Raw genomic sequence first — 973,799 nt, 5'->3', positions numbered from 1 at the left:
AATTTGGTTATCAGTGCTAGCTCTATATGTGTGAACATTCAGTAAATCACATCTTCACAATGGAGGTTATAAATAGAATGTTTTTAGGAACAAACAGGGACAAAAGGAGAGAGAGAGGAAGGAATAAATAAGACCTGTCAGTTTTCAGTATACCAGAAGAGAAAAATTAAATGTTCTTAATTTTCATTTGCCTCACCCTCATAAAATTATACCAGTTGGCATATAATATTCAAGATATTTATTTTTTTACTTCAGGAGATTAGGGAGCAGAATAAATGTCTGTGTATATTTCTATATTGTCATGTTGTTTCAGTAAGGGTTTCTAATTTCTCTTTAAAAATTATCAGTTATTTAAAGTGGCACATGCAGTGGTGGGAGTGGGGATGGATATCTCTCCCTAAAATTTTGAAAACACGTAAAGTAGATTGTATTTTTTTAATGTTGAATTAAGTCCCTTCCACCACCACTACAAAATTTGGAATGATAAATGTCCTTTATCAATTAAACCCTCCCCAAGTAATAAAAATTTTTTCTCACACCCTTCAGTTGAAAGGTTATAGTTACTCAATGTTTTATTCCAAATATAAACTCAAGCACTAATATGGAAACAGACTTTCACTTAATATAAATTCTGTTTTAAACTTATTGATGAGAGGACCCTTCTAGCAGTTTTCATTCTCAATCTGTAATGCTAAGTATTGATTGATAATGAAATATCTTTAGCTTCCAAAAATGAAGAGGTGTCTTATCTTTCTCTGAGAACACAGAGTTCTCCACATGAGTGGAAAGTAGCAAATTTACCATATTGCTATGGAGGACCCAACATGTATTTCAACTAAAAGCCTATCTTAGTCGGATAGTTAAAGGGGAAATAATGTTTTTTCATTATTAGAAAGGCTATCCCAAATATCATTTCCAAACAACAAGTAAATAATAATATGGAAATTGTATAATATGTACAAAAAGAATAGTAGAATTAATTCTGTTTATGTCTTCATACAAATAGTTTTTTTTAACATCTTTATGTGATAGAAGTTTTCTCTTGGTAACCTATGTGTACAAATTTATCATGCTTGAATGTATTGACTGGTATACCTCAAGCTTTAATATGTTGAAAATAATATATTTTTGTTTCCCAGTTGACCTTGGAATGTAAAAAATGTTGAATTATGTATTAACTGTGAAGTGCAAATACTGTATGTACATACAATGCCAAATACCAACTACTATTAAACCACAACACTCATAAGATGCAACACAACTTGCTGTAATGAGAACACAATTACTCAATGACTATGTTTAAACAGTGGTGTATATACATTATACCAGAATAATATTATAAAATCAAAGTATATAATACCAAATAATTTCATGAAGTAATTTATTAACATGTGTCATCATCTTTAACATTATCTACATGCCTTCGGCATTCTTATTATTTATATAGTGCATTAGTACCTAAGGCCATCCTGTGCTGAATTTTGATGGATAGTATCTTTGGATTCGTGCTGCTTAGATTTTATCTCTTTTTGAAACTTTATTGTACAGATAGGAGATAGCATCATTTTGACAAAGCATTGAGCAAACTAAGTTTGCTATTAAACACATCAATCTCATGCTGCAGAGGCAAGAGTTTTCTTAGTATTGTACAATGCACTTTAAATAAGAATTACTGCTCTAATGGAGAAGTATATTGCTATTTATTTATAGTGTATTTACATTCCCTGTACCCAGTTTTGGCACTAGTTGGCATCTCACGGGCAGAGAAATAGGTCATGAGTGAATAGCCTCATGACCCAGTAATGAGAATTATCCATATTATATAAGATGCTTGATGGTGTAGAAGTTTCAAAATCTCAGTGAATTTAGCATAGAGACCTCATGCTGTAAGAGCTATAAAAACATCACTGGATTTGATTTGATTTTAGGTTTATTGGCGCAAAAAACAACATTACTGGATAAATAGGTAGGGCATGCTTCAGTTGGTACATAGCATTGGGCAAACTAAGCTTGCTACTACAGTCCATTCCAGTTATTTAGGACACATTGGGACTAGTGCATTTTGGCCTGATTAGGCGGCTGCCCCAATTATCCAAAGTTTCACGTAAAAAAAGTTAAAAATACAATGTACCCCCCCCCCCCTTTACAATTGGTTCACTGTACAATCAAATCACGTTACGATGGAGTCACCATAGTAAAGTACCGTTCACTATACGATGTGCAGTAAGTGTCGGACCATTGTGATCACCTTTGTGAATTGAATTTTAATTCAATTAAACAGCAATTCTAATTAGCGAAAATAGGAGGAATATTATCCACAGGCTATAAAAGCAAAGATATATTAAGCACAAATTTATTACCTTACCAATTAAAAAACTAAATGATACGTGAAAATCGGAATAATTAATATGTACTATAATATGTACATACTAATTAGTTGACATTTCTGTTCACTGACATTTGTGGGTGGGGATTAAAATTTAAAACAGTAAAAATAAGCAATCAATAACAAAGAACATGGCACACACAAATTGCAAGTAACACAATACGCACAAGTGAGAACGGAGTAATGAGTTACAAAGCTTTAAAAATAGGAATAAAGAAAAGATCTGAATTTTTTATATGATTGAAGATTTCATGGAAGTGTAAACACATTTCACCATAATAACCCACAGAATTTCAGCTGTTGGTGTTATCGCACATTCAGTAAGATCAAGTTTACTGTCCGTTTATGACAGATTTTGCTAGCAGAAAAGCCCAATAAACAGGTGACTGCTATTGGTTTTTATTGTTTTATGATTGTGACCTCCAGAATTTTGACCAAACCACGTGGTACTCTCGGAGACAATCATAGGGTAATCTCCAGTGCTGCAGTCTCCTGCCCCGATCAAACTGCATGCTGTCCCAATTAAGCGAAGTAAACCCTGGCTATTTTCTCGATTGGTTTCTGTTTTTTAAGATTTGCCCCAAATAAACGGCTGCCCCGATTAACCGGTGGCCCAAATAACCGGAATCCACTGTATATTGTAGCAAACTGTTACAATGCACTTTTGCTCAGTGCTATGTACAAACTGAGACTATGCCTTAAATTTATTGATCTTTATTAAGATTAAATCAGAAACATATCAAAAATTTTTCTAGTCCTCTTTTCTTTGTATATATTGTTTTTTTTTTTTTTTTATTCTTCTCATGAAGCATTCAAATTTAATTTTTTATAAAATCCCAGGGGAAAAACCCCCATTTCTATGTAAGATTTTTTAAAAAATTGGGTAATTCCATTACTGCTTTCACTAATAAAATCTCTCTGATGTGTTTCCTCAGGCAGTAGTTGAATATTGTTGGTAAATGCCAAACAAAAAAAAAATCTCTTAATTCATACTGAAATCAAAACAGAAAATACTGTATAACAAGTTAGAGAATAGTTTCTGTACAACACAAATAGCAATTAGATAATTTTTTTGACATTATTTTAATGAACAAATTCATGTTCAAAAATAAATAAAATACTCTTGTGGTTATTTAACTTTTTATGTTTCACTGCTAAGTCAGTAATTATCAGTGTTTTACAAAAGTATTCCTGTGAATAGAGGATTACACACCTTTAATCTTCTGCTGCTAGTGTAGTGACAGGCCAATTTGAAATTTTTATTTTTTAAAATTTGTAAATTAAATCAAATCCTCCATTGTACCTCTACCTATCAGTATTCTTTAACTGGTTATACTGTATTTTGTGTTTTCATTTCGATATGAATTATAAGACATTTTTTGTTTGCCATTTAACAGATGCTAGGTGAGCAAAGTAACTTTTTTCTAAGGCCAGTGTTTCCCAAACCTTTTTCTCATGGACCCCTTTTGGCTTCGAAAAATAACCACAGATCCTCACTCACATAAATGTAGGGTGTCCAGATGATAGGTATCCAAAATTGATATCTCAGAAGTGATTTATTATATGTTTACAATCTACCTTTTTCAGACACACAAAAAATAACTGAATAATAAACGGTCACTATTTGAGGATACATTCAATCGTACCTCATAGGCTACTAGTGTGAAGAATGGTGTTGTTTCTTTATCTCACAAAATTCTTTAACGTTGGAAGTGATTGTAGACAACTGAATTCTCATGTTGGGGGTGTGATATCCAGTCTATAATGAAATTAAAATTTTTTTGCTGCATACCTTGAAAATCCAGTTTTGCACAGATAAGTTGTAGGAAACAGAAGTTTGAGAACTGCATCTTTAGACACTTGCAGATATTCTTGAAAAAGACCATCAGAATTCAACCAGAGGAAGCTCGCTGAATTTCTGTTTCAAGCTACTATCAGATACTTGAAACTTTTGACAGACATGCCATTTGATTTCTCTAAAACACAAAATGGATTTCAGACCCAGGTAGCATTATAAGTAGAAGATGAGAATGTTTTTGAAATTTCTATTGCAAACCATTTAAATTTTGGACAATGCTACCATAAATAGTTTCTTCCAGGCTAGATTCTGTCTATCAAAAAGTCATTCACAGTTGGAAAGAATTCATACTGCCTTTATTCTACACACCTCTTCCAAGATTCAAGCTTCAGCTGAAAAGATGCAATTCTGTCTCTTGTTATGAATATTGCCATGCTCTTTCCTTAACATGAGAGATTTAGTTCATTAATTCTTTTAAAGAGGTCTACTAAGTATACCAATTTCTGCAGCCAAGATGTATTTACCAAATAGTGAGAAACATAAAATGAGTGAGCAATAAGAAAAAGAATAAATTTCTGAGTAAAGTTCAAAACTCTAATAAGAACTTTTCCCCTAGAAAGCCACCTTATTTCTGTATGAAATAGCAGCATTGTGTCCACTGCCCATTTCTTCTCAAAGTAACTTAAACACCCTGATATCAAGTAGCCTAGATTTAATGTGGTTCACTATCTTTACAGCATCATCCACACAGTTTTTAGGTCTCCTTCAATCATTTTGACGACGAGTGCTTGCCGATGAAGCACACAGTGATTACTCAAACAAGACAGTATCAACCCTTTGATATATGCCACCACCCCTGTGTTTTTCCTGTCATTGCTCTGGCCCCATCAGCACATATATCAACACACCTTTCCCAACTGATTTCATGTTCTATCATAACTATTTATGACATTAAACATTTCTTCTCCAGTCGCATGACTTTCAAGAGATTTACAGAGCAGTAAATCTTGCTTGATTTTGTTTTGCAACAAATAATACTGCTAGCCCCAACATGTCTGTTGATTCGTCAAGTTGCAATGAAAAAGCAAAGTTGGATGTAAGTTACAAAAACCAATTGTTTTTCTATATCTGCCGGCAGATCTTGAATGCAGTGTTTAACAGTATTATTAGATAACAATTGAAATGTTTAAAGTTTCTTTTTTGACTGTTAATACAATAGTATTAACTGTTGTATTAACAGTCAACAAGTCTTGTGCCACAGTGTTATCACTGTTGCACAAGATGCATAGGGCAATTCATCACCTGTAAACGGAATCATTGTACTTCCATTTTTTACTACTTTCTGCAGTTCTAGAACTAGAATTGATATTCACTTACAGTGTCTGTTATATCTGTACTTACTGCAGCAGTACTTGATTGTTTTCTTAAACTACCTGTTTTTAGCCACTTATCCATGATATAAACAAATTAATTTTAATGTTACTGCACATTATTTTGCTGATATTACCGTAGCTAATAAAACTTTCTGCAGACAAATCGGCAGCGGTGTCCTTTAAAAGTATGTTCGCTTCAGTTATAGCAAATTACAAGAAAGAAAACGTTTATAATGTTGATGATTTATGGAAAGCATTACCGAGAAAAACCCTAGCCACTTAAAGAAAAATGGCTGCACCAGGTTTTAAGATGAGAAAAGAGCAAGTTACAATTGTTATGTGTGCAAATGTCATTGGGATGCACAGATTGTCTATGCTTGTTATCAGTAAATCGAAAAAACCAAGAGCATTTAAAAATCTTTCTAATTTTCCTGTTTTGTATAAAAATCTGGAAAATGCCTGGATGGATGTTTCTGTTTTCTGAGATTAGTTTATAATTTTTTTTATTTAATCTTAATTATTTAATTTATTTGTAAGGTAAGATTAAATTTATTTAATCTTACCAAAAAAAATTTGGCTATCTGGAAGAGGTCTGACATTAATTATTCCGGATAACTGACGCTCTACAGTATTTTGATTTCTTGATTTTCTGTGCAGTATGAGAAACAATAATGAGCACTGTTGGTATAGTATACACTGCAAAGTTGAATCCATAGATTTCCAAGGGAGATGCACTGTTGTTGTACTAATAGATCTATTGCAATGAAAAGTTACAACAGAAAGATACCACTTTCACTGACCATAAACAAAATTTTATTGTACTGGAAGCCCACAATGGAGAAATTCACATACAAAGTTCAGCAGGAGTCATAGGCTTCTAATAAGCGATTACAGGCATCAATTTCTAAATAATGTAGAATCTCAATTAAAAAAAAAAAAGAAAAGAAGTTTGAGCACATCCATCAGTTAGTCTTTGTATCTCTGACCTATCTTTAATAATTCTGAGTGATGGGGGAAACGGTCTTTACTAACAAGAGATAGAGCATTTATTTCTAGATTTCCAACTATCAGCAGCTCAAGCTTGATAGCTAAAAAGGGTTAGATTACTTGGTATCCTATGTGTTTATTTTTTTAAATTGGGAGTGATATAATCCTTGGGCCATACTGTTTGGGTTTTAAATGAGAAACCCACAGAACAAAGTTTTTTTTTTGTGACATACTGAACAATCGTAGCACATAACTGTATTTGTTACTTTTTTTGCCAGTCTAGAAGTATGCTGCTAAATATAACTCAATTTTCAATTTCAGTATGAATGAACAGGTAGCTAAATTAATTAATTTCTCTTTCTTACACACAAACTTCTCCTTTTCAAGATACTGGATAACTATCTAACAAATGGCCTACCATTTGTTAGGTTATTGTTATTTGGTTTTTAGGAGCATTAGCAACTAAGGCCATATTGCTCCGGGGATATGCGGTGGTCATTCCCTGACCTTTTCGCATCCTCCGTATTTGGTGGTCACGGGCTCGAACCCCGGTCTAATCAAGAAGCGTGTGCTACGCACTGCCGCTCCTGCCCACCTGGCTACAGAGGCGCCCCGTCCATTTGTTAGATAGGTGCACCAAGCCCCCACCTCCAATGCTGTGTTGGAGCCTTGCATCTAGTACATACTCCCACTAAATGAGTTCCATAGACTCAAAATAATCTTTTACAATGGGATCCTGCATGTATTAACAGTAGTTGTTGGGCTGAAACTGCTAAGCAAATGGTGTGCCAGGACAAAGCAAATGGCAACTTGCACCTCCATCTCTAAATGATCTATACAAGAACATTTATTTTAAAACTTGGGAAAATTATAAAATAACTGTCATTCTGATCCTTTCAAATTTTCTGAAATCTGATAAGGAAAAATTAAACAATATCTGATGTTTAGTAGCACATTATAAATTTTAAACTGATTTATGAGGTATACCCAAAAATTTCTAAACCCCCTTGGTATACCACACTTGGTCACATGATACAGGGGTTCCACTGATAGATGTACCTTTGTGAACAGTTGCACACCTCCAATTAAGATGTTTCTAAATATAGAAATCCTTTAGGATTTCTATATTTACCTCTGAGAAAATAAATTCAGAAGAAAGAGTTCCACATGGTCAAAATATTAATCTGTTTTAGTGGAGATCTACAGGCTGAAACGTTGGGCAAGTCACAACAAAAATGCTAGAATCTGGTTCAACAGACAAAAATAAATACATCTTTCTCCTAGCAACCTAGGTATGAAATTTTATATACCTATAGTCTGATCACTGTCAAGGTATTTAACCTTAAGAAAGTTTCTTTACAATCATCCTGTAAATAAGGCTACACACAATTTAATTGAAAAAAATTTGGATAAACTTATTGTGTTCAAAAATATAATAATGAGCATTACTTTAAAGAGACCATTTACAAAATTGAAGATAGACACAAGCAGCAGCATACTTTGCTTCTCCATTTAAATACTATGTAAATAGAGTAATTCCAAAAAATCATTTCTTTCTATTTCAATGTAGAGCAGTGTTTATGTGAGTAGATATAATACAGTTCTCGGCTGTTGGCTAAGGGAATTCATAAAAAAGTAACGGAAAATTTTTAAGAGCTGATTCATAAAGTCTTATTTGTCCACCTGTCAAGTAAATGCATGAAATTCTGAAGTATTAAGTGAGCATGGGGAAAAGGTCTTCCATATTAAAATGCCTGCAGTAACAGGTAGTTTTTCTTTTTAGCTTGACCAAACACAACCCTTTCTTCTATTAACATTAAGCAATAAATTAATCACATAAATGCATTTTTTTTTTCTGAATGCAAACCCTCAACTAATGTTATGACTACCTTAAATTTCACATATCCCTCCTTGCTTGAGAATAAAATTCCACATGAAAATTTTGAAAAGTTACAATCACCTAGTACTGAATTGGTTTGGTTTTAATTATCTTCTAATGTAATTTTAGTCTGACCTATTCTAATAAATTAAACTTTTATACTATCACGTGGTAGTTTTTCTTCTCAGATGATGCTTGAGCAGTATGGTGCATAGGTAATTAGATAAATTAAAATCTATGAAGCATTTCAACCTACACTAAATATTTGCATATTATCATCAAACATTATACACAGATGGTAATTAATGAAAACAGCATTGCCCATGTAATTAATAGGCACGAGAGGGCTGTTACAAACCACAATCGTTGTTTCCAGTTTCCTGCAAACACCAAAATATACAAAGTCAAGTTTCTCAACTCTTACAGAATCCTTAATACTGTTTCTACAAAACTTCTAAGAATTACTGTCAAGCACAATAAGAATAAATTCTCTTCTTTGTAACAGCAAAGTAGCACAACTAAAGAAGTGATAGAATATACCACAAAACATCTGATTACCATTTGTATATAATTTACAGTTTGAAAGAACCATATTTAACTCCCACATGTCTTATTCAAACTCACAATAGTTTAAGTACCAAGTTAAGAGTTTTTTCTTGGTATCTAGTATGTAATATTTTTAAAATACTCTTATTTTCCTCAAACAACTTTTGAATTGGCCAGCACATAGCCAATGTGATCTACACACAGCAGCAAAAATAGTTTTTGCTAGTAACATAGTTTAAGTGTGCTTCAAGTGTTTGTGAAAATTTGCTTACTGTTAATGTGGGCTAATAAAATAAAAAGAAAATCAGTATGAAGACAATTTGTCAGAGTAAAACTGGATGATCAAGCACATTGGTATACCAAAGGTGTTACTTTAATTAAAGAAATTCTTTGAAACTAATCTTTTAACAAGTAACTAAAAACTTTTATTTATACATCATACACTTTGAAAAAAATCACACTTTGCTTTTTTTTAAAATTTTTTTATTTTAACAACAAAAGCACAGCAATTTCAACGATTTATGAATATCTCATTACAAATATTTGGTCTCATGAAGAAGAAATTGTTACCGCACTTGATTTACATTGAGAATTAAATCCTTTCCATATTTCTGTGCTCAATTATTGCAATATTTACATCATTTACAAGATTTATGTAATCAGTAATACTATTCTGACCTGGGGGGGGGGAATTCTAAATGTAGTAGTAATTTTTTTTTTTTAATCATATTTTTCTCATTTCTTTTTGATATCACCTTCTGGAGGTTTATAATGTTGCCACTGATACACATTTTTCCTTTAACTTTTGCGACCAGTTCAAATGCACATCCAAATAAAGATGTGGTTTGCAAAAACTAATTTATGGATAGCAATACACTGTTTCTTTTGCACCCAGCAAAGCAGATGCAATGTTTTTTTTTTCTATTTGGTTCCAATTTCAGTCAGTCTGAAAGACAGCTGCAAACATAATTTCAAGTTTTGTTAACAGAACGCAATCTGACAACAGACTTAACAGCAAGGAAGGATGCACAATAATATATTTTCAAATTCCTATTGGGCACTAATTTTTTATAAGATTACAATTGGATGCCAATAGATATGTTTCATAAAACTGTTATTGCAAAATTTTCTATTTGATATGATTTTGGCAGTTTATATATCACATTTGCTGATACATAATTTTCCTTAATTTTGTTGCCACATCCAAGAAAGGTTCTGTCACAGCATCTTTTTCAAAAATTTGTTATAGTTAATGCACACAAGGTAAAGAGGTTGTGAAGTTTTTTTTTTTTTTGACAAGTACATTTCAATAGTACAATTTATACTGCTTCTCTCCCCCCGCTTTCTTTTGCATGCAGTATGTAGAAATTCTTCACAAAAGTGACATTTTGTCACCTGATAAGTCAATTCTCTAATGAAGCACAAATCTATTTTTGTACAAGATAGAAAAAAAAAAAAAACAAAGGTTAAAAAACCTAGTTTATCACATTGCATAGAATAGTAAACCAAAATGTTTTTCTAGCAAAACCTGAGTGCACGTTGCAATTTCAGAGAAAATAGTTACTGGAAACTTTTTTACATTATCTTTTTCTACCAGAACACAATGCTGCCCACTGAGAGTTAGGCTTAATGACATTTCAAACCTATTTGCTTGACAATTAACAGACATTTCTCAAATTTTAATAGACAAATTAAAAAAACCACTTTTTCCACAGTAGGGTTTGAGTGCTTAGCTATGCTTTTGATTGATTGATTGATTTGGTAGTTATTGGCGCATCGGCTTCTGTGGCCATATTGCACCTCCCAAGGTTTTTGCAGTACTTTGATCCAAGCCCGAGGCGGGAATCGAACCCGCGACCTTTGGGTTGCTGGGCAGGTACTTTACCCACTCGGCTAGCCCGGTCGGCGCTTAGCTATGCTGTGTATATATGTAGTTAAAGATTTACTGGAGTCAATGCTGCTTGAGGGTTAATCTACAAAATTTTTTTCTGATATTTATAATCAAGCACAATGCACCATTATTATAACCATCATCATTCTACTCTTCCGTTTGGCATGGGTTGAGTGCCTTAGATCTCGTTCTCCATTGTTGTCGATCTCTTGAATCATCTGTTGATAACTCTGAAATATTCATAATAACTGCACAATCATACACCAACTGTTATTAAAAATAGCGTTATGTTATATTGAAATAATGATGTAGATAAATGAAATAAATAGAATGATATAATAAAACTGATAAAAAGGTAACTGTCTGTACAATAAAATATGAAATTTTAAACTGCAAAAAAAAAATTATTTACATTAAAACAATGTAGAAAAAAACACAAGATGATAAAAGCGCTAAAACACCATAGCTTTCAGAGGCATCCGCCTACTTTTTCAACAGTGAGGTTTATCGTATGGCACATCCTTAAATATCGGCAGGCTCACAGTTCTCAGCATGGGCAGTATTCTCCTCGTGTGCACTGGAACCGGAAATGGCTCAGGAGCGTGCCAGGCAGAACCACTCATCCTGTCCAAGAACCACCGCCTCGAAAAGGGGATGAATGCGGATTTCCCTGTCTCTATTAATGGTATTGCTTTCAGAGGAACAAATCTGCAAGCTCTCGAGCCATTTGCGGTCCCAAAGTTTATGTGCCCAGTCGATGATAACAGCTTTGTTATTATCAATAATTTGTCTGTTTTACCTACATTGTTTTACTGTAAATAATTTTTTTTGCTATGATTTTGATATGTTTAAAATTTCATATTTTATTGTACAGACAGTTACCTTTTTATCAGTTTTATCTGGTGGAATTATATCATTCTATTTATTTTATTTATCTACATCATTATTTTAATATAACATAACACTATTTATATTTTTAATAACGGTTGGTGCATGATTGTGCAGTTATTATGAATATAACCCCAGCGAGAGGCCTATGAAGAGATAAGCCTGAAAGCCTGTGTTTTCCTTTATGCATTGGAGCCATTCTCTTTTGGGTCTTCCCGATGGTTTCTTATCTCCAATTATTCCTGTCAGTACTACATTAGGCAGCCTGTGTTGTTTCATCCGGTTCACATGTCAATGTCAACCACTGAAGTTGTTTTTTGTAGACCTGCTCTATTATTCTGCATTCAAAATTTAGATCTTCCTTACTTGTTCAATAGTTTTATGTACTCTCCAATTTGTTTTATTGATTTTCCTTAGACATCTCATTTCAAATGAGATTTTTGGCCTTTCTTTCTTATTTATTCTCCAATTCTCTGATCCATAAGTTGCTGTGGGTATGATGACAGTTTCATATAGTTTGAGATTTTATTGAAAAGATAGACATTGGATAATGCCCAAATAGAAGTTAAGCTTTGCTAGAAGAAAGTGCTGAAGTAAGTTTAGTTTGACCGATATTAGGGAAATGATTCCTTGAATTTGTATGAAAGGAATCTTGGCGTTACTATAATTAGGGGATTAATTTATGCACCATAGCATCATAGTAAGTTAGAGTTATTGAGATGCTAGATGGATGATATCTTGTCATGGTGCTCCCTATGCATTTAGCATTTCCAATAAAACCCAACAACAACCATTCTGGCAGAAAAGCATGTACACAGTACTGTTGTAATCATTTATGGATATGTTATTTTCTTTATTAATGATAAACCCAGTGTGGCGATATGTGGAGAGGCAGAAAAAGTTCTGTTTATTATTAGTAGTAGCAAATGATGCAAGAAAGTATGCTTATAAAACATCATAAAAAAAAAAAAAAAACCCTTTCCACATCACCTGTCTATCTAATCTATGTGACCTCCAACAAATTTCAAAGCTATTTTCATGCTGCTGCAATTTATTAAAACTGTGTCTACTGTTACTTGAAAACACAGGAGACAGCAGCACATACAGAAAGGTTAAGACAATTTATTATGTTAACAGAGATGCATTATTTGAAATAACTATGAAGAACATAAATATGTACATACTGGTCAGAGCAGGCATATGAAAACATAAACATACGTATACACCTGGAAAGGTTAATTAAAATTAATGCAAGTTTCAGAAGTATGAAGTCAGCAGACATTTGATACCTAAATATTTACAACAACAAAAAAAATTTAATGCATAAATTTCTGCGAACAGATTTTAAAATCTAATTTCTATCTTACTAAGGTTGGTCTCTGGAATCACTGCAAAAGATTCAGTTATGATCAATATTTAATCCCAATCATCTTCTCCAGTATTCTCAGTGGTTACTGGATGCGTAGGGGGCGGAATCATGGCAGATACTTTCTCCATAGCAGTGATGGCTGAAAAGGCAGGTGCTGATGCTGGACTTCCTTCCCCTACGCTATTTGTTCTTCCTGTATACAAAGATATAAAATTTCATACATAACTGGGTGGCAATATAATTATAATGTAAATTAAAATTCATGATAATTAAAGAATTCCTTCTCAGGGATTCTTTAATTTCATTGTTTTATCGCATTTTAATAGTATTTTATTCGTATTCCAGTGATTTAATTTCATTGTTTTATCGTACTTTTATCTCATTTTAATAGTATTTTATTCATATTCCAAATTCATGTTTATGACAAAATGTCTTCCTTCACTAGAAGTTGCATGGGAGGTTTAATATTTCTGCGATTGGGTTGGGGTTCACCACTGTGATCCTGGAGTGTTGGACTGTCCATGTATCAATAGTGAGGAACACATGAGTTTTAAATTATGTAATTTTGTTTCAACGTATCATTTCATAATTTATTCACATAAGATTTGGTAAAGAAGAAATCCTACTGACTGAATAAAAGGTAACTCCTTGTTTATTTCTAAAATTCTATGATAAACAATGTGCATAAACATTTAACACATATGACAACCTCATGTCACTATAAAATGCTACATCCTATTTTTTATACTGCACATTTTTCCACATGTTTCTTTCTTTGCAGATGTCTAATTATACTGCATTTTCTGCCACTTTAAAATCAAAAATTATATCTATATACAATAGAATAAGCAAGCCTTTTAACTTTTCCAAATTTTACAATAATGGTAAAAATTGTGCGTGTCTTTTGAAATTTTATGCTGTACTTCTCTGGCATCTTACTGTAAGACATTAATTAGTTTTACACACAAGTACAATGAAATGGTCATATTACACAGAACAATGCTGTTTTTCTAAGTTCCTATTTCAACATATATAGCATACATGACAACAAATTCATTGAACTAAGCAGAAATTTGCAAAATTTAAGTTTTACTTTTTTTTTTTTGAAAAAAGAAAAAGATATGGAAAAAGTATTTTACTGCAAAAAGACAGAGAAAAACTATATCAGGACAATGAGACAGAGAAGGGATCAAATTTAGTAATATGGGATGTTCTTCATAGTTTAAAATTTTCAGAGGTTGCATTTTTGGGAATTTTGTTTTCACTATATAGAGACAAATATGATATACGGAAGGAGAATCTTGCTAATATGGAGCAAATATCCCTTCCTTGCTAAAGGATAGGAGTCTTTCTGTATATCTGTTTATTACAAAGTTCAGTTAATATATATTACAGTCTGTTTTTGTCCCATGAAAAGCAAATTATATTATTTTTATTTATTCGTTTTTTTACACAAAGTTTAGTACAATCCTAATTAAAGTCTTAATTCATTAAAAAAAAAACAAAAAACCTTCAGAGTTGTGCAAAAAAAGCATTACTAATTTATTATACTGCAGGGCAGATGGTGATACAAAACTGAACTCACTCACTATTAGAAAATTTTCCAAGCCAAAGACATTTTAAAGTACATGTAGTTAACCAACTTCCATGTAATTATGAGACCAACAGAAGGAAGTTGCTTACTTGTACCAAGAAATAGCATTCAAAGTTGGCTGAAAATAGTTCCCTCCTACATTGAGGAGCAAGTACCTTATCAGACAATATTTATATACTCTCACCAAAGCATCAACAGCTTAGGTAAGAACATTATCAAAAAATATGGTCCAGCAAATAAATGCGATAGGATTGGTCTTTGAAGGAACATACTGATGACTTTGCTGGAGATTTTGAGGAGTTTAAGGTAAATGATGATAACATTATGTTAGCAATGCTAACATCAGAAGAGCTGCTGTCCACCAAGAAACATGACGTTTTCATTACTACTGAAGAAAGTGGAAGTTACAATGTCTGCTGTTTTTAATGTATGCAAGACAAAATGTGCAAATGAAATTGGATTTTTTTTCTCTTTAAATTAATTAATTTATTAAAGATTTAACTGGTTTCATGTTTCCTTTAATATTAATTATATATTTTCATTTCAATTATGAGGACCGCTGTCCAATAAAGAATGATCGATTTCTTTTTCACAACATATCTTTATTAATCATCCATATTTTGATGGTCCTTTTCAAAGTAGTCCCCAGGTGATGAAATGCGCTTACTCTAACATTTTTGTCATTTTTCAAAAACATGGTGGAAGCCATTTTTTGGCATTCATTTGAGAATTGCTTCCGATATCTTTACAACTTTTGACGACTGGAAATGTTGCCTTCACAATTCCTTCTTCAACTTTGGAAATAAAAAAAAAATTATTTCAAGTTGCAAGGTCAGGGCTGTAGGGTGGATGAACACATTTGACATTAATGCTGGCTAAGTACTTGGTGACAGTATAAGCAATGTGAGGTCTTGCATTGTTGTGATTCAGCATCCACCCACCTGCATGTAGTTAGCAACAAATGTGACCCCGCAAAGTGTGCAGCACAGTTCTGTAGTAAGATCCTGTAACAGTCGAATGACATAGTAAAACCTGCTGGTAAACCATTCCTTGCATGTCAAAAAAATGAGATGACCATAACCTTTCCTGAAGAAGCCAACTTTTTTTGGTGCTGGTGATGACAAAGACTTCCAAACAGCTTTGTTGCTTACCTAGAGTAAGCAACAGAGCTTTGGTGCTTACTCTCTGGGGTGAAATGATGAAGTCATGTCTTATCCACCATTATTACCTTGTGCAGAACTTCACCACCTTCGGTAATTGCAAAACATCACTGTGCAAATCTGAACAGTGGTGTTTTGCAGCTCCTGACAAATCTCCATGAGAACATGCCATTGCTCAAGTGTGAGTAGTCTTGGAACCCAGTGCACAAACACATGTCCTAAGAAAATGGACGTGCTCCCTACTGATATTCTCAGCATCTCTGCAGGTTGCCTTACTGTTATATGATAATCTTCTCTCACAATTACAGAAGTGTTTATGATTTGTGACAGTAGTGTTGGAGCTCCAGGACTGCCTATTTTTGTTATTGAATCAAGTCCATCTTTAAACATTCTAAACCACCTGAGAGCTGTACTATATGGAAGCATAGATTCACCATAAGCCTCTTTTAACATTTCATATGCACTTTTTTTGTGGATGGAAAGAAAATTTGAGAACAGCATACTGTTCCTCACATGTGTCATATCCATTGTTACACAGGCATAAACATGATCGGCTGGCAAGGTCACACTGTGCACACGAGTCAACTGTGCAGTTGCCATGTAATGCAGCTTCAGTTTTAAATTCTGCAGTTCAGTTAGAAATAGCAAGCAGTACAGTTCTGTGTGAAAAATTATGTTCATTCTTCGTCGTATATTTTTTATTTTCTCATGGCTTCCCTTATATATAAAATAAAATTTAAACCAAGTATTATTTATCAAGTTTAAGTTAACATTAACACACATTTACTATTGAAAATGCCAAGTTTTGACATTTTTAGTAGACTTATTACAAAACCTGAAAATTTAGGTCTCTTGATCTTTGTATTAATGAGATTATATTGTACTGCTATTCTATGATAAACATAACTGTTCTATATATTTAGAACTTTCTTTTATGCCTTTCCATAGCGATCATAATATTTTACCACAGCAGTAATTGACAATTCCAGTATTTAAGCCTAACCTCCTATCATATACAACTTGATATGTATGATGGGAGGTAGACTAATTTTTGTGCTTATTTTCATTAACTTTCTCTATTTCTGTATACTCCTTTTCAATATACTAAATACAGTATTCATATGATTTTTTCACAGTGCTGTATCCTATGCACCAATATGACAGCAGTTCCTTTGAAAACAAGCTTTTTCCAATAAGATTTATACTACAGTACAAATCTGAGCAGGTTGACAGTAGACCATCCGTTAGCACAGAAAATAATACCCTACAATTTCAAAACCTTGATTAAACAGGCCAGTCATCTAATAATGCAGAAAATTCTTTGTGTAGTATGACAAAACCATTAAGAGAATTTACTGATGAAAAAAATAAGCATAAAACATTAAACTAAACTCACTTTATTACTAAAATAAAATAAAGCTAACTACTCATGGGAGTTTACAAACTTGGAACTTAATCTGGATAATCTTTCGTTATATACTGTTCTGGAGCTGTAAAACAAGAAATAACAAAAGAAATTTTGAAGTTAACTTCAAAATCTATTTTCCTTATTTCTGTGATTACTGCATATGCCTGTAGTTGTATGAATTTCAATTAATCAATTTAAAAAATTGTTTCATTAATATTGTTTTTGTCTTTTCATTTACTTATTACCAAACCATAAGACATTTTTTTTTTCTTGGAAAATATTGCCCAAAATTCCCCTGCATTTTATGGTCCAATGATGTTTTTATCTTTAGTGGTGGTTAGGTAATGTAAGGTCAACACATTCATGTGGCCTTTTGTAAAGCTAGCTTTTCTTCTTCATCAGTGTGTGTGTGTGTGTGTGTGTGTGTGTGTGTACACGCACGCATCAGATCAAGTAACGAAGGTAAAAAAAAAGTTTTTAGCCAGCGGCTACTAGGCATCTTAATTAACACACCCTTTAAATCACTTATGTGCGAGAAGCATACAAACTTTGTATGCTTCTGAATGGAGGCACCAAATGATGATCTGACACAAGATCATAAATTTCAAGTTACTGTTACACCAAGTTGCAGCTGCTTTAGAATTTAATGCAAAAAACTGCCACAATTTATACTGTACAAATTTATTAATTTAGTAACCCTTTCATGATTAAATTACTTCATGAAATTTTGTAAAAATGTAAAAATGAAAACTTCATAATATAAATGCTTTTAAATAGTAATTTCTTCTTACTTTTGATCTTAATTGCCCATTATTAGAGTAAAACTGACAAAAAACAAAATAAGAATTCTTAATTCTTTTTGGACTGGCTTTGGTCCTGGGGTAACATGTGCAGATGCAAATTTGCATATTGTGATATTGAGATAAAGCCTGTATGCTGGCTGCAAGGAAATACTGTAGTTACAATGAAGTTGTGAACTCTTCTGTTCTCAGTTGCCAGAGTATAACTGGACAGACATTTATTTATTTGTAGAAGTTTGTATGCAAAGAAACTATAAAAACCCAGGAGGGGGGAAAGTTGCTTTCTTTAACACTGTAAAAGAAGTTCATTACAGTGCTGCAAATGATCATAATGCTAGAAGTGCAATGTACGTATGCATGTGTGTACACTCTCTCTGAAGCCTTGCAGTGAGAAGTTAATACCTAATTTTTGAGAAGCAATACAATCTGTATTTAGCACCAACATCAACTAAAATAAGGCAAAAAAAAAAAAAACAAGTTGTTTCTAATGCAAAATGAAAAGCTTCCATGCTTAAAAACGGAAGCAACTGATACTGTATTGTCTTAAATTTCCATTCAATGAATTGACAATGGTTCAAGATGAAAATTATAATTTTATGAATCTAAAATATTTGTGCAAGCCAAACACAGCACAAGCTTAGAGTTAGGGATCCCTGAATTAATGGTAAAATTAAGATTAAGATTAAATAAAGATTTACATTAAGGTGAAAATCATAGCTTAGGGTTTAAGTAAAATTTTAATGCATAGCACGATCTTATTCATATGTATGTATCAGAAAGAACTTCTCTTTGGTTATTATTAGTCTTGTTTAACATTTACCTGATATGCCTTTTCTCCTTAATCGTAGTTTATTAGATAAGTCTGTTATTAAGTCACCAGAACTTAGTGTTTGCTCCTCCTGCAAAACAAAACAAAGAGCAACAAGTATATAAATAAATTTGAAACTTCCAAAACAGCAGTGAATACTTAATCATATTTTTATATATTAGTACTGCTCCATTAAAAACATCTTTCTTTTGGCTGAAAATGTTATGGTTTAACAGACCAACACCCCAAAATCTGGGATAAATTAGTTTAATTTGAAGGGGGGGGGCACCAATCACTAATATTTTCTCCCTGCCAAAAAGTAGCCGCTCAATCCAGCTGAAAATTTTTCCAAACTCTCCAACCTTGGCAGGTAGTTTATTCCAATGATCCACAACTTGATCTTAGAAGGTTTTACATTTGTATTCAGTGGTTCTTGTTTTTCCCACCAGTAAGAATAAAAAATTCATTGTTCATTTTACTGATTTCTTTAAAGTCTTAAACACCTTAAACATCTAGATTGCTGAATACTGCCTTGCAGTATTCAGCAATCCTTCACCTATTTTAGAGGTGCTGTCTAATCAAATCTTGCTACCCTCACTAATTTGATTACCCTTCTTTGAACCCTCTCTAAAAGCTGTCTTTTTTTTTTTTTTTTTTTTCAGGTGTGACCTACATACCCGAATGCAATATTCCAAATGCATTCTTGCACTCGTACAAAGGGACAGTAACATCCTTTATTTGTGCAGGATCTATAAATTATAGACATGAAACCCTGTACTTGCCTCTTTACACTGCATGGTAAACTTGATATCTAATTGTATTATAACTCTTAAGTCATTCTTATTCTGAACTACTTTTAACTCCTTTCCTGCTAGCTTATAAACAACTCCTGGATTTCTGTTCCCAAGGTGCAAAACCTTTCATTTAAGAGCACTGAATGTCAATTGCCATGTATCAGATCATATCTGGCATATGGCAATTAAAATTCAGTGCTCCTAAATGATAGGTCTTGCCGTTGTTGTTATTTGGTTTTTAGGAGCATTAGCAACTAAGGCCATATTGCTCCGGGGATATGCAGTGGTCATTCCCTGACCTTTCCACATCCTCCATATTTGGTGGTCACGGGCTCGAACCCCGGTCTAATCAAGAAACGTGTGTTACGCACTGCTGGATAGGTCTTGCACGGAACAAAACCAATCCAAGGCATTTTAAGTGGCATGGCCTGGTTCTGATCATTAACTAACCAATTTGAAGGAAGAAAACCTTCAAATCATCAGTGTGAATACCCAATAACCAATGGTTATTTAACAATGACTACTGACCACCACGAAATTTTTAACATTCCCCAGATGGCCATTCTGGCACCTCATCTGTGGAAAGGTCTGCATAATTGCATAACAGACTTCCTCATTTATATCACATCGAACAGAACCATTCACATGTCCAAGTGAACCTGTCTACTCCACTGAAAGATATGAAGGGGGGGATAAATACTGCTAACTTAAAATAAGGTGAAGTTAAATGGATAAAGAGCCTGTTTTAAGAGTTTTAAGGGCCTGCCCTTAAAACCCTCATATTCCAACAGAGAGGGGTGGGAACAAAAATAACAAGACATTTAAAAATAGAACAAAAAGGAATTATTCAGGTACTATTACCATAAAATAAGGCAACATTAAGAGCAAGAAATAAGGAAAGAAAGAAGAGTGCTCTTCCAGCATTCATTTCCTATGAGAGAGAGAGAAATTACACCAAAGAAAATTAAAAGGAAAACAAAAACAAAAAGCCTTACTCTATCAAAATTAGAAACTGAGAAATAAAATGAAAGAAATTAAAATTCCTGCAAAAATCACTAAGTTTAACAAATATTTAATGAAAAACTGCATAAGTATGCCACATCTCCAACCCTACACAAATCAAGTTTAAGTAGGGTTAGATATGTCGGATTAGAGATTTCACTTCAATTTATAACAGAGAGGGGTGGGAACAAAAATAATATTATTTTGTGACTTTCTGATTAATTTGGTGTATTTATTCTTTACTCGGCCTTGTAATTGCATAAAAGTATCGGTAAGGGTATCCACATGTTTGCAACTCCGCTGAACGAGAAGTTCTTTAGCCATATTTAGCCGCTTGATTGAATATTTTTTACATCGAATTATTTCTGTAAGTAGCTTATAGACCTAGTAAGGATTGTTAGTTTATTCTGAATTGAGACAGCGAGATTTGAAAGTTAATTAATACTTAAGTGTCCGTAGATATAAAGTTCGTAAGTTCCTGCCTTTGTGATACGTACTAGATAGCGTTAGTTGAACTTCATTAGCAGTTAAATTGTACTTTTAAATAAATACATATAACGACTTAGATTACAAACGTAACATAATTAATTATATTTAACATAATTAATAACATAACATAATTATAATTAATTAATAAATTAATAGAATCATGACTCAGATCAGAGCAGCAAAGCAAAAGGCTCAAGCTAATGGAAGTGCTGTGGCTCAGAGCAGAACTGAGGGGGGCAGTTGTCCTCTGACTCATAGCCTTATAAAATGCACTGTTTGCTTGATGTTTGCAGAGCAATCGGGTATGGGACATGATACTGCCATGGGGGATGTCTTTGTGTGTGCGCGATGCAAGGAGTGTATCGATATCAGGCAAGAACTCAGCGTTCTTGTGGGCCTATATGAGAGCTTGAAGGACAGGGTGGATGCCCTCGAAGAAACTAAATTGAGGGGCCCATCAAGCTCTCAGCTGCCCACATCAACGCCAGAGCTTGCACTTGGGCATCACGTGACACAGAGGCAACCCCCAAGGCAGAATGCGCTGGTCCCGAAGGAACTAGTAGTTGTTGGTGACTCTATTGTCAGGGAAACGGGGAACATGCTTTGTAAAAAGGATAGGTGGAACAGGACCAGGGTATGTCTGCCAGGGGCAAAGGTTGATGACGTTGTAGAGCAAATATCATCTTTTAAGGGCACAAAAGGTGATATAGTTGTACACGTTGGCACTAATGATATTAAGAGTAGGAGACCGGCAGAATTACTTAACAAATACAGGTCACTGTTGAACAAAAGCCGAGAATTAGGGTTGAATTTGAAAGTGTCTGCAATTAAGCCCAGACACGATAGGAGGGAGTATATGATGAGAGCCTTGTCGATCAATTCGGCCCTGGAAAGATTGTGCAAGGCTCAAGGGGTAGAATTTTTTTCAGCCTGGACTGTACTTGTTAACAGGAGAGATTGCTTCTACAGGGATGGGATACACTTAAATAGAAAGGGTGCAAGAATATTTGCTGATGCTATCGAGGCAGTGTTAGGTGGGTCGGAAAACTGCTAGCTTAGGGGGGGAGGACAAAGACCAATAGATTGACAGTAGCCACTGGCAGAGGTGAAAGAGATTCTTGCACTGCTTCTATTAGAATGAGCAGAAGCCTGAAAAACAAGATGCATGATATTTCAGAGATTGCTGGGAGCCATTGCGGTACAAGTAAACACATGGGTTGTGTTAGGGTAGCTAAGAATAGACACAGGTGCAGGTATGCTTGCGTGTACACCAATGCTAGGAGTTTAGTAAACAAATTTGATGAATTTGAGGTATTGCTCAAAACATCAAAGGCAGATATTGTTGGGATATCAGAGACGTGGTGTCACACAGATATAAGGGATGCAGAACTGGAATTTGGGGAGTACAACATCTACAGAAAGGATAGGAAGGGGGGAGGTGTTATGCTATTAGTTAAGAAACACATAAAAACCAAGGAAGTGAAGCCAGTCGAGATCGCTGGACAGTGCAGTGTTGAGTCAGTTTTGTGTGACATAAGCATTGGGAGATCAAAATTGAGAGTAGGAGTGTGCTATAGGCCTAATGACTCTGATGAGTATAATAAGGAACTGCACAGGGAAATAGAGTGGGCCAGTAAATCAGAGTGTCTTATAATGGGAGATTTTAATTTCCCAGATATTGACTAGAATTTGGGGGCTGGTCACTCACACACTAGCAGGGCATTTGTGGATTTATTGGATGATTGTTTTCTACATCAGCATGTTCGGGAGGCAACTAGAGGGAGTAATACTCTTGATTTGATTATCAGCAGTGATTCTTCATGCATTAAGAATCTGCAGATAAATGAACCACTAGGTGGCAGTGATCACAGTGTGCTGAAGTGGGATTTACTCAAAGAGGTAACTACCAATTAGGGGTAAACGGAAGGGTTATTGCTTCCGTAAAGGCTACTACGATGGACTGAGACAGTATTTAAATTCAATACAGTGGGACCAACTGATGATGTTACCAACAGCAAATTCAAAATGGGAAGCATTCAAAGAACTTATCTTGGAAGCTACTAGGCTTTACATACCAACTAAGAAATATTGTTCAAGGTTTAGGCCAAAATGGATGTCAGATGAACTAATGAGGCATATGGCAGAGAAGAAAAATGCATGGGATACTTACAAATTAACACATGACACAGAAGCCTACGATAGATACAAGTTGATATGCAACCAAGTTACAAAGGAGGTTAGGCAGGCGAAGGCAGATTACGAGAAATCCTTGGCAAGGGATGAAAAGAAAAACAGCAAAGAGTTCTTTTCTTATGTAAACTCTAGAAGGAAGGGGATGAATCAGATTGGTCCACTTGATATTGATGGGTCAACTGTTGATGATCCTGCTCAGGTAGTTAACAAACTAAATGAATATTCTGCATCGACATTCACACATGAGGAGTTATTCAGCAAGGGGAATGCCAGAGGTTTATTCAACTCTAGCAGTAAGCTACAGAATCTTGAAATAACTGAGAGTAAAGTGGAGGAGAAATTCTTGAAGATAAACACAAGAAAGGCACCTCGGGTGGTGGGATCTATCCAGTTATATTAAAGGAGGCAGCAAAGGAAGTAAGCAAACCCTTAGCCATAATTATGAGAGCTTCCTTGGACTCAGGGGAGGTACCCATAGACTGGAAATGTGCAAATGTGACCCCAATTCACAAAGGAGGATCAAAGGCTGACACAAGTAATTATAGACCTGTGAGTTTAACTTCTGTTCCAGGAAAATTAATGGAGGCACTGGTTAAAGAAGCACTGCAGGATCATTTAGACATGACTTCAGTTATAGCTCAGACACAGCATGGTTTTGTTAAGGGGAAGTCTTGCCTGACCAATTTGATTGGATACTATGATGCAGTCACAAAAGAACTGGATGCAGGGAATAGCTTTGATATTATATACTTGGATCTTAGAAAGGCTTTTGATACTGTTGCACATGGAAGACTGCTACACAAATTGCAGCAGTGTGACATTGGAGGCAAATTGCTGCTATGGATAAAGGGGTGGTTGAGGGGGAGAAGACAGAGAGTGGTAATCAATGGACACTGCTCATCGTGGACTAATGTTATTAGTGGAGTCCCTCAGGGCTCAGTGTTGGGTCCATTATTGTTTTCTGTATTTATAAATGATATTGATGATGGTATATCAAGCTTAATGTCCAAGTTTGCAGACGATACAAAGGTTGGCAGGGTTGTCACGGACACTACTGACACTATGCTGCTGCAACAGGATCTGGAAAGGTTGAGCAGATGGGCTGAGAGGTGGCAAATGAAGTTTAACATTGACAAATGTAAAGTACTACACATGGGAAACAGCAACCCCAGAGTAAAGTATCAACTCTGTGGTACTACACTGACAGTGGTAGAGAATGAAAGGGACTTGGGGGTGGTTGTGCAGGCAGATATGAAGTTCTCTGAGCAGTGCAGACGGGCTGCAAGAGTAGCTCATGGAGTATTGTCAATGATATACAGGAATTTTTCTAGCAGGGATAAGGTGGTGATTATTCCCTTGTATAAGGCAATGGTCAGGCCACACCTAGAGTACTGTATACAGGTCTGGAGGCCTCATTTCAAGAAGGATGTAGAGCTGCTGGAACGAGTACAGAGAAGGGCAACAAGATTAGTGAATGGAACAAAGGGGTGCTCTTACGAAGAAAGGCTTAAGTTTTGCAAATTACAGTGTCTGGAGACTAGGCACCAGCGAGGTGATCTGATAGAGGTGTATAAAGCCTTGAATGGTTTGAGCATGCTCAATGCTGATGGGATTCTTCCTCTAGCTCAGAATAATCACCTGACAGGGCATAAATTCAAATTGAGGAAAGACAGATGTAGGACAGACGTGCGGAAATTTGCCTTTAGCCAGCGGGTGGTTGGTTGGTGGAACAGACTTCCATCCCTTGTCGTGGAGGTTGATGGCCTAAATAAGTTTAAGGCTCAGCTGGACAGGTATTTTGAACGAACAGAGGGGTGAAGTGGAAGTGGGTTTTTTTTTTTTTTTTTGGCTGATGCTGCATAAGCTTGATTTCTTGCATCAAATGCCTCTACTAATGCTAATAGAGTGGATGTGAGCTGCAAAGTGCAAGATCTGCTAATAAACAGGAAAACCAAAAAAAAAAAAAAAACTAACCAGATTACAAAACTTCTACTGTTTGTTTTGTTTGAGGATTTATTGGCATCTATGGCCATAGTGCACCAGACTGTTACTGTGGTGATTAAAACCTCATCAGTGGGAACTTAAGCTGTGCAAAATAAATCCAAATGACACAAAATATACATTTCTATAAACATAATTGCCAACTTCTGACTTTGAAAAGCTGCAGAATAAGCAGGAGAAATGTTTTTTTTTTTTTTTAATCTAGACTTTTTTTTGGACCTAAAATTAAATTTCAATTCCATACAATTTAATTTTATTTTTTATTGATTGATACAACTACATATTTGCTGCAGTTTTTTTTTTTTTTTTTTATATGATGACTGCAGCAAATATGTAGTTTTCTATGTCAGTATTTTTCTCTTGATTGACAATATTAAATCCATCATAAAATTAAAATATCATTTCTGTCTGTATTGGAAATATAATTTTTTAAAAAATTATTTTTTTAACTAAAGTGGTTGTGCAGGCTGATTTTTGCAACCAAGGTTGTCAATGAGTTGTACTTGGCACATCAACTACTTTGGTTATAATGTGCTGAATTCATATGACCCCATATGTGATCTTTTTATTATGTAGTGTTTGTAGAAGTATGTGCTCGATGGCATATTGCAGATGGCTTTGGGTGAAGAAGCCTTAAAGAATCCTTCCAGTCACAAATGGGACTGGAACACATACTATCCCAGAGGACATGATGCATGAAAAATAATTTTTAATAGTTTAAAATTTCAACAAAGCTTCTTCCTAAACATTATTTTGTCTTTTGGGGCAAAAAAAGAAAGAAAAAAAGTAGAGTTACTATGTAACTCTACCTTTTTAACTCTACTAATTCTACAGATATATACAGAGTTACATAGTAACTCTGTATATATCTGTAGGTTCCATTTCCACTGGTAACTGGTTCTGGAGTTGCACTGCATTTGTAAGTTTATACAGCAATTTTTCCATCTTTTTATGATCTGAAATTTTGTAATTCTGGGATTGAGGGCTGAATTTTCTTTATATGCATTCTATAAGAATGCACACCACTATCAAGTGACATGTATGAATGCTCCCCCCGCCACTTATGAAACCATTATGGATATTGTGGGGTTTTATTATTACATGTACAAAGTCTCCTTTGTATATTATAGTTTTTGCAACATCATATTCCCCATTTTTATCTAATTCAATGCAAGTAAATCTGCACTCACTGCACTGTGCTTGCATGATGACATACAAAATTCTATAAAAATGCAGTGAAATAATTTAACCAGAATGGCATTTTCATATTTGCAAACTGTATGAAATTAATTACCTTTTTCTTCTTCTTGGCTTCAATTTTTCTATCTTGGACACTTCTTAGTTTAGCTTTGCCACCAGCCTGCCTTATGGATTCTAGAAGATTTGCTCTGGCATCTCCTGGATTGGTAACTGATTCTGGAGCACCACTGACCACCTTCTTATGTTCTCCTTCGTTAGGACTTGATGATGCATTTTCTGAAAGTGGTGGTGGAGGGGGTGGTGGTGGAGGTGGTGGAACTCCTGTAGGCACTGGAGGAAGAGAAGGTGGAGGTGGGGGTGGTAGTGGAGAAGGAGGAACAGAAGGAAGATTATTTTCTGAAGGAGGAGGCAGTAGTGAAGGAGGAGGCGGAGGTGGTCCAAGTTCAATGCCATGCATATCTCCAGCTACAAAAGATGGTAAATCAGGTAACAGACCACTAAGTAAAGAAGGTGCTATAGATGGACCCAAATCAGCATTGTACAAGAGATCATCAGCAACACCTGCAATTTGAAAATAATTACTGAAATATAAGTGTTTAAAATATCTATGTGGGTTATCTAACTCTTTTTAATATATTAAATCTTATACTATGTATATATTAAGTGCAATAGCATCATTAATACACAGCCATTTCTGAATAAACAGAATATTTATAAGGCAGCATCGTTTTAAGTTAAATCTCATATCGTGAATACCTTCACAATGAGTTGCCATGATATTGCACTACTTCAAATAAGTAACGCTTCACCTAAGGAGAAGACTAATGTTACTTATTCTCAGATAGGTACCACCACCCAGACGGCACCATTTCAGGGCTATTTTGTATTTGTGTGGTATAATAACTCTACTATCCAGTTGTCCCTATTGGACTTAGAAAAGCAAAAAGGTAGAGGGAAAGTAATAGTAGGAGTGGAAGAGGAAAAGAAACGGTGTAGAAGAATGAAAGGGACAGTAACTCCTTCAACTCACACCACTCAAAAACTCAAACTCCTTGAATAGGCAATGCTTCCCTAGTGGAGAAGGCTGTTGTTACCTATTCTTGAAAACTCTGGACATCATCAGGCTCTCCCTGGTGCCATTTCAGGGCTACTTTGTATATGTGTGGGTTTGTTATTTGTTTGTTTATTTGGTTTTTAGGAGCACTAGCAACTAAGGCCATATTGCTCCGGGATATGCGGTGGTCATTCCCTGACCTTTCCGCATCTTCCATATTTGGTGGTGACGGGCTTGAACCCCGGTCTAATCAAGTAGCGTATGCTACGCACTGCTGCTCCTTCCCACCTGGCTACAGAGGCGGCACTATATGTGTGGGATAATAACTCGACTATCCACTTGTCTCTATTAGACTTAGAAAAGCAAAAATGTAGAGGGAAAGTAACTCCCTCGACTCACACCACTCAAAAACTCAAACTCCTTGAATAGGCAACGCTTCCCTGGGGAAGACTGTTGTTACCTATTCTTGGAATCTCCGGACATCATCAGGCTCCCCCTGGTGCCGTTTCAGGGCTATTTGGCCCTTCTTCAGTGGGTGGATAGGTACCCAAGTGATGCAATGAAGACAAAACAGTTATGAAGTATAACTCCACAATATGAGAGATGGTGTATGATGTATTTAGACTAAGATGCATTTAGGGCTAAAGCCTCAAGCTGCAAACAAATTTAAACTATGTATATATTAAGTGCAATACCATCATTAATACACAGCCATTTCTGAATAAACAGAATATTTATAAGGTGGCATCGTTTTAAGTTAAATCTCATATTGTGAATACCTTCACAACTCGTTGTGAAGGTATTCACAATATGAGCTTGAGGCTTTAGCCCTAAATGCATCTTAGTCTAAATACATCATACACCATCTCTCATATTGTGGAGTTATACTTCATAACTGTTTTGCCATCACTGCATCACTTGGGTAGCTACCCACCCACCGAAGAAGGGCCAAATAGCCCTGAAATGGTGCTGTCTGGGTGGTGGTACCTATCTAAGAATAAGTACCATTAGTCGTCTCCTTAGGTGAAGCGTTACTTATTCGAAGTAGTGCAATATCATGGCAATTCGTTGTGAAGGTATTCACAATATGAGATTTAACTTAAAACGATGCCGCCTTATAAATATTCTGTTTATTCAGAAATGGCTGTGTATTAATGATGCTATTGCACTTAATATATACATAGTCTAAATTTGCTTGCAGCTGAGGCTTTAGCCCTAAATGCATCTTATATTAAATCTTTTTTTTTTTTTTTTTTTGATTTTTAGGAGCATTAGCAACTAAGGCCATATTGCTCCGGGGATATGCAGTGGTCATTCCCTGACCTTTGCGCATCCTCTGTATTTGGTGGGCACGGGCTCGAACCCCGGTCTAATCAAGAAGCGTGTGCTATGCACTACTACTCCTGCCCACCTGGCTACGGAGGTGCCCATTAAATCTTTTAAACCTATTTAAAAACAAAAACGTATATTCCATATAACATTGTAATTATAACTGTTATAACATATATCAAAATGGAGAGGTGAGGAGATAAAACTAACATAATTCAGATAAAGTGTGAAATTTTGTTATTATGAATACAGCCTATAATGTGAAGGCTGCTGTGAAATTCTTGATGGTACATAGACAATGCTCTTCTGAGAATTATTAAAGTATCATCAGTTTAATAATGTTAAATATGTAGGCAGTCACAAGTAGTGAAATATATACATATAGAATGTTTTACTATAGAGAGTGCTCCAAACTGCAGTAGTAATCTAACTTTTTTCATCCTATAAATGCATTTCTCTAATGCAATTTTAAATGGTTCACACAACCTCAGCACCTATTATGTTCTCATTCTTTAGTACTATGTAAACAAGTTTGTGACTGAAAAAGTTGGCTGAAGCAGAAGAAATGGATGAATAAACTACACTTTCTTGTTTCCATTTTTGCAGTCCATTTTTGCTTACTCTATAAATAATACTCTTGGGTGATAAAATTTTTTGTAATTGAGTTAGCATTATGAAGTTTTATATAATGCTAATATAGATATTAAGATATAAACTAAAATAAAAGTTTCTGCTATTACAGATCTGAAGTTATGAACTGTCAAACTGATGTCTATTTCTGCCAAAAGTCAATGATAGAGTTCCTTTTCAAATAAGGGAAAAACTCAAGCTGTCTGGATTTATGAAAAATTGAGGAAATGTACTAGTGATATAATAAGCTATGTTCATAGATGGCTTGCATGTTTTAAAGAAGTCACTAACATTCATGACCAGTCAAAAAGCAAAGTCTGTGTGCACTGAAGAAAATTTTGAACAAAATTATTCAAAAAGACAGGATAATAACCACAAATACAATGATGCAAGCACTAGGGTGTTCAAATAGAAGTGTTTTAATCATTTTAGGCACATTAGATTGTAGGAAAATAATGGGAAAAATGAAAATTTCCTGGCAGGAGATCTGCCAAGACCTGTTGCAGGAGCGCAGTAACTTTCAATGAGATTTTTTTAAAGGCCTGATAACAGGTGATGAGACCTGGATCTTCCATTACGACCTTTATTCTAAATTCCAGTCTATGGAATCAACATATCCTTCAACCTTCAACAGTGAAGAAAAACCTGGAATTGTCAGATCATCACAAAATTATGACCATAGTATTTGCAACAGACTCAATTTTGGTTGATTTTTTTTTAGAGAAAAGTCAAACTATAAATATTTAACTATTACTATTATTCATATGGTGCAAGGAAGTCTGAGGCTTATGCTGCACCAGCAGAGAGAGAGAGAATCACCAAGAATGATAATATCCAGCTCAGAACTCTAGGTGTGCCAAGCCTCACCAGATGTGAGCCCTGGGGTGAAGAGATACTACCAAACACTTGATAAGGCCTATGAAACAAAAAAGGAAGGCTCTAGCAGAACACGCACATTACACCATGATAAAGCCAGGTCAGACACCGCTCACATGACTCAGATGAAAACTACTGACCTAAAAAATTTTGCCCTATGTTGAATATAGCCTGGACTTGACTCAGCCTGATTTTTTTTTCCCCTTCCTATTTAGACATAAGAGATATAATTGTGAAAAACACCTTTTGAATGATGATGAGCTGAAAAAACGTGGCAGGTTGGCATCAATAGCAGTGTCCAATTATATTCTTTTACAAGTGCATATGTGAGGCTGGAAAGAACAATGGCAAAAATGAATTGATAAACAAGGTGGATACAAAGAATAATGTATATATATGCTCCCCACTTTTTGTTTAATAAAGTTCAACTTTGTATCTGTTGTCTTCATGTCTTTATAGCCAAAGATATATTATTTATGGATTGACTCTTGTAGTTGTAACTGTGAATGTTTGTTGCACAGGACTAAATGTGTACTTGGGAAAGAGCAAATACACAAAATTCTGTTGGAAACAAAGAACTCTTTTTTTCCAGTTCTGCAAGCATCATTAAGACAAAACTTTAGGATGGAAAAGAAACAAAGGTGTGCATGTACACTGTGTAATACTGTATGCAAGATACATCAATTATATTTATTTCATTAGTCTATCATTTGATTGCAACAGAGATTAGAATACAACAGTTTCTCATTTCTTTTGTTTTTTTCAGCATGTATTTTTTTTTTCTCATTTTTTCATTCATATGGGGAGAGGAGCTCCAACTATTACACAAGGGTAATAACCAGGAAGATGACATTATGATTTACATAGGATATAAATAAATAGAATAAACAGTGGAATAGTTGGAACTCCTCCCCAGGTTAGGATCCATGTGCAATGGATAAAGAGGTCCAGATTTTCTAGCGATGTGACCCAGTGGTGCACTAGGAGCACTCACAATAACACACAAAGTAGTAAGGACATAACACCTTTTTCATTTTTGAAAAAGGTTTCTAGATTTTTAAAATCTGCTTGCAGCATTAAAAAAGGTCAAGTAATGCTTGCCCTAATTACTCTAAAAACATTATTTATTTATTATACTACGCAGTCCCAGCCAGCAACCCTGTAATCTATTTACAATGCTGTACGACTAACAATGTTGATGTACAATTATCACAGATTCCCTCTATGAGGGAATCCAAGATAACTTTCAATTCAAGGGCCAATTCGTTCTCAATGTAATGTCCATATCACAATACAATACCATGAAAGTATCTGACACCACAGAATCCCAACATAAGGTTGTGATGATCTCTAAGGATCCAATTGATCTACTATGAAGATTCAAAATGAGAAGTCCAATACAGGAAGTAGATGTTGAAACTAGGAATTATGGTCACAATGAAGTCAGCTTTTCTTCAAACCTGAACCGTCCCAACAATACAGCAGTTAACAGTAAAGGGGCATACCTCAATCAGTCTCCACATTCAGTCACTGAAACCACAATATCACAGGTCATCCATTGAGAAAATGGTAGTGGTCTAACCCTCCAACTGGAGCCCTAATTTCTCTGATACAAGCCTGCCAGAAAACTGTCAGCAATCTCCTCAACAACTGCTCTGTTAATGGAAGAGGCATCTGGAGGATGTACTGTGAGGTTCCATAGAAGCCTCACAGGGTAGGCTCCCACCTACAATCAGAACAGTACCACTCATCCTGCATCCACCCTGTCTACCACAATAATATTCCATTCTAATGTGACCTTTTCAAGTCCTTTTTAACTGTTATTCAGTACCTGGCTCATGCTCCTTCTTCTGAATAGTTGGACTGAAAAATTTCAGTGTGTAAAAATCTTCTTTTGTACTAGCTAACAGTTGTTCACATTCAGGAGTAAGGGAGTGGAGATTAGGAGATTCTTCAGTTAATTGTCCCCTCAAGTCACAATACTCAACACATTCATATAAAAGATGGTTCCGATCTTCTGGGAATCTGCAAAATAGAATCTGGGAATCTATTTTGGAATCACTGAGCATACATAGAGTATGCTCAGTGATTCCAAATTCCCCTAACTTTGCAAAAAAGGAATCTTGTCCAGTCAAAAGATAAGTTGTATGGAGATTGGGATTAAACCACTTTTACCATTAGCATTTGTCATTGGAAAAAATGTTTTCGTCGCCGCTCCTTTCACACAATTGCTCCAATGTTCTTGCCACCATTTTACCAATTCTGTCCATAGCCACTTCTTTTCCTCTTTGTAACTTGCATCACAATCTATTTCAAGTGACAAATGGTTATATGGCAGCCCACTTCTTAGATGATAACTCATTGATAGAAACGTCATGTAGAACCAGTGGTGGGTAACCTGTCAAAACTTATAGTACATCAGTAGACACAGTTTGACAGGCCATACACATCTTCAATAGAACAGATCGCTGAATTGAAAAGATCTTTTGCACACTGAATTTCTGCAAACCAGAGCTTAACCAGACGTGGCATATATCCCATAATTGGCGGGTAAAATGCAGTCATAAAATAAGGCCAATGCTTTACTCCTGATGCCCCATTTTTTCCTTGTAATCAATCATGCCCACAAATATTTGAATTTTGTCCACAATATACGTGATGTGGATTATGAAGCACATCTGACTGTCAATCATCACTCCCAGATATTTTATAGAGTTTTAACTGATTGAAAACTGGCTCACTGATAAATAGGCCTTGAGCAATAAGGTTTCACTCTGTTTTTTAAACTTGAAGCCTGTGCAAATGGCACCAATTTGGCACCTCTGATAAAACAAAATTAGAATGCTCTTCCAATTGTAATTGAGAGTCACCCTTCAGTAACAACCAGATTGTCAGTGTATACTACCATATTTACATTGATATAGTTGCATTTCAGCCAGTCATTTAAGACTAGGTTCCAATCATAAGCCCAAATACGGATCCTTGTCGACATCCACTATGAACAATTCTGGCAACTGACCTAGAAGCAGACTTAACAGTGACTTTCCTGTTGTTGAAGTAATCCTTGATTATGGAATAAATCTGGGGGGAACATTCAGCCTCGCATAAATTAAGGTACCTAGACAGTATTTCACCTGCGATTGCTGCACCATCGTCACTAGCTGCATCATCCATTCCCTTGCCTTGAGTAAAACCATATTGTGCATCTGACAGGACACTATTGTCGTAGACATCTCATGATTCTGACAGTCAACATACATTCATAGACTTCCCCAATCCACTCAGTAATGCTATTGGATGGTATGAATCCAGCAATTCCGGGGGCTCTGATGGCTATTTCAAAATTAATTTCAACAATGCCTCTTTCAAAATATCCAGGAAAATCCCATCTCTCAAGCAGGCATTGATGATAGTAAGCAAATATGCTGCCATTACACAAAAACTTGTTTTCATTACCTCACCCTCAACCAGACCCACATGGGGATATCTGGTTTTTTTTTTATTTTATGAATTGTCATCTCCAACCCCTCTGGTTGAAATTGGGGCTTATTTCCCATGCCAGTGTAGTTCTCATTAAGCAATATCACATGTTATGATCCAGTATTAGTGTTACACTTTCCTTTAAGTACGAATCATCCAGCTATAATTTGTTACTACACAGTTTATGTACCAATCCCCAGGGACTGTTGTTTCCACGTTTGTACCAGGTTTGTACCATGCATTATACTCTTTTCTAACAATCATTCATGTGTATTCCCAAATTGCTCGCCTGTATTCATTTTGAGGACTTTTGTTTCATTCCCTTGTTGTTGTTATTTGGTTTTTAGGAGCATTAGCAACTAAGGCCATATTGCTCCGAGGATATGCGGTGGTCATTCCCCGACTTTTCCGCATCCTCCGTATTTGGTGGTCACGGACTCGAACCCCGGTCTAATCAAGAAGTGTGTGCTACGCACTGTTGCTCTTGCCCACCTGGCTACAGAGGTGCCATTTCATTCCCCCCCTACACTTACACCTCTGATAGTTTTCTTGTTTTAATGGTTTCCTTAGGAAAGATGTCAGTTCTGGTGTCCACCACCCAACCAGTCCATGTCTTATCCAGGTGCATCTCATAGCTTTTGTTTTTGCAGACACCTCCTGTAACAAATCTTGTAATAATTGAGCAGTTGCAGTTCAAGGTGGTGCATCAATCTTGTCCACATTACCGCTCCAATTTTAGAATATAACTGCTCATCAAAAGTATCCCATATTTTTTTGCTGACTTTAATGAAAATCTATGCAGTTCACAATGGGATGTCAGTCTCAACTAAAACTTGATTACATGGTAATTGCTGGATACCCAATCTGGTTTGGCAGCACAATTAGTGATTAAATCAGATGTCTGAATAGTTCACATCATCACATCATTATTAGATTTTCTATTTGCTGTCCACTGGTTGTGAACAAACAAGTCATGCTAAGCAATTAACTCCTCCAACAATCGTCCCTATTCATCAGTAGGCTCTACTATTCTACTTTTCATCATTAATAGTGTAATGGAATGCCAATATAATGATGAAAATAAATGCTCACCAAATAAAATTTAATCTCCTCAGTTTCAACACAAATACAAACTGCGTCAAGAGTACAATACTGATGGAGCAGGGGGGCGGACAAGCCGTGATTAAAAATGAGAATTGTGGCACGTAAATTGCTGACTGTACAAAGCAATTTTGGTGCTCGGTGAATAGCCCATGATTGCCGTTGCATTCATATGGCTCCCGAATACAGGCAAAATCAATTCTTTCATGGATGCAGGCTATTTGCAATTCATCCATAACATCTCTGGACCTTTGCCCATTAAGTTGTATTATGTTAACAGTCCTGCAATTCTTTGTCACTCCATTTTGTGCCATAGAATACAGCATACCATGTTGCACATTCCTAAGTCCACTCTTATGTTTATTCCACTGATAAATTATCATGTAAGGAGTAATCCATCCATTCAATTATAAGTTTCTGTGCCTTTTCATATTCCAGACATTTTTTATCTCTAACTGAGTGGCTCGATCTATTCCCTCCTGATATATAATTCGCACAAGGGTGGTTTGCGGATATTAGGATAGTTACAGTATGAATGTCCATTCTTAGTACAAAGACTGTAGACTGGTTCACGATGTCTGCACTTGTTTGAAGTGTGCCCAAATGACAGAGTTGTAGCAGATAGTTGAAATGAGATGAAATGGATTTACTCTGTAGGACATCATTCCTACATATATATGTCCTTGACATAATATTTGTAGACACACCCTGTTACTGCCATTACCCAACTGTTACCTGTTTTAGATGTATTAATGCTGTTAAAGTGGATTAAAATTTCACTTTTCATTTCCATCTTTGTTATCTTCATGTAACTTAAATTGCATTCATGTACAGGCTGTTCATGAAATCATGCTCACTTATGTCCTCTTCCACATCATGGACTTAATTTTTGGTCTGGTATTCTTGATTTTGAAAAGAGAACCTCCTGCTGCTTAATTCTCTCATTCTGTTTTATACAATCAATGTCATCTTCATTTTCTATCTCCAAAACAGTACCTTTCTCTGCCATTTTCCTCACCTTACGTATTCTTATGGACTTTAGCATACCTGTCAAAGATCCAAAAAGGATCATTTCAATTACTGACCAGTGTCCAGCTGATTGTCAATGGATGTTCCTATATAATCTTTCTGAACATCATTACTCATTTTAAGGTGAGAATCATCCTCAGCCTTAATAACTAGAGCATAGCAATTTATCCCTTTGTTCCTGAACAGATCCTTGTTTTCCACAGCATTGTCTCTTGAACAAGAATTTTTTTTAATAGTACTGTTCCCAAAGTCAAGACCCTTGACTGCATCACTATAAAGAATGTTATTCCTTCATAAACCTGTAGTTTCACCTGTTCTACTGATTGCACTCTGTAATTTTCTTATTTGATTTTGATATTCTCAAACCATTCACTCCAAACATGATACTTTTTGCTTTAGGCACTCATTATGTGTGCCCAATTCAATTGCCGTATTTAAGTTCACCCCACACTGAAAGGATTTCTGCTACAGCCCTATGATTTAATCAATTTCCTTCACCAAACAGAAATTCATGTATGCTACTGTGGAGCATTCCAATAACTTCCACCATAGAAAATAAACAAACCTGGCCATGTTTAACTGTAGGAATACCTTCAATTTTTTCCTGCTTCGCCTCTACGCAATCACAAGAATCCCGGTGTGTGTGTGTGTTCATGTGCTGCTCCTTCTGAGATATCGTCCAACCCTAAACTGTTTTCATCTGGTTCAAAGTCAGCTATGAAGGTATGTAAACTACATGAGTAGAACCTGAAAGTGGGGATGTTATACCTCCAACGACACAAGAAGTTTCCAATTTACTATTGTGATATGCAGCTCTCACCTTGCATGAGTTTCATATCTATTTCCACATTCTGTTGTACTCTCTCTAACACCAATGACTCACTTCTATGAAACAGTTTCTGTCTTATCATACTTTTAGCGTTGTTTTTTTGACATTGTGGTTCATTTGATTTGGAATGAGGAGTATAAATACAAATACAATAAATACAAAGGAGTATAGGAGTATAAATACAAACATAAATATCCCATTTAGTTATTTCTATGTTTGTGCCCTGCCTAAAAATTAACCATTTGTGATCTAACTCATCACAAGCATGATCTATAGAAGAAAGGGGAATGTCCTCAAGTGCTACCCCAGACAACATCCTCCTAATCCTTGTCAGTTATTTGCATTATCCACTCTAAAAACATTGTGTGTGTGTATATATATGCAAAATACTCATTCACTTTGTCTGCAACCTGTACAGTACCATTAATAGTTGTGCCATTCATTTGCGGCAAGCCAATGAGATTCATTCCTTTCCTTCTAGCGTTAGTATAAGCAAAGAATTTTACTTACTGTAGAAAAAGGAACACTACAAATATCACATACTAATACAAGAAATTAAAGCTACAATTAGAGTTATACTTGGTAAGGTGTGATTCTGCTAGTGAGTATCAAGGTTCCCTAATAATCAAAATAAAATAAAAATCATAAAAATAAGAAAAATACTCACTCTCAGCAGTGTAAACACATGACTCTCCACCCAAGGCGACCCACCCCCATGCCAACCAAAGTATAAATGACACTTTCATAATAAAGGAAATTAAATTAAGATAAGACATTCATATGCATCAATTTTTCAAGTGAAGATCAGAAAATGTGAACTCAAAAAGGATCATTTCGATTATTGACCAGTGTCCAGCTGATTGTCAATGGATGTCCCTATATAATCTGAATCCAAAATGAGAGTAACACACTAAACTCAAAATAACACATGCTATGACTAGGACCCCCTAATGCTGACTCAGCCAATCAGCAAATATAAATCAAGGAAAATATGCAAATGAACCTTCAAAACATCTCCATGAGATTAAATAACAGAATAAATATTATTTATTAATGTAAATAAATCAATATATCAGTTATAATAAATTCATTAAAGCAAACTAAATGGCAGAATAAATTAAAACATAATGAAGAAAACAATGGGGTGGTCACAGGCATTCAAATAAAGAGAAAAAAAATGGGACAGAAGAAACATATAAATCTAATGGGGGAAACAAACAACAAATTGAAGGGGGCCCCATCTTGCCCATAGGAAAAGTAATTTTACTATAAAGAACAAATGTGGTTATGCCTCCAAGACTATTGTAGAAAAATTCTTAGCCAAAGACTTCTCATAATCTGCCTTAACATGCCTAAACTGGTGAGTAACTTGATTATAGACTAGTTTGTAAAATTCTGTCCTGTGAAAACTTATGTCATCCGATGCATTTTTCTTTTCTGCTACTAAACCCCTCAGTTTATCTAGTATCCAATTTGGTATAAATTTTGGTTTGATAACGTCTCAAATTAATACATTATCAAATATATTTTGATAACGTGTTTTTTGTAATGTAAATGCAAAGAAGAATAAACCAGATCGGACCTTTCCATAACTTTATCAATGTTCACTTTTTATAATTGATGGACTCATGGCATTTTGAAGAGCTTCCTATCTAATGGGGTTGTACTTCCTGAGTCTTTTACTGGACTGGATCTGTGTTTTAAATATATGTATTTATGTATATTGTATAAGTGCTACTGAGACCAAACTGAAGTGTATTCATGTATCTATGTCTCTAAGTACAGTGTTTGGCAGGGAACACCTAGTATAATTATAATTAAAGAGTGCAGGAAAGCCTTAGATAACCCAGTTGATGCGAATGAATTGAACAAGTACTGTGCACTGATATTTACAGAAGACAGATCCTTTGTGGTGAGGAGAACCTGTGTGAATTAGTGATATTGAAATAGAAGATTGTTTATTAGAAAAACTTTCAAGCTTAAAGGTGAATGAGGCTTGTGGAGTTGATAGCACATACACACAAGAGAGTGCACTGAAACATTAAGATTAATTATGAGGGCATCATTGAATTCATGAGATTCCTGAGCTGGATATCATCATTCTTCTCTTTCTTTGATTCCCTTCTACTTTTGACTCTCTCTCTCTCTCAGGGTAACTCGGGAACTTTTTTTTTTCCTGGTGCAGCATAAGCCTCAGGCTTCCTTGCACCATTTGGCTATTAACAATTATAATAATAATAATAATAATTCTTTTGGACTGGAGAAGTACCAACATACTGCCAATACATAAAAGTGGTTCTATGGGCAAAGTGGATAATTACAATCAGTCTGACTTCAGTGCTGGGGAAAATCATAGAGGCAATAATTCAGAGTGCCATATAAGGGCATTTAAGTAGAAATGGAATGTTTAAGGAAACACAGCATGGTTTTGTAAAGGGAAAATCATGTCTGCATCCTGGGTGTCTATTTTGAGAGAACCACTTGTGAGCTGGAAGCAGGAAGCAAATTAACATTATTTGGATTTTAATGACGTAGTCCCTAAAGCAATGTAGTTCCTAAAATATGTTAGGATCACAGGTTAAGATACTTGGATGGATTGCAGGGCAAGAAGCAGAGGGTTGCTTCTTGCCCTGCAGTCCTTCATTAGGGCCATGAGACTTGAGTTAATGACCCCTACAACCCTTCATTAGGGCCATGAGACTTGAGTTAATCTCAAGGGTAAATAAAGCACTTGAAAACAAAGAAAGAATAGTTTAGCTTGCTAAGAAACTCACTACCATAAGTAAAACTACAATAATTTTTTTTTAATAATAACAACATCTCTATCTGTTGTCACCATATAGCAAGATGCAATGAAAATTAACCAGCACATTTTATGTCTTGCTATTCAACTAGGATCAGTTTGCTGTAGGCATCCAGCTATACGATTTACATGGGATGACATCTGACCATTATTTATTTTGGTTGAGACTTCACATTTTATGCTCCCATGGAGAACATGGAGGCCTATATAAAGAACTTACAATAGCTGCTTTTATCTGTTTATGTAATAGCACCTCCTCCACAAAGTATTCCACTGAAAAATGTGCCAGATTAATTTTACTGAAAAATAAAACAATGATTTTACAAATAAATAAATAACATTTCTTAAAAAAATAACTATTGCAGCTACAAACTTGAAATTTTATGTTTTCAATGAAAACAGCATCCTTAACATTTTTTACATATAAACCAATAATGAATCTGCATATGATTCTGCATCAATCGTTTTGAGAATTGTGTATTTAGAAATTTCATTAAAAATAACTACTGTATTTACCAAAGGCAAACAATTCAATGATAAATATTTCTTTATTTCTGGCAATTTGCTTTCAAAGTTGGGAATGAAAAATCTGCCATCTTGAGGAAAGCTGGAACCTATTGTAGTTTTTGATTTTCTTAAATGACATCAAACCCCTTCCCTTTGCCGCTGCATGGCAAAAACTTGCAATCAAATTTTAACCTTGACATTAATTTGACCCTAATTTAAATAAGGAGACCAGTAAATGATCAGCAACAAGCAGCAATTCTTCTGAATGACTTACGAGGGGTGATCATTTAATTCACAGACTGGTGCAAGATTTTACATTTACCATGCAAACTTTCCATAGCTGCCGTTAGAGGTGCTCTCCCTGATCACTACCGAACAGGCTGTGTGTGCGTGCCCCCATGCTAGTACTTGTTGAGCGGGAAGAGTTTTTTTCAGCTGTGTGTCACTGACGATAATTTTGAAGCAAATATAATGTCAGACATACAGATTGAACCACTATATGTGATTTGTTATTTTGTCAGACAGGGCTTAAATGCATTGGAAACAGTTAAAGAGATGAATGAAGTGCATCGTATTAAGTGTCTTGGTAGGACAGCCATATTTAAATTGCACAAGCAATTCAATGAAGGCCATGAGTCTGCTACAGATGGCTCAAGACCTGGTCTGCCTTCCTCAACAGGTCTGGCCCAAAATCCCAACAGTATCTATTATATTCTAAAAATATATGAATTTAATTCTATATATTTATTAGTTTTTTGGCAAGTAAAAATTTACCTTATTAGATTAATTTTGTAGAAAGAATATAAAAAATAACAAAACAAAAAAAATACCTCTCTCAATTTGAAGATAATGTTTTCTCTGAGAGAAACACAGTTTTAAAATACGATCCGCAAATAAAAATGAATTAATTAATTTTACTTTATTATATTGCATTTAATTGGTAATTTTTCAAGTTGAATTTTGATATTTGTATAGTTTTATGAATTAATGAAATGAATCTAACATGGAATGTAAGATTCATTTGCATTTTTAAATGAATCTTAGTGTAAAAGTTTTTTTATAACTTTTACCAAATAAACCCATGAATATAAAGAGATTCAAAGTAAAGTCAATGCAGAGAGAAGAAATAAAAATTACATTATAAAAGAATTATGTGATTTTTATGGAGCATAAAAAAAAAATTGGCAAATATAGAATAAAAAAAATTGAATGAATATGTTAATATAATAAACAGGTTCAATTTTATAATATATTAATAAAAGGAAACCATTTCAAACACAAGTTAATGCAATATTTGAAACAGCTTAAATACAACGCTTCTCTATGTTAACTTTTGCAATCAACTGTTAGGGGACACTGTGGTCTCTCTCAATTGACAATGACAGAGCTCAGTCATTACTCTTTAGAAATGACAAACTGTCCATGTAGTCAACCTAAAGTAACTAAAATCACATTTAATTGGATAATATAATCCATTAGGTGAATCCATTACTATTAAAAACTTGAGGCAATGCTGTGACCGATTTCGGAACTTACTGGTTCTACTAGCAGACTGCACTGAGCAGTGAATGGATGTACTGAATCTAAATGGGCAGCCCAACAGTTAACTGGAAGAAGAAAATTTCTTCTGCCTCGAGTTTTTTTCCAACAGTAAACTGGAGGAAGAAAATTTCTTCTGCCTCGAGTTTTTTTCCAACAGTAAACTGGAGGAAGAAAATTTCTTCTGCCTCGAGTTTTTTTAATGGATATGCCTAATGAGTGATGTTATTCAATTAAAAGTGATATTAGTTACTTTACTTTAGTTAGACCACTTGGCTGTTTCTAAAGAACCATGCCTGAGCACTGTCACTGGAATGACCAGAGCATCAACAGATGGTTCACTGCAAAAGTTAACATAATGATCTGACAAAAACCAGTGTATTCAGCATAGTCTAGCCATTGTCCTACAAAGAAGCATTATATTTAAGCTGTTTCAGATAGAATCAATTATATAGGTAATTTGTTTGAAAAAAAAAAAATTATATAAAAGTGAAGGGAAGCAAATACTAGAAAACAAAAAACAGTACCAACGAAGCAGATATAGAAAAAAATGTGAAATTAAAGAAATATTAAGAAAAGTTAACTATAGAATTAAAAGTAATATTGAAGCAAATTTTTAAAGAAAAAATATACCAAGTGATTGCAAAAAACAAAAAAATAAAAATAAATAAATAAAAAATAATACCAGTATATTAAAAAAAAGGAATTAGGCAACTGTTAGAAAGTTATAGGAATATTAATTTATTAAATACATCAATGAACCTGTATAGAAAGGTAATATCAGAAAAATTAAAAAGTTCTAGAATTAAGTTAAAAGGATGTAGAAAAACTGATTATGCATTGCATATATGCAATATTTACAATAAAGAAGAAAAAAAATCATTAGAAGAAAAAAATCAATTTGTGTTTCATATCGAGGATGAAATTTTCTTTAGCTTTAGTGCTATAAAATTTTCCATTGTGTGTGTGTTTTGAAAGTGGGTAGACAAATTTTTAAGACACACACTTAAGTAATTTCACTTAGAAAAACCACTATAAAATGGCCCCCCACCTTCTGATTTGCAGCCATTGTCAGAACATCCTCTGAAACATCCTCAGAAGGTTGATTTCAGTCTTCTGAGCATCTCTAAACTCAATTTTATTAACAGCCTTAAGTCCCCTCTTCTGAGGTTGTCACAGACATTCTCTCAGATATGCCAGACAAGCTGTACTTGCTACCTGGGAGTCTAAAACGCTGATGGAACTGATATTTGGGTGACACTCAAGTCAAGTGGACCCAATTTCGGCAAAGTCTGGACAGTCTGTGCCAGTCAAATCCTCTGCTTGCACCTTCACGATAGTGGGACTGTTAGTAATCCTGGGTAAAACCTCCATGCACAAGTACATGGTGGGTGACCACCCAGGTGTGAACCAACGTAAGCAGGGGTCGAGGTGTGGTACCCACACCACATGGAGGAACGCCGCCGCTCTATGTTACCAGGCAGTACTAGGTGGTAGATGACTCTGATCAACCGGTGAAAAACCACCACTTTGCTTATTGGAGGCTTGAAATGGTGGAACCTATGTTTAGTCTCTAAAGCTAAGGTCCGGCCAACCCTTCCCTATCTCTTCCATCATGCAGTATGATTGATGACTTTTGAGGTTATGATGAATGCTGTGGCGAGATCCAATATTCCTTACATTTCGAGGGTACAGCTCTAAAACGGTGTTCGCAGGCCGGCCGCTAGTTAGTACACCGGACCAAACCTATTGGTAACTCTCTAGGAGGCTTCCGGATCAGCTAGTGTATAATCTTGCAACCTCTACTCTGCCAGATAGTAACTGGAGGGAGTCCGAGTAGTGTGTATGCGGGGAGCACTGTCGAGGCCACGTTATGTCAAGGATCTGGGTATATTCTTATCACATGTACACCATATCCAAAAATTTCATTACTTCATACAGCATGTCCCACCCACTTTTTCTTACTATTGAATACACCATAATTGTCAAACTAATAGAGCAAGCTTATCTGCGAAAAGATCTAAACCTCCCAAGGACTTCCTAATTCATTTCACAAATATACGTGGTCTCAATTCTAATCTCAACAATGTCCATTTCCACTTGCAGTCTTCCAAACCCCCATGTACTTTTTCTGACAGAATCTCAGTTATCGGTTGATTCAACTACTGCTCATCTCAGATGTCCAAATTATTCGCTTCCTTTCGCCTCAAAGGTGGTACTTGTGCATATGTCTGTTCTGATATTCCCTGTCAGAGACTTGGCAATTTGGAATCTCCTCAATCTTTGATCTTCTCTCTACCTCATTGTGTCAAATTCATCTGTTGTCTCTACCGTTCTTCCAACTCCACTAATCACTTGGAGCTCTTTGACTTCCTCTCTTTGCAACTTGACTTTCTCCAGTCCGACTTTCCTAACAGTGAGGTAATTTTCCTTGGTGATTTTAATGTTCACAACTCCAGCTGGCTTCCGTTTTCTAGTCACACCGACCCAGCAGGTCGAGATGCTGAGGCTTTTGAAATTACTAATGACCTAGCACAGATTGTTCATTTACCTACAAGAATACCAGACAATCCTAATCATACAGCCAATACGCTTGATCTTTTTCTCACAAACAACCCTTCTATGTAGAAGGTCGAAGTGAGAGGTCCTTTAGGCACTTCAGATCACAACTTGGTGATTGTCTCTTCTCCAATGGAACCCTTATCTCATGGCTATTCCCAACCTCGTGTTGTTTGGCATTACAAGAATGCAAAATGGGATGACCTGCGAGATTTCTTTTCTTCTTTTCCTTGGTTGGATTACTGTTTCAAAACTTCTGATGTCAACGTTTGCTCAGATCGTGTCAGTGAAATTATTCTTGCAGGAATGGAATCCTTTATCCCACACTCCACTTTAAAATCTCATCCTTTATCTAAACCTTGGTTTTCCAATAAATGTGCTAAGGCTGTCCAAGAGAAGAATGTTGCATATTGTAATTGGCTTGTTTCTAATTCTTCAGTTTCATTTTCTGCCTACACCAAAGCTCGCAACAATTGTAAAGCAGTTATTAATCAGTCCAAACTAAAGTTTGAACAGGCTAAGAGTAGAAAACTTGCTTCTTGCCCTAATGGTAGCCGAGCATTCTGGTCTCTTTCCAAAGCTATTGGCCGCAACTTTTGCCCATCTCTGCTCCCACCTCTGTCCAAACCAGATGGTTCTGTTGTCACTTCAGCCAAGGATAAAGCTGACCTGCTAGCATCCCATTTTTCTTCCAGCTCATGTATTAATGATCTTGGTAAAACACCTCCCACTATTCCTAACACGCTCCATTCAATGCCTCCTGTGGTCTTCCGTCAAAAGGATATCAGAAGGATTTTGATGAATCTTGATACTAAGAAAGCTCCAGGTCCTGATGGTATTTCTCCACTAGTTCTCAAAACCTGTGCTCCTGAACTTACTCCTATTCTTTGCCACCTTTTTTCACTTTCTTATTCCAAAGGTGTTTTTCCTTCTGCTTGGAAATTTGCTTATATCCAGCCAGTTCCTAAAAAGGGTGACAAATCCCTCCCATCCAATTATCGTCCCATTGCAATTACTTCTACTCTTTCTAAAGTAATGGAGAAATCAATTAACCGCCAACTCTTAAACTATCTAGAAACCTTCCGTCTGATCAACGATCGCCAGTATGGATTCCGTCAGTGTCTATCCACTGGTGATATTCTGGCTTATGTTACCCATTTATGGACTAATTCAATGGAAAGGTTCGGTGAAACACAAGTAGTTGCTCTTGACATCTCAAAGGCTTTTGATTGTGTTTGGCATAAAGGTCTTCTAAACAAGCTTCCATCTTATGGTTTGCCAACTGTTTTTAGTAATTGGTTATCCAGTTTTCTCTCTGATCGCTCACTGAGGGTGATGGTAGATGGCTCTCTGTCTTCTAACTTCTCCACTAATGCCGGTGTCCCCCAAGGTTCAGTTCTTTCCCCCACTCTTTTCCTCTTGTATATCAATGACCTTCTTCCATTGACTGGAAATCCTATCCATAGTTTTGCCGATGATAGCACATTGCATTCAACTTTCCATTTTGAGAAAAGTTGTCCTACTCAATCAGCTTCAACTTTTCGAAAATCTGCTGCCAATTCCTTAAATGCCGATCTTCAGGTAATTCTCCAGTGGGGCAAAGACAACTTAGTTGATTTCAACCCTTCTAAAACTCAGTCTTGTCTTATATCTCACAAAAAGGATTCTTCTGCTCCTATGCTTATCTTTAGTGACACTCCGATTTCTAGGCAAAATGATATATCTCTTTTGGGGATTACCCTGACTTGTAATCTCTCTTGGCACAAGCACATTACAAATATTGCTTCCTCTGCATCTAAAAAACTTGGCTTTTACTTTTCTTCCAAACAGCTGCTCACTCTTGTATAAATCGCAAATCCGCCCTGCCATGGAATATTGTTCCCACATCTGGGGTGGTGCCCCCAAAACCTCTCTCAGGCTTCTTGATTCCATTCAGAAGAGGGCAGTTAGGTTAAATGATTCATCTCTAACAGAGTCTCTCCACTCGCTTTCTCATAGACGCACTGTTTCTGCTGCATGCCTCTTCTACAGATACTTCCATGGGCACTGTTCTTCTGAATTGGCTTCTATAATTCCCGCTCTCTCTTTCAAAACAGTCCGAACACGTGCCGCCACCAGCCAACATCCATTTACTGTCCATTTTCAAACCCACAGAACCAACTTTTCATCTTCCTCATTTATTCATTCAACTGCTGTTTTCTGGAACAACCTTCCTTCATACGTATTTCTGGAAAATTACAATCTACAGAATTTAAAGTCCAATGTCAATAAATATCTTCTTTCGTCTTCTCAAACTCCAACCCAAGCACGGTACTAAGTACTATAGGTTCTAATACCTCTCGTGTTTGGGGTTCACATAAAAAAAAAAAAAAAAAAAAAACATTATTTACTTATTGCCAATAACTGACATCAACTGACAGAGTAAAAAAAAAAAAAAAAACCCAAGACTATTAACACGTTTGGGGCACTGGAACAAGTAGCAGTTCTTTTCAGTAAGTGGATTTCATCTGAATTTATCAGAAAACATATAGAGAGTTAATTCAATGTTCAATTTCAACATGTCCATCCCTGTTCCTTTTCAGTACTGATATCCAAGGCTTTGTATAAAACATGTTTTACACAAAGTTTTATCAATAGACACAAGACTAAGGATGATTCTCTTTTCTTTCCCCCCCCCCACAAAATAAAGAATTAAAATTCAGCAAGCATAACTTCAAAAAATTTTATCTCTTCTTGTGGGAAATGCTGAACTAGATAAAATAACTTAAACATAAGCAAAGAACACCCCAGGGGCTCACATCTGGTGAGTATGGGCTTGGCACACCCAGTGTCCTGAGCTGGATATCATCATTCTTCTCTTTTTTGGTTGACTCTCTCTCTCTCTCTCTCTCTCTCTCTCTCTCTCTCTCTCTCTCTCTCAGGGTAACTCGGGAATTGTTTTTTGGTGCAGCATAAGTCACAACCCTCCTTGCACCATATAGCTAATAATAATAAACTGTGAACCAAGTATACAGCTTTTATAGACCTCTCTCTCTCTCTAGACAGTGTGATTGATGCTAAGTGAAATCCCAGCCATAATGCAATAGCCCATAGTTCATTCAGCGTGCCAATATTGCTTAGTTGTTCACTTCATGTGCCTTTCCTTTGAGAGCACTCATTTACTGACTGCAGTTCATTAGATTACAAGTTTACAATAAGCAGCAAATGTTAAAACAGGTAATGTTTATATTTCAATTCTCCCTAATGACACCTGCTCTATTAAGATGAATCATTTACTATCTGATACCCAGAAAGTATTAGGCTAAATCAAAAAAAAAAAAAAAAGACAACTAAATACAACATGAACTAGGTAGGTTAGCCTTCTTGTTCTGTGCTAACCAAGCTAACACAATTGGGAAAAGAGGAGGGAAAAAAAAAATCCATTACTACAATTATGTGATAATTCATTTGGCAGACTTATAATAACTAAAAGTACAAACAGCTGCTATACCTGGAAGGTCAGGAAGATCCAACGGTACGTCAATTTCTGGAACTTGTCCCATTCGAGGGCTATATACAATATTTTTATCTGTCTGTTCCATTTGTTCTCTTTGCATAATAGTAGTTGGGGCCTCTCCAAGGTTGTCGCTTTCATCTTCCTCCTCTAAATTTTTTCGAGTTTTAGTAATAGCTCCCAGTGGATCAAGCATGACGTACTTTTTGTAACTGAAAATTTATTAATATTAATTTAATTATAAAAAAAAATAATAAAAATGTGTGCAATTGCACACACATACACATACTCATACTAACTGAAAATTGATTAATAATTTTATTCTGCTTGCAAAATGTGCATGTGCTAATATTTGTGCATTCATTCTCACACACATCAACCTGTCAAGTGTCAGATTTTTATGCCCTTAAACTTCAAAATCTACTGTAGACAATGAATGATCATTACAGTTATTCTTCCAAATTTAAACTTGGCTGTATTACACTTTTTTTTATTATATATATTTTTTTATTATATACATTAAAAGTTAATTCTGCACATTTTTCTAAAATTTTACTGCTCTAAACCAGTTGACTAAATAGGTTGTTGCTGTTATCAGAAGTTTTACAGCACAATGGCAGACAAAGGGCATTATATGCCAAACAATTGTAGAAAATAACAGGTGCCATTAAAACTTGTACCTTTTATAGGCTTCAGTACTTTCATCACTCTGTAACTGTCTCATGCTATTTTTTCTGCTCTATTTGACCAGCCAGCTCTGCAATCATCCACTTCAGCATCATCTTCCTGCAATATTTTCTTAGACGTGCATATGCATTCCTGACTTCTCTGATTTTTGCTTTAAAAGTATTCCATAATCCAAATGTATTCGCCATCCCTTGACAATCCGCCCAGTTCACAGGTGACATATAGCACCTTATTAAACTGTCAGGGTCCCCTCTTCTGAAGTTAAAACCTGTGCTTTTACCTTTAACTACTGCAACATCTTTATTCATTTTCCAGCTGAAGACTGCATGTTCATTTCTTGACAATGGTTCCTGTATTTAAGCCCTGTGATGCCATCTGGATCGTTAGTAATGATGAGGTAAAGAATATTCTCACCCCTAGTACTTTCTCTAACATGCTGGTACAAATAATAATCATCTAATTTATTTTAAAAAAAGTTTTTCCCCATTGTGACTTTCCCTCCCACTTATTCCAATAAATCTGGGACAGATTAAAGTCACCCATAATAAGACATTCATGCTTGCTTGCCCATTTCAGCTGCATGTGAAGACTCTTGTCATATTCTTCACAATCGTTTGGTCTGTAGATTACACCCACTCTCATTGTTAATTTACTTCCAACTAACTCACTCCACAGATTCCATTCTGGCAGATGTAACTTCAGACTCAGCAAAAGCTCTTTTCGTGCTGAGGATGCTTTTGATAAGAAGCATGACCCCTGCATAATATGGTTAAAAATGTCATCATGTGATGTTTTAACTAAAAAAAGGCAGAACCGAAGTAACTGAATTAAAAAGAAGCGAGTGTAGTAAATAAAAGACTTTACGATGAATAAAAAGATTACAAGAATTTGTTGTTCTTGAAGGTTATGGAAATTTTCTCCCCCTTCAGCTAGCAAATTTTGAATATTATTGTTAAATAATGAAAGGAAAATCTTAGCATGGTGTGACAATTAAGTTCCAGGACTGAGTCATTTAAATAAAACCAGACACAATGCAAAAAGCTTTTAATAAGTGAGCTGATCGGAAACTAATACCTCCAAATTTTTTCTTCTCTGTTCATGTGATGTTGCATATAGAATTTTCAGGATAATGCACACCAATATCCCGCAAATTTCAACACTGACGGCACATGGCAGGGCTATAGTATGTGAAAATGGAGGGTGATGTTGATGAGCATATGAAGCAACAGAGTGTTATTTGAGTTCCTGAATGTAGAGAAGATTGTGCTCATTGAGCACAATGTTCTCATTAACCGACATTTGAAGAATATTTATAGAATTTCTAGAATTCTAGAATTCCTGGAATGGAACAAATGATCAATTCTGCTCACTATGTGGATAATGCAATTTGAAACATGGCCACATTCATTGAGCAGAGCAAGTGAAGAGGTAGAGAAAGTTCAGTTAGAGAGATTAACCATCCCTAGGGAAATATTGTTGTTGTTGTTTGTTTGGTTTTTAGGAGCATTAGCAACTAAGGCCATATTGCTTCGGGATATGCGGTGGTCATTCCCTGACCTTTCCACATCCTCCGTATTTGGTGGTGACGGGCTCGAACCCCGGTCTAATCAAGAAGCGTGTACTACGCACTGCTGCTCCTTCCCACCTGGCTACGGAGGCACCTGAGGGGAAATATTGGAGAAAATAAGAAATAAATCTGTTTTAAAAAAAGAACTTGCATTTTATATTTTATGGAAAAAGAGATGATTTGGTTAATGGAAAAAAAACCAGGATTTCCATTTCAAGCAGAGGCTTTGAAAGCTCATTTTTAAAATTTGGCCCAATCACTTTGATCAATGTGAAAAGATTCTCTGCTTTTAAAATGATTTCTGACAACAAATGCCACTGATTTACAGCGGACAACACTGATATGGAAGTCGCTAAATGATCTTTAATCTAAACTTTTCACTAAGGTTTTCTTACTTTTAAATGTTGAATATAAAGAAATTATAAAGAACACATATACAAAGAAATAATACAATTAATTTTTATCAACTGATAAAGTTAAAAACATTAAGTTATATAACAGCATTCTGATTCATATTTTCATAATGCATATGTTCATATTTTATTAATTTTATTGCACACGTGCAATAAAATCTTTATATATTGGATATTTTTTTATTTATATTGAAAAATAGGCAAAAAATGCATGCATATTTTGTCCATTTTTAGTGCATAGTATCTTTTTAGTGAAAACTAATAAAAAAAAAAATCTAGTTTTCAACCATTAGGAGATAGTATCACAGGGCAGAAAGAAGCACTTAAATTTGTGTCGCACATGTTTTTGCATCATCATCAGTAATTCAGTCTTGTGACTGGTCAGTTCCTCTGATGACCTGTCTCCACCTTTGTCTCTCCTGTGCCGTTTGTTTTAGTTCCTCAAAATTTCAAAATCCTGCTTCATCCAGCAACGTCTTGATGAAGGCATTTTTTGTTCTTCCCCTAGGGTGTTTTTCCTCCAGAGTCCTCTCCATGGCATCCAGAAGCAAACCCATCTGAATCTAGTTGATCTTATTCTACCTAGAATTTTCCTTTGTTCTTGGACATGTCTTAATACTTCCACATCGACACTTTTTCAGTCCATTTAATTTTTTCCATCCTGTGCCTGCACCACATCTCGAAGGCCTCAAGTCTCTTTTTGTCAGAATCCATTTCTCTTCTGCATACAGTGCCACCAACCAGATATATATCATTACCTTCTTCTTAATTTCCTGTGACACCTTCTTCTGTGTAATCAATGACAGTTTATTCTTGCCATTGCAATTCTGGTTTGAATCTCAGTCTGACATGAAATGTCCTGTGCAAATAACTGCCTCAGATACCTAAATAGAGTTATCTATCTGTTCTATTCTTATTCCATCGATCTCAATTCTGAAGGGAATTGACCTTTTACCAATCATCAATTCTTTGTTTTCATCATGTTTATCTTCAATCCATACTTCAGCACTTTCTTATTTAGCCTTCTGATCATGTTTTGCAGCATAGCAAGAAAACCTGCTAGTATGGCCTGGTTGCCTGCAAACTTAATAGCCTGTGCATAATTTTCACCTATTTTAACCCCCCACTTCTTATTCCTAAGTGCTTCCTGTATTATCACTTCGGCAAAAGCATTGAACCATCCTGGTGAAAGTAAGCATCACTATCTTACTCCCTTTTAAACTACAGCTTTTTCTGTCAGTTTTCCCCACACTCTTATATTTGCATTTTGTCTTCTATACACAAGTTAGAAGACAAAATGCAACACAAGTTAAATATAATTTAAGAAAAGCAATGTCCATTGATTACCACTTGTCTCCCACTCAACCATCCCTTTATCCATTGTAGCAATTTGCCCTTAATGCCATACCGCTCCAATTTGTACAGCAGTCTTCTATGTGCAACAGTAACAAAAGCTTTCCTGAAATCCAAGTGTATGATATCAAAATTATTTTTTGCAATCGGTTCCTATGTAACCGCATCATAGTATCTAATCAAATTGGTCAGACAAGACCTGCCTTTAACAAACCCAAGCTGTGTCGTAACTACTACTGTAGTCTTGTCTAGATGATCTTGCAATGCTCCTTTAACCAGTGACTCCATTATTTTCCCCGGAACATAAGTTAAACTAACAGGTCTATAATTACTTGTGTCACCTTTTGAACCCCCTTTGTGAATTGGGGATACATTTGCACACCTCCAATCCATGGGAACCTCCCCTGAGTCTAAGGAAGCTCTCATAATTATGGCTAATGGTTTGCTTACTTCCTTTAATATAATTCGATAGATCCAATCCATCCCAGGTGCCTTCCTTATATTTAACTTCCAACAATTTCTCCTCCACTTTGCTCTCGGTTATTACAAAATCACTTAGCTCCCTGTTAGAGTTTGATAAGGTTCTGGCATTCCTCTCCTTGAATAACTCCTCGTGTGTGAATGTAGATGCAAAATACTCATTCAGTTTATCAGCTACCTGAGCATGATCATCAATAGTCAAACCATCTATGTTAAGTGGACCAATCTGACTCATCCCTTTCCGTCTGAAGTTTACATAAGGACTCTCTGCAGTTTTTCTTTGCATCCTTGGCCAAAGATTTCATATAATTTGCCTCCCTGACAATAGAGTCACCAATAACTAGTTCCTGTGGGACCAGCACATTCTGCCTTGGAGATTACCTCTGTGTTGCCTGCTGCACAGGAGTGAGCTCTGGCATTGAGTTGGGCATCTGAGAGCTTGATGGGCCCCTCATATTAATTTCTTTGAGGGGCATCTACTCTACACCTCAAACTTGCATAGACACCCATCACAATGCTGAGTTAGCACTTAATTTCTTTGCACTCTAGACACCTAGCACACACAAAGACATCCTCCTTGGCTAGAACATGTCTTGTTCCCAAAAAGTCCACAAGCATTTCACATTTTGCTCATTTTTTGAGACTAATACGTTGGAGAATCGCCCCCTTCGTTTCTCACCCATTGGGGAGAAATGAAGGGGCAATTTTGCTTTGCAGATCTAGTCTGGGTCACGATTTCTGTTTAAATACTGTTTACTTAACAATGAAATTTAATATGATTAATAAATTTTATTGAATAATTGATAAGACTATACTAAGCTAACAGATTCCTAATACAATACTACGTATTATGCTATCAGTTCAAGATACAGTGGTACCTTGGTTTGCGAGCATAATTCGTTCTGGAAACGTGCTCGTAATCCAAAGCACTCGTATATCAAAGCGAATTTTCCCATAAGAAATCGTGGAAACCCAGATGATTTGTTCCAAAACTCAAAAATATTCATATACTGTAAAAATGATTAATACAAAATACATACATACCTTTTCATATTTTTAATATTTAAATTGAATATACATAAAGCAATCGGATTTGTGGTAGGACGAATTTCACTGTCACTAACGGAATCACTGCTATCTGTTGACTCTTTCTTTTTGTATGAATTTAACAAGGAATGACACTTGCCTCCTCTTGAGGATTTCTCGGAAATATGACAATTGCATTGTCGTTAAACAGATTCATCGCTCGCACTATTACAAAATGAGGAGGCACGCTTGATACACATAAACAAAGCTGAGAGTGTGTAGCAATTGAATAAACAACACCGTAAAGGCAGAGATACACTATTAACATCTCACATTTTACTAAAGCACATTTCTAGGGGTTACTACCATAAAACAATAAAAACAATTTCCAGTTGCATTTCTGCTAGTGGAAACTGTTATAAACTGATAGTAAACTCGATCTAATTGGATTTGCGATTATACTGATAGCTGAAATTGTGTTGGTTTTTACGTTATTATGGTGAAATGTGTTTCCCCTTCACTGATATAAAAAACATAAAAAAAAAAAAAATACATTTTCAGAATCTTCTCTTCATTCCTATTGTGTTGCGTTCGGTTGGGGTGATTCTGCGTTCGACTGCCATTTCTTATAAACACAAAGGTGAATCGTGCATAAGAGAATTTGGTTTGTGTTATATAAGCTATCGTTGGCGTATTTATAAATCGTCTATGATTGAATTCGTGTAGTGTAAACACGTGTTATACGAGGACTGACTGTACTCGTATTGCAAGACCTCGCACGTTTATCAAGTTAAAATTTATTAAAAATTTTTGCTCGCCTTGCAAAACACTCATAGACCAAGTTACTCACAACCCAAGGTACCACTGTATACGGTACACTATTTCATATTGATCAAAAAATGGCGGCAAATTCAACAATGTTGGTGGCAAAACTAGTATAAGCGGTGTTGGAGCCAACAAAAATCACTAGTTAAATTTAAAAATATATATGCTAACAAATGATACCGAGCCTTCACATATCAAGCATAAATCCAGATGGGTCATTCCTGGAAAGAATTTAGAATTCCATGATTCTTAAACTCAATCTCTGTAGCAATTCATTCCACTAAGGCAGAGGTTACCAAAGTGTAGGTGTACATGTTATTAAAAAGATATTTTTAAACAAAATATGTACAGGCTGAACTAATTAGATTAACTAATTAGACATGTGGCAGAGAAGAAAAATGCATGGGATACATACAAATTAACAGGTGACACAGAAGCCTATGATAGACATAAGTTGGTCTGTAACCAAGTCACAAAGGAAGTTAGGCAGACAAAGGCAGATTACGAGAAATCTTTGGCAAAGGATGCAAAGAAAAACAGCAAAGAGTTCTATATTTATGTAGACTCTAGAAGGAAGGGAATGAATCAGATTGTTCTGCTTGATATTGATGGTTCAACTATTGATGAACCGGCGGAATTACTTAACAAGTACAGGTCACTGTTGAAAAAAAGTCGTGAATTAGGGTTGAATTTGAAAGTGTCTGCAATTCTGCCCAGACACGATAGGAGGGAGTATATGATGACAGCCCTGTCGATCAATTCGGCCCTGGAAAGATTGTGCAAGACTCAAGGGGTAGAATTTTTTTCAGCCTGGTCTGTACTTGTTAACAGGAGAGACTGCTTCTACAGGGATGGGACACACTTAAATAGAAAGGGTGCAAGAATGTTTGCTGATGCTATCGAGGCAGTGTTACGTGGGTCGGAAAACTGCTAGATTGGGGGGATACAAGGACTAATAGATTAACAGTAGCCACTGGCAGAGGTGAAAGTGATTCTTGCACTGCTTCTATTGGAATGAGCAGCAGCCTGGAAAATATGATGCAGGATATTTCAGAGACTGCTGGGAATCATTGGGGTACAAGTAAACACATGGGTTGTGTTAGTGTAGCTAAGAAAAAGAACAGGTGCATGTATACTTTCGTGTACACCAATGCTAGGAGTTTTGTAAATAAATTTGATGAATTTGAGGTATTGCTCAAAACATCAAAGGCAGATATTGTTGGGATTTCAGAGACGTGGTATCACACAGATATAAGGAATGCAGAACTGGAATTTGGGGAGTACAATGTATACAGAAAGGATAGACAGGATAGGAAGGGAGAAGGGGTTATGCTATTAGTTAAGAAATACATAAAATCCAAGGAAGTGAAGCCAGTCAACATCGCTGGACAGTGCAGTGGCGAGTCAGTTTGGTGTGACATAAGCATTGAGAGATCAAAATTGAGAGTAGGAGTGTGCTATAGGCATATTGACTCTGATGAGTATAATAAGAAACTGTACAGGTAAATAGAGTGGGCCAGTAAATCAGAGAGTCTTATAATGGGGGATTTTAATTTCCCAGATATTGACTGGAATTTGGGGGCTGGTCACTCACACACTAGTAAGGCTTTTGTGGATTTATTGGATGATTGTTTTCTACATCAGCATGTTCGGGAGGCAACTAGAGGGAGTAATACTCTTGATTTGATTATCAGTAGTGATTCTTGACAGGATCTTGACATTAAGAATCTGCAGATAAATGAACCACTAGGTGGCAGTGATCACAGTGTACTGAAGTGAGATTTACTCAGAGAGGTAACTACCATTAGGGGTAAAGGGAAGGGTTATTGCTTTCGTAAAGGCGACTACGATGGACTGAGACAGTATTTAAATTCTATACAGTGGGACCAACTGATGATATTACCAACAGCAAATTCAAAATGGAAAGCATTCAAAGAACTTATATTGGAAGCTACTAGGCTTTACATACTAACTAAGAAATATTGTTCAAGGTTTAGGCCTAAATGGATGTCAGATGAACTAATGAGACATATGCCAGAAAAGAAAAATGCATGGGATACAAATTAACACGTGACACAGAAGCCTATGATAGATACAAGTTGATCTGTAACCAAGTTACAAAGGAGGTTAGGCAGGCGAAGGCAGATTACAGGATATTTTTGGCTAGGGATGCAAAGAAAAACAGCAAAGAGTTCTTTACTTATGTAAATTCTAGAAGGAAGGGGATGAATCAGATTGGTCCACTTGATATCGATGGGTCAATTGTTGATGATGCTGCTCAGGTAGCTAACAAACTAAATGAATATTTTGCATCGACATTCACACACGAGGAGTTATTCAGCGAGGGGAATGCCAGTGGTGTATTCGAATCTGGCAGTAAGCTAAAGAATCTTGTAATCTCTGGGAGTAAAGTGGAAGAGAAATTGTTGAAGATAAACACAAGAAAGGCACCTCGGGTGGACGGGATCTATCCAGTTATATTAAAAGAGGCAGCAAAGGAAGTAAGAAAACCCTTAACCATAATTATGAGAGCTTCCTTGGACTCAGGGGAATTACCCATGGACTGGAGATGTGCGAATGTAACCCCAATTCACAAAGGAGGATCAAAGGCTGACACAAGTAATTATAGACCTGTGAGTTTAACTTCTGTTCCCGGAAAATTAATAGAGGCACTGGTTAAAGAAGCACTGCATTATCATCTAGACAAGACTTCAGTTATATCTCGGACACAGCATAGTTTTGTTAAGAGGAAGTGTTGTGTGACCAATCTGATTGGATACTATGATGTAGTCACAAAGGAACTGGATGCAAAGAATAACTTTGATATCATATATTTGGATCTTAGAAAGACTTTTGATACTATTGCACATGGAAGACTGATGCACAAATTGGAGGAGTGTGGCATTGAAGGCAAATTTCTGCTATGCATAAAGGGATGGTTGAGTGGGAGAAGACAGTGGTAATCAATGGACACTGCTCTTCGTGGACTAATGTTATTAGTGGAGTCGCCCAGGGTTCAGTGTTGGGTCCATTGTTGTTTTCTGTATTCGTTAATGATATTGATGATGGTATATCAGGCTTAATGTCCAAGTTTGCAGATGATACAAAGGTCGGCAGGGTTGTTAATGACACTAATGACATAGGCTGCTGCTACAGGATCTAGAAAAGTTGGGCAGATGGACTGAGAGGTGGCAACTGAAGTTTATCATTGACAAATGTAAAGTACTGCATATGTACTTTACATTTGTCAATGTAAATTGACAAATGTACATTTGGGAAGCAGTAACACCAGAGTAACATAGCAAATGTTTGGTAATACACTGACAGTGGTAGAGAGTGAAAAGAACCTGGGGATAATTGCACAGGCAGATATGAAGTTTTCTGAGCAGTGAAGATGGTTTGCAAGAGTAGCTCATGGTGTCTTGTCAATGATATACAGGTATTTTTCTAGCAGGTATAAGGAGGTTATTATCTCCTTGTATAAGGCAATGGTCAGGCCACACCTTGAGTACTGTATACAGGTCTGGAGGCCTCATTTTAAGAAGGATGTAGAGCTGTTGGAACGAGTACAGAGAAGGGCAACAAGATTAGTGAATGGAACAAAGGGTTGCTCTTACGAAGAAAGGCTTAAGTTTTGCAAATTACAGTGTCTGGATACTAGGCACCTGCGAGGTGATCTGATTGAGGTGTATAAAGCCTTGAATGGTTTGAGCATGCTCAATGCTGATGGGATTCTTCCTCTTGCTCAGAATAATTGCCTGAGAGGGCATAAATTCAAACTGAGGAAAGTCGGTTGTAGGATAGATGTGCGGAGGTTTGCCTGTAGCCAGCGGGTTGTTGATTGCTGGAACAAACTTCCATCTGTCATTGTACAAGTTGATAGCTTAAACAGATTCAAGGAAGAACTAGACAAACATTTGGAGCGAGTGAATTGGTGAAATGAGAAGGGTGTGTGTGTGTTTTTTTTTTGGCTGATGCTATATAAGCTTGCTTTCTTGCATCATGTGCTCTTGCTAATGCTAATACTCAGGCCATCCTACTAATCCAAGGGTGAAACATATTTTATTTAAATCTTTGAAATGAAATATATTGAAGTGTATATTAAAATATGTTTACTATAATATATACTTATCATGGAAGAATTTGAAATGAAGTAACAAGGGGGTGGTGGTGCACAAGGTATAAAAGTTTGAGAACCTCTGAGGAAAATCTTAAAACCAATTGTTTTGTTTTCAATGCATACAACTGTAAATATACAACTGAATTTGAAATTCCATGGTTCTTAAACTCAATCTTTGTAGGTGTACCCCATGAAAAACAATAAATTCAAGTAGGGTGAATTAGGAAATAGCTAAATGTGGTTTACTGTGTGTAACTTACTGTAATCCCAAGAAATGACAATTTACTTGTAAATGTCAGTTTCTGGCAAAAAAAGTCATAAAAGGTTTGACAATGGGCCCAACTATTGGGGGGGGGGAGAGGCACATTAATAGTACCCAGCTCAATAAGCGAGCAAGCAAAAAAAAAAAAATTTTTTACTTGGAATAAAGTATTTAGTGAATGAATTTTACACAAGATGAAGAATTAATTTGTACTTTAGTTACATATGAATATAAACAGTTGTTGCAGTTTATTTTTGAGCTACACATATGCTAATAAATATTAGCAAAAATTTAGTAATATATATTTATATTTCACACACACTGAATTATCAAATAACCTTGGGGTTAACTCAAGAAATGTTTGCCAAAAATTTGTTTATAAACCATGTGATGGATAGTCACGGGTGGACTTCGTGTAGCAATTTTTTTTTTCTTTTTAGGAAGGGAATGGGTATACAAGGGAAAAGATCAACTTAAAATCATACCTTTAAAATTTATATTTTAAATTTAATTTCACTTCCGTACATTTATATTAACCCTTTTTATAAAAATTACATTAAAAACTCCATGCATCATTTCATAAAATACACTGAGTTAGCTTTGCATTACCTATCTAATACCTTGTGGAGCCCCTTTTTGCCCATAACAGAATCCATTCATGTCTTGGCATGAACTTCACAAGGTGTTACAGGGTGTCCTGTGGCAATGCACCCATGCATTGCACAATGTATCCAGTAACTCGCACATTTGCAAGTGGATGGTTGTAGTGTTGAATATCCTTTTCCAGTAGGTCCCAAACACGCTCAATTTGGTTGAAACTAAGTGATTTGGGCCACAGGAGAACAGACAATTTATTGTTACGTTCCTGAAACCAGTTGGCAGTCTGCTGGGCCTTGCAGCATGGCATATTGTCTTGTTGACAGATGCCCGAGTCATCTGGGTACACTGTCATCACGAAGGGGTGTAGAACTTTGGCAGCAACAATAGAAAGGTAGGCATTCCCATCGAGCCATTGATTAACAGTGACCAGAGGACCCAGGGTATGCCAATAAAACAGTTCCCAAACCAAAACTTCATCTCCAACCTGTCAAATGCTAACAGTGCATCAAGGTACCACAGCCCCATGCTGCTTTCTCCAAATGCAGAAATATCCATAAGCAACACGATAGCGTTGGAAATAGGATTCATCAGACCAGGCAACAAATTTCCAAATGTCAGTGGTCCAGTGTTGGACTGACATGCCCACACAAGGTGGGGTTCCTTTTTGTGCTCTGGTAGTGTGTCTTGCAGTGAGCTTGGATACCTGTGATGGCCATCAATTGCCACAGCCTAGACGAGCTAATGTCTGATGCACAGTTCACGTGAATATTGGTCCAACTATATTGTACAGTGTAATTAGCTGAGCCACTGTTATATATCGCTGCTCTGTTACAACAAAACACACTGACCATGCATGTCAAGCACATGTGGCTGTCCTACATGTGATCTTTAGTTGATTGTCCGACCGTGGTCGAGCCAGTCAAAAAGATTTGTGATACCACAGAATGGGAACACTTAATTATATTGGCTGTTTTTGAGATCCTGCACATCTTATATCACAATAATTTCACGTTCGAATTCTGAAAGCTCAACACAGACCCATTCTTCCTAACAGGCACTCAAAAACTGATTCCTATGTATGAACTACAATCTTATATCACCCATTCACAATTTTGAGTCTTCAACATCATAGATTGCATATTCCTACACAAGGGGTGCTGTTAATGTGAAACCAACTTGGTGTATGTGTCAGATGCAATTAGTAAAACAATTTGCAAAAGATAAAAAATTAATACTCACGGATTCTCTGATGTATTGAACAGGAGTAGAGTACTGACAGAATCTAGTTCACGAGGAAGGCGGCCCAAACCTTCTTCCATTATTCCATCCCTTTCTTTTTTGTGTTCTGGTACTCTGACATTGTAAAACTGAAGCTTTTCATTTAAAACTTTATCATCTGGAGTGACATGTTTTGCTCTGATGTGATAATTACTTCTCTCCAAATGTGTGAGAGCTGACTTTTGATTATTGCCAAACATTGTTTTATACTTGTCTAAGTGATCAACACCAGGATATTTGTAACTTGAAAATACCTTGAGAAATAGAAAATTATAAGTAAGTTATTTCTGGCATCCAAATCACAATTATTAAATCACATTTTACTATGAAACCAGAAATAAAATTTAGTTGACATTTTAAATCATATGTAAATGATTTCTGTATATTGTACTATACATACTACATCCATCTCATAAATTGGGTTGATATATAAATTTCAAGAATAAGTTTCTAGTACAGTCAGTTTTAAGCAAGCAAGCGAACGAGAGAGAGAGAGAGAGAGAGAGAGAGAGAGAGAGAGAGAATAACTCTTAAAATGACAAAACAGTTAAAACATCTGGCATAGTGAGAACAGGGTATATAAAATGTATTAATAAATTAGAAAATACGTTATTAATGTCTTATAACATGAAAAATAAAAAAAATGGATGTCAGTCTCTTATGCAGTTTCTAAAATTTATTTATTTTTTTATACTGGTAGATGGAAGAAGAAAGAATATCTAGCAAATTGAGCATCATTCAGTAATCAAATTTTTGGTCAAAGAGAGAAGAAATGCTAAAGAAATTCATGTAAGAAAGACTAGAAATATCACTCAGTTGCTACTACTGCAAGGTTGTCAGCAGAGTTCAAAAGAGGACAGAAGTCAATTCAGGATGAAAAAAAAAAAAGTTTTGAACACAACCATCAGCTGGAAAGTACTGGCTCAATTTTCTGGGATTTTTTTTTAAATTTTATAAAAGGATTTTTGTTAATTGATTACCTATGCACTTAAAAACTACAAGTTAAGGAGAATATTATGCCATGCCCATGTGCACCCATGCACAAATTCCAGGTTGCACAGGCTAAAATCCATGAATGTGGATTTGCACAATAAATCCACACTGCAAATCTAGTCCAAAGTGACTATTATTTTTCAGAAACATTAAGTCTGGTCTTCATGGAACTCATTTTAAAAGTGAAGAGCTAACCTGTTGTGTAGGAATGAATCAAGTGCTGTGCTAAAATTCAAATAAACAATGCCAAAATTATTTTCTACATCCAGATCATGAGTGATATTGTCAAAATAGCTTAACCAGGTTAGTTAAACTAGACTTTCTCTTAATACTGTAAAGAACTGTTTGTAGTAAAATGCACAACTGCCTAAATATTATGTAATGTTCTGATGAAGCAACAAAATATTCCCATTACGACAGTTAAAGCATGTCACTCATCTAAGTAAACTTCCTTGAGCAATGAATAAATACATTAAAATAATATTTAAGAAAGCCAGACAGTTTCACAACAGTGGTCATGATACTAAATGTTTAAAAAGAGTGCCCCTAATTTATCAATAGTGACTCTAAAGCTCTGCTATTGATATGCATTTACTACATGTGCAGTGACCTGGAAAGAAAGACAGGGTATTTAAAAGGCTTGCTGGGTTCTCATGGGGCAAGCAATTATATGGACTGCATTAAGATAACAGCAAAAACCGGCACATATATGTTTGCCTGTACACTAATGCTAGGAGCATAAAAATAAGTTGAATAGAAGAACTGGTTAAGTCATCAAATGGGGACATCTATAAGAATAGTAGAAAAACAGGGTGCCACTCTGACACGGGGGGGGGGGGGGAGGAATATGCCAAGTATAACAAAAAGGACACATACATGTATACAGGGTGATTCACTACCAGTGCGACAAACTTGCAGGAGGTGTAGGGGGCACAAAGACGAATTGGAATCACATAGCACTGCAGGGTCCGAAATGCCTTCGTCATGCAGTAGAGGATGTTGAACGGGAGGTCGCGTGAACAGCGATCCCGCTGGAAGTCAGCATTTGTGAACCGTTTCTGTTGAAGAAACCAAGTAGCAAAAGTCCTCGGGAGTGGATAATCCGCAGGCTCCAATGATTGGACGTGTTGCAGATGGTATGAACTTGTTTGGTTTGTTGACAGTATCCTCCATACAGTGGATTGGGAAATACCCAATCGTTGGCCTATCGCTCGAGTACTCGTACTCAGATTGCCTTCTGCAAGACGTAGGACATTTTCCTAATTGTCTGGCGTCCTCGTCATTCGCTCTCGATTCATGGTACCTCTCGTGAAACAACCAGTCTCACGTAACCTTCTGTGCACATGTGCGAAAATTGTATGATGAGGAGCACGCCTGTGTGGGAAACGTTCCTGGTACAAGTGCAGAGCGGCACGCCCGTACGTTACAGTCCGCAGCTCCATATGAGAGGTGCATGTCGGCCAGTTCAACATTTGAATACTCGTCCATCCTACCACCTCGGGAACCGGTTCACAAATGCTGACTTCCAGTGGGATCGCTGTTCACGCAACCTCCCGTTCAACATCCTCTACTGCATGATGAAGGCATTTCGGACCCTGCAACGCTATGTGATTCCGATTCGTCTTTGTGTCCCCTACAACTCATGGAAGTTTGTCGTACTGGTAGTGACTCACCCTGTATATATTTCTGTCACAGCAGTTCCCAAATATTAGCGCGCATAATTGCCGTTTTCTCTCTTTTAAATCAAAACTACTAAGCCAGTCAAGTGTGTATTCTGTAAGTAGTGTCATGTTATTTTGTACAAAATTAGCAACCAGGGAACAGTGATATAAAAATAAATAAATAAAAGCTGTTTACTGGTTCCCATCTTTTCCACAAGATGTTAGACCTCTGCTGAGTTTACCATACTCAAACTCAAGCAACTGGCTTGCCAAGGGTTAAAAAAAAAAAAAAAAAAAAAAGATTTACCCTGTACAGCATGTTTGTTTGTTTGTTATTTGGTTTTTAGGAGCATTAGCAACCAAGGCCATATTGTTCACTGACCTTTCCACATTCTCTGTATTTGGTGGGAACGGGCTTGAACCCCGGTCTAATCATGAAGCGTGTGCTATGCACTGCTGCTCCTGCCGACCTGGCGATGGAGGTGCCCATGTACAGCCTGAGACCAAAGTAGTAGAAGCAAACACAGATAGGTGCATATAAGTCAGGACAGTAGACAATCAGAGTGCAGTCAAGGGTTCAGTGAAGATAAAGAGGATAAAGTTAAGACTGATAATGTGTAAAAGTTTCTTGAAGATGATATAGCAAAAGGGTGTATAAAGAACAAAATGTTATTCTTATCTTGGATAAGTTGAGTTTCTTTAGTGGGAAAGGAAATCTAGAGGGGAAATGAAAAACATCCATTAAAAATTCTATAAAAAAGGCATTCATACAGCACATAGCTCAAATTTTCTGGTGAGCCACAATAGTAATGATCTAAAGGAGCAGCCGTTTTCATATTTGGAAAAATAGGTCTTGAGTGTCACGAAGCATAACAGAAAAAAATTCTTGCAACAACAACACACCAGGGTTGAAATAAACTTTATTGTAATTACATATAACAAAATAAATACAAAAATGGAATATATAAGTAAAATGCAAATTTAGTGAAATAAAATTGATAAAAATCAATAAAAGTATTAAAATATAGTAATCAGCTTTCAAGTCAAGGTGCTTCTTCTTCAGCTGAAAAGAATATGCAGCATACGGTATAAAGAGGGTTAATTTAAAACATGATCAGTTTAATATCATTAAATTTATTATTTTACTTATGGGTCATTCCATATCAAGTGATCAAGGGGTCCCTACTCCGCTGTCTTTCAATTTTGTTCAAATGTGGTGTGACTTTACATACATGTGTCCCATGAACTGACAAATTTCAGCTCCATATATAGTGTGGTTCAGGCACTAGGGCCTATTCTATCTCGATTATCCATGAAATGCAAATTCAATTGTGAAGAACTTGCAGTTTCACATGTTGCTATTACACAACCACAGCATCTAGCACCCTGAAATTTGGTAAAGTTGTTCAACTTTTTGCACTGAACATGAAAATTCCACTGGCAAAGCTCGCAAATCAATATATTTTTAAAAATTAGGTCTGAAACTGGCCATGAAAATTCATTGCAAGAATTCTGAGCCATGTTTTGGCAATATCCATAACTTTAATATAAAAATCTCTGGTAACCTGATGTTTGGCCAATTTATTAACTGTCTCCATGTCCCAATATTGCACAAGTATCAGCAGAGAAGCTTGTTTCCATACCCAGATAATTGCTCATGAATATGTGGCCAAAATTTGAAACACCAAATTTTGTTAAACAAAATTTGATGTTTAACAAAAATTGTTAAACATCAAAAGGGGTGACCTTTAGATTTGTTTTCTCTAGTAGCATTGGAAAGAGCAGATTTTTTTATACTAGAAACCAGTTTTCCCCATTTTGGTGTCTTTCCACTTATGGTATGAAAAAAAAAAAAAAAAAAAACCTTTGAAGATCATGCACTTCCTTGCATGATATGTATTCCATGGTCATTGGTTAACATGGCATGGAGCCAAGACCCCAATAGATAGAAGTCTGAAATTTAGTACACTTACTCAACTTTTTCTGAGCACAGAATTTGCTCTATATTTTGAATGATTAAATTTATTATTGTACTTACTCGAAATAAAATTTACTATTTGTCTTTCTGATTTTAATTCAGTACACACCACCTGTACTTCACCTTAATGTGTTTGCTGTAGTATTTAATTGATATGTATTCTCAGTCATATTTGAACGTGACTAATACTTTAAGAGAATTTTGTCCAATATTTATTACTAGTCAAAGTTCAAAAATGTGAATATTTCAAAGTACCTTTGAGAAGCTTAAGAAGCCAATATTCAGTGTTGTAAGTTTGCTAATTTTTAAAAGGAATTTTTTTTTTTTTTTTATGTGAACCCCAAACACGAGAGGTATTAGAACCTATAGTACTTAGTACCGTGCTTGGGTTGGAGGTTGAGAAGACGAAAGAAGATATTTGTTGACATTGGACTTGAACTTCTGTAGACTGTAATTTTCAGGAAATGAGTACGAAGGAAAGTTGTTCCAGAAAACGGCAGTTGAATGATTAAATTAGGAAGATGAAAAGTTGGTTCTGTGGGTTTGAAGTTGAACAGAAAATGGACGTTGGCTGGTGGCAGCACGTGTTCGGACTGTTTTGAAAGAGAGAGCGGGAATTATAGAAGCCAATTCAGAAGAACAGTGCCCATGGAAGTATCTGTAGAAGAGGCATGCAGCAGAAACAGTACGTCTATGAGAAAGCGAGTGGAGAGACTCTGTTAGAGATGAATCATTAATTAACCTAACTGCCCTCTTCTGAATGGAATCAAGAAGCCTGAGAGAGGTTTTGGGGGCACCACCCCAGATGTGGGAACAATATTCCATGGCAGGGCGGATTTGCAATTTATACAGTGAGCAGCTGTTTGGAAGAAAAGTAATGCCGAGACCGAAAGAGAAAACCAAGTTTTTTAGATGCAGAGGAAGCAATATTTGTAATGTGCTTGTGCCAAGAGAGATTACAAGTCAGGGTAATCCCCAAAAGAGATATATCATTTTGCCTAGAAATCGGAATGTCACTAAAGATAAGCATAGGAGCAGAAGAATCCTTTTTGCAAGATATAAGACAAGACTGAGTTTTAGAAGGGTTGAAATCAACTAAGTTGTCTTTGCCCCACTGGAGAATTACCTGAAGATCGGCATTTAAGGAATTGGTAGCAGATTTTCAAAAAGTTGAAGCTGATTGAGCAGGACAAGGTTTCTCAAAATGGAAAGTGGAATGCAATGTGCTATCATCGGCAAAACTATGGATGGGATTTCCATTCAATGGAAGGAGGTCATTAATATACAAGAGGAAAATACTGGGGGAAAGAACTGAACATTGGGGGACAACGGCATTAGTGGAGAAGTTAGAAGACAGAGAGCCATCTACCATCACCCTCGGTGAGCGATCAGAGAGAAAACTGGATAACCAATTACTAAAAACAGTTGGCAAACCATAAGATGCAAGCTTGTTTAGAAGACCTTTATGCCAAACACGATCAAAAGCCTTTGAGATGTCAAGAGCAACTACTTGTGTTTCACCGAACCTTTCCATTGAATTAGTTCATAAATGGGTAACATAAGCCAGAATATCACCAGTGGATAGACACTAACGGAATCCATACTGGCGATCGTTGATCAGACGGAAGGTTTCCATGTAGTTTAAGAGTTGGCGGTTAATAGATTTCTCCATTACTTTAGAAAGAATAGAAGTAATTGCAATGGGACGATAACTGGATGGGAGGGATTTGTCACCCTTTTTAGGAACTGGCTGGATATGAGAAAATTTCCAAGTAGAAGGAAAAACACCTTTGGAATAAGAAAGTGAAAAAAGGCGGCAAAGAATAGGAGTAAGTTCAGGAGCACAGGTTTTGAGAACTAGTCGAGAAATACCGTCCGGACCTGGAGCTTTCTTAGCATCAAGATTCATCAAAATCCTTCTGATATCCTTTTGATAGAAGACCACAGGAGGCATTGAATGGAGCATGTTGGGAATGGTGGGAGGTGTTTTACCAAGATCATTAATACATGAGCTGGAAGAAAAATGGGATGCTAGCAGGTCAGCTTTATCCTTGGCTGAAGTGACAACAGAACCATCTGGTTTGGACAGAGGTGGGAGCAGAGATGGGCAAAAGTTGCAGCCAATAGCTTTGGAAAGAGACCAGAATGCTCGGCTACCATTAGGGCAAGAAGCAAGTTTTCTACTTTTAGCCTGTTCAAACTCTAGTTTGGACTGATTAATAACTGCTTTACAATTGTTGCGAGCTTTGGTGTAGGCAGAAAATGAAACTGAAGAATTAGAAACAAGCCAATTACGACATGCAACATTCTTCTCTTGGACAGCCTTAGCACAATTATTGGAAAACCAAGGTTTAGATAAAGGACGAGATTTTAAAGTGGAGTGTGGGATAAAGGATTCCATTCCTGCAAGAATAATTTCACTGACATGATCTGAGCAAACGTTGACATCAGAAGTTTTGAAACAGTAATCCGACCAAGGAAAAGAAGAAAAGAAGTCTCGCAGGTCAATCCCATCTTGCATTCTTGTAATGCCAAACAACATGAGGTTGGGAATAGCAATGAGATAAAGGTTCCATTGGAGAAGAGACAATCACCAAGTTGTGATCTGAAGTGCCTAAAGGACCTCTCACTTCGACCATGTACTTAGAAGGGCTGTTTGTGAGAAAAAGATCAAGCGTATTGGCTGTACGATTAGGATTATCAGGTATTCTTGTAGGTAAATGAACAATCTGTGCTAGGTCATTAGTAATTGCAAAAGCCTCAGCATCTCGACCTGCTGGGTCGGTGTGACTAGAAAATGGAAGCCAGCTGGAGTTGTGAACATTAAAATCACCAAGGAAAATTACCTCACTGTTAGGAAAGTTGGACTGGAGAAAGTCAAGTTGCAAAGAGAGGAAGTCAAAGAGCTCCAAGTGATTAGTGGAGTTGGGAGAACGGTAGAGACAACAGTGAATTTGACACAATGAGGTAGAGAGATTTTAAGCCAGAGAAGATCAAAGAGAGGAGATTCCAAATTGCCAAGTCTCTGACAGGAAATATCAGAACGGACATATGCACAAGTACCACTTTCGAGGCGAAAGGAATCATACGGCAAATAATTTGGGCATCTGAGATGAGCAGCAGTTGAATCAACCGATAACTGAGATTCTGTCAGAAAAAGTATATGGGGTTTGGCAGACTGAGTGGAAATGGACATCGCTGAGATTAGAATTGAGACCAAGTATATTTGTGAAATGAATTAGGAAGTGCTTGGGAGGTTTAGATCTTTTCGCAGATAAGATTGCTCTATTAGTTTGACAATTCATGGTGTATTCAATAGTAAGAAAAAGTGGTTGGGACATGCTGTATGAAGTAATGAAATTTTTGGATATGGCATACATGTGGTAAGAATATATCCAGATTCTTGACATAACGTGGCCTCGACAATGCTCCCCGCATACACACTACTCGGACTCCCTCCAGTCACTATCTGGCAGAGTAGAGGCTGCAAGATTATACACTAGCTGATCCGGAAGCCTCCTAGAGAGTTATCAATAGGTTTGGTAGAGTGTACTAACTAGCAGCCGGCCTGTAAACACCGTTTTAGAGCTGTACCCTCGAAATGTAAGGAATATTGGATCTCGCCACAACGTTCATCATAACCTCAAAAGTCATCAATCATACTGCACTCCGAATATCAAAATGCATTGCTTCCATGGAATCAGAAGATACACGATTTGCATTGCTTCCATGGAATCAGAAGATACACGAGATAAGCTCATTGCATGCACTATAGGTTGTGCTGACAATTCCATGTGCCATGTGGTGTCCCTTCAGAGCAAATGTGGGCTGAAATCAACACACAAGTTTTCCCTAAAAGATCAGAAGTTGATAAGCCTGTGTGGAGTGAAATTCAATAACACATCCCAGATCTGCCCAGAACCATGAAGCTTTGCTTTTAATAAAATTTGAATTTTTGCAAAAATCTTGCTGTAATCCTTTTGGAAAGAAAAACCACATAATCAAGAAAAGCTTAAATAATCAATTTCTCAAATTCAGACTATTTGAAAGACAACTAAAATTGATATAAAGCCAGGCCAGAAGCTTTACCAATCATAATAGCCAGAAAGCACAACAGATATCATCAGCAAAGGATGTGATCAGGATGATAAAATGGATGTTTCAGAAAGTCTAAATACAAGTTTGACTGCTAGAGGTATTTTGCCCCTAAGATTTCAATGAATTTCCAAAAGGGATTCACATGGCTATGCAAAGTGGAATATTAGTCAAGTACAAAATGTAATTATCAATAAAACTGCAAATGTTGGAGGCCTTAATTCCTATGATGTTGCGAAACTTAGTACAAGTAAGCAGTGTGGAGACTGTTTAGATTATGCTCAGCTGTTGAAAGGATTGAAGCAAAAATTAAAAATATCAAGCAGGTCAGAACAACTCCAAATTCTGATATTAGCACCAGTCAGTTGGACAATAAGGAAGACAATGGAAGAGTCTGATATTTCAGAATAGTCAAAATTCCAGGGGAAAAAAATAAATAAATAAAAAAAGTAGAGGAAAAAGATGCTTTCTTAAAACATGAAGCATAAAGTGGTTGACTTCTTTCAAGATGGTGAATTTGTGAATAGTCAAATGTGCCCTGGAAAGAAGGATTTCATTTCTGTTAGAAATGCTGAAGAAGAAAAGATGCAGAAGTGATTACTGCATAGCAATCTAAAGGAAATGTATATAGTCTATCAACACTGGAATGGACCTAAAGTTGGGTTTTCAAAGTTTTGTGAGCTTCGTCCGAAGTGGTGTGTGTGATGGTTGGTTCAGCAGGGACACATTCCATTTGTGTATACACAATTCATAAAAATCTTAAATTTATTTTAAGATTACAATATTCTCATTGGTAAGAATGCAATTTAGAATCCAAAGATGGTATGCTTCAATGGTGTGAACAATGCTCTGGAATCAAAGTACTAGAAATATTCCTAGAATGTTTCTAGTACTTGAGGTTGTCCTTGAGGTTGTTACAGACATTCTCTGAGATATGCCAGACAAGCTGTACTTGCTACCAGGGAGTCTAAAACGCTGATGGAACTGATATTCGGGTGACACTCAAGTCAAGTGGACCTAATTTCGGTGAAGTCCGGACGGTCTGTGACAGCCAAATCCTCTGCTTGCACCTTCACGATGGTGGGACTGTTAGTAATCCTGGGTATAACCTCCATGCACAAGTACATGGTGGGTGATCACCCAGGTGTAAACCAACATAAACAGGGGGTTGAGGTGTGGCACCCACACCACATGGAGGAACGCCACCCCTCTGTGTTACCAGGCAGTACTAGGTGGTAGATGACTCTCATCAACCGGTGAAATACCACCACTTTGCTTATTGGAGGCTTGAAGTGGTGGAACCCATGTTTAGTCTCTAGAGCTAAGTTCCGGCCAACCCTTCCCTATCTCTTCCATCATGCAGTATGATTGATGACTTTTGAGGTTATGATGAACGTCGTGGCGAGATCCAATATTCCTTACATTTCGAGGATACAGCTCTAAAACAGTGTTTGCAGGCCGGCCGTTAGTTAGTTCACCGGACCGAACCTATTGGTAACTCTCTAGGAGGCTTCCGGATCGAATAGTGTATAATCTTGCTACCTCTACTCTGCCAGATAGTGACTGGAGGAGTCCAAGTAGTGGTATGCAGGGAGCATTGTCGAGGCCACGTTATGTCAAGGATCTGGGTATATTCTTACCACTTGTACGGCATATCAAAAAATTTCATTACTTCATACAGCATGTTCCACCCACTTTTTCTTACTATTGAATACACCATGAATTGTCGAACTAATATAGCAAGCTTATCTGCGAAAAGATGTAAACCTCCCAAGCACTTCCTAATTCATTTCACAAATATACGTGGTCTCAATTCTAATCTCAACGATGTCCATTTCCACTTGCAGTCTGCCAAACCCCATATACTTTTTCTGACAGAATCTCAGTTACTGGTTGATTCAACTACTGCTCATCTCAGATGCCAAAATTATTCGCTGTATGATTCCTTTCGCCTCAAAGGTGGTACTTGTGCATATGTCCGTTCTGATATTCCCTGTCAGAGACTTGGCAATTTGGAATCTCCTCTCTTTGATCTTCTCTGGCTTAAAATCTCTCTACCTCATTGTATCAAATTCATCTGTTGTCTCGACTGCTCTCCCAACTCCACTAATCACTTGGAGCTCTGACTTCCTCTCTTTGCAACTTGACTTTCTCCAGTCCAACTTTCCTAACAGTGAGGTAATTTTCCTTGGTGATTATAATGTTCACAACTCCAGCTGGCTTCCGTTTTCTAGTCACACCGACCCAGCAGGTCGAGATGCTGAGGCTTTTGCAATTGCTAATGACCTAGCACAGATTGTTCATTTACATTCAAGAATACTGGACAATCCTAATCATACAGCCAATACGCTTGATCTTTTTCTCACAAACAACCCTTCTAAGTACACAGTCGAAGTGAGAAGTCCTTTAGGCACTTCAAATCACAACTTGGTGATTGTCTCTTCTCCAATGGAACCTTTATCTCATGGCTATTCCCAACCTCATGTTGTTTGGCATTACATGAATGCAAAATGGAATGACCTGCGAGACTTCTTTTCTCTTTTCTTCTTTTCCTTGGTCGGATTACTGTTTCAAAACTTCTGATGTCAACATTTGCTCAGATCGTGTCGTGAAATTATTCTTGCAGGAATGGAATCCTTTATCCCACACTCCACTTTGAAATCTCGTCCTTTATTAAATGTGCTAAGGCTGTTCAAGAGAAGAATGTTGCATATCGTAATTGGATTGTTTCTAATTCTTCAGTTTCATTTTCTGCCTACACCAAAGCTCGCAACAATTGTAAAGCAGTTATTAATCAGTCCAAACTAGAGTTTGAACAGACTAAGAATAGAAAACTTGCTTCTTGCCCTAATGGTAGCCGAGCATTCTGGTTTCTTGCCAAAGCTATTGGCTGCAACTTTTGCCCATCTCTGCTCCCACCTCTGTCCAAACCAGATGGTTCTGTTGTCACTTCAGCCAAGGATAAAGCTGACCTGCTAGCATCCCATTTTTCTTCCAGTTCATGTATTAATGATCTTGTAAAACACCTCCCACCATTCCCAACACGCTCCATTCAATGTCTCCTGTGGTCTTCCATCAAAAGGATTTTGATGAATCTTGATGCTAAGAAAGCTCCAGGTCCTGATGGTATTTCCCTACTTGTTCTCAAAACCTGTGCTCCTGAACTTACTCCTATTCTTTGCCGCCTTTTTTCACTTTCTTATTCCAAACGTGTTTTTCCTTCTGCTTGGAAATTTGCTCATATCCAACCAGTTCCTAAAAAGGGAACTTCTACTCTTTCTTTCTTCAATTACTTCTACTCTTTCTAAAGTAATGGAGAAATCAATTAACCGGCAACTCTTAAACTACCTAGAAACCTTCAGTGTGATCAACGATCGCCAGTATGGATTCTGTCAGTGTCGATCCACTGGTGATATTCTAGCTTTTGTTACCCATTTATGGACTAATTCAATGGAAAGGTTCGGTGAAACACAAGTAGTTGCTCTTGACATCTCAAAGGCTTTTGATTGTGTTTGGCATAAAGGTCTTCTAAACAAGCTTCCATCTTATGGTTTGCCAACTGTTTTTAGTAATTGGTTATCCAGTTTTCTCTCTGATCGCTCACTGAGGGTGATGGTAGATGGCTCTCTGTCTTCTAACATATCCACTAATGCCGGTGTCCCCCAAGGTTCAGTTCTTTCCCCCACTCTTTTCCTCTTGTATATTAATGACCTTCTTCCATTGACTGGAAATCCTATCCATAGTTTTGCCGATGATAGCACATTGCATTCCACTTTCCATTTTGAGAAACCTTGTCCTGCTCAATCAGCTTCAACTTCTCGAAAATCTGCTACCAATTCCTTAAATGCTGATCTTCAGGTAATTCTCCAGTGGGGCAAAGACAACTTAGTTGATTTCAACTCTGCTAAAACTCAGTCTTGTCTTATATCTCGCAAAAAGGATTCTTCTGCTTTTATGCTTATCTTTAGTGACACTCCGATTTCTAGGCAAAATGATATATCTCTTTTGGGGATTACCCTGATTTCTAATCTCTCTTGGCACAAGCACATTACAAATATTGCTTCCTCTACATCTAAAAAACTTAGTTTTCTCTTTCGCTCTCGGGGTTACTTTTCTTCCAAATAGTTGCTCACTCTGTATAAATCGCAAATCCACCCTGCCATGGAATATTGCTCCAACATCTGGGGTGGTGCCCCCAAAACCTCTCTCAGGCTTCTTGATTCCATTCAGAAGAGGGCAGTTAGGTTAATTAATGATTCATCTCTAACAGAGTCTCTCCACTCTCTTTCTCATAGACATACTGTTTCTGCTGCATGCCTATTCTACAGATACTTCCATGGGCACTGTTCTTCTGAATTGGCTTCTATAATTCCTGCTCTCTCTTTCAAAACAGTCTGAACACGTGCCGCCACCAGCCAACATCCATTTACTGTCCAACTTCAAACCCACAGAATCAACTTTTCATCTTCCTCATTTATTCATTCAACTGCCGTTTTCTGGAACAACCTTCCTTCATACGTATTTCCTGAAAATTACAATCTACAGAAGTTCAAGTCCAATGTCAACAAATATCTTCTTTCGTCTTCTCAACCTCCAACCCAAGCACGGTACTAAGTACTATAGGTTCTAGTACCTCTCGTGTTTGGGGTTCACATAAAAAAAAAAGACAATGACCTTGAAGAAATGATTGAGTTAAAGCAATGAGTCCACATAGATTGAGACTCACTGAAACAAAACAGCTAACAATAGAGAACTTCACTGCAAAAATAGACACAAGAATTTCAAATCCTTCCTGCCACCATTATGTTTCAAAGCACCAAAGAATTATCGTCTAAAATTAACAAAGGAAAACTTAAAGCAGGGGAAATAGTTATTTTGATGGATTTTGTTGAAAACTATTAATTTTTTGTGCAAGATACGATTCAAGGCTTTCATTGGGAAACCAGCCAGCTTCTGTGCCCATGTAGTAAACTACACCCATTTGTAGTTTACTACATGGGCACAGAATTTGACACATTTATTTGACAAAATTGATAATCACCTGAAGAGCACTTTCACAGAAATCAAGCACAGCTATTATTGGCTCTACTGCTCAATATAAGAATTTCACCAATTTGTGTCACCCTAATTGATTTTGGTATTACTGCAGAATGTTTTTTTTTTTTTTTTTTTTTTTGAACAAGCCATGATAAGTCACTATTTGATACAACTGGTGGAACAGTTAGCTGCATGAAGGATGGCATAGCAGATACCTGGATGAGCAAGTATTCAGCGCTCTTTGGAAACCAAATTCTAACAACAGCTGACTTATTCACATTTTGTGATGATAAATTCTTCTTTGTTCCAAAGACAAAATTGAGGCGGGCATACAGTCCACTTCAAGAAGTAAGATTCAAAGATGGTCATAATGATGCTGAAACAAGGGAAAACCATCACTTTGTACCTACTGATGAAAAGCTGATTCATTGCAGAAAAGCTGATTCATAACAGCATGTTATGTTAGCTGTTATGAAACAGTTAATGATAAAGGACTTTATTGCAGAATCAGACAGAAATTTCAAATCCTTCCTGCCACCATTATGTTGCAAAGCACCAAAGAATTATCATTTTTAGTAATTCTTTGCATTAATGACAACTGGTGGATCGGCAACATTTGTGAAACTTCACTTGAAGAGCATGATGCTTTGATCAACTTCATGCATCCTCAAGAAATTGCTCATTCACTCCATTGGCTCTCAAGGAAAGACACCTGCTGTATATAATGCTACAAAAGAATATTTTAGAGAGAGAGAGAGAGAGAGAGAGAGAGAGAGAGAGAGAGAGAGAAGCCAGACAAATGAACAATAGGCAGTCTACTAGGGAAAAGATACCCCTTCAACAGCATAATTTTTGTCTTTTTCTCTAAAGATTTAAGTTCTAGTAGTGGCTTTTAGCTCAAAATCTGAAGGGGGGGGGGACAGAAACTTGATCCAATCTGCAGCTTTTAAAAAGCTGCAGATTGGGTAACTGTGAGCAGGAGGAAAACAGGACCTTTTGCAAAAAAAAACAGTTGTTTGCAAATAAATTACCAGTACAGTATACTTTCAAATATTCCGTTACTTAGGATTGTCTTTTGTATGGATTTCTGTTAGGCATCAATTGATTATGACTGCTTCAAGAAAGATTCTGCTAGAACTTTGCTCTCTTAAGAAATAGGTTAAAGCTTCGTTTAAAACAACAATACTCTTTGTTTAGATTTGACTGTCAAAAGTATTTCCAAATGTTTCACCAAAGAGATTTGAACTCAGTTTTGTTCCCCTGCCTGGCTAAATATTCTCTCACACTTTTAACTGCTATGAGGAATTGTTCAGATGCCAAGCACGATTTGATATAATCTGTTATATTTGAAGCTTTCTTGTGCACTTGTCATTAGTTCCCTAACCAAGGGAACTGACAAGTGCACAAGGATGCCAGGAAGGTTATTACACTGAAATTAACAAAAGTGATACTGAAAATATCTATTTTTTTTCCTTTTCTTTTTTCTTTTTTTTTTTGTTAAAGCAGTTCAAATTGGTTCAAAAAACTTGTTCCCCAAATAGCAATACTGGAAGCTGAACTGGTTTCCCAATACAAATATACTTATGAAAGTTTTAAAGTTAAATAATATTTAATTTAATGCTCGAAAACTCAGCTGGCAACTTGCTATCTATAAATTCTGGTTGGAGCCAGCAGACTTCTGACTGCCATAAGGAAATACATTTTGGTCTTAGGAATTCATGATACCAAACTAAGTCCACATATTGCAAAATTTATTCTCAAAGTCATACAGCTTATGCTATGAGTGTATTAAATACTTGAAGTTGTAGCAACTCGCTGGACTATATCAGTACAAAAATCACCTCAATGGCACAACGTTGGTGGAACAGAAATTTTTTTTTTTTACTCAATGTATAAAAATGTCTAGACATCGTAGTCATTATCATGGTACAGTATTAATCAGTTTACCATCAAGAGTCACGATGTATTGCCTTTGTACTTGTGTCTCATGGTTTTTATAATCGTGACTAACAAGGAAGGTAGCGCACTGTCCAGTTGACAACACCCACACATTGTCAGGTGGATGTCAAATGCCCTTTTCCAGTAAGTCCCAAACATGCTCAACTGGGTTTAGATCATGCGAGTGTTCAATAGACTAAAATTTTCATATTCCACCTCTGTGGTACAGTTTCATGTATACATGCAAGGTACAATTTGTTGTGTTTCTCAGTGTACATGGGTACCCGTGATGGACATTGACTGCTATAGCCTATATGAGCTAATGTCTGGAACATAGTCCATGTGGAGTGTGAAGTTGGGGTTAATCCCTCACAGTGCCGGGGGAAGTTTCCCCAACATCATAAAAAAACAGACAAAAGACCATGTGGAGTAGAGTTGGGGGAAATTCCCCCTGACACCGCTTTAACAGAAACACTAAATCCATGTGGATATTGGTGTTGCTATTCCTGTATAGTACTGAGTAGTTAACTGGTTGTTCAACTGCTATTAAATCAGTTAGAGTAGACTTGTGATAACACAGAAAGGGAACACGTAACCAAGTTACCAGTACAGTAAACTACACTGACTGTAATGGTTCAGCGTGCTGATACAAGAGAAAGCAGCAAAATACAGCTGATATTTACGCCATCATGCCAGACTGCGCAAAAAAGCCATTCGTGTTATGTTTGCTACTGATGGATAATTTAAATGTCTCATAACTCCTGTAAATGTACCTATTTATATATATTTAATATATCTGAAATTCATTTTTCTTTATGTTTCCTCAATAAACCTTCTGAAACTGCATATCAGTGTTACTACATAATTTTCACCTGCCCCCTATACAGGGTGTATCATAACATGTGGGACCCACTTCAGGGATGGAGTTAGGGCTTAAAAACAATAAAAAAAAAAAAAAGTTCACATAGCCATAGGTCTGATTTTGCCTTGTTTCCATGTTACAGCCATTTTTGTGTTCCAGCAGTTCTTTCCATAAACTGAGTTAGCACAACTGGCTCCATTCAACTGTTGACAATATCTTATAAAGGGTCTTGCAAGTTACGTAAACAAAATCCCATATCATTATTTGAGTGATTTCAGTTAGTTCTTCTGACAAGGGCACTACATTTGGAGCTTGTTATTAAAAGTTTGATACTATGCATTTGCTGTGATAATAGTGGCTTATTCAAATCGAGAGAGATGGCAGACATGCATCTCATGTATGACCTTGCTAGATGGAATGCAGCTCGGCATAGTGTCTGTAAGCAGAAAACTTCCCTAATCGTAAATGCCAATTACGGGTCATCATTAAACAAATGAATACATGATCTGTGTTAGGGTAACAAAGAGTAAGAAAACATGCAGGTATACTACACTAATGCGAGGAGCATTGTAAATAAATTTGAAGTACTGATTAAGTCATCAAATGCAGACATTGTAGGAATAGCAAAGACATGGTGTCACTCAGACATAAGTGATGCTGAATTTGAATATGTTCACATGTATACAGGAAGTTCTGAATTTGAATATGTTCACATGTATACAGAAAAATGTATACAGGAAGGACAGGAGAGATTATGCTCTTAGTTAAAAAGAATATTAAATCTAAGGCAGTGCATCCAGTTTACTGAGTGATGAGTGCAATGTTCAGTAAGTTTGGTGTGATATAAGCACTGGGAAAACAAAATCAAGAGTAGGAGTGTGTTATAGGCCTACTGACTGTGCTGAGTATACCAAACAGCAACACAGTCGCAGTAGTAGAGGCATGTGATGCAAGAAAGCAAGCTTATGTAGCATCAGCCAAAAAAAAAAAAAAAAAAAACCACTATTTCACACATTCATTCCTTCTAAAAGTTTGTTCCGTTCCTTTTTGAATTTATTTAAACTACCAACTTCCAGAACAATAGATGGAAGCGCGTTTCAGCAATCAACTACCCACTAGCTAAAGGCAAATTTCCGCACATTTATTCGACAACCATGTTTCTTCAATTTGAATTTATGCCCCCTCAGGTTAGTAATCTGAACAAGAGGAAGAATCCCATTAGAATTCAGCCTGTTCAACCCACCCAAGGCCTTATGCAGCTCAATCAGATCACCTCACAGGTGCCTAATCTCCAGACACAGCAATTTGCAGAACTTAAGCCTTTCTCGACAGGACCACCCTTTTGTTGCCCTTTTCTGTACTCGCTCGAGCAACTATACATCCTTCCTAAAAAGAGGCCTCCAGACCTGTAAGCAGTGCTCAAGGCATGGCCTGACCACTGCCTTATACAAAGGGATAATCACCTTTTCCCTACTAGCAAAGTTCCTGTATATCATTGACAATGCCCCATGGCCAGCTCAGACTGCCTGCCTGTCTGCACTTCTCAGAAAATTTCATATCTGACTGCACAATTACCCCCAGGTCTTTTTCATTTTCTACCACCCTAAGTGTAGTACCATACACTTGGTACGTTTCTCTGGGGTTACTTCTACCCATAAAAAGTACTTTGCATTTGTCAATGTTCAACTTCAGTTGACATTTAGCCCATCTTCCCAACTTGTCTAGATCCTGTTTGCAGTAGCACACTGCCATTAACAACCCTGCCAACCTTAGTATTATTTGCAAACTTGGATATTAAGCCTGATACACCTTCATCGATATCATTGATAAACATACAAAATAAAATTGGGCCCAACACAGAACCGAACCATGGGGGACTCCACTAATAACATTAGTCCACGAAGAGCAGCATCCATTCATTACAACAGTTTTCTCCCACTCAACTATCCTTTTATCCATTGTAGCAACTTGCCCTTAATACCATACTGCTCCAATTTATACAGTAGTCTTCAATGTGCAACAGTATCAAAATCTTTCCTGAAATCCAAGTACAGTCGAATTTCCCTATAACGAATTCGATAAATCCAGAGAAAAAATTCGTTATAGAGAAATTTCGTTATACAGAGGATATCTTTTTTATTAGAAAATGAAAACGAATCTACATTATTTTTAATGTATTTTATTTCAAAAACATACTTATTTAAATTACTTTTACACAATTTTTGCCGGTAAGTATCACAAATTAAAAAAAAATATGTAATTTTCGTCTGCACAGTACAATTAAAAAATTGTCTGATTCTCAAAGAAAACCTGGCATTTGTTCAGAGCATTAAAAACATTATCAGGAACATTTTCACAAAACTGTACCCCTTACGCACTGTTTTAAAAAGCATTAATCATTTCTTCGCGAGTTGGCTTTTCTATGGGTTGTTCTGATGCGTCTTCAGCATCATCGTTAATTTCTTCGTGATCATGGCTGTTCAGCAGTATTTCATCTTCATTTGGATGTTCTGCTGTAGTCAGATCTTGATCTACAAAAACTTAGCATTGGCATTAGTAGAGGCATATGATGCAAGAAAGCAAGCTTATGCAGCATCAGCAAAAAAAAAAAAAAAAAAAAAAAAAACCACTTCCACTTCACCCCTCCGTTTGTTCGAAATACCTGTCCAGCTGAGCCTTAAATTTATTTAGGCTATCAACCTCCACAACAAGGGATAGAAGTCTGTTCCACCAACCAACCACCGGCTGGCTAAAGGCAAATTTCCGCACATCTATTCTATATCCGTCTTTCCTCAATTTGAGTTTATGCCCTCTCAGGTGATTATTCTGAGCAAGAGGAAGAATCCCACCAGCACTGAGATGCTCAAACCATTCAATGCTTTATACACCTCTATCAGATCACCTCGCTGGTGCCTCGTCTCCAGACAATAATTTGCAGAACTTAAGCCTTTTTTCGTAAGAGCAACCCTCTGTTCCATTCACTAATCTTGTTGCCCTTCTCTGTACTTGTTCCAGCAGCTCTACATCCTTCTTGAAATGAGGCCTCCAGACCTGTATACAGTACTCAAGGTGTGGCCTGACCATTGCCTTATACAAGTGGATAATCACTTCCTTATCCCTGCTAGAAAAATTCCTGTATGTTATTGACAAGATGAGACCATGAGCTACTCTTACAGCCCGTCTGCACTGCTCAGAGAACTTCATATCTGCCTGCACAATTACCCCCAGGTCCTTTTCATTCTCTACCACTGTCAGTGTAGTACCACAGAGTTGATACATTGCTCTGGGGTTGCTGTTTCCCATATGCAGTACTTTACGTTTGTCAATGTTAAACTTCATTTACCACCTCTCAGCCCATCTGATCAACCTTTCCAGATCCTGTTGCAGCAGCACAGAGTCAGTAGTGTCCTTAACAACCCTGCCAACCTTCGTATCGTCTGCAAACTTGGACATTAAGCTTGATATACCATCATCAATATTACTTATAAAGACAGAAAACAACAATGGAACCAACACTGAACCCTGGGCGACTCCACTAATAACATTAGTCTACGAAGAGCAGTGTCCATTGATTACCACTCTGTCTTCTCCCCCTCAACCACCCCTTTATCCACAGCAGCAATTTGCCTCCAATGCCACACTGCTCCAATTTGTGCAGCAGTCTTCCATGTGCAACAGTATCAAAAGCCTTTCTAAGATCCAAGTATATAATATCAAAGTTATTCCCTGCATCATAGTATCCAATCAAATTGGTCAGGCAAGACTTCCCCTTAACAAAACCATGCTGTGTCCGAGCTATAACTGAAGTCTTGTCTAGATGATCCTGCAGTGCTTCTTTAACCAGTGCCTCCATTAATTTTCCTGGAACAGAAGTTAACCTCACAGGTCTATAATTACTTGTGTCAGCCTGTGATCCTCTTTTGCGAATTGGGGTCACATTTGCACATCTCCAGTCTATGGGTACCCCCCCCTCCCGAGTCCAAGGAAGCTCTCATAATTATGGCTAAGGGTTTGCTTACTTCCTTTGCTGCCTCCTTTAATAAAACTGGATAGATCCCATCCACCCCAGGTGCCTTTCTTGTGTTTATCTTCAACAATTTCTCCTCCACTTTACTCTCAGTTATTACAAGATTATCTAGCTTACTGCCAGAGTTGAATACACCTATGGCATTCCCCTCGCTGAATAACTCCTCATGTATGAATGTCGATGCAAAATATTCATTTAGTTTGTTAGCTACTTAACTATCCAGTGTTATTTCATTTCGATGTTTCCGGATGATTCTAATAATGTCCAAAAGTTTTTCAGTTGTGAAAGGGGCAGTTCATCTTGTTCGTCCAGTTGTTGTTTGGTTTCTGTATTCAATGCAAATCCCGCTTTCGAAAAACAATTTTGAATAGTGTATTCGGTGACATCGTTTGTCCAAACTTTTGCCAGTTCAGAGATGCGATCTCTAAGGTTAATTATAACCTCCAGTTTCTATTTTCTGATAATGCATTGACAATCTTCATTATTATTCTCATTCAATAATGAATTTTAAAAGTTTTAAATATGGCTTGGTCCACTGGCTGAAGTTTTGACGTTATGTTTGGTGGTAAAAACAACTTCACACTTTTAAGTTTGGCAGAAATATTGGCAGGATGTGCCGGACAGTTGTCAGTTACCAACATGATTTTCCTTTTTTCTTTTGTTATATGCTTGTCTAGTTTTAATATCCATTCTTCAAGAATATCACACTTGTCATCCATGCTTTTTTATTAAAGGTGTAGTCAACTTCCAAAGATTTTGTGCCTCTAAAACATCTTGGGTTTTTTGATATTCCGATGACTAAAAGTCTTAATTTTTCACTTCCTATCATATTTGCTCCAACTAGCACAGTGATTCTTTCTTTGCTTTCTGGCAAAACATTTATCATCCTTAAAAGAAAGTGTTCTATTCAGTAAACATTTAAAGAATAAACCCATTTCGTCAGCATTAAAAACATCCTTACGCTCATATTTTTCCAAAATCTTCTTTAAGGTATTGTTCCTCCAACTGTTGCAATCTTCTTTGCTTACATTAATGCTTTCTCCACAAATAACCTTTTCCAGAATTCTGTGGTGCTTCTTAAATTTATCTAGCTACCCAGTGCTCGCATTAAATTCATGTCCAAGGGACTGTGCAAATTTCAGAGTTTGTTGTTTAATTATTAGGCCCGATATTCTTTTCACGTATCATTTGCACCCATTTTAGAACAGCTTCATCAACATCTTTGTATATACACAACTTAATTCGCTTCTTGTCTGCTCCTCCTTCAATTGCATTTAAAATTGATTCTCGATTTTTTAAAATCGTAGATAAACTGCTTGCATGTATGCCATAATTCTCCGCAACATCTTTTTTCTTAAAACCCTGGTCAATATCATAACAATCTTTGCTTTATCATTAATACTTAAACACTCTCTCTTCGACATTGTTTCCACAATTGTAAAAATTACTGGACTGCAGCTCTTGCCGATACATACACCACAATATTCGCTGCACTGGCCATATAGTGAATTGTTAGTACCGCCTACTCAATGACGTTCGCTTGCCAATTCAACAGTATCACGTGACCTTTCCTACAAATCACTTTAAAGAAATACATACGACTGTGAATTTCTTTTATTGTGCTTTCATTCATATATACACGAAAAAAAATTTATGATTAATGTATGCTGTATGTTACTTTTCAGAAAAAAAAAAAAATTCATGAAAACCATCTACTGGGAGTCCAGTTAGATGAGAAGGACATATCATATAATGATTGATAGGAGGGTCACGTGGTACAGTTGAGGTGAGAAACGAATGTCACTCAGTAGGCATTACTAAAAACCGACTATGGTAGCGTTCCGTATATTGCCGCCGCAGCACGCTAAAGGTTTACCGCAGCGAATTTCGTTTTCCCCTGAGCCAATATCAATTTACAAATCTATCCTATTTATTGTAAAGTTTACGACTACTTTCAAGAAAACCTATTTGGTTTAATAACTGTAACAAAAATGAAACAAAGACCCTCCTACATGGATCAATACCCATATGTGTTCACTAAAAGGATGATTATTTAATTCCAGATGCTAATGTGCAATTTCGGAAGGAAGGAGGCAGTATATTTGAATGGCTGTTTAGCAGTAAATGCTTGAAAATCGTCAAAAATGCTTTTACTAATTTTTTTTAAAAATTTGTGTATTGAGACTAACGCTTTGCTATGTGGGGTTAATTTTATGTGTAATTTCGTTTCAAGATGCAATGTTTTGCGAAAAAAATTTGTAATATAGAGAAATTTGTTAAATAGAAGTTCATAATAGAGAAGTTCCACTATATATGATATCAAAATCAAAATTATTTTTTGCATCCAGTTGCTTTCTAACCACGTCATAGTATCCAATCAAAATTGTCTGACAAGACTTTCCCTTAACAAACCCATGCTGTGTCTGAATCATTACTGCAGTCTTCTCTAGATGATCCTGCAATGCTTGTTTAACCAATGACTCCATTATTTTACCTGGAACAGAAGTTCAAACTAATAGGTCTGTAATTACTCATATCACCCTTTGAACCCTCTCTTTGTGACATGGGGAAACATTTACACCTATCCAGTCCATGGGGACTTCCCCTGAACCCAAGGATTCTCTCATAATTATGGCTAAGAGTTTGCTTACTTCCTTTGCCACCTTTAATATAACTAGATAGATCCCATCCACCTCAGGTGCCTTTCTTATGTTTAACTTCAACAATTTTACCTCCACTTTGTTCTCAGTTATTACAAAATCATATGCTCCCTGTTAGAGTTTAATAAGCTTCTGGCCTCCACCTCCCTAAAGAATTCCTCATGCGTGAATGTAGATTCAAAACACCCATTCAATTACTTGTCAGCTAGCAGAGCAGGATCATCAAGTCAAACCATCGATATCAAGTGGACCAATCTTATTCATCCCCTTCCTTCTAGAGTTTATATAAGCAAAGAAGTACACACTGTCTTTCCTAGCATCCTTTGCCAAAGATTTCTCATAATCTGCCTTTGCCTGCCTAACCTCCTTTGTAACTCGATTAAGACTAGCTTATATCTACCACAGGCTTCTGTGTCGCCTGATAATTTATATGAATCCCATGCATTTTTCTTCTCTGCCACAAGTCTCATTAGTTCATCTGACATCCATTTAGGCCTAAACCTTGAACAGTATTTCTTAGTTGGGACAAAAAGCCTAGTACCTTCCATGATTAATTCCTTGAATGCTTCCCATTTAGAATTTGCTGTTGGTAACATCACCAGTTGGGTCCCACATTGGGGCTTAGAGGGGAACAGGTATCCTGTGTGTTATCAGACACTCAGCCTAAAACACTGATGGATCCAATATCTCTCTATTACAGAAGATTTAGGAGAAGTCCGGTTGGCCTGCCTCCCTAAAATCCACTCATGCACACCTTCTCGATGGTAAGCCCTGTTACGTCACTCAGGTGGCAACGAACGTGTAGAGTGGTTCTCTTCAAGACGCCTGGTCAGCGTGAAGAGGAAAAGACCAAACCCTCCAGCAATGAGAGCACAACAATACAAATGGCCCTCAGTCCCCAGCAGCTTTCACTCTCCCTCTTACGGCAGCGAGAGGATCAGAGTGGAAGCAGAGGGTGCTAAGAATCTCTGGGTACGACCAGGCTGCCATGCACGGAAAGTGAACTTGGCCTGTTATAACGTACGATCACTCATCGGTGAAGACAGGATATTAGAGCTGGAAAAGGAATTAGAAAATGTGAATTGGAATAACATCAGTTTGGCTGAAACAAGAAGAAGAAATGAATCACTTATAAGTTTATCAAGTGGAAATCTGCTGTACATCAATGGAAACAGTGAAAGGAGTGAAGGTGGAGTTGGGTTTCTGGTCCATAAAGATTTTAAAAACAACATTTTGGAATTCAAAAGTACATCACCAAGGGTGTCAAGACTAATATTCAAGATTTCTAAGAGGTACAAGCTAAAGATTATAATGGTTTATGCACCAACATCGAGCCACGATGATGAAGAGGTTGAAGAAATGTACACTGAAATTGAGAGTCTTCTAGATGAGCAGAAAACCCACTACGCTATTATTATGGGGGACTTCAATGCTAAGGTTGGAAAAAGGCAAAACAGCGCAGAAAGAGGAACTATAGGAAATTTTGGAATTGGTGAAAGAAATAAAAGAGGTGAAAGACTTGTGGAATTTGCTGAATCTCAAGGACTGTCAGTAATGAACACTTTTTTCAAGAAAAGGGTGAACAGAAAGTGGACATGGAAGAGTCCAAATGGATTAACAACTAATGAAATCGACTTCATCCTCACTAACAGAAGATATATTGTGAATGATGTTACCGTCCTGAATAAGGTAAATGTTGGAAGTGATCACAGAATGGTAAGATGTACACTTGATATAGATGTAGGAAAGGAAAGGAAAAAACTGACTCGAGTAAATAATACAAAGGTCTTTGAAATAACAGAGGAGGAGTAAAAGCAGTATGTACTGGAACTTAAGAACAAGTTTGAGCTTCTGCAGACTGCTCAGGACCAAGATATCGACGAGGAATATTACAACTTTCTGAAAGTGATAAAGCCCAAGAAACCTATAGGGAAACAGAAATCCAAAGAAGAAAAAATTAGTCAAGAAACACTTATCATGATGAACCAAAGACGACAAATGAACAGCAAGAAAAACACTGACAGGGAGAAAATTGAGTATACTGAGTTATGCAAAGCCATTAGAAAGAGACTCAGAGAGGACATAAGAAGATTTAACACAAGAAAAGTAGAACAAGCATTAAGGGAAAACAAAGGATTTAAATCAGCAGCCATGAGCAGTAATACAGAAAGACAAATGATACTGAAACTAAAGAATAGCAATGGTGTACTTATAAACAGCAGAGAAGGCATAATTCAAATAGCAGAAGACTACTATAAAGAATTATACAAGGAGCGAGGGTGATACCAGCAGTGGGGAACATGGATTGCAAAGTAGCAACACATACAACATACCCGATATTCTTCCTGATTAGGTAGAACATGCATTGAAGAAAATGAAGAATCGGAAAGCCCCGGGGGAAGATGAAGTTACTATAGAGTTGTTAAAATTGGGAGGAAGAGACATAACACAAAAACTGGCAAGGCTCTTCACAAAGTGCATTAGAAAAGGTGTGATGCCTAAGCAGTAGAATAATGCAATCATAGTTTTGCTGCATAAGAAAGGCGATAAATCAGAAATTGGAAATTATAGACCAATTAGTTTGTTATCCCATATCTACAAGTTGTTCACAAGGGTCATTCCTAACAGATTAGAAAGAATACTTGATGAGAATCAACCGAAAGAGCAAGCTGGCTTTAGGACAGGATTCTCAACTATGGATCACCTTCACGTAATATCACAGCTAATGGAGAAAGCAAATGAATATAAAACACCATTATGCCTGGTATTTGTGGATTATGAAAAGGCATTTGACTCCATACAGCATAAGGCAATGTTTCGGGCACTGGAAAGACAAGGCATAGATACTCCATATATTATGATTTTGAAGAAAATATATGAGAGTGCTACATCCTTTATTAGACTAGAGAAAGACAGTAGCAAATTTAAAATCGAGAAAGGAGTTCGACAGGGAGACACAATATCTCCGAAGCTGTTTACTGCTGCCCTTGAGGAAGCTTTCAGAAGATTAGACTGGTCGCAGAAAGGAGTCAATGTGAACGGAGAGTACCTAAACCATTTACGATTTGCAGATGACATTGTGGTCATAAGCCACGATCCCAAAGAATTAGAGGAAAATCTTAATCAGTTATGCACAGTTAGTAAGGATTTTGGGCTGAAGATGAATATGGCTAAAACAAAAGTAATGATGAACAAGTATGCCACGGAAAGGGAAATAATGATTGAAGGAGCAGTAATTGAAAAGGTGGAGTCATATATTTATCTGGGACAAGTTATTAGCTGTAATAATGATAAATGGCTGGAAGTCAAGAGAAGAATAAATTTTGGATGGATAGCATTCAGGAAATATAGTCACATACTGAAGAGCAATATCCCAGTTTGTCTGAAACGTAAAATAATGAATCAATGTATACTCCCCACCATGACTTATGGAAGTGAAACTTGGGCACTCACCAAAAGAATGGAAGAGAAGCTAAGAACTACACAGCGAAGAATGGAACGAATTATATTGGGAATCAGACTGTTAGATAAGAAGAGAAACACATGGATTAGGCAGCAAACTCAAGTAAAGGACATTCTTATCAAAACTAAAGAACTAAGATGGTCTTGGGCAGGACACATAGCTCGAAGACATGATGACAGATGGACTAAGAAAATAACAGAATGGTACCCAAGAGGAGCTAGAAGAAAACCTGGAAGACAAAGGCGGAGATGGATAGATGAAATTCATGAGTTTTTGAGTAGTAAATGGATGGCCAGTGCTCAAAACAGAAGGAACTGGAAAGTTGCTGGAGAGGCCTTCATCCTGCAGTGGATTGAAAATGGCTGATGATGATGATGTATAAAATTTAAAATCTGTCTGAGACCATTGCAGTCACTTTTACGGAAGCAAAAACCCTTCCCTTTACCCCTGATGGTAGTAATATCTTTAAGTAAATCCCACACAGTACACTGTGATCACTACCACCCAGTGGTTCCTTTATCTGCAAATTCTTAATGCACGAATAATCACTGCTGATAATTAGATCAAATGTATTAATCTCTCTGGTTGCCATTCAAACATGCTGCTGCAGAAAACAATCATCCAGTCTTGCTAGGGTGCCAGTGACCAACCCACAAGTTCCAGTTCAATATCTGGGAAGTTAAAATCCTATCCCCCACTATTAGACATTCTGATTCACTGGCCCACTATTTCTCCGTACAACTGTTCGTTGTACTCATTAGAGTCATTAGGCCTATAACACATTCCTACTCTCATTGTTGCTTTCCATTGCTTAAGTCACACCGCTAAAAGCATAACCACTCCTCCCACCCTATCCTTTCTATTCACATTGTACTCCACAAATTCCAATTCTGTACTGCTTATACCTCTGACACATCTGTGATATCCCAACAATATCCACCTTTGATGTTTTGACCAGCACTTCAAATTCATCAAATTTATTTACTATACTCCTAGTATTGGTATACATGCACCTGTTCTTACTCTTAGTTAACTCAACACAGCCCATATATTTATTTGTTCCATGATGACTCTCAGCATTCCATGAAATCCCCAGTACCCCACCCTCCAGGCCTCTAATCATTCTAATAGAATGAATGCAAGAATCACTTTCACCTCTGCCTGCAGCTATTGTTAACCTTTTAGTCTGTGAATCCCCCCCCCCCAAGCTAGCAGTTTTCCAACCCACCTAACACTGCCTCAATAGCATCAGCAAACACTTTCACCCCTTCTATTTAAGTGTATCTTATCCCTGTAGAAGCAGTCTCTTCTATTAACAAGCACAGATCATGCTGCTGAGAAAAGTTCCACCCCATGAGTCTTGCACAATCCCTCCAGGGCTGAATTGATTGACAAGTTTTTAAATTGTGTGCAGTGGAACCAATTGGTGATGTTACCAACAGCAAATTCTAAATGGGAAGTATTCAGAGAAGCTACTAGGCTTTTCATACTAACAAAGAAGTACTATTCAAGTCTTATACCTAACTGGATGTCAGATGAACTATTGAAACATCTGGCAGAAAAGAAAAGTCCATAGGATGCATATAAATTATCAGGTGATACAGAAGCCTATGGTTAGATATAAATTAGTCTGTAAAGAAGTCACAAAGGAGGATAGGGAGCTAAGGCAGATTATGAAAAGTCTCTGGCAAAGACTTTTATATTTATATTAACAGTAGAAGGAAGGGTTGAATCATATTGGACCACTTGATGTGTATGGGTTAACTGTTAATGACTTGTTCAGGTTGCTTGAATAGGCATTTTATATCTACATTCACACATGAGGAATTCTTTAGGGAAGAGGGATGCTAGAAGTTTATTAAACTCCAATGAGAAGCTTAATGACTTTCTGAAACTGAAAGGAAATTGGAGGAGAAATTGAGGATGGACATAAAAAGGGCACCTGAGGTGGATAGAATCTATCTATCCAATTATACTAAAGGAGGCAGGAAAGGAGGTAAGCAAACCATTAGATATAATTATGAGAACATCCTTTGATTCAGGGCAGGTCCTAACGGACTGGAGATGTGCAAATATATTCCCAATTCATAAAGGGGAATCAATAGTAGAGATGAGTAATTACAGACCTGTTAGCTTAACACCTATTCTAGGGAAAATAGTGGAATCACTGGTTAAAAAAATAATGCAGGACTATCTGGACAGGCATGCAATTATACTACAATCACAGCATGGATTTGTTAAGGGGGCAGTCTGGTCTAACCAACCTGATAGGTTACTACGATGCAGTAACCAAGGAACTGGATCCAAAAAAATAATTTTGACATCATATACTTGGATTTCAGGAAGGCTTTTGATACTGTTGCCCATTAAAGACTAGTGTACAAACTGGAGCAGTCAGTTTACTGTTATGGATAAAGGGATGGTTAAGTGGAAGATGAGCGTGGTAATCAAAGAACACTGCCCTTTGTGGACTAATATTATTAGTGGAGTCCCCCAGGGTTTGATGTTGGGCCCTTAGTTGTTTTCTATATTTATCAATGATACCGATGAAAGTATATCAGGCTTAATGTCCAAGTTTGCAGATGATACAAAGAATCTAGAAAAGTTGGACAGATGGGCTGAAAAGTGGCAAATGAAGCTTAACATTGACAAATGCAAAGTACTGCATATGGGTAGCAGTAACCCCAGAGTAATGTACCAACAGTGTGGTACTACACCCAGGGTAGTGGAGAATGAAAAAAAATCCTGAGGTAACTGTACAGTCAGATATAAAGTTTTCTGAGCAGTGCAGACAGGCTGCCAGAGCAGCTCATGGGGTCTTGTCAATGATGTACAGGAATTTTGCTAGCAGGGATAAGGAGGTGATTATCCCTAGATATAAGGCAATGGTCAGGCCACACCTTGAGTACTGCATACTGGTTTGGAGGACTCATTTCAGGAAATGATGTAGAGCTGCTGGAATGAGTACAGAGAAGGGAACGAGATTGCCGATGGAAACAAAAGGGTGCTCTCACCACAAAAGGCTTAAGTTCAGCAAATTGCAGCATCTGGAGACTAGGCACCTGCGAGATTATCTGATTGAAGTGTTTAACCCCTTCTCGGAACATTTTTTTTTGGAAAATGTGCCGTAACGGATCGATTTTTTTTTAATTTTACAGATCAAAAGTATGCATAATGAGAATACTTATTGTATAGGTTTTTTTTTTTTTGTTTGTTTCTTATTAATTTTTTCATAGAAAATACATGGGAGTAATTAACCCATTTGGGCTATCCCGAGTTATCTCTTGTACGCCAAAAAGTGCAAATTATACAGATTTTTTTAATAAATTAGAGCTTGAGCTAAAAGAAAGGCACAGAAAAGCTCTTCATTACTCATTATATAAATAAATTTAAAAATTCAAGTGGAACGCACAAGCAGTAACCTCCCGCCACAAGAAATAATTGCGAACTAACTATATTCTGACACACAGCTGCCACAAGTGGACAGGCAAGGTAAGCATCGCTTACGGGCGGCAGTTCAAGAGGGCACCAAAATATTTTTCGATATTGTTTTTGTGAATTATTTTCGTGGGTTCAGTATTCTGCATTTAGGACAGCAAATTATATTTTGCTTACTGGTGGCACAGGAACATGCCCTACTGTTCTGACATTGCTGTACAATATAAATAAAACAAAACCCAGTAGTTTGCTACCAGGCGTTAGAAAATCCTCGGAAATCTTGGGATTGATCTGACTAATGCAACGATAAATGCATGAGAAATGTATTTTCTCATGCATTTATAGAATAGAATAGAATCTTTAATTGCAGCAATGATAGACATACAATTAGTCCTGTCACGGCATGGTGGGGCCAGGGGTTTACAAAACATATTTACAAAAGATACATGAGAAAACATAAGTTACATCAGATTATTAACAAAGCACAGTTTTACATTTTCAGTTCGACGAGGATACCCTTCCTGTATTTTTTATTATTGACCACTTCTTGGAGGTCCCCGTCGATGGCCTGCAGTGAGGGCAGCGTTTGCTTTGGCAGGAATCTGTCGGTTAGTACTAGCCGGTTACGGTTTGCTAGCAGCTGTGCTGAAGACTGGAGATAAGGGGGAGGAATGCGCCAAGAGCAGTGATCCCAGAAGTTCGGCTCTGTAATTTTACCGGTGGCCATCTTGATGGTGAACAGCAGCCTTCTTTCTCCGATGTAGGACCAGAGCCTGCGTAGTTGAAGAGCTTCTGCTAACTGCGTTGATCTGAGAGCTGGGGGAAGGTGGAGTTTGCTGTTGGCCCATTTTAGAAGCCAGAATTCGGCAGAGAATATTCTTTTAATGTTGGATTCGGCGGCCGATGCCATATCTCTGAAGCATACAGTATTGTCGGGTAAAGGATTGATACGATGTATCTTTTTACCAGTTGTGGTTCGGTGGTGTGGAGCATCTGTTGTTTGGCGACCCAGCGTAGTGAATTCAGCCTCGACTGTATGAGGTTTATGTGATCGTTGAAAGATAGTTTGGAGTCGAAAACGACCCCCAGGTCTTTGTGTGTTTGAACACTTGGAACTGAGGAGCCGTTAAGCACAGGCTCCAACGTTGTTGGGCTGCCCTTTAGAGAATAAGTTATTTGTGCCGATTTTAGGGGGTTGATTTGGAGGTTGAAGGTATTGAGGTAGTCAGCCATGTCATGCAGTTTGCTAGTGATTCGCTGAGTGATTTCGGCTGCTGAGTTGGATTTATCCTATTAAGCCAGATAAATGCATGAGAAAATACATTTCAGTCCTAAATTTGATGGTATTATTGTTTGCTTTGGGTATTATTGTATCCTGAGATATATTGTGTAGTTCCAAATAACTTTTAAAACTAAAAACGAGATATCTCGGGATAATTCATGAAGGGGTTAAGGCTTTGGTTTGAGCAATCTCAATGCTGATGGGATTCTTCCTCTTGCTCAGATTACTCACTTGAGAGGATAAATTCAAATTGAGAAAAGACAGTTGCAGAATAGATGTGCAGAAATTTGTTTTTAGCCAGCGGGTGGGTGATTTCTGCAACAAACTTCCATCTGTCATTGTGGAAGTTGACAGCTTAAATAAATTCAAGGAAGACCTCGACAAACTTTTGGAATGAATGGAGTATAGGTGAAATGGGAAGTGTTCCTTTTTTTTTTTAAGCTTTTTTCTTGCACCATATATCACTGGAAATGCTAATGCTAATATTTCCGAACTCTTGCTCTTGTAAATAGAGGCATATGGGATGATTAATTATTACAAGAAATATGGGGGAGGGGGAATCTGTGAACAGATATATAATTTATATAATGCTCCTTTTTTAAATGAATCATGGTGACTTTTCTTCATCTTGAAGATGAAGCTACTTATGAAACATACCATATATCAAATACCACATTAATATGCCTGTAACCATACTCTCGTCTACAGGTACCAAATTCAAAAAAAACAACTAGAATCCAATTACTGGTAATCATCAGTTTACTATATCCAAAAAATTTCAACCCTGTACAATCATTGTCTGGAGATTGAGTGTTATATGTAAGAAATGTCACTGACAGCACAGAAGTCCATTTGCTTATGCCAATCATACCTTAAGAAACAATGCTTTCTATATATAACTGTATATAGCCCATACAATTATTCTCAACATATGTATGTTTAAAAGTCATATGTGGTATTTACATATTCATCAACTGTTTACATGTGCTACCTAATGTGATAGAGATCATTTATGAGTAGCACAAACGACTGGATCATATTCTTATGATCTCACACAGACCGATGAGCTAAAACATTATGACCTACCTAATATGAGGTTTGACTGCACGTGGTCCTCTATGTGCAGTCAGTCAAACATCATATTAGGTAGTTAGGTTTCCAGCTCTTACCCGGCGAGGCATGGAAACTACAAGATTTTTAAATGTCTTGTGGTATCTGGTACCAACATGTAACCAGCAGATCCTTTAACTCCTGTAAGGTGCATGATTGAGATGATGCAGATCAGAGTTGCTGCTCCAACACAAACCACAGATGCTCGATGGGATTGATGTCTGGGGAATTTGGAGGCCAGGGCAATACCTGGAAGTCTTCCTCATGTTCCACGAACCAGTCTCAAACAATCCGGGCAGTGTGGCATGGCACATTATCCTGCTGAAAGACTGCAATGTCAGAGGGGAAGACCGTTGCCATAAAAGGGTACACCTGGTCAGCAATGATGTTTAGGTAGGTGACAGACGTCAGAGTGCCAACCACATGGATGACTGGACCCAGGGTATCCCACAGAACATCACCCAAAGCATGACACTGTCGCCACCAACTTGTTTTCGTCCCATGGTGCATCCAGGTGCCATCACTTCATCAGGTAAACGATGCACACATACCAGGCCGTCCACATGGTGCAACAGGACACAAGATTCATCGGACCAGATGACCTTCTTCCAATCACCCAAGGTCCAACCCATTGTAGGTGCTATCACCGGTGAACCGTGGTTAGCATGGGCACTTGGAGTGGCCTGCGGCTACACAGCCCCATTTTCAGCAGGGTTCGATGTACTGTGTGTTGTGACACATTACTCCTGTCACCAGCATTCTAATTACCGGCGAGTTGCGCCACAGTCACCCTTCTGTTGCCACGTATCATCTGGAAGAGCCTTCGCTTACCTCGAGCATCGATGAGCTGTGGTCGTCCAACACCTAGCCGGTGGTTTGTGGGTTTTCCCTCCTGGGACCACTTTCGGTAGGTACTAACCACGGTTGACCGTAAGCACCCCCACCAGCTGTGCCATTTCGGATATGCTCTGACCCAGTCATCTGGCCATTACAATTTGGCCTTTGTCAAACTCGCTTAAGTCCACTGCCATTCCCATTTGAAGAACAAGAGTAACACTGATTAATGGTGCTCAGTATCAGGTGTTTTTTATACCGTGTCCTGACATGCGCACGCACCACAGTTCACCTGCAGTTGCTTCGACTTGCTGGTCATGTTTTGGCTCATCGGTGTAAATATGTTAATTACATAGACTTTGAAACAAAACTTTTTAATATACAAGTACTGTACACAATTATGCAACTACAATATGTCTAATAAGTAAATGAAAAATTAAAAATCTTACTTTTGTAGCTTTATTGCTGCCTCTTATTTTATTAATCTTTGCTTGTGCTATAGTGGCCCTCTCATTAATGGATTGGAGACGACTTCGATACTCACCAACACGTGTGGTAATTCGAGAGAAAATGTCATCTGTTATTTTCTGCAGATGATCAAGGGAATCTGCAATATGAATGATAGTTTCCTCTCTACGAAGATCAGGTGGAATAAGTGGCACATTATATATCTGTACCTTCATGCTGAACAATTACTGTACTGTTGTTATCCAAGGTCTAATTTCTGGAGGAATAAAAAGTTCAGATGTAATCACAAAAACAGAAAACTAATTTAATGATTACTGAAGAAAATAGCTAAGAACTGCACAGAAAATATGCAAAATAACACAAGAATAAAACCATAAATGATATTTATTCCCCAATAATTTCATGCCATTTCTCTGAGCTAAAAACCACCACAAAGGAATTGTTATCAGATTTAGCAAAACAAAACAAGTTGACATCAAAAATACTGAAGTTTTATGATATAAAAATTACTCTGCTTTATTTACTTTTTCTTTATAAAACCATTTCATTTCTAGTTTCAATGAGAATTATCATCACTATATAAAAAATTATCCAAGTTATTACTTGGATATAAAAAAAAACACAGTGATTGCTGAATTATGACCATCTCATCCATAGTGGACTATGACACATTGCTCTGCTCGCAGTATAAAAAGCCAAACAGCTTTGCATGCTATAGCAATGGTAATTTGTATCTGGTCATGCAAATCAAAGTGATAAAGTAGCAGTTGGGACATTGTAAAAATATCACGGAGTTTCAAAAGGGCATTATTATGGGAGCACATGGGCTGGGCACTTCCATATCAGAAACGGCACACCTTGTCGATTGTTCATGGCCCATTGTGGTGAAGGTGTACAAAAAATGGTGTTCAGTGGGTCAAACCACCTTCTGACAGAACTGTAAAGGATTACATAATGCAGATGTTCGTCTTAAGTGAAAGGTGCAGTGCATTGTCATCACAATTCATATGAAGAATCCAAGAACAATGACCCAAATAATGATGAGCTGGACATTCAGATGTAGGAGATTCCACGGTAGATGGCTCAAGAGACACCTTTTCCTTGCCACTGTCATCGATGATAGCAAATGCTGTGGTGTCAACACCACTAGAGAACAGTAAATGAGTGTGCTGGTTGGATAAGTCCAAATACCAGGTGCAACACACCAGCGGAGACCATGTGTGGCACAAGCAAAACAAATCCGTGGTGTCAAACTTGCTTAATATGAGGAATTTTTTGCTGCCAAAATCTAGGGCCCCTGGTGCATATGGGCCAACATTTCACTTGTGAGATTAGCATTAGCAAGGACAGATGATACAAGAAAGCAAGCTTATATAACATCAGCCAAAAAAAAAAAAAAACACACACCCCCTTCCCATTTCACTAACCCACTCGCTTCAAATGTTTGTCTAGTTCTGCCTTGAATCTGTTTAAGCTATCAACTTCTACAATGACAGATGGAAGTTTGTTCCAGCAATCAACCACCTACTGGCTAAAGGCAAACTTCTGCACATCTATCCTGCAACTCTTTCCTCAATTTGAATTTATGCCCTCTCATTTATTCTGAGCAAGAGGAAGAATCCCATCAGCCTTGAGCATGCTCAAACCATTCAAGGCTTTATACACCTCAATCAGATCACCTCGCAGGTGCCAAAGTCTCCAGACACTGTAATTTGCAAAATTTAAGAGTTTCTTCGTAAGAGCAACCCTTTGTTCCATTCACTAATCTTGTTGCCCTTCTCTGTACTCGTTCAAAAGCTCTACATCCTTCTTAAAATGAGGCCTCCAGACATGTATACAGTACTCAAGGTGTGGCCAGACCATTGCCTTATACAAGTGGATAATCACCTCCTTATCCCTGCTAGGAAAATCCCTGTATATCATTGACAAGACACCATGAGCTACTCTTGCAGACCATCTGCACTGCTCATAAAACTTCATATCTGCCTGCACAATTATTCCCAGGTTCTTTTCACTCTCTACCACTGTCAGTGTATTACAGAACATTTGATACGTTACTCTGGGGTTACTGCTTCCCATATGCAGTATTTTATATTTGTCAATGATAAACTTCAGTTGCCACCTCTCAGCCCATTTTCTCAACTTTTCTAGATCAGGTTGCAGCAGCTTACTATCATTAGTGTCATTAACAACCTTCCTCGCTTATGTATCATTTGCAAACTTGGACAATAAGCCTGATATACTATCATCAATATCATTAATGAATACAGAAAACAACAAGTGACCCAACACTGAACCACGGGGGACCCTACTAATAACATTAGTCCACGAAGAGCATTGTGTCCATTGATGATTGATGGTTGAGTGAGAGAAGACTGTCTTCTCTCACTCAACCCTTTATCCATAGCAGCAATTTGCCTTCAATGCCACACTCCTACAATTTGTGCATCAGTCTTCCATGTGCAATAGTATCAAAAGCCTTTCTAAGATCCAAATATATGATATCAAAATTATTCTTTGCAAAATTATCCTTTGTGACTACATCATAGTATCCAATCAGATTGGTCACACAACAATTCCCCTTAACAAAACTATACTGAGTCCAAGTTATAACTGAAGTCTTGTCTAGATGAACCTGCAATGCTTCTTTAATCAGAGACTCCATTAATTTCCCTGGAACAGAAGTTAAACTAACAGGTCTGTAATCTCCTGTCTCCATTTGACGCTCCTTTGTGGATTGGTGTCACATTTGCACTTTCCAGTTCATGGGTATCTTCCCTGAGTCCAAGCAAGCTCTCATAATTATGACTAAGGGTTTGCTTACTTCCTTTGCTGCCTCCTTTAATATAACTGGATAGATTCCATCTACCCCCAGGTGCCTTTCTTATGTTTAACTTCAACAATTTCTCCTCCACTTTACACTCAGTTATTACAAGATTATCTAGCTTACTGCCAGAGTTGAATACACCTTTGGCATTCCCCTCCCTGAATAACTCCTCATGTGTGAATGTAGATACAAAATATTCATTTAATTTGTTAGCTACCTGAGCAGGATCATCAACAGTTGAACCATCGATATCAAGCAGACCAATCTGATTCATCCGCTTCCTTCTAGTGTTTACATAAGTAAAGAACTCTTTGCTGTTTTTCTTTGCATCCTTTGCCAAAGATTTCTCGTAATCTGCCTGCCTAAATTCTATACAGTGGTTGTTTGTTTGTTATTTGGTTTTTAGGAGCATTAGCAACTAAGGCCATATTGCTCTGGGAATATGCGGTGGTCATTCCCTGACCTCTCCGCATCCTCCGTATTTGGTAGCGACAGGCTCAAACCACGGTCTAATCAAGAAGCGTGTGCTACGCACTGCTCCTCCTTCCCACTTGTTCTATACAGCGGGACCAACTGATGATGTTACCAACAGCAAATTCAAATTGGGAAGCATTCAAAGAACTTATCTTGCAAGCTACTAGGCTTTACATACCAACTAAGAAATATCGTTCAAGGTTTAGGCCTAAATAGATGTCAGATGAACTAATGAGACACATGGGAGAGAAGAAAAATGCATGGGACACATAAAAATTAACACCTGACACAGAAGCCTATGATAGATATAAGCTGGTCTGCAACCAAGTCACAAAGGAGGTTAGACAGGCAAAGGCAGATTATGAGAAACCTTTGGCAAAGGATGCAAAGAAAAACAGAATTCTTTACTTATGTAAACTCTAGAAGGAAGGGGATGAATCAGATTGGTCCACTTGATATCGATGGTTCAACTGTTGATGATCCTGCTCAGGTTTAACAAACTAAATGAATATTTTGCATCGACATTCACACACGAGGAGTTATTCAGTGAGGGGAATGCCAGAGGTGTATTCAACTCTGCAGTAAGCTAGATAATCTTGTAATAACTGAGAGAAAAGTGGAGGAGAAATTGTTGAAGATAAACACAAGGAAGGCACCTGGGGTGGATGGGATCTATCCAGTTATATTAAAGGAGGCAGCAAAGAAAGTAAGCAAACCCTTAGCCATAATTATGAGAGCTTCCTTGGACTCAGGGGAGGTACCCATAGACTGGAGATGTGCAAATGTGACCCCAATTCACAAAGGAGGATCAAAGGCTGACAAGTAATTACAGACCTGTGAGTTTAACGTCTGTTCCAGGAAAATTAATGGAGGCGCTGGTTAAAGAAGCACTGCAGGATTATCTAGACAAGACTTCAGTTATAGCTCGGACACAGCATGGTTTTCTTAAGGGGAAGTCTTGCCTGACCAATTTGATTGGATACTATGATGCAGTCACAAAAGAGCTGGATGCAGGGAATAACTTTGACATTATATACTTGGATCTTAGAAAGGCTTTTGATACTGTTGCACATGGAAGACTGCTGCACAAATTGGAGCAGTGTGGCATTGGAGGCAAATTGCTGCTATGGATAAAGAGATGGTTGAGAGGGAGAAGACAGAGAGTGGTTAATCAATGGACACTGCTCATCGTGGACTAATGTTATTAGTGGAGTCCCTCAGGGTTCAGTGTTGGGTCCATTATTGTTTTCTGTATTTATAAATAATATTGATGATGGTATATCAAGCTTAATGTCCAAGTTTGCAGACGATACAAAGGTTGGCAGGGTTGTTAAGGACACCACTGACGCTATGCTGCTGCAACAGGATCTGAAAATATTGAGCAGATGGGCTGAGAGGTGGCAAATGAAGTTTAATATTGACAAATGTACAGTACTACATATGGGAAACAGCAACCCCAAAGCAACGTATCAACTCTGTGGTATTAGACTGACAGTGGTAGAGAATGGAAGGGACCTGTGGGTAATTGTGCAGGCAGATATGAAGTTCTCTGAGCAGTGCAGACGGGCTGCAAGAGTAGTTCATGGTGTTTTTTTTTGATTTGGTAGTTGTTGGCGCATCGGCTTCTGTGGCCATATTGCACCTCCCAAGGTTTTTGCAGTACTTTGATCCAAGCCCGAGGCGGGAATCGAACCCGCGACCTTTGGGTTGCCGGGCAGGTACTTGACCCACTCGGCTTGCCCGGTCGGCAGCTCATGGTGTCTTGTCAATGATATACAGGAATTTTTCTAGCAGGGATAAGGAGGCGATTATTCCCTTGTATAAGGCAATGGTCAGGCCACATCTTGAGTACTGTATACAGGTCTGGAAGCCTCATTTAAAGTAGGATGTAGAGCTGCTGGAATGAGTACAGAGAAGGGCAACAAGATTAGTGAATGGAACAAAGGGTTGCTCTTACGAAGAAAGGCTTAAGTTTTGCAAATTTCAGTGTCTGGAGATTAGGCACCAGCGAAGTGATCTGATAGAGGTGTAAAAAGCCTTGAATGGTTTGAGCATGCTCAATGCTGATGGGATTCTTCCTCTCGCTCAGAATAATCACCTGAGAGGGCATAAATTCAAATTGAGGAAAGACAGATGTAGGATAGATGTGCGGAAATTTGCCTTTAGCCAGCGGGTAGTTGGTTATGTGGAACAGACTTCCATCCCTTGTTGTGGAAGTTGATAGCCTAAATAAATTTAAGGCTCAGCTGGACACGTATTTCGAACGAACGGAGGGGTGAAGTGGAAGTTTTTTTTTTTTTTTGTTTTTTTTTTGTTTTGGTTGATGCTGCATAAGCCTGCTTTCTTGCATCATATGTCTCTATTAATGCTAACACTAATATGTATCCCATGCATTTTTGTTCCCTGTCACATTTCTAATTAGTTCATCTGACATCCATTTAGGCCTAAATCTTGAACAATATTTTTTAGTTGGAATGAAATGCCTAGTAGCTTCCAAGATTATTTATTTGAAAGCTTCCTAATTTGAATTTGCTGTTGGTAACATCATCAGTTGGTCCCACCTTATAGAATTTATATACTGTCTCAGACCACCGTAGTCACCTTTACGAATGCAAAAACCCTTCCGTTTATCCCTGATGGTAGTTACCTATTTGAGTAAAACGCACTTCAGCACACTGCCACCTAGTGGTTCCTTTATCTGCAGATTCTTAAAGTATGAAAAATCACTACTAATAATCAGATTAAGAGTATTTCTCCCTCTAGTTGCCTCCTGAACATTCTGATGTAGAAAACAATCATCCAATAAATCCAGAAAAGCCTTGCTAGTGTGCGAGTGACCAACCCATAAATTCCAGTTAATCTCTGGGAAATTAAAATCCCCCATTATAAGACACACTGATTTATGGCCCACTATTTCTCTGCACAATTGCTCATTATACTCATCAGATTCATTAAGCCTATAACACACACCTACTCTCATTTTTCTTTTCCCAGTGCTTATGTCACATCAAACACACTCAACATTGCACTGTCCACCAACATCAATTGCATGCACTTCCTTAGATTTTGTGTGTTTCTTAACTAACAGCATAACTCCTCTTACCTTCCTGTCCTGTCTATCCTTTCTGTACACATTGTACTCCCAAGATTCCAATTCTGCACTAAACGTTTATGTCTGTGTGACACCATGTCTCTGATATCACAACAATATCTGCCTTTGATGTCTTAACTAGCACTTCAAGCTCATCAAATTTATTAACTATACTCCTAGCATTGGTGTACATGCAATACACATGCACCTGTTTCTACTCCTAGTTACCCTAACACAGCCCATGTATTTACTTGTTTCACTATGACTTCCAGCTGTACTGGAAATCTCCAGAAACTTGGTTTCCAGGCTACTGCTCATTCCAATAGAAGCAGTGCAAGAATCACTTTTACCTCCACGTACGGCCACTGTTAATCTTTTAGTCTGTGTATCCCCCCCTCCAAGTTAGCAGTTTTCCGATCCACCTAACTCTGCCTCAATAGCATCAGCAAATATTCTTGCACCCTTTCCATTTAAGTGTATCCCATCCCTGTAGAAGCAGTCTCTCCTGTTAACAAGCACAGACCAGGCTGAGAAAAATTCTACCCCTAGATCTACTCGCATCTGTTAGGAGATCATGCGCTCCATTCCATGTTCCTTTTTTTTCAGAAAAATGGGATCTTTCAAGATAATAATGCACTGTCTCATCAGGACTGTACTGTGCATGAATGGTACATGAAGATATCACCCATCTTGATTGTCCTCCAAATTTGCCTGACCTGAATTCAATTGAACACGTGCAACGTTTTGGAATGGGAAATGAGGCATAAAATCAAGCAACCACCATCTATTCTGGCAATGTGGAGAGCCTTGCAAGGCAGCATGGCTGCAGTTCCCTACAGATGTCTTCGGACATCTAGGAGTCAATGCCTAAGAGAATAGCAGCTGTTGTCTGTGTGAACGATGGCCTAACGCCATATTAAGAAGGTAGTCATAATTCAGTAATCACTGCTGTGTGCATGTGTGTGTGTGTTGGGAAATATATATTGTAGCAGAAATAAATAATCAAGTTCAGCAAAAAGATCAGAAATCCAAAGTAAGGAGTGATCAGTTTAAAATTAAATTGCAGCAACTCACTACATTCCATACATATATTTTTCTAACCACAAAAGGATTCAAAACTCTATCACATTATATTAGTAAATAAAAAATCATTAAGAACAAGAATATAAACTGAAAATGTCTTCTTGATAAGTTAAGGTTTCTTGAAGTTCTGCTATTCATTTATTTTGCATTAAATTTCTTTATAAGTTAAAAATCTTTTTTACATAAGTTCACAATTGTTGAAATGCTCATCTTAGCATGACTTGCATCAATGAATAAGTCATATCACAAGACAACAATTACTTTGATACAAAGTACCTTTTCAGCGATACAGTGATATTATTTTCAGTTTTCTTGGTACACTACTCTTGTTGTTTAGAGTTAGTGGTGCAAAAGCCACTGAGGCTGTACTATTTCTATTACGAGTTACAAGAGAAACATGTTTCATTTTCAAGCTCAGTTACTCTTAATGAGGTAATAAAGTATTAACTTATGGAATATTAATAAATGTTTTGCCTAACTTCTAAAACTGTCATATAGGTGTCAGAGTGAGAGAAAGCCATTTCTCAATCTCAACATGAGGGGTTATTAAGGTTTGAAAATGGTAGAAGGTTATCAAATTGTAGTAGGGTGCTTAATGATTTTGTAATAACTGAGAGCAAAGTAGAGGAGAAATTGTTGAAGTTAAACATAAGAAAGACACCTGTGGTGGATGGGATCTATCCAGTTATATTAAAGGAGGCGGCAAAGCAACTAAGCAAACCCTTAGCATTAATTATGAGAGCATCCTTGGAATCAGGGGAGGTCCCCACTGACTGGAGATGTGCAAATGTATCCCCAATTCACAAAGGGGGGTTCAAAAGGTGACAAGTAATTACAGACCAGTTAGTTTAACTTCTGTTCCAGGTAAAATAATGGAGTCACTGGTTAAAGATGCATTGCAGGATCATCTAGACAAGACTGCAGCAATAATTCAGACACAGCATGGGTTTGTTAAGGGAAAGTCTTGTCTGACAAATTTGATAGGATATTATGATGTGGTTACAAAGGAACTGGATACAAAAAATAATTTTGATATCATATATTTGGATTTCAGGGAAAGCTTTTGACACTGTTGTGCATGGAAGACTATTGTACAAATTGGAGAAGAATGATATTAAGGGTAAGTTGCTACAATGGATAAAAGGATGGTTGAGTGGGAGAAGACAGAGGGCGGTAATCAATGGGTGCTGCTATTCGTGGACTAATGTTATTAGTGGAGTCCCACATGGTTCGGTGTTGGGTCCACTGTTGTTTTGTATATTTATCAATGATATTGATGAAGGTATATCAGGCTTAGTGTCGAAGTTTGCAGATGATAGAAAGGTTGGCAGGGTTGTTAATGACAGTAATGGCAGTGTGCTACTGCAACAGGATCTAGAAAATTTGGGCAGATGGGCTAAGAAGTGGCAACTGAAGTTTAACCTTAACAAATGCAAAGTACTACATATGGATAGAAGTAACCCCAGAGAAACGTACCAACTGTGTGGTACTACACTTAAGGTGGTAGAAAATGAAAAGGACCCGGGAGTAATTGTGCAGTCAGATATGAAGTTTTCTGAGCAATGCAGACAGGCTGCCAGGGCAGGTCATGGGGTTTTGTCAATGATATATAGGAATTTTGCTAGCAGGGAAAAGGAGGTGATTGTCCCTCTGTATAAGGCAATGGTCAGGCCACGCCTTGAGTACTGCATACAGGTCTGGAGGCCTCATTTTAGAAGAATGTAGATTTGCTTGAACGTGTACAGAGAAGGGCAACAAGATTGGTGAGGTTAATGAAGGGATCCTCACCAATCTTGTTGCCCTTCTCTGTACAACAAGATTGGTGAGGGGAATGAAGGGATCCTCTTACCAAAAGAGGCTTAAGTTCTGCAAATTGCAGTGGCTGGAGACAAGTCACCTGCGCGGTGATCTGATTGAGGTGTATAAGGCTTTGAATGGGTTGAGTATGCTGAATTCTGATGAGATCCTTCCCCTTGTTCAGATTACAAACCTAAGGTGGCATAAATTCAAATTAAGAAAAGACAGATGTAGAATAGATGTGAGGAAATTTTCCTTTAGCCAGCTGGTGGTTAATTGCTGGAACAAACTTCCTTCTGTCGTAATGGAAGTTGATAGGTTAAATAAATTTAAGGAGGAACTGGACAGGCATTTGGAGGGAATGGTGTGATTTTTTTTTTTTTTTTTGGCTGATGCTGCATAAGCTCATACGCTTGCTTTCTTGCATCACATGCCACTACTACTACTCTGTCTTCTCCCACTCAACAATCTGCTTATCCAGAGAACTAACTTGCCCTTAATGCCACACTGCTCCAGTTTGTACAGTAGTCTTTTATGCACAACAATATCAAAAGCTTTAATGAAATCTAAGTATATGATGTCAAAATTATTTTTGTATCTAGTTCCATTGTCACTGTCACAGTATCCAAATCGGAATTGTCAGGCAAGGCCACCCCTTAAAAAATCCATGCTGTGACTGCAGTATAAATTCAAATTCATTCCAGTCTGGATGATCGTGCATTATTTCTTTAACATGTGGCTGTATTATTTTCTCTGGAACAGAAGCCAATTCCTGCTGTAATGTAATAAATGACACTGCAGTCATTATAATAATGTAATTTGTACAGGAAAAAGGAAATAATTTAACTTTCTAATTTCTGCTCAAGCTGATGTGTGGAAGAACTGATGTTACATTCCGATCAAAATATTTACAATCTGCTACAATAATACTTATAATGGAAGATTATTTTATTCTTAACTGTTTGCTAATTCTCTAATCTTATTAATCCTATATCCACTCACTCTACAAGTATAAATGACAATAAACTTAGCATTTACCTTTTATATATATGGCAATACACAGTATTGCTTGGAAATATCATTACCCCCATCGCCCCCAACCATGCACACGTATGCCAAGCGTAAAAACATGGTGCAAAGAAATTAAACATAAGCTTATACAAACTGTCAGCATGATTTTTAATTAAAACTCATCCGAATTTCATAACTATAACATCGACACATTACAATAACTATTAATTCATATGAATAATTAGATTTCGTATAAACACTAAGTAAGAGTGCTTACTTACGTAATAATTTATAATTAGCATGCTTATACTTCATAAATATAATAGAAACACAACATTTACAAACTGTAGGTATAAAATATACACCCTCAACTTTCACGTGACATCACAATTTAACACGTCTTCTTCCATAGCGGTAGCACTCATACCCTCAAACCGGATGAACAACAAAATATTAGTATTAATATCGTATATAAAAGAGAATTTAGACTTACTTAAAAATGAAATTATTTCGAAATGTAAGCTCCATTAGGTCAATTTTATTTTACATAATTTGAAAATTTAATGTATGCAGATGTACGAAACTAAAATTAACTTCTAAGGCCCATTCAATTGATTTAAACTGGTACAATGGCGCTCAGTATGAGAGAAGAAGGGCAGACGTGAAGTGCTGGAGATCTGGAAACGATGGATAACTTCGGGAACTACGAGAAAGATGATAGCGAGCGTGTGGAGGATTTTAAGAGAACTATCGAGGAAAAGGATAAGCTTATTAAAAGACAATTTATTCGAATTGAAGAGCTGGAAAACGAAGTTGCGGCTCTAAAACAGGAGAGGGATGCCTTACTGTGCGATATCAACAAACTCAGGTTCGAGCTTGAGATGAGCGAATTGAAGAGGCTCAAAGATGCAAGGTAGTTTTTATTGACTTTATTATAATTAAATGATTTTGGCAGGTTATTTTCTCTAGCCTTTATAATATATTTATCATTTAATTAATCAAAAGTGTTTCATGTTATAGTTTCCGACTGTCACGTACTATTTCAAATATAGGAACAAGATGCGTGACTTATCAAGTATTTTTTAAGAAAAACAGTTTTAAGGATTTTGTTGATATATTAATTGACTTCTTATTATTGTTATCCACCAGTTTGTTCATCGAAATTCTTATATAGTAGTATGGGTATAAGCTAGGTAAATGGATTTATGCCTCTCAAAAATATGGTGTTTAGCTAGACCGTCTTTTGGTGTTCATGGGCTTTGCCAAGGTGCTCTTCGTTTGGTATTCATATGCCTAGTACTCTCCATTCCAAGACTTCACTACATTATATAGAACATATTAAAATACTCTTACATTAAATCTATTTATTTTTTTATTATTATTTTTGTTGTTGTTGTTATTTATAAAGAAATTCGAAAGCATTTCTTTAATTTTTTGTTTGAAGTTATTTCAGAGCTATGTTATTCACAGTACAAACTTTGATGACATTTTAATGAATTTGCTAACGGAAAAGCCGAAGAATTTATCTTAGAAATCTGTGTTTAAAAATGAGGTTGTAGAATTTAATTGTTGGAATAAAATCGTTGAATTCTGTTTAAGTTATAGTTTTTGGATCCCTGTTTTTCGTAGGACCTGAGCACAGTGGAAAAGACGGCACTGATGTATAGTACTGTATCTTGTTCCAAATCTCGTACATAAGCTTATGTTTCTCTTGGTAGATAAAATGTGTGTATTTATTAATACAGTATATGGTTAAAAGTTTTATTATTTTTTCCCTGTTAACCGACCAACCACAGCCATTTTCAATTCTAAAAAAAAGTACTTAATTTTATAAATTTTACTGCTCATCAAACAGCCGATCGAATTATTTGACACACGTTTTTCCGAAGTGAACAAATGCACGTGCATATATAATTATTTATATATACGGGCGCATATATGCATTTATTTATAACCTCAACATTATAAGGATGCCGCAAGCTTTGATTTTCATTATGCTGCAAATGATTTTCAGTTCGTATTTGCGATTGTGTTATTATGGTAGAGTAAATTGTAGAAATATGCGCTGCAATTTTTTTGTTGCCATAAAGAAGCGTCTTTTCAAAAACTTTCTTTTAGTCTGTGCTCTTTTGCAAATTTTTTATTTTTATTTATTTATTTTTTTTTTTTTGTTTCTTAATTTTGAAAATGGGCTTGATTATGTAACTGTTCCATAAGCGGGGAGAGTATTGTATGATTTCACTGAATGTTCAGTAATAACTCAATAATGTAAGGATGTTGATTTTTGATCTGAAAAGAGGTATTTATAACGACCAACCTTTTTGGAATTTTTTTATTGCCTTGATGAGGATTTCTTTCGTAATTGTTATGAACGTTAAAGGTGTCCTTAATATGATTTAGTTGGATTCTTCTTTTTCTACGATTCGGTGGAGGAGATTGGTTTAGGTTATTCTGTTCGTGTTGTTTTCAGTTGCTAATTGGTTTGGTGTGGGAGGTTCAAATATCTCGTGTACAATCCAGCACTTTATAATCCGGAATTCTTTAAAATCCAGCACATTTTACAGAAAAATCCAAATTTTAAAATTGGGAATATTAAGAAAACAATACGGCACTTGCATTTGATCGCATTTATCTTTTTAAAAATCATTTCCAAAAAAAAAAAAAAAAATGGTCACGTTTCTCTCTTTATAAGATGCTTTCAGAGCTGTCTTGGCACTTAAACTGTTTTTGCTGCCAGAAAGATTTAAACTACATAGCAGTGTAATAGCCTTAATTTTATCAACAGAAATAGAAGAAACTTCCCTTTGCATCAAATTTCCCTGGTATTGCACTACTTTAAAACTGATGGCCTTGCCAACAGATTAATCAGCCTTTCGTTTACATGATGAAACTGCTGTGACAGCATCCTTCAGGACTAACTGGTCCCTCATCAGAAAGCTGGTGATTTCAAGTGGAAACACGCAGACTAGAATGGTTGATTTTTTTCGTACTCTTCATTGAGAACTTATTTTTTCTCCGAAGATCCGTTGATATTCGGAATACATTTGCTTTGACTGTGTTTATTTTGATTTATTTACATTTAACAAATTGAAACAGTACTAGGAGTGTTTTAACAAATTGCCCGTAGTACTATCTTTTAGTCAATATAAATACGTATTTACACATGTAAATGCGTTCAGTTGTTTGTGTTAGTATTCACTGAAATCTTGTAAAATTTTAAAATCCAGCGCCTCTCAGTCCCCGACGATAACTGATTTTAAAGCATTTACTGTATATTGCTCTATACATTTCATTCCACCGTGACTTTGAAAATAAATGCATGTTCATAATTAAATATTTAACGTAATACTTTATTTAATATATACATCGCGCTTTAAAGCATACATTTCATTTAGGTGCATTTTAAACATCACATTAGTCAATTTATGATGCATATTGGTTACTTCTAAATTAAAATGTAATCACTTTACACAGTTCGGCCACCATGACGTTTAGATACGTTCTATCTGTGCACATCCTTTCATAGTCTAATTTTAAGGAACTGCATAATTCAGTGATGTTATCTGCGAACATAGATCGTAGACATACACCGTATTTGCTACTAATCATGTTAAGATTTGGTATGACATTAGCTTTTAGTGGGATACACATACGCTGCTTGACAAGTAGTAATGTATTTGAGAAGAGATAGTCGCCAAAACTTCGGGACTACTTTTATTCAGTATTTGATGTTTCATTAAGTTCAGTATATACGAACTTATAGGCGCACAGGCTTGTGAAATTACTTTTGAACTACTGTGTTTGCTGGCAGTAACTAGTTACAAGATGAAAGATGAAAAGCATCAGCATCCAAATTAAGTTCACCTGCGTGAGAGAAAATTGAAGAGGTTCCGTTAGGGTGAGTATAAGGTCGTGTTGGCGTCATGTAAATACGATATGTATGGTCGATGTAGTGGTGGCGGGCAACGTAAAGTCCCATTAGGGGCCCCGCGACCAAGAAGCCAGAGAAACAACAGAACACAATACACATACAACGTGCCACACGTATTTCTGGCATTTACAGCGTTCTGTATACTTCATAAGAGTACAGATGGCGCAGTTGTGGGAGACCACAGGTGGTGCCTTACCATAAACACTATGTATGGTTGATACTGTCTGCGCGATAGCACAGTAGTATCGTCACCGTTCTTCCTCCTACCGCGTGGAGTGGAAAAGCCCTGGTTCGAATCCCGTCGATGACGCGAGGAACTTTTATGGGCTTTTTTTCCCCTCACTCCCTGGCTGAGTTGGTCGGTTTCAGGCGTAGATAGTATGTTTTTTTCCGCATAAACCGGGGGGAATTCTTCCAGCAAAATAGGCAAATTGACCAGAGAACACCCTTAATTTACAGACACAATACACATGGGTATATGTAATAACTTACCTGGTGATCCTAATATAATAGTATATTTTTTATTTGTATGGTCGATGCTGTCGATAGAGGCCAGAAACTCACTCGGTTAAAATATTCTTGGGCAAAATATCCATATAGCAGACTTTCAGGATCCCTATTAACATCTCTTCTGGCCGTAGATAACATTTATTTAATTTCTTGGGTGGGGGAGACACAAAAAGACTGACCATAGGCAGTTGCCCTAGTGGGTTAAATCCTCCCCCCCCCCCCAAGAAATTAAATAAATGTTACCTAGGACCAGAAGAGGTGATAAAAAGGGTCCTGAAAGCCCGCTGTACAGATATTTTGCCTAATAATATGTAATCCGAAAATTTATAAATTCGCCTCCGTATGATAGCTTCTTTTCAGAAATTCGCATCAGCCGACGTTCACCTGTAAGTGTAATTTAAATGTGACCTATTCGTTTTGTGTACGTTAAATAAAACAGCTTGAAGTAGTTCAGAGCCTATTACTAAATAACAATATTTTCCCGACTTAGAATCATTACGAAACGATGGGACTAAATTAATGCTATGATTAAATAACCCATATGCTACTTGTTTAAAATAGTGGTGTGCGATTCGGATTTCAGATCTTATTGTCTATCTCATTGGACGTGTATGAACCATCCGTGCAGCACCTGATAGTCCATTGGCGATTAAACTCGCCAATGGACTATCAGATAATCGATATGAGAGATGACAAAAGGTATATAAGTTCACATTCAAATAATTAATATGCTGTAAAACAGGGCTTTTCAAATTTTTTTTTTTTTTTTTTTTTTTTTTCGTATTTGGGCAAGGAATCCTTTTGCAGATCCCGAGTCTTCCTCGGGATTCTTTTGCAAATGCAACTCTTACAGAACACTAGTATTTTTTAAAAAGTAATAATTAACAATAAATAAGAAAGTTTACAATTTTTTAAAGTTTATTTATAAAAAAAAACAAGTTAGTTAATGTACGTACGTTGTGTGTTACATTTCAGACGTGTTAGCAAACAGTAAAAATTCATTATTCATAAAATATAAGTCAATCCATTGACATAAAAATTTGTTAACAAAGATTCCTAAAATATTCTAAGCAAACATTGAAATGAATCAGATCTGTTCAAATTTATAGTAATATTTCTGTATGGGAAACTGGAAGGGAATGCTATGAAATTGGAATTGAACTTAGAACCATTCCAGGGGACAACAGAATTTGGTAGCAATCTGCAATTTTTTTGTCGATTAATGCGAAAATATACTTTCGTATGTGCCGATTTTTGTAGGGAGGGGGGGTGGAGAACCAAAGGCTGTGAAATCATAACTGCACCTGAAAATTTTCCGGAGACCAACAAAAGAACACTGATTGAAAATTTTGCCTCGATCCGACTTTTCGTTCTAGAGTAATACGCGAAATATACTTCGTTTATAGGAATAAATTTCTGTAGTCAAGAGGGAGCCAGGGTCTCTAACTGATCTTAAAAGCTTTCCCGAAATTACGAAATATACGCTGAAAATCTGATATCGATTGAACATTTTCTTATTAAGTAATGTCTAAACATCCCATAACATACTTCCATTACAAGTTGGTAATGTACACAGTGCATTACTTTTCAGGCGCATTCTATTGTTTTCTTAAAATTAATTGATTTTCTTTTTCTGTGATTAACTAAAGTGAAAAGCAGATTATCTTCTTATCAATTAATTCCTAAGATTATAACTTTATAGAACACTAAAATAAAATTTAGGGCTAAAGCCTCAAAACACGGATTTACTAGATATAGAAGTTAGTACAATGCATCAGTTCTGTAGGAGTTGCCTGTCATTGGGCTACTTCGAATAAGTAACGCGTACTCATTAGAGAAGACTATTGTTACTTATTCTCTGGGAATACCACACCCAAACGGCCATTTCAATGTAGGGATTTAATGCTCTTTAACCTACAAGCTCGTAAAAGTTGGAGTAAAGCTTAAGAAGAAGGTTAGTAGGAGCAAAGTTGCCCCCCCAAAAGAAAGGACAGGGAGCCACAACTATTTTACATATTCATTTTACTAAAATAAAGTTTAGGGCTAAATTTTATTTTAGTCTTTAACCGTTGTATACCGTTTGGCATCTCTCATATTGTGGAGTTTACTTCATAACTGGGTTGTCAGTTGTTATATCACCGTGTACCTACCCACCATGAAGAGGCAAATAGCCCTGAAACGGTCGTTTTGGTGGTATCGATTGAGACTGAGAATAGGTAACAATAGTCTTCTCTATTGGAGAAGCTGTGCTTATTCGAGGTATAAATGAGGGAGTCTGAGTAAAACTCTATAGTTTTACGTCCCCGAAACTGAGCCATTCAGTTTAATTACAACCTTATAATATTTATTACTCTCATCCCCTTATACTCTATTTTTAAGTCTGTTTTTTTTTCTATATACGAGGGAAGATTGAAACTTTTCTAGCCTATCATAGAAACAATGCTGAAAAGTTGTGAAAACCGATTTATTTTTCAACGTATTACCCCCCCTCCCCCGAAGCAACACACTGTCTTGCACAATCCACTACCTTTCGTAACCCGCTCAAATAAAACTCAGAAGATTTTGACTCAAATCAATTGTTGACAGCATCCATCAGAATCCTTTTTGAAATTTGGAAACAGAAAATAGTCTGATGGAGCCAAACCCGATGAGTAGGGCGGATACTGTAATATCTCGAACCCACAGTCACGCAGTGGTTCCTGAGTCACAAACGCTGTGATCCGCGGTGTGTTGTATTGATGCAAGATGACTCCTCTGGACCATTTTCGCACCTCTTCAACTTGGATTCCTCGCGGAAACGTCTCAGTAGGTTAGAATAATACTTGGCATTGATAGTGGCACCTCGTTCCAGGAAATCAACCATGATCACTCCTGCATTCCAGAAGAGGGAAGCTTTCACTATTTGGAATGTTCTTTTGTTTCAGCGTCGAAGTGGTGCACCCATGCTTGTTTCATGGTAACATACTTCTCCCCCAGAACTGGGCTTCATTAGCTTCAAAATACTGCACAGTCTCATGACAACATCTCATTCTTTCCCGCTTTTAATGTGCTTTAGGGACCCACCTCGTAGAAACCTTAATTTCTAAAACATTCACCGCAATATCGTGAGCTCGCTCATGGAGAGGTTGAATGTTATTCTGCGGTCTTGCACGAACAGGACAAAAAAAAAAAGACAGGTATATATTCAGACATGTGAACTAGACTGCTGATCAATAAAGCAGTTTACAGAAGACTTAGTTCTTTCAATCGGTCTCTAGGATGGAAAAATATAAGATTTTCATTCCTGTTTCTTCTTTTTTTTTTCCACATTTGCAGGTGTCAACACGATAACATGCCTCCCACTGAGGGGTGCATCTTCAACACTGTCTTGCCCACGCTTAAATTCTGCAACCCGATTTTTGACAGTGGCGCATGAAGGAGAAGATTCCTCTAACGTTTGCTGCATGAATTTCTTTCGGCGACATTCCATTTAAATTAAGGTACTCAATGACTTCACGATGCTTGATTCTCTCAACAGTCGTCATCTTCATTCACCTTTCACACTTGAACTTCCTGTGTAAAGGAGGAGAATGCAGTTATAAATCTGAAATTTTCTATGAACACAAAAGAAGAGTCACAGCACGAATTGGCAATATTGTCTTTCACGAAAACCTTTACATTCTATATTGGGATAAAAACTTTTCAACCCCTTCGTATATGTATCTCTTCGCAATCAACACGACGTTCAGGAGCCTTACATAATGATGTATGCGAAGTGTACACGGACTGTCTAAAGCTAACAATACTGCATTAAAATTACATTTAATCTATGAATTTCTTTTCTCCGTACAATTTATATGGAAAAAAAGAAATATTAATTGCCAGATTTCTATTGGTCCGATTTTAATGAAATTTGGAATGGCTCGATAATATTTTTTAAAAGACTCAAATATAAAATTTCATTAAAATCCGAATCTTCGGGGTCCCTCTGTTGCATTCGAACAAACGGACACGGTGAAGAAAATAGATGCATATGCATATACAGGCGGTGAAATAATAGAAACACCTGTGCTAAGATTTGATGGTATGCACTAATATATGGTGTCGGGCCACCCTTTGATTTTAAAACAACTTGTATTCTCCTTGGAATAGGTTCAAATAAATATTGAACCATCCTTCATGGAGGAACGTTTCAAGCTCCTTGAGTGATAATCTCCGAGGAAATCTGCTTCTCGCTCTCCACTTGTGGGAAGCAGTGTTTGCATCGTGGGATGAACATGGTCACTCAGAATATCAAGGTAATTAGTGGCAGCAATTCGCCCGTTCAAGATGATGATAGGAGCTAAAAAATACTAAGGTATTGCTGGCCAAACCATTGTTGATACTCCTCCGTGTTTGATAGTTTGCACACACACACACACACACACACACACACACACACACACACACACACACACACACACACACACACACACACACACACACACACACACACACACACACACACACACACACACAGAGAGAGAGAGAGAGAGATGCGCTTCCTATGCATTGCCAAACGTAAACTCTCCCTGATGTTGGAAAAAGTGTGAATGATGATTCATCTAAAAATATGACACTTTGCAATCATCGCGTGTCCAGTTTTTGTGCTCCTTTACATCATTTGTATCCTGTTTCTAGTATTACCGTCAGTGACGAGTGGCTTTGTAGAATTTCATAAAGCTAAAATTCTGTCACGAATTTCAATTTTATGTACCCTGGGGTTTCTTGTTTCCTGCCCTGGTGGATAGTTCGTGGAAAATACTGCTGTCGGTGATTTTTCTGCCGAGTGGTGGTTTGAAGGACACTCAGATTTCTACAAAAATGGCTTGCAGAAGTATTTTGAGAGGTGGCAAAAATGTGTCATTTTGCCTGGTGACAATGTTGAAAAAGAGTAATACGTGGTGTTTGTTTCAACCTTATATAATACGACTACATGTGGATGAATACAAAACTTTTTTGAATTCCCCGCCTTATGGAGAAGTATATAATGCACTACTAACAGATTAGAAAGAATACTTGATAAGAATCAACCGAAAGAGCAAGCTGGCTTTAGGACAGGATTCTCAACTAGGGATCACCTTCACGTAATGTCACAGCTAATGGAGAAGGCAAATGAATATAAAACACCATTATGCCTGGCATTTGTGGATTATGAAAAGGCATTTGACTCCATACAGCATAAGACAATGTTTCGGGCGCTGGAAAGACAAGGTATAGATACCCCATATATTATGATTTTGAAGAAAATATTTGAGAATGCTACCTCCTTTATTAGACTAGACAAAGACAGTAATAAATATAAAATTGAGAAAGGAGTTCGACAAGGAGACACAATATCTCCGAAGTTGTTTACTGCTGCCCTGGAGGAAGCTTTCAGAAGATTAGACTGGTCGCAGAAAGGAGTCAATGTGAATGGAGAGTGCCAAAACCATTTACGATTTGCAAATGACATTGTGCTCATAAGCCACGATCCCAAAGAATTAGAGGAAAATCTTAATCAGTTATGCAGAGTTAGTAAGGATTTTGGACTAAAGATGAATATGGCTAAAACAAAAGTAATAATGAACAAGTATGCCACAGAAAGGGCTATAATGATTGAAGGAGCAGTAATTGAAAAGGTAGAGTCATATACTTATCTGGGACAAGTCATTAGCTGTAATAATGATAAATGTCTAGAAGTCTAGAGAAGAATAAATTTTGGATGGATAGCATTCAGGAAATATAGTCACATACTGAGGAGCAATATCCCAATTTGTCTGAAACATAAAATAATGAACCAATGTATACTCTCCACCATGACTTATGGAAGTGAAACTTGGGCATTCACCAAAAGAATGGAAGAGAAGCTGAGAACTACACAGCGAAGAATGGAACGAATCATATTGGGAATCAGACTGTTAGATAAGAAGAGAAACACATGGATTAGGCAGCAAACTCAAGTAAAGGATATTCTTATCAAAACTAAAGAACTAAAATGGTGTTGGGCAGGACACATAGTTCGAAGACATGATGACAGATGGACTAAGAAAATAACAGAATGGTACCCAAGAGGAACTATGAGAAAACCTGAAAGACAACAACGGAGATGGACAGATGAAATTCATGAATTTGTGGGTAGTAAATGGATGGCCATTGCACAAAACAGAAGGAACTGAAAGATGCTGGAGAGGCCTTCATCCTGCAATGGATTGAAAATGGCTGATGATGATGATGATATAATGCACTGTGATTTTTCATGGATCAGCTATTGATTTCTTTCAAAATTTTATTTATTTATTTTTTTTTTTAATTTGAAAACACAGTTTCAGCATGTGCTTAATTGCTGTTTTGCTACTTTACTTCGAATCTGTTTGGTGTAAAATGTAAAACAGTGGTATAAGGGAAAATCGCCAACCTATTTTTTCAGATTAATAGAAATATTAAAGTAAATTCAAAGTAGTACTGTACATGTGTAGCAGTAATTCTAGAAGAACATTCCAATCTAGTGGTATCACACTGAAGGTATGGCGCGTACATGTACTTAAGGGATGGTCGAGTACATTTTTTCTGATTATGCATATAATATAATATTCTTCTTATAATTTAGCCGCCCGCAAATGTATATAAAATAATGAACTCCAAGAAACTAAAACCATGTTACTTAATCTTAAAATATTTCATAATGACAATAAGCCGATTCTTACTCTGCGATAAGTAGATTATCCCTAGCTTAAAAGTGATGCCGCTCCAAAATAATGCGACCTCGAGAGACACAGATGTCTGTCTGTACACAACTTCATATCCTCAAAATTAAAAATGCAATATAGTTTGCGCGTGCTTCACACACGACTAATTCTAATTTATGTGCCTGCTGCAAGTGCGTACTGAATAAATGTGTCAGGAATGAAACGGTCAAACCTCTACTCATCAGTAAATGTACTACGAGTTCCTTCGGTTTTGCACCGACAAAAGTCTGCATTAGTTCTAATCAGTTGTTTAATGGAGTGCTAAAGTTCTTTAATTATTGCTTGGGAGGTGTCATAATTCTACCGGGATTACATATGAAAGGGACGATTGTTTTATTGCTGTTTGTATTTATATATTGTAAAAAACAAACAACAAAATTTTCTTTACATACCTTTAGGTAGGTAGCTATAGTATGACTTCGCTGAAGTTAAATGGGAAACACTACTGCATCTTAATCTGCTTCGCCGTTGAGGATTTATTGGCAAGAAAATTACCCCACCCCCCAGATAACGTACCATGGTATTTTTTTCTTCTGCTGCATGATCCACTATTTTTCTTTCTTTCTCGTTACCAACATAGTAACAAGAACGAAGGGGCCAAAAGAATTGTAACAAAAAAAGACAGGTATATATTCAGACATGTGAACTAGACTGCTGATCAATAAAGCAATTTACAGAAGACTTAATTCTTTCAATCTGTCTCTAGGATGGAAAAATATAAGATTTTCATTCCTGTTTCTTCTTTTTTTTTTTCTCCTCCTCAATTTCTGCCCTGCTTGAGTTTTCTCCCCAACCCCTTTTTTTTTGTTAGTTTTTGTTTCTAAAATTGCGACAGGTTAAGTGTTCGAGGATTTAAGTAGGCGTATACGGCATTCTCCGTTTTAATTAAATCTTAACGAGCAGATGTTCGTTTTCTTAGTTCTGTTTCTTAGACTTGATGAACTCACTGTGACGTGGAAATCCCCTTGACATCAGCTGAAGTATTAGGCTTTAATGAAAGCTGATCAGCCGAATAAAACAAGGGGTACCTATTTTTTAATTGGGATAGGTTATGCCGTTCCTGTCCAGGAACTGCCAGTCTTCGTCTGTAGTTTTAAACGCTAACAATTTTATTATATAATAAGTCTGATTAATATGATTCTGAACTTGACTAGAATTTTAGAATTTCTTGATGGAAAAGACTTTTTTTTTTTGTTTAAAGAAATGCTGCTGCAACTATTCGGTTGACACTGAAATATAATAAATTACTTATGATTCTTTACTTGAAACGCGAGTTATCTATATTTAAAGTAAACAATCATCCAAAGTCAACCTATTCGAAAATAAATGATCTCTAAAGTGTGTTTCCAAAATCTACACCGTGTAGGTCCAAACTCTGTGGGTTTGCTCACAAGATAAATGACATTGGCGGTGCGTCGGGTGTTACGTATCACTTTCAAGTTCTCACTCAGCTTTGTACAGGAATGTAAATAAGTGTGTGCTAAGAAAATAAACGTTTTCTCCAAAGTCATTTGAAGTAATTTCGCGCCTTACTTGGACCTCCTACTTACTAAGGAAACAGTGACAAGCCTGACAGCCGCTGATGCATGGAGCATAACGTGACACCATGCCCCCAATTTCAAATTTGAAGTTTTTTTGTTTTTTTTAATAGATAAGAGAGGATGATTCAATGGTCCAAACTGTTTATTTATTAGCTGACAGAAATAGAATTAACATCATGGTTACGTTGATGGAAGTGACCTTGTTGCCAAGACAAAATAAAAGCGACTTCGTTTGTTCACTTTACTGGGAAAACCGAAGATAGATGGGAAGTCTCGAAAGCTCATAATGACCAAGCGGCCCGCTGTGTAATGTCGCAAGAATCTTCTGGACCTCATCCTTTGATGTTAGAATAGTGTCATTCTGTTGATGTATCGCGTGTCAAGTAATCGCCTTGTGCGGTATGAAAGTCTGACGCGTTTCTTTAGAACTTAGTTTCGAAATCCATCAGCTTTTCATTCCTTGCTATTGCCCAGTGAAACAGTTCTAAGTATTACTAGAATGTTAGCAAAATGATACAGCCCTTAAAAAAAATTATAAAGACCAAATACAAATGCTTTAAAATTTATGAAATTGTCCAGCTCCACAAGAGTATGTGGACGCCTGTTGATTATCCTTTCTTAGTTTAAGTCTGTGTCCCTTGTCCGAGAGAGAGCGAGAGACTATTTATGGAGTTTCTTGACTACTTTCGTCATGGTGTGCCGTTTCATGTTAGTTCATACGGTCTTTTATTGTGTGTTACGTTTTCACAAGTGTGAGTACAGGCCTATATGCATGCTATCGGCTAATCGAAACAGTAGAGCTTCGATTTGAGAGGCATTTATAAATTTTTTCAGTCTCCGATGGGATTTGAATCCAAACCTGAGCAAGAGAGAATCTCCCAATATTTCCTTTACTGAACCCTTTGAAAATTTTAAATACTGACTTTAAATCAGGTGAAACATCTGGATTCCAGACTTTACAATTTTCAGAAACCAGCTTCTTCCTATTTTCTTAATTTTTTATCATTAAGAGAAAACTCTTTCACACCATAATAATGTCGTAGTTGTTCTGTGTAGTCGTTACAGGAACACCCCATCCTTTCTGAAACTTTTCCAAACCTGTATACTATATTCAAAATAGTTTATGTAACAAAATCAATATATCTTTCTCTTAAAAATGTCATTCTTTGGCAGAACCATGCACTGTCCTAGCTGCCTGTCTTCACCACTGAGCGACATTCATATCACATTGTATCGTTTTTTCCCTAAATCTTTTTTCATCTACTAATACTTGCAAATTCTGTAATACACAGTATAAACATGCGCCTCCTTTACAAATTTGTATATCTTCATATAAACTTTGGTATAAAATTGGAATAGCTCCTTCCCCTACTTTTTCTCAAAATTTAAGAACTTTTTAGGGACTTTTGTAAACCACATTTTATGTCGATAGGTTAAATCATTTCCCCTACACCCCTCGCCCCACCCGAAAAGAAAACTACTACATAAATTACACCTGATGATCACTCATCACGTGAATATGATGGGCTGAAGTTTTGCCAAATACTTCTTGAGTACAATACAGAAGTGTCCTGAGATATATTACTGGATAATCATACGCGCCTGAAATGTAACTTAATGCATACATTATCCATTTTTGTTATAAATAAATCAAATAAAAATAATAGAATATTTGGTATTGTTTTAAGAAAAAGAAAATTAGATAGATGTATTTATAAACCTGAAATTACGCTGTTACCTTAATAGGCGCAGTTAAAACGAACACAAACGTGCTTCATAGACCAAGCTTGGTGTGTTAAAATTCGAGCGTAAAAATTTAAACAAGCTCTCAGAGCTTTATTACAATTTGTGACCTGTTATTGGGTTCCTTTCTCATCCTTCTAGATCTGCTCTTGGGTAAACCACAAACAGTAAAATTAATATTAGGAAGCTACAGGTATCTGCTGCATCGACCAAAAAAAAAAAAAAAAAAAAAACAATAATAATACGAACACAAAAATAAAATAAATAAACACACTACCCTGTGTTTCCTTCTTTCTAGGTGTTATTAACCTTTCAATTAGGAATAATTGCAGATATAACCCTTCAATTAGGATTGAGCTCCTGAAATATGATCTGATCAGATGTTTCTGATATTGTTGAGTTCCTGATAGAACTTAAGAAATCAGAAAGAAAAATATCGGAAGAACATTTTGACTGAAATGACTTACATGAGTGACGCATACTTATGTACGCACCGCAACTATTAAGTCAGTAATCGTAGTTTATAGCTTTTGGATTCCTTTGTTGGCAGTAATAGCAGATTTCAGAGCAGGAAAAGTTTGAAAATGTTACACGACCAGTCTAATATTGTTTCTCTTAGCGTGTGGTCCACTGCGATCGATTACAAGAAAGAAATAACCCTGATTCTCTCTCTCTCACTCTCACTCTTTCCCCCATCCTTTCTCGCACACGTCCTACCCTCCTCACCCCTCTTCCTAGTGTCTAAGTGATCGATTACTTGGATACTCTTCACAGGTACAGGAACTATCTCATTTATCAATTGCATTTTCGTTTTTTTTTTTTTTTTTTTTTATTAGTGGGGTTGGGATTTCGTGACAAGTGACTGAACGACGATTAACTGTGATCAACGCATGGCCCGTTTTAGAAACATCACATGGACTGGTGAGTGTCTACTTGAGTAACTAGTTTATTTGTCACAGGAAGAAATAATGTAGTTTATTGGAGAAACATGACACTCTGCTTGCTTAGTGTAGAAAGATTCTCACGTTCCTAATGGTTAGTTCAATTTGTTGAGCGATATTGCCCATTCCACATGATGACAAGACCTTGGCTGAGGCTGTTTAATCTGTATTCTTTAAAGTCAAAGGAAACAAACTGATGATAGGGTGTTAAGATTTGATCCTCAGAAAATTGACTTATGTGTGATAATGGAAAGTATCTTTAGGAAAATGTTAACTCTGCAAAATACATATGTCAGGGAGATACTGAATCAAGGAAAGAGAGTTTCTTAAGATGTGAACAGATGAAAAATTTTATTGAAGCAGACGACATGGATCAAATTAAACATATCTAGAAATATATATTCCTTACGGCTAGTCTGTATATTTTAAAGAAAATCATACAAATTTTAGTACAATATAGTGACTGTTTCATTAAAGTGAAGTAATTATAATTATGGTTGCATATTTGGAAACATAAGAAACCAGTTTGGAAACCAACAAATTATTAAACTTAATACAAAGAAATCAAATACCGTATGTCTTTGTGTTGCGGTATGTAATATCTTTATTAAACCAGATAAGGAATTTTTGCACTGTGAAAGGGTTTCTGTATTAATCACTTCATTATTTTAATGTTTTTTTACATATTTATTTATTATATATTGCAATATATAATTGGTTAGCATTGATTGTTGATCTGAAATGAACTTCAGTATACTGGTAGGATTGTCACAGTTTTCACAGAGGCAATATATATATATTTTTTTTTCATGAAACCCCCAAACATGAGAGATATTAGAACCTATAGTACTCAGTACCGTGCATGGGTTGGAGGTCTAGAAGAGACGAAAGAAGATATTTGTTGACATTAGACTTGAACTTCTGTAGTTTGTAATTTTCGGGAAATACGTATGAAGGTTGTTTGTTATTTGGTTTTTAGGAGCATTAGCAACTAAGGCCATATTGCTCCGTGAATATGCGGTGGTCATTCCCTGACTTTTCCGTGTTTGGTGGTGACGGGCTCGAACCCCGGTCTAATCAAGAAGCGTGTGCTACGCACTGCTGCTCCTTCCCACCTGGCTACGGAATCGCCTACGTATGAAGGAAGGTTGTTCCAGAAAACGGCTGAATGAATAAACGAGGAAGATGAAAAGTTGGTTCTGTGAGTATGAAGTTGGACAGTAAATGGACGTTGGCTGGCGGCGGCGCGTGTTCGGACTGTTTTGAAAGAGCGAGTGGAAGTCAATTCGGAAGAAGCCAATTCGGAAGAAAAGTGCCCAACTGAGGACGTGTGGCGTCAATATATCGTGTCTGTTAGTGTATGCATCGTATGCTAGGTTTGCCTGTTTTGCGCGATTTAAAATTGAATTACAAATGGGACGAATTGTGAAACCCTTGCTGTCTACATGGGAGGTACTTATTTCTCAGTTTCAGTCAAGACGCGAATCGAATCATCCCTCATGGGCAACTTCAATATTAAAAAAATTGCTTAAAGTGTTAATAATATACATACAGAAATATTTTTAAAATATGATCAGTTTACAAAATCAATTAAAGTTAATTTTTTTTATATATAAAACAATACGAAATTTTTAGAAATCTTCAATTTCAAGGTGAGTACCGCTTGTTAAGCTTTCGCTATTCTTTTCTATATATAAAACTTAAAAGAGTCAGTGGCTTAGCGGTATGGTATTAAGTGGCCAGATCCTTAGTATTCCAATGCGGGACTTCGATTTTACTCCCCCCCCCCCTGGTTTGCGCAACCTGGGAGCGGAATTGCTGGCGCCCACCTGTATTGCACTGTCTCCGGTGGATGCGGAATTTTGTGCGTTTCAGCACTACAGGTGATAGTGGGCCCAAACCAGCACATTAGGCTGACATACGAGCAACACTTTTTAAGGCCCGCTCTGCAGAGGTTCTGCACCAACACAGATGAATAAGGTGTGGAGATGGGCAAATGCTTAGGAGTCACCAGTGATACCACACACACACACACACACACACACACACACACACCCCTAAAAATATACATATATACTTTTTTAAAATTTTTTATTTATAAAAAATATTCACATACAAAATATAAATTAAATACATTTTCTTTGAACTAAACTTACAAAATAAAATATTACACTTCTTAAAAAAAATAAATAAAACAAATATAGCCTATATTTGTTTTTTTACCATATATATTTGTTTTATTTCACAGAAATACCTATATTTTATATAGATATTTCTGTGAAATAATACTAATACATACTTCTTTTAACAATAAAAATTAATATATAATTAAATATATTTTTAATTAATATAATTAAATAATAATATAATTAAATATATTTTTCCGCTGAGTGCATTTTTTTTAATAATTATAATTCTTCATTATTTGCTATTTCTTCGTAAAATTATTCGCAAGAATTAGCAAAATTGCACTTGACTTGTAGTATTGCTTTCAACATTTCTACGGTCACTTGTGTTTTTTCTGACTTCCACAACTTATTTACTACCGAAAGAACTCTTTCCGTTGCACCATTGGTTCCCGGCAAACATAATGCAAATCCAATTATACTCTTTTCAGATGCCTGCATGGTATGTGGGCGCCTCCGTAGCCAGGAACAGCAGTGCGTAGCACACGCTTCTTGATTAGACCAGGGTTCGAGCCCGTGCCCACCAAATACGGAGGATGCGGAAAGGTCAGGGAATGACTACCGCATATCCCCGGAGCAATATGGCCTTAGTTGCTAATGCTCCTAAAACCCAAACAAGCATGGTATGTCCCTTGTGTCAAAATATTTCGACCAACCTCATATCTGTTAGCATTCTTCCTCCTTCCATTCTTTTATTTTTGAATCATCAGCATATTTTTTTAAATATGACATCTCGTCAAAAAGTCCACTTCCTTCATCATCCGCATCAATTAACTTCATTTTACCGCCCATTGCCAATCCGCATCAATTAACTTTTTTCCGCCCATTGCCAATTAACACAATTTTTAAGATATTGATCCATCTAAAACAGTCAATATTTTGAAAATGGTTTAAGTGGAGTTCTAAACATTGGATACAGTTCTGATAAAAACTGTTTCACATTGGAAATGAAGTAATTTTTTTTTTGAGCAACCATTTTCTTCTAAATTTGTTAACTGATTGCGTAAAATGAGCGGTAGGTACTACGTATCTATTCTTTCTTTTAATTTGAATTTTAAATCGTTTATCTCTTCAAAAAATTCCATAATTGTATTTTTATCGCCTTCAGTATTTTTCACTGCCTGACTGTGCATGAAATACGACCATACTTCTGAGAGATCATCTTCAAAAAACTTAGCAGAATCCTTAGGCAGTTATCGATGGATAAGAAATATGATTTTAGAGGCAAATACAATTTTAAAACTCTTTCAATCGCAGGCATCAAAACCAGCCATCTGATCATACTGTAGGCGCCTCCGTAGCCAGGTGGGCAGGAGCAGTAGTGCGTAGCACACGCTTCTTAATCAACCGGGGTTCGAGCCCGTGACCACCAAATACGGAGGATGCGGACAGGTCAAAGGGTAGGGGCCAGACTAAGAGAGATACCCCGGCCCTCCAAGTTGGGGGTTGCTGCAACGGGCTAGCTCCTCGTTCAGTGTAAAAAATACGCAAATGCTAAACGACCTACAAGTGAAAATGAAAATGGACTGCACTTTCGGAAACGACTCGGCAAACGGAAAGGGACTATGATTTTGGGATGCTGGAATATTCAAGGCCTTTCAACTAAAAGAAACTTTCTTTCGGATGAACTGCAAAAATTCAAGTTAGACATTGTCGTGTTATCAGAGACAAAGAAAAAGGGATGTGGAGAGGAAATAATGGGAGAATACTACCATTTTTGGAGTGGAGTTGATAAGAGGGAAAGAGCAAGAGCAGGAGTTTCTATTGCTGTTAAAAAGAAATTGAGACACAACATCAAAAACTGGCAATTTATTAATGAAAGAATGATCTCATTGGAACTGAAAATGTACGGGAGAGAAATATGTATTTTGGGAATATATGCCCCGACTAATGACACTGCCGATACCTTGAAGGATGAATTTTGGGAGGATCTGAGAGAACTAATAGAAAAAATTCCTAAGAACAAAGAGATATTTCTAATGGGGGATTTCAGTGCAAGAGTAGGAACTGAACAAAATAGCAAAGTTATTGGAAGATTTGGAGAGAAAGAGAGGAATGACAACGGAGATAGACTATGCAATCTTTGTGAACAGTTCGACTTGAGAATAAACAACACATTTTTCCAAAACAAGGATATCCATAAATATACTTGGTCACAGGAGACAAGACAAATTAGATCAGTTATAGATTTCATTATTTCAAAACATTCAGGGACTTATGTATTGAAAGATGTCAGAGTTTATAGAGGAGCTGAATGTGGATCTGACCATTTTCTTGTTAAAACAACACTGAGGTGGAACTGGATTAATAAAATATGTGTGGACAACCAACAATGCAGGGAAGGGGAAATGCTACAAGTGGATCAATTTAACATTGACCTACTCCAGGACGACAGCATTAGAAACAACTTCACCCAGAGACTGGATGCTACAATTAACATAGAGATAAAAGGTAATACTGAAGAAATCTACGAATATTTAAAAAATACTGTTAAAAAATAGCTCATGAAATCCTAGGCAAAAAAGAAGAGCCAAAGACCAAAAAAGACCTGGATTACAGAGAAAGTAAGAGCTGCTGTAGAGGAAAAGAAACTTGCATATCAGAAATGGCTGGGTGATAGGAATGATGCATATAGGAACATTTATGTTGAAAAAAAGAAAATAGCCAATCGGTTGGTAGTAGAAGCGAAAAATGAAGAATGGGAAAGGAAATGCGCAACGATTAATAGCAAATTGGGCTTCAAACAATCAGCGGAATCATGGAAGGTCCTTAAAAACTTGAGAAAACAGAATAAACACAATGCTGGTTTGCAATTAATACATTTGAAAGACTGGACGGAGTACTACGAAGGACTTTTAAAAGAAGACCGGAAAGAGTTCAAGACGATGGAGGATTTTGGTGTAGAAGATTCGAGCTTAAAAGTTTCTGTTAGGGAAGTGGAACTCCTGCTAAAGGAAGGAAGGAATGGCAAATCACCTGGACCTGGGGGAGCAGGTCCAGGTGATTACATGGAACTTCTGAAATATGGAAAAAGAGGAGTGGCTGTTCTGATACAAAAACTGTTAAATAGTATACTGAGAGAAGAACAAATACCGAAAGAAATGATAACAGGATATATTACATCAATTTATAAGAAGGGCGATCGGAAAAGCTGTTCAAGTTACAGAGGAATATGCGTCCGCTGTTAAAGATACTTGGAAAATTGATCAGGAACCATTTAGAAGCCCAAATCGAGGTATCAGAAGAACAAAGTGGTTTTTCAGCTGGAAGGTCATGTATAGATCATATCTCAGCAGTACGACAGATCCTTGAAAAATGCCAGTCAAAAGGAAAAAAATCTTTATGATTTTCATTGATCTTGAAAAGGCCTTTGACAGTGTTCCAAGAAAACTCTTATGGGAAGCACTGAAAGAGGCAAATATTGATGACAACTGATTAACATTATTAAGGCAATTTACACGAATAACAGATGCAGAATTAAAGTGGGATCAGCTTTGTCACCTGAATTCCACACTTCAAAAGGCTTATTGCAAGGTTGTTGCATGTCACCAACACTTTTCAAAATTTATATCGACATCTGCCTAAGATCCTGGTCAAAAAAATGTAATAAAATGGGATTGCTGATTAATAAGAACACCTATATTCACAATTTACTTTTTGCAGACGATCAGATGGTGATAGCACAAGACTTAGAAGATGCAAAGTATGCATGTCGTCAATTGTTTGAGGAATATAAACAATGGGGTCTAAAAATCAATTTTAGCAAGACTGAAATGTTGTCTTCAGGGCCAGGATACGTTCTAAATATTGCAGGTTTTAAAATCAAACAAGTCGATAAATTCAAATATTTGGGATCAATCTTACCAAGTGATGGATCATCCCAAGCAGAGATCAATAAGAGAATTACAGACGGCAGAAAGGCTATCGGCATGTTAAACTCTGTTCTGTGGAGCAAAAATATCCTACATAAAACAAAGAAACTTATATTTCAAACGATTGTACAAAGTCTTCTATTGTATGGAGCCGAAACCTGGACATTGAATAGGCGAGCGGAAAACAAATTGCTCTCCACAGAAATGGATTTTTGGAGACGCTCAGCAGGAACTTCTAGAAGAGACAGAAAACGGAATGAAGACATAAGGGAAAAAATGCAAGTGAAAAAGACTATTATTGACACCATCAGAGAAAAGCGTCTAACATGGTATGGACATGTAAAACAGATGCAAGAAAACAGATATCCAAAGGCTATCCTGGAATGGATACCTCCTGGAAGAAGGAGAAGAGGAAGACCTAAGAGGACATGGATGGATGGAGTACGGGAGTGCATGACAGCCCGAGGCTTAACCGACCAACACACCTTGAACCGCACTTTATGGCGGGAAAAAATTCCTAACAAGAAATAACTTGTAGGCTGAGGAAACCCATTGTAAATGGAAACACTTCTCTTGAAGATGAAAAAGAAGTTTTTGTTGTCCAAAGTTACAATTATCATGCGAAAACTGCAGCCAATAAACAATTAATCTAACCTTATAACCACAAATTTCAATCACAAATGACAGATGTGAGATGACCGTTTTTGTGGTCAGCCAGCACTATCTATAAGGCAAAAGATGTCGGAAGGATGCAGAATAAAATTTAAAAAAATAAATGCAAAATTGTGCTTTATGATATAAGTACATGTCCAATCCGGGACAGTTTGCAATGTGGGGCAAACGATTTAGATCCGGGACTGTCTTGCGTAATCCGTCTGGTCACTTTAGGTATATCTCATGTTGACCAACTGTAGGCAGACAAACTTTACGATTCATGAAATAGCACACAAAAAAAAAAGGAAAAAGAAAAAGTGAAGTGATCTTTTTTATTGTAAACAGCTGATTCCAATCCGAAATAATTAAAACCACAGCTTCGAACACTTAATTAATTAAGGTCATTGCGTGGATTGGATCCACTGCTGTGTCCGAAAGGAAGGCAAAAAATATTATTTTAAGAAATTCATTAGATCACATACAGCACCCAAGTCTTAATTTTTATCTGTAAGGAAAGGTCTATTTACCAGAAAACAACGTCACTATCCATCACGCATCTGTATGTGAGTGGTTTAAGGAACATAATTCCTGTAATCTTTCTTAACATAATGTTAAGAAAAATTACAGGAATAAATTAATAATTTTTCAAATGATTACAATGACTTCAGTCACCTTCCTCGGTAACTCTAGTCTTTAGATCTGAACCGCATTGAAAATCTGTTGGATATGTTAGAATGTGTTGTAAACGTGGTGTGCAGTCCACTATCCTCATCGCTGAAGTTAGTAGAGAATTTTTTTATTTATTTATTTTTTTCAATTTAATGCAATCGTACCGAAACAGCCGTTCAAGTTAGGAAGGTTCAGAGTTTTCTTAGAATTTATTGTTATTATTATTATCAATAAATAAATTACATTGGCCCAGTTCCTTATAACAAATTGTATATTATATTTATCATTGACATAAGATTTTCTTTTACTTTTGTGTCATAGTTTTGCCATAATAACTGGTTAACAATCCTTTTAGCTGTTAGTTTTATTTCTTTCAGTTCATTTATAGACTATAAGTTATTATTTTATTCGGATTTGGCGATAATGTTAAGAAAGATTACGGGAATAAATTATTAAATTTTCAAATGATTACAATAAGTTTTATTTGAGATATTAATGAAAAATGTTTACGTTATTGAACACTAATATCGAGTGCGATCCCAACATATTGGGAATCTCAAGTGCCGATTGGCGTGAATTCTGTGGAAAAGGTGTTGGATGTCATATAGCGATATGTCATTACAAGCCTCTGAGTTCTCAGTTGAGGAATCAAAATTTCATGTATCGAATAATGGCCTGTCATATTGACCTCCACAGAGACAAGAGTCGTTTCCTGTCATATCCAGTGACCTTGCAAAGTACACCGGGAGTTGGCAATGTGTTTCTCCCTTATACCGTCTGTTCTCCACCGCCCGACCGTCTTCTGATTCTCATTCGTCCATCACTCGCACCTAGGCCGAACAGCTCTCACTAAACACTACTGAACGTCATTCCAGCCTCCAATCGACCGATGCACATGAAACGACTGAAGACGTTGACGGCGATGAATAGGAGTAGGAGGGGAAACAGTTCAGTGAGACTCGAGATCGATCGCCGTCCCGCTTCCAGAAAACGATTGCGAACTGTGCGTGGTGTCACGTGGTGCACAACAACATCCTATCTTGGTCAAAAGTGGCTGACCTGTTCGCCATAGATATCCTTCGGATACCCTGGTCTTGCTTTTCGTCGGTGCTTCTGGAAGCTCCTGTGCCTGGCCTTCGAACATGTGTGCCTTCCTCTTCCCATTTTGCCCAGTATCGAACTGCAGACATCTCTCTTCTAACTCATTCATGATTATCAAGAACGACATTCCGGCCTGTCCTAGGTCGACTATCTGCTCTTTCTCGAAGTCCATCAGTTAGACATACGAAGCAATTCGTCTTCTTCTCTGCATTATTCTAAGAATACAATAAATTTTAATCAAAATTTTTCGAAAATTTTATTATTTTTTTTAATCCTAAAACAGCAAGTTCAACCATAGAATTTTTTTTTTTTACAAACAAATTCACGAGTTCAAAATTCTGATTTGTTTGTAAACACATTCTAGAATAGCGAGAACGGCAAAAGGGCAACTGTACGAGGAAAGACTAATTATGTGGGCTACAGAGTTTGGCAACCAGTCACCTTAGAGGGGACCTGATTGAAGTTCATTGTTGTTGTTTGGTTTTTAGGAGCATTAGCAACTAAGGCCATATTGCTCCGGGATGCGGTGGTCATACCCTGACCTTTCCGCATCCTCTGTATTTGGTGGTGACGGGCTCGAACCCCGGTCTAATCAAGAAGCGGGTGCTACGCACTGCTGCTCCTTCCCACCTGGCTACGGAGGCGTCCATTGAAGTTCATAAGGCTCTGAGAGGGGTTAGTAAAATGAATGAAGACGTAATTTTCCCTATTATAAAGAATGCCAGGACTAGAGACCCTATATTCAAATTACAGGGAAGAGGTTTAGACTATATTGTAGGAAGTTTTCTTTTACCCAGCGAGTCTTTGATTATTGAAGCAAGTTGCCTTCGCAGGTAGTCGAGGTTGACAATTTGAAGAAATTCAAAGGTCAGCTGGATAATTATCTACGTGAAGAGAAGCGCATAATTTGCATTTTCTTATCTGCGCTTTATTTTTCTTTTCTTTATTATTATTATTATTATTATTATTTATTATTTATTTTATTTTATTTTTTTTTTTTTGGCCGGTGCAGCAAAAGCCTGTGGCTTTCTTGCACTATATGGCTAATACTAATTCTAAAATTCCACAATCCTAGAATTATAGCTAGAGATATAGTAAACATCGCTTTTGATAAGACTAAAGTCCCATGGAAAATAGGTGATAAGTGAAAACAATAAATATGCCTATAAAATATACGCGAAAAAAAAAAAAGTTTCATATTCGATTTATGCAACGTAAAAAGATTACTTAATTACTTTTATTTTCTGTTCCAATGTCGTTACTTTCCTTGATCTTTTCACACATTCCTTTTCAGAATTTATTGAACATTTATAGACCATAATAAAGGGTTAAATAATAGTCAGTTTGCTAAAAACAAGATAATCTTCAAAGCGTTATGAAAACAAGTCCAACATACGTCAAGAAAAAAAAAATATTAGCCAAAAACACCAAATTCTACAGAGAGATAGTGCCCAGCAATGTTGTTTATATGAGTAGGGTAAATAAATTCCGTTTCTCTTCAATACCTACTAGACATTTCTCCTTCCCTTCCCTTCCCCCTTACAGGTAGTGGAAGTATAGTAAATATCGCGGATTGTAAAATTTTGGTACGCAAATACAAATCCGCTGCTGTCAATCTCTCCTAACGTTATCGCTAACTTTTGTCAAAATCGGGTCAGTCTTTCGTGGTGTGCCACGTCGAATTCAAGCTGCAATTATACGTATGTATGTTTTCTGATATTTCGTCCGGAATGTGTAAATATTGTATCATTATTAAAACGTGTGTATAAAATTTCGTATTATCCAAAAAAAAAATTAAGCCTCTAAATTTTAAGTATATAAACTATACTTAAAATCACATTTAAAAAATCTCTCTTCTTATTTCTTTCTCAAAAATTATTTAAAGATATAATTCTGAAATTCAGTACTTCTTTCAGCCTACGGAGATCCTTGTCTGTTCAAGGATCAAGAAATTTATCCATACAAAATAGCATTTTGAGTCTTTAACAGCTATATGCGTTATTCAGATTTTATTACAGAGTTAACGAGCCAAGCAGCGCGCTCCTTCAGGATGACTTGAACAGACTTCAGAGATGGTCTGAGAAGTGGCAGCTGTGTTTTAATGCTGTTAAATGCAAGGGCTTACACTTGGGAATAGCAACCCACAAATAAATTATACACTTGGTGGGGCTGATTTAAAAACAGTGAAAGTTACAATACGGGCAGATATAACGTTTCGGAACAGTGTAAACAGGCAGCCAGGAAAGCCCACGGTGTCCTATCGATGATTTATCGAACATTATCCTGTAGAGATAGGGAGGTCATAATCCCACTGGCAATTGTAAGACTACATTTGGAATACTGTGTTCAAGTATGGAGACCTCATTTGAAAAAAAGATATTGAGTTTCGTGAAAGAGACCAAAGACAGAAAGATGACCGTATGAGGAAAGACTCCGATTACAGAGCTTGGCAACTACGCTCCTCAGAGGTGACCTGATTGAGGTTTACAAGGCTCTGAGAGGGATTAGTAAAATGAATGAAGGTGGAATTCCCGCTGTTATAAAGAATTCCAGAACTAGGGTTTATAAATTCAAATTACAGGGGAAGAGGTTTAGATTAGATTGTAGGAAGTTTGGTTTTAGCCAACGAGTCGTTGATTGCTGGAACACGTTGCCCTCGCAGGTAGCTGAAGCTGGCAGGTTGAATAAATTCAAAGATCAAACTGGTAGTTACCTGTGGGAGGAGGGAAGCATATATATATATATATATATTTTTTTTTTTTTTTTTTCTTTTTGCCAGTGCAGCAAAAGCCTGTGGCTTTCTTGCACTATATGGCGAATACTATTACTATTTTACTAAATGATTAATTTTGACAGTTTCGTGAAAACATTTAAGAAGACTAAGATTTGTAATGGAATTCTTCGTAGTACTATATTAATGTGCTTTATAATAGCGCCTTAGGCACAAAAGTATTAAAATTATTATTTGTTAAAATAAGTAACACCAGAAACAGATCGAACAATCATATGCAGCTCTACCAAAATATTTTAAAAATGCGTTTAATAGCATTTTTCTGACGGCAGTTCTCCTTGGCACCGGGGGTGGGGTTAGGATTCAGTCATAAGCGAACACAGTTCCATAAATGAAAAATAATTGCGGGTTTTTAGCAATAAACGACAGAACATTCTACTGGTGTAAAAGCGGTTTCTTTTTTATTGAACAATCGAAACATCTTGCTTCAATCGGGACTAAGAAGTTACACACTTGAGAATTCTGGCTTAACGTTTGCATGAAATTGCCGACGAATGCCCAAATGCGGGCGGTGTTCCTAAATCATTTGTGCCTTTTTGGTTCGCATGCGGTCTATCCGAGTTTTTGTCTTTTTTTTTTTTTCACGAAACACCAAAAGATGTTATGTAACGCCATGTGCGCTAGTGTGAAAGACTTGCTAGTTTTAATTCAGCCACTAACTACTTTTTTTCAGAAAAAACGTTCTCGGCAGTTTAATAATTTTTTTATACTACAGTTAAATAATAAGAATTGAGTGGAGTTACGAAATAACTTTACATTTAACTGAACTGTATAAAAGTTGCAGAACGCCATGTTCTTGTCACGACTTACGAACAACTGATGAATCACAATCGCGCGTTTCTTTCCTTTCGAGTAGTCGCGGTCTTGATACCCTTTGTTCCTGGCTTCGTAATGTACTACTTAACATGAAGCATGTTCGCTACGACAGAATGTCCAAGTATATACAGAACTTGTATCATCAGCAGGGAGGGCAACGGGGATGACTGTTTCCTGGGGCTGTCTTGGGTTCTTTTTGCATTTTTAAATGCCCGAAGATACCATATGGTTGAATCCTGCTGCGCTGCACACATTTGAAAGAACTTAGGGACTCAATTCTTAGAAAAATGGCTGGAGTGTTGAGACATGGAGTACTGCTGTTGCATAACAAGGCAAGGCCGCATACAGCTTTTGCTAAGAGACCATTAATGATTGGAATGATCAGCTATCCTAGCAGCTTGCCCAGCTCATAACGACATACGTTTGTTTGGCCCACTTAAACAAGAATTTGGTGGCAAATGTTTTTCTAATAATACGGAGGTTGAAAATGAAATACGTCATGCAACAGTAACCAACATCTTATAATGCAGATGATTTCTAAAATTCAAAAAGCGATTAAAAGTTTTTGGTGATTACGTTAAAAATATGATATTTTAAGATCTGTTTCTTGCAATCCTCCTTACTTTGTGACTTACTGACTCCGTCTTGTATTAATTCTAACGTATCCTTGATGCTAGCCATTCCTGTCACTATGAGATGCTCTCCAGGTTTTCCCTATTTACTGGCAGCTGTTGCATTTTGGTTCCATCTGATTTCATAGGCTTTCGATCGCATTGAAATTTTGAGCGTGAATCGGGGATTAGAGAAAAATGCTGCATGTATTCGAAACAGGAGCGAACAGGAGTCAGTTGTATTTTTTTTTTTTTTTTTGCATTTCTTATACGAATATAACGAAGTTGGTTATAATGAAATATTGACGAAATTTACATACAAGAAAGGCTGTTTCAGGATTGTAAGATGTCATTAAAAAAAGAACTATAATGGTTATCTTGCAATTATATTTTATTTATAAAAATAAATAAAATATAATTTTTCATAACAACTCATTGTTGCCTCTGCACGCGTGGGTCAATTGTAATGTATCTATATACTGTTAGGAAAAATTAATGTACCATCAAGATTTTGCTAATGGACCGCTTTATTCTTTAACAGATTATGCATTTTTTGCAGCAGAATGAGCCCAGAAACTTTATACAAATATAACTACAAGATTCTATGGCATCTGCTTAGATGTGCGTCCTGCCTTCAATTTTTAAAAAAATTAAATGTCTCCCCCCCCCCCCACTCTCTTGTTCTATTTATAACCATTTTGGTCAACTACATAGTCATAGTGACCGCGAAATTTCTCTGTCACTTGTTAAAACCTTTATCTTGTTTACCTTTAATTGTGATCTTAAATGAGACGTTTTCTTAGATGATCTCCATCGAATAATTGTTGTGGCGTATGTGTTTGCAATCGCTCACTTCTTGATTTATCCTCTTTGTTCTATAGCTCCCAATTATCATTTCGATTTATAAAAGGAAAGTTATTTGAGCGTTTAGATCAAATAACTGATGAAAATGCTTATCAGTGCAATATAGTTTTAAATAGAGCGGTCTGACCGTCCGCCAGTCAGTTCACTTGTGCACGGATATCAAAGCATATCTGACAAATTGCAAAAGACACCGTGTGAGTGATGCAGATGAAGGTAGTAACCAAACGACGAATTCTAGGCCCACGAAATTTAAACGCTCTCCCCCTTTGCTCTTTATCAACCATGTCAAACCAATCCGGCCTTCTGACCCTTCGACACTACTGCGGTGGTGGACATGGCGGTATAGTAGTTTCGGCACTAAATGAAGATAGCAAGATTCGTATTGTATTTTGAAATTTTGATACAGTAGCGATAATAAGAAGATAATAAGAATATCTTCGCTCGAACTGTATCCCATAAGTTATGGGTGTGTGTGATTTGGTTTTTAGGAGCATTAGCAACTAAGGCCATATTGCTCCTGGATATGCGGTGGTCATTCCCTGACCTTTCCGCATCCTCCGTATTTGGTGGTGACGGGCTCGAACCCCGGTCTAATCAAGAAGCGTGTGCTACGCACTGCTGCTCCTTCCCACCTGGCTACGGAGGCGCCCCATAAGTTATGGAAAGAGAGACAGAGAGAGAGATGGGTCTCCCAAAAATTCTGGAATATGCACTACAACTCAAGATTTTTGACCCATTTAACCTAATTCCAGAGAAGAGTTGTTTTCATCTGATGTCAAGACCTGTCAGTTGGACTCAATGTGATTTTTCACATTGTACGGTATATAGCGAATTTTGTGAAATCTGCATTTCTTCAAGAAAAGGACTGAGAGGACTCTTAACTAAATCTTCGAACCTTCTATGTCAGACTTTTTTTTTACGAGTGTAGTAGTCTCCCCCCCCCCCACCCTTCAGTTCACTTCATACACGATAATGCTCTCTACCAAAGGATTCAACTAGTGCCTTCTTCGGGGTTGAAGATCGTTATTTCCTAAATGAAGTGGTCGCTGAAGTCTGTGGATCCGAATCCCATTGAGATGTTAGGATATTCTGGAAAGACAAATTTCGAGTTATCACTGTTCCCAGAACCTTACGTGCGTTACGAACTGCCTTCCCTATAAGAGTGAATTTCTATATCCTCACGACTGTTGGGCATTCTTGTTAACAGTATGAGAGTTTGTTTTAAGTACTGTCTGGCTGTCAGGTGTGATTATCCCATTTTAAGTTTTACATCTTTCTTTGTCAGATACTCAATTTTTGGTATGCATCAGCTAATTTACATATTTTAGAGATGGCATACTTTATTCACCTTACTATTACATAAAAATATGATACAATATTTGAAGATTCAATGAGCGAAGCATAATATGATATGGGTTTAAATTAACTATATAATATCGGTATAGATACACCATAGTTTACCCATAAATTAAACTACGTACGTAGTGTGAATGCATCGTTTTTAATTGTGTCTCATATTGTGGCTACTTTCACAACGAGATACCAGATATTGCACTACTTCGAATAAGTAATGCTTCTCTATTAGAGAAGACTACTGTTATTTATTCTCACTGGATACCACCACCCAGAAGGTCACTGTTTGAAATATGGTATGGGATAAAGATCTCTGTTATCCTCATACTATCCCTATTAGACTTAGGAAAGCAAAAAAGATGTAGGAAAGTGATAGTGGAAGAGGAAGAAATACCGTCGAAGGAAAAAAGGGACAGTTACTCCTTCAACTCAGACTACTCAAAAGCTCATAAATTCCTCAAATAGTTAACGCTTCCCCTGTAGAGAAGATTGTTGTTACCTATTCTCGGAAACTCCGTGAATATCAAACTCCCCCTGGTGACCGTTTGAAATATGGTATGGGATAAAGATCTCTGTTATCCTCATACTGTCCCTATTAGACTTAGGAAAGCAAAAAAAGATGTAGGAACGTGATAGTAGGAGAGGTAGAGGAAGGAATGCCGTAGAAGGAAGAAAGGAACAGTTACTCCTTCAACTCACACTACTCAAAAACTCATAAATTCCTCAAATAGGCAACACTTCCCCTGTAGAGAAGATTGTTGTTACCTATTCTCGGAAACTCCGTGAATATCAGGCTCCCCCTGACGACACCGTTTCAAAGCTATTGGTCTATCAACGGTGGGTGGGCAGGTACCCAGATAATGCAAACTTGCCATTACAGTTGCGAAGTGGTTCCACAATATGAGAAATGCCAAATGGTGTGCAGAATGATATAATACTTATTATAAGTAGTGCAATACATTACTTATTCGAAGTAGTGCAATACCTGGTACCTCGTTGTGAAGGTAGCCACAATATGAGATACAATTAAAAACAATGCCTTCACACTACGTACGTAGTTTAATTTATGGGTAAACTACACCGATATTATATAGTTAAGCAAATATTATATAAGCGATATTATATAGTTAATTTAAAGCCATATCATATTATGCCTCGCGCATTGAATCTTCAAATATAGTATCATTCTGTACCATTTGGCATCTCTCACATTGTGGAACCACTTTGCAACTGTGATGGCGTGTTTGCATTATCTGGGTACCTGCCCACCCACCCATGATAGGCAAACAGCTTTGAAACGGTTCCGTCAGGGGGAGCCTGATATTCACGGAATTTCCGAGAATTGGTAACAGCAATCTTCTCTACAGGGGAAGTGTTGCCTATTTGAGGAATTTATGAGTTTTTGAGTGGTGTGAGTTGAAGGAGTAACTGTCCCTTTCTTCCTTCGACGGCATTTCTTCCTCTTCCTCTCCTATTATCACCTTCCTTCATCTTTTTTGCTTTCCTAAGTCTAATAGGGATAGTATGAGGATAACAGAGATCTTTATTCCATACCATATTTCAAACAGCTTTGAAACGATGACCATTTGGATGGTGGTATCTAGTGAGAATAAATAACAGTAGTCTTCTCTACTAGAGAAGCGTTACTTATTCGAAGGAGTGCAATACCTAGTATTTTTTCTTTAAGTTGCAATAAAAATTTTCTCTCTCTCCTTCTCTTATTCAGTTTGTTCCTGGTAACTGCAAGTTAGGTGTTAGATGCTAGACAATCATTACTCTTACTATAGTGTGACTTAGGAATGAAACTTTACTAAAAACGCTTTTCAGTTTACTGTTAACCTTGCGTGAAGAGAAACGTGTGCTAAGCGGCAACCGTGTCTAAAACAGGATTAGCATGCATTCTGCCACGGTTGGTCGACCTTAGATCAACAAATCATTGTCTGCTAAGTAAGAATGAAAGTATAATCCCATTTACTGCTCATGATGCCAGACTTCTCCTTCGCCAAGCTACGAATTTCTTAAAACGTGCATGGGTACTCTGATCTGTGTTCTAGATTAGGCCCAGCTCAGAAAGCAGAAAAATCGATTTTACTGTGGAAACAGGACGATATGCCAGTTAGGGTTAATCGAGATGGTGTTCGAGTCTTTTTTCAATAATCTAATGTTCAGTTCTCGTAGCTTAGGGCAATCAAGTTAAGGGAAAGTTAAGCTTCTTCCAAACTAATGTGGCCTATATATATATATATATATATTATTTTTTTTCTCTTATTTGTTGGATGTGAGGTGGAGAAAGATTAATGTTTTTACATATTTTAATGGCAGTTTTTATCAGAGTTTTATTTTATATAAGAGTAATTTCCACTGTACTTAGAAAGAAAAAATCGGTCTTCGTGTTCAATAAATGGCCACTTGTTTTAGAAAAGTAGATTAGCAATTTGTAATGGCAGAAAAAAGTATCTGCATTACGGTTTCCGCTGTTATGTGTGTGATATGCTAATTTTCAGGATTAAAATTAACATATCAACCACAGAAATATGTATAGTCTACACAGAGATTATAGACCGCTGGTATTCTCTAGTTCCTTTATTGTTGACGTCTTTTGCAAATTTTTAACAAGATTATTTTTGTTTTCACCTTAAGAAGCTTTCGAAATCAATTGGTTTCTCACTCAATAACTGTTGATCACCACTTCAATCACCGACCTCCACTCAGCAAATAATGAGAGGTCAACTTCCTCGAAGAATTGTTCAGGATTCAGATTGACTCTAAGACTCGAGGAACCAGTAAATATCTTTCTCAATATATAGTCAGTGTACGACAGAACTGCAGTCCCTGCTCTTTGCATAATTCGCAAATGAAATTGTTTGTCTAATACAAATGTCGGAAGGATGATGGCTTTCTGGTTGCCAAACGACAAGCATGAATAAATTAACAAGTTCCTTCCGCTTTCAGCCAAGTCGTGGAGCCAGCTGATTGGTCGCTGGAAAAGATGATGAACAATCTCTGGCACACTTCCTGCATTGCCTTGTGAGGATGTATTGGATTGGCTTGGTTACACTTGAAATAGCCAGCATATTGCTCCTGCATGGTATTGGGTTCTATTCAACATATAATGTTTTCTGGGTTTACCCAACTGCATTTCTTTAGAGATAGAGTGGTATGGTGTTTTGAACGATCAGTGACCAGGTGGGCATTGACCTTAGAACATGTTTGGACTCCAGGCTTGATTTGCATTGCTTGGGACAGAATGATGATGGCCGTTGTGCCCGAGCCCCGTTCAGGAAGCGAATTTCCCTTGATGTTCCTGCGGGCTCCTATAGTCCAAGTTTGTTGATTTTGGCGTGGGACAACAGGAGTTTTCTTCGCGGACTCTTTTTTTTTTTCCCTCTCTCTCTCTCTCTCTCTCTCTCTCTCTCTCTCTCTCTCTCTCTCTCTCTCTCTCTCTCCGGACCATGAAAAATTAATTCGTACTTTACGTAAGCTCGTCCACAGTAGGAATTCAGATCTTTCTGCTGACTTTATTATTATAGCGGGAAGCTTCACACTCTGGACTGGGAATAAAAACTAATGTCTGGGACTGTTGGCCATGTAAATGAAGATATATAATCTGAATGCTCTCCGTAGCAGCTTAGTCGGAACGATACGTTGCCGCCTTCTATGAGTTATACTGAAATTTCAGCCTGTACAGCAACCAAATTGGCCCGTGAAAACACACTACTGCCAAAAATAATACAATACAGACATGAGTGACACGTTCTGCTTCCGCTAAAATAATAATCTGAGTAATTTGAAGTTGTTTGATTTAAATGCCCCCGTAATTATGATCATCCTTCCCCCTGTGGAAGAAGCCTAGGTTAGAGTCCCGTCAAAAACGTGAGGAATTTTTATGGACTTTTTTTTACACCGTGACCGAGTTAGGCTGTCTCGGGCGAGGGTAGCATGGTCCTACCACACAATACACGGTATTACAGACACAACATATTGCGCGTGTATGAATTGAGTTTTTGGAATCCCTAAATATGAAAAAAAAAAAAAAAAAGTTTGCTTGAAAAATGGCTAATTCTTTATAAAATGTTTTTACAGCCTTTCATGATGATTTTGTAATCATTTTTGATTTTGCTGCTGATTCAAAAGGCAGTTAGCTACCGAAGCTGTAACTAACAAGTCTAGTACCTAATGTTTGATTTCCTTTTAATTGAGGTGTCGTTTTCTTGTTAGAGGTAGTTAAACTTCTCGTAGAACATGACTGCAGTACGACTCAATCATTTACCCTTAAAAGGTCGAAATAAAACAGGGTTTCATTTCATGCAGGTGTTTCTTTTCTTATTTCCTGTAACTGCTATTGCACATACTCCAACTGTGTTATACAGTTCCATGCAGATTTAGGTGATTCTAATTATGTGACCCGGCTTTGCCACAAAAGAGCAAATACATACAGTATTTGTAACTTTAGAGTTGGGCGTATAGACTGGTCATTATGATTACACCAGACATTGTGACCTACACTTAATATGTGGCAGGTCAGGGCCGTGCAGTATCGTACCAAACATCTTTATTGGCTGTCTCCCAAATTATTTCCACCTCTTTCTGGCGGAACTTACAGGTCTATAACTACGTAGGCCTGCTTTCATATTTACTGTACATCTCACCATTACTAAAAATACTGCATCTTGCTTTTCAGAATCTTCTCAGACTTCACAGAATTTTTTCTTCCGTTTTTAAAAATATTTAATTCATTTATTTTGAATGGGGTCTAATGAGACCGATGTTATTCTGGTTGTCATAATGTCGCGTTTGCTATTTATGTCCACTCTGAAATACTTTCAGTCATTCTTTAACATAGTTTATGAACTGTTAAACTATTGTTTAACAGTTCATAAACTATGTTAAAGAATGTTAATTGTTCTACAATTAAGCTGTAGAACAATTAACTGTTTATGCAAAACAGTTAATTGTTCCACCAATAAAGCGTATACTGTACCCAAAGGTCGATACATTACTTTAGTTGTGGTTTCCGAGACAACTTTGGAGAAAAAGAGAAAAGGCAAAGTTATGAATTATCTTCAAAACATTTTTTTAAAACTCCAACAGACCGAAATACAGAAGTATTTAATATGTTTAGTTTAACACAGCAGTATTCACTTCTGTATTAAATATATTTATTTTATATTAAATTATAAGGAAACGTTTTTCTCATAATTTAATACAAAATAAGTACATTCGTGATATAATTTTTAACCTGGACTTTGGAGCTGTAGATAACAGTTCTTATTCGATACGTTACCTTAAGGCATGGTCTCCAAAACACTTCAAGAGAAAAAGAGAGAAAAGCTAAAGCCATTAATATGTGGATACGTATAGAGTTTTATAGAGATTAGCGCATTGGACTACTCCTTGCAGTCATTGTCTCTCTCTCTCTCTCTCTCTCTCTCTTACAATTTGTTTCTACAGGGTGAGGAAAGCACTGTGCTGGAAGTAGGAAAGAGTCATACACAGTCTTACGTGGCTATAGTCCCAGCTCCCCAGTACCCCACTGATCATATCATGAGAAATCCGAAAAAGTCAAGTCGCAAATTATCGTAGTAAGTCTCATGTGACTTAACGTGGAAAGCGCTTAAAACAGTTGAAGCTTCATTAATGCAGGAGAACATCAGTGCATAACTGCAAGAACCTGTGCAATTTTTCCGACAGTTTATTTATATATTTACTCAATTTACTAAATAAATAATAATTTGAAGTGTGGTACTTCATCCCGATACGAAGTATGTGCTAGTGGGACAGATAAAGACAAACAAAATAGCACGAGAATAAAATGTATATAGTAGAGTGAAATATAAATAATAACACTGTGTGATTGTAAGTTTTATGAATAGTAAATTAATTGGGGAATGTCAAAGAGAAACCGATTTGTTATTATTCTTGGGAAGGTATCCATTCCCAAAATATGTAAGAGCTGCGCTTACATGATCTGTCTCTAGGTTCTCCTGGGTCTAGAGACTGGGGCCCATAAACTGGTATATTTGCTGAAAAGTGTCCGTTCGATGGGCCTTATTTACACACAGTTGTTCTAATATCTATGCAGATCCGATTCACATGATTTACAGTATTGGAAGGGAACATCCGTTGTAGGCGTCTAGGTTTCAGGACTTCCATACAGCTGGTGCGTGCGTGTATTAAGCGCTAAAGCAAATAAGGCTATGGGGAATCACTATATTATGTCTGTAATTGAGCATATTCTTCTGTCGGTTTACTGTTTGCTGGACGATGTTGCATGGTTTTTCTCCCGAGTCTTCTGAGAAAAATCTGTGCACCCATGCATGAGACGGACTAAATCAGCCACGTTGTTAAAAAAAAAAAAAAAAAAAACAGAAAAATTGGAGAAGATATTCTAGACGTAATATTTTTCTGCGATTAAGCGTGGTTCCACTTATCGAGGTACTTCAACTCCGAAAACAGTCGTGTGTGTGGTCAGCAGTTAATCCAAATGCCGTTCAGGAGATAACGCTGCACTGCATGATCAATAGTTTTGTTGAATGGGGCGTGATATCACGAAAACAAGTAATAGGTTCCATATTCTTTCCCCCATGTGGGCATGATACACCGTCATCTGCCACTTGTTTGGAGAGGTCTGGGTTCGATTCCCGTCGATGGCTGAAGGGATTTCTAAAGTCCTCTACATTCCAGGCTATAGTTAGCCGATCTCAGGCGTAGAGCTTTCCTTTGAGTTATTCTGGATTTTTCAGCCCGTACAGCATGCAGATTGGATAAGGGTTAGGCCGGGGACCGTTACAATAATAATAATTATTATTATTGTGATATGATTCTGTACCCCTTCATTGCATATTTAACTGAGAACGAAATTGTCTAGCCCTACTTCCAACAGGATAGTACTGTAGTGCACGTGGCTCATGTGTCGATGGTGCTTCTGCGTGATGTGTTCGGCGACATCCTCATTTTCCCCAACTTGGTCATCCGTTCTTATCCCCACCCCTCCAAATGTTTATCTGTGGGGTGTAATGAAAACTGCAGTCTACCAAGACAATCCTCGTAATCTCGGTGTGCTGAGGAGAACCTCACGAACGTTATTAGGAGTGTCTCCCACAATGAACTACTACCGTATATGCCACCAAGATAAAAAGGAGTTGACGTTTGTTTGAATTCCGGCGGGGTCGCTTCCAACACTTATTGTAACTGTGCATACTGTACATTCCCTATAACTATTTTCATACTTCCCAGAGGCGCACAGGGACTTTACGCCCACTCTAGTTCACAGAAGCACTGAATAAAAATTAAGAAATAAATTTTGTGTTTATACTATGGGACGACCACATAATATCTGAAGAGTTGACAAGAGAGAGAGAGAGAGAGAAAGTACAAAAAATATTTAATTTTAAATTAAATATTTTATTACCATATTTAATAATCGCGCGGGCTTAAACCACGGTCAATCAAAGTGCGCGCACTTCTCTTTATCCTTTCGATTGGTCACTCGGCTATAGACAATTCTTGGAATAATTGAATATGTGTGTATGTGTGCATTAATTGCTGCAGTTTCACAACATACTGTAGCCTCTTCTCTCTCATTCCGCGTACTTTTTACCCAGATAATTTGTGGTGCCAACTGCTTAATTAGGTAGTTTTTTTGTTTTTTTTCCCTTTATTAACAAAAACAATAAGCGGTCCCTATCCAGAAACTGGCAAATCCGCTATGTACATACATAGATATATATATACAATGATATATATATGATACATATAATGATACAATATATAATGATATATATATATATGATACATATAATGATACAATATATAATGATACATACAATGATATATACATATAATCGTGTTAATTACAATGTTAAAAGTGTAATGAACATGTAACATGTTCACACAGCAAATCACATCACTCATCTAATCAGAAGTATTAATTGTGGCACCGGAACCACAAGACAGCAGTCTTTTTCTGTCCTAGGAAGAACGAAAACCGCACCGACTGGAGGTAGTGCTATACCAATGGGTGTTAGCTAATCCTGTGTCCACAGCTGCCCAAACTGGGGTACCAGCTTAAAAAAAAAAAAAAGTACATGGCAGGCTATATCAGTTTTAAGAAATATCGATAGACATTGCAGGTGTTGGGTTGGTTCCTTGTTGTTGATATCTTGATCAACTTGAGAAGAGTTGCTTTCTTTTGGTGAAAACAGCGGAGCAGAATTGTTGTAGAGCTGAGAACGATTGAGGATTTTCAGTCAGCGCCACTTCATTTCCTTCAGAGAAGTTGCTGACAGCAGCTTGTAGTGTAGATCTGTCATCGTGGTACAGGCTGCAGCGATACAGAATGTGCGTCCAGGTTTCCTCAGCACCACACAAGCAGAGATTGGTGTCAGACAACCCAAATTGAAATAGTTTGGAGTTGATGGAGCCGTTCCCAGTAAGTATATACGATGTTGTTAGGCTGGGAGAAAACCATTGGCGGACGTTCTTGTTGAGAGGGAAGGTAACTGCAGCAACAAAAGAGCAGGTGACTTGACCAGTAGTACTGGAATCCCATCGTGATTGCCACACACTGATAAATTCATTCCAGATTCTCCGTTTCTCGTCTTTGATGTTAGCAGTTAAGTTGCATGAGATGCCGAGAATCTCGCTGGGAACTCCGTGCTTTAGACGATAGCATAGTCCTTTGAAGATGACATGCAGGTCTAGTGGTAAGACTCCAGCAAGGACCTGCAGAGCAGCAGAGGACACTGTCCTGCAGGCCCGGAGGATGGCAAGCAGCATAATCCGTTGAATGGAAATGAGCTTGGAACGGAGTTTAACGTTAACGGCTCTATGGAACCAGACTCCCGAAGCTTATGTTGTTATTGGTACGAATACTGCTGTATAATATAGCAAGAGAGTCTTCCTATTTAGTCCCCAGTCTGATTTGGAAATGAGGATAATCGCTGCAGTGAACTTCTTAATATTCGAGGCGAGGTGATTAATATGAGAGGAGAAGGTTAACCTGTCATCTAAAATTACGCCAAGATGTTTTAATTCAGGAACAAAAGGGGTTTGCTTTCCTTCTATCTTTATATTTGGAGGTCTTCTGTAATATAACTTGCCCTCAAAAACCATCAGTTTTGTTTTTGTGGCAGATATTCGCAGTTTATGTATACTTGACCACTTGATTAGCTCAGAAAGCGTTATATTGGCTGATTGTTCTAGTTGAAGACGCGATCGACCTGGAATTAGAAGAACCAAATCATCGGCGTAGGCGAAGGCAGAGATATTGTCAGGTTTTTGCGTGAGCCAGATGTCCAAAACTATGTTCCAGAAGAGGGGTCCCAGAACTGATCCCTGGGGGCATCCTCTTGAGATGGTCCTTGAGAGAGACTGCTGTTTCGAGATTACTTGGATGAGTCTATTTTGTAAGTAGCTTCTAATAACTTGGAACAGTTGCTGAGAGCACTTGGCTTTGGTAAGACGATTGAGAGCGCTCTCCCACCAGAGGGAATCGAAAGCTCCCTCGAATTCAACGAATATGGCCATTTCATATTTAGCCCTCGAAGCTGATATATGGTTAACTAAAGCGACCAAGGCGTCTTCACAGGATTTTCCCTTCTTGAAGCCAAATTGGGATGGAGACATTAAGTTTTGACCTTCAATTAAATCTGCTACTCTGGGTGCTAACAATCTTTCAAATAGTTTTCCAAGGTTTGCCAAAAGAGAGATGGGTCTGTATGTTTTGGGATCAGATTTATTTTTGTCCGGCTTGTGAATAATTTTGATGAAAGCTACCTTCCAGAGATTAGGAAATAGCCCCTCAGTAAGACATTTGTTGTACATAGAAGTATTTCTGGAAAGATTTCGGCAAATTTGATAATTACAGCATTTTCCACAAGAGCTGGACATTTATGGATATTTATTTTTCTTAGGGCCAGCTTTAGCTCTGAAAGAGCGAAGAGATCCGTTTCATTGAGGAGTAGTAGGTTGAGTTGCTATTCCTGATAGATATTTGTTCTGGAGTTTCTGTGGTGAGATCGTCAAGGGGAAGCAAGCGATCCAGGATGGCGTTGACTGAGTCATTCCAGTTAGTGGTTTCTGTGTCGTTGTTCACTTCATGAGAGTGATACTTGTTTTTGCTAATTTTATATAATAGACCCCAGCGATCAGAATTTCCTGTGGAGTTAACTAAGTGTTGCCAGGAGGCAAGTTTTTGTTTTGCAATTGTATTTACGTATTCGTTCCGCTGGCCTCTATAGATATTTTTTAGTCTGGTGACTTCTGGTTTGAGAAGTGATGTGATTTGCTGTGTGAATGAATGCGTCGCAGAATAGCTAGTGAATGGCGGCCGCCTATAGAAATTCTCTCTCTCTCCTCTAGCAAGTTACTTACACTTCGTCACAATCAAATCATGTCGGGTTCTGCTTGCCTCCTGTGGGCATGGATGCCACAGTTTTATTCCTATATACGGCGATCACGACTTCTGATTATCGATCATCCGAAGAGTATGTGTTTTGAGAAGCCACTTAGCCGAAAAATGTGTAATGTTTTCAGAGTTCATAATAAAAAATTATTCGTAAAAAATTATGCCTGTTCAGATCCACCCTCCACGGTGCACTCCGAATGAAATCGTTAAAATCTTAATAAATACATACCTATAAGCTTCAAAGTATATTATTATAAGAATTATGATTATTATTAGAAATAATAATAATAATTTATTCAAAATTTTAAAGAAAATCCATAAACATTAACACAATAGGGAGCGAACTCCTTACGAAGTTACAAAATTGAGAGACCCTCCCTCAAACGTTCCAAGTGCTGAGATCCTCTGATGGAGATAAAGACGGCTTCCTTTATACAGGGTCGTTTTTCTCCCATTTATCCTGTATATAATAATAGATAAAAATTTCTGTTTATACTCCGGGACGACCAAACGGTCAGAGAAGTTCACAAGATAGACAGAATACAAGAAACAACACTGTATTTAGCAGTCACGGGCTTGAACCCCTTGTCACTCAAAGCACGTGTACCTATGCAGCCGCGCGCTGACCACTCGGCTACGGCGGCCTCACTCATTTTAATTTTACTATTGTATTATATATAATCTATGTGTTTATTTATAGGGTACAACAAAGAAATCCAACTTAGGTTACCAGAATACTTGGCCCTATGGCCTCATAGGTATATATTTTTTCACCTCTAATACTTATATTCCATATAAGGATTCCCTTCGTCGTTTATTAAAATAATTATAAAATATGTTCGTTTGAAGCAACAATTCCAGTTTCCTTCTTTACTTTGGAAAGAACTGCCACTCGTCAAGCAGTATATATATATAGAGTGATTTCCTGAGAATTATTTCAATATAGCACTGGTGTCGAGCATCATCATTCCTACACTTACTGCTATAAATCACGTACGTTTACATACACTATCCTAAAAGTCATAGGACCCCTACTAAAAATCATGGGATCCCTCCTCTCCCCATTACAGTAAATTGTGTATAACTGCGAATGATGCAAATATTCTGACTAATAAAGATGATCAATAGTTAACCCAGAATTCATTTCAAACGTGTACGTCGTAAGATGAGCCCACGAAAAGAGCTGAGTTTCAGAGAGGGATTGGTAGTTAGATGTCGTAGATAAAATATCTATGCTTAATATTGCTCAAGAATTAAACATTTCCAAGTCAGCAATTAGCAATATGCGAATAAATAGAAGTCCAGAGATGATATTTATTCCAAGAAAATTTCAGGTGGGAGTAATATACCGAGTGACAGGAGCTGACGCGCCTTGAGACGGCCGGTTACCTAATCTCAACATTGATAGACCCTGGAGAATCGCGTCTGGAGATGTAAATGGCCGCAAGCAAAGCCGTATGTTTCCGCGACATGTAGAAAGCCGCATGTCATAATTTTCACGAAAGAGCTACAGCTCAAAAGCCTTTGATAACAAAATTAAATGCACATTCGATTGGCATTACTGAACAGTCCGAGTTGGGATAGTGCATTTTAAATCCCACGTGATACGTGGGATTTAAAATGCACTATCCCGACTCTGACTAGATTTACGGACCGTGCAGGACTCCAAATAATTCTAGCATTATTTCATGGAATTTGCTAATCTGTTATAGTGGAAAACCAATGCTTTGGTTTTCCTCTACAAAAGAAAGTGATGTAATTATAAATTGCATCACTTTCTTTCAGTATGTAAGCCAAAATAGGTGATAATTGGGAAGCGCATTTAATGTTATGACGATGCTATTTAAAAATTAGTGAAATCTCTAATTCCTCGGTACCTGCCATAGAAATAATGCATTTTAGATAATGTATTTAAAAGTTTACTAAAGTTGAGTTGTATGGTGTATATTGTCCTCCGTGAGAATATAGTGATTTCTGGACTTTACTCATTTGGAGGGACGTGATTTCAAATTCTGTAATCAAGTGCGCACAATGTTTTCTGATTTCGCAAAACTAGTCTTGCACTGTTCCACTCTACTAGTCAATATTGGGCATTACTATACGTTAGTAATATTTATAATGGATGCGATTTTTCTATAAAATGTGGCATGCATATTATGTAAAATGTATATTATAATCTTTTTTTTTTTTTTTACGATATACCTTCAGTATGTACTGGCGTGCTTATTCTACATGCATTTACGCAAATATGAAAATATCCTTTGTATATTTACTGTTATGTGCTATATATTATGCTGGCGTACGCTATAATTTACTTTACATACCAGTTGTGTTTACATATCGATACATAAAGCAGCTCTCAGTATAATAATACGAACATTTTTCCTCTAAGAATTGCATAACAAGCCTGATTGAACTGAATTATAACACGAATGCTGAAAACAGAAGCTTACCAGAGTTTTATACGTATCTGCGCTCTATATGTTCCCCCACTTTCAAACTTAGTCCGGAGTTGTTGCTTAGCTCAGCAAGAAATGATTAATGTTAAAAATAATGTGTGTGTGTGTGTGTGTGTGTGTGTGTGTGTGTGTGTGTGTGTGTGTGTGTGTGTGTGTGTGTGTGTGTGTGTGTGTGTGTGTATGTGTGTGTGTGTGTGTGTGAGAGAGAGAGAGAGAGAGAGAGAGAGAGAGAGAGAGAGAGAGAGAGAGAGAGAGAGAGAGAGAAATTAGTGCTATTATCATATACTTCTCATATTCGATAAAAATGAATCCTGTCTCCACATTTTGAAGCCTTTCTGCTATCATTACGTTCCTCCTCCTCTATCTTTATAAAAAAATTGTCGACGCTTTATTTTGCTGTCTGTATTCTGTCAGCCAATCATTCAAACAATTGATTTCACTTCTAGTGATATATTCAAGTAAGAGCTTCTGAACGAGGCGGATGATAATGCATCGCTACTTGGCTAATGGAAGAGACTGCTCTAATCGCTACCGGAATTGGTTATTAAGGCTTTACCTAAGAAACATGGTTCGCTGAACGCCCAACGCTCCACTTAAGAAAACTTCACAAGGTTATTTATGTAAAGAACCACTTGGGAAATGTCTGGCATATACAGAGGCTGACCCTTATCATGGGTTCTTCACCCCGTATATAGATTATTTTATATACGGTCGCTTCCACAGCGGGCGATCAATTAATGAGAGTTGCCGTTTAAGGCTTCGTTCCAGTTGAATGGCATAGCATCCTGCATATTGCGATCAATTTTAGCTGTGGCAAAATTCAGGTATGCCTAGTCTCGCGAAAACAGTTTGCACTACTTACAGAGAATCGTATGGAATGTTAATTACCACCAACTGAAGTCTTTCCTTTGTCATGCTAAGTGTTCGTTTTTTAGTTTTGTTTGTTTGTGAGGCGAATGGAGAAAAATTCTTTCATTAGTTGGAAAACGTGGGAATGAGAAACGTAACAAAACTCGTCTTTCCTCAGGGTTGCTGTCTATTAATGCTTTCTCTTTATTATCAATTATTTACTATCTTTACGACTTGACACTAATTAGACTTACTTGACAAATCGGAAATCCTTTCTTTGGCTAGCGAATCGGTTCGGAGTCGTAATTGTTGCTTAAAAGTTCGCCTTTGTGAATAACAACGTGTTGTATAACGTGCTGCTCAAATTAGAAAGGCGGCTTAAACCATTTAACTTTTAACGGTTTATTCAAGGTGCATAAAATTGTATTTTGATGTATTTCAATGATGCACATTAAACCAGAAAAACTAAAATTCAATGAGGGAAAATATAAGATTTAGAAATATAATTTCCATAACAAGTTGTTTGACTCTTCGGTTGAAATTTTATTCTTTTATACATTTATTTTTCATTTCTTTCTTTCTTTCTTTTTTCTTAGTTTTTTATTTGTTTGTACCGACGGTGAATCTATTCTAAAGGATGCAATCTCGTACAGCACATTAACCTCCAAGTTCAGGGCGTTGGGATGTCATCTACACCTAGCTATTTAAAGAAGCTGACAGCATTTTGTCGTCGTCCTTCCACCGAGTCTCCTGTGTAACGACAAGCGCTTGCTGACACGAGCAGCAACAGCCACAGCGCTCAGGTTTCTCCGTGATTGTGGGTTGCATTGCTGATTAGTAGCCACTCACCTAGACACTGGCTCGTCTTACGCCTATACCTCCTTTTCTCTCGTAGTTCCCAACAGTTCAGGGACAAATAACTGCACCAATTATACTGTCAATTGAAATAGAGATATGTAACCAATGCTAACAAGCTCATCATATAATATATAATTCTGAGATGTCGGTTATTGCGACTCTTTTTTTCTGCAGCATTTCAGGAAATCAAGATATAAACGATTATTTTTAAGCGATTATTATTTTCTCGTAAATCTTCGTACTTTTAAACATGGAAGGGCAAATTTTGGAGGTGGGTTAAAAATATTTTTGTTTGTTGAGTCAACGTATTTTATTATTATTTAGACTTTGCGAAAAAGGAGTTAAATTAAATTCCTCATCTCATTTTCAGCTCTTATGTGCCAGAAAGCATTTTGAACTTGCGCCTCGGTTAATTTAAAATACTCCAATTAGCTCTTGGTGCGAAGCCATGTTTCACACTCTATTTCTCTTTTGTAGAGTCGAACTTTAAAGCACTGTGCTCTTCAAGAGAAGCTTAGAAGTCTCAATTAGTCTTAGCTAAACAATTTTTTTTAATTTTTATTGTTAGTAAAAATTTAATATTACTATAATTATTGTAACTGTGTTACTTACTATATGTTTTCTAGAAATTTTGCATTCAGTAAATTCAGTTCAGTACTTTCAAAAAACTTATTAACCATTAAGATGGATTCACTGCAAAAACTATTATTGCTCAAGGGGTTCTTGAACAGAAAAAAATTGGGAACCGCTTACCTATACCAAGAACAGCAACTAATAGCCGCTACTGATACCTTTTACAGAAGATCCTTTTTTACTTTGGGATTTTTTTTTTTTTTTTACAACCATCCTTTCGTTGTTATGTTGCTACTTAACTTAAATGGCTTGTCAGATGACTTCAAATGACTTAAATGTAGTACAAAACACCAGATTTTCAGCAAGCTGCAATCTCTCGATATTGTGGAAACAATTTCAACAGATTTCAGCATTTCGGTATTATGGCTGTTGGTTCAGCAAAAGAATTGAAGTTTGGGGATAAAAAAAAAAAAAAAAAAAACATTACATTACACTCAGCTACTATTAATAGTTGGATAAAATGTATTTCCAGGGAACAGCGCTTACGGTTCAATATTAACCATAATTTTTGAGTTTTATCTCTGTTTATACTTATATCTATATATTTGTGCTCGCTCGCTGCGTAATTTCGTTAGCATCTTATGTGACGATCATGTTTCTCTTTTATTTTTTCCGCCTTCTTTCCAAATCAATAACGCTGGAGTTTGGTATCTGGAGAAATGGAGCCTGCTGCATCTCGTACGTAAACGGAAGCCACTGTCACTCAGGACTGATGAGCATGCGAAGAAATTAAAGGAGAAAGCGCTTTCTTTGAACTGCATGGTTTTTAGGGGCATTGCTGCTAGGAAATTATGCTTAATTAAACAGTTCGTTATCTTTTAAAGGTTGCTGGCACCTTTTAGTGCGCACATTTAAAATGTTTTCGACTATGGAAGATGGATGGCATCAGTGTTGGCGTAATTCAGTTCATTGACACTGCACAGACCTGTATATCCGATAATTATTAGTGAATAGTCCAACTTTTTCGTATAAATAGCTTATACTGACAGATAAGGAAATAAAATACCATCGCAGTATTAAATTTTGAATGAATAAAATATCTTAAATGGGGAGGGATATTTCACCGAAGTTATTAGAGTTTAAGGAAATCCAAAATCAGACTGTGCACCCTGAACATTTCACTATGTATTAAAATACTTTAAAATATATTGACGTTTAATAAATCTCTATCTATATTTTTTGTACACCTTCCATATATTCTGATTCTGTGGAGCCTATCCTCCACAGCCTTCTCCTTTCCAACAAAAAAAAAAAAAAAAAAAACGAAGGAAACATAATACCTGACAGTGTCACACTAGTTTTAGACAAGGCTGTGGTCTTTTGCCGGTGAGTTCAACTTACTACAAATTCACAACTAGCACTGGCAAAGGACTGCAGCCTTGTCTGAAGCTAGTGTGACACTGCCAGGATTTTTAAGGTTTTTTTTGGGGTGGGGGGAGGACCGTGGAAAATAATGTGTACAGACGAAATATCATGTCACAGGAAGAGGTTTGGGTTTTGTGCAATGCCTTTTCTAATAAGATGATAGTGATGTGTTGGAACCATAAGAGTGTGCTTTGTTAATTCTCTTTTGCCACTGTAACCCTATAAATGAGTGTTTTGTCACACGTCGGATTAGTTACGGAGGGTTATTTATTCATTCATGCTGTACAATAAGGTCACACACTCGCAACTACACCGCGAGTTGTTGCAATGTGTTACTACTGGTAGGTTTGGATCAGTCGTCACACAATTTCATTCTCGCATTAAGTGATTACCATTTGGATCCCTCAATGAGCGCCTGGCTGGCAAGCGATTCACAGCCAATGGCGACGTGCAGCACATTGTTATTTCCAGGCTGAAGCCAATTGATACCGGTTTCTTCCATGCCTGGATAGATGTCTTGGTGTCACGACGGAACGAATACTTACCCTTTTATGGCTTTTGTTGTTGTTAGATTTTAGGCGCATCAGTGACTTAGGCCCATTGCGCCAACATATGTGGTGAATATATGGAAAAGTGGTGTATCCCAGAGTCTTCTTGTGAGTCATGCATGCTTTTTTATTCTTATAGAAAGCATGCATGCTCTCTGTAAGAATAACCTCCTTCACAATAGAAGTGTGTTACCTTATTTTTTAAAACACCTTCGTGTTTATATACAATCAGATAATAGAGAAATATTTGCAAGTCACAGAGGAGAAATGATCCTGACCAATAGACCAATCTAAGCATACAGAAGATATCGAGCGATGCACGATATTGTCATTGTAACGATTGTAAAAAAAAAAAAAAAAAAATATTACATTAACAATTGTAAAAACTTGAAACATTATACACTATACAAGATATTTATCCTATATAATTCCTGGCCACCAAAAAAAAGGCCATTAAAATATACAAGTAATATGAAATAATACAGTAGGATTAACCTATTTTGCTAAAACAGTTTTATGGATTGCAGGGAAGTGTTAAGCAATTTGCGAATATATAAAAAATAATTAAAATAAAATAAAATACAGTAAACCCTCGACATTTTTTGAGGGACACATACCTGGAAATCACCGCGAATATTACAACTAAAGCGTGATGGTAAAAATGGGGTTTAGGTGGACCTTTCATACTAAAAAACGAGGGTTCATGATCAATAAGAATTAATGTGCAATATACATGTTAATAAACTCTTCTTATTATAACAAAAATAAATATAAATACTATAAATGTTTTGTATGAATCACAATGAGTTGCCGTGATATTGCACTACCTCGAATACGTAACGCTTCACCGTAGGAGAAGACTATTGTTACTTATTCTCAGCGAATACCATCATCCACACAGCACCGTTTCGGAGCTTATTGGCTCTCATCAGTGGGTGGCCAAGTACCCTAGTGTTGCAATGATGACAACCCAGTTGCGAAGTATAACTTCACAATATGAGAGACGCCTGATGGTGTGGAGTAATTTAGATTACAGGTTAGTTTAGAGCTAAAGCCTCAGGTTAGGTAAAGAGTTAACTATCGTACAAATTAGTGCAATGTAAAGTAGTTGGCTACGAACAGAAATTATGCAATTGTACTAACTTTTACGTTAGTTAGGATGCACTAACTTCTACGCTAATTAGAAGATCTCCTCTTTTCGATCTTCTGTGGCTTAAAATCTCTCTACCTCGTTCTGTCAAATTCATCTGTTGTCTCTACCGTTCTTCCAACTCCACTAATCATTTGGAGCTCTCCGACTTCCTCTCTTTGCAACCTGACTTTCTCCAGTCCAACTTTCCTAACAGTGAGGTAATGTTCCTTGGTGATTTTGATGTTCACAACTCCAACTGGCTTCCGTTTTCTAGTCACACCGACCCAGCTGGTCGAGATGCTGAGGCTTTTGCAATTACTAATGACCTTGCACAGATTGTTCATTTACCTACAAGAATACCGGACAATCCTAACCATGCAGCCAACACGCTTGATCTTTTTCTCACAAATAACCCTTCTAAGAACACGGTCGAAATCAGTGGTCCTTTAGACACCTCAGATCACAACGTGGCGATTGTCTCTTCTCCAATGGAGCCTTTATCTCATGGCTATTCCCAACCTCGTGTTATTTGGCATTACAAGAATGCAAAATGGGATGCCTTGCAACATTTCTTTTCCTTGGTCGGATTACTGTTTCAAAACTTCTGACATCAACGTTTTCTCAGATTGTGTCGGTGAAATTATTCTTGTAGGAATGGAATCCTTTATTCCACACTCAACTTTAAAATCTCGTCCTTAATCTAAACCTTAGTTTTCCAATAAATGTTCTAAGGCTGTTCAAGGAAAGAATGTTGCATATCGTAATTGGCTTGTTTACAATTCTTCAGTCTACAGATAATGAAACTGAATTTCATTATTTGTCTACACCAAAGCTTGCAACAATTATAAAGAAGGTATTAATCAGTCCAAACTAGATTTTGAACAGGTTAAGGGTAGAAAACTTGCTTCTTGACCTAATGGTAGCCGAGCATTCTGGTCTCTTGCCAAAGCTATTGACCGCAACTTTTGCCCAAGTCTGCTACCACCACTGTCAAAAACATATGGTTCTGTTGTCACTTCGGCCAAGGATAAAGCTGACCAATAGCTGACCAATTAATGATCTTGGTAAAACACCTCCCACCATTCCCAACACGGTCCATTCAATGCCTCCTGTGGTCTTCCGTCAAAAGAATGTCAGAAGGATTTTGACGAATCTTGATGCTAAGAAAGCTCCAGGTCCTGATGGCATTTTTCCACTTGTTCTCAAAACCTGTGCTCCTGAACTTACTCCTGTTCTTTGTCGCCATTTTTCACTTTCTTATTCCAAAGTTGTTTTTCCTTCTGCTTTGAAATTTGCTCATATCCAGCCAGTTCCTAAAAAGGATGACAAATCCCTCCCATCCAATTATCGTCCCATTGCAATTACTTCTACTCTTTCTAAAGTAATGGAGAAATCAATTAACCGCCAACTCTTAAACTACCTAGAAACCTTCCGTCTGATCAACGATCGCCAGTATTCATTCCGTCACTGTCGATCCTCTGGTGATATTCTGGCTTATGTTAGCCATTTATGGACAAATTCAATGGAAAAGTTCGGTGAAACACAAGCAGTTGCTCTTGACATTTCAAAGGCTTTCGATCGTGTTTGGCATAAAGGTCTTCTAAACAAGCTTTCATCTTATGGTTTGCCAACTGTTTTTTGCAATTGGTTATCCAGTTTTCTCTCTGATCGCTCACTGAGGGTGATGGTAGATGGCTCTCTGTCTTCTAACCTCTCCACTAATGCTGATGTCCCCCAAGGTTCAGTTCTTTACCCCACTCTTTCCTCTTATGTATTAATGACCTTCTTCCATTGACCGGAAATGCTATCCGTACTTTTGCCGATGATAGCATATTGCATTCCACTTTCCATTTTGATATACCTTGCGCTGCCTATCAGCTTCAAATTCTCGAATATCCGCTACCAATTCTTTAAATGCCAATCTCCAGGTAAGTTTCCAGTGAGGCAAAGACAACTTAGTTGATTTCAATCCTTCTAAAACTGAGTCTTGTCTTATCTCGCAAAAAGGATTCTTCTACTCCTATGCTTATCTCTTGTGACACTCCGATTTCTATGCAAGTTGATATATCTCTTTTGGGGATTACCCTGATTTCTAATCTCTCTTGGCACAAGCACATTACAAATATTTCTTCCTCTGTATCTAAAAAACTTGGTTTTCTCTTTTGCTCTCGGCGTTACCGTTCTTCCAAACAGCTGTTCACTCTCTACAAATCTCAAATCTGCCCTACCGTGGAATATTGTTCCCACATCTGGGGTGGTGTGCCTCCAAAACCTCTCTCAGGCTTCTAGATTCCATTCAGAAGAGGGCAGTTTAGTTAATTAATGACCCATCTCTTACAAAGTCTCTCCACTCTGTCTCATAGACGTACTGTTTCTGCTGCATGCCTTTTCTACGGATACTTCCATGGGCACTGTTCTTCTGAATTGGCTTCTATAATTACCGCTCTCTCTTTCAAAACAGTCCGAACACGTGTCGCCACCAGCCAACATCCATTTACTGTCCAACTTCAAACTCACAGAACCAACTTTTCATTTTCCTCGTTTATTTATTCAACTGCCGTTTTCTAGAACAACCTTCATTCATATGTCTTTCCTGAAAATTACAGTCTATAGAAGTTCAAGTCTAGTCAACAAATATCTTCTCTCGTCTTCTCAACCTCCATCCCAAGCACGGTACTAAGTACTATAGGTTCTAATACCTCTCGTGGTTGGGGTTTTCCTTTAAAAAAAAAAAAAAAAAAAAGTAAAGTTAACTCTACATAACCCGAGGCTTTAGCCCTAAACTGTTCTTTAATCTAAATTATTCCACACCATCAGGCGTCTCTCATATTGTGGTGTTATGCTTCGCAACTGGGTTGTCATCATTGCAACACCAGGGTACCTGCCCACCCACTGATGAGGAGCCAATAAGCTCCGAACGGTGCCATCTGGGGGGGAGGGGGAGCTGATGGCCACAGAGTTTCCGAGAATAGGTAAGAACAGTCTTCTCTACTGGGGAAGCGTTGCCTATTCCAGGAGTTTTTGAGTGGTGTGGGTTGAAGGAGTACCTGGCCCTTTCTTCCTTCGACGGCATTTCTTTCTCTTCCTCTCCTACTTTCACCTTCCTACATCTTTTTTGCTTTCTTAAGTTTAATAGGAATAGTATGAGGATAACAGATATCGTTATCCCATACCATATTTCAAACGGTGCCGTCTGGGGGGGGGGGCCTGATGGACGTGGAGTTTCCGAGAATAGGTAACAACAATCTTCTCTACGGGGAAGCGTCGCCTATTCGAGGAATTTATGAGTTTTTGAGTGGTGCGAGTTGGAGTAACTGTCCATTTCTTCCTTCGACGGCATTTCTTCCTCTTCCTGTCTTACTATCACTTTCCTACATCTTTTTTGCTTTCCTAAGTCTAATAGGGATAAGATGGGATAACAGAGATCTTTATCCCATACCATATTTCAAACGGTGCCGTTGGATGATGGTATCCGCTGAGAATAAGTAACAATAGTCTTCTCCTATGGTGAAGCGTTACTTATTCGAGGTACTGCAGTATCATGGCAACTCATAGTGAAGGTATTCTCAATATGAGATATACTTTATGATATCAATTAATAACTACCAAAATAGTCGGCTATGAACAGAAATGATGCAATTGCACTAACCTTTATGCTAGTTAACTCTTTACGTAACTTGAGGCTTTAGCCCTAAAGTTCCTATTAATTGTTTAGGAACTTTGCGCAACTTTAACATTTCTCTTACATACAGCATATTTTTTTTTTTTTTTTGCTCTATCAAAACTTTTGTTAAATCTGCCAATTTTGAAGTGAGAGGCCATTAATATTGCCAACAGCAAGCAGTTCACTGAAAGTTTTAAGATCAGGTTAGAGGAACTGCCAAATGAAGGATTTCACTTAGAAACAGTTATTGATTTAGACAGGTCAGGATTAGGTGTACTTAGAGATTCTCTGAATGAAACTGTCTCTAATAAATTAATATTGGTTCTAGGAGAGTAGAAAGTATTTTTCTGGGTGTTTTTGGCAGTAGCAGAGCTGATGAAGTTTCTGTGGTAGCTTTTTTACTAATCTTTATTGTTCTCTAATTGCAAGTTGCAGCGCTCTCGTGAGTAGAATTTCCATCCTCCCCACACTAATGGGTCAGTTGATCTTAAACGAGGGTAGCACAGCTTTTTTGTTCCTGAAATTCGGGTTTTTCTTCCAAATAGACAAATCGATTTCTTCCAAATAGAACATACGCAATTTGTAGACATAATCCATGCGTCACAATATGGCCTAAGTCGCTGATGCATCTAAAAACTTAACAAAAACAACAAAAGCAAGTTGCAATATATAATATAATAAACTCTTCACGGCTTTGAGAGCCAGGAGTTAACAAAAGAGGAGCGTGTGGATAGTGAAAGTAAATGAAAAAGAAAAATAATATTAATAATTACTTTATTCACAGTAAGAAACACTAAAATAGATGCAAACCCACTAAAAGTCACATACCATCGGGAGAAACATGTTTAAGCAGTAATATGGATTGCATTCATCACGGTTGTAAAAAGTCAAATGGTACAAAGTAAAAAGTAATGACAAGGGTGTTGTAAATAAGTTAACCGAATTTGAGATTTTGATTAGGTTAACCAATGATGATACAATAGAACTAAGTGAAACATGGTGCCATTCTGAGATAAAGGATGGGGGATTTCATTATGATGAGTACTGTTCAGGAGGTTTGGGGAGGGAGAGTCATGTTTCTTATCAAAAGCTCCGTAAGAGATCAGACTGTACCGAGAGTCAGATCAAGTTCAGATGGGCATTGAGTCTGTATGGTTCGAGATGATTTGTGGTAAAGGGAAGATGATAGTCGGGGTACGCTGTAGACCAAACGATCCTGACAGGGTATGATAAATATCTCTTAAGCAATTCGAATGGATACCGATAACGAGACAGTGATACTTGGTCAGCGTCAGCCAAGTGTCATTACCGGTGACTTCAGTTGCCTAAGAGATACTGTATTTGGAAACTGGCAGTATGCCATAGGAAACAGATTTTTTGAGTTATCTGCATATGACCCTCTATGCAAATCAACATTGGAGATTTGCATGGAGAAATTTCGTTAAAATCTTTTTTTTTTTCTTTAAAAAAAAAAAAAGAAATATGATTAAGGTTTATTCATTTATTTTACCGTTGTTCATTTGCAATCGTTGTAAAGAAACTATGGTTGTAATATTGGTTCTGTTGTCATTCTTCCTCTTCACAGTCACTCAATTAGAGAATATCTCACTCTTAATGTGCCTTTATCGGGAATTTTAATGGGAATCATTAACAATAACATCCGGACTTTTAACCGATTTTATCCGAAATCAATGTGCAACTTCGCGACTCTCCCCGTTTTGATACCGGCATTGTTCACAGTCTATCTATTGTTGGAGAACAATGGATGTTTACTCAGCGGAAATGTATAACTCGAGTGGTCACGTGAAGACGCACCGTCATAACAGAACCCCTCTTTTGAACCAGAGTGAAGTGTAGAGCAACGAAATGTGTGCAAGAGGAGCGTTTCACCCTAATGCAACTATTGTGGAATGATAGGTTTTGATACATCACATTGCAGAGCAATAATAATACACCAAGCTAAGAGTTAATTTTTAGAATTCCATATAAATCTCACAGTATTGAAATAAAATCCTCAAGTGAGAGAATTAGGATTACTTTTGGAAGAGCGTTCCTAATTTGAAACTTCCTTTACGAATCGTTAGATTATTGGTCCTTTTACGAATCGGTAGATTATTGGTCCTTTTACGAATCGTTATATTATATATGCAGCACAATATGGCCTAAGTCGCTGATGCGCCTAAAAACCCAGCAACAATAACAGCAAGTTGCAATATATAATATAATAAACCGTTCACGGCTTTGAGAGCTAGAAGTTAATAAAAGAGGAGCGTGTAGTTAGTGAAAATGAAAAAGAATAATAATAATAATAATAATTACTGTACTTTATTCACAGAAAGAAACGCGGAAATAGATGCAAAACTACCAGCAGTGAAAAAAATTCTCTGTTCAGTAGCTTACTAAATATCTCAAACATTTAAAATCGCTAAGGGGTCTGAATATGTGTTCCGCATTGCAACTGTGAATTAGGTGACGTATGTATAGCCTTGTTACTTCATCAGCAAGCATTATTTTCGTTCCTAATTTTAACAGGCCAGCTGCTAGTATATATCAGAATTACACCACAAAACAGAATATTTACATTGAAAATTTTAGTATTGCACAGTATTGTGATATCACTAATAACTAATTTATTCTGTGAAGAATTAATGCCATTAGCAGTACAAGCGTAATCGTTATTAGTAAGATCGAACGATGTAAGGAAGCGGGCTTTTTCTACATCAACCAAAATAAAAAATAATACTGTAATTCTTATTCCCACATGGTAACTATCCAATTCTGCTTTGGATTTAGCTAGACTCGCTTCTGGCTGTCTGTTTTTGAACCCTCTCCAGAAATTCTGACTTTTTATAGGTATGGTCTGAAGACCTGAATACAGTACTCAAAATGCTGGCTTGAAGGTAATAACGTCCTTCTTCCTGCTAGTAAAGGTCTTATAAATCATGGATGGGATACTGCGTGCCTTCCTAGCCGCTCGGTATGTTAATGTACCTATGCCAATCCCTCCAACTTTTTCCTTATTCATTATACGGACTATATTCTTTGTATTTTTCTTTACTCATGTTCTTTACTCTTGTTTTCTTCGAGGGAATCGTAGGTTTATTCGTAATACAGGGGATTGGCATATTATTATTATTATTATTATTATTATTATTATTATTATTATTATTATTATGTCTAAGGTGGCACCTAGACTTCCGTCTATCTCCACCTGATAAAGTTGACTTTGTGCAGAACCTCTGCAAAGTAGACCTGTATGGAAGGTCTCTTCGCCATCAGGGAGAAGCTGTCACCTGCACAGCCGCTCCCCGTTGGCGAATAGACCCTAATGGCCGCCCATATTCACTTGGTGCTGGACCTGGTCTTCTATTTGAAGTGCCTCATGCACAAAAATCCCGCACCCACCGGAAGTAGTGCTATACCGGTGGGTGCCAGCAATCCCGTTCCCAGGCTGCCCACACCTGAGAGCCAGCAAGGGGATTGGCATAGATTCCGCAAGAGATAACTCAAACCATTAAGAAAAACATTAATTTAAGAACAAAATTAAAGAAAAGTACATGTAGAAGACTTCTCGCGGACAGTCCGTTACTGATGAGTACTCCCATGTGTAGATACAAATGGTGATGGTATTCATCATACAAATGATGACAAAAGAATTGATGAACTTCGTTAACAGAAAACAGAATTTTTAAAGGATAATAATATTCGATCACGAGATCCTAACTACTAGTTAATATGAATTAGTTATTCAAAAATACTCATAGTTATTCAAAAAGACTCATATTAACTTTTAGTTGAATAACTAAAAGTTAATATGAATTAGTTATTCAGGAAGAATTTGAAATCGGAGAAGCTACTCTACCTTGTGAACTCCTCTGACCGTGTGGTCCTCCCGGAGTATAAACAGAAAATTTATTTATTTATTTATTGTATGGTAGAAACTTAATGTGTGACAGAAGCTCATCATTATTAAGAGATAAGATTCTTAAGAACCTAATGCTGGTTTTAGCCCACTATATATTAGACTGACAAATTTCTTAAGGTTTAAACCAATTAATTGCCTTTTCTATTGAAAGAGGACTAAGGAAATTCACTGATTAAACCATAGGGCCACACTTAGCATACTCTTAATTTTCATAAATGACTTAGCGTGGCTAGTATTCTAGCATTTGTGGGGTCCCGCTGAGTCATCTTTTCTTTTTGAAAATTTTCCTCATTCTAGAAGAAAAAAAAAGCTGTCAAGTTAGAGTTTTTGCCTCGCACACAGATTCACTGCAGGCCCTGCCACACAGAACTATGGTTCTGTTGCCGTAGACATTTCCACGGGCACCGTGCCTTCAAATTAGCCTTTCTAATTACAAAGTTTTTTTTTCTAAACCGGTCTAAACACGTTCCTCTACCAACCAGCATTTATGATGGTTGAACTGGCAACTTATATCACTAACTTGCTTTTTTTATTTCTTCCTTATTTTTGTGTTCTCTTCGCTGGAGTTACTTTCTCCATCTCTATTTTTCGAAAATTTCAATCTGGACAGTAAAGTTCAATTTAAATAAGTTTTAATAGTTACCATAACTTCTCTTTCAAAAACCGGAAATCGACATTTTTTCACTCTTGGAGAGCATCTCCTTTCTCTTCGTTCTGGAAACTCTTAACCACTCTGCGAACACAATTTTCGAACAGCAATCTTCATGATACTCTGCTAACGTTCTGTTAGAATTTTTTGTGATTCTTGCCCTTCAACAGTCTTAAAAATTGAATCACCGTATGCAGATCCGTTTTGATGAAGAGAAAAGGAGAAAGCTGTTTTGGGTTAGAATTACACAACTTTCTCTTCCGTTTGAAGTTGTAAACCCCTCTAGCCGTACATAAATAGAAAATTATTTTTACCTTTATTTGGATTAGATTATTTTGAATTGCTCCAAGACGACCTGGTGATATTGTATGATGTGTTTATTTCTGTGTAGCCTGCAGTTCTGCATGAAACCTGCTAACTCAGTTCCTGATCTAGACGGCTTTAATAAATTATTCGCATCATTGGCAGACGTGAAAAGATCACCTTATTTATTGAATAAAATAGATGTACGCTGCCTTTAACTGTATTCGTGTTTTTATTCTGTCTGCTCTTTACTCCTTATCATGGAGCATGTCTAGCCTCCCTATGAGCCTGTTACCAGTTCCCCTCCCTCCCCTTTAGTTTTTCTCCCTAACTTTTACTTTTAAAAAGGAGAAAAGAGTGAATCTTTTAAATGCAAGTTTATGAACTTTGCTTTTTTTTACTTTACCGGTATGTTTTTTTTTTTTTTTTTTTTTACATAAGTTGTGCTACATTCAGCTGCTTTTTTTATTGAAGGGGGGGGGGGGTTATTGTATAACTCAATCCTCAAAAGCTGCATTGAACATCCTAATAACACCGAAGAATCTATGCGGACTTTACTGGGGCAAACGTCACATATAGACAGAGCCATAACAAGTCCGTCGTTCAAAAAACTTGTCGCCACAAAAGACGCTTCGAGTTTAAAGTGATGGATTGGTCTCCTCACTATGCACATTGATGTTATTTATTTTATTTATTATTTTTTTATTAGAAGTGACAAGTTTTTTGAACGTTTCTAAATTTTTTGTGGTTCTGCACAGTTTATTCTTTGTGGTTTTGCTGATGTGGAAATCTGACGATGCATGTCGCTTAACTCTGCAATAAAGAAAATTGAGAATTTCGAAGTTGAAATTTAGAAGCTACAAAACAGACCACATTATCCAGAGAGTGTGCTAATGTATGCTTGAAACTGTGAATTCACTGAAGTAAGACCATTCGTATTTCTCTCCTAATGAATTATTAAGCGAGTCTTAAATGAAACTTTGGTTTGGCTGAATACAGAAAATGAAACGTCTGCCACCCTGAGAGTATTTTAAAACAGTGGGTGTGCTATGGAAACCCAATTATTTCCTTACTAGACTTATTCTGAAACATTCTCAATTTCCCAAAATTAATTAACAAGAAGCCTGCTAGGTAACATCTTGTCAAATTAAGGGTAAAGCTGGAACAGTTATAAATCAACGGCAAGTAAATGGAATATATATATATATATATATATATATATATATATTTTTTTTTTTTTTTGTTAACAGAGTCTAAACCCTCTTCTGCCCCTTCCGTGACCCAAGCTATCTATCAGAGAATATCCGCGATTCAGCAAATCGCCCTCGTCTCTTTAAGAAACACAGCCGCTGTACCTTGATTACCAATCGGCGTATGAATGTCTATTAGAGCTCACGACTGTTTAAATCTCACACCGTTTTGTCACTTGTCCTCTCCGCTATTAAAGGTCGAAAGACGCGGAAGTTGGCGTTCCTCTGCGAACAAGCCCGTTATGGAGATATGGGACACGAGCGTTCTCCGCTCTCTCAGTGACCGCTATTATCATATTGCTATTGCTCAGACCAGGACTTTCTGCTTGTTGCCTCCTGGAGTTTTGTGCCATTGCATGAGACCTTAAAACGGAAGTCACTGTCATTCGTAATAGTCATGCTTGTTTAATGGCTCATTAAAAGGCCACTGAATACTAGTTCAAGGGCATTTGAAGTAGTAGCAGAAGCAGTTACATATAATACGTAATGAACATTTCACCGAATCTGTAACCGCATCTAGAATGAGAAAAAGAAAAATAAGAGAAGATAAAAGGTTTCGAGATGGTGACTGGAAATTTGAAGGAGTGTTAATTATTACTGTTTTGGAAAATCCATACCTGCTGTTTCTAGGAAATAGGGATGAAAGGCCACTTTCTCTTAAAAAATAATAATAAATTTTCTGTTTATATTCCGGAACGACCAAACGGTCAGAGGAGTTAAGTTTTCTTCATATGCACTATTGCACAATACAAGATATCACAGCATCGGTGAATAGCCTTGGCTATTAGTCATCTGTCTCAGATGCTGCGTTCCACAGAATGACAGGTGCTGCCTTCGCAGAGGCGCCTCCATAGCCAGGTGGGAAGGAGCAGCAGTGCGTAGCACACGCTTCTTGATTAGACCGGGGTTCGAGCCCTCACCACCAAATAGGGAGGATGCGGAAAGGTCAGGGAATGACCACCGCATATCCCGGAGCAATATGGCCTTAGTTGCTAATGCTCCTAAAAACCAATTAACAACAACAACCTTCACAGAACAGATAATGAAAAAGAAAATTCGTCGTGAAGTTGCCCCAGGCGGCAGGTTTTCAATTAGCTAAATTGAAAAGTTTAATTCAGAGTTCAGTTTTGTGGGAAAGGGCATGTGAGTACATGACAAAATGAATTCGTTGTCAAGAGGCTGCTGATATGTTATGTTTACTAAGCAGTGTTTGTAAAGCTTTGTGCAAGTTAGTTCAAGAAGTTGTGCAAGTTAGTTCAATAAAGTATTCTCAGAGAGAGAGAGAGAGAGAGAGAAAGAGAGAGAGAGAGAGAGAGAGAGAGAGAGAGAGAAACCTGAGTAGCGGATGTACGAGTATTTGGTTCATTACTTTGTTGGGTGCTTCTTCATGCCTCTACAGTTTCTTCTTTGTCATTTGAATATTCAGTAGCTTAAGGCCTAAATTATTATTTGTTGTTTATTTGGAAGATTATTTTAATTACTTCGCGCCACGCCAAACAAAACTGCTAGTATAAACCATGACAGTCGTTTGACATCTCAATAGTTGATGAATTTGCTGATATGTAAATGAGAAAAAAAAAAAGCTTTCGACCATATTAATTTTCAAGGATTCGAATTAGTGAGCGGCTGAGTCGAATAATGTCGAACCTTCAAGTTTTGTGCCATTGTTAAACTTGAACTCTTGACATCACCATTAAAATATTAAATTCACTACACTCGCTATGTTCAGCGTATTGTGGTATATGGTTACCGTGGTAACAGCACGTTGGAAATGTTCCAGCTTATCTCCTTAATTTTGTCATCACTTCAACTTTAACAAGCACCAACGTTTGAATTTTTTTTTTTTTTTTTTTTACTGTATCTGCTCTTCTGTTTTAAATCCTATATTGTAGATAATATTTTTTATTATGCAGTTAAAACTAAGTGAAGCATTTATTATTTCACATTTGGATAAGACAAATGACATCCTTTCGATGAGACTGAGCACTTGTATAGTGACAGACCAGTAAAAACAACCCACACTTTTAAAACTCGCTTGACTATTTTTAAAGTGATTTTGGAGGTTCGCCCTCCAAAATCACTTTAAAAATATGCAAGTAAATTATTTTTATTACACAAAACTTGCATTTTATTGGAACCACTCTGCATACTGGATTCTTTGGTGGAGCCTAGAGGCGCTCGAAAAAAAAAAAAAAATGGCAAAGCGCCTTCTGCGTGTATTACTACTACCGTTAATAGGTAGTAAACAGGACCTGTCGTTGACGGGTAGCCATTCTCGTTACGCATATTGTACAACTGAGAGATTTTGCCACGTGCTACTTGTCAGTGCAGTTGTTTTCCTCACCGCCTTGCATCTGTTATGCACTCAGAAAGACCTCATTTTCATCAGACACGGAGATTAATACGATAGGGCTCTATCAATAACAACATCATTGTGTTCTTTACTCTTATGGTTGGCGTGTAAGATACGCCAACCAATACCCCTAAACGTATACCCGAAAAGAGACTCTTTCTTCCGTCCATTAATTATGATAACAGTTGTGGCTCAAATTTATGCTTCTTAGTTTCGTTCCAGTTCATATTTATTATAACTTTTTCTTCTTTTATGGGATTTTTTTTTTCTGAGAATTTATTTTTTTCATTTATTGTACCATTCTGTAATTTTTTTCCATTCTCAATGCATGTATGGGCTATATTTATACGGGAGGGGAGGTTAAAAAGTTCCTAACCTCTTATACAAGGAATTATGGAAAGTTGTGAAAACTCATTTAATTTTTAACATAGTTCCCCCCTTAAGTCAACACACTTTCTAGCACGATCCCCTAGCGTTCGTCGTCTTCTTCTTCTTCTTATTTACGAACAGGGATTGTGCCATTAAGGTCCGTTCCGAGGCTCGAATTGGTCCGTCCTTCTTTTCTCGGGTCTTCCAACGCTCCTCCATCCATGTGGCCTATAAAATAGCTTTCTTAGGTAGTCTTTAATTAGTCTTCCTCATTATGTGTTCCCTCCACTGTGTTCTATATCTTGTAATATCTTCCATTATTGCTGCCCCCTAAACGTTCTCTAGTGGTGGGTGTGGTTTGGGATATGGTCTCTCATTGAGTACCCTGCAAGCAGCCTAAGAAATCTCATTTGTAGTGCCTCCAACCTTCTTTCATCTTTTTTTCTTCAAAATCCAAGTTTCTAAGCCAAACATTAAGGCTGGTTTTGAGATTATTTTATGGAGTCGTAATTGTACATCTCTTGACATATATTTACCAAAATGTCTTCTAATAATACCATTCATTTTGTTGAAATTTATTATTTTACTCTCCAGATCTTCATTTTCTAAATCTGAAATCGTATCGCCAAGGTATTTAAATGTTTTTGCTTGATCTATTATATGGCCATTAATTTCTATTTTTGCTCGTAATAATTCCGTTTCCTTGCATGGCCATAGTTTTGGTTTTTTGAATTGATATTTCCATACCAAATAATAAACTCATTTTGATGAGATTGTGAACTGCTTTTTGTAATTCTGTCTCGGATTCAGTTGTCTGCGCGGGTAACACATTGGTATCGTCACCGTCCTCCCAACACCGGGTGGAAAAGGCCCGGGCTGGAATCCCATCGATGACGCAAGGAACTTTAATGGGCTTTTTTCACTCCTTGGCTGAATTATTCGTTCTCAGGCGTAGATAGCAAGGTTTTTTTCGTCCAGCAAAACGGGCAAATCGAGCAGAGAACACACGCAATTTACAGACATAATACATAAACGGGTATATGTAATCAGTTACAGGAGACCCTAATATAATAATGATTTGTCTCGGATTCAGCTAAAATAACTTAGTCATCAGCATATAATAGAGTTGAGACTTTTGTTTGTGCTGAAATCGAAATCACGTTAGAGTGTAAATTTGCGCAATCTTCTGTTACCTTATTGATATATAGATTAAACAATAAAGGAGAGAGTCCACATCCTTGTTGTAATCCTCTAGTTGTTTTTATTCTGTTTGAAAATTAAAAATTGTTTAATTGTACTATTACATCTGTATTATCATATGAAACCTTAATTGCTGATAATAACTGTGAATTTAAACCATAAAATATTAAAATTTCCTAGAGAGTTGGTCTGTGAATTCTGTCATATGTTTGTTTATAATCAAGAAACAGTAGCAAGGTTGGATGGTTGAATCATTTTCCCCTGTTAATTATTTGTTGTAAAATAAAGACGGGATCGGTATAGCTTCAGTCTTTCCAAAAACCTGATTGTTCTTCAATTAAAACATTTTCCACAAATTTTAGGTTTTTGTTTTGAAGATGTTTGCCTAAATTTTATATGCGCTGCATAGACGTGTTATACCTCTGTAATATTCGCAAAGTTCATTAGATTCCTTCTTATGTAGGTTTATTACTTCCTGTTTTCCTTCATTAGGGAGTTCACTTTTTCTACATACCGTATTAAGAAATTTCAGTGCTCTCCTCTTTAACTCTTCACCTCCATATTTAATTAACTCAATACTAATTCCATATGCCTAGACTTTTCATATTTTTGGATTTTATTAATTCTAATTTAAATTCTTCTTCTAAAATTGATTCTATATATGGTTTTTGTTCTTTGGTGAGTGTATTATTAGTGATTTCTCTAATTGATTATTACTTATTTCTATGGGCATTTCATTGTTCCAAAGTTTATAATAGCGTGTCTCTCATTCTTTCACTGTAATTGAATTTAATTTGAGATTATCCTTAGTGTCCAATTTGAGTTTATTGAGCACTTTGAAGCTATACTTTTGATATCCTGTAAAATCTCTCTCTAAGGACTTGACAAATTTCTTCCAAGCCTGTCGTTTTGTTTTCCCAACCAAGGCAGACGTTTATCAAATTGTAGCAGGGTGCTTAATGATTTTGTAATAACTGAGAGCAAAGTGAAGGAAAAATTGTTGAAGTTAAACATAAGAAAGGCTCCTGGGGTGGATGGGATCTATCCAGTTATATTAAAGGAGGTGGCAAAGAAACTATGCAAACCCTTAGCCATAATCATGAGAGCATCCTTGGACTCTGGGGAATTTCCCACCAACTGGAGATTTGCAAATGTATCCCCAATTCACGAAGGGGGATCGAAGGGTGACACAAGTAATTACAGACCAGTTAGTTTAACTCCCGTTTCGGGTAAAATAATGGAGTCACTGGTTAAAGAAGCATTGCAGGATCATATAGACAAGACTGCAGCAATAATTCAGACACAGCATGGGTTTGTTAAGGGAACGTCTTGTCTGACAAATTTGATTGGATACTATGATGTGGTTACAAAGGAACTGGATGCAAAAAATAATTTTTTTGTGCAACAGTATCAAAAGCTTTCCTGAAATCCAAGTATATGATTTGAAAAAAGTATATGATATGAAAATTTTCATATAAATAATAATAAATAAATAAATTTTCTGTTTATACTCCGGGACGACCAAACGGTCAGAGGAGTTCACAAGATAGACAGATTACTAGAAACAGCACCGTATTCAGTAGGCACGGGCTTGAACCCCGGTCACTCAAGGCACGTGTACTTATGCACCCACCGCCTGACCACTAGGCTACGGCGGCCTCCATATCATATACTTGGATTTCAGGAAAGGTTTTGATACTGTTGCACATGGAAGAGTACTGTATAAATTGAAGCAGTATGGTATTAAGGGTAAGTTATTACAATAGATAAAAGGGTGGTTGAGTGGGAATCAATGGACGCTGCTCTTCTTGGACTAATGTTATTAGTGCAGTCCCACAGGGTTCGGTGTTGGGCCCACTGTTGTTTTGTATATTTATCAATGATATTGATGAAGGTATATCAGGCTTAATGTCGAAGTTTGCAGATGATACAAAGGTTGGCAGGGTTGTTAATGACAGTAATGGCAGTGTGCTGCTGCAACAGAATCTAGAAAATTTGGGCAGATGGACTGAGAAGGGGCAACTGAAGATTAACATTGACAAATGCAAAGTACTGCATGTGGGTAGAAGTAACCCCAGAGGAATGTACCAACTGTGTGGTACTACACTTAGGGCGGTAGAAAATGAAAAAGACCTGAGAGTAATTGTGCAGTCAGATATGAAGTTTTCTCAGCAATGCAGCAGGCTGCCAGAGTTTGCTTCAGCGTGTACAGAGAAGGGCAACAAGATTGGTTAGGGGAACGAAGGGGTCCTCTTACCAAGAAAGGCTTAAGTTCTGCAAATTGCAGCGAGTGGAGACTAGGCACCTGCGAGGTGATCTGATTGAAGTGTATAAGGCCTTGAATGGATTGAACACGCTGAATTCTGACGGGATTCTTCCGCTTGCTCAGATTACGAACCTAAAGGGGCATAAATTCAAATTGAGGAAAGACAGCTAAAGAATAGATGTGCGGAAATTTGCCTTTAGCCAGGGGGTGGTTAATTGCTGGAACAAGCTTCCATGTGTCGTTGTGAAAGTTTGATAGCTTAAATAAATTCAAGGAGGAACTGGACAAACTTTTAAAGGGAATAGTTGTGTGAACTTTTTTTTTTTTTTTCGGCTGATGTTACATAAGCTCATACACTTGCTTTCTTGCATGACATGCCTCTGTTACTATTACTATCTTTTAACAATTGCTGCACTTCTTTTATACTGTATTTCAACTTCTAGTATTTGGTTTGTAAATATTTCTTATTTTCAATCATGATTCCAAGTATGAATTCAATTTTCAGGTTTCTTTTTCTTTATACCTAAACTTTCAGAAGCTGCCAGATTCTAGTTACGGTATTTATAAATTTCTGATACTTGCTTCATTTAAAAGATGTATTTTATATTTAGAAGGATTAATTGCTTGTGGAAATGGCTTTTTTGGAGTTCTGTATTTGTATGGGAGTCTTATATTACTTATCAATAACATATGATCGGTATTTATTTCGCTGCCTTTATACACTCTTGTATCTGTGATGTATGATTTCAATTTCTGATTTATTATTATGTAATATATGATTGATTTGGCGCCTCTTGCTGCCCGTGTGTACTTGTGGATATCTTTGTGTTTAAAATATGTATTAGTAATTCAGAGATTATTATATACGCAAAAATCTTTCAGACATTTTCCATATTCGTTGTTATTTGGTTTTTAGGAGCATTAGCACTAAGGCCATATTGCTCCGGGGATATGCGGTGGTCATTCCCTGACCTTTCCGCATCCTCCATATTTGGTGGTCACGGGATTGAATCCCGGTCTAATCAAGAAACGTGTGCTACACACTGCAGCTCCTGCCCACCTGGCTACGGAAGCGCCTTCATATTCGTTATAATTTCCATATTTTCCAGTGCAGTCTGTTAAAGAATTGCAGCCTATCCTAGCATTTAGATCTCCCATAATTACCATATAGTCATTTTTTATTGATTTTTTTCGATTGTTTTTTGTAATTCTTGATAAAATACTTTCGATTCTCCAGTGTTTTTACATGGAGCATAAACACCTAAAATAGACACTAGGGGGTTTCGCTTCTGTTGATAAAATAAAATTAAATACTTACAGAAACTTTCGACATTGTGTGTGTCTCTTGTTCAGCTATGAATATATAAATACTTTACTATATCTATATAATATCGGTGTAGGTACACCATAGACAACTCTTAAAGAAAAACTATGATCATAGTGTGAAAGCCCGCCATTTCATCTGTAACTCATATTATGCTCATCCTTCACAAAGAGTTACCAAGTATTGCACTACCTCGAATAAATAACGCCTCACTAATAGAGAAGACTATTGACACTTATTCTCGCTGGGTGGCGCCCAGCGAGAATAAGTATCAATAGTCTGAAACGGTCCCAGACGGCACCGTTTCAAAGCTAGTTGATTGTTGCCTTTCACACTACGATCGTAGTTTTTCATTAAGAGTTGTCTATGGTGTACCTACACCGATATTATATAAATATAGAATCTTAAACTCTTAAAATATTATGCCTTGTTGCATTTAATTTATTTAAATAAATACGTTACATATGGAAATCATGAATGGTACCGCATGGTCACGTTAGATAAACATAGCGCGTGACCACGCTTAAACAGAAGCTTGTTTTACCACAGTAAAAAAGCTTCTATTACGTATTTTTGTATTTGTTACGTATTTGCACGTAATCCGCATCTGTCTTCTCCCATTGGCTGAATAAGTATTACTAGAAGGAAAATTATTTTAATGTGTAGAAAGATATGGTTTCTTCCGGTTCTTAATCTGAGTGTGGTAATTCGATCCGAGATCCAGGCATATGATATGATTCGTTTTTGTAATTCCTGTTTTACCAATACTGCAACTCCAGAGGATGCCCTTTCATTTTTTATTTTCCTGAGTAAATCATTATATGGCTACCATAGTCTCTACTTCCTTTATTCTTTAACTTTGTTTTTGTTATAATTGTGTAATCAAGTTGTCTACCCCCAACCCTGAAGGCCAGGGAGTTTGATTTTGGTGTTTCCTATCCCTCGTACCTTCACTACGGTTATCGAGCCTTCGATGTCCGTTTTGGTGCACTATACCCTATGCTCGGGCTTTCCATATTTATAATCCCTGGACCACCTTATATTTATATAAGGTGGTCTAGTCATTATAAGCATCCAGACACTGTGCTCCTTGTTGGTCCACGGGTACTTATTACTATAGCTGTTTGGAGCATCCCATCATATCTGTTGGGATCTTCCATTCGCCACCCAGGGGAAGCGAATAGGAGTTACAAGGTCTCCCACGAAACTAGCGTTCGTAACCCGCTGAAATAAAATTCAGATTTTGACTCAAACCAGTTGACTACATACATCAAAGCATTGTGGTTTTCGAATTTTTGTCATTTCAGTTTTTTTTTTTTTTTTTTTTTAAAAGAAAATAGTCCAATGGAACCAAATCCGATAGTAGGGCGGATGCTGTAACGAACCGCACTCACCCAGTGTTGCCTGAGTCACAAACGCTGTGTGCACCGGTGCATTGTCTTGATGCAAGATAATATTTGGTCAATTTCCTACGCCTCTTGAGTTTTGTTCCTCGCGGAAGCATATCAGTAGGTTAGAAAAATACTCGGCATTGATAGTGGTACCTCGTTCTGGGAAATAAACATTGATCACTCCTGAATCCTAGAAGACGGATGCCATGACTTTCCCAGCCGACTTCTGCACTCGAAACATTTTAGGAGGAGGAAAAGAGAGATACTTCCACTGTTTCGATTGTTCTTTTGTTTTAAGGTCGACGTTTTAAGGTGCACCCATGTTTAGCCCTTAGAGACATACTGCCCCCAAAATTGAATTTCATTAGCTTCAAAATGCTGCATAACTTAATGACAACACCTTACTCTTTCTCCCTTCTGATGTGCATTCAGTGCTTTAGGGACCTCGAAGAAATCGTCTTCATTCTAAAAACATTTATCACATCACGATATCGTGAGGTCGCTCATGGAAGATGTTGAATGTTGTCTCAATGTGCTTCATTGTTATTCTGGGGGTCTTGCGCGATCTGGTCATGGATGGAATCCATATTTGCAGGTGTAAACACGGTAACAGGCCTCCCACTGCGAGATGCATCTTCAACACTGTCTTGTCCACGCTTAAATTCTGAAACCCAATTTTGGCCGTGGCGTATGGATAAGATTCTCCTAATAATTGCTGCATGTAATTCTTCATGAGTTTCAGCGACATTCCCTTTAAAGGAATGTACTCAATGACTGCACGATTCTTGATTCTCTCAACAATCGCCATCTTCATTTACCTTTCACACTTGAGCGCCCTCTGTAAAGGAGAAGACTATTGTTGCAAATCTGAAATGTTCTATGAACACACAAGAAGAGTCACAGTACAGATTGGCAATATTTTCTTTCACGAAAACGTTTTCGATTTATATCGGGCTAAAAAACTTTTCAACTCCCCTCATATATATATATATATATATATATATATATACAGTATATATATATATATATATATATATATATATATATATATATATATATACAGTATATATATATATATATATATATATATATATGCGTGTAGATAGATAAAAGAAAAGAAGATAAAACTAAAAGTAATAATGGAAGCGTAAGGAAATGAAATAAAAAAATTACAAATGCAGCAGCATATATAAAAATAATAAATAATGATACAATGTAAAATTTATTTAGTAGGCATGTAGTTTATAGTAAACTACATGCCTACTAATAATTCCCACCCACCTTTTTACATTATTTTTGGCTTTAACATCCTTCTTGCTGATTTCGTTAAACTTAATCTAAATTTATTCCAAATTCCATATTTTATTTTATTTCATGTAAGTTTTAATGTAATTTTTTTGGCATGTATTTTGCATCCGAAACAGATTCACGATACAGATGCATGTGCATAGCGATTTGCGATATAGGTAAAATAAAATAAAAAAAAAAAAAAAAAAAAAGGTAAAATAGGTAAAATAAGGAACCCTTAAAAATGCACAAAAGCACACAAAACATAAATTGTACAAATATCATAGACAAATAATAAGTACAGCATAATACAGCCACTCTCCGGCTTATGTAATACTCGACTTCCGTAAATTCTCAAAAACTTTACGTAAGTTTTTGCAGGCCGGTGCAAACTTAAAAAAATCGTGGAAACGTATTTTGCATCCCGTAGGAATAAATGGAGGTCCAATAACACATTTTTTTTTTTTTTTTTTTTTTGGTAATTCGTTCCATGACCTTGGAAGTTGAAATTTTCACTATATAAGTAAGCTGTTTATCTCTCTAAAAGGTCATTTTTATAATGGAAATTGCATTACACTTTCATCGTTATCATATATTCCGTTATAAGAATCAATTTTGAACGCTTTTGTGATATTTTTCTAAAAACATTTCTGGAGGTCACTACCATAGAACAATAAAAACAATTTGCACTTTCTGGTTTATTGGGTTTTTTTTTTTTTATTCTTTTTTTTTTTTTTTTCTTCTGTTAGTGCAACTATTATAAACGGGGAGTAAACCCGATCTTATTGCATTTGCGATAATACTGATAACTAGAATTCTGTGGGTTTTTACGTTACGATATTATGGTGATATGAGTTCCGAATTTATGGTGAAATTAGTTCCTATTTACTTATTACAAATATGAAGTGAAAGGGACCAATGGAAAGTGCAAGTGCTGGCAGTGCTAGGAAACGAAACAAAATTGATTTAGAAATGAAGATGATTAATTAAGAAATATGAAGCAGGACAAAGTTTGTCATCTGTTGCACGGAATTAGGTCTCGCTGCTTCAACAGTGAATACTATTTTAAGGGACAGCGCGCGTATAAAAGAACATGTTAAAGGATCAACGCATTTAAGATGGAAAAGCTATTAATAATGTGGATGGAAAATCAGATTCAAAAGCAAGTGCCCCTGAGTCCAATGGCCATTCATGAAAACGCAAGTAGTATTTATGAAGATATTAAGGATAAGTACGGCGAACCCCAAGCCAAGTTCGTGGCAAGCGACGGATGGTTTAATAGGTTCAAGCATCGCGCTGGTTTCCAAAGCATTAAAAGTATGCGGTGAAGTCGCCAGTGTCGATTCCGCAGCTGCAGAGAAATTTTGTGATGTGTTGGAAAAAACCCCTTCTAAATCTCCACAGCCCCAAAATTCCGCAGCGGCATGCTTATCAGCTGGAAAGTTAATTCTGGCGACGATGCTCGAAAGGTAAAACTTGCTGATGTTATGCCTGTCTCTTCTCTCTTTTTGTAATTTTATAATTTTGAAATTTTTGTAATTTTGTGCACTTTTGTAATTTTTCCTGCGCATGAGATAAAAAAATTGAATAAATATTCTATTTACATGTTCGTCGAACATTTCTTTTTTACTTCAATCAAATTTGTGAGTGCTGCATAAGCATTTAGGGAAATTCCGACTTACGTAGAGTTCCGTGGAACGCAACCCTTACGTAAATCGGGGAGTGCCTGTACCAGCATAAATAAGTACAAGTATTCAAGTATTATTTGTAAGTTACTTGCGGGAACCAGGGTTTCCCCTATACTCCGCGTATTTTAGGCGAGTGCGCCAATTGCCGGCATGAAAAAAAAAAAAAAAAAAAAAAAAAAAAAAAGAGAGAGAAATTTAATAAAACAGATGAAAGAAGGATAGAACGTGTAACTAGTGTTGTGTAGTGTCGTGTTATGTTGTTATAAATAAGTACAGATTGCATAGAAAACCTAACAAAAATTTAAGCATTTTACTGTTCTCTATTCTAAAATTAAATAAAAAGTTTGAAGGTAATAGTCAGCCTAAATTCAGTTCTAGTTAATTCCCTTTCAGAATTATATTTTCTGTTCTTTGCCTTTCGGCCAACCTCGTTCATGGCACAGTAAAGATCTCACAGCAAGAACATGAGGGGCATGAGGAACACGAGAACATGAACAAGAACATGCCAGAACTGGATCACTGGGTATGTTTCTCTTATGATCTGTGTTCTATATGATTTCCCTTTACAGAATTGTCTGAATCTATGCCAAAAGACGTTAAAATACTGTAATGTGTTCGTAGAGAACATGTTCTTTAAACTGGCTAAGTTGGTCAGAGTAAAGCGGAGAGGCAGATGTGGATTGATATGATTTCTCTTAGCTGTTCTCGGACTACAGATTATGTTCATAAGACTGGTGCACCACTTCTCCTAGTACTGAGTTCTGCAAGTATACGGATATTCCTTGATGCTATTTGCTTCCGAAGGTGATGTCTAATTTAGAATATAGAATAGCTTTAAAGATGGTAAGTGGCTTTCCAGCTATTCTGTTCATTTACCTGAGGAGCCAATATTCGAGACTGTAAACTTGTTTTGATATTTCGAAGGAGCAGATAACCAAAATATTGAGATATATAACTAGATTGGAACAAGGCATTTCTTTATATAAGATAACGGATTTATTATTCCCACCAGATTTTTCCTGATTGCCCACATCGTTGTGTATGTTTTAGACCTAGTGTTGGCAAAGTGGTACCGGATAGCGTGACCATTGTCCCAAGTAAGTCTTAAGTCTATGTAGGAGCTACCCTTTTTTTTCACTCGTGATTCATGCACAACTTTAATGTTATTTTTTACTTTGTTATTGTTGTATATGATTTGAGCGGTTTTTAATGGATTTAGTTCCAAACCGTCCAAGTATTCTTCGAGTTGTTGCACTTGGAGAGTTGTGCTTAATCAAAGGTGTGCATTCTGTTCTTTTGAGGTGATGAATAATTTCAGATCGTCTGCATACGATAGATAGTTCGGATTGTAAGCCAGAAATGGCTCGAGGGCAGCGGCAAAGAGAGTAATCGACAATACCCAACCCCGAGAAACACTGCAGGTAGTAGCACTGTAATTGCATCTAAGGTCCTGATATATTTTAAGATGTCTTTTTTTCCGAACGACTGCAGTAATAATTCACATTTTTCAGTGATTATGAAGTGTGTATTCAATATATAGATCTGGGCGGGGATGGATAATTTGTAACAGACTGATTATAGTTATAATAGTTATTCGTATTTCAGTTTTTATATTCATTTAAATATTTATCTATTTGCGAATTTGTAATCAGTCTTATCTGCTAAACAATCTTTTCGGTGTTATGATGATGTATCTTCTGTAGTGATCTGAGGATCATAAAGATAATAATGATATTTCTCCTTGAAATGTTTTGATTTATTACTATTGTTCCTGTTTTTTTTTTTTTTTTTGTTGTTGTTTTAAAGAGCTAGTTTCGCATAAAATACTTAAACACTTTGTTTCTGATTTGCTTCTATTAGCTAGAAATAATACTAAAACATTTAGCGTGTAGGCCTAAAGCTTGGTCCACAAATTACTTTTGAAACTGCTCCAGTGATACGCGTTCTTTCAACCTCGTTGCCGGAAGAAAACCCCAATAAAATATATACCTAGTTCTGCGGATGCTATTTTAGTAGGCAGACAATTTCTTTTCTTTGGTTTGCGTTTTCAAGTATGACTCAGGTCACGCACGAATCCGCAAACCTTCCAATCTCCCCCCCCCCACCCATTTCTTGGCAAAATATGCTTTTAAGCATACATTGAGTTTGAATTCAATTGCAGTTTTTCGGTACCTTCAAACCGTAAATGGAAAAGAGAATAACCTAACATACGAACTCAAATTTATCTTACAAGCAGAAAGCTTAACTTAATATTTAATACAGCACAACTGTGCTCTTCTGTACTCATCTCTCTTTTAGGAAAGAGGACGTCCGCCAGTATATTTATGAGTAGCTCGAAAGGTCTTGGCTTTCTTTCTTTATTTCCTCAGACCAGTAATATAATTTTAAAATGTTGCACCGACAGTAACAATAAACCTGGTCTATACACACTTCACGAATGCATATATTTCTCTACTAGCTCAAGTACTATAGCCGATGGATAAGGATACGCTAAACGATTTTATGCTGCTGCCGCATCTTTTTTTACGACAGCAAGTCGCTCGTAACGCAACCATATTATTCTCTCTCTCTCGTCCATGTGTTTTACCCTATCCGGCAAATGTACCTCGTGCAGGACTCGTACACTGTCATATGCTTTAAGACTTGCATTCACTAGTATTGGTGCACTTTTAATTCTGTCCTGCTCCGTTCCACCTCTCGAATCTGGTTTATAGGATTACTGTAATCCCGTCACGGACCGTCGGTCCCTTAGCCCTCCCGTGGGTTTTTGTCCTCCACTGTGTTGACGGAGCGACACGCAGGGATGCATACAAGGAGCAGCAATTTTCCGCCAGTTTCCCACAGCGAGAGTGTACCTGTGCGTGTGTGCGTGCGTGCGTGCGCGCGCACGCGCGTACTATATGCTTGCGGGATGAGAATGTAAGAGAGGGGAAAAGAACGTTCTTCTGGCTGATATACCGGTAAATGAAAGACGGAATCCCCTTTATTGTGTTTTATTTTCTATTATCTCTTTGCCCTCTCTTAACTTCAAGAGTTTTCTTTAACTCAGCCGTTTCTTAAGCTTCTCAAGCTTTAGTTATGCGTCAGCGATTTCCCCCTTTCTATTCTTTCACATTTCTTTACAATAGCTATGCTTTTTCTCCCCTTACAGTTTCCCCTTTCGTGCCCTTCATCTTTTTCACTAAAAACTTCTGGTATTAAGCTCGCTTGTTCCGGCATGCACATTCTTCTCCTCCACTCCACCTTTCCGCTGTCATTGCTTAGCTCATCCTTCCGTGTCTTCCGGAAGTAAGACCGCACGAGACTCTGTTCCTTTTTTAAATGGTCTATAAGCGAAGAAAAAGGGCGCACTGGAGCGCTGATGATTACCACTTTCTAACACGTTTCAGCGATTTCACCGATAGTTTAATTTTGGGTCTTTGTTCAACTAATATAACGTAGTACCGACTATAGTCTTCCCATAAATCATATACAGATATTAAATACTGTCCAACCTGCCAGAATGAGATTTTTGGTCTTATTGCTTTTATTAGTTGCAGCATAGTAACTTGAGGGATGTATCGTTGCGGATATATTTCATCGTGAGATATTCGTTAACGTGCTTAATTTAGAGTGTAACGATGCATGTAACATAACCACAAGAGCGAAAGCGGAAAAGCTAATTCAAATGTCTTATAAAAATTATCATATGTAGCATGTAAACATTGCTTCTAAACTGCTGAAAAATCTGTGTGTACAGCTTCTGCTGAAATTGCAGTCATCTGTTCTGGGATGATAACCAATGTTCCAACTAATTCTCCACAGGTTACATTATAAAGATTGCCACCTTTCATAAAGAGACGTTAATTGCAGCAAAGATTATTTTGTGCAGCGAAGCCTTTAGTAAAGAAAAATACAATGAATTTGTTGACTGTTCGTGCTTATATAAAATAAACTTTCATTTTATTAGAGTAATTGTATTTCATCGTTTTGCATAAAGCAAAATTTGCATTGTAAATAGAAGTTTGTAAGAAACGGTAATATATTTCTAGTGTGCTATGAATAAGTTCTTCCCTTGGAAGTGACGAGAGCGCTCTGAAATGCTGGTCCAGTTCCGTGGGTTAATGATCATTTTTGTAGCGAAAATGCCCATTAAACCTGAATTGCAAGTATAATTTTTTTTCCCTCCTTACTGTAATAAACTGCTGTACTCATGAATCTCTTACAACCTTTGCTATACAAGAGATTCCTAGACCACGAAATGTAGTTTCGGGTTTCCTTGTATGTTGGAAGTGACAGAGCAGTACAGGTCATATTTTCTTCAAAATAGGAAACTGTAGTGATATAAAGCGTTTTATTTTAATTATTAAACAACAGCTGGAACAGTTCTGCAGTCACTGAAGCAGAGAATTATTTCGCATATAATGCAGTATAACGCGAAATAATGTTTAACGGCATCGTTTCGCTGGGTGGCATAACTTAGATAAAATTCATAATTATTAAAGTTGGGCAACATTTCTTTTTCTTTTATTTTTTATAGAGCTGAGACTCGATTTCCCTAATAAGTGGTATCCGTAGGTTTATCACTAATAGTTTTCCCTGCAGACGGAAAGGCCCACTAGTTGGTGCAGATTTAGTCTAAAGGTCATTCTCAAACCATGGAAAACAAATCGGCCTTGAGAACAGAGGCAATATTCACAGACTCTGAGTGCAAGACATCGTGCCTGGGTTTTATATTTTATTTTTTAATTTTTTGGGCTAGCTAATCATTTGAGTCAAATCCTGCCTGCACTGAATTGAAATCATGGCTCTTTTCTCTCATTTTGTGCTTCTCCTGTGCTCCAGCTTTTCTTCTTGGAACGCTCTTTACAAACAACCCTCGTTATTTTCACTAATTTGTTTTTAAATATTAGTTTGATACTTCTGTCTTCTAGAATCTTTTAAGTCATTGTTTTTCCAAGTGAGCGACACTCCAATTCGAATCCGCAGACAGCCATGATCCAGCACAACATAAGGAAACATCGATGTTTCTGGGGTAAATTAATTACCTAAAACACATGTGTCATTACATGTCACGGTCTTTTTAACGATGCTGTGGACTGTAAAACCTACGAAAATTATAACACCAACGCTCTGCTGACTTCTTTCCGGAAGTCATGTAAGGTTGAATACAGTCATGACATTAATGGGAGCAGGGACCTGTACTGCATGTTTGCGATCCAGCTGAGCAGCAAACTGCTGCAATATGAACGGAATAATCTTTGTTCCAATAAAGAGCATCGGTCTGGTAAAAGTGAATGTACCTTCCAGCTGAAGAATTGTGGACAATATGCACAAAACAATTATCAGAAATTCTCAAACGTCAAAAATAAACACACAAAATGAAAAAAAAAAAAAAAAGAGAGAGAGAGAAAGAAGAGAAAAAAAAAAAGAAAGAAAAATAAAAAGCGAATCTGTTTTTCTTCAGTTTGCAATTTAACCTTTTCTAATGGGGGAAAAAAAAAACTTCGTTTATGATAGGAATGATTTTAATATGATAGGAATGATTTTAATATGAAAGGAATAAATTTTAATATTTATTACGCTTTTTTTATAGTAATGATGAGTCAAATACAGATAAAGCTCAAAAATGATATCTGGTTGCTGCTCGCTATTTAGAACTAGCTAGATTCATTAAGTTTTTCTGTAATCACACAGTCGACCTCTGTGTGATTACGACCTTTGTAATCACACAGAGGTCGACTGTGTGTACACCTCTGTGTGATTACAGAGTGTAGGTATTCAGGTCTATGCCTGATGACTTGAAATATGTCCTGAAAAATATCATCGCATGTAGGATGTTTTATTTTGGAGCTCGATCATCCGTAGTTTTTCCACATCTTCGGGAAGATGCGAAAAGTATTTGCTAAAAGATGTGTAGAAGTAGGTCAATGATGTAAGTAACTTTGATCATGAATAGTGTTAATTATACCGATTAGAGAAAACTTTTTTCCATTAAACATAATGAAGTAAAGTAGCAAATAGCGGCAGACATTTGACTCGCGACTGCTTGGCTGGTGTCATCTCAACATGACAAGAAGAATGCGGGACTAGCTTTGTGAAAACGGAAGACAAGTATAGAGGGGTTGCAGTGTATATGAATTGTTGCTCAATACAGTAATAGTTATTGAAACAATACAGTGTTATTGCTCCTTATAGATGAGTTCTCTTTTGCAGGAGCTCTCTGTACACGTTTGGAAACTCTAGGATTGATCCTAGAAAGAGCATGTGCATATACAATCAGTTAATAAGTTATGCGAGTTTGGCTTTGTGGCTTTATTAGTATCTTTATCGTGAATTATTTCTTAATGGCTGTGCTGCCATTATGTTGAGCAATTTATATCTAGGAGCGATTTTACTTCTCTGGTAGCTGGGGATAGAATTCAAAGCTAAGGAAGGAATCTTCTGTGTTTTCGGGTTAGACCTGAAATGTGCATTCATGGAATATAGATGTGTCTTAGCATCATCATCATCATCAGCCATTTTCAATCCACTGCAGGATGAAGGCCTCTCCAGCAACTTTCCAGTTCCTTCTGTTTTGAGAACTGGCCATCCATTTACTACCCAAAAACTCATGAATTTCATCTATCCATCTCCGCCTTTGTCTTTCAGGTTTTCTTCTAGCTCCTCTTGGGTACCATTCTGTTATTTTCTTAGTCCATCTGTCATCATGTTTTGGAGCTGTGTCCTGCCCTAGACCATTTTAGTTCTTTAGTTTTGATAAGAATGTCCTTTACTTGAGTTTGCTTCCTAATCCATGTGTTTCTCTTCTTATCTAACAGTCTGATTCCCAATATAATTCGTTCCATTCTTCGCTGTGTAGTTCTCACCTTCTCTTCCATTCTTTTGGTGAGTGCCCAAGTTTCACTTCCATAAGTCATGGTGGGGAGTATACATTGATTCATTATTTTACGTTTCAGAAAACTGGGATATTGCTCTTCAGTATGTGACTATATTTCCTGACTGCTATCCATCCAAAATTTATTCTTCTCTTGACTTCCAGCCATTTATCATTATTACAGCTAATAACTTGTCCCAGATAAGTATATGACTCCACCTTTTCAATTACTGCTCCTTCAATCATTATTTCCCTTTCTGTGGCATACTTGTTCATCATTACTTTTGTTTTAGCCATATTCATCTTTAGTCCAAAATCCTTACTAACTGTGCATAACTGATTAAGATTTTCCTCTAATTCTTTGGGATCGTGGCTTATAACCACAATATCATCTGCAAATCGTAAAGGATTTAGGTACTCTCCGTTCACATTGACTCCTTTCTGCGATCAGTCTAATCTTCTGAAAGCTTCCTCAAGGGCAGCAGTAAACAGCTTCGGAGATATTGTGTCTCCTTGTCGAACTCCTTTCTCGATTTTAAATTTGCTACTGTCTTTGTCTAGTTTAATAAAGGAGGTAGCACTCTCATATATTTTCTTCAAAATCATAATATATGGGGTATCTATGCCTTGTCTTTCCTGTGCCCGAAACATTGCCTTATGCTGTATGGAGTCAAATGCCTTTTCATAATCCACAAATGCCAGGCATAATGGTGTTTTATATTCATTTGCTTTCTCTATTAGCTGTGATATTACGTGAAGGTGATCCATAGTTAAGAATCGTGTCCTAAAGCCAGCTTGCTCTTTCGGTTGATTCTCATCAAGTATTCTTTCTAATCTGTTAGTAATGACGCTTGTGAACAACTTGTAGATGTGGGATAACAAGCTAATTGGTCTATAATTTCCAATTACTGATTTATCTCCTTTCTTATGCAGCAAAACTATGATTGAATTATTCCACTGCTTTGGTGTCACACCTTTTCTAATGCACTTTGTGAAGAGCCTTGCCAATTTTTGTGTTATGTCTCTTCCTCCCAATTTTAACAACTCTACAGTAACTTCATCTTCCCTCGGGGCTTTCCGATTCTTCAATTTCTTCAATGCATGTTCTACCTCATGAGGAAGAATATCGAGTATGTCGTATGTGTTGCTACTTTGCAATCCATCTTCCCCACTGTTGGTATCATTCCCTCGCTCCTTGTATAAATCTCTATAGTAGTCTTCTGCTATTTGAATTATGCCTTCTCTGCTGTTTATAAGTACACCATCGCTATTCTTCAGTTTCAGTATCATTTGTCTTTCTGTATTACTGCTCATGGCTGCTGATTTAAATCCTTCGTTTTGCTCTAATGCTTTTTCTACTTTCCTTGTGTTAAATTTTCTTATGTCCTCTCTGATTCTCTTTCTAATGGCTTTGCATAACTCAGTATACTCAATTTTCTCCCTGTCAGTGTTTTTCTTGCTCTTCATTTGTCGTCTTCGGTTCATCATGACAAGTGTTTCTTGACTAATTTTTTCTTCTTTAGATTTCTGTTTCCCTATAGGTTTCTTGGGCTTTATCACTTTCAGAAAGTTGTAATATTCCTCGTCGATATCTTGGTCCTGAGCATGCGGCCATGGAAATACAACTAAGTTTATTTACAAATGTTTTTATTCCACTTTATAGACTTTCGTTAGTTCTTCAGCTCCCTAAAGCAGCAAATGAAAGCACAAATTCGTAACGTGTTACAATTAGTAGAGGAAAATCATTCAAGGAAGCAATCTTATACATATATATATAAAATATATGTATAATATCTAATCATTTATCTAAAGTTTCTCTAAATATATCTAAATTGTCCACTTTTACAACACCAGATAGGAGTTCATTCCAACAATCAGTTTATCTGTGACTAAAAGCAAATTTCGGACATCTATCCTGTAGCCATCCTTTTTTCAATTTATACACCGTTACGTGAGCCTCCGTAGCCGAGTGGTCAGAAGCGCGAATCAGTAGCATACGCTGTTTGAGTAGACCAGGGTTCAAGTCCCTGACTGCTAATTATGGTCTGCCTGGCAGACCATACTTAGCAGTCAGGGACAGCTTGGCAGATTATGGTCCATTTACCTCAACATGAATCGTTGAACAGTTTCCCGTGTTGCAGTGGATTGATAATGACTGCAGTTTACCTTTTGAACTTTTTTATGTGTGTTGTTTAAGAAAGAATAAGGATGCCATTATCATTTAGTATACTCAATCCATTGCCTTAAAGCTCTTCTCTGCACCCGTTACCACAGTTCCACATAAAACGAGGCTGTTGTTATTTTTGGTTTTTAGGAGCATTAGCAACTAAGGCCATATTGCTCCGGGATATGCTGTGGTCATTCCCTGACCTTTCCGCATCCTCCGTATTTGGTGGTGTCGGGCTCGAACCCCGGTCTAATCAAGAAGCGTGTGCTACGCACTGTCGCTCCTTCCCACCTGGCTACGGAGGCGCCTCAAAACGAGACTTCCAGACCTATATGCAGTAATCAAAGACGAAAAACCATTACTTTATATAATGTTAAATACTGATGTGATATTTGTACAAAATAAGCCAATCAAGAAAAATTGTTTGGACATATGAGGAAGATGGATGATGGAAGACTTAGTAAAAGTAATTTTTAAGAAAGTTAATTTTAATATTCAAAGTAATTTTTGAAACGCGAATTGCAAACAAGAGGCTAATGGCTAGACATGGAAAGAAATGGAGAGACCAAATGAAAGGTCTGCCCAAAGCAGAACGAGATTGAAGGAGAACCAAACTTAGCATGATAGTAAGAAACGAAGAAGGTTGACTCAACTTCATGTTGGAACAGTGGATGAACAACGATGTTGGATATTCATATCTCCATATAGAATTAACAAGTTACTAACTTTTCAGATGGCTGCTTCCATATGCATTGAAAATCGTTTATTTTTGACGTTTTAGGTTAAAGCTTTTTAAGCGATGTTTACCATTTCAATTCTTTCTGTTCTCCGTTAGCGACCATTTTTAAATACATTGATTTGCCCTTTTTTAGTTAAAATAATGTAAAATATCAAAAATCATGATTGAGTAACCGAAGATTAACAGTTATTGCTAAGCACTTTATTAAAATCTTTGAATCTGATTGATTAGTCAGGTGGAGATAGTTACTCCAATACTACTTAAGCACGATGTAGAATTACGGCGTCCACTAGTATGATGGTTAATACTAATATATATAAGAGATTTTTAATATAAAACCAAGGAACAGTGAAAAAATGTTTAAAACATCAATACTAAGAGTACAGGGAGATGGAATATCATGGCAGACTTCGTCAGGGGGCATATTTTTAATTTCTTTCTTTACTTGCTTTAAATTGCCATCCTACAGAATGAATACCTCAACCTACCATCTTTACAGGTATTTTAAGTTCTAACTTAAAAAGTTTAACTTACATTTTTCTCAAGCGACTTAACAATAGACGGTGTACGTTCATATCTTATTTCTATATGCATGTAATTCCATCCACACATTCATAAGTCATTTCTGCTCACATTTATACCATTTATATTATGCAGTGTATAATATAAATGGTATAACACACGCACACAAGTGCGCTTTGCATTAGGAACGGATTGGTCTTTGACACTGGTGAGGGTTCAAAGGCAAGAACGGCTGATATAAGATTTACATTATTGTTCAAAGACAGTGCATCACCTCCTAAAATTGTAATTGTCCGAATAACGTAAATATATGGCAATATTTCTTACAGATTGCATCAGATAACATCGGCACGCGTAGGTGATGACGTAATATTGCATCAGTTGTTACTTTCAGCTATATAAGCACGCTCTGCAAAAGTTGCAGTTATTCCCTGCTTGTGTCAGGATTGCAAGTTACGTGCAGTTGCCGCCACGAAGAAAGATTGCTGTTGTTGCTTTACGTGAGGAGAGATATTCTTCCCGTCATATTGCATATAGTGTCTTGTAATCAGTCGATAGTGAGTAGATTTCCTTCCATACTCAAGAATACTGGTTCTGCTGATAGGAAAAATGGAAACAAACGCAAACGAGTCTCTACGCCAAAATAGGACCGCGTTTTAAAACGTTTATGCCTTAAAAACCGTAAAGCGTCTTCGTCTGAGCCGAAAACAGAATGGAAGAACATACAGGAGTGGTAGCAAGAGCAGTAACAGTTATAAGACGCCTCTTCAAAAATGGACTTGTAGCCCATCGTCCTAAGAAGCCCCTCCTCACACAAAAAATGAAAAAGGCCCGATTAATTTGGCGTAAAGAGCATGTCAAATGGACCCCCGAGCAGTGGAAGTCAGTTATTTTCGATCAGACGAAATTCAATCTGCATGCCTCTGATGGGAGACAAACGATTCGCCGTAGACGTGGTGAACAATACTATCCAGACTGTATGGTGTCTACAGTGAAATTCCTACCAGCCAAATGATATGGGGGGTACATTTCGTATCGCGGAGTAGGTCACCTGTTGTTTATAAAAGGTTCCGTAAATGCCAGTGGATACCTGGCTATATTGGAAGGCAAATTGCTGCTAATCATTAGAGACCATTTCAACCTGCCAAGTAACTGAATCTTTCAGGACGACTCTACTCCTTGTCATCGGACGAAAAGTGTAAGTAGGCACTTCTATAGTTACTTTAGCTTCATTTCTGCATTACAGGTTCGACAGTAATGTGTTTACATTTGTTACAGGTGAAAAAAATGGTTGGAAGAACGGCCCATTACAACTCTTAGCTGGCCAGGAAACAGCGCGGCCGGACCTGAATCCTATAGAGACCTGTTGGCATCGTGTGGAATCTGCAGTTGCCAGAAAGAAACCAAAGACCCTTCGAGAACTTCAGGAAGCCATAATTCGTGTTTGGAACCACGAACTATCAGTTGATTATCTTCAGAAATTGATCTTGTCAATGCCTGGATAGTGTGCTGCTGTCATCAGGGCCATAGGCAGTTCAACTGAATATTAGTTTGCACCTGGTGAACTTTTAATTTTGTTTTCCATTTAAAATGATAAACTGAAGCAAATTGAGGGCTTCTGATAACATTTCAGCCATAATTGTTGTGTTTACCAAAACTTTTGTATAAAGGTTGCAAATGCTCATTTTGAAATATTTTGAGAGCACCTGTCAAATATTACTTAGCTTAGCCTTAACTATTAATTAGACTTAACTATATAATCTTTTGTTTATATTTCTATTTGTGATGCTAGTCATTAATGTAACATACCATCGCGAAAAAGGGTTAGAAATGTGAAATTCCTCGGTGATGCACTTTCTTTGAACACCAGTGTAAATCCTCCCGTTTTATGGTGTCACGGGTTTACCGACATGCTCAACAGCGGTCGAACAACTAGGCAAAGAGGTGACACATGGGACAGCTATGTGTGGTTGACGCTTTTGGTGAGCATCGTGTGTATCGTCTCGTAATGCAGCAGGGATGCACCACAGAGGTCTTGATAACCGCCCAGTACATCGTCGGAATAGGAAGACAAATATCCAAGTGGACTATGTGGCTGACATTAGTTCGTATAGGCCAGTGGTTTTCAGCCGGGGTACCGAGGCTTCTTAGGTTGCCGCAACAACATTCCAGGGGTGCCACATAATTTGGGTTTAAGTTACTAAAACTGATTTTTTTAAAAAATTTATATATTTCTTTTATTATTAACAAGTTTACGGTATCCATTGTACGCTATCTTTTTAATTTTGTAGTGATCTATAATTGATGTTTATTTAGTACCTCTATAAAAAGAATACAATTATTATATAAGTATACATAATTTAACTTGTGAATTTTAATTTTGTTTATAATTCTATTATTATAATAACTTTCATATAACATTTCTTTAAAAAATTATATATATATACGCTGCTGTTCAAAGAAAGTGCATCATCTAGGAATTTTACATTTCTAACCCTTTTTCGCGATGGTATGTTACATTAATGACTAGCATCACAAATAGAAATATAAACAAAAGATATTTATTAATAGTTAAGGCTAAGCTAAGTAATATTTAACAGGTGCTCTCAAAATATTCCAAAATGAGCATTTGCAACCTTTATACAAAAGTTTTGGTAAACACGACAATTATGGCTGAAATGTTATCAGAAGCCCTCAATTTGCTTCAGTTTATCATTTTAAATGGAAAACAAAATTAAAAGTTCACCAGGTGCAAACTAATATTCAGTTGAACTGCCTATGGCCCTGATGACAGCAGCACACTATCCAGGCATTGACAAGATCAATTTCTGAAGATAATCAACTGATAGTTCGTGGTTCCAAACACGAATTATGGCTTCCTGAAGTTCTCGAAGGGTCTTTTGGTTTCTTTCTGGCAGCTGCAGATTCCACCGATGCCAACAGTTCTCTATCGGATTTAGGTCCGGCCGCGCTGTTTCCTGGCCAGCTAAGAGTTGTAATGGGCCGTTCTTCCAACCATTTTTTCACCTTTAACAAATGTAAACACATTACTGTCGAACCTGTAATGCAGAAATGAAGGTAAAGTAACTACAGAAGTGCGTGCCTACTTACACTTTTCGCCCGATGACAAGCAGAGGAGCAGAGTCGTCCTGAAATATGCAGTTACTTCGCAGGTTGAGATGGTCTCTAATGGTTGGTAGCAATTTGCCTTCCAATATAGCCAGGAATCCATTGGCATTTACGGAACTTTTTATAAACTACAGGTGACCTACTCCGCGATACGAAATGTACCCCCCATATCATTTGGCTGGTAGGAATTTCACTGTAGACACCATACAGTCTGGATAGTATTCTTAACCACGTCTACGGCGAATCGTTTGTCTCCCATCAGAGGCATGCAGATTCAATTTCGTCTCATCAGAGAAAATAACTGACTTCCACTGCTCGGGGTCCATTTGTCATGCTCTTTACGCCAAATTAATCGGGCCTTTTTCATTTTTTGTGTGAGCAGGGGCTTCTTAGGACGAGGGGCTACAAGTCCATTTTTGAAGAGGCGTCTTGTGACTGTTACTGCTCTTGCTACCACTCCTGTATGTTCTTCCATTCTGTTTTCAGCTCAGACGAAGACGCTTTACGGTTTTTAAGGCATAAACGTTTCAAAACGCGGTCCTGTTTTGGCGTAGAGACTTGATTGCGTCCGTTTCCTTTTTTTCTATCAGCAGAACCAGTATTCTTGAGTATGGAAGGAAATCTACTCACTGTCGACTGATTACAAAACACTCTATAAGCAATATGACGGGAAGAATATCCCTCCTCACGTAAAGCAATAATAGCACTCTTTCTTCGTGCCCTCAACTGCACGTAACTCGCCATCCTGACACAAGCAAGGAATGACTGTAACTCTTGTAGAGCGTGCTTATATAGCTGAAAGTAACAGCGATGCAATATTACGTCATCACATACGCGTGTCAATCTTATCTTATGCAGTATGTAAGAAATATTACCATGTGCTTACATTATTCGGACGACAGTTACGATTTTAAGGGGTAATACACTGTTTTTGAACACCAGTGTGTATATATATATATATGGTCAGGCACCACCTGTGGTTTCCCACATCTGTGCCGCATGTACCTGTGAAGAAATACAGTACTACTGTAAATGACAGAAAAGTGTTGTGTGTTGTATATGACATATTGCGTTAGGTTCTGTGGTGTCCTAGCATTTGGCCGTAAAAAAAAAAAATAATAAAAAATAAAAAAATAAAATGAAATAAATAAAAATAAAAAAATAAATAAAATAAAAATGAAATAAATAAAAATAAAAAAATTTAAAAAATAAGAATAAAAAATAAAAAAATAATAAATAAAAATAAAAATAAATAAAAATAAATAAAAAAGATAAAAGTAAATAAATAAATAAATTAAAAATAAATAAATAAATAATATAAAATTAAAAATAAATAAATAAAATAATACGGTAATAAATAAAATTTAAAAAAAAATTTAAAAATGCTGGGTTAGCAAATCCTACCCTACTGAACTTGGCCTGTTATAACGTAAGATCACTCATCGGTGAAGACAGGATATTAAAGCTGGAAAAGGAATTAGAAAATGTGAATTGGAATATCATCGGTTTGGCTGAAACAAGAAGAAGAAGAAATGAATCACTTATAAGTTTATCAAGTGGAAATCTGCTGTACACCAATGGAAACAGTGAAAGGAGTGAAGGTGGAATTGGGTCTCTGGTCCATAAAGATTTTAAAAACAACATTTTGGAATTCAAAAGTACATCACCAAGAGTGTCAAGACTAATAAGGTCTTAAGGTCGCCGTAGCCTAGTGGTTAGGCGCGCGGGTGCATAAGTACACGTGCCTGGAGTGACTGGGTTCAATCCCGTGAGTGCTGAATACGGTGCTGTTTCTTGTATTGTGTCTATCTTGTTAATTCCTCTGACTGTTCAGCCGTCCCGGAATATAAACAGAAAAAATATATATATATATAATACTCAAGATTTCTAAGAGGTACAAGCTAAAGATTATAATGATTTATGCACCAACATCGAGCCATGATGACGAAGAGGTTGAAGAAATGTACGCCGAAATTGAGAGTCTTCTAGATGAGCAGAAAACCCACTACACTATTATTATGGGAAACTTCAATGCTTAGGTTGGAAAAAGACAAAACAGCGCAGAAAGGGGAACTATAGGAAATTTTGGAATTGGTGAAAGAAATGAAAGAGGTGAAAGACTTGTGAATTTGCAGAATCTCAAGGACTGTCAGTAATGAACACTTTTTTCAAGAAAAGGGTGAACAGAAAGTGGACATGGAAGAGTCCAAATGGATTAACTACTAATGAAATCGACTTCATCCTCACTAACAGAAGATATATTGTGAATGATGTTACCGTCCTGAATAAAGTAAATGTTGGAAGTGATCACAGAATGGTAAGATGTACACTTGATATAGATGTGGGAAAGAAAAGGAAAAAACTGACTCGAGTAAATAATACAAAGGTCTTTGAGATAACAGAAGAGGAGAAAAAGCAGTATGTACTGGAACTTAAGAACACGTTTGAGCTTCTGCAGACTGCTGAGGACCAAGATATCGACGAGGAATATTACAACTTTTTGAAAGTGATAAAGCCCAAGAAACCTATAGGGAAAAAGAAATCCAAAGAAGAAAAAATTAGTCCAGAAATACTTGTCATGATGAACCGAAGACGACAAATGAAAAGCAAGAAAAACACTGACAGGGAGAAAATTGAGTATACTGTGTTATGCAAAGCGATTAGAAAGAGACTCAGAGAGGACATAAGAAAATTTAACACAAGAAAAGTAGAACAAGCATTAAGGGAAAACAAAGGATTTAAATCAGCAGCCATGAGCAGTAATACAGAAAGACAAATGATACTGAAACTGAAGAATAGCGATGGTGTACTTATAAACAGCAGAGAAGGCATAATTCAAATAGCAGAAGACTATTATAGAAAATTATACAAGGAGCAGGGGAATGATGCCAGCAGTGGGGAAGATGGATTCCAAATTAGCAACACATACAACATACCCAATATTCTTCCTGATGAGGTAGAACATGCATTGAAGAAAATGAAGAATCAGAAAGCACTGGGGAAAGATGAAGTTACTGTAGAGTTGTTAAAATTAGGAGGAAGAGACATAACACAAAAACTGGCAAGGCTCTTCACAAAGTGCATTAGAAAAGGTGACGCCTAAGTAGTGGAATAATGCAATCATAGTTTTGCTGCATAAGAAAGGAGATAAATCAGAAATTGGAATTTATAGACCAATTAGCTTGTTATCCCACATCTACAAGTTGTTCACAAGGGTCATTACTAACGGATTAGAAAGAATACTTGATGAGAATCAACCGAAAGAGCAAGCTGGCTTTAGGACACGATTCTCAACTATGGCTCACCTTCACGTAATATCACAGCTAATAGAGAAAGCAAATGAATATGAAACACCATTATGCCTGGAATTTGTGGATTATGAAGAGGTATTTGACTCCATACAGCATAAGGCAATGTTTCGGGCACTGGAAAGACAATTCATTGATACCCCATATATTATGATTTTGAAGAAAATACATGAGAGTGCTACCTCCTTTATTAGACTAGACAAAGACAGTAGCAAATTTAAAATTGAGAAAGGAGTTCGACAAGGAGACACAATATCTCCGAAGCTGTTTACTGTAGACTGGTCGTAGAAAGGAGTCAATGTGAATGGAGAGTACCTAAATCCTTTACGATTTGCAGATGACATTGTGGTCATAAGCCATGGTCCCAAAGAATTAGAGGAAAATCTTAATCAGTTATGTAGAGTAAGTAAGGAATTTGGACTAAAGATGAATATGGCTAAAACAAAAGTAATGATGAACAAGTATGCCACAGAAAGGGAAATACTGATTGAAGGAGCAGTAATTGAAAAAGTGGAGTCATATACTTATCTGGGACAAGTTATTAGCTGTAATAATGATAAATGGCTGGAAGTCAAGAGAAGAATAAATTTTGGATGGATAGCATTCAGGAAATATAATCACATACTGAAGAGCAATATCCCAGTTTGTCTGAAACGTAACATAATGAACCAATGTATACTCCCCACCATGACTTATGGAAGTGAAACTTGGGTACTCACGAAAAGAATGGAAGAGAAGCTGAGAACTACACAGCGAAGAAGGGAACGAATCTTATTGGGAATCAGACTGTTAGATAAGAAGAGAAACACATGGATTAGGCAACAAACTCAAGTAAAGGACATTCTTATCAAAACTAAAGAACTAAAATGGTCTTGGGCAGGACACATAGCTCGAAGACATGATGACAGATGGACTAAGAAAATAACAGAATGGTATCCAAGAGGAGCTAGAAGAAAACCTGGAAGACAAAGGCGGAGATGGATAGATGAAATTTATGAGTTTGTGGGTAGTAAATGGATGGCCAGTGCTCAAAACAGAAGGAACTGGAAAGTTGCTGGAGAGGCCTTCATCCTGCAGTGGATTGAAAATGGTTGATGATGATGATGATGATGACCCGACAGAAGGGTAAGCAAATCCTACCGTACATGAGGGTTAGCAGGGATTCATGTCTGGCTGAGTTGTGGCAAGACCGTGGGTGCTATTTCCGTGATGAAAAGTACAAGGTCAAGGTGTGTTTGTTTTACTTGCGGTCTCCAGGGTTTCCCCTATATACCGCAGTAGCATCTGAAAAGACAAAAGGCCAAGGCCGGCAAGTGAATATATGTAGGTATGCAAGTATGTGTGTTGTTATGTTAAGTGTTGAGTGTCAGCACCTGGCGACTTTGCAGCCAGGGGACACGGGACACCTGGTTCCCTGCCCTCTGACTCCCAACCTTGGCCACGAAGAGGCGCGCCAGGGACTGCTTTTAAACTGAAACTCTTACTGGGGCTGTCAGGCAAGCCTGGGAGCCCCAAGGTGTTTAGGGAAAGGAATTGGATATCAGAATGAGAAGTATGGGAATTGGATATAAGAATGAGAAGTATGGGAATTGGAAGAGAAGGGAAAGTTGGATAGAAGATATGGGAAATCAGAAATAGAGATCCCCTGAAATAGAAGAGAGAAGAGAAAGTAAAAAATACAAAGTATTCAGGTATTTTCTGAAAAGGAAAATGGGTAATAGAATGTGAAGCATGGGAGCAGGGGGGGAAATAGAGATAGCAAGTAGGGGAAGAAGAGAAAAGCATCCCCTAGAAGAACGAGTAACATAGAGTAAGAAAGTACAACAGATTTAAGAAAGACTAGTGAACAGATACTTAATCTAAACTGAATACCAAATATCAGTCAACCATAAACAATAAGAACAATATGTAAATTGGCTCTTACTTTAGACCATCCCACAATACAAGTGGGGAGACAACAAACCAATTCTATTTCCTGAATCCTAACATTAGGTGAAACAGAAAACAAAGAAAATCATGTCTAGAAAAATGCTAAGTTAAGTTTTAAGCCCATTACAATTCAATACTAGCAAAGAGTTAGCAATACCCACCCACAAATACAGTGAGAAACAATAAAACAAAATTAGAATACATTTCTGCAACCAAAATCAATCCAGCCCCCTCCCGATACAGGAGAAGAAACAAGGGCAATTTATAGTCTCTCCACAAAAGCAAGAATAATTTCCAAAAGAACATTTCTCATTTACATAACACATTGGCCCAAAAATTGATAAGGGACAAAAATCAGTTGGTTACAATAATTTGACTATTTATAATAAACATCCAGAAAACAATATATACCTAACTAAATACAACTACAAATCAAAAAAAAAAAAAAAAAAAAAACACCAAAACAAAAAAAAAACAGTGACATACACTGTGTATCCAACATATTAACTCCACAATAATGCATAAGGTGAGAAGATCCAAAGACATAATTATTGGCTTTCCTGCTTAGGGCTTTGAGTGCACTAAGTTTAATGCTCTTATTATGTATTTTACCAATGTTTATAGGATCGGTGTCCCAAATTTTAAATAAATCTATGAAATCCCCTAACTGTTCTCGGTCGCTCTTAAATGTTTTAGATTTACTATATTTTCGTTTGCATTTAGATTTATGAAGTTTAGCAATATGAAACATATTATAAACACAAATATCTTTCAAATTATTAGTCACGTATTTTTGATTAAATCTGTTATTCAGTCCGTATGGATGTAGTTTTTTATTTTGTAACATACTAATTTCTTCTTGCAGTAGTCTTTCATTTGTGTTAATAATTGTGTTAATAATAATTTGTGTTAATATCATATTTAACAAATATAATCAATTTAAATTCATACCGGATAATCTAAATAAACAAAATTAATAAATAAGCAGCTCAAAGAAATACACTAACATTTTGTAATTACTCCAGTTGACAAAGCTGCTTGCAATTATGAAATTATATGTAAGTCATATTACACAGAAATTATTAAAAATGAACTGCAGTCCAGTAGCACATACAAATACATAGCATCTTCCCCTAATGTAATAATCAAAAAACTAATAGCATTGCATAAAAAATTAAAGTTAAAGTTCAATAACCTAAAATATCCGTTTATATATGGTATACCTAAATTTCATAAATCACCTATTGCATTTAGATTCATAACATCATATAGAGTCTGCTGACGAGGCTACTAGAGACGGTCGTGTTCCAAGCCGCTAAGTGGATTTTTCTTATTTATTGATTTGAAATTATTGTTTTTCTAAAACTTTTGATTTAAATTTAGTAGTATAACATTATTTTGTGATTTTTTGATTAATTTGGTGTATTTATTCTTTACTCGGCCTTGTAAAAGTATCGGTAAGGGTTTCCACGTGTTCGTAACTACCGCTACCGTTACCGTTAGTAACTTTCCCGCCATTGTGATACCGTACTAGATATACCGTTAGCACTTCGTTAGCAGTTAAATTGTACGTTTAAATAAATACATATAACGACTTAGATTACAAACGTAATATAATTAATAACATAACATAATTAATTAATAAATTAATAGAATCATGACTCAGACCAGAGCAGCAAAGCAAAAGGCTCAAGCTAATGGAAGTGCTGTGGCTCAGAGCAGAACTGAGGGGGGCAGTTGTCCTCTGACTCACAGCCTTATAAAATGCACTGTTTGCTTGATGTTTGCAGAGCAGTCGGGTACGGGACATGATACTGCCAAGGGGGATGTCTTTGTGTGTGCGCGATGCAAGGAGTGTATCGATATCAGGCAACAACTCGGCGTTCTTATGGGCCTATATGAGAGCTTGAAGGACAGGGTGGATGCCCTCGAAGAAACTAAATTGAGGGGCCCATCAAGCTCTCAGCTGCCCACATCAACGCCAGAGCTTGCACTTGGGCATCGCCTGACACAGAGACAACCCCCAAGGCAGAATGCGCTGGTCCCGAAGGAACTAGTAGTTGTTGGTGACTCTATTGTCAGGGAAACGGGGAACATGCTTTGTAAAAAGGATAGGTGGAACAGGACCAGGGTATGTCTGCCAGGGGCAAAGGTTGATGGCGTTGTAGAGCGAATATCATCTTTTAAGGGCACAAAAGGTGATATAGTTGTACACGTTGGCACTAATAATATTAAGAGTAGGAGACCGGCAGAATTACTTAACAAGTACAGGTCACTGTTGAACAAAAGCCGAGAATTAGGGTTGAATTTGAAAGTGTCTGCAATTCTGCCCAGACACGATAGGAGGGAGTATATGATGAGAGCCTTGTCGATCAATTCGGCCCTGGAAAGATTGGGCAAGGCTCAAGGGGTAGAATTTTTTTCAGCCTGGACTGTACTTGTTAACAGGAGAGATTGCTTCTACAGGGATGGGATACACTTAAATAGAAAGGGTGCAAGAATATTTGCTGATGCTATCGAGGCAGTGTTAGGTGGGTCGGAAAACTGCTAGCTTGGGGGGAGACAAAGACCAATAGATTGACAGTAGCCACTGGCAGAGGTGAAAGAGATTCTTGCACTGCTTCTATTAGAATGAGCAGAAGCCTGAAAAACAAGATGCATGGTATTTCAGAGACTGCTGGGAGCCATTGCGGTACAAGTAAACACATGGGTTGTGTTAGGGTAGCTAAGAATAGAAACAGGTGCAGGTATACTTGCGTGTACACCAATGCTAGGAGTTTAGTAAATAAATTTGATGAATTTGAGGTATTGCTGAAAACATCGAAGGCAGATATTGTTGGGATATCAGAGACGTGGTGTCACACAGATATAAGGGATGCGGAACTGCAATTTGGGGAGTACAACGTCTACAGAAAGGATAGACAGGATAGGAAGGGGGGAGGTGTTATGCTATTAGTTAAGAAACACATAAAAACCAAGGAAGTGAAGCCAGTCGACATCGCTGGACAGTGCAGTGTTGAGTCAGTTTGGTGTGACATAAACATTGGGAGATCAGAATTGAGAGTAGGAGTGTGCTATAGGCCTAATGACTCTGATGAGTATAATAAGGAACTGCACAGGGAAATAGAGAGGGCCAGTAAATCAGAGTGTCTTATAATGGGAGATTTTAATTTCCCAGATATTGACTGGATTTTGGGCGCTGGTTACTCACACACTAGCAGGGCTTTTGTGGATTTATTGGATGATTGTTTTCTACATCAGCATGTTCGGGAGGCAACTAGAGGGAGTAATACTCTTGATTTGATTATCAGCAGTGATTCTTCATGCATTAAGAATCTGCAGATAAATGAACCACTAGGTGGCAGTGATCACAGTGTGCTGAAGTGGGATTTACTCAAAGAGGTAACTACCATTAGGGGTAAAGGGAAGAGTTATTGCTTCCGTAAAGGCGACTACGATGGACTGAGACAGTATTTAAATTCTATACAGTGGGACCAACTGATGATGTTACCAACAGCAAATTCAAAATGGGAAGCATTCAAAGAACTTATCTTGGAAGCTACTAGGCTTTACATACCAACTAAGAAATATTGTTCAAGGTTTAGGCCAAAATGGATGTCAGATGAACTAATGAGGCATATGGCAGAGAAGAAAAATGCATGGGATACATACAAATTAACACATGACACAGAAGCCTATGATAGATACAAGTTGATATGCAACCAAGTTACAAAGGAGGTTAGGCAGGCGAAGGCAGATTACGAGAAATCCTTGGCAAGGGATGCAAAGAAAAACAGCAAAGAGTTCTTTACTTATGTAAACTCTAGAAGGAAGGGGATGAATCAGATTGGTCCACTTGATATTGATGGGTCAAGTGTTGATGATCCTGCTCAGGTAGCTAACAAACTAAATGAATATTTTGCATCGACATTCACACATGAGGAGTTATTCAGCGAGGGGAATGCCAGAGGTGTATTCAACTCTAGCAGTAAGCTACAGAATCTTGAAATAACTGGGAGTAAAGTGGAGGAGAAACTGTTGAAGATAAACACAAGAAAGGCACCCGGGGTGGATGGGATCTATCCAGTTATATTAAAGGAGGCAGCAAAGGAAGTAAGCAAACCCTTAGCCATAATTATGAGAGCTTCCTTGGACTCAGGGGAGGTACCCATAGACTGGAAATGTGCAAATGTGACCCCAATTCACAAAGGAGGATCAAAGGCTGACACAAGTAATTATAGACCTGTGAGCTTAACTTCTGTTCCAGGAAAATTAATGGAGGCACTGGTTAAAGAAGCACTGCAGGATCATTTAGACAAGACTTCAGTTATAGCTCAGACACAGCATGGTTTTGTTAAGGGGAAGTCTTGCCTGACCAACTTGATTGGATACTATGATGCAGTCACAAAAGAACTGGATGCAGGGAATAACTTTGATATTATATACTTGGATCTTAGAAAGGCTTTTGATACTGTTGCACATGGAAGACTGCTACACAAATTGGAGCAGTGTGACATTGGAGGCAAATTGCTGCTATGGATAAAGGGGTGGTTGAGGGGGAGAAGACAGAGAGTGGTAATCAATGGACACTGCTCATCGTGGACTGATGTTATTAGTGGAGTCCCTCAGGGCTCAGTGTTGGGTCGATTATTGTTTTCTGTATTTATAAATGATATTGATGATGGTATATCGGGCTTAATGTCCAAGTTTGCAGACGATACAAAGGTTGGCAGGGTTGTCAAGGACACTACTGACACTATGCTGCTGCAACAGGATCTGGAAAGGTTGAGCAGATGGGCTGAGAGGTGGCAAATGAAGTTTAACATTGACAAATGTAAAGTACTACACATGGGAAACTGCAACCCCAGAGCAACGTATCAACTCTGTGGTACAACACTGACAGTGGTGGAGAATGAAAGGGACTTGGGGGTGGTTGTGCAGGCAGATATGAAGTTCTCTGAGCAGTGCAGACGGGCTGCAAGAGTAGCTCATGGAGTATTGTCAATGATATACAGGAATTTTTCCAGCAGGGATAAGGAGGTGATTATTCCATTGTATAAGGCGATGGTCAGGCCACACCTAGAGTACTGTATACAGGTCTGGAGGCCTCATTTCAAGAAGGATGTAGAGCTGCTGGAACGAGTACAGAGAAGGGCAACAAGATTAGTGAATGGAACAAAGGGGTGCTCTTACGAAGAAAGGCTTAAGTTTTGCAAATTACAGTGTCTGGAGACTAGGCACCAGCGAGGTGATCTGATAGAGGTGTATAAAGCCTTGAATGGTTTAAGCATGCTCAATGCTGATGGGATTCTTCCTCTAGCTCAGAAAAATCACCTGAGAGGGCATAAATTCAAATTGAGGAAGGACAGATGTAGGATAGACGTGCGGAAATTTGCCTTTAGCCAGCGGGTGGTTGGTTGGTGGAACAGACTTCCATCCCTTGTGGTGGAGGTTGATAGCCTAAATAAGTTTAATGCTCAGCTGGACAGGTATTTTGAACGAACAGAGGTGTGAAGTGGAAGTGGTTTTTTTTTTTTTTTTTTTTTGGCTGATGCTGCATAAGCTTGCTTTCTTGCATCAAATGCCTCTACTAATGCTAATGCTAAAAGAAGATAGTTATGCTAAAATTCCAGGTAAAACGTTAGAAAAGTTACTTAAAACTATATTAAATAATGTAAATAAAACTATTATAATAAATAACAACTTACTGGTTATAAATGCAATAAAAAATAACAATATTCAGCAAATACAAACATTTGACTTTAACCATTTATTTACTAGTGTCAATCTCGACAATTTAAAAGATGTTCTCCAAAAACTATATTTGGAACATAAAAATGCTATAAAGTTTGATTTAACCTACTGGGGTACTCTAATAAATTTATGTATTTTTAAGAATTACGTATATGACGGAACTTCGTTATACTTACAAGTGAATGGCACCCCTATGGGAAGTCCAGCATCCTGCATAATTGCAAACCTCTATCTAAATTCTACAGAAAGAACATTCCAAGATAACCTACTTATGTTCAGATACGTAGATGATCTGTGTGTGTTTAATTGTCCGCATTTCGTTCAGGATTACAGCAAATTATATCCAGAAGAACTTGTATTGGAAAAAACTAACAGTTCTGATATTATAACAAATTACCTGGATCTCTGTATAGAAATATTCCATAATAATATAGATGTAAACGTATATAATAAAAGAGACGCATTTAATTTCAATGTAGTCGGCCTTACAAACTGGAGATCTAATATATCGAAATCAGTGCATGCTAATATCATTTTATCCCAATGCCTGAGGATTGCTTCTATTTGAAATAAAAACACAACCTGTTCTGCAAACATAATAGCATTGTACAATAAATTGATAAATAATAATTTCCCTATCGCTTACCCGAACTACCACTTCAGGAAGGCGATAAATATAATTAATTTCAAAAATTTATTTTCTGAACCCATTGCTTCAATATAATTACCATAATTACGGATTTAGAGCCATGTATATTATGTACATAGGATACGCTTTGCTTTCTTGGTGTCTTACGGCTTAGAAAACTTGTACCCACCAGCCTGCAAATTATAGTGTATCATTTATTTTATTTTATTTTATCTTATCTTATTTTATAATCACACTGTATATACTTAAGTTCACGCTAAGGTGACATGCAAATTCAGCTCAGGGTCCTTCTATAGGAACGGGTTTGCGATCCCGGGCAAGCCCGAGATACAACTTATATCTTGTATTGTCTTTAAGCTGTCCTACACTCTTTGTTTTTATTTCTCCGAAATTATTAGGATAATCCGAGGATGTGGGAGAAACTATTTCTTATTTGTACTGCTATATTTTCGTCTTTATGGAGTTCAGATTCTATTATTCCTACTTTATTAGTTTTTATTCTTCTTACTATCTGCATGTTTTTTCTTTGCGTTAACTTAACTTAAATTAATTAATTAATTATTTATTTATTTATTTTTACCATATCCATCACATAGGGGTCACCACATATATACTAACTACAGGGATTATTATTTCATAACGACTAGTTGTTACATTATGTCCTGGATACGGTAGACATGCCTTATACTTTACATTTATTCTTATTTTAATTATTAAATTATGTTCTCTGTCGGGTCAACGATGTTCAATATATGCTTACATTTATAATATCTTCCTTTTGATTCAAAAAATTTTAACTACCTTTAATTGGTTTAGATTCAAATTACTTCATCTCTGGATTTTTTATATATCTTAGCAGATATTGATCATTACAGAAACAGAGACCTCCTTGTTGTTTTTTGCCTTCAGCACAAGAAGGGGATACTGCGGAGATGTCTGCCTGGCAACCACCAACCACCCATATTCCAGATCTTGATGTGATCATGCTTCGTAGCACCTCACCTGCAAAAACATTAAAGAGCATTGTTATAAATAGTAATTTGTTAATCAAAGCATATTGAAAATTTTTAGGTTCTGGGACTGCCGAAATATTTTAAAAATTAAAAGGACTTAATGTTTTATTAGCATTTTTTCCCTTAGAGCAATTTTAAGACTTACATTTTTTAATTTTTTTTTATTTTAACAACAAAATTAAAAATTCTAGATAAATTAGAGATGATTATAGGATTCCAGATAGATTTTAGTTGATTACGTAATTAAATATCAAACATTGATTAAAACGCTAAATTATTGCTATAACTAAAAGAGATTTTTTTTTTAGTATTAGCATTAGCATTAGTAGAGGCATATGATGCAAGAAAGCAAGCTTATGCAGCATCAGCCAAAAAAAAAAAAAAAAAAAACCACTTCCACTTCACACCTCTGTTCGTTCAAAATACCTGTTCAGCTGAGCCTTAAATTTATTTAGGCTATCAACTTCCACAACAAGGGATGGAAGTCTGTTCCACCAACCAACTACCCGCTGGCTAAAGGCAAATTTCCGCACATCTATCCTACATCTGTCTTTCCTCAATTTGAATTTATGCCCTCTCAGGTGATTATTCTGAGCAAGAGGAAGAATCCCATCAACATTGAGCATGCTCAAACCATTCAAGGCTTTATACACCTCAATCAGATCACCTCGCAGGTGCCTAGTCTCCAGACACTGTAATTTGCAAAACTTAAGCCTTTCTTCGTAAGAGCAACCCTCTGTTCCATTCACTAATCTTGTTGCCCTTCTCTATACTCGTTCCAGCAGCTCTACATCCTTCTTGAAATGAGGCCTCCAGATCTGTATACAGTACTCAAGGTGTGGCCTGACTATTGCCTTATACAAGGGAATAATCACCTCCTTATCCCTGCTAGAAAAATTCCTATATACAGGGTGATTCACTACCAGGGCGACAAACTTGCAGGAGGTGTAGGGGGCACAAGGACGAATCGGAATCACATAGCATTACAGGGTCCGAAATACCTTCGTCTTGCGGTAGAGGACGTTGAACGGGAGGTCGCGTGAACAGCGATCCCGCTGGAAGTCAGCATTTGCGAACCGGTTCCCGAGGCAGTAGGATGGACGAATATTCAAACGTTGAACTGGCCGACATGCACCTCACGTATGGAGCTGCGGACTGTAACGGGCACTCCGCTCTGCGCTTGTACCAGCAACGTCTCCCGCACAGGCGTGCTCCTCATCATACGATATTCGCACGTGTGCACAGAAGGTTACGTGAGACTGGTTGTTTCACGAGAGGTACCATGAATCGAGGGCGAACGACAATGAGGAGAATGTCCTATGCCTTGCAGAAGGCAATCCGAGTACTCGAGCGATAGGCCAACGATTGGGTATGTCACAATCCACTGTATGAAGGTTACTGTCAACAAACCAAATGAGTTCATACCATCTGCAACGCGTCCAATCATTGGAGCCTGCGGATTATCCACTCCGGTGGACTTTTGCTACTTGGTTTCTTCAACAGAAACGGTTCGCAAATGCTGACTTCCAGCGGGATCGCTGTTCACGCGACCTCCCGTTCAACGTCCTCTACCGCATGACGTAGGCATTTCGGACTCTGCAATGCTATGTGATTCCGATTAGTCTTTGTGCCCCCTACACCTCCTGCAAATTTCTCGCACTGGTAGTGAATCACCCTGTATAATTGACAAGACACCATGAGCTCTCTTGCAGCCCGTCTGCACTGCTCAGAGAACTTCATATCTGCCTGCACAATTATCCCCAGGTCCTTTTAATTCTCTACCACTGTCATTGTAGTACCACAGAGTTGATACGTTGCTGTGGGGTTACTGTTTCCCATATGTAGTACTTTACATTTGTCAATGTTAAACTTCGTTTGCCACCTCTCAGCCCATCTGCTCAACCTTTCCAAATCCTGTTAAAGCAACATAGCGTTAGTAGTGTCCTTAACAGCCCTGCCAACCTTTGTATCGTCTGCAAACTTGGACATTAAGCTTGATATACCATCATCAATATTATTTATAAATACAGAAAACAATAATGGATCCAACACTGAACCCTGAGGGACTCCACTAATAACATTAGTCCACGATGAGCAGTGTCCATTGATTACCACTCTCTGTCTTCTCCCCCTCAACCAACCCTTTATCCATAGCAGCAATTTGCCTCCAATGCCACACTGCTCCAATTTGTGCAGCAGTCTTCCATGTGCAACAGTATCAAAAGCCTTTCTAAGATCCAAGTATATAATATCAAAGTTATTCCCTGTATCCAGTTCTTTTGTGACTGCATCATAGTATCCAAACAAATTGGTCAGGCAAGACTTTCCCTTAAAAAAACCATGCTGTGTCCGAGCTATAACTGAAGTCTTGTCTACATGATCATGCAATGCTTCTTTAACCAGTGCCTCCCTTAATTTTCGATTAGCATTCTGGGGATATCGGTGGTCATGGGCCAGTCTATGGGTACCTCCCCTGAGTCCAAGGAAGCTCTCCTAATTATGGCTAAGGGTTTGCTTACATCCTTTGCTGCCTCCTTTAATATAACTGGATAGATCCTATCCACCCCAGCTGCCTTTCTTGTGTTTATCTTCAACAATTTCTCTTCCACTTTAGTCTTAGTTATTACAAGATTATCTAGCTTACTGCCAGAGTTGAATACACCTCTGGCATTCCCCTCGTTGAAAAACTCGTCATGCGTGAATGTCGATGCAAAATATTCATTTAGTTTGTTAGCTACCTGAGCAGGATCATCAACAGTTGAACCATCGATATCAAGTGGACCAATCTGATTCATCCCCTTCCTTCTAGAGTTTACATAAGTAAAGAACTCTTTGCTGTTTTTCTTCGCATCCTGTGCCAAAGATTTCTCGTAATCTGCCTTCGCCTGCCTAACCTCCTTTGTAACTTGGTTACAGATCAACTTATATCTATCATAGGCTTCTGTGTCACATGTTAATTTATATGTATCCCAGGCATTTTTCTTCTCTGCCATATGTCTCATTAGTTCATCTGACATCCATTTAGGCCTAAACCTTTAACAATATTTCTTAGTTGCTGTTGGTAACATCATCAGTTGGTCCCGCTGTATAGAAATTAAATACTGTCTGAGATCATCGTAGTCGCCTTTACGAAAGCAACAACCCTTCCCTTTACCCCTGATGGTAGTTACCTCTTTGAGTAAATCCAACTTCAGCACACCGTTATCACAGCCACCTAGTGGTTCCTTTATTTGCAGATTCTTAATGCATGAAGAATCACTACTGATAATCAATGAAGAGTATTAGTCCCTCTTGTTGCCTCCCGAAAAATTTTATTTCACTAATACAAAATATATAAACCGATGAGTAAAAATATTTTCCAGTTCGCCACGTGCTGCCTAAAACAGCTGGTACCCGGCGAGGCATGGTCGCTTCAAGATTTCTAAACGTGTCTTGTGATATCTGGTAACGCATAACCAGCAGATCCTTTAACTCCTGTAAGGTCCGTGGTTGAGACGCCGCGGATAGGAATTGCTGTTCCAACACAAGCCATAGATACTCGATGGGATTGATGTCTGTCGAATTTGGAGGCCAGGGCAATACCTGGAAGTCATCATCATGTTCGAACAGTCCAGGCGGTGTGGCATAGTGCATTATCCTGCTGTTGTTGTAATTTGGTTTTTAGGAGCATTAGCAACTAAGGCCATATTGCTCTGAGGATATACGGTGGTCATGGGCTCGAACCCCGGACTAATCAAGAATCGTGTACTTTGCACTGCTGCTGCTGCTGCCCACCTGGCTACGGAGGCGCCCATTATCTTGCTTAAAGATGGCACCGCCACAGGGGAAGGCCGTTGCCATGAAAGGGTGTACCTGGTCAGCAGTAATGTTTAGGTACTATTATTTTATTTTTTTATTTTTATTTTGTTTAGGCCACCCGAATACTTAAATTCAATTAAATTGGGTGTGTTCTATGGTCGATTTGTCTTTTTGCTGGACGAAACCCCAGTTTCTGGGAGAAACACCTTTCTATCTATGCCTGAGACCAACTAACTCAGCCACGGAGTGAAAAAAGCCCATTAAAGTTCCTCGCGTCATCGACGGGATTTGAACCCGGGCCTTTTCCACTCGGTGTGGGGTGGACGGTGACGATACCACTGTGCGACCCTCGCAGATTAACGATGTTTAGGTAAGATGTAAGGTATATTAGTGTCTAACGGCTCCTGGGGTTTCTCCCATCTCCGCGGGTTTACATTTTATCGGGCCAGAGATTTGAAGGTGTGTGGGGGTCATGTGGTGTGTATTGTGTTCTGCCCTTTGTTCCTCCGCCTCCGATCTATTAGCCGCCGAGCCCCTAATGGAACCTGACGCCATGCCACGGGGAGGCAGACCGGGTGTACCACTGATGCTCGAGTATTCTGGCGGGTCCTGCCACCTACTTTCCTGGAATTTCAGTGGCTAGGACCAGATTTGGGAATGAGATAATCGCTATTTCATATATAAAACCCGTTGTGTAAGAGAAAAATATAGGGGAAGGGGTAAAAGGCCGGATGGTAGGAAACAGAAGAAATAAGCAGATAGGAAGATGGCCCCTGCTGACAGTGTGGCTTGCCAAATGGCTCACCAGAGGGAAGAGTGGGTTGGCGGAGGGGCGAAAAACCACCCCGAAGAAGAAGGAAAGAGAGAGAGAGAGAGAGAGAGAGAGAGAGAGAGAGAGAGAGATACCCCGCAAGTGCAAGGTAGGTACGGCTAGCACAGCCAGTCAGAAGGATCCGACAACTTGGTGGAAATCCAGCAGCATGAGTGCTGCTATGGTGGATGGGTCATGTTCGGGAAGGTCTAGTCCAGTTGTCGTCATTGGGACTCCATTTGGTGAGTCTGTGTTGCATCCAGACTGAAGGCTGGTCCAGTAGTCCATGATAACGAATAGTGGGGAGGGCAAATCCGGGAGTCCAAGATATGATGGTCAGGTCTAGGGTTCGATGGTAGGTCTCTCCTTGATGAAATGTGTCACATCCGGTGGGGAGAAGTTGGTCCAAGAGTCAATGTATTGTCCCAGCCAAGTGGGGAGACCAGTTGACTACTTGAGATGTGAGGGATCAAGTTGGGTTCTGTACTCCGGATGGTTTGTTGGTCAAGTCTTGTGTAAGCTGGTCCAAGGCTTTAGCATCCATGGCTCAACGAAGCACAGCAACAATTGGCAGCCATGGTTGTTTTGACCTATTGATTCAGATACTATGGTGGTGGTAGCGCTTGCTGCCTGGTAAATATGTCCATTGCCAATTGAGTCAGGGCTCGGTAAGTTTCTTCATTCTGTATGGTGAGGTGTTCTTGATTTTTGTAATTGAAGCGTGGTTTCGTTATTAGGATCCTCCTGAAGTCCTCGTAGATTTCACAGCTGTGGGCAAGGTGCTCCCACGTCTGATCCTCTCCACAGTGTCAGCGGGGTGAGTCTGAAATTCCGAAGTCGTGTAGTTTTTTCTGGGAGGAGCCATGTCCAGTGAGGAGGTAGGTAGCATAGAGTCCCGGTGAAAACTAGCCAGGTGTGAGGGGGTAAGAGGCCCTGACAAATGGGAGGAATCTTTTGGTGACAGCGCCTTTAGTTGAAGTCTGCCATCTTTCTTGCCACGTGTCTGTTATATGTTCATTAAGTCTCTTCTTTTCAGTGTTTCTATTATTTGCTGGGTTAGTGGTGAAACCGGCGCAGATAACTGCTCTTCCTTTGACTAATTGGTAGAGCAACCCATGACGAACAATCTCCAGGTCCAGTGAGGACCTGGAGCGCATCGATGCTGACAGTGCGAGGCACGCGAGGATAGAAGGAGAAGAGAACGCTGGATAGTTCCTAGGCGCGATCTATTTACAACTGTATTGGCCTTCTTGTATCAGACTCCGGAGGCATAGGCGATAACCGGGATGAAAACTGCCTTGTAGAAGAGGGAGAGCGTTCTCTTATTCAAGCCCTAGTCCTTCCGGGCAACTCTTGAGACTTGAGCAGCATACTTCCTGATCTTAATCCTGAGTTGGTCTAGATGAGGGGTGAAGGAAAGGTTTTTGTCTAAGATCAAACCTAGATATTTAAGCTCTGTTTTTAGTTTTACTGTAATACCATTGACCTTGATTTGGGGTGGTCTTCTCAGATCAAGGGTACTTTTTAGTGGGATCGAATTGGTTTTCTCCGGGGAAATATTTAGGTTGTTATGCTCTACCCAAGCTTGAAGGGTGGAGATGGCCTGGTTGGCAGTCGCTTCCAGTTAGGCCCTGTTATTGGCAGAAAAGAGCATGACCAGGTCATCCGCATAGGCCTGGTTCTGTACATTGTTGAGTGTAGTGTTCAAGAAATCATCCAGCACCAGATTCCAGAGGAGAAACCCCAGGACAGACCCCTGAAGACTGGTCTGGAGACACTGCAGTGGGGAGCGGACACGACAACTCGCCTATCCTGGAGATAGGTCTTGATGCATCTATATAAGTTATCTGGGACTTGTGCTCTCCTGAGCCTGCCCAGAACGCTGGGCATGATGTTTAGGTAAAAGTGTAAAGTGTAAAGTGTATCTAGGGTCAAACGGCACCACGGGTTTCCCCCCATCTCCGCGTAGTTTACTTTGTGTGGTGATACAGTTCACTGTAAAGGCCAGAGATTTAAAAGTTTATGGATCTTGAAATGTGTGGTGTCATGTACCGTTGTTCTTCTGGCCATTTAGCCACCAGGCCCCTGCTGAGGCCCGACGTTAACTCACTTTCGCCCCGTGGAGGCAGACTAGGTACCTAGTAATTTGCATTTACTCTGCCACCTATTTTCCTGAGATTTCAATGGCAAGGACCTAAAAAAAAATAAAAATAAATAAATAAACAAAAAATAAAATAAAATAAAATAAAAAATTTTTTTTTTGCACGTTGTATGTTGATTACATACATGTTTCCCAGTTTGAAGGGATTGCGTTTGAAAATTTAATGGCCGAGGAGAGGGCAAAATAATTTGAAGAAGCTAGAATTTTGGTGTAGGTCTTGCACTGGCATAGAGATAGAGAGGGGAGGAGACTGAAGGCGAGGGGGGGAATAACTAGGAAAGACTGGGGTCAATATAGTAGACGACCCCAGCATGTGCCAGTGGGGCATGCCCATGCCCCACCAGAGAGAAAGATGTGGGATGGCAGGGGGGGAGGCAACAAGAAGGCTGTCGCCTCCCCCTCTGCCAGTTGAGGGAGGAAAGCGTGCCCGGCAAGGGAGCCGGCACAGGTCGCCGTATGGCCTGGCGGCTGCATGTCTGCTTGAGTCAGGTCCTAGTTGTCCAATCCGTGTGTAGGTTCCTGTCTGTGGTTGTCACTTGGCAGCAGGACAGGTGCCTTAGTCAGGTCCGTAGTTGTGGGTATTTAGTCCAGTCTGTGGTTACTTATGTCTCTGTCTGAAGTCATGGTCATTAGTTATTGAATCCTGGGTCCAATTAGTCAGGAAATTAGGAAACGTCCATTAGTCAGGTCTGTGGTTGCGGGTGTTTGGTCCAGTATGTGATTTCTTCAGTTTATGCTGTTTCTTCCTGGGATGCAATCTCTTTGTGGATTGTCTTGATGGTGACTGTCCGTGCACCTTATATGGTTGTTTGCAAAGTCATATTGTGGGCCTGAGAATCGCGATTGTGGCTGTGGGGGTGGAAGAGTATGCCTTCTGTCAAAAAGATCTTGTGCGAAGTTTGCCAGTGCTTTGTAGCTGTGTTCCTCCTCCAGTAAGCGTTCCTCTTGATTCTCTGGTACATAATGTAATTCTGTAATTAGTCGGCATCGGATGTCTTCATAAAGCTTGCAGTGGTACATTAAATGCTCCAACGTTTCCACTAAGCCACAATGACAGAGGGCAGTGTTGCTCAGTCCAAAGGTCATCAGTTTGAATCTGATGGCGCCGTGGCCAGTTAGGAGGTACGTGGCCAGCAATCCTGGGGAGAGCCAGCTTGGGTATTTTGAGTATACGGCCGAGACAGTTTGGAGGAATTTTCGCGTTATTTGCCCTTTTGTTGAGTTTTGCCACCGTGTTTGCCAGGTTTGCTGGAGATGTACAGTTAGTCTTCGTTTCTCTATTTTCGGTTCACTGGCTACATTTAATGTGAAATTTAGGCAGGTATCTGGTATGCCCCTGGAAAGGCTGTAGAGGAGTCCACTACGTATCACTTCCAGGTCCAAGGGGAGGGCACCCGTGAGCACCTGAAGCGCATGTGTACTCACTATGTTGCAAGCTCGTGAGATAGTCAGCAAGATGTACCTCTGTATGGTTTCTAGTTTTCTTTTATTAGTTGCAGTGGTTGCTTTCTTGTACCAGACATCCGAGGCATAGAGGATGACTGGCAAGAACACAGTTTTATGACAAAGAGCAAAAGTTTTCTTCTTTATGCCCCAGTCCTTGCGGGTGATTCTTGCAAATAGTGACGAGTAATTTCTGATTTTATTTCTGAGATAGTTAAGGTGGGGAGTGAAGGATAGGATTCTATCAAGGACAATCCCGAGAAATTTCATTTCTGTGGTCAGCTTGACGGTGGTTCCTTGTACTTTTATTTGGGGGGGGGGGTCTCCTGGTGTCCAGGGTACCCCGAAGTAGGATGGAGCTTGTCTTAGTGGATGATATCTTCAGGTTATTTTCGTCAGCCCATTGTTGTAGAGTGGCGAGAGTCCGGTTTGCTGTGTTTTCCACCTGTGCCCTGGAGTTTTCTGCCAGTGTCAGGACAAGGTCATCTGCATATGCCTGGGAGGCTGCATTTCCGAGGTTGAGGTTGAGGAATCCGTCTCCAGGACCACGTTCCTGAGCAGTGGGCCTAGGACAGAGCCCTGTGGGCATCCTCTGTAGATGCGTCTGGTTATTGTACAGTAAGGAGCAGTGACTTTTACTGACCTGTCGCACAGGTAACTGCTGATACAGTTGTATAGATTACTTGGGAGTTTGGCCTCACGGAGCCTGCTAAGGACGCTTGGCCACCAGAGGGTGTCAAACGCCTCGGCAAAGTCAACCGCGATGGCAAGAAAGTATTCGCGGTCTGTTTCTGTTGCAGCGTTGATGATGCTGCGTAGGGCATCGGTGGTGGAGTATAATTTTCGAAATCCAAATTGTTTGGGTGATTTCTGTGTTTCTATAATGCTTCTCTATCCTGTTTCGCAGGAGATGTTCAAGAAGCTTGCTGAGAACTGTCAGGAGTGCTATCGGGCGATAGGACCCTGGGAGATCCTGCCTCTTCGTGGGATTCTTCAAGATTAGCCGCAGCGTCGCCACCCTCCAACTGCATGGGAAGTAGCCTTCTTTGAGGCATTTATTATATAGTTTCAATATTTCCTCTGGGATGGTGTCCACTGCTTTCTTGCTGATCTCTGGCTCTAGGAGATCTTCTCCTGGGGACTTTTTGTTTCTCAGCTTGGCCGCCGCGATCTCCAGCTCAGTCTTTGTGAAAGGTTCCTCAATTTTCTGGGCAGAGCAGTACTTGTTCTAGCGTAGTGGCATCAATGTGCTCCGGAAACATAGCATCCAAAATATTGTTGGCTGTTTCGTGCCACGTCTTTGTGAACCCCCCCCCCCCCCTTGCGGTTTCCTCATTGCTGGGACTACTTCGCCTCTGGGAAGCCTGTTTGTAGTCACCCGATAGACCACTCCCCAGGGGTTGTTATTTCCTGTCGTGGAAACTAGGTGCTCCCATGTACGCTGTTTTCTTTCTCTGATTTTTGCTGTGTATTGGTTCCTTGCAGTACGGTATCGTACCCGGAGCGTCTCTACTTCTGCAATAGGCCAATCACGTCTAGCCCGCTGGAATTTTTTCCGACAGGTGTTTGCTACCTGCCTTAGTTGCTGCAGCTCAGGGTTCCAGCAGGGTACCGCCCCCGGAGATGGTTTCTTTCTTTTGATAGATTTGTCCACCGCTTCTGTGATAAGTCTCACCAGTTTTGCCTGGTGTTGGTCTGGGGTTGTCTCTTCTGTGTTGAATGTGTGGGCAGCCACCCGTATGGTTTGTTGGAATTTGGGCCAGTCTGCTTTTCCTATGGCGTATCTGTGCTGTATTTGTCTGGGAGTTGTGCTTCTGGCTATTGTTCGATTTAGTTGGAAGGTTATTGCTCTGTGGTCCGATGTTGTCCAGTTTTCCGGTACTGTCCAGTTTTCCGGTACTGTCCAGTCTGTGATGTGATCAGTGACGGATCTTGTGGCAAGGGTGACATCAATTGTTGTCTCCCACATAGTGCTGGAGAATGTTGAGAGGTTGTTTGGCTGGTTAAGTATATTATAGCAACTGTTTGTATGATGTTTAGGTAGGTGGTAGACGTTGTGCCCGGCACGTGGATGTCTTGACCCAGGGTATGCCAGCAGAACATCGCCCAAAGCATGACACCTCCGCCACCGGCTTGTTTCGGTCCCACGGTGCATCCAGGCGCCATCATTTCCTCCAGGTAAACGACGCACACATACCCGGCCGTCCACATGGTGCAGCAGGAAACGTGATTCATCGGACCAGACAACCTTCTTCCAATCAATCAGGGTCCAGTTTCGATGCTCGCATGCCCATTGTAGTTGCTGTCGCCGGTGAACCGTGGTTAGCATGGGCACTCGGAGCGGCCTGCAACTACGCAGCCTCATTTTCAGCCTGGTTCGGTTCGATGTACTGTGTGTTGTGACACATTACTCCCGTCACCAGTATTCAATTACCAGCGAGTTGCGCCACAGTCGCCCTTCTGTTGCCACTTACCATCCGGGAGAGCCTTCGAGCATCGATGAGCCGTGGTCGTCCAAAACACCTTGCCGGCGGTTCGTGGGTTTCCCCTCCTCGGACCACTTTCGTTAGGTACTAACCGCGGCCGACCGTGAGTTTCCCTCCACTCATGCCGTTTTGGATATGCTCTGACCCAGTCCTCTGGCCATTACAATTTGGCCTTTGTCAAACTTTCTTAAGTCCGCTGCCTTTCCCATCTGAAGAAGAAGAATAACACTGATTAATGCAGATCAGTATCAAGTGGTTTTTATACCGTGTACCGACCCGCGCACGCGTCGTAGTTCAATTGCAGTTGCTTCGATTTGCATAACGACTCGCTGGTCATAATGTTTTGGCTCATCGGTGTACTTGTAGAAAGCAAGGGAGATCATTTGCTGACAGATTTGTTCATATAGATGGTGACAAAAATATGCTAGGAACGAGAATAAATGATCCCTCTGCAGTATATCAGTGATTCATATATACGAATTTTTGTCTTCTGGTTGAACGTCCTATGAAAATATTATGAGGGCAAACCTTCCCTTTCATATTACTGGTGGTGTATGACGCAGCACTACGTCTTAACGTGATCGTTAGAGACGGTGACATTTGTGCCATCTCTCCATGAATCTCAGTATATCCCTCTAAATGTCTTCACTAAGTATCTTCTTTGTCTCTTGATATCTTCTCCTGCGGCGGATGGGTTTATATTCCAGTAGTCTGTTTTCAAATCTCTGGACTGAAGAAAAACAAAGTTATACTGACTCACAAATTGTTGTAAAGAGAGAATTAGGATCCCGCTTTCGTTATGATGTACTGGCGTAGTCCTGACGCAATGTGTGTGCTCTATTGAATAAATGTCTACAATATGTAACAATGGCGTCTTAAACAGTTGGAATTGTTTCTTCTATAAATTAAACGTAGATGCAGATGCTATTATATAATAATTATAATATGATATTATTAATAATTTGATATTATTAGATTATTTATTTCCCTTATTTTAATTAATTTGAAAAATACGGCGAAATGTTGTTGCGTATTGCGCCGTACATATCCGTAAATTTCGTGTATTCTGTGGTCGATTTGTCTGTTCGCTGGACGAAAAATCCTAGTTTCCTAGAGAAAAAATCATGCTACTCTCTCCCGAGGTCGACTGACTCAGCCACATTTTGAAAAAGACCCATAAAAATTGCTCGCTTCATCGATGGGATTCATCATCGTACTGCGATCACTATCACTATCGATGATAGTGATCTCATAAAGAATAACGGAAGCCCGAGGCTTAAACTGAACCTACATCCCCATGGATATCAAGAACTAATTAAGAAGTTGTAATATCACCGTGTTTTCGAGGGTCCCTCTCATTGGAGGAGGGGGGGAGCCTCTCCTATCAAAGTCGGAAAAAGAAGCAGCATCCCAAATCCCCCATTCACTCCCATTAATCTCATTATTAAGATAATGCCTCTTTTGTGAACACAAAGAAATGCAATGTAATGGGAAATAGTTGTCTTTTAGCACTTTCCCCTTCTTGTTATTCATGATAATCCTTTTATCAGGAATATATAGTGAAATATGTAAATGCAGAATTTCCTATATACTTTAAAAATAAATATATAGTCCTCTTCATGCAGTATTTCATTTTTCATCATCATTATCCAAATCTGTTAAACCCAAGTTACTGTACTATTACAAATCAGTCCTTCTGGACTACTCTTGAATTCACGAATTTTTTACATGATATTCTATTTCCTGTTAGATCTTTAGCTGGAGAAAGTACTTTTTACTCTAATGCCTTCTCGAAATCAATCCACCTTCCTCCTAGTCTTTTTCTAGGCCAATCACCACTCATATTTGTTTCCAACGTCTGTTTACTTAATCTCCTTCTCCCATCCTTTCTGCATTCTCACTCCATGTTAAGTTTGCTTCACTTATGTTTGATTAGATATACACTGAATGATCACTGAATTATGACCACCCCAATGAAACGTAAATGCGACCCGTTGACCACGTGAGGTACGAGAGTTCGGATTTAGTCGACCTTCGTAGCATAGATAAGGTGTCAGAGGTTCAGTAGGTAGTAAAATTCCGAGCGCGATGGGTAAAAAGAAAGATTTATCGGACTTTGATTGTGCTCGACGAGCTGGTGCCTCGATTTCCCAAACGGCTGAAATGGTGGGGTGTTCGAGAGCCGCCGTAGTTAAAGTGTATAAGGTATGTTCGTGTCAGACGGCACCTGGGATTTCTCCCATCTCCGCGTGTGTTCGCTGTATCGGGAACAGTACACTGTCAAGCCAGAGACTTGAAAGTGTGTGGGCCATGTCTGTGCAGTGTGATGTGTTGTGCCCATTGTTTGTCCGGCTTATTGGCCTTCAGGTCCCCTAGTGAGGCCCGACGTTGCTCATACCTCGCCACGTGGAGGCTAGCCGGGTATGTCCAGTATCACAACAAGTTCCTCTTGCAGGTCATGCCACCTAGTTTCCTGGGATTTCAGTGGCTAGGACCTAAAAAACAAAATCACGCGTTTGACATTAATGCTTAATGGAATTACTGTTTGGAAATCGCTGGTTTGTTTGTTTGTTATTTGGTTTTTAGGAGCATTAGCAACTAAGGCCATATTGCTCCGGGGTTATGCGGTGGTCATTCCCTGACCTTTCCGCATCCTCCGTATTTGGTGGTGACGGGCTCGAACCCCGGTCTAATCAAGAAGCGTGTGCTACGCACTGCTGCCTTTTAACACATCTCTCTAGCTTGAACGCTAGAGAGATGTGTTAAAAGGCCTAATAGGTCGGGCAAAATTTTGATGTTATTAAATTTAGACGTCAGGCTATACGCGAGATGAAAGATAATAGTGTTAGATGTAGGCGCCTCTGTAGCCAGGTGGGAAGGAGCAGCAGTGCGTAGCACACGCTTCTTGATTAGACCGGGGTTCGAGCCCGTCACCACCAAATACGGAGGATGCGGAAAGGTCAGGGAATTACCACCGCATATCCCGGAGCAATATGGCCTTAGTTGCTAATGCTCCTAAAAAACCAAATAACAAACAAACAAAAGTGTTAGTTGTCCCCTATTGGAACCACAAAAAATGGGGTGGGTGGGTGGGGGTATATACTAGAATTTGGCCGAAAGAGATTTACATGAAAGCGGTAGAATTTAGATGTTGATTAGAATTTGGCGGCATTGTTCAGGGGTGTACTCGGTCGGTTTAGTGAGAGAGGGGGAGACTGAAGGCTGGGTGGGAAATCAGATTGAAGAATAGGGACGATAGAGTAGGCATCCCCAAAGAGGTCAGTGGAGACGAGCCCACCAGGCGAAGTATGGGGGGAGGCAGAGGAGGGAGGAGACAGGTCTCTGTCTCCACCCTAGTTAAAGTGTACCAGGACTGGCATCAAAATGGTCAAACAACGATCCAACGGCAAAACTGCAAAGGTCAGCGAAAGGTTGATGTTAGAGCTGAGGGCCGGGTCCGACGACTCGTGCGGGTGAACAGGCGCAGCACTGTTGACGAGTTGACTACCCAATACAACATGGGCTAATCCGCAACAATATCTGGCGTGACCATGCATAGTACGCTCGCACGTATGGGCTATACCAGCAGACGACCCCTACGGCATCCTCTCCTAACCAAGGTTCATCGGCGTAAAAGACTCGCATGGTGCAAAGAGAAATGCAAGTTGGACGTTAAAAGACTGTACGAAGGTGTACGAAGACTGTACGAAGGTGTACTGGTCGGATGAGTCACGTTATTTATTCCACACCGTGGATAGTCGTGTATGGATTTGGCGTCAACAACATGAGGCTCTTCATCCATCATGCATGGTATCAAAAGTGCAGGCCAGTGGAGGCGGTTGTATGGTGTGGGGCATGTTTCACTGGCAGAAACTTGGACCCCAGCTGCTTGTGGAACAACGTATCAGTGGTCTTCGCTATCGTCAACTGCTTTCTGATTGTGTTCACCCCGCTATGTTACGCCTTTTCCCTAATGGCGATGGTGTCTTCCAAGATGACAATGCGCCGAGCCATCGGGAACTTTTTTTGCAGGAATGGTTTGAGGAACACAGTTCTGACTTTCAGCATATCGATTGGCCTCCGAACTTCACCGGTATCAATCCCATAGAGCACTTGTGGGACACTATGGAAAGGCATATCAGGCGTCTGGATATACCAATCACCTCCATACCTGCATTGCTGACCCCATTATACACACACAGTTTGTTTGGCCATACCTCCCGAACGCTTCCGACGTCCTGTTGAATCAATGTCACGTCGGATAGCTGCTGTACTTGAGGGCAAAAGGAGGACCTACGAAGGATTAGGTAGGTGGTCATAATTCAGTGATCACTTAGTTTATATTACCCCAGTGTTATTTCCTTATTTCCTAATTTTAATGTGGTCTTTCCATTGTTCCTTCCATTTGTTCGTTTCATTATTTTTCTTAAAATTCTAATTTCTGAAAGTTATTTGATCAGTTCCTTTATTTCTTACCCAACTCTCAGCTCCCAAGGTTAAAATAGGCTTAAAATCTTTTATATCAGCTAATTTTGCCGCTTACGTAATTCACTTTTTTTTTTTTATATGAATTTGTTTAACTGGCTTAATACACTTCCTGCTTTTACTTATTCTGTTGTTTGTTTCAAAATTTCCATATTAATTAGTTTCTCAGATATAAAATTAAAAAGAGGCCTCCGTAGCCGAGTGGTCAGAGCGGGAGTGCAGTCAAGCCCCTGACTGCTAAATACGGTCGATCTGCCAACCCGCACTGGACCAGTGTGGTAGATTATGATCCATTTCCCTTAACATTAATTGTTGAGGATGCTTCCATCCTGCAGTGGGTTGATAATGGCTGTAGTTTACTTTACTTTACATATAAAATTTTGCTAAATGGTTATAATTTTTGGTTATTTAATTTACGCCCTAAATTTTTCTTGTCTGTCCCGGCTTCCATAACTTTTGTTTTTTGTAACTAACTTTCACAACCTATCCTCATGTAGCTCTGATTTATTTAGAGATACACGAAGATCTTGAGTGTCGCGAGCCAATAATGACCCAATTTTTACATATGCCACATTAAACTTTGACAATCTGATATTCATTATCAAATCTGTTCTTGCATATTTGTTTGTTCATGGTAAATCATATAATATGATGAGAAAAGTATGAACCAGGAAACGAGTTTATGTTATCGATCACAAGTTAAGAAGCTAATTTCGCGTGTAACACAGAGTGGATATGATCACTGTCCTCTCCTCACCACCTGGAAGAGGTCTGAATTCGAATCCCGTCACTGATGAGAAAAATTTTTATCGTGTTTTTTTTTTTTTTTTTGCGTTAGAAGTTTCGTGGTTTTATTTCTCGGAAGCTCGAGTTCTTCCGTTCAGAAAACAGGTAAATCGACCACATCATCGATCTCTAGGTGGTAGATGACTGTCATCAACCGGTGCAATACCACCACTTTGCTTATTGGAGATTTCAAGGGGTGGAACCCATGTTTAGTCTCCACAGCTAAGTTCCAGTCAACCCACGCCCATCTCTTCCATCATGCAGTACGATTGATGCTTTTTCACGTTATGATCAAAACCATGGCGAGATCCAAACTTCTTTACATTTCAAGGGTACCGCTCTAAAACGGTGTTCGCAGGCCGGCCGCTAGTTAGTACACCAGACCGAATCTATTGGTAACTCTTTCAAAGGTTTCCGGATCAGCTAGTGTATAATCTTGCTACCTCTACTCTGCCAGATAGTGACTGGAGGGAGTTCGAGTAGTGTGTATGCGGGGGGCATTGTCGAGGCCACGTTATGTCAAGGACCTGGGTATATTCTTATATCATGTGTACACCATAACCAAATATTTCATTACTTCATACAGCATGCCCACCCCCTCGTTGAATTATAAAACTAATAGAGTAAACTTATCTGCGAAAAGATCTAAACCTCCCTAACACTTCCTAGTTCATTTCACAAATATACGTGGTCTCAGTTCTAATCTCAACGATGTCCATTTCCACTTGCAGTCTGCCAAACCCCATGTATTTTTTCTGACAGAATCTCAGTTATCGATTGAGTCAACTACTGTTCATCTCAGTTGCCCAAATTGTTAGCTGTATGATTCTTTTCGCTTCAAAGGTGGTACTTATGCATATGTCCGTTCCGATATTCCCTGTCAGGGACTTGGTAATTTGGAATCTCCTCTGTTCGATCTTCTCTGGCTTAAAATCTCTCTACCTCATTCTGTCATATTCATCTGTTGTCTCTACCGTTCTCCCAACTCCACTAATCACTTGGAGCTCTTCGACTTCCCCTCTTTGCAACTTGACTTTCTCAATTCCAACTTTCCTAACAGTGGGGTAATTTTCCTTGGTGATTTTAATGTTCACAACTCCAGCTGGCTTCCGTTTTCTAGTCACACCGACCGAGCTGGTCGAGATGCTGAGGCTTTTGCAATTACTAATGACCTCGCACAGATTGTTCATTTACCTACCAGAATACCGGACAATCCTAACCATACAGCCAACAAGCTTGGTCTTTTTTCTCACAAACAACCCTTCTAAGTACACAGTCGAAGTGAGTGGTCCTTTAGTCACCTCAGATCACTACTTGGTGATTCTCTCTTCTCCAATAGAGCCTTTATCTCATTGCTATTCCCAACCTCGTGTTGTTTGGCAATACAAGAATGCAAAATGGGATGACCTGCAAGATTTCTTTTCTCCTTTTCCCTGGTCGGATTACTGTTTCAAAACTTCTGATGTCAACCTTTGCTCAGATCGTGTCAGTGAAATTATTCTTGTAGGAACGGAATCCTTTATTCCACACTCTACTTTAAAATTTCGTCCTTAATGTAAACTTTAGTTTTCCAATAAATGTGCTAGGGTTGTTCAAGATGTTGCATATCGTAATTGGCTTGTTTCCTATTCTTCAGTTTCATTTTCTGCCTACACCAAAGCTCGCAACAATTGTAAAGAAGTTATCAATCAGTCCAAACTAGATTTTGAACAGGCTCAGAGTAGAAAACTTGCTTCTTGACCTAATGGTAGCCGAGCATTCTGGTCTCTTGCCAAAGCTATTGGCCGCAACTTTTGCCCATCTCTGCTCCCTCCTCTGTCAAAACCAGATGGTTCTGTTGTCACTTCAGCCAAGGATAAAGCTGTCCTGCTAGCATCCCATATTTCTTCCAACTCATGTATTAAGGATCTTGGTAAAACACCTACCACCATTCCCAACACGCTCCATTCAATGCGTCCTTGTGGTCAAAAGGATGTCAGAGGAATTTTGACGAAACTTGATGCTCAGAATGCTCCAAGTCCTGATGGTATTTTTTCACTTGATCTCAAATCCTGTGCTCCTGAACTGACTCGTGTTCTTTGCCGCCTTTTTTCACTTTTTTATTCCAAAAGTTTTTTTCCTTCTTCTTGGAAATTTGCTCCTATCCGGCCAGTTCTTAAAAAGGGTGACAAATCCCTCCCATTGAAATTACTTCTACTCTTTCTAAAGTAATGGAGAAATCAATTAACCACCAACTCTTAAACTACCTAGAAACCTTCCGTCTGATCAACGATCGCCAGTATGGATTCCGTCAGTGTCGATTCACTGGTGATATTATGTTATCCATTTATGAACAAATTCAATGGAACTGGCTTATGTTATCCATTTATGAACAAATTCAATGGAACTGGCTTATGTTATCCATTTATGAACAAATTCAATGGAACTGGCTTATGTTATCCATTTATGAACAAATTCAATTGAACTGGCTTATGTTATCCATTTATGAACAAATTCAATGGAAAAGTTCGGTGAAACACAAGCAGTTGCTCTTGACATCTCAAAGGCTTTCGATCGTGTTTGGCTTAAAGGTCTTCTAAACAAGCTTTCATCTTATGGTTTGCGAACTGTTTTTTGTAATTTATTATCTAGTTTTCTCTCTGATCGCTCACTGAGGGTGATAGTAGATGGCTCTCTGTCTTCTAACTTCTCCAATATTGCTGGTGTCCCCCAAGGTTCAGTTCTTTACCCCACTCTTTTACTCTTGTATATTAATGACTTTCTTTCATTGACTGGAAATCCTATCCATAATTTTGCCGATGATAGCACATTGCATTCCACTTTCCAGTTTGAGAAACCTTGCCCTGCTCAATCAGCTTCAACTTCTCGAATATCCGCTACCAATTCCTTAAATGCCTATCTCCTGGTAATTCTCCAGTGGGGCAAAGACAACTTTGTTCATTTCAATCCTTCGAAAACTGAATCTTTTCTTATATCTCGCAAAAGGATTCTTCTGATCCTGTGCTTATCTTTGGTGACATTCCGATTTCTAGGCAAGATGATATATCTCTTTTGGGGATTACCCTGACTTCTAATCTCTCTCTTGTCACAAGCACATTACAAATATTGCTTCCTCTGCATCTAAAATACTTGGTTTTCTCTTTCACCTTGGTGTTACTTTTCTTCCGAACAGGTGTTTACTCTGTACAAATCGCAAATCCGCCTTACCATGGAATATTGTTCCCACATCTGGGGCGGTGCCCCCAAAACCCCTCTTAGGCTTCTTGATTCAATTTAGAAGAGGGCAGTTTAGTTAATTAATGACTCATTTCTAACAGAATCTCTCCACTCGCTGTCTCATAGACATACTATTTCTGCTTCATGCGTTTTCTACAGAGACTTCCATGGGCGCTGCTTTTCTGAATTGGCTTCTATAATTCCAGTTCTCTCTTTCAAAACAGTCCGAACACGTGCCGCCACAAGGCAACATCCATTTATTGTTCAACTTCGAACTCACAGAACCAACTTTTCATCTTCCTCGTTTATTCATTCAACTGCCGTTTTCTGGAACAACCTTCATTCGTACGTATTTCCTGAAAATTACAGTCTACAGAAGTTCAAGTCTAATGTCGATAAATATCTTCTTTCGTTTTCTCAACCTCCAACCCAAGCACGGTACTATAGGTTCTAGTATCTCTCGTGTTTGGGGTTTCCATAAAAAAAAAAAAAAAAAAAAAAAACCATAGTGTACGCAATTTATAGGCACAATGTACTGATCCCTCATAGTATTAGTTGATTTGGCGTTTAACTCACGCGCACAAGCACAGAATTACATTTAAATCAAAGATAAAATGCGTTTGCGAAATGGCTAACTGACATCGTTCATCAGCATGTTATAAGGAGGACGATGGCAGGTGAAGCAATAATGTAATAATGTATATGAGAATTCCATATGTGTCCGTTTATAGGTGATCAAAAGTGGATGAAGGGCCATTTTTTGTTGTAACTGTTCCTTGATTCTTTTCACAGAATGAAGTTATTCAGAACACCCGGAAGGTAATTTACTGATTAAAGAAAGTAACCACTGAACGTTCTCAATTGTCGAATTTTCAAATATCTTTGAATGCAGTCAACTTTTCAGAAACGTTTATTGCCAATCTAAATCACGAGTACTTTCAGGTCTTACCGGTCGTAACTTATATCCTTGTATTAAATGGTCCGGGAAGATTAAGAAAAAAAAAAAAAAAAAAAAAGGTGGTAAAGTGTACCCTGCCGCATTCCAAATTTAGCCTTAAACCATTTTCCAATGCCTCTTTCAATCCTTAATGCGCATCTGTTATTTTTATGCAAACTTTCTATTTCTCTTAAAAGATTATCCTTGACGCCATATTTTTCTAAATTTGAAAGAGCAAAGGTACTTTATCGTATGCTTTTTTCAAGATCAACAAATCCTAAATACAGTTTTTTGTTGCGTTCCCATTACTTTTCTGCAATTTTCCGAGTGCCAATGTTTTTTTTTTTATGAAAATCCCAAACACGAAAGGTCTCAAAAACCTGTAGTACTTAGTACCGTGCATGGGGTTGAAGGAGAAGTATGGGGAGAGGGGGATGCCGGAAACTTTGCTCTAGAGACTAAACATGGGTTTCACCACTTCAAGCCTCCAATAAGCAAAGCGGTGGTATTTCACCGGTTGATGAAAGTCATCTACCACTGATCTTGGTATATTCTAAAACAGTGGTCCTCAGCCTTTTTTCGCTCATGACCCACTTCTGAGTTTCATTCACCTCTGTGGCCCCATCCCACATATTGTTTAATAAATATGTACTTTATCAACTGCACTTTATTTATAATATAAGGAATATTAATGATAAAAAGGGGTTTATTAACTACAATCTTTATTAATAATAGAATTTTTACTCATATAATATTTTGTTTATTTACAATCCATAATTATGCTCCTAACAAAAAATATTACAATAATATTATTGTCCCTTAGTTTAGTGAGAACCTTGCTGCTGATGAGAACAAGCAAGCTCTTGTATATCTGGTTGCAGCATTGTTATAGATAATCGAAGATCACCTCTCTTCACAATATCAAGACGGTTACGAGCTTTTGATAGCAGATAAAGAACTCCACTAAATCCAGATTAAACAATATATGAAGTGGGGAAATCCGATAAAAAACAACTTTACCTTCTCCCAAAGCTATGGAAAGTTATTTGCAGTTTAACTGCTTATCCAGAAATGCTGCTTGTCGTTTTTGCACTTAGCTTGCGCTGCTGTATCACTTGACAGTTCAATGAGACATTCTTATAATACGATGTCAACATCAACTGCATTTACCTGAAATGGATCCACCACCAAAGTCCGGGATAGTCATCTCTAGCAGGTCGCTGAACCGAAATTGCATATCATTATACAAATTCTTCAAATGCTCAATATATACAAAAAGATCATCATCTTCCAATTCTCTGTCAAGAGTGGCCAATGAAGGAAATTGCACTAACTCGCGACGTCCAATGTTACTGCAGAATAGTTTGAGTTTTCCAAGAAAAGTAGTAATGGGCTCTTTTGCAAGATATAAGATTGCAGTTTTTTCCTTGAAACTGTTTGTTCAACAAATTCAGCTTTTCGAATATATCTGATAGATAAAATATGTCACACTTAGCAGCGATACAATACTGCCACGAAAGAAAGTATTTCCTCATTAAGCTGATCGGCATTCAAAAACCTAGCATATGTCATCAGAAGGGCTTCATTATTGCGTAGAATACCAGTTTTAGAGTACTTGGAATTCCCAGATTTAAGGTTGTGGTTTAAGTAAAAAACATGATCATTCTTCCCCAGGGATTCAGCAATACTTCTAACCCTCTTCGCTGAGATATCTGCACAGGTTTTACCTGCTACACTAAAAAGTGCAATTCCATTCTAGGAGTGAAACTTCTTTTTTGCTTATATTTTATTTGTAAGTCGATGGCAGCGAATTTCTAGTGGACTTTTTTTTTTTTTTTTCAAGTGAATTTCTGAAGAAATTCACTTGAAAAGTATTCGAAGAGAATTTTCGCATAGCGTAATATTAAATTACTCTTTTGTTTCATTTTATTTATTCTAACTATTATTTTAACAGTATGGTCGAGGGTGATCAAGAGAATTAAGATACATTCGAAGGGTAGTGTAGGTTTTTACTTTTTTTACGATTCCCATGTTTTTATCTGTTTATTTACTTGCCTGCTACTCAAATAATATATTTTTTATGTAACTTAATTTTTCCCTCGGCTCTGTCGGAAAATTACTTTCCAATGGTGGCTCACTGGCCACTTGGAATGAATTTTCCTTGATCTACGTTAAAACTGATAAAAACGAATACATGTGGATAGATTCAGAAGATAAATAAAAATAAAAAAATAAAATAAAATAACTACAAAATTAAAAACCCTGTTTTACCAACAAATAAAATGCATTGAAATAATGTTATTGAAATAAATTGTTTAATGCATAGCGTAAAAAATGTCCATGCTAACACTCATGACGAGATACCTCTTAATTATAGTGTATGTAAAATATTTCAGGTTAACAAAGAGGATATATCAACACTCTTCATATCAAAGAGATCCACTTTAGGTACTTAAGAGACTAGAAAACGATTATTCAGTAGTTATGACAGGATCGTTATACTTTTTTTTTTTATTTCAAATACTCAGCTACCGCGAGCTATTCATCCTCTTTGAACTTTGTAATTTAATACAACAGACGATCCAGAGCTAAAAATGGTGGGTTGGTTTACTGTGATTTTAATTTGTTTGTTGGTTCAAATTGTATAGACAGCAACAACATTATCATGCCTTTACTAATCGTGTAATTAATATATATTCATTGTGTTCAAAATAGTATAATATTGTTTTTGTAATTGCTTCATATCCTGTTTCTAATTGTATGTACAGTTAATGTACATACAATTAGAAACAGGATATGAAGTACACCCTCCTAGCCCAATGGGCTCTTCAAGAGATGAATTTTATTTCACTAAGTGAATTTATCTCTCTATACGTTAAAAAGAGTTATCTTCCTGGTGATTTTTATTTGACCTTGAGTTTGCTTGAGATTCGACCTCTGGAGCCGACCACGTGAATTGTTCCTGGTCGATTCCAGCGACTTCATATTCAGTCACGGACAACTATATGTAGCTCTTTCGAGATCCACAAGCAAGGCTGATATACGCATAAAATGGACCTAAACGTATAAAAAACATTGTATTCGAAGATGCATTATGAATTGAGATGAGATCTGTTTTGTAACAATAAAAAGTCTCTCTTAGCTCTAAAGTTTTCTTCCTTAAATTCTTGATTCCAACTTCCTTGAACTAAAGTGATGAGTGATGTATACAGAGTAAAAGACCTCGGCCGAAGGCTGAACAAAAGAAGCGAGCAGGGGGCGGAGCCCTAGTAATAATTAACAATAATAAATCAAAGAATGAGAATGAAACTCTCGCGATTATTACAGTGGAACCCTGGACTTTTCTACATCTTTTTTCTGCCCCTTCCACACCGTTTGAGAAAGGTCTAGTCTCGAATCCCTCTTGACGAAGGAACTTTTATCCGCCTTTTTCGTAATGTCGTAGAGTTAATTGAACTTGGGAGAGTTACACGATTTTATCTTAGAAAAACAAGATTTTTCGTGCACATCTGAATAATGTATTAATATGTATTAATATTATACGAAAATTAATACATTTCATATAATAAATAAAAATAAATTTGTGTTGAGGGTTTTAATTTAAAATACGCTTTCAGTAAAATATAGAAAATGTAAAATTACTGAATTAAATTTTAAGTCTTTCTCGGTTTCTCTTGTACAGGATTATGTTAAATACTAAGAAATTTTGTATTACGTTGCATTTTAGGGCAAAAGCCTCAAGTTGCGTAGTGAGTTCACATGCTTACAGGTTAGTGCAAATGCATCAGATCTGTTCGCAGCTAACTACTTTTACACTGGTGTGCAAAACTTAAGGTTTTCACCTGTAGCTTCTCATAGGAGTGGCCTGGATATGGGAAAAGCATACCAAGGAACTTCGTGAGGTACAAAAATGATGAAGGAAACAACATCGACACAACAACCGAAACAAAACGGTACAGAGGGACTTTAAAAATGGCAACATAGCACTGGCTGCCGTGATACAGATGCATCACTGCCAAAGATGGAACAAAGAGAAGAGGTGGTCCTCAGTAGGAGAAATGGCCACCCCTAATGTCGATGCAGGGTTTGCACCGCCTGTCCATACTCAGAGCAATGTTGTTGATAAGTTCTTGCGGTAACATTGTCCATTCCTCTGTCAGCGCCATCTTCAGCTGGTTGTTGTTGTTATTTGGTTTTTAGGAGCATTAGCAACTAAGGCCATATTGCTCCGGGAAATGCGATGGTCATTCCTTGACCTTTCCGCATCCTCCGTATTTGGTGGTGACGGGTTCGAACCCCGGTCTAATCAAGAAGCGTGTGTTACGCACTGCTGCCCCTTCCCACCGGGCTACGGAGGCGCCCCTTCAGCTGGTGAACATTTTCTGTGGGTATGGATGTGCCGCTAGGCGTCTCCCCAGAGCGTCCCATACTTTCCAAAAGCATATCAACAGCTGCAGTGCGATGGGGTGTGGCGTTATCATCCCATATCAACAGCTGCAGTGCGATGGGGTGTGGCGTTATCATCCATAAACACGAATTCGGAGCCAATGGCACCCCGAAACACATGGGGAAAGATTACCTCAGTACAGTAGCGTGCACCGGTTACAGTACCGCCTTCCAGTATCTGGAGTTATGTACGTCCATCCAAGATAACGCCTCCCCAGACGAGAACACCTCGACCGCCATACCGATCCCTTTCAGTGATGTTTGCGGGGTGATACCGTGTGCTAACCTCTCGCCAGATTAGCTGACATCCAGAATCGCTGCTGAGATTGAATCTACTCTCATCAGTAAAGAGGACCTTACCCCATTGCGCTGCTGTCCAGTCCTTGTGTTCGATGCACCACTGTAAACGGTGTCTCAGATGGGCAGGTGTTAAAGGGACACAGCGTACTGGCCGTCCGACAAACAGTCTACATTTGTGGAATCGACTGGCCACAGTAAACCGCGATATCCTGCGTCATGTGCAGCTGGTTTGCAATGGATCCCGCTGTCTGATGTCGGTCCCTCTTGACCTGTAGAAGTATATAGCGGTCATCATTGGGCGTTGTTTTTCGTGGACGACCCACCCCCACTGGTCCTTCGAACAGCTGTACCTGTCGTTCTGAAGGCCGACCGCACGTGAGACGGTGCTATGGGCGATACCGAACTCTGCAGCCACACTCTTCGCACTTCGAGCTTCCCAGTTATTCGACCACGGATAAAGTCATCCAGATGTTGTCTACTGGCCATTTCGTTGTCTGTAGCACTGAATGAAACCAATCGAATGTCTGTAACAATCGTGCTCACCATTCGGTAATTTGCACATAACTGCTGAGCTGCTGCTTTTATCTGTTTATGTGTGGCCTCTCATCACGATTCAAATTTTTGCATGTGCACCAACTTTCTACTGAACGGCCACAGTTATGCAAATCCCGGCAGGCTCTTTCGTTTGATTTTGTGATTGTAACCTTTAGAAATAGTGTTGGTCCTTAAGTTTTGCACACCAGTGTAGTTATAAGATTGGCATTATTATGTATATCTCATATTGCGAATACCTTCACAACGAGTTGCCATGATATTGAACTACTTCGAATAAGTAACTCTTCACCACAGCAGAAGACTATTGATATTTATTCTCAGCGGATGCCACCACCCAGACGGCACCGTTTGAAATATGGTATGGGGTAAAGATCTCTGTTATCCTCATACTATCCCTATTAGACTTAGGAAAGCAAAAAAAGATGTAGGAATGTGATAGTATGAGAGGAAGAGAAAGAAATGCCGTCGAAGGAAGAAGGGACAGTTACTCCTTCAACTCACACCACTCAAAAACTCATAAATTCCTCGAATGGGCAACGCTTCCCTAGTAGAGAAGATTGTTGTTACCTATTCTCGGAAACTCCACGGCTATCAGCCCCCCCCCCCCAGACGGCACTGTTTGTAGCTGATTGGAAACTCTTCAGTGGGTGGGCAGGCACCCTCGTGTTGCAATGATGGCAAGGTAGTTGCTAAGTATAACTACACAATATGAGAGATGCCTGATAGTGTGTAGTAATTCGAATTACGTCGCACTTCAGGGCAAAAGTTGTGCCCTAAAATGCGACGAAAATTAAAATTACATGAAAATATAATATTTTAGTATAAATAATTTTTCATATAATAATACATTTTTGTATAATAAATAAAAATAAATATGTGTAGAGCGTTTTAATTTAAAAACACTTTCAGTAAAATACCGAAAATGTAAAGTGACTGAATTAAAGTTTAAGTCTTTCTTTGTTTCTCTTGTAGAGGATTTTGCCTTTGCGATAACAAATATCTTAACGAAGAAATCGGCGTGCGCGGAGAGGACAGGCCAGAGGTATATGGGAGCACACATTCTCCCCTTTCGGCGATCACCCTTTTCCCTTTAAAGGAAATATATGGCGAGTCACTGCAGTCCGCGTGCTTCTGCTTTCTACTCCTTTGCTGGACACCACACAGAGTGGTGATATAAGGCTGTATGGATAGGCTTCATCTGAAGTAGGTACGGTCGTTTAGAGCCCTATATCGACCGTGCTCGTTTGCTAGCTGTAAAATGAATGGCCGCTTTAAAGTCCATTAAATTGTAGATCGGTAGTCTTGGCACGTCTTATGGCGAGCTTCGTCTTGCGCCTCTGGTGGTTGTCCAGCTACATATTCGGGGGTTGGTGTTTAGTGGAACGGCTACAAACATGGCTATTTTAGACTCTCTCTGACACACACACACACACACACACACACACACACACACACACACACAAAGAAATCGATGTTTTATGTTTGTTTTTGAATTAACTTCTTTCGTCCAATTTTTTGAAAATTTGACAAAAGTTGAGATTCATAAAAGAGTTTGTTGTAAAGTGCTCTGGGATTCTATAAAATAGCGGACAAAAAAATTAAAGTAATCATAAATAATTTCCTTTCCTTTCCTTTCCTTTCCTATTGTTACGGGACACATGATATACTTTGTAATATGAGCTGAATGCTGTCGTAGGCCTGCGAATCAGACTCAGTTTATTTCTACTAGTGATGGAGAAATACTTTTTAAAAACGTCATTTAAAAAAAGTAATAATTTCTTTTTATAATGATGGATAGAAAACTCAAAATACCTCACGAGGACGAAACCTTAGACCTCATCAGCTCCTTTAATTGTGGACGGGATTTGAATCCAGCTCATTTAAAATGAGTGATGAAGTCGGTGAACTGCAATAGATTGTAGCCGTATACAATATTAGTTGAGACTGACTGTGATCATATGGTATGCAAGCTCAAGTGTGCCATACGCCACAAATACAGTAGGCTGTCGAAATAATGGCACATTGAGATCGGATGTTTACATACAGCGCAGATGTATTGCAGTGCCAAAAAAAAAAAAAAAAAAAAAAAAACCGGAAAGTCACGTGATTACTTTATTTGTTTAAATTCGCCATTTTGAAAGTGAATTCTGAACTGATATTATTATTATTATTATTATTATTATTATTATTATTATTATTATTATTATCATCATCATCAGTTTATTCAACAAACACCCCTGTACAGAAATTATCTAGGAGGGTGGCGCATACATACATCCAACTAAACTTATTAGAGTGAACATAGGATAAAATATCCTATTAACACAGAGGATATTTTATCCTATGTGATAACATAAGATATATAAACACAGAGGAAAAATTACATACATTCAGAAATCATGCATTCAAAGAAAAATCACAAAATTACAAAACAATATAATATATATACATAGAAAAATTACAAAATTACAAAACAATATACATACATAGAAAAATTACAAAACAATATACAAAACAATATACATACATAGAAAAATTACAAAACAATATACATATATAGAAAAATGGCATCATCATTTACACCATGAATTGGTCCTCATTGTCATTCTTAAGGAATACCCTCAGTCCTATAAGTCTTTTGGAAATATAATATATTATTCATTTAAGATTTTTATGAGTTCGAGGGCACTTGAAGTCTTTCTTGAATTACGTTCTTCGTAATATTTCCAGTTTCGTATACAGATCCGCTGCAATGAGCTTCCTGTAAATTTTCTCATGGCAGTACCTGTCCGGGTCTATTTTGAGGTCTCTAAACAGCTCAAGAGTATTGGCAGGAAACATCCGCCTTAATCCGTCCGTGTTATTGAGAGCGCTTCGGAGACTATGAGGGTTGTGGAGGCGGGCTCCAGGACCTTACTACCAGATTTTCAATTTGAGGGTCATCTAAACTCCCAGCCAGAAGTTGTGCCAGAGTGCTGATGTTTCGTATTGTGATCATCTGAATCCACTGAGCTTTGTTCAAGTTTGCGTACAGTATGGATTTCGAAATTGTGAAGGGCTTTCCGGCAATCCTATTTAACCACCGGAGCAACCAGTATTCCAGGCTGAGAAATTTCCTGATATAAGTATTTGGAGCAGAGGACCAAATTGTCGAAGCATATAAGGATACAGGAACGATACATCTGTGGATATATTGGGTCACTGGCTGCTGGTTTCGAATCCCAGTTATTTCCTGTCTTACAGCCCATATGGCAGCAAGAGTTTTTGTTCTCGTGTTCTGAAAGTGCCTTTGGAAGGTAAGGCCCTCGTCCCACGTCACTCCTAGGTCGGTGTATGAGTTGACTTTCTTAATCTGTGCTCCATTAATAGATAATTTGATTTGATTTTTTATCTTCTTAGTAGTTATTGTCAGTTGTGCTGACTTGTCTGAGTTTAGCCACAATATATCACGGATTATACCACTGTTTTACATTTATTTTAAATTAAAAACCCCTCACTATGGCTCCTAAAGTTAATAACCCTCATACATAGAAGGAAAGAAAAATAACATTAAACCTTAGTGGAAATCTTGATATAATAATAGAAAATAGAACTGGCGTAAGTAGGAGTGTATTAATGCAGAATATAACATTGGATCTTCAACATGGTTATGTTTTTTATGTGCAGTTAATAAAGTTGCATTTTTAATCTCTCTGTATCTTATTTAGTCTCATTTTTTCTGCATTAAATAAATATTAAAAATAAAACTTTCTAGATAACGGAAAAATCGAAAAAACGGCATCTTGAATCCCCGAAGGTGCCGTTATTCTGAAAGTCTACTGTACGTGGCCCACACTGTAACAACCCACGGGCGCATTATAAAAGTGATGCTATTTCGGTTCTCTCCTTCAGTGAGTCTGTGGGTGTGTTCTTGTTTTATGAATAAAAAAAAAATAGGTGCGAAGACCATAAAGGGAAAGGAAGAAAATATGAAAAGTTTATGCTTTTACTAGTCACTGAGGAAACGGGAGTTCCAAGTCAGTAAAACAGATATTTTCCCCGCTAAATTCTTCGGTACTCCCGGTTTACTGTTAAAATCGTCAGTTAATTTTTTTCACACTTTTCATTACTTTGTGAATGTGATTAATCTTATTATGAACCAAGTAAGTGTTGTCGTCAGCTGCCAGTGTTTGATAACTTGGATGTCGCCATTGAAAAAGCAATCAGCAGAGGACAGGTGACGAGATCATCGTAAGGAACACTGCTAAAGAAATAGTTTTGGTAAACCAGTGAACATACAACTAATCAGAACCTCCTGTTTGACAGTTCCTGACACGGCCCCCTTCCTCCCCCCACACACGAACACAATCGGTCCAGTTCAATCGAAGCAGAGAGAGAGACAGAGAGAGATTTCTCTGCCCTTGGTGCATTTATAACAAAACTACGTACACATTTGAGTGACGTCTTATATTTTTTGAAAAGTTATTATTAATAAAGGAATTTAAAATTAGTAACTATTTTATTATGCATTATTATTATTCGATGTATTTTCTAATTAATCATAATTTTAATAGGAGTTTAGCTGTTTTAATGGGATAGTTTACGTGGTCACTGGTACATACATTGTGCTTTAGAATCTATACATCTCCCAAAAAAAATGCTAGTTATTGAGTGGGATCTGGTATCTGGAATGCCGTAAAAACAATACGATGAGCTTAAATAATAAAAAAAAAAAAAAAGATGGAAGGACACTATTTTTCCAATTGAACATTTTAGCTTATTTTTGTATAGTTGTCAACTTCGTATACCAGCTCACATATATATAGCTTCGAATAGAATATAATCTTTCGTAGCAACTGACTCTATTGTTTCCTTCATGGCATAGTAATGCCAGGTGTTCACAGGCAAGCTATTATTTCAAACAAAATTACTGTTACAGATGACGCTATTAATGACACCTGTAAAAAATTAAAGTTAAAGCTTTGCATGTGGAAAAAATAAGTGTTCTGCCTTATTTTTATTTATTTATTTTTTTTGCAATCTCGTAAGAACAGAAAGTCTGTCAAAGGCGGATGCAATATCCATAAATGTGACATCTGGACTGTTCAGTGTGCGTTTTATTCCGCCACAGATCTGTAGAAGGTTCATAGTATGTGGATATTCCTTTGAATGCTTTGAATACAAGCATGCAGGGCGATGGATAAAGTTATGGTTATTGGATTATTTTAACAGTACTTTTTCGAAAATTGGGCAGCTGATGGAGATGGTCTGTAATCTTTCGTAGTTTTTAGATTAGGCATTTTTAGTCACGGGTTTAATAAAGTTTCTACGCCGTCCGGAATGTTGGCAATTTTCAGGGTGTTTTTGAATGCTCGAAGGAGTAGATCGAGTTGCAGGGGAAGTTTTGATTTAAACAAGTGGGGGAAGGACCATTGAGCGCTACAGAGACCTTGTTGGGCAGACTGCCGGTGGCCAGTGCAAGCCCAACCTTGGTCAGGATTATGAGTATAGCTGTCGTCAACTTCTTACTGGATCAAACGAAGTATTTATTCCAGCGATATCTTTTCCAGGGTCGTGAAGGTCCATTCCGTAAGAATGACTTTCTTGTTTATTTTGTTTCATGTGCGATTCTTCTACTCGTATCGAGCCTGTTGTACAAAATTCGCTGGGGTCTTGAATCCTAGATCTCACACAAGCTGTTTTTGCATGGTTGTACTTTCTCCTATTTTCATATGATGGACATTTCCTAAAGATCTTATAAGATCGCTGCATTTTAGTATACTGGTAGGTGCAAACCACATTTAAAATATCAAAATTGTAAATATTAATTTTGACATACTTTATTTTATTATAAAAATACTGGAAATTTTCATTTTCCTGTTTTTTTTTTATCGCAAATTGTTTCCTAATGAGAAATAGTTTGAAGCATTAGTGAACGTTTACAGAACGTTCACAGCCGTAAGAATAAATGTTGTGTTTAAAAGGCTTTAATCATAGTCAGTTCTGTCTTGACTTGTAAAATTTCTTGCCGACAGAATAAATAACTCGTTTCTTCGTTTGTTCTGCTACAAAGGAAAATGGCAATTAGCAATTTTTTTTTATTTTTTTTTATTTCTCTCTTTCTTGGAATAGCATTTAATGATGGATAAGAAATAAAACTCGATATAAACAGATTACGCTTTTAATCCTCTTTTTTACTTTGCTAAATTAGTCTTTTTCCGCGCTATTTACCTGTCCACAAACGAAGCAGGATCGAAAAAAAGAGAAGAAAGTGTAGTCAATTAAATACATAACAAGCGCCCGCTTTAAGCTAAGTTAATTTCACGGTGGCTTACATTCACCGAGTAACTTCACAACAAGCGACATCTAGTGGGACTTTCTTTCCACTGCTATTGCCATCAATGAACACTTGGAGAGGTCAAAACTGAAACGGCAATTCAATCGACCGCTGCTGATTCCCCCACCTCCACTTAAATCCCTCGGTAAGGTCCCTTTACGGCAACAGCTGCAACTTGCTTCTGCGATTGCTCGCGACGTTCGGCCACCCAAAGGCCATCTGCCCGTAAAGCTCTACAAACGGAGTTGTCGGGGCTGATTTTGGCGTATCTTCCATCTCGGCGGACAGGAGTACGACTGAATAGGTTCAGCCGTCAAGGCTTGAGATAGAAGCGACAGCGTGTGTAGGAAAAGCTGGGGGAAAGGGGGACGTGTAGGCGGAAAGAGAACGATTCGAACCACACTTGCTTACTGACTACTCAATGGGCCACAGAAATATTTCCTTCAGATTTTTCTGAATCCTCTTCAGACATTTCGAAATATCGTACATACTCAGTTACTTGCTGTCGTGTACTGAAAGCGAATACAGTCAGCTTCACTACTTGGCACCAAATCCAAAACCCCACTAAAGTGGTTGCTATGGTAACACATGAGGCTCGCTTCTGGTTTGCGATTCATTTATCGTCTGGGAAGAGGGAGGGAAAATAGAAGAGGAAATCAGCTGAAAGACACGTGGTTTTTCTCCTTTTAAGGAAGCATCGGTTTATGCGCTCTTTACTCACATAAAATAAAGGCACATAGTGCATATAAATGTTATGCGTCTGCAGAAAGAATACAAATAGTTTCGTAATTTAGTAAACCGAAACACAATATTGCATGCAAGGTGAAATTAAAATAGTTATTTAAATAGAACGAAACAGTACCTTTTTAACCATAAGGGAACATTGTCATGCAATGAGCATATAAAACCCTTGCTGCTGACGTATGCAGTGAATGAATCTATTTCTTACGATAAATGCATATAAAGAATTTCTAGTATCGGTTATTTTTTATTCATTGCAAAATGAAAGATACAAATTATCCAAGTAGACCTGTGTACATAATTGTGGATAAATTAAGTTAAATCTAATTACTGCCCCGATTGAATAAATCTTTAAGAATTTCTCCAGTCTCTGACAGGATTCGAAACCGTACTTCAATAAAGAGTTACATGTGAAAACCACTATACATCCACCCACCCACCCACCCGGGACTTAAAGTGGTCAGTCCAATGATTACTTTTACGGGTACATAGAAATTCGTGTAATGGAATGCTATTGATTATTAGGCTTTCCGTATTTTGAAAATATACTTTGAGTAAGGCGCCTCCGTAGCCAGGTGGGAAGGAGCAGCAGTGCGTACCACACGCTTCTTGATTAAACCGGGGTTCGAGCCCGTCACCACCAAATACGAAGGATGTGGAAAGGTCAGGGAATGACCATCGCATATCCCTGAGCAATATGGCCTTAGTTGCTAATGTTCCTAAAAACCAAACAAACAACAACAACCTTTGAGTAAGCTTATAGGTTTTGTTCCGCAGCTCTTATACAAATCATATTCTCGAATTTAGATCTGCTCATGTTAGCCTTAACAAGATTGCATGTGAGATGAATCGCTTCCTTGAAATATGAAACAATAAGAGCTTACGGTGCACACAACTCTGACGCAAGTTATAAAAGAAAAACTCAATTAGTACTCGGTCCAGTCCTCTAGTTTTGAGTGTGATAATGCTTAGTGACGATACCGCAGACGAAGCATAAACTGTATCCTAGTGTTCGAATGCCCTGAGTTCGAATCCTCTCAGCGAATCTACGTTTGATCTATTCACTAAACTGCGTGATTCTATACGTATGGCTTTATCCGTTTACGTACATAGAAACACGGACTGTATTCACAGAAGTGCTCGCTGGTAGTACTCGCAGCTGTGTTTGAGAATAGTAGCAGTGATACCAGCACTCGGCACAGATTACAATTTATCCTGTATTACCTCGTATAGCCCTCCAAATACACTCTATTTGCAGACCTCTTCCATGTGCTCCCGCTTAGAATACAGCCATCGCTTACTCTCTCTCTCTTGCTTTATCAGTACCACACATTCAGAGCTTCTCTGGATGTCTCTGTCTATGGAGCCCAGGAACAGCGGGACCCCATTCCAGATACATAAGTTCGTGAGGGGGGGGGGCCCTTTATCATCTAGGACCCTGAGAAGTGACCCGTGCGTCCATGGGTGATCAGCCTATTCACATTCTATTGCCTACAATGCATATTTATCTTTATATTGCTTGCTGTTTTCACTGGCTAACTAATATCTATGAATCTAATGTAATTTCTTTTGGACCAGTGCCACAACATATTCTTCCGTAAGAAGCATGAATTATAATTCAGATATTTCATGAATTAATGTAGTTAATGCCTGAAATATCTGCATTATAAGTAGTAGCGAAAGAAGCCAACATCATATCGGAATAATCAGTTTCGCCTATTCACAGTATGGCAAATGAAGTTTAATACTTTTAAATGAAAGGTTTCACTTGGGGAACAGAAATCCAAGTTACATATCAACTTGGAGGAGGGGTTAAAGGTAGTTCAGGACGAAAAAGACGGTAATTATAGTACACTCAGATATGAACTTTATCGTGCAGTGTAAACAGGCTTCCAAGAAGGCATACAGTGTCCTGTCTATGTTTTGTAGGACTTTGGAAAATAGAGAGAAGAATGTCATTTTCCCTTCGTATAAGACGATAGCGTGACTGCATTTAGCATATTATGTTCAGGTCTGGAACCCTTCCTAGAAGTTCCAGGAACGGTTCAAAGAAGGAAAACCAGATTGGGGAGGGGCGCTAATTCATATTCATATGAAGGTCGGCTTAGAAAGTGAGGGTTGCAAAACCTGACAACTAGACATCTTAGTATATAGAGCCCTGAAGGGATCATTAAAATGAACGGAGGATGTATATTTTTACTTGTAGGTGAGACAAAAACTAAGAGTCACAAATATAAAATCTTAGAGAGTAGGAGAAGGCTGGATCTAATGAAATTTACCTTCTGAGCGTGTGTTGCAAATTATTGGAATAAAATATTATACGTTGGTCGAGGCGTAGCGCTGGAAAATGGATTTGGATAATCACTTTTTAGCGATGGAGAAGGTATGAGTGATTTTTTTTTCTTTCTTTTTTTTTTTCTTTTTTTTTTTTTTTTGCAGACAGAAAAATTTCGCATTCTTGCATCGTGTAGCTATTTTAATACTAAAATCCCTCCGCAGTATTACTACTAGACATGCAAAATTCCTGTATATCATTAAAAGAACTCTATGCACTGTTATAGCAGCAGTTTTTTGTGCACTGCTCTTTGAATTTTATGCGGGACTGTACAATTTTTCCTCGATAGTTTTCATACTCTGCTAGCAGAACAACATATTATTTGGTACCGCCCCAAATGATATGTTATTCTGGGATTTCCTTAATTGCTACTTTTCATTTATCGCTGTTAAACCACAATCATTTCCCCCCGACCCATCTGCTTTGTTTATTTAGATCCTCTTGAAGTGCTATACCCTAATTACTGTTATTATCCACTGTTCCCACCTTTGTATGACAGCAATTTAGACATTAAACTTTAAATACCTACATCAGTATCATTAATAAATATTAAAAAGAGTAAGGGACTCAATGCCGACCTCTGCGGAACTCTACTAGTCACATAGTCCATGAAAAGTAGTGCCCATTAATACCTACTCTGTGTCTCCTACCACTTAACCATCTCTCTGTCCATACTAGTAACTTCCTCCTAACGCCACATTGTACACGTGGTACTTTATCAAAGGCTTTACTTAAATCTGGAAGCCACGCCCGAAGAAATACATGGAGCTTCTAGAGAAGATCAAGAGAAGGAAAACCATAGTTGTGATGGACGGTACCTACTCTCTCTCTTTCATGTCTATATGACGAAATGTTCTCAGGTTTGATTCCCATTGCAAACAGGAGGAATTTTTTCTATAAAGTCTTGTTGCACTCGCTACAATAGTCGGGCAGAGGTACAAGGTTTTTCTATCTGCTTACATGCACGCAGCTTTTTTCTTCGGAATTAAATTACAACAATCTCAACCCAAACGTGTTGGACGTCACACATCTTTTTCCCCCGTAGGTTGAAATTTTGTTTACTTTTTTGAATTACCTTTATATTCTACTTACTGTGCTACCGCAATTTTTTAAAAAATGGATTAGTAACTTATGTTCTAATTAAAGTATGTTAAATACAAGGCTTAATAATTACCGAACAGAATCGCTGTATGGTAGGTTGAAATGAACAGGTTATAAACTCCTATTATCCCATGTCATGAAACCAGTCCTAGTTCTTCAGATGAAACTGCAAAACTATTTTGAACTGCAGAACTATTTTGTATTATTACATTGCATGGCACTGTAGTTTTATTTGGCTTCTGGCCAATTTTCTACAATCTACTCCTAATATTTTTTTGTTTTTTGCTGCATATATAATAAATATTACTAGCTACGAAGAGAGAGAGAGAGAGAGAGACCCGCAACTGACATATGACAATGTCGCTGAGGAAAATTAAAAAAATGCTTCAGTTACAATTTATAATAACTAGTAAAGCCATTAAAATGCTCTTGATTTCATTTTATTATAAGAAGACGATTTTATATAGCTCAAGACGCCTTGCAATCTTATCTCCGTCATATTTACTACTTATTCTGCCAGTAGGGGCCAATAAAGTCATCAAATAGGAAAAGCTCATTCATAATAATACTAGATGTTCTTCTGCACAATAAGAATGACTTCTTTTCTATTGTTAATGATCACGACTGTGTCCAAGAGACCCGTAAACATCGAAGTTTAACGGGAATGTGAACGTGAAGGGAAACTGTTTTACTGATGCAGAAAGAATAAGGCGCTCTAGCAGCTGGAGGCCACTGTCAGTTTGTTCCTTAATTATTGCTTTGCCATAGTTATTATACATACGGAAATATTCACAGAGGCATTGAGATGTCCGAAAATATTCAGATAGATAAAAGTAAATGGGATGAATACAATTGCGGTGCATTTATGGGATATTTGACTTCAGGGTGTGTTGCAGGAAAGAGTTTAAGATGTAAATATAGGATTATTGTATAAGTTCACTTGCAGGTCACAACGACACTCAGATATGTGAAAATCTCCAAATAGATAAAGTGAATGGAATGAATACAATTGTGGTATACGGGCTAGGGTGTAGGGAAGGAAGGAGAATTTTAAGTTGTAGATAGAGGATTATTATACACTGTCCTACAAAATATTAGGGAACATACCTCCTTATCAACTAACGCACGTAAGGGTTTGGTCTTTTTTTTTTTTTTTTTTTTATAGCGATGGCAGTAGAAATCCTTTGTGGCAGGGATTCAACTAGGTGTGTGCCATGTCAGGTTCATTTCTAAGGTGCCTGGATCGTGTGAATATTCCAGGCGATCCTACAGATATGTACTCGGCGACTGGGCGGATCATGAAAAGTTTTACTCTGCATACCATTTATGCACAGTTCGCGCCTTGTGGGCTATAACGTTGTTGTCCTAGAACAATCTTTAGCCCTTTGGGTAAAATGTCAGCATTGTGAGATTTGCTTGATCATCAAGAATGTTGAGACACAATCGTCAAGTGACATGGCCCTCCAGAACAACGACAAAACTCGTGCCGCAACGCAAAAGTACTCTCCCATACGAGAACCTGCAAAGAACGTTAGATGCATTCGGGATCCATCGCTTTATACATTTCCTACACTCCCATGCTTATTAATGAATGTTGTTGAAGATTTTCCTTTTAAACACAGAAAACTAAAACGAGCAATGAAAATGATGAAAAGGTACTTTCAAGAGAAATGTTCAGAACCATGAGCTTGAAAATTGGTGTATCTGAAACGTGCGGTCTTACAGAATCTCGAATTGCCAAATTTTTAAAGACCCAAATATCCAGTTCAAAAATTCAAGATCTTGTATTTTCATTTGTTCATTAAACTGTGTAACGTGGATAATTCGAAGTTGATGGGACATCAAACTTATTTTGACTTGCCCTAACTTTTAATTATCCAACCCCTACATTTTACTAAGCATGTCAATTTATCTTAGAATAAACCTTGCACAATAATAATTTCACGAATGTGATCTGTCCTGGAAAACTAGGAATGCAATGCTTACATTTTGTTGTAAGCCGTTATCCGTTACATTTTCAGAAATGTAATTCATAAAGGCTCAAAAAAAAAAAAATCAATTTTGTTTCTTCTCTTCCCCTTCTACAAGCGAACATTTGAGATGTATACGTTTCCCCACCGCCTCAAGTATAGAATTTAATATTAATTTAAAGATAACTGTTCATATTGTCCTGAGCTTAAAATTCACGTACTGTAGTTACGCAGATTCCATGAAACTGCATAATTGTTCAAGAGGTTTGTTTCGCGATGTGAAAATGAGAAGGGGAGATAAAAAATTCACAGCGAACTTCTAATGGTATTTGAATTGTAAATGATCCTGTAGAGTTTTTTTTTTTTCGTTGCCACTGAAAATATGGAAAGATTTATATTGACAGCTAATAAAAAAAGAGAGAAATCAGTAATGGAAATGTCACAGTAGATTATCGGGAAGCTGATGTACGGTACATACCTTTACAAAAATTTACTTAAAGAAGCTAGTAATTTTTGTCTGGCTTTGTTTTTTTTTTTTTTTTTTTTTTTCATTTTTAAATCCAATACAAAATCTAGTTCGTTCAGAGATTGAAAAATTTTATTATTCACACTGTCTTCTGCTTCTGCATATTTGCGTAACTGTTCAAGCATTTTATTTGCTTCACTAGCTCTAGGTGCTGATTCTTCTTCTGATGATTCATCTTGATATTATTTCGTTACGTCATTGAATGTCACGTTCCTTAAGTTCTCCAGGTGTAGCCACATCTGCATCAACATTAACATACATTTCATATGAAATTTTCAGTTCCTTCATTCTTCAGGTTCTGAGATCAGAATATCTTCTGCAAGAAAGCTAGCCACCATGTCTTCATTTTGTAAAGATAGTTTGAGCCCAGCTTTATAAAAACAGTTTGCAAAGGTTTCTGGCTTAACATGTCTGCATGCTTTCGCTATCATGAGACTAGCATCCAAGAGATTAATTTTGATCTGCAGTTTTGAAGAAATGTTATCACCGATTTTTGCCACCAGCAGCCATGATAAATGTGTTTCAAATTCCGAATCACCCCCTAATCTATTGACTACACTATAGAGGTTATGTTTGATCTTAAAAAGATTACTTCGATCCCTTTCAAATAAGGGATATTGCTGTGAGCTGTACAGTTGTCAAGAAAGAGGAGAATTTTCCTATTTTTAGTAGAAAATGTTTTGTCTAATTTAACTAATTTAACAAACCAATCTTTAAAAAGCTCGCTCGTCATCCAGAATTTTTTTGTTAAACTCGTACTGCACTGGAAGGCTTTTAACTTTTTTGAAGAATTGGAAAATCGGTTTTGCCGATTTTCCAATTATTAACAGTGGCAGTTTTTCTGTGCCATCCATATTCGCTCCAACCTGAATTGTCACTCTTTCTTTACTACTTTCTCCATTGCTGCAACGATCACCTTTAAAAGAAAATGTTTTTCTGACATGCATTTAAAAAAATAAACCAGTTTCATCAACGTTAAAAACATCTCTCGGTTCATACTTCATTAGTATATATGGCAGACTGTTAATCCAATCGTTTGCTGCTTCTTCATCCACTGAGACACTATCACCCCAAGGTCGTACAAATTTAATGTTGTTCTTTTCTTTAAATCCTGCCAGCCATCCCGAAATTGCTTTAAAATTACTCTGCTCCAACTTTTTAGCAAAATTTCTGCTTTTGTCCTTATCATTGGCCCACTCAATGGAATGTTTTTGTCACGTACCTGCTTAAACCACTTTAATACACACTCTTCAACCTCAGGAAGATCGTCCCTCAGAGTCGTTTCTGTTTATACTCCGGGACGACCAAACGGTCAGAAGATAGACAGAATACAAGAAACAGCACCGTATTCAGCAGTTTCCTTTGTCCATTCTGTAAATTACACGATTCCATTATCTTCTCTTTGTTTTTCAGATAAGTGGACAGCAGTTCGGCTGAATTCCATATTCTTTAGCGATCTCATACTTATTCTTTATTCCTTCTTCTACTTCATTAATCACTTCGACTTTTTTGGCGAGTGTTAGGCTTGTATATGTACCGCATTTAGCTACCAGTAGCGTATTCAACTCCAAAGTACTGTATACTGTACGGTTATAAATGATTCTAGAACTAGGGGCCATAATTTCAAGTTACGGGGGGAGATGTTTAGACTGGATTGCAGGAAATTTTATTTTAGCCAGCGAGTTATAAATTACTGGAATAAGTTACCTACATTAGTGGTGGCGGCAGACAGTTTGAGGAAATTCAAAGGTCAGCTGGATAATTACCTACGCGAGGAGGGAAAGGCATAGGTTGTCTATTTCCTTTTCTCTTATTAATTTTTTTTATTTTTTTGTTTTCTTCTTATTGTTATTACTATTTTATTATTATTATTTTATTTATTTATTTATTATTTTATTATTATTATTACTATTTTATTATTATTATTTTATTTATTTATTTATTATATTATTATTATTTTATTTATTTATTTATTATATTATTATTATTTTATTTATTTATTTATTATATTATTATTATTATTATTTATTTTATTTTTTATATTATTTTTTGTTTGGTGCGGATAAGCTATAGGCTTCCTTGCACCATGTAGCCATTGCTAATACTAATACTAAACATTTTTCAAAAAATCCTTTTGTTAGAAAGTGTGTAATTATGCTTATTTTTTAAAAATTATTTCAGAAACATAATATCTGGGACCACAATTAATCCAACCCAACGGATAGATTAACTGAGCTCCGGACAATTGACGTTTTATTGCAATTTAATTTTAATTATTATAATATTAAAAATAAAATTATAAGAAAATAATAATTTAATTTCTGGATTTTCAAGATTACACCATTTCATGAATACGGTGAAAAAACTGCTGTTTGGCTTTGGAAGTCAAATGACGTATTGAAAAGCCGTCATGCCACAAAATCAACTCGTTTTCTGGTTTAAAAAAAAAAAAAAAAAAAAATTAATGTTCGAACTAAAGAGATGTTAAAGCATAAATCTTTTAAACTAGGAGATTTCTGCGTTGTAATTGCTACAGTGGCAAAAAGCTTTTAAGTTTTTTTTTTATTATTATTCTTTATTAACAATACGCTGTGATCATTTTGCTTTCAATGGATTTTGTAATAGAAATACCGATACTACATGGAAACTGAGTACTAAGGTTAAGAAAATCCAGTTGTTTTAGATAGGTTGACTGCATTTCGTTCCTTTCTAGTGCTGTAGAATTCGCTAGAAGTTTCGTTGGAATCGACTGCAACTGTTTGCCTTTCTCAAACAAAAAGGCCCTAGTAGATCATTTAAGGCTTTATATCCCAATTGAGAAATTGTGTGTAGAATTGGTGCGGAGTTAAACCGTAGCGACGCAATCTTGAAGTGTTATTCTCTTTATTGAATTTTCAAGAATGTCTTGTATCAGGTACGCGCTACAAATTTTATAAGATATAGCTAACCAAATATTTACTTGGCATATCAAGTGCACACGGAAACTGGTATAAATTACTGAAAGTACCATGGTTTTGGCCATCTGTAGGGCTAGCAGTTATTTTTGACAGTCTGCCGTTATTTTTCATATAACGTAATTTCAGATAACCTATAATAATATGACCTTATATCAACTCAAATACTGCTACTTTGCTTAAGCTAATTTAAACTTAATGCTATTATTTATACTATATTTAGTATATCATAATATGGTTAGACTGGCATATAACTAGCAGAAACAGATAGCTTATGTTGTTATTGATGGCATATATTGAGAGTCGCTAGCCCCATGATGACGTACCTTTCGATGTAAGCCTAATTCAATAATAACTGTTAAAATTTGGTATTTTTCTGTATTTTGGATTTTGTAAATATGGAATTATTGGTTTGTTTGTTTGTTAGGAGCATTAGCAACTAAGGCCATATTGCTCCGGGATATGCGGTGGTCATTTCCTGACCTTTCCGCATCCTCCGTATTTGGTGGTGACGGGCTCGAATCCCGGTCTAATCAAGAAGTGTGTACTACGCACTGCTGCTCCTTCCCACCTGGCTACGGAGGCGCCGGAATTATTGGATTTTGTTTGACTATATACATATATATATATGAGTAATATGGAAAGAAAGTTAATAAATTGTAACAAACTGTAATTAATACTTATGGGCAAATGCACTTACTAGACGAATTATGCATTTTAATTATATGAGGAATTATGCATCATAATATATATATAGTCATATCAATTAGAATAAGGTTTAAAATAATAAAATAATAAAATAATGCCAGCAGTACGGCAAGACAAGAGCGAAAAAAACAAAATTAAACCTAAATTCAAATCTAACAGGGAGGGAAGAGAAAGGTAACAAGAATAAAAATATTGCAGCGGAAACTCTAATTTAGAAAATCTAATTATACGAATAATAATTCATTGAAATTTAAAAGCCAATTAAATAGAAATTTAGCGGTGCCCCCTCTGATGGGCACCAGGTCCAAATTTATGTGAAATATCACCAAACAGAGATTTAAACCACTAACAATAAAACATATTACATAAAACATAAGACATATTTAAACCACTAACAATAAAACAATATAACAATAACAATAATACTGCTGGCATTATTTTATTATTTTATTATTTTAAACCTTATTCTAATTTATATGACTATATTTCAAGCATCATGTAGAGGAATATGCTTTTTTCTGCTTCTGATGTGTGCTGTACCCTCATTTTTATTAAGTAATACTTCTTTTCCAACATTAAATATAATGTTGGAAAAGAAGTATTATTTAAATATAATTATATATATAATATCAGCTATTCTGTCCGTGTCTTTTCTGTATTGTTTGGGTACATTTTATACTAAATGAATAATATAATGGCTCTAAGAAAAATCCTTAACTTTGAATTGGTGATGTATAAAATGAAAGCTGGTTTTTGGATCCATTATTAGATTCTTCTCTTTGTTTAAAGAACGACGAAGGTTGTTAATCGAAATTCCTGTCAACTATCTTTATATCTCCCATTTATTGTTATTTTTTTTTTCTTACTTCTCTTTTTTCCCTATTTCTTTGTGGTCTTCCTTCCTTCTCTTCTCTTCTCTCTCTCATAATTCTCCCTTCCCTAATTTTTAATTTGGTAGATTCAGACAAGATAATTCTTACAAATGAACATTTAAATTATCGTCTGTCTTCTCATTACTGACCATTGAAGTAGGCGGGAGGAAGGGCTGCCGTTTGTTGCCCACCCAGTAGAGAGCTTTGCCAAATTTTATCTTGTAATTTCATATGGTCATTATGCCTAAGAATTTTTTTATATCTATTTTTTTTCACTGGTTTGTGACTCTAAGTTTGGCTTACTTTCAGTTTACCTAAAACATTTTAGTGCGCGTTACTCTATCTTGTGACTTCTTATTTCTGGCAATTTATATCCAGATTATCCTGAATTATGTCGCTCTGATCCATTCGTCTGCATTTTAAAGCCCTCTTATATATTCTCTCATATATATAGGAGAGTAAGAGATTCTTACTTTTAACCGGCTGATGGACGAGTCAAGAGAGATTAATCCGAAGTTCACCTCACTTCGGATTAAACAGTGTTTCTTAACGTGTGATCCGCAAATCGCTAGTACGATGTACAAGCGTACACTAATAAGAGATTAGTAACTTATTCTAATTTTTAGAAAGCTAGTGGTACAATTTTTCAAGTATGGTTCTATGGTCAGTATCTAAAAAGTCTCTTAAACAATACTGACACAATACTAGTGTTACAGTCGATTCGGCCCGACACCTCGGACCAACCCACACACACACAAAGTTATTGGTATATACAAAATTTGTATAATCATCGCCTCGCTTTGCTGTGGTAGCTCATTCACGCTTCTCCTCCCCCGCTTTCCACTCGTTTTCTTCCATAAACCAGATCGTTTTCCACCGCTTTCGAGATGTTGAAATCGCTTGCTTTTCAAGTCGGTTATATACATAGCATGCAGAGAAATTTTTAGCTCTCTCTCTCTCTCTCTCTCATCATCAAAATATCGAAATTCCGTAGTGACAAAAATGAAGGCAAGCAGACGTAACGGGTGCCATGGAATCGGAAAGTATTTTAACGTGTTTATTTGCCGATTTAACACAGTGCCAACAGGCCATGCATTATTCATCGGAGTTACACCCTCTTAGTGAGCCTGCATTATTCATAAGGAGCCGTTTTATTCCTCATTCCGCTGCCACCTAATGACACACAGAGGAACATCGTCTAAATCGAGGAATCTCTGCAAAATTATGTATATAGACGCAAGTGTTCATGGGAATTGCAGAATCGCGTTATAAATTGCATGGAGAACTTTTATGGATGCATAATATTTAGTTTTAACATTCGTCTATGTGGCATGTCGCTGTGCAAACTCAGATGAGCCTAAGTGACCTTATTGGATAAAATAGGCAAGATCAGCATTACGCTTATAACACTATATGGATTTCCGGGTGTGAACTGCGATTGGCTACTACACCGTAGACTGGTGTACTAGCTTGGTTGTGTATTTCCACAAAAGTTAGAAAAAACTCGATATTTCATATAACGAACCACCGACTCCTATTTCAGAAACTTGACCATTTGGCTAGTAAATAAAATCCTGTCTCTATTCAGCATTGTAGTTTCACCATTAGAGTCCAGTTTGTCGGATTTTAAAGTTTGCTGATTAACTAGTGAAAACCAAATAAATATCAGTGTCTTCTGTATCGCTGTAGTTGGTAGGCTTCAAGTGAAATTGTGTGTGCCCTGCTGAGAAGCGCGAGGCTGGACGTCTTTCTGCACGAAGACTGGCCTTGACAAGTACTGACATACTGCACGAAAGAAGATTGTCATTAGTATTTATGTTGTTTTTATAGACACTGAAGTAAAGTTGTTTTTTCCGTCCACTCTGTTTTTATATACTTGCCTCTCATCCCACATTAGCTCTGCCTCCCGTTTTTAATGATAGTGGCAGTGTTTCTAGAAAGTTGCTACGTTCGTGTAGCTGAAACGAGTTGAAAGAAAAGAGAAAAATCGGCCCACATAGAATGTGGAAGAAGATGAAGAATAATAGAAGAGTACTGTTTGTTGGCCGTACGCCAGAGAAACATTTCATTAGTCCTGAGACGATACAACGAAATATGGGGCAACCATTTTAAATGTCATTAGTTGAAGCTGTCTTGTATCGGATTTATTCATACTTCTTTCTCTCTCTCTCTCTCTTTTATTTAGCATCAAGAAACAATGCACTACAAAAGAAATAAAATAAAATATAAAAAAAACTGTGATTTCAAGGTCTCACCGAAAAATGTAATATTTGCTATATGGAATGAAAACTTTTAGAGTTCTGTATACGTTGGAATCTGTTAGAATTATACAGATTCCATTAGAATCAGTATATTGCTGATGAAGGGGTCCATTTTACACTGAAAGCTACATTCTTGTCATTTGTCATTAAATTTATTACTGTAGATATACAGTATCATTAATCTCCTTACACAATGGAATCCAGTACAAAAGGCCCATTTGTATTTATACTTTTTAGAGTTTTTTTTTTTTTTTTAATGGAGAATTCACCTTAACTACCACTTATTATTATCATTCAACATTAACTAAAATATCCGCTACCTCTTGAAATTTGGTTCAAAGGTATTTGAATAAGAAAATTAAATGATCAAGTAGGTATTATGAATGCACAATCGTGCATTTTAAACCTATGTGTGTCAGATTAATCTTGAAAAGAGTGGTCTTGGAAGATTTCCAGATTGCCTTCATTCTTGATTTGAAAAGGTAGCGACATCAAGACTATTCGCTAACGTTCCAAAGCTATTCGGTCCGGTGAACTAGCTAGCAGAGTGACCCATTTTAAAGTTGTACTCTCAAAATATAAGAATTATTTATCTTTCTATAATGCCCATCCATCATGACCCCTAAAGATAATACTCATAATATGGTAGAATGATCGCGAGAAAGCTGCAACTTTTCCTTGAGACCAAACATAGTTTTGTCCACCAGTAAGCAAGGTGGTTGTGTCGCACTAAAAAAAATCATCTTCCACCTAATATTGCTTTAGTATAGAAAAGCTGTTCCCTTTTGCTCTGTGAAGGGTGCGCGTTCTATATCTTGATTCTTCTTAATTTTATTCTCACTTGTGAATGGTCGCCTTCAGCATAGAGACGTGTACAGTATAGTCAGAATTACCTTTTGTTTGGGTGATATGTTCAGAGTTGCAGATCCGCTGAAGGCTCTGCAATGTCTACCTTACTTCGCAGAAATATTAAACAGGTTTGAAATGAATATCTATTCGATCCACTTTCCTCTATTTGTTCATTGAAATTTGTCTGTTTCTTTATTCTGATTCTCACTTATGTTCATGCGTGAAGACGGTGAGAGAGTTCCTCTTAGCAGCTTCCATTCTTAACGTCGCTATTCTTTTCTTTCTTGTTCTTGACCTTTTTAAACTTTTCCTTCCTCTTCTTCAATTTGTGCTCTTACGTTCTTTATCTCTACATTACTATGTTATTATTAGTTTTTTTTTTTTTTTTTTTGACAAAATAACTAGGCCTGTGTGGCGTCGCTTTGGATTCTCTCAGTAAATTGTACGTGTTGTGGTCAGTTTGACTGTTTTGCCCTATGGAAAACCCGAGTTTATGGTTAAAAAAATAAAAAAAACGAGCCTTACTTTTCATTATTTTAAATTTATTTAGTTTTTCTGAAAATAAAATTTCTTATAAGCCTCCAAATAATCGCCTGGTGCTTGGAGGTAAAAGCTTTCTAGCATAAATATATCCACGATTTATTGTTTCTTATTGTATCTGTTTTCTTGAGAAATTCATGTTTCTTCTTAGTTTCTTCCGCAAATGTTGACACTTTACGTTTTACAGAAATAAAGGTAAAACCGTAGCCATGTCGAATCTAGAGTTATCAAAATAACAAACGCGTCAAAGACGTTTTTTTCCCCCATTTTCATTCTCTAAGTGTTTCGCTGTGCATGTCTTTGAAAAACCTGACGCTTTGGAGCATTATGTGTCTAAAATGGAAGTTACAAGTTAGGTTTTTTCTTTGGAATCTTTTTTATTACCACTTGATGCGCTCTAACTTTGGGATGTATATTTTCTCACGGGACCAGCCGACTGTGTATTTTATTATTATTTTTTTAATTCGTCTTCTCCTTGTCTAACTACTTAGACACTTTTTTCCTAGTACACCAATAGCAGTACGCTGAAATGCTGAACATCTCACCGTTGTATTGATTTTTTTTTTTTTTTTTTTTTTTTTGAGATTTCTGCTTCTTCAAAGACCTATAATTTTTTAGTGTTGTCCCTAATTTGTTGGAACAGTTGGATTTTATTTTATTTATTTCTTTCAAGTAAAGGAAAAGGGAAAGGTTACATCTACCCATAGACAACAAACATTTGCTAGGAGGGTAAACATAACTATAATAGATTAACAATATAATATAAAGGATACAGATCAAATTTTTTACAGCAGACTAAGACAATGTTCAAGATAAATTATCTAAATAAATTCAGCACCCCACGAAGCACGGTGCGGGAGAGCAGGCAAGTTGTAGACGGCTGTCCGGAACAGGAGGGGAGTGCAGTTTGTCCTTAAACACAGAAGCCTACAGAGAGAGGAGGAGACTTGAAACATCCAAAATTGCAGTATTGCGTAGGTATCCGCAAAGACTTTGGATCTGTAGGTCCTCTCCACGCAAATCGCCTCGGGTTAATATTTAGGTCGCTCAGGAGACCAATCGTGTTTGTTGGAAACATATGACAGCGAGTTGATTTGGTTGAGGGCAGGTCGGATCTTAGATGTTTGGTGATTAGTTGCTCTTCTGTTATCTTTGGGTAGAATGATGAGCCTATTGATGATGGGATCATCTAGTCTACCCGAAATAAGCTTCGAGAGGGTCATTGTATTGCGAGTAGTGATTATTTGTTTCCACGGGGTCATTCCATGCAGTGAGTGCAGTATAGCCCTAGAGATAGTAAGGGGATGTGAGAAGACCGAGGGATTGCAGCAGTCAATACTCAAGCCCCAAGAACTGCTGCAGGTAGGTTAGAGGAGCGGAGGACCAGTTTTCTGACACGTAGAGAGCCACGGGTACAACACAAGTTTGGATAAATTTAGATATTAGCTTCTTGTTGCCGTAACCAACCAGTTCCTGACGAGCAGACCAAAGGGCTGCATAGAATTTGTTTCTTGCTTCCTTGAAGTGCTCCAGAAAAGACAGATTCGAATCCCAGACCAAACCGAGGTCCCTGTGAGAGTTGACAAACTTGATTTGATGTCCGTTTATAGAGACGTGCATTGGGATTATTATTTACCTCTTCATGAACGTCATCCGGGCTGATTTTTCGGCATTTAGCTCGAGTCCAATGTAATGCAGAAAAGTGTTTACCTCATGTATTTGCTTTATTGCAGCTCTTTGGACTGAGAGCGCTTGTTCCGGCTGATCCGAATGAATGAAGAGCTTCAAATCAAATCATCGGCGTACGAAATCATGTTTTGGAAATTTGCCAGCAGAGGTTCCAAAGCAGCTGCGAACAGTGCTGCTGACAAAACGCTGCCCTGTGGAACCTCTCTGCAGACAGTAAAGGAACAGGAGTCCATTGTACTCTACAAGGAGCCGTCTTTTCTGAAAAATTTTATTGAGTACGGTGAGGAAGTTATCGGAGAACCTGAAGTAGTTCTTCAGGATGTTAAGTAAGGATGTGATGGAAATCCTATCATATGCAGCTTATCATATCCTATCATATGCACCACGGTGTGAAGGTGGTGAGGTCTGTGGTGGAAACAGTGCTCTATAAGTTAGTTAGGATTGCCTTTTCAAAAACCTTTAGGAGCAAAGAGCCCACTGAGATCGAACGAAAATCCTTTAGTTTATGTAATTCATACTGAAAAGAATCTATATTTCCCCAGTATAAGAGAATATAATATTTCGTCACATTTTAACATAATTTTGCTGTCACACTTCTGACTGCAACCATTCTCCATTAAATATTATTCTAATTTTCACCAGGGATTTATTTTTTTATATTTTAAGTGGATGGGTGATTAATGGATGGAATGTTTTCATATACATGAGAGTTCCGTTTTTTAGGTAGACTTCTACTCCATCATCCAAAAAAATTTCAGAGACAGTGTCAAGTGTCACCAGGTTTATATCTGGCGAGACCACCTGCCTCGCCAGATCTCCACGACATCCAAATTATTATTATGTTATTATTATTCAATTTATTGCATATGCTTCACCCCTGAACAGCGTTCAGCTAGGAGGGTGCCTATATACATTATAACGTAGACAGCAGACATAGAAGTCGTACATAAATTACGCATATATAAACATTAGTTTCTATACAATAATACTACAAATAACATCCAATCGATCAAATAAAGCAATACACATATATACAGTGACACAAGCAAAAGGTAGAGACATATAAATGCATATGTATCGTAATATATACAACTAACATATATACATCCAAAAAAAATAATAATTTAAAACAAATTAATTAACCCCATGTTTTACCACAGAATCTTCTACCGGAATCTCTGTTCCTACTTCAAGCTTCAATCTCTGGAAACTCGGCGAACTGTTCTTGATTTAAAACTGTTGTACCACATCTTCGCTGGTTCAACCTACCTGCCGGATCTTCTATGCCATATTGACCTTCACGCTCCAGCCGTGGCTACTAGACAGAAGACTACATTCCACATCGGTAATTCTAGATTAGAGATATCCAGGAACTCCTTCTTCAAAAGAACATTGGCACTCATGAACAAGTTTGACTTGGATATGGCTGTGAACAAGAAACAATTTCACAGAACTATTTGGAGTAGGTTGACCGATTGACGGATGAGTTCTGGGCTAAAGATGTCCTTATTAATTCGTGTGTGTGTGATGATGTCTCCTGCAGCAAACTGCTTTCTGCGAGTTTACATAGCGCTGGACTTGACGTCATGAATATCTTTTTTATTTTTGTGAATTGGACTTTTCCAGTTTGAATTAACTTTCATTGTACAAAGTATATTATGTTTTGTACAACCTTTGCTCTGTATACACTTTAACTGGGCTAATGCCTGTTGTGTATATTATATGTTAAAAATAAAATAAAATAAATAAAATAAAAATCTTCAGCAAAGTAGAGTTCAACGAAGATTCCATCCTGAAGGAGACGATCAGGAAACTTCTACAGTTTTATGTGGTGGTACATGTCCTGTATCTTCTCAGATCTGTATGTTTTCTCATCATAGAACTTGTAGGGATCAATCTTCAGGGTGTTGTAAGTTGGGGGACGTTAGACGTTAAATCTGTACTATGCTCCAACCTGCAATACACGCCAACAGTCCACCGAGCCCATGTGAGGAAAATAAAGGCATTCCTTCATCTGTGTTCATTTAATGCAGATGTTCATGATCATATGAACATCTGGAACACGGTTTGCAGGAAGACACCTCTGCAGTACTCCCTCTGTGTGCTCAAGGCTCCATAGGCTAGAGTTTCAATAGACACTTCCCAATGTGACTTTCGGCACTCTCAACTCGCTCAACATCGAGTTGGACCTATGGTCGATTGACAAATCATATCGAGATGATATCTTGGGCTATCTTAATTTTTGTGGGTAGTTTTCACAACGTGGCTGAGTTAGTCAGTCTCAGGTGAGGGTAGCATGCTTTTTTCTCAGGAAAACTGTGGTCTTTCATCCAGCAAATTGACCACCTAACACATACAGTTTACAGAGGTATTATATAGAGTACAATATGGCCCAAGATGCAAATGCTCCTTAAATATCAACAAACGACACATGGATAAACTAGCCATTCACTATATCTTTGTTACGATGACGATTGAATTTATTTTATTCCTTTATTATTTATTTACTTATTTTTTTTCTCTATTTTTTTTATTTTTTTGTTGAAATCCAAAACAAAAATTCTTCATCAATAGGCGTCATTGATGAAGGAAAATAGAAGAATCATATGTAAGTTACAATTCTGGGTTCAAATCTCGTCGATGATTTTTGGGTGGGGGATGTGCGATTTTATAAAGGACTTTTCATTCAGGGGTGTACTTAGCTGATATCAGGAGGATAAGATTTTCTCCTTAAGGTATATCTGGGAATCCTTACGTGAGACATTCAAATCGGCCTAAGCTCACACTTCTAAATTACCAAGTAATTAATAAATCATAAGGCATGGAATTAACATGTAGAACGTAAATTTTTTGTTTGGAAGTTGGCAGTGTGTTTTGGTATTATAGTGCATTTATTGTCGGCTTGATTTAGAATTTTTTGTGGACACACACACGCACGCGCGCACGCACGCGCGCACGCACACACACAGCCACACACACACACACACACACACACACACACACACACACACACACACACGAATGATTTTATTTTCTCTTCAGTAAATCTCTTCAACAAGGAAAAAGAAAATAAAATTAATAAGATCCAGCAAGAGAACGCTTTTAGAACTTTCGCTTACAGAAAGACTGTAAGAGAATTGCTATTTCAGTTGGCAGACATAATGTGAAGTGATAATATTTCACTTAATATATAATTCGAATAATTCGAAAATTCGATAATAATTCGAAGAGGTGCCGAACGCTGATAACATGCCACAACGATCGAATAAACAGCATCACATAATTTAGGCGATGTTATAGAAAAAGAAATAGATAAAAGGGTTAGGCGTTAAATGAAAAACAATAAAAGCAAATTTAAATTTACAATGGATGTATATTATGAAATATCTCATAATGGGTGGTGACCTACTACTATGAAGATGAAGAGTGGTTATTGTTGGTTAATGGGTCGAGAACCTGCTTAGGAACCTGATCTGAGTGGGGTACTTGAGAATATTATGTTATCTCATGCAGTACATCAGTCAGTGTAACAGACCACAGTACAATTTGGTCCAGTAATTTCTGATAGCTTATAAATTATAGTGTATCAGATTTCACAATATTCAGAAACAGGGCCATCGTACTGCTATACAGTTTTTTTTGCAGCGAGCTGACAGCCAGCAAAGATTCTTGGCAGAATTCAGGAAGCGTATGGTGGTTCATTCGTATCTAAAATAATATTAGTGATTATTTTAAACTAATCACAATTCCACGAGGATATGTTGATGTTTCAGTAAGATTTTATAGCATCAGCGACTAAGGAAGATAATCAGCGATTAAGGAAGTCGTAGGTACTTCTCCGTCGTAGTAGTAGTAGTAGTAAGCAAACGTATGAGCTTAAGTAGCATCAGCCAAAAAAAAAAAAAAAAAAAAAACAATTTCACACGTCCATTCCCTCTAAAAGTTTGTCCAGTCCTCCTTGAATTTATTTAAGCTATCAACTTTCACAGCGACAGATGGAAGTTTGTTCCAACAATTAACCACCCGCTGGCTAAAGGCAAATTTCCACACATCTATTCTACAACTGTTTTTCCTCAATTTGTATTTATACCCCCTCAGGTTCGTAATCTGAGCAAGAGGAGGAATCCCATCAGCACTGAGATTGCTCAAACCAAAGCCTTATACACCTTAATCAGATCTTCTCGCAGGTTCCTAGTCTCCAGACTCTCCAATTTGCAGAACTTAAGCCTTCCTTGTTAAGAGAACTCCTTCGATCCCCCACCAATCTCGTTGCCCTTCTCTGTACTCGGTCAAGAAACTCTACATTCTTCCTAAAATGAGACCTCCAGACCTGTACGTAGTACTCAAGGCGTGGCCTGACCATTGCCTTATACTAAGGGATAATCACCTCCTTTTCCCTACTAGCAAAATTCCTGTATATCATTGACAGTACCCCATGACCTGCTCTGGCAGCCTGTCTGCATTGCTCAGAAAACTTCTTATCCGACTGCACAATTACTCACAGATATTTTTCATTTTCTACCATCCTAAGTGTAGTACCACACATTTTATTTCATTTTATGAGATATATTTCTTCATCCTCCAGAAAAACTTCTTTAATTAGGTTAGTGATTATTTGACGAGTACAGTGCCACGGGAACGTTTTCCACACCATAATACCACTAACAAAATGACCTTATGGCAGTTCTCTACCTTTTATCATTCACGGACCACTTCAAGCATTCTTTACTTACCGCGGACCACCAAGTAGGGTTTCTTTACATCTGTGAATTTTCCTGACAAATTTATAGTTTTTTCCTTTATTATCAGCTCTGCTAAGTAATGAATCAGTGGTAATTTAAAAGAAAGAAAAATTTATATGTTGTCATATTTTTTATTGAAAAATTAGAAGTAAAAAAAGGCTTTAAAATTTTAATGTGATGGTTGTGTCTGCTTTCTTTTACAAAGTAAACAGTTGATTGCCAATTTTAATTTTATTTGTGATTATATTTTATACTTACAATAAAATTTACCTTCTCACAGACCGCTGGTTGAGAAAAAATGCCTTATGGTGTGAACAAAGGGTACGATCCACTTTTGATGCATTGCTCCGTTCTGCTTTCTCCACATCTACCTCCTCTTCAGTATCAAACATTATAAAGGGACTTTATCAGACCTCTTCGACCACTACGGCAATGACAGCTGTTGCTGTTCACTTTTATGGGTTTTTACACTGTAGCTGAGTTCGTAGGTATTAGGCGAGGGTTTGTAGTTTTTTTTTTTTTTTTTAATTTCGGAAAATCGATTTTTACAACATGTCAAACAGGCAAACCTACATTTCACTAGGACTCTTAGCGTTAGTTTCTTAAATGCAAAATTCAACCAACCAAACAAAACAAAAGTTTCACTTTTCGACAGTAAAATTTTAACGACTACACCAAGGCTGTGCATCTTTATGTCTGTCTAGATATGCCTAGGTTACTTCATTTCTGTACAATACTAAATGATGGATTTTTCATTTAGATTCAGTAGTAGTTGCTCGAATGTTGTGATGTTCCTGGGTTGACTATATTTCTGACGTAACGCACAACCATGCAGATATAGGTTGGCATTCGAGGTGAGCGGACGCGCTTCGTTAGGGCTGCTCAGTTAAGTGGATTGGATTACTGTTGATTAGTGCTTTTAAATATTTGATTTATTTAGATATTGTTGGATTATTTTGTTATAGGTTTTCCTGTAACAGTTTGATTTTAATAATATTATAGATATAATTTTGTAAAGTTAATTTGCATTGATATTTAGCTAATTTTATAATGGTAGTTACGAGACCTGCCTTAAACAAGTCACAGGGTATCTTGACTCACACGGAAATAGCCGATGGCGATTTACGGGTGAGTCATGATTTAGTCCGTTACGGAACTTGTGGAATGTTTTCCAAGGTCGACCTGGTGACTAATCATGGCTCACCTGTAGATTCTTTTCTTTGTGATCAATGTAAAGAGTGCACCGATCTTATATTACAATTTAGATATTACGATTCGGGCCTCAAAACAGAAAAACCAAGTGCAAACTACTCTGGTTAAAAAGGACATTGTTTTATTAGAAGACTCAATTGTCAGGGAAACGGGGAATATTTTTTGTAATAAGGATAAGTGGAGTAGAACCAGGGTATGTCTGCCGGGAGCAACTATTAATGATGTCAAAAACAGATTGTCAGATTTTAAGGGGGGTAAAGAGAATATTATTATTCATGTGGGGACTAATAACATTAAACGTACACGATCTGACGATTTGTTGGAAAAATACAGGACCATTCTGAGGAAATGCCGCGAGCTAGGCCACAATGTCTGTGTCTGCAATTCTGCCCAGACACGATAGGAGGGATTATATATTACAAGCCTTGTCGATTAACTCAAGACTTGATGGACTCTGCAAGGCTTTAGGGGGGAAATTTCTATCAGCATGGCCCACACTTGTAGGTAGAAGGAATTTGTTTTGTAGAGACGGTATACACTTGAACAAAGGTGGTGCAAAGTTTCTGACAGTATTATTGAGGATACCTTAAAGGTTCAGGGAAACTGCTAGTTAGGGGAATGTGGGTAATACTGACACGCGTTTATCTGATAATATTGGTCAAAGTAACTCTTGCACATACCTCAAGAGTTCTTATCTGTTACCCCAACTGGACATATTATATAGATGCTCTGGGGGCAGGGACGTTTCAAGTGAGCGGGTTGCTAATGCCAGGGAAGAGAGCCTAAAAAACTTCAAGGGTTGTGTTAGGGTTGTTAAATATACAAGAACAGTAAGACTTAATTGTTTATATAGTACTGTTAGAAGTGTTGTCAATAAAATGAGCGAATTCGAATTGCTGGTTAAAACAAGTAACGCGGACATAATAGGGCTTAAGGAGACGTGGTGCCACCCGGAAATTGGGGATGGTGAGTTTCAGTACGGCTTGTATAATGTATTTAGGAAGGATTGGGTAGATAGAAGGGGTGGTGGGGTAATGTTTCTTATCAGAAGCAGCTTGAGTGCGACGATAGCTTTCCCGGATTCAGACGTTTCACATGCTAGTATAGAATCTGTATGGTATGAGATAGTTGGAAACAAAGGTATAATGCGAGTAGGAGTAATCTACAGACCAGGTGATTGTGAAGATTATGACAAAAGCCTCTACATGCAAATGGAATGGGCAAGTAAGCGTCAATCTCTTATTATGGGTGATTTCAATTTGCTTCTAATTGGTTGGAGTAAATGGGAAGGAAACTCGACATGGGGAACAAAATTTTTAAATCAACTAGATGACTGTTATTTCTATCAACATGTCAGGGAAAGTACTAGAGAAAAGAATATCCTAGACCTCATCATCACCAATGAATGAGATGACATAACAGGGCTGACAGTAGAGGAACCAGTAGCAGGAAGTGATCACGGAGTTCTACGGTGGATGAGAGAGGTAGCGGCAGTAAAAGGCAAAGGAATGGGTTTTAATTTCAGAAAAGGAAATTACGATGCCTTAAGGTACTACCTGGCCTCTATTAACTGGGTAGATATCGCGCAGAGAATGAATACATTTGAACTGTGGCATGTCTTTAAAACATTAATCACAGATGCCTTGAATGCGTATTTACAATTAAAAAAATACTTCACGAGGAGGGTTCCAAGTTGGATTAATAGTGAAGTTGCCACATTACTTGAGCAGAAAAAGGTGGCATGGAAAGGTTACAGAGCAATAAAAAGTACTGAAGTCTATAACAGCTACAATATGATCTGTAATAGAGCCACAGAGAAGGTTCGACAGGCAAAGGCAGTTTATGAGAAATCACTAGCAAACAGCAAAGAAGAGGGGATAAGGAATTCTTCACATATATAAATGCCAAGAAGAGCAGGACAAACGAGATCGGACCTTTACGTAAGGGAAAGGGGATAGTATTAAATACACCAGCTGCAGTTGCAGATGAACTCAACAGTTATTTTGCATCGATATTTACAAATGAAAAACCTTTTGTGGCAATGGGAAATTGTGGGAGCGAAGTTGAAAAATATGTAATTAATGATATTGAAATTTCGCAAGATTATTTAATGAAAAAACTTTCGAGCCTACAGGCCAGTAAGGCTCCTGGAGTTGATGGAATATACTCTATAATCTTAAGGGAGGCGGCAAGTGAGTGCATTGAACCATTGAGGCTAATTATCTTTCCAATCCAACGGAATCTCCCCAGCACGCCTGGGGAGATTCCGTTGGATTGGAAAAGTGCAAATGTCTCTCCCATACATAAGGGTGGCTCTAACAGTGAAGTTGGAAATTATCGACCTGTCAGTCTGACATCAGTGGTAGGGAAATTATGGAGGCAATGATCAAGGGTGGAATTCAGGATCATTTGGATAAAATTGAAATTCTCAAGAATACTCAGCATGGTTTTGTAAAGGGAAAATATTGTTTAACAAATCTGGTTCGCTATTTTGAAAGGGTCACTCACGAGCTGGATTTAGGGAATAATTTCGACATTGTTTATTTAGATTTCAGCAAAGCTTTTGACTCAGTCCCACATGAGCGGTTGCTTTATAAGCTGGAACAGGTTGGAATCACTGGGAAAATCCTTAGATGGATAGCAGGATGGCTTCAGGGCAGGAGGCAGCGGGTTGTGATAAATGGCTATTCCTCAGATTGGGTTGATGTAAGAAGTGGGGTTCCTCAGGGATCAATATTAGGACCACTGTTGTTTTTAATTTTCATAAACGACGTCGATGAAGGGATAGAGGGCGTGATGTCTAAATTTGCAGATGATGTTAAAACTGGTAGAGTAGTTAATGATCATTGTCAAGCTGAGCTTCTTCATAGAGACCTAGATAGACTTCAGGAATGGTCAGAAAAATGGCAGCTATACTTTAATCCAACAAAGTGTAAGGTATTACACCTGGGAAACAGTAATCCCAAAATAACTTATTCACTTGGTGGAGTTCAACTAAACCCAATACTGGAGTAAAGGGACTTGTGTGTTACAATACGGTCAGACATGAAATTCTCTGAGCATTGTAAACAGATTGCAAGGAAGGCCCATGGTGTCCTATCGATGATCTATCGAACTTTTTTAAGTAGAGATAGGGACGTGATAATCCCATTATATAAGGCTTTTGGTAGACCACACTTGGAATACTGTGTTCAAGTATAGAGACCGCACCTAAAGAAAGACATCAAGCTTCTTGAAAGGGTGCAAAGACGGGTAACTCGCCTGGCGAGATCGGCAAAGGGGCTTCCTTATGAAGAAAGACTTCGAATATGTGGGCTGCAGAGTTTCGAAACTAGAGGAGACCTTAGAGGAGATTTGATTGAGGTGTTTAAGGCTCTGAGAGGCATCAGTAAAATGAATGAGGACGAAATTTTCAAGATTATAAATGATGCTAGAACTACGGGACATAAATTCAAGTTACGGAGGGAAATATTTAGATTGGACTGCAGGAAGTTTTATTTTAGCCAGCGAGTTATAAATTACTGGGATAAGTTGCCTACATGGGTGGTAGAAGCTGACAGTTTGGGGAAATTCAAAGCTCATTTGGATAGTACCTTCGGGTCGGGGAAGCGCATAGGATGATAGGTTTAATTTACTTTTCTTTTATTAATTATTATTATTTATTTATTTATTTTATTTTTATCTTTGTTTTATTCGTTTTTTTTTTTTTTTTTTTTTCTTTTTCTTCCTGGCTGGTGAGCATAAGCTATAGGCTTTCTTGCACCATGCGGGCATTACTAATATTAATACCAATACACAGATTTCGAGATCAAGCCTGTAAGCATTCCACAAAAAATGCACCGCCCGCTGCTAATACTGTGGCGCTACATATAGGCTGCGAAAGACGGTTACGTTGAAATTCTATGCTCTACGGTAGTTAGAGGAACCGCGACTGTTGGGTTTATTTGTGATATCTCTGCTATTTGCTTGAACGTTGACAAACCTGTTTCTACTATGCATGCATCTCGTCCTCACCGATCACAACATTTGGCGTGGATGCCCAGATACTTTTAGTGGGCATTGTGTGTAAACTTATTTTTACCATAAAATCACTTGATATTTCACTAGAAATTGTAAAATTCAGACATTAAATAAAGACCAAGGGCTCACCGAATGTCATGTCATCATTAACTACATATTTTGATAATACTGTAATGCGTAATGGTAATTTTAATAATTTTCGGTATAATTTAGTGCAGTCCCAAGTTAGTAAAAAATTACTCTCGAAACTCTGAAATGAGATTTTAGATTATTAAAAGTGCAAATCTCAAATATTCGAGCTTAAGAAGAATTTATTATTTTATACAACAACAAATTGCACTCATCTTTCGATGTGTTCTTACGAGATCGTGTGCGGTGCTTAGCTTCTCGAAATAAAACTTTCATTCGATTATCTGGAAACTCATGCTAAACAATTCCCTGACTATCCATACATAACGCTTTATCTCCTACTCAAACTGTCAGCAGTCCACTTAAAATTTTGTAGTGCTAAGAGTTAGCCACGTCGCCACTGCCAAGATGGTAGGTCAAGGCCAAGAAAACTTAGAAGCTGCATTCTGTAGGGTGGAAGTTGTTCACGATGACAGTACGGAAGTTGGACGGCATCCATTTGCAGATGACTAATGATATTCTTGTTCCTTTGCTGTTTATTAAGAACGGGGTTTCGATATAAAGCGTACCGTCAACCATCAGGTTTTCTCAGTGTTTGGAGCGTGATGGAAATACTTTTCCGCCCCTTCCTCCCTCGCCCTTGAAGTATACATATCATATGAGTTATTACGTGGTATTTCTTATGACGATGAAATGCATCTCAGTAGTTTCTTCGTTTTTATGACTTGGCAGAAATTTAATATTCGCCTATTTTGTGTATACCTAAAGTAGTCGAAAACTTTTGAAATGTCGTTCAAACATTTTATATCAAGTGCTTTATTAAAAAGTTCTTTGTTAAAACTATTCTTAAGCGATGTTAATATTCTGTAATATTTCAATAATAAACAGACGTCCTTTGATTCAAGTATTCTATTCAAACAACGCACAGTAGTGCTGTACTTCGATTGCAGAAGAATTAAAAGCGGCCTGTTTGGTGATTCAAAAATCAGCACGGTAAGGAATACGCATCTGGACGAAGAATAAAAAAATAATGAAAACGTAACACTCATCACATTGCGTTGATGGACCTTAACTCATAAACAATGAAAAAATCTTTGTTTTTTTTCTCTCTCTGAAAAAAAAAATTTTGATTTCTGTTCTAAATATACAGGGTGATATGAAATAGCTGAAAAATGTTATTTGAATAGTATGAACAGCTGTATGATTAATTACAGAGTAGAATAAATGGATAATCGTTAGTGTGATTTCAGCTGTTTCGAGAAATATAACGTTGGCAGTTAATCGTACTTTTTTACTATGCTTATGTCTGTAAATAACTCAATTGTCTTACAAAAGAAAGAAGGCTATGATCTTTAATTTCTCAAATTTCCATATCACGTCATTTGATGGTATCATATTGTGTGTTATTAAAACCCTCCCGTCATATCCATAAGAAATGTGACCATGTTAGAATAATAATTCTAATGTAGTCGAATTTATTATTATAGGAAATCCTTTTATTTGCTTACTGCCTTTGTTACGTATGTAAGGTTTGGATGAAATTCCAGAGATAAATAACGCGAAGCTTAAGAGTCTCGCCAATTAAAACTCAATTACTGTGCTTCTCTAACTTAAAAAAAAAAAAAAAAAATCGAGAAATCTTATAAATATGGCTTTATTTGTGCGATATTAAGTGAATTTTTCTTTGATGCCTAAATGAAACTTCAAAATAATACTGCATGGAAGCTGGCAGTCATGAATGCAAAAAGTTTTCATAAAATATATATATTTTTTAAAATTCACCAGAAGAGCGAGTCATCTTTTAATAGAGGGGTGGCCAACAAGTCGATCGCGATCTACCAGTCGATAGCGGCTTTAATTTGGGTCTATCACGACGAATTTTAAACATATATATAAAAAATAGATTAGTAAAAATATAAATATTATTATTATTATTATTATACGCCTCACTGCATACGCTTATTACAAATCAGTTGAACCACGTGATTACTCTTGTCGCCGCGCAGCAGCTAGGCTTGTCTAGTGAAAACTCACGCAGTTACGTTGTGGAGGGCATAGTGTATGTATGTGTCGAATTCTTATTTAGCTTACTTAATAGTAATAACTAGGCAGTACTTATAACGCTACTTTAATATCCCTTGATTTAAAATGAATACTACGAAAAAGAGTAAAACGTATCATTTTCATTAAGAGTACATTAAGTACATTAACTAGAATACAATTTTTGTAATGGTAAAAGAAAAATGTTGTTGTTTGATTTGCAATGCTTCAGTTGCTATACCCAAAAAAGGAAATTTAGAAAGGCACTTCAACGCACTCCATGGTAAATACCAATCGGATTTTCCGCCGAATAGTGACCTTAAAAAAAATAAATTAAAAGAACTTAAATCCAGATTATTCGCACAACAAAATTTCTTTGTGACACCTAATTTACAATATAAAGCAGTAACTCATTTAAAGTTAGTTGCAAAAAAATGCAAACCATTTTCTGATGGTCAATTCATCAAAGACGCATTTTTCGAAATAACAGATTCTCTTTTTTGAAAATTTTAAGAACAGAAATTAAATTAAAGTGCTCCTCAAGATCTGCAATTATCTCGAAATACTGTGAAGCGACGCATCGAAAAAATAGTAAAAATGTGAGCGAACAATTGCGTGCTGATATTGCTAATTGTGTGTCCTTTTCTTTACAACTGGATGAATCTACAGACATCAGTGATACAGCTCAATTGCGCGTTTTTATTCGTATGATTTTCGATGATTCTGCCACGAGAGAAGAACTGCTGGGTATGGTTTCATTAAAAGAAAGAACTAGAGGTCTTGACATATTTAACGCATTCAAAAATTTTATTGAAAAAAATTAAATTACCACTATTTAAGCTCGTATCAGTAACAACAGATGGAGCCAAAGCAATGACAGGGCATCTTAACGGATTCATCGCATTGTGCCAAAAGGATGATGAATTCCCAGATATTTTGAGTTACCACTGTATCATCCAGCAAACAAGTGTTAGCCAGCAAAAGATTAAATACTAAAAGTGTTATGGACATAGCTTTCAAAGTTGTGAATTCCATCAGAGGACAATCTCTTCAAAGGAGACTTTAAAATGATGTGAGGTAGCTGAGTCGGAGTACGTTTCTACAGAGATTTCGAAATTTGCTAAATGAAATTAAAAAAAAAAATGTTGATCAAAGGGGAGATGATTATCAGCAGCTACAAGGTACGGAGTGGTTGTGTGATGTGGCTTTTTTGGCAGATTTTATCAGTAAATTAAGTGATCTGAATTTGGAATTACAAGGAAAAAATAAAAATGTGTGTGACATGATTAGTAGTGTAGTACTTTATATAAATATCAATTTTTGGTAATGGCTAAGGATCCCAAAGAAAAAAAAATCGATCATTTTGCAAATATGCAAAATTATTTGCAAAAATAGCCTGATTTTGAATTAAATAGCGAGAAATATGTTTCTAAAATTGAGAAAGTTGTGGATGATTTTCAAACAACTGAAGACATTGTTCAATATATTTCTTATCCATTTAATGTCGACTTAGATACGAAACAATCACAGAAAAAATCGCTGAAATTTTTCACATGGAGAAAATATTACATGAAAATGAAATTATTACATTGCGAAACGATATCTTCCTAAAAGCCAGATCATCAGAAAAAGACTTGGAAATATGTTTGCCGATAAAAGTACTGTAAACAAATGCAGTGAAAAATGTGGAACCAAAACAGGAATTTTAAATTCCTGTTTTGGTTCCACATTTTTATTATTATTATTATCATCAGTTTATTCAACAAACACCCCTGTACAGAAATTATCTAGGCGGATGGCTCATACATACATACATCCAACTAAACTTATTGGCGTGTAACAAAGGATAAAATATCAGAAAAAATAAGGTATATAAATATGGAGGAAAATTTACACAGATACAGAAATCATACATTCATAGAAAAATTACAAAACATTATACATACATAGAAAAATTACAAAACATTATACATACATAGAAAAATTACAAAACATTATACATACATAGAAAAATGGCATCGTCATTTACACTATGAATTGGTCCTCATTGTCTCTGAACAAATATCTCTGTGAATCGGCCTTTTCGTATTTGAAACAAAAACGAAGAATCGCTCTACTCTTACGGACTTGCATACAGAAGATTCTTTACGGTTGGCCTTATCACAGTATATTCCTGATTTTGAAAGCTTAGCAGATGAGATGAAGACACAGACTTCGCATAAATTAAAAATTTAAATACGTATGAATTTAAAATAAGAATTCTGAATTGTATTTAAATTTAAAAACAATATTTTTCAATAGGTGTTGATTAACTTTTTTAACCATGTGCAATGAAATTCTTGATTGGTAGATCGCGCACATTTTGAAAAAAAAAAGTAGATCGCATCACAAAATAAGTTGGCCACTCCTGTTTTAATGCATTTTATACTCAAGCGTTTAGGGCATAAGCCTCAAGCTATGAAGGAGTCTAGACTATGTATAAATATAGTGCAAATGCATCAGGAATACATAGCTATATCTGAATAAATCAGAATATTTGCAAAACGGCATCATTTTAAGTTATATCTCATATTGTGAATACCTTCACAACGAGTTGCCATGATATTGCACTACTTCGAATAAGTAACGCTTCACCTAAGGAGAAGACTAATGTTACTTATTCTCAGATGGATACCACCACCCAGACGGCACCGTTTCAGGGCTATTTGGCCCTTCTTCGGTGGGTGGGTAGGTACCCGAGTGATGCAATGATGGCAAAAACAGTTATGAAGTATAACTCCACAATATGAGAGATGCCTGATGGTGTATCATGTATTTAGACTCAAGCGTTTAGGGCATAAGCCTCAAGCTATGAAGGAGTCTAGACTATGTATAAATATAGTGCAAATGCATCAGGAATACATAGCTATATCTGAATAAATCAGAATATTTGCAAAACGGCATCATTTTAAGTTATATCTCATATTGTGAATACCTTCACAACGAGTTGCCATGATATTGCACTACTTCGAATAAGTAACGCTTCACCTAAGGAGAAGACTAATGTTACTTATTCTCAGATGGATACCACCACCCAGACGGCACCGTTTCAGGGCTATTTGGCCCTTCTTCGGTGGGTGGGTAGGTACCCGAGTGATGCAATGATGGCAAAACAGTTATGAAGTATAACTCCACAATATGAGAGATGCCTGATGGTGTATCATGTATTTAGACTCAAGCGTTTAGGGCATAAGCCTCAAGCTATGAAGGAGTCTAGACTATGTATAAATATAGTGCAAATGCATCAGGAATACATAGCTATATCTGAATAAATCAGAATATTTGCAAAACGGCATCATTTTAAGTTATATCTCATATTGTGAATACCTTCACAACGAGTTGCCATGATATTGCACTACTTCGAATAAGTAACGCTTCACCTAAGGAGAAGACTAATGTTACTTATTCTCAGATGGATACCACCACCCAGACGGCACCGTTTCAGGGCTATTTGGCCCTTCTTCGGTGGGTGGGTAGGTACCCGAGTGATGCAATGATGGCAAAACAGTTATGAAGTATAACTCCACAATATGAGAGATGCCTGATGGTGTATCATGTATTTAGACTCAAGCGTTTAGGGCATAAGCCTCAAGCTATGAAGGAGTCTAGACTATGTATAAATATAGTGCAAATGCATCAGGAATACATAGCTATATCTGGATAAATCAGAATATTTGCAAAACGGCATCATTTTAAGTTATATCTCATATTGTGAATACCTTCACAACGAGTTGCCATGATATTGCACTACTTCGAATAAGTAACGCTTCACCTAAGGAGAAGACTAATGTTACTTATTCTCAGATGGATACCACCACCCAGACGGCACCGTTTCAGGGCTATTTGGCCCTTCTTCGGTGGGTGGGTAGGTACCCGAGTGATGCAATGATGGCAAAAACAGTTATGAAGTATAACTCCACAATATGAGAGATGCCTGATGGTGTATCATGTATTTGAAGAAGAAGGGCCAAATAGCCCTGAAACGGTGCCGTCTGGGTGGTGGTATCCATCTGAGAATAAGTAACATTAGTCTTCTCCTTAGGTGAAGCGTTACTTATTCGAAGTAGTGCAATATCATGGCAACTCGTTGTGAAGGTATTCACAATATGAGATATAACTTAAAATGATGCCGTTTTGCAAATATTCTGATTTATTCAGATATAGCTATGTATTCCTGATGCATTTGCACTATATTTATACATAGTCTAGACTCCTTCATAGCTTGAGGCTTATGCCCTAAACGCTTGAGTCTAAATACATGATACACCATCAGGCATCTCTCATATTGTGGAGTTATACTTCATAACTGTTTTGCCATCATTGCATCACTCGGGTACCTACCCACCCACCGAAGAAGGGCCAAATAGCCCTGAAACGGTGCCGTCTGGGTGGTGGTATCCATCTGAGAATAAGTAACATTAGTCTTCTCCTTAGGTGAAGCGTTACTTATTCGAAGTAGTGCAATATCATGGCAACTCGTTGTGAAGGTATTCACAATATGAGATATAACTTAAAATGATGCCGTTTTGCAAATATTCTGATTTATTCAGATATAGCTATGTATTCCTGATGCATTTGCACTATATTTATGCATTTTATACTTATTTTCCCTGTAAATGTATCTACCCTGCCCGACAACAGAACACTACAAGGAATTTATCAAGCAGAATAGCAGGGACGCACTATCCAGATAAATAAAGGAAGAGCAGTCAGTAAAAATAAAATAAAATAAATAAAGAAACACTTAATTCCATGTTATAAAATAAGGCTATTCTGACATAACCAAGAAGAAACTTTAAGGCAAACGTAAATACCTGCAAAAAGTTATAAGTTACAGAAACAACTTACATTGTGGCTTTCATCTTGCATTATCTGCAGACTACAGTTTTTTTTTTTTGTCTGAATTCCATATGCATTCAAACATTTGGATACCAAACCAGAATTATATTCGTGTATCTTATGATTAGTTGTGCTTGTTTTCACCTTTGCGTGCCTGCGAACTCTCCAAATTTTCGACGGCATAATCTGTTTTTTTTTTTTTTTTTTTATCGCGTTTTTATCCCATCGCCGTCTCACCGTTGTGAAAACGTTCTCTCCGTTTCTCTCACAAAACTAAATAAATAAATAAAATACGTGTCAGGTGTGCTAGCCTGTGCTAGCATGAAGTGTGTCGTAGTTAGAAAGCAGGAAACACTTGTTTCTGCTTAAAACTTGCTCTTGTGACCGCAACGTTTCACCGTACGTTTTTAGCGTTTGGTGCAAAGGTAATTGACAATGTCCCTTCAGTAAGATGCAAAGAAATACGACGTAAAATTTCATTCTGTAAAGCCTAAAAGTTTGCGTAGTTAGTTTAATTTAGACATTGTTAGTTTTACAGTATGGGACCTGTGCTGGCGTATAGATAGATTGTGGGATGAAAGGCAGAAGTATGGGGACGATAGAGAAGGCGTCCCCAGATTTTCAGTGAGGAAAGCCCATGCCTCATTAGGCGAAGAACGGGGAGGCGACGGAGGAGGGAAGAGACTGCAGAAACTGTCTCCTCTCCCGCCAAGAGGAGGGGAAAGATAGGAACACACAAGAAAGTGCAGTCAGGATAGCCAATTTGGCCATACAGCAACGCTGCTTCTCTCTTTTGCTGTTATGTTATTCCTCTCCGGGTCACCAGAATTTGGGAGTCAATAAGCCTATACAGCCATGACCGCCCGCTGTGCTCATGGCCGTATAGGCTTTGGTTGCACTTGAGGTGTGGTCTCATCCATTTGTAGGTGGAGTCATCTTCATCTGTGTGGACGTATTGTGTTAGGTGAGGCCTGGGAGGTTCTTTGTCCTCATGCTGGTGCCTCCCCATCCGGTTGTCACTTTAGAGTGGGTGAAGATCAGAACTCTGATATAGCTCAGTGAAAGACAAAGTTCAGTGAGGGTCAGTCTTGTGGTCGCTCGTGGAACCTTTGTCCTTTCAGTTCAATGGTGTTTTGTCAACGAGGTGGGTGCACTTTAATCCTTAGTCCTTCGGTTTGTGGTTTCCTGCATCATCAGGTAGCAGCTTCTGTCAGCTCCATGATTCTATCTCCTTTACTCAACAGTGTCCGTCCGTGAGCTGGTAGCGCGTTCTGCGTGTTGTTTTATGGGGCCGCTCACTGCCTTCTTCTTGCAAATAGTTTTTGTGCATATTTTCTGAAGTCTTGATATTCATCCTCGGATTCAAGGAGTTGGTGTTCCTGGTTTTTAGGCAGGTATATGATTTGCGTAATAAGTAAACATCTTAGGTCTTCGTATAATGTGCATTCGTAGATCAAGTGTTTCCATGATTCTTCTTCGCCGCAGGTGCATACCCCATCTTCAATAATCCCAAGCACTGTAAGTTTCGCCATTATCGGTTCATGCCCCATCAGCAGGAAGGTTGTATTTAGTCCTGGGGAAAACCGGGGGGGGGGGGATTGGGATACATTCTGTCTACGTGCGGAGTGAATTTTTTCGTAACTTCTCCCTTTGTAGATGTGGTTCTGCCACACATGGAATAAATGTGTCAGCAGTTCAAAACAAGTTTGTTGTTTTCCCTTTGGAAAGGTGGTATAACATACTACAGCACACGACTCCAGGTCCAGCGGCAGGACCAGCAAGGCATGCCTGATCACTGCCCTGTAGACTCTTGTTATGGTAAGGAGTATAGTTCGCTGTATAGTGTCGAGAAGTTTTCTATTAACCACGGTGATCACTTTCCCGTACTAAAACAAAACAAAAAAACTATTATTATTTTTAGACCACCCAAATAATTAAATTCATCTGCCGTGCTGTGTCTTGTGTCTGTTAATTGCATATATTCTTCGGTCGATTTGTCTGTTTTGCTGGACGAAAAACCCCAGTTTCTGGGGGAAAACCATTGCTGTCTACGCCTGAGACCGACTAACTCAGCCAGGGAATGAAAAAAGCCCATTAAAGTTCTTCGCGTCATTGACGGGAAATCGAAACCGGGCCTTTTCCACCCGGTGTGAGGGAGGACGGTGACGATACCACTGTGCTACAACACAGGCACTTTCCTGTACCAGATGGGTGCTCCATAGGTGATTTCGGTTTGGTTTCTTTTTAGGAGCATTAGGAACTGAGGCCATATTGCTCCAGGTATATGCGGTGGTCATTCCCTGACCTTTCCACATCCTCCGTATTTGGTGGTCTCCATAGGTGATCACAGGGATGAAAACCGCCTTGTAGTACAGAGACAGGTTATGTCTTTTTAGCCTCCAGTCTCGCCTTGACATCCTGGCAGTCCGAGAAATTTGGGGTGGTCTTCTAATATCAAGCGTGCCCTTCAGTAGGATTGAGCAAGTCTTCGTCATTGATATCTTTAGGCAGTGAGTCATCGTCCATTCCTGCAGGATCACAGCGCATGGTCTGCCAGGGCCTCCAGTCCTGCCCTTGAGTCTGCCGCCACAGTTAGCACTATGTCATCAGCAAAGGCCCGGGATCCAACCTCCCCCAGGTCCATTGCAAGAAATTCATCAAAGACTATGTTCCACAGGAGCAGACCCTGGATCGATCCCTGTGGGCAGCCCCTGTGGATGCTCTTGGTCACTTTTTGGAGTGACACCTCTATCCTCCTATCCTTCAGGTAGGTCATTATGCTCTGGTAGAGGTTAAGGGGGTGTATCTGCCACACAGAGTCTGGCAAGGATGCTCGGCCACCAAAGTGAGTCGAACGCCCCAGAAAAGTCGACCAGGATGGCAAGGAAATATTTCTTGGTACATTGTTGCGCCTCAGTCTGAAGTTTCTGGATGGCTTCAATGATTGACAGACCAGCCTGAACCCAAATTGATTAGGGTTTGTGATGTTTGGTGCAGTGTAGTGAGCTAGTATTCTGTTGTGAAGTAATGGTACACCCACAATGAAAACTACGTGGAGATGAGGGGAACCCTTGGTGCCATCTCGTCTGACACTAAATACACCTTACACCTAAACATGCTTACCTGGTACAAGTGAGGCAAGAACGATGGAATCACTCCCACACTGAAGAAATTACTAGGAAATTTGTGCCCGACACCTGCTGGAACTTCCCCAAGGCACCGTGTTGGTTCTTACTGGTACTGCGGCCAAGATATCTTTTAACAGGGCACGGAGCAATGAACGCTGTGCTGTGTCCCTCCTCGGGATAGAAGAGAATCGTTCCTGCCTTTGCAGAGGCCTGGAGAGCTAGCAGCACCTCATGTATGACTGCCAGCTCTATGACGACCTCTGCAACATCCTGATAACAAAACTGACCTACTTAGCCAGAGGACAGGAACGCCACCTGCTGGACACAAGGGAGGAATATTTGGCATTCTCCGACTTCGCTCAGGCAGGAACTCTTCATGAGGCGGAGGACACTCATTGTCGTGGAACACCACCGACATATCCCCACAAATGTGACAACTTCACTAGAATGGACATAAGCCCTATGTATGACAATACTACCGGACTTGACATCCACCTGGACCTGACACTAATAGGTGCTCAAGATCACAAACGATTTGGTAACAACCACTGGAGCATGACGAACGGCAGATGGACAGCACAGTCGGACCTCACACTGATGGACTCGAACCAACGTGACAATGACCTCATCACAGACCTGGACACCTACCAGGACCAGATGTTAACCAACTGATGATGACATGAGGTGGTTTGTCTTTAGCACACCACATGGGCGATCTGTTCCGTGCTCCCTTGCATGGTGCCTTTACTCCTGTTCCTTGGTGGGGGGAGAGAAGACAGTTATCTTTCCTCCTGCCCCTCTTTTCTCCTGGTGAGGCCTGGGCGAGCCTCACTGACCATATTGGGGTCACCTTCTCTATCGTCCCCATATTTCTACCTTTCACCCCTCTGTCTTCGGTCTCCCTCCCCTACTCTACCTATATACTACCGTACACCCCACACAAGTTCCAAAGTTTAATTACGTCCAAATTACATCATTCATAATCCATTAGGCTTTTCGAATCCCAGCGCTCATCCCCGCTATTTTATTTATTATTATTTTTTTTTTTTTTTTACATAAGCCCTAGCCACTCAAATCTCAGGAAACTAGGTGGCAGAGCCTGCCAGAGTAAAATTTAGAGATACTGGGTACGTGGTCTGCCTTCACGAGGCCAAGTGTGGACAACGGTGGGTCCCAATAGGGGCTCAACGGCTAAATGTCCAGAAGAACAACGCTACATAACACTACACATATACATAGCCCACACACTTTTAAATCTCTGGCCTTAACAGTGAACTGTGACACCCACACTGAAAGCGATGCAGACATGGGGGATCCCGTGGTGCCGTTAGACAAGAAAATACTTTATACTTTTACCTAAACGTCATTGCTGACCAAGTACACCCTTTCATGTCAACGGTCTTCTCCACTATAATGCGCCATGCCACACCGTCCGGATTTTTCGAGACTGGTTCGCGGAACATGAAGAAGACTTCTATGTATTGCCCTGGCCTCCAAATTCCCCAGGCATCAATCCCATCGAGCATCTGTAGTTCATGTTGGAACAGAAACTTCGATCTGCAGCGTCTCAACCACGAAACTTACAGGAGTTGAAGGATCTGCTGGTTACGTGTTGGTACCAGATACCACAAGACACATTTAGAAATCTTGTAGCGTCCATGCCTCGCTGGGTACGAGCTGTTTTGGCTGCACGTGGAGGACCAACATCATATTAAGTAGGTGGTCATAATGTTTTGGCTCATCGGTGTACATTCACATAAAATTGTACAGTTTAAACTTTACGTAAGCTTGAAAATCAAGGACGTCTGAATACAACAATCTATTAGAAATTGTTCTGCATTATTCGGGCAACCTCAGGAATATAACATTTAACACAGAAGTTGAAGGGTACATAAAACATGTATTGGATATACCATATACAATTCATAGCTATTTGCATAGCTGTATACATTTACATAATATTATCAATACAATATATGTACATTTTACGCTATTTGCATAATGTACTTTATTAAAACATTTTCATCCGGACTGTATTAGGAAAGTTTTACGCAAGGAAGCCAGTGGTTTGTGTCCCATTAACCCCAAATCACCGCAGGGCTCGTCGAAACCGGTACCATGAACATGTGACTTGGAGCCCTGATAGATAGGGTACAGCTCTATTCTCTGATGAGTCCCGTTTTTGCCTGCAAACAGGTTCTAGACGTTATTTCAACTGGACACAACGAGCAATGCAGTACCATCCATCCAAGTTCCAACGTCAGAGAAAGGGACATTTACGGTGCAGGCGGTGTTTTCGTATGGAGCGAAATAATGATCAACGGCCGTACCCCTCTTTGTTTTTGGTAGGGGTATTGTGACTGCACAGAGGTACCGAGAACAGATCCTCAAGCCTTATGTGCGACTTTTTAGGGGTATGGTTTGTACAGATTTTCTTTTCATGCACGACAACGACCCTGTACATAGAGCTCAAGTGGTGGAGGAATACCTTGAAACTGAAGATATCACCTACTGCCGTGGCCAGCACGATCAATAGACTCAAATCCGATCGAGCATGTGTGGGGGACCGAAGAATTGGCTATCAAAGCGCAATGCGACGCCCACGCCCAAGGGCGTCGCATTGCGCTCTGATAGCCAACTCCTCGGTCACTTGGTGAGCTAAGTTCCGCGCTGGTGGAAGATTGGTATTTGTTGCCACACCTTATAGACACCCTAATATCGAGCATGATTCACCGCTAGTTTGTTTAGCCGTTGGAGAAGATTATACGCCGTACTGATATCCCATACCATATTTTCGAGCATCGATTTGTGTAATATGATATTTTTGGTAATTGTTATAAAACCGTTATAAATGTCCCTGTTCGAATTTTTCGCTGTCTCCTCATTTCATCGTTATTCTGTGGTACATCATACCAAATTTTGTTCTGCTTCATCACAAGCTGCACGACTTACACCACATTTTCTACGTGTTCTGCTAATTTTGTCGAGCAGTGTAGTTTACTTCTTTCTTCCAGATAGTGATACAAATGCTATTTTTTTTCCCCACATAAAGTGGATCTGAAAGGTGTTTCCGGTTTAAGTTATGAAAATGCTAATAAGGCTCCACTGCGCGGATACACGTCACTTGTTATGTTTGACATAATATGTGGCATGTATATGTTGGAATAAAATAAATTTGATGCACCTTCTGCTGGACTCCGCATGGTCTGAATATCGTTCATACCACGAAGAAAGAAATGGTGTGAATACGGTCCATTCTAAGTCTCAGCATTGATTACATAATTAAAGTACACCACTTTGGAGGCGCACTTTAATTAAAAAGTGGCGCACTGTAATTATAACCAATTCAGTAATGCATGGCAGTAAATAGTACTTGATTTCAATTTTAATAGAACCGGTTAATGTTTACCTTCAAAAGAACTTGTTAAAAGTAAGTTATTGCAAGAAACATACAAGATTAAGGCTAATGCTGGATGTTCAAGACTAGATGAAGGGGATGCCATGCTATGTCATCAGTCCAACAGGTGACCATAATTGGTATCTATAGTCGTTATCTATTAGTCGATATCTCAGAACTTTCGGGTCTCTCAAAGCCAAGGGTAGAGGCTCATAGAGTCCACTTAATTAGACACGGCCTTGACGTTAATCTTAATTATGAGGATGTTTAGAATTCTAGATAAGTTTATTGCTTTGATTTTTCTGAAAAATAAGTTTTTGAAACGCACTTAAGCTATTCCTGTTTTTTCTAACTTATATCGTTTGTCTATAGTGATTTTCGATTTAGTTAATGTGGCTGAAATAACTGAAAACTTTATTAAATCTTTATTTTTCTAAAAAAACGTTTAATACACTAATTCAAGAAGTGTACTAATCTTTTTTTTCCTTTTTTTGACCAAAAAAATGAGATGCATAGAGATAGAATACTAACTTTATTTTACTTGAAACCAAATTATTGGTGAAATATCATAAACTGATTTTGATTGACTCCAAAAAGAAAACGTAAACAAAAATTCTCTTTTTCTATTTTTAAGTAATAAATCTCTGTGTGTGTTTGTGCACGTGCATGCTTGCGCACACGCTTGCCTCTATATACTATATATGTATGTATTTGTATTTAAGTACTTCTCAAGAATCATCCATGAACAGAGAAAAAAAAAAGGAGTTTTGCTTCTAAATGAAAAATGCATCTGTTTTTATTCATGACAGAGAACCAGTTCTGATTAAAAACTACAGAATGAATGAAGTTTATGCAAACTTGAGAGATAACTTACTAACCGTTCAATATTTGACTTATCATCAACAGTGAGTAAGGTTCTTGGTTACCTGATATTTCTCTAAAAGCAATTCGCTAGATATTCCTCATTTAAATTCGTATTAATATTTATGTATTTATTGTAAAAGGAGGAAAGTTTCAGAAGAAACTGAAACTTTAATAATGCTTTGAAAATCTGTAGATGATTAATTCTGTATCTTTTTAAGATAAGATTTTCTATTAAGGGTTATGATTATCTTAGTTAATGAAATTCGTGGTTAATTTTTAATTTTTAAAAATCTATCAAACTTATGTGAAAAAATAACATTAACTTCATTTGCATTATTAATTATCTACAGTTATTCGCGTTACAGATGAGTGTAGGTGAATGGAAAAGGTAACTTTTGCACCCATTTAAATCGACTTAAAATATTTTTAGTTGATTTAAATGTTTAAATTTTCGGAAAAATTGTTTTTTGTTAAATCTTGGCAATGAATCTTTTACAAGTAGGGAAAGAAGGAAGGAAGAATAATTTATCTGAACTATAAATTTGAATGAAAAATAATGTTACAAAAATGAACGTTATTGTATGCAGGAAAGTTATTGAACTTCCCCGCCCACTTGTACCACGTGAACCGCATCCCTCTTCTCCCATTGGCTATCCCACCCTAACCACAGGGAATTCTCAAGGTGGAAAAAATATCACTATATAATTATTTACCTGATTTCAAATGGTAGTGACAAAAAGAAATTATTTTTTTCGTTAGAACATTGCTCTTTCATAATATTTAAATCAGACAGAGGTCTTCATAATCATTTAATTTCAAGTTTATTCATATGACAAACTTGAAATTAAATGTTTATTAATATTATTTTAATATGTTACTAGGGAGATTTTCCCTCTACTCGCCAACCCCCGCGCACACTTTTCTATGTAGAGGTATGACCGAGTAAGTTAAATCTTTTCTACGTAAAAGATACGCCTGTCGAAACGCACTGATCGAAATCTAATCAGGAAATTACCTGTGTAATTGGTCGATTGCTCGAATAAATATCACTTGGATTTACCTGTGCATTTGTAGTAACGGATTGCCCTGCCCACTTGTACCATGTAACCCGCATCTTTCTTCTCCCGTTGGCAACCCCACCCCCCACCACGGGGAATTCTCAAGGTGAAAAAATAGCACTATGTAATTATTTACCCACGTTTGCATAGGTCACTTAGCAAAAGTCCTTTTGCTTCTGGTTCCATAATGCATGAGGAATATTGTTGCATCCGAAAGAGCAGGACTAAAATATTTACGAACTATACAAATATTTAAAATATTTACAAACTATACAGATATTTAAAATATTTACAAAACACTAAACTAGTTGCAAATATACAAACTATATCCGTGTCCCTTCATCAGCTGACATTACAATGGAACATAAAATGATGCCGGGCGTGGTCATGTATTAGAAAGTGAAGCACGTGCACGAAGTTGGTGAACGTTATGGAGGCAGTTGTCTTTCAATGGAAGAAAACAATGTAATTATTTAGCTTTGTGTTTTTAGTAATGTAATTGCACCGTCCTCTTCTCCCATTGGCTCGAATAAATATCACTAGGAGGAAAACTTTTTTTAATGTATTGAGAGATCTTATTTATTGCGAATAAACATTAATAAAAGCACGTGAAACTAGAAACTAGAGCCAGTTTTTTTGGAATATTTAGAATATTCGCCATATTTACGCTACGAGAGCCAGTTTTAGAATGGCACGTTGCTTTTAGTTGTTTAATTGCGAATATGACTACAGATCGTAACTCCCAGATCGCTTTCTTCCTCCACTGTTTTTAATTCAACCCCATCAAGTGTTTTGAGGTTGTTATTACCCAAGTGTAAGGCTTTTCATTTGTCTGCATTAAAACACAGTTCCTACTTTTCTGACCAACTTCAAAGTCTGTTCAAAAAACAGACTTGAACACTGCTTGGCACTGATCATTAACAAAACATTATGTAACATTCAAGCATTGTTTTAAATACAAAATCATTAGTAAACAAACCGAATATAAATCATTTACTTTTATTTTAATTTTTTTTCAGTGCCATGGCTCAATGGCATTTATAAAGCAAGCTTCCATTAATCAAATGTTAGGTAATTACTTATGTCCAAATATAGTTTTAAACTACATAAAGATAATGTAAAAGACATTTAACATCATCCGTCTTTTACATTATCCATCTACTTTAAATGCTGTACCGTCTTTTATAGTATCAATGCAGATTTGAACATCATCATCATCATCATCATCATCAGCCATTTTCAATCCACTGCAGGATGAAGGCCTCTCCACCAACTTTCCAGTTCCTTCTGTTTTGAGCACTGGACATCCATTTACTACCCACAAACTCATGAATTTCATCTATCCATCTCCGCCTTTGTCTTCCAGGTTTTCTTCTAGCTCCTCTTGGATACCATTCTGTTATTTTCTTAGTCCTGTATTCTGTATTTTTTTCTTTTAGTTGTTGGCGCATCGGCTTCTATGGCCATAATGCACCTCCCAAGGTTTTTGCACTACTCTGATCCAAGGCCGAGGCGGGATTCGAACCCGCGACCTTTGAGTTGCCATGTAGGCGCTTTACCCACCCGGCTAACCCGGTTGGCTCTGTATTTTGCCCTGACCACTGAGTTATGTAATAGCTGTGATTATTTAAAAGCTCATAACCTCCAGTTAATAGACAGGGTAACTAGCATACGAACGCTGTCCAGGTTTTCAAACTGGCTCTGAGTTTGAAATTTTTTTCACCTTTCGTCTAGACAGAGTAATTATGTTACGATATAAAGAAATAAGCATATTGGCTTATTTAGGTAATAGTAAAACTTCTGAGACGCTGTAATATAGGTCTGCTGGATTAGTTATCGGAAAGAAAATAATTTTAATAGCAACAGATACCAACTGCCGCTCCCATTCTGAACTGTTTATATCATTAGAGAGAGAGAGAGAGAGAGAGAGAGCGAGCGAGCGAGCATTTACGTGGTAGATCTGCCTGCTTGAATGTTTTCTCAACGCTTGTTCAAGCAAGATAAACATCATCAAAAGAACAACGTGAGTGCGAACACGTGTGTGGGTGCTTGTGTTTGTGTGGAAGAGAAAGACACTCTTCGAACCACCTTCCCACTATACTTCAAGGTACGGCGTCTTGGGGAACCGGAAACGCAGCCTCTTACTTCCGGCCCGCTTGTTTTCCGTGATTGACTCTTCACTACGACGTCTGACTTTAGATTAGTTGCTAGTTGATTTTCCTTTCCTTCGTGACTACTGTTCACGCTTGACAACCGTAAAGGACGAGGTAAGAATGTCGCTGTTGTTTCCGACGCGAACACGTAATTTGGCGGCGTTAAGACACAATATAGACCGAAACACAGGTGACAACGCAGTAAAACGCACCTGGGATAGAGATGACCAGCAAGTAATTGTGCAGTCTTTATTCATGACCACCTCCATTCAAGATTTCTTTTATGGTTTTGGATAAAGTTATTGACAGCTGCAGGGGTTACCTAGTGGGGTAAACGAGGTAGTAAATGTCTGAAGAAGATGTAGTAGGCTTTTATGTTTTCGGAAGGCCTGGTTCATTGTTTCTGAGGTTGCGAAGTGCGTTTGTCGCTTTCTTAGTTTAAAACTTACTGTCTCCTTTCCCAAAACTATCAACGACATGGATCTTTAAATTAATTCTGAAATCATTGACAGTTATTGACATTGAAATTAATACATATATATTTTTTTTACCTCCAGCCTTTCTCGAATATCTTTAAATACTGTACCGTTACTTACGTCCAACCTAATGACCTACCAACAGTGATTCGTGGATATACAGTATACTGTATATATACAGTATCTGCTTCTTGGATATACACTGTATAAGTGCCATTGAACCTGAGAAAGGGAGAAAGTAATTAATACTGATTGGACCCTTCAGGAGATTTAAGCTATCAGTACTCAACGGTTAGTGTTTCTGTCAAATATCAAGATCCGTATTCCGAAAATAACTAATTCACATGGCTCTATTTAAAGTAGCAGAATAATTTCAGTGTATCAAAAATGATTGTATGTAGCACAATAATTTTCAGTTAATCGTTGCTTGTCTCCTGTGCCTTTGTAATTTACGAAAAAAACTAAAGTTTCTGAAATCTACTTACCTATAGCATAGCAAGTGGCAATGACATTTAAACTATACTATCCCTGTGTGCTTACTCTGGTTTTTAATGTATCTTCGACTTCTTCCACGAGAGATTAAGATGATAAGGTTGAGATTGTGGATGAATATGGGCTGGATGGGGATGAAATTGGGTCCAACGATAATTGTAACAAAGGTAGCCAGATACCTTTGGTAGGGCAGTGTATAGTTACTGACTAGAGTTACAGTTCTGTTATTTGAGACAAATGTAATAGCTGGCTGTCATTTTTTATTCTGCCTTAACCCTCTGTTATTTCTAAAAACAGTTCCTAATAGCAGCGACTTCCTAAACCGTTCAGTCTTTTGTATTTCGCTTCTCCATCTTCTCTCCCCCCCCCCCCGCCTTTCTTACCCGGGAACACTTTCTTTCTTACCCCAATGTATCAAGATTGATGATAGTAGATTTCTTGGCGGAACTCGTAAACGATAATCAATTGACAAAGACCTTTTTTGTTAGGTCTGTCTTTCTTTAAGGATATCTACTAATAGGCATTTTTCTTATTTTCTGACTTAATCAAATCCTCACTTGAAATGTAGAAATATGATCTTATCATCTACTTGTGTGTATGGAAAAATACTAAAAGTTAATTTTAATTCATCTGTATCTATCCAATTTTGATTAAATTGGATAAATAAATCTTATCTTAAACTATTACCTCCCTCGTACTCTACATCTATAATCTGTTGATTTTGATTTCTTGGACCACTGATTATATTTTTGTACAAAATGTGTAGTGTGTACTTAAATTATTTTCGAATCAGTTTCGAAAGTTCTGTTTAACTGATTCGGTGAGGACTAACGGTGTTCTACGTGCCACTTTTCTGAGCGCCCTCTCGTTTTTTCCCCGTCAATTCTTGCAACATACCTTATTATTTTCCTGATGTAGTAGAACCATGACGTTTCTTTACATTTGATGATTATGTCAGTCACCGTAGAACTAGGGTGTTGGAAATTTGCAAAATTGCCGCAAATTTATTGCTAATATAGCATCCTGTTTTAACTTCCCTTGGAAGCGGCTAAGCCGATCGTCTCGATCATCTACTGTATTTCGTTGGTTTGCTTACTTATAGTGTGAACGCAGTTACTTTTATACCTATGCTTAATTTATTTTCAAATCCCAGGGGTAGTCGCATACTTTTGGCAATAGAGTATATATGGGAGAATCCTTAACAATAACCAACTATAAAGAAACAGAAGTTAATAAAAAACAGTAAAGTAAACGAGTCTGTGTTACTTCACTTAAATGTGAATAAAATTATTTTAAGTTACGAAGAGTTCCATTTCCTGGTATGAATAAAAATTCAAACATTACCAGCTGCTGAATAAAATTCGCGTAAGAACCCAGAAAAGCGGATAAATAGAATGTTTGGATAACTCCTTAAAGCTGAAATTTGAGCTGGTTGTCCCCCTACCTAATTTGAACCGAAATTTCCTACTTTATGTATGGGAAATTTGTTTAAAAAAATTACCTACCATTTAAGATTTACATAATGTATATTTTAAATGTGGTCATCAGTTAAAATTTAATTCTTTTTTGTATAGAATGATAAAATATTGGTTTGCTAGAGGCTGTAAATGTTCTAAATTTACTTATAAAAGCAAATTCATACTAGCAGCAAAGAGCTGAAATCAGCTCTTTGCTTGTACAGTATAAGATATTATAAAACAATAAACGCATGCGCGCTGCACACACAAACACAGTTGGAAACTGAACCTGAGCTCACTTAATAGGATGTAGACCCTTATACCACTATGCCACCACGACTCATGTATGAAAATGAAATGTGCTAAAAGCTAAAATTCATTTATTTAGATACCATTATAAGGAAGAGTGCGCTAATTTCTTCTAATGAAAACTATATTCTGGTAATGCGAACTTCCTTTTTATCTCTTTGATTAAATACTGTAAGAAATAAGAAAGTACAGTAATTGTAATGTAAACTTTTTAATACTAACAATTTCTATTAGTCATATTTTCTAATTATTTATTATTTTCTAATTAATTATTAAAATTTATTTAGTTACCGTATTCACTGGTTCTACTGTATTTGTTATACTGTATTACATATGTTTATAACAATTGATGTATAATCTCATATGTTTATAACATCATGTACGTCGTTTTTCTTTCATGTTTTATTTTCACTGTGCTATCCTATTTCTTTTTAATGGGTCACCTTGTTTGCAGGTCACTAACTGACATTACTTTTTAAAGGGGTACTTAGTATTTCATAAAAGTGTTGATAACAAAAATGCAGTTGAACTGAATGTAATCTTAACAATTAATAAAAACGGAACAAATAAGATAAGGAACCGATGATACATTCCCGGCCATATTGAACAAGCCTCCCCTTCCTTGGGCCTTCCGCTCAAGTTACTCCACGTATTCTGGTTATACTTAGGGTTTCTTTCTTCTACTTCCCGCTGTCACGTTGGAAAGCATGCCTCGGGTCATTTTTGACAGTAATGTCGTTCCCTACCCCCTTACTGCTTGTTGAACCACGGTCACCAACATGAAACTACCGTCTTTCATGTAAGCAGTCTCAAAAGACTGGCGAAAAGCCAAACTGACGAGGTAACACATCTTCACTTAAAAAAAATAATAATAAAATAAAAATAAAAAAGTAGGCAGGGGTGAAAGGCTGTCGCCCTGTTTTTGTTGTTCTGTAAGTGAAATTTTCCTGTTTCACATGAAGACGTTAGTAGTCTGAAAGAAGTATTTGAGATGTCAGCATTAGTGAAAGCTGTGTTGCGTATCGTTCTCCCACTGACAAGCAAGAAATTCACTTATAAATATAGAGCAGTGTTTAAATACACACACACTCGGCTCATGCGAATCCCAGTGTTTCGCCCAGACATATTTTGTAGCTTAGTGACTGCTGACTTTGTCATTCCCAAGTAATTATTGCTCTGCTCTCCTGTAATCGAAGCTGGTACTGCTCTCAGCATTATATATGCGTTAAGTGATATTAGTTTTACCGAAAACTATGATGAGACCATTGAGAGCAAGTGGAAAGACACACAGCCGCTTTGTGTCCTTTGTAATTGGGAATTATAGTAAACTGCAGTAACAGTAATTGTCCCGCTTGCTGTCATCATCCGCGTTTCTTTGATATTAACGTAGCTTTTGTGGTCTGTAAACTTTAAGTCAATTTTGGCTATTGTACAGAAATATTGTAACAATAAAACTGTCTACGTTCAGTTATTTATAAAAAATGGAGGCAATTCTTTATTTTAGAGACGGAACTTCCCCAAGGTATACAAAGACGATTTCATGAATAGCAGGCGGTCGGAGTCTTTTTTCATATGTCATGCATAATTCAATACTTGGTTTAGCGTAGGTTTTCGTAAAAGTGTATTATATCGCATTATTGTAGCTATATTTATTGGTCTTATATATTTAGCAAACAAGCGCACCATGGAATTAAATCCCACAATAGACGTTGGGGGAGTTGATAACGTGCATAGTAAGTAATAATCAACAAATAAGTCTATTAATGAAAAAGGGAAATATAAAATTAGTGTGTACAAATAAATATAATTCCAAAGAACGAAGAAAAGTAAATAGGTAAATAAATTTATTTCATAATATAGCGAGCCCTTCACAGCACATATCTATGGGCAGTGTTAGGACAGTAGGAAATAAAACAGTGGAAAACAAAATGCAGACTACGTGTATCGCATTAAACACATTAAACAGTGAATATGATTTAATACATGATGTAATGCTTAAGATTTTAAAAATCAATAAATACAGTATTATACAGGCATCAAAAAAATATGCAACAGTTTTGGATGCCTATACTTTTTGATGTATCGAGCTGTCATTAGTGTCATTAAACACGTTAAAACATAGGATCTTTTTACCGGTTAGCGATGCACTCTAGTGGGACAATTCAATAAGCAAAATGGAGTACACCATCTCTGTTTTTTTTTTTTTTTTTTGTGGAATGTTTCATCAAACTTTTTTAATAAAAATTTCGTTATAGTATTAGCATGAGTTTAAAGTGAGATTTGATTGCAGAAAGATCAGAAGAACAATGTCTGCTGCAATAATCCACGTACCGTTGACGAACTGAAAGATAGAATCACAGCTGCTGTGGAGGGTATCTCTAAAGAAACAGTGGCTAGTTTATCGACGGACTGCGTCCTTTCTTGATGATCCTGTATGACTTGCTATCATGGAGAGAAATTCTTTAGGCGGTTGAAGTTCGTTGTTCGTTTTTCAGCTGCTTTCCTCTCTCTTTTTCATTCATTCCGTATACCTTTTTACCACACAATTTGTCAACTGCTTACGTAAGCAATTCGTTTCTTAGACCAACATTTTGTTGATGAAAAGGGATGGAACTGGAACTGTAGTATGAATGCGTCACGAAATAGCTTATGAATGACCCGCCTATAGAAACTCTTTTTACTATAGTGACTTGCTTGAAGGTAGGTTAGCTGTTCTTCCGTAGTTAGTTTATAGGTTCATTCTGTATCTAACACATTGTTATTGAAAATATTTCTGAACAGACTACTGCCTTGGGCTTCTTTGTACTTGTTTAGAAATTTGATTGCTGTATACTTGAGAGGTAACAAATCTTTGGCAATCAAATTTATATAGATTTATGAGATGAATGGGGCCTTCGATAGCATTCTGTTCATTTGTTTGAGTCTGAAAAAGCTAGTGATAAACTGTTGCTTGTTCCTGGAATTTTCTCTGCTGGGAACAGTTGTTATAATAATAGCTATCTTAGAGAAAGTTATAATGATAGCTATTAGAAGTAATTAGCTTGGTAAGGTGCACGACTCGAGACCCATCGATAATTTGTTTAAGACATTTCGATTTCAAGTTGTCAGTATGTTGCCTGACCAGCAGATCCAGACAACTGGATCTGCTGGTCCAATCTTCTAGTTACAGATTTATTGGGAAGAGCAGAAAGGAAAAGAGGGGTAGAGGTGTTGCTATCCTATATCATGAAAGTCTTTATCCTACAAGAAAAAAATCAAGTCAAACTGAAAAATTTGAAGCTATCTCCGCCTCATTCAGGAAGAAGGCTCAAAAAATCCAAGTCTGCCTTATCTATCTTCTACCGGAGCACACTGCAAACATCCAGACCGAGCTTCTTGTGTGGATAACAGAGAATCTTGTTACTGACCTTCCTGTGATCGTAACTGGAGACTTTAATATGCCTAGCCCAAGACACGATCATGCTAAAGAACACCTTGGTGCAACCTTAGAAACCTTAGGACTGACTCTACTGGGTACGCTTCCGACTAGGGAAGAGCAGTATTTGGACATATTGTATCATAATCTGAATAACATAAAAAATGTCACGCCTCAAACAAAATTCCATTCAGATCACTGCCCAATATGCTGTGAAGTTTCCTCATCCAATAGAGCAGGTGTGCAACAAATCGATGAGCAGACAAGTAAATCCAAAAAAATCTACTCCCTGAAGTTTGCAAAACCTGAAATTATTTTAGAACACCTTAGGACCCACAATTGGAATGCTCTCTATAATAAACCGGTGGAAGAAGCTACCAATTTGATTGAAGAACAGCTCTTATTGATTTCTGACCTGGGTGCCTCGAAGGAGGAAAGAATCGCCGACAAAACCAAACTGTGGTTCAACGAGGTTCTAAAAAAGGCGTTCTTGGCCAAGCAAAAGGCTTATCGGAAATGAAGAAATTCGGGATTTAATGAAGACCTCACGGACTATAAGAAAAAAAGAGACATCTTGAAAAAGAAACGACTTGCTCGCTTCGAAGAGATTCTAAGAAAACTACGATATTCAAAACGAATTGTCAGCGAAAAGGCTACTAAGTTTGAAATGGATGAACCTACATTCAGACACTGGGCTAAAGAATGCTTTGAAAGGTTACCAGGTGAAGTGAAAGCTACAAATGATCAAGAATATTGATCAGAGGACATGGCACAACAATTTTTGGAAAATGGCAGTGTTTGTGTGAATGCATTATCCGATGTCACTGTTTCTAAAGAAGATCTCATCAGTGCTATTAATTCCTTCCTTGCCTGACAAATTTACAATCGGCTCCAACAGGTTCCCAATTTTATTTTAAAAATTTGTAGCGCCTATATTGTTGATGTGTTGTTGCACATATTCCAAAACATCCTGAAAGATGGAGTCCCCCCCCCCGGAGATGGAATCACTACTATGTGAGGCCGGTGCCAAAAAAGAAGTACCCTAAAGACCCTTAGACTTTCGGCCCATATCGATCAGTTGTTCGCTTTTAAAATTCTTTGAAAAAGCCATCCTCCCTGCTTTAATCTAACAGTGTTTTGCGCACAGGTCACCCCCACCTCCATACTGTAGTACAAAGAAGATCCACTATTACTGATTTGTTGGAGACTCTCTTCAGAGTACAACAAGCTTTAAATGAAAGGGCCCAAACTGATATCATATTCCTTGACATTAAGGCAGCTTTTGATAATGTTTCCTTATCTGCCCTTGAAAATATTTTGTCAGTTTACTTTCGCATTGAAGACAAACTATTACAGATTATCAAGACCATTTTGAAGCCAAGAAACCTAATTGTACATCGAGAATTCCGTGCAGAATACACCCTCACTTGGGGAATCCCTCAGGGAGGTGTTTTATCAGCTTTGCTTTTCGCGGCCGCTCTGGAACCTTTTCTATCGCAGAATCATAGTTTTATTTCATACGCCGATGATACTAAGTATTTTGTTGTCTCTAGCGAACTCGCCTTTGTGACCGAAGTCAGTTCCTACGCCAACGCTCAGCTTCATGATCTGCATTTATACTTAGGTAAAATAGGTTTATGGCTAAACTCTGACAACTCGACACAATTGACAATAACAAATAAGAAGATAAAGAATAGAATTGAGTTATCTATAAATGAAACACAGATTAAGAAAGTCAGCACCTACACTGACCTTGGATTGACGTGAGATGAGGGCTTTACCTTTAAAAGGCACTTTCAGAACCAGAACCAAAACTCTCGTTGCCATTTGGGCTGTAAGACAGGAGATAACTGGGATTAGGAATCAACAACTAGTGACCCAATACATCCAAAGATGTATTGTTCCTGTTTCCCTCCATGGCTCAATTATTTGGTCTTCTGCCCCAAATACCTATATTAGGAAGTGTCTCAGCGTGGAATACTGGGTGCTCCGGTTGTTGAATAGGATTGCCGGGAAGCTCTTTACAATTTCAAAATCCATACCGTATACAAACTTAAACGTAGCTCCATGGATACAGATGGTCACCATGCGTAACATCAGCACTCTTGCACAACTTCTGACTGGGAGTTTAGATGCCCCACAAATTGATAATCTTGTGGTCAGGCCACGCCCTGGGACCCGACTCTACTACTCTCATAGTCTCCGAAGCGCCCTACATCACATGGAGGGATTAAGGCGGATGTTTCCTGCCAATACCCTGGAGCTCTTTAGAGACTTTAAAATTGACCCGAACAGGTACTACCATGATAATGCCTACAGGAAGCTGATAGCAGCGGACTTGTTTACTACACTATAAATTTAATGAAGAGGAGAGTGTACGTTTCTGTGGAATTTGTGCCTATGAACTCTTGATCATCTGTAATGAACGATTTTTGTGTCAAGTGACTGTTGATGATGTATTTTCTGATTTTCAATGTTGCCGTCTAATTTGTTGTAGAATGTCTGTATTAGCCACCCTCCTAGATAATGTCTGTACAGGGGTATTAGATAAATAAACTGATAATAATAATAATAATAATTAGCACTTAACTCGCTATCTACCATGCTCAACAGTAACAAGTACGGATATAACCTCAAAGAAGGAAGGAAGAACCTGTACACCCTCACCCACCTGATGTATTTGGATGACATCAAACTCTATGCGGGAACCGAGAAGCACCTTCAGCAACTACTCCAGATCACCGAAGAATTCAGCAAGGATATTAGGATGGAATTTGGTCTAGACAAACGCAAGACCCACGGATTGCGTCACGGAAAATTAGTCAACCGAAACTACTAGCTGCAGAGTGGTAAAGAGATCAAAGACATGGCAGAGGGAGAGGCCTACAAATACTTGGGGATAGTGCAGCCTCAGCAGTTACACCACAAGGAAATTAAGGCCTACCTGACCGAAAAATACCATCAGAGACTAAGAAGCCTGCTGAAAGCAAAGCTGAACGGAGGGAACACAGTTAAAGCTATAAACACCTATGCAGTCCCAGTGCTAACATACTCCTATGGAGTCATAGATTGGACTAACACCGAGCTGGAGGATATCATGAGAAAGACAAGGACAATGATGACCAAGAGCCGCCAACACCACCCGAGAGCTGCCGTAGAGAGACTGACAATTGCCCGGGAAGAAGGAGGAAGGGGCCTGATAGCCCTCATTGAGCAACAGAAGACAGCAATAGTTAACTTGAAAGATTACTTCCAGAAACAAACAGCAGCACTCCACCAGGCCATAAGGAAGATGGACAAACAGTATACCCCACTCAACCTAAGCGAGGAGTCCCTCCCCAACCAGTAGGTACAAACGAAGCTAGAAACATGGGCAGAGAAGACACTCCATGGCAGACACTACAATGATCTCCATCAGGGTCACATAGATAAAATTGCTTCTCGGGGAAGAGCGTCCTTCAGACATGAATCCTTCAGTCTCTTTCCCGAGACTGAAGGATTCATGCTCGCCATCCAAGACCAGGTAATCAACACCAGGAACTATAGAAAATGCATCGCCAAGGAGCCCGGAGTGTTAGATGACACATGTCGACGATGCCACCTGGCCTCAGAAGCGATCCAACACATCACTGCGGGATGCAAGGTGATCACCCAGACTGAGTACACTCATAGACACGACCAGGTAGCCAAGATAATACATCAGAAGCTAGCAAGGAAATACCAGTTGATCGAAGAAAGTGTACCGTACTACAAGTACGAACCCCAGGCAGTACTAGAGACCCCAACCCGCAAGCTGTCCTGGGACCGCGCCATAATAACGGATAGGACAGTCCCGCACAACAGACGGGACATAACCCTTGTGGACAAGAAGGAAAAGGCTACCTATCTGATTGACATAGCGGTACCCAACACTGGCAACCTGCAGAAAACCCATGGGAAAAAAATCAGGAAGTACACGAACCTAAGACAGGAGATCAAAAAGATGTGGCATATGCAACAAATAACGATCATCGTGTCAACCACAGGTATGATGGCAAAGACTCTACATAACAGCCTAGCAGCAATAGGTCTCCCAGCGAACACCTACAAGGAACTCAAGAAAGTCGCAATCCTGAACACCTGTAGGATTGTCAGAGAGTTCTTCGACCAACAGTAACATTATACATAACAACCACCCTGTGTACTTGGTAGCAATACCCTACACGAGGTGGAACCCCCAATCATCGAGAAATAATATAAGAGCAGCAGTAATAATAATAATAATAATATCGTCTGATAGAAATAAAATTTACTATTGAGCCGTTCTGGAACCCAGTACTCCAGAATAAGACATTTCCTAACAGCGCCCAGAAAGATTTCATTAATTATTTTTTTAAATCTTGGATAGCTGCCGTTTCTTGCTCGATTAAACATTTTGCTTATTTTGAATTTTTTACATAATGTGCCAATAGTGGGAATTAAAATATTGTTTTTTTTTTTCTCGAAGACTGCTCCTAGGCCTTTGTGGGCATAAACGTTTAGAATTGAGATATCTAGAATTTTAATTTCTAGATATCTCAGTAACTCACGGAATAAGTTATCTGAGTAGATTTGCTTGGACAAATAGTGAGGTTGAGTTTTTTTCAGATAATTCATGTTGTTCATCTAATAAGCAACGGAACGGTAGGCCCAGCATGGCAAAAATTTTTAAAAAATATTTCGTGTATACTCTAGCATGACTCATGAGTTTGAGGAATTTCTAGTAATCATTTTGATAAGAATACAGTCATTAGTGTATTTAGCAGTCACGTGAGCTCGAATCACGGCCAGCCCAAACTGATGTTGATCACTCAGCTAAATCTCTACTATTCAGTGGAGATTTAGTTCGGATATGTTTCGAACATAATTTTTTTTTGTTTTCCTCATATTTGAGTCCGAATATTATTTAAGTTGATATATGTAACCGAATCGTGAATAATTTGTTATTTTTTTTATTAAAATTATTTGAATATATTTACATATAATTATGTTCTATAATTCGGTCTTTTCACTAATTCGGATTACCCCAATTAATGAATAGACGAAATCTGCTGGGACTGTCTTCCAATTAACCTGAATTTCTGAGATTTTAGTGTCCTGTGATGATACCAAGATTACCTTTATAAATCTTAAATCTACTTTCCCTTCGACTATTTAGTTATTCATGATACGAACATCTTTTCCAGTGCCAAGTCCATTATCCACCTTTCAAAATGTTTATGTTTAAATATAAACATTTTTGTTACATAGTATAATCGTAGATAAGACTCTTCAATAAAAAAAAAAAAATTAGTTGAACCTGTGCTATATTTTGGTGTGGGATATCCATAACAATGGCGTTACGAATGGTTGTAATCTGTACCACTGGCATTCGTTTCGACTACATCCAAATATATGTTGGATTAGTTTCAGCTCTAAGATTTCGCTGTTCAGAAGTTTCCTCGAGCTATCATCATTATATCGTTGGCATATGTTCTCTATCACATGGCATTTACATGACAGCTAGAATTCAGTCACATCGCTAATATATCTCTTATCTCTAGCTCTCTCTTTCAGCCCACGACACCTATCAGACACTAACAAATCATCTTCATGTCCGCACGTTTCAGGATTAGTGACACAGGCAGGAACATAAATAGGGTCACCTGATCTGCAAGATGCAGGTAGTTCACAGTCGTCAGACTTGCACACATATCAAGGGTCCCAAAATTCCCTTGCGTAAAACTTCTGTATAGCCAGTAATCATATTCTTTGGGCCGGAAAACTCTTTGCTAGTCGTCAGTGGCCCACTTCCATTATTTATGGCAATATGGTGATTATTGTTGTTTTTATGGTACAGCAGCAGCAGCCATATATTGTGCCATTCTGTATCATCTCATCACCAACCGATGTGCACGTTGTGCGAGCTGAAAATCCCAGAATGACTCTGTTGTCAAGCTTATGATGGGGAATCCTCTTACTCTATCCACCTGAAATAGGCCAACCACAATCCTTATTAAGGAGGCCTTTTCACAAACAAGTAATAAGTGGCGAAACGACTATACTATCAAGAAGGACTAAAAACCTACAAATCGCTGCGTCTTGAAATTTTTGGTTAGAAGGGAAGGAGGGAGATGTCATTGTGAGATTTCAGAGGAAAGAGATTCAACTCATTCCTCTGAAAAATGACCACTGGTAGCATTTGTTTGGCAATAGTGGAGTCTTCCCCCTCCCACCCTTGTGATGCAGTTTCCGTTTTATTCCAATTCCCATGTGATTTCTGCAGGTCCATCAATCCTTTTGAACCTCAGGAAGAATTACACGAGAACGGCATGCCAACTATTCATGTAGTGTCGGTTTTGACACCTGTTATAATGTTCTTCTCATAGTCTATTTTACCCATTATATCATTCGACTTACCTCTACTTGTTGCAGTTTTCAAACCACAATTTCGCCAAGTCTGCCTACTGCTGGACGTTGTTCACATTGAATACAATGAATTTTGTAACGTAGCACTGGACTTTATTCATAGCAGGGGGTGTGGTATTGGTATTTCAGTAATAGGTGAATGTATAATTTAATATTAATTCTTTCACGCACAATTTTTCTCACGCCCTCTCTGTAGACTGTATTAGTTTGTAGAGAACTCCTCTCAATCACTGCCGTTTGTCCTTTTAAAAGTAACGTATTTCTTATCTGTGTGTGCGTGTGTCTTTCTCTTGCTTTTCGTCGTCGAGTTCAGTTTTCTCCCACTCGTAATAACTAAAATCTTTTGATACAGTGCCGACAGCATCAGTCAAGTCATTACCACAATCACATTTACTTCAGTGCCACTCTGCCTTCCTCTTCGGATATTCCTCCTTTCATTCACTTGGCTATAGACACCGCACGTGCCTTTAACCAACTTCAGATTAATGGAGCATGATTTATTGCCGTCGGCTGTGTTTTGTCCACTGAACGCATTCACAAATACACTGATCTCCGAAAGAAGACGAAGTGGGTTGTTGAGGGAGGCAGAGAGCTGAGGGAAGTTTCGATCGTTATACGTAATCTACTGTCACGTGACGTCCTTCTTCTTCCCCACCTCTTCACCAGAGATTAAGCGTGGACACGGAATTTAAGAGCAGCAGTAAAAAAACACTATATTTCATTGATTGACCTGCATTTTATCAACCTGCACCATCTGGTTATTTTCAGCATCCCACTCTGTACAAGTTATCCCAATCTATACTTAGTTTGCTATTCTCTCCGACATACGAGAAGGCAATGGAAATTACGTTGTGGGAAACTGGCCACTTACATACAGATTTAAAAAAATTGAATTAACTGCTCTATATGATGCACACACACACACACACACACACACACACACACACACACACACACACACACACACACACACACACACACTTCTGCCACGAGCTACTTTTAATAACAGTATTTTGCAGACTTTGCGTAATATATATTTTTAAAAGTATAAAATATATAAAAACGAAAACCACAATTTCTAACAACATGCATTCTGATTTCTTATGCTCAAGTTTTCAAATAAAAAAAGGCTTAATGATCTAAAAGTCAATTCAATAAATCCTTTCTTTTTTGTTTGTAAATGTAACGCGTCTACTAGCTTTACTAAAATCATTTTTTATAAGCAAATTAACTACCGAGATATATTGGTTGACTGTTTCCGTGATTTCTTCCAAATAAAACTTTGTCCAGGAAATTAAAATTAAAAATTTCAGAATATTCTTCTTTTTATGTGATGTGTAACAGCCAATATATGGATTTTATTTCTAGCTTGTTGTATTAACCAAACGTTTAATGAATATCGCTGAAGACTGATTATAAGTGCTCAACATCATAGTATATCATATGCGTCATAAGGGGCTTAGAGGGGAACAGGTATCCTGTGTGTTATCAGACTACTCAGCCTAAAACACTGATGGATCCAATATCTCTCTATTACAGAAGATTTAGGAGAAGTCCGGTTGGCCTGCCTCCCTAAAATCCACTCATGCACACCTTCTCGATGGTAAGCCCTGTTATGTCATTTAGGTAGCAACGAACGTGTAGAGTGGTTCTCTTCAAGACGCCTGGTCAGCGTGAAGAGGAAAAGACCAAACCCTCCAGCATATGAGAGCACAACAATACAAATGGCCCTCAGTCCCCAGCAGCTTTCACTCTCCCTCTTACGGCAGCGAGAGGATCAGAGTGGAAGCAGAGGGTGCTAAGAATCTCTGGGTACGACCAGGCTGCCATGCACGGAAAGTGAACTTGGCTTGTTATAACGTACGATCACTCATCGGTGAAGACAGGATATTAGAGCTGGAAAAGGAATTAGAAAATGTGAATTGGAATATCATCGGTTTGGCTGAAACAAGAAGAAGAAATGAATCACTTATAAGTTTATCAAGTGGAAATCTGCTGTACACCAATGGAAACAGTGAAAGGAGTGAAGGTGGAGTTGGATTTCTGGTCCATAAAGATTTTAAAAACAACATTTTGGAATTCAAAAGTACATCACCAAGGGTGTCAAGACTAATACTCAAGATTTCTAAGAAGTACAAGCTAAAGATTATAGTGATTTATGCACCAACATCGAGCCATGATGATGAAGAGGTTGAAGGAATGTACACCGAAATTGAGAGTCTTCTAGATGAGCAGAAAACCCACTACATTATTATTATGGGGGACTTCACTGCTAATGTTGGAAAAAGGCAAAACAGCGCAGAAAGAGGAACTATAGGAAATTTTGGAATTGGTGAAAGAAATAAAAGAGGTGAAAGACTTGTGGAATTTGCAGAATCTCAAGGACTGTCAGTAATGAACACTTTTTTCAAGAAAAGGGTGAACAGAAAGTGGACATGGAAGAGTCCAAATGGATTAACAACTAATGAAATCGACTTCATCCTCACTAACAGAAGATATATTGTAAATGATGTTACCGTCCTGAATAAGGTAAATGTTGGAAGTGATCACAGAATGGTAAGATGTACACTTGATATAGAAAGGAAAGGAAAAAGCTGACTCGAGTAAATAATACAAAGGTCTTTGAGATAACAGAAGAGGAGAAAAAGCAGTATGTACTGGAACTTAAGAACAAGTTTGAGCTTCTGCAGACTGCTGAGGACCAAGATATTGACGAGGAATATTACAACTTTCTGAAAGTGATAAAGCCCAAGAAACCTATAGGGAAACAGAAATCCAAAGAAGAAAAAATTAGTCAAGAAACACTTGTCATGATGAACCGAAGACGACAAATGAAGAGCAAGAAAAACACTGAAAAACATTGAGAAAATTGAGTATACTGAGTTATGCAAAGCCATTAGAAAGAGACTCAGAGAGGACATAAGAAGATTTAACACAAGAAAAGTAGAAAAAGCATTAAAGCAAAACGAAGGATTTAAATCAGCAGCCATGAGCAGTAATACAGAAAGACAAATGATACTGAAACTGAAGAATAGCGATTGTGTACTTATAAACAGCAGAGAAGGCATAATTCAAATAGCAGAAGACTACTATAGAGAATTATACAAGGAGCGAGGGAATGATACCAGCAGTGGGGAAGATGGATTGCAAAGTAGCAACACATACGACATACCCGATATTCTTCCTGATGAGGTAGAACATGCATTGAAGAAAATGAAGAATTGGAAAGCCCCGGGGGGAAGATGAAGTTACTGTAGAGTTGTTAAAATTGAGAGGAAGAGACATAACACAAAAACTAGCAAGGCTCTTCACAAAGTGCATTAGAAAAGGTGTGACGCCTAAGCAGTGGAATAATGCAATCATAGTTTTGCTGCATAAGAAAGGAGATAAATCAGAAATTGGAAATTATAGACCAATTAGCTTGTTATCCCACATCTGCAAGTTGTTCACAAGGGTCATTACTAACAGATTAGAAAGAATACTTGATGAGAATCAACCGAAAGAGCAACCTGGCTTTAGGACAGGATTCTCAACTATGGATCACCTTTACGTAATATCACAGCTAATGGAGAAAGCAAATGAATATAAAACACCATTATGCCTGGCATTTGTGGATTATGAAAAGGCATTTGACTCCATACAGCATAAGGCAATGTTTCGGGCACTGGAAAGACAAGGCATAGATACCCCATATATTATGATTTTGAAGAAAATATAAGAATGCTACCTCCTTTATTAGACTAGACAAAGACAGTAGGAAATTTAAAATCGAGAAAGGAGTTCGACAAGGAGACACAATATCTCCGAAGCTGTTTACTGCTGCCCTTGAGGAAGCTTTCAGAAGATTAGACTGGTCGCAGAAAGGAGTCAATGTGAACGGAGAGTACCTAAACCATTTACGATTTGCAGATGACATTGTGATCATAAGCCATGATCCCAAAGAATTAGAGGAAAATCTTAATCAGTTATGCACAGTTAGTAAGTATTTTGGACTAAAGATGAATATGGCTAAAACAAAAGTAATGATGAACAAGTATGCCACGGAAAGGGAAATAATGATTGAAGGAGCAGTAATTGAAAAGGTGGAGTCATATACTTATCTGGGACAAGTTATTAGCTGTAATAATGATAAATGGCTGGAAGTCAAGAGAAGAATAAATTTTGGATGAATAGCATTCAGGAAATACAGTCACATACTGAAGAGCAATATCCCAGTTTGTCTGAAACGTAAAATAATGAATCAATGTATACTCCCCACCATGACTTATGGAAGTGAAACTTGGGCACTCACCAAAAGAATGGAAGAGAAGCTGAGAACTACACAGCGAAGAATGGAACGAATTATATTGGGAATCAGACTGTTAGATAAGAAGAGAAACCCATGGATTAGGCAGCAAACTCAAGTAAAGGACATTCTTATCAAAACTAAAGAACTAAAATGGTCTTGGGCAGGACACATAGCTCGAAGACATGATGGCAGATGGACTAAGAAAATAACAGAATGGTACCCAAGAGGAGCTAGAAGAAAACCTGGAAGACAAAGGCGGAGATGGATAGATGAAATTTATGAGTTTGTGGGTAGTAAATGGATGGTCTGTGCTCAAAACAGAAGGAACTGGAAAGTTGCTGGAGAGGCCTTCATCCTGCAGTGGATTGAAAATGGCTGATGATGATGATGCGTCATAAACGAATAGTAAAGAGGATAATATATTTGTTAACTGAAATTATGATTTCGCATAGTTTCTTATAAAAAATATTTGTTTTGTAAAACTGTATATTTCATTAGGGTTTTTGCTTCTACCCAACAGTATAATTTCTTACATTTATGATCCCGGAGTATTTCCAAAATTTTTGAATCTGTTTAGAAAAAGTACAACTTTAAAATGCAATTTTTGTATCTGTTATTCTAACGTGAATAATCACAGATGGTGCTATCGTTTTCTTTTCGAATTTATTGCTTATCTTTTAAAATTTGCGTAATGTCATTTATTTCCCAAATCTCATGTATTTTAATGGATTGGGCTTAAAATCGAAGTATCGTGCCATTAGCCATGTATGTATTATTAGCATGATAAGAAAATCAGTTGAATTTCTTTAGGAAACAAAACTTTTCGAGATGCATAATAAAATAATTTCTACAGAGTTTTCTTTACTCGTATAAAGTACTGAAAAACAATCTGCCGATCGCTTTAAACATATCAAGGTTTTATTATTATTATTACTATTATTATTATTATTATTATTATTTCATTTAAATCAGTCTGGCATATACACTTAAAATTCTCTCTTTTAAACTCAATGTAAATCAGTTTTTTCGCAACTGTATATCAGCCTGAAACACCTGGCCGTCTCCGAGTGTAAACAGAAAAGTTGTTTTTTCAAGAACAATATAATTTTAGGTGAACTACGTGTTGATCCCAGTCGGCTTCAACAATCTGCTAAGTCCATTGTTAACTTCCAGCAGGTAGCCAAGATGAAATCGAAAGCATATATTAGCCAATATCACCATAAACCTGTTTGGAGAAGACTATGTCAATTTTTAAACACCACATGTAGGTATTTAAAAATTTTAGGTGTTTAAAATCCCCACGGCCAAAATCCTGACAGTATCTACTAGATTGTAAAAATATATGAATATAATTCTATATATTTATTAGTGTTTTAGTAAGTAAAAATTTACCTTATTAGATAAATTTGGTAGAAAGAATATAAATAAAAAATATAAATTTTAACGACAAATACCTCTCTCAATTTGAAGACCATGTTTTTTGTTTAAAACAAAAACAAACAGTTTTAAAAGTACAATCAGCAAATAAGACTTAATTTTAGTTTCTTATATTGCATTTAACTGGTAATTTTTGAAGTCGAATTTTGGTATTTTCATAGGGCGTTTGAGCAATAATAGGTATAGCATTGAAATGCTAAGGATAAAAAACATGAAATAAGAATACTTTCAGAATATGAAAATTTACAGTAATGTATTTTGGCAGCTGCATCATACATATCATTAGCATAATTAAAACTGTAATTATACAGGTATTTGTTATTAGCTGTACTTTCACGAATTTCTTTGACAAGTACATTAGACATGACCATGGGCGCCGGTAGGATATTTTGAAAGGGGTAACAGGTAAAAATATCCCATTTTCTCCTTATTATTATTATAATAATAAGAAGAAGACAAAGAAAATGGGATTTTTTGTTAAAGATTCTGCAGTGGGAGAGGAAAGAATTCTTCTATTTACAACAAAAGTAAATATTCAACGTCTATCATGTGCTCAATATTGGATTATGGATGGTACATTTAAAACTGTGCCCACAGTTTTTTTTTTTTTTTATCATGCACCCGTCGGTAATGAAAACTATCGAATTCTTCCCTTAGTTTACGTATTGGTTGATGACGTATAAGAGTGAAGAAAATTATAAACATCCGTTTCTACTTTGTAGATACGATTGACTTTGCCAAAGAAAATGAATTAAATCGAGATCACAAGCCATGTTAACTGGCCTGGAATTATCTGCAATAAATGCCTCCAAAGGTGAGTTCCCTAACGCGTTTAATAAGGTCTGCTTTTTACCACCTGGGACAATGTGTTTGGAGACAAATTCAAGCAAATGGACTGGCATCTCAGTACGGCACCGATGAAGAATTTATCTGCTGCTTCGACATTTGTGTGCCTTGACATTTATTCGTTCTGGTGGTGAGATACCGCAAGAATTTATTGTTCTGAAGCCACATTTACCGAGGGAAGCTAGTGATGTGATAGAGTGGTTTGAAGACGATTATATATATGGAAGAATTAGACGGTATAAGCGTAATAGTACGGTAATTCGCGCTCCACCATTATTTCCACCAACATTATGGTCCGTATACGATTCCATTCAACTGGGAATTCCACGCACCCAAAGCAGTGTTGAGGCTTGGCATAAAAGATGGGAGTGTATAGATGGACGAGCACATATTGGCGTATATAGGGCCATCGAGGAATTTCAGAAAGAACAGCAACAGGTCGATAACCAAGCTGAATGCATACATCGTGATGAATCCTGTCCAAAACTCAAGAAGGCGACAGTCGAGAGAGAAACGAGAATAATGAGGGTTGTTAACGATCGTGAAAATAGATCTGTGATGGATTCGCGGTGCACAATACCTTCGTGGTATTGCGCACAATGTATCTTTATAAATATTATTTTATTTTATGCATATATATAAAGTGTGTGTTGTTTATTGATTAATGTGACATAAAATATTAATATTATCATATGCTGTTTGCATAACTGCAGTGTACATGTTCCATATGTTCAAATAACATTTTAATGTTTTTAGAGGCCGTTTTGATTACATGAAAAATATTTTTTATCGCAAACAGTTTCTTAGACTGCAATTTTGTTTTTTTTTAAATACAATCGATATGTCGGGAAGCTATCTGTCGGGATTTTGGGCACCGCTTAAATGTACCACTGAGAACGTCGACTTTAAATTTTCAAAGTGGTTTAATCTCACACAACCACTTTTGATAAATGTAATCTATTCTCAAGACATAAAGAACAACTAAAAACCATTACAGTAGTCATTGTGGCATTTGTGTGCAAAGAAGAATCGGTATAATCTGTTACATGGATGATATTAAGCTACATACATAATTAGATTAATCCTGACGACCATACCTCGTAAATAATCGTTATTGACAACTGGATTAGCTAAAAGCTATGCGATTTGTGATCAATAAATTTGGACTACTGATTAGCCTTGTTAAATCGTTTAGATAGTGCTGTATTCTCTTCTCTCAAGCACCAGCCCACCGAGGTCCAAGCTTCTCCAGCTGGATACCCGATCCAATGATAAATATGCATATAGACTTGAAGTCGTCTTCGATTCTAAACTAAGCTTCAATCCTCACATTGATAAGTTAACAGCAGAATTCGGCGAGATACGCCGGACTGTCAAACAACAGCTGCTCCATATTAGAGATTTGACAGTAACATGGCGCTTTGTATAGTGTATAGTGTGTTCGTGTTTATTTAAATTTAAAAGTGTATAGATTTTGTAAGTGTAGTGTTGTGTATCGTTGTTCTTCTGGCCATTTAGCCGCTAGCCCCCTGCTGGGGCCCAACGTTGTCCACACTATGCCTCGTGGAGGCAGACTAGGTACCCAGAAATTAAATTTTTACTCTGGCAGGTCCTGCCACCTAATTTCCTGAGATTTCAGTGGCAAGGACCTATAAAAATAATAATAATTTAATAGTATTGGGAAGTAGTTGCTGAAAGGTTAGGCTGAAGAGGATTTTCGTATGCAGTTGGAATTTTGACAATTTTTTAAAATTTTGACATTGTATTGGGCGTTCGCTGGTGTTTAGGCAGAGTAGGTGGAGACTAAAGGCAGGGGGGAAAAGTCAGAAATATGGAGCCAGTAGGGAAGGCGACCCCAGGTGAAAGATTTAAATTTAGACTGTGTGGGGTTACGCTGTAAAATTGAACAGAGCAGGGAAGAAACTGAAGGCTAGGGGGAGGAAATAGGAAGTAAGGGGTCGATAGAGGTGACCCCTGTGGTCAGTGGGGCAGGCCCATGTCCCACCAGGGGGAAAAGGAGGGGAAGAGACAGTGAAACCATCTCCTCCCTTCCCCAGGGAAGTGGAAAGAAAGTACCGTGCAAGAGAGCACGGGTATAGGATCTCCTGTGGTGTTGGCAGCAGAGCTGCAATGAGGTGAAGTCCATGGTAGGTCTTCTATTTAAGTTCTACTTCTTCTAAAGAGATGTCAACTTCTAGGGTTGTAAGTCATTCCTGGGACAAGTCCCGTACTTGCAGTTCAGGTTGTTGAGGTTGCACTTGCAGTCTGTCATCAAGTTTTTCGGTTTTAATCTTCTTCCATTTAAAGAGAGAAATGCTGGTTGGTGATATGTTTTGTCTTTGCGTTGTCATGGTCGAGTGGCATTTCCTCTTTTCCTCAGTGTACGGCAATTTGCACCCTTCTTCTCGCGAAGAGGTCGTGGGCGAATCATGACAATGCCTTATAATCTTCTTCCGTTTCAAGGAGGAGAAATCCTTGTCCTCTTGGAAGATATCTCACTTTTGTGATTAGAATACATCTTAGGTCTTCGTTGATGGGACAGTCAAACTTAAGATGGTTCCAGTCTTCTATTTCTTCACAAGTGCAATGTGGGTTGTCTGAGAGTCTGAAGCCAGCGAGCTTTGCATTGAAGGAGCCATGCCCTGCTATTAGGTACGTTGTATGAAGTCCTGGAAAGAACCATGATGGTGATTTCGAGTATACTCTATTTGTCTGTGGAAAAAACTTCTGGGTGATCTCTCCTTTGGTGGTACCGGCCCATCTGTTTTGCCATTCCTGTAGCAGGTGGTTCTGTAGCCGTACTTTTTCTGCCTTCCTGCCTACCTATTATTAGTGGGATCAGTTGTAAAATTCAGGAAGATAACTGGGACTCCTTTGGAAAGGTAATAGAGCATTCCAGTTCTAACGATTTCTAGGTGTAGTGGGAGCGTTCCTGCTATTACTTGTAAGGCATGGCACTATGTGTGAACCTCTATATACCCCGTGTTCTTATACGCCTCAGAAATTTGAACGTCTGCAGTCTCCGCAATCATCAACCTCGTGCATTTCGCGGAATAATGGCTCCTGTGCTGCATTATTTACAAACATCATCCCTTCTTCCAATAAAGAACAATTGCAATGCCTCATTGAACTTTTCCCGACTACCGTCCTTAGTGATCTCCGTGACAATATAGTGGTTGCTCAATTTGTCAGTTAACATTAGCATTAGTAGAGGCATATGATGCAAGAAAGCAAGCTTATGCAGCATCAGCCAAAAAAAAAAAAAAAAAAACGCTCCTATTTCACCCTTCCGTTCAATCCAAATACCTGTTCAGCTCAGCCTTAAATTTATTTAGGCTATCAACATCCACAACAAGGATGGAAGTCTGTTCCACCAACCCGCTGGCTAAAGGCAAACTTCCGCACATCTATCCTACATCTGTCCTTCCTCAATTTCAATTTATGCCCTCTCAAGCGATTATTCTGAGCAAGAGGAAGAATCCAATCAGCACTGGGCATGCTCAAACCTTTCAAGGCTTTATATACCTCAATCAGATCACTTCGCCGGTGCCTAGTCTCCAGACACTGTAATTTGCAAAACTTAAGCCTTTCTTCGTAAGAGAAACCCTTTGTTCCATTCTCTAATCTTGTTGCCCTTCTCTGTACTCGTTCAAACAGCTCTACATCCTTCTTAAAATGAGGCCTCAAGACCTGTATACAGTACTCGAGGTGTGGCCTGACCAATGCCGTATACAAGGGATAATCACCTCCTTATCCCTGCTTGAAAAATCCCTGTATATCATTGACAAGACACCATGAGCTACTCTTGCAGACCGTCTGCACCGCTCAGAAAACTTCATATCTGCCTGCACAATTACCCCCAGGTCCTTTTCATTCTCTACCACTGTCAGTGTAGTACCACAGAGTTGATACGTTACTCTGGGGTTACTGCTTCCCATATGTAGTACTTTACATTTGTCAATGTCAAACTTCATTTGCAACCTCTCAGCCCATCTGCTCAAGTTTTCTAGATCCTGTTGCAGCAGCGTACTGTCATTAGTGTCCTTAACCACCCTGCCAACCTTCGTATCGTCTGCAAACCTGGACATTAAGCTTGATATACCATCATCAATATCATTTATAAATACAGAAAACAAAATGGACCCAACACTGCACCCTGAGGGATTCCACTAATAATATTAGTCCACGATGAGCAGTGTCCATTGATTAACCACTCTCTGTCTTCTCCCCCTCAACCATCCCTTTATCCATAGCAGCAATTTGCCTCCAATGCCACACTGCTCCAATTTGTGCAATAGTCTTCCATGTGCAACAGTATCAAAAGCCTTTCTAAGATCCCAATATATAATATCAAAGTTATTCCCTGCATCCAGTTCTTTTGTGACTACATCATAGTATCCAATCAAAGTGGTCAGGCAAAACGTTCCCTTAACAAAACCATGCTGTGTCCGAGCTATAACTAAAGTCTTGTCTAGATGATCCTGCAGTGCTTCTTTAACCAGTGCCTCCATTAATTTTCCTGGAACAGAAGTTAAACTAACAGGTCTATAATTACTTGTGTCGCCCTTTGATCCTCCTTTGTGAATTGGGGCCATGTTTGCACATCTCCAGTCCATGGGTACCTCCCCTGAGTCCAAAGAAGCTCTCATAATTATGGCTAAAGGTTTGCTTACTTCCTTTGCTGCTTCCTTTAATATAACTGGATAGATCCCATCCACCCTGAGTGCCTTTTTTATGTTTATCTTCAACAATTTCTCTTCCACTTTCCTCTCAGTTATTACAAAATCATCTAGCTCACTGCCAGAGTTTAATTCACCTCTGGCATTCCCCTCCCTGAATAACACACTCATGTGTGAATGTAGATGCAAAATACTCATTTAGTTTGTTAGCCACCTGAGCAGGATCATCAACAGTTGAACCATCAATATCCAGTGGACCAATCTGATTCATCCCTTTCCTTCTACAGTTTACATAGGTAAAGAACTCTTTTCTGTTTTTCTTTGCATCCTTTGCCAAGGATTTCTCATAATCTGCCTTTGCCTGCCTAATCTTCTTTGTGACTTGGTGACAGACCAGCTTATATCTATCATAGGCGTCCAAGTCACCCATTAATTTATATGTATCCCATGCATTTTTCTTCTCTGCTATATGGTTCATTAATTCATCTGACATCCATTTAGGCCTAAACCTCGAACAATATTTCTTAGTTGGTATGTAAAGCCTAGTAGCTTCCAAGATAAAATCTTTGAATTCTTCCCATTTTGAATTTTCTGTTTTGAATTTGCATACCATCATCAGTTGGTTCCACCGTATAAAATTTAAATACTGTCTCAGGCCACCGTAGTCGCCTTTACAAAAGCAAAACCCTTCCCCTTAACCCTTGTTTGGAGACGTCTGGGTTCGATTCCCATCGACGACTGGAGGATCTAAAGTCCTCTTTAATTGAGGTTGTAGTTAGCCGATATCAGCCGAAGGGAGAAGGATTTTCCCCGTCAGTTATTTCGGGGATTTAAACCCCCAGAACATGCAAGTCGGCCTATGTATAAGTATTATGTCTGTAGTATTTCTACCGACATAATACTTATACAGCTATAAGTTATGCTTGGGAGTCGTTAATATAATAATTATTTTTACCGTCCTTGGTAATGGAAAGACGCCATGTCCTATCCCCTAAAATGACCGTCGGAACACCTAGGAACATCTGGGAAATGTGCATCTGGAGACTTCCACAAGCTGGACTGAAATTAACTTCCCACAATCTCTTTAGTTGTGTCCATACACACTAAGCACTGGACCACAGCTGTTCCCAGTGACCATCCCAGCAGATTTACCCTTTCCCTTCGCTTTCTTCCCAGGGACAGAGCTTCCCATCGTCTAAAGCAGTGTTTCTCAACTTTTTTTTTTTCTCTTCTTTGCTCTCTGTGGCCCCATTCCTCAAAGTCGCTGTTAGTTGGGAAAAACATTTGTGGTGGCCTCCTGGGGCTGCCACGAAAGTTGGCGAAAGTTGTTCTCATCGTCGGCCATGGCCATATGGTCCACGGTCTAAACAATTGACAGCGACCTCTACAAGTTTATCAAGGGTCTGTCAAAGTTTTTGGCAAGCGGCTTCCTATAGTCACTGAGGCAAAGCTCCTTGGGGTCATTATTGGCCATAAGCTTTCCTTCTATCCTCATCTGATTCACATAAGCACTAAAATCAAAAAGTTCACAGGGTCAATTATTTGAATTTCCAGAGGGGAGGGGAATCTCTCTAGGAAGTCACTCTTTCTCTACTATAATGCTGTTTTCCTGCCCTTAGTCACCTATGCAGCAGGAGCTTGGTTTCATCGGGCCACCAATTCCATAATGAGGTTAAAACTGAATTCCATCCAGCGGAGCATGCTGCTCTCTATTTTCAGAGTCTGTAGAACAGTTTCCACCGCTGCATTGCAAGTTATTGCGGGGTCCCTCCCATTGGATCTATTTGTCATCTATCGTGGCATCTGCTTTCGACACAAAAAACAAATACCTTCAGAATTACTTGGTATCCAGCTAAATTTAAATGAAGTTCCTAAAAAAGAGAAATCCAGATGCTTTAACGAGCTAATTAGCATCTAGCAGACCAGATGGGACACCACCGCACTTGGAGCGACGACAAGAAAATTCCTGTCTGATGCGACCTTCTTACTCTCTAAATCGGTTAAAACCTGGTGCTCTTTAACTATGGAAACTTCCTTTCTGGTAACTGGACATGGCTCTCTCATTCAAAACTCTTTCAGTCTCGCTTGAATCACACCGATCTCTGCAGCTGCGGGTATACAGAAGATTGGAGTCACCTGCTCTTTAACTGTGCAATCTACGACGTTCTTAGGGTGAAGCTCCGAACTGACGTTCCAGATCTCTCTCCGGGGCAAGAGGAAATGCTTCTACATAATAAGAGTCATCCCTCATCTCTTCAGAACTTTGCCTCCGAGGTGTTTGCTCCCAGAAAAAGAATCAACGCCAGAGTAGCGCACCAAAACAATCCACCAAATACAACTGTGTAAGTGGGACAATAGTTTGCTTCTCTGATTTATTTTCTTCTATGGTTCATGTTTGGTTTGCATGAATTGTCATCGAACTGATCCTAAAGGTCACCAGTTCCACATCTGAATTATTCTGGCTTTCTGGATACAAGAGTACTTATTGAAGACTACTTTTTTTTTTTTTTTTATCTTATCAGTCCCAGAATCTTTTTTTTTTAATTTTTTTTTTACTATTTGTTTATTAGTATTATTTTTATTTTATTCTTTTATTTATTTATTATTATTATTTTTTTTATCCCAACGTGTCATTTTTTTATTTTTTTCTCGCTAATGATTTTTTTTTTAACCAGCACCACGGGTTGTGTTTATTTTATTATTATTATTATTATTATTATTATTATTATTATTTTCTTTTTTCTTTTTTTTTTATTATTATTATTTTTTATTTATATATTTTTCTTCTTCTCTCTCGCTCCTTTCTTTTCCTCTGGAATGGACCCCCGGAGGAATCTGGCCCACCTTTTGGCAACATCAGGTGGGTCAGAGTCTCTTTTGAGGCATTACGTGCTCTACTTGAACTGGCCCACCTTCCCGTGCTGTGGACGAGTACCCAGAATCATCTGTCCAGGTGACTGATGCTTCTGGGTAGCCAGAACATAACAGAACACACACACACAAACCTACGTCACACACATACCTGGCCCATTTGTAGTGATACTGTTCTTCACAGAGACACGAGGCGGAGTTGAACAGACGTTCTATATGCGGCCCATTCATTACATATACACATGTCCACATGTTATCAAGGGCCTTACCGACGACAGATACTAATTGGTCCAACCCCACTACCATTTTGGCACTCATAATATCAATTCTGATACTCACACTGTGCTATGCACTGTAAACCATATTTTAAATAAATAAACATAAGAGAGCTGCACTCACTATTAGTCTCTATAATAATCCAAGCAACTAAAGAAATATAAACAATATAAATAGTGTATAAGATATATATATATAGTATCTAAAATTTAGTTTGTATTAATACCTCTTAGAGCCCAGCCCGATTTCTCTGCTCCCAAACGCATTTTCAATCCCAACGAAACTCCCCCTAGCATTGTAGCTGTGAAGGATACATCCCGTCACTCTGTATGTTATGTTGTTATTATTTGATTTTTAGAAGCATTAGCAACTAAGGCCATATTGCTCCGGGAATATGCGGTGGTCATTCCCTGACCTTTCCGCATTCTCCGTATTTGGTGGTGACTCTGTATGTGTGTGTGTGTGTGTGTATATATATATATATATATATATATACACACACACACACACACACACACACACAGACAAAAGTATATATATACTATACTAAATTCAGCCACATAAGGCAAGAACTCGCCCAGAAAATTGAATCACCGATATGATGAATATCTTGAATTCCTGAATCCATCCTGACAAATATTGCTATCGACGCAACACTTTGAATCCTTTCCGGAGTGGAGAAACAGGGAAGTAGATTCTTTAGGAAGTTGAATTTACTGAAAGTGATGAAGTTGTTCTCACTCCTTGTGTCGAGATGAACCTACTTATGAAGGTGTTCTCCTTCATAAACAGAATCAATAAAAGCGCCATAGAATGGTATTTCTCTGACTACCGATCTCTAGACTCAAGGTGACTTGCGTCACTCCCGAGACATCAGGTAGCATATACTAGAAGAGCCACCTATTTAAAAAAGGGAACTCATCTATTGCTGTTTAGACAGCATCGTTTGGATTTGGTCTCGCATACATCAGTCATTCTTCAGTTTAAAAAACTGTGAGGAACGCCATGGTTTCCCTGTTTCTGAAACATTTGATAATAGCAAACAGATTTCAACTTTTTAAAATCCTTTGAAAGTAACCTTAGTCACAAAAGTACTGCTTTTCAATTTAGTCACATGACTGATTCAGTTCCTGTAGAGTGGATATTCAGCAATCTTAGGCTCAAAAAATACTGTCTCGTCTTTGATGAGACATCGAGCGTATTTGTTGATAAATATGAAAGGGAAAGAAGGAAAATTGGTCTTCATTCTGTGGTGTGGGTCTTCAGTCGTAAATAATTCGATTAATGATTTACGACTGCTACTATTTAATTGAAAAAAGTACCTGTTATTCCCAGATGATGAGATAATTTGCTTTTATTAATTGCTCTCATGAGGTTTGTTTTTTTTTTTTTATATAAATTATCAAATGCTGTACACAATGTTTCTGAAAGTTCCATTTATGGTGACTCTTTTTTGAACGAACAAAACTTTATGACCCCTCCCCAAGTTAGTAACAACCTTGATTCTTTTCTTCATTCGTGACTTGTATTTTTAGCCGCTTTAGCGTATACATATACTGTACTGTATGCATAAGCGCCTGTTTCCTTCACAGTGTCTGTCCGTCACCCCGTAACAGAAGAACACCCAGTGTATGGATTTTCATGAAATGTTTTATTTAGTTCACATAAAAAGGTTTTTTTTGTTTTTTTTTTCCTTCGTTTGCATTTTCTGTTTGGGCGGCTCCTAGAACATAGGTTCATCTCCGCCTCGTTGCCCTGTTCATTTTCACAGACTCTCTTAAGGTTAGACCATATGCGTGTAGTGTTAAAAAAAAAAAAAAAAAAAAAAATTCATCCCGCACAAGAAAATCCCGTGCCGGATGAAGATAGAGTAAGAGAAAGATAGAAAAAAAAAAAAAAACATAAGATTTGTCGAGCTATCCCAAATTTCATTAAAATCGTGCATAGTGTTTAGGATAAAGTGCCACCGGTGGTCTCCCACTACTGCGCCATCTGTACTCTTGTGAAGTATGAAGCCAGAAGTGTGTGTGTGTGTGTGTGTGTGTGTGTGTGTGTGTGTGTGTGTGTGTGTGTGTTTAACGGCACCAGGGATTTCCCCCATCTCCGCATTGCTTTCATAGTGGGTCTACCAGTTCGCTGGGAATGCCAGAGATTTAAAAGTGTGTGGGCTTTGTATTTGTGTGATATCGTGTACCGTTGTTCATCTGGTCGTTTAGCCGCTGGACCCCTAGTGAAGCCCAACGTTGCCCCACTTTCGCCCCATGGAAGCAGACCAGGAACCCAGTAGACTCAGTTACTCTGGCAGATCCTGCCGCGTAATTTCCTGAGATTTCGGCGGCTAGTACCTAAAGAAAAAAAAAGAATTTTTTTAACTAATCGATTGCGTGAGGGTGGTGTCGCTTGAATTTGAAAATGTCAAAATATGGACGAAAGGTGATTTGACATGCTTAAATTTAGGTGTTTGAGGTTTTCGCTAGCGTATAGATGGAGAGGGAAGGGAGACTGAAGACTGGGGGGAGAAAGGCAGAAGTATGGGGCCAATAGAGAAGGTGACCCCAGGTTTCAGTGGGGCAGGCCCATGCACCACTAGAGAGGAAAAGTGGGGGTGGCGAGAAGGGAAGGAGGAAAAAAACCGTCCTCTCCCCCCCCAGGGAAATGTAATTCAAAGATGAAGGGGGCTAGGGTTCCCTCTTCAGGTCGCCATATGGCATTTGGCAACTAAGCTGCACTTTGTTTCGTCGTTTCTAGTTACATCATTTATGGGGTTAGCTCCGTCCTTGTATTTTCTTATTCCTTCTTTTGGGGAGATTGGTTCTTTATTTGTCTCAGCTGGTGGCGAATCACAGTCAGCCAGGCGCTGCGTCCACCATCGTTGTTTGGCTGGGTCAGGTTATCTCAGTTTGAGTGCTCAGGAGGATTGATTATTGTAGTTGAGAGTCCTACTCGATGTCTCTTGGGATGCCTTGTCCTTGCGTGGTTTTGCTTACGACATTCTCCTCAGTGGATCTTCTCATCCGTTCCTGATCGCATTTCGAGTTCTTCTTTTTGTGAAGAGGTCCCAGGTAAATCTGGACAGCATTTAGTATTCGTCCCTTGAATCCAATAGGTGATGTTCTTGTCGTTGGGGTACGAATCTTAGTCTCGTTATGAAGATTCCCCGCAGGTATTCCTATATGGGGCACTGGTACATCAGATGCTCCCAGCTTTCTCTTTCTCCACAAGGACAGTTTGGATCTTGGACCCAGCGTGGCGAGTTTGTCATTAAAGGGCCCGTGGCCAGTCAACATGATGGTTGTGGAGAATCCCGGGTGGAGCCACGCAGGTAACTTCAGGTAGGTTTTTTCTACAAGGGGAATGAATTTCCTCGTTACTTCGCCCTTGTGCGAGGTGAACCATCTGGTCTGCCACGTTTGTTTCAAGTGTGCCTGCAACCGTGCTTTCTCTTGTTTTTCTCCGTTTTTCGGTTCTATTGTATGCCCCAAGAAGGTAATGGTAATCCCTTTCATTATCTAGTATGTCAGGCCACATCTAATGATTTCCAGATCCAGCGGCAAGACTCCTGCCAGAACCTGGAATGCCTCTGTGCTGACTGTATTACAAGCACGCGTTATTTTCAACAATATTGAACGTTGTATGAGTTCAGGATCCTTTTGTTGGCTACAGTCGTCATTTTGTGGTAGAATGTGGCAGCTGCATATGTGATTATGGGGAAAAAAGTGGCTTTGTAATAAAGAGCCAGTGTTCTTTTGTTTAGTCCCCAATCTCGTCGCGTGATTCGGTCTACCATGGCAGCATAGTTTCTAATTTTCTTTCTGAGTTGCATAATGTGTGGCCTGAATGTGAATTTTGTGTCGATGATTTTATGCCAAGATATCTCATTTGGGTGGCGAACCTGATTGTGGATCCATTTATTTTTATCTGTGGGGGTCTTCTTGGATCAAGGGTTACCCTAAGAAATATGAGAAATACACCTGGGAAACAGTAATCCCAAAATAACTTATCACTTGGTGGAGTTCAACTAAACCCAGTACTGGAGGAAAGGGACTTGGGTGTTACGATACGGTCAGACATGAAATTCTCTGAGCATTGTAAACAGGATGCAAGGAAGGCCCATGGTGTCCTATCGATAATCTATCGAACTTTTGCAAGTAGAGATAGGGACGTGATAATCCCATTATATAAGGCTTATGTTAGACCACACTTGGAATACTGTGTTCAAGTATGGAGACCGCACCTAAAGAAAGACATCGAGCTTCTTGAAACGGTGAAAAGAAGGGTAACTCGCCTGGTGAGATCGGCAAAAGGGCGTCCTTATGAAGAAAGACTTCGAATATGTGGGTTGCAGAGTTTGGAAACTAGACACCTTAGAGGAGATTTGATTGAGGTCTTTAAGGCTCTGAGAGGCATCAGTAAAATGAATGAGGACAAAATTTTCAAGATTATAAATGATGCTAGAACTAGGGGACATAAATTCAAGTTACGGGGGGAAATGTTTAGATTGGACTGCAGGAAGTTTTATTTTAGCCAGCGAGTTATAAATTACTGGAATAAGTTGCCTTCATGGGTGGTAGAGGCCGACAGTTTGGGGAAATTCAAAGTTCATCTGGATAGTACTTTCGGGTAAGGGAAGCGCATAGGATGATAGGTTTAATTTCCTTTTTATTTTTTATTTTTTTATTTTTTTTATTTTTATTTTTTTTATTTATTAATTATTATTATTTAGTTATTTATTTTATTTTATTTATTTATTTATTTATTTTTTGTTTTTATCATTTTTTTTGGCTGGTGCAGCATAAGCCATGGGCTTTCTTGCACAATGCGGCCGTTACTAATACTAATACTAATATAGATTTTGTTTTGGTGGGAGATATTACCAGGTAGTTCGCTTCTGCCCATTCCTGTAGAGCGATGAGGGCTCTGTTTGCTGCTATTTCCAACTGGGCTCTGGAGTTAGCAGCCGCCACTGTCAATATTAGGTCGTCGGCGAATGCCTGTGACTAGACGTCTCCCAGGTCGATAGGCAGGAACTCATCACCCTCCGTAGCCGGGTGGGCAGGAGCAGTAGTGCATAGCACACGCTTCTTGATTAGACCGGGGTTGGAGCCCGTGACCACCAAATACGGAAGATGCGGAAAGGTCAGGGAATGACCACCGCAAATCCCGGAGCAATATGGTCTTAGTTGCTAATGCTCCTAAAAACCAAATAACAAACAAACAATCTTGGCCGGAGGGTCCCATTATGGGCCTCTGGCCAAGGGGCCCTACGTTTCCCGCCACCACCACTAGGAGGTGAGCCAGCCTGCCCATCATCCATATTCTGGAAGAGTGATTATAAAAAAATCGTCGATTTGTTTAGCGATTGAAATGCAGCGATTCCCTGACCATTATTGGCCTTGTGGTCCTCTGTTGATATGGGGCATAATGGGCAGTCTATTTTTGTTATTTTGGTTTTATTTTATTTTAGTTAATTTAGTCTCTATTTGTGATATTTCACGTAATTTGGAACTGGCACCTTACGAGGGGGGGCGCCGCTAAATTCTTATGTAATTGACGCTAAATTTTAAAATTGATTTATTATTTTGAATTGGATTTTCTAAATTTATTTGGAGATTTTCTGCTACAATTTTTTAGTCTTACCTTTTCTTCTCCCTCCCACCCTGTTGATTAATTACTATGTTTAATTTATTATTTTTTGCTCAACAGTTTTGCCATACTACTGGCATTAATTTTGATTTAATATTTAATATCAGTTTTATACATCGGGCATCATGTGGAGGAATGTGCATTTTGCTGCCTCTAATGATAGCTTTATATTTATTTTCTTTATTTTCTTAATTTTCGTATTATATTTTGTACCATTTTTTATTTTTTAACTACTTCGTTATGCTAATATATATATATATACAGGGTGATTCACTACCAGTGCGAAACACTTGCAGGAGGTGTAGGGGGCACAAAGACGAATCGGAATCACATAGCATTGCAGGGTCCGAAATGCCTTCGTCATGCAGTAGAGGACGTTGAATGGGAGGTCGCGTGAACAGCGATCCCGCTGGAAGTCAGCATTTGCGAACCGGTTCCCGAGGCAGTAAGATGGACGAGTATTCAAACGTTGAACTGGCAGACATGCACTTCGCGTATGGAGCTGCGGACTGTAACGGGCGCGCCGCTCTGCGCTTGTACCAGGAACGTTTCCCGCACAGGCGTGCTCCTCATCATATGATTTTCGCACGTGTGCACAGAAGGTTACGTGAGACTGGTTGTTTCACGAGAGGTACCATGAATCGAGAGCGAACGACGAGGACGCCAGACAGTGAGGAAAATAGCCGACAATACTTGAGTTGGAATGAAAACAGATGGAACCAAATGTTATTTACAGATTAATAATATTCTGATGGATCTTCGTTTGAGGAGAATAGTGAGTTTAATATAAGTTGTATAACTGTGAAAAAGTGTATATGGAGAGAGTGGTTTGATATAATACTAATATATCAATTCAATTCAGTTCAATATAATACTAATTACAGTTTTGATAGATTAGTTCTCATTACTGATGATGTCCAGGCAGCCATTTCTCTGCTTAAAGATTTCACTGCTCCTGGTCCTGATATCCTCCCTGCTCTTTTCTTCTTTCCTGAAAAAATTTGCAAAGATAAAATTTACAAAAATTTTGTCTTTGGAAATTTTTTTTGCTTTGCTAGTATGTCATCCCTGTTTCATATATTTACTATGCAGCTCTAGGATTAAATTAACGTCGAATCTCTATTGCTCTTTCCCCCTCTTCTCCCTCCAAAGATTCTTGAGAACAGCTCTAATCATGTGTCGAATTAGTTCCATAAGATTGCGAGACTGTTCAATTTAATTAAAACGTACCTGAATAATCTCGATCCTAATTCCATAGAATTCTGGAATGTTCTAGGAGGATAGAACGCCATTATCGTCACCCCTACCTCCACCATCTAGACATCCTCATAAACCTAGATTTAATTGAGAGTATGAATTTACCATCATCATCACATAGCACTGTTATTCTCAGCGTGGAAAGAATTGGGACTTCCTGCTCCAATCGGAGATCATATTCCACATCAGTGTCATACTCAAATTGACTTTTTAACCTTCATGTTTGAGTATTTATGTGCACATGCTAATTAGTCAATAAATTCTCGTTGGATTTTTCTATAAAATTATGCACATTTGTGCTTAAAGCAGCAGCCATTATCAATCCACTGCAGGATGGACGCCTCCTCAATAATTCATGTTGAGGGAAAATGGACCATAATCTACCACGCTGGTCCAGTGCGGGTTAGTAGATCGGCCGTATTTAGCAGTTAGGGACTTGAACCGCAGCCTGCTCAAAGAGCGGGTACTACAAGACTTGACCACTCTGCTACATAGGCCGTCTCTGTTCATAAATATTTATTAAAAGTATAATGAGTGCATTTTAAGTTTTTGTGTATGTTTATCGCTTATGTTTTGGAGCTCTGTAAATTACGTCGGTAAAAGGTTAACTATTTCCAATAATTATTTTTGAAAGAGAATTTGTTGTGAAATACACCATTCCGAGAACAGTACCGCAAGCTGGGTCACTCGTAGCGTAGGGGGAGCTCTGAAAACAGCATGCTAGGCGGGGATAGAGTAGACTTTTAATTCTTTGATAAGTAATAGCTTTTGCTTTTAACAGTTTGCCTGTAAGTTTAAAATGCAAGTTTCTGTAATCTGAAATTGATGATATGTCTAATTTTTATAAATCCGGATACAGGTATAAGCAAAAACGCCTGCGTGCTCTGGATTCATATTAATAATAATAAATTATTGTGCTACAGAGCGTAAACGGAATACAGGTATTGGTGGTCATCCAGGTGACAAAGAATTGGATTACAGTGTCATATTTTACTTTTGCTCTCTCTCTCTCTCTCTCTCTCTCTCTCTCTCTCTCTCTCTCTCTCTCTCTCTCTCTCTCTCTCTCGCTTATGCAAATACTCGAACTATTTGTAAATTTGTTGAGTTTTTTCTCCTATGTTGGTTACTTACTGATTAATATAGCAAGGCTCGGTATCCTTTCTCTGATCTCTTGCTGTTAACCTTTGCTAGTGTCATTCCTGTTTCATAGATTTACTGTGCACTTCTTGGATTAATTAATGTCGAATCTCTATCCCTCTTTTCTCTCCCTAAGATTGACACTGTCAGCATTCCAAAAAGGCACGGCGCGCTGTGAAAGACATGATTCCTGATTCTACGTGATTAATTATGGTACGGAAATCCAAGACGTACGTTATATGCACAAGTATCGGCTTTCTGATAATATTGCAAGCTTCATATGCGGAACCTCTACGTCAGCTACGGCTCTACACGGATCAGCCATTGAACGGCGTATAAAAGATCCATAGATCATTATTATAGCATTCGCATCTCGCTTATGTCTGATTCATTTATTTTTTCTTTTTTTTTTTTTTTTTTTGGATGCACTTTCAGCTTAAGGACGAAATAGACCCCGGGCCATATTTAAATTTGAGTCCCCTTCCCTGGCTATATTTAAATTTGAGCCCCTTTAATATACACTGGTGTTCAAAGAAAGTGCATCACCCCTTAAAATTGTAATTTTCATCCTAATTACGTAAATATATGGCAATATTTCTTACAGATTGCATCCAATAAGATTGACACGCGTGGGTGATGGCGTAATATTGCACCAGCTGTTACTTTCAGCTATATAAGCACGTTCTGCAAGAGTTGCAGTCATTCCTTACTTGTGTCAGGATGGCGAGTTGCGTGTAGTTGACGCCAGGAAGAAAGTGCTATTGTTGCTTTACGTTAGGAAGGATGTTTTCCCGTCATATTGCTTATAGAGTGTCTTGTAATCAGTCGACAGTGGGTAGATTTCCTTCCATACTCAAGAATACTGGTTCTGCTGATAGGAAAACAGGAACCAGATGCAAACGAGTCTCTACGCCAAAACAGGACCGCATTTTGAAGCGCTTATGCCTTAAAAACCGTAAAGATTCTTCGTCTTAGCTGAAAAGAGAATGGGAAGAATACACAAGAGTGGTAGCAAGTGCAGTAACAGTCAGAAGACGCCTCTTCAAATATGGACTTGTAACCCGTCGTTCTAAGAAGAAGCCCCTCCTCACACAAAATATGAAAAAGGCCCGATTAATTTGGTGTAAGGAGCATGTCAAATGGACCCACGAGCAGTGGAAGTCCTCGGATTTTCTCGGATGAGAAGAAATTCAACCTGCATGGCTCTGATGGGGGACGAACGATTCGCTGTAGACGTGGTGAAGAATACCATCGAGATTGTATGGTGTCTACAGTGAAATTCGCTACCAGCCAAATGATATGGGGGGGGGGGGGTGCATTTCATATCGCGGAGTAGGTCACTTGCAGTTTATAAAAGGTTCCGTAAATGCCAGTGGATACCTGGCTGTATTGGAAGGCAAATTGCTGCCAACCATTAGAGACCATTTCAACCTGCCAAGTAACTGCATATTTCAGGACGACTCTGCTCCTTGTCATCGGGCGAAAAGTATAAGTAGACACTTTTGTAGTTACTTTAGCTTCATTTCTGCATTAGAGGTGTTTACATTTGTTACAGATGAAAAAATGGTTGGAAGAACGGCCCATTACAACTCTTAGCTGGCCAGAAAACAGCGCGGCCGGACCTGAATCCGATAGAGAACTGTTGGCATCGGGTGGAATCTCCAGCTGCCAGAAAGAAACCAAAGACACTTCAAGAACTTCAGGAAACCATAATTCGTGTTTGAGACCACGAACTATCAGTTGATTATCTTCAGAAATCGATCTTGTCAATGCCTCGACTGTGTGCTGCTGTCATCAGGGCCAGAGGCGGTTCAACTAAATATAAGTTTGTCCCTGGCGAATTTTTCATTTTGTTTTCCATTTAAAATGATAAACTGAAGCAAGCTGCGGGCTTCTGATAACATTTCAGCCATAATTGTTGTGTTTACCAAAACTGTTGTATAAAGGTTGCAAATGCTCATTTTGGAATATTTTGAGAGCACCTGTCAAATATTGCTTAGCTTTGCCTTAACTATTAATAAATATCTTTTGTTTATATTTCTATTTGTGACGCTAGTCTTTAATGCATGGGGCAAGGTGGTGCAAGGGATTTCGAAGTAACACAATTACCTTTGGATTTAGAAGTAATACACAGTTTTTAATATTTTCATTAATTTATTGAAACGTAAGGTATTTCATCTATTCGAAAATTCGCGGAACAAAAAATTTATCCCCACATGCACCATCTTGCAAAATATTCTGTCGGCGCCAATGATTACACACATACAAATACTACATGGGTTTATATATATAGTTTGAATAATAATTCCTTGATAACAATGTCTAATTTTTATAAATCCGGATACGGGTATAAGCAAAAAGGCCTGCGTATTCTGGATTCATATTAACAATAATAAATTATTGTGCCACAGAGCGAAAACGGAATACAGGTATTGGTGGATGAACACGCAGGCCTTTTTGCTTATACCTGTATCCGGATTTAAAAAAAAAAAATAGACATATCATCAATTTGAGATATGTCTAATTTTTATAAATCCGGATACAGGTATAAGAGGTCAAACTGAGAGGTCAAAAATGTTTTGTTTTTTGACTTGAAAAATAAAGTAATAATAAAAACAATTTTAATAGAAACGTGACTTATTTATTGTAACAATAAAAAGGTATAACAATAAAATTTAAACACTTAACAAGTTAAGTTTAAGAATGCTTTTATATTACACGTTTTCTTGGGTTATTATTATTATTAGAAATTTTTATCACCATTTTAGCAAATATTTACACTGAAAATGAGGCCCCTCTTCGCGCTAGGCCCCCGACCATGGCCGGTTTGGCAGTAGCATTAACGCAGCCCTGGAAACACGGATCATTTTCTGAACTTTTCCTTTTTCCATTAATTCATTTCATTTATGCCCAAATATTTAGTAGTCCTTCGTACGCGCCGAACGTTGAACTCAACAACGAGAACCCAAATAAGATTATTTACATTTACTCAGCCACAGATGATCTTGCAGTGAACCTCTGCAGAAGTAGTTTCACCATATTCTCTGGGTATCGTGTGTTTGCCCATTAGAACATTATTATACTGTGAAGGTCGACATTACACTCCGTCGACAGCTATTTCATTTGTTTGATATCTGGTGAAATAAGCAGGATAAAGACTTAAAATTGAGCTCAACTTAACATAAAATATCTGTTATATTCATGTAAGTCAAATAAATTAATGGCTTCATTAGCCTTCTTTCCATCATTTCAAGTAGCAGAAGAGGTTGAAGTTGAAGGCCAGCAAGTGTTTCAACAATTCCAAGAAAATCGTGTTCTAGGATTTTCACGAATAAAAAAAATTTAAATAAAAACGCTATTCGATGTACTCTGCTAGTTCCCCTGAAACTTGGTCTGTATTTTGGGAAAAAAAGGAAAAGGGGAAAAAAAAGTATTAAAGTTTTAAAATTTGCACTAATAATCACGTAAAAGCCCAAGACATGCTAGTTGGGGGTGGGGAGAGAAGAGCTTGGTGTATTGACAGTAATCGAGAAATTTAGAAAAGATTTATTTGGTAATTTTTAATTTTCGCTGAAGAAGCTGAGGTGGTTGGTCGTTAAAATATTGACTGTAAATCGCATGCATTCTCGGTCTTTTCATTCTGAAAAATACGTTTGCCTGATTTGTAGGATAAAAAACCTGAGTTTACTGCAGGAAAGACCATGCAACTCCCCGAGACTAATTAACTAGGCCACAATATGAAAAAAAAAGACATTTAAAGTTTTTCTATGAGACAAGATTCAAAGCTAGGCCTTGTGTTACTGCTGTCGATAAAACGACAGCAACATTTCGTGAATACATCAGCACAAATAATTAGGGATGCTCTTGCTTTGAAGGAAAAAGTGGCGATTGTAGACATAGATAGATATGAATGTGGTAATAGCTGATCGGGACAGCTATGACCGCATTTTTCATGGGATAGGTTATATTTTTTATTATAGGATCGAAAGCAGAATTATTTATACACAAGAAAAATTATTTTTACAGAATTATTTTTACCTAAGTTTAATCCATCAGACATATTTTATCCATAGCAATTCATGAAATCATTGCTAATCTCTGTTGCTTCTGCTCGTCTCAGCTGTATTGTAGAACTTACGTAGAACTCATCCATTTAATTAACAAAATAGAATCATGACTCTTTGTGGTCTTGTTGCTCGAGCACAAATACAGCATACAAAGAAAAACAAACTTACATTGTTTTAAAGACCAGTTTATTATTTATTTTCACTTTATCTGTTCTTCGATTATATTCTTTATTCATTAAAGATTATTTGATTTCATTATCAAAATTAATCTAAAAGTAATGTCCTTTATTGATGACTCCCGAAATGTCCCCTTTTTTTTTTTTTTTCCATGACGTAGGGAAATAATGTAGTGTCGTTAAATAATTGAGGAATTAGATGGCACGATTGGTAATTTAAATTTAAACTTGTAAAAATAGAAAAGAAAATCCGTTCAGTTAACAACACTATAGTTATGTCTGATGAAAATTGGCCAAGTTAAAATCTTTTGACTTATTTCGAAATTAAAGGCGAAGTTTGAACTTGCTAAAGCAAAATTTCGATTATCTTCAGTCGACTTTCTTCTGTTATGCCGATAAAAAAACAAAAAAAATGCTTTCTAATTCGGAGGCACTCAAAACTCATTGCGATATTTCTTCTTTTTTTTTTTTTGCAATGAGTGGTTGCTTGAAATTTTATTATCATTGCGATATAGCGGTTCACTCTGTTTTTGAGTATTAAAACTGCATCCACTTATTGCCCCGTGGTTATATCTTTTTTGGTAACTCATTAGTTAGTAGGATCTTTCTTCTTTCGTAATGTGTGGAAAAGGTGGGTTTCGCTTCTCGTCAAGATGGGAATGTTTTTATGGAATTTTCCAAAACCGTAGCCGGCGTGGATGGACCACTTTTTTTTTTTTTTTTTTTTTTTTTTATCTCGACTAGGAAGCCGACTATAGAATGCACGCAATTTATAGATATATGGTACACTGACGCCTCATAGCTTTAATTTCTTTGGTGGGGAAAAGAAAAACTGATAACATGACCTTCGGTGATACTGTTGGACTGCTTATGGCAGTATTTCTCAAAAATTTGCTGCCTTTTTCACATAATGTATTAATTCCGCTGGATGTTTCACGTTCAGTTTTGAAAGCCTTCATTTCATTTTAAGGATCCTTTTGATAAACCTATAAATCGCCATTCCCGCTTCCTTCTTCCAATTAAATATGTTGCGCACACACACACACACACACACACACACACACACACACACACACACACACACACACACACACACACACACACACACACACACACACACACACTCTCTCTCTCTCTCTCCTGAAAGTTTTATATCATTCATTTACCTTATTTTTCTTACATGTTACATTTTATTTCCCCGAAACTTGTTCTGCGAGAAACATAAGAAACAAACAAACAAAAAAAATCCTCATTATGAGTTTTTTTTTCTTATATTTCTCTCAGAATTTTACGGAAATTTTTTCATGATCTGCTCTTTGTTTTTACAATAGGGTTAGGATCGCATATTGAATTAAAGAATCTAAAATTGTCGGAATCTACGTAACAACACGAGGACACCTTGTTGAGTATATTTATCTGACGGAATATCTATTCTGATTATATTATACAAGTTAATCTCTCTTTCAGCAGAGAATAAAAATTGGCTTGTTGTCAAGTTCTGCAATTTCCACTTAAAATTTAATCTTTGATTATTAGTCATTTACCTGTGGGAGGAGCGAGAGACTGCAGTGAGAGTCAAGTGCTTAAACATCTCTAAACTACAGACCGAAATAACTGGTTCCCGCGTGCATTTATTCCAGACCCTTTCTCATCTAGCGAACATAGAAGATGGGGAGACAGTGCCAGCAGTTGCAGATGTGCATCATCAGTGAATGTCGACTTATCCCTATGGGATGGTCGGGACAGAACCACTAAAGAGTATTATCAAAATAACCGCAAGCACTTTTAATCTGCGTCATCCAACGCAGGTGAGCTAGTGGCCTTAAGGCTTGTGCATCGTGCTTTGCCTACTTCTGTTCGTGATAACGTCAGTGCCCAGACCCTTCTCTTACCCAATTAAAATATATGCAAATTACCACAAGATTTTCATGCCCATAATAAAGATTCCTTCGTTTGTTCTCGCCACGCCGTAATGTTCCATTACTTCCTATATCTTTCCCTTCCCTTGCTTTGTGCACGTGCTTTACACACGCGCGCATTACACATAATTACCACGAACAGCTAAAGAATGCTAAAAGTGCCCGGGATAAGCTTAGCCCTCGAGCCCTAGTTCAGATGAGATGAGAACGGCGAAATATTTGCAGTTTAAAATAATTAGCTGGTATACCCCCTCCTACATTCCCTCACTCTTTCTTCCCTTAATGTCGATCGACAAACCTGTTCAGCAGAAATGATGGAAAAGAAGATTTAGAAGGAACACATTTTTTAAGCGTATGTTCCGTGGAAAAGATGGCGTGTGAGATAGGGAATGATACTGCATGTTGTTTGTGTAATCGCTATCAACTAATGATTCCGGGAACGCGCCCATGATACTAATGATCTAACGGATAAACAATGCGAAACCACTCACTACAACGGGTTGAAATTGCAAAACTTACAGCCTTATCGTAGATTGAGGCGAGACTCATTGTTCAATATTGGTGGTAACATAAGGAGTGAACAGTTACAGTGTGTGTGTGTGTGTGTGTGTGTGTGTGAGAGAGAGAGAGAGAGAGAGAGAGAGAGAGAGAGAGAGAGAGAGAGAGAGAGAATATATTACCGCCAATAAGTAGCAATAATTATAACTGTTGTAATGGCAATGGTTGCCGGTAATATTAGTGTTATGACGTCTGCTGCAGTTCTTTATGGGAGAAAGAGGGAAAAGAAAGAAAATTTCTGGTGATATTTAACCACAGAATTAATTCTATGTTCTCTGATTAAATATATATATTCACTTACTGAAAGAAAAGCTCTTTATCCCTAATATTTTGCATTATGGGTCGAGACTTCGCGATTTGTGATTGGTTTAATTATTGTACACTAAAGTGCGGTATAATACAACTAATAATTAGTACTAGTATTAATATTAGAATGGCTAAGGATGATGTAAGGGTGCAGACTTTTGCATTTGCGAAAAAAAAAGTGAGGAAACAAGAATTTTTTTTTCTCAATCACTCAATTTTTCCCTTCCTTAAAATGTGTTTATTCAATTTTGCTTTGAACTTTATCAAACTGCTCCGTTTCGGCCATCACAAGGCATAATTTATTCCAAAGATATATAGCACGCTTTCTGAAGGTAAACTTCATGAGATACAACTCCCTGTTACACCCTAAGCTTTTATATTTGTTGCTCCCAGTTCTTGTCTCTCCTGATAGTGAAAATATACTTTCCTTGTTCATTTTATTTATCTCTCTCCGTAAAATGCACAAGACAACATCCTCCTTTTCGTTGTTGTTATTTGGTTTTTAGGAGAATTCGCAACTAAGGCCATATTGTTCCTGGGATATGCGGTGGTCATTCCCTGACCTTTCCGCATCCTCTGTATTTGATGGTCACGGGCTCGAACCCGATCTAATCAAGAAGCGTGTGCTACTCACTGCTGCTCTTGCCCACCTGGCTACGGAGGCGCCTTTCCTTTTCGTTATATGCTTCAATCAGGTCTCGTCTCCTAAGATGTTTAGTTACTAAACTTTGCAGTCCACAGCATCTCCTCACCAATCTGCTTGCTCTTCTTTGAACCATCTCTAGAAATTCTATCTCATTGTTTCCTAAACGTTATATAGCTGGGGATCGGTTTGTTGCTGTGGTCCGGCTTTTTTTGCAAGCCCTAAAAAAAAAAAAAAAAAAATATATATATATATATATATATATATATATATAAACCGTTAAAAACGAAAAAAAATTCAATCTTCATTCTCTCTCTTATTGATAAGCTATTTATTATGTTTTCACTTTACAACTTTGTAGCTTTTTAATAACTAAGACGAAAACTAAATATGAATAATAATATTGTTGATATTAAGCAACATCACGTAGCAACTATATGTCAGCAACAAAAGAAGACGATTTTATCCTAAAATCGGTATTCGGTTCGATATTCGGCCTTTTCTGTATTTGTTTTTGAATAAAACCGAAAACAAGGAACTAGTTTCATTTCACACTTATGTTTTGTGATTTTTCGCTTTCGTGGCATGCATTGTGTCTTATGTAAGGCGGCCCCTAAATGTTAGTTCAACTCCGTTATAGTTCTCTGTGATGATATACAAAACTCTGTACAATGGCTAGAAATGAGCATAGCGCTATGAGCGTAGTGTCATGAACCGCTTTCATGAACGTTGCAGGACAATAATGGGATCATATGATTATTTTTGTTTTCTAAAGACCGGTATTTTTTTACAAGAATGGGATCGAGTCGCGGACCATATAAATCATAGAAAAGAATTTTTTTAGTCTATTTGTTCAACTGATCTTAGTCATTTTGAAGAAAAATATTCCGAATCCGGTTTGTTAACTGCCCTTATCAGTGCCATTTAGGGAAATTAAAAATGGGAGTGGTCCCGGTATACTACTACTGATTTTTATGAAACACGGGGTTAGTTCAGATTACCGACAATCAAAATGCCTACAGTTAAAACACCCGATAAGTTAAAAACGCTGACATTCAAAATACCAACAGTGCGGGAGAATCTGATTACATGGTATCAGCTAAAATCATAGCCATTCAAGAAGATTAGAAACGGTAGTGGCCCCAGTCTATTAGTGAACTCATAATAAGCTGCATACTATTCCAATGCAACTACTTTTGAAACACGTATGTTATTACTAGTTTTAAAGGATTACGACCTATATTTAAGAATGGGTTGCCCCTGTGTGAACCGGGGGCCACTGACAAAAATGTTCTCTTATCCACTTGCTGCTTATGAAGTTACGGTTTTGGGGGGGGGGGGTTCTATTGCAGTGCTATCTCGGTGTATTACTATACGTTAATATTAAAAGAATAAACGCGGGGCGCCTCCGTAGCCAGGTGGGAAGGAGCATCAGTGCATAGCACACGCTTCTTGATTAGACTGGAGTTTGAGCCCATCACCACCAAATACGGAGGATGCGGAAAGGTCATGGACTGACCACCGCATATCCCCGGAGCAATATGGCCTTAGTTGCTAATGCTCCTAATAACAAATAAAAAAAAAAAATAATAAAATAAAATAAAATAAAATAAACGCGGAAGGCCTAATAAGCTATGGATTCATAATTCACTATAAGAATATCAGTGATATATCACCATATTTTTCTGTAGTAGTAAAAAACTACAGAAGTAGTATAAATGGCATCGATTTAATTGTATTTCATATTGCACTACCTTCACAATGTGTTGCACTATCCCCCGAGAATAAGTAACAGTAGTCTTCTTCTCCATTGGTGAAGCGTTATTTATTCAAGGTACTGCAATACATGGTAACTCGTGAAGGTATTGTATCACAATATGAGATACAATTAAATCGATGCCATTTATATTACTTCTATAGTGTTTTACTACTACGGTAAAATATGGTGATATATCATTGATATTCCTATAGTGAATTACTATACGTTAAACATTAACATTATTTTTAATTATACCGAACATTTCTACTGATACCCTCTCAGTCTTGGTCACCAAACTTAATAAGGCCTACTTTTCTTGTCTGTTTTTACTAATTTTAATGTTAAATATATCTGTGTACGCAGTTTAATATCGAATGTATTGTTTAGGTTAATATGTTTATGTTCTATGAGTCATTATAATTAAAAATTACTATCTCAAAAATATTTCTTGGCTAAATGCCTTATGCATTACCGATACATAAATAAATTCCTTCAAAAATTGCTATGATTAAGCGGTTCAAAAATTATACTCAGCAAGATCATGTTTTATTCTTGTTGATAGAGATTCAACCTGCGTTATTTTATGTTATGAATTCTAAATACTCAGAATTCTCAAAGTATTCCTATACCAGTATCCTCAATAAGGTTTATACTTATTCAGTAAATCCTATATTTCCAATGTCGACCTTAATGATAGCAGTGATTCATCTTGAAATACTTCAGACTAATGGAGGAGTCATAGCAGTAGCCAGCAACACAATTTTTTTTTTTTTTTTGGTAGTTGTTGGCGCATCGGCTTCTGTGGCCATATTGCACCTCCCAAGGTTTTTGCAGTACTTTGATCCAAGCCCGAGGCGGGAATCGAACCCGCGACCTTTGGGTTGCCAGGCAGGTACTTTACCCACTCGGCTAGCCCGGTCGGCGCAACACAATTGAAGAGGGTGGTGTTAGCACAGAGGCTTAGCGAGGGTGGTGCAGAGGGGGGCAGTTGTCCCATGGCGCAAACTGAAGGACAAGTTCTTATAGGTAAAGAAAATCATCTATAAAAAGTAATGTGTTAGTGGATCGACTTTAGGTTCGTGCAACGCTCTTCCGAAACTCTTTCAATCATTTCGAGTCAGTCAGTGACAAATTATCATTTTAATGTAATCCCCACCGATCAATTGTTTTGTAAATGTAGATCTCTTGAAAAAAAAAAAAAAAAACAGAAACACGGTATTGCAGGGTATTATAATATACCAAAACATTTATTTTCTAAAAATACTTTCGCTCACTCACTTTCCTAGATAGCAAAGTAATATATCTGTTACCTTTTCCTTCTTTCAAATCAACATTCCTAAGGATATTTTTAAAAAAATCAACTTTTAGGCACAGTATTTTTTCAGATAAAATTTTATTTAAGAAATCGGGTGCTTGTTAGCTATTTATAGTGGAGGGAAGCGAGCATGTGTTTTGAAAAATATTCAAATATTTTCCAATACCTTATCAATCCACTGATTAAATGCGCTATTTATTGTTGTACAATGAAAGCGAAATGTTCTAAATCATTGCAGTCGTTTATAAAACGAGAATATTTATCCATATCAGAAAAGAAGACAATTATACTTATTTGTATTTAACACGCTCGCTGCACAACAACAGCATTTCCCTCTATTAACAAACCAACCAACCCTACCAACGTTACTTTCAAGATTTTGTAGAGAGAGAGAGAGAGAGAGAGAGAGAGATTATTATGCACTCTTCATGTAAACATGCATGACATATTTCACTATTGCATTCAGTTCAATTGAATTTTCTTTCTGACGTACGACACGCGTTTACCCTTTGGCTTCTCTCCAACCATTGCCTGTAACTACTTATTCTCTCTATAACTGTGAACATATGTCTGGTTAGTATACCCTCATTAACTTTGGCATTCCATGAGCACAGAGTCATGTGGATATGTTAAAGGGCTCCTTTTGGCCGACTATTACTAAAGCATATCGCTAATAGTGTCCATTCAGTGACTTCATTATATAGTGATTCATGAACCATTTGGATGCACGTTAAATAGTAAAATAACATTGCAATGACGAATATACAAAGGGTACTAGGAAAGTTTTGCAATACAGCTTTGTTTATTTAACTTTTTCAAAGTAATTTCCTCTACATTCAATACACCTCTCCATCCTCCGAAACCAACTTTAAACCAGTTCTGCCAAGTTTCACTAGGGAGTAAAGCACACTCGTTGTCCCAAGCCCGTAGAAGGTCCTCATCACTGGAAAACCGCCTCCCTTTTAGCTTCATTTTCACATGCGGGAACAGTGCAAAGTCGCAGGGAGCAAGGTCTGGCCTGTAGGGAGGGTGCTCGAGAAGTTTCAGTCCTGTCGTGGTCAAATATTCGGTGCAGGCTTTGGCGCGGTGAGCTGCAGCATTATCGTGATGGAGGTACCAGGTCTCCATTCTTGACTTTGGCCGCAGGTTCTTCATAGATCCAATGACTTTAGGCAGGCATTGTTCAGTATACCACTTAGCTGAGACTGTCTTCTGCGTGTCCAAAACGACACGTTCCACAATTCCACTCGATTTGAAAATACAGCTATCATTTTCTTCTTTACAGATCGGGATTTTCTGACAATTACGGGTGTGTCGTCATCATCAAAGACCCAAACTTTGTTTTGAGCCTTGGTCGGCAGATCGTAATAGTACAGCCAAGTCTCGTCACCTGTCACGATGTTGTTCACATACCGAGATTGTCCCTTATGAAACTTTTTTAACATCTCCCGGCACCAAGTCACACGTCGTGTCATCTACTCTTCAGTCAGTTGATGCGGCACCCAGAGAGAACAAAGTTTCTTCACGTGCAAATGATCTTGCAGAATCGAACGAATTGCTGGTGCATTTAGGCCCAAAGTATCCTCTATCTGTTGGTAGGTCACTCGCCTGTTTTCGTCAAGCATTTTCCTCACAGCAGTAACGTTTTCCTCCGTAACTGACGCTCGTGGCCTTCCCGGGCTCTCAGAATCCTCCAGAGTGAAATTTCCCCTTTGGAATTCTCTATACCACCTGAATATCGTTGTACGATGTGGAGAATCATCATCTAGTGCAAGAGTCATTTCTTCTAAGCACTGGTCTATGGTTAAACCACGCACGAAATTATACCGCAAAACTGTCCTTATCTCATTTCGTGATCACGATGTCATCGCAAGCACTTTACACTCTCACTACTAATGAATAACTGAGCCCATCGACTTGGCGCGGCGGCTACTATGCACGTATGAACATGTCTCAACATGCAGCAACAAGCAGCTTCCTGTGATTCATTGTTGCGTCATATTGCAAAACTTTCCTAGTACCCTTTGTATATTATACGAGTATATATACTTGTATAAAACCTGTAATATAATTATATCACAACAATACTGTGAATAATAACTTTTTATTAAAGTTACGTAACTAGAATGAATTAATCCAACCAATATCAGTACATCAACTGTTTATGTGTGAATTTCAAATTTGCGTTGTTTTACTATATTTACCCTAATAGTTTTCATAATTTTCTTATTCGTTTTAGTGCAAGAATTCTTCAGTACCACCTGTTATTCATTTAGGTACAGTTCAGTTCAAGTTTGATAAAAAATCTTCTCTCTCTCTCTCTCTCTCTCTCTCTCTCCCTTTGTGTAATCAACGAATGTCAAGGAATTGCATCAAATATTTATAAATTTTTACTACCACTGTTAAATTCAGAAACAAAATCATCATCATCATTGTTATCTCTCTCTCTCTCTTGCTTCTGAACAGATAGATTATTCCAGGGAAAGTTAATGGTCATCAACTTGGTTATTCTTTAACATTCAGGATATCTACATAGACAGTAGCTACTAGAACTTCTTGTATTGTATTCGCGAAATTCCTTAATATGTATCTTTGCACATGGTGCAGTTTAAAGATTTTTAATAGTATTAATAAGGCTGAGAGGATATTACATAAAATTATATAATACAGTAATGTGAAGTTGCATTCAAATGGATTATTATATCTATGCACAGGAAACCATGATTTCAGTCTAAAACTTTAATTTCAGTGCTAAAAAGCCCTAAGAAACGGAATAGCAGAACGACCTTGCCAATTATTTGCAAATAAGAACAAACTTGTTTTTAAACTCAAGAGAAACAGCCTATAAGCATATATTTTTTAAAAATAAAGTACACAATAACAACAAAACAATGCCTCTCAAAGGCAAAACCTTCTTGGTGCTGAAAAAGTCCTAAAAGAATAAAAAGAATAATCCAAAACAAAAATCGATACACAAAAGCCCGGAACATAAGCTAATCTAGCAATTTCTACACAAAAATTTGTGTGTATGTGTATATATATATATATTTATCAAATTCCTTTATTTGATCAAATTAATTCTTCATTAATTCATTATTTTGCACAAACTACTGAAAGCCTCAATTAAAATGTATGAATACAACATAAAAAATAAATTTTATAAGAAAAAAGTAATGCAATTAAAATAGACATAAATCATTAAATTGCATATAAAAGATTTAAACAAATACAATAAGTACGATATTCCAGTCGAGATTTGAAAATAAAAAATTCTTTATGCAAAATCCAAATTAGTTACAAAGAATGGTATATGAAATGCAAGTTGCAATATGTATTTGTGATTTATAAGATCATTTATATATCATAAAAGGATGAGATTAAATAATGTAAAAAAAGAGGATTAATCTGTCTAAGCATGTAATATGAAATAAGTAATTATGACAGTTAAACCTGTTGAGGCATGCAGTTTGATTAACGGGAGAATATTACGACAAAAAAACTCTGTCGAGTTTTGTGCAGAAAGCGAAGAGTAATAGTGGTTCCCATGTCAATAGAAGTCATAAATGGTATCTACAACCATCACATCTATCTTTATCAAATCGCATTTCGCTATCTAGTCTGAGCAGTTGTTTTACAGTATCCCGCTGAATTCTCTAATGAGATAATTGTTAATAATTCTTAATACAGAATAATTTTTTGTTATATATATAAATAATGAGTGGTTTGAAACATAAATAAAGTGTCTGCGAAAATGGAAATGAAAAATACACGAAGTGCCTGAACTAAGAGAAGTTTAAGGGATAGTAGAAATTGGAAGTGAAGTAGTGATGAAAAAGTGAAAGAATTTGAAAAACCTAGTACAAAAATGAACTGGGACTGAGATATAATAAATAACAAATAAAAAAATAAATAACACTGTATTCAGATATGGGAGGGCAATATTTTAGCAAGCTGTCGAATCAAGGGATGGCAAATATGCAAAATCTGAATACAATAAATGAAAAGATGATACATAGCCAGGAATTTCATCAGAGGACTACTTCTGACCATATATCAGGCACTGCATTTCCAAACTTGTCTATAGTATTTGAAAACGGGTGGGAGCAAATATGCGGCCTTTATCGTAATACAAACAGACAAGGTAGTCGCTACGCAGTGTGAAGCTTAAGTTAATAATGTAATTTTTAAATTTAATACAAATTTACAAACGTGTAATGTGAAATATAATACAAATTATTGTATTATATTTTTACCGTGCGTAACGGGTAAAAAGTAACTAAATTAACGTGATTAAAAAATGTAAAAATTCAAATATACAGCAGAGAAATTTGATCAGAAAGTGTGGATAAGCAAATGGTATAGGGAATTGTAAAATTTTTGGGATGGGGAAGGGGAGAAAAAGATGGTCAAAAGAAGGCGAAAATAGCGATAGGATGCAGGATAGTCGGAGCGTTCGTATCACCCTCGTATTACACTAGTAGTTTTACGAACGGGAAAAAATAGAAAAAGACAGTATAAAAATAAAAAGTGTAGAAAAACCTTACCTTGTACAAAAGCCCAACCTTATAGAAAGGGTTCTGATATAAACAAGCGTTAGTAAAAATGGGTGTTAATACCATAGGCTTGTAGAGAAGAAGGGAAATCGAAACCAAAACTAAAAGTGGTGTTACCTGGAGTCATTAAGTCAAGCGGAGGAGGGACGTACACAGCCAAGATGCAAAATTTTTACATTTTTTAACCACGTTAATTTAATTACTTTTTACCCGTTTCGCACTGTACAAACATTTGTATTAAATTTCACATTACACTTTTATAAATTTGTATTAAACTTAAAAATTACATTATTAACTTAAGTTTTACACTGTATAGGGGACTATCTTGTCTGTTAGTATTACAATAAAGGCCACATATTTGCTCCCACCCGTTTTTTAGTACTATAGACAAGTTTGGAAATGCAGTGCCTGATACATGGTCAGGCGTAGTCCGCTGATGAAATTCCTGGCTATGTATCATCTTTTCATTTACTGTATTCAGATTTTGCATATTTGCCATCCCTTGATTCGACCTCTTGCTAAAATTGCCCTCCCATATCTGAATACAGTGTTATTTATTATTTTTTATTTATTTTATATAAAATTATTTTTGTATATTGTTTGCTTCCTCAGTCCCAGTTCATTTTTGTACTAGATTTTTCAAATTCTTTCACTTTTTTCACCACTACTTCACTTCCAGTTTCTATTATCCTTTATATATAACATAATCTACATTTTATATATATATATATTAAACAAAAAAAGTAAAAGTAAATAAATAAAAATAGTAGAGATAAGAGAAATAAATAAAAAGTGTAAAAGAAGAAAGAAAGGTAGGAAAAACACAATAATAATAATAATAAAACCTATATAGAAATAAGTCAGTATTATTATACATAATTATATTGTCGTATATCGCACAACCCTAATGTAATTTTTCAAGTGTCAACCATCAGCATTGCCCGACAAGATGACAATATAACGTCCTCCTCTGTTTCTAACAAAGTACATGCCACGGAAAAATAGAATTACTTTCAAATATAATATTGGCGAAAAATTATATGAAATAATGTAAAATTAAAGTTATAAGGGATAATATATAGCCTGCCGGCATGTAATTAAAGGTTGACACTAAGGTTGACAGTGTCAACCTTACGTTTTTGTTAACAGTGGTTATCCGATTTAAATTTAATAATTTTACTTTAAAATATAATAGTGTTAATATTGCTTTGAAATTAGTATTAAAGCTCAATATGTACTGGAATAAATTTTTATACCAATAATCACTAATGCACTACCATAGTCGTGTGTATTTACAATAAGAATAAATGAAAATAAAAATAATGTTTAAAATAAGTAAAAATATGGTTATAAGGTTAAAATAAAAATTTAAAACTGGGCATGACCATAGCAATATGGGTATAAAATTTAACTCTACCACTATTCAAAATATACAATTTTCCTGTTCTACCACTCTTTTTGTGCAAGTAAAGTTGCGATGGTTTGGGAACCCCTGATGTTTTAGAGGGTGGTCATCGAGTTAGATATTTCTGTGGAATCGTTATTTCGACATAGGAGTATAATATTCATTTTACATACCCAAAAATGAATTGTTTTTGTTACTTTGTTTTCGCTTAAGTTCCACACATGGAAGTAAAATAAGTAGAGAGTATTTATAAATTCAGATTTTAAAAGGCTTCTATGTTTTCATCCCAATAAAAATTGTGTTCTACGTGCAATGGTGAAAATGCGATAAGTCCATTTCAACTAGTTTCAAAAAATTTTAAAAAGTTATTTGTTTATTCCTGTGATTTAGTTTTAATAGTTATAAAATCAGTCGAATTGGCATAGTGCAAAATCATGTCGAAGTTGCGGTCAGAGAATAGTTATATGCTATTGTTTGCATACAATTTGTATATTTTACTAAAATATATTATCCTTCTGTAGACAAGATATATAACATCATAAATCGAGCAGTTATAAATTGTAAAACTTTCTGTACGGTTTGTATTTAAAAACGTTAGTGTACAATTCTCAACAGAATTCATTGTTTTCAGCGCAACAGGGGGTAGTAGTTATAGGGTATACTCTTTTACCATAATAACTATGCCAGAAGAAGCAAGTTTCTCCATTTGCAGAATAAATTAGGGAACAGTATATATCCTGGAGAGATTCTAACTTGCTTACTAACAAACGAGCTGTTTTATTATCATTATTGTTACTGAGAAGGATATGTTCTCTCTTCCTGCCGTCTAATGCAAGATCATTATTATCTCCTTTTTTCTTACCTCTCAACTGGCCGTTAGTTTTATAGCGTCCATTCTCCCGCAGGTAATGAACACAAAATTCCTTTCCTTCCGTCGTAATTTTTAGAAAGGATGAACGGTGGGCGTGAGCGGGCTTAATTAAATTGGCCTTATTACTTCCGAGCAGTTAGTGTTTATGTTGGGTTTACTCTTACAATAATGAGAACAATTAGAGTACTTATGGAGGTGGGATGGCCAAAGTTACGCTTCCATCCAAAAAAAGGAGTCAGTAATTTTATTCTCTCTTAAACTTCAAAGTGGTAGTGGCGGGAAATGCTTACAGTTCATAGTGAAAAGATCCAAGTACCTTTATCTTGCACTTTAAACAATTGCAGCACACCCACACACAAAACAGTAGTTTTCTCATAAGGTATTCTGTGTGGGATGTTGTGCGCACACACACACACACACACACACACACACACACACACACACACACACACACACACACACACACACTGGCATCTGTAATTATCATGATTGATAATTACAATTATAGTATGAGTGGCATTCAAACATTCAAAAAATAAGTTACACCTGCCGCCATCTCTTGGTATAATTGCGCAACAAATGTGGTGCCTGCGCGGAATGGAGTTCATACCGTGCGCCTCCTGGTAGGTGAGTTTCGTTGACGTAGCCGTAACAGTTGTGTAGGAGCAAGCGTTCATAATGGCCATAAGCTAAAATGTTACTCCAAGTTCGAGGTAAGCGGAACAGTACGATTTTTCTGGGCGAAACGGCGTAATTGTTCCGAGATTAAACGGCGGTGTATGGGGAAAATGCAATGTCGTGTCCAGCCATAGTGAAGTGGTGCCAGCAGTTTCAAAGTGGTCGCGCAGACCTGACAGATGCTGATCGACAAGGAAGGCCATCAACGTCGACCACTGCAGACAACGTGATGCTGGTTGATGAAATGATTCACAATAATCGAAGATTGACAGTCGCAGAAATGGCAGAGGAGTTGGATATTTCGATAGGCAGGATATTTCATTCCATCGTCCCTGAACATCTTGACTATCGCAAATTGTGTGCACGATGGGTTCCTCGTTCACTGACAGACGAACACAGAGGTCAACTTTTTTGTTTTCTCTAGCCTTCCTTCAACACTATTCTGTGGAAGGCCATGACTTCTTACGCCGCATCATCACTGGCGATGAAACATGGGGGCACCATTTCACCCCAGAAACGAAGAGAGCGTCTATGGAATGGAGACACACAACATCGCCTGTGCAGAAGAAATTCAAAGTTGCACCATCAGCAGGAAAGGTCATGGCCACTGTGTTTTTCGACTGTGAAGGAGTTGTTTACACGGAACTTATGGCAAAAGGCACAACAATTAATGATTCCTCATACTGCTAAACATTACGGTCTTTGCGAACAGCCATGAAAAACGAGAGGCGTAGAAATTGAAGCAAAGGTGTTGTTCTCATTGAGTACAACGCCACGCCACACCATGCACGCACAAAACGACACTTGCTCCAAAGTTTTGGATGAGAGGTATGGCAACATCCGCAGTACAGTCCCGATCTTTCGCCTTGTGACTATCACATCTTCTGCAAGCTGAAAGAACATCTAGGGGACAACAATTTGCAAACGATCAGCAGGTGCAAACAGCAGTTCGACGGTGGCTGAATGACCAAGGAGTGGATTTCTATCATCAGGGAATCGAACGTTTAGTCACACATTCCTAGAAGTGTTTACACCAACTCGGTGACTAACTATGTGGAAAAGTAGTGCAAGGTATGTGCTTTCTATTGCATAATATTACATGCCTCAGTAATGTCTCTTGGGCTGCAATGGTCAAGTGTAACTTATTTTTTGAACTACCCTCGTAGTTATGCCTTAATTTAAATACTCAATTAATTTCGAGTAGCAATACTATTTTTTGTTAAAATGGTAGACGTTTATATAGAGGGTATCTCTGATACAGTAAAGCACTAAACAACCCCACTCTCCCTTGTTACTCTGAACTGAAACATCTCAAACGTTGATTTGAGACTGAAGTTCTGCTTCTCGCTACGCTGAAGAGAATAATTTTGAACAAGAAGTTCTGCTTCTCACTGCGCTGAAGAGAATAATTTTGAACAAGAGGTTCAAAAGTAAACTATTTGAACTTACTTGCTCTTCTTTCAACCGGATGAATCATGGTGCCCGTTTCAATTTTGTTTCCAGGTTATTATTATTGTTATCGGTGTTTTGAGAGGGCAAGTCCTCGCAGAGTTCTGAAAGGGCAAGTCAGTTCATCTATCACAGTCTTCAATTTTCTTCTGCGTCTTTTTCCCTCCATTAAGTTGCCAGATCGAAATAAAACTAATCTTCAGGGTACACTTTGATTCCCCCTCCATGTATCGTAAATTTAGCTTCAGCCGGACCTTTAAACACATAAGGTGGTTGTTGCAGAAGTCATTATTGCTGAGTCATCACGGAATTGACATCATCGACAATTCCGTGCTGCTCACCTCAAGCAGTTGTATGTAAATAGGACCTCAATTTTCCATCACAATAATACTCCAGTCCTTAAATATCTGATTTGAGGAAAGCGTAGTCCAACAGGCCTGGCTAGTTGAGAGTTCAAACCTGAGTCTGATCGAACACCTTTGGGATGAACCGGAATGCTTAATCACAGCCCGGCTAATACACTTCTGTTCTGCAGCTGAACTGGCGAGTATCCTGTACTGAAAGAAGAATAGACAAATTCCTGCTTCCTGCTACAAGGAAATGGTCGAAAATGTTCCACGGCCAATCGATGCCATAATTAAGACAAAGGGACCTTTATCTTATTAATTTGTTAATTAAAACATGTTCTGCCAAACGTTTTTTGGTGATCGAATACTTTTGGTAGGGTCATGTATATACAAAAGAGTACTTACGAAGAGCACATTTTTTTCATCCGTGGCTGCTCAGGACGAGAGGACTAAAAGATAAGTGATAGATAATAGTGACTGGGTGCGGAGGGAAGCTGACTTCGCGATATCCTGGATTCTCTTCCCCCATCCATTAAGGGTTATTAGATTAGTATACTGATAGTTTTTTTTTTTTTTTTTTACATTTCTGGAACCTTGTCGTTTCATAGATATTACTAGAACTCACAGCGTTTGTTATTAATTACCATTTCAATTTAATTAAATATTACATTTTTCAATACATATATCATTTCTTATTAATATTAGGATAGTGTATTACTCATCCCAGATTTCATTAAACATGAAATTGCTATTGTTTTGGTATAATTTTGCACTAAGTTTTAAGATAACTATATTTATTACCCTATAATAAAATAATTGTGAATCTCTTTAGCATAACTTCTATGAAACACCGACAATAGCATTGGCGGAGTTTATATTCATATTATAAATTCCTATTTCGTATCAGGTTTAAAATGTAATAAATAACTAAATTTTCTGTTTATAATCCTTTGAAACTATTTGACTACACCATATTCCATTTAAATTTACGACTAAATATTTGCTTGTGAAACATTATATTTCAAGAGGCATAACTTATTTGTTTGTGAAGATCCAGAGAGATGCAGCAATAGCGAATCAGTGTATTATGGGTTTTCTGAATCGGTTTAAAGGAGAATTAAAGCGCTCTCTCTCTCTCTCTCTCTCTCTCTCTCTCTCTCTCTCTCTCTCTCTGTTGTGTGTGTTCTGTTACAATATTTAATGCAAACAATATTTAAATGCATTACGATCTCATATTCTGTGTTCGTTGAACGTAAAATTAAAAAAAAAAAAATTCATTTCCTAATACCTTTTTTCATATTCATAATAGTAGGAAATATGGCTTTCTCCAGGTGATAATATGTTTTTCATTTTAATCCTTGAATATTAAGGAATTTTATATGCTTTGTAGGAGATGTTGTTAACTGTCTGTTTGTTCTGCGAGTGCGAGTTGATGTATACTTATGTGTAAGACAACACATTTCTTTCTCCACAGTTTGTTGCAAGAAGCTAGGAAAGAGCATACTAGTGACAAAATTTCAAAACAATCAGAAACTATTTTATTTTTACGAAATATTTCTTCTTTTCTCGGTTGCTATCTCATATATACGCGAAGTCATTCGAACTGCTGTAGCAAGAAACAAACGATAATGGTGATAAAAATTATTTTAATGCATAGGAGGCTTATTTCACACGTCTGCAGTTTACATTTTTTAAAAAAAAATTACATGCATATTTTTCCAATTCCATTGTTTTCGAATTAAAAAAAAATCTGAAAGGAGACTGCTGTGTATCAGAAAGCAGGTCAAGGAATGACGAGAGAAAAACAACAGCGAGAACGATGAAGCGTAACAAAAGGCAGACAGGTTTTTATTGGGTTTCTTAGTAGGATGTTGAAGAATATTGTTAAAGGCTATTACTTGCTTCGATAGTTTCGGAAGGAATGGATGAGTTAAAAAGCTTCTATAAATTGCACTCTCGTAATTGAAGATATTAGCCATAGATTAAGGACTGTCGATAAAGCAGTGTCGCAAAGTACAGAAATTATAAATAGCACTGCATTTTATCGTTTGAATTTAAAAAAAATATGTGAATTTTGTGTATCAGTTTCCATTACGTTTAAAGAAGAGTGAAATATTTACGATAGTGGAACTTCAAATTTGATCTGGACCTTTGTCTCTCCCTGTTTTTTGAATTATATATTTGATACATTTCTTTGTTTACTTTTATAGTCATAACATAGGTTCTGTGAAACAGCTATCATTTGTTTGTAATAGCAAGATCGGTACGAAATAATATTGGTATCTGCAGTTTTCTAGTTCAGTGGAACAATATACTCGTATTAGACTAAAATATGGAATAGCAAGTGCTTAAAATATGGAATAGCAAGTGTTTAAAATATGGAATAGCAAGTGCCTACTACTGCTACCTACTTATAGTATACACTTGAGCTTCTGAAAGAGCTCTAAGGAGGCAAGAAATTCAGATGGAATGAATCGGTGAAAAATGCATAAAGTAAGATTTCTATAATTTCTAGTAATTTATACTCGTATTATCATTAATTTTCCTTTCAAGTCAAGGAAGGGTTGAAAGCACCTGAAATTCATAAGAGATTTCGAGCAAATGATGCAAATCATTTAAAATGGATCGCGAACGCGCAGAGAAATAAAGCAAGGCAAAGTAAGAATTAAAAAGCACAACTTTAGCAAATGAGGCAAAGGCCATCGGAATGTCGAAGGTAAATATATACACTACAGTAACACAGTGGCATTATTGCTGATTACTGCTGTTATCTCCTAAAAAAAATCTCTGAAACAAGCTCTGAGGAAAAAACCAGGTATTCTGCTCAAAAGTGTTTATTTCCTCCATAATAACGCTCTTCCATATAAGACTGAGCTGACCGAATACAGTGGTTGATCTGGGGACATTCTTCATCCTACTTATAGTTTTTGGATCTTTTTCACAATGTATGGCTGGGTAGTTTTTTTTTTCTCCCAGAAACTCAGGTTTTTCGTCCAGCAAACAGCAAAGCGATTACAGAACACACCCAATTTACAGACATATTATATACGACGCAATATGGCCTAAATTGCTGACGCACTTAAAACCCTACTGCTACTACTGCTACCTACTTATAGTATACACTTGAGCTTCTGAAAGAGCTCTAAGAGGCAAGAAATTCAGATGGAATGAATCGGTGAAAAATGCAGTCTTAAAGTGGATTCAGTCAACTGAAAGATTTCTTTGAAAGTGGAATTCAAAAACTCCCAATTTGCTAGAACAAACGTATTCTGAAGGAGAGAGTTCTCGAGAAGTGAACGTTATCTTTTTTTTTTTATTAAGACTGTATTTTCATCTATCATTTATCACTATATATTGTTTCTTTATACAAAAGTCTCTTCCAGTCGATTAAATTTAAATAATGAAAAATTACAGGCTATGTGATTATAGTCGTGCCTAAAGCAATATGATTTCAACTTCTGTTTTAAAAAGAAACAGCGGAAATGAAACTACCAAATTAAATGGAATTAATTATAAACAAACAACACGTTTCTAAATAATGTATCAAATATTTATCTAGACAAAACTAGACTTTAAGGAGATATCATTATTTAAGAAACTGTTGAAATGCCCATTTTTAGCTGCTACACTGAACAAAGCTTAAATAGCTTTATAACATCAAAATTGGTATTGTTATTAGTATTTATATTGGCAAAAATGATGCAAGGAAAACTTACGGATCAGTCAGAAATAAAATAAATTAAAAAAAAGAAAAAGAAAACACTACTATAAATCCAATGAGGTGTCTAAAGATTTTTAGGATGTGTTCATAAAATAAGAAAGTAAATCTTTGAAGTCAAAACAAGAGACAGATACTGTAAAGAACAGCGTGTTTATGAAATCCTGGTTTAAACTTGCCGTGAAAGATGCAGGATTAGGAGAATGATTGGAGCTTTTACACATTCCATTGACATGAAATCTCACCGGAAGAGATCGTTCCGGAAGAGACGCGCAAGGGGAGGAAGGCAGTAAAAATAGCTTGAAAATCAAAACTCAAAGCAGGCTAACAATCTCTAAGCAGACACAATACAGCCATGGGGACGAGGGATTGCATTGGCTCCCTTATACGCCTTCTCCAGATAACCAAGATGACAGATCTTCTTATCAAGAGCATCAGGATGCCCGTCGTCGTCCGCCCCACCGGTAGTCTGGCTTTGCCTTCGCAACATTGTGTATTGCTTACGAGGACCCGCTTCCATACTTTCCTCGACTTGCTGGATGTCATGAGGTCATTCGTCAAGTGTCACTCGCCCACTGCAGCCGCCAGATACCGTGAGATGGTCAGCGTAGAATGATGTATGAAAGTGGACGTACGGATTGGATTGGATGTCGTCGGCATCATTCGTCTGGATACGGCAGCGGTTGTGACGGCGACAGCAGTAGAAGGGTTTAGTGATTGCATTCCCTGTGCGCAGTCCGCTAGAGATTTGGGAAGTAGATGCGGTGGGAGGAAAACTATTCAGCCCACTTCAGCTTAGCGATCGACCAGAGAGAATGCTGACAGTAATCTGTTGTTAATCATATCGTTGGAATTTAATCTTCTGTAGGGTTCGTGTTCGCGATTAGCAGTGTGACAAATTGACTGGCCGCGCTGTTTAACACTGCTTTTCGTTAACAACAAAATAGCTTATTATTCCTCTGCTCTTTTGGGATGGGGTTACTTTGGAGGGAGAAAGAAGGTTATACAGCTGTCTTATTATTTATACTACAAGATAAATCCAGTTACTACAGTAGCTTCTAATAACAAACCAATACCGTAATAATTCTGGCTTTCTTCATCGTCTTATTGATACTATTGGATTTATCGATTGCAGTCATTGAATTTCGTAATAATACCAGAATTGAATTGAAGATTTTGGCACCCATAAACACGAAATTAAGCATTGTTCCTTTTTCAACTAAACAGCGTAATAAATTACATATTGCCCAATGATAAACCATTCACTTGATTTATCATTACGATTTATGATTTATGATTAGTAAAATGCAGCCCAAGGATAACAAAATGCATGTTTCAACCCCCCATATATATTACACTACTATCGCTTTTGGCTTATCTGAACAAGTTCACGGATAAAGCAAGATTTATTTGGTGGCTTCAAAATTCGGCGCGTGTATTTGCCATTTCCGGCATAGATAATAAATCTTTCTCTCTCTCTCTCTCTCTCTCTCTCTCTCTCTCTCTCTCTCTCTCATGTAGCGGATCATTAATATGTATTTTTTTTTTTTTTTTTTTTAAATCTGCGATGGACTTTTCCCTCTTTATTTTATTTATCTATAAAAATAATCTTTATTTGTGTCGTGCAGTATACAAAAAATATACAGTAATCTGTTGAAGTCAATTTAAGGAGACATAGTATCATTAACATTCACATAATAGATTAATATTACTAAATCATGTTTACAATATTTTCATAGTTTACATAGTGAATAATATTTTGATTAGTCATAGTTAGTACTAGAGAGTCGATTTAAAACGCTGATTAGCAATTGAAATTTGAACATTATCAAAAGAATTATTTTGAATGATTATAAGCAATAATTAACAATAATTTTTTAAACATTTGCAATTGATTGACACTCATTGTAATATCAGTTATGTAAACAAGGGTCACATTTACATTATTAGATTAAAACTGAGGCCAACTTTTAACATATGTGTATAATGACACTTGACATGAGCAAAATTACATGAATTGTTCTTTTGGAGTTCTCAGGCACAATGGATATATATATGTGTGCAGAAAAAAGAAAAATACGCAAGTTGATAGACCTTTATGCATTACACCAAGTTGCAATCCATTTCAGAAAGTGAGCGCCTGTAGTTGGCTTGTGTTACAAACTTTGTAATGTCATATTCGAGATACTAGAGGTGATTAATCATCAATAGGGCTTTTGTGGGAGAAATCTGCCGCATAACTTCAGACAGTTGTTTATTTCATAGAGAAGTGGACCTGAAGACTAGTGGGGCTTAATGCCACTGACATACTTCCCAAATATAGAGAGAAGTTATCATGCCGTCTAACACTTTAGAGGTGGTGACAAGACTTCTCTAACTTAATATCTCAGGTAACTTCTGGATTTGAAGTTGGTTAGTGAGAGCAGTCGTACAATATTTTGGAGGGACACGATGCCCTTTGTTCCAAGTTTCCACTTTACAGGTCAGTATTCCATGGCATAAATAGGTTTCTTCAGCGTAGATGCGGCGGAAGCCCAGATTTCTGCATCATGCAAAACTGTTGAGTAAATAACCGTTGGTATTTTGCATGCAGGAGGTGCTTGGCTCCTCAACACAGATTAGTCAACTTATTTGATGATATTTCTATGTGATAGTTGAATGATAGTTTTGTGAAAAATAACCTGAGACTTTTCTTTCCCTTTCTCCTTTTGTTTATTTAAGCAGCTTAATTAATCTGCATCAGCAAGGTAATCATGTTAAAACAAGACACGGACTAAAAATAAAATAGTTTTAATTTAATGAAAAATATTTTAGATCGAAATTATAACATTTCTTGAGATCAGTCAAGTAATGCATTAGTAAACTATATGCTTGCAGCCCAAAAAGATCTTGAAATTGTTGACATCCCTGCTAGAATTACGGACGGTCTCGACATCCCTGCTAGGATTACGGACGCTCATCACTACGCAATTCCCTTATTTTTAGATCTTTCCAAGCATTTGACTTCATCAGCTAAGAACTTAGGAACGACTTTTAAGTAAATATAACAACTACAACGTGATTCAGGGGTAATATTTTGCAGTTTCTGGGTGATTATTGTAAACAGACCTTTTGTTGTCAAACGCTCATTTTCAGACATTAGTAAGTTTACAAGAGGTGTATTTCATACTTCTTCACAGAAGAATGTCCATAAACTTATTAATGAATTTCTAGACATCCTTCCGACTACACAGATTCGTAAACGATATCCCAATTCTATTTATAGACAAAAAATACACGCTCCAATTTAAACCACTGTCTTAAGCTCATAGCTAGAAAGTTTTTTTTTTTTTTAAATCTTCATCCCTAAATGCAAGTAAAACGTAATTCACGGTCTTCAAGACAAGAAGCAAACCACTTAACATTGATTTTGAAATTGGAAAGGATCATGGATACCAAATTTTTATGGAGGGTTCGATGAAAATATTAGCTGTGATAAACAAATAATCACCACAATTAAGAATACGGTAGCATCTCTGGCTGCGATACCAGTTCGTGCAGCAGCCTGAACTAATTCTGTCTTCTTTAGATAGGTATTTTCATGACACTCTTTATAAGGAACAACGATTAAAGAGAACATAGGTAAAATTATTAAATCACATTATAAAAATAACAATTTAATATTTTAACATAAATTTTAAATATATGTGTCCACTTTACCTTAGGCCTTCATTGCAATTCATCAGTCACTGACGAATTCTCTGGCCTTCTTTAGCTGTTGTTTATTAAAAATATGAAGAGGAAGATTCCAAATTAAGAATACCTTCCTTCTTTTAAGAATATCCACAAGACAAGTTTAAGATATGGAGGTTGCAAAACCCGGTACAATCTGCTTCCTGAGATCAAGTCTTTGAAATTCTGGAAGAATAAAAAAAAAGTGAAACAATTTCGGAATTGTTTCAGCAAGAAGAGAGAACTGTTCAAATGTTTTCTGTTTCTGCTTTCAATTGATAGCCTGTCATTATTTTCACAGGAAACACTCTTTTAAGAGCCTCCTATATACTGTATTATACTTCTAGAGCAGGGATTCCCAACTTTTTTTGATGCGCGAACCCCTTTCAACGTAATATTTTTATCGCGAACCCCTTTCAACGTAATATTTTTATCGCAACATATTTTTAATGCGAACCATTAAGCCTATATTCTATTGAAATCGTATAATATTTCTGAATTTTTATTATAAAATATATCCAGTACTACGTTTTTAAAAGCGACATTGCGTAATAATAAAAATTATTATTAAGTATTATTTATACGTTGCAAAGCTATTGCCCACAATTTTTACCCATCTCTGTTCCAACCTTTGTCAAAACCAGATGGTTCTGTTGACGCATCAGCCAAAGATAAAGCTGACCTGCAAGCATCATATTTTCCTTCCAACCCATGTATTAATGATCTTGGTAAATCACCTCAAACCTTTCCCAGCACACTCCATTCAGTGCCTCCTGGGGTTTTCCGTCAACAATGAAAAAACTTTCGAGCCTACAGACCAGTAAGGTTCCTGGAGTTGATGTAATATACCCTATAATCTTAAGAGAGGCGGCAAGCGAGTGCATTGAACCATTGAGGCTAATTATGCGAGCATCACTAGACTCTGGGGAGATTCCCTTGGATTGGAAAAGTGCAAATGTATCTCCCATACATTAAGGGTGGCTCTAAAAGTGAAGTTGGAAATTATCGACCTGTCAGTCTGACTTCAGTAGTAGGGAAAATCATGGAGACAATGATCAAGGGTGGAATTCAGGATCATTTGGGTCGAATTGAAATTCTCAAGGATACTCAGCATGGTTTTGTAAAAGGAAAATCATGTTTAACAAATCTGGTTCGCTATTTCGAAAGGGTCACTCACGAGCTGGATTTAGGGAATAATTTCGACATTGTTTATTTAGGTTTCAGCAAAGCTTTTGACTCAGTCCCACATGAGCGGTTGCTTTATAAGCTGGAACAGGTTGGAATCACTGGGAAAATCCTTAGATGAATAGAAGGATGGCTTCAGGGCAGGAGGCAAAGGGTTGTGATAAATGGCTATTCCTCAGATTGGGTTGATGTAAGACGTGGGGTTCCCCAAGGATCAGTATTAGGACCACTGTTGTTTTTAATTTTCATAAACGACATTGATGAAGGGATACAGGGCGTGATGTCTAAATTTTCAGATGATGTTAAAATTGGTAGAGTAGTTAATGATCACTGTCAAGCTGAGCTTCTTCAGAGAGACCTAGATAGACTTCAGGAATGGTCAGAAAAATGGCAGCTGTGCTTTAATCCAACAAAGTGTAAAGTATTACACCTGGGAAACAGTAATCCCAAAAAAACCTATTCACTTGGTGGAGTTCAACTAAACCCAGTACTGGAGGAATGGGACTTGGGTGTTACGATACGGTCAGACATGAAATTCTCTGAGCATTGTAAACAGATTGCAAGGAAGGTCCATGGTGTCCTATCGATGATCTATCGAACTTTTGCAAGTAGAGATAGGGACGTGATAATCCCATTATATAAGGTTTATGTTAGACCACACTTGGAATACTGTGTTCAAGTATGGAGACCGCACCTAAAGAAAGACATCGAGCTTCTTGAAAGGGTGCAAAGAAGGGTAACTCGTCTGGTGAGATCGGCAAAAGGGCGTCCTTATGAAGAAAGACTTCGAATATGTGGGTTGCAGAGTTTGGAAACTAGACACCTTAGAGGAGATTTGATTGAGGTGTTTAAGGCTCTGAGAGGTATCAGTAAAATGAATGAGGACAAAATTTTCAAGATTATAAATGATGCTAGAACTAGGGGACATAAATTCAAGTTACGGGGGAAAATGTTTAGATTGGACTGCAGGAAGTTTTATTTTAGCCAGCGAGTTATAAATTACTGGAATAAGTTGCCTTCGTGGGTGGTAGAGGCCGACAGTTTGGGGAAATTCAAAGGACATCTGGATAGTACTTTCGGGTAAGGGAAGCGCATAGGATGATAGGTTTAATTTGCTTTTTATTTATTTTTTATTTTATTTTTTTATTTATTAATTATTAATTTTTTATTAATTATTATTAATTTGTTCGATTTTTTTTTTTTTTTTTTTTTTGGCTGGTGCAGCATAAGCCATGGGCTTTCTTGCACCATGCGGCCGTTACTAATACTAATACTAAATACTAACAGGATGTCAGAAGGATTTTGTTGAATCTAGTGCTAAGAAAGCTCCAGGTCCTGATAGTATTTTTCCACTTATTCTCAAAACCTGTGCCTGTCCCTGAACTTACTCCTGTTTTGTGTTGTCTTGTTTCACTTTCTTATTCCAAAGGTATTTTTCCTTCGGCTTGGAAGTTTGCTCATATCCAGCCAGTTCCTCAAAAGGGTGACAAATCCCTTACATCCAGTTGTCGTCCGATTGCAATTACTTCTACTCTTTCCAAAGTAATGAAGAAATCAATTAACTGCCAACTCTTAAAACTATCCGGAAATATTTCATAATAAACTTCTTTATTGCTGCTAAGTACGGTACATGTACTAGTAACAATAATTCTCATCACGGTGACATGGCCACGAGTTTTACATTATATATGTGAATAAATTGGCAAAAATTACAGTTACATGGGAAATTATGAGTTACACAAAATTAAACATGTAAAAATGAAATTATAATAATAGGAAAATATAAAGAGGAACTGAACGTCGTAACCCAGTTTGGAGGAATTTATCCCAGTTCCACAGATGTAATCCACTCGAGGAGCATGTGACGGTATTTGTAGTCGGTAGCCATTTTCTGTAGGTTGACTCCAAGGCGGAGCAGTGCCTTGGCAGGTAGGAACCGACTACACAGTTTCAACTGGTTGTATTTGAGGATTAGTGTGGGGTCTGATCTCAAGGATGGCAGAGGATTGTGCCACTGACAGAAATCCCAGATGTTTGGGGCGTTTATCACTCCTGTGTACATTTTTACTGTAGTCATTAAACGCCTGCTGTCAATTAACCTCGGGAGCCTGGGTACATTTAGCTGCTCAGTCATGTCAGTTGTTCTCAAATGAGGGGGTCTGCGATGCTTATTTGTGGCCCATTTCAGGGTCCAGTATTCACACGAGAACACTGGTTTTTGAAGTGAGGGCGACGCAGATGCCCAAATTTCAGTTTATAAAATAACCGGATAAATAGTGGTTTGAAGATATCTGGTAGTGGTTGCGGCATCGTTGGAATGAAGTAAGTGTTGCTTCGCTCTCCAGCGTAGGGTGTTAAATCGCTTCCGGAGGTATTCTGTGTGAACATTAAATTTCAGCTTCGGATCAAAATAGACACCGAGGTCCTTATGGCAGGTAACCACTGGAATGAGAGTACCCAAAACTGATGGTTGCATTACTGTTGGTTGCTGTTTCAATAAGTAAATCATTATTGCAGATTTCGAAGGGTTAAGGTTTAACCCAAACATCTTCAAGTAAGTTGAAAGAGCGGTCAAGTTCTCTGTGATTAAAGACGTAATTGCCATTGGGTTTGCAGACGGTAGGATTAAGGTAAGAAACTTTATATCGTCGACATATATTAGAGCAACATCACGGGGACTCATTAAAGAAATTAGAATGGCCGAGAAAAGAAGGCCAGACATGACGCCACCTTGTGGGACTCGTGCATTGATTTTTCTTGTGAAGTGGGTCTTCTTCATTGTGAGGTGGACACTTCTATTGCTCGGAGCAATATGGCCTTAGTTGCTAATGCTCCTAAAAACCAAATAACAACAACAACTTCTATTCCTCAATAAGGCGGTGAAGAAAGCTAGTAGGTCTCCATTAATCCTGAAGAAGAATTGCAGAAGACCGAGAAGGACTGTGACGTCTAGGCTGTCAAAAGCAGCTTCAATAACGGCGTACACAATAGCTAATTCGGATTTAGTTTCAAAGGCTTGAACAATTGATGTCTGTGCGGTCATAAGGTTTGTTATGGTGGATCTATTTGCGACTGCGAAATGGAACTGTTTCGTCTTCTGTGGCATCAGCTGTTTGTTTAATTCTGGAAGGAGTACCTTTTCAAGAAGTTTGAGGAGGGTGGAAGAAGTTGAGATTGGTATGAAATATTTTAGGCTTGTTGGCGCTTTAACCTTAGGCAGTGGACTCACAAGAGTATTCATTCCATTGAGCAGGGAAAATTCGTGTGGAAAGAACAGAGTTGTAGTTTGAGAGCAATACATCTAGGACATAGGGGCTAAGGCACTTAATTATAAAACGAGGTATCTTATCTCGGCCTGCGGTACTAGATGCACGCAAGGAGTTAATAGCATATACCATTCATCTGATCAACGATCGCCAGTATGGATTCCGTCAGTGTCGATCCACTGGTGATATTCTGGCTTATGTTACCCATCTATGTACAAATTCAGTGGAAACGTTTGGTGACATTTCAAAGGCTTTTGATTTTCTTTGGCATACAGGTCTTCTAAATAAGCTTCCACCCTATGGTTTTCCAGCTGTTGTTTGTAATTAGGTATCCAGTTTTCTCCCTGACCGCTCACTGCAGGTGATAGTAGACGGCTCTCTGTATTCTAATTTCACCACTAATGCTGATGTTCCCCAAGGTTCAGTTCTTTTTTCCCACTTTTTTTCCTCTTGTATATTAATCGCCTTCTTCCATTGACTGGAAATCATATCCATAGTTTTGCTGATGATAGCAGATTACTTTCCACCATCTAGTTTGAGAAACCGTGCCCTGCTCAAACAGCTTCAACTTCTCGAGTATCCACTGCCAAATCCTCAAATGCTGATCTCCAGGTAATTCTCCAGTGGGGCAAAGAAAACTTAATTTCAATCCTTTCAAAACTCAGCCCTATCTTATATCTCGCAAAAAGGATTCTTCTGCTCCTATGCTTATCTTCGATTACGCTCAGATTTCTAGGCAAGATCTTGGGGATTACCCTGACTTCTAATCTCCCTTGGCATAAAACACATTACAAATATTGCTTCCTCTGCATCAAAAATACTGGGTTTTCTCTTTCGCTCTCGGCGTTACTTTTCTTCCAAACAGTTGTTGACCCTGTAGAAATCGCAAATCCGGCCTACCATGGAATATTGTTCTCACATCTGGGGCGGTGCCCCCAAAACCTCTCTCAGGCTTCTAGATTCCATTCAAAAGAGGGCAGTTAGGTTAATTAATGTCTCATCTGTAACAGAGTCTCTCCACTCACTCTCTCATAGACGTTCTGTTTCTATTGCATGCCTTTTCTATAGATACTTGCATGAGCACTGTTCTTCTGAATTGACTTCTATAATTCTTGCTCTCTCTTTCAAAGCAGTTTGAACACGTGCCGCCACCAGCCAACATGCATTTACTGCCCAATTTCAAACTCACAGAACCAACTTTTCATCTTCCTCGTTTATTCAGTCAACTGCCGTTTTCTGGAACAACCTTCCTTCATACGTATTTCCTGAAAATTACAGTCTACAGAAGTTCAAGTCTAATGTCAACAAGTACCTTCATCTTTTCAACCTATGCACGATACTAAGTAGTATAGGTTCTAAAAAAAGTACCTATACATAACAATGATCCTCGAGAATTAAAAACATTTTAGTATGGAAAACATATTTATTTAAAAAAGGTTGTTTATGCATGGATAATGCACTTCCATCATTTCTACTACCCAGGTAGTATGGATACATCGTTTGATTATATCTCATATTGTGTATTCCTTCACAACGAGTTGCCGAGGTATTGCACTTCCTCGAATAAGTAACGCTTCAGCTATGGAGAAGACTAATATTACTTATTCTCATCGGGTACCACCACCCAAACGGCACTGTTTGAAAAATGGTATGGGATAAGATACTCTGTTATCCACATAATGTCCCTATTAGACTTTGGAAAGCAAAAAAGGTGTAGGAAAGTGATAGTAGGAGAGGAAGAAGAAGTGATGTCGTCGAAAGAGGAAAGGAACAGTTACTCCTCGCACTCACTGAACTCAAACATTCATGAATCCTCTGAATAGGCAACGCTTCCCCATTAGGGGAGACTGTTGTTACCTATTCGCGGTAACGAGGGCCTCATCAAGATCCCCCAGACGGCACCGTTTCGGAGCTGATTGGCTCCTCTTCGTGGGTGGGCAAGCACCCTGGTGTTGCAATAGTTACAACCCACCCAGTTATGAGGTATAGCTCCACAATATGAGAGATGTGTGTATGGTTTAATCTAAAACTATTTCTTAACTAAATGTGTGAGAGTATGAAAAAGGTTGTTTATGCATGGATAATGCACTTCCATTATTTCTGTTACCCCAGTAGTAAGCATGAATTGTTTGATTATATCTCGCATTACCCATGCATAAACAATCTTTTTCATACTCTTAGATAATTTAGTCAAGAAATATATTTAGATTAAACCATGCACACCATCAAGCATCTATCATATTGTGCAGTTATACTTCATAATTGGGTTGTCACTATTGCAACAACAGGGTACCTGCCTACCCATCGGTGAGTATGCCAACAAGCTTCGAACCGGTGCCGCCTGGGTGGTTGTATCCGCCGAGAATAAGTGACATTAGTCTTATCTACTGGTGAAGTGTTACTTTATTCAAAGCAGTGCAATACCTGGCAACTCGCTGTGAAGGTATTCACAATATGAGATGTAATCAAATTATGCATGCATACTACCTGGGTAGTAGAAATGATGGAAGTACAGTAACCATGCATTAACAACCTTTTTATTATTAGTTATATTTTGTAGTTTACAATAATATACCTATGTAAATTAAGCAGACGCCATTACAGAATTTTTAGTGCAAACCCCCAGGGGTTCACGAACCACCGGTTGGGAACCGCTGTCTAGAGGTTTCTTTTCTTTTCTTCTTTTTATATAGTGATTCGAATAATTGGCCATACACTGTATTATTATTTTAAAAATAAAGAGAGGAATTACCTCAATATATGCATGTAGGACGTTTCTTCACTAACACTCTTTATTTACTAATTGCATTAGTATATATTTTATTCTTCTATGTTTTTCCTCTGTTATCAGATAGATATTGCCAATTAGGAATATATCTGTTTATTTGTTTATTCCCGATTGACAGTGAAACATGGTTTGCTTCATAGTGATCACAAAGGCATAGTTATCTTCTAAATATTAAGATTTCCTCTAAAACGTTGAAAGTCTTTCAAGCTCCCCAACAAAACCAAACCTTAACAATAAACCTGAAGTCTAGCCATTCAGTTTGCAGGTGAAGTAAATAAACGCGTAAAAAGTAATTGCAGTGACTTCGTTTTCACTAGAATTTTTATCGGTTTACAGTATATCATTGGTTTCCGATTTCTGTTCAATGGAACTCTATTTTTCCGCAAAGAAGTCTCAAGGATTTCGAAAATGGCCTGCAAAAATTTTATCCTTGATTTTTTAACAATGATACATGGAAATATTAAGCTGCTGAAAATCTGAATTTGCAAAATGGTTCCGTGGCCAAGAAAGGTTAAAAATAGAAAAAAGGGGGAAAAAATGGTTTACATAAACTCCGAGGGACTAGCATGCTTGACTAGAATTGATAGAAAATGCAGAACAATAAAAAGATAATAAAACAAGACTATAACAATAAAGGAAGGCAGTGAGATACCTTCTCAACGAGATACCAGGTATTGCACTACTTCAAATAAATAATGCTTCTCTAGTAGAGGATACTGTTATTTTTCTCACTGGACACCACCACCCAGACGCGTTTCGGAGCTTGTTGGCTCACTCATCAGTGGGCGGGCAGGCACCCTATTAATGCAGACAAGATAGTTATGTACGCAGTTAATTACGTTTCAGGCGCGTAGCAAACTGTAATAATTCATGAATTTTAACAAAATAAGTGAAGTCATCGACAATTTTTTTACAAAGATTCCTAAAATATTCTAAGTTAGCAATGAAATTTTGAAATGGATCAGATCTGTTCCAAATGTATAGTAATATTTCTGTTGGGGAAACTGGAGAGGGAATGCTATGGAATAGGAATTGAATTTGGAACCATTCGAAGGGCAACAGAATTTAGTAGCAATCCGCATTTTTCTCGTCGATTAATGCGAAAATGTACCTTCGTTTATGCCGATTTTTGTAGGGGGAAGAAGGAACGAGGGCTGTGAAATCGTAACTGGGCCTGACATTTTCCTTAAGACCAAAAGAGCATAGGTTGAAAATTGACTGCGATCCGACTTTTCGTTCTAGAGTAAAACGCGAAATATACTTTCGTTTATATAAATAAGTTTCTGTGATCGGGGGATGGGAAGGAGAGGCTCTGACTGATCTTAAAAGCGTTCTAGGGACCTACGAAACACACACTGAAAATGTGATATCGAAAGAACCTTTTCTTAAGTAATGTCTGATCATCCGATAACATACTTCCATTACAAGTTAGGTAATCTCTGCAGTGCATTTCGTTTCAGTTGCAATTCTGCTTTTTTATTAAAATTAATTGAAATGAAAAATATAGTTATTTATCTTCTTATTATTTAATTACTAAAATTATAACTTTATAGAACACTTAATAAAACTATAGTTTTTCGTTCTCGAAACTTAGCCATTCAGTTAAATTACAATTGTATAAACACGTTCATGAGTCTAAAGTAATAATACACTCGAAGCGTTCACGGACTCTAAAGCTAACAATACTGCATTAAAACTACATTTAATTTATGAATTTATTTTTTTCTATACAACTTGTATGGGAAAATAATAATAATTGCCGGATTTCTATTTGTTCGATTTTAATGAAATTTGGGATTTCTTAAAAAATCTTTCTATATAAAATTTCCTTATTAGGAATTTTATATAGAAAGTTATTGGGAAATCCGTTATTAGGAATCCTTCTGTTACATGCAACAGACAGACGGATGGACATAGTGCAGATAATAGGCGCTTATGCATATATGCTAACACTCCTATACATGAGATAAAAATTTGCAAAATGCAAGTTACAGTTTAAGCACGGGTCTCTTAACGTTGGCTTTTAAGATGATCGATCACCTTAGCAATTTAACGCCACTAACACAGACGGAAGTCGGTAAAGAGTCGGCGACAGTATAAACAACGCTGATCAAACCACTGGTCGGCTCTGTCCTTTTCTTGTTGAAAAATGGAATAGAGACGTGCCAGACGCCGGATATACAGTACGTTATCATTTATTATTATTATTATTATTAGCTATATGGTGCAAGGAAACCTGAGGTTTATGCTGCACCAGCCAAAAAAAAATGAGAGAGAGAGAGAGAGAGAGAGAGAGAAGTAGAAAGGAATCACCAAGAAAGAGAAGAATGATGATATCCAACTCAGCCAAGCCAGTGTGCCAGCCTGGGTGTGCCAAGCACATACTCACCAATGTATTCACCATACTTACATTGGTGAGTATGGGCTTGGCACACCCAGGGTCCTCAGTTGGATATCATCATTCTTCTCTTTCTTGGTGATTCCCTTCTACTTCATCCTTTTTGGCTCGGGTTCGTCTTCCATGTTTACTTGTGTTTTTATCAAAATAAAAATATGTAAAGCGTCCTGTTGATTACAACACTGATACTGCGAAAATGTTGGTCGTATTTTAACAGTTAGTGCGATTGTCAATGATAAGTGTGTTTGTGATATGCTTCCCAATTGATTTTGCGTATGAAGAATTCTCTCCATATAAGCAGATATCAATTTAAAGTTAAGGATCTCTATTATTTTAACAAATAGAACTGTGAAAATACAACTCTCTTTAATTCCACTGTCTCTCAAAATTAATAAATGACATCAGACTTCCTATATCTGTTTGGAAAATTCATTCTTAGATGTCCTTCGCATTCACTGATCCTGTCATATTCATTTTCTATGGCAAAACAAGCTACATATTCTATCAATATTTCGACAAAGTTCGATAAATAATTGCAAGTTATATATAACTCCAAATTCAACCCCAAATACAACAATAACTATAATAGCAGTTCTCATGCTGACCCGGCTACATTAAACCACATAACAATCCCAACGCTTCAAAGCACTAACTTCGCTGGATATTTTACTTTAGATAACATATGGGATACAAATAACACGCAACACCACGCCTACAGCTTATAATCAAGTCCAAAGTACCACAAGGTTAAAATCACCGATGTGGGGTATGTAAATATGTATGTAGTTATTCCACGGGGCATACGCGGGCTGTTATGCTGTAGAAAGGTAATACAAGTCCTTGTCCAGTGGATAAAATTTAAAAAAAAAACAAAAAAAAAAAAACATGATTCTTAAATTGTATTTACCTAACCATCTATATAGGTATTCACCATAATTCCTAACCATCGATTACAAATTGAATACATGTCGCCTAATCGCAAATTAAACCTCACTTAAACATATATTATTATTAAAAACAGACCAACCAACAAATCAGACCAGATGGCGCTCAGGCCTCCTATAAAGCGGCTCCCGGGCAACTTTCACGTCCTTTCTCGCACCAACATACAGTCATACTGATCACAGGTAAATACCTATATACTTTTTATATTTACTCTGATGCATTCCCGTCGGGCTTTGGTTCCCAATCCCAGTTTGCAGCTAATAATAATTCTAAAATTTAAAACTAAAGTTAACCAAAAATTAAAAATTACAGTTTATAAAATTTATTTGATTCATTTGGATTATTAATATAGGACATCCCTAACTTAACATGAGTACTTACAAAGCAGAACTGTTATTGAGACTACAGACCTTTGGCATTCTTTTACTATGGCTATATATTTATCTGCTCAAAGTCCCCGAGGAAGTAGCAGAGAGACGGCCATGTGAAAGAAAGTCACCTTCCTAATTTCTCCCTAGCTATATTTCTAACCTTCTTGACTCAGTCTTTAATATTTTCCTTTATTTCCTCTCTCTCTTCCTTCTTTAAATCTCTAAGTATTCCAAACTATACATTTATATTTTTGTTAACTTGATCCCATGTTAATAGTTAACATGGAACTATAGGCGATCCAACAACTGCTAGTACAACTACGGCTAGCCAGTTAGTTAGGGCTTAATACCGGTAAAAAAAAAACTTCCCGCTAAAAAAAAAAAATCCTACAATAGCATTAACGCAGCATTGTTCACAACGGAAAATTAAAAAAAAAAAAAAAAAAAATATATATATATATATAATTTTTGCCTTATGTCTTTCACAAATGAAGTTCACTGTTTTATGAGACGATCTGTGTTGTAATTGATTAATCTGTCTTATTTTAGTTTTTCTTTTCCAGTTATACAGTACAACTGAATTTTTTTTCTACCACTTAATTTTAATATTCATCTACAGATGTATTGTATCTGTTTACTCATATCTCTTTATTGCTTTAGAATTCATTTTTATATAAATACAGAGGGTGTCTCTTGGGTCGTCTGTGGAATCTCATATGTCTGAGTGTGCGACGCATCGTCATTTGGGATGTTATTGTACTGCGATGTCAGTTGTCGCACAGTGACTTTCCGTTGAAAGCGTTGCACCATTCGCTCACCAACATTCGCTTTTCATAATCCTTTACAGTTCTGTCGGCGGGAGGTGGTTTAACCTGTTCGACACCATTCTTCGTACACCTTAACCACATTGAGTCGTGAGCAACAGACAAGACGTGCCGTTTCCGATATGGAAGAAGTACCCGACGTAAGAGCTCCCACAATCATGGCCTTTTGAAACTGCGTGATACCTCTTCTACTATCAGATACAAATTACCACTGCTCTAGCGTAGGAAGCTGTTCGACTTTTTGTACTGTGAGCTGTGTTGCATAGTCCATTACTGATAGGGTGGTCATAATTCAGTGATCACTGAGTGTCGATATTGTGATTAAAAAAAAAAATCCATGTTTCGTACAGAGACGGAATCAGAATGTTTGATATTTTATCTTATTTTAATCACTCTTATAAATTCTGTCGTTTTATGATGAATAGTTTTTAGCTGTATAGTGCTGTTCGATAGTTTTAATAAAAATAAAAAAAAAATAAAGTAACTCCAATAATACTTCCCATTACGGCGTAATATTGAAGGGATTTGCAAAAATAAGAATATTAAATGATGAAAAATTTGTTTCATTATTTAGAATTGCCACTCATTGTTATAAACTGAACTGTAAAACCATAATAGACTACTTATAGATATTAAAAATAGAAAAAATATTAAAATAATTTTAACAAAATATATCGGTGAAAAATAAGACAGGCCCCTGAACGAGACATCATACTGAAACGTATGCTGTGGGATTAATTTAAGCCTATAATGTGGTACCATCATCATTGACAGTGTACCACGTCATAGCCCTGTCACTTGCAGCTTACTGTTCTCCATACTCCATAGCAAGAAGCATTATTTATGAAACAAAGCTCCCTTTACACTACTGTGTCAACGCAAGCGCTACGTCCACGATTCACAGTGCATTTATCATGCACGAGAATTGCACTAAGGTCGAAGGTACTGCACGCATTTGCACGTGATGCTGCTAATTAGCGTTGACATTCATCAATACGATCTACACTCCCAGAAGTGTTTCATTAACTCAACACCCATTTATCGCGTACGCGCCTTCGGTTGTCATAGAAACTAGCACTGGTAGTTTAGGGAAGATGAACCAGGTCAGAGACTTCCTCACAAGACAGTGGACCCTGAATATCTAACCTTTTGAACCGAGGATACACAGAGCCACTGCTCTTCGCTGCTCCTGTCCATAATGTTCTAACCGTCCATATATAATGTTCTAACCTCCATAATTAAGTTAGTGATTCGGCTTTTCGTTCCCTTCTCCAAAAACCACACGAAAAGGTAACAATGAGTAAAACTAAACATGATTTGTAATTAGTATAAAAATTAAATTTCAGCTAAGAAAATAATACAAGTTTTAATCTGATATGCATTGCATATCAGATTAAAATTCAATGTTATAAGGGATCCTCGAGCTTAAATCTTTTGTCTTCAGTGCATGGTATTTTTAAAGCATTAAACCTCTTCTACTAAAAATATTTTATCTCAACCACTCATCTCAAGTGATTTTTAGAATACAATTTCGTTGCATAAGAAGTAGAACCTTCCAAAAGGAGTTAAAAGTATAAATAATGACCAAAATCTTTCTTTCTAGAATTCGAAATAAGTAGAAATCTATTATCACTAATGAAAAGAACAGAAAATGAATATTCCAACGTTCGCTACAAAATTTAGTTAAGCGGTTTTCGTTCTATTTATGCAAAGCATTATTATCCCGTAGAAGTTGAAAATTTTATATCCAAATTTATATTCCAAGTGATTCAATTAGTGTATTTCTGATTTTCCTACGTAAGTTCAATACAGAACATGAAGACATTTAAAAATGAGACAATTTGAAATTGTATTGTTAAAACCGCAATACTTTTGGTAGATACCTCGCAAATCTTCTCTTTAAAACGATGTATTTCCGTCGGCCAAAATCTATCTACAAATCTTTGAAAAGTTTAAAAGCAACCCAGTCAGTATTTCCAAACTAATTCTACCTTTGCAATACTTGATTTTTTTTTAAAAAAATGCCCACTGACTTTTGATTCCTTGTTTCCTCTTCATTTTTGGTGCTTTCGCAAACTCATAAAGCATTTATTGTCTTCTCTATGTCTGTCTGTTCACATGTAACAACTTCATTCCTAGTGAAACGATTTTCATTAAATTTTACAGCCCTTGGTGACAGTACAGTATAGCGGTTTAGTCATTTCTGCCTGTTTAGAGAAGTCTGGGTTGGAGTTCTGTTATAAACTACTGTAGTTAGCCGATCTCAGGCGAGAGAGGGCAAGAGCGAGAGCAATTCAGTGATCTTGTAACATCTATGTATTTTCCTTGTGAAAGTAGCCACTAAAACAAATCCGTTTTTTCTTTTCGTGTTTTTTTTATTTTATTACGTTTAGTAACCGCACAAAGAAAGTGTACTTCTGACTAAGGAAGAAGTCATAAGACACTCGGTTGACGGACTTTTGTGTGTGTGTGTGGAAATCAACATTTCTCATGTTTCTGATACCAAAAGATATCGAATGTTGCTACGGCTTCGTCTAGTGCCAGTGTTTATCCTCTCGCGTTCCCCGCCCTTCATCTATTCTGTCTTATTCTTAAGACGCCTGGAACTTATTCGGCGGGAAAATATCATCTGGCGTTGTGCCAAAAGTGCTGTCTAGCACGTGCACAGTTTACGCTGACTGCCGTATCATCACTGAGGTTTCTACCATTAGCAAGAGTGATAGTCACGAGCGTCGGGAAGCGCCACGTGTGTATGGAGTTGACTGAGTCATGACGACTGGTTGACATACAACACGCGGAGATTTGTACATATGATTTTTACGCTAAGGGGAGGTTAGGGGATGCTAAAAGGCGTCCGAGGAAGGGGAAGATCTTACAAAACAGAAATCAAAAAATGTAGTACAGCAACATCCATCCCTCTCTCGTTTTCTTGGTTTTTATAATTTGTAGCTTTTCCTAAAGCTTCCTAGCTTTGATACTTCTTAAGCTTTCACGACTATTATCACAAATATCAATTTTTTTTTTTTCATTATTAACTTTGTGAGGCAAAGAAAGATAAGAGAACTTGGTAGAACAACAAAGGGAAATCGCCCATAAAATTTCCCATGAATACCGTCTAGAAACATTGGGATGGAAAGATCTGCTGGTTTCAATACCTAGAATATGATAGTACTATCGCAAACAGTGTGCTGGCAGTGCCACAAACATCAAATTATCACGTCTGGGACACATCACGGAAAGTTATCTCACCAAACATTCCTGACTGTATAGGGAAGGGGACATCGATCTGCCCTTTCCACCTCTATCCGAGAAACAACGACAGCTCGACCTCATCAGACAACTTCTACTTTCTTCCAAATGAGATAGAATTGAGAATACTTCGTCCCCTACCCATCCCTGTTCTTTGTTGCGTAATCCAGCTTTCCCTGCTACCCGCTGTTATTGGCGAACGGATGAAAGGACTAGTACGTATTTCGCGAACGCAATTTGAAAAATATTGACGGCTTCTTTCGAAAAGCAAGCGTTCCTTTCTCAATCGAGCGGCAGTCACAATCTAGAATCGATGCCAAGAGTTGATTCCCCTCTCTCCCGCTCTCTCTTAGACTAAACTGCCTTGCCGTGGTCGTCGATATTTAACGCTTCGATGATATTTCAAATGTGTTTAGTTTTAATAACGAAAGAATAATTCTTTCGTTATTAAATAATCTGTGCTGATAATAAACATTATCAGCACAGATTTCCTCTTATTGGACTTCACTATTTAATTCTCTTGTCAATCGGAACTCACTTTACTTCATTCCAAGCTTTTATAGGTGTCACCCATTCTAACAGAATTTCAAATGGCGACCTGAACTCAACAGAAACATCGCTGTAATGAATTTTAGTCATTCATAAGTTTCTTTTGCAGAAAATTAATAAGATTGTGCCAGTTTTATTCCTGGAATACATTATGCAAAAAAGTTATGTTGACCGCCTTTTTACCACATGTCATTATGATGTTTTAAGAGCTCTCAATTCCAGTTGGTTAATGTGGATTAATTCAATTTCAGAAATTTTTTGAAACTGCTTGTTTTCTTTTTATTAACGAACATTCGCTATGTAAACTTAACTTTCAATTGTAATATCGCATAAGTTGCCATTATTGTACCGCTGGGCTAGTTACAAACGAGGAAATATTCGGACTGACCTTAGTTTCAAATCCGTGTTCTTTAATAAGTATACATTAATATTCTAATGTTATATCTAATGTTATATACCATTTATCAAAAGTATTTGGACGCCATCACGATTGGAAAATCACTAGGTTTAATGAATAAATTGATATAGTGTTACAATGAACCCAATTACAATAGTCAAAAGTGTTAGATCCGTAGTTGAACACTTTTGACCAGTTCATTTCAACAGGAATTTGTGTTCTTTCAGTACAATCGTTGGTTCGGCTGTAGAAGAGTATCGTGTGGTCGCGCGCCCTAATCCGGCATTCCAATAGATTTTAAGTATTCAGTTATATTCATGACTGGGTTCTAGGCCAACTAGACGGGTTGTTGGACTTCTTTTCATGGAATTGTCAGCATGTAGCACCACAGAATTGTTCAAGGTATCACAGTGCATGACTCCGCATGGCTTATGGAACTATAACCAACAGTTCAACTTCAACCCACGAGAAGCAGTCCCCCATACTATGACTCTGTCTCTTCCGAACTTCATTGTGAGCACAGTGCACTATGCTAGATGGTATTCTCTTAATATATCTGATTTGAAGGTTGTGTAATGCTACTCGTCACTCAGCCTATTTCGACGCTTTCATAGTACAAGTACGGTGGACTAAGCGCCGCCTGTAAACGACGTCTGACGTTCGTTTCGTGTGATCTGGAACTTCTGAGCAGCAATATTACCATAAAAACTCATGCTGTCAGCATCGTAATGCATTTATGTACACTCCTGTAGATATCTGGAAGTCCAGCGGGACGTTTTACGATGGGTTGCTGGATTCACTTTCATTACTTTCTTTATCTTCTGCCTGACCGTTTACGCACCTGTACTGCCCTCATTCTTCCATCTTTCTTTATATCTGCTGTGATTTACTTTGCAAGGTTCAAATGCCTGCCTGTATCATACTTTGACTTGCTATGACACCGACGATTAATCAGAATGAACTGCCTTCTGACTGTTCATTCTGATTGTTTTGATATCTCGGCTTCTCCTTCTCAGTGTTCATTACATTGGGAGAAATTCCCAAATACCTTTGGTAGGGTAGTATATTTCAGAGTTTGAAAAAAAGAAGCAGAATGAAGCAAACAGTAAAACTGTAGCTCAATCATCCATGCATTCAAATTGATTTTTGTTCCGATCATGACATAAATAGCACTGTTGTAGAACAATATCCGAAGAGAATCTAATAATCACTGAAACCTTAAGGCGATCTCATGATCATGATCATTGTGCCCAAAACTGTCATAAAGAAATAAGGTAATAAATGAATAGAGTTTTAAGGAGAAGGGAAGTTAACTGCATGTATTATCAAAATCAGTTCTCAATGTGAAAGAATAGACAGATTTAAGCTTTAAAATGAATGTCCAACCAACTATCAACCATCATATTGATAATATGATGGTTGATAGACTATATGGCTGTTCTTCTTATAAACACTGCTATTCAAATAAAACTTCATCAGCTGGTGGGGGGGATGGCCATGCTAGTTCCTGTTAGTACGATAACCAAAACCATTCACAGCACGGGAGGTTTCATTCAAGATGAGCTGCATTCAGTGGGCTCATGGGAAAGCCTTTATCATGCGCAGTAGATTTTAAAACCGCCATCTCATGTTCGCTATGTATTACTGACTTTCGTGAATCATGTTTTAGTGCTGAACAACTTGTGTCTGTTGCGGATTACTTCTTATTTTATGGTTTACCGGGTTTCGTCGTTATCCTCTGAGCTTCAAGAGCTTGTTTCTCTATACTCCAGTTGTTTGGCAATAAGGTGCTACGCCATTAAATTCACTCGAAACTTTGGTGCATTTATGATCATTGTGCCCAAAACTGTCATAAAGAAATAAGGTAATAAATGAATAGAGTTTTAAGGAGAAGGGAAGTTAACTGCATGTATTATCAAAATCAGTTCTCAATATGAAAGAATAGACAGATTTAAGCTTTAAAATGAATGTCCAAGTCTCGTATTCAATGTACAAAAATTAAAGACATAGAGCAGTCCAAATTTGTGGTGGGATTTCTGATTTTTTTTTTTTTTTTTTTTTAGTGGAAATTTCCTTTCTCGCTCATGAGATGCCTAATTCAATGGTTGCATTTAACACGTTTTATTCTTATCTACCTTAAAAGTTGAAGGAACTTCTGTAGTTAAATAAAACATTTTTTTTTTTAAATTAACATGGATTTTGACTAATGCATGCAGTTACCTTCCTCTCGTTATTTTTTCCTCTCTCCTTAAACTCGATTCATTTATTACCTTACCCCTTGACGACAGTTTTGTAGCGTTTCTTATTTCTCCCCATTTTGTCTGTTACCTTTAATTGCTAACTGCGTTCATTTTGTGCCTTATCTTTCGCCTCTTAATGTCAGCTGTTTGGCTTATTGAATGTAATACGGTTAAATGAAGAGCTAACATCTTTGTCGTTCTTCTCGCTTTATCTAGCGCCGAGTTAAAAGAGATGTCAGCAAATTCAGTCATTCACTTTCGTTTTCCCAAACTGGGCTGCTTCCTTCCGACCTTCGCTTTTAATACTTTCCGCAGCACCAAACCATGATTGATGGTAATGAAAACTTACAGGCGGCCAGTTTACTTCTCCGCATATAAGTCACTGAGCTTTCTGTTACGACTGTCACGCGCATTTCCTTAACACCCAACAGAGGCATGTTATTACGCTGACGTTTGTAAATGGAGGTGGATAATAGCCAGCGACTCGTTGCCTTTGATCCTTTTAATAATGCATACAATGTAAAATCCTCCATTAACAACGCCACTGAGTTACACTACCTCTCTTTCTCCTTTGGCGCTGGATGGCAACAATAAAAGTGCGTGGGAACGCGAACAATAATTCTTGTTTGCAAAGACTGTTTAACTAAACATTTTCTTTAAAAACGCTGTTACTTTTGATAAAGCCAAAAATCTAACTTCATTGGATTTTTGTAAAGATTAGATTAATTTCATATATTTTGATAAATATTTGATTTTATAAAGATTTCGTAATTTGATATTTGATCGAATTTTGTAACTTTTCTCATTGTCGCGAAGTATAAATTGTATTTTAATAAATCTGTTGTATTCTGTAAGGATCGGATGCAAAATTAAATGCCCATACACATGAAATTATAAAACTGTAACCATGAAAATTAAAAAAAGAAAAAAAAACACTTTAGGTTTTGACAAACAGTATGGTGTTTACTTATACTGTACTTGACGTTCAAAAACTTATAATTTGACTCGTTATGTATAGTCGGAATTGGTTGTTCTTATTTTGAAGTTTGTTATCGTTGTATATGCACCTCCTCCCACTTCCTGAAAAGGTTTAGTAAATTCAAATTAAAATGATCGACAGTGCAGTCAACTGTCGCGGTAATCTTTATTTTTATTTTTTTTTTTATTATTTTTCTCCAGTAAAGTACGCTGTGCCATACAAGTATTAGAGTATAGCTTGATTATCGAGGGCATAGTCTAATTCACTGGTTCCAAAACTGTCCTCCGCGCACCCCAAGAGATCCCTGAACGGTTCCCAGGGGATCCGTGGATAATTTCTCTAATGGCTTCTTTGAACTTTACTTATTTTTTAAACAAAATCGAACTATCGTTACAGACTGCATGTGGCACCCAACATGAGAATTCAGTTGTCTGCAATCACTCCCAACTTTAAAGGACTTTGTGAGACAAAAAAACAACAACACTATTCTTCACACTAGTAGCCTATGAGGTACGATTGATTGTACACTCAAATAGTGATAGTTTATTATCCAGTTATTTTTTGTGTTAGTCCGAAAAAGGTAAATTATAAACATAAAATAAATCAGTTCTGAGATATAAATTTTAGATACCTTCGTCCGGACACCCAATATTTAAGTGAGCTAGGTTGTGAGGCTCCGTGGTTATTTTTCGAAGCCAAAAGGAGTCCGCAAGCAAAAAAGTTTGGGAAACACTGGCCTAATTGTACAGTGTTGAGCAAACTAATTTTGCTACCAGGGGCATCAATCTAATGTTGGGGAGGGACTTCATCACTAGTTGTGTCCCGATACTGCACTACGCACTTTAAATAAAATGCACTGCTCCAATATAAAATTTATATTGTTATTTATTTAAAAATGTGTGCTCCCCGAAACTTGGGTTTGGCTCTGCTTGTCGCCGGGAAAGCAGACGCAGTAAGTGAACAACCTGTAGAGAAATAATTAATTTAATTAATTGAAGTTTTAAAAAAATAAACAAATGAAATGTATTTGTATGCGAAACGATCTTGTTAAATTCTGACACTCAAGATACAATTTTAAACCTAACTGAACTACTTTAAATAGAGTATAAAAATGAACAACTTTCGTTTGCAGGAACAGCACACTACAATGCTCATTTCTGTTTGTACAATTGAATTTCCAGTGAGTCTTTTTATTAATGTAGCCATTCACATGGAAAAGGGCTTTGTCTGAAAACCGTATGCTTTTTAGAACATTAGGATTATTCATAAAAAAAAGCATAAATTAACCACAGAAGCAGACGCTCTTCTTCGTCAATGCCATCAAGAAAATACTGAAGTTGAGTTTTGTGTAGAAACAGTTCCACTTTCTTTTCGAACGATCTTACACATTGATATTTCCCTTATTTCAAATAGTTGAGAAAGCCATTTTATATATTTTCAAGGGTACTGGAACAGTGCAAAATTTTACACATGTTCAGCACGTTCAATTTTTTCTGCCATCCTGACTTTTTTTTTTTTTTTTTTTTTCACCAACAGTACCTTTCTTATTGTCAAACATTTACCCAGTCGTTTAAGACTTCTTAAGTAGTCTGCTTATTGTGAACTTGCTCGTCGTTTTTCTGCGTACAGAGCCGGAGAAAAAGGAGAACGCACTGAGTTAGAAGTCCCAGATTTCGACAGAGGATCTCCCCCAAATCTGGCTGGGGGAATCCTCAGTTTTTTTTTAATGAAAACCCTAAATACGAGAGGTACTAGAACCTATAGTACTTAGTACTGTGCTCGGGTTTGAGGTTAAGAAAACGAGAGAAGATATTTGTTGAAATAAGACGACCTTCTGTAGAGTGTAATCTTCAGAAAAGACATATGATGGAAGGTTGTTCCAGAAAACGGAAGTTGAATGAATAAACGTGGAAGATGAAAAGTTGGTTCTGTGAGTTTGAAATCGGACAGTTAATGGATGTTGGCTGGTGGCGGCACGAGTTCGGACTGTTTTAAGAGAGAGAGAGCGGGAATTATAGAAGCCAATTTTTTTATAATTCTTCTATAATTCGGGAATTATAGAAGTCTATAATTCCCGAATTATAGAAGCCAATAGAAGACCAGTGCTCAGGAAAGTATCTGTAGAAAAGGCATGCAGCAGAAACAGTACGCCTATGAGACAGCGAGTGGAGAGACTGTTAGAGAGGAGTAATTAATTAACCTAACCGCCCTCTTCTGAACGGAATCTAGAGTTTTGGAGGCACAGCCCCAGATGTGGGAACAATATTTCATGGTAGGGAAAAAACCAAATTTTGTAGATGCAGAGGAAGCAATACTTGTAATATACTTGTGCCAAGAGAGATTAGAAATCAGGGTAATCCCCAAAAGAGTTATATCAACTTGCATAGAAACCGGAGTGTCGCCAAAGATAGGCAGAGGAGCAGAAGGATCCTTTTTTGCGAGATATAAGACAAGACTGAGTTTTCGAAGGATTGAAATCAACTAAGTTGTCTCTTCCCCAATGGAGAATTACCAGGGGATCGGCATTTAAAGAATTGGTAGCGGATATTCGAGAAGTTGAAGCTGATTGAGCAGGGCAAGGTTTCTCAAAATGGAAAGTGGAATGCAGTGTGCTGTCATCGGCAAAAATATGGATAAGATTTCCAGTCAATGGAAGAAGGTCATTAATATACAAGAGGAAAAGAGCTGAACCCTGGGGGACACCAGCATTAGTGCAGAAGTTAGAAGACAGAGAGCCTTCTGCCATCACCCCCAGTGAGCAATCAGAGAGAAAACTCGATAACCAATTACAAAAAACAGTTGCCAAACCATAAGATGGAAGCTTGTTTAGAAGACCTTTATGCAGAACACGATCGAAAGTCTCTGAGATGTCAAGAGCAACTACTTGTGTTTCACCGAACGTTTTCATTGAATTTGTCCATAAATGGGTAACATAAACCAGAATATCACCAGTAGATCGACACTGACGGAATCCATACTGGCGATCGTTGATCAGACGGAAGGTTTCTAGATAGTTTAAGAATTGGCGGTGAATTGATTTCTCCACTACTTTAGAAAGAGTAGAAGTACTGTAAGTACAGTGGGACGATAATTGGATAGGAAGGATTTGTCACCCTTTTCAGGAACTGGCTGGATATGAGCAAATTTCCAAGCAGAAAGAAAAACACACCTTTGGAATAAGAAAGTGAAAAAAAGGCGACATAAAACAGGAGTAACAAGTGGAGAAATATCATCAGTAACTGAAGCTTTCTTAAGCAATCTTTCTGGATGGAAGACCACAGTAGGCATTGAATGGAGTGCACTTGGAATAGTGGGAGGTGGTTTACCAAGATCATCAATACATGCGTTGGAAGAAAATTAGGATGCTATCAGGTCAGCTTTATCTTTGCTGTGAAGTGGTTATAGAACCATCTGGTTTTGACAGATGTGGGTACAGAGATAGGAAAAAATTGCGGCCAATAACTTTCGCAAGAGACCAGTATGCTCGATTATCATTTGGACAAGAATCAAGTTTTCTGCTCTTAGCCTGTTCGAAATATAGTTTGGACTGATCAATAACTGCTTTACAATTGGTACGAGCTTTGGTGTGGGCAGAAAATGAACCTGGAAATTTGGATACAAGCCATTTACGATATGCAACATCCTTCTTTAAAGAGCCTTAGCGCAGTTATTAGAAAACCAAGGCTTAGATAAAGGACAAGATTTTAAGCTGGAGTGTGGAATAAAGGACTTCATCCCGACAAAAATAATTTCACTGACACGATCTGAGCAAACGTTGACATCAGAAGATTTGAAAACAGTAATCCAACCAAGGAAAACAAGAAAAGGAACTGTGCAGATCATCCCATTTTGCATTCTTTTAATGCCAAACAAAACGACAGTATTCTCAAAATTGAAGCAAAGAGTACACAAAATATTAACATCATAACCTTCTATTTTCTCACTTCCATCGTCTTTACTCTCATGTCCACAGTCGGCATGAACGTTTCGATGACAGTTTCTGCACATATGGACACCACTGGTTTCCTTCAAACAGACGCAACAGGTATCAGAACCGGAAGCCTCTTCGGTAGACATGTATTCATCACCACTTTCGTTTCTTCCATCGTTGACTACAGTCTCGTCCGTGTTTTGTGTAATAGACTCTTTCTCTTGGATAGGGTGATTTGTTTCTTCTTGTATTGTTTGAACGTTTTCCATCATTTTTTTCCAGTTGCTCCTCAGTCTGTATGCCTTGTAAAACATCTTGGGGTAAGGAAGACGTTGTGAGACCCACTTTAGCTTTGCAGCCAAAGAGAGCTTCATATGGTGTTCTCTTAATCCCAGAATGAAATGCCCTGTTCTTCATAAGTTGCACAAAACGTAGTCTCTCACTCCATCGGTCAGTTTTTTCATCTTGCATCCACGTACACAACATATTTTCAATGTCCTGATTAGCTCTTTCGACACTTCCTTGGCTTTGTGAGTGGCAAGGCTTGCCATGGACGATCTTAATTTTGCATTGTCAGGGCAAGAATCACGGCATGTTGACATGCAACGAAACCGAAACTACCTACCAAAAGTTAGTGAACGATGAGAAAAATGCTAATACGGCTACTAAGAAGAAACCACATGACTTTTGGCTGCTGAATCGCTATGATGTGATGGTCCTAGAAAACAAAAGTAAGTTGATTTATCCTGTTAAAGAAGGCGTCAGTAAAATTCACTTTCACGTCACAGATTCTGAGTTATTTAATGTACTTCATGAAGCTGATCTGGCCATGGAGGATGTGACAGAATGTTGAAAGAAATCTCACACAAGTACAAGAACATTACTCGTCATGACATTGCACTGTACATTCACATTTGTGAGCCGTGCCAGAAAAAACAAAGGTGTTAAAAAGGGTGTTGTAATGAACCCTATGATTTTTTCCGAATTCAATTCCTGTTGTCAGGTCGACCTTTTGGACTTTCAGTCACATCCTGACAGGGAATACAAGTTTATAATGGTATACCAAGATCATCTCACTGTTTGTGGTTCTCAAGGCTCTGACATCAAAGACAGCGGAGGAAGAAGTGGCATATAACCTCGTGGACATATTTACGTTGCTGGAAGCACCATTGATTCTACAATCCGACAATGGCAGAGAATCTGCTAATAATGTGGTGAGAAGCCTAAAGGAGTACTGGCCGACTTTGAAGAACGTCCATGGCAAGCCTCGCCACTCACAAAGCAAAGGAACTGTCGAAAGAGCTAATCAGGACATTGAAAATATGTTGTGTACGTGGATGCAAGATAAAAAAAAATGACCGATGGGGAATGAGGGACTACGTTTCGTGCAACTTATGAAGAACAGGGCATTTCATTCTGGGATTAAGAGAGCACCATATGAAGCTCTCTTTCGCTGCAAAACTAAAGTGGGTCTCACAATGTCTTCTTTACCCCAAGATGTTTTACAAGACATGCAGACTGAGGAGCAACTGGAAAAAATGATGGAAAACGTTCAAACAATACAGGAAGAAACAGATCACTCTTTCCAAAAGAAAGAGTCTATTGCCCAAAACACGGACGAGACTGTAGTCAACGATGAAAGGAACGAAAGTGGTGATGAATACATGTCTACCGAAGAGGCTTCCGGTTCTGATACCTGTTGCGTCTGTTTGAAGGAAACCAGTGGTGCCCATACGTGCAGAAACTGTCACCGAAACGTTCATGCCGGCTGTGGACATGAGAATAAAGACGATGGAAGTGAGAAAATACAAGGTTATGATGTTAATATTTTGTGTACTCTTTGCTTCAATTTTGAGAATGCTGTCGAAGGTAAAATTCGATCTAAATTGAATCTGGAAATACAGGCCAAAAAAATGAAAATGGATTCCGACAAAAAATTTCCTCCTGCACCTTTGGGAGCAGGAGGAAATTTTTTTGCGAGTTCCTATCCCAGACGTCGACAAGGAACGGGGTGACTCGCGCAATCTGCTGGCGGTTGTTATGAGTGTGACAGACGATGGTTTTTACCGACTTGGAACTGCTGAAGGAATTTTAAACCAACTCTATGCCAGATCACAATTCACTTTATGTCCCAGGGACTTAATGAGAGTTGCAGACGTTCCTGACCACGAAATAGCTCTCTGGTCAGCCGCTTCCGCTCAGTCCACGGGTAGCGGCCAGGGGTTCGTGAGTTGTACTTGCAAGACCAAGTGCCGAAATTTGAAGTGCTTCTGTATGAAAAAGGCAGTTAAGTGTAATTAAAAATGCCATTCCAGCATTTTGAATTCCAGCACGACTTGTAGCCATGTTGCTACAAGTCTACCTTGTAGCAACAAGTAGTTCAGCACTGGTCTTTTTCTCTTTCTGTAGCAAAATCCCGTATATTACATTTTCACATGCATCTTTTCAATAAAAGCCTTTTTCATACTTTGTCGAAATAGTATTTGTCATTCTATACAATGCCTAGGTATTCTATACAATGCCTAGGTATTCTATACAATGCCTAGGTATTCTATACAATGCCTAGGGAAAGTATGTAAAATATTAAAATAAAACAGACATTTCATACTTTGCCTAAAAACGTAACACATGTATAGAATGCCTGCTTTTCACACTTTGCCGGTAACATATATAATGTTAATTAAAGGTGTGTAAATTTTTTGTAAAAAAATGTGTGTCTTTAATGTTCTGTTAACACACATCGCTTTACACACCCTAGAATCTAGAATTTTCTGTGAATTGCAGTTAGATTTGCGTTTCGTGAAGTGGGCTTGTAACTTCAGTAGGGTGGAAGTCAAAAACTCAACAAAAACGAAAACAAAGCAAATAATATTTATTTCCCTCCACATCTGTTATTCTGGTAAATAAATGAACCATCTGTGCGAGGTCATTAGTAATTTCAAAAGCCTTTGCATCTCGACCAGCTGAGTCCGTGTGACTAGAAAACGGAAGCCAGCTGGAGTTGTGAACATTAAAATCACCAAGGAAAATACCCACTGTTCTGAAAGTAGGACTGGAGAAAGTGAAGTTTCAAAGAGAGGAAGTCAAAGAGTTCCAAGTGATGAGTGGAGTTAGGAGAACGATAGAGGCAACAAATGAATTTGACCGAATGTGGTAGAGAGAGAGATTTTAAGCCAGAGAAGATCGAAAAGAGGAGCTTACAAATTACTGTCTCCGACAGGAAATATCAGAACGAACATAAGCGAAAGTACTGCCTTTGAAGCGAAAGGAATCATGCAGCCAATAATTCGGACAACTGAGATGAGCAATGGTTGAATCAACCGATAAGTGAGATTCTCTGAAAAAGTACATGTGGTTTGGCAGGCTGTAAGTGGAAATGGACATCATTGAAATTAGAAATTAGACTATTTATATTTGTGAAATGAACGGAAATGTTTGATAGGTTTAGATCTTGGCTCTTAATTTATACAGTGTGTAATTTTCCCCTTCCTCAAAAGCGTTATGAAAATTAAAATCACGAATGATAGAAGCTTTCGAAGTTGCCATTAAAATATAATTAGCATGATTATCACTCGCTTTCTGTTTTTCAAAGTGCTAATTATATATTTGATATTTTTACAAATGAAGGGATAAAAAACAAAACAAAAAAATAATAAAATAAAATGAACCCTAAAAAGTAAGATGGCGTTTTTTTTAGACAATAATAGCTTCCTTTTTTTGTACAGTAGTTATTTGAACAATTACTGCAGTAGTTATTGTTTCTCCTTAATTTATTTCACTGTTGTTTTAGCTCGCGGTTTCCGTGAAACTATGTTTACTTTACGCATGTTCATGACCTATTGTAATCCCAGATTGATTTCCCAGAATCTTCGGTACCCACGGAGTGCAGTAAGTAGAAAGAAGATAAGGATAAAGAAAAAAAAAAAGAAAAGAATCACGATTATTTGTTCTCAATTAAAAAAGAAAAAAAAGTACGCTTAGTATGTATTAGGGGTTTTTACGCGCATTTCGGGAGACTTGAAAAGATGTTTAATTATGTTTCGTACATGAGTCTTTCTTTTTTCCTGAACTGGTGCATTTGAGGAAAGAAGAAAGCCTCATGTTACTTACGTTACTTTTAATATCCTAGTTTCATTTTGTATTCAGAATTAGTCAAGGAGAACGCGACAGCTCTTAACAAGATTTCGATACAGATAAGTGCATAATAATTTTTTTTCAAAATATTGTAAGTTAGTTACAAAAGATAGATAGTTAAAAAACGGTTACCTTAGGATACTCTTTGGAAGTCAGCAGTGTGGCGAAATATCTCACTATTACAAGCTGGAAACTAGGTAACCAAATACCCTTTTTTTTCCACCCTGCATCATTACGCGAAAACTTCCTAAGTGCTGGGAAAGTATGCTAACTTTTTTTATTTAGTATTTTATTTCAGTCAGTGTCAAGAAAGATTAGGTCTCTCATCAGATCCACTGTCATTTTGCCATTAGTTAAGATGATCATCTCCTTAGGACACGTTATCATTAGAAATCAGTTTAAATACCAACAAATCTTTGATTCTTTTTATGATCGGTGTATTGTTAGTGCATTTCCAGTTAGAGAATATCTTCCTGTTATTCTTACGCCCTTAAAACCAGACTGTTCGTAAAGAATAATTATAAAGGATAATTTAAGGAATAATAAAGGACAAGTTTTAAACAGTTGCCAGATTTTCAAGTTTATTTCTGCTTCTATTACTGTCATTATTAACTGTAATTTATGCATTTAATTTTAGTTTTATGAAATGGATATGAATAAAAAAATTTTAAAGAGTAATAATAATGCACACGTTTTCTGTGTTTTTTTTTTTTTTTTTCAGTGCATGCGTATATGTACAAATCAAGTTTCAAATAGCTTCTTATTTGTCTTAAGGAGTGTCTCACGTTCTTTTAATTCACTTGACCCTTGCACAAAATGAGATTGAAATAAAATTAGTATCTAATCAATCTCCTTTAAAGAGAACTAAAAATACCTCAAACACTTTTCAAATAAAACGAATAGGATAGATTCCCAAGAGAAATAGACGAAGAACCCGCAGAAAGGAACATGTAAGATGAAGCAGGTTAGCAACAATGAGAGATGTAAGAACAAAGTAAAGGGAAGAAAAGTAGAGCGAAAGGTGTTTACAGAGAACTTTTAAAGTTCAGCGGGGAACAAAAGAGCTGGTAAATGAGGAATCTAAAATACAATTCTAGTGCCATCTGGGAGCTTGATATAGAAGTGCCTAGCCGCTTTGTTTCATTTTGTGACTTAAAAAAGTTGATTGGTTTAATTGTGAGAGCTTTAAAAAATTATATACTGTAAATAGCTAGCAATATTATCTTTTGCGATTCTGTAAGTTTTTACATTCATTCTCGGGTGAAGTGGGAGGAGGGGGTGTAGAAGGTTCGTATTTTGACCTAAGAGGAATTTATATATAGACCTGAAAGTTTAATTTTCTTTTCAGGTATAATGATTTTCAGATCTTTGCGCCAAAGCTGACAGTCGAACTTATATTTTTAACTGTGAAAATTTAGATCGAAAATTAAATCCTAAACGTGATGGCATAAGAAATGCCGTCACGTTTAGGATTGACGGGAATGGTCTCACACCGTATTGTTACAAATAATAGAAAATTCTTCTCCAACATATAACGATGGCATGCAAAAAATTAATTGGGACGCCAATGAATTAGTGGCAACCCTGGTCCCTTATTTCCAAACTTTCAGCTTAGCCATTGATATTAGGAAATTTGTGAAAATTACTTATACTTTCCAGAAAAAAAAAAGCCCAATGCAGTAGATATTCTCATTCAAGGCACTCCAGTTTGGACGTAATGTTTGACAAGAATTCTTGCCACTTGGAGGAATGAAGCATAAAATTATTTATTCACTTATTGGATAAATAATTTTTATACATATAGTATCTATAAACAAATCAAACGAATAGGATAGATTCTCAAAATATTGCCCACAGGATTACACTGTATACGTGACACATCTACGGATCGATTGTTGTGGAAGTGGAGTTTTTTCCTAATCCTGGGTACGAGCTTTGAAGATGCTCCTGTCATCTCTGGACAGAATTGCAGACTCAGTAACGCTTTGACCCATCTCGCGGAATTTTTACATCAATACCCTATATTTCTTGACCAAGTCTTTAGAAATTTTTTGTTTTAAGTCATTAGTTTCAATCCATAGAGCAGGGGTCAGCAACCTTTTTTGAGTGAATTAAAAAAAAAAGAGAGAATCCGAAGAGCTGCGCCTCAGCTCAGGCTGGGAGGAGGGGGAGTTTTTTAAGAAATGGAATAGAGTGGGAAGGTGTTTTATTAAAAAAATATGTATTCTGAAATATTATTTATTAATCCTGAAAAAACTTAACAAACATCCAGTTAGATACGAATTAATGCGACTTTTACTGCTGAACTTCTTGAGTCTCTCAACAACATCAGGCGCGTATGCCGTAATTTTCATCTTTAAACATGCTGAGACGCATGCTCAGACGGTTTCTTGATTTATTTTTAATATAGTTCATGTTCGAAAATATTGTCTGCAGGAATTGGTCGAACCAAAAACTGAAAGAAGTCTAAGCGCAAATATTTTCGAATTTGTATATGTGTCCGATAAGCTACTCCACGCATTGAACACAATTTGGTCTTGCTTTTGTCCCTCCAAATCCCAAATTTCATTTTTAAGGCGTTTTAGTCTTGCACTCCACAGGTCCTTGGTTTTTAAGTCCTCTTAACTCCATATCAGATTGTGCTTCGTGTGGGCTAAAAGTTAAAGAGCCGCAAGTTGCCGACCCCTGCCATTGAGCATATAACCGCATGCCATTGTTCTTTTAAGAAGTGAAATCTGGTTAGTAACGTCATCAGTTTTAGCACCTGGCAAACAAACCCTGGTTCTGTTCCGTTTGTCTCGATTACAGAATGAATTTACAGAATTCTCCCGAAGGACCGAGCATCTTTTCTGATGCTCGGTCCTTTGGGAGAACTTCTCTTCGCTTAGTACTGGACACTTGAAGAACTGCCGAGGCCCCAGATTTGTTACTCATCTCTCCAGCAGGGCAACCACTCACTGTCTCAGAGACTCAGTCTCGCCCATCAGTATGCCAAGTTTGACTTAAGATCATGATTCCCTATATCTTGCACATAAGTACAGTATATCCTTCATCTATTGATAGTTCGACATATATGTCTAGGACGTTTATACAGTTTATTAATATTAATAGTTTCTTAGATATTAATAGAATTCTTTTTTCTTTCTTCATCTTAACTTCGCTCATACTTAGTATGGAAATATTCATATACTGATATATGAATATTATATATAATTATTAACTTTTAATTATTCATCACTGTGATATAATCCTGATCTGCATGCAGTACTGACGATTAATATAGGTCCTATCCTACATCTCTCCCACGACATTAATAAAGATTTATTTATTTATTTTATTTTAATGTCATGTTTACCCTTATTTATTACCACAGATAAAAATATAGCATATCCGGAAACAATCTTCAAAGCATGACTTGGAAACACACACACTATTTTTTAGGAAATTATTTCTGTTGCTGTCTCAACGAGCACAGTAGTGGTTTTCCTTATCTAGAGTGCCGAAGGTGTCTTACTTTGTGATTACTCGGAGCGGGGAGTTACTATCTCAGGCAATCTCTACCAGTTAATTGAAAAACTGCTTAAGCTATTGGGGACAAGATATGCAGGGAACTGATGTGGTGCGCTGTTCGAACAAGACAATGCGTCCTGCCGCAAGTCTTCATTTGTAATTACTGTAGTCAGGGACGTGGAATACGAACGTTTCGAATACTTACTCCATTCTTCAGATATTCGCCTCCAGCGATTCTTGTTTGGTTCTCGAACTCAAGGAACACCTTCAGGAGGTAAACGTTTCGAGTGACCAGTACTTGGAGTTTGACGTATAGTAATATCTATTAAAATTTCAACAAACAGAACGAAAGTGTGGAACGCTACCAAAAGCTAAATGTTATAAAAAGTATATTTTCTGCTATAATGCTTTAACGTGAGAATAGTATTGACTCGATTTGTAATACGAATGGTATCGTCTTGACAGGCTGGCCCCAGATTTTAACTTTAATGTTTGAAAAAAAAAAAAAAAAAAAAAAGTATTCGGTTTTTTGAATTGTGCTTTGAGTGTACAGTACTAATGCTTGACCGCATTGCAGTGTTTATAAGTTTTATTTAGGTTTTTAAAAATAATTGAATTTTATAACTATTGTGTTTTTTGGCCAATAAAATACTCATTAGTTATAATGAAAAAAAAGTTTATTAATTATGCTTAAAATTTCGGAAAAGTGTCCGTAACATTAAAATAGAAATATAAAACAATCTCTGATACATTGGAGTTTGTGGAAGCATACATTGTATGAAACTTCGAAATTTCTCCAGCATAACAAAGTAAGTTAATATTGACGAAAAGTGCATAGAAATTAACATATTTCAATGCGATAAAAAACAATGAATTGCTATTAATTTTATCTGTATTTGTAAAAAAAAATGAAATAGTAAACTTTTTTTTGTGTACCCATTTTTTATCGCGATCATTTTTATTTTTTATGAATAGCCTTCTTTGCATATTGCATGTTATGAAGAAATGTCGCTTGCAAATTGGTACCTGCTAAATTCATTAAGGAATAAATAATCATCCGTGTACTAGAGTATAGTATTCTGGCTGGTACCATATGTACGTAGTACACAACTCGTCTAGCAATGTCAACCCTCACTCCTTTGCCATTTCGTAAAATTGTAAAATATGGTGGTATTTTGGTTTTTGTTTATTTTTTTTTTTCTGTTTACAACATTTTTCTGGAAAGCCTGCCATCCTGCACGACACCATCCACCACAGGTTGTGAATTGTGAGGCGTGGTAATCAGCCTTTACCTTAATCATCGGTGGTTGGTATGCCGACCAATCTTTCTTGGAAAAACCACTCGAGTACCCACTTCAAATCTTCTTTTTCTGCATTTAGCAAACGTTTTCGTTTCGTGTACCTGCTATCACGCGAAAATGGTGACTGTACTTTGTTTTTTTAAAACCATGAATAATGTATATGAAGACAAATTGTCTTCCTGTGCCACTTTTTTGAATAACCACCAACTTCATATAGGAATAATTTCTGGGTTTTTTTTTTTTTTTTTTGTTTTTAACCTAAACTTTTCTTTACGTTGCCATGACGATTGTAGAGTTTCTGATTTCAAGACAAAAGTGCATAATACCATAGCAATACAAGGTTTTATCAAAGGTTCTCCGAATGTTGCAAAAAATTTATTTTATAATTTTATTTCAATGATAAATGTTTACATTGTTAATATTTTTAAAAATAATCTCCTGTTGAACCATACGCTTGTTCTATCGTACTTGTGCCAACGGGGCTGGCCGGGTGGGTAAAGTGCCTGCCTCGCAATCCAAAGGTCGCGGGTTCGAATCTCGCCTCGGGCTTGGATATCACGATGGTACCGCACTACCCGGTTGGATCTCACGGCCACAATACACGAAGGAAGCAGGAAAAAACTGGTTCCTTCATGTTCACATCATATGATAAAAAAATAAATAAATCGCACTTGTCACTAATCAAAAGCATTTTTGGAAGTCGTCTTCTTCTTCTGTGAACCGTTTAGCCGGTTCGTCGTATTAATAAATAAATAAATATTCTTTATTATACAACCAGAAAAATGAACACTACTGTTGTACAAGCTTTCACAGTCAGAAGGCATTGTTAATCCCTGGCATTCTTGGTTTTGAAGGCCAGGGGTTAACAATGTAGGGTATGTAAAGAACAAGTAAAAATAATCAAAAAATACAAATAAAGTAAACTTTCAGAATTATACAATAAAATATGAAAAATGAGAAAATTATACAATTCAAAATGAAAAATGAGATTTATAGATACTAGATTTCCTGGATTGACGTAGGAGAAGACTGAAGAATCGTATCACGATACTTTTTGTCAGTGGCGAACCTCTTGAAATCGCATTTAGTTCCAGAATGATGGAGAGAAGCTATGGCAAGAACATGTCCGTTATGCAGAGTCGGTTGCTGTGACAGATAAGTACAGGTTTTGACGGAAGTCCAGGTAATGACTACCGCCATAGACACTGCTCCCAGATATTTGGCTCGGAGATAACGCCGGCAAACATTTTCATTGTGAAGATCATTCTTCTCTGGTGAATAGTTATAGGCAATCTATTCGGGTGAAGCTGCTGAGACATAAGCGTGGTTGGGGAGGGAGGCGAAGTTTGTTCGATGCCCATATAAGCAGCTAGAATTCTGAGGAGTAGATTATTATTATTATTATTCGTGGGAGCCACGGAGGCCCAGATTTCGCTGTCGTAGTGGATAGCTGCATAGACGGTGGCACTGATGAAGTTTCGGAATGTGGATATATCTTTAGCATAAAGAAGTTGTGTTTTTGAGATCCAGTGAAGTTTTGCAAACCGTGACTGCAGGGCATGCAGATAGTTATGAAAGGAGAACTTGCTGTCAAAAATAGCCCCAAGATCTGTGTGGGTAAATACATTTGGAAATACTTTATTCTCAATGATGATCTGAAGATTTTTTGAATCTGGTTTCAGAGAATAGACTACTTGTGCCGACTTATTTAAATTTATGGAGAGACCGAATGAAGAGATATAATTTAAGGTCAGCTAGCTTACTGTTAATCAGGTGGAAGTTGCTAGACAGGAAGAATTGTACTCGGTGAGCACTTTAAGATCATTGGCGTGTGATATCATATCACGCCGCCCATAATTGAGACGATTACCGCCATGAATAGCAGACCAAAAGGACCCTGCCTTGTGGAACACCGCATTAATTGTTCTGGTTATTGTCTGGTCGCCAAACTTGAGGACAATAATACTCTCACGTCGGAGCGTATTGAAAGACCATAGATCACCATGAACGGAGAAGTGATTCTCAAGCACATCCACAAGCGATTAGTATTAGCCTTATGGTGCAAGGAAGCCCGAGATTTTTGCTGCGCCAACCAAAATAAATAAGAAATATATAACCAAAAATAAAATAAACTAAACTACCTAATTTTTCAATACACGCGACAAGTGAGAAAAACTAGTGCTGAAGCGACAAGTGAGCAAAGCAACTTTCATTCACAGCAACCTTCCTGAACTAACGAGTAACTTGGTATGCGCACGCTGAAAAATTGTCACTGTAAGCCTTTTTCATAATCTTTTAGCTACCGCTATGCGCTCAAGGATTATAAGATCATTCACCTTTTTCATCAATCAAACCTTACACAAAAGGCGCTGATCACAAAACACAATATACTGAAGAGATGAGCTGGAGAGCTCATCTGGTTCAGTATATTATGTACATTTTGTTCAGTATTGGACAGTACCGAACAGAAATGTACGTACAGCTTTAAACAAAAATATTCATTGAAAAAAAATTTGGAAAGATTATTAGTCCCTGTGATATTTAGGTTCTTAGTTGTACAGCCTTATATTAAATGTGATTTTTCTATATCTAGTGAACTCCCGTTTATAACATTCCGATTGTAACGCTATCTCGCTTTTAACGCACTTTTCTTCTGGTCCCATTACCAATCCTATGAAGAACCACTCATTTTTTAAAAGCTATAGTGCTCCCGATTCTTTCTCTGCTTAGATCACTTTTTTAAGTCCCTAAGAAGGAAAAAACTTGAATACAACCCTTCTTTCTCTTGTTTTTAGCTTTGGAAAAGGGATAATAGAAACTAAGTTCTAGGAATCGTTAATCATGCAGTTTGGTTTATTTCATAGATATCTTTCCCGGTGTTTATTTTATACTGTGTACCGTAGCCGAGTAGTCAAGCACGAAGGTACATACGTATACGTGCTTCTAGTGACCGGGCTTCAAACCCGTGACTACTAAATACGGTGCTGTTTCTTGTTCTCTCTATCTGTGAACTCCTCAGGCTGCATGGTCGTCCCGGAGTATAAACAGAAACTTTACTTTTTATTATTATTTATTTTTTAGATATGCTGCGCTTTACAAATCAGTGTCTAGCTATTCATTGTTTGAAGTTCTCCTCACCTTTTTGTTTTTTTTTTTTTTAATTCAACATTATTCGTTCGCATTCCTTGCTTGTTCAGTAATCAGTGTCGTGTGTGTGGCATCAATAAATTTCATCAATGATAGCTTCATTATTATTATGTTAATACTACTGTACATTTATCACGTTTATGCAGTAATACTTAAGATATGTTTAGTTAATTTTATAAAATATTTTTAAAAAATTTCATTCTTTTTTAAGCAAAAGAAGTTGATAGTGTAAAAAATCCAGTAGTACATCAAGTGTGCAGGTTTTAAACTTAATACGAACCATTGCTTCATCAGTACTGCAAAAAAAGCTAAAATGCCAATGTCATCTACCAAAATATTGATGAAGAATGAAAAATAACTTGCTTTCGAATGCGATATAACAATATTTTACTGTATTTGCTATAAGAATGATGATGCACCTGCTTTTACTCGCTGTATGGTCTGTTATGGACTGTACTTATAATATTTTGACGTTTGATTATAATTAATAAATGTGAACGATATTATGAATTGGTGAAATGATACTGCCACCGTCATATTATACTTTTAATTAACTATGGGTGGCCTAGTCGATTAGTTGTGGTCATCGGAGATTTAGAAGTTTCTAAATTACTTGAATTGCACGCCTATCAAGGTGAATAAGTTTAAGATACATGATGCATACTTTTAAAAATGCTGGTTTTTCTGATAATGGGTATTTTTAAGGAGAAAATTCATGAACCGTGTACTCATCACCTTTAACTCATATGTTAAACATGGTGAGTATTACTAAACGTATTTTAAATTTATAATAAAAATCGATTTAAACGTGCTTAAAATTTGTAAGTGACCAATTGTAAGTGTAAATCACGTCAGCGTTCCATGGCAAAACGTTCGCGATTATCTCCTTGCCAGTATAAATGTGGCTGTCTGATAAATCCAAAAAAATAGATTTTGTTGTCCTAAAATTGAATCACTGATCAAGGAGGAAAGAATACAGTCAGTGGCGTACTGAATATAATGGGTGGATGTACAAGAAGCTCAAATTTGATACTGTTGATGTGTGTTTAGAGTTTTGGAGAGAGAGAGAGAGAGAGAGAATAATGAAACATGTTAGAAATCAGCACAGTATTGTACTGTCGCTGGAATCTTATACATTATTGAAACTTTCACATTTTTGCTGAAATATTAAATATTGCAGTTTGAAGGATCATTAAGTCTGCACTGATGTTGTGGTGGTCTTTTTAAATCGTGGATAAGAACAATTTTAATGAGATTAGAAAATACACAAGAAAGAAAAACAATACCTAAGCACAAAGGTAATTAAAATTCATTCGGAATAATTTTAACGAATGAAGAAATATTTAATGGAATTCCATTTAACAGAGAGGTTTGAGCGAATATATAGTGAAAACTACAATGCTGAGTTGCTACGTGCTCAAACTAATCTTGGAATAACGAATATATACTATGTTGTCATTCGTTTTCACGAACAAAAGAGGAAGACGCAAACTCAACTTTTAATTAAACTTCGTTATAGTTGCTTTGTAATAGAGGGTGAGTTAAAAGTTAGAAAAACCAATTTCTTATTTATTATATAGGACACGTGAGATACAGAACATTTTGATACAAAGAAACTTTGGGTTGTAAACTTGCATAACAGATGGTGTAATGTTTCTAACTGATTAAATACCAACAACAGAAGTAATACAAGATAGCAATGACCCTTCAGTAGCTTTGAAAGTTGAGAGTTACTTTTCGACCAGATTTTATACAAAATAAGTAACGCCATCTGGCCAAACTGAACACATAAAGATGTCCACGAAGGCTGCCATTTGGCAGACTGTCAAACAACTTCGTGAAGCGGGTACTGCCTGTGGTAGACCACAAAATAAAAGGCTCACTGTCTTGACACCAGAACTTGTGCAAGACGTGATCTGCGCAACTGACTGTTGTGCAGATCGCGGAAATCACTGCGTCGTCTCTCTCTGAACCTGGCTATCATATGGATTTTTTCAAAGGGTAGCATGCAAATTTCAGACACACCTCATCAGCACTGTCCACTTGATGAAAGGACCAAGTAATAGTAAGCAATTCACTTATTACCAATGTTTAATCATTGTGTCACATAAAATTGACAGGGTGACATCATGCATTTTACATTGATAAAGTTTCATCTCTCACATTACATAACAGCCGAACCATATTAATCTGGATCGGACTCTGGTGCGCATATTCCTATTCGCAGCCAGGAATGATCGAACCAGTTTTCTTTGACACACGCTAAATTCTTGAAAGTTATGTACAGATTTTAACCTTTTTTTTTTTTTTTCCAGTAAACAAGATGGCATAGTATTAGAAATAACCTTTCTAACGTTGTTATTGCCAATAAAATAATGTAACTACCATTCCTCCCGCTTTACAATGGTTGAGATTGCCTCAATGTTATCTCAAAGACGTGTGTCCTTCGCGATATCCTGATCTTAGTTCGCCAGATTATTTCCTGTGGAGTTATATCAAAGAATATGTCTTTAAAACAATTCTCATTCTCTTGAAAAACTTAAAAAAAAATTACTTATCTTATTGAAAGCTCATTCCTAGTGAGATTTAATTTATGCTTCTCACAATAAGGCAATAACATGCAAACTGTGGTCCCCGACCTCAGGTTGACGGACAAGTCCGTGAGGATCCGCGAGACGATAGATTCCATGTGTGCCACGAATAAGTTGCATAAAAAAAAAAAAAAAAAAAAACAAGCGCGCTTATCACTCTAATTTTGAATGTTGCGTTCTTAAAGACTGTTTCCCTCCCTCCTAGCATTTCTGGAAGCCGAGATATAAGCAATTATGCATCGAGCGAAAGTAAAACATGCAGATAGATTTTTAATTTATTTTTTTAAAACCGCTTATTTTGAAACCTGGAAGGAGAAATTTTCAATATGGGTTCACAATATTTTCATTTATCGATCGCGATGTTTATTACTGGGAAGAATAAAAATAAATGATATTTTATTTTGGGAGTCTGCCGGCTAGGAACTAAAAGTGGTACGTGGCCGAAAAACTTTACATGATACCGTAATAAGCCTATGACCCCAATTGAATAGGTGCATGTGTGTGTGTGTGTGTGTGTGTGTGGACGATGGTTGTTTTCAACACCTAATGTGACTTATCCTTATCTTCCTTGCGAAAGTTTTAAACTATATTTTTCACAAAATATTGTATACCTTATTTTGTATGAAATAAATATAAGTTTGGATATCCTGAGTTTTGGGGAGGGTTATCCTGTGTATTTTACTTACTATATTTCTACTTGGCCACCTTGTGCGTGTTTTATACTTGCCATCAAAAGAAGTAAGGAAACGAAGCCAAAGGGAATAGATGCTGAGGCTAATCAAGAAGTGGAAATAAGAGAACAAAACAAAGAAGAGACAAGTTAACCCATCTAATTCTGTCACCCCGAGAGGAAGTCGGCTGATAATGAAACCCCTGGCAATTTATTCTTGCCATCCTCTTCTACCAAGGTGATGAGAAGTCTTGCGAGCTTTGTGAGTCCACGTGGGAATTACTCGTCCTAGATAATTTAGCTCCAGATCTCTCTCTCTGTCTCTCTCTCTCTGTTCCCCCACACACGCACAATTCCCTGTCTAACTTATGCGTGGTATCAGTAGGCATTTCGTGCTTTCTAATTAGCCTAAGTAACATCCCCTAAGCGGCATTGATCTGAACTGCTGTGTTCCGACCTTAGTAACCCGACACGACACCGGAATACAATATCGATCAGGTGATTTTGATTCCAAACACTTCTTTCTATTCTTTTCTTCTCCTCTCCTCTCCTTTCCTTTCCATCCTTCCATTCTTTCTTTCTTTCTTTTGTCGTCTCCCCAACTTACTCCCCTGGCTTGTTCGATAAATCATTGTCTTGATTCACTGTTTCCTTCTCTGTGTTACCATGTGAAATAGACTTGTGTCCAGCGTTGTTACAGTTCCTTCTCCTCCCTACCACATTTTTTAATCATTTGATTCTTTTGTTAGTTTTTTTTTATTTTATTGTTTATTATATCTATTGTTTCCTATTTCGAATTTTTCCTGTAATTCCGTTTTATTTTGTTATCGCAAGACTTTTCATCTCTCTCTCTCTCTCTCTGGTGTTAAGAAGTATTTTTTCTTCATTATCACTCTGCATACATTTTTCAGTGGATTAGTCCAGTGTTACGGATATGTTCTTTGCCTTTCAATATCAATTCAGTGTCAAATGAGATTTGAATAGTTCGTTCAACTTTGACACTGCATTATTCCATTACATATAAAATATTTAAGTCATCCATAAATGTACTTTAAAAACATTTCGGTCTAACACTACTTGAGAAGATGTTGACTTTTTATTTATATTTTTTTTATTCACAGTATACCAAAACGATCAGAGGATATATACCTATCCTTTAACCATTTTTGCTTCCTCAAACCATTGCTATTTCATGTGTGGGAACAGCCGTACAATCGACGTACGAGAAACGAAAGTGCACTCAGCCTATCGATTATGACAATGTCTTCGCTATAAACTCGAAGTGTAGCCTGCTGCACTTCGAGTTCTATTCGGTACTCATCTGAATCCTGGAATCAACAACGGATGAAGTGGATTGATTAAAAACAAAACAAGAAAAAAAACACGAAACATGTTTCCGTGTCGCAAAAGAAACAGCTAAAATATAATAAAAAAAATAACAAACCAAGTGATGAATTTGTTATTGGAAGTAAGTGATAAACAGTCTTTTCTAAAATTATAAATTATAAAATTAAAATTACAGTCTTTTCTAAAAAATGATAAATTTCTAAAAGTTCTCTTGAGATCGGCTGTAGTTAGCCGTTCTCAGGCATAGGGAGAAGGGGTTTCCACCGAATTATTTTGGGTTTTTCAGACTTTTGGTTTCAGACAGACATTCTGGGTTTTACTGACAGTACAGAGATACGGATATGAGTAACGCCCGTAGAGCGTTACGATAATAACAATTACCTATTTAAATTTCACTTATCTTACTTTAAAGGTGGAAGTGTTGACTCATGGTTTCAAATATTTGCCATCCTTTTCAAACAAACGTCTGACCGAGTCATGTGTGATTCGTATTGAAAATTGCACATGACATGTTGAAAACATAAGAAAATTAACACTTTCAACAGCACATCGAGAAAAAAAAGTGCTCCTAGGCTAGCAATTGACACGAGTCGATTTTCATATTGTGCAGGATGAAAAACGTAGATTAACTTATGGAATAAAAAGTCACAATTATGGCGTGAATGTACATGTACGTTAATATGCGAAGTTCTGATATGATCAATGAAGAAATTCTAAATGACGTTCATAAATGGATTCCTTTTATGTATGCAGAATTCTAAGCATATAGATCGTAGTTAGCATCTACATAGAAAATGTAAGTTTTTTTCTTCTTATATATAGAATGCCAATTCTTGTAAATTAGTTAATTCTGAGTCACAGGAAGGAGGAAGGATAGACTAATATATATGTATTTGTTTTAAAGTTTAAATATAATTTCGAGTCATTTATGCAATTGCCTATACATATCTAAACCTAAACAAGTTTAAACCAAGAACTCAGAGAACTGTCTCAAATAATGTATGGAGTGTATTTTACTATTTTTTTCTCTGGCCACTTTGAAGCAGAGACAGGTGAAATATCCTTAAAATATCCATCCTTTTAGTGAATGGAGGACGACGGAAATGTGGCGTTGATCTCAGTTGTGCTTAGCATTGGAAATAAGCCTTCTTGCGCGATAACTTAGGAGGGCTTCCTTTAAAATATGCATCGTGTCAATGAAATTGATCCAACTTAGGATTCTTTTTATCTCTTTTTCCTCTCTTTTTATATATAGGCGCTGCAGTTTATTTCTAATCTTCTAGAAGAACTCAGTAGGTTTCAGTGTGGAAGTAAAATCCACATCGGATTTAGTAATGTGACTGAGAGGTTTGATAAAATCTTTACACCGGCAGCGCGAAGCACGTGAACATTTCTAGTTTGTCCTCTTTAACACCAAATTCAATATAATATTTCCCTCTTTTTCTCTTTTACTAGCAGTAGAAGCTATATCTATCCCTCCCCTGATCGCCTGGAATTCTCTAACTTCGCCCTTGCCCTTCTGATTCACATTACATCGGAATCATTTCCTTTGGTTTCTCCTCGAAGAGGAGGAAAGTGCACAGAAGTAGCGAAATGGTGAAATCAGTCGTTTCCATATTGTTGTTAATGGGAGGTGGAATGATTTATGACCGTCATCTTGACGGTGCAGTGTTTCCAGCCGTGTCTCTTCTGTTTCTTAGCAGGGAAGCACTTTGCCCAGAAATCGAGGAAGCAGGCCAGGAGTCGTGGAATTTAAAGCACTTCATCTGAAAGTGAATTAATCACATGCACTAGGGTGGGAAAGTGGAATATCCGCGAAAAGCGGGTGAGATATTGTTGAGGACTGTTAACGTCTTTTCCATCTGGACGATATCACTTTACTTAGTTACTGCCCCTGATCCTAGCATTATTCGGGCTCCACACGTCCACCAAAGTAGGGTCAAATAGCTTAGATAGTAGGTCATAAGGAATGCTTTCTGAGATTGAAGTGTCTGAAAACTGCGTTATACAGTTAAATGTTGATTTTCTGCACTAAAGGGTAATTTGGTTACTGAATGATTCGATTAAATATTTGCGCCTTTATCAAATATATCAGGTTGCTCTTTTTTTAATTTCTTCCAAAAGTGTATTTCTCTTGTTGTAGAGAACAATAAATAACGAGTGTAGACGGAATAAATAACGAGTGTAGACGGAATAAATTTACAGATTTGCATGCTAGTTTCAAAATAATTTGAGCTACTGATGCAACAGAAACTATAAGTAGTATATAGGGAGAAAAGATACCTTAAATTTATCAACAGTGGTTTTAAAATTCTCGATCTGAGAAATTTTTATCTGTTCAATTCACTTCCTCGATTGACCAACTTAGTTCAATATTGAATACCTGCAAGTTTTATTAGATACTGACTCAGAATTACATCCCGAGAAATTGTATATGGACACAGGTAAGTACAACACTCACATATGAGCAATAAACTTGGAAAAAAGTATTCAAGCTAGGTGTTTGCATTTCCCGTGAGCTTACGAATAACAACTGTACGCATCTCTCTCTCTCTCTCTTCTCTCTCTCTCTCTCTCTCTCTCTCTCTCTCTCTCTCTCTCTCTCTCTCTCTCTCTCTCTCTCTCTCTCTCTCAGGAAGAGAAAGTTGATTAGCCATTTCTGAAAGGAACTTTACCTGCAGACAAGAAATGAGTGTTGTATATGAATATTCATCGCAAAAGGCAATCATTATATCCTAAACAAATCCCATTATCTATCATGAAGAGCGCCTTGCGCCCGCAAAAGATTAAAATATAAATGCGCTTGGATATGAAGGACATAATTCATTTTGACCAAAATCAACCGAAGGATTATCGCTGGCGAACTATGCCGTCAACATTTAGCTCCTGTAAACCAGTGGTTCTTAGCTATCGCGCAACGACTCTTCCGGTAGATCTTGAATGATAACTTTCCTTTTTATTTTTGGTGGTGTGTGTGTGTGTGGGGGGGTGTGTGTGGGGAAGGGGGAGGGTGTTAAATCACGTCGTTCCATACTAAATTTAAAACACGAACAGGTTTCAGACGAAGACGAAAACTAAGCTTCTTGTAACTAGTAAGAGAAACGCAGAATAGGATTGTGCTATGCTGAAAAACGGATTGCCAGGAACAGGAAATTGAGAAATTAATTGGATTTAGCAGTTTGAGCAAAGCTTATTTGCAGTTTTGATTTTTAATTATTTTTAATTAAATAAATTATTTAATTAATAAATAAATAAATTTTTATTTTATTTTTAGTATTAATTTTGTGAACGGTAATCTTCTTAAATACCGTACTTTGTATACGTATTTACACAAATGTATACACCGAGTGGTCATCTTAGTAGTAACACATAACCTATACCGAATAAGCCTGCAAAACAGCCTGGATTCGTCATGGCATGTGCCGAACGAATTGGCGAAAATGTACTGATTCATGTTGATTCAATTGCTTCCCACTATTTTTGCAAATTGCATAGTGGCGGATCGCTACTCCAAATAGCTGGAAAGACCCATAAAAAAATTTTCTCGCGTCATTGACGGGATTCGAACTCAGGTCTTTCCCACTCGGTGTAGGGAGGACGGCGATTTTACCAACTGTACTACCCACGAAGGCCAGTTTCTAACTAACCTGGCTTCCAAATGTTGCTCCCCCCATTGTGAACCACCAAAACACTACACCCGTACACTGCTATTAACAGCCAGCATCTACCATTAAAACACTACCACTACACACATTGTTCACACCTAGTCGGATGGGTTCACGCTTTTGTGAACCCATCCATGGATTCTGGTCATCCGTCACTTCCATTAGCGAGAAACAGCAGAAACCCCGATTCAGCAGACCAGGCAACGTTTTTCCAGTCTTTTCCTTTCCAGTATCGGACCGTAGACAACGTCCAATGTTGGTGTTGCTGAATCCACTTTAGTCGCACATTCTTGTTATTTTATTTTATTTTTTTGTTTGTTTTTTGTGCTGACAAGAGTAGAACCGGGGTTGGTCTCAGGCTGCGTTACCCCATCCGTGACAAGATATGGAGAGTTGTGCATTCTTAAAAGGCGCCTCCGTAGCCAGGTGGGAAGGAGCAGCAGTGCGTAGCACACGCTTCTTGATTAGACCGGGGTTCGAGCCTATCACCACCAAATACGGAGGATGCAGAAAGGTCAGGGAATGACCACCGCATACCCCGGAGCAACATGGCCTTAGTTACTAATGCTCCTAAAAAAACCAAATAACAATAACAGCATTCTGAAATGCATCTTTGATTACCACTGTCTTACATGATCGTTATGTGACTGATGCATCTTTTTTGTTACCCTACTCTACAGAAGTTTTGCAAATCTTCTTGGACGTCTGATATCAACTATTTGTTTCCGACCACAGAATTGCTGGTTGGCTGAATGTCAGGCCTAGTCCGAACATGATTCATTCTTCTGTGTAGCTACCCAAAAGAACTGTCTGTACTAAAGTGGTGTCCATGTAAGTAAGCCTTATTAAAAATGTGACCTAACCGTTGCTTTACACAATGGAGTAATCATCTCTTCATATCTACTGGCAAAGCTCCTGTAAATCTCTGAGCGAACCCCATGTTTTGGGTCTGTCAATGATAACAGCCTGTCTCCATTGCTCAGACGACTTCATCTCAGGCTGTAAAGTTCTATCCAAGTCATTTTTCATTATCAACTGTCCTGAGTTTATTTGTTCCTGTCCTCATGACTAAACATGACTTACAAAACTGGAGGCAAGTCATGTATTCCGATATTTCAACACCACCGATGGAAGTTCTTATTTCGCCATATCGGAAAACCACAAGATGTACTGGAACAAACCAACTATTCTATTATTAATATCATTAATTTATAATAACCCTTCTACATTTTTCTCTTATTTTCCTACTTATAAAACAAAAATCCGGTGATCATTGGGTAGGCTTTAATTTTTGTCTAGTAGCTCAGCCTTCATTAATTTTGGATTAGACTTGAAGTGGGAAGGGAGAAGAATTATATGGATGGAAATCGCAGTAAAAAAAAAAAACAAAAAAAAAAAAAACAATAGCGTGAAGAATATTATCTATTAATTTCATTTTATAGCATAAAGATTGAAACATTAAAATGATGACGTTGGGTGTACCAGAAGGCAGGTCCTCAATCCTGGGCACGTTATATCAGCCATTCCAATGGTTTTTCCACGCCTGTGTGGAATGCAATGAAAAGTAGGCATCCGAAGGTGACCTTAAATAGGTGTTTACAACTTTAAAAGGAGCTGAGTAAACTGAACACAGTTAAGGAAGTTTTCACAGTTGTAGACTAGATGCTGGAAGAATTTCCTTAAATCAAAAATGATTGACTGTTGGAAACGTGAAAGTTTATATAAACTTAAAGAAGGGCTGGAGAAATACTTGAAATACTCATGTTACTTGAACTCTCTTCCTTGAATCATTTTATTTTCTAGATAGTAGTATTGCGTAATACCAATATTACGTTTATTAATTCACTCCCGCCTCGAGAAATCCAACTATATCCCCTCTCCTCAGGTGCCTCCGTAGCCAGGTGGGCAGGAGCAGCAGTGCGTAGCACACACACTTCTTGATTAGACCGGGGTTCAAGCTCGTGACCACCAAATACGGAGGATGCGGAAAGGTCAGGGAATTACCAACGCATATCCCCGGAGCAATATGGCCTTAGTTGCTAATGCTCCCAAAAACCAAATAACAACAATAACAGCCCCCTCTCCTGTTCTCAAATTTGTTTTATCCAAAACAGCGGTGGGGACCGGGAAACAACGAAGATACCTATTCATTCCCTCACTTCCTTCTCCGCCCTTGTGTGTAGCGCAGTTGATATAATTACCGTCCTCCCAACAACTGGTGGAAAAGGTCTGAGTTCGAATATTGTCAATAACACGGGGAATATTTATGGTATTTTTAACAACGTGGCTGAGTTAGTCGGTCGCAGGCGAGGATAGTATGGTTTCCCTTCCCGAGAACTCGAGGTTTTTGTCCAGTGAACAGCAAATAGACCGCAGAACCCATGCAATTTAGAGACATAATATATGCAACACAATATGGTATTTTTAACAACGTGGCTGAGTTAGTTGGTCGCAGGCGAGGACAGTATGGTTTCCCTTCCCGAGAACTCGAGGTTTTTGTCCAGTGAACAGCAAATAGACCACAGAACCCATGCAATTTAGAGACATAATATATGCAACACAATATGGTCGATCCAAGATTTTTATAAAATTATTATTTAAACATCCTCATACACGCATGGAAAGATTACTTTCTATAACTACTTCCCCTTCTCCCCTTAAAACATACATCAGGGTAGTTAGCTTAGTTGTGAGTCAATCAATTGCTGAAAGGCTAATTAACTCAGATATTTATATGGTTGTTATGCAATTTCTAGTTGTTAAAATAGTGGGCAATGATATATAGTAACATTTCTTAATCTGGAGTCTCCGTTGATTTTCTAGAAGAAAGGTAGGAATGTGTATTTCGCTATACATTTCATAGAAGTATATTTTATAGTAAGTAAGAATATTTATTATTTAAACATATGCCGCCCATTTTATTCAAGTAACTTTCCACCTATTCAATTGTCGCACTTTCGTCACCGAATGTAATGTTAAAACCGTTTCCTAAATTTATTTCTACGAAAAGACTTTCTCAAGATATGAGATATTCAAATATAGAAAAAATAAATCTCAGGATTCCACTGTCCAGCATCGAATCGAGCATTTGTAAACTTGTGTCAGCCAAATATACTCTCCTTTATTTTAGAGAGAGGGGAGAACATCCCGTTCGTATCACTTTTAGCAATAGAATATTCTCTTGCTCTGTGAAAAATACATAAAGGTGTGCGGGAGAAGGGTCTTCGTCATAGAGCAAAGAACAACTTCAGTGTCGAACACAACGGTTTGTCGTCAACTGCAGTCACTTGTAAGTAAAGCGCTTTATGACTGTACTAGTACAGTTTGCTTTCGTTTCTTCCAACACATCAACGTTTTTGTTTCTTCTTTACAACATCCACATCTTGCATTTCTTCGCCAGATATCGCCACTGCCATATTTTTGCTCTTCCAGATAATTTTTGCCTTCCTTTTTTTCCATTATTTCCAGTCCTGCGATGTTATCAAATGTCACCAAAAAGCACGGCTTCCATCGTGTCGGCATAGATGGGGTGATCATCCCATTCCGTCATGAAAGACATTCACTGTGCAATTCCTTCTCAAATATTGTCTTATCCTGCGTCTTCCTCATTCCAAATCTGCCCCTCAATGTCGCAATATTTCTTTTCTCTCTCCCCAAACAATATCATTATCTTCTCCAGGAATTGTAATTCTGTTTCCTCACCCTCCCCTCCCCAAGCACAGTGTTCTCCAAACCTCACTTTCTGGCTTTCTTGGAATAATGTCTCTCCCCCCCCCCCTGAAAAATAGCAGGCACTTTATGGTGATTTTTTTTTTTTTCTCTCTGGCGGGCTTGCAGATACTTCGGGGGAAAGGCAAATACTTTCACTTGTGTCTCCGTTAGCGTATTGAACGTCGTATTGATCGTAAAATGGTTGCTGTCTGCGCCTTCACTGTCATTGCTTCTGCCAGAACGTGGCAACGGAAAGCTGAAGAGGGTAAGGGATACAAATAGGTTATGGTGTGAAGTGAATAGGGAGAAAAACGAAGATGAGAGTTATGTCAACACTTGACGTTTCTTGCGAAAGGAATGAATTACTTCAGGTTTTAAACGTTTGAGGTTTTCTAATTTCGGACATTCCGTCTCTTTCCATCTGTACGGAGGCCTATACATATTCAATTTTCTGAATTAATGCGCTAGATTGTGGTATATAACTGTACCGTAAAGTTTGCACCTTGTATCGTAATCGGCTCACCGGGCCGATAATGATACTAGGGTGTAAACTGCCAAAAGTATAGTTATAGACTACGCCATTGGCAAACTACTGTTGTCAGTCACTAAAAACGTGAGCCCGAGAAAACGATTTGGCTTGGTTGGAATTCTTTCGAAAATCTCGTGAGATGCTCTATAATCCATAATTTTTAGTTACAATTTGTTCTACTGCACTCTTAGTAATCTTCGTATTTCAATAGTGTGGTAGTTACGTCTTGACCCTATGAAATACGGAGCCCCCCCCCCTTTTTTTTTTTTTTTTTTTACCTTATGAAAACGTGAACCTATGGTTTTCCCCACTTCTTCAGTTATCCTATATTATGCCATAATTTCAAACTACACATTTTCGGCTGGGCTCTCTCTCTCTCTGTCTCTTCTCTATCTCTTTAAAAAAAGTGATTGACTGAGGCCGTAATTCGATTAATAAATAAGCAGCCTTGGGGTTCGATTCTCATCGAGTTTCTGAAGCACTCTTTAGTCGAGTCGGCTGTTCCTCGCGACTCGGCTAAAAGTTTCTTCAGAAGCTCGAAGAAATTCGAGATTTTTTTTTTTTTTTTTTTTTTTTTGTGCGAGCCCATCGGCTCGAGAACACGCTTTTCTGAGGAAAAATATATTATACGGATATGGGCGACACGCTTCATTGCCGTCAAAATATTAATTTAAATTTGACGTCCCCTTCTTTCTGGTCAGTGGTTCAAAATTATTCCTCATCATATATTGTTATCTTTATAACAATATATGATGAGGTATTATTATCGAAATATATAAAATTGATCTCATATGATAAAGTTATTAAAATTAGTGGACTGTTCCGACATTTTATTCCATTCCAAACAAGACAAGGGGATTTCAAGCTGTTTTCTTCTTTGATTTGATACTTTTTAACCACTTTACCACACGCACATAGAAAGTTATACAATATAAACGGAACTTAGAAAATATATCTGGTTAGGTGACTGTTTAGTTTACTTGCGGTGAAAAGTAACTTTCTTTTTCATTCTCTTGCCATCTCACGGTTATCCAAAGTGTTATCAGAGGTGAAAGGGAAAAAAGAAAAAAGGGGGAAAAACGTAGGAAACGAGGTCACAGTAAAGTGTGGATAACTCCATTCCTGTTAGCTACATTCCAAATGTAATTTAGCAACCCAACTTGAAAGAAATTGAAAAACGAAGACGAATCTTTCCAAGATACTCTGTTACGTCAGCAATTAAAAAAAAAAAAAAAACTTTCAGTACCTCCACTTAAGGATTGAGAATAGTGGTTACCGGGTGCAGAAGACACACACGCACACTGCGTCTCATCCTACAAAGAATGCGGCAGTGACAAGAACTGTTCGAGACATCATTATCCAACTGAACAACCCCCTCCCTACCCCTTGAGACTTCAATTACTGTCACTATTTAATGAACGCACGTGTTAGTCTGTCTTGATAGCGGGGGTGAAGAAAGAATGAAGAGTGGGGAGGAAGAGGAAAAGAATCACCGTAGTATTCACTCTTTCATGTGCGAGAGAGCGACATGTTATCCACACATTGTTACCCGTAACTACTTCGGCGCGGCTTTCCAAATGAAGATAAATGATGTTAAGGTGTAAGGCTGGGACCCACGTGGAGAGCAAAATAAACACATCTTGGTTATTCTAACCTATGACTGATCATTTTTGCTAATGTATGACATTGGATATCAAGTGGAAGTCATCTGAAACTTGCTATATCGTTCAGTTAGGCTGAGTAGTCAAATCATATTGGTCAAATTAATAGACAAGCTAGACGGATGATAATTATTATCTTTCCAACCAGTTTTTCAAATTTTCTGATGTATGTGATCCACAAATGGTTGAGCATTGACCTACATAACTGAGAAAAGATGGATTATTCTTGTTTCCGCTATTACAGTATTGTTTGTGTACGAAAGTTAGAAATAATGCGCTAACTGATCAATGAAATGAATTTGTCCAAATGATCATTGATAAAAGGTAAATCTGTCTCTCGATTGTATTTACCTAATGAAGCAGTAATTTTATAATGGAATAGCCTTTCATGAAACCAGCAATTTTGTACATGTATATACTCTAAAGATGATAGACTCTAAAGATCTACTAGGACGGAAAGAAATTAATTCGTTTTCAAGCTGTATTTTTAATACAAACAAAAATGATTTGTAATAATATTCATTCAGTTGAATTTTCATTCAATAAGAACATTATCATCGTACAGGAGTGTACGATGATACTCTGTTGTACGATGTTGTTTAAAATTCGACAGAATTTTAAACAACAACAGAAAAAAAAATTAATAAAATAAAAAAATACTAGTAAAATCAAAAAATGATAAGGGAAAGAAAATCCTAGGTCACATTTGACCTAGAGGTTTCTTTTCTTTATTATCTTGGCTCGTTCATTGTTTCGGTGTTCCTTGGAGCATCGATTACTTCGATCACAGGAGTCGATTCGATGGAATGCCAATTAATATCGTGAATTCTGTCTGTACAAGTTGACGTTAAGAGACCGATCTGCATGTTGTGGGCGAGGATGAAGAACTCGGAATAACTCATTGGGTAAAACTTTATCTCCCCTACTCACTGAGATTGCCTAATCACAGAATTTAGTGAAGAACGTTTAAGAATTCCTCCTGTCTTCAACAGGATTTCATCATAAACTTTAGACTTCTCCAGTCCACTATACTTAGTAAAGTTAAGTTGTGTGTTTCCTTAATAAAGTTAATGGAAAATAATGTTTTAATTTCTGTTACCGTGCTTGTACTGCAGAGTGATTAGTTAGTGTTTAGTTAAAATGAAAAAGGCAGACTGAAAGCAAAACCTGAACGAATTTATAAACATCGTTGGCAGAATTCAGACAAAAAGTTGAATTACTTTTGGCTTTATGCTGTATGTTGACTTGGTTATTATAAGGTCACAAGTCCCTGGTTACAATTTGGTTTTAAACCGTCTTACTGAGCACTCTGCAATTAAGATTAAGTTTTATCAGGTGTAATATAAACAGACAATTCTGAGTGCGGTGAGATCGAGACCCACTCCCACTACAAATTTTAATTAGATGTACAAGTTATGTAGATATAAGATATAAATGTGCTGGTAAAATTGAAGAAAATAATCTTGAGATTTTGATGGAAATCTTGTAATTTCCGGGTTTTTCTGGCTTTGCTGTGAATATATTAGGTGGTCACTATTAAAATATCTTTATGTAGAGCTGTCTGGAGCGCCATCTAATTGAGGAAATGAAACTAAATTGGCAAGTACTGTACGTTCTTTGTCATTGTCCGGAGAAGACTACACGAAAAATAAAATTGTTTCTAAAAATTCATCACGAAGGGGAAAGTTTTACTGGTATCTACTAATCTGTTATATGATTATATGATCTGTGTGGCTGTGCATACTGAAAATAAGAACGCGCCGTTATCACCGGTATGGTTATAGTGTCACTTTATTTCTTGATGTTTTTCTGTAGTAGAATTATCGAAAATACATAATGTGTTTGACGACGTGTTTTCCTGTTCTTAATGGCATTATTGGATTTGTCAATCAGTACTCATGTGGTCACTATTGGTCTAGCAGAACCTCAAACCGAGTAATGACATGGTCAGCTGCATAACGTAACATATTTGGGGTGATATTTCTCACTTACGGTGTGATGCTATCCTTGATATCTGGTACATCTAAATAATAGCGTTGGTTAAGCTTAATCAACAATTTTGATTAACCTTAATCAACACCTTCGATTAAACATCTATGGGTCCACTGCACAACAAAAGAATTGCGCCAACAATGATCTCATCGTTGCTAATTGAAACTGAGCAAGAACAGCTATATGGGATACGAAACAGACATCCGTCTGTTCCTTGTGCCTTTTCTTTACAGATGCAACCAAAAGATTGTTTGCTACATCATATACACCAGGCTGCAACTCAATTCTGGCAGACCATTCCCTTCTTCTGTAGCTGATTTACTGTCCCAAGGGCAGGTAAAGCAAGGAAATTTAGTATTTTGCAAACCTATAAGAACCGCTAACATCTTGAGTTTCCCCGGACATCCCATTTATAGTCATACATGATGTTCTCTAACACATGCACCATTTTCCAATTGTCTCTTTTTTTTTTAACATGAACAGAATGCGCAACAGGAATCAATGGGTGTATAATCCGATTTTTAAGCAACAGAGGTTTCAAGCTGTTACTTAAAAGGCTTATGAAAAGACAGTATTTTTGGATTCTGTCGAATACCAATTTATTCATAAAGCCAAATCAAATCAAAACAATGGCAGAGGGATTTTTCAGTGTAAAAACATGCATAAGTGACATATCATTTTCTATATGTTAGATAGTCTCATTGTTAAATAAACTGATAATAATAATAATAATGTGGAAACTTTGCAGCTAGGATCCAGTAAATTCCACTCTTTTAAACTAGACATCTGGAGCTCTGCATTTGAGGTGTAATCCCAGCTATTCTTTTTATCAAATTCATTATCCTATTCTGAAGACTCTTCTCTTGACGATGGATTGAGAATTGGCGTGTTTTCATTGTATGCCATTGGGGCCGTAAAGAATGGTATGTTGGAATACACTACAGTATTTTGATGCGCAGCTTTTTAAACTTTCACTTATTTAACAATGTTGAAGAGGTGAGCGTCGGGTCCGACGGCTCGTACAGGCGAACAGGCGCAGCACTTCTGAAGAGTTGACTACCCAATACAACATGGGCCAACCCGGAACAGTATATGGCATGACCATGCGTCGCACGTATGGGCTATACAAAAGTAGCAATCGCCATAGAAAGTAGTTTGCGTACTCTCCATATCCGAAGTATAGCAAAAGGTTTACACTTACACACTTACGACTACCACGAAACCATCCTTCAAACGTTGACCTACAATTAGACAACAGTAAAGAGATGCCCACAACTTCCCTTGATCATCCATAGGCATTTAGAAATATGCTGCATATGCACTGCAAATCTTTATGCCACCAGTGATGTTATTTGTCACCTATTTTTGACTATATAATATCCACATTATAGCAAATAATTCTGGAGTTAGCTCACACCTTCCTTTTTTAGTCATAGCAAATTGTAAACAACAATAACAACAAAAATCATTATAAGAATACTGTTCATTGTTTTATATGTGTACGCACTTATGTAATACGTGCACTGAGTGATCACTGAATTATGACCACCCCTATGAAAAGTGAATGCGACCCATTGACCACGTGAGGTACGAGAGTGCGCAGTTAGTTGACCTACGTAGCATAGATAAGATATCAGTGGTTCAGTAGGTAGTAAAATTTCGAGTGTGATGGGTAAAAGGAAGGATTTATCGGACTTCGATAAACGTCAGCTTGTGGCAGCTCGACGAGCTGGTGCCTTGATTTCCCAAACAGCTGAACTGGTGGGATGTTCGAGAGCCGCTGTTTTTAAAGTGTGCCAGGACTGGCATCCAAATGGTCAAACCAAGACCTGACGGCAAAACTGCAAAGATCAGCGAAATATTGATGTTAGAGGTGAGCGTAGGGTCTGACGACTCGTACAGGCGAACAGGCGCAGCACTGTTGAAGAGTTGACTACCCAATACAACATGGGCCAACCCGGAACAATATCTGGTATGACCGTACGTCGCACGTATGGGCTTATACCAGCAGACGATCCCTACGGCATCCTCTCCCAACCAAGGTTCATCGGCGTAAAAGACAAGTTGGACATCAAAAGACTGGAAAAGGTGTGTTGGTCGGATGAGTCACGTTATTTACTCCACACCGTGGTTGGTCGTGTACGGATTTGTCGTCAACAACATGAGGCCCACGATCCATCATGCATGGTATCAAAAGTGCAGGCCGGTGGAGTGTGGGGCATGTTTCACTGGCAGGAACTTGGACCCCTGGTGCATGAGGAACAACGTATCACTGGTCTCCGCTATCGTCAACTGTTTGCTGACTGTGTACACCTCACTATGTTACACTTTTTCCCGAATGGCGGTGGTATCTTCCAAGATGACAATGCGCCGAGCCATCGGGCACTTGTTGTGCAGGAATGGTTTGAGGAACACAGTTCTAACTTCCAGCATATCGATTGGCCTCCGAACTTCACCGATATCAATCCCATAGAGCACTTGTGGGACACTATGGAAAGGCATATCAGGCGTCTGGATACACCAATCACCTCCATACCTATATTGCTAGCCGCATTACACACAGCTTAGTTGGCCATACCTCCCGAACGCTTCCGATAAATTGTTGGTTCAGTGCCACGTCGAATAGCTGCTGTACTGAAGGCAAAAGGAGGACCTACGAAGTATTAGGTAGGTGGTCATAATTCAGTGATAACTCAATGTATATATATATATATATATATCACAAAAACATAAAACTCTCAATTGCTAACAACATATGGACTCAAAAAAATTCAACGACATCGTTGAATTCAGCACACAAAATACATATAAGATGCACTTATATATGCACCTTACTTATACAACAGACGTAAATCAGAAATAACTGTAGAGAATATTAAAGATTTTTACTAACCTCTCTAATAAGTTAACATAATAGTCAAACTGATAGAAACGAAATATTGCACTTATAAATCATTTGGTATTTTTCGCTCAGAACTAATCTGGATCACTTCTATGGGTAAGTGTCCCATTATCCCACTTGGCGTAATGGGACACCCAGCCATTTGTTGACAAAGTAATTATATTATAAAGCAGGCAAAGTCTAATTTAGCATACATAAATTAAATTGGAACAGTTATAAATCTGTTGTTAATGTGTTATTTAATTTCTCCAATTTGGGCAAGTTTATTTCAGTTTTAAGTGTAGAAATATTGTTAGGAATATAAGCAATGTAAAACTCTTCGTATGTGAATCAACTTATTATGTTTTATTACTAGTCGAAACAGCTTTGCGGTGGCATAACTGATGATGAAATTATCTCTGGCGGTTATTCTATTTACGATGAAGATCGCGGATGTTAGCAGGGCGAATTCTCATTATCTTCGATTATCGCTTACGGGTAATGGCTGTGGATTCGATTAGCGAAATGGAGGTGCAAATATTACTTTTGAATGCAAACCATACATAATATATTCAGTTCTTATATTTTATTTACCGCTACCAGTTAGTTAAAAGTATTTTAAGAGGTTGTGGGACATCCATTGTTCATTAAATAATAGGAACATAATTATACGAGATTTTAATTTACCGTGTGTTAGCTCTCAATAAAAAGGCAATCGCAGTCTGTTGGCTGCAGGATGCGATGTATTCGAGCAGCCTGGAACAAGTGCTGCAATTTTCTCACAAGAGCTAACAATTAACTCGATTTGCTGTTTGCTAGTTTTCCGGTGATCGTATCTAGAAGAGATGTAATGATTAGTTCAGATTATGTTCCTATTGCATTTCGTTATGATAATTCACTTATTTTTAATAACGAAGCTCAAAACAGATTTTGAGAAATGAGTGCAATGCACTATCATCTTCCTTATTCTTCCGGTTCTTAGTAAAAGATTTTACAGGTCTAATTCTCTGTCAAGGTCATATCTAATTTTCGTTCAGTGAACCTTAATGGATTCACACACGGCTGGTATAGCTTCAGCCCAGTTGCGTAACACAGGTTCTCTTGTCCTCCATGTTAATATAGTGGTTTCTCTACTTGTCACTCGTTTGGAAAGGTCTGGGTTCAAGTCCAGTCATAGATTACAGCAGGGGTGGCCAACTTAATTTGTGATCTGATCTACTTTTTTTCTTCAAAATGGGCCGCGATCTACTATCTCAAGAATTTCATTGCACATGGTTAAAAAAGTTAATCAACACATATTGAAAAATGTTTTTTATAAATTTTAAAATTAAATACAATTCAGAATTCTTATTTTAAATTCATACGTATTTTAATTTATGCGAAGTTTGTGTGTTCATGTCATCTGCCAGGCTTTCAAAATCGGGGATATACTGTGATGATAAGGCCAACCGTAAAGAATCTTCTGTATGCAAGCCATAAGGGGAGTAGATCGATTCTTCGTCTTTGTTCGTTTCAAATACGAAAAGGCCGATTCACATAGATATGTGGAACCAAAACAGGAATTTAAAAGTTCAAAGCATTTTTTTACATTTGGGTACTTTTCTCGGCAAACATATTTCCAAAAGTCTTCATATGATCTGGCTTTTAGGAAGATATCGTTTCGCAATGTAATAATTTCATTTTCAAGTAATATTTTCTCCGTGTAAAAAATCTCAGCGATTTTTTCTGCAATTTATTTCGTATATAAGTCGATATTAAATGGATAAGAAATATATTGAACAATGTCTTCAATTGTTTTAAAATCACTGAATTTGGTTTCAAAATCATCCACACTTTCTCATTTCAGAAACATATTTCTCACTATTAAATTCAAAAACAGGATATTTTTGCAAATAATCTTGCATATTTGCAAAATGATCGGATTTTATTTTCTTTGAGATCCTTAACCATTGCCAAAATTTATATTTATATGCAGAAAATACTACTAATCAGTGTGTTGAAGTGCCTTTCTAAATTTGCTTTTTTTTTTTTTTTTTTGAGGCATAGCCACGGAAGCATTGCAAATCAAACATTTTTCTTTTATCATTACAAAAAAAGTATTCTAGTTCCCAATATTGATAAAAATTATACATTTTACTCTTTTTCGTAGTATTAATTTTAAATCAAAGGTTATTAAATTAACGTATAAGTACTGTCCAGTTATCAATATTAAGTAAGCTCAATAAGAATTCGGCACATACACTATGCTCTCCACAACGTAACTGCGTGTATTTTCAATAGACAAGCCTAGCGGCTACTCGGCGACAAGAGTAGCCACGTGGATTTGTAATAAGCGTATGCAGTGGGGCACATAATAATAATATTAGATTTTGACTAATCTATTTTTTATTTATATTTAAAATGTGTCGTGATCGACCGAAATTAAAGCCGTGATCGACCGAAATTAAAGCCGCGATCGACTTGTTGGCCACCCTTGGATTAGAGGAAGTAGGGATTTTCCAGCCGAGACAAGTTACGCAACATACAAATCGGCCCTGAACACACGCTTTTATGATATCATACACAATTTTGCAATGTGGTCTAAGTCGCTTTTGCACCTAAAAACTTAAAAACAACAATACAGTACCATGTTTTCATCGATTCTAATAAAGTTGTTTTGTTTGTTATTTGGTTTTTAGGAGTATTAGCAACTAAGGCCATATTGCTCCGGGGATATGCGGTGGTCATTCCCTGACCTTTCCGCATCCTCCGTATTTGGTGGTCACGGACTCGAACTGCGGTCTAATCAAGACGGGGTTCGAGCATAAGGAGCTTTGCGTAATTTTGACTTGACATGTGTGCGGTTTAGTTTAAGCCACTTGTTTTCAAACTTTTTCAAAATCATCCACACTTTATACAATTCATGCTACCAGTTCTTAGTGCAATCAGTACTAATCATTAGAGCGTGTTAGTAACTTTCTCAGAAATGCGTTTATATTATTGTCATGGTGTCGCGACTCCGAGGACAGGATTCTCGAAGAATATCCTGGGGTTTCGCGATGTACCATAATAAATTAAAAATATTGAATATAAGAATCTCAAACAGTGAAGGGAACTAAGCTTGTTTTAGAGTTGGGAGGGAAGGATTGCTGTTTTTTTATTATTATTATTATTTTCGTAGAATTAGAAAGCAATCATTGCTGCGATTTTCAAAGTGTTTCGGTGACTTTGTCTTCCTTATAATATGTACGTAAGTAGGTCAGTTTACTAACCTTCCTTATGTTTGGTTTATTCCGGCATTTGTAGTCGGCTAAGGAAACAAAGTTCATTAGGAGTTCTTAAGTGTCGCCTACGAAGTAGTATACGAATTAATCAGGTTGTCTTTCTAGACACAGCAACAGACCATGCAGTCAGGGAATCAGAATATGGCGAACGATCGTGTTGTGCAACAACACGATCGTTCCGTGTACTACCAAGTACCGCACACCATCTATTTGCTAATACGAGAAACCAATTCTGTGAAATTTTGCTGCTCAGTTTGGTTAACACGCCACAGCTTAACTTGCTCTCTTTTGTGCAACTACTCTTATTCATTTGTCTCTCGCATTTAATTGACATTTACGGAAGTTCAATATACTTTAGATGTTTCTAGATTATTAGACGTTAGATATTAGAATCTTTATTAGTACAGGATACTGTACATGTATAGTAAGTATAAGTTTGGATTTCGCCTTCTTGTGCAGAATTGTTCTTTCTTCAACATTGGTAGGGATTTAATTAAGAAGTATCGATCAGCCCTGCACAGATTTTTTACATGCATTCTTCAATACATACAAAATATCAAGATGGAGAATTTTAATAATGCAGACATTTATATTCGTGTATACTAGAACTCCTAGACTATAAGTGTCCGTTGCATAGTATAAACCGAAAATTTATCACTTATTATTTTAGACACACTCTCTCTCTCGTATATTTATTCGTCGGATTTGTTGATTCAGAAGTCTCACGGATGTTTACATTGTTCACAAAGCCAAAGCACCATTTAGGTTAATCCACTATTACCTTAATCGAAATTCGATAGCTCTTGTTTACAGTACAAATGCTTTATTTCCACTGCAGTGCATCTAAAACTTCCTGCGTTTGCTTCTAAGTAAACTTCTGGCCTAATTGTTTTCCGTGGAACATTCTTTCTGAACTTTTCTTTTTTGAATGCTCTTTTCCTAGGAAAAGAATAAACATGAAATGTTTAGCAGTGATTTTAAAATCATATATCTATGTGTTTTTCTTATATCTCCTTTGTTTTAGGAAAAAAGCAAATTTTGACATAACTTACAAAGGACTAAATCTGTGCCATTGTTACATCGTTTGTTTAAAAGAAAACTTTCATTCTTTATGGGAAATTTTTTTTCATTTGCAATTATAACATTTTAAATTCTTTGAAATAGAGCATGAAAGGTCTATTAATGAATTTTTCTGAATGTATATACAATTTTAAATTTTTATGTAATGTTTATGTTATGTTAATGTTTATGTACATTTTATGTACGTGCAATGTTTAATGAGCGAGAATTAAAAAGACATCCCACAGATGAAAGAAAGTTCTCGCAGGATGGAGAATATACGCCTAAACCGACTCGTCAAAATAGGTAGTTCATAATAAGATTTTTTTTTTTCTCATTCCATTCCTTGTTACGGATGTATTATAATTTTTTCTATGACATTTCAAATATATGGTGCTTGCAAAACGGATTAGAATGTACTGATTCGATTTTTAACGATTGAAGGAAAAAACTTAACAAATTCATTGCAGAATGTTGGCTGGTGGAAGTTGATTTTTCAAAAACCAGTTCGTGCAATGGTTAAAGTTTTGAGAATAAAAGGGAAAAAACATGATTTAGCGCGTTCATGACAGCCACACAAACTTCACTGACAATGTTACACTTTTTTGAACTGATTGTGGCAGGATGAATCTCGATGTCATAATTTTTTTTACCAGAATGTAAGCTTTTCATTCAAAGCATCCTCATTCTTCAAGATCAGTCAATTCCGAATTTTTGCAGATAAAGTTATGATAACCATTATTTTCGAACACTATAGTCTTTTCCTGTTAGCCTTGAAAGAATCTGATGTCAACATCAGCTGAGAACGGTATTTAATTTTAAGATACTGTTAGGTTTGAGTATTACACTATGTTGATAAGTCAGCCGACATGGTTTATACTACCAAATATTATATAAATAAGTCATAATTCAGTGATCACTAGTTTATGATCAACCCCATTCTTATTGAACTGTGCTGCATAGCCCTCAGTTCATCTGGTCGTGCTAGTCAAAGTGATAAAGTAGCAGTTACAGGACGTAGTAAAGATATCACGAAGTTTCAAAAGGGCATGATTGTAGGAGCTCGTGTGTCGAGTGCTTCTATATCGTAAACGCCATGTCTTATCGGTTGCTCACACCCACTGTGGTTAAAGTGTACAAAGAATGGTCGATGTTCGTGGTAAGCGAAGGATGCAGTGTGTTGTTCTGGCTCAGCGGCAGGTCACTGTGCGATAGTTGCCATCGCAATACAATATGGGGAATGCAAGGACAATATCCCAAATGACGATGCGCCGCACACCCAGACTTGTGGGGTCCCACAGCAACAGACGACCTAAGAGACACCCTCTCTTCACTGATCATCGTCGACTTCGAATGCTGTGATGTGAACAACACGCTGGTTGGACACCGTAGGACTGGAAACGAGTGCGCTGACCGGATGAATCCGATTACCTGGTGTAACACGCCGACGGACGCCCTCGTGTGTGTCGCAACACGAGTCCATAGACCATCCACTATTCAGGCAGGTGGCGGTGGTTGCTTAATATGGAGCATTTTTTGCCGGCAAGAACTAGGACGTCCTACCTTGATGCGCATGGACCAATATTTCACTGGTGAGATCTACCAGCAATTCTTAGAACACCATGTGCATCCTGCGATGTTGCATTTTTTCCCGGACAGAAACTTGATCTTCCAGTAGATGTTGCGCGTATCATCATTGAGCCTGCACTGTGCATAAGTGGTTCGAGGAACACAGTGAAGATATCACCCATCTTAATTGGCCTCCAATTCCCTAAATTCAATGGAACACCCCTGGAATGTTTTGGAACGGTGTCTTACCACAGTATCTATTCCAACAATGTGGTAAGCTTGCAGGCAGCATGACTACAGATCCTTAAGGACATCTTCAGACGTCTAGTAGAGTCAATGCCTAGGCGAATAGCAGCTGTTATCGGTGCGAACGGCAGCCCAGCACACGGTAGGTGTGTGTGTGTATATATATATATGTGTGTGTGTGTATATATATATACGTGTGTGTGTATATATATATATATATATATATATACAAATAATTATGTTAAAGGATAAAAACCTAAAAATACTTTTTCTTCGCTATTTCAAAATTCAAAAGATGGCAGTACTAAAATTTTACTACAAAAAAAAAAAATAAATAAATAAAAAATTTTCCAAGAGCGAGTCTTACAGGATAAGCTTTCTTTATTATCCTACGAGAGAAAATATATTGCAGCGAAAAATATGGAGAACGTTGGATTCACTTTTTTTCCGAAATATAAAAGTAAGGTGAGCATTCTTCTAATACATTCATTTCATTTGTTCAAAAACAGATTTTCTTCATTCACAAAAGCCTTCATTTTATTGTTGGAGTTACAAATAGGAAAAGTATAGGCCTCTGTTATTACTTTTATTACTCGAAAAATTTTACACTAATGATACATAACAAGAAAAAAAAAAAAAACACTGCGCCTTCTATCACTGGAGCTTCCGAAGTCTTCTGAGTGGCGTGTTGAAGAAAGATTATTATTATCTGCTTGTCCACTGAGAATTTTTTTCAATGTTCTCCTGTATCTTCTCTGCCTACCCTACGGTGATTAAGATCGGCGGATATGTTCAATTACTCTGCCAAGAGGTCATTTTTTTTTAAATATAAATTTTAAAACACCAGATGTCACTGCCTGATGTAATGTGAGCTTTCAATAAATGCCGACATCAGTTATACTCTGGGAGAGAATAAGTTATGGAATGAACCTGCCAAGTTCCATTATGTGTCGGGAGTCTATATTCCATGTGGGGAAGTTGTACTGAGGTTGATTATTGTTAACCCTGCAACTCCTTAATGTACCTATTGCGTGTTATACACAATGTTCTTGATGGTTTTCATTGCTTGTTTGCTGCTTCTCTTTGATTCTTTCTTTATTTTTTTTACAGCAAAGTTTGGAGTCGAACCTTAGAGTGCCCCCCCGTCTCCCTATCCCCCAAAGGCCTTTGAAGTTTTATGTTCGTCGTTTCCAAAAGCACGGGCTTCATCGGCATTCCACGCAAGTTGAACATCAAAAGTAATTACACCAACTGTCATTGTTTTCTGTCAGCACGCTACAAAAATCTCGGTAAGGAATGGGAGAAAAGGATGCCGCCATGGTCACAAAAGTATCAAGAAAAACAAACTAAAGAGTAACAATGTCAAAGACTTACTTCATGCCAAGGGAAAAGGGCAAGATGAGAAATGAAGTAGCTGCTTTATGTAATACTGGAATTGACAGAGAAAGTTGAATCTAGAGGTTGATATAAAGCTGATGTCGGAGGGAACTGTTTAGATATATATATATTCTCATAGTTACAAAGATAACATAATTTTGTAGAAGAAGCGAGATAGTCTGTTTTACTAATCGGAACAAAATTCTGGGTTTGTTTCAGTCGTCGAATTAATATAAGTATATGGATATAGTTACCCTTATACTGCATATTCCTCAACTAGAACCATCCTTTCCGGGTGGGAGGTAAAAGATGATAGCGTCCTCCGGAATCTGGATGGTCAAGGGTCCTTAGATTTAAACAGGCTTAAGCGTGGATTTTTAACTGGACTCTAAAACTTTGCGGCCTATGTTTGTAATAATTATGCTCCCCATATATTCATGATTGAGCACTACGTCTATACGGACTTCAATGAAAAAAAAAAATCATAGTAGATTATAGCATCTTTATTATATTTGACTACTGCTTCATAAGTTTCATGAAAAGGAAATTCGCGATGAACAGCAGGCAACCTGCTACCAAAAAAGGCACAGGTTACAAAAGGAACTAATTCCACAGTACATATATATATTTTTTTCATATTTCACGTTCACTGGATTCTACCAAAAGTAAAATTCTCATATTCGTGCAACTGATACTAAGGATGTGCTTAACATAAACTATATTTCATTTCTCTTAAAATATACTAAAAATACATCCACTTGTTTGTTTTTATAATACTTACCGTAATTATCTTTCCGTAATTAAAAAAAAAAAAAAAAAAAATTGCCGACGTCGCGTAAGTTCAGCGAGCGCCATCTCGTATTACAACATGGAGACAGTCGTTTCTTTATTTTTTCTTTATTTATTTTATTTTATTTTTTTGAAGTTTTAACTTTAGCTCATCGCCGGAGTTATAGTACCTTCATGTAAACGTAAATGATTTGGCATCCAGTTGTTTTCATTCAGAACTTCCGTACATGACTTTACCTTCTTTCCCCCACTTGTATTCTTTACCTTCCGTGTCAAGATGATGGATGGAGGAGTTGTTTTACGTTCAGATACACTGTATACAGTAACGCGTGCGAAACACACTCGCGTGCCAGCCGATCCACGTTCACAGGAGGTCATGTGACAAAAAAATCGCTTTTGCCCCTACCATATCTGTTTCCACTTCTAGCAATGTTACGTCAGGTCCTTCATGCACGAGAAATCCGTCTAAAGGAATCTTTGTATCTTCATCTAGAGAAACCTGTTTTTATTACAGTTTTATGTACTGCATATGAAATATTCATATTTCATATGCAGTACATAAAATATGAAATATTCATATTTCATAACTGGTTTAAACTTAGTAAAATATTATAAACAAACATTGTTATTTAGTTTTAAATGAATATTATGTTTTTATTTATTGTTATTATTATTTTATTTTTTTCAGAAACAGAGGGGGCGGGATTACAACTATATTCCTCAGTGATGCATCCGTTACTTTTACTTTCGGCATATGTATATCTGCACTCAGTTTAGAAGACTAAATGCACAAGGCATAATATGTTATGGGTTGAAATTAATTATATAATATTGGTGTAAATACACCATAGTTTACCCATAGGTTTAACTACATAAGTAGTGTTAAGGCATCTTGATTTTATCTTATATTGTGGCTACCTTCACAACGAGATACCAGGTATTGCATTACTTCGAATAAACAACGCTTCTCTAATAGAGGAGACTACTGTTATTTATTCTCAGTGGGCACCACCCCCCAGACGACACCGATTCGGAGCTTGTTGGCTCACTCATCGGTGAGCGGGCAGGTACCTGGTAATGCAAACATGCCATCGCGGTTGTGAAGTTAATTCCACAATATGAGATGCCAAATGGTGTAGGTAATAATAATATTTAGAAGACTAATTGTTATTTATTTGGCATCTCTCATATTGTGGAATTAACTTCACAACCGTGATGGCATGTTTGCATTACCGGGGTTTGTTTGTTTGTTTGTTTGTTTGTTTTTTGGTTTTTAGGAGCATTAGCAACTAAGACCATATTGCTCCCGGATATGCCGTGGTCATTCCCTGACCTTTCCGCATCCTCCGTATTTGGTGGTGACGGGTTCGAACCCCGGTCTAATCAAGAAGCATGTGCTACGCACTGCTGCTCCTTCCCACCTGGCTACGGAGGCGCCGCATTACCGGGGTACCTGCCCGCCCACCGATGAGTGAGCCAAGAAGTTCTGAAACGGTGCCATCTGGGTGATGGTGCCCACTGAGAATAAACAACAGTAGTCTCCCTTATTAGAGAAACGTTTATTTGAAGTAGTGCAATACCTGGTATCTCGCTGTGAAGGTAGCCACGATATGAGATAAAATCAAACGATGCCTTAACACTACTTATGTAGTTAAACTTATGGGTGAACTATGGTGTATTTACACCAATATTATATAATCTACACTCAATGGAAATGCATTAAGAACAAGATTTCCTATAAGGAAGTGATTTCCGAATGGAACCCGTACCTTTCAACATGCGCGAAAAGTAATGTAATAGGCACTCAGCTGTCGCGGCATCCTGACAGCAGGAGCTAGGAGAGCAGAAACTTTGTGTATAAATATATCTTTATTGCAATCAGTAGTATTTATATGGTATTACATTGGAGACTGATGCAATGCCAATAATAGCAGTAATGCTAGGGCACTGATAATAATGTCGGGTTTTTTTTAACACATAAAGTAAAACTAATTACAAATAATAGCTATTTACATACCCCCCCCCCCCCTCAGCACCAGAATCCATCGTGAATTTACGATTCAGGTGCTGAAACGTGAATCGTGAACAATTGTTGAAGCTGTTATAACGAGAATTGTTTACTGATTATGTGCCTTTTATAGGCTTTGTCATCAATAAACTTCTTGTAATCAGCATCAAACTTTTGTACGTTGTGGAACATTTCCGTTGGCAGGAACTTGTCGAAGTTTCTGAGCCTTCATGCGATAAGGAGAATGGGGAGAGCTATTAAGGATGAGGAGAGATGTTCTCCATTGGTACTTTTGCCAAAACCTGGGTGTATTTATTTTGCCCGGTGTCATTTATTATTGCGAGTAAGCGGATGGCAAAGATTCGTTATGAAACTTTTCTAAAGTTCCGTTATCTGTGTGTGTGTAAGAACGTTTTGTTTTTATAGGATCCATCAAAGTAGCCAGCATTCATCAAATACGATGGTTTTCAGTGTTGTTTTTTCAAGCCCCCCTCCCCATAGATTTCATCTCCATAGGTAATTAGAGGCTGAACAAACCGGTAATTGTATTGTAGTGTGATCTCACACTCGGTGACATCTTGACCTACACTTAGTAATCACTGAATTATGACTACCCATCCTTAAGGGTGTATCAGTTATCGGACGTAGTAAAGATATCACAGAGTTTCAAAAGGGCATGATTGTGGAAGCTAGTGTGTAGGGTGCTTCCATATTAGAAACGGTAACGTCTTGTCAGTTGATCATTGTCTACAGCGAATTCTATGATGGAAACAACACGCTGGTTGGACACTGGAGGACTGGAAATGAGTGTGCTAGTCGGATGAGCCATTTACCTGGTGCAACATGCCGACGAACGCCTTCGTGAGTGGCGTAAGCAACTCGAGACCATGGACCCATCGTGTATGGCGCCTACTATTTTGGCAGGTGGCGTTATTTGCTTAATATGGGGCATATTACTATGACCCCTGGTGTGTATGGACCAAAGTTTCACTGATGAGGTCTAAAAAAAAATCCTCAAACTATTATATTAGGGCCACCCATAATTTCTGTTTTGCTGGACGGTAAAAACCCCGCTTTCTGGGGGAAAAAAAACTTGCTATCTACGCCTGAGACCGACTAACTCTGCCAACTGGGCTAGCCAGGTGGGTACAGTGCTTGCCTGGTAACCCAAAGGTAAAGTGTAAAATGTGTTTAGGGTCAAGCGGCACCAAGGGTTCCCCCCCCCCCATCTCCGCGTAGTTTACATTGTGGGAGAACCAGTTCACTAGGAAGGCCAGAGATTTAAAAGTGTATGGAGATTGTATGAGTGTAGTATTGTGTATCGTTGTTCTTCTGGCCATTTAGCCGCTAGACCCCTGCTGGAGCCCAACGTTGCCCACACTTGGCCCCGTGGAGGCAGACCAGGTACATATTGAGAAATTATTTACTCTGGCAGGCCCTGCCACCTAGTTTTCTGAGATTTCAGTGGCTAGGGCCTAAAACCCAAAGGTCGCGAGTTCGAATCCCGCCTCGGGCTTGGATCAGAGTAAAATGCAAAAACTTTGGGAGGTGCATTATGGCCACAGAAGCCGATGCGCCAACAACTAACAAAAAAAAAAAAAAAAACAAAACTAACGCAGCCACGGAGTGAAAAAAGCCCATTAAAGTTCCTCGCGTCATCGACGGGATTCCAACCCTGGCCTTTTCCACCCGGGTATGGTCAGGACGGTGACGATACCACTGTGCTACCCGGGCAGACACTGGTGAGGTCTACTTGCAGCTTTTGGGAGACCATGTGCTCCCTGCCATGTTCCATTTTTTTCCGGACAGAAACAGGATCTTTTAAGGCGATAATGCCCCATGTTATCGGGCTGGCATTGTGCACGAGTAATTCGAGGAACAGCGAAGATATTACCCATCTTGATTGGCCTCCACATTACCTCACTTCAGTTGAACACCAGTGGGATGTTTTGGAACGGGAAGTGAGGGGGTATGAACACGCAACCGTCATCTATTCCGACAGTGTAGAAAGTCTTGCAGGCAACATGGCTGCAGAGCTCTACGGACGTCTTCAGACACATAGTGGGATCAATGCTTAAGCAAATAGCTGCTGCTAATTATGTGATCGCTGGCCCAACACAATGGTCATAATTCAGTGATCACTGATCGTATTTACTTAAGTTCAGTTTATGCTCACCTGTTTTAAATCAGTCTGTATTACATTTGAAAGAGTTGCATTTTTAATTGAATCTGTGTATACTCTTATATATATATATATATATATATTTTTTTTTTTTTTATGAAAACCCCAAACACGAAAGGTATCAAAACCTATAGTACATAGTACCGTGCATGGGTTGAAGGAGAAGTATGGGGGGAGGGGGATGCCGGAAACTTTGCTCTAGAGACTAAACATGGGTTTCACCACTTCAAGCCTCCAATAAGCAAAGTGGTGGTATTTCACCGGTAAACTGATTCAATTAAAGTTACATATAAAATTTATATGTAACATTAGGTTAATTGATTAATATGGCCAATTTTAGAAAGTGATTTTCAAACTGTGAGTTGCGATCCCTTCTCAAACCAAGAAAAGTCGCGAGCTCTTTCTTGGGGGATCGCGGTGATTGTTGGAAAATACGATTATGCTAAAAAATAAATTTCTTGTGTTTTGTAGAAATAGGAAGGTGGGGATTGTAAGAGTAGAGAGGGCCCTCTCAAGTTGTGAATAGGATTTCTCAGGAAAATGTTTGACAACTACAACTATATAGTTTAGGAAAGAAAAGGCAAGAATTTTCCAAGCTTTGATTAACGACTGAGTGCGATTATATTTAAGTCAGATACTTGTCTGTAGCCTCGGGAAGACCACCTTTGAAGAGAATGAAATGAACGCTGCACTTTGTAGCAGGAGACCATCACACTCCTGCTTTCATTGGAGATCAGTGGAGAACTGCCTCACTCTGCCATCGAGGGTCACTCTCATTTAGTATCACCAAAATACCACTTGGAGTGCGGAGCAATGGGCAGTCATGTTCTGCTGCAATGAGTCTCGACTTAGCCTGCAACCTGATACCATACTTTGAATTTAGGAAAAGGAACAACTACAGTATTGCAGGATAATTAGCGGCGGTATTATCATTAGCACAGATCTGCGTCACTTTATAGGGTACGTAATTTGCATCCATTTGTAAAGGTCTATTTCTACCTTTAGGTCAGACTGGAGTAAATTATTTCCTTGGTGACAAAAAAAAAAAAAAACTCTCTCATATTAGGGTTACCCAAAAACAACCTCATCCACCCATGTGGATGGATGAGGCAACTTATTCCACTGTTAGACAACCCGCTGCCCATCGCTGAACTTCATGAACTTTGGGCTTCTTTTTAATGTTTAATGATGATATCATAGTAATTTACCAGATTGACTATGCCCTTTCATTGACGAACCCATGCTGGCACTTATCAAAGCTCCATCCTTGTTTAAATGGTCCTAAATCGCATTCTTCACCGCCATAGCCTAGTGGTCAGGCGCGCTGGTGCATAAGTACACGTGACTTGAGTGACCGGGGTTCAAGCCCGTGACTGCTGAATACGGTGCTGTTTCTTGTATTCTGTCTATCTTGTGAACTCCTCTGACCGTTTGGTCGTCCCGGAGTATAAACAGAAAATTTAAATGTCATGAATTTGTTTATTACAATTATAAACTCACTGGCCTATACTGAACCTTTGTGGACTGGGGTGACATTAGCATTTCTCTAGCCCAAGGGGATATTTTCGGAGTCTAAAGGTGCTCTCATTATCATTCTCAACGGTTTGATACTCTCACATGAAACCTTTTTAATTACAAATGAATATACTGTCATATTAGGCCCATTAACCCCATTCTTATCTCTCTTTGCTAGTGTTTTCTCGTAATCAGCTTTCGCTCATCTTACACCATCAGTGGCCTTTGTTGCATATTCTTTTATGCTGTTCTCGAATAAATCAGAATCACATGAATGCCTGTAACTGTCCTGTACTTGTTTCATAATTAAACTATTAACCACACCTGTCATTCATTTTGGCATCTTACTTTTACAGAGCTTGAGAACTTGTACGATTACGTCTGTGACTTCGATAATAAATCCCTTGAATATATCCCACAGCATATTTTTGTTCGACGACACTATATACAGTAGTCTATCCAGTTAATTGGGCTCAAGAAATATATCATTTCTTTATACTGTAGTTCCCTTTCTTGAAAGTGAAGCTCTCGCCTATATCTTTTGCTACATAGGTTTCTTTAGATACAACCCATTTTATCTTATTGCAGTTACTGCCGGATATTGTTATCCCCCATGTCAAGTTTTTTATAAAGTTAGAGCCGTTTAATGGTACTGTGGTCACTGCATGCTATTGGTTCCCCCACTATCTAGTTTTTGATACACTTGGACTCCTTGGTGAGAACCAAATCTAGGATATTAGGTCATCTTTTCGTAACTCCCTTCGATTAGGCTGTAGCCAAAGCCTAACGATAGTTAATTCTCTAGAATCACTTTTTGGAGCTTATTCTTGAGAATATTCTCTGCTCAGATCACTTCCATGTCGATTTTTATTGTGCTTGATTAGATCCACTGATCTAAAAAAATATTGACATCTTTTGAACATTTTGGTGTATTTAGTGTGACATTGGTTATTGTTTCGCCACGGTTTGAGCTAGATCAAATGTCTGTATCTTTAATTTCAGAAACGAGTGTATTTTACTATCAGGTGTTTTCTTTTTTAGTTATTTATTTATTATTATTTTTTTTTTACTTCTCTAAACTGGAATTTTAATTTTGAATAATCGCCAATATCGACTTTTGGCGAACCTGTTATTTTTCGAGCTACTACGATGTAATTTCAACTTCTAATATATAATTAAATTTAAAAGTAATTAATTAATGGCTTAATTACTTTAGCTTTGGTTAATTAATTACGGGAACTTAAGTAATTAACTAGTGTTGATTACGGCGGTCTTATACTGCGGTAGGGGGGAATGACGAGTCATTCCCCACCGGAGCTAATAGCGTCTTCATGCGATTACGTTCTTTCTACGTTATCTATGGAATAAAAATAAACAGTTCATGAAATAGAAAACATTCAAAGCTGAATGTAGATGATGAATCGGTTGTATTGAGGACTTCCCACGGTAAAATTCATCAACTATTCGGGAGATACAGCAATGCTGTTAAATGCGTACGGATAATTTTATTTAAAAAATAATAATAATAATAATAATGTCATCCGCATAAACTTTACATATCACTAAAAAAGTTGTAGAAAAATTTTTGACTTAATTTTTGAAATTATATATAACAACAGACACAAGGAAGATTCTGAGATATTCCTCTATAAAGAACATGATTAGACGATTTGTGTTATAACACACCTAATAGGATCAACTGAGGAAGCAAGAATGAATATCCAGGACCAATAATTTTGAATAGTGTTTTCTATATATATATATGAATGGCCTACCTCGTGCCCTCGCACGCCTCACTGCACGCACAACTCTGTGTCCGTTAAAATAATTTTTTTTCTAAAGTTTCCATTCTGTTAGAATTTGTTGACAAAGAGGCATTTAATTTTATTTAATTAAAGTTATATTTTACTGGATATATAGATATATATATATATATATATATATATATATATATATATATATATATATATATTTTTTTTTTTTTTTTTTTTTCTGTGTAAATTCACTTAAAATCCAGGCCAAATGGCCCCATGGCTTTAGCAAGCAAACCTTGGCATCCAATCTCACGAGTATGCGTGAGCAAAGGTATCAAGGTTCAAACACATTTATGTTAAAAATAGCAACTCTTCTTGGTTACCAAATTGCACAATAGATGGAGCCACTTCATTCTTCACATTGCGAATCAGTTCTGAACTAATGGCGAAGAACTAAATGAAAGTTAATTTTCATGAGTTAAAAAGCTTTATCATGCGAAAAAGATGTAAAACATGTCACGAGGCCACTTATATACAATATATTATATAAATATATGTTATATTTAATAACAAAATTATTTTATATACTGTGTAATCTCGATATCACGCGGATTTTCTTTGACACTCGCCAACTTCGTTATAAGCGAAACCAAAATTTACCTATTTTCTTAATATAAAAATTAGGTAAATTTTGCCATTCTGTCCTTTTAGTCATTCTGTCCTCTTATGAGGACAGATGCCTAAAAGATATGAGCTATTAAAAGTGTATATTCCCCTTACATTTTACTGATTCTGTTCTTACGCATTCTTGCAATGTTCTTATGCTTACGTTTTATGCATTCTGTTTTTTAATATAATCAAATAATTTGGTTAGAATTAAATTGGATCTTTTAAAATTTTATCAGATAATTGATAATGGCATTTTAAATATGTAACTCTTAAGAAATAATACTGTACTCTTAAAAATAAACTTTCGAAATTGTCGGTATCTTATCGATGTTCTCTTAGAGCAGTGGTTTTCAACCGGGGTGCCGTGTAATTGGGGTTTAAGTTACTTAAAGTTATTATTATTTTGAAATTTATATAGTTATTTCATTATAAAAGGGTACAATATAAAAGGTACGGTACAATATCCATTGTACCATATCTTTTTAATTTTGTGGTGATCTATAATTGATCTTTATTTAATACCTCTATATAAAGAATAAAATAATTATATAGGTATATATTAAAAGGTCGAAAACCACTGTGTTAGGTATTTCCTTTGGCCTAGGGGTGCCCTGAAAAAATTACTGGGACACTAAGGGAGCCGTGAACCGATAAAGGTTGGGAACCTCTGTCTTAGAGAATTAAAGGTGATAGTCTAACGTAAGTACTCTGCAATGAATTGTTTGTGTTTAGCATGACCAAACACAAATGCAGTTTATCTGCTTTCACAATATCCATTTCAAACCGCAAACCAACAAAATAAAAAAAAATAATAAAATGTATTAACATTGAATAGTGCAGTTCTTTTCAGAAGTACGCGATCTGATATGCTTCTTTCAAGAAACAAATATTAACCCGAAATGGAATAGAACGAAGGCGCTTTATGAGATCCCTTTCAAAACTGAGAAACGCAGATCTGCGTAAAATAATCAACAGCCGCACTGGAAAGTTTTTTTCTTTTTTTTTTTTTTTTTTTTTTCATCCTTCCTCTTACAAGTCCTCTGAAGTTAGGCGATAAATACATTGTTAAAAACTGTTGCGTCAGGCGGAAACTCGTATGACAAAAATCATCTTTCCTCCAGAAAAGTATGAATAAGGTTGTGTTTCATTTGGATCAGACTATCGGATTTATTTCTCTGGAATTTTTTTCATTTTTTCCCACTCTTTTGTGTTATACATAGCTAGAGATAGCAGATCTCCAGAAAACGAAACGATTTGCCATATATATATATTTTTATATAGTGCAGCAAAATCACTTATTAAAACGAAGCAACGCGTTTTGTAAAATTAACTTCTATCCGTTGTAAGATCCGTAACAGTTGATAGCAGATAATATCAGGTAACAGTTGAATTCACTATAATATTTAGATTTTGTTGTGTTTTGCACATGGCGATGTAATTTTTTTCCCTTCCAGCAGAACACAAAATTGCACACAGTCGTATTTTTTCAAGTTATATTTCGTTCTATATAATTTCTGCAATGAAGCTCTTTTCATTCTCAAAGAAAGGGTTGAAAGGATTATCAAAAAAAAAAAAGGTTGGACAATAACAGAAAGGTGAGGCTGAGCAAACAAATATTTTAATACAGGAAACATATCTAGTAATACATTGATCACAAAAGAAAGTGGTAACTGTCATAATTTCCAATAATATAAAAGTAATAGCCATACTGTACTCAGTATAATTCATTTATATTATTTTGTGATCACAGTGGCACAAGGTCCTCCACTAATTTAATAACGGAAATAGCAGGAAGTATGCATGTTCAGTAAGCTGGAAATGAAAATTGAAATGGAGATGGAAATGAGTACGATTCCTGACACAGGTACAAAAAAAATAACCATGAAAACAGTACATGTAGTGTTTAAAGAGTATGTCCGGTATCTTTATATACAGCACAAGCACTTTTCACAGTACAGTTCAGTAATTAAGGAGAACGCTTAATTGCGGCTGCCAACAAACTCATAACGTGCAAGCTGTTATGAGTATGCACTTTGTCTATGTTGAACCTTTCGCAACTTTTGCTATTCAGAATGCTGTTTCGTAGTCTAAAAAAGGACACTGTTGTTTACAGAAATTTATTGTGTAACGGAGTATTGAATATAGTACTTTGTTCACCTATCAGATGTGATCAATACAGAACTTATTGAAAACATTAGCTGTTTTCTTTTGTTAATAGGAAGCATGACTGAATTACTGTAATTTATACAACATTTATGCATTTGGGAAAGTGTATAAGAACCTTGCTGAAGTTCAAAGACCCTATACTACTTCATTAATATGAGCTGAAAGAATGATAAAAATTGGAAATTACTCTTGAATGATTGGGCGGACTCCACTCATGTTTATCAATAACAACAAAACGAAAGGAAAGAAAAAGAGGTTAACTTTTCCTGCTTCCAGTAAACTTAACTTTTGACCAAGGGCCTCCTTCAAAAAATCTCATCGTATTCTGTTCTTGCTATTGTTTAAGGCCAGGGTTGTTAGCATTAGATATCTGTTTGTCACTCAACTGTTTCTATAGTAAAACTTACATTAAAATCTATTTTAATGGCGGTAACCGATTTCAGTAGCTTCTAACAGTTTTTTGACAAAATGCAGAACTTTGTTAAGGAGATTTAAGCACGCCTTCGCTAAGTAGGCTTACCAGATCGCAATGTACTACTGGCCAACAAGCAAGTTCAGAAAACTCCTAATAATATAAACATATGATAGTAGTGATCTTACCTGCTTACTCATTTTATTCAAGTTCTTCACACCAGATTCTACCTCAATATAAATCATATATTTTTATTATTATTATTTTTTTTTTATGTGGGTAGTCGTATTTGTATGAGCTGTGCGTATTATGCTTTACATTATTCATTGCGTTTGTATATATTTTGGAAAATAATTAATATGCACACACCATTATAATTTTTTTTTTCCGGTGGTGTATATATGGAGTAATAATAATAATATAAAAATAAATAAATAAATAAAACATATGTATTCATTTGTAGCAGTGTATGTTCGGTTCGGTAGATGGCAGCACTTACGAGCTGATGCGTGCATTGGGGAATGGAGATGAGCTGTACTTCCCAGTTGGTCAATGCACCATAGAAAAGAGTCATACATTTCTCATAGATCTAATGGCATACATCTAAATTCATGAATGTTTGAATACACAGCTGGGAGTTGTTGATAACCTACATTGTGATGAAATATACATTGCTTAATTATGGGAAACCATGTTGGGCTGTTTCGGAGGTAAATGTTTTAATTCATTCTGTTTACTGGGTGGTCTCAGCATGTCCTACTCCTCTGATCTAATTAAATCAGTGTGTGTGTGTGTGTGTGTGTGTGTGTGTGTGTGTGTGTGTGTGTGTGTGTGTGTGTGTGTGTGTGTGTGTGTGTTTCTGCGTAGCTTATAGTGCATACTAAATCTTCCGCGCATACACACACTTACTGAACTATCTTTGTTTTATATGAAGGGCACCAACCAGTGTTGTTAAAGTCTATTGATCCTTTAGATTTCAGCTCTGAAGAAAGACTTGATGTGTTTTAAAGGTTTCATTTAAGGGACGGGAGGGAGAAAAGACATCATTCGAAATTATATCGATTACTTTGACTGGTCGTCACCGCCTTTCCTTTTGGCGTGATATGTTGCCCATAAAACCGAGGTACACGGTCATCGAGGAGTAATGGTGACATTTTATAAGCCCTAGCAGCAGTACGGTTTTATGTATCTGTTCGTTACAGATAACCACTTTCCTCTATCCCGTCGAACGTGAACGTTCAATTGTTTTGAATTTTGAAAATTGCATTTTATCCAATGTTCTATTCTTTTCAATACGAGCATAGTAATCGATAATGCCATTATTAATGGTGTCCGAATTAACTGGTCTTGGGTGCGGATTACATGGCTACCCCTACCGGAAAATTGGATTTTTCACCCACCAGAACTATCATATAAAGTCATAGAATACGCACCGTTTATAGTCGGTGTATAAAGTCCTCGAGGTCTTGACTGCCTCCGAGCTAATTCTAACAGAAACAAGTTATTTTTATCTGTTAGTATGGAATTGTTCCTATAATACTAAATAAATCTTTATTTGTCCTACCAAATTTAAAATATAGGTGTACATTGGTAAGTGACAAATTCCCTTCACGGCAGAAAATGCCAGGGGATTACCATAAAATGCGAATAAAAGAATGTCTAAAATATACAAGAAAGGTTAAATATACACGAAAAGATGACATTTAAACTACATTATTCTTCATTACATTTCTGTCTAGAGTCCTGGCAATTGTAATACAAAAGTTCATCTTAACATCATATCCACTGATCAACTTGTGTGAGATATACATTATTCAATTGCGTACACACAGTTCTTGACAGAAATTCACACAACTACTAGGCAACAGTAGCCTCAGCGAGCCACACTGCGGTTTGTTTCCTATATTTCGATTCTTCTATGAGCCTTAGTAGGTCAATTCCTATATGTGTTAGGCACTGAATTGATTCTAACGCACTGGCGGGTATAAAAACCTGTCGGCCATCTTCAGTCTGTTGGTCTTCATTCTCAAGGATTTTGTGCCTCTTAATGCAGATGGCGGGATGTGCCACTCACAAAGCTGCCAGAAGCATGGTGATGATATCGTGCTAGTCATCATTTTGATTGTAGTTATTAATCGTTTCCAGGCAATGATGTCTGGTAAACGCTGCAGTTTAAGCTGTTCAGAGAGCTGCGTGGTCCTTAACTGTTGAGGGAGATGGTGCTTATGGTTTGCCCACTTCAGCAGCCAGAATTCACTGGCATATATTCTCCTAATGTGGGTACTATTTTTTCATTTTTTATTATGTATGTTTGTGATATAGTTCATATATAGATGGCACATTTTACAGAAAACGCACTAAATGATCCGAAATTATTCCAAGGATATTTCATAGCGTGCAATCTAACTCCAAATCTGTTTAAAACTTTGCGACACCATTTAGCTTAGGTATCATTGAGTAGTCTGTAATAGCCTTTTTTGATGAAACTTTACTATGTATACTTATGGCCCACTCTTTGGACATAATGCTTGAAGTGAGAAACTTCCGGGCATCTTTTACCTCGCACAAATCTAACGTGAAGAACTTTTATGTACTTTTTTTTCTTTTTTTTTCCATTCCGTTGCCGAGTTAGTCGGTCTCAGCGAGGATAGCAGGGCGATTCCTCTCCCTCGAAAACTCGAGTGGTGTGTTTTTTTTTTTTTTTTTTTTTATCCATGCAGGCCCACCAGAGAACACACGCAATTTATGAAGTACTGTATTTTCCGTCGCCCTAATATGACAGTTACACTTAGGAAAATTGGTGGAACCTATTATTCTATTCTTTTCAATACGAGCATAGTAATCGATAATGCTGTTATTAATGGTGTCCGAATTAACTGGTCTTGGGTGCGGATTACATGGCTACCCCTACCGGAAAATTGGATTTTTCACCCACCAGAACTGTCATATAAAGCCATAGAATACGCACTATGGCTTTATATTATGGTGTCATAGAAGTTGTGCCAAATTTAGTTACTGGATTGGCCAGCGCGTTAGAGCTGATTGCTTAGGATAGAGATTTTATCCCAGGGTCCTAAATTTTTACCACACTTCAACGACATCGAAAAATCAGTTAGATTATGGAATTCTCTTTGCTTTGTGAATATGATTAGCGACTTGTCGATAATTGTTATTATTATTATCATTTTATTTCCATATCAGTGGGCACCCCTCGAACAGCCTGGTTCGGCTAGAAGGGTGTACATTATGCAAATTACAGTTGAATGCATTCATTGGAATTGCAAGAGATCAAAACAGATTGAAAATACATAACAAGGTAAAAATCAATACATAAAATAATAAAGAATAAAATAAATAAATAACAAACAATAAAAACACAGTGGTGAATCCAGGAAAGCCTTTGCAGGGAATTATTTTCACATAGCGCTTATTGTTCGTGTTTATAGAGTTCTTTCACTATGTCCTGTCTATCGCGCTTCGAGCCGCAGAAAGATGAGGCATCAATTCCCAGGGAGTTATACATTCCGAACGTATTTGCCGGGAATACTAACCTAAGGTATTGCACGTTTTGCAGACAAGATTGTAGACAAAGTGTTGAACTGCACCGAGTTCTTTGTGAAATCCGAGGGTTTGCAGAAACATTCCAGATATCAGGCGAATCCATTTGGCCGCATAGAAGTTGTGCCAAGATGTGTAGATTTCTCTCTTTGACTATGGTTCCCAAGTTCCATGCCCAGGTTTGAATAGAGCACACTCCTGGGCTACCCTTTCGCCATCTCCTAGAGATGGCGAAAGGGTAGCCCATCTCCCTGTTTAGCCATCTCAGGAGCAAATATTCAACTCCCAGAAATCTCTTCAGTTGAGTAGATGAAGCTCCTGACCAGAGTACCGAAGCATAGAGCGGTACGGATGTTAAATTTCGTCGGACGTATTCCAAGAGGAACTCTCGAAGCCTAAGACCGACCAACTCCTGCCGGATTGCCCAGTACGCCGCAAGCGTTTTTAGCCTGGTCATCTTGAGGTGGTCTTTGAAAGTAAGCCCATCATCCCACTTCAACCCCAAGTCCGTGTGAGAGTGAACCTTTTTAATGGCGGTCCCATTTATTGTGAGAATAATTTCATTAATAGTCCTCCTCTTTTGTGAAAGTCGTCTCAGCTGCTTTTTGAGGGTTCAGTTTAAGTCCCGTGGCGCTGACTGAAAATTCTCAATCGTTCTCAGCTCTACAACAGTTCTGCTCTGCTGTTTTCATCATGTGTTCTCTTCTCAAGTTTATCAACATATCAAAAACGAGGAACCAACCCAACACCTGCAATGTCTGTCGATATTTCTTAAAACTGATATCGTCTGCCATCTACTTTTTTTCTTTTTTTTTTAAGCTGGTACCCCAGTTTGGGCAGCTGTGGATACAGGATTAGCTAACACCCATTGGTATAGCACTACCTCTAGTGGGTGCGGTTTTCGTTCTTCCTAGGACAGAAAAAGACTGCTGTCTCTTCTGGTTCCTGTACCACAATTAATACTTCTGATTAGTTGCGTGATGTGATTTGCTGTGTGAACATGTTACATGTTCATTACACCTATAACATTGTAATTAACACGATTATATGTATATATCATTGTATGTATCATTATATATTGTATCATTATATGTATCATATATATATATCATTGTGTATATATATATATATCTATGTATGTACATAGCGGATTTGCCAGTTTCTGGTTAGGGGCCGCTTGTTGTTTTGTTAATAAAATACGTCTGAAGTCCCAGACGTCCTAGATAGTCCTGGAGCTCGAACAGCACTATCTGATTTTCATAGGCGATTGCCTCAGCTTTTGCTGGATCATCGGATGTGATCAGCATCTTAAGATCATCAGCGTATTGGGTGCTCTAGTGCTGCGGCAAAAAAAAACATGATGAGAGAACTCCCTAGGACAGAAAAAGACTGCTGTCTGAACTTGTGGGATGCCCACAGAGGTCGTGGCGGTGATCTCCATTCTGTGATCATATTTAATAAATATTTGCCGCTTTTTGAAGAGTTGGAGGACAGCAAGAAGATTACCTTCGATTCTGAAACAATGCTTCAGAATTTTAAATAGCTCTGTTGTGCTGAGTGTGTCGAAAGCTGCTTGTATGTCTAGGAATAAGATTTCAAGTTGTTTCTTTGAGTTTTGGATTGCCCAGCTGGTCATTAATAGATTTGATAGCGTAGACCTCCTAGGAACCGTATGAAGATGCTGTGGCCGCCCACTGAACCAGTGATCGACTAAGGTGGACTGTATCGCTTTTTCAAATACTTTTAGTAGTCCATAGGAAATAGAGATTGCTCTGTAGTCTCTGGGATCTTTTGGTTTATTAGTTTTTGGAACTGGTAAAGCATGTAGTTTCTGAGTTTATAATTCGCACATGCAGCATTAAACCAGAATAACCATTTCATAACCGCGTTTACTGTTTAGTGAATGTTATCTGAACTTTGAAATTGTCGTTTGTAAACAATATTGAAACGTAAGTTTCATACATTTGTATTTGCCCATATTGTGGCCTTTCTAAAGCATACACAGACCAATATCTGTTGTGGAAAAGGTAGTATTGTATTGTATTATCAAAGACATCCAACATTATGGGTAAACAAATGTATGAAACATTTAGATTTCCCCCTATCAACGGAAGTATTTAATTTTTTTTACCGTAATGTACTGAATGTTTATTATACTTTTTTCATGTGCCTTACCTTTCGGAAAAAAATTACACTGTACAGCGGGCAACATTTGGGATATTGAGTATGTCAGTATGTCTGGGTTGGAGTATGTCAGTATGTCTGCGTTGGATTTACAACTTGCATGGCAACTAGGTATGAAGTTTCGGTATATTGTTGGTTAGTGGCTTATATCTCTGGCCGGCTTACATGTTTGCTGGAGACAAACAAGTTTCTGGGAAGGAAATTTATACAACCCTCGACCGAGATGGACTAACTCATTCACGGTGCGAAAAGTCCCTAAGTATATTCCCCCAGAGAAGACGGGATTCTAACCCAATAGTTTCTTACGCGGTATGCTTGAAGGAAGAGCGATGACAGTCACAGTGCTCTCTGCCGGTGGCAGTTTGGGTTGTGGTTGGGTGTTTGAATATGGTGTGGGATGAGGTTATAAATGGAAAAATCAAAGGTTTCAGGATAATATCAACATGACACTGGTGCTTAAAAGCGATTTTTGTAATGATTAGGGTAGATATACATTACAAAAAACCGACCAACCAAGTAGATAATGAGTTTCAAATCATGCTTGCCCGTCTTTTTCACCGTTTACCAATTTTGTATGGGATGGGAATGAATGAACCGATGTCTCCTACACGTCGCTAAAGGTTGTCCAACAGCATTCTGCTCTTTCTTTACGACGCTGACAACAATGGTGTGGAGTGAGAGCCACAGGACCATGAACCTCGAGAATGCATTCTCGAAGTTAATGACACTCACTGATACAGGCCGTGCCAAGTTCGACATCGTTACGTTTGGAATCTGGCTTGCATTGATGAAGCAATTACCCCTTATCAGTCGACTCCGTCTATCATACTGTGCTTAGGTTCTTCTGGTCGCTTCAGTACCTAGGCGATCGATACAAGTCATTTCCCATCTCCACTGGTACTTGGCACCTTTCTACATTGCAAAATTCCCACATGAGCAGTAATTTGCTTTGGCCACCACCCAGCTTCAGATAACCCAGTAATCCTTTCCTACTCAAATTCTCTGAGATACTTAACATTCTGAAAATGTGCCAAAGATATTTCACTCTATTAGCAACACACACTTCATTTTTTCTTCCGCAAGTCATTACTTAAATGTATAAAGCACTAGCAGCTGCCAACAAAACCATAGCAACAGGTTGCATTTCTTGAAATAGTGTTATGCCGATTTTCTAGGAAAGTTAATCGTTTACTTTTTTACCTGAAGCAGATTTTCAAACAGCTCCATCAACTCTTTTTGTGGTGATCAGTTTCGGTGCATTGTATTATGAGTGTGTTTCCTGTATATTCCTTTTATGTAGATCGAAAAACTTACATAAAAGGATGCGCAATCTCTCATAATCAGTAACTACTTAGAAATCTATACAGTAATTCCGTTCGAACTGACTTTAATTTTTCAGTTTCTCTGCTTGCTTCTGTTTTTGTCTTTACAATCTGTAAAATTTTTACGCAGTAATAATAACTTTTGCGTAGTAATAATATTACTGTTCCTCGACCAAGAGTAATAATAATAGTAACCGGACACAACCAACCACCCCAAGCACTACAAAACTGGCCTGCCCTATGCAGGCCAGTTTTGTAGAGGTACTCTGACTGTCCTTCAAACCAAAGCTCAGCAGCAGAAATCACCTCATCGTCAGTAGCAAAGTGTTTTCCATGAAGGAAGGACTTCGGAGCAAGAAAGAGGAAGAAATCCGACGGTGCAAGGTCTGGGGAATAAGCAGGATGAGGCAATATTTCAAAACCACATTTGGGCACACCTCACCGCAGCATGCGAGGAGAACTTTCTCTCCATTTCGAGGGATTTAAGTGTTCCCTCACTGCGATGTCTTTGCGGAATGCGCAAGTGCATTATCGTGGAGAGGCGCACACCTGTTGACCGCTTTCCCTATCTTTTTGCTTTTATAGCAGCATTTAGCTTTATGAAGAGGTTAGAATAATACTTCGCCGTCACAATACAGCCCTTTTGAAGGTAATATGTTAATATTACATTCTGAATGACAGCATCACCTTGCCAGCACTTGTTTGCACCTTTTCCTTTTTTGGGGGATGGTGATTCTGCATGGTTCTATTGTTTATTTTTGGGATCATAGTGATGGATCTATGCAAAGAAAAAAAATGAACTGTCGGATCGAAACCAAAATTTGTATGGTTGCTATAGAGATTTCAATGTATCAAAGAAAAAGAAATTGGTCTTTCGATCACAACTACTTCTGGGTGAATACAAATCTTTTTTGAACTCCTTCATATTAGTGTTTCTGCGATATTGATTACATTGAAAAAACAGTGTATACTTCTAACAGTATATAAAAATATGTACTGTTTTTCTCTACACTCAATGTAGCCAATCAACTAATTTTCAATCTAATCATTCGTTATTTTTATTTTATGGTATATTGTAACACCTACTGAAGTTTATTTGTAACTTTAGACTCAAAATCTTTCAGTTAGCCTTCTGTCTTTAAATACCAGTCCATCTTTCACTTTTTATCAGATTTGCTCCATATTTATTTGCCCATTCGTCTTTATAATTTCTTAAATACTGTGTTATTTGTTTCATTTAGGATTTCTTATATCCTGTGTTTTCTAAAAATTTCTTAAGATTTATTTTGTACATGTTTGCTAACCGGAATTCTTTTTCAGGGAACTTTAGTTCTAACATTTTTATTATATTTAGTCGTATAACGGATTATACATTATATTTTCTAGTCTATAATCCTCATATAATGTTAGGAAAACTTAGTGCGAATCCAGCCTACTACAGACCTTTTTACCTACTACAGGCCAAAACAATAAAGCAGTATCTGTACCTTCCACATTCCTGTGACCTTATGTGGCTGTCCTACAGTTATAAATAACAAAAATAATTGAATATTGTGATAATTAAATATTATAAATAATTAAAAATTATGAAAAATATGTACATAATGAGAGAACGCTCTTTGCTTTCTCTCATTATATATTTTTATCTTACATTTTTACTTTGACTTGGAACACTACCAGAATAATTAGTATACACTGATCGCACAATTACCATATAGTATGCAACTCTCTTTAATCTATATATACTGTATAAATTAAAGATAAATTAAAATTGAAAAAAAAAAAAAAATATATATATATATATACGCACACGGTATGTCCTTCAAATAAGCACAGTAAACTGGAGGGTGTGTTCGGTGGGCCAAAACAATAAAAAATGTTATGTAAAATAGTTGCGGAAATAGGTCGTTAACAAACTGGAACCATTCGAAAATTTTCTTAAACACAGTGTATATCTAGACATCAGCAGAAGTTTTCCACTTTACATTGACGTTCGGATTGGTATTGTTGGAGACTTTGATGGGCCTACGTTTTGCCTCGTAAATCCCAACGACACTGCATACCGCCATTTTTTGGAGCACACTTTGCTAGCGTTGCTAGGTCAACCTAATTAGCTTGAGATTGCTTACCCTGGGCAATGAATAGGAATGTAATGACCAGTGTCCTGGTTAGTGGCGAAACTATCAAATCGCCAATTTGAACTTTGATCATTTCCTTTGGAGATATCTAAAAATTGCTTGACTAATCGATACAGTGGAAGAACTGCTTCAACTTAAAAATTCTTTCACCTCAGTCTGTAACGCTCCTGGAATCCATAAATATGGCAGTGCAAGTCAGCAATTTGGGCAGCTGCTTTAGCATTAACAACTGTTTCCTCCTGTCACTTGAATGACATAAATACTCTTTTTGTCTGGTAAAACTGCATTTTAAATCAGTTTTTGTTTAAATAAAATTCTTTTAATGATTTTATTCTTTGAAAAGACTTATGTTATTAAAACGTTTGATTTTTGAATGACTGGTTTGTTAAAAAACTATTTCCGGACTCAGGTTCATATAACTTCCTTTTTTTTAATTGTTCTTCTGTAAAACACACCCTCCAATTTACTGCAGTTATTCAGGGACAACCTGTATATATTGTGAGCATCATGTGTACCTAACCGTGTAACTACTTGTATGAGTTAATTATTATAACTTGTACGAGCATGATGGTATTTGCTAAAATCGGATATCGTTTCGATCAGTTATCTGTCAGTCTTCCTGTGTATACTGCGGAAAGGCTCGGGGGGGGGGTCTGTCTTCTCCTTCCCAATACGCACTTCACTTTCTACTTTCCGTTTTTATCCATTTCGAGGGGGTTTAAGTGTTCCCTCACTGCGATCTCTTTGCATGACAGACTTCAGTGTAAATGTGTTGGATCGCCAGGGCCAAGTGAACGTGCCACCTCTTAGCATCTGCAGCTCTCCATCAGCTGCTGGGTCTTGTTACCCCTGGTGCTTCTTCTCACCTCCCATCAACTCCATTCTTTCGACTTGCAGCGGGAACGGACGTCCTTCCTTCCCTCCCTCCCTCCCTCCTGTCGCAGGTCGATGAGAGCAGTCCACCTTGATGCAAGGGGGTGGGGCTACGTGCAGGGCGACGTCCCCTCTGACTATCCCCCTTGCTTGTGCTAGTGTTTCCGCACCGTAACAGACGCAGACGCCTGAGCAGTTATCACGGAGGGAGGTTTCCGCTTCGCACCGTTGGATCCTGCAGAATACCTGACCGTGTCGGTGTGCGCTTTTGCTCACCCTCTGACCTTGTGGCGAACTTTCTCTGACCTCGCACGTGCAACTTTTTATTCCACACCTCCGTCAGCGTTTTCGAATTATTTGACCGTGACCTTTGACCTGTTAAGAATATAGACGGAAAGTCCTAAAAGAATCGGCCACTGCCATTCTCGTTACCGATTACTAACTACAGTTCTTGGAAGACTTAATTGGCTGACCCTCCTTAATGACGGAAGTAATGGACGGATGCCCTCGTGGCGCTGAACTGTCTCCGAAAATGGATCTGGAGAGGTAAGTGACACTCGTATCGTAAACGCGTCTAACGTTCTTGGGGAATACCGTTCACTTATCGACTGCGTAGAGCACGGCAAGGTATTTCCCCTGCACGTGCTTCAGATGTACGATGCCCCAGTGTAAAATCGACTGCACGAAGTGTGTGACGGGGTAATAGGAAGAAAGCCAGAAGAATGGTGCGAGTACTTGGAGTGATGCAGAAGTCTGGGGAAAGAAAGTAATGTTTCGGCCTCTCAGAGATGTTCGTTATCGTGAGATATTTGTATACACTTGATAGAAACCCGTAACCTCACGCATTAGCGACTGCGATGGTTTCGCCCGTCATTCACACAAACACGAAAACAGTGAAACAAGACAAGTGAAAGGCTATACGTCCTATTTCCTTTCGCTTGTCAATTACTATTACTGACAAGTGAAAGTAAACTGTCTAAGGGCTGTTTCACTGATTAAGCAATATATCTTCTACTCCAGTAACCCTGACAGTTGCCCTTCTCCCCATCATTGTAATGGTTAACCTTGGTTTCTTTGCAGTAACCGTGATATAAGTGTAACGGTAGAATCAGTTACAAAATGTAGAAGAAATAAGGACTGTAGACTTAGGGAAAACACTAATTTAGTGTTGTAGTATCTTTGTGTAAATACCAGTAATTTAAATGTAACTGAGATACATTTGAACAGACTCACTTATCTCATATGTGATACAGATTTTTTTAGTAAAGAGAACTTTGCAGTGCACCTTATGCAGATATATTTCTTTGGCTAAGGTTTGGTTATAATTACATAATACTCTTCGTCGCTATGCTAATCACTTCGTATTCATTAACAGCAGTAGCAGCACATCTATTAACGAATTTAGTCACAAAAGTGGTTTAGAGTCGGATGCTGTTTTGTCCAAGCACTGTCATTTGCTCTGTTCAGAGAAAATTAGAATATACTTCAAGAATTATTATTGTTATGTATAAAGTGTGTGAATATTAGTAAAGAATTCATGCGTGCGCTGTCTCCTCTCTCTCTCACGCACCAAATATTGTTCTTTCGCATATAAGTGGTGTGGAGTTCCTCCCATTATCGACAGAATTCGGGCCTTTCAATGGAAAATACTTCAGGAAGTTCTTTCTTCTTCCAATAGCCCTTTCTGGAGTGTTTCATTCATTTAGAAAGGACTGGGTTCGAATCCATTATTGCTGTTATGTCAAGCTATTATTTATAGTGAAAAAAGACTAAAAATTATTAGGAGCTAAGCAATTTCTATGTAATGGAATTAATATATTTCAGCAGTTAATAATGGAATTAATATATTTCAATTTCTATGTAATGGAATTCAAAATATATTTCAGCAAGATTGGGTTCAATCTTGCTGAAATATATTTTGAATTATTGGGGACGCAATAATGCATCAGTCCATGAGGCATTAGTGAGCCGTTTTCAAGGTGAAAGAACGGGTAAAATTCTGCATGTCCGCCTTGTAGCTCCTGATACAGCCATCGAAGGGCCTAATAACTTCTTCACGTCACCGACAGGATTTGAATCCTTGCCTTTCTAAACGGATGATAACTTAATTGATTCCAAATCTTGCGACACACTTAAATTAAGTTGCGGCATACCACTATGCCGCTGCACACCCGTTTGGAATGTTTGGGTACAGGACCATTTATTTGTGTATGTATAGCCGGTATAAATGTCTAGGTAATTCAAAAGTGTTTGTGTGAAAGCATAGAAATAAAAGAAGTAATCAGAGTAATATGGAAAATTAAATAAATTATAGGATTACTTCTGATCTAAGACATCTATTGCAGTTCTTCTTCTCGAGATGCGGGTTGCGAACCCTCTACATTCCGCTAATTTCTACACAATAAAATTAGGCAACAAATTAAGTTTCTTGATTACGGTACTAGATAGGGGGTTGCAGGAGCAGAGAGGGTCTTCAGAGGATCGTAGACCCAAAAGGAGTTCCCAGAGATGGGGTGGGGCTTAAACGTTTGAGTGGCAACTGCAGCTCTGTGTTAACGACATCGTATTTTTAGCGTGATCTTCTCTCTACTTTTCAGTTTATGATAGTTTTATCTCTGGAAACATGCACATACTGTTGCGCTAGATTTGAGCTTTAGTACAGTACAATATTTTTGTTTTTATGTTATTTAGGTACCTTGTCTTAACCACATCCGCTTAACCTTGGTAGCTGTAGTTAAAAGTAGATGTGAATATTAATTTAATTTAAAGGAGCTTAGTCAAATCAAGACATTAGAAATTGCAAATAAATTTCTTAGTATTTTGTTGCTAACATTAAATATCAAATATATACTTATGCCTACCTAATGGGTCACTAAGGTTTTTCCAATCAGTAACAGATTAGTTCAGAACATCTCAGCACGACTAATTTCATAAAATGACATGGCGCATGTATTATAAGTTGTGGAAAGCATTTATTCACTCACTTTTATTTATTTGCATTCAAAATGGTTCTGCAGCGAACGCCTTTGGTAATGCAGAAAATTTGCTGTATTTTCCGAATTCAATTAGGAAAACACACAGACACGCATGGTAACATCAACAAAAATTGTACCAAGGAAGCTTTATGATATGAATTCCCTGTGGAGGCGTGCCTTGTTTTCTAAATGCTCTTCATTTATGATAAACTATGCAAATGTTCTAGTTATGTGTGTAACTTCTGTAGACCACATAATGTGCGCATAACTAGCTTCAGCTCACTGCACAGGTTTGAGACTGCTGTGAAACGGATGTACTACAAAGATGTTGTTGTCGACCACAACAGTGTGTTGCTCAGCCAGGAACCGTGCCAGTGTCAGAAAAAACTGAACCGCTACCTTGATAGAAACTAAATTACTTTGAGTTTAAATTGTTTTTCCATGAACTTAACTGCGTGGTCATTTAATAACAACAAATACAATTGCAGTTGACAAGAGCGCTCCTTCATTGACTGCTTCTGTTGCAAAAAAGTTCAGATCGTTATTAAACTCCTTGACATTAATTTGAATGTATACAACTTCTTTTAGCAGATGGAATTTTATAACAGTATGCTTCTCAAAGCTATTTCAAATGCTGCGCAGTTTTCTTTTCTTTCCTGTTTTTGATACTCTTTCCTCCTTAGCAATTTCTGTATTTAAAAAAAAAACCATAAATATGTTTTGCAGCCTAAATCAATAATGCAATGAAATGTCACCGGCTATTCAAATACACAGCGGTTGCAACTCTTGTCTCTCTGTACCATGTCGAAGAGGCCTGGCTTCGAATCTCTTCAAGATAGGAGAAATTTTTGTGTTTTTTTTCCCCACGCTGTGGCACGCATATTAGTTGGTCTCACCAGAGGATTACACAGTTCTCTTTCTTCCCCCCCCCCCACTACATTTCATCCAGCAAAATAAGCAAAGCAACACATGAATACACGCAACTTGCAGACATAATACGCGTAGCCATAGCTGCTTTGACGCAAAGATGAGCACAGTAATCGCTGTCCGACTGTAATTTCAATATTGGAGGTTATGTACCTCATGACTAAACGTTTTGTAATGTTTTTGGAGTGGTGCTTTCAATTCACTGATAGCAAATTTTATGGATGCACCTTTCTTTATAGATTATTTCTGCTGAATGATATTGCCACTAGAATCTTCATGGAGGTGTAGTACGGCATGTGCGGATTATCTACCAAAAAAATGATGCGAGTAGTTAACGAAACAGAACGGAGTTCGACACAGAATAGCCCACATTCGTGTCTTCTGTGGATCTATCCGAGTATGCAAGGCATCTTATAATACAGTCGAAGCTCTTTATAGCGACCCCCTTTTTAACGTCCCACACGTCATATCGTCGTATGTATTTGGTCTCGGCCAATTTCTCATTAACCTAATGCTATTTTATTGACAATTAATATAACGCCCTTACGATATAACGACCTTTTTTTCATTCCATGGTAGGTCGTTATATATAGCCTCGACCAGTAGTAGTATACACTCCGTAGCCGAGTGGGCAGGAGCGGGAGTGCAGTAGTACACGCTCTTTGAGTAGACCGGGGTTCAAGCCCCTGACTGCTAAATACGGTCGATCTGCCAACCCGCACTGGACCAGCGTGGTAGATTATGGTCCATTTCCCTCAACATGAATTGTTGAGGAGGCTTCCATCCTGCAGTGGGTTGATAATGGCTGCACTTTACTTTACTTTTTACAGTAGCCTTAAACCTACTAAGTACTTGAATAAATTAATATAAACTTAAAAGACAATTTTTCTGTCGAAAATATTTTAAGTGGCAATTTCCAGATTGTGAACTGCTGATTTAGGGAACGAATAAAATTATATTTCTTTCAACACGGAATTTGTCCGTATTGAAAGAAATGCGATTCGTCCATACCTGCAATAGGACTTAATCCTCCTGCAGTTATGGTACAGATTTCATCGAGCGAATTAACGCTAATCCGAAGATGTTAATTGCTGACAAATGTCGGGAGGAAGATTATCTTTATTTCCTTCGCTGATATCAAAACTGGGGTCCGAGACAATGAGATTTAATACCATACGAATAACAGATGATTGCTAGTTGTCGTTAGTTGTCCTTACACCGTTAAAACTCGGGTGACTCGTAGTTTCTAGTGGTTAAAAGGAAGGACGGCCTTTTTAAACATTGTACTATTGTAATTAAAGTATTCAGAATTGGCGAAGCTCTGATGAATCAATCCAGACTGACTCCAGCAGCATTTAATCAGAATTAACGTTAACTTGAAAGTGTGCATTTAATAGCAATTTTCAAAGATTTACAGGTGTAAAATCAAGGAAATCACAGTAGCAAATGCTTTTATAGTATATAACGAAACTGGCTTCTCTAATCCGATGAGTTTGATATATTAGAAGTGAATAAGAATAATGAATGTGAAGTTAAAATTAAATTTTAAAGAGGAAATTAAATTTTATTTCATTATGACTAACTCAAGGATTAGTAAGGTGTGTCGCTAAATAAAAAAAAAAACACCATTTGCTAGATTGTTTATTGTGAGGCTTAAAACTATTAACTCACGTATCTCGCGTAATTTATGTACAGTACTGTATAGTGTTTCTCGTGAAGTCGCCCCAGGGTTTCCTTCACCTTCGCGTGACGCAATACAATCTCTGTAAAGGCCAGAGAGTGTGTTTATTATGCGGGTAGTGTTGGGTTATGTTGTTCTGTTATTTCCAGTGGTGGGCTGGACAGTAGGGAAGCGAAAGGTTTCTGCTAGTGGTGAACCCTCGACGTCGTCTGATCTTGTCAGGAAACGCCATTAGTAAAAAAAAAAAAAAACCCTCTGGAAACCCTCTTCCTATTTCACCCACAGGAAATAGGAAGTTAAAGAGACAGAGGGCACCCCTGCAGTGGAGCCCCCATTCTCCGAGAGGGGGCTATTAAGAGCAGAGAATGGTTTGTGGTAATAGTCTACCAGGCGAAAGGTTTGGGTTGGGAATTGGGGGATTGGCCAACGCCACGGTTGTAGGGGAAAAATCACAGGGTCAGGAGGCTCCGAGTGGGCGGGGGAGATCGCCGCTGTGGTTATCAGTACTACATTATTTTATTTAAATCCCACCCTGTCTAGACTAGCTGCAGCCAGTGTCAGCAAATCCTACTCCATGCTGCAAGCTACCAAGGGGGGAACCTCATGGCATCAGCAACAGGGGTTTCCTAAGTTGGTTGCCCCTCTTCAATAGTCATGCAGGGGGGCTGTAATGGGGTCTCGTACCAGGGTGTAGTGCGAGAGAGAGAAAAAGAGAATGTGACTGTTCAGAACTGGGGAGCCCCAGTTCATGGCAGAGTGCGAAATGATGATGTTTAGGTATACAGAGTATTTTCGGGTCTAACATACCCCATCTCCGCGTATGTTCTTTCTATCGAGGAGCGTACGCTGTCAAGGACAGAGGTTTAAAAGTGTGTGGGTCATGTGTTATGTAATATGTTGTACCCCTTGTTCATCTGGCTTGTTAACCGCCGGACCCCTGATGGGACCTGACGTTTACGTACTCAGCCACGCGAAGGCCAGCCAGGTGCTCCCTTAAAGTTTGGTCTGGCACGTCCTGCCATCTACTTTCCTGAGATTTCAGTGGCTAGGACCTAAAAAAAAAAAAAATTCTTTTCTTTTGGGCGCAGTTAGGATGGTATATTATGCACTGTTTAGAAGGGATATGCGCTGGAAGTGATAAGATTTCCTAATAGGTCAGGCACGAATTTTGGTGTTTTAAATTTGGACGTGTGGGACAGGCGCTGTGTAAGGGGAAAGAGCTGGGAGGGGAGGCGGAAGACTGGGGGATTGAAAATTGGAAGTAAGGGTTCAATAGGGAAGATGAGCCCTGGTGAAACAGTGGGGACATGACTATGCCCCACCAGAGGAGAAAGAGGGGTGGCAGGAGGGGAAGGAGGAACAGCAGCCGTCTCTTCCCCCCTGCCAAGGAAAGAGGAGTAAAAAGCAGGCTAGGCAGTGTCCAACCGAGGCGTCATATGGCTGTATGGCATCATAAGATGCAATCTTCACCTTTGTGTTAGTCCATTGGAGGTCCGAGTCCAAGTTGCAATCCTCATCTTTGCGTTAGTCTGGTGGAGGTCCAAGTGCAGAAGTCAGGTCCAGTTCGTCATGTTCATGTGTTGTATCTACTTCAGGTGGTCACTAGTTCAGAGTTTTGCAGTCATTTCCGGTAGTCACGTCTGTGTTTTCATAGGTTAGATGATGTGGCAGGGATCTTTCAGAGTTCGCGGGCAAAGACGGTGAAAGCCTGGTAATTATCTTCTTCCAATATTATTTCTTCTCAGTTCCTTAGCAAGGAGTTGATGCGTGTGTATAGCTGACATCTGAGGTCCTCATAGTTGTCACAATAGTAGATAAGGTGTTCCCAGGTTTCCTCCTGCCCGCAGTTACAGCTCGGGTTGTCAGAGATTCCCAGCTCGTGGAGTTTCCCTCTGAAGGAGCCGTGTCCCGTAAGAAGGAAGGTGGTGTGCAGGTCAGGGAAAAACCAGGACGGGGAGATAGGATATACCCTGCTGACATCGAATATAAATTTTTTGGTGACTTGCCATTTTGTGGTAAGATTCCATCTATTTTTCCAGATAGATTGCAGATGTTCCGTTAACCTCTTATTTTCTGAGGATTTGCTTTTCTGTGGATCTGTTGTGTAGTCTAGGTAAGTTGTGGTTCTTCCTTTCGAATGTTGGCGCAGCAGCCCACAGCGCACAATCTTCAGGTCCAGGGGAAGGAAGCCCGCCAGGACCTGGAGCGCATGGGTGCTCACCGTGCAGCAAGCTCTAGTTGTTGTCAATAGTATGGATCAGTGGATCGACTCCAGCTTTTTCTCACACATTTAAATTTAATAACATCAAAATTTTGCCCGACCTATTAGGCCTTTTAACACATCTCTCTAGCGTTCAACCCCAACCAGCGATTTACTAATAGCAATTTCATTAAGCATTAACGTCAAACGCATGAATTTTTTTTTTTTTTAGGTCCTAGCCATTGAAATCCCAGGAAACTAGGTGGCAGGACCTTCCAGAGCAACTTGTTGTGATACTGGACACACTCGGCTAGCCTCCACTTGGCGAGGTATGGGCAACGTCGGGCTCCACTAGGGGCCTGGCGGCCAAAAGCCGGACAAACAATGGGTATAACACATCACACTGCACAGACATGGCCCATACACTTTCAAGTCTCTGGCTTGACAGTGTACTGTCCTCGATATAGCAAACACACGCGGAGATGGGAGAAATCCCAGGTACTGTTTGACACGAACATACCTTATATACCATACAACCGCCTCCACCGGCCTGCACTTTTGATACCATGCTTGATGGATTAAGAGCCTCATGTTGTTGACGCCAAATCCGTAGACGACCATTCACGGTGTGGAGTAAATAACGTGACTCATCCGACCAGCACACCTTCTTCCAGCCTTCTAACGTCCAACTTGCACGCTCTTTGCACCAAGCGAGTCTTTTAAGCCGATGAACCTTGGTTAGGAGAGGATGCCGTAGGGGTCGTCTGCGCTGGTATAGCCCATACCCGATATTGTTCCGGGTTGGCCCATGTTGTATTGGGTAGTCAGCTCTTCAACAGTGCTGCGCCTGTTCGCCTGTACGAGTCATCGGACCCGGCGCTCACTTCTAACATCAACCTTTCGCTGATCTTTGCAGTTTTACCGTCGGGTCGTTGTTTTACCATTTTGACGCCAATCCTGGTACACTTTAACAACGGCGGCTCTCGAACACCCCACCAATTCAGCTGTTTGAGAAATCAAGGCACCAGCTCGTCGAGCACCCACAATCTGTCCTTTATCAAAGTCCTATAAATCCTTCCTTTTAGCCATCACTCTCGGAATTTTACTACCTACTGAACCATTGACATCTTATCTGTGCTACGTAGGTCGACTAACTCCGCACTCTCGCACCTCACGTGGTCAACGGGGGCATTCAGTTTTCATAGGGGTGGTCATAATTCAGTGATCACTCGGTATACATCTCATATTATGGTACTGTACTTACAATATTACTTTTATAATATATAATACAATATTATGTCATATTAACATTTGTAAACATAAACAAATATCGCTTTATTCATTTATATCCACCTTCTCTCTCATACTTACACACTCATAATAAAGTACACTCATTCACACGTTTATTCATACATTCTCTCCATCACTTTGCGTACACTTCACATAATTTATTATAGGGCAGGGAACTTTTTCTGGCAGGCCATGGTCTTCAGTCATTCTCTCTTACTTGTCATATTGAGGAAGGGAGGTTGTCGCGGTCAGTATTATCTTTAATTGTCTAAGTTTAAAGGGTTATCACAGTTTGGCGGTCATATATTGGTTACTTTTCCTAGTCTCAAAAAGCTTTTGAGCACTGTCAGAGAAGGCCATATAGTGAATTTCATCAGAGATGAGATGTTCATATCCGCGATTTTTTGGTCCAATCTTTGTCATTAAGAACATGCGCCCAATTCTCGTCAGCCCCACAGGTACATTTAGGATCCTGGGTGAGTCCCAGCTGACATAGTTTTGCCTTTAGGGAGCCATGCTCTCTAAGCAAGAAGATTGAATATAGACTAGGGGCATACCGGGGGGGGGAACTAGAGTTACCCGAGGAAGAAGAAGAAACCTTCCAGTGACTTACTTTTTGGTAATCTCATCCCATCTGATCTCCATAGTTGGTAGAGAGTATCTCATATTCCCTTCTTTTCTCTCTGGCGCCCGTAGCCAGGTGGGCAGGAGCAGCAGTGTGTAGCACACGCTTCGTGATTAGACCGGAGTTCGAGCCCGTGACCACCAAATACGGAGGATGAGGAAAGTTCAGGGAATGACCAACGCATATCCCTGGAGCAATATGGCCTTAGTTGCTAATTCTCCTAAAAACCAAATAACAAACAATCTTTTCTCTCTTGGTGTCACACTCTAAGTTTAGGATTATACCCAAAAATAAAAAAATGTCTGTTAGTATTTGTGTTTTCAGCTTGTAGTTAAGTCCTCTTACTCGTATAACTTCTAGGTCAAGAGGGAGTGTAACTGATAGCACATGGAGTGCAAGCGGGCTTTCAGTAGGGTAATCCATTGTGATTGTTAGTAAAATGATTCGTGAATTGAATCAAGTTTGGCTTTGTTCCTGGCTAGAGTTTCTCTAATAAACCAGGTGTCTGCACCATAGGTGATTACTGGGAGGAAGACAGCCTTGTAAATAAGTGCAAGGGTCTTGTCTTCCTTTTAAGTCCCCAGTCGGCACGGCTAATCCTTGCGATCATACCATCATAGTTTTGCACTTTCCTGGCAACATACATAAGATGGGGATGAAAGGTTAGTTTTTTTTGGTCAAACATTATTATTAGGTATTTTAATTTCGATAGTAAGCTATTGTTTTCCCTGATATCTTGATTTGCGGACGTCTGGTTAATTTACTTTAATTTGATTTTTCTTTCGAGAAGTTTTAGTATTAGATATTTGTAGTTTATGGATGTTTGCCCATTCCTGTAGGGTATCTAATGCAGAGGTTGCCTTAACCAGAAGAACAAGGTCATCAGCAAAGGCAGCCCTGTCAACTAGGCCAGTGTCCGACCCCAGAAACTCATCCAGCACCAGGTTCCAGAAGCAGGATTCCCCACTGAACCTAGTGCGGGGGGTATGCTTGTGTCACACTTCTGGTAATACATTGATACTTTGTCTTAACTGAAACTCGCCTATCACTGAAGTAACCTTGTATGCATCTGTGTAAGTTCTGAGATATTCCAGCATGGTGAAGTCGACAAAGTATGCTGGGCACACCATGATGCATCAAATGTGCCAGCAGAATCAATACATATGGCAAGCAGGTAGTTTTCCTGTGTAGTACTTGCAGTGTTCATTATAAAGTTCATGGCATCCTCTGTGGAGATTCCTGGCCTAAAGCCAGGTGAAGGCTGGCCTAAATCCAGCATGGTGAAGTCGACAAAGTATGCTGGGCACACCATGATGCATCAAATGTATCAATACATATGGCAAGCAGGTAGTTTTCCTGTGTAGTACTTGCAGTGTTCATTATAAAGTTCATGGCATCCTCTGTGGAGATTCCTGGCCTAAAGCCAGGTGAAGGCTGTCCTAAATCCAGCATGGTGAAGTCGACAAAGTATGCTGGGCACACCATGATGCATCAAATGTGCCAGCAGAATCAATACATATGGCAAGCAGGTAGTTTTCCTGTGTAGTACTTGCAGTGTTCATTATAAAGTTCATGGCATCCTCTGTGGAGATTCCTGGCCTAAAGCCGAACTGCTTATCAGATTGTAGGTTTGCACTCAGGTAGTGAGTGTGCAGGAAGTGAAGAATCATTCTTTCCATCACCTTGTCCAAGACAGGTAACAAGGCGACGGGTCTGTAAGACTTATAATCCATAGGTGGTTTCTCTAGATTTGTTAGTATTAACCTGATATCTACATGTTTCCAGGTGGTGGAAGAAATGCCTTTCTATAGGCAATTGTTATATAGTTGTAATGATCTGAAAAGTTTTTGGCCAATTATTTTATCATTTAAATTTCAATAAGATCATTACCTGGGCATTTGCTGTTCTTAGTTCTATTTAAGGCAGCATTCAGTTCCTCAGAAGTGAAAGGTGATTCAGTTTCCATGTTTTGGTAGTCATTGTTTTCAACACAGATATTCGTTTGTACTTCATTGAGCGGTTTATCATCAATTGGAAACAGTGCATCTAAAACGTTGCTAATTGTTTCCTCCGAGGTATGTGTAGTCTATCAGGCTACAGTATTTGTAGTGTTGACCACATCTCCCTTTGGCAGCTTGTTGGTAACAGTGTGGTATACCACACCCCAAGACTCGGCATTAATTGTACCAACAAGAGTTTGCTAGGATTCTTTCTTTTTCTGCCTAATAAGGCTGGTATTATAGGTTTCTGAGATTTTTGTATGACTCTCTTCGGGCATTGACTTCAGCTGGCGGCCAATTTGATCTGGATCTGTAGAAGTGTTTTTGATTATATTACATGCCTCAAGGACATTGGCGATGCTTAAAAGGTTTTTCGCGATTTTAAAGATGTCACCTTCAGGATAAGGGTATCCAGATGATCCTTGCTTTAATTCTAGAATATGCATCACAATTTGGTTTATCTGCATGCGATAGCGGTTATACTGTAAAATTATCGAAAGAGTCCAGAAAGCACTGATTTGATACCTTTGTTACAGAGATCTACAGTATGATGCATGCACTTAAATGGAAGGGTCCCTTCACTTTCACATTTTACTGCTACATTTACTAAGGAAATTACCGGACTTAAATCTACTCCAAAAACTTATTTCGGAGGTTCGACAAGGGCACTCATTTTAAATAGTGAATTAACTGTCAAGCCAGACCGACCAGAGAAACTAATTTCCTTATTTATTCTCATGTTTAGAACTACTCTGTTGCAGAACTGGTTCTGCAACAGAGTAGCAAGTATCGTCGACAATAATTACTTAGATATTTTTGCTTAGACATGCAACTTCAAAAACCCAATGAGAAAATGACTTTTCAGCGAACTGGACTGAGAAGTGGAAGTAAACTAAAAGTGTACAATACATAAGGAGGAAACTCTTATCAACATAATTTTATTATATTATTTCTGAATATCTGTACTGTAACATATTTTATTATTATTATTGATTTAATTTTTGCACTGAATGCCTAAACATACACATAGGAACTTGTACTCCATTTAGTAAATAAATTTCCATTTTACAGTTAAAAACACATGTTTAGGCGAAATTTAATAAAATATAGCTTCTACGAAAGCAGTTAAAGAAATGCGATTGAAATATTTAATCTTTCATGAAGTATATCGGTAATGAACTGAACTTTCATTCTTGGAAATTATAGTATATCCAATAACTCTTTCATGAAGATTGACCATGTAAGGCTTGGTCAATTGTTTGGAACTCTCAGAATAATAACTCACATCAGTGTTTCCGTTCTTTAATCGTAACAACTGTTATTACCGAGCAGACCGGGTTCGATATTACTTAAATTCAATGCAAATCTATATTTACAGTTTTACGTATCTTGATAATAATCCAATTCTTTAGTCCGTACTTGCTATAAGACACTGTAAATGATGTTTTAAATTCTGTGGTGTAATATTTTTATGAGAGAATACTGAAGAATTGCTCAAATTCTTCGGTTAATTCTTCAGTAAATATGGCGCTCTTCAATACTGTCTGTTTTTCTTTTCTTTTTTTTGTTCTAAATTAGTTTGACGATGAATGTTCTGGAAGATGAATCGATCACTGAGTGTCAGTAGAATGGTTTGCACGAAGCCTGGATATAAATTGGTGCATTTTCTTCGTTTGTTTAAGCTAAAGAAGTTTGCAAATCATATCCGAAAATAGTTGACGTTCTCTAAAACAATATGATCTCTCTCTCTCTCTCTCTCTCTCTCTCTCATATGACCATATCGTGAGATTCCTTGATTGGAATATACCCTGTCCGTGCAAATAGTTAGTATTTTTAATATTTGCTTGGACGAAGTATAAATGAATGATACAATACATCTGAATCTTGAAGTCTAATAATAACTTCTCTGCTTCTCTCGAAAATACTGTTATAAGTCTTATATCGACCGATATAAGCGACAAGCTCGAGTGCCTTTGAAATAATCTTTTTAATTTGTATATTAGAATATTCCTCTGTGGTATCTTAGTCGGAACGATATATCGCCGTTTACCACTCTTCAGTCGAGGCTTCAATAGTTAGCTGATCTCAGGCAGAGGGAAAGAGAGAGAGTAGTGTTTTTTTTTTTTTTTTTTTTTCTTCTCCTCTAGTTATTCCAGTTTTTTCAGCCCAGGTAACTCGCAAATCCTCCTGTGAACACACTTTTACGAACTAATGCGCATCAAACTCCATTTTTGTTAAATAATAATATTTATTTATTATTATTATTATTTATTTATTTTGTATATTAGAATATTGCAATACAATACCTTAAAATTCCTGCAAAAGAATACAGGAAAATGCATCCCGATTATATATAACTTCGCGATCCATGTAAATGGCGGGGGGGGGGGGTCTCTAAAAAGGAAAGAATGAGAGGGTGATGAAATAATAGGTGATGTATAAGAAACAAAAAAGTGTGTAGGGAGGGAAGTATAATCTGTCACCATCTTATCACGTATTAAGTTTCGACAAATATGCACCTCTTCTAAAAGCACTGCCGAAGTAGGAGTTTCCTCTGCCGTCGCTTGCATTTCTTTGACCCCAAATTCGACAGCGTATCTGACGACGAGCTAGCATCCGAAGCCCCAGAACACCAGGTGGTATACACCACGGCCATTTGTGAATGAGCGCCGATATTGATCTGCATGTGTGGCGGACGTCTGTTTCCTGAGCTACCGAAAAGAGAGGAGGGGAGACTAAGATACAGGAGAGCACTAGCGAGATCAATAGTTCCGCAAAATTCCTGAGGTGGAAGGGAGGGGCACGTGGCTGAATAGGGTAGCGGGATGTTCGCCGATGTCGTGGTGAGTGGAGAAAACCATTTATCTGTATTTTGTAGGTAATCATCAATGTGAATGGGTGCGTGGAATCTGTCTTTCCATTTATTTCGTTCTTTCGGCTTTCTTTTCTCTCTCTTTCATTCTCTTCTCTGTCGATTTCTCTCTTCCGTATTCCTAGATATCCTTATAGTTCAGAAATATACTGTTAATCCAAAAAAAGAATTTCATGTGGGGATCTCTGACCACACGGAACAGTGGATTTCTAGTGTTCTATACAGCATATGCTACCTGAATAGATTATCCTTCGCTTTTCGTACACAAATTTTTTTAAAGTTTTTTAAGTTTAATTTCACGTTTTTTACATATCGAGTGACGCGCACACGCACTAATGTTTAGATTTGAATCCATCTATGCGTTGTCTTTATGAAGTTTGCCACCTTATAATAAAGCAAAACTTAAATCAATCAGTTGATTTATTGATTTTCTCTTAAACGGAATCTGGAACATCGATTGGTGTCGTTGGCTTGATACGCGATTTTAGCAAATTGTTTTCAACCAGTTTACGTATCCTTTCTGGTACACATAAAATTTATATTCCACTAAACATACTTAATTTGAAATACTTTTCCATAAAGTCATAAAAGGCGTTCCTTTAACACAAAATCTTGTTACCTTCTATTCCTCCATACTTAGTTCCTTGCTTGAAAATAAATGGACATAGTCACAAACTAAAGTGGACAAAGATACTCTTATACAGTAAAATCCAGTTTTAAAGAATTCTCTGGGTATATGAATCATTTCATTGTACTGAAATTTCGTTCCGATGAATAACACTGAAAATTATTTCGACATAACTGTTATTTGTTCAGATAAATTCTGCTGAACTTTTCTCATAATAGAGCTAGCAATTTCCGTTTTGTCTAACTTAACTATCTACTTTAAAATCGATGAGAGAGAGAGACTTTTATCGCACTACCCTGAATTGTGACAGTTACATGATTGGATCGTGTTGCAATATCCCTTCACGGCCAAAAGGCCAGGGGTTAACACTTATAGAGATGATAACAGATATATTACATATAGATGAGAGAGCAGATGTATTACATAAATAAATAAATTGCCATTAAGTGATATAGGACATAAAACAAATTAACTGAAATAACATCGTGATATACGACATTAATAAGACGATACAATGACTTCCATAATGGCATTAGGTTACATAAAAATATTTAAGATGACATAAAAATTACATTAAATAAATACTGGTGTAAAGTAACATTTAGATTAAATTAAGAAAAAGACACTTGAAAGTCCCGATTTTCGTCTTCGCAACTCGTGGGAGAGAACAGCATGAACAGAGGCAGTTCATGCACACACTGCTGGCTCCTCTCCCGGTATGTTCAGTAATTAATCGGAGCATTAAAGTGGCTAGGGCAGGGCATGAAGAGAAGGCTTTTCATTTTCAGACTGTCCGGACAGTCGTTGACTATTCCTTACTGGAGGGAACCTGGGGTGAATTTGCATGTCACTAGATTGCTTCGAGGACACCCTCTGTCTATGCTGAGTGATTGGAGGGCATGGGATGTGTGGGATCCAGAATCCTCTTCCCATGGTGTCGGTTGACAGCAAATTTTTCTAAGTCGGCATCGATGCCCTGGATTCTTCCGAGCATCTGGTAGGGTAGGAAGCGATCTGATAAATGGAGGCGTGAGTGAAGAGGGCAAATTGTTGGGCTGGCTCGGAGCTGGGCAGGTGGAATCCTCCAACCACAGAGATCCCAGAATGAAGATGTGATGAGACCGTTCAGCATCTTTATCCTGATTACCAGTCTCCTTTGTTCAATCAGAGAGGACAGCCTGGGAATTCCCAGGGCCAGGGCCATTTCAGTCGTATGGGGTTAGGGCGGTATCCTGTGTTTGTAGGTTACCCACTTGAGGAGCCAGTACTCTGCTGCCCAGGTGGGTTTTGTGGTCGTGGGTGCTGTCGACGCCTAGATTTCTGCTGCATAAAGTAGCGGTGGGTATAGGATGGTCCTGACATATTTTGCTGCGGTAACCTTGTCTGAGACGTAATGAAGGTGCTTCGCTCTCCGGAATTACAAAATATTTTATTAAAAAGTAAAAATATTTGTTCAGCGATCATTGTTCTGAAAGAAAATTGTACTGTATTTTCCAAGAAAAACTGTATCATAAAATTAATAAATTGCACTTTAAGAAATTCTGTACAGTAAATGTAATTTGTCTTTGTTTGCACGTATTAATACACTTTTGTGTTAAGCATTTTACATTTTTTCCCATTAACACGAAATTTCAAATTTAGTGCAATTGAAAATGTGTAGATTCAAATTGTGCTAAGTTAATTGAGATTACTAATGTACGTCATCTCAGAGATTATATAATCTTACGCCATCCGTTTGTATTTTTGGAGAATGGGGAATTAAAGGTTTGAGCATGATCATTCAGAAATGTGGAAAACTTAATCGTGGATGTGAATCTGAATTCTTTTGTCGCATCTTTTAAAACTCTTTTTTTTTTTCACTCGAATCCTGCTATAGCTGTATCTCCAAAATGTGGTTCATTTATTATTTTCAAAGTTCATACTGGATTTTTTCTTCAGAACTTCTTGCTGAAACGAGATTTATAAAGCATGATTAATAATTGAGGTGGACAGGGACCTGAAAATCTTTTCGTTACAGTGACATTTTCATCAGATGAGAGTATCCATTATAACTGGATTTTACTACATAAATAATACATAAGGCCTGAATGATAGTTAATAAATATACGTGAAATAAGAGGTTTTAAACTTAAGAAAGTATGTAAACCTAGATAAGGTCGTAAGGTCATCATGGCAAGGCAAAACGCGATAAAATGAAACAAATATTCGATAATGACCTCTGAATATGCATTGCTACCTTCATACATTGAGCATTACTTTAAACACCATTCTCTCGTTTTCTTAAATAAATTTAAATATTCATTTAATTTTATTTTGTGGGATATTTTGGGATGTTTAATGGTGGCTATATGTCTTAACTAGAGGATTATTTTGTCCACTTATTTACAGGAAGGACGTTTGGCTACTCGCCAGCAGTGTAAACTGTCTTGATAGCCGGCCACTGAACCTCTTATCTACCATTCCGTTATCAGCGTGGTCCTAATATTAGTTCGTGTTATATAAAGAAAAATCGTTGACTTGGGAGGCTGAAATTCCCTATTTGCGTCTGCCCCGACCTAGTCCTTTGTAGTTAAGGTATATGCTACAGACACGCAATGTTTTTACTTCTTCTATTCCAGGACTACAAATCTTTCCCATTGATTTTACTTCTGTCTTCTAGTTGGCTTAAAGCAAGAATGTGTTGCACGTGCCTAGCCTATCGTTTGGTTTTTGCAACTATACAAACTGACGCTCTATGCGTGACTTCTATTTTTATTACCATCGGATTTTTTTCAGCGGTTAAATTTTGGGTACTCTAGGGAGAAACTGGCACGTGTTTACGGAGCCACCAAGTCGTGCTTCAATGAGGGCTGGTTTGAGCAGTAAAGAGGTACTCGTTTGTGCGTTCCGCTCAACCAACTCCAATGCCTCTTTTTCCGAAGCGTTGCTTGACAACTTTGGCAGATACGACCCTCTCTCTGTCTCTACATAAAACATTTATTTATTGCTAAAGATGTGGAGGGGACCACTTTGAATGTAAAGAAATGTTCTGTATGTGTAGATGATCTTCTAACTCCGGCTTCGTTCCTTTGGTGGCAGAAAATATTCGATCGATACTCCGGAAAATAAAAGAAAACATTCACCTCCTGGCATGGTATTTGAGTACTGCAGTGATGCACCCACCAAAGGAGCACGCTAGAAGTATGTTATACTGTACTTGTATAAATACCACTTGCAATTAATTGAATTAATTCATGAAAATGAAGTCTTTATATGCATATAATTGCTCCTTTAAATCAGAAATTTAATTTTTGATAACAACAGTTTTTATGTGAGAATCTTATTTCCTTATGTTTTTATGAATTTAGAGGGTTTTGGGAGATTAATAAAAATATTTATGCTTTACTGTGTCTCAGAAAGTAAAGTATTCCGTTTTATAAAGAAAACTTTCTTCGAAATATATATGTCTCAAAGCACAAACGAATAAAATGTCTAAGCCATTACTGTTGTTACAAAAATGTTTAAAAACATCGTCACAGTTGGCGAGTTTTTGAGGTGAAAAGCCAGAAATGGAGCGAGGGAGTGCAATCAGGAAAAATCCCATTCTTGAACGACGATCGGCCTTGTGGTAGCCTCTGTTAGAGAGAGCAAGCTAGAAGAGAGGCGAGCATGCCCTGACAAAAGCGGTCATGCGTTAGTCATTATATCGTCTCGCAGCTGGAAAGCTTCTACAGAAAAAACCAAGGGATAAAGAAATGATAGTGGGGAGGTAGAGATGCATGTGAGAAAGTGCACGAAGTAATGAAACTGCGATGGACGTTCTTCCGGCTTCTGTGATTGGAAGTTTTCTACCCAGTCATACTGAACCTTCCTGTGTTCAATTTGTCTTAGCAATGCAGTATAGCTCTCTTTTGTCTGCTTCTGTTTGCAGGGAGGAAAAAAAAAGATCTGTTCAGGGGGTATAGAGAATTTGGAGAGATTTCTTTTGTCTTCTTCCTCCTGTTCATGACAGGTGTGGTTTTATATAAGTACACTTTGGGGAAGATAATAGAGGATGCATTAGTAGAGACATTCATTATCCTACTACTTTCCTCACTTGTTTCATTCTAGCAAAGTATATAGATCATTTGTACTTCCATGTATCTAGATAATGTTACTGGTTCATTATCCTACTACTTTCCTCACTTGTTTCATTCTAGCAAAGTATATAGATCATTTGTACTTCCATGTATCTAGATAATGTTACTGGTTTCCCCAATGGGAAACCCTTTATTGCAGATAGATCCCTCTGTATAATGCGACTCACTGTATGCTAAGTCAGTCAACCTATCGTAATGTTGAGTGTTACAAATAAATTGTGGACTTCAATCGAGCTGCGGAGTTTCGTTTTGCATATTAGTGTACGTACAGCATTTGACACCAGGTTATGGCTGGGTTGTGTGCTACCACACACGGATGACTGCACAAGCTAATCCCCGTAAAGAATTGTCGCAAGGGCCTCACTTATCAGATGTATTTGGGGAGAATTCTTTGAGGGCATATGCCCCTTTCCAGGATTATCTGCTCGCAACACTTCTGTCTCCTGGGAAACTCCCCTATACATCCTCCGCTGTCTTCTAAACTACCATTAATGCCGTTTCATCCGTCACTGTCTCCTGTACCGTCATCCATAGGGAGAAATTCCTCCGAAGGGGTGATACATCATCATCATCATTCCTATAATTCGGACCACAAGTACACGGCTGACTCAGCATTGCTCTAGAATGGCATAGAAAAGGAGTACTACTAGAAGAGGGAGGAGATCTCGAAATGCCCCATTAGGTAATTTGATGTGTAATTTTCTGGCGCGTGACTTCGTTCTTTTGTTAGCGTTGCACAGAAACGAATGGTAAGTTGGCAGTTGTAGTGAGTATCTTTGATTTGTATATCAGTAGTCTGTGCTTGTATCTTACTGAGCCTCGTCGAATGTTCATACATGATTTCTTAATTGCTTAAGAAGAGAGAGAGAGAGAGAGAGAGAGAGAGAGAGAGAGAGAGAGAGAGAGAGAGAGCACAAATACAGTTAGAAATCAATAAATAATAAATTTAGACCGTGGTCACCTGTCCGAGGTCAAAAAAAAGCGTGAAATACCACAAATATTATATGATAAATAAAAATAGATATAGGGAATAAAAACAAGAAATAAAACAAACAAACAAACAAATATAGACGACCGTTGTGTATCCAATGTTGATTGGATACACAACGGTCGTCTATATTTGCCTTATATTTAATATAAGGCAAATATAGATCAAAATATTTTATATATATATTCCTTTCACTCTCCTTCCTTTTCTACTTCCGTCCTCGTTTTTCTGTTCGTTTCTTCGCTCTTTTCCATACTGCCTCTATATTACTTATTGTATATTATGCGACATGTTGGATATTGCGTATGCAGCCATTTACGCAGTCGTCTTTCTATTTCTTTATTTTCACTCTTCTTCATATTTTCACTGTGTGTGTATATATATTACAGTTTTAGCTCATAAATAATTTTTAATTAATTAATGGCATTTTTGTATAAGACATTGTGAGTTAAATAAAAATTAATGTCATAGTACCAGGTTAAACGAATTACAACGAATAGCATCGAAAAGATAGAAAGAAAGAATAAATAAATTAATAAATGATCATAAACCAAGGTAACATATCTTATCAAAAAGCCACAGTATGACCATGGTTTATAGAAGCACAAATATATCGTTTTATTTTAAATTTGGTAACATTTTCTAATTTAAATTTTGTACATCTAAACTGAATGGCGGTGGCTTCGATACTTTGTAAACGGAGTGGAAGAAAGAAAGAAATTGTGTTATAAAGCACGTTGAGATACTACAATGCACTTACGGTATCCGGACATCCCACGTGCAGGCAAAAAAAGAGACTGGGTAAGCTGTGTTGATTAACTATAATGAATAATAATTATTAACGCCCTCTGATGTGTTTTTTTTACTTATCATTAAACCTAATGAGATAAGAGTTGAATCATAATCATGATGTATAATTATATTATTTATATTGTATTCCATCACCTGAAGAGGTCAATCTGCTATACATTTGTAAAATATTTAGAAATTTTTCAGGAGGTCACAGGGGCATCTATCCGTCAACCATCCCCAAGGAACTGCGAAACTTGTGGATGGTTGACGGATAGATGGTTAACGTACGGACAGATACTCCTGTGGCCTCTTGGATCTGCCCTGCAATATATTCCAAAAATGACATGTGAAGTATGAACTTTCCTTTTTATGATTCGTCAAAAACATTCAGTAAGTTTGGGAAGTCGCTATTCTTTTCGTTGTAGTATTTTTACAGTCTTAGAACTTTTGGGAGATTTAGACGTGTCGCAGTGCGTGTACAGAACGTTTACTAATGTGGCATCTAACCGCCATTATAAGTTCAAATCCTGTAAGTTACGATCCATGATTCATAATGGCTTCCAGTGTATTGCTATCGCACAGGCAGATCCACAAGATTTATGTTGGTATTTTTGAGTCGATAACCCATGCATGGGAGATTTCTGGCGCAGTACACAATATTCCTGTAAAGGTATCTGAATACTTTTTAGGGTCCGTAGTCTAACGAAGGACCCTTATAATGTCACTCGGTTGTCTGTCCGTCCGTCTGTCACAGCATTGTATCTCTGGAACCACTCAACCTATTGACTTGAAATTTTGCATGGGTTTGTACATCATGTGGGCCAACATAACGCCATATTGATTGTTGTTAACAAAAATTTGTCTGAGAAATGGGGATAAATGTGGGGGGAACGAAAAATTTTGAAGACGACCTATAGCTTGTTATACACCGTTGGAAAGAGCGCAACGAGTAGGTTTAAAATATTATTTAAAATATTTTTAAAATTAAAAATGGCGGCGTCAGACAGGAAAATGTGAGTAATTTTCGTGTTCCGCCCCTAATGGAGCTAAACATTTAAAAATCACATTAGCTATGCGTTATTCGATGCTTATCAAGAGAAAACTATTCCGATTGAAATCTATCATTTACTTTTTGTGTTAAAATAAAAAAAAAATTTATTGCACTTCGATAGCGGGGCTTCTTTCTACTAAGTAACTCTCCTTTCGGTGAGAAAAAGGTTGCTAAATAGTTAGTTAATAATTCTATTAACGAGAATGTTAATAGAATAAATACTTCTATTAACGAGAATGTTAATAGAATAAATACTTCTATTAACGAGAATGTTAATAGAATAAATAAATAAAAAGTTAAAACTTCTCGACGAGAAGTATTTTTTAACAATTTTCAAAGCTGGAGTTGTCCCGGCAAGGAGGTACTCAGAGAGCCAGTGTTGATGCGGCGGTGGTGGGGAGGCGCCTGCGCGGAGTCTTGCACGGCCCTCATCTGCCAGTCGCTTCTCCCCCAAGACTAATCGCTTCTCCCACCCTTGTCATTCACAACAACTGGAAAGACTCAAATAGACAAGGTTTTCATTCGTTCCTGAGTTTTAGGCCAAGCCGGGGTACTAGAAACTTTTTTTTCAGTTACCATAAAGCTCTCTATTTGGGATACTACACTAACGACCGTTCATGACTACGGACCCTTCATCCTGAGTGCCCGGCACTCAGTAGTTGACCCTTTTATTGATAATTGTGTATTTTATGATATAACGTTAATTGTAATTCATGTTTTCTTGACAGTCCACGTACTCAATGGCTCAGAATTATTTTTATAGCAACATTTGAGATTTTTTTAAATGTTTTTTCCATGAACTTTAGGTGTGCTTCTAAAATCCATTCATACCTAATAACGTGTAAACATTTATACCTCGTGTATTAATTTGAATCCGGTTATGTTTTGTTAAGCATCTTCTGAGTTATCGACTTAGCGTCTTGGCTAAACAGTTCCCATATTTAAGAATAATTCAAAATTTTCCTCTTTGTTTTAGCATCATTGTAGATATACTAGATCTTATATAGCTCTCAGATTGTGTAATGGCTATTTATAGTTTTTAGTTTATGTATACTAGGCTACTTGTATATGACTTTACCAGCTACCAAATTACCAATTATTAAAATGCAGTGGTGGTAGTACAAAATCAGAGCTTTTTTTTTTTTTTTTTTGCATCGAATTCTAACAAGAATTTAGAATATACTATATACTATATATTTAGAATGCGCATAATTTCAGTTATATTCAGTTTATAAGGTTGTGCCAAATGATTCTTCCAATGAAAACAACTCAGTTATCCCTGATACCAATAACTACAGCAGCCGCTGACGAGAAACAGGAGAATGGTACTGGGTGACTGTTACTATGGCTACAAGATGACGTGAGGAGACGCCTAGGCATGCCATGATTGATGACTCAACAGGAACGGATTCTCTGCATGCTGTCTTCTCACTTCGTAATGGGAACTGTCATCTACAGGTGGCTTTTGTACTGCCTGAAAGAAACGCTGTTTTGATAGCACAAGCACCGAAAATCTTCGTCCTTGATACAGCGTCGTAGATTAGTGGGACAAAGAAGCGTCTCAGTAACCAGTGTAAGAAAATGTACCTCTTAAATTAAGTGTAATTCTTTATTGCTTCATAAAGGATAGAAGCAGTGGGGAGATAGAGAGAGTTCAAAATTCCAAAAGCTACAATCCATTTTCAGCAAATATTTGACCAAAAAAGAATTCAGAGGCAGTTTATTCGTGCATTATTTGAAGTTATCCTGTAATGAAATAATAACATCTTAATGGAGCTTTGTTAATATGTTCATAGACTACTTACGAATATTGGTAATTTTGAAAATGTTTTTATATTAACCCTGCATTTTCCCTTAAACATGCTGTTCTACAAAGCAAGTGACTGAGAGGATTATGGTGGTTCAAGATACCACAGCAGTCATCTATTATGGAAAGTGTATTCAAGAAATTCGACAGTGTAACTTCGGTGACGTAATTTCCTAAACCTTTGGCGTTGTTTCATCCATCACTTCTCTTTATAAAGTATACTGTATATTTCTTAAAGGGAAGTGATTTATTTTTGCCGTACTGTATATTGTATTACGTTTCCATGAAGTGTATGATGCTTTTTTCTCGATGTAGGATGTATTATGTAGTACTATGAATAATAAGTATAGAAAAGTTTACTTTTTTGCAAGAATAGACATTTTATTTTTATTATTGTATTTTATTTTATTTTTTAATATGACCATCCGAAATACAGCAGATTCTAAGATGATTCGGCAAGGAATAGGTCCTAAAATGGCGGATTAGGGAGGTTGAAATGTACGTTATTTACAATATATTAAAAAAAATGGCGGCGTCGCTACGTTAATGTTTCTTCCACGTTTTATCCTTTTTTTTTTTTTTTTTTTTTTTTTGAGTAGATGACTGAACCTTCTATTACTGAAGGAGAGTACTAAGTACGCTCATCGTCATTTATCCTCGGGATGTAAGAAGCAGTTAAGATACTCTTTTAAGAGGTTCTTTATAATTACTTGTCTTTCAGCGCTCATTTTAAAGGCGTAATCGAGGATGACGTTCAGTCAGAAATTCATTCATCCAAGATGATTCCGCGTGGCGGTCTTCGACTCTTTCTGTCCGTCATTTCCGAAGGTAATCGGGCGCAAAGTGAAGTAATTACGCGGATTATAACCGTATTTCGCACGTGGTCTGACGTCATTCGAAGAATGGTCGCTAATAAGGTGGGAACAAGGGGGCACGCTCTAACCCTGTCAGCTGTAATTCCGCAAGTGGCCACAATTTCGTCTTTCTCTTGCTTTCCACTCGCCAACCTCCTGGAGGGTAGGGTTAGCGCTCGCATGTTTCTGTGTGCAGTGAGGAAAACTGCGTGATGTCGAGGCAATCTCGCTTCTCTTGTCGACAATCCCGCCTACTTGAACAACCATTTGACCTCTACGTCACACCAGGGATGTGACGGAACGGAGTGACTCATCCCCATCTTCCAGTTCATCTCATGTCTCTCTCCTCCTACCGACTTTCGGCCACCTGATTGACGACACTGACGATGACATAAATCACGGGAGGACCATCCGACAGAGTCCGCGGACTAGTAACGGTGTTGGCTATTCGTGCGCTGACTCACTCGCCACTAATGGCCTCGAGCCAGGACTCCATTCTGCGCAATTTTGGTGCGATCTAATCCCCGTGTTCCCTTCTCCCGGATAAGAAGGTTGGTGATGTAGGGCACGTGCAGTATTCCTCCCCTTATCCCCCCACATTGCAGATTATAGAGCCACAGAGTAAATAAAGCTACCACACAGTCAGTATTGTGAGGGAAAATTAGATTGCGGCTCCATTGAAGGCACGCGCAGGAGATAAGGAAAGTATTGGGCTTAGGTGACATCTGGGACTCTTCAAGACGGTGTCTGAGACTCTTAGATACTGTAAGACTTCGTGAGAAAAATTATAAGAAAAGAAAGGCTTACACCCTGCGCAGGGAGTTAGAAAAGCATTTCACTGAGTTGATTAGCCCAAGTGATCTTTACGGATTTTATTTTATAGTGCTATTTTACGTATATCCTTTTAAGACAAGAACTTTTAAAAGAGATTTATTTTAAATCACCCTTCCTGCGAAAGTGTTTCTTTAGCGTATACTTTCAGAATGACAGAGGACTGAAGGAAGTCAACTTCCAAAGAACAGAGCGTTTTTACATCATAAAATAGTCTCCAAAACGATGGACAGCTATAAATTAGTATTTTATTATTATCTTCGAAATAATCACGAAGCACGTAAAATCATTTGGCTATAACTGAAATTACTGACCAAACTCAATAATTTCAGTTATAGCTAATTGAGATTATTGACTAACGGAAAGTAATATTATTGTGCTTCTCTACTAGTGTTAGTATCCCGGTAAGATTAATTTACCTTGAAAATAATTCTCTGACATCCTATCCTATCACGTAATAATAAATGATAATGTAAAATTAAAGTACTCGTCTCCCATAATCCATTATTGCCGTGATATATATATATATATATATATCCAATATTTTAAATTAAATAAAATAAAACATAAGGCAGTAGTATGGCAAAAACTGTAGAGCGAAAATTAACATAAAAATAATCCAAATAAACAACGAACGAAAAACAAGAATAGACATAAATAGTAGCCCAGAAACCCTTGTATAATTTCAAACTTTAAATCCAATTAACAAAAACTATACAAATTTTAGAATAATGCCAATTACATATTAATTTAGCAGATAACAGAGGACCACGAGGCCAATAATGATCATGGAATCCATTATTGGCCTCGTGGCCCTCTGTCGATATGGGGCATGATGGTCAGTCTATTTTATTTTAATTTATTTTGATTTTGTTATCGTTTGGTAGTTCCTTTAACTCTCTTTTGGTGATATTTCACGTCTTTCGGAACTGGTACCTCTCGGGGGGGGGGGGGTACCGCTAAATTAATATGTAATTGGCATTATTCTAAAATTTGTATAGTTTTTGTTAATTGGATTTAAAGTTTGAAATTATACAAGGGTTTCTGGGCTACTATTTATGTCTATTCTTGTTTTTCGTTCGTTGTTTATTTGGGTTATTTTTATGTTAATTTTCGCTCTACAGTTTTTGCCATACTACTGGCTTATGTTTTATTTTGTTTAATTTAAAATATTGGATGTATTTCAGCTTCATATGGAGGAATTGCATGTCGCTGCTTCTAATGAATGCTTAATTATTTAATTATTTATTTTCACTTTATTATAATTTAACTTATTTTAATATAATTCAATGATAGTGTGTATATATATATATATATATATATATAGATTTTATTAATAACCTTAAGTTTATCTATGATTTTAAAATTTGCAAATAACTCTTCGCATAATATGGATATATATATATATATATACACCACTGTTACGAACGTCCTGTTTACGAATTCGTACCCTGCCACAAAATTTCACATCCCATTGCTCACCAAATACTGTTCATTTTAGCTGCTGTAAAAATAAAGTTAACTATTACTTTGGCCAAGGGCTGACAAAGAGTATAAAATAAAAAATTATGGGGGAAGGTATAAGGCAATTCACTGAGCACATAACCCGTCTATAACCGTTACAGGTCCAGTATTCTATTTATGTGCTCTCCGTAATGATACTTCTTGACGATGACTTCTCCACTTGGCAGCCATATTGAAAGACCTGTATTCGGTTTCCGTCGCCAGACAGAGTGGAGTATTCTGTTTTCCTTCGATGATTGCAGAAACTACTAAAGGACTTTTCAAACAGGGCTTAGTTTGTGTCTATCGGAGGTGTAAGAGTTTTTTCCCCCCGGAAACTTGTATTTCTTTTTTTGGGGGGGTGAGGGAAATGGACAAACCTACTAGAGAACACAAGCAGTGTAGAAAGGCGGAAGAATTTGAGGGCACGATGAACCCAAATATAGATGACGAAGATGTAGGGATTATTCACACTCACTTCTAACCATCTATTCTATTTATAGACAATTGTGCCTTCCGGCAAGGCCTTATTACTTGATCAAGTATGACCTTATTGATGGTTTGGAATCCTTCAACTGTTCAGCCTCTAATTATTGCTCGTATTGCATTATATAAGGCACTCAAGAAAGAAAAAAATGGAAGTAGCGAGTGACAAGGAAACTCCATAGAGAAGCACAGATGGAGAAGTGGGCATTAATCTGATTGTGAAACAGAATCAGTCAATTTAAGACAAAAGTACGAAATAAGTCAATTTTTATTTCAAGATAAGAGCAAAGGCTGTAGTATCCAGCACAGATGATAAATAAAGGAACTGTTATGCATCTTCAGTAATATAATCTGGAATTATGATAAATAAATACTAACAGGAATTAAAATAATGTATAAGATTATCCCATTTAAGATCTCAAGAAGGTCATTGAGTGCACTTCAGCTTAGATTACTTAATAGTTTCCAAACTTGTGATCACCATCGGCTAAAATGATGATGATAAGGAAGGAAGGAAGAGTCGTTCTTTTGAAGTTAGGCAATGCCTTCGAAGAGTTGGGGGTTGAATTTTCTCTCTGCTCTTTGTTCTTTCTGTAAACTAGAACAGATAAATTTAGATAAACTTCTAGATCTGTCTTTTTTCCATCTATTCTGTTCCTCAAATTTTAAGTTTCAGATGTAGATACAGGGAACATTTCGTTCATTTTGTTTCTACTCATTGTCATCTTACTCCACAGTGGTAGCATTGTCTAACGAAAAGTGACTCTACTAATTTTTTTGAGTGACATCATTGAGGATTAAGTTTGTTAGTTTCCATTTTCGTTATTGGGCTGGCGGTTAGTCAGCGCAGTTATCGAAAGACCATCGACTCCCCCTCCCCCTCAGAATTTAATTACGGGCTCTTCCCTCTGTTAATAATTTGCTACAGTTTGTTGGTTTAGTGATGGGGATTTATCCTCTTCAATTGCTACCGTTTCACGCTTCATCCACTTGCAGTAGGTTGATAATCCCGTGGTTAGAACTGCTTCCTGTCTGCAATTGTTTTTCATTGCTGTCCATAGGTAGTTGGTGACGAATCTATTAAGCCACTGGATATGGAATTTTGCTGTTGTCCTCTGCAAAATGTCACCGTTTTAAGTCCTGTAAATATTTTCCTAATGAATCGCATTTCTATGACGGGCCCCATCCCTCAAAAAAGTCGTAACAGTAAGTGGATCGGTGGTTTTTTTTCCCCTACATGCTTTGTATCATTCACTTATGTCATTTTTGTTTTCCTTTATGGAGTTTAGCATTGCGTGTGGCTTACGTTACATACGAGTTAAGGCTGAAATAAGTAATTGCCAGCCATTACAATAATTAGTTCTCTAATTAACGAACTGAATGTTTAAACGTAATTAGAAAGACTAATAACAAAAGGAACATTATCTCCATGCCGCCCAGCGAAAAGGTTGAAATCAGCATTCTTGGTGAAAGATAGGTTGCGTGTGCTGAAATGTATTCATTATGTAATGAGTGATCGCGATCGCAGGGTTGGGGAGAGAGAGAGAGAGAAAGATTGCCACTCCTGTTGCTACTTTTTTTTTTCTTTTTTTTTTTCAATGCAGATTCTCACTTTCGCCTGATTAACGTTAGAGAAAGTGAAGGCTCTCTCTATGGTTAATCAGCTTGCCAGAAGATTGTTTTTTTGTCGTTAAGTTCCGAGGCAGCTAAGCCAATAAAATATCAGTACTGCAATATGAAAACTTCAGTTTCCGAAAGGAAAAAAAAAATTCCTCAAAACTGATCAATTCGGCCGTCATATGAAATAGGCCTCGTTAAAGATTCTTACCATCCAGTAGGAAGCACAGTACTTCGGTGTGTTCACGAGACTCGAACCCGGACCTTTTTACAGATTAACAAGTACCAACCTCTTGACTATCACATAGTGATAGTAATGGTATGCGCCATATAGTGCAAGAAAGTCAGAGGCTTTTGCTGCACTCGCAAAAGAAAAATGGGTCAGGTCAGTCTAGAAACAAAACATCAGAAATGTTTTGCTAGGATATACAACAATTATCATATCAAACAAATAAAAAAAAATTAATTATAACTAGTCTCACCTTCCAAAACGAGAACAATGTTTCTTACTTCAAGCACCTGTTGAGACTCGTGAGAGAGCTGATAACAGTTCCTCTTTCTCTTCTCTCCACTAGTGAAAGGACTGCATTGATGATAAGAGTTATTATTAGTATTAAAAATGGCATAATGATGGCAAGTAAGCGAACTTATTCTGCATCTATAAAAAATTAAAGAAAACTCTCTAATATTCCTTTAGTCAAAAAAGTGCATATTCAGTTCTTGAATTTTGCCAAACTCTTCGCCTCGTCCACTCTTGCAAACGCTTATTCCAAAAGCCAACATAAGTTCAATTCTACTATTATTCCTTAAGATTTTATATTTGTGCCCTCTTGTCTTACTCGCCAGTGAAAATATTCCTCCCTCACTCATTTTATTAATCCCCTTCAGGACTTTATACACCTCAATAAAATCTACCTAGGTTGTCTAGTTCCTCTGCTCTGCTCTTCAGGCTATGTCTTTTAAGCGTTCCTCATATGGATTATTAGCACTTCAATAAAGTAGCTCTTTTTTGCACATTCTTCAGAAGTTCTATATCTTTCTTTAGACACGGCTTCCAGATCTGGATATAGTATTTCAAGTGTGGTCTCACCATTGTTTTGTAGAGATGGATAATGAACTTTTCTGTACTTTCAGAATTTCAATTAATCATAAAATACTGTGTCCTTCTTGCTGCCTGCTTACATTGCTTATCGAAATCCATACCTTTCTGTATCCTAATCTCCAGACCTTTCTCATCCTGAACAGTCTTTAATTTCTCTCTACCTAATCTGTAAACTTCTCCTGGGTTTGTGTTCTGATATTTTGCATTTGGTAGCATTAAATAATTTTGAAGCAATATAGCCAGCTTACACTGCACGTTAAGTCTGTACTATTTTATACTTGAAGTATATATCTTTATATCTTTATTGCAGGCAGTGATTGGTTACATGATTGCCTGATGCAATAATACCCACAACAGCGACAATGCTAGGAGTGAAGTATACAACTTCACCCCTGTGCGGCAGTATATGCTAGCGGGATAGATAAAATAAGTACAAATATAAATAACAAGTACACAGCAGAGTGAAATGAATACAATAAATTAAGTACAGCACAATATGCATACAAAAGTAAAATACGATTAATGTTTGTATTGATTGATTTATTGTAAACTCCACTGACCTGGTGGTCGTGCCGGAGTATAAACAAGAACGTTTTTTACAAGATATATATAAATAACGATTGCTGGTGCCGTGGCACACAAAGCTGTCCAGAAGTATTCCATAAGAATATCTGGACAGCTTCGTGTGCCACGAAACGAACTTACTAGCTCCATGAGCTGGTAAGTTTGCTGAAAAATGGCAGGTCTTATTGGCACAGTTGTTCTACATCTATGCCCAACTAATTATCAAGATTTACGAAATTGGATGGAACATCCATTGTAGGCTTTTGATGTGGTCATAGTTGGAGCGCAGCAGCATCGCCTCGGTTCCATGTGCTCTCCTTTGGCTGCGAGGAAGATAAATAATTTCCGAAGGGATTGGTGCGTCTATTCTGACTATAAGCAATTTTGCCAGGGTGATGATGTTAGTCCTGCTTACGATTAATTCCCAGTGGGGGTCCAGTTAAAGGTCGTATATAGGATATTTCTTGAGATTGTGAAAGGTTTTTCGAGTGTCCTGTGTAGCCACTTTAGGATCCAGTATTCTTCACTAAGGAAGCTCTTGGTAGAGTGGAGAGGACCAAACAATAGATGCGTAGATTGCAACCGGAGAGATACACCTCGATACATATTCAGTAATAAGGCAAGGATGGTAAACATCAGTAAGGTTTTTGATTTGCTATCCAGAGGGCTACAAAAGTCTTTTTCTTGGTGTTTGCAAAGTGCCGTGAGCTGTTCGTTCCGGTGACTCTTAAATGGTGTGATGCGTGACTCTGTTGACAGGAAGGCCATCTAGAACGACTGCTGTTATTTTTATTCTTTTTGTTTGAAAAATTGATCTGGGCGACTAGAACGACTGCTATTATTTTTATTCTTTTTGTTTGAAAAATTGATCTGGGCGGACTTGCTGGGATTTAATTCTAACCCAATAGCTTTGAGGTGGGCTACAAGGTCCAAAATCTGACATTTTGCAGCCTGCTAGATATGTACAGCGTCTTGGCTCTCTTGTGAGGACATTACCATCATGAGGTCGTCGGTATACGAAATCAAATTCTTGTGCAGTGAAATGAAGGGGTTGAGGGCTGCCGCAAAAAAGTATAGAATAGAATCTTTAATTGCAGCAATGATAGACATACAATTAGTCCCGTCACGGCATGGTGGTGCCAGGGGTTAACAAAACATATTTACAAAAGAGATACACATGAGAAAAAAAGATAAATCAGATTATTAACAAAGCACAGTTTTACATTTTCAGTTCGACGAGGATACCCTTCCTGTATTTTTTATTATTGACCACTTCTTGGAGGTCCCCGTCGATGGCTTGCAGATATGTGCTATGTGGGCAGAACACCCCCTCCCCTTGAGGTACCCCCCCTTTGAAGCTATTCTTATTATTTATCACAAGGATTTGTCTTCCAGTGAGTAGCTGTCTAAAAATCTCGAGTGTGGGGCCTATAATTCTGAAGTGGTTCTCGAGGATTATAAGCAGGTAATTGATGGAGAATTTGTCATATGCTACTTTGATATTGAGGAAAAGTACATCCATTTGTCTTCTATTGTTTAGATAATGTTGGATCCTACAGAAAGTCTCGAGGAAGTTCGTGGTTGTTGATCTGTTCTTTATAGCGGAGTGTAGATAGCCGGGTCTGTGGTGAAAACTGTGCTCATTCATGTGTCTGACATAGCTTTTCTGAAAGATTTTTAGCATTTGCTTCCTGTGGAGATTTGTCTGTATTCCTTATTGGAATTTTCCTGTTGCTTTTTGGTGTGGGCTTCGCGATATACTCTTCCAGATTGAAGGTCTAGTTGCGGACATGAGAATCCTGTTGAAAGTAAGTAGGAGGGTTATGTGGTTTTAGATAAATAACCAGTCACTCATGTTTCTTAATTTCCTTTCTTTGTCCATCGATTACTATATCATAGCACTCCAGTTAGTTTTTACTGTGTAATTATACAGCAATTCCGAAGCTAAGTGTCGCCCTTATATTTGCGAAAAGTAATGAGAATAGATTTTGTTATACATAAATTTTTGTTATATTTAATAAAATACCGATAAATAATATTTAATAAAATATTACTTTTAATACGTCACTGCGTTAATTACAATTAATATACGCCGCGCCAAAGTTGTGCGACTTATCACAATGCATATCCGGCTTCGCTTTTTGTTAACTAAGACATACTCGGTTGCATAGTCGTAGTGAAGACGTTTTTTTGTTAGTAAAGCAGCGAGCTGATGTTCGCTTTGAGAAATTTTACTTATGCAAGTGTTTTTGTTATTAGAGTAGTATTAACAAGCCTTTTGGTAGGCCCTAGGTACTCTTTTTTTTTCCGAGGTCTCATTACATTATATCGAATATTAAAATGTCCCTGCATTAAAGAAAAATTTTCGTTTTTAAAGAAATAATTCGAAAGCGTTTCTATAAATTTTGTGTGGGCAATTTTTTTACACAAAACTTATTCCAACACTAAGTTACTAGCAGTATGAACAATGATGATGTTAATGATTTTGGTAAGAGGAAAGGCTGAAGAAATTATTTCTCAGAAATTTGGGTTTAAAAATTACTTTTTTTAGGATAAAATCGTTGAAATATATATTTTTTTTTCGGGCCCATAATGTCGTCTCTGGGCATAGTGCTCAATGGAAAAGACTGTGAGTAGTACAGAAGTGTACTGTAAATTTTAATTCGTACTTTATTTGAAATATTTCTTCTGCGAAAAGAAGATACGTTGACCAATGCAAATGCGGATTTACTTCGATAATTATAGCAGCGGCCATAATACGTCATGTGTATGGAAGTTCTTTCCAATAAATCACTGAAAACTAATAAATTATAGCGTTATTTAAATACACTGAAAACTATACATTTAAGAAGAGCAATGTGCATTTCTAAAAGTAATTTTGAAAATAGCCATCATATGGCGTCATAATTTAAAAACAAAATTCCCATTGGAGGACACTTTCCCGGGTTTGATTTTTCTTGGGTTGCAAAGCCTTAGAGTAGGTTGTATTCTTAAAACGGTTCGGAATCGCTGATGTAATTGATCTGTACAAACGTATGTTCATTGGCCGATTTGTACGTTGTGCAGGCTGAAAAACTGAATAACTCACTAGAAAAAACCCAACTCCCTCTGCCTGAGATTTTCTAACGAGAATCTCGATTGAAGAGAACTTTTAGAATTCTACGGGTCTCCAGAAGTCTCAGTCACTCAAGTTTGAAACTTACTGATTATATCGTGATAGTGTGTCATTTAATATGCTTCTTGTCTTCTCTGTGTGGCATCTCCTAACGGAGGTCGGCGACCACCACGGCAAATGTCTCTCTGTCTTGGACATGACTGTGTTCAGTCATGTCCAATTCTAAATGTTATCAAGCCATGGTGTATATCTTTTTCCAGGCCTTCTTCTTCCTCTTTCCATTCTCCCCTCAATAATTAGCCGTGGAATTGCGTATTTGTTGTTCCTCATCCGGATTCTGAGTTGGAAATCCAGGTTTCGAAAGCACAGTGCCAGGTCTCCTTTTAAGAAAAGACTGCCTGGCCATTTCAATCCTTGCTTTTATTTCCATATCCGGTTCATTTTTCTCATTGATTCAACAGTTGAGCCTAGATATTTGATTTTGTCAACTCTCTCTATAAGCCTTCCTTTTAACACAAGGGAGTGTGTTCGCATTGCCCCATTAAGGACCATGAGCTTAGTCTTGTTGATATTAATCTCGAGGCCCATTCCTTCACTTTCTTCACTCACTCGGTTGAGGAGTATCTGTAAGTCCTGCATATTAGTTGTACAAAGTGCAGTGTCATCTGCATAGCGAAGGTTGTTAATCACTCTACCTTTGACATATATTCCCTCATTTCTTCCATCTAATGCTCTCTTGAAGATGACGTCCCAGTAAATGTTAAACAGGAGGAGGAAGAGTACAGGAGAGTACAGATCCTTCCTCACTCCACGTTCAATGTTGATGTTTTCTGTCTTTCTGCCATCAACTACAACAGATGCCGTTTGATTATATGGATGTCCTTTTCATCAAGGCCGGACTCCTCAAGGATCTTGACGAGCTTGGCATGTTGGACTCGATCGAAGGACTTCTCAAAATCAATAAAACAAAGACGGGCATCAACCTGCTGTTCTCTGCACCTTTTCATCATGACCTGGGCACAAAATAGTGCTTCTCTTGTACCTAGTCCTTCCCTAAATCCAAACTGCGCATCCTCCATCGACTCCTCACAATTCTTGATAATCCAATTTTATTTTTAGAAACATTTTTAGCACTTGGCTCATCAAGCTGATTAGTCTGAAGTCTCCAGAAGTCCTGGTGTTTAGTTTTTTGGGAAAACAATACTTTCCCTTTTTTGATTTTGCATTAATACAGTGAAGATCTTTTTACAGGGGCACTTATCGCAATGGCTGTTATCACCGGCAAAAGTTAGCCTGATGAAAATTCTATGGTCTTTAAAAAACAAAAACAAACAAAAAAAAAACTGAATATTCTAATCTCTCTCTCTCTCTCTTTCTCTCTCTCTCTCTGCATGTGTATTTATTTGTATTAAAAATAAAAATAAATAGCATAAACCTAAAATAAATAACAACTCTAAAGGAAATGATGAGCAACCAAAAAGATTCATTTATCTTTATTGATTTACTTATTATTTTTTTTTCTGTAAGAAAAAGTATGTTCACTGTAACCAATATATACAGTACAACACAAACAACAATTGAGAGAGAGAGAGGTTAGGGTGGAGGGTGGCCTTAGGCGGATTGATGAGAGGGATGGTCAGATTCCATTCCCTCGGATTCGGTCCAGATAGGGGAGTGGGGTGTTATGCTAAACCGGGAGGTGGAGGGTTCACTTGACTGCTTCCTTAAGCGCTTGAAAAAGAAATCTAGAGTTAATTGCTTTGCACGTTGTCTTTTCTCACGCAACAACTCATAATAGCAACGAAGTTCTAGCGTAAGTTTACGTTGCACTTTAGAGCTTCGTTCAAGATTAGGGTTTTTATCAACTAACAGATTTAAGCCTTCATCTGTAAGAGTTAATGCTTTCGATATTCCTTTCATTGTCAGGCTCGGTTCTTCTTTAGCCTCTGGGATTTCGCTCGCTTCTGCCTCCTCCTCTTGAATGCGATGCTGCTCCAGTGCAAACAGATCGCCATTTGACAATTCTTGATTATGCGAATCAATTAAATCATCGACATCAGTTGCTTCTGCTTCAGTAAACTATCTTTTTAGCGAGTTTCACGCATTTGTCTTTAGTGTGTACACAATCTTCATCGATATCAGAGCTTTCGAAGGAGTTGCTAAAAGCTGGACATATCGCATGTTGGTCCATAGGCTGGAGTATTGAGGTTGATTTGCTGAAAAAAGAAGCAATCTTCATATTGGAACAGACATCAACAAAACCGGGTGGATGGCTTGTAGCATTATCAAGAATAAGTAAGATGTTCAACGGAATCCTTTCTTGCAATACACTTCCAATTCTGGTCGTAACGGATATCCAAGATAACTTCTGAAAATAACAGCAATCATTCACCCTTTAGGGTTTGAGTACCAGTACTGTAACCTTTAACGGCATAAGGTTTTGATAGTGGTAAATGCACACGTTTCAGATTATGACCCTTCATATTAAAGCCAGGAGCTTTTCAGTAATGAAAATATAAGCGCGTTAGGATATGTATTCACTCTATCGTGGCGCTTTACGTAAATATGGTTGCCCCGCATTATTTTAAATTCGGGTAATTTAAACACGCTTAAAGTAAGAAGTCACTGTATATAAATAGTTAGATATAACTAGGATGATCACCAGATCTCAGGCAATTTCAGTAATTATTGTCCCTTCACAATGAGTAACTATAGAATCTATAGACAGTTTCTATCAGTGGCCCCGCGGCCCGGCTCTAACCCACGAGAAACTTTACACTGGCCCGCAACCTCCAAGAAAATTTTAAAGGGTGTGCAAAAAGTAGATAATTTTTAAAATGATGAAGAAATGTTTCATCATTTTTATGTGCTTATCTTTTGAAGTGTAATAGAATTTCTTCTTCGATTGTTGATTTCCGCTCATCCCATTTAAGTAAGTAGTCTATATATATTATTGATACGCAAGTAAATGAATACTATTTAATTGAAATTAAAATAATAATATAATTGTAGAGGCCACCAGCTTTTTTAATTTTCCTAATGTGGCCTACTCAACACACTGATTGAATACCCCTATAGTGTATACTGTTAGTACAGGTTTTGATTATTCGGTCATGAAATATTTCTTCAACGTGGGAGTAATCAGTAAATTCAATGCGGAATAGTCAACTAGGTCAAGTTGAAGCATAGTTTGGTGCATCACAAACTGTCATCAGTAGGTTGTGGAATCATTTCCAACAAATCCGGACTCCTCATTCATACACGTTCAGGTCAGGGTGATAGTTCATAAGTGACATTGAGGCTAGATGTCGCTGATGGTCTACGTCTCTCTCTCTCTCTCTTTCGTTCCTCGTCGTAGTCAACGCTTGAGCTGAGCGGTTGAGTAGCGCTTGAACGCTGCTCAACTATGTACTCGGACGCTCTGGAGCAGCGGCAGAAAAACAAGATTCGTCCTAACCATTCGAAGTCGTCTACACAGACATGAACGTTATGCGAGATCTGTCGTATGTGTTCATTATGCTCGACATTATAGAGCCAGAAGAATGTGGGCGCTCGAACATCGTAATTGAAGTGATGATGAATAGCGCCGTGTGCTCTTCGCAGATGAGTTCAGCTTTCGCTTGCAGTTAGATTTTTATCGGGTCCTCGTAGGAGTGAAAGAGAAACCCGAAACTTTCCTCTATAGGAAGGCAGTCAGTACAGTGAAGGTGAATTACTGGCATGTCATGGCATTAGTCTCTATTGCTCTAGAGACCTTCACATATCATCAGGAACTCTACCCTGATGATGAGATAGAGATGAGCGCTTGCTGCTACCCATCGTCCTTTCCTATGCTGGTGCTGTAGACAAAGCATTCGTTCTGATGGATGATAACGCTCAATCCGCATAGGGAACAACTGGTCAACAATGCGGTTAGATGAGAATATCGCCCTTATGGAATGGCTTACATGGTCCTCCGATCTGGTCAACGATACATTGTTAGTTGAGCCCATTAAGCACGTTCTGGGGCGTCCTAGAAGCAAGTATTCCTGTTCGTCCGGACTTTCCGCTCGGTAGTGCAGTGGTTATAACACCGTTCTTCCCACCGGGTGGAAAAGGACCGGGTTCGAATCCCGTGAGAAACTTTTGTGGGCTTTTTTCACTCCTGTGCCTGAGTTACTTAATCTCAAGCATGGACTGCAAGGTCCCCCCACTTCTTCGGATAACTCGGGATTTTCATACAGAAAAGAAGAGGCATATCGGCCAGAGAACATTCAATTTATGGATATAATAGAGATAGCTCTTGGGCAGCCCTAATTTTTTTTTTTTTTTTTTTTGTTGTTGTTGTTGTTGTCCCGACTGTCCATGGCAAATACACAGCTGGAAACAGCACTGATTCTCCTCAATACCTTAATTGTATCGATGCGTCGCATGTGCGAAACATGTCTGACAGTTTCATGATGTTTCTGGGTGTAAAATTCATGGTGTTTCTCTGTGTACTTTTAGTGTTAATTCAAAAAATCCAAACCGTTTTTACCTATCACGTACAACTTTTCTTTACAAACAGTAAGAATTTATTTTATTTTGATACACATTCCATGTATATGCGATATGCATATTACTTCATTTGTGACTTACATATGTTTAGGTATATCGAGACCTGCAAGCCAGATAGCTATATAAACCAACCTGCGAAGTGTTTCTTTTATATTCAGTTGTTTTCTGGTGCCGTGTTATAGTCTTGCTATCTGCTTCTAATGTGATTTTCATTTTTCTGTCTTTAACAATGGTAATTCGTGGCTACCCTAACAATCCTAAATATATTTTGTTACACTTGGAGTAACTGTGTTGTGGGGAAACAAAGACAAAATACAGCATCAGTTGTGAAAAATGTATATACCGCAAATTTTGGAATTAAATTAGGTGACATAAAAGTTCACTCTCCCCCGCCCTACACCTTCCTGAAGTGTGCTGCACATGTGTCGAATCTTGCGATTGTGGAAATGGTGTAAAAAGAAAGCATGATATTTGCCTTTCCCATGGTGCGGAAGGAACTTCGGGATCCTATTAATGACTGCTACTTTTGTTTATTAAATGTAGCAAGTTATAACGCAAAAAAGAAGCATTGTATAACCCAACAACATTGCATCAGCTGAACGGCCAGTACCCCATGAATCTCAGCTACCAGTAGTAATTCCAACAGTTGTTCTTGAACATTTGCTATCAGCTCCCGAATCTGCCAATTTGCAATCTAGAAAATATTCACAAATCTGGACCACAACTGTTGACACAAATTGAAATCGATGTTTCATCAGAGATTTCAAATCTACCCAAAGTACAGTATCTGCAAAAGACTGAAATTCAAGAATCTGCTGGCCCAGGAACATCTTTTCGTGTTATAGGCATCGAGAAAAAGAATTGGTTTTCCATGTTCCTAAAGAAGACTCAATATTGCAACATATTCCTGCAGAATGAACATTTTTTTTTTTTTTTTTGAATTTTCTAAAAACTAACAGAGTGGAGAGATTATTTATTGATTCAAAGGAGATCTTCACAATTAAAACAAGTATGCATCCATTCCTCTATCCAGTTCAGCACACTTTAAAGAAAATTACGAAAATTTTAAGTTTCTTTTGGAAAAAATTCAATACAAGGATCATGGTTGGCTGGTATGTGGAGGTATTAAAGTTATTGGCTGCTACTCGACCAACTACTTTGTGTTACAAAAATGCTTTGCAGTCTGTGTGAGTCGACACAGAGCACAAAGATTTGCACACCATGGGAAAAAAAAGCTTGGCAGGTTCAAAGAACATTAAAGACGAGCTACTAGTAGATCGAAACAAAGTACTGTTACCTCCTCTGTATATAGAGCTAGGTTTAATGAAACAGTTCGGCCAAATCTTGAATAAAGAAGGCGATGCCATCAAGTATGCTTGCATTAAGTTCTCATCGTTTATATACGAAAAATATCGAATCAGGAATTTTTGCTGTACCTTAAATCCGCAAGCTGCTGCTAGACTGTATTTAAAAACCCTCAAATCCGCAAGCTGCTGTTAGACTATGTATTTAAAAAGCCATTAACCAAACTCAGAGTTGCTTGGACTGGTTTTAAAAATGCAGCATCCATTTTTTGGGAAATAATAAACACCCAAATTATGAGACAATCGTAAATGATATGCTGGAAAAATTCAGAAAACTAGGCTGCAGTATAAGTGCTAAGGTACACTTTTTGCACTCTGGCTTCAACTATTACCCAGAAAATTTAGTGTAAGTGAAGAGGAAGGGGAAAGATTCCATCACGAGATAAAAGAAACGAAACACGGGCACGGGGGGGCGAATGAAATGTCTAGCATCTAGTAGTTGGCTCTCAATATGATGGTCGAACTACTCCTGGATGCTGGACTTGTAATCCTCTTTTTAACCAAGTGCAGTGTATGAGTAATCCATTTGTGCCTGACAGGAGGAGATGCAGCCTTTGATATTTCTATTTACGTATTTTAATCGATTTTTATGTAAAAATAACCTATTTGTTTTTATTTGTAAAACATTTTTGCGTGACAGAGCAAATTTCAAATTATCCTTAAAAATATATTTCAAATTTCTTATCCAGAAATAAAACACCAGGGAACTGTTCTTAAAATGTAGACTGGTGTAATCATTGTGCATCGTTTCTTTACGCTGCGTACTAAAGACTTTGAAGAAAGAAAAAAAAAAAGACTAGCCGTTACGTGTGCATTTTATTTATTACCGAATTACCCGTACTGATACGTCATGTTGATATTGCTTAGACCCCAATTTATTTTACTGTTATTGCGTTGTAACTTGATCGTATAGTGTTAACCTCCATCACCACAAACTCTCCTCCCTCGTTTAACTCTTCTTTAAGCTGATATCCCGGATTTTCCTTGGATGAACAAATTGTGCTATTGTTCGAGCACGCACTAACCACGGTAACCCCTAATCTTTCCACTTCCAAAAATCCAACGAAGGCACTGATGGGGAAAAATGTGTCATGCATTATTTTTTACAATATCAGACCAGTGCGTCTGTATGCGTGTGCAAATAGCAATTCATGTAATAATTAATTCGTTGGTTGCTACTGGGGAGGGGTTGTCAAGGGATACGTGGCATAGTACGAATCTTACAAAATGGCCTTTAACGTGCACACGCAACTAGTACACAATCGCTAAGCTGTGGAGCGGAAGGACGGATACCAGCTCTGATGTGGAAGTTCCCCAACTACAACAGGTGGCAATATTCCTCCGATTACACATGTGCTGCTTGCTTTCCCCGTGAGCTGATCGATATGTCGTTGCTAGGTAACGATGACTGAGAAGGGCAAAGTGTTTCCTATTATTTAATGCTGCTCGCGAGCTGAAATACCACGTGACCCGTGGCCATGTCACCTCCTGCGTTTTGCGATAGGTAAACTAGCACTCGGAAAAGGTTGGCTGCAGACCTGAGAGGGACAGGTTCATAGTGGATTTATAATTAAATATAAAAACGCAACTCTTACCATTCTTTATTCTTTTGCCGTTATATCGGTTTCAGAAGATAAATTTGAAATACAAAATAGATACCATCTCTCTCTCTCTCTCAAAAAAAAAGAAGAAAAGAAAAAAGCGCTCATTTGAAAGATAGTAGTTTCAGTAAGATATACCATCTAAAATATGAAAAAATTAAATCGAAACTTTATTGAAACTAATGAATCTACAACTTGTAATGTGAATTTGATTACACAGCTTTTATAATTTTTTTTAGAGAAATCGTCTTTCACTTCAAAATAAAAAGGTATGAAAAAGAGTTGTCAAAAAATGAAAAAAAACAGATTCAACACTCAAAGTGTTATGCTTATCTTTCCGTAGAAATTGAAATTTTATTGAAACAATCGAAACTTTTCTGTTTAAATCAAAAATTGTTGTCTTAATAAAGTTCAAATTATACTTTTTTTATTGGGTTTAAACTTTATTTTTCTCACTTAGCAAGAATTGTTGCAACATTTTGGTCACAAGAAAATATTTTACTTGTGGAATTGCATCACGTTTAAACACATTTCACTGCAGCACATTTGAGTAGCTTAAAAGTATTGTTACACTTTTTTTAGTTGTTCTAATTGAGTTTTAGGCGCATCAGCCGCTTTCATATTACGCCACTGTGTATTGTCTATATAAGGGTGTGTTCATAGGCCCATTTGCATTTGTATGAGCTGAAAAACCTGGAATAACTCACTGGGTAAACCTTACACTCTCCGCCCGAGATCAGCTAACGACACCCTCGATTGAAGAGGATTTTAATTTAAAAAAATTCCTCCGGTCATTGATGGAACGCTAACCCAGACCTCTCCCAACGAGGATCTTTGAGATAGAGAATATGCCACCATATTGGAATGCCTGCTCTTGGAGGATCCCACCAAGCCTAAGATAGTCACCCGCACATGTGGGCTCACCACAATAGACTTGAACTCACTGACAGGTTCCTCCCCAAGCAGATTCTCGCCGCCGTGAACTGTGTAGATGCTAACTTTAATAGCTTAAAAAACAAGAAAGAGAGATTCAACTTTATCAAGGCCTTCGTTACCCTTGATCCCTGATCCTTCTAAAAGAGGATTACAATGCTCCCGTTTCCTATCCCCAGGCTCAGTGAACATAAATCAAACTATTTATCACTCTTTCATTGCTAAGCTGTATTTTGTTTCTGTATTTGTATGCTGTATTTTGTAATCTCTTTCCTCAAGCTCCTACATTTGAACCCCTGGCGCTTGTTGCCTTGATGGGATATTGTGTTGTATGTAATTCTGTACTTCACAATAAAGGTTTATTTATTTATATTCCCTTGCTGAAAATTCTGAAAAGTAAGTGAATCGGTATCACAGAAAATATTTGAAAATATCATTACTTTCCTTTTCGGAATATACCTCCCATATGTTCTTGTTTAACAATCGAAAAAGTAAACTTCAAAAAAATAAATAACGCTAACGAATTTTCTGGAAAAGAAGTGGTCGCCATAGCCAAGTGGTCAACCGCGAGGATCCATTAATATGCTAGTTGAGTTTACCCTAGTTCAAGTTCTCTCGAACAAAAATTATTTAAACTGAATGTAAACTAAATTAAACTGATAGATTTATAAAACTTAACTAGAAAATACTGGAGATTTCCAGTATGATATTTTTTCAATTTTTTTCCGGATAGAAAGCACAAATATTGGACTTTCCAGGTTAAAACCGGACACTTCAACATTATTCTTAAGTGAAGACCTCTGTAACGATGGTGATATGACAACCTCGGCCAAAGTATATAATAGTTATAAAAACGATGCTTATTGTGAATAATGTTTCGGAGTTTTTGCCTTTCTTCATATTAAAAAAATCTCAACATCTATTCAAAAAGCAAAAGTTTAAAATATTAACACAAAGAATAACATGATATCGCTTATAAATAAAGTAAAAATCCAATAAAATCAGAGTGAGGGCTAACCCCGTGCATATCGAACTCTTCCAATATATTTGAATTTCGATTGCACCCTGATAACCAGACACAATCAAGCTTGAATATATTGGCAGGTTATCTTCTCACAGGAACAAGAAAATGTGATCCACTTAATAAAAATATCGGTTTGCTTTGATCGTGTTTTAGTCTTGATGGAAGTCATTGTAATGTCTGCCATGGGGTGTCTTCTTCGCCCTTCTTTTTTTCTTTGTTTCTTCTGACTGTGCGAGTGTGGTACCCTTGTTGAGGTTGCGTGTTGTGTGCCGTTTGTCTATCTTTTTTATGGCTTGGTAGATTGGAGCTGTGTTTTCCTGGAAGTAATCGCGTAGGTTCTTAATCTCCTTCTCTTGTTCAATGAGGGCAGTTAATCCTCTCCCTCCTTTACAGGTTATAGTCAGTCTTTTGATAGCCGACTTCGGGTCATGTCGGCGACTCTTGGTCATCATTATCCTGGTCGATCTCATTATCTCCTTCAGCTCGGTGTTTGTCCAATCTATTATCCCGAGTGAGTACTTTAGTACTGGAACTGCGTATGTGTTTATGATCCAGCAATTCAGCTTTGATTTTAGCAGGCTTCTCAGTCTCTGATGGTATTTCTCAGTGAGGCGGGCCTTGATCTCCTTATTTTCCAACTGGTGAGCCTGCATCATCCCCAGATCTCTCTCTGTGTCGTGGCTCCACTCTCTCTTCACCGGTCTTCAACTGGTATGTTCGTCTGACTGGATGTCCTTGATACAATTCATGGGTCTTGCATTTGGCTAGGCCAAATTGCATCCCAATGTCAGTGCTGAACTCTTCAGTGATCTGAAGGAGGTGTTGGAGTTGATTAACAGTTGCGGAATAGACTTTGATGCCATCCATGTACATCAAGTCAGAGAGGATGTACAGGTTATTCCTCCCTTCATTTAGGTCTGTACTTGCTGTTATTGAGCATGATGGACAGTGTGGCACGGAATCGAAGGCCTTTAAAGTCCATGTAGGCCGTGTACAGGTTGTGGTGCTTCTTGTAGACTTGCTCCATAACTGTAGCGTTAATGTTCAGTTTCTCCTTACATCCTTTGCTTATATGCCTACATCTCGTCTGCTTATATGCCTACATCTCGTCTGCTTCTCGGCCATGATATTCTGGCTCTCGAAATGGTTTGATATTTTCTTAGTTATTTTTGAAAATAGAGAGCTATTAAATACTCAGGTATTCCCATATTCTATTATCTTATGAGATGCAACATGGATTACCTTTATTTTTTGCTGTAGGATGGCTTCTTTCGACCAACTCTCCTAGTCCAACGCGTTAACGATTAATTTTTAACAACGATATAATTATAAGATTAATTAAACGTCTTTCCCACTGTCAGAACAGTAGCGGGACCAGTAACTAACCAGCTTCTTAGTTATGCAGCTGGTTAATATCTTGTACGTTGTTGGGGAGACAGGTGATTGGTCTGTACTTTTCTGGCTTTGTGGTGTCTTTGTCCTTAGCCTTCAGGTAGGTGATTCTTTGAGTCAGAGACCCTTGAACTGTGTCCTGGTGCCTTATTATCTATTATTATTATTACATTATTATTATTATGTCTAAGGTGGCACCTAGACTTCCGTCTATCTCCACTTGATAAGCTCACTTTGTGCAGAACCTCTGCAAAATAGACCTGTATGGAAGGACTCTTCGCCACCAGGGAGCAGCTGGCATCTGCATAGCCGCTCCCTGGTGGCGAAGAGACCCTAATAACCGCCCATATTCACTTGGTACTGGGCCTGGTCTTCTATTTTAAGTGCACAAAAATCCCGCACCTACCGAAAGTAGTGCTATACCGGTGGGTGCCAGCAGTCCCGCTCCCAGGCTGCCCACACCTGAGAGCCAGCTGTGCCTTATTATCTGTATGAACTCCTCTGCTATGTGTTTGTGTGTGTGAAGCTGAATTTCTTGCACCAGTAGTTTGGATGTAACTGTTCCTGGGGTTCGCCAGTTGTGGGACTTACTGATCGACTGTTGCACTTCTGCCGCCCGAATCTCTCGTTCTGTCATCTCTTTTACGTTCTTGGTTTTCTTCCTTTCTAGATCTATCTAGGGGCACAGCAATTATGGCTAAATTCGCTGCTTCACAGATTTCTGCAGAACTTCTCGAGTACTTTCTGGTTGAGGGGTCCGTTGCCTTCCTTCTCCTCTTGTCCAATTTTCCTGTAGAAGGCTCTTTGGTTTTCACCAAATATCCTGTTATCTGTTTTCCTCTGAGCACTCTCCCTGTAACAGCGAAGTCTTTTGCTGAGTGCCACGCATTTCTGCTTGTGTATTCTCGTGCATTGCAAGGTATTCTTCGATTCTCTGATTATAGGTCTCGTGTTTACTGTGGATGTCTTTCTTGAGTGGAGGATAGCCTCCACTTTTCTGAACAGCTTATTACTTCTGTTACCCCGTTGGTACTAGGTCAGTTGGCCTATCTTCACTCTTGTGTCTTCTGTCGTTGCTTTTTTTCCCAGGCTGTTGGTTTCTTGTCATTGCGTTTTGTGTTATGTTGTTCTCTGATTTCCGTTCTGTTCATCCTAGTGGCTGTGCGAATGGTGTCTAGTGTTACTTCGTCGTTGTTGTTGAGACAATCCTGTGTTATTCACGTATTGAAGTGGTCTGTGACTTTCCGATGGATTCTGTTGGGTCTTTGTGGAGTCCATTCCCTCGAATCCTGTTAGGCTCTCCTCCACTCTTCTTCTATTCTCAATATCGAGATTTTGTCTTTTTGCACTTAGGCTGCTCTGGGTTATGGTTCTTGATCTTGCTGTTTGTCCGCCATTTCTGATTCCGTTATGGCTTATTATTATTGCTCTTATATTATTTCTCCTTGATTGGGGTTTTCACCTCGTGACGGGTATTGCTACCAAGTACACAGGGTGGTTGTTGTTATGTCTGGTGTTACTGTTGGTCGAGGACTTTCCTACAAAGTGTGTTTAGGATTGCGACTTTCTGGAGTTCCTTGTAGGTGTTTACTGGTAGGCCTATTGCTACTAGGCTGTTATGTAGGGTTTTTGGCACCATACCGGTGGTTGACACGATGATCGGGATGGTCGTTATTTGTTGCATATGCCACATCTGTTTGATTTATTATTATTATCTAAAGGTTCATTCTCCGAATGGCCTAGAATAGCTATAAAAGCTTTTCGGCTTATTCCTTCTCCATCATTACGCTGTTCTTGTAATTTAAATTTTTCGGTTTTGAAGCCAATCTGCTAATGCTAATGATGTAGTTTGTTATATAATTGATATATTCCTATTTAATTATAAGAATTTTCTAAAGCGTTTATTTAGATAAATATACACATTAGCAAGAAAATGTATTTAGCAGGATCATCCTGTGGGTATTTACAGATTTATTATTTAAATGCAGAACGGAGATATACGTTGACGCTTCTGATATTTGTGGAATATTTTACAACTTGACTCTTGCGTGCTTTTTCTGGGCGTAGTACTTTATAGTTTTAATTCTCTGAGGTCCTACCTATTTACACCAAAGGTGTCATTGCCAATTATTGAGATCTAAGCTGAGATTCATTTTCTCTGTAGATGCTTGCTGTGATTTATTTTTAAAGACGCTATATAGTAGCCAACATCTAATTCTTGCGTATATTTTATTTATTTGTAAATGCTGTGTGTGTGTGTGTGTGTGTGTGTGTGTGTGTGTGCACACACACGAATGATAGGCTTTTATACTGGTATATAATTTGACTGGTTGACATTTATCAAGTTAAATCTTCATTTATTTATGTTTATTTTATATTTATGTGATGTATGTTTGTTTTAGCTTTAGATAATTTGCGCCGGAACTAGACATTTTTGAGTCCAGGCAAAAATTAAACATTCCACTCCTACATCAATTATAGAATTCTTGTAGCTATATTTTTATATGGATTGTTATGCCCTGACTTTATTCCGCCTGGGGTAAATTCCCCGTCTGCCCTACTTGTTCCAACATCGATTTTTGAGCAGACTGTGCTAAATCTAATTTTTTTTTTAATGACAAAGATTATAGTGCTGGACGTCAGTTTAATAAATAAATGGTTTTGAGACTTATGGGTTTAATTCTTCTTCATCTGCCTCATAGATCTAATTATGGCAAGTAAAATATTTTTTATCGGTGTATTGGAAAAAAATATTTTTTGATAATGCGACCTGCGAGTAGGTATAATGTGGATACAGTAGTGAAACTGTAAATTCTAGCCGCTCTTTTAACCAATACAAACCAACCGTCCGGTACCCTCTCGGGGACCTTCAACCTCTTCCCCTCCAAACCCCGAAGCGGTGACGAGCGTGGTGGTATTATAGTTTTGCTGCTGATGCAGTAGACAGTGGACATCTACTGATGTTGGTAATTAAATATCCTAAGCAGCCGCGGTGGGCGTCGATAAATTTCTTTTTCTTTATTTCTATTAAAGATAGAGCTTTTCTCCTGAACAACAGGGTCATCCGAAACGATTATCAGAAGCAATCAAGAAACTAGCAGATGACGCCATCCAATAAAGCTGTTAGTATAGGTTTCTTTTTTATCACTTATTTTAATAATAAAGCAAAAATAAAAATATAACTTACAAGTTGTCACGTGATTAAATGATATTAGATTATTACGTATTTTATATGTCCAGGGTTTTAAAATTCTGTAGTATATTCAGCCCTGGCGCGGTTCATCTCATTCAGAGTCTCTTATTTGCTTTGTCTCAAAAATACGCTAAACGACAACAACCACAAACAATAATGCAGTCGGATCGTGAAAAAGTCAAATTTGTATTTTGCTCAGTTATTTGTAGTCTAAAAGTATTATATAATGAAGTGATTATTATATCATTGTTTTTTATTAGAACATATCAGATAACTGATGTGTTCTAACATACAAATGTGTTCGGATATTCGATATCACACTGTATTTAATTTGCTGTAGTAGTTGTATTATTTGCATATAATAAGGTGATGACCGCGAAATAAATTATTAAATATCTTCAGCTTATGCAACATCAAAAATTAATTGGCTGTAGATGTTTATGATTGGCGGTAGATGGCAGCACCTAGCGTGCTCTTTAGATACTAAACTAGCTTATTCTTTTTACCTCCTTGAATAATTGGCAATGCTTGTTATCGTACATAATGTTACTATTACTTCAATGCAGTAATTCAAATTTTAAAATTTTGGCTGTATATTAATGTTTAAGATTCTTTTTAATAAACTGCATTACAAATATTAGCAGCCTTGAATTAGTAGAGTAGTTCATTTCTTATGAATATGTTAGGCATAAAAAAGGCTTGTTTCGCCAAGAATTAGCTTTTATTATAAAGATTGCCACCAGATGGAGGTACTTGTCAAGGATAATTTTCAAAACCTTTAGCTGTCAAACAGCTGTTCTCCTACAGGTCGGGTATTTCATTCAAATACACATACACACCTGTGTTAGAGGACGGTGATTATAAACACTGTTACCCGGCAAAATTAATTCTAAATGTACCTCTCTGTTGGGATTCAATAGTGCTAGATTTTTTCTGCAAGAAATCTGACTTGGCTCTCTAGCAGTTATTTACAACCAGAATAATGATAATCTATTATTATCCCTCCTTGAGCAGAGAGGGGAATGATCCTTTTATTCAAATGGTTTCAGCAAGTGTGATGGTTGTGTTCCAGCAATTTTTCCCCTTAAAAATGCATCAAATATATATATTTAAGAACACCGTGCTATGCCTCTATCTCTTCACTGATATCACGAGAATGCACGCTCTTACTAAAAATCTACACGTATTTTTGTTGCTACTTTTCAGCTGAAGAGGGTGTTAGAAAGAGCAAATTTCTTAAATGTCTTATTTATTTGACATTCGAATCCCTATTTTCCGTTACCCGATATGAGATTATTGTGGAAAAACCGCAGACCAGTGATGACCTTGGCAGATGACCTGCTAGCTATCTACCAGCTGTCATCCAGTCGACTAACGATCGTTGACAGCTTCAAAATTACGAGCTAACAACAGACCATACGGCAATTGCTGCCTCCCTCCTTGCCTGCATATCAGTTTGAACTGCCAGAAAGTGCAAACTTAGCTAAACATCAGGTCAACGTTGTGTGATGTTAAGGGAATTATTAGGCTTGGGCATTGCAGTTCCATTCGCTAGTGTATTTATAGAGTAGGAGTCTTTGATTTCGCACTGACTTCCAGATAACGAAATTTCTGGGCTAGTTAATCTGACCATCCAGTAAGTAGCTTTTCTTTGTGTGTGTGTGTGTGTTTATAAATTACTGGCTTTAATTTGGATATATATATTTTTGTCTTCGTCAATCATATAGTTCGGAACCGAGACACCTGATCACACAGCTTTTAGTTATCGAAGATTGGTGTTGCAAACTGCACTTCTAATTTGATACATTTTTAATGGTATGAAACCTTGGAATTAGAATCAGTAGAGGCATTCGCTGTTTACATCCCTTTCGGGATGCAAAGTTATAAAACAACTGAGCTTAATTTTTCCTGACGACCTTTACCACTCAATGAATATTTAATTTTAACATTCTGAGGTTCGAGATTATTTGAATAAAAGGGAGGTACAAAGGGATGAACACATCAGATTTCCTTATAAATCGATATAAATAAGTAAAATAAATACTCTTTATTGTAAAACGAGAGAAATTTAACAATACTCTTGTACAAGCCCCTCACTGCCAGAAGTAGGTCAGGGGTTATCAATGTAATGTAGGTTAAGCGATTATAATAAGCAACACCCAAATAAAGTAAAACAGTTAAGAATTATAGAATTAAAAGCATGCAACACTTTTAGAGAGTCTCTCCTTCGACTTGCACAAAAATATAATGACTGTTATCTATTAAAAGTTTTGTTCCCCCCACCCCTTGGTGACACAGAACTCGGTTTAATACCAGCATCCATCTTGTTATAGTGCCTGTCTAATGCTTTTCTCTTTTATTCCGCCTGTTTCCTCGCTTTTTGGAAAGTGTGATCGATGCGGACTTCAAAAAGTCCATTCTGAACAGTAATACAAAAAATCATGTGCCCATATGTACATGGCCATGTGGCTGGAAAATTTCAGTATTAATAAGGTGCTATGCTTGAAACGAAAACACTGAAAGATTAAATTGGCTCAGCCAAACACTTTACGCCCTGTGAGCTGTCTTTCTAAGGAATTTTTTGCTATTTCCAGACAAATGCGTAATTTAGAATTCCCACCGTGACAATTAAGTAGTGTTGTAACGCAGTGAAACTAATCCTTTTTTTAAGGTTGATTTTATTTGATTTTTCCTCACTGAGTTTCCATGACCATACAGCACCACGTGTTCACCTTAATGCACGGCTACAGCAACACCTACGACTTGTTCCAGTGAGTGAGCAGCGGTACGTACTCAATGTGCGCCCAGTCGCTGGCCCATTTCTACCTTAAGTATGCATGAAAACAGTGGCCTTTGTGATGTGAAACGAAGCACAGATAGCCAGAATGTTACGGCCTTCACATAAAGATTTCACTACTCAAAAAACTATAGGTATGGATAATAACATCCTTTTACACTAGCCATGCGGAAGCGGCGTCACAGATATATAAATATGACCTTGGTTTCAGCTAGCTTGTCATCACGTAATTAGTAGTCATAGCAACTCACTTCTTGCATCTAGTCTCTGTTTCTCTGTCTCGTGGATTTGTTTAGCTGTCTGCCAACGGCAGAATAATGATTTTCTTTAGTCCATGACTGAAATTAAACTGGTTAAGGCTTCTCTTAGTTTCTCTCCTCAAAATGATAACATCATATGGTTAGTTAGGCTGGTCGGGAAGTGATAATTGTGACTCAGAATTTCGTTCGCTAATCGTTTTACTATTAGCAGATTATTGGGAACTAATTCATGTCAGAGACCACCCGTTCGTATCAAAGTACCCAGAGTACCTGCCTGCACCATCTTTTATCAGAATGTGCGTAGTCTTAGGAACAAGCTTGATACTATGGAGCAAATTCTGCTCTCCGAACATTTTGACCTGCTCGCCATCACCGAAACCTGGCTGAATGATGATGAAGAATTCCTAGCAGCAGCTGCCCCAGCTGATTATGGGGTCGTATTCACATCTCGGATTGCACGCAAGGGTGGAGGCGTCGCATTATTCTACAAGAAATCCGCTTTCAAGCTATTGGATAATAAATCCAGTAACTCTCCTAACTATGAAGCAATCTTCGTTACGTTAGGATACAACTTCGTGACGTTTGACGTCTGTGTGCTGTATATACCCCCAAAGCCGTCCCAGCAAATCATCCTTGAAGTTTCCAACTGGTTAATCAATCAGCTGCATCCCACAGCTTCTCACTTAGTTTGTGGTGATTTCAATTTACCTCCTCAGCTATCTAATCTGAAAAAGGATTTTCTGACACACTTGAGATGTGCTGACCTACAACTTATTAATGAAGCTCCAACCAGGAGGAATAACCTCTTAGATCTAGTTCTAGCCTCTTTCCCTTGCACCCTTGATTACATTACAGAAACGTCATTTGACTCTGATCATGTCCCGATGCATGTAACCGCATATCTGCCAGCCCCCAAATTAGAAGCCAGAAGGACAACAACAAAGGTTGACATTACTAGCCCCAACTTACTTGACGTAGATAAGTGCATCAGAGCCGCCTCTCTCATTCCCTGGGTGGCCTTAGAGACTTGTGACCCAGAACTAGCTGTGAACATTCTCACAAACTGGATCAACACGGTTGCCAAATATGCTGCTTCTAAAAAGATCACAATCAGTCCATATACAAGACTTTGGTGGAATTCTGAACTCAAAATGAGTTTCCAGCTGAAGCAACAGCTCCATCGCACATGGAAACAATCTCAAAATGTCAATGATCGTATCGTTTATTCAAGGGCACGGGCTCATTTTAATCGCCTGAAATCTGAGGCAATCAAATTATATGTTAACCGTGAGCTGGCTAAAGGAAAAATTCCATACAAGAAAGTGAACCCTCATTTTCCTTTACAACTTGATCCTGAATTGTGGCTCGATTTCGTCACAAGATTTAACCGTATTCCTATGCCAAACTCAGATCTAGCTCTACTAACAGAGCCCATCCAGCAAGAAGTGTTGAACAACATTCAGATTACAAAACAACAGCTGATCGTAGCCATCAATTCTCTACCTGCCTCGTCTACCACCGGTGATGATGGAGTTCCCCAATTCATGCTCAAATGCCTAAGTCCGTACATTATTCAGCCACTTTTAATTATCTTCAACCAGTTACTCTCGAAAAAAATTTTCCCACAGCAGTGGAAAAACTATCTCATCAAACCTTTAGCCAAAGTTCAGTCGCCATCGAAACCTAAACACTTCCGACCCATCTCCAACTCCTCCAGCCTGCTGAAGCTCCTGGAGAAGGCCTTACTCCCCATCCTCACTAAGCAGATCTTGCCCAGTAATCCAGTCCAAATTCACTACTCCCTTCCAAACAGATCAACGATCACCAATCTGCTAGCCACCACGAATACTATCTTGTCAGCATTGGAGAATAGGCAGGAACTAGCTGTGACTTACTTAGACATTGAGGCTGCATTTGATGCCGTCCAAGTAAACCAACTTCTCACTCTCCTGGAATGCCACTTCCAGATCACAGGGAACATATTATGCTTTCTCTCCTCTCTTCTGAATAACAGAGTTATAAAGCTTCATACAGGAGATCGCACCCTTACTAGATCCGTCACTGCAGGAGTCCCACAAGGAGGGGTCCTTTCGGGCCTTCTATTTTCATCCATTATCTTCCCACTGGTTGCACATTCTCGATGTCTACTGAGCTATGCGGACGATATCAAGATACTCACTCCCATCATTCCCGGTCAAGGCCTAGATCTGGTAAAAGTGGAAATTAACAACACTCTCACCACAGTCACATCTTACCTCTGCCAGTTTGGGCTCAAGATCAATCCTGCTAAGTCCGAATTCATGGTATATTCATTGAAGCAAACTCCTTCTCTCCAGCCTTCGGTCGGCAACACCCTCATCCCAATTGTGTCCAGCCATCGTGATCTGGGCGTTGTATTCGACCCAAAACTTCGATTCAACGCCCACATGGATATGCTCCTCACACGTGCTTCAAGACTCCGGTGGATAGCAAAACAGCATCTCCTTCATATCACAGATAAAAAGATAACCGTGAGGTACATAAGAACAGTTATCTTTCCACCTTTACTCTATGCTGCTGAAATTTGGGCGTCAGCGGCACCGTCAATAAAGAAACCACTCTTTGCCACAGAATTCTGGCTCCTAAAGTGGGCCAACAGGAAGCACAACCTTCCAGCTCTGATTCGTACCACACAGCTTGCCAACTCTCTCGGAATTCCACGGCTTCCCACCTTAATCGATGACCAACGCCTCCTAGCAACAGTCAAGATGATAACAGGCATAATGGCAACACCTTCATTCTGGGATACCTGTGGCTGGAGGATCCCCCCCTGCTGCCCTTAGGGCCAATCCCGAGCTCTACTCGCATTCAGCACGACTCCATCTCTCGGACAGGTTCCTTACTCAGCAGATGCTCAAGCAAACCCAGGCACTGGACGCCGACCTGAACAAATTCGCTGCTGACCGGACTTACCGGAAAAAAATTATGACGAGTAGGACTAATCAGCAATGACTGATGTATACCTTGCACCTGTTCCTGTCTGATTGAGCTGGTGCTCTTATCTCGATGTTAAGCCAGCTCAAGCAGATTTAACTCTCGTAAGGAGTTCTCTCCTTTGTATTATAATATGTTTTCTTTGTAAAATTACCTTTTTGTAAATAATTGTTCAATTTTCACAAGTTTGGGAAACTGTAAGCCCCTGGCTTTATGGCCGTGAAGGGTAATAAAAGATTATCTCTCTCTCTCTCTCTAATTTTACGTAAGACTACTGAGGACTAGCTGCTATTTACCATCAATCAGTTATCCTAATAAATTTGTTAATTTCACAAAAAAATCTGAGCACTATCATGCGCAATGGTACAATTGTTACTGGGTGCTCTGCCTATGAAATTCCGCACGATGTATTCAGGAATTTACCAATCGTAAATCCCTGAACCCACCCCCCTTATTACCAGATCTTCAAAACCAGATTGTCAGTGGTGTTAGAAGCCTGTCCCATGTTAGAGATCTAACTGTACAGAATTTCGAAGTTGTTGGTGGTATTACACTGAGTGGACAGAAATCATGGGATACCTACCTAGGCCACCCTTTCGCCCGAATAAGGGCAGTCACACGGAGAAGCATTGAGTCCACTATTCACGAAAGCGTTCCATAGGTACTATTTCCATCCATCCATGCTTGCTGCACTGCTGTCCATAATTCCGTCGCATTCCTCGGTGGGGGATCCAAAGCTCGAACGGACCTTTCCACAGGGTTTGTCCGGCGAACCGGGAGGTCATTCCATGGAGGTAAAATCTGCAAAATGCTCTTCGAACCATGTTCTAGGTCACCACGGCTCTGTGGGGAGACACATTGTCCTGCTGGAAGGGTCCATTGCCCTGTGGATACACGACGACCATGAAGGGATGCAGATGGTCTGCAAGGATGGACACGTAACCTGGACCGTTCAGAGATGCGTCTAGATGTGCCAAAGGTCCCAACGTTTGCCAGTTGAACACGTCCCAGACCATCACCGACCGTCCACCTGCCTGAACGGTTCCTTGTTGACATGACGGGTGCATATCACCGTGCGGTTTGCGCCAGATATGCACCCTCCCGTCCACTGGAAATAACTAGAAACGGGACTCATCGGACTAGGAGACTCGTCTCCAATCATCCAAGATCCAGAGCCGATGTGCTTTCGCCCAGTTGAGGCGTAGAGTCCTGTGTCGTGACGTTAGCAATGGGACCCCCGGTGGGTCGGCGGCTCCCATGACCTATTGCGGCTAAATGATCGCCTGATGGCCTTGGTGGAGACGTTCTGGCACCTCCCTCGTTGAAGTCGGCAGTGATTTGTGCTACTGTCGCTCTCCAGTTGGCTGAAACAATGCGAGACATACGTCAATGGCCACGTTCATCCACCACCTTTCTCCGCCCACAGCGTTGTCCACGATAAGATGTTATTTCGGAAATGGCGTATTATTATTATCTTTATTTTCTCCTAAGAGACACCCGCTTACAGCTATTAGCCAGGGGGTGCACATTCATATATACAAATATAAGTTTATACATAATTATCTATTTATAATTTATACAAATCATTGTCTTTATAAATTATTATCTTTATTTTCTCCTAAGAGACACCCGCTTACAGCTATTAGCCAGGGGGTGCACATTCATATGTACAAATATAAGTTATATACATAATTATCTATTTATAATTTATACAAATCATTGTCTTTATAAATTATACAAATTATACATTGTCTAAATTATACAAATTATACATTGTCTAAATTATACAAATTATACATTGTCTAATTAATTATGTTATACATACCATTGCCTTATTTTACATGACAGGCAGATAGAAAGAGAGCACAAGCATAATTTGCAATTTTACAAGGAATTAGAGAATGTTCACATCTAGACGACTATTTACAGCGAGATAACAGAAAGACAAGACGTCCAATATCAACATAACAGGAGCAAAAACAGTCCCGACCAGTTAATTCTTCATTTCCTGCATTCTCTTTTGTTTTCATATGTGAGCTTCACTCAACATTTATAGGTGGAGTAATGCGTTTTGAAACACTTCAGTCCTGTATCTCTTCTCTGCGCAAAGCCTTTCTGGGTCTGCTTGAAGATCGTTGAACATCTTAATGGTGTTCAAAGGAAAAAATCGCCGAAGGCTTTCCAGCTGCGTGAGCGCGCTACTGATTGGAGGGGATGGTGTTCTATTCGCCCACCTTTGCATCATGTGGGGCCGAGTCAGCAGGTAGTCAGTTTTCGGCGGGCCGAGTCTCCCAGTCAGCAGTTTTGCAAGCGTGAGAATGTTCTTGGTGACAATAATGTGAGACTAAGGCGTGACATCCAAGTTGGCATATAAAATTGTTCTTGAGATTGTAAATGGCTGCGTAGTGATCCTGTTTAACCATCTCAGCATCCAGTACTCTAAACCCAGGAAAGCCTTGATGGTAGCATCTGGGGCAGAAGACCAAGTCTGAGATGTGTAGAGAGGGATGGGGATGACGCATCTTAAAATTTTGGACATACTCTTGATACTGTCGAACGGGGATAGTGCAATTTTTGTACTACTTCCGCGATAGACTGACCGATGCGTCGGGCCCCACTATCATCCTTCTTTCAAAGTCGGTTAACTCACGACGTTTATCCATACTGACATCGAATTGCCGTCTACGTGAATGCAGTGTACCTGTATACCTGCCAAGCGGTGGGTTCGTCCACTAGCGAGGGGGGGGGGGACAGCGTCGCTTTTCCCAAGAACTAGGTATCCCATGAATTCTCTCCTTTCAGTGTAAGCACGTCATAATTTTAGGCTATATTGCGACATTGTGTATTGTGTCTATGTTCAAGAGTTGATTTACATGTTCCAGGATGAAAATCTCCGAATAGCTCGCAAAGGAAAACCTACTCTCCCCTCCTAAGATCGGGTAATTATAATCCCGGTTGAAGAGACCTATAGAAATTCTTTCAGGCTATGATGAAACTCGAACCCATACCTCTCCAAACGAGTAACAAGCGGTGAAACCACTGTACTGTTACAGAGGGCAAAATTCTCCGGGCTACCAGAGATTATTTTTATAGAACACGACTATAACAGTCATACGAGTATAACTTAAGATTACTTGAGATAACATTCAAAAACTTGTAACATAAGGCTATTTTTTGTAAAGACCGCTCCTTTTTAAACAACGCTCCTATTTACGCTAAAAAAAGGTAGTAGGCAAAATTAAACCGCGAAGCGAAATGCAAAGAATCGTGCTCCCTCTCTTTTCGAGCTGAACGTTAAATAAAATGGCTCAGATTACTCTTGTACGCTTGTTGTTCTCTTCGCTGTGAGTTGCAAAGTTCACGTTATTCTACTATGATGCGTACATATTCTCAGCTAATGACGATGAAATAGTGTAGTAGACGACCAGAACCCTTGAACGACTTATTTCAGGTGAACTTTTCCCAAATACTCAGGCATAATCAAAAGTTAACCTATTTAGTATTAATTAAAATTAAGATATTGAAATCAGTCGGTTGTTTGTGGGCGGGGGAAACTCTGCAGTGCAGCGACTACTTTTATTGTAGGGCGTGTGCTCTGGTTCATATAATATGTAATCTTTATCAATATTTCGCATATGTTTGTCTACGTGTGGGTTCATAGGTCGGTTTGCAAGTTATGCAGCCGAAAAACTCTAAATAATTCAAGAGGAAAATATTCTACAGAAATCCAGAGATCGGTTAATTACAGCCCCAGTTTGAGAAGCCTTAAGATTTCCTCCAGCTTCGACGGAAGGCAAATCCACTTGTCACCCGCGAGAGAGAGAGAGAGAGTGAGATGACGGAGTATGTTTGTCCATGATTCTGAATTCTCATTGGAAATGCAGTCCTTTCTTCTGTCGTAATTTATTGTACAATTGTAGTAGCGATAAAAACCTATAAGGGTTGCATTACCAGATGGATGCACGCTGGCTAATCAATAAATTTCGTCTGATGTCATTAACGATAGGTTTATAATGGCATTGTAATTCTTAATGTTAATTTGTTCATGAATGGGCTCATGTTCTTATTCAATACTTTGTTAATACACGATTTATTTTTATTACTTTTGTCAAGTTCAATGGGAAGGATCAGTCGTGGTGTCTATTATTCTCCTTTGTTCTGATTGTTATTATTATTATTATTATTGCGGTCGCTACTGTTATTATCCCAAACAGTTATACGACACACACCTGTTGCAAGGCATGGTACCAACTGTACCAGGCGCACCCCACACTGTTGCGCTTACAGAGCCGCCCCACATTGTTCACAGATCTCGTGCTGCTGCAAGTTAATGTCAATGAACCCATTGGCTATGTGTTTCGGATTATTAACACAGACAGTTCGACACAGAAGAAAGGTGAAGATATTCTATTCAGCGAAGTGTCGTAGTCATTTTTGCCCAGGACTAGAAGGATATCCTGTTTTAACTATAAAACCCTGCATTACACAATCTACCTTGTTACTGAACGGTATAACAATCATTGTGACCATTTATTTAGCTTACGTGATTTAAAATTGGATATTTTCATGAATATAAACTCTTTGTTAACCTGAAGTGTGTGAACGTAAATCGCTTCCCGCCCAAAGAATTCTTCCCCGGGTTGTGAATTCACAACCCGGAAAGAATTACTCAGCCCCGTCAGCAAGCTGATAGGGCTGAATAAAAAGGTAATTATGTATTACTTGATCAAGTAACGTATAAAGCGAGTCCTTCTTAGTTTTCTAGTTGTCAAACTTTGCAATCCACATCTTGCAAGTCGTTTTTTATATTTGCATTGATTTTTAATCATCACTAATCTGGTAGCCTGTTCCAAACTCATATAACGGAGTAATGATGGCCTTCTTCCTACAAGCAAAAGCCTTATAAAGTACGCATGTCCCTTCGTAGGCGCCTATTTACATTGTATAGGAATTTTAAATCAGATTGAATCATAACACCTATCTTTTTCGTCTTGAATCCACATTTAACTCCTCTTCCCCTAGCTATATGACGGATTTATATTCTAGAAATGCATATGCGGAACACAAATCCATGAGGAATGCAAACAGAAGACCGAGCTCTGAGGGAATCCCCACTGTTACATTAGTTCACCCTAAAGACTGACCATTTATGACAACCCCTGCATCTCCTATTTTTTAGCCAGTCTGCAATCCAGCGCAGAATCCTACCAGTAACTCCAGCCTTTTCCAGTTTATATAGCAGCCTTCCATGAGCATTAAAGTCAGAACCTTTCATAGACTCCATGATGTTCCCTACCACAAGGGTCAAACTCACTGGCTAGTAATTACCCAATTACTCTTTAGCACCACTTTTGTGAGTTGGGGAGACATTAGGCTTCTCTAGTTGAAAGGAATCTATCCCGAGTTTAATTAAGCATGCAGCCTTTTTAATTAAAACTGAATACAGTATATACTATTCTGTCCTGGAGCCTCGCCACCCTTTAACCTCAACAGCCTTTTTAATAAATAAGTAAATAATAAAGTAAGTAATAAATAAATAATAAATAATCTCGCGCTTGTGTGAGATCATTATATCATTTAATTTCCAATAATCTAACTCCAACATTCGAGCTTGCTTTCGATTGTAAATATGGCAGATGAGTTTAATAGATACCTGGAGGTATCTGTTCAACTTATCTGCCATTTATGCTGGATTTCTATGGAACTATCACTTCAACTAATTAAGGGACCTATTTTATTTACTTTTTTAAGGACCTGTGTTCGAATGCCGTCAAAGACGCGAGGAAGTTTTATGGACTTTTTCGACAATATGGCTGAGTTAGCCAGTTCCAGACGGTTTTATGATTTCTTTTTCTCCCGGAAACTCGGGTTCATTATTAGTAATGACAAATGATGCAAAGAAGCAAGCTCATACAGCATTAGCAAAAAAAAAAAAAAAAACCACTAATAATTTGTATAATCCTTCCTTAAATTTGTTGAAACTGCCAACTGCCCACTAGATGCAAGTTTTCTCCGTTTGATGATGTACCCATCTTACGTTCAGTAAACCAGCCGAAGAATATGCAATTACGGGAACAATATACTGATTCCTCGAAAGCGCATGATTATCTATAACTTTTATTATGATTATCTATTATATTTATGATTATTTATGATTATTATGATTATTTATTATAGTTATAATGATTATCTATAACCATATTTATTTTATTATTGTTCTTTTTTTTTTAATTTTTTTTATTCAGTTGAACAAAAAAAAAACTCACCTGTCATCCATTTTGGTATCTTACGTTTGTGGAACTTGAGCATTGCTAAGAATATATTTATGGCTTGCACGATAAATCCCTTAAATACTCCCCATAGCATATTTGTATCTGATAGCATACAATTTCACTAGTTAATCGAACCCAAGGAATATCTGATTTCATTATAGTCTCCTCTCAGAAAGGAAGGGGAGTTATGCTGCTTTTAAAAAACTTCCTGAGGGCAAAAGGCAGTTCTCAGAACCTGAGAAAGTCCAGACAGATGTTGAGTCCGTCTAGCGTGAGATGGCTAATAATAAAGGATAGATGATAGTGGTGATATATTACAGACCAAGTACCATAAAAGTCTATTCAAGAAACTTCAGTGGCAAGCATGAGCGACTGCATCATTATGGGTGGCTTTAATTTCTCTCTTACAGATTGCAAATCGTTGGCGTGCAGTAGATATAGTAGGAGTAATTTTATTTGACTCATCTAGGTCACTGCTATTTATTTCAACACATTAGAGAAAGCACATGGGGAGTCAAATATCATTTGGCTTAATTCTCACCAACGATCCAAGCAGTATTGAAAATATGACAGTTCAGGAACTGATAGTGAGGAATGAGCGTAATATCATAAAATGGGTATTATCCAACGATATTTCAGTGGTTAAAGGGAAAGGTCATGACTTTAATTACAAAAAGGAGGATTATGGTGGACTCGAGTATCACTTGGGCTCTCTGAATTGGAGTTTTTACTATATGCTGTTTGATACTAAATGCATTTAAGGGATGGGATTTGTCCTGCTGGCTGCAAACGCATTTGTTCCAGTTGAGAAGTATCGCAAAAGAAAAATGTCAAAATGGATGAGAGATCTCAAGGAAAGGATGTAATTGAACAAAAAAAAAAGAAGAAAAAAGAATGGGACAACATCAACAACCATATAGCGGATTCGCCTATTCGTTGATATTTTGAGCAGAAATTGCCCCTTGATTATACTCCTTGTGCAGTAATGCGCGCCACATTTGTTGATTTTGACTACTGCGTTTAGTTGTCCTCCGCAATTCCTAAATCATTATAAGCAACAGAAAGTTACAAACTATCGCGTGATGACACTCCTTCATACAATAAACACAAGCAGATATATATAATAAAACTGCCAACCGGCTGACGGGGTATGACTTTGAAAAAGCTGAAGATGAGAAATCGTTTGGGAAGTGAGCTAAGAAGGCGAAAAGGAGTTCTACGCATGTGAATGCGAAGTAACAAAAGTAAATTGGATGGGTCTCTTGCAAGAGGAAATTGGTAGTATAATCGACAATCCAGCAGCAGCGGTAGCCCAGTTGAAAAGGTATTTTGTAAATATCTTCATTGAACCCACATTACTGACAAGAAAGAAATAGCTAAGCGATTTGAACAATTGTAAAATAAGTGCTATAATGATTTCAGAGAAGCGCATATCTGTATATCCGCCCTGTGGGCTTTACTGCATAATTTTAAAATTTCAGTAAATTTTTGAATGTATAAATAAAAATTTATACATTCAAAATAGTCCCTATTAACCAAAAGGCAACCCTTTGAGTTTGCGATGTAACCACTTCCTAAGGTTTGTTTGTTGTACAGGGGTAATACAACACTTGTGAGGCGCCTAAGGTTTGTCTTGATCACCAATTTTACATCCGAAATAAAAAGAATACGAAAATTTTGTAATGTCATAAATATTTTTCCTTTGAGTCTTTGGGATAAACCGCCCACAAACATAACAAAATTTGTCTGGCTGATTGATACATTTCCTATAATATCAGTGTGTAGATTATATAGATATTAAACTCTTAATGTATTATGCCTTGTGTATTTAGTTATTTTAAAAATTTCCTATAATATTCATAGCACTAAATGAATTTTTGAAAACGTAAATTCAGTTTTGAACACTACAATATAAAAACAACACAAATTTTACACGAGTTCTACTCGTGTAAAAACACCGAAGGGAAAAATATTTGCGAATCGGCAGGTAGAGCCGGAAATTATTTTACTGCTACCAGAAGGGTTGCGGGCTGTTAGCTTATATTTGTTAAAATAAATCAGTACGTCATACATTACTAGCTAGATTATGCGAAATTGGCATATTTTGGTAAAATGTAATTCCCTCTATATTTAATAACTGTGACGTGTTGTGAAACTATCATGATGATTTTTACAAAAACTTAAACAGCATTTAAGTTCTTGGAGGTAAAAATTGTGTTGGCTAGTGTTATGCCAATGAGCTCGTCATTAGACTCGGGGAATACCCTTGAATGGAGTGTCAATATTTCCCCAGTCCATGAGGGAGAAGCCAAAGAAGCCAGTGTTATAACCTCTTTGGTTGGTAAGATTATGGAATCTGGTTAAAAACGCAGTACAGGACCACTAGACAAAAATGTTATCCTAATTGAATCTCAGCATAGTTTCGTGAAGGGGAGCTCCTGCCTGACTAATCTCTTAAATTACTATGACTAGATTATAAATCAGTTGGATACGAAATATAATTTCTATGAGAGAAACAATGAATGTTTAGTTGCCATTTTCGTCCTTAACTCTTCTGTTTTTCTCTTGCTTTTTTAGGTCCATCGTTGGGTCCCGATCCTCAATGTCTCTTCCATCCCCGGTCCAAATCACTCGCTCAGACATGGTTACAAGGTAAGATTAATATAATAATAATAATAATAAAACTCTGGTATTAGTAGAGACGATTTCATTGGATATACTGTACTGATATATATGACCAAGAGATCAGATGTGATTGTTTACAGGGTATCCTTGAAATCGACGTCGATATTTATTAAAGGAATGGTTCATTAAAATACAAGAAGAAAATCTACACCTAGTTTGAAGTAGGAGCAACGGGTTTTGAGTTAGTGTTAAACAGATGTAGTGACGTTATTTCCGCTTCTAACGATTTGCGAACATCACGAAGTGGGATATGCAAATGAGAATGTTGCACAAAATGTTATGTAAATCGTCGAACTGCATTTTATAAAATGCGTAATGGCTATATAAGGCTGCAACTGATGGATTGTTGCTGTGGTACAGTAAATTCAGTACGGGTATGGCGAGTAGATGAGCATTAAAGTTAGTAGAATATGCAGACATTCACTTTGTGTATTAGAAGAAGGAAGTGCTCGAGTTGCATCCACCGAATATGAGTGTCATTTTCCAACAAAGTTACATCCTAATTGGCGTGTGTTTGTCAATGTCCACCTTAATTTGAGGGAATGGGGTACAGTGAAAGGACATCACTACCGAGGCCGACCCGGTCATGTTCTACACAAGCAGATTATTATTTTATTTTATTTATTTATATTTTCTGTATGTTATTTAGTTATTTTTTTATCTTTTTTATTATTTATTTATTTTTTTTTAAATTTTATTTATTTATTTTATTTTTTTCTCAGGCTTTCAGGAGTGGGCACCCTTTGGTCTAGCACTTCTACATTTGGGTGCGGGATTTTTGTGCTGTTAGCACACACGCACAGTGTAGTAGACCATGCACTCTACGTGCCTTGAGACGGGCAGCAGCTGCCCGGGTGTCGGCTACTGCCTGGAGGCTAGGTGGCCTGGATACATCATGAACACACACTTATACACAACATAAATTTTACACTCTTTGTTTTTTCTCCCAAGCCTGTGGTAATCCTGGTTTGGATATTACATACAATAAAATTTAGGTGGATTTAGACTAACACCTAGGCGCCACCAAAACCATATACATATACATAAGCAGAGGAAGAGTTTCTAGATATTGTGACTTTAGATCCCTCCACCAGCACACGAAGAGATTCTGCAAGAACGGGTCATCCCAAAATCTTCGTTTGGCGCACCCTACATGAACACTGGAAGTATGCATATCATATGCAATGAGTTCAAGCATTACAAGCAGGAGATTTACTTGCATGAGTAATTTTGTCTATGGATTCTTAATGGTATCAGCAACAGCCCCGACTTTCTTGTCAATATCCTGTGGACCGACAAGGCAACATTTGAACGTGGGAAAATCCTCACACCATTCAGCAATCCCGTTTCCAAGAGGAGTTTACGTCAGTATGTGGGCCGGCATTGTAGGAGATAACTTTATTCATCACGAATTCCCTGCCCGCTTAAACGCTGATCATTTCTTACAATTTTTGCAGAGGACATTACCAACGCTTCTAGAAGATGTTCCTTTAGGTATACCTGCCAATATGGGATTTAAGAACGACGGAGCGCCTCCTAATTTTGGGAAGCAAGTAAGAACATTCTTAAATGGTCGTTACCGGAATCACTGGATTCGTTGCGGGGATCCTATTTCTTGGCAACCACACTCTCCTGACCTTAACCCATTCAATTTTTTTGTGTGTGGTCACATGAAAGAGATTGTTTACGCCACAGAGGTTATCAACCAAGATGACTTTTTGAATTGCATCCACGAATCTTCCACTGCTATTAAAAACAACACAGTGCTACTCGAACGTGTACGGGATTCTTTCCCACGCCGTGTCGAAGTCTGTTTCCTGTCACACGGCACTCATTTCGAACATCTTTTGTGAATATATTTTTTTGATCATGCTTCTGTTTGATTGCAGTACTAATAAAATTCATTTACTCCTGCTGTACAACGTTATCGAGTTTCTGATTGTTCTTCAATTCATATCTAAATTTTAATCAACGAACGTTTATGGTTCTGGATGTATTGATAACCATGACCAGTACAAGTAACATTATTCAGATACTTAGTAAGAATTAACATAAAAACGTTTCTAATTAAAGTAAGGTTTTTTCCTAATGATTGCTTTTCACAATTTTGCTCTTATACGCAAAACGCTTGAAGCGAAAATGGCGTCATAATATGTTTAACACTATTAACTCAAAACCCGTTGCTCCTACTTCAAACTAAGTGTAGTAGACTTTCTGCTTGTATTTTAATGAACCAGTCCCTCAGTAAATATCGACGTCGATTTCAAGGCCACCCTGTATATTTTGAGGTGCATTTCAATTATAAGATTTGCAAATTTATGTTTTACGAATATATTGATGAATATGATGGCATCGTTTGTAGGTTTTGTATTGAATGTTTGAAGCATTCCCCATAAGATGGCAGCACTTCGAGTTGGAGTGTGTGGAGAATGAATTTGGCATAATTTTCCTTGCAAGGACAGCGTGTTATCATCAAATGTTGGCATCTAAGTGGGGAAGGCCTGTCGATATTCGTTGATAAATGCTGAAAGTGTGTCAGAAATATCCTTTAGATGTGAAATATATATGAAATATGTGTGTTAGTTCCGTTAAGTGTGTGAATCTGTGAGAATGAAACACTTCAACTACCGTCATTTAATAGTGAGATAAAAACAGCCGTAAAGAACGTTTCAGCTTGGAGAGAAAGGTGCAACAAACGTGTGTAACATCCAGAGGACTATATTCAGCAAGTTGGTAATGCTCTTGTGAACTGTGTTACATTTCAAATGCGTTTGATTATAGCGTGCTTAAGAGATCAAAAACTTCTATACTGATTATCAAAACTTCACCATATGATATTCCCGTGATGAAGTGATATTTGTGCCGCAGTTATTTTTTAAGGGGAGAGAGTGCATAGGAAATATGGATTAACCTATTGAAATGATATTTAGTAGAAAAGTCCAGAAAAATATTAGTTTACCTACCCACCATGCCACTCAAGGAATACCTTTAAGTGATTTAAATGATGTTATACTTTATCAGCTAACCATACTACTACAAAATCTATTCTGTTTGTAGACAATAAGGATCTAAATCCTGAACGTTGGACTAAAAAAAATTATGTACATTATTCACATATTGTAATCTTCCGATCGACGTTTCATTATTATCTGGAGCAGTAAACAAATAGCCTATAAGTAAAATAAAGAAAACCAGACCATTTTATATGCGTTTGTTTTCAATAAACAAATCCAAAATCTATTCTATTTTGAATTCTCTGATTTCTTTCCCGCGTGCCTTCATTTATATCATTTGATTTCAGTTCATTTCCTAATTAATTGTGGGATTTATAGTTTTATACCTTGATTGTTTATTCTAAACTGATCGGTGGACTATTAATTACTCAAACATTAGTAATTCTGTACCATCATGAATAATTGAAATAAACTTTTATACACATTGAACTAAAAGTTTTTTTTTTAAAGGGCATAATTATTGAAATTGAGCCTTTTTTTTTTTTTTTTTTTTCAATTTGGGATTACCTCTATATTTATCCTAGTATTCCTGATGCGCTATACATGGTTGAAGAGAACATGGGATGAATTTCCCAATCTGTCTAGGATTCCACAGCTGGAGGGAGAACAGAAAGTTATGGTGGAGCTAGAAGACAGATTTAGAGATGAACTTTCTCTCTCTCTCTCTCTCTGTGTGAACATGACGTACAGGAGTCCTTTAAAGCTCATGTCCCGACGAGACCTTCTGTTATTTCTCCTTATAAGGCAGCGGCCGCGAGGAGATCTGTGACAGCTGATCCACCTGACCATCCGTCTAATGAAAGAGTCGCTCGCTCCGAGGAACAATGTACGTCACAATTTCCAATGCAGCAGATGACATCAATATCATTATGGCCATCAGGACACTGTCGACATCTGTAAGTACGTCGCAGTGAACTGTTAATGCCCGTCAGCCACCTCACCCGTGCTTCGGTACTTAATCTGTAGGCCGACCAAGAAAGGCTATGGATGATAACAAGCAGATGCACTATTTTCCGGCTTCGTTCAGAGGTCACCCGTCAGTTTTCGACAGAGGGCCATTAGGCACGGTGGTGACGGACCTAATTACCTATCTAGGTAATTTCTTTGCGAACGCTCTCCGTTCTCTGCGTTTTTAGGTCTTTAATAGCATCCCATCCTTTCCGTCGGCCGTTGCTACTGCTGTCAGCGGAACGCGGATAAGGGAAAAAAAAGGGGGGGGGGTATCACAGGCGTCACTTGTTTTTTGCTCGCCTACGTACATTTGAGCAACACGTGATGAGGTCACTAGCAGGCTGTGCTGTTACTTTTAAAGTTTTTGAGCGAAAAGTAATGCAAGGTCAGACTTGGTTGGGTCATTTTGTTTTGTGAACTTCACCTTCTTGGTATACTAGATACTCAAACATACCATTCACTGAGTCGTTAATGGCGAAACTAAATCAATAAAGAGGTGAACAAAATAAAAATTCAACCGTTAACATCTTTCTTAGTACTAAAATGACTGTAATAATCATATCTAGACATTGATAAAAATGCAAATAGGTTGGCCTACTCTGAGATGCTATATAAGTCATTTAGTTATTAAAAATTGGATAAATTATTTCTGTCTCTTACAAGGAAATTAATATTTTGACTACTTATGTTCGGTTATTCGCACTAAAGCCAAAACTTTCTTTGGTGGGGTTGTACAGTAACCTTGCGCCCATTACTCGACTCACTCAGACCACACGTCTGGTATTTTAGCAGTGAAATGAAAGTAAGTTCAACAGTAACATTAACATAAGCGTTACTGTTGAGTAAGAATCAATACGTTTCTTGAATATACGTCAGGCACGTATATTCAAGAAACACCAAAAAAAAAACTGTTTCGTTAGCTTTTGACCTATAGAAGGACTTCAGTATAACTGTATCCATTTACCGGAACTCCCATGAATATCTTTCCCATTATCTCTCACCGTTCCACTCGGAGATGAACGAAAGTAAATAGGAATATATCATTTGCTGTGACGAGGGACTGAAGCAAGGAACTATCGCTTTGCCGATGGCAGAAGTGAAGATACGAATAATGAAGCTTGCAGGTTTTCCCTCACCAAACCTGTCACTCGGCTTTAACAGTGAAGGAATAGATCTATTTCCGGTTCGAATTGTTGGCTGCACATAACAAGGCAAACCCTTGCATGCTTGCTCCATATATGGTAATTCTCCCCCACCAATCCTTTCATGCGACCTTGAGCACTCTCTCCTGTTGTTATTGGGAGCAGTCCTTGGCTTCTCTGTCCTCCCTGGACATATTTCTGAGTGGGTGAGAATGGAAATAAGGAACCCCCCACACCCATTAATAATCCACCTCCTTTAGGCGGGGCTGCGGTCACCGTTTTCTCGTCCATTGTCACCACGCACCAAGCTATTTTATCTCACCTCTTCCCCTTTATCTATGCAATCTTGAAAGGCTTGCATGGGTGGAGGACCTGTCTCTGTGAACCAAATGAAATATTTATTTTCTTCCTCCCACCTGCCATTACCAACATTCTGCTCACGAATCCTTCACGCTGGCAGTCATCACCTGCTCTTAATCTCACGTAAAACTAGGAAGTCATCATAGTCAAAGGTCTTGTGATTTGTTAAGCTTCTAGCATCTCGCGGTGTCTTCGGTATCGTCCATAAACAACAGGTTTAATGACATTAGACAGCAGGTTTCGACGAATATTCGCACCTTGATAAGCCCGTAGATGCGAGCGCAGCAAGCCACGAATTCCTGCTGTTCCTTAACTTTTTTCAGTTACACTTTTTTTTTTGTATATACCACATCTTTTGGTAATGGCTAAATTCTGTTTTTCTTTACCTTTACTCGAGAATTAATGTTCCTCAGCTTCTATATTTCTGTTAACTCTTTTCGATATGGACATCATTTTGCTTTTCTCTTAATTATGTAATAGCATAAAACACACTGTATATGGCTGTGTGTTTTAATAGAATAAGAGAAGATGCTACAATTTAGTGACTAAGTTGTAGCGTTTTTTCTTATTCTATTTTGTATTTTCGAAAGGCGCCTCTGATGTGCATTCATACTAAAATTATATTCATCAGAGGCTTTTGGATATGCTATATTTTCATCATGCATTTCTTAAATAATAATCCTGATACTGTTTTATACTCGCGCAAAATTCCATGGTCTTGCCAGCATTCCGAGATGACCAGTAACGAGATCGCATCACACTTATACAAGCCAGTGATGTCTGACTATTTTATTTAATATTATTTTTAAAACTAAGCACACAAAAGAATAGATCGCTTTCAATATATCTGCTACAACTCGATAAGATTCGTAAATAAATAAACGATCACTTTTTAATAGTAATTCAAACAGTTGCTGTTTTAACTAACCAGAGATATAAATCTCAAAGAGAACTAATAAAAACTAATTAAATTTAAGATCCATTGATTTTTTTAAAAGTTTCTGAACATAGAAGAGATCAATGCCATTTTCACTAATAAATTTAGTAAGTCTCATCGGCGGACATCTGATCAAGTGAGTACAAGGGTGAGTCAATGAAAACGAGATTTTGATTATTTAAATTCAGATTAGCACTGCCTCAGATTTAAATTTAGAGATTGGTACTAATGCCTTTTCTGCGCAGGCCGGACAGCCAAAATACCCAATAAGGTATTGTCTCTCTCTAGTATGAAAGGGGAGTGATGTGCAGAAGCAGAGATAATATGGTGTTCACAGTGACAGGTGCTTCCAACATTGCGCAAGACAATGTTATTCGTTTTTTTTTTTACAGCAGACGTCTTCTCTCAGCGGAGATTCATTGGTGTATGGAATATGTATGCATCGACACGCCGATGAGGGTACGAATAAGAATATTGTTGTTACCGTAAAAAAAAAAAAAAAAAAAAAAAACAAGCTTGGATTATAATCCTCCCCTTGACCATCTCGTACAGTTCTCACAAGAAAACGTTGTGATAATATAGCGGAGAAGCTGAATCTCCCTAAGCGAGAATAAACAGAAACATTTGCGATTGGGATTAACTTCAGTAGTAAACGGGATACAAAGAGGAAGGAAAGCAATAATTCCTTGGATTGTTGTTATTTGGTTTTTTTTTTTTTTTTTAGGAGCATTAGCAACTAAGACCATATTGCTCCGGAATATGCGGTGGTCATTCCCTGACCTTTCCGCATCTTCCGTATTTAGTGGTGACGGGCTCGAACCCCGGTCTAATCAAGAAGCGTGTGGCACGCACTGCTGCTCCTTCCCACCTGGCTACGAAGGCGCCAACCTTGGATTGTATAGTGACGGATTGAGACTGAGGCAGACCCTTTGAACCAGAGAGCGATGCAGCATGGAAGTTTCTCATGCTGTTCTGTGATTCGCAGCGACTGTGCTGTTTAATTTCATATGTAAAGGTGATAACTAAACTCACAAAATTATATACAGATCAATTGCTATGTTGAATAGCCACTCTTATATTACGTAAAATTAATAATACAGTTTATTAATCTTATCGAGCATCTTACCGATATCCATCATCAAACCATACTGCCGACAGAATCCAGGAGTATGTACAGATCCTCAAAGTACATCTGCGATGTGTCATTTTAGAAACAAAAAAAAAAAAAAAAGTAACTCGAAAAGTAACGTTTGAGTGGAACGTCATTGGGTACAGGAGCGGTCCGCAACCAAACACGACTCAGCACTATGGAAGCCACCTATTAACTACACTGGTAAGTAATTGAGCATCCTCTCTGTGGTCCGGACTTTGTTGCCTTGGATTTTGGTGTTTTGGAAGACTTAAAATGATCTGTCAGGACGTCGATTCCAGACGGACGCTGACAGTGAGGTGAAGAATGCGATCAATTGTGGCAACAGCAAGTAAAACACCTTTATGAGCAGCATATAAAGAAATCTGTCTGGTGTACAGACGGGATAAGTGCGTAAATTTTGATGGGCATTTAAAAGTAGAAAGTCCTATTTATTTATAATAAAAATACCCATAATTCTCGTTTTTATTTAAGTAACCATCATATCTTGGTAAACAAAACAGATACAAGGATAATAAGTTGTTAAACACAGAAAAAAGTTACACGCATTGAACTGAATTTTATGAAGCTTAAAAGCTGCGATAAAAAAAGAACGAGGATCACCTCGTTCCAAAATCACATCAGGATGGTGTAGGATGTGGATGACAGAGTAATTCGTGCAGAGACCACGTTTAGTCTCTGCACTCAGATCATAAGTGAGTCCATTGGGCAATCTCCAAAAATTTATTTTTGTTTGTAAGTGGTACCTATTTTATTACTGTTGTCGAAAAACCCTAGTTTCCAGAATGAAACATCTGCAGCCTCACTCAAAACCGAATAACTTTGTCGTAATAAAATATTCCTCTTCTGACATTTTGCCAGCCTAATATATATATATATATATTAGGCTGGCAAAAGAGTGTGTATATGTATATATATATATATATATATATATATATGCATGTATAATAAAATATCATTGGTCCACTTCCGTCAACAAAGAAATCCCGAACTTTTTTTTTTTTAATTTATCCTTCAGATCTTTTTCCTTCCTATTATCTTTGAGTACGTTATAATTCGAGCCATGTGTTGAAACGTGAAAGAATCGAAGCTTTTTTTTTCTCTCTCCTTTATGAAAAAGCGACTTTCTTCCGCAATGAGTGCAATAAATATAGCATTTGGCCGTGGGTGCATCGTGACACGAAAACGAGCATACTTTTTGACGTTTATACTAGCCGAAAGGGACGAACGATTAATTGCAATTTTTTCCCTGCTCGGAATAAAAATCTAAAACAAAATGGTAATTTTGCTTCCAAGAACTAGTCCGTGCAATGCCTCGAGCTACTGTCAAGCACCTGTTACTACTCACATCGTTTGTGTGTGTGTTGTTGACATTGTTGTTCCAAGAATTTGACTCGCATCCTAGGAAAATACTGAATGTGTGTTTTTCATCCTTTGGACACATAATTCACTGAGCAGTTGAAAACGCTTTCTAGCAGCGAGACCCACACAACACTTCGTCATCGTAGACACAGCACTACAAAAGAAGGCGGACTCTTGAATAGTGGTTGGATGAAGATGGATGGATGGGTTGATGCGTTGAACGTATATCAAAACGAACACTGGCTGTCACCGACTTGTCTCTGCTTATCGCAGCAAGAGGTGAGCATTAATGACACTACATATGTTATTTCCGGCAAATAAACCTATAAAAATGACTTCAACTTGGGTCACCTCACATCCGACTTTCTTAATAAATTTCAGTTGTGATTTCGAATTAACTTAACTAAATTAAACTGATTGATACAAGTCGGACATGAAGAATTTGAGCAGCTGCCCTGTGGGTAATGACATCCTTTACTCAGGACTGACTGATAGCATCTATTTGCTTCTAAAATCAATGAACATGAAAATACTTCGTCACAATTAGACCTTAATATCTTATTGTAAACCCAGTCGTATTCAGAAGTTGTAGGCGTCGTGACAATACATTTTTGAATATTGGTTGCGAAACCACCATACTGTCCTCCGTGACAGTATGATGGTTTCGCTACTTGTCACTCGTTTAGGAAGGTCTGTATTCGAATCCCTTTTGGAGGACTGCAAAAAATCCACACAAACCTCTCTTCAACTGTGTCTATATTTAGGGTTTCTTAATTTATTCCAGGTGTTTCAGCACACACAAAAATTCGAATTGGCCTACGAATACTTATAGAGATATGTTCCGAGTGCTAATATGGCCTTGTATAAATCGTTATAACAATAAATATGATGATTTACAGGTGTGTTAGTAAACTTTCCTGCAGAAAAATTGTATGTTTTTATACTTAGTTTTGGAATGGCGTTACTCTTACGAGTAGTTCTGCGGAAAAGTCTTATGTTCGAGTCCCTCAAGCGAGGGTGGATTAAACTTTTTTAACCTGTGGCCTAGTTAATTGGTCTCGGAGGGAAGCTGCACAGTTATTTTCTCGGGAAACTTGGTTTCTTCCCATTCAGCAAAACAGGCAAACCAACTGTACACATTATGTTAAATAAATTAAAATATTAATAAGTTTTTCCTAGCTATCTGATAATTTACTCCTGTCCATTTAAGTTTGAAATGTTAATTGAAACCTTACTTTTAGCTGATGCAAATTTTTAACAACTTGGAATAAAATCAAAAGGCGTTTTTGCCACAATTTTCGTGGCATAAATATTTGATTTATTTGGCTCGCTAAATATCATGGTTATTGGAGCAGTGAAGAACTTCATGATTGACTTTAAATAATCTAAATACATGTTGGCATTTGCTTGAAAAATTTCTAAAGGCGATTTTTTTTGTCTGTACGGTATTGGACTTCACTGCGAACTGTGTATATTGCATTTCTCTTTTAACTCGTGGCAGTTTTCTTAAATTAAATTAAATTAATTAAAAGTTAGTGTTAATTTTATGTACTACAGTTTGAATCGAATTGGATTATTTTAAGCACTTATTTTCGGTGTGCGCTGTAAAGAACTGTTATACTTATCACAAAACATTTTATTATCTGCATCTTACCAGTGATAGTAGCTTAAGTAAATAAATAATGGTGGCCTATTTTATAATTCAATAATGGGCTAATTCATATTCTAACTTATTGAACGTTTTATTATTTTATTTTATTAGGGCTATTTTTTATTTTTATTAGGGACGTTTTATTAGGGCTATTTTTAAATGAGTGCAAGAAGTTTCCTACTTATTTTTGTATTCCTGTCTTCCCTATGAGTGAGGTAACGATCAAATTAGATGAGTACAAAACGGTTTTATTTCCCTCATGGGAAGAGCTTGTTAATGTACAATTGTTTCACTTAATGTGCTCTGCATAGTATTATCTTTGCTACCTTCACCTCCCCACTTCCTTCCCCATCTTTTGGAGAATTCATTTCTAATCACGGCTGTTAATGCAGTTAGGGACGGATGTCTCTCTGTTCCTGTTTTCCATAAAAGCATGAAAAGCCTGGATATTTTTTTATCTATTCAGGAAAATTGCATTCAATTAATGACAGCCCTCCGAGACAGCCGACTAGAAATTACCGAGAAGCGGAATTGCATCCTTTCCATAAATTACATGACAGCATCAGCAACAGCACTTCTTAGTGGATTTAAAGCCTCTTGCAATTTCCTCATATTATGTCCCCCACTCCACTCCACTCCACCACCCTTCTTTGTGGCTGCTACTTTTTCTTTTGCGTTCAAACCCTAATGTGTATTCCATTAATAAATATGAATAAAAATTCAACAGAACTTGACGGAATGGGTTGCAAGACGCCAGTGCTCATATAGTATGTTACCATACTATATTTATGTTCCCTCTCAGGGATGTCTACTCTGTATTATTGACATCCACTACTTTTTGTTTTCATTTAACACTTTCATTCGATTAGCTTATCCACTCTATTTTTTTAGGGATTTCATTTCGATAGGTAAAATGTATTTGAAATTGTTCACCTGTTCATGTGTAGCAGTGCTGAAGCACTCACTTTACTATAGTTGCCGGAGATTTGTTATATTAGTCTTGGACAGCTCACATTCGTATCCCCTTCTGTAACTTAACTATAGTTTGTAAAATTTCTTAAGCACTACTGTAATATTTTAGCTTGATAGACTCGATATTGCTTATAATTATAGACTGATGATAAAATGAATTGCTCTCCAGCTTATCTCCTGTTTGAAATTTGAACATGACACATCTTTTCTCATAATTATTACCGTTCACTGTAAGTTTAAGGACTCCTTATGTGCTGTGTTATAATGACTAAATATATTAAAGGAGCACCGCTTAATTTTCAGCACTCACCTCTTGACGAATCCGCTTGGATGTGATGAGATTATAGAAGGCACATAGTTAATAAGAATGAGAGACTTATATGTATTAAATCATTACTGAAGTCGTGGTTCAATTTAAATTTTAAAAATTAAAACATTAAATTAATTAAACCCATTAAAAATGTGTTTGTGCCTTCTATAATCTCATCACATCCAAGCGGATTCGTCAAGAGGTGAGTGCTGAAAATTAAGCGGTGCTACTTTAACATATTTAGTAATTACTATTATTAAATGAAACTATAAAATAGGATAAGAATTTCTGATGTAAAGAGGACATATCAGAGAAAAAAGTTGATTATATATCATTTAGTTTTATTAAAATTCGAGTATGAAGTCGACGTGTTTTCGTTAAGGGCAACAAGGATCATACAATATTAACAATGAACAACTTCCCTCCTATCCATATATGGCAGTTAGACCATAGGTTTTCATATATATGATGACTACAACATCATCGCTATCACATTAATTTGCATCAAGTTATTGGGATAACGGAAATGAAGAAATAAAGATATAAAAGCTTTTTTTCCTTTATTTTTTTGCAAACTCCTTTGTCTTTGACACTTGTACCCCATCGAAATAGACTGCAATAGGCAGTAGTCGACTATAGGAACCTTTTTATCGCTTTGGAAAACTTGATCGTAGTTTCTATGTAATTGTCAGCTTGACAGTGACACTGTGCGATATTTGTCTTTCGTTCGTTTCTATTAATCATGAATAACAGGTATGCTTAACCAAATCATCATTATTTCCGCTATGAATCACACTTTAAAAAATGTTTCCTTTTTTTTTAATCAACTAAGTTATTAATAACATCGGGTGCCCTGAATGCTTCATTAACAACTAACCACTAATTAACTTATTTCGGGTAATCTGCCTTATTTAATAAATCTAGTTTTCCTAAAAATAGGAATCATGTCGATTATCTTGAAACTCATTTTTGTCCTTTTAATCTTGCTTCCTAAATGCCAGATATCGCTTCCGGGAGCTGGCTAAAATCTAGATTGGGGTGGGTTGGAAACGAAAAGCCCGAAATAGAGAAATAGACGCAGTACGAAGTTGTCGAAGATTATATATTGCAATAAAACATCATTTTATTGCAATAAAACATCACAGCCGCACGTTGGAGGTTTCACAGAGTATATTGTTTAAATAATAACAAAAAATAAATAAATAAAAGGAAGTAATAAGATTAAAATGGAAGTAAAATAAATGATAAAGTGAATTAAAATTAAACATGGAAAAATTAAAAGCAAGGCCTACATCGATATATCTGTTTTTGGTGGAATAGAGTGGTGAACTTCAGATTATACACCATATGGAAAGCAGGTTTCGATTATCTTCGCTTTCTGACTAGCCTGTCCAAAATTGTCATTTATTATTATCTAATATTTTTATTGACTGTATGTCCATGTATGGCCTATGGGCTAGGAGGGTGTATAAATACTTTATAGACAGCATAAAATTTAAAATTTACTTAAATACTTTAGAATAACATATAAATGATATAGAGCCCGACATATCCGGCATATCCCGACATATGATTAAGCTTCAGAGTGCAGTAATACACAACGTTTTGAGTGGATCGTGGCTCAAGTCTGCCCGACTGCTAAATGGTAATTGTAAACTCCTCTGACCTGCTGGAGTATAAAACAAGAATATTTTTTGAGGCCTAATATACTATAGTGGTCACTCTGATTTGGATGTGGCTTTGAATCAGTGGAGTGTCTTTCTAGTCTGATAATAAGAAGGCCACATATGGTGGAATTGTGTGGTTTTAAGTGTTTCTGAGAGGGATATAGCAATTAACAAATTGAGTACTATCAATAATTCTGTTTGACTACTAGCTCACTAACACCAGCAAATCAAAAAAAAAATGAGAAAACTCCGTTTTCTCAAACATCGAAGTTGAACGTCCGCGCTCGACCGCTGGATGTGATCAGTGTGGTTGTTGCGCAGCTTAGCATTCCACAACACCTCCCACGACAATTAATCGTCACCAGTTCGGTGGCACTCCCTCGATAAGAAACGCTACTACTACTACCACTTGGTATTACGGGCGAAGAGATCGCGTTGTAGCGGTTCTAAGTAATCAAACAACCACTAATAGTTCATTTACGCTGGATAACTTTCCATGACTTACGCTCGTTTGCATGGTAATTTTGAAGTGTAACCGCCTCGTGTCATTTGCAACATCCCGTTTTTCTTATTAATGTCTTCTCTAACAACATTCACGAGTTTCACTTTCTTTTATTATATCTGGATGATTGCCACTTAGAATGGGGTTGACTGGAGCAGTCCCTTTCTTGCAGGGTTGCCGATGCTAATGTTCAAAGTCAGTACTACCCTAAGGCCATGGCCACTACTGCACAAGATTATTTCTTCTGTGCGACATAAACTGCACGGTAAAATTCAATTATGAAATATATATTCGTATATGAGTTTGGTCAGTTTGTCTCATTCTGAAGATGAGAGTACACTAATCATTTAAGCAAATGCCATCGAAGTGTGGTGTCCAGTTGCGCGAGCAAACATTCTTTCTTAATATTATGACCACAGAACGATACTTTTATCCCGGATCCGGGGGCGACATTGTGGAAAACTACGCCTTAACGAACTTCTGTTGAAAACAACCGAGAAGCGCTCTGACGCCCCTGGTAATTTTATATCTTGCCTGTTTCTCGTATCCGCGAAGCTCTTCGGTAAGCGCTCTTCTGTTTGCGGTTGCTATTATTTTCAGTTTTATGAGAAATCCCATTCGGTTATACTTTTCTGCCCTACCGGCTGTAATTCTTTGTGATTCGGCACGATGTACGGGAGTGCAACGCCCGCTGTATTCCCCCACCCCACTTTTTCTGTAAGTGCGCCAAAAGGAGGGAACAGGCCCATAAATTGTGCAATGAATTATCGCCTATTGTCGCTCACCTCGGTGCGTAGCTGAGAAGAATTGGTTTCAGGGGCGTCTGAACCTTAAAGGTCACTGAAGGAGTGTTAGCATGCCTTGCAGGTGATGTTGGCTAACCAATCTTTTCGGAAGCGCGAGATATTTCATCAGTCTCTTCCCGTGAGGTGGTTTGGGGGAGGAAGAGAGAGAGAATGGCAGCGTAAGAAGTGCCGTCCGCTATTTTAACAGCAGATTTATGTCTGGGTCGCTTCATGGACCGACAATCTGCGCTTTTGCTCATACGATTGCCTGTCACATTAGCTCCGAATAGGACGGCAAGGAAAGTGTGTTTAACTGCATGGTATGGCCAACAGGATATTGGCTACATTTAGAATGACGTCATTCCCTATACTCTCTCTCTCTCTCTCTCTCTCTCTCTCTCTCTAAGGGCGCAGTGACCTGAAATGCGTTATTTGGTATTTATTTTAAAATGCGAAGTTCGTGTTTTGAAACAGTGCATAATTCTTTTCGTTTTTTTCAAGTATTTGCATAGTTCATCAAGGTGATGAAAGGATTAATATATAATTAATTCTCTAATTGCAGAAATTTATTGGAAAATTAAACTAATGGTTTTTCTTTTATTTAAATCGTGTTGTAAGATATTGAAACCACTTTTACATTTTGTATTCATTTGTTTCATTTGAATTGATTGTTTACTGTTTCAGCTGTTTTTGGACATATTACAGTTTTGAAAGCTTATTTGTTTATGCTTTTTAATGGTTTATAACTATTAGATTTAATTTATTTGTATTTTATACATAACAGACTAAATATATGCACATTGGAACTGAGCCTCTAATGTGTGTTTAATAAACTCATAAATTGTATAACATGTTCATTGATGAGAATGGCAATTTCTTGAAATGGACTTCAATGGACTTCGTACTCTTTAATATGCTAAAAGCAAAACTTCTGATGAAATTAAATGTAAATATTTTTGCTGTTTGAAGTCCGTCGTTTCTCACACTTCATTAGAGAATTCTCTAATAAATATGAGGCACGATAGAATTTTGATGTACGGTAGGCCAAGGGTGAATTTTTTATTGATTTTATGTAAATTTATGGAATATAGTTGATATGGAAAAATGAAAAGTTCATGTTATATTTATAAACTAAAGTTGCACCTCTGTTATTGCCACATGCATGTCGATTGCAAATAAATATTTATAATCTTTTATGCTGTAATAAGTTTATTAAAATACTCCAGTAAAACTAATAAAAGGTAATTTATAGCATAAGATTACTACAGTTTCAATGCTTTTCAAATTTGGTATTATCAGTAGGGGAAGGTGCCGTCTGTATAAAATAAACAGGGAAATAAATTTTCTATATGCGTACTTAGAATGGTCATATGGGGTCAGAGGAACTAGAAGCCCACTTGACTAAGATTTAGATTTTGAAAATGTCCCTTAAAAACTTTATGATAATGATATTCCTAATATAACGCAGTATATACAGGGTGTCTCAAAAATATTGGTACAAACGTTTAGGGGAGGTAGGTAACATCTAAAGGAATGTGAATCGCATAGGAACCCATAACCGGAAACGTCACGGGAAAGTAGTAGCAGAGGCACAACAAGCAGAAATGACACAAGACAGTAATTAGTGGCAAACATTTATTTGACATAATATTAACAATGGAGTACGAGATGGATGCATTTCATGATGTTACAACAGATGCTCGAAGATTCCACCATGAGACGCGATGCATGCGTGACACCGACACAGCATGGATTGGCGGACACGGTCGAACACACCTGGAGTTTCTTTGACAGTAGAAGCAGCGCAGACGAGTCTCGCCACGAGATCCATTTCCGTCTCCTTAGGCGATTCATACACAATAGATTTGAGGTCCCCTGAAAGAAAGAAATCAAGGCTCGATAAATCAGGTGAGTGGGGGCCAGGCAACGAGTCTACCACGGCCAATCCATCGACGCCCAAAACGCCTGTTCAAATGGTCACGAACACACCTTCCATAATGGGCAGGCGCCACCTAATGTTGAAACCAAATGTTGCATCGCACATTTGCTGGAACATCGTCAAGTAACCCTGGTAGAACTTGTTCAAGAAAGATCCGATATTTAGCGGAGTTCATGCGGGACGGTAACCGGTATGGGCCGACTAAGCAGTCACCGACCATACCTGCCCACACATTTATTGCGAAGCGATGTTGTGCCGCATGGGGGCGCACACCGTGTGGGTTGTCGTGAGCCCACACATGAGCATTGTGCTGTTTGAATAAGCCTTCCCGAGGGAAATAAGCCTCATCCGTGAACAAAACATAGGCTGGAAAATTCAAGTCTTGAACACTTTCTTGAAGAAACCACTGTGTAAAAGCCACACGTGCAGGATGATCTTGGGGGAGCAGTAACTGAACCCTTTGGAGATGAGATGGGTGTAAGGAATCGTCGTGCCAGACACGCTGTACACTTCAACGAGACACTCCTAAGGCAGAGGCAACGGCACGTGTGCTGGTTGTAGGATTATTCTGGACGGCATTCAACACACTTTCTTCCATGGCGGGAGTTCGCGTCGAATGTGGTCTGCCCTAATCTTGTTACCAAGGTCGTTTAAAATTTGTGCATAATCGCACAAATTTTAATGCACACGCGCAAACAAACGGTGGTCCGGTACATGTCTGTCTGGGAAGCGTTCTCCATAAATTTGTTGAGCGACTCGTCCATTGCCCTCTGCTAATCCATACACTAGGTGATGTCTGCCATCTCACAGTTCGTATATCGATGCATGCTCTCCGTGCGGCGACTACTGCTTGAATGAGTAAACCAGAAATTTTCCCTCTCGCGAACTGATGAACAGCGCCGTCTACCGACTTACGGTGACATTTCCGGTTATGGGTTCCTATGCGATTCACATTCCTTTAGATGTTACCTACCTCCCCTAAACGTTTGTACCAATATTTTTGAGACACCCTGTATATAATAACCTGATTTTTTAAACCGAAATCTATTGAGGTATTGTCGTATTATCGAGTTCATAATCGTCACGTGAACTTCTAGAAAAATATTAATTGGGGAATGAAATAATTATGTTCATAAGAAGGAAATTGTAGAATGGTGACATTGTATTTCTGGGACACAGCTTTCGGAATAACCTTCTTTATAAAAAGCAATTATACACTTGGAATGGTGTTAATTTACGCTGTATAAGCAGAATACAAATTCTGCAAAATTCGGCTACCTGGACCTAAATATAAAAAGTTGGATTATGCAATTAAAACTGCCATATATGCCCGTGGCATCATTTAGATGATTTTTCAAAGATCTAGTGCCAGGGTACCTGTCACTGTATTAGCGCATTATAGCCTATATACATATTTCAAAATATGTTAGCTGTTGGGAATTTTTCTCCACTGCTTTAAAGTATGTCACGCGTAAAATACAAGAAATAACGTTGTTACCAAAACAGCGATATCCTCTCTCTTTAAAGGTAAAATTTTATCTTTTCACATAGTAGTCAGAGTAAAATATGTTTTCTCAACTTTATTTATATGGCGGTCATGTACGCAGTTTGTCACGCTTATTCAGTCTCCTACTTCGGAATTGTAAGAGAGCAACAATGAAGGCCACACTCCTCTTTGTTGCGTGGCGTGGTCACTTCTTTCCCCTTCTAATAACAAGGTGGGTTGTGTCTTACAAGGCCCTTGACCATCTGAAGTGTACTACAGGATTAGAAGCAGTTACTAGCTGCAAAAGAATAGAAAGATTGTGCCCCTGAATAGTTAAAGTTCTGTGATCCAACTCACGGGAATCATCTTAACTGATCTGGTCAGTGTGCTCAGAAATAGTTCTCTGTGGGATATTGCTTTTCCTTTTTTTTTATTTTTGTCGTTCTCGCAATGTTTACTGCTGTTAAAAAATACTCTATCGTACTACAAGTTTATTGGCGTAATGCGATTATGTCCTCAAAAGTAATCAAACAAAAAAAGAAGAAAGAAAGATGTTATCTGTAATTGAATACTTCAATATTTTTATACAGGTGCTTTCTATACAGATTGATCAGTTTAATTCCCAGAATGGACGTATTTTAATTTTCGTCGCTGAAGTCTGCTGGTGCTCTCTCTCCTTTTCGAATTTGCTTCTTTGATGTGTATACGCTTGGCGCTATCACTGAATCCACTCGTAGAAGCTCTCTTAGATAAGTCGCTGTTGACAGTGGTTTGTGGCCACAGATTCTCGACTTTTTTAAAGCCTCTGTGGCACTTGAAAATTGCAGTTTTCTTCAAACACTTGCTTCTGTACACCTGACATCTCTTTTGTCTTTAGCACTCATGCAAGTCGAACACAATAGCGAATAACAAAATGTTGTGCAGTTTTCACAACACGATTCGCACTAACAGCACTTAACTTAAGGACACTTTGCAAGTATCAGAACTTGCAACTGTGTCATTATATTCTTGGATATGCACTCTCTTGCTACCTACCGGCAGTTCGCTAAAACTTGAGTGTTGCTATTCTGCGATTTTAATGATCTGCCGCTATATTTGAAGTGTATTGTTGCATGCATGAAGAGCAAACTAAATTCCTCGATAGCAATTTGGCCTGCGAACTAACAGAAACGCCCATGTTTTATGTTTGCATATTTTGTGTTGATAATGTTGGGACTCTGACTGCTTCTCCGTAAAATTCTTTAGTTGTATATTCCTCTGAGACAGTGTTTTCGTTATGGATATGAACATTCTATTTAGGGTAATAATATAGTGAATCTTCTAAAGTAAATCTCATCCTAGAATTACGAAGTTTCTTTGTAATTTTCATTTATACGTTGTGATTCAAAAAGAAGTGCTCACTTTCAGATGCTCATGAAATATTAGCTACGCCTATGAGTTTTTAAATACCTAAGGATAGATATCCTGAATTTTTCAAATTTCCACCTGAAATGTAATTTCTGTCACATCCTCCGGGGAGAACATGTTATTAAAATCACTTTCTCCACTGGAAATAGTAGTTTGTGTCATCCAGTTTCAAAGATAAATTCAGTTGCTAGTATGCAAATTGACTTTCATTCACACCACAAAAAAGGACCCAGCACAACGTAAGTAAATTTACAATTGATGGTAAGCAATTTGAAAGTGCAAGCCCTATCTGCATAGAGGAAGAGTCCTGGTCTCTCCTGGGCCACTGATGAAACAGTGAAACAGAGGTATGACATTCAGCGAAGCCTCCAAAAGTCCCTCCTCCGTTGGGGAGTCATTAGCACTTCTTCAATCCAAGGGGCATCTTTCCAGAATCCAATGATGATCTTACTAACATTCCCAAAGGACTGATACAGTCGTATGAAGCCTTTTTAGGGTATCAGGATGTATTTCATCTATCTTTAGAGCTTTACCTTCCCTCACCTTCAGTGACTTTTCTAATGGATTATTTTATGAGAATTGATTGTTCCGCGCATTGATCAAGTAAGTGGCTTATTTGATTCACTCTCTGTTCTATTCACGCATGAGTATAACTCTTTCGTCCTTAGCTGGTGATTTATTGTACTGGTCTTTCGCTTGCCTTAACCGATATAATTTTGTAATGCTCATAAAAATCGGTGTCTTGCGATTGTCTGTAACTGTTACTGTTTTTCTTTTGCTCATTTAACCATTTAATCTCTCTTAGCATTCATTCTGCTATCTTTTCTTTTTGAAACTTTTCCGCTTGCATTTGTGGCTTCCAGAATAAGTCCTTCGAATAGATCCACTTATAAATCCTACAACTTATAGTTCTCTCCGCAGTTAATACAGCCCAAAAAAACAGTACCTCAATCCAATATATTCTCTCGCTTGAACCCTCCCACCTTTTCGTTTAGCTACAGAAATTTCTTTAGACGCTACCCGTTTTATGACATTTTTGTCACTGCCCGCTATTAATTCTTACACTCATTGGTTCCTTCAAGTTTTGATTCAGTTTCACCTTAGATGGGAACCATGACGAAGATATCCGGATCTCTTGTATTTTCTCTGACATGCCGGAATAAATCATCAAGGAGCTATTTCTGCATGACTTATTGCTATTCCACGATTTATAGTGTATAAGAAAAGAAGGTTGAAGTCACCAATTTTTAAGCGATCACACTTGCTTATCCATTAAAGTTTCGTAAAGGGATTTTTGCCATATTCATCAGAATCTTTTCGCCTGTACTCTCACACCACCCAGATTTAGTATACATCTGAGCTTGGTCTGGCTTTGGGAATAGTCTGATAACTTTCAGGAAGCTTTTAATAAGAAGCTTCACTGTGTTCCCTATAATGATATTATTCATATCATTACTATTTTGGCATTGGTTGACTTTATCAATAGTATTTTGATTAGGTCAAAGAATTTTAAACAAATGATAAAATCGTTCGTTTAATTTATTTAAAATATTCACAGTATTTACAATATTCCTGACATTATTATATAGACAAATTAAATTTTACATTTTAGTACTTTTATAACCCTCTTACATCCGCTTAGCTGCTTAAGCACATTTTTCCCTGTGGTCTGTGACTGCCGGCGGTTTTTGTGGCTATTTCAATGTCTCTTTCTGTGCATAAAATAGTTACAGGTCGCATACAAGTGCTGCCGAGGAGAGTGCAAACGTAATTTTGGCCCATGCCATTAACCTGTGTCATTCTACGGCTTTTCCTCCCCTCAAGAATTAGCATTTTCCTCTACTCTTAAAGTCTGCTCCTCAGTGATAGTAAAAATCCTTACCCCACCACTTTTCAAATAAATTCCATCTTTGTAAATCAAATTCCTTCTACGAGCTATAACAGGCCAGACTGAGACTTTTCCCATAGCCTTGAAGAGTCCCTCCTTTTAGTCTAGAATTAACCCACAAGGCTTTCATATAATCCTTTCCGCTACGTTTCGGCAGAATTGCAGTCGCAAAAATATTTCCTCTCGTCTTGTAACATTTTTCCAGTGTGACCTTCTATTTCCTAACCGCATAGTTCATTTATACTTTAAGTCATCAACTCCCGCTGATGATTTGAAGTAAACATGAATAATTGTACATCCTTTAGTATTCTTAAGAATTGATAGCTGGTTTGTTACATCACCAGTTTTTGCTCCTGATACACCCTAGTTTTATTCCGTCTTGTTTATTATATTGTCGAATATATTGTCGTCTTGAATATATTGTCGGTTTCCTTTAAATTTGAATCTCCAAGTAACATCCTGTGGAACCAGAGTTCTGCATTACTTGATTCAGTCCTGTAGTGGGATTCAGTGTAGAACTAGACATTTGAGCCTCTGTCGAGTCTCTATTTTGATTTTGCTCTAAAGGATCAACTCATTTCAGAGATACAATCTTGTCTAGTTCATTTCTGTTAATCTAGTTATCAGAGAGAATACCCTTAAACCACGTCACCTTACCGGTTGAGGAGATATTGAAGAAATGGCTTCTGCACCAACTTCGTGAATATTCCACTGATTGTGGCTCTTTACGTTCATGTGGCAGTGTGAGAATATCTCAGTAGCATACTACTTCAGCAATAGATGAAATGAGAAGATAGCACACAGTACACCCCACCCCCCCTGTCTCTGCACTCGTGGCTAGCACACCGTTCTCCCACATCGGGTGGAAACGGTCTGAGTTCGAATCTCTTCAATAATGCAAGAAATTTTTATATATATATATATATATATATATATATATATTTTTTTTTTTTTTTCCCACAACGACAGCGTAGCTAAGTTAGCCGGTCTCAGGCGAGGGTTTTTATTTATTTATTTTTCTTTCTCTTGGAAAGTTGCGTATTTCGTCCGGCAAATAACAAACTAATCGAAGAATACAGGCAGTTATAGACTATATATATACTGACACTTCATAGCTTAGTTGCTTTGGCGCTTAACACATACCTAACCTTAATTCTTAATCTTTCTTCCCGTTTTTATGTTTTTAAGTCTACCACTGATAGGTACCTGTCTATCATAATGTGACTTTTTTATCGGGCTTTGTAAATGATGCCGTATCTCAACTACCATTGCCAACAAACATTCCTGAACTGAAATGTAGTCTCCCAGAGTCAGTGGCATCAATTGAGTGACAAGTATCTGGAAAGATACATGGACTATAGATTCCGTATCTGCCATGTAGCTCGTGGAGCTTATATCGAGGACCTGTTGAGTCCATAGGAAACTTCAGAGGTTCGCTATCAGCGTAGTCCCAACAAGAATGAATTCCAGTTTTTATTTTTCTAATTTTCTGAAGCTGTTTACGTCTTTTTGAATCACCACGTATATCAAGAAACGCCATGCCCCAATTATAAGAACACCGCGTATATCAAGAAATGCCATGCCCCAATTATAAGAACACCGCTACTAGTATTTTCTTGTTCAGAACGCATTAAAGGTTTCTAGTAAAAGCTTCGTGTACAAATATATTAATTATATATACGATATTTGGGGTTTTTTTTTTTTTTTTTACTTTCATTTTCTCTAGTGAGAAGTGTCTTAATTTACTGACTTGGATTCACTTCATCAATTACCTTGTTTCATTTATTCATTAATACCTCACACTACTTTCTTTATTTTGTATTTCAGAAACACTTGCTTTCTCTTGGATATTAAATTCTGCTTCACTCTTTGAATCCTTTAGGTTAACTTCGCAAATGTAAACTGTGCCTGCATAATTTATGTATTTTCCTTAACTTGATAGTCATCGTTGTGCTCAACTTATTAGGTCATCGAATCAAATACTTGAGAAAAAAGAATAAAAACTTGTAAAAGGGCTGAATTCCACAGTACATCCTACTGGTAAAGAAATATCACTGCTGCCAAAGTCTTTATTGGAATGACGGGACCCCTGTGTTTTTTTACGACAAAACCACAGAGGCTGTATTGTGATAATGTCAGACAGCTTGGGATGCAGAGCAAGACTCTTCACTTCGCCAACAGTGTGGAACAGGATGTTGTTTGAAGTTCAGGCCTACTGCAGCACAGAGATGAAACGGCCTGTTATTAATTAAACCGGCTTCTTTCAAAAGCGTATTCGGTGACTCAAACCTTTCGTGCCACACTCAAGACACTTCGGAAGCTTCTAGCAGAAAAATACTGCCTTTTTTGTATAGGTGAAAATCGATTTAATGAATACAAGAAGCTTTTCCACTCATCACTCCTGAGAGGGCGGCAGCTGTTAACCTCAAAACAAACTCAAGCAGATGAAAAGAAATACTAAATATTTGAAAGGAGTTACCGGTTCTGGTTTAAAATCTTAATTCCACGTACATTCACATACGAACTGAAAAAATAAAATAAGAAATGATGGAATTTAGAACCTAATCCGGGCTCTTGGAAAGTTTAGAATATTTTCTATATTTACAGTTAAATCCTGTATTTAAGTTGTCAAAAATCCGTGCGAAAAACATCATGAAAAAATGGAATTTTCCGAAATTTGCACTGATTTTCTCTTCGCTGATAGAGCATTTTTCTAGGGACTCTTAAGAAATTTTTGGGCGATAATAATTCTTACCGCAACTTTTTTTCTTTTTCAAATAGTGACCCTAAACACGTAAACTTTGTAGAGATTATAGTAATCTAGTAGGGTAAGCGATTAGGGTAAGATATATGAAGCCAGAAGAAACGTGTCGGCGGACTGGATTTCTATATGTTGTACTGTAATTTTCAAAAAATCCATAGAAAAACGAAAGTCTAGTTTATTTTTTTATTTATTTATTTTTTAATGCAGAGGATGTGGTATTTAGAATACGCTTATTATTTAGAGAGAATTTATAGTTATCCCAAGTAAAGAAATTCTAACCGAAGTCAAGGGATGTATTCCTCTCTTTAAAATGTGACTTTAGTTGAAGATAAATTAGCATTTAAAAAACTTGTAAGAGAGAGACTGAGGCTGTTTGTGAAGAACAATGGCTTGTTAAAATGGACTATGCTGCCATCATTAAAACTACGAATATGATTTATGGTTAATAGAAGACTGTCATTGACGTTAAAGGGTAAAAAAAAGTAGGTAATCAAAAAGAATCTTGACTTACGTCAGCATTAGTTAAAAAGTTAGATGAGTGCTGTCTGCTATCACATGCAGTGCGATAGTAAACAGGAAGAGTTGTCCACCTCAATCTCCCTTTACCTTACCCTGAGGGTAAGGTAAATGAAACGCAAATGGCTTCATTTTCTTGACACCAGATTTCTCGTTGGTCTATTTCCTACAGTGATGGTTTGAGGAAGTTTTAGATTATGTACTAATATTTTTCACCATCCTTCTCCGTTCATTGTTTGATTTTCATCTTCATTATCCTCCAAAAGTATGGACCAGTTATTCTGTTTTTCAAAATTCCGCACAGTAACACATAGAGAAGTCAGTTCACCTGGTGCGTTTCTTCCTTTACTGATTTCTGAATGCTTTTCCTTTTCCACTCCCAATACTTCTCTTTATTGAAGAAATCATTTAAAAGAGATGAGTGTCGTTACTCATACGCGTTTAAGTGAAAAATTGTCTTCCTCAGAAACTTTACCTTTTAAAATCAGTTGGAACGATTTCATGAAAAAACCTGACCTTGTATGGATATAACTCCATCCAATTTTTTTCCCCTAAATTGCATCTTTATTTCGTGCAATTTAAGTTTTATTTAACGTCTCTTTCTCGATTTGTATGGGCTTCTCAAACACTTTTTTTTTTTTTTTGTGTCCTTCCAGAGCATAGTGTTAACTTATTTGGAAAGAGCAACATTAACAATAAGTTCTCTACCGTGTGCTTTTTGATGGAACGTCTTTGTTCTTGAAGAAAAATTCAACAATAATAAAGCTCTGGTGGATTGTCCAACTGGTCGTGAAAATTCTAACCCTAGTCTTAATGAATATCACGTTTTGTGAGATACAATAATATAAGACTCTATGTGTGTGTGTGTGTTCTGAAAGAGGAGTAGATCTTGTAATAAAATTAAATAAGAAAAAAGTACGTTTAATTTAAGAGAAAAACTGCACTAGTAGGGTTGTACATATGTTATAAAACATTGCTTGGCAACAATTTTGGTTACCATTCCAGGCCAAATAATAATAAAATTCAAATCATGATACGAACCTAGGAATTAGGAGCCGGTTTTATTAAAAATTACTTTATATTTTAATTACAATTATTATAGTGTTATTTGAACTTACAATTTCTATACGCGCTGGTACTTTTCTTTCTTTATTCTGAATCCTTTCTTTTTTTGAATTCGGAATTCTTTTCTTTTTCCACCCTCAAGAGTTCTACTACTCATCTCTTTTGAAACCATTCAAAAGAGATGAGCTCCGTTACTCGGGTACCCTTACCGCTCTCCAAAAATCTCAAAAAAAAAAAAAAAAAAAAGTCAATACGGAGTTTTACTACATTTACTTTACAAATATAGTTAATATCAATCTAAATTCACTTCTAAGAATTTTTTCATACATATTTTAAAAATAAAGATGTTATCATTGGTTAATACTGAGAAGCAAAATGCGTTTGTTTCCTCTTGCAAATTAACAAACACAAAAACTGAAGTCAACCAACTCCACCACAGGGACCATGGTACATCTGCTCTTATTATTAGCCTCGTGTCACTTGTACATATCTAGGCGTCATGGTGTCTTCAGTAACGACCAGCGCATTCTGGGAACAATGACGTTCTACTAGCGGCAGATTTGGTTTTTTGTCCGCCAGCTTGTAGATGCAATTACTGTTCTGTTTTGAAAGCTATAGAAGATGAAACGCAGATATTTTTTCTCTCGCAGCTCCCTAAATTCTCCTGTTGAGTTGAAGCCCTGATATTAATTGGAATCTAAGCAAAAATATAAATATTTTTGTTGTTTTCGACCATTCACGTGTATCACGAAATTAAAAATGAATAAATAAATATTAAAAAAAAAAAAAAAAAAACGATGTAGAAACGTGCTTGCATAATTTGCTTTTAATACACTGGAGCTGGAGAGATTTCGAATCTATTATGAACGCTTAACAGACAACAGTGAAAACAAATTGCATTCTTATTGTTAAAACTCTTAATTATGTTAGTGTTGGGTTGCCCCCAACTTTCCAGGCCGTTCTCATCAGTAATTTTAAATGTAATTTATCGACCAGCTGGTAGGAATCTACATCTGTTCGGTAGGATTTCAAAGCTATCATCATCCACCCAAACCGTATCTCTGAAAATGATCTCGGAAAGACAACATCCATTGTTTCTTCAGCAGGCTAGAACTTCACGAGATTATTATCTCAGCTTATAAAGCCAGACACGAGACATTATCGTGATAATCCATACCCATGAACGCCACAGGGCAGATAGCAGCCATTACTACTCTGCAGCAAGATCTCACTGCATATTCGTTTCCCACTTTTTTTTACTGCGTTATATTTCTTTCTACACACTGTCTTTTCCAATCACAAATATTATTGTCATTTAAAGATATGATTGAAGCTTTAAAAGAAATTCATTAAAAATGGAATCAAAGATAGAATTTGATTTAAAATGGAATCTTTAAATTGTTTCTACTGTGATTTAAGAAAAAATTAAGATATATTATGTATGCGAATTATCTTCGCCATTTAGAAATATTAATAAAACTTAAAGCGTTTTAACATAACTTGAAATTGAGAATAGATAATATATTGTCATACTACGTTTACTATTAAAAATTAGTCATTTCGATTTTTATCCCAGATCTTTTGAAATGCATGCCTTTGTAAGCATTGCATTCTCCTTTCACATTGATCATGATTGTGTCAGCCCGCTCATCTCACTTATTTAAGTTGATGAATAATAATTTTAGTATTGATCCAAGGATGATTTTTTTTTAATAATAAAATTTTCTTTTCGGCTTTGATAAGAGTGTATTGTTGTAGTTTTATTTGTGTTGTATTGTATTTAAATATATGGTGCGCTATATGTTTTTAATTTGCTTTTCGTTTTTGGAATCCAGTGCCTTATGCATGAAATAAAAATTAAATAAAAAACAGCCCCATGTTTAGCGATATTTTTTTCAGAAAAATGTACTGCGAGTGGAGAACAGCAATTTCAGATATCATATTTACAGCCTTCATGTATTTTTGAAGTCATTTGCATACGTGTGTACTTTTCCCCCTTCTCTCGATCATAGACTTTTATTCTTGTTTTAAATTCTTCTGGTTCTGTTCATTAGTAGGTTTAACTCTCACGAGAAACCTGCCGGGGTAGCTAAGAGAAAAGTAGTTGTCAAGTAAGCGTCTAGGTCTCATCTGTTTTTTTCTTGTATTATTTGAAAGTAAAAGAAGCAGTTTCACGAATTTAAACAAGGAAATGCGTTAGTATATTAAATATCTAAAGTAAGCACCCATACGATGCTATACTTGGAATCTTGCATCGCTTGGATGCCCGTGTCAAAAAGGCTTACTTGTACCCTTTGTCAATTATATACATGCAAGCATTCCAGGAATGCATGGTTGCTCAAGTAAATCCATTGAGTTTACCTGTTTGGTGTGAAGACCTTAAAGAGGCAAAGTGTGGACAGCGCTATCTACATTTCGTTGTGTTGGACAGGGTGGGTGGAGTAGGGATTTGTACATTATGTGATGGAAAAATTGCCTCGCTATTGCAACTTTTTTTGTGTGGACGTCACAATCGACGCAGGAAAGTAATTGAATACATAAAAGAAACAGCGAACTGCTGCAAGCGGAAAGAGGGACCTGAATAGACCTGGAATAACGGGTTCGCATCTATACGTACGAAGCCATAAAAATCCTATCTCCACGGGATTTCTGTGGTCTCGTGGAAATTAATCATTTGAAGTTAATTTCAATCCCTGTTACTAACAGCACTGAGGTTTCTTTCCGGAAACGTTCGTATAATAGTTCACCTATTGCTGACAATGCGTGACCATGAAGCCCAATTATAGCCCACGCTCTACATAATTCTAATTGCCGCCTTTAATTTTCATTTCTTTATGTTTCCTCCAGTAAGAGACCTTTTTTTAGTTGGTGGATCACGTTCAAGTTGATCAACCTGGAGCGTAGAAAATGACCTTTTATATTTATAACAAAGGAAAATTCTTTTGCAATAACTGAGAAACGTTGCTGTGGTGGACTGCAATATTTTTTATTGTTATTCTTTGTTATGTGGTAATTAGATTCATATTAAGCGTATTCTTTTCCTTGCTCCTCTATTCCTATATCTTTCTGGGCTGGTTCCCACAATTAAACTGTATTTGTTGTAATATACCAAATACTTTGGTCAGAAGTGTTTACTTTCTTTCTCTTTTAGTAATTCTCACCACAACTATGGTCAAGTCGTAGTTTATAAAATCGTACATTTTTATTTCGCTAGAAATCACGAAGAAGACTACAGATAAAATAATTTATAAAAAGTAACATTTTTTTCAAATTAAATATGTATTTGGTAGTTGAAATCACTAATATCAAGTATTAATCACAGCGAAAACCAACACATTTACATTCCACTCACCCTTAACCGTATTCAGCTTTTAGTGACCAAAATTGAAGCAAAAAAAATTGAAGCACTTGTGGCTAACACAGTGCTTACGATTTCTGTTGTTACGTCCCTGTAGAAAAGGGTTGGTTTTGAATGCTTGAAACGGGAGGAATTTTTACGGCTTTTTTCATAACTTTGCTGAATTAATCGACCTCTGGCGTGGGTGGCATGGTTTTTACTCACGGAAACCCAGTAAAATTCAATACTGACTATAGAATGCCATACAATTAAAACTAATATACTGGCACCTCATAGTCTTTGTTTCCTCGGCACAAATACCAAACAATAACAACTAACCAGAATTCGTCTTCTCAAGCTTTCCATATCACGTCTGCAAATTTCTGAACAGGTAGTTTCCAGCACTCGAGATGTGAATATTTTCCTAGCTATGAAACATGTTCTACATATCGTCATATCTTTATTGTGTCTGTAATAGTATATATTATCTATAAGAGTATTGCCTGCTTGTTTTATGAAAGTCCAGAGTTTCCGGGAAATAAAAGTACGCAACATTTTTCCCAGACCAACTAAGGTAATTTATTCTAGTGATCTACAACACGCTGCTCGAAAATAAACTTCATAAGATCCAGCCTACTGCCTAAGATTTTATATATGTTCTTGGTTCTTGTCATTCCTACCAACAAGAGCTTCTTCCCTCATTAATTTTTATCGAGCACATTTAGGGCCTTATACATCTCAGTCAGCCCCCTCCCCCACCGACCAAGATGTCTGGTTATTACCAAGCTTTGCCCGCATCTTCTAAGCGTTTTTCATACAGACATCGACCAGCGTTCCTCCCCAATCTGATCGCCCTTCTCTGAACCCTCTCTAGAAGTTCTGTTTTTTTTTCAGGCGTGGCATAGATGGCAACCCAAATGCGGTATTACCATCGTCTTACATAGAGGGACAGCGACATCCTTCTGCCCAGTTGCAAAAAGTTCTGTAAATCATAGAATACTGTATGTATTCCTTTCCGCCTGTTTGCACTGCACGGTAAATGTCATATTTCAATTATTATTATAAATATAAAGGAGGTAACAAAAATTTAATTATAAAGAGATTGCAGTAAATGTATCCTCCTTCGTAAATGTAAGCAAAAATTATTTTCTCCATGTGTAATGAGACTTGACATAGTTTTCAAACAGTTATCGTTGAAATTTCTGATTCGATATTGACTTTTAATTTTTACTGTACGTGGCGGTTAGTGTATATCATTCCTGTTAAGTACAGCAGTCAGAAAGACAAAAATCCGGGAATCGTGGATGTTCAGTTGCTGTATCTATGCCTAGAAAAATTAAGTTCTTAAAACACCCTATTCATTAGTGAGTGAAACTAACATATGGCAAGAATAACTGTAAATCATGTAGGAATGACCAGTGCTGTTGCTTTAAGTGCTTGTATCAAATTCTATCAAGATATCAATGATAAATTAACACTTACAATTTGGGTTGCCTGAATTTCAAATCACCCCGTCTCGTAATCTTAGGTCTTTTTCTCCTAAACCACCTTTAGCATCTCCGGCTGTAGTTTATAAGTATATCGTTGATATCTGCACCCCGCATGCAAGTATTTTTTATTTAGAAACTTTCAGACCATACCCGCAACCTATCCAAGTTATACTGATGCAACACATCCTGCTTCTGATCCTTAATCATCCTGTTTACCTTCAAATCACCACACTCTGAAAACCTTCCCCGTATTCATCGTAAATACCATACTTCCCTCTGCTTCCTGACCTTTAGCCAAGTCCTGATACAACGAAGGGTCTTACCGGTTATTCCAATTTGCTCTAGTTTATATAATAACTTTTCATGCGAAGCTTTACTGAAATTAAGATAAATAAAGTTGAAGTTTATTTATTTATTTATTATTTATTTTTTTTCAGTTGATTGTAAGATACAATCGCCCCTTGTACGGCGTGCAAGCTAGTTGTTTCTTGCATCCAACTATATTATGACTCATCATATTAATTAACTAGATTGGTCAGGCAAAACTTCCTGGCGCTACTAGGTACCACAATGGTTATAATCACCGTCCTCCCATACCAGATAGAAAAATCCCGAGTTCGATTCCTGTCAATGATGAATTTTTCTGGGCGTTTTCACATCGTGGCTTTTTTTTTTTTTTTTTTTTTGTTTACATAGTTTTGAGTTGTTTTATTTAGCCTTATTGGTTACCCGTCTTCAGTCTGTCTATGAAACCAAAGGACTCGCCTCTACACTCCAGTTTGGCTTCAAGCAGGGGTGCTCAACTATTGATGCACTCAGCTAGCAGATAATTCTGGTGCCCTTTACGTACTAGTTCTTTTTATAGATTTTAAGGGAGCTTGTGACACCGTCTGATGGCCAGGGATCCTGCGGCGAGCCAGGCCAGAATATATGGCTGCCCTTTCAACATCTTCAAATGCCTTACAGATTACTTCTCTATCAGAAAAGTTACCATGAAAACAAAATTTCGTAGTATCACCGGCCAACTCACCAGAGGCTGCCCCAGGGCTCTGTTCTGGGTCAGCTATTTGGAATATGATTCTGGATGAATGGATCCTGCACACAGCTCTCATATACAGATGACCTGGTTATCGTTGTTGAGGGTCCTACTCGAGCAACTATTAAGACCAGAGCCAACACAGTCTTGAATGCTCTGTCGGTTTGGGCTGAAGAGAATAGGCTGGAAATCTCTACAGATAAAAGTAGAACCCTACTTCTCAAAGGGCGTCTGGACATCAACAGACCACCAACCATTCGTTATAAAGGACATGCACTCAAGGATCAACGTTCATTAAAATATTTAGGTGTTACCCTAGAGCCTAGATGATCGCAGAACTTTCATGCCACATCTAAAGTCTATGAAAGAGAAGGCCAAATATTATATCAATATGCTTGCTCACTTCACCCGCAAAGATTGGGATCTTAAGGGACCTGCACTCCACCTTCTTTATTCAGCTGTTTTTGTACCGTTTGTAACATACAGCGCTGCCGTATTGTTCCATCCTTTATCCATCATCAGCATTAGAAACGTTATCCTGCAGTTTATGTTATGTTATTAAAAGGTTGATGTTATTAAAAATTACTCGGGCTTGTAGAATGACATCAACAGCAGCACTACAAGAATTAACAGGCTGTATCCCCCCTTGACCTCCAAGCGGCCTTCACAAGGCTTTTCCAACCTATCAGAAAGAACAAAGAAACTGAAGAGAATAAGTTCCTGGGGACAAAAACTATTGTGGATGCATATCCGAAACAAGAACTCCGCCGTACTTGGCAGGAACTTGTTTCCCCCTGTCAAATCCGTTGGGATGATTTCCCGAAGGCAGTACTACCAAACTATTTATACCTAGTGTCTCGTACTCAACAAACACAGACTTGGCTGGTTCTTCCCTAATTTACATACTACCTTTCTTCTAACAGGTCATGGGTCATTCAAAAAGCGACTTCAGGACTTTGGGCTTGTAAACGATGCCCATTGTGTATGTGGAGAACTGGACTGGCACCACGTAATGCACTCGTGTAACATCTACCTGGTCCTACGTAATCAACTGTTACTCAATCTAAATTTAACCACACTTAGTCCGGAGATCAACCTGTTAAAATCAAAAGAAGCATTTTTAGCTTTTAGTAGATATGGCTCAGCAGTCTTCAAAAGGCATTGGTATCATCTCTCCTCGTACCTGCTTTTCCCTCATCACCGGCCACTATCAGAACTGAATGAACACCCAACTGGACATCTTCCTCGTAGGAATGACGGCACTGAACTGATAGCAATCAACTCAGACCACTTCCCATTGCACCTACCCAACTTTGCAGACCTCCCTTGTTCTTCAAGTTGTCTTCTTTTCCCTGGCCTTCGGTGGGCTCCCAGACCAGGGGTGATTGCTACTTCCCACCTCTTCTTTTCGCTGGAGGATGCTTTCTTTCCTCATCCTCCTCCTCCTCCTTTTGAATACTTTTACACCACCACTTGTACTATCTTCCCTTTTTATTTATTATTATTATTATTTTTTTTTTTTTTTTTTGGTCTCCGTCCAGAAAGCTCAGGCGACCTTGGCGGAGATCAGCCAGAGTATGGCAGCAGCCTATCGCACCTCCCAGTGGTGGTGGCGGGCAACGTAGGGTCCCACTAGGAACTTCGTGGCCAAGTAGTCAGAGACACAACAACAGAACATAACACAATACTGCATAAATCAGTCACTGCATTTTTTCTGGCTTATGCAGTAGTTCTGCATTCCATCACAGAATACATATGGCGCAGATGTGGGAAACCACAGGTGGCGCCTAACCCTAAATACTATGCCATGTACAGTTAGGTAATTTTTCAGGAGCCTTGCCGAAATCCATCAAGGTTCCCGAAAAATTGATGGGCTCCTACTTAATTGTATAATACATTTAGTCGATAAGGCTAAATAAACTAACTTTTTATAAAACCCACATGGTATAAGTGTGGTTATTTAGAGAGGGAAATTCTATAGGAAATCACCACGTAATATCATTTCCTAATTATACTAAGCAAGACTTCCATTTCACGAATCCCTGCTGTGATCCATTAAGGACACCATTCCTCTAGATTATATACGATGCAGGAGTACCGTATCCTTAAGGCCGCCCTAACACTAAAACCAAGTACAGTATATGTGCTGTAGAGTTTTAAGCGCATCATCGACTTAAGACCATATTGCGCTATATATATATTATGTTTGTAAATTGCATGCTCTGAGGTCGATCTGCTGTTTTCTTAGTGAAAATCCCGAGTTCTTGGGAGGAAAAAAAACCACGTTATCTCCTCTGAGACCAACTAACTCAGCCACGTGTGAAAAAGGCTCATAAAAATTTCTCTCGTCATTGACCAGATTAGAACTTCGTCTTTTCCACCTGGTATGGGGTGGAAACCGGTGTAATAGATTATAAAGTGATAGGTATATTCCGCTTTACAACACCGTTTATTTATTTATTGTTTGAAGTAAAATAAATAAATAAAAAAGTTTGAAGTATACAACTTCAAATAGAGTAAATTTGAAGTGGTGAAGATAAATATAAGTAATAGCATGTGAATAAAACGTACATCAGAGTTGAACATATACAATAAATTATGTACAATGCAATGAATTAAGTACAGTACAGTACAGTACAGTACAGTACAATATATGCAATAAAAATAGTATAAAAATTACGATTTCTGGGGCTGCGGCATACCGAGATGTCACGTTCTCCATCAGTTCGTTAGTTTGCTGAATAATGGCAGTTCTGTATGTCTTACTGGCACACATTTGCTCGAAATCTATGTCCAGCCGGTTCACAAGATTTACCATATTGAATGGGAACATCCGTTGTAGGCTTCTGAGCTGGCCATAGTTGGAGCGCACCAGCATCGCCTAGGTTCCGTGTGGTATCCTTTGGCTGCGAGGAAGAGAAATAATTTCAGGCAGGTTTGGTGCGTCTTTTCTGAATGTAGGCAGTTTTTCTAGGATGATGATGTTAGTCCTGATTATGATTAATTTCCAGGGGTTCCAGTTAATGGTGGTATATAGGATGCTTCTTGAGATTGTGAAAGGCTTACGAAGTCCTGTTTAACCACCTTAGGATCCAGTGTTCCATACTGAGGACGCTCTTGAGTTGAGTTGAGTAGGCGATGCAGAGGAACAAACAACAGATGCGTAGAATACAATCGGGATGACACATCTCAAGACATATTGCGTTATGAGGCTAGGATGATAAACACCTGTAAGTTCTTTACGCTCTCCAGAGGGCTGCAAGGGTCTTTTTTTCTTGGTGTTTAAAGGTCGCGAGAAGGTGAGTTGTTCATCCTAAATGACTCCTAAATCTGTGTGATGCAAGACTTTCTTGACGGAAAGGCCATCTAGTAGGACTGTGATGTTATTTTTATTCTTTTTGTTTGAAAAAGTGATCTGAGCGAACTTGCCGGGATTTAACTCTACGACAATAGTTTTGAGGTAGGTTACATGGTCTGAAATCTGTCTCGTTGAAACCTTGCGAGATATGTACGTCTTGGCACTCTTATGAGGAAACTAACATCTTGAGGTCATCTGCATGCGAAATAAAATTCTTATGCGTGCATGCAGTTCTTATGCTGCTCTAAATCTCCTCATATCATAAGGTATGAGGGGATTTAGAGCAGCCTCAAAAAGGGATGCGGACAAAACACCTCCTTTTGGTACGCCTCTATTTTATGGTGTACTTGAAGCTATTGTTATTATGCGTCAAAAGGATTTGTCTTTAAGTCGGTGGTTCTCTAAAAAGCATGAGTATGAAGCTTGTAATTCTGAAGTCCTCTCGAGGATTATAAGAAGTCTCCTATTAGATATTGCATCATTCTGAATTAACTACCTACGGACGAGCAAAGAAATACGAGAGTAACACACAACTCAAAATTTTTGTACATACCATCTGTTCGCCATCAGTTATTTCAGCTACATTTTTTTTTTTTTTTTTTTTTGACCACCCTATACAGTTCAGATATTTGCCGCAGGCAAATTTGAAGCTTACCCAGCTGTACATAACAGAAGTTTCTCTTTCGTCCAGAAAGCGAAACTTTTGTCCTTTTTTCATGTGAAAGTCTCACCACTCTTACATCTGTTTTATCGGTCATTACCCACTCTTCTAAGGGTTTAGTCTAGTGAATACAAAATTAAGGTAATCTTCACAGATAATGGTTATTAAGTGGAACTGACTAATCCTTCATCCTATCGTCCTTTTCCTTCTCCTTGCATGTTTCAATGAATAAACTCATTTATTCATAACAACTGCTTTTCAGGAAAAATTGCAGGCGTGATTTATTTCGTAACTATAGTTAACGTTACATTTCACCTTCTAATTTCCTTCCGATTAGGTTAACCCTACATTTCATCAACTGGTCGACCATCCAGTCAATGTTCATATACTGTACACGGTTTTAATTTTTCATTCAGTATATTCAATGAGTAACTCAGTAGTGCGAGTTTTTCCCCCTTTTTGTCTTTGAACAATTACACCTGAGGCTTTATTAATTATTCAATAACATTCCTGAGGCGAAATTAATTACATCTTCCGCAGGAGATGATATTTGGGGAAATTAATTATCTTTCTAAGTCGTGAAGGAATGTTCTTATACCTGATTAGTGTTCTTGAAGTTTGTCATCCTCTCTCTCTCTCTCTCTCTCTCTCTCTGTTATGCCATCTTCATTAATGCCCTAATTACCGCAAAAATGCATCACTGCTTACCTCAGACTGGCTTATTTCAACATCCATGTTGTTGATCTGAAAGCTGTTATTGTTTCTACCGTCTTTCCTTTATATAGGAAAGGCAATGAAAAAACTCGTGCGCATCGCTAAACGTGGTTTATAATTAAACATATAAAAATAGAGTAGGGATCAAGGAAAACGTTATTATTTCCTATCTTTTGAAAGCTATATACATTTCATCAATAAACTTTACTGAGTCTTTTCCTCGCCACATTATAAACTCAGGAGAGGCAAGAGGCACTGTTCATTCACAGACAAAATTAACCCCAAAATTACTGCTTGGGATAAAATTTAGAGATTACTTTTACCGCTTTAGAATAATTTAGTTTTGGATCTATTAGGAAAAGATGTCCAACAGACAAAAGCACATACACCCAACAGCGTGTTCATGTCTCTGAAGCGGTTTCAATGACCTCGACTGAGCACTAATTTGAGAAAATGGAACAGATCAAGCTCTTGAAATTTGTCGATGAAATGAAACTGTGCAATGACGGACCTTCTATTAAAGGAGTCAGCTGAATACAATTGGGGCGTAGTTTTTAAGTGGTCCCTAGCCGAGTGGTCAGGAGCGGGAGTGCAGTAGCACACGCTCTGAGTAGACCGGGGTTCAAGTCCCTTACTGCTAAATACGGTTGATCTGCCAACCCGCACTGGACCAGTGTTGCAGATTATGGTCCATTTCCCTCGCATGAATTGTTGAGGAGGCTTCCATCGTGCAGTGGGTTGATAACGGCTGAGTTTACCTTTCACCTTTACCTTTTTTTTTTTAAGTGGTCGCGTGAGCTCCTACCTCTGTTTAAACTTACTCGAAATAGAGAAGGTGGCACAAAAATTAAAAAGAAAAATGCATCTTGCATACATTAATTACTTCGCCGGACAAATAAGTCAATTAAAGTGAGAGGTGTTCCTGGTATGAGATATGCAAAATTATCACGGTCACTTTTAGCCTCGTTGCTTTCACGGTTCCATTGTCAATTGGGACTTAAGAAGGCAAGAAATGCTGATCCTTTGGTATCTACAACGAATACAGAGTGCATCACACACACACACACACACACACACACACACACACACACACCCTTTCTGTAAAGTGGTCGCACTTTTAATGGCTCAGCGTGGTTCCTTCTTTCGCCGTCGCCTGCGATGGCGCTCTCATCACGTGACGAACAGTTCTGGTCGGCTGAGATCGACGATCGGGTTGTGAACGGGAGTAAGGACACGCTAAGAAATGCTCCGGACAGCTGCGTGCGTTAGACTCCCTCGCTTGCAGTGAATACGACGACTGGGATCCAGACCATGTTCTCTGTTACCATAGTGATTCACGCGCTCATTACACGTGGTCATTGCATGCGTTAAATGTAACGTTTAATCTCATGGAAACTATATACGCGTGAACAGTCACAGCACCACATGCGAGCATTATATCGCGTGCTGCTCCTGGTGCCTTTTCGCCATTTCATCTGTTAAGTATTTGTTGAATTTGTTCGCAGTGGTGCAGGATACTGACTAAAAAGTGAATTGAAATGCACGATGGGCAGTTGTGATCTTCAACAGCCACTCGAAGGAAGAGTGCGGTGTTAGTTGTGTGTAGTGGCTGATGCAGAGTCTGCCAACGTAGGATCGCTATGTTCGGTCTGGACGAAGATGCGATAGTGTACCAAGAGGCTGTGTTCCTCACTTCTCGTCTCTCACAAAGTGTCGAGAAGAGCCACAGAAGGAATAGTTCTGGAAATTGGGTGTCTCACGCTCAAGGCATTCCTGTAGCATACTTGAAACCGTTTAGTCCGTATGGAAGATATTACCTGAAAACCAGCATTGAAAGGTAGGTTGATTGAGGATTGCACTTCCCGCTTTATGTGAAAGTATGGTTTATTTGGAACTGTATGAAATTAAACCGCTTTAAGCGATTAATTGGAATTTGATTGTTTTTCAGCACTGTCTTTTCCATAAAATTTAATGAATTTCTGTCTCTTGGATGAATGGTCTAGCTGCTAGCAGATCAGTTTTCTTTTCATATTCCACTCCAATTGGCCGTCCTTTACAATGCATGCATTTATATGATTTCTACCCTCATATTCAAAATTCATTCGGAATAGAGACTCCGCAACCATTTTCTGAAAGGGGGGAAAAGCACCTGTGTGAAATGTATTTAATATTAAGAGATTTCTTATATAATTTACTATTTCTATGTATTAATTAATTATATTGCACAGCTATTAGTCTCATTTGAAGGAGAAAAAACTATTTCATGATATATTTGAAAGAAAGTGATAAAAATTATTTTTTCGTGTTCGGGAAATGATTGAAATCAGTTGTTACTGATCTCTCTCCCAATTAGATTAAAAGAGTGCACATTATTTCTTCGCAAAATATCCAATACTTGTTGAATTTAAAACAGTGTCATCACCAGTTACAGTCTTTCCTAAGAATTTTTAGTTAGAGATTTTAAATAATTTAATTTCTAAAATCAACGGCAGTCTTTGCACCACTATGTATGCTGAATGGCTAGACTCTTAGGTATGCCTACAATAGAGAGTAAGTCCCCCTTTAGTCCCCAGGACAGCCTGAATTCATCAGCGTGTGGAATTAAACAGGTGTCGAAAGCGTTTCAGAGGGATGCTGGTCCACGTTGATTCATATAGTTGTAAATTGGTTGGTCTAAAATCTCTACTCCGAAGAGCTTATTCCATTTCATCCCACAGGTGCTCAATTGGATTGAGATCCGTTGACTGGATAGGCCGCTGCAGTATGCTGAATTCACTGTCATCTTCCTGGAACCAGTTCTTTTACAATTCAGTCATTGTGGCGTGGTTCATTATTCTGTCTCAAGAAGCTTTCAGATCAATACACTACAGTCATGAAGGGATATGTCTGGTCAGAAACAATTTCCAGATAACCTGCGGCATCCAAATTTTGCTACACTGAGGCGCACCACAAAACATCCCCATACTGCCACTACACTACCAGTCTGCATTTTTGACACCTGTCAAGGTAGGTCCATGCACTCTTTCTATTTCGCCATGTTCCGTTCCGCCCATCTGCGTAAAACAACAGGAACCGGGATTTGTCAGACCAAGCAACTTTTTGTAATCCTATATTGTCGAATGTTGTTCCTGAGTCCACTATAACCGTACCTTCTTGTTTTTTGCTGACGGAAGTTCAACCGCGCTCGATCGTCTGATACCTCATTCTTGACAAAATACGATGAGTTGTGTTCTAAAATGCCTATTTGGTTAGTACTGTTGTAGTTAGCCCTGTTCTGGGTTGTTATTTGATTGACTCCTGAACAAGTCTTGTCAGTCTCCGTTGGTCTCTCGTATCAACAAGCTGTTTCTGATCATAGTTGTTTCCGATCATTTCCGAACATCCGATACATAGTCGTACGTGAAAACCTCAGCAGGGTTGTTTCAGTTTCTGAGATACTCATAGTGATGCGTATAGCACCGACTACCATGCTACGTTTAAAATGATTTAAATCATTCTCGCACTAAACTGCACACATTTAGAATCCCAACGTATCCGCTTACCAACTTTATATCGCATAATGCAAACACGCGAGCTGTGACTGAATCAGCGTTCCATTTCATATAAAAGGTAGGTGTACCCAATAAAGTGGCCACTCAGTATATTTTTAATTTACACTAATTTCAGAGAGCATATAAGACAACAAACAACCACCGAACACTGCTCTCTGACCATTGAAATGGAAATCGATGCAAAGTTGAAATGACGCTTAACCAGTGGTGTATCGTGTAGATGCACCAATCCCCTGAATCGGGAGTGAGAGAAAAGAAAAGTGAAAATGAGGAAAGTTACCTTTGGATACCAATAAAGAAACGTTGCATCAGGCCCCAAGCTCATGACGATATGCCAATATGCTTAACGGTATTATAATAGATGGACATTATATTTTGTATTAAACATTTTGTTGTTAATATTTTCAAAAGGAAAAATCGTAATTCACTAATAGATTAGAAGCTCGTTAAGTGGAATCAAATGAACCTTAGTAAACATTGTGTATCAGCAGAACTTTCATGGATTTACAACCATTGTACCCTATCGTGTACATCGATTTTGTGTTTTACATGCCATGAGAAATGTGCATGGCAGATTTACAAGGTCTGGTCATCTTTGTCATACATCACTTTGAAGCGTGTCATCTTCCTTCTCCTTTGTACGCTGCGTTTCGAATCTACGATTCTCTGTTCTATAAGCGTTATTTTAACTGATGATAGCGGGGAACGTAATTCATTGTTTCTAATAATCCTTCGATACACTATAATATCATATTCTTGCGATGGCTCTTGTAAATTACCTAGAGTGAATTAAAATAAATTCAATACATGTTTTTTGTTTATCTCTCTTAATGTGCGCTAACTTTCATGGGCTAGTAATGTACCAAAATAGATACTCGCATCTTGTATAAAAGCCTTTTTTTTTTTTTTATAACAACTGCTTAGTGAATTGCTTTTAATGAACAATTAAATTGTAGCACTGCATTTGAGACGCTGGCCATGCGTATTCTAAGCTTTAAATTATGTCACATACTAAAAATAATATAATGTGATTACTGAAGAACAAGGCGATTGTTGGCCTCCCTTCATTCAACAAACTACTTAGGGAATCCATCGCAGTCCGCCCTTTCCTTGTTATTCCCAAGATGCTTTGTAATCAGATTTGTAACGAATTCTTTTGCAACTAATATCCACCTTGTGGCATAGTTGTTAAACCTCCGCTGTCGAGTATTGGTGTTACTGAACCCACAGTAACCGTACCTTCTTTTTTTTTTTTCTCTCCTTTTACGCCGATTGCCTGCCTACAAGAAACAACCGAATGCAGCCGTTTACAGATTGAAATGTTCACCGTCTTGACTTGAACGATATAGTAATTTATTGAGAAGCAATTATGGTACAGTTTCCACTGACCTCTTTGAAACTAATGTTTACGTATTATGCTGTACATCCTAACATTTTAGACAAAGCAGCTTTATTTCTGTGGGTTTTTTTTAAATAAATTAAAAGCTCTATTGCCATTCAGTTGTTAAGTACTTTTTAGTTTACAAGATAAATATTAAGATTGATATATATTTTTTTTTTTCGTTTTTCCTTTCAATGCCGAGATTCTTACATACTTTCTTTCGAGATACCGCAATCAAGCGGTTCTGTTAATTATGTAACGGATCACGCACACTTTTATGACCACACACACACTACTGTGGATTTAATTGGCTGCTCCCTACCAGGTGTCACTGTTATCAAACAAGTAGGACACTCAGTTATACTTTCTCATTCTGATTACTTCTTGCGTGTCGGACGTTTATGAAGACTGATATGAAAACCTTATTAGGCGCGTTCCTTGTTATTAGGCTTTCATTTGGTAAATGTCACTGACCTTACCTCTGACCTAATTTTTTAGGCTTTTACTGCGGAAGTAGCTGCAGGAAGGGCATTCATCACAAGCACACATCTGTAGAATTAATTTAAAATTTGTCAGGATGTGTACATTTAATCAGTTCCCCTTTACTTTTGTGGCAATGTATAATAATTGCGAATTCAAAAATAGTTGAGGTTGGAATCATGGCTCAACGGTCTTTTAGAAAGTACTCAGCGTTCTCAGACAGTGGGGCAGTATTGTCTGAGATTATTCCCCCGCGTGCATATAAACAAACCTACCTTAAAAGACAATTTGCAGACACAATAGGTTGATGCCTCATGTCCTGAGGTTTCTTGACGCTAATCACATACAGAAACACACGAAGTACATATGGTATGTTCTTTCAAAACAAGGTGTTTTGATAGAATGTCCTAAGCCCAGCAGGTGGCGCTGTGTAACATATCATAAAACCAGTGTGGAAATATTCGTATCTTCCGAGCGAGACATACGTGCTGGGCAGTAATGGTGAATTCTCGTCGTCGTCTCTGCCTGCAAGGAAGAAAGCCCCGCCCGATGGCACGTGATTTCGTGATCACCCCCCCACCCATTGTTTCATACGATGTCTGTTTTTCACAACTCCCATTAAGTATCATGTATATAATATTCTGCCTTTCTCAGGGCCATTCTTTCTGTTGCTTCTGTCTGAGGATGCTTCATTGTATTGCGTGTAATAATCGTGTACTGTAGATGATTAGTAAGAAAATAATGACGCCTATCTTGTAGTCTCGCAACACGTGACCATGACCTCCGGATACCCACAAGATGTTCTAGCAGTGTTCGTTGTTAGCAGCCTTAGCCTGACAGCTGTGTGTGTGTCGCTGTTTTTTCATGCCACCCTTACATCAACCTTTGCCTCTCAGTTACATATAATCAATTGGACATCAGGGTGGCCACGAAGACTTGCCGCAAATAGGATTCTGTGCGTGCGATAACCTTCTCATAAGGTGAGAAAAACGTAATGGCCTTGTTTGCTATTTCCTATCGTCGTACACTAGGGAAAAAGTTGAGCTTTGAAGTAGCTTAACTTCCTGGAACATTAAGAGCAACAAACTCCTTGAACTATGTTGAATTTTTAAAGACTGTTCAGGTTCAAAACTCTTAGAAAACGGAAAAATTACCACGAAATAAATGAGGTAAATTAATGCTACAATTAGGGTGGTATATGAAAAGGTGCAATTCTGCTACCTGATTACCAAGATATATTGTTATTCAAAATAAAATACTGTAATAAAAAATAGACAAAGCAACGCTCACCCTGAGCAGGGCAAATGCACAACTCCCAACCCAAGCTTGTGAGTTACCCGTCTTTGTGCAATTCTCTTATTTATTATGAAAATGGCATTCTTGACTTGATGAGCTTGAGGATAATTCTCCTTGGAGGGGGGCGGGAGAAGAGTCGTTAGTTTGCACTGTCAGGGTAAGCGTTGCTTTCGCTTTTTATTATTTTATTTTAATTTGAATATTAAGGTATCTTGGTGCTCTGGTAGCAAAATCGCACCTTGCCATGTATCAACCTAATTGTAGCATTTTTTGCCATTTTGTTTTTCGTGGTAATTAGCGTTCTTTAATTTCAGATACTCTTGGAGACATAACCACATTTTCTTTATAGTAACGTTAATGCGCAGATTCCTTATCCACAGATTATAGAACATATAAATTTCTGTAGCCAATAAATAAAGATAAAGTAGAATAGAAGAACATCTAAACTTTCCCACTTAACTTTTATAAAAAAAAAAAAAACTCCTCCAAGGTTTGGATTGAATGCTTTTAGCCTTAGTTGCTTCAGCATTTATTGTAAGAGAAGGTTAAGGAGTAAAATACAAGTTCCCTTTGTACTGACAGCAATCAAATCCAGTCTTTTCCAGAGCGGCCATACTCACTGTTACTAGCCTCTAGGGCCTTTCTCTAAGAAAGTACAGATGACGCTGCTATGGGGACTTTATCAGTACTTAATGGGGGAATCTTCTTAGAAGCACAAAGTATCTTTATAGCAACAACCGAATGTAAATTAGGAGTCAAAATAGATGATGAAGTCATCGTCGCATCAGCTCCTCCCCCTTCTGCTTGTTCCTTGTTATGTGTTTCGCACTCCAACGAGAATCACGTGAGAAGTTAGTTTTGTTTTGTTTTTTTGTCTGCTCCTTTGAACTACGTAACCGGTGTCTTAATGAGTTCGGTAATGAGCCCCATAAGTGCATGTCACTTGGCCGACACCGAGCCATTCCACTTTGTATAATTACCCGTGTCAGAGGTGTTCATCTGTACACCTCTCACCCACACGTGTGTGAGTGTGTCGCGGTTGGTAACAGTGAGTTTATTAACCTTTCGGCCTTTCTCCACCTTTGTGACTATTGCTGTCTGCCTTCTCACTAAGAATAATTCCAACAGCACATAGAAGCGTTGCTCTTTAAAGAAGTGGTGCTGTCACTCGGGACATATCGTTCTCTAATTGTGTGACTAAATGCATTCTATTAGCATATGCGCTCGCTAAAATGAGATGTCATACTAGTGAAACTAAATGGTGTAGGCGTCATATTTTTGTTGTAGCAGTGGAGAATTCAGACTTCTTTTCCCATATTTTACTTGTCCCTAATCATCTAATCAAGTTCTTCGACCGACCAGTTAGAGCCATCATTTAACTATACTCTTTTAGTTAGGGAGTATTTTCTATACATTAATAATAATTACTCTCCCACCGTTAATTACTTTTATTATGGTGACACACGATAGGTATCCATTTACAGTGAAAACTAAAGAACGTAATTTGCTGCCGAGCACATTAATACACAGGAAATTGTGTTCAATGCAATAAGCGTGGCACTTTCAGTCTTCTGATTTCCTAATCACATCTGTGACTTCTGGGAAGTAACGCCATAATATTTTCCCATCATTTTGTTCACAATATACAAAATATTAACCTATTTTGTATACTGTGAACTACTATTAACCAAAATATACTGCTTAAAAATGTTCTGTCAAAAATATTAAAAATATAGATTAAGAGAGAACTATTGGTCACTCGGACAGAAACAGGATCTTCCAAGATCCCGTTTCTGTACTGGAAATAATGCAAAATGGCAGGGTACGCATGGTCTCTTAAGAGCTCTTGGTAGACCTGGCCAGCGAAACGTTGGTCCATACGCAAAGTCTTAGTTCTTTCCAGCAAAACATGCCCGTTATTAAGCAACTACAGCCACCTATGCAATTCCACAGCTAATTATTGAGGGGAGAATGGAAGAAAGCCTGGGAGAAGACGTATATCGTGGCTTGATAACATTAAGAATTGCACAGGACTGAATACCGAGCAGCTGTTCAGAGACAGAGAGACATTTGCCGTGGTGGTCGCCGACCTCCTTTAGGAGATGGCACACAGAGAAGAGAGGATAATATTGGTCACTATTGTTTTTATATTTCTATGATTTATTGTATAGGCTATGAGTTATACCATCTGTTTTCCACGAGGGCGCCCTCGTGGGTAGTACAGTTGGTAGGATCGCCGTCCTCCCCACACTGGGTGAAAATGACCAGAATTCGAGTATCGTCGATGAAAGGAGCAACTTTTATGGGTCTTTTTCACAACATGGCTGAGTTAGTCGGTCTCAGTCGAGGAGAGCAGGTTTTTACTCTCGGAAACTCAGGTTTTACGTCCCCAAATACAGAAAATCGACACACGCAATTGCCAGACCGTATACACGGAGCAATATGGCCGTAGTCTCTTATGCTCCTAAAAATCCTATTACAATAACCTACGATGGCCATCTGGTCATGCAAGTCACATTGATAAGTAGCAGTAACGGGACATATTAAAGATATCATTTTCAAAAGGACATAATTGTGGCAGCGCGTGCGTGCGTCGGGGGCTTCTGTATCCAAACCAAACTATTATTTTTAGGCCACCAGAATAATTAATTTCATCTGCCGTGCTGTGTGTCTTATGTCTGTTAATTGCGTGTGTTTTTTGGTCAATTTGTCTGTTTGCTGGACGAAAAACCCCAGTTTCTAGTGGAAAAACCTTGTTATCTACGCCTGAGACCGACTAACTCAGCCAACGAGTGAAAAAAGCCCATTAAAGTTCCTCGCATCATCGACGGGATTTGAACCCGAGCCTTTTCCACCCGGTGTGGGGAGGACGGTGTCGATACCACTGTGTTACCCGCGCAGGTGCTTCTGTATCAGAAACGGCATGTCTTGTCGGTTGCTCACTACCCTCTGTGGTTAAGGTGTACAAAGAATGGTGTCGGCTGGTCAAACTACTGAACTGGGCAGCCCTGCACAACCTTACCATTTCAGGAGAGAAAACAAAATCCATACTCCTTAAAGGCAGGCTACAAATAACAAGACCACCTACAATAAAATTAAACTTTATGCCCATACGGCTGCACACTGAAGTCAAGCTCCTAGGTATCTTCTTAGACTCGGGGCTTACCTTCCACCACCACCTAAAGTATCTAGCCAACAAAATTCAAAGGTACAGTGCTATGATAAGGCGGGTCAGCAGGGCAGACTAGGGGCTGAAGCACAAAGCTCTTACTCTGATATACCAAGCGGTATAAGTGCCAATTGTGTGTTATGGTGCCTCCATCTGGTACCGAAAAGCCATCCTAGCAAGAAATAAACGTAAGCTGGATTCAATCCAGAGGTTCGTGCTCCTTTCAATTTGCAGGGTGTGCCGCACCGTCAGCACCCCTGTCTGCAGGTATTAACTGGATGTCAGCCACTATACTTAGAAGTGGTTAAAAGAGGGCTTTTTTATCATTTAAAGAAGGGAGTTCCAACCCAACTGCTTAATTTTCAACTTGACACCACAAACGGCACCAGGCAGGAAAGACAACGGATAACCCAACATCTACAAGAGATGTGGCAAAATGACTGGGACACTACAACAAAAGGGGCCATCACAAAACGATTCCTTCCATCCATAAGTTCAACTCACCCAGTACCTCCACCCTGATTTTCGCCTGGCCTCCATGTGACCTTTATCATCACCGGCCATGGATACTTCCAACAAAAACTGACCGCCATGGGAATCGAGAATGATCAACGTTGCCACTGCGGCGAAGAGGAGTCCTGGGGACCCTCATGTATGAGTGTCCCAGCTACGACAACATTAGGCTTAAATTCCTCACCACAATACAGAGAAACCCTCGCAATCAAGAATTCACTCTGCTACTCGAGGAAGATACCTATAAGGCATTAACCACCTACGCGCAGGAAACATTTGCACTTAGGCGAGCTAAGATTGCAGAACTCAGAGCCCAAGAACTAAACCGGACCGGCGTGGGATAACTCTCCATCCCCCCCAGAATAACACAGACATAATCATGCTAACCCTAATAGGGTAGGATCTATTGCAAGCACCATCCAAGGTGCGGGATTTAAAAGTCATCGCAAACTCGAAATGGGTAGGATATACTGCTGGCACCGATCTAGGTGCAGGATTGCTGGCACTGACCTCAGTGCGGGATCTACAGGCACTATGCCATTGGCAATTACACAGGGGCACTTGTCCCCTGTGACTTTTAAACCCACAGCCTTTCCTATACTTCGCCTAAATTAGGGTGGATTTATTCTCCCCTGTCAACCCACCCAAATTCATTCCCCCTCTAATCCTCTCTTCTTCTATGCCCCCCTCTCTCGCTCTCTCTCTCTCTCTCTCTCCCCCCCTTTTTTTTAAATCTATTACTTTATTTACTTATTTTTATTATTTTATTTTATTTTATTAATTTTTTTTATTTATTTATTATTTTTTTAATCTGTTACTTCATTTACTTTTTTTTTATTATTATTTTTATTTTTATTTTATTTATTTTTTGGTCTCCATCAGGAAGCTCAGGCAACCCTGGCGGAGGACAGCCAGAGTATAATGGGCAGCCTGGCTCACCTCCCAGTGGTGGTGGCGAGCCACGTGGGGTTCCCTAGGGGCCTTGCGGCTAAGCAGCCAGAGACAGAACAACAGACCACAGCACTACTCTGTCACAAACCAGACACCACACTTTTTCTGGCTTTTACAGAGATTCTGTAAATTCTTCACAAAGTACCATGGTGCAGATGTGGGAAACCACCGGTGGCGCCTTCCACAAAACACTATGGCCAAACTACCTCCCGCCAACAGAACTGTAAAGGAATACGCAAAGTGGATGTTCTTGGTGAGCAAAGGGTGCAGCGCGTTGTACGGGCTCAATGGCAGGTCACAGTACGACATTTGACATCTCAATACAATATGGGAATGCACGAACCATATCCCAAATGACGAGTCCCCGCACACTCAGATTTATGAGGTTCTACAGCAGATGACCCAAGAAATACTCTCCTCGTCGCTGATCATCATCAACAGTGAATGCTGTGGTGTCAACAACATGCTGGTTGGAGTTTGGAGGACTGTAATTCAGTGTGTTGGTCGGATGAGTCCAAATACCTGATGCAACACGCCGACGGACCCCTTCGTGCGTGGCGCAAGTAAGACGAGTCAATCGATCTGTTGGGCATGCTGCTCACTATCGAGACTGGTGGTTGTGGTTGCTTAATATGGCATGTTTTGCTGGCAAGAACTAAGGCTTCTCGTGCGTATGGACCAACGTTTCGCCGGTGAGGCCTACCGAGAGCTCTTAAGAAACCATGTGTACCCTGTCATGTTGCCTTATTTCTTATTTCCCGGACAGAAGCGGGATCTTGGAAGATCCCGTTTCAGTCTGAGAAATACACCATCGCAGGCCTGCACTGTGCACGAGTGGTCGAGGACCACAGTGAAGATATTACCTATCTTAATTGGCCTCCACATCTGCCAGACCTCAGTCCAATTGAACACCAGTGGGATGTTTTGGAACGGGAAATGAGCTGTATGGATGTGCAACCGTCATCTATTCCGCCAAGGTGGAAAGCTTTGCAGGTATCATGACTGCTGATTTCTAAGGACGTCTTCAGACATCTAGAGGAGTTAATGCCTAGGCGAATAGCGGTTGTTATCCGTGTGAACGTACGTTGGGCTAACACGGTACGTATTAAGTAAGTGGTCATAATTCAGGGATCACTCAGTGTATATTATATTTGCCACTTTTTCCCTTTAAAGTAGAGCAGATAAGTAGGTCCAGTAAATAACATAGAGCAGATAAGTACTTGGTGGTAGCCCACTGGATATAATCGCCATTTTCTCTCCCACATCGGATGGAAAATGCTCATGTTTGAATCCCCTCAATGATAGGAGAAATTTTTATGGACTTTTGCCACAATGTGTCTGAGTTAGTCTCAGCCGAGGGTTGCATGCTTTTTCTTCCGGAAAATCGACTGCACGCAATTTAAAGACATTAATGTATCTGAAAGTCTGAGTTGCATTGGCATTCAACGCACTTGCCGACGCACACGCGCACTGAGATAAGTAGGGACATTAGTCTGCTCCTTATGACATCTATTCTGTAAAGGCAAACGTATTTCTTTAACTTATATTAAATTTATTTTAAAAATTTGTTTCAAGTTTTTTTATTACAAGTGCTTAGAAAATAATTATTTTACGTAGTTAGCAAAAACATTTGATAGTAGCAAGCGCAATCGATAAGGGATGGGGAATTTGATTCCGAGGCTTCTCTATCCGCTCCTAGGTGGCACGCGATACATTCCCATCATAATATGTGGCACGCTTCACGAAAAGTTTGGCTACCCCTGCTGCTTCTATTAAGCCTTCTACAGGAGTTCTGAGTTTGTGACAATTGCTTTGAGGAAGTTTCGTTTGGAAAAAAAAAAAAAAAAAAACACGAAAGAAATGGAACTCGACCATTATCATCCTTTGGATTTCACTACCAGTGATATCCAAAGGGTGATAATGGTCCAGTTCTAGCACAGGCGCAGTAGACACCATCTACTGCGCCTGTGCCTATTATTGTAGAACATATTGACGAATGGAACCTCCAGCGCTTGTGCGGTTTTACGGCAGCCAGCTGTTCAAGCTCGGAAATGTGACGAGCACTAAAGAATACATTACTGGTGTCCTTATAAAATTTAACATGGGCAGTAGTTGCAACTACAAGATTTACTGAAGCGAGAGTGTTTTTGTGAAAATTGAAGAGAACGAGAACTAGTTGGTCTATTTCTTTTTGGACGAAGTCTATTTTACTCTACATAGGTTAGTGAATACCGTAAACTGCCACATTTGGGTAACTGACAACCCTAGTTGTTACATCGATATTGTCGAGCTTGCAGGTACCGAAGGTAACGGTGTTGTAGTTTTACAGCATCATTCGTCACTGGGCCATTTTTCTTTGAGGAAGTTGTTGCTTAAAGAAACTCATTAAATATATTGATAGATTTATGTAGGGACACAGAAAACTGAGATACTGAGATGAAATCAGAATTGGGCCTAAAGGCTTCACATAGACCAATAAAATATACGCTTAAAATCTGGTATCGATCCTACTTTTCCCTATCGTGTAATGCTTGAACATCTGAAACTAATTTAAATTTATCTGGAGAAAGGGCGGGGTGGAACAAAAAACTTTCAGAAAATGGAAAAGGTTTCAATACTCAACTGACTACCAGATGTACAAGAATGAGCGGGCAACCTTCCTTAAATACAAAAGAAAAGCAATCCGGCAGCTGGTACTCAACAGAATAAATCACTCCAAACGTATTGCATCCAAATGCAACAAATTTTTCCATATGGAAGAGAAGGTATTTCAGGAATGGGTATCTTTGACTTTCAACGAGGTGCCATCAGACCCAAAAACCCCAAAAATGGGCGATTTCCTCATGCACTCCAGGCAGCCCCTTTCAACTATATCTCTAACAAAGCAACACCTTATAAATACCATCAATAGACTTCCCAATAAAACTAAAATTGGTCCTGACGGTTTTCCTCTATTCATGGTTAAAGTGTGCAGTGCCTTCATTGTGGAGTCCCTTATATCAATCTTTAATCAGATATTAAATTCCGGATCAATCCCGACAATATGGAATCACTACAGGGTACAACCCATTCCCAAAAGAAGAAACCCTAAGGAACCTAAGGACTTCAGACCAATCTCGGTGGGCTGCACTCTATTAAAAGTGTTTGAGAAAACTATCTTATCAGCACTGATCGAACAATGCTTCTCTCATAGACACAAATATCTGCATACCGTGATCCCCCAAAATATCTACATATACAAACTTACTAGACACCCTGTTTAAAATTCAAACTGCTCTCAACAGTAAATCTCAGCTAGACGTCATCTTCCTTGATATTTCATATGCTTATGATAAGCTCTCAATTCCCGCTCTCATCTACATCCTGGAACTTTGGCATTTGTTCCAGGCATTACTACACTTTGGCATTACAGGAAGCCTGCTAAAAGCCATCAACCTCATCCTTACGCCAAGACAACTCATCATCAGCCATAAATCCTTCAAACAGGAGCGTGTTATAACGCGGGGATTACCGCAGGGAGGTGTCCTATCCGGTTTATGGTTCGCCCCGGCCCTTGAACCTTTCCTCGCAAGGTACACTGATTTCTCATCATATGCAGATGACCTCAAATTATATATAAAATCAAATGATCCTGTTTTTCAGGACGGTGGCTCCCTGATAAATCAGCGAGCCACCGTCCTGATCAACAGCCTTGTAACCTATCTACTGCAGATAGGTCTGGAGCTAAACATATCTAAATCAGCCCAAAACACATTTACAAAAAAAGAGAATCAAAAATGACATCACAGCCTATCACAACGGAGTGCAGATAAGGAAAGTGAAGTCTCACACCGACCTCGGCTTGACTTGGGATGAGGGCCTCACTTTTCAAAACCATTTTTCGACCATGAAAACTAAGACTTTTTCGGCGATGTGGGCAATTCGACAAGAGCTGACGGGGTTACTCCACGTCGATGTAGTCGGAGGATACGTCCAGCGGTGCCTACAACCAATCGCACTATATGCATCGCCAATCTGGTCTTCTGCACCGACCTCGTACATAAACAGATTCCTGGCAGTCGAATACTGGGTAATGCGATGGATGAACAGGGTCACGGGTAGCGCATTCACCATCTCCAGGGCTGTTTTATATGCCAACTTAAATATCACTCCCTGCAGAGTTCACATTGCATCCAGGAATATTCTTCTGTCTCAGATGCTAACTGGTGTGATTGACGCCCCCAGTCTTCATGGAGTTATCGCTACTCCACGTGCTGGACGCAGTAATGACAATCCCTACTTACCGTTGCATTCTACACTATCCAACCTGTGCTGTCTGAAGAACTTCTTTCCGAACAACGCAGTCCCCCTTTTCAATACATTGGCAATAGATCCTGTGAAATACTGTGAAGGCAAGCAGTATAGAGTGAAGAGTCTCTCTGACGCTTACAGCTTGCTTGAACTATAGAAGTATGAAGAAGCTTGAATAGGAAGGAATGACCAAAATATAATTACATTGTCGATAATTACATTCTGTAAATGATTCGCACTTCTGTAAATATTGTAAACATGATTTGTAAAAAATGCCACTCTTGCATTTTTGAACACCCTTCTAGCCGGTTGGCTGTGTAAAAGAGGTGAAAGCAATCACTTGTTATTAATAAACGGATTTAATAATAATAATAATAACATGAGGCTGTCGAATCGTAATTGATCTTCCTAGGGACTAAGAGAACATATACAGAAAATTTGGTTCCGATCTGACATTTCGTTATCGCGAGTCTGCTCGGTAGCACAGTGGTGTTGTCACCGTCCTCCCCACACCGGGTTGAAAAGGCCTGGTTTCGAATTCCGTCGATAACGCGAGGAACTTTAATTGGCTTTTTTCACTCCATGGCTGAGTTAGTCGGTCTCAGGCGTAGATAGCAAGGTTTTTCCACCAGAAACTGGGGGTTTTCATCCAGCAAAACAGACAAATCGACCATAGAACACACTCAATTAACAGACATAAGACATACAGCATGGCAGATGAATTGAATTATTCGGGTGGCCTAATATAATAGTTTTTTAGTATTTTCTTATCGCGTAATGCCCAAACATTCGAAACAGTATAGAGATAACTCAAAATTTTAAAGGTGGGGGATAGAGGGATTTGCTAAATTTTTATTAATCCAATTTTAATCAAACTTGAGTGGAAAAATCTTCCTTAAAGGATCAAATATAAACTTTCATGAAAATTCCGTTCGGTTGTTATATGCGGACGTTCAGACATGGCGGAGATATTAGGATTTGTGCATTCGCAAATGCGTGAAGCACCTATTGTCTTTACTCATTCGAGAACACGCCTGAAAAGAAGGGGGGGGTAACCCATTAAAAATAGGAATTCATTACTCATCTTATGATGTTTTTCAGGCCAGTTTTTTATTTTCTTGTAAAAAACCCTTTAATAGAGCAACTCAATTTCTCCGCTGCATTTTTCATTTGGTTTTATACTAGTAAAAGCGGTGGCGTGATGTAAGATATCTTACGAGTTCATGTTGTTGTTGTTATTTGGTTTTTAGGAGCATTAGCAACTAAGGCCATATTGCTTCGGGTGTATGCGGTGGTCATTCCCTGACCTTTCCGCATCCTCCGTATTTGGTGGCTCACGGGCTCGAACCCCGGTCTAATCAAGAAGCGTGTGCTACGCACTGCTGCTCCTGGCTACGGAGGCGCCACTTACGAGTTCATTGATCAAATACTAATTTGATCTCAGAGTAACTTTTATGCCTGAAAGTACAGAGTTATTTACACTGCATGTTGGAATCCAGTCGACGCTAGAAAATACGGCAATATTCCTTTACCCTCTTCCTTGTAAACTCCCCTGACTCTATGCGGCCGTGCCTAAGTATAGAACGAAAATAATTAATTCTTCAAATGCTAGAACACTGAGGTTAGGAGCCTCGAATTTAACTAGATCATCAAGAAAGATGGTGTTTTCTTCTGTGTGATTTCACCGTCTCGTGCTAACTGGGTCAGTGAACACCAAGGGGTTTTTTTTAGTCACTTTTTCCCCTATAACATATCCATTTATTTTGAAAAGAATTGAAAAATAAACATTTTCCTCTTCACAACGATAAGGGTGCGAAAATACATCAAGGAAGGGTGTTCACGGTAAACTCACAGTTCGTTGAACCAAGGGATCAAGTGGTAGGTCAACACTTTCGTGCCCTCTGCGCCTGCATATACTCCACCAGGATTTTATCTTCCCACAACGCAAGTTTCTGTAGATTCTCCTTTAGCAATCTACCACATAGTTTGCGTTGCCGAATTTTCCCCTTTCTTTCCTTTTAATTAGGAGGAGTTTGAATAGTCTTCACCAGGACGTGTTGCGATCTGAAAATGATATTCATTTCATTATGTTGACTGGGATAAAAGAAAAGAAAAACAGATTGATCGATAATGAAGAGCTGATTACAGACACTCGTGCAGGCCACTTAAAACTTTAGTCAGAGGAAATTGCATGAGAAGTTACAATCAGTAAATTTCCATGCTGTGTACACGCATTGTGTACAATTCGTATCGCACAAATTGTGCACGATGCAGATTAGTTGCTTAACATTAATTGCCAACAACTTTTAATGAGACTTTATTTTTGTTTGAGAACAGCTAATATAAATAGTGAATTGTTGAACAATGTGAACTTATACAGACCTTGGTTGTGGAGAATACGGCAGTGTCGTGTAGCTTTTTGTGTTTCACTTCAAGTTAGTTTCCCTTCGTGGCACTGTAATCCCTCTGCCGAAAAAAATTGGAAGGCTCTCAGTGCTCACGGCAAACAACCCCATAACCCGTATACAAGACGCCTTTCTGATGCCAGTTTGTTGCGCTTGAACGAATTCAATTCACACGGGACTTGTGAAATGAGACAAAACCAAACAGCGGTTGCCTTAGTAACAAAACTTTCAACATCCCCCACCTGTCAGATTTAGGTGGGTCTTTATCTCGATTATGACGTGCTTCACGTGTGCCGTGTTTCACTAGACTGCCACTGTTCCTTTCACAATGGGCCCTATTGTTGGTCTTGGTACGAAGGTTTAATGAACCGATGGAAAATCACGAGCAAATTGGCTGTCGCGAGTAAGAAAAAGGGTGAGGCTGCTGTCTTTTGTTATTGGGAAATTGGACTTTTTCTTCGGTATCCGAACGCTGCCTATCCGACCAACGGAGCGTGACGAAGCAGTTCGCAGTGGGTGAGAGTAAGACAAGGTTATAAACCATGGCTATACTACATCTGATAATGGCTCTTCAAGGAAGCCGTCTTAGCATAATAAGTCTTTCTTAAGAAGTGTCTGAAGGAGACCCAGTGTCTAGCACGTCTTCCGGTCCTTGTTGTCCCTAATAACGATGACTTTGCGTGGTCAATAATGGGCTAAAGTTTACCGACCTTAAACTTTGTTCGGAAGCGCTCAGCTACCACCTTAAAATCAGAATTAGTTTTATTTGGCCTTTAATAGGATTGTTGTAGGTGGAATCAAAGATGCTGCTGGACTGTAGTCACGTGCCACGATATCTTTAGAACATCTATGGTATTTAGCTTTCACAAACAATGCTTTCGTTCCTCGTAAATAACTTTTCGGGTGTTCCAGTATGAACAGTTTGGAACTCCACCCATTGCAGGGAGATATTCATGAATCATGTTTACTATGCAACTAGTTGGCTATCTTTAGAAAGCTTCAGTAATCGATATCACACCTTTCTTGTTTGGCAATTGTGACAGTGCGTGTCCTTCACATTCCACCCATTGCAGAGAGAGATTCATGAATCATGTTTACTATGCAACTAGTTGGCTACCTTTAGAAAGCTTCAGTAATCGATATCGCACCTTTCTTGTTTGGCAATTGTGACAGTGCGTGTCCTTCACACATTCATAGGTTTCGATACCACTGCTTCTCTCCACGTTCTATGGAACATCTGATAACAACTGACACCATTTAAAAAATACCCTCTGCCTTTACGTGTCATTTATTCATAAGAGCAAAAAAAATTGAATAAACTTTCTGTATTAAACAGATGTAAGTGAATTTGAAAGATTGGGTACGATGTTGTTATCGTTCCAAAATTAGGGAATTATAATAATATATTGAATTCCACATGAAATTCTGTGTCCAGCTATTGCTATATGAATAAAACTTCGTCAACATTAAAAATTAAATTAAAAAAAATAAACCATTTTCGTGATATTTATCCATCATAATGCCACTTCCCCCTTCATTTTCACTTCATTTCTCATTCGGATTAGTATTTAATAGCGATAACCTAGATAGTTAAGAAAACAATCTACTGCTAAAGCGCCATCTTTGTCTCCAGTTTTGTGCATTTTTGTTAAAATGTCCAAGGAATTTATTACAGAGTTCATCGAACTGTACAGAGAATATTCCTGTTTCTGGAAAGTTAAATAGAGAGTCTATGGAAATAACAATTTAAATAGCAAGGAATGTCATATAAAAATAAATGGATCAGAGTTTAAAAAAAAACGAGCAGACTGGGTAGATTATTCACTTTTATCAACCACACTGCTATGATGCATAAAAATAAAAAAGAAAAAATATCTGAAATACTGGATAGAGAAAAAAAATAGTTATTCTGGATTTCATCCCGCAAAACAGGAATACAAGATCTGCGATGCACATAGTTCACAGACACGGTCTACGATACACAATATATTTGAATAAGCCCATATTAGAATCGGATAGCTCATAAATATTGTATAGCACCTTGGGCTATACAACATGTGCTTTACGTTGAGCTATACAACATATACAGTGCCCTACCATTAATATACGGACACCCCTCCATGAATGGGGAAACAGGTCTTATTATTGCAACACGTCACAGAACCTGCTCTAAATATTCACACTGGGCTTCGAATAGACAATTGAAAAAGTGGGCATGCAAAATGACACGTTCAACAGAATTACCTCAACGGTTCAATAGAATTGATCACCTCAAAAAATTCCAGATGCCGATTAACATAGTGTAAGGAGCGCGAATCGTGGACTGTAGAGCAGGAAAGCAATCCTATGGACAGACGAGTCGAGGTTCGCACTCTACCAGTCTGATGGCCGTTTCTGGGTGTGGCGAATGCCAGGGGAACAGTTTCTTCCTAATTGTATCCTCCCAAAAGTGAAGTTTGGTGGAGGCAGCGTCATGGTATGGGGCTCCTTTCATGGTTTGGCTTGGGCCGATTAGTCGTTATCGACAAAACCATAAATGCTGTACAATACCAGGACATTCTGGACAATTATGCACTTCCTACTTCGAGGAAGGCCCATACCTTTATCAGCAAGACAGAGTGGTTTGAGGACATTGGTGTGGAAAAGTTGGATTGTCCATCCCAGAGTTCTCATCTGACCCTATCGAGCATGTTTGGGATGTATTGGATCGTCGGGTACGTGCACGTCGAGATCGCCCGAACTGGTGGCTGTTAAAGGCCGAGTGGAGGAACATATCACCTGACATTTATAAAAAGCTGGTTGAGAGTATGCCGCGAAGGTTGAAAGTCTCCATAAAAGCAAAACGTTTCAGCACAAAATATTAAATGACACAATAAAAGCTCTTTTTTTGTCTAAAGGAACAGAAAAACCTGATGAAATTTAAGGAAAACCCAATATCACCACAGCAAACTCAATCTTATCAGACACTAATTAAGCTATTTAAATATTATCTATATTTATATTTACAATAATATTGATATTAATAATATTGTATATTATTAATATCAACGTAGAACGTATTGAGTATTACAGCTCTGATTCATACTAGCTATTTAAATATAAATTTTCTGTTTATACTCCGGTATGACAACCAGGTCAGAGTTTACAATAAATCGTCAATACAAATATTTATCGTATTTAGTAGTCACGGGCTTGAATCCCAGTCCACTCAAGGAACGCGTGCTATGCACTCTCGCTCCTGACAACTGGGCCACGTTAAATTATAATTCCATTTTATGCGCTTTGATATACTAATTAATTTTTGATATACTAATTAATTTTAATAAACTTTTTACACTTTGCTATTGTTACACTAAAATAATTTTGAAAAGCCCCCTGTTTTGAACTTCTGCCGTATCAAAGTTTACTCTGCAACTGCACCTTACCAAGAACATGAAAAAGGTCTGAAACGTTTGCCTTGGAATATTAAAATTATAGCGGCGTTATGTGTTCGTTGTTATTCTTAAAAGTTTTTTTTTTTGGGGGGGGGGACAATATAAAAATTGTTATTAACTGCAATTGACGCAAATCTTTGCGTTTTGACTTCCACCATACTGAAGTCTTCAGTATGGTGGAAGTCATTACAATTAACTAGACTGATCATGCAGGACCGCACTTTCACGAACTCATGCTGTGATCCATTAAAGACACCATTCCTATCGAGATGGCCCTGTGTTGTATCCTTGATCAGAGACTCCATAATCTTACCCACCACTGAAATCAAACTCACTGGTCGTTAGTTGCCCATCACGTCTTTGTCAGCTCCCTTGTGGACTGCAGAGAAGCGTTTCTACAGTCCGGGGGAAGAACCCAGGGAATATAATTATGATCTCATTAATATTCTCATTGGGATGATTCCCTGACGTTCCCTGATGATTTAGCCTTTTTTTTGGCATAATAGGATATATACTAACCACTCCTGGATAATAGGATATATACTAATAACTCCTTAAATAAGTGATTTAAGGAGTTACACTGCCTTAAATCACTTAATCTACAATAGTCTAACACCTCCGTTATATATATAACGGGCCTCCGTAGCCGAGTGGGCAGGAGCGGGAGTGCAGTAGCACACGCTCTTCGAGTAGACCGGGGTTCAAGCCCCTGACTGCTGAATACGGTCGATCTGCCAACCCGCACTGGACCAGCGTGGCAGATTATTGTCCATTTCCCTCAGCATGAATTGTTGAGGAGGCTTCCATCCTGCAGTGGGTTGATAATGGCTGCACTTTACTTTTTACTTTTTTTTAGTCTAACACCTTGTCTTTGATCCCTCTTGGTTCGAATGGTCTTTCAACCGTAAAGATCATTGAATTTGTCTGCCGGCCTTCACTGATAGCCTCCCCAAATGGTTGGGAAAGGGCTGGGTTTAAATCTCGTCAATGACGCGAGGACTTTTAATGGGCTCTTTTCACAACGTGATTGAATTAGTTAGTTAGACGCGTGCTAGATGGTTTTCCTTCCTGGAAACTAGTTTTCCGTCCAGCAAACGGGAAGATAAACCAGAATACACACATAACTGACGCCTCATAGTCTTAGTTGCTTTGTAACTTCACACATACTGCTTAAAGCTGGGCTTTCTACGACTTTTACAGTTCGCTCATATGTAAAAGAGACCTAATCTGATTCATCCTCTTATTTTTTGTACCCACGTACGAAAAGAATTCTTTGTCATCATTTTTAGCTGTCGTTACTAGTGTTGTCTCATATTCGGCTTCAATAGTCTTACCTCATCAGTCTGAAATTATCCCATGCTTTTTGCTTCTGCCAAAAAAGCGCCAGGGCCTGATGGTATTTCTCCACTTGTTCTCAAAACCTGAGCCCTTGAGCTTACTCCTGTTCTGAATCACCTTTTTACACTTTCTTATTCCACCAGTGTTTTTCCCTTCTGTTTGGAAATTTACTAATATCCTGCCAGTTTCTGAGAAAGGTAACAAATCCCTTTTTGTTATAGGGTTTTAGGGACATCAGCAATTCGGGCAAAATTGCTCCGTGTATATTCTCTGTAAATTGCATGTGTTCTGTGTTCGATTTTGCTGGACAAAAAACCCGAGTTTTCGAGAGAAAAAACCATGCTACCCTCGCCGAAAATGTTGCGAAAAAGACCCCCCAAAAGTCCCCCCCTTCATCGACGGGACTCGAACTCCGGTCTTTTCTACACGTTGGGGGGATTTCTACCAACTTTGCTACCCACGAGGGCCCTTTGCATCTGATCAATGATCGCCAGTGTGGAGTCCATCATTGTCGATCCACTGGTGATATACCGGCTTATGTTACCCATCTGTGGACAGATTCAATGGAAAAGTTTGGTGATACGCTGCTCTTGACATTGAAAGGCATTTGATCGTATTTGACATTACGGTATTCTAAATAAACCTCCATCTTATGGATGGCCGACTGTTCTTTGTAATTGAGTATCCAGTTTTCTCTCTGACTGCTCACTGCGAGCGATGATAGATGGCTCTCTGTCTTCTAACTTCTCCACTAAACTAATGCTAGTGTTCCCCAATGTTCAGTTCTTGCTTCCACTCTTTTCCTGTTGTATGTTATTGACCTACTTTCATTGAGTGGAAATCCTATCCGTTGTTTAGCTGATGACAGCACATTGAATTTCAGATTCCAGTTTGAGAAACCTTTCCCTGCGCAAACAGCGTAAACTTCTCGAATATCCGTTACCAATTCCTTACATGCTGACCTCCAAGTAATTCTCCAGATAACTTAGTTAATTTAAATTATTCTAAAACTGAATTCAGTATTGTATCTCACAAAAAATGATTCTTCTGTTCCTCTGCTTATCTTCGATGACACTCAGATTTCTAGACAAGATCACATATCTCTCTTAGGGATCACCCTTACTTTTAATCTCTCTTGGCATAAGCACATTACAAATATCGCTTCCTCTGCATCTAAAAAAAACTTTTCTCTATCGCTGTCGTCGTTACTTTTCTTCCAAACAGCTACTCACTCTGTAGAAATCTTAATCCGCCCTACCATTAAATACTATACCCCATGGGGGGGGGTGGCGCTCCCAAAACTTCTCTCAGGCTTCTGGGCTCCATTCAGAAGAGGGCAGTTAGGTTCATTAATAATCCATCTCTAACAAAGTCTCTCCTCTCTCTCTATCTCATAGACGTTCCATTTCTGCTGCATGCCTTTTCTACAGATAGTTCCATGGTCATCATTCTTCTGAGTTGGCTTCTGTAATTCCCACTCTCTCTTCCAAACCAGTCCGAACACGTGCCGCAACCGGTCAGCATCCTTTTACGTCCAACTTCAAACTCACACCAACTTTTCTTCTTCCTCATATATTACTTCAACTTCCGTTTTCTGGAACAACCTCCCTTCAACATATTTCTTGAAAATTACAATATACAGAAATTCAAATCTAATGTCAACAAGTATCTTCATGCATCTTCTCAGTCTTGATCGCATGGTACTACGTATTTTAGATTCTAATACCTCTTGTGCGTGAGGTTTTCATTAAAAAAAGCTTTAACTCAATTAAACCCTTACCTCTGTGATCACCCATTTGGCCATCTTTCTCTCTTTTTTTTTTTTTTTTTTTTTTTGCAACGTCTGCACTGCAACAAATTTATTTATTAATTATTATTATTATTTATTATTTTTTTTATTTATTTATGGTACATTTTGGGTGAATGCTGGTTGACCCACCCAATGCACTTTTCTGAACAAAAGGAACGTTCGATGTTAATCGAAGAAACCGTGACATACACACACCAAGATTCTTTTCAACGATTGCTTTCAGCACTAGTCGCCCATTAACCAAAAAAGTTAGTAAAATCTAGTTTCCGCCCCGTAGCAAAAGCTGAAGACTGTTTCCCAATTGCTGGTGGTGTCACCGCTACGGTGAACACCCGCTGAACAAACCGCGCAGCGTTACATTATTTATAGTAAGGAGGATGCGCGACATAGTAATCACCTTCCCCGTTTCACAGCTATTGAACGCGACGTCTTACAGTGGGTCAAGGGATGTCGTCACGCATGCATCGCTAGTGAATGTGGGCCTCAAGTGCGTTGGGCAACGAAAGCGGAACAGCAGCTCCTCCTGGGAGCTTTAAAATTCATGATCCATAATCGAGTAGATATTTGTTTTCCTTTTTCTTTTATCTCTAAGGTATAATGCATCTTCAAAGTGAGATTGGCATTATTTCCCCTTCAGGCCATTCTGACAAAAATTGGTGTTAGAATTTTGTAGGCTTCATTCTTTACTAGTGTTAAACTTGAACTCTTGCAACTTTAGAAAAGTGATTCGCTTTAGTTTTTTCCTGATGTTTTGGAATTGTATTTGACTGTGTCTTTTGTTCCGAAATCCAGAGCCGTTCTTTTTATATAAGAACTTGTCCAGTCGGCTCCTCTTTCGGCATAGTATTGCAGTCTGTTTATATCCCCTTCCACTTCCACCTAACTGAGTTTGTGCATTATACAAAAGTTGCATGCAGTTTAAACTCTGTTCCCAAAGGAAACGGTTAAGTGGAAATGAATGAGTTCATTGATGGCCATTAAGATTTCTTGACAAAATAAAATGCATTCCAATATTGCAAACTTTCCCTGACGGGGAAGCCCTGAAAATTTTAATGTTTATTTGCAGTTTGGAATGAAACCGGTTGTACAATACTGTGACGTAATAGACTGCAGAACTGCATTAACATCACTATCTTTATTTGTGTAATAGTGAAATTCTTGAATTTAACAATTTTGTGCATACTGGAAAATGAAAGCAGTTCTGAAAGTGAAATGTGTGGCGTAAAATTTATTACTTTTATCAGTTCCTGCAATACTCGCTTGGACTTCTTTTTAACTTGCTCGAATGGAATTCATCCCTTTTATTGAGGTATCATAGAAACTCTTATTTATGTCATTAATAAAAAAAATAAGTAAATGCTTTGCTTATCTCAAGGACAACCACATAAGGTAATAAAAGTTTGCAATTTAAGACTGTAAAGATATTACCATATTTTATATCACGTGGATTCGAATAAATAGTATACGTAATTCACTCAATATTTCACGAGTACGTTGAACTTTGCACATGTGGCTTTCTTGGTCGCGTTTTGATCCTTAAATAAATAAATAAAAAAAAGTTAGTATTAGTAGAGCAAAATGATGCAAGCAAAGCAAGCTCATAAAGCATCAGCCCAAAAAAAAAAAAAAAAAAAAAAACCTTCCCACACCACCTGTCCATCCTTCCAATAGTTTGTCCAGATCTTCCTTGAATTTATTCAAACTACCCACTTTCACGACAACAGATGAAAGTTTGTCCCAACAATTAACCACCCACTGGCTGAATCCGCAACATCTGCCCTTTGAGTTTTCCCAATCCATTCATAGCCTTAAACACTTCAATTCAAATCACGTCACAGATCCAGATGCTGCAATTTGCAGAATCGAAGCCTCTCTTGTCCCTCTTACCAATCTCGTTTGCCCTTCTCTGTGCTCCTTTCAGCAGGTCTACATCCTTCCTAAAATGAAGCCTCCATACCTGTATGCAGTACTCAAAGTGCGTCCTAATCACCTCTTTATCTCTGCTAGCAAAATTCCGTATATCATTGAAGTTGAAATCATACTTCGCCCATCGCAGGTGGCACACAATCATTTGTTAAGCTTAATGTTTCTTTTCATAGTGACAGAAGGGAGAAAGCCCCGCCGTGTTCCAGTGGTTAGGGTACGCGTGCACAAATAAGGGGATTGTGGGTTCGATTCCATACATTGCCACATAAAATGCACGGACAATTGTGATAAAGACACTGGAAATGTATCTTAAATTTGATATGTAGGCACTCCCAGTGAATTTATAAATTCTTACGATTTCGGCTGTGTAGAGTAAAGATAAATTTATTTATTTAATATTAGAAGCTGTTTATTGCATGAATATTTTTTATTATGTTATAAATTGCATTACTGTATTTCTTTACTGTTTACCTAATTAACTCTTTAATATATTTTATTTGCACATGCACACTAATATTTATAAATTAAATTTTAAAGCAACGCATATTGCCAGTTGCATAATAATTTTAAATATATTAAACAACAATAAAAATGATAAACGTAATTGTCTCATAAATTTAAAATTTAGGAGACAATTACATTTATAAATACTAAAGTGTAGAAACATAGTGATAACATAACTCAAGGATTGGCAACCTTTTTTGAGTGAAGAGCCATTTTTGATCTAATTTAAAAAAAAAAAGAGAGAGAGAGAGAAACCGAAGAGCCGCACCTCAGCTCAAGCTGGAGGAGGGGGCAAGTTTTTTAAGAAATGGAATAGAGTGGGAAGGTGTTTTTTTTTATAAAATATATATTTTGAAATATTATTTTTTAATACTGAAAAATCGTAACAAACATCCAATCAGGTACGAATTAATGTGACTTTTGCTGCTGAACTTCTTGAGCGAGTCTCTCAACATCAGGCGAGTACGCCGTAATTTTCATTTTTAAAGATGCTGAGAGACTCGCATTGTTCAGACGGTTTCTTGATTTATTTCTAATATAATTCATTTTCGAAAATATTTGCCCACAGAAATACGTCGAACCAAACACTGAGAGAAGTCCAAACGCAAAATATTTTCAAATTTATATACGTGTCCGGTAAGCTACTCCATGCATCGATTAGGAAAAAAGAGATTGTGGTTCCATTTTAAAAGTGAATGGTGAGACCGCATCTATAATATTGTCCGCAGGTTTGGAAGCTGCATTTAAGGGGAGAGAGAGAGAGCGTCTTGAACGGGTCCAAACACGGACGACTTTATAAGAATAACAAAGGAACGTCCATATGAAGAGCGACTGCAAATGTGTGGGTTACATACCGTGGAAACAGGGCATCTCAAGAGAGACCTGATTAAGGTGTATAAGGCAGTAAGAGAGAAGATAAAATGGAATAAATTTTATATTTTTATATTTGATATATATATATATATATATATATATATCAAAGGTGATGTAATTAAGATGCATAATAAATCAGTATACAGTATGAAAATATGGGTTCCACATTAATTGATGCAGTTAAATATAAATAAATGCCAAGATGGATTCATCTTTAACATGCAACTTGTGTTTATTACAGAAGTGTAAAATTGTCTATTGTATATTGTAAAATTATGTGTGTACATTGTAAAATTGTGTGTGTGTATAATTGGTACTATATAGGTATTCAAAGTGTATTAAAACTTGGCATAAGTACTCAACGGGCCATACGGCCAAAAGAACCTATAAAGCCTAAGATAGCCCGTGTTGGTTTACATTGCTATACCCGATAAATAAACATATAATTAGCAATAAAATAAAATAAAAATATGATGATTATGCAGCTAATTATTGATAATCGGATACATTGAATGGCACTTTTTCGGCAGACACCATTCAATATATCCTACCAATAATTAGCAAGGCTATCTGTTTCTGATTGTTATCTACCTGTTTAACTAGGTCCAAATAATAAACATAAAGGCAATTTATGCTAAACTTTAAATTTTGCAGCAAACTGGCAAGATAACACCTAGCCCGATAGATAGCTTTGAAACAAATATACAGAATATATACTACATAAAAGAGTGCCAACCATAATTTTCACTTCAGATGTGGAGTTTTTTATTTATTTTATTCATATGCAAAAGAAAGCTTGTATAAGGAGAAAAGAGGTAAGAATAAGTATAGTAATAGTGCTTCAATTTCCCTCGAATTGCTCTAATATATCTTGAGGTATGAAATCTTAGAGATAGAAAGCAAAAAGTGAAAAACAAAGAAAATAGCTTTTTATAATGGTACTTGGGATATACCGGGAGCGTAACTGCCCGACCCTATAGTAAGGGATCCTGGTATAACTACAAAAGGTTAAAGGATTGTATTTAATGGACAAAAACAGAATTACAATAATGAAGAAATATAGAATAATAATTGTAGTTCTGACATACCTTTTACATCTATTCCAATATTTCATAATATATATATATATATATATATATATATACACTGTGCTGCCACTTTATTAGGTACACCTACTTAGTAGCGTGTTGAGCCTCCTTTAGCCTTCAAAACAGCCTGAATTCGTCTAGGCATGGATTGAATAATATCCTGAAAACGTTTTGCAAGAATGGAGTACCACGCAGACATGAGTGTGTCACGCAGTTCCTTGAGATTCGACGGAGGTGTAGGCATGCAGCGAACAGCCCTTTCCAACTCATCCCCAGGATGTTCAATAAGATTGAGATCCGTGGACTGAGCTGGCCACTGCAGCAAAGAAAAGTCATTGTGATGTTCCTGGAACCATTCCATAGTGATTCGGGCTTTGTGCACCGGCACATTATCCTGCTGGAAGTAACCATCTGACTGAGGATAAACTGTCAACGTGAACGGATGCACTTGGTCAGCAACAATGTTTAGGTAAGATGTGGCATTCAGACGTGAATCTATGGGTATCAATGGACCCAATGTGTGCCAAGAAAACATCCGCACACCATAACACTGCCCCCACCACCTTGCAGAGTAGTCGTCAGACATGACGGGTCCATGGATTCATGTTGTTTTCGCCAAAAATTCTGAGCCTTCCATCAACGTGATGCACCAGGAACTTCGATTCGTCCAACCAAGCAACTGTTTTCCAATCCTCGATAGTCCAGTGCTGGTGTTGCTGTGCCCACAGGAGGCGTGCTTTCTTGTTCTTCATTGATAACAAAAGTACGCGATGTGGCTGTCGGCTGTTGTAGCTCATTCGTGACAAAGTGCGACTAGTGGTCCGTTGCGATATTTTGTTCTGCGCACCAAGGTTGTATTCTGACGTGAAGTAGGACATTGTGGCCCGTCTGTTTGCTTGCACAATTCTAGTCATCCTCCTCTGACCTCTCTGATCAACAAACTATTTTCTTCCACAGGAGTGCTGTTGAGAGGATGTTTTCTGTTCGTTGCACTATTCTCGATACACCCTTGAAACTGTGGTGCGTGAAAAGTTCAGGAGAACTGCCGTTTCAGAGATGCTTTGTCCAGCACATCTTGCACCTACTACCATACCACGTTCGAAGTCCGTTAGATCACTCCTTTTCCCTATTCTTGCTACGGTTTGTACTCTTAACTGATACCAGAAAGGTTGTTCTGCTGTATTTATATCCACAACTGTGGTAATTTATTTTATTGTATCATTAAATGATACAATAAAATAGCTTTTGTTGTATCATTTAATATTTTGTGCTGAAATCTTTTGCCTTTATGACGACCTTCTTCTTTTTTTTTTTTTTTGTTAGTTGTTGGCGCATCGGCTTCTGTGGCCATATTGCACCTCCCAAGGTTTTTGCATTTTCTACTCTGATCCAAGCCCGAGGCGGGACTCGAACCCGCGACCTTTGGGTTGCCAGGCAGGCACTTTACCCACCTGGCTAGCCCGATCGGCTTGATGACCTTCAATCTTCGCGGCATACTCTTAACCAGCTTTTTATAAATGTCAGGTGGTATGTTCCTCCACTCGGTCTTTAACGCAGCCTTTAACGCAGATTTAGCCACCAATTTGGCCTTGTTCTTGGCGATATCGACGTGTACGTACCCGACGATCCAATACATCCCAAAGCTGCTCGATATGGTTTAGATCAAGACTCTGGGCTGGCCAATCCAACTTTTCCACACCCATATCCTCAGACCACTCTATTACGACCCGAGCAGTATGGCATGGCGCGTTGTCATGCTGATACAGGTGTGGACCTTCCCCGAAGTATTGCCATAACTCTGGAAGTGCATAATTGTCCAGGATGTTCTGGCATTGCACAGCATTCATGGTTTTGTCGATAACGACTAATGGGCCCAAACCAAACTGAAAGGAGCCCCATACCATGACACTACCTCCACCAAACTTCATTTTTGGGAGGATACAATCAGGAAGGAACTATTCCCCTGGCATTTGCCACACCTAAGAACGGCCATCATACTGGTAAAGTGCGAACTTCGATTCGTCTGTCCATAGAACTGTTTTCCACTGCTCTACAGTCTGTCTTACACCATGTTAATCGGCGTCTACCATTTGTTGAGGCGATCAATTCTGGTAAACTGTTGAGGTAATTCTGGTAAACTGTTGAGGTAATTCTGGTAAACTGTTGAGGTAATTCTGGTAAACGTGTCATCTTGCATGACCACTTTTGCAATTGTCTGTTCGAAGCCCAGTGTGCATATTTATAGCAGGTTCTGTGACGTGTTGCATGCATAGCACCTGTTTCCCCATCCACAGGGGGGGTGTCCGAATATTAATGGTAGGACAGTGTATATATATATATATATATATATATTAAATAACAACTCTGCAGAACTCCACTTTTGTAAAGAATTTTATTAACTAATAACTACGAAACTGATAAAATCTATGAGAAAACAGTCTTGAGGGTAGTTGAATAAAGAATCAGTCAAACTATTACATAATTTGAGTATTTTTTTTTATCATAATTAGTGAACTTTATTATTAAACTGATTCTTTATTAGAATCAGTGAACTTGATTTTTAAACTGATTCTTTATTAGAATCAGTGAACTTGATTTTTAAACTGATTCTTTATTAGAATCAGTTTAAAAACTGATTCTAATAAATCTTACTCAGGCTGCGTTCGAAACCATGTGATTCCACAAAATATATTAAAAATTTTATTCTTTTAAACATAGTTGTAAGTTCCTCAAACCGTTATGTTATTTATAGGAATGTAATTTCATTCATAAAAAAGTACGATCTACCGAATCGAACGCCTTAGACAGATCAGTGTAAAAAAGGTAAAAAACGGCATCCGTAGCCGAGTGGACAGATCAGTGTACATGGCATCATTTCCAGATTCGGGAAACAAAGTTTAGGTTCTTGTAATAATTTAGGTCTATGCAGTTATTCTATTTGTGGGCCGATGTATCAATTTACTATAGCAGAATTTCGACGAGTAGAATAATATGTAAAGTCAACAATTTATATTTTGCAATTTATCTTCTTCGTGACTCAGTTTTCCATGTGCTAGTCATAACATCCCGTCAGGAATTTGTACACACACGCCCTACACACTAAATAATATGTGTGATGGCTGAGAGAGACAGAATAAAATAGAAAAGAAAGATGTCTGCATTGGATGCAGTCTGTTTTGTTCCTGCTTTGAAATCCTTTACTAACTAAAGAGGGCAATCGTGACCGCTCGTTACAACCCAATGTGAATGTGTCGGTCCTTGGGAAGGGAGGGAAGAAGTCTGCGTGATACGCTGAAGTGGTGGTGGGGGGACAACGACTACCTAATAATTATCCCGTGATCTGACTCTCAAATATTGGCTCGAGCGCCCCCTATCCTTGACAAAGGTCCTCATTGTGAGACCATTAATTATTGCATGGTAGGCTTAGCAAGGTCGCATGATACTCTAGCAGGGCGCAAAGCGTGCTGCACACCCATCTGATCTCTCCCGCCCGCCATACTGACTGCACGCGCACCTAGACCTCCCACGTGACGGTTCTAAGCTGCTGATATATTTGCTACCCTTAACGCTGCGTCCCTTTCCTGCATCTCCGCACTGTTTAGTTGTCTTCCGTCTTTGGGGGGAAGGGTTGGGGAAAAGCAACATTTTGTCTTGATGTGTGCGGAGGTGGCAGTTGAACTTGGTGGAGAACCTCTGTTGCCGCACACGCCTAAAGGGTTGCTGCAGTTCCTCACCCAGTGTTTTCATTGCACCAGAATAAAGGTCACGAGTTCGAGGTTAACAATTATGGGAAACAAATCACTCCTAAGAGTGCTAACAAGTTCTGCAAATGCCGAATACCGATAATCGTGAGTAAAAAACGAGCTTTCAAGAAGCCTTTCAAATATAATTACGAATCTGCACGAAAGCAGAAATTTATAAAGATTGGTTTTAGCTTCGGGCAAAGTTAAAACCATAAAAGTGATAAATTCTTAGATGTTTCAGTAGCGACCTACAGAGGGCGCTGATAAATACAACTTAAAAATTAGAATAAAAGTGAATGTTATTTCATTTTATTTGTGTATAAAATATCATAGCTACCATAAAATTCGTTGCTGATTGGATTGATCGAATTGAATTGATGACTCTCGTCGTATTTTGGGATATTTGACAGTGGAGGATCCCCTAGTCACAACTCAGAGTCAAGCTTTACCAATTATTGGAGATCGCCTTGAACTTAGTTAAGATTCCTCCCAGCACCAATGCTCAACAGGATCTTCGTGTTTGACAGGGATATCCTAAAATTTTGTTCTAATTCTAAATACAGGAACTCCATCCTGGAATTTATTAAAAAAAAAAGTATATTTTACTATGCAAGATATTATTTTTACATTTATTATTCTTAATTTTTAATTTTAGAGAATCTGCTATGTATAGCTAATCTATATATTGTTAATATGGATTAGCTATACATATGGTTAATCCATATTGTTAACTGGCCTGCGTGCCCTATCGGATATGTATTCCTATGTGACAGTTAACGCTTACAATAATAAAGATTTATTTATTGATTTGATCTCTCAAGTTAACCATCTAAGACCTGCATGGGCCAGGGAGTCGCAGACTTTAAAGAAATCCTCGGAAAAGGGGGGGATCGTCACGTTCTGACACTCCGTTACGATGTCCCGGCGATTTGACTTCTTTCCATTCCATTAGTATTGCTTTGCCGAATGGCGTCAACATAGAAATAAAGGGCAGCAAGGTCAACTACCCTTGATCAGGCCGTTACGACAGAAAGAAGGTGCAGGTGAAATCGCAGGTTCAGTGCGGAAGGGTCGTTCACCACACACACACACACACACACACACACACATATGCTAGCATTCATCTCGGTTCCTTTGTTGTCATCACCGCAGGCAAAGAACTGTTTGCCGTGCTGGTGCTCCACAGTGGCGGCCACTAACAAATTGGAGAGGTCACCCTCGTTCGTACAGACCGTGCCACAGGACCACCCAGGGAAGAGATTAGGCTATCTGAGCCACTGAGAACAGATCATCTCATCTCATCAAGTTTGGCGAGGAGTTTGTGGTGGGGGGGGGGAGACTCAGAACAACGGGTGAAGGAATGCGGGCCTAAATAATTCGAAAAGTAATTTGGAGGAAAGAAAGGGACGCCAGCTTAAAATTATCACCTGACTGAGCAGCCAATATCACTGCTGCTTAACACCAGTGATTTCACACGACCACTCCCTAAACGAATGTGCATGTCCCAGTTATATTTCATGATTTCTTGTTTCATTGCCACGGTGGCCTGCGTTCCGAGCAGTTCACTGATTGCTAGGAGTCGACGATGTTTTGTGGATCTGTGATCAGCTTTATCAAAGAACCTATCAGAGATATTGTCATTGTTTTTTTGAGGGCGAGAACAATAGCAGTGTAACATATTCACCATCAATGCACCGAAGGTGTGTCGCACTTAAGCAACGTATTTTATCACTGACAATGAAGCAGTCTGCCAGCGTGCTTAGCCAATGGAGCGTAGCAAGTAAAATGCTTGTCTCAATTGTGTGGCAAGGTTTTTTAAAGGCCTTCGAGGTTGATCAGACACGTACACGATGTTATGATTCGATTTGATTTCGCTAAAGGTAAAGATTATGCAGGACCTACGGAGATATTTTGAGCAATGTTTTGGAAGAACGTTGTTTCTTGAAAAATTGTTTTCTGCTGATTCCACGCAGTTTATAGCACCGAGAGAACGATTTTTACTGATCTCAACTTAAGAAATGGTTTAAAAAAACACTTGCAAATAAAAAAAGGTGATTTTTTACTTAAAAAATTGACGCTGATATTCCCACAAAAGATATCTGTTCAGATTCAATGACCAGATGATGCACGTCGCTCAGGTTGATTGCACGTCATAGAGAAGAAAAAATTATTAAACAACTTCATTAAAACCTTTTGAAGGAAACCAGGGTGACGAACTCTCACTGGCATACACAAACGACTTGTTGTCTGTTAGTTTTCGGATTTTAGCCTAACTGGGCTTTATTTTTAGGAAAAACGTCTTAAAGAAAATGAGGATAGTGTGATGTGGTCGAAAACATATGGTTTACACATTTTGGTTTCATTCTTAATTGAAGATTCCAGTTTCGGTTGCAGTCTTCTCTCAAACTGACTGATCTCTCATGCACATTCAAATTAGACTGCAAAATCTCATCCTCCTCCTCCCAACTTTTCTTCTGCAGGTTTCTTCTGGTGGAAATTCTTAAAAGATGCCGTTTATGATTGTTTATTCTAAGCTTACTTTAATTTCTGAATTCGTTCCTTCTACATCTTCCTGTGGGCGTTTCTCAGTTAGTTAAACGATAATGAATTTTGAAAAGGCTTCATCGAATAGAGGTGCTAATTTTGTAATATTAACTTTGCCCAGTTTCCGTCATAAATATTTCTTATCTTTCTTTACTCCAGCAAAGCTCATACTAAATGCATTTTTGGTATGGAACTTTGGATTTTTAAATGGCGCTAAACCGCAAAATGTGGTCTCTTCATACAGTTTCTAGGATCTAGCTAGTTGCTAATATAAAATAGCTGGCAATTTCACGAAGTTGCCATAACTTGGCAACTTCGTGAAATGTTTCATCAAATAACTTTACGGTGTGGATGACAGTATCCCTATATGGAAGGCACTTTAATGGAATCTTCCAAGGAAGATCGTCCATATAGGAAAGATCACTGCTGCCATTAAATATTCCATTAAAGTGTTTACGTGCTACTCCGGTTCTGATTTACGAATTGAGGAAGTCGAAGAAGACTCGTTCTATGCACCACAATCCTCAAAGTCTGGATCTACGCTATCCAGACGTTGAGGACTGTGGCTAAGAATGATATTAGTATCCACTTACGGATGGTTTCAATAACTTACAGAAAAGAGAGTTCATTCACTGTATCATCAGTATGCGACCTTGATATTTTGTGTAAATTGGTGCATTATACGTTTGTATACACCCTTATATATTATGTAAAGGGTTATTGACCAATGGTATACCCTTTGTATTTGTTTATTTTCTTTATTTGTTGGTTAATAAATGGAATATTTATATACAGTAGAACGTCGGTTATCCGGAAGTCAGTTATCTGGTATAATTTGAAAGGCTGATTTTTTTTTTATTTTTTTTTTTTTATTAACAGTAGTACAGTAAGGATCGGTTATAGTGATCGCATTTGGAAATTGAATTTTGATTCTAGTAAGCAAAAGATTGAGTTTACTACCCATTTATAACAGATTGTACAAACAAAAAGCCCAATAAACCAAAAACTGCGAATTGTTTTTATTGTTTTATGGTTGTGACCTCTAGCATTCTATGTGACCTGCAAAATTGTGCTATAAAAAAATATCACAGAGACTACTTGAGATTAGTTAGCTCCAGATTCGGTAAGAATAATGTCGTCGGCCCGAAACTGTGCGATTTGTTATTTTTCTCAGTTTTTTCCGGTAAAATGTGAACGAAAAGAAAACGCGCAGTCTTCACATTGCAGCAAAAAACAGAAACTATTAATAGAATTAGAAAAGGTGCAAATTTAGGAAATCTCTCCAAAGAGTTTAATATGGAGACTTCAACAATTTACGACATCAAGGAAAACAGAATTTGTGTGGATTATGGATAGTGAAGGAGGATCTAACAGGAAAAACACAATGTCGAAAACTGAAAATGCCGGTTTAGAGAGCGTACTCACTTTATTTATTATTATTATTTTTTTTGTTGTTGTTTTGTTTTCTTCAGAGCGAAGTTTAGGTGAACCGGTGTGAAAATGCATTGGATTTTAATCGAAAATTAAGATATAATGAAGATTTTAAGGCAAGTACAAGTTGGCTGAAAAACTTTAAACTGAGACACGGTAAACATGAACTAGACATTCAAGGCGAGAAACTTTCGGCAGCGGTGTCCTTTAAAAGTAAGTTTGCTTCAGTTATATCAAATTATGAGAAAGAAAACGTTTATAATGTTGATGAGACGGGCCTGAGTGATTAGATGCGGCTTTGCAGTATCAAGAGTTGAAAAGTCTGGATCTGTACTCGTTCTGGGTTCTGCATCTTCTGGAGACTCCTTTTCCGATCCTGAATCAAAGCCAAGTCCAAAGGTTTCTGGTGGTATTGGCACTGGCATTGTATTATCGTGAGGAACCGGCCTTAGAGCAAAAGGTATGTTGGGATACTCTACTTTACGATTGGATTTCCCAGAAAAACCTGAAATATTGGTCATGCAAAAGTAACAATCGTTTATGTGGTCTCGAGGTACCCGCCATATCACCAGAACAGCAAAAGGCATCGATTTATGACTACCTCTAAGCCAGCCTGTTAATGTCCTGAGCTACAGAAAATCTTTGGCGCCCATATTTTATCTTTATCTCTGACCTTACATCCAAAATAAAGTTCATAGGCTTTTCTCTCAAGTTGTGACAGTGGCTTCCGCTGCGATTTTAATACCACTTCTCAGCAAATGTAGCGAAAGCTACCAGGCTTATTTCGGCAAGAACCTGACATATTTCGTGTACGGTTGAGGTAGGCGCACATAACAACACAAATAAGAAATTGTAGAATTTTTATTTCTAATTTGACCACAGTTCGCGATTTACACTAATGCACACAACACTTGTTTACAAACAGTAATTCACTGAACACTTGTTCACTTTATTCACCACTCGCTCTCTGAAACACGTACACTTTTTAAAATATGAAAATGCTTACTTGGTGCAGACCTCACAGGTAGAAAAGTTTCTAGAAGGCTTACAATATTTTTAGAGAACTCCGTTGAAAGTTCTACAAACTTCCAGACCTTTTTTCCGCACTTAACAGTATTCTAAAACGTTCCGTAACATTCTCGAATGTTTGAGAAAGCTCCCAAATGTTCTAGAAAAAATAAATAAATAGATAATAGATGGAAAAGGTGATTAAACCAACTGCGCGTCTTGGCTTACGGTTCTTAACCTACGATCTTTGAAAACTGAGGGTGATGAGAACTATTTAAGCACCTATCTGAGTTTTTGAACATATTTCCTACGAGAATCTGTCGAAATTATTTCGGAAGAAAATTGATGCCGACCAGTGTAATTTCTTTTCAATCTAAAAAAAAAAAAAAGAAAAGAAAAAAAGAAATTATTAACATTGCTCTGATTTTAGTTTTTCGAATTGAATGTTTTTTGATTGAAGAGATGAATTGGAGAACCCCTCAGAACTCTGACGTTTACCCTGTGGGTAGTATTCAAAAAGACGATGACTCGTCCTAAGTAACAGTGAAATGCAAACCCGAAGGTTCTCTATCGACTGTTTTCAAAAAAAAATTTGACGCGCTTCCAATCTCCGATGTGTTTCATTTTCTGTTAATAAATGTGGTACAAAAAAAAAAGAGTAAATTTTTTTCTTTTACTCAATTATCTGTTAAAGTAGCCCTTATCGTGTTTTTTGAATCAAAGCTCGCTCGGCAACATTAAAAGAAATAACAACGATCTTCTGAAATCAAACTACGAATGCGATGATGAATTCCAGTGTTCTCGCAACAACAACAGCCCTACCGCTTGATCTTCTCGACCTTCTTTATATGGAAAATACTAACAATAAACTTGTAATCGGAATAAACATTAATCATCGAGTCTACTATCCAACACAATACTGCTGACCATCTCAAGGAGATAACTTTGGAGGATAAGAATGTTTTTAATAATTTTAAGAGGGGTATGTAACAAGCTTAAAGAGTTCCACGGGGGCTGTTTTAAATGAGTTCCATAATAAATTCTTTTTCTGAAAATTGTATTTTTTTAGGATTTGTCTAATTTCTTTTCAGACATCAACAAATTACGCGCAGTACCGCACTGCATAACACTGTATGAGACGACATTCAGCATAGCCAATGTATTTAGAGGACAGAGTAACACAGTGTTTATTTATTTACTATATTACAGAAATTCAAATATGGCGAACCATTATAACATACACGACACGTAATAACAATTTAAATAGATAATTTCTGACATTTATGGGAAAAATTCATAAAAGATCAGTTACTAGCAGGTATTTCTTAAAATTTAAATTCATGAAACATCAGTTACTAGCAGGTATATCAAAGGACATAAATAGAGCAACAAAAGTTTGTCATTGATTTGAACATATGTTTTCACTATTTAAATTATATATTTTAATTCAAAATTCCTTCACGGCTTTTAAAGAAACATGTATTAAGAAGGAAACTTTTTTGCCTCCCATTTTAAACTAAATAATTTTTCCCATGTTTAGCAATAATATGGACGAATAATTTAATTTTCATCTCTACTGGTTTAGTGATAAATAGCTATTGAGAATACAGGTATTTCCATACCTGTATTCTCAATACTATATTGGGATCAGCCTTGCTTAAAAGCCAGAAATATCCAAAGCAGTACTTTTGTTAATCTAACGTTGACTTTTTTTCCTACATAACTGAAAACGGGCCCCCCTATAATTTCTAATAATTGCCTGCCAAGTATAGCTCCCACTGTGACACTCCACCCGAAGCTGGCGCCATCTAGCAGAATGAATGATAGGCGTATTCATAAACAGTTGGGAGTTCCATTTTTTTTTTTTTTTTTCCTTAATTTTGATTGGTGTCGCGCCCCTTTTTCCACGTCCGTCCGCTATCTGAATCGATCGTGCAACATGGTACTTTTGCGTAATTATACATTAGCAGAGACATATTCTAATCATCGCAGGCAAAATATTATAATATTAATGATGCAGAAAATATTCGTCTCAAATAACCCCCTCCGTTAATTCTTGCTTTCCACGAAACTAGAAGCCGGACAGATGGCACTCTTATGACCCCTCCCGAGTACAGAGTAGAACGACTTTTTCTTACTGCAGATTCCTTGAAAATTAAGCAAGTGGTGGCTGGAAGGTAACGGCAGAGGAAGTGATTACTTCCAATGTAATTAGATGCCAATAAAGTGAAATGGAAGACTTAATGAGTCGTGTTCCGGAACGTTCCTACGGCTCTGTGTGTCAGTGTAAATATGGATCACCCCTTGCTGATAAATTTCATTAGGACATCGCAGTTGTTAAGTCAATAATGACGATCGTTACTTGCATCCTGGGAAAGAGCAGCGGTGTGGCGTCGTCCTTTTACCGCTTAATGAACTAACCGAGCCGGTGGCCATAGTTTTCTACGAGGGTTCCATCCTGCTAGTTGAAAAGAGCGGTTGTCGACCGCACGTGAATATAATCAGGTACGTGAACTTGATCACCTCCATTATGTCCAATTTCATATACATTGATTGGGAAGTGACTAATTGTTGGACTGCGAGGCACACCTCTCTGTAATAGTGTAAGTGTAAGTGTGTGTTTAGGGTCAAGCGGCACCAGGGGTTTCTCCCATCTCCGCGTAGTTTACATTGTGGTGTGTTACAGTACGCTGTAAATGCCAGAGATTTAAGTGTGTGGGTCTTGGATCGTTTAGTGTCGTGTACCGCTGTTCTTCTGGTCGTTTAGCCGCTAAACCCCAACTGGGGCCCAACGTTGCCCCACTTATGCCCCGTGGAGGCAGACCACGGTAGCTTATATGTACTCTGGCAGGTCCTGCCACCTAATTTCCTGAGATTTCGGTGGCTAGGACCTTAAAAAAAAAAAAAAATTGTAATATCGGAAGGCTTCCTCACACAACTCATGTTACATATCCAAGCAAGTACAGGGGCAAGTGTAAATGTGACTGGCAACACAAAGGTCGCGGGTTCGAATCCCGCCTCGGGCTTGGATCAGAGTAGAAAATGCAAAACGTTTGGGAGGTGCATTATGGCCACAGAAGCCTATGCGCCAACAACTAACAAAAAAATAAAATAAAATAAGGGTAAATGTTAGGCAACTACACCACGACCAGGCCACGACACGACTGAGAATTCCCGATTGCTAAGTAATGTACACAGCCCTACCATTAATAATCCAGACACCTGCCTTTAGACAAAAAAGAGCTTTTATTGTGTCATTTAATATTTTGTGCTGAAACCTTTTGCTTTTATGACGGCCTTCAATCTTCCCGGCATACTCTCAACCAGCCATTTATAAATGTCAGGTGATATGTTCCTCCACTCGGCCTTTAATTAACGCAGCCACCAGTTCGGCCTTGTTCTTTGGGCGATCTCGACATGCACGTACCCGACGATCTAGTATATCCCAAAGATGCCCGATAGGGTTCAGATTAGAACCCTGGGCTGGACAATCTAACTTTTCCACTCCCGTGTCCTCAAACCACTCTGTTACGACCGAGCAGCATGGCATAGCGCGTTGTCTTGCTAATACAGGTGGTCCGTTCCCGAAGTATTGCCATAATGTTGGAAGTGCATAATTGTCCATGATATCCTGTTATTGCACAGCATTCATGGTTTTGTTGATAATGACTAATGGGCCCAAGCCAAACCATGAAAGGTGTCCCATACCATAACACTGCCTCCACCAAACTTCATTGTTGGGAGGATACAATCAGGAAGGAACTGTTCCTCTGGCATTCGCCACACCAAGGAACGGACATCAGACTGGTGGAGTGCGAACCTCGACTCATCTGTCCATAGATTTTCCATTTTTCCATTGCTTTACAGTCCAGGATTCGCGCTCCTTACGCCATGTTAATCGGCGTCTAGCATTTGCTGAGATGATCAATTCTGGTGAACTGTTGAGGTAATTCTGTTGAACTTGTCATCTTGCATGCCCACTCTTCAATAGTCTGTTCGAAGCCCATTGTGCATATTAATTGTGCATATCACTGTTCGAAGCCCATTGTGCATATCACTGTTCGAAGCCCATTGTGCATATCACTGCCCATTGTGACGTGTTGCATACGAGGTCCTTTTTTCCCATCCATGGAGGGGGGGTGTCTGGATATTAATGGTAGGGCAGTGTATACAAACTGAATCTGTACTTCTTTAGAGGTTGTTTAAGTTCAGGTCTGTCCTCAACCTATATATATTGCTTTTTTATCCTATTTTATGATCATCGCCTCACTTAAGTTCATAGGCATAACTTGCATCTTTAGCTCATGGTCCTTTTACAGGAACGGGCTTGCAATACCGATCTTACCTGAGATTTATTCTTCTATCATCACGCTTTTAGCTATCCTATATTCTTCATTTTTTTTTAATCCGAAATTATTAGATTTATCGAAGATGGAGGAGAAACTATTTCTAAACATGCTACTATGTATTCGCCTTCATGGGATTCGTATTCTATCTCTCCTCCACTATCAGCATTTTGAACTACTTTGCAATCGCTAAATTTCATTTTGCCTGAACTTAATAATTCACATGTTGGCTAATTTCATGCAAAATTAATACACATTTTACAATGTCCAACGTATACATTCTCCAGTGAATAAAGGTCGACACTTTATTCACTCCATTTCTCTTTCGGTTTTGTCTTGGACATGCGAAGTCTTCTTATATCTCTTAATTTAGATTTTTGTTTTATCTCATTCGTTCTCTGTTGGGTCAACGATGATCAATGTGCATTATGCATACATTTTATAATTTTTTAAAAATTATTATTGTATATTAGACCATTTTATATATAATCATAAGACCTTATTAAAATTGATATTGCCATACTGCATTTTGATCATTACAGAAACAGAATCCCATATCGTATTCACTTCGTGGAACACTTACTCAACTTGGATTGCGATGCTTACTTGTGCTGCCATCTATTGTCAGTGCAGAACGTTTACTTGGAAGAGACTGATTTAGACTAGAGTTTACCAAGATTTATTCATATACGAGGTAGCACACTATTTCTTAAGATTTTACCTTTTGAGCGAATCAAAATGGTAACTTCTCTGCAGTCTCTCGTAGTGTCACAGCAAATTTAATTCCTTTCTTCGTTTGAGACTATCCAGGGACGGATTCAGAATTGAGAGAGGGCAGAGGAATATTCCCTATTATATCTTCTCCTGAATCTGCTCTTAACTCTTATTATATTTGTGTTGTTTTTTTATTTATTTGTTTATTGTTGTACGTTGAGACCCCATCCATTATAGCATTTGAGACTCCACTCACCTCTGGAGAGTGGAAGAAATCGCAGTCTGTCTGTTGACTGAAAACCATTGATATATAATATATCAGTAGTCTTAATTGTAAGACTGTTAGTCACAGTATTATTTATATGAATAGTATATATTGTAAAAAATTCCGAGATTCACTGCTTAAAAAGAAGGTAAGATACTTATGAACTATTGGTATTTTATTTCTAGAAAGTGGTCTTCTCTTGAATAATTACGACAGTAATTTAGCTGTGACGTGTTACTATATCATGTCTTTAAATTACATGTACATGGGTTCAGTTTGTGGAATAAAATCAGTTTTCTGGATGGGGAGGCGTACATCTTCTCCTGATACTGATTGAAACCATGAGGTATTAGTCTGTAAATTGTTCGTTGTGTTCTATGGTCGGTTGCTGTTTGTCGGAAGAAATACCCGAATTTTCGGGGACAATCTGATGTACAGCGATTGATTAAGCTTAATAATGATACGCGGACTGTTCATCACGTTCCCAACCTTATGGACTTTTTTTCCTTTTTTTTTTTTTTTTGTGGGTAAGATGAGGAATGGATAATTTTATTGCGAGCAGTAGCAACCGAAAAATTTTAGGAATAGACAGTATCTATTCTATTTCACTTTGTAAGATATTTCGTAAAACGTCCCATTTTACTTTAAGATGAGATTTTTAATAAAGATTTTTATTTAAAATCTTTATTTTAAAAGAAAGCAAGCGCATAAAAATGGCAAATATTTCATTCCATACAATTTCTTTTTTTTTTTTAGGCCGGTTATTGAGTTGATGTTACTTATCAGAACCTTAATAACTGGCCGTTGATATTAAGTGGAAATACTTTTTAAGAACATTATTTTTTGTATTATTTTTATGTTAATTGATACGGACATAGTTTTTTCCGAATTAATTTAAGTGAATAATCTGTCGACAGATGGCGCCACCACCAAACTCTGGCTTCAATAAATTCTGTCATTCAAAAATTGTTGTTACAAAACTCTAAATATCATTCTCAAGAATAGACATGGGCGGAAATAAAAATAAAAGAAATAAATTTTAACTTGCATCTGTTATCTTTAGAGCATCATTATGCTCTAAAGCAGACCCCATCTGTCTTCACCAAAGAATAAAGGTGCTCTTAACATAAATTTACGAGGATAAAGGAGTTATTCCTTTTATTGTTTAAAAAATTAAATTATAATTATGGGTTTTCTGAGATAACTTAAAAGTTTTGCATATCATTTTACTGTACTTCTTAATGTAAATTAAATTTAACGTAATAAATATGAATATGATGCCAGAATGCGGTTTTAATTAATTAAAATCAAGGGACCTATAAAAGAGCACATTATATCAGCACCACCCATGTCTAACTATAACGCGGTACAAAACGCATCTGATTAGAATTAGATTAAAATGAAAATTAATTAAAATATTTTAACTCCATGTTTTAAAAACAACAGTTTGTTTATTATTAATTCTGTAATCTTGAGAAACTGTACATATAGGAAATTCAATATACTAAAATAATTATTTATTTACAGACGTTCCTGAATTCACTTTGGGTTTCTGTTATTAAGTCAAAACAAACATGGTCTTCAGACAGGAAAAAAAAAAATAGGGTTTCTCAATACTGCATAATCAGTAAACAACTTGTTGCTTTTAAAACGCTCAGCTTCCCATTAGGTTTACTCTTTCTGAAGAATGAAGTCCAAAATGAATTTTAACAACAATGTAAGTTTAACATTCATCAATCTTACAAAGGGAATTATTCCTTTTGCCCATTTGGCATAGCATCATTATCGGTGACTAGATAAATTTATTTCGTCATGGATCATTATTGTCGCCTTTCGAAAGATTGGTAAGCAATGATTGGTTATCAGTAAATAATGTCAAAACATCTGAAAATTAAGATGGTCAGGGTCTTAAACTTGTCAAGAGATGTAATTTCAAGGTTGTGGTAATAACATCAGGAGAAGACATTTCTTCAGACACTTCTTCATGACACTTCTTCAGTATGAAGAAGTGTCTTGATGATATGTTCAAGGTCCGCCAAGAGTTTCAACATCCGAGGATGATCGGAACCTAATCCTAACAGACATCATAGGAAAATTACATCGAGGCTCTCGAGCTCGAGTTTGCGGCTGACATAGAAACCATAGTTTGTAGGCGCACTGTACATATAGAAACCTTCATGAAAGGGTTTTTTTTTTTTTTTTGAGAGACTGCTCATGGTTGGCGTTCTTTGGCCTATTCCTCACAAGAGTCATATTGACTTTGTGCAGGCAACGCTGTTTCTATACCTAAGACAAATGAACCAATGCTCTCTTTACAGATGAGTTGAGCCTTGGTTTTGAAATTGGTTCTCGGCGTGTTATCATTTGGAAAGTTCGTGGACATGCACCCATTCTCCTAACATCAAGGAAAAGGACAACTGGTCTGATGTTCTCTGGGGGGGACGTCATGATCAACGACTAAACGTATCTTCACATCTTCCAGAGATCGTATCTTCACCACCTTGACTGATGAATGGTGTAGGGATTAGTATTAGTAACGGCCGTATGGTGCAAGAAAGCCTATGGCTTATGCTGCACCAGCCAAAAAAAAAAAAAAAAAAAAAATCCGAACAAAACAATGATAAAAACAAAAATTAAATAAATAAATAATAATAATTAATAAAGAAATAAAAATAATAAAATGAAATTAAAAATTAAATAAAAAGGAAATTAATCCTATCATCCTATGCGCTTCCCTTACCCGAAAGTACTATCCAGATGACCTTTGAATTTCCCCAAACTGTCGGCCTCTACCACCCATGAAGGCAACTTATTCCAGTAATTTATAACTCGCTGGCTAAAATAAAACTTCCTGCAGTCCAATCTAAACATTTCCCCGCGTAACTTGAATTTATGTCCCCTAGTTCTAGCATCATTTATAATCTTGAAAATTTTGTCCTCATTCAGTTTACTGATGCCTCTCAGAGCCTTAAACACCTCAATCAAATCTCCTCTAAGGTGTCTAGTTTCCAAACTCTGCAACCCACATATTCGAAGTCTTTCTTCATAAGGACGCCCTTTTGCCGATCTCACCAGGCGAGTTACCCTTCTTTGCACCCTTTCAAGAAGCTCGATGTCTTTCTTTAGGTGCGGTCTCCATACTTGAACACAGTATTCCAAGTGTGGTCTAACATAGGCCTTATATAATGGGATTATCACGTCCCTATCTCTACTTGCAAAAGTTCGATAGATCATCGATAGGACACCATGGGCCTTCCTTGCAACCTGTTTACAATGCTCAGAGAATTTCATGTCTGACCGTATCGTAACACCCAAGTCCCTTTCCTCCAGTACTGGGTTTAGTTGAACTCCACCAAGTGAATAAGTTATTTTGGGATTACTGTTTCCCAGGTGTAATACCTTACACTTTGTTGGATTAAAGCACAGCTGCCATTTTTCTGACCATTCTTGAAGTCTATCTAGGTCTCTCTGAAGAAGCTCAGCTTGACAGTGATCATTAACTACTCTACCAATTTTAACATCATCTGCAAATTTAGACATCACGCCCTCTATCCCTTCATCAATGTCGTTTATGAAAATTAAAAACAACAGTGGTCCTAATACTGATCCTTGGGGAACCCCACTTCTTACATCAAACCAATCTGAGGAATAGCCATTTATCACAACCCTCTGCCTCCTGCCCTGAAGCCATCCTTCTATCCATCTAAGGATTTTCCCAGTGATTCCGACCTGTTCCAGCTTATAAAGCAACCGCTCATGTGGGACTGAGTCAAAAGCTTTGCTGAAATCTAAATAAACAATGTCGAAATTATTCCCTAAATCCAGCTCGTGAGTGACCCTTTCGAAATAGCGAACCAGATTTGTTAAACATGATTTTCCCTTTACAAAACCATGCTGAGTATCCTTGAGAATTTCAATTCTATCCAAATGATCCTGAATTCCACCCTTGATCAATGCCTCCATGATTTTCCCTACTACTGAAGTCAGACTGATAGGTCGATAATTTCCCACTTCACTTTTGGAGCCACCCTTATGTATGGGAGATACATTTGCACTTTTCCAATCCAAGGGAATCTCCCCAGAGTCTAGTGATGCTCGCATAACCAGCCTCAGTGGTTCAATGCACTCGAGGTTGTTGAGCCCTATGTGAGGTTCTTCAGATGCCATTATTTCTGAATTCATTCTAATGGGCTCGTAGTCTTCTTCATTAGGCTCGGCGAGTCAACAGATTCCTTCAGAATGAGAATATTGTTTGGATGGAGTGGCTACCTGGATCTTCAAACGTGAATGCTATTGAGCATGCAGGCAGCAATTCAATTTTCAGAATTCTGGAATAATCTCGTTCCAGAATCCTGAAAATTGAATTGCTACCCTTATTCACAGTCTGCATGCTTCGTGTACTAAGATATTGGTTTAAGAACAATTTACATATGAATACAGTTCCGAGTTGTTCTTCCCCCTGTTTTCGGCAATCTCAGAAGAAAAAAAATGATTGTTTATTGACTGAATGGAAGCTGTCTGTAAGTCGTACGAAATTCGTATGCGTATTCGTATGTAAGTCGTATGCGACGTCCACTCACTTTGTCGGCCCTTGTTTGTCGGCCGCTAGTGTGCCTCGCACGCCCACTTGCGGCCACCCTGTGTTTATGAGTGAACTTTTCTATTATACTAATGGATGTATGCAGTTCTCTAACAGTTTCTAAAACCTTTATACGCCGATTACTCTTGATTAATTTTAATTCGGTAACAGAATTGTTTCAACATTTGACTGCAATAGACTGTCTTCCACACCTTGGATCACGTTCCACAAATTTTCGGCCATATTAAATTCATTGCGTCATTATTTATACAGTAATGAATGTTACTTTCCTTATAAACATTAATCATTTTTCATGGATTTGCTTTAGATTTTTTCCTTCCATACTATAAGTTGCTATTAACTCTATGTTTTTTTCTGAGATTTTGACGTCGAACCCTATGACTATTCAGAGTGCTTTTCTCAGATTTTGGTATATAATCCTATAACTGCATTTAAAATATTGTGTTATGATCTGGAGACTACACTTAAAGAAAGGCATAGAGCCTCTAGAGTAATCTTAACAAGAGGGTTCCACATTTGTTAAGATTGCTAATCGATGCCAGTATGAAGCTTAGAAGGTGTGCACAGCAAAACTTGGCAACTAGAAATCTTATTGGGCTGATCTGATAGACGTTTATAAAGCCCTGAGAAAATAGTAAAATGAACGAAGGCATATTTTCACTGGGAGAAAAACCAAGGAACACAAATAAAAATTTTGGTATTTTCGAGCAGCTTGTTGTAAATTATTGGAATGAATTGCCTGCCACCGTAACCGGAGAATTTGGTAAAGTTCAAATAGGATGATGCAAGAAAGTCCGCTTTCCTGCATCATTTACAATACAATACTAACAATACCTTGGTAGCCCAGAGACGTATTGTTTTGTAAATTTGCTCCAATGCATCGCATCTTATTGGAGCATCGTATTCTTATTTGATATACTGTATACAGTAGTTTTAATTTCCTTTAATTAGATTTCCTGCCAATGACTAACAAACAAAGCAGCATCAGTGACGGTCAGGAGAATAATCGGCAACGAATCCTCTGTGAAAGTCTACCGGGTTTCGGTGTAAACTAGTTATTATTCGGCTTTAATCATGCCTTTAAATAAAATGATTTCTTCGCGGTTGATACCCATCAAGAAATAAACTGTTCCAATTGATACACCCCATTAAATATCTTTCTGGTACATTCGTATACATTCGTGGTGTTTATATAGTGTAGGAATAGTTATTATTTATTTTTTTTTTTGTTATTGTTGTTTTATTTACTTAGGACATTAATTTTAAGATAATATTCAGAGCCTAGAATACACTGAGTTCCTTAATTTATTAAGGTACTCAATGTATTCTATGGAACTTAATTTAACACCCCTACTTTCATTCTAAAGTAGGAGTGTCAAACTCGGAAGTGCTTTCTGGCCACACTAGTATACACACAACACATTGGTGTAATGTTAATGAAAGGAATATATTATCTTAAATATTTTTATTATTTTCCGTTTCAAAAATATGCGCTACCTGAAGAGCAACAACGTTTTATGATGGTTCGTAATTTAAGTATTTCATTTAATTTTCGTGTTAGTGTATTTCCTTCAATTATCACCATTTATTATTATTTTCATTTACACTACCTGGCCACTTTATTAGGACCATGAGTATCGTGATGTACGCCGTTTGGCCGAATGACTGCTACGATACATTGTAGCATGGAGTGAGCAAGGTGTTGAAAAGTGACATGTGGAATATTAAGCCGTTCATGTAACAAAGCTGTCCTCAATTCCTGGACTAACAAAGACAGAGGATTATGCTGACGAACATGCCTTTCCAGTTCATCCTACAGTTACTCAAGCCCTCGTGGGTAGCACAGTTGGTAGGTTCGCCGTCCTTCCCATACCGGATGGAAAAGACCTGAGTTCGTCCCGATGATGTGAGGAGTTTTTATGGACCTTTTTCCCAGCTTGGCTGAGTTAGTTGGTCTCAGGCGAGGGTAGCATGGTTTTTTTTCCCGGAAACACGAATTTTTCGTTCAGCAAACAGAAAATCGACCACAAAACACGCAATTTACACACATTATACACAGAGTAATATGGCCTTAGTCGCTGATTCTCCTAAAACCCTATTACAACAGATACTGAATGGAATTCAAATTCCAGAATGCCGCTCGCCAGGGCAGATACATGAAGAATTCCTCGCGTTCTTCGAACGACTCTTTGCACTGTCACCTTCAAAGTATGCCCGAGTAAACATCAGTAAACGGGTCCTGATGCTTTTTTAATATTCCCGCATTAAATAGAGGTTACATAATTGCTGAAACGTTTACACTTGATAATCGACTCCAGAAGGCGTGCACTTCGTTCCACCATCTTACATTTTCGGCCTAAGTTGCGTCTGTTTACGGATGTTTTCCATTCGTTAAAGGTGTGAATGACATTAAGCTTTGAAAACATTCAAATGTAGCCGTCCACTCTCCTGTAATACCTGCTAAACGCAACGCCCACCGACCATCAACATTTGAAAATCCATGAGTAGCTGTCCTTTCCCCATTTCCGGTGAACTGATTTGGGGAGCAATCTGATCACACAACTTATTAGTGCTTTCCTGCACAGTCACACACCACGTGTCCTGTTTGATTTACATACGTATCTTTATACAGATTTTTACACTGTAAATCATTTATAAATCATCACCTATAAATACTTATAGCGCCTGGGCACTGCACGACAAATTTTTAGGATTGCATGCGTCTCGCGGTTTACAAGTCTGACATGTATGTCCTAAAGGTTGGTTCTCCTGCTTGTTTGGTGCTGCTAAATTTTCTTTGACTGTCACGTAAAACATTTTTCCTCTTTTTTATTAATGAGATTTTCACCTTTTTCTGTGGTAGTATTCGTGAAATTAAATGAAAATTTTCACGCCATTAATTGAAGGATTTGCTAAGTATTAATGCATAACTGTTGCGCGTGCCTGATATAAATTTATTCTTGAGCGAAAGTCCCAGAAACTGCAGTAAAGCTTACAGAATAATGTCATTATGACAAGCACCTTTCACAGCAATCTATAAAAAATGAAACAGTAATATCATATCTGTGTTAACTCAGGACCCGTAAAAAAAACGTCTGGGTGAGGGTGGGACATGAAATTGTAGACTCAACTGCAAGACTCTTGAAGAAGAAAGTAATTTCGCGAATACATCCCTGTCTGACCCGTGTAAACAATACGAGTTCCCTGCGGGCATCACCGTGACGTGCAACTGGTAATCACCGCACCAGTTGATATAAATTTTATCGTTTTCCGTCGTTGCAAGTACAATCATTTATGTCAGGATGATATCTTTTCCACTGTATTCTTAACGAATTTTCGCAAGAGAAACCAGAAAGAAAAGAAAGAGTGACCCCTCCCTCCTCTTTGCTTATACGAGCGTGTTCTTTCCCGGAAGCTATTCTACGTCAATCCATATCCTCCTTCACGTCTACCGCAACTGTTTGAGAATTCCAAGTTGCTTCGATGAAATAGGAGCCAAGGACGAAGCTGCCTGCTTTTACCAGGCAGCTTCATAAATGGCAGAGTTCAGCCGCTAGTAGCTGATCGCAATGCCCGAATGTCGAATGCTAAATTATTCTTGAATCTGTTCTGCAGGTCTGTTTTCTATTCAGTGAATACCGGAACCCAAATAAATTTATTTCCAAGTTTCTCTTTAGTAGAATGCAGTGAAATGGAATATTCTGGTTACTTTTTTACTCAAATACGATGGACTGTCAGCTTATTAAATGAACACTATACGGGTTTTGAAAAGTATGAGATCGATAAACGTAAAACATCAAGAATGCTGGTGTGCACATGAAGCATAACGTAATAGTGCCATGTGTTGTGGTGAGATGACGAGAGATGGCGCCACTACCTTGCACATATATATGTACAGTATATATATATATATATATATACTGTATATATATATATATTTTTTTTTTTTTGCAAAAGTAATCTTTAAATACAAAAAAATAATAATATTTTTTATAACGCATTGGTTGCCACTTATACATCCAATGAATTGTCGAAAATGGAGGCATTCTTCCTGCTATAAATAATTGATAAATGGGCTCTTGGAAAATGTCACCTGATCTTGCAATTACCCTCATGACAAGATGACTCAATTAATCTTATTACCTCTTATGCTGTTACAAAACTGGTCACAATAATCAGCACATCCAAAGTATGTTGAACAGCTGAGCTAAGCTACTTTTAAAGAAAAAAAATGAATAGGCACAATCGGTGGAGGCAATCGAGCGTCATACAAAACAGAATCGCCTTCTCGAAAGGACCGCTTTAAATAAGAAAAGATCAAAGGCAACCATACGATATGTACGCTATGCATGTCACACTGGCCATTTTTAATTTATTGGCGTATTCAGTCCAGCCAAACTATGGACAAAAGAATGATGTTAGTCCATCCGATTGGATGGACCAGACATCAACATTTAAAACATCCATGGCAGCCCTTTCTGCCACTGTGTGAAGGTCACGATTTTGATAAACTCGGAAAAATTCATCACTGCCATTAACTCCTTAATGCCAGTGATGACCTACAAATAGAACAGGTAGCCTTGATGGGGTCCCTTATTTCACGTTGAAGACCCTCATAACATACCTTATAGATCTTCTGGTCAGCATCATTAATGGTATCCTCAGCCAAGGCTTATTTCCTATTGTGTGGACGGAATATGTGAGCAGACCCGTCCTCAAGGCTCAGCCGCCCAAACGAGTTGAACAACTACAGCCAGTAGTAATTACCTTTATTCTTCTAAAGATACTTGAAAAAAGTTCGTATTCATCTCTCAAAATCCACACACTTCTCCAGTCTCCACCACAGATCCACTATGCAGAAAAGAATTGATCCAGTCACTGATTTGCTGTCTGTAACTAATGCCATACCGTCTGCCTTTTAGGTAAATACTGAACAGGCTATCATCTGTCTGGATATCAGCGTTGCATTTGATTCCACCAATATCTCAAAGCTACTTCACCTCTTTGAGGATTATTTATTTCTCAAGGAGTTGGAGTAGTATGTGTTGTCATATCATAAAATTCATGACATTCATATTGACAAAAAGAATGCTACACCTGCATTTCGACCCAAAAAAAGATTATCCAGACCTGTAACACAAGGGGCCCTCTAGGTGATCTGGTCAGGATCACTCTTTATTGCTGTGCTGCTACTATTCTTCTGTGAAAAGCAAACCTCATAAGTTGTGTTGATTATATGAAGCTGTTGACAACCATTCAAGTTCATGATTCCCAAACTAGAACCCAGCTAATTCACTATGAGCTCAGCTAGCCATCGAAATTTTTGTCACCTAAGTAATACAGATAAATCCAACTAAATCTACAGACGATTGCAAACTGAAATCGGTCTTTCACTGGATGCCATACCCATCTGACTAGGTTAGCAGTACAATGATTTAGGAATTGTTTTTGACAGAAAGCTCACATTCACTAGCATAGATACCCTTTTTCGGGCCCGGAGGCAAAGAACATGTTCGGGCTCCTACTTAATTAATGAAAATTGCAAAAAACAGGAGACAGACAAAGACGCCGGGCCCCTAAAGGGCCCGGAGGCAATTGCCTTGCCTGCCTACATGGTAGCTACGCCACTACTCCCATTAATAATTACCTATATCTCATCTCATCACAGCACGAATACAAAAGGCTGAAGTGAAATGCAGACATTTCTACACGTGGATGCCTTTCCCATCACCAAGCACCACATTGATACCATCATTTACTCCATTTATGTGAGGTGGAGCTGCTGAGATCTGCCCCTACACTACCCTGAAGTGTCTGTTTTCAGAGCAATTCTGGCTACTACCTTACAGCAATGGGTCAGACTAGCACCACTGCCATAGAATCAAAATTCCTAGACTGCCAACCAGAAGAGACATCAAGATAACAGTTACTATGAAACTTCTTGCTGTTATAACTGATATTTTCCAGACTTGAAACCTCTGCCGCGGAATTTCTCCATCCATGGCCTAAGGGCTAGTCTGTTCCTGTGTCATAACAAACATCTCACAAAGAAGTTCACCCCGATTCAAATGCTAAGTCCCGTCATATAACTTGATTTCGTCTTGATCTAGCAAAATTTCTCAAAGACCTGAGGTATCGCAGAATCAACTCAACCATGAAGTTTATCCATATACTCTTATCATTTCGCTACACCCACCGTGCGCAAGTCTCTGGTTGACTGTAACTTTCCACATCAATGGAAAAGAAAATTCAGGAATTTAGTAATCAATATTATATGTCGTGTATATATAATATCACTTTGTGTTATTTTTTAATTATATTGTGTACCCCCATTGGATCAAACGCTTAAATATGTAAACCGTTTGTTTACTTCGCTGACCCTAACGGTTAGCCATGAAATATATACTTACATCTCTCCTGTGCTTATCTCTACCATTAGGCCTAACTCCCATCATCGCCAAATTTAAATTGCTTTGCCGATACTACCACGTTCTTACATACATTTCATATCAGAAACAGAGGCCCCTCCTTCTCTGCTGTCTTTGCTATGATTTCGATGGCTAACCCTTGATGAAGACCCTGAAATCATAAGTTTTCAGCATTAAGTACTTATTTTTATTTTTCCTCTATCTTTCCGTGCTTTCCGTAGCAGCTGGATACATGTCAGTTTGGCATTTTTTAACCTGAGTTACCTAAAGAATTGGATTTTTCCCTTTGAAATAGAATGAAAAACGATTCAACAGCTTCAAATTTTATTCACAGTCGTAGAATTTGGGGAATTTTCCAGGAGGAAGAATTTTAGCTGAACCATCAGCATATTAATTCGTTCGGTGACGAAGACCATCGGGATATACGGTCACACTTCCGTATTCATTTAGTTAATTCAATGACGCTCATTTCATGCAGATTTGCTGCCAACAAGAAGGCTATTTGGAGAATGTCGACAGGATGCACGTTACAGAAACCAGTAGCGAAAGTTCAGAGGCCATAGGAAATGCAGACAAACTGCTTAACGGCGTTAATACTATCAAGATGTTTTGAACAGCTCGAAGACTGTGGATAGTCAAGAACGAGTTTGTTCATCAAGAACGAGCAGCTCAGCCACTAGTGGTTGTTATAGTTCAGAGAATTCAATTTTTTACAGATTAAAATGTGAGCTAACTCAGACCTAGTTTTTAGGCAGCCAAGAAATCTGTCGAACAGATTTCTTGTTCTTTCTTAGCTAATCATGGGACACGGACAGCGCCTTTTCAATTTAAATTATTTTCCTTTGAGCCCTCTTTCATGTTGCACACCTCTGGCACGTACTTTGTATGCGATGAGAAACAAAATGGAAGCAGACTCTGACAGAATTCCGATGGGAGCATCTAGGTACTTACTTTCTGTGAGGTGCGTCTGAATTATTCATTGTTTGCACGAGGTGGTCATTCGAAATAAAAGAGGAATTTAATGTTAAATTTTAGGAACCGTGCAGCATGTTTCCTTTTGCAGCGTGTTTTTATTATTATTTATTTTTTATTTATTTCAATGCGTCATCTTTTCTTTCCCCGTCTGCATGAACACTTATTAAAATCCGTCTCAGAAATTAGATATATGTATTTATTGCTCTTCTACTTTTGTCAATTCACTCTCAGATCCTGAAAGTATGTACGGGATTGATATTTTGTCTAATGATTTTTCTTGTTTGTTCTTGATTTGTAAGCCATTTGGTGCAACGAAAGGAATTGTCACAGTTAATGTAGTGCAAAGTAATTAACAATTCGCCTGGAAACATTTTGTGAGGGATTTCTGTATTTTTAGTCATAGTCTCTGTTTAACGGCTTTCCGTGTTCTGCCTGAATGGTATAATGGTCATTATTCCTGTCTTAGTTCCTCCTTAAGTAGTAAGCTTCGCTGATTATCTGGCTAATATAGATGACGCAATGAAATAAAATGTCACCTTATTACATACATTCTGCCAGTTGATGAGCAGTAATGGTCTAATCTATGAAGGGACCTTCAGCCTAGCGCACATATCAATAAATAGTGTAGAAAGTATTGGAAATTGTGTTGTCTTATGCATAAATGGAATCCATCTACTCCAGTACTTTCACCCAAGTTGCGTAAAACATAACCCATGAAATGTATATTTCTGCTACCATGGCAACGGTATTTCGTTATTACTTGAAGGATGACGGCTGTTATTTTGAAATACTCACTGGGAGAAGTATACCAGTAGCTGCGGAAAGGTAAGCTAAGCTATTCAAGAAGAGAAATACATTTCCATCTCAGAAGTAATAGAACTCTATTCCACTCTCTGAAACCTGAATTTACAATTATGTAGGCTTGCTTGCCGTGTTTTTTCTTATCTGAATCGTTCCTTATATGCTCAGCATCGCTCAAGAAACATGAGGAATGTCCTTAGTACACGTAGTCATTCGGAGTTAACCTTTCCTCGTTAAGTTTTCCTGTAGCCTAATTCTGCATCTGATCCTAAGAGTATAGTGAGGTCATGTTCACTTGATAACCTTCATGTGTGCACACGAAGGTTAACCGAGCAGCGTAGCTATCTCGACGGGACCTGTATACGAATGTAAGGGTGTGAAAAATAACATAACTTCTATCTCAGTTATCAAGCAATAATTCATATTCCCCTAGTGGCAATTGCCATCATAATAACATTACTAGCATTAATCAGGATAATCCTTGCTGGTAACACAGTGGTAATGATTGCTGTCCTTCAACACCTTGTAGGAAAGGCCTTCGTTAGAATCCCAACGGCAGGAACTTTTATCAGCTTTTTTCATAACAGAGTTTGTTGGTCTTCGACGAGGACTACACGGTTTTTCTTCCATAAACTCAGATTTTTCATCTCACACAACAGGAAACTCGATCTTAGAATACACGCAATTTACAGACTATATGTTTGACTCATGATCTTAGATGCCTCGCACAAATTCAAAGCAACCCAACCCAATTTGTGTGAATGTGCAACTCTTGTAACGGCTCCCCCAAGAAGAGCAACAAGATTAGTGAAGGACACAAAAGGGTATTCTTACCACGAAAGACTTCAGTTATGAAAATGGATGTCTGCAGGATAGATGTGCGAAAATTTGTTGATTGATTTATTGATTGATTGATTATTTCCTTCCTTCTGGTGTTTTTTTTGGAGATGGGTAGTTTAAATAAATTTAAGGAGGAATTAGGCAAATTATTAGAGGGGATAGACAGTTAGTGTGGGAAGTCTTTCTTTTTTTTTTTTTTTTTTCTTTCTTTATTACTGCTGCATAAGCTTACTTTCTTGCGCCACTTGCCACTATTAATACTAAAACAAATTTCAGGTAGCATAGCTGTAAATACCCGGTGAAGTTCTGTATATTCTTGCCCAAGATTGTGTACGTTGTACCACGAATTGCCATCAGTATTATGAGGTACACATGTCTAATTTTTCATCTACGAGTATAATGATAATACTGATTTACACACTTGATTTCGTTTGTAATAAGAGATATCATTGCTGCTTTCGCTATACGATGAATTTTATAATACGTTTTTGGATTATTTCTATTGTAAAAATCACTAATAATCTTCACGATAGTCTAACCGAATTGGATTTAATAAACATATATCATAAGCGACAAAGTTCAGTAGCCTAATAGACTTTAGGCTTTTAATAGACTTTAGGCCGGTGGCTTTACTTAAGAGAATTACTTGAATGAAATAGAGTGCAAATTTACTTCGCAAATTTGTTACCAAACGCAATTTTGTTCAGACACGTTCTCTCTTTTTTATAAGATGGATCTTCTGTGCAAACAGTACCATAATTAATGAATTATTTTATCTTCTCTAATCTACGATTTGTTTATTAAAAATATTTTTAAAATAATGCAATTTTTTAACAAAATAACAGATTTAAAATTTTCGCTCTCTCTCTCTCTCTTAAACCTGCATAACATGCAAAGTATAGACACACTCGTAAGACAGTACACGACTAAGATGACACTATAACCAAAATAGTCTTTGTGCCAAGATAAACCCTGGAAAAGCATCTTCTATTTAGTCTTTATTTCCATTTGTACTCGAGTAGTGAGAGCTTATTACACTTTTTATCTCTGTGTCAGATTATCTCTTGGATGTTTCCTGCCTTCAAGCGTCTTTCAGACTTTGTCGACGAGGTCGTTTCCTGCTTCTGAGCTGCCTTATCTGCCCGTTCCTCATCCTACAGTATCTGGTAGAAACGCAAGGAAAACATTTTCTAAAAATGAAGAAACGCATAAGGAAATTGATGTGATTGAGGAAATCAAAGAAATTCTATGTCAGATTGCCAAACAGTGTCTTGTTAGAAAGTGTCTTGTTTCTTTTTATTGAGAACTGAGAGGGGCATTCAGGAAACTTTTTAATTAAGAAATCTAAAATTTTTCGTCCAAGACTGCAGAACTGCATTATCATCACTATCTTTATTTGTCCTCGTTCTGTGTTTTCCTTAACACGACAGCATGAAAGCTGTGATAAAAAAAACCAAAAAAAAAAACCCAGATAAATAGATAAAAAGCAATCTCGTAAACTTAATGCTCTCTCACCTTTGCTTGCGTCTTACAGGACTCGAGCAGTGCGAATACCTACCTACTGCCTTGTTCTGCGTTTCAGAAAGGAAATTCCTTCAAATTTTTATTTTATTTTTCCACCGTGGAAACGCTGAAAGGCAATTTTACCTTTTTAATAATGGCAGCACGTGGCGACATTACTTCCTTCCTACGACCTTGAAGACAGATCCATCTAGATTGTTCTGCAGTCTCTTACCGTTGTCTCCATGGCAATACCGGCTTCTGGGAAAAGTGCAGTTGCAAAAGCAATACTGTTCTCGTTTCCTGTTCCTTTTCTGCATCCAAAGCCTTCTCCGGTGCTTAAAGATTCACGAAGTTGTTTGAAAAAATCTGGCACTGCACTAAGAAGTAACTCGACAATGGGTAATCAAGAGAGTGGAAAGGGCACAGAGGCTGGAGAATTAGACATTAGTTGTGGTCACAAATAGAATTCGTTGATAAAGACAAACATGTTGCTTCACAGACTACGACAAAGTGACTTCTCGGTGATGCAGTTTAGGTTTGGTGGAATTAAAATTTGACATATTGGTCTCAAAGCACCAATTCTGAATTTCCACATCTCTGTAAGGGTAGTGTTTACTTTCACGCGAGAAGCAACAATTAATATTTCAGTTGCTCTAGCAGCATTCTTAATGAACATTCAACAAGACTCTTGCTGTAAGATCCATCCTTTTTTTTTTTCTTTGCCTTCTTTCTAACTATATTTGACTATACTTTTATTTCATATTATTTCTCTTTAATATTTCTTTTTCATAATTTACTTTTACGATCTAATTTTTTTTATTTTGCTTTTACTTTCTCATAATTTTCTCTTTTTGATTATTGTGAGATCCCATTAAACCTTCGGATCTGACAGCATTTGACATGAAGTAAAGGGAAACACATCAAGAAAACTATAAAATTGATAAACAATGCCAAAAAAAAAAAAAAAATCTGTATTAACTGCAAATAAACTTGTAACGGGATTTTCTGGAAGACTTTCATATAGGAATATTAGTTCAAAGTTTTGTACTTCCACTTAGTGTTTTCCTGCCTATCCACCAGGTCCTTAAATGCTGATTTCCAGATTGATGCATTAAGGCTGATTCGAACTGAAAACAGGAGGTTTCCGAGTATTTTTTGAGCTTAGTATATTTTATTTAATTACTTTAAATATGAGTAGCATATATACCTATAGGGATGACCAAATAGCTGTTCTTTGACACCTGAACTGGGAGAAACATGGAACAGAAACAGCGAAACACGAACTGGAAAAATTCATACATCAGAATAATACTTTCATTAATAGGAAATTTAAAAAAAAAATCTCGCGAATAGCGTGTGTATGTTACGCACCATAGCAACTAGAGCTTTAAGGCATAAATGCATTGCGTGTCTGTAAATTTTTTTTCGATTATCAACATTTTCCATTTATTTTCGTGTATTCTGTACTCGATTTGTCTGCTTTCTGTACGAGAAACCCCTCTGAGAGATAAAACTGTGAATCCCCTCTATAAACCGACTAACTCAGCCGTGTTGTGAAAAAAAGCCCGTATAAATTACTTGAGTCATTCTCTTATTGAAAAATACCATTTGGCATTTTTCAATAAGTTCACTTACTATTTTTAACTTTTATTCATATAAAAATATATAAATAGCTGTGTCTTGCCTTAGAAAAATAACAAAAATTCCCAGAAAAACGTATTGTCTTTATTCTTGATGAGTTTTGTGGGAAAGGCAGTTTCGGTCCAAAAAATTTAGTACTTCACTTTTTAATATCTTCATAGTTCAAAAACAACCGTTATTCATCTTTGGTTGTTGTTTTAACGGTAGTTTCCCTCATTTTACGAAGAGTTATGATATAGTATTTTCATATATATATATTTTTTTTTATTTATTAGTTAAAGCGAAGCTATTAGCCGTGCTTTCGAAATATTCGATATAAAGTAAATTTTTATTGCTTTCATAAATATAAAATTCGCACTTCGAATGCTTGCGACTCTCGAGGCTACTAGGCTTGGCCACCCCTGGCATATCCCCTTTATAATTGTTAAACAATCTTTAAATGGTCCAGGGTGTTTTTACCATGGTTTTACTTCTTTAAACTTTCGATTATCAATAGTTGCCACTTATTGAAATAATTTAAAACATGCAGCCTCAGAAACATGAATTAATATTATTATTTATTTAAAAGAGATAAACAAATATACGTGATTCACAGAAGTTCTGTTTTCATATTCTGGAACGTTCGGTTGCAGTCGCTTTCTACATCCCTTATAAACAGTTTTCAGTGGGGTTCAGTTCTGAAATGGCAGGCTATTTACGATTATTTTAGTTCATATAATTTTTTATCTAAAACAACTTCTTTTGCTTCTATTTTTAATGATGTATTGATATACGTAACTATATGGTGTTGAAGTCGATATAAATGATCTAATGTGATATATTCATTTATTCCTTGGCGATTGTATAACATTATACTACCAGTTTTGTGGTATTTTTGTAGTGCTGTTTTTAAAAATGGCAATATAGTACGAAGTAAATTGAAAGAATAGGTGTTTAAAAAGTTACGTTTTTTTTGGACATGACATAATTATAAAAAAGTGTCTTGAAAAATACAGTTATCCACCTCATAGAAGTATCCCTTTTAGTTGGAATACTGGCAAAATGTATACTGCATGGCGAAGATAACACGATACGAGAAAATTTTAAAAAGGCTCTGTTTATCTGCATTTCTTGGTGTTTTTTGTGAATAGCAAATGTTTGGCCTGAATGAAAGAAAAAGAAATATTATTAATAATGCTACATTTATTACCAGTATTTATTTCTGTACAGAATAGAGTATTAATCTTAGAACAGAGTATTAGTTGGCTACAAACTTAAAATATTACAAATTAAAAAGCAAAACCCTCCTCGGGTTAATCAAAAATAATCCTTCAATATATATAATTTATGCCATCCAATAAAGTAAGAGGATAATACCCCGATTCAATCCAAAAGAGAGTTAGGGTACATTATTTGAGTGATAATGAAATTAAAAATAGGTGAATGTGGCGTTAACAAAGGAATAAAATAAAATAAATATGTGATAAGCTCAATGAAACTATATATATTTGAATGTCTTTTTCTTTTGTGGTCAGTTTATCATCCTGAACTAAGAACCAAATATAGTCGCCCATCACAGTTCCATCTCATCTTCCTTGGATATCTTCCCCATTGACTGTATTCCTGGCGGAATCTTCCCCATACTCTTCATTAAGGTTGTCTAGATTTGGTCTGAAAAAATTACAGGCGAGAGGGCAGGTAATGCAGCTTGATTAGCATTCTGCATCTCATTTTCCGTAATTTTCAATAAATACTTTTCAATTTCATGTTACCAAGAAAGCCATATACTATAAAGCGAAACAACTGCGAGGCATTTCACTCAGCGTTAGTCATTTTACTTCCAGCTCTTGTAAAGCCAAATGCTTAACTTGTGTCACAATAAATATACCATCCTTCACTTTTGCAGCAGCCAGTTTTGTAATTTACTTCTGTAAATGTTTATCCTGGAGAGATACAAAAGGCTATTCCAACAAACTTGTGGAATGATGCATAAAGATTTCATCCATGTCATGCCCATTGAACAATAAAAGAAGATAATATGTTCAGGTTATTTTTATATTTGACCACTTGGTCTTTGAGCCTTTTTTATCTGTATTTCACTAATGCCTGACCACTCGTGTACGAATATTGCCCAGAACTTTCTCTACAAAAATCTTCTTGCAACTGCCCGAAGAAACTACATGCAAGACTTTTCGACACAATGTTGTTACATTTCTACTCAAGATGCTATTAAGTTGACGAGTTCCACGTGAGTGAATTCAATAAAACTGTATTTGATTGGTCCATTTCGTCCACTTTATCTCCCAGTTACGCCAAAAAGGACATTTTATTTGCAAATTTCAATTCAAGTAGAGTCCAAATATTTTCTCTTCCGCATTGCAAACATCGTTACGGTTTGAATTATAGTAGAGTGTGGTTTATTGGACGTCAACTGCTTGTTTAGAGTAACGGACGATTCTCCACTGAGAGCATGTAGCCAGAAAATTTCTCTAATTTACTGAATGCGAGTACATTGACGTATTCTGATTTGTATATAATTTACCGAGATGATTGTGATTCCTTCTTTCTCATTTGATGGTTTCCATTGTTCTGTCAACGCAGAAAACGGCACACCTGCAAGTCACTAATTAAATCATGAGGGGGTGTCATCATGGCACATGCGTACTTCCGCTCCTTTTCCGCCTTTTGGAATGTAATGTTGTTGTCCTTCGTAGGCCATCGAATCTCTCAGTAGACGTACCAGATAGTCACGCGTCGTTTGTTAGACGTCACCACGTTCCAAGAAGAACTCCAACCAAAATATTAATCCATAAATGGCAGCACACACAATTATAATAATAGTAAGTTATTTAGAATTTTTACCCTACTTTCCAAAATTGAAAACCAGGAAGAAATCACCATTGCTCTGCCATCTCCTAATAACTTTTGTATTTGCAATACAGCGCAAACTAAATTTGCACTACAGTGAGGGAGTATTTAGATCTTCCTTTTTAAAAAAAATGTTCTTGTTTATACTCCGTCAGGAACCAGGCCAGACAAATTTACAATAAGTTATGACAATCGTTAACGGTATTGAGCAGTCATGTGAGCTTGAACCACGGCTCAATCAAAGAGAGTGTGCTACTGCACTCTCATTCCTGACCACTCGGTCAGGAATGAGAGTGCAATTATAATTCCCCACTTGCTTAGCACCTATGCAATTTAGTCCGACCTAAACTAAATTTAAAATAGTTATGAACCGTTGGCGGTGTGTTGGGAGTGATGTGTATTCTGATAGGTCTCTATCTCTATGAGTGATGTGTATTCTGATAGGTCTCTATCTCTATGAGTGATGTGTATTCTGATAGGTCTCTCTCTGTGTCTTGAAACAAGTTGGCCGCCACTCAGATCAGATACTCCACCCATTAAGGACAATTGCGTTTACAGTAGAAGTTAGGTCAAATTTACATTTCACATGGGAGAGAATCCAAAACATTCTGAAGTGAACATTTTATTCAATTTTCCTTCTTGAAACAAGATGGCTACCACTCCAGTCCGTGCATTTTCAGTCCTTTTACTAACCAAATTGACAAGACGTGTAGGAGGAAGGCTCGAGGATATTCGTAGCCGAGTGGTCAAACGTGAGAGTACAAAAGCGCACGCGCTTTGACTGACCGTGGTTCAAGCTGTATGACTACTGAATACGACGGACTGTTCTTATATTCGCTGTCTTGTAAACACCTCTGACTGTATGTGGTCGTCCCGGAGTATAAACAGATTTTTTTTTTTACTTATTCTGATAGGTTCTGATAGATTATGAGAGTTGCATTGCGACTCGCCGTCTTGAAGAAAGATGGCCATTATTCTGACAGTAAGCATTACTTGACCATTTAAAAGTCATGTGAAGACGTTCTAAGATATTATGACAGTCATAATTTTATTTTGAGCTGCCACTAATGTTGATTCGCCAAAGTAGCGGGCGGGAGAATAAAACGTTACATCGTTCATATTAAAAGACGAAAATGACGTCACTTCCTAAATGGCGCTAATAACGCTAACTCAGTCACTAACGTGATTCAGTAGAGTAAGTGGCGGTTAGTAATATTATGCAAGAATAAAAGTTTTCCCCGCTTAACCAGACCCGCCCCGACTCGATCCGAGCCCGAATTTGTTTTTAAAATTCATCACCCATACCCGAATCGATTTTTATCCCGGCCGATGAAACTTTTTATATAAATAAAATCGGTAACTGAAATTTCATAATGAAGAAGAAGAACTCTTTATTATATACAGAAGGCACATTGATGTATACAACTCCCTTCACGGCTGCAAGCCTACGTAAAAGAAATTACACAACATAATAAACAAAGTTGGGAAAAAAAAAACAGCATTATAACTCCAGAAAAGTTTAAGCACTAAACCATGGATCCATCATTCATAATAAAATTATGAATGATGGATCCATGGCAGTGATAGACAGGTCCTCTGGAGCAGGTTCTAATGTCCTGTGACGTGATCCTGGGAAGGAAGTCGACCGAGTACTTTCTGCCTGTATTTCTTATCGACTGCGAACTTTTAGAGGTCGCCGTCCAAGGAGTGTATGTCCTGCAGAATTTTCACGGGTAGGAACCGATCAGATAACTTTAACCAGTTTAGAATGGCCTGAAGGATTGGGTTAGCCCTAAAGCTTGGGACCGGGATCCTCCATCCGCAGGTAGCCCAGAAATCTGGTACTGAAATAATGCCGACGATCATTTTGACGGCAAAGATGAGTCTTCTCTCGTGAATGATGGCAGGAAGACGTCTGATGTTGAGAGCTGCCGCCATCTGGGTGGTCCTTGGTGAAGGGAGAAGCTGAAATTTCCATATGGCCCAATTCAATATCCAGAATTCCCCCGCGAAAATCCGTCTAAGATGGGTCGTAAAAGTTGAAGTCCAGACTTCGGCGCCATAGAACATGAGCGGATAAACACATGTCTTACTATATCTGTACCCAATAGCCTGGTCATGGACGTGCATAAGTTGTTTAATCATCCACTGGAGTCGACAGAACTTTATTTGCAGGTGGTCTGTGTGCGGTAGAAAGGAGAGCTTTTGATCAAAAATAACGTCCAGATCTGTATATTGTTGAACGGCAGAAATCGCGGATCCTCTTGAAATGGGTTGCACTATTGTTGGGTTCATTTGAGAGAGAAAGTCAACTGTTTTGATTTCTCTGGATTGATGTGAAGTCCGAAACCGGAGAGGAAGGCCTCAAGGTTCCGGATTTTCTGAAGGATTAAGGCATTGCTGTATTCAGCAGTGTCTGCAGGGCTAATGGGAGTAAACAGTTTTGTGTCTTCAGCAAAGGTGATGATATCAATTCGGCCCGTCACGAGAACAGCTGAGAACAAGATTCCGGACGGGACCCCGCCTTGTGGGACTCCAACTGTAATAGTCCTGGTGTAGCGCAGATTGCCATCGCGAACAATAATGTTCCTGTTCTGAAGCATTGTCTGAATAAACCAGAACACGTCTCCACCAATGAGGTAATACTCACATAGTTGCCTTGCCAACGCGTGAACGGATATGGAATCAAATGCTGCCTGGACGTTGATATACGTAACGGTGATTTCCGAACAGTGCTCAAATGCCTCGAGGAACTTGATAGTGGTGGTGACTAGATTTGTAGCGGTGGATCTTGACCGGGTAACATAGTGGATCTGCGGTAGCTGCTGTGGCATAATTTGGATGGTTAACGTTCTCAGAAGAGATTTCTCAAAGAGCTTTAATAGGCTTGATGCAGAAGAAATTGGACGGAAGTGAATGCGCTGAGAAGCAGAGCGTATTTTCGGTAGCTGTCTTACTAATAATAAAGAAATAAACTTTCAGATTCAAAATTCAACATTAATAATTATACAACAATGATAATTATCCAAAATAGTTATCAATATTAATTATGAAAAAAGGAAATGTAATAAATTTTCAATTTAACGTACTTAACATAATTCCAAAACGAATATCGATATCCACCTCTACCAGCCATCTTCTCTTAACACTCTTTTTATTGCAGATTGTTGTTCAGAAATAAAATAGAGTCAACACTGTCGCTACTTTCGACGCTCTTGCACTTCTAATCCGGCTGCACTAAAATTTCTTTCGGAGCTTGCACTGCTGGAGGATTCTTTCCACGAAAGAGTACAAATTTCAGTGAACTTTGGAGACGTTGGCGAAGTGCGCCTTATTGGCCAATTGAAAGTCTGAACAGACAAATAATACACACTTTTTCTAAAAACCTTTAAAAATTTAAATACATACAAAAATAATTTAAAAAATATACACTGGTGTGCAAAACTTAAGGACCAACACTATTTCTAAAGGTTATAACTACAAAATCAAACGAAACAGCCTGTGGCGATTTGCATAACTGTGGCCGTTCAGTAGAAAGGTGGGGCACATGCAAAAATTTAATGAGAGGACTTACATAAACAGATAAAAGCAGCAGTTCAGCAGTTAAGTGCAAATTACCGAATGGTGAGCACGATTGTTACAGACGTTCGATTGGTTTCGTACAGTGCTACAGACAACGAAATGGCCAGTAGACAACATCTGGATGACTTTACCCGGGGTCGAATAATTGGGAAGCTCGAGGAAGGTCGAAGTGCTAGGCGTGTGGCTGCAGAGTTCGGTATCGCCCATAGCATCGTCTCACGTGCGTGATCGGCCTTCAGAACGACAGATACAGCTGTTCGAAGGACCAGTGGTGGTCGTCCACGAAAACAAGGCCCGTGATGACCGCTATATACTCCTACAGGCCAAGAGGGACCGACACCGGAGAGCAGGATCCATTGCAAACCAACTGCACAGGAGCACATCACGCAGGATATCGCGGTTTACTGTTGCCAGGCGACTCCACAAAGGTGGACTGTTTGCCTAACGGCCAGTACGCTGTGTCCCTTTAATATCTGCCCATCGGAGACACCGTTACAGTGGTGTATCGGTGAGATAATAAATGCGGTAAGGTACTCTTTCCTGATGAGAGTAGAATCGGTCACATCAGCGATTCTGGATGTCAGCTAATCTGGCGAGAGGTTGGCACACAGTATCACCCTGCAAACATCACTGAAAGGGATCGACATGGTAGTCGGGGTGTTCTCTTCTGGGGAGGCGTTATCTTGGATGAACGTACACAACTCCAGTTACTGGAAGGCGGTAATGTAACCGGTGCACGCTACTGTACTGAGGTATTCCTTTCCCGTGTGCGTCTGTTCCGAGGTGCCATTGGCCCCGAGTTCGTGTTTATGGATAATAACACCACACCCTATCGCACTGTTGTTGATATGCTTTTGGAAAGTGAGGATATTGTTCGTATGGATTGGCCTGCCCGTTTCCATCTATCTAAATCCCATCTAACACATATGGGACACTCAGGGGAGACGCCTAGCGGCACGTCCACACCCACCAGAAAATGTTCACCACGTGATGATGGCGCTGACAGAGGAATGGACGATGTTACCGCAAGAACTTATCAACAACATTGTTCTAAGTATAGACAGGCGGTGCAAAGCCTGCATCGACATTAGGGGTGGCCAGATCTCCTACTGAGGACCACCTCTTCCCTTTGTTCCTTCTTTGGCAGTGATGCATCTGTATCATTGCAGCCAGTGCTATGTTGCCATTTTTGAATAAAGTCCCTCTGCACCGATTTGTTTCCGTTGTTGTGTCGGTGTTGTTTCCTTCATCATTTCTGTACCTCACGAGGTTCCTTTGGTATGTTTTTCCCATATCCAGGCCACTCCTATAAGAAGCTACAGGTGAAAACCTGACCGGTCGTTAAGTTTTGCACACCAATGTATGTAAGAAATAGCCCGAAATGTTTGAAATAACAATTCTTTTCGATTATTTGTACCGAACCCGCAGTTGTTCGTGTTACCCGGCCCGAGGTCCGTGTCGGGCCAGGCCAGGCTCGGGTCCGTGCAGACCTCTAGTATGTAGTATATGATTAGTATTTATAGCATATAGTAGTTATACTCCTAAAACTAGTAAAGTAAAGTGTATAGTTTTTGCTACTAACATTAACTAACAGTGAACAGGAGGAGCCGCCGTAGCCTAGTGGTCAGGCGCGCGGGTGCATAAGTACACGTGCCTTGAGTGACCGGGGTTCAAGCCCGTGACTGCTGAATACGGTGCTGTTTCTTGTATTCTGTATATCTTGTGAACTCCTCTGACCGTTTGGTCGTCCCGGAGTATAAAAAACAGAAAAATTATTTTATTTGCTGGATCGTTAACAACAGTTAGTAGTAATAATAGTTAATATTTTAACTATTGTCGCTGGAAGAGTTAATAGTAATAGTAGTCATTAACTGTTATTACTACTAACAACTCTTCCAGCGTTGGACTTCTTACTCCAAAGTTGGAGTAAGAAGTCGAAGAACTTCGTTGCCGCTGTGGCATTGTCATCCATAAATTGGCCATCACCTTCAGAATTAAAGGGTAGTGTTGTTGACATTCGACCTTCCACCGGTACCATATACCGAATCAACGTTAGTGACTGTATTAGTGTATTTTAGGAAGTGATGCAATTTGCGTTATTTCCGTTTCACATTTTCGTAAAAGATGTTTTCACACAAATTATCTTTCATGCGTACAGGGTACACATGCACTTTTTCTGTCGATTGTAGTTTTCGGGAAATACGTGTGATGGAAGGTTGTTACAGAAGAACGCTTGCCACTCATATGCATAAGTTGATTTGTCGTTATTTATTTTTTATCTTGGTCGGTTTTCAAGTGGATTAAAGGTTAAATGGACACCTTATGTTTATTGTGTGGAGTTTTTAATCCATATTATATTATTAGCATGCCATGGCATTTTTAACCGAAGGTTTCCACCCTAGCTTTGACAGACTTGTCAAAGCCAGCGTGGAAACCTAGCCTGTTTTGGCGCAAGCCTATTTATTCTAAATAGGCTTGCGCTAATTTAGAACAAAAATGGACAGCATAGGAACGAAAAGTTCATACGAAATAGTAGAGATGAGGATAGGCTGAGACTTGGGAGTAATATTTAAAGGAATAAAGCACAGGAGTATTTATATGAAAACTGAACGTATTGATCACTTCTCTGCCCTGAAACACGCATCTAAAATATGAAACTCTTTGTATTCATCTCCTTTCTAAAAGATGACTAAACTCTTTCTCCGAGTTTTCTTCGACGTCAGTAGATCAAGTTGTGAAGTTTTTATGTGTAGTTGCACACCGGTATCAAATTGCGTGACTTGACTCCTCCCTATCAGATCAAACAGATGCACCAATCTTTATTTTCTGCCGCCGATGCAATTCCAGCTATCCTACATCCATTGGTTGTTTGCGCTAGCTGCTCTGGAAACGCTCCCACTCTGTTTCCATGATTTCACCTGAACTTGTTCTTTGGAAATGCCGCTCTTACTCTCAGTTTTGTCAAATATTTCTCTTCTTATTTCTTCTACCCATTTATATCCTGTTCTCAACTAACCACTTCGATTTATTTTCTCTTATGCAGGAGACTCGAGCAGTTTCGAAAGAAACCGCTAAATGTCGTCTCCGCCTTTTTTCTAATAGCAACCAACATTTCATTTATTATAGCCTCTGTATTACACTGTTATCAGTACCTTTGCATTTCCAGTGCTGCTGCCTCCTATTTGTAAGTGGTGATTTATCGCTTCTGCCCATTAAAAGTTTGAGTTCTATTAGTAAACACTTGCCATTCATGCAGAATTTATAAGATAGGTCCAACAGAAACCGTATGAATTGCATACGGTTTCTGTCATTAGATAATATTCATGCATCACATGTCATGTATACCCCCAGTAATTGTATGCGGTTTAAGTTTAATGCGTATCATCTTACTAGGATTCAATGACATTTTCAGCAGACGAGTTTTGCACGATATCTTTGTCGGAATTAGACTAACAACGGGTGATCTGCTGCTGACTTGTGGGAAGTACAGTATACAATCCTACAGTTTAAGAGTGCAGGGGTTGTCAGCCGGGGAAATTCATTGCAAGATAATACATGTCAATGTAGCAATTCATGTGCTCCTAAATCAGCTCCGGCTGATTAGTGTAGACAATTTCATGACTATCAAATGTCAACTGAGAATGTACCACTCTGCTAATCGACTCAAGACTGTTGTATGGACTGAGATGGAAGACGTTGGATCCTCTCCTACTTCCTAAATCTCTTCCTCTGTAACTTTCTTGTCTGAAGGCATCTAAAAAGACAACGATGGTCTATCGGTTCCTATCAGATGCTGAAATTCAGCAAGTATCTGAGTGGTTTCGTCGTGAGCTGATATAATTAGCCTGCTGTAATTGGATATAGATCTTAAGGCTAAGGATCAGTGGGAATCAACATAATGCATCACAGGTAAATGCCCTTGATTGAGTGCTTGCCTTTAGCACAGTCTTCTACACCGTATAAAAAAGGCCAAGGTTTAAATCCCTTCTCGAAGGGAGCAACTTTTACCTGCTCTTTTCACAACGTGACCGAGTGTCCGGAAAGTTTTGCGTTGTTTTTATCTCCCAGAAATTCTGCTTTTTTTTTTATTTATTTTTTTTTTTGACAGCAAATAGGCAAACCAATTGAGTCAGTTTGCCTTTTCATACTACACTGACACATCATACCATTAGTCGCTTTCGCGCTTAACACAATTGATTACACTAATGCACCCTAAAATGGTGAAATCATGTTTTAGCAAATGGAAGTAAACTTTCAAGTTTCATGAGAAACGAATTGCTGTTCAATATAAATATTTGAAATTTTAATCGACAATTAATGTCCCTTTCTCGCCAAAAATCTACACGCATGCATACAGTTTAATGAGGAGGGGGAATTTTTATATATAATTTTCCCCCAGAGGCTCACATCTGGTGAGTATGAGCTTGGCACACCCAGAGTCCTGAGTTAGATATCATCATTTTTCTCTTTCCTGGTGATTCCCTTCTATTTCTCTCTCTCTCTCTCTCTCTCTCTCTCTCTCTCTCTCTCTCTCTCTCTCTCTCTCTCTCTCTCTCTCTCTCTCAGTGGTAACTCAATTTTTTTTTTTTGCTGGTGAAGCAAAAGCCTCAGGCTTCCTTGCACCATATAGCTAATAATAATAATAATATTTCAATATTACAGGACTAGTTCTGGACTACCTGAGTATATCTGTCAAGAAGTCAGTAAACTCTCGAAATTTATGTCAGGACATCATTCTACAAATGTTCATGGATGACCAGTGACCAATTCTAGTGTTATGATCTCATTAACTTATTAAAATTCGTGATAATGAAAATCTGCTAAACGAGGTACTTTCCAGAGCATAGAATTGATGTTTCTCTACGATTCACAAAGGTATCTCGGTCATCGGTTTCGTTACCTATCCACATCCTTCTCTGCAGATCAGAAGTCAAGATGACTCAAGGGGGGGGGGGGATTCCTAAACAGCTAAATTAACATCTGATACGATATTCTAGTATTATACCGGTACAATTAAACTTTATAGGAACATGCTTACTCTGTGCGATGTTATACAACAGAAACATCTTGAATAGGACGCTACTTCCTGATAATGCCTCGGTGCACATCACTCACTCCTATCAGCATGTTACGGAACACAACTACCTGCTTATTTGATTTGTTCCAGTCTCTTGTTTTTTTTTTTTTTTTTTTTTATGAAAACCCAAAACACGAAATGTTAGAAGCACAAGTAGTACCATGCTTTGGATGAAGGTGAAAGAAGAATTTGTTGACATTAGACTTAAATTTCTGTAGATTGTAATTTTCAGAAAACCTGTAAAGGGAGGTTGTTTCAGGAAACGAAAGTTGAAAGGATAAACGGAGAAGAAGAAAAGTTGGGTCTGTGGGTTTTAAGTTGGACAGTATAAGGATGTTGACAGGTTGTGGCACGAGTTCGGACTGGTTTCGAAGAGAGGGAGAATTATAGAAGCCAATTCCGAAGATCAGTGCCCATGGAAGTATCTATAGAAAAGGCGTGCAGCAGAAACTGAACGTCAATGGAACAGAGTGGAGAGACTTTGTAAGAGATGAGTCATTAATTAACCTAACTGACCTCCTTTGAATTCAGTATAGAAGTCTAGTACAGATGTGGGAATAATATTACATGGTAGGGCGGATTTGAGATTTGTACAAAGTGATCAACTGTCGAGGAGAAAAGTAACGCGAGAGAAAAACCAGTTTTTTTAGATGCAGAGGAAGCAATATTTGTGATGTGCTTATGCCAAGAGAAATTAGAAGTCATCTTGTATAGAAATCTGAGTGTCGTCGAAGACAGGTAAGAGAAGAGGAACCTTTTTGCGAGATATAAGACAAGACTTTTAGAATAATTGAAATTAACTAAGTTATCTTTGCACCGTTGGGGAATTACCTGTCGATCAGCATTTAAGGAAATGGTAGTGGATATTTGGGAAGTTTAAGCTGTTTGCACACGGCAAGGTTTCTCAAACTGGAAGCTGGAACGCAGTGTGCTGGAGCCATCTAACATCACTCGCTGTGAGCAGTCAGAGAGAAAACTGGATACCCAATTACAAAAAACAGTCGGAAATCTATAAGATGAAAGTTTATTTAGAATACCGTTATGCCAAACACGATCAAATGCCTTTCAGATGTTAAGCAACTGCTGAGTTGCTCAACATTCGACACTGACGGAATCCATATTGACGATTATTGATCAGATGGAAGGTTTCAAGATAGTTTAAGAGTTGATGGTTAATGGATTTCTGTATTACTTTAGAAAGCAGAAGTGCAATGGCACGATAACTGGATGGAGGGGTTTGCCACTCTTTATAGGAACTGGCAGGATATGAGCAAATTTCCAAGCAGAAGGAAAAACACAAGTGGAATAAGAACGTGTAAAAAGGTGACACAGAACAGTCGTAAGCTCAGGTGCACAGGTTTTGAGAACAAGCGGAGAAATAACATAATAAAATTTAGATTGTTCAAAATTCTTCTGACATCCTTTTGATGGAAGACCACAGGAGGCATTGAGTGGAGTGTACTGGGAATGGTAGGAGATGGTTTACAACAAATCATTAGTACAAGGATTTAGAAGAAAAGTAGGATGCTAGCAATTCGGGTTTATCTTTACGTAAGGTGGCATAAAACCATCAAAGAAGGTAGTACAGATGGGCAAAAATAGCAGCCAATAGCTTTGGCCAAAATGCTTAACTACCGTTTGGACAAGAAGCAAGTTTTCTACTCTTATCCTGTTCAAAATCTAGTTTGTACTGATTCATAACTGCTTTACAAATTGTAGCGAGCTTTGGTGTAGGCTGAAAATATATATTTGGATGCAAGCCAACTGCAACACACAACATTCTTATCTTGAACAGCCTTAGCACATTTATTGCTTATAAATGTTCCGCTATTATATTGTTCTTGTTGACATGATCAGTAAGGCAATATCCAAAGCTCACTCAAAATGACGATAGTTTGTTAGCAGACATGTTCAAATCCTCACGGAGTTGAACATGTCTGCTAAAAAACTATCGTCAATGGCAGCACACGTGTATCCACCAGAGTGTCGGTCACTGGTTTCCTCAGGGACCGCTGAGACTCCAGATAATAGGGAGCCATCTGTTTCAGGCCATTTGCGAGTCAGTGCTTGAATAGTTTTTCCCTTATAAGCCAGAGAAAATTCTGCTGGAATGTTCAGTAATATCCGTCGAACTTCGTTACGCTGAAAAGTTAGCATAATAAAAGATTGAAATTCTTAGAACTTCATGCTATAAAGACGTCAAGCATTCTCTGAATATAAATTTGCTGTACTGTATTTAAATACAGTCCGTGATGAATTTCGTGTGAATGCTTGTGGCTGTGGTCATTTCTCTTCTGTATGTGTGCCGCGGTGACTAGAATTTTTCTATGCTTTCTGTAGGAGTTTTAATGATTCCTGACATGAATGCTATCGTGGCTGCTCTAAGAAATCAGCCAACTCTTAGAACTGTGTGTGTGTATATATATATTCCTGTACGTGACAGTGCTACTCACGTGCAGCGTCGACTGAGCTCTGTTAATTATACTACATGTACTGGCTTCTGGTAACAAGAAATCCGTTTCATTTTCCCTCATAGCGACTTGTTTATGAAGAGCTTGAGCTTCTGATAGCTTTACACGATACGCATTTCTTATAAAGCAAATCGTTAAATGCATTCATTAAAAAGACCAAAATGGTGGGCGCGTGTATAGTCACCCTTTCAACTCACGCTTTCGTGCAAAACAACATAAAATTACCCAGACTAACCTTGCGCACTTATGCCATTCTTACCCACGTTCAACAACTGTACTATTTTCTTCTAAAAAATAAAAAAATTAATAGCGACTTCCTTTCTTTAAAATTCGGCTTTCTCCAATCTAAATTTTCTAGCAGTGAGGTAATTTTAATACTCACAACCTGGCTTCTGTTTTCCAGTTACGCGTACCACACTGGTCGAGATGCTGAAGATTTTTTTTTTTTTTTCATTTATTGACGACATTATACAACTTATGCATTTACCTACCAGAATTTCAGACAATCCTAACCACATACTCAACACTTTTGGTCTTTTATTCACCAGCAGCCCTTCAACTTCAAAGTAAACAGTCAGCGTTAGCACCCTCTAGGAACCTCAGATCACAGCTTAGTGATTGTCTCTTCTCCAGTGGAGCGTCTCTGTCTCTCACACTCTCTCACATGGTCGTTATCCGCCTCGTGTTATTTGGCATCGCTAGAATTATAAATGGATGATCTACGTGTTTGTCTACCTCTTTTCCTTGGTTAGAGCATTGTTTTAAATCTTCCAATTCTAATGTTCGCTGAGATTGTGTCAATATAATTATTCTAGAGTTTGCCCCCAGCCAGAGACATCTATATCCTGAACCCAACCTACCTCCTCGAAGTGGTGGATGGATAAATGGGTCTCACGGCTAAATGGCCGGAGGAACAGCAGACCAACACAATCCTACTCTACGGAGACTACGCTAAAACACGCTATCTCTGGCATTTACAGAGTTTGTACTGCGACATAGAGTATACTACGTGGAGTTGGGGAGGGGAATCCCTAGTGCCGCTTGACAAGAAACACTATACACTATTCTTGTAGGAATGTTCTCGCGCACAGTGGTTATAATCACGTCCTTCCCACACCGTGAAGAAGAGGTCTGCGTTAGAATCCCGTCAATGACGCAAGAAACTGTTATTGGTCTTTTTTGCATACCGTGGCTGAGTTACTTGGTCTGAGCAGAAGACAGCAAGGTTTTTTCCGCAAGGTCTTTTCAACCTGGAGTTGTGAACATTAAAATCAACAGGTAAAATTACCTCCCTAATAAGCAAGTTAGCTTGGAGAAAGTCGAGTGTCAAAGAAAGGAAGTCACTTTTAGTTTTGTTTAAATGGCAATAGCACATTTGTCGAATGTGGCCAGGAAAGGCATACACGGCAAAACAAAGAACACCCGCAGGTTACGAATATAATACACATGAGTAGAGGAATTGATTCTTTGGGTAACCCTAATATGAAATATGATATTTTTGTAGGGATTAAATCCTTTATTCCGTACTCCACCTGAGTATTAAAATCTAATCTTTTCTGTGTCTTTGGTTTCCAATAAATGTACTATGGCTGTTCGGGATAGAAATGTAACGTATTGCATTTGGCTTGTATCCAAATCTCCAGCTTCGTTTTCTGCTTATGTTAAAGCTTGCAACATTTGTAAACCAATTATTAATCAATCCAAACCCGCTTTTGAACAAGCTAAGAGTAGAAAAAAGCCAAAGCAAATCAGTTGCTTGGACTGTTAAAGCTTAGGCTACCTAAATTTGCAAATATTGCTTATCTATATCAGTTAATTAATTGCCTTGTTATAAATGTACTGTTTTTAAAAATTGATTTTGTATGTTTTGGGAGATTTTATATAATGAAAATAATTAATTCTATGGATCGCCTTCCTGGCTGAATGGCCATGCACGGGGTGCAAGCCATATTTTGTGGTTCAATAAACTTATTTTAATAATATAATAAAACTTTTCTTGTCCAGGTGATAGTCGCGCCTTCTGGTCTCTTACTAAGTTATTGGCCGCAACCTTTGGCCATTTAAACCTCCTCCTCTGTTACAATCTGAAGATCCTATAATATTCTCAGCTAAAGATAATGGTGTTAATAATAATTATGTCCTACTTTTCTTCTATCTCTTGTAGCAGTGATTCGACAGATCATCTCCTACCATACGAAACACACTCTACTCAGTACCTCCGCTGGTTTTACAACAACAAAAAAAAAACAAAAAAAACTGCCATATTAGGGCCACCCAAGAACTAACTTTAATATTCATGTGTATTATGTCCATGAATTGTGTTCTCTGGTCGATTTGTCTGTTTTTGCTTGACGAAAAACCTCATTTTCCGAAGGGGGGAGGAGGGAAATGAACCTTGCTGTCCACACCTGAGACCGACTAACTGAGCCACGGAGTGAAAAAAGCCCATAAAAAGTTCCTCGCGTCATTGACGGCATTCGAACCCAGGCTTTTTTCCACCCGGTGTGGGGAGGATGGTGATCATAATCACTGTTCTAACATCGCTGACTTGATGGTATTTCTCCACTTATTCTCAAAACCTTTGCTCCTGAGCTTGCATCCGTTTGGAACAACCTTTTTTACACCTTATTCAACTGATTTTATTTCTGCATTTTAATTTGTTCACATCCAGCTAGTTCCTAAAACGGGTAACAAATCCCTCCATTCCAACTATTGTCCCAATGCACTTACCGACTCTTTACAAATTAATGGAGAAACCCACCGCCAACCCTTAAACTATCTCGAAACTTTTTATCTGATTAATGATTGCTAATGGATTCGGCTAGTGATGGTACGCTAGTAATATACTGGCTTATATTACTCATATTTGGGAAAAATCGATGGAAACTTTCGTTGAAACTCACACAGTTGTTCTTAATATTTCTAAGCCTTTTGACAGTTGAGTAGCCAGTTCTCTCTTTGACCATTCGCTACAAGTTATGATAGATGACTCTCTGTCTTCTAACTTCTTAACCAATGCTGGTATCTCCCCGCCCCCAAGCTTCAGTTCTTTCTCCTGATCTTTTTTCCTCTCGTATAATAACGATCTCGCTCCCAGAAACCGAAAATCTTATTTATAGTTTTGCTAACGAAGGTACACAACACTCCATCTTCTAGTTTGAGAAACCTTGCACTGCACAAACAGCTTAAACTTCTCCAATATCCACCATTAATTCCTTAAATTGTGATCTACTGGTAATTCTCCAATGAGGCAAAGTAAAAAGTTAACTTCGATCCTCCTGAAACGCATCTACTATCTTCCTGAAAAGAATCTACTGTTCCTCTGCTCATCTTAGATGACATTCAGATTTCAAGACAAGACATCTCTATTGCAGATCACCATGACTTCTTATCTCTCTTGGTATAAGCACATCACAAGTACTACTTCCTTTGCATTAAAAAAAAAAATGTTTCTCTCTCTCTCTCTCTCTCTCTCTCTCTCTCTCTCTCTCTCTCTCTCTCTCTCTGTGTGTGTAGCATTACTTTTCTTCTAAACAGCTACTGACCTTAAACAAATCCCAAATTCACCGTACCATGGAATATTGTTCCCACATATTTGGTGATGCACCCAAAACCTCTCTCAAGCTCTTTGACTTTATTCAATAGAGGACAGTATGGTTAATTAATGACCCGTTTCAATAGACGTTCAGTTTCTGCTGCATGCCTTTTGTAGAGATACTTCCATGGGCACTGTGTTTTTTTCTGAATTGGCATCTATAATTCCACCAAAACTCTTACAAATCTGTCTGAAAGCGTGCTTCAAGCGGGCAACATCCGTTCACTCTCCAACCCAAATTCACAGAACCAACCTTTTCTGTTCCTCGATTATCCCTTCCACTTCTCTTTTCGGGAATAACTTCCCTTCACATGTTCGCACGTTTTTACCAATAACCTTCAGAAATTGAAATCTAATATGAACAGTTATCTTCTGTCTTCTCACCGTTTAATTCATGCGTGGTACTAAATATTACATTCCAGTACCTCTTGTGTTTATGGTTTTCGTTAAAAAAAAATCAACAAACTCTAAGAGGAGCAGTTTGTGATATTTTATTAGAATAAAAGATCATTATTCAAATTTAATCGAAAATAGCCAGTCCAGTAATCGTCGGGCATATTCACGACGCTGCCTTTCCGTTAAAATAAAAATAAAATAAAGAAAATGAAAATGTTCTGTTTCCAGCACGAGCACATAATTCTGAGGAGTTTACAGCTAATCATTTTTAACAAGAATTCAATCTGCTCGACCCTGGTCCAGCTGCAAAGCGAAGAGGAACCTGGGATTGCAATTTCATACTGTAGATTTCAAAGGATTAAGAGTATTGTAGAATAGGCAACTCTTTTTGGAGTTATTCTCTAGTAAGTAAGTAAGCTACACTGTTGTTAAATAATGCATTAGGATATCAGGCAGTCTCGTGCTAATGCAACGTATTGATTTATTTATGAAGATTTTACCGGTATTGCTCCCATGCCCCTCATCTCATTGAAATGTATGTTAATCTGGGATTATGGAGGGAAACAAATGAGTTTTTTGTTTGTCGTCTTATTCTAATAAATAATACAAAGATGTAATGAGCAAGCTCATAAAGAATTCTGTCGTTCTTAGTGCAAAAAAACAGTTAGTATTACCTTTACTTGAACTGCGAGAGACTTTTTTTTTTTTTTCTATTCTGCTAGGGAGGTATTCCAGAAACAGCTTGCATAAAACTGTAATTTAAATCTTTTACACAATTAGTAACAGTAAACTGTGGTTACCTCTTGGTATAGATAAGGGAAGCTATGATGATTTTTTAGAGATTATTTTCGTGAAAAATATCTTTCAAGCTGACTGTACGTTTTAATTATTCAACTTTTAAAGGGCTATTACTTTATTAATAGTGTCCTTGTAGACTCAATTTTGCAGTTTTTAGGGATTTATTTAAAAGGTGTTTTCCAGAATTTGTTTATTGTCTGCTCATAGTATTCGCCTGATAGTAGTTTAAAATTACTTGGCTTTTTTTTTTTGTAACCACCATTCCGTTTATTTCAGTGGAATATCCTGTTGAGTGGTTAGCTAATGAGCCAAGTTCTTCCGTGAAGCATCACTGTAAGCGCGTTGATAGGCCGAAAAGATTGATAGATGAAAGCAACACGCTTTATTCAGTTAAGGCAAATTAATTCATACGATCTAGGGTTATGTCGATCGGTACACCTTAGAAAAAGGAATTTCTGGCTTTCAAGAAGACTTCCTAAGACATAAGGTAATCATTAGCCGAAGGCGCTGGTTTGGTAAAGAATATTGAGGTCAGGTTTGGTAAAGAATATGGAGCAGGGTTGAAACAGCAAAAAAGCCTATAAGAAGAAGAAGAACTCTTTATTGCATACAAAACGCACATGTCGTACACACGGCTAAAATCCAGGGGTTATAAAGAGAAACAGTCTAGGTGGAAAGAAAGATAGATGAAATAATCTCTTATCGATCTTTTTTCATGTTCCAATTGCTTCACAGAAGATGTGCAGGCGAAATACTCTTAACCTTCCCCATTGCGTCGCCCGATAGCCAAGGTTTTCCGGATTAAACGCTCTATCATTTATCTTCGTGTTCTCTCCATTACGCCGCACAACTTCCGCCCACTCCCATCCACTTGATTTAATCGATAGGATAGGCTTGTTCGCTCGTGGAGCGTTCAGTACCAGAAACACGTGTTCAAAATGGCTGTCTCAAAGTAAAAGTGACTCCACAAAACACATGAAGTCCGTAGTTTAAATTATTTAATCCTCCCCCCCCCCTGTTTGCAGTTTCTTCCAGTTAAGTATTCCGAAGAAGTGGCGTCACTGTTTGTGTTTGGGATCGTTTGCGCAAGTCCGTAATGTGGTTGGGTTACTTCTGTTAATTTCAGACTCTCTCGGCACGCAGCTGTCGCGTGCATGTTGCATTTCCTGCATGTCTCGCGAGAATGAGATTCCATCTGTTAAATTCCTTCCAAAGATGAGGTGGGGAAGAAATAGTGGTGGAGCGAGTGCTTGCATGAAGGGACTTCAGTCGCCCCATTAATGGATTTATTCAGTGGATTCACGACATTTCTTCTCGTGACCTTAATAAAATAGCGTGTGGTAGGCGCGCACGAACCTCCAGTTAGCATCTAGAACAATGCGGCCGGCTAGACGAAAACATGCATTGCAATAAGAATTTGTTATACAGGCCCAAGACGATTCCCTTCTGTTCCATCGATGTAAGAAGTATTCAGCTATCAGTAAATTTCAAGCTGCTTTCCTTAACCGTTGTGTCGTCTTCAATGACATTTTCGAAAACAATTTTGCGATAATTAGATGACATCTATTCTAACAACCTAAACGAAAGACATCATTAACGATAAAGAATCAAAGCCAGCCATGTTTATTCTTAATAAATATTTTTTCTGTGTTCATAATAATGATTAAAAATGCTTGTATGAGTATCTGTGGTAATGTTTATACTGCCTGAAATTTAAACGTGAATTGCTACAGCAACAGAGCAAATATTTTTATACTTATCTTCTTTGGAGTAAGGTTATCAGAAAAGAAAACTTCAATTGGCTTTCTTCTTTTTTTTCCCGTTATTTTGATACTTGATTTTCTGTTTTTGGTCGGGGATTAACATGTAGGGTCAGAAAAGTTTTATTGAGGTGACTACTTTACATATGTTTTTAGAGGGGTGAAAAGACCTAGTACTTTGAATTTGGTTTAGTTTCCGAATAAGCGCTTAGGTAGTTGTGGTCATGTTGGATAGTATATTGTGTTTGTAAGCTGCAATATTCCTGAAAATTATCCATCATTAACCGAGACTAACTCCGATGTGTGGAAAGATGCTCGTCTTGGGAATTTGACCCAAGCATTTCCACTTCCCAGCGTGTGGATTTTAAAGGCCTATGTTCGACCGTAGTTTTTCCAACGGTGTTGAAAAACTGTAGTAGTAGCTGTTGTGCTGGACGACGAGGCATGCTGCGGTGGATCGTAACCCAAATAACAGTATAATTGCAGCCAGGTTTAAAGTAGGATTAAAGGATTAGCTAGTAATTGTGAGAAAGGTGGAGAAAGCTAGATTAACAGATATGTTTTCTTCTGATAAAGACCACGGAAATGTTTTTAATCATTCCTACTGCAGACAGGAAATTTTGTAAGTTTTATTAATATTTCGGCAGAAGGGAATTTAAAATCACCTGTGATGATATATTTTGCTAATTTGGATAAATGTTATAGAATACCAGAATTCATAGCCGGCTTTAGGAATGTTTAAAGGATGCGGCCAAATCTCGTTTCGCCCATAGCAATTTTCAGGAAATTAATTTTTATATTGCAGTACAACATCTAATATGTTGTACTGCAATATAAATGCATAATATGAACGAATTTGGGTATGACAAATTCGTTCACGGTACTCTCGTGGGTAGCAAGCATACTTGGTATAATTATCCTCCTCCACACACCGTCCGGAAAAGACAAGTTCGAATCCCATCAAGGGTGCGAGGACTTTTTATAGTCTTTTTCATAATGCGGCTGAGTTAGTCAGAAAAAAATCATGCTGTCCTCTCAGGCGAGGGCAGCTTGATTTTTTCTCCCGGAAACTTAGTTTTTCGTCCAGCAAACAGCAAATCGACCACAGAACACACGCAATTTATATGTTATATACGGCGCAATGTGGCCTAAGTTGCTGATGCGCCTAAAATCTTATAACCAACCATCATTGATTTCACTGTATAGAGTTAGCTGACTGATCATCGCGGTAGTGCAGTACCACACGTGACTGTTAAATAGAGTTACGATTGTATTCTAGTCTAAATAATTAGTTGTAGTTTACTGTGGCCTATGTGGTCATTCCATTTACGATACATAAACCATTTACGATTTGCAGTTGACATTGTGGTCATAAGCCACGATCCCAAAGAATTAGAGGAAAATCTTAATCAGTTATGCACAGTTAGTAAGGATTTTGGACTAAAGATGAATATGGCTAAAACAAAAGTAATGATGAACAAGTATGCCACAGAAAGGGAAATAATGATTGAAGGAGCAGTAATTGAAAAGGTGGAGTCATATACTTATCTGGGACAAGTTATTAGCTGTAATAATGATAAATGGCTGGAAGTCAAATGGATAGATGAAATTCATGAGTTTTTAGGTAGTAAATGGATGGCCAGTGCTCAAAACAGAAGGAACTGGAAAGTTGCTGGAGAGGCCTTCATCCTGCAGTGGATTGAAAATGGCTGAGGATGATGATGTGGTCATTCCAGAGTGTAATCAGAATTTATTACATAGGGAAATGTATTACTCTCCGAAAAGTATATGGACACACGCCAGTTTCACGTGACGTCACTGCTACTCACTTTAGTAGCATGTTCATCCAATTTAGATAAGTTTCTCACCAAAGAACCATAGTCTGCAACGGTTATAGCTCTTCACTCCTCCTGCAGAACAGTGACTAGTTGAGCTACTGATTCGAGACGTGTTGATCCAGCCTTCACCTGATGTTCTTAGTCGCGCATGCGCCATTAAAATCAAAACCAAGCCAAACCAAAAACTTGATGTTCTAGTTCATCCCATAGAGTTCAAATGTGGATTCTGCGCTGGCCATTCCAACTTTTGTACATCCATGTCCATGAACCATTCTCGAACAGCATTGGCCGTGGAATGGCCTGCTCACCAGATTTGAATCCGGATGTACCGGAACGTCAACTGATGTTCCAGTACGTCCGATGGAACGCCGGATGAGAATTCTCATTACTGCATATAAATAGACATGTACAAGTATATTATCTTAATAGTCTTTAAAAATAATTTGAATTAATAAAGGTCATTAATTTGTTGTGGCTGTTTATAGACTTGGAATAAGAATTAGGAACACATTCGATATAAATTTAAACATTTAAACGAATTCTGTTTCCTGCTGTTCACTCTGATGAGAGTAACAGAACATGACGAAAACAGCATGAGTTCATCGACCCATCCTGGCAGGCATCAACAATTCAAGCTGGTGGTAGAGGTTTAACGGTTTGTGGAGTGTTTTTGTGGTGCACATTGGGTCCCCTTGGTACCGGTGGAGCAACGTTTAAATGCCACAGTTTTCTGGAAATTGTTTCCAATTAGGAGCATCCCTTCATCCCTGCAATGTATCCATTTGCGCAAAATGTACTGCACAATTCTGACCATCTCAAGAGGCTAGAATTATATATAATTGGTTCCAAGAGCATGAGAGCTAATTCAGCCTTCTGCAGTGGTCTCCCCAGTAACCGTTTTAATCCAATTGAGTGCTTGTGGAATAAGGTGGAATGAGCTCTTCGGAGTAGATATTCGCAACCAGTAATATGCAGCAACTTCAGAAAATAATTGAGTCGGCATAGAGCTGCATCCCTGTTGCACGCTTTTGACACCTCGTTGAACCCAGCAGTTTGAGGACTAAAGGAGACCTGCTCGCTGTCAGGTAGGTGTACCTAATGAAGTGGTTGCTCAGTCTAGCTTTATATTGATATTGGGTTTATTGCCTGAAAAGATGAATTTGCGATTAACTATTCGAATCAGATCTCGCTCCAGCTTAAAGTTGGGTTGGCTAAAATGTCTTTTAACTACAAGCCGAGAAGTTGAATATTCACTGACATGATATTAACGAAACGAAATAAAATTACTTCGAAGTCCTTTTCTCCAAATAGCAGAAACTGACTAATAGGACTTCAGAGTACGTTAATGTGTGTTGCAATAAACCTCGATAAACATAACAAGCAAAAAGCAGGTAACAGTTGTTTTAAATGTTTAACTGGTAACAGTTGTTTTAAATGTTTAACTGGTCTAGTTATAATTAATAATAATTATAACTAGACCAGTAGTCGGCAATCTATGATCCACCAGCACCCAATTGCCTGAAATAATTAACATATTCACATAATAAAATGTAAATATAGTCTAAAAATACATATCTTCTATCTATAAATATGGGACACCAAGTGTACAAATTGTTCGGTAGATGGAGTTTCAATCAGAAATAGAGATTTTCTTTTCGTTTTCAAAATTTTGAAATGATTTATCGCATATTGAAAAATATGACGCTCGTGGACCTCTGGATTAGACAGTAAGTGGTTGAATTACTTGAAATAAATAAATAAATAAATAAAAATTCTGTTTATACTCCTGGACGACCACATAAGGTCAGGGCAATTCACAAGGTAGAAAGAATACAAGAACATTCTACCGTATTTTCATTCTATGCTGCTTAAACTACGGTCACTCAAAGCTTTCGTACCCTCACGCTTCAACCTTCGGCTATCGCCCTCGTGGGTAGCACAATTGGTAGAATCGCCGTCCTCCCCACACCTAGTGTAAAAAACCTGAATTCGAATCCCGTCGATGACGTGAGGAATTTTTATGAGCCTTTTTCACAGTGTGACTGAATTTGTCGGTCTCAGCGAGGACAGCATGGTTTTCTCCAAGAAACTCGTGGGTTTTTTTTTTTTTTTTCCAGCAAACAGAAAATCGACCACAGAACACATGCAATTTACAGACAGAGTATATACGGAGCAGTATGGCCTTAGTCGCTAATGCTCCTAAAAACCTTACTACTAAAAAAAAAAAAAACTACTACTTGGCTATCACCAGTTTGAATGACTTTCAGTATCGTTCGTCACAGCAACACCGATACCAGAAACAACTGAAAAGGCCACCGGTGGAAAATTCTGATATGCACATCTTCCTTCAGTGAGTAATTGATATTAGTGGTATACAGCACTGATCGCCAGCTGAGAACGGGCAGAAAGATTTTTAAATGTCGTCTTGACTTTTTAAAAGTTAAAACATTTTTTAAAATAGGCGCGTATCCCTATTCTAAAACTTTTTTTTTAAATCAGTAGTTCGTATACAGTATACTTGTACATAATGTAGATAATTTGTTATTTTCAGATTGCGTACCCTTAGTAGCGAAACTACTGTTCCACCACTGGGGAACGAAAGGTTAGCGGGCGTATTTGTTAAAGAGCACGGTAGAGGACCCTCGTGAATCTCGTACAAGACCTAGAATTTGTAGTTTTGTCACTGCCTACAGTACTTTATTTGTAGAACTTTTGGACTCTCGCACATAAATTTATATGGTACTCCGCTCTGTATTCAATTTATCCTTCATCATTAAAGGTTGGTGTCACCTGCTGTAGAGCGCAGTTATTCATCACTAGATAAACGTTTCATACACACAGCATATCGATAAAGAATTCCTTGAAATCACTTTGCCTGTATAGTTAATGTGAGTTTCATGTTCATCGCATTCATCTTCAACTCCTGGAATATCCGGTACCAATTCCTTAAATGCCGATCTCCAGGTAATTCTCCATTGGGACAAATATAACTTAGTTGATTTCAATCCTTCTAAAGATCAGTCTTGTCTTATATCTCGCAAAAAGGATTCTTCTGCTATTATGCTTATCTTGGTGACACTCCGATTTCTAGGCAAAATAATATATATCTCTTTTTAGGGATTACCCTGACTTCTAATCTCTCTTGGCACAAGCATATTACAAATATTGCTTCCTCTGCATCTAAAAAACTTGGTTTTCTCTTTCGCTCTCGGCGTTACTTTTCTTCTAAACAGCTGTTCACTCTGTACAAATTGCAAATCCGCCCTACCATGGAACATTGTTCCCACATCTGGGGCAGTGGACCCAAAACCTCTCTCAGTCTTCTAGATTCTATTCAGAAGAGGGCAGTTAGGTTAATTAATGACTCCTCTCTAACAGAATCTCGCCACTGTCTGTCTCAGAGACGTACTGTTTCTGCTGCATGCGTTTTCTACAGATACTTCCATGGGCACTGTTCTTCTGAATTGGCTTTTATAATTCCCGCTCCTTCTTTCAAAACAGTCCGAACTCGTGCCGCCACCAGCCAACATCCATTTACTGTCCATCTTCAAACCCACAGAACCAACTTTTCATCTTCCTCATTTATTCATTCAACTGCCTTTTTCTGGAACAACCTTCCTTTTAATAAGTCGTAAGCATTCTGTATTATGAATCAGTATTTATCTGCGAACAGTTCTTACTTATTAATTTCTACGTATCTTCTCAGTTTTACAGCACCTCGAGAAAGTAAGAGCTTAAATAACCCTCGCGGTTAACACAGTTGGTATAATCACCATCTTCCCCATACCGGGTGGAAAAGACCTAAGTTCGAATCTCGTCGATGAGGTGGGGAATTTTTATGGGCCCTTTTCGCAATGTGACTGAATTAGGTGGTATCAATCGAGAGTAATATGGCTCTCTCTCTCTCGGAAACGGAGATTTTCCTGCAGCAAATAAGCAAATCGATTACAGAGCACAGCAATCCTTTTAAATTTAATAACGACAAAACTTATGAAACGTGCACGTCAAAAACTATGCGATAGATTTATTTCAGAAACTTTTGGTTTAAAAATAAATGCATTACCGACTGAAACCCATTATAAAGATGGGATAACGCTACATATCAAAATATTTATCAGGGTCTTTTAATATTCATTATTTTTCAGATATGGAATGTACACTCACATAATTACATTTGCGTCAAAATGAAGACATTAAAAATTTAAACTCTGTGGTTATAGGTAGTCCGTTAGGCACTACTCTGAAGCAGTGGCGTGGTGTTATAATAAGCTTCTGTAATTGCACCAGCTCACATTTCCATGGATAAGTTTGAGTGTTTGCTGATTCCTTTCGACGATTTCCAACGATTTTTCTTAGAATCATTGTCTTTTATAGCACCTTAGTGTCTCTACGTCACAACACTGTCTTTTGCAGAGCAGGCGTGATGTTAGGGAGAGGGATGTTAGTTGTTGATGGTTGCTTTTTTCCTCACCAGTCAATACTGCATATATTTTGTAGAATGTTTTAAGTTATTGTGCTTATTTGGATGTAATTATTAGTTTTATTTTTCTAATCATTGCAGCATTACAGTAATTCATCGATCTATGCATCAATTTAACATTGTGTCTAGAAAACGCTCTCATACTTAACAGACCTATTGCTGCGTAATATGTTGTGCATTGTTTTTTTTTTTTTTTTTTAATGAAAACCCCAAACACTTAGTACCGTGCTTGGGTTGGTGGTTGAGAAGACGAAAGAAGATATTTGTTGACATTAGACTTGAACTTCTGTATTCTGTAATTTTCCGGAAATACGTACGAAGGAAGGTTGTTCCAGAAAACGGCAGTTGAATGAATAAACGAGGAAGATAAAAAGTTGGTTCTGTGAGTTTGAAGTTGGACAGTAAATGGATGTTGGCTAGTGGCCGCACGTGTTCGGACTGTTTTGAAAGAGAGAGCGGGAATTATAGAAGCCAATTCAGAAGAACAGTGCCCATGGAAGTATCTGTATAAAAGGCATACAGCAGAAATAGAACGTGTATGAGACAGAGAGTGGAAAGAGTCTGTCTGTTAGAGATGAGTCATTAATTAACCTAACTGCCCTCTTCTGAATGGAATCTAGAAGCCTGAGAGAGGCTTTGGGGGGCATCGCCCCAGATGTGGGAACAATATTCCATGGCAGGGCGGATTTGCGATTTATACAGAGTGAGAAGCTGTTTGGAAGAAATGTAACGCCGAGAGCGAAAGAGAAAACCAAGTTTTTTAGATGCAGAGGAAGCAATATTTGTAATATGCTTGTGCCAAGAGAGATTAGAAGTCAGGGTAATCCCCAAAAGAGATCGGCCCCCGAGAACAACATCAAGGCCTTCTTAGGAGTAGAATACTGGCTCCTGAGATGGCTAAACAAGATCGCCGGGGAAACCATTTACCATCTCAAGAGCGGTCTTGTCTGCCAATCTAGACATCACAACCTGGAAGTATATCATCCTAACCAGAAACATCTTAACTCTAGCAAAGCTACTAACGGAGAGAATAGATGCGCCGAAAGTGGGAAATGTGATCACTCGCCCTCGGATGATACGACCGAGAATAAACAGAGAAGAACCAAGTCTCAAGTGCCAACTGACTCAATTGGACTCTCTGGGGAGATTTTTCCCAGCAAATACTGTGAATTATTTTAATAATTTAAATATAGATCTAGAGAAACTATGTACAGACAAAATGTATAGGGCAGAAATCTTTGGTAATGTGTACCGGCAGGTACAAATATAATAAGAAGACTAATTTATATAATAATATTTAGCATTTAACAACCATTCGCAATTAATTAAACCAACTTAACAATTAATCCATTATTAATGACATACTCTGTGTTTTTTCATCTCCAAATTTTGTAAATAAGTCCATGTAAATATGCTTGTAAATACTGATATAATGTAACCACACCCTCTAGCCACGTGCTGTCTATGGGTGTCTCGAAAGAGAAATAAACAGATAATAATAATAATAATAAAAGATATATCATCATGCCTAGAAATTGGAATGTCACCAAAGGTAAGCACAGGAGCAGAAGAATCCTTTTTGCAAGATATAAGACAAGACTGAGTTTTAGAAGGATTGAAATCAACTAAGTTGTCTTTGCCCCATTGGAGATCAGCATTTAAGGAATTGGTAGCAGATTTTCAAGACGTTGAAGCTGATTGAGCAGGACAAGGTTTCTCAAAATGAAAAGTAGAATGCAATGTGCTATCATCGGCAAAACTATGGATAGGATTTCCAGTCAATGGAAGAAGGTCATTGATATACAAGAGGAAAAGAGTGGGGGAAAGAACTGAACCTTGGGGGACACCGGCATTAGTGGAGAAGTTAGAATACAGAGAACCATCTACCATTACCCTCAATGAGCAATCAGAGAGAAAACTGGATAACCAATTACAAAAAACAGTTGGCAAACCATAAGATGGAGACTTGTTGAGAAGACCTTTATGCCAAACACAATCGAAAGCCTTTGAGATGTCGAGCAACTGCATGTGTTTCACCGAACTTTTCCAATTAATTAGTCCATAAATGGGTAACATAAGCCAGAATATCACCAGTGGATCGACAATGACGGAATCCATACTGGCGATCATTGATCAGATGGAAGGTTGCTAGGTAGTTTAAGAGTTGGTAGTTAATTGATTTCTCCATTACTTTATAAAGAGTAGATGTAATTGGGGACGATAATTGGATGGGAGGGATTTGTCACTCTTTTTAGGAACCGTCTGGATATTAGCAAATTTCCAAGCAGAAGTAAAAACGCCTTTGGAATAAGAAAGTGAAAAAAAGCGGCAAAGAACAGGAGTAAGTTCAGGAACATAGGTTTTGAGAACAAGTGGAAGAATACCATCAGGACCTGAACTTTTCTGAGCATCAAGTTTCGTCAAAATCCTTCTGACATCCTTTTAACGGAAGACCACAGGAGACATTGAATGGAGCATGTTGGAAATGGTGGGAGGTGTTATATCAAGATCATTAATACATGAGTTGGAAGAAAAGTGTAAAGTGTGTTAGTTGTCTGACGGCACCGGAGGTTTCCCCATCTCCGCGTTGTATTCTTTGTAAGTGACAGAAAACTCTGTGGAGGCCAGAGATTTAAAAGTGTATGCGGAGTGGCTTGTTGTGTAATGTTATGTTCTGTTGTTTCTCTGACCATTTAGCCTTTGGGCCCCTATTGGGACCCACCGTTGGAAGAAAAAAAAGTGTAAAGTGTATTCGTGTCTAGCGGCACCGGAGGTTTCTCCCAACTACGCGTTGCTTTCATTGTAGGTGTAACAGTTCACTGTAAAGGCCAGAGATTTAAAAGTGTATGGATTTTGTAAGTGTAGTGTTGTGTTTCGTTGTTCTTCTGGCCATTTAGCCGCTAGACCCCTGCTGGAGCCCAACGTTGTCCACACTTAGCCTCGTGGAGGCAGACCAGGTACCCAGTAATTGATATTTTACTCTGGCAGGCCCTGCCACCTAGTTTCCTGAGATTTCAGTGGCTAGGGCCTTAAAAAAAAAAATTTAAAAAAAAAAAAAAATAAATAAAATAAAATAAAATAATCGCTGAAAAAGGTTTAAGCCGAAAGAGTTTTGCGTGCGCGGTTTGAATTTGGACATATTTTAATTTTTAACATTGTGTGGGACGTTCGCTGGTGTATAGACAGAGTAGGGGAGGGAGGCTAAAGACTGGGGGGAAAAGCCAGAAGTATGGGGACAATAGAGTAGGTGTCCCCAAAAGCAGTGGGGCAGGCCATGCCCCACCAGAGGTAGAGAAGCGGGGAGTGGAAGGGGGGAAACAGGAAACCGTCTCCCCCCTGCCTGGGGATTGGGAATTAAAGGTGAATAGGACTAGGGAGTCCTATTCAGTTGGAAGAAAAGTGGGATGCTAGCAGATCAGCTTTATCTTTGGCTGAAGTGAGAACAGAACCATCTGGTTTTGACAGAGGTGGGCAAAAGTTGCGGCCAATAGCTTTGACAAGAGACCAGAATGCTCAACTACCATTACGGCAAGAAGCAAATTTCTCTACTCTTAGCCTATTCAAAATCTAGTTTGGACTGATTAATAACTGCTTTACAATTATTGCGAGCTTTGGTGTAGGCAGAAAATGAAACTGAAGAATTGAAAACAAGCCAATTACGATATGCAACATTCTTCTCTTGAACAGCCTCAGCACATTTATTGGAAAACTAATGTTTAGATCAAGGGCGAGATTTTAAAGTGGAGTGTGGAATAAAGGATTCCATTCCTACAAGAATAATTTCACTGAGACGATCTGAGCAAACGTTGACATCAGAAGTTTTGAAACAGTAATCCGACCAAGGAAAAGAAGAAAACCAATCTCGCAAGTCATCTCATTTTGCATCCTTGTAATGTCAAACAACACGAGGTTGGGAATAGCCATGAGATAAAAGCTCCATTGGAGAAGAAACAATCACCAAGTTGTGATCTGAGAAGCCTAAAGGACCACTCACTTCGACCGTGTACTTAGGAATCTCTGTTATCGGTAATCTCAGGAATTCTCGTTATCGTTTGATTCAACTACTGCTCATTTCAGTTGCCCAAATTATTCGCTGTATGATTCTTTTCGCCTCAAAGGTGGTACTTGTGCATATGTCCGTTCCGATATTCCCTGTCAGAAACTTGGTAATTTGGAATCTCCTCTTTTCGATCTTCTCTGGCTTAAAATCTCTCTACCTCATTCTGTCAAATTCATCTGTTGTCTCTACCGTTCAATTCCACTAATCACGTGGAACTCTTTGACTTCCTCTCTTTGCAACTTGACTTTCTCCAGTCCAACTTTCCTAACAGTGAGGTAATTTTCCTTGGTGATTTTAATGTTCACAACTCCAGCTGGCTTCCGTTTTCTAGTCACACCGACCCAGCTGGTCGAGATGCTAAGGCTTTTGCAATTACTAGTGGCACTACTACTACATCGCACAGATTATTCATTTACGTTCCAGAATACCGGACAATCCTAACCATACAGCCAACACGACGCTTGATCTTCTTCTCACAAACAACCCTTCTAAATACACGGTTGAAGCGACGTTTATGCTTTATGGCATGAAATTTCGCTACTTCGGCTACTTCAGTCGATAAAAACTACGTCCATTTAATAGATTACATTCTAAATCTCTGACACCACAGTGCTACTTTTCTTCTACTGGTTTCTGATCTACCCATGACGTTGCGTACCACCTGATTTTGTGAAAAGATTACCTTACAGACGGTCATGGTTCTATGAATCACGCTTGTTTTATTCACCCCTCACTCACTCTCCGGGATGAAATTTAAGAATTTATATTCTATAAATACCTCCCAAGTTTTATTGATTAATCATTTCAAATAATTTTCAGTCACATTATAGTTTTTTAAATAATTGGATGTAGAATAATCTGTTTCTGATTTAATTATCAATAACTAGCTGATTACAATCGCCCTGTTATTATTTGTTTTATTTACTTTGTTTCAATTTGATGTTAATCTTGCTAGCTTGTACCAACAAAGTCAATGGATCATACGGCTTCTCTCTCTGTTGTTGCCATTAAGGAGACTTCAGTGTTCATTTTTAGTTTTTGGTTTTTACGGTACATAGAATCTGCAATTAGTTATCTGAAATTAGAAATTAGCCCAGATGAACTATTAGAAAATAGTTTGTCTGTACAGTCCAGATAAACTATCATCTGGGCTGTCCAGATTAATAAAAGTTTGAAGCCCCTTTCACCCTGTAGGGAGTCACGGTGACCCACATAAATGTGGTGAATCATGTTCAGATGGCTTAACGATAAAATTACAAATATACTGTAATCTGCTACGAAAAGCAGTGCATTTGAGTCCCATTGAATTGAATAGTGAAATGCAGTTCTCTTTAATTCACTCTTATAGTTTCCTTAATTACTAGACGGCATTCTTTCACTCCATACCACTTCGTCTTCTCCTCGTTGGTTACACGGCTCTCAAAGGCCCGTAATCAAGTTCCTTTGTTAGCTGTAACCATTAGTCCACGTTGCGATTTTTGTGCAACCAAAGTAGTTCGTGTACTATCTATAAGAGAGATCTCCAAACAGATCGCGCGCACACTGTATGTGCGCTAATCTATCATTCAGCACGACAGCTGCGTCGTCCAATCCGTGCCCACACCTCAATTAGCCTTGATTCCAGCAACTTAACTTTGCACTTCCCTTGTCAAAAGTTAGTGACGTCATAGTCGACATCAGCAAGATTTACCATTCCAATCAGCTACAATAAAGGCACTAATCGAAAATTAATGTTCGGGAAGCTTAGTACGTTGCGTAATGTGACTTCACCGATGTGTCTTGTCGGAGGACAAGTTGAACACCGAAGAGAACGTCACCTGCTACATCCCATAACTCAAAGAAAGCGTTCACCGGCTGAACCGACTTCGTTATTTGCACTACGAATTAAGAATCCCCGAGTTTCGTGTTTCTCTTCACATGAGAAGCTTTGGAAAACGATAGTGGAACTTCTTTTACATTCTTATTGATCTTTTTTAACGACTGTTGAGATTGCTACGCTGCTAAGAAATATTTTTTTAGGATTTTGAATTCCTCTCTGTCTCTCTCTCTCTCTCTCTCTCTCTCCAACGGTTTTTTTTTTTTTTTTTTTTTACTTTTGTCAACATCGATTCAACAGTACGCAGAGGATTATCAGAAAAAAAAAAAAAAAAAAAATTTCTACTTTTAATTTCGGATGACCGCATAGGGTTAAGCAGTTTACAAGAGCATTTTAAGAATATTATCGTATTTTGTAGTATCATATGGTTTCGAACACGGCTCTGCGGGATCAGCAGTGCGTAGCACACGCTTCTTGATTAGACTGGGGTTCGAGCCCGTGACCACCAAACACGGAGGATGCGGAAAGGTCAGGGAATGACCACCGCATATCCCCGGAGCAATATGGCCTTAGTTGCTAATGCTCCTAAAAACCAAATAACAACAACGGCTCTGCGTAACTCTGTACTTGGATCTGACCACATATAAACAAGAATTGGGCCCCTTTTAGAATGTCTCCACTCTAGTGTAACCAACGGGTACGACAGTTTAAGGCCTCAGTATTTCTAAGATAGTTATTAAACTATGTATCACAAACTCTTTGACCCTAAACTCAGCCTTAAACACTATGTCGCAGATATTCACAACAAGGTCTGCCGATCCAGATGGCTTGCCAAACAACACCTCCTTCATCACAGAGTCTCAGTACACCCTTCAATATATTTACAGGTTTCTTCAGCCAGAAATTACCTACGGATCTGAAATCTGGGTGTCGGCAGTGAAAACCACGCTAAAAACCATCTCATCTGATGAATACTGGCTTCTTCCGTGGGTGCTCTTCAAGCAGAAACTTCTACCCCTCACACACACTTAAGAAATGACCAAACTTCTAAACTACATAAAAGTCTCAGAACGGATCTTCACCCTTCGCTTACTCGTCACCATTAAAACAATAGCGGGTGAAATCAATACGCCAAGTTTTTGGCAGATGTGTAATTGGAGAATCCCCCCGAAACTCTTAAGTACACTCCCTTCTTTACAGTCCGTGGCGTGGAGGCTCAGGAAGGGCGACAGATTCGTGCCAATGGAGATGCTCCAAAACGTCCAAGAGATGGATGCTGATTACAAGAAATTCGTTGAGGACAAAGCCTACAGAAGACGCATCATCATGGAGCAGCTCTCGTCTTCAACCGAGTGACTGTCATTGTTTTTCCACGATCGGTTTGTTGCTATTGTGAAAAAAAAAAAAAAAAAGACTGTTTTCAACTTTTTTTTTTTTTTTTTTTTCCTGTTTTAGTCCCTTTCTATGTTAAATCCCTAGCATTTGTGCCGTTATGGGCATTTCATCAGGCATGCATGTAAAAATTTACTTATTTTCACTGATTGCAATAAAGATATTATAGCGTATTTAAGGTGGAGGCGGGGAGAATCAGGGTGATGAATCACATCCCCGAAATCCAGAAATCGGACTTTCTTGCTATTGGTACATTATTATACCTTGGATTAATTAAAATTTTAATCTCATTTTTTAACTAAATTCCTGCATATGCTGATGCTATTGGATATAGTGCATTTCAAACTTACCCTCTTATTATGGTATAGTCCACTGAAGAAATGTTTGGAAAATGCATCCAGAATCCTTTCTGAGCTTCTGCAAGCTACTGCAGGTTTCAGTGAAGGTCATAGGTGCTCGTACAGTTTGGCTGGATGCCAGCTTCTGGGCTAATGCACAAGTTGAAAATGTTGACTTTGATGATTGAGGTGAACGCCTAACAAATGAAAGTGACTCTGTATTTGCCACAAGGACTGTAAAGAGATAATGTAGATGTATACTTGTTTTCTACTTAAAACTTCGTTTCTTCCAGAGTATCCTTAACAATATGACATTCAAGAGATAAGAAAATTTATATCTCTTTTTCTTTTTTAAGAAATTTCGCTGATTCATCATCCCCGTGTCTTTTATCTGTTTCTCCATATTTTGTTGTGCTTTACTCGGACGTTTTTATGCACTTCGGTACTCAAAAGAAAATCTAATCAGTTGTAAAGGTAACACACGTCGTCGAGTCAAGATGGTTGAACTTACACATGCTCAAAAGATATTGTTTCATCGTATGGGTATTGGGAAAATCCTGTAAATCCATTACAGGAGTTGATTGTTTAGTAGATGAAAGATAATAAAGCGAGGCTACGACGTAGCCGAGTTGTCAGGAGCGAGAGTGTAGTGGCACGCGCTCTTTGAGTGGACTGGAGTTCAAGCCCGTGACTACTAAATAGGATAAACATTTGCATTTACGTTGGGTGAAGGAAACAACAAAATAAAACCAAGAGGTCAGGCCAGGCTTGTAAAAATTCGGCTGGGGATATCAACATGGAGGAACGACAAGCGTTCCATCCATGTCGCTGACCCCTAACCGGAACAAACAGCGCAGATAATTTTATGAAAGATAATAAAGAGCATAAAGCACTTTAATAATTTCTAAAGATTTTTAAGACTAATTGCTAGTCTCTTTCACAATATTGACGCGGTTGTCCAACACACATAACTCTGAAAATACCAGGAAAGAATTTTCTTGATACCCAAAATATATTCCAGTAACTACCAATATACAGGATGGGTATTCATTAGGTTATGTTATGTTCAGATGTATCTTAAGCACCAAGGCAGCTAAGTCTATGAGGTGTCGGTATATTATATTTGTAATTTTCTGGCGCCTCCGTAGCCAGGTGGGAAGGAACAGCAGTGCGTAGCACACACACTTCTTGATTAGACCGGGGTTCGAGCCCGTCACCACCAAATACGGAGGATGCGGAAAGGTCAGGGAATGACCACCGCATATCCGGGAGCAATATGGCCTTAGTTGCTAATGCTCCTAAAAAAAACCAAATAACAACAATTGTAATTTTCTGGACGAAAATCCGAGTTTCTAAGGATGGGGGTGACATGCGACTGTCGCCTAAGACGCACTATCCCAACACTACTGAAAATAAAAGCCTATAAAAATTCTTGGCATCATTGACAAGATTTGAGATCTTTTCCATCCGGTGTAATAGGATGGCGATTATATCCACTGTGCTACTCTCTAGGACTCTGTTTCCGCTCTAGTTCATCCTACCAGCTCACCTATCGACCCGGTCAAACGGTCAGTCACTGACCGTTTGACAGTTTAACATTATAACATTATAACAGTCACTTTTATAGCATTAAGCACTATGAAAACTGTTTACACATATTGATGACATGTATCAGAGAGGAACGCAGCAAATTTCTTCTGTGGACCTCAGGTTTCATTGTGGCATTGTTTTGAACTCATGAGCTCTCTGTCCACTTTGCTTCTCTCTTTCTTTCCGGCTGTCTGTTAATGACCCTCTTCATCTCTCGCTCTCTGTCTCATACACACACACCCACACACACCACCACCACTAACCGTTGACCCCAAGACTGAGCGGATATTCAAGGTCGCACTTTCTGCACCTGTCTCCAAGTTAACCTTTGAGTTCGCAGCCGTTATTCTACTGCCGTCGCTGTACTAGCTCAGTTTGGTGACCCACTGCTTTGAGTTCCCTGCCACTTGCGGTAACCTACATCAGACTTGACACAACCGGTTTGGCTACAGTTTCGCGTGTCATTGCTATTTGGAAATAGTGGGGAATATACAGGGGAAGGGATCTGCAGAGAACGCTGCGATAACTGAATATCATGTCTCCATTTAAAATAAGATGTAGGACATCCCTTAAGGTGAAATCCGATGAAATCGGAAGAATCTTATAATAAGAGTGAATGCAATGAAGAACACGCTAGATGGCGCAGTGACCATTTCAATTTGGCACTAAATGAACGAAGTTACACGATTGTTTTCAGCCAGTAACTGTCTTGACTAGTCGGATTTGCACTGTTCATGTAGCGGAGTTGAACTGACGTTCAGGTGCCGTCTTACATTAGATACCATACTGTTCATGTTGGATAACTCTTCCTATTAGATTAAGTGCCATCTTTTAGTTTTTGGTTCAGACTTATCCAGGCACTCAAACAAATAGATGGCAGAACAGACTTCCACGAATCGCTATAGTTAATAATAATTCATGACACTTGGAACACGCACGGCAGCTGACCTATACAGCCGTAATGCGGTTGCCTGCAACGCAGGTTAAACCATTAAAATATAACTAACCAACGAACCGAGCGCGTGATGCATCTACTGCGCCTTTCTGTATTTTGCTGTTTTTCTCTTTTTCGTTCACCTGACTGCAGTGGCAGGCTGCCTCACTTCGTATATAATTGCACTGGAATTCTTTGTGTTTCGCTTTTCTCAGACATTCCGTTAATGGATAAGGAAAAATCTAAGGGAAAAAAAATTCAGGTGTCGCTGGCGGTGATCTAAAAAAGGTCAAATGTTGCTTTGCAGAAGTAAGGAACGGGAGAATAAATCAATTATCGTAGTCTTGACTGTCTGGCGCCTGACCGTCTTACGCAGATGCTATTATTTAAGGAGTTCCGAGGGAAAGAAGTGCAGCACTTAGAACTATGATTAATGTGTGCCACGGAAGATGGCTCTCCAAACACAAAAGACTCTGACACTGCATCGCGTATATTTTTCTACTTATATACAAGGGTGCGCAATTTATTAGGAACACTATGTTGCTGACTGACATGGAACAGTTTTTGCTGTTAAAATTTGCAAAAGAAACACGCTTAGAAAACGGAAAGCAACATTTATGAATCATTAGAAGGGCTTCTATTTAGCGGTTATTAAAAAATTACAATTTAGCCTTCATAACTAAAAATGTCTTATAACAAACTAGACTGGCTAAGTTTCTAAGAATGGCCCTTGTTTTTATGTGAAAAAAAAATTTCCCCAAAAACACTCTTCAGGACGAGTCTACATCGAATTTTTCATTTAAAAAAAATAATAAATATATATATATATTAATTGACTTTATGCAATGTACTGTACATTGAGATACTAGCACACTTGTTTTTTCACTGGTGTAAATTATTTATTATTTCATTAAATCATAAATTGGCAAAGAGAAACAGCAAAAACATCTTTACTTATGTTTACTCTAGAAGGAAGGGGATGAATCAGATTGGTTCTCTTGATATTGATGGTTCGACTGTAGATGATCTTGCTCATGAAGTTGACAAACAATGAGCATTTTATATCTACATTCACAAATGAGTTATTTAGGGAGGGGAACGGCCGACTGGGCTAGCCGGGTGAGTAAAGTGCCTGCCTGGTAACGCAAAGGTCGCGGCTTCGAATCCCGCTTGGATCAGAGTAGTGCAAAAACTTTGGGAGGTGCATTATGGCCATAGAAGCCGATGCGCCAACAACTAACAAAAAAAAAAAAAAAAGGAGGGAAACGGATGGGATCTATCCAGTTATATTAAAGTAGGCAGCAAAGGAAGTAAGCAAATCCTTAGCCATAATTATGAGAGCATCCCTGAATTCAGGGGAGGTCACTATGAGATGTGCAAATGTATTCCAAATTCACAAAGGGGGATCAAAGGGTGACATGACTAATTGCAGACCTGTTAGTTTATCTTCTGTCGTTGTGGAAGTTGATAGCTTAAATAAAAATCAAGGCAATTCTTCCTTGAATTGGACAGGCTTTTGGAACGAATGGATGAGTGAAATGGAAGTTGTTTTTTTGATTGATGCTGTATAAGCTTTGTTTTCTTGCATCATATGCCTTTACTAATGCTAAATTAATTAATCACGTATTAAAATTCTAAGTGATTTCTTGTATGTTACATGTGAGTGTCGCGTATGTGTATGTCCTGATTTCAAGATTTGAAACTATGGTAATCCTGACAAACTCGCATATCTGTGTGCGTTTGATGATTTCCCAGTTTCATCCCACCCAAATTACAGAACGATTTCACTCATAGAATTTTTTCACTTGATCTTTCATCAGTGTAAGCAGCACTCACAACTTGTCACAACCCCCACGACATTCACTCATCAGCACAACTTAGTACTCATCGATAAACTTGAATTGGAGAGGCTTTTGGAGCGAATGGATCGATGAAATTATATAGTTTCTTTTTTTTTTTTTTTTTTTTTTTTGCTGATGCTGTATAACCTTATTTCCTCATATGCCTATGCTAATACTTCTGGATGAGAATTACTGAAATAAACTTAGCTCTGAAGCTCAGTCTGAAATACTCTGATCACAAAAGCTGTAGAAGAGCACGTTATAGTTAGCATTTGATACAATCCATCCTTCTTTTCATCACTTTATTTTTATGATGCACATCACAATATTGCGGAAATTTCTTATAACCAACTGCTTAGTTTAAATGCTGTTACCTCTGTTACTGGGATGATTTTAATTTAATAGGTGCAATAGGGCTGCGAAACCTTACTATGCAGTAGTTGACAAAAGTCTTACATGTGTGCTTAGTCAAGAAAAAAAACTAAATTCACTACAAAATGCAATAATCTCATTTATTGTAAAACAATCACCACGATTTGCCTTTATACTGTATACTTTATACAGTAGTAGTACAAATAAACAGCATTGCTTCCTAAGTAAAATTATGTTGCTGCTTATTTGCAATGAGTGACATTTATCTAGGTGTGAGCTTCAGAGATAAGTTTATTTCAGTAATTCTCGAACAACCGGTAGCTAGATGGGTGTACATATTACCAGGTTTATGAAAAAAAGGCTTGATATATTCGTACATCACAGTTCCAAGTATTAATAAAGATTAATACTAATTACTTACCCTATTCTTCACGATAAAACCATTTATTATTCAGAAAGATGTTACAGCACCTTACCGAGTTTTGCTCATAATATATTCCTGTATAATAAATGATTTTATCGTGGTGTAAAGAGTGAGTAATTAGTATCAATCGCTATAGATGCCGCCCACGAAGAAAACGAGTAATAAAAATCTTGATTTAAGCGAATTTATAAACAGTTAATGGATTTTTAAAAAAAATGTATCTTCATCGGTGGGTCATTATACGACATCAGTGTAGGATTTAACATCCCAGTAATTTCATATTTTCACATTATGAGAGATGCTGAAAAGTGTCAAATATTTTAGAGATCAAGTAAATTTAGAGTAAAGGTTTTGGGGGATGGCGGGTATGAGATATATACAGTACAACGTTATGGTACGTCAGTTAGCAAAAGCCACAAATGTGTACTTAGCTAAGAGCTAACAAAGTTTGTCACAGGATTTGTGAATAATTTCTGAAACTTCTATATGGGTTCAAATTGCAGTCCAAATAAATTTCAATATACTTCTTCCAACATTTGCAATACCTAAGCGACTTACAGTGACTTATGCACAATACGATATTCGTGCCACTTTAAGTATACTTGATTGTTCTTAGATAGATACCTCTATATTTGAGGTTTTGATCAACTCATGAAGGGTAAATAAACGAGTTAGGTAAATGTCGCAGTGCGTTAGTATTCAGAGCGTGTGATTTTTTAATTTAATTTTCATTTTCGTGATTCATAGAAGTGAAAAGTAAATAGCAAATTAACCTGTTGATAATTAATTTCTGATTAATAAACTAATGATATATAATAGTAATTGTTTTCATGTCACTGCTAGACACGCCATACTTCAACGTAAAAGTCACTCACCTTTTGTGATATACTTTACTTATTTCTTTCTGAATTTTAGTAAGAATTCAAATGCAGTGCCTCTGATCGTGGTATGATGTCAACACTTTCGTAATATACTTTACTTATTTCCTCCTGGGTTTTAATAGCAACTGAAATATAACACCTATTTCGTGTTTCTTATGTGATTAGTATAATAAGCAAATAGTAATAATAATAATTCGTGATTTATATATTTAGTAAACATAACGGGAAAAAAAAGTTCCTCAGAAAGCAACTACTTTCATGGGCGAACTGAGAACATTTCTTTCTTTCCGCATATCAGCCATATTGCCCATTAATTCTTTTAATCAACTTAATCAAATAAGGCAAAAAGCATAATATCTATTGTTGCAGTATACGGTATATGGATAGCCTGTGTGATATACAATGAGTGATCACTGAATTATGAGACCACCCCTCTGAAAACTGAAAGGGACTCGTTGACCACGTGAGGTACTTGAGTGCGCAGTTAGTCAACCTAGGTAGCATAGATAATGTGTCAGTGGTTCAGTAGGTAGTAAAATTCCGAGCGTGATAGGTAAAAGGAAAGATTTATCGGACTTTGATGAAGGATAGATTGTGGGAGCTCGACGAGCTGGTGCCTCGATTTCTCAAACGGCTGAACTGGTGGCGTGTTCGAGAGCCGCCGTTGTTAAAGTGTACCAGCACTGGCGTCAAAATGGTCAAACAACCACCCGACGGCAAAACTGCAAAAGTCAGCGACAGGTCGATGTTAGAGGTGAGTGCCGGGTCCGACGACTCAAACAGGCGCAGCACTTTGGAAGAGTTGACTACCCAATACAACATGGGCCAACCCGGAAAAATATCTGGCATGACTATGCGTCGCACGCTCTCACTTAAGGGCTATATCAGCAGACGACCCCTACGGCATCCTCTCCTAACCAAGGTTCATCAGCGTAAAAGACTCGCCTGGCGCAAAGAGCATGCAAGTTGGACGTTAGAAGACTGGAAGAAGGTGTCTGGTTGGATGAGTCACGTTATTTACTCCACACCATGGATGGTCGTGTATGGATTTGGCGTCAACGACATGAGGCTCTTGATCCATCATGCATGGTATCAAAAGTGCAGGCTGGTGGAGACGGTTGTATGGTGTGGGGCATGTTTCAATGGCAGGAACTTAGACCCCTGCTGCATGTGGAACAACGTATCACTGGTCTCCGCTATCATCAACTGCTTGTTAACTGTGTACGCCTCGCTATGTTACACTTTTTCCCATATGGCGATGGAGTCTTCCAAGATGACAATGCACCGAGCCATCGGGCACTTGATGTGCAGGAATGGTTTGAGGAACACAATTCTGACTTCCAGCATATCGATTGGCCTCCGAACTCCACCGATATCAATTCCATAGAGCACTTGTGGGACACTGTGGAAAGGCATATCGGCATCTGGATACACCAATTACCTGCATACCTGCATTGCTAGCTGCATTTCTTTTTTCTTCATATACACTGAGTGTATATGAATAAAAAAGAAAAAGAAATAATAATTGCCAGATTTCTATCTATCCGATTTTAATGAAATTTGCGATAACTCGGCATATTTTTCTAAAAGGACTAAATATAAAATTTCTTAAAAATCCATTCATTGGGTATCGAGTTGTTACATGTAGATGGAGGAACATGGTGAAGACGAGAAGTGCTTTATGGAAACGCGCCTAATAATTAAAAATTAATGATCATTCCTTTTTGAACAGCCCTCGTATAAATCTGGCCGAGGGTTAAGTTTTTCACAGATATATGGGCTATGTGTTGACTACATCTCCTGAATATTTGAAAATTTGGAAATCCTGAACGAAACCGTTATTTCACTGGCACATGGCCACAGCGACTGCATGATATCCTGTTTTTTTTTATCAGCTTAAATTAAATTTTCTGCTAAAGAACGTTTTAGTAAACAAAATAATCTCGTCTATGCTCGCAGCTCCCTGGAAACTGCTGAATGAAAAGAGGTCACTATCCTGCCTCAGTCATGGTTTGGTTCGTCTTCCACAATGGGCTTACTGGGCTGCATTTTCTTGAAAAGGGTATTAAGAAAAGTAAAAAAATCTTACCAACAGAACATTCTAGAGCAGGGGTGGTTGTCAACGCGACACCCGCGCGTTGACAACCACATTGCAGAGAAACAACAGATTGGTGTGCTAATGTGTATAACTGTTTCGATGCCGCAGTTACGTTATACAAACAGATCACAGAATTTCGATATTCTACCAAAGAGGTTGGTTACTAGACTGCAAGCAATATATACGTTCGGTGATTGATTGATTTAACCACTGATCGCTTATACATTGCTAGTAGTTATAAATTAGCCACTGTTATTTATTTAACTGCTGAATGAGCGAACTTTATTCCCAGTCGTATGCTTCCTCATTTATATCACTTCCCTCACTTTTATTCTCAAAAGAATCAAAAAACAGAGATAAAAACATTCAACATCCACGGGTGGATATGATCACATATATAGGCCTACGATCAAAAAACGATAGCACAAAAAAACATTTACTTCCGCTCTGCAACTACATGGTAAACTGCTCATAATAATTATCGTTACTGCGGTATAATGATGCGTAAACAACACTAAAAAAAAATGATTGCACAACTTGGCGACAACAGCGCTTATTAATTTAAATCAAAATTAATTTATTTAATCCTGGTTAATATTATAAAATCGATCCCTCGTCAAGATCTATCGAACGATATGCGTTGTAGATGCAAAACTGGAAGGTAAGCTCGTTGACAATGCTACTCATATAATCTAGTATACATATAGTAATGTACTCTATCCTCCAACTTGTATCGAGACACTTTAACCTTGGGAAGTAATGGTTAATTCCTGGTAATGACAGACAGATGGCAATATCAAATAAAAGTAGGCTATAAGAGGCATGCACACTTAATGACAGGTTGATGGAACAGAATGGAAGGAGTAAACGACCTTACGCAGATCAGGAAAAGCGATAGCAGGTTGTCACATAGTGGGCAAGTGTATTCATCAGATTTCAGAAAGGTTAAGACATCGAAGATCAACTTTTGGAAGCATCGTACGTGAATAGGTAACAGGAGGTAACGCAACCATTTATTCAAAGTCGGGCAGACTACCATTAATGACCACCACAGAAAATGCCAGTCAACAGTTGAAATGGATAGCAAGATGATTTTATAAAGGCTCCCATCTATTACAACTGTGTAGCGGCCTCTACTGGGTGCTACATCAAAAACACCTGGTTCTTGAATTTGCTTCTAATTTTTGTGCAGTCTGTCTTACCATGTGGGCTTTAGCTGGCTACTGTAGTTACATTAGTTGCATTTGCTATTATCATCATCTAAAAGATGTGCGTCACTATTCGTGGCGTACGATTAACTTTACGTACTACATGCAGTGCTTAAGCGGTAAGCGCTCGCTGGTATCGCTTTTTGGAACTTTTTTGCACATTTCGATGTTACATATGTCAAACTGTCTGCTCTTCCAAATTTTATCTCAGCGTGAGTAATGGTTTGTCACCTATAGGCAACCAAAGTGAGGTCTTTTAATTATAACCACTCTATATATTTATAAAAAAAAATAAAATAACGTATAAAAGTTACATAAAAACAGAATAAAAAGTACTGTTACTTCATGGAGGTGTATTAAATACACTATATTGCCAAAAGTATCAGAAACACGTGGAAATTAGGAAAATCGAACCACATCCTTCATCCATTTCAGGAACAGATATAAAAGAAACTGCCTTCACGCTAGAAGTATGCAGGTCAGTTGGATGGGCCGAGACATTGGGCCTAATGACTTCCATCGGGGGGGGATCATCTTAGGATGCCACATCAGCAATCAACCTGATCGTGCTATTGCAGCTTATGTGGTTGCCTATATGGGAACCGTAAATCAACAGTGACAATCGCCAAATGGAAACGTCATGGTGCTAAGTCAACTTTTGGGAAACGGATACGCCGCAGAAATTCACGGAAAGAAACTGGAGCGCATTCGGAAGAGTGGTACTTAGATCCCCTCAGTTCTCATCGAATTCTGTTAATAGGAATTTGGATAAGCAACAGGAACTGATATTAGTACAACAACGGTTTAGGAAGCTACATGGCATCAGATTTTACGGAACAGCTGCAGCACACAAACTAAATTTCTAGGGCCCAACTTTACATCAATCTCGAAATCACACCATGGAAACAACGAATTGTGGCAGCTAACCTTCTTGCACTGGCCAGTCTAATTACAGGTAGACTTGACGCCCTGATATCAGTATCCTAATAAAAACTCCCTGTATTTCCGGATGAAGTCAAGTGGACATAAGGCTCCCACTGAGTATCAGTTTCAGCAACCTCAAAGGCCTAAGACGCATCTTCCCAGGAAACACGGTTGATTTGATAAACAGTCTAACCATCGATCTGGATAAATTCTGCCAGCAGCACACCTACAGACGCCAGAAGCTAATGGACACATACACAAATCTACCGTTATGACTCACTGGAACACCACCAGAAGGAAAATACGGACTGTCTCAACCAAGGAAATACCTTTTTATACACGTTTACGTTTTGTCCAGTACGTGTGATAAAATATTATCTTGCTTAGTTTGGGATACTACGGTATTCCACAAGTTTCAAGTATGTAATTTAAGAATTCTGTAAATACTGTTCCTTTCAGGTTAAGCACACACGCAACTCCATGTAATCCCGCACGCATGTCCCTGCCTTAACCTTTGAATGTAATAATCACCCCCCTAGCTTACTGCTGTCAAGTTTATCTATACTAGTTCCCATAAATCTGAATGAATCTGTAAATCTCAAAGAATGTTTTGATAATCGTTGCTTAGAAATTTCTTAATCATCTTAAAATTACTCATCCTCTTCGGGTTTAATTTCCTTATCAAAACTGATATAATTTTCTCCATTTTTTTAAAATCACTTTAATATTATCACTATTAAATCCTAATTCCTTAATAAATATGATTTGTAACCGCTTAAATTATGCATAATTACTGGAATAAAATATGGATTTTTATACTTCAAATTACAACTATGAGCTGCACCTCTAAATTTTCCGGCTAAATTATCATGATCTATAACTTTCTTTGTTCTTTGTTTTTGTATTCACTTGGAATTTCAGACCCATAAACAGGGGCGTTCCTAGGGTATGTGGCGCCCGGCTGCTAATTGAAATTTGGCGTCCCCTTTAAAATTTTCTTCATATGTGTAAGTTTCTGGTTTTCAAGCGCCCCTTGAACGTTGGCGCCCGGGTGCAGTGCACCCCTTTCACCCTCTGGACGGCTCGCTCCTGCCCATAAATATGACAATATAGTATTGCATTATTATACTTCAATTGTTCTTCATCTGAAAGGGATAACATATCTTCTTTTATATTATAGATTCTAAATGTTGTTTTTGCATCTTCAACCAACCTATTAATACTTTTGATCCATCTACCCCCTATATAATCTTCCGTTAATACTTTTGGTCCATCTACCCCCTATATAATCTTCTGTTAATACTTTTGATCCATCTACCCCTCTATATAATCTTCTACTCTAGAGCAGAGCAATAAACAGATATTAATAAAAAAATAATAATAAATATCATAGCTCTCAATGCACATCAGCCTCGACTTGTCTGGTACACCCATAGTAATTGGGTCGTGGTTCTGTAATGTTGGAATACTATGTTATGTTGTGAATTAGAATAGCCTGTTTTCCGATCTGATTGCCCTGAGACCGTTATTTATTAGAATGTATCGTCAGTATTGTATTGGTGAAGAGACCTGTCACTGTCTGGGGTTGTTTCTTGTAATTTTGTTTAAACATTGGTCGCCTTTCCTAGAAAAATGAATGCCATATACTATCTGGATAATTCCGTTCTTCCTATTCTGTGGCAGCAGTATGGGAAAGTCTCTTTTCTGTTTCAGAACAAGTGCACCATGTAATACTACGCAGCCTGTAGTAACTTGTTATAAAAACATGAAATTGCAAATGCTTGCCGGGAGTTCCAACCTTAGTCCCACTGCACATTTTTTGGATGAACTGGAATGTTGATTTCGATCCAGCCCAAGACGTCCAAATAGCTGAAGTGACCGCTGTGTTGAAGGAGGAATTGACCAAAAGTCTACCGATGAGGCATAACGTATAATACAGGGCAAAAGTGGGCTGACCCTTTGTAAAACATTGTATCATTAAAAAGTTCTTGAAACATGCAGTCATCCAGTTACATTTGGCAATATTGTGTATATGTAATGCAGAAGAAATCTGCAATTTTTATAGTTCAAGCAAATAGCCATAAATAAAATATATTTTATGAAGTAAAGAAAGTTTTTCGGTTTATCAGCTGGATTTCCCTAGTAGTGATGGGTTCTTTAATTTCGGATTGAACTGCTTTTGTTTGAAATCCATGTTTCACTTGAGTGAAATGCTAGTTTGCAAAATGGTTAAACAACGTTTAACATTTGCCGTTAGTTAGGCGTCGTTGTAACGGTCGACACCACGCTATAATTAGGGCTGCTGTTTGTTAAACTGCTGTTCGTGTAGCGCTCTGTGACTTGCAATTTCTTTGCTGTGGTAAACATGTTTTCTTAAAGAAGAAGCCTGCAAACAGTTTATCAGAGAAAAGAGCGAACTATAATTTACTCGTACTTTTAACTCCTGCGTATGGACAACAATGGCAGCTATTTGTGATGTAACCATCCGAGCTGTCCCTAGTGATAGAATCCAGCACCGTGTTTCAGTCTAGCTTTCAGCCGCTTTCATCAAGTATCTGTATCGATGCACTGCTAGCTGCATTACACACACACACGAGCCAGACTGATTAACATCCCTGCATTTTCCCCAGGCGGAAAACTTTTTGAAATCGGTAGTGCTGGTCGGGTATTTCGCACGGCCTGTAATAATTATCCACTTGTGACTCTGTCGAGCAACAGGCACATAGTTTATCATTTATATTAATCAGAATTGTTCCTATAGACTTGCACCACCTTCACCCAGCTTTCTTGTTCTACAGATGAATACCATTTTGTGTTCGTCTTTGTAAGTGTTAATAATAATAATAATAAATGATTGTAGTAAATAACACATGAGTGTTTTTTCTTTAGACCTTTTGTTAATCTGACCTCGAGGGAATACTGTATTCCTTTATGAAAAAATAGCAGGTGTGAAATTAACTCAATTATTTTGCGATGATTTTCCTTTGATTGTTTCTAATATTATGGACATCGTAATACCAAAAGGTATAACGCTCAAATACTGTATATTCTTGTAGTCTCTGAATCCTTGTTGTTTCCTAGGAAGTTCTCAACAACAAACCTGAAGCTAATAACCCATGCCTATTTTTCTCTTTTATTCATAGTTTCCTCAAAATCTCGGTCTCTCATCAGTTTGCGAATTTGAGGTCCAACAAAAATACCTTGTTTTAGCTTCTCTTATGTGATCGATGAAAATTTAGTTCAAAAGTAGTTGAAGCGGGAATCTTCCTGAAGTAAAGCTTTCACATACTGTTTCATCAAATCCAGTTTGACGTGCAAAGGTGAAAGGATGACAGTTTTTGGGTCTACCAGTTGTTTATAAACTATGTTCTTTGATCCAGGCAACAAACTGCACCTCTTCGGCCGGACCTTGATATCCATGTGCTTACTCCCGACTGCCTCACTCATACAAAAAGCAAGGCATTTTTGTGTAGCCAGATTGCTGTCGAAATAGCATGCCTATCACTTTAAAGTTAGCACAGATCAACCAACCATGTTCTTCATACTTAATATTTGTCAACAGCTTCTTCAATTTCTCGTATGTTTCTTTCAAATGCCGCAGAGTGAGCTACTGGAATTGACCTATATTTATTTCCATTGTGGAGAAACCTACCTTTGAGACTCCTCTTTGATGAGTCAGTAGTCTCCACTGTGTAGGATTGTAACTAATTCCTAAATAGTTCATTAATTCCTAAATAGTTCATACTGCAAAAACCTTTTCTGAGTCGTCCTCAGAAAAGCAGGAAACTAGTTCTCGTTCACCATAAGAAAAACGTCCCATGTGCTAGAAGATATTTTGACTAATCTACCAAGGAGTTTATTTATTTAATCAGGTAAAGAAAAAGTTACATACACCCCTGGACAGCAATCAAATGCTAGGAGGGTAAGCACAACTATAAAAATTAATACAATATAAATATTGGGTAAAATAAAATATACAGAGATCAAGTAAATAATTAATTACAGAAGTTAAGACAGGCCGACCAGGTGGGTAAAGTGCCTGCCTAGCAACCGAAAGGTCGCGGGTTCGAATCCCGCCTCGGGCTTGGATCAAAGTACTGAAAAAAAACTTTGGAGGTGCATTATGGCCACAGAAGCCGATGCGCCAACAACTAGCAAATAAAAAAAAAAAAGTTAAGACAGATTATTTTAAAATAATACTCTAGATATATACCCATATATACCCTAAATATATTCAGCGTCTGTCCAAGAAGAGTGCAGGTATGCCGGCAAGATGCTGCAGGCTGTCCGGAACAGGAGAAGAAGCGCATATCACCTAACATAGAAGCCACGTAAAGCGATGGTGAAATGAAACATCTAAAAATGCAAGATAGTGTAGGTATCAGCGAAAACGTTTGATCTGTAAGCTTTGTCCACGCAAATCGTCTCAGGGTTGATATTTAGGTCGTTGAGAAGCCCAATCGTGTTTGCTGGGAACACATGGCTGAGCGAGCTGATTTGGTTGAGGGCAGGTCTGATCATAAATGTTTGCCGGTTAGTTCTGCAGATTCCTTTGTTAAATTTAAATCTCTTACTAGATCATTCAATTCATGCTGTGAAAACAATCGAAGGCGGGACCCATTATCTCCAGGAGTGTAAACTTCAGTTTCATCTTCAGAAGTTTCACTTTAAGCAACCCCTGCTGCTACATTTTCCATTATAAGTGGAGGGCATGGAATCGGCAGGTTATCTCCATGTGGGACTCGTCTAATGGCCAAATTACCCCGTCTTACTCTTTGCATTATATCCCTCTACATTAACTAAGCAAAAGTAGCAATCAGCACAGTGGTTTGTAGGTTCTGCAAACTTTATGTGGAGCCCACTGTTTATCTTAATCACCGAGTTTACTCCAAAATAAGAACAATTCACATTTTTTACAAATTCTATAATAATAATAATAAAATTCTTTATTCATAGAAATGTAGGACACGATTCCTACTACAGGCAACCAGAGCCATCTTACAATTAACTGTACACATTACATGCTGTGGGTACACAGCAAATACATAGAATACATATACAGTGCAATATACACAGGTAATATTGCAATCACTGGATTTTATAGTTATTATAATAGATTGATTATACAGAGCTTATATTGCATTATAGCACATAGATTTTATAGTTATTATATCCAAGCTGCAACACATTGAGACAGTCCGGAAACTTTCATTGGGAGTTGACTAGTTGCGCTCACAATTGCAGGAATGCCGACTGCACTTCACTATGGATTTGCGCTTTTTTTCTCTGTAGGCAGAATCTCTGAACCACACATCCAAATCAATGTTTGCGGAGTTCAGCGCGCCGTTGATACTGTTCGGGAAGTGTCGCTTGAAGGTCGAGAGCTTCTGTGGGTTAGAACAGAGCACTGGACGGTTTCTGAGGGATCTACCAGGGATTTTCCAGCCTACGATTTCCCAGATATTAACGAAGTAGAGAGCAGCGGAGCACAGATTAAGCGCCATTGTGAGCTTCCTCGCATATGCCAGGTGCTGGGCCGGGGTGTATCTCAGATTTATGCAGATCTGTGATTTTGACGTTGTATAGGTTAGGTGAGCCCAATTGTTGGCCCACTTTAGGACCAAGAATTCCAGACCCCTGAGTATCTTCAGACTGGACATAGGAGCAGCCGACCAAACTTCTATACCATAAGTAATGATAGAACTAAAGTAGTAGTGGAGAAATTTTCTGACTGTTTCCTTGTTGTGTGCTCTACAGAGATCAAGTTTCATACCCCAGAAAGCCCATAATGCTCTTGAACGCAGTTGATGGATTTGTTCCTTATACGTTAGGTTTTCGTCCGTTACCACTCCTAGAAATTTTACTGATTGAGTGGCGACGAGAACATGCCCCGCAATGGAGGGCTGCAGAGAGGCTGTTGGATTGAGGTCTGCTTGTGCTCTAGGTGAGAAGATGATATATTTGGACTTTTCAGGGTTTATTTTAAGCCCAAAATAAGTAGCGTATTCACAGAAAGAGGACAGATATTTGTTTAGGATGATAGTATTCGATAATTCCTCTGCCTGGTCCGGTGAGGTGTTAGCCGGGCTTGAGAGGTAACATACAATGTCGTCGGCATAGGCCATAAACGCAGATATTTCATTCATTAATGGAATAAATATTGCTGAAAACAAGCAGTGCCGACAACGATCCACCTTGGGGTATACCGACTTCCACCTGTTTTGTGATGCAGTTATTCCCATGCTGGAAGGTAAGGCACCTCTTGGTCAGCAAATTTCTGAGTAGCTTCGATACATTACCCGTGAAACAGTAGTACAAAGTTCTCCAGGAGGCACATAGGTGGCTTAACTTGCACTGAGTCGAAGGCCGCTTTCAGATCCAGAAAAACAGCATGTCTTGTGTCTTCTCTACTGTCTTGTTTTTGCTTGAGGACTGCATAACTTCCGCAAATATATCAGATTATACGGGTTGTTCAAACACTTGCGTAAAGACATTTTACTCATACTCACTTTTCAGCACAAGTTTGACACGATAACCCTAAAAATAAACTGAGTTCACACTAATAAACACTACTGAGTGTAGCTCTCAAGGTCAAAAAGAAAAAGACGGAAGGCAGTGTTGCAAACATGTGAAGATTTAGTGTACAAATTCCCATCATTTGCTCCTAACTTAATACATTCAATAATATAACTGGTGGCATCAACTTTAATGATTTATTAAAAAATAGTACGTGATATAAAAAACGAATAACATTTCTGAAATCAGCGTAAAAAACTGAGTTAAAAACAGCTATTAGTTAACAAACATCGAAAACCAAGCAGAGTGATAATCCGTAGAAAATAAGACACTGAAGAGAAGAAAGGCATTCTACACGAATCACAACACAGCCGATTAAAATTTAGATCTTGAGGAATGGCTTGCTCGCATATCTCGTTTCTCTGATCAGACGATTCCCAGCACGCATTATCCATTCCTGATTATTGCCGTCCTAGAGAACTGCTTTCTACGTTAATCATCATTGAGTAGCAATTAATAAAGATAATTAATTCCCTTCCTCCCTCTGGTACGACTGATACTGATGGCATTCCACACTTCATGATCAGAACCCCGAGACCCTACCTTATCGAGCCGATGCTCTCTATTTTCAACAGATTCCTAGCTCGATATTTCTTTCTGTCCCAATGGAATTCAGATACTCTGCATCTCACGCTTAAGAACTCATAGGTGTATCTACCATGCAACTTTACGACTATCTCCTGCTTGGCCCCTTTTCTTAAAAATGGAATTCATATACAGTGCACTCCCTGCTCAAGAACCTATAGACACATAGATAATCCATAGAAGCTACCCATTTGTGAGTTTAGTACTACAGACGTGAAATTGGCTGCCCATGGTGAGAACGAGTCTGGTAATTAGCGCAGCGCTGGAGGTATCAGTTCCCATTGTCTATTATTATTATTCTACCTTATTTTAGTCATCAAAGTCTTTTCCAAATAGTGGCATAGTATTTAGGGTTAGGCGCCACCTGTGGTTTCCCACATCTGCGCCATATGTACTCTGTGATGGAATGCAGAACTACTGCATAAGCCAGAAAAAAGTGTAGTGTCTCTAGCTACTTGGCCGCAGGGCCCCTAACGGAACCCTACGTTGCCCGCCACACCACTGAGAGGTGAGCCAGGCTGCCTTGATACTCTGGCTGATCTCCGCCAGGATCGCCTGAGCTTTCTGGACGGAGAAAAAAAAAAAAAAAAAAAAAGGGAAGAGCGTGGGGAAGAGAGTAGAAGTGTTGGAGTCAAAGTAGGCAAAAGGAGGAGAATGAGGAAAGAAGGCATCCTCCAGCGGAAAGAAGAGAGAGAGAGAGAGAGAGAGAGAGAGAGAGAGAGAGAGAGAGATAATCTTTAATGCCCTTCACGGCCAAAAAGCCAGGGGTTTACATTTGTACAACTTCCCGAAACTTCCGGGAAAATAGAACAATTAATTTACAAAAACAGGTAATTTTACAAAAGAAAACATATTTTATACAAAGGAGAGAACTCCTTACGAGAGTTAGGTCTGATTGAGCTGACTTAACATCGAGATAAGAGCACCAGCTCAATCAGACAGGAACAGATGCAAGGTACACATGTCAATGCAGATTAGTCCTACTAGACATAATTTTTTTCCTGTAAGTCCGGTCAATAGCGAATTTGTTCAGGTCGGCGTCAAGTGCCTGGGTTTGCTTGAACATCTGCTGAGGAAGGAACCTGTCCGAGAGATGGAGTCGCGCTGAATGCGAGTAGAGCTCGGGATTGGCCCTAAGGGCAGCAGGGGGGATCCTCCAGCCACAGGTATCCCAGAATGAAGGTGTTGCGATTATGCCTGTTATCATCTTGACTGTTGCTAGGAGGCGTTGGTCTTCGACTAAGGTGGGAAGCCGTGGAATCCCGAGAGAGTTGGCAAGCTGCGTGGTGTGAATCAGAGCTGGAAGGTTGTGCTTCCTGTTGGCCCACTTTAGGAGCCAGAATTCTGTGGCAAAGAGTGGTTTCTTTATTGATGGTGCCGCTGACGCCCAAATTTCAGCAGCATAGAGTAAAGGTGGAAAGATGATTGCTCTTATGTACCTCACGGTTGTCTTTTTATCTCTGATATGAAGGAGATGCTGTTTTGCTATCCACCGGAGTCTTGAAGCACGTGTGAGGTGGGAAGGGAGAAATAGGAATCACCCCTGATCTGGGAGTCCACCGAAGGCCAGGGAAAGGAAGACAGCTTGCAGAACAAGGGCGTTCTGAAAAGTTGGATAGGTGCAACGGGAAGTATCTGAGTTTTATATACTGTTTTATATACTGTTCAGTGCCGTCATTCCAACGCGGAAGATGTCCCGTTAGGTGTTCATTCAGTTCTGAAAGTGGCCGGCGATGAGCATATACGAGGAAAGATCATAGCGGTTTCAGGAACGTCTGGTGTGGATGTCTATGTTGTGGGATCAGATGTGGAGAGATGATACGAACGCCTTTTGAACTGCTGAGGCATACCTGCTAAAAGCTAAAAACGCTTCTTTTGATTTTAACAGGTTGCTTTCCGGACTGAGTGTGGTTAAATTTATATCCAATAACAGTTGATTGCGTAGGTCCAGGTAGATGTTACACGAGTGCATTACGTGGTGCAAGTCCCCCAGTTCTCCACAAACACAATGGGCATCGTTGACAAGCCCGAAGTCGCTTTTTGAATGACCCATGTCCTTCCAGAAGAAAGGTAGCGTGTAAATTAGGAAAGAACCAGCCAAGTATTTGTTTGTTGAGGTAGGAGTCTTTTCCAAATATGGGAAATTCTACTGTTTAAAATAACGCAACTGATTCTTCTATGGCAACCAACAGAGATCCACTGTGTGGTGAATCTCCTTTAGGAGATTCACCACACTACGGTGAATCTCCTTTAGGCATTTAAGCAGCAGGCAGAAATGGTTATTACCTATTTAGATATCCACGGTTCTTTTGATGGAGTGAATGCCCTGGCACTGCTTTTTCTGTTGATGCACCATTTCCATGTCAGGAGTGATATTATCGGTTCCTCGATGACTTTCGGAGAGACAGAACTTAAAATTAATGACCACTTTCGCTCTTGTAAAGTTACTCCAGGAGTGTCGCGGGATGTCGGTGATTCTGTTTACCGCAGTAATTGTTCTTTCATTTTAGGTAGACATCACAACCTCCTCTAACGACATGAAAGTTCTCACCATGCTAGAAGCTTAGAGTTAAAATGTTACATATCAAGCTTTGTCTTACAAATAATCTCCAAAAACAGTGCTGATGACCTTTTCACTATAATACTTGACAGTTTTCTATGCTGCCATTCAAATTCATACAGATCTTGGCCTGTTCTACCATAAGTCAGCCTTCAGTAAGCAAATCGAAAAACTCAGTATTAAATTATGCAGGTTACGATAGCTTGCGAAGTAGCAATTACTCCGCGCGAGAGATCAGGAAATCGTTAGTGGGTATGTATTTACATATATCTTGTGAAGGACGGCTCCTGATTATTTGTGTTGATATACAGCTTTTTTTATTATTATTCATTTATTAGAGTCACCCGGAAGTTATTTCATCTACTCATGTGTGTTGTGGCTGTAAATTGCGTGTTCTCTGGTCGATTTGCTCGCTTTGCTGGATGAAAACCCCGAGTTCCGAGGGGGAGAAACCTTGCTATCTACGCCTGAGAGCGACTAACACAGCCACGGTGTGAAAAAATCCCATAAAAGTTCCTCTCGTCATCGACGGGATTCAAACCGGGCTTTTTCCACCCGGGGTGGGGAGGACGGTGACGATACCACAGTACTACACGCGCAGACGATAAACAGCTTTTTAAAAGGGCTATAAGTAAAGTGTAATTTTTGTGTAGTCTTTTGTTTCTGGCAGCTTTGCTACCAGGAAGCAGCGATCGCCAATTAAGCTGCTTCAGAGTACCCGTCGACGCCAAGATGAAGCAGCTTCTGCATTCGCATACTGTCTTCCTCGATGTATGACTAAATCCCGGATCTGTAGTGCGGTAGTGTAAAGTATAGGTGCCAGCAATCCAGTAACGTTTAAGCCCAACCAATGGCACCAGCACTAAAAAAAAGTTATATTAAGTTATAAAAAGTTACACACAGTATATATCTAAATAAAAACAAATAAAATTAAACACTAAATTTTAAAAAAAATTTTAAATATCCCGCGCAATGCCAGGACGGCACTGTTCAGCATACTATACGTTGCAATTGACGTCAGGTACTCCTAGAAAAAGTGGCCAAAACAAGAGGAGAGTAACAGAATCAGAAGATGAAGATGTGGTAAAGGAACACTGTGGGTATAGAAGTTGCAAACATTGAAGGTTGTAAATTAGATGTGAGAGCACCATAAAGATGTATACATCTAAGGAGGTGTAACGTGAATGCGGAGTAACTTGGATGCTGCCTCTTCATCTGCCTTAAATAGTGATCAGTAGTGGGCACTCCTGTAAGATTGAATAACTCCTCCCTATTTACTATTATGTTTAGTATTTTATGTTCTTATGTGCCTTGACATAGTATCACAATAAATATTTATTTCTTTATTTAAATACGAGAGTTGCTTAGTCCTACAATGAACTTCTGTGTTAATTTTCAGCATTTTGTTTCAATACGCTAATCCTTCCTGGCCATAAATCGCCGTGTTTCCAGTATTGAAAAGGTCACGGTAGTTAAGAAGATCATGAATTCTAAGGGTTATGCGACTAGAAATGACATAAAAACAGTGGGCTTCTGAAGGAACATGGCCTCTTGCAGTGCAGCTGCGAAATCGTCGTTGCTATAGGAGAAATTAAGATGCAAGACTTCATTATTTTCACTTCCGTATACTTTGCTCTTACCTCTTAGAGAGGTAAGGAGGAAAGAAAAAGGCGGAAAACTCCAGAAGTTTCGCTTTGCTTACTCACACCTTCAACGCACGCGGAAATATAGATCCGTCTTGTCCCCAGAGGTTTGGCGATGTGGAACCGAAAAAGACACCCTTTTAACTAACCCTGTTGACTGAGGAAAGTCAGATGGCTAATTAAATCATTGTCGTAATTAGCCCGTGCAGGTCACGTGTCATTGAAATGCACGGAAATATCTCTGTGAACTATTAACGTGAAAGAAATGTCACCCGACAGAAGTGTACTTCCTCCTTTTCTAGAGTTTCGAACTCTCGCTACACTTTCTTTCGTTGTGCTTGGTGGGTGGGGGGGGGGATAAGGCGAAATACACGTTTAATTGAACAGCAAAGGAACTTAACGGCTAATTCCTTCCTTTTTTTGAACCAATAAGAGTGCAAGGATATTGGTGATTAGTGCGGCTGTTTCGATTTACTTTATAACCTTCATCGGGCAATATAATTTTTCTATATGAAAAAAAAAAAAATTAACTTTAATACAAGTGCTTTTCAGTAAGTAAAATAATTTCTACCTTGTAAGAAAACAAATTTTACTTGCTTCAAACTTGTTAAGAAATTGTTTGCTACTTAATAAATCCTGTGTCTGCGAATTCTGTTCCCTGTCTGACCTATTCGCAGCTTTTGCGTCTTGAGCAAATATATGGAACTGCAATCAATTTTGAATTTCAGAAAAGTTTATCTCCATGTAAATCGCCTCTTCGTACGTTTTAGAAATACTTACTATATAGTATGTATGATATGCATATGTACATGCGTACCTTCATATTTACTATTTAGTATAAAATCTAAGTGTATTTAATAAGGCTGCTGGGAGCGCGCATGTGGTCAATAATATACAGAAATTTTGCCACTGCATAGCGTATGAAGTGGTTGGCCTAGTGACTTCAGCCACCTGTTGTTTTTTCTCCTTACTGTAGTTGTGTACAATTCAATAAGGTGCAAAGTGTGGAAACTGCGTGGGGAACTTGTAATTTTTAACTAGGCATACTGAGGTATTTAAGGCAATGAAAGAGATGATGGATATTTTATTTTCTTCGAATGATGTAAACAAGAGGATACAGATTCAAATTTCAGGAAAAATAAGTAAATAAATAAAAATAATTATCTTTTAGTTAAAGAGTAATGGACTATAGGAACAAGTTAACACCTATACTTGTGGAGGCGATTAGATTTAAATAGAGATTATATATTTGGAAGTAGATAAAATATAAACTATAAAGACTGTTTTTTAAAGGTAGACGCAATGAGCTTTGCTTCATTGCGTTTTCTATCATTTTAATTTTAAGACCACCATATACAGGGTTGTTAAAATTAAAGTATCCCTATGTAGAGGGCTCTGGAGAGAACTTTGGACAACAGGTATAATAAAGAATGCGCTCGCCATTTATTGGAAAAAAAATTAGTTACAAAATGTGTCACTGTATGGCGCGTAGCTATCTTAGTTACGATTATGCAAATAACTTACGTTATTTTCATAATCGTAAGTTATTTCCACAGCACCACTACTCAGCTCTACTGTACTGTATAAAAGCAAAGCAGTCTCTTCAAAATTATACAGTAGCTGTTTGCCTGCACTACAGCAGCAATGCCAATGACTGTTTGTGCTGTCCGCAAAATGATTGCGAAATTTTAAGCGACAGGACATCTTGGTGTCCAACCAGGTAGAGGTCGAAAACGAGTGGACTCCTCTCATATTGAAGATGTAGCTATGGCTGTCGTGGATTTAACGAGTCAATCTCCATGTGGTAGCGCAAGTGTGCCAGTTGTTTCTCGTGAAGTGGACATGCCATACTCCACTGTAAAGCTAGTAATGCGTCAGGTGTTGCGGTACTCTCCTTACAAGCATACGCACTTCAGTTTCTGGCGCGAATGACAGTGGATATCACTTGGCCATGGAACATCCTTTGGAGTGACGAAGCCCACTTCTGCTTAAATGGACAAGTGAATACGCACAACTGTCGCATTTGGGCAACAGAAAACCCTCGAGTTATCCAAGAGGTCCCGTTGCATTCTCCAAAAGTGACAGTGTGGTGTGGATTTACGGCCACATTCATGATTGGACCATATTTTTTTGAACAGGTAACACCGACTGGACCCAGCACCTGTTCCGTCAGTGGACAGCGATATTATGAAATGTTGGCAAATTTCGCAATACCAGAGCCTGCAGCAACGTGGGTGCCCTCAGGATACCATATTCATGCAAGATGGTGCACAACCCCACATCCACTGTTGTGTTCAAAGATTGCTAAGGCAACACTTTACAGATGAACGGGTCATCAGCCGTTGTTTCCAGACATCTTGGCCACTCCGATCACCGGACCTCACCCCATGCGACTTCTGGTTGTGGGGGTTTTTGAGGAATTAGGCTGGCTATTCCAGTTTACATGTTACGTTCTGCTGTAGAAAATGCTGTACTTCGAATGGAAACTGTTGTTGGCCAAAATGGAGGACACATTGAACAATTGTAACACTATTCAAGTAATTTGTATTGCCACAGCGCCATACAGTGACAAATTTTGTAATTAATTTTTTTTTTTTCCAATAAATGGCGAGCGCATTCTTTATTGTACCTTTTGTCCAAATTTCTCTTCAGTACGAGCCTTAGAGCTCGCTCCAGAGCCCTCTATTTAGGGATACTTTAATTTTAACAACCCTGTATATAAGAAATATATGAAATATTACATATATTACATGAGCAAAGCATGTCATTCTCTATTATGCAAATTAGCTTATGCATATTTGAAAAGTGTAAAGCAAAGAAGGTTGTAGGCCTTAATAAAGGGTATGTGACAGGGTAACATTCAACATTCACATGAGACTCGTGCCACTAATCAGAACGTTCAACAATCATGGTAGTATTGAATCGTGCTCGTCTAAGCTTGCTGTTCCTAACTCATGTGGAGCTCTGGAAGAGATGGTTGCGTCTCGAAATTTGTGTTCCCCGAGCATCCTATGCATACTCAATGGATTCAGGTCTAAAGCCCTTAGTAAGTCACTCTATTTTAGAATTCTTCTCTCTCTGAAGAGCCCAGTGGATATAATCGCCGTCCTCCCCACCACACTGGGTGGACAATGACAAAGTTCAAATCCCGTAGTCAGCGGACTTTTTTCGCAACGTGGCTGAGTTAGTCAATCTCTTTCAAGCGAGGGTTGTTCTTGTACATAAAATTCTTCTCCCTTAAATTCTAGAGAAAACCTTAAATAATTCGGGGTTTTCCCTCAGCATACAGGTAAATCGACTACAGAATACATGCAATATACAACACAAAATATTGTCGTTCGTAGCTTTAGTTACTTTGGCGACTAAGGCTGCACACGCACAAACTCTGAAGAAAGTCTTCCAATTACCTTCTATGAGGAGAGCATTCCAACCATTAGAAGGAATTAGTGATTTACTACTGCTCCATAAAATATGATAAATATGATGTAAAGTTCGAGAATTTCGTTCTTTTGCCTCACAGCGATTAGATTCTTACTATCTCCGCCCGTCATATGCATTTTAACATTATGCTTTCACATTATCAGCCCATCTCCTTCGTCGTCGTTGCTATTAGTTGCTCCCTCTTTCGCCAGATTATGATATTGAGAATCAAATTTAGACTGATACTGGGCTTATTTGCAAATATCAGCACCATTGCTCCTGAGTCCATCTGAGGGTCACAGCACCAACAGCGATGAAGAAATAGGAATCCACATTATGAGTTTGAGTCTTAATGCAAACAAACTTCCCTCTTTCTGTATACGGGATACAGTTTGGCGGGAGATATTTAATCTCTAGGTTACTGCAAACTCGGAAGAGAGTTGCTTTTTGTTCCTCTACCGCTTGGAATTAGAACGAAGTAACGGTCACTTGCTGATGGTATGAACGTTTTTGACCTAGTAGCTCTTTGGGCTCTCTTTCTCTTAATTGGGTTCGCAATCGGAATACATTTGTTTGGATATTCATGATTCTTACTATCTCCGCCTGGACATTGCCCCATTTCCATCTGCCAGCTGCTCTCCATCACAATGAATCACTGATAGGTGTTTCTTATTGGACCATGAAACATTACTCACGCATGTTTGGTGTCCTTACACGATCGAAATGAGTTACGCACAGTCGGATCTCTTTTTAAAAAACTACCATATTTGCGTATCAAAACGATGTGTGTATGCACATGTGTAAACTTGAGTATATTGTCGGACAACATAAAATTCACAAGAGATGACGCAGTGGGTATCTTGTTACTAAAGTTCAGAAAATACACAAAAATTAAAATAGAAACATGACTGCATGAAACGACTACAACACAACGAATATAGATTCTCTATCTCTCTCTCTCTAAATATTTCTCAATTCATATTTTGACTTTATTAATGTTGGTAATCTCTTGATGCTAATTTTCAAATGGCAAATTACATTTTCATGTCAAGAGTCTTCTGGAATGAAATACAGCGCTCTCTGTCCGCGAGTCGTAGAAGTATTCATAATTTAGTTTTATCTCTGTCCCAGGGGATATGGATAATTTCCAGAAAACTGACATCCCGACACTTTCCATATGTCTGGTAGAACAGAAGTCATTTATCGCTCATGCACACTGTCCAGACCTCTGTCCAGCGTTCGTAGTAATGCATGAAAATCAGAAGCGTTTCTGACTTGAATGTGCAAAGAGGAAGCGAAGTTTAACGCGTGACTCGCACACTAATGTCTGTCTTGATGTGAGTTTGGGAAGGTGGAAAAGTGCGTTAAATAAAGAGAAATTAGATTGTCTTTCGTCTTAGGGGAGGGGTGGGTAGGTTAACAATGGCCTCTGAAAGTTGACAGTCGAGCACTTCCCTGAAGACAGTTTAAAAGAATAGAAGTTCAGTTTCCCCGGAGAAAAACGGTATTATTTTTCCTTTTCTGAAGAAAATAAACGTGATGAAAGGAATAAACCAGCAGATTAATGACACTTCGACGTCATTTAATCTTTCGAGTTTCATTTACTCTTATTTCTTTTCCACAGAAGCTCAATTGCATTGTAGTTTTAAAATATTGTTCCCTTCTGAAACATTACAACGACAACAAATGAAACGGATTGTAATGGCAGAGCACAGTACGCCATCCTTTTGACTTGTGAATATTTGATCGCAAGTCTCACTTAAAAAATCATCACTAAATACGCTTGACTCTGATAATTAATTGTGGACTCAATGGAGAGTGTAAGAGCTCGAGATCAATTGTAACTTCTTTTTTCTTTTTTTTTTTTTTTTTTTTTTTTTTTGCATTTACTTCTATAATGAAGATCTTTAATAATGAAATTATGACATCTACGTACAAGGAATGCTATTTTATGATCCTATATATCTCTAAAAGAACTATAATGTTTCTCCTTATTTGTTCATTTATTTAACCAAGTTTGAACGCATATTTCTGTAGAAGGTCCTGTACATTTAATTTTACATGATAATACTGGTCGCCTCTCCAGATTTGGGCATTCTTCCATCAGGATATTTGTCAGCTGCTGTATTGTGCTGGATACTGAACTTTCCAACATAACCCAGACATTTGGATTCAGATCTGCGGAATTATACGGCTCAGATAGATGTTTGAAATCTTGGGAATATTCCTCGAACCATTCAAATAGTATATTTGCACGGTAGATAGTTGCGTTGTCGTCTTGAAAGAATACTTTGCAATCGGGGTGAAAATGAAGTATTGCAAGGTAAAGTTGGCCTGACACAATAGAAAGATATTCATTGGAGGTAAAACGAGCTTATAACCATGAGCACACCCAATCCTTACCAACAGAACATACTGCATACCATGATATCACCTCCAACCGCTTGAGTGGCAGTCACGAGACAGTCTGGATGGATAGCTTCACGAGGTTCGTGAACTCACTGTACCATTGCTGCAGAAAAGTGTAAATCAATACTCGTTTGACCATGTGGTCTTTTTAAACTGTTCCACATTCCAGTCTTGGTGTTGGCGGCACCATTTTAATTGAATCTTTAGATTTTTTTACAGAGAGAAGTAGCTTCTTTCCTGCGGTCTCGTTCCCAACTTTCTGCAACATTTCTTCATTTTATAACTGGATTCTCCTTTTGTCTTACACTCGTATGTTTTTGAGATTGCTTTCAACACACCAGTGATCCTGCTAAACGTGCTTCAACAATAACACCTTTCTGAAAATCGGAAAGATCAGTTGTCTTCCCCATGACCGGATCGACTAAGAAGCCTGAGGAAAGCGTAGAGTATTTATCTGATACCAAGGAACTTGTGATAATAATGTTGGACAACTTACCTATATATGTGAAACCCCTGGCAGCATGCCGTGATGGGTACGATGCATCATATGTTTACCTACAATAAAGATTAATTAATTATATTTGGATACCGTATATTTAAATATCTGTAGACGCCAATTCTAAAAGATTTCTAATTTTTTAGCTGGTGAATGTAATTCCAGTTTACAAAAAGAGGGAGGACAGAGCTGATCGCATTAATTACCGCCCCATCGCCATATCGAACGCTGTCTTTGAAATATTTGCAACTTTAGTATTCAAGTATCTCAGTATCTATTTTCTATCCTTCTCTTATCGGCACTGGCCAATGTGGTTTTTTCTAAAAGTCCAGTCTTCATTCTCACTATATTTATTCACTCTATACGTGTAAGTCGATAAAAATGAATAGATTTGCAGATATATGTCACACATTTGATTCCGTTCATCCCGATATTATTACATTTATTACTAACATATGTTCTTCTTTTAGTCGTTTTACTTTAATGTCATAACTTAACTATAAGATCTGTTCAAAGTTCAGTTTAGCTGAATAAGCACTTTCAGACATATGGCTGACTACCAGTGTTGTTACCATTGCTGCTTTGAATGTTTCCTACTGTTTCTAGAAATAAAAAACATCCTCATTTGTATTTGAACCATCGTTTATTGTGACATTCTGGCGTTCTTCCATACAAATCCATCAGTAAACAGGTTTTTTTTTTTAATGAATAGCCGAAGCGTAAATGTACGATAGCATTAAACATCACTTGAGGATAACAGATATTGAGGAAAGGAATATATTTTGCGCCATCAAGTTCCGATTCTCTTCCTGAAAAGTCTAAGGTTACGCGTAAGGTACCATAGCTGATAAAATTCAATGAACAATTTGACATAATGATTTTTAAAAATTAAGGTAAATTTCGCTGTTCTGCAAAAATATTTTTTTTATTTTAAATATAAAATTATAATAAATAAAATGTAATTATAAAAATAAAACAAAATGTTGCCCGCGTCGATGATTCATGACTTGTAAGAGCGACGTAGCAATTAAATCATCCAGTCCTATCTGGAAATGTAAGTTTGGGTAATTATCATTTACCATATATCAAGGGACGGCAGAGAAATACATATTTCATCTTTTAATAAGTAATGGACGTTAATTAAACCTTGTATTAATTTGGGAGGAAATAACAAATCATAATGGCAGTATATGCGATTCACTGATGTAACCTACTCATACATATTTGTAGTTAAATTTTTTAACATAAGGTAAAATGATTAGCATTATAATACGAATTTCTTCTAAAACGGAAGGTATAATTAAAAATGTAGTAAAGCTAACGTCTTAATGACATATAGCATCGTTAAAAAATGAATGAATGCCTTCTTCACGAGCATTCTTTCATTCTGAAAAGAATCCTTACAAGAGTTTCAATATCAAATTTAGTTACAATCCGAGCTAAAACGTTAGGTTGGTAATCTTAGAATCTCTTTAGAAAATGGTAAAAAATCTCATATTTTGCGGTATTCAACTTTCATCATATTTCTTCTATACTTAAAATACACAAAAATACGCATAAAGTATTTCAATAATAGGCATTTCTGACTGTTCTACAGCACTTGTGTGTGTATGATATACTGCACCCAGAGCGCGGTGTAATTTATTTTAGGTTTATTCTAAAACTGGATACAAAATAAACAAGTTGTTTCTCCTGTGCCCAGCGTTAGAATAAACCTATTTTCACAATATGGTGAATTTAATTTGACTATGTGAGGTCAACCTTCAAGGGTTAATTAGAAACTAAGACAGAGGTTTCTTATGTTTGACCAACACGCATACCTACAACGCAGTGTACTTATTTTTTGGAGTAACCTTATCCCCTCCACATCAACATAATGTCGCTGTACATACTTAAGAGGTGGTGTTGTTATTGGGTTTTAGGAGCATCGGCGACTAAGGTCATCTTGCTCCGTGTATATTGTCTGTAAAAACTGCGTGTGTTCTGAGGTCAATTTTCTGTTTGCTTGACGAAAAACGCGAGAAAAAACCATGCTACCCTCGCCTGAGAGCGACTAATTTAGCCACCTTGTGAGGAAGACCCATAAAAATTCCTCTCGTCATCGATGGGATTCGAACTCAGGTCTTTTCCATCCGGTGTGGGGGAGGATGGCGATCCTACAAACCGTGCTACCCACGAGGGCCTTCCTGTTTTTGTACCTCTTAAGAGAGGGCGGCATTTAAACAATGGGCAGTGGGAAGGTGAAGTGAATTAGAAGATTATTTTATGATTTCCGAAAAGTGAGTCGATTGCATAGTTTAAAAGATTTTTAAGCGATGGTGGTGTTATCCATCTCTTTAATGATATCCAGAAAAAATAAACGGCCACGTTATACACCAGGAAGCTTCAGGTTTCGCCATTCAGTGGCACTCGTGCTACAGATACAATTAGGCTATTCTATGTAGGCCGAATAGTGGAAATGCACAGTCACTCTTATAATGACCACCCACCAACTGAAGCCATACTAGTCATTATTGTGGTTTATTGTAGAATCAAACCCTGCTCTAAGACTGAGGGCCCCACAGCCAGCACAGTGTTCATGATCGCAGTTCTGTACCATGAGGAAAAGTTTCGGTTTAAGCGTCGTTTAGAAGAGAAAGAACTTTTATAGATTTCTTTTTTTACCGTCAAAGGTACCCCTCCATCTTGGGTTAGATAGTTGTCTGGGCGAAAATGCCATGATGCCATTTTTTTTTTTTTTTTTTTTTTTTTTTTTTGTTTATGGGTGAAAATGCCATTTTCTTCTATAAACTGGGAATTAATTTTTCATCCCACAAAACAGGAAAACTGACTAGAATACATGCAGTTTATACTGAATAGTTCAAAATCAGATAATCAACAAACAAGGCCAAAGTTAGCTCTTCTAATAACTGTGAATCATTTTTCTACCGTGTTGGAATGACGTATAAAATCATGCTTACGTTTTCAGGTGATTCCCAGACTCCACAGGCGAGAAATACTAATACAAAATAAGGTGAATGAGTTTCGAGATGTGCGTTGCTTATACTACTGGAAGTGAATAATTTATACTGGAAATTGGCTGACTTAACCAATCACATATTATCGCTGTTTGAAGGAGACTTATTATCAGACTAATGAAGAAGGAAGAAGAGTTCTGTTGACGTTATTCTCAAGTATTCAGTTGTTGTGTTATTATTATTTGGTTTTTAGGAGCATTAGCAACTAAGATCATATTGTTCCGGGGATATGCGGTGGTCATTCCCTGACCTTTCCGCATCCTCCGTATTTGGTGGTGACGGGCTCGAACCCCGGTCTAATCAAGAAGCGTGTGCTACGCACTGCTGCTCCTGCCCACCTGGCTACGGAGGTGCCATATATATTTAGTACAGATTACAATTAGTATGCAACGTATGATGCTTATGTATTATTATTATTATTTCTCCCTGATTTGGGGATTCTACCGTGAAGGTTATTGCTACCAAATACACAGGGTGGTTGTTATGGGTGGTGTTACTGTTAGTCGAGGAACTCTCTGACCATCCTGCAGGTGTTCAGGATTGCGACTGTCTGGAGTTCCTTGTAGGTGTTCTCTGGGAGACCTATTGCGGCTAGGCTGTTATGTAGGGACTTTGGCACTATACCGGTGATTGACACGATGATCGGGATGGTCGTTACTTGTTGCATATGCCACATCTCTTTCATTTCCTGTCTTATGTTCGTGCACTTCCTGATTTTTTCCTCATGGGTTTTCTGGAGGTTTCCAGTGTTGGGTATGTCAATCAGATAGGTAGCCTTTTCCTTCTTGTCGACAAGGGTTATGTCCGGTCTCTTGTGCAGAATTGTCTTGTCCGGTCCCAGTACAAGTTTCCAGTACTGCCTGGCGTTCGTACTTGTAATATGGTACACTTTCTTTGATCAACTGGCATTTCCTTGCTAGCTTCTGATGTGTTATACTGGCTACCTGGTCGTGTCTACGAGTATACTCAGTCTGGGTAATCACGTTGCATCCCCCGGTAATGTGTTGGATCGTTTCTGAGGCCAGGTGGCATCGTCGACATGTGTCATCTGACACTGCGGGCTCCTTGGCGTTGTATTTTATATAGTTTCTGGTGTTGGTTACCTGGTATAGAATGGCGAACATGACTCCGTCAGTCTTGGAGAAGAGCGTCCCGCTCACGAGCGAGACGTTCTCCCCAAGATGGCATTGGAAGCCATTTTATCTATGTAATCTTGATGGAGGTCATTGTAGTGTCTGCCGTGGAGTGTCTTCTTTACCCACCTTTCTAGCTTCGTTTGTACCGTCTGGATGGGAGGGGACTCCTCGCTTTAGGTTGAGTGGTATAATTATTATTATTATTATTATTATTGCTCTTATATTATTTCTCCCTGATTGAGAGTTAACCTCGTGGCAGATATTGCTACCAAGTACACAGAATGGTTGTTGTTATGTCTGGTGTTACTGTTGGTCGAGGAATTCTCCGGCTATACTACAGGTGTTCGGTGGTAGACCTATTGCTGCTAGGCCGTTATGTAGGGTCTTTGGCACCATACCTGTGGTTGACATGATGATCGGGATGGCCGTAACTTGTTGCATATGCCACATCTCTTTGATCTCCTGTCTTAGGTTCGTGTACTTCCTGATTTTTTCTGCAGGTTGCCAGTGTTGAATACCGCTATGTTAATAAGATAGATAGCCTTTTCCTTCTTGTCCACAAAGGTTATGCCCGGTATGTTGTGCGGTATTGTCTTATGCAATATGACTTTCGCTACTGCAATACAATTTATGCAATACAATATGACTTTCGCTACTGCAGTGTTATGATCAGTCTCCGACACCGGGTGGAACAGGCTTGAATCCCTTCAATGGCGCGAGTAATTTTTATGGGCTTTTATTACAAATGTAGCTGGGTTAGTTAGTCTCTGGCGAGAGTGGCATGATTTTTATCCTCCGGGAAACTCGGGTTTTTTCGTCCACCAAATAGCAAACCGACCAAAGAATGCATGCAACCGCAGACAGGATATACAGACTCCTCGTGACCTTATTGGCTTTTCGCTTAGGCCATGAGGCGCAGGTATAGCTTAACAATTAAAGAGTTTTTAAATTTAAATGTGCTTAGCTAATAAATAAACTTTAAGCTTGCTAAGTTAGTTTTTCAACATGTCAACCCCTGACATTACCAAATTAATGTCGAAGGGGGGATTTCACATTTCAGTCACTGCGTTTGTCGTTCGACTATACATAAACCTTAGTTAGGCTTTGGGACTGGTATAAAAATTGATCTTTTTAAGTAAAAAGCCGCATCAAATTATCTGCAGACTCACCAGTTTGGTGTTAACGTTAATTTGAGAAGTCTTATTGACATAACATTTCTCAAGAATTGTTTGCCGTATAAAGTTATAGATTTATTTGCTAACGAATCTTATGTTTTACTGTTGAAGTTTTATGGTTGATTCGTGTGGTGCTAAAGGACACACAGTCATTGACTTTGGGTCGATTGTGCATTTGCATTTCCGGGAATGAATTCTATAGCAAAATCTATTTTTGCCTTTGAACCATGTCATATGATCAATTTGTCTCTTTGCTGTGTATATATATATATTATATTTTATATAATAATATAGAAGTTAATTCAAGCAGACAATACCAAGCTGGATTTAAAGAAACGCAAGGGATATAAATATATATTTAAAAAAAAATAGATATATATATATATATATATATATGCACACACACACACAAAACTTATCGTTGTCTGCCCACAATCTAGACGACTTCAACTGGGGCCAACCACCCAGACTGAAAGCAAAAAATGACAAGGAGTTCTCTGTTTCTGTAATGATCAATATCTGCCAAGATATATAAAAAATCCGAGATTAAGTAAATTAAGTAATTTGAATCTAAACCAATTAAAGATAGTTTTTGTTTTTTAGAATCAAAAGAAAGATATAAAAATGCTATAAAGTTTGATTTAACCTACTGGGATACTCTAATAAATCTGTATTTTTAAGAATTACGTATATGACGGAACTTCGTTATACTTACAAGTGAATGGCGCCCCTGTGTGAAGTCCAGCATCCTTCATAATTGCAAATCTCTATCTATATTCTGCAGAAAGAACATTCCGAGATAGCCTACTTATGTTCAGATACGTAGATGATTAATGTGTGTTTAACTGTCCGCAGAAAGATATAAAAATGCTATAAAGTTTGATTTAACCTACTGGGATACTCTAATAAATCTGTATTTTTAAGAATTACGTATATGACGGAACTTCGTTATACTTACAAGTGAATGGCGCCCCTGTGTGAAGTCCAGCATCCTTCATAATTGCAAATCTCTATCTATATTCTGCAGAAAGAACATTCCGAGATAGCCTACTTATGTTCAGATACGTAGATGATTAATGTGTGTTTAACTGTCCGCATTTCGTTCAGGATTACAGCAAATTATATCCAGAAGAACTTGTATTGGAAAAAAACTAACAGTTCTGATACTATACAAATTACCTGGATCTTCATATAGAAATATTCCATAATAATATAGATGTAAACGTATATAATAAAAGAGACGCATTTAATTTCAATGTAGTCGGCCTTACAAACTGGAGATCTAATATATCGAAATCAGTGCATGCTAATATCATTTTATCCCAATGCCTGAGGATTGCTTCTATTTGCAATAAAAACGCAACCTGTTCAGCAAACATAATAGCATCGTACAATAAGTTGATAAATAATAATTTCCCTATCGCTTACCTGAAATACCACTTCAGGAAGGCGATAAATATAATTAATTTCAAAAATTTATTTTCTGAACCCATTGCTTCAATATAATTACCATAATTACGGATTTAGAGCCATGTATATTATGTACATAGGATACGCTTTGCTTTCTTGGTGTCTTACGGCTTAGAAAACTTGTACCCACCAGCCTGCAAATTATAGTGTATCATTCATTTTATTTTATTTTATCTTATGTTATTTTATAATCACACTGTATATACTTAAGTTCACGCTAAGGTGACATGCAAATTCAGCTCAGGGTCCTACTGTATTAATGGGTTTGCGATCCCGGGCATGCCCGAGCTACAACTTACTCTTGTATTGTCTTTAAGCTGTCCTACAATCTTTGTTCTTATTTCTCCGAAATTATTAGGATAATCCGAGGATGTGGGAGAAACTATTTCTTATCTGTACTACTATATTTTCGTCTTTATGGAGTTCAGGTTCTATCATTCCTACTCTATTAGTTTTTATTCTTCTTACTATCTGCATGTTTCTCTTTGCGTTAACTTTAATTAATTGATTAATTATTTATTTTTATTTTTACCATATCCATCACATAGGGGTCACAACATATATATTAACTCACTAGAGGGATTATTATTTCATAACGACTAGTTGTGGCGCCTCCATAGCCAGGTGGGAAGTAGCAGCAGTGCGTAGCACATGCTTCTTGATTAGACCGGAGTTCGAGCCCGTCACCACCAAATACGGAGGATGCGGAATAACCACCGCATATCCCGGAGCAATATGGCCTTAGTTGCTAATGCTCCGAAAAACAACAACGACTAGTTGTTACATTATATCATGGATACGGTAGATATGCCTTATACTTTGCATTTATTCTTATTTTAATTATTAAATTGCGTTCTCTGTCTGGTCAATGATGATCAATATATGCTTACATTTATAATATCTCTCTTCTGATTCTCAAAAAAATTTAACTATCTTTAATTGGTTTAGATTCAAATTACTTAATTTACTTAATCTCGGATTTTTTATATATCTTAGCAGATATTGATCATTACAGAAACAGAGAACTCCTTGTCATTTTTTGCTTTCAGTCTGGGTGGTTGGCCCCAGTTGAAGTCGTCTAGATTGTGGGTAGACAACGATAAGTTTTATGTGTGTATATATTTATATCCCTTGCGTTTCTTTAAATCCAGCTTGGTATTGTCTGCTTGAATTAACTCCTATATTATTATACAAAATATTTTATACACATTATGGTCGTAATGCATAATTGCTCTAGCAACTACATTGGCCCATAAGTATTAGTTACAGCTTGATACAATTTATTAACTTTCTTTCCATTCGCCAAAAAAACATAGATTTACTAACCACATTCTAATATAAATCCTTCTTTACGTACAAAAGTGAGAAATCAGTAGGAACGAAGACGTTTGTACCAGTCAAAATTGTGCTGATACAATTCCTACTCACTATTAACTATATAAATTTTCGGTTTGCACTCCACATAAAGTCAAAGGCGTTCACAAAATAGGGCGAATACAATAACATCCTGCATTTAGTAGTCACGGTCACATGGGCTTGAACTACAGTCATTCAAGCGCGTGTACTTCTGCACTCTCGGGCTTGACCACATGGCTAACCCCCCCCCCCAACCCTGTTTGCACAGTTGTTCCAAGCGTAGCTGTTACTACTAAGTGGAAATGAATCAGAAACCTATTCTTTATATTAAATACCTGTAATTTATATTAAATACCTTTATATTAAATTCCGTTGCAATCGTGTAACAGTAAAATCGGAGCTGCAATACAAAAAAAGAAAACATATTAAGGAGGGAGTTAACAGACAACACGAAAACACTGTGTTGCAGCTTTTGCTCCGAGTTTCCTCTAAGGAGGTGTGTGAAATAGACAACATATTCCGTTGCCATCAGGGAATTTGTTTATGCGCGTGATATGATTTAATCATTGTTCGACAGCGATGTAATCAAGTGCGAAGACTCAGGTGTGTGAAGCGGCGTAAACCCTCCATCTCATCTTTTTCCTCTCTAGAGACCAAGCCCTGCCTTTCCCCACTTGCGGTTCGCGCATGGTCGCACTTCCGTCAGAAACCCCGCAGCTCTGAGTGCACGGGCCGTTCTGACTCAAGAAAGCACCAAGTGTGCGGCAGCGGCGGCACATGTTGGTACTGGTGTCCTATTGACAGGGAAAACTGTGCGTGATTGGCGGACTCCTCGGCAGCCTTGCTAGCTTGTGCGCACGTGACCGACCGTCAGCGGCAGTATTAGATCTGGGCCATCAGTGGAGTCGTAGTACTTCACCTGTAGCGAAGCTGCGACCGTCACGCGAAGATAGCGGTCCGGATGTTCCTTATACTTTGGTACATCTCTTTCCCGTACATAACGGGGGTGTAGAACTACCATCCGAGCCTCCTCCTCCGTCTCGGTTTTCCTATACAAACCGTGCCGAGGCGGTGTGATGGATTTGTGAGCTGTTCGTGGGATCGTTCAAGTCCGAACCCATCGTCCGCCACACTATGGAAGCGGACTGGCTTCATGTATCCCCCTATGACGTTATCTGGCTCAAGGATTACCGTCGGTCTGGGAACAGTCGTATGACCGTCACCTGCAAACACACCTCCTTTGTTCAGTGTCACAAGTCAAAAGTCAGTTCGCAAAAGAATTCACCAGGAGAGAGCAACGAAAGAATAGTTCGTTGTACAACAGACCCCGTGACCCCAGACACGAACGGTGGGATATTTTACATTCCAAAACGGAAGGACGTATGTGAAGCAGACTCCTTCCCTATCGTCATCAACGCGGAAGAAAAGCGCAAGGAAGGTCTGGCGCGTTCCTCTTCGCCATCCCCCAGCTACTGCCGGAGATGTGGGTGCAGACAGAATACGGACGAGCAGCGAAAGATCTCAAAAGTAGGGTCGCAGAATAAACATCGGGGACAGACCACGTGGAGGGACTTGGTGATAGGGGATGGAAATCCTAACCAATGCTACAGGAAGCAGTGGGCACACAGGGCTCGGCCCCTTTACAGGCCGTGTGGAGCACTGCCTTCGTCCCTTACCACTGAAGACAGTTGTTGCGAGAAGTCTACAGAAAGGTCATCCCGTCAAATGTACCGAGGTCGATGCACCCCTTCGTCAGACAACGCCGATCATATGGGCAAAAATGCTCGCGAGCCACGTGCGATCTCTTTGGAAAGGGCCACCACGGACACTCTAAGAAAGAAAAAGGAAGGTCGCCGAGAAAACCACTACACTCCCCCACGTTGCTATTTGAACCTATGGAAACGTCGCCGAGACAGGTAGGATGTCGTCTTTCATGTCCTAATAGCTACGTGTGTGTGTGTGTGTGTGTGTGTGTGTGTGTGTGTGTGTGTGTGTGTGTGTGTGTGTGTGTGTGAGAGAGAGAGAGAGAGAGAGAGAGAGAGAGAGAGAGAACTGTAACTTAGCTGTGTTCTTGGTCCTTTCAGATGACTTAATTAAGAAATAGTATCACTTTTGAATGGAGAGTCTCCTTTTTTGACTTCCAAGAAAATTAAGGAGAAAATATCGAGTCGTGAAATAATTTTTCTGATCTTTCTGCATATTGTTATTAATTAAATTGGAGACCTGCTTCGTGTTTGTTCTCCTTGACTTTCCAAGACGACGTACATCCTTCTTTTTTCCTTTGCTTAACGCGCATTCGGCCGTTTCTCGCTAGAGACTATAAAAGCTGCGAAACCGTTGCTTAAGTGCATTCTCTTTGGAATTCATTTAATTGCGCACTTCTTTATCTTTACGTTGTCATTAAAATTCTGTTTATTTAAAACATCGAGTGTGCCATGGAGCTGCTGCTCAGTTCAGTGTTATAATTAGAGTGAAGGTTGACATCTTTGTAAATATAATGATGTCACCTGAGATCTGGAAATAGAAGTCGGGATTAATTTTTGTCCACCACTACTGTAAAAAGATATCGTAACGTTTCATTTACGACCATAATTTCTTCAGTTTTTTTTTTTCATTAATCTAAATCAGCCAGAGAAAATTATGCATATTATGCAGCAGTTCTAAACATCGACTTATTTCACAACAGATTAGTAATTAGCAATTAAAGATCATCTTCAAGAGATCTGCATTAATTTGAGTAAAAACGTTAGTTTTAAAAAATAGACAAGGTCTTTATTGTAGAAGTTACCCCTTTAAAAATGCTTTTATTGGATAGGTGTAATGTCTTTTGCTTTAATCAGGGCTTCTAAAATCGCGAGAGATTTCGATGCAGAAAAGATTCAGTGTGGTGAATATTTTTTTGTTGAGTGTTGCGCACCATCTGTTTGGTATTTTTTCCTGTAATTGCACCTAATGTTATCACTCTGTAGAGCACCTTCCTGTGGGCTCAAAGGCGGAATTCCACATGGACAGCGTTCAGACAACCTACCATTGATCTTACTTAATGCTAGTTTATCGAATTTTGTAATTTTGAGCATTTTGCTCTTTAGAAGATGCAATGCGTAACGAGTTATTGATACATTAAAACTCACTAGTTAAATTTACACCAAGCGATCGATGTCATATTCAAAATTTCAAAGTATCGAAGACCTTTTTTTCATGCAGAAGAAGGCTTAACCGAAATTTATTTAAAAATGTATCGAATTACCATTAAATGAAGCCTACTTCCATGTTATGCCTGGAGTGCTTGGCATATTTAATAAACAGTTATAAAAATTAGATTTTCCAAATGTTGCATAACAGAGTAAGTTACGTACATCAGACGATCGAAATACGCACTGAAGAAAAATTTGTTCCTTTAATACTTGCAAAATTTTAACTGATCACAAATGCATACTTTAAATAATAACAAATTCATGTTATTATTTAAAGATGAAATATAATTCAATAAATTCAAGATAAAAAATACAGGAATATTATCATATTTTGAGGTATTACGTGAATTAGAACCGGCTGCGGTTCGAATCCACGTAATCCGCTGTAATTTAACAGGACCACTCGGCTACGGTCAATTGGATCAGCGTCACTTTATCGTGTAGATCAGGGGGGCCATTAAATAGTCGATTATGATCTATTGGTCGATGGCAAAGCATGTTTTGGTCTATCGTATTGCGCAGAAATAAAAATATAATTTTATAGAGAACATGAGTGCCAAAAATTTCATTAATTAATTGCCTTGTTTCATTTTTAAGCTTGCTTCATTTTTTATGTAACTACCTAATGTGTTTTTTTTTATAATAACGAAATTCTAATAATTCTACAACTAACGTTATTTTATTTGATACACTTGTAAAAAAATTGTGGTACGTCGATCTCGAGACTTCGTTTATTGTTTTAAAGTAGAAATATTGGTGTAAAAAGTTTGCCGGCCCCTAGTGTAGACAAATATCAGTTTGAAAACTAATAATAATAAATAAATTATACATAAATATAATTAATTCTAAAATTATTTTTCGAAAAATTTGCTTTCCAATTAGTTCTTTAAAAACATCCTGGCGAGGAGTCAGAGGTGGTCAGACTTCATTAAATCCATTTTGGACGGACGTGGTTGAATATGGCTTGACTTCGCAGATAGCAGTTCTGAAATTATATTTACAAGGAATTAAAAAAAAAAATGCTGGTCCATGGAACTGCCTGCCTTTGAAATGTGCTGTCTATTTTAATTATTGGATAAACTAAACAGTTAGATTAGCATAACTGGCGTTTACTACTGGTCGTCCCGGAGCATGAACAGAAAATTTATTTTTAAATTTAAATTTTATTTCAGAATGATTTCTTCTAGCACACACGCACACAAAGCTAAGATGCTCGTAGCTGTAGTCTGATCCTTAAGGAAAGTGTCCATAATGCATGCAACACTCACTGGACTCCAATCGGCCAGTTTGCCTTGAACCGCGACCCAGTGTCCGTACCTGCTACACAACTAGCAGAAACCTGAACCTGTTGAACACTTACTCTGGGCTTCAGAGCAACCCCTCAGGGCCACTGTATACGGTGTTGAGGATGACTGACAAGAATAATAATGACATCGAACCAGAGCTACAGTGAGATCCGTTATCCGTATCCACAGATGATCACATGGTTAATCTCGACTTTCCTTGTCTCCTTTCTGTGTCTTGTTCGATACGTTTTTTTTTCTTTTTCTTTTTTTTTTTTTTTTGTGCATAGCATTTTCTCCACTTGTTCTGCCATGCGACCTCGATTAGACCAGATCCCAACTAACAGGAAAGTGATACTAACCATGCCACAAAAAAATAAAAGTGCACTCATTCTTCACAAGCTGCTGCAAAATGTGTTTATTGAGTTTTCCTATATACCATTCCCAGCATTCCCTTAATCAAATTTATGCTGTCTCGACGCCACAGCAACATTAACAACATTAACAGTACGGGTAGAAGCTTCTCTAATGCGTGGCCATATTTTGTATAAAGATTTTGGTGTCTGTATGTTTGCTCTCCACTGCTCTGTATCACTGTATTGCACGTGGAACACAAAGAAGATTCATTTTTCAACAGACTTATATGTGTAATATAAATGTAAATAGATCGAAATTTATAGTGTTTATAATAACTGTTTGGTTATCCAGCACTGTCAGAAGTAGCCGTGCAGTTTATATGGTTATTCAGATGCATGAATAAGTGCCTGTCTATTTGGTATTCATCTCGTGTGTAGATGGTCTCATGTTTGCTCTGTTTCATGCATTATTGGAGATTAAAACTGGAAACACACAATGCTCGATACTGAAATCATCGTTGAAATCTTTTTCTCTTAACAATAATTCCTATCAAAGAATTAATTAGTAGAGACTATTGAACAGTGTTTAAATTTATAGTATTGTGCTAATGTAAATAAAAAGTCAAAGGATCGCAGATACGCGCGCGAAAAGCAACGGTTATTAAGATTTAAAAGAATTAAAATAAAAGGGCTTCATGAACCACTTGAAGCGATGATTACCTTAATTGAATTCTTATTTACAGAACAAAGTATTTATATATTTTATTACATATTTACACATTTAATCTAAAGGAGGCCAAATTGTTAATAATGAAAACAACGTGTGATATTCAGTGGCGTAGGCGACATTTTTGAGTCCCTATGCAAAACCAACGAAGGATCCCACCCCTCTGTTTTTACGAACATGAAACGTCAATGCCTTACTCGTAAAAATATTATTTATAATGTACATCTTAAGTAATATTCAAAAAATGGTAAACTACAAAAAAAAAAGTTGGTACATCAAAATAAGCAATTTAATAATCTATAACGTTATAAATTTGGTTCTTATTCAGCAATTCATCTGCTTTGCTATTATATTTGTAAAATCGCTAATTAGTTTTTTAAGGTCCATAGTGGCACAAAATGACTTTTTTTTGTGTTTAATAGCAAGTATATATAACGAGATCATTTAATCTGATTTGCCTTGCAGAATTTCCTGTGTAATCTTTTATTATTTTTATTTTTCTAAATGGCCTTTCAGCGCTGGCCACCATTATCAGAAACGTTAGGAATAATATGGTGGCTCTTCTACTATTCTGTAACAGTATTATTATTATATGATACAGTTTTCTTTCCATAATATTTATAAAAAAATTTATCGCGATAGAGCCACGGACCATCCCCCTTTCGTCTTTAGGGACCCTTACGCTTTGCTAATTCTTGCATCATGGTAGCTACGCCATAGCAAAATGGTAAGGGTTCATGGTTGACTTGATCGATGATGCCTTTGCAATAATTCCGCTCTTTGGAAAATCTTACGCGATCGAGATCCAGCTGGTGGACTAGGAAGCATCTGAGTCGGGATGAACTTGTCTGTGAGATGCAGTTGGTGTTTGTTAGATCATAGAGACTGTAGCTTTTAGGCTATGCAATGGTATCCTCCAGTTGCAGAGGTTTCAATCCTGGAGATTAGTAGTCCAGGCAGTAAGTTTCACAGCAGCCGTTACCCTGCTGTCTCTTATTCTAGTTGGAAGTGTAGGGATTTTTATTGTGGTTGCCAGATCAGTGGTAGTAGTAGTAGTGCCTTAAACACGATACTTGATATGAACTAAGTTTCTGCTGCGCCTAAAACCCTCATTACAACTGTGGGGATCTGGTTCCCGTCACTCTGGAGTACCAGCAGCCTGAATTCCTTACCAATCTGGTACTCCAGAGTGACGGGAACCAGATCCCCACAGTTGTAATGAGGGTTTTAGGCGCAGCAGAAACTTAGTTCATATTGTGCTGTTGTATATTATGTCTGTACATATTAAGTATGTGTTCATAGGGCGATTTGTAATTTTCGGACTGAACTCCCCCCCACCCCAAAAAAAAAAAAACATTGGACAAAGCCTAGCCACTCTACTTGAGATCTGTTAACAGCTTTAATTGCAGAATCCTGTAGAAATGCTTCCAGTCATAGACAGAAATCGAACCCACATCTCTCTAAACGAGTTAAAAGTTGGGAAACCACTATCTGTTGCGGAGAACTTTATCTCCACAACTTCGCCCATACAGAATGGAAGAGAATGGATGGTGTTAATGTAATGCTTGGTTATGCAAAGAGCATCCACAGGTATCAGGTTTTGCTTTACCTTCCATTTCAGCTTTTGCAGTGCTGGCAATGTATTCTGATAACTGCCTGTGCTAATGGTTAATTAGATAGGTTCTAGTTTGGAGATCATCTTGTGCGTAAATGGTTGTCAATAGCTTGATATCATCGACCTAGCTTAGGAAGTTTGGCTTTCCATGGTGGAATGCTAGTAGTATAGCAGTAAACAGCAATCGTCACATCATCGCCTTGAGAGACCCCTGCGTTTATGGATAATCCTATTTTGTAAAATAGCAGATGTAGGATTATATTTTGTTAATAGGAATGGTTTGAATTTTGTCACCCTCAATATTAAAATAATGCTCAAGAAGGTAAGAGTAGTCTTGGGATATTGATAGACTCAAATGCAGCTCTGAATTATCCAGACAGATGATGGCTAGTTCAGCATTTATCTTAAAGGCATGTGCACCAAGCGTACTATTTTCTGTGCATATTGCAAAGTAATTTAAATTAACTTGATCATTTTCGGGTATTCGTGTGCATTTGGACTGTTTCCCGTATCGAGCATTAACTAATAACCCTCTTAAAAAATGTAGTACGTCGTTTGTAATGCAGACCAACAATCTATGGAATAGCTTCTTCGCCGAGGAAGCAGTTTGTGTTTACAAAGTGTACATCACTTGGCTAGCACAGCGAAAGCAGCCCCACCTGGCGTTTTATTTTGCTAATGAGTTTTTCATGTACGCTCTGGCGTCTTAATGGAAGAAATGGTAATTTCTGTAGTTCTTTGGTTTAACTCTTTCTTGCAGGAAACAATAATTCGTGACTTGATTTTTTATTCTTTCTTTCTTCCCTTCCTTAAACTACTTGAAACTTTTTTATAATATACCCGTTAGTAGAAAGAAATCGATTGAAGTCCTGATCGATTTAATACTTGTGAAGCACTATTCTTACAACAAGCATTTACAATTGATTCAAACTGGAATCCGCTGCAAAGTGACCTGAAAACACACATCTATTAGTTCCAGACCCAGGTAAAAATGTGTCCACAGACAGTGCAATACTTATTTGTGGACGTCGCACTCCAGCAACGGACAAGGCGAATAAGTCAGTTAACGCTTGTAACGTAATCTCCTCTCCCCTCACCCATACAGAGTTTTCCCTAGTGTTCAACGAAGCTGGAAGATTTGCTCGAATGCTTTCCAAATGGGTCTATTATTTATGACCCGAACATTTTAGGAGTAAATTTTTTTATGTAGTATAAATAACTCAAATGATATCACCATTCCTATAGGACGGGGAAGGTCGTGTGTCTGTGGTATCACTGTCTTTGGACTGTACCGTCCACATTAAGTGTAAGTGTGATTTTTGCGACTGTCAGTAATAAGAAAGTGTGAACGAATAGAAAACAGCAGTGGATTATAAAACTTACAGAAAATGTTAAACTACAACTTAGAAACAGCATTTTCTATTCACATAGTATTCTGAGTATCAGTGAAACCACTGAAGCGCATAGTTCTGGTACCCCTTAATGGCTCTATCTGTTTGTCCTACTTTTCTTTTTCTTCGTGATATTACTGCTTAGCGCGAGGAACTGTTTCGCCCCACACATTTCCTCCCCCTCATCCATCTGTGACATTTCCAGAAGACAATTTATCATCATCTACTTCTACCTGACTTGTAGTTGCTTTAAACTCTACGAACACAGACGCTCGGAGGTTTAGAAAAATTCCTGGATTGTATCGATGTGCAGGGTTTATCGTTCCGCTTCGTCGCCGACTGTTTGCATGTATGCGCTGCAGCCTCTTCACCTACACAGTAACTCAAACAAGGAAATGGGTTATGTTGTGTGGTTACTTGGTTCGAGAACGATGTGCTTGAGTGTGTGTAAGGACTGAAATGTAGAACTGTGGCCAATCGATGTTACCGCATTCATCCATCTTTCTCTCTCTCTCTCTCACGCACAGCTGTGATTTCGTCTTGTATAGGGATCCTTTACAAGTGCCATATAGTTAAAGTTTCGCACAATAGCCAGTAAGTGTTGCTGTGTATGTTTACGTAGGTTCCCAGTCTGATAAATGGAAGTCCTTTTAACTGAGAATATAACATTTCACCGGCTTCTCAGTCCTAATCACGAAAGCGAAACTGTGGATTAAACAAATATAATTGAGGTGGGATGGAAAGGAACAGTTGTCCTACTAAAAATATACACGACAGAGATACCATAATGAATATTAGGTCTAGTGATGGATACGCATACCATGTTTTTATAGTAATCCTTGATTAGTTAAGTGAGCTAGCTGTAGTAACACTGGCTTAGATGGCGCTAAAAATATTTTGTTATTCTTCCACCCCAAAATACACATGCAATAAAGATTATTTAATACTGTGTATAGACCGGTGTAGTCCTCGTCTAAGTAAAATGAGAGGGAAGGTGGACTCACCTTCAGTTATATTAAAGTAATCGGTTGAGTTAGTTAAAAGCAATTTTTATTTATTTATTTAGTTGTTTTTTGAAATAGCCTAAAAGAAATTTTAATTTAAAAAAATTAGAAAACGCTTTTCACTAGACTACAGTTGTATTTTTAGAGTGGGTAACAAAAACTGATTAAATTGCAAATACATATCCTATACTGTGCTACCGTGTGCTTCTTAAAAAAAAGTGTGCTGAAACAGTGTTACTCTCATGAGTTTCTGCCCATCAATTTTGTTTTCAAAATTATTTTTTTTTTGTAATATAATGAATGACGTTACACTGTAATTTAAAGTTTAACTCACTTAAAACATGTGTGAGAACAATCTCGCAAAAACATTAAAATTTAATTAACAATTTCAAATTTAAAATATATTAAACTCCAAGCTATGACACTTTTGCAATTTTCTTTGTGAATTCCTATAATAGAAGAACGGAATAAGATCTTTTTAGCATCTCATGGAGTTAATAATGTAATTTATAGATTTTATTTTCCATGATTTGTTCGATATTAGTTTAGAATTTCTAAAACGAAAGGCGGAGACATAATGAAATTTAAGGAATCATTTTTGTATTCAAAACAGTCGCTGTTTATAGTTTTATGGATAAATTTTGTATAATTACTTGCCTTCGTTTACTTTAGTGTCAATTATATTTTAATAAATTTAAATTTTAAATTTATATAGCAAACGCTTCCAATTGGGAGCAATCACGACGATACTGGACTTGCAAATACCAACGTAGGAAACAAAGTCTTAATAAATTTTTAACCGTTTAAATTATCAGAAAAACTCTTTATAAATCAAATTCATCTGTAAACTTTAACTATATTTAGTAGCTGCGTTATTAGGTACACCTACCATTTTCATGAAATGGAGCGCTCTTTCAGTAATAAATAAATAATTTTTCTGTTTATACTCCAAAACGACCACACTGAGGATTGTAGCATCAGAGGAGTGAGCATCATCACGTAACAGCATCACATGTTAGTACCATGTAATATAAAGCAAGTACTCAAGGATGCTGTATTTGTGTAATTCAGTGCTATAATAGGCAAGACGAAAGATTTCAGTTTGACCTGAAATCTGAAATCTTTCGCCTGTAAAAGTATCTTAGAATTTCTCGGTTTTCACGTAATCCTGTTTCGAGTGTATCGAGATTGGTACAATAACTAAATAATATCCAACTCGGAAGCTGGCAAGACTTATGCGGAGTAACAGAAAGGCTACGATCAGTCAAATGACGTCCCAGTACAGCAGTGGTAAACAAATAGGTATTTCAGAATGCACAACTCGTCTTACCTTATCACAGCCCACGATCGAACTGGATTTCGCTCTTGTCAGCAACAAACAAGAATCTACGGTTACAGGTGATAAGATAAAGAAAACTGCACGTAGTTATCACAGTAGGTATGATCACCGTCCTTCTCGCAGTTGTTAGAAAAATGTAAGTTCTAATCCTATCGATGAGGCGAGTACTAGACAGAACCACATTCCATTTTTTTTCCATTTATTTGTACACACAATTATTACATATATATAATATATAAGACATTATATTATATTTGACCTCCTAGTGCATTGCGTACGTGTATTCACCCACAGTAAAGGGTGGCTCCTAGGCAAAAGCCCATTTCCACCTAGTTCATCTGTTTTGGCGTAGAACCTCAACAAATCTAGCCTAAAAACATGTGTGAGGTATTTTTCCACAGCCAATATAAGACAGCTGCTGCCCGGTGCCCTTCTCTAGGCCCGGGTTTACGTTAGTAATTGTGCCGAATGCACAAGTCCCACCCACCGGATGTAGTGCAATACCAGTGGGTGTCGACAACTGAATTACTAGTGGAGAACTTCCACAAATTATCCTCACTACCAAACAGTAATTATTATATTAAACAGATATATACAATACGTTTTTTTTTAAATATGCTCAGAGTCTCTGAATTCCTGAGAACCAAGAAAACAATATATAACATACAATGAACAATTAACAACACTGTCTAGTCTGTCCTCTGGAACTTTCAAACCTGTCGACAAGCACAATGACATAGCTACTAAATGATTCTCATAAACCTTGTGTCTCACAGAAACCAATCTTTATAATAACAATTGACATAAATATTGTCAATAACAATTGACAAAAATCAACGCAACATTAATTAACATAAATCAACACAATAACAATCCATATAAGTCAACACAATAACAATTAACTTAAATCTTCTGTTTACACATAAACATTTTGTCTTTTGGTCATTTGTGAAGTCAGTTCCCAGAAGAAGCTGAAGCTCTTAGCTGAGTCCTCGATATGAAAAATATTCTTGAGAAGGTTTGCAGAGAAGTAAAGTTATTATGGTCTTCAACTAAGATATTTACATTGTTCTCCAATAAGTTTGGAACCGCAGACATTAAATCCGCTCTAGGTTGAGAGTACAGTGGACAGTTCAGAAGTACATGAATCCACGTTTCATATTCCCCACATGTGCAGTACGACATGGTTCTCCATGTCGCTATTGTTGCTTCTAGGAGTTTGTCACGTCTGATTTGACTTTGTAGATCATCAGTGTCTTTGTTAGCCAGCTATGAGGCACGGAGTCGAAGGCCTTGCGGTAATCGATGTAGGCCATGTACAAGTTGCGGCGCTACTTATAGACTTGCTCTATAACTGTGTCATCAGTGGTTAATTGCTCCGTCCATCCTTTGCTCATCCGCTTGCATCCCTTCTGCTGTTTGGCCCTGATATTCCGACTCATCAAGTGGGCTGATATCTTCTTGGTTATGCAGTTGGTCATGATCTTTTGCATCGTTGGGAAACAGGTGATCGGATTGTATTTCGCCTGGTTTCTTGTATCTTGGTCTTTAGCCTTCAGATATGTGATTCCTTGAGTAAGAAACTCTGGGATTGTTTCTGGGTGACAATTCCGGTGAACTGCTCTGCTCTGCTAGGTACGTGTGCATGTGTGTGCAAATGAACTTATTGCACCAGTAGTTGTGGACGTTATATGTTCTTGGAGACTGTTGTACTTCTTACTCCGAAATCTGTCATTCTCTTCTCTCTTGTACTTCCGCGGTTTTCTTCCGTTCTAGTTCTATTCATGGGTTCGACTGTTATGTCTTACTTCATTGCTCCTTATATATTGCCCCAGAGCTCCTCCGTCTTGTCCGATACTCCTGTAGAGGCTCTTTGATTTTCATCAAAAATTCGGTGGTTTATTTTTTCTCTGGAAGCTCTCTTTTTATCGGCATAGTCTTTTTCTGAGTGCGAGGAGGTTCTGTTTCAGTGTGTCTAAGTATTCTCTGATATTTGGACTCATGTTTGCTGTGGACGTTGTCTCTCTTGAGGATGCTCTTCGCTTTTCCGGTTAATTTCTTATTCGTATTATCCCGTTGGTACTAAGTCAGTTGGCCTGTCTTGACTCTTAATTCTTCTGCTGAAGTCTTCTTTCCTAAGCTGGATGTTCCTTGGCTTTTTGTTTCTTCTCCTGCTGATCTCTCGTTTCTCTTCCTTTAATCCTACTACTACTGTTATTATTATTAAAGTTTTTATTTTTTCAATTTTATTAATTCACTGTATATTGGTAGTGAAAGGACCAATTGGTGCTGTAATGCTGCAGTGACTGTTTATTTTTATAATTAAACAATCGGCGCATTCGCCTCTCCTAACGACTCTGCCCTGACTGCAGATGATCAATGATAGAGTTAAATTCTCACAAGCTTATTCGGCGCCATCTACCCGCTAATCAAACCAGTTTCATTCTCGTTAGATTTCAGGAATGAGGCATACGGTATGTGAATATCAAGCCTATAGTATCAGAGAACAAATCTACTAATCAAAAACTTTCAGGAATAGAGATATGCAGATATTTTGGACACTAGGTACTGCAATTATTATGAACCTTTTATTCTGCTTCATATCTTAAAAGTTCTTCATCCTAAACAGAAAGGAACATGAGTGGCGCGCATAATTTTTATTTAATTATTTCATGATAAACTTAATATACAACTGTCTGAAAAGAGCACACTTTTTATGCAATGAATTATACTGGCGCAATATGGTCTAAGTCGCTGATGCGCCTAAAACCCAACAATAATAATAAATTATACAATAATTCCTTAGGAAAGCATGCAAACTAAAGGGGGTAAAAAATAAACTATATATAATATAAAACACTTTTGCATAAGGATTGTAGACAAAACGTCGCTATTGGTCGTGCTTTCTTTGGAGCGAAATTAGATTCCAGAGTATGTAGGGAGACAATTTATAGAGTCCATGAATTCACAGACCACGGATTGAGTTAGCTCCGTTCCGGAGTAAAACTAGTAATGAATCTAGTGAAGGGCGATACACCAAATGTCCGTTGACCATAAATTGCAAATTAAGTGAAAAATTACAAATCGGGAAATTATGAGATCTGAATTCAATAGAGCACAAATAAAAACGAAATAGGTGACAGCAAGAACCATAAAAAGCGCAAACCTGCAGCTAAGCAAGAATATATTAAACAATTATATCGAGCGACCTATATAAATCACGAAGTCACTATTGATCCTGTATTTCAGCCCGGCCTTCACCCCATTCAAGCAACCCGGTTTATTTTCTTCCACCCCTACTATATTTGATCTTGTTATCTCCTTCAACGTTTGAACGCGTTTATTGTTTTTGACAGTGCAATCTCCAGACGGGCGATAAAGAAGACACTAGGCTAATTGTCTGAATTCTCCATAGCTCTTCATACTTGACATTTACATGCATGGAGCGGCTCGCGGTTACCATGGAAGCCCTGACATCCATAGCATAGTGAATTTAATTACAGCAGTCGCAGGCCAGAACAAATTTGCAGTTCCTCCACATCACAACTTTAGATGAGAAGGAATTGGCTCCCTTTCGGCAGTGCCTGATTAGCTACTGAATATATCTTGTACGCCACCTAAAGGCACTTTGTAGAATTAACTATCATGCATATCATTACATTCACTCCCTCTTTAATAACCATATCCGGATCAATAAGTTTCGGAAACAGTAGAAAGCCTATTGATTCCTAAATATACTAAAGTTTAATTATGATATTCAGATCTGTTAATAATTCCCCTGTAAAACAGGAGAAGGTATCTTATCACTGAGTCCACGCATCAGGATGAGATTATTATATGATAAGTTAGAACTGACAGTTCTATCATCCATATTCCCTGATGAATTTGCGTTATACAGTTGCTGTAACTACATCAATAAATTTGATTTTTCTTTAAACACAACAGAAAAGGCATATGCCATTTGTTATGTATAGATAGTATTGCTTGTTGCTTTTTTTCTTGTCTAATTTATGATTATTATTTTAATTTTTTATTTTTTTTACCCCCTGTGATATTACGTGTTTCGCCATAAGAGCAGTACTTAAAACTACTTACATACAATTTACATATGGTGTCATTATTTATACCAAGAGTGCACGAACGATGTTATTGAATGTGTAAATTTTTATATGACATTGTTACTCTCGGTATTGAAGCAACACCCTCCACGTGCAAGTCGAAGTCTGTCCCGGAAGTCTAGGTGAAGGAAACATCTGATAACAGGTAGGGCATTTATTGCGCGAGTTATCATGCGCTTATCAAGTTTAGTGAATGAACCAGTCCTTGAATATAAATAACCGTTCGTATATTTTTTTTCCCGTCAAATTCTTCCTCTTCTCCAACCATCCAGGACGTTCGAGGGCGCATTGGAAGACAATTGCTGCCGTGAACGTGAGGTTACTCATCTATCATGAGTTGATTTGTTAAAATAGATTTATTTACCTTCTAACACTTGGTACGAACAGGAACAGTTATAGCGATCATATTATGTTTGTTTGAGATCTTGAGCCAAGGCAGCTGAAACCTTGAAGAATCTGTAAGTTGCTTGTATTCTATGGCTTGTTAGCTGGATGAAAAATTAGGATTTCTGGGAGAAAAGAATCGTGTAATCTTCATCCAAATCAGACTAACTCGGCAAAATTATGAAAAAAAGCTCAAAATATTACTGTCATCGGCATGAGAATATAACTAATGCCTTTTCCTCACGGTGTGTAAGGACAGCAGACTAACTGGTGTGCTAGCCGCAACGGCTCAATCATCTCGACTTTCACAATTATTAAACATCACCTTCTTTTGGGCGTTAAACCTCATATGATGGTTTGGAGTTTTGGAAACTTCACTAATAAAAGCTCGTGGGTGTATCGTAGCGCCTCTGCGATCCCCTCGATTACTTATACTAATTAAATAATCTTTATTGCACAGCAGTTGCTCTGTACAAATAACTCTTCACGCCAGAAGCCAAGAATTTTACAAGTTTCTAACATTGATTAAGATAATTTTAAAAAATAATTAAGACGCCATTAGAAAATTAGTTTTACATGCTTTTTTCATCCTGGAAAGGAAAGCAGACCTTAAAATACAGCAATAGACGCAGTGTATATACTGTAGTCCTTATGGTCATAGTATTCATGAAATTTTATTTTGATTGATTAAATTTTATTATAGTAAATCGTTTTAGTTTCAGATATATTTACATAAACAATAATTATATTTCTTTTTTATCCTGCAACAAAATCAAATTAGCAAAAGTTGTACTTTTTTTTTTCACAGTGAATAAACTTTAAATGCGAAGGCTCTTACTGTAAGTGCTTCCACATTGTTCCAAAACACATAGAAATCGTAACACGAAGTAGAGACGTTCACAACGAATGGATCGATAGAACTGGAGGCTACTAGATATTAAAAAAATATATTGTTACGCTAAAGAAGCCTCAATTGTTTTGCTGTACTTAACATTATTACTTAGTGCTTCTTATTCCTTGCTGTGAGTGAGGGGCAGTCACCAGAATCAAATGTTCTTCCTCTAATGTGACAGTTGCGAGGATAACCAGGTTGCAGATGTGCAAGTTCCTTCCCTTCAGCATATTTGAGCAGTGAAAATGCAACGACCAGCGAAAAGCTACACTTTTCTATAAATGTAGCAAATGGGTTAAACTTTTTCAGCGAGATCGCCATCATTCTGCTCTGTAACTTTGCTGTTGGTAATGCAGTTTATATATATACACACACACACACACACATATTTGAATAATGACAGTTAGGAAAATTATGAAAATAAAATGAAGCTATCATTAGAGGCAGCAAAATACACAATCCCCCACATGATGCCCGATGCATAACCGATATTAAGTATAAAATTAAAATATGCCAGTAGTATGGCAAAACTGTTGACCGAAAATTTAAACATAATAGTTAAATTAACATAATGGTTAAATCAACGGGGAGGGGAAAGCAAAGGTAACAAAACTAAAATTGTAGCCGAAAGTCTCCGAATAATTTAGAAATTCAGTTAAAAATAATTCCATTTTTAAATTTAAATTAAAGTCAATTATATAGAAATTTAGGGCCCCCCCCTAGTAAGGTGCCAGTTCCAAAATACGTGAAATATCACCAATAGAGACTAAAGAATCTAACAAAAATAATAGACTGACCATTATGCCCCATATCCATAGAGGACCACGAGGGCAATAATGGTCATGGAATCGCTGCATTTCAATCGCCGCAAAGGCCTAACTATCGAAGGATCCAACCATCAATTCAGAGGATTTGAATAATGGTGGTCCTTATGCAGCGAAAAATAAACTATAGAACAGACTAGCACAACCACACCACTGATATAAAGTAAGCTTAACCAGCTTATATAGACAGAAAAAGTAAAAAGATATAGATGGCGGTATAGGCGCAGCCTTAGCACGTCAAACCACTACTACTACTTGATATACATATATTTGAATAATGATATAGTTAGGAAAATTATGAAAATAAAATAAATAAAGCTATCATTAGAGGCAGCAAAATACACAATCCTCCACATAATGCCCAGTATATATATAAGCTCTGGTTCATACTTAGAAAGGAAAATCGTTTTGCAATTTTTTCGTTAATTTTTTCAATTGTGTTCATTTGATTTTTAATTGTGTTCAATTATTTTTCACTGTAATGTAAGATTTTCGATTTTTTCGTTTTAATTGCTGGAGAGTATCATACGGAAGTGTTGTACATATTATATTGAGGTAAACTTCTCTTATTATTTTAGAAATATATATATATATATAAAGGGTTTTCCAATAGTAACGCTCGATGTTTGGCAACAGCGCATGACGAAGTCGACAGTCACACAGGTGGTATCTTTGGTAGCCGTATTCAGTTAGTCTCTGCATTTTATTATGGAGCGTTACACGACTGAGCAACGAGTCGAAATTGTAAAAAATCAAAACCAATGTTCTATTCGTCAAACGTTTCGTGCACTCCGTGCAGTTTATGGTGTCGACGAACGTCCTTCAGAATCCACAATTCGCCGTTTAATAAACAAATTCGAAGCAACTGGGTCTGTGGCAAATCTGAAAGTGCCTGTACGTCAGCGAAACGCAAGATCCGTTGAAAATATTGCTGCAGTCCATTCCGCGTGGGGCTCAAGAACTTGGCCTGTCTTCGACGACAACTTGGCGAATCTTGCATAAGGACTTAGGGTTTCACCCTTATAAAGTGCAATTAACCCAACAACTAATCCAAAGTCTATGCTAACAAACCACGGACGGTTGCCGCCTTAAAGGCCAACATTAGGCGGGTTATTGCTGAAATTGAGCCACTTTTATGCGATAACGTCATCACCAATTGGGTATCCAGGATTAACCAAACCAGACAAAGCCGCGGCGGACATTTATCTGATATAATTTTTAAAACATAATGTTAACACATATACTTCATAATAAAAATAAAAATAGATCACTATCACTCTCACAATTTGTTTTATTGCGTTACAAAAATCGAGCGTTACTATTGGAAAGCCCTGTATAATAAAGAAAAGCAGGGCAATGAAAAACAATTAACATTATCTGCGCTATGCCAGAAGCCTCGAAAATTACAAACATTAGTGGGAGAATTGATGGTTGCAAACTGGTTTGTTTGTTATTTGGTTTTTAGGAGCATTAGCAACTAAGGCCATATTGCTCCGGGATATGCGGTGGTAATTCCCTGACCTTTCCACATCCTTCGTATTTGGTGGTGACGGGTTCGAACCCCGGTCTAATCAAGAAGCGTGTGCTGCTCCTTCCCACCTGGCTACGGAGGCGTCATTGCAAACTGGACACTTTCCCCATTCCTAAGTCTCGTGCTCATTAGTATGCATGGAAATGTCATCTGAACGAGTGTACCTAAAATGTAATTCCATTGGCATTCTGGCACTACTGTAATTGAATTGATATGAAATGGATATGCGGTTTTATTTCGATGTTTTTTTTTATTAATAGGGTATTTATTCATTCAAAGGGACTGTTGATAAGTCTTACAATTTACAGACTCAAGAATCAAGAAGTGCTCCAAATAGTTTTGGAGCTTTACAACCTAAAAATTAAAAAAAAAAGCGATATAAAACTTTGGAAGAAAAAATTGTCGCGGAACAAATAGCAGTTTCTCTTGAATTAACAGAATAAGGTTATTAGCAGCAACCTACGTTTACTATCAACGCGACACAGTTAATCAAATTAAAAGAGAAAACTCGTTGGGCCGGCAACTGACATGTGAAAGGCATTGCCACTGATGCTTGCATTGTGGTGAGTGACAAACTAAAATTAGCACATTTTCCAGGACACAGCAGGACATGATTAAGAAGTATTAGAATAGAAATAGTTTAAGCAACAACTAGGAAATCGCAAAAATAAATTATATATAATCTATTACAGCTCACAACGATGAGGAAAATAGAACCAAGTATATTTCGTTTCCTTCTTCGCTCCTTTTTACGCCTTGTCTTTCCCCCTTGATTTTTTTCACCCCATCCCTGCCCCCCTTTATTCTCCAGTGAATTGTGCCATGTCCACGGAAGTTCGTTAAAGGTGGCGGCAAGCTTCGTTAAAAGTTCGTTAAAGTTGTCCAAGTTACAAAGTTTACGAAATTTTTGTTAGTGCTATTCCTTTTGGTATTTTTGAACAGCATCATTAGCGTAGTTAGCAGTGATCAATCGCTGCCTTCTATAAATAAACGTATTCAGTGAAAACGCTAAAGATGAAAGACAAATCACCTTATTTCTTTGAACGGAGATAGTAATCCTATCCTTGCTTGTTGGCATTGCATTCTTATCGAAGCAACCTTTTCTTGAAAGTCTTGAAAGTTTCCAGATAGGAGTGAGACATGAGCCTAGTAATGGACTGATCATAATTTAACTCTTGTAAAAGTCATTCCAGTTTGCTTTAATCTTTAAAAGTCAAGAATGAACAATTATTAAATATTAAATTTCCATTAACCTGAATAAATTTTTTTTCGAACCTCCTCTGAACCGCATGAATGGATAATTAAAATACAGGTTGTGAGACATAGTTTATCCGTGGGGGAGGGGGGAGCGAGAACAGGTTTCCAAGGTACAGAGATGGTGTGGAATGGGATGTTTACCTTGAAGCCCATAGTATGACACCTGGGCGAACGTGATAAAGAAATGAATCAAGCACAGTTATCTGCTTAAAGGGGGAAGGTTCAACGTGGAAGTATGTCATTTAATTTTATTTTATGGACGTAAGCAATGGCACCTCGACAGTGGTCAAAGAACTAAATGGTTGCTAAAGGTCAAGCCTTACTATTTTAGTTGAAGTATTTATGAACACTTCAGCAGAATTACTCTGTCTGTTGAAAACAAATAGGCCATTTCAATATGGGTTACAACGTTTGAAATATTTTACGATGTACCGTATATGTATTGTTGGTTGTTGTTTTTATGGTACAATCTTAGGTCATATTGCGCCAATATATCATGTTTGAATTAACAGGACGATTTGTATTGTGCGGGCTGAAAAACTCAAAAAATTGAGTTTTCATCTTGAGATTTCATCTCAAGGAATAACTCAAAAAATTGACATCACAAGACGATTATATGATCAGTGTTTTAAAGGCTAAATTCTCAAAGTAATATAATAAATGACATAAAAAGTACTAAATTTATTTCTGTAAGATTAGAGTTGTCGAAGATAAATATTTTTCCAACAATTTACAATAAAACCCATCCTTCCATCTTGGTATTTGCAAGAAATCTCCAAATTCTCACATACTCGTAATTGTTTCATTTATGCTAAATGGTCATAATTCTTAAAACAATGCTTTCGTAATGATTTACCGTCAAAGTGATCTTTTAGAACTTGTTAAAATATGTAAACAATCTGACTTTATTCGTAAATTATACTTAAAGACCGTATTTAATTTCCGCCGAAATGCTGCCTTTTTCAGATGTGATCTGATTGGCCCAAGGACTAACAACTGTAACCCGATCGACAGTAACCTCTCTATGCACGTTTTGTAGTTCTTTGGGGGATACTTCTGGTAGTCTCCTTATACACAAAACTAAATTACACGAGGTTACTTCTGATGGGCATTCATAGCAGTAGCCATGTTTCACGACTGCTACAGCAACGCCAACTGTTGTTATATGATATCATTAGAATAATAAGACTCAGGAAAAATGTACCTATACTGTGTACGTGTAACAAGGCTATTGAATAAATATAGTTTTATAGTTTTCGAAAAAAATATTATGGAGCCTCGTAGATAGAGCTTGTAAACTGCGCACTTAAGTGCGAAGTTGTATAAGTACAGTAGTAGTAAATTAATCGTTTCTGGTCCGGTTTCCTTAAAATTTATTATTATATGACAAGCATGCAATTTAGATTTCGTAGAATTTTATATATACTGTATATATTATAGTTTTATACAGTAAAACCACTAATTCAGATCGTCTTTAATTAGGACTATCCCTTTATTATTATTTATTTTATTTGTACAGAACGGAGAATTACTGAATAATTTTTAATGATACAATTGCAAACTTTTTTTCTCAGAATGGTTTCAGGATCGCCTTATAACAGGTAAAACTATTCAAAGGGAAATATTAAATGCAAAGAAGCATTAAGATATTTTTATTGTTAGATAATAAAATCTGTGATTCAGGAAGTCAACTCGACTGCAAACATTTGTATCGAAGGAAAAAGTTGAAGAATGGTTATTTTGACAATACTGACAGTGAAGACACAAAAGAAAAGATAGTACCAATATTAAAAAGTATAAGATAAGAAGTGCTATTTGCAATTGTCCCGCAAGTTAGAAGGAAGCAAAGAATACACTAGCAAGTGACTCTTAAATATTTTTCTTTATACTCCATGTTGGCAACATAGAAGAGTTTACAAGATAGAGAAAACGAGGACGTTACCGTATTTAACGGTCACCTGAGTTCGAACCACGGTCAAAGCGTCCACAACTTTTACTCTTGCGTTGACCACTCGGAAACGTCAGGCCTGATGTTATGCCAATGTTCTTATTGATTTATATGAAATCAGAGATGAAGGTGTCAGAATGTGCTGTATAGCATTGGAGAAAAGGATATTAATTTGAGGGGCGCAAGAATTACTAAGTGAAGATGAAGATGGGGAGGTATATCGTGTGTTAATGGAAGAAGAAAGAGCAACAGCAGTTTAAGTGTGTAGCTGAAGCGAACGGTGAAGCAAACCTTAAAAAGATTATACGGTCTGAAGTTACTTACCTCGATGTTTTTATTACATTTCCTAATTCTGACTAGGAATTCTAAGAGAAATTAAGAACGAGGTTAGGAAACACTAGTACAACAAGATCGCTAGTGCTCAACAAAAAAAAAATTCCGGGATTTTTTTATTTTTTTGTGTTAAAAAAAAGCAATACAATTGGAAAGGGACAGTCTATATCTGATTAAATATAATCTGATTAAATCCGCCACATTACTTGAAGTGTACTGTTTGGAAAATCGTATTATTAGTGTAATATTTCATTTGAACGCTTTACATGTACTGAATTTTGTTTTGTATATAAAAAGAGAATGGATGTGTGAAATGGGGTTTTTTTTGGACTGATGTTACATTGGCTTGCTTTCTTGCATCACAAGCCTCTACTACTACTACTAAGTTTTCTTTTCATCATGTTTGTGTCCTAATTCCACGTAAATTAACATATCATTTAAATTTGAATAAATTTACTTGTTTTTATGAACTACAACTTTCAAGTATATTTAATTTTTATCAATTCGGACTACCCCTTCCCCAATCTCCCGAATTACGAGGAAAACTGCGTTTCATGCCGCCTACGCCTACGCCGAAGACGATGCTTTTCAGCTAGGCTATTCATATTTATTATGTCCATATGAATCCAGGCAAAAACATAAATAGTACGAAAATTAGATGGGGAAAAAAAAGAGACAAAAATATGAAATAACAGAATAAAGAAACAAAGGATTGATACTGACAAAGTATTGTTGAGTGAGTGCAAGAGTTTAAATTTATGTAGTTCATGCGCCATAACCTTTCTTTACTGAATTAACATTTGTATAATCAAAATCTAGTAGCTCTCAAACTTCTTTAACGGTGGTTAGGTACTTATTTACTTGAGTCACACACACACATGCGACAATCTCCAGCAGTTCCCTTTAACCTTAGGTTACGTTATTAAATTTCCGTCCGTTTCCAAAACAGAATATGAGCTTCGTCCATTGCTGGAGGTAATTTATCACCACGGCCACAACCATTTATTAAATGGCTTTCGAAGCTAGTGGAGGACGATATTTGAAGTGTTGAGCTCTCCGAAAGCTTCTTGCAATTATGCGCACATCACTGTCCGGAGACCTTTAGTGGAATAGACTGCAGTCGTAAATCAAACTTTTATATGATGTTCCCACTCGAAATTAATTACTTCTGCTGCCTTTGAAAAATAAGATGCTTCTTGAGCGCTGACGAGAGAAAGGTGTTGCCATTACATGCACGAATTTCATCTTGCAGTTACGCTCCTGACGGTGGTTCCCCGATTTATGTGTTAGCATGAATTACTTGTTTATCTGGCGGCGAGTGTTACAAATCTCTCGCTGAACAAGTGATTAATACATGGCGAAAAGAAAGCTTAGCGCTCTCTCTCTCTCGTTCATTCATTCAGAGTTTCACAACTTGCTTCTCTCTCTTTCTCCCGCCCCTGCATTTGTGACGACCCCCACCAAGTGACGGCGGACTTCAGACAACATAATATGTCTTCGTTTTCTCGTCATATTTTCCCATCCCGTATCAAGTTTACAGGAGAACGTCATCGATCCCTCGTGACCTACATCTGAGGTTGCCCTGTGAGTTTTACATCTGTACCGTGGCCGCTCTCTGTTCCCAGCAACATGCCAGAAATGGTGCCAAGACTGCCAACTTTCCGCAGTGACCTTTGCGCGTGCCTGAAGGGTGGACTAGGGTAAATGACAAGCATAATCTCATAGGTTTTTGGAGGATGCTTCGCCTCATGTAGCCTGACAGGTCTTCCGGTTCTTTCCTTAGTAGATCTTCCGAGATGCAGACACGTCTACTTGGCCAAAGAAAGAGGAGAATGAAATAAGAAAGGCTTAGTTGGATGATGATTTCGGTGGGGGGGGGGGCGGAAAGAAGCAAAATGTGTGTAGCTTAAGTAGGATGCTAGGCATTCATTATCAGTATTTCGTTATTCATTTCGACTTCAAAGAATTGAACTTAAGATTTAAAAAAAAAAAGTACAGTGATATAAAATTAATCTGTTCGTGTACGCTATGCTAAATTCTGAATTCCTCTGTTACTGATGATAATACAATTGCTAAGATATTTTGCTCAGTTAAATAAGAGTGGGAGATGAATATATTTTCTTGGCTACAGTAATAGCAACTATTGATGTTGTAGCTGCTATTATAGGCGCATTAGCTTCCATAAAATCAATGTAGATATATGCTAAGCAATTTTGAAAAATCTGAAATAAATATACTTGGAACTCCCGGTTAACTTTCGCTTGGTGCAGGATATTATGAGGAGTGTCTGCCTATTCAACGTTCAGGTGTGGCTTAAAGTGATTATTGAAGTAATGTAATTAAATAGTGTTTATTTACGTATTTATTTATTTATAATTATCGGATTGATTTCAAAATAATGAGTAGATATAAGAGTTATAAAATAAGTTGGAGTTGTTCTACGAAAAGACCTATGATAATCACTTGTCATTATATTAAGGAGACCTTGTGTTCTCCTCCTCCCCAGTCCATTTATTGTTGTCATTTTAGCAAGTTCTACATTCTTCAAAGTTCAACCAGTACTTTTAGAAAGGTGAGGGGAGTGTTTCTTAGGTATTGTTTTGATTTAGAAAGGATCATTCCGGTACTATTTATTCTTAAAATCTAAACAACAACAAAGTTATGCAGCATCTCGTTTTGCTTAAACACATCTGAGAATTGCGTTAATGGTTCGAATTTTTGTAATGCCTCTCACGGGGATGTAAGACAAAAGGTATTCTGGAGCTGGATAAACGGTGCAGGATATCTCTGGTTGTGTTTGACATAATTCAGTCCTAAGGCATTCTCTCCACTGCTGATCTTTTTGTTTTCTCAACGTTTCGTTTTTCTCTTGTATTTTACTACTCTGAAACCTTTCTGTTTGCTAATGGCTGCTCTCAGAACTTCAAATTTATAGCTCTCAGAACTTCTAATTTATGGCTCCAGCTAACAATGTTAATGATGCTTCAGTAGTGATTCTGAAGCATCATTCTTTTTCGCAAGCATAACCATGCGATGATTTCACTAGTATCGTGACATCATCGCATGGTTATGCATGAGAAAAATCGAATTATAAGGAGCTGCATCTTAAGGTTCTAGACAGGAGCTTCACCTGGCTTCCCCATAGACACCTTTCCTTATTCTGTTTGTAGTATGAAAGATTATCGCTATGTTTCTACATTTGGTGATGCATCAGTAATGAGTGTCTAAATAGCACAGTTGAATCCAGTAGGAACCATTGACAGCACGTGATCATGGAGAAGAGACACTCTGTCATTCTGTCGTTTGCCGTAGCTTGGCCTAGGGACATGGACCCAAAGGAATACGCTTAGCAAGCGCATATTCTAAGGCTTCGTATTCTTACTGACATCAATTGCTTACAGGCACACTTCGGGAAAATATTTGTATGCAGTTCACAGTGCGGTAATTTTCATTTAATGTGCAGTACACTGCGTTTTAGAAGTAGAGCAGTCCTTTGTGGTGCTTCCGTCGCTAATATCCGTTGAATAATTTGTTGCCGCTCAACTGGACATGTTCAAGAATGGAAAATCCCTTCAGTGGCACTTGTACATTGTTCTGTCCTTTCCGCCATTGAGTTTTGAATCAGCAAAATATGGTGGGAATTGAACAAGCACCTCGTATGTGCTCGAGGTGCTCGTATAACTCACCAAAAGCATTAACTTTACGCTGGCACACGGATAATTGAAACATTTTTCTTAGTATAACGTATCTGTAAAATTGCGTTTGATTCTATCACTGATTTTCATATTTTACGAAATGGAAAAATCTGATTTTTTTCTCAATGGCCTAAAAAAACACGTAATTATCACAGAAGAATGACTAACTCAGATAAATTGCGAAATAGGCCCATAACCTCCTCCGCCCTGGCAGGAAATATTTCTAAGCTTCAGCCAGCAACTAGTATTGAACCCAGGTCTGTATCACACTTTGCTGGAACAGTAATTCTCCCTCCTCTCCCGCAATCAATTCTGCACTACGTGAATACAGTGATTGAAACTCGACTCGCGTTACTCAATGAATACCTGTATACTGACTTTTGGATATTTCTTCGGTTGGATCGACACATAAAGAAGAACTATATACACATGCGTAATGAACCACAACACGTTGTTTCCAGTAAACTTTGTGTCTCTCGTCACGCGCTGAATGGAAAACCTGTCCATTTCTTTTCCTCCATATTGCCCCATGCTTCATATCGTTTCAGGAAGTAGTGCGTTGTACCACTGATCTAGCGTGACGTACCACCAGGAAGGACCCTGCATGTGCCGGTCATAGCGAATATGAATTGGATCGATCATCACGTGCAATATTAAGTGTGGAACAGCTAGCAGGCATGCGGAGCACACAGAAAATAAGATCTGGGGACGTTTGAGCGTACCTTAGCATCTTATTTTTAAGATTATTGTTGTTTGCCACCTCTCGCGCTCTCTGTACGCTTTCTGCGCTACTTAATAGTTTCCTGTGTCCGTGACGGAATTATCCCACCCTTCACTGTCCATTCGCACATTCACTAACAACGAAAGGTGTGATTAACGCACACAGCAGGCGATGTGTCGAAAAGAGAAGCGCCACTCCGTAATAAGAACTCTGTCAGAAGAATGTGGCAGCACATAATAACTGGATGACTTGATCACGTGTTTCTAGTGAAGCCACAGGTATGGGTGTGGCATTCCGAAAAAAAATATTTCATTCTTCTTGCGCTAAAAATGTGCACATTTTCTAAAGAAGAAAATTCCTGACACCTGGCAAAAATAAAAAAATAAATAAATAGCAGTGGGAATATACGATTTTGATAAGCAGCATTTTCCGCAGATTGTACTTTCCCCATACATCCTATCCCATAATAATAATAATAATAATGAACAAAAATAAGAAAACGTGACAGTTAAGTGAAGAGATCCAATGCGGTAGTGATCAAGCATTTGAACTGGAAGAGTGGTTTAATAAAAATGGATGAATGTTTAGGATGTGAAGTGCATTCCACTTCCTGTCCATTTTCTCAAGACATTGCTTACCCGGTGTATAACTGCTGTGTAAACAATGGGTCTTAAAGGGAAGATGGGGACTCTTGACTTCATCGAAATGGCTGCGATACATCTGTTTCTTGTTCTTCATTATGATATTCTCTTATAAAAAAAGCAGATGGATACAGAATCATAGGCAGAAATATTAGAGGGTACTTTAAAAGTTTTATTATAAATGCAAAAAAATTAAACGTATGTAGGATTCAAAAAAGAAAAAACATACATGTAAATACAGTATAATCCGGATAAGAAGTTTTCCAAGGGACTGGAGGTTTAGAACTTCTTATAAGGGAAAATGACCTAAGGGTATGAAATATTAACTACACAAATAAAAATGAAAAGATACATCTACATACGTTAAAGATGATTTTTAAGTACTATTTCAGAATTTATAAATATTTTACTCTGCCTTTTACTATGGTAAACGTTTTAAAACTGAGGATTTCTAATTTTTTAACATTCTGTTCATTAAACTCATTACTAAGTTGGAAGAATGAGCTCCTTTGGTGTTTCAACACACCTTAAAAGGTCAAAATTACAATAAGGCAGAGCAACAGTCCACTAAGTAATTCAGAACTGTTCACAAAAATCAGAACTTAATACTTAACGTGGTCGACATATCCAATTATGGATATCGATGAAAACAATTGCAATATGTCACTTCCATTATATCAAAATGTTTATACTAAAAATGTTTTAGCGCTGAAAGCTTCAGACTACGGAAAATTTACTAATCGAACAAGTTAGTGCCAAGCATGATTTTAGTTCGTAGTAAACCACCGAAGTAGGTGAAATGTCATCGTTTATGTTATATCTTATATTGTGAATGCCAACCCAACGAGTTACCCTGATATTGCATTACCTCCAATAAGCAGCGCTTCGCCAATGGAAAAGACTAATGTTACTTATTCTCGGTGGATACCACCACCCAGGACTGGTGGTGGTATCCACCGAGTATCCACCCACGAGTATCCGCCAATGGAAAAGACTAATGTTACTTATTCTCGGTGGATACCACCGCCCAGGACTGGTGGTGGTATCCACCGAGAATAAGTAACATTAGTCTTTTCCATTGGCGAAGCGCTGCTTATTGGAGGTAATGCAATATCAGGGCAACTCGTTGTGTTGGCATTCACAATATAAGATATAACATAAACGATGACATTTCACCTACTTCAGTGGTTTAACATGAACTAAAATGATGCTTGACATTAACTTCGGTTACCAAATGTTTGATTGTTTAATATTTTTTTAATATTAAAAATAAATAATTTCTATATTTAAAAAAAAAACGTATTAAGTGAGAAAACGTCATTATAATAATACACTGTGTATTCTTTATCTCGAACTTTTTATGTGGGAAAACTTTTTACCCTGAAAGCTTCTTAAGCGGGAAAATAATACATTACAACATATAGAGTTGAAATTGGGACCTAAGTAACCAAACCTAGTACAGGGGGAAGCTCCTTACGCGGGAATTTCTTATTTGGGTTCTACTGTATATGTTTTCTGAACAGTTACTGTTTAAATTTTTTAAATTTTGTCACTGTTTAAATTTTTAAAAATGATTATGGAGTTTTTAATAGTAAAAAAAAGAATAATAACAATAAAAAATAAATAATACGCACTCACGTGCCGCCGTAGCAGAATCTGTATGCTTATTATTTATTCCCTAAGGAATCCTCATCCCTTTGGCTTGCCCCAGAACAAAGGTTGGCTGAGTTTGTTACTCTTTGATCTCAGGAGCTAGAAAAAATTAAGATAAATAAATAGTATACTTCGGGACGACCACACGGTCAGAGGAATTCACAAGATAGAAAGAATACAAGAAACAGCACCGTATTTAGCAGTCACTGGCTTGAACCCTGGTCCTTCAAAGCACGTGTTCTTGTGCACCCTATCGCATGACCACTCGGCTACGGTGGCCACCAAGACTTTGAATCAGAAATAACATGTAAGTTTAAAAGAGGAGGGGAGTTAAAAATCCCTGTACTACAGTATCCTGTGTACAAGGTTTCTTTTCCAATCACAGTCAGGTGGATGTGCTTCTCAGGCTGGAAACAGCGTCCCGTTTTCCACGCCCGTGAAGATACGGCGCACGATAGAATAGAATATTATGAATGTAAAATATAAAATAAGCTCCTAATCTAAAATTTACTGAGGCATCGGTGTTACTAGAAGATCTGGAATAATAATAATTCCACATGATTTTATGGTGTTACTTCTTCAACAGAACATTTCATATTTAACTAAATGCGAAACGATTTGGTAAGACTAAATAGGTAAGATTTCTTTTCTGGATTTTCCAGAAAATCTTCTTTTCGGGATAATCCAGAAATAGGGCCTGCAATTTAAGCTGTACCTTATCTTTCTCGCCCCCCCGCAGGATAGCTAGTGGTAAAGAGAAGAACTGGGTTCCAATCTCGTCAAGACGGAAGAGCGTTTTTCAAACCGTGTTCCAGTTAGTTGATCTCATGCAGTTTTTATCCATAAAAACAGGCAAAACGATCATAAAAACACACATTTCATAGCTTTAATTGATTTGACAAAAAAAAAAAAAAAAAAGAGAGAGAGAGAGAGAGAGAGAGAGAGAGAGAGAGAGAAAACAGTAACAGTAAGCATCTCATTCCATTCGTAATTATGTTTTTTTTTTATTGCAGAAATGGCGAATTCCCATCTCTTTTTTTTTTTTTTTTTTTTTTTTTTTTTGTCTTTCTTGAAAATCTGTTTTTTTTTCTTTATTTTATCATTGTTTTTGTTAGCTTCTCTGGAAATAATGCAAAGTTTGTTATTGCATTTCTGTAGATTTGCTGTTTATCTATTTTTTTTAATTATTATTATTATTATTTCTTATAAAATTCATGGACTTTCTTTGAGAAACTCACAGTAGAATACTAAACCAAAAGAAAAGCTATTTCTTCGAATGCAAAAGAAGTTATCGTATTTCCAGACAGCAGTACAGAGTGAAAATTCCTCTGTAGATAATGAACAAATGATATTCTGTCACAGCAGATTGCCTGCTTTATTATCACACATATGCATGGCCTACCATACATTAATGCCAAGCGAATACAACGAAATGCATATGACGTGATCCTTGGGTATAATATGATACATATCACGTTATACTTGAGTTCTCGTCCACATCTGCTTCAACCAGCAACACAATCTTAGAAATTCCATGAGAGGGATTTAGTTAGGATCTCCACAGAAATTCACCTTAAATTCGTTATAATAGATACCGAAACATACCAGAATGATAGATGCTAAGCAAAGGAGAACGAAAGACGTTCTTCCCCCCCCCCCTTCCTCCCTATTATCGCTAGAAGGGTGTGCTTTGTGTTTATACTGGTCATTCATTTTTCAGCCTTGAGGTGCTTTGCACAATACTTCCTGGTTGGATTATGTCATGCTTAAAGGGGTTTGTTTTTATTGAAGTTTGCCCCCCCCCCCCCGAGATGTCAAGGGGAAAAATTAATGTACAAGCAGAATGGATTAATTTATAGCCTATGCAGAAAATGTCTAATGTGCCATTATGTCACTGTGCGATAATTCATATCGCTTTCAACTTATTTATCTCCTTTATTGCTCCTTATTTCCTGCACTGAAGATGTAAGACTAAGATTGTATACATAATTGGAGAGAGGGGGGACTACCTTAACCACTTCCCTGAGCTTAAAACCCATGACGTCATTTTTTTTTTTTTAATACACAATTCACTCGTAAGTAAGAACTCGTTCCTGAAGTAGAGCATTAGTTTGCTTTATTGTTTACTAATAACTAGCCACCTTCAAACTTGTTGCTGAACCTAATTAGCGGCTCATTGTATTCCAGTGCACTTCACTTCCTATCCATTCATTCGTTCTTATTAAAACAATCTCCCAGTTTAATTGCTTTATCATTACTGTATCGAATCTCTTGATTTATTTAATTGACATGTGTTATTGTATAATGATATTGTTTGGGACCTGGGCTACTTGGTACGTATTCTTATCAGTAGGTAATCATACTTTGTACTCAGTGAGACCGAAATCAGCATTCAGCTTTGCACCATATTAGTATGGTTAATGAAGTCCAAAATAGATGGAAACGTTTTGGGTTCTACTTCTTCTTCCAGAACCGCTGCTAAATTCTGTGGTTTGTTGGTCTAATACGCTCTGGTAAGACCATTACCAAGCTTCAAGCAAATATGAAGAGTAAAATAGAATACGTTGATACAAACGCGACTCCTGTATTTGAAAGTTGAATTCGTATCTCCACCGCCACGTATACACCTACACTTCCACGCCTCACTTTGCAGAGATATCCCTTCACAAGGCCAAAGGGAAGAGCGTCGTTGCTATCGGTACGTTTTAGTATTGTGTGCCAAAATCTCATCTATTCTCCAAAAGATCTTCCTTACCCTCCATACACATGCATGCATGCGTGCACGCGCAGTTAATCGCTGTCCTTTTGTCGGAGTTTGTTGAAGTTTGTTATTAGTGGCTGATAACGCCGATTACTATTTCATTCTAGGACACGGTTTTTGTATCCTCCTACAAGCACGCTTGCGATTGTGTCTTGGTGTTTGGTAACCTTAAGCCTCAGGCTTGGTTTGCTCCTCGTCTCGCACCACTGCCTGCCAAGCCGGATTAGTATACAGTCTTTAGACACTGTTTGGTAACTGCGCCCTTACGATACAAATATAAACATCCGAGTTCGTCACCGGAACCGACACAGTAAATAAGGGCATAACTCGCACTGCTGCAAGTTCTTTTTGTGGGCTTCGGTCAGAACTAATGCTGGGTGTTTCTTTTTTTTCTTTTCTTTTTTTTTTTAATACTTATTATAAAAAATAAGGATTCGGATGCAGAATTCCGGTCTGGAATATTTTTGATGCAGAGAAATCATTAGAGATAGTAATAAAAAGAAGGAATGAAAAAATAAAATTCAAACCTATACCATTTCGTAATTCGAAGAAGTTTTAGTGTTTCCTTTTCTTTCTTACTTTTTTTTTTCTCTTTTGCTTTCACGAAAAGCTCTGCGTTGTGTTGGGATTAATGTAAATCGTTTCTAGTTACGTTAAGCTCATGGTTGCACTATCTTTTGAAGAAACACTGCCCCGATATATAAGGCTGATAACACAGGATGATGACATTCTCCCTTATTATTGGCATTTCACAACAAATAATCCATCGGTACTGTCCTCTCTCTTTCTCTCTACTGTTTCATTATCGTAACAACAGTGTTGCAATTTTGTGTCTTCGGGGCACGAGGGAACTTGCTTCCTTCCGGTTTCTGTTGTCGGAATTTGTTATTCTGTAGGAGAAACTATGATAAGGATGGAAATAACAAGGAAAGAAAGTCTTGTACTTAGAGAACACTAGAACCCCTGAAGATCCTAACAAACGTCACAAAAAGCTGAGAGAGAGAGAGAGAGGAAAACGGGAAGGAAAAGGGGAGGTGGAAGTTATAAATTGTGAAAAATTGGCAGCGTAAGCATAAATTAGGTAAAATCAGTGTGAAAGGAAGTTAAGCTTTTGTTATAAGTATTAATTTTGTAACTAAAAGAAGTTAAATCAGATAGCTTCCAAAGCACAGTAATAGTTGAGTAAAAAAATTAAAAATTATCGAACTTGTTTATCAGCTACATGCACCTGCTTCATTTCTCAATATGGCTTCTCTTTGTATGTTTCCATGTCAATCATATGTTATTGTACCATAACTCATTATCTCTCTACTTAATTGCGAGATTTCCTAATGAAACATTAATTCCTCCTCTTTCCCTGAAGAAATTGTGTCGTTGACGTTCTTCCTTGTTGTTCGGTTTCAATATGTTCAAGTACCACTCTAGTAACCTTGACTAATAGAATAACTTTTAGCACTGCATGCAAGCTACCTTAAAGGAGCTCCATGTGTGATCGCTTTATAAAAATTTACTTTGTAGAAGTTTCATCCATCAAGCGACTGTTGCATCAATATTTGTCATAATTGAGTAGATCTGGAGAAAATGTTGACACGGGTGATACGAAGTGGCTCCCTCTCCAGGAATTTTCTTTCCTTATAAATCACGTAGTCAACAATTTCCGATTGATTCGTACAGAATACGTGCGGCATTCATCATTAACAAGTTAAAAATCAAGAGAGTTTATGAAACAGAAGTGAAATAACGCTTTTATGTTGATCTGCTTGGTTAAAAACGGAATGGAATTTAGAGAAAACTAAATTTTTCCAGACATCTGCATCATCAGAACACACTCTCCTAAATGTTATACAGGTCAGTCTTGAAATCCTTCGATATCTACATTTAATTAAAATTAAAAATTACACTCAAAAGTTGGAAATTTTTTTGTTGGGCGAAATACCACATGAGGTTTTGTTTGCGAAAATGAAAACAGTTGTCGTCAGGTGGCGCTTAATGAGTATAAAACAGGATTTTTCGCTTGTCCTTCAGTCACGGAACGAGATAAGTGTGTTAAGCAAACTGAATCGAGTGTTATTCATTAAGTCTGTAACCTGTACCAAAATAAAAACAGTGCAACTGAAGCATTGCGAAATTTTCAATATTTACACACTATGGCCGTTGTAGCGGAGTGGTTCAGCACGAAGATACAAAAGTACATGCGTTTCGGTAACAGAGATTCAGGCTCACGTAACTAGTAAATACGGCGATGCTCTTGTGTTCTCTGTATCTTGTGAACTCCTGGATTTACAAAGGTCCATGCCCTGCATCAAGTTGATGTAGTGCATCGTGAAGACATGTAGTCGACATTAGAAGCACATTGCCATTAAGCTCTGAAGAGGTCTCAGCAGAAAGTATTGAGATAAATGATACATCGCTAAGCAGCCTAAGATAGTTCTCATCAAGCTTTAATGCATTCTTTGATTTTCTACGACATCTTAGGTGATTGGGATTGGTTATTATATGAAGTGGCAAAGTAAATGGGTTTTTGATTCGCACAAAAACAATACCATGCTCTAAACCCCGTGAAATCCCCCTTCCTGGCCCATGATAGAAAATTCATTCCCATCATATTAAGTATTGAAGAGCAGCCTTCATGTTTACCAAGTGGTTACACTCACCGTCCTTCCACACCGTGTGAAAAATGTCTGAGTTCGGGTTCCATCTTGATGGGAGGACCTTTTACGATGTTCTTCTCACCGTGGCGAATTAATCAGTTCTCGGGTGTGGGTTCCATTTGAGGAATTAGTGGTTTATGTTTAAAAATAACGTGTATCTGTGGTTAGTTTGCTAGGCAAAACGACCAGAGAATACGCGCTGTGCCTTAATGAACTTATTTGCCTGTGCGCAAAATCCAAAACAACCAACCAATTAGAAGACCATTTCTTTACAATTCCCAGAACATTCAATAAATAATCCAAATCATCTACAATGTTACAGAAAACCTAGAATGCATCAGCGCTTGGCGGCGACTAATCTTGTATTGATAGAGATATACAATATTATTTCCCTCAATTTTTGCAGTTGAAACGTTTTCTGTGGTGGTACTTTTTTGAAATGCGCTCCATTTGTGGATGTTGTGACCTGTGAAATTGGACTGTATCTTCGGGAATCGAGCCGAGGCGCATACTGTATCTCACAGTACGAAAGGACAGCGATCATAGACACTATGTTTGCCCGAAGGCGAGAACTTTTTACGGACTTTTTTTGTTTTTTCCATAAAAATTTGAACATAGGGTCTGTTCACCCCAAAGGCATATTGAATTTCAGCAGAGTGGTAAAGTAAAAAATTGATGAAAAATGTTTGCATGTCTTTTGTTCCTGTTCAATCGTGCGGTGAGCAGGATTCTCCATAATTTGTTTTGCAAACGGAAAAAGGGAGGGGAGATAAAGAAGGTAGAGAAATTCACTGATTCTTGCCAACTCGGCAGTCGATGGAAGACACAAGTTTGTATCACTGTAAAACCTAACTTCACACAAGTTCGGGAGGAGAACTTGACTGATGCTTGGGTTGTCTACTCAGTATTATTTCATCTATTTTCCATAGAAAACGTACTTAATAAATTTTGTTTAATATTTTCTCAATTTTTATGCAAACAGATTTCACCTCTGAGGTGCATAATAAAGAGTCGAGTCTCAGCAGAGAGATAAAATACATAATTCATGAAAAATATCTTTGTATACGTTTTTATGGTTTAGGTGGATTGAACTGTAAAGCCCTTTAATCTTGACTTTGTAGGTCACTATGTCGACAAGCGACTGCGGAAGGAGAAGATGGTTGCTCGTGGGATTTCTCATTAGCTCCAAAAACGAAAAAAAAAAAAAACATAAATAAATGAAAAATATATATATGCATTTGATAAAACATAAGCAGAATTGTGCGAGGGTATTTATAATGCGACGCCACTGGAGACTGAAAACTGTGTATGTAAAATTTAGGTGCCCTTGGGATGTCGTAACCTAAATAAAGCAGTGTTTCAACGCTCATGGTGTGTGTCGTGCATTCATCTGTCCTCTTTCTTTATGTATTGAGCGTTAATGGGGTGTCAACAGTGGTCATTTCTCTCCTTTACCTTTCCTTTTTTTTTTTTTTTTTTTTCTCTCTCGCTCTTATCCATGCCTGACCTAATGTCAAAGTTGAAACACTGCGAGATGCTTGCGTTGGTTTACGAGCACGGTTAATCTGCCATTGCCAACACTGGAAGGTGTGGCTTCAGGCTGTGATGCCCTTTGCCGACGTTAGTTACTTACTTGCCGTAAATAAACATCCTCCTCTGCCTCCCCCGGGCTATTCCAGTAACACATTTAAAGAGAGTGTGCGCGTGCATTATACAAGGTCACTGAACTGCAGTTCGTGGCAAACGGCGCTGCCATTGACCCACTTCCTAGAGATTTCATCCAAACTAGACACTAGGGTCGGGTCTTACACATTGGGAAGAGGGACTAGCAGTACAGGGCTTTTCTCAGTTAATTGTTTGGGGACTAATTTATTTGTGACAAGAAAGGGAGAGGGCATGGGACAGCTGCCTTGAGAATTGTTTTGTAAAAGTCGCTACAACCAAGATTTCTGTCTTTCTCTCCCAGAGAGCTCTTCTAAACAGAAATTACTCTTTTTATGCTAAAATCACCCTCCGAAAGAAAGCTATATACTTATTGTTATATCCCATTGCAAAATCTCATTTTTGCAAAACATGACATGAAAACAGTACTTTGTATAAGTTATTTCAGTTTACACTACAATTACCAACTTAAAAAAAAAATCAAGAATCGAACACATTCGTATATTAACATCTATTGCCTGTAGGTGTATAACTATTATCAAAATAAATTTTTCTTTCTTCTTCTCTTCCTCCCTCCTGATGGGGGATTCATCAGGAAATGATGGTACCAAGTGCACAGAGTGGTTGCTATGTCTGGTGTTACTGTTGGTCTGACTATCCTACAGGTGTTCAGGATTGCGACTTTCTGGAGTTCCTTGTATGTGTATGTGTTCTCTGTGATAAATATTGCTGCTAAGTTGTTATGTAGGATCTTTGGCACCATACCGATGGTTAACACGATGGTCGGGATGGTCATTACTTGTTGCATATGCCAAATCTCTTTGATGTCCTGTCTTAGGTCCTTGTACTTCCTGATGATAATTATTATTTTTTAATTTAGTAAATACTTCTTACTGTTATTGATGGGCTTGATATTTATGGTGTGCTAATGTTATTGACAAGCTTACCGTACCTCCCTTGCGTCCTCTACCGACCTTCACAAACAGGGCGGAAAAGACCTAAGTTCGTATTCCCTCAACGACACGAGGAATTTTTATGGGCCTTTTTACAACGTGACTGAGTCAATGGTCTCACGCAAGGGCAGTATGTTTTTTTTCCCTCTCACGAAGCACCGGTTTTTCATCAATCCAAACAAGATACTAAACTCGACCACAGAGCACACGCAATTTTACAAATTTAATACCTATATAGGCGCAATATGGTCTAAGTCGCTTATACGCCTAAAACCCGGGCACGCGCGCAAGCTTCTATTGACATAGTGCACACCGGTGTATATTATGTCAACAGATATAATACACCGGTGTGAATTATGTATTACTCTGTCGTATAATAAAATAATAAATGCGATGGGAATTTACCATATCGTGATTATCTCTTAGGATTATTAGTCCACGTCCTGGTGGTAATGCCCAGGCCTAAACAAATTTGTTCAATATCTAGTCACGACTGTCAAAATATGTTTCCAAGCGCGGGGGGGGGAGAGTTAATGGAGAAGTGGATGGAATACTAAAAAAATATATATATTACAGTAAACTGGAATCGCGTGATGAAGTAAAAATACTTGTTAGCGTTAGATCCTTATAAAGCCAACCTCCCGAAGACAGGAAGCTCCTTAGAGATCGGTTAAATGAGAAACTAATTACGAAATGTGCTTCAGGTAACTTAATTTTTTGTGCTCTCCTAACGAAGTAGGGTTCTTTCGGCTATTATTCTTCGCCACGTTCTTTCAACTAAATTTTATCGTTATTTTGAATATTGTGATAATTTTTGTAATTTAAGTTAGATTTTAAAGTGGGATATTTTTAAAGATCTCGGTCTTGCTTATTTTGTTATTTTTACTTAAACGTAAATATGGTTTCAACTGGAAAAGATACGCATGACTTTTCACTGGATGTTATGACTGGTTGGGGAATTGTCACTTATACTCGCTGTCGCATGTATGCAGAACTTTCTCTAGATGATGGTGTTTGTTTGTTTGTTTGTTTGGGAATTTATTAGGCTCATCGGCATCGATGGCCATATGCCCCAGATGATGGTGATTCTTTTCTGTGCTAGATGTATAGAGTTCAACAACCTTAAATTTCAACTTAGTGTATCCTTAGCCACAAGTTGATGACCTAGAGGAAAATCGAACTGGGAGCTGAACAAAGACCCAAGTATCTTATTGATTCTATCCGAGCGACGCTCTTCCGAGCCCTTCCCCAAGACTGGACCTTTCAATGCAAAATGATGTGGTTCCGCAGGAGGCAGTCTTACTGGAGGATTCAATTTTCATCCCGCACAATACGCAAATCGGTCCATGAATACATACTTCGACACACACAATACACTTACGGTTATGTGCGCACGCTTAAAGGACTATTAATACCAATATTTATATTTATTTCCTTGCATCATTTAGCCATTATTATTCAAACAGTAATACTAACCAATAAATTTTTTTCTCCTTAAAATAATGCTCTCAATAACTCAGCGTCCATATTAAGAATCCGTCGTACTGTATCTTTGTCGAAATTGTTTATTGTTTACATTGGGCATACAATAGACAATTAGCCCGGTAACAATGTGCACTTTATAGATTATATAACAGTATTATAATTTCTATGAGTATATATTTATATACAAAATAAAATCACGTTATTAAAATAATAAAGGTCATAACTCATTAAACTTATAGAGTTTCAAATATATAATGAATAAAATAGTAATAAAAAAACGATAACAAGTTTAAAAATGCGTAAGATTAAATTCAGTAGTGAGTGACTTAAACATTTTAATAAATGTATGACATAAATAATCCATTAAAAAGCAGAGGAGGAATCAGGATTTGTTTTATGAAGACAGTATAATTAATAAAAGGGTCAAATTTATATAAATCTAATGAACATAATCAGCTTTGTAGAGGACTGTGTTTACCATAATTAATATAGTTCATAATTAATTCAGAATATTTGAGTTCCAATTAGGTAACATTAAAATGTTTTTCCCTTTTTTTTTTTTTTTTTTGATAGTATGAAATTTATGTTCTTTAATATAGTAAAATTACTACATTGACTTCATAAATAAATTTTAGTGCTTGTACTTCAAGTTATATTATCCTCGATGCTAAATAATGATTGTTGTTAAAATGGAATATGCCATCTTGAAGGATTCTAGTTTATATCTTTTCTAAATTATCTATAAGTTATTGTGAGTTTGGTAATCATATAGGACCAGAATATTCCAAGATTGGGATCCTTTTATTGCCTTAAATCGTCCCTTTATTTAGAACCTTACATTGTTTCTAAGATACTATAGTAAGTAAAGGGACAGTGTAAGTTTTTGAGTGCTGTAAAGAGAGAGCAATTAATAAATAAAACTCATTTTTATGCGCTCCTTTAGTTATAAATATGCTTTTAAAAGGATAAATTTCTTGAGAAGATTATGAGCCAAGATCTTTTATAGTTGAAACTCTAATGATTTTATATTTATTGAATAATTAAATTCGGCATACTTTTTTTTCCTAGGATCTTTATACGTGCCAGTCTTTGCAAAATATAATCTCAACGTCCTGATCATGCACTTTCACTCGTTTCAAAAGGGGTGGGAGGGAGAAGAATTAAGAACTTCAAAACAAATTTCTGACATAAGCGCATCTAAAGTAGAGGAATTTCCGAAAGAGTAGTTCTTAATCATCGGAAATATCCAGCACACTAATGATCACTTGAACTACCACCGGCAAGACCTTAAAAAAAAAAAAAAAGAAAAGAAAGAAAGCGTCGCTATGGAAGCAGGTTTCCAAATAAACAGAATTCCATTGCTTGACCTGAAGCAAAACGAAGTGGAGTGGAGTGGAGAAGTACTAATGGAAAACATTTTTCACACCCAATATTGAGAAATTAACCATGAAGTGAAAGCGTTGTCATGGAAACACCAGAGATCATTTCTTCAAATGGCGCATAGCTTCCGTCCATCGAAGTTGTTGAAAGAATAATTTTGGATAAATGATAAAGCACATCGAAAAATAGGCAAAGCCGCATATATTGTGCATCCATCTACAGCTCTAGAAACCAAGGATGTGGAGGGGTGGGGAGAGTTGTGTAACAGCTGTTAGTTCTCTGCCAGTTCCTTTTAACTAAAGCATTCGGAACAGTAGCTGTTCCCATAAACTATTTCACGTGATGTAATCATTAAATTATTCTCTCTCTCTCTCTCTCTCGTGGTAAATGCGCTGATTACAATTACTGTAAATGCTATGAAGGTTGCCTTGTAGGAGCAAAATGTTCTCTGCAGTCAGCTACAAAACGTGCGCAAAGTGCCATCGATCTTCGTGTATCCAAGTACTGGCGCAGCTCAGTGATGTCACAGTCCATAACTTCCCACAAGGAACAGAGGACAATATTAGCGCAATAAATGCTTAATTGCCGCATCCTGTGCATTAAGATTAGTATGAAGAATGCCTTTCCTGCATATGAAGTATGTGGGATTTCATACCCACACTCACTTTAACTAAACGCAATTATGTGTTCTAATTCGTGTTTCTGTTTTCCACCATTGCATTTTACGATTCCAAAATATTGAAGAGATTTGAGCAGTTTAACTTTACACATTCCGCTGTTGATAATGAATTTTGTAGAAATAGCTAGAGTTAATTCAATAAATAATTAACATCAAATTTACGACTTTTTTACATTGCTATGAAACCGGGGCGGGGTGGGGAACAATTCTTAGCGATCGGCAGAACTTAAGTCAAAGTTATTACCGCTTACAAGGTACTCCAATAAATAACCATTAATACTGGCATTATTATAAATATATACTAAATGTTGATAAGATTATAGAGCAGAATAGTGTTTTAATGATTTTAAGTTAAGGATTTTTTAAATCGCACGGTACAAACAAAAATCGTTTAGACACTTTTAAACGTTCGATTACCAACTTAATTTCAGACATGGAATTTAAAAACGCTTCTCTTTTAGTCACTGAGTTAAGTAATAACGTATTAGACGATTCCGGACATTCTTTCTCACATTTGAATTAATCTCTCCAATCGTTGTGGCCCGCCTCCTGATGGTGTGGACGACCTTCTTGGTGATCGCTTCTCTCTGGTAGCAAAGCTGCCAGAAACAACTAAATAACATACACTGCACAAATATAGCACCACACTAATTTTCTGGCCATTTTACAGAGTTCGTATCATCAGAGCGTACAATGGGAAGAGTGGAACTAGCGTTCCCTACATAAGGTACAACACATGTACACAATCGTTTAGACACACTCAGCATGAGCACGGAAATCCGGAAGGTCTTCGTTCGAGCTTCTGATTGTTTTCTTTTAACGTTTCATTTGGTTTTTAGTGGAAAGAACAACCCAATTCAAAGGTGCACCTCTTAGGAGAAATACGTTCTTGGTTTGTTTGTCATTTGGTTTTTAGGAGCATTGGCAACTAAGGCCATGTTGCTCCGGGGAAATGCGGTGGTCATTCCCTGACCTTTCCGCATCCTCCGTATTTGGTGGTCACGGGCTCGAACCCCGGTCTAATCAAGAAGCGTGTGCTACACACTGCTGCTCCTGCCCACCTGGCTACGTTCTTGAGTCTTATTTTTTAACTTCTCACATTTTATACATTAAACCAAGCAGATAAGAAATGAGTTTTGTAGAGTATATGCAGCGTTAGCTGAATTAAGATTAATTTCGTAATTGTTAATATTGTTGGTAATATCGAGGCTTATTTTTAATTCTGAACTCCGTGATTACAAACACGAAAAGTTGTTTAAACATAACTCTCTGGTACCATGGATTGTTAAATAAATAAATTTTATCTTTATATATAAATTAATAATAAATGAGCTTTCTCTTTTTACTCCAGTCGGATCAGAGGAATTTACAATATAGAGTATATAGTGAACGTCACCATATTTAGCGGTTAGATGGCTAGAACTACGGTCAACTAAAATGCATGTACTACTATACCCTCGCGTTTGACCACCTACGACGGTCTTCGAAGGGTGAGAAACTAGAATAAACTTGTTAATGTTATTTAATGTTAAGTAGAAAATGATTAATCTGTTTTTTTTTTTTTTTAATGTCTTTAATTTCTTCCGGATTATAGTTTTACGAAAATATATGCTTAATATATGGTCGTTCCAGAGAACAAAAGTAGACGAAATAAATGAAAAAGAAAAGTTAGTACAGTGAGTTTGGAGTTACCATGAATGGATCCTTCTAGCTGATTTATGGTTACAGAACAGTTTAAAAGGAAGGATTGGAATTACCTGATTGTTATTTCTGGACAGAATAAGAGGTTTTTAGAGTCTTCCCTCTATTCGATAACAGCGAATACCATACGCAGACACGTAGATGGAATTCTGGTGAGTTGGGGGCGGGGGTTGTTCTGAAAACCTTTGTTAAAGAATCTCTCGATATCCTCTCGTAGGATGCCTATTATTCCCAGACATAAAAAACAATATTCTGTAGGAATATAACACGACTGATATATTCGCTGTAGCCGATAGAAAATTACGTTGCGCTTACTTTTGTTCACTTTTATGCAGATTTTAAAAGCGTTTATTGTTTAAATTTATGCATTCAGATTTATCACACTAACAAGCGACATCAAAAGAATTTAACCATCTAGAACAGAAATTAAAATGATTGTGGACAGAATTGTTCTAAACGGCATCATTTTGTTACCGAAATTTAACCATTAAGATAATTGAATAAACAGAGAACAAGCGCGCATTAATCTTCATATTGCTCTGTGTTTCATAATAAAGATTATATCGATCTTTGCGCTCGATGTTCACCTACTGCTCTTGAGGATCATCGCGTCATTCGCATACTGTGTTATTTACATAGGATTATAAATGGATTACCTTACTGACTTTGAGCTTCTGGCTGAGTTTAGTTTCAGCTATAAATAGGAAAACACAAAAATGAATACAGTATTTTAATATCCAGAGCGAAATCACGATTTATTTGACACTTGTCTTGGAATATTTAATGCTCGTAATTTAGTCTTCTGTGTTATATAAAGCTCTAAGCTGCAGCCAAGCTTATTATTTGCAGAGGAGCCTTTAAACTAATTGCATGCTTGGCTACAACTTTAACGTTTATTTGAAATTGTTTAACAGTATGATAAAACCTAGTCAGTTATCTTCTGGAGAGTCTTGTGAGCAGCTTAAAAATATCATTACTTTAGTAAATTGGCAATTCATATTGTGTTATTTACATAGGATTATAAATGTATTACCTTACTGGCTTTATTTTTTATATCGTTAATTAAATATTATCATAATGGACACTTTATCGAACATAAACAGAGTATATTTTTACAGATGTGAAGTCACATATTCATTCCTCTCTCTCTCTCTCTCTCTCTCTCTCTCTCTCTCTCTCTCTCTCTCTCTCTCTCTCTCTCTCTTGCTGCTGCTTTGTTTTTGACGTTTCTTTACAAAAAAATAATTTAACCTACATACGAGGAGTATCAAAAAAGTTCGTACCCTTACCTAGGAAGGTGAAACTTCACAGGAACTTTAATCCTTTTCTATGTACTTTCCATGTATAGTAACACATTTCTCCAATCTATGGATCAGTTATTTAATGCCTTGATCATAGAAGTTCGCACTTTTTTGCCTGAAACCACGATTCGGAGTGTTCTTTGCCTTTTTGGGAGGTGGGGAGGAGGTGTGTTTCCACTGCTTTGACATGTCTTTTGTCTCCGGATCATACTGGTATACTCAGCATTCATCATTTGTCACCAACCGATCAAAAAAGTTCTCAACATCCGCATTACACAACTCTAGCAGTTGGAGTGAACATTGCTTTCGACATTGCTTCTGCAAAGGCGTCAGCAATCTTGGAACCCATCGTGCAGAGACCTTAGACATGTTTAGATGGTCATGTAAAATGCTATGGGCAGACCCATAACTAATTCCCACTGCATTTGCGATGAAATGGATTGTTTCACGTCTGTCACTCAGCACCAGCTGCTCAACTTTTGCAACCGTTTCACTGTCTGTGGATGTTGATGGCCTTCCTTCTCTTGGCTCGTCAAAGACACTTGTACGACCGCACTGGAACTCCCGTTTCCAATTTTTTAAAGTGTCATAGGATGGAAAATTATGCCCATACACAGCTTTCATTTCTTCGCCAATTTCCTGAGCTTTCTTGCCCTGCAAATGCAGGAACTTGATCACTGCTTGATACTCCGCTTTGTCAACCATAGCATCCTTCCTCAGATTTCTGGCTCCACCTCTGGTGCACGATCACCTATGGGAATGAAATTTCACATATTAGTTATTGGATATGTAGACAACTTATATTAAAAACGGCATCTTCCTACTGATGTTTTATCTAGGTCAGGTACGAACTTTTTGATACCCCCTCGTATTTCTTTCTCCACGATTCAAATGTTTCTCTCTACTGCCATATTTACTCCATATTTATGCGTAAAAATTATAATCTTGTATGTAAAACTCACAAGTGGCAAGTTCGCTCTGCTGAATACATGTAAAGTGCTTTATTAGGAGTAACGTGTTGTCTGGATGTAACTTAAGTGGTTGAACTACAGTAGAACCTCAGAAATCCGGAACTTTTCGGATATTTCTCCGACTGTAGTCGAATGTATAAGGGCAGTGGGGAAAATGGGATCGCCGAACTTTAAAAAAGCACCGCAGGTGCCATATTTACATTATGTTCCATTATTAATCTGCAGGCGCCAATTTCTTTCTGTTTTACGTGTTTTCTAGACTTTATATCATTGTTACTATGTGTCTTCTCCTGAATAATTAAGCTATATGCGTAACTTTCAAAATTTCTTAAAAGGCTACGTCTCCGAGCTTGCCGAGATTCTGCTGAATACCAACTGCCAATTAAGAGACGTTTGTCTTTCCTTGTAGAAATGAATGCCTCATATGCTGTGTATATAGATGGGCTGTGTATTAATGAATGGATTTTAATTTGGTACATTTGTATAAGTAAAGACTCTCTTCCTTCTAAAAGCCACCATGCAACAAAACACCATTTCACGTCAGTAATTTGGGCTGTCGCTTCCCATTTGATCCCAGTGCCATCAGACACACACATATGTTATGGAACGTTTTCTCCATCTATAGCTCTCCAATTGTAACCAAGGTTTCATTCTGTTTTTTTAGTGAATTACAGGAAAGATTAGGTTTAGGTAACACAAGAATTTATTCTAACTTTAAAAGATAGTAACTCTTCCATTTCGAAGTTGCTCTCCTTGCGAGTAACCACATCCCGTTCAGATTTTTTCTTCGCATCACTGACGTTAAGACAGTTGCAGCCTCTGATTGGAGACTTCTATTCGTATTTTATGTGTAGATAGTGTTAACACTAATGAAAGGAAGAATGTAAAATTATAAGAGCAATATTCTGAAACAATCTCTCCTGTCAAATTCAGGTAAAAAATAAAAAAATCCCTTTTTCTCACAGCTTCCTATATACTCTATGTTATTGACCTTTCCCTCAATTCTTTTCCGCTATTTGCATGACAGGTAGGAATATGAATATTCACTTCCGACTAAGAGAGAGAGAACGAACACCAAAAGTGACTTGACTCGCCCAGATACCACTATGGAAGATTATTGAAACCAATTTTGCAATTGGTTTTACATAAAACCAATTAACAGAACAAAATGTTTTTCAGAACAAAATATTTTTTTGTGAACAATGTTGCCGAAGGCGAATATTTGATATAATAGGCATCCTGGCATGCAAATTCCGAGTGTCCAATAGAACTCGATCTACCACCTCACAGAGCCGCACGTTATGCAAATTATTCATGTCTATAAAAACAGGGGCTGCAATCACATCACGTCATCCCGTTTTTTTTTTTTTTTTTTGGCTTGCTCAGTAGGAGAGCCACATCTCCGGTACTCAGGGTGGCAAGTAATGGTATTTTAGATGATTCTTTGAGATGGTGTCGGCCGTTGGACGACTTGAAGCCAGATAATCTCAGGCGGAGGTGGCACGTTGGCTTAATATGTCATGCAGTGTCGTCTCAGCACTATGAAAGCAGATACAGGAACCATTACAAGAAGAGCTGGCCAAGGTCGCCCTAGGACTGCGTCAACGACAACAGACGGAACTCTACGATATCCTGTCAACAACTGTCCGTTGAGGTTGCTGCGGCGACAGATGAAAACATGGACTCTACGCAAGAAACCAGTGGTTTGTATCCCATTAACCCCAAACCACCGCAGAGCTTGTCGAAACTGGTGCTTTGAACACGCGACTTGCAAATGGAGTACAATTCTGTTCTCCGATGAGCCCCATTTTAACCCACAAACATATTCTAGACGTTATTTCATCTGGATACAACAAGGAATGTGTTACCATTACTCCAACATCAGAGAAAGGGATACTTACGGTGGAGGCGGTGTTTTGGTGATGGAGGATAATAATCAACGGCCGCACCCCTCCATGGTTTTGATAGGGGGTACTGTAAGTGCGCATAGGTATGGAGAAGAGATCCTCGAACTCTACGTGCGGCTTTTTAGAGGTGCGGTTGGCCCAGATTTTCTTTTCATGCACGACAACGCCACGCCACTGCACATAGAGCTGGACGAATATATTGAACCTGAATATATCCAACGACTGCCGTGGCCAGCACGATCGTCAGACTTAAATCCAATCGAATATGTGTGGGACGCCCTTGAGCGTCGCATTGCACGCTGACAGCCAACTCCTCTGTCACTTGGTGATCTATGATCTGCGCTGGTGGAAGAATGGGATTTGTTGCCACAGAATCTTATAGACATCCTTATATCGAGCATGTTTCACTGCTGTCAGGCTTGTTTAGCCTTTGGAAGGATCATACGCCGTACTGATGTCATGTGACTATATTTTCGAGCATCTTGTATCGACTTGTGTAATGTGGTTTTTTGGTAATTCTTATAAAACCCTTATAAATGTCCTTTATACCTGTTCGAAGTTTCTCGCTGTTTCCTCATTTCATCGTTATTCCATGGTACACCACGATACCAAATTTTGTTCCCTTCATCGCAAGCTGCACAAGTTACGCCACATTTCCAACGTGTTCTGTTAATTTTGTCGACCAGTGTACCTTCGCTGTCTGCTTTCAATTCCACTGATTGCTTCGCTACTCTTCCTTACTTGGATATTTCTTTATCCGTTAATAGCTTTAGAAAACAAGCTTGTTTCAACGTTTTGTTGAAATAGTTTTAGCCGTTTTATTAAAATATTGGGGTTTATTATTAATTTGGTTAGTGAGTGTGCAGTTTGGACCTTAGATAATTTTTTCCCATAAATAGTTTTAGTAAACATTCCTGTGCTATTCTTGAATTATTACCATTTATTGTAATTATGCTGTATTGCTTATGGTATTATTATACCGCCTTTTGTTCGTGATATTTGGGTATTTGTGCTGTATAATGATGCTTACCCATCTTACACCCTAACAAATGTTACTACAGAGCTTTTTTATCTGTACTTCTATTTCTGCTTACTGTTTTAAGGACATTGATCTGTCGGCGCACGCAAGGTCATTTTGGAAGTCCTCATCTCTTCACACTGACTGTGAAAAGCTTGTTTCTGCATCTAGTACCACCACCTTGGAGCCTCTAAACCTTTGGCAAAATCGCACGAGGGTATACTGACCGCACGATAGCTGTCAGGACCAGGAGCATTTTACGAATTTGAATGAAAGTGCGTATTGAAGAGACTGTGCGACGTTGTATACTGATTGAAGGTTCCTACCATGTAAAGCTCTACAGAATAAAGTTCCAAATTTCTTAGTATAGTTCCTAGAACTTTATCAAGTTAGATCCTATAGCAACTATGTCATTTCTGCCTTTTACACGCCACATTTTATCTCATTTTAGTGCAAACCAAGGTGTGTACAGAGAATGAAGTGTGTTGTTACAGTCATGCTTATCAAAGATTTTTTCTTCATCTTCTCTCTCTCTCTCATGTTATTTCCAGCACATTTACTCAGTTCAATCACCTTATCTTCAGAATTCGAGCGGTTTTTTAGACAGCTTTCTGCTATATTGCCTGAGGGGATTCGTAACCCTCTCGGGATACAATAAGAACTGCTGCTTACTGCTATTGACTTTCTTCGTATTCATGAGGTTTAACACAGTACACATTAAGGGAAATGTCCTCTCATATAGAGTAGCCTATTAATAGCTCTTGTATTCGTCAAAGGAAAGGTGTACGAATCTAGTTATTCGAAAGCGTAATTAGGACAATGAACAAATACTAGTGGATCACTGACCTGTGTGTGTTTTGTATTTTTTTTAAAGAAATGTTAAGCGTCGTACAAACATTATGGAAAGCAGCTTTTTTGGCATTCTTAACAGAAGCTCTCTTGATTTATGTGCCTTCGTTCGCTGCTTAACAGTTGTACGTCTCTATGCCAAATGGCAACAAACAGGAATTTCTGCAAAAGTTTGGATGTATGCCTTGTACGCCGCGCTCATTTAACGTGTAGTGACTTGAGCGTGATGAAGCATTGGTGTTTGGTAATCATAGCACAGAAGCTACATGGCCGAGGAGTAAGTAGATTTTAATCTTAATTTTATTTTGTTTAAAAGAGGGGCGTGCAACCTTTATGGAACGCGAGCCACATCAGAAAATATTAGTGTAAAAGTGGTCAGTAGAAAAATAATGCCTTTCAAATCTAAAACAATGTGTAGACAATAGCATAAAATCAAAAATGCAGGCTTTTTTTCTTTGAGTGAGTACGAAGGTGAATGAATTAATAAGCGAATTTCAATTTACCTGCAATATGGTTTATTCCAAAAAAGGGGGAATACACAATTTTCCAATTTTCACTTTGCGTTTCTACACATTGATTTCAGCTACTAAGTCCATCAAAGGAGAAAGTATTTGGTAAAGAGTATAAGGGATTTCTGAACGGAAATTTGAACTTCTGTATCGTCTTGAATCTGTCTCCAAAGTTCATCTGTAAGTAGCCAAAAATATGAAAATTTGAAGTTGCAAAATCAGAACTATATGATGGATGCTGTAGAGTCTCATTTCAGTTCTTCACTGCATTCTTCAGTGTTGGACATGCAACATATGGGCGAACTTGGACCTAAAGCAAGGTCAGTAACGTCGCGGAAGATTCTGCAAACTCCGCATTGCGGAGGTTCCGTATCTAGAGAAAGGCCCCTGAATAGTTTCATAAAATCATATAAAATATCCTTTAAAATCGTGATGCAGCTGAACCGAAATATAAAATATAATAGGTTCTATAAATAAAAATATAAGGGGTAAGAATTAATTTTTTCTAAAGGAACTTCCGATAAATTTTGTGGGGTCTTTCTCCTGATCAATTTTGCGTATGGGGTTCTTGGTGTTCCACTACGCCACTGCGTATTTATTGTGTTTTGTGCTAAAGCAACTAAGGCTGTAAGGCAGTGTATTATGTCTGTAAATTTCGGTTTGATTTACCGGTATTTCTGTGCGAAAAATCCACTACTAGAACAAAATCCCATTAAAATTCCTTCCATCTTGACAGGATTCGAATCCAGGATCCTTAGGAAAGTATGTCTTTTGTACAAACTTGCTTACAATGTCGCGTTGATATTTAAAGCAGTAAGAATCCTGCTGTTCGTGGAAATACGCCACTGTCTAAGTGTGAAAAGCTCGAACCAATCCCAAAACATCCAGTGTTATCTGGATGTGCGTTTGAGCTTTTATGTGTCGTTTTAGAAACATGCGTGGATATTGATGATTAAATATTTAAAGGAAATGCAGTGTCCACATAAATAAAAGTAATTTTAGAATGTAATTATGTTCGCTAAATTTATACGCAACCCTTGTTCTACAACAGGAATTCCTAACCAGTGAGACTCTCCTCCCTAGAGGAGATGAGATCTTCCAGAATACGCTTTTATTATTATTATTATTTTATTTTTTTTTAATTGTTAATTTTCAAGTTTTTGTATGATTTTGAAATTGAATTTCTGACCAAATATTTCATTTACAATTTTTGAAACTAGATTAAGGGAAGTGAGGCAGCAAGGCAAATTGGAAGGCAGGATACTGTACAAAAAGTTTCAGAAGCCTTGCTCTACAATTCCAAAATATATATAAATCAGTTGTGTTTCAGAATCTCTACTAGGTCCTATCTTTATGCCAAGAAATGGGTATATTCCTATTAATTAATAATTAGTAATCCAGCTCTTGCATTTTTGCTATCCCGTTCATTAAGATGTATAAATTCATGTATCTTATAAATAGAATAATTAAAATAAAATCGATTTCTTTTATTAGAATATAGACATGATCTAATATGATATGAAGATAGGATCTAATAGAGATCCTGAAACGGTGTACAAATTTTAAGAGTTGTTGTGAAGCTAGGAGTGGGTATATAAGTATTTCATTAGCGGATGCATAAATTATTAATATTTATTGGCTTACTTTATTTTCTTTTAATCTCTAATGGAAATGTATTTCGCAGCTGTTGTTTCTTTGCGTTAGAATACCTGAAATATTCTGCGAAAACAGTGTACGAAATTTAATATTTTAATATTATTGCAAACAAGAACTGCTTATGAATATATTCAACATAATTGTGTATCTGTTTAATACAGTAAGTATTAAAAATAATACTTATTGCTAATACCACCCTTTGTAATAGTGCAATAAATAACTTCTAAGGTACTGTAGATAAAGAAAATTAACGTCTACTACGCATTATATTAGATTCAAATTTACTGTTTAGTTACAATGTTTAAAGCTTGAAAAAGAGATTTTGTTATATGTGCTTGATTTTTTGGATTTTTTTTTCTTGTTATCCGAATGGGAAGACCTGTCTCCTGTTTAACTGTACTAGGAGAAAAATATCTTTCCTGTAAATGAAATTGGGGCACCAGAGGTAGAGAATTGATAAACGTGGAGTGTTGTAAGGCAAAGTTTCTCATCCAATACAAATTTCACACGAAAAGAATTCCGAACATCAACAAACACTTTCCCATTCCATAAATAAATTATATCATAGCAACAGAAACTAGACAGCTTACTGTACTATATTTCAAATATGATTATGTTGCTGGTCTTAAAAGCAATGCCACGAGAGTGTGGCGACTGAGGTGACTGTGTCCGACGCCAGATATGCACACGCAATATACTTTAGCAATCACGTTACGTTTTTTTGCAGCTTAAAAAAAAAAAAAGCAGAAATACAATGCGAGGCAAGTGGGTAGTTGGGTATTTAAAAGTGATGTAAGCGCATGCATTTTAATGTGAAAAAATGAAGGAAATTTTTAAATTAATATTAATTCCATCGCTGCTATCCTTACATTCCTTTAACAGAAGATTTGGACTTTTTTTTATATATATATATTTTTTTTTCTAATACAGTTTTAAATCCTTTTCTCATTAATATTAGAAGAATTTCCCTTGAGATATAGTGCACGTGTAATTCCTTTTTAAATCCTTTCGGAAATCAGTTTCTTTTAGCTGCTGCACACTTAAGTGATTTGGTTACTTAAGATGTCGAGACATTAATTTCAATTAACTTGCGTTAGAGTTGCGTTTACTCCTCAGATGGCAGCACTTTAGCCCAATATACATTTTAATTTAGTTTTGCTTGTCTGAAGGCACTATGAACTAGAAATGAATGATCTTAAAAATTAAGACCGTTTAAAGCACCTTCTAAATTATTGGAGGCAGTTAAGATGCAGGCACCTGCGTAATAAATAACTATATGGAAGGCACTGATCACGCAAAAATTTCGAGTTGCTTTGAATGTAGAATTCTACCACCGTTACTGTTATGGCAAAACCATTCAACTCTTACGACGTCCCCTCTTCATCAATACTATTGGCGTTTTTTTTTTTTTTTTTTTTTTACTGTTATGGCGACTGAGGTGACTGTGTTTTTTTTTTTTTTTTTTTTAAATTATAGGATTGCATCCCTGGATAACTAAGATATAGTTTAAACCAGGGGAACTAACAGAATAAAATATTCTGGGTTTTTTTTTTTTTTTTTTTTTATGCTGTTTTCTCTAATCATAAATTTTCTGATTTAATGTTTGTAACTACAATATCGATTGTTGTTACTTTCCTTACATTATTCAATAATGAGAGAGAAAAAAAACTGAGTTATAGAGAAAGATCAGTGTAATTATATTTTTACGTTAATTGGAATTAAATAATATTTATCATATTCCCCACAGAATAAGGAGTACTACTGATTGATTCACCTACAATCCAAAAGAATCATGCAAAAATTCGAGTGCTGATGGTAGAAGGGAGGTTGGTTGTTGTACAAGAAACGGTTAACTCCACCAATGTTGAAGCCTGGCAGTAGAAGTTGGATTGTTTAAAATTAAAGTCGGAGCAGTTAACGTTATCAGACTTCAAGTATATTATATACAGGGTGATTCACTACGAGTGCGACAAACTTGCAGGAGGTGTAGGGTGCACAAAGACGAATCGGAATCACATAGCATTCCATGGTCCGAAATGCCTTCGTTATGCGGCAGAGGATATTCAACGGGAGGTCACGTGAACAGCGATCCCGCTGGAAGTCAGCCTTTGTGAACCGTTTCTGTTGAAGAAACCAAGTAGCAAAAGTCCTCCGGAGTGGATAATCCGCAGGCTCCAATGATTGGACGCGTTGCAGATGGTATGAACTCATTTGGTTTGTTGACAGTATCCTCCATACAGTGGATTGGGAAATACCCAAACTTTGGCCTATCGCTCGAGTACTCGTACTCGGATTGCCTTCTGCAAGATGTAGGACATTCTCCTCATTGTCTGGCGTCCTCGTCGTTCGCTCTCGATTCATGGTACCTCTCATGAAACAACCAGTCTCACGTAACCTTCTGTGCACACGTGCGAAAATCGTATGATGAGGAGCACGCCTGTGCAGGAAACGTTCCTGGTACAAGCGCAGAGCGGCGCGCCAATTACAGTCTGCAGCTCCATACGCGAGGTGCATGTTGGCCAGTTCAACGTTTGAATACTCGTCCATCCTACTGCCTCGGGAACCGGTTCGCAAATGCTGACTTTCATCGGGATCGCTGTTCACGCGACCTCCCGTTCAACGTCCTCTACCGCATGACGAAGGCATTTCGGACCCTGCAGTGCTATGTGATTCCGATTCGTCTTTGTGCTCCCTATACCTCCTGCAAGTTTGTCGCACTGGTAGTGAATCACCCTGTATGTAAATGTGTATACATACTCGGGCCATTTTGCATACGCAGGAGTAAAAGATTGCAGCCACGAGTGAAAAAAAAGCATAATGGAAAATTCCTCAACGATCGCAAGAACGCTTCACACAAGGCAAATAATGAATAAAACGATGTTTTAATTAATATGCATTTTTTGTTTATTTTGATTTTTTATTATATTCACAGGGAAAAATACTGAGTTTGAGGGACTGTGGAAGTGAATCTTTCGATTCACACCATAGATTAAATACAGTAGTTACTTTCCACCCCTCCGTTCTTGTGTGACTATATTGATTTTAATTTGTCCCCTATTAGCACTTTTGAAGTGAGTTAAACTCACTTCACAAGGCTTCTGTTTTAAATGTAATCATAGCAAAATTGGAGAGATTCTATTAGTCAATAAGAAATAAGTCTGTCGAAATCCGTTCCAGTTTTCATCAACGTTATATTAAACTTGAGCAAAAGTATTTAATATTTAAACCAATAACAATTCGTTGTAAGATGGATACGGAAATACAGTCATCATCCAACAATGTACTTAGGTTTCGATAACGAGTGACTTGATCATTCACTTATTGTCAAAAAAAGGGGAAGGGGCCTTTGTCTCACTGCGAATCATCCCACCACACTTACATTTGAATTGTTTTTAGAGCCACATCAGGGAATGAGTAGAAAGATCACTGCTACGTCTGAGTTTGTTTTTAGTCTTGCATTCTGGTATATTCACCCAACAGCATTATGTATTAGTTGAGACCAATAGAAAATGCTTCTGGGCGAACACCAGAAGGTGGTCAAATCATTAAGGATTTTTAACCAAGTTTCATAAAGTTACTTCACATCACCCATTTAGTAAAGGTCTGTGGTTTAATTCCCTTGCAGACAATAATATACTTTTCTTTTTCACTTTGGGTTGTAGTTAATCAGTATCAGGCAGAGACCTAGAGATCCCTCTTTCCTCATGGAAACTCCTTTTTGCCTCCTACATACATGCAAAACTGTCTATTAGTAGCATAGCGCAAGGCTTTAAAAATTTAATCAAATCAGTCCATGTTAAAACGTAATATATTGGGCGTAGTCTGGTTTGATCACTTATTTCTGCATTCGCCGTCCGATCTTATACAATCTGCTGTTAAAATATTAAGAACTTTATTCTCAGATTGTAAAACTGACTATCATATTTACTGTTTTCTAACCACACTTCTACATAGAAAATAGCATGATTTCGAGTCTTCGTGTATACACGAAGACTCAGAGACGAGAGGATGTCGCCAAACTCTAATGAGTTGTTACACAACTCCGTCATTTACCTGTTTTTATCGCTAATTAATTAATTAATTAATAAAGCAGCGTGACAATGATTTGTTTGGCTGCGCAATATTGACACGAACATTTTTTCTTAAAGTCTTTGTTTCGCAGCTTTCGTCTCGAAACTGCAAATAATCAGCAAGAAAAAGAGGAGAAAAGAAACAGAAGGATTAATGGAGAACCAGAATAACCTCGTTGCCATGGAACCAGGGTACAGTATTAATGGTCGTTGTAAGGCTGTCCACACAATACTCGTTTTCGTGGATTAACTACAAAATACGTTCGTGTATCTCACTGCAGGCATCTTTTGTAACAATCAGTGTGTTGGGTTGTTCCCTGCTAAGAAAGAGAACGGGAGATTGACAATTTTGTCTCCCATGTGTATGTCTCTCGCACAGCTTCCATTACTCCTAGGTGTTCGTCGGTGCACTAAATGTTTTTTTTTTTTTTTTGTATTTTTCTTTTTTGCGTTACTGGAATTTTTTTTTTCTTTTATTCTCCATTGAATGGCAGTCTAAGCGATAAGATTTAAGATTTGCGCGAGATTTGTAACAGAAAGCAATGGTTTATTTTAAGAACCGCTACTTCTCTCTGTAATGCATATGGCGTCTGAGTTGAACTCTGTCATTTTGAAGTTTAGAAACTGATTTATTATAGAAACTCATTTAAACACGAATATGTAAAACCTAGAGACAGTAGAAATACACTAAACCGAATGTTAACCACCAGGCAGGGAATCGGCATTACATTTGATAAACTTATCTTTAATATTGGTTACGAGATGTGGTCAAAATGTTGTGGGGGGAACTGACTTCACACCTTAAATGGTGGCGTAGCAAGTTATGGCAACGAGTTTCGAGAGAAACATGTCTAGGCATAGCAACGCATGAATTATTCATTTATCTGCAATCAGTCTGTATAAGCGTGTTGAATAGGTGTTTCACCGCATTTTAGAATGAGTGTTTTAACTGAGCAGCTAATCTGCACCAGTTTTGGTTTTAAATTAAGGTAAAAGTAAAACAAACCCACGAAACGTTCAAGATATAATTCAGAGAAGCTATTTCTCTTTTGAAGATTTTTCAGTGGCGTTTCGCAATGTCAGAGTAATAAAATATTTTCAGTTTATTGAAAGATATTTAAGAATATGTATTGTCAAATGTTAGTTTATACCTTATAGTTTTATGAATTATATGCATATAATTCATATATACATATAATTCAAACTTTATATCATATCCGGCAGTACTTCGGGTTAGATCATTTGTATTTAGCAATATTATTACAATATACATTAGTGTCTTATAATAATTATGTTGGATTTTTGTACTTAATTATGGATGCAAAAAAATTAAATTGTAAATATAAATGTTTGTCAAAAATGAACTCCTACTTTAAAAAAAAAGAACTGTTTTTGCGAACCGCTGCCCGCGAGAACCCTTTCCACCCTTCAAAAAATGTTAGACCCCTTTAATTTAAATTAAGGCAAATCAGCATCAGAATTATGTCCAGATTGGAAATACCTCAAACTACACCTTTCTAAAAACTACCTATGGCATTTATTTATAAACTAAATGAGTGCCAATTCTCCTTTCCAAACTTCGAAATCCTTATAATTTTTTCCCCCTTAATCAGTGATTGCGACGTGCTCTGCTGGTGAGCGATTTATTATCGTTCACCAGTACAGCACGTCGATTGATCCAGGAGAAAAAAATTTAAAAATAAAAATAATAATAACATTGCGTATTAAACTCTGTAATTAATGAAAATTCCGCAGTTAATTTTTATTTTTTATATATCTATACATTATTTTAACTAGCGGAGGTACACACATAACTAATGATCTTTCCAAAAATGGAAAGTCCGAGTGCGCTAAAAATGGAATAGGCTAAATTTTCATTGCTAATCGATGAAAATTAAGAAAATATAACGTACTGCACAAATTAGCTAACTTATCCTTTTCTTTGTTAAAGAGTTTTTATGAAATGCACTAAACAGCACCACCCTTATACATCACGAAAACTTTGGATCAAATTTTGATAGTTGGAGGAGAAATTAAACTAGCAAACTTATTTTTAATCATTATAATAATTATTTACGTTCAAATATTATTTGCGTTTCTGTAGATTTGATATATTTTTATTACATTATAAGAAGATCGAATAATTAAAATGTATGGAAGCACGCCATTCTAGTCACACTTATTATTAGAGTTATTGTATACACTATGTATTTTGGATCTAATTTTAAAAATTTATGTGAAATTTTGGGTAATAATTTGAGAATTTTAAAACATAAACGTCATTATGCAAAACAACGTAACGCAGTAGTTGTTCGTAGTGTGTTTGTTTTTAGGATCAGTTGTTCTGTGCAACACATATGTATTCACCATGAAAGTGCTCGTATTAATGCTACAGAATCCTTAAAGAACTTTTAAACAGGCATCGATGCTCCTTCCTCTCAGGTTGCACGTTGCCATCTTTTCTCATGATCAAAACCTCTTAAAATGCTGGCTACCTTTTTTTTTTTTTTTTTTTTTCGCACATAAATTACAAGCGTCTTGCCTTAAGGAGTTGGCTGGAGACGATGATAAATCACATCTCAGATTCAGTTTCTACAATTTAGTTCTTCCTACTATTGTCAGTTTCCTCAATGTGTATTTATGGTTTGTGTAATTCTTAGTGGTGCCATCTATCGTCGGCATTTGACTTCAGACATCAAGTCAGAATAAAAATTGTAATTGTTGATTTTCTATTGATGTCTTGGAGCACGAAGTCCAATTGCAGAATTTTATACAACAGATCTATAAAAATTGTCCACGTTGAGAAATATTTCTGCAAAAGAAAATACTCCTGATACCGTGTGATAAGAGGAAAGAAGAAATAATATCATTCATCAATAATATCAGTTAAGCATCCTGAGACTAAATAATGTCTTTAAAAAACGAAAACAAAAAAGTTTAAGCAAATAATTAAGAGACTGATTTGTGATGATGTTTAACAGGCACTTGTAATTTTCTGTTTTGCACTGTCAGTGCACAGAGATATCCCTTCAGCAATATAGTAGCTTTAACAACTGAAACTATCAGTTGCTTTGTCTATGGAAAAAATGAACTGCTTTCATTTGTGAACTTTAAAATCAAAAATTGTTTAGTGTAAATTAATTATTTTTTAGTGTAATTTAATTTCCTCACATTGTCATATATGCGGAAATGGATGCTGACAAGACGAATTATTTTTGTTAATGGGTTTTGAAACATACTTTTTTAATAATCTTAGGAAGGGATAATTGGGTAATTATCCCAATTATCTCTCCTACCGCAGCAAATACGCATCAATAAATCAAAATAAATAGCAATATGTACATTATTATGTCATGCCTTTCTTTACAAAGGGATTTTGGAGTTCCTGCTGTACCTGCCGAGCTTCGAAGCTCAAATTTCTTGTCACAACGCGGTCTTACCGACTAACTCCTTTGCAACGTATGTGTTGCATAATCAATTCTTTCAGCTATATGAATCAAGAATTTTAATCAGCTCTCATTTATTATGGCATCTAGTAGTTAGTTACTTTCGTACACAGGGTGGTTATAAAGTCCTTTCCCGCTTTTAAAAATGAATAACTCGAAAACTTAGGTCGTATCGAAAAACTGTTTATTGCATTGTAATGATTATGTGGGTGAGATTTTTTTAAAATAATAATAATAAGTTAGTTTGAAGTTTGACCACTAGGAGGCTAAGCGACTTATTCGCTCCAATAAATAAACTTTTGCATTCGTTATGAAAGGCAATGACGGGTGGTATATGAAAATTCGAGAATTTGCGTCGTGGTCTTATTATACGCCGTTAAGATTAAAAAAAAAAAAAAAAAAAAAACAGTGACTGCCGCGCAGCATATATAGTGACGGCATGCTGTGCGTCAGTGACGTCACTCTTAGGCGCTATGGAATGCGTCCACTTATAGAGATAGTCGTAATGTTTTGGTTCATGAGTGTATGCTGATTATAATTCAAAAAAAAAAAAAAAAAAAGTGTGTTTTGTCAAAATTTATAAATGTTGCCACATACTGTATAGCCAGTATAGCGTATGGATATCGTAGTAGAAGAGCTGCTTTCGTAACCTAACTTAATAACGGTGTTAATTACTATTACCTTCTTAATTTTTTTAATTTAGTATTATTTTTAACGTTGAATTCAATTTCTGAATATTCAATCAAACGGCCAAAGTTTGATACAAATTTAAACTTAATAATAATAATATAAACCTTAATAATATATCCTTCTCACTCTTCTAGTCCAAAGTGCCTCAGGTCTTCCTTGAAATATACAGAAATAAGTATTTTCAATATACAAAAATAAAAATAGACAATTGCTCTGACTCAGCAATGGTCAGTGATGCAGTGGTGGCCTGATACGGTTCCAGAAGCAGTTCCTTTAGGCGCGTGATAGTTCATTATTTTATTTTAATATATTTTAATTTTGTATATTATGAAGCTTCCTAATTCTGTTTATATAACTTGGGATAGCAGATCATTCAATAGTACACTTTGAATCCGCATGGCTGCAGAATAGGGATAATGATAATATTCTTGTCAAATGGCTAATTGTAACTTCTGTGATCTATGTGGTCGTGCCGAAGTATTAAACAGAATGAGAAATAATCATATACTGTATACCCTATGTGTAAAGAAATGAAAAAAATTAATTTATTATACGTATACATTTTTATTGTGAAAACTGTGCGTGTCTTAATTTAACTATTTTTAAATTATTTTTACGCATGATAAACTGGTGCTTCATATTGTTACGTCGCGGCCGAATTAGTTGATCCCGGAGGCGGGGTTGGCGCCACCGTACTAGTGGATAGCACAGTGGATATAATCACTGTCTTTTTTCCCCTCAATGGGTGGAAAAGGCTTGGGTTTAGGTCCTGCCAATGACGCGAAGAATTTTTTAAACCTTTTTTTTTTTTTCACAACTGAGTCAGTTGAGGGTTTCATGGTTTTTATCATGATTTTTCATCCAGAAAACAGTCAAATTAACCATAGAATGCACGCAATTCACACACACACACACACACACACACACACACACACACACACACACACACACACACACACACACACACACACACACACACACACACCAGAAACTCGGGTTTTCATCCAGCCCACAGAATTCACATTTAGAGAAACATTATACTGACGCCTTATGGCCTTACCTACTTCACTCCTTAGTCTAAAACAACTGCATATTGTGATCTGGTTCCTGACTGTTGCCGTGTTTGTGTTCATTTAAATTAGTATGCCAGATATTAATTTAAGCTCCTGTTAATTTTTCATGATTTCATTGCTTTTGGTGGAATTTTCAGTGTCTTAGTGGCCTTTTTCTTTCTCCAGCCGTATTCTTATACAACAGAGTTATCTTAAAACTTTGTTTTTGAATAAAGTTATAGTAATATTCATGAATTCCATCCCCTTAACACTCGGCGTTTGTGCTGTCTCTAAGTAGCTGTGCTCTCCTTCTCTTGTGATTCTTCACTGGCTCCATCTGGTGTCAAATGAATGAAGCAATATTATAAATACTGTATTACAATATTTTCATCACACCATTTATTTTACGTGCGCGACTTTGTTTCTTTTAGTCTTTTTCCATTACTATACTATATATATATTACTATAACTTTATTCAAAAACGAAGTTTTAAGATAACTCTTTTGCATAAGAATAGGGCTGGAGAAAGAAAAAGGTCACTAAAGACACTGATAGTTCCACCAAAAGCAATGAAATCATGAAAAATTAACAGGAGCTTAAATTATTATAATGTGCACAAATATTTTACATCAGCTGTTAGAGAAGGAAGGTTAATTTATAAATTGAGTTGGAAAGGCTTAATTAAGTAAGTTTTCTGTTCAGTGCTGAACAAAACGTTTTCGTAGTTGCTGGCTAACAAAACCATTAACCAAGAGTAGTAATTTGTTCTGATAAAAATACATTCAGTACTTGTATTCCCTTTATTCGGAATACTGTGCCCGACTTTCTCTTAATTGAGACCTTGCTCTGTAAACGTTGAAATAATTGGTGTTGGTAGTTTTTAGCTCAAGGCTGCTAGGCCAGTGCATGTCCGCCATTAGTTAGTATGACGCATATCGTTCATAATTTGTTATGACAGAATTTTTTTTTTTTTTCAAAATAATTATTTTTCAGAATTATTTTGGAGATCCCTGCCTCATCGGTGTAGTAGATCCTATACTCAACACTCGATTACACTAATAGCTACATAAAAATTACAAGAAGCTTTTATTATTATTATTCAGTATGCGGTTTTATGATATAATCCGCCTGTTTTTAATTTGTTATTTTAATTGTTACAATAAGTATTTTAACAATAAAAGACTTATTGTACCAATTATTTTCTTTTTCGCGTTTACTTCATTTTTGAATAATCCTGTATAACATGTTGCGACTGCCAAAACTTGCCTTTTTTTTTGTTTTCTGCTGATTCTTTGACTCTTGCCTCAAAAAAAAAAAAAAAAGAAAAAAAAGCGTTCTCCCCCTTCCTGTGTAGAAACAATGCCCTGGCGCTCTGCAAATTTTATGGTCCCCTGTAAGTCAAGTGTAGACATCGTGGGATTATCGAAGACATGGTGTCACTCAGACATAAGTAATGCATAATTTGAATATGGGGAGTACAATGTGTACAGAAAGGACAGACAGAGCAGGAGGAGGGAGAGGCTATGCTCTTAATTAAGAAGCATATAAAATTTAAAGCAGTGCATCCGATAGATTAGGGAGGCCAGTGCAATATGCAGTCAGTTTGGTGTGACATAACACTGCAAAAACGAAAATAAGAGTAGGTGTATTATAGGCTTCTTGACTGGAACACTAGAACAGTGGTTCCCAATATTTTGTCACTAAAATCCCGCTTTAAGTTAAAAGGCGAATATTAACGGCACACCGAAATAGTTATTGCCATTGAACTCAATGGAATTTTTCCTAATCTCGCGGCATATTTGAAAACGGAGCAATATGGCATTAGTTGCTAATGCTCCTAAAAACTAAATAACAAACAAAGAACAACATATTTGAAAAGAGTTGCGGCACACCAATATGCCGAGGTACACCGGTTGGGAACCACTTCACTAGAAGGAAGGGGGTGAATAACATTGGTCCACTTTATACGGATGATTTAAGTGTTGATGATCCTGCTCAGGTTACTTTCAAACTGAATAGGTATATTGCATCTACATTCACGCATGAGGAATTCTTTAGGGGGGGGAAGAAATTTATCAAACTCTAAAAGGGAGCTGAATGATTTTGTGATAACTAAGAGGAAAGCGGAAGAGAAATTGTTGAAGTTAAACATTAAAAGGGCAAACCTGGGATGGATGAGATCTATCCAATTGTATGAAGGGAGGCAGCAAAGGAGGTAAGCAAACCCTTAGCCATAATTATGAGCGTATCTTTGGATTGCATATCTCCAATCCCTATGGATTGGAGATATGCAATTAGTATAAGCCCTCAGAGTTCAGCTTAACTACTGTTCCAGAGAAAATAATGGAGTTTTGGTTAAAGGAGTAATGCAGAACCCTTTAGACAGGAATGCAAATCTACTGCAGTCACAAGCATGGATTTGTTAACGGCCTGTCAAAAATTTGTTAAAGTTCTGTCTGACCAATCTGAATAGATATAATGATGCAGTAAAAAAGGAACTGGATAAACAATAATTGTGATAATCATATACTTCGATTTCAGGAAAGCTTTTGACTGCTGTATAAAGTGGTATTAAGGGCAAGTTACTATTATGGATGAAGAGATGGTTGAGCGGGAGAAGACAGGAAGTGATTACTAATGGAGACTGCTCTTCGTAGACTAATGTAATTAGTATAAGCCCTCAGGGTTCATTGTTGGGACCATTGTTGTTTTCTATATTTATAAATGTTACTGATGAAGGCATGTCAGACTTAATGTCTAAGTTTGTAGATGATACAATGATTGGCACGGTGGTTAATGACAATAATCAGGTAAGCTACTTCAACAAGATCCAGAAAAATTAGGTAAGTGGGATGAGAAATAGCAGTTGAAGTTTATATTGATAAATGCGAAGTAGTGCATGTGGTTAGCGATAATTCCAGATTATTGTAATACACTCAGAGTAGTGGAAAATGAAAAAGAGCTGGAGGTGATTGTGCAGTAAGTTGTGAACTTCTCTGAGCAGTGCAGACAGTCTGCCAGGACAAGGACAGCTCATGGGGTTTTGTCAATGATATTCAGGTATTGATATTTTTTGTTTACAGGGTGGTGATTATCCCATTGTACAAGGCAATAGTTAAGCTGCATCTTGAGTACTGCATACAGGTCTGGAGGCCACATTTTTGAAAAGATGTAGATGTGCTGTAACAGGTGCAGAAAAGCGCAACAAGATTGGTGAAAGGAACAAAAGAAAGATAGGCTTCAGTTCTGAAAATTGCAGCGTCTGGAGACTACACACGTACGACTTGATCTGGTTGAGGTGTTTAAAGCTTTGAATGGATTGAGCAAGCTCAGTGCTGATGAAATTCTTTCTTTTGTCCAGATTACACATATGAGGGAGCATAAATTCAAATTGAGGAAGGATGGTTGCAGGATAGACGTGCGGAATTGGCTTCAGCCAACCGGCGGTTGATTGTTGGAGGGGATAAACACGTGATTTGAGAAGTGTGTGTTTATGATGATGACCTTGATAAGCTATATATATATATATATATTTTTATTTAATTATTATTAATAAGATTGTGAATGTGTGTGTGTGTTTGTAATTACATTCTTTTTAAGCTGCATGCTTTCGTTTCTGCTAATCTTGCTTTATATATAAGTTGTATAAACTTTAATTGAAATCCGACTAAGTGGCCTTTTGATCCTGTTTCTTTATTAAAAATGTTTCCCTTACTAAGCAACGTAACTTGTTTTATTTATTTATTTTTTATTATGAGAGTTTAATGCTGATATTTTTTGTTGCATATTTACTTTATTAACATCACTTTGAAATATAATTCGAAACTTGTTTGACAAACTTGTCACTCCTGACATAAAATTAGATTAATGAAGTCGTTTTGCAAAACAAAATATTATAAAAACATCTTTTATATTCCGTAACATATGAAATATAAATTGATATTGAGTCCAAACATTGACAAAAAGTATTGTCACAACAGTTATAACATACGTGTATAACGTTACAGAGAACAAATCATGCGCATACGTTTGCTACCAGGTGTACTCTGTTCGACTGCTTTTCATGAAACTCGCCATCGGCTCCGGCAGTATTCGAAACTCTACAGATCTCGTAAATCCTCCAAAACCACCCCCACTATCAATAATAGTCCCGACCCCGTCCTGTGGAATCCCCAAGTCGCGTTCCTTCCAGAAGCGCCCTCTATTAACAGCCGTTACTTTTGAACGACTTCATCATCAAATGCGGAAAGTCCGTTTGTGGGGTGGTAAGGTTTCACGTGGAACGGGACGAAGAGTGAAGAGTCTGACTTGCTGTGGTGGCCTGCGCAGCAAGCAGGTGAGGTGCAAATTAAGTATTTTCTGTGTAGTAAATGTTACTAAGTTTGGATCGTGCTGCTGGGTAGAATGGAATAAAAGTGTTTAGACACGCAACAAGCAACTTCCGGCCGATTCGCGCTTAAAAGTAGATCTACAATCTGTTACTGTATTTCCTGATACCTCGCAGCTGTAGGAGACATTTCACATGTGTCATGTTACGACAGTTTCTACAGAACTGTGGGGGGGATATTTGTGGGTTGTGTTTTATATTTCATGTTTCTTACCTTACCAAAAACGCAGATAGAAAGAGTACTAGCACGTAATTTAGCAACGTCAAGTCGTGTTGTTTTTCAGTTTTTGAATCATTAACAGGATATAGTCAGCCTTTGATGTGTCTGTCTTTTGTGGGTTGCATTTGATGTCCAAGGCACAGATAATTTGGTGTTTTAAGTTGAATTTATAGATGTCTGATCCAAAAGCTAGCATTCTGAGTTTAGTATTTTGAACCAGTATACAGGAAAAGACCAGTGTATGGGGGGATTGTCCTAGGTGGCTATTTAAATCCAGTAGACAGATTACACTGTCTTAATCTTGATAGCGCATCTCCGGTAGCGACTTTGAGGTAAGAAATCTGCACCCGTTAACGTGGATATGCTAAGAAGAATTCCAGTAATTAAGGTATCTACTTGGTTTGGGCTCTCTCTCCTCTTGCTTCGGTGCTCGGGGCAGTCACGCCCCTCGTCTCCCTCTTTGCTACGTCACTAAAGGGGTTTGAATGCTTATAGTGAGGGGGACTTGTATTAGTGTTACCCGTCTCAGCTACTACAGCTTCAAAAGGAACTGCGTTTGATTGATGAAACACATTCGCTGTTATGGCGCCTTGTAGTCTCGCTGATAAAGCTGGTTACCATAGTTACAGAGTCCATTCTGAGTGGTCACCAGTCACAGACCACATATCTGCTACCCAAATTCCGAGTGCGAGTTATCTTCACTGGTCTTGAGCAGGCATAAACACCTAAGTGACCCTTGCCTGCTTCCAGATGACTTGCGAACTCCTTTGCTCTCATCTTCTTTCTACTCTGCGTAAATAGAAACAAAATCAAGGTCAAGTCAACGATTAGTAGAAGAACTAACTGATTAGTAGAAGGTTAACCTTCTCTGTGAAAACTGCCATCAGTAAATGAAACCTCAAATATGTTTGGAAGTTCGTTTGATTTCATTACGAGAAAATTAAGCAGAGTAAGATTAGGAGACTAGTCTGTATGTGTTATAATATAGATATCTCGTATAGATTGTATACTGTGGATGGTGTCTTATTTACGCTGACACTATTTACGTGCCAAAAATAGTTCAACACTACTCAGAATTTCGAAATTCTGAGTAGTGTTGACAATCTACCAATTATTGTTCCTTATTTTTAAGTTTATAGTGAATGTAGTGGTGTGTAAGAGAGGATGTATGGTACCAAAATTACAAGGTTACGTAAGGAAGGCCATTTGAAATCGACTACGTCAGTACTTAATTTTCAAGCAGCACATTTACGAAGATCCAGACATAGAATTCGCTGCTCTCTCTCTCTGATCATCAGTGACGATGCGAGGAACAAACTTGTTCATCGCATTCCCAAATCTTCTGTTAAAATTGATTCAACATGTCCCATAAGAAATACCACTTAGCAACTTAGTTAAACGTCGATCGTCACAAACGTGATCGATTGAATCATTGGTTTTTGAAGTTGAAGGGGAGGAAAGAATAGAGCAAGGATCACCTTCTACGGACAAGCTTTGAATTCTTTAAAAAATCTCTAAACTTTGCGAGCCAGTGGAAAGTATTCGAACGACACATAGAATCTCCTCCAAAAGCTATTTTTAACATTTCGAGAGTTTGTTTCACTTTTCCCAAATTTGATCGAAATTCGCTGCTCATTAAAATCTTCTCGTCTGCTCTAAGGTGGGTTGAGTCTCCTTTGAACATTTATTCTCCAATGCCCTCTATCGTTCGCCAGGCGAAATAGCTCTTTGAAGATGGTGAGGTCATTGTAACTCTGTTTTCTAGCCATGTTTTCTTTGGTTGTCCTCTTTCTCTTTTTCTCCCCTTCCATTCTCTGTTAGGTTTAGCAATCTATCCTGAGTACATATCCAAACAACTGCAATTTTTTTTTCTTTATGATTTCGATAATGGATTCTGTGCAGTTCGGTTCTCTTTATTGTGTTGTTTTCTTTTCTGCTCAACTGGTCCTGTTTGTTCTGAGACATTCCATCTCGAATGCTGCGATTTTTTCTTATTTTTTTATTCATTATCCAGCATTCTGATCTGTAGAGTTTATTTCAGTTCTTGGTTATTCTTTCACATTTTAGAAAGTTTGCCCATAGCGAACCGAACCAACGCTATCCAGTCATTCTTTGACTGACTACATGTAGTTGATGTTTTCTGTTAGAGCTCCTAGGTAAGTGCAGATGTGTGCTTGTTTTATTGTTTGTTTTTTTTTTTGGGGGGGGGGGGCTTTTTCCAAATTTGTCAGGTTTTCTGTCACAACTACTGTGCCGTCTGCATATTTCAATGAGGTTTATTCTGGTTCCGTTGATCTTTATTCCAGGCAGATCCTCTATTCCTTCTTTTGTAAAATTTCCTAGGAAGATGTTGAAAAGGTAGGGGAAAAACAGGGCACCACTGTATTTTCGTGATGAGGATTTTATCGGATTCGATTACTTTTGCTAGTGGTTTAGTTTAATAAAACCTTATCTGCTAAGTTTTTTATTAAATCATTTCTGTTCATAGATTCAAAGGCCTGTTTGTGGTCCATGAAGCAGCAATACGGGTCTTTGTTACTGTCCTAGGCAAGGTCTACCAACCTTAGGCACATGAAGATTGTATCATTTGTGTTCCTTTCTGTTCTCAGCCCCACATCTGTGTTTTTTTTTTTTTTTTAATGGTCTCTTCATATCGTTTCCTTACCCTGTTTTTGTAGAATTCAAGAAAATAATTTGTAGGAATGGGTGAAGAGGCAGACGAGTCTCTAGTTTGGACACAGTAAATGGAATTAAGGATTCCTTTTCTCCATTTATATGATATCTCATTTTTTTCTAGAATGAGGTTGATGTTAAAATGAAGTTGAAAGTTATAGTCACTCATTTTAAAACGCAACTAAGCACAATAAAATGCCTGTTTTTAACTCTCGCTAATTCAGACCGATGTGTGTGTGTGTCCAGGCGAGTCACTGAACGTTGCCGCAACTCGCTACGGGTAATTTCAAGGTACAAATTTGGTCCCCGAACTTGTTGATTACACCTCAACAGACTTGATGGCATCCACTTCAAATTACCATAAGCACATACATAAATTAAGATTAGGCTAGGGGGAAAAAATGGCAAAATATAACCGTTTCCTTTGTTCATGCTTTCATGTAAATATTTCATTCTAATAGTTGAAATGTTTTCATGTAAATAGTATGAATATTTTCTTGAAAATATTGCAGTTTTCCTGTTTACAATCATTGTCCTTTTAACCATTTCTGATGTATTTTTATTCTTGCATTATTGTTAACTGAATTAACTTATTTTCTTTGCTATACACAGTAAATGGATTTCTGTTGTGTACTTTTCTGAAATAAAATAATGTATATGAAATTACCTAGATCGCGACACTTCCCAGGCCAAGGTGAAAGGGCAGAAAACACAAGATGAATATTAATGTTGCACAACTATACCAAAATAGAGGTAGACAGTATTGGGCAAGACCCTTCTGCTTCTTTGCGACATCACTAGGAGCAGGGGCGTACTCTTTAAAGCAGCTGTTCATTCAAGTTACTCTACTTTTTATTCTGGATACAGACATTCCCATAATAGCTTTGTTACAAAGCTGTTCGCTGAACATGTCAACAGTTTTCTATTTGAATTTCAATACTGTAAAGACTCGATTATCCCCGGTACACAGGACCAAAACCAACTGCTAGTATTGGAACGATTAAATAAAACGTGTACTTTAATTTTTTTTTATTAAAATTGATTTAAAACAAACTTTAAACTGTAGTGAGGAGAATTCTGTATAAGCGGTTGAAGGTCATTCGTTAGTTTCCTCTTCTCTATCTCATTTGGCGCCTCCGTAGCCAGGTGGGCAGGAGCAGCAGTGCGTAGCACACCTTCTTGATTAGACCGGGGTTCGAGCCCGTCACCACCAAATACGGAGGATGCGGAAAGGTCATGGAATGACCACTGCATATCACCGGAGCAATATGGCCTTAGTTGCTAATGCTCCTAAGAACCAAATAACAACAACTATCTCATTTCGTATGCTTTTCATCCACATAATTCTTGGTACCGAATTATGTTGTGAAATGTGGTACGACTACTTACGTAAGTAATGAATGTACTCCTTTGATCAACAATTTGTTGTTGACCAGAAGGAGGTGGAATTGTATCGTGAATTCCCCACGGAATAGCTAGTGAATGACCTTGACCTGTCTTTAGGAATTCTCTCTTACTATAATGAAAGAAATATTAAAATTATTTAATTAATGAAAAATATACACAACAGCCAGAAAAATGCATACTTCTTGGCTCTATAGTCAGCTAAGTTCGAGTTCAGAATTTTTTTTTTTTTTTTTTGGACCGATGTCTTTTCTTTTTCACTAAAAGTGATGAAAAAAACCCTCACATTTACATAATTTTTGTTTTGATACCTAGTACCAAAGTACGGTGGACTGGATACCTAGTCCATGAAGTTATTTCGGTACTTGTTAATTAACCTCCCGCTAGGGTAAGACTGGCTGGCGCTGCTTTGATAATGACGTCACTACTGGAAACTGATTTTTGTATATCCCCCCCCCCCCCCAGTGTAAGTTATTAGGCTAGCCTAACTAGGGGATCGCTAGGGTGATGACGTCACAACTACTGACAGAGAGATAATTAACAAGTACTGCTATTTAACAGGTGTAGCTTCTTTTCTGCTAGATCCGATTAAGCGGAGCTCGGATTATCGAAACTCCTCTCTATATAAAACTGGCGTGCTATCGTTCTAAGACCTAGCGTAATCATGTGGTCAGCTCTTGATAGCAGTATTGCATGCGTGTAATGATTATAATCTTTTCAGAATGATTAGTTTTAAGCTTACCCGACTCGTGTTTTTGTGTTAGTAGCAATTGAATTGCTACTAAACTCGAAACAGGTCCTTCAAGCTTAGTAGCAATTCAATCTCGTTCAGCCGGATAAGATGTCCTGTCATATTAACAGAATACCTTCTAATATCCTATAAGTTGCTGGAATTAACATTGCTTTGATCGAATATTTGTTTCAAAATGACTGGTAGAAACCAGGAAATACTTTTCTCGATCGGTTAAACTTAAAATGTTAATTATTCTTCGTTAGAATATTTGGTTTATACTCCAGATTATGGGTACATCTCCGGAGGAAATGGCTTCTTTTGCTTGAATCCATCCCGAATTACTGACGTAAACTAACATGACTTTTTTTATTCACCAACCAAAAATGAGTCTATTAAAAATCTCGCACTTCTTTTGCTTGAATGTGTTCCGAATTTGGCTATGCACGCAACTCGGTGACAAGGTGTACCCAATAATCTGGAGTTCAGCCAAATATTTTTTGACTCCTAACTTGATTATGATAATTATTATCTTTAACTAATGAGATAGGAATACTGTATTCATTTCCAAGACTACTGCAGCGACTGTTTTTTTTTTTTTTATCTTATTTATAATCTCTCCCCCAACTAGCCCCTCGTCCTATTTGTAAAAGCGTACTCTTAACTCTGAAAGCCACTCCCCTTCCTATGCACGAAGTGTTGTGGCACTGCTTGTAATAAACTGCTTTAGAACACAGAGGTCAGAGAGGGCCTTTCGTTTAATGACTGTTTCCCCCTCATGAACCGCTGTTCAGTACTATTAGCATAACTTGCTCGTCACGAAAGAAGACGCGTTTTGCAGCGCATAAACGTCACCTCAGGGAATAGTGCAACTTGCCATTCATTCCCACATCTTTGCGGTCACCAAGGTATAGCTAGTAACCACGTGTCGAGAGTCCGTGGTTTAAATCCCTTCGATCACGGATGAACTTTTTCAAGGATTTTCATCCAGAAATAAATTAGTGATCCCTGGCACGGGATTCCCGCAAGCCGGCAAATCTGCCCTCAGAACACAGATAATTTGCAGACACATCACGAACTAAAATTCGTGATGTGTCTAAATTTTGCTGACCTTTTCATGATCGGAATCTTGGGAATGAGAATACTGCTCAACAGTATCAAGGACGAATGCCTTGCAGTTCTTTGGTATCAAATTCCACTAGTCCGGCGTACTCCTGTTTTAGAAGTGAAGATTTTTTTTTTCTTAATAAGAATCTGGACGAATAATCCAGTTATTGGGACGTTTTATTTTTATTATCGACACTAGATATCAGGGACTGCTTGCTTCGGATAAATGGACAGCCATGGAATACACACACGTATGAAATACAGCTAGCCAAGCTAAACATCCTTGACAGTGAATAGGTAAAAATTCTCTCTTTTAGCTAAATTCCGCCGAAGCCTTCGTTATTTCTCTTGGTTTGTTTCTTTTTTCTTCATCTCTGACTTAACCAGCACCGTAAATTTAAAAAAAAGGAGAACCCACGGAATCTTCCCATCCCATCTCATCTCCGTCCACTCAATTTCACTGCGGTTTATTTATAGTCTCGATTTATTGCAGCGCGTCGGGGACCAAAACAGACGCTTAATTACCTCCTCGGGTTCCTCCCTCCCCTTCGCTGAAGTGATGTGTGGGCTCAAGAGGTTCTGGGGTGGATCATTCTTGACGTTGAACGCCATTTATGAGGAGTGCTGTATATGTGCGCTCCATCACTTCAGGCGAGCGTATTTCTGCAAGGGGCTGTCTTTTACGCGTTGTTCTTAATACGCTGAACTAACCTGTTGTCACAATAGGCAAGCGACGTCACTAAAGGTCTCGTTAAGGTAAGAGCCTCCCTCACTCTTTCGATTGGCTTAGCGCAATTTTATTTCTTAGAAGCGATTTCTAAGTAATGTTGAGTGAAGTGCCTTGTGAATTAGTGTATTTTTCTCGTGGCTAACACTTTATCTAAATTATCAAGGAAGTAGACGGCGAGTGGTTATCATGTGACGTACTTGGAATTCACTTGACATATTTGATAGCTTTTAACAGTAAGTTGATGGACCGATTAGAATTGTTGAGACAGTACTGGGCTCGAGAGAGATGATTTCATTCGCTAAGGATTTGAGCAATGTAGTGATAAATCGGTTAATGCCAGGGTTATATCAACAAGAGTGGACATATAATGATCATAATAACAGCATGCTGTGTAGTAGATTTCATGGCTATTCAGGCAAACCAATTTCTAGTTTCTTAAGTTGTACTACGAAATTCTTTTGAGAGATGCGTGGTTTTCGAGTTACGTACTGTTTTCAGAACTTAACTATTAAAATTGCGAACAAAAGTAGTTCTGTGACATTTTGCTATCTGCCTGACTTCTTACTTTTCATATATCAGTAATCGAATTGATGTGTTCCCATTGGAGAATCGCTACGTGCAAAATGCTAAGGGAGCCCAGTCGCCATATTGCTCTAAACTGGATGGCTAAACTAAATAAATAATTTTCTGTTTTATACGCCCGGAATACCACACAATCAGAGGAGCTCAAAAGATAGAAAGAATACAAGCAACAGCATCGTATATTTAGTAATCGCTGTCATTCGAAGCACCTGTATTTATGCACCTTTGTGCTAGGCTACTCGGCTACGGCATGCGCATTACTTTCTGTACATCACCTTGATTCGTTATGACTTGTATTGTTGTTTTATTTCATTTTCTAGGCCTAATTTTAAAATCTATATTGCTTTCTCCTGCAAAATACACTTCAGAATCCTCAGTTTACCTAAAAGTAAACTTAAATACATAAATCAGTGGTGTCACCCCACTATCTTTTCAATTTCAAAGCCGCATTTATATAAAAGTTTGGTTGCCACTGTTCTAAACAGACTGTGAGGTGGGAAATATAGGAATTTTTGGTTTTAATTTTATTTTGAATATGTATAATAATAATTCTTTATTAAATATTCCTTATTTCTTCTGTTCCCTTATAACTATATAGACCTCTATTTCTTACACCCCCACATACACATCTGACTTTGCTTCACAGGAGAATTCCAGATTCAAGGGAACTTCTCAATTATGTATAATTCCCTTCGAAAAGGCTGAGTGTTCAGGAATAACAAACTCACAAATTAATAAACAATAAAGTTTATTTATTTATATATATATATATATATATATATATATATACACAATTGAATAAAAAAACATGTAATATGCATACAAAGTTAAATCAAGGATACCTTGCATATATTATTCTTATTCCTGTTTCCCTTCACTAACTAATCTGAGTTGACCATTATATGAAAACACTTGATTCATTCTTCTTGCCCTAACTAACTCCTGAAACTTATACATTCACTATACCTATTTCACTTACTCGTGGATACAATTCTGTTTCATATATTAACAATCAAATATGCTTCTTTCATCATTATGCTCTGTGTTCTCACCACTCTGTTACAATATACTTGTAGACCAATCTTAACCTTCCTAAAGTCTCTATTTGTTATTGGTCTTTCAGATGAACCAACAATTCTTCATCAATACAAACACTATATTCAATTATCTATCCTTAAAACATATTCAAAGTTTCTTATATAATTCAATTATCTGTCCTTAAAACATAATCAAAACTTCTCATATAAGCCTTACTACCCTTCTAACACATTATAATCATTTGAACAACAATTTAATCTATTACTCATCCTTCGTTTCCCTTGCATTTTACAATAACCTTTTTTAACATAATAACTCTGTTAGTATATATAATTTACTTCAGAGATAATTTATCTATTATTTTACTTCCAGTGCTACCCTTTTTTTTTTGTTTTAATTACTATACTGTTTCACTATCAGTCCTTGTTAACTTACAGTACTTACTATATTTCTCACCTACTGCTATCATTTTTCTTTCCTTTCCGGGGAGGTTTCAACCTTCCATTTTTGGCTCTCTGAGGATCTCCTTCATCTGCTTCACCTGAATCTGCTACAGATAATTTTCAGGAACTCTTGGCTGCATGGGACTGGCGTCCTTTCTCCACCTTATTCGGGCTACCTTCCATTCGCTGCTTCCTTCCTTCTCACCGAGCTACTAATTCCGCATTTTCGCTCCTTCTCTCTCCACGTTATTAAAACTTATTCACAAAAAGAAAATTCACAGGGCATCTCACACTAACTCCTTCTCTACTCCACTTTTTACAGCTCATCCACAAGGAGATAGCTCATAGGGTGCCACCCTCGCTTCTTCGCTCCACCTATTAAGAACTTCTTATTAAATTAAGAAATATTTCACAGCGCTCGTTGCATTCGGGTCACTATCCTTGCCTTTCTTCCGATGTGGATTAGACTATAGCATACGGCCACTGCTCTTGCCTTCCAATGACGGACAGGCTTATTCTCCTTACACTCCATAATTTCTAACACGACAAAAAACTCAACTGTTACCAACTCATATTTTCTACCACGACCAAACACTCAACTGTCCATGTTACTAACTCATTTTTACTTACACCGACGAAAAAACTCAACTGTCTGTCCTAACTCATTTTTCCAAACGCCGACAAGAATCTCAACTTTGTCTCTCCCTAATTCATTTCCATAAACACCCACATAAACTCAACTCGGGATTCTGTGTGTTTCCTACGCAGTCACTTTTTTAACCCATTTCAGAAACAACGACAAGAATCTCAACTTGTCATCCTTCTCCCCCCTTTCACTCACCTTTTTCATCTGAATTACGTACCGCCCCTATGTGACAGGCTTGCCCTTGTTCTGAGTCTTAACCAATCTTTCTCATTTTATCAACTTTCACTCTGTTCTTATTTGCCCGTTTTATTTTCTCAAGCTGACTCCTTATTGCTCGATCTAACTTCTTATTTTAAGAAATTTGTAAAATTTCTCAGGCTGTCTGTACCTTTGAAGTCAGCCACTTATAGTTATACTTTAGCAGACTAATTTCACACGATCTACAAAACTTGCCATCACCGACAGCCAGAAGCCAGTTTTAACTCTAATTCCAGCATTTATCCTGTATTTACTTCCTGTCTCTTCTCCAGATGCCACCGATCAAAGAAATGTCCCGACAGTATCATGGTCCACCGCACAATTGTTTTCCAGAGTTAACACCTGTTACTAACTGCAGTTGCTACTCGTTTCTATTGTTTTGGTTTGTCTGTGTGCTGGGAGTCGAAGTGTACCCAGGTTGCTAATAGCCTTTCAGCTTACCGCTCCCCTTGTATAGACGTTGTCTAATTTAATCCCTTGCGAATGATCTTAGTAATATTCTTGACTTGTAAAGTTTCGCTCCCCCATATTGCTTTATTATAAGTTTTACTTTAAATTAATCTCACTTTTCAATAAAATAATATATTTGTAAGATTTTACATCTTACAAGACATTCTTGACGTATAATTTTATTCTCTCTCTCTCTCTCTATCTATCTATCTATCTATCTATATATATATATATATAGTCTAAACTTATTCATTCATTGTATCAGTTTATTTCCTACAGGGGTCATCAGTGACAATCAATTCCCTAGAAAGGTGTAGAGACAACATACAAACAATATATAATGTTTACATAGACATAGAAGTATATATACTCCGATGAGCCAAAACATTATGACCAGCGAGTCGTTACGCAAATCAAAGTAACTGCAGATGAACTACTGCGCGTGCGCGGGTCAGGACACGGCATAAAAAAAAACACCTGATGGTGAGCTCCGTTAATCAGTGTTGTTCTTGAGATGGGAAAGGCAGCTAGTTTGACAAAGGCCAAATTGTAATGGCCAGACGACTGGGTCAGAGCATATCCGAAACGGCACGGCTGCTGGGATGCTCACGGTCGGCCGTTGTTAGTACCTACCGAAAGTAGTCCGAGGAGGGGAAAACCCACGAACTGCCGGCAAGGCGTTGGACGACCACGGTCATCGATGCTCGAGGTGAGCGAAGGCTCTCCCACATGGTACGTGGCAACAGAAGGGCGATTGTAGGCGCTGTCGCCAGTAATTGGAATGCTGATGATAGGAATAATGTGTCACAACACACAGTACATCGGGCGCTTCCGTAGCCAGGTGGGAAGGAGCAGCAGTGCGTAGCACATGCTTCTTGATTAGACCGGGGTTCCAGCCCGTCACCACCAAATACGGAGGATGCTGAAAGGTCAGGGAATGACCACCGCATTTCCCAGAGCAATATGGCCTTAGTTGCTAATGCTCCTAAAAACCAAACAACAAACAAACAGTACATCGAACCCGGCTGCGAAGCCCCATTTTCCGAGTGCCCACGCTAACCACGGTTCACCGGCGACAGCGCCTACAATGGGCATGCGAGCATCGAAACTGGACCTTGAGTGATTGGAAGAAGATCGCCTGGTCCGATGAAACACGTTTCCTGTTGCACCATGTGGACGGCCGGGTAAGTGTGCGTCGTTTACCTGGGGAAGTGATGGCGCCTGGATGCACCATGGAACGAAAACAAGCCAGTCTTCCCCTCTGGCGGTGACATCTTTCAGCAAGATAATGCGCCATGCCACACCGCCCGGATTGTTCGAGACTGGTTAGCGGAACATGAGGAAGGCTTCCAGATATTGCCCTGGCCTCCAAGTTCCCCAGACATCAATCCCACCGAGCATCTATGGTTTGTTGTTGGAACAGCAACTCCGATCTGCGGCGTCTCAACCACGGACTTTACAGGAGTTAAAGGTTCTGCTGGTTACTTGTTGAATACAGATACCACAAGACACATTTAGAAATCTTGTAGCGTCCATACCTCGCCGGGTACGATCTGTTTCGGCTGCACGTGGAGGACCAACATCATATTAGGTAGCTGGTCATAATGTTTTGGCTCATCGGTGTAGATAAAGAGAATAAAAAGTGTGCTAGAATAAATTTCATATACAGACGGGAGCATATAAAAAATAAATTTTCTCTTTATAGTTCGGGACGACGGCATAAGGTCATAGGAGTTCATACAAGATAGAGAGAATATAAGAACGTTTCACCTATTTAGTAGTCATGCTGCTTGAACCAGAGTCAGTCGAAGTGCGTGTACTTTAGTGCCCCCTATGCTTAACCACTCGGCTATGGGTCTTGCACTTTTTTGCAACTTAGAAGATGGTCTACATCAGACTGCAGTTGCAACTGCAGCTCATTGGCCAGGGTTTAGCATTATATTCGACTGCATGTTGTATTTTCGTTGTTAAATATGTGTAGTAGTCTTTTTAAAGGGGCACTGTTATAGTCTTCGAAGCATATTCTTCAATTCTACTTGATATTCTGCAGATATTTTAGAGCCTTCATCTTAATTCTATTATTATTCCTAAATTTAAAAATGCTGCGTTAGTGGCAAACAAAAAGGACAGTATCGTTAAGCATATAAAATTAGAGGACAAGAGCTTTGCATTTTCTCAGGACTGCAGCTCGGTTGCTTTTGTGGCCTGCCAGCCTGACCTGTATTACATTTGAACATTCTTCTGATTCTAACCATTATATTTGAGAAATTGCATGTTGTACAATACTTTCTGTGCAGTAAGTACTGCAATGGATCACGGATAGAATGCTTCAGTGTGTACTCTGATACTGATTTCATGCTGTTTTTAATTTTGACAGCTGGAAATCTATTCTTAGAATAGTGTGCTTATTACCAAGTAACGTTTAAAAAATTAGTACGCTATTGAACACTTTTCTCCAAACTATTTTCAGTTACTGTATTTATTGTATGATGCAGACTTTTTTTTTTTTTTCTCAGATATACTAGTGGTAGTGTACATTCAACTTTATCTTTTGATCAAACTAACACATTCAAATCGGGCAAAAGATTGCTAAGCATATAAGAACATACTTGAAGTGCTGCTGTAATTGTAACGGTTTTATTTCTTGACAAATTCATGCCTGCAAATGTTTAATTGTGCATACAATCTTGCTTCCTGTATTCTGCACAATTTTAAAATCCGATGCAGTGCAGCTCATCACATGTCGTCCTTCTACTTATATCAGTTTCTATGGCCTCTCTGAACTCTTGGTTAATAGTTTTCGATGAACTGACTGTATCTATGCACCACTCTTCTAAGCGCCCTCCGGTCTCTTTCCATAATTTCCTTCAATTAGGTTAGGAACTACACACGCATTTCAGTTTACCGTGGTTCTAGCCCATGTGATCGCTTATGTGATACGATAATGTTCTTGTTTTTTTTTTCTGTCTTGCTGTAGCAGTGTGACGTTTCATTTGATTACATCAGCCACCGTTGATATAGGGTGTTGCAGTTTTGCAGCAATGGTACAAACAAATTGGTCGCTAACACCGAATGCTATGATGGATCCATCTACTATGTAGAAGGAAGAGATGCTTCCTTCTACATCCGGATACGTGGTGTCAATGGCTAGTGTGATTCATTTTTTTCTCAAATCCTAGGGTTCTCTAAATACTTTTGGTGTATAGTATTTCCTATAAGTCAAATATGGTGTCATTGCACACAGAAGATATTCCCCAAAGAGTATTAATCACCACTTCATATGTAGAAATATGAAACGAAAATGTAATATAGTACGAGATTTATGTTAATTATCAGTGTTCTTTATGTACGAATTAATCCCAAGCACAACTACAGATTGTTTCGTCAGTGACTATAACTATAGGCGCGAATAATGTAATCATGCCCTCATGGGTACTTCAGTTGGTATAATCACCGTCCTCCCCACACCTGGTTGAAAACATATGACTTTGAATCCCATCGATGACACGAAGAATTTTTATGGGTCTTTATTCGCAACTTGGCTGAGTTAGTCGTTCTCAGGTTAGGGTAGCAGCATGTTGTTTTTTTTTTTTTTTTTTTTCAGAAACTCGGTTATTTCGCCCAGCAAACCTCAAATCGACCACACACGCAATTTATTTTATTTTCCCCCTTTCAGAACAGAATTCAGGAAATTCTGTTTTGAAATGGGGAGGCTCGAATTCGGTCTGACAAACCATCAAAAGATAGTTCAATGAATTTCATCAGTTACAGGTATTTAATCTCAACTAAATCGATATTAAATTTCCATTATTCATTATCTGTTTTGATAATTCCTCTCTAATCTTTCGTCCTTGCCCTACTTACGTGGCCTGGGGTGACTAGGTTCCTCGCGTGGTGTCAAAAGGAACCCCTACTTCTGTCACTGTCAGGGCCGCTGAGTTTCCGTTCCTGTGGCAAACTAGTTCGTGAACAAAGACTGTTCCAAGAAGGAAACTAGTGCGTGCAGTTACTGACTGGCACTGCAAAGGACTGCATGCTGTTTGTTCCGTCACTCAGGTGTTCTCTTACAGCAGTGGTATTTAATTTCGTCAAATTCTTGAGTGCCGCGACGTTCAGGTGTAAGAAGTGTTGCCAACTTTATATGCCTATCCCATATAAGGTTTCAGGGAGCCGTGAACTTCTTAGCGATTTCTCTTTTTTAATTTGTTTTTCGCTTTATCCTCTCCAAGCTTAGCGTTTCTACCTGCGTTTTATTGATACTCGCTGTCATTGCTTTCAGATTTCACTAGAGGTACTCCGGTAAAGACTGTTTGTTTTTTTTTTTCTGTATTTTATGTGGCGGTAGGTAAAATGCTTGCGTTTCTGCTGAAACATCGAATGCCCACACTCAGGATATAGCCTCAGATGCTGATGCGCCACAAAACCCCCTAAACAAACAAAGCAGGAAAAGGGAAAAAAATAAAACCCCACACTCGACATTTCATTCATAATTTCACTATTAACTCAATATGTCCTCCATGATTTAGGTGTATTTATTGTCATTTTACCATTAATTTTCATTAATACAAATTTTAATTTTCCGTTTTCATTATAGGTAATCTATTTGCGAAGTTTCACTCGAATATTTCCAGTTTCCAATGATATGCTTAATTTTGGAAACCTGTTTATTTGTTTCATTCATTTAAAAATCGTCAAAAAATTCAACAGTATGAACATATCGGAAATTATCAGCCTCGTTAAGCAACTTTTTATCAATATATACTATTCAAAAATCCTTAAATCCCCAAAAGTACAATATTTACTTTGTGATACTCCATTAGCCTCCCAACCTTAAAGATTGTGGCTAGATTGCTCTGTGTAATCCACATTTAAATCTTCATAATCCTACTGTATAGATTATTTGTTTCAAGTGTAAATAAATGGCTAAAAAATATTTCCTCTTATGCTATATCGAAGTTTAACTTGATTTAAATAAGTTGTAAACTGTACAAGAACTTGAATTGACTATGGTTTGAGCTACATGACAGCTAAATATTGCAACGTCTTTGTATTCTCTATTTTGTAAACTCCTCTGACTCTGTGACCTTCCCGGAGTATAAACAGAAAATTTTATTTATTTTTCATTCTTGTTGGTTGTAGTTATCTACCTTCAGTGCCATAGTTCTTGTTCACCAGCAGAAGCATCAAGATGCCTGAATTGATTTGACTCCCTGAAAGACTTGAGCAGAGCAGTTATGTAAACATTACGCGTTTACGTAACTACACCGCCCTTCAAGTCCTCCTCCCCTTGATTCTTTCCGAGCTTATCCAATTCCTAGCGGGACGGTAGAGTCCGGTCCGGATGAATCCAGTACAAGTCGTTGGATGATAAGCGAATGTTGTTATTACTGGGCTCTTGGCTGTGTGTCAAGTTTTGTAACAGCCGCCGCTCCGTCCTGAGAAAGTGACGTAACCCTTACAGCACTTTTAATGACCTAGTTGCGCTTCTCTTCAAGAACTGGATGTTAGAAAATAAGCAGTCCAATGTTGGAATTGGTGTGAGCAGTCCTTGCGGCATTAATAAAAGTATACCTTAAAACCTTGGTTATTTTTGATAGTAATCCATGCAAGGTAAGTATTTCTAGATAAACTAAGTGGAAGTAATCAATAGTTTCGAGAATTCCATGAACTCTGAACATTATCCCTAAATATATGCATCTGTGAATAAAAATGAATAGTTTACTAGATGACTAATCATCACGAAGTGGAATACCGTGACTTAGCCCATAGTCTGGGACTGTTCCAGAATAAGCGCATAGGTGTCTGAAAACTGAGTATCATCATATACTGTCTGTAAATTGCGTATAGTTTCACTCATTTCCAGTTTAGCTTGTTCCAGGCGAAGCTCACTTTTCTAGTAGTAAAATTCAGTTAAGATTTTTTTTTTTTTTTTTTTTATCGATTAAACCGACAAACTAAACTTTGAAACACAGTTTACAGGCCAGTACAAGATTCTAATACATCATGCACTGAGTTATCGTTGACCTATAGTCGGATGAGCACTGGTTCGATGTTGCAGGTTTTTCATGACAGTATAGTCGTTTCTCCCCTTGTCACTCCTTTGGAGAAGTGTACATTCGAGTCCTGTCATAGACTGGAGAACTTTCTAAAGGTCTCTTCAATCGAGGCTGTAGTTCACCGATCTCAGACAGGAGGAAGGCTTTCACGTAATTTTTTCCTGGTTTTTCAGTCCGTACAAATTGCAGATTGGCCCGTGAAGACACACACCATAATACAGAATGGCGCAATATGGCTTAAATTGCTGATGTGCCTAAACTTAAGTAATTTCGATGCTGTGTATCTTAATAAATTTTGCGATATTTTTCTTCTAGCCGTGACTAATCAGTATTATTATTCGATCTGGAAAGAGCAATTTTGATAAGTGGTAAATGCTGTTGACTAGTTACTGCCTTTTAGCCAATAGTTTCAAATTAATACAACCCCCCCCCCCCCCATCCTTCGGATGTGATCTCTATGTTAAAGCCGTTCAGTAGTACAAATACTCAAGGAGCTGAACTTGAGATTAACGAATACATAAACTGTTAATAGGTTGGCTGTTCAGATCTTGTTTATAAAATGCTATATACTTATCAACCTATTGAGAACTGTTAATTTTTTGCTGCTATAGTCCGCTGAATTGTGGAAACATTTTAAAACTAAGTTTTATATATAAAACCTTAGAACTATAGTTGCGTATATTTTTAGCATTCTGGTGAACACAGATGTGAGCACTAAGAAACAGCTGCACTGATCAGAACTGTTTCATCTTGCACGTAATGATTTTCAAAATGCGTCATACCCCGAGACTTGCGTCCCATTTAGCAAACAAGATGGGTCTGTTTCTTGTCCATTTTTTTTATTTGACTTTTACTGAGTTGAGGAAGGGGTGGGTAGTGGGGAAGTAAGAGGTTCTTTTCCTTGTGCCGTTCTTTCCACGTCCTGTTTCCGTTTCTATGAACGTACCTCTAAACAGTTAATTAGGGTTATAGTTGCTCTTTTTAGCCGTCTAGTAAGAGAATGAGAATGTACACCTCTTCCGGCCAAACATCGAGGGTGTTCCGTAGTCGCGTGCAATAGAGTGAATATGGAAATTTACCGCCAAAGCCTTTTCTGGTACAAAATGGACTGACTGCATTCGACTTTGGTTTGTAGTTTCCATTTCTTGGTGGAGAATTTCACAGGTATGTTACGATTTCTGTCTAATAATAGATTACTACGGTTCTATCTATGTTCCAACACGACTGCAGTACATTTATTTGAATAGTTTCCAGTTGCATTTCATATCAGGTATCCTATGGAATGCAGATCTAAAAGTTTGGAATCCTCAATCCACGCATTAAAACGAAACTCCCTAGTTAGTTATTTTAAGAAATAAGCATATATTGTTTAATTGGCCGTTTAAGTGGAAGATTCCCTTTTTTGAGGGATTTTTTACTACCATTTTGTTTCATTACCGTATATTTCGACGTAATCTATATTTGAAGCATTAAAAAATCGTCCAAAATTAAGGCCGTATTATACACTGGGTGTGAAATCCTAATCTTGAATTAAAAGCACGAGCTTAGTGTTAGAAAGACATGAATTAATACCAATATATTTACACATTTATTGCATTTTTTTTTTTTTTTTTCAAAGCATATATTGCTGCTCGTCTATTAAAACTCAAGAATATTAGTATTGGTATAGCCATATAGTGCAAAGAAGCCACAGTTTCTGCATCCTCCCCCTCCCTAAAGAAAAGTATATATAAAAGACAAATTATGTACTTCCCTCCTCAGCAGTTGGCCTTTTTAATTTCTTCAAACTGTCAGCCTCAACTACCTGCTGAGGCAACTTGTTCCAGTAAGTCAACAGCTCGCTGGTCTAAACCTCTTCCCCTGTAATTTGAATTTATGGCCCCTCGTTCTGGAATTCTTTATAACAGTGAAAATTCCGCCTTCGTTCATTTTACCAACCCCTCTCAGAACCTTATAAACCGCAATCAGGTCCTCTCTAAGGTGCCTGCTTGCCAAGCTCTGTAACCCATATAATTGAACTATTTCCTCCTACGATGGCCCATTTGCCGATCTCACCATGCGAGTGTCTTTGGACTCTTTCAAGAAGCCCGATGCCTTTTTTTTTTTTAAAGATGTCTCAATACTTGGACACCGTATTCCAAATGCAGTTTTACAATTGCCTTATACAATGAGATTATGACATCCCTATCTCTATAGGCCTCCGTAGCCGAGTGGGCAGGAGCGGGAGTGCAGTAGCACACGCTCTTTGAGTAGACCGGGGTTCAAGCCCCTGAATACGGTCGATCTGCCAACCCGCACTGGACCAGCGTGGCAGCTTATGGTCCATTTCCCTCAACATGAATTGTTGAGGAGTCTTCCATCCTGCAGTGGGTTGATAATGGCTGCACTTTACTTTTTTACTTTATCTCTATAGGTTATGTTCGATAAATTATCAATAGGACACCATGGGCTTTCCTGGCCGCCTGTTTACACTGCTCAGAAAACTTCGCATGCTCGTATCGTAACTCAAATTTGTTCAACTTATTCAACAGACAAAAAAATCATAGAATTCGTCGGGAATCACGTTTTTGGGTTTACCTTTCTAGATCATGAGGAGTAATCCAAAATAAATGCAAGTTTCACACACACACAACCCAAATAACCCCAAAATAAATCTCAATATGAACCTCGATAAAAGAGTGAGCAGAAATAATCGAATTAGAAAGTATACAGTGAGTTGTTGTTTTTCTTTTTTTTTTTTTTTTTTTTCAATTCAGAAATAAACTATACTATGCGTGATGGGAAAGATAACCGTAAAAAAGAGGTTAGCTTATAGGGCGAATATATGATTAAGTACGAATTTTCAAGGCAATAAAATAGAGGTCGACTTATACGCAGCATTATACGGTATTTCCAAGGTTTATTACTATTGTATTATTAACTTTAATAAAATGGAAGATTTTATTTTCTCCAGATTTGTTTTAACGTTGTGTACTTATTGAGAAGCCTTCAGATAAAGACAACGAGGAATTTAAAGGGAGATTATTCTCATCATATCCATTAGCCTATTTTACGTACTTTTATGGTCGCTTAATTATTTTTGATTTCCTAACTCGCATTTGTTCAGGGGTCAGCCGAGCACATGATTATAATGTAATGAAGGCTATCAGTAAGCGTATCACGTCGCGGCATTTTCCATGGCTGTTGAAGCTGTTAACTAGTCGTGTGATGATCACGTGGTTCAGTGTATTTGTGTGAGAGAGAGAGTGCCAACTGTACACTTGGAATAGCTTACCAGTGCCCTTTATTGAAGGCAATTGTGTAAAATTACTTCCAGCGTACTACTCCGCACATAACAAGCTATGGTTGCTGTGAAAACGATTGTCGAAACTATTGTTCAAAGATTAACAACTGAAAACAGGACAGGAAAGCAGCAATACTATTCAGTGGCGGATGATAATTTTGTGAATATTCCATACTGAGAATCATCTTTTCAGGGAAAGCGGAATACTTGTTTTTATCATGTGTCCTTGACGGCACCAGCAATGTTTTGATGCGAAGTACATAATGAATACCCTTTAGAGACAGTACTGAGACCGGTTAAAAAGACAAATGAGCGATATCAGAGAATTAAGGTTTGTGTGATGGCCACTGTGCCAATTTTGCTAATCCAGTGTGTGTTAAGACGAAACTGTAAATGCCTAAGACCATGTATGGTAAGCAGAATAATCTACAGTATTCTTCCCATTGGAGGTTATATTAGGTTACGGTTTTTCGTGCGAAGGTGAAGTTGAATTGGAAACGACAGCCGTGCTCTTGTTTTGTTCTTGATTTTGATAAAGATTCTCTTGTTTTGTTCGCATTTCTGATCCAAAACAAATCTTTCTCTGCCATAATCCGATCGAAATGATTTATTCTTCATTTCTTCCCCTTCCCCCGCATCAATTGACCTCTTCGCGCCAATTGATTTAAGTGTTCTTCATCACTTATTTTTATGATGCCGATGTGGTTATTATCTTCATCTGTGATCGAGTGGTTCCCAATGTTTTGCTCTTCGCGAACCCCTTGAGTAATAAATAGTCTTTACAGCACCCCTTTTAATAGTTATATTTTTAAATAAAATAGTTGTTAAACATGTGTAAGCATCTCTAATACAAAGGGTACTAGGAAAGTTTTGCAATATGACGCAACAATGAATCACAGAAAGCTGCTTGTTGCTGCATGTTGAGACGTGTTCATACGTGCATCGTAGCCGCCGCGCCAAGTCGATGGGCTCAGTTATTCATTAGTAGTGAGAGTGTAAAGTGCTTGCGATGGCATCGTGGTCACGAAATGAGATAAGGACAGTTTTGCGGTATAATTTCGTGCGTGGTTTAACCATAGACCAGTGCTTAGAAGAAATGACTCTTGCACTAGATGATGATTGTCCACATCGTACAATGATATTCAGGTGGTATAGAGAATTCTAAAGGGGAAATTTCACTCTGGAGGATTCGGAGAGGCCGGGAAGGTCACGAACGTCAGTTACGGAGGAAAACGTTACTGCTGTGAGGAAAATGCTTGACGAAAACAGGCGAGTGACCTACCAACAGATAGAGGATACTTTGGGCCTAAATGCACCAGCAATTCGTTCGATTCTGCAAGATCATTTGCACGTGAAGAAACTTAGTTCTCTCTGGGTGCCGCATCAACTGACTGAAGAGCAGATGACACGACGTGTGACTTGGTGCCAGGAGATGTTAAAAAAGTTTGAGAAGGGACAATCTCGGTATGTGAACAACATCGTGACAGGTGACGAGACTTGGCTGTTCTATTACGATCTGCCGATCAAGGCTCAAAACAAAGTTTGGGTCCTTGATGATGACGACACACCCGTAATTGTCAGAAAATCCCGATCTGTAAAGAAGAAAATGATAGCTGTATTTTTCAAATCGAGTGGAATTGTGGAACGTGTCGTTTTGGAACACGCAGAAGACAGTCACAGCTGAATGGTATACTGAATAATGCCTGCCTAAAGTCATTGGATCTATGAAGAACCTGCGGCCAAAGTCAAGAATGGACACCTGGTACCTCCATCCCGATAATGCTGCAGCTCACCGCGCCAAAGCCTGCACCGAATATTTGACCACGACAGGACTGAAACTTCTCGAGCACCATCCCTACAGTCCAGACTTTGCTCCCTGCGACTTTGCACTGTTCCCGCATGTAAAAATGAAGCTAAAAGGGAGGCGGTTTTTCAGTGATGAGGACCTTGGGACAACGAGTGTGCTTTACTCCCTAGTGAAACTTGGCAGAACTGATTTAAAGATTGGTTTCGGAGGATGGAGAGGTGTATTGAATGTAGAGGAAATTACTTTGAAAAAATTAAATAAACAAAGCTGTATTGCAAAACTTTCCTAGTACCCTTTGTACATACTCGTAGTAACAAATTTACAATAAAGTTTGATTACAGAGACAGAACATGGCTATATCTCTAAGACTGTTGTTAAAAAATATGCAAAATTAAACCACTAAACGTCTATTGAATACTCGTTCAGCAGTTAAAGTTAGTATGCAATATGTGTTTGGTGGTTCTCAGGTTATATTAAGTATAAACTTATATACTAAGATTATATTACTTAATATAACCTGCAATTCTGCTACCGTAATATCAAGGTACTGCATATTAATAACATTCAATTATTAGTATGTAACGCTATTTGATGATTTAATAGTGGTGTTTTTTTTTTTTTTTTTTTTTGCAATAAATTCTGATATTTTCATTAGTTCACTATGTACATAACAATATTAACATATAGTCCTTGAAATATAATTTAAAAAAATGAAAAGCAAAACCATTGAGCTTGAACTAATGCGACTTCTGAGCATGTTTTGAAGAATGGTGCTTTAAAGTTCGGCTCTAGGGAGAAGTGATGTTCTTACATCTGACTCTGCGTCAAACTTTCAGTATTTTGAATTTATCCAGTCAAAAACTAATAAGAAATTTGACCGCCCTTTCACAAAACAGTTGATATATTTGCTTCAAGCTCAACCAAAAACACATATTAGAGACTGTCTTGAATGAAGTTTTCAACCTGTATTCAGCTGAAATATTTAACGTTTTAATAAATTAGGAAGAAACTAGAGAAACGGTAAGAATTGTAAATCCAGGAAAGTAAAAGATGCAATTTTTTTATTTATTTATTTTTATTTTTTGGAACTGATCTCTGCCATGAATAAATATATTTTATATATAATTACACCTAGGAGCAGATGTCAATTAAAATTAAGCTGCAGACATATTTAGATATATTCGTATGTATATGCGTATATTCTCCTCCCCCCCTTTTTTAAATATATTCCTTGTATGAATTAATATAATTTAGATATTTCTTGTAACTAAAGGACATATTTAACATTAACTTCATTATCACTAATAACGAAGGTCACCGTAAAAAGTAATTATTCCAATTTGTTTTCCCTTCAAGAAACTTTTCCTGCCGCCACTGGCGTATTGCTTTTTTTTCTCTTTCTTTCTTTTTTTTTTTTTTTTTTTTTTAACTTCTATCGCTATTTGCACTTAGCAATCGGAACAAGTGAATTTGTCGAAGTTTCGCTATAAGCAGAGCTCTGATCGAAATTTTGGCACAGAATGAGTGTAGCTGATAGCATTCGCAAAATGTTTGACGAATGTATACGAAATGGCAGTGACTGATTGTAACAAGCAAAATATTGAAATGATACAAGACAGTATATCCCACATCTTGCTCCATTTAGTTTTCATTTGTTCGAAAGGGATGTTCCGAGAGAGTGGTGATGTTTTAATTTCGCGACTCCAGGAGCGCAGTTAGTCTCTGGCTGCATGGACAAGATGAAGTTCTTTAGCGACTTCAGAACATCGTTCCATGTGGGCACAAACATGCGCCTTGTAATACTACTATCAACTAAAAATTTTGTTCATATTTAGAGCATTCAGCTCTCTAACCAGTTATTACATAAAAACATGCATTATCACTGGAGCTCAATGATTTGAAATGGGGAAACACTAAAACAGACAACCCCCTGAGAATTGCACTTGCTCTTTTATTTGACTGAAAGCGCACTTCTTAAGTTATAAAAGGAACAGCAACTTTTACCTCATATTTATAGTTTTCTTCCCTTACAAGTTATCTAGAGCTCCTAATTAAAGAAATGAAAGTGAAATCGTCATTAACACCAGCAACATAACTTACTGTGAACTCAACTCGTTCATGAGAAATAACTTTCACTTACAGACTACATGAATCACCGTGTACAGCTATTATCTGTGATCAGACTGACGATTTTTTCTTCCCTCATTTCTACAGGAAACCCCGGTTGCGATATCTATAACTTGTTCACTGATCGGCAGGATAATTCTTAAATACTGTACATTGCTATCACATCTTATGTACACAAGCACATCATTGTATTCGATTGAGCAATCTCTAGAAAAAAGTATTATATATAAATTAGGCGAGGACAAAGTCGAAAATGGTGAGCAACCGATCGGTGGTCCCAATACGGTCGCAGCTTCGTTTTTGGGTCACCAGTAATAACTATAATAATCTTTATTAAAAAGGAGGAAAAGAATATAATGGGAGCCCATCGCGGCATTTTGCGTTTTGATGATGGGACTGCAACCCAGAGAAGTTACATCGAGATCAGACCTGGACAAACCAAATTGTCCAGTGGGCCACTTTCGAAACCAATCAAAGTTGCATCATGAGATCTTGATTTTTGTCGTAACTATAATGTATGTCTTTGAATTGACTTTATTTTTAAATATCTAGTATCGTTGAACAGCTCACAACGTATTGTCCATTTTTTATATTACATGTAGAAATAAATATATATCGCTTAACATATGGAACACTTAAAAATATCTTAATACTGAGCAGGCTCACTAAAATTATGAATATCCAATACTCGTTCATAAATAAACAGTAAACCACAAAAAAAAATTGTACCACCTAATAAAGCACACGAAAAATACATCACTGATCTTATATTGCAAGTTTAATTAAAATAGCCTAATAAAATAAATTGTTCATTACACAAAGTTATTTTATTTTTAATGAAAAATAAAATATCACACGTATTATTCTAACAGAATGCATCGACTTCATAATCGTTACAAACCTTAAAAACTCTATTAATAACACTAGTTAAGCTTGTGATTCTTCTTAGCAAAATTAGGTTTAAACATTTTAAGATTTGGGTTAGGTTTCATAAAATGGTTAAGATTAACGGCACTTAGAATATCAGGGATCTGAAGGTTCTTTAAAATTAATTTATTTAAAAAAGAAAAGTACGAGTATAATAAGCATTAATCTGCTCGCATAAACAAGGAGAAGACGAAAATGTAAACACGATTTCTGATGAGCTCTAGGTATATGTTATTTATTGCAATATATAACATATACACCTCGTGAATAATTTCATTAGATCAAATGAATTCCAACAGAGGACCATATTTGAGTGCCATATTAAATATTCTTGAATACAAGTAAAATCCTGGATATGCTCGTATTGCCAAAAGTAACCTGAATATATTACCAAAAATACCCGGCCTGAATGTTGTATAGATATTAGAAGAGAATACATTGAAAGAAGTATTTCGTTTGTTCATTTATAGGTGTGTATTAAGCTTAAAATTCATTGTTCTTAACTGTTATTTTAGTTTTTTTACAGGACGTTTATTTTTATTCGTACGAACCTATGAATTACTTATTTTATTATTATTTATACAGTTTTAACTCCTATGCTACCTTTGAGCTACGAGTGGAGTAATTTCTTTTTAATATCGCTAAGAAGTTTCCTAAAACTACGTTTTTGATACTTTCTCGTCAGTCTTTCTATCGATTTAAAAGATTCATATGCAAATCAAAGAAGAAACCCAGCCGTAAAAGTCAAATATGGCACTGAATGTCATTCTCTGAACAGTCATCGCCAACTATTATAGCAGGAAGGAAAACAGGCAGCTCAAAGTCACTCACTAAGCTTTTTCTTCCGTAGTGTTATTGTGGAGTGGGAAGCCAAGTGAGCGACCTCCTTGAACCGCCTGTTGTCCCCCCTTGCTGTGACTTGAAAGGTAGTGCTTTATTTGGTTTGCCGAGTTATGATTTTGGATTAAAGTACCGCAACGTTTTTGATGATTATTATTTTATTTTATTATCATTTATGTCCACTTTATTAACCATCAAAGTGGACATAACTGTGTGAGTATAAAGGTCGAACGAACTCAAAAAAGAAATTTATTTTACATGTGCTTTACCTAGTGGGGGGAAGAAAGGATGCGTGAGCGTCAGAGGAGTTGCTGCACGTGTAAAATTAATGAATCTCCCCGGGGTCATAGCGGCATGCCTCCCCAAAAGTAGACGCTAACAACGAAAGCATGGATGAAAATGGCAGAAACAGTAAACACTGCTATTTATTACAAATTTTGTCATAAATGATAGATGAAACCTCTCCTTAGTCCTTTCCTCCATGTGAAGATTGCATCTGAGGAATATAGAAGCATGTAGGTTGTCGGATTCTAAACATAACTTTATCTGTTTCTTTTACTATGAAGAGACGAAGCCACACTTGCCATAAGGCCTTAGTCATGTATAATGTCTTATGTAGGGCGACTCTGAAACTCTCCGCCTTGATACACTGTGATGATACGGAACTCTATATAACGGCCAGAATGTCTGTGCAATCCGTCATGTTTGTGCAGCGTGTTCAGTTTGTTTCTGGCTACTTTGCCACCAGGAAAGCCTGTCCAGCCTGTCTACACCACGAGGAGGTGGGCCACAACTAATCATGAACCATGGCGGACCTCGAATAACTTATAGCGAATGTCCAAAACTAGTCTGGGACATTCAAAAAATATTATATATTCTGTATAAAATTAATATAATATACAAATCCTGCGTCCACTGGTGGAGTACATGACCAATGGATGCCAACCATCCCGTCCCCGGGGAGCCGAAACCCAGACCGCTGCAAAGTCCCTCCTCTAGCAAAGGCTATGAGGATGGAGAAAAGATTTGGGAATGTATGGAAACTTCTTGTTTAAGCTGATTTCATGATCCAGTGTTTTGATTATGTCCTGCGTTTCGTTGATGAACTGTCACGCTTGAGAACATGACCCAAGGACAAATTAAATATTTTTCTAGTAGTAAGTTTCCCACAATAATTTCCTTGTACTGTTCGATCACTCACCCAAATTTTAAAATAGCAAATAAAAGCAGTTGAGCAACGTCTTATTTGCTAATGGAATGTTTAAAGGTGTTTTGTGGTTAACTAATTCGTCTGTGTTAGCCCCTATAATCCATTAAGCAAAACGAGGGCCACATGCCCCCACCTACCTTTTGAAATTCAGCTCGCAATCCAGTTTCAGAAACAAGAAGGAATAATTATTATATTCCTATTAAGCAATTTTACATTGTATTAATGGTAATATAGCTAATATTTTTAATACGGAAAATCGAATAAAAATTTGATCTCTCATAATATCTTTGGTTTAGGCAATAGTAGTAGTGGCATGTGATGCAAGAAAGCAAATGTTATGAGCTTATGCAGCATCAGCCAAAAAAAAAAAAAAAAACATTTCCTCCAAATGTTTGTCCAGTTCCTCCTTAAATTTATTTAACCTATCAGCTTTCACAACGACAGTTGGAAGTTTGTTCCAGCAATTAACCACCCGCTGGCTAAAGGCAAATTTCCGCACATCTATTCTACATCTGTCCTTTCTTAATTTGAATTTATGCCCCCTTAGGTTCGTAATCTGAATAAGTGGAAGGATCCCATCAGAATTCAGCGTGATCAACCCATTCAAGGCTTTATACATCTCAATCAGATCACCGCACAGGTGCCTAGTCTCCAGCCATTGCAATTTGCAGAACTTAAGCCTCTCTTGGTAAGAGGATCCTTTCATTCCCCTCACCAATCTTGTTGCCCTTCTCTGTACATGCTCAAGCAAATCTACATCCTTCCTAAAATGAGGCCTCCAGACCTGTACGCAGTACTCAAGGTCTGGGGTTCTTCGTACTCCAGGCAATGGTCAAGGCGTGGCCTGACCATTGTCTTATACAGATTATACAAAGGGACAATCACCTCCTTTTCCCTGCTAGCAAAATTTCTATATATCATTGATAAAACCCCATGACCTCAGAAAACATTGCTCAGAAAACTTCATATCTGACTGCACAATTACTCCCAGGTCTTATTCATTTTCTACCACCTTAAGTGTAGTACCACGCAGTTGGCACGTTTCTCTGGGGTTACTTCTACTCATATGCAGTACTTTGCATTTGTCAAGGTTAAACTTCAGTTTCTACTTCTCAGCCCATCTGCTCAAATTTTCTAGATCCTGTTGCAGTAGCACACTGCCATTACTGTCATTAACAACCCTGCCAACCTTTGTATCATCCGCAAACTTCGACACTAAGCCTGATGATATACCTTCATCAGTATCATTGATAAATATACAAAACAACAGTGGACCCAACACCGAACCCTGTGGAACTCCACTAATAACATTAGTTCAGGAAGAGCAGCACCCATTGATTACCACCCTCTGTCTTCTCCCACTCAACCATCCTCTTATCCATTGTAGCAACTTACCCTTAATACCATTCTGCTCCAATTTGTAACCTCAATGTCAAAAGTGTCAAAAGCTTTCCTGAAATCCAAATATATGATATCAAAATTATTTTTTGCATCCAGTTCCTTTGTAACCACATCGTAATATCTTATCAAATTTGTGAGACAAGTCTTTCCCTTAACAAACCCATGTTGTGTCTGAATTATTGCTGCAGTCTTGTCTAGCTGATCCTGCAATGCATCTTTAACCAGTGACTCGATTATTTTATCCGGAGCAGAAGTTAAACTATGTGGTCTGTAATTACTCGTGCCGCCCTTTGTGAATTGGGAATACATTTGCACATCTCGAGTTCGTGGGGACCTCCTGTGAGTCCAAGGATGCTCTCATAATTAATGCTAATTATGAGAGCCTTTGCCGCCTCCTTTAATATAACTGGATAGATTCCATCCACCCCAGGTGCCTTTCTTATGTTTAACTTCAATAATTTCTCCTCCGCTTTGCTCTGTTAATACAAAATCTGCTAAAATCTGATAACCTTCTGCCATTTTCAAACTTTAATAACTCCTCATGTGTGAATGTAGATGCAAAATACTCATTCAGTTTGTTTGCTATCTGAGCAGGATCATCAACAGTCGAACCATCGATATCAAGTGGACCAATCTGATTCATCCCCTTCCTTTTAGAGTTTATAAGTAAAGAAATTCTTGCTGTTTTTCTTAGCATCCTTTGCCAAAGATTTCTCGTAACCTGCCTTCGCCTGCCTAACCTCCTTTGTGACTTGATTACAGACTAGCTTATATCTGCCATAGGCTTCTGAGTCGCCTGATAATTTATATGCATCCCATGCATTTTTCTTCTCTGTCACGAGTCTCATTAGTTCATTTGATAACCATTTAGGCCTAAACTTTGAACAATATTTCTTAATAGGTATGAAACTTTTAGTAGCTTCCACGATTAATTCCTTGAATGCACTTAGAATTTGCTGTTGGTAACATCATCAGTTGATCCCACTGTACAGATTTTAAAAACTGTCTAAGACCACTGTACTCACCTTTACGGAAGCAAAAACCCTTTCCTTTACCCCTGATCGTAATTATATCTTTAAATAAATCCCACATCAGTACACTGTAATGACTGCCACCTAGTGGTTCCTTTATCTGCAAATTCTTAATACACGAATGATCACTGCTGATTACCAGATCAAGAGTATTGCCCTCTCTGGTTACCTCTCGAACATGCTGCTGCAGAAAACAATCATCCAATAAATCCACAAAAGTCTGACTAGTGTGCGAGTGACCAATCCACAAGTTCCAGTCAATACCTGGGAAGTTAAAATCCCCCATTATAAGACATTCTGATTTACTAGCCCACTCAATTTCTCTGTATAATTGTTCATTGTACTCATTCCAGTCATTAGGCCTATAACACACTCCTACTCTTATTTTTTTTTTGCTTTCGCAGTGCTTATGTCACACCAAACTGACTCAACAGTGTACTGTTCATCTGTATCAACTGGATGCACTTCTTTTGATTTTATGTTTTTCTTAATTAACAGCATAACACCACCTCCCTTCCTATCCTGTCTATCCTTTCTGTACACATTATACTCCCCAAATTCCAATTCTGCATTCCTAATATCAGTGTGACACCACGTCTCTGATATCCCAACAATATCCGCCTTTGATGTCTTGACCAACACTTCAAATTCATCAAATTTATTTACTATACTTCTGGAATTGGTATTCATGCAAGTATACAAGGTTCAGATAACAACCAAATTGCGAAGTAAATGTAATCACTTTCAATATTTTCATATATCTTAATTTATTATATATTTATAAATGCAGCCCGCAAACTTTTTTTGTTCATGAATATGGCACGATCCCTCATGACAAAAAAGGTTGAGAATATATGCTGAGTTCCAATGGCGGTTACTGGAAAAGGTTCTAGATCACAGCAATAGCAGACGATTAATGAACTACTGCGTTCTCTCTCTCTCAAAGGGAATACTGAAATAGTCCCGAATGCCTCAAACCTTTTTCATATTGCCATGGCAACATATGGCTCTCCTGATTATGTTTTCTTTTTGCCTTTTAACATGTCTCCTTCCCTTTCTTGGGCTCGCTCTCTCTCTCTCTCTCTCTCTCTCTCTCTCTCTCTCTCTCCCTGCCGCCTCCGTAGCCAGGTGGGAAGGAGCAGCAGTGCATAGCACACACTTCTTGATTAGACCGGGGTTCGAGCCCGTCACCACCAAATACGGAGGATGAGGAAAGGTCAGAGAATGACCACCGCATTTCCCGGAGCAATATGGCCTTAGTTGCTAATGCTCCTAAAAACCAACCAACCAACTCTCTCTCTCTCCCTCTCTCTCTCTCTCTCTCTCTCTCTCCTAAGAATTTTCTTTTCAGGAAAAAAAAAAAGAAAAGAAAAGGAAACATTGTTTTAAGAAATTATTGGCAAAGTTCCTATCTTTTGTTGCTGGTAGTGGTTCCTGTAAAATTGGCTCATCCACGCAGCACGTGGGTATGGCATTGCCCTTTTAACTCCGTCGACTTTAACTGCGAAATAATTAGATAAATTTTTTTTAAGCTGTGCTGGCAGTTAGTTTAGTATCATGTACAAATTCTACCTTGTCAATTAAACACCGAATTTTAATTTGAACAAATATTATTTAAAATTATCGAGTTGTTTGTGCCCAGCTTCAAAGCGAAATTGTTCTCGGGTAACACTCTTCACGTGTATACTAAGAGCCAATAATATATGAGTAGATGGGGTGCAACTGAGTACCAAAATGAATTTACAGTTGATAACAGAAACGGTGGCAGGCTGAGTGAGGAAAGCCGTATTCATCCTGAACGGGTAACATTCGTGCCCGACGACTAGCGTAATAATAAAACAGTTTGAATGTTCTAACAGACTATAAATCTTTCTTTGAACACCTTTAACTGGTGGCAGTTATACCACCGTTATAATTACCATCAGTAAAAGGCGATGAAACGCTATGAAGGAGAATGCCTATGGGGATGCATGAGGCAATGAAACACTATAAAGGAGAATGCCCACGCAGCATTCTCCATCAGTGTTTTATCGCCTCATGCATCCATAGCAATAAATGAATTTTATCATTTCTTCAAAAAGGCTAGTGACCTTACTCAGCGGGGGTTGGAGACGGTAAGTTATTTGCAACATTCGCAACCCGTGCTACTTCTTATTGAATTTTTTTTTTTTTTTTTTTTTGCATGGTGCGCATGCTTCGAGGAAAGGAAGCACCAGTGCCGATATATTATTTTAAGATTAAAAAGTTTGGCACCGTATCTTCACCTTCCAGGAAGGGCACGCGACACGTGAGCGCACGTGGCAAAAAGACAGCTGTCAACTCCCGAAAATATTTTCAGTAGTCCTATGGTAGGGTGTAAATGTGTCACACGTTCTATGGAGGACTTTCCGCTAACTCCATCATCTGCCCCTGCAGTGAAAGTCGAAGTCTGTGTTCTCAGCAAGGAAGGCGACAGTTGAGATGTTATCATGTGCACCATCCTCTAAAAGCATCTTGGTGTATTTAGAAAAATAGACTCTGCTTTTAGACTCTTACTAAAGCCTCGGTAAGTTACGAGAGGGGGGTATTCACCCCGCGGATATTAAAGGCTTCTTGCCTTCCAGACATATGGATGCTGATGTTGGTATGCAGGGAATAGTAAATATAAACACCCGTGATTGTCTAATATGAGGCCTAAATTTTTAATATTGTTGCCGTCAGCGCAAAGAATCCTCTACAATATTTTGAGGATGATAACATGTTAATTAAACAAGGCGTTATGTTGTTAATTCAGAATTAAAAGAATATTTATTACAATGTATGATTTGCCTTTTATATACATGTGAATCTTGGACAGTTGCAAAATAATAGAAAGAATAACTACATTTGATAAACTTTTAAAACAAAATGGACGGAGAAAATTGTCAAATACTGTAATAAAAATAAATTGGAAAATGTAGGAAGTGGTTCGATTTGCTGAAAGATAATCTCAAGAAAATGTACTTATGTAGTTCATGACATAAGTTTTTTGACTGGAAACCAATAATGTGCCGACCAAAATTATATAGTTTACTGCAACTAATGCTTGTGCACACAAGGTCTCCACTACTTGTTGCCTTGTGCTCTTGCCTAGTCTCATTGCAGTACTTTAGAAATAGAGAACAAGAGATCATTCAGATTAAATATGATCTTTGACAATGCAGCTTTCCTAACACGATGTTGGACAGATTCAGTTTTCTCCTTCCCATCTTTATTGCTTGACTCGGGTCTTCGGTCGCAGGTCATAGCGTTCGGCCCTTTATACTTAAGCCTTTCCTGCATCATCGAACGGATTTTGTGAGTGGAGGGTATTCAGTATAACTAACTTCCGGTTTGTAATATTTTGTCATTGACCACTCAGGTGAAACCGCCCTTGTCTTTATTCATGCAGAGCGGCATAATATACCGTATGGATTAACCCGACTACGATGAGTGTTACTCTTGTCAAATTAAGAGGTTTGCGCAACCAAATGGAAACAATTGACTACTGTTCAAGAGAAAGATGTCCAGAATTCCCCCTTGGCTGAACGTTTCTGGAATACGCGATATGCGCGTGACCCTAATTTAATCGAGTTTCCGGTGGGTGATCGTGCCCATCAGCCATATCATATCGCAGTTGGCTGAAATCACTTCACACCACTACAACCCCCAACTTCTTAAATCATAATTCATACCTGCGAATTAACTCCATTTTCGAATTGGTCATTATTCTGATGGATAACAGATGGCGTAACAGGACGCTTTGTGAATAGTAACCCACCATCTTTCAATCATACACCGCTCAATTTTCATGTTTTCAATTTTTCTCTAAATATTGTAAAATTGCACTCACCTGCAGGTTGGCAAAACCGTCTCGGGATGACGAATACTACTGCGTGCTTTAATCTCATGGTCTATTTTATTTGATACTCTCGATAAAGTTTTTATATATTACTGACAGGGTAAAAATGCATTTCTGATTTTATATTTTACATTCTAACTCATTATATTGTACAGTATATTTACAGTTGATTGTCGAAATTAAAGAATTTTTATTGATGTCAATCTACGAACTCCCGGGAAGTTGCCAGTTTACAGATTGCAGAATAACAGTACTTTTCATATGCGATGAGACTCATTTCGATTTGAGTGATCAAATTAACCAACCAGAATTGCATTTGTGCAAATAATTTAGAATGCTCATTTGCTTCCTAAAATGGAGGATTTACAAAATGCATGTTTCATATATTTTATTTTTTTTATTCGTGTATTTAAATGTAAAAATTATTGATCGTCAAACCGGACCACATTTTATAATTAAAATAAAATTACCGAGGAACGCAGAAAATTAGCTGATGGAGATTGTTATCCACGTGGCCCTGCTTCCTTGAAATTCCTGCGATTAACATCCGATATTTGGTGGATAGCCGAAAAAATCTGCTGATAAAATAGTTTTTATTAGCAGTAAAAAAGTAAAAAATTTAACAGAAGGCTTCACTCAAATTGGCATATAAAATATAACCAATTACATTTTATCAAAAAACATTAATGCCAGGGTTGCAACTCAAACCGGATCCAGCATGGCGAAATGTGGGAAAAAAATCTCTCTTGCAGTTTTTATGTAGTTCCTCTTTTATTATTATTATCTCCTCTCTCTCTGCGTTCACACACTAGAGGCGATTATTGTAGAACGCAAATTAGTCAATGTACGCAGTTCCTTGGGAATAAAATAGAAGAAAAAATGAGAGAAGAACATTATGGATTTAGAGAGGAAGGTGAACGATTGATTTGATATTTGCCTTAAGAGAATTGCTAGAAAGATACTGGGAGTTTGCCGAGAGCCTTTTTCTGGTATTCTTAGACCTTGAAAAAGCATATGATAGCGTGCAAAGAGAAAAAGTGTGGAAAAGTTTGGAGGAAATGGTAATATATAGGGAGGATATAGTGATAATTAAAAATATGTACAGTATTTAAAGTGTGAAAGTTGTGTGAGGACAAAATTCGGGGATTCAGATTAGTTTTCATTGTCCGAACGACTTCGACTGGGTAGTGTATTGTCACCATTACTTTTTATTATTGTCATGGACAATATCCTTGCAGCAGTAGATGATAAAAAAGGTTGAACAGCGGTGTTTGCAGATGACGTCCTTTGGGAAAACAAGGAGGAAGAACTTCAAGAGAAACTAACACATTGGGAAAGCGTAGTTAGTGAGCATGGTCTAAAGATTGGTGGCCAGAAAAGCAAAGAGATGGTGATGGGAAGAGGCGAGTATAAATTGGGGAAGTGGTGGATAATTTTAAGTACCTAGGGAGTTTATTAACAAAAGATGGTAGCCTAGATATGGAAATAACTAGGAGAATGGCAGATAGTCAGAGTTTCTTCTGTTCAGCTTTTTACACTTCATTGGAAATTCCCTACGAAAGGGAAGTTCCAATGAAGTGTAAAAAGCTGATAAATATGCCATATTTGGTCACTATATTGAACTATGCTGAGACGTGGGGGTGATAAAAAGGATTCTAACAGAATCCAAGCAATGAAAATGAAGGTGCTGAGGACTATGCTAGCTAAAACTAGAAGAGATAAAATAAGAAATACTGACAGAATGAATTTGGGAATAGAAAGTCTGAGGGAGAAAATGATTACATCACATTTGCGATGGTTTATGCATATGAAGAGAATGAACTCGGACAGATTACCAAGAAGAATGTTTCTGATGAAAATGAAAAAAAGAGGCCGAGAGGGGAAACCCAGGAAGAGATGGAGAGATCATACTAGAGAAGATGTGGAAACAATTGGATTTGAGTGAGAGAGGATGATAGAAGACAACATCTGGGAAGACAAAAAAAAAAAAAAAAAAAAAAAAAAAAAAGATGGAAGGCTTGGAAAAGTAATTGTTTTCGTTTCACGATTTCTCAGTGAGCAACAACAAAAATTACTTGTTTAAAGAATTTAGCTACGAATATTAGAAGAAAATTTGATATGGCATTAAGTGGATACAAAAAAAACTAATTTTCTTATCCCCATATTCGCATCATCCTTTTTAGTGGAATCTATCTGTTTTATGTAACTTAATGACACCAAAATATACGGAAATCGATCAGCATATCAGTGTGTACCTTACTATCAGTCTTTCCCTCCAGTCTTAACCTTTTTAATTCATTCTCAGCATGTCCTGATTTTCGTCACTGGATTTTTACCTATTGTATCACTCTGTTGTAAGGTTGCAATTCGTGAAGATAAAAGCGTCGGTTTTAATTTCGGGAAAAGGAGTTACGACCGTTTACGACGCTACATGCCCTCTACCAACTGAGTAGTTAGCACAGAGAGAATGAATACACGTAGAATTATGGAATCTTTTTAAAGCAGTAGTCAGAGAAGCCATGAATGCATGTATACCATTAAGAAAAGTATAGCACGAGGTGGAGGAGAATTCCAATATGGATGCAAACAGACCTGGTCAAATTAAATAGAGCAGAAAAAGATGGCATGGGGAAAGTTACAGAGCGATAAAAAGTATTAATGATTATAACAGATGTAAGTTGATCGGTAAAAGTACTGCAGAGATGGTTAGACTAGCAAAGGCTGAGTAATAATCGTTTACTTCTTACAAACAGTTTTGGCCAAATATTCTCCACGAGAATTTTAGTTGTAACTTAATTCAAATATAATTACGGTGACTGTCAATCAGCTATAGAAAGAAAATAGGTCATGAATTTAAACCTGTACAAAACAAGAATTATGAATTTAAATTTGATCAAGGTTGAACCCTTATACTGGATGATTCAAAATTCTCATAACCCATATATCAGTAATTAAAATGCGTTAATTCTTTTACTATCAGATTATGTAATTAAAACAGAATAGACTCTACATTAGAATAAACAGAATTAACACTACTAATATAAATAATATTAATAGTATTTGTAATAATAAATGTACACATCCATCTTTTTATCATATTCGATGATTCAAACATATGTAAATTTTTTTTTTTTTTGTACGAATTGCGTATTATTATCAAAATGAGACAAACAAATTGTTCATGAATGTCCTTAGTATTTTTATATTAAATTGTTACACTATCACAGATTTCTGCAATATTGCACACCGGACTTCAAATACCGTGTACAGCTGAAATATTTTCTTACATATTTCGGGGAGAAATAATAATCCTAAAACTGATTATGATACTCGTAAGTAATTGGGAGAGGAAAAAACAGACTGAAAATAAAATATCATTACTTCTCAAGCTGAAAAAAATATCATCATACCTTTTGTGGGTAGGGGATGTATTCCCAATATGTCCTTGTTTAAAAATCGGAAAAGTGGATGAATCGTTAATGCGAAACATTTTCTAAAATACAAAAATATTTGTGTTATTACTTCCCTTTTCCGGGTGGTTATTAGTAGTTGCAAATGATACAGGGAAGCAAGCTTACACTCATGAAAAAAACAGACTGAAAATAAAATTTGATCAAGGTTGAACCTTTATACTGGATGATTCAAAATTCGCATAACCCATATATAACTATGACTACCTGCCTAAAAGCTTTAGGCCACCTTTCGCCGTGATAACCCGGCTTGGCATGACTCCACGAGAACTCAGAAGGTGTTCTCAGAAGGAGTCCTGGACAAGCTGGACAGAAGGACGTCCCGAGGTTCGGCAACGGAGTGAGGCACTGGCGAATGTTGCGTTCCACCACATCCCACAAATGTTTGATGGGGGTTGACGTTGGCAGAATTTGGCGACCAAAGGAGCACACAAAAGGTTTGGACATAATCCTAGAACTACTCCTGCACGTTGTCCTGTTTAAAGCGTCTAGTGCCATCTCAATACACGGTCACCACATAGGGCAAAACTTGGTCCGAAAGAATGCGGAGGTATTATCTGGAGGTGAGGGTGTGCTCAGTGGAGATCAGGGGGTCCAGTGATGTCCATGAAAACATCCCTCAGACCATGATACCATTGCCCCCGGCCAAGCGGTCTGGTTGCACAGTTGGATGATATTCAAGTATTATTAAAGAAAGTTATTGACTACATTTCAGAACAGCCTAGCAAGATAACATTCCTGTATGAAAATTAACTGCGAAACCCTGAAAACTTACAGTGAAAGATATAAATAATATTAAATGAAATATAATTCCAAGAGAAAACTTCGGTAAGTTTTTACCAGTTTTCCTGCAAGGAACAGTTGATACTTGATCAACTCTGAGAACTACATGTTTAGAAAATGTTTATATATGTGCAGTGACTATTACTATTATAAAATAACACTAAATAAATGTTCTGTTTATACTCCGGGACGACCAAAAGGTCATAGGAGTTCATAAGATAGACAGAATAAAGAAACAGCGCCGTGTTTAGCAGTCGCGGGCTTGAACCCCAGTCACTCAAGGCACCGGTACTTATGTATCTGCGTGCATGACCACTCGGTTACAGCGACTAAGAATGCAATACTATAATATAATACAATACTAATGCTAAGTGGTAGATGACTCTCATCAACCGGTGCAATACCACCACTTTGCTTATTGGAGGCTTGAAGTGGTGAAACCCATGTTTAGTCTCTAGAGCAAAGTTTCTGGCATCCGCCCCCTTCTCCTTTAACCCATGCACGGTTACTACTGGTAGTAATACTAACTAGTACCACTACTAATATAAAATAGCACTAACAGTACAATACTAATATGTACCAACCCACCACTTTTCTTATTGGAGACTATTTTTGATACCTTTCGTGTTTGGGGTTTTCATAATAAAAAAAATACCTCGCAAAGTAATATTCACTCCACGTTTTGTAATACTTTGTAATCTACAGCGAGTGAAATGCAACAGGAATTTCAGACTGTGATTTAACAAATTAAATAATCGTCAGCGCTTATCAACGTCAGAGACTGTCAACGCTTTCATAATGCAGTTTACTTATTTCTACCTGGATTTTAATAACAATTGATATAAATTTCTGATTATACTCCGGGACGACCACGTAAAGTCAGAGAGAAAGAAAACAAGAATATCACCATATTTAGGTCACGCAGGATTTAACCACAAGCACTCAAGTGTCTGTACTTTACTTTACCTCGCGCGTGATCACCCAGTACGGGACTGTCAAATTAACGTTTCTCCTGTGATTAATATGATAAGCTAATTTATGTATATAGTAAATTGATAAAAATACGAGCAAAAAAGGAAAGAATTTTATGCGCGAACTGAGAGCATTTCACTTCTGCGCATTGATGGTCAATATTGCATATCTGGAATATTACCATTGGTTCCTCCAATCAGCTCACGGCAACAAAAAAAAAAAAAAAAAAAAAAAAAAAAATGCAGTTCTTCAGCAATGTATGCTATATGGATAGCCTATGTAATATGTAAGAAAGAAACAGATAACTGCCAGATTTCTAATATAGTTAGGGATGTTACGTTGTTGTTTTCCATGAAGATTAATTACTATATTTAATAACCACTCTTATCTTCTTCTTCTTTGTCTTCGCCTTTCCCACGTTATATGGGGTCGACATTCAATGTTCCCAATTCACACTTTACATCCTCTTCTTCTCCTCTAGTTGGATTAACTTCTTAACCGGAACACATCTATTGGTTTTGGCATAGTTTTTACGACTGGATGCCCTTCCTGACGTCAACCCTCACCATTTATCCGGGCTTAGGATTAACCACTCTTATACCACTTGAAATTAATAACCACTCTTATACCACTTGAAATTAATAATATAGTTTATTAAGCTTATAATCCAAACCACTGTACATTTAAGGTGACGTTTCGGGCATCTTACCCATCATCAGACCATGCTGCTGACAGACTCCTGCTTGCCAGTGCTACCAGAAGTATGCACCCCGGGTTCGCTGGTGGCATCGGCAAACAAGAGTGTGTCAGCAGCATGGTCTCGTACAAAAATATAAACAAGAACATAAATTTCGCCATCTTGGAGTGCGTATATATATACGCATTCCAAAATGGCGAAAACTAGTGATTTGGAGCACACTCGACTAATAATGAGGATCACATGAAACTGCCTTGTGGCTGTCAGATTTTAATATTTATTTTTTTTAATGTAGTTTATTTCTTCCAGGCACCTTCTAGCTTGCAGACTGCAGAATATGTAGATAAACAGAATTTAATAACATTGTGAAACAAGTATTGCAACATTGCATGTTTTTGTAAATGCCGTCCACCTATTTAAATTATAATCGTTCTAAAAATTCTTTTAAAATATGTTTCAGACAGCTTGTGCAATTTAAAAATCGTTAAAGCACTGTTGACGAGTCAAATCAGATACGCGTTAACTCGAAATGAGCCACATAATTCGAAAAATGTTTCTAATGTAAATCGCCTGTAAGCGAAAACGCGTATTTCGAACTTGCGTAACAGGGAGATAGCTGTATTTATTTTTTTTTTATGTACGAAATCTTATTTATTATCTCTCTATACATTAAAAAACTTTTCCTCCTAGTGATATTTATTCGAGCCAGTGGGAGAAGAGGGCGGGGAAATTACGTCACTACAAATGTGCAAGTAAATAATTACATAGAAGCGCCTCCGTAGCCAGGTGGGAAGGAGCAGCAATGCGTTGCACACGCTTCTTGATTAGACCGGGATTCGAGCCCGTCACCACCAAATACGGAGGATGCGGAAAGGTCAGGGAATGACCACCGCATATTCCCGGAGCAATATGGCCTTAGTTGCTAATGCTCCTAAAAGCCAAACAACAACAACATAATTACTTAGGTCATTATTTCCTGATTAGATTTCGATCAGTACGTTATAATATTTAGTATATTAGTACAATGTTATTATTATACAACTAATAACATTATACAATACAAAACTATACAAATATTTACAAAATATTAAACTATTTACAATTGTACCTCTACTTTCGTTATATAGAAGCTCCTCTGCTGTGCAAGGTGGCGGAAGTCGACTAACTGAGGAATTATGTGCTCCGCTTTTTACCTTAATTTAGTATGGATTAAAAGTGTTAAACTAGTTGTAATTGATATCAGTGGGTAGCTCTCTTCTCCAGCTTTTGAAACAAGTATGAACAGAAGACGAAAGCATGCAGGTAAATATGATTTCTAAAGATTAATTCTGCGAATACCTGATCGGACATTTTCTAGTTCGTATAAACGCAACGTGTCCGCTTACCGAGGGTAGAGTCTTTCGAAATCACTACAAGGTCATACCTCCCGCTGTACTTCCCCTTAATAGGTGGGTAGAAAGGCTTTAGTAAAGTTACAGTAGCTCACTATACTTCTTTTGCCCTTAGGGAAAGAGCGACCTTAAAAGCTAAAGGGAAACACATGTCTGGATTACAAAATATGGAAAAACAGGGATCAGAAGCAACTGATCAAATATGTAATATATGCCAAAAAGTGAGCAAATGCGCTATTAAATGCAGCGGATGCAAGGCGGTTATTGGAAGATGTTGCTCCTCGGTGGACATAGCTCGACTTAATCGAGCTAGGAAGAAGAAATTTCTTTGTCTAACTTGTAAATCCAAGAAAGGGAACGATGGGGGTGAACGGGTAAATAAGCCATCTAAAGAAGAGTCGGGCGATGACGCCTGCAGCGAACGCGAGCCTACGGACTCCTCTCAAGGTATCTGCTCTGGGATACCCGAAGAACCAATTAATGTCATAGGTGACTCGATAACGGAGATACTAGGGTGCGACGCATGTCCAGATGACTGCGAACATCGGAGACTTCTTAGCAGAACCCAAGACACTGAAAAAATGTCAAACTTCGTTGTACAGCGTGTTGCAGAAAGCCCTCATTACAATGGAACTGAGGAAAAACAACACTGCGGCTCGGAACCCTACACAAGTAATCACGAATATTACTTAACAGAGCTCCTCTCTCCGATGTACAGGGCCCTACGTGAGATCCAAGAGGAGAACAATGAACTAAGGGAGCAAAACATTAAAATCAGCAGAAGTCAAAAGTTATTAGAGGAAAAATTGAACACACTATTAGCGCAGTTACAACTAACGGATAGAAAAATCGACACTGCTGTACTAGCTATGAAAAAACAAGAAAATAGGGCCCAATACAAGGATGCGGACAAGGCACGAACGGATCAGCATACGCAGACATCCAAATTACAGAGGGATACTAAGGGAAAAGCAAGAAATGATAGGAATAATAACTTTAAAAATGAGGGAGGCGAGTCACTACTGCGTCTAAGAGTGTCAGGATCTGAAATCTCCACTGAGAAAGACCACACGACTAGGCCAGAAACAAGAATAGACCTCGCAAATGCTAGTCCCCTCTCCCTATCAACCAATGACAACCCCCAGAGCACATTGACGACTGAAATAAATGCTGGGTTTACTAGACAACCTACCTTTGCGCAGATTGCGACCATTAGACAGAAGGCACCGCAACAGAACAAGACGAGTGAATCTGCCCCATCGATACCCTCTCGCGCAAATCAATCCATGTTTGAGAACAATCTCGCGGACTATAGGGTTCAAAAAACGAATCAAATCAATGATGAGCACAATAGAACCGAGACCACAACTAATCGTGTTGCGGGACACAGTCAGAGGCTTGCCGATAGATTTAACATATCCTCTGTACAAACCAGAGGAAAGATATTTATTTCAAGACTCAATCCGCAGACAGGTCCAAATCTTATTAAAGAAATGTGCGACAGAGGATTGGGGATGGATGTAGAGGTCAAGCAAATACGCACACGACATCCTGCATATTCCTCTTTCATACTCTCCTGCCCACTAAATAGTGAAGGACGGCTCTTGGACAGAAACATCTGGCCAGTAGGAACGCTGGTGAAGACATATAGAGAAAGGGCTGGGAGGCCCACAATTAGGAACAGCACCGCGAACCTACGAAGAGCCCAATAGCAATCAACAGTCAATTTTTCTCTCGCAAAAGACTCGAACCGGATCATTATCTTCTTGCAAAACGTAAGAAGTATATCGAATAAGCTACACGCACTACAAACCTTACTACTCAACTCGGAGAATGACTGCGTATGCTTAGTTGAAACATGGCTCCATAATAATAGACACCTGGACGCCCTTGCACACTCCTCCGGTTACAACTGCATCGCAAATGGAAGAGAGGGTAAAAGAGGAGGCGGTGTAATGATTCTTTTCAAGAAAGGATTTTCTGTAGTCAAAGAACTCGAGGCGCAATCGAAGAATTTCGAGGCTATCATTGCCACTCTTGGTAAGGAAACGAGGAGATTGCAATTAGGCGTAATATACCTACCACCGGAACACACTAGAGAAAACAGAGCCGAGCTTCTTACGTGGCTCACCTCAAATCTGAGCACGAACACAGACACAATCGTAATGGGGGACCTCAATATGCCACTACCAAAACATCGGGAGGCAAAAAGCGAGTTGGACGATACAATGAATGCTTTAAACATGATCCAATTGAAAACACCAGCAACAAGAGGAACTCAGTGCCTAGATCTCATATACTACAATACCCCAGATATAAAGTTGAGGAACAGCTACATGAAATTCACTTCGGATCACCAACCGCTCACGTGTGAAGCCACTTTAAGAAGAATCCGGGACATCCCTCAAGATGTTCGGCATCCAAAAAGGGAAACAAAGATGATTTTCTCATCAAAATATATTAAAAGTGACGTCATTCTGAAACACCTGATGGCATATAATTGGCAAAACCTATACCTTTTGGGCACTGATGATGCCTTATCAGCGCTCTCACAATCACTCATGCATATGGCTGAAGAAGGAGCATCTAAGGAAATTAAATTATCAGACAGGGCAAAGCCCTGGTTCAACTCACAGTTGAAAGCAATCTTCAAAAATAAGCAAAAATTGTTCAGGAAATGGAAAAGAACTAGACATCCAGAGGACCACACCCGGTACAAACATGAAAGAGCACGGTTCATGAAGGAGAAGAAACGGGCACACATAGATATGGCTAAAGCAAAACTAAAAAAAGGCAAAAGAATTGTCAGCAAAAAAAACCTCGCGCATAAAATGACTGAGGCATCCTTTAAGGAATGGACCGAAGCCACTTTCGGAACACCCCTCAAGGAAAACCAAATTGACAGCGAAGCAAACAATAACAGGATACAAGATGTAATCAAGGGGTTTAAGGAATCTATCAATAGTAATCGGATTGTCACTAACAATGGACATCTAAAGGAAATCAGTATTAGCAGAGACAACTTAAAAAGTGCAATCAACAGCCTCCCAAATAAAGCAACAATTGGGCCAGATAATTTCCCACTATTTATGATCAAAATCTGTAGCTGTTACATCATCGATGTACTACTACACATATTCCAGAGAATTTTGATGGAGGAGAACTTCCCGAAGCTGTGGAAAAGCTATTTTGTAAAACCTATCCCCAAAATAAAAAACCCAAAATCTGCAAAAGACTTCAGACCAATCGCTATCGGATGCTCATTGCAAAAAATCTTTGAAAAAACAATCCTGCACACCATCATCGAGCATTGCTTTAAGCACAGGCCAGAATACCTGCACTCAGTACTTCCGCAGAGATCGACCATCACCAACCTCATGGGGACACTGCTAAGGATCCAGCAAGCACTAAACAGTAAGCAGCAGGTGGACGTAGTCTATTTAGATGTGGCATCCGCGTATGATAACATATCCATCCCAGCTCTCATAGTCATTCTGCGGGACTACTTCCACATTACAGGAAATGCCCTCCATTTATTACAGAGCACTCTTTGGCGCAGACAAATTGCGGTGACAAACGAAAACATGTGCGCAACGTATGAGGTTGATAAAGGTGTCCCGCAAGGCGGAGTATTGTCTGCCACACTTTTTGCCATAGCCCTCGAACCCTTCTTAGCCCAGAACAAGAAGCACTTCATCACATACGCCGATGATATAAAATTTTTTATTACCTCAGGAGATCAGAAATCAGCTGAATACCACAACCAAGTGGCTAATACTAAAATAAAAGAACTTCAAGAGTATCTAGATTGTATCGGGCTGCAGTTGAACGAAAAAAAGACGGCACAAATGACTTTCACAAATAAAATAAAGCCAAACAAAATGGCAATATTTGTGAACGGCATCCTCGTCCAAAAGGCACAGTCACACATTGATCTTGGTCTCAAGTGGGACGAAGGCCTGACCTTCCGCCCGCACTTCGCATACATCCGCAACAAAACATACGCGGCGCTTTGGGCAACCAGGCAGGAGCTCACCGGTATTAGAGACCCCGGTCTGATGAAGCAATACATCAACAGATGTGTTACTCCTATTCCCCTATACGCGGCACAAATCTGGTCTTCAGCTCCCGAATGCAGTATCAAAGCCTTTCTAGGACTCGAATACTGGCTCTTGAGATGGCTGAACAGAATTTCAGCTAAACCTTTTACCATCTCAAGAGCTATACTATACTCCAATTTAGAGGTCACACCCTGGAGACAAACAATCACGTCAAGGAACATAATGACCCTCGCTCAGCTTTTAACGGGACGACTGGACGCACCGAAAGCCCGAGAGTGGATAAAAATACCCGGCGAAAAACCAAGAAGAGTTGCAGAAAATAAACCACAACTGAAATCGGCATTTACGCAGTTAGATAGCCTCGGAAGATTCTTTCCAGCAAACACCATCCAGCTATTCAACAACCTCAATATCAATCCTGAAAAGCTCTGCACTTGCAAATCCTACAGAAAGGAAGTTCTCAGAAACTCTTACTTGCAAATACAGATGTAATTAAGGATACAGTTCCAGCACCTTGTTCGGCCAGACACAAGCCACTGGGATTTAGGAAACCCGACCTCATCAAGAAATAGATGTCAGGATTGTCCTACCTACACAACTCTAATCCCACAGAAGAAGACGACTGCTGGAAATTTGAACTTTCAATTTTTTTTTTTTTTTTTTTTTTTTTTTTTTTCTACTGTATCGCAGTCATTCCTGTGGTTACAAATGCTGTACGTTGTTTGGCTGTAAATATTTGTGTTTATGTAAATACGGTGAAACTTTCACTTGTGTCTGTTTAAGCAAAAGGTATGCTTCAATTGTCATGGTATTAAGTTCTTACCAGTTTACGGTAGTAAGTAATTAATAACTGAAATATTCTATATTCCAGATAATTATAAATCAGATATTATGTATTTCATAACTGTAACATAGATGTATGTTTTGTAACATAGTTGTATATGTATGTTCACCCTCTAGCCTGTGGCTGTAACTGGGTGTTCTCATAAGAGAAATAAATTGATGATAATAATAATAATAATAATAAAGAAGGCACACAAATGGGTTAATGGGCAGAATCAGACACTTGCTGTTGACAATGTAGAGCGCATATATGGGACGCATGCCAACGTTTGTCACATCAAGACAACTGCCTCCATAACGTTCACCAACCTCGTGCACGTGCTTCTCTATCTAATACATGACCATGCCTGGCATTATTTGATGTTCCATTGTAACGTTTTTTTGTATACTAATAAGAAGGGACCATCGTCCCGATATAGTTTGTACATTTGTAAATATTTTAGCATATTTGTAAATATTTTAAATATTTGTATAGTCTGTAAATATTTTAGTTAAATATTGTAGTCCTGCTCTTTCGGATGCAACGATATTCCTCATGTATTATGGAACCCGAAGCAAAGGGCCTTTTCCTAAGTGACCTATGTAAACGCAGGTAAATAACTATATAGTGATATTTATTCTACCTTGAGAATGCCACGTGGTGAGGTAGCCAATGGGATAAGAGAGGCGTGTGTCACGTGATACAAATGGGCGGGGAAATTTGGTCACTACAAATGCACAGGTAAATAATTACATAGGTCATTTCCTGATTAGATATCGATCAGATCAGTGCGTTTCAACAGGTGTCTTTTGTGTAGAAAAGATTTGACTTACTCCGCCATACCTCTACATTTTACGTACCTGTGCTTATATACTCTTGTGCTTGACCACTCGGCTAAGGCGGCCTTCTGTTAAATGTTAAGGGGGGAGGAGATGGTGGGGTGAAATCTACAACTTGGAAAATATAAGGAATATTGACAAAAATCGGAAAATGTTAATCACCAAAATGCTAACATTTACGTAAACATTGTGTACTAGCTCTAATTGGTTCTGACACGATGTTCAATAGCAAATGTGATCGAACTTCTTTCGGCAATCATCATAATATATTGGAAAACTTTTCTGGAAGCATAACAACTTGAAGACTGCGCTTAATTAAAATAATAATAAAAAAAGTAAACTTATTACAACCGGATTATCAACCGATGCGTTTTAGAACTTAAGTTTTTAAACAGTTTTAATAAATGCTGTAAGAAAGTACAATTTTATTAATTTAGTGCATATGCTGTATATTTTGCACAGACAAATGCGCGTTTTAATAGTACTATACTATATTTGTTTTAATAAAAGATGTTTAGAATTACTGTGTACCTATTTACTTTTTTATTATAATCACTATACGCAGTAATATAAATTTTGATAACTATATTATTAATACATAAAACTGTTTAGAACCATATCAGAATTTATATTGGTTCTAAAAAAAAAATGCAATTCTAATTCCTGTTTTCTGAGCATCTGCCTTACCATTTACTTCACGCCTCATTAAAAAACAAATAAAATAGCATTATATTTATTGATTAGCAAAAAGTGTTACAGGTTCGTGGCGGAGTAATCTGCCACCTCAAGACAACTAATGGCAACAGCACAGTTACAACATCACTGAGGCGCCTCCGTAGCCAGGTGGGAAGGAGCAGCAGTGCGTAGCACACGTTTCTTGATTAGACCGGGGTTCGAGCCCGTCACCACCAAATAAGGAGGATGCGGAAAGGTCAGGGAATGACCACCGCATTTCCCGGAGCAATATGGCCTTAGTTGCTAATGCTCCTAAAAACCAAACAACAAACAAACAACATCACTGGGACACAAATAGCACACGCTGGACCAACTGCACAGAGATATTGCAAGAAAATAAAATTCTTTCCCTTTAGAAACCTGCTGAAGCAGTCGCCTTCACAAATACCTCCACGCCACGGCCCTGAAACTACTGTTTTATAGACAAACTTAGAATTACTATGATTATTTTTATATCTGATTTTTTTTTTTTTTTTTTTTTTTTTTTTCCGTTTCGCAACAGCAGTAATGGTTATTTCGACAAGATATGCGTATTGCAAGATCATGTGATGTACATTGTTTGATCAGAAAGCGTTTAAACAGTGCACTTGATTATGGGAATGGGCTTTCTAATTACTGAAATATTAAAGGTTGGAGATATCCTTACTTATAACAGCAATTCAAAATGATTGTACAGGAAAATGCTGTGCGTCTTTCATCGCAATATAATAAACATGCAGTTAAATGTGTGTTTTTCCCGAAAGCTGTTTGGACACACTGCATCCATTTGGCACATGCTTGCAACACTGAGGTCACGCAAACTGTGTGTGTATTTTTGTAGCCAATGGGGCACCTCCGAATAAACAGACGTCGAAGATAGCAGCCTCGTAAACTGAAGTGAAGCAAGAGTAAAACAGCAGCTGTTAACGTTTTTAAGAAATGCTATGGAATTGTAAATACATTTACCAACCTTGAAGTTGGCAACAAGCAGGCAGGTTCGACTGAATTAGATTTAATTCATATTAAAAAAAAAAAAAAAAGAAGAAGCAGCACACAAACATCACTCGGCGCTTAAGCAAGTAGCTGTTTGAACTACAGCAGAATTCCCGAAGTGATATGGGCAAAAAATAAATATTCCAATGTCTTTCATAACTTAGCTGAATTTTTCCCCCATCAATTTGAAACGAAATGAGTCACTCCGGTACAGGAGCTAATTCTTGGGTTTAGGGGAGGGGATCAATAATATAAAAGTAAGTGTTAAAATTATTTAGGGTGGAATAACATTTATATAAGGGACTCATTATTTCCCTTCCAATAGGCTTTCTTCCTTTAAACAGTGGTTACAAAGTAAAACTTTTAAATAGTTAAGGTAGGGAAGCATTGGTATATTGTGTCTGTACATTGCGCTTGTTCTGCGGTTGGGTTACCTGTTTTGCAGGCTTAAAACCAGAATTTGTGAATGGTTGGGGGGGGGGGGGGGGAAGCCCCCTGCAACCGATCTCTGTCCTTCCACATCATGTGACATAAATCTGTCCAGACCAGGAGGAACTTTTATATACTTTTTTCATACGCTGAGAAAAAAAACCTTTTTGTGAGTGTTTCACCTCAAAAACAGGTAAACTATCCATAGACTCCACGAAATTTACAAACGCAATTCACTGACGCTACATAACCTTACTTGCCTTAGCACAAAACTTAACCAAAAAGCGTTTCATTTATCCCATATTTTGACACATAATTTAATAGTTTCATTCTTGTAAAATTTTGTTGTATTTTGTAATCAGGATCTAGCCATTTATTTAGAAAGTATGTCATGCTTTTTACTCTGAGAATTCAAGCCGATTAGCATAATCTGTTTTTACACGACTAATTTTTTTTTTTTTAAATACGATGATTATTTTCTAGACACTCTGTAACACTTATAATTCTTAAAATATTCAGCTCTGAACATCCCTTTGTAGAAGAAACAATCATTTGTTTTTCTTACTGCTCTTAAAAAAATGTATCAAGAATTTTCAAGAATCTTTTGAATGTTCCAAGGGAACAGAGATTTCTCTGAATCTTAGATTCTTATACTCGGTCAGAGAATCTTAGCTGCTTTGTATCATTGTTCCTAAAGTTAATTTAAAGAGAAAAAAAATCTTTTCAAAGCGAGGGCACACCCGAACGTTGTTGTCGTCCCTAGGTGGCGTAGAAACATGGGATGTTTCGAATGGCAGAACTAATGGCAACAGCACAGTTACAGCATCACTGGGACACAAATAGCGCACGCTGGACCAACTGCACAAAGAGCTATTGCAGCAGAAAATCTCCCATCACGTGATTGACATGGGCCATTTCTCTTAGAACGAGAATCCATTTTGGGGTGGATTTCTGAACAGAACCTTTGTTTAGCACGTTCCACCTGCTGCAGTCACGTGCATATATACGCCCCTCAACAATGGGTCTGCTTTTTCGTGTGGTGAGTGTGGCGTGTTTCCTTTCTCTTTCTTCTCGCCCTACTTGGTTACAACTGAGGCCGCTGGCTATTGTGGACTGTTACGGTAGGTGAGAAGCCAAGTTCGGAGAGGTCAGGTGCCTATAGCTAGAATAGAACCACGGGGGTGGGCGTATAAATGAGTCAACGAGTTACACTACTACAAAAAGAAATCATAAGGACACTTCTTTTAATCACCTTTTGAGGGTTTGTGTGGGCACATATACGCTTGGTAAAGAACTTAAATGCTTTACCCTTGGGATAGCGTTTTTTCAAATAGATCCCAGTGACTGAATTTTATCGCTGATGATGTATTACTTTTTACTAATGGTTTCAGAATGCCAGCTGGAATTGTCACTGAAATTCAGAGCGTTTACCAATTGTAGAACGTCTGAAACATATTTCGGAAATAGATGGCTACGTGCCAAGGAGTACTTTCATTGTCCATTGTTTTCAATATGAACAGTTAGAAAAACGCTTTCTGCGAGCACTTAATCCGTGCTTTAGAGACATTATCAGTACTGCAATTATAATGGTCCGCCCACTTGATTCATCTGGTAATTATTCTACAATTAAGAAACAGTTTTAAAAAAGTGTTTAGCAGTAATGTATGTTTTTATCCTTGAAATGTCATACTAATGTTCAACAGAACGGCTGCTATGCATGTGTATCCTGCCTTCTGAAATTGTTACCTTTTCTCATTGCTAGGATTATAGCTAATATGCTTCTTAAAGAAACACATTAGTGAAAACTAATAAAAACTTTGCACATAACTTGCACCAGAAATTATCTGTTTTTACCTGCACCCAGCTTGTAGATGCCATTCATTCCGACCTCTTTGACAACGCTGGGAGCCTGTTCGGGAGGAAATGCGTGTACATACACACACCTGACTCTGGCAGTTGTGATTGGTCGAATGCTTCACATCTGTACTACGTTACCGAATGGTGCATGCTCGCTAACTTGCCGCTTGGTTACAGAGCCCGTACAAGGTATCGCGACAGTCCGACTCCCATCCGAACTCACACATCAACTGACGCATCCGTAGACGTTTGCTTCATGGAACTATCTTGGGAGCTGCTAGTACAGCTTAATTTGTTGTGATGTGTCTGTGTACATGTTTGACCTTTATTCCATGAAATGTTGATCTGTGTGTCTGGATTTCTCATAACGTAAGTACGATATTATTTCTCTGTCAAAAAAAAAAAAAAAAAAGCCTGACCATTGCCTTGTATAACGGGATAATCATATCCCTGTCCCTGCTAGCAAAATTCCTATATATCATTGACCTGCCCTGGCAGCCCGTTTGCACTGCTCAGTGCAAGCGGGAGAGAGAACGAGAGACCCAAGCATTTCTGAATTGTTTACATTTGTTTTTACTTTAGTTATCAAAGGCTAGATTCTCTTGCTTTGGTCCGTAGTCCCAGAAACATTTCCTCAAACTGTAATATATGCATACCTTTTCCATGATGTTACACGTACAATAAGAGGATAGTCGTGTCATCCGCGATGACAGTACTAGTACATATGTCGCTATAGCTTAATCCGACGTTTCACCCTTAATTGAAAATTTCATTCCTGATTGGATTTCTTTTTAGTTTTAACAGGTGTCCTGAATTGTGATCCAAAATATCCGTATAATGCTGTGAGCGTTGGTATCACACATAAGGGTTAGATAGTACCGTAATTCATGACCGTAATTCAATTTTCCCTAAGACCATTCGGCTATAAAGCAGTCACATGTGTATCCACCCATAGATGGATACATAGGCTGGATACGTGGAAAATGATGACACCGTCTAGTCTTATGTTCTTCTTTTTTTTTTTTTTTTCATTGCCAGTTGGTTCTATTTGGATTGGTGGTGGTGCCATGTGCATGCTCAGTGCAGCACCACTGGCATGCACATCTTTGAGACCTAAATTTTTATATTAAATTTTATTCAGATACAGTTTCATCTGTATGGAAACAACATTCATGATATTTGCTAACATTTTTGACATGTGTTGAGTTGCCAGGTTTGATAGCAGTGGTCAACAGTGCATATCGACCCAGTCCTAAACCCCCAGATCGATGGGCTACTGAGTAGAATTGACATTAGCGTCTCACTTCGCTCGTTACGACATCACCACAGCGCACGATATGACATGAACTGCTTGTCTGTTATGGAAAAAAAAGTCGCGTGATTGGGGATACACTCGACTAGCCACCCTATCTTAAGAGAAATACTATTGTTTGAAGGCCACCGTAGCAACATTAGTGTTGCAATTGACTTCTCATGTCGACCACTTGAAATGGGATCACGGTTAGCACGACAAGGGATATTTCAGTGAAATATTGATTTAATATTCCCACTTTAGCTATTCCCCACTGAGAGTGAATATGCGCTTAAACTTGCATTAAATCCCTGGATTTGAAATGGCATTTTACAAAATTTTAGAGACTTAATAAAAATCGCCCGGAAGTTAATGCAACGCATGGTCTTTTATTTTATTTTATTGATAGTCTACATTCTGGCTTAAGTTAAATAGGTTGTCCAGTAATTATTTCCCTTTTCCTGCTGCCTTCGCTTCTTTTAAAACGAAACCAGGAAAATCATTTTTCCTTCTGGCTTATGTATTCAGATCACCTATTTAAGGATGTAAGCTATTATCACTAAGCGATCGCTTTAAATCCTGTTGATTATTTTGAAGGAAAGTGTTCCCTAATTGTCTCCAGATTTTATTTTCGTTTCTGTTCTCATCAGTACATGTATACAAGTATCCCATTATCCATAATGGTTACTGTATGGTCTACCAGCTCTAAACCTCGCTGAAAAAGTACTGTTGCTTGCGCGCACACACCTGTGTGCATGTGCGTGCGCACAATAAGTTCTTTCCTGCATTGCTACCGCGTTGTACAGGTGGGAAAATAGTAGCATTTACTACTGCGTTGTTAATTGCAAGCGCTTTTGTTATTTGTAGTTGAACACGAAATAGCCGAGACAGATAAGAGCAATGTACAATGAAAAGGAAACTTCTCCATGTATAATGTAGGTGGAATTCAACAGGAAAGAAATTAAAAGTATGGAAGCTTATCCCTGTCTTAAGTAGAGGGTAGTGAGATTACACCTCATGAAGAGAAAGATAGAAAATCAGAACAAAAAAATTATCTCCTACCTTTTCCTTTTCAAAAGGAAAATGTTGTCAGAATTATTTCCTCGTACAGAAATCTTTTGTTATTCTGGTAATTACTTCTATTAACACAATATACGAAATAAGGAAAAATCTTGAAATTCCAATATGGCAGTTAGTAAGTTAAAGGAGCTTTTCTCTTGAAGACATTCCAATCAGATATGAATATCTACCTTTAAATGTAGAAATTCGCATCTCGATCCTTGTTTTACAACGAAACAAGGCCTATAAGGCAATTAAAAACAGGGACAGAGGAAATATTTTAGTAGAGTTATAGATAGTCGATTTTGTGTCCTGTTCGGAGATCAAATAAAATCAGGAAATAAATTAAAACAACCAACTTAGTTGCTCCCTCTAGATGGAGGGAGCAACCATCTGTAAGTTGCTCCCTGTGCCTGGGCATCTGTTCCTCAAATAAATACGTTGTGGATGTTTTTATTTTCGCAAGAGGATTTTAAATTTGTTACAGTATTGTCTACTGGAAATTATACTGTTCTAAATTAATTTGAGAGAATCCATTAATTAGTTTTCTGGTGCTTAAACCTGGAGGGACGGGATCTTAAAATAAAGTTAGACTCGTTAATCTATTTAATTTTGGTGACTTCAGTACATTTTTATTCAGCGTGTAAGTTTTGTGATAAGGTTTGTCAAACTGTTAACCTTTTATTTAAAAAATTTACATTGATAATATAGGGAATATTTTACTAGAGTTATAGATAGCCGATTTTGTGTCCTTCACGGAGATCAAATGTATCATTCCCCCTTCCCAACTCCAGCTGGAGGGAGAAAAGAACTGTAAGTTGCGCCTTGTGCCTGAGCATTGGCGTTACAGCTTTTGCTACTGCTGTTCTGGTTTTATTATTTATATCTTAATGTAAAAATTATTTTGTTAGTGTTAATTTAAAAATGAATTTCTTTCTAATAATATATTCTAATTCAGCCAAAGCTTATATTTTAACAAAAAAAAATTACATATTTCTTTCTGATAGTAATTAGGTCGTAAACATTTAGGTTACTTTTTCCTTTTTTCATTGCTACTTTTATTTATTTTTTCTAATTTTCACTAGTTGAAAGATAAATAAATTGGCGTAGTATGACTTCATAGGGATGCTAGAACATGTCATTACCCTATGATCCAAAGTATTTCGAGCTGGTATAGCTTCTTCAGAGGTTGTCTAAGGTTTATACTCAGTACCAGCATATTCAATTTAGAACAACATCAGTGGTGTCCTATCCTAGCGATATCTTACCCATCGACACTTGAATGAATTGCACTAGAACCGTAAATTACTCTAAAAATCTTTTGGTTTTTTTCTATATAATTTGAAAACTAAGAAAAGAAAAGAACTCTCCGTTAAGTAGCACTATAAAGATATTTACTAGCTAAATCCAAATGCGCATACCACTCACGTATATCTATAAGGAGTTCTTCAAGTGATCGTTCGTGTAGGGAATCAAAAAGACAATGAGGGGTGGACAGTGCTTAAAGTTTTCTATTCATATACAGCTAGTGTGGGTGACTTTGCTAACTATAATATTTCCACCTGGAACCACTATATCAGTTATGGAAGATTTCTGAATGTATCCCTATGAGTCATAATATTGTGCACACCAAAATTCGAGTGCGTTGGTGATAACGGACGTGCTGTTAGATGAGATCATAGTTAGTTCAGCTCATATCTGCAGCTGCAATGTGGCTGAATGTCACAGTCTTTTCAGCGGAGAGCGTTTATTATCTTAGATTATTTTCTCTGACTGGAATTCAGTGAATGCACTTTAATTAAATCGATCCCGAACAATTTGAATGTAATTGCATTTATATCATACAAAAGAAAATGGACAACAGAAGGAGTGTTGCAACCTCCCTCCTCACCCATGCATTTTGGAGGAAGGAGAGGGGAGGGGGGAAGTTCCTAAACGAGCCTACTTTAAAATAGTAAAGTGATCTCAAATTTTGATATAATGACCTTTCACACTCTGGTAGTTACAAAGTTACTAGTCCTCCTTGGCTTCTTGTACGCCCCTCTGTGCGAGGGGACAAAAAACTTATTAAAAAACTTGCACCCTCCTTGAAATCTGGGCCGTCATTGACCCTGTAGCTTGTATATGAACGCCGCAAGCACGTGGCTGATATTTTTCTCGTCGTCTCGTTCTGAGCCGCACTGATCTTGTCATTAAACTCGGCGAAGGTCGTTCCTCACACAAGTGATAATGACGTAGGTCATCCAGGAGCATAATTAACTGTCTGTGTCGCCTCGGGTTAAACATCCCACTACGCATTCCATTCTCAGCTGATAGCATCAAATACAATGCGTTCGATACCCTTTTAATTCTCGGTGGGTGTTGCGGTATGTTAAACAGTGTCCAGCTGTTGAGAACAACGCTTGACCTGTGGAGGGAGGGGAGAAGAGAAAACCAGTTCCACCTTTATCATGTTTCTGTACAGAAAGTTTGTTTTGGATGCAGTATTGGAATCCTTTGGTACCGCTCGGTGTCAGCGAACCCTTTTACAATATACAGTATATCAGGAGTGTCAAATTCAGGTCATTTTGCGGGCTGCGCGAATTTTCATCAAAAATGTATTATTTATGGAGTCTAAAATAAATTGATACAGTTTAATTTTTACTGAAAGTTTATAAAATTTAATGTATTTCACTTAAATGCCACTACTTTTAATATAGGCAGGGTAGCAAACTTGCGCTTGCCACATATTTCAGTCTTGCCTTTGCAATATAGCAAAAGTGTGTGTGTGTGTGTGTGTGTTATAACTTTTTTATGGTTCAAAGAGTTCTTTCCCCTTTCAGAAAATTAATTGAATGGAAATAGCAAGATTTAGAGTAAGAACTCGCAGAAATTTCTTTGAGTAAGTGGAATTGCAGAACGACAAACTACTTTAAAGATAATGGATTAAAATTTGTAAAGAAAATGAATCGAGGAAGCACAATCGAAATGATTACGAGGATGAATCAAAATAAAAGCAACTGTTTTGATGTAACTTCAAACTATTGTGAATGCATGTTACAGCAAAACGGTTTTTTATTTTTGTTTTCTATTTTTTTTTCTCTATATTTAATAAAATGTAAATTTTTTGCAATGCGTGCAAAAGGAAATAGGATAAGCAGTGTGCGCTGATCTCTTTGTCAGCTGCAAAAATGGCTGTACGTATGTCGTGCACCAAAGTGGAGAGTGCGTGGTACTGGGTATTTATTGGCCGTAATCCTACAGCCAATAAATACCCAGTACTACGTTTGTTCATCTGCATCGGACGCCAATGCAGATGAACAAAGCCCAGTTTGCAACCAACGAAACTGAAAATTTCAAAAAAACATGAATAAACAAAACCACGATCGGAGATAAATTGTCATCAGCGAGGCTGCCTGTATTAATACACCCAAAATACTACTAAAAAAGAGAGAGAGGGAGAGAGGGAGAAGCTATTCATATATGAATTAAAAAAATAAAATAAAATAAAAGTTCTGTTTTATCTTGTCTAGCTCAATCAGTAGAGCAAGAGACGACTCCAGCACGATAACATAGGTCAGAGGAGTGTAAAACCAGTTATTTGACCCAGAATATTATCTAAGCAATCCGCACTTAAATGGATTGAAGATGAATATTATTAATCAAATAAGTTTTTACCGTCAAAATAAACGACAAGAGTGATCAAATGCGAGGATACAATAGTACACGCGTTTCCTGATATATAGTTAACATAGACTGTTATAGTAAAACGTTTCTTTACAATATGCTGTAATACCCACCTTATCAACTTCATTAAGTGTTTGCTTAAGTTAGCATGGGGATTTATGAATTTCTCATTTGGACTTGCAAAAGCTTTGTAATGTGATACTCAGTGCAAATTAAAATATGTTTGAGCTTTCTTTTAGCCGCTTTCTGTTAGTCTCATACTTAGAATGAATCGCTGCAATAGATTAGAAGGCTAATTCAGTACTTATATGAACCCAACATTAATACAAGTACTGAAAGATTTTTATCTCTTGGGAAAAATCGCATGAGTGCACGGATTGAGGAAAACATTATAAAAATGGACTATTCGTGGTTCTGCCCAGTTTTCGCATGTACGTTAGGCTTTAGCTTTGCTTCCATTCATAAATTACTTCTATCCTCTTTTTCCTTTCGCATAGTGTTAGCAGTAGATATGCAAACTGCATTCTGCGTGAAACAGGCTTCAGCTGACCCAAAATTTGAAGCTTGAAGCTTTTCCTTCTGCGAACAGTTCGCTTTGAGCGATATGGAATTGAGAACGTAATTTTTGTTTATAGGTATTTAGGTTAAAAAAAAACAAACTCTCTATTCCAATTGGCAGTCACGTCAGTTACACTAAACGGGATTAAAGAGTTGCCTACTTTTTCTTGGGTGGAGATGACACTCTGTGAGAAAAACAGCAATTTGTATGTATGAGTATGTTTCGTATATGTTCATATGTGGATAAATTATCGTATAACTGGTATGCTTGTCAAATACAGAAATATAGAAAAAGGGACATGCTATAAATAGCATATGTGAAGAACAGGTAATAAAAAATAGGAACGAAACCCAGCATTCATACAAGTACTATGAAATGAATATGGACGAGAAGTAGAAGGGTGTACCTGTGTTTAAATTGATGTCCATTGTAAACAAAAAGTATACTCTCCAAGAGTATAAGAAGAAAGGCTGAAGTAACGGCAAAGAGTCGTTGGAGCAAAGATGGAAGATGAGATGATCGAGGAAACTTAAAAACCTAATAAATGTAATTTCAGTACGCTCATCTGTACAGAGAGAAAGAGGAATACCAGATCATGTCACAGTAGCTAAAAACAAGGTGTAATAATTATATAACTGTGGAAGGGGATTTAAAAAATAAATAAATACATTTTCTGTTTATACTCCTGGACGACCAAACGGTCAGAGGAGTTCACAAGATAGACAGAATACAAGAAACAGCACCGTATTCAGCAGTCACGGGTGAACCCCGGTCACTTAAGGCACGTGTACGTATGCACCACGCGCCTGACCACTAGGCTATGGGTGCCTTCCTAAACGATTATCATTTTTAAATACAGGTGGCTGCTTAACCACTCCCAAAAGATTTGTTTTCTAAGAGACGACGGAGTTTGAGGCATAGAATAACTCCCTAAGACATTGCGAGAAGTTCTTTAGCTACGAGTGAAAGAACAGTAGCAAAGAATTTTTTGTTACGTTAGCAGTAAAAGGAAAGGAATTAGCCATATGGATTTACTTGATATCTCTGGCAGGATTACCGATAATGCTGAACTGGCTGCAGAATAAATATTTTGCATCGACATTGACATGAAATTTTTAAACTTGAGAATACAAGTCGCCAACTAATACTAATTGGAGTTGAATTTTATGATAAATGAGAAGGAACTAGAATCGAACTTATCACAATCAAAAGTAAACGAAACGCCAGGAGCTGATGGAATCTAGCCAGTTATATCACAGGAAGCAACAGAAGAGGTAAACAAACCTTTAGCTATAATATTGTTGATCATCTATGGATTCAGGCAGCGTCCCTATAGATTTGAGATGTGCAAACGTTTCTCTTATTCATTAAGGTGACTCAAAGGGTAAAATGAGCAACTACACAGCTGTCAGTTTCGCTTCTATGCCAGGAAGATAATGAAGTCCTTATTTAATGATGCAATACAAGATTATTTGGACAGAAATGGAATTATAAGGGAATCACAGCATAGCCTTAAGAGGAGGCCCTTATCTAATTAGCTACTATACAGTTATCACTTAAATTGAATGTAAGAAATTATTTAATGTCTGAGTTTGTTGATGACATAAATGCAGGAAGGATAGTTAATGTTAGTAATCGGGGTATGCTAATACTCTAGGATTATAGAAGTAATCCTAGTGTATTGACGTGCCACTTGGATAGCACCAAATTCAAGGTAGTTGATAATGAACAGGACTTGGAAGTATAACTGTAGAATCTGATATAAAAATTCTTAGCAATGTGGACAAGCTGCTAGCACAGCTCGTGAGTTAACTTCTTCGATATACGAGTATAGTAACTGTGCCAGTAGAGACATATTTGGTGATTGTCTTGTTGTATAAATGGGTGGTTAGGTCTCCTCTAGAATATTGCTGTTTTGGAAACCTCATTTTAAGGAAGACGTTGACATGTTGGAGAGAAGAACCACGAGTTAAGGGCACAATAGACCATTCTTATCAAGAGACGAGTTCTGAAATTAGCATTTGGAAGCAAGCATCTGAACTTGATCGTAGGTTAAGAGGTTTGAGTAAATTAGATGCTAAAGATACTTTGCAGTTAGTCACGTGACGTGCACAATGGGGATTGGTTTAAATTGAAAGGGGATAATTGTAGAATAGAATTCCAAAATTTTTCCTTTATTTAAAGAGTGATCAACTTCCTGTCGGAATAAACTCCCTCCTCTTCTGTCGAGGGCGGAAGGTTATCTAAATTTAAGCCCAAATTGGACAAATTCTTGAGAGAGAGAGATCGGTATATTGAGGGATGAAAGATGACATTGGTTACTTTATTATAATTTATTTTTTTTTTAATGATGCTACATGAACATGCTTCTCTCCATCCTTTTGTTAATACTAATTACATGGAAAGGATATATTAGTATTTAGTTTATCGCCAGTTTATCATACTAATTGTGACGTCACAATTAGTATGATTGCAACAATACAAATATTTGACCACAACATTTGCATTTCCATTACATTCCATTGTTAGGTGCCGCTATAGATGTTTTCACATCAAAAATAAATAAAAGTAAGCACACGTACCTTAACAATGCCATTAACTGCCATTTGTAAAATATGGTCCCGTTTATAAGAACGTTAGCATGTGTATGCATAATGTGCCTATTGCCTTCATCACGCTTGCAACAACCCAATTCTTAGGACTGATGTTCGTGAAATTTATATTTGAACCTTTTAGAAAGATTTGTTGAGCATTCCAAATATCATTAAAATCGGACTAATAGAATTTCTACACTTATTATTTCTTTGTCCGTCCGTCCGTCTGCATGTAATAATTGTTCGTAGTGGTTGTATTTTAAGGAAATATGTTTCACTCTGTAAGAAAGATTTTTCGACCATTCCTATGTTTCATTAAAATCATATCAATAGAATTACAGCAATTATTATTATTTTCTTTTTTTGGAATATATAATACATGGGCTACCATAGCTGAAGCACTGGATATTATGCTTGCTGACATGCGCAGAAACGAAATTTTCTCTGTTTGGTATAAAAAGTGTTTTTTGCTGTAAATCGTGAATTATTGACTTTTGCTAACGCGCCTGAAATGGGTAGTTAAAGTGCGCACATTAACTACCTTTTTTTTTCTTTTGTAATGAACTTATAATTTGCAGCAGGTGCAAACCTCAGCAATTGATTTTTGCTGAACAGTATAATTATTCGCATTTTAATCGATGGATTTTAGCTGCAGCTGAAATCCACTGCCTTAGTGCATTCTTTAAAGGAGCAGAACATGTGTATATGTAAAGAGCGGCACCTATAACGTCTATTCAACTCCGCCTCAGCAGAATCAACTGTAAATGGTCTAGAAATGTGATTGGTGTATGTATTATATGTGTTCTGTTCTGAGTATGTATGAGTGTATCAGGCCGCTTGGCTACCCTCTCCAGGTGATTGATACTTTTGGGTATTCGTCCATGCCACATGAAGGTGGAACAGTCCCAGTAAAGCACGTACTGTCTCAAAAGAGTCTCTGGCCCACCTGATGTTGCCAAGGAGGGGGGGGGGCAAACAAAACAAAGAAAGAAAAAACCACAGGTGGTGCAGATCATGAAATTAAAATATATAATAAATAATTTTATGGTCTAGAGTGACTCACTCCAGGCAGAACTCGACAGAGAAGGGTGGGGGGAGTGGTGCCAGTAAAAGAAAAATATAATAATATTTTTTGGTAATTGGTAAAAACAAAAAAAAAAAAAAAAAAAAGAGCTGCACTGGAGTGGCTGACTCCAAACAGAACGCGAGGGGGGGGGGGAAATAAATAAAAAATTGGCATAGATACATTTTAGAGGGGGAGAAACGATAAAATAAAGGGGGGATATTTATCCAATCCACTTCAGGCCCAACGCCGGGAGTGTTGAACAAGGAGAAGAACAATGTTTTTAATTAACAGACTGCTCGCAACCTACCTTATGATGGTGGTAGCGCGGCTGCCCCACTAACCCCCTTCCCTCAAGAGTAAAGTCCGCAGCGAAAATGCTGCGAAGTTTAGTCTACGCGCGTCCCTAGCCGTATCCAATTTTCGTGTACCCCTCGTCGCGAAGGGCGGTTTGCCTGTTATGAGGGGAAAACCGGAGTCAATCCCGGTGAAAAACCTCACGATCACGGTTTGAGACCGCCAAACTCAATGCTGAATGCCCCTGAGAAAATTCCCATAAGGGTAGTGCTGGAATCGAACCTCGACCAGTTATTCAGCAAGCCGGCAACGTTGTCCCGTATGCTATCGCTTTAATTTCAGTATTTCATTTCACATTTCTCACGAGTCGCGTGGCTAGTGTCACGTGATTGCTAAACTTCCGTTACATTTCATTGCTAGGTGACGCTTTATATGTCATGTCAAAAAAAGAGCGAAGAAGCAACGCCGTTTATGCGCATCTGCCACATTGTCCATTAATTCCTCCACCAGTTTATAACAATGAACATCCAGTGTTTCAGCTAAGTATATGGATAGGCTATGTGATATGTTTTAAAAATACAGTACTGTATATAAATAATAATTTCCATTAGGCCAATTTTAATGGGATTTGGGATGGCTCGATAAACTTTTCTAAAAGGCCAATGTATAAAATCAAATATATCTAATTTTTTTTAAGTATTAAAATTTCTAAAGCTACAGATAATTTTTATGTTTTAATTCAACGTATTATTTTCTAATTTGTATCCGAATGGGTCCTACAAAATAAAAATTGCATTCAGTTAATGATTTAAGTTAAATAATATCAGTGTGGGCAAGTGTGTGGCCATAACCTCCAGAAACGGCCTTGCAGTAAATGGATAGGTAAAGAATCTAGTAGTTATTTTAAAGTCAATGGAACAGCAATATGTTGTATATAATTTAAAAGTTGCCTGCCAGCCACTTATTGTTTACTCAGTATTAGATTGTCTATATTCATGCAAGTCAAATAGTGGTGCTATCTAATTAAATGCAAGATTGAATCAATGTTTTCAATGGGTCCCGAGGCAAGCATACATACATAAATAATCCAATGCACAACAGGAGCATCGAGTTACATCAAGAAGCTCTGCAGCTATCTTTCATAACTTCAGATTTGCTCCAAAATGAAAAGTGAAAGGATTGCGCGTCAGTTCACCGCTCGAATAATAGAAAATAAAACTGAAAATGTTGAGGGAATTAAATATAATTTTAATTTTAACATTTACGTAGTTGGTGTTTCTCTAGCTATTCTTATTATTAGCAATGATCTGGCAGGATAGCATGGTGAATAATCTCCACACTATATATATATATATATATTTGCTGAGTGGAAAAGGCCTAGATTCGAATCCCATCAATGACGCGAGGAATTTTTGAGTGTGTGTTTTTTTTTTTTTTTTTGTTTCACAACCTGTCTGAGTTTTTGGTCTCAGGCGAGAGTCGCATGGCTTTTCCACAGAAACTCGAGTTTATCGTCCAGTAAACAAGCAGATCGACCAAAGAACACAGGCAATTTACAAACACTTATAATGTATACGGCGCAATATGATCTAAGTCGATGATGCGTCCTAACTGAACTAGCAGAAATTGTGTTGTTGTAGGGTTTTAGCAACTTAAGCTATACACTGAGTGGGCAGAAATCATGGGATACCTACCTAGTAACGGGTAGGCCCACCTTTCGCTCGGATAAGGGCAGTCACACGGCGAGACATTGAGTTCACTAGTTCACGAAAGCGTTCCACAGGTGTTTCCATCCATGCTTGCTGCACCGCTGTGCATAATGCTATCGCATTCCTGGGTAGAGGATCCAGAGCTCGAACGGACCTTTCCACAGCATTCCAAAGATGCTCCACAGAGTTCATGTCCTGTGAACGGGAAAGCCATTCCATGGTAGCAAAATCTGCGGAATGCTCTTCAAACCATGTTCTAGTTACCAGGGCTCTATGGGGAGGCGCATTGTCCTGCTGGAAAAGTCCATTACCTTGTGAGTGCACGATGACCATGAAGGGATGCTGATGGTCTGCAAGGATGGACACATAAACTGAACCGTTCAGAGATGCGTCTAGACGTACTAGAGGTCCCAACGTGTGTCACTTGAACATGCCCCAGACCATTACCGACCTGCCATATGCACACGTCATGTCCTTGTTGACATGACGTGTGCATAGCTTCGTGCGGTTTCCGCCAGATACGCACGCATCCTCCCATCCGCTCAAAATAACTAGAAACGGGACTCATCGGACTAGGAGACCAGTCTCCAATCATCCAAGGTCCAGTGCCGATGTTCTTTCGCCCAGTTGAGGCGTAAAGTCCTGTGTCGTGGTGTTAGCAATGGGACTCTGGTATGTTGGCGGCTCCCATAACCTGTTGCGGCTAATGATCGCCTGATAGGCTTGGTGGAGACGTTTCTGGCACCTCCCTCGTTGAAGTCGGCTTTGATTTGTGCCACTGTCCGGTTGGCTGAAACAATGCGAGACAGACATCGACGACCAAGTTCATCCACCACCTGTCTCCGGCCACAACGCTGTCTACGATGAGATGTTATTCCGGAAATGGCGTAATCCCGATACACTCTTGATACTGTCGAACGGGGATAATGCAATTTCTGTACCACCTCCGCGATAGAATGACCCATGCGTCGGGCACCAACTATCATCCCTCTTTCAAAATCCGTTAACTCACTACGTTTATCCATACTGAATAGAATTACCGTCTACGTGAATGCAGTGTACCTATATATCCTGCCAAGCTGTGTGTTCGTCCACTAGCGAGAGGGATGACGGATGACAGCGTCACGTTGTCCAGGAACCAGGTATCCCATGAATTCTGTCCTTTTAGTGTATTGGGCTGTATATAATAGGTCTGTAAATTGTTCTGTGGTCGAAAACTCGACCACAGAACATTACTCATTACCCCAGGCAGAAAGATATTTCGGCGCCCCTTTACTAAGATATATATATTTTTTCATGATTTGTAAAATTTTGCGCCCCTTAAAGGATGTCGCCCAGGGTAAGAGCCCTGCTAGTCTGTGCCTTAATCCAGCACTGCCTAGGGATAGCATAATTGTAAGGAAGATAATCAACAGTTGTTCAGATTGTGGTAGACCTATTTACAGTTGCATATTCTACACTCCAAACAATCGGTGAACTGTTGAGTGCGCCACCCAAATTACCGCATTCAACAATGGATTCGGCCACTAATTAAATATGAAGCTTTCCTCAGCTGAAAATTTAATTGGGAAAATTTAACTGTGACCAAGATGGCGATCCCCTCAATTACTAGCATTAAAGCTTAATTGCGTTTTTAGAGCAATTTATCTGTGTTGTTGTTGCAGCAACATTTCCTGATTCTCTTTATTAAACGACCCTGCCTACTTTAATTCACAAATTTTGACACAAAACTTTTCACTTTTTTAATAATACTGACTGTTGTTATCATAATCAATATCATTAAAAAAAAACAAAAAAAAAAAAACAGAAATTTCAATGACCCTAGCCCCGAATTCTGGGGAACTCTCTCATGACACTTGAATATTTGAAACCATTCTTTGGTTCCAAATTATATCCCATTATAACCATTCTTTGGCTTATACCTATGCCAAAGAATGGTTATAAATGGGTCACTGTGACAATCTACTCCAGTGCTTTTCCTGTACAAGATGTTCATGTTGGACTGTGTCAAAAGCTTTTCCAAATCTGAGCAAATTATATCAAAGTTATTCATTGCATTCAGTTCGTTTTTAACTACCTCAGAATACCTTACTAGGTTTGGCCAGACCAGATCTTCCCTTAACAAAGCCATGTTGAGACCCTATAATGTTATTACTATTGACTACTGTTTAACTATTAACCCTGCACTGCTGCGTCCTTAATCGTGGATTCCATAAGTTTTCTGTCGTAGAAGTCGGTTTACAGGTCTACAGATGTCCGGATCAGTCTCAGAATCCCCTCCTCTTTGGATATGAGAGAAATATTTGCTCGTTTCTAATCTTCTGGATCTAAGGATGGATCTGGATTTAAAAATGTCTCTTGTTATAAATAAGGGTTTAGTGACCTCCTCAGCCGTTTATTTTTTAGATACAACAGTTCTTCTGTGCTTCTTAACTTTAAAACCTTGATTACAACTGTTTTATATCTTCCATTGAACTGGATCTCTTTATGATTTTAGCTATCCGAGAACCGTCTCTGATACCAATTTCATAAATTTTTTAGTCACATCCATTTCGGTTTGCACCTTAACGTCATATCTTTTTTTAAGGTATAAGCTGGAAGAATAAACTGTGTGCAACATAGAATTATTTTCTGAAACATTCCCATTTAGCATGGTATTCCTTAGGAATCCCTTTTAAGGCAATAAAAACCATTTCCTTTATCCTTAATGACTGTAATTTCTTTGGATAATTTCTAATTCCACAACGTTATGGTCATTGCTAGCTAGTGGCTCCTAAATCGAAGATTTTTAATGGCAGATGAAGCTTTCTTAACGTTAATAAGACTATTGATTTCCTTAGTGGCGTTCCTGAGAAATTTGTAGAAAACAGTCATCTAGACGGAGCAAAACCGATTGCTAATAGGCGAGTATCCTGCCCACAGTCATACTCAATACACCCACGTAAACTTTGTAATTATCATATTCAAATTCTGCATCCAGTATAGGCTATCAGAAGGGCTCATGTTTCTGATATCCATATTATGTTAGCATTCCTTGATTTAACCATTATTCCAAAGTCATCAAATTTGTTTATTTATATCACTAGACAACAACATTCTGTAAGGGCTAATCCATTAAAACCATTTTATGTTAACAAAAATTTAACTTTTAAGAAAACGACATCTAAAGCCATTAGAGGAGCCTTTTAACATCAATTCCAAAATCTCAAATGAATATAAGCAAATGCATCTTCAAGTATTTGTAGCATATGTTTCTTTTGCGTGCAGAATGCGAGAGAGGCGATCAAAAGTTATTAAATATGTCTAAGGCACTATGTAGAAACATTTATGTACCTGGAATTTTATTTCCCATTTTGCTTCGAATATTTGATCTTTGTAGTTAAATCCAACTATCTGCAGGTAACCAGACGGACCTCTCGAGGGTGCCCACAAGGTTCTATCCTAGGGCCTCTTGTCTGGAATATGGTCCTCCACAGCTGGCTCACAAAACCCTTGGATGAATGTAAAATAGTGGCTTTCGCAGATGATCTCACTATCGTTGTTCCTGGAAAATCCCGCTTTGACCTAGAGTGTAAAGCAAATCGTATCTTGTCCGATCTCAACTCCTGGACGGTGCTCATCAAACTACGAATCAATCCGGATAAAACAAAAATGATGCTTTTCAAATCCAAGCTAGATCTCAGACGCCCACCACAAATTAAGATCTCTGGAAAGTAGCTCCCGATCGTAACACAAACGAAAGTCCTGGGCGTGATTATTGATCACAAGCTGAGCTTCCACCAACATCTTATGTACTTAGGGACCAAGGCTAAAATATTCTCAGCGTTAGATTTTCCAGATGTGACAGGGGACTCTTAAATAAAACTCTGTCCTTATACAACAGAGCGGTCTTTTTGCCTATTGTGACATATGCGGCTGGAGCGTGGTTTCATAGAGGGAAGCTAGTCAAAATGAGAGACAAACTTAACTCCATCCAGCGAAGCATGCTTTTGTCTACTCATAGAATTTGCCGGACAGTGTCCACAGCTGCCATTCAAGTGATCGCCGGAACATTACCACTGGATTTGTACGTCATCTATCGAGGTATAAACTTCAGGATCAAGAAGAAATTTTCAATTAAAATCCTTGAAATTGAACTGGATCTAAACAGCAACTCCAAAGCCGAAAGACTCAGGTGCTACAATGAACTAATAAACATTTGGGAGACCAGATGGGATACCTCGTAACAGGCGCCGTCACTAGAAAATTCCTTCCAGAGATCTCGTTTACTGCAACGAAAACTGTTAAGTTTTCCAAGGATTGCAAGGTCATCGACAGCTGACCTTGGAATCCTCCTTCTTGGTCACTGGACATGGCTCCTTCAACGAGAAGCTTTTTCAGCTAGGACTGTCTACAACAGATAGCTGTTTCTGCGGAGAAAAGGAGAACTGGAAGCATCTCCTACTTGAATTTCCGCTGTATAAAGACATAAGAAGAGCTCTTACACAGGCAGTACCAAACATCACTGAGCATCAACCGGATCTCCTACTCCGAACACCAGAAAATCTCTCAGCGCTGCAGACTTATACTGCACAAGTCTTCGAGCGTAGAAGGCGAACCCATGCTGAAGCAAGACGCATTAGAAATACTCATGCAGCAAACAACTTTAATTTTCTTTTCTTTTCTTATCTGTTTATTTATTTATTTATTTTATTTTTTCGTCACGTTCTGCCTGGAGTTAGTTAATCAAGTGCAGCTGGTTTACTTTTTTTTCCCTTAAACGCACCAAATAATTTTTTTTATTATTATTTTTTTTCTGCTTAATTTGCCATTTAGATATGGCCTTATTGAAATTTATTGTCTACTTATTTTTATTAATTACTCTCTTTTTTTAATCAGTATCACATGTTTTTTTTATCTATCTATTGTATTATTATTATTTTTATTTTTTTATTTTCTTATTTTTCTTTTTCCTTTTATTTATTTATTAGTATTTTTTTATTATTTATTATTATTTTTTTTTCTTCATAACCTCCACCACCGGTGACTTTCTTTTTTTTTTTTTTTATCTCCCTTTTCCCCTCCGGAATGGACCCCCAGAGGATCCTGGCCCACCTGGCAACATGGATCAGCGTCTCTTTTGAGACAATACGTGTTTTACTGGGACTGGCCCACCTTCCCAGAATCATATGTCCAGGTGACTGATGCTTCTGGGTAGCCAAGTGGCCAAACACAACAACAGAACACACATAATATACGCAAACCTACGTCACACACACACATATCTGGTCCATTTGTAGTGATACTGTTCTTCACAGAGATACGAGGCGGAGTTGAACAGACGTTCTAGGTGCCGCCCATTACATATACACATGTCCACATTTGATCTGTGCGGTCAGTTTTCCCATTTGGATTGAAGGAGACAATTGTGAAGATTAATGTGGCTTCGATTCTGTGGAAAATAAGTTGGCAGGATCATAATGTTTGGTGAGAAAATAATGAGATGTCAAAGATTTACTTGTACAGTAATATAAAGAACAAATTGAGCCGGCATTCACATCCAAATACATTTTTGATACAAAGGAGGAGGAGAAGACCAGATGACCATTGCGATGCATAAAAAAGCCACCGAATTAATGCTTTTAACAAGGTTTTCTGATTCAAAATTTCGACAAGTTCTTGTTTCATGCACAATATTAGAGAGAAGTACTTATCCCTAAGAAGATTGAGCGATGCACAAATATTAGATTTGTGTCCCAAATCAGACCAAGATCTTTATGCTTGCCAATTTTCATAACTGGAAATCAAAGTAGAACATCGCATCTAACACTTCTTGGTGAGATTTTTCACCAAGTAACAAAGGCGACTGCTCTGCAGGCAGTCTGTGCACATTTCCTACTGGATCCGAACGAGTAACAGTTAGCGAATTTCTTCTAACTATGACAGAGGGTGAAGAAGAGGGAAGAAACGTCAGATTTAAAGTTGTTTCAGGTGTCGAAATCATTGCCTTTTGTATCATCACGCTTTTGCTGGTAGTAAACCCATGAAACAGGATTTAAATTAAGAAAACATAATTGCAGATTTTGAATGTAAGAAAACTTGGCTTTTAGCAGAAGAATAATAAACTATTAGAATTACCTTGCCACCTAATTACTTGATGTATCTGAGGAGTAAATTTGGCGATACAGTTATTCACGCGGTTGAGTTAACCGTGGTTCAAATTCATGTTACCACTAAATACGTAACGAGAATAAACGTTTCGACCAGCTGGGTCCGTGTAACATTCTTCATCTAATCTTGTTTAATTACTCGTATGTTAATGATAATTTAAATAGTTTGAATGATACAATAGATAAAACATCGTGGATGAATGAACATTACATTTAGATAGAAGTATTTTTATTTATTTTATTTTATTAAAGCTAATACTACTTAGCTTTACTTGCCTTCATAATTTTTCCACGTTTTTTTTTTTTTTTTTTTTATCTGAATATGGAACTTTGTTCTGTACTTTTTTGAAAGTGTAGGGCTGCTGTAATTCACATATTAATGTTAATTATGAACTTCCTAAACAATGCGCACTAAATCAATTCTGTGGAACGCCGTACACTCTATTCTGAGAACACGTCCAGACAAAATAACAAATGGTAATGAACAAATTGCGGGATTTTCCCAACAGAAAGGCTATGAACAAGGACAAAGGTAATTTTCCTCGGTATAGCGGTGCCATGCAGTAACTTGTACGGAACAGTTTGTTATGCCACTACTGGACATTGATAACTTATTTCTCTCCGTGTACCTGCACCCCCATCAACTTACTAGTTGGACAAACCCGAAACCAGTGCTTAAAGGTGGGGGGGAAGGATGGTTCAGAAGGTAAAGGCTGCTAAGTATTGTTGGGTGTTCTGGTAGCAGTGCATCAGTTAACATAATACGGTATCTCTGGAATTTGCGTAATTTCCACGTGAGGGTAAGAAAAACACGTAAACTCCTCGAAATTGCTTCCAACCAGACAGAAATAGAAATAGCAGAGTTGTAATTAATCCATCTGTCAGAATACGCGATAACGAAACATCTTAACTTGCCATTTAATCCTCATCTTGTCTGAACTCCAACTAGTTTCTTGCACCACAGTCGTACATTACGCAATGGAGCCGTCTGTCTGATTTGAAATACATCCCTGAATTATAGTTTCCCAAATAAGCAGGTACGTTTTTACTTTCTTTCATCAGTAGTAAATAGAGGCACTTTCAGTTTCCCATTCGTCACTCTTCCGACTGGATTTGCTAAGCGACATGGCTTGCATGAGAAATGCTATGCATAACTACATTCATTTACAGTCAAAGTGCTAATCGAGTTTTGACCCACGTAATCCTAGAGCGAAAATTGGAACCTTAAGTTGTGGCCTTCCTGGTGGTACACTAAATGGCCACTTTATTAGATACGCTTACCCTTTACGTGAAATGGAGCGCTCCTTCAGTAATAGTATCACCTTCTAGTACCATACGTTATAAAGCAGGTGCAGATGGGCAGATATGTAGGGATGCTGTATGAATTCATTACGAGATTGGGCGAAAGATTTAAGTGGTTTTGAACATGGCATGTTATCCGTCACTAAACGTGCCAGTATGAATATCTCAGAAACTGCAACTCTCCTGGAGTTTTCACATAACTGTTTCGGATATATCTAGTAACCAAATAAAATCCAGTCAACGGCGATCTTGTGGTCGGAAATAGCTCGCTGATGCGGAAGGCCAACGGAGACTGACAAGATTTGTGCAGGGTAACAGTAAGGCTTTATTGATGGTTTCCACCGATATCAAAGTGCCCAATGTGGTACCAGTGGAGCAACATTTGATGCCATGGGTTAGCCGGAAATTTTTTTCCGACTAGGCACACCTGTTCATGGCTGCAATATATCCATCTGCAAATGGGTTCTTCAACACTATAATGCAGCATGCCACAAGGCCAGAATTGTACATAACTGATTCCAGAAACGTGAGAGTAGATTAAGCCTACTGTAGTGACCTCCCAGTGACCAGATCTTACTCTAATTGAGCACCTGTGGGATGATGGTGAACGAGCCCTTCAGAGTAGAGACCCACATTCATCAATTTGCAACAACTGTGAGAAGCAATGAGTCTACATGGACCAGAATCCCCGTGGCACGCTTTGGACATCTCGTTGAGTTTATGCATTGACGAATACAGGCTGTTCTGTTATAGTTATATATATAATTAGTTATATAAATAGTCTGTAGTAAGTGTGTTTCTTACAGAGGAGAACTCCCCCCTCCCCCTAGTTGCTTAGTGATTGTGATTTAAAAGCATATTTTGTACGCACATCAGATGTGAAATGAAGTGCTCTTCGGCGCCTATACGGTATAAAAATATTCAATTATACTAGTATACATTTATTTGCACAAAATATGCATTACGGGGTTTTTTTGTAATTAATTATTTTGAACCATATGCATGCAGTTTATATCACTGTGCCCTCGCGGGTGGCTCATAGTGTATAGCGTTATTGGTCTTGCTCCCCCGGGTTTCCTTTAACTCCATGATGATCTTTTGTGACGCAGAACACTCTGTAAACGTCAGAAAAGTGTAGATTATAGTGTAGTCTAATGTGGGGGTGTGTTGGTCTGTTGTTTATCTGGCCCCTTTGCCGTTGGGCCCTTGGATGACCAAGGTACCACCGTTGCCCGTCCTTTATCACGTGGAGGTGGGCCAGACAGTAGCGTCGCATAAGGCTCTGACTCGGCGAACCCTGGCATCGCGTCGGCTTGTGATACAGTTGGTATAATCACCGTCCCCACCCCACACCGGGTGGAATAGAGGACTTTAAGTCAAATCCCGTCAATAAGGCCAGGAATTTTTATTGGCCTCTTTCATGCGAGCTGAGTTAGTCAGTCTCCGGTGAGGATAGATGGTTTTTCTCCCGAAAACTTGGTTTTACCGTCCAGCAAACAGGACACACGCAAAATTTCAGACATAATATTGTATATACAGAGCAATAAGGTCTAAGTCGCTAAGGCGCCTAAAACTATATTAACAATAATATTAAGCGTGTTAGATTAAGTACTTTCGAGGGTGATTGTTGTAGGTGCATCAGCGACTAAGACCATATTGCGCTGAATGTATTTATGTGTGTTTTGTAGTCGATTTACCTGTTTGCTGGGCGAAAAAGCCTAGTTTCTGGGAGGATAACTTTAATATCCTCTCGCCTGAGACAGACCAACTCAGCCACGTTGTAAAAGCTCAAAAATTCTTCGCATCATTAATGAGATTCGAACTTGTCTTTCCCACATGGTGTGAGGAGGACGATCATTGTATGAACTGTGCTACCGCGAGGGAAAATTTTGGGCGGAAAGGGGGCAAATTCTGAGGCTCTAAGCAGGCACTTATCCCACTTATCCTTAAATCCTCCCCTAAGTAATAATCACTTTAAGAACTTTAGTGGTTACTATGCAAGAAAAGTTTTATACAGATCGAAGAAAAATTTTCCTCAAACCTGTTCTGTGTGAAAGTGGACTACACCTGCTTCCTATTTAGAATGGTCTAGGACTCTAGGATATAGTGGTATTAAGGAGATGAGGAGGGGCGGCACAGAGGTGCATTATTCATTCCCCCTTTCAAATTCTTGGTTGTACTTTTACCAAGCTGTGGCCAAGTTAGTCCATCTCGAATAAAGGTAAAGTTTTATCATTCGGCAACTCGAGTTTTTCATCTGAACAGGCACGCTGATCATTAAAAAGTACTTACGGTTTTCAGTAACGATATACTTGCTCCCTATTGATGCTATAGTTGCCTCGGTACTATGTTAAACAATACATCTTACATGGTTACTTCACCACCACCCCAGATATGTTTCAGCTCCCGTCTCAAGTACACTGAGAATGCGAGATATGGAAAAGCATTCTCTGTTCCTTGGAAAAGTCAGTAATCCATTGCTCACATTTTAGGAACTTCGTGTACTCTGTTATTACAGTGGTATTCAACAGATTTTTTTGACGTACCCTTTACAGTTTTCTCAAAGAATATTGTTCACCTCCGTTATATATTTTTATACAAAATTCTCTAAATACATCTTCGAGGTAATACCTAATTATAATACCGAATACTACTGACATTAAAACCCAAATATTAATTCAACTTTAGATGCATATTAAAATTACTAATAGAGAGAACCTTTTGTTGCACCTCCTTCAACTGTGAGCAGTTACAAGATTGGATAGTGTTGCAAATGTCCCTTCACGGCCAAAAAACCAGGGGTTAATACTAATATTTCACCAAACAGATATTAAAAACTTATAATTTTTTCAATAAAACCGATTTCATATGCCAGTGTACTCCCCCTTCCCCTCCCGAAAGAGCCTCATGTATTTCCAGCGATACGCATTCCACCACCGGATGAATACCATCTAAACAGTGGTATTCATCCGGTGGAATGCGTATCGCTGCTTTAATTTCGCTCAATTCAAAAATATATCACTTTATTATTATTTATTAAATCGATTTATTGGGAATTTCTTCCAAATATGGATTTGAATACGGTCAACCTAAACACATACTACTACTGTTGTGCTGTTGCGTCGACCATTCAGCCACATCAGGCCAATGGTTTTTTAATAGGTGGGTTTAAAGGACTTTCCGTTCCTATATAACAAACAGCATATACGATCTAATATTAGGCATTCATTAGCCCTGAAGTTATACACTACTTTTTTTTTTTTAATTTCTGTATGAATAAATCTGGACACTGATAAGTTAATCTTGTATTGTAGGTTAGTTAACTCGGTCTGCGAATTCAAATGAATAAGGAACCTATGTGAACGATTAATTGAATGGATAGAAGGTCATCCACGTGATATACTGAATGACATTCATTGCGTGTTGTATCGTAAACACCTTCTGTGCGTGTGTAATTTCCTTTTCTCCCCGCCATTATGTACCATCTACTCGTATACCTTTTCTGTTTCAGTGTTAACGTTCGATTCACGAAAGCGAACAATGAGAGAAAATGATACCAATTTCGTAATTGATTTCCGGCGACAGTACTGAGTTAGGCAGTTTAGAAGAAATGGCGTTGTGAGTTATGGGGAAAGGTATTTTAAACTCCTCTTGGCACAGATAATTTTTAGTAGGAACCAGTATGAAGGTCACCTCCGAAGTTAACCCTTATCAGACCATAACGATCTCTCTCTCTCTCTGTAATGAACTCCCCTATACCTGTAGCTGTCCTTGGAAAAATAAACTGATCGGTTGGCTAACCGTGTCTGTATGGAAACTCTTAGACTATCTGTAATACAGTGGTGGGAACCAGACGGAAAGAGTTGATGGGAATGCTGAATGCTTAAGGAGATTCTGCATACAATAGATTTGTAATGGTTAAAGTATCATGAGTCAAGATTGCACATCTTTTCGAGAAAGAGAAAATGCCGGGTTAAAATGAGATACCAGTGTTTATTATATCGAAAGAATGTTCGAAAACTATATTTTTCATATAATCGAGATTACATAACATTACAATTAACTCTGAGCTGTTATATCTTATTCTTCATTTAGTAGGAATATTCGTCAGTAACATCCAAACAGCTGTAATGATAGAAGCCTCACGAGCAAAGGCAAAACTTCAATTGGAAACTTGTGGTTGATGTTAAGCTATACGTGAGAAAAGTCAAACAAGGACTGAAGTTTTGTTACAAAAATGTCTTGGAGAATAAAATAAAAAAAAAAAAAAGAGTTGCATGCTTCGACTTTGATTATTTGAAACGACATGAAAGAAACGTGATACTGGTTGTCCTTTTGCCCGAAGCTTATGTTAGAATTGTTTTTGTATTAATTTAAAGTGTTCTTTCATTTAACAATCAGACAGAATCAATGGTTTTTTTTTTTTTTTTTTAATGCAAACCCCAAACACGAGAGGTATTAGAACCTATAGTACTTAGTACCGTTCATGGGCTGAAGGTTGAAAAGATGAAAGAAGATACGAATTTCTGTACATTGTAATTTTCGGAAAATACGTCTGATGGTCGTTCAGAAAACAGAAGTTAAATGTTATTCATTTAACTTCTGTTTTCTGCGCAAGAAGAAAGGTTTCTTCTGTGAATTTGGAGTTGGACAGCAAAAGAATGTCGACTGGTTGCGGCACGTGTTCGGACTGCTTTGGAAGAGAGAGAGAGAGAGCGGTAATTATAGAAGCTAATTGAGAAGAACAGTGCCCATGGAAGTATCTATAGAAAAGGCAAACAGAAGATCTATGATACAGACATAGAGAGACTGGTAGAGATGAGTCATTAATTAGCCTATATGCAAACTTTTTCTGCCATTTCTGGGTGTCGAAGCGTTGTTGAACGTTCACAGCGCTCGTTGTCTACTAGATCCTCATCCCAAAATCTTTAAAAGTAATGATAAACACGTGAGTGAGATAAAGCATCAATAACTCTCTGGTTGAAAGCAGAGAGTTACTGATACAAATATTAAATTGGAAAAAGGATGGTTGCATATCTGTCCTGCAACCATCCTTTTCAAATTTAAATTTATGTCCCTTGTTTTGTAAACTGCAGTGTCGGTTTACAGAACTCAAGTCTTTCTTGGTACGCGTTACAAGATTATTGCTACCATACACTTATTTTAACCAATTTTTTGGTTTCTGTGGAACCGTTTCCCGACTCGAAACAAAATTATGTTATAGATATGCACAAAATGGTGTAAGATAAAAACTAATGTAAAAAGATAGCTAAAAACAGTTTGAAATCACGGTTAGTAACCATATAAGAGTTTTTTTTTTTTTTTTTTTTTTTCTTAGTAAAATGAGACAGTAGGTGTAGGCTCGTTTTTGTATTAAAAGCAGTTTAAATCTAGTGAAGTACTTTCGTGTTTAAAAAATATAATCGAAAGCAATCATTCTTGCTTAAAAGTTTCACTGGGTTTCGACTAGTTATTCATTTTTCTGACAACCTACAAATTGAGTATAAAAATCAAATTTGATGCTCTTTGATTTGCCCTATGGAGATTTAGCCCTTATTATTCTATATAAACAGAGTAACAACGTCATTCTGCCCATAGAGAAATAGCTGTCTCCGCGATAGCGACCTCTGTGCTTTACATAAAAAGAATCTGATCCATTTATATCATATTTGCCTTTTGAACTTAAATTCTAGTCTGTGAAACCAAACCGTCTGATATTAAATAGATTATTCAGTCACTCATGTTCATCGTGTAGTCTACATACCACAGACTTGTACTGGTAACCCTGACCGGGGAACTTTATATCAAGATTTAGACCAGCTTCATTCTCTGTGCGGTAGCCCTTGAATACTTTTTATATCTGAAATATTCTGAGAAACTTCATATAAGGAAGAAAAGTTAGACAAGATAACGTTTTTATCACGCATCAGCTAAATATTTGAAATATTTGGACTGATACTTCAAATGGAACTACATATAGTCTGTTCCTCTCGGTATCATTTGTCTGTTAAAAGGGTTAAATTGCATAACTGGTTTTACAAAAATGTATTTAAAATATGTATAATAGATATCTCGCAATTGTAATTTTTATACTGTGTGCAGTGTTGATTAAAAAAAAAAAAACGTAAAGTGATAATTCATTGTAACAGTCATGTAGTCATTAAAAATATAAATTTTATGATTATTCTCTGAAATGGCAGATAAGGTCAGAGGGGTTTACAATAGAGAATACAAGAACATTAATGTATTTAGCGATCACGTGAACTAGAACCACGGTCATAATCATTACACAAATTTTAGCATTAGCATTAGTAGAGGCATATGATGCAAGAAAGCAAGCTTATATAGCATCAGCCAAAAAAAAAAAAAAAACCTTCCCATTTCACCCATCCATTCACTCCAAATGTTTGTCTAGTTCTGCCTTAAACTTATTTAAGTTGCTGACCATTTATTCCCCTGTCTTCGTATTACCTACCATTCTTTTCAGATGTTCTTAAAATGGGAAAGCTTTATTTATGGCACAAAATGGTTTCCTGGATTGTTTCGAACAACTTTACAAAATGGGCTGTTGCTTAAAAAAGCATTTACTGATTTCGCCCTAGTGGAGATTAGTCATTCCTGGAACTTTTTGAAATACTATAACAACCATTATTTAATTTTAAGCTGCTCATGTTATGTTTTCAGACCTTTCAACTAGAAGTGACAAAGTTTGATATGATGGTTAACAAATAACCATTGTGTCATCAGTTTGATTGAGTTGAGTAAGTAAGTATGGTGCCTCTAGCCATGAGACGTCAACGTACCGTGACTGGGAATTGTGCGTATTCTGAGCCCACTGTGTATACTCGATAATAATAATGATCCCTTTGGAACCTCGGCATCTTACAGGCCAATTCTATTCACTTGAGGATGCTTCTCCTCCCTTCAACGATGGGATTCCAATTTGGACCTTTAAAAATGGGAGGCAAGTAATAAATCCATTCAGATCGTCTTATTAGTCTGACTGTTCCTTCCTATGGTAAATTATGGTATTTTCCCTACAAGTCATACCTAAGCATTTGTGGACAGTAAGAAGAAGAAGAATAGTAATGACGGAAATTGTTTCCATTTTCTCGTTTCTTTAATGGTTACCGAGTTCGGGAGTTAAGTGCTTCACTGATAACTGTGCTGAGATTGTGTCAACGTGGTGTCAGTGGCCAAGTGGATTTGTCATCTATAAAAGTCTGTGAAAATGTTTTTTGGGCCTGTACCAGCGAAATTCACCGCATAGTTTACAGGAACGATGCATTGCCATCTTATGTCCTGGAATATTTTGATATTAATTTAGCCCCCTTCTCCATGTCAATATCTATAATCGCGAAAACTGAGTTTTAGTGGATGAATTCAGACGCCCTATAGTGTGTTCAAGTGATTATAAAATCAGATACGTAGTTACAGGGTGTCTCCTTAAAGAAAAAGTAGAAAAAAAAAGTTTTTGATATATCTTGTTTCGGCAGTCTATTATACGTTTTGTCTACTGCACGTTATAATTAGGTTTATTTTATAATTTTAAAAACAGTATTTTTAATCACATTTTTCTGTTACTATAGCAAGTTTGTACTTTTTTTTTTTCTAGCTGTAATTTATGACTTTTACGAATATCTATAAATAAATATTAATTTTACCACGTGGACGCTGATAACGGGCGGTTGACTCCGTATTTTAAACTTGCAAACAATATCCACATGGATTTCGAAACGTCGTAAAAATTGGCCTCTAATAAATGGTTGGGTTATTGGACTGTAGTAAAGCTTTCTTTCTAGCTCTTGTTTCAATAAGCTTGATCTTTTTTTTTTTTTTTTTTTGCCTTTAAAATGAAGTGCAGCGTTGTTTAATCTTTTATTACAATTAGTTAATTCCTAAAATTCCTAAGAAATCAGATATGAAATCTTTCCAGATGCTAGGATTTGTCCTTATCCTTTTTATTTATTTGTACAGTGTTTTATTTAAATGCGTACTTTCTGTAAATCAACAGAAGCTTGGGAACAACATAATACAGTAACCCCAAGCCAATGGTCGCGATGGGCTGTTGCAACAGTAGTTTGCGGTACACCATTTCTGTTTTGCAATAAAAATATAAAAATGTGGTAATATGCCCAAAACTGGAGTGTTCGGCTCTTGATTCTTGGAAAACTAAACGAAGAAGAAAACATTATGCCGGCTCGTCACTTCCGTTCACGATTTTCACACTTCTAAAAGTCGTAAAACTTTTACAAGTGCAATGAAGCAGAGGATTAGCTAATCAAGCATGGAATAACTTCAATTTTATTAATTAGTTGTGAATATTCGGGACTTAAGGTCGAACAATTAAGGTAACCCGCAGGGGATTAATTAATGAATTAATCCTTTGCGAACTTTTTGCAGTTATCAGTCATTTTTTTATGCCGGGGAGGGATTTGCTAATTATACATCCCCCATGAAGTAAGGTTATCTGAACCACCTAATTATATATGTGCAGATTATATCAAGAAATAGACTTCAAACCTGATTTTCTGTTAGTTATAAATATTATAAATATTTTTTTCTCAAAAGCAGTCAATTTATTTTACACCATAATTATTATTACGCAGATTGAATTGAAAGTAACAGCAAAATCATTTCATTTTTGGAAAAAAGGTAGCTGCTATCCACTTAGTCAATCTGTTCACTCTTTCTTGCGAACTAGAATATACTCGTATTTGTTGTGCCAGGCTTGCCGATATTACGATATGCTGTCCCTATTTGGGCCCAGAACAGTTGTTTAATATTTGTCTAAGGATTGGAACCTATTCAAAAAAAAAAAAAAGTCCATAAGGTCATTACTAAAATTAGATGATGTAAAATTTTTCTACAGAAAATATCGTAACCTTCAAAGATTTTTATTATCTTATTTAACAGGAGAATTCTGTCAAATTCAAATTTCTTTATAAAGTTTTACATAAAATCTTCGAGAATTGCATATAAAACATAACTTATTCTGTTCCTTTTACTTTCAGTATAGGACTCTTTTAATTCAGTATCTGATTATCGGGAAAAAATAGTTCATTATTCATTACTTTTAATTTTGTTTAAATGCTTGTCTAAATGAAATAATCAACATATTTTCCAAGTTTAAATTGTTAATTTTAAAATTTTATTAATTTTTCGTTATGAATATATTATTTTAATTAAATTTACAATTTTATTTAAATCTATTATTGTATTTCTCCGTATATTTGTTTCTCCGTATATTTGTTTTTTACAATCGATTTAAAAATCGATTGTAAAAATTGACACAAGATTAACCCAGTTTAGCAATATGTCAAGAAATTTTAAATAGATATTTGGATTCTAAAAGTTGAAAATCTTAAACCTGTTTCCTATCAACTAGTTCAATATACTAATTAACATTTCACTGATGTCGACGTTTCTGATCCAACTCAATTTTGGAATGAAATACTGTATCCAACTTAAGAGAAAGAGAGATTAAAAAAAAAAAAAAAAAAAAACTGATGCACCTATCTTTATTTAATTGCATTAATTATACCTATGGATTTGTAATACATTTCAGTACCAATTAATATAATTGGATTGGGTTTTTCTGGCGCATTACAGCAGTGGCTATTATGAGAACACCTAGTCTTTAAAATAATACAGTACATTCAGATGCCGTTTGCTTTATAGGATTAAAATAATGTAATGTAAAGGCTCGTCCAAAATTAATTATTAAATGTAAAAGTTCTGTTTTAGGCTAACATGCTAAAAAATTGAGATATGCAGATGATACAGTTATCATGGCCACCTCACAAAGGGAACCGTAACTACTGATGAACAGAATAGAAATAGTCCTTACAATTAACAAAACGAAGTCAATGATGTGTATCAATAAACAAAAAATAAAATTCTCCATTCTCTGCAGAAATGGAAATATAGAGCAGGTCAACAACATTTTGCTGCTTGGGACAGTCGTCTTACACAAACATTAAACTAAAGAAATCAAGCGAAACACTAATTCAACGAGATGAGATTGTGTGCAAACTGAACTTGGAATTTGGGGGTTTAGTGTCAAAGAACGTTAACTACAAAATCATTTTGTAGTTTGTTTTTGTAATTAACGGGAAAAAAAAGTCATCAGACATTTTTGTGGTTTACCGGAAGTGTACTTACAGTCTAAGCTAACTTGTAAAGTACTACAGAGATACAATACAGTTCTATGTCATGATATTCATTGTTATTCGTATAAAGTAAAACTAAAGTTATCGCAAAAAGAAAATACAATTTTTAGTTAATGTTGTTTGACACTAAACCCTCGAATTAATACTTTGGAATTCCATAGGCCTAAATTGCTATATGGATGGGGAAATTAACAAAAAATAACCAAAAAGATTAGAGGCATTTGAGATGTGGTGCCTGTGGAGAATTGTGAGAATTAAATGGGTAGGCAGAGTTAATAATCAGAGTTCTCCATGGCAAAGACAGATACCTAATAAAGACGATAGAGAAGAGAAAATTGGCATACTGCGGGCACATCCTGATAGGAAGAAATATGAAATACCATAAATGCGCTGGAGGCAAGATATTAGAATTCAGAGGATGAACGAGGAAATAATTTATGATAATAGGGACAGAGAAGCTTGATATTTGCTTGCAGTCAACTTCTCGGTTGGAAATAGAACCTAAAGAAGAAGAATAAAATTCTTAAGACAATGAAGCAGTTAATACTAATATAGCTATAAGAGTGGAAAATTTGTTACTTTAGAAAATATTTTGGTCTTTTCCAACTTTGCCAACAAATTGAGTGTGAAAGAGGAAAATATTAACTAGGGAGGGATAGAGACGAAAATAGAAAGCAGTTTCTACTGTCGCAAGTAATGTTTTCGTTCTTTTCTTGTGATTTTTTTTTTTTTTTTTTTTTGGTTGTCTTAGGAGTTTAGTCTGCTTGCTTAAATCAGTCCTTCAGCATTTATTTAATTTTGAAACGAATCTTCACATTATATTATTTTAATTCTACGAAATTATAGGTAATTATACTTAATTATAGATGCACATTAATCTTGATAACTGATGTCCAAATTTTGATCCGAAACATCGCCATTTGAATAATGTTATTTAGTACAGTATATTGAATTTGATTTTCTACTATTGGGATTCGAACTATTTGAAATTTCAAAAGGCACGGAATCAAGTGTATTTTTTTTTTTTTATTTGGAAATATATATATACACCGATGAGCCAAAACATTATGACCAGCGAGTCGTTATGCAAATCGAAGCAACTGCATGTGAACTACGGCGCGTGCGCGGGTCGGGACACAGTATAAAAAACACCTGATACTGAGTTCCATTAATCAGTATTACTCTTGTTCTTCAGATGGGAAAGGCGGCGGACTTAAGCGAGTTTGACAAAGGCCAAATTGTAATGGAATCGCTGGCGAGGTGTTGGACGACCACAGCTCATCGATGCTCGAGGTGAGCGAAGGCTCTCCCAGATGGTATGTGGCAACAGAAGGGTGACTGTGGCGCAACTCGCCGGTAATTGGAATGCTGGTGATGGGAGTAAAGTGTCACAACACATAGTACATCTAACCCTGCTGAAAATGGGGCTGTGTAGCTGCAGGCCTCTCAGAGTGCATATACTAACCACGGTTCACTGGCGACAGCACGTACAATGGGCACGCGAACATCGAAACTGGACCTTGAATGATCGATAGAAGGTCGTCTGGTCCAATAAATCACGTTTCCTGTTGCACCATGTGAACGGCCGGGTACGTATGTGTCGTTTACCTGGGGAAGTGATGGCACCTGGATCCACCGTGGGACAAAAATAAGCTGGTGGCGGCGGTGTCATGCTTTGGGCGATGTTCTGCTGGGATACCCTGTGTACAGTCATCCATGTGCCTCATCGTGCGAATTGTTAGAGACTGGTTCGCGGATCATGAGGAAGACTTCCAGGTATTGCCCTGGCCTCCAAATTCTCAGACATCAATCCCATCTGTGGTTTGTATTGGAACAGCAACTCCGATCTGCGGCGTCTCAACCACGGACTTTACAGGAGTTGAAGGAACTGCTGGTTACGTGTTGGTACCAGATACCACAAGATACATTTATAAATCTTGTAGCGTCCATACCTCACCTAGTACGAGCATGTTTTGCGTGAACGTGGAGGACCAACATCATATTAGTTAGATGGTCATAACGTTTTGGCTCATCGGTGTATATATTATTTAAAAAAAAAATCTTTTTCTCCTTTTTATAAGTTTTTTTTTTTTTTTTTTTCCCGCCTCATGACGGGTAATGGTACAAAGTGCATTGGGTTGTTGATTGTGTCCGGTTGCTATTACTGTTGGTTGAGGAATTCTCTAATTATAGACAGGTGTTCGGGATTGTGGCTTTCTGGAGTTCCATGCAAGTGTTCTCTGGAAGGCCTATTACTGCTAGGTTCTAATGGTAGTTCTTTGGCACCATGCTTGTTGTAGACACGGTAATCGGGATGGTCATTACTTATTCCATATGCCACATACCTTTTGACTTGTCTTGTCTGAATTCTTCCTGATCTTTTCCTCTTATGTTTTCTGAAGGTTGCTGGTGTTGACTATATCGATCAGGTAGGTAGCCATTTCTTTCTTGTCGTTGAGGATTATGTCTAGTCTGTTGTGACGAATTGTCTTGCCCGTTATTATGGCAGGTCCCAGTATAGTCTGTGAGTAGAAGTCTCTAATGTGACCTGAGGCTCTTACTTGTAATACGGTAAACTTTCTTTGATCATCTGGTATTTTTTGGCCTAGCTTCTGATGTATTATTCTGGCCCTGTCTGTGAGTGTACCCCGTCTGGGTGATTACCCTGCATTCTGCAGTGATGTGCTGGATTGTTTCTGGGGCCAAGCGGCGGCGTCGACATCGGTCACTCCGGGATCCTTGTCGATCTATGTCCAGTAGTCCCTTGTCTTGGATGGCAAGCATGAATCCTTCGGTCGTGGGGAAGAGCTTTCCTTTGGTGAGCCATCTTATCTATAGTCTTGGTGGTCTTCATTGTAGTGCCTTCTTCGCCCATCTTTCTGTCTTTGTTTCTTCTGTTTGTGTGAGTGAAGATGTCATTGTTAAGTTGTTTGTTTGTTATTTGGTTTTTAGGAGCATTAGCAACTTAGGCCGTATTGCTCCGGGGATATGCGGTGGTCATTCCCTGACTTTTCCGCATCCTCTGTATTTGGTGGTCACGGGCTCGAACCCCGGTCTAATCAAGAAGCGTGTGCTACGCACTGCTGCTCCTGTCACGTGGCTACGGAGGCGCCTCATTGTTAAGATTGAGCGGTGTGTGTTGTTTGTCTGTCTTCCTTATGTTTGCGCTGTGTTTTCCTGAAAGTAATCCCTGGGGTTCTTAATCGCCTTCATCTGTGTTCGAGGAGGTCTGTCAAACCTCATGGAACAATAGAATAATAATAATTATTATTATTTATTTAATTATTATTTTTTTTTAAGTTTATTCAACGCATACAAACTTTTAGGTACATCAGTTCTCATTTTTTCAGATATTCTGACTAGCCTATCATTATGTAAAACTTTTAAGTTTAACAACCAGAAATGCATTCCGGCCAAATTAAATCGTTACATAAATCCAATATGAAGTTAGCACAAAGCTGGAGAAATCTGTGAAGGAAGCTCTGATACATTTTTATTGCTGTTCGTTGAAAGGTCTTTAAAATTCTAACCTCTCATTCCTTTATGTTCTCGTTCAACTAACTCTTAAAGTGCATAATGACAAAAAAAATCATAGTGATTTGTATTCTATGTATATTCCAAATAGTACATTCCTGATGTCTTCCTCTTTTCTTGATTTCTATCTTATAGCTCTAACCAAAAGAGCTCCGAGCGTCCTCCATGTGGTCCCGGACCTCCGTTGAAACAGCCGAGGGCATACACCGGAGAAGCCACTTCCCCATCAGGCAGTACGCCCACCGGTCGTTCCCGTCAAAGGTCCATCAGTGGGAACGCAGCGTCCAAGAAAACACCGGTGCGTCGACTGGATGAAGAGGCCTTGAAACGATCCCGTCTTCACAGTAGCCAGTGAGTATCTGTTGAAGCTGAAATGTTTTAGGTAACTCTGTGTACTCAACTCCTTCCCATCCCATTCTTTGCTGTCATCGTTAATTAGTGGTGTAACCGTGGAAACCGGAAACGTGCTAATGTCACACACAAACTAAGACTTTAATAGCACCCCTTTGTTTTTCCAAACTCTTTTTTCCATCTAGATTGTGTGGCTACTGATGGGAAGTGAGGGTAGAAGAAATGCGATGACCTTTTAAATCTTCATTTACATTACATACTTTCTTTCAACTGTGTGAATCCGGAAATCAAATTTGGGAAATATTAATGGATTTATATTCCTGATTAAGTCGTAAGTTTTGATCCAGGTATGTTCTGAATTAAGGTCCTGATTAAGCCGCAAGTTATTATTTATGAATTAACTAGCAGGGATGGGATATGGAACGCAGAACATTCGTCTACAATTATATTACAGAAAAACTTTAGTACACTGGAATCTTGTGAACTTCTCCCTATACCTACAATTTTTTATTTGAAACTACTGTAAGTGTTATGCTGTTTTGATGATCGGTGTTGATCTTTCCGTTATGAAATGTCGACTAAATGTAAATACACTGTATGTCGTTTTATGTTTACTTGAAATTAGAACCATATACGCCAAAACGATTAATATTGGATTACTTTTTTTCAAGGTTATTTATTTGTTTATTTTCCCCGTTTTAAAAATGTGAAATTAGAAACCAGTATACATCAAAACAGTTGCAATGGGGGGGGGGGGAGAATAATATAAGATTATTATAACCTTGCAAGTTACTTATTTTCTCCTGTTTTAAAAATGTGAAATTAAGTTACATACAGAGATAAATTTCTCTTGTAGCTAATTGCGTATATAAACAGTACTGTCTATTCCTAGTTAGGACAGAAGCCTAATTAGGAATTTTGGCACCTGTGGCCAAATATCATAAATGCCCTTTGTTTTCATAAAAATAAATTAACTTATTAACTAATATTTTAAAATAATTAATTCTTTGTTATAATTTGTATTAATTATAATAATGAATTAAATTATAAAAAATAAGTATTAAATTATTATCTATGAGATGGTACTTTATAAGAGAGGCATTTATAATAATTTGTTTAGATAATATCAGTTGCTATTATTTTATAATAACTTATAAATTTAGTTATTCTAGTCTAACTCTGTGGTGCCTGTGATGGAGGCAACTTAGTTACACCTCTGAGTACTATACCTACAAATTGTGCAATTTACTCTGAATAAATTGATTAATTTCTTTTTGTAATTGGTTATATATACACCTGTGCTGTATATTCAAATTTTGATTTCCAGTGAACAGACTGTATTTTGAGATTAATCAGCATTCCACTCCCCATCATTAGCATTGATAAATAATCAAGATTTCACTGCATTAGCCATTTTGTCATTCATGAACATATTATGCAATCTTCACTTGATTACAACATTTAATCACAGGTATGTGGTTAAATGTTGTAATCAAGAATTGCTAGTCATTTGATGCCATAATTTGGTAACTTATTGTAACTATCTGATAGCTATTCTTTTGGAATTAAACCAAAAACAGATGTTATCTACTTTTATTTTGTATAAATTTGTATTGAAAAAGTACCCTAATTTTAATATTGCGTAAAAATTATTCATAAGTGGTGCCCATGCTGAGCTTTGTCAAAAACATCACCTTATCTCCTTTAGGTAACAGACCTCCTCATTTTTTTATTATTACTTGGAGGCGGGGATAAACAGTTATAATTTTCCTTTGGAAATAATGAAATCTAATAGAAACTGTAAGTGATCACCTTGTAATTTTCTTTAAGTTATCAAAAACCAAATGGAACAGAATTTGGCTCAAAAAAATATGCATATTAATAAATAACAAATATGATAAATCACTGGTGGGTAACTTTTGAGGTATTCATTTTATTCTTCTAGAGCAGTTGTTGTTGTTGTATTTGGGTTTTTTGCCACAAGGGTCTATTGGGCTATATTGTGCCTCTAGAGCAGTACTTTCAATTTTTACACTATTGCAAAGTGCAGCCAACTTGGGTAATGTGTGGACGCCAGTCTACAGAATGTTTCTACATATGTTTTATATTCGTTATAATATTCTACAACTTTTTAATATCAGTATTGGTAACATGATACAAGGAAGCAATGCTTATATAATTCCAACCTTTAAAAAAAAAAGGGTATTAGTAGTGGCAAGAAAGCAAGCTTATACAGCATCAGCTCAAAAAAAAAAAAAAAAAAAAAAGTTCAATACTACCCACTGCCACAGTCCTAGATGGAACTTTATTCCAAACAATAAATTAGCCCCTAGTTGAATATAAATTTCCATACATCTATTGTGCAACTTTCTTTTTTAAATAAAAGTGCCATCAGAATTTAATTTATTACACAGATTCACAAACTTTTATACATTGTGCCTCCCTTAAAATATTTCATAAATTTCATGCCCTTCCCTTCCAGAATAAGTGCAAATAAAGAGATCTAATACATTTAAAATTTAGCTACATTATAAATACTTTTATAAATTAAAAATACTTCAATTTGTTTAATCTCAAAGATGAAAATAAAATATGTTTCCTACCTGATTAGTGTGGTAGTTTGTCTGTATTTTGTTAAAATAAAAGTGGTTCATAAAAACAACATAGATGCTTGCCCATAGAAAAAAAGCAAGCATGATTTTTGGGTCTACTCCCACACTTTTGGTGCCTCTCCTTTTAAAGCTTTACACATGTCAGTTAGGTCACCATGCAGATGCCTGTTTTAAAAAGCCTGTCTTTCTTGGGGGACAGAATTTGTGGTTTCATCCTGTTTATAAATGTGATTCTTAAACTGCCTGAATTCTAAAATTATCTTGCTAATACATACTACCAGAAATTAACCTTTCAAAAAATTTAGAGGTATTTTTGAAGAATGATATTGTTCTTACAGTCAGCCTGGAAGTACCCAAAGTATTGAGAAATTTAGTGCATGTAATATGAAGGAAATGCATGAAGTGCATGTAATATGAAGGAAAATCATCACACAGCATGATTTTTCCTTTTTTTTTTTTTATTTTAGTATTTTTCAGAAAAGGCTGCTTTAGCCAAGTGGCCAAACACAAGGTTACATCACTACACATATTTTGCATTGGCCATGGTTCAAGCCCATGTGACTGATAATTATGGTAATTAATTTTTCTGACCCTATGTGGCCATCCTGGAGCATGAATGGAATTTATCATTTAAAAGAGTCTTATCTCTGTGTGCCCTTCCTCACTGCTCACAACCACTTCATTGCTCAAATACAGACCCCTGCATCACTTGTTATGTAGGAAGGCTGTGTTGACTTTTTTTAAATTTCAATATTAGTGTTTGTAGTAGCATTGGTTAATCAGTTTTGCTTTCTACACATGATAATGTCCAAAACAGAAAGGGGGGGGGGTCTATCACCTCAGGTGTAGATATCATCTAGGAGAGCCCAGATCACTGCAGCAAGTGATAAAAGAGAAGGAAGGTGGACTCATGCTGGCTCTTAATAAGCTTACCAGTGTACTACCTTATAAATAACTCTCTAAAGAAATTTAAAAGAAACCTAAGCAGCTCTCAATCACAAATTTTGGAAGGATTTCTTCCCCCACTGCATTTAGCTCCCTTTGTGTCCACTGCTTGAAACTCTTACATCAACAAATCACCCTTATCCCAGTGTGTCATGTTATATGTATAATTTACATTAGCAATTTTTCCTTTTGTTTAAAAATTGCATTTCTGTATTTTCCAAATTACCTGGAATGTAATCCCCCCACACCATTCCATTATTTTCAATATTTGTCATTCGCAGAGATTACCATTCTCTAACCAGAGCACACCTGTATTTAAAAAAAATAATAAAAAAAAACACACATTGAGGACTTCTCTTCTCAAGATTTCTCAGGCCACCTTATAACTACCAATATGCTGGTTATGCCTATAACACTTATTAATTCAACACTGCTTATGCTACCACCAGCTGAGTTCATAATCATTGAATGAACTGCTCCTCAATAATGCTTCATACCATAGTCATTTAACAAGCACTTAAAAGAAGAACACAGAACTTAGAGAAGAGAATTGTTATTATTCTCTGTTTTGAGGGATGTATCATTGCTCTGGTTTCAAAATAATCAGAATCCAGCTGAGACATCATAAATATTTTGTCAGAGCACAAGTAACCCAGTTTGTTATAAAGAGTCTGTATTCTGATATCGTGGTCTGAGCCAAAATGTCCAGTAAGAATTTTAAGAATGTAAAGAATCTAAAGACTAAATCTTCTAGTAAATCACTGGTTTCAATAGGATGGAGCTGTTGCTCGCTATGCCATCAGTCAGAGAATTCTTGCATGAATTGCTTGGGGGGATGGATAATTTTAAAAAATAATCAACACATTTAGAAGTGCTGATTGATTGGCTTCCAAGAAGTTCTGATCACTCTTCTTATGATAACATGCTAGGGGGAGGGGAAGACTTTATCCTAGGGAAGATACCAGACAACAGAACAGTTTAAGGAGGCTGTGGGGATTGCACTTTCACAAATTGACAGGGCTATGCTATATAAAATATCCCATAAGGCATGATGCTAGATCATTTTGTGACAATAAAAATTATAGTTGCCAAACTAGCCTTCTGTATCTTTTAAGGAGTCTCCCCCCTACAAATGGTATGTAATACAGCATTTATATATGTGTATTCATTTGTACATGATACATTTCACCTTGTACTACTTTATATCCATGTTATGGTACTTTGGGAAGGGGGGGCGACAAGGCTTTCAAATTTTTTGAAAACACCTCATTCATTTTACTTTCAAAAGGTACCATACTATTCAGTTGCTGTGGATGCACAAAAGTTCATCAGATCAAGCTTTTTCTTTCATAAATCGATATTCTTTTTCGTAAGGTTAACTGTTATAAATCAGGGGTTGCTGTACATACTCATAAAATATTGGAAAATAGGTAGTATTGGAAATTTTCTTTGCAAAGAAACTTATCTTTTAACTTTCATTTTTCTCAGGGTGTGTTTTCTCTCCAATCTAACCTAGCTTACTTACAATGATGTAAACTAACATAATGAAAAATTCCAGAATGTGTGGGCCTTCTACTAAGCTATCTCTGCTTTCTGCTTAGATGAGATCCCAAAAATATATTATTGAAACTCTTTTGGGCTTAATTTAAATTTTTGTGAGCATTCCAAAAAAATCAAATTTGTTCCTTGTCAACACGAAAGCAAGTACTGTATACTAAAATTCTCGTTAACTTAAATTCTAATTATCATAATTTTATTTTATTTTTTCCCTCTGAATGTGTCAATTTCTTTAATTTCACTTCAAGATAATGGCATTTTTTAATTATAAGAAACAAAATTATCACACAAATATAACAAAATTATGATTCCACTTATATAAAGTATTACAAATGAAGCAAACAAGTAAATTTTATCTGTGTCATTTCTGTGCAATAATAACCATACTGATATGATGCATAAAAACTAACCTAACTTTTAAAAAAAAAAAAAAACACTTATATAACCAATGCCCCTCACTCACTTCATTTATCAATTTCTTCTTCTAAATACTTGTCCAATCCCTCTTTAAATTTATCTAAAACTTATCTTGCAAATTTATTTTATAAATTCGTCTTGTAGTGATGAGAAGTTATGTAAACTTCTTATCTTTGTAAAAGTAGGTATGAGTTTTTCCAGCAATCAATTACTTTTGTAGTAATTGACCATTGGAAAAGTAAACTGTTCTATTAGGGTGAGCACACCATTTGTTAAAGGTAAGAAAGTTCATTTGAGATAGTACAACTGAACATAAATTTTTCAATTTAAATGGAATATTTAAATTGAAATATTCCATTTAAATTTCAATTTAATATATTCTTTTTTTTTAATATGTGAGTGCACATTTTTGTAATTATTTATAATCAGAATTATTTTTAAAAAAACCCTTAAATGTGATTAAATCATTTTTATCATATATTATTTGAAATACTCTCCAAACGTTTTTTGTGTAAGGCAAAAAGGCATACACATCTTCTTTAGTAATAGGTGCCTCCATAGCCAGGTGGGCAAGAGCAGCAGTGAGTAGCACACACTTCTTGATTAGACCGGGGTTCGAGCCCGTAACCACCAAATACGGAGGATGTGGAAAGGTCAGGGAATGACCACCGCATATCCCCGGAGCAATATGGCTTAGTTGCTAATGCTCCTAAAAACCAAATAACAAACAATAACATACAACTTTAGTAATAGTTTCATCATTAACAGATTAATAAGTAGAACTTTTATTACATTAATATATTCTTTTTTAATATGTGAGTGGTTGACTCTAAAAAATGTTTCTTTATTACAGGTATGAACTGTCTCAAGATCTATTAGATAAACAAGTGGAGATGCTGGAAAGGAAATATGGAGGAGTCCGAGCTCGTCATGCAGCTCTCACCATCCAGCGTGCCTTCCGCAAATACTGCATGATGAAGAGGTTTCAGGACATTGCCAATGCCTCTAAAGGAGAAAAACGTCTTTCTCGTCGTTTCCACAACTTAGAAGTCGATGGGAAGGAATGGACATTGTACAACGGCTCAAACCTTCATCACTGCCAGTATGAAGTGGAACAGGAATCAGGCCATTTATCTGCAGACAGTGTACATTCCAGTGCTTACATTGATGCAGTTCTTAAGTCAAATATTGCTACACTTTACAGGGAACTCAGTGATAGTTATGATAGTAACAGTAGTCCTACAAAATCAAGCCGTCTCTTCCATGAGCAGAAATCTGTTAGTCATATGGTGGAAGTAGAGGTATCCAGAACAGATTCCCTTGTGCATACCAAAGAAATTTCCCCCTTTATTAATTCTACACATAGGCATAAACCAATGCTCCAAGATGAGCAAGAATCTCCGGGACAGTGCTCTGCTATAGATGACTCTACCTATGTGACTCCTCTGAGATCTCCTCCTTCAGTTCCTCGGCATCCTGCATGGACTGCAGTTCCATGTTCTGGAGTTCGACAGAATCACCATGTAGGACCAACTGTATATCTTACACCTAGTCAATCTGTTGGTTCTGCAGTTGATGATCAGTTTCATACTCCTCGGGAATCTTTGTCTTCAGAAGATAGTGCAATCAGTTCTGTAAGTTGTGATGTTGTTCATATGTGTGTTGAGAACTTCAGAAAGAGAAAATAGAAATAGTTATCTGCTATTATAGCATTTATTTCTTTGATGAGTAGGATGATAATTCTTACATATAAGAACAGGTTTTAAATGGTGAAAGTGTTGTGGTTTTTATATCATCTTTATTAGAGTTATTTTTTTAACCTTATAATCAAGTAACAGTCGATCATCAGGTACTATTACTGTTAGTCCTATATATTCCAAGTAAATCAAGCAAACCTGCTTGATTGATGGTTTGTGCTGGTGTTTTGTTTTTCATCACACAAACTAATTTATTTTAGCATATAATTTACTTTATATACACTAATTTTTAATTATTCTGAAACCTATTTATTTCACTACACTCACTTTTAAACCATTAGTTGTGAAGTGATCAAAAGCAAATTTAAAATAGTGAAGGAAATAAATTGGGATGATATTTTTTTCTATTTTATTTTGTTAACTATTTTAAATTCACTTTTAATTACTCTGTGTCATCATGCCAAAATTTTCCTTGGTCCACTGTAGCTTTATGTGATGATGTGCCATAAAACCTCTATGCAACCAACCAACTTTGCATGATTCTTCATAGATGACAGTTTGAAGGTGGTTGTAATAAAATAGATTTTATCGTAATTATAAATCAACTTTGAGGTTTCTGATCATTACTTAACTTACTGCATTACAGTAATCATCATAGTCTAAGGTTATCTGTTGGCAGTAAACTACAAGATTTTTGAGGTGAGGAATCTCTCCATTCACTCCTTTACAAGGCAGCAGTTACTACTGAAAGCTATTATGTGCTTTTAAACACCAAGGCAGGATATACATTCCTCAGGGATGAATTTGCAACCATATGTGATTGTCACAATTATAGGGAAGACCATTATTTTTATTTTCTTAAGATTGTTGAGAAATATCTTAGCCCATTTGCAGTTTTTTCACCAGATGATATGGATTGAAACAATATTTTAAAGAAACTGGCTTTCTTGTTTCCCACTTGTGATCTGCAATGGCCACAAAATAAAGCAGCTTGGTTTTTAGATCCCTCCCCGCACAATTTGATGCAATATATCCAGTCATGATAAACATAAAGATATCACTGTGTGCCTCTAATATACCTTCAGACCATAAGGTACAATGGAAATTTTTGGCAACATTTTCCAAGACAGAAGTGTATTTTTGGTCTGGAAAATTTGGTAATTCATATTAACCTAAATTTGCAAATGGACAATTTTTCATCAGGAATGATAAATAGACAGCATTCTGAATTATCACACAGACAAAAAAAAAAAAAAAAAAAAAATGACACAGAACTAATGTGATCCCAAACCCAAAACTTTTTGACTAGTAAACTTCCATCTTAATCCCTAGATCACACGGGCTTATACCAGTTGGTGAACTATGGTATGTAATAAGGTGTAAGGCAATCTCTCTCTTGATTTTCTTGGATGTTTATTATTATCATTAGCCATATGGTGCAAGGAAGCCTGATGCTTATGCTGCACCAGCCAAAAAAAAATTTATGCGTTACCCTGAGAGAGAGAGATAAAAGTAGAAAAGAATTGCCAAGAAAGTGAAGAATGAAGATGTTCAGCTCAGGACCCTGGGTGTGCCAAGCCCATATTCACCAGATGTGACTCCCTGGGGTTATGAATATGGAACAATCTGCTTAGTCATTTTGCTTTATTTAAAGAATGTGTTATCCTCACAAAATGTAATATAAACTGGCAAGAAACCACACTCCCTTGTCAGATGATTGAAATTTTTGATTTCAGCTGGAAATAGACCAACTACAGATGATCCAGGTGATCTAAAAAGGACATATTTTACTTACATATGTGATTCCACCTTGGTTTCAAGGGTGAAGGGTATGTGTGTGTGTGTTTTTTTTCCCCTAAAGTTAACTAAAGTTTCCCTTAATTTTAACTAAAGTTAAAAATTTGAAGAGACTCAACCAAACTCAAGGTAGTTGACAGGGAAAAAGGCTGAGGGATAATTGTACAGGCTGACATGAAATTCTCTGAGCAGTACAAACAGGCAGCTAGAACAGCATAAAAGGTTAGGTCAATGTTGTACAGGAATTCTGCCAGCAGGGGCAAAGAGGTAATTATCCCATTCTATAAGACATTGGTTAGGCCACATCTGGACCACTGCACGCAGGTTTAGAAACCCCATTTTAAGAAGGAAATGGTGCAGAAAAGTGCAAAAAGATTAGTTGGGGCACAAAAGTATATTCTTACCAAGAAACACTTGGGTTCTATAAATTGCAACCTCTGTAAACTAGGAATCTGCATGGTGACCTAACTGAAGTGCAAAAACTTTAAAAGTGTTAAGTAAACTAAATGTTGATGGCATCTTTATCTTTCTCAGATGACAAGGGAAAAAGGAGAAAGGATCACTGCTGATGTTCAGATAAAGAGTATTGCTCTTCCTAGTTGCCTTTCTAACATGCTGGTAAGAAGGAAGTCATCTAATAAACCCAAGAAATCCCAAAGTTTCTGCTACTGTATGAGTGACTAACCTACAACTTCCAATCAGTACCTGGAAAGTTTAAATCCCCCATTATAAGACATTCTGATTTACTAGCCCACCTATTTGTCTGTATAACTCTTCATTATACTCACCACAGTCATTTGGCTTATAACATACCCCCTACTCTCGTTATTGTTTTTCTGGTAAGTGTGTCCTAGGTGTATTGCCTTAGAGCTAACATGCTTCTTAATCAAGAGAATCAGTTCCCTCTTTTACCTTGAGTACCTTAACCAACTCTTGCTCCTATTTAAATTGACTCTCCTCAACTACAACTTGGAACTGCCACCAATCTTGCCAGCAGATTTGATGTGTAGTGCTTATATCCTGATAGTTTGTGCAATGGGCTTTGGACTGTGTTTCTTACAATCTTGTTGGAACACTGCACACTGACATGACTTGGATGGTAAGCACAGTCTGTGTGGTGAGCTTTGGGTTATGTACCCAAGTCTAAACTTTCTTGAAACAAGCTGTCTAACTTGCATTACGATTGGACTAGATTTGACTTTAACATGGCAAGACAATGGAATTCCATGTTTATTTTTTGTCAGATTTGGAATAGAGATTTGAATTGTGGAGGTGGACATGGATGTGATACACGATTCCTGATTTAAGGTTCCTACCTCCACTCCACTCCCATTTTGGTCATACATAGAATTATTTATACTTTTCTGGAGTGCATATAATTATCATGGGCCTTATCATTATGTCTCTCTGTCTCTCATTTTTTTTTTCCTTTTCCTATCTCATCTCATCTTTTGGGTCAGGGTGGTTGTAACAACAAAGGTCAATACTATACACAATGTTCAGAAAATATGGCCTGGCTTGACGTGGCAAATGACAGAAACAAGGAGGTAATAGCTTCTGCCCATTTGAGCTAAGTAGTCAATCACTCGACATGAACAATATACCGTGTCTCTACACCAGCATTTCTCAAACTGTGGTCCACAAAACACTAGTGTTCCACGAAAAATCATAATTAATAATTTTAAAAAAAATTAAATAAATTTTGCATAGGGAGGTGGAGAATGAAAAAGACCTGGGGTAATTGTGCGGTCGGATATGAAGTTCTCTGACGGGCTGCCAGAGTAGGTCATGGAGTTTTGTCAGTGATATGTAGGAATTTTGCTACCAGAGACAAGGAGGTGATCATACCTTTGTATAAGGCAATGGTCAGGCCACACCTTGAGTACTGCATACAGGTCTGGAGGCCTCATTTTAGGAAGGATGTAGAGTTGCTAGAATGAGTACAGAGAAGGGCAGCAAGATTGGTGAGAGGAACAAAGTGGTTCTCTTACTAGGAGAGGCTTAAATTCTGTCAGTTGCAGCATCTGGAGACTAGGCACCTGCGAGGTGATCTGATTGAGGTGTACAAGGCCTTGAATGGTTTGAGCAGGCCCAATGCTGATGAGATTCTTCCTCTTGCTTAGATTCCGCACCTGAGGGGACATAAATTCAAATTGAGGAAAGTCGGTTGTAGAATAGATGTATGGAAATTTGCATGTAGCCAGCAGGTGGTTGATTGCTGCAACAGACTTCCATCTGTCTTTGTGGACATTGACATCTTAAATAAATTTAAGGCTGAACTAGACAAACATTTGGAGTGACTGGATGGGTGAAATGGGAAGGTTTTTTTTTTTTTGGCTGATGCTCTGTAAGCTTGCTTTCTTGCATCATATGCCTCAACTAATGCTAATACCCAACCTCAATAGTAACACTACGCTATTCACAGGTTATGCAATAATAATATATATTACACCACAAACATCATCATCATCAGCCATTTTCAATCCACTGCAGGATGAAGGCCTCTCCAGCAACTTTCCAGTTCCTTCTGTTTTGAGCACTGGCCATCCATTTACTACTCAAAAACTCATGAATTTCATCTATCCATCTCCGCCTTTGTCTTCCAGGTTTTCTTCTACTCCTCTTGGGTACCATTCTGTTATTTTCTTAGTCCATCTGTCATCATGTCTTCTAGCTATGTGTCCTGCCCAAGACCATTTTAGTTTTTTAGTTTTGATAAGAATGTCCTTTACTTGAGTTTGCTGCCTAATCCATGTGTTTCTCTTCTTATCTAACAGTCTGATTCCCAATATAATTCGTTCCATTCTTCGCTGTGTAGTTCTTAGCTTCTCTTCCATTCTTTTGGTGAGTGTCCAAGTTTCACTTCCATAAGTCATGGCGAGGAGTATACATTGATTCATTATTTTACGTTTCAGACAAACTGGGATATTGCTCTTCAGTATGTGACTATATTTCCTGAATGCTATCCATCCAAAATTTATTCTTCTCTTGACTTCCAGCCATTTATCATTATTACAGCTAATAACTTGTCCCAGATAAGTATATGACTCCACCTTTTCAATTACTGCTCCTTCAATCATTATTTCCCTTTCCGTGGCATACTTGTTCATCATTACTTTTGTTTTAGCCATATTCATCTTTAGTCCAAAATCCTTACTAACTGTGCATAACTGATTAAGATTTTCCTCTAATTCTTTGGGATCGTGGCTTATGACCACAATATCATCTGCAAATCATAAATGGTTTAGGTACTCTCCGTTCACATTGACTCCTTTCTGCGACCAGTCTAATCTTCTGAAAGCTTCCTCAAGGGCAGCAGTAAACAGCTTCGGAGATATTGTGTCTCCTTGTCGAACTCCTTTCTCGATTTTAAATTTCCTACTGTCTTTGTCTAGTCTAATAAAGGATGTAGCACTCTCATATATTTTCTTCAAAATCATAATATATGGAGTATCTATGCCTTGTCTTTCCAGTGCCCCAAACATTGCCTTATGCTGTATGGAGTCAAATGCCTTTTCATAATCCACAAATGCCAGGCATAATGGTGTTTTATATTCATTTGCTTTCTCCATTAGCTGTGATATTACGTGAAGGTGATCCATAGTTGAGAATCCTGTCCTAAAGCCAGCTTGCTCTTTCGGTTGATTCTCATCAAGTATTCTTTCTAATCTGTTAGTAATGACCCTTGTGAACAACTTGTAGATATGGGATAACAAGCTAATTGGTCTATAATTTCCAATTTCTGATTTATCTCCTTTCTTATGCAGCAAAACTATGATTGCATTATTCCACTGCTTAGGCATCACACCTTTTCTAATGCACTTTGTGAAGAGCCTTGCCAGTTTTTGTGTTATGTCTCTTCCTCCCAATTTTAACAACTCTACAGTAACTTCATCTTCCCCCGGGGCTTTCCGATTCTTCATTTTCTTCAATGCATGTTCTACCTCTTCAATGCATGTTCTACCTCATCACCACAAACATATGATATAACATATATTACTTGGTAGTGTAATATATGTTATATATTACACTTCCAAGTAATATATATACCAAGTAATACAGTATTACACTATATTATGTTCATAATGTTACAAACTCACTCAATAAAATAGCAGTAGCTTTAATATTTTGCTTATTCTAATGTTACAAACTTAGTTTATAGTCTTAATAAAAACACTTCTAATATTAATTATACTCTTGGAACTACAAAAGGGATATGAATTAGCAATATGAGAAAGGAATACAAAATCATGGAATTTATTTATGCAATTAATGCTGATAATAGAAGCAGAATTCCTTCTTACTCTAGCTTTTGGTTTTAAACAATTTTAGAGGCCAAGTAATAAACAGTTTCACTGACTTTATCAAATAAACACAAATCATAACTGCACTACTAATTTAAAAAAAAAAAAAAAAATTCACCAAAACAACACTAATTTTTAAGTAATGAAACATCTACTTAGTGAAGTTCAAATAATGGTGCCACCTGGTCATTAGTCTCATTTCTCCCATTATGTGAGTGTATACTACTGTAGCTTTTTCTTTATATAGAGCTTTAATCCTATTTTTAAAATACTGTCATATATAAGTATCAAATGACTTGTGGCAACTTCTAATTTACTTAATAATTACCAATTGCTCACTCATACGTTTAGGTTATTGTTTAAAATTTTACAAATTGTGTCCCCCCCCCACCATCACCAGAAGAGTTACTGTTTTTGATTTGAAATGGAATATTAGGAATTTCCAGAACTGCTGTCTAAAATATTATATTTGATATTTTTTATGTGCTTTCCTTGGAGATTTTAATGTAGCATACAATTTATATATGCTCCAGCTCAGTATCTGAAAAAAATATTCATACGTTGACCAAAAGTGGAACTACATATTTCTTTTAGGAGCTAGCTACAATGCATGCTTACTTGGGAGAACGATTTTGTTTAAATATTATTTTAAAATGACCCCTGCTTCATTTCAGGCTGGAATCGAAGGAGATTCTGCCAGTGAAGAACATCTCCAACTACAAAGAGAGTGTCCTTCAAGATATTCTGTTGGTGCAGGAATTGTGCATCAACATGATAATACTGAACTGTTGCATAAATCATCCAAATGTACAGATATAGTGCAGGGTAGGAAATTTCATGAAGAAAGAAGGAAAATTCCTCCACGGGTACCCAAACGGACTTCCTCAATCACTTGCCATGACATCAAAAGTTGGGGTGAAGATGACATTGAATTAATATCCCCTGCTCCTTCCGATGGCCTAAGTCCACATGATCACCAAAGTCATATATTGCAGGGAAAATTAGGAGCATCACCAATTTGGAAAAGAAAATCTCTAGTGAGTAATTTTTTTAAATTTCAAGACAGTTAGGTGCCCATGCTGAAAAGATTTAGGAAATCAGTTTTTTATTCATTATTTTATCTTAGGAAATAAAGATATGTGCATAACATGTTCACAACAATGGTCTTCCAAATTTTAATGTTGTAAAAAAAAAAAACTTATTTAGTATAAAATTTCCATTTTTTTTATAGCAACATGTAGAAGGTAATTTTTATTTTGTCATATAGACTGCTTTTTTTTTTAAGTCTCAAAACTTATGTCAGGCAGTAGGACATCCAGTTAAGGATAAGTATTAAGAAATTGTTTATTTAACAGCAGTGTTTCCATTAAATGTAGGAATATTTTTTTTCATAAGAAAAAGAAATATATAATGATTTCCAATTAAAAATTTAAAAAAAAACTGTTTTACCACATGCACATATTGCCGTAACTAAAAAAAAAAAGTGTTAAGTTTGCTAGGACTACTGTTACCAAAGGAAAAAAAAAAAAAATTCTAATTAATTGCTAAAAGCAAAGTATTCAACAAAGAAATAAACAAATAGAAAATAAGATTGTACTTTCCTTAGTTTACTGTGGGTGCATAACAGCCTTTGTCACTAATGTGCCAATAAAACCATAAACCTAGTTCACTCTGTTATAGGTTAATATAAGAACACCAATGAATGCTTTGCTGTTTCTCAGCAGTTTACTATGGAAATGTAACCTTTTGGGTCTACAGGTATAGTTGCTATTATAAAATCCTGCCTGTGGTTCCCTTATCTTTCTTTTATTATTATGCAGTGTGTGCATTTACCTTGTTGGACTTCTGCAGTGTTTTAATTATTATAGCAAAATGCTGTGGGGTACTTCCTGTGGTTAGCCTCTCGATGCAACATAGGTACCTCTACACGTGGGGAAGGGTCCAGATTAGCATCACTGGGATTCAATGCCCAGAGTTTCCATGAGTTGCTGTACACAGCAAACATACCAGATACCACCATAAGAATCTGGTACATTTGCTGTGTACTAAAACCCATGGAAACTCAGAAAGAGGAATCCTGGTGGTTGAGGGGGCTCAGCTTCAATAAACCACTTTGTGCTCCTGCTTCAACAAGATGAGTGGTCCTGGGATGGCTCACCCAAGAACCATCCATCTTGTTTACACTTAGCCGATTGCTCATCAATCGGCTAAGTGTAAAGTGTGTTAGTTGTCTGATGGCACCGGGGGTTTCTCCCATCTCTGTGTTGTATTCTTTGTAAGTGACACAGAACTCTGTGGAGGCCAGAGATTTAAAAAGTGTGTGGGAAGTGGCTTGTTGTGTAGTGTTATGTTCTGTTGTTTCTCTGACCATTTAGACGGTGGGTCCCAACGTCTAAATGGTCAGAGAAACAACAGAACATAACACCCACCGTTGCCCACACTTTGCCACGAGGAGGCAGGTCAGGCACCCAGTAGCTTATTTAAGTTCTCTGGCAGGCTCCACCACCTAATTTCCAAGGATTTCAGTGGCAAGACCTATATATATATAAAAAAAAGGCGGTGGGGATGAACACTGAATTTGGCGGCATTGTTAGGGGTATACTCAGTCGGTTTAGTTAGAATGGGGTGGGAGAGTGGGGGGAAACAGATAGAAGGATGGGGACAGTAGAGTAGGCATCCCCGAAGATGTCAGTTGGGACAAGCCCCACCTGGGGAAGTATGGGGGATCAATGGGCTAGTGGATTCACCTGCAAGAGTCAACCACATCACTGCCATGCCCCCTACTCTCATAGTCCAACAGATAGGATTCAGGCTGGCGGTGCCGCAGGTATAATGTGTGGAGTCCCACTCCCGAGTGAATTTATTGTTTGCTGGGTAGAGGGCAGCTCATTTGGGCTCGGTTGTGGGTGGGGATAGGTGCTAAACAAAATTTAAAAGAAACAAAAACTTAGTCCCGATACTCCAGATTCTTGTTTTGGGACCTCAACAAGGTCCCTACCAGAAAATTATACAGCCGACTCAGAAAATGTTACTTCAGCAAAAAAGATCCAGAACCGAAGATAAATCAGGTCTAATGCCTTGGTACCTGATTCTATACTTTACCAGTGAAAAGCTCTTAGGAAAAATATTGCCATTCTTCAACCAAAAAGGTTTGGGAGGGCTAATAGGTATGCCTAAATTGGTCAAATGGCTTTCTTCTGGCATCATTCTTGTTGAGACTAGAAGTAATAGGCACTGACAACAGTTCTTCTGAACGTCTGTTAAGGAAATACTAATTGTAGTAACATCCCACAAGACAATGAACTCATCCTGAGGTGTAATCTCAGAGTGGGATCTGCTCAAAGTATCTGAGAAGGAAATCATCTGTTCAGAATTAAAAAGCCAAGGAATGACAGCTGCAAGTTGAATATGTGTAAAAAGGGATGGGAATATAGTACCTAATCCTTACTTTAATAGAAACTAATTTTAGAAACCTAATCATTACTTTTAATTCACCATCTTCTAATTTGGTCAAAGCTGACTATCTAAACTGCATAATTCATCCATATAGACCAAATCCCTGAGGTTCTTTAAGTGCCAGAAATTACATATGATAGTATTTTCATAATACTATCATATGGAATATGATAGTATTATGTCCTTTGAGGAGTTTCTATCCTTGTGGGCCTTATGGTACGGGGTTTTTGTTAACAGTCTGATTTCTTTGCCACCTGATACTGACATCTCCCAGGCAGACTTTCAAGATCTCATTGTGCAGGGTGTTATGTGGAGTAGTGCTGACATTAATGGAAGGCAACGTGTCATAGAGCATATGCTCACTAATAATGACCTCTCCCTTCTAAATGTGGGAACTAACCTTTTTCCGTATGACTATCCATATGTTCTCTGCTGCTGATTTTTCTATATATGCCTCTGCTCTTCCTTAACTCATTTTGGAGGTGGAGGAGAATCTATACAGAACTGATCACTTCCCTGTGATAACCACCCTACTTAGTAAGAGACTGTATACCTTTTAGGTTGCTACAGTGGAAGATTGATCAGACTGACTGGAATGTCTTTCAACATTTGGCAGAGTTTAAGATCACTACAGTTGTGAGCCTATCAGTGATGCAGTGGCATCCATCACAGAAAACATTGCCCTTGCAGCTGCAGTTAAATTTCCAAAAATATTGCCTGGTTTCTACCATTTCTCAAACCTTGATGGAATGCAGAAATGCACAGCAGCAAAAAAAAAAAAAAAAAAAAGTCTCAAAACAAAGCTTGGGGGATATTTTGAAAATATTCTACCATATTCAGCCTTTAAATGTGCACATGCCAAAGCATGCTATATTTGCCATCAGAATCAAAAGGAATCATGGCTCTGCTTTACATTCACTATTACCCATTTGGCTAGCACTAAGGCTGTCTGGTACAAAATCTAAAAATTAAGGGAAAATATTCATTGCACCCTTCATCGGTCCTAGAATATAATGGATATGTTATTGCATACTCAACTATAATAGCCAATGCTCCTGGGGAGACTTTTTCTACTATCTCTTCAATATCTCCTTACTTCCCAGAGTTCCCGGTCCTTAAAGACAAAAATGTAAAGCAGCCAATTAACTTCAAATCTAAAGATTTTCATTCTTATAATGGGCCTTTTGCTACAAAAGAGTTAAAAACAGCTCTGACCCTTACCAAGTACTGATCCATTAAGAACTGATTAAACATCTGTCAGCAAAATCTATGGACCTTCTCTTTCTGTATAATAGAATCTTTCTAGAAGAGCAGTTTCAGATTCCTGGCATAAGGCAATCATGCTTGCCTTTCCTAAGCCAGGATGAGATCCCAAAGTCTCAACAAACTATTGTCCTATCACTACTAGCTGTCTGTGCAAAATCCTATAGAGAATGGTCACTGCCTGCCTTGTATGGTATTTTGTGGCAAATGGCTTCACTCCTCAGAGTGCAGTATGGCTTCCAAATGAACCATTGGACCATTTAATTAGGTTGGAAACATCCATCCAATGTGCTTTCTTAAAATGAAAACACACGGTGTCTTGTGTTATTCAGTGGAAAAAGAGTACGACACAACTTGGAGATTTGGAATTTTACAATAACTTTTTAGCATTGGGCTTAAAAGTCGTCTCCCAGCTTTTATTAAAAATGTTTTATCCCATTGTTCCTTTGGCAGACACTTGACTTTTTGTAGGATCTACCTTCTCTCAGCCCTTCTGCTAAGAGGAGGAAGTACCCCAGGGATCAGTTTTTAAGTGTTACACTTTTTGCCATCAAAGTGAATTCCATCACAGAAAAACTTCCTCTAACTGTGAACTGTGCTCTCTGCATTGATGATTTTCACTGCAGATCAGTGAAAATGATCAGCATAGAGGGCACAGCATATAGCTGTGAACTGTGCTCTCTGCGTTGATGATTTTCACTGCAGATTAGTGAAAATCATCAGCATAGGGGGTACAGCATATAACTGTAAAGCTGCATGCAATTGAACTAGCCTTGGATCACATAAAAACCCACCACCACAGGAATGTATTATATATACTGATTCTTTTGGTTCATTGCAGGCTTTGTCATCAATAAGTTATAATCCTCATCCAGTCCTGTCCCAGGTAAAGCAGAGGCTACACTTCCTTTCTGAATTTGATATTTGTTTCTGCTGGATCCTCAACTACACTGGGATCTTAGGGAATGATTTGACAAAACACTGCAGCCAATCAGCAGTGATCCTTTATAATTATTGCCTGTTAGTTCCCTTTACAGACTACAAGCAGGTAACGTGAAAGAGTTTCCAAATGGTAACACTCGTGCAGGCTGAAAACAAGTTATACGAGATTAAGCCTATAATTGAACATTGGCAGTCTAGTCTGTGCAGTAACCATAAAGAGGAAGTTGTTCTAGTTCAGTCCCACATAGAACACAGTCATCAGACACATTTCTGCTGAGGACTGATGACTCTCCTGTGTGCGAGTATTGTGACATTTTAACCGTCAAACATATTCTTATCAAATTTCTGCATTTTTTTAAATGCACTCCTTTTATGTTTTCAGTGCTTTTAACCATCTGAACTGAATCGTATACACTCAGTAAAATTTTAAATGACAAAGACAATATATTCAAAATTTTAAAAAATTATAAATGTGTATATAAAAATAAAGTGCAGCTATTATCAACCCACTGCAGGATGGAAGCCTCCTCAACAATTCACGCTGAGGGAAATGGACCATAATCTGCCACGCTGGTCCAATGCGGGTTGGCAGATTGACTGTATTCAGCAGTCAGGGGCTTGAACCCCGGTCTACTCAAAGAGCATGTGCTATTGCACTCCCACTCCTGACCACTCAGATACGGAGGCCTCTAATGTGTATACCCATATATAAATTCTTTTTAATAGTCATTGTGTGTACTTCTGTTTATTTACCTGTTTTTACCCCAGTTTATTTGTTTTTAACTCTTTGTACATTTCAATATAGTAACCTATTTGTAGGTTACTGCTTTTTTTTGATATATTTAAGTATTGGACATAGTGCATTAGGTTACTCATGCACTATAAAAACTAAAATCACTTATTCACTGTGTTCACTTATCACTTATTCACTCAATTCACTTATTCACTCAATTCACTCTTTATTACTGTTTCCCATGTTCATTTCAGAAAGCAAGAGATTTCCTATAAAAGCATTTAAGATAATCATTTCCTCACATTTTTTTTTTTTTTTTATACTCTACATCCCCAATTTCTGCATTTTTTAAATACTCGCCTTTTATGTTTTAGCACTTTTAACCATTTGACTGAATCCTATACACTCAGTCAAATTTTACAGGACAAAGACAATATATAAAAATTTTTAAAAATTATAAATCTGTATATATCCGTATATACAGATTTGTAATGAGAGCACATATATTATCTGCCTTACCATCAGATTTCTGACTTTGAAACTATCTGAAATCACGTTTGTAACATCTCAGAACTCAAGGATGCTGTCATGTGTAAAGCAACCAATATAGTGTACAAAGGTATATTGACTGCATGGCTGCTTTTAAGCAGTACATCCTGGATACCAATGGAATCCACATGGGGCACAAGGTTTTCTCACCAGGTGAAAGGTACTTTCATTATGAACAGAGTAATTCTAACATTGATCAAATATGATGTAATATTGGGCAGAAATAGCACCCGTAGTGGCCAAAGCTGTAATTGTCATCCTAGAGTGTATATTATCCCTAATCTTGTTCTGAAATTTCAGACATATAACACAAACCATTATTGAGAAAGTTTCTGTATAAATACGTTATACGTATTAAAATTTTTAAAATGCAATTATATTAAAAGTTTTTTTATATATAATATAGATTTTTCAAAAATTTTCAAATATGAATTACTTATGCTAGGTCCTTGAAGAACAAGTTCATTCTAGTGGTGAAGATAAAAGGTTGAGTAACATCTCAGAAAACAGTGAAGATAGTCTAGATGCTACGGGTTACTCTACATCACTTCCAGCATCTGATATGATACACTCTCTTTCTGGGCATAATTATTCTGATGCAGGAATGAGAACACATGATATGTTGTTATCTGCCTCACCAATTTATAAAGTAAGTGTTAAGTATAAAATCAGTAATAAAAATAAAATAATTCCATGAGAGTATAATTAGTATTAGCAGTGTTTATAGCATTCTATGAACTATAAAAAATATGAATATGATTTTTTTACATAACTGTATAACATAATACATAATATTATTTTATAGTGAAGTATGTCCTACTGTCATATAATCATGAGATTTATTAGTGTAATTAGGTTTAGTTTAATCTGTCTTAATCTTTTTTGATTTTTTTTTTATCTATTCATTTTATCTCTTAGTTTAATGAGATATTTTACATTTAAGCTAAAATCTTGTTTTGAACTAGAACAGAATGTCAAAGAGCTCAAAATAGTGGGAATGTTCTGGTCTGAGGAAAGGCTACCAATGGCAATTCTCCTATGAATCAGGGTTTTATAATGTATGCTACTTGTTGCATATTTGCCGAGCAATCTGTAGCAGAACATAATACAACCAAAGGGGGACAGTTTTATGTGCTTTTGATGCAAAGCATATGAGAAGACTAAGTTCATATTCAGCGTACTGGTAGGAAAAAATAGTTTGAAGAGCAGGACATGCTCTCAAAGGAATTAAAACAAGGGACCCATCATCAGCTACCCAGCTCAATTTTTGAGTTTACACTCATGTAGCAGAAATCGCCCCCAATGGCAGAAAACACTGGTCTCATAGGAAGTAGTTAATATCAATGACTCTGTCAGGAAAACAAGGAAATATATCATATGAAAAGGATAGGTGGAATATGGCTACTGTATGCCTGCCAGGACAAAAAAAGGTCAGTGATCATAACCATAAGACCATTCTACAGTCTTCTAAGAACAACAGAGATAATATTTACACGTTAGCATTGATGATATTAAGAATAGAAGATCTTGGGGTTTCCTTAACAGATATAAGGAAATGTTGAGAAAAAGTCACAAACTAAGATTAAATTTGAACATTGAACGTGTCTGTAATTTTGTCCAGATATGATAGAAAGAAATATATAATGAGAGCCTTGTTAATCAATTCAGCCATAGAGAGATTGTACAAATTTCATGAAGTAGAATTTTTCTAAGGATGGTCTGTGCTTGTTAACAGGAGAGACTCTTTTTACAGGTGTGGGATACCCTTAAATAGAAGTGGTGTGAGAAAATTTACTGATCTATCTAAACAGATTAGGTGAGTCAGAAACTAATAGTAAACTAATATCTAACACATATTAATAGTTTAATGGCATACAACAAATAGAGGTGAAATTGATTCTTGTGCTGCTTATATTAGAACATACAATGGCCTGAAAAGCAAAGTGCAGGATATTACAAGGCATGATGGTCCTGGGACAGAAAAAACATGAGCTGTGTTAGGGTTACTAAAAGCAAAAACAGGCACACATTTACTTGCTTGTGCACCAATACTTGGAGTATAGTAAATAAATTTAACTAATCTGAGGTATTAATTAAGTCATCAAATGCGGACATTATAGGAATATCAGAAATATGGCATGCTCACATTCTGACATGTGACTTTTCCCTTAAAAACTGGAGAAAATCAGATGGGATGAATGGGCAAAATAGCAGGTCTGTAGAAAACAAAAACTCTTGTTTTAAGCACTGTGCATGTGAAAATGGTGCATTTTTGAAGGGTTCATTTTTTTGTTATCTACTTACTAAATACACATAGTAAGCTAAGGCAGATAACGAGGAGTTTTTGGATATGGATGCAAAGAAAAGTAGCAAGGAAAGCTGTGCATATTTTAACAATAGAAGGAAAGGGTTAAATTGCATTGGCAACTGGATATAAATGGCATAACTATTGATGATCCTGTGCATATTGCTTATAAACTGAATAAATATTTTGGTTTGGTCACACATGAAGTTGTTAGGACAGGATTAACAGAAGTTCTAATACAGATTGGGAGTTAAATGATTTTATAATAATGGAAAGGAAGGTGGAAGAGAAACTGCTAAAATGAACAAAGCACACGGGGCTGATGAAATCTATCCACTTGTATCAAAAATAAGCTGTAAAATAAGTAGTTAAACCTTTAGGCACCGTGAGAGCATCCAAAGATTCAGAAGTCCCAACAGACTGCAGTCAGACAAATATATCTCCTATTCACAAAGGTAGTTTCAAGGATGAAGAAGGTAACTACAGACCTGTGAGTTTGACCTCTGTACTAGAGAAAATAATGGAATCAATAATTAAATAAGTAGTACAGGATCATCTAAATAGGTGTGGAATGATAAGGCAGTTGCAATGTGAATAATGTCTGGCCAGTCTACTATGAGGTCATCACAAATGAACTGGATACAAAGAATAATTTCGAAAAAATATACTTAGATTTTGGTAAAGCCTTTGATAGTGTACCACATGTACAATTGTATAAATTGGAGCAGTATATCATCAGGAACAAACTGTGGATAAAGGGATGGTTAAGTTATAGAAGATTAGAGTGGTTATAAATTGGCACTTCTCCTCATGGATTATTATGATGAGTGGGGTCAGCGTTGGGGCCCCTTACTATTTTTAATATTTATTAACGATATTGACGTATTTCAAATTTCATAGCTAAATTTGCTGATAATACAAAGGTGAGCACAACAGGTATGCTACTTCAAGAATATCTAGATAAACTAAGTAGATTGTGGAAAGTGACAACTAAGGTTTAAAGTTGATAAATGCAAGGTGGCATTTGAGTAACTGTAATCCCAGAATAATATGCCATATGAATAGCACCAAACTCAAGTTGCTATTCATATAGCGTATTATTCTGGTTGATAAGGAAACAGACCCAAGGATAATTGTATAATATGACATGAAATTCTCTCTGCATTGAAAGCTGCTAAAACAGTTCATGGGGCTTTTGTCAATGATATATAGGAACCTTGCTAGAAGGGATAAAAAGGTGATTATCCCATTGTATAAGGCACTGGTTTGACCACACCTGTAATACTACATACAGATTTGGAAACCTCATTTTTAATTGGATATAGATCTATTGGAAAGGGTGCAGAGAAGAGCAACAAGATTAGTTGGGAACATGGAAGGATCTTAGTATTAGCCATATAGTGCAAAGAATCCACAGCTGTACCAGCAAAAAAAAAAAAAAAAAAAAAAAAAAAAGAAGCAGATAAGAAAATACAAATTATGCGCTTCCTCCTCATATAGTTAACTATCCAGATGACCTTCGAATTTCTTCAAACTGTCAGCCTCTACTTCCTGCAAAGGAAGTATTCCCATAATTAACAACTCGCTGAAAAAAAAAAAAAAAAACTTCCTATAATCTAGTCTAAATCTCTCCTCCCGTAATTTGAATTTATGGCCCCTACTTCTGGAGTTCTTTATAACAGTGAAATATTCTTACCAAAACTGAGCTCTGTAATTTCTGGAAAATAGACATCTGTGTTGTGACCTAATTGTATAAGGCTTTAAGAGGGTTACAGAAACTTTGCTCTTTCCCGGTTAACACATAAAAGGAGAACATAAATTGAAAAAGAATGAACAAATGTATGGAAATTTTCATTTGCAAAATAAATGTATGGGAATTTGCATTTAGCCAGAGAGTAAACAATTGTTGAAATGAACTTCTACCTAGTGTTGTAGAAATGGGTAGTTTGAATTTTGGCAAGAAAGGAGAAATGAAGTGGGGTTTTTTTTGGTTTTTCTTTTTTAGCTCTACATAAGTTTTGATTCCTGTGCCATGTTGCAAATACCAATACAGTAGAACATCGGTTATCCACAATAATTTGAAAGGCTGATCTTTTTTTTTTTTATTGTTATTATTATTAAGTTAGCGGTAGTACAGTAAGTGCCGGTTATAGTGATCACATTTGCAAATTGAATTTTTATTATAATAAGCGAAAGATCAAGTTTACTACCTGTTTATAACAGATTGTACAAACAAAAAACCCAATAAACCGATAACTGCAAATTGTTTTTTGTTTTTTGGTTGTGACCTCTAGAATTTTATGCGACCTTCAGAAGTGTGCTTTAGAAAAATATCATAGAGACTACTGTGTTTTCTCAGAAACCATGAGTGAATTTTAGATTAGTTTAGCTCCAGATTGTGTAAGAATATTTGTATTTTTGTATGGGTGGCTCCTAGAACAGAAGTTCATCTCTGCCTTGTTGCTCTGTTCAGTTTTTACAGACTCTGTGAAGGTAAGGCCAGTGTATGTTGTGTAATAAAAAAAAAAATAAATAAAATCATTCCGCACAGGACGGAGGGTTCTGTGCTGGTCGAATTGGGATAGGCAAAAAGGAAGCAGAGAGGAAAAAAAAAAAAAAAAAAGTTTTTCATCCCGCATGGGAGACAGTGATAGGACAGAAAAATTTTTCATCCCGCATGGAAGACAGTGATAGGACAGAAAAATTTTGTCTGTGAGCTTGTGTGTGTGTTCTGTAGTGTAGTGTAGCGTTGAGTATTGTCCTTTTGACTACCTGGAAGTAGTGATCACCTAGGCTTCCGTCTCCAGGTACTCGTCCCTAGCTGCAGGAAGGCAAGGCCTTCCCTACTATCTGCTCACCCCCCCTCCCTGGGGAATGAGTTTCCCAGGGAGGAAAAGAAAACTAGAGTAAGGGGAAGGACGAAAGAAGAGGGGACCTCCTGGCCAAGGGAGTCCCAGTCCAGGATAAATTGTTAGGGGAAAAAAAACGAGAGTGGGTGAGAGGTTTCTAGCCTAATTTGGGGAGCCCCAGGCCAGGGCAGAACACGAGAACTGGGGGAAAAAAAAAAAAAAACTTTAAATCCCAATTGTGGAAAGGAAGAGAGCATTGATCAGGTGCCAGCAACAGGTAGATAGGGATAAAAATAAATAAATAATAACCTAAGGGCCTTCCAAAGATTTGCTAAGGAAGTTTTCACCAGACGCAGACACCTAAACCCGACTAGAACTAATGACCACCAACCTAGGACATGAGCTGTTTTTCATCCCACACAGGAAAAGAGTAGCAAGGGAGTCCTATTGCTACTCCGGATCCAGGAACTAGACCCAGAGCAGAATGCGGGGGGGGGAGAGAGAGAGCAAAAAAAAAAAAAAAAATCTATGATAGGACATTTATCATTTTGCAGTCAGCTCATGTCCTAGGTTGGTGGTCATTAGTTCTAGTCGGGTTTAGGTGTCTGCGTCTGGTGAAAACTTCCTTAGCAAATCTTTGGAAGGCCCTTAGGTTGTTAGTCATCGTAATAAGTTGTTCAATATGGCTAGGGTCAATGTTTGTCACAATAGTTTTGCAGTTGTGCTTGCTGCTCTTCATATTGAGTGCAGTTGAAGATTGTATGGAACCAGTTCTCTTTTTCCCCACATCCGCATCGATCTGTGTTTGAGAGTCCAAGCTGAAATAGCTTCTCATTAAGGGAGCCATGCCCCTTTACCAGGAAAGACGTTTCAAGGCTTAGTGGGAACCATCTTCCCACTACTTTAGTCATTGTAAATGTTACATCTGGGAGGATGTTACATCTTTTAGTCACAGTCCCGAGGTTCGCCATGTCCCATCTGGTGGTTGCCACTCTTTGATGAGCTCATTGAAACACCGAATTTTTTATTTAGTTATATCTTCCTCAAGGGAGATCTGCATATCCATAATGGAAGTGGGGATTCTTTTCTTGAGTCTAAAAGAGCCCTCGGTAGATAATGAAAAGATCTAGGGGAAGTGTCCCTGCAATTACCTGGATGGCAGTCATGGATACAGTGCGACAGATCCTGTGGGTGGCAAGAATCATGTTTCTCTGGATGGTATGGAGTTTATTTCTCATTCTTACCAGGACTGTTCAGTGAAACCATGCTCCTGCAGCATATGATACAATAAGTAGAAAAACCGCTTTATAGTATACCAGGAGTGTTCTTTTAGAGAGGCCCAGTCACTTCTGGATACTCTAACAATGGCTGCAGTGAACCTCTTAACTTTAGTGGCCATTTGCGGCAGGAAAGACAGCTTGTGGTCAGTTACTACTCCTAAGTTTGTAGTGCTAGGGGAAGTTGGACACTGTTCATCTTGACCTGAGGGGGCCGCCTGATACCTAGTTTTAGTGTTGAATATGATCCTGTTTGATTTATAGTTTGTTGGTTCTAGCCCAGGTCATGAGATGATTAATTATCCATTGGGCATTTGTTTCTATTGCAGATCGAGACCTTCCTGAGACTATGATGGTTAAATTGTCAGCAAAGGTTATGATTTTTGTGTTGTAAAAGGTATTACTTAGCCAGTCTTGTAAGACCATATTCCATGTCAGGGGCCACAGGACAGAACTTTGGGGACATCCTCAGTCAATGGACCGCTGCACTTGTTGATGTCTTGACTTTACTATTCTTGTTCTGTTGGAGAAATAGGATCTGAACAGTTTGTACAAGTTGAGGGAACATCAGCTGCCTGGAGGTGATTCAGGGTGCTCTCCCACCATAGATTATCAAAGGCACCCTCGAAGTTAATTAAGATCATTAATTTGTATTTAGACTAAGACATTTCTAGGTGGAAGACAAGATCGTGCCTCCTCACAAGACCTTCCTGGAGCGAAGCCATACTGTGGAAATCTTTGTTAGTGAAGAGATTGGTGATCCTTAAGGCCATTAGGCATTCTAGTATTTTGCCCAGATTAGCTTAGCTAAGAGCGCAATAGGCCTGAATGACTTCTGGTCAGTAAGCAGTTTATTGGGCTTGGGTATGAGTTTAATCAATGCCACCTTCCAGTCATTGGGGAAGCACAAGAAAGAGAAACACTTGTTGTAAAGTAGGAGTAGGTGTTCTGGTTTAAGCCTCCAGAAGCGCATTATGAAAACATACTCAATACAGTTAATACCTGGGCATTTATTCGTGTTGATTCTTTTGAGGACTGATTCCAGCTCCTGTAAATTAAACGGTTCTGAATTGTTTTGCAGGAGATATTTTGTATTCCTCTTCCTGATTGCTGTATGGTCAGGATCATCTTCAGAAGGGTTGTCATTAGGGAAGAACCTGTCAAGAATAACATTTGTGTAGTCTGTCCAATTTGCTGTTTCCTGGTAGTTAGTCCTAACTGATCTGTGTATGTTTCAATGTAGGTCTTTTCCATTATGATTTTGTACAGAAGTCTCCAGGGGTTTGCATTACCAGACTCTTTGACAAAGGTATTCCAGGTTTCTCTCTTCCTTGTGGCAATAGCTGTTGTATAGGTATTCTTTTTGTGGATGTAGTCATTGTAGAATTGAGCCACATCTTCAGCAGGCCAATCTCAATGGGTCTGATACTGTCTTCTAGCTTGATGTGTTTGTCTTCTAAGATTGGCAAGTTCCCTGTTCCACCAAGAGCACAGTTTATTATGCAGTTTTTTCTTACTGGTTGAGCGGTAGGCTGCTTTTGTCAAAGAGTTCTGTATGAGTTCAGTGAGTTGAATTGGCATTAGACATTGAAGTTTTGCGAGGTTCGGTTCTGGGAAGTCCAGCTGCATGGTTTCATCAAAGGCTTTCCAATCAATGGATTTGATAGAGAATCTTACAAACTCCCTCAATTCAATAGACGATTGGTTAGTCGTCATGTTAGGTGGAAGAGTATGACCCTATGGTCACTCATGGTCCAGTCTGAGTTGCTTACCCAGGTGCATAGATCATTGGTTGTGAGTGTTACATCTACGTTTGATTGATCCATGCTGCTAGAGTATGTGGTCAGTTGGTTGGGTTGATTATGTACTGTTAGATTTCTAGAGAGGATAAGGTCCTCATTTAGAAGCCCTCTCAGATCAGGAGTGGGAGAATGCCAGTAAATGGACTTTGCATTGATATCAGCCGTAATTATGATGCTCTTGTTGCCTAAGAAATCCAATGCATGCTCCAGGTAGTTCAACAGCTCTGCAATATCTCTTGAGGGTGGACAGTACAGTGAGATAAGGTAGAATGAATATTTTTTGTGGTGAGTTGGATGCATGTTGCAAACTGTACAAAGTCCATGGATTACCAGGGTGTCGAGCTCTCGATTGAGTATAACAGTACAAGTCTTTGGGTGCTCTTTGGTAGGCTGGATCAGCCTTGTTTGTAGTGAGTATCCCATGATCTTGTGGCTGTTTCCAGCATGTGCTTTGGCCACAAATGGCTCCTGGACACAGATGACGTCCACTGCGTTGTCTTCCGCCTTCCGAATTTCATCAGCAATGGCGCTCAAGCGATGCCCATTTATTTGCATTATTTTGAGTGGGCGAGTTCAAGTTTGGTTGGATTGCTGAGTACTAACTGCCGAAGCAGTCTTGGGGGGGGAGCTGAGTTAGACAAGTGTTACTCATTAGCGGTCCTTAATCTTGCCATTTCTAATGTTCTCTGATATTCTGGGCATGCTGTATCCTTTACTGAGTGGTTGTAAACTCTCCCCACCTTTTGCAATTGCTGCAGGCAGGGTGGGTCCTCCTTGCTTGGACACAGCCTGCACATGTCCACAGTGGCCATAAGTTAGGAACTTGTGAGAGCATTGCAAGGATGTATGACCAGAATTTATGCGAGCTGCATCCGATAAATAGCCTCGGAAGAGACATTATGCTCTTGAAGAGTGTAGGCACTTAGCTGATTACCCGGTGCATAGTTGTCCCAGAAGTTGTCCCCATAGAAAACCTACAGGTAATGTTAGTGCTAACTTCTTCCAGCGTGTGTCCCAAGTCCATCAGGTTTTTGTAATACAGCTCCTCAGCCAGTTCCTCAGTAGTGAGTTTACTTGGGATATCATAGATGAGGATAGATGAGTTGGTAAGTTTTGATAGGCTTGAAGAGATCCCAGCAGTTTGGAGTCTGGTGGCTGCTGAAATATTTTCTAGGTCTTTCTTGGAAGTGGTTTCCAATAGCAGTCTTCGGTTTCTGCTGGGTCTCAGTGCTTTTACTTTGACTGTTTTGAAGTCACTCCTGAATGTATTTTGTACGAGCTCCTTAACATCACCACTGGTTTTGAAATCAGACTCATCTGTGGCTCTGAGCAGTAGGACATGCTGGCTCCATTGTTGTTCCTTGATTACTGGTAGGGGAAAGGTCTTTTCCCAAAACATTGGCATAGGTCTGCGGTGCAGGGCCTTCAGTTCCTATGCTTGAGCACTGTTATTGAGCTTCTATGGGTTGGGAAGTGATCCTGGAGAATGTGTTCACCACTTTTTCCAAGAGATTTATCTTCAGGTGGAGTTCCTCATTGACGGCTTTAAGTTTTTCGTTGTCGATGAAGAGTGCAGTGGTAATTGTTTCAAGTCTATCCTAGAGTTCCTAGATGTAGTTTCCTGCCTACCTGGTGAATCAGTTACTATCGTTATTCAAATAAGAAGCCAGGTTTTTGTGCAGTACAGAGACAACCTGATTCAGGGTTGCCTGTGAAGCATCATTGGTGACAGGGGTGGTATTTGGGACAGCAAGTCTATTGGAGGCAGGGAGCCCAGTTGCAACAGATTTATTAAGGGCTGAGGGCAGAGTTGGCTTGGTGATAATATTAGCTGGTGCTGTTGGCAGAGATGGAACAGTAGAGGTCACCACTGAAACCCCAGAAATGGGGGGGGGGGCAGGAGAGGCCATGACTTCTTGGGATACTTGTGCTCTGGATCTGTTCAGGGGAGCAATTCCTTCAGAGATCTCATGTTGCTCTTGGGAGGCCAAGTGGGTCAATTTGGAAGAAGGGACTGGCTTGTACTGCCAAGCAGGTGTAAGTTGCAATGGTTGGGAGGCAATGATTGGTGCCTTTGGAGCATGAGAAAGGGACTCCAAGATGGAAGCTGCTACAAGAGTGGAGATGGTGAAGTCCAGTTCAGAAGAGATGCTCACATCAGGTTGAGGAGCAGAGGATCTGCTGGTTCCATTGCCAGGCGAGGGATTGGGAGAGGATGGAAGAGGCTTAACCCTGGACCTCCTCTTGGTCTTCTTTCTCCTCCTAGGTTTACCTCTAGTTTGGGAGAAGGAGCTCGAGTCATATGGCTCTTCAGACGAAGAGTTTGTACCATCATGAGAACTCATTGTAGTATGTGGATTGCCTGAATGAGATGAAAAATTCGGAATTGTAGCGTCACGTGAGCTCAAAGCATATGATCAGTTTTGGGATGAAAGTTCTATATCCCAGGGAAGAGTCTCCTGAAAGGTTCAATTCTCCTGATAATTTCAGGAAATTGTGCAATCTCCTGATTTTTTTGAAGTTGGACGAAATCAGTAAGGGGTGTTATTAGTTACGATATTAGCATAATAATATCGGCCTGAAACTGTGTGTGATTTATTATTTTTCTCAGTTTTTAACAGTAAATGTGAAAAAAAGAAAACGCTTAGTTTTAACATTGCAATAAGAAATGTAAATTATTAATAGAATTAGAAAAGGTGAAAATTTAGGAAATCTCTCCAAAGAGTTTAATGTGGGAACTTCAACAATTTACGACATCAAGAAAAATTCCAATGCTATTACAGAATTTGTATCGATTATGGATAGTTAAGAAGGATCTAGCAGAAAAAAGACGATTGTTGAAACCTGAAAATGCCGCTTTAGAGAGTGCACTTCATATATATATATATATTTTTTTTTTTTTTTTTTCTTCAGAAGTGAAGTTTAGGTGAATGAATGAGTGTCTGGCCTGATGTGTGAAAAAGCATTGGATTTTAATCAAAAATTAAGAGATAATGAAGATTTTAAGGCAAGCACAGGTTGGCTGAAAAATTTTAAATTTTGACACAGTATACGTGAACTAGACATTCAAGGTGAGAAACTTTCTGAAGACGAATCAGCAGCTGTGTCCTTTAAAAGTAAGTTCGCTTCAGTTAAGCAAGTTACGAAAAAGAAAACGTTTACAATGTTGATGAGATGGGCTTATTATGGAAAGCATCACCGAGAAAAACCCTAGCCACCAAAAGAGAAATGCTTGCGTCAAGTTTTAAGATGAGAAAAGAGCGAGTTACAATTGCTGTGTGTGCAGATGTCATTGGGACGCATAGATTGTCCCTGCTTGAGCACTGCTCAAGTGTGTTACGCACTGCTGCTCCTGCTCCTGCCCACCTGGCAGGAGCAGCAGTGCGTAACACACGCTTCTTCATTAGACCAGGGTTCGAGCCTGTGACCACCAAATACGGAGGATGCGGAAAGGTCAGGGAATGACCACCGCATATTCCCGGAGCAATATGGCCTTAGTTGCTAATGCTCCTAAAAACCAAATAACAACAACATTGTCCCTGCCCATTATCAGTAAGTCGAAAAAACCGAGAGCATTTAAAAATATTTCTAATTTTCCTGTTTTGTATAAAAATCATAAAAATTCCTGGATGGATGTTTCTGTTTTCTGAGATTGGCTTATATTTTTTTAAAATATAATTAATCTTAATTATTTAATTTAATCATAAGGTAAGATTAAATTTATTTAATGGATTTATTAAATTAAATTTATTAAATTAATTAAATTTATTTAATCTTACCAGAAAAATTATCTGGAAAATTTTCTGGTTTGATTATCCGGAAGAGGTCTAACATCAATTATTCTGGATAACTGATGCTCTACCATACTAAACATTATGTAATGTTATAATATATACATGCAATAGATATTACTGCGGCATATTTTATCGAATTACAGAAGTTCCACGAAATGTGGGTTGTATGTCAATTTTTATTTAATTCCAAGAGGAAATAACTCATTACAAAAATGTTACATTCTGCATATTACATTTTTAGGTAAGTGTTGGTATTTGCTTATTTCATTAAATCACAGAAGATATGTGAAATAAGTGTTGTACTTCAATTTTTATTAAAAATAATCCAAAAGAAGATAAGTAATTACAAAAATTGAGTAAATATGCATTATGTATGTATGTATATACATACAGTAAAGTGAAAATAATTACCTTTATATTTATTAGAAAATTACTGGGTAATTATCTAATAAATATATTAACTAGATATTTGCAAAGTAACAAATTAATTAGATATTTACTTCTCACTTCTATCAGTCACAGAAAATTGAAAAATTAAGTTAATTTAATTCAAATAAAATTGAAACATGCCTGAAATGCAACTACAGTTAAGTAATGTACTGCATACATTTAGTTAACTTATGTTTTTTACTCAAGTTTCTAAAATACAAATATGATTTAATAATCAATTGCAGGAGAGAAAATGTGAAAGTGCACTAGAAAATTTTTAACATTTTACTCTTTTTTTTTTTATATGAAAAGCTTCTTTGCTTTAATTTACAGGGAAAATAAACATTTCACACAAAATAGTTTTAATTAAAATTTTACATTGAGTTTTTAATTTTTTCATTAAATTTCGCATTTGATTGTGTGCTTGGTTATAATAACTATCTGCTGACATCATAGATAGCCAAAATAATACCCGGTTGCAAATCATTGGATTCCTACAATAAAGACCAAGCAGGCAAGGATTGCTTGCCTGCTTGGTCTTTACATTGTAAACTGAATCATGTCACGCTAGCTTCACAGAAAACGTTATGGAACTATGTGGCATTTCTGTTGAAAGAAATGGAAATATTTATGTGGTGTTCATATTTGAGTGCAGGAGAAAATGTGCATTATTTTTAGGAATGGGACTTTTGATTAAAAAGATCATTTCTCACACCACAAGGGTTATAGTGACAAATATAAATTATAAAAGAGTAAACCTTTGTTTTCCGACCTATGTAGAATGGTTTGCAAATAAACCCACAGTAGTGTATAAAGAACATAATCATAATAGAAAATAATGCATGGAAATATAATCACGTCAATAGATTTTTAAATATTATTATAAAATAGTAACTTTTTACAGTATCTCTTCTCATAATCTGTTGCTATTAAAAAATTTTAAGTTGATAATGGTAAATTTAGTTTTGTTATTTGTGTTTGATTTATTTTATTATTAACTTTCTTATTCAGATTTCAGAAGTCCAGAGGAAGAGACAATATCGAGTTGGTCTAAATCTCTTTAATAAAAAGCCAGATCGTGGAATTCGTTACCTTATAAATCGTGGTTTTCTTGAAGCTTCCCCTCAAGCTGTTGCACGTTTCCTTATATCACGGAAGGGTTTGAGCAAACAGATGGTTGGGGAATACCTAGGAAATCTGCAAAATTCCTTCAATATGGCAGTTTTAGAGTAAGTAATTTTGAATATGTTTGAATTTAGTGTTAATAGTGGCAAAATAATGTAAGAAAGCAAGCTTAATCGGCTTTGGCCACTCCCCTCATTTGCCCATCCCTTCTTAAGACCTTAACATTGGAGAGAAGATTTTAATTACCCCTAAGCATGTGCCCATAGCCATAAAATGTATTATATCTGTAGAAGTGAGTGTTCGTGGGCTGAGTTGCATGTTCTGACAAACCTGGAATAGTTCACAGGGGAAAATATTACATTCTCTGCCCAAAATCAGTTAACTGCAGCCTTGAATGAGGAGTGCTTTAGAAATTCCTCTGGTTGTCGATGGTGATCGAATCCAGACCTCTTCAAATGAATAGTAGATGGTGATGTCTTGCCAACTAGGCTACGACAAAGGTCTAGCCTTTAATAATTAGTGTTTTAATTATTTATGGCTGCACAAGCCAAATAATTGGAAAAAGCTTGCACAGAAATCCATAATGCTGTTGTCATGCTTATTAAAATGTTCTTTTGTTTGTGATGATAGTACAACAAACAATCAAGGCTTTCCTCAAGAAAAGCTTAAAAGAGAATTTCAATATAACAGGTTTAGTTGCATAGTATGATATGACCATATGTGCGATGCAATGCATATTAAAGTATAATATGTAAAATAAATAGCAAAAAAATTTCAACAGTCTATAACCATCCTTTATTCACCATAAAAGTTCAGGTTTAGTAGTATTTATCATACAGAATATAGAATACATTTTCATAATCTGAACACATCTCAGTGATTTATACCTCTGCATATATAGAAAAGAACAGTTCCTTGGTTTGAAGGTGTCTATTTTGCACCAATATGTTCTTCAGTGGATTGAGATTTTGTCTGTTGGCAGTGTACACTAAAAACCTTTCGTAGGCAACTGTATAACTATTTTCACCTAGTAGGATATAAGCTTGAGAAAAGCACAATATATGAGCAAATCGCATACTCACCAGTATGAAGGGATAGTAAAATAAGTGATGAAGATTAAATCAACATTTCAGTAGGCTACATCTTACTGAAACAGAGTGCATTGTGCCACCTTGGGGTTGGTAAATTCTGCCATAATTATAGTTTTGTGATTATGCTGCTATCTACTGCAGTTTATATATTTTCTAGTTGGTGAATAGAAACTTATTGATATCTTCTTTCACCTGTAAGTAGTTTTAGGTTTGTATCATGTACCCTGTTCACCCAATAATGTTTTAGTAAAGGTTTGTGGATGTCCTGTTTTACTCTTGAGTTAGTTTACAAGTAATCAGTTGGAATGCTTCTACCCCTATCTCTAAAGTGCATTTATCACTTTTTTTTTTTTTTTTTTTGTATAAACATTAGCTGTGTATCTCTAAGTGCATCCTGTGTGTAAGTGTGGACACATTAGCTAGAAATGATGATACATATATATCCAAGGTCTCTCTATAGATGCTATAACAGATACAAACATTCATATAGAACTCCAAAACCCTACCACTTTGTGCACAACAAGTATCCGTAGCTTAGGTTGTAATAATCACTAGAAAGTAAAACTTTAATATGCTGTAATCTCAGAGAAATGATTGCCATAGATCTTGTAGCATAAATTATGAAACATGGCTAAATACTACATTTTCAAAAGAAATCAAATCCATTAGATTTAGTATGGTAACACAAAGACCTCCTATCTGAAGTATCAGCTAGCTGCCATTTTCAAACATTGTAGCACAGTTAGATCAATATTGGAAAATAAAAACCTAGATTCTGGAATGAAGCCGCTCTTGTAGCCTCAGTTGAGTATGCATCAATGTTGAGTATGTTGAGTATGCATGCATCTCTCTCATTTTTTCAGCCCACATGGTTTAAAGCAACAGTTTAGGCTTCATGTGTTACATGTAAGGATCACTTAGAAATCCAATAAGCCTTCATGGTAGAGCTGATTGTCCCTAAAAGCATTTATTTGGATTAAAAAAATTGCATCAAGAAATAAACTATTTAAACACTTTATACACCACGATAAATAATTTTAATAAATGAGCATCACTTTTCTTTAAAATAACTCTTTATCATGCCTTGTTCACATGCATAATGAGTCAGAACAAGGATTTAAAATTACTGACCTCACGTTGTAAAAGGCATTCCCAACTCTTCTCTCTCACCATGCTCCATTAGTTCCTCTTCTTCTTCCAGTCACATAGCTCCCTGAGGAGCTGTTATGGCCACCAACAAATTCCTCCAACTGCAACGATCATGTGCTATACGAGCAGCACTGCAAAGTGTCATGCCCAGAAGCTCACTGATCCCATCGTTCCACCACCTAGTTGCAGGTCTTCCTCTGCACCTCCTCCCCTCGGTTTTTCCTTCCATTATATTCTTCAACAGAAAGTTTCCCTTCTTACTATATGACCAGAAAACTTGAGTTATCTTTTGTTGATGCTATTAAGAAGAATTTTAGGCCTGCCAATTTTATTCAAAACCCACTCATTTGTTCTTCGATCCAAGTAAGAAATACGCAGTATTCCCCTGTAACACCACATTTCAAATGCATCGATTTTCTTCCTGTCAACTCTTTTCAGATTCCATCCTTCACATCAATAAGTGGCAACTGGAAAAATTAACGAATCAATGATTCTCAGTTTCGTCTTTAGGGGCAGATCGTGATCTCTCCATAATTTTATCAGATCAGCGACCAACGTTTTAGCAATTGCCTATCGTCTCTTTACGTCATTTGAGCAGTCACCATTTTTATTTATTCTTGACCCTAAGTAATCAAATTCATCAACTTCTTTGATATCTTGCCCATTAACCTTCACTTTACTGGAACTGAGATTATCACCGATCACCATAATTTTAGTTTTGTACACATTCAGAAACAATCCTTTTTTTCTTACTTGCTTCACATACTCTTCTCAGAGTTTCTTTAAGATGATTCTTAGAATTACAAATTAGCACAGTATCATCTGCTTAATGAAGGTTGTTTATCTTCAGTCCTCCAATTTTGATGCCAGTCTCTAAATTTTCCAAAGCTTCACACATGATATCTTTGGCATAAAGATTAAAAAGGTGAGGTAACAAAATACAGCCCTGCCTGATGCTGTTACCTATTGTGAAAAAGTTTGTGTTTCCCATGTTCATTCTTACAGTTCCTTCCTGTTCCTTGAATTATGTGGATTGGAAAACCCATAATAGTCATCGTTTCCCATGTTGAACACAATCAAATGCTTTTGTATAATCTATAAAACATAAAATGACTGGAACATTGAATTCTTTGCATTTTTCAATAATCAGTCGTAGACTTAAGATCTGATCTCTGGTTCCTCTACCCCTTCTGAAACCTGCTTGCTCTTCTGGCATTTCTTCTTCAAGTTTTCTTGAGATTCTGTTTAATATGATTTTAAGAAGAATCTTGCTAACTATGAGAAATTAGGTTAATAGTCCTGTAATTTGAGCAAATTTTCAGATTTTTTTTTGGTAAGGAGATGAAAATTGATTTCTTCCAATCTGATGGCCACTGTCTCATTCCTCAAATTTTTAGAATCATTTTATGAAAAAAATCGGTGCCCTTCACACCTGCAGCTTTAATCAATTCCGCTGGGATTTCATCAATTCCAGGTAACTTGCCACACATTAGTTCTCTGATGGCTTTTTCAATTTCTTCCTTCAGTGGTACTGATTCATGATCACACTCTTTAAAAGGGGGTGGCAGATCATTAGTGCCAGCAGGTGCTCAGAAAAGCTGCTCACAGTATTCTTTCCACTTTCCTTTGATTGTGTTCTCCTCCATTAAAATTTTCCCCTAGGAGTCCTTAATTACATTAAATTCTGTCGGAACTTTTTTCTTAAGGATTTAATTACACCATACATCTTTTTAGTGTTGTTTTGTTTGTTGTGGTTTTCAATTGATATGATCCTGTTTTTCCTGGCTTATGCACTTGATGACTTTATTTGTTCCTAATACTCTTCATTTCCTTGTACACCCTGGGCTTTTGCAGTTCCTCTCCGTTCAGTAAATTTAAAAGTGGCTTCTGTAATCCAAGGCTCCCGGATCTTTGACCTTTTCTCTAATGTGTCTATTTGCTGAATCCTTAATAATGCTTTCTGTATTTTCCCACATTTCCTCAGGCAGCATATCGTCATCTAGTTCTAATAGAGCTTGAAAACGATTGCCTGTTTCAAGCATATAATCGTTTGGAATATTTTCTGTATCCAATCGTCTAGGGGAAACCTTATTCATGGTCTTTTTCAGCTTCAGCTTGAGAACGATGTGCAGTAGCTGATGATCACTGCCACAATCTGCTCCATGAAGTGTTTTTGCTGCGATTACACTGGAATGCCACCTTTGCTGCATAAGGATATAATCAATCTGATTTCTTGTTTTATGAGCAGGAGATTTCCATGTGTAGAGCCTTCTCGGGTCCACATGTGGAAATTAGTCCCTACTAAATTTATTGTTGAAAAACATGTTCTATAATTCCCCTTGTTTTTGTTTAAAGCCACACATTAATGTAAAATGCTTCTTTTATTTATTATTATTATTTTTTTTTTTTTTCAAATTCTATTTCATCCCCAATTACTATAAACTTGTTATCATTAGTAACAGGAACCCCAAAGAGAATTCTGGGTTTAGAAAAAAATGAACTATTTGCATTTTCTTTATGAAAATGCAAATAATGTTACCATGACACAGGTATTGTGCAAAACAAAATTGAAAAATTGAAATCACATGCCAATCTTCTGATTTATATTACATTTCAGAACTGTTCTATTGTTAATTTAGATGTAGAAGCTGTAGAAGCAGAAACAATGGAAGGCCAACATCTTGATAAATGGGATTCAAGAAAGGAAGCTGAGAAGCAAAAAATAATCAACTTTATTATTGAAGAAACAATACCATCATAGATTGTGGACAACCCAAAATTTGTAAAGCATGTGCAACTTGACTGCTCAAATGATATATTGATTATATGCTTAAAAACTTTGGGAGGAAAATTAAAGCCAGTCACAGAAGCAGACTATCACTGGATCAACTTCAGAACAAAGAGAGAGCACTGTGCACTATCCGACGCACAATGTTCTTGCTTGTGAATTGTATGGTCACACAATACAAGATACAGAACAAAGTCACTGGTACAATAACAGGCAATGGTTTGAACTTTGAGAACTTACAAACATATTTATAGGAACAAATTCCATTCCATAGGTCTTATTTTATTGAAATTAAACAGCATGATTATACATTAACTGCTAATATTAGAATCAGAAGTGGCAAATGATGCAGCATATAAAAAAGGTAAAGTACAGCCATTATCAACCCACTGCAGGATTGAAGCCTCCTCGACAATTCATGCTGAAAGAAATGGACCATAATCTGCCACGCTGGTCCAGTACAGGTTGGCAGATCGACCGTATTCAGCAGTCAGGGGCTTGAACCCTGGTCTACTCAAAGAGCGTGTGCTACTGCACTCCTGCTCCTGACCACTTGGCTACGGAGGCCTATACATTAACCATAAAAAACCAGCCCATCTGCCTGCCTCATCTGTCCATCCTCTTCTATAATTTGTCTACTCCTTAAAATTGATTCAAACAGTAATCTTACACAGCACCAGATAGAAGTTTGCTTCAGCAGTCAATTTTGCACGTCTGTCCTACATAATCCTTTTCAAGTTTAAATTTGTATCTCCTTAAATGTGTCATCCAAGCAACAGTAAGGATACCTTAACATTTAGTTTACTCAATCAGTTTAAAGCCTTAAATGTTCAATCAGCTCTGCTCAAAGTTGAATATGGAAACTGGCTAATTTCCATATCCAGCAATTTGCAGAACTGAAGTCTTTCTTGGTAAGAGTACCCTTTTGTCTCCTTGACTAATCGTTAGGCACCTCCGCAGCCAGGTGGGAAGGAGCAGCAGTGCGCAGCACACGCTTCTTGATTAGACCAGGGTTCGAGCCCGTCACCACCAAATACGGAGGATGCGGAAAGGTCAAGGAATGACCACCGCATATCCCGGAGCAATATGGCCTTAGTTGCTAATGCTCCTAAAAACCAACCAAAATAAAAAAAAAATAAATAAACTAATCTTATCTTCACCCATTCCAACAGATCCACATAATTTCTTAAAATGAAACTTCCAGACTTGTATTCAGTACTCTTGATTCTTCATTACCATTTCCTTATACAATGGGATAATCACCTCCTTGTCCCTGCTGACAAAATTCATGTCAGACTGTCCAATTGTCCCCTAGGCCTGTTTCACTCTCCATCACTTTAGTGCAGTACCACTCAATTGGTATGTTATTCCGGGATTTCTGCTGCCCATATGCACTAGTTTGCATTTATCAATGTTAAGCTTCAATTACCACTTCTCAGCCCATCTGCATAATTTTTCTAGTTCTTGTTGTAATAATATGTATTGATTCCTGTCATTAATCACTCGGCTAACCTTTGTATCATCTGCAAGCTTAGACAGTAGGGTTGATATGCCTTCATCAATATCATTAATCAATATTGAAACACTGAGAGGCCAGCACTGAAATCACCAGTAATATTAGTCTCACTAATAACATTACTCCAAGAAAAGAAAACTGCTCTATTTGGACTAGCGTTATTAGTGGAATCTTTTAAGAGCAGTGCCCATTTATAACTACAGTCTATCTTTTGCCACTCAACCAACCCTTTATCCACAGCAATAACTTGCCCCAATGCCACTCAGGTTCAATTTGTACAGCAGTCTTTCATGTGGAACAGTGTCAGAAGCTTTATTGAAATCTAGTACATGGTGTCAAAATTATTTTTGCATCCAATTAGCTTTGTTACTGTGTCATAGTAACTGATCAGATTAGTCAGACAAGATCTCTTAATAAATGTTCACTGTGATTGACATATAACTGCATTACTGTCAAAATGATCCTAAAATACTTCTTTAACCACTGACTCCATCATTATCCCCTGGAACAGAAGTCAGTCTTGCAGGTCTATAATTACTCACTTCACCCAGAAGATGTAATTAACAATAAAACAGCTGAACTGCCGGCCAAACAGGAAATGCTGCAAAGCATTTCCAATTTTAGAAGACTAAATTTTAAATCACTCAAAGCCATTTATTTTTGAGTGATTTAAAAATCAATACTATTGCAAGCTGTTAATTTAAATACAATTATACATATGTGGTTCCATAATTTTAAGGTAAGCTTTCTGGCATTTAATTGAACATGTATTGTATTTAAAGTTTATATTTAAAGCTTTAAATGTTTCTGCTACATTTATTATTGTTATATTGTTTGTTATTTGGTTTTTAGGAGCATTAGCAACTAACGCCATATTGCTCCGTGAATATGCGGTGATCATTCCCTGATCTTTCCGCATCCTCCATATTTGGTGGTGACAGGCTCGAACCCCGGTCTAATCAAGAATATTGTTATATAGAGAAATAGCACCTTAAAATCAGCCAAAATAATCGCACCAAACATTTAAACTGATTTTCATTATATTCTGTCGATATATCTCCCCTGCTTATTGCAGATTTACCTAGCACTCAGTTTTTATGACTCTAATTAAGAGCACTAATTGGACTCATCTGCATGGAGATTCTTAATGCATGAAGTGTCACTGCTGATAATCAAAATAAGAGTATTGCTTTCTCTTGTTGCCTCTCTAAGGCATTGCTATAGAAAACATCTGATAAATCCAGAAAAGTTCTATTAATGTGTGTATGACGAACCCACAAGTTCAGTTAATATCCGAGTTAAAACTCCCATTATAAGATTCTGATTTGCTGTCCCGCGATTTGTCTGTATAGTTTTTGTTATAGTACACTGTCATTTGGCCTATAACATACTCCTGCTCTCATTAGTTTTCCCAGTGCTCATTTCACACCAAAGTGACTCAAAATTATCCTGGCAGCCCATGTCAAATAGGTTCACTGTGTTAGATTCTGTGTTTCTTAACCAAGAGTATATCCCCCCGCTCCTTGTCCTATCTGTTTTTTTTTTTTTTTTTTTTTTTTTGTGTGTACACCTTGTACCATATTCAAATTGGGCATTCCTTAGGTCTGAGTGGCACCATGTTTCTAATATCCCTACAATGGCTCCATCTGATGACTTAACTAATATTTCAAATGCATCAAATTTGTTTACTCAACTCATTGTAGCATAAGTGTAAAAGCAGGTATATCTGCACCAGCATTTGCTCTTAGTAATCCTAATGCAGTCTATATATCTTAATCTCCCATGAAGACCACCAAAATCCTTATAATCTGACACTGCTTTCTAGACTGCTTCAAGTTCCAATAGAAGCAGCACAGGAATCACTTTCACCTCTGCTTGCAGTTGCTATTAATCTATTAGTTCTGTATCCCCTCCCCAGATAGTAGTTTTCCAACCAACTTATTGCTGCTTCAATAGCAGCAGCAAATATTCTTACACTCCTTCTATTTAAGTGTATCAGATCCCTGTAAAAACAATTTCTCCTATTAACAGGTGCACCATGCTGAAAAAATTCTACCCCAAAAGCCTTGCATAGTCTCTCTATGGCTGAATTGATTGACAAGGCTTCCTCCCATCATATCTGAGCAAAACTGTGGATGCTTCCAAATTTAATCTAAACTCATACCTTTTTTCTGAACATTGCCCTATACCTGTTAAGTAAATCTTCAGATTTGCTATCCTTTGTATTGTTAGTACCAGTGTGTACAACAATATCATTTTGCACCTCTACAACGGCATTAACATTTGCACCCCCTCCCAGCAGACATACCATGGTCTTATTCCACCTATTCTTTTTTTTTTTTCACAATATGGCTTTTTGACATTATTAACAATATAGATATACACATACCAATCAGGAAAGTTGATATAATTTCTATCAAATTTCTAGTATTTTATATATTTTATTTTATTATTATTATTTTTTTTTATGTAAACCCCAAACACGAGAGGTATTAGAACCTATAGTACTTAGTACTGTGCTTGGGTTGGAGGTTGAGAAGACGAAAGAAAATATTTGTTGACATTGGACTAGAACTTCTGTAGACTAATTTTCAGGAAATACGTATAAAGGAAGGTTGTTCCAGAAAACGGCAGTTGAATGAATAAACGAGGAAGATGAAAAGTTGGTTCTGTGAGTTTGAAGTTGGACAGTAAATGGATGTTGGTTGGTGGCGGCACGTGTTTGGACTGTTTTGAAAGAGAGAGCGGGAATTATAGAAGCCAATTCAGAAGAACAGTGTCCATGGAAGTATCTGTAGAAGAGGCATGCAGCAGAAACAGTATGCCTATGAGAGAGCAAGTGGAAAGACTCTGTTAGAAATGAATCATTAATTAACCTAACTGCCCTCTTCTGAATGGAATCGAGAAGCCTGAGAGAAGTTTTGGGGGCACCACCCCAGATGTGGGAACAATATTCCATGGCAGGGCAGATTTGCAATTTATACAGAGTGAGCAGCTGTTTGGAAGAAAAGTAATGCTGAGAGCAAAAGAGAAAACCATGTTTTTTAGATGCGGAGGAAGAAATATTTGTAATGTGCTTGTGCCAAGAGAGATTAGAAGTCAGGGTAATCCCCAAAAGAGATATATCATTTTTCCTAGAAATCGGAATGTCACTAAAGATAAGCATAGGAGCACAAGAATCCTTTTTGCGAGATATAAGACAAGACTGAGTTTTAGAAGGGTTGAAATCAACTAAGTTGTCCTTGCCCCACTGGAGAATTACCTGAAGATCGGCATTTAAGGAATTGGTAACAGATTTTCGAGAAATTGAAGCTGATTGAGCAGGACAAGGTTTCTCAAAATGGAAAGTGGAATGCAATGTGCTATCATCGGCAAAACTATGGATAGGATTTCCAGTCAATGGAAAAAGGTCATTAATATACAAGAGGAAAAGAGTGGGGGAAAGAACTGAACGTTGGGGGACACCGGCATTAGTGGAGAAGTTAGAAGATAGAGAGCCATCTACCATCGCCCTCAGTGAGCGATCACAGAGAAAACTGGATAACCAATTACTAAAAACAGTTGGCAAACCATAAGATGGAAGCTTGTTTAGAAGACCTTTATGCCAAACATGATCGAAACCCTTTCAGATGTCAAGAGCAACTACTTGTGTTTCCCCGAACCTTTCCATTGAATTAGTCCATAAATGGGTAACATAAGCAAGAATATCACCAGTGGATCGACACTGATGGAATCCATACTGGCGATCGTTGATCAGACGGAAGGTTTCTAGGTAGTTTAAGAGTTGGCGGTTAATTGATTTCTCCATTACTTTAGAAAGAGTAGAAGTAATTGCAATGGGACGATAATTGGATGGGAGGGATTTGTCACCCTTTTTAGGAACTGGCTGGATATGAGCAAATTTCCAAGCAGAAGGAAAAACACCTTTGGAATAAGAAAGTGAAAAAAGGCGGCAAAGAATAGGAGTAAGTTCAGGAGCACAGGTTTTGAGAACAAATGGAGAAATACCATCGGGACCTGGAGCTATTTTAGCATCAAGATTCGTAAAAATCCTTCTGACATCCTTTTGACGGAAGATCACAGGAGGCATTGAATGGAGCGTGTTGGGAATGGTGGAAGGTGTTTTACCAAGCTCATTAATACATGAGTTGGAAGAAAAATGGGATGCTAGCAGGTCAGCTTTATCCTTGGCTGAAGTGGCAACAGAACCATCTGGTTTGGACAGAGGTGGGAGCAGAGATGGGCAAAAGTTGGGGCCAATAGCTTTGGCAAGAGACCAGAATGCTCGGCTACCATTAGGGCAAGAAGCAAGTTTTCTACTCTTAGCCTGTTCAAACTCTAGTTTGGACCGATTAATAACTGCTTTACAATTGTTGCGAGCTTTGGTGTAAGCAGAAAATGAAACTGGAGAATTAGAAACAAGCCAATTACGATATGCAACATTTTTCTCTTGAACAGCCTTAGCACATTTATTGGAAAACCAAGGTTTAGATAAAGGATGAGATTTTAAAGTGGAGTGTGGGATAAAGGATTCCATTCCTGCAAGAATAATTTCACTGACACGATCTGAGCAAACGTTGACATCAGAAGTTTTTAAACAGTAATCTGACCAAGGAAAAGAAGAAAAGAAGTCTCGCAGGTCATCCCATTTTGCATTCTTGTAATGCCAAACAACACGACGTTGGGAATAGCCATGAGATAAAGGTTCCATTGGAGAAGAGACAATCACCAAGTTGTGATCTGAAGTGCCTAAAGGACCTCTCACTTCGACCGTGTACTTAGAAGGGTTGTTTGTGAGAAGAAGATCAAGCGTATTGGCTGTATGATTAGGATTATCCGGTATTCTTGTAGGTAAATGAACAATCTGTGCAAGGTCATTAGTAATTGCAAAAGCCTCAGCATCTCGACCAACTGGGTCGGTGTGACTAGAAAATGGAAGCCAGCTGGAGTTGTGAACATTAAAATCACCAAGGAAAATTACCTCACTGTTATTGAAAGTTGGACTGGAGAAAGCCAAGTTGCAAAGAGAGGAAGTCAAAGAGCTCCAAGTGATTAGTGGAATTGGGAAAACGGTAGAGACAACAGATGAATTTGATGCAATGAAGTAGAGAGATTTTAAGCCAGAGAAGATCAAAGAGAGGAGATTCCAAATTGCTAAGTCTCTGACAGGGAATATCAGAACGGACATATGCACAAGTACCACCTTTGAGGTGAAAGGAATCATACAGTGAATAATTTGGGCATCTGAGATGAGCAGTAGTTGAATCAACCAATAACTGTGATTCTGTCAGAAAAAGTACATGGGGTTTGGCAGACTGCAAGTGGAATTGGACATCGTTAAGATTAGAATTGAGACCACGTATATTTGTGAAATGAATTAGGAAGTGCTTGGGAGGTTTAGATCTTTTCGCAGATAAGCTTGCTCTATTAGTTTGACATTTCATGGTGTATTCAATAGTAAGAAAAAGTGGGTGGGACATGCTGTATGAAGTAAAGAAATTTTTGGATATGGCATACATAGGGTAAGAATATACCCAGATCCTTGACATAACGTGGCCTCGACAGTGCTCCCCGCATACACACTACTCGGACTCCCTCCATTCACTATCTGGCAGAGTAGAGGTAGCAAGATTATACACTAGCTGATCCGGTAAGCCTCCTAGAGAGTTACCAATAGGTTCGGTCCGGTGTACTAACTAGCGGCCGGCCTGCGAACACCGTTTTAGAGCTGTACCCTCAAAATGTAAGGAATATTGGATCTCGCCACGATGTTTATCATAACCTCAAAAGTCATCAATCATACTGCATGATAGAAGAGATAGGGAATGGTTGACTGGAACTTAGCTCTAGAGACTAAACATGGGTTCCACCACTTCAAGCCTCCAATAAGAAAAGTGGTGGTATTGCACCGGTTGATGAGAGTCATCTACCACCTAGTACTGCCTGGTAACATAGAGGGGCGGCGTTCCTCCATGTGGTGTGGGCACCACACCTCAACCCCTGCTTACGTTGGTTCACACCTGGGTGGTCACTCACCATGTACTTGTGCATGGAGGTTATACCCAGGATTACCAACACAGTCCCACCATCGTGAAGGTGCAAGCAGAGGATTTGGCTGTCACAGACCATCCGGACTTCGCCGAAATTGGGTACACTTGACTTGAGTATCACCCGAATATCAGTTCCATCAGCGTTTTAGACTCCCAGGTAGCAAGTGCAGCTTGTATATGTAATTTATATTTATTATTATAATTATTTTGTTACTGTTCACTTGTGAAATTTTTTTCCTATTCACAAAAGCAGCTTGGGCTCAAGAAATCATTTCCATATGCATTAACATATGTGCATAATGCACCTATTGTCACCATGTGTAACAACTCTACTCCTAGTGGACACATTTTCATGAAATTTTATATTTGGGGCTTTTAGAAAGATATGTCAAGCATTCCAAATTTCATTAAAATAAGATCAATAGAAACCCAGCAATTATTATTTATTTTTTTTTATTTTTTTTTTCATGATCATATAATAATTCAACTGCCAGTGGATGGATTGTCATGAAATTTTATACTTTTGCCTTCTACAAAGAAACCCAAATTTCATTAATATTGAACCGATAGAAATCCAACAATTATTTCTTTGCCCATTCATTCACATATAATAACTCCACTCCCAGTAGGTGAAATTTTATATTCCGCACTTTTTTTGCATGATTTTGTTGAGCTTCTCCAAATTTTATTAAAATCAAACCAACAGAAATCTTGCCATTATTACTTTTTTTTTTTTTCCCATATATATATATATATATATATCACATAGGCTATCCGTATATTTTAGCTGGAGCACTGGATATTGTTTGTTTCCATGTACTGGTTGGAGGTATAAATAGGCAGTGTGGGGATACATAGAAATAAATTTTTTCTCAGTTAGCACATAAACCTGATCGCTTTTTGCTTTTTTTTTTTTTTTTTTTTTAAATTATTATTATATATCATAAATTATTACTGTTTGCTTATGTGCCTGAAATGTGAAGCATTAAATTTTAAATAACTAACTTGATTTTTTTTAAGTGTAGTAATACACTTAAAAAAATTCGATATGTTATTCCATTTCCATATGTTTGTTGGAATAAATAAATGACTATAAACAAATACACTGCTCTCAACAAAATTAACAGAACAAAATGTTTTTCATGAATACTTTATTGTGAACAGTGAAGGTGAATATTTAATATAATAGGCATCCCGGCATGCAAATTCGGATTATTCAATAGAAATTGATATACCACCTTACAGAGCTGCACATTATGCAAATTACTTATGCCTATAAACATACGGGTTGCTACCAAATAACTTCATTCGCATTTTTTCGGCTTGCTCAGTGGGATAGCCACATCTTAAAAATTATATTTTATATTTGGATGGCACGTCATCATCACTTAAATGATTCTTTGAGATGGCAGGCTGTTGGATAACTAGAAGTTGGGCGGCCGCAGGCAGAGGTGGCATGGCTTAATGTGTCATGCATTGTCATCTTGGCACTTTGGAGGCAGCTTCAGGAGACAGGAACTATTAAAATAAGAGCTGGTCAAGGTCGTCCAAACACTATGTCAACCAGAATAGACTGCTATCTTACTCTAACAGCGAGACAGGAAACCTACAATGTCCTGCCATCAGCTGTGACTACAGGTGAAAGCATTTCCAACCAGAAATGCTTTCACCTGTGTTTCTTTAAGAAGGCTTAAATCAAGTAGACTCTATGCAAGGAAGCTGATGGTTTGTATCCCATTAACCTAAAACCACCACAGAGCTCGCCAAAACTGGTGCCATGAATGTGTGACTTGAAGCCCTGACAAATTAGGTACAGTTCTGTTCTCTGATGAGTCCTGTTTTAGCCTATGAACAGATTCTAGACATTATTTCATTTGGAGACAACAAAGAATGCGATACCATCCCTCCAACATCAGAGAAAGGGACACTTACGGTGGAGGTTGTGTTCTCATGTGGAGCAGAATAATGATCAACTGCTGAAACCCCTTTTGATAGGGGTACCATAACTGCACAGAGGTACCGAGAGCAGATCCTCGAATCCTATGTGTAACTTTCTAGGGGTGCGGTTGGCCCAAAATTTTCTTTTCATGCGTGACCAAGCCACTGCACATAGAACTCAAGTGGTGGAGGAATATCTTGAAACTGAAGATATCCAATAACTGCTGTGGCCAGCTTGATCATCAGACTTAAATCTGATCGAACATGTATGGGACGCCCTTGGGCATTGCATTGCAAGTCGACAGCCAACTTCCCGATCACTTGGTCAGCTAAGGTTTGTACTGGTGGAAGAATAGGATTTGTTGCCACAGAATCTCTGTAAGATTCTGTGGCAACAAACATATATATTGAGCAGGGTTCACCACTGTCAGGCCTTTTTAGCCATACTGGTGTCATGCAACCATATTTTCAAGAATCTTGTATCAACTTCTGTAATGTGACCTTTTTGGTAATTCTCATATAACCCCTAAAATGTCCCTTATACTTGTCTGAAGTTTCTCGCTGCTTCCTCATTTCATCGTTATTCTATAGTACACCACTGTACCAAATTTTGTCCCACTTCATCACAAGCTGCATAAGTAACACCATGATTTCTACATGTTCTGTTAATTTTGTCGAGCAGTGTATATTGATCAAGTCAAAAGTAGCTTTAGTAGCTGAAAAAAATATGTAGAAATATAATATCAGGATTAACAATAATATTAAGAGATAACAGCATATGATCTGTAGATGTTGAATGCCTTGTGAATAATTATACCACTTGATTTATGTTCTCAAGCAGTTGAAATTATAAACATATATATAAAAAAAACAGTTTCCATTTTGTTTGTTGGGTTTGCAACAAATTCCTTACCTTAATTTGCATTCTTGTTACAAAGTATTTATATTACTTAATTGCAATTTCCTACTTTCGTTAGCTAACTCACAATGCAAACTCCAAGACTGTATTGATAGTAGTAGTGGCATGTGATGCAAGAAAGCAAGTGTATGAGCTTATGCAGCATCAGCAAAAAAAAAAAAAAATCACACCATTCCCTCCAAATGCCTGTCCAGTTCCTCCTTAAATTTATTTAACCTATCAACTTCCACAACAACAGATGGAAGTTTGTTCCAGCAATTAACCACCCGCTGGCTAAAGGCAAATTTCCGCACATCTGTCCTTTCTTAATTTGAATTTATGCCCCCTTAGGTTCGTAATCTGAACAAGTGGAAGGATCCCATCAGAATTCAGCATGCTCAACCCATTCAAGGCCTTATACACCTCAATCAGATCACCTTGCAGGTGCCTAGTCTCCAGCCACTGCAATTTGCAGAACTTAAGCCTCTTTTGGTAAGAGCATCCCTTCATTCCCCTCACAAATCTTGTTGCTCTTCTCTGTACACGCTCAAGCAAATCTACATCCTTCCTAAAATGAGGCCTCCAGACCTGTACGCAGTACTCAAGGCGTGGCTTGACCATTGCATTATACAGAGGGTTAATCACCTCCTTTTCCCTGCTAGCAAAATTCCTATATATCATTGACAAAACCCCATGACCTGTCCTGGCAGCCTGTCTGCATTGCTTAGAAAACTTCATATCTGATTGCACAATTACTCCCAGGTCTTTTTCATTTTCTACCACCTTAAGTGTAGTACCACACAGTTGGTACGTTTCTCTGGGGTTATTTCTACCCATATGCAGTACTTTGCATTTGTCAACGTTAAACTTCAGTTGCCACTTCTTAGCCCATCTGCCCAAATTTTCTAGATCCTGTTGCAGTAGCACACTGCCATTACTGTCATTACTAACCCTGCCAACCTTTGTATCATCTGCAAACTTCGACACTAAGCCTGATATAACTTCATCAATATCATTGATAAATATACAAAACAACAGTGGACCCAACACCGAACCCTGTGGGACTCCACTAATAACATTAGTCCACGAAGAGCAGCACCCATTGATTACCACCCTCTGTCTTCTCCCACTCAACCATCCTTTTATCCATTGTAGCAACTTACCCTTAATACCATTCTGCTCCAGTTTGTACAATAGTCTTCCATGCGCAACAGTATCAAAAGCTTTCCTGAAATCCAAATATATGATATCAAAATTATTTTTTGCATCCAGTTCTTTGTAACCACATCATAATATCCTATCAAATTTGTTAGACAAGACTTTCCCTTAACAAACCCATCTTGTGTCTGAATTATTGCTGCAGTCTTGTCTAGATGATCCTGCAATGCATCTTTAATCAGTCACTCCATTATTTTACTCAGAAGAGAAGTTAAACTAACTGGTCTGTAATTACTGATGTCACCCTTCGATCCCCCCTTTGTGAATTGGGGATACATTTGCACATCTCCAGCCCGTGGGGACCTCCCCTGAGTCCAAGGATGATCTCATAATTATGGCTAACGGTTTGCTTACTTCCTTTGCCACCTCCTTTAATATAACTGGATAGATCCTATCCACCCCAGGTGCCTTTCTTATGTTTAACTTCAACAATTTCTCCTCCACTTTGCTCTGTTATTACAAAATCATTAAGCACCCTGCTACAATTTGATAACCTTCTGCCATTTTTAAACTTTAATAACTCCTCATATGTGAATGTAGATGCAAAATACTCATTCAGTTTGTTTGCTATCTGAGCAGGATTATCAACAGTCGAACCATCGATATCAAGTGGACCAATCAGATTCATCCCCTTCCTTTTAGAGTTTATATAAGTAAAGAAATCCTTGCTGTTTTTCTTAGCATCCTTTGCCAAAAATTTCTCGTAATCTGCCTTCGCCTGCCTAACCTCCTTTGTGACCTGATTACAGACTAGCTTATATCTGCCATAGGCTTCTGAGTCGCTTGATAATTTATATGCATCCCATGCATTTTTCTTCTCTTGTCACGAGTCTCATTAGTTCATTTGATAACCAATTAGGCCCTTGAACAATATTTATTAATAGGTATGAAACATTTAGTAGCTTCCAAGATTAATTCCTTGAATGCTTCCCACTTAGAATTTACTGTTGGTAACATCGTCAGTTTATCCCATTGTACAGAATTTAAAAACTGTCTGAGACCACTGTACTCACCTTTATGGAAGCAAAAACCCTTTCCTTTACCCCTGATGGTAATTATATATTTAAGTAAATTCCACATCAGTACACTGTGATCACCGCCACCTAGTGGTTCCTTTATCTTCAAATTCATTAATACACAAATGATCACTGCTGATAACCAGATCAAGAGTATTACTCTCTCTGGTTGCCTCTTGAACATGCTGCTGCAGAAAACAGTCATCCAATAAATCCACAAAAGTCTTACTAGTGTGTGAGTGACCAACCCACAGGTTACAGTCAATATCTGGGAAATTAAAATCCCCCATTATAAGACATTCAGATTTACTAGCCCACTCTATTTCTCTGTACTAATTCGAGTCATTAGGCCCATAACACACTCCTACTTTTATTTTTGCTTTCGCAGTGCTTATGTCACACCAAACTGACTCAATAGTGCACTGTTCATCTATATCAACTGGATGCACTTCTTTTGATTTTATGTTTTTCTTAGTTAACAGCATAACCCCCCCCCCTTCCTATCCTATCTATCCTTTCTGTACACATTGTATTCCCCAAATTCCATTTTTGCATTCCTAATATCAGTTTGACACCACATCTCTGATATCCCAACAATATCTGCCTTTGATGTCTTGACCAACACTTCAAATTCATCAAATTTATTTACTATACTTCTAGCATTGGTATACAATGCAAGCATACATGCACCTATTCCTAGTTACCCTGACACATCCCATATACCCACCTGTTTCACGATGACTGCCATCAGTCCCTGAAACCTCCAGCACCCCTCGCTCCAGATTGCTACTTATTCTAATAGAAGTTATGTAAGAATCACTTTCACCTCTGCCTCGGCTACTTTTAACCTTTTAGTCTGTGAATCCCCCCAAGCTAGAATTTTTCCGATCCACCTAACACTGCCTCGATAGCATCAGCAAATATTCTTGCACCCTTTCCATTTAAGTGTATCCCATCCCTGTGGAAGCAGTCTCTCCTGCTAACAAACACAGACCACTCTGAAAAAAATTCTATCCCTTGAGCCTTGCACATTCCCTCCAGGGCTGAATTGATTGACAAGGCTCTCATCATATACTCCCTCCTATCGTTTATGGGCAGAATTGCAGACACTTTCAAATTTAACCCTAACTCACGACTTTTTTTGCAACATTAACCTGTACTTGTTAAGTAAATCTGCAGATCTCCTACTTTTAATGTCATTGGTACCAACGTGTACAACAATATTACCTTTTATGCCCTTAAAAGATGATATATGCTTTACAACGTCATCAACTTTTGCTCCTGGCAAACATACCCTGGTCCTGTTCCATCTATCCTTTTTACACAATATATTTCCCGTCTCCCTGACAATAGAGTCACCAACAATAACTAGTTCCTTTGGGACCAGCGCATTCTGCCTTGAAGATTGCCGCTGTGTTGCCTGATGCCCAGGAGTGAGCTCTGGCGTTGAGTTGGGGAGTTGAGTGCTTGATGGGCCCCTCATATTAATTTCTTCGAGGGCATCTACCCTATACCTCAAGCTCTCATAGACGCCCAGTAGAACGCTGAGTTGATGCCTAATTTCTAGACACTCTGCACCTGGCACACACACACAAAGACATCCTCCTTGGTTAGATCATGTTCTGTTCCAGAGAGTTTGGCAAACATTTCACAAGTTGCACATTTTTTTAGGCTGTGATGCATTGGAGAATTGCCCCCCCCCCTCAGTTCTCCCCCAAGTCACAGCACTCCTGCCACTTTGTGCCCATTGCTTTGCTACTCTAGTCTGAGGCATGATATTTTAAATTAATAAGATCAATAAATTTAATTGATTAATTGTCAATACTACGCTATCTAATAGAATCCTAAATGCAGTGATGCGTATTACGCTCTATAATTATACGTTAGAGCTACCTCTGACGTATTGATCTATGAAATGTATGATTTGTAGAATGACAATTATGAATAAACAGGAACAATAAATAGATTCTAAATTTTACACGGGCAAAGTGCCCTCAGTTCAACCATTTAGATCAATGATAACCTTTGCAACATTATCATTGATCTAATCAATCATTTATTGTAATTCTCAAAAAGTTGGTATGAATCAACCAAAAATTCAGCATCTTCATTTTTACATTTGAAAGCCAATGATCAAATGCAAGAGTACAGTTAGTATAATCATTTGAGTTAACCATGATTCTAGCTTGTGTGACTGCTAAATACGATGCGTTTCTTGTATTCTCTCTAGGTTGTAAAATTCTCTAACCCAGTATCGGCAACCCCAGATTGTAGCACAGTTATATTAGACATAGGTAGATCCATATGTGCAATAAAAACCTAGATGCTAGAGTATAAACAGAAATAGTATGCTTCTTTCCTGAATACCTAGTTTTTTAGGGTCTCAAAGTAAGCTCAGTTTAATTTTTGCCATTATTGAAATTTACAGACTCAATTCTTTAGCTCCATATGCCCACTGTAATGATAATATAATTAATACTTTTAATAATGCTGGGATTTTTATGTTTGAATTCCTTGATTGCTTTGCTTTTTTGAATATTTGGTAGTGCTGAATATTCGTAAGGTATTTTTTTATTTTCAGAAGTTTCAACTTGATAGATTTTTAGTAGCATTCTAATATGTTAGAAAAATATTTATAATAGAATTTTTATGTTACTTTCATCATAAAATTTTAAATTCATCTTTTCTCTTTCTTTCTTCCTGGTATACTTAGATGTTTTGTGCAGGAATTGGATCTTGCAGGAATGCAAGTGGATGTTGCACTTAGAAAATTCCAGACATTTTTTCGCATGCCTGTGAGTAAAAATATCATATTAGATTTCTCGTCTATTCAGAAGTTAGTTATTGAATTTTGACAATATATATAGCCTGTTTCCTCATTATAAAAAAGAGACAGTGATCACTGCTAAAGATTCAAAGTGCAATAACACCTTGTGTTATTTTTTTAGTTTTTGTTGTTAAAATGCAAACTATTAATAATAAACAACAGATTTAAACTTTTTTTTTGTTTGTTTTATAAAATGTAATTTTTAGATTTTTTAATGCTGCATATGCCACATCTATCATCAGAATTGATGTGGCCAGGGCATGCACAGCACATAGACTTGATATTTTGAGGGCTACCACATTGTAACAGTATGGTGATTGTTTAAATTACTTACTGCTTATATTAAGTAGCAACAGCATACCCGATTACATGTGTTGAGCATTGTAATTTGCAGCAAAGATTCACTGACAAATCACTATATTGCTACAATATTTATACAACTGAAAAAAGTTGAGAGCCAAAATCAACAGTCAATCAAATGAACAAATTTGATTTGCTTTTATATAATAAGTGCAAGTATTTGGTTTTTTTTTTTTTTTTTTTATATATTTTTGCTATGCTGCATATGCATATATATGAAAGTATAATTGTAATGTAGAGTATTTAGTTAATTAAATATTTTTATAATTCACAGTTTTGGATGTGTTAGATTTATAGGTCTCAAAATTTGTGAAAGGTAAAGAGGCATCAAAACTTAATTTGCACACTGCCATAAGAATACTTCAGTGTGGTTCTGGATGTAGCATATACCATTTTCAAGAAATATGAATTGGCTGCATTCAAGTTTATACAGCATCAGACAAAAAAAAAAAAAAAAAAAAAAACATTTCACCTGTCTCTGCCAGTTTATTTCGTTCTTCCTTGAATTTATTCAAACTACCCACCTCCACAGCCAGATGGGAGTTTGTTCCAACATCTACCCTCTGGCTCATGCACACTGACCTACAACTATCCTTCCTCAATTTGAATTTATGCCCCCGTGTGTGTGTGTGGTCTGAGCAAAAGGAAGGATTCCATTTAGCATTGAGCTTACTCAATCTATTCAAGGCCTTAAACACCTCATTCAGATTACATGCAGATACTTTTTGCAAACCTAGTCTTTCCTGGTAAGAGAGCCCTTTTGCTTCTCTCGCCAACCTTGTTGCGCTTCTCAAATCCACATCCTTCCAGAAGTGAGTCTTCCAGACCTATATGCTATATTCAAGATGTGGCCTAACCCACTGCCTTGTACAAAGGGATAATCACCTCCCTATCACTGCTAGTAAAATTCCTGTATATCATTGACAAAACCCCATGAGCATTTCTGGCTGTCTGTTTTCACTGCTGAGAGAACTTCATTATATATGACTGCACAATTACCCCCAGGTCTTTTTCATTCTCCACTCATCCCTGATTGTGATACCACACAGCTAGTACATTAATATACGATTGCTGCTACCCATATGAAGTATCTTGCATTTTTCAATATTAAACTTCAATTGCCACTTCTCAGCCAAACTGCCTAATATGCATAGATCTTGTCACAGTAGCATACTCTGGTTACTGTGATTAACTACTCTGCTAATAACATTAATCTAAGAAGAGTAGTGCCTATTGATAACCACTTCTTCTCCCACTCAAATCACTTTATCCATAGCAGCAACTTTCCGTTAATGCGACACGGCTCCAATGGGTATAGCAGTCTTTTATATATGACAGTATCAAAAGCTTTTCTGAATGTAAGTATATGATATCAAAATTATTTTTTTTCATCCAGTTCCTTTGTTATTGTACCATAGTATCCAGACAGACAAGATCACTACTTGATAAATCCATGCTATGACTGAAGTATAACTGCATTCTTATTGATATGGTCCTGCATTACTTCTTTAGCCAGTGACTCCATTATTTTCACTTGAACAGAAGTTAAGCTAACAGGTCTGTAATTACTTATGTCACTCAGTCCCCTTTTGTGAATTGGAGATACATTTGCACATCTACAGTCCATACAGACATCCCTTGAATCCAAAGATGCTCTCATAATCATGCTAAATGTTTGTTTATCTCTTTTGCTAACTCTTTTAATATAACTGGATAAATCCTATCTACCCCAGGGTTCTTTTTTATATTTAGCTTCTTCAATTTCTCCTCCACTTTTCTCTCAGTTATTGGAAAATCATTTAGCTCCCCACCAGACTTCGAAAAATTTTCCACACATGAATGTAAATGAAAAATACCCATTCAGACCTGAGCAGGGTCATCAATAGGTAATTCAGTCATATCTAGTGGACCAATGTGATTCAACCTCTTCCTTCTACAGTTTACAAAAGTAAAGAAGTTTTTGCTGCTTTTCTTTGCCAGTGACTTCTCATAATCTGCCTAGCTTGCCTGACCTCCTTTGTGACTTGTCTGCAGAGTTCTTTATATCTACTTTAGTCATCTGATAATTTATATGCATGTGGCAGTGAAGATTTTACTGTTTACTGCCACAAGTCTTATCAGTTCATCTGACATCCATTTAGGTCTGTGCCTTGAACTCTATCTCTGCAGTTCAAGGTAGTTTCTACAGTAACAACCCTGAATGCTTCCCATTTAGAATTTACTGTTAATCTCACCATGCAGAACTTAAAAACTGTCTGAGACTGCTATAGTCAACTATATGAAAGCAAAAGCCCTTTCCCTTGGCTAAGTAAATCTCACAGCAGTACAATATGATCACTGCCACATAGTGGGTCTTTTGCCTGCAGATTCTTAATGCATGAAGGTTCACTGCTGATAATCAGAACAGAAGTATTGCTTTCTCTTGTTGTTTCTATGCTGGTGTAGGAAACAATCATTCAATAAATCCCCCTCACACTGTCCCTTCTGTACCCTCCATGAAGACACCTCAAGGAGAGATGATAATGATGTGGCAGGACTCCATCCATAATACCCTAGATGTCACCTTTAAGAAACTATACCCAGATCGCATCCCCAAACAGCTTCAACTGGAGAGGGAAAATGCCCAGTATCACATTACAGTGGTAGAAGCTCACTACTACAGCCTACAAAATCAGGAATAAGAAATCTCCTGGAAAATACCTAATTGAGCCAGAAATTGCCAAAAAAAGTCATTGAGTATGAACCTGACCTCATTCTAAACCTCTATAACCACTGCCTGAAATGTGGGGCCTTCCACACAGATTGGAAAACTGCATTAGTCTGCCTAATACTCAAGAATCCATCCAAACCACCAGAACTGCCAAAATCCTTTAGGCCTGTTGCTCTGTTGTCCATCCTGGGCTCACATCTGGTGAGTATGGGCTTAGCACCCAGTGTCCTGAGCTGGATATCATCATTCTTCTCTTTCTTGGTGATTCCTTTCTACTTCTCTCTCTCTCTCTCTCTCTCTCTCTCTCTCTCTGGGTAACTTTGGAATTGTTTTTGTGGTACAGCATAAGCCTCAGGTTTCCTTGCACCATATGGCTAATAATAATAAAGGTCTTTGAGCAACTCTTTCGCCAGAGACTAGAAACCCACTACGAAACTGCAAGGCTGGCTGCTCCTAACCAATTTGGTTTCAAGCCAGGAAAATCAACCGTTGATGCACTAGGAAATATTATAGCCACAGCCACAAACTGCAACAATAAATACTTTCTGGCAATATCTGTGGACTTCCACCATAAGCCATTGAATGCCTTATGGTGGCTGAGTGTCCTGGATTGACTCAGATGAGCCAAGATACCAGAGAACCTATATAACTGCATCAGTAGCTATCTTTCAGATAGAAACATCGTGGTCAAGACCCCCTACAGGCACGTTTCAAGACATATATACTGAGGCCACCCATAAGGTTCCGTTCTAGGGCCCCTGCTCTGGAACTACATCCTGGATGACTTCTTCAACATCAACCTTGGAGAAGTCCAGTCACAAGCATATGTGGATGACCTGATCTTAATGCTGGGGGAAGACTCCAGGGCTCTCTTAGAGACCTATGCAAACTGTGTGCTGACAGTGCCACAAGAATGGGCTACTCACAACCAACTGAACATCTCATCTGCTAAGACCAGCTCTGTCTTACTGAGGGGCACGCTAGCACCAACCAGACTGCCACAGATAAAGATCCATGGCATTACCATAAAAATGCAAGCCCAAATACCTTGGAATAGTCAACCACAAAAATCTATCTTTATTACTGCATCTTGTCAACCTACATAAGAAGATCACAAACTACACTGCCCTAGTGACCAGGGTAACCTGGCTGGACTGGGGCCTCAAAAAGCACACCCTGGCACTCTTCTATAAGGCTGTTTTCATCCCTGTTGTCACTTACACCTCCGGGGTGTTGTTCGCAAAGACTCTGACCATCACCGAAAGCTAGAAACCATCCAGCGCTCTATTCTCCTAACAATAACAAGAGCTTGTCGCACAGTCTCAACCTATGCCCTGCAAGTCCTAGCAGGTGTACTACCTTTAGACCTAGAAATTGTCTGCACAAGTCTTCTCTATCAACTCTCCAAAGGAAAATCGGACACAATATTAGACTTCACCTCTGATCCACTCAACAACAGGACTGCAGAAGAAAAGAGACATCACCCATTTAACACAGGTTTGGCTGACTAGGTGGATGGAGTCTACAAAGGGGGCCATAACCTTTGTAGACTCCATTGGATCCCGACATGGTTTTCCCTGGGCCTACAAACAACCTTCCTTCTCACTGGGCACAGTCCCATTCATTCAAAACTAACTTCCTTCCGTATAACAGACAATCCTCTGTGTAACTGTGGATCCGAGGAAACCTGGGAACACCTTATGTACCACTTTACGAAGATTTCCGATGCATTCTCATGCAGATTCATTACCTTCTGCAGGATCAAGAAAACGATCTTCTGGAACACAAGCAACACTACTACGCCTTTTCAAAGTTTGTCCAAGACCTTTTTACCAGGCAATGAGTTTACCTCAACTGTAAACCTCCGCAGGAATAGTGCCATACAACTCCTTACTTGGTTTGTCCCAGGAGTCACACAACCACCAGCACAGCTCAGCTGCTGCCATTAGCCCTTCCTAGCCACGCTCCTTTGCCTCCACTCCCCAGACAGGAGGGGAATGTGACTCCTGGTCTCCTTCCCCCTTGCCACCCCTCTTTTCCCTCTGGTGGGGCATGGGCCTGTTCTACTGATTTGGGGGTCATCTTTTCTATGGACCTCTTATCTCTGTCTTTTTCTCCCAACTTTCAGTCATTCCCCCCTCTAACTTACATCTACTAGCATCTGAATCATCTCACATGTTTGAGCCCTACACCCAAAAACTTTACAGCAATCACATAACTAGTACTCCTTTTGGCTGACCCCTAGCTGTTGTGTGGGTTTTTTTTGTTTTTTTTTTTAAGGTCCTAGCCACTGAAATCTCAGGAAATTAGGTGGCAGGACTTTCCAGAGTTAATAACTATAATACTGTTGTACTTGGTCTACCTCTACGGGGCAGTGTGTGGACAGCGTTGGGTCCCATTAGGGACCCAGTGGCTAAATGACCAGAGGAACAACGGTACACAACACTACATATATGTGTACAAAATTCATACACCTTTAAACCTCTGACATTTACAGTGTTCTTTTTCACATCCACAATGTATACTACGCAGAGATGAGATGGGGAGACCCCTGGTGTCTTTTGACACTAAACGCACTCTATACTCTGTCCCTTCTGTAAACATTTTACTTTCCAAATCCCTGTGTAACACCATGTCTCTGGCATTCTCACAATGTATTCATTTGATAATTTGATCAGCATTCAGATTTGTTTACTATGCTCCTAACATTAGTGTACATACAAGTATACCTGCATTCTGTTTTTACTCTTAGTAGCCCTAGTAGTTGCTTGTTCCATAAGGATGCTCAGCAGGTCTTGAAGTCCCCAAAACCTTGCTTTCCAGGTTGCTGTTTGTTCCAATAGAAGCAGTGCAAGAATCACTTTCACCTCTGCCTATGGCTACTCTTAATCTATTAGTCTATGTATCCTCCCAACCTAACAGTTTTTTGACCCACCTAACACTGCCTTGATAGCATCAGCAAAATCCATGCACCCCTTCTATTTAAGTGTGTCCAGTGATGGGAATCAAAAGTTTTAAAAACCGATTCTCTATCATCTTACTCCCTCTTTTCAAAGTAAAAAAGAAAAACCAAACATAGTTTATTAATATTTTATTTTAATAAAATTTTGGATGTGAAATGGCCTTTAGTGACAGGTTCAGTGAACTCAGGAAATTCTAGGAACAGGTTTGCGCGAACAAGTGCAAACCAGCCGAATCCTACCGCTGAGTGTATCCCATCCCTGTAAAATCCCTCTTATTAACGAGCAGAGACTATGCTGTGAAAAATTCTACTCCGTGAGCCTGCACAGTCTCAAATTGATTGATAAGACTCTTATTAGCATTAGTAGGGCATATGATGCAAGAAAGCAAGCTTATAGAGCATCAGCCAGGGGAAAAAAAAAAAAAAAACACCCTTCCCATTTCACCCATCCATTCACTCCAAATATTTGTTTAGTTCTGCCTTGAACTTATGGTAGCAAAATTTCTGTATATCATTGACAAGACACCATGAGCTACTCTAGCAGCTTTTTTGCACTGCTCAGAAAACTTCGTATCTGACTCACAATTACCCCCAGGTCCTTTTCATTCTGCACTACCTTAGTGTAGTACCACTCAGTTGATACTTTACTCTGGGGTTACTGCTACCCATATGCAGTACTTTGCATTTGTCATTGTTAAACTTCAGTTGCCACCTCTGAGCCAATCTGCTCAACTTTTCCAGATCCTGTTGTAGTAGTGTACTGTCATTAACAGTCCTGCCAACCTTCGTATCATCTGCAAACTTAGATATTAACCCTGATACCTTCATCAATATCATTGATAAATACTGAAAACAACATTGGGCCTTACACTGAACTCTGGGGGACTCCACTAATAACATTAGGCCGTGAAGAGCAGTGTCCATTGATAACCACTCTGTCTTCTCCCACTCAACCATTCTTTTATCCATTGTAGCAACTTGCCCTTAATGCGATACTGCTCCAATTTGTCCATTTATCATCATGTACTTCCACCTATGACAGTTTGGGCAGGATTGCAGACACTCAATTTCAGTCTTTTTTTTTTTTTTTTTTTTTGTTAGTTATTGGGGCACTAGCCTCTGTGGCCATAATGCAACTCCCAAAGTTTTTGTATTTTCTACTCTGATGCAAGCTTGAGGTGGGATTCGAACCCACGACCTTTGGGTTGCCAGGTAGGCACCTTACCCGCCCGGCTAGCCTTGTCGGCTATTTTTCAGTCCTAACTTGCATCTTCCCCCCCCACCAAATTGCTCTGTACTTGTTAATTAAATCCTCAGATCTCCGACCCTTAATATCATTAGTACTAGCATGTACATCTGTATCACTTTTTGTGCCCTTAAAAGATGGGAGCTGCCATACAATGCCATCTACTTTAGTCCCTTGACAGATGTACCCTGGTCCTATTCCACCCATCCTTTTTGCACAGTATATTTCCCATTTCCCTGAAAATTCAGTCGCCAACTATAGCTATTTCCTGTGGGAACAAGGATTTCTGTAAAAGACATTTTTTTGTTGCTTGATACTAGAAAATGGGCTCAAGCATTTCAATTGTCAAAATATCTTATTTTTAAAATGGAAAAGCATTGTAAATATAGTTTCAAAAGTGTGCAAGTGAAGGAAACAGATATGCAGGAATGACAGTGTACTCACTTTAAAACACTGCTTTGCCTTGAAATAGAAAAATGATTTTTGGAATTCTACAAAAATACACAATACTACTGAGATGGCCTTGTCTTCTGTGATGCAACATGTTTTCATGTTGCTGGATTCTTGAACTTTGGCCATAAGATAAATGATACATACAGTTAAAATATATAAAAAATTCAGGGACAAGTAACACACACACACACACACACACCTGACATCACCAATTCAGTTTTGACTTGCTGTGGAATGACCACAAAGTGTGTGAAATGCTGTGAAATGCAGATACAGAATGTAAGCTACCATGCACCTGTTGAAATAACCTTGTTTCTTCTACCATTACTTAGGTACCTTGAAGTGCAGAAAATGAGTGAAATAAAAATCTATTTTGTTCATCTTTTGTACTTTTTGAGGTTCCCTCAGTAATGGCTAAAGCAACAGGAGTTTCAATATGTGAGTGTGAGCTTTTGTTCTATGCCCATAGTTTATGGCATTCGCAACCATTCCATAGTAAGGGAAAACTGTTTTAGCAACCTCAGATATGTACATTACTAGTGCCTAAAATCTTTCAGATGGTTACTGCTGGCACAATTTTTTTTTTCTATGAAAAAGTTCTCCAACCCTTACTCTCAGCCTGCATGAAAATCTGTGATTTTATAGAATTCTTCATATTCTGTAGTTTCTGTTCCTGTACTAGGTTATTTTGATCAATTTATTTCAATGTTACTTTTATATTCAGTTTTGTTTTGTTTTTTTTATAGACTGTTCATTGTTCTGATTCCATTTAAGGCTTTAAATGGAGTAAATGAACTAAATGCTGATGACATCCTTACTTTCTCAGGTTTTTGCTTTCAGTCAGAGAGTAATTTATTTTTGAAACAAATTACCATTTGCTGTCAAGGAAGTGGGTAGATGAATAAATTTAAGGAAGAGTTGGAGAAATTATTGGAGAGGAAGAACAGATGAGATGAAAAGTGTTATTTTATTATTTAATTATTTTTTTGTTGATGCTATTTAAGCTTCCTTCCTTGCATCACTTGATGTAACATCTAGACCTTATCCCAGAACATTTGTATCTTGATTTATATAGACATTTGAGCTGACCTTGGAAGATACTGATCACCTTGTCAGATGAAGAGTCAAGAGAGTAGTGCACAAATTGCTCTGAGATAAAGCACATCTCAAATTATTGGTTATACTCCTTGAAAGGAGTATAACCAATTATTATACTCCTTGAGAGGAGTATAATAATTGGTTCAGCACTGGAGGAATTGCATAGAAAAGAATAGAAACTACAAAAGGTTCAATGTTTTGCTTATTTTGCAAATTACAAGACTTCTTGAATTCCTTCTTCCCCACCCCCTTATTCTTATCTTTGTCAATGTTAAAATATTGCATTAAATATTGATAAGAATGTGCTGATATCTTTTGAGCTATTAGTGCACTGGATTTATATATTAAGTTGGTTGAAACAGTCCATTATCCAGGTGGTGCCACATAACAAAAATAAATCAGCTAACAAAAACCTATTTGTATCTAACTGTTATTAAAAATTACTTCAATGATTTTAAAAGGAAAATTAACTTAGCTTTTTAGCAGGCTCACTTTTCACTCAGCTGAGTTTTACTGTAATGAAATGCAATGTAGTAAAAGAAAAGATTCATTTCATGCTTTGATAATCAGAAAAAGGATTGTAGTGTATTACTGTGTTAGTAATAATGTTTACTTGAAAGAGAAAAGTTGAAACAGACATATTTGGAGTAAATGGCATCGTCTGAGCATTGTTTTATGTTATTTGCATTGTATGCTATTAATTTTGGAAAAAGAACCAGTTTGTTTTTTATTGGAAAAACCACTCCAAATTCTGTATGTGATTACTAGTTGCAGTAATTCATCTTCTTTTTCTTGTTAATCTGATTTAATAAGTTACCATTAATTGCTAGTTAAGCCCTAAAGAAAGAGTTTGTCAGTCCAAAACATGTTATTCTTCTATGCGTAATTGGTCCAAAATATTTTCTCTTTTAGACGTGAACCAAGTGTTAATGAATTTCTCAACATTGATATTCCAAATAATGGTAATTTCTTTTTACATTCATGACTATGTGGACAGCTATGAATACCAAAAGAAAAACTCAGATGCACTCAGCTTCATGCTCTCTCACATGTACATGCCCAGTTATTAGGAAATACAATATTTTATATAATTGTTGTTAAAGTTAAGAAATTTTTAATTAAGTTTCAAAAATAAACTAATTGGTTTTTTTTTCCTTTCAAGGGTGAAGCTCAAAAAATTGAACGCCTTGTTGAAGTTTTTAGCCACAGGTATATTGAATGTAATAGAGATATTGTTTCTAAATTTCAAAGTCCAGACACAGTTTTTGTTTTGGCTTTCGCTATCATTATGCTCAATACAGATTTACATACACCCAACATGAAAGCAGATAAGAGGATGAAACAGGATGACTTCATCAAAAATCTAAGAGGTAGGATTTAAAAATGTTTGTTTATTAAGTAGCTTCTTATAAAATTTTTTGCTGCTTAAACTAAAAGCATTTTCAAATCAATTAATATAACACTCTTGTAGTAACTGTATTATTAATAACCATCTATAATAAAACCAGCACTTGTATAGGGGATTCAAAATTTATGCAATCCAAACTGTAAGTATTAATTTATCATTGACAACTTTATGGAATTTGATTCTGACTTTATGATATCCCCATTGGTCATCCCTGGATGTGTAATAGTTGTTATATGTTAGGTTTTAATCACTAACCACTAGTGTTTGTATACTGCGAAGGCAGCATGTCATTTTTCCCAGCACAGCACATGCTGATCACTGAACAGTTGTGATCTCCAAATTTTTCACAAGGATTGTGCAGGAGTGGTACATACTGACAACCTTTACATTTTTGCATGAATTAAAAGTCAATATCAAAACAGAAATTTTAGTGAATTGTTCAAATTCACTGAAATTTATCATTGACACATCAGATATAGTGAAATAAGTTTGTGCTTACATTTGGGAAGGAGGACACTTAGGACATGTTCATCATATATTGTGCTCTCCATTATAATTATGCATATAATAATTGAAATAAAACTGAAAGTATACTATGGGTTGAATTTCTTTTGAATTACTCTGAATTTCATCGGGTTGATTCAAAATATGTGACCTTTTTTCAAAACTTGAAGTTAGTTATCATTTTTACTTTCAGATTATGAATATTAAAAACTAAGTTAAATTTATGATTACTTTCTGGATAATATAAAGACTACTAATGCAGCATATATTAGAAATTTTATTCAGAGATAATATTAACCACAAATGATCCAGAGGTCAAGTGTTATAAAGCTTTTGTTTTACAAATTTTTACTGGTAAAATACATTGTAAATTAGTTAGCTCAATTCTTTTTAAAGAGATTTTTCTAGGAAATTACAACAGTTTTAGTAGGATTGTTAGTTCATTAAGCAGTGTCTGCTTTTGAATATAGAGCAAAACAGATCATTGCTGAATTTCATGATGAGTAGACTTTTTTGTTGCTTGATGGAAAATATTTTAACCCACCACTATAAAATAGTACCAATTGTATATTGTTTATTGTGAGTGTACATGCATGAATAGCAATGTTCATTGAAGTAGTATTTTAATTAATGGAAAATTTGATATATGGCTTTTGGAGAATTCTTGATTTGTAAGTGGTTGTTTTTAAAGTGACATATGCAACACACACACACACACACACACTTGGTTTGTAAGACAGTTAGGCTTCTTTCACATTGATTAATTATTCTGACTAGAAATGAAATTTTAAACTAAAACTTAGGTACTGTTTATCAACAATCCAACTTATAACCTTTGTTCAACTGTGTGGGCTGATTGGAAATTTTATAAGCTGCTAATCCAAGAGCAAATTAATCCTTCCAATTTCTTCTGTCATCCAGTCCTTTAGCTCTTGAATTGAGAGTGGTTTTGTTTCATAAACTCTCACCTTTAGATATCCCCAAAGAAAAAAGTCAGAAGCAGTCAAGTTAGGAGATCTTGATAGCCAGTACCTTGTCAAACTTTGAAACCAAGCGACCAGGAAACATTCTCCTCAGAATGGCCATACTTTTAGCATTAGCATTGGCATATGATGCAAGAAAGCAAGCTTATGCAGCAGCAGCCAAAAAAAAACCCTACCATTTCATCCCTCCATTCATTCCAAATGCCTGTCCAGCTCAGCCTTAAATTTATTTAGCCTATTAGCTTCCACAACAAAAGATGGAAGCCTATTCCACCAATCAACTACTCGCTGGCTAAAGGCAAATTTCTGCACATCTATGCTACAACTTTTTCTCAGTTTGAAACTGTGCCCCCTCAGGTTCTTAGTCTGAGCAAGAGGAAGAATCCCATCAGCATTTAGCTTGCTAAACCCATTCAAGGCCTTGTACACCTCAATCAAATCTTCTCGCAGGTGCCTATTCTCCAGGCACTGCAATTTGCAGAACTTAGGTCTTTCATGGTAAGAGCACCCCTTTGTTCCCCTCACCAATCTTGTTGCCCTTCTTTGTACTCGCTCTAGCAACTCTACATCCTTCCTAAAATGAGGCCTCCAGACCTGTACACAGTACTCTAGGTGTGGCCTGACCATTGCCTTGTATAACAGGATAATCACCTCCCTGTCCCAGCTAGCAAAATTCCTATATATCATTGACAAGACTCCATGACCTGCCTGGCAGCTCATCTGCACTGCTCAGCAAACTTCATATTTGACTGCACAATTACCCCCAGATATTTTTCACTTAACACTTCCCTGAGTGTAGTACCACACAGTTGGTATGTTTCTCTTCGGTTATTGCTACCCCTATGCAGTACTTTACATTTGTCAATGTTAAACTTCAGTTGCCACTTCTCAGCCCATTTTCCCAACTTATCTAGATTGTATCATCTGCAAACTTGGACATTAAACCCAATATACCTTCATCAATATCATTGATAAATATACAAAACAACAATTGGCCCAACACCGATCCCTGGGGAACTCCACTAATAACATTTGTCCATGAAGAGCAGTGTCCATTGATTACCACTCTCTGTTGTCTCCCACTCAACCATTCCTTTATCCATTGTAACAACTTACCCTTAATGACATACCTCACCAATTTGTACAGCAGTCTTTCATGTGTAACAGTATCAAAAGCTTTCCTGAAATCCAAGTACAGTCAATTCCAGCTATTTGGGACACATCGGGACTAGTGCATTTTGGCCCGATTATCCGAAGTTTCATGTAAATAGTTAAAAATACAGTGGACCCCGCTTTACAATTGGTTCACTGTAAAATTAAATCACGTTACAATGGACTCCCCATAGTAAAGTATTGTTCACTATACGATGTGTAGTAAGTGACGGTCATTGTGATCACGTTTGTGAATTGAATTTTAATTCTATTAAACAGCGATTCTAATTATTGAAAATGGGAGGAATATTATCCACATGCTATAAAAGTAAAGATATATTAAACACAAATTCACCCTCTATTACCTTACCAATTAAAAAATTAAACGATACATGAAAATCGGAAGAATATACGTGAAAATTAGAATAATTAATACGTACCGTAATATGTACATACAAACTAGTTGACATTTCTGTTCACTGACATTTGTGGGTGGGGGTTAAAATTTATAACAGTAAAACGATAAGCAATCAATAACAAAAAACACGGCACACACAAATTGCAAGTAACACGATACGTTCAAGTGAGAACAGAGAAACAAATTATGAAGCTTTAAAAATAGGAATGAAGGGAATATTCTGAAAATTAATTTTTTTATATGATTGACGATTCCATGGAAGTGTAAACATATTTCACTATAATAACCCACAGAATTCCAGCTGTCGGTATTATTGCAAATTCAATAAGATTGAGTTTACTATCCATTTATGATAGATTGCACTAACAGAAAAGCCCAATAAACAGGCGACTGCTAATTGTTTTATGGTTGTGACCTCCAGAAATCTGACTGAACCACGTGGTATGGTCGGGGACAATCGTAGGGTAATCTCCAGTGCTGCGGTCTCCTGCCCCGATTAAACGGCATGTTGTCTCAATTAAGCGAAGTAAACCCTGGCTATTTTCTCGATTGAGTTCTGTTTTTTTAAGATTTTCCCCAAATAAATGGCTACCCCGATTAACCAGTGGCCCAAATAACCGGAATCCACTGTATATGATATCAAAATTATTTTTGGCATTCAGTTCCTTTGTGACCACATCATAGTTGTTTGTCTTGAAGCGTGCAATGTTTCTCTGTCTTGTTGAAACCAGATATTATTTTTATCTGAACCTGTGTAACTCCTCAACCAAAAACATTTCCAACATTGTACTGTATCAATCAGCAGTTACTGTTACAGTCTGACCGCTCTCTTCAAAGAAATATAATCTGATTACCCCAAATGCAGATGCACCACACCAGACAGTTGCCTTCTCACTATATAGGTGCTTTTGGTGCAGTTCCATTGTATTAGTCCCCGATCAATAGCAAAAGTTCTACTCATTAACAAATCCAGAAAGGTAAAAATGGGCCTCATTCAAAATGTCCATAAATTGTTCTACAGAACTGCACTTGAGCAAATTTTATACAAGTGGAACTGAAGGTCATTGTGCAAAATTTGTCTTAGACTTCTGTTATAAGCATTCTTAAGGTGATCATTTGTCTCCTTGCTGACTGGAATGGACTTCGCAACACTGTATTTCTGACTCCCTCAACAGTCCCAGGTGTGCAAATTATATGCATACTCCCGACAATCAATTGTTTACACTACCACTAGTGTGAAAAGCTTTGACCTGCCTTAATATTGTGTTCCAAGAGGGAACACAATATTAAGTGTACTGAGACATGGCTGCATGTCTCAGTACATGAAACTGAAGTCAAAACCTTCTTTGTCTGCATAATAGGTTTTACTAGAGGTGAGCGGACGCGCTTAGTCAGGGCTCCTCAGTTAAGTGGTTTACTTTTGGATAGTGCTTTTAAATATTTGATTTATTTAGATATTGTTGGATTATTTTGTTATAGGTTTTCCTGTAACAGTTTGATTTTAATAATATTATAGATATAATTTTTTAAAGTTAACTTTCATTGATATTTATTTAATTTTATAATGGTAGTTACGAGATCTGCCTTAAACACGTCACAGGGTATCGTGACTCACACGGAAATAGCCGATGACAATTTACGGCTGAGTAATGATTTAATCCGTTGTGGAATGTTTTCCAAGGTTGACCAGGTGACTAATCCTACCTCACCTGGGGATTCTTTTCTTTGTGATCGATGTAAGGAGTGCACCGATCTTAAATTACAATTTGGTGCACTGATGGAACAATTTGAGTCCCTGAAAAACCGAGTGCTTGCCCTCGAGAATAATGCATCTGGGAGCTTATCAGGGACTCAAAACTCCAGCAATCTACCAAGTGATGCACACCTGATTCGAGCCTCAAAACAGAAAAACCAAGTGCAAACTACTCTGGTAAAAAAGGACATTGTTTTATTAGGAGACTCCATTGTCAGGGAAACGGGGAATATTTTTTTGTAATAAGGATAGGTGGAGCAGAACCAAGGTATGTCTGCCAGGAGCAACTATTGATGATGTCACCAACAGATTGTCAGATTTTAAAGGGGGTAAAGAAAATATTATTATTCATGTGTGGACTAATGATATTAAACATATACGATCTGACAATTTGTTGGAAAAATACAGGACCATGCTGAGGAAATGTCGCAAGCTAGGCCATAATGTCTATGTGTCTGCAATTCTGCCAAGACACGATAGGAGGGATTATATGTTAAGAGCCTTGTGGATTAACTCAAGACTTGAAGGAATCTGCAAGGCTTTAGGGAGGAAATTTCTATCAGCATGGCCCACACTTGTAGGTAGAAGGAATTTGTTTTGTAGAGACGGGATACACTTAAACAAAGGTGGTGCAAAGGTTTTTGCCAGTATTATTGAGGATACCTTAAAGGTTCAGGGAAACTGCTAGTTAGGGGGGATGTGGGTAATACTGACACGCATTTATCTGATAATATTGGTCAAAGTAACTCTTGCACATACCTTAAGAGTTCTTATCTGTTACCCCAACTGGACGTATTATCTAGATGTTCTGGAAACAGAAACGTTTCACGTGAGCGGGTAGCTAATATCAGGGAAGAGAGCCTAAAAAACTTCAAGGGTTGTGTTAGGGTTGTTAAATATACAAGAACAGTAAATCTTAATTGTTTATACAGTAACGTTAGAAGTGTCGTCAATAAAATGAGCGAATTCAAAGTGCTGGTTAAAACAAGTAACACGGACATAATAGGGCTTACAGAGGCCACTCGGAAATTGGGGATGATGAGTTTAAGTATGGCTTGTATAATGTATTTAGGAAGGATAGGGTAGATAGAAGGGGTGGTGTGGTAATGCTTCTTATCAGAAGCAGCCTGAGTGCGACAATAGCTTTCCCGGATTCAGACATTTCACATGCTAGTATAGAATCTGTATGGTGTGAGATAGTTGGAAACAAAGGTATAATGCGAGTAGGAGTAATCTACAGACCAGGTGATTGTGAAAATTATGACAAAAGCCTCTACATGCAAATGGAACGGGCAAGTAAGCGTCAATGCCTTATTATGGGTGATTTCAATTTGCCTCTAATTGATTGGAGTAAATGGGAAGGAAACTCAACATGGGGAACAAAACTTTTAAATCAACTAGATGACAGTTATTTGTATCAACATGTCAGGGAAAGTACTAGAGAAAAGAATATCCTAGACCTCAACATCACCCATGAATCAGATGACATAACAGGGCTGACAGTAGAGGAACCAGTGGCAGGAAGTGATCACGGAGTTCTACAGTGGATGATGACGAGAGAGGTAGCAGAAGTAAAAGGCAAAGGAATGGGTTTTAATTTCAGAAAAGGAAATTACGATGCCTTAAGGTACTACATGGCCTCTATTAACTGGGTAGATATCACGCAGAGAATGAATACATTTGAATTGTGGTACGCTTTTAAAACATTAATCACAGATGCCTTGAATGCGTATATACCATTAAAAAAATACTCCACGAGAAGGGTTCCAAGTTGGATAAATAGTGAAGTTGCCACATTACTTGAACAGAAAAAGGTGGCATGGAAAGGTTACAGAGCAATAAAAAGTACTGAAGCCTATAACAGCTACAAGGTGATGTGTAATAGAGCCACAGAAAAGGTTCGACAGGCAAGGGCAGTTTATGAGAAATCACTAGCAAACAGAGCAAAGAGGGGGGGGTCAGACATAAAGAATTCTTCACATATATAAATGCCAAGAAGAGCAGGACAAACCAGATCGGACCTTTACGTAAGGGAAAGGGGATAGTATTAAATACACCAGCTGCCATTGCAGATGAACTCAACAGTTATTTTGCATCGATATTTACAAATGAAAAGCCTTTTGTGGCAATGGGAAATTGTGGGGGCGAAGTTAAAAAATATGTAATTAATGATATTGAAATTTCGCAAGATTATTTAATGAAAAAAAACTTTCGAGCCTGCAGACCAGTAAGGCTCCTGGAATTGATGGAATATACCCTATAATCTTAAGGGAGGTGGCAAGCGAGTGCATTGAACCATTGAGGCTAATTATGCGAGCATCACTAGACTCTGGGGAGATTCCCTTGGATTGGAAAAGTGCAAATGTATCTCCCATACATAAGGGTGGCTCTAAAAGTGAAGTTGGAAATTATCGACCTGTCAGTCTGACTTCAGTAGTAGGGAAAATCATGGAGGCAATGATCAAGGTGGAATTCAGGATCATTTGGATCGAATTGAAATTCTCAAGGATACTCAGCATGGTTTTGTAAAGGGAAAATCACGTTTAACAAATCTGGTTTGCTATTTCGAAAGGGTCACTCGTGAGCTGGATTTAGGGAATAATTTTGACATTGTTTATTTAGATTTCAGCAAAGCTTTTGACTCAGTCCCACATGAGCGGTTGCTTTATAAGCTAGAACAGGTTGGAATCACTGGGAAAATCCTTAGATGGATAGAAGGATGGCTTCAGGGCAGGAGGCAGAGGGTTGTGATAAATGGCTATTCCTCAGATTGGGTTGGTGTAAGAAGTGGGGTTCCCCAAGGATCAGTATTAGGACCACTGTTGTTTTTAATTTACATAAACAACATTGATGAAGGGATAGAGGGCGTGATGTCTAAATTTGCAGATGATGTTAAAATTGGTAGAGTAGTATCACTGTCAAGCTGAGCTTCTTCAGAGAGACCTAGATAGACTTCAGGAATGGTCAGAAAAATGGCAGCTGTGCTTTAATCCAACAAAGTGTAAGGTATTACACCTGGGAAACAGTAATCCCAAAATAACTTATTCACTTGGTGGAGTTCAACTAAACCCAGTACTGGAGGAAAGGGACTTGGGTGTTACGATATGGTCAGACATAAAATTCTCTGAGCATTGTAAACAGGTTGCAAGGAAGGCCCATGGTGTCCTATCGATGATCTATCGAACTTTTGCAAGTAGAGATAGGGACGTGATAATCCCATTATATAAGGCTTATGTTAGACCACACTTAGAATACTGTGTTCAAGTATGGAGACCGCACCTAAAGAAAGACATCGAGCTTCTTGAAAGGGTGCAAAGAAGGGTAACTCGCCTGGTGAGATCGGCAAAAGGGCGTCCTTATGAAGAAAGACTTTGAATATGTGGGTTGCAGAGTTTGGAAACTAGACACCTTAGAGGAGATTTGATTGAGGTGTTTAAGGCTCTGAGAGGCATCAGTAAAATGAATGAGGACGAAATTTTCAAGATTATAAATGATGCTAGAACTAGGGGACATAAATTCAAGTTATGGGGGGGGGGAATGTTTAGATTGGACTGCAGGAAGTTTTATTTTAGCCAGTGAGTTATAAATTGCTGGAATAAGTTGCCTTGGTGGGTGGTAGAGGCCGACAGTTTGGGGAAATTCAAAGGTCATCTGGATAGTACTTTCGGGTAAGGGAAGCGCATAGGATGATAGGTTTAATTTCCTTTATTATTTATTTTTTTTTGTTTTTATCATTGTTTTGTTTGGTTTTTTTTTTTTTTTTTTTTTTTTTGGCTGGTGCAGCATAAGCCATAGGCTTTTTTGCACCATGTGGCCATTACTAATACTAGTTGTAAAATAAGTTTCTACAGCAAATGTGCAATGGTTCACTGCCCAATTATCCGCAATTACCAAACTGCACGAATGTGCAACTCTAGTCACATAGCTCTCATTTCTCGACTACCGCAATGCTGACTCTGCAGTACGCTGAAAAACATGAAATCCTACTGCCCACCATGTATATACATAATATATACATGGTGGGTGCTCTGAAAAATACAGCACTTTACGATCCAGTACATTTTACAAAAAAAAAAAAAAAAAAAATCATCTGGAAATATTAAGAAAGCAATCGATCACTATATCAACGATAACATTTTTCTTTTAAGAATTTGTGCAAAAAAGGGAGACATTTCTCTCTTTATAAATTGCTTTCTTGTAAGAGAGAAATTTAATTGTATTTTGTATAATATTTGTATTTTACCCTTAAATCTTGCTGGCTGGCAAAAACAGTTTAAACATTGATTGTTTCAAACATGATTTTCTAGTGAATTGTCCTAATATTGAAAGATGAAACTTTTATTATTATTATTATCTGTTTATTTCATAGACGGAAACCGCCCCGAGATGGGAAAGTGCCAGCAGGGTACGAGATACTACGGGCAATGGGTTATATATACTGATCATGTAGTCTCATCCCAAAATATTATATACACATTTTATATTTAATATATATTTAAACATAAATAATTCTGCATATACATTATGCAGTTATACATTTACAAGTCAGTAATTCAACATATAAATTATATACAGTATTGACACAATTGCTAAAGAGGGCATGTTTCCAGTCAAAACTTACAATATGAACAGCCTCTTTCAAGAACAACTAGTCCCTCACCAAATAGCAGGTTGTCAGCAGTGGAAACATGGAGACAAAATAATTGCAAAGAAGTGTTCAATGTGAAATGTCATGGAGTATACAAGTTGGAGTTTTAATGTAGCTAAAGCTATCTATTTTGTATGATTGTTATCCACCAGCTATCTTATAACCAGGATGACTCATTTCAAAGGCAAGTTTATCTGCCGTGAGAATTAAGACCATTGCATTATCAATACAATTCAAATCCTGCTGGTCACAAAAGCAGAGAAAGGACAAGGTAGGTCTGCTCTCTCTTATTCGGTGAACTTCATAACTTAGAATGAACTGCTCTTGTAAATTACAGCTATGTGGCTAGTCATGCAGCACTTCCACGAGATGATAACTTCAGCATCACTTCAGATAGCTGAAAGCAAAGAGATTCAAAATGCCCAATGTGGATAAAGCTGGAAAAATGTATGCTTCGTTAAATTTAGTTTACATGTCTCTTAAATAAATAGCAACTTATTGATGCACAAAAACAATAGATTTAATTCTACACAACCAAATTTTTTTTTTAAGCTACAGCTAGGCATATAACTCATGTATGACTAAAGCAGGATAAAAAAAAAAAAAAAAAAACAGGCAGCTCAAGGTTACTTAGCTTCCCACTTCATATTAATGCAATGGAAAAGAAGGCCTGGTGAGTGATTGACCACCTGTCCCCCCCCCCGTTATAGTTATAATGACCACATTTTTTTCTTTATAAAAAAATGTATTATTGTCACTTTGCAAACACATCTTTGGAGTAGAGCACCTTTAAGATGTTATATTTAAAAGTGGCAATGCCCTTTTCCTATTTCTTATAAACTGTTTGAAAATCTACAATGAAGTTTATACTTTCAGAAGGAAAGAAATTTTTTTTTCTTTGTAATCTGATATAATTTTTATATAATTAGTTTCTTTTTAATTAGTTTATAATATAATTTTCTATATAATTAAGTTTCTTTTTATAGAAAATTGCATATACTTTCTCGAGTAAGTAAAATATCAAGACATTTTTGTCGTGCATATGTACGAGATGAACTCAAGTTTTGATAATGAATTTATCATTCATCACACATACATGTAATAAAAAAATCCTGTGTAGTACCATTTATTAGTAATTGCAGTGTAGGTATTTGTCGAGTGCTGTTTACATGTCAAGTCACATTGTAGGCTTCAGTGCAATGTGTTTGATGGGCACATCTGAGTACAAATGGCGTGTGTTACTGAGTGAAAATTTTCACTATTTGAGCAGAAGATCAATATCAGGTTTTGTCAGAACTAGGCAAAGAATCTATGAAGACATTGCAATTGCTTTAACAAGTGTCATGGCTGAGTGTACATTTGTGTAGCAAAAAATGAAAATTCTTTGTACCACAATAGTGGTTACAGTTTTCTGTGGAAGACAAGGTTACTTGCCAATAGGCCATCAGTATCCCATATATAAGACATGATTGTATACACAGTTTGACAAAAAAAGGGCACCCCTTTTATTTGTGAAACAATAAAATTATGTACTTTATTTATAAATTTCATAATAACAAAGTTATTCTATTTTAATTTTAGGTATTGATGATGGACATGACTTAGACAGGAGTATGCTGGTTGGCATATATGAAAGGATAAAATCAAATGAATTTAAACCAGGCTCCGATCATGTTACACAAGTTTTCAAAGTTCAACAAACCATTGTAGGAAAAAAACCTGTGAGTAATAATGTGACATTTTTACTTGTATGTTAAATTCACTTATAAAAAATTTTTCTATACATTGTTTTGTCGTAATTTTCATGCATTGTTCTAAATGTCGAGCCATCCCAAATTTTATTAAAATGGGACAAATGGAAATCCAGAAATTATTTGTTTTTTTTTCATATATAAGCTGTATGCTGTCCATATATATATGGTCAGCTGTATGCTTAATTGGATTATATATATATATAATCCAATTAATCCGAAAATAAATTGAGATAAAAATATATATTAAAAATAAATAAGAAAAAATAGTAGGAAAGCTAACTGCTGCCACTGATGTTAGCTTTCGTACTGTTTTTTTCTTATTTATTTTTAATAAATATTTTTATTAATTTCTATCTCTCTATTTAATTTTCAGATTAATTGGATTAAATATATATACACTGGGTGGTTATAAATTAAGTTTCCCTATTCAGGAGACTCTACTGTCAAAAATGGTTAGAGACAGCACTACGAAAATCAGTGGGTTTGGGGTATAGGGAAGCAATTTTGTAGAAGAAAAAAAATTAGTTCAAATTTCTGCCACCTTAAGCATGAGATGGAATACTTAACTTAGGATTAGATTTTAATATCAGAACTTAGAAAAATCTACAGATATTGTTCTATGTGCTTTCCTTCACTTGAGATGACATTCTGAAAATGGAGGACTGCGTGCAACACAGTTTCACATAGCATCTCATTGGGGATGTTGGCTACATGCTGTTTAATGCTTGCTTTCAAATCAACAAGCATCTGTATGCCACCACTGTAAACTCTCTCTCTCAGGTTTCCCCATGACCAGAAATCACAGGGATTGAGAACTGGTGATCAGGCTGGCCAGAACTGTAGAAAGTCTCTAGAAATGAAGTGATCGTTTCCAAATGTTGAACGGAGCAGTTCCTTCACTTGTCAACCAACATGGGGAGGGGCACCATCTTGCATGAACACCACGGTCTCCAAGCATTGCCTTTCTTGCAGAGTAGGAATAATGTGATCTCTTAGAAAAGCACAGTACCATGAGGTGTAGACTCTTCAAAGAAAAATGGTCTGATTATAGAATCTGCTGTGAATACACACCATACTGTAATGTATGGACTTTGTCCTTCATGCACAGCAGATAAGTGAGAAGTTACCCATATTCCGCAGTTTTGTGCATTTACAGCCCCATGAAGAGTGAAATGTGCCTCATCAGATCACAAGATCATTCGATCCCATGTATTGTCAAGTTCCATACGAACCAGAAATCGTAGAGCAAAGTCTATTCGTTGTTGTGCTGATCACAAGACTTTAGTTCTTGCACTACGTGAATTTTGTATGGGAACCAGCATAAAATTATTCAAAGCACTTTACGTACAGTAGACCAAGGAAGGTTCAAGTCTCTTGACACACCTCTGGCACTACTGACTGGTAGTGTTTCGTATCCTGACCTGGAGGCTATTGCAACCGCTACTTCATCCACTACCTCCGTTCCGATACATGGTCATCCCCTGCCTGGAATTACACCTAACTTCCAGGTCGCTTCAAACTTCTTTATTAGTTTTTGAAGCCCCACTGATGTCAAAGGACCTTTACATAAATCTTTAAGTTTCCGATACACACGTAGTGCTGCATTAGCATTACTGTTATTCTGGTAGAACAGTTTTACTAAAACAGCACGTTCCTTTTTTTGTAAGAGCCATAATGTTTATTGACGGTGGCATTGGCCTTTCTGCTTTTATCTAACAGGATGTATTTGCATAAGCAGTGTGTCTTGTAGTAAATGACAACTTTTACATATTTGCAGTGCCGGTTTTCCCCTGGTGGCAGAAATTTGAACTTTTATTTATTTATTTTTTTTTTCTTTCTACAAATCACTTCCCCATACCCTAAGTGACATACCCACCGATTTTCACAGCACTAACTCTAACCGTTTTGACACTAGGGGTCTCCTGAATAGAGAAACTTATTTTATAAGCACCCGGTGTGTGCGTGTTCTTGTTTATACTCCAGCATGACCACTAGGTCAGTAGAGTTTACAATAAATCAATCGATACAAATGGTAATCGTATTTAGCAATCACGGGGCTTGAACCCCGGTCCACTCAAAGAGCGTGTGCTACTGCACTCTACTACATCAGTCAACTGAAGCACTGGATATTGTTGCCATGCATTGGTTGGGAGAATGAATGAGCAATGTGGTGGATGCATGAAAATGAAATGTTCTCGGTTGTTGCATGAAAGTTACTTTTTAAGAGCTTTTTTGTTTTCAAGCTTACCAAGTATATAAATAATGAATTATGACTATTTGCTTAATCACAGAATAAACATTAAATACATATCCTTATATAGCTTAAAATTCTAATTACTATTAAAATCCATGAAGAAATAAGTAAAGCACAATAGAAAAGTGATGACAACGTACTATGATCTGAGGTACACGTTGCTGTTTAATTCATTAAACTACAGAATATCTGTTAAATATGTGTTGAATTTAAATTTTTATTAAAAAGTTGGGTGAATATTAGGTTGAGGTATATGCAACGAAGTGAAAATAATTACTTTCATATATTATTAGTTAATTAATTTTATAATAAAGTTAATAAATTACTTTGTTTTAAATAAAGTTAATTTTATTTTTGTTTCACTTCTATTTATTCACTAAAAAAATTAAAATTCAGTTTTAAAAAAAATTGAGCATGCCTGAAATATAACACACTACAAAAATTACCTAACTTGTTTGTAAATAGCATGGCAAAGTGATATGACTGGCACCTGCATTTTTGATGTCATTCTGTTCTTTTGCTTTGCCTAGAATTCTTAATCTTGTGTAGCATTGCAGGAAAGGGCGATTTTATTTTTCTTTTGTAGCTTTCTTATGTTTGGCAAGAAAGTGCAAATCATACTGTTTGTATGCCATTGATAAATATTTCTGGTTCCTGAATTTGCATTACAAATTATTTGATTTCAGACAATAATCGGTTTGTACTGTAAACTATTACAAAGGATAACTCAATCCTATAAATGTTGCCTCACTGCATCACTCAATTGCTTTCCAGGAAAACTAGAGTTCAGAATTTACACAGAACTCAACTGAAGGGCTGCCAGTTAAAACAACTTTTTTTTTTTCTTCACATTTTTACAAATGCTGGTCTTTACGTCATCAACAGTTACAGGAACTGTGTGAAAGTAATGGTTCCTGCGAATGTAACTACTGACAGTTTTAGTTGACAAAGTGCTAGAACTAAAGAAATATTGAACTTGAATATCCTAGGAAAAACACTGCCTGTAAACAACTATATGGGATGTGTTATGGTTACAAAGAATGCAAAAAGACAGTCAAGGGGCCATTAGCAGAAAATTATAAGAGACTGTTGGAATGCATATGTTATGTACTAGTGGGTGGCTTTGTGTGAATTAGCCTAACAGTCACAGGCAAATGCAATCGAGTTAGTCTTTATGAACCTCCATTACAGATTTTAGTATTGGTAATATGATGCAAGGAAGCAAGACTTATGCAGCACTAGTCAAAAATAAATAAATAAATAAATAAAAATACTACAACTTCACTTGCCCATTCCTTTCAGTAATATGTCCAAACCTTCCTCAAATTTATTCAAACTATCCACAAGACTGGGTGGAAGTTTATTCTAAAAACTGATTATTCTGACTTGAATGCAACTATTCTGCAGCCATCCTTTTCCAATTAAAATTTTTGTTCCCTTGTGCTGAAGTGGCCCTGTGTGCACTAAAAAACATGATTTTAAAGAATGCTTCAAAGCTTAAAAAGACTGATGGTGTGTGCATACGCATGCAGAAGGAAGGTACACTGAAGGTAATTAGGTTAGTAAGCCCAACTGTTCAATCAATAAACTTTTATAGTAAAATTCATGGAATTTTTTGAATGTACCTCATATTCTACCATGAACATGTTTTTAATTTTTTCTGTTTGTGTGGAGGAGGTCTAGCTATGAGACAATTGTTTGTTCCCTTGCTAGTAATATAATATTTTAATTAGCAGATCATGTGGTTCTGTTATTTTCAGTGTGAATGGACATTCCTACTGGTATTAAAATGCTGTTGTCATTTTAATACCAGTAGGCTTGTCTCTTCAGATATTCCATTCCAGTGAAAATAACAGAAAAATAACATTCAAAACCTCATATAGGACATTCTTTCTTTTTGGTGAACACTTAAACGATGTTTGCCGTTCTGTCTCCCCGACTGACTGTAATGGTTGCGAAACCAGATGTAACGTCAGCATACGTAGAATTGAAAAACAGGCCACTGGTCATACTTTTCAAATATCGCAGCTCATGTTGCTCCCAAGATGGTTTCAAGCTCTCTATAATGTACTGTAGTGTACATTCACATTTACTCTATTGGAATTTAATTTTTCTATCAATTTTCCATGTGATATCATTTCTGTTTCACAGACTTTTCCTACTTGGTCTGCTACCCTAGGGGATTCAGTTCTACTACATTGGTGCCTTGATTCCTACTGTTAATAGAATGTAATGTAGGCACTTTCTGACATTGATTTCTGCATAAGTTCAGTTCAGTTTTTCCCCAGTGTTGTGTGCCGTTCCTTCATGTTTCCTTCCTTTAATCAGGATTTCTTTACTTTTATTGGAAAGCTCATAGGAGGATCTATAGGGTGGCCACAAAGTCCCATTACCCCACATATATAATTAGCCAATATCAAACATACTATACATATTCACCAAAGATTAAATATTTTAATTTTCTTTTGCAGTCAACTAGTATTAGATATTTTATATTTTCAGATTTAATAATGGCTAACCAGAGTAATTACACTATTGAAGAATGTGTCAGTTGTTGGGATCATGACAGGAGAAGAACTAAAAAGACAGTGAAAAGCTGCAAGCAGATTTCTAGTGGCGATTTCAATGAGATCCTCCACCAAAACAAATACTTTTATGGTTGAAGAAGAAAGTGTTTAGCACAAAAAATGTAAAGGATAAACCAAGAAGTTGCAGACCTTCAACAAGAGAGGGACAATGCAGACAAGTTGAGGAGCCTGTTGTGAAATTGCCAATGAAATCAACATGTAAAAGAGCATCAGAACTTGGAATCCCCCCCCCAGTCAACAATGCAAAAACACACGAAAATTTACTTAAAATTGCATCCATATCATCCCATGTTTGTTCAAGAATTATCTGACAATGGCTTAATTCAGAGGAAGGAAGTATGTGTTCCAGATTACTTCAAACTTTCAACACAATTCTAAAGCATGGTAAAGTCATCTTTAGTGATGAATGTGCCATATATTAGAGTTATCAATCACAAAATGTGGTTATTATGGTCAAAGGAAACCCTCACTTTTACAAGGAATTAGAACGCAATTCCCCCTCGTGCCACGACATGGGCCAGCATGGACAGCAAATGGTTGTTCACTGTTCAAACCTTGATTGCCATTTTACAGCCCATCTGCTTAATTTATATAGATCCTCTTGAAGTAGCATTCCTTGATAACTCTCATTAACTACTGTACTCACCTTTGTATCACAGCAGAGTTAGACATCGAACTTGAAATACCTTCATTTGTGTCATTAGTAAACATTAAAAACAGTAAGGGGATCTGACCCGTGTGGAACTTGACTCACATTAGTCCATGAAGAGCAGTGGCCATTTATATCCACCCTTTGTCTTCTACCTCTTAACCTGCTCCCATAATTTCACATTTTTCCAATTTATATAATAATCATATATGTGGTACAATATCAAGGGCTTTACTGAAATCTAAGTAAATGATGTCAAAATTATTCTGTGCATCTAGTTTTTCATAACTACTTTGTTGTTACATAGTAGCTAATCAGATATGAGCTTCAGCTCCTGTATAGTCCTGAACATGTATAAGGTGCCACCATTCTTTCACATTAGCATTAGTAGAGGCATATGATGCAAGAAAGCATGCTTATGCAGCATCAACCAAAAAAAAAAAAAAAACTTCCACTTCACACCTCCCTTCGTTCGAAATACCTGTCCAGCTGAGCCTTAAATTTATTTAGGCTATCAACTTCCACAACAAGGGATGGAAGTCTGTTCCACCAACCAACCACCCGCTGGCTAAAAGCAACTTCCCGCACGTCTATCCTACATCTGTCTTTCCTCAATTTGAATTTATGCCCTCTCAGGTGATTATTCTGAGAAAGAGGAAGAATCCCATCAGCATTGAGCATGCTCAAACCATTCAAGGCTTTATACACCTCTATCAGATCACCTTGCCAGTGCCTAGTTTCCAGACACTGTAATTTGCAAAACTTAAGCCTTTCTTCGTAAGAGTAACCCTTTGTTCCATTCACTAATCTTGTTGCCCTTCTCTGTACTCATTCCAGCAGCTCTACATCCTTCTTGAAATGAGGCCTCCAGACCTGTATACAGTACTCAAGGTATGGCCTGACCATTGCCTTATACAAGGGAATAATTGCCTCCTTATCCCTGCTAGAAAAATTCCTGTATATCATTGACAAGACACCATGATCTACTCTTGCAGCCCATCTGCACTGCTCAGAGAACTTCATATCTGCCTGCACAATTACCCCCAGGTCCTTTTCATTCTCTACCACAGAGTTGATACGTTGCTCTGGGGTTGCTGTTTCCCATATGTAGTACTTTACATTTGTCAATGTTAAACTTCATTTGCCACCTTTCAGCCCATCTACTCAACCTTTCCAGATCCTGTTGCAGCAACATAGCATCAGTAGTGTCCTTAACAACCCTGCCAACCTTTGTATTGTCTGCATACCTGGACATTAAGCTTGATATACCATCATCAATATTATTTATAAATACAGAAAACAATAATGGACCCAACACTGAACCCTGAGGGATTCCACTAATAACATCTGGTTTCATGGATTGCCATCTCAGAAGGCAGGTACCAAACTGGTTCAAACTTGACAAAACAGTTGTGATAAAAATTAAAAAAAAAAAAGCTACTTGTCCTATAATTAGATGAGATAGCAACACTGCTGTCAGAGTGGTGGCACCTTATTATAAATAAATGCAAATAATACTTCTTAATCTGTAAGTGCTGCTTTAAGTGCTGCTAAACACTCAATAAGTGTTTCACATGAGAGATAAACAGATGTTTATCAGACTTTTTTTTTTGCCTCCTAGCACAAGCTTAGGTTGTAAGCCTAGTATAACAAAAGAGTATTGTGCTGCTATTAGTGATGAATTTACATCACTAATGAATTTACAATATGTATGTGTTGAAATGGAATATTACATTACTTTATTGCATAGATGAAATTTCATTTATTTATGCATTGAACAATATATCAGTATTAGTTATTTATTAGTTTTCACGGTATTATAAACTTTTCCAGTTATTCTACATTACATGAAATGACAGTATTTGTTTTAAACTAAACAAATGACCTATACTTTTTTACAAGACAAAACAAAATATTTTTCTGAATAGTAGCTATAAGCCCATAGAGACAGAGTAGTTAAACTACCCGCTTTCTCAAGATTCCTTCAAAGAGGGAAGAGTTCAAACATCATCCCATCACTAACCTTGTATGTTTCGGCAGTTTTTATTTTGGTGCTTGCTCTCCAAATCTTACCTGAAAATTTTTGCAAGTATGCTGCAATAGATAATATAGATCAGGGTTTCTCAACCTATGGGTCACGTTAAATTTTTAATAGGTCGCAAAATGATAGCTGCTACCTTGTGCCGAAGCAAGAAGCTCAGAGCACATGATACAAATTGTATCATACCAGAGCATCATTCTTTGAATATCAAAGACAAATTAATTTTCTAACCTAAAAGATTAAAACTAAAGTGAAATGGTCTCAGCATGAAACAAACGGCATGATTGCAACCAGTTCAAAGGTAAGAATTATTTTTTATGTACGTGTTTATTTACTTTACTGTCCTGTTATGTAGTTAGTGTGATACACTGCCCGCGGTCCATTGCAATATGCGTTCAATGATATTAGCGTATTTTGTATTTCGCTGAGATTCGGTAATATTAAATTTCTAGTTTTTTTGTTTTTCAAATTTTCATTTAGCTCTTAATTAATATTTTTATTTCATTGTATGTGATTAATTCATCACAATGAAAACTTTTAGTAAATTTTCAATAGGAAACAACTTAAAATTCTTTTTAAGTTTTGTCTTTTTTTTTTTTCTTTTCTTAGATTATATCCCTGTTTAATAATGAGTAAACAAGTCAAATTATCTCATTTTTTTGGAATAAAAGAAAAAGAAAATTCTCAAGAAACTAATTCAGATAATAAAAATGCAGAAATGTCTAGTACTTTAAGTGAACTAGTAGCAAAAAAAGCAAAACAAGACAAGAGTTTTATTTATAATTATCAAGAGAAATATATTAATCATGGTTTCACCTTCATAAAAGAAAATGGAATAGATTTACCACAATGTGTTATCTGTGGAAATGTATTGGCCAACTCTTCATTCAAAATTAATAAACTAAGACATTTGGAAACAAATCATAGCCAATATAAAGATAAACCTATGGATTTCTTTTTAAGAAAATGCAATGAATTAAAAACAACTAGATCCAATTTGACAAAATTTGTTTCTACGGACAAAAAATTCTTGAAATATTCTTATTTGGCAGCCTTTCATATTGCTAAATGCAAGAAAGTGTATACTGTAAGACACAAAGTCTTACAAATTAAATTAAATGTCTATATAATTAATGATAGAATGCTAGATGGAGTGATATTGTAAACCTTACAAGAAAACACTTAAAGTCACAAATATTGTTTAAGATAGTGGGTCTCACGCTAATGGAATTTAATTAAGTGGAGTCTATAGTTAATGTAAAAGCAAATATACCGTGGAAATAAACATTAGAAAGAGTTTTGAATCAGTGCCCACACCTGAATCAGCAAGCGAAGATAGCAAGACGGAACATTGGGGGGTCAACTGATAGAATGGCAAGGGACGGATTGCTCCAGAGATGACAATAGGGGTAGCAGCGGGGGGCATTCTTGTTTACTGCAAACAGAGCAGGTGTGACGAGACGAATCAAGTAAATGGACGCAGGTGTTTTCTGGATGATACTGAGCTCCGAAATTTCGATCACCTTCCAGAATATTCGAGAATTCTCTAGAAACGGAAGTCCTCTCTACACCGGAAGGGGCTCGACCATCGTGTCGTGGGTCATAGGCAAATGAGAATGGAGATGATGATGGTCAGATAGAAATGATTGGTTGAGGAAAGGAGGGGCGTTACGAAATTTTGGGAAATAAAAGGGGAAGAGCGCGTGAATAAGAGAGCGAAAAAGTTTTTTTCGGAGAGTGATGAAAGTTTTTTTTTTTTTTTCGGACGTATGATTAAAGTTTTTTTCGGAGGTAGGCTCGGGAAACAGTCCCCGGAAGTAATCCACCAGTAGAACCAGTTATGGTGAGTTGACTAAGTTCTGATAGTTTTAGTAAAGTATAGCTAAGTTACTGTAAAGGGAACTTTCTCGAGATGGAACATAGAAGTCCGAAAGAGTCCACCGAGAGATATTTTTAGGAGGACAGCGAGATAATGCTTATGGAAGAACACTGGACCGTCCTGTAGCCTACAGAAAGAAATAAAGTAATGGGAAGCGACTCCTGTTGAATGATCCGGCAAAGCGAATAGTGTCCCTGGCAGAAGTTAGCAGTCCGAAATCGGAGAAGAGCGTTTCCAAACCAATGGTGGACCCCGATGCAGAGCGGAAACTCACAGGCCAAACATTGTATTAGCGGTAGGATTCCAATCCCCAGAAGTAAGTGATTAAACAACGTATATACCCCTACGTAATTGCAAAGGACTGCAGGGAAGATTAGATAAATATTAAGTGAGATTTAGGGTTTGTTTGTGTTTTATTGGCGCATCAGCAACTGAGGCTATAATGCGCCGAGAGATTTAGGGAAACAGACAGTTAACTCAGTGCATGTTGTATAGATAAGCAAAGAAATATTGTAGAATTAGTTTAACGAAGGATTGATTATAGTTATGGTTTATTTGCTAATTAATTAATGGAAGGAAGTTAATAATGTTGGATGGGTTAACCTATAAAGCAGGTACAGTGGTATGTTACTTATATAATATTACTGAAGTAGAGAAATTAGTCGCTAAATGCTGAAGTTTACCTGAGAGGATGAAGAAATAAATAAACCAATGTATATTTCATTAACATGTAATTTTAATGTGTTAGGGTGAGAATAGAATAGAATAATGTGTAAAGTGGACATTAAATTCCAGAAGAAGAATTCTGTTAACCATGAAGAAGAATGTAGGATTGTGCTAGATAAGTAAATAAAAAATGTCAATTGTATTTAAGAAAGAGTTAGGTGAAACTGATCGTAGGAATGTGTTAGTTGCCGAATATTAAGAAGATGATGATAGGAGAGCCTAATGACCAGGAACGTAATCCATGCCATGTACCTATATATGAAGTGAATAATGTGTAATGAATTGCTTGATCTTTTATTTGTAATTATGTATAATAAACTAATTGTATCTAACTTAATGCAAATAGTGTTTGGTCATTTCTGAACACACAGCAAAAAAAAAAAAAAAAATCCAAAGGAGGAGTGAACTAATATAGGAACTTCCTCAGGACCGGAATTCTTCTGTGAGATAACTAGTCAGATGCAGAGTGGGGATTTTTAAGAATATAAATAATAATAAATACTATAGTAATAATATAAACAAAAAAATAATAATAAAATAATAAAAATATATAAAACGCCACCCCCACAATACCATTGGAGAAATGTTATTAAAGCCTTGCATGAAAGACATTTGTAATGAATTATTTGGCAAAGAATATGAAGTAAAAATAAATTGCATTCCCATGTCAAGCGACACTATAAGTCGACAGATAAGCGATTTGTCTGATGACCTTGAATTACAGTTGCTGGAAAAAATACAAAAATCCCAGTATTATGCAATTCAATTAGATGAATCGACAGACGTATCAAATGATGCAATAATATTAGTTTACACCAGATATATTGATTTTACATGTAAAGATATACAGGAAGAATTATTACGTTCTTTGAAATTAGAGTCTTCAGCAACGTCAGAAGAAATTTTTAAAAACATCAATTCATATTTCCAAACAAAAAACATTTCTTGGAATAGTTGTATAGGGATTTGTACTGATGGGGCTGCAGCAATGACAGGAAAGCATCGGAGTTTAGTGTCACGCATAAAGAAAATTGCTCATCCAGATTTAATAACAACTCACTGTTTACTTCATCACGAACAATTAGCTACGAAAGATATAAATGAAGATTTACATGACATTTTAAATCAGTGTGTACAAATAGTTAACCAAATTCGAAAGAGTGCAGTAAACAGCCGTATCTTTAATATAATGTGTGAAGAAATGGGTTCAGCCCATAAACAGGTATTGTTACATTCTCATATAAGATGGCTTTCAAGAGGAAAAAGTTCTGAAACAATTATTCGAACTTCGAGTAGAAGTTGAAATATTTTTAAATGACCAGAAGTCAACATTAAGTGAATACTTTAAAAGTAATTAGTGGCTTGCTAAAGTTGCCTATCTAACTGACATATTTTCGTTAATGAATGATTTAAATTTGTCAATGCAAGGAAATTGGACCAATCTTTTTATTTGTTATAATAAAATAGAAGCTTTTGTTAAAAAACTTGACCTCTGATTAAACAAAGTTAAAAAGGATTGTTTTGATATGTTTCCATCATTCTTACAAATGGTTGAGGACAACATGATAACTCAGAAGGAAATTTTGGATATATGTCAAGTTATACAAAATCATTTATTAAAATTAAAAGAAAAGTTCATTCAATATTTCCCACCTACAGGAGATATTCGTTTGGGCAATATGTGGGTAATAAATCCTTTTCAACAATGTCAAGCAAATAATTTATCTCTATCAGAAGAAGAAAATTTAATTGAATCATCAACAGACAAGAGTTTGGAAATAGTTTAAAGAAAACCAGAATAATTTACCTAAATTTTGGTTACAAATTGAAGAAGAATATCGGACTCTGAGTGAAAAGGCAATAAAATTGTTACTTCCATTTGCAACAACTTATTTGGCTGAAAGTGGATTTTCAACAATGGTTGCTACGAAACATAAGTTCAGAAACTGACTCAACTCACATAAGTTCAACAATGAGAATAGCATTAACTAATTCTATTGAAGTAAGAATTAATAAATTAATTGAGGATAAACAACAACAAAGTCATTAAATATTATCTTGTATTATTTTGTTCATTATGTAAGAGTTTTTAATAAATATAATTCAAACTATTTTAGTGATTTTTATTATTTTGAAACAGCCTGTTTAATTTAAAATCATTAGTCTTACATTTTTCCATAGTTGAATTTAAATAATAAAAAATGAAATTGAAGTATTCGTTATAAATCGAAATGCGTCTAAACCACTCTCAGTAGAAATGTACTGAAAGTTTTCACATGTGGAAGTTATTTTCAAATATGCATGATTTTATTTATTTATGTAATATACAGTGATTCCAGTCTACCAGGTTTTTAAAAATTTTATATTATAAACATTTGGGTTGCGGTACAATTACAAACAAATATGTTGGGTCACACGGCAAAAAGGTTGAGAAACGCTGATATAGATGATAATAAGCACCAGTTGCAATAATATTTATTTCAAAAAATGAACAAAAATCCTAAATCAAAAATTTAACTTTTCTACTTTCAATTTATATAAACTATGGGACTTTAAATATGAATTAAAATAAATGCCATTAACAAGAAACCTAATGATATTTCTACTTTTTTTTTAAACAGAATCTTGCTCTGCCTCATAGGCGTTTAGTATGTTACTGTCGTCTCTATGAAGTGTACGATGTAAACAAAAAAGAAAGGCCTGGTGTTCATCAAAGAGAAGTGTTTCTCTTCAATGACATGCTGATGGTAAGGAGGCTTTATTATTAATTTTTGAAGTTTCTGAATGTTGTTCCAAAATTCTTCCCAGGTTTAATTTCAACAACATAAAAAATCTTTTAGTCCTTAATGAAAAGACTTTCACTCCTTTTATCAGTTATCCTTGAATATCTAGTTTTTCATTCTGTATGATAATTTCATCTTGCATTATCAGTAGAATACCACAATACTTTATTATATTGGTGGGGGGGAGAGGAATTTACAAATGTGGTGTTTGAAAACCAAGCTGTTGCTTATATCTGATGGCATAGCAAAACACCATAAGCAAATGTAATGTGCTAGTGTACAGCATGCATACCTTTTAAAATATACTTCCAAAATACTATCATTTGTATTTTCAAAAATATTATTTATACATGCTTCCATTATATTAAAATATAGAATGGTGAAGCTTGTATGCCTCAGTGTAAACTTTTTTTTACATGAGCTAAACTGTTAACCATGAGTATATCACCTCAAAAAGTGCATCAAAAAATTTTAAACTTAGTATTCTGTCATTATGGTTTTGACTTTCACTCTGCATTAATGATTGAGTAAAGGTCTAGTATTCCAGACTCTTATCTATATATAAGCTTCACGTTTAATATTTAGGGAAAAAACTGGCACAACATCAGTGTAATATTTTGAAAGTCAATGAAATTGCCACTGTATCTTGCAGATCTATTACACAAATGCGGGAAGTAAGGTTTCACTTAAGAATCTTCCAGAGTGATGTACTAGATATTTAAATTAGAAGCAGGATCCAATAATACTTACACTAATTACTTTTGCCTCTGTGGATATATGAGGGACATTTGAAAAGTTTGTAGTCTGAATATGAAAGGATAGTGGTACAGTGTTAAAAATTTCTGTAATTACAGATGCTGACGTCAACAAAGTTGTGTGAATGAGAAACGATGGACAAAATTAGTCACCCAGCAGACATCCAATATTTCAGAAAGAAAGAACTAATCCCAAAGGCAATTCATGAAGAAGTAACAAGCAACAGAATTTAAATCAAGAAAGGAGAGGGTAGAAGATGACCCACACTGTGTAAGATCTGCAAGGTCCATCGCTCCTCTAGTTGTTGAGAGTGTTCATGATCTGGTGATGAGCAATTGACAAGTGACAGTCATGAAGGTGTCAGCATGAAGGGTCCCAAAGTTGTTGACAGCAGATCAAAAATGCACAAGAGTTGTCATGTGAAGTGAACATTTGCATCATTTTCAAGCAGATCCAGCAAATTTCTTTGCAATTACAGATGTGTGTAACCATGGATGAGATGTGGGTGCATTACTTTCAGCCAGAAACAAAGGAGCTGTCCAAACAGTGGAAACACAGCTTTTCTCTCACTCCACGGAAAGCCTAGCCTATTCCTTCTGCAGGTAAAGTGATAGTATTGGTTTTCTGGGATGCTGAATTGAGTGTTGCTAGTGGATTAGTCGTCACAGGAGCATTTTACACAGGTTTTGTGAAATGTTTGTGAGAAAACTCAGCAAAGGAATCTCACTACACCAGGACAATGCAACTGCTCACAAACCTGTAATTGCCATGAATGCACCGCATGAGTGCAGCTTTGAGGTCTTGGACCATCCCTCAAATTCATGAGCTCTAGCACCATTGCCTAATTTGAAAAAATACCTGGCTAGCATCCATTTTCTCACCAATAGCGAGGTCACTGCTATAATAGTATTCCTGGATGCCCAATAGGAAACATCCTTCATATCTAGAATAAATGCATTGCAGCATTGGTGACAAAAGTGTATTAGCTCTAAAGGGATTATGTTGAAAAGTATCATATTACCAGACTCATCAAATAAACCATTCATTCCTATTCCTTCTGCAGGTAAAGTGATAGTATTGGTTTTCTGGGATGCTGAATTGAGTGTTGCTAGTGGATTAGTCGTCACAGGAGCATTTTACACAGGTTTTGTGAAATGTTTGTGAGAAAACTCAGCAAAGGAATCTCACTACACCAGGACAATGCAACTGCTCACAAACCTGTAATTGCCATGAATGCACCGCATGAGTGCAGCTTTGAGGTCTTGGACCATCCCTCAAATTCATGAGCTCTAGCACCATTGCCTAATTTGAAAAAATACCTGGCTAGCATCCATTTTCTCACCAATAGCGAGGTCACTGCTATAATAGTATTCCTGGATGCCCAATAGGAAACATCCTTCATATCTAGAATAAATGCATTGCAGCATTGGTGACAAAAGTGTATTAGCTCTAAAGGGATTATGTTGAAAAGTATCATATTACCAGACTCATCAAATAAACCATTCATACTCAATCCACAAACTTTTCAAATACCCCCCCCCCCCATATGTCAATATTCCATTTGCTCTAGCTAGCATAGACAATCAGCCAAACTTAAATTCGCAAAAAATGAAAGCCATTCTCCATAGTAGCATTGCAGTATGAGAGCTGAAGCTGTTAAAAGAACATCTTGTCCTTCATTTGTAAACTTTGTCTAATTAGGTGACCATGTTGCAGCAAGTGGATAGAGGTTCTGCTAATTATGCAAATCTTGCATATATAAAATTTAGCAGTATCCTCTCTAGACCATAAGTGTTTCTGACTTTTTTTCTATTATTATTATTATCATCTCTTATGTTATGATCCTATGTCAATGCTAAATTAATTACCATGTGCAATGATGAATGCCTCTATGAACCCATTCATAATATTACAGTACTTCTCAGTAGAGAAGTTCTATTTATCTGTTGTGCAACACAAGAATTGCTGTTAAAAATACTCATCTTGATTTCAGAAACTTGAACTTGATAAGCTGTCTGTGCTATAATAAATGAAATACAGTCGATTCCGGTTAATTGGGACACATCGGGACTAGTGCATTTTGGGCCGATTAAGCGGCTGCCCCAATTATCCGAAGTTTTATGTAAATAGTTAAAAATACAATGTCTCCCCCCCTTTACAATTGGTTCAGTGCACAATAAAATCATGTTACGATGGAGTCACCATAGTAAAGTACCGTTCACTATACAATATGTAGTAAGTGGTGGTAATTGTGATCACGTTTGTAAATTGAATTTTAATTCTATTAAACAGCGATTCTAATTAGCGAAAATAGGAGGAATATTATCCACAGGCTATAAAAGCAAAGATATATCAAGCACAAATTTACCCTTTATTACCTTACCAATTAAAAAATTAAATGATACCATAAAATTGGAAGAATATACATGATAATCGGAATAATTAATATGTACTGTAATATGTACATACCTAACTAACTAGTTGACATTTCTGTTCACTGATATTTGTGGCTGGGGGTTAAGATTTAAAACAGTAACAAGATAAGCAATCAATAACAAGGGACACGGCACACACGATACGCGCAAGTCAGAACGGAGTAACGAGTTACAAAGCTTTAAAAAGGAATGAAGAATCTGAAAATTAATTTTTTTTTATATGATTGAAGATTACATGGAAGTGTAAACACATTTTACCATAATAACCCACAGAATTCCAGCTGTCGGTATTATCGCAAATTCAGTAAGATTGAGTTTACTATCCGTTTATGATAGATTGCACTAACAGAAAAGCCCAATAAACAGGTGACCGCTAATTGTTTTTATTGTTTTATGGTTGCAACCTCCAGTGCTGCAGTCTCCTGCCCCGATTAAACGGCATTTTGTCCCAATTAAGCGAAGTAAATCCTGGCTATTTTCTCGATTGGGTTCTGTTTTTTTAAGATTTTCCCCAAATAAACAGCTGCCCCGATTAACTGGTGGCCCAAATAACCAGAATCCACTGTATAAGTTCAGCTAATAGAGCTGTAATTTTGTATGTTTTATATTTTGGCTCAGAATTGTACATCATAAAAACTTTCTCCTTTTTCAGGTTACAAAAATTTTCAGCAAAAAAAAGAATAGTGTGACATACACTTTCCGACAATCATTTCCCCTGTGTGGAATGAGTGTTACTCTTTTTGAGGCACCATGTAAGTAATAGATGATTTTAATTTCTTTCTGTTTATGTATATCATCCTATTGAGAGAGAGAGATGTCATTTCATATACTTGGCATTACAGTGTTTTCATCCATTCATATTTCTCCAGAAACAGGAAGAAACGTTTCATGACATATTTATTATTATTGTATTATAAGCTTGTAATACTGGATTAAGATATTGTTCCTAACCACCCACAGTCAATAATAAAAACACTTAACTGAATGTGATACACTGACGAAATTATACTTTGTCAGTTTAGTAAGTGTAGTACAATTATTATGAAATAAGTTCTAAATAGCAAAATAACCTTACCCTGCTGTTTCAAGAAGTATTAAAATCCAAATTAGCGTGACAGCTTAATCAAGAACTGATATTTTAGATGTTTCTAACCTAAAATTAATATTAATAAAACATTCCCATGACAGCCATCCATTCCTTCCAGTAGTTTGTCTAGTTCATCTTCTAAATCAGCATTTCCCAAACTTTTTTAGTCATGGAACACTTTTCATCTCACAATATATTTACAGAACTCCTACAAAACACAAGTTTAGCGGGAGCCAAAGAACTGTTTGCTAATATTTTATTACATACGACACACTGTGCATCAGGAGCATCTTTATTTCCAACACACGTAAAGCCGAAATTCAAATAACTGTCATCATACTTTCGTTTTGGTCTTTTATTAGTTGGTTCCTGTTTTTTCACTTCAGATTTTTGGGGAACACAAGGCTGTGATTGTTCATCCTCACTTTGAAGTGTGACAATATTGTGTTCATTTTCATTGACAACAGTTTTCAATACTATAAGTACTTGCTTCTCGTTTTAAAGTTCCTTTTTTCAACCACAAATCCATGGTCATTTATTTTAATAATAATATTTCAAAATACTGATAATTATCAAAAAAAATTTATACAAGGAAGTGAGTTTAGTTACGATATCAGTTCGCTTCCCCTCTCCTTCAATCTGCGTACTCTAGGCTAAGTCACATATGAATGGCATATTAGATCACTACATTGCTACTTTTTTGTAGATGTCATTACCTCTATGCATACTTCTCTATGCAAACGCCTGCCAAAATAAAGTGTTCCACAGTCTATGCCAGTATATTAATAACTGAAACAAAATTGTTAAAAATTATAATGATACAAAAGTGGTGTAAGCTACAAATATGCAAATTTATTTATTTTATTATTAATTACAATTTTTCATGGAACACTAGTTTTCCGCTGAACACAGTTGGGAAGCACTGTTCTAAATGATGTAAAGGCTAGGTAGTTTTAAATAGAATGGGAAATGATAAATTAAAGTATGTAAAAGAAAAAACATGTAAATTAATTTAATTAATTAAAACAATAAATTGAAATTGTTGCCTGTCAGTCCCCTGTACTGACTACAGGCAAATAATACACAACAAGATACACTCCCAATGGCAAGAATTATGGCATAAAACAAATAAATTATACCTGATAAAGGCCTGTAATTGAAACATCGCAGTGTAGTCTACACAAGAATTGTAGCAAGGAAGTTGTTCTTGCTCGACTCTGCACAGGACACAGTCATCTTACACACTCATTCCTGCTGAGGGCAGATGACCCTCCAATGTGCAACTCTTTTAACACCATTTTATCTATAAAAAATATTTTAATTGATTGCATTAATTCTACCCATGCTGCTCAAATTATGTTTTACCACTTTTAATCGTCTGACTAGGCGTTTTATACACTCAATCAGATTTTATCAGACAATGACCGTATGTCAGATGTTTTCAAATTTTTACAAATATATATAATTTTATGCATATATTTTTTAGTCTGAGTATAATATAATTTATTCTATTTTTATGTTTGTGTATAAATCTTGATATGGTAATCTTTTTAAAAGGTTACCAAAAATCTTCTTTATCTCTTTTATGGAATGGCCGTGGTGCACTATGGCCTCAGTTGCTTTTGCGCCAAAAAAAAAACAGAAACTAGCCAGCCCCTTTGCAAATTGGAGATACATTTGCACATCTCCAGTTCATAGGGACATTCTCCTGAATCCAAAAATGCTCTCATAATTATGGCTAAGCATTTATTTACCTCCCTTAATATAACTGGAAGATCCTATTCACCACACATGCCTTCTTTATGTTTAACTTCAATTTCTCATCCACTTTCCTCTTAGTTATTACAAAATCATTTAGCTCCCTGTTTGGTTTGATAAACTTCTTCCATCACCCCCTAAAGAATTCCTCATGTGTGAATGTAAATGCAAAATGCCTATTCAGCCTGTCAGCAACCTGAACAGAATCATCAGTAGTTAAAACCATCAATATCAAGTGGACCAATGTGATTTATCCCCTTCTTTCTAGTGTTTACATAACTAAAGAAGCCTTTGCTTTCCTTTGCCAAAGGTTTCTCAATCTGCCTTGGCTTGCCTAACCTCCTTTGTGATTGATTGCAGACTATGTTGTACCTACCACAGGCTTCTTCTGTACACCTGATAATTTATATGCATCCCATGCATTTTTCTTCTCTGTCACATGTCTCATTAGATCATATGACATCCATTTAGGTCTAAGCCTCAAACAGTATTTCTTGGTATGAAAAACCTAGTAGCTTCTATAATTTTTTTTTCTCTGAATTCTTCCCAATTAGAATTTGCTGTTGGTTTAAATAAAATCGTCAATTCTACATCTGTCTTTCCTCAATTTGAATTTATGCTCCCTTAGGTTCATAATCTAAACAAGTGGAAGAATCCCATTACAATTCAGCGTGCTCAAACCATTGACTGGAACATGTGGGTTGGTCACTTGCACACTAGTAAGACTTTTGTGGATTTATTGGATGATTGTTTTCTGCAGCAGCAGCAGCATGTTCTAGAGGCAATCAGAGAGGGTAATACTCTTGATCTGGTTATCAGCAGTGATCATTCGTGTATTAAGAATTTGCAGATAAATGAACCACTATGTGGCAGTGATCACAGTGTACTGATGTGGGATTTACTTAAAGGTATAATTACCATCAGGGATAAAGGAAAGGGTTTTTGCTTCTGTAAAGGTGAGTACAGTGGTCTCAGAGTTTTTAAATTCTGTACAGTGGGATCAACTGATGATGTTACCAACAACAAATTCTAAGTGGGAAGCATACAAGGAATTAATCGTGGAAGCTACTAAAAGTTTCATACCTATTAAGAAATATTGTTCAAGGTTTAGGCCTAAATGGTTGTCAAATGAACTAATGAGACTTGTGGCAGAGAAGAAAAATGCATGGGATGCATATAAATTATCAGGCGACACAGAAGCCTATGGCAGATATAAGTTAATCTGTAACCAAGTCACAAAGGAGGTTAGGCAGTCAAAGGCAGATTACGAGAAATCTTTAGCAAAGGATGCTAAGAAAAACAGCAAGGATTTCTTTACTTATATAAACTCTAAAAGGAAGGGGATGAATCTGATTGTTCCACTTGATATCGATGGTTTGACTGTTGATGATCCTGCTCAGATAGCAAACAAAAATGAGTATTTTGCATCTACATTCACACATGAGGAGTTATTAAGGATTGAAAAGGCCAGAAGGTTACCAAATTGTAGCAGGGTGCTTAATGATTTTGTAATAACTGAGAACAAAGTGGAGGATAAATTGTTGAAGTTAAACATAAGAAAGGCACCATCCATCCCATCCCATCCCATGCATGGGATTTATCCAGTTATATTATAGGAGGCGGCAAAGGAAGTAAACAAAATCTTAGCCATAATTATGAGAGCATCCTTGGATTCAGGGGAGGTCCCCACAAACTGGAGGTGTGCAAATGTATCCCCAATTCACAAAGGGGGATCGAATGGTGACATGAATAATTACAGACCAGTTAGATTAACTTCTGTTCCAGGATTATCATTGCAGGATCATCTAGACAAGACTGCAGCAATAATTCACAGCATGGGTTTGTTAAGGGAAAGTCTTGTTTCACAAATTTGATAGGATATTATGATGTGGTTACAAAGGAACTGGATGCAAAAAATAATTTTGATATCATTTACTTGGATTTCAGGAAAGCTTTTGACACTGTTGTGCATGGAAGACTACTGTACAAATTGGAGCAGAATGGTATTAAGGGTAAATTGCAAGATGGATAAAAGGATGGTTGAGTGGAAGAAGACAGAGGGTGGTAATCAATGGGTGCTGCTCTTCTTGGACTAATGTTATTAGTGGAGTCCCACAGGGTTCGGTGTTGGGTCCACTGTTGTTTTGTATATTTATCAATGGTATTGATGAAGGTATATCAGGCTTAATGTCGAAGTTTGCAGATGATACAAAGGTTGGCAGGGTGGTTAATGACAGTAATGGCGGTGTGCCACTGCAACAGGATCTAGAAAACTTGAGCAGATGGGCTGAGAAGTGGCAACTGAAGTTTAACATTGACAAATGCAAAGTACTGTATATGGGTAGAAGTAACTCCAGAGAAACATATCAACTGTGTGGTACTACACTTAAGGTGGTAGAAAATGAAAACGACCTGGGAGTAATTGTGCAGTCAGATATGAAGTTTTCTAAGACACAGACAGGCTGCCAGGGCAGGTCATGAGGTTTTGTCAATGATATATAGGAATTTTGCTAGCAGGGAAAAGGAGGTGATTAACCCTCTGTATAAGACAATGGTCAGGCCATGCCTTGAGTACCACTACAGGTTTAAAGGCCTCATTTTAGGAAGGATGTAGATTTGCTTGAGCGTGTACAGAGAAGGGCAACAAGATTTGTGAGGGGAATGAAGGGATGCTCTTACCAAAAGAGGCTTAAGTTCTGCAAATTGCAGTGGCTGGAGACTAGGCACCTGCAAGGTGATCTGATTGAGGTGTATAAGGCCTTGAATGGGTTTATCAAGCTGAATGCTGATAGGATTCTTCCACTTGTTTAGATTACAAACCTAAGGGGACATAAATTCAAATTAAGGAAAGACAGATGTGCAGAAATTTGCCTTTAGCCAGCGGGTGGTTAAATTCTGGAACAAACTTCCATCTGTCATTGCGGAAGTTGATAGGTTAAATAAATTTAAGGAGGAACTGGACAAACAATTAGAGGGAATGGTTGTGTGAAATATATTATTTTTTTTTTTGGCTGATGCTGCATAAGCTCATACACTTGCTTTCTTGCATCACATGCCACTGTTACTATTATTACTTCCTTTTCCCTGCTATCAAAATTCCTGTATTTCCCACTCCATCTTGCAAATCAAAGCATTCAGGGCTGGGGTCAGACCTGTCTACCCTTCCATATCGTTATGTCCTAACCTTATTGTGAATCTTCAGTACAATTCTCCCACAAATACTTGCCCACATCCACAGAGGAACCACTATATGATGGGTATAAGTTACTGAGAAGTTCTGTGTTGTTGGTGTATTCTTTTTAGTGACTTGGAACCTGTAAATTGAGTGATAACATTGAAAGCTTTTTCTGCTTGAGCTATCTTCCAGCTAATAACTGCAACATAAGGTATGATGATAATTAATGAGTTTGGGGGTTCTTGTTCTTTCCCTAAATTTAGTTGTTCCTTCAGCAAACTTTGTCACACACACACACACACACACACACACACACACTCTGATTATCAATTCCTTTTGGCTAATGATCTGTCACCGTGATATACATTTTAAAATTTAGTTGAATGTGGGTGAAAACCTGAAATTTTAAGATAACATTAGTATTTTCGACTTCCTGTATACTCTCATAGATATGCTGTGGTCTTGTCCGATTGAAATGTCTAGAATTGGAAGTTTTTTTGATCAACATTTACTTCCACCATAAAAGCAATATTGGGGTTATCGAAGAATTTGTGAAGCTCTCCCATCCTTGTTCTCCTATGGCCAGGATATCATTGATGTGTGTGCCTCAAAATTTTGGGGTAGGCATTGCTTGTTCTCAGAAAGTTCTTTCAGACTCTTCCATAAAAGTTTCTGCAAGCACCATGAAGAAAACAGCATGGAAGGGTAAATAAGTCTGACCCAGCCCTGGATGCTTTTGAATGTGGGTTGGAATGGGACTATAAATCTTATTACCACACTGTCTACAGATTCACACTATACCAGGAGAAAATTTTATAAATCATAGAGAAAAATACATCAACCAGAAAGAAGGTATAAGCTTCAGAACAGAGTACCTATGCTTATTTAACAATGAGATCCTCCACAATAACAGAAGAACCAAATGTAACAGCAGAGCTTCAGCAACAGACCACAGAACAAACATAGAAGGAAGCAATCTGAATTGACAGGAGGAAACAACCCCACTACCAAAAGATAACCAAGTACAAAATCAAATGCAAAACTGTTAAACCAGTCTTGGGTTTAAAAAGTTATTTTATTTCAATGTATTATTTTAATTATTTATTTGTTACTAGAATTCTATTTCATGAAATAGAAATCTAGGATTTCTATGAAACCAGTGAGCCGTAATGAAACATTCACATCTGTCACTGAATACAGTAGTACAAACACATAACATCTAACTAGTGGTGGCTTGTGACTCTGATGTTTGGGGGTGCTGCGTCTTAAAGTTACATTAAATTTCTTTTTGGTTATTAGACATACGCAGTAATAATAATAAGCAAGTTAAAAATACTACAAAATGTTAACTAGACATTTACCATTAAAGACTTGAACATTTATTTAAAAACAAAATCCATTCTTCAGTTTTTATTTGTTGAAAATAGATTAACTTTTTCATTCAAGTTTGATGCACTGTTGACCAAGCTTTCCTCTATTGAAAGCATTGCTTGAGCATTTAGCCTTTCCTGATTCATAGTGCTCCTTAAAAATGTTTTTATATTTTTTTAATGTCGAATGGCAACGTTCGGGCTCTGAAGTACTCATTGGAATGGTCAAAAGAACTTTTATGAGTTTTGTAAGTTCACGAAGAACTTCAGCTAGATTATTTTCTGAGATAAATTTCAGCAAGTCAGTTAATTTGCAATAATTGTGTAGTTCGTGTCTGCTATAGAAAACTTGTAATTCCGCAAGACGTTTTTCTGTTATCATGGGATATGCCTCAGTAGTCTCCCGTACCTTTTCCATGGGCAATTTCATACAAAAAATAAAGTTCACCTTGTTAAACAATTTAGCAGCAATTAATTGCTTTGTAAAAAATCTCTCACCTATGTCAACACTTATGTATTCCATACTTCCTTCGCTTCAATCATGAGTGTTTTTGAAGGATTTTCACAATACATTGAATTCCTGATTTTTAAAAATGGCATTCTTAAAGTTTCCTATATATTCGTGTATTTTAACTGCCTCAATTTCTCGAGATTGCATTTGATTATAATAACTTCCACGTGAGACATTATCTGATGGAAAAGTTCTAACCAGAACTCGAATTTTTCATTACTCAAGATGTGCAAAATTCCAGTTGCTTCTGAAATCATCTTATCTGTGTTTGCTGTTGCTTGTAGTTCCTCCATGCACTTTAAGGATTCAGAATTTTCATAAACGCTGTTCACAGTGCATATATTGAAGTTCCATCTTGTAGGGGAAGGTTGGGCAACACGGCTGTCCTGCTTTCTGAGAACAGAGATGCTGTGGTGATCTCGAGAAAAACATTGGTATCGACATGCGGTTCGAAAAGAATATTCTTGAATCTCAGGTATTACTTGCTGCATTTCTCATCATCAGATTCAGTTGGTGTGCATAGCAGTGAATAAAATGTGCATTTTTGTACACTTCTTTTATTTTAGCCTGAACTTCCTCTTTCTTGCCTTTCATCACACTTGCACCATCAAATGTCTGAGCAACAAGTTTTTGAGCATTTCCTTTGAGGATTATGTCTAACTGATCTAGAATGCACTTCGATATTCCATCTGCCGTTTGGTTTTCCGGAGTGAAAAAACCCCAAAAATGCTCAAAAATGTCTCCATTCAGTTTATATGTCAGAACAATTACCATTTGTATATGTTCTGAAACATCTGTTATGTCATCAGCCATGATAGCTACGAATGAAGAGTCTTTAATTTCTCTTTTTATTTCATCCCAGAATATTTGCAGCAAACAGTGAAGAATATCATTCTGAATAGTTTTTGAAATGCTGCATTACTTTCTAATTGGTTCTTTAAATTGGAATCTAATGTACAGGCGAAATTTATTAATCCTCTGGATTTTTAGAATCTTATTTTTCATCATGTCCACGTAAAGGAATTTCAAACTGTCCACAAAATTTAATGCAGTCTGTTATTTTAGATAATACCTCATGATTCTTGGTAACTTTTCTGTTATGTTTGCAGATCGAAAGTCTGTAGGCCTCAACTAAGCTGTTGTTTAATATTTACGCTTCCTAAAAGCGATAGTGAAATCACATTATCAATGTGTTTCCTCAAACTCTCATGTTTTAGAGTTTTTTTTTTCTTTCATTCCGTTTGTTTGTAAAGCCACTTTTTGTCCACGTTAAATCACCTCCGAACAGTAAACATGGAAAACAAAACAATGCATTTTTAACTTCACAACCACAAAGCCAACTTTTCCTTTGATACCATTCAGTTTTAAAACTACAAATATATTTCTTATTATTACTTATCCTCCACTGAGAAATTTTAATCTTTAGTGTGGGGCGGCCTTCTTTTTAAATCACATTTTTTTCTTGGAGAGATAATTGTAAAAAACTAACTTGCTGAAGTTTATTCACTGTCACACGATTTACTTCATGGGGAAGCATGGAGGCCATGATTGAATCAAATTTCAAAAAATTTCAAATTTGAAAACATCCATGTACAAGTAAATGTATGTTTACATGGATTTGTAATACAATGCCTTGTTGTGTATACCTAAGTTGAATAGTTAACTGTATTTTTAAAAAATACCTCTCAAAATAGATTACATTTGTTACTTATTTCCTATTAATGCCTACCTCTTCCTGATCCATATATATATATATATTGTGATTTTCAACTTCCTTTGTGCCATAATCTCAGGTTTTGGCACAAAGTTTGCTGACAGGTTAAAAGTATTATTTCTGAGAAAAACAAAGAAAATAATACATTATGTAAGATAATAATAATAACTACAAAAAAAAAATTTTTTTTTTTTTTTTTAATTCCAAAAAAATTTGACTTTTTTTTGGTAGATTATGCACATGGAATAAGATTAAGTCAGAGAGTGGATGACAAGGTTCTTATCACATTTAATGCTCGTAATGAGCATGATCGCTCCAAGTTTGTAGAAGACCTAAAAGAATCTATATTAGAGGTAAGATGTGTGCTAATCCTTCTCAATTTATCAAATCTATATGGTGTTAATTCTTCTTTACATTAGATTGCATTAGTTATATAATGATGAGTCATGTAGTTCTATACATCACCATTACCAATATGTGATTTTTTTTTATGCTATAGAAACAGAACAAACTTTATTTATTTTTTTTTGTTTTTTATATAAATCTTTAATGGAAAAGACACAGATTAATTTGAAGATTTAACACTGCATCTGAAATGCAGCTGCCATAAGTTATAAACACATTAAAATTCAGTTCTGGAATAAACTCATCTATGGTTTTTCTGCATTTAACTAACACTTGCTTATCTATTGTTTATCTCTTGTATTTGAGCAAATTATGTGGTAGCAAACATTTCACATTTTTAAATATGAAAATGATACATAATGATCATGGAATTTTTTTTCTTTTTAGATGGATGAAATGGAAAATCTCAGGATTGAGTCAGAACTAGAAAAGCAGAAAATGATGAGAGCAAGGGGAGCTGAAAATAGAGATTCAGGTGTAGCTGATATTGAAATTCTACCTCCTGCCAACAAGGATGGAAAGATTTCTCCTGAAGGTCATTCGAATAATCTTAAACGATCTGCCCTTTCAAACTCTCTCTTGGATCTCCATGAACAACGTGAGTCTTTACTGCTTAATGAAAAATCTTTCTTTCACCAGTGCCAGGCAGCTATACAAATTAACTGGAAGGATGTCAGTGTAGAAAACATTAGAGTTCTGGCTTCCCTATTATTATAATATCCATTAATAACCATACCTTCTATTTTTTTAAGAGAGGTTGGGGGAAAATTATTCCATTTTTGTTAATGATTTAGATCCGGGATCCCCAAATTATGGCCCATGGGCTGGATCCAGCCCGCAGATATTTCAATTCAATTGTAAAAATTAATGTTTATACTAGATCACAATAAAATTTATGAAAACACATTTTACAGATTATTTTAACATTTGTTGGTTGATTAATAGTGTTGACACCTGTGTGTGTCAGCTTAGTCTGTGACATATTAATTCTGTTATTTCCACTCAAAGATATTCTTTGAAACATTGTTAAAATAATCCATTAATCTTGACCCTGTCATTAAATAGCAATAGGCGTTAGAGACAGTAACTAGGGATTTCATAATCCCTTGCCAGCCTGCACACCAACACTGATGTTCAGAGTATTGACTTATTTTTGAATCTGTAGATATAGGTAGGTATACAATTTGTTTCTCTGCATAACATTAAAGTTATGCAGAGGATGTAGTTTTCAGTAATTAGGAATTTTCCCCAGCCCACCAAATATTCCAAAATTCACGTGACCCACTTCTCTAAAACTTTGGGGACCCCTGATTTAGATGATTACAATATGAATTATTATGAAATTAAAATTATTTAGAGATCCTGTAAGATTCTCTGTAGAATTTAACCATATTCTATGTCCCTTTTCTATGTGAATAATTTTACTTTGCATGTTTCCCACTTTATATTGGCTTGGCAATTCAGCCATTAATTTACTTAATTCATCATAACCTCTAGGATATTAACATTCTTTCAGTAATCTACTACTCTTCTTTTTCTACTTTCCTCACCCTCATCCTTTAATGCTGCTTTGCACTTTTAGGTGCATCTGTCATACCTAATTTATTAATCTTGCTTTCATCGAAACCATTTCATCTACGTGACTCTTTAAACTTTTCTTTTAAAAACCCATTTATATATATGAATATGTATTTTATTGATTATGCTAACTGATATGGAATAAAATATAAAACAAAATAAGTAAATTATCATAAGCTATAGAATATACTGCCTTAAGATAGTCTTAAAGTTAGCATGTACTATGTTTTCTGAAGGTGTTACTTTATTTCATTTTTTATTTCAGTTTTCATGTTATTTTATTTTATATTCTTTTATTCCATATCAGTTAGAGCACTTTATAAAATATATATGGAAACCCCTCTTGGCTATAGCTGCTTAATGCTGGTCACAGCATGGAGTACTTATACGTTCCATTGTTATTGCAATATAATAAAGTAATAATTGAATTCTAAAAATACAAGAGTTGTTGGCATTCCTAACCATTGGTTCCTTGCACTGAGGCAGGTGCACCGGTGTCTCGAGTTACTGAAACTTGCAAGCTTTACCAAACTGAAAGCAAATACTAAAAAAAAGCTGTTGCTAATTTTATTATACTTTTTATTACAAAATATGACAAAATATAATAACTATATTTTATTCTAAAATACTTATATATATATATATATATATATACACAAAGGGTACTAGGAAAGTTTTGCAATATGACGCAACAATGAATCACAGGAAGCTGCTTGTTGCTGCATGTTGAGACATGTTCATACATGCATAGTAGCCGCCGCGCCAAGTCGATGGGCTCAGTTATTCATTAGTAGTGAGAGTGTAAAGTGCTTGCGATGGCATCGTGGTCACGAAATGAGATAAGGACAGTTTTGCGGTATAATTTCGTGCGTGGTTTAACCATAGACCAGTGCTTAGAAGAAATGACTCTTGCACTAGATGATGATTGTCCACATCGTACAACGATATTCAGGTGGTATAGAGAATTCCAAAGGGGAAATTTCACTCTGGAGGATTCTGAGAGGCCGAGAAGGCCACGAACGTCAGTTACGGAGGAAAACGTTACTGCTGTGAGGAAAATGCTTGACGAAAACAGGCGAGTGACCTACCAACAGATAGAGGATACTTTGGGCCTAAATGCACCAGCAATTCATTCGATTCTGCAAGATCATTTGCACGTGAAGAAACTTTGTTCTCTCTGGGTGCCGCATCGACGTGTGACTTGGTGCCGGGAGATGTTAAAAAAGTTTGATAAGGGACAATCTCGGTATGTGAACAACATCGTGACAGGTGACGAGACTTGGCTGTACTATTACGATCTGCCGACCAAGGCTCAAAACAAAGTTTGGGTCTTTGATGATGACGACACACCCGTAATTGTCAGAAAATCCCGATCTGTAAAGAAGAAAATGATAGCTGTATTTTTCAAATCGAGTGGAATTGTGGAACGTGTCGTTTTGGACACACAGAAGACAGTCACAGCTAAGTGGTATACTGAACAATGCCTGCCTAAAGTCATTGGATCTATGAAGAACCTGCGGCCAAAGTCAAGAATGGACACCTGGTACCTCCATCACGAAAATGCTCCAGCTCACCGTGCCAAAGCCTGCACCGAATATTTGACCACGACAGGACTGAAACTTCTCGAGCACCCTCCCTACAGTCCAGACCTTGCTCCCTGCGACTTTGCACTGTTCCCGCATGTGAAAATGAAGCTAAAAGGGAGGCGGTCTTCCAGTGATGAGGACCTTCTACGGGCTTGGGACAACGAGTGTAGTGAAACTTGGCAGAACTGGTTTAAAGATTGGTTTCGGAGGATGGAGAGGTGTATTGAATGTAGAGGAAATTACTTTGAAAAAATTAAATAAACAAAGCTGTATTGCAAAACTTTCCTAGTACCCTTTGTGTGTATATATATATATATATATATATATATATACACACGCACACATGTTGTTAAAATAATCATAATAGTACTGTACAAGGCCACCCTCATCTACTTCCACATATCACAATATTTTGTGTGTAGCATCATACATATCTCTGTACTAAAGGTGTAAAATTTCCCTGTGTCTTAATTTGTTTTTCTCTTACAGAACTGAACGTGTGACGAAGTAGCATCATGGACAAAGCTGAAGCCACAGCTGTAATCCGGTATCTGTTCTTGAAGGGGAAATCTCCTAAAGAAATCCACAAGGAGATGACTGCTGTATATAAGGATGAAGCCCCATCCTATGGCATTATGAAGCACTGGCGTAGACAGTTTAGGTCTGGTCAGTTTGGTAGAATCTGAGCCCATTCAGCCATTGATGACAGCACGATCACAAAAAGTGGAGTCGTTAATCATGGAAGATCGCCAGATATCTGTGCGTGAATTGTCCCAGGACCAGGAGGTAAAGATTAGTGTGGGCTCTGTTGAAACAGTCCTTCATGACCAACTTCATTTAGGGAAATTGAGTGCAAGATTTATTGACTGGTTTCCAGAAGGCTGAACGACAACAGAAATCACAAGAGTTGTTAGCCCCGTGCCAAAAAAAATGAGAGGAAGACTTTCACTCAGGATGAAAGTTGGATACACCATTTTGACCCTGAAAGTAAAAAGCAGTCCATGGAATGGCGACATCATGGTTCCCCACCTCCCCAAGAAGGCAAGGGGCCAAGTGTCAACAGGAAAGGTCTTGTTTGCTGACAGTGTTTTGGGATGAGAAAGGCATAATAATGACTGATTACTTGCCCAAAGGTAGAACAATTACAGGTGCCTATTATGCCAACTTACTCAACAAAATTACAGGAGAAAATCAAAACCTGTAGTCATGGCATGCTGTCCAAAGGTGTGAGAATGCTTCAAGACAATGACCCACACTTCTGAAATTGCAACAAAACAAGTGGCCACTTGTGGATATGAACCAGACTTCTTGTTTCCTTCCCTCAAATAATTTCTTCGGGGACCCACTTCCCTGACGACAGAACATTCATTTCTGCAACAGAGTCATGGTTCAAAGACCAACCTCTTCACTTCTACAAAAATGGTATCTGTAGCCTCATCCATTGATGGGAAAAATGTATAAATCTGCACGGTGGCTATGTAGAAAAGGATTAAAACCTGTGCCAAGAATCAACAGGCTAGCACCTCTGCAGCTAGGTTAGAGCGATTCTTTATTGAACCACTCTCGTAGTCTTAGATCATAACAAATAAAACTTGTTTAATACTGTTTTTATCATATGTTTGTTTAACCTTTTTCAGAGTGCACATATATATTTTTGTGTCGACCATGAGAAAAATACATATGTTTTTCAGTGTCATTTCAGAGATAGCAATAAGTGTGTCATCTCTCGGCTGTTCATTAGTTGGGGACAGCAAGATATTATCATGCTTAAATCCCATCCATCAAAAGCATAGAAAAAGCATTTGTAAAATGTTGAGCAACAGTTAAACTATTTGCCTTTTCAGGTACTTCAGATGTAATAAAATAGGTTTATAAGGCTTATTGGACTCTGTAGTTCCAATGAATATGGTGGCAATATACCTTTCACAGCATGCATCAGTCTTGTCATATTTGTGTTGGCAACTTCATCCCTTAGCTATCTGCAAACCATGAGCATAAAAGTGGCCAGATAACGTGTTAGTGTATTTCCAAAATCTCTCCAGATGTGTTTTCCAGTTCTCACCTAGGAATTGCTGCCATCAACAAAAGTTCAGAATTCTGTAGCTTCAAGCAAGAAATCTTGCTGAGGCTGCAGCATACATATTAAGCAGACGGGTCTTCTTTTCACCACTTTTCCAATTTTCAGCTGCTTAGGGTTTGGAAGTTTGTACTTCTTACCATTAAGGCAGCAATATACAGTATCTTTCTAATGCTGAGTGTTGGCTTCCCTAAATTGCTGCTTTTTTTGTATACTTTACCAAAACAAAAAAAAACTGTGCTGTTGGTAGCTAATAACAGTGCTACCAAACTTTTTTACTAAATTATTTAGCCTCTAAATAATTTAGTCAAATTATTTCATGGCAATGCTGAAAGCACTTGCTTTTAGCATTGCCATGAAAAACAGAAAAATTAATGGTTGGTGAAATAAAGGAACTAAATTAACAAACAGCCAAGTCAGCCAGCCAGACATTTCTAATATAAGGGCAGCTTTTCTATTTTCCATGTTCATTATTATACAGTATCTATGCCCATTCAAGATTGCATGCTTTTTTGGATTATGCTCTTAAAATCCATGTAGGAATGTAGAGAAGATGCCAAACAAATAGTCATTCATTTAGCTGCATGGTCTGCTTTTTCATTTCCCAGCATAACCAGAGTATTACAGTTTCTTGCAGAGTGTTTTTTCTTTAATGTGTTCTTGACAGTGCTGAAGTTGACTTATGTCTTTCAATACTGGATGAAAAGAGGACAGATTGTTTTGAATAGAAATATAAATAGAATAGAATTATGGCAGGCCATAAGGAAAGATTTAAGATTTTTATCAAGGCTAGCTAGATTGATTGTACACAGCCCAGATGTCACTATGCTATATTTCAGGAGTATTGAAATGTCTGTGAAGGAAGGAAAAACAGCTGCTGCACCTAATTATTGTCAGATTTTTTACCATCTTTGTATTTATAGGAATTTTCTGAAGTATGGGCAACACGCATTTATTGGTAACTATGGGCCAGCAAACTATTCCTTACCCCACTGTGTGAAGGAGTCATCACAGTAAAGAGTAATGGTCCTAAACAGTGAATTAGGCAAGTGATATCCTGATGAATGTTACTGAAATCAAATTTCCAGTTAAGCAGTTGTTCTTTCAGGCAAAGTCCTGCAGGTCAAGGCTCTCGAGACTGTCTCATAGAAAGGAACCCATTGGGGATCAAATAGATAGTTCCAGCTTGGCTGAGTAGGAAAGTTTTCTATCTTTGCAGCATATAGGCATGCTATTAATGCCTATTTTACAAAAATAGGCATTAATAGCATTTTGCAGAAATATACAGACTTTAGTATTTACTTATATATTTAACAGTTAAAGTTATTTAATATAAAGAAGAATTATTTATTATTTATACACTAATCATCACAATCTTAAAAAAAAAGAGGTTCTCAAACATTTATTTATACCTTGTTACTAGGCCGCCGTAGCCGAGTGAGCAGGAGCGGGAGTGCAGTAGCACACGCTCTTTGAGTAGACCGGGGTTCAAGCCCCTGACTGCTGAATACAGTTGATCTGCCAACCCGCACTGGACCAACGTGGCAGATTATTAGCTATATGGTGCAAGGAAGCCTGAGGCTTATTCTGCACCAGCCAAAAAAAAATTCCCGAGCCACCCAGAGAGAGAGAGAGAGAGAGAGAGAGAGAGAGAGAGAGAGAGAGAGAGAAAAGTAGAAGGAAATCACCAAGAAAGAGAAGAACGACGACATCCAACTCAGGACCCTAGGTGTGCCAAGCCCACACTCACCAGATGTGAGCCCCTGGGAATATAATACTGCACCAACTCTAGTTCAACCAATTCTCTTATTGTGTTAATTTTCTCTATTTCTCTTTGGAGCATTTTGACAAAAAGTAATAACTGAGGAGATAAAAATTTGGATAAATCATTTGAATATTGATTCTGTGTGCAATATGTGTTTTGCATGATTTCTTCATCTGTTGTGTTCAGTAATATTTTTGGTGTTAAAAATGAAAATAAGTTGGCAATAGTTTTCAAACTCATGAAGCTGTGTTTTAATTCACTGGTTACAATGTCAATTATTAGGAATACTCTCTGATGCCGAAAGGCTCTTCAGCTTTCTTGTGTTTTGTTTGTATTGCGATACCTTTCAATATTACTTAAATTTTTGTCAGCTTGCCTTGACAATATTTACAAAAACATTTAAATATTCATCGTAGAATTTTCAAATCCAGTTTTTATATTTAGCTTCTTTAAGCCACTGATCATGTAAGTGTAGACTAGGGTTCAAGCCCCTCACTGCTGAATACGGTCGATCTGCCAACCCGTACTGGACCAGCTTGGCAGATTTTGGTCCATTTCCCTCAGCATGAATTGTTGAGGAAGCTTCCATCCTGCAGTGGGTTGATAATGGCTGCACTTTACTTTTTTTTTTTTACACGTAAGTGTTGAGTATATTTTTTGCTCATTTTCACAAAGGGGCAAAATTACACACTGCAGTTTAATAAGAAAATTCACAAACAAAAAACAAACACAGTAGAACCCGAATAAGAAGTTTTCCAAAGGACTGAAGGTTTAGAACTTATTACACAGGAAAACTTCTAAGAAGGGAAAATGACCTAAGAGTAAGAGTATGAAATATTAACTATACATATAAAAATTAAAAGATACACATTAGCATTAGCAATGGCACATGGTGCAAGAAAGCAAGCTTATATAGCATTAGCTAAAAAAAAAAATGCACTTATTTCGCCCATCCACTCGCTCTAAATGTTTGTTAAGTTCTGCCTTGAATCTATTTAAGCTATCAACTTCTACAACAACAGATGGAAGTTTGTTCCAGCATCAACCACCCGCTGGCTAAAGGCAAACTTCAGCACATCTATCCTACAACTGTCTTTCCTATGGTCCATTTCCCTCAACATGAATTATTGTTGAGGAGGCTTCCATCCTGCAGTGGGTTGATAATGGCTGCACTTTACTTTACTTTTTACCCCCTTTTCCAGAAAACGTGAAAATAAACAGATCTGACAAAAAATTAACTATGAATATAGAAAACTTTTATAAATTACTGTAACATATATTTGAACTTGTTTACTCTCAAATATTGAAGTAAAATCTGCTCCATATCTACAATAGTGGAAAGGATGCTGCTGTTTCTTGACATAAGTTATCATACCAAAATTGGAGTTTGGAAGTGACCATTCTAAAGTCATTCCTAAAACCAGCTGAGGCTCTCAGAGTTTGAATTGAATGGTACTATGTGATAACTGAGAAAATCTAGACCTGATCATCACCTATGAACCAGATGACATTATAGGGCTGATGGTACAGGAACCATTAGCAAGGAGTGATCACAGAGCTATGGAGTGCATGATGAGAAGAGAGGTAGCAGTTGTTAAAGTCAAAGGAAAGGAGATTTTGACAACGTAAGGTTGGTCTTGCAATTGATCTATCAACTGGGGGAGATAGCTCACAGAGTGCAAATACATTAGACTTATGTCATACCTTTAAAAGCTATAGTCGCATAACTATTTTGACAGTACAGTCAGTCCTCATATAGCACGATAGTTGTGTTCCTAGAAACCCTCGTGCAATATAAACAACAGGCCCTATGGGAAAAATAGGGTTAGGTGCCGACCACCCAAGATTGAACCCACATTTGTAACCAAACACAATAAATAATCGTAATAAAATACTTACATATTTTATTACGACTATTATGTAATAAAATATTGCTAATGCTTTTGCTTCTATCGTAAGCAAACTTGTTTTTTGTTTGATTTTCTATCCAAACAGATGACAGCCATTCCATCTCTTCCAATTCTTTGTGTCTTAATCTAATGGATTTTAATTACACTTTGAGTTGTTCCTGCTATGAAAGTTGTTTTTATTTTCTCTGCATTCTTTGTAATTCTCGGCGTTGCCTCATTTAGGTCTGTAGCACGTGCAATATCACATGGTCTTTCATTTCGCTCAAAGTGTTTCACAATTTCATATTTTTTCTCTATCGACAGAGGTGGACTGGCCATAAGCCTCACCGGGAAAACCCCGGTGGGCCGGAGGCCGGTGTGATTTTGGCTATAAACCATGGTGTGAGGCCACTATAAATGTTCCTGGATAAGAATTTTTGACCCAGTCCGCCTCTGTTTATCGATATTGCTTTTCTTTTTCTCTCTCTCTGAATCTGTAGTGTCTTCACCAGGACGCTTCCTTTTCACACCTTTTAAGTATTTTACTCATTTTTAGGGAAGAAAGGAGGAGGCACGCTTGATACACATAAACAAAGCTGCGCGCGTGCAGCAACTGAATGAACAACACCATAAAGGCAGAGATACACTATTAACACCTCATTTTACTAAAGCACATTTCTAGGGATAACTACCATAAAACAATAAAAACAATTTCCAGTTGCGTTTCTGCTAGTGGAATCTTTTATAAACTGGTAGTAAACTCAATCTAATTGCATTTGCGATTATACCGATAGCTGGAATTGTTGGTTTTTACATTATTATGGTGAAATGTGTTTCCCCTTCACTGATATAAAGAACATAAATACATTTTCAGAATTTCTTCTCTTCATTCCTATCGTGTTGCGTTCGGTTTGGGTGATTCTGCGTTCGACTGCCATTTCTTGTAAACTCAAAGGTGAATCGTGCATAAGCGAATTCGGTTCGTGTTATATAAGATATCATTCCCCTATTTATAAATCGTGTATGATCGAATTCGTGTAGTGTAAACACGTGTTATACGAGGACTGACTGTACCTCATAAGCTGGATATAGGAATTAATTTCAACATTGCTTACTTGAATTTCAGCAAGAATTTGACTCAGTTCTGCATGAGAGGTTATTATACAAGTTAGAACATGTTGGACTCAGAAGGAAAATCCCTGAATGCATATATACCATTAAGAAAGTACAGCATAAGAGGATTTCAAGATAAATGAATAATCAACTAGCCAATTTAATACAGCAGAAAAAGATGGCACTGAAAGTTAGAGAAAGAAAGATAAAATAAAAATAAGTACTGATGTTTATATAACAGCTACAAAATTATCTGTAATAGTACCACAGAACACAAAAGGGTTAAACCTGCAAAGGAAGATTATGAAAAATCACAGGATTAGCATTAGTAGAGGCATATGATGCAAGAAATCAAGCTTATACAGCATCAGCCAAAAATATAATATATATCTCATTTCAACCATCCATTTGTTACAAACATTTGTCCAGTTCTTCCTTGAATTTATTTAAACTATCATCTTCCACAACAACAACAACAGACGAAAGTTTGTTCCAGCAATCAACCACATGCTGTTTCCTCGATTTGAACTTATTTCCTCAATTGCATAATAATCTGAGCAAAAGGAAGAATACCATCAGCATTGAGGTAGCTCAAACCATTCAAGGCCTCATAAACCTCAATCACATCACCTCACAAAATAAGTACAAGACTAATCTCCAGACACTAGAATTTTCAGAACTTAAGCCTTTCTTGGTAAGGTAAGGGCAACCCTTTGTTACCCTCATCAGTCTTGTTGCCTTTCTCTGTACTCATTCCAGCAGCTTTACATACTTCCTAAAATGAGGCCCCAAACCTGTATGGAGCACTCAAGGTGTGACCTGACCATTGTCTTATACAAAAGATAATCACCTCCTTATCCCTGCTAGCAAAATTCCTTAATATCATTAACAAGACCCCCATGAGCTGCTATGGCAGCCTGTCTGCACTGTTCAGCAAACTTCATATCTGACTGCAAAATTATCCCCAGGTCTTTTTCATTCTTCACTACCTTGGGTGTATTAGTATTAATATTATTAATGGCTGCATCATGCAAGAAAGCCTATGGCATATGTTGCACCAGCCAAAAAAAAAAACCTAATAATTAATAAAAGAAAAGGAAATTAAACCTATCATCCTATGCGTTTCCCTCACCTGAAGGTACTATCCAGATGACCTTTGAATTTCCCCAAATTGTCAGCCTCTACCACCCATGCAGGCAACTTATTCCAGAAATTTATAACTCGCTGGCTAAAATAAAACTTCTTGCAATCCAATCTAAACATCTCCCCCTCCGTAACTTGAATTTATGTTCCCCTAGTTCCAGCATCATTTATAATCTTAAAAATTTTATCCTCATTCATTTTACTGATGCCTCTCAGAGCCTTAAGCACCTCAATCAAATCTCCTCTAACGTGTCTAGTTTCCAAACTTTGCAACCCACATATTTGAAGTTTTTCTTCATACAGACATCCTTTTGCCGATCTCACCAGGCGAGTTACCCATCTTTGCACCCTTTCAAGAAACTCAATGTCTTTCTTTAGGTGCGGTCTCCATACTTGAACACAGTATTCAAAGTGTGGTCTAACAAAAGCCTTATATAATTGAATAATCACGTTCCTATCTCTACTTGCAAAAGTTCGATGGATCATCGATAGGACACCATGGGCCTTCCTTGCAACCTGTTTACAATGCTCAGAGAATTTATGTCTGACCGTATTGTAACACCCAAGTCCCTTTCCTCCAATACTGGGTTTAGTTGAACTCCACCAAGTGAATAAGTTATTTTGTGATTACTGTTTCCCAGGTGTAATACCGTACACTTTGTTGGATTAAAGCATAGCTGCCATTTTTCTAACCATTCCTGAAGTCTATCTAGGTCTCTCTGAAGAAGCTCAGCTTGACAGTGATACTACTCTACCAATTTTAACATCATCTGCAAATTTAGACATCACGCCCTCTATCCCTTCATCAATGTCGTTTATGAAAATTAAAAACAACAGTGGTCCTAATAACTGATACTTGGGAAACCCCACTTTTTACATCAACCCAATCTGAGGAATAGCTATTTTTCACAACCATCTGCCTCCTGCCCTGAAGCCATCCCGATATCCATCTAAGGATTCTCCCAGTGATTCCAACCTGTTCCGGCTTATAAAGCAACCACTCATGTGGGACTGATTCAAAAGCTTTGCTGAAATCTAAATAAACAATGTTGAAATTATTCCCTAAATTCAGATCATGAGTGACCTTTTCAAAATAGCGAACCAGATTTGTTAAACATGATTTTCCCTTTACAAAACCATGCTGAGTATCCTTGAGAATTTCAGTTCTATCCAAATGATCCTAAATTCCATCCTTGATCATTGCCTCCATGATTTTCCCTACCACTGAAGTCAGACTGACAGGTCAGTAATTTCCCACTTCACTCTTAGAGCCACCCTTACGTATGGGAGATACATTGGCACTTTTCCAATCCAATGGAATCTCCCCAGAGTCTAGTGATGCTCGTATAATTAGCCTCAATGGTTCAATGCACTCACTTGCCGCCTCCCTTAAGATTATAGGATATATTCCATCAACTCCAGGAGCCTTACTGGCCTGTAGGCGTGAAAGTTTTTTCATTAAATAATCTTGCAAAATTTCAATATCATTAATTACATATTTTTCAACTTTGCTCCCACAATTTCCCATTGTCACAAAAGGTTTTTCTTCTGTAAATATCGATGCAGATGAACTGTTGAGTTCATCTGCAAAGGCAGCTGGTGTATTTAATACTATCTATCCCCTTTCCCTTATGTAAAGGTCCAATCTGGTTTGTCCTGCTCTTTTTAGCATTTATATATGTGAAGAATTCCTTATCGGCCCTCTTTGCTGTGTTTGCTAGCCATTTCTCATAAACTGCCTTTCGAACCTTTTCTGTGGCTCTATTAAAGATCATCTTGTAGCTGTTATAGGCTTCAGTACTTTTTATTGCTCCGTAACTTTTCCATGCCACCTTTTTCTGCTCAAGTAATGTGGCAACTTCACTACTCATCCAACTTGGAACCCTCCTCGTGGAGTATTTTCTTAATGGTAAATACGCATTCAAGGCATCTGTGATTAATATTTTAAAAGCATACCACAGTTCAATTGTATTTGTTATCTGTGCAATATCTACCCAGTTAATAGAGGCTATGTAGCCCCTTAAGACATCATAATTTCCTTTTCTGAAATTATAACCCATTCCTTTGCCTTTTACTACTGCTACCTCTCTCTTCATCATCCACCATAGAACTCCATGATCACTTCCTGCTACTGGTTCCTCTACTTCAGCCCTGTTATGTCATCTGATTCATGGGTGATGATGAGGTCTAGCATATTCTTTTCTCTAGTACTTGCCCTGACATGTTGATACAAATAACAGTCATCTAGTTAATTTAAAAATTTTGTTCCCCATGTCGAGTTTCCTTCCCATTTTCTCCAATCAATTAGAGGCAGTGTAGTAGTGCACAGTTGGTATGTTACTCTGGGGTTACTGCCCCAGAGTAACATGCCAAGTTTAATGTGGCAACTGAAGTTTATTTATCAACGTTAAACTTCAGTTGCCACCTCTCAGCCCATCTGCCCAACATTTCTAGATCCTGTTGCAGAAGCATACTGCCATTAACAACCCCGCCAACCTTGTACCGTCTGCAAACTTAGATATTAAGCCTGATATACCTTCATCAATATCATTGATAAATATACAAAACAACAATGGGCCCAACACTGAACCCTTGGTGGTGGCACCACTAAAAATTCTAGTCCACAAAGAGCAGTGTCCATTGATTACCACTCTGTCTTCTCCCACTCAACCATCCCTTTATCCATAGCAGAAACTTGCCCTTGAATGCCATACTGCTCAAATTTGTTTAGCATTCTTCCATGTGCAACAGTATCAAAAGATTTCCTGAAATTCAAGTATATGATATCAAAATTATTTTTTTGCATCCAGTTGCTTTGCGACTACATCAAAGTATCCAAATCAGATTAGTCAGACCAGACATCCCCTTAGCAAACCCATCCTCTGTTTGAATTATTACTGCAGTCTCGTCTACATGATCCTGCAATGCTTGTTTAACCAGTGACTCCATTGTTTTCCCTGGAACAGAAGTTAAACTAACAGGTCTGTAATTACCTGTGCAAAAAAATGCCTATATTTTTTGATCCTCTTTTGTGGATTGTGGTCACATTTGCACATTTCCAGTCCATGGGTACCTCCCCCGAGTCCAAGGAAGCTCTCTTAATTATGACTGAAGGTTTGCTTACTTCCTTTGCTGCCTCCTTTAATATAACTGGATAGATCCCATCCAGACCGAGTGCGTTCCTTATATGTAACTTCAACAATTTCTCCTCCACTTTGCTCTCAGTTATTACAAAATCATTTAGCTCCCTGTCAGAGTTTAATAAAAACTTCTGTCTTCCAATTCCAATATGGAAGCTAATAGCCTAAATAAATTTAAGGCTGAGCTAGCTGGACAGGCATTTGGAACGAATGGAGGGATGAAATGGGAGCGGGTTTTTTTTTTTTTTTGTTTTTTTTTTTTTGGCTGATGCTGCATAAGCTTGCTTTCTTGCATCATATTCCTCTACTCTAATGCCCACAGAATTCCTCATGTGTAAATGTAGATTCAAAATACTCATTCAGTTTGTCAGCTATCTGAGCAGGATCATCAACAGTCCAACCATCGATATCAAGTAGACCAATCTGATTCATCCCCTTCCTTCTAGAGTTTATATAAGTAAAGACGTCTTTGCATCCTTTGCCAAAGAAATCTGCCTTCACTTGCCTAACCTCCTTTGTGACTTGATTACAGACTAGCTTATATCTACCATAGGCTTGTTCTGTTTCCTAATAATTTATATACATCAATGCAGTTTTCTTCTCTGCCACAAGTCTCATTAGTTCATCAGACATCCATTAGGCCTAAACCTTCAACAGTATGTCTTAGTTTATATAAAAAACTTAGTAGCTTCTAAGATTAATTCCCAGATTCTTAATACATGAATAATCACCGCTGATCTAGTGTACTTCCTTGGATTTTATGTGTTTCTTAACTAATAGCATAACCCTCCTCCCTTCCTATCCTATCTATCTTTCCTGTACACATTGTACTCCCTAAATTCCAATTCTGAATTCCTTATATCTGCATGACACTACATCTCTGATATCCCAACAATATCCACCTTTGATGTCTTGACCAGCACTTTAAATTCATAAAATTATTTACTATACTAACATAGGTGTACATGCACCTGTTCTTGCTCTTAGTTACCCTAACACAGCCCATGTATTTACTTGTTCCATGATGACTCTCACCAGTTCTTGAAATTCCCGGCACCCTGCTTTCCAGGCTGCTGTTCATTCCAGCAGAAGCAGGTAAGAATCACTTTCACCTCTGCTTGTGACTACTGTTAATGTATTAGTCTGCGAATTCCCCCCCAAGCTAGTAGTTTCCTGACCCACCTAATTGCCTCAATAGCATCAGCAAATATTCTTGCACCCTTTCTATTTAAGTGTATGTCATCCCTTTAGAAGCAGCCTCTCCTGTTAACAAGCTTAGACCATGGTGAGAAAAACTCTACCCTATGAGCCTTGAACAGTCTCTCCAAGGCCAAATTGATTGACAAGGCTCTTATCATATACTCCCTCCTATCGTGTCTGAGCAGAATTGCAGACACTTTCAAAATTAACCCTAACTTGCAACTTTTTTTTTCAACATTAGAGGGCAAAGAGTAAGGACAAGGAGTTTCTCACATATGTGAATACAAAGAAGAAAAGAATGGTTCAGATCAGACCCTCATGTTATGGGAAGTCTTAGATAACCCAGCTGATGTTGAAGGTGAATTGAACTGGTACTTTGCAGCCCTTTGTGATGAAGAGAAACTGTATAAATGAAACTAGAAAGCATGAAATTTGAAAGATTATTTATTAAAAAAAACTTTTCAGCCTAAAGGCAAGTAAGGCCTCTAGAGTTGATAGCATGTGCCCAGTAATTTTCAGGAAAGCAGCAAGCGGGTGCATTGAAATATTAAAGTTAATTATGAGGGTGTCACTGGACTCAAGGAAGTGCAAGAGTATCACTAATACATAAAGAAGGTTCTAAGAGTGATGCAGGTAACTACTGACCATCAGTCTTCCCTTCAGTGGTAAAAAAAAAAAAAAAAAAAAATCATGGAGTCAATGAACTAGGGTACAATGCAGGAACATTTAATTTTGATGAATGAAATGATTCTACACAGCACTAAATGGAATTATGAATGAAACAGCATGGTTTTGTAAAGGGAAAATCATGTTTAACTAACCTAGTTAGCTATTTTAACATTTTTAACTTGAATTTCAGAAAAGAATTTAACTTGGTTCTCTATGAGAAGTTACAATACAAGCTAGAACATGCTGGAATCACAGGATTACTGCAGAGCAGGACGCAGAGGCTTGTGATTGACATTTATTCTTCAGATTGGGCTAATGTAAGGAGAGGGGTACCCCAAGGACTGGTACTGGGACCATTACTGTTTTTGATTTTTCTAAATGACATTAATAAAGGAACACAGGGCATGATGTCAGCAAGTTAGTTAATGATTACTATTGATGGTGTCCTATCAATCATATCAGTCATAATCCCAGTGTAAGACAATTGTAAGACTACACATGGAATACTGTGAATACTTCAAAATAGCATTAATAGAGGCATATGATGCCAGAAAGCAAGCTTATATAGCATCAAACCAAAAAAAAACATTCCCTTTTCACCCATCTGTTCACTACAAAAGTTTGTCTAGTTAGCCTTGAATTTATTTAAACTGGCTGCAGGCAAATTTCTGCACATCTATTCTACAACAATCTTTCCTCAATTTTAATCTATGCCCCCTCAGGTGTGGAATCTAAGCAAGAGGAAGAATGAAGCCAGCAGGAAGGCTGAAGAATCCCATCAGCCTTCCTGCTGATGGGATTCTTCCTCAGGAGTGCTCAAACCATTCAAGGCCTTATACACCTCAATCAGATCACCTCACAGGTACCTAGTCTCCAGATGCTGCAATTTGCAGAACTTAAGCCTTTCTTGCTAATAGTAACCCTTTGTTCCACTCACTAATCTCACTGCCCTTCTCTGTACTCATTCCAGCAGCTCTACATTTTTCCTAAAATGAGGCCTCCAGACCCTTCAAAATATGAAAACTATACCTAAAAGAAAGACATCAAACTTCTTCAAATGGTCAAATTTTGGGCAAACTACCTGGTGAAAGGGCCTCCCTATGAGTAAAGGCTTCAAATTATGTGGGCTGCAGAGCTTGGAAACTAGATAACTTAAAGGAGATCCTAAGTGAGGTGCATAAAGTTCTGAAGGGAAAGTAAAATGAATGAGGGTGAAATTTTTGCTGATTCTAGAATTAGGGGCCTTAAATTCAAATGATTGGGTAAGAAGTTTAGACTGGACTAAGGAAGTTTTCTTTTAGCCTCAAGTTGTTAATTGCTGGAATAAGTTACCTCCAATGAGTAGTGTAGGCTAACAGCTTAGGAAAATAAACAGATTTGATAAAAAAAAAAATTAACTATGAATATACAAAAATATATACATTTACTCTCAAAGATTGAAATAAGATATACTCCAATCTTTTTTAAACACTATCAACCTCCCACTGATGCAACTTATTCCAATAATTAACAAATCATTGGCTAGTTTATTTTATTTTATTATTTATATATTAAATCATTTTTCATTATTTCTTTTTATTTTGATTTTGGCAGTGAGGGCTTTCTTGCACCATTTCTTATACTAACTAAACAATATTAAACAAACAAAGGAGTTATAAAAAAAAAAGTTTGTATTTAATTAGAAAAGTGCTTTGTACAGTTGGGGGAGTCAGAGTATCCCACACTTTGGAAACCTCTGGTATAGAGCAAATCTAGGATTAAGTGTGATCATCCTTATGTGAGAAGAAGTACCTTAAAAGAGAAAGTAAGACATGATATTACACAAAATTGTAATCACTTTATTCTTATCAACTCAAGCAGAATAAAGATCTTTAGAAACAATACACTAAGGTTTGTGTATATTACACTAATGTAAATGAAGCCAGAGGAAATTATCAAATACAACGTTAAAGAGTAGTATTCATTCATACAAGAGTTACATTCTAATTGAAGTTAACTTGCTATGGCAGGGTAATTTAATCAGTATGTAACTGGTATGTAGCATTGACACGAGTAACACCTCCCTGGTTTGGAAATCACTGTGGTCAATTGCTTGGCTCTAACTTAACCATAACTTAATTTGTAACCTTGGCAAATTATAACCACATGGAACTGCAATGAAAATATTAGACGACATTTCTGAACTCCATAAACTGATGTCTCTTGACATTTTTCTCTCCACAAGTGACTCATTCCCTTTAACTTTTTCCAGCTTTTCCCACCTATCAAAACACATTTATATAAAGAGAATAACTTAAATACCTAGCATTGGGAGTGTAAAAAAGTTTGGATTTTAAGTGAACTGAGAAAATAAGCGTTATAAAGGTCATATAACCAGAACTCCTCCACAACTCCTGAGTAAGGCTTATGAGTAACCAACTGGGCTTCAAACTCAATGTAACCTATTAGTAGAGCTGCTGAATGAATGAACTCATTCATTCAGCAGGAATATGGAACTAAGCTGACACTAACTGAATGTATTAGTAATGGCAAGGAAGCAAGGGTATACAACATCAGCAAAAAAGCTCCCTACTCAAATCATCTATCCATCCTTTCTAATAATTTATCTCCTTCCTTAAATTTATTCAGACTACTGACTTAAATCTGGGTGAAAGCAAAATTTTGCATATCTGTTTTGCAATCAACCTTTTTGCAATTTTAGGCACCTCCGTAGCCAGGTGGGAAGTAGCAGTAGTGCATAGCACACGCTTCTTGATTAGACCAGGGTTCGAGCCCGTCACCACCAAATACGGAGGATGCGGAAAGGTCAGGGAATGACCACCGCATATCCCGGAGCAATATGGCCCTAGTTGCTAATGCTCCTAAAAATAACAAACAACAACAACATTTTGCAATTTAAATTGTCCTTATGTGTTGTCCAAACAAGAGACAAGACCAAGGATGCCATCAGCATTAGTTTACTCACTCCATTTAAAGCTTTAAACACTTCAATCAGGTCTCTTTGCAGGTGCTTAGTTTCTAGACACTGCAATTTGCGGTACTAATCTTTCTTTGCAAGAGTATCATTTCATGCTGCTAACTAATCTTGTTGCCCATTCCATCAGGTCCGTATCCTAACTAAAATTAGTGGAATAAGTTACCTCACCTTTCTAGACCTGTTTGCTGTACTCAAGATGTGGTATAACTATTGCCTCATACAATTAAATAATTACCTATTCATTTTTTCCCTGCTAGCAAAATTCCTGTATATCACTGACAGAACCAATGAGATGTCCTAGCAGCCATCTGCGCTACTCAGAGAACTTCATGTAAGACTATACAATTAAAGTCCCTAAAATCATTTCATTCTTAACTACTTTGAGTGTGATACCACCAAATTGTATGTTATCCTGGGATTATTGCTACTCATGCACTACCTTACATTTATCATTGTTAAATGTTAGTTGCTATTTCTTAGCCCTTCTAATTTTTTGTAAGTCTTGTTGCAGTGGCATACCCTGATTCCTGTCATTAACCACCCTTCGCCTCATCTGCAAACTTTGACATTAAACTTGATATATCTTCATCAACATTGTTAATAAATATCAAAACAATAAAGGATACGGCACTGAACTCTGAGGAACTCCCCTAATAATGCTGGTCCAACAAGAGCAGCACCCATTTGTAACCACTCAACCATCCCTTTATCCACAGAAGTAACTTGCTCCTAATGTTACACTTCTCCAATTTGTACAGAAGTCTCATGTGGAATCATATTAAAATCAAGTATATGATGTCAAATAATTTTTTGCATCCAGTTCCTTGGTTACTGCAAAATAGTAGCTAATCAGAATGATAAGATAAGATCTAACCAATCTGATTAGCTACTGGTTCCACACCCCTAAAAACTTTTTCATACATGGATGTAGATTTAAAGTACTTTAGTTTGTCAGCATTCTGAACAGGATTATCAATAGTTATGACATAATCATACCTAATGGACCTAATCTAGTCTTATCAAAAGCAGAAAATTTTGTTACTTTTCTTCTCATTCTTAACAAAATACTTCTAGTAATCGGCCTTAGCATGCCTAAACCTTGATTGCAGGCTAGTTTAAACTTGATGTTGTTATCGTTGTCTCCTGATAATTTGTAACCATTCCATGAATTTCTATTTTCATCTGACATCCACATAGGTCTAAACTTGAAGTCTCTTGATAGGTACTACAATTACTTCCCTGTATGTTTCTCATTTAGAATTTGCAGTTGGTAACATTATCAGTTGTTCCCAATGAAAAGAATTGAAAAACTGTCTATGACCATTGTGGTCACCTTTACAAAAACAAAATTCCTTCCCTTTAAGTAGTTATACCCTTAAGTAAATCCCACATGAATACAGTGATTGACAGTAAGTGACAACTTTAATCTTTTTCTTCAAAATTCTTAAGAAACTCTTCCTCCTATGTTATTAGTTTCTGTTTCCATAATAATCTAGAAATCTGCTGTATTAGTTATTTTATTTTATTTCCTTTGTATTATCTGCCCCTAGCCATGTGCTGTGATGGGCTTGCTGTATTTGCAATAAATGAATATTTATTTATATTTGCCTTTATAGTCTGGTAAACTGGTTGAATTTGAGGATAGCGTTATTTTTTTAAAGAAAGTATAGTTCCTTTCTGACTGTTAGTTTAAATTCAAAGGGGTAAGTTAAGTAAACTTTTCATTGTACCAAAAACTTATGTGAATTGCATAGAATTAATTATTTTCAGAAAATTTAAATTATATATTTATGATTATATAATTTATTCAGCTGTCAACAAGCCTGTAAGAAGAGGAAGTGCTGGATCACTGGATAGTGGAATGGTAAGTTGGCTGCTGAATGTTTCTTTGTTAATAATAATTTTTATTTATTTATTTAATACAGTTATGCAGTTATTATACTGCATGTATATGTATATATACTGAGAATGTCAAAAATATTGGAACTACATTCATTTTGAAATGAATTAATGACACTCGGAGCATTAAAAAAAAAAAAAAAATCAAACTGCAATGTAACTACTTAAATAATAAAAAGAACTGGAAAATATATAACATATTAATGTAGTTTACCCATGTTTCTCAACCGTTTCTGTTAATGCAGTTTTTTTTTGTTTTTTTTAAATAGCTTGCCTAAAATACAGGGTGTTTCCAAACTTATACAAAACTAAACACTGTGTGAATAGAGTACGTGAAACCACTTCCAGGTGATAGAGGATACCATCAGGTTTTTATTCACCAACCAGAAAATGTGCACACTGAAGTGGATGGCAGCATAATTGAAAAACTTTAAATCATTGCACAATTTACCAATGCCAACGCCGCCTCCATAGCCAGGTGGGAAGGAGCAGCAGTGCATAGCACATGCTTCTTGATTAGACCGGGGTTCGAGCCGTCACCACCAAATACGGAGGATGCGGAAAGGTCAGGGAATGACCACCGCATATTCACGGAGCAATATGGCCTTAGTTGCTAATGCTCCTAAAAACCAAATAACAAACAAACAACAACCAATGCCAAGAGAAGCATGGACCTTTCTCCTTTGGAGAAGCTACCATCATAGGCATCATGTATCTGGACATGTTACGGAATTTGCTTATACCACAAATTCAAGATGTCAATGACAGCATGACATGATTTTCCAACAGGAGTTCTGCCACACTGTCACAAAGAAGCTTGTGCATATCTGAACTGGGGAATGGATTAGAAGAGGAGGACAAATTTTGGCTGCCCGTGATCTCCTGATCTGGCTCCATTACGTTTCACTCTCTAAAGATTTGTGAAGGAATCTGCTGTTTGGCAGGAGACATTGTGCCAAATGTTGGATGAACTGGATTATAGGTGGGACATCTGTCGAGTAACTAAAGTTGCCCACACTGAACATTTCTAATTAAAACTTGAAAATATCCTCTATCACCTGGACATGGTTTACAGGTTTGCATCATGTATCCTATTTATACAATAACATTTTAATTTTGTAAAGGGTGTTTATGTATGCCCTGTATTAGACAATTATTTATATATAAAAATTGTCAATAAGTATTTCTTACAGCATATTTCTCAGTTCTTTGTGTGCCAAAAGGCACACCAGGAACTGAGAAATGCTGCTCTAAGTGATATCAACATAATTAAATATCTTGTGGGAAAAGGGAGATGATATGTTGTTAGCCATTAACTATGATTTATATCAAAAACACTGTTACATCACACGATACAGTTTTAATGTTTATTGAAGTGAATCACATCAATTTACACTTAATACTTTGGCAAAATTTTGAGATTCAATTCAACTTTGTTATTAAATTTCTTGTTCTTGGGAGATTACAAGGTATGATCAGTAAGTTTGGGGACTGACTTTGTGTCTCAAAATTGCAGTTGAGTGAGTCATCATAATAACACATTTGGCAGCCCATCTAGTCATTCTAATGCATGGATTAGTTGTATTCAATCTAAATTAGTGCATGTTAAACAGAAGGTGTGGTATGTGTTTTCTCACATTTTCAAATGACTGATTTTACTCAACTGTGCTGCAAATTTGTATAAATTTTATTTAAAATTAGAGAAAGTGCAACAGAAGCCATGAACTGTTAAAAGCGGCTTTACGAGAAAATTTCAAATGTTATATGAAGATATATCATGCAGTTTTTGCAAAGTTTAAAGAGGATCACTTGTCCATCAGAAATGATCCTCACTCAAGCTGCCTCAGTTTTAAAAACCAATGATTTAATTGCATGGTTTTGATCTGATAGGGAGTGGTTAATGTTTAACTGTCCACAAAGGTGCTAGTGAAACAGGCATTTCTTATGGGATGTTCAATTTTCACACAAGATTTGGGAGTGCGATGCATTTCATCCAGTTTTGTGTCTCACATCCTCACTAGGGAATTAAATTATTATGTCAATCAATGAATCGGGAATAATACAAAATAACTCTACAGTAATTGTGTGATGCTGTTCAGCCAGAAGTGAATTTCACTTGCATCATGACAATATCCCTGTACACTCAGTGCTTTTTATTCAAGAATTTCTTGATAAATATTCCATCCACTGTACTCATCAGATTTAGCTCCCTTTGATTTTTTCCCAAGCATAACCCCCCCCCCCACCACCATATTTGCAAAGACTAGGCAAATTATTCAGAATGTGACTTGGAAACTATACTGACAAGTTTTATCAGGAATGCTTCCAAAAGTTGTAGAAGCATTGGAAAGTGTGTGCACAGTGTCAAAGAGATAGTTTGGTTCCCAAACTTTTTGACCATACCTTATAAATAGTAGGGCTGTCACTTGTTTAGGAAGGTATGAGTTAAGATCCTGTCATTCCCCCCCCCCTTCAATCAGGCCTGTAGTTAGCCAGTTAAAGTAGAAAGAGGGAAAGGCCTAAATTATTGAGGGTTTTTCAGCCTGCACAACATGCATATCATGTGAACTGGTCCATTAGGATCAAAGTAATCGACATGCCAAAGATCCCAAAACAACCAATCAGCTATATTATGCTTTATACCTTTTATTTTCATCAACTTTATGAATATTAAGTAGTCTAAATAAATTTTACATTTGTGAATTTTTTTTTTATATATATCCTGGAATAGTCATGCCATTGTACTAGTTCACTGCACTACTTAAACTAAAATATCTATTAGAATTTTAATACAGTGTGAATTCCAGTATAGTATTCTGTTATAATCTAATTTGCTTATTTTCAAATTGTATAGCCATAAAGAATCCCTGTTGATGTATAAAATACATCAAATTTTTAGACCAACAAGGATTCTTTATTTCATAAATTTTAAGTTAAACTTTTATGTTACTCTCCCACAGTTTTAGCTTCAATTTATCTTCTTTTTTGAAAATCTGAATGTATAAGATGGGCCAGTTAACTGTTAAGAAAAAGTCATGGTTTGCAGAAATATTGGTAGCAAGACTTCTGTTATAACTTATCTTGGTTTCTAATATTCTCAAGTAAGAATTAAATAAAATATAAAAAATATCAACTTAAAGAAAACGAAATATAGTATTACTCACTACTTTTTTTGGGATTCAAACCTTTCCTGCATAGATGTTTTTCTGTTCATTTTAAATTTAATTATTTCAATGCTCTTATCAAAGATAAGGATGAGGAATCTTCATGATACACAGAACAGATCTATGTAAATATCTTTTTTAAAGGATACTTACTCAATTTAAATATCTTTTAAAAAATATCTAAAACACTGATGAATTTTTAAGGTTAAAGTGTTTGTTAATTGCCAAATGATCTTTGTATTTGGAGTAGGGAAATTTGTTATTTCCCTTAAATCATAATTAAAATATGATTATGGAATTACCTTTTGTCTATAAAAATGAATAGTTAAGTTGCCTGTATAGGTTTTGAGAACATTCTGTATAAAAAGGTGTTAAGCTTGTTAAGAGTTTATCTTAAGACCTTAAAAAGGGAAGTGATATTACTCATTATTATTGCTCATTATAAGTGATATTACTCATTATTATTGCTCATTATAAGTGATATTACTCATTATTATTATATAACGTTACTTGGTTTAAATTTTTTTTGAAGAAGAATTAAACTATAAATTGTGTATAAATACAATTTTTGAACATATTAAATAATTAACAATAATTTTAGTTGTATTGTAACAGAATATTTCATAACTTTATTTAATCTGAAACAGCCTCTTGTTACAGAGAAATTTGTAGTGATATAAGCAGAAATGGAATTAAATGCTTAATATCTCTAGGCAGTGATTACTAGAGTAATTGAGTTTTTTTTTCTTTTTTTCTCTTATAATTATTTTCTTTTTACTATCTAATTTAATTTTCTTTCATATTCTTTTCTGGAAAGGGGCCATGGAACCCATATTCATAGTTTTGTGACAGTATGTTTTCCTATAAAATTACAGAATTGAGAAGTACACACCAGTTGCACGTTATTGCACAGCTACAATACAATTGAAGGATGTGGTATGGCTTTTGATGGGGGAGGGTCCTGTATACATATTACTGGATGAAGTGTACCACACAGGTAGTAACCTATTTCTGACATTTTTAACACACACAAACACTCACACTGATTTAACTTTTTATCATATACTGTTTTTAATCATTCCATTACAGCTTTTTTTTTTTAAACTTTATACAGAATTCAAGGTGACCCATTATGAATATGTCAGCAACCCATTGGTTGAGAAATAAGTATTTTGGCTTTCTAATAAAAGGTGAGCATTTACTATAAACTCACCAACACATTTGTGCTCTTGGATGACTTTAAAGTCTGAATCAAGCTGTACATATACTCACTTATAAACAAACAACTGTGCCATCTCACTCCCAATTATTTAGCAGTCCAACTTGATTCATATAGAAACAACCCTTGTTAGCAGATTACTTTAAAGACAAATTGTAGCCATAACATACCACATAAATTCTAACCTTTGAAAGATAACTGCAAATAATTGAATAACAAATTTCAATTTATTTTCTAGCAATGATCCTTGTAAAATTGTAGGTACTGATTAATAATTATGTAAATTGAGAATCTATATGATGTGATATCAAATATTATCTATATGATGGTGATATCATATGGAATTGCCAAGAAAATCTGGTTTCATTATATTGTAAAGACTGAAAAATTGTCACAATATTAGAAGTTTGTGTTAAATTTTACTGCATATATATTATATGGAATGCACTAACACTTAAAAAGTACTCTTTTGTAGTACAATCTATGTGCCCTAAGTATGACATATGTATATCTTTAATTTTGCCATATCAGCTTGAAGCATGTGCAGTTGCATGCTATGAAAACTGCTTTTAATGCACAACATTAAATTGTATATATTTCAAGCCAGTAAGCAACTGACTTTTTAGTAATTTAATAAACAATTGAGTTAGTTAAAATACCTCATAATTGCATGAATGAGCTTAACTTGTTTTAGCATGTGCGTGTTTTTTGAAATAAAATACTATATGTCACTCATTTAGTTTAAAAAGCTTTTGGATGTAAAAGTTGAAGATCAGAATAATGGTTGAGTTCCTAATATTACAAAAATCGCATAACAGATTGCTATCTTTGTCTTATTAATGTAAAACGCTTTTCTTTAAAAAACATGAAAATTTTGGCGTGTTCTTTTCTATGTAAAAAAATTTCATTTTTGCAATCATTAATGATGGCCCTGTTCTCTTAGCATATTCCAATCAAACATAATATGTATATAATAAAGACCTCTGACAATACAGGGCTTAATCACTGACATAATAGGACTAATGGAAATGTGATTTCACTGAGAAATAGTGAATGATGAGTTTCACTATTATGTTGGATGTATTTAGTAAGGATAGGGAAGATAAAATGGGTGGTAGAGTTGTTTTTCCTAATCAAAAGGCCTGAGCATGATAAAAGCTTTTGCAGATTCAGAAGTTAAGTAATAGTATTCACCATAGTGAAAGGAAGCCCAAGCTTTCACTGCACTGGCAAAAAAAATACAAGTAGATAAGAAAGCAAATTATATGCTTCCCTCCTTTTCAGGTAAGTATCCAATTGACCTTTGAATTTAACAACTCTGCTAATTTTGACATCATTCCTTCTATCCCTTCATCAATCTCATTTATGAAAATGAGAAACAACAGTGGTCCAAGAACCGATCCTTGAGGAATCCCACTCTTGACACTACACAAATCTGAAGAATATCCAGAGTTGTTACACATGTCTGTGGTGTGAGTTAGTTGGAAGGAAAGATATAATGAAAATAAGATTAATCTACACACCAAAAGATTTTGAAGCCTATTATGAGAGCCTCTACATGCAAATGAAATGGGCAGGAAGGGTGAATGTCTTATGGGTAATTTCAATTTGCCTGTTATTGACTGGAGCAAGTGGGAGGGACGCTTACCACGGAGAACAAAATTTTTAAATCAACTAGATAAATATTATTTGTATCAACATATTAGTGAAAGTACTAGGGGAAAGAATATCCTAGATCTGATCATCATCCATACTCCATAAACCAGAAGAGTTTTGATCAGAGTTTTGAGTTGGATGAGAAGTAATATTATCACACTTATATAGGTATAACTTGAAATGCTAGCTATCAGAAGGCAAACTCAGGAGTTAAAATTAATATATTATCCACAGTCTTTTCTTAAATTCCTCCCTTTTACCTGTCATATTTACACATAACCCTGCTATCTTCAAAATCAAATACAAAACAGCTTATGGGGGAAAAAAAATAGCCTGCTATATTCAATGCTTCACTTAGCAGATCATTATAGATCCTTGTACAGAATTTCCTGGTTATTTAAATCAGTTAAAAATATTTATTTAGAATCTTTATTATTATTATTATTATTATTATTATTAATTGATTTTTACCATAACTGAGTTTTAAGATTTGAACCATTTAAAACATCTACTTGAGATTGTTTAATAAGTGTGAACATCTTTAAATTTTGTATTGTTAAAAAGAATTTTATCTTTTTATAATGAAATTTAAATGAATTATTGCACTTTTTAAATGGGTAAAACATGAAAAGTGCTAATAAATAAAGAGAGAGGGGGGGCAGTTTTTAAAGACAATCATTTTTAATCTCGGAAAAGGAAACTGCTTTATGAACTCCTCTGACAATATGGTCAGAGGAGTTCACAAAATACAAGAAACAGCACCATTTTTAGCAGCCAGGTCACTCAAAGCACATATATTTATGCACCCACATGCCTGATCATCAACTGGAAAGATAACACATTAGGATTATGGAATACCTTTAAATCAATAGCCACAGAAGCCATGAATGCATATATATCCTTAAGAAAATATAGCACAAGGTGAATTGCTGAGATGGATAAATAATGAACTAGCCAGTTTAAAAGATCAGCAAAAAGATGGCATGAAATAGTTCTAAAGCATATATCATCTGTAATTGTAACACAGAAAAGGTTAGGGGTTGCAAAGGCTGATTATGAGAAATCACCGACTAAGAGAACAAAGAACAGGGATGGGTTTCACATATGTGAATGATTATTGTTATTACTACTACAAAAGAACAGATCAGATCAGACTCTTGTGTAACGGGTGCAGGAAATTCTTAGATAATTCAGCTGATGTTGATGAATTGAAGAAATTCTTTGCATCGATATTTACAGATTAAAGATCCTTTGTAGGAAAAACTGTGCAAGTGAAGCTGAGTGGCATGAAATTAGCAATATTGAAATTCCAGAAAACTGTTATTAGAAAAAAGCTTTCAGGACTAAAGGCAATTATGGATCCTGGAGTTGATGGTATGCACACAGTAATTTTGAGAGAAATAGAGAGAGAGAGAGAGAGAGAGAGAGAGCATTCAAACCATTAAGATTAATTATGAGGGCATATTTGGATGGAGTGCAGCAGTGCCAACAAATGTGGTTTTATGAGCAAAGTGAACATACCAAGCAGGCTGATTAAGTTGCAGGGGAAAATCTTGGAGGTAGTCATCAAGAATGTACAGGGTCATTTAAGATAGAATTGGAATTCTGAAGGAAACACAGCATGGTTCTGTAAAAGAAAAATTGTTTAACCAACCTGGTTAGCTATTTTGAGAGAGTCACTCATGAGCTGGATGCAGGAAATAATTCTGACCTGTGATCCCAACATGTTCCAGCTTACTATTTAAGCTTGAACATGGTAGGATCACAGGCAAAATTTATGGTTACGCTTCAGATTGGGTAACAAAACATTCTTAGACATTAAAGCTTTAATATCAGTAATAAATACTAAAAACAGTAAGGGGCCCAGAAACCCTGAGGAACACCACTTCTTCTGAATCAGATAAGTCACTGACATCACACTTGCACATTGTACTGTTGTCCACCATAATATCCTTACCTATTATATGTAGTATCATAAAATTGTAGATCTGTTGAGCAAGCAATAACATTAGTCTAAGAAGAGAAGTGTCAATTTATAATTCCAGAGCATTTCATTCAAACAACGTTGAGGGCTCTTTTGAAAGTCCTTTGGGTATATAAAGAGGTATTTGTGGCCACCAAGGATGAATAAAACATTAATTGGCATTGGAAGTAATATAATAGCGTAGCTTAATTCAATTTATTATGATACTCACCTTTTTATAATCTGCACTGATGTTGGAATAAATTGGATGATAATTTTAAATTTAAGTTAGCATGAATAAGTTAGGATTTAAAAACAGAATTAAAATGTGCGCAAGGAAGTAGAAGTGCACGTCTTCGTCCTTGGTTGTCAATGTTGAAATTTGAAACGATTTTAGTTATACGGTTGAAAACAGAAGGCCAATAGCCATAACAAATGGCTTTCGTTTTACACATCCTCGGTTGGCAATGGTAGAATGAGAGTAAACGCGTGTACAGCCAGTCCTCGTATAGCACGATAGTTGTGTTCCTAGAAACCCTTGTGCAATGCAAAATCGTGCAATATAAACAACAGGCCCTATGGGAAAAATAGGGTTAGGTGCCGACCACCCAAGATTGAACACACATTTGTAACCAAAACATTACCAAACACAATAAATAATTACGTAATAAAATATTGCTAATGCTTTTGCTTCTATCATAAGCAAACTTGTTTTTTATTTGATTTTCTATCCAAACAGATGACAGCCATTCCATCTCTTCCAATTCTTTGTGTCTTAATCTAATGGATTTTAATTACACTTTGAATTGTTCCTGCTATGAAAGTTGTTTTTATTTTCTCTGCATTCTTTGTAATTCTCGGCGTTGCCTCATTTAGGTCTGTAGCACGTGCAATATCACATGGTCTTTCATTTCGCTCAAAGCGTTTCACAGTTTCATATATTTTCTCTATCGACAGAGGCAGACTGGCCATAAGCCTTACCGGGAAAACCCCAGTGGGCCTCCGGCCCACCGGTAAGGCTTAAACTCCTGTGGGTTAAGTGTTTAATGATACAACTCACCAATTCAATACATCAAAAAATATGGGTGGTCAAAACTGTTGCTTCTCTTCTTGAAGAACCTTATTATTCTATATTTCAATATGTGTGGCAAACATCTGGCTCTTTGTGCTAGATAGACAATTGATTTTCACAATTAACTGGAAGTCAACTTTGAAACACTTTTGGAATATGGAACTTCAGAAATGAGATCACTCACAGTCTGTTCTTGATGTAGTAACCATCTGTTTTAAACTTCTTTTTCTTTTTTTTTTTTTATTTCCAAACACTGCCATGATGTGGAATAAATCTATTAGAGAAACTAACATTCTTGTTACATTTCTTAGGATAGTTTTATGGAAATTCTGTATCAATACCAAAAAAAAATTGTTGTTCTTTAAAAACTTTTTCATGTCACAACTTGAAAACAATTGGTAAAGCCAATGGCAGAAACTATAAATTCTGCCTCCCCAACCCTCAATTTCTAACAACCATATCAAGCCACCTGTTGTCCCCTCCCCACGATGGCAAACCTGGCAGTATGTTAATTTTGCCACTGGATGAAGCATTATTCTTGTATACCTTAATTAGACACAATGTATATAAACCTGCTTTCAAACTCTGAAAAATTAAGAGTACAACTATTTTCCCATACTTCCTCTTGTATAACTGGCTGCAAATAATTGCAAAAAAAAGTCCAGATTTTTTCATATTTGTCTATTTGCAACTTGTTGCAGACATTTCATCCCAATTCTGTTCCAGACTGTGGCAGTCCCTTATAAGCGAGTTGCCTTCCCTTATAAGCGAGTATTGTTGCACACCATTTGTGTGTTTGAAGCTTGCTTGTATGGTCACATGTTATAGAAATGCATTTGAGCCTGTCTAAAACAGATCTTGCAATTTTTTATAATGAGAGAATGAGGGGGGGGTGGACAGAATGAAATAAAAATTTTGGATTAGAGTCAATCTGCTTACAACAGAATTAACAGCTTAAGACTTAACTGGTATCTGAGAATAGCAGCCAGCAAACAACAAAAAACACTGCCTTCAATCCCTAGCCCTGCTCCCATACACATGATAGCTACTTCACATGCTAAGGCTCTAATGAATAGCTATCATCTAGCAATCTTTTGTTTCCACCTCCACAAAGGACTGTTCTCTCTCTGCATGGCCCCTGTCACCAAAAGGAAGAGACATAAATGCACCTGGAGAGGATAAAGTAGATTGTGTAAGCTTTAGAAATTTTCTTTTCTTTTTTTAAGACATGGAAAGAAAGTGCAAAACGCTAGCCATAATGTATGGCCATTTTAATTCCACAATTTCAAATTTTATTTTATCTACTGTACATATAATTTGAATTCCTATTTATAACTAAGTTCAGTATGGCAATTAACCTAGCAGTTTTTAAAAAAAATTTATTTTTATTGTTATATATTCTATGCAGGAATTATATTTCAAAGAAGCTGAGCAGAGTAGTTAATCTAGTTATTAAAAGGAGCATAAAAGACAGTTTTTGGAAGCATTGGCTTACCCTAATAATATTATTAAAATAAATTAGACACTAAAGGGAGTTGCACAACCTTAGTGATAGAATTCCTAACTTTTAGGTCAAAAATATTTTATAGAATATTTAATAATAAACTCTATTTCTGAAAATTTTTCTTTCTCTCTTCCACTTTAGTCAATATCCTTCCAGTCATCTACAGCAAGTACTGTTAGCCATGATTCTTCACCTCAAACAGTTCATGCTTCAGCTGCTGGTTTGGATGGTGTACCAGGCAGATCAATAGATGGAGGAAAATCTTTGGGACAGCAAGGATTTCTGGGAGGCCTCTTTGGAAAGAAAGGGAAGGGTGCAAGCAAGTCTCACTTGAGGAAGCCACCAGAAAGCACAGATATTTAATCCCAGTGACAGACTACTTCCGTGAAATGCCATTATGTTTATGGCTATTGAAGAATATGCAATGCGTGTGAAATATTTCTTCTGTGTTTCGTCTGGTTAAGGCTGTAGTAGCCTAATGGTTGTTTCATCTCATCACAGAAGAAGTGATTGTGCCAAAGAAAGCATCTGTTTCTTGCTCTGTATGTTTCCACCCAGTCCTCTGTAACCAGCCAACAGTCACACTGAGTGTGACTTCTTATAGATATTATTTTTATTGAAAAGTTAATATCTATTATTGAACTGCATACAGGAGAAATTGACTAACTGTAAATAAGAGCCTATGCTCGTGTAATATAACGGCCTGTTGTAAATATGTGGATTCCACTAGTCAGTGGTATCCTGTATAGGCTAATATGTACTTTAAGTTGAATTTGTGATCTGTATATGTTATATTAATGATGTAACTGAGATTTAATATATATGCTTCTCTTACACAGTTAGCTTAGTGTTACTGTGAATCTTGACAGCTCAATGTCGTTAAATATCGTACAGTGAAACAAAAAAAGGTTAATTACTGGGAACAACTGTAAGTGAAAGAGACTGCATTAATGAATGGTAACAAATGAGATTTACTATTCACCCATTTATTTTACCTTCCAGTTGTTCCAACTGGACATTCCACCCCATATTATAGATGACAATCGAATTATTGTGAAATGATTAAAACAACAAAAGAAAGTAAAAAGTCTTTGTTAAAATCAGATAACTTTTGTCTTGTCCCAAGTAGATTTTTAACTACATTTCTTGCTTCACACTTTCACATATTATTTTAAAGTTGATAGTTCAGTTCAATTATATTGCAGTATTATAATAATGTAATTTAGGCTAGGCTGTTCGAGCACATGAACCTATTACACTGTTTTCTTTAGTATCAGAAGTAAGAATTTGAAATAATATCTGAGGATATACTCAAATATTCTATAAACACCTTACTTATTAACCAGTAGCACGATGACTTGTTACTCTTCTAAGAGCTGGGGTCTAAGTGATATTACGTGCATGCATTTTTAAAAATCAACAAGAAATAATTCAAACTGTTCACTTTTTTGATGCTACCTTTATTTTCAATCTAAACAAAACTGTGAAAAATCCATTTTTTATATTAAAAACATATTTTTGATTCATTTTTGAAATTAAAACCATTTAGACCTGTCAGAAAGCAAAATGCAAACTGAAAAATCTGCACACTTCAACAATTGCATGTGTGTAGTTGGATGCCAGTCAATAACAGGAGTACTGCTCATGAAACATGCACATCAACAGTTTGATTCCAGACTCTTCAATGTCAACAAAGCCAGAGAAAATTACTGATTGGAGGAAAGAGTGCATCAGTAATTGTACATGACACACACTATTGACAAATGAATATAATTAGATTCAACTTAGTTCCTAAATTTTTCCTAATTGTGAGATAATTAACAGAACTCTTAATTGAGACGATGGAATGTCCTACGTACAAATTAAAGGGAAATTTTTTTTTCATGTACAGTATATTCAAAAATAGCACAGACCACAAATATTTTATATTATAGCTTGGAAATAAATTACAGATATGAGCTGACTTACACTGATCAGCACTTACTCCACTGGAGAATTTTACTTATTATTACTTACAGCACTTCTACTTTAATTTTTTAATTCCTTGGAAGTAATTATTTCAGTGGCTGAGAAGTTTTGATGCACTTTCAGTGAGTAATATCAGCTGGGGGTGGGAGGAAACCCAAATGTGAAAGGTAATTTTATATTTTGTAGTTTTAGTCTTTATACTGCAGTTTAAAAATAGAAATTATGCCAAGAAAGGGCATTTGGATAAATAAAATCAGTGATATTCTGTTTTCAGTTTCTATTGTAATGCACGGGAAAGTGTAATGTTAATAATTAGAAAATCTGTTCTCCTGCACACTTTACTTTCAATTACATCATGCACTGGTGTGTGGACCACCAGACCCAGCACAATATGTTATTTTGTCAGTCTGGTGCTCCATGAGCTTCAGTGCTACAGGTAATTGTTCATTTAAAATTTCATCCTTTTTCAACATTTTTAAATGTTGGGTAAAAGGAAAAGTCAAATGCTCAAGCAATGCTACTGGAAATAAATATAGCACTTCTACTTTAATTACGTTAGAAGTAAGTACAAAAGTGATAATCCTTATCACTTTTGAACTTTGCACTTTCACAAAAGTGATAACACTTTAGCAAAAGTGGGCAAAGTCTGAAATTGGAAAGCAGATTGAACTTTCTTGCATAACTGCAAATAGTCCTTAAAATATTCTATAAACATCTTACTTATTAAAAGACTAAAATCAGTGCTGAAATAAAAAGTACAGCTCCACTGCAACAACAATTACAGGAAAATGTATAAAACTTGTCTGAGATGGAAAGACAACTCTGTATTCAAGAGACCAAATGGAATGCCAATACACCATTAGCATTAGTAGAGGCATACGATGCAAGAATGCAAGCTTATACAGCATCAGCCAAAAAAAAAAAAAAAACCCAACCCTCCCATTTCATCCCTCCATTCGTTCCAAATGCCTGTCCAGCTCAGCCTTAAATTGATTTAGGCTATTAGCTTCCACAAAAAAAAGATGGAAGCCTGTTCCACCAATCAACTAACCGCTGGCTAAAGACAAATTTCCACACATCTATTCTACAACTATCTTTCCTCAATTTGAAACTGTGCCCCCTCAGGTTCTTAGTCTGAGCAAGACAAACAATCCCATCAGCATTCAGCTTGCTCAACTCATTCAAGGCCTTATACACCTCAATCAGATCACCTCGCAGGTGCCTACTATCCAGGTGCTGCAATTTGCAAAACTTATGTCTTTCTTTGTAAGAGCACCCCTTTGTTCCCCTCACCAATCTTGTTGCCCTTCTTTGTACTCGTTCTATAAACTCTACATCCTTCCTAAAATGAGGCCTCCAGACCTGTACACAGTACGCTAAGTGTGGCCTGACCATTGCCTTGTATAACAGGATTATCACCTTCCTGTCCCTGCTAGCAAAATTCCTATATATCATTGACAAGACTCCATGACCTGTCCTGGCAGACCGTCTGCATTGCTCAGCAAACTTCATATTTGGCTGCACAATTACCTCCAGGTCTTTTTCACTTTCCACTTCTCTGAGTGTAGTACCACCCAGTTGGTACGTTTCTCTTTGGTTATTGCTACCCATATGCAGAACTTTGCATTTGTCAATATTAAACTCCAGTTGCCACTTCTACTATTGTCCCAACTTATCTAGATCCAGTTGGAGTAGCCTACTGTCATTACTGTCGTTAACAACCCTGCCAACCTTTGTATCATCTGCAAACTTGGACATTAAACCTGGTATACCTTCATCAATATCATTGATAAATATGCAAAACAACAATGGGCCCAACACCGAACCTTGGGGAACTCCACTAATAACATTTGTCCACGACGAGCAGTGTCCATTGATTACCACTCTCTGTTGTCTTCCACTCAACCATCCCTTTATCCATTGTAGCAGCTTACCCTTGATGCCATACCTCTCCAATTTGTACAGCAATCTTCCATGTGCAACAGTATCAAAAGCTTTCCTGAAATCCAAGTATGATATCAAAATTCTTTTGGCATTCAGTTCCTTTGTGACCACATCATAGTAACCAATCAAATTGGTCAGACAAGACCTCCCTTTGACAAACCCATGCTGTATCTTAACTATTACTGCAGTCTTGTTGTTATTTGGTTTTTAGGAGCATTAGCAACTAAGGCCATATTGCTCCGGGACATGCAGTGGTCATTCCCTGACCTTTCTGCATCCTCCGTATTTGGTGGTGACGGGCTCGAACACCGGTCTAATCAAGAAGTGTGTGCTACGCACTGCTGCTCCTTTCCACCTGGCTATGGGAGGCACCTTGCAGTCTTGTCTAGATGATCCTGCACTGCTTCTTAAACCAGTGATTCCATTATTTTCCCTGGAACACAAGTTAAACTAACAGGTCTGTAGTTGTGTCATCTTTTGAACCTCCTTTGTGAATTGGTGATACATTTGCACACCTCCAGTCCATGGGGACCTCCCCTGAGTCCAAGGAAGCTCTCATAATTATGGCCAAGGGTCCGCTTACTTCCTTTGCTGCCTCCTTTAATATAACTGGATAGATTCCGTCCCCCCCCCAGGTGCCTTCCTTATGTTTAACTTCAACAATTTCTCCTCCACTTTGTTCTCAGTTATTACAAAATCACTTAGCTCCCTGTTAACGTTTGATAAACTTTTGGCACTCTCCTCATTGAATAACTCCTCATGTGTGAATGTAGATGCGAAATACTCATTCAGTTTATCAGCTACCTGAGCATGATCATCAATAGTCAACCCATCTACGTTAAGTGGTCCACTCTGATTCATCCCTTTCCTTCTAGAGTTTACATATGAAAGAACTCCTTGCTGTTTTTCTTTGCATCCTTTGCTAAAGATTTCTCATAATCTGCCTCCGTCTGTCTAACCTCCTTTGTGACTTGATCACAGACTAGTTTATACCTCCCATATGCCACTGTGTCACCTGATACTTTATGGGCATCCCATACATTCTTCTTCTCTGCCATTAGCCTCATTAATTCATCTGACATCCATTTAGGCCTAAACCTTGAACAGTATTTTTTAGTTGGAATGAAAAGCCTAGTGACCTCCAAAATTAAGTCCCTGAAGGTTTCCCATTTAGAATTCACTGTTGATTTAGAATTCTAAATCAATCTTCTCATTTAGAATTCACAGAATTTAAAAACTGTCTGAGACCTCTGTAGTCACCTTTACAAAAGCAAAAGCCCTTCCCTTTAGCCTTGATGGTAGTTACATCTTTAAATAATTCCCACATCAATACATTGATCACTGTCGCCCAGTGGTTCCATTATCTGCAGATTCTTAATTCATGAAGAATCACTACTGATAATCATATCAAGAGTATTACTCCCTTTGGTTGCCTCTTGAACATGTTGCTGTAGAAAACAGTCATCCAATAAATCCACAAAAGTCTTGCTAGTGTGCGATTGACAATCCACAAGTTCCAGTCAATATCTGGAAAGTTAAAATCTCCCATTATAAGACATTCTGATTTACTGGCCCACTATTTTTCTGCACAATTGCTCATTATTCTCATCAGATTCATTAGGCCTATAACACACACCTACTCTCCTTTTTCCTTTCCCAGTGCTTATTTCTTCCAAAAAAAACTCAACACTGCATTGTCCACCAGCATCAACTGGATGCACTTCCTTAGATTTTATGTTTCTTAACTAACAGCACAACCCCTCCTCCCTTCCTATACACATTGTACTCCCCAAATTCCAACTCTGCACTGCCTATATCTGTGTGACACCACTTCTCTGATATCCCAACAATATCTGCCTTTGAAGTCTTGACTAGCACTTCAGGCTCATCAAATTTATTAACTATACTCCTAGCATTGGTGTACATGCAAGTATACATGTTCCTGCTCATAGCCACCCTAACACAGCCCATGTATATTGTTCCACTATGACTCCCAGTAGTCCTAGAAATCTCCATTACCTTGCTTTCCAGTCTGCTGCCCATTCTAACAGAAGCAGTGCAAGAATCACTTTTGCCTCTGCCTGTGGCCACTGTTAACCTTTTAGTCTTTGTATCCCCCAAGCTAGCAGTTTTCCAACCCACCTAACACTGCCTCGATAGCATCAGCAAATATTCTTGCACCCTTTCTATTTAAGTGTATCCCATCCCTGTAGAAGCAGTCTCTCCTGTTAACAAGTACAGACCAGGCTGAAAAAAATTCTACCCCTTGAGCCTTGCACAATCTTTTCAGGGTAGAATTGATTGACAAGGCTCTCGTCATATACTCCCTCCTATCGTGTCTGGGCAGAATTGCAGACACTTTCACATTCAACCCTAACTCGCGACTTTTTTTCAATATTGACCAGTACTTGTTGAGTAAATCTGCAGATCTCTTACTCTTAATGCCATTAGTTCCAACGTGTACAACAATATCACCTTTCGTGCCCTGAAAAGATGATATCTGCTCTACAAAGTTATCAACTTTTGCTCCTGGCAGACATACACTGGTCCTGTTCCACCTACCTTCTTACATAGTATATTCCCCATCTCCCTGACAATTTTGTCACCAACAATAACAGTTCCTTTGGGACCAGCACATTCTGCCTTGGAGATTGCCTCTGTGTTGCCGATGCAGAGGAGGGAGCTCTGTCGTTGACCTGGGCAGCTGAGAGCCTGATGGGCCCTTCATATTAATTTCTTCGAGGGCATTTACCCTACACCTCAAGCTCTCATACGCTCATCAGAATGCCGAGTTGGCGCCTAATTTCTGACACTCCAGACACCTAGCACACACAAAGGCATCCTCCTTGGCTAGATCATGTCCTGTTTTAGAAAGGTCGGCAAACATTTCACATTTTTTGAGACTGATGCGTTGGAGAATCGCCCCCTTCGTTTCTCCCCTGAGCCACAGTACTCTCGCTAGTCTGTGATCTCTGCTTTGTAGCTCTAGTCTGGGTCATGATTTCCATTTAAATACAATTTAATTAACAATGAAATTTAACAAGATTAATATTTTTGATTAATTCATAATACTATAATAAGCTAACAAATACAGTGCTTCGTATTACGCTATCTAGTTTTACTTTATACCTTTGCTATCAGTTTGAGATATATACGTTAAGCTATTTCTTATCGACTACAATATAGTCGTAACTTCCAAAAATCGCCGGTTAAATTCAAAATAAGCTAACGAATGCTACTAAAACTATTTAATATCTCTATAAAACACAATGTGCTATGTCAAATAACAAAGAATACGTTAAAAATTAAAAAATACCTATCCCTTTACAGCAGCCAAAAATCCACCGTCCGTACTGTTCTGCGATCCCAGTGCCCACTTTGCTGCCATTCAGGCTAAGGCTTTGAATCTTTTTGATACAGTGAAAGATCAACATGGTGAGGATCCAACAATGAAAGTTTCAGTGCAAGTAAGTGATGGTTGGTGTTTCAAAGCTAGATATGGCTTGCATAACATGAGAATGCAAGGCAAAAGTGCTAATGCTGATGAACAGATAGCTGAAAAAATGACTGAAGAGGGAGAACCTACATCATCAGGAAATAAAATCAATGCCTAGGTTAGTGATAGTAATCTGAAAACTTAGACATTACACTTGATGTGCCTTCATCAGTATCATTAATAATACTGAAAACAACACTGGGCCTAGCACTGAAAGGACAGGCCAACTCTTTTGCTTTGGTCGAATGCTGCAAGTAATCCAAGACTTAAACCCTTGTTTGTCACACCAAAGACCCAAGAACATTCAAGGGTATGTTAAAAGGAAGAAGACTTCCTGTTATCTGAAGATCTAATCCAAGAGGTAACTGGGGGCCCCTCTTTGAGGAGTGGCTCACAGAATTCATTTTGCCAGCTGTTCAGAGTTATTAGCAGCTGCAGCATAATGTATCATTTAAAGCACAGTTATAACCAGACATCCTCCATGCTTTGTTGATGCAGACTCGACTCCCAACAAAATTGCGTTCTTGCCCCCCCCCCAAACACAATATCTCTTCTCCAACCTGTTAACCAGAGGATGATTTGCTTCTTTCAAAGCATGTAACCTGAAAACCTTTACCTAGGCTATCAAAACAACAGACCAGGATTAAACCCTGAAAGAACTTTAGAAAGGATTCAACATTCTGGTTGCAGCAAAGAATGCTGATGAGCCTTGAAAAGAGATTAAAGAATTCGACTCCTCAATGATACCTAGGGAAAATGTTTCTATTTTCCTGACATTTCAAAACCAAATGAGAGAAATTACCACTGATGTTCTGGAGATATGCTCAACTGCAGTTGCGATTACAACAATTCCCGAACATTAGCATTAGCATTAGTAGAGGCATTTGATGCAAGAAAGCAAGCTTATGCAGCATCAGCCAAAAAAAAAAAAAAAAACCCACTTCCACTTCACCCCTCAGTTCGTTCAAAATACCTGTCCACCTGAGCCTTAAACTTATTTAGGCTATCAACCTCCACCACAAGGGATGGAAGTCTGTTCCACCAACCAACCACCTGCTGGCTAAAGGCAAATTTCCGCACGTCTATCCTACATCGGTCTTTCCTCAATTTGAATTTATGCCCTCTCAGGTGATTTTTCTGAGCTAGAGGAAGAATCCCATCAGCATTGAGCATGCTTAAACCATTCAAGGCTTTATACACCTCTATCAGATCACCTCCCTGGTACCTAGTCTCCAGACACTGTAATTTGCAAAACTTAAGCCTTTCTTCGTAAGAGCACCCCTTTGTTCCATTCACTAATCTTGTTGCCCTTCTCTGTACTCGTTCCAGCAGCTCTACATCCTTCTTGAAATGAGGCCTCCAGACCTGTATACAGTACTCTAGGTGTGGCCTGACCATTGCCTTATACAATGGAATAATCACCTCCTTATCCCTGCTGGAAAAATTCCTGTATATCATTGACAATACTCCATGAGCTACTCTTGCAGCCCGTCTGCACTGCTCAGAGAACTTCATATCTGCCTGCACAACCACCCCCAAGTCCCTTTCATTCTCTACCACTGTCAGTGTAGTACCACAGAGTTGATACTTTGCTCTGGGGTTGCTGTTTGCCATGTGTAGTACTTTACATTTGTCAATGTTAAACTTCATTTGCCACCTCTCAGCCCATCTGCTCAACCTTTCCAGATCCTGTTGCAGCAGCATAGTGTCAGTAGTGTCCTTGACAACCCTGCCAACCTTTGTATCATCTGCAAACTTGGACATTAAGCCCGATATACCATCATCAATATCATTTATAAATACAGAAAACAATAATGGACCCAACACTGAGCCCTGAGGGACTCCACTAATAACATCAGTCCACGATGAGCAGTGTCCATTGATTACCACTCTCTGTCTTCTCCCCCTCAACCACCCCTTTATCCATAGCAGCAATTTGCCTCCAATGTCACACTGCTTTGTGCAGCAGTCTTCTATGTGCAACAGTATCAAAAGCCTTTCTAAGATCCAAGTATATAATATCAAAGTTATTCCCTGCATCCAGTTCTTTTGTGACTGCATCATAGTATCCAATCAAGTTGGTCAGGCAAGACTTCCCCTTAAGAAAACCATGCTGTGTCTGAGCTATAACTGAAGTCTTGTCTAAATGATCCTGCAGTGCTTCTTTAACCAGTGCCTCCATTAATTTTCCTGGAACAGAAGTTAAGCTCACAGGTCTATAATTACTTGTGTCAGCCTTTGATCCTCCTTTGTGAATTGGGGTCACATTTGCACATTTCCAGTCTATGGGCACCTCCCCTGAGTCCAAGGAAGCTCTCATAATTATGGCTAAGGGTTTGCTTACTTCCTTTGCTGCCTCCTTTAATATAACTGGACAGATCCCATCCACCCCGGGTGCCTTTCTTGTGTTTATCTTCAACAGTTTCTCCTCCACTTTACTCCCAGTTATTTCAAGATTCTGTAGCTTACTGCTAGAGTTGAATACACCTCTGGCATTCCCCTTCATGAATAACTCCTCATGTGTGAATGTCGATGCAAAATATTCATTTAGTTTGTTAGCTACCTGAGCAGGATCATCAACAGTTGACCCATCAATATCAAGTGGACCAATCTGATTCATCCCCTTCCTTCTAGAGTTTACATAAGTAAAGAACTCTTTGCTGTTTTTCTTTGCATCCCTTGCCAAGGATTTCTCGTAATCTGCCTTCGCCTGCCTAACCTCCTTTGTAACTTGGTTGCATATCAACTTGTATCTATCATAGGCTTCTGTGTCGTGTTAATTTGTATGTATCCCATGCATTTTTCTTCTCTGCCATATGCCTCATTAGTTCATCTGACATCCATTTTGGCCTAAACCTTGAACAATATTTCTTAGTTGGTATGTAAAGCCTAGTAGCTTCCAAGATAAGTTCTTTGAATGCTTCCCATTTTGAATTTGCTGTTGGTAACATCATCAGTTGGTCCCACTGTATAGAATTTAAATACTGTCTCAGTCCATCGTAGTCGCCTTTACGGAAGCAATAACCCTTCCCTTTACCCCTAATGGTAGTTACCTCTTTGAGTAAATCCCACTTCAGCACACTGTGATCACTGCCACCCAGTGGTTCATTTATCTGCAGATTCTTAATGCATGAAGAATCACTGCTGATAATCAAATCAAGAGTATTACTCCCTCTAGTTGCCTCCCGAACATGCTGATGTAGAAAACAATCATCCAATAAATCCACAAAAGCCCTGCTAGTGTGTGAGTAACCAGCCCCCAAATTCCAGTCAATATCTGGGAAATTAAAATCTCCCATTATAAGACTCTCTGATTTACTGGCCCACTCTATTTCCCTGTACAGTTCCTTATTATACTCATCAGAGTCATTAGGCCTATAGCACACTCCTACTCTCAATTTTGATCTCCCAATGTTTATGTCACACCAAACTGACTCAACACTGCACTGTCCAGCGATGTCGACTGGCTTCACTTCCTTGGTTTTTATGTGTTTCTTAACTAATAGCATAACCCCTCCCCCCTTCCTATCCTGTCTATCCTTTCTGTAGACGTTGTACTCCCCAAATTGCAGTTCTGCATCCCTTATATCTGTGTGACACCACGTCTCTGATATCCCAACAATATCTACCTTCGATGTTTTGAGCAATACCTCAAATTCATCAAATTTATTTACTAAACTCCTAGCATTGGTGTACACGCAAGTATACCTGCACCTGTTTCTATTCTTAGCTACCCTAACACAACCCATGTGTTTACTTGTACCGCAATGGCTCCCAGCAGTCTCTGAAATACCATGCATCTTGTTTTTCAGGCTTCTGCTCATTCTAATAGAAGCAGTGCAAGAATCTCTTTCACCTCTGCCAGTGGCTACTGTCAATCTATTGGTCTTTGTCTCCCCCTAAGCTAGCAGTTTTCCGACCCACCTAACACTGCCTCGATAGCATCAGCAAATATTCTTGCACCCTTTCTATTTAAGTGTATCCCATCCCTGTAGAAGCAATCTCTCCTGTTAACAAGTACAGTCCAGGCTGAAAAAAATTCTACCCCTTGAGTCTTGCACAATCTTTCCAGGGCCGAATTGATCGACAAGGCTCTCATCATATACTCCCTCCTATCGTGTCTGGGCAGAAATGCAGACACTTTCAAATTCAACCCTAATTCTCGGCTTTTGTTCAACAGTGACCTGTACTTGTTAAGTAATTCTGCCGGTCTCCTACTGTTAATATTATTAGTGCCAACGTGTACAACTATATCACCTTTTGTGCCCTTAAAAGATGATATTCACTCTACAACGTCATCAACCTTTGCCCCTGGCAGACATACCCTGGTCCTGTTCCACCTATCTTTTTTACAAAGCATCTTCCCCGTTTCCCTGACAATAGAGTCACCAACAACTACTAGTTCCTTCAGGACCAGCGCATTCTGCCTTGGGGGTTGTCTCCGTGTCACGCGATGCCCAAGTGCAAGCTCTGGCGTTGATGTGGGCAGCTGAGAGCTTGATGGGCCCCTCAATTTAGTTTCTTCGAGGGCATCCACCCTGTCCTTCAAGCTCTCATATAGGCCCACAAGAACGCCGAGTTGTTGCCTGATATCGATACACTCCTTGCATCGCACACACACAAAGACATTCCCCTTGGCAGTATCATGTCCCGTACCTGATTGCTCTGCAAACATCAAGCAAACAGTGCATTTTATAAGGCTGTGAGTCAGAGGACAACTGCCCCCCTCAGTTCTGCTCTGAGCCACAGCACTTCCATTAGCTTGAGCCTTTTGCTTTGCTGCTCTGGTCTGAGTCATGATTCTATTAATTTATTAATTATGTTAAATATAATTAATTATATTACGTTTGTAATCTAAGTCGTTATATGTATTTATTTAAACGTACAATTTAACTGCTAACGAAGTTCAACTAACGCTATCTAGTACGGTATATAACTATCGTATCACAAAGGCGGGAAAGTTATGAACGGATGCAATTACAAGGCCGAGTAAAGAATAAATACACCAAATTAATCAGAAAATCACAAAATAATGTTATACTACTAAATTTAAATCAAAAGTTTTAGAAAAACAATAATTTCAAATCAATAAATAAGAAAAATCCACTTAGCGGCTTTGAACACGACCGTCTCCTAGTAGCCTCGTCAGCAGACTCCAAGTGACATTGTCATTGTAGTTTGTCATTGTCATTGTCTGACATTGTCAAGTAGACAATGCACCTTTCTATCAGGATAAGAAAATGTAGTTTATCTGAAGTAATGCAATACCAAGGCAAGTTGCTATGAAAATGAAGAGTGCTTCATATGCAAGAGTTATGGTAGTATGGGAAAAACCATGTTTTTCTAATATATAAGCCTTGGCCGCATTTAATACATTATAGAAGGCCTAAAGAGAAACTGAATAATCTCCTATTTCCCCTAAAACCTGCATCCAACTGCCTACAGATTTTAACTATACTACAGTAGAACTCCACCTATTGAGGAACAAGCTCTCAATAAGCCCAGGCAGGAAAAGAATAGGCACATATAGCAGTGATGCTCAACCAAGCAAGCATGGCATCACTAACTGCCCTGCCAACCTTTGGCAAGGTGGTTAGTGATAGTAATCTGAAAACTTAGACATTACACTTGATGTGCCTTCATCAGTATCATTAATAATACTGAAAACAACAATGAGCCTACAACTGAACCCTGGAATCTCTACTAATAACATTATTCCAAGAAGAGCAGTGCCCACTGATAACCACTCTCTGTCTGCTGCTCAACCATCCCTGTATCCACAGCAGTAACTTGCTCTAATTTGTACAGCAGTGTTTCATGTGGAGCAGCATCAATAGCTGCTAAAATATGAATATGTGATGTCTGCAATATGCATTAAAATATTATCTAATCAAAAACAAAATTTGTCAACAATTGCCATTTTAGTGTTTATCTGTTTTGCAAGTTCAAGTAATGATGGGCATTACCTTGAAGATAATATGAACAGCCATGTGATACTATTGGCAGCATTCCTGTAGACATTTTTCCCAGTTGGCAGCTAGACAATAACTGCCAGCTGTTTGTTCATGCTCTGTTCTGTTTTAAGAAAGTCCCTGACTTTCAGACCTTTGGATAGTAACCACTGTGAGGTTGCTGGAATTCTTTAGGCCAGACTTCCATAGCATTGTGTTTGACAAATTATCCAGATAGCATCACAGCTCTTCTCATAGCCTTCAATAGGAAACTGTTTTATTGATTAGAAAACAAATTAATCTGTTTACACTCAGATATTCTGAAGAAGAGGAAACTTTATGTATAAAGGTTTTTAAAATATAAATTGTCAGAACAAGCTGTAAGCATTAGCATTAGCATTAGTAAAAGCATATGATGCAAGAAAGCAAGTTTTTACAGCATCAGCCAAAAAAAAAAAAAAAATACATCTCATTTCACTGATCCATTTGCCCCAAATGTTTGTCTAGTTCTGCCTTGAATCCATTTAAGCTTTCAACTTCTACAATCACAGATGGAAGTTTGTTCCAGCAATCAATCACCTACTGGCTAAAGGCAAACTTCCATACATCTATCCTACAACACTGGCTAAAGGCAAACTTCCGCACATCTATCCTACAACTGTTTTTCCTCAATTTGAATTTATGTCCTCTCAGGCGATTATTCTGAGCAAGAGGAAGCATCCCATCAGCATTGAGCATGCTCACACCATTCAAGACTTTATACACCTCAATCAGATCACCTCGCAGGTGCCTAGTCTCCAGACACTGTAATTTGCAAAACTTATGCCTTTCTTCTTAAGAGCAACCCTTCGTTCCATTCACTAATCTTGTTGCCCTTCTCTGTACTTGTTCCAGCAGCTCTACATCCTTCTTAAAATGAGGCCTCCAGACAGTACTCAAGGTGTGGCCTGACTATTGCCTTATACAAGGGGATAATCATATCCTTAAACCTGATATAAAAAATTCCTGTATATCATTGACATGAGCTACTCTTGCAGACCATCTGCACTGCTCAGAAAACTTTGTATCTGACTGCACAATTACCCCTAGATCCTTTTCATTCTCTACCACCATCAGTGGAGTACCACAGAGTTGATAGATCACTCTGGGGTTACTGCTTCCCATATGCAGTACTTTACATTTGCCAATGTTAAAAATTTCAGTTGCCACCTCTCAGCCCATATGCTCAACCTTTTCTATATCCTGTTGCAGCAGCATAATGTCATCAGTGTCATTAACAACCCTGCCAACCTACGTATTGTCTCCAAACTTGGACATGAAGCCTAACATACATCATCAATATCATTAATAAATATAGAAAACAACAATGGACCCAACACTGAACCCTGGGGGACTCCACTAATAACATTAGTTCACAAAGATCAGTTCCCATTGATTATCTCTCTCTCTCTCTCTCTCTCTCTCTCTCCCTCCCTCCCTCCCTCCCTCTCCCCTCCCACTCAACCAACCCTTTATCCATAGCAGCAATTTTCCTCCAATGCCACACTGCTCCAATTTGTGCAGCAGTCTTTCATTTGCAACAGTAGCAAAAGCCCTTCTAAGATCCAAATATATGATATCAAAAATATTCTTTGCATCAAGTTCCTTTGTGATCCCATCGTAGTATCCAATCAAATTGGTCAGACAAGACTTCCCCTTAACAAAACCATGCTGTGTCTAGATCTTGTCTAGATGATCCTACAGTGCTTCTTTAACCAGTGTCTCCATTAATTTCCCTGGAACAGAAGTTAAACTAACAGGTCTGTAATTAGTTGTGTCACCCTTTGACCCTTCTTTGTGAATTGTTGTCACATTTGCACATCTCCAGTCCACTGGTACCTCACCTGAGTCAAAGGAAGCTCTCATAATTATGGCTAAGGGATTGCTTACTTCCTTTGCTGCCTCCTTTAATATAACTGGATAGATCCCATCCACCCCAGGTGCCTTTCTTATGTTTATCTTCAACAATTTCTCCTCCACTTTGCTCTCAGTTATTACAAAATCATCTAGCTTACTGCCAGAGTTTAATACGCCACTGGCATTCTCCTCCCTGAATAACTCCTCATGTGTGAATGTAGATGCAAAATACTCTTTAGTTTGTTAGCTAACTGAGCAGGATCATCAACAGTTGAACCACCGATATCAAGTGGACCAATCTGATTCATCCCCTTCCTTCTAGAGCTTACATAAATAAAGAACTCTTTGCTATTTTTCTTTGCATCCTTTGCAAAAGATTTCTCATATCTGCCTTTTCTTGCCCAACTTCCTTTGTGACTTGGTTACAGACCAGCTTATATCTATCATAGGCTTCCGTGTCACTTGTTAAGTTATATGTACCGCATGCATTTTTCTTCTCTGCCATATGTCTCATTAGTTCATCTGACATCCATTTAGGTCTAAACCTTGAACAATATTTCTTAGTTGGTAACAACATAAGTTGGTCCCACTGTATAGAATTTAAAAACTGTCTCAGACCACCACAGTCACCTTTACAAAAGCAAAAACCCTTCCCTTTACCCCTGATGGTAGTTACCTCTAAGTAAATCCTCCTTAAGCACACTGTGATCACTGCCACCTAGTAGTTCCTTTATCTGCAGATTCTTAATGCATGAAAAATCATTCTGATAATCAGATCAAGAGTATTACTCCCTCTGGTTGCCTCCTGAACATGCTGCTGTAGAAAACAATCATCCAATAAATCCACAAAAGCCTTGCTAGTGTGTGAGTGACCAACCCACAAATTCCAGTCAATATCTGGGAAATTAAAATCCCCCATTATAAGACAATCTGATTTACTGGCCCACTCTGTTTCTCTGTACAGTTGTTTATTATACTCATCAGAATCATTAGGCTTATAACACACTCCTACTCTCAATTTTGCTTTCTCAGCATTTATGCCACACCAAACTGACTCTACACTGCTCTGTCCACCCATGTCGACTGGCTGTACTTCCTTGAATTATGTGTTTTTTTAACTAATAGCATAACACCTCCTCCCTTCCTGTACACATTTTACTTCCCAAATTCCATTTCTGCATTCCTTATATCTGTGTGACACCATGTCTGATATCCAAACAATATCTGCTTTTGATGTTTTGACCAACACATCAAATTTATTTACTTCACTGCAAGTACACATGCACCTGTTCCTATTCTTAGCTACCCTCACACGGCCCATGTATTTGCTTGTTTCAAAATTACTCCCAGCAGTCTCCGAAATTCCCTGCACCTTGTTTTCCAGACTGCTGCTCATTCCAATAGAAGCAGTGCAAGAATCACTTTCACCTCTGCCAGGGGCTACTGTTATTCTATTAATCTGTGTATCCCCCCCAAGCTAACAGTTTTCTGACCCACCTAACACTGTCTCGATAGCATCAGCAAATATTCTTGCAACCTTTCTATTTAAGTGTATCCCATCCCTGTAGAAGCAGTCTCTCCTGTTACCAAGCACAGGCCAGGCTGACTATTTAATTAATCATTATTTAATCTTATGTTTATTAAGAATGCTGGTTATACATGTATGCATTTGGAGTATTGTATATAAAATATCTTGTGCATAACAATAATGAGGTATGCATCATTTGAAAATCATATGATTGCTGGACAACACACTAAGCTAATATATTGGCTAATGTGCAATGTATGAATTTCATCATTGTATTATTTGACTGATTTCAGTAATGTCAAGATCTTGGAATATTACCAAAATTGAAATACTGCTATAAGGACATATATACAACTTTTCAAAAGAAAGAAAGTGACTAGTATGTATAAGGAGAAGTTTCTAAATGATATCAGACAGTGGTGAAATTTCTGCTATATTGTCAAATTTACCACTATGGGAAAGTTAGAAGAGTCAAGAAATCTAACAGTAAACTATGGTTGTTAAAATTTCAAGAGGGCTATGGAAATCTCACAGAGGGGGACCCACATTTGTAGTTACCCAACATCAGTTTCATGAAAGTGACTGGATTTTCTATTGTGTCAAATTTAATGCCTGTCATTCATGACTTATCTGTGCCCTCAGCCTCATTGTTTCTTAAGCTAAGATGCAAAATATTTATTATTTTATTATTTTTAATATCTAAAATAGCTGATAGGATACTATCCATGTTATTTTTTTTCTTTTTACACAAGGAATGCCCTTGATAGATTCACAGTTGTCAAATTCAACAACATGTGCAAGTTTTGGTTTGGTGGGGGGGGATTTCCTTCCTCTTCTCCATTGCCTATCCCTTCACCTTTAAAGCCAGCTCTGCTGGGTCTACCAGCTAATATCACATGATTTTTAATATAATGTGCAGTATGGGGACCCCCATTCATAGCCCAGACTTTGTGTTTTGCTTCTGTTATCAAGCAGGCAATATAAAAAACAAGCTTAATTGTTATAAAAACTATTATGGTTACCAAGGGGTGCCCATTCATATACTTGAACTAGGTGGCAACTGCCTAGTGTGCCACCTAGTTCACCTAATTCAAAAAAATAAATAAAATTAAATTAAAAATATAAAAAGATACATATAAATTAAAGATGTCATTATTTTAATTCTTGTATGTGTAAAGTGAATATGAATTATAATTCATTTCTCTGTACTTCTGAGAATTTATTAATAATTTAAAATTCTTTTATTTATTGCAATAGTAAATAAATATTTTAGTGATATTCTTTTTTTTAATTTGTGGTGTGGGGTCAAGGCTGATTTTGATTGTTTCTGATTTTCATAAGCGACATTGAAGAAGGGACAGAATGAAGTGATGTCAAAATTTGCAGACAACAAAAGATTGGTGGAGTGGTTAATGATAAGTGCCAAGCAGCACTTCTTCGGGATGACTCAGACTTCAAAAATGGTCAGAAAAGGGGCAGCTATGTTTTAATGTGGAAAAATGCAAGGTCTCACACTTGGAGAATAGCAACCCCAAAATAAATTATACACTTCATGGGGATGAAGCAACAGAGGAAGAAAGGAATCTGAACATGATGATATGGGTAAGTATGAAGTTTGACAGCCAGGAAAGTCCATGGTGTCTTATAGATGATTTATCAAACATTATCCTGTAGAGATAGGGAGGTCATAATCCCACTGTATAAGCCAATTACAACCACATTTGGAATACTGTGTTCAAGTATGGAGACCTTATCTGAAAAAAGACTGAGCTTCTTGAAAGAGTCCACAGACAGGCAACTCATATGGTGAAATTGGCAAAAAAAGGCGACTGGACAAGCAAAGACTCCAGTTATGTGGGCATCAGAGCTAAGCAACCAGGCATGCCCCGATTAAGGTTTATAAGGCTCTGAGAGGGATTAGTAAAATGAATGAAGGTGGAATTTTCACTATTACAAAGAATTCCGGAACTAGGTGCCATAAATTCAAATTACAGAAGAATAGGTTTAGACTAGATTATAGGAAGTTTTCTTTCTGACAGTGAGTTGTCGATTGCTGCAACAAGTTGCCTTTGCAGATAATTCAGGCTGACAGTTTGAATAAATTAAAAAGTCAACTGGATAGTCACCTATGTGAGGAGAGAGAGAGAGAGAGAGAGAGAGAGAGAGAAGGGCACAATTTGTATTTTCTTATCTATTTTGGGTTTGTTTTTTTTTTTTTTTTTGGTTTTTTTTTGCCAATGCAGCAAAAACCTGTGGCTTCTCGCTACAGGTCTTCATGGTTCTAAATTTTTTATTTTTACCTGGAATTTTTTTTTTCAAGAACCAATTTTGATCCCACTCCGGTTGAAACTTTTTATATAAATAAAATCGTAGTAGGATGGACGAGTATTCAAACGTTCAATTGGCCTACATGCACCTTGCGTATGGAGCTGCGGACTGTAACAGGTGCGCCGCTCTGCGCTTGTACCAGGAACGTTTCCCGCAGAGGCGTGCTCCTCATCATACGATTTTCACACGTATGCACAGAAGGTCACGTGAGACTGGTTGTTTCACGAGAGGTACCATGAATCGAGAGCGAACGACGAGGACGCCAGACAATGAGGAGAATGTCCTACGTCTTTCAGAAGGCAATCCGAGTACTCTGGCGATAGGCCAACGATTGGGTATTTCCCAATCCACTGTATGGAGGATACTGTCAACAAACCAAATGAGTTCATACCATCTGCAACGCGTCCAATCATTGGAGCCTGCGGATTATCCACTCCGGAGGACTTTTGCTACTTGGTTTCTTCAACAGAAACGGTTCGCAAATGCTGACTTCTAGCGAGATCGCTGTTCACGCGACCTCCCGTTCAACGTCCTCTACCGCATGACGAAGGCATTTCGGACGACTAATCGGAATCACATAGCATTTCGGCAATGCTATGTGATTCCGATTAGTCTTTGTGCCCCCTACACCTCCTGCAAGTTTGTCGCACTGGTAGTGAATCACCCTGTATATACATATATATATATATATACACAGGGCCAAAAGTAGGTTATACAGTACTGATCGGATCATGTTTAGTCTCTTAGGGGCTCAAAATATCCTCCATCAATGTTGCAACATTCCTGGAATCTCTCCCCGACACTGTGACACACAGTAAGAGCTGACTAACCAGAATTTCTGTGTTACTGTGTGTCACAATACCACATACCCGATCAGTACTGTATACCTACTTTCTGCCCATCCTATATATATGGGTGTCTGTGTGTGTGTGTGGGAAATAGTCCGAAATGTTTGGAAATAACAATTCATTACGATTTTTGTACCCGAACCGAGCACAAACATCGTTCGTGTTACCCGGCCCGAGCCCCCTTCTTGTTATCTGGCACGATTTCGGCCGAAGCCCAAAGACCAGGCCCGTGCAAACCTCTACTTTTCGCACTATATTTCGAATACTATTACGAAGGCTGCAATAGCCAAGTGGTCAGTGCAAGCACTTTGAGTGACCGTGGTTCAATTCGTCATGATTGCTAAATAGAGCAGTTTCTTCTACTCTCTTGTGAACTCTTCTGCTTTTCTGACTACATTGTCCAGAGTATAAGCAGAAAATGCTTATTTATTTAACACGATCCACTCCATAATTTTAATAAGCAATGACACACACAGCAATATTCCCAAGAACTTCAGTATGAACAAAATAATGTGGGGTTTTTTTATTTTTTTTATTTTTTTTATTTTATTTATTTATTTTTTTTTACACGATGATTAGTTTAATGGTTCTCCATAACACTGTTTTAGGCACCCATCTTTTAGAAAATTAGGCACACTAATTTTCTAATGGCGGGAGCTCATGGTTATAAAATTTCAAAGTTTAAAAAGCTCTCTACTGTGTACATTATATTGTCTATATCCAGGGTTGGCAAACCTCCACATTAGCTACTTTAAATAAAAATATCTCTAGATCAGTCTATCTTAAAATAATACACTGATTACAAAATTGTTATAATTAATTATTATACTGGTAATAATGTAATTAATTATTACATGCATAATAAACTACGAATTTGAAATTCACTACAGAACTGCCAGTGTATATACACAATATTTTGTTTGTAGTAGTGAACTGCAACAGTAGTGTAAAGGGAATCGATTTAATTGTATCTCATATTGTGACTACCTTCGCAACGAATCACCATGATACTGCACTACCTCGAATAAGTAACGCTTCACCAATAGAGAAGACTACTGTTACTTATTCTAGAAGGATACCACCACCCAGGTGGCACCGTTTCAAGGCATATTTTCCTATCCTCAGTAGGTGGGTAGATACTCAAGTGTTGCAATCATGCCAACCCAGTTGTGAAGTATAATTCCGCAACACAAGAGATGCCAAATGGTGTACATAGTAATAGTACTAGAAAAATAAATGCACAAGGCGTAATAAACTACGAATTTGAAATTCACTACAGAACTGCCAGTATATATACACAATATTTTGTTCGTAGTAATGAACTACAGCAGTAGTATAAAAGGCATTGATTTAATTGTATCTCATATTGTGACTACCTTCACACAATGAGTTACCATGATATTGCGCTACCTCGAATAAGTAACGCTTCAACAAGGAAAAGACTGTTGTGAAGACCATTTGGCATCTCTCATATTGTGGAATTATACTTCATAACTGGGTTGACATGACTGCAACCGGGGTACCTATCCACCCACTGAGGATAGGCCAGTAAGCCTTGAAACGGTGCCGTCTGGGTGGTGGTATTCTCCGAGAATAAGTAACAATAGTCTTCTCCATTGATGAAGCGTTTTATTTGAGGTAGTGCAATATGTCAACTCGTGAAGGTATCCACAATGAGATATACTGAAAATAATGCCACTTGCTGCATACTAACATCAGTTAAACTTTCACGTAGCCTGAGGCATAAGCCCTAAAATGTGCTTGATCTCTCCTTAGATATTTAGTTATCAAACTTTTCAGTCCATATCTTTTAAGCAATTCTTCATATGTATATCGCTTTGCACTCATCACCAACCTGGTTGCCCTTCCCTGAATCCTATCCAGAAGTTCTGTGTCTTTTTCAGTATAGTCTGCAGACCCGAATACAATAATTTAAATGTGGTCTAACCACTGCTTTATAAGCAAGGACAATGACCTCCTCCCTACTAGCAAAAGTCCAATAAATCACAGATGGAACACCATGTACCTTCCTTAGCCACCTGTTTACACTGCATTGAAAATTTCATGCCAGTGTGAAATATAATACTGCTCAATGAGAGTCCTGAAGAATTCGAAGAGAGGTTTGTGTACAGTGCACTACTGTGTCGAAGAGTTTAGCAAGGCTGTTTTGCAAAGATATGGGTCTGTAATCAGATACATAACATGTCTCACCTTTTTTGAAAACTGGCAGTATGTTTTACCTTCTTAAAGTACTTCGGATACTTAATCAGCATAAGTTGAGGATCCGAAGTATGATGAGTTTTAGAGAAGCGAGTCTTTTTCCAAAATAAGCAGGTATGCCATTTGGACCTCTGATGTAGTCATTTTTCATGCTTTTTAATGCTGACTTAAAATCATCATCTCTGATAAAGAGGTTGATAAGGATATCATTTTTAACTGATGTGAAGTCAGGAAATGAGGCAGGTCTCAATGTATCATTGCCAAACATTTTTCCAGGATTCAAACCAAACTCTTGAGCAATACTAAATTCGTCAGATAAGAGAATTCCCTCCGAGTTATGGAGTTGTACTATAGGTTTTATTCTTGTGCTTCGTGGAGTTCCAGAATGGCTTATATCTCTGTGAGTAAGTAGACTGTCCTGAACTGACTCTGTATACATATTGTAAAGATTTTAATATGACCGTTGTTACTTCTTTGCGGAGTTAGCTGAATATTTAATAGTATCGACCGTCATCTGATTGCTTATACTTGTTCCTATAGAATTCTTTAGATTTAGTTTTATGGATTAATTCGCTGTTATACTAATGCGGGTAGGTAGAGCATGCCTTCAGATGGGATTGAGGAACTATGTCGGATATAACCGAGTGGACAGTTTATCAGGTTACTGGTGAGCACATCGATGTCATCAACAGCATCAAAGAGCTGCTTGCCCATATTGCTGAGAGCTTGGTTGAGCAGAGGCCAGTCAGCCATTCTGAAATTGAACCGTGGGAAATCCAGCCCTCTAATTCGTCTTGCAGGTGCTCAGTCTCGAACTCTGAGCTCGGACCTCAGACTAATTGGAGGGCCTCAGCATCACGAAGCCCAAAAACCAGTTCCGAATAAGATGTCGTGCTGATACTGACAGTGTCCGTTTCACTAATACTGGCATCTATGGTATAAAATGATTAAGTGCAACTAGAAAGCATAACCTTCCTTCCCAACTTTGCACTACAACTACGACTCAAAACGGTTCATTTGAGTACTAATAAAGAAACGGCACCTCATCATAACTCTCAAACTAATGGCTGGTATCATCTCTGAACCTGAACCCTTATTGTGGGACTGCTTTGGCTGGAGAATCCCCCATGTTTCTTCCAGGGCCATCTATATGCTCTGTTCATCGCAAAATCGCTTTTCATCTAGCAGCTATTATTAAAATAAGTTTATTATCACAAGAAACCTTGTTGTAGGGTTTTAGACGTACGACTGAAGTCAAGGCTCAATGGGTTCGTTCGTCTGTGTAACAGGTTGGGTTTTCTATTTCTACAATAAAATAATTTGAACAGGGCCGCCGTAAGTGGGTAGGCAAGGTACGGGCGTCAGTTCAAGAGGTCGCCGAAATTTTTTTTCGATATTGTTTTCTGATCGATTAACGCTTATCAGTATTCGACATTTAGGGCGGCAAATTTTATTTTGCTTACTGGCGGCACATAAGAACGCAGCGCTACTGAATTTGAATATACTTGAAGGTTCTAAGCATCGTATGGGAGTCAGCAATCATGTTCCACTAAAATACCATGCTTTTTATATGAATGGAACAGCAGAGCACAAAGTCAGTGCGGACAGGAAAGCAGCCGCCATGGAGTGCAGCCTCGTATCGGGTTCAAAAAAAGTATACTGAAAATAGTACTATTTGCATCATTTCATGTGGATATGAGCTAACGAAGCAATTTATAGACAAAGATTCACTAAGCTACAGATAAAAAAAAAGTTAACTTCAGAACAGATCTGAAGGAACAATGTTTGAGTGAAAAATAAGAATACAGTGATTTCCTTCAAAAATGTTCGCACTCTTAAGGGAACAAGAAATGTGTAAATCATGAGGGTATCATCGAAAATGCGCTCAAACACACACGTGGACGCAAATTTGCAATGTGTGAGATCAAGTGTGCTTCCACAACAAAAGTGCAAGGCATACTACTATCGGTTTGCAATAAGAACAGTAAAAATGAAACTGTAAACTCTTCTGGTCGTAGCCATCCAGAGTGAAAAGAAATTTATTTCTTTACTTACAATTTTGGTTGCAAGATAAGTTTGAAGGTTCTTGCAATCTCGTGCAGACTTTATTCCGGAAAAATCTTGGTTCCGTCAGCGCGAAACAGTTCCAAAGATATAAAGAAGGTATAGTACCGGGCCAGGTTTCCGTAAACATGACAGAAGATTATTGCTTGCCTTTAGAAAGGGAGATGTCGCGTAATGCATAAACACCACAAAAACGTTCATTTGAGTGCAAAAGATTTTATTCCAAGAAATCTGGTGAAATTATCACTTTTGTGTTATTCGCCTATTTTATTCACATGAGTTTTGTCCATTTTATTATAATAAAGTACTCAAATGATTATTTTCACAATTTAAATATATAATATCGGTGTTTAGATACCATAGACAACTCTTTAAAAACTACAAAGTAATTGTTGTGGGCATCATTTGCTCTTTCTCATATTGTGCTCTGTCTTCACGACGAGTTGCCATGATATTGCACTGCCTCGAATAAGTAATGCTTCACTAATAGAGAAGACTATTGTTACTTATTCTCAGTGAATACCACCACCCAGACATGTTTCAAGGCTATTGTGAATTTAATGTGAAAAAAAACTCATTGGACCAGATCTATTAAATCAAACAAATGAATTATAAAATTCAAACCATTTGTCCCTATTAGACTTAGAAAAGCAAAAAGGTAGAGGGAAAGTAATAGTAGTAGTGGAAGAGGAAAAGAAACATGTCGAAGAATGAAAGGGACAGTAACTCTTCAACTCACAACCACTCAAAAATCCAATTCCTCCAATAGGTAACGCTTCCCCAGTAGAGAAGACTGTTGTTACCCATTCTCGGAAACTCCGTGAATATCAGGCTCCCCAGACATGTTTCAAGGCTATTTGTATATGTGTGGGATAATAGCTCTACTATCCACTTGTTCCTATTAGACTTAGAAAGCAAAAAAGGTAGAGGGAAAGTAATAGTAGGAGTGGAAGAGGAAAAAGAAACATGTAGAAGAATGAAAGGGACTAACTCCTTCAACTCACACCACTCAAAAACTCATAAACTCCTCGAATAGGTAACGCTTCCCCAGTAGAGAAGACTCCTACTATTACTTTCCCTCTACCTTTTTTGCTTTCTAAGTCTAATAGGGACAAGTGGATAGTAGAGCTATTATCCCACACATATACAAATAGCCTTGAAACATGTCTGGGTGGTGGTATTCACTGAGCATAAGTAATAATAGTCTTCTCTATTAGTGAAGCGTTACTTATTCGAGGTAGTGCAATATCATGGCAACTCGTCGTGAAGGCAGAGCACAATATGAGAAAGAGCAAATGATGCCCACAACAACTACTTTGTAGTTTTTTAAGAGTTGTCTATGGTGACCTTTCCGCATTCTCCGTATTTGGTGGTGACGGGCTCGAACCCCGGTCTAATCAAGAAGCGTGTGCTATGCTCTGCTGCTCCTTCCCACCTGGCTACGGAGGCGCCATATTATTAAACTCTTAATGTATTATGCCTTGTGCATTTAATTATTTTAAACAATTTAAATAAAATTAACGCAATAAGAAAAACATTAGAAAAAAACGTGTTTCCCTTTTTCCCCAATTTTGAAAGTACTAGTGATATTTAAAAAAAAATCACTTTTTAAAGTCAGCAAACCATAGCGAAGTTAGGAAGATATCATATTAGAATGAAAACCAGATTTCGAAAAAAAAAAACAACACACTTTTTATCATTCATCACAAGTCACTAGACTACATATGCCCGTTACCCTTTGAAACCCTTACAGTTTCTAAAAGTAATGGCATCACTGATCTCTCTCGCCCAGGGTTTGGAATGGACCAGAGCACAAAGGACGCCGTTCAGGTTCGCTAGGTGAATCGGTAATGTCATGTACATACACTTGATTACTAAAAATAAGATTTTTATTAACGAACGTTCTGTTTCATCAAAATTTCCACTTTTGGTCCCTGCGAGAGTCTTACCTATAGAAGAGCCTTGATTATTATTATTATTAATTTTATTTTATTATTATTTTTATATGGGTGGGGTATTTTCTTGAGAATTGAATTGAGTTAGGGAAACCTGCCCATGTACATAACCACACTCATGCAGACATAACACATATCATCTCGTACCATAAGAACGGGCGCCAGACATTATCAGTATACATACCAGTATTATGTCTACACAAGTGCGCGTCCACGGACAGATTTCCATGCTGTACGAGTTAGGAAAAAGGAAAAAAAATCCGGAATAACTAAGGTGAGAGTTGGGGTGGACGCCCTTTACCTCTGCCTGAAATACGGTCTCTATGAAAAAGCTTTTAATAATTTCCCCAGCCTTCGACGGGATTTCGACCAAATGAGGACAACTGGCGAAGCCGCTATATTATTATGGAGAATGCAGGTGTCGATTTTGTGTTTTCAAAGAAAATAAAACCTGTTTACTCGTGGAAAAACTCTGAGAACAACTAACTCTGTACATGAATGAAATCATACTAGTTTTTCCAGTAAGCACTGGAATTTGAAACTTAAACCTTTCCAATTCCCATTCAACAGGCGCATGTACTTACCGATTAAACCAAAGAAGCCCACCTAAGCAGCAATTATGGAAATAAAACAACGGGAATGTAGTTTTGCTATCCCTTCAACTGTATTCCCTTATATGAATCTACAGAAACCTTTATCGACTACGTCACTTTGTCACTCGGATAATTAGGATGCAGACTGTGCGTCACAATCGCCAATAAAGCTTTGTATTGTCGTTGACATTTGACCCCGACCACTAACAGAAATTTTGCAGATGAAACTTGGCTTAATCGAGTACATAACGGATGCAGTATATTATTACTGGAATACACAAGTAGCTGAAGTGAGTTCAGCAGGAAATTAAGATACAATCATAAACAAACTTTATTGTTACTGAGCTGACACTCAAATTATCATTGGAGTACAAGAATCATTACCCTCTCTTTACAGAAAGGAGGAAAAGGAAGAGACCAAGGTCTTATCAAGGTCACCTGATGAAAACCTACCGGGAGGTCCTTCGAAAGGACAGAATGTCTGCCATCATTTATTTTTCTTTCCAGTCCGCAGAACTTATCAAGATCACTGACAAAATTTCTACACCTAAAAAGTTTCTTCGAAGGATTTCAGGCATCAATTTTTTATGTCCTTAATCTCAATGCTGTCCTTACCTGTACTGATATTCTATAATTTTATATCGTAAATTAAAACTTCTGTATGTCCATAATCCAGTTCATTAGACAAAACATTATCGTAAAGAAGTGCTTCGGGTTTTCTTAGGAGATATCGGTAGTCTCCTTTCCGAGAGAAAAAAAAAAAAAAAAAAAAGTTAGTTAATGTATGATGCGCAGTGCGTTACATTTCAGGCTTGTTAGCAAATAGTAATAATTCATTATTAATAACAAAATAAGCCACTCCATCGACATGAAAATTTGTTACAAAGATTCCTAAAATATTCTAAGTAAGCACTGAAATTTCGAAATGGATCACAGCTCTTGTTCCAAATTCATAGCAATATTTCTGCAGGTGAAACTAGGGAGGGAATTCTATGAAATCGAAATTGAACTTAAAACCATACCAGGAGGCCAAATAGAAAATATGCTGAAAATTTGTTAGCAATCCGCATATTTTTCTTGTCAATTAATGCGAAAATATACTTTAATTTATGTGATTCTGTAGGGGAAGGCTGTGAAATCGTAACTGGACCCGAAATTTTCCCATGAACCAACAGAAAATAGGTTGAAAATCTGACCCCGATCCGACTTTTCGTTGTACAGTAATACACGAATATACTTTCGTTTTATGACTAGAATTCTATAGTTGGGAGTTGGTTTTTTATTCTAACATTGTTATTTATGCTAGTCCCTTTGGGGACAGGTTTTGATGTGAATAACGTCTATACTGGGGGTACCCTAGGGCGCTCAGGGTGTCACGAAAAGTGAAACGCCTAATCGCTGCTATATCTCCGAAACTAATAGACAAAAGTATAAACAATTTATACTAATTTTGTCGGGTATATAATGCCGTCGACGAATATGCAAGAAAAATTAGAAATTTTGATATTTAATATCATTTTTTTCGAAAAAACTAAAAAGTTCACATTTTGGTCATTTGCCGTTGCGCCTTGGTTACTTTCACTCTCAATAGCGGTGATGCAACAAATACAATGCATGCGCCCAAGAAAACTCGATTGTACGCAACTTGTTGCGTACAATTGAGCAACAAAACTGTTGCCCTTTGAGAGCTCTACAAGGATATATAACTAGATTTCAAATCGGGTTTTTAGCTTTCGAAAGTTGAACAACTCGTTAAAGTAACTACTTCGTTCAGTTACTTCGCATTTGTCGAGCAGTGCGGTTGTGTTTCATTTAGTTAAGTTGTGACGATGCTGAAAGTTACATCAACTAAACGTGTTCAAAGATTTCGACAAAATCACAAATCTAACGTTGAAAAGCAAGCACATTCCTCTACTTCATGGAATCAACATTCGATCTTAAACTCGCATCACTGCAAAATCTACTACGCGTGGTCAATCATGTATCGACTTGGTCTTCAATCGCAATGTTAATAGTTTGAACAAACCTTTTATCACAAACCTTTACTGTTGATTGTAAATTAAAATACCGAATAAAATAAAACTGATTTTATTAAGCTTATTTTTTTTTCATTTCACATGACGTTATTCACGGATCCTACCTTAGGCTCCATGGAGTTAAGGTCGATTTTTTTTTTTCATATGCTAGCCCCTTTGCAGCAGGATTCTTTGTGGTCTTCACCACCATATGTGATTATAGGAGACTGCTGCACCCATACGGCTTGTGCTTCTTCCTATGAGTACTGGTAATACTACATTTAGTTTAGTACGTGTAGGGTTGGGCCCTCCTCCTCATGGCGTGGACGGATACTGGGAAGCAGCCTTCCTGGCGATAGCTGCTTCCTGATAGCTAAGTGGCCAAAAACAACAAAATAACACAACACAGACTACGCAAACGTAGCACTACACTCATGTTTGGCCATTGTACATCATCACGGAGAACAACCATGGCAGAGTTGAACTAACGTTTAGGGTCCGCCTTACATAAGACAGAACACATGTCCACATATTAATTGATGTCTAAACATACGGTAAAATTTTTCCATTATAAGTTAGGTAATACATTTCAGGCACATTCTTATTTTTTTTCTTAAAATGAATAGGTTTTTTTTTTTTTTTTTTTTTACTGTGATTAACTGAAGTTAAAAGTAAATATAGTTATCTTCTTATCAATTAATTACTAAGGTTATAAAGGCTAAAACGCTACAGTTCTCGAAGTCAGTTTAACTCTCCTCACACAAACAGCACCATGTTCACGAGTCTTAGATAAAAAAAAATACACACAAACGTGCATGGCGTACTGCATTAAATTACATTTAATCTATGACTTTTTCTTTTTTTTTTTTTTTTTTTTTTTTTTTTACATACAATGTTATGAAAAATAATAATAATAACTGCCGGATTTCTATTTGTCCGATTTTAATGAAACTTGGAATGACTCAATGAATTTTTCTATATAAACCAAATATAAAATTTCATGAAAATCCATCAGGTGGAGTCGAATTATTACATGCGGACGGATATGGTGAAGACAATAGGCGCTTATAAATACAAGGTGCGGCCAAAAAAAAATATTTTTTAAATCATTTATTATTTTAAATACAACAATATCAATGATATCTCCTTCCAAGTACTCTTCAGCCGCGCATATGCAGCGCTCCATTCGCGATTTCCAGGAAAAAAAACAGCAGCGGAAGTCCTCGGAAGATACCGTCTTTAATTGCTGCGTTGTGCTCTGAATGTCTGCTAAGTCTTCAAATCGTTTTTCTTTGAGGTGGATTTTAATTTTAGAAAACAGGAAGTCGCACAGCGCCAGATCTGAAGAACAATGTTGTGATCTTGTTTTTCGTTAAAAACTCTCTCACTGCGAAAGAGGAATACGATGCATTGACATGATGTAAAAACCATTAGTCCGACCATAAATTTGGCCGTATCTTTCGAATTTTTTTACGAAGTCTACCTAAAATCTCAACGTTTTTGAAGGAAATGTTGAGATTTATCTGTTGTTGAACGGTTCTGAAGGAAAATTCGGGAAAAATATCTTATTGCACATATTTGAAACAAATTCAGTAAGTGCTTCCTAAACAAAATGCTAGCGTAAAACGAAGCTTTTACTCATAACGCCAATAACGCGTCGTCGTTACTGTTGAATTCGTCATTACCAAACTTACGCGCTTTCTTCAAAGGGTACATCGCCTTCAGGGACATAAAGTACATTGCGTTCACATTTCCTGAAAGACTTGGCAACTGTTTCGTGTTTCACAAACACACTATTTTTTCACCCATTCACACACCTGCGAAATGCTCGCTTCATTCATCCTGTTGGTATCAAATCATGATTTCGTGCCTCCATTCATTTTGTTCACTGCTCACTGAGTGTATCAAATGGATGGAGACACTCTGAATTTATTAAAGAGTTTGTTAATAGAGATGTCCAATGGCTGCCGTTGGTTAGCACCTAGGATTTTAGCAAACTCAGCAACCGACCTTTTTGCTGTCTCCGTTATGTGGAACCTGAAGGTGGTCACATAGTAAAAGCCCATGTGTAAATGACAATTTAGAAACTACAGATTACCGCATGCCCTGGGCCAGCGGTTCTCAAACTTTTTGGTCTCAGGACCCCTTTACAATCTTAAAAATTATGGAGGACCCCAAAGTCCTAGTCTTAGTATAACGTCTTAGTATTATTATGAAAATAGTTTTGACCTCGCGGACCCCCCTGAAAGGGTCTCGGGGACCACACTTTGAGAACCGTTGCCCTGGGCCATCTACGCAACAGTGTATGTGATTACTTAATTGATCGTTGTTACATTCCAATTATGTGGTAGACAGGAATAATGAGACTTCCATTCTGGGATAAGAATGGATTTGCTAAATGTGGATATTCTCTCATGTTGTTGAAAAAAAAATGGGAAGTGGTTTAGCTTCGCACTATTTTCTAACAATGAAATAACTGCCACCACATGTTCTCTGTTGCCAACAGGGAACGTATATGGTGGTAGTAATTTTATTATAAGAATTCAAGTGGGAAGTGACCATCTGGTTATCTCTTGATAGGGTGTTTGAAACTACAGTCTATAGGGTGAAACAGTTATTTCCATGTTACAACAGGGAGCATCCGTTCATCGGATTAAGTGTCCAGATTGTATGAAGTGTTTTATCGGTTAAAATGTCCGGAAACTTGATCAGATCTTAAAGTCTAATTTTGAACGTTCTGCTTCTACAGAGTATTACTGGATGAAGTGCGATGTTAATCTTAATCAACGTTCTTATATTTAGATCTCGTACCGGAGTCAATGCCTAGGATTCGCCTAGGCAATGACTCCACCAGATGTCTGAAGGCGTCAGTAGGGATCTGCAGCGACACTGTGAAAAGCTTTTTTGCACAGTGTCGGAATAGATGACAGTTGTATGCCCATATTCTTCACTTCCCGTTCCAAAATATAACACAGGTGTCCAAATTGGACTGAGGTCAGGAGAATTTGGAGGCCAATCAAGATGGCCTGCAAATTCTCAGAATTTCAAGAAACACAGTGACATCTTCACTGTGTTTCTGGAATAACTTGTGCATGGTGTGCGCCTGATGACACGGCGCATTATTGTCTTAGAAGAACCCGTTTCTGTCCGGAAAATAAAAATGCAACATGGCAGGGTGTACATGGTCTCCTACGAGCTACCGGTAGACCAAGCCAATAAAACGTTAATTCATACCCACCAGGGATCCTAGTTCTTGCTAGCTAAACATGCACCATATTAAGTAACCACTGCAACTTTCCGTATAATGGGCACCATGAACGATGGGTCCATGAACTCGTACTGCTTACGTCGCACAAGCCGTCAGCGTGTTGCACCAGGTATTTCGACTCATCCGACCAGCAAATTCGCTTCCAGTCCTCCAGTGTCCAACCAGAGTGTTGTTGGCACCACACATCCTCCTGGAACTAATGCACATTGATCAACACCCTTTTCTCATATACTGAATATCTCCACTTCAAATTCGTCCAGATTCGACTATGAACATCTTCACCTAGATTGTGACCACTTCTAGCTACTAACTTGACACTCTGGTAGCTTGAATTGTTTCATCCGTGTCTCTCTTGATACGAGGCTGTCTTCCCACCCTGTCGAGGGCTCTCTTCTTCCACGTTCCTATTAGGTGGGAGAACTCCCACCCAACCTGCAGAGGATGCCTTCCCTTACATCCTCTGTCTATACCTCCTTTCCTTTACCCTCTCCGGTACATCCTGTACTCTATATATATTTTACTTGGTCTCTTTCCAGGAAGCTCAGGTGACCTGGAGGAGACTAGCCAGAGAATTATGGGCAGCCTGGCTACCTCCTAGTGGTGTGTGCGGGCAACGTGGAGTCCCACCAGGGGCCCTGCGGCCAAAAGCCAGACCACCCAACAGAACCCAGCACAATACTTCATTTACAACACAAAACATTTTTCTGGCTTTCACAGTGATGCTGTTTGTCTCCCCAGAGTTCATATGGCGCAGATGTGGGAAACCACCGGAGGCGCCTTTCCCCCAACACTATGCACACAGCATTTCCTGTCGACGAAAATCAGCAGTGAGGAGAGGGTGTCTCTTGAGTCATATAATGTGGAACCCCATACATCCGAGTGTGCGGCGCGTCGTCATTTGAGCTATTGTTCTTGAATGATCATTTCGCTATTGTATTGATGCCAATCGTTGCACAGTGACCTGCCACTGAGCTGTATAACGCGTTGAATTCCTCGCTGACCACGAACATTCATCTTGCATAATCCTTTACAATTCTGTCGGCAGGAGGTGGTTTGACCCATTTGGCACCATTCTTCGAACACTTTAACCATAGTGGGCTGTGAGCAACCAGGAAGTGCCGTTTATCTGAAACGGCACGGGAGAGGATCGCATGGTTCCTTGTACATCATTTGCCCAAAACTGATCAACTCCGTCAGGGTTTGAAAAAAAGCCCATAAAATTTTTTCCCGTCTTAACAGAATTCGAACCTAGGCCTGTTCACATGTTGTTGGGAGGGCACGATCATAACCAATCTTACGATCGCTGTTCATATGAACTTTTTACTTATTTGTGTAAAAATCACTTGGGATAGGTAAAAATCGGAATTCACTTGGGATAGGTTATCTTTACATGACTGCGGAAAATTCCAATGGAATCTTTCCAGGACGTCATTGTGATGTCTCGTCTATGCTGCTCTAAAATTTGTCACAGTTCGATGCTTTCTCGCAGAGCTGAATTTCGTCAGTATATAGAATATTGGCAATCTGTTTTTCTTTCTTTCTCGTTAGCCATAAATAATGTCCGGAATATCTTTGAAATACTGACCGATCACTTGTAAGTTCTTCCAGAAAACAAATTTTGGCACTTAAATGAAAGAACCAAGTCATTTGTTTTGTATTCGCTGCCATACTAATTGAACAGGGGCTCACATCAACCCCGGGGGTTCATCTGGTGAGTATGGGCTTGGCAAACCCAGGGTCCTGAGCTGGATATCATCATTCTTCCCTTTCTTGGTGATTCCTCTCTCTCTCTCTCTCTCTCTCTCTCTCTCTCTCTCTCTCTCTCTCTCTCTCTCTCTCTCAGGGTAACTCGGGGAATTTTTTTTTTTTTTTTTTTTGGCTGGTGCAGCATAAGCCTCAGGCTTCCTTGTACCATATGGCTAATAATAATAATAATAATAATAATAATAATAATAATAATAATAACAGTGACATAAAGATCACTGTTCAATTAGAATTAAAAACCAACAGCAAATTCAAAATTATGAATATACCGGTTTGTTTATTTATTTCGATAGCAACAATTAGAGCACCAAATACAACTCACTCTACTTAATTTACAAAAAAATAGTTATTAAAAAGTTCAATTTTTTTAGCGCGCTCACAAATGTGTAAAATGCCTGTTGTCTCACCACATCCAATCCACCCATCCGTCAGCATGAAATAAATCTATCCCAGTGGGCTGATTTTCATGAAATTTTATATTTGGATCTTTTAGAAAGCCTTGTCGAGCCGTCCCAAAGTTTAATTAACCAAATCCACAGAAATTCCCCATTTTTCTCTGTAAAATTTCGTGTTCTCTGTACATAAATAGAAGTAAAAACTTTGTATAAACAAGTTAATACAAACTTGGTTTATACAAAGTTCTCGTTTATACAAAACACATATCATCCCCTCCCCCCACCCTTGCTAAAAGGATAGGATTTTCTACATAGCATATTCGTTTATTACAAAATTCGGTTACTATGTATTACAGAGTGTTTTCATCTCGTGAGAAATTATGCTATTTGTACTTTGTATAGTTAATACAAAGCTTGGTACAGTACTAGGACCGATACTTAGGGGCGATTCTAGGTGTAATACACCCAGGCTCACGACTGAAAAGGTCCCCAAATCCCAAAATACGGTGCTCTCAATTCAGGCAAGGAGAATTCCTCGTTGTTATCTTTTTCCCAAACATTAATATTCCCACCAAAGCATCTTGAACTATAGACCCGGCCCTGCTTGGTACAATAAATTCTGTTTATACTTCAGGACAACTACATAAGGTCAGAGAAGTTCAAAAGATACAGAAAATACAAGAATAATTATGCCATATTTAGTAGTCATATGAGCTTGAACCACGATCACTCAAAGCCTGTGTACTTCTGTGCTCTCGCGCTTCAAAACTCGCTGCGGAGGGTATATACAATTTAATTAAACTTGAAGTTAGGTTCCAAAAGAAACACTTGTTGTTCTAAGAGAGTCTTGCAATGGTGGAAAATTAAGTAAAGAAAAAATTATTCTGTTCTGCGAAAATGCGTAGCAGTACAAAACTGCACCCATTTGTGACTGGGAAATTTCCAAGCTAAGATGTTTTAAGGGTTGTTGTTTATAAAGTGCTGGAATCACCAGATAACTTTCAAGCATTAGTAAACTTTGCAACAAGTGCATTCAAAAGAAGAAGAACCCTCCTCGGTATGCCGGAGTAAAGCAAGAGGCAACACACAAGCCCATACCTAAAATTGGGAAAGAGGACACAGCATGGATGGAGACTAACCTACGGAAAGGGACTGATATATATTCTCAGTACCCATGCTAAAAATACCACAATAAAAAGGAATACATGCTGACTGCAGCACTGTCGTTTCAGATAGTCATAACAATGGACATAAACTGTACATGTACCATAGTAAACAGTACCAGGAACAAAAGACCAGTCAACCCCAACATGGCAAAAGTCTAAGACACAACAAGTGAGTAAGGGAAATGGAGAGTATACCCTATGCCACAGAAATATGACAATAACAAGAAGTAATGATTGCAACATGGAAAACAACAAAAATAAATTCAAGGGCATGGTACTGAACTACATCCTCAGTGCCCATGTTTCAGACAACACGGTGCACTTACCACACAAGTAGTTTAGCACCATTAAGAAAATACATGTTGACTACAATAGTACCTTCTTAGGGAACCTCAACAACGGTCATAAACCTTATATGTACCACAAATTATCAGTACCAGGCTCACTCAGACCAGTTAACCCTGTCAGTGCCTGGGCCTAGGGCACATCTGGTAGGTATAGGTAGCAGTGAATAATTGTCCTAGATCATGGTAGTAGTGAATAAGTGTCCTAGATCACAGTATGAACCACAAACTATTAGTGCCAAGCTCACTAAGACCAGTTAACCCTGCCAGTGCCTGGGCCCAAGGCTCATCTGGTAGGTATAGGAAGTAGTGAATATTTGTCCCAGATCACAGTAGCACTGCAAGAACAAGAAGGAATGATTGAGGCATAGAAGACAACAAGAAGGGAGGAAAGGGAAGGAAAGAGAGTAGAAGGAAAAGGGGAAGAAGAGAGACAGAATAAAATCAAGGGGCAGGTCACTGAATCACATTCCCAGTGCCCATGCCTCAGACATCTCACCCTGCAAGCAGTTAAGTGCCAATGAGAACAAAGCAGGTTGAGTGCAACACTGACATCACAAATTACACCAAGGGCCAAAAACTTTGTACCTCACATCAACAGTACCAGGCACAATAAGGCCAGTTAACCCTAACATTGCCAAAGCCAAAGGCACATCAAGTGAGCAGAGGTAATGGGGTGAAATTCCCAGGTCACAATAGTATGACATGGACAACAAGCAAAGATTGAGACATGAACAACAACAAAGAAGAAGGGAAGGGGAAGAGAAGGAGAAAAGAGGAAGAAGGGAAGAGAAGGAGAAAAGAGGAAGAAGGGAAGAGAAGGAGAAAAGAGGAAGAAGGGAAGAGAAGGAAGAAGGGGAAAGGAGGGAAAGGGAAAGAAGAAGAACAAGAGGAAAAGGGAAAGAAAAGACTAATACCAAGGGGCATAACACTGAACAACATACCCAGTGCCCATGCTTAAGACTTCATAGTATACTCACCCTACAAGCAATTAAGAGTCATTGGGAACAAAGCAGGTAGACTACAGTGCAGTTATCACAGATAATCATACCAAAGGCCATAAATTTTGCATGTGCCATAAATTAACAGCCTTGGGCACAATAAGACCAACTAACCCTGACATTGCCTAAGCCTAAGGCACAACAAGTGAGTACAGGTAATTGTGTGTACCTATTAGATCACAACAGTAAAACATGAACCAGAAATATTGATCGTGATATGGAAGACAACAAAAATAAAATCAAGGGGCATGGTATTGAACCACACTCCCAGTGTACGTGTTCCAGGCAACACAGTGCTTTTACTATAAGTAGTTAAGTAATATAAAGACACACAAAGGCCAGTTAACCCGGTCTTTACTAAGCCTAAGGCACAACAAGAAAGTATAGGTAATGGTGAGTACCTATCCTAGATCATAATAATATTGCTTAAACAAAAGGAATGATAGTAACATCAAAAATAATAAAAATGAAGTCAAGGGGCATGGTACTGAGCTAAACTCTCAGTGCCCATGTTACAGACATCACAGTACTCTCACCATACAAGAAGTTAAGTGTCATTAAAGAACTACATGTTGACCTCAGCCTAATCCTCTCAGAGTACCACTCCAATGGGCATAAACCATGGATGCACTATTATTTAACAGTGCCGGGCCCACCAAGAACAATTACCCTGTCATTGCCTAAGCCCAAGACACATCTAGTAGATATAGGTAGTGGTAAGTAACTATCCTGGACCATAGTAGTTCTGAATGAACAAAAGGAATGATGTGACAATGAAACAACAAAGATAATACTGAGGGACAAGATACAGACCCAAACTCTCAATGACCAGATCCCAGACATCACAGTATGCATACCTTGCAAACAATATGAGCCATAAGAAGAAGATGAAGAAGGAGAGGAAGAGAAAGCGAAGTGAGCAGAAGAAGGAAGAAAGAGAAAAAGGAAAGAAAGAGGAGGAAAACCACCGATGAACGTGGCCAAACTACTGCACCTGTGCCAGCACACTACGGCAAAACAATGGGTGTTGGGTCACACAAGATTATGCCCAAGAGGAAGGAAGAGAAGAGAAAGAAGATGGAACATGGAAGAGTGGGGAGAAGGAAGTAAAGAAGAAATGGACAATGCCGTATCCTGATAGAACAATACCGTCCAGACTCCAGCCTTCCCACTCTTGGACAGGATTAAGCCCTGCAGGAGCTGGGGTACCACATCACATCCCCCACTCTTGGACAGGATTAAGCCCTGTGAGTTTTTTTTTTTTTTTTTTAGGAAAGAAAACAATGCTAATGTGTGGCCTGGTGATTCCCGGGGGGGATCTTTCCCGGGGAATTGCCCGGCAACACAGAGTCTACCAATAGGACTGACAGGCCTAGTCCGCGTCCTCATAAGTTTATAAATAGAAAGTAGATCCTGGCTGCCTCCACGTGGCTAGGGATGGGAGTGGGGGGCTGGGACACATCTCTGCCCGCAGCCCCTTACTGCTAAATGCCAGGTGCCGGCTAACACACAACGCAAACACAACACTACTGCACACCTAACTCAAAATTTCATCTATTAGATGCAAAATTTTCTTTTTTTTTTCCTTCAAAATTCAAAAATTTAAAATTAAAATTTTTTTTTTTTTCCCCCAAAATTCAAATTTGAACCGACTTTTTTTTTTTTTTTTCAGCCGGCAATTGGCGAAAAAGCCTAACAAACGGCGGATATAGGGGACACCCTGGAAGCCACCATTAACTTACAAATACACTTTGAAACTTTGTACTTCTGCACCGAATACTCAGAAATGTAAAGGTCTATATTTAAAAACTTAGAACTTTGCGCACTGTCTGCTTCTCCAATGTCGCTTTCCTTTTTAAAAATGGAAGGGCACAAAGTTCTAAGTTTTTAAATATTTTTTAATTATTCAAAAATATAATTTATTATATAATTTTATCTTTAAACTTCTTTATTACCTGCCTTAATTACCCCCGATAATAATGCTTAAAATAATCATTATTATTTAATTTAATTACATATGTTTTATATGTAATTAAAAGGCAGAAGGAGGAAGAGACTTCTGGCTGGTTTTTTACTTCAAACACCAAAATTTCTTAAACTCTTACTAGTAAAATAATAGTAATAGAGGCATGTGATACAAGAAAGCAAACGTAGATATAAGAAAGCAAACAAAAAAGCAAGAGAACTTATGTAGCATCAGCCAAAAAAAAAATAATAATAATAATTAAAATAAAAAAAAGTAAATAAAAATTCACGAAACCATTCCCTCTAAAAGTTTGTCCAGTTCCTCCTTGAATTTATTTAAGCTATCAAATTCCACAACGACAGATGGAAATTTGTTCCAGCAATTAACCACCCGCTGGCTAAAGGCAAATTTCCTCAATCTATTCTACAACTGTCTTTCCTCAATTTGAATTTATGCCTCCTTAGGTTCGTAATCTGAGCAAGTGGACCATCCCCGGTCAAGACCTAGATCTGGTAAGAGCGGAAATTAACAACACTCTCACTGCAGTCACATCTTACCTCTGCCAGTTTCGGCTCAAGATCAATCCTGCTAAGTCCGAATTCATGGCGTATTCATTGAAGCAAACTCCTTCTCTCCAGCCTTCGATCGGCAACACCCTCATTCCAATTGTGCCCAGCCATCGTGATCTGGGCGTTGTATTCGACTCCAAACTTCGATTCAATGCCCACATAGACATGCTCCTCACACGTGCTTCAAGACTCTTGTGGATAGCAAAACAGCATCTCCTTCATATCACAGATAAAAAGACAAACGTGAGGTACATAAGAACAATTATATTTCCACCTTTACTCTATGCTGCTGAAATTTGGACCTCAGCGGTACCGTCAATAAAGAAACCACTCTTTGCCGCAGAATTCTGGCTCCTAAAGTGGGCCAACGGGAAGCACAACCTTCCAACTCTGATTCGCACCACGCAGCTTGCCGATTCTCTCGGGATTCCACGGCTTTCCACCTTAGTCGACGACCAACGCCTCCTAGCAACAGTCAAGATTATAACAGGTATAATTTCAACACCTCCTTCATTCTGGGATACCTGTGGCTGGAGGATTCCCCCTGCTGCTCTTACGACCAATCCAAAGCTCTACTCGCATTTAGCACGACTCCATCTCTCGGACATATTGCTCCCTCAGCAAATGCTCAAGCAAACCCAGGCACTTGACGCCGACCTGAACAAATTCTCTGTTGACCGGACTTACAGGAAAAACATTATGACTAGCAGGACTAATCAGCAATGCCTGATGTGTACCTTGCATCTGTTCCTGTCTGATTGAGCTGGTGCTCTTATCTCGATGTTAAGCCAGCTCAATCAGACTTAACTCTCGTAAGGAGTTCCCTCCTTT

General features: G+C 37.6%; 2 protein-coding genes across 8 annotated transcripts; one reads left to right on the top strand and one right to left on the bottom strand.

Moving 5' to 3' along the window:
- Positions 1–11,903: 11,903 nt before the first annotated feature.
- wash (WASH complex subunit washout) lies at positions 11,904–104,931 on the bottom strand. 2 transcript variants are annotated; one of them, XM_090371584.1, is made up of 7 exons: positions 104,817–104,931; positions 94,234–94,508; positions 60,368–60,660; positions 47,793–48,007; positions 26,661–27,127; positions 18,900–18,978; positions 11,904–13,310 (listed from the first exon to the last, which is right to left on the bottom strand). In XM_090371584.1, exons 2-7 carry the CDS (start codon positions 94,465–94,467, stop codon positions 13,165–13,167), a joined length of 1,434 nt encoding a protein of 477 aa, XP_090227710.1. In that variant the 5' UTR covers positions 94,468–94,508; positions 104,817–104,931; the 3' UTR covers positions 11,904–13,164. The 2 variants fall into 2 exon arrangements, with proteins under 2 accessions (XP_090227710.1, XP_090227711.1); XM_090371585.1 differs by lacking the exon at positions 104,817–104,931 and adding an exon at positions 104,563–104,678.
- A 249-nt stretch (positions 104,932–105,180) lies between these two features.
- On the top strand, positions 105,181–934,710 carry LOC150086802 (IQ motif and SEC7 domain-containing protein 1-like). 6 transcript variants are annotated; one of them, XM_090372763.1, is made up of 16 exons: positions 105,181–105,448; positions 485,536–485,610; positions 799,936–800,151; positions 806,536–807,316; positions 814,155–814,517; positions 820,869–821,072; positions 833,891–834,108; positions 854,382–854,463; positions 864,487–864,694; positions 875,772–875,911; positions 888,703–888,828; positions 892,708–892,807; positions 901,902–902,023; positions 902,463–902,673; positions 923,024–923,076; positions 933,831–934,710. In XM_090372763.1, the coding sequence occupies exons 1-16, from the start codon at positions 105,222–105,224 to the stop codon at positions 934,050–934,052; spliced, it is 3,348 nt and encodes a 1,115-aa protein (XP_090228889.1). In that variant the 5' UTR covers positions 105,181–105,221; the 3' UTR covers positions 934,053–934,710. The 6 variants fall into 6 exon arrangements, with proteins under 6 accessions (XP_090228889.1, XP_090228886.1, XP_090228887.1 ...); XM_090372760.1 differs by lacking the exons at positions 105,181–105,448; positions 485,536–485,610 and adding an exon at positions 653,470–654,436; XM_090372761.1 differs by lacking the exons at positions 105,181–105,448; positions 485,536–485,610; positions 933,831–934,710 and adding exons at positions 653,470–654,436; positions 927,093–927,260.
- Positions 934,711–973,799: the final 39,089 nt, after the last annotated feature.

Source organism: Mastigoproctus giganteus, chromosome 4 (genome assembly GCF_048544385.1).
Source record: "Mastigoproctus giganteus isolate SK-2022 chromosome 4, ASM4854438v1, whole genome shotgun sequence".
Classification (NCBI taxonomy): Eukaryota; Metazoa; Arthropoda; class Arachnida; order Uropygi; family Thelyphonidae; genus Mastigoproctus; species Mastigoproctus giganteus.
The sequence above is the reverse complement of the archived record's forward strand: the minus strand, read 5'-3'. Positions and strand labels throughout refer to the sequence as shown.

What these genes read in the sequence shown, in the direction of transcription:
- wash (XM_090371584.1), bottom strand. Translation starts at nt 94,467, where the DNA reads ATGAAGGTACAGATATATAATGTGCCACTTATTCCACCTGATCTTCGT. An exon ending in GCAGCAATAAAGCTACAAAA is followed by an intron (nt 60,661 to 94,233) that starts GTAAGATTTTTA and finishes CTATTTCTCAAG; the next exon opens with GTATTTTCAAGTTACAAATA. An exon ending in AAGCCAAGAAGAAGAAAAAG is followed by an intron (nt 18,979 to 26,660) that starts GTAATTAATTTC and finishes TTTGTTTTGCAG; the next exon opens with GAGGAGCAAACACTAAGTTC.
- LOC150086802 (XM_090372760.1), top strand. Translation starts at nt 653,655, where the DNA reads ATGGAAGCGGACTGGCTTCATGTATCCCCCTATGACGTTATCTGGCTC. An exon ending in TCTTCAATGACATGCTGATG is followed by an intron (nt 888,829 to 892,707) that starts GTAAGGAGGCTT and finishes CTCCTTTTTCAG; the next exon opens with GTTACAAAAATTTTCAGCAA. An exon ending in TAAAAGAATCTATATTAGAG is followed by an intron (nt 902,024 to 902,462) that starts GTAAGATGTGTG and finishes TTTTCTTTTTAG; the next exon opens with ATGGATGAAATGGAAAATCT.